At 53.6% G+C, this 1,088,815-nt stretch overlaps 286 protein-coding genes across 286 annotated transcripts; 146 read left to right on the top strand and 140 right to left on the bottom strand.

Moving 5' to 3' along the window:
• Window positions 1-4,723: 4,723 nt before the first annotated feature.
• On the bottom strand, window positions 4,724-8,312 carry EsH8_II_000448 (uncharacterized protein; the record flags this gene model as incomplete). The annotated part of the gene is made up of 3 exons (XM_083263746.1): window positions 4,724-8,021; window positions 8,076-8,160; window positions 8,231-8,312. 3 exons carry the CDS (start codon window positions 8,310-8,312, stop codon window positions 4,724-4,726), a joined length of 3,465 nt encoding a protein of 1,154 aa, XP_083121068.1.
• A 5,024-nt stretch (window positions 8,313-13,336) lies between these two features.
• Window positions 13,337-14,968, bottom strand: EsH8_II_000447 (major facilitator superfamily domain-containing protein; the record flags this gene model as incomplete). Its single annotated transcript, XM_083263745.1, has 2 exons — window positions 13,337-14,486; window positions 14,553-14,968. 2 exons carry the CDS (start codon window positions 14,966-14,968, stop codon window positions 13,337-13,339), a joined length of 1,566 nt encoding a protein of 521 aa, XP_083121067.1.
• Window positions 14,969-17,378: 2,410 nt separating this feature from the next.
• EsH8_II_000446 (uncharacterized protein) lies at window positions 17,379-17,696 on the top strand (the record flags this gene model as incomplete). Its single annotated transcript, XM_083263744.1, has 1 exon — window positions 17,379-17,696. One exon carries the CDS (start codon window positions 17,379-17,381, stop codon window positions 17,694-17,696), a length of 318 nt encoding a protein of 105 aa, XP_083121066.1.
• A 1,329-nt stretch (window positions 17,697-19,025) lies between these two features.
• On the top strand, window positions 19,026-20,633 carry EsH8_II_000445 (carotenoid oxygenase; the record flags this gene model as incomplete). Its single annotated transcript, XM_083263743.1, has 1 exon — window positions 19,026-20,633. One exon carries the CDS (start codon window positions 19,026-19,028, stop codon window positions 20,631-20,633), a length of 1,608 nt encoding a protein of 535 aa, XP_083121065.1.
• Window positions 20,634-21,207: 574 nt separating this feature from the next.
• EsH8_II_000444 (uncharacterized protein) lies at window positions 21,208-21,696 on the bottom strand (the record flags this gene model as incomplete). Its single annotated transcript, XM_083263742.1, has 1 exon — window positions 21,208-21,696. The coding sequence occupies one exon, from the start codon at window positions 21,694-21,696 to the stop codon at window positions 21,208-21,210; it is 489 nt and encodes a 162-aa protein (XP_083121064.1).
• Window positions 21,697-22,743: 1,047 nt separating this feature from the next.
• EsH8_II_000443 (uncharacterized protein) lies at window positions 22,744-23,364 on the bottom strand (the record flags this gene model as incomplete). The annotated part of the gene is made up of 1 exon (XM_083263741.1): window positions 22,744-23,364. One exon carries the CDS (start codon window positions 23,362-23,364, stop codon window positions 22,744-22,746), a length of 621 nt encoding a protein of 206 aa, XP_083121063.1.
• Window positions 23,365-23,774: 410 nt separating this feature from the next.
• Window positions 23,775-26,363, bottom strand: EsH8_II_000442 (SLC26/SulP family anion transporter; the record flags this gene model as incomplete). The annotated part of the gene is made up of 3 exons (XM_083263740.1): window positions 23,775-24,350; window positions 24,422-25,977; window positions 26,090-26,363. The coding sequence occupies 3 exons, from the start codon at window positions 26,361-26,363 to the stop codon at window positions 23,775-23,777; spliced, it is 2,406 nt and encodes an 801-aa protein (XP_083121062.1).
• Window positions 26,364-30,492: 4,129 nt separating this feature from the next.
• On the top strand, window positions 30,493-33,551 carry EsH8_II_000441 (hydantoinase/oxoprolinase family protein; the record flags this gene model as incomplete). The annotated part of the gene is made up of 2 exons (XM_083263739.1): window positions 30,493-32,055; window positions 32,103-33,551. The coding sequence occupies 2 exons, from the start codon at window positions 30,493-30,495 to the stop codon at window positions 33,549-33,551; spliced, it is 3,012 nt and encodes a 1,003-aa protein (XP_083121061.1).
• Window positions 33,552-34,842: 1,291 nt separating this feature from the next.
• On the top strand, window positions 34,843-37,451 carry EsH8_II_000440 (GH92 family glycosyl hydrolase; the record flags this gene model as incomplete). The annotated part of the gene is made up of 2 exons (XM_083263738.1): window positions 34,843-36,722; window positions 36,779-37,451. 2 exons carry the CDS (start codon window positions 34,843-34,845, stop codon window positions 37,449-37,451), a joined length of 2,553 nt encoding a protein of 850 aa, XP_083121060.1.
• Window positions 37,452-38,944: 1,493 nt separating this feature from the next.
• On the bottom strand, window positions 38,945-40,960 carry EsH8_II_000439 (sulfatase family protein; the record flags this gene model as incomplete). Its single annotated transcript, XM_083263737.1, has 4 exons — window positions 38,945-39,304; window positions 39,360-40,328; window positions 40,390-40,547; window positions 40,624-40,960. 4 exons carry the CDS (start codon window positions 40,958-40,960, stop codon window positions 38,945-38,947), a joined length of 1,824 nt encoding a protein of 607 aa, XP_083121059.1.
• An 862-nt stretch (window positions 40,961-41,822) lies between these two features.
• On the bottom strand, window positions 41,823-42,737 carry EsH8_II_000438 (uncharacterized protein; the record flags this gene model as incomplete). The annotated part of the gene is made up of 1 exon (XM_083263736.1): window positions 41,823-42,737. The coding sequence occupies one exon, from the start codon at window positions 42,735-42,737 to the stop codon at window positions 41,823-41,825; it is 915 nt and encodes a 304-aa protein (XP_083121058.1).
• An 855-nt stretch (window positions 42,738-43,592) lies between these two features.
• On the bottom strand, window positions 43,593-45,454 carry EsH8_II_000437 (cytochrome P450; the record flags this gene model as incomplete). The annotated part of the gene is made up of 4 exons (XM_083263735.1): window positions 43,593-44,026; window positions 44,085-44,687; window positions 44,772-44,840; window positions 44,974-45,454. 4 exons carry the CDS (start codon window positions 45,452-45,454, stop codon window positions 43,593-43,595), a joined length of 1,587 nt encoding a protein of 528 aa, XP_083121057.1.
• A 3,498-nt stretch (window positions 45,455-48,952) lies between these two features.
• Window positions 48,953-49,985, bottom strand: EsH8_II_000436 (uncharacterized protein; the record flags this gene model as incomplete). The annotated part of the gene is made up of 2 exons (XM_083263734.1): window positions 48,953-48,967; window positions 49,215-49,985. The coding sequence occupies 2 exons, from the start codon at window positions 49,983-49,985 to the stop codon at window positions 48,953-48,955; spliced, it is 786 nt and encodes a 261-aa protein (XP_083121056.1).
• Window positions 49,986-50,910: 925 nt separating this feature from the next.
• On the top strand, window positions 50,911-51,788 carry EsH8_II_000435 (6-O-methylguanine DNA methyltransferase; the record flags this gene model as incomplete). Its single annotated transcript, XM_083263733.1, has 3 exons — window positions 50,911-51,025; window positions 51,196-51,319; window positions 51,632-51,788. The coding sequence occupies 3 exons, from the start codon at window positions 50,911-50,913 to the stop codon at window positions 51,786-51,788; spliced, it is 396 nt and encodes a 131-aa protein (XP_083121055.1).
• Window positions 51,789-52,552: 764 nt separating this feature from the next.
• Window positions 52,553-58,136, bottom strand: EsH8_II_000434 (kinesin; the record flags this gene model as incomplete). The annotated part of the gene is made up of 4 exons (XM_083263732.1): window positions 52,553-53,134; window positions 53,186-57,417; window positions 57,523-57,846; window positions 57,965-58,136. The coding sequence occupies 4 exons, from the start codon at window positions 58,134-58,136 to the stop codon at window positions 52,553-52,555; spliced, it is 5,310 nt and encodes a 1,769-aa protein (XP_083121054.1).
• Window positions 58,137-65,770: 7,634 nt separating this feature from the next.
• On the bottom strand, window positions 65,771-66,739 carry EsH8_II_000433 (uncharacterized protein; the record flags this gene model as incomplete). Its single annotated transcript, XM_083263731.1, has 1 exon — window positions 65,771-66,739. The coding sequence occupies one exon, from the start codon at window positions 66,737-66,739 to the stop codon at window positions 65,771-65,773; it is 969 nt and encodes a 322-aa protein (XP_083121053.1).
• Window positions 66,740-69,972: 3,233 nt separating this feature from the next.
• EsH8_II_000432 (uncharacterized protein) lies at window positions 69,973-72,330 on the top strand (the record flags this gene model as incomplete). The annotated part of the gene is made up of 1 exon (XM_083263730.1): window positions 69,973-72,330. The coding sequence occupies one exon, from the start codon at window positions 69,973-69,975 to the stop codon at window positions 72,328-72,330; it is 2,358 nt and encodes a 785-aa protein (XP_083121052.1).
• A 567-nt stretch (window positions 72,331-72,897) lies between these two features.
• EsH8_II_000431 (histidine phosphatase family protein) lies at window positions 72,898-75,059 on the bottom strand (the record flags this gene model as incomplete). The annotated part of the gene is made up of 4 exons (XM_083263729.1): window positions 72,898-73,690; window positions 73,758-73,828; window positions 74,666-74,728; window positions 74,898-75,059. 4 exons carry the CDS (start codon window positions 75,057-75,059, stop codon window positions 72,898-72,900), a joined length of 1,089 nt encoding a protein of 362 aa, XP_083121051.1.
• Window positions 75,060-75,554: 495 nt separating this feature from the next.
• Window positions 75,555-76,234, bottom strand: EsH8_II_000430 (Cyanovirin-N; the record flags this gene model as incomplete). Its single annotated transcript, XM_083263728.1, has 3 exons — window positions 75,555-75,697; window positions 75,756-75,865; window positions 75,939-76,234. 3 exons carry the CDS (start codon window positions 76,232-76,234, stop codon window positions 75,555-75,557), a joined length of 549 nt encoding a protein of 182 aa, XP_083121050.1.
• Window positions 76,235-76,927: 693 nt separating this feature from the next.
• EsH8_II_000429 (S-adenosyl-L-methionine-dependent methyltransferase) lies at window positions 76,928-78,526 on the bottom strand (the record flags this gene model as incomplete). The annotated part of the gene is made up of 9 exons (XM_083263727.1): window positions 76,928-77,088; window positions 77,137-77,221; window positions 77,278-77,713; window positions 77,766-77,778; window positions 77,834-77,861; window positions 77,915-77,981; window positions 78,033-78,170; window positions 78,230-78,276; window positions 78,371-78,526. 9 exons carry the CDS (start codon window positions 78,524-78,526, stop codon window positions 76,928-76,930), a joined length of 1,131 nt encoding a protein of 376 aa, XP_083121049.1.
• Window positions 78,527-82,150: 3,624 nt separating this feature from the next.
• Window positions 82,151-84,815, top strand: EsH8_II_000428 (OPT family oligopeptide transporter; the record flags this gene model as incomplete). The annotated part of the gene is made up of 9 exons (XM_083263726.1): window positions 82,151-82,198; window positions 82,539-82,675; window positions 82,727-82,833; window positions 82,885-83,515; window positions 83,570-83,750; window positions 83,809-84,150; window positions 84,208-84,302; window positions 84,354-84,693; window positions 84,756-84,815. The coding sequence occupies 9 exons, from the start codon at window positions 82,151-82,153 to the stop codon at window positions 84,813-84,815; spliced, it is 1,941 nt and encodes a 646-aa protein (XP_083121048.1).
• A 613-nt stretch (window positions 84,816-85,428) lies between these two features.
• EsH8_II_000427 (uncharacterized protein) lies at window positions 85,429-86,735 on the top strand (the record flags this gene model as incomplete). The annotated part of the gene is made up of 3 exons (XM_083263725.1): window positions 85,429-85,723; window positions 85,782-85,912; window positions 85,971-86,735. 3 exons carry the CDS (start codon window positions 85,429-85,431, stop codon window positions 86,733-86,735), a joined length of 1,191 nt encoding a protein of 396 aa, XP_083121047.1.
• Window positions 86,736-89,174: 2,439 nt separating this feature from the next.
• On the top strand, window positions 89,175-89,744 carry EsH8_II_000426 (uncharacterized protein; the record flags this gene model as incomplete). The annotated part of the gene is made up of 1 exon (XM_083263724.1): window positions 89,175-89,744. One exon carries the CDS (start codon window positions 89,175-89,177, stop codon window positions 89,742-89,744), a length of 570 nt encoding a protein of 189 aa, XP_083121046.1.
• Window positions 89,745-89,858: 114 nt separating this feature from the next.
• On the bottom strand, window positions 89,859-91,076 carry EsH8_II_000425 (NADP-dependent oxidoreductase domain-containing protein; the record flags this gene model as incomplete). Its single annotated transcript, XM_083263723.1, has 3 exons — window positions 89,859-90,466; window positions 90,514-90,908; window positions 91,063-91,076. The coding sequence occupies 3 exons, from the start codon at window positions 91,074-91,076 to the stop codon at window positions 89,859-89,861; spliced, it is 1,017 nt and encodes a 338-aa protein (XP_083121045.1).
• A 561-nt stretch (window positions 91,077-91,637) lies between these two features.
• EsH8_II_000424 (uncharacterized protein) lies at window positions 91,638-92,597 on the top strand (the record flags this gene model as incomplete). The annotated part of the gene is made up of 1 exon (XM_083263722.1): window positions 91,638-92,597. The coding sequence occupies one exon, from the start codon at window positions 91,638-91,640 to the stop codon at window positions 92,595-92,597; it is 960 nt and encodes a 319-aa protein (XP_083121044.1).
• Window positions 92,598-93,098: 501 nt separating this feature from the next.
• EsH8_II_000423 (FMN-dependent dehydrogenase-domain-containing protein) lies at window positions 93,099-94,734 on the bottom strand (the record flags this gene model as incomplete). The annotated part of the gene is made up of 5 exons (XM_083263721.1): window positions 93,099-93,103; window positions 93,177-93,385; window positions 93,451-93,911; window positions 94,042-94,520; window positions 94,584-94,734. 5 exons carry the CDS (start codon window positions 94,732-94,734, stop codon window positions 93,099-93,101), a joined length of 1,305 nt encoding a protein of 434 aa, XP_083121043.1.
• A 687-nt stretch (window positions 94,735-95,421) lies between these two features.
• EsH8_II_000422 (dihydrodipicolinate synthase family protein) lies at window positions 95,422-96,408 on the top strand (the record flags this gene model as incomplete). The annotated part of the gene is made up of 1 exon (XM_083263720.1): window positions 95,422-96,408. The coding sequence occupies one exon, from the start codon at window positions 95,422-95,424 to the stop codon at window positions 96,406-96,408; it is 987 nt and encodes a 328-aa protein (XP_083121042.1).
• A 3,376-nt stretch (window positions 96,409-99,784) lies between these two features.
• On the top strand, window positions 99,785-100,528 carry EsH8_II_000421 (uncharacterized protein; the record flags this gene model as incomplete). Its single annotated transcript, XM_083263719.1, has 2 exons — window positions 99,785-100,026; window positions 100,093-100,528. 2 exons carry the CDS (start codon window positions 99,785-99,787, stop codon window positions 100,526-100,528), a joined length of 678 nt encoding a protein of 225 aa, XP_083121041.1.
• A 685-nt stretch (window positions 100,529-101,213) lies between these two features.
• On the top strand, window positions 101,214-102,840 carry EsH8_II_000420 (transcription factor domain-containing protein; the record flags this gene model as incomplete). The annotated part of the gene is made up of 3 exons (XM_083263718.1): window positions 101,214-101,296; window positions 101,367-101,680; window positions 101,741-102,840. The coding sequence occupies 3 exons, from the start codon at window positions 101,214-101,216 to the stop codon at window positions 102,838-102,840; spliced, it is 1,497 nt and encodes a 498-aa protein (XP_083121040.1).
• Window positions 102,841-103,898: 1,058 nt separating this feature from the next.
• On the bottom strand, window positions 103,899-105,442 carry EsH8_II_000419 (pectin lyase fold/virulence factor; the record flags this gene model as incomplete). The annotated part of the gene is made up of 4 exons (XM_083263717.1): window positions 103,899-104,061; window positions 104,169-104,682; window positions 104,741-104,910; window positions 105,429-105,442. The coding sequence occupies 4 exons, from the start codon at window positions 105,440-105,442 to the stop codon at window positions 103,899-103,901; spliced, it is 861 nt and encodes a 286-aa protein (XP_083121039.1).
• A 4,917-nt stretch (window positions 105,443-110,359) lies between these two features.
• Window positions 110,360-111,915, top strand: EsH8_II_000418 (aquaporin-like protein; the record flags this gene model as incomplete). Its single annotated transcript, XM_083263716.1, has 2 exons — window positions 110,360-111,680; window positions 111,737-111,915. The coding sequence occupies 2 exons, from the start codon at window positions 110,360-110,362 to the stop codon at window positions 111,913-111,915; spliced, it is 1,500 nt and encodes a 499-aa protein (XP_083121038.1).
• A 309-nt stretch (window positions 111,916-112,224) lies between these two features.
• On the bottom strand, window positions 112,225-113,302 carry EsH8_II_000417 (HPP family-domain-containing protein; the record flags this gene model as incomplete). The annotated part of the gene is made up of 2 exons (XM_083263715.1): window positions 112,225-112,827; window positions 113,036-113,302. 2 exons carry the CDS (start codon window positions 113,300-113,302, stop codon window positions 112,225-112,227), a joined length of 870 nt encoding a protein of 289 aa, XP_083121037.1.
• Window positions 113,303-116,303: 3,001 nt separating this feature from the next.
• Window positions 116,304-117,457, top strand: EsH8_II_000416 (uncharacterized protein; the record flags this gene model as incomplete). The annotated part of the gene is made up of 3 exons (XM_083263714.1): window positions 116,304-116,318; window positions 116,381-117,126; window positions 117,181-117,457. 3 exons carry the CDS (start codon window positions 116,304-116,306, stop codon window positions 117,455-117,457), a joined length of 1,038 nt encoding a protein of 345 aa, XP_083121036.1.
• Window positions 117,458-117,530: 73 nt separating this feature from the next.
• Window positions 117,531-120,150, bottom strand: EsH8_II_000415 (uncharacterized protein; the record flags this gene model as incomplete). The annotated part of the gene is made up of 2 exons (XM_083263713.1): window positions 117,531-119,184; window positions 119,243-120,150. The coding sequence occupies 2 exons, from the start codon at window positions 120,148-120,150 to the stop codon at window positions 117,531-117,533; spliced, it is 2,562 nt and encodes an 853-aa protein (XP_083121035.1).
• Window positions 120,151-121,431: 1,281 nt separating this feature from the next.
• On the bottom strand, window positions 121,432-122,958 carry EsH8_II_000414 (uncharacterized protein; the record flags this gene model as incomplete). The annotated part of the gene is made up of 2 exons (XM_083263712.1): window positions 121,432-122,685; window positions 122,737-122,958. The coding sequence occupies 2 exons, from the start codon at window positions 122,956-122,958 to the stop codon at window positions 121,432-121,434; spliced, it is 1,476 nt and encodes a 491-aa protein (XP_083121034.1).
• An 831-nt stretch (window positions 122,959-123,789) lies between these two features.
• EsH8_II_000413 (cytochrome P450) lies at window positions 123,790-125,644 on the top strand (the record flags this gene model as incomplete). Its single annotated transcript, XM_083263711.1, has 6 exons — window positions 123,790-124,021; window positions 124,084-124,280; window positions 124,349-124,707; window positions 124,762-124,887; window positions 124,945-125,443; window positions 125,519-125,644. The coding sequence occupies 6 exons, from the start codon at window positions 123,790-123,792 to the stop codon at window positions 125,642-125,644; spliced, it is 1,539 nt and encodes a 512-aa protein (XP_083121033.1).
• A 2,299-nt stretch (window positions 125,645-127,943) lies between these two features.
• EsH8_II_000412 (M28 family metallopeptidase) lies at window positions 127,944-130,372 on the top strand (the record flags this gene model as incomplete). The annotated part of the gene is made up of 6 exons (XM_083263710.1): window positions 127,944-128,437; window positions 128,495-128,700; window positions 128,755-129,268; window positions 129,324-129,645; window positions 129,713-130,187; window positions 130,239-130,372. The coding sequence occupies 6 exons, from the start codon at window positions 127,944-127,946 to the stop codon at window positions 130,370-130,372; spliced, it is 2,145 nt and encodes a 714-aa protein (XP_083121032.1).
• A 573-nt stretch (window positions 130,373-130,945) lies between these two features.
• EsH8_II_000411 (P-loop containing nucleoside triphosphate hydrolase protein) lies at window positions 130,946-133,090 on the bottom strand (the record flags this gene model as incomplete). Its single annotated transcript, XM_083263709.1, has 1 exon — window positions 130,946-133,090. The coding sequence occupies one exon, from the start codon at window positions 133,088-133,090 to the stop codon at window positions 130,946-130,948; it is 2,145 nt and encodes a 714-aa protein (XP_083121031.1).
• Window positions 133,091-134,233: 1,143 nt separating this feature from the next.
• EsH8_II_000410 (uncharacterized protein) lies at window positions 134,234-135,443 on the bottom strand (the record flags this gene model as incomplete). The annotated part of the gene is made up of 2 exons (XM_083263708.1): window positions 134,234-135,277; window positions 135,342-135,443. The coding sequence occupies 2 exons, from the start codon at window positions 135,441-135,443 to the stop codon at window positions 134,234-134,236; spliced, it is 1,146 nt and encodes a 381-aa protein (XP_083121030.1).
• A 2,448-nt stretch (window positions 135,444-137,891) lies between these two features.
• On the top strand, window positions 137,892-138,746 carry EsH8_II_000409 (uncharacterized protein; the record flags this gene model as incomplete). The annotated part of the gene is made up of 1 exon (XM_083263707.1): window positions 137,892-138,746. One exon carries the CDS (start codon window positions 137,892-137,894, stop codon window positions 138,744-138,746), a length of 855 nt encoding a protein of 284 aa, XP_083121029.1.
• A 1,453-nt stretch (window positions 138,747-140,199) lies between these two features.
• EsH8_II_000408 (NmrA/HSCARG family protein) lies at window positions 140,200-141,165 on the top strand (the record flags this gene model as incomplete). The annotated part of the gene is made up of 1 exon (XM_083263706.1): window positions 140,200-141,165. The coding sequence occupies one exon, from the start codon at window positions 140,200-140,202 to the stop codon at window positions 141,163-141,165; it is 966 nt and encodes a 321-aa protein (XP_083121028.1).
• A 1,822-nt stretch (window positions 141,166-142,987) lies between these two features.
• On the bottom strand, window positions 142,988-144,281 carry EsH8_II_000407 (uncharacterized protein; the record flags this gene model as incomplete). The annotated part of the gene is made up of 2 exons (XM_083263705.1): window positions 142,988-143,911; window positions 143,979-144,281. 2 exons carry the CDS (start codon window positions 144,279-144,281, stop codon window positions 142,988-142,990), a joined length of 1,227 nt encoding a protein of 408 aa, XP_083121027.1.
• A 921-nt stretch (window positions 144,282-145,202) lies between these two features.
• Window positions 145,203-146,375, top strand: EsH8_II_000406 (alpha/beta hydrolase; the record flags this gene model as incomplete). The annotated part of the gene is made up of 1 exon (XM_083263704.1): window positions 145,203-146,375. One exon carries the CDS (start codon window positions 145,203-145,205, stop codon window positions 146,373-146,375), a length of 1,173 nt encoding a protein of 390 aa, XP_083121026.1.
• Window positions 146,376-147,215: 840 nt separating this feature from the next.
• EsH8_II_000405 (uncharacterized protein) lies at window positions 147,216-150,153 on the bottom strand (the record flags this gene model as incomplete). The annotated part of the gene is made up of 3 exons (XM_083263703.1): window positions 147,216-148,468; window positions 148,536-149,396; window positions 149,445-150,153. The coding sequence occupies 3 exons, from the start codon at window positions 150,151-150,153 to the stop codon at window positions 147,216-147,218; spliced, it is 2,823 nt and encodes a 940-aa protein (XP_083121025.1).
• Window positions 150,154-153,168: 3,015 nt separating this feature from the next.
• On the top strand, window positions 153,169-154,387 carry EsH8_II_000404 (uncharacterized protein; the record flags this gene model as incomplete). The annotated part of the gene is made up of 2 exons (XM_083263702.1): window positions 153,169-153,689; window positions 153,769-154,387. The coding sequence occupies 2 exons, from the start codon at window positions 153,169-153,171 to the stop codon at window positions 154,385-154,387; spliced, it is 1,140 nt and encodes a 379-aa protein (XP_083121024.1).
• Window positions 154,388-155,530: 1,143 nt separating this feature from the next.
• Window positions 155,531-159,100, top strand: EsH8_II_000403 (glycoside hydrolase family 35 protein; the record flags this gene model as incomplete). The annotated part of the gene is made up of 10 exons (XM_083263701.1): window positions 155,531-155,647; window positions 155,747-155,823; window positions 155,879-156,065; window positions 156,122-156,237; window positions 156,299-156,674; window positions 156,733-156,867; window positions 156,923-157,179; window positions 157,241-157,432; window positions 157,496-157,719; window positions 157,800-159,100. The coding sequence occupies 10 exons, from the start codon at window positions 155,531-155,533 to the stop codon at window positions 159,098-159,100; spliced, it is 2,982 nt and encodes a 993-aa protein (XP_083121023.1).
• A 948-nt stretch (window positions 159,101-160,048) lies between these two features.
• On the bottom strand, window positions 160,049-161,957 carry EsH8_II_000402 (Hsp70 family protein; the record flags this gene model as incomplete). Its single annotated transcript, XM_083263700.1, has 4 exons — window positions 160,049-160,086; window positions 160,139-160,976; window positions 161,029-161,611; window positions 161,686-161,957. 4 exons carry the CDS (start codon window positions 161,955-161,957, stop codon window positions 160,049-160,051), a joined length of 1,731 nt encoding a protein of 576 aa, XP_083121022.1.
• Window positions 161,958-164,311: 2,354 nt separating this feature from the next.
• On the top strand, window positions 164,312-166,182 carry EsH8_II_000401 (uncharacterized protein; the record flags this gene model as incomplete). The annotated part of the gene is made up of 3 exons (XM_083263699.1): window positions 164,312-165,067; window positions 165,134-165,470; window positions 165,530-166,182. The coding sequence occupies 3 exons, from the start codon at window positions 164,312-164,314 to the stop codon at window positions 166,180-166,182; spliced, it is 1,746 nt and encodes a 581-aa protein (XP_083121021.1).
• Window positions 166,183-168,215: 2,033 nt separating this feature from the next.
• On the top strand, window positions 168,216-171,332 carry EsH8_II_000400 (E3 ubiquitin-protein ligase; the record flags this gene model as incomplete). The annotated part of the gene is made up of 5 exons (XM_083263698.1): window positions 168,216-169,621; window positions 169,721-170,035; window positions 170,113-170,643; window positions 170,752-170,765; window positions 171,211-171,332. The coding sequence occupies 5 exons, from the start codon at window positions 168,216-168,218 to the stop codon at window positions 171,330-171,332; spliced, it is 2,388 nt and encodes a 795-aa protein (XP_083121020.1).
• Window positions 171,333-171,978: 646 nt separating this feature from the next.
• EsH8_II_000399 (ATP-binding cassette long-chain fatty acid transporter PXA2) lies at window positions 171,979-174,287 on the bottom strand (the record flags this gene model as incomplete). The annotated part of the gene is made up of 4 exons (XM_083263697.1): window positions 171,979-172,705; window positions 172,761-173,434; window positions 173,492-173,707; window positions 173,763-174,287. 4 exons carry the CDS (start codon window positions 174,285-174,287, stop codon window positions 171,979-171,981), a joined length of 2,142 nt encoding a protein of 713 aa, XP_083121019.1.
• Window positions 174,288-175,096: 809 nt separating this feature from the next.
• EsH8_II_000398 (CSL-type zinc finger protein) lies at window positions 175,097-175,436 on the top strand (the record flags this gene model as incomplete). Its single annotated transcript, XM_083263696.1, has 2 exons — window positions 175,097-175,291; window positions 175,356-175,436. The coding sequence occupies 2 exons, from the start codon at window positions 175,097-175,099 to the stop codon at window positions 175,434-175,436; spliced, it is 276 nt and encodes a 91-aa protein (XP_083121018.1).
• Window positions 175,437-176,286: 850 nt separating this feature from the next.
• On the bottom strand, window positions 176,287-176,877 carry EsH8_II_000397 (uncharacterized protein; the record flags this gene model as incomplete). Its single annotated transcript, XM_083263695.1, has 2 exons — window positions 176,287-176,441; window positions 176,505-176,877. The coding sequence occupies 2 exons, from the start codon at window positions 176,875-176,877 to the stop codon at window positions 176,287-176,289; spliced, it is 528 nt and encodes a 175-aa protein (XP_083121017.1).
• A 2,544-nt stretch (window positions 176,878-179,421) lies between these two features.
• Window positions 179,422-183,350, bottom strand: EsH8_II_000396 (leucine--tRNA ligase CDC60; the record flags this gene model as incomplete). The annotated part of the gene is made up of 12 exons (XM_083263694.1): window positions 179,422-180,187; window positions 180,239-180,281; window positions 180,339-180,458; window positions 180,504-181,671; window positions 181,727-181,892; window positions 181,945-182,173; window positions 182,225-182,263; window positions 182,318-182,452; window positions 182,505-182,631; window positions 182,686-182,937; window positions 182,994-183,081; window positions 183,133-183,350. 12 exons carry the CDS (start codon window positions 183,348-183,350, stop codon window positions 179,422-179,424), a joined length of 3,351 nt encoding a protein of 1,116 aa, XP_083121016.1.
• Window positions 183,351-183,927: 577 nt separating this feature from the next.
• On the top strand, window positions 183,928-184,455 carry EsH8_II_000395 (uncharacterized protein; the record flags this gene model as incomplete). The annotated part of the gene is made up of 3 exons (XM_083263693.1): window positions 183,928-184,162; window positions 184,215-184,285; window positions 184,339-184,455. 3 exons carry the CDS (start codon window positions 183,928-183,930, stop codon window positions 184,453-184,455), a joined length of 423 nt encoding a protein of 140 aa, XP_083121015.1.
• Window positions 184,456-184,583: 128 nt separating this feature from the next.
• On the bottom strand, window positions 184,584-185,209 carry EsH8_II_000394 (AP complex, mu/sigma subunit; the record flags this gene model as incomplete). The annotated part of the gene is made up of 2 exons (XM_083263692.1): window positions 184,584-185,081; window positions 185,141-185,209. 2 exons carry the CDS (start codon window positions 185,207-185,209, stop codon window positions 184,584-184,586), a joined length of 567 nt encoding a protein of 188 aa, XP_083121014.1.
• A 496-nt stretch (window positions 185,210-185,705) lies between these two features.
• Window positions 185,706-186,445, top strand: EsH8_II_000393 (ferroxidase; the record flags this gene model as incomplete). The annotated part of the gene is made up of 2 exons (XM_083263691.1): window positions 185,706-186,065; window positions 186,173-186,445. The coding sequence occupies 2 exons, from the start codon at window positions 185,706-185,708 to the stop codon at window positions 186,443-186,445; spliced, it is 633 nt and encodes a 210-aa protein (XP_083121013.1).
• Window positions 186,446-187,144: 699 nt separating this feature from the next.
• Window positions 187,145-187,612, bottom strand: EsH8_II_000392 (uncharacterized protein; the record flags this gene model as incomplete). The annotated part of the gene is made up of 1 exon (XM_083263690.1): window positions 187,145-187,612. The coding sequence occupies one exon, from the start codon at window positions 187,610-187,612 to the stop codon at window positions 187,145-187,147; it is 468 nt and encodes a 155-aa protein (XP_083121012.1).
• Window positions 187,613-188,374: 762 nt separating this feature from the next.
• EsH8_II_000391 (Zn(II)2Cys6 transcription factor domain-containing protein) lies at window positions 188,375-189,709 on the bottom strand (the record flags this gene model as incomplete). The annotated part of the gene is made up of 1 exon (XM_083263689.1): window positions 188,375-189,709. One exon carries the CDS (start codon window positions 189,707-189,709, stop codon window positions 188,375-188,377), a length of 1,335 nt encoding a protein of 444 aa, XP_083121011.1.
• Window positions 189,710-190,491: 782 nt separating this feature from the next.
• On the bottom strand, window positions 190,492-191,447 carry EsH8_II_000390 (RTA1 like protein-domain-containing protein; the record flags this gene model as incomplete). Its single annotated transcript, XM_083263688.1, has 2 exons — window positions 190,492-191,204; window positions 191,279-191,447. The coding sequence occupies 2 exons, from the start codon at window positions 191,445-191,447 to the stop codon at window positions 190,492-190,494; spliced, it is 882 nt and encodes a 293-aa protein (XP_083121010.1).
• Window positions 191,448-195,179: 3,732 nt separating this feature from the next.
• On the top strand, window positions 195,180-195,830 carry EsH8_II_000389 (Cupredoxin; the record flags this gene model as incomplete). Its single annotated transcript, XM_083263687.1, has 2 exons — window positions 195,180-195,545; window positions 195,627-195,830. 2 exons carry the CDS (start codon window positions 195,180-195,182, stop codon window positions 195,828-195,830), a joined length of 570 nt encoding a protein of 189 aa, XP_083121009.1.
• A 1,588-nt stretch (window positions 195,831-197,418) lies between these two features.
• On the top strand, window positions 197,419-199,543 carry EsH8_II_000388 (glycosyl hydrolase; the record flags this gene model as incomplete). Its single annotated transcript, XM_083263686.1, has 3 exons — window positions 197,419-198,985; window positions 199,047-199,119; window positions 199,480-199,543. The coding sequence occupies 3 exons, from the start codon at window positions 197,419-197,421 to the stop codon at window positions 199,541-199,543; spliced, it is 1,704 nt and encodes a 567-aa protein (XP_083121008.1).
• A 66-nt stretch (window positions 199,544-199,609) lies between these two features.
• Window positions 199,610-200,452, top strand: EsH8_II_000387 (glutathione S-transferase; the record flags this gene model as incomplete). Its single annotated transcript, XM_083263685.1, has 1 exon — window positions 199,610-200,452. The coding sequence occupies one exon, from the start codon at window positions 199,610-199,612 to the stop codon at window positions 200,450-200,452; it is 843 nt and encodes a 280-aa protein (XP_083121007.1).
• A 674-nt stretch (window positions 200,453-201,126) lies between these two features.
• EsH8_II_000386 (uncharacterized protein) lies at window positions 201,127-203,969 on the top strand (the record flags this gene model as incomplete). Its single annotated transcript, XM_083263684.1, has 4 exons — window positions 201,127-201,734; window positions 201,797-202,610; window positions 202,691-202,784; window positions 203,308-203,969. 4 exons carry the CDS (start codon window positions 201,127-201,129, stop codon window positions 203,967-203,969), a joined length of 2,178 nt encoding a protein of 725 aa, XP_083121006.1.
• Window positions 203,970-204,261: 292 nt separating this feature from the next.
• Window positions 204,262-204,712, bottom strand: EsH8_II_000385 (uncharacterized protein; the record flags this gene model as incomplete). Its single annotated transcript, XM_083263683.1, has 2 exons — window positions 204,262-204,286; window positions 204,393-204,712. 2 exons carry the CDS (start codon window positions 204,710-204,712, stop codon window positions 204,262-204,264), a joined length of 345 nt encoding a protein of 114 aa, XP_083121005.1.
• Window positions 204,713-205,721: 1,009 nt separating this feature from the next.
• On the top strand, window positions 205,722-207,640 carry EsH8_II_000384 (Aldehyde/histidinol dehydrogenase; the record flags this gene model as incomplete). The annotated part of the gene is made up of 4 exons (XM_083263682.1): window positions 205,722-205,871; window positions 205,934-206,406; window positions 206,462-207,411; window positions 207,468-207,640. The coding sequence occupies 4 exons, from the start codon at window positions 205,722-205,724 to the stop codon at window positions 207,638-207,640; spliced, it is 1,746 nt and encodes a 581-aa protein (XP_083121004.1).
• Window positions 207,641-208,661: 1,021 nt separating this feature from the next.
• EsH8_II_000383 (FAD dependent oxidoreductase) lies at window positions 208,662-210,032 on the top strand (the record flags this gene model as incomplete). Its single annotated transcript, XM_083263681.1, has 2 exons — window positions 208,662-208,871; window positions 208,932-210,032. 2 exons carry the CDS (start codon window positions 208,662-208,664, stop codon window positions 210,030-210,032), a joined length of 1,311 nt encoding a protein of 436 aa, XP_083121003.1.
• A 337-nt stretch (window positions 210,033-210,369) lies between these two features.
• Window positions 210,370-212,965, bottom strand: EsH8_II_000382 (uncharacterized protein; the record flags this gene model as incomplete). Its single annotated transcript, XM_083263680.1, has 9 exons — window positions 210,370-210,863; window positions 210,923-211,106; window positions 211,178-211,353; window positions 211,424-211,697; window positions 211,747-212,288; window positions 212,343-212,522; window positions 212,576-212,688; window positions 212,744-212,866; window positions 212,916-212,965. 9 exons carry the CDS (start codon window positions 212,963-212,965, stop codon window positions 210,370-210,372), a joined length of 2,136 nt encoding a protein of 711 aa, XP_083121002.1.
• A 2,165-nt stretch (window positions 212,966-215,130) lies between these two features.
• Window positions 215,131-216,793, top strand: EsH8_II_000381 (uncharacterized protein; the record flags this gene model as incomplete). The annotated part of the gene is made up of 5 exons (XM_083263679.1): window positions 215,131-215,274; window positions 215,326-215,587; window positions 215,645-215,836; window positions 215,913-216,304; window positions 216,371-216,793. The coding sequence occupies 5 exons, from the start codon at window positions 215,131-215,133 to the stop codon at window positions 216,791-216,793; spliced, it is 1,413 nt and encodes a 470-aa protein (XP_083121001.1).
• A 245-nt stretch (window positions 216,794-217,038) lies between these two features.
• Window positions 217,039-218,073, bottom strand: EsH8_II_000380 (proline racemase family; the record flags this gene model as incomplete). Its single annotated transcript, XM_083263678.1, has 1 exon — window positions 217,039-218,073. One exon carries the CDS (start codon window positions 218,071-218,073, stop codon window positions 217,039-217,041), a length of 1,035 nt encoding a protein of 344 aa, XP_083121000.1.
• A 2,802-nt stretch (window positions 218,074-220,875) lies between these two features.
• EsH8_II_000379 (Zn(II)2Cys6 transcription factor) lies at window positions 220,876-223,080 on the bottom strand (the record flags this gene model as incomplete). The annotated part of the gene is made up of 4 exons (XM_083263677.1): window positions 220,876-222,018; window positions 222,074-222,532; window positions 222,582-222,893; window positions 222,946-223,080. 4 exons carry the CDS (start codon window positions 223,078-223,080, stop codon window positions 220,876-220,878), a joined length of 2,049 nt encoding a protein of 682 aa, XP_083120999.1.
• Window positions 223,081-223,574: 494 nt separating this feature from the next.
• EsH8_II_000378 (fungal specific transcription factor domain-containing protein) lies at window positions 223,575-225,019 on the bottom strand (the record flags this gene model as incomplete). Its single annotated transcript, XM_083263676.1, has 4 exons — window positions 223,575-223,799; window positions 223,854-224,205; window positions 224,274-224,758; window positions 224,831-225,019. 4 exons carry the CDS (start codon window positions 225,017-225,019, stop codon window positions 223,575-223,577), a joined length of 1,251 nt encoding a protein of 416 aa, XP_083120998.1.
• A 2,457-nt stretch (window positions 225,020-227,476) lies between these two features.
• EsH8_II_000377 (uncharacterized protein) lies at window positions 227,477-232,052 on the top strand (the record flags this gene model as incomplete). The annotated part of the gene is made up of 9 exons (XM_083263675.1): window positions 227,477-227,669; window positions 227,755-228,206; window positions 228,263-228,606; window positions 228,661-228,904; window positions 228,977-229,563; window positions 229,616-229,979; window positions 230,035-230,347; window positions 230,412-231,558; window positions 231,614-232,052. The coding sequence occupies 9 exons, from the start codon at window positions 227,477-227,479 to the stop codon at window positions 232,050-232,052; spliced, it is 4,083 nt and encodes a 1,360-aa protein (XP_083120997.1).
• Window positions 232,053-233,409: 1,357 nt separating this feature from the next.
• EsH8_II_000376 (luciferase-like domain-containing protein) lies at window positions 233,410-234,510 on the top strand (the record flags this gene model as incomplete). Its single annotated transcript, XM_083263674.1, has 1 exon — window positions 233,410-234,510. The coding sequence occupies one exon, from the start codon at window positions 233,410-233,412 to the stop codon at window positions 234,508-234,510; it is 1,101 nt and encodes a 366-aa protein (XP_083120996.1).
• A 265-nt stretch (window positions 234,511-234,775) lies between these two features.
• On the bottom strand, window positions 234,776-236,836 carry EsH8_II_000375 (uncharacterized protein; the record flags this gene model as incomplete). Its single annotated transcript, XM_083263673.1, has 2 exons — window positions 234,776-235,707; window positions 235,768-236,836. 2 exons carry the CDS (start codon window positions 236,834-236,836, stop codon window positions 234,776-234,778), a joined length of 2,001 nt encoding a protein of 666 aa, XP_083120995.1.
• Window positions 236,837-238,098: 1,262 nt separating this feature from the next.
• EsH8_II_000374 (GMC oxidoreductase-domain-containing protein) lies at window positions 238,099-239,952 on the bottom strand (the record flags this gene model as incomplete). The annotated part of the gene is made up of 3 exons (XM_083263672.1): window positions 238,099-238,131; window positions 238,199-238,882; window positions 239,854-239,952. 3 exons carry the CDS (start codon window positions 239,950-239,952, stop codon window positions 238,099-238,101), a joined length of 816 nt encoding a protein of 271 aa, XP_083120994.1.
• A 4,945-nt stretch (window positions 239,953-244,897) lies between these two features.
• Window positions 244,898-246,274, bottom strand: EsH8_II_000373 (SDR family oxidoreductase; the record flags this gene model as incomplete). The annotated part of the gene is made up of 6 exons (XM_083263671.1): window positions 244,898-245,216; window positions 245,271-245,368; window positions 245,422-245,525; window positions 245,621-245,834; window positions 245,889-246,102; window positions 246,201-246,274. The coding sequence occupies 6 exons, from the start codon at window positions 246,272-246,274 to the stop codon at window positions 244,898-244,900; spliced, it is 1,023 nt and encodes a 340-aa protein (XP_083120993.1).
• Window positions 246,275-247,812: 1,538 nt separating this feature from the next.
• EsH8_II_000372 (uncharacterized protein) lies at window positions 247,813-249,453 on the top strand (the record flags this gene model as incomplete). The annotated part of the gene is made up of 3 exons (XM_083263670.1): window positions 247,813-247,859; window positions 248,117-248,270; window positions 248,341-249,453. 3 exons carry the CDS (start codon window positions 247,813-247,815, stop codon window positions 249,451-249,453), a joined length of 1,314 nt encoding a protein of 437 aa, XP_083120992.1.
• A 3,639-nt stretch (window positions 249,454-253,092) lies between these two features.
• Window positions 253,093-254,377, top strand: EsH8_II_000371 (glutathione-independent formaldehyde dehydrogenase; the record flags this gene model as incomplete). Its single annotated transcript, XM_083263669.1, has 3 exons — window positions 253,093-253,306; window positions 253,389-253,547; window positions 253,614-254,377. The coding sequence occupies 3 exons, from the start codon at window positions 253,093-253,095 to the stop codon at window positions 254,375-254,377; spliced, it is 1,137 nt and encodes a 378-aa protein (XP_083120991.1).
• A 2,684-nt stretch (window positions 254,378-257,061) lies between these two features.
• On the top strand, window positions 257,062-258,522 carry EsH8_II_000370 (asparaginase; the record flags this gene model as incomplete). Its single annotated transcript, XM_083263668.1, has 6 exons — window positions 257,062-257,192; window positions 257,252-257,561; window positions 257,621-257,996; window positions 258,055-258,103; window positions 258,154-258,303; window positions 258,360-258,522. 6 exons carry the CDS (start codon window positions 257,062-257,064, stop codon window positions 258,520-258,522), a joined length of 1,179 nt encoding a protein of 392 aa, XP_083120990.1.
• Window positions 258,523-259,990: 1,468 nt separating this feature from the next.
• Window positions 259,991-261,653, top strand: EsH8_II_000369 (Zn(II)2Cys6 transcription factor domain-containing protein; the record flags this gene model as incomplete). The annotated part of the gene is made up of 4 exons (XM_083263667.1): window positions 259,991-260,051; window positions 260,134-260,633; window positions 260,704-260,832; window positions 260,907-261,653. 4 exons carry the CDS (start codon window positions 259,991-259,993, stop codon window positions 261,651-261,653), a joined length of 1,437 nt encoding a protein of 478 aa, XP_083120989.1.
• A 630-nt stretch (window positions 261,654-262,283) lies between these two features.
• On the bottom strand, window positions 262,284-269,721 carry EsH8_II_000368 (uncharacterized protein; the record flags this gene model as incomplete). The annotated part of the gene is made up of 2 exons (XM_083263666.1): window positions 262,284-263,191; window positions 264,198-269,721. 2 exons carry the CDS (start codon window positions 269,719-269,721, stop codon window positions 262,284-262,286), a joined length of 6,432 nt encoding a protein of 2,143 aa, XP_083120988.1.
• A 3,204-nt stretch (window positions 269,722-272,925) lies between these two features.
• EsH8_II_000367 (MDR family MFS transporter) lies at window positions 272,926-274,776 on the top strand (the record flags this gene model as incomplete). The annotated part of the gene is made up of 4 exons (XM_083263665.1): window positions 272,926-273,201; window positions 273,260-273,612; window positions 273,662-274,052; window positions 274,117-274,776. 4 exons carry the CDS (start codon window positions 272,926-272,928, stop codon window positions 274,774-274,776), a joined length of 1,680 nt encoding a protein of 559 aa, XP_083120987.1.
• A 384-nt stretch (window positions 274,777-275,160) lies between these two features.
• On the top strand, window positions 275,161-276,606 carry EsH8_II_000366 (FAD-binding oxidoreductase; the record flags this gene model as incomplete). The annotated part of the gene is made up of 1 exon (XM_083263664.1): window positions 275,161-276,606. One exon carries the CDS (start codon window positions 275,161-275,163, stop codon window positions 276,604-276,606), a length of 1,446 nt encoding a protein of 481 aa, XP_083120986.1.
• A 3,124-nt stretch (window positions 276,607-279,730) lies between these two features.
• On the top strand, window positions 279,731-282,142 carry EsH8_II_000365 (polysaccharide deacetylase family protein; the record flags this gene model as incomplete). Its single annotated transcript, XM_083263663.1, has 3 exons — window positions 279,731-279,875; window positions 279,941-280,339; window positions 280,404-282,142. 3 exons carry the CDS (start codon window positions 279,731-279,733, stop codon window positions 282,140-282,142), a joined length of 2,283 nt encoding a protein of 760 aa, XP_083120985.1.
• Window positions 282,143-282,514: 372 nt separating this feature from the next.
• On the bottom strand, window positions 282,515-283,057 carry EsH8_II_000364 (RmlC-like cupin domain-containing protein; the record flags this gene model as incomplete). Its single annotated transcript, XM_083263662.1, has 1 exon — window positions 282,515-283,057. One exon carries the CDS (start codon window positions 283,055-283,057, stop codon window positions 282,515-282,517), a length of 543 nt encoding a protein of 180 aa, XP_083120984.1.
• Window positions 283,058-283,571: 514 nt separating this feature from the next.
• Window positions 283,572-284,444, bottom strand: EsH8_II_000363 (TMEM53 family protein; the record flags this gene model as incomplete). The annotated part of the gene is made up of 1 exon (XM_083263661.1): window positions 283,572-284,444. One exon carries the CDS (start codon window positions 284,442-284,444, stop codon window positions 283,572-283,574), a length of 873 nt encoding a protein of 290 aa, XP_083120983.1.
• A 980-nt stretch (window positions 284,445-285,424) lies between these two features.
• On the top strand, window positions 285,425-286,457 carry EsH8_II_000362 (thioesterase family protein; the record flags this gene model as incomplete). Its single annotated transcript, XM_083263660.1, has 2 exons — window positions 285,425-285,539; window positions 285,601-286,457. The coding sequence occupies 2 exons, from the start codon at window positions 285,425-285,427 to the stop codon at window positions 286,455-286,457; spliced, it is 972 nt and encodes a 323-aa protein (XP_083120982.1).
• A 2,016-nt stretch (window positions 286,458-288,473) lies between these two features.
• Window positions 288,474-289,856, top strand: EsH8_II_000361 (uncharacterized protein; the record flags this gene model as incomplete). Its single annotated transcript, XM_083263659.1, has 4 exons — window positions 288,474-288,644; window positions 288,702-288,818; window positions 288,882-289,368; window positions 289,426-289,856. 4 exons carry the CDS (start codon window positions 288,474-288,476, stop codon window positions 289,854-289,856), a joined length of 1,206 nt encoding a protein of 401 aa, XP_083120981.1.
• A 4,772-nt stretch (window positions 289,857-294,628) lies between these two features.
• On the bottom strand, window positions 294,629-296,286 carry EsH8_II_000360 (glycoside hydrolase family 71 protein; the record flags this gene model as incomplete). Its single annotated transcript, XM_083263658.1, has 4 exons — window positions 294,629-295,243; window positions 295,294-295,701; window positions 295,809-296,042; window positions 296,125-296,286. 4 exons carry the CDS (start codon window positions 296,284-296,286, stop codon window positions 294,629-294,631), a joined length of 1,419 nt encoding a protein of 472 aa, XP_083120980.1.
• Window positions 296,287-297,596: 1,310 nt separating this feature from the next.
• On the top strand, window positions 297,597-300,090 carry EsH8_II_000359 (Zn(II)2Cys6 transcription factor; the record flags this gene model as incomplete). The annotated part of the gene is made up of 7 exons (XM_083263657.1): window positions 297,597-297,695; window positions 297,747-297,795; window positions 297,865-298,559; window positions 298,628-298,681; window positions 298,747-298,871; window positions 298,927-299,125; window positions 299,176-300,090. The coding sequence occupies 7 exons, from the start codon at window positions 297,597-297,599 to the stop codon at window positions 300,088-300,090; spliced, it is 2,136 nt and encodes a 711-aa protein (XP_083120979.1).
• A 319-nt stretch (window positions 300,091-300,409) lies between these two features.
• EsH8_II_000358 (uncharacterized protein) lies at window positions 300,410-301,930 on the bottom strand (the record flags this gene model as incomplete). Its single annotated transcript, XM_083263656.1, has 1 exon — window positions 300,410-301,930. One exon carries the CDS (start codon window positions 301,928-301,930, stop codon window positions 300,410-300,412), a length of 1,521 nt encoding a protein of 506 aa, XP_083120978.1.
• Window positions 301,931-302,728: 798 nt separating this feature from the next.
• EsH8_II_000357 (class II aldolase/adducin N-terminal) lies at window positions 302,729-303,738 on the top strand (the record flags this gene model as incomplete). The annotated part of the gene is made up of 3 exons (XM_083263655.1): window positions 302,729-302,960; window positions 303,030-303,287; window positions 303,341-303,738. The coding sequence occupies 3 exons, from the start codon at window positions 302,729-302,731 to the stop codon at window positions 303,736-303,738; spliced, it is 888 nt and encodes a 295-aa protein (XP_083120977.1).
• Window positions 303,739-305,506: 1,768 nt separating this feature from the next.
• Window positions 305,507-306,638, top strand: EsH8_II_000356 (D-isomer specific 2-hydroxyacid dehydrogenase; the record flags this gene model as incomplete). Its single annotated transcript, XM_083263654.1, has 2 exons — window positions 305,507-306,049; window positions 306,117-306,638. The coding sequence occupies 2 exons, from the start codon at window positions 305,507-305,509 to the stop codon at window positions 306,636-306,638; spliced, it is 1,065 nt and encodes a 354-aa protein (XP_083120976.1).
• Window positions 306,639-307,160: 522 nt separating this feature from the next.
• EsH8_II_000355 (general substrate transporter) lies at window positions 307,161-308,988 on the bottom strand (the record flags this gene model as incomplete). Its single annotated transcript, XM_083263653.1, has 4 exons — window positions 307,161-307,233; window positions 307,290-307,635; window positions 307,698-308,792; window positions 308,850-308,988. The coding sequence occupies 4 exons, from the start codon at window positions 308,986-308,988 to the stop codon at window positions 307,161-307,163; spliced, it is 1,653 nt and encodes a 550-aa protein (XP_083120975.1).
• Window positions 308,989-310,263: 1,275 nt separating this feature from the next.
• On the top strand, window positions 310,264-311,812 carry EsH8_II_000354 (NAD(P)/FAD-dependent oxidoreductase; the record flags this gene model as incomplete). The annotated part of the gene is made up of 2 exons (XM_083263652.1): window positions 310,264-310,441; window positions 310,494-311,812. The coding sequence occupies 2 exons, from the start codon at window positions 310,264-310,266 to the stop codon at window positions 311,810-311,812; spliced, it is 1,497 nt and encodes a 498-aa protein (XP_083120974.1).
• Window positions 311,813-314,811: 2,999 nt separating this feature from the next.
• On the bottom strand, window positions 314,812-316,117 carry EsH8_II_000353 (glycoside hydrolase family 88/105 protein; the record flags this gene model as incomplete). Its single annotated transcript, XM_083263651.1, has 2 exons — window positions 314,812-314,943; window positions 315,065-316,117. 2 exons carry the CDS (start codon window positions 316,115-316,117, stop codon window positions 314,812-314,814), a joined length of 1,185 nt encoding a protein of 394 aa, XP_083120973.1.
• A 1,995-nt stretch (window positions 316,118-318,112) lies between these two features.
• On the bottom strand, window positions 318,113-319,561 carry EsH8_II_000352 (PAP2 superfamily-domain-containing protein; the record flags this gene model as incomplete). Its single annotated transcript, XM_083263650.1, has 3 exons — window positions 318,113-318,477; window positions 318,563-319,097; window positions 319,163-319,561. The coding sequence occupies 3 exons, from the start codon at window positions 319,559-319,561 to the stop codon at window positions 318,113-318,115; spliced, it is 1,299 nt and encodes a 432-aa protein (XP_083120972.1).
• Window positions 319,562-327,646: 8,085 nt separating this feature from the next.
• EsH8_II_000351 (guanine nucleotide exchange factor DCK1) lies at window positions 327,647-333,894 on the top strand (the record flags this gene model as incomplete). Its single annotated transcript, XM_083263649.1, has 2 exons — window positions 327,647-333,209; window positions 333,260-333,894. The coding sequence occupies 2 exons, from the start codon at window positions 327,647-327,649 to the stop codon at window positions 333,892-333,894; spliced, it is 6,198 nt and encodes a 2,065-aa protein (XP_083120971.1).
• Window positions 333,895-334,844: 950 nt separating this feature from the next.
• Window positions 334,845-336,575, top strand: EsH8_II_000350 (uncharacterized protein; the record flags this gene model as incomplete). The annotated part of the gene is made up of 1 exon (XM_083263648.1): window positions 334,845-336,575. The coding sequence occupies one exon, from the start codon at window positions 334,845-334,847 to the stop codon at window positions 336,573-336,575; it is 1,731 nt and encodes a 576-aa protein (XP_083120970.1).
• A 234-nt stretch (window positions 336,576-336,809) lies between these two features.
• EsH8_II_000349 (uncharacterized protein) lies at window positions 336,810-338,777 on the bottom strand (the record flags this gene model as incomplete). The annotated part of the gene is made up of 8 exons (XM_083263647.1): window positions 336,810-337,004; window positions 337,065-337,153; window positions 337,205-337,749; window positions 337,869-337,984; window positions 338,039-338,115; window positions 338,171-338,350; window positions 338,426-338,541; window positions 338,596-338,777. 8 exons carry the CDS (start codon window positions 338,775-338,777, stop codon window positions 336,810-336,812), a joined length of 1,500 nt encoding a protein of 499 aa, XP_083120969.1.
• A 6,927-nt stretch (window positions 338,778-345,704) lies between these two features.
• On the top strand, window positions 345,705-347,470 carry EsH8_II_000348 (uncharacterized protein; the record flags this gene model as incomplete). Its single annotated transcript, XM_083263646.1, has 4 exons — window positions 345,705-345,848; window positions 345,945-346,001; window positions 346,079-346,379; window positions 346,455-347,470. The coding sequence occupies 4 exons, from the start codon at window positions 345,705-345,707 to the stop codon at window positions 347,468-347,470; spliced, it is 1,518 nt and encodes a 505-aa protein (XP_083120968.1).
• Window positions 347,471-348,119: 649 nt separating this feature from the next.
• On the bottom strand, window positions 348,120-350,672 carry EsH8_II_000347 (uncharacterized protein; the record flags this gene model as incomplete). Its single annotated transcript, XM_083263645.1, has 6 exons — window positions 348,120-348,845; window positions 349,007-349,187; window positions 349,256-349,700; window positions 349,755-349,824; window positions 349,892-350,573; window positions 350,638-350,672. The coding sequence occupies 6 exons, from the start codon at window positions 350,670-350,672 to the stop codon at window positions 348,120-348,122; spliced, it is 2,139 nt and encodes a 712-aa protein (XP_083120967.1).
• A 1,002-nt stretch (window positions 350,673-351,674) lies between these two features.
• EsH8_II_000346 (uncharacterized protein) lies at window positions 351,675-352,946 on the top strand (the record flags this gene model as incomplete). Its single annotated transcript, XM_083263644.1, has 4 exons — window positions 351,675-352,049; window positions 352,358-352,664; window positions 352,741-352,894; window positions 352,943-352,946. 4 exons carry the CDS (start codon window positions 351,675-351,677, stop codon window positions 352,944-352,946), a joined length of 840 nt encoding a protein of 279 aa, XP_083120966.1.
• A 350-nt stretch (window positions 352,947-353,296) lies between these two features.
• EsH8_II_000345 (uncharacterized protein) lies at window positions 353,297-354,373 on the bottom strand (the record flags this gene model as incomplete). The annotated part of the gene is made up of 2 exons (XM_083263643.1): window positions 353,297-353,414; window positions 353,472-354,373. The coding sequence occupies 2 exons, from the start codon at window positions 354,371-354,373 to the stop codon at window positions 353,297-353,299; spliced, it is 1,020 nt and encodes a 339-aa protein (XP_083120965.1).
• A 1,233-nt stretch (window positions 354,374-355,606) lies between these two features.
• EsH8_II_000344 (coactosin family protein) lies at window positions 355,607-356,047 on the top strand (the record flags this gene model as incomplete). Its single annotated transcript, XM_083263642.1, has 1 exon — window positions 355,607-356,047. The coding sequence occupies one exon, from the start codon at window positions 355,607-355,609 to the stop codon at window positions 356,045-356,047; it is 441 nt and encodes a 146-aa protein (XP_083120964.1).
• Window positions 356,048-356,745: 698 nt separating this feature from the next.
• EsH8_II_000343 (uncharacterized protein) lies at window positions 356,746-357,633 on the bottom strand (the record flags this gene model as incomplete). Its single annotated transcript, XM_083263641.1, has 1 exon — window positions 356,746-357,633. One exon carries the CDS (start codon window positions 357,631-357,633, stop codon window positions 356,746-356,748), a length of 888 nt encoding a protein of 295 aa, XP_083120963.1.
• Window positions 357,634-358,949: 1,316 nt separating this feature from the next.
• Window positions 358,950-359,600, bottom strand: EsH8_II_000342 (uncharacterized protein; the record flags this gene model as incomplete). The annotated part of the gene is made up of 1 exon (XM_083263640.1): window positions 358,950-359,600. The coding sequence occupies one exon, from the start codon at window positions 359,598-359,600 to the stop codon at window positions 358,950-358,952; it is 651 nt and encodes a 216-aa protein (XP_083120962.1).
• Window positions 359,601-361,077: 1,477 nt separating this feature from the next.
• EsH8_II_000341 (uncharacterized protein) lies at window positions 361,078-361,434 on the top strand (the record flags this gene model as incomplete). Its single annotated transcript, XM_083263639.1, has 1 exon — window positions 361,078-361,434. One exon carries the CDS (start codon window positions 361,078-361,080, stop codon window positions 361,432-361,434), a length of 357 nt encoding a protein of 118 aa, XP_083120961.1.
• Window positions 361,435-362,209: 775 nt separating this feature from the next.
• On the top strand, window positions 362,210-362,777 carry EsH8_II_000340 (uncharacterized protein; the record flags this gene model as incomplete). Its single annotated transcript, XM_083263638.1, has 2 exons — window positions 362,210-362,288; window positions 362,341-362,777. The coding sequence occupies 2 exons, from the start codon at window positions 362,210-362,212 to the stop codon at window positions 362,775-362,777; spliced, it is 516 nt and encodes a 171-aa protein (XP_083120960.1).
• Window positions 362,778-364,981: 2,204 nt separating this feature from the next.
• Window positions 364,982-368,542, top strand: EsH8_II_000339 (uncharacterized protein; the record flags this gene model as incomplete). The annotated part of the gene is made up of 5 exons (XM_083263637.1): window positions 364,982-365,081; window positions 365,140-365,571; window positions 366,145-366,359; window positions 366,419-368,434; window positions 368,501-368,542. The coding sequence occupies 5 exons, from the start codon at window positions 364,982-364,984 to the stop codon at window positions 368,540-368,542; spliced, it is 2,805 nt and encodes a 934-aa protein (XP_083120959.1).
• A 268-nt stretch (window positions 368,543-368,810) lies between these two features.
• On the bottom strand, window positions 368,811-372,115 carry EsH8_II_000338 (uncharacterized protein; the record flags this gene model as incomplete). Its single annotated transcript, XM_083263636.1, has 5 exons — window positions 368,811-369,284; window positions 369,436-369,639; window positions 369,693-369,769; window positions 369,830-369,933; window positions 369,984-372,115. 5 exons carry the CDS (start codon window positions 372,113-372,115, stop codon window positions 368,811-368,813), a joined length of 2,991 nt encoding a protein of 996 aa, XP_083120958.1.
• Window positions 372,116-372,718: 603 nt separating this feature from the next.
• On the top strand, window positions 372,719-374,804 carry EsH8_II_000337 (permease for cytosine/purines, uracil, thiamine, allantoin-domain-containing protein; the record flags this gene model as incomplete). The annotated part of the gene is made up of 7 exons (XM_083263635.1): window positions 372,719-372,775; window positions 372,857-372,923; window positions 372,977-373,063; window positions 373,117-373,188; window positions 373,245-373,332; window positions 373,445-374,423; window positions 374,472-374,804. 7 exons carry the CDS (start codon window positions 372,719-372,721, stop codon window positions 374,802-374,804), a joined length of 1,683 nt encoding a protein of 560 aa, XP_083120957.1.
• A 427-nt stretch (window positions 374,805-375,231) lies between these two features.
• Window positions 375,232-377,004, top strand: EsH8_II_000336 (transcription factor domain-containing protein; the record flags this gene model as incomplete). The annotated part of the gene is made up of 3 exons (XM_083263634.1): window positions 375,232-375,385; window positions 375,445-376,759; window positions 376,944-377,004. 3 exons carry the CDS (start codon window positions 375,232-375,234, stop codon window positions 377,002-377,004), a joined length of 1,530 nt encoding a protein of 509 aa, XP_083120956.1.
• A 769-nt stretch (window positions 377,005-377,773) lies between these two features.
• Window positions 377,774-379,341, bottom strand: EsH8_II_000335 (P-loop containing nucleoside triphosphate hydrolase protein; the record flags this gene model as incomplete). Its single annotated transcript, XM_083263633.1, has 2 exons — window positions 377,774-378,163; window positions 378,220-379,341. The coding sequence occupies 2 exons, from the start codon at window positions 379,339-379,341 to the stop codon at window positions 377,774-377,776; spliced, it is 1,512 nt and encodes a 503-aa protein (XP_083120955.1).
• A 5,290-nt stretch (window positions 379,342-384,631) lies between these two features.
• Window positions 384,632-391,655, top strand: EsH8_II_000334 (uncharacterized protein; the record flags this gene model as incomplete). Its single annotated transcript, XM_083263632.1, has 15 exons — window positions 384,632-384,985; window positions 385,036-385,283; window positions 385,337-385,485; window positions 385,688-386,025; window positions 386,090-386,346; window positions 386,405-386,892; window positions 387,376-387,487; window positions 387,843-388,027; window positions 388,126-388,244; window positions 388,300-388,335; window positions 388,412-389,104; window positions 389,208-390,033; window positions 390,086-390,663; window positions 390,728-390,924; window positions 390,977-391,655. The coding sequence occupies 15 exons, from the start codon at window positions 384,632-384,634 to the stop codon at window positions 391,653-391,655; spliced, it is 5,259 nt and encodes a 1,752-aa protein (XP_083120954.1).
• Window positions 391,656-392,507: 852 nt separating this feature from the next.
• EsH8_II_000333 (alpha/beta hydrolase) lies at window positions 392,508-393,470 on the top strand (the record flags this gene model as incomplete). The annotated part of the gene is made up of 1 exon (XM_083263631.1): window positions 392,508-393,470. The coding sequence occupies one exon, from the start codon at window positions 392,508-392,510 to the stop codon at window positions 393,468-393,470; it is 963 nt and encodes a 320-aa protein (XP_083120953.1).
• Window positions 393,471-394,287: 817 nt separating this feature from the next.
• On the bottom strand, window positions 394,288-394,831 carry EsH8_II_000332 (uncharacterized protein; the record flags this gene model as incomplete). The annotated part of the gene is made up of 2 exons (XM_083263630.1): window positions 394,288-394,465; window positions 394,530-394,831. 2 exons carry the CDS (start codon window positions 394,829-394,831, stop codon window positions 394,288-394,290), a joined length of 480 nt encoding a protein of 159 aa, XP_083120952.1.
• Window positions 394,832-401,395: 6,564 nt separating this feature from the next.
• EsH8_II_000331 (major facilitator superfamily domain-containing protein) lies at window positions 401,396-403,106 on the bottom strand (the record flags this gene model as incomplete). Its single annotated transcript, XM_083263629.1, has 4 exons — window positions 401,396-402,330; window positions 402,401-402,713; window positions 402,830-402,883; window positions 402,945-403,106. The coding sequence occupies 4 exons, from the start codon at window positions 403,104-403,106 to the stop codon at window positions 401,396-401,398; spliced, it is 1,464 nt and encodes a 487-aa protein (XP_083120951.1).
• Window positions 403,107-403,886: 780 nt separating this feature from the next.
• EsH8_II_000330 (Zn(II)2Cys6 transcription factor) lies at window positions 403,887-406,045 on the bottom strand (the record flags this gene model as incomplete). The annotated part of the gene is made up of 3 exons (XM_083263628.1): window positions 403,887-404,554; window positions 404,608-405,834; window positions 405,937-406,045. The coding sequence occupies 3 exons, from the start codon at window positions 406,043-406,045 to the stop codon at window positions 403,887-403,889; spliced, it is 2,004 nt and encodes a 667-aa protein (XP_083120950.1).
• Window positions 406,046-406,557: 512 nt separating this feature from the next.
• EsH8_II_000329 (uncharacterized protein) lies at window positions 406,558-410,130 on the top strand (the record flags this gene model as incomplete). Its single annotated transcript, XM_083263627.1, has 4 exons — window positions 406,558-406,834; window positions 406,894-407,378; window positions 407,438-408,070; window positions 408,124-410,130. The coding sequence occupies 4 exons, from the start codon at window positions 406,558-406,560 to the stop codon at window positions 410,128-410,130; spliced, it is 3,402 nt and encodes a 1,133-aa protein (XP_083120949.1).
• Window positions 410,131-411,069: 939 nt separating this feature from the next.
• EsH8_II_000328 (uncharacterized protein) lies at window positions 411,070-413,692 on the top strand (the record flags this gene model as incomplete). The annotated part of the gene is made up of 3 exons (XM_083263626.1): window positions 411,070-412,440; window positions 413,221-413,395; window positions 413,475-413,692. The coding sequence occupies 3 exons, from the start codon at window positions 411,070-411,072 to the stop codon at window positions 413,690-413,692; spliced, it is 1,764 nt and encodes a 587-aa protein (XP_083120948.1).
• A 2,502-nt stretch (window positions 413,693-416,194) lies between these two features.
• EsH8_II_000327 (uncharacterized protein) lies at window positions 416,195-416,877 on the top strand (the record flags this gene model as incomplete). The annotated part of the gene is made up of 4 exons (XM_083263625.1): window positions 416,195-416,302; window positions 416,357-416,374; window positions 416,457-416,477; window positions 416,536-416,877. 4 exons carry the CDS (start codon window positions 416,195-416,197, stop codon window positions 416,875-416,877), a joined length of 489 nt encoding a protein of 162 aa, XP_083120947.1.
• A 19,090-nt stretch (window positions 416,878-435,967) lies between these two features.
• EsH8_II_000326 (N2227-like protein-domain-containing protein) lies at window positions 435,968-437,600 on the bottom strand (the record flags this gene model as incomplete). Its single annotated transcript, XM_083263624.1, has 3 exons — window positions 435,968-436,921; window positions 436,994-437,257; window positions 437,445-437,600. The coding sequence occupies 3 exons, from the start codon at window positions 437,598-437,600 to the stop codon at window positions 435,968-435,970; spliced, it is 1,374 nt and encodes a 457-aa protein (XP_083120946.1).
• A 375-nt stretch (window positions 437,601-437,975) lies between these two features.
• EsH8_II_000325 (glycoside hydrolase superfamily) lies at window positions 437,976-441,997 on the bottom strand (the record flags this gene model as incomplete). Its single annotated transcript, XM_083263623.1, has 3 exons — window positions 437,976-439,407; window positions 440,610-441,772; window positions 441,905-441,997. 3 exons carry the CDS (start codon window positions 441,995-441,997, stop codon window positions 437,976-437,978), a joined length of 2,688 nt encoding a protein of 895 aa, XP_083120945.1.
• A 696-nt stretch (window positions 441,998-442,693) lies between these two features.
• Window positions 442,694-444,411, top strand: EsH8_II_000324 (general substrate transporter; the record flags this gene model as incomplete). Its single annotated transcript, XM_083263622.1, has 3 exons — window positions 442,694-442,875; window positions 442,958-443,020; window positions 443,115-444,411. 3 exons carry the CDS (start codon window positions 442,694-442,696, stop codon window positions 444,409-444,411), a joined length of 1,542 nt encoding a protein of 513 aa, XP_083120944.1.
• A 535-nt stretch (window positions 444,412-444,946) lies between these two features.
• Window positions 444,947-446,737, bottom strand: EsH8_II_000323 (uncharacterized protein; the record flags this gene model as incomplete). Its single annotated transcript, XM_083263621.1, has 1 exon — window positions 444,947-446,737. One exon carries the CDS (start codon window positions 446,735-446,737, stop codon window positions 444,947-444,949), a length of 1,791 nt encoding a protein of 596 aa, XP_083120943.1.
• A 4,936-nt stretch (window positions 446,738-451,673) lies between these two features.
• Window positions 451,674-453,214, top strand: EsH8_II_000322 (aminotransferase; the record flags this gene model as incomplete). The annotated part of the gene is made up of 3 exons (XM_083263620.1): window positions 451,674-452,548; window positions 452,610-452,999; window positions 453,205-453,214. The coding sequence occupies 3 exons, from the start codon at window positions 451,674-451,676 to the stop codon at window positions 453,212-453,214; spliced, it is 1,275 nt and encodes a 424-aa protein (XP_083120942.1).
• Window positions 453,215-453,601: 387 nt separating this feature from the next.
• Window positions 453,602-455,877, bottom strand: EsH8_II_000321 (uncharacterized protein; the record flags this gene model as incomplete). The annotated part of the gene is made up of 13 exons (XM_083263619.1): window positions 453,602-453,714; window positions 453,774-453,878; window positions 453,937-454,021; window positions 454,080-454,193; window positions 454,252-454,388; window positions 454,449-454,494; window positions 454,559-454,785; window positions 454,870-455,129; window positions 455,221-455,332; window positions 455,388-455,447; window positions 455,501-455,540; window positions 455,597-455,656; window positions 455,716-455,877. The coding sequence occupies 13 exons, from the start codon at window positions 455,875-455,877 to the stop codon at window positions 453,602-453,604; spliced, it is 1,521 nt and encodes a 506-aa protein (XP_083120941.1).
• A 756-nt stretch (window positions 455,878-456,633) lies between these two features.
• On the top strand, window positions 456,634-457,911 carry EsH8_II_000320 (HpcH/HpaI aldolase family protein; the record flags this gene model as incomplete). Its single annotated transcript, XM_083263618.1, has 6 exons — window positions 456,634-456,875; window positions 456,976-457,123; window positions 457,242-457,381; window positions 457,439-457,501; window positions 457,578-457,751; window positions 457,818-457,911. 6 exons carry the CDS (start codon window positions 456,634-456,636, stop codon window positions 457,909-457,911), a joined length of 861 nt encoding a protein of 286 aa, XP_083120940.1.
• A 225-nt stretch (window positions 457,912-458,136) lies between these two features.
• On the bottom strand, window positions 458,137-460,362 carry EsH8_II_000319 (uncharacterized protein; the record flags this gene model as incomplete). Its single annotated transcript, XM_083263617.1, has 4 exons — window positions 458,137-458,439; window positions 458,509-459,007; window positions 459,074-459,102; window positions 460,336-460,362. The coding sequence occupies 4 exons, from the start codon at window positions 460,360-460,362 to the stop codon at window positions 458,137-458,139; spliced, it is 858 nt and encodes a 285-aa protein (XP_083120939.1).
• A 1,751-nt stretch (window positions 460,363-462,113) lies between these two features.
• Window positions 462,114-463,841, top strand: EsH8_II_000318 (PLC-like phosphodiesterase; the record flags this gene model as incomplete). Its single annotated transcript, XM_083263616.1, has 1 exon — window positions 462,114-463,841. The coding sequence occupies one exon, from the start codon at window positions 462,114-462,116 to the stop codon at window positions 463,839-463,841; it is 1,728 nt and encodes a 575-aa protein (XP_083120938.1).
• A 1,187-nt stretch (window positions 463,842-465,028) lies between these two features.
• EsH8_II_000317 (Kelch repeat-containing protein) lies at window positions 465,029-466,105 on the top strand (the record flags this gene model as incomplete). The annotated part of the gene is made up of 1 exon (XM_083263615.1): window positions 465,029-466,105. One exon carries the CDS (start codon window positions 465,029-465,031, stop codon window positions 466,103-466,105), a length of 1,077 nt encoding a protein of 358 aa, XP_083120937.1.
• A 1,371-nt stretch (window positions 466,106-467,476) lies between these two features.
• EsH8_II_000316 (uncharacterized protein) lies at window positions 467,477-468,355 on the bottom strand (the record flags this gene model as incomplete). The annotated part of the gene is made up of 3 exons (XM_083263614.1): window positions 467,477-467,937; window positions 467,990-468,181; window positions 468,220-468,355. The coding sequence occupies 3 exons, from the start codon at window positions 468,353-468,355 to the stop codon at window positions 467,477-467,479; spliced, it is 789 nt and encodes a 262-aa protein (XP_083120936.1).
• Window positions 468,356-472,783: 4,428 nt separating this feature from the next.
• EsH8_II_000315 (uncharacterized protein) lies at window positions 472,784-473,721 on the top strand (the record flags this gene model as incomplete). The annotated part of the gene is made up of 3 exons (XM_083263613.1): window positions 472,784-473,039; window positions 473,131-473,159; window positions 473,224-473,721. 3 exons carry the CDS (start codon window positions 472,784-472,786, stop codon window positions 473,719-473,721), a joined length of 783 nt encoding a protein of 260 aa, XP_083120935.1.
• Window positions 473,722-473,788: 67 nt separating this feature from the next.
• EsH8_II_000314 (uncharacterized protein) lies at window positions 473,789-474,992 on the bottom strand (the record flags this gene model as incomplete). Its single annotated transcript, XM_083263612.1, has 2 exons — window positions 473,789-473,819; window positions 473,878-474,992. The coding sequence occupies 2 exons, from the start codon at window positions 474,990-474,992 to the stop codon at window positions 473,789-473,791; spliced, it is 1,146 nt and encodes a 381-aa protein (XP_083120934.1).
• A 798-nt stretch (window positions 474,993-475,790) lies between these two features.
• On the bottom strand, window positions 475,791-477,293 carry EsH8_II_000313 (phosphatidylinositol N-acetylglucosaminyltransferase SPT14; the record flags this gene model as incomplete). Its single annotated transcript, XM_083263611.1, has 2 exons — window positions 475,791-476,760; window positions 476,815-477,293. 2 exons carry the CDS (start codon window positions 477,291-477,293, stop codon window positions 475,791-475,793), a joined length of 1,449 nt encoding a protein of 482 aa, XP_083120933.1.
• A 347-nt stretch (window positions 477,294-477,640) lies between these two features.
• EsH8_II_000312 (P-loop containing nucleoside triphosphate hydrolase protein) lies at window positions 477,641-480,283 on the top strand (the record flags this gene model as incomplete). The annotated part of the gene is made up of 1 exon (XM_083263610.1): window positions 477,641-480,283. The coding sequence occupies one exon, from the start codon at window positions 477,641-477,643 to the stop codon at window positions 480,281-480,283; it is 2,643 nt and encodes an 880-aa protein (XP_083120932.1).
• Window positions 480,284-481,130: 847 nt separating this feature from the next.
• EsH8_II_000311 (uncharacterized protein) lies at window positions 481,131-485,421 on the bottom strand (the record flags this gene model as incomplete). Its single annotated transcript, XM_083263609.1, has 3 exons — window positions 481,131-484,678; window positions 484,729-484,803; window positions 484,899-485,421. 3 exons carry the CDS (start codon window positions 485,419-485,421, stop codon window positions 481,131-481,133), a joined length of 4,146 nt encoding a protein of 1,381 aa, XP_083120931.1.
• Window positions 485,422-486,389: 968 nt separating this feature from the next.
• On the bottom strand, window positions 486,390-490,397 carry EsH8_II_000310 (cation-translocating P-type ATPase; the record flags this gene model as incomplete). Its single annotated transcript, XM_083263608.1, has 3 exons — window positions 486,390-488,911; window positions 488,961-490,205; window positions 490,313-490,397. The coding sequence occupies 3 exons, from the start codon at window positions 490,395-490,397 to the stop codon at window positions 486,390-486,392; spliced, it is 3,852 nt and encodes a 1,283-aa protein (XP_083120930.1).
• Window positions 490,398-494,740: 4,343 nt separating this feature from the next.
• On the top strand, window positions 494,741-495,496 carry EsH8_II_000309 (uncharacterized protein; the record flags this gene model as incomplete). The annotated part of the gene is made up of 1 exon (XM_083263607.1): window positions 494,741-495,496. The coding sequence occupies one exon, from the start codon at window positions 494,741-494,743 to the stop codon at window positions 495,494-495,496; it is 756 nt and encodes a 251-aa protein (XP_083120929.1).
• A 1,705-nt stretch (window positions 495,497-497,201) lies between these two features.
• On the bottom strand, window positions 497,202-500,528 carry EsH8_II_000308 (uncharacterized protein; the record flags this gene model as incomplete). The annotated part of the gene is made up of 1 exon (XM_083263606.1): window positions 497,202-500,528. One exon carries the CDS (start codon window positions 500,526-500,528, stop codon window positions 497,202-497,204), a length of 3,327 nt encoding a protein of 1,108 aa, XP_083120928.1.
• Window positions 500,529-503,369: 2,841 nt separating this feature from the next.
• EsH8_II_000307 (mitochondrial carrier domain-containing protein) lies at window positions 503,370-504,877 on the top strand (the record flags this gene model as incomplete). Its single annotated transcript, XM_083263605.1, has 4 exons — window positions 503,370-503,402; window positions 503,691-503,712; window positions 503,835-503,911; window positions 504,068-504,877. The coding sequence occupies 4 exons, from the start codon at window positions 503,370-503,372 to the stop codon at window positions 504,875-504,877; spliced, it is 942 nt and encodes a 313-aa protein (XP_083120927.1).
• Window positions 504,878-505,813: 936 nt separating this feature from the next.
• EsH8_II_000306 (CENP-S associating centromere protein X-domain-containing protein) lies at window positions 505,814-506,315 on the top strand (the record flags this gene model as incomplete). Its single annotated transcript, XM_083263604.1, has 2 exons — window positions 505,814-506,200; window positions 506,268-506,315. The coding sequence occupies 2 exons, from the start codon at window positions 505,814-505,816 to the stop codon at window positions 506,313-506,315; spliced, it is 435 nt and encodes a 144-aa protein (XP_083120926.1).
• A 5,962-nt stretch (window positions 506,316-512,277) lies between these two features.
• On the top strand, window positions 512,278-513,289 carry EsH8_II_000305 (cupredoxin domain-containing protein; the record flags this gene model as incomplete). The annotated part of the gene is made up of 3 exons (XM_083263603.1): window positions 512,278-512,326; window positions 512,408-512,747; window positions 513,004-513,289. The coding sequence occupies 3 exons, from the start codon at window positions 512,278-512,280 to the stop codon at window positions 513,287-513,289; spliced, it is 675 nt and encodes a 224-aa protein (XP_083120925.1).
• A 1,199-nt stretch (window positions 513,290-514,488) lies between these two features.
• EsH8_II_000304 (uncharacterized protein) lies at window positions 514,489-515,384 on the bottom strand (the record flags this gene model as incomplete). The annotated part of the gene is made up of 2 exons (XM_083263602.1): window positions 514,489-514,989; window positions 515,079-515,384. The coding sequence occupies 2 exons, from the start codon at window positions 515,382-515,384 to the stop codon at window positions 514,489-514,491; spliced, it is 807 nt and encodes a 268-aa protein (XP_083120924.1).
• Window positions 515,385-518,295: 2,911 nt separating this feature from the next.
• Window positions 518,296-520,242, top strand: EsH8_II_000303 (uncharacterized protein; the record flags this gene model as incomplete). The annotated part of the gene is made up of 2 exons (XM_083263601.1): window positions 518,296-518,652; window positions 518,707-520,242. 2 exons carry the CDS (start codon window positions 518,296-518,298, stop codon window positions 520,240-520,242), a joined length of 1,893 nt encoding a protein of 630 aa, XP_083120923.1.
• A 1,045-nt stretch (window positions 520,243-521,287) lies between these two features.
• EsH8_II_000302 (activator 1 subunit 3) lies at window positions 521,288-523,094 on the bottom strand (the record flags this gene model as incomplete). The annotated part of the gene is made up of 3 exons (XM_083263600.1): window positions 521,288-522,435; window positions 522,516-522,725; window positions 522,881-523,094. 3 exons carry the CDS (start codon window positions 523,092-523,094, stop codon window positions 521,288-521,290), a joined length of 1,572 nt encoding a protein of 523 aa, XP_083120922.1.
• An 8,204-nt stretch (window positions 523,095-531,298) lies between these two features.
• Window positions 531,299-533,953, top strand: EsH8_II_000301 (transcription factor domain-containing protein; the record flags this gene model as incomplete). The annotated part of the gene is made up of 3 exons (XM_083263599.1): window positions 531,299-532,066; window positions 532,126-533,823; window positions 533,888-533,953. The coding sequence occupies 3 exons, from the start codon at window positions 531,299-531,301 to the stop codon at window positions 533,951-533,953; spliced, it is 2,532 nt and encodes an 843-aa protein (XP_083120921.1).
• Window positions 533,954-534,561: 608 nt separating this feature from the next.
• Window positions 534,562-535,242, bottom strand: EsH8_II_000300 (NAD(P)-dependent oxidoreductase; the record flags this gene model as incomplete). Its single annotated transcript, XM_083263598.1, has 1 exon — window positions 534,562-535,242. The coding sequence occupies one exon, from the start codon at window positions 535,240-535,242 to the stop codon at window positions 534,562-534,564; it is 681 nt and encodes a 226-aa protein (XP_083120920.1).
• A 1,252-nt stretch (window positions 535,243-536,494) lies between these two features.
• Window positions 536,495-537,760, top strand: EsH8_II_000299 (uncharacterized protein; the record flags this gene model as incomplete). The annotated part of the gene is made up of 1 exon (XM_083263597.1): window positions 536,495-537,760. The coding sequence occupies one exon, from the start codon at window positions 536,495-536,497 to the stop codon at window positions 537,758-537,760; it is 1,266 nt and encodes a 421-aa protein (XP_083120919.1).
• Window positions 537,761-538,578: 818 nt separating this feature from the next.
• EsH8_II_000298 (thiolase-like protein) lies at window positions 538,579-540,023 on the top strand (the record flags this gene model as incomplete). Its single annotated transcript, XM_083263596.1, has 2 exons — window positions 538,579-539,081; window positions 539,141-540,023. The coding sequence occupies 2 exons, from the start codon at window positions 538,579-538,581 to the stop codon at window positions 540,021-540,023; spliced, it is 1,386 nt and encodes a 461-aa protein (XP_083120918.1).
• Window positions 540,024-540,165: 142 nt separating this feature from the next.
• On the bottom strand, window positions 540,166-540,967 carry EsH8_II_000297 (GNAT family N-acetyltransferase; the record flags this gene model as incomplete). The annotated part of the gene is made up of 2 exons (XM_083263595.1): window positions 540,166-540,419; window positions 540,535-540,967. 2 exons carry the CDS (start codon window positions 540,965-540,967, stop codon window positions 540,166-540,168), a joined length of 687 nt encoding a protein of 228 aa, XP_083120917.1.
• Window positions 540,968-543,796: 2,829 nt separating this feature from the next.
• EsH8_II_000296 (uncharacterized protein) lies at window positions 543,797-544,603 on the bottom strand (the record flags this gene model as incomplete). The annotated part of the gene is made up of 1 exon (XM_083263594.1): window positions 543,797-544,603. One exon carries the CDS (start codon window positions 544,601-544,603, stop codon window positions 543,797-543,799), a length of 807 nt encoding a protein of 268 aa, XP_083120916.1.
• Window positions 544,604-545,351: 748 nt separating this feature from the next.
• Window positions 545,352-546,187, bottom strand: EsH8_II_000295 (SDR family NAD(P)-dependent oxidoreductase; the record flags this gene model as incomplete). Its single annotated transcript, XM_083263593.1, has 2 exons — window positions 545,352-546,078; window positions 546,126-546,187. The coding sequence occupies 2 exons, from the start codon at window positions 546,185-546,187 to the stop codon at window positions 545,352-545,354; spliced, it is 789 nt and encodes a 262-aa protein (XP_083120915.1).
• Window positions 546,188-547,569: 1,382 nt separating this feature from the next.
• EsH8_II_000294 (Hsp70 family chaperone LHS1) lies at window positions 547,570-550,662 on the top strand (the record flags this gene model as incomplete). The annotated part of the gene is made up of 1 exon (XM_083263592.1): window positions 547,570-550,662. The coding sequence occupies one exon, from the start codon at window positions 547,570-547,572 to the stop codon at window positions 550,660-550,662; it is 3,093 nt and encodes a 1,030-aa protein (XP_083120914.1).
• A 1,324-nt stretch (window positions 550,663-551,986) lies between these two features.
• On the top strand, window positions 551,987-553,562 carry EsH8_II_000293 (uncharacterized protein; the record flags this gene model as incomplete). Its single annotated transcript, XM_083263591.1, has 3 exons — window positions 551,987-552,234; window positions 552,369-552,449; window positions 552,521-553,562. 3 exons carry the CDS (start codon window positions 551,987-551,989, stop codon window positions 553,560-553,562), a joined length of 1,371 nt encoding a protein of 456 aa, XP_083120913.1.
• An 808-nt stretch (window positions 553,563-554,370) lies between these two features.
• EsH8_II_000292 (uncharacterized protein) lies at window positions 554,371-555,200 on the bottom strand (the record flags this gene model as incomplete). Its single annotated transcript, XM_083263590.1, has 4 exons — window positions 554,371-554,393; window positions 554,614-554,861; window positions 554,968-555,057; window positions 555,133-555,200. 4 exons carry the CDS (start codon window positions 555,198-555,200, stop codon window positions 554,371-554,373), a joined length of 429 nt encoding a protein of 142 aa, XP_083120912.1.
• Window positions 555,201-558,909: 3,709 nt separating this feature from the next.
• On the bottom strand, window positions 558,910-559,509 carry EsH8_II_000291 (40S ribosomal protein eS25; the record flags this gene model as incomplete). The annotated part of the gene is made up of 5 exons (XM_083263589.1): window positions 558,910-558,935; window positions 559,008-559,224; window positions 559,333-559,338; window positions 559,403-559,438; window positions 559,507-559,509. The coding sequence occupies 5 exons, from the start codon at window positions 559,507-559,509 to the stop codon at window positions 558,910-558,912; spliced, it is 288 nt and encodes a 95-aa protein (XP_083120911.1).
• Window positions 559,510-559,935: 426 nt separating this feature from the next.
• On the top strand, window positions 559,936-560,801 carry EsH8_II_000290 (40S ribosomal protein uS7; the record flags this gene model as incomplete). The annotated part of the gene is made up of 3 exons (XM_083263588.1): window positions 559,936-560,075; window positions 560,194-560,377; window positions 560,484-560,801. The coding sequence occupies 3 exons, from the start codon at window positions 559,936-559,938 to the stop codon at window positions 560,799-560,801; spliced, it is 642 nt and encodes a 213-aa protein (XP_083120910.1).
• Window positions 560,802-561,575: 774 nt separating this feature from the next.
• EsH8_II_000289 (acyl-CoA N-acyltransferase) lies at window positions 561,576-562,481 on the bottom strand (the record flags this gene model as incomplete). Its single annotated transcript, XM_083263587.1, has 1 exon — window positions 561,576-562,481. The coding sequence occupies one exon, from the start codon at window positions 562,479-562,481 to the stop codon at window positions 561,576-561,578; it is 906 nt and encodes a 301-aa protein (XP_083120909.1).
• Window positions 562,482-564,893: 2,412 nt separating this feature from the next.
• On the bottom strand, window positions 564,894-565,320 carry EsH8_II_000288 (copper metallochaperone ATX1; the record flags this gene model as incomplete). The annotated part of the gene is made up of 2 exons (XM_083263586.1): window positions 564,894-565,057; window positions 565,233-565,320. 2 exons carry the CDS (start codon window positions 565,318-565,320, stop codon window positions 564,894-564,896), a joined length of 252 nt encoding a protein of 83 aa, XP_083120908.1.
• Window positions 565,321-566,184: 864 nt separating this feature from the next.
• Window positions 566,185-568,353, bottom strand: EsH8_II_000287 (transcriptional repressor TCF25-domain-containing protein; the record flags this gene model as incomplete). The annotated part of the gene is made up of 1 exon (XM_083263585.1): window positions 566,185-568,353. One exon carries the CDS (start codon window positions 568,351-568,353, stop codon window positions 566,185-566,187), a length of 2,169 nt encoding a protein of 722 aa, XP_083120907.1.
• A 1,025-nt stretch (window positions 568,354-569,378) lies between these two features.
• EsH8_II_000286 (Scd6-like Sm domain-containing protein) lies at window positions 569,379-571,381 on the bottom strand (the record flags this gene model as incomplete). The annotated part of the gene is made up of 4 exons (XM_083263584.1): window positions 569,379-570,764; window positions 570,976-571,216; window positions 571,273-571,308; window positions 571,365-571,381. 4 exons carry the CDS (start codon window positions 571,379-571,381, stop codon window positions 569,379-569,381), a joined length of 1,680 nt encoding a protein of 559 aa, XP_083120906.1.
• A 1,226-nt stretch (window positions 571,382-572,607) lies between these two features.
• On the bottom strand, window positions 572,608-572,796 carry EsH8_II_000285 (uncharacterized protein; the record flags this gene model as incomplete). The annotated part of the gene is made up of 1 exon (XM_083263583.1): window positions 572,608-572,796. The coding sequence occupies one exon, from the start codon at window positions 572,794-572,796 to the stop codon at window positions 572,608-572,610; it is 189 nt and encodes a 62-aa protein (XP_083120905.1).
• A 2,901-nt stretch (window positions 572,797-575,697) lies between these two features.
• Window positions 575,698-576,779, top strand: EsH8_II_000284 (trans-2-enoyl-CoA reductase (NADPH) TSC13; the record flags this gene model as incomplete). The annotated part of the gene is made up of 3 exons (XM_083263582.1): window positions 575,698-575,734; window positions 575,798-576,022; window positions 576,109-576,779. 3 exons carry the CDS (start codon window positions 575,698-575,700, stop codon window positions 576,777-576,779), a joined length of 933 nt encoding a protein of 310 aa, XP_083120904.1.
• A 295-nt stretch (window positions 576,780-577,074) lies between these two features.
• EsH8_II_000283 (uncharacterized protein) lies at window positions 577,075-577,938 on the bottom strand (the record flags this gene model as incomplete). The annotated part of the gene is made up of 1 exon (XM_083263581.1): window positions 577,075-577,938. The coding sequence occupies one exon, from the start codon at window positions 577,936-577,938 to the stop codon at window positions 577,075-577,077; it is 864 nt and encodes a 287-aa protein (XP_083120903.1).
• A 653-nt stretch (window positions 577,939-578,591) lies between these two features.
• Window positions 578,592-579,243, top strand: EsH8_II_000282 (DUF1993 domain-containing protein; the record flags this gene model as incomplete). Its single annotated transcript, XM_083263580.1, has 2 exons — window positions 578,592-578,743; window positions 578,850-579,243. 2 exons carry the CDS (start codon window positions 578,592-578,594, stop codon window positions 579,241-579,243), a joined length of 546 nt encoding a protein of 181 aa, XP_083120902.1.
• An 893-nt stretch (window positions 579,244-580,136) lies between these two features.
• On the bottom strand, window positions 580,137-583,178 carry EsH8_II_000281 (RAM signaling pathway protein-domain-containing protein; the record flags this gene model as incomplete). Its single annotated transcript, XM_083263579.1, has 3 exons — window positions 580,137-582,536; window positions 582,608-582,719; window positions 582,784-583,178. 3 exons carry the CDS (start codon window positions 583,176-583,178, stop codon window positions 580,137-580,139), a joined length of 2,907 nt encoding a protein of 968 aa, XP_083120901.1.
• A 3,929-nt stretch (window positions 583,179-587,107) lies between these two features.
• On the top strand, window positions 587,108-588,760 carry EsH8_II_000280 (P-loop containing nucleoside triphosphate hydrolase protein; the record flags this gene model as incomplete). The annotated part of the gene is made up of 4 exons (XM_083263578.1): window positions 587,108-587,187; window positions 587,278-587,396; window positions 587,471-587,505; window positions 587,561-588,760. 4 exons carry the CDS (start codon window positions 587,108-587,110, stop codon window positions 588,758-588,760), a joined length of 1,434 nt encoding a protein of 477 aa, XP_083120900.1.
• A 1,048-nt stretch (window positions 588,761-589,808) lies between these two features.
• On the top strand, window positions 589,809-591,410 carry EsH8_II_000279 (glutathione-disulfide reductase GLR1; the record flags this gene model as incomplete). The annotated part of the gene is made up of 2 exons (XM_083263577.1): window positions 589,809-590,071; window positions 590,150-591,410. 2 exons carry the CDS (start codon window positions 589,809-589,811, stop codon window positions 591,408-591,410), a joined length of 1,524 nt encoding a protein of 507 aa, XP_083120899.1.
• Window positions 591,411-591,750: 340 nt separating this feature from the next.
• Window positions 591,751-592,290, bottom strand: EsH8_II_000278 (uncharacterized protein; the record flags this gene model as incomplete). The annotated part of the gene is made up of 2 exons (XM_083263576.1): window positions 591,751-591,838; window positions 591,932-592,290. The coding sequence occupies 2 exons, from the start codon at window positions 592,288-592,290 to the stop codon at window positions 591,751-591,753; spliced, it is 447 nt and encodes a 148-aa protein (XP_083120898.1).
• A 3,393-nt stretch (window positions 592,291-595,683) lies between these two features.
• Window positions 595,684-597,188, top strand: EsH8_II_000277 (uncharacterized protein; the record flags this gene model as incomplete). The annotated part of the gene is made up of 5 exons (XM_083263575.1): window positions 595,684-595,735; window positions 595,945-596,012; window positions 596,068-596,501; window positions 596,552-596,613; window positions 596,659-597,188. 5 exons carry the CDS (start codon window positions 595,684-595,686, stop codon window positions 597,186-597,188), a joined length of 1,146 nt encoding a protein of 381 aa, XP_083120897.1.
• Window positions 597,189-599,217: 2,029 nt separating this feature from the next.
• On the top strand, window positions 599,218-599,905 carry EsH8_II_000276 (40S ribosomal eS8 domain-containing protein; the record flags this gene model as incomplete). Its single annotated transcript, XM_083263574.1, has 2 exons — window positions 599,218-599,281; window positions 599,349-599,905. 2 exons carry the CDS (start codon window positions 599,218-599,220, stop codon window positions 599,903-599,905), a joined length of 621 nt encoding a protein of 206 aa, XP_083120896.1.
• A 739-nt stretch (window positions 599,906-600,644) lies between these two features.
• EsH8_II_000275 (rab-GTPase-TBC domain-containing protein) lies at window positions 600,645-603,685 on the bottom strand (the record flags this gene model as incomplete). Its single annotated transcript, XM_083263573.1, has 4 exons — window positions 600,645-600,707; window positions 600,764-602,958; window positions 603,019-603,481; window positions 603,560-603,685. 4 exons carry the CDS (start codon window positions 603,683-603,685, stop codon window positions 600,645-600,647), a joined length of 2,847 nt encoding a protein of 948 aa, XP_083120895.1.
• A 3,865-nt stretch (window positions 603,686-607,550) lies between these two features.
• Window positions 607,551-620,157, top strand: EsH8_II_000274 (E3 ubiquitin-protein ligase TOM1; the record flags this gene model as incomplete). Its single annotated transcript, XM_083263572.1, has 8 exons — window positions 607,551-607,598; window positions 607,660-614,854; window positions 614,909-615,457; window positions 615,510-615,572; window positions 615,625-615,789; window positions 615,859-619,608; window positions 619,663-620,007; window positions 620,063-620,157. 8 exons carry the CDS (start codon window positions 607,551-607,553, stop codon window positions 620,155-620,157), a joined length of 12,210 nt encoding a protein of 4,069 aa, XP_083120894.1.
• Window positions 620,158-621,284: 1,127 nt separating this feature from the next.
• EsH8_II_000273 (phosphoribosyltransferase-like protein) lies at window positions 621,285-622,789 on the top strand (the record flags this gene model as incomplete). Its single annotated transcript, XM_083263571.1, has 6 exons — window positions 621,285-621,361; window positions 621,678-621,808; window positions 621,907-622,001; window positions 622,083-622,408; window positions 622,468-622,505; window positions 622,563-622,789. The coding sequence occupies 6 exons, from the start codon at window positions 621,285-621,287 to the stop codon at window positions 622,787-622,789; spliced, it is 894 nt and encodes a 297-aa protein (XP_083120893.1).
• Window positions 622,790-623,466: 677 nt separating this feature from the next.
• On the bottom strand, window positions 623,467-624,764 carry EsH8_II_000272 (40S ribosomal protein eS6; the record flags this gene model as incomplete). Its single annotated transcript, XM_083263570.1, has 5 exons — window positions 623,467-623,562; window positions 623,618-623,785; window positions 624,051-624,413; window positions 624,528-624,614; window positions 624,759-624,764. The coding sequence occupies 5 exons, from the start codon at window positions 624,762-624,764 to the stop codon at window positions 623,467-623,469; spliced, it is 720 nt and encodes a 239-aa protein (XP_083120892.1).
• Window positions 624,765-625,200: 436 nt separating this feature from the next.
• EsH8_II_000271 (chromosome transmission fidelity protein 8) lies at window positions 625,201-625,650 on the top strand (the record flags this gene model as incomplete). Its single annotated transcript, XM_083263569.1, has 1 exon — window positions 625,201-625,650. The coding sequence occupies one exon, from the start codon at window positions 625,201-625,203 to the stop codon at window positions 625,648-625,650; it is 450 nt and encodes a 149-aa protein (XP_083120891.1).
• A 1,881-nt stretch (window positions 625,651-627,531) lies between these two features.
• Window positions 627,532-628,748, top strand: EsH8_II_000270 (endo-1,4-beta-xylanase; the record flags this gene model as incomplete). Its single annotated transcript, XM_083263568.1, has 3 exons — window positions 627,532-627,759; window positions 627,810-628,445; window positions 628,509-628,748. 3 exons carry the CDS (start codon window positions 627,532-627,534, stop codon window positions 628,746-628,748), a joined length of 1,104 nt encoding a protein of 367 aa, XP_083120890.1.
• Window positions 628,749-629,285: 537 nt separating this feature from the next.
• Window positions 629,286-630,912, bottom strand: EsH8_II_000269 (Zn(II)2Cys6 transcription factor domain-containing protein; the record flags this gene model as incomplete). The annotated part of the gene is made up of 2 exons (XM_083263567.1): window positions 629,286-630,789; window positions 630,863-630,912. The coding sequence occupies 2 exons, from the start codon at window positions 630,910-630,912 to the stop codon at window positions 629,286-629,288; spliced, it is 1,554 nt and encodes a 517-aa protein (XP_083120889.1).
• Window positions 630,913-632,361: 1,449 nt separating this feature from the next.
• EsH8_II_000268 (2-(3-amino-3-carboxypropyl)histidine synthase) lies at window positions 632,362-633,781 on the bottom strand (the record flags this gene model as incomplete). The annotated part of the gene is made up of 2 exons (XM_083263566.1): window positions 632,362-633,515; window positions 633,586-633,781. The coding sequence occupies 2 exons, from the start codon at window positions 633,779-633,781 to the stop codon at window positions 632,362-632,364; spliced, it is 1,350 nt and encodes a 449-aa protein (XP_083120888.1).
• Window positions 633,782-634,756: 975 nt separating this feature from the next.
• On the bottom strand, window positions 634,757-636,038 carry EsH8_II_000267 (galactose mutarotase-like domain-containing protein; the record flags this gene model as incomplete). The annotated part of the gene is made up of 2 exons (XM_083263565.1): window positions 634,757-635,139; window positions 635,189-636,038. The coding sequence occupies 2 exons, from the start codon at window positions 636,036-636,038 to the stop codon at window positions 634,757-634,759; spliced, it is 1,233 nt and encodes a 410-aa protein (XP_083120887.1).
• A 1,764-nt stretch (window positions 636,039-637,802) lies between these two features.
• Window positions 637,803-638,549, bottom strand: EsH8_II_000266 (uncharacterized protein; the record flags this gene model as incomplete). The annotated part of the gene is made up of 1 exon (XM_083263564.1): window positions 637,803-638,549. The coding sequence occupies one exon, from the start codon at window positions 638,547-638,549 to the stop codon at window positions 637,803-637,805; it is 747 nt and encodes a 248-aa protein (XP_083120886.1).
• A 19,161-nt stretch (window positions 638,550-657,710) lies between these two features.
• Window positions 657,711-659,125, bottom strand: EsH8_II_000265 (carbon-nitrogen hydrolase; the record flags this gene model as incomplete). The annotated part of the gene is made up of 4 exons (XM_083263563.1): window positions 657,711-657,732; window positions 657,975-658,762; window positions 658,962-659,054; window positions 659,114-659,125. The coding sequence occupies 4 exons, from the start codon at window positions 659,123-659,125 to the stop codon at window positions 657,711-657,713; spliced, it is 915 nt and encodes a 304-aa protein (XP_083120885.1).
• Window positions 659,126-659,642: 517 nt separating this feature from the next.
• Window positions 659,643-662,317, bottom strand: EsH8_II_000264 (alpha/beta fold hydrolase; the record flags this gene model as incomplete). Its single annotated transcript, XM_083263562.1, has 6 exons — window positions 659,643-660,007; window positions 660,177-660,353; window positions 660,984-661,044; window positions 661,104-661,252; window positions 661,318-662,029; window positions 662,108-662,317. 6 exons carry the CDS (start codon window positions 662,315-662,317, stop codon window positions 659,643-659,645), a joined length of 1,674 nt encoding a protein of 557 aa, XP_083120884.1.
• A 1,849-nt stretch (window positions 662,318-664,166) lies between these two features.
• Window positions 664,167-666,140, bottom strand: EsH8_II_000263 (uncharacterized protein; the record flags this gene model as incomplete). Its single annotated transcript, XM_083263561.1, has 2 exons — window positions 664,167-664,825; window positions 664,877-666,140. 2 exons carry the CDS (start codon window positions 666,138-666,140, stop codon window positions 664,167-664,169), a joined length of 1,923 nt encoding a protein of 640 aa, XP_083120883.1.
• A 633-nt stretch (window positions 666,141-666,773) lies between these two features.
• Window positions 666,774-669,845, top strand: EsH8_II_000262 (cleavage polyadenylation factor subunit YSH1; the record flags this gene model as incomplete). Its single annotated transcript, XM_083263560.1, has 5 exons — window positions 666,774-666,926; window positions 666,980-667,077; window positions 667,365-668,496; window positions 668,567-669,260; window positions 669,370-669,845. 5 exons carry the CDS (start codon window positions 666,774-666,776, stop codon window positions 669,843-669,845), a joined length of 2,553 nt encoding a protein of 850 aa, XP_083120882.1.
• A 214-nt stretch (window positions 669,846-670,059) lies between these two features.
• Window positions 670,060-672,906, bottom strand: EsH8_II_000261 (H(+)-transporting V0 sector ATPase subunit a; the record flags this gene model as incomplete). The annotated part of the gene is made up of 5 exons (XM_083263559.1): window positions 670,060-670,232; window positions 670,285-670,464; window positions 670,524-672,554; window positions 672,620-672,698; window positions 672,778-672,906. The coding sequence occupies 5 exons, from the start codon at window positions 672,904-672,906 to the stop codon at window positions 670,060-670,062; spliced, it is 2,592 nt and encodes an 863-aa protein (XP_083120881.1).
• A 962-nt stretch (window positions 672,907-673,868) lies between these two features.
• EsH8_II_000260 (GET complex subunit GET1) lies at window positions 673,869-674,669 on the bottom strand (the record flags this gene model as incomplete). The annotated part of the gene is made up of 3 exons (XM_083263558.1): window positions 673,869-674,248; window positions 674,314-674,500; window positions 674,583-674,669. The coding sequence occupies 3 exons, from the start codon at window positions 674,667-674,669 to the stop codon at window positions 673,869-673,871; spliced, it is 654 nt and encodes a 217-aa protein (XP_083120880.1).
• Window positions 674,670-675,107: 438 nt separating this feature from the next.
• EsH8_II_000259 (uncharacterized protein) lies at window positions 675,108-676,151 on the top strand (the record flags this gene model as incomplete). The annotated part of the gene is made up of 1 exon (XM_083263557.1): window positions 675,108-676,151. The coding sequence occupies one exon, from the start codon at window positions 675,108-675,110 to the stop codon at window positions 676,149-676,151; it is 1,044 nt and encodes a 347-aa protein (XP_083120879.1).
• Window positions 676,152-680,058: 3,907 nt separating this feature from the next.
• EsH8_II_000258 (aspartic peptidase domain-containing protein) lies at window positions 680,059-681,862 on the top strand (the record flags this gene model as incomplete). Its single annotated transcript, XM_083263556.1, has 3 exons — window positions 680,059-680,256; window positions 680,425-681,523; window positions 681,582-681,862. 3 exons carry the CDS (start codon window positions 680,059-680,061, stop codon window positions 681,860-681,862), a joined length of 1,578 nt encoding a protein of 525 aa, XP_083120878.1.
• A 4,092-nt stretch (window positions 681,863-685,954) lies between these two features.
• On the top strand, window positions 685,955-687,801 carry EsH8_II_000257 (transmembrane amino acid transporter protein-domain-containing protein; the record flags this gene model as incomplete). The annotated part of the gene is made up of 4 exons (XM_083263555.1): window positions 685,955-686,863; window positions 686,922-687,084; window positions 687,143-687,715; window positions 687,773-687,801. The coding sequence occupies 4 exons, from the start codon at window positions 685,955-685,957 to the stop codon at window positions 687,799-687,801; spliced, it is 1,674 nt and encodes a 557-aa protein (XP_083120877.1).
• Window positions 687,802-688,296: 495 nt separating this feature from the next.
• Window positions 688,297-693,856, bottom strand: EsH8_II_000256 (bifunctional urea carboxylase/allophanate hydrolase; the record flags this gene model as incomplete). Its single annotated transcript, XM_083263554.1, has 2 exons — window positions 688,297-693,761; window positions 693,853-693,856. 2 exons carry the CDS (start codon window positions 693,854-693,856, stop codon window positions 688,297-688,299), a joined length of 5,469 nt encoding a protein of 1,822 aa, XP_083120876.1.
• Window positions 693,857-695,573: 1,717 nt separating this feature from the next.
• Window positions 695,574-696,926, top strand: EsH8_II_000255 (uncharacterized protein; the record flags this gene model as incomplete). Its single annotated transcript, XM_083263553.1, has 1 exon — window positions 695,574-696,926. The coding sequence occupies one exon, from the start codon at window positions 695,574-695,576 to the stop codon at window positions 696,924-696,926; it is 1,353 nt and encodes a 450-aa protein (XP_083120875.1).
• Window positions 696,927-698,674: 1,748 nt separating this feature from the next.
• On the top strand, window positions 698,675-702,511 carry EsH8_II_000254 (SMP domain-containing protein; the record flags this gene model as incomplete). The annotated part of the gene is made up of 5 exons (XM_083263552.1): window positions 698,675-698,992; window positions 699,072-699,515; window positions 699,567-699,984; window positions 700,033-700,244; window positions 700,298-702,511. 5 exons carry the CDS (start codon window positions 698,675-698,677, stop codon window positions 702,509-702,511), a joined length of 3,606 nt encoding a protein of 1,201 aa, XP_083120874.1.
• A 1,146-nt stretch (window positions 702,512-703,657) lies between these two features.
• EsH8_II_000253 (NADH:flavin oxidoreductase/NADH oxidase) lies at window positions 703,658-704,923 on the bottom strand (the record flags this gene model as incomplete). The annotated part of the gene is made up of 1 exon (XM_083263551.1): window positions 703,658-704,923. The coding sequence occupies one exon, from the start codon at window positions 704,921-704,923 to the stop codon at window positions 703,658-703,660; it is 1,266 nt and encodes a 421-aa protein (XP_083120873.1).
• Window positions 704,924-705,747: 824 nt separating this feature from the next.
• Window positions 705,748-706,956, bottom strand: EsH8_II_000252 (FAD dependent oxidoreductase; the record flags this gene model as incomplete). The annotated part of the gene is made up of 1 exon (XM_083263550.1): window positions 705,748-706,956. One exon carries the CDS (start codon window positions 706,954-706,956, stop codon window positions 705,748-705,750), a length of 1,209 nt encoding a protein of 402 aa, XP_083120872.1.
• A 472-nt stretch (window positions 706,957-707,428) lies between these two features.
• Window positions 707,429-708,469, bottom strand: EsH8_II_000251 (uncharacterized protein; the record flags this gene model as incomplete). Its single annotated transcript, XM_083263549.1, has 2 exons — window positions 707,429-708,120; window positions 708,181-708,469. 2 exons carry the CDS (start codon window positions 708,467-708,469, stop codon window positions 707,429-707,431), a joined length of 981 nt encoding a protein of 326 aa, XP_083120871.1.
• Window positions 708,470-709,933: 1,464 nt separating this feature from the next.
• Window positions 709,934-713,868, top strand: EsH8_II_000250 (mRNA-binding protein RRP12; the record flags this gene model as incomplete). The annotated part of the gene is made up of 2 exons (XM_083263548.1): window positions 709,934-710,002; window positions 710,059-713,868. 2 exons carry the CDS (start codon window positions 709,934-709,936, stop codon window positions 713,866-713,868), a joined length of 3,879 nt encoding a protein of 1,292 aa, XP_083120870.1.
• A 436-nt stretch (window positions 713,869-714,304) lies between these two features.
• Window positions 714,305-715,074, bottom strand: EsH8_II_000249 (v-SNARE protein VTI1; the record flags this gene model as incomplete). Its single annotated transcript, XM_083263547.1, has 2 exons — window positions 714,305-714,392; window positions 714,476-715,074. 2 exons carry the CDS (start codon window positions 715,072-715,074, stop codon window positions 714,305-714,307), a joined length of 687 nt encoding a protein of 228 aa, XP_083120869.1.
• Window positions 715,075-717,752: 2,678 nt separating this feature from the next.
• On the top strand, window positions 717,753-719,964 carry EsH8_II_000248 (NAD(P)/FAD-dependent oxidoreductase; the record flags this gene model as incomplete). The annotated part of the gene is made up of 4 exons (XM_083263546.1): window positions 717,753-717,772; window positions 718,328-718,524; window positions 718,576-718,993; window positions 719,043-719,964. 4 exons carry the CDS (start codon window positions 717,753-717,755, stop codon window positions 719,962-719,964), a joined length of 1,557 nt encoding a protein of 518 aa, XP_083120868.1.
• Window positions 719,965-720,361: 397 nt separating this feature from the next.
• EsH8_II_000247 (cytochrome c oxidase assembly protein CtaG/Cox11-domain-containing protein) lies at window positions 720,362-721,364 on the top strand (the record flags this gene model as incomplete). Its single annotated transcript, XM_083263545.1, has 4 exons — window positions 720,362-720,600; window positions 720,658-720,727; window positions 720,792-721,245; window positions 721,306-721,364. The coding sequence occupies 4 exons, from the start codon at window positions 720,362-720,364 to the stop codon at window positions 721,362-721,364; spliced, it is 822 nt and encodes a 273-aa protein (XP_083120867.1).
• A 921-nt stretch (window positions 721,365-722,285) lies between these two features.
• Window positions 722,286-722,820, top strand: EsH8_II_000246 (60S ribosomal protein uL24; the record flags this gene model as incomplete). The annotated part of the gene is made up of 3 exons (XM_083263544.1): window positions 722,286-722,304; window positions 722,366-722,478; window positions 722,542-722,820. The coding sequence occupies 3 exons, from the start codon at window positions 722,286-722,288 to the stop codon at window positions 722,818-722,820; spliced, it is 411 nt and encodes a 136-aa protein (XP_083120866.1).
• Window positions 722,821-723,959: 1,139 nt separating this feature from the next.
• EsH8_II_000245 (uncharacterized protein) lies at window positions 723,960-726,790 on the bottom strand (the record flags this gene model as incomplete). Its single annotated transcript, XM_083263543.1, has 4 exons — window positions 723,960-723,971; window positions 724,027-724,291; window positions 724,346-726,599; window positions 726,661-726,790. The coding sequence occupies 4 exons, from the start codon at window positions 726,788-726,790 to the stop codon at window positions 723,960-723,962; spliced, it is 2,661 nt and encodes an 886-aa protein (XP_083120865.1).
• A 5,764-nt stretch (window positions 726,791-732,554) lies between these two features.
• Window positions 732,555-733,544, top strand: EsH8_II_000244 (uncharacterized protein; the record flags this gene model as incomplete). Its single annotated transcript, XM_083263542.1, has 3 exons — window positions 732,555-732,815; window positions 732,918-732,986; window positions 733,083-733,544. 3 exons carry the CDS (start codon window positions 732,555-732,557, stop codon window positions 733,542-733,544), a joined length of 792 nt encoding a protein of 263 aa, XP_083120864.1.
• Window positions 733,545-734,354: 810 nt separating this feature from the next.
• Window positions 734,355-736,223, bottom strand: EsH8_II_000243 (uncharacterized protein; the record flags this gene model as incomplete). The annotated part of the gene is made up of 1 exon (XM_083263541.1): window positions 734,355-736,223. One exon carries the CDS (start codon window positions 736,221-736,223, stop codon window positions 734,355-734,357), a length of 1,869 nt encoding a protein of 622 aa, XP_083120863.1.
• Window positions 736,224-737,382: 1,159 nt separating this feature from the next.
• On the top strand, window positions 737,383-738,423 carry EsH8_II_000242 (uncharacterized protein; the record flags this gene model as incomplete). The annotated part of the gene is made up of 2 exons (XM_083263540.1): window positions 737,383-737,653; window positions 737,708-738,423. The coding sequence occupies 2 exons, from the start codon at window positions 737,383-737,385 to the stop codon at window positions 738,421-738,423; spliced, it is 987 nt and encodes a 328-aa protein (XP_083120862.1).
• An 820-nt stretch (window positions 738,424-739,243) lies between these two features.
• EsH8_II_000241 (L-aminoadipate-semialdehyde dehydrogenase) lies at window positions 739,244-743,105 on the top strand (the record flags this gene model as incomplete). Its single annotated transcript, XM_083263539.1, has 8 exons — window positions 739,244-739,272; window positions 739,347-739,553; window positions 739,614-739,714; window positions 739,766-740,164; window positions 740,224-740,518; window positions 740,574-741,042; window positions 741,098-742,758; window positions 742,808-743,105. The coding sequence occupies 8 exons, from the start codon at window positions 739,244-739,246 to the stop codon at window positions 743,103-743,105; spliced, it is 3,459 nt and encodes a 1,152-aa protein (XP_083120861.1).
• A 391-nt stretch (window positions 743,106-743,496) lies between these two features.
• EsH8_II_000240 (pyridoxal phosphate homeostasis protein) lies at window positions 743,497-744,584 on the top strand (the record flags this gene model as incomplete). Its single annotated transcript, XM_083263538.1, has 3 exons — window positions 743,497-743,586; window positions 743,747-743,918; window positions 744,067-744,584. The coding sequence occupies 3 exons, from the start codon at window positions 743,497-743,499 to the stop codon at window positions 744,582-744,584; spliced, it is 780 nt and encodes a 259-aa protein (XP_083120860.1).
• Window positions 744,585-745,747: 1,163 nt separating this feature from the next.
• EsH8_II_000239 (Zn(II)2Cys6 transcription factor domain-containing protein) lies at window positions 745,748-747,133 on the bottom strand (the record flags this gene model as incomplete). The annotated part of the gene is made up of 1 exon (XM_083263537.1): window positions 745,748-747,133. One exon carries the CDS (start codon window positions 747,131-747,133, stop codon window positions 745,748-745,750), a length of 1,386 nt encoding a protein of 461 aa, XP_083120859.1.
• A 2,547-nt stretch (window positions 747,134-749,680) lies between these two features.
• EsH8_II_000238 (uncharacterized protein) lies at window positions 749,681-750,423 on the bottom strand (the record flags this gene model as incomplete). The annotated part of the gene is made up of 3 exons (XM_083263536.1): window positions 749,681-749,939; window positions 750,005-750,151; window positions 750,212-750,423. 3 exons carry the CDS (start codon window positions 750,421-750,423, stop codon window positions 749,681-749,683), a joined length of 618 nt encoding a protein of 205 aa, XP_083120858.1.
• Window positions 750,424-751,049: 626 nt separating this feature from the next.
• Window positions 751,050-752,216, top strand: EsH8_II_000237 (hydroxymethylglutaryl-CoA lyase; the record flags this gene model as incomplete). The annotated part of the gene is made up of 2 exons (XM_083263535.1): window positions 751,050-751,319; window positions 751,386-752,216. 2 exons carry the CDS (start codon window positions 751,050-751,052, stop codon window positions 752,214-752,216), a joined length of 1,101 nt encoding a protein of 366 aa, XP_083120857.1.
• Window positions 752,217-752,683: 467 nt separating this feature from the next.
• On the top strand, window positions 752,684-754,534 carry EsH8_II_000236 (H(+)-transporting V1 sector ATPase subunit B; the record flags this gene model as incomplete). Its single annotated transcript, XM_083263534.1, has 7 exons — window positions 752,684-752,779; window positions 752,849-752,933; window positions 752,991-753,010; window positions 753,061-753,096; window positions 753,150-753,311; window positions 753,364-753,689; window positions 753,742-754,534. The coding sequence occupies 7 exons, from the start codon at window positions 752,684-752,686 to the stop codon at window positions 754,532-754,534; spliced, it is 1,518 nt and encodes a 505-aa protein (XP_083120856.1).
• A 653-nt stretch (window positions 754,535-755,187) lies between these two features.
• Window positions 755,188-755,881, top strand: EsH8_II_000235 (actin-related protein 2/3 complex subunit 5; the record flags this gene model as incomplete). Its single annotated transcript, XM_083263533.1, has 2 exons — window positions 755,188-755,442; window positions 755,531-755,881. 2 exons carry the CDS (start codon window positions 755,188-755,190, stop codon window positions 755,879-755,881), a joined length of 606 nt encoding a protein of 201 aa, XP_083120855.1.
• Window positions 755,882-756,092: 211 nt separating this feature from the next.
• EsH8_II_000234 (S-adenosyl-L-methionine-dependent methyltransferase) lies at window positions 756,093-757,317 on the bottom strand (the record flags this gene model as incomplete). The annotated part of the gene is made up of 2 exons (XM_083263532.1): window positions 756,093-756,914; window positions 757,027-757,317. The coding sequence occupies 2 exons, from the start codon at window positions 757,315-757,317 to the stop codon at window positions 756,093-756,095; spliced, it is 1,113 nt and encodes a 370-aa protein (XP_083120854.1).
• A 1,210-nt stretch (window positions 757,318-758,527) lies between these two features.
• On the top strand, window positions 758,528-761,814 carry EsH8_II_000233 (adaptin N terminal region-domain-containing protein; the record flags this gene model as incomplete). The annotated part of the gene is made up of 7 exons (XM_083263531.1): window positions 758,528-758,676; window positions 758,738-758,751; window positions 758,810-758,853; window positions 758,910-759,199; window positions 759,255-759,589; window positions 759,643-761,600; window positions 761,656-761,814. 7 exons carry the CDS (start codon window positions 758,528-758,530, stop codon window positions 761,812-761,814), a joined length of 2,949 nt encoding a protein of 982 aa, XP_083120853.1.
• A 1,804-nt stretch (window positions 761,815-763,618) lies between these two features.
• Window positions 763,619-764,524, bottom strand: EsH8_II_000232 (uncharacterized protein; the record flags this gene model as incomplete). Its single annotated transcript, XM_083263530.1, has 1 exon — window positions 763,619-764,524. The coding sequence occupies one exon, from the start codon at window positions 764,522-764,524 to the stop codon at window positions 763,619-763,621; it is 906 nt and encodes a 301-aa protein (XP_083120852.1).
• A 4,088-nt stretch (window positions 764,525-768,612) lies between these two features.
• Window positions 768,613-769,388, bottom strand: EsH8_II_000231 (necrosis inducing protein-domain-containing protein; the record flags this gene model as incomplete). The annotated part of the gene is made up of 2 exons (XM_083263529.1): window positions 768,613-769,102; window positions 769,162-769,388. 2 exons carry the CDS (start codon window positions 769,386-769,388, stop codon window positions 768,613-768,615), a joined length of 717 nt encoding a protein of 238 aa, XP_083120851.1.
• A 1,801-nt stretch (window positions 769,389-771,189) lies between these two features.
• Window positions 771,190-773,785, bottom strand: EsH8_II_000230 (uncharacterized protein; the record flags this gene model as incomplete). Its single annotated transcript, XM_083263528.1, has 4 exons — window positions 771,190-771,276; window positions 771,334-771,438; window positions 771,496-773,055; window positions 773,153-773,785. The coding sequence occupies 4 exons, from the start codon at window positions 773,783-773,785 to the stop codon at window positions 771,190-771,192; spliced, it is 2,385 nt and encodes a 794-aa protein (XP_083120850.1).
• Window positions 773,786-775,723: 1,938 nt separating this feature from the next.
• On the top strand, window positions 775,724-776,990 carry EsH8_II_000229 (uncharacterized protein; the record flags this gene model as incomplete). Its single annotated transcript, XM_083263527.1, has 3 exons — window positions 775,724-775,831; window positions 775,892-776,205; window positions 776,258-776,990. The coding sequence occupies 3 exons, from the start codon at window positions 775,724-775,726 to the stop codon at window positions 776,988-776,990; spliced, it is 1,155 nt and encodes a 384-aa protein (XP_083120849.1).
• Window positions 776,991-781,031: 4,041 nt separating this feature from the next.
• Window positions 781,032-781,856, top strand: EsH8_II_000228 (uncharacterized protein; the record flags this gene model as incomplete). Its single annotated transcript, XM_083263526.1, has 1 exon — window positions 781,032-781,856. The coding sequence occupies one exon, from the start codon at window positions 781,032-781,034 to the stop codon at window positions 781,854-781,856; it is 825 nt and encodes a 274-aa protein (XP_083120848.1).
• A 1,678-nt stretch (window positions 781,857-783,534) lies between these two features.
• On the bottom strand, window positions 783,535-784,679 carry EsH8_II_000227 (ketopantoate reductase family protein; the record flags this gene model as incomplete). The annotated part of the gene is made up of 3 exons (XM_083263525.1): window positions 783,535-783,681; window positions 783,746-784,407; window positions 784,484-784,679. 3 exons carry the CDS (start codon window positions 784,677-784,679, stop codon window positions 783,535-783,537), a joined length of 1,005 nt encoding a protein of 334 aa, XP_083120847.1.
• Window positions 784,680-785,930: 1,251 nt separating this feature from the next.
• EsH8_II_000226 (DUF2470 domain-containing protein) lies at window positions 785,931-786,638 on the top strand (the record flags this gene model as incomplete). Its single annotated transcript, XM_083263524.1, has 1 exon — window positions 785,931-786,638. The coding sequence occupies one exon, from the start codon at window positions 785,931-785,933 to the stop codon at window positions 786,636-786,638; it is 708 nt and encodes a 235-aa protein (XP_083120846.1).
• Window positions 786,639-790,137: 3,499 nt separating this feature from the next.
• Window positions 790,138-792,062, top strand: EsH8_II_000225 (uncharacterized protein; the record flags this gene model as incomplete). Its single annotated transcript, XM_083263523.1, has 6 exons — window positions 790,138-790,296; window positions 790,355-790,462; window positions 790,554-790,770; window positions 790,834-790,906; window positions 790,965-791,697; window positions 791,787-792,062. 6 exons carry the CDS (start codon window positions 790,138-790,140, stop codon window positions 792,060-792,062), a joined length of 1,566 nt encoding a protein of 521 aa, XP_083120845.1.
• Window positions 792,063-794,018: 1,956 nt separating this feature from the next.
• EsH8_II_000224 (uncharacterized protein) lies at window positions 794,019-796,012 on the top strand (the record flags this gene model as incomplete). The annotated part of the gene is made up of 5 exons (XM_083263522.1): window positions 794,019-794,270; window positions 794,325-794,404; window positions 794,468-795,004; window positions 795,098-795,378; window positions 795,501-796,012. 5 exons carry the CDS (start codon window positions 794,019-794,021, stop codon window positions 796,010-796,012), a joined length of 1,662 nt encoding a protein of 553 aa, XP_083120844.1.
• Window positions 796,013-797,001: 989 nt separating this feature from the next.
• EsH8_II_000223 (uncharacterized protein) lies at window positions 797,002-798,328 on the top strand (the record flags this gene model as incomplete). The annotated part of the gene is made up of 4 exons (XM_083263521.1): window positions 797,002-797,160; window positions 797,223-797,515; window positions 797,591-797,999; window positions 798,062-798,328. The coding sequence occupies 4 exons, from the start codon at window positions 797,002-797,004 to the stop codon at window positions 798,326-798,328; spliced, it is 1,128 nt and encodes a 375-aa protein (XP_083120843.1).
• Window positions 798,329-799,573: 1,245 nt separating this feature from the next.
• EsH8_II_000222 (cadmium resistance transporter-domain-containing protein) lies at window positions 799,574-800,697 on the bottom strand (the record flags this gene model as incomplete). The annotated part of the gene is made up of 2 exons (XM_083263520.1): window positions 799,574-799,740; window positions 799,797-800,697. 2 exons carry the CDS (start codon window positions 800,695-800,697, stop codon window positions 799,574-799,576), a joined length of 1,068 nt encoding a protein of 355 aa, XP_083120842.1.
• A 1,401-nt stretch (window positions 800,698-802,098) lies between these two features.
• Window positions 802,099-806,375, top strand: EsH8_II_000221 (uncharacterized protein; the record flags this gene model as incomplete). The annotated part of the gene is made up of 4 exons (XM_083263519.1): window positions 802,099-802,141; window positions 802,752-802,790; window positions 802,843-804,377; window positions 804,435-806,375. 4 exons carry the CDS (start codon window positions 802,099-802,101, stop codon window positions 806,373-806,375), a joined length of 3,558 nt encoding a protein of 1,185 aa, XP_083120841.1.
• Window positions 806,376-807,545: 1,170 nt separating this feature from the next.
• On the bottom strand, window positions 807,546-807,999 carry EsH8_II_000220 (uncharacterized protein; the record flags this gene model as incomplete). Its single annotated transcript, XM_083263518.1, has 4 exons — window positions 807,546-807,635; window positions 807,730-807,740; window positions 807,794-807,912; window positions 807,974-807,999. The coding sequence occupies 4 exons, from the start codon at window positions 807,997-807,999 to the stop codon at window positions 807,546-807,548; spliced, it is 246 nt and encodes an 81-aa protein (XP_083120840.1).
• Window positions 808,000-812,070: 4,071 nt separating this feature from the next.
• EsH8_II_000219 (uncharacterized protein) lies at window positions 812,071-813,717 on the bottom strand (the record flags this gene model as incomplete). The annotated part of the gene is made up of 6 exons (XM_083263517.1): window positions 812,071-812,572; window positions 812,640-812,664; window positions 812,736-812,806; window positions 812,866-812,983; window positions 813,055-813,415; window positions 813,532-813,717. 6 exons carry the CDS (start codon window positions 813,715-813,717, stop codon window positions 812,071-812,073), a joined length of 1,263 nt encoding a protein of 420 aa, XP_083120839.1.
• Window positions 813,718-825,329: 11,612 nt separating this feature from the next.
• Window positions 825,330-826,151, bottom strand: EsH8_II_000218 (lytic polysaccharide monooxygenase auxiliary activity family 9 protein; the record flags this gene model as incomplete). Its single annotated transcript, XM_083263516.1, has 2 exons — window positions 825,330-825,928; window positions 825,983-826,151. 2 exons carry the CDS (start codon window positions 826,149-826,151, stop codon window positions 825,330-825,332), a joined length of 768 nt encoding a protein of 255 aa, XP_083120838.1.
• A 2,611-nt stretch (window positions 826,152-828,762) lies between these two features.
• EsH8_II_000217 (uncharacterized protein) lies at window positions 828,763-830,113 on the bottom strand (the record flags this gene model as incomplete). Its single annotated transcript, XM_083263515.1, has 5 exons — window positions 828,763-828,782; window positions 828,847-828,983; window positions 829,032-829,363; window positions 829,492-829,832; window positions 829,888-830,113. 5 exons carry the CDS (start codon window positions 830,111-830,113, stop codon window positions 828,763-828,765), a joined length of 1,056 nt encoding a protein of 351 aa, XP_083120837.1.
• Window positions 830,114-834,436: 4,323 nt separating this feature from the next.
• EsH8_II_000216 (carboxylesterase/lipase family protein) lies at window positions 834,437-836,014 on the top strand (the record flags this gene model as incomplete). Its single annotated transcript, XM_083263514.1, has 1 exon — window positions 834,437-836,014. The coding sequence occupies one exon, from the start codon at window positions 834,437-834,439 to the stop codon at window positions 836,012-836,014; it is 1,578 nt and encodes a 525-aa protein (XP_083120836.1).
• A 346-nt stretch (window positions 836,015-836,360) lies between these two features.
• Window positions 836,361-838,154, bottom strand: EsH8_II_000215 (glycoside hydrolase family 47 protein; the record flags this gene model as incomplete). Its single annotated transcript, XM_083263513.1, has 2 exons — window positions 836,361-836,480; window positions 836,556-838,154. The coding sequence occupies 2 exons, from the start codon at window positions 838,152-838,154 to the stop codon at window positions 836,361-836,363; spliced, it is 1,719 nt and encodes a 572-aa protein (XP_083120835.1).
• A 753-nt stretch (window positions 838,155-838,907) lies between these two features.
• On the top strand, window positions 838,908-840,694 carry EsH8_II_000214 (uncharacterized protein; the record flags this gene model as incomplete). The annotated part of the gene is made up of 3 exons (XM_083263512.1): window positions 838,908-839,086; window positions 839,154-839,918; window positions 840,010-840,694. 3 exons carry the CDS (start codon window positions 838,908-838,910, stop codon window positions 840,692-840,694), a joined length of 1,629 nt encoding a protein of 542 aa, XP_083120834.1.
• A 186-nt stretch (window positions 840,695-840,880) lies between these two features.
• EsH8_II_000213 (uncharacterized protein) lies at window positions 840,881-843,604 on the bottom strand (the record flags this gene model as incomplete). The annotated part of the gene is made up of 1 exon (XM_083263511.1): window positions 840,881-843,604. The coding sequence occupies one exon, from the start codon at window positions 843,602-843,604 to the stop codon at window positions 840,881-840,883; it is 2,724 nt and encodes a 907-aa protein (XP_083120833.1).
• A 619-nt stretch (window positions 843,605-844,223) lies between these two features.
• On the top strand, window positions 844,224-846,050 carry EsH8_II_000212 (uncharacterized protein; the record flags this gene model as incomplete). The annotated part of the gene is made up of 3 exons (XM_083263510.1): window positions 844,224-845,420; window positions 845,488-845,514; window positions 845,568-846,050. The coding sequence occupies 3 exons, from the start codon at window positions 844,224-844,226 to the stop codon at window positions 846,048-846,050; spliced, it is 1,707 nt and encodes a 568-aa protein (XP_083120832.1).
• A 195-nt stretch (window positions 846,051-846,245) lies between these two features.
• On the bottom strand, window positions 846,246-847,100 carry EsH8_II_000211 (sulfotransferase family protein; the record flags this gene model as incomplete). The annotated part of the gene is made up of 1 exon (XM_083263509.1): window positions 846,246-847,100. The coding sequence occupies one exon, from the start codon at window positions 847,098-847,100 to the stop codon at window positions 846,246-846,248; it is 855 nt and encodes a 284-aa protein (XP_083120831.1).
• Window positions 847,101-847,974: 874 nt separating this feature from the next.
• Window positions 847,975-855,966, bottom strand: EsH8_II_000210 (type I polyketide synthase; the record flags this gene model as incomplete). The annotated part of the gene is made up of 7 exons (XM_083263508.1): window positions 847,975-848,787; window positions 848,844-854,508; window positions 854,571-855,112; window positions 855,175-855,329; window positions 855,388-855,501; window positions 855,553-855,686; window positions 855,746-855,966. The coding sequence occupies 7 exons, from the start codon at window positions 855,964-855,966 to the stop codon at window positions 847,975-847,977; spliced, it is 7,644 nt and encodes a 2,547-aa protein (XP_083120830.1).
• A 1,168-nt stretch (window positions 855,967-857,134) lies between these two features.
• On the bottom strand, window positions 857,135-858,843 carry EsH8_II_000209 (FAD-binding oxidoreductase; the record flags this gene model as incomplete). Its single annotated transcript, XM_083263507.1, has 5 exons — window positions 857,135-857,417; window positions 857,481-857,878; window positions 857,937-858,328; window positions 858,386-858,653; window positions 858,709-858,843. The coding sequence occupies 5 exons, from the start codon at window positions 858,841-858,843 to the stop codon at window positions 857,135-857,137; spliced, it is 1,476 nt and encodes a 491-aa protein (XP_083120829.1).
• A 2,954-nt stretch (window positions 858,844-861,797) lies between these two features.
• Window positions 861,798-863,447, top strand: EsH8_II_000208 (cytochrome P450; the record flags this gene model as incomplete). The annotated part of the gene is made up of 1 exon (XM_083263506.1): window positions 861,798-863,447. The coding sequence occupies one exon, from the start codon at window positions 861,798-861,800 to the stop codon at window positions 863,445-863,447; it is 1,650 nt and encodes a 549-aa protein (XP_083120828.1).
• Window positions 863,448-863,921: 474 nt separating this feature from the next.
• On the bottom strand, window positions 863,922-865,767 carry EsH8_II_000207 (histidine phosphatase superfamily; the record flags this gene model as incomplete). Its single annotated transcript, XM_083263505.1, has 2 exons — window positions 863,922-865,191; window positions 865,250-865,767. 2 exons carry the CDS (start codon window positions 865,765-865,767, stop codon window positions 863,922-863,924), a joined length of 1,788 nt encoding a protein of 595 aa, XP_083120827.1.
• A 1,743-nt stretch (window positions 865,768-867,510) lies between these two features.
• On the bottom strand, window positions 867,511-868,545 carry EsH8_II_000206 (dihydrodipicolinate synthase family protein; the record flags this gene model as incomplete). The annotated part of the gene is made up of 2 exons (XM_083263504.1): window positions 867,511-868,094; window positions 868,194-868,545. 2 exons carry the CDS (start codon window positions 868,543-868,545, stop codon window positions 867,511-867,513), a joined length of 936 nt encoding a protein of 311 aa, XP_083120826.1.
• Window positions 868,546-869,017: 472 nt separating this feature from the next.
• EsH8_II_000205 (uncharacterized protein) lies at window positions 869,018-870,366 on the top strand (the record flags this gene model as incomplete). The annotated part of the gene is made up of 3 exons (XM_083263503.1): window positions 869,018-869,317; window positions 869,385-870,192; window positions 870,251-870,366. The coding sequence occupies 3 exons, from the start codon at window positions 869,018-869,020 to the stop codon at window positions 870,364-870,366; spliced, it is 1,224 nt and encodes a 407-aa protein (XP_083120825.1).
• Window positions 870,367-871,158: 792 nt separating this feature from the next.
• On the top strand, window positions 871,159-875,694 carry EsH8_II_000204 (uncharacterized protein; the record flags this gene model as incomplete). Its single annotated transcript, XM_083263502.1, has 11 exons — window positions 871,159-871,227; window positions 871,282-871,444; window positions 871,504-871,595; window positions 871,655-871,871; window positions 871,936-872,407; window positions 872,467-872,844; window positions 872,921-873,932; window positions 873,995-874,085; window positions 874,153-874,259; window positions 874,310-874,592; window positions 874,673-875,694. The coding sequence occupies 11 exons, from the start codon at window positions 871,159-871,161 to the stop codon at window positions 875,692-875,694; spliced, it is 3,906 nt and encodes a 1,301-aa protein (XP_083120824.1).
• A 1,141-nt stretch (window positions 875,695-876,835) lies between these two features.
• Window positions 876,836-879,477, bottom strand: EsH8_II_000203 (telomere repeat binding factor-domain-containing protein; the record flags this gene model as incomplete). The annotated part of the gene is made up of 3 exons (XM_083263501.1): window positions 876,836-878,415; window positions 878,470-879,052; window positions 879,109-879,477. 3 exons carry the CDS (start codon window positions 879,475-879,477, stop codon window positions 876,836-876,838), a joined length of 2,532 nt encoding a protein of 843 aa, XP_083120823.1.
• A 7,064-nt stretch (window positions 879,478-886,541) lies between these two features.
• Window positions 886,542-888,240, top strand: EsH8_II_000202 (aldehyde dehydrogenase domain-containing protein; the record flags this gene model as incomplete). Its single annotated transcript, XM_083263500.1, has 4 exons — window positions 886,542-886,603; window positions 886,690-887,089; window positions 887,152-888,040; window positions 888,101-888,240. 4 exons carry the CDS (start codon window positions 886,542-886,544, stop codon window positions 888,238-888,240), a joined length of 1,491 nt encoding a protein of 496 aa, XP_083120822.1.
• A 1,978-nt stretch (window positions 888,241-890,218) lies between these two features.
• On the top strand, window positions 890,219-894,901 carry EsH8_II_000201 (ankyrin repeat domain-containing protein; the record flags this gene model as incomplete). Its single annotated transcript, XM_083263499.1, has 5 exons — window positions 890,219-890,328; window positions 890,384-890,796; window positions 890,865-891,026; window positions 891,097-894,062; window positions 894,695-894,901. 5 exons carry the CDS (start codon window positions 890,219-890,221, stop codon window positions 894,899-894,901), a joined length of 3,858 nt encoding a protein of 1,285 aa, XP_083120821.1.
• Window positions 894,902-898,071: 3,170 nt separating this feature from the next.
• Window positions 898,072-898,523, top strand: EsH8_II_000200 (uncharacterized protein; the record flags this gene model as incomplete). Its single annotated transcript, XM_083263498.1, has 2 exons — window positions 898,072-898,439; window positions 898,496-898,523. The coding sequence occupies 2 exons, from the start codon at window positions 898,072-898,074 to the stop codon at window positions 898,521-898,523; spliced, it is 396 nt and encodes a 131-aa protein (XP_083120820.1).
• Window positions 898,524-899,058: 535 nt separating this feature from the next.
• On the bottom strand, window positions 899,059-901,263 carry EsH8_II_000199 (HET domain-containing protein; the record flags this gene model as incomplete). Its single annotated transcript, XM_083263497.1, has 2 exons — window positions 899,059-900,758; window positions 900,822-901,263. 2 exons carry the CDS (start codon window positions 901,261-901,263, stop codon window positions 899,059-899,061), a joined length of 2,142 nt encoding a protein of 713 aa, XP_083120819.1.
• A 2,787-nt stretch (window positions 901,264-904,050) lies between these two features.
• EsH8_II_000198 (uncharacterized protein) lies at window positions 904,051-904,487 on the top strand (the record flags this gene model as incomplete). Its single annotated transcript, XM_083263496.1, has 3 exons — window positions 904,051-904,131; window positions 904,191-904,267; window positions 904,331-904,487. The coding sequence occupies 3 exons, from the start codon at window positions 904,051-904,053 to the stop codon at window positions 904,485-904,487; spliced, it is 315 nt and encodes a 104-aa protein (XP_083120818.1).
• A 5,029-nt stretch (window positions 904,488-909,516) lies between these two features.
• Window positions 909,517-910,880, top strand: EsH8_II_000197 (alpha/beta hydrolase; the record flags this gene model as incomplete). Its single annotated transcript, XM_083263495.1, has 4 exons — window positions 909,517-909,729; window positions 909,821-910,514; window positions 910,583-910,731; window positions 910,797-910,880. The coding sequence occupies 4 exons, from the start codon at window positions 909,517-909,519 to the stop codon at window positions 910,878-910,880; spliced, it is 1,140 nt and encodes a 379-aa protein (XP_083120817.1).
• Window positions 910,881-911,142: 262 nt separating this feature from the next.
• EsH8_II_000196 (uncharacterized protein) lies at window positions 911,143-911,561 on the top strand (the record flags this gene model as incomplete). Its single annotated transcript, XM_083263494.1, has 2 exons — window positions 911,143-911,336; window positions 911,396-911,561. 2 exons carry the CDS (start codon window positions 911,143-911,145, stop codon window positions 911,559-911,561), a joined length of 360 nt encoding a protein of 119 aa, XP_083120816.1.
• A 5,632-nt stretch (window positions 911,562-917,193) lies between these two features.
• EsH8_II_000195 (DASH complex subunit Dad1-domain-containing protein) lies at window positions 917,194-918,413 on the top strand (the record flags this gene model as incomplete). Its single annotated transcript, XM_083263493.1, has 4 exons — window positions 917,194-917,255; window positions 917,878-918,085; window positions 918,150-918,212; window positions 918,282-918,413. The coding sequence occupies 4 exons, from the start codon at window positions 917,194-917,196 to the stop codon at window positions 918,411-918,413; spliced, it is 465 nt and encodes a 154-aa protein (XP_083120815.1).
• Window positions 918,414-920,291: 1,878 nt separating this feature from the next.
• On the bottom strand, window positions 920,292-921,363 carry EsH8_II_000194 (P-loop containing nucleoside triphosphate hydrolase protein; the record flags this gene model as incomplete). The annotated part of the gene is made up of 3 exons (XM_083263492.1): window positions 920,292-920,666; window positions 920,751-920,954; window positions 921,073-921,363. 3 exons carry the CDS (start codon window positions 921,361-921,363, stop codon window positions 920,292-920,294), a joined length of 870 nt encoding a protein of 289 aa, XP_083120814.1.
• Window positions 921,364-922,323: 960 nt separating this feature from the next.
• EsH8_II_000193 (elongin C) lies at window positions 922,324-922,987 on the top strand (the record flags this gene model as incomplete). Its single annotated transcript, XM_083263491.1, has 3 exons — window positions 922,324-922,499; window positions 922,764-922,903; window positions 922,965-922,987. 3 exons carry the CDS (start codon window positions 922,324-922,326, stop codon window positions 922,985-922,987), a joined length of 339 nt encoding a protein of 112 aa, XP_083120813.1.
• A 503-nt stretch (window positions 922,988-923,490) lies between these two features.
• EsH8_II_000192 (RNA lariat debranching enzyme) lies at window positions 923,491-925,240 on the bottom strand (the record flags this gene model as incomplete). Its single annotated transcript, XM_083263490.1, has 2 exons — window positions 923,491-925,125; window positions 925,187-925,240. 2 exons carry the CDS (start codon window positions 925,238-925,240, stop codon window positions 923,491-923,493), a joined length of 1,689 nt encoding a protein of 562 aa, XP_083120812.1.
• A 385-nt stretch (window positions 925,241-925,625) lies between these two features.
• On the bottom strand, window positions 925,626-926,732 carry EsH8_II_000191 (Alpha/Beta hydrolase protein; the record flags this gene model as incomplete). The annotated part of the gene is made up of 2 exons (XM_083263489.1): window positions 925,626-926,175; window positions 926,227-926,732. The coding sequence occupies 2 exons, from the start codon at window positions 926,730-926,732 to the stop codon at window positions 925,626-925,628; spliced, it is 1,056 nt and encodes a 351-aa protein (XP_083120811.1).
• Window positions 926,733-927,781: 1,049 nt separating this feature from the next.
• EsH8_II_000190 (mRNA splicing protein SMX3) lies at window positions 927,782-928,302 on the top strand (the record flags this gene model as incomplete). The annotated part of the gene is made up of 4 exons (XM_083263488.1): window positions 927,782-927,787; window positions 927,859-927,896; window positions 928,013-928,168; window positions 928,233-928,302. 4 exons carry the CDS (start codon window positions 927,782-927,784, stop codon window positions 928,300-928,302), a joined length of 270 nt encoding a protein of 89 aa, XP_083120810.1.
• A 282-nt stretch (window positions 928,303-928,584) lies between these two features.
• Window positions 928,585-931,070, bottom strand: EsH8_II_000189 (protein arginine N-methyltransferase; the record flags this gene model as incomplete). The annotated part of the gene is made up of 4 exons (XM_083263487.1): window positions 928,585-928,764; window positions 928,819-930,266; window positions 930,322-930,904; window positions 930,957-931,070. The coding sequence occupies 4 exons, from the start codon at window positions 931,068-931,070 to the stop codon at window positions 928,585-928,587; spliced, it is 2,325 nt and encodes a 774-aa protein (XP_083120809.1).
• Window positions 931,071-931,949: 879 nt separating this feature from the next.
• EsH8_II_000188 (DEAH-box ATP-dependent RNA helicase PRP43) lies at window positions 931,950-934,488 on the top strand (the record flags this gene model as incomplete). The annotated part of the gene is made up of 3 exons (XM_083263486.1): window positions 931,950-932,278; window positions 932,342-934,211; window positions 934,372-934,488. 3 exons carry the CDS (start codon window positions 931,950-931,952, stop codon window positions 934,486-934,488), a joined length of 2,316 nt encoding a protein of 771 aa, XP_083120808.1.
• A 13,768-nt stretch (window positions 934,489-948,256) lies between these two features.
• EsH8_II_000187 (phosphatidate phosphatase App1 family protein) lies at window positions 948,257-949,825 on the bottom strand (the record flags this gene model as incomplete). Its single annotated transcript, XM_083263485.1, has 2 exons — window positions 948,257-949,454; window positions 949,515-949,825. The coding sequence occupies 2 exons, from the start codon at window positions 949,823-949,825 to the stop codon at window positions 948,257-948,259; spliced, it is 1,509 nt and encodes a 502-aa protein (XP_083120807.1).
• Window positions 949,826-952,462: 2,637 nt separating this feature from the next.
• On the top strand, window positions 952,463-955,265 carry EsH8_II_000186 (RTP1/Tango6 family protein; the record flags this gene model as incomplete). Its single annotated transcript, XM_083263484.1, has 3 exons — window positions 952,463-952,605; window positions 952,662-953,074; window positions 953,125-955,265. 3 exons carry the CDS (start codon window positions 952,463-952,465, stop codon window positions 955,263-955,265), a joined length of 2,697 nt encoding a protein of 898 aa, XP_083120806.1.
• Window positions 955,266-956,675: 1,410 nt separating this feature from the next.
• EsH8_II_000185 (uncharacterized protein) lies at window positions 956,676-957,674 on the top strand (the record flags this gene model as incomplete). Its single annotated transcript, XM_083263483.1, has 1 exon — window positions 956,676-957,674. The coding sequence occupies one exon, from the start codon at window positions 956,676-956,678 to the stop codon at window positions 957,672-957,674; it is 999 nt and encodes a 332-aa protein (XP_083120805.1).
• Window positions 957,675-958,803: 1,129 nt separating this feature from the next.
• EsH8_II_000184 (tryptophan synthase beta subunit-like PLP-dependent enzyme) lies at window positions 958,804-960,708 on the top strand (the record flags this gene model as incomplete). Its single annotated transcript, XM_083263482.1, has 4 exons — window positions 958,804-958,938; window positions 959,019-959,391; window positions 959,463-959,668; window positions 959,731-960,708. The coding sequence occupies 4 exons, from the start codon at window positions 958,804-958,806 to the stop codon at window positions 960,706-960,708; spliced, it is 1,692 nt and encodes a 563-aa protein (XP_083120804.1).
• Window positions 960,709-962,350: 1,642 nt separating this feature from the next.
• EsH8_II_000183 (uncharacterized protein) lies at window positions 962,351-964,070 on the bottom strand (the record flags this gene model as incomplete). The annotated part of the gene is made up of 4 exons (XM_083263481.1): window positions 962,351-962,889; window positions 963,020-963,649; window positions 963,762-963,854; window positions 963,920-964,070. 4 exons carry the CDS (start codon window positions 964,068-964,070, stop codon window positions 962,351-962,353), a joined length of 1,413 nt encoding a protein of 470 aa, XP_083120803.1.
• Window positions 964,071-966,305: 2,235 nt separating this feature from the next.
• EsH8_II_000182 (glycerophosphocholine phosphodiesterase) lies at window positions 966,306-970,010 on the bottom strand (the record flags this gene model as incomplete). Its single annotated transcript, XM_083263480.1, has 4 exons — window positions 966,306-966,440; window positions 966,499-969,689; window positions 969,754-969,872; window positions 969,994-970,010. 4 exons carry the CDS (start codon window positions 970,008-970,010, stop codon window positions 966,306-966,308), a joined length of 3,462 nt encoding a protein of 1,153 aa, XP_083120802.1.
• Window positions 970,011-973,754: 3,744 nt separating this feature from the next.
• On the bottom strand, window positions 973,755-975,701 carry EsH8_II_000181 (uncharacterized protein; the record flags this gene model as incomplete). Its single annotated transcript, XM_083263479.1, has 1 exon — window positions 973,755-975,701. One exon carries the CDS (start codon window positions 975,699-975,701, stop codon window positions 973,755-973,757), a length of 1,947 nt encoding a protein of 648 aa, XP_083120801.1.
• Window positions 975,702-976,060: 359 nt separating this feature from the next.
• EsH8_II_000180 (CXXC motif containing zinc binding protein) lies at window positions 976,061-976,659 on the top strand (the record flags this gene model as incomplete). Its single annotated transcript, XM_083263478.1, has 3 exons — window positions 976,061-976,095; window positions 976,157-976,271; window positions 976,327-976,659. The coding sequence occupies 3 exons, from the start codon at window positions 976,061-976,063 to the stop codon at window positions 976,657-976,659; spliced, it is 483 nt and encodes a 160-aa protein (XP_083120800.1).
• Window positions 976,660-977,580: 921 nt separating this feature from the next.
• EsH8_II_000179 (type 2A-related serine/threonine-protein phosphatase SIT4) lies at window positions 977,581-980,150 on the bottom strand (the record flags this gene model as incomplete). Its single annotated transcript, XM_083263477.1, has 5 exons — window positions 977,581-977,772; window positions 977,824-978,253; window positions 978,303-978,415; window positions 978,635-978,720; window positions 978,776-980,150. The coding sequence occupies 5 exons, from the start codon at window positions 980,148-980,150 to the stop codon at window positions 977,581-977,583; spliced, it is 2,196 nt and encodes a 731-aa protein (XP_083120799.1).
• Window positions 980,151-980,653: 503 nt separating this feature from the next.
• Window positions 980,654-982,659, top strand: EsH8_II_000178 (Smg-4/UPF3 family-domain-containing protein; the record flags this gene model as incomplete). Its single annotated transcript, XM_083263476.1, has 2 exons — window positions 980,654-980,907; window positions 980,964-982,659. The coding sequence occupies 2 exons, from the start codon at window positions 980,654-980,656 to the stop codon at window positions 982,657-982,659; spliced, it is 1,950 nt and encodes a 649-aa protein (XP_083120798.1).
• A 736-nt stretch (window positions 982,660-983,395) lies between these two features.
• Window positions 983,396-984,211, bottom strand: EsH8_II_000177 (uncharacterized protein; the record flags this gene model as incomplete). Its single annotated transcript, XM_083263475.1, has 1 exon — window positions 983,396-984,211. The coding sequence occupies one exon, from the start codon at window positions 984,209-984,211 to the stop codon at window positions 983,396-983,398; it is 816 nt and encodes a 271-aa protein (XP_083120797.1).
• Window positions 984,212-984,767: 556 nt separating this feature from the next.
• On the bottom strand, window positions 984,768-985,634 carry EsH8_II_000176 (uncharacterized protein; the record flags this gene model as incomplete). The annotated part of the gene is made up of 1 exon (XM_083263474.1): window positions 984,768-985,634. The coding sequence occupies one exon, from the start codon at window positions 985,632-985,634 to the stop codon at window positions 984,768-984,770; it is 867 nt and encodes a 288-aa protein (XP_083120796.1).
• A 6,194-nt stretch (window positions 985,635-991,828) lies between these two features.
• On the bottom strand, window positions 991,829-992,506 carry EsH8_II_000175 (uncharacterized protein; the record flags this gene model as incomplete). The annotated part of the gene is made up of 1 exon (XM_083263473.1): window positions 991,829-992,506. One exon carries the CDS (start codon window positions 992,504-992,506, stop codon window positions 991,829-991,831), a length of 678 nt encoding a protein of 225 aa, XP_083120795.1.
• A 4,834-nt stretch (window positions 992,507-997,340) lies between these two features.
• EsH8_II_000174 (intradiol ring-cleavage dioxygenase) lies at window positions 997,341-998,527 on the bottom strand (the record flags this gene model as incomplete). Its single annotated transcript, XM_083263472.1, has 2 exons — window positions 997,341-997,348; window positions 997,444-998,527. 2 exons carry the CDS (start codon window positions 998,525-998,527, stop codon window positions 997,341-997,343), a joined length of 1,092 nt encoding a protein of 363 aa, XP_083120794.1.
• A 1,606-nt stretch (window positions 998,528-1,000,133) lies between these two features.
• Window positions 1,000,134-1,001,181, bottom strand: EsH8_II_000173 (uncharacterized protein; the record flags this gene model as incomplete). Its single annotated transcript, XM_083263471.1, has 3 exons — window positions 1,000,134-1,000,590; window positions 1,000,650-1,000,980; window positions 1,001,058-1,001,181. 3 exons carry the CDS (start codon window positions 1,001,179-1,001,181, stop codon window positions 1,000,134-1,000,136), a joined length of 912 nt encoding a protein of 303 aa, XP_083120793.1.
• Window positions 1,001,182-1,005,011: 3,830 nt separating this feature from the next.
• EsH8_II_000172 (uncharacterized protein) lies at window positions 1,005,012-1,006,061 on the top strand (the record flags this gene model as incomplete). Its single annotated transcript, XM_083263470.1, has 1 exon — window positions 1,005,012-1,006,061. One exon carries the CDS (start codon window positions 1,005,012-1,005,014, stop codon window positions 1,006,059-1,006,061), a length of 1,050 nt encoding a protein of 349 aa, XP_083120792.1.
• Window positions 1,006,062-1,043,562: 37,501 nt separating this feature from the next.
• Window positions 1,043,563-1,045,068, top strand: EsH8_II_000171 (C2H2-type zinc finger protein; the record flags this gene model as incomplete). Its single annotated transcript, XM_083263469.1, has 5 exons — window positions 1,043,563-1,043,637; window positions 1,043,712-1,043,903; window positions 1,043,956-1,044,035; window positions 1,044,102-1,044,661; window positions 1,044,716-1,045,068. 5 exons carry the CDS (start codon window positions 1,043,563-1,043,565, stop codon window positions 1,045,066-1,045,068), a joined length of 1,260 nt encoding a protein of 419 aa, XP_083120791.1.
• Window positions 1,045,069-1,047,952: 2,884 nt separating this feature from the next.
• Window positions 1,047,953-1,050,298, top strand: EsH8_II_000170 (P-loop containing nucleoside triphosphate hydrolase protein; the record flags this gene model as incomplete). Its single annotated transcript, XM_083263468.1, has 2 exons — window positions 1,047,953-1,049,770; window positions 1,049,825-1,050,298. The coding sequence occupies 2 exons, from the start codon at window positions 1,047,953-1,047,955 to the stop codon at window positions 1,050,296-1,050,298; spliced, it is 2,292 nt and encodes a 763-aa protein (XP_083120790.1).
• Window positions 1,050,299-1,051,684: 1,386 nt separating this feature from the next.
• EsH8_II_000169 (SDR family oxidoreductase) lies at window positions 1,051,685-1,052,939 on the top strand (the record flags this gene model as incomplete). The annotated part of the gene is made up of 2 exons (XM_083263467.1): window positions 1,051,685-1,051,706; window positions 1,051,939-1,052,939. The coding sequence occupies 2 exons, from the start codon at window positions 1,051,685-1,051,687 to the stop codon at window positions 1,052,937-1,052,939; spliced, it is 1,023 nt and encodes a 340-aa protein (XP_083120789.1).
• A 994-nt stretch (window positions 1,052,940-1,053,933) lies between these two features.
• Window positions 1,053,934-1,054,869, top strand: EsH8_II_000168 (Alpha/Beta hydrolase protein; the record flags this gene model as incomplete). Its single annotated transcript, XM_083263466.1, has 1 exon — window positions 1,053,934-1,054,869. One exon carries the CDS (start codon window positions 1,053,934-1,053,936, stop codon window positions 1,054,867-1,054,869), a length of 936 nt encoding a protein of 311 aa, XP_083120788.1.
• Window positions 1,054,870-1,056,304: 1,435 nt separating this feature from the next.
• Window positions 1,056,305-1,058,112, top strand: EsH8_II_000167 (Zn(II)2Cys6 transcription factor domain-containing protein; the record flags this gene model as incomplete). Its single annotated transcript, XM_083263465.1, has 8 exons — window positions 1,056,305-1,056,378; window positions 1,056,456-1,056,532; window positions 1,056,580-1,056,702; window positions 1,056,752-1,057,132; window positions 1,057,185-1,057,332; window positions 1,057,361-1,057,599; window positions 1,057,656-1,057,874; window positions 1,057,955-1,058,112. 8 exons carry the CDS (start codon window positions 1,056,305-1,056,307, stop codon window positions 1,058,110-1,058,112), a joined length of 1,419 nt encoding a protein of 472 aa, XP_083120787.1.
• A 198-nt stretch (window positions 1,058,113-1,058,310) lies between these two features.
• EsH8_II_000166 (phytanoyl-CoA dioxygenase family protein) lies at window positions 1,058,311-1,059,585 on the top strand (the record flags this gene model as incomplete). The annotated part of the gene is made up of 2 exons (XM_083263464.1): window positions 1,058,311-1,058,809; window positions 1,058,954-1,059,585. The coding sequence occupies 2 exons, from the start codon at window positions 1,058,311-1,058,313 to the stop codon at window positions 1,059,583-1,059,585; spliced, it is 1,131 nt and encodes a 376-aa protein (XP_083120786.1).
• A 1,068-nt stretch (window positions 1,059,586-1,060,653) lies between these two features.
• Window positions 1,060,654-1,063,846, bottom strand: EsH8_II_000165 (uncharacterized protein; the record flags this gene model as incomplete). Its single annotated transcript, XM_083263463.1, has 3 exons — window positions 1,060,654-1,062,571; window positions 1,063,125-1,063,262; window positions 1,063,749-1,063,846. 3 exons carry the CDS (start codon window positions 1,063,844-1,063,846, stop codon window positions 1,060,654-1,060,656), a joined length of 2,154 nt encoding a protein of 717 aa, XP_083120785.1.
• Window positions 1,063,847-1,071,494: 7,648 nt separating this feature from the next.
• On the bottom strand, window positions 1,071,495-1,072,979 carry EsH8_II_000164 (tRNA splicing endonuclease subunit SEN54; the record flags this gene model as incomplete). Its single annotated transcript, XM_083263462.1, has 1 exon — window positions 1,071,495-1,072,979. One exon carries the CDS (start codon window positions 1,072,977-1,072,979, stop codon window positions 1,071,495-1,071,497), a length of 1,485 nt encoding a protein of 494 aa, XP_083120784.1.
• A 10,146-nt stretch (window positions 1,072,980-1,083,125) lies between these two features.
• EsH8_II_000163 (uncharacterized protein) lies at window positions 1,083,126-1,088,186 on the top strand (the record flags this gene model as incomplete). Its single annotated transcript, XM_083263461.1, has 1 exon — window positions 1,083,126-1,088,186. The coding sequence occupies one exon, from the start codon at window positions 1,083,126-1,083,128 to the stop codon at window positions 1,088,184-1,088,186; it is 5,061 nt and encodes a 1,686-aa protein (XP_083120783.1).
• Window positions 1,088,187-1,088,815: the final 629 nt, after the last annotated feature.

Below are 1,088,815 nucleotides of genomic sequence, written 5' to 3'. Positions count from 1 at the left end.
CGTCTTTGCTGCCCGCCCACACCACCTTCCATCGCGCACCACCTCTTGCTCTGCACGTACTACGTAGCCAGGTACCGCATCGCTCCTGCCCTGCAGGCCGCAGATGGACGTCTTGGCGCCTTTCCTCTTTCGTCCCGACGTCCCCGCTGCTGGATCGTCAAACGGCTTGTGCTCACCCTAGTTTCAGCCAATGGGAAGCACGTGTTTCCTCGTCTTCTGCTCCCCCCAGTCCCCGAATTCATGTCCAGTCCAGGGGCCCAAGGACAAGAAGGGGGAGCGGCCAGCCCCGGGGAAGGAGCCCACCTGCCCACTCGAACCCGAAAGAAAAGGCCAGTCATCCAGTGAGAGCGGTGGAAGGAAGGAGCAAGCTCAGGGGGCGGAGCTGAAACAGGGGCCATGCGGCTCCACTTGGATCGGGCTGCCACTGCTACCACTGCACTGCTGTCCTGCTCCTGCCTCCTGCCTCCGTTAGAGAGAGTCATTCATCACAGACCACTTACTACTCACTGTGCTATGTACACAGTCGGCTCAGGAACTCGCCACTAATTGGCTCTGGTCCCTCTCTCTCACATCTCACAGAAGTCAACAGCTTCACAATGCATCATTTCCCAAACAGGACCCTCGTAACGCCAAAACGCGTGCCAAGGGGCTGTTCCTGTCTGACATGCACATGCACACATCACTCAATTGCTACAGCGGTCGTGCTGTAGTGGACGCTCCTTCGCTCGGGAGAACACCGCACCCCTTGGTCGCCTATTTTACTAGTGTGTACATGCTCGTATACTCTGTGCTCTGAACAGAGCACCAAATGCTGACTACATGGTACCTGACGACGTTGGGCACGCCTGTTTCCTGCACTGCACAATTCAAATGTGAGCGCTGACTTGCCTTGCATCGCTCCTCCTCCACTCTTCCCTGGGCTGAGCCAGGCTTTGGACCCGCGTCGAACCGCCGTCGACACGTGGAGGCGTCCAAGTTGATCGCTTGCGCCGTGGATTTCTTGATTTCCGGAAACGACCGTCCAGGTCCAGATGCACGTCGACGGAGGCGAGGACGCAGAAAATAGCAGTCCTGCCCACCATTGGACGGCACGACACCAGACGATGAGCCACGGAGAGAGGAAGAGAGAGCGCGCGGCGTTGAGCGTCAAGGGGGTCAAGACCCCGTTGACACCGTGATTTCGGAAACCCAGATCCAGGCCGTCCCCCCTCCCCCGTTCCGTCATCGAGATTGATTCGCCGTCGAGTAATGTCTTGGCCCGAGACGCTGTGCTCCGTTCGCCTCTCTCCCTCTCGTGGTCACCCTTTATTGACATTCTCACAGTCATGCCATGCCATGCCAAGCCATGCGCTTTTGCCTTTCGCTTCCCACTGATGCCTGTGGCCCCTGGGCGAAGAAGACAACACACGCGAGCATTGTGTCCCTCGTCTGTGAACATCCAAGTCTTGACTCCTGAGGGCCCCCCGTCCCCGATGATGGCTAGACCGTTCACATCCAGGGTACTGTGCACGTACCAATCCATACGAATCGTATAACGGCCGGCGAGACGAAGATCCTTCTTCTTCAGGCCTTGCCCTCCCGATGAGTGCCCGCAAACTGGCGCGTTTATTCGGGCCTTGGCGCACAAGAAGATGAGGCGAGACGAAGTAGCCCAGACAATCATTACCCAAATTCTCTCATTTCGCCAGCGCCTTTTTTGTTTTTCAAGCCATTGCCGACATCAGAATGGGTCTTGGCGGAGTCCCCTTAATAATCCAGAGTTGAGCAGCTGGCATCCAATGTCTGAAACTGAAGCGGTAGCCACAGGGAGCTCGTTCTATGGGCTGACAGCTGCACAGTCAGTCGTGTTGTTGTCCAGACTGAACAAGATTTCCACAAGTTCAGACAAACCCCCCCTTCTTCCTACGGGCTGAGCGAATGACATCCCGGGATCATCTCTGTACCGGGACGCCTCGTAGGGGTGTTAGTCGGTGCGGGCTGCTAGGCACAGCCGGCCGGCAGTTTTTTTCCTTCTCTTTTCCTTTTAAACCTAGTCGAAACTCTAGAGAGCGGCGACGACACACATTCGACGTGGTGGACACGATGCCGATGGCACGGCAGCAACACTTCAGTCGTAATTGCCACGCGCCACAGCACGCACGCGCGCACGCATCACACATTCTTCGGAGCGCGGGTTTCGTTCGGACGGCATGGATCAACCTGGCGCTCCCCCTTTCCCACATACCGCCAACTCCCCGGGGAGTGGTGTATCCCGTCCAATGTTTCCGTGGGTTCTGGACTGATGGGTGAGGATGATTCAGTGCATCACCAGATGTTTCCCTTTGATCCGTGGTGGTGCCAAGAACCCACCGCCCCCCCTGCATTTCACCAAACCAATTTCGACAGTGACACCCTCATGCTCCGTACAGCCACGGGTATCCGTAATGCTGCGTAGGTAATACCGCGTGTGTAATGAGGGGAGCACGAGAGCAAATAACAAAACCGCCTAACACGCGGTGAAGACGGGCCAGGGCGGGGGCAGACGACAGGTACCCAGGCTGACTCGCGGCCTGGATCTCGGCCAATACCCAAGAAATAGGATCAAATTGCCCGTTTACTCCAGTGTTATTTCCTTGAATTCTATGATTCCCTCCTTTCAATTGCTGGGTCCAGTGGTGGCGAAGCTTCCTTGGCAAAGTGGAGACTTGGAGAGAGTGGAAGGGAGGTGCAGAGAAAGAGCCGAGGGAAGGATAGGAAGAAAAAAAAGGAAAGGCCCCAGTTCCCATTCCAGGCAATCGTAGGTTTCCGTCAAGTGAGAAGTGGAGACCTTTCCCCGGGTCGCTGGCCCGCTCGCTCGCTACTGTTTTTTCCTTCCTTCCTTTTTTTCTTCGGCTTCTTCTGCCTGTTCCCACAAATTTTCCCGCCATTATTCTTGATGCCTATTTCTGGCTCTTGGTGCCTCAGAAACCTAAAAAAGCTTGACCGTTGGATGGAGACGGTGTCGGCTGTGATCGGGCTCCAGTTTCGAATGCTTGACCCTGACAGTGTGAGACGGAAGCCCACCGTCACGCCGTATCCGTTCATTTTTTTGAGAGTCTGGACTGCCAACAGGCAGGAAGGGGTATTGTGCAGCAGCACCACCACCAGCCGCCATCTAGTCACAGCCCCAACCAGCCAACCTGCCCCGTCGCAGCCTATGTGACATTTAGACGCGAGAGGCCCTTTTACTTCACGGAGCACTGCCAGAAACAGAAAGAAAATCTAATTAAAAACAGACACACTTACGTCAAGTGCGAGCCCATCAAAAGACTTAGCCTCGCATTAGGTCTGACATAATTCCGACTGACTGCAGCATGGGCCCTCCTCCTGCCCCCTCCTCCCCGTCCGAGCTTCCGCAGCCGCTCGACGCTAAGAAAACACAAAAATATCAGCCTAGAGTTGGGATCGTTACCCGTCGCCTTTGTCAAGGGGGGAGGCGAGGCGGCGCCCACGGGTCTGGGTCCTGGGGCCCTGATGGCAGACCTCAGCCCCAAAATGCAGGCCCCCGGAGGGTTTTTCTTTTTCTATAATTTTCAGACGTGCGTGTTGTTTTCTTCGTCTGATCCTATGTGCATGGTCAGACGCGGCGCCGTGCTGCTCTCACCTGAAGGATGGGATGCGGGCAGCGAGTAAGGTCAAACTCCCTTTTCGCCCAGGAAAAAGTGCAGGGCAGGCGGCGACGTCATCCGTTTTATTGGCAGACTGCAGCAAATGGCCTGCGTTCCCCGCCTGCCGGCTTCCTCCGGATCATTGTCGGGCTCCGGTCGGGGGCCGACCCATCCGGCGGTACCCGCGCCGCCCGAGCCTGGGGCAACCCGGAACCGCGAGCCTCCTACCTCTTACATTACTTGACCTGCCGGAAAGACCCATACCTCCTCACTCCTTAGTGATTGAATATGTTGGCGTAGTCCCACGCCAACGCGCTAGAGAAAGGCATACCATATCTGCTCCATGCATCTGTTTCCACGAGGTTTGACAGTACGAAAAATGCCGTGTTGATATCGCCTTGTGATCGTCTGAGTTCTTCCCACATTTCCCACTTAACATCAATACGTGCCTTCCAAGTAGCTCCTCCTACCTCTATGTGAACGTCTTTGCCAACCCAGGTGCTTTTTCTCTTCCGTGCGGAGCGCAAGTAAGACGCCAACATATTTAATCCATGAGAAGGCATAGAGTTCAATGCAAACAAATTGATAAATTGATGACTAAGCGGGATATCTGGCTGGTCCTTCCTTGCAGCAGAGGACACAAGAGACAATGGGCGACGTCAGATTAATCACAAGCTATCTAGCCCAATCGGCACCACTTCGACTCTCCTCATCAACATGTTATGGTGGATTGCAGTGGCGTGCGACCATTTCGTTGCGATGTAGTTCATGTTCTTTATTCAGACGATGAACAAGTCACAAAGCCGTTTATATTCACAACAATCACAATGCATGAGACAGGAGCGAACGTTTTTTTTGTAAAGAGTGTGCAAGTTGAGCTATCCATTAGGCGGGTCCAGAGTATATAAGTACATGATTATGGCTCCCAAATGCCCAACCATGGCAGAGGTAAATGTTCGCACATCGCGCACGGCCGGCCCAAATCGGCCGCCGTGGGGGACGGTGGTGAGGCGGGGGAAGCGAGACACCACATTACAGGGTTGAAAAAACAAGGGGCCCTAAAAGACGCCTTCCCGTTCCTTTCTTATATATCTACTTCAGAGGCCGCAGTCGGCGGCGTCGTAGGGCGCCAGGGTGATCTCCCGGTTGTTGGGGACGAAGACGCGGTCGGCGGTGGCGATGCGCAGGACGCGGTCGGGCGAGTTGTTGTTGTAGTAGAAGCGCGTGTAGGTGCGGACGTTGACGCTGTCGTCGCCGGTGGCGGAGCAGTTGAGCGGGACGCCGACGGCGAGCGAGAGGCCGTTGGTCTGGCAGATGATGGGCGCGAGCTTGCGGACGAGGACCTGGCGGGGCGTGAAGCCGTTGACGGGGCGGTTGTCAACCTCGTAGGGGGCGGGCGCCGCGACGAGCTCGCCGTTGGTCTGGAAGAGCTCGCCGGTCGACAGGTTCAGGTCGAACGTGGCCGCGTTGCTGCCGTCCGTGTTGATGGTGTAGCGGTTGCTGCCGAGACCGACGACGCTGTTGGGGACGGGGCCCGTGGCGACCTTGAGGCAGAGGTTGCGGGCGAAGACGGCCGTGGGCGAGGCCGTTGCGGACGAACTGGTCGAGCTCGAAGTCGTGGTCGTGGTCGTGGTCGCCGACGAGCTGGTGATGGCGGTGGAGCTGATGGCGGTGGAGCTGGTCTCGTCAGAGGAGGTGGTTGAGCTCGAGACGTCGCTGGTCGAGGTGGGCTCGTCAGAGGTGGTGGTCGAGCTCAGGACGTCGCTTGTGGAAGTTGGCTCATCGGAAGTGGTGGTCGAAGGCTCAGAGACATCGCTGGTGGAGGTGGGCTCATCAGAAGTGGTGGACGAAGGCTCGTCGGACGTGGTCGACCCAGGGCGGGGGGAGGTGTCGGGCGACGTGGAGCTAGGGGCGCCGGTGGTTGTCGACTCGGAGACATCGGTTGAGCTGGTGAAGTCGGTGGTCGTGGCCGAGGGCTCCTCAGTGGAGCTCGCGGTGCTGTTGGCAGACGACGTGACGGAAGGGAACGTCGAGCTCGAGCCGGTCTCGGTGGCCGAGATGGTGGTGCTGTTGGGGAACTGCGAGAAGGAAGAGAAGGTGGAGCTGGTTACGGTCTCAGAAGTGAAGGTGCTGTTGGGGAAAACAGTCGGGGCGACAGAAGAAGAGAGGCTAGTGATGCTGGATTCAGAAGCGGTCGTGTTCGGGAAGCCGGTCGAAGTAGGGAAAACAGTGGAAGATTCGCTGCTAGGAGTAATAGTGCTATTGGGGAACGTAGTAGAAGAGAGGATGGAAGAAGACAGCGTCGTCTCGGTGGCGGAGGAAGTCACGTTAGGAAAGGTCGTGGACGAGGGGAGCGTCGTGGACTCGGTGCCCGAGGTGATGGTGGTATTAGGGAAGACGGTGGGCGCAACGGTGCTGGTCTCAGTTGTAGTAGTATTAGGGAACACAGTAGGCGCTACAGTGCTGGTCTCAGACGTAGTAGTGGTGTTGGGGAAAAGAGTGGAAGAGACGAAGGTGGATGACTCAGTGATCGACGTCTCGGTCGAAGAGGTGACATTAGGGAAGGTCGTAGACGAGGGGAACGTCGTGGACTCGGTGCCCGAGGTGATGGTGGTATTAGGGAAGACGGTAGGCGCTACGGTGCTGGTCTCGGATGTTGTGGTGTTGGGGAAGGTCGTGGAAGAGGGGAGGATCGTCGAAGACTCCGAAATCGTGGTGTTGGGGAAAGTCGTGGAAGACGCCAAGGTGGACGATTCAGTCGAAGAGGAAGTGACGTTCGGGAAGCCAGTGGAAGAGACGAACGAGGAAGTCTCAGTGGCTGAAGAAGTGGTGTTGGGGAAAGTGGTGGACGAGGGAATCGTTGTAGATCCCGAGGTCGTGCTGTTAGGGAAAGTGGTGGAGAAAGTAGACGACTCAAAGGTGGAAGACTCGGTCGAAGAGGTAATGTTAGGGAAAGTAGTGGAAGAGGCGAAAGTAGATGATTCAGTCGAAGAAGTGATGTTAGGGAAAGTCGTCGAAGAGACAACGGTGGACGATTCGGTCGAAGAAGAGGTAATATTAGGGAAAGTAGTCGAAGAGACAACGGTGGACGATTCGGTCGAAGAAGAGGTAATGTTAGGGAAAGTAGTCGAAGAGACAACGGTGGACGATTCAGTCGAAGAGGAGGTGATGTTGGGGAAGGTCGTGGAAGAGGCGAACGAGGAAGTCTCAGTCTCAGAGGTTGTGGTGCTGTTGGGGAAGACGCTGGTGCTCGAGAAGCTGGAGCTCGTCTCGCTCTCTACAGACGAAGTAGTGCTGTTGGGGAAGACGGTGGTCGAGGAGAAGCTCGACGTCACAGTGGTGGACTCCGAAGTGATGGTGGTGTTGGGGAACACGGTCGAACTGAAAGAGGCCGAAGGAACGGAGCTGGATTCAGTCGAGGTGGTGTTCGGGAACACGGTGGAAGAGAAGGTAGAAGATGTCTCCAGAGTGGTCGACTCGGTGGACGTGGTGTTGGGGAAAATAGTAGAAGAGGGAACCGAAGTGCTCGTCTCGGAAGTGATTGTGCTGTTAGGGAACACGGTTGAAGAGAAGGTCTCGGACGCAGAAGACGAGATAATAGAAGAAGACTCGGTCTCGGAAGACGAGATAACACTAGAAGAGGACTCAGTCTCGGACGAAGAAGACGAGCTGAGGACCGGAGGCAACGAGGTGGTGCGGGTAATGAAGGTGGTGAATGTAGCGTTGTTAAAGATTGTGTCAGTCACAGATGTAGTCTCCTCAATCAAGTCCGTAACGGTGCTGCCAATGGAAGCCGTCGCAGTGACCGACTCAAAATCGGTCAGGGTGACCAGGGTCGTCTCAACGGCAGTCGTTGTAGTGGTCGTCGTCGCCACAACCGTGGAGCCCGGGCCGGCGCTACCAGACACGGTGACAGTCACGACGGAGGTGGACAGGATAGTCGCGGGAACCGTGTTGGTCACAGTGACGGTAACAGCAGCCGAGGTGAGTGTGTTGGGCGTGACACCGAGGCAAGAGCAGGCCGAAGCGTAGCGGGCGAAAGAGCTGCAGGCAGAGGCGTATGTCGGGAACGCGTTGGTTGTTGACGGTCCCTGGCGCTTTCGCAAAGCGATGGTCTCGAGGATGGTCTGCGTCTCAGTGGCGACGGTGGTGATCACGGTGGTGCCGAAAGTGAGGGTCCGGGTGGTAGAAACAACAACGGTGGTGGGGACGACGATGGTCTCGGTCGCGACGGTGGTGGTCTGGGTGATTCCGACGAGGTTGGTCTCGGTCGCGGAGACCACGACCGTCTCAACGGCAAGGCTCGTCTCGATGGGGCCTGGGCCTGCTTGGGTGGAAGTCACAGTCGAGGTGAAGACTCCGCTGGTAGGGACAGTCACGGTCAAGGTCGATGTGCTTTTCGCTAATGTCAGTATGGAAGTATAAAGACTAGAGTACGGAATGACTTACACCACGGGCGCCGGGACGGTCACCTGCAGGAACTTGGAGCAGTCGGCAGTACCAGATCGGGTCGAGAAGGCACTGGCAGCGATAGCTGGAAGTGATGATCAGCTTGAGGTCTTCTGTTACGGGCCCCCCGGCGATGGGCGGTTGGAAAATCTTACCTCTGATACAGTTGTCCCTGGCACACTCTGTAGCACCCAACCCAAAGAGGGCGGCCAGCACGGCGTAGGTAGACGTCTTCATGGCTGTACTGGGGGCGAGGGGGGAAAGACCTCGTGTTGACTAGGAACCTTTTGACTTCGGACGATGCGCGAAGAATGATTGTCTGGAGCTTGCCGCGGGGGAGAAGATGCAGGAGAGAACTGCGCTGGTGTGGTGAAGAGAATATTTCCCCGAGAACCTGCAGCGCAACAACAAGTTATATACATCTGAAGACATCTCGAGATGAACCCCAAAATCGGGACTGAAAAAAGCATCGGGCGTAAACCTCCCAGCACTAAGGGATGTGGCAAAATCGGCCGCCAATATCGCGTCGCTCTGGGTCTAAGACTCCTGCTTCCCTTGGGTCATCTCGCAACTGCCTCGACAATAGTGCTGCCCGTACGGCTTCCTCGTCCTAGACTCTGTCGACGCGGTGTTGCTTGCTTTGCCCATCGAGACATAAGAAATCCCATCCCTGCCTGACCATGTTCGTTAGAAACGAGACCAATCTTGCGGACACTAACGAAAGTGGCTTGCCTAGCATCAGCGTCGGGCCCGCGACAGATCACCGCTTCGCAGAAACCCGCAACCTCAGCCTCGGGGCAGAAAAGATAAGCATGGCAGATGAGAGGATGTTCCCTAGGGCTTGCCGTACTTCACTAGCCACTTGGCTTGGTGGGCGGTTGCTTCAGGTTGACTGCGCTGCAAGGAACCCGCCGGGCTTGATGCAAGGGCAAATGAAGTTTGTCTGAGATGCAGACATCGGCCCATAGCACACCAAGGCGGGACTTTGGCAAGGGAAACAAGCCCGAAAAAAAGCCTTGAGAAAGGGAGAAGCTCCCAGCCGCGGGGGGAAACTCGGCTAGCACGACCATGCTGCTTATTGGGTTGAGAAAAGAAAAGATGGTCTAGAAGCCTGCAGGTCCAAGGGAATTAACGGAAAAGAAAGCATTCACTCGCGCGAGAGATGCGCGGGATCGCGCCCGCGCTGCACGTGCGAGTCACATTTGATGAAGGTCTTCAGAAGCCCTGCATCGGATTCGCACGGGAAAAGTGCGACAATGCTTGCGAATCCGGGCTCTAACTTGGCTGCAAGAGAGCTGAGGTGCAAAACCCCATGAGAGCAACAGTGGCTTTGGCTTGTCATCTCCCTGCGAGATATGTGTGTTCCAGGATCACAGAAGCGAGCTCCCCGTGCCACGACTCAGATCAACCCAGAAACTTGGGAAATGACGTGCCAGTTGCCGGGAAGTAAGCATCTGCCATTGCGGTGCTACTATACCCCGCCATTCCTGAGCTCGCGCTTTTGGAGAGCGATATGGACCTCATGCAGAATTGATCACCAGTCGATTGGAGCTTGACGGCCATGTTCTCCAACATCATTTCTAAGGGGGTATTTTCCTCAACCGATAAATTTCATTCTGCTGCGCTGAAAGAGCTGCAAGCTCCAGCTCGCCAGCCCTGCTTCGTAATTCTCTCCTTAAATCATGACTTTGACCGCCTCGAAGACGCCTTCCTCCGCGACAGCGGCTGACCTCCAGGCCGAACCCGGGTCTGGAGCCCTCGCCGGCTTTCAGCTCGTGGAGGCCTGTCTTGATCAAATCCAAAAGCACGAGGGATACTACACGCTGTCATCTCCGTGGCTCCGCGCGAGACATTGATGGATATCGCGCACAGGCTAGACTCTGAACGTGCCGGAGGTCTCAAGCAGATCAATTTTTGCACGCATCCTAGTCGTGGCCAAGATAGGCTTGCGCGCCCATGTCCGACTTATCTGACCCCCAAACTTCCCGAAAACCTGCGTCGGACGCCAGAGACAAGGCAACAAACACGCCGAGCTTTTTTTTACGCGATGTTTCTTGGGTCAACACCGCTGTGGGTACGAGGGCCGGCGGCATGGCACTGGTCGACTTGCGAGCCAGGGCCCTTGCTGAGGTTGTTCAGCGGGTACGGTGAATCATTTCTCGTCTATCATTCCCCCTTTTCGGCAATTTTCCGACCCATGCGTGGCCAGCTGGGCCCAGACAGCTCATCAATCCCGGAGCTGTCGTTCTCGCAAAAAAACGAACTTCTTTGCGTGTTCGCCTTCAGACGAGGCGGCATGACAAGATCCATCAGATCAATCCTGGCCACACCTTTGAAATTCCACGGAAATAATCACGTCAAACCAGGATCTGCCAGATCATCAGTGACTCTATTTTAACTGACAGGTCTTAGATCAACAACGGCGCCTTCTGATTGGTCAGTGGCTGGAGGACGAACTTGACCGCCATATGTGCAAGATGGTGTTCAGAAGGGAGAGGGTGTCTTTGGCGATAGCGCAAGTTCCCTGCGGGAAACCATACATTATGTCATCGCAAGACTCACAAGCAATAGCTTCCAGGTGGTTCTTCATCCGCCCTAGTAGCCGATTGCACGCCCGCTGTCATTGGCAATGAGACAAACGGCTCGCTCGTCGCGCGCAACAGCAGGGCGGCTCTGTACTATCTTTACCCACCACCATCAGGATTGTGCCCCTTGCCGGCAATATTCCGATCCCCACGTTTTTAAACTCGCCGCAACCAATGACGAACGCCGCAGCAGACTTCACTTGCGAGTCTGATGTCATCATTGATTCAACCTAGACTCACTGGCCCGAGGGAGAACTTTTTTGCAGCTCTGATGTCTGGCATGTTCAACGGCCTACGGATCGGTGATATGAGTTCCAGCTCATTACTCTCAAACTCAGTACATTTGATGTCGAATGCCCTCCCTCCGGATGCGATGATCGTCGCCCGTGTACTCGTTGTTGACGCCCACCCATGCCGCCTTCCTTAGGGGCATAAGAAATTGTTGAGATGGATGAAGGACCAACATCTGTTTTCCTTCTTACAGAGCGAGTATCGGCAGGACTTTTCGCCGAGGTTGACGACCAGCGCCATTCAAAAGTTCTTGCATAATCCAATCATCTACCATGGTTTGCTAGCGCTTATAGCCAAGAGCTAGTAGATACTTCTTTTCACGACGGGGCCACATAATATCTAGGCGAGCTGTATTGTTCCCTATACACAATTTCAGGTGGCTCAGTCCAGATCAACGTAAGCGATTTAGACGTTCAACCCCCGTCCGGTGACTTGATTGCGAACAATACAGCAGCCATTCAGCATTGTGGCCAAGTATTAGCAAGTGAACTTCACCAGAAGTTTCTGAATACCGCTTTTAGTAACGCAACTTTGAGAGCAGAACCTAGAGGCTTCACCGGCTATTTGAGCCGAGCTGGCCGGACTTGGAGCTTGGAAATGAACGTTCGCCGAAAACGATAGCAACATTCATCTCAAGCCAACGGACAGAAATATATCTACCGTTATCGCCACAGCGTGTGAGTATTCTGACGATACCTCCAACTTCTCGCTAACTTTGCTTCTTCATGGATGGCCAATTCCATTGGCGTTCTCAGTCTCTGATTGCCTTGCTGTCTCCGAGCAACCTAGGCACCAATGCCCATCATTTTGGGGTGTAGCAGCTTAACGTGACCATACGTTCCTTCTACAGCATTTACGTGCCTAGAAGAAATCATTCTCAAGCGCTAGCCGTCTTTGTCCCTCGTCAGGTCGATCTCAGAGGCATATCCGTCCCTTTTGCGGGAAACTTGGACCCAAAGAGTCAAACATCAAGTCCGTTCTTCCTTGACCAATTAGAAATACCAAAATGCCGAACGCACTTTTATTGAAATCGGGATGGGGGCAGGGCATCAGAAAATCTTATGTATCTTGCCCTTGTAGCGATGGCTGCAGTGTAACCGTCACACTGATTGATGTCGAAAAATACGACTCGACCTGCAGACAAGGGATAGAATTATGTTTTGTGCATCCGGTCGACGCATACCTGCATCTATTGAAACACCAAAATTGCCGTGGTTGACTGGCTGTTAGTGTAATCCACGGTGGTGTTACACAGACGGGTTAGTAGTATATTATAATGATCAGCATGCCCCTCCACTCCACCGCAGCTTGCGTTGCTGATTCGAAACTTCGTCGTTGACGAAAATATACGTTCGACGGTGCAAAATTCTCCAACGAATAGTTGCATTTTCATAACCTAAAGATGCACGAAGCACCTTCGTCACCCACCTCCACTTTGCTGAACTCGCAACCAAGTAGTCGGTCATCGTCTCCAAGCCCTGATCGCCCGAGACCGATGACCTACGGGTCCCTGTCCAACCACAACAACAACAAGCAAGTATCGCAGAATCGCTTTCAACAACCTTATCGGGTGTTTTCCACCTTTCCGGTATTTTGCGTGGTCGACGATGAAGCCAACCCTGGAATGTACAAATTTGTCGTCGTAGATCATGAGGCCGGCCGCCGAGTCTACTCGCCGAAACAAGACCTCGAGAACTCTACCGATATTTACCTTACAGATATCGCTGCGGGTATTACCATACTGGTTATTGTTTTAGTCATAATTGGGTTATGGCTCTGGGGTAGTGTGGATGCCATTGATGACCCCATGTCGCGTAGACCACGGTGATGCCATTTCGGTGAGTTCTCTAATATTTGAGCCAATAACTATTCTCGTATCCACTCTATCATAAGAACTATTATGCAAGCGCTTATGAATATTAGGTTTATACCGTACACACACGTAGTTCTCCTTGTTCGAGTCACAGGCAGGCCAATATGCCTAAGAGGCCGGCCAAGGTCTCCATAATACGAGCTACGGTTGCCATAAATTTATCTGGGTAACAGATTTGCAAGTGGAACTAGGGACAGACAACCTTCAATTTTCACTCTCTCCGTTTCTTCAATGATTGGGTATCGGGGTGCATATCTATTGTCATCTCTTGTGTTTTTGGCATTGGGAGAATGGTGACTTCATGGTTGGGCAGCTTTGTATTACTCAGAGTCCACCGGTCCACTATGCTTGTCATATTCTAGGGCATGCCGCATACAGTATGATAATCTTTTGAATTAGAATCCATCGTGAATATGATGTGTGGTATCTTATGACAAACTGTGAAGACCAAACGCGCTAGCTATTTAATGTGGCAATGCCAATTCTGAATTCATCTCGACACAACCCGAAACCTAAATTGACTTGGAGTCAGGTCCATCAGCTGCAGTCTCGGTACCTGCCAGCTTGGGGTTCTCCTCATCCGACGATTCACGGGCGTTGATGGCCGGCCCGTAGCCGAACTCGGCCATCTCTGGGTGGCGTCTATCCCACCATAACAAGCCAAGTTGAACCAAGATTGTGGCGACGGTGAACGAAGTCGTAAGCGGGAAACCAATCGGATACCTCGGAGCGTCGGCGACGCGGAAGGCTCCTAGGGGGATAGTAGCGTGGCCGACATAGACGATGGTAACAGTCATCGCAACGATGATAGAGCGGGCTTCAGGCTCCTTGCGGAGGATTTCAGCCATCCACGCAATGAGCGACGGGCTGCCAGCGTTGGTACCGTAGGTGAGAAAGTAGAAAGCGAGGATGACTTTATGGTCGGATGGCCAACCGCACAGCACAGCCAGGCAGATACCGTGGGCAGCGGCCGAGAAGATACTTATTTGCCAACGCCAACGCTTCCAGTCGGAGAGCCAGTTAAGACCCACGTTCGTGACAATTTGCAGAGCATAGCCGCCCAGGGGCAGAATGTTGACGTGATATGTGTCGTAAACGCGGTTACCCGACGCGTCTTTGATGCTCTCAAGGTACAGCACGAAGTACGAGTTGGCGCGGTGAGCCCATGCGCTGAAGGCGAAGGAGAAGAGGTAGAAATAGGTGACGGGGTGGACGATGAGCTTCCGAAGCTTCGAGCGGAGGACGGAGGCTGGGATGCGCTTAGAGGTGTTGACACCCGATTCGACCATGCGCAAACGGGCCAGGCGTTTTTCGTTCTCGGTAAGGTAGAGCGCGCGGGTGTTGGACGGGGAGTCGGGAACGGTAACGAAAGCGATCAGGCCCTGGCCGACGGTCACGGTGCCGGCGATGATAAAGAGCCACTGCCAGCCGGCAAGACCGTGGACGCCGTTCATGTCGCGGAAGAGGGCGGCTTGCAAGGCACCGAGGAACATGGCGCCGGCGACATCGCAGACTGTGAAGCAGGCAACTCGGACGGCGAGCTCGGCGGGAGTGTACCAGTTGAAAATAAGGGCGACAACACTAGGCCAGAAGGCGGACGAGAAGAGACCCAAGAAGAATCGAAGGCCGAAGATGGTCTGGGCATTGGTTGCCTTGTATGTGCTGAATTGGTCCGTCAGCTGCAGTACTTGGGACGAACTTCAAGTAGTCTGGGGTTGGGGCACTTACAAGAGAACCAAGAGTCCCCAACTCATCTCGCAAAAGGGAAGAAACATGGATGGGCGGAACCTCGTTTGAATTAATTGTCCCGGGACCAGGCCGAGGGCGTATCCAATTGAGAAGAAGGTGTTGAACTCGACAAGCTCGTTGCCGTACAAATTCAACGACTCTCTCATTCCCGAAACGAAGGCTTGCGTGGTTGCAGACTGATCCATTTCCTTCATGATACCGGCAAGGAACATCCATGCAAGCAGCATGACGTCCAACTTGAAGACGAGGACATTGCGAGCGTCGCGGAAGTACGGGATGACTTTTGAGATGTGCTTGAAGATGCCCTCTTCGGGAGATCCGTAGTGGATGTGCTCTTCGTCTAATGTTTGTGGTTGTGGCGTCGACGACGACGACACTGCTGTGGCTTCGCCCATTGTTGCTCGTAGCTGTCTCAGAAGGAAAATTCGAGGACGTGCGGAGCTTCAAAGGCGGGGAGAGGGGCTGGATCAGGCAGGCGAGACAAAAATTCGGTCCAGTCGTGATACCCTCACAAAATGGGCACAAAACAACGAGCCGGTGGTTGAGGTTATATAAAGGACCAGCTCGGTGGTATTAGCTAAAGGTAAACACTCATACGACTCAGGCTACAGGGGAAAATTGGGCGAATCCTTCCACATGAAGTGATTTTTCGATGTCGCGATCCCAAGATTTTGCACCACCATACCATCCAACCCCATGCCATGTCAGGTTTCCAAGAACGCCAAAGTCTGGGCAAAACCCACCAAGCTTCGAGAGAATACTACAGTTCTCGCCAGCCGACGGCCTCACCTCCAATCAGCGGCGGAAACCGAGATAGCGATGGTGGGTGCGGGTAAAGCACCGGGTGGCGGGGGGGAGGCCATCCGTGGAGGGAAATACGGGGATTCGTCGGGCTCTGTCCAGATAAGCCCCTGCCACCGACGATTGCGTGACCAAAGCTCCAGACCACGACATCTCCAACCGGTCCCCGACGTGCGGTAAGCGCCAACATCGCCCACATCAGGAAATTCCCGTCGGGCTGTCGGCGACGGCGCGATGGTATGGTCTGGAAGGAGCCGATGGACCCTGTCGATCATTCTGGAGGATATTGTCGGCGTAGCACCGCTGCATTCGCAGATGCCAGTAACAGAAGCATTTCGTTGCAGCATGCTACGAACTCGAGGGCTACAGATATGACTGTGTATTTCCACCAGCGAGAAGTAAGTAGGTACGTAAGTACGTGTGACATTCGCTTAGTTCCGCGCCCTTCTCAAGTGGAGGTCGACACTGTTTTGCCAAGGACTACCATCAGTCAGCATAATTGTGAAAGGACCAGCCAGGCCGTCAACAATGAGATACGCTGCAGATGCAACCTCCGTTGTGCAAATTGCCACTCGACGTTGAAGTCAACAGAGCGGCAATGTCATGACAGGGCTTGAATAACTTTATTTGGAGTTATTGGTAAAATTGCCCAGCGAAGAACTACTATCAATTTAAGCACAGGCGAAGGGCCTTTCGGAGCCGAACGGAGCTCGGAGAAATATGGTGCTCCACTCCCTGGAAACGGAGACTTCAACAGCGCGGCCGGTGATCACAAGAACATCTTCGTTAACAACTTCGGAACTTATGTCCTAACTTCAGCACTCTATCAAAGTTAAAGATTCTGAGCACAAGCAATAAAATTATCCACTTTAGAGGGTTAAAAGGAGTTGACAACATTCTTTAATGATCTTGGCTCTTCTGACAATGCATCATCTCATTGTGCCTGGGCACACAGGATCAACTCGGGCATGAAGATGTCTATCTCTGAGCATTGGACCATCATGGTGACCGACAGCATTTATTACGCCGAATTCTCTAGTCACGTAAAGCTCATTATCGAACCCGCGGTCTCATGCGGAGCTTTTATCTCTTAAACGTGAAAATATGTTGATGTTCGGTTTGGCCGAAAGACTCAGGGTAAAATACATAGTTCGGGTGCTCGGCTCTTTTTTTTATTTATTTTTTAAAGGGAGGGCAGAGTTTTGTTCCAGAGTGGTACGAGTTTGCTGCGTGGTGACTACCATATTTGCTTTTGCAAAAAAACGCTAGTCTAACCACCACGCGACAACCAGTACCAGCCGCTCTTGGCTAAGACATTTGTGACAGTAACGGGGGCTGAGTATGAGTTTTGATCACTTTTTTTCTTGGATTAATTAAACAAGTATACTTTTATGGCAACTAAGCCAGCGTAATCGATCGAGTCTAGTTATGTATTGGACTCCCATCAGAGAATTGCAAATGCCAGTCTTTCCTCGACCAAGATGAAGGCCCCAGTGTTCGTTCATGTTGATATATCATGGCCGACAACGTACAGTGTTGGCATGTTTCTAATTTCTTTCCTGAGAGTTTCTGAGACGACTCACGAAGACCGAACACTGCCTCAGCCATCTATGGAATTGGCCTGTTTATTTTTGTGCTACTGTGAGTGTGTTAGTACCTGGTACGCGTCAAAATCCTCCATTGGCGCCCCTATTCGTCTTTGAGACATGCATAACCGAGACATGCGTCTCTGAGTTAACTCGAAAATACAGGGAATAGAAGCATTGGTGCATATTTGGAGTAGGGGGCAAACGGGAAAATATCCATGGCTTGAAATAGCCGGCACTCCCACACGTGGCACCACGTGTGAGCCATGTGCAATCTTTCGCCTTCATTCATCAGTCTTCCCCCTTCCAGCAACTGGATTCCAGGATTCCACTAGTCGTCGTTTGGCTACGGAACAGTCCCGCCAGGAACAGTCATCGAGCTTCCATTTGGCCAACGCATCAAACCTATACACAGAAAATGCCGACCGGTTACCAAATGAAAACCACAGACTGGTCAGATCAAATACCAAACTACTCGGCCCTCGAGGACAACAAACGGGGGGAACTGGCTCTTCCACAGCTCACGGCGGACCATGTCGGAAACAGGTCGTCCGGCATAGACGTCACAATCCCCATTTCAACTGAGCCGATAGCGGCACAGCGGCGGCGATCGTGGCTGCGGAGGTACTGGATATTTGTGTTGGCCATGGCTTTTCTCATTGTCGGTGGCATCATCGCCGGAGCCGTCGGGGGGATTTCCGCTGCCCACAAATCTGAGGAGCGGGCGGCCGGCTGAGATGCTAGGCCGATACTCCTGGAAAGCAGAATTGCAGATTGGATCTGGAAGTGAGTAGTATCCAACTCATCTAGGCTGGTGCCCACTGTGGCGTCTTTCTATCCCCCATACATTCTGTGCTGATCCGGGCTGACCTGAAAATCGCAGTGCGAATTCCATCACAGCTTCTGGTATACCTTACCAGCACTAGGGTCGAACACAGCACTGTTGCAGAAACTCAGCATTGTTTAGCCAATCGTACGATAAACGTCAATCTTTTACCGCACTCCTTTAAGTTGCCCAGTCACTCTCGAGGGAGACGGAGCTTCGATAGTACAAGATCCTGGCTGGAGTGCAGGTGTATGGGCAAGGGAAAAGCGAATCCGACTCTGGTCGTCTTACTTGCGGGGCTCTACCCAAGGGCCGAGGCAGTGTTCTTGACAGGCTGGAGGGTCGATGCATGGGTGGGGAGCAACATGAGCTGACCGGGCGAAAGGAGGGCTGCGAAAGCCAACTCATCATATAGAGAGTTACGAGGCTTTGCTTGCTGGTCTAAGCTATGTAGTCAGGCAAGGAGATAATCGTGGATGAGCCGTTGTTTTCCCCGTCTCCGTCTGCTGTTCGTCGCCCTCTCCAAGCTGCTGTTGCACGGACCCGTTCATACTCGGCACGATGCCGACAGCTCCCTGGAAGACAGCTAGGTATACGGAGTAGTACCAATGAAACCTAATGGCAGCTGCAAAGGACCGGGCCCGTGACCAAGCAGCCAATGTGAACCAAGTCAATGGTAATCCCCCACACAAAAGAATAAAAAGCCATACTAGTACAATGTATGGGTCCAAGCTAGTATCACATGGGGTTTCAGGCCGAGTTGAACGGATTGCTTTCAACTGCCGGCCGCGAGATGACGTGTAATCGTTCCTTTCCAACGGTAGGGACGACGGGCAAGAAATGCTTCCGTGATTGATAATTTCCAACGCATCTCGCCGCCAACTGCTGGGGGTTGCCCGGTGGGGGTAACCGCGCACGGGTCTTTGACTGGCGCCGAGTCCCCAGAGTCGGCCGCCCTCGATGCGGGGAATCTTGGGGAAGGAGACTAGTAACACACCACGAGGCAACGGCCGGTGAACCTTATAATAACTTGCCAAGGAGAGGTGTTTCGGTAGTTGCAGTTATTCCATATATCCGGATCGGATGCGTCGCTGTTTGACGAGGTTCCAAAATAGTCCGTCCGGCAGGTCTTTTATAAGATCGCCTTTCTGCGGCGATGCATTTGGACTATCCAGTAACATGCTCTGATGCAGATCAGGAACATAATTCTTCTACTCCAATAACAGATCAGACCCAACAATGGCTCCTAGCCGCACGGAAGATGACACGCCCGAAATTATCGCCTCATCCAAATCGACTCGTGTGTTAAGCACCAAGTGGCCGGTGGCATACGACCTAGCTGGGTCGAACCTACCGTGCCGTCTCGAGGGCGAAATAGGCGACTTGGTGGTCCTTGGTGAAATCCCAAAGGAGATCGATGGAACCTTCTACAGGGTCATGACGGACCCCTTCGTGCCACCACATCCCGGCAACGTCCCGCTTGACGGAGATGGTAACATCTCGGCATTCCGGATAAAGGATGGGCGGGTTGACATGAAGATGCGTTACGTCGAGACGGAGCGTTACAAGCTGGAGCGCAAGGCGAACAAGGCTCTCTTCGGCCTCTACCGCAACCCCTTTACGCACCATCCTTGTGTCCGCGCTGCGGTGGACTCGACCGCAAACACCAATGTCGTGCTCTGGGCCGATAAGTTCCTTGCTTTGAAGGAGGGAGGGTTACCTTACGCGGTAGACCCCCATACTCTGGAAACCATCAATTACGACCCATTTGGGCCGCAGGTCAAGGCCAAGACGTTCACAGCACACCCGAAAGTCGACCCGTACACTAATGAGCTGGTGGTGTTTGGGTATGAGGCCAAGGGGCTTGCATCGCTCGACATTGTCATCTACGCGCTCGACAGCCAAGGGGTGAAGCACGATGAACAGTGGATCAAATCGCCCTGGTGCGCGCCCATACACGATTGTGCAATCACGCCCAACTGGCTGATCTTGACCCTTTGGCCTTTCGAAGCCAGCGTGGACCGGATGAAGAAGGGAGGGCACCACTGGGCATGGGACTATGATCTTCCTGCAACCTTCATTGTAGTCCCGCGCCGAAGCACAACCCCACTGCCGCCGGGATGGAGTCCCGGCGAGAGCCGAGTCTACTCTTGGAAAAATTGCATGCTCATCCATACGGGAGGCGCTTGGGAGGGCGACGACGGGACTCTGTTCATGGAGACAACCCGAGTGCATGACAACGGATTCCCCTTCTTCCCGACAAATGAAGGGAGACACCCACCTCCAGACCCAAAGTCGGATTACGTCCGCTGGAAATTTGACCTCTCACAGCCTACAAACAGCACCGTTCCGGATCCGGAAATCATTCTAGACATCCCGGCGGAATTCCCCCGGCTTGACGAGCGCTTCCTTTCCAAGCCGTACAACTTTGTGTGGATCAACGTCTTCATACACGAGCAGCAGAACGGCGACGGCCACACCATCGTGGACGGGCTCAACGGCCTGGCAATGCACAACTCGGCCACCAAACAGACAAAGTACTTTCACGCTGGACCCGAGTCCTTTTGCCAGGAACCAATCTTCATTCCGAGGAGCGACGACGCACCCGAGGGAGACGGGTGGGTCATGACTATGGTCGAGCGGCGAGGCGCCAACAGGAACGAGATTGTGGTGTTGGACACGAAGGATTTTGAGAACCCGATTGCCGTGATTCAGTTACCTTTCCATGTCAAGGCGCAGGTTCATGGAAATTGGGTTGACCAGAGCCAGTTGAAGGTGCGGAACAAGCTGGCAAGAGACACGGAGGTTGGCCCGATTAGTGGACAAGGGGCATTGGAGCCCCTGTGATGCGAAGCACTTGATGGGATAAATCAGCATTTTTAGATTTCGATTCATAAAGCATTTGATTATCTGAGAAGATTGAGAAAGCGTATAGCTTCTTATGGGCCACCTTGTGATGTCGTCTGTCGCAGTTACCAAGAATAGAGGTTTTGATACAAAGCTGTCGTTATCTATCCAGTCCACTAAACCAGTACCGCGTTTAGACGGGCCATGAGCCAGTTCATACAACTTGAGCTACGCTGTTGCTTGACTACAGCACTGGACCATCTTTGTTTCACTAGCCTTTGAGACATTCACAGGGCACTACTCGGCAATCAAAGACTGTATATAGGGACGCAGTCAAATTACTGCAGACGTATAACTCAAATCGGGTATCGTAGTTATTTATATTGACGTAACACCACGCTAAGCGTAATCGACTTCCCATTCCCTATCGAAAGAAGCAAGTTTCAAGCCGGCCGGTTGCAATTGAGGTGTATTAAAGCCTTTGCAGTGCCCCCGACCCGGACATTACCTGGCCTCAGCTGTTCCTCCCACCGTCAATGTGCCCAGCAAATGCCCCAGCTCAACACACTGTGCCTTACGGCATGGCGATCCAAGTTCCACCCATGAAAAACACGGCGCCCAAGCAGACAAAGATGATGTGCGTCGAGGTGTCGAGGGGCTCGGGAGGCGGGATGTTGGAGAATTGGAGAACGGTTCGCAGGGTGAAGTTGTTGGCGGCCTCCTGGATGGCGAGGGCGGTCAGGTTTCCGCAGGCCTCGTTCAGCGCCCTGTCCATGATGACGGAGGGCAGCTTGGCGATGGCGGTGTCGAGGACCTCGGCGTTGAACTGGTTGCCGTTGGGGGAGGCCTCGAAGAAGGTGGCGCGGTAGGTGCTGTTGGCGCCGACGGTAGAGAGGTTGGCGATGCGGGAGTACTCGCCGCACGACATGATGGTCGACACGGCCGGTGTGGTTTGGCGGACGACGACGGCGGCGACGCCGGGGATCTCGATCGCCTTGCCGAGCGCGGCGCCGGCGAAGACGGAGACCGCCAGAAAGAGCTGAGCGAATGAAACACTGTGCATCTTGTCTGTTTTTCTCTTGTTTGTTATATTTCTGCTCAACACTCGGTGTTGTATTGGCGTATACTGAGTATTATCGGGGGGGGGGGGGGGGTGCTTATGAAGATGGAGAACGAGAGGACTGTGACAGAAACCACCCGATAATGACACCCGAAAGTTTAAAAAAAAAGTGGCCGGCCACTGAGAAGTGAAGTAATGTACGCAAAAAAGAAGGGAAAAAGTTGCGTCAAGGAGAGGAAGGGAAAGCGGCAGCGGACGTTGTAGAAAGGGGAGCATGGAAGCCCGCGTCGTTATATGTGCCATAATTGGGGGGGTTTTTCTTGTCAGTGCAGGGGGCCGGAGTTTCTGAGACGAGATGACACATTTGGGACCTCAGATCAGACGGTCTGTTGTCTTGGGTGCGGCCACACCAGAAAAAGACTTGGGACGTCGCGGGTGCACTGAGCGCTTTCTGCGCCTCGAACACTTTCCGGTAACTAGTCAATAGGAAATCTCTTGAAAACGTTGAAGTTGGGAAATATCTAGCTCACAGTGATCTCTCTCATCAGTGCCATTTCGAAAGACTACAGAAACGGGGGGCCGGATGCCTTCACACTGCCAGCAGGACGGTGTCTCACATTTTCCAGTGGCACAGACCAGCCGTGAACACCAACAAGTGGTCCGGCTATGGCCCCCTCCTGTTTGATCCTCCCTATGGCTCGACGGTGGTTGTTTTTGGTCGCCACCAGCGTAACAAGTCCGAGGAATCGAGAACCAGTCAGAGGAAAGAGAGTTCGGCTTAGGGAGCCGAAGTCTGGCGGCTGTCTCCTGTCATGCTTTCCTTGTGCCACACCAAAAATGGATTAAGCGGCGGCTTACCAGGATGGCTAGGGCCACACCTAATCGGACGCCTCTCTCTGTCTTTTAGACTCTAGCGTCGTGAACTCTCATTATCATTAGTCGTGCGGTATCGAAAATAAACGTCTACGTAGGCGACGCCTGTCTCCCCAGTTCTCGACCGGGCGTCTTGATTCGTGCCCAACACCTGCCAAGCAACCCTCTCCCCCCCCTTCAGCCGGCCTGCATCGCCGCATCGATCGCACCTGCAGCCCTCGCACGCTTCCCTTGGACAGGCTTCTGCATCTTCCCGCCGAGCCCGCCCAGACTCAGAGGCTTGGGTTCGATGGGTACGACGCCGCACTTGATGCTGATGCTGGAGAAGAACCCTCCCACCGGCCGCATCTCCTCCTGGAAGACGGCGAGGTTGGAGAACGCCGTGCACCTCTCCCCCCGGTAGAGCCTCGCCTCGCACCCGTCCGCCTTGTTTCCCATGAATATTCCGCACTGCGCCGTGTCGGACAGCGCGTAGCACTGCCCGGCCGCCGTCGTGAAGAGCGGATCCGTCGACGCGTTCTTTGGCAGCTCCAGCCTCGCAAACGACCCGCCGCGGCATGCCTTGACGCCCGGCGAGCTGGCGAAGAGCTGTACTGTGATGGGGATGGGCGGCTTGTCGTCCTGCTGCGGCGCGGTGGTGTTGGGCGTGTTGACTTCGGCTTCGTCGGCCGTTTCGATGGGTTTCGGGAGTGCCGGCGGCGACGCGGGTGGATCGTCGCGGTCCACTACTTGAGGCATCGCGAGGGCTGCCGAGGCGAGCCAGGCGGCCGCGAGGATCGCACTTGACGGTATGCGCATTTCGAGAGCAGTCTGACTGATGACTCTCTGGGTGTTTTTGTTTTTTTGCAAAGGCAAGATTCCGATCCAAGCCAAAGTGCCGGTACCTTTCCATTTGATCGTCCGCTGCGATTAGACGACAGCGACGTTGACGCCAAGATGCATCACCTGCGTTTCAGACCAACTCGCTACGCACAATGCACGGATAAAATCTTGAAACAACGCCATCAGGGCTTCACGGAGCGGCCATGCCTCGATTGAAGAGTGAGAGTGCATTGAATGATTGAATTATAAGATGTAGTAAGGTTTTGGTATCAACTCGGCACAACCCCCTAGACTGGCATATGCAGCAACATACACATTGGTATCTGTATCTCTATGTCTTTAAGAACAACTACGCCCGCAAGCTCGCTCATACGTCGTGAAACTCCCTAACCGCTCTTGATGACCGAGTTCGCCGGCGACGCCTCGGTCTTGCTCTCCGCATTCAGCACGGCGCTCTCCACGGCGGCGGCAACATCAATGTGGAAGAACGGCCGGTTCATGCCCTGCACAGCGGCAAGCTTGCCGTCGCCGCGGCCCACAACGGGTGCGGCGCCATCGTTGCCCTTGCTTGTCGGGGCGATGACGTCCTCCTCCTCGTCGCGGCTGCGCTGGGATGTGATGTGCGGTTCGTGGTTGGAGCCCGAGTCGATGGGCGCGAAGCTGTAGATGGGCTTCCAGCGGCCGAAGTTGCCCTCGTCCTTGACCGAGGGGAAGCCGAAGCCGGCGGCGGCGAGGGCACGGCGGGTCCAGCGGTTGTTGACGTTGGCGAAGTGCCACTCGACGACCTCGGGCTCGGCGTAGTGGTCCAGTTGGTTACGGACGTCGATGAGGCCTTGGATGGAGGTGACGTCAATGTTGTTGACGGCGGAGCAGTCGAGAATGACGGCGCGAACAATGGGGCGGTTGTCGTCCAGGTCAATCTTGGCTCCGCGGCGCGGGCCGGGGTCGTTCCAGGGACGGTCCTGCAAGAAGTACATGTCAGTGTCTGGTCTGGGAGAATATGAACAGAAATTGTGAGGGCGTCTGGACTTACACCAAGCTTCTCGTATCTGTCGAGGATCGTCCGGCGGGCGTTTGCCTGAACGTAAGCGACCAGCCCATCCATGTAATGTGCCTGGTTGGTGTAGTTGAAGCCCTCGCCGAAACGGTAGACGAAGATGCCGGGGTAGGGGGTCTGAATGTCAATGTTCGGGTTCGAGCCGTCGTCCTTGGCGAGGGGGATGTAGGCCTCGCGAGACGGGATCTCAATGACCTCTCCAGCCTCGTTGAAGGGAACGCCCTTGCCGGCAGTATCCTTGGTGGCGCGGTAGACCTTGACACGGCCGAGGAAGTGGCCCTTGGCCTTGGCGAGACGGACCAGCAGGAGCGCGGCAGAGGCGCACATGGTGAGGTAGATGCCGTTCTCGATGTTGGTGAAGATGGTGAGCAAGACACCGCCGAAGAAGATGAAGACCTCAAGGGGCGAGACTTCCCAGAACTGGTACACAACCTTGGGGGGCGTGATAAGATCACCAACAGCGTGGATAATCAGTCCGGCAAGGGTGGCCATGGGGATGTAGAAGAAGACGGAAGTCAACGCGTACAAGGCCAGAAGGACGATGACAGCGGTGAAGATACCGGCCAGGGGAGTGCGGACACCGGCCTTGGACTTGATGGCAGTTCGGGAGAAAGAACCGGTGGCGGGGTAGGCGCCAAGGAAGGGACCGAACAGGTTGGTGAAGCCAACGGCGACCAGCTCCTGCGAGGGGTTGATGACGTAGTTGTTGACTCTTCCGAAGGACTTGGAGATGGCAATGTGCTCAATGATGAGGACAATGATGGTGACAGGCAAGTCGGGCGCGATGGCCCCCAGAAGCTCAGTGTTGATGTCGGGGGCTCCGGTGTGCTGGAAACCACTTGGGACCTTGCCCAGAATCTTGAACTTGGCCTTCTTGGCGTCCCAGTTGACGTGGCGGTTGACGAGCCAGCTGATCAGGACGTACAGAAGAATGACAAAGGCCATGCGGAGAGTCGACATGAAGAACCAGAACTTCTTCCTGTGGGGCTGGCGGTTCGACATGATGTTGCAGAAGGCGCGAATGCCATACAGCAAAGCCAGGGCCGAGACACCCATGGCCGCATCAAGTCTGCCAGTGGGCAACGCCTTGAGGAAATCAATGATGACCTGGTAGGTGGGGTTACGGGTGTTGACGCCCTGCAGACCGAGGAGAGCGGGGACCTGGCCGGCGGCGATGCTGATGGCGGCACCAGTCATGAAGGATGTGATGGCAACGAGGGGGATGAACTCGACAATCCAACCCAACCGGACCAGACCGATAAACAGCAGGACGGCGCCAGAGATGACAGCCAATGCCTGGGCGATTTGAGGGCCTTCAAATTGCGGGTGGGTGTCCCGCACACGGAGAACGATGTTGCCGACCAGCTGGGACATGACGGCGACAGTTCCGATGGTGATGTCCTTGGACGTTGCGAACGCCCAGTACAAGAGGAAGCCGACGAATGAGGTGTAGAGGCCGTACTCAGGAGTCAATTGGGCCAGGAGTGCATAAGCCATACCCTGGGGAATGACCACGAAACCGACCGTGACACCTGCACGAGACCAGTCAGCCACAGAGACATTTTCTCTCGGCGTGTGGAGTAGACACGTTGGAGTTGAGGCTTCGTGAGACCTGCCTCCAATCATATCAAAGGGAAAACATACCTGCGATGATGTCTCCGAGGAGCCATGTTGCGTTGTAGTGGAAAATCCAGGACCAAAATGGGAACAAGCTCTTGAGGTAGTTGACGGCGCCGTGAACAGTGGGACGATGGTCGTGAAGAAACTCCGCGACGGTAGGCTCTCTCTCCTCGTACTGCTCGACGGAGTTGAAAGAGGCGGCGGCAGACTGGACTGCCTCGGTGGGTTCGTTGCGGTATCGGGCGTCCACATCGATACCGAGGCCCTTGGCCAGGGTTCGTCCGACGTTGGACGGCATGGCGAACGTGTGGCGTGACTGTCTTCCGGAGTGTCTTTTTCTTACAGCGGATGAATCAGAGATGATTCTGCCTCGGAATGACTAGACAGATGGGCAATGAAGTGAAGGGTCAATGGAACGAAGACCACGGAGGAGACGATGGGGTATTAAGAGGGATTGCCTGGCCGAGGAACGGACGAGGTAACCGATGGAGACATGGCCGGATAGGGACCTTATATGCGGCGACAAGACGAGAAAACCATGGTGATGCTATGCCTTCTTGGGAGCAAAGCTTGGCCGCGTCGCCAAGAAGCGTGGCTTCGGATCGTCCAGGCCTCGCCAAGGGCTCGATTGGAGCCCTGTGAAGTCGCACTCCCACATGCCGCCGGGGGGGTGTACGCGAGTGAAAGCCATTTTCTGACGACATTATCAATCTTTATGGCGTCGCATGGGGTGGACACCCTTCTTCGCCTTCCTCTCAAGAGCGGCTGATTTTGAGTCTGTTTGTTCGTTCGCACGCTTTCTTCTCTCCCCAATCTAACCAACCCATTGGGATGGCCCATGTTGGGGAGTAGCATTAATACGGCGAGCCTAGGCCACACCGGGGGAACTGGGGAGGGTGGGGTGGGCACTAATACCCCCATATCGGACCGAGCTAATAAGGGTCCTGCTCTGTCGCTCGAAAGCGTATTTGACTATTTGTGTATGTACTTGTGCAGGTAGGCTCGTACTTTGGCGCGGAATGCGAGCCCTCAATAACACCACTCAAGGGGGCTGTCTTGCTTGCCACAGGCTAATTACTACAAGATGATTCGTGCCCCCTCGTCGGCCGGGATGATGACTCTCGGGCGGCGTGGGGGCGGGCGGGAGAGCTGTCACAGAAGCATTTCCGCCATCAGTTTCTGTAAGCACCGGGCTGACCTCGATTCGGCATGGCCCATGTGCAGAAGCAGCTACTGCGCGGCTAACACATGCAGAGACTCACAGACCTGGGGGGCCCAGTGGGACGAGGTCGCGGTATTCTACTGTCTTTTTGCCTCTCCAACCTCTTGGACACAAGATCGGCTCTCCATGACCAGCGTGGCGCCTTCGGCTTCTTCCTCGCCAGTCAAGGATGGACGGGCGAGCGTCATGGAAGCTGGCGCTGGGGCTGATCGGTAGAGGATGGCCTAATGGTGTTCCAGACCAAAAGAAAGAAAAAAAAAAAGGCCTCAAACTCGCGGTATGTCTGGGACGTTGAGCAGGCCGGACATCGCGGGCAGTGAAACTGGTGGTGCAGGCACTAGCAAACGGCCGAGAAAAGTTTACCAAAGACCCTTTCTCCGCGGCACGCGGTGTGCGTACACCTGGCTGGCGGTACAGTGACTGCGTTTACACTGGCCTGGACCTTTGCAAGTCTGCTCTTCCAGCATGCCGGGGCAAAGCTCCTCTCATTAAGCTTAAATGCCAGACGGTTTGCCGGTTACCACTGTCCTGTTCGTCCGCGATGCCATGTCTAGCATAGTCAGTGTTTCGTGCGACCCAGATGGCCTGCCGAAGACCCGAGATGGGAAAATCGACAATGTCACTCATTGATTGTCAGCACCCTTTCCCTCCCCCCTCGCTTTCCATAGCCACGGCAGCGAGGGGGAAGAAAAAAGAGTTGGTTCTAAGAGGCTAAGAAGGTTGACCCCTGTTCGTCTGTTTTCTTTGGACTCGTGGGGCTGGAAGATGCGTGGTGAGGGGCCGGGGGGCACATGGGGGAGGAGACGGGCTGGGGGGTGGTGTTGGAGAAAAAAAGATTGGGTCCCGGGTAGCATATTGGACGATGGTGTCAAGCACGCAATTCTTGGCGCAAATGAGACCAGCGTTGGAGAGGATCCTCCCGATTCCTAAGGGATCGCACACCCGCGCCAAACAAACAAAATCCCAACTCGAACCTGACGGCGCCCATGCCTCGTTCTGGTGAGGGCAGCTTGGCATTCTGGTGCCCGGTACAAGTCCCTACCGGGGATCGCCCAATGGCATGGTCTTAGAGTTTTCGCAATCTCTCTTTCACCTCGTCCGCTGCCATCGCGCCATCCCCCTTCTCGCCGCCCATGAACTTGCGCCCGCGCCCAGCCGCCCCAACACACACTCTTTCTTGTCCTCGATGCTTGAATCGTGAGCTTGTTGTTGCTTGTTCGGTCTGGGCATCGCGGGAGGGTAGCCAAGACCGTACGGGAAGAAACTTCTTCACAGGAACGATCGGGTGACAGTTAGACAGTCTCTCTTGGTATTCTTGGTCTTCTTGGTCTCCCCACACAAACAGCAACTTGTCACGCGATGTGAGAGGGGGTGGCGGAGGCAAAACCGGAGGAGAATGGAGGCTGAATCTACTTGCATCCAAGTTTTCCAAGTCGACCAAGCTGAAGTGTCTTGGATCCCGTCACGCCTACTCAATGAACAGGCAAAATTTGCGTCAAGTATATGGCAGGGGAGTGTTTAGCCAAGGAAATGCTTTGGGACTATTACGCGAATAAATCGAAGGATCCTTGAGAGAGTGTATAATGCAGCGTCACTCTTGCGTCCCAGCTGAACGGGACACTTTGGTTAGACATGCATGCTTGTCGGCAGGAGGCATCTAGCTCGACGCCAGAGCAAGACACAAACTTTTCAGGCATGCCAATGGAAGCAAGCCGGGGAGGCCACCCTCCTCCGTTCTATCGGCACTATGCGGATGTGATGTGTGTGCATGGATCCCTGGTGCGAAGTGGTGATGAATGATCAAATTGCAGAGCTAGTTTTGAGTCACTTACCCACGCTCGCGACAGCCGCAAACTTGAGAACGGCATCACCGCAAAGCTAGGCATCGTCAGTCGTGACGGAGGTGGCCTAGAACGTAATAGATCGTCGTAATTCTCTCATCGCGCATTCGGACGTCTTCAAAGGGGATGGAAGGTAGGTCAAAGTGAAAATGTCGCAATAGACTTGAGTCTTCGGGTGGCTCTCTCCCGGAGGTGCGATATCTTCCATGCCTCGCCCTTGCATGTGCCATCTCGATCAAGGGTCTTGTCCGACTGGAGCTCGTGCATGGTAGTGTGCAAGGAGTAAGGGACTGTGAATGGATGGGGAGATCAAGTACGAAATATGATTTTCTTCATATGTTTCTGAGGCGGCATGCATGCACGCTCCCACCCGTCCAACTCACACCCCCATTCCCCCATCCACATCCCGCGAACATGTCAGATATCACAGTGAAAGCTACCTGTTGGTGAGTCAGCTTCGCTTGAAGAGGTTATCAATACCGATCGGAGCAGGAGATGCCCTGGATCGTCAAATCCATCGCGAGCAGTTCGGGTATTGACGAAACCATGACCAGAATTGGCCACAGGATCGCCACGACATATGATTTTCCTGCATTCTTGAAGACACAAAGGGAGCACTCAGCATCCGGCGAGAGGCCTATCCGAATCTCGCCAAAGGACGCGGAGAAGAAAAGCCTTCGCGCTATCGGGGGTTGCCGAGCATCGACTCTGCGTCTGAATGCACATGCAAGCATTAAAATGCAAACACCCTTTTGGTGGAAATCCCACGGCTCTGGTTCCGGCGCCTCCTGCACGGGCAGGTTAGGCAAAGAGGCCGCTCGCTTGGCTGCACGGTTATAGAAAGCTGTGCCGGTACTGCTGGGGGCCGTCGGCGTTGTTTAAATACGCCAAGAGGCCGTCTCGGTGTCTCTGCGATCACGCAATCGCCAGTCGGGCGAAAATGACCGAGTTCGCGTTGTCTTAGAGCAAAGTGGCCCAAAAAAGTGCCAGGGCCCTATTGATGACAGCCCACGATGGTGGGTACAACCTGTGATAGGCATCTGCGAATTCGCAGGCAGCAACTTCGGCATCAACGTCCGGATTTCAATGGAGGAGGCTTTGGATGTAGCCCGCGTCTGCCGTGCTTGGCGGGCCGGTCCGAGCCCGTCGCCGTTCAGGCATCGGGATCTCGGTCTCCGAGCGGCGGTTGCCCTCTTTTCCCCCCACATCCCATATCCCACCTTGATGTGAACCCCTCTACGAGCGATTTGCGCGCAAGTCATCATCAGCGAACAACAAGAAAGACGAATTTTGACTGTTCGACGGTTTAGAGGGACTGAAATTACCTGCAAATCACGACTTGAACTCATTGCACAGCCAAAACCATGGTGTCGGGGTCGCGACATCTCCGCATCGGCGTCGATGTCGGCGGAACGAACACTGACGGTGTTGTGCTTGATCCCTCCCGGGCATCTGAGGCAGACAAAGGCATCATCGCGTGGCACAAGTCGCCGACGACCACAAACCCCAGCGAAGGCATCAACAATGCCATCGTAACCATGTTCGAGTCCTCTAAGATCGAGCCCGATGAGATCGCCAGCGTTACGATTGGAACGACACACTTCGTCAACGCTCTTATCGAAAGAGACGCATCGCGTCTGGCGCCCGTGGCCGTTATCAGACTGACGAGCCAGTTTTCTAAACACGACCCTCCCTGCATAGATTGGCCAGAGGATTTGCGCGATCTGATTTTGGGCCACTATGCTCTCTGTAATGGCGGACTGGAAGTTGACGGCTTTTTGATCTCCGACATTGACCCCGAAGAAATCAAGGCTCAGTGCGCCATTATTCGGGAGAAAGGGATCAAAAACGTTGTGTTGAACGGCATTTTCAGCCCTATCGATACGACTGAGCGACAGGAAGAGCGAGCAGCCGATATTGTCCGCTCAGAACTGCCGGGTTGCACTGTCACCTGCTCCAAGGATGTTGCGAACTTGGGATTCCAAGAACGAGAGAACGCGGCGATTTTGAACGCAACGGTGTTGAACTTTGCCCGCAAGACCATTAAATCATTCCAAGAGCCTATCAAGAGACTGGGCCTCCGCTGCCCTGTCTTCATTTCCCAAAACGACGGCACCATCCTGTCGGGAGAGATGGCCGCTAACCTCCCCATTCGGACATTTTCCAGCGGACCGACCAACAGTATGCGAGGTGCTGCCTTCTTGGTCCAAGACCAACTCGAAGAAGCCGTTATGGTAGTCGACATTGGCGGCACAACTACCGACGTTGGTCTCCTGCAGGCCAACGGCTTTCCCCGCCAGCAAGCCGCCTACAGCGAGTTCGCCGGTGTCCGCCTCAACTTCTCCTGCCCAGACGTCAAGAGCATCGGCCTGGGTGGAGGCTCCATAGTCCGAAATGGTGTCGACAAGCTGATAGTCGGACCTGACAGCGTCGGCTACAAAATCAAGACGGAGGCTGTCGTCTTTGGTGGTTCCACCCTAACCGCGACAGACTGCACGGTTTTGGCAAACCCGACGGCGTCTCTTGCCATCGGAGATGCGAGGTTGGTCCAGGGCGCACTCGATGGCGAGAGGTTGGCTCAGTTCACCGCCATCGTTAGGCAGAAGATTGAGAAGGTTATCGATACGATGAAGACATCACCCAATGATATTCCCGTTCTTCTTGTTGGCGGTGGCGCCGTCATCGCGCCAGATGAGCTAAGGGGGGCTAGTAAAGTGCTAAAACCGCAATGGGCGGGAGTCGCAAACGCCATCGGAGCGGCCATTGCACGTGTCAGTGCTACAGTCGACACGGTCAAATCGACGGAGTCTAGAACAACCCAGGAAATTCTGAAGGAGGTCGAGGAGGAGGCTAAGATCAAGGCTACCGCTGCAGGTGCGGTCCCTTCGTCCGTTGAGATCGTCGACAAGGATACGATCCCCCTAGCTGTAAGTAACTTGGACACGGTGTGAAAGGCCTCAGCTGACTTGTGCAGTACATTGCGAACAAGACGCGCTTCATTGTTCGTGCTGCTGGAGACTTTGACTTCTCCCGGACCGACTTGTCGTCTATCCCCCTGAACGACGAGGATTCAACTGAGAATGAGGCATCCGCCACCAGAGTGACCAATACCAGCCGGTCCCAAGCAAGGGAGGAGATCGATGTCTTGACTTATAAGCCCGTCGTCAAGGGTCGTGTCTGGTACATCAGTGAGACAGATCTTGATTGGATCAGCATCGGATGTTACATCCTCGGCACTGGCGGCGGTGGCTCTCCTTATTCTCAGCAAATAATTCTTCGAGAGAAACTTCGAAAGGGCGCAGTAGTCAGAGTCGTCAATCCTCACGATATTGCGGACGATGCTCTTGTCGGTTGTGGAGGCTATGCTGGGTCTCCCACCGTGGCCATCGAGAAGAAATCTGCCGACGAAATGCAAGAGGCACAGGAGGAAATGTACAGGCACATCGGCACACCCCCAACGCACATGATTTCCGTTGAGATTGGCGGCGCCAACGGTCTGCAGAGCATGATGATTGGCTCCAGCACCAACATGAATGTCCCTGCTGTTGATGGTGACTGGATGGGCCGAGCGTATCCAACTAAATGGCAGACAACTCCCGTCGTCTTTAACGAGCGAACTCCTATCTGGTCTCCAGTAACCATGAGCGATGGCAACGGGAACATTGTCACCATGTCCCGTGCCTCGTCGGATAAGCAGGTTGAGCGCGTCATGCGTGCTGCCCTGGCGGAGATGGGTTCGCAAGTCGCTGTTGCTGACCCTCCTGTGACGGGAGCCGAGACCAAGAGGTGGGTGGTGGAACACACTCTTTCACAGTCGTGGAGGATTGGCCGTGCTGTAGCCAAGGCTAGAAAGCTCAACCGCGTCGACAATGTTGCAGAGACAATCATCGAGGAGTGCGGTGGGCAGGGATCTGCAAAGGTGCTCTGGAAGGGCAAGATCGTGGGCGTCGAGCGAGTTCTGCGAAAGGGCCATGTCTATGGCGAATGCATCATCCAAGGTGCGGATGTCTCGGATTCGGACGAACCGGGACAACCGGGAAGCGGCCAGGAGTTCAAAGGCTTTGTCAAAATTCCATTCAAGAATGAGAACATTGCCGCTGTTAGGACTGCTTCTGCCACTTCCGGCCCCGAAGAGGCCGGAAAAGAGAAGCAAGAAGATGTGCTGGCGATTGTGCCAGATCTAATTGCAGTTATTGATGCGCAGAACGGTGAGGCCATTGGTACGCCAGAGTACAGATATGGACTATTGGTTATAGTTCTGGGAATTTCGGCTAGTGATCGTTGGACTGGCTCGGAGAGAGGCATCGAGATTGGCGGGCCTGAATCTTTCGGCTTCTCTCATCTGAAGTATCAGCCATTGGGAAGCTTTGTGAAACCCCGAAGTGTTATCGATGAGTTCGATACGGAGGAGTCTGCAAGTTGAGATATGTAGATGGCTGGCTGCCAAATTTCTGTACCGCACACAAAGCTGAATATACAACCTGACCACGAAGCTAGAGTATCCAAAGAGTTCAACACATTTTGCGAAGTTGTTTCATAGACTAACGCTGATTTCAGAATACATGGATTTGCTGGATTTTCTTTTGTTCTCGAAGCAATAACCTCTGTTAACGACCTCCCCAGATTCTGCCCGGATCACTGACTGACCCGGCTGCTCACCCAGCAAAACTCACAACGGGGTACCTAATATAATCAAACAATTTGTTTGCGTATGGGTTGTTTCAAAAGACCTGGAGAGTTCGGACAAACGATCCACAACCCGGGCCATCACTGACGCAATTGAACATGCCAAACTCCGACGTCCTCAGTTTGATACCGTTGACCCGTCGTACATGTGTCACTGTGAGGAGTGTGACACGAAATTCGGTGTTCAATCGTCCATTAAAAGTGTATTCTTTGTTGTTCCATCATCATACTTGGCTCATCGCGGGGTGAAAATTTTGAGCAAAATTGCACGCCTAAAATGTGACATCAATAGGTGCAGGCCCGATATCATTATGCAGCATCACTCAACCATCGTTCATCCTAACTTTTATAACTCGCAGCTTCTAGAAACAGTTTCTCGAAGCTGAAAGAGTGTGATGGGTCGGTGGGAAGTGTCGCTGTGGGCTCGCAGAACAGAGCGACGGCCACGAACTATCCCTCACGGACCAAAAACAATCTGACTCGAGAGGGAAACATAGAAACGGAACAGGCTAAAGCCAAATCAATGTTTCTGATTTGAAACGGTTGGGTTTGCGAGATGTGCCAGCGTTAGCCCCGTTCTTTAGGTTTCCACTGCAACTGCTTGACGGTGCTAGGATATCAGCCCAAGCGGCGCTGGATCAATGCGACCAACAAGAACCTGTTCGGTCGCCGCGTGTAACCTGGGATTTAGAGCATCAATCAAAAACGTAAAATACGGTTAAATCAGCAGAATAAGACCATATTTTGCCTGTATGAATATGTGTTCATAATAGTTACGGTCGTAAAATAATGGGTGTTTCCCGTACGCCATGATGCTCAATAGCTGCTTCAAGATGGCTCGCAGGATGTCTCGAGGAGAGCTCGGAGGAAACTTTGCTGCAACTTCAGACCAATTTAGCTTTGACGTTTCGTCACGTGGTCACGGTAACAGCCAGTTATTATAGTATAGACAGAATGAAAAATCTGGCACTCACGGAAGATGCTCTGGACCTCATTCATCAATCAACCTTAATCGAAAAGGTCGTACAATGTGGGGAGAGTTGTGGTCATTTCATGGCGTCGCGGCGGTGTTCCGCTGGTTTCTCATGCCAGAGACCCATCTACCTTCCTTACAACACGCAGTCTCTCATGCCGCACACTCGGCCTCAAACTGGGTTTCCGGCTCTTCCGACCTAACCAACTCTGCCGCTGTGCTCGCGGAAGACAGCTTCGATCCCCTGCAATATGTTGATCCCCTCATCGGGTCGAGAAATGGCGGCAATGTGTTTGTCGGCGCAACATTGCCGTACGGCATGGCCAAGGCATCTGCAGACACCAACAGCAGCTCCAACCAGGGCGGCTTCACTCTGGATGGGAACCCAGTCACTGGATTCTCAATGATGCACGACTCCGGTACTGGCGGTTCCCCGTCGTTGGGGAACTTCCCTCTCTTCGCATACACTACATGTCCTAGCGGCGTGATCAACTGGTGCTCATTTCCGAAGAAGTCCAGAGCGAAGTATGGATACTTCGACCAAAATGATGTGATCGCAAAACCCGGATTATTCAATATCACATTGAGGGACGGCATCAGGGTTGAGATGACGACGACGCAACACGCATCGCTGTTTAGATTCAATTTTCCGCAGGCTGGCCAACCTCTCATTCTGCAGGATCTATCGGATTTGGCCGACACGAGACAGGATAACGCCACAATCAGAGTCAATAACACCACAGGGCGGATCACAGGGAACGCGCGCTTCCAACCAAGCTTTGGCAGCGGCACATTTGTTCTTTACTTTTGTACGGACTTCCAGGGTGCTGAGATTCTTGACAACGGTATCTTTGCGGATAGCCGTGCCAGTACTGAAGTCAAGGAGATGACCATCTCACGGTCGATCAACGGTTATCCTTTACCTGGCGGTGCCTTCGTGCGCTTCAAGTCCGCAGACCAACCCATCACCGCACGCGTCGCAACCAGTTTCATCAGCGCGGATCGTGCATGTGCTCATGCCGAGAGCGAAATTCCCGATTACAACTTTGAACGAGTCTCGCAACAGGCGACAGACATTTGGCGCAAGAAGCTCAGCCCCATCAAAGTCAACACAGACAGAGTCAACGAATCCTTTGCAAGGAATTTTTACAGCGGCATCTACAGAACCATGGTCAACCCGCAGAACTATACCGGCGAGAATCCGCTTTGGAAAAGCAAGGAACCGTACTGGGACTCGTTTTACTGCCTGTGGGACTCTTTCCGCTCGCAGATACCGTTCCTGGTTGTTATAGACCCAACATCTGTCGCCGAGATGGTTCGATCTCTGATCGATACCTACGTTCATCTTGGCTGGCTGCCTGATTGCCGAATGAGTCTTTGCAAAGGGCTTACTCAGGGTGGTTCAAACGCGGACAACGTCTTGGCGGATGCCTATCTGAAGAACATCACAGAAGGCATTGACTGGGACAAGGGCTACGAGGCTGTAGTAAAAGATGCGGAGGTAGAGCCGTTTGACTGGAGCGTGAACGGTCGCGGAGGCATGGACAGCTGGAAGAAACTAGGGTACATCCCAGTGCAGGACTTCGACGTCAAGGGCTTCGGGACTCTAACGAGAAGCGTCTCGCGAACGCTCGAATACAGCTACAACGACTTTTGCATCGCACAAATGGCCCACAAGATGGGCAAAGACGAGGATCGTGAGAAATACATTGCGTCAAGCGGCAATTGGCGAAACCTGTATAAACAGGACCAAAAGTCGGCATTCTTCAACGGCACTGACACAGGTTTCAGAGGGTTCTTCGAGCCGAAGTTCCTTAACCAGACATGGGCATACCAGAATCCCCTGAACTGCAGTAATCTGGACGGACAGAGTGTCTGCTCTCTGCAGAATAACGGACCCGAAACCTTTGAGAGCAGCCTCTGGGAGTATGGCTTGTAAGTTTACGTTCCTGTCCTCATTTACAGAGATTATGACCCACTAACACCGTCAGCTTTGTTCCTCACGACCAGGCAACACTCATAAGCACTTATGGCGGCGCGAACGCTTTTGTTCGTAGACTGAACTTCTTGCACGACCAGAATATTACCTATATCGGGAATGAGCCAGCATTCCTCACGGTTTTCCAATACCACTACGCCGGACGCCCAGCCCTGTCGGCCAAAAGGGCGCATTACTACATCCCAGCATTTTTTTCGCCAGATCCGGCCGGCCTCCCTGGAAATGACGACAGTGGTGCCATGGGATCTTTCCTGGCGTTCTCTATGATGGGCCTGTTCCCGAATCCGGGTCAAGATGTTTATTTGATTATCCCCCCGTTCTTTGAGAGCGTCGAAATCACGCACCCCCAAACAGGAAACACAGCCCGCGTTCGGAACATCAACTTCGACTCGTCATATCGCAACATTTACATCCAAAACGCTACTCTGAACGGTGAGCCGTACAGAAAGAATTGGGTCGATCACAGCTTCTTCACTGAAGGCAAAGAGCTGGTGTTGACATTAGGTCGACGTGAGAGTAGCTGGGGAACCAGAGTCCGAGACCTACCGCCCAGTCTCGGGGAGTACAGAGGGTCCAACAGGACATTCCCTTTGAACAGCACAAGAATAGTAGAGAGAACATACAAAGGCGAGTTTGGAAACTCGAAGGCGGGCGGTGGGGTCTAGGATAATCATAGAATTTTGCGTCTGGAAGCTCCGATAATTATCAATAAGCGTTGCCGTACTGAGGTCGGATTGAATACACTTGGCTCGGGTTTGGAACAGGATTCTGAAGAGCGTGTAAAAAGTTTCATTTGGCATTTAGAGTCACATTAGCAAAGCAGTTTATCTGCACATTTTTCATATCCCAACCCAGCGAGCTAAAGTCCGAACAACCTATCGCAGCTCATCTCTCCCCTTTGAGATTGGCTGGCGTTTCCACCAAATCGTCACAAAGGAGGGAGGCACTCTACCCAGGCATCAAATGCTAGATTATGCCCAGGTCAAGGCCTTTTCCGAATACACTTCTTTCTTCTTAGTGGGGATATCATTGAACAGAGATGCCTTGATCAAGGTTTTATCCGGGATCGCTGGAGTCGTGGTCTTGACGGGGCTGGATTTTTAATCAGTAAAAGCCCGCGGCCCACATGTGTAAACAATATTACCTTCCACAATTCCGACAGAAAAAACGCTTTGATGAACCTATTAACTTCTTGCCATTGAATGGTTCGCTGTAAAGGCGCTTACATGTATAGTGTTCCCTGAATCAGTATTCTGATCCAAGTACTCCGACAGAGTGTGTTGACCATCGTCAATTTCCCACTGACCCTCTTCGACAAAGAAGTTCATGGAGAATGCTGTTTTCTGTAAGTAGTCTGATCCAGATGCCAAGGTACTGAAATGACTTACGACCGCCAGCACGTTTACAATTTGCGCTGCTCGGATAACTGGTTAGTTGTTGCATGTTGCAGGTCAAGTATGGCGGGGAAAGCGTAACAGTACATACCAATGGCAGACGACAACAGTGTCTGGTTTCTCCTTCAGAACCACCTTAATCGAGCCGCAATTACAACGGCCTTCGTAGATACCCATGGTGAACTGGTTAATGGAACTGATCCAAAGATTTTAGGTAGAAAATAAACTGATACAAGGAGGCGGTACGTCGAGTAATCGTCAAAATATCTGGAGTGATGATGGAACTGAGAGGTGGGGGAGACCATTAATTTAGTTTAAATCTCCCTAGCAGTGAAAGCTTCCACAAGATCGGATGATGACGAATAAAGCCCCAATAGTCAAAAGTTTCGGCCTTAAGATGTCTAGCAGGTACAAGTCCGAATGAAACCCATGTGAATTTAGTTCAAAGGAATCTTAATTCCAGGTTCCGGAATAGTTTGGAAGATTATTCCTAGTTCCGAACGAAAAGTGGGGTAAGATGCCATGATGTTTCGGCAGGGGGGTGGAGTCAGGCAGAGCTATAACTCTTAGTCTGAACTCCTGGTTTCGTGCCTTTCATTAGGCGTTCGGACCGTATGATGGGGAATATCCGTTTTGTACGACATAAAGGGTCAGGGAGGATGCCAGAAAAAGATCTCGGGTAAGTGTACCAAGATTGTGTGTAACTTCGATATTCAAGCTACCTGACGCTCCTGCTATCCTCTTTGCACAATCACATGCAGCTTCTAAGTCCAGTCACTCCACTTCGACCCTTTCCAGTAAACTGCCCCATCATGTTCAAACTGAGGTCCCTCGGCTGCGATAATGTGTCCGAGTTCGCAGTGATCAAATTGCACACGAGCCTGTTGGGTATAGAAGTCGTCAAAGCGAGGTACAAGTGCTTCGCGTAGACTGCCAACATTGCCTGATGGGTGAAGCGCATGCCATGGCTGCGAGCAGGTAGTGCCCTTGCAGGACTTGAGGACAAACAGGAGTGAGTCAAGTCTGGGGATGACTGTCTCCAAAGGGTAGCCGAGGATGGTGGCATCTGCAGCAAGAGCTGCCTCATCGGCATGCAGAAGATTGTGCAGCTGGCCAGGGTCGGTCTAAGGAGAAAAGTTAGCAACTCTAGATATTGAAGAGCATTACATGTTAACTCACAGTCATGTCATAGAGCTCGTGCTCGTTCGTGCACCAGACTGAGTAGTACAGGTTGTATCCTTCACCAATCACTCGTAGGGCCTTGTATGTGTTGTTGAAAATGCGTTTGGTGTCGTCTCCATTGAAGCCATATTTGCTCTCGGTGATAGCCCAGCCCCAGTACTCAACGTTGACGTGCTCGCGGGTTAGTGGGGACTCGGCAAGGTCTTTCGTGGAAAGAGGGATCGGAGCGCCGTCAAAGTCAGCTCTCAACGGGGCACCTGCAAGGGACAGGATAGTGGGAACGAGATCGACGTGGGCCGTAACGGCTTGAGTAATGCCTCCCTTGGGGACACCGGGGCCACGGACAATAAGAGGGATATTAATGTCCTCCTCGTATCCACACTCCTTACCGGGCTGCAGCCGGTGCTGGCTAATGTGGTAGCCATTGTCAGTCGTGTAGAAGATGTATGTATTCTCCAAGATGCCATGCTTCTCAAGCCTATCAACGAGCCCGTCAACAAGCTCGTCGACGGCCTGCAGGGCGCGTAGACGGCCTTGGTAGTGCTTGTCGTTGTACGCAACGTTCTCGTCTGTCAGTTTGGGCTGGCGACGGATCCAGTCGGCACCCGAGGGCTTGTCCGGGTTAAAGTTTTCTGTTCTTGGGACCTTGGCGTCGTTGAACAGATGCTCGTGTCTCTTTGCAGCCTTAGGGATGTTGGTTCTGAATTTGTCGTCGGAGACGGGAACATCATCGTCGGGGCCCTTTACGGGGTTTAAGATGCTAGCGTTGACGTTGCTATGGGGAGCGATGGGGGCAATGCCCAGAAAGAAGGGCTTGCCCGCCTCAACAGCTTCATCGAGGAATCCATAGGCCTTGTTTGCAACCAGGTCGGTAGAGTATTCGCCAAGATGATTGACTGGCTTGTCACGGTTGCGCTGGAAGGTGGCGTTGTAATAGTCATAGGTGTTGGGGTCCAGGAGGAAGTCCTGGGGTGGATTAGGAAAGGAGCGTGGACGCTATGCAAGGGCACACGGGGTAAATACTTACGGAAGAGTTCCAGCCCTTCAGGTGGGGGCTGTCGTAGTTCCAGACGGTGTGGGCATTGAACATCTTACCGGTGTAGAAAGTGTTGTACCCAGCATTCTGCAGCCAAACCGGCAAGTAGTTCTCATTGTGACCATTCTTGACAAAAATGGGGAATCCGCCTGAATAATCCCAATTAGTCTCAAATATCAACAGCAGACATCGGTTGAACATCTGATTGTGGCATCGGTGTCTTACCGTAAGGCGGGTTGAGGTCGGTAACATTAGTGTTGTGAGCAAGTTTGCCCGTCCATAAACTGGCGCGCGAAGGGCAGCAAACTGCTGTCGTGCAAAAGTGCTTCTTGTACAGTGTGCCTTGTTCAATGAGTCGCTTCTGGATGAGAGGAATGTGCTCCAATGAGTTCATGTGAAGGTCCTGGTCGTCGGTCAAGACGAAGACAATGTTGGGCCGTGAAGTTTGCGATACCGGATCCTGGCCGGAGCCACCAAGGGGAGTCTGAGCATCCTGCGCGGCGGTAACTTTGCCGGCAAGAAGCAGCGCCGTGGAGGCCAACAACGACGACTTGAAATGCATTCTGGGGATTTCAATTAAACGTCTTTCCCACTTGAATTGACTGTCGGATGAAAAGAAGCAGTCATTGTCAAGCTTTCGAGAATGAAGCTTAAAACCTTTCCGTCCTTACCTAAGCCTATGTAGCCTCCGATACCCGATAGTATGGCTCGCCGGATGGCAGATAACCATGTGCCGGTCGCGAGGTCCGATGACGTGCTCCAGGCCCAGCATCACAACACCACACATATCCACATCCCCACCAACAGCGTATCAATTGCCTCAACCACTAATGGCGCAACCAAACCGCAACTGCCGCATCTCATATCAATTTAAGCCGCATAGGGCTGAATGTTGTTCCTTGAAGGGGATATGTTTAATTGTTGCTTGGATCTCCCAGGAGATGTAGATCCAATGTTTTTATCACGCAGAAATGGCTGGCTTCCCCGTCTTTGCCATGCTCAACTGCAGTCTCCGGAGGTCAACACCGAGGCTAATATTGTCCCTTATCTGCTACCCCCTATTTTTGTGTTTGAGTTTCCATGCCTTCGTAATGTTTACAGCCCTTTTCTCTAAAATAAAGTGCCAGAATATCAAACGTGATGCAAAGCCCATATTTGATTACATGTGCCATGTAGTAATTGCGGCCACCAGTAGTGTAGAAGCAGAACGGTTAGAACCAGCCGCGCAATAGACTTATTAGACACCATTAAGTTGAACGCGTTATAAGACATCTCTTCGCCAGTCTAAACAATGTACCCATTTATCTAATAAACTTGTCTAATAGGCTTTTTGTCGATTTGCATGCTTGCAGGAGCTTTTCGGCCAACAACCTTGACAAGCTGTAGGGCTGATACTAAACGGCTAACGAAACACTTCATGCGGCCTACTCCTTCCCCAGAAGCCATTTCATCCCTTTGATTGTGTTTGGTCCCAATTCCGCAGGTAAATCTTGCGTGGCAAAAATTGTCCAACCCTGGTGTCCCCAATCCGGGTAGTTATCAACTCGTGTCTCAACCCCGTTATCCTGCAAAATCTTTGCATATAACAGTCCATCATCTCTCAACGGGTCGCGGTCTCCAACTTGGATGTAAGTTTTGGGCGACTTTGGGATTGCCTGGGGGTCGTTGAAGGGCGAGTACCACGGCGACTTTATGTCGGCCTCCAGAGCTTTCCCCACATCCTCGATGATTGCAGTCGTAAAGGTCTGGCTCCAGTTGGCGTTTTCCTCGCGAGAAACCCATTCCGCCGCATACTTCTCCGGCACAATCTCCTTGACGAGCAGGAACGGGATGCCCAGGAGGGTGCCGGTGATGCCGAGGCCCTCAACACCGGACCGCTGGCTGACAACCGAAGCAATGTTTGCCCCGGCAGAGAAGCCCCCGACCACGAAGCCCTTGGTGATGTCCGCGCCAAAGCGGCTGGCGTTCTTTGAAAGCCAGACGGCCGTCTCCCAGCCGTCTCTGACGGATATGGGGAATTTGTTTTCGGGCGCAAGGCGGTATGTGGCGTTGACGACGACGGCCCCAAACTCGAGCGCAAACTCCCGCGCGGGTCGAGTCGTCGGTTCGACGCCGGCTACGATGAAACCGCCACCGGGCCAGAGCAGGATGAGCGGCCTGTCTGCTTGGCGGTCATTCACGTCGCGCGGGCGGACGATTTGAAGATCGATTCTGTAGCCATCCGGGAGAGTGGCAACGTCACGAAACTCTTCGAGGGAGGGGTCCAAGGGCGGAAGAGCTGCCAGGAGGCTTTCGATCACCTGAGGCCGGGTTTCCCGGGACTTGACAAACGCGTCCATGTTGAGGATTCCCTGTGTTGCACAGACTTTGCTACGAGTCTTTTTCTTCTTTCAGACTTCAGGAATTGGAGTTCAGCAATCGAAGGGTGTTGAGTTTCGTGGAGGTGGAGGGTTCCCCAACCCATCGTGCAATCCCCGCCCCCATGAATGGGTGGATCCGGATCAGTGTCGAATTCGCGGGGCGTCGGGTCAAGTTGTTCGGCTTCAATGCGACGTCGGAGGTGCTAAAGGCCCTCATCTTAGTGGCCGAAGTTATGAGTACGGACCCGCACACGGGACATCATATACCGACACCAAGATCTTTAGCCATTAGTGCAGCTTGGCGTGGTCCTCAACCGAACCAAATGCTATTTCATATGTGTTATGGGGGTCAATTTCCCTGGATCTAGTAGACGAAATCAACCGATGGCCGCCGTATAGAATAGCAATAGAGGTAACGATGGCAATTAGATAGGAATCTGAGAGGAGAGACGGAGTTTGAGAGTTGGGGAGGAGGATGCAGGTAGAAAGCTCAAAGACCTGACTCACGACTCAGTGTGAAAAAGGAGTAAGGCACAGTTGTCGCAACACAGCTGGACAATTGGCGTGAGGTGCAGAGCGCAGGCTTATGGTCCGTTGTAAGCAATGTTGACAACGGCGCTGGCATGTCTGCCTCAATCGATCTCAAGCGAGTGAAGTTCATTTTTGGTGAAGTTGAGTGTTTTTTGATATATATCCGTGCACTTATGGCACTATCCTCGGAGTATACATGCTATGCTTTGCAGTTTATGCTACGCAGTTTGTTGAGTATCTCTCACTGAGTGAACGGGGCGTTCAGGCTTCCGACAACGCTTTAAGCCTTCCGCGAATGCCGGATCAGATTGCATCAATATCAATCTCCGGGGCCTCCCTCCTCTTCATCAACAGCTTGGCCGCCCCATCCGAATTCAACGTAAATCCCAGTGCCTCACAGTGGTGTTTGTATCCAGGCGTCAACTTCCAATCGTATTTCATCAGCAAATGCGCCAGCGCAATCTTCAACTCGTTGCCGGCGAAGAAGCGACCGGGGCATGCATGCTGGCCGTGCCCGAAGCCGAGGTGTGAGGGGGAGGTGGTGACAAGGTTGGCCTGGTTGCTGAGCTCGGGGTCGTCGCGCATCTTAATAAAGCGGTAGCCGTTAAAGGTTGAGGGGTCTGGGTAGGTTGAGGGGTCGTTCATTTTGCCAAGGTCGCCGACGCAGCGTTCGCCTTTCTGGAGCTGGAGGCCATTGGGGAGGGTTACAGTGCGAGTTGCCATGCGGAACATGAGTGCTGGTTGTGTTTATCAGTATAGGAGATAACGATTTTGAATGGATGAAAAGATGCTTACCAGACATAGTTGGCTTCATTCTCTGCGCCTCCTTCAAAACGCTGTCCATGAGCTTCATATTAGTAAGGGCAGTCTTTTTCCAACCTTCGGTGCTAAGAACCTCGACGAGCTCCTTTCTTAGAGCGCCAAACAGCTCTGGGTTCTCCGCAATGCGTAGCATGGTTTCAACCAGCAAATCTGTAGTAGTGTGGATGGCAACAAGTGATAAGCCTAGTTGCGAACCCGCAACGTCATATACCTTACCATTGCTCTCCTCATCAAACCAGTCGATCCCGTCATTGAAGCTAGGCACCGGCTCTCCTTTCTCATAGGCCTGTTGACGGAGGTCTCTCCGCTTTTGAAGGACGGGCTCAATAATCCTTCTTGAGTCGGACACCTGCTGCCGAAGAATCTTACACTGGGGGAGGAATTGGTTTGCTGCGTAGCGGAGCCAGGCAGGGTAGGGTCGTAGGGCTTGGGCACTAAGGAAGGCGTTGAGAGTGTAGGACTTAGTGATAGCAAGCCAGTCTTCGTTGCGGCACACCTCGTCTCCAAGGAACACACGAGAGGATAGGCGGGAGATAAAGTCAAGGACGTCGTCTTTAATGTTGTACGCGCGCCATTCTGAGCGATTATAGTGTATTAGTTGCCGATTTCGCGTACCATGAGTTTCAGGGAGCTTTATTTGAACCATAGCTAGGTACCTACCAGTTGGTTTTCCAAAGATAAGATCAACAGCGAATTCGGCTTCAGAAGAGAGAGGCTCGGTAATTTGATCTATTTAAAGATCTTGAGTCAGCTTGGTAATATTATAATGGTGAGTGGTGTGTTGAAGTTATCTCGGGGAGGTGATACTGTGGGGTGTATGGGGGTGGGGTAAGAAAACAAACGGCTTGATGGCGGAGCTTACTTAGCAACTTGGTGATGCGCTTCTTAATGACAATTTGGAAAAGCTGATCGGGTCTGCTGCCCGTTGCAAACCCCTCGAATCCAGGGAGATGCGGATGGAAGTATTCGTTAAACGCATCGTTTAAGCTAAGCCCAGTTTCGTTGCGGATATCATGAATAAAATCTTGTGGGAGGATAACCGTCTCGCCGACATCCGTCATAATTTTGTACGGCTGGCCAGGAAACTGCGTACGGGCCTTGTCCATCATCTGGCGTGCGTTAATTAAGAAATCATTCTTCCTGTTCTGGTCGAAGAAGTCGAACGCTTGACGTGGGTTGATGTAAGGGAGCTTGCGGGATGGTCTGCGCATATGTGGGACTGCCATGAATACGCTGATGAGGACGATACCAAAACATAAGGATGTCCAGAAATCCATTTTCTGAATCACAGGTGATTCAATCCAGGAGCTTAGGAGGTGTTTTGGGAGTGTTACTGCCTCCATCTTGACAAGTTGAAGTCCAGGAAACTGGAGTAAACGTATTGAAGGTGGCAGACAAGGATGCTTGAGTGTCGAAGAGCAAACTGTAGCACGTCAGCATTTGATAAAGGGCTTTATAGTCAAATTGTGGCGAAAAGATTTTATAGCCCAGGGTATAAGACCTCGGTTTCGCATTGTTGCTCGCTTTGATCTTGAAAGAGACATTGTACTTGGCCACCCAAAGTCGACGTTGGTTCTAGCATTAATCTATTTGGCGGCCAAGTATACTATTTTAGCGCGAAATCGAGCTGTTAACGATTTCCCCCGTGCAGATATCGTCTTGTTATCTCTCAGGCGCACTTGTGTGCATTGGTCCGCTCGAAACCCCTGTGAGAATGACAGAATTCAAGTATGTTATGCTGGTCTTTGAGTCGTATTCGCAAACCAGCCTGTCAACGGCATACTATTATAACCCGCAATTGTTATCCTGGCGGGAAGACCCGCCGCCAACCTTGTCTAGAATCCCGCCGAACCAATTAGTGGCACTAACGGCCGCGGTTACACTAGTTACAATTCGCTTCTGGTAGATCTTACATGCCGTGGTTTCGGGGGGAAACATGTACCCGACGGCACGGACAGGTAAATCTCCGAAGTCCGCATGTCCTTGATGCCCCAGGAACGGCCCTGAAAGCGACGATGATCCATCCTTTTTGCAATATCTACCTGGTGGTTGGTCTCTTAAACAGAAGCGCATGCTAGACCTTGACATGGGGGAAGAGGGGGTTTCTAAGGTCTCTTAGGTGGATTTCGGCAATTGATTATGCATTTTATGACTTTTTCACGTTGCGGATAGTGCGAATACAAAGCATCGGCCTGATAGACAAAAAGCTGGACGCCCCCAGGGCCTCAATTATAGCGGCTATCTTGGTTAAGATCGGGCGTTTAGTTGGGCTTAGAATCTTGATAAATGTTATGTTGATGCTCCGCATATACTCGGTATGGTCACTGTGATGTACGTATGATGTATAAGGACTAGGGCTATCACACCACCATGCCCCGTTGTTCACAAAATCCTATAATGTCGAGTCTTGTTTATTGTCTATATCTCTATTCACCTGAGATTATGGTCTGATACCTGCGCTTGAGGAATGGCAACACACTTTTCAACTTCTACGAACACCAGCACTACCAGGATAGGCCGGGCGCGTTGATGTGGGTTGATGTGGCACGTGCTGTGGCAGACTCTTGGAGTTCAGGCGCTACGGACTTCAAACTAACCGTATTGCCGATAATCTTTGCCACCACCCACAAGACGAGACGCTGGTTCACTCACACCAGACAGAAGTCTCGATAGGGGCAGTCAATATGAGGGGTTAATATTAGCAAAGGTCGGGGATGGGAGTGGAAGATGACCCTGAAAAGAGTCGAAGTGCACAGAAAAAACACCACAAGACCAATCGAAGCTGGACGTGAGTTTGTGATCAGTGACTTCTACGGATTCAAGCCGACCCTGGTCAGACAAATAACTCCTTGGTGCTCATGCCCATTATCTCGCGACTGTAAAAGGAGGTGCCCTGGCCTACTGAGGCCGACCCAGGCCTCTGCTCCTGTTTAACCTAAGAGCCGAGGTTGATCAGGGTGACTGCAACGGAGACTGGCGGAGGAATTCACCAGGGCCACCTGTAAGTGGAGATATCGCCCCTGATCGGACGCGCCGAAAGGGTTTAGGAAAAGCCTGAGGCGAGAAAAAGACAGCAACTTTGAACAAAGTGTGTGTATTCTCCAAGGTCTGTTGAAAGTGATGGGGCTGTGATTGATCTATCCGTCCCTGATCGTGATGATCCTCCCTCAGTCTAAGTCTTCCTACTAACCCGGCTTACAGCCACGTTCGCAGAAACTCTCATTAGTTAACATAGGACAAGTGGGAAAATATACCCCTGATCAGCGTGGGCACCATCACCCACCCCTTTCCAAATACACTTCACTCTCCACATAACCGGATTGCTAGCAGGATGAAGCTTTGCAATTGCAGCCAGTCAACAACCGCATCAATACTCAACTTGGTCAAAGTAAGACCTCTGAATACATTTATCAGCGGTGTAGGTCGCCCGGAGCCGCGTCCTGCGACATTTGGTTTCCAACTCAGTCTCTGCCCCCTCATGGTTGGCGCGTGTATAAGGCCAGGAAAAGGAGGCTACCTCTATAACAACCTTCGTAAACATGCCTCCGGCTGCTTTCCCCACGTATTGGGGTATCCAGTTTCAACTTCGCAGCGAACCTAAGTCGAGTCCTGTCAACCGCCCATTACTACGCACGGAAGGTAATCAGGCTGGTTTGCCAAGTTCAGACAGCACTTCAAACAAGCTGAACTCTGAACAACGCCACGCTTTCCAAACTTTTCACCCAGAGGACCCAAAGACCATTTAGTCTCTGACATAATGCCGCACGTTACAAGCTGCTCCAATTTATTTCCCCGTAAAGCAAAAACAAAAACTTCAGCAGGGAATCCCCAGTTCACCCTTGTCATACGAAACCCAGCCACTGCTAAATCATGGTCTTTGGGCACCTTATAGGGAGACTTGACGGGATGGTCGCAACGAGGATTGCTCCATATCGTCAAGAACCTCCGAATGCAGTATTCGAACGTTATAGGGACTGTACAAGTCGATTTTGAGGCAAGCCCAAGTCGTAACAATATTCTCTTCTCTTCCAGAATAACATCCATACAAATATTTGCTTCTGAAGGTCGGTAATGAGGTTCAATGATTGCCCCGCCAGCCAAACAAGTGGCATACGCACTCTCGTTGATTCCGCTCGAGGATTCTGTTTCATGGCCAACCCCAGCTTTTTTTTCCGCTATGACGCTGCGGAATGAACCATTCACTGACATTCTCCCAGACCGAATATTCACCATTCGCCCAAGTTCGTCGTAGCAGTCGGTTTCCATTATGCAAGCTAAGTAAATGGTGTACGCTCCTCCTGAGACTCCGAGAGTGAACTCGCCGAGTTCTCGATTGCTGTGTGCGCTAACACCACCACAAATCAGCCGCCCAAGATATGATAGGTGTATTCTTTGTAAAAAGGGCGTAGGGAAACTGTCTGGATTGATGAATGTATGGTTCCATTCAGTTGTGACGTATCCAGAGATGATGTCGTCTTGCACCCGTAGCTCATCAGGCTCAAATCTGCAGAGAGCCAAGGCTATCGCTGTGGTTGCGAAACTTTGAATGAGTCTCCCAACTATTTCACATAGGTAGTAGTAGGACGGGTCCTTAGTTTCGAAAAGACAAAAGTCCTCGGAGATCATTTGGATGTTCGGGTGGTCTTTGAAACAACGACCAATTAACATCTCCAGACTTTGCAGGTCCAAACACGAGATCCCAAGTGCGCCAGGGCTTTTTGGTGATTCAAAAATACCGATACGCTCCTTCCCATCTGGCACCGTGGCCTCGATCCGCATGCTTTGAAGAGCCCTTGCTAGCGCAGGTGCCTTGTTGAACTGTGCCTGGAATAGATGCTCATTCATGATGATGCTCCCTTGGTGCGATATTAGCAATTGGCGTGAGAGAAACGTAATTGCAGCGTGAATCGACTTTGTAATACAGGCATCAATCTGAGGAAATCTGAGAAGCTGAGCCTCGAGTGCATCTCCAAGCGGATACTCAATAGAGATAGAAAGGTCGCTGTTGTTTTCCTGCTCCACTTTTGTAAAGGTAAACGCGGGCTGCTGATGTGGATTTATAGACCAGTTATGCACGGGGGTTTCTCCCAGTTGAAATGTAACGCTTCCTTGGTCGCCACCACTTGCCCATATTAGTTGTTCGTTGAAGCGCAGCTCAACCGACATGCCGAGTATGTGGCTCGCAAAGGCAGGGAGCCAGGATCCACGCATCTTGAGAACCATGAAGTGCTGCTCCCCCCTCTGCGATGTGAAGATGAGCTGCTTGATAGCGCCAGCCCACGCAGCTGCCCCACCCAACTTCTGCAAGTCGTTAATGCTCTCTAGAAGCTTGAAACCCCCTTTCATTGCTTGAGACCTGATGTTGTTCTCCGCCAAAATAGTGATATGCTGGAGGACCTTGGAGAACCCGAGGTCCTGAACATAGGGAGCAAGGTAAACAATGAGCCCCTTGAGAACATCAACACTTGGTACCATATCTGCTTCTAGACCATATATGGACATGAGCTCTGATAGACACTGAGCGGCACCAAATGGGGGTGATCCTGTCGAGAGGGCGCCGATGAGGAGAATCGCGTTCGTTCCGGCCACCGAACGTGCTAGATCGGCGATGGGCGCCGAGTGGCCCCAACCAATGCTCAAGGCCTTTGAGAGAACGGACTTGTAACTTGTCTTGGAAGCGATATGAGAATAGACCGAAGTCTGAAGCGATGACCGAGTCGTCAGCAATTTCCCAAGCTGGATTGTGGACCAGGTGGCGTAGGTGTCCACCCCGCCGTCGCTGAGAGCCTTGAGGAGTCGTCCGGTTATGACGTGCCCCATGGAAGCCGTATTCACGACATCGGCTTGAAAGCTGAAGCCGACCTGGTCAGACATGGTGTGAGACCCGGTGATGCACGAGGGCTGCCAGGTCTGATGTAGGGGAAAGCGGAGCCCGGATGATGTGAATAATGGAAGTTCTCGTGTCCCGTCTAGAACTCGCTTTTTGTGCGGCGATGAGACAAACAGCCGAGCAAGTGCGAGCCAACAAAGCTCAGTTGAGTACTGTAGAGCATAAAATCATTGGCAAAAACAGACTTAGCTACTGCAGTAGATGACAGAGGCTAAAAGACACACGGGCAAGTGGGAGAACCTAGGATTTGCTTCAAAGCAAGAGGGGAGAAGCGGGGTAGGGCAAATTGACAAAGAGGCTGTGAGAAGGCATCAGGCATTCTTTCCCGGCTGGCTGCCAATGTAATTGCAGGACGCCTGAAGCCGTTGGCCTTGCATGGGCTGGGCAGACCTGTTTTGAACGTCAACCTCGTGGTGACCTGCACGCACAGCACAGCCATCTCACAGGCAGCCCCACTCTGAGGAGGGCACCTCCTAACCCGGGGACTACGCCATGCTTCGGTTTGGGATTACGAGCATGCCGAATTCAAAAAAGCCAGGCGTTCTACACCATGTTGCAGCCGATGGGCATCACGGAGACCAAAGTGGATATCCGTCAATGTTAAAAGCAATGTAAAACTCGGTAATTCGAAGTCTATAGATGTTGGTTCTTTTCCACCGAGCCCTCAAAGAAAGTTGTGATAGAGCGTGACGATCCCAAGTAGCTCAACCCCGGATGGGAGCTAGTGGCCAATCAGGCTTCGACGTGCCGACGAAGCCGCGACTAAATTGTTAGGGATGACTTCCACCGTAACCCGCACCACCAAGGCATTTTCTGCTCGGCATCAAACATCAAACGTCAACATCGCCGCCATCACCCACGCCACGTCCCCCCCGGCAGCCGTCGTCCCCACTCCTCGCGTCGGCGAAAATGCCCCGCACCGATGAGGCCGAGGCCTTCTTCCACGCCGTCTACACCGCCGTCCAGGAGATCCCGGTCGGGAAGGTGACCACCTACGGCCACATCGCCAGGCTCATCGGAACCCGTAAGTCCCCCCCACCTCCAGCCATACACTCTCATGACATACGTACACTCATCATTCATTGTAACCCGCCATCCTCCCCTTTCGTCCAGCTCTCACTTGCATCCATCCACCCCCCATCCCCCATAACTTCATAGCCACTCACTAACCCGCGTCATTCCCCCCGCCACCAGCCGAACGTCCCCGCCAGGTGGGAATCTGCCTCAAGCACCTGCCCACCGACCCGTCATCGCGCTTCAACAACGAGACCGTCCCGTGGCAGCGCGTCATCAACGCCAAGGGGACCATTTCACCTCGGTATGGGCTTCCTTTTGCTTTTCTCCGAATCATCATCCCTTCCTTTGCTCATTTAATCCCGGCTCCTCACCCTCTCCTCATGCAATTCCTCATGCGACTCTTGCCTCTCTCTATCTCTCTCACACACTCTCTCTCACACACTCTCTCTCACACACTCTCTCTCACACACTCTCTCTCTCACACACACTCTCTCTCTCACTCTCTCTCTCACACACACTCTCTCTCTCACACTCTCTCTCTCCACGATGTCCTGCACCCCTCAACCGTACAGAGACACAGCGAGACTAACCAACCGCCCCCCTCCCCCCACAGCTCCCAACCCTCGGGCGCCCGAAGCCAGGCGGCCGCCCTCCAGGCCGAAAACGTCGACGTCTCACAGACGGCCATGGGCGAGTTCCAGGTCGATTTCAAAGCCTACGGTTGGTTCCCCGAGGTCCTCCCCTCTGAAGAGGGCGAGGTATCGTCATGACCTGGCAAAACCGCAAATGGGAACGGCATAACGAGCAAGGCGGCCGCCCAAGACTCTTTTAAAACTCACCTGGACGGCTTGGGAATTCTGCAAACGGCCCTATCAGACATCACGACGCAACGGATGGAATTGAATGAACATCCAAACCCCTTTTTATTCAACCGATCCCGTTCAGTCGGGCACGCCAAACGAGCATTACCCAAGGTGTATATATATAGATATATGATGCGCCCTCGGCCCCAGATCACCTTCCTCTGAGCAAGGCAGTCTAACGAATGCTCCCAAGGCTGCCGATCCAACCGGCCAACCTCACTAACCCCCGCCGCCCCCATTCCTTCCCTCGTGCCATCATTGAAGCACGTCTTCCATCCTGCTATTCGTAGACAAGTTATGTAAAAGAAATAATTAAGAAAAAGAAAAAAAGAAAAGGAACCGAAGGTGGTAGTTTGAATCCATGTCGCATGAGCAAAGTCGCGTAGTGGTATTGAGAAAAAAAATAATCAACGTCAAAACCTTTGGCGGAACGACGCACGCGCGAGCCGCCAGTGTGAGAAACTCCTGCCCAATTTTTTGGGTTTCGCCATGCGTAGGGGGGGGAATCATCTTCAGCCAGCGTAGAATTGCAAATGCAAGAATACAAGGTTGCGCGAAAAAGAAAATAAGGGAAGAAAAGAATACTCCTCCCCAGAAGGTAAAAAAAAAAAAGGAAACAATCTTTCCAGATATGACGCTCACGAGGCGAAGCCCCAGCAGCAAGGCCTCATCTAAAAGCAGTTGAGGGAGCCCTTCTTCTTCTTCTTGGACAAGGCGTTCATACGCTCCTCCAAGAGCCGCTGTTGCGCTTCGGCAGCCTGCCGCTTCTTGCGCTCCTCTTCGACGGCGTGTAGGCTCCATCGGTTGTCGGGCTGTGGTGTGGGTGCGGGGCGATCCTTGAGTTCCTTGATCTCGGCTTCCAGCTCCGTGCAGCGCTTGCGCCAAGCATCGCTGTCGGCCTTGACCTTGTTGGACTGGCGCTCGAGGTCCGTAAGCGCCTCCTCGAGCGTCTGAGTGAGTTGTTTCTCGGCATGGAGGTGCTTCTCGATGGTGCGGATACGGGCCTCCTGGTCCTCCTGGATTTGGTTGACGGACCCCATGTTGTCTTTGCTGGCCGGTCGGCCGCTCTGGGTTGGGGTGTTCGGCACTGTTCCGTTGGGGCCAGACGCGTTTCCGACGCCGGGTAGCGGGGGTAGAGGAATAGCTGGCGGCGGAGAGGGGAGGGATGAGACCGAGGCGCTCTTCCGCAGCGGCGAGTTGACGGAGTTTGATCGTTGAATCTGACCAGAAGCAGATGCCTCGTCCATCTTGGCCTGTGACTTGTTAGCATCCATGTTTGACCGAACTTCGATGGCGAGACCTACCTGAAGAGCTGCGTACTCTACTCTGAGCGCCTCCAACTCGGATTCGGCCTTGAATTTGGCAGCTTGAGCGTCTTCAATTTGGGCATTGCGCTCCGTCTGCAGCGTGGACAGACGGTTGTTTGTCATTTGAACCTGGTCAAAGTTGCTCTGAAGTTGGTCCTCGAGCTCCTCCACGAGGCGGGAGTTCTTCTTGTTCCGATGCTCCAGGTCGGAAATCTTCTTGCGAATGGCAGACAGTTGGGTGGGGAGAGGGGCGGGGCTCCTGACCGGCTCGCCCTCGGCGGTGAGCAGATCTGTCAGGGTCGACTTGGCCTGCTCAAGCTCCTTGAGAAGGTTGTCGTTGATGGTTGACAGCTCCGTAACTTGCTTCTCGATCTCGGTCGACTTCTTCTGCTCCGCAGCAAATGCCTTTTGGTCGGCAATCAGATCATCAATACGCTCAGTAATCTTCTCGATACTGACGTCGAGGCCGAGAGCGAATGCCACCTGGGTCGCAACCTTCATGAGGTCCTCCCTAGCGTCATTAAGCTCGCACTCGAGGGCTCTGACGTTCTCCGCATGCTCGTTTAGAAGAACGGCGACTTGCTCCTCGTAGCCCTTTTGCTCCGCCTGTTTCATCTCCTCAAGATTCTTGGCGTGGTTCTCCTGGAGCAACTTCATGCCTTCTTGATGTGTCCTGAGCGCGTGCTCGTGGGCCGTGATCTGGTTCTCTAGGTTTGTAATCAGACTCTGCTGCGTCTTTGCTTGTGTCTCATGCAGGTTGCGGGCCTTGATGGCCTCCTCCAGCTCTGTCCTGGCGGCCGCGTGGGCAGCCTCAAGATCGGAAACCCTGCTGGCATTGGTGCTGATAGCCGTCTTGTACTCGTCGATCTCGCTGCGGAGAGACGTGACGAGTGACTCGTGCTTCTCCTCGATATCCTTGACCTCCTCAGCACTCCGCGCAGAAGACTGCTCGGTTTGCTTGGTATTCAAGGCCGTGATCTCAGACTCGAGCTCCTCGATTGTCCTCGTCATCTTCGCCTCTGTTGCCTGCATGGTGTCGAGAGCAGTCTGGTGCTTGGCCTCCCAAGTAGTGAGTTCGGCTTGGAGCTCGGTGATCTTCTGGTCGTTCTGCTCGGTCGTCTGCAAGGCCCTAGTCTCGGTATCAGCCACACCAACAGACGCGGCAGGGATATCAGCAACGGCAGCGGCCGCGGCAGTTGCAGCGACGGTCTCGGCAGCGGCTTTGGGCAAGGCCTCGGGTGCCGGTTCAGTCGCAACGTCCTCTACTGCGGGCGCCTCCTTGGCAGTGGTGCGCAGGCGCTCGAGCTCGGCCATAAGCTTCTTTTCGCTGGCGGCGTGAGTATCCCGCATCTCCTTCATCTGCATCTCGTTTGCCTCGAGCTGGTTCTTCAGATTGGACACCATGGACATGTCCATAGGCGAAGCCTGCAAACTGGATCGCTCGCGCGTAAGGCCAGAAATGATGGTCATCTTGGTTTCCATCTCTTTCTTGGCAGATGCAACATCCGCCTCCAGCTCCTGGATCCTTTCTGACCGCGCATGAAGCTCATGCATCGCAGAGTTCAAGTTCAGCTCGAAATTCTGCATGACGTCGGGCTGCTCTTCAAAGTTTTCTGCTGCGATGTTACGAAGCGAGGCAAACGATCGATGGGCGCGGTCGATGATCATGACGTTCTGGCTAGACTTGCGGCGGATGACGGGCTGGTGTGTTCGCGGCGACGAGAGATCCAATGCCTTGGCCTGGGCGACCTCAGTCTTGAGCTCTTCGAGCATGTCCAGAGCCTCGTGGTGCTTTTGTTCCAGTTGAGTGTACTTCTCAGCCAGCTCCTTCTCTGCCTCTTCCTTCTCAGCGGCGAGGGTCTTGAATCTCTCCACCTCCGTGGCCAGCAGGTCCTCGGGAGCCGCGAGCTCGGGGTCGGACTCGGGCTTAGCAGTGGCTGTCTCAGTATCGGAGGGATCGACGGTGGTGTGCGACTCCATCGCAGACGACAACTCCGACGAAAGTGAGCGGGAGGACAATTGTCCGCCGTCCTTCAGATCACTAGACCTAGCATCGGAGAAGAACGATGGGGGTCTGGTCTGTGTCGGGGAAGTGATGGACATCACCGAGTCTCGCACTTTGCGTTCAGGGTGGCGGGACTCGTCAATTGTGTCCTGGAGATCAGCCAGAGTGCGCAAGGCCTCTTCGTATTTGACATGTAACAAGTCATACTCGTTAATGGTGGTCTCGTGCTCGACACGCAAGTCAATCAGCTCCTGCGTGACGTTTTCCAGCTTGTCCTGCACGAACTTGGACTGAGCAGGGCTCTGGGGCGGATACTCGTCCTTTTCGGTCTGGAGGTTCTGCATTTTGGCTTCGCGCGCCTCAACAGCAGTGCCGTTCTCGCCCTGGTCACCGTTCTTGGCAGGCTCCGCTGCGTCGGCCGCTTCCTCCTCTATATTCTCCGGGATCACGCCGCTGTGGCTCATCCGACCGACGCGCGAGTGGTTCCTGCTGTGGTTGGCAAGCTGCTGCGGGACACCGTTGGGAGCCTCCGCGATGGGCTCCGGAACCTTGGCGTCCCCTTGAATATGATCCAGTTCGTGAAGGAGGGAGTCCAGCTTGCCGAGGCTGCGCTGGCGCTCAATCACTTGCTCGAGTCGATCGATCTCGCGCTGCATCAGCTCGGCATCCTGGTCCGCCTCGGCGAGCCGCTCCTCCAAGGTGGAGATGTAGTCTTCGCAAGAGGCCTCGTTTTCTCTGATCCGAGTAATCTCCTTGCGCAGCTCCGTGACAATGGTCGCATTCTTCTCCTCCCCGGAGGTGTGGCCGTCGAGTTTGTTCTCCAGGTCATGAAGATAGTTCTCAGTGCTCGCCTCGCGATCCATCAGCTTCTGCAACCGCGCCTGCAACTGGGTGTTAATAGTCTCGATATACGTGCACTTTGTCTCCTTCTCCAGCAGGTTCGCCTCGGTGTTGGCAAGCGTGCCGCGTGTGCTAGACAGAGACTGCTCCAGCGTCTGAATTGTCTTTTCGTACTCGAGCACAACCTGCTCAACCGCTGCGGCAAATGAGTTTGAGCGATTCAGTCGCTCTGTCGCAGTGTCGCCCAAGGACTCTTCGTGTTGGTCGTTTCCGGCGGCCTCATTGTCGCGTGCCTTGGCCATCTCGGCAATAAGTTTCGCATGACGCTGACTCAGGGTCGTGTAGGTTTCCTGGGCATCAAGCAGCTGATTCTGCAGTTCCGCCTCGCGCTCGTTCTGCCGCTCGGACCGCTCGCCCGAGGAGGCAGTGCGTCGCTCGCCCCCTCCTCGCTCCACGCTGCGGACCTGTTCCCGCAGGAAGGCCACCTCTGCCTTCAGACGGTCGATGATGGCTTGTTTGTCACCTTCCTCCACCTGCTGGATCCGTGGTTTACTCTGGATGGCTCGGGCCCTCTGTGCATACTGGACGGTATTTAATGTTTCGCTCAGATGGAACTCCGCGGGTGTCACGCAAGCAATCATGTACGTGATGGCATTTCCTCCCAGGGAGTCTTGCAGCAGACGGGTAAGTTTGGAGTCACGGTAAGAGACGTGCGATCCGGCTTGTCGTGATGATAGTTGGGAGATGACTTTTCCGAGCGCAGCCAAGCCAGCGTTGATGGAGATTCCCTCCTTGGCACGCTCGCCCTGCGCGCCTGTGTTCTTGAGCCGCTCACTGCCAGCCAAGTCGACGAAGTGCAGCTTGCTGTCAGTGGTCACCCAGGTCTCGGATCCCGTCATGGCTTCGATGGGCACGGAGAATCGCTTCTCTCCCCCATTTGAGCCCTGCAGCCCGCTCTTCCGCTGCACCAAGTTGAGACTGAATACAGCGTGTGACCGGGAAGACCTGGCATTGATAGCCGTCGCATCTGTCTGCCGTAGGGTCGAGCCGAAATTTAATGCATTCATCAGGTCGTCCACCGAGTTAATATCAACCTGCCGCAACCCGGTCAAGAGAATGTTGCCCTTGACATCTTCGCGAATTGTGACGGTGCCGCGCTCATGCTGTGGCACGTGGTCCGGGACCAGGAGGTCTCGCAGCTGCTCGTTGTAGATTTCGACATAGGTCGCTTTCAAGGACCAGGTCTTGTCGGCTGACGCGTTCGAAGAACCCTGGCCGGAATACCGATGTGGTGCTCTCATTTGTGACATGGAGCCTCGATTCGCTTGTTTCTTCGGCTTGTCCAGCTTGTCGAACAAAGCCATTGCTGCTCTGGGGATAACACCTAGACGGGGGGTAGGTTGCTGTCAGCTTGCGGGCCTGCTGAGGCCTGGAAAGGCGGGGAGGGGATCGTAAGGAGGCGATTGGCACGACGCGCAGTGCAACTTACCCATCACATCAACATCGCCCTGCTCGTTGGGGCCTGACGTGCCCATTGTGTACGACTTTCCAGCTCCCGACTGACCGTACGCCAAAAGAGAAACATTGTAGCCCTGAACAAACGCCGTGACGCAATCATTCAAGTATTCCCAAATACCCTCTTGATCGATGTCGGAACCGAAAACGCGGTCGAAAACAAACAGCTTCCTCCCTTGTGGCGAGTCGATTGCTAAGCTTGTATCTGAGGTAACCTGAACCATGGATCGCTGGAATCGTTGGGGAATCAACTCGTAGCCGGGATCGGTGGATTGGAGAGGCGGCCGAATGCGCACGGCTGTGTATCAAAAAAGAGTGCGTGATTAGCGACGTAATGGACGGGCCCGATTGCAGGAAAAGGAAGGTATCGCAAGGTTGGGACGAGACCGGGCGGACGACGGGAACGTCAAACTTACCGACTTTGACGGCTGTCCGTGAATCATCATCAGAGGCTTTGCTTCCACCGCCATGTTTGCTCGTCATGCTCATGCGGCTGCTGCTTCGCGGTGTCGGTCGCACCATTGCGCTCATCGGTCTCTGGGGCAGATGGTTCCCGGGAGAGGGAGAGGCCGGCGGCGAGCTGGCCATGATGGGGACGGGGAACAAGAGAGAGCGGCTACTCGGCGGAGGGTCGGATGCGCAAGAATGCGTTCCTCCTTGTATAAAGTTAGGCGCCCGAGGCAAAAGGCAGAGCGAACGGTGTGTTGGGGGTTGTGCAGTGCCCAGGCCGGGACCCTGTATAACGGTCGGTATGAAGCACTGTTCAGTGTCTGGTACAGTTGGGCGGGTTGTCTCAAAAAGAGCGACGCAATCGACGGGGTGCGGATCTGTGTGTGCGTGGAGCGTCCCAGGAGTGGGATTGTCGTGTTCCCTGCACTATTTCTTATGCTTCGCGAGATCGAATTGTGTTATTGTGTGGGACGTGAAGGAGCGAGGGACGACTGCTTTTTTTCTTCACCAGGGCAGCGGCAGCGCAGCAGCAGCTCGGTGGAGGAGGACGGAGGCAAGCGTCATAAGTTATGTACGACCGGGCAGCGAAATGAAAACACGGGAAAGCAGGAAGCCTCGCGTATGGCTGGCTGCTGTGGTGCGGTGCCCGTCGTTGCGGTGCGGTGCGTTGTCTGGCGTTGCTCGGCTGCGCAAGATTGTTGGAGATATTCGCAGGAAAGGGTAGCCCGGGATGGCGGACTGTTTTGTTGCGGACTCTCGGGTGTGGAGAGGAGATGCGTGGACAGGGCGGATTGGGGGTTCGCTGCACGGCGTTATGCTGTGCTGTCCTGTCGTGTCGTGTGGCAGACGACGGACTGGGCTAGCTGGCCTCGACGGGGACTAGGGGGAAACAGGGGGTCCCAACCGTCGGTCGTGGATATTTCAAAAGGTCGACAGGCTCGATTGCTGGACGAGGGGGGAGGGTAGGTGGATGTCTCGCAAATTAGGAGCGCGTCGATGGCGAACGCTGATTGGGGGGCGCGAGATGTGACGCCTGCGCCCGTTCTCACAGTTGAATGTCTGCTGGGCTGGTTTGGGAATGGGAGCAAATGGGGGGGGAGAGAGGGGGGCCCTTCACCTCCTGGGGTCTGAATCAGGCCGTCTTTGAAATAATCCCCGGGCGATCGTCGTGCCGGATAATGGGCCAATGTCGCGATATTCCGACCTGGCGTGCGTACGTACTCGGTATTGCGCCTGGGTTGTAGGAGAAAGAGGCAGCAAGCAAGAGCACAGCCAGCGAGATGGAGGACGGACGAGAGCAAACAGGGGGTGGGGGGAGAAGGTTCTCAAGGGAACAAACACGCGTAGCTCCCTCTCAATGAGCAGGACAGACAGATATGACCGGGAGGGAACGAAAGGAAGAGAGATGGATGGATGTAGGGAGGGAGGGATGTGGTTGTTGAGCGTCGACTCAGAGCAGACAGCGCATCACCATATGAAGGCACCGGTTGCCATACAGTGGCAACTCAATCCAATCCAGCCCAGTCGGTCATCAGCAAGTTGTACATATCTGTACTCGGCAGTGCACCCAGGAAGTAATAAAATCAACCCCAAAGCTGCGCTGCTGGCTGGCCTTCGCTTGTCTTCAGTATTTGGTGATACAGGGTCCAGGACAGGCAGGGATGGGCATGGGATGCCAATGCAGGAGGACCGTGTTACCCAGGGCCGCCCACATTCGTCGGCCCCCCGTTGCACCCCTACGCTAGTACTACATAGTACCTATGCTCTGTCAGAGCATTCAGGGAGCAGAGCAGAGACACGTCCTTACAAAGCACAGGCATAACAATGACAGGCGGGCAAAGAGACGCTCTGCACTAGCTGGGCCGTTTCTCCCTTTTAGATCGAGCTAGGGGCCACCGATACCGACCGGGGCGAAACCGGCTCAAGACCGTCGGCGGCCAGGAGTCGAGCTTAAAGTGGAAGAGGCTGTCTGGCTGTTCCTACTGGCGCCAGCCATCCAGGGGGGGCCAAAGGATGGCAAGAAGCTTCAAAGGGGGAAAGAAAAGAAAAGTAAAAAAAAAAGACGATAGTGGAGCATCGATTAGGCGGAAGGAGCCAAGCCACTTGGGACCGGCTCCATGACCAGGAACGCCAGGCGGGGCAGCGAGAGGGAATACGCTAGTCCGTACTGGGAGGTGATGGTTCGATACCCGGTCGTCTCGTTCGCTGTCTGGTGGCACGGAAGGAACAGGCACGCTCTCCTGCAGCTCGCTGCTGCCACTTAAGGCGGGTGCACCATGTCCGGACCATGGAGGGGCGGGCAGCAGTGCAGCAAGGCACACCACGCGGGACTGGAGGCAGGTACCACTGACGGCCGCCCGCCTGCCCTGCAAGGCACGAGCACAGAAGGCAGGCACGTATGGGGTACTTCGTGGTGTCCGTACACTCACTACCAGGCCCATTGCGCGTGGCATGTTGCGTTGCGAGTGTGGCTGTTTATGTAAGCATAACCCACCAAATGTCTGTCTACATCTGCTGCAGAGCACTCTGGACTCTGTGCGGATACCTACTACAACTGTCAGCTGGCACACGTACCTTGTACCTCCACCCCCCCGATGCAGGGACCAACACCTATCCCTCCTCCCCCCTCTACCATCCAAAAAAAAAAAATTCCCGTCAATTCTCCCCCCCGCCGAGTGGGCTGTTGCACCCTCAACCGCCCAGAATGGTTGCAGCGACAACTGCCCCCAAAAACAAGCAACAACTTGAATGAAACAACAAACACTGCTATGTCCGCCGGCCATCCTTGTACCGGTACTTCGGGTCGCCATGTCGTCGTCCTGGTCCTCTTTTCGGGAATGCTCCTCAAGTCCTCCTCCAAACCTCTCTCCCCAATCGCCTCGATATCCGTATTCGCAAGCCCGGCCAGGAGAAACAAAGAAGTCCGGCCGGCTGACTGTTGGTGCGGGACAACGGACAACAGTTGCGAGGAGGCGAGACACGGACATCCCATCCATCTCATCTCACCCCTCCTCCTCTTCCCAACTGCACATCTTCTTCAGAACGACGCGACACGCGGATGGTAATAAAGGAGCCCGAGGAAACAATCCCCAATTGGTCTTTGTCTGCCTCCAGCTACACCAGGTTAGTCACTAGTTGCATGCGAAAACTCGTCAGATTTCTGCACCAACGAATATGAACGACATTTCTTTTTCCCCCCTCCCACGCCACTGATGACCAGGGCATGTCCAAGATGTACTACTATACATGGAGTGTAGCGTGCGCATGCAACACGCGCAATGCCAAAGCCGAATGGATTCGACAGAGCGCTTGCCTAGCCGGCTCATTTATGCCACATACAGCGACCACTCCCGTCCCCCATCTCGAGGAAGGACGCCGCTATCATCAACCAGCTTCCATCGCACACCCAATTGCATGTTTAGTTTTACAGGCCAGGCCAGGCCAGGCCAGGCCAAATTAGACCAAACTCCGAGAAGCCGCTGAATATTCGATTTCGGTGCAGTTCCCGTCTCAGCCAAACCAACCAGTTTCTGAGACGTGACAGCTTTGCACCGGCTGTCCGTTCCGCTTCGTCTCACTTTCACACGAATCCTTGGAGACGCCACTCGACTGCTGTGAGGAACCGAACCAGCCTGCCGGGAGCAGGGAGCAGGCCTTTCTGGACCACCCATCACCACTGGGGCCGACGCTTAATTGAGCTGCTGCCGAGGCTGCTGGATACACGACGGTATTGACGATAACCATTCGTTGCTCTCGAAACCAACCTTGGGTCTGACGCTTCTCTCGCTGCTACCTCGCCAATCAACTCCGCAGAGTATGCCCCGGAAATGTGACCATCTTTCTGCCGCCACTGCGAGGCCGTCTCACTCAATGTGGCTTCCATCTTGAACGATTGGTATCCTCGCACTCGAAGCACGACGCTCATGAATCACTACGCGTGTGCCGCAATAGCCCCAGCCTTTCATGATTCGCTCTCTCCACTTTCAATAATCACCTGGGTATCATGAGGACGAGATGAGCGGATCCGACCAAAATCACCTCCCGTCTCGAGGCATTGATCGACCTCTCTGCCTATCCCACTTCTATTCCAAACCTTATGTTTTGTTCCTGCATGCCGCCTCAACTTGTGAAGGCCACTTTCCATCCCATCGTCCATCGCCAGCTGCGGCAACAATGACATCGCCCTGTCTGTGATGCTTTCCGCGAGCTGACAAATGTCCAATCCAGAGGACGACTCCGACATTGCTCAACGCGACTTCGGACCTTGAGGCAGCCAGAGCTATCGCAAACTCAAATTTACCCGCATCCAACCGTGCGCGTGCCTCGTTTCTCGCAACCTATGCCGGGGTCATGCGCAAAAAATAGGGGTTCCGTTGTTTTGCCAATCCCGTCATCCCATCCATCCATAACGAGGTCCGAGAGCCGACCGACGACTTGCACGTTCTGGACCTCTGGAAATGCCAATTTCAAGAAACCCAACCGACGGGTCCGTAAACGATTGATGGCTCGCGTGCTCAATCTCGAGCTTTCTTTCAATCCAACGCTATTTTATCTCGCGGAGACCAGCTCCCGGGTATCGTCGCACACTTGCGAATCCCATACTCTTCCGTGCCGTCTCCAGTGTCGGCTCGTGGGACCTCCGCTAAGACAATCCCCGACAATAGATAGATAGCTTTCATTCCCCGGTCCTTGCGAACCGAACTGCATGCACCTGCTCCGTCAGCGTTCATCCCTTTGCGGGGGGATATAATGCACATTTCGCTATCACCTATCCCAAACCTCTTACATCACGGAGGTATAGCATTGCAATCAATTATGCGCGTCAAGTATCTTTTCGGCAGTCACATGTCCCGGGGGAGCAGCTATCGCCTTTGCAAAGCCTGGATTTCATATTCAAGAACAACAGCGGACGTAAATATACTGTAGGTTTGGCCCCAAAAACACCGGGAAACCCTGACATCGCCAACCCCGAAAACCTGCATGGCCCCAGCTGGACCGAACAAACTGTAAAGCACCAACCAACCTACCCGCTCATCCACATGCTCCGGAGACGAAACTCAAGACGTGGCGCTCGCTGTTCTTAGCTACATGTTCGTGTGTAATATGCAGGGCCATGGTGGCTTGCCGCCACCCTTTCTTTAACTTCGCTCCACATTTCACAGCTGGGCTTCTCCGTGCATTTCACTACGATGCCTGTTTCACCATGACATTGCAACACGCACCTGGCGCATTCTTTCCCTTTTCGATCAAGGCTCTTTGTCGGATTGAAATAACACCCGGCGGCGGAACCCCGTGCAATTACGATTACCTTCCGCCTCCGTCCACCGCCCCGTCCGCGGACCGCGCGCCGTGGACAACTTCGACGATGGCGGCTATCCAAGTTGCAGGCGCATGCGTCCTCTATGTTTCTATTTATACGTCCTTGTCATGGAGGAAACAATGTGAGCTCGTCCCCAAAATAGCTACCGCACAAGAGCCAAATGTTTGTGGCTTAGTTATCCTTTGACTCGGGACATGATCTCTTCGGACGTCGGCTCCTGCCGTGTTACATGACACGACATGCCATGGTAAGCAGCACGTTAGCGGCGGTCGTAATACAGTATCATCTGCAGCTTGCAGTAGCCGACATCGGTTGATGCAATGCCGTCAAGTAGCGGGAGATCAATGCATCACGCCCCATTGTGGTGAAGCGTCCAAAAAAAAATTTACGAAAGGAGTGGTGACGAACATTCAAAGTTCCTTTTCAACTAGTCTTTTGTATGCAGGTCCAAAGTGTAGCTTGGCTGTCCATCTACCGTAAACTGCCATACACTCACTGTGTCGAAGTGGAAACTGCGTCTATTAACGTATGGCTCAGCTACTACCATGGGCGAGCGAGTGGGCGGTATGCATCAGTAGTCGGTTGTCGCCGTTTCTTGATATGGCTTTCTTGCATGGCCGCGTTCTTTAAAGAGCCGCATTAGTACAGCCGTATTCGTCACAATCTACCATATGGGAAATCAAGGAAGATAGGCTCGCGTGAGGAAACATGCTCTGCTGGATGCGACGTGCTCTCTATTGGTCTATGATTCCCGGTTGCTTTACTCCGGCTTCAGGTAGATCAAACTCCTACTTACAGAAGTTGGAAAGCCGTTTGAAGAATCCTAGAGCTGGCGCAACTCGATCTACTCGATCTGACATCTGGGTGACGGCCGACAATCGCGTGTCGGCCATGTGTACCGGATTCGATGCCACTTAAGAATCATGAATAAGTCAACCAATACCATGGGCTTGTGTACATCGAAACACTGAAAAGGTACCCTTTGAAGAACCTTTGCCGTGTTTTTCTTTGAAGATTGGCTTTCAAACCTGTCTAGGTCGTTGCGCAACCTTGTTGTAAACGATAGCAACAACTCTTTCAAGGACATATGAACAATTCCGAAGTACGCCTTGATCACCACCACTCCATACATATACACTTGGCCCAGAAGCAGAACCTCCATTTCCAGGATACTGTGGCTGATGTGTTTTATTAATGAACCTTTTGAAGCGTTAGCTTGATTTGATTCGTTGTCTTGGAGGTAGCCCTGTACAGGCGAAGGGGTCTCAGGATGCTGCGAGACACCTGGGAACACCATTTCCATGTCTTGGACCTCGCCCCCGGGCCCCAAAATGTCGCCCGGCGAGGAATGTAACCCCACGGAATGTCACTGGCCAGGGGACGGGCAAGGTTGAGACAACGGAAAGAAAGGTTTGGCGGGCTACCGTGACAACCACCGACTATGAATGCCACGATGGAAAGCAGTGTTGTCAAGGGGACTTTTGCAGGTATCAGCAACCTCACTGACGCCCACGAGGAATTCAAAAGTCCCCTGTGTCTAAGGAAGAGTCCGGCACACACTGGCTAGCTTGGAAGGAAGTCAGAAAACAGATCAGAAATAGAAACCACCGACTTTGTTGATGGGCAATCATGAAAGTGAATCAAGCCTCCGGTTTGACTTCTCCCGTCGGGACATCGCCAGGCCTCATCGGAGAGAAACAGACTTTTATGATTCATTGGTTTCCGCAGGACCCTAGACTACAACATCAAATATCATGGCTCGACGCGATGTCGCGTGTGGGACACCGCTTCTTACAGCCATACTCGCGTGCGGGATACCGCTTCTGACAGCCGTATCCTTGGCAGTGTGCTGTTGTCAACCTGTAGTTTCCGTGGAAGTTGCTGGGCCACGACAGATGTCATCTCTCGTTGCAATACTAATCAACCCCGATGCGCTTGTAGTACGCATGACACCCAGGAACTTTATCTTCCTGCTTTCCTGCGACTGGACAGATTGATCAATGCTTTCCGGCTGTTGCAGAGGTCATGGGTATGCCCTGGTGGACTCTGCTCTTTGGGTCGTAATTGCAAGCCTAAGCTGCAGCTCAATGACACATTCGGTCCTTTCTGCCAAACACGTAAACCTGTCACTGTCAAGCCATAGTTTCCCCAGATGCCGCATCTCGTATTCACCTGTCTATTAGTTGTTCAGATTCTTTGCCGAACTGAACATTACGCAGACGCCATTGGAACACGTTGGCCTTGGGACTGAGTGATTGAGAACCCGAACATAGCGCATGACAGGGTGTATTCAATGGTGATTTGTTCTTCTTCGATTAGGCTAGTTATCAGGCCTTATAGCTAATATCTCTAATGGGGGTATCTCAACTTTTCCTCTTCCGCTGCCGCTATCAGACCATATGGTTCCTTTTATTACATTAACAACGCGATGAATAGACCAGGTCGAGGTCGGCTAGCGCCTCTCTCCTACAAACGACCCGTCGAATATGTGATCTTGCCGCTCCGGGTCCATGGCTATCGCGGGGCTGTTCTGCGGCAGCTCCCTCAGGCCCTGCGCTGACGCTGACGCCTTCGTGGTGGTAGCGGTGGCGTCGGTCGTCATAATGCCTTTCACGTAGCTCCCCGGCGTGTCCTCCAGCTGGTGGCAGTCGCACGACTGCATCTTTGTGAAGGCGAGCAGCCTGTTGAGGACGGTGAACTCGACCTTGAGCTTGATGCTGTAGACGAGCGGCTTGCTGGTCGTCTGGAAGATGAAGTTGTCCGTGTACTCGAGGGCGACGAGCCCGCTGTCGAGCAGGAAGACGAGGATGAAGAGGCCGAGGAGGTACCACGATATCTGCCTCGCCGCCCTCGTCTTGAAGGCGAAGAGCGGTCGCAGGTTGATGAAGCCCTGCCGCGCAAAGATGCCCGTGATGAGCGTCTCCTGCACCGTGAAGATGGCGATCGACACCTTCTCGTACACGCCGTAGCGCGCGATCCACGCGGGCTGGTCCGCGGGCGGCGTCGCCCAGCAGAGCACCCACAGCACGGCCATGGGTATGTGCATGGCGCACGCATTGGTCACGATCATGGCCAGCACCAGCCGGATCGAGAGGCGGCTGTACACGACCAGATGCAGCCGCGACCACAGGACGACGGCCTGGCCCGTCACCATGGCGCACCACGCCAGCAGCGCGAAGGCCCCTGGGACGACGTTGTTGCTTTGCCGGAGGTAGCGCGTCAGCGACACGATGGCGTGGACGAAGATGCCGCTGTTGGCGACCACCATGCTCCAGAAGTAGCGGCCGCGGCGCTGGCGGAAGGTGCCGAGGATGAGGACGTAGATCTCGAGAGCGTTGTAGATGCCCACCGTCGCGAGGGCGGTGATGGCCATGGCCTCGGGGCGCGTGAGCTCGACGGAGCCTTTGATGTGTTCCGCCATGGCTTTGGATGGCTTGCTGGCGGCCCCCAGTTGGAGCCCTCAGCGGGATGATGAGTTGATGGTTCCGGGGGGCAATGTTACCTCGTGGGTGTGAGCCACGGAGTCGGTGGTGTTTGCTCCGGGATGAAGACTGGGCCCTCCCCCTACAAATAGAGAAGGCTGGTGGTTCGAGGCCGTTTCTTGACAGGTGCTTATATGGGCGGCCAGGAATCTTGCGTCCCTATCTTTTGAGTTCCAAGCAAGCCAACCATCGGACAGCGACAAATTTTGAAAGACGGCGGGTCGAGTGTGCAGGTAAAGTATACACAACCGTGACGATTAGTGGCCACTACCCCGTACTCCAAAGATTTAACTCTTCGTCCCAAGTGGCTGTTTGCCCAATCAAGGTTTCGAGATTCCGCCTATTGAAACACCGTATGGTTTAACCATCGGAAGCTTCCAACCGGTGTGCAGTGTATCAGCAGGACAGCGCCTCGGTGTTTGTCCCATCCATGACTCGCGACTCGCAGCCAAAAGAGGGCAAACATCCTGGGGTTGGAAGACCTGTTTTGCTTCCTTCGCCCGTCGTCCAAACGTGCTATGACTGCTGGGCTGTTAGAGCCGAGCCACACGAGTCCAACAATGGCTGTGGGGGGCTCAGCCTGCCGCAGCTCGAACCCCGGAGATCCTGGGGCACACAAGTCAAGACAGACAGACCTACCTTGTTACCAACGGGGCAGCCGGTGCCTCCGTGCGCAAAGCTTGAATTGACGGACGATCCCGTCTCAATTCCACTAGAAACTCCTCCCCCTAGATATTTGCTACGGCCAAGTCAACTTTTTTTTAGTTTTATTTTGGCTCGGTGGACTAGACGAAGTTGCGAGGAAGCCTTTCCCCCCTCCCTTACCCTTTCCCACGTTCTCGGCCTATCCGCAAACAGATGACACAAAGCGCCGTTAGTTTTTCCCAGTCAGAATCGGATCTGCTCGTCGTCTCGCCTTGCCATAACTCAGTAGCCGAGGGTGAACATCCGCCTTCAAAAGCAGTAAAGATACGGCTGCCCAGACTTTCGCCTGGGTTCCTTGCCTTAATGGAAATGCTTCGTAGCCACTTCCTGCCGTATTTGAGTTGGGATGACGGAATGCCCCTTACTTCCGTGGAACGCCCCGGGCGGAGCCTGCCCACCCCGAGGCCGCCAAGAGGTATCGCAAGCTTCCCTCGATGCGAGACCGGAAAGTCTACTGGACCCAGCACTTGAACCTGTCTTCATTCTCGGGCTGCTTCTGCCGTCCACCACGCGCGACCAAGTCGGGCCGGCTGAGTTGCAATATCACCTTTCGTCCTCCCAAGTTCTGACGTAAATGCTGGGATGGGGCTTACGCTAGCCGATACTAAACTCATTCTGAAAGCGTAAACGGCGGCTGCCTCTTCTTGACCATGCTCGACTCGCGTAGTCTGCGTATTTTGTATATTCATCTTGGGTTGTCATACTCCCCGGGACTGCATTGAGGGCCGGTATCTTAGAAAGACAATAAATACCGTACAGAAGAACTGAGGCACAGTCGAAAAAGAGTACGCCGTAATAAACGATTGCAGCCGTACAATCAATCTCGATGATTCTAGGCTCGTGATAGGATTGAACAGCAACATGCGCAGAGCGCTCTAGTTCGCCAAGGGACATCAAGACTCTCAAGTCGACTTGGTTCGAACCCTCGCAGGGTCCCTTCTTTCATAAGCTTTGTGTAAGTTGGGTTGCAGAGTGGTTAGTCGCGATGATGGATTTGATTCATTGGAACTGCGACAACAGATGAGTCTCTTCTCCACGTAGTAGTAGAAGAGCCACTTACTGCAGTGTGACCGCATTTGCCCAGACCCTGCCGATCTTGATGCTTCTAGACTTGTTCATGCCATGCCTAGCTAGTCTCGCTATCAGATGCCATGTACTATGTGTAGAAAATTGTTCCCTGGACTGATGAGTAGAGTTGACGCTCAGGGACATCGCTATGAGACGCGTCTGATTAGTACCTACCACTCGACCACCCCATATCGGGCTCTGGTTCGTTTCTCTTATACCTCCTGGTTGACCGTGCGCGGGACTAGGGCCGTCGAAGGATTATTAGCCTCGCTCTCCCTCCCGCGCGGCTTTTGGATGGACTTTTAAAGGATACCGACTTCGTCGCTAGTATAGGGCCCAAGGAAATAAATCTCCGGCGGGCTCCGCAGCGAAAGCGACGCTAAGAATAGGAGAAATACCTCGTCTCTCGGCAAGCTATGACTGTTGGCTGGCCCGGGGTTGTCCACTAGGTCAATTGGAGTGTTGTTTCACTAATGACACAGGCAATTGCATTCCCCGGCCCAGTGGCAGACGATTCCTACGAGGCGACCGACCTGTCAGATGCCTGCCCGCCGCTGTGACGAAAATTCTTCCGTGGTCGGGCTCCTTGGCAGAAGCCACAGACCCAGGGGACCGCGGCATAATTACTGAATGAGTTACGACGCCGAGTCGCAGCCTCAGTAACCTATTGCCATGAACCACGGGCTGTTGGTGCTCCTGTTGCCAGTGCGGGCCAGTACACCTCGCAAAGACTGAGGGTGAAGATGGAAACTTTGAATAAACAAGGCGTCTGGGCCTGAAGCGATATCGATATCGCCAGGGTCCCCGAGATCAAGCTTGAGAGGCTTCGGGGTTCAAACATTGTTTAGCATGTATTTTCGAACCCGTGCCGTTAAGAGACAAGTTAGTAAGGAGAACCAGCAGCAACAAATCAATTGGTTATTGGAAGTCACTGCATATGATGATGAGGAGGATCAGATGGTATCGGCGACACAAAGATAACTGCAACCAATCGAATGCTGGATGGGGTATAGTTGGCGAGATATATGTTGCTGATAGACGTTGTTGGCAAATGACAGAGCCCAACTGCAAATCGCCGGGGACTGACTGATGGCATTCCAAGCCGTGTGAGACGGCAAGCTGACATCAAAATCGGGACCGGATTGCGGGCTCCTTGCGCCACTCTCACAGCACGTGATTAACGTGACTATTTCGCGCTAGGACCATTGGCGCCGTGCCCCACTTGTGCCTCTCGAGACGCGACTCGAATGGTGAATTTGCTGCCCCGATCAGTGCATGTTGTCAATGATGCATTTCGCCGCATCGTAGGCGCCGTCACACATCCTGTGCCTCCCAGTGCCTGGCGCCAGGCTGAACCGGAACCTGGCTGGTTTGAAAACTGACCGCTTCGACGGAAACCATGCCTGCTGAGGTTATCAATCTGATATCCAGCCCCTCTGCTGAGCCCCCTCCTGTCCAGAGGGAACCCCCACCATCTCACCTTGTACAGCCAGCGGCGGCCTCGGTGGCTGCGGTACTCACTTATGACGATGACGACGACGACGTGTTAGATTTGACGGCCGAATCGCCCGAGCTGGCGCCACAGTCTGTGTCACAGTTTGGGTCAACGAAAATAACGGACTCACCAAGTTCATTTTCGAGAACGAAGCGACCACGAGAGGAGCAGGTCTCCGTCGAAGCCCTCGTACACTTCAACTCCGATGACTTTGATACAACGGTCGACCTTGACAGCAGTCTACCCCTCGCTTACTCCTTGGACGACGAACCAAGAGTTAACAAGAGGCCACGGCTTTCGCCTCCTCGGAGCGGAAGCAGTTGGTCGCATTCCGCCGCAGGCCAACTTGGTCGACCACCTGTCAAGCAATCCGATGGCGTGCGGCGGACGAAAATATTAGCTGACCCAATCGACTTTTCCAGTTCGCCCGGATTTATATCAAAACCAGCGACGATTGCGACAACAGCCAGTGAAAGACAAGGTACCGAGGAACTTTTCGCCACGCTACCTCCCTCTGCCCAACCCATACCGAAGAAGCAGAGCCCTGCGAGATATTCATCCACAACAGCCGCTGCTGGCACAGGCCGCATAAATTATGCCTTAAGCTCCGATGATCCGTTTGCGAGCTCGCCCCGTGCCGCACCGAAACCAACGACCAAGCCATATACGATTCTCCTAGACGACGACGATGACGAAGATGACGATCCCTTTGCCAGCTCACCCAAGCGGGCATTGGTAGAGACGTCAACCCATTCAAACATCAATACAAGAGCGGCATCGAAGGGGAAGCAGAGAGCCGAGTCGCCGAAACATAGAGCCAATTGGGACCCTATATCCAGCTCTGCGCCTGAACTGCAATCGCGAACCTACCCATCTGAGAACTCTCCACCGCTGCCACGGAGGACTCTAACGAAAGCTGCCAGCGCGGTTATCGATTTGAGCGACTCCGAGCCTGTGATTTGCAATCTGGATGCCGACTCGGACGAGGAGTTTCCAGACCTTGACAACTTCGACGTCACGAAGCTCAAAGCCCGGTTGGATACGAAGAAGACCAGTACACGAAGCACCTCCAGAGCCTCTGCGAAAACCACAACCAAGTCGACGTCTGCCCGAACCGCAACAAACAAATCGGCAGACAACAAAGCGAGGGATAAAGAAGCAAAAGCGGCGGAACGAGAACGGGAGAAGGAACGTAAAAAGCAAGAGAAGGATGCGGCGAAAGAACAAAAAGCAAAAGAGAAGGAGCGAGCTGCTGCTTTGACAGAGGTCAACAAGATCAGGACCGACAAGAAAGTGTCGACACCGGAAATGATTGCAGATCTCCCCACAAGCCTCCCTGCCGCTGTCACTCTTCAAATACAGACGTTATTGAAGGACCTTGACGTCCAGCACAACACCTGGGACAGTCCGGTGGACAACGTCGTCAAATGGAGGAGAAAGGTCGCAAGCAGGTTCAACGATGAGCTGGGACACTGGGAGCCGATCCCAATGCGCATAGAGCCCGACAAATATGCGCTTGTTATCGTCACCGCTACTGACTTCGTGGCACATGCCCTGGGACCGGAAGGGAGCGACCTTGAGGCGCACGTCTTGAAGATGAAGCGCCATTTTCCGCAGGAGCAGCTCATCTACCTCATCGAGGGCCTCAACCCATGGATGAGAAAGAACCGCAACGTCCGTAACCGACAATTCGTCTCTGCCGTGCGGAACCAGGGGGCAGAGGCGGCCGATGATGCTTCAACAAGTGCTCAACCGCGGCGACGTAAGAACCAGCAGCCGCAAGAGTACATTGACGAGGACTCGGTTGAGGACGCTTTGCTCCAGCTGCAGGTGATGCACGACGTGCTCATCCACCACACCAATGCATCCGTCGAGACAGCGCAGTGGGTCGCTATCTTCACCCAGCACATCTCAACGGTGCCGTACCGCAAGCAGCGCGAAGCGACCAACGCAGCCGGTGCCGGCTTCTGCATGGAGACGGGCCAGGTCCGTACGGGCGAGGATGTCAAGGATACTTACGTGCGGATGCTGCAGGAAATCGCACGCGTGACGGCGCCCATCGCCTATGGCATCGTCTCCGAGTTCGGGACGGTGACGGAGCTGGTGAAGGGATTCGAGGAACGCGGCCCTCTGTGTTTGGAGAACTGCCGGAAGAGCACAAACAAGGATGGCGGGTTCTCGGATCGGGCAGTTGGCAAGGCTGTGAGCAAACGGATTTGCAAGGTCTTCACAGGGCAAGATGAATGGAGTACAGACGTGTAGCAGACCAGATGATTAGGGTACATGTTTAATGACGGGAGGCAGCATTATTGAGGGCGCCTGAAGGTTACGACATTGACGCCATGATGATTCATTGGAAGTAACATTCAAGGGTAGGCAGAGTTTTGTGTTTGAAAAGTTCTCATTATGGTCACTACTATGACTAGGAAGATATCTGACCCCCATGCCATTGGCCTCGACGACTATTACGAACTTTTGTAACGATGATCGGTCGAGGCTTGACTGTATCCATAATACAGTCTGCTCGAAGCAGCTTTACGATAGCAATGGAGAATATCTATAGAATCTTTTGCCGAGTTAGTCAAGGCTCTTCCACTTGAATGAATAATAAATGTGAAAGGGATTGCTTTTGTCAGACAGCGGTTGGACGAAGTTGTTTCCACATGTATACTTTCGGTACAGGTCTGTGAATATTCTTGCCTCATCATGAAAAGCAGGTGTTGTGTGTGTAAGGACGGTAAAAGAGAGGGCTGAACATACCATTTGGGTGATCTGGCCACCCAGAGTTCAAAATAGAACAGACTGGGCGGCCTGGGGAGGGATCGACCGTCAGGTCTCATCTCCATGTTTGCGTTTCTTGGCGGTTGGCGCGAAGAACGCACTGAGCGTTTTCTGCTTCTCGTCAAACTTTGCGCTGCCGATACCGCCACGGGTCTTCTTCAGACCATGGAGGTGATCGGTGCAGTTAACAGCCACCGTCTTGAGAAACAGGTTAGGCCATTTGACTGTGGGTGCCGTATCTTTCGATGCGGTCCCGTGGAGAGACGCCGACGACGCGATGTGTATCTCAACGTAGCCGGTGTTGCTCCAGGAAAACTGTAGCTGGTCTTCTGGGGATGGTCCCATAGTCCCAAAGTTCCCCGCAGCGCGAATGGTCCTCGCCAACACGCCCAGGATGATCCCGTGCGCGACGACGACGACGCTCTCCGCGCTGCCATCTGGTTCCTCATCGACGCAAGCGAAAATGGGTGCCAGGTATTCGTCCACGAACCGCTCTGCCCGCACTCGCATGGAATCGTGGTCTTCGGCGCCGACATGTGCTTCACCACTTGATCGGGCGCCGAACTTCTGCCCCTCCCCGGAGCCAAAGTGCTTCTCACGCAGATCGGGAAGACGCACCACCTCGATCACCCTTCCTGCCGAAGACGAAGCGTCGGCGGAAGAGGGGGATGCGAGGGCATCGCGAACCGCCTCGGCGGTGCGATAGGCTCGTTGGAGGTTCGAGGTGAAGATGTGCGAGATTCCGGCGGAAGCCGAGACGGTTCGTTTCGCGAGGTGCGTTCCCAGGCGCCTGGCTTGCAGGACACCGTGGGAAGTCAGGGAGGCGTCGCGAGACCCTGCACTGCGAGCTCGCCGTTAGAAGGGAACATCGATAGAAGAACCCAGCCAAGCTGGCGGCTTGCGCGTACTAGAGGTTCGCAACGTTGTCGACGGATTCGCCGTGACGGACGAGGTAGAGGTGAATTGCGCCCATGGTGCACTGCAGCAGCTACATGGTGCACGAGCTCTTCGTCCTCGGTGTCTGCGCCGTTTCTGACGGGAAAGTGAAAGGGTTGATGACCTGATGATGAGGGAAGAAGGGTCTCTTGAAAATTTGACGCAAGGTAAGACTTTTTGTAGGTGCGGTTAGTGGGGCACCGTTTTGTTGCATGCCTGGTCTTAAGCCGCTTAATGGAATTTTCTGCCCCTCACCTCGATGCCCCGCTATCCAGATTTTAAGTCTCCCACAACGAAGAATCTCGAAAGGAACCCACTACCACTGTCGCTTCTAGGAGCAATTTGAAGCCAACGATATGCGGATACTTTTTAGGTAAGTGATGAAAACGCAGAATTCTCACCAGGTGCCCATGACGAGACTAAGGGGCCACTGGCAGCTCTTATCAGCGTCCATCTCCTGCTCCTCTCGTTATCAAGGATAGGTGTTTGTTCCCTTAGAACATTAGAAAATGTTCTTATTCCTTAGTCACGCGTGGCTAGGTCCAAAAAAGAAAAATCCAAATCCAGCTAGTCAGATTACGGAACAATCAAGTGCTGGGCAGGTCGAAGCCAAGCCATTCCACAGACTGCGCATCTTCCTGGTACTTCGAGGGTCTGGCTGTAGTATTCATGGAACTATCTTGCTGCTACTTGTCTCAAGCTGGCTTCCACTTAAGAACCCCGTCGGTGTTGCTTCAATTCATTCAACTGCATGTACTTCCTGATTTCATTCCGTAACAGCCTAACTTTGCACCCGAGAGCCACACATACTGGTCTTTCCTCAAATGTTAGAGTCTGTTAACAAGACAATGAATTAATGGAATTTTAGTGATTCACTCACCAAGGTAGGTGGAGGTCTCGCGGTGACCTCCACTTCCATCGCCACACTGGCAGACGAGCCTGCCTAGGTCATGGTCGTAAACACAGTCATGGCAGCTCATGCCAAACCCGCCCCTGTAGAAATCTTAGCACTTCACAAATTCCATGCAGATTGGCGGTTAATACTTCTCTCGACCACGAAGAACTCCCCTATCATTGACAATGCAGTTGTTCAATTCCAGCCGCGAACATACGAGGTATGGCGCGTGGCTGATGGGGCACGAGTAATGTATGTATGGGTTCTGGTTGTCCTTGCCGAGGTTGAAGCTGATGAACTCGCATTCATCGAGGAAATTGCTGGCCAGGGCTCTGACAGCCAGAGACGAAGCCAGAAAAATGTGGAAAATGAGGTTCATGATGCCTGCTGGATAAACAGCTGTATTTCTGTTTTGATCACCGTTTCTTTTGAATGATGGGATAGCTATGTAGAGGAAACCAATAGTTGAGGCCGAATACCTTGGTCTTATATGAAGTGTAATGATCAAGTCACCAATGGCTCCTTCCCAAAAATTTGCTTTCCTGAATTGTGCGCCCTGTGTAGTCGAGTGAATGACATATTCCCACAAAATCGAAAGCAAATGTACTAAATCATTCATTCTGTGTTTGTAGACAAGAGACTCATTAATAGCCTACTTCCTGTACACTCAGATGTTGTACAATGTCAATGATTCAAAAATATTTCCTACCTGTTGATCGGTATGACAGCATCTCTGCCTAAACTCAATATAACTAGAATGAAACCCTGGCCACCAGTAAGGCAGTGGCATGTATCCAATAAAGCCATCTGTGAATCTCTTGGTATGTTTGTTGGCTCCGTCAATACTGTTACAATTTCAACCGTGCCCGCCCAATCACATTAATTCCGGGTCTTCTGGTAGAGGGTCTGGCGCAGTGGCTGTGCGAATCTTCATCATGTCCGTTTCAGTGCACTCTATCTCATAACCAATATAGTTATGGCATCGAATTTGTCCCTCATAATTCCAGAGAAGCTCATCTATCGAGATGTCAATATATGCCTCATGCTTTCAGATCCAGAACTGACGAAGACTTACTCAGCGACACTGATGAGGCAACCTGCTCATCTTTATCTTTGCACAGGCATTTCATCACTGTAGTAAAGTGGTCGTACTCACACTTGTTACAGCTTCGATGGAATGACCCACTAAACACAATAAAGGCAGAGTCAGTTACTGGCCGCATGCCAATTCTTGTCCTTCGAGTTAGGGAGGTCATACTATCTTCGGTAGACGAGGTGGCCTCCACTATTCGCAAAACAGGCAAAGAGGGGCATCCAAGTGCAACGTTCTTTCAATCCTCCGGGTCTCTTGCAGTTGGCAACCAGATACGGTGATGCTCCGTTGAATTTTTCTTTCAGGTCTCTGGGATCGAAAAATCGCACATCGGGGCAGGTATCATTGAATCGACCTCCGCTATCAATGATGCCACGGAATGGCTCTGGTGTTGCAACCACAGCCCCGCAAGCAACCATGACAACCATGAGGAAACTTGATACAAGACCCATGGTGCTCATGATATAGGCAACCAGGCAAGACCGGATAGCAAGTTAAAGTTTGATGAGTGGGCTTCATATAATCGATTGGGGAGACTGGCGACAGAATTGTTGTTTAATTGAAAGGATTGGAATTTGCGTGAACAGCTGGCTTTTATGAGAGCGAGAAAGTTTTATGGTTTCAGAGTCCAAAACCACAAAGATGCTGCTCAGTACAATATACGGACAGAATGACAGATTAAAGGCATCCTGAGTCTTTAGTTGAATGTGAGATTCTCGGTCCCAGAGAAACTAATAGGACAACCCCGATATTGGAAACCTCGTGGTTTTGAAGACGTGGCACAACAGGACGCGTCAAAGCCTAGTAAATCCATAATATTATCCTTAAATAGTGTACGGTCGATCTAAATCTTTATAACAGCTTGTGACAAACAAATGCGCCGCTATGTCTGCAAGATTATCATGGACGTACCTGGGGCAATACGAGACCCGAAAGTTATGTGGTTTTTTGAGCGGAAGCAAACAATTCAGTTCGATTCATTCTTGATAATCATTTTTTCGGCTCCCCCAAGTCAAACGGGAGACAATAAGTGAAGCCCTTGCTTGTACGATGTATACGATTTGGCACAAACTGGGACTGCCTAAAACGGAAACTGGAAATGTGCCGCCGTGCATAGCCCACAGACCCTGGGGTACTGGATGTCGAGGTCCGCATCACGCCTCGTTCGCTTCCGGCTTTCTCCCATACACGAATTTGACCGTCATGTAGCCATGTATTTTTCTTGAGCGTAGCTCTTTGCGCATCGACATCAAGAAGATCTGGTACTCGTCCCTGGGCCATTGAAGGATGTTGTTCCACATGAGCAGCGTGTAACCTGAGCCAGTTAGTAAGAGTCGACCAGGAATCCTAGTGAGATACTCACCCTCAATATCATTTTCCATCGTGAGTTGAACGTAACGTCCCACGTCAGCTAGCTTTGGATCCAAAGCCCATCCGCCGACAGGCAACTGCGCACAAACAGACATTAGCACAAATTCTCCCTTGACTAAGCTGTGCAACCAACCTTGAAATTCCTCTCAACGATGTCGACGAAACCAGCCTCTTGCAGCCCCTTCTTTTGCAGACCCTTTGAGACGACATCAAAGGGCCGTCCAAGCTTCTCACCACCCTCGGTGTACAGCTTCCACCACAACGTCGCCATAGCACTGTCTGGGGGGATGGTGCCGTCATCGCTCAGGATCTCGACCTCGGCCTCGCCGGATTGAACCCAGCCGCCGGGCTTGCATGCACGGTAGGCTTCCTTGAAGAGCGCCGTCCAGTCGATGATGGCACCAAAGAGATAGCGTATATGCACAAAGTCAAAGGTGTTGGGCGGCCAGGTCCAAGGCTGGGTACAGTCATCGATCTCAAATTGGACGTTAGGAGGGACCCAGGCTGGTTGAATGGGCGAAAGGTCTGTGCCGATTACAGTGGTATCGGGGTGCTCGTCGGCAAAGTCCCTAGCTTGTATGTCAGTACCCAAACATTCTCGATCTAATCGGGAGCTCGTACATTGCCCATATACCTGGTGTTTTGTTAGCCAACGATGTAGACATATCTGCAAGGAATGCTGCGCTTACCAGTGCCTGTACCGACATCAAGAACTTTCTATATGGGGTGGTTAGTACAACAAGTTAATATTTCTTCTAATCAACACGAACCTCTGCATCCTCCTTGATTGGCGCAAGGTACAATTTGCCGTCCAACAGGACTTGGAGATAGTGGTGTCTGCCAAGGACTCAGTTTATGATAATGAGGTGCTTGGCGTGGTATTCCTACGTAATGTCGACAGACTCGCTCTGTTGCTCATCGTTGGGAGTGAAATAAGTGGTATCGTGGCGCTCGCTGTGAAATTTGCGTCCTTTGATGGTGCGATACTGCAGGATGCTGGACGTAATAGATGCGGTTGAGTTTGCACTGTTAACTCTGGGTCAGCGGTATGCACTCTCTCAGCTAGCTGCTCTGAGGACTCTCACCCATCGTCACCAAGCGCAGAGTCAGCATCCCCACCCTCTTCTTCCTCCTACCAGGCCTCGATATCAGTACTCGCACATGAAAACTCTCTCTTAGATAAGTCGCGCGGAAAGCCGCTCGCGACAAGAGCACTACGTCCCTACCTCCTCTAATGCTGCCTCGATGGCCGCACCCTGTGGCTGCTGTGCCACAGCTTCTGGCACGGGGGTTTCGGGCTGATCCGCTTCGGCAGTGGCGGGCGCCACAGCGGGCCGCGCCGGGGCGGCGGAGGTCTCTTGGGTGGGCGGCGGGCTGCTCATGATTTTAGTGTATTTATCTGTGGCCCAGGTGGAAGGAAGGGAAAAAGGCAGGAGTGAAGATTTTAAAAGCCTAGGCCGAGGCAAAACCACCCCGTTATGAACGCGCCGATAGACAAGGAAATGAGGGGTTTTACTCGTGCTGGAGGGTTGTATTATGGAGAAACCAGAGCATCAGCGCCGGGATCATGCGTAGATCCCACGTTGTTCTGAACCCACGCCCCCAATGCCTTCAGCGCATCATTGGCTGGGGCTTCACCGTTGCCATGACGGATGGGCAAATTCCCTGCAAATGCGATGGGTCCTAGTGGGTGGGGGGAGTCAAGGGGCAGTGCTTATGCACTCTCGAACCCGACAGCGTGCAATAGCATTCAAGAGTGATTCCAAAGCCTCCCGAAATGTAGAAAAAGGTTGTGTCAGGTCACTATCGCCCCCGATTGGATCCTCTGCGAAGAGTATGGTGGTCAGATGCCAGCCAGGACCACGTGTACCACCAGCTGGACTGCCAAATTTCATGCAAGTCACAACGCGGGTATACGCGATGCGATAAGCACAGGGATCCCTCAGCATACACGAGACCGCCCCGACTGCCCTGGCTGTCTGCCACTTCAAAATGCATATGAAATCATCGCCAATACTCAGATATGAGCAACTCGAACATCTGAAACGCACCATACAGAGCAGATTTCAATGTTCAACTTGCCATTTAACACTGTTTGCATGCTAATGCTTCGCTACATCGGACGGCACTAGTTAATTGAGTAGCACTGGAATTCCTCGGAAAACTCGGCTTCCTTAGGTGCCGAAGCCCCCAATCAGATGAATGTAGTCCAGCAATGACAGCTAACGCCGATTAGGGGAAACGCAGCCGGCGTACCATGGGGGGGAGGATTTTTATTTATTTAAAAAGAAAAAGATCGGATATATGGGTAATTTAGGAACGCGTACCATCATCCTACTCAGATTCTGAGCTCCGCTCTAGTTTTCGTATTTTCTTGCTGGAATCTCACCGAAGCGTTCATCAAACTGTCGTTTCCTTAACCAGCGACGAATATGAGAAATCAAGGTAGCTTTCAAAGCATATATATTCATCTCTTATAAGATGTAGGCAACAACGTAAGCAAGAATCCAGCTGCCATTAGTCTTCCACTTCTTGAACGTACATTTGCTATAGGCGGATTACACAAAGTGATACATAGTAGTTACAAGATGGCACTTAAAAGTACCTTTACATGCCAAGGCAAAATAAACGAAAGAAAACATGAAAAAGTGGTGAATGATAACGATCCTTTGTTCCGCATGCCCAAGTGTTTTGGCGTCTGTTGCGTAGAGTTTGCCCAGTTGTTAATAATATATGCTGGTAGATAGACTGCAAGTTACAAAAGTTAGCAGAGATTGTGTACAAAAGTGGTTCGGGAACCCTCCTCCCTTCGATCGATCTAGATCCCTTCAAGCAGAACCGTAATGTTGAGCTCAAGTATTAGCCTATAATGGCTCTCTATTGTTGATATCACAGAATGCACGTACGGGTGGCAAATCAAAGTAAATCAATGCGATAAACTGGTTCTATATTCGTCTGTGTAGCATGGAAGAAAGTAGAATGGTTGGCATTAGCAGCAGTGGTGTAGATATTGCTGTCGGCGGCCCGGAGGTTAGATCTCCGGGTTCCGCTGCCGGCTGCTGCTACCCGCCTGCCCGCGTTCTAGCCGGGTAATCCAACAGTCTATATTATGATTCAAGATGAAAGTAACCGGGTAGGTGCACACTTGACGAATGAGACTAAACCTTAACGTGCATTCAACTAAACTCGTAACTTTTATTGACTTCTGCCGATGGACGAGCATACATAGCTCTTAAAGTTGGTGGACCGCCGCGTTAGACTTATCCTTGGTTATTGAAGCCTATTTCGTACCGCTATCAGCGCGCCGAATTGCCAATCGAGTGGCATTTGCTGCTAGCTTCGCCGCGCAGGTTTCCCAGTTTGAAACGCTACGGCCCTTGGAGTGTCTGGCCTCGTTGAGACGCCTATGACATGGATATCAAGCTGGGTGGCCTCCAGTCGAATCAAACATCACTCTTCACTCTGCCTCAGCCTTCACCGACATGAACTTGTGGCGGTTGCAGGTTCCAGGTCAACTTTACTTCGATAAAGGAGTCTGACACATTAATATAGAAAGCTTGGAAGCTTCCTCAAATCTTGCTATAAATCCTTTGTACGTACCCTTATTTCCGTTGATTTCTAGTACATGGGTCAATTCCCGGGAGTCATATAAGACCCCTTGGTAGCTCTGTTCAATGCTTAGCTTATCATCGTTGGATGTGGGTATTATCGCGGTTGCCACGTGGTAGCCAGTGACTGCTTCCTAGCCTATAGGGTCTTGTATCCTTGAACCGATACCGGGCCATTATTGTTACCGTGACAGTGGGGCCTCGGCGGACTCCTAGGGAACCACTGGTCTCTTCGAGAGTTGCAGTGAGGTTTGCCAAGAGATACAGAAAATACTTATTTCAGTAATTACTCCGTGCTGCCGGCAGAGAAAAGCCAACAGCGTTGATAGGGCGGATTGTCTGAGCATAGCATTTAAATGGGTAACATCCAAGCCTTCCTGATTGAAAGAGCATGAGGATGTTTACGAAGTGGTTCCATTTTCTGATGACTAGGGTTATTGATCGTTAAGAGTATCTGTTTCTTTGAGTTGCAGACTTCGCAGAATTAGTTAGTATTGCTCTCCTGGCTAGCGCGATTGGAGCATTACTACACTGCATCTGTACGTAGTACCCGATAAATCCTTGGCATGTCACCACGGACATATTCATCCCGAAAAGTCGGAAAGGTACCCGTTTGTGTGGGCCAGATGAAGATGGCGACTGGCCGGCCAAATGTCGCGTCATTCAGAAATTGCCGACAAAATATAGTACCACCATCCAATCACAACCACCGACATCTCGGTTTTGCGTCGGCGAGCGCCCGACATCACACATAGCCAAGGATTAGACTCGGACCAGTCCCCGCGAACGCGGCGAATTTGACATGACCCGACATGCAAGAATATCATAACCTTGCCAGCTGCTCAGGCTTGGCTGCGCTAAGTTCGTGGACCTTTACCGGGTACAAAGAAACTAGCCGATTGACGTGATAAGAAGGGTTTGCGGGCCAGAGTAGCATGCATTGAAGTAGAACCTTGCACGGGGAATATAAGGGACAGGCGCGGGACGTGCATGTTGCCCTTTTTCTTCCCGTGGAGGATGCCATTCTTATCGGAGATTTGATTGCTTTCACTTTGATTGAATCAAGGAGAGAAGATGGCAGATTCAAAGACGATCGCTACCGTCTCCGCAACGGCAGTGGACGACGATGTCTCCACATCTGTAGCAACCCATCGAGGCCCTCAAACCGTCGGAAGAGAGGCATCTCAGCCATTGGAAGACAAAAAATCGGCAAAGTCGGATGACGGTCTGAAAACGAACGACCCTGAGCGGAACGAAGCCGAGGACGAAAGACAGCTTGTCAACGGTGGTGTTGTGATCCGAGATGGTGGGCTATAATTTCGCTACCAGAAGGAAGGGATTGACAAGGCTGATTGATCAAAGGCAACGATGTCGCGAGATACGTCGTAAGCACCCAGGATGATGGAGACGCATCTTGCACCTTTCGATCTTTCATCATCGGCTCTGGTAAGTCAGACTGGCCCGATCTGGTGGCATGACTATAAGCTAACTCTAGAAAGGTCTTACTGCTCTTGCGGCTTGCATCAACCAAATGTAACTACGCCTAATATTGTTCTCCCTGCGATCGATAACTACGTGCAATACTGACTTACCCCAGTTATTTCTATAAGCCTGTGGATGTCTCATTTGCTTCGGTGTAAGTGGTCCTGCTTAATGGTTCATTAGTCTTGATGGCTGATGATTTCTTCATTACAGCTTCCTTTGCTTAATGGCATATGTAATCGGAGTGACTTGGTCTGTTGTATTCCCTCGTCGTCACCATGTCGAGAAGTATCTTCCGTCACAGGCGAAATGGCTCGGCCCTGTCGTTCATTTTATCAACCCCGGCCACTTCGGACTGAAGGAGCATGCGGTTGCTTCGATCCTATCAACATCCAGTGGTAACGGCGCTGCTATTGTGCAAGTCTTTGGTGCTGAAAGACTGTGAGTAATTCGTTTAGATGTCCCTTCGTTCAAGTGCTGACCATAGATCAGGTTCTACAACAGAAGCACGGATGCTGCGACCGCGATTTTGACCGTCTTTTCGGCTTCAATCTTTGGATATGGCCTCGTAGGCCTTCTACGATCCATTCTTGTCCACCGTTAGTATAACCGCCGGTATATTATTTTGCAGGGTACTGAAAATGAGACAGCGAGCGAAATGGTTTGGTGGCAATGCCTTCCCATGATCTCTATCTACCAGACCCTTCATCGCGAACCCAAGGGGAACAACAAAGACAGACTTCGCATATTCGGATTCACTTCCATCGGCATGTTTATCTGGGAGCCTATTGCGTCATACATCTGGCCATGGCTAAACGGCATCTCCATCCCCTGTCTCGCATCGATGCATGCGGCCCCTCCAACCAGGAAGGTCCTGATGACCATCTTCGGCGGCATTTCCTCCAACGAAGGCCAGGGAATCCTCAACTTCTCCTTGGACTGGCAGTACATCACGTCGCGTTACATGTCTCTCCCGCTTCTGCAGCAAGCGAATTCCTGGGTGGGCATTGTTCTTTCTTACATCATGTGCTTCAGTCTATACTATGGCGGAGCCTGGGGCGCAAAGAAGTTCCCTTTCATGTCGACTGCCATGTTTGACGAAAAGACTGGAAAAGTTTACAACCAGACGGCAGTCTTCGGCCAAAACGCCATCTTGGACACCGAGGCGTTGGAGAAGCACGGCCTTCCTCGGTTGACAGCATCGAATGTCTGGGCGAACATGGCTGCGATGGCTGCTATTGGAGCCTTGATAACCCACATTTCGCTTTTCTACGGACCTCTGTAAGTTCTAGCTTGGGGACTATTTACTTGAGGCTGAAATGCTGACTTGACTAGGATTAAGCGGTCACTGAAGCAAGCCTGGAAAAAGGAAGAGACGGACCCTCATTACAAGATCATGCAGGAGAACTACAAGGATGTCCCGATGTGGTGGTATGCAGCCATTCTTCTTATTGGCTTCTTCACCGGCCTCGGTGCTGTTATCAAAGGACACACGACTCTCGACGCTTGGGCTTATGTCTGTGCCATTGTGAGTTGGTCGCCTCAGTACCTATGCACAAAAGCTAACAAATCAGCTCCTTGGATGCATCGTCGCGCCTTTCTCGCTCTGTTTGTACGGCCTGCTTGGTACCAGTGTCGCAACAAACAATCTTTCGAAGATGCTTTGCGGAGTACTTCAACCCGGAAAGCCCGTCGCAAATCTCTACTTCTCGATGTTCAGCCACGAAGTCACTGTGCTCTCAGTATTTCTGTCGACTGATCTAAAGATGGCGCAATACCTCAAGATCCCCTGGAGAACTATGTTCCTCTTGCAGACCTGGGGAAGTCTGTTTGGAACCGCCTTGAATTATGTCATCATGGACACCATAGTTGCAAACCGGCGAGAAATCCTTCTTGACCCGATTGGAAATCAAGTTGTGGGTTTCTTTGTGCTTCATATTCATGTTGGAACCTAGTCACTAACTCTTATCCAGTGGAGCGGACGCAAGATCCAATCTCTTAACACAACCGCCGTGACGTGGTCTCTTGCCAAGTATGTCTATGGCTTCGGAAAAGATGGATATGGCTGGTAAGTTCAAATCGCTTCAATTTCGTGCAACACATGGCTAATGATGGTCAGGATTCCGTTGTCCATTGTTATTGGTGCTGCTATCCCCGTTGCTCTGTGGCTTGTTTCCCGCAAGTACAAGACCATCTACGGCTGGGAAGTCCGCAAGCTAGTTACTCCCGTAATTTTCCACAACGCTTCCGAGACCACGTCCGGTACCACGTCTGTCATTTGGTCCCAAGTTGCGACGGGCTTGTGGTCCCAGTGGTACATGCGCCTACGTCACCCTGCATGGTTCGGCAAGTATAATTACATTGTCGGCGGCGGTCTTGACGCTGGCGCCAAGGTTATGATGTTTATCTTGACGTTTGCTGTTGCCGGTGGCTCAGGAAAAGAAGTTCCTTTCCCTACGGTATGTTAATCCATCGGTAATCCTTATTTCTCGCATTTGCGCGTGGCTAACAATTATGTCAGTGGTGGGGTAACCCCAACTCGAGTTCGAAACAATATGCTGATTACTGCGGTACTGGCTGAACCCGATGCCGCTTCACCACTGCATGGTTATTGGTCTCATCATCGGGACTTTTAATTCTGACGAAAGTATCCAAAATGGGATGAGCATGCACACAGATGCTCCGACCCATTGTATCTATCTTAATGTATAGAACCTTAGCTCTTAACGCATTCGGAAAACCTACCTAGCATGTTCATCTGGTACACGGCCACAAAGTCCCCCGCAAACGCAACATAGATTTACATTTAATGTCTTGCTATGATATATGCTACAACCGTCATTAGATCACTTTCGTTGATAGTCAGGAGTCATCGGTGAGCTGTGCTTCGCGCTGGAGGAAACAGGTAAGGCTCATTGTAGAGGTGCGGAAGCGCTAGCAGAAGCCATTACGGCGAGATTGGCGCTGTGCACAGAACCCAATCACTATGAATCATCGTGGCGCGGTACTAGCGCCGAGCGAGTCCCATTGGCCAGCCAAACGGAATTCTTTGTATTAGCCCACATGGCATGCAAATGAGGGGGGCCGCATTCGACCGTGGATTTCTCACTATATGAACCCACGCCCAGGGACCGAAGCTAAACACTTCAGGTATCATTTTTCAATCCCGTAGCTACCAAATTTAGTTATTCATAATGTCCGAACGAAATCATGCCATTGTTTTCGGAGCCGCTGGCCTGCTCGGTTGGGCGACTGTCGAGCAGCTACTTTCCAGCTACCCCGCCATCGGTTCATTTGACAAAGTCACTGCTGTCATCAATCGCCCGCTCCCGGAATCAGATTTCTGCTGGCCAAACGGCGCAGAAAACCGACCGGCTCTGCAGATTGTGTCAGGAGTGAACCTGACGGGTGAATCAGCGGAAGACTTGGCCATACAGCTGAAAGATAAAGTCGACGGGGTTGAGGATGTTACCCATGTCTTCTACTTTGGTATGTAGTATTCAGCTTCTTGTGTCTGCCAAATTGTGATGCTGAGCTATACGTGTAGTTTTCAATCAGGTCAGCGAGGATCATATCCGAGAGTGTGAGACCAATTGCGGCATATTGCAGCGAGTCGTTGGTGCGATTACCTCATTGTCACCAAACCTGAAATCTTTTGTCTACCCAGGAGGAACGAGAGTTGGTCGCCCCCTGTTCTGTGATTTTGATATCACTTGGCTCACATGCATGGACATAGGGATACGGCATCTATGTGCCTGGAGGAACGTTCACGGCCCCATTAGAAGAATCGATGGCAGATAGTCTGCCAGACGATTACGCCAAGACAGTTGCATACCCTTGGTTCAGAAAGATTCTTACCAAGGCAAGCGAAGGGAAAGCGTGGAACTGGTCAGAGATATGTCCGGATGTTGTTGTAGGCTTCACACCGAATGGGTCTGGATTCTCTTTGGCGCTTCATTGGGCCCAGTACCTCTCACTCTATGCCATAAACCACGGAGTTGATGGGAAATCCGAGTCTTCCATCGAGGTGCCGTTTCCAGGAAACGAGGGAGGTTTCAACAGCCTATTCACACCGGTATCTTCCCAGACTCTTGGCCGTATTGCCGTTCATGCCTCATTGAACCTGGAAGAGTGCGGCGGCAAGATCATCAATATGGCCGACCGCGCAAAGCCCACTACGTTCAGCGAGATTTGGCCGGCACTCGCCAAGTGGTTCGGACTCAAGGGCGTAGGACCAACGAGCGATGGGGTTGCTGTAAAGCCTGGCGAGTATGTCCATGAGCAGAAGCATGTCTTTGAAGCAAAAGGATTGAAAAAAGCGATCGTTGCCGGCGTTGGTGGTGGAAGTTCTCAGCTTGACAGCGTTGGCTACTGGCTGTCTTTTGACCGACAGCTAAGCTTGGATAGACTTCGGTCTGTGGGGTTCATGGAAGAAAGAGACCCAGTTGACGGGTGGCTGGAGGCATTTGAAAAGTTCAGAGTGGCTGGAATTATTTCGTAAAATTTTGGTATTGAATTGAATCTCTGGGAGGGAATATCGGACTCCTGTAAAATCATTCGGAGGTTAGCCTAAACAAAATAGAAGAATCCAGGTAGCTTACATGTCCTCAAGTTCACTTTCTCGCCCCCCCTCAATATGTAGGTCGACATCTTTCTTTGAAAAAGTAAATAAGTACTCTCTTCAACACTCCGTGGATATATTTACATAAAAGCCTGGGTTTGAAATCAAGATCCGAGGGTTTCATGTTTGCACATTCCCTCTGCTAAATTGTGGAAGGTGTTCTTTATGAAGAGTAAACTGGCGAGGTTCCGGTTAGACGCCAAATCAGAAACCTCGCGACTTTCGCAGTTCCATTGAATTGGACTTGTATAATGCTTGGAGAGAACAGCAAATAGCCTTCGTAGGGATGGTTTTCTTGCCGTGATCCACATCATTGAAACCCCCCAATTGCAGTATGTCGGATAATGCAACGCCCAAATTCCATCGGATCGCGACGGGGTCATGCAGAGAAGTGGGGTTGGCTCCTTGTGAGCAATTATCTCCAACTGCTTTCTAAGCTGCCACGGGAACTCTTACACTGCAAAGCCCAGTCCCTGTTACTTCCCCACACGAGTGCCGACCGACTCATGGAGGCCATCGCATGTTAGCAGCCGGCCTTCTCCTCTTTTCTCTCCTCACGGCCGACTCCAAGTCTCCCAGAAACCATTCTTTCATCTCACCACAACCGAAATCAGCCTCGCTGGCAGACTGTTTTAAACCAATGCTATGGCGAAACGTAGCTGGTCAGACGCCAATGAGGGCATGGAATTCATGACGGTGAGACATCCCTTCCGAGACTCTCTTGCGCGAACAGCATGCTCACAAAGCGTTTCAGTTATTTACTGCGGGGAACAGCGAACAGTCTTTTCCGCAAATATCCCGGAAAATCAAAGCATGTGCGGCTTGCCGGAAACACAAGGTTCACACAGTGGATTTCTATCTAGGTTTTTCATCAAGATTGAAGACTGACTAAATCTCTAGATCAAATGTCTAATGGACGAAAGTGGCCCGCCATGTCGGCGGTGCTCTGAACGAAGCCTAGGTTGCGTTTTGGGAAAGAACTTACAGAGCATCATTGATGAGAAGACTCAGTAAAGGCAGTTCCTACCCGCATCGAGGGTTTTTAAAGAAGCTAATCTTTGCACAGATACAACGAAGCTATCCTGCAGGACATTGAAAACCTCCACAATACTCTGAATGAAGTCACTAAAAAGATTGGTCTTCCAGAGCCAGCCGCACTTCAAAGCTCAGTCCTACAAAAATCAGCGGAATCACCGTCGCCACATAGCCGCTCTGCTGCAAATGCGAACGGATCTGGGTACCGTCTGGCCGTGTCTGGGCAAGACAATCGGGGTCCGTCCTGTGACAACTCACCCAAAATTTCACCTGAAGACGAGAACCTTCCACACGTGCCCATCCATTCACTCTATGCACTCACAAAACTGAGAGCATTGAGATCTCCAGATGCCCCCGAAGGGCACTCGAGCCCGATTCATGACGACTTCATTGCCCGAGGTGCCTTGCGCCTGGAAGACGCCGAGCGTCTTTTCTGTCTTTACAGAGACCGCCTGGATGCTTTTATATATGGGGTTGGATGCAAATACCAACAGCTGGAAGAATTAAGACGGAAGAGCCCTATTCTCGCCGCAGCAATTCTGACTGTCGCCTCTCTTCATGATCCGCAGGCAAACAGCATGTACGGGATCTGTAGCTCGGAGTTTCGTCGACTCACCGAGAGATCCATGTTTGACCGCCGGGTAAATCGTGACTACCTTCGAGCTATGTGCGTTGCGGCATACTGGCTGAGTGACATGTCATGGATGCTTTCGGGTTATGCTATTCGACGGGCGGCTGAGTGCAACCTGCACAATAGCTACAGCCGTGCCATCGAGGAGAAAAGTGAAGAAGCTGCCGATGGCGCACGGATATGGTATATACTCAATATTTGCGACCAACACCTTGCGACGCTTTATGGGAGGCCAGCTATCGTACAAGAGGACTCGTCTATGCAGCAGTGGGAAAGCTTTCTCGAATCTCCAGTATCCACTGATGAAGACAAACGACTAACAAGTCAGGTGGCACTGCTTGGTATCATTGGAAGCATCAGAGAGTTGTTCGGACCAGACAAAGGTCAACCAACGCCGAGAGCCTATGTGCATCAGATCTCTCACTTCAACAAGCAACTCGACCACTGGATCAAGCATTGGTCGGAAAAATTGCCAGGTGCGTAGACCTCTGAGCTCTCTTTCGAGTAAAACGTTAACAGCTTTAGAACAATACCAACACATTGGTCGATTTCCCCGTAAAGGCGCCCTCCTACATTTCCACTTCGCAAAATTACATCTCTACTCCCACATTTTCCGCGGTTTGTCAGGAGATAACCCGATACCCCATCACTTTATGGACTCCGCTGCAGTAGCTATATCTGTTGCAACATCTACCATCAACTTCATCGTCACTGATCCGGATGTTGCTGCTGGAGTGGTAGGCATGCCGTCCTACCTGCACTGCATGACTGCCTTCGCATGCATGTTTCTCATCAAAGTTGCAGTCAAGTATGGCGGAGATCTGATTGAACCAGGACGCGTTTGGAACCTGACGACCAGCCTTGTGCAACACTTCCGTTCTCTACCAGCAGGAAGATGGCACCTGGCGAATCTCATGGCGCCCGGCCTAGAGCGCATGGCTATGACACTAATGCCCTCTCGAGAGGGCGAGCCTGGCCAACGCCGCGAGGCGCAAATCACAACCAATGGGGTTGACGTTGTTGTTGATCCCAAACTTGCTGTTTCCAGCACTGAAGGAGCTATTATGGGCTCTGAAGGCGAGTTCTTTTTCGACTACGACATGAGCTTTGGCCTGTCTCCGGTATTTCAGTTCGACATCTCATCGTTAAACGCAGATACAGCTTCAACAGTGGGCCGAGATTTTGCAAATATTGAATATCCGATTGCGAGGCCCGGCACTTGATAAAGTTTGACAGAATATTGATAGAGATAAACCAAGCAGAAATTGAAATGACTGTTCAAAGGCACCTTGAAAGTGTGCTTTTCCTATGTCAGGGATCGTTGGATTCTATCGTGATCACATACCCTGTATATTTCTGGGCCGGTATTCACTTTCCAAGTATCTACATTCCTCTTCGGTCAGTTTGACCTTGAGCGCACCTACAGTCTCCTTGATCCTCGTCTCCGAGGTCAACCCCACTATTGGCCAATAGCCTTGTTGTAATACCCATGCAGTCGATACAAGAGCCATACTGACGCCCTTCTTCTTTGCTACCTCTTCGACGCGATTAATAATTTCGAAATTGGCATCCGCGAACCAGGCTTGTGTCTTTGTATCTGTTTGGCTGCGAAGCGATGTACCATCCTCGCTGTCCTTGGCTAGAGGCTTTGCGAGCAATCCGCGAGCAATTGGCGACCATGGAATGACGCCAACTTCAGTTGCACGACAGAAGGGTAGCATTTCTCGTTCCTCCTCGCGGTATAGCAAGTTATAGAACGGTTGCATTGAGATGAACTCGGTCCAGCCGTTTGACCGGGCAATATACTGCAGGCGGGCGAACTCCCATGTGTACATGGATGACGCCCCAATGTAGCGGGCCTTGCCGGATTGGACAACTTCGTGCAGGGCCCGCATGATTTCTTCGGGGGGTGTTTCTCGGTCAAGGCGGTGGATTTGGAGGACATCTGGAGATGTTAGCTTCAACAAACATTTCCACCAAGAGCTGGCTTACCTATGTAATCCGTGCCCAAACGTTCCAGGCACTTATCAACTGCATGGAAGATATGTTTCCTGCTCAGACCCATTTGGTTGACCAGTGGACCATCATTAACGCTAGCAGGCCTGGACTCGTCATCCATGACTGGGTTGAAAATCTTGGAGAGGATCACGACCTTTTGCCGCGGAATGTTGAACTTTTTCAGGGCTTTTCCAATAATAACCTCGGATTGTCCGTTTGAGTACGTATCAGCAGTGTCCCATGTGTTGATTCCGTTATCGTATGCCGCCTTGAGCAGTTGCAATCCTTCTTCCTCATCGAGGATCCATGGTGAACCCTCCCACTTGGATGAGCCAAAGGCCATGCATCCGAGGATGATTTTGGAGACCTTTAGGCCAGTTTTGCCAAGTCTTTTGTTCTGGTTAGCATCTCAGAGAAATATTAGATGATGCTATGAGAGTATAGGAAAGAAAAAAGAATCATTTTCAAGTTCATCTCAAAAATGCGCGGCATATCAAACGCGACGAGGGGCGGGTCTGCATCGCAGCGGACCTAAGTACTCACCTGACGTATTCCATAATTTAGATATTTGGCTTCTGATCGAGCAAAGGATCCTTTCGAAACAAAATTCACCAAAGTGGACAGAATTTCTTCTCGGCCACTACGCAGGCTCGACGATATATCCGAGACTTTGTTTCCGAACCAGCACGCCATTTCATTCCGTCTCTCGGCTTAGGGTTCTCCGCCAGAATCCTGCAGGTTCCCTCCGACCGCCGCGCGATGCACCCTTGCGCGGTGCGGGGAACACCTGGACGAAAGATCAACATTGTGTAGTCGGCATTCTTTCCGACACCCGGATTCGACAACTTGCATCGGCTACATCTCCGATCTCCAGCTCCAACTTGGAGCATGACAGCATGTTCGACAATTCGCAGCCGGTTAGGCTCGGTAAATCGCAGGAATATGAGGAGAAGCCCCGAACATGTAATTGGACCAGTACAGTACCCCTCATACCGAAATCGGATGATTGATGCCGAGGACTACATGATCGCATCTATTCTGCCGGAAGTGCGAAATTTGTCCTCATCACTACGCATGATCTCATCGCCAGCAATCAAGATACCCTCACCAAAGCAATAATGTCAAACGAAATCCTCGTGACCGGCGCGGCTGGCTTCGTCGGCCAGGCCCTCGTTACTGCCCTCATCAAGGCAAATCCGTCCACAAGCCTTACTGTCACAGATGTGATTGAGCCACCTATCCCAGCTGAAGTGGCAGGGGAGAGCGACAGAATCAAGTCACTGAAAGCCGATCTCACCGATGCGGCAGCAGTAACGTCTTTGGTATCGAAGCAATTTGCGGCTGTTTACCTCCTGCATGGCCTCATGTCTGGCGGAGCCGAAGCAAACCTTGATCTGGGTCTTAAAGTCAACCTCGACTCAGTCAGGGCCGTCCTAGACCATCTCCGCAAGAATTACCCCGGTACCACCGTTGTTTTCACCAGCTCATGCGCCGTCTACGGGCCCCGTCAACCCGTCATTGAGAGCGAGACAGTACCGAAGCCTAAGACATCGTACGGCACTGAAAAGCTCATTATTGAGTTGTTGGTGGAGGATTACTCTCGGCGTGGACTCATCGACGGTCGCATTGTACGTCTCCCGACGGTAACAGTCCGTCCCGGCGCCCCGTCCGCGGCGGCATCCAGCTTCGCTTCCGGCATTGTTCGCGAGTCGCTCAAGGGTATCAAGAATATTTTGCCTGTGAGCCGTGACCTAGAGATTTGGGTATGTAGCCCTGCGACGGTTGTCAAGAATCTCGTCAAGGTCAAGGACGTGCCGAAAGACAAATTTGGAGACTCAAGAGTGGTCAACCTCCCGGGCATAACAGTGACTGTGCAGGAGATTCTGGATGCTGTAGAAAAGGTTGGTGGCAAGGAAGCTTTGGCCCAAATTGAAGAGAAGAAAGACCCGGCAATCTTAGCCATTGTAAACACATGGGCGGCCCGGTTTGATGTTAGCAGGGCGTATGGTCTGGGTCTGGAACCCGATGGGCCTATTTTGGAAGCTGTTGAAGCGTTTGCCAAGACTATCAAGACATAAACGGCGACCTTTATCAAATAATATGGGCGAACTTAAAACATAGTATGGCGTAGATAGAATAATACTGCTCTAACTTGCTTTACTTGTATAAGCCAGTCTTCTCCAAAACCGCCATTTGCAAGATAGACTACTCATGGTCTTTATACTCGTTTTAGACCGTGCTGTGAGATAAGATTTGCCCATATAACATTCCCCGTATCACAAAATCGTTTCAATAGAGCAAAATCAACTGATGAATTTACCACATAGTTAAAAATAGAGATAATATACTGTATGCCGTTTGATGCAACACAGGGCTGCAATCAAATTAGTGAATTGAACAGATGCCAATTATGTCTATTTCCAAAATTTTAAAGTCTCGATCTTGGTCCTTTCAACATCTTGTTCTTTCTTGATCGATGTCCAGGAAAGACAAGATAATCCACATCCAAAGTGTTCACAATCTCTGGAGTAGCTTGACTTAGACTTGTAATGCCACAAAGCCTCATTGATGTTTCTATCTCATCCTTAAGGACTATGCAATGTAGTTGAATTATCAGCAAGTGGTTGTACGTTTGGTTTCGTCGAGTGAAGACTTACTCTGAGAGAGATGTTCAACGCCATCTTGGCCATAAACCAGAGAGTACAAGAATGGCCTGCCTATTCCAACAGCAGTGGCACCTAGGGCAATTGCTTTGAGGATATCCGAGCCACGCTCAAAGCCGCCATCTATGTATACCTCCAGTTTGTCAAATACCTCTGGGCACTGCTCTTGGAGTTCCAGTAGAACAAGAATAGAGGCCTGGGACCTGCAAAACTTATCAACATCTGCGTTTGAAAAAAGCTCGAGGCTTGTACGTGATTTGAAGCTTACCCATCCAGAGATCGGCCACCATGGTTGCTCAAAAGAACTCCATCCACACCGTACTCAACCGCCAACTTGGCATCATCGGCAGTTTGAACCCCCTTGAGCACAATTGGCACACCGCTCGCTTCTCTGATCCATGTGAGGTCTTCCCATGTAATTGACTTATCGATGTATTGTGCCATCAAGCGTCCAAGCCCACTGCCTTTCTTGTCTCTACTGCTTTCAGCGCCGCTGATAGCAGCTCGAATTGTACCTGCCTGTGCTGCACGTTCATCTGCTTCCCTCTTGCCTGGAACAGGTGCATCCACAGTGACAAAAACGGCTTTTATTCCAAGGGAACGGGCTGATCGAAGTATCTCCATTGTTTTATGACGCTCGGAGTTTATATAAAGCTGGAAGAAGAATGGATGTGCAGGTGGAGCAGCCGAGACGATAGATTTGAGAGTATAAGATGCATTACTCGAAATCTGGATATGAAGGGTTTAATTTTATGACCTCCTGAAAACGCTGAAGGAGTTTGCTGTGTCAACTCACACATTGAATAATCCCTTCGTTAGCTGCGCCACGGCTTAGAGCTAACTCCCCTTCAGGATGCACCAGCTTTGCCATGGCCGCAGGCGAGATAAAAAAGGGGGCAGCGCTGTCGAATCCAAGAATTTTCGTTTTAAAGTTTACGTGGGAAACGTTTCTCAGAATCCTAGGCCGGATCATGATACGCCTCACCAGCTCCTTGTTCTTTCTGTGTGTTATCAAGTCAGTGGCAGCAGAAGAGTAAAAGGCCCATGTCTTCGGCGTCAAGGCGTTGGAAGCTACGGCCTCAAGATCCGGTGCACCAATGATAGATTCCAGAGGCGGGATGGGCGTGTCTTCTTCTTGTAGCGCTGACTGCGCAACCTCTGCGGGTGAGATTGCCATACCACTCTGACCGACTGCCTGTGTGGTTGCAGTTGGTACGTCGGGAGTGACATCCTTCAGGATGCCGATGTACTTCTCGTGAGGCAACTCTTCGAGAATATCAGGCGCATGCACTTTGTCGAAAATCTTCGTGGCATTTGAACCGGCACACTCGAGGAGGACTAAAGGCTGCCTGTGGTGAGTAAAACACATAAAAGGAAGTAGCTAGGAAACAAGAAACCGACCTGATGGACCTCCTGGGTGTTCGCGAATGAAGTCTGTGATATCCCAGACTTTGGAGTGCACCGCTATCCAGCAATCTGACATTGAGTTGTGCTTGCTGAGATCACTTAAACTGATCGCGTTCTTATGGTTTTCTTGTGTCTTTGTGGCCATTGTGTTGTGGATTCCTCGTTTCCTTAATGTCAGACTCGGGTTTCTTTGCTGTGCAAATCCTCTCTTAAGCTGAATGTTTCGATTTGAGTTCGTCCCATGAGAAATCAAAACAAGGAGGGCACTTGGTGAAGAAAAATGTTAGGCTCATTTGAGAATGTAGTACCTTCGGAAGCTTGTATGGCGGGCCATTTGGGAACGTACCGCCTTGGTTTGCCATCAATCGCGACACTCCCGTTGTTCCTGGGACTGCCCCCCCTGTCAACTCCGCATACGTATTTCAGGCAGTTCGGCTTTCTCGCCGATGTGGATTGCCATTGAGCAGTCACGCGGGAGCCTCCGGAAATTTTGACTTTTTCCACGTAATGACACTTTCTCTCCCAAACACTTGTGACATTATTGGACAAAGCTCCTCAGTCAGCAAAACGCCTGGCTGCTTTGCGTGATCGGGGCGATTCGGCCGTACACCCAACAATGGATAGGTTCCCCGCATTGGTCTCCGCATCTTCGGAGTTGGTGTCATAGCTGTCATGAGGGGGTTAAAGCTTTAGTATCAGACAACTCATATTCAACTAACTTTCGGGCTGGACCTAAATTTTGTCATAATTCTCAAAACGCTTGCATTGTCTTGTTGAAACAATTTCCGATCAAACACCAGTCGCCTGTTTGGATTGTTCAAGTATCTTTGCAATGCCTTCCAGCACAATTGCCCCTAAATTGAAACCTCTCCCACCTGGTGTCTATACCCCGGTCGTCACCATCTACAAAGCCGGCGACCCTTTGCAGTCAGTAGACCACGATGCCTTGTACAAGCAGTGTCAGTCCTTGGTCCGCGCTGGCATGCATGGTCTCGTCTACCTGGGCACCAACGGCGAGCTTCCCCTTCTCACTACCGACGAGCGAAAAGCTATCATTGTGACCGCGGTACGCGCGGTCAAGGATCTCCAAAAGCCAGATTATCCCATTGTGGCTGGTATATCTGCACAATCAACTCGCGAGGCTATCCTCAACGCGAAAGATGCTGGAGATGCCGGTGCCAAGTTTGCCCTTCTTTTACCGCCCAGTTACTGGCCCAAAGCCCTGTCCAACGATGCGATACTGGGTTACTACCGGGACGTTGCTGATAACTCGCCAATTCCAATCGTCATATACAATTTCCCTGCTGTAACATCTGGGGTCGACCTCGATTCCGACCAGCTTACCGCTCTGGCATCACACCCGAACATCGTTGCTGTGAAGCTGACCTGCGGGAACGTGGGTAAGGTGACTCGGCTGACAAGCAAGTTCGCCCACGAGCAGTTCGGTGTTTTTGGCGGTAGCAGCGACTATCTCCTCCCGACTTTGCATGCGGGAGGTAGTGGCTGTGTGACAGGAATGGGAAACATATTCCCAGGGTCTACTTCTGCGGTTTATGACTTATGGAAGGCTGGAAAGGCCGAAAAGGCCCAGAAGTTGCAATATGATGTGGCGAATGCAGAGTGGGCTTGTAAGAAAGGCATCGCTCTTACAAAGTACGGTGCTTGGTATTTCCTTGGCCGCGACATAGGCGTCGCTGATGAATCTTCGTGGGAGATGAGACGGCCATACTTGCCTCTAGGTGATGCAACGAAAAAATGGGCTTTGGAAACACTGGGTGTACTTGGACCCGTCGAAAAGCACAGGTCGTGGAGCACGTAGACAATACGACAATTCTTTTTGTTCCTTGAACTTAGTGCGTGTGTTATTGTCGAGTGAAAATATAGAGGCAGGTTAACATCTTGTCCAATATATTGCATAAACGTAACTAAAAATCGGGTGACAGAGGCTGGATTATTTGAAAAGATAATATTGCAGGTCGAAGACTCCATGATTCGAAAACAATTACCACTTTAACACGACGGACCATAAACTTGTCTTATTGACGATTTATATATACGTATTGAACAATGGAGCAATGATACCGTGCTCCATTATTCCTCGCCTACCCAGCTTTCTACATCCTCAATCCTAACGTATTTGATGTACTGACGGTGAAATGTGAAAGCTATATGCAAGACCGACACAGAACTTCCCTGCTCAATAAAAACACTTGGGTAGCTTAACTCACGGTTAGTCTTCTCTTTTGAGTTGTTAGTCATACAGAACCCATCACCGTCCTCAAGTACTCTTGATTTCCAACTAAGACCGTCATCATCAGAGATGGCTACAGTCAATGCTTTTCGGGGGGTCCCCCAAATGGCCTGCTTCCCATTGACTGATGCTTGGTTCGGGCGCTTATCGTTCTCTGGTGTAATATCATCGTATAAACCTTCCCTCGTCGCCATATCTGGCTCGAAAGAAGAATGGTTGAATACGATGGCAAGACTTCCCGACGGGAGACGCGTTGTGCAGATGCCGCTGTTGGGATTTGGTAGGGTAGTCGGTTGTGGAGAAGCCCAGTTCAGACCATCAGATGAAGTAGAACGGTAAATGTTGTCTGCCCAGCGACTGCGGAAGAATGCGACATGTACAGATTTCTCTGTTGTCGGAGGAACAATATTCATATGTACCAAACCGACACTGTCAGGGACAACATTTTCTGCCCAAGTTTGACCATTGTTTCTTGAGTAGAAGACTGCTGATATATCGTTGTTTCCAATCCACCTTTGCCCAGGTGTCGATCGGCAGTGGAAAACCGGAAGAACCCAAGTGCCATCACCTAATACCACAAGTGGTTGCCGCACGAATGCGCCAGTAACACCCTTTAGTGGATATCGGGGTTCCGACCATGTCATGCCGTTGTCGCTAGACGTGCGATTTATAATGACTGCTCCATCTTGGTTGCCGGCATCCTGAGAGGTATGAAATAGCCAGATGTCCCCTGTCTCTGGAGATAGAAACAAGACAGGATTCTGGCAGCTTCGGTTGATATCTGAGGAGATCTTCTGTGGAGTGGACCACTTGTTTGAGCCATGTTCCTGACGAGACAACCAAATGCTAATATCCGGAAGTCCCTCCTGCGAGCCCCCAAACCAAGCGCACAAGAGTGTCCTGTCAGGGAGTTGGAGTAGATTGGAGGCGTGGGATTGAATCGTTGCCACTGGGATGCCTGTGCTGTACAGAGTGGGAGACATGCTTAGAAAAGTCGACCGAGTGGCTGTCAGAAGGAAATGCGGAGTGCGGTAGCAGATTGAGTATGTTGATATCGACCCAAATGTGCCTGCCCTTTTCTACTGGCAAATTATTGACGCTGCTGCCAAAAAGTTTAGCAGAGTGTGGTTGATTCTATGTATTCCCTTTCATTAATCCTGAAATCTGCTAAGTGCGACCCTGATGCTCCAAGTCCTTGTTTCCCCGCTTCCAAATTCCTTCGAGGCCCATTACCATCCGGCAAAAAGTCCGTTCCCCGCTGATCTTGAGTACCCGGGGAGCCCCCGTTCAAGCTCGGCGTCACACGAATCCAAGGTTCGAGCTAGGACTGGTCCCCGAGGTTCCCAATTCAGCTTAGTTCCAAACCAACTCCGATTCCGAAATAGGACACGATGCTAAGTTTGGGAACCACTCGATGGTAAACAATATGAAATAGGTTTTGATTCCGGGCTTCTCTCCGAAGATTGTACTGCATGATCTTCATGGTTCCCCATACGGTAGCGGCTCACGGAATGCTGTGGATTACGCGGGGTAATTCGGCTGTTCGATCTCCCCATGGGGAGTACTCGTAGCTCGTACGGCTATTGAGTCAGTTATCCAACTATATGATCCAGTCAAAGCCTGCTGTTGATTTCTCTTTAGTCACAACAGACTTTCTTAATGACACGCTCAACTTTTCGAACATCTCACTCAGTTCAACGAAACAAATCCTAATAATGGGCGGTGGAACTTCACTCTGGGCTTCTCCTGACTGGAAGAAGGATCCAAAGGAGATCTTCAACTCGCGGCTATTACTACTGGGTGTCACGATTGCCTTTGCAGGGTGTTCTTATGGCTTCGACCAGGGAAACATTGGAGGCATCATGACCTTTCCTTCGTTTAGAAAAGCTTTTGGTTTCGACACCATAAGTGAAGCTGAAGCTGATAAAAGAAGTAAGGCCCTGCCATCGAAAACAATGAGAAGACTGTACCAAGAGCTAAATCCAGTTTAGAAGGGAACATCGCAGCCATGTGTAAGTAAAAAGTGTTGCTGAGAGTAGACTTCTAATGATTATTTTAGTGGCTGCAGGTGGAACTGCAGGCGCTTTACTAGCCGCGCCACTCTCCGACTTCATTGGCAGAAAGAAAGCCGTAACATCAATGGCAGGTCTTTTCCTCGTGGGATGTGCAATGCAAGAGGTTCCCAACCTAGACGTTCTCTATGCCGGGCGACTGTTGGCCGGTGTAGCAATTGGGGCAACCTCCATGGTCGGTATCCTAGTCACTACAGACTCGAATCCTTCAAGAAACTAGTTACTGACTATAGACAATCCAAGCTCGCTCCTCAGTATCTCGCGGAAAATTCTCCAAAATCGATTCGAGGCTCGCTTACGACCTCGTACAATTTGATGATTATTTTGGCCTTAGCATTGGCTTTTTGGGTAAACTATGCAGTGAGCCTCTGGCCCAATCAGGATCCCAACGACAACAAGCCTTGGCAGCTGGCTCTTGGCATCCAATTAATTCCTGGATTCTTTCTCTTTGCTCTAATTTGGTGTAAGTATACGCTCGATAACTCCAATGGTTACTAGAACTGACATGTCTGTTTCTCTCAGTTGTTGTCGAAACACCCCGAGCCCTCATCTCTCAAGGGAAACAAGAACGTGGTTTGAGGAACCTTTGCAAGCTTAGAGGCTTGCCAGCGGAACATTCATATGTCCACCAAGAGTATATGGAAATTATTGCTCAGTTCGAGGCTGAGCAGAACGCGGCAAAGGGTGGGTGAAATGCCGCCAAAACGACACTTCTTCTAACAGTGTTAGGCCACAGCTATCTCGTTGTCATGCGTGACATCGACACAAATGCCAGCAATCGTCGACGTCTATTTCTTGCTGTAATGCTTTTCTTATTTCATAAGCTTACAGGCACAGATTCAATAAATTACTTCGCCCCTGACATTTTCGCAATGATTGGGGTTCCCGAGGGATCAAGCTCGCTTTTAACGACGGGAGTCTACGGTATGGTGAAGCTTGCAACGACGATTATCTACGTAACCGTCATTGTCGATCGTGTCGGCCGTCGTCTCCCACTCATGATTGGCGCAACTATTCAGGCAACCGCCATGCTTTACATTGGTCTTTTTCTTCGATTCTCCAATGTCGAACCGGGAAGCGGAACTACTGCTGGTGGAATCGTGGGAATCATCATGTAAGTTAGAGTTATAACAGTACCGAGCTACTACCTGTATTACAAGGTCGCTGATTCATGATCCAGGATCTATTTATACGCTTTCGGCTGGTCTTTTGGACACTCTGTAGCCCCCTATGTTGTTGCCGCCGAAATATTTCCCTCTCGGATCCGGTCAGTCTGCATGTCATGCTGCCTCTTCACCAACTGGATCGTCAACTACGGCATTACGTCCGCCACTCCACACATGCTTCGAACGATGAAATACGGCACTTTTCTCTTCTTTGCTATTATGACGTACATCGGTGTTGTTTTCGTCTACTTCTGCCTTCCGGAACTTAAAGGCCGCAGCATTGAGTCCATGGATGATCTCTTTCAAAATCCGCTCTGGACTATGTTCAAGCGAGCTTACCCAACTGAAAATGAAAAGGTCAGACACGATGTCCAGGAAAAGCTCCATCAAGAGGGCCAGAAGCCTGTGTCACATGTAACCATGGTGGAGGATAATGGTAAACGCGCCTGAAGCGTTGCTGCGAATTTTAAGTAGTAATTTGGGAACGTAATTGCGGAAAGAATATACAGCAATAGGCATCAACTTTGAAAGACGGAGAGGAGGAGAACGATGGATAAGAACGAATCTGAGGCATGAAATACCCATGTTATACTTCAACGAGCCGTTTCAATAGAGCACCATTCAATTGATCAGAAGAGTCCACGTCGTGCCGACTATAACGTCACATGTCAAGGCATGCAAAAGCGCTGACTGTGAGTGACACCATGCGGATGGGCCCCTAAGTAGAACGCATAGGCGGGAGCGAGCCGATGGGAAGCACAAAATTGAGTTGTGCAAAGTAAGATAACTATGACCCACTTATTTCCATCATCTGAATGGACGAATGAGAGAAGGATTTAACGGGGCTCATAAGTCATGAGTGTCCGATGACGGTCTTCTCCGCCCATGCGGGGAAGGCATTTGCACCCGATTCCAGGGCGCTAGAACAGAATAGGCAAGTCTCGTAATATCATTTGCATGGGAAATTCCGATATCTCTCTCAGCAATCCACTAATTGTACTTGGGTCATCGTCAGGGTCCCTCTTTTCCTCTCGACGTCAAGATCCCCACGTGTCGCCGGTTACGCCCAACACGCCGGGAATCGTACATCGCATGCCAAGTTTGTATTTATACTGCTGAAAAGCATGACAGCACCATGGAATCGGTCATTCATTCTGATAATAGGCGGAGGAAGGGTTCCAAGCACGATAAAACCGGCTGCCTAACCTGCCGATATCGGTAAGCTTTTTACGAAGCACCTTGTCTCCTCATCTTCGATGCATTGTTCTGATAAGCACGAGACACACAGGCGAAAGAAATGCGTGGAAAACACATTCCCAGTCTGCGGCACATGTGCTCGCTTGAATATCAAATGCATACGAGGGACAACTCGCGATGTAGTGCCGACCAGCTGGGTTGACCGGAAACAAAACACAAGCAAAGCATCACAGACACCAATACCTGATAATGCACATCAGGTGTCGGCATGTTTTCCATTATATACACCGACGACGGCCTCAGATCAGGCCGAGCCTCCTCAAAAACGACATGTGATGCGTTACTATATCACTGTATTGAGCCATCACTTGACAGCAAGCGAGCAATTCAACTCATTTCTCTCAGGTAAGCTGTTTTCTTGTCTTCACCATATACACTCGCATTCTTACACTGGTATTGTAACAGCTTTTCTACCCATGGCCATGGAATCAACAGTTCTGTATGACGCGCTAGTAGCGTTTGCTTCAGGGCATCTTTCACTCTCAAATGACTCATACAAAGTCTCGGCCCTAGAGGCTCACTCGACAGCCATTAGTAACCTTGCCACCGCACTGAGCACGCCGCAGCAGGAGATAACATGGTACGAAACAAAGGCCGCAACGTGTCTCGCATTTGTAATAGGAGAGGTCTGTGTAGGGGACAACTATGGCTGGCCTACACATCTCAACGGAACCAAGCTCATCATCGAGTCGGCCATGGCAACTACGGGCACTGGATTGGTTTTGCGTGGACCTGATGTCTTCAAGAGGAGTTCCGAGGGCCAGTGGATACTTCGAAACTTTGCGTATCACGACATAATTGGCAGTGTAACCCTGCGAAGGCGACCTCTGCTTGATTGCAGCTATTTGGATGGCATCACCGACGTTGTGGACACCTATCTGGGTGTTGCTACAGACTTGCTGCGTTATGTTGCTACACTCAGCTGCCTTGACGAGGAAACAAAACTTGTTCCCGATATGACGCTCGAGGAGACTACAAGAAGGAAGAAACTGTTCCACACTACCTGCGCGGAAGTTGAGCGGGATTTGCATGACTGGCGATGTCAGCCAAACGCTACCCCTGAACTTGCCGCCTTAGCACATGCCTTCAGGGGAGCAGTTCTGATTGTTCTGTACCGACTTGTGCGGGATCGATCAAGTTTTGAGGAGGAAATTGCGCAGGGACGAAGCTCTACCCCGACGGGTTGGGACATATTGCCGACAAAGATACGCACACAAGTCTCCAACATACTGAGACATGTTGACGAGATTCCCATAGGCTCTCACACCGAGTCGGCGATTCTATTTCCGCTCTTCCTCGCTGGTGGTGAGGCTACTGAAGACGTACATATGGATGCCGTCCGCATTCGTCTGCAGATGACCCATCAAAAACGGCGTTTCCAAAATATTTCAACATCACTCAATATTCTTGAGAAACTATGGCAAAGGCGACAGGGTCTGGATGAAGACTATATTGACTGGACAAATATTTTGGCTGCAACCGGAGAACATCTTCTGTTGACATGAGGTCATTTTATTCGAAGGCCAAAATGGGTTTAGTGCCAATTGTCAAAGTTATTAGCCTTCGTCCTGGTCCTCTTTTTGACGACTCATACGCCCCATCATCGTTTGGGTTTTAAATTTATCAATATAGAATAGAGACAATGTACATACATAAATTCCATGTTTTCGATTTATTTCTAAGTATCAGACAACATAAGTTTATGTAAATGTATCCTTTTATTCCGCTTTGAAACATACATGCTTGGCTTACATTAATATCATAATACTCACATCCAGACTATTTTGTTCTTAAAACATAAAAGCATGGTATGATTCATGGAAGTTGCGAGATTATGCAGTTGTGTAGACCAGTGGAACTTGCGACAAGAGATAAACTGTTTTGACACAGGGATGATCACTTAGGTTCTTTCATCCATAGTGCTACGCACTGAGGAAAGGTATCTTAATGCTTTATTGCAGTTTTGAAAATCAATCTCTCCAGATAAACGACCTAGTGCGTTGATGTAAAATGATGCTTTGGCGAAGGGTGCGTTCGGACAACGGGCCAATAGACGGCGACTGAGATTGGGATTGCTAGTTGCTAGGTTATATGATCTGCGAAGAAAACTGAGCAAATTAACTAGGTGTACAAGGTGTTTGTGCTATAACTGAAACCAGAAGAAAACCTCAATATATTAGGTTAGCATCCCAATCAGGTTTTCTGTCACTTTGAACCCCACAGTCACCGTCAAGATACAACAACGAGGCTCCCCCCATCCAAAAAAGAAAATGCCTAGAGATTGTGTATTCAATTTACAATAGAATTAATTTTCGTAAAGTCTAAGCGAGACTTGGCAAGAAAGCTGCGCTGTCTCCGAGTGTATTTCTTTAAGCTGAACCTTGTTTGGTGCTAAGTTGTATTACATTGTGGCGGCGCAACTCGCGGAAAAGGACACATCAAATCAAATCAATTTTTATCAGTTTATAGGTTCAATTACTACAGAATCAATATAAATGAATGATGGCTCCGACGTTATCGACTCTTGCGACACTTCATGCCAACACTGCTAAGTTATTGACGATTAGAATCCCAGTGTCTGCCCTGCCTCCTTGGTAACGGCAGCCTTCACATTGGCAGAGCCCAGGAGAGAGTACGAGTAAGGCGGGCTGCTAGCACTAAGCGTGCCGACGGGCGCAGTGTTTGCGCTTTCTCCGCCAAGAACAACATCGATTGCAACGACATAACTGAATCAAACACGGTCAGCTCCATGACTTGTGGAATACATTCACCCTGAAATAAAGTTGTGCTTTTCGCTGCCAACTCCACTTTTGGGCTACAATGAGCAACTTACCCGACTTCTTTGCTCGACTCAGTGAAGATAGCCTTCTTGCCAACATTCTCGAAAACCGAGCTTTGAATGAGAGCTTGCGCACCCATGCGAGAGTTGAGACCTGTATCCATGGTGTTGTAAAACTGGTTGAAGACGTGGGCTGTTCCAAATCGCAAGAGCGGGCCTCGACTGCGCACATTATAGAAGTGGTTGTTGGCATAGGTTACGTGCAAAGTTCCGGTGTCCTCGGCGGCATTGTTGTCAGAGTGACCTACAAGGGAGCCTTTGGAGTGGTCATGGAAGTATGTGTGGGAAATAGTGACCCAGTCAGCAGCGTGGGAGAGATCGGTCAATCCGTCGTAAAAGTCCTTGTCGCCGTCACGGGTGGCTGACAGGTCACAATGATCAACCCAGACGTTCTTGGAGAGCTGGATGGTGATGGCGTCGCCGTAGTCAGCCTCGACTTTGCTGATCTTCATGTTACGGACGATGACGTTCTTCTGGCCCAAGATTGTGAGGCCAATGCCCTCAAGAGCTACGAGCGCCCCTGTCAGTCACGCAGACACATCGTGGCGACTGTCGAGGATACTCACAGCTTCCAGTTTTCCCTACGATAGTCTTATCAGATCCGACTTGAACCTTGGCCTTGCCAACAATGTTGCCTTGAATAATAACGATTCCTGGGCCCGATGCGTTGGCTGCAGCAGACAGCTGGGCAAGGTTGGTCACAGTGGTGGTAGTACCCCCAGCGCCACCTTTGGTGCTAAAGAAAACAGGTCAGCCGAGGATCGGTTGATTCAGATCAACGAAAAAAAAAGGAGGGAAAAAAAGGAAGAAAAACCACTTACCCGCCGTTTTGTGTGGCATAGCCAATATTGCAGGCATCTGTGATGGCCGCTCTCTTATGCAGGAGATGACCATCCTCGATAGTGGGAGTTGGCGAGGCCGATATGGCAACCGCCAGCAACGACCAAGAAGCAAGATTGAAGAACCTCATACTGAAAATCAAGACCTTTCCACGAACGACAGAAAATATATACAAGAAATGAACGTTTTTGGTCTTAATATGTGGAACGATGCCGAATAAGCATAAATTTAGGCCGAATACGCGGGTGGCCCTTGGTTATATGCTGATCAACGACGAGCCACGTATTATTGTGATATCCCATAGCCCCCACTGTTTACTCTATGGATGACGGCCAAGACAGAGACAACATCTAGTTTACAGGCCTGCTATATTGCTATCTTGGCAATGTAGCACCGCCTTCCTCCAATACAAACCGTTCGGGGGCCATGAAAGGGCTCTCTTAGGTGGAATTGTCGGTAATATACAAATCCCCCGAATAAGGAGCAGCTTCTCCTTTTGTTGCGCGAACATCACAGGGCCTGGCCTTCGGGTCTCGGTTGAAACAAAAGCTTGCCCAATCCGGTTTCGAAGCAACCCGAAGTCGCTCTCAATTGGAGCAGCAATTAATTCGCTTCTCTGGTTGACGGGGCTGTCGATCCCATTCACACATTAAGGGGGCTTGGTGCGGAGAAAATTGCTGTTGGAGGAAAATTGCCAGGCAGTTGCCAGGATCCGTCACCCATGGACAGCACGTGGGGTGCGGTAGGAGTGACCAACGCCCCGGAGTTGCATCGTCTCCGCCTCTCCCCGGATTGATCGGGGCCGGCACGGCAAATGAAATAGTGAATTATCTTAGCGTTCGGATCATGACACCCACCTATCAGTCCTACCATAACTATAACCGAGCTCAAGCAGGTAAATAGACAGAAGATGTTCTCCCAACATCTTGTCAGTCGCTAGATTGCACACGTCTTTTCATCGACAACTCCAACGACGATTATTACTCCCACTCCCAAACGTTGACGAGAATATCAAAGCCGCAGCTATTGAACGCTTAGATTAGATTAGATGATTTCAAAGTTTCCTCTTTGAATTAAGAGTATTCTGGCCACGCAATCCTTACTTGTTCGGGTAAAGAGGTGGTCGAGATTTCGTGGAAGTAGCCATATCCGAATGGATTGAACTAAACAACTATTTACGGCCAAAACTCGAGCCCTGAGACCGGTACATGTGACCAGAGAGAGCAGACAAGACAGAAAAAAGCTAAAATTGGGTGTTTTCACATATTTGTATTACCGGTATGGGTTTCATACGTTTCCCATGTGATATCCAGCCTTGCCGTATTAAAAATGAATAAAATTAAGAACTGTCGCACCCGCCCCATCCTACAATTGGACACAACCAATGTAGGGCGCATTTCAGATGATTGAAGGAAGCTTTGATCGCAGTCGTGACGGCTACGACCCCTACCCCAAAGCCTGCCCAAAACTTCCCGATTGGATGGCGTAGCTTACGTTGTATGACACGGTTGGGGGCACACGGATTGTGCAGCCCGATAAGCCTCTTGTCAATGGCACCACGCTACACGGTCCGGGTCAACGGCCTGGACTAAAATGTATTGCGTACACCCGAGTCTCGGGATTCTTCTTCTACGCTCGACCCTCGCGAACCGGTCTCTATGCTATTTTCGACTCGTCTCATCTCATTCCAAGCGGCTTTAGAGGTCCGTCGTGATGTGGGAAGAAGTTAGTTTGCTTTTCTGAGTAGAGAAATCGTCCGAATGATTACAAGGCGCACTACAGCAAGCATTGGTTAAGCTTGAAGTCTTTTGTGAACGTTGCGAATCATTTTAGCTGTTCCCATTCAGACTTTGATATAAATGACTGCGGTTGTGCTACGCGTAGTCAATTATTCGGCCATTCATCTTCCGGAGTGGTGTCAGACCAGGCTACATGGTTTCATCGTCTAGTTTCGTCTTCTGGTTGGAGTTTGCGTCCAGAGTAAGGACGCCATATCGAATAGTTCAATTTGAACTTTCATGAGAATGAATGCCAAGAGAAACTAAGATGGATGAAATTCGCATTGTTTGTTGCCTCGTGAATTTTCTTTGAGGAATGCAATCAGCTAATCAAGTTGTGTCTTTTTGCGTTCAGCTGCGTTTTGAAGATCAGACCCCAACAGCTCTCTCCATTCTTAAAAGTCTGTCGGAGCATGAGCCACCATGTCCGAGCCCGTGTTTCGGTATTCAGCTGATTTCTGTCTATCAAACGAACCCACACCCCTCAGTAGCCCTCACATCACACAATTGTTTCACCGGATCTCTTTCGGAGTTGCAATGGTCTCAATATCAACAGCTAATGGCAAAGCTGTTATTGTCCTTTACCCCTGAATGTAAAACGGATACCTAGTAGCTCCCCTTTACCTGCCCACTAGGATCGTCTCTCTATTCGATCCATCATGATTGACGAATTAAATGCTCGATGCAGCTGCACATGTTCGATTTTCATAATCGTGAATCCCTTTTGGTCCATAATTGTATCCCACAACACCTACCAGTCAATTTTCAACCAGCGGTCTGGACCGGCGGTCTGAATTTTATTATTTGCCTATAATGAGACCCTCTAAACTGGGTTATGAATTATCACAATTCGTCTTGGAACATCAGGTGGTTAAATACGTGCCCAAGGATTCCAGGTCGATGGAGAATGTTCATGCAAGGATATACCGTGTTCTTTGAAGAGTGGCTTTCCACCCTGCTTTCCCCAACCTCGTTCCGTTCAGCAGCCTGTTCAACTCGCATCCAGGCGTCATTGCCCTTAGAGGATATGCCGGTAACATCGATTCGTAGAAGTGTAGATCCTCCCCACATCAGGGGATTTCTCACAAAGATAGAGGAGGGTTGTTTTAACTCAGGAGGCTGTTACTGTCCATCCAACCACATGGCCGGTAGCACCAACCGCACCATTTCGAGAACTGCCAACTTGGAGTAACCGATACTTACTGAGAAGGTGGAATGCTCATGAGTCCCGTAAGATGATCGGCAGCCAGTTGGTACCATAAACCTGCCACCGGTGTGCCCGACCTGCTACAAACGGGGTTGGACGTCGTGGCATTGGTGGAGACTTAGCAACCATCTGCAGTAACTGGTTTGGGTTTGTATCACCGGGACAACTGTCGTGCAGGAAAAAGTGAAGGGATTCCCACATCTCATACAGATTGCCAACACAGCTCAAACTTTGTCCGATGATTCTATCACCGCTGCATGACTCCATCACGGTGTGCTACCTGTTGTCCCTTCAACCTGCTCCACGATGTGCCGAAAAGACTGGGGAAAGGGGGCTGGCGCCCGTCCTCCCCTTGGCACCAGCACGTCCAATCTTCCAAAGGCTGCATTGTCGATACCGCTATTACGGACATTAATGGACAGATGACAGCGTGGGGGGAGAAGGTGGAGTGGCACCTGGATGAAGGAGAGCACAGGAGTTGGTGTGAAGGGCATCGGAAGTCCGACACGGGCACTGCGTAATGCTGTACGTACTTGAATTTCGTAGTTCTCCCACAACGGGCAGGCAAATTTTCGGTTTCTGATCTCCCACATGGGTGCGCATTGAGCCAGGGTATCCGAGCTTTCCTGAGGTGAGATAAAGCACATGGAATGCCAGTCGAATCTTGCAGGGTCTGATGGATGTCCTGCCATCTAGGTCGACAAATGACCTAGTTTCCGTTATTACCCGCCCGCAGCGAAGAGAATTCAGCTTGAGAGACTAAATGCAAACGGAATGAAAATAGGAGATGAAATTTCTTGGGCTTGTTGCACGGGACAACGATTGAGCCTGGCATACCGTAATCTTCGTTGAGAAATTAACGCACAGCCGTTTAACAGAGTATCTTTGCAACATGATCCTAGCACGGGAGCTAACCAACTATACTACTTCATCATCCATCCATCTGAGTGGAAGAGAACGAAAAACGGATGGCGGCAGTGACAAGAAAGCCGGACGGAGTCACGCTCGAGAGGGTGGCGAACAGACCGCAGAGCCAAGACCCGTTCCAGGAACTGACTCCATCCAGTCTGCTTCTCATCCGAGCCACACCAACGGTTGTATTGACTCTGTTAAATCTCGTAAAAAAGTTCCCTTTCGAACAGTCTGAGCCAAGAGCAACATGTCACGCTTCTCTTTCGGGACCTTCCACAAAGTTGGTCGATCATCTGCACCAGGGATCAAATGCCACCCGGAAAGCCAAACTGGTGGTGGAGCATTGCGACGTTTCCAAACCCCAAGCGAAGAATATCCCTCCTCTTTGTCCGGTATCCACGATTTAACCCGGGCAACGGTTGTAGAACCGCCGCTACTTCCAGCTCGTGATTAATCTCATTCGGTAACACCAGGCAACGAAAATTGGATCCGACCCTCACTCATATCTGGAGATGTTAGTGGGTGTTCTGGAATGGCAACTAGCGTCTCCCGATCTTTATGGATCTCACAATTGGGCGGCATCGTGAAGCTGTCATACAAGGGTACTGCAGTCGACGTGTCAAAGTCGGCGCATTAGCGGCTTGGGTCTCCTGAGTTCAAACGACGATGATCCCAGCTCTGTGCCATTATTAACATTCGTTTTATCACTTCAAACCCCAACCACACAGACGCCGCAATGCCTCATTTGCCTCAAAATTGGGGCTCGTTTCACCCTGTCCCTTCAGTCCCTACGCACATGAGTTGATGTGATCCCATCAGGAGTAATCTGATTTTGACGTCACACACCCAGGATCTCGGCTCTGGTTGCCCCCCATATCCCTCGCTGTCGCCGGAGCATCCAGCAAGCCTGACCTGACAACCACGTTCGCGTGCATAAGATCAGCCCTGGGATGACCCATGAGAGCCGCACTCCGCCCTCCCCAGTCTGCCGACCACTCACATTTGTGAATTCGCTGACGCAGCCGGCTCCGAGGCTGGCAGAGGAGCAAAAGATTCGTTGTTCCCTGCAAAACCACCCACCCCATCATTGTCTATTCAGAAATCCCACATCCCCACCATCCTTGTCGAAACTAAATCGGTGGCTGATCAGACGAAAGAAATCAAGGCCTAACTAGCCGAAGATGCGGTGACGTCGAGGTAGAGAGGTTGGTTGGGCATACATTTGAGTTTGAAAAAAGGAGGTATAATATGTCTCCAGACACCTTCAGTACTTGAAGATGGTGCCCTCCATAACCCGACCCCATTGAATACTGCACAACAAAAGCATCATTACTCAACCATTTACATAGGCCAAGTTCACGACGGCCAACTTAACTATTCAAGTTCCCCCTCGGTCTATAATACTTCCCTCCTCGGCTCTGTGCTTGACACCCGAATTGGATCAAATCATGTCAGGCCAGCAAACCGGGAACTTGAAAGCGCCCGAGGGTGAAGCCTCTCCAGTATCTCCAGCAACAGCCGTCGACCCCCAAGGCTTCTCGGACGACGAGAACCCAATGCAATCCCCGAAATTTGTCTCACACCCTCAGCAACATTCGCGAGGAGGTTCACGATCAGCTCGTCGAAACAACATTACCCCCCGCCCTCAAGCAAGGGATTCTGTTGAGGACCCCTTGCCCTCCGGTCTCTCGTCCAAGTCCAACCGCCCTTTGCGAGACGGTGCTAGATTCAACGGGGATTACGACGAGGATTCCGACAACGACCGGTACTGGGGCGCGAACGACCGCCACCCAGACTACAACGGTGGACGCGCACCTCGCTCTCGTCCTCCGCGTGCCCATCTGAACCGGCCTCAGCCGTACTTTAGCTACGATCCTCAGACGGAGTCCAAGGATTACTACGAAGAGACTCGTTCTTACGAGCCTGGTGATTACGGTGGAAGACCCGCTTCCCGCAGAACCTACGACGAAGAGATGGCCGGCTACCCCCGCGGTGGTGTTGCGGTGCGGAGCACCAACGGTGACACCACTCGTATTGACTGGCACAATTTGACTCGAGAGGAGAGGGCCCAGGTCATGCGACTGCCCCTTACCCAATGGATGAACTCGGATCTGAAGAACCACTTCGTCGCCAGTCTTGGTGAGCTGGTTGGCACAACCATGTTCCTCTTCTTCGCCTTTGCCGGCACGGAAGTCGCCAATATCAAATCAGAAGCCAACAACTCCAGCAACCCATCGGATAGCAACTCCACCACCGGCGCCTCCACTGGCTTCAACACTGGTACCTTGCTTTACATCTCCATCATTTTCGGCTTTTCCCTCATGGTCAATGTTTGGGTCTTCTTCCGCATCAGCGGTGGTCTGTTCAACCCAGCTGTAACGCTTGGCATGTTGCTCGTTAAAGCGATCCCTCCGTCCCGTGCCGCCTGTCTGTTCGTCGCTCAGCTCCTTGGTGGTATGCTTGCTTCGGTGATAGTCAGGTTTCTGTTCCCAGAGAACTTCAACGTCCGTACAACACTTGGCGGTGGCGCTTCTCTAGTCCAAGGTGTCTTTATAGAGGCAATCCTGACGGCTGAGTTGGTCTTCACCATCTTCATGCTCGCAAAGGAGAAGCATAGAGCCACCTTCCTCGCACCAATTGGCATTGGTCTGACGCTATTCATCGCCGAGTTGGTTGGCGTCCAGTTTACCGGCGGCTCGCTCAACCCTGCACGAAGCTTTGGGCCCTGTGTCGTCACTGCAACCTTTGACCAAGAGCACTGGATCTATTGTAAGTTCACTTCCATCAAGTCAATAAGATCATAACGGAACGCTGATATTTCTCAGGGGTTGGCCCTTTTATTGGTACTTTGATTGCGGTCGTCTTCTACAAGTTCATCAAAACTTTGGAATATGAGATGGCAAACCCGGGTGCCGACGGTGATCCAGAGAATGATCCCACGCAGAACCCCGCGAAGTTGGCTGAACTGCGCATGTCGCGCACCAAGTCTGCCAAGCAAGGTTAAAAACAGACATATGATGACACACACGGACTACGGCAACATAATGACGGAGAATGGACGCATTTAATGACGATATTGACGGTAATGATTGCAATGTGTCATGGGAAATATGACCCAACAGATGACAACACGTCTCTTTCTATTTGATGACGAGGTAACAGAAGAACATACAGTTCAGTTTTACGATTTGGTTTTGGTTGGAACATGAAACAACGCTTATATAGATATGGGTCTTTGAAGAAACGATTTCTTTGATGAAATGGTAAATTTGGATGACCTTTATTTGGTAGATAGAACAATGAAGAAAGCGACTCAAAGTCGATTGCTCAACTCCTCCAAGAATACCTTCTCTTCGGGTGTGATAAACATATGCTCTGGCACTATTACTTCTCCAGACCTCATGATAAGCACAGATTCTTCCCTCACTGTTGACTCGCTCCTATTTCGTGCCTTGGCCACTTCCTCAGTGTCTCCCCCTTTATTTTCTACGTCGATTCGCCGACGTATCCACGGTACGCGGTGCAGCCGGACGTCCTCGGGCGTCCACCAATATTGCGGGAAGCGCCGTTGAATATTGTTAATGATTAATGCGGTGACAAGCATTATGACGCAGCCAAGCACCACAATGGGCACCAAAAACCATCCGAGATTGACGACTCCGTCATCGACGACTGCTAAAAGCGCCGTCGCTCCTGCGGGGGGGTGAACCGTTTTCGTGAGTGCCATAACGGTCGTCGCCAAGGCGCATGACAAGGCTCCTCCCAGCCAGCGTATAGATTGGAAGTGTGGGCTCAGCTGGAACAGCTTGCAGATCGCAACCCCCACCACTGCGGAAAGGAGCTGGCCGAGGACCGAGTTGCGTGGCTGAGAGAGGGGTGATTCGATAGAGTAAAACTCTAGCACTGCGGCTGCGCCCTGTGTCAAGACAGAGAAAACGAGTCAGCCGTTGGAAACGTTGCTGCCTGTGAGGTGCCGATTTGGTCGCGTTGTGTGCCGTCACATGAGATGCATGAAACGGTTGAGGGGATTGAAGTCCGAGCCAACCCCTTAACTCCCCGCAACAATTTCGGTGTACGAGAGGTGTGGGAAAGTTTCCAAGCTAACATGAGAAATTTTCACTTACGAAACTTCCCACTATAATGGGAGCGCCGTGTTCTTGGAATGACGGTATTTGGTGGGAGATGACGGCGACGACTGCGACACCGCAAAAAACGCCGATGCAGGCCCAGAATATGGCGACAAGGTTGCCGACGTGCTCGGGCTTAGTCTTCCGGTAGCCAAAAAAGTGAGAGATCGGATACGGGATATGTTTCCATGGCGAAGGCGGTACAAAGGGGTTGAGGAATCGATCAATGTCGAAGTTCCAACTCTTCGGGTTGCAGGGCAACATCGTAGATGGATCGTCGCGTGCCAAGTCCGGGGACAATCTGGGGGCTGGTGCCACTTATCGGCAGGGGGCGGGGAAAAATTGCCCTCTTGAGATGGCCGTATCTCTTCCCAAAACGCTCGGAAGTCGCCAATCGAACGCCAAAGGGCCCTCTTCTGGTCGAATTTGGTAAGTCTTCAAGCCAAAGAGGCTATGGGCTATAATATAACGCTTGCAAAAGAACAAGACCCAAGCCAGCGGCTAGCGATGGTATCGCATGAACCACTATACCCTTGGGAGAGACAAGAGATGGCCTGACAGCAGCATAGTCTTCACTCCATCCAATTCGAGCCTCAACTCGACCAGCCACAAGATCTGGGATCTCGCATCACCTTTAACAGCCTTTACTGCCGCGGAGATTCAACTTTAATGGCTACCGCCTGACTGCTTGTTCTCTTCTTGACTGGGGAGGGAGGCACGTCATATTTGGTAACAGAAATTCCCAAAAAGGCTTAGGTGCCGGGCCGGACGGGACACCACCGGGCGTAAATGGGCCTAAGAACGGCCAACAGGGTATTGCATAGCAAACTATTATATAACAGATGGCAAGGCGCCATCTGATGGCCATTTTGGGCCATTCAGATGAGCTTACATGTGTGATGCGGCCCTGGTGCGCCTGGGTTAGTCTCGGCCATGTCACGGCGTTCGTTCGGTTATGAGTCCGCGGGCGGTTGGAATTTTCACGTCTTCCTCGTCGCCGCTATCCAGTTGTCAAATTCCAGGCCTATGGAATGGTCACTTTCTGTCAACTCTCGGGAGATCGGCCACGCTATGGTTAAGAAATTCTCGAGAGAAGAATTCTCCGTTCCAATTCGGCTCTTTGCTGAGTCATGCCTGTGGTTCTCCAGCTTCGCCGAACCTCCGACTCGATGGGACCGCTATTCGGAAACATTTCCGGTGCGATTGACAGCCGGATGCCGCTTGCGACTCCACAAGTCATTCAATTTACAGACCCTTATGGCATGCTTGTGCCAAAACTTATTCGGATTAACGTAGCTATATCTTGTTCTCCTTTCTGTCTGATCATTAATTTTGCGACAGCGCGCGTGGATGGAAACCTTTCAAGATATTTACAGTTATTGATGCCCAATGACCAGTAAGCTTTGTGGCGCATTACTATGTATAGTATAGCACTGCCACCAAGTGCTACACGGTACACCCCCGTTGCACCAAAGTTATTGGCATTCAGGCGAAAAGACGTAGCAGACAAACTTGTTGGTTCTGTGCTCAACGATAAATCTATAGAGTTTGACCGCTTCACCACGACAATTGTTGTTGCAATCAAGGCGTATGAAGTACATTTTGGACGCTTTTTCAACAGGTCTTGCTACCAACCCCTTCGACTACGCTGTCACGCTCGATATAAGATGATGCACGATGCACGGCAGCGGCATCCATCCTCGGGCGCGCAACCTTTGCACAAGGAGGTCGCATTGACAGCAAAACACATGCACATTGACTTGCTGATGCCAGACTCCGAAGAGATAGTCCGCAACCTATGTAAAAAAAAAATTAAAAAAATTTATAATATCCTCGATTACCATTTCTTCCCATTAAGCCTTGGTTGAACCTTTGGTGCGTGATGCTGGTGTGAAGAGTAAACCCTGCAAACATTGCCTTAAATCCAGGAACTGTAGTCGCTTCTAAAATGCACACAGAATCAAGGTATGGGCATGCGCCAACTGCATATACGGATCCCGAAGGATTTTGAGCAGGATGGACTGGCTCTACAGTCGAGGTATACCAACGGGAGCCTACTTGATACCAATTGGTTGACTTTTTTATTTGTTTCAGTTCCGTGAAATTTCTGAGGCGTCATAACTAGCCGGCAATTTATATGCCACTATTCCTCAAGCAAGCTATCGTCCCTACGAGTCCTTGCACATGGGTTAACCAAAAATGACAATGATTAGTTAGGTTGTTGTAAAATACAAGTAGTAAGTCATTAGCATACTGCTTTCCAATGCGTTATACCATAACTTAAGCCCATAAACGCGGATACCTTTAATACCTCGTTCTTGTTTGGAATCTGTTTTTGTTGGATTACCCAGCCAGAATACGGGCAGGCGGTCAGGCCACGGGAAGCGGCAGCACTCGGGCCCGGAGATTCTACCTCCGGGCTGCCAACGGCGATATCTTCAACAGCTGCTGCTTCCGCTGGCTGCCTCTCTTTTCTTCCTTACACATCTACAGAATACAGTACCAGTTTTGCTCTTCGTTCGATTTACCACCCGTACGGGTATCCTGTGATATCAACAGTTTTCCTATCTTAAATGTTTTACACTGATTTAGTGTGATCACACGTCTAGGAACAATCGCCATGAAAATACAGCCGCGCAATTAATACCTTTTGCACTATGTCAGAATCAAGTGCTTCCATAGTTTCAACATGGGCTACAGGTTGTAGTGGAAAATGCCATCTTGGTTAAATTTGACTGGTCGCTTTCTATCAAGTTCCTTGGTACCTTACCCCACTCCGGATCATGATCCGGCAACTACGAACACCACGAACTACAGAATTAAAACAAATCGTAATGCGTTTTTTTGGCATCGGTCATAACTCAATCGCCGTAAGGCTTAGTTTATTTAGGACAGCCGTTACCTCGGCACCTTGTTTTGGCTAAGCCTGGCCAAGCGCACCAACGAGGGACATCAGCGCGTCATCGAACGCCTACTTGCAGATGCAGATCGGTCAGATAGTGACATACGTAATGATTCATGGGGCTTGATGGATTTCCATATAAACAATCGGCAGTGTGTGGACAAGTAGACTTACCAGTGCAGTGACAACGGAATGAAATCATTCCATAATCATCTGCCAATGAACTGCAAACGATTTCCGGTCGGCGTGAGATCTTTAGACTTATCACACTCACGGTCCCTGTTTTCAAAGTCTCAATCTCACATTCTTCCTACACAATTCCACAGATATCCTGCAAGAAGACTCATACACACCCCTCCAATAATGGATACAATCAAGGTAAGTGCAGTGTGATCCTATATCCCGTGTGAAATCGAGCCTAGTGTTGACCGGCGATCCAGAACACGATCGCAGAGAACTTTGGTGGTCCAGCTTCAAAGTTGGGAACCCACCAATTCAGTCTGGAAGAATGCCCCGATCAGACGGGCAAGGTCGCCGTCGTCACGGGCGGCAGCGAGGGTATCGGCTACGGCGTCACCTACACCCTGCTCAAGAACAACATTTCCAAAATCTACATCCTCTCCGTCTCCAAAGAAGTTGTCGACGGTGCCAAAGATGCGATTTCCAAAGAGCTCGGTGCCGAGAAGGCAGGTCGCACCAAATGGTTTGAGTGTGACATGGGGAACTGGAGTCGCGTCAAGGAGGTAGCCGAGGCTATCAAGAATGATACGGACCGCCTCGACATCCTGATCAACAATGCTGGCAGAGGCATCATGACGTACCAGCTGACAGATTACGGTGTTGACCGCCACATGGCCGTCAACCACATGGGCCATGTTGTGCTCACATCCCATCTGCTGCCGCTGATCAAGAAGACGGCGGAGGATGGTAACGTCGTGAGGATCGCGAACCAAGCCAGCAACGCGCATCAAGCGAGTCCAAGCGACACCAAGTTTGAGAGCTTGGAGGAGTTGAATCAGGACCTTGGCCCGAATGGACAGTACGGCAGAAGCAAGCTTGCGAGTATCCTGTATGCGCGGTACTTCAACCGGAAAGTAACACAAAACGGCCACCCCAACGTTCTGATGAACGCAACCCACCCTGGGTTTGTGAGCACGAAGATGAGCAAGCAGGAGATTTTTGAGCCGTAAGTCCGCTCGTGTGCCCTAAATACTAATAATACGTTTGCTGATTGTCGCAGGTATCCTCTTGGAGGCTACGCCATGGCCATTGGCATGGAGCCTTTCAAAAAGTCCCAGTGGGACGGCGCAGTGTCCATGGTCTATGCGGCCACTACCATCAAGGAATCCGGCCAATATATATGCCCCCCGGCAATTCCAGAGCCGGGAAGTAAATTGTCGCAGGACGATGCACTTGGAGATCAGCTCATGGAATTGACGCGCAAGATCATCACGGAGAAGACGAAGCGCGAGTCCACAGACCAGGGTTGCCCGATGGATGATTTGGTTCTGCACTAAATCATTCTGCACTTGCCTATCATGTCTCTATAAAATCCATATAATAGATTTAGCATTATTGATCAAATCAGACCTATTTGTGGAACAATGATCCCTCCTTTCGCCTCTGATTAACATCGCCTTCTAACCCAAAACCGCACCTGACCTCGCTCGGTGACCATAGAGTGCTGTCCTGAGGGTGTATCCCCCCCGGACCATCCAACGAGTTCACATCCCTTTGTTTCATCACACCGTAACCAAGCTTCAGTTCCTTCACATCCTCCGGCACGTCACCGCGGTCTCGGTTTGGGCCTTCCCAGCTCACCTTCTCCAACGCTGGTCCCCGAGTCGCCGCCACAATGCTCGAGAAGCGCGTGTTTCTCAGCACGCCGCCGTTTTCCCTTACCGCAAGCGCACCAGCCGCGACGCCCGACGCTGCGAGGAGTATCGCTATAACGTACACGATCCACAGGTCACGAGCGTGGTAGCTGTACAAGTTGGCCATCCGCGACCGCTCGCAGGGATACTCGTAGGCGGAATGATTGTTGGGCCCACCGCCTTCGAGCAACTGTCCCGTGTTCTCCTTAGTCTGGGCAGCCCAGACGACGGGGAGGAACTGAGGGGTAGAAAATATGGAGAGAATTAGGTCGTCATAGAACTCCTGAACCAAGTCCATGAGATTTGTGTGGGGGAAGTAGTTATTTCTAGGGTCGAGCAGCTTGGTCTGGATTGCTTCCGTGTTGACCATCGGGTTGGCAGACTGTTTGTCGACCTGCACAGTGCCGTTGATAAATTTCCGAAGCATAAAGCCCATCGAGTGATACGCAGCGATGCGACGGTATTTCTCGACATCCTGCGGTAGGATGTAGTTCTCTTTCGGAACCGCGGTCACGTTGTCCGCTGTTCCGTCATCGGCATCAAGCCCAGAGATGTAGGTTGTGTTGATAATCGGTGCCAGAAACTTGCGACTCTTCATGTAGGCAGATTGGGTTGTGTCTGTGTAATTGAATACGGCAGTATACTCTGTTTCGTAATGCTCGCAAGCAAAAATTGTAGGGATATAATTTGAGTCACCCTCTTCCGATGACGCTGGATGGTCATTATCGGCTGGTACAACGTGGCCAATCCAAATGACCGGTTCTGTCCGCAAGGCGCCCATGTGCTCTGGGTATGGCGGATCCATATTAGGAATACCCCCGATTCCAGCATCCTTCATCTGGGTTGTGGAATACTCCCCCCCGCTCGTGAAAGCGTAATAGGCAAAATTCCCTTCGGGGAGGAGGATATCGGTGCCAAAAGGCGGCTTGGCCTCGCCAGACTCCTGCGTCAGGTTTTTTGGTGTCGAACCGATACCTTTGGCCTGCTCCTGGCACTTGTAGCCCGGAGCTGTGAATTCGATCTCAAAGGTGCAGTTCCAGCCTTTGCCACAAACCTCCATGGAGGCGTTCTTCCGCGATACGACTTCTTGCAGAAACGCGCCGAGAGTTGCGGTTTGCTGGAAGTTGGGACTCGGTCCGGTGTAGTAGTCGAACCAGCCCGGCGGATCCTGGTCAGCGGGCTTTGTCGAGTTCCAAATGGATAACGGCATCTCGTAGAGGCCGTCTATCCTGACGGGTTCTCGCCATTCATTGGTATCCTCCCTTGCAAAGTTTAGGCTCCGGACGCCAGGACAAGTGTTGTTCTCCATGATGGTCTGGGGCTCCACAAGAAGAGTGTTCGCTGTCAGAATAACCACCAACGGGGAAAGCCTGGATGTCTGTGTAAGCAAACCATGACGGCGAAGAAAACTGCCATCAAATTACTCACCATATAAACAAAGCAAGGGCGGCCGCGGTTTTGGCGCCTTTGAGAAACTCCCAGTTTAGGAGCGCGATGAAGTTCTCCGTGGCGGCAAACATGGAGTCCAGCGCAGCAATACTCATGAATCTTGTCCTGACCGTCGTCCAAATGTGCTGCTGAAAGGCTGATACCACAGCGGCGCCCAAGCTCGCCTTCGCGGCGAAAGCGAGGATCGTCCCGTACCGCAACATACGCACCTGGTCATCGGCTGGCTTGCCGTCGAGGAAGTGATAAAAGACATGATGGCCGATGGCACAGGCGATGCCGACTATGAGGAAGAGGTACATGTTCCATGATGCGTGCCAGCTGCAGTGAGGTTTCCGCATGCGAAATGACTTTCTTCCTTCGTTGGGCAGTCCTAGATAGTTTGCTGCGACGTACTGAGGCGGCGAAGACAGCTGATGCTGCTGCTGTGCCCCAGGGGAAGGGGAGGAGTACCCATCATACGCCGAGTCCTGGACATTGTGAAGCAACGCAGCGCGGGCATCGTGGCGTTGGTCATTCCCATCGGCGGCTGCGTGGTCAGGCGACTCTCGGCCGCGAAACGTGGGATCGGCGCTGGAATGCGCCGATCCGCTAAGCGAGCTCAGGTCGATGCCATGCGCGTCCATCGGGCTGGTCGTCTTCTGCGTCACGTCCGTGACATGAACGGTGGGGCCAATCTTCTTCAACTCAGAGTCCGATGATAGCGACGAGAGTTCACGTGGGATGGAGGCTGAACGAGAACGTCCTCCCTGTGACGGAGAGGACACCATGGAGGTTGGTTCCATTGACGGAGGCACCGCTGCTGCGGGAGATGGTGAACCTGGGGAGGAGGAGCCGGAGGATGCGCTAGTTTGCTGGCGCGGGTGGAACTTGCCGGGCGGCAACGGCATGTGTTGGCAGGTTGGTCCGCTGGAATTCCACCCTTGACAGGGAACACAAATGTGCTGCTACCCGTAGGCAACAAAGATGCGTTACTCCACGTGGCTGGGGCTCGGATGGCTGTGTCTCTGGACTCTGCTTGATGCGCGATGGAATGCAAAATGTGGCCCAGAAACCCGGGCGGCGCCCGATGGTACGGACGTGGGTGTGGGATGGCTGGAGTTGTCGATGCTTCGTTCGGCGGGCCCGATCCCCTCGATTTCACCCTTAGAATCAATCCGTCTTGGCGTGTCGTCCGAAGTCCAGCGGAGGGCCGGCGGGTTCTCTCCTCCGTATCCGTTCTACCGGTGTCGAAGCTTCGATCGGCGCGTGGACGATGGGCACATTTCCAGGTTTTTTCCTGCAAGACAAAGCTGGCATGCTCCATCCTGGTTTTTTAAGGGACTAGTGGAGCATTATGTACGAAGGGTACGCATGTTCGAAATTTCATCCAACCCTTGTCAGCCAGCCCCTCTTCCCTGCTCTGTTGGTAGCAGAATCATCCCCTTTCGTCGCTGACCATGTAATCTAAGACAGGTAATCAAAACGTGGCAGCATGGGCATAGACGCCCCTTAGGCAAGTGTTTGCTTGTTGGTGTCGTCGCCCTCTCCTCGTTGTTACAGCCAATCGCATGTCGGCGTTGGAGACGCTGAAAACAGCCCACGTACGGACCTACCGGTGCTTACGTACATATAGAAAATGGAAAGGTACGGCTTTGCGGCTGGTGAGCCACGAAAGGGGCCCCATCCTGCGGTGAAGGAGTCTGGTCCAAAAACCATATTTGTCACATTGGCCCCTATCTCTTTTAGGTAACTGACCTGAGCTGTTGGACTTAAGCGAGCCTGAGTCGAGGACTGAGTAGGTATCTGAGCAAGACCCACTTTATAAATACACGGAAATAGTAGGCCTGATCAGGGTTGAGCTATAGGTAATATATTCTATTAACCTGCCTGAGATGTTCAGCGAGGCCTTACACAAGCTCGCCCTGTTACGAAGAATCTCTCTCTCTTCTAGCCCGGCTTTATTTCCTGTTCTTCTATATGCAAGTCTGGCCTTCTCTACTTCAAGATAGGCCTTGAATTTCTCTTCTTCCCTTCTCTTTTTGACTCACAGAATGTAGAGTACCGACCTTTATCTTCCGACCTATCCTTGAAAGGCCTAAACCCGTGCTCGCTCAATAAACAGTCGTTAAATTCGATGTCGTTGATCTTCTACATTGCTCAGTCGATATTGGGGACAGCTCCCGGATCCCTCAGGCAGAGCCGTAGCCAGAACCGCTCTCTAAAGTCTGTGCAATCTTCGCCCACAGCCCCTTGCGCAGCGTGCCCCCCCACCAAATGTTGCCGTCGCCGTCTCTGCCTGCCACGATGCTAGCATTTCGGGGGCTCAGCCCCCTGGCAATGCTATCGCCCAAGATACAAGATGGCTTCCCAATTCGACCAACACGGGCATTCGAGACGGCGCCCTTCTTGATCACCGCTGCCGAGAAGTCAGCCTCGAAGAACTTCGCCTTTGACCAGTTCGAAACCGTAATCATCTGCATGCCCGCATCGCCATACAAGGCAAACCCCAGAGACTTCTGGGTGGCAATTCGCGCTTCGATCTGCTCGCGACTGCCTTGGACAAACAATGACTTGCGGACCGCCCAGGCCGTGTAGCTGAGCGGATTAGTGAGAATGTCTTTTGCCGACAGAATCACCATGACCATGGAAATAGCATTCCCCATGTAGGCTTTGTCCGCAGGTAAATGGTCGTTGCTTAGGGCTGAGCGCATCCCAAAGGCATTGCCGATGACGATGGTCTGCTTCGACGTGCTGGGTAGGTGCTGGATGAACAAGCGGCTAATGTAAGCGGACAGAACGTCGGCCTCGCTGGCAAAGACAGTGTCATTGCCAGTGTTCTGGGCTGCAAGCTCCTGATTCACCGACAACTTCAGCTTTTTAACGTGTGCGGCGGGCATGCAGACCAGTCTCGTTTCTTCTTGGCGGTAGAGTATGATCTCCCAGACTTGACGTAAAACAAACCATGCCATCTGCCATTTGGACAGGAGTTTGTCGACTAGCACGTTTTCCTCTGTGGACTTCGTCCCGAGATCTGCCAAGGGGTCTTTGTCAAAGCCATGGAACGGCTTGATGTCTTCCTCGCGCCCGTCTAGCATCGCTGTCCATGCCGCAAGTAATTCCTGCCGTCCCATTGCGTCGAACAGGGTATGTATCCAGTTGAGGGACACGAGGGTGGCGTTGTTGAACGATACAACATGCAGACCAAGCTGCGGTATGTCGCGGGAGATGTAGTCATCCAGGCTCGTTGGCCCACCAGGGATGTGCGTAAACTCCAAGAACTCGGTTGGGTCTCCGACGATGGCTGGCTTAGAGCTGGGTTTGGGTAGTCTTGAAGCCAGAGGGTGCTCCTCAATGTTGATGTCGTACTTGGAATGAGAATACGCGACGGCTGGCCTCTTTGGCCCATACTCAGCGGGTATGTGATACTCTAGCCTTTTATCTACCTGAAAGGGTTCAGCAACCGGAACGAGCTTCAGCTGGCAATAGCAACATACATTGAGTCTCAAGCGTGCTCCCAGCTTACGCCAACCATCGCGTTCAAGGAGTTTCTCCAACGAAGACCGTAGTTTTTCTGGGTGAAGAACGTCATCAAAGCGCATCATGAACAACATGACCAATTTCCGATTGATGAAATTGTCATCGATGACATTTAACGCGACAATCGTGTCCGTAGGGACAACAGGCGGTGCTGGCGGGCTGCTGAAGAACGAAAACATGGTCAACAATACACTCAAATCGTGTCGAAGCTGGAACCAGGACGGGATTTTGGCAGCTCACGTCTTTGTTTTTCCTTCTTTAATATTTGACCCCGTTACTACCTGTGCCACACCGCTTGAGGGCAGATCAACAGTTGTTGGATAATTGGAACCCCATCCCTGCTGTCTTGGCACCTGCGACTAACCCTTGTGTTTGTCCTCCGCATTCCATTGTCTTTTGGCCCGGGTATATCATTGTTTGCAAGCCCGACTGAAATCTGAATCGTGAATGCGAGATACCCTGCCTATTCAATGATTACCTGTCGTATTGTATGATCGAAACATCGAGCATCGCACCCTGAATCTTAATCCCCACCAAGACTAAACACTCCACTGTGGGAGCTAGTAGGAGCGCTCAGGCCACAGCAACACAACCTATAATATGGGGGGGCATATAGGCTGCTCTGCCAATTGCCAGTCATGTAGGACGGCTGTTTGGCTTGTAACTGTTTATATGTTGCACAAGCTCGATCCACAAATCGCGTGATCATTGTTATCGACCACCAATCATCACCCGCTAGCTGACCGCCAAACCTACTGCAAACATCAGAGCAGTCATGGCAGTCACAAGCTCGGCTTACTATGTATTTAGGGCCTATCCCGCGAAGGGGATCGTAATCCCATCTGTGAAAGTCTAGGGGGGCATTCCCCACGTGCGGAGTAGAATCCAAGAGGCAAAAAAAACCCAACTGTCGGATTGGAATCCATCAGACGAACAACTGCCTCCTCGACGTAGACACATCGTTCAACCTCTCAAAAACCAAGGAGCCGCGACAGCACGGGTATCCAGAAATGGCGCATAGGAATGACAGCTTCGCGGCGTTTGATAGCCTGCCTATTTCTCCGTCGACACTTGCGGTGTCGCTGTCGTCAATCTTACTGTTAGCTTGGTATATCCAATCTTGGTACCGACTCCGACATATTCCCGGTCCATTCTTCAACTCAATCTCAATAATTCCAATGAACTGGATGACCGTGGGAGGAAAGTTAAGTTTCAGGTTGAAAGATCTGGGGGATATTTATGGTAATGTCCGATGATATTGTGCCACGAGTTTGTTTGTAGATGGCTCATTATGGCTGCAACAGGCCCCCTGGTCCGGGTTGGTCCGAATGAGGTCTTATTCGGCGACGCGGATAGCTATCGGAAAATATCAGCGGTCCGGTCGGATTTCACAAAGGGTCCGTGGTACGCGCTTTCCAAGGTGGTGCCGGACCAAGACAGCCTGTTCTCGATGAGAGATGACGAAAAGCGGAAGGAGTTGAAGGCCAAATTGAGCCCAGGCGTTCGTCGGCCCCAGTACCCCATCACACCGGCGCACCATGGCGCAGAGTAGACTGACCATGTCCGCAGTATGCCGGACGGGAAAACGGCGGCTTTGAGCCCGCCGTGGACAAGATCGTTGCGCAGTTCATCAGAGTCGTCGAGTCCAAGTACATATCAACGCCAGGCGAATTCCGGCCCATAGAGTTCTCTCATAAATCGCAGTATTTTGCACTGGATGTTGTCAGCGAGCTCTCATTCGGAGAGGCTCTGGGGTTTCTGGTCAACGATGAGGATCTTTTTGGTTACGTCGAGACAAACGACCAAATGTTCCCGATCCTGGCAGTCCTGCTTAACATGCCTTGGATAGGCATCATGATGCAGCGGTGGCCTTTGAACAAGCTGCTGCCGTTTGAGAGCGACAAATTTGGCTTTGGGAAGCTAATGGGGTGAGGCGGATGCTATCTCTCTGTGAAGGCGGACTAAGAGCTAACGTGTCGCAGAACGGCCAGGAGCCTAGCAGACAAGAGGTTGGCTGCCAGAGATGGAGAAGAAACCAACATGGTTCAGATGCACCTTCGCAATGGACTCACTTACAAAGAGCTTCTAGCTGAGATATTTCTTGAGCTGTACGTCCATGATTGCATTTGTCACTTTCTCTACACCGGCTAAAAGGCTTGGTTCAGAATCGCAGGCTCTGATTCTACGGCGACGGCGATTCGCATGACCATGCTCTGTCTTCTCAACACGCCCGCGGCCCTCGCCACTCTGCGAGGCGAAATCAGCTCGGGGATCGCACAAGGGCATGTCAGCTCTCCGATCCGCGATTCGGAGGCTCGCCAACTCCCATATCTTCAAGCCGTGATTAAAGAAGGACTGCGTATGTACCCGCCGTCCACGGGCCTCAACTATAAACAGGTGGCCAAGGGCGGGGCGGAGCTTTGCGGACGCTTTCTGCCCGAGGGAACACAACTGGGCGTCAATATCCAACAGTTGATGCGATCGAAGGAAACATTTGGCGCAGATGCAGACGTTTTCAGGCCGGAGCGCTGGCTGGAAGCCGCCGCCGACGAAAACCGATTACGAGAAATGGGTGGGGTAGTTGACCTCGCATTCGGACATGGGCGATTTCAGTGTCTCGGAAAGTCGATCGCAGCCATGGAGCTGAACAAGATTTTTGTTGAGGTGAGTGGACGTAACTCCACCTCGGGGCCGCCTCGAGCTGCGCAGGTAGACAAGGCTAACCGCATTCTCCCGAAGATGCTACGAAGGTTTGACTTTGCGGTGGTGACTCCACAAGAGCCGCTCAAGCTCTACGACGCTGCATTTTGGGTCACGACCGACTTCTGGTTGCGAGTGACGCGGAGATCGAATGCACCCGCATAATTGGGTGGTCGCCTACATCAATGCCGACTGCCGCTGAAGTCGCCGCTGGACGTGGTAACTTGCCTTGGGGAATATGAAATAATGACTCTTTTCCCTTAATTCATTTTTTCTTTTCTTTTTCCAGATGAATGGTTGGGCCTTGCGTCCAAAAGTCAGCGACGATGCCATCGTACCCATGTTCAAAAGGACAATCTCGTTGCCCACTGTGCAGAGGCCTAGCATCTCAGTAGGGATAATTGAATATTGTTGGCCAGCTTTGCTGCTTTTATACATGCAATAAAATCACAATATTAGGCGCTTGTTGTAGTGCCAGCCAAGATGACCGACGGAGAAAAAAGGTCACTGCAACGTATCTGACAAAGGAAAAAGCAAAAAGAAGCAAAAAAGAAGTGATTGTGTCAATCGCTGACGGGAATTGAGCCCGACGTGGGGGTCGAACCCACAACCTTGAGATTAAGAGTCTCACGCTCTACCGATTGAGCTAGCCGGGCAGATGATACATCTGCCTTGAATGTTGAGATGGACACCAGTCAGGCGCATTATAAAGGTGTGCGGTCAAAAAAAAAATTTCTCGTCCAGTTGTGGGTGGGATCCTCTCCAAACTCCACTAGTCGCATGGTCAGGTGCTGGCTGCTTGGGCTGGAGTCGTCGGGGTGGACCCCGCCACTTCCCATGGGGATTGCCGGCTGTCTCCGGGGGTCCTGACCCGCCCTGACGGCGACGGGAAGACCCCGCTGGAGCTCATTGTCCTCCGTGGTTGAGTCTAGTACTCACCGGTTTCTCCGGGCCCGCGAGGCTCGTAAACTGAAAGGCAATCTAGGTAGTCTCCCATCTGCCGTACTGAAAATCGATTCCAGAATCGCAATGCTCCGCCATTCCTACCAAATCATTAAAGGGTGGTTGGTAGGCAGGACGCGCAGCGAGTGACGCGCTACAGAGGCCCCTGCAGTAGGTACGGCAGGCATGCAGCACCGGGCTTAGTAGCGCAGTGTAAAACTCGATCGACGGGCTCTACTTGGGGATGCACTTATATACGAATGTCGGCCTTATGACTTATTTGATTCATTTTGTAGCCAGGTACCTAGATAGCCGGAGAAAATGCCGATTGTTACAGTATCATCGACCCTCATCGTCGGCACGGAGATTTGTAGACAAAACCGAAGCATCCGGCGCTCTTATCATTGACTTGACTAGCCAGGCGGCCGCGAGATGGGTTTGCACAAACCCCGCACCGCATTTGAGCAATCATTGATGAGAAGCTTGGCAATGTAACATGCTTAGATAGTTATCGGTGACCAGATTCTACCGGCTGACTTTTTGCGCCTTTTGCATGGTGAGATGGCTCTGCCCCCTCTTCTGTGCATGCCTTAATTGTACCTACCTAGCTGGGGGAACTGCACTTGAGCTGATGGTTCGTCCGACCTCAATAGGGTTACCCCCGCCATCCAAAACTACATAACGTCAGACAGCATTTGACAGGCTGTGCAAGGGGTACAAAAAAAAAGTCCCTCGCCGAAGATTCGTCATCTGAGTAAATAGAATGCGAACGCCCATGGTGGCATGCAGTGAATCCTTCCAGGCAAACATGAGACCGCACCGCGGGGTCGGCTTCGGGGTCGGCTTGGTGCCTTCCATGGGGAGCGGGGGGAGCTCCCAGTGCGGGGCTTCGAAGACGACTGTCGTTGCCATCCCCCACGCCATGTGTACAACTCACCAATATGCCATCAGCTCACCCGCCCATGATGAGCGAAGCTACCCCGCCAGATTTTCTTGGCGTATTGTGCTCTCTAGCACCGACAAGGCAGGTCGCTCACGTTCCATGCAGCTAAGCTCGTCGTTCCACGCCGTATGACCGCGTGTCAGCAAATCCGGCGGGCTGGGGGAGAGGCCCGGCGAGTTCCAGAAACTTGCTAGCTTCCCCAGAGTGCCGAGCTCTTGGGGCGGGATGACGAATTATGGTTCTTTTGTTTCCTCAGAGCGGCTCGGCCTGCAGGTTGACAGTGGCACCTGGGCAATCCAAGGAAGCGGAGCAATTGCGGAAAGCTCTTATGCAATGGCATCACCGGTCTTACCGAACGTTCGTGGCGCCCAGTCCCCATTCGACGGACAGCCAGGCTGGGCCATGACGATCAACATGCGTGATCTCACTGTCTGCGGTCGCTGCAGGCGAGAACTATAATACCAGGTGCGGCTGCTCGCTCACCGCCTCTGCTCACCTTTCAGAGCGACTGCACCAGCCATTCTTCAGTTTGGAACGGCCATTGAGTGAAATTCCCTAGGCCAGCTTGAACCTGTCATCATGCGCGGTCAGCTCTCCCTCGTCCTGACCTACGCGGCCCTCGCCTCGGCTTGCCAGCGAGACTTCCTCCTCGAACGGCGACACACCCATCGCAAGCCGATCACCAAGCGCGCCGATGACCAGTGGCCTCCTGTGCTGACAGAGGAAGAAACTATCCTAGTCAACTCCTTTGACAACGTCACCATTGACGAGTGGTCCGACTACTACGGTCACCAGGTCAAGCTCGCTGGCCTCGGCAAGGAAGCCGCGCAGTGGACGGCGGATCAATGGAACAAGAACGGCTTCGAGTCGCATCTGAGCGAGTACCACGTGTACCTGAGCTACCCCGTACATGCGTTGTTGGAAATCACCTACGCCAATGGCACAACGAACGACGTAAGACTGGATGAGGATGTCCTGGAGGAGGACGATGTGACGGGAAGAGGGGATAACCAGCCTACATTTCACGGTTACTCTGCCTCTGGCAACGTGACTGGAGAATATGTCTACGTCGGGTCCGTCTTGCCCATGCAATCGCCTGTGGGACGCTTCATGCTAACATATTCGTAAAGACGCGGTTCGCAAGCGGATTTCAATCGCTTGGTGGAACTTGGTGTCGAGCTCGAAGGCAAGATCGCCTTGGCCAGGTACGGCGGACTGTTCCGAGGTTTGAAGGTGAAGAATGCGCAAGACCACGGCATGATTGGTGTTGTCATTTTCACCGACCCAGGTGATGACGGAAACCAGACCGTGGCAAACGGCTACGAAGCCTACCCTCGTACGTCTTTGCTACTTCATGCGCCCAAACTCGTTGCTAATCGCGAATCTGCAGACGGCCCGGCCAGAAACCCCAGCTCGGTCCAAAAGGGCTCTGTTTTGTTCCTTTCCACGCACCCCGGCGACCCTACCACCCCAGGCTACCCGTCTCACGAGGGCGTCCCCCGAGCGGACATCTCACCTGTTACCCCCAAGATCCCCTCCATCCCAATCTCATATGCGTCTGTCGAGCCCCTGCTGCAGGCCCTAGATGGATTCGGCATATCGGCAGAGGAAGTGAACAGGACGGTTTGGGCGGGCAAGCTCAACGCCAACTACAGCACTGGCCCTGCCCCCGGCGTCACTTTGCACCTGGACAACTTGAGCGAGGGCAAGATCACGCCAATCTGGAACGTCATTGGTTGGATCAACGGCACCAACGCGGACGAGACCATTGTCATTGGCAACCACCGTGACGCCTGGATGATTGGAGGCAACGGCGACCCCAACTCTGGCTCCGCCATTCTTGTCGAGTTCACCAAGGCCGTCAATGTCCTCGTCTCAAAGGGCTGGAAACCAAGAAGAAACATGTGAGTCTGCAGCCGCTTCCGATCTGTACTGGTCAGGCACTAAATCAAGTTTCAGTGTGCTTGGTTCCTGGGATGCAGAAGAATACGGCCTCGTTGGCAGCACGGAATGGGTCGAAGACCACACTAACTGGCTTACTGAGACGGCCGTGGCTTACCTCAACATCGACGTTGCGGTCTCCGGACCTAGACCTAGTCTCGCCACCACGCCCGAGCTGCAGACCATTGGTACCGAGATCTTCAAAAAGATCATCTTCCCCAACTTTGGCGGGTTCAATATTAGTCTTTATGATGCCTGGGAAGAGGCCTCTGGCGGCATCGTCGAGCCTCTCGGCAGCGGCAGCGATTACACCGGTTTCCTGCACCGTGGTATTAGCTCGGTAAGTAGAGTACATGGCTGAAAGGTCTTGGAGTGAAGAAACCTACCAGGAGCTAACTTGTTCAAAGCTCGATGTCGGTTCCAATAATGGCGCCACCGACCCCATTTGGCACTACCACAGCAACTATGACACCTACCACTGGATGGCCAACTTCGGCGACCCTGGCTTCCATGTGCACGCTGCTATTGGCCAGTACCTTGCCCTCCTTGCCTTCCATCTGGCCGACGACGAGGTTCTGCCCATTGACCTGCCCAACTACGCGTCCGAGCTGCGTGCGTACCTCGAGGACCTCACCGAATATGCCGAGTCGGAGGGCGCGGAGATTGACCTCTCCGAGCTGTCCGACGCCATCGATGTCTTCGCGACGCGCGCCGACGAGGTCAAGGCCTTGGAGCAGCTTGCTGTCACCACCAACGACACGGACCTGATCACGGTCGTCAACCACAAGTACCGCGACTTTCAAAGGGGCTTCATTAGCCAGGGCGGTCTCCCCAATCGGGAGTTCTACAAGCACGTCATCACCGCCCCTGGCTTGGACACAGGTAAGCAATCCCATCAATTCCGAGAGAGCGGTCGCTGACAAGATATACCAGGCTATGCCGCTGTTTTGTTCCCGGGTATTGCGGAAGGCATTCAGTACAGCGAAGGCAACCTGACCGTGGCCGAGGAGTGGGTGTCCAAGACGGCACGCGGCATCCTTCGGGCGGCCGACATCATCAAGACTTGAATTCCTATATGACAAGGTTCCCCCTCTTTTTCTTCATTGGGCGAGTTTAGAGGAGTTGGGCGCATGTGGTGGTTTGAGGCGGAAAACGGCACGAGGAAGGCATGCCCCGCCCGGTAATAAACCTCGATATCGACGACTCATGTAGGTGTCGGGGTGAAGAGGCGCAGAGCTAACTTATGATACCCTCATTTCGAAGTAGTCGCTTAATTAGCTATATTAACGGCAATCAATAAACATAATCAGCATTCTCCAGTATTCTTCCGTTCAAATATCGGCTCTTTGGAAACATTGTGAGACCCAGCGAGTGTGAAAACCCTTCTAAAGAACCTATGGCTCTGCCGGCCTATCCGGCTGTCAATTGCACAGGATGTCCGTACTGCATCACAACGTCTTGGTCAAGAGCTTTGTTGGTCATAACTTTAAATTCATACATCATATAAGGTAGCCTATAGCTTCTCCAACTCCAGCCCTGCCAAACCCGAAAAAAGAAACCCATGAATCTCCGGGTTTAATGTGATATCCCAAGCGCGCAATAAGACGCAACTGATATGCCTACATAGAAACTTCCGCTACTTATGAGATAGGCTTACTAGCAGGCCGCCGCTTCTCGATGTTGAGAACAACATCAATAAAGCTGCGCTTGAGCACGCTCTTCTTTCTTGCCGCCAGCAACTGCGCCGTCTTGAGGACATTCTTGATTTGCCGGCCGTTGAGGGACAGCTCCGCCAGCTCGTTGAGGTCATCGTCAGAGACCTCGCTCTTCAAGGTCGCGCCCTGCAGGAAGTTGCGCCAGATCTGGCGGCGCGAGTCGGGAGTCAGATCGGGGTACTCGAGGGAAACGTGGATACGCGACTGGAATGCCTGGTCGATGTTGTCGACACGGTTCGTCGTCATGAAGAGGATACCCTCGTAGTACTCCAGGGTCCGCAGGAAGATGGAGACGACCTTGTTCCTCTCAAGGTCGTGGGTCGAGCGCGCCTCGAGGAAGACGTCGCACTCGTCAAGGAGCAGGATGGCGTTCCACCGCGCCACCAACTCCAAGATGCGGGAGAGGCCATGCTCGACTTCCCATGGCTGGGAGCCCAAGTCGCCTGAGCTCAGGGTGTGCAGCGGCACGCGCAGGTTCTCTGCCACAGCCTCGGCCGTCAGGGTCTTGCCGACACCAGGCGGGCCGGAGAGCAGGCAAATGATGCCCTTGCCCTTGCCGGAGATGACATCGTCAAAGGTCGAGCCGTCGAGCTGCGACTCGGAAAAGGCGAGGATCAGCTCCTTCTGGTCCTCGGGCAAGACGAGCTTGTCAAAGGCGGTGGTGTTCCAGGTGATCTCCTGAACCTCCTCGACGAAGAAGTCAAGCCACTTCTTCAGCTTGAGGGAGTAGCCGCGTGTCCGGGAGCGCGCAAGCATCTGATGGTACGGGGTCAGCTTGAGGTTACCATCCTTGCCAAGCCCATGCTGGCGCTTCCAAATGGTCAGAGCCTCCATGTCCTTGGCGGACCAGTCATCGACGTAACGGTTGCGATAAGGGCTGAAACGGTTGAAGGAGTTGATGTCAATTACGACGCGGCCCTCGACCTGGATGGGAACCTCGTTGCCCTCGTTGTCCCAGGTAATGGCGGTACCAGAGTATTGCTTGTAGTGGTGGCCGGCTAGGCTCTCGAAAATCTGGCCCCGTTGCACCAAGGCCTTGCGGACCTTGTCCTTCTCAGCGTGGAATGCCCAGGGATAAGCCTTGAGGCCGGTGATCTTCTTGGTGCCGAGGAACTCGGGGATGTTGATGTTTTCTTGGTAGCGACCGAAGGTCTTGCCACCGTAATCGACACAGTCTGCACGCAGCTGGAGGAACTTGCCGCAGTTGTTCTCCATGTACTCGGTCTCTTCCAGCTCGAAGGCCGACAGTGGCCCCTTGTGGGCGGAAAGGACGATGGCACCGGGCTGGAAAATCATCCAAAGATGCTCGAAGCTGATGACACCCTTGGCGACGTAGTCCTCAAAGGCCTTGATGGTGTGGCCAATCTCGTACTTCAGAATGTCATGAAGAATGGTGAGGTGCTCCTTGGTCTTGGCGTCAAGGCTGTCCTTGTTCAGGTGCTTGCGGAACTCCGTCCATCGGTGGACAAAAGGATGGAAAGGAGCCTCGAACTCAAGACGATCCAGCTCGCATGCAACGCCGGTGTACCCGTCCAAGATGCTACCAAGGGCCTTCTTCAGCCAGGGGCTCTGGATGACGATGGAGTGTGCCTCAAGCTTCTTGCGGCTGTCGTTGCTCTTGATGTTGCGGACCACAACAGCATACTGCTCGGTTTCCTCATTCTCGGCTGCCTCCTCGACGTCTTCCGGGTACTTTTCCACCCACGTCCAGTTGCCGTCGCTGTCTTGGGGCGACTTGTAGATGTTCTTGGTGGTGCTAATTGAGCCGAAGGGGGCAAGCGGCTTCTTGGGCTCCTCCTTGGTTTCGTCCTTTGTCTCTGTTGACGTCTCGCCGTTTGTCTCTGTGGAGGCCTCGCCGTTTGTCTTTATGGAGGCCTCGCCGTTGGTTTCTGTCGACGTCTCTCCGTTCTTCTTGACCTCGCCATTCTGAGCGTCGCCATTTGTGTCGTTGCTATCAGCGGCACTTGTGCCATTTGTCGCGGCCTCCTTGACTGGAGTCTTGGTCTCTGTCGTCGCCTCGCCCACCATTGTGAGGCCAAGAGCCTCTGCTGTTGTGCTGCCAGGCGCCATTGTTTTGGTTTTAGCTAAAATGAGGGGGAAACAAGTGAAGAAGACTGTGTGATGAATCGAGAATGAAGATGAACCACAAGATATGTCCAGATGGTTATATATATTCTACGACCAAAACCGGAAAGAGAGCCTCAAGTGAAGTGGATTTAATCCATTCAGGTCTCTACATCATGACCGTGCCAGCAAAGCGCCTGGACGGCTGCCTCGGCCAGGGGTTGAGGCCTCTGTGTGGCGGTGACTCACCCCTGTTCATGGTGCGTCCGTCTGCCGATTGCAAGACACGATTGTTTTTGAGTGGAAAGGAGCATGTTGCTGCCTGCATCAAAAAGTTACAGGCTTAAGCTTTGTCGAATCAAACGGCCAATGGCCCGGCAGGACGTAAGCGCTAGAGCACAATGGATCCAGCCTGCTCAAGGCAGAAGAGCCGCCCGTGCCCAATGCTTGTCGCCAGGAATTAGGCCGCCAGAGTTGACCGTGTTGCTCACTCGCCGATCTGTGGCAAAACAAGTGCCCAGATGGACGAGACCACGACGAAAGTTACAATGTTCAAGATAGTCGGCGCTGTCCCCAGAGTCCTGAACAAGAGTGAAATCGTTAGGCCCGCTGAGGCCTCTTGAAGGATCAAGAGTGTGATGACTGGGGCTCAATAAGCCGCTGCAGCTGCAGGTTGCCAAATACCGCCCTTGGTTCCCCATAATTCATGGGGCTCGGCTGGCCTCTAGCGAGACGGCAGGCACCGATCGCCTAATCTACCCCTGGAAGGGCTGAGTACGAGAGGACTGCAGCGCCACCCGCAATCCTGATGAGAACTGATATTAGCGCGGGAGCGAGTCCTTGTTAGGCCTAGAAGTGTTACTCAAGACACGTGTAGTGCAGATGTCTTCGTTTTGCGCTATTCGCCTCGTTTCTTTTGCGGGTATGCATCTCCCAGAGCCCCGATATCTGCTGCAAGAAGAGATTCGCCTGGAAAATGCATCATCAGTCTCTTGGCGCAGGGGGTCTCTTCTTGTTCGGCATCGCTTCATTTCATTTCATTGCAACTCTTAATTCATACGATATGTATACATTCACAGACCATGCCACACCCTGGCATCAACAAAAGGCATTCATAAAAACTTCACAATGCTGTGTCTCAAGCACCTGTTACTTCCAGTTGCTGCTAATGGTGATTGCGGTTTGACAGCTCCGTGGCACAGTGTAAGACCTGTTTGGGTCGCTCTCCCACGTTGCTGAGCCGTCCGACGCAACGTTAATAAACTTGTATTCGAAAGTCTGCCCGGCCGGGAGCGTCACCGTGTAGGTCCACAAATTGTTGGTGCTCGTATACTGCGCCGCCGAAAGTGCCGGGGCCGACGCCGCGTTCCAGTTGCCGAGCGCTGGGATCGAGCCCGCAATCTTGATTGTCTGCCCTACGTTCGTCTTGACGATCTCGTTGAACGTGACGGCTACGCTGCTGGCGACCGCGCAACCGCTGCTTGTCGCGCTCGATGCGGCGGTGCTGGTGCGCGTCGAGGCCGGCGGGTCGCTTCCGCCGCCGCCGATGGCGATGTCGGCGCAGGTGAGGTAGACCTGCCCCGTCTGGAACGAGTTCCAACGAAACGAGAGCAGAGTGTGGTTCGAGACATAATCCGGGATCTTGATCTTCTTCGTGACAGGGTAGCCGCCTGCAATGGACGTGTAGCAGGATCCCAATGGCGCATTATCGACTCCCTGGCACGCGCGACGGCTGCTCGCTTGAAAGGCGTTGCAAGTGAACCAGTCGTTTCTCCAGCACGCCTCTCCCTGCGTACAGTCCGGACTGTAATTGCAGCTTTGTCCCGATACATCGGTGCATTTCAATGTGCCACGTTGGAAGCAATCCTCGGCCTCCTGCTTCTCAGCCTCCGTGGGGAGATATCCGGGAGTGGTGAACTTATTGACCAACGCCTGATCTTGGCAGATGCGGTAACTGAACATGCCACCGTGGTCGCCGTTGTTGTCCACGCACCACTGCACGTCAACAGTCTGGCCGCGCGTGTAGGTAGCTACCGGCGAATTGCCCCAGTTGCTCGAGGGCTGGTTGTAATCAACGCTGACGCGCGCATTATAGCCGCAAGGACCACTTCTGCCTACAGTGGCAGCGGTGACATCTGGCCAAGCCGCAACAGGCTCTCTGATTGTGCACTCGGGACAAGAGTCTATGCCGGCCTGTATCTTCCATGTGAGCTTAGTAAATCATGGGGTTGGAAAGCACCCTGTGTCTAGGCCATACCTCAGCTCCAAGTCTCGTTCGGCTTGAGGGAATGGTCAAGTAGCCATGTCCATGAACAGAGCTGAAAAGACTAACAGCAAACAAAGCTGCGGCTGATCTCATTTGGGCGAAGTTACGGGAGCTTGCTAACGAGTTGTTGGTCTGCCTCTCATCGACAATTTGCTGTCTAACCGGTTATTATATTTTAATACCCTTCTTCAACGCATTGTGCTTGTTTTATACCTGCAATATCTTTCTTGTTCATTGAGGGCTCACATGCTTTTTATGATGCCACTCTTCACGATTCAATTGTAATGCTCTCATTGGCCAACATCAAGCACCGCCGAAGTACCTCCAACCGAGACGGCCTTACCCGCACGCGTTACCCCGGACCTAAACTCAACTTGGCAGTCCGGGGCATCTCTAAATGGCATGCAGATGCTGGCGGGGTAATAGGTTTGTTAGTGCCGGCTGCCATATCTCCAACTGGCAACCAGCGCGGGGCAAATAAGGCCGCTGTGTGGCCGCAATCCGAACGCCTTTCGTGCCCTGAACGTCTAACTGTGACGTTGAACCTTTAATTCAATGGCTTACACTGCCCAGGGGCTCCTCGGCCCAAGCATGTAAGCCGACACCCGTAAACAACGGATGCGGAGTTTGCGGAGTTTTCGTGCACCTGAGGTTGCATTCTGCACTATCGATCAGATGATCTGTCAAACTTGCGGGCATAAGTTGAGCGAGCATGGGACACGACAACCTCAAGATTCAAAAGAAGGCCCGAAGATGGCTTTCCAGTCACATGTTGGCATATGCGGTGATGACGTTTCAACCTTGAAATTTGCGAGAGCTGCCGAAGAACGTCCGGTCGTCGTTCACACGTTGGCGGGCAGTTCGCGGTGAAACACTTTTATTGGTGGCGTGGTAACTCTTCAAATAGTTTGTGTCTTGCCTGCTGTATGTTCTCGGCACCAGGCTTCGTAGTGGGAGCTGGGTCTGGGAACAGCTTACAGCCCTTCATCTCTCAGGAAGTCACCATGTGTCCGCACTGACAAAATTCTCTCAATCGAAGAGGACAATTCCCCCGGGCCATGGCTAAGTTAAGCCATAAGTGATTATAGAAAAATGGATAGTAAGGAGAAGGCACAAGAAACCCAGTCCAATCCAACCTGGTACCATGGGCTACAACGGGTTTCTCAAGAAGCCTGCCTGGATTGCCGAATCAACGGAGTTGAGAGGCGAGTACAGTTTTTTAGCCTCTAACCACCTGTTTGTTTGACTTTAGCTTAGCTCAGAACTGCTAGTTAATGTTTTTCACGCTCCAGATGTCTTTGCTGGCAGCTTTCTTTGCGATTCACCCAGCTTGTCCAGAGTTGAAACACTCTTGGCTGACAGTTCTCAGAACTGTGTTGGCATGCTAGCACTAGCAGCATCTTATGGTACGCCAAACGGAAGATCCTAACATACTGCCGCTGCATGTATGGCCCCCTAGGTTATTGAACCCCACAACATGCGCAACTGGAAAGCTGTTGCAACGTGCCATGTGATGCGTGGTCTGTGTTCAGGCTTTTGAATAAGAATACTTTATTGAAAATAACCTTGTGGGCTTCTTCAAAACATTTTCACTACTGTAAAAGAGTTCCCGTAACGATATGTTTGAACATTTTCTGTTAACAGCTCATTTTTCTCAGCATCTCCATGCTGTATGGGAGAGGGGGCTTCGTTTCTACTGCAACGATATCCACCTTCACTACATTCACTATATTCGGTTGCGTCAAGTCGCGCTACAACCTTTACATTGTTAGATGAACTATAACCGCAAGTACCGCAATTCTTAATCTCCTCAGCTGTCTCAATTCCTATGCAGACAATAGCATTCCGAGTCGATGAAAGAGAAATGCTTATGTAAGGGTTGACAAAGAGATGGAATAAAGCGGCCCCGAAGGCTTATCGCCTATCTATGTACATAAACGGTAGCTGCTTTCAATGGGCGTAATATATCAATCAAGCGAAGTTCAGTCACCCCGTCATCATTCATTCACTCCATTGGTTTGTTTTGTATGCTCTTCCGTTTGAGCCGAAAGCCTTCGATACATCAACTGATTATCATTTCCAGACATCACCATGTCCTTGCGGCGCAAATCCTGTGACGCCTGCTTCAAGGCCCGTCGGAAATGCGATCGAGACTACCCCACATGCGCAACCTGTTTGCGAACCAAGAAGAGTTGCCATTATGCATATGCACCTATTTCTCAAGCCAGTCTGCCTGATGACTCGGTATCCGCAGAGATGGAGATCAGCACTGGCACTGGGCAGCTTATAAGAAGCGGCTCCCTGGCCACTCTGACGGAAGCTACCGATAATTCTGCAAATGGGCTTCTCGCTCCTGCAGATGTTTCCTTCCTTGATCTTGGGAGGGATCAATATGGATTCCTTCCTGGGCACGGAGGAGGGCCAGACAGCGATGCAGCATCAGGAAGACGTGGCAGATTCACCAGGCGGCAACGCAGGCGTGCCAAGGTATCGTCATCGTGCACGCCGCCGACATTGCCAGCGTTGAGCATACCCAACTTTATGGGCGGCCTCGGCGAATTGCAGCGTGTAGAGGGTTGCACAGAAAGCTGGGAGTGGGTCATCAACGAGCTCAAGCGCTGCCCGCGCGACTTCGCCACGCGCGGCGAGACCCTCTTCCTGCATAAGGAGCTGTACCGTAACACGATGCCGAAACCGATTCGGGCAGCGTTGGGCACCTCGGCGACATTTTGTCTGATAAACGAGAATAACAGTCAGATTCTGTTCCGCGTCGTGGACGCCGAGGTCGTGGAATTGCTCAAAACTCCTCCGCCGCTAGCCGCGGACGCGGACGGAGGCGATGGCGACAAGGGCAGTGGAAGCAGCAGCGGAATGACTCTTATAGAGGAACTGGCGCGGTTACAGGCCCTCACGCTATACCAGATGATGCGCATGTTCGGAGGCGGGCTCGAGCAGCGCGTCGCCGTCGACCTGCAACAAGGCCTGCTGAAGACGTGGGCGTTGCAGCTGCTTAGACGGTCGCGGGCTGAGCTCAGTGATGGCTGCCTTGAAACGGATGACTGGCACACCTGGATTGTCGCTGAGAGCATTCGGCGAACAGTCATGGTCATTTACATGTTCTACGGCATGTACTCAATAGCGATGCACGGCTTCTGCGTTGAGTTCCCTACGCTTGCAAAGCTTCCCGTATCGACGTCGCCGGGGTCATGGCAATCAGAGGCTGCTCACCTTATTCGGCGTCGGGGAATTGAGGCGGAGCAAACGTTACCGTACGAGGAATATACGAAGTCTTGGACGGTGTCGCCGCCAAAAACACTGCATCCGTTCGAGAAGTTTCTTATCATTCCGTGTAAAGGGTTGGAAGGCATAGCTGCCTATGGCTTCTCAGATCCATAGCCGGGCTTCACCCCCTTAGATGATCCCATTTGAGGAGCTAGCTCACGGCAATTTGATGTATACGGAGCTAAATCAAGAGTTTTACGGCTGATAGTTATGAATAACGACGATTCTTCAATGGATGGAGATCAACTGTGTCCTCAAGAGAGGAATTTAATCGCCGACTTTTTCTGGCCATTTCGAATATGTAGGATCTAGAGTATTCTAAAGAGGACCAAAAAGAGTTACGATTTGAATATATTACTAAACATAGGGAGGGCCTTGAGAAATCGCAAACAGAGTAATTGTGATAGGAGTGAAGCGACTTGATGAATGTCGCCTATACCAACAAACGATTCACTCCTGAATGGCCAGGACGAGGGGCCTTGCCTCATTCGATGCTCTTCATGGATTGATTCCGTAGGGTGTCACACCTTGTCAAGCCGGCATCTGCGGAAATAGGTCATGCCATGGGGCGCGACTACATCTCGGCAGTTTAGCCGTGGTCAGTGGGCCATCGTAAGGATTTCATCCTGGCGGATAACGTGTGGGATGATATGAAGTCTACGGACCGTAAGAAGCTGGTGGTCAGCCATTTGGGCCAACCTCCTTGAGATTGCAGACGAGGAACGATTTGTCCGGTTGATGAGCCCGGGGCGGCGAGGACCTGCACCTGTCGGTTCCGCTACACCTCCTCTCATCGAATGGATACCACAGAACCCGGTACCACCGCAGAAATATCAGAAACTTTAGGTCCTGCATCCGTCGGATCGACCTCAAGGGTCGCAATCCAGGCAGTGGCCGTTGAAGTGTACTTGAACTTTGCAGACAGAATCGGTCCAAATTACATCTACATACAACATGGGATCCAACACAAAGCGACTTGGTGAGACCCGTCCAGGCTCATCACCTAAGGCTCGACGGTATTTTCAGGGATGCTTTGAATCCATCCATCATATCTTTGTCGGAGGGACGGGCATATACCATCTCAGAAAGACGATGCCCAGGTTTTCCTCTTGGCTATCTTAAACTAAATATTATCAAGACGTAAGTATATATACGATTGTGACTCGATTATGCGATTTCCGGGCCTGACCGCAAACCGGATATGACAAATGCGGGCGGTGCTGACATCTGCGGGGATCCACTTTTGACCGCACCACCGCCCGACCTCCGCACTGCACACACCGCGGGCTTAATGACAAAGCACCGCATCCCGACCATAACGTAGTTCAGTACTGTTCATTACATCGGAGAAATACGGCATTACATGATGCGGATTTACAAATTGAGCTGCCAAATGAAATCGTTCAGTGCGAGCAACATGAGCGTTCTCGAGAGTATATAATGTACCGCCTGGGCGGCCAACTTAATTGTAAAACGAGACACAATACCACCATCCAACTCGTACCTCCCAGCATTCGCACACCTTCTACACATATCAAAAAACAAGTTTCCACCAACTCTCAACATCATGTCTAAGATCATCACCGTTGTTGGTGCCACTGGCATCCAGGGCGGCTCAGTTGTCAGAGCGCTCCTCGAAAATCCCAATTACTCCATCCGGGCAATCACACGCAACGCCAAGAGCGATGCCGCCGTGAGCCTGGCAAGTCGCGGTGTCGAGATGGTCGAGGCTGATATTAACAATGTTGGTTCTCTTCGAGCAGCCTTCGCGGGCAGCTACGCCATCTTCGCTGTAACCAACTTCTTCGAGACGGTTCCGACACTGGGTATCGAGAAGTCGATGGAGATCGAGACCCGCCTGGGTACCAACCTTGCCGATGCTGCTGCCGCAACCAAGTCCTTGGTCCACTACGTGTGGTCAACGCTGCCTAATTCACGCAAAAATACCAACGGCAAGATCGTGGTCCCCTACTACGAGAGCAAGAACCGGGTAGACAACCACATCAAGGAAAACCCGCAGCTACTGCGCAAGACCACATTCCTCTGGATTGCGTGGTACGCGAGCAACATGAACTACCCGTGGTTCAAGCCCAGCGAGGTGCATACTGTAGACGGCAGTAAGGCGTACATTCAAATGTTGGGCGTGCCGCCATCAGTCAGGATACCGCTGCTTGGCGACGAGAAGACGAATGTGGGGCTTTTCGTCAGGGCCATTCTGGACAACCCTGAGAAGACTCTTCCGGCCAAGGCTGTGGCGGGCTTTAACGAGCAGCCGACGTACAGCGAGATGGTGCAGACCTATGGCATGGCGCAGGGAATCAAGGTGCGGTGCGTGCAGATCCCCAAGAACGATTACTGGCAGCTCTGGCATCTCTGGGGCGAGTTGATGGATACGACGAATTCGTACTTCGAGCTCATGGATGGAAATTCACTCAGTAGCGTCGACGAAGATGTGCTGTCAAAGGAGGACCTCGCAGTTGAAGGATTAGTCGGAACGGCCGAGGCGTTTGCAGCGAACAAACTCTTTGATTAAGTATCCTACTGTGGATTCGTTAGTTATTTAGTACGAAAGAAATGCTGAGGATAAAACACAAGTAACTTATTTTGATTGTTTTCCATCATTGGAGTCGGCGACTAGGGCGGCATGTGGTTTCTTGTCAATCGAATGCATCGTAGAGATTCGCTTTGTTTTCTGTTATTGGATGAATTGTGAACCGCTCATCTCAATGGTTTATCTTTATCTGAATGTTTTGATTTGGACAACTGAGAAAATCACCCTCGATTTGCAAGACATCCGCTTCTGCAGTGTTTTAGGCATTCGCGTAATTATGGGCTGAAATGCTAGTAATTGAATGGGAGAGTTCTTATGTCACTATGCCTCAGAGTCGGCCCTTGCCTTAGTTGAGGCATTTTATGGCTGGCTTCACGTGTACTTTAAGTGGCTCAAAGCAAATCACCTCCAGCTAATTAACTTCACATTGGTGATATGTTGAATGACATTGATAGCATCGCCGGGTAATATGGCATGACCCACCCTCTCCGCGCTTTGTGAACTGACAGTCTCCCTATCTTGATTTTGCAGCTTATGAGCTGTGGATCTCTGCAATATCAAAACAAAATCGCGAGGAGAATAAGTTGTCCCCGTCATGCTGTATTCTTCAATGATGCAAATTGCCATCAGAACATGTACGATGCTGTGCCTGAATGAAAAGTTAGTTGAATTCGTTACACAAATATTTTACCTGTTGGGAGATCAGTGGGGGGATCGGCGGGGAGGGGAAAGAACCCAGCATGTGAATTCCTGGTTCTTGGGTCCGATCAGAATATGACAGGGACCCGAGTCAGTCTTGTGAACAGCCTTGTTTATCTGTTAAACAAAGACCCATCGGCGCCCACATCACGGCCAAACGAGCACGGGCAAGGGGACCGATAATATGCGCCAAAAAAAAAAAAAAGAAACTGCCACCCAAAAGATAAAAGGTCCAAGCACAGGTCAGAACTTGTGTCAGAAATATTTGTCTCGTCGATGGTGAAGCTCTTTGCGTTAGTTCGGCTGGCGTCAATATGAGACTGAACTGAGTCTGAATCAGCCAACCAATCAATGCTATCTGTTAAAATAGACTTGCAGCTACCCTCCTGCAACCTTAAATCCCCAGCCAGGTGTTCATTCCAAGGTGTGGTCGCTGCAAGAATTTAACGTTTGACCAAGGTACACAAGACTGATGGTCAGATTGGCGCCATAGTCAGTGTGCCATTCGATAAGCTCCGGGCGCTATCATTTGGCTGCGCCCTCGACCTAAGTGTAGGGCACCGTCGTTATTTCCAAGCCGGTGCCCGTATGTAAGAGAAAGCCAACAATACGGAGTACCTTATTGTTGTGAGAGTATGCATAGCCATCTTGCAGTTGTTCGAATCCTAGGCATACAAGGTGTTCATGTTGAGGTTCGGATGGTCATGAAACGCGTCCCGTCACTGGCCCGACGATTCCAGCAAAGTTCAGCTCAGCTAGCCCACGATGCTCCATGTTGCCTGCCTATCCATTCCGGCCCTCCTCTGCCGACACTTTTATGTCACAGAGGAGCTGGCGAGACGATGCGTTCAAAAGAAAGGTAGATCATGAATTAAATCTGCACGCATGTCAGTTATTTATTGGCACTTTAACCCTCAATCAACCATTCACCCAGGAAAGGAATGCACACACTGGGCATTGCCCATTGGGTTTAAATATTACACCCTGCATTCACTATAATTGTCGGGAAGCTGGAAATTGTTGTAAAATGTATTATTGGCGGTTCTTCTGACCACACCAAATCTTCTGTTTTCTTACATGTGCTAAGTATTCTGTCATTATTTCGTTATACAATGTTGTTGACTTTGTGCGTTTGAGCATGTCCTCCTGTAGTCTCTCCATCAGAATGATCGCCTGTCTCATAACGCCCGTTTTGTTGCATGTTATCCAACTCGATGCCATTATCTTTCCCAATAATATTTTCGGCCGAGCCAGCGTATGCCTTCTGCGGTCCAGAACTGATCGTTTCTGGGTTCGTACCCTTGGTACCTTTGCTGGTCTGCCTGTCATGATTCGAGAGGCCAAAAGTAGTTTTGGCCGCACGCCATGAGCCCATTATCGCCGCATCCAGCACCGGTAATGAGGCAGTAACGACTCCCATCGATATGTCAAGTACGGTCCATCTCAATATGATAGTGTAGTCCCAGAAAACATCCCTCGAGGCGAACGGCTGTAACTGCTGTAGAAGACCGCCTGTGACCGTAAGCCCTCCTGCTGCCCAAATCACAAAAAGCCGAATCTTCTTGCCCCTGTCAATGCGAACACTCCACAAGATAATAATGGGCGTTGCCAGAAGAAGAATACTTTGCACCACGTGGATGATGCTGAGAACTTTTGTGTTCAAGGCCGTGTTCCCACAGGTGGCCGGCTCTGTCAGGCTTCCAGCAAACTCCCTATCCCAGACAGCCCGTTGAGGGTTGCACATGAATACACCCCAGAATATAGAAGCCAGGACGTAAGCAACGAGTGTGCCGAGGAAGATGTCGGCAACAATCTTCCATGTCCGGTAGGCGGTATCGACAAGTCTGCGAATGAAGAGTGTGATTGAGATTTTGATGACGCCGACCGTAGGATAATAGATCAATCGGCAAATGGTAAGGTAGTAAGAGTAGAACTGGTAGTCGTCGTAGGAGTTTTCCCATGTATGCGTGCCTGCTCCCGCTTCGACGACGACGAGGATCTGAAGGGCCGGGTATACTACTGCCAGTGTCTAGACGCGTGCAACTACTATCAGTTTTTTCGTTCTGAATCTGGACGAGAGAGTTAGGTCAACGTACGGCTGCCACGATGATAATCCAATCATCCCAGCCAAACTTGGTCTGGGCCCCTCGACTCCGGACCCATAGCCTTGCTCCTGTCGGGATGATGATAGCAAGTAAGACGATGACCATTCCAGCAATTATGGCAGACTGCTTGGACTCATGCACAGCATTTGCAGGCTCCTTTGCAGCAAAGGCGTAGCCCAAGCTGGGATCAATAGTGTTGACTCCAAACTGCCGGTAGAGGCCCCTGATGATGTTAAAATCCCTCGCATTGTTTGGCGGCTTTCCGATTTTTGCAGAAGTCGTGGTGTTGGACATGGCGAGCTGATGTCGTCGGGCAAGCCGGCTTCAAAAGGAAAGGAACAGCGGCGACAGGAGGTCAGCCAGCTTTATGATGCGCTTTCATCAGATGCGTCGTATCATCGAAAATAACTGAGGTACATGGTGCGAAGATTAGTTTGGTTTTACGTGGTGTTAAATCTGGTACTTCAATCACCACCTCGGTCTCCCCCCAGTCAAGCATAAGAGGTCCCGGGAACGTGGAAATAGATGGTCGCACGGAAACTGGGGGGGAAGAGAAAGTCGCAACTGCGGGACAAGATGGGGGAGGAGCTGTTGGTTCGGCCCATGTTCCACCGCACGCGATAGCGTTCAACTGGTAAATTAAATCCAAGGTCAAGGATCTCTGGAAACAAGCAGCTGAGGTGGAGAGTGAGGCCATAGCGAGTCATGGTTGGACGTAATGTAAACCTTGCGATGCGGACACGAGCGAGGTCCCGCGCCTCTGCAAATGTTGGATGCACAGGTCCTATAGCGAACTCTTAGCGTCAAAGATCAGACAAGCCCAGGATGCAAGGAAAAACTCTGAAAAGAGGTCCTTTTTCCGCGATTGCCCATTTGCCTTGTGGGTAGCAAGGGGTTGGCCTTGGCCTGATCGGTTGGGCAACATGTCCGACCGGCCTCCCCCCGGCCTCAACCCCGTTCCCCGAGATTACGTGCAAAAGTTCGCTGTCCAACGTCGCAATTTGAGTATCTGGCTCGATTTGGACCAACGCAGAAACGACCTAACTCCGGCGTTTAGCGTATATTAACAGTATTTCTCGTTCGTAAGCCCTGCGTTAGATCCTGTGTTGCCCTCATCGCTGCTCATCAGTTTTTGAGTTTCTGACGCCCCAAAATTCCGTGCGCATCTAGCGCCGACTCTGGCGCGTGTCAACTATTCAGCATACGCGCATCATCATGGTCCGACTTCCGACACTGTCCGCAATCGCGCTGGCCGCCGTTGCAGTCAGTGCAACCGCCGATGTCAGCTGCACTGGCGTCAACGCTGTCAACTCTCGGTGCAGCCCGCCAGAAACTCTGCACAGCCGTGAATTCTTCTACGTTGGAGGTCAAAGCGCGGCCGCCCCCACGGGCAATATCACCATCGGTCAGCTTTACGTCGAGAAGCTTACGCCTATTCTGAAGTTCCGTCCGACGCCCTTGGTGTTCATCCATGGCGGCGGCGTGTCAGGAACCACATGGCTAAACACACCTGATAATCGCCCTGGATGGGCAACCTACTTCCTCAAGCAGGGCTATCAAGTCTATCTGATTGATGCGAACAGCATCGGTCGGTCTACTGTTAATAATCCGGCGAGCTTCAACATGTCCGTGGGCATGTCCGCAGAGATGGTCGAGATGGGATTTACTGGTGTCAAGCAGTACAACACCTACCCCCAGTCCCAGCTACACTCGCAGTGGCCCGGAACGGGTTTGAGAGGCGACCCCTATTTCGACCAATTTCAACAAAGCTTCGTCCAATACACAAGTAGCTATGTCTCGCAAGAATTGGCTTTGCGCGCCGCTGGGTGTGAGTTGCTTTCGCTCATCGGTGCTCAGTCATACGTTGTCTCGCACTCCTTGGGTTCCAAGTTTGCCGTGGTCCTTTCCAACGACTGCCCACAATACTTTGCAGGTAGCATCAACCTCGAGCCCTCCACAATTCCGTTCCGGGCCTATGGATATGGACTTGGGAGCACTCCGGCTAATGCTTGGGGTCTTACCAACACCCCTGTTGACTACGAGCCAGCAGTCGCAGACTCTACGGAACTCGCTGCTTTGGTCGAGTCCGTGGGCAACGAGACACTTGCTCTTCGCAACCGCTATCTTCAAAAAGAACCTGCTCGGAAACTACCAAAGATCTCCAGCGTACCCTATCTGGCATTGACAGGAGAAGCGAGTGTACACATCACTTATGATCATTGTATTATCGACTATCTGAAGCAAGTGGGAGGGCAACCGGAGTGGATTAAGCTTGGCGATATTGGTATCAAGGGCAATGGGCACTTCATGCATCTTGAGAAGAATAGCCTCGATATTGCTGCAGTCGTTCATCAATGGATTAAGAAGAAGCAAAACTGGTGGTGGTAGGGCTGTTGCGCAACAGGTCCGGCGACAAAACTTGTAATGAATGGACGTATATTAGTAATCCTAATGTAGTACTTCAAGACACTTGTTTGATCCGTGTGGATTGACTACTTGATTCTATTCGCAGCTCGGTTAAGTTGCGGTTGCTCGTGCGATGTGTCCCAGCATCAACTGCTCCTGCGAACTTTTCAGTGCACACCCTGCTCTCCAGAAGCAGAAGGGCATTAGAAACCCAGCCTCTGTCGGAAGGGTCTTTTACAAACCACATCTCCACCATAAATCAGGACGACTTGGAAACCTCCTTATACTTGATGCTGGTATTTCCTTGCGTTGCCCTTACGTTTGTTCTGGATAAGGCTGCACATCCATGAGAGGGATAATTTAGGTTTGCGCCAGGTCCTTGGCAATATGTTGTTCTCCAGAGACAATATATTCCGGAATCGGCTAATTGTACTGAGCGGTGAGCTAAGCCCCCCCTTCTGATTCTGCAGTCGCAAGCGTCCCATCGGCAGTTTCATCGGCACAAGTGTAAGGTTTCCAGACTTAAAGCGTTCAACGTTTTTTGTCTGCCTTCAAATAGAGCGGCTATGAATTGGGTTTAGAGAACAGACAACATTTGATAAGTATTCTTGAACTTGGAACAGGACACAACTTCTAAGCATCCGACACCGTCACCTAGTTTTGGGGCTGGTTATGTGGCTCAAGCAACCGTCTATTTTTGCCCATTACACCATTGCGAGCCGGCTTTAAGAATTAGATCGTGGAAATATGTTTTTGAAATATGCGACGGAGGTGCAAATTCAAGTTCGGCGATTCAGATAGGTTTGAAGGGAGAGTCCTTGATCAAGGAAAATAATCTTCCGGGACATCAATGACACCACTCATCCAAGTCGACCAGTTATCCGGCTTGCTTTCGTCTGCGCCGTACTTCAAATGTGAAATGAGAAGTCGGTAACCGCCTTTCAGCATCGGAATAGGAATTAACCCAGTTTCGACATCCCACAAGCGTGGTACAGGCCATGAGTCTAATAGACTGGTCACAGGCGCATTATTGAGGTTGACATATAGATTGCCCACTACTTTTGCTCCTGCAACCGTGCCGTTGTCTGGTTGGGCCGTCTTCGTATAGTTGAGGGGCGTGCTCTGGTTGAAGCCATACCAAGTTGGTTGGAAATCTGTGTCTGCTCGAATCACATCCAAGCGCTCAATCTGCACGGGCTGCATCCCAGCATAGTACAGCGTCAACTGAGCGGGATCGATTCTTCTGTAGTCCTGAATCCCAAATCCGGTGGGATCGACCAGCTGAGGAGCTCCAAAGACCGGATATACTGACACTGGCGCATTGGCGCTAGGTGGAACCGGGTCTGTTCCCAAGCTAGGGGCAGCGGTATAGTTGTATCCAGCACCTTGGTAAGGGATCGAAAATTTCTCATTTCTGTCCGAAGAGACGGAGATGAATCCCGAGTAGAAAGGAATTGTGAACGCTTGCAGATCTTCTGGCGGCTGGATTTCGACGGAGATGCTCCGGGTCTCTCCAGGTGCCAAGGTAACGGTTGACCCCTCCGGAAAGTTGATAGTTGCTCCGAAGGGAAGCGAAGCTAACCTTAGAAAGACATTACTGAAGAAACCTTGTTGATCTGGGATATCTGGGTATGGGAATCGTGCCATGCCGGGAGCTGGAACGTGACCAAGGGTGTACTGCGTGGGGGTTCCCGCAGGATTTGTGATCTCGATGTTATAATTTGACCGAGCCACCACCTCGTTGGGCCCCAGATCGAACTGGCCGGGAGTAACAGAGGATGCATAGAATATAGCATTGAAAGCGTCAACCAAGCCAGCACCTTGGTGGACTGGTGGTGAAACGTCATTCCGTGTAGCACGAATAGTTGGCTTTGAGGTCGACTGCAGACGATTGACGATATCCACTACCGAGAACTCGGGAAATCGCGACTTGACAAGGGCGATGACTCCAGCCAAGTATGGGGCAGCCATGGAGGTACCACTGGCTACCGCCCAGCCTGATGCCGCAAGTGGCCAAGTTGACAGGATTTGACCCCCAGGTGCGCTGATTTGTGGCTTAAGGCTAAAGTCCCACACTGGTCCTGTTTGAAGCATTGTGAGTACGTGCTGGTCAGTGTGAGGCTACATCGGTCTATGACGTACCTGGGCTACTAAAGTTGTTCATTTGGCCACCCCAAGCTTGTCGGGTGAGCTGTGGCACAGCACTCCGAAACGTCACGGAATATCCATTTTCTTTCAGAGACCCCACCTGTACCTTGTTGTTTGTTGTAGTACCAAAGTTTAACTCAACACCAATCTCGTTCGGCAGTGCCGCGGCAAACCCTTCAATAAATGGGTTGTCGAGAACCTCCTTGTCCGGGTATGTTAGAACGTTACGGAAGCCGGCTGTGGCCGCAGTGCTTTGGATCGCACCAAGACCGCAAAGACCTCGCCGCACTATAGCCACGTAGTTTTCCTTGGATCCGGTCACTTTATCCTGGATGGCGTTGTAGTCTAGAGCCCGGCACCCAAAGCTACCCTGGACACTCCCGTCACCGACGTGGATGGCCGTCAAAGTGCGATTTAGAGGAAAAGGGTACAAGCTGCCGTAGCGAATAACGTCGCCGTTCGAATCTACCAGTTCAAATGTTTGAAACAGAGTGTTCTCGACGGACCCGACGGCAATGGAAGCAGGGCTGTTCGCAGGTGCGTTGACCGCGAAGGGCACATTGGCTCCGTCGTTGCCTGCAGCAGCAACCACGGCAATCCCCTGATCTGTAAGCTTCTGGATAAGAGTATGATAGGGGTCTTTTGGCGAATTTCCGACAGATGATGTGGCTCCGATTGACATGCTGATTATATCAGCTCCGTCATTGGCAGCTCGAATGATGCCGGAGAGGAGTACGTCGCTGCTGACACCTCCCGTGCATCCGAAAACACGATACATGCCAAGAGTTGCTTCGGGAGCAACGCCGATCATTCCTTTGAACGTATCGTTTGCGTGTGACTCCATCCCAATGATGCCTTTCACTCATTAGTTCGAAGTAATAGCACAGGGAGCAAACTGCCTACCGGCTACGTGTGTGCCATGGCCACCTGAGATGCAGGTCGCCAAAGGGTCTTCATCCTCAATTGGAGTTTTCCATCCATCGTATTCGTCCCCAACTAAGTCATAGCCGAATGAAATCTTGCAGCCTGTCCCGAAACAGCCTCCAAGGGCAGGATGACGGTAGTCAATCCCAGAGTCTAACACAGCAAGCTTGATACCCTTGCCTTTGATACCAGAACTATGCAGACGATCAACGCCAGTCATTGAATGAGGACTGTTGTAGTTCAAGTTGTTTTCCGGGATGTTCTGTCTTTTTGCCAGCTTCTGTGTGAAGCCAGCTGAGGCCGAGATATCGGGTTGTGATGCTCCAGATACTGAGTCAATCACAGCTAAAGGTCGATGGATGTATTGTACAGGCGAAATATTGAGGACCTCCGGCATGGACTTCAACGAAGCTAGGGACTCATTGTTGTGGATGTTCATAGAAATGCCGTAGAAGAGGCTCTGGTCAAGGTATTCGTGTCTGACATCGTAGGAGGTCAAAGCTGCGAGCTCGCGCTTGAAGGCAACATGAGTGTGTTCGTCTGAACGACGGCCAAGAGATAAGGGGTCGCGAAGCTCAACAACATAAGCATTTGGTATGAGCTCAGGTTCTGGTCTAGAATTGCCTTCGAAAGCTGTTGAGGATCCTAAGAAGAGCGCGACAGCGCCGAAAACGAAAGGAGGGTACATCCTGCCAAGGACGTTCACCAAAAAAACGAGCGATGGTACAGTCACAGACCATTCAGACAAAAGCAATCCAGATTTCCAGAGCGAGTTTCTTATATAGATTTGCCTTCAATCACCAGAGACGCGGATTCCGCTCCTCCATTATGCATATATCAACGTCACATTCATGTTTGGTTTATAGCGACGGCAATGGAAATTTGACGACAACCCATGGCCGTCCCTGGTCAATCTCGTGTTCTTGGCGTTTAACTTCACGAGTTAGGCAGTTGCTTATGCACTTCGTATTTGTTTCTCCCTGCGTAAGATCGAAGGGGATTCGGATTCGGATTTTGTCGAAGCATGCGCTATTACCATTGGGGCATATCTACTGCCAAGGGTCTGCTAATAATGCTACAGTGGTGTCGATAAGCTCCACCATTTCGCCATCAAAGTGTTACCTGCCTAATGCAGATAGTAAATCACGTGTAGGATATCCAACTTGCCGGCAGTCATTACCCAAAAGCAAGATTCTTCAGAAGTGAATCTAATAACCCGTACCTGGTAGGATACAAAATTGCGGTTGGAGTTTATTCATCTGTATAGACAATTAACACTTATTGGAGCCAAACTTCTGATCCAACTTGGTAAATGTTATGTGTGATTCTGGACCTCGGACAATAACCTGTCGTTCTAGTTTATGGAATAGAGTTATCTTAAACCTACATCATTAACTCCTGTGCAATTAAGGAAGCACATGGCAATAACTTCCTGGCAAGCCACTTGCCGCTCGGTAGGACCCCTAGGAGTTTCGCGTGCCTGAGAAAATTATATTTCTATTACCTTGGTCGGTATTTATTTTATACTTTGATCAATTTGATACATATTGAGAACTTGTTTTTAAGCATGTACTTAAATTTATTGTAAAATTACCGGGGGGGATAAAATTCGTGTTATTATTGTGTTACTTCTAGTTTATGGAGGTAAGATGTTACTAGTCATCTCTACTACTAGCATGCATCTTGGGACTGTATATATCGCTATAAAGCTCTAATTGACTAAAGACTGAAGAGTTGACTGATTCACTAACTAGATAAAATGAAATAGCATATCTCAACACTGTAGTTTTTAAGGAAATTTTACTGATTAATTTCATATTTAGAAAAGCGCAAATAGCTTGTTCAACCTATTTGGGTTCAATAGTGCGGAATGCGGTTCTCGCCTTGCTTCATCCAGATCAAGATCAACTGAAAGATTGGCTCGCGTGTGTAATCAATCGTAACTGCCTCTTTGTTAGTTCCTTTAAGTTACGAAGCTGTTCACCAATTTTTCAAATCATTCTGCTGACCGAAAATTTTCCACATAATTGCGTTGGGCTCATAAGAGTGTTTCAACGGCAGCCGAAATGGTATAGAAAGAAGAGACCCTCAAGGAGTCCAAGCTCAACAACCAGTTGGTAATTGATGCATCCGGGGCATGCCAGTCCGCATAGGCAATGTATCGCTCGAAGCTTCAGCAAACTGGCCCACTTCTCGAAAGGCACGGCGAGCAATTCACCTGCGGGCACACGGGATTTGATCCAAATGAACGTGCGCAATTGCGATCTTGACGTATTCAGAACAATTGAGATTGACTACAACCCCTGTGTCAATGCATTGGAATGCATGCAAGGCGTGTTGAGGAAAACTGTCGGAACCTGGTTCTCAACGGAGTCCCTTTCCCATATATCGACGAGAATTAACTAGTTCCATGGCGAAGCGACATGCTGGAAGCTGCCGCTTCTAACTGTTGAGTATCATTTCTTGAATCAAAATCGTCTCTTATTTTCCCCCTTCTTCTCAGGCTTGCCAATCATTGTTCGACATTCAACCGAAGCTCTAGTTGAAACATCTACAACACCTACTCTATCTGGAGCTGGCTTTTCGTCAGGTACGCAGAGATCTGGAGGTCTCTAATACCTACTCTATTAACCATATAACTTGACCATCGCATCGTAAATAACTCAAATCTGGTAGAATAACACGGTCCAGCGTACAATGGCCTCTGTCCGACACGGTCATCTTGTTCAAACTTGTGCTTCGCTGTATGCTTGGTGGACCTCCTCGGATGCTTGCTGTGCCTGGACGATAGAGTGGCGGTGAGGTCACGATAATAGGAAAATGACGGAAGCTGAGCGGGTTCAAGCCTGTGTCTTCCGAGGCATTATCGAGGTCGGATAGCTTGGCAGCCCACAACCACTCTCCCCTCGTTGAACTCGGCTCACAACCCAAATGAGGGCCAGGTAAAGTTGAGCTAAGAGCCCAGACCAACATCAACAGCCGACAATTAGGAGACATGATTGGCGCGCATCTTTGGTGTGCCAGCCACGCGCTCCGGTACTTGACTCCATTCCCCCGCACTGAACCCCACAGCCAACTCTTGGGGTTCACCGAAATGAGCAGCTCTGCTCCGCCCAGCTCGAGACAACATTGGCCCGGCTCTCGCGACCCCAATCTCATTTCTTCGATCTCGGCATAACCTTGTCCCAAGTCCCGCGCCCTCAGCCGTCGTTCGGCGCCGACGACGGTTTGTTTGGAGCGCATACAGCTTTCGTGCAACGGTGCTCCCAGGCAACGCGGGCTTCACACTTTGACGGCAACCACAATTCGAGCCGCAGCCCCTTGGGACCTGGGATCACGCCTCCGCAGGCCTGGCTTGCCATCTTTCAGCTTTCTCCAGAGACCGGGCTTCTCCAGTCTGGGGGAGCAGGCTAGGGTAAAAGAAGATCATGGATATCGCCACATGGCCGAGGCAACCGAGAGGCAGCTCATAGCTCGGGCCATGTCGCATCGCGCATCATAGAGTGGCCCCCAGCCCCAGGTCGACTGCTCCCGTGGTACCACGGGCATGGGCCCGGCACCGAGGAACGCAACGTCCAATGCTACCTTATAAAAGCTGCCGCCGTGTCGGTCCGGGGAAGGATTGATTGCCTTTCTCCTTGCATCTCGTTCCTCCAGACGCGTCGCATCCTGCAGAGATCGTCGAGTCGCAGCAGCAGCCGCCATGATGCTCCGGTCCGCCCTCTTCGCCGCCGTTGGCGCTCTTACTTGCGGCCTCGCCTCCGCCCTCGAGACCTTCGAGCGCAACGTCATCTACCAGCCTCCCTCGAACTACACGGACCCTCGTGTCCTGTACCCTCGCACCATCCAGCTGGACGACGGCCGCCTGCTGGGCACCTGGGAGAACTACTCTCCCGAGCCTCCCCTGGTGTGGTTCCCCATCTACGAGTCCCTCGATGCTGGCCTCACCTGGGAGGAGGTCGGCCAGGTCCACGACCAGGCCAACAACTGGGGCCTGCGCTACCAGCCCTTCCTCTACGAGCTGCGCCAGGACTTCGCCGGCTACCCCGCCGGAAGCATTCTCTTGGCTGGCAACAGCATTCCCACCGACCTCAGCGAGACCCAGATCGACCTCTACGTTTCCCAGGACAAGGGCCGTAGCTGGGAGTTCCTGTCCCACGTCGCGCGCGGCGGCCGCGCTATCCCCAACAACGAGGAGACTCCCGTCTGGGAGCCCTTCATTCTGTAAGTCTACAAAAAGTCCACCCCCCAACTGCGAAGCTCGCTTGGTATGGCCGGATGATGTTCTAACGTCAAACCGCAGCATCTTCGAGGATGACCTGATCCTGTACTACGCCGACCAGCGCTCGGCCGAGCACGGCCAGGAGATCTCCCACCAGACGACCAAGGACCTCAAGAACTGGTCCGACGTTGTCACCGACGTCTCCTACCCGAGATACACCGACCGCCCCGGCATGCCGTACGTCACGCAGCTGGCCAACGGCGACTTCATGTACACGTTCGAATGGGGCGGCGCCGACATCATCACGCCCTACTCGTTCCCCATCTACTACCGCATCGCCAAGGACCCTCGCAAGTTCGCCGACGCCCCCGACAACTACATCAACAGCACCAACGGCGGCGTCTTCCCCATCAACAGCCCCACCGTCGTCTGGTCCCCCGTCGGCGGCTGCAACGGCACCATCGTCGTCAGCAGCAACAGCGCCCCCCTCTTCATCAACCGCCGCGGCGGCGACCCGAGCGCCTGGGTGGCCTACGACTCCCCCGAGGCCGGCGCCTACACGCGCGACCTGCACATCATGGAGGAGGACCCCGACTACCTGCTCATCATGGGCGCCGGTGTCCTGCCCCCCAGCACCACCAACAAGGTCACCGTCAGCTTGCTCAAGCTGACCGACCTGTTGGGGCTCAAGCAGGCGTGAGGAGAAGGAAGCAATATCCATGTAAATAATCTATTTTAATGTCTCTTTGGCGGCGGCCGCTTCGAGAAATCACGTTTCCGAGTTCAAGCGCGCGCGCCAAAGCAGGTACATACGTGTAGTGTAGTTAACGCCGTAATGAGATCTCGGTAAACGACATTGGCCGGCTACCGTAACCAAGTGATCTCGGCTCAATTTAATCCCAATAAAGGGAGATTGTGTCGTATTTGACATGCCGTGCTTGGGAAATTTTTGAGTTTTTGCTTGTCGTGACGTAATATAGTGTGTACAATGTCCAGCGGAGCGGATGCTGCCATTCGGCATACCTCGATGTGTCGACCTGCATGTGACGCTCGATTCTTGAACACCCCCCCGGACCAGTCATCTTATTGTGGTCTACTTTTCCGACGTGGGGCTTGGAAAACTCACACGGCACCGCAGAGTCCCCCAATCTTCCCTGCGAGTTCCTCCAAAAAAACAAAAGAGGAGAGGGGAACAAGCTTGTTTACGCTAATTTCTCCGCGTCCCTGTCCAGGGCTTTGTATGGACGGAATTATGGGCGCGTTCCTGGGAGTCCCCCGGACGCGCGGGCCGTTGGAGGTGGCGCGAGCCCTGCAAGGGCTTCCCTACTCGGTCCCAGTCCGTCCTAGCCCGCCTTGGGGGACAAGGGACGAACTGGTGGTTAACCGACAAACGCGGGGCTTCGGGCGGGGAAGAGGCCAGGGCTCGGTTGGAGATGCGGTCAAAGCTCCATTCGTCTGCCGTCCTCCAGCTCCTCCGCCGCCCGGTAGACTGGCCCGCGACATGCACGTCATGTCATATCCGTCCCTGTGGACTGATGGGCAATAGCAGAGTTGGAGAAGAGAGAGGGGAACCGGCCGGTTGAGTTTGCGGTCATGGGCGGTGCCTGGCATCTGCCGACCATTCACGACGCAGCAATGCCGATGATTCCGCCGCTACGTGGGGATCGCGGTTGGGGATGGTGACATTCCGGACCGTCGCCTGGGAGCGTCGGGTGTACGCTGCTTCAGTGAAATAGTAAAGAGTTCCTCGCTTTCGCAAGCAATGGGCGGTCCACGCATCGTCCCAATTGACAGTGCGTAGCTGCAATAAGGGTTCTGACTGTAGCACGGAGCTTTAACTAACATGTTGCTCTCACGCGTCAAGGCCCTCTCTCTACTGGCTCTGGCCTGGCTCGACGGAGTCAGTGCCAGGGCCATTGGGACTGATCTGAAGCTCCTCAATGGAAGACAGCAGGACATCGTGAGTCTTCCTGGCGGTTCCCGGCCACCAATTGCCGTTCCTAGCCAGACTGCATTGGGACTGTTGGGCGGCATAGAAGACGTGGACTGACGAAGCCAGGTCACATGGGACGACAAGAGCTTGTTCATCAATGGTGAGAGGCTGATGATCTTCAGTGCCGAGTTTCATGCCTTCAGGTGAACATCTTGCTCTGTTCGACTCACAAGCCCTGATATTGACCATCGGATACAGAATGCCTGTTCCGGCCCTGTGGTTCGATATCCTGCAAAAGATCAAGGCGGCCGGTTACAACTCCGTGTCCTTCTACGTAAACTGGGGACTACTAGAGGCGAAGCCGGGAGAGGTCCGGGCCGAGGGCATCTTTGCTCTCGAGCCCCTCTTTGAGGCCGCTGAAAAAGCCGGGCTGTACCTTTTCGCTGTAAGTTTATGTTGCCACGAACCCCATCAGGGACGCTCCGTTGACTTTGTACCAAGCGACCAGGACCGTACATCAACGCCGAAGTCACCGGGGGCGGCTTCCCCGGCTGGCTGCAGAGAGTCCAGGGCGCTCTCAGGAGCGGCGATGAGGCATACTTGAAGGCTAGCGACAAGTAAGAGTTGCGGATGGCGCAGGGAGAGGCACGACTGGGTTCGCTCGCTGACACAAGACAGCTACACCGCCGCCCTCGGCAAGATCATTGCCGGGGCCCAGATCACCAACGGGGGCCCCGTCATCCTCTTCCAGATGGAGAACGAGTACAACGCCGCCATCGCTCCATACCCGTTCCCCGACTACGACTACTGGAAGTACGTCGACAACCAGTTCCGCAGCCAGGGCGTCGTGGTGCCCTACGTCAACAACGAGGCCTGGCAGCTCGGCGCCATCACGGCGTCGACGCCGGCCAAGGTTGACATTTACGGCCACGACGCGTACCCCCTGGGCTTCGACTGCTGGAATCCGACCGTCTGGCCTGCGAACGGCCTCCCCACCGACTGGCTCGCCACGAACCACCGCCTGGCGCCAACGTCCCCGTACACCATCGTCGAGGTAAATCAGCGGTGAAAATTTATTTACTGACTTGATTTGAGTACTGACCAGCTGCTAGTTCCAAGGCGGTGGCTTCCAGCCGTGGGGCGGCGCCGGCTTCGAATCATGCGCAGCGCTCCTGAACCACGAGTTTGAGCGCGTCTTGTACAAGAACAACTACGCCGTCGGAACGACAATCTTCAACGTCTACATGGTAAGTCCCGTCCTGACCTCGCCCGAGGCCAACGCGCGTCTGACTCTGGATATAGACCTGGGGCGGCACCAACTGGGGCAACCTCGGCCACTCGGACGGCTACACGTCGTACGACTACGGCGCGCAAATCACCGAGGAAAGACTCGTCAACCGGGAGAAGTACAGCGAGACCAAGCTCCAGTCCAACTTCCTACACGTCTCCCCCGCGTACCTGGAGGCCGACCGGCACAACTCCTCGCTGGAGTGGACGAACAACGATGCCATCACCGTGACACCCGCCACGACCGACACGACCAAATTCTACATCGCCAGGTAGGCCCTCTGGATGACGTCTTCTTGCGCGCGAGAGAACACGCGCTAACCTCCGCTCCAGGCACACCCAGTACGACTCCCTCGAGACCGTGGCCTACCGGCTCAAGGTGAAGACGGCCAAGTACGGAGACTTTGAGGTCCCCCAGCTCAGCGACAGCCTGTACCTGACGAGGAGGGATTCCAAGATCCACGTCAGCGACTACCCCGTCGGCGACAAGAACTTGGTGTACTCCACCGCCGAGATCTTTACATGGTGGGCAGCCCCAGTACCCCCTTGGGCTAGTTGGTGACGAGTCTTGCTAACACCCCCGCGCAGGAAGAAGTACGGCGACAAGACCGTCCTCGTGGTTTACGGCGGCGCCGACGAGCACCACGAACTGGCCGTCGAGGGCGACGGAAGCAACGCCAGCGACGACGACGTCATCGAGGGCTCCGACGTCACCATCGAGCAGAAGGATGGCTACACCGTCCTCGGATGGGCAGTCTCCGACGAGCGCAAGGTCGTCCGCGTCCACGGCGACCTCTACGTGTACCTCTTGAGTAAGCCCCTCCCCCTCACACTGTCCCAATCCCACATAACAATCGTCGTTCACATCGACTGACATGCACCGCCCGCCTAGCCCGCAACGAGGCCTACAACTTCTGGGTCCCGCCGACCGAGGGCAACTTCGGCACCTCGGACGTCATCGTCAAGGCCGGCTACCTCGTGCGCACCGTCGCCGTCGACGGCAGCACCCTCAGCATCACGGGCGACGTCAACGCCACGACGCCCATCGAGGTCGTCGGCGGCGCCCCGGCCGCCCTCAAGACGCTCAACTTCAACGGCAAGCCCCTCGACTTCAAGCAGAGCGACCGCGGCGTCGTCACCGCCACCGTCGCCTTCGCCGCCCCCGCGATCAAGCTCCCCTGCCTCGGCCAGCTCGCCTGGAAGTACGTCGACAGCCTGCCCGAGATCCGGCCCGGCTACTCGGACGAGGCATGGACCGCCGCCGACCTCGAGACGACGTACAACACGGCCAACCCGCTCAAGACGCCGACCAGCCTCTACGGCGGCGACTACGGCTACCACACGGGCTCGCTGCTCTACCGCGGCCACTTCACCGCCAACGGCGACGAGTCGACGTTCAACGTCACCACGCAGGGCGGCAACGCCTACGGCGCCTCCGTGTGGCTCGGCGACGAGTTCCTCGGCTCCTGGGTCGGCAACGCCGTCGCCCCGGCCCGCAACAGCACCTTCGCCCTGCCGAACCTGACAAAGGGCAAGGACTACGTCCTGACCGTCGTCGTCGACCACATGGGCCTCAACGGCAACTGGGTCGTGGGCGAGGAGCAGCAGAAGAACCCGCGCGGCATCCTCGACTACGGCCTCGCGGGCCACGCGCAGTCTGACGTCCGCTGGAAGATCACGGGCAACCTCGGCGGCGAGGACTACGCCGACGGCGCGCGCGGCCCGCTCAACGAGGGCGGCCTCTTCGCCGAGCGCCAGGGCTACCACTGGCCCGCGCCGCCCTCGGACGCCTGGGAGGACAGCAAGGGCCCCACGGCTGGCATCGACGCCGCCGGCGTCGCCTTCTACTCGGCCGCCTTCGACCTCGACCTGCCCGCCGGCTACGACATCCCGCTGTCGCTGACCTTCGCCAACACCACGGCCACCGCCTACCGCGCCCAGATCTTCGTCAACGGCTACCAGTTCGGCAAGTTCGTGCACCACGTCGGCCCGCAGACCCGCTTCCCCGTCCCCGAGGGCATCCTCAACTACCAGGGCTCCAATCACCTGGCCATCACCCTGTGGGCCATGGAGAAGGGCGGCGCCAAGGTCGAGGGCCTCAAGTGGGAGGTCGGGATGGTCACCGCGACCGGCTTTGGCAAGGTCGAGCCTGCGCCGCAGCCGAAGTGGGCCGAGCGGAAGGGGGCGTACTGATGATTCTCGCCGGCGTCGATCTCGATATGTGACGTGCTGGGAGGCACAGGAGCCGCACCGTGGTCAAGTAGACACAACATGTTCTAGGTTTGGGTAGGTTTCTCAGAAATTACGAGCTTGGTTCACCTGGTTTTGACTGCGTGTTCTACGCCTTGACATAGCTCTGATAATCATTAAAAGTGACGATATCATGGAACTACATGTAAAGCGTGCAATACATTGTGTCTTGTCTTTACCGCTAAAAACACATCCCTAAAAATCAGACATTGATCATTATGTCGTTTCGATGGGGTCTGCATTGCCATGGCAATCTGTTCAAAGAATCCACTACTCCCCATAGCACGGCATCAGCAATCCAAAAAAACACCATTCTCGGCCGTCATACTTTTCGCTTTCTCAAACCATTAAGGGGTCACCCACTACGTTGGCTTCTCTACTTTAGTCTGATATGGACCCCTGAGCTCCTCATTAATATCTGAAATGCTGCAGCTCCTTTCAGGGGACCTTGTGCAGACAGCCACTTTACAATATATGTAGGGAAACCCCTTCCCCGTAATACGGGTGGTCATTGATCCGTTTTTCTTCCCGGTGTCCAATGAAAGCATATCTTGCTGCATATCATGCTGCCAATAGATTCCTCCCCCTCCCCCCTACTTCTGCTTCTATGTTTCTCTGTTTCCTATTGTACCCGAGAGTCACATAGACGAGAGTGAGTAACTTGGATCCCATTCAGCCATGGATACCGATGGTCACCCCGCAGCCATGCATAATGTCACATCACGTACTTGGACAAGAGCACATGTAATTTCAGATACGTACAAGAATCCTCAGCCCATCATTAGTAACTGAGGCGTCGAATATGCCCCTTATTCCCACCCAAGAGCTTATTTACAAGACTCAAGTTTACATGCTTCCCAGACTCGCCCAATTCTCCATTGCTTGTTTTCCTCAAACGTATTCTGCAGTCACAGTATTATAGCGCTGGTCTGCAAAGGGTTAGCAGTTGAGATTAAAATCTGCGTCAGGCTAGAGACTTACTATTGTAAAGCAAAGTGTATGTGGTAGATGCAGACAAATACACTGCCTCAATCTTACAACTCAGCTCGTAGTACGATTTTCCGTCAAGGCCCTTGCGGCGGGAGAGCATGTGCTCCGGGATGTGGCTGACGTCGGCTTCAACGTGGACGAGCATGGACACATTTTCATCCCGAGCCACGGGTGCCAGACGAGGGAGGCGGTCGGCGTATATGTCCATCTTGATCTTCTTGATGCGGCCTTGGCTGACCAGACCCGTCCAAACAAAGGATGTGAAGAAAGGCTCGTTCTCGGAGACGTTGTCGCCACGTTGGATAAACCATTCCATGGTGTACACCTTGTAGCAGCCGTCCAGGCCACACCAGTGCCGCTTGTGTTCGAGGTGACTGTGGAGCTTGGCGTCGTACTTGGTGCGCCATTCGGTTCCGTAATGCTTGCGGGCCTTGCGGTTCTGGACCTTGACTTGCGTGAGACGGTCGGGGGAGACTTGCGCCAGGCCCTTCATGACGGCACCCTGTACCACAGCCTGCCAGGCATTGGGTGGCTGCAGGATCTGAATTTTCTTATCGATGGCGTTCCGCAGACGCTCCTTGAGGTAGTTGGAGGCACCAAACCCGCCAACGAGAAGGATAGCGCGAATGGGGACATTGCTGGCTGTGATCTGATCCTTGACGAGCTTGATACATTCTAGTACAACGGGCTCGAAGATGGTCTGGAGATCGGATGCCTTCAGTGCGAATCGGCCGCGGTTGATGCCGAGCTCCCTGTTGTTGGCCAACCCTCCAACGGGGATGGTAAAGGTCTCGTCGGGGGCAGCGCCAAGGGTGAACTGTCGCTTGACCTACGCATCATTAGTATCGTGCTAGTTGCAAAACCAGTCCGCCAGTACTCACCTTCTTCTCGAACTGCTCCATGGCCTCGGCCATCATCTCGTCGTCAAAGCCGTCTTCCTTCCCCAGCTTGGCCTTCAAGAATTTCGCAAAGCGCATATTGAGAAATGTTGAACCACATAACGCGCCAGAACCCGGGGCGGCCTCTTGGACCTCCAGTATAGGCTTTAGTTTAGTGATTGTGTAAGATATCAGATCGACGGTTCCGCCTCCGGCATCGACCACGACAACGGTGTCTCCAACCTTGAGACCGTGGGGGTCCAGGCCGTGCAAGGCATAGATGGCAGCGGCCTCGGGCTCAGAGACGAGGTGTATAGGGGCTTTGGTGGAAGAAAGCCCCGACGCCTTTTGGCAAGCTTGTTTGGTCTTGTCCTTGGCAAGATCTGACCAGATGGCGGGTACGGTAACAACGAACTCTAGCGGGGTAGTCTTGAGAACTTGCTCGCCGAGTTTCTCTCGCAAGGTGTAGTACAAGTGATCACCGAGAGCTGAGATGTAATCGGTGACTAGTTTGTCAACATTTCGACCCCCTCTACCCTCCGAGGCTACAGCTTGTCCCATGCCCTGGAGAGAGGGATCAAGGTCGCTGGTGGGCATTAGTAGAGACTCCCTGACATTGCTGCACACGGGGGAGCCGCAGCAGCGACAAGGGACACTCACAGCTTGAACCACTCGACCACTTCATCCTGAGGTGCAGTGATGGGGATGGAGAAGCCCCACTGGACCTCGTCGCCGGCATATCTGAGCTTGGTGGGCACTTTGTCGGAGGACTCGCCCTCGCGGACAGTCTTGCTAATGGGCCATGTCGTAACGGTGGTTCGTCTGTCGGGGCGCTGTGTTTCGGCCCAAGCGACTCCGGAGTAGGTGGTTCCGAAATCGATGCCCACGATGATCTTGCGCTCGCTGATGGACAGCTTGTTGAAATTATCCATTGTGGTATCGTTGAATACCGCGGCGGTTAGAGGACGGGTATCAAATGAACTGAGAAAGGAAATGGCTGAGAGATGAAAGCGGCAGATACCGCGAGGGACATATGCAGGGCTGAAGAGATATAGAAACCAGCCGGGGCCAAGAGACAAGGGATGCAAAGGCGGATGTCTGGGGCAGTGTATTCGACAGTGATCCCGGGCGACCTCACTTTTCGAAAGAAGGGGTGCAAGCTCGACCTGACTGGAAATGCTGCCTCAGACCGACGAGATGTGGAAGCCGGCGGAGGCAAGTGTGATGTGATGGAGAAGCAAGCGGTGCAGAGGGGACAAGGGGACAAGGGGACAAGGGGCCAAGAACAAGGGGACAAATGGAAGAAGGACCAGCCGCAACCAGGATTCCAGTTAGGTTTTGCTGAGGAAGAAACCGTCTGTCTGGGCGAGGGTCAGCAGGCCAGAGGGGAGTCTGCCTTGAAGAAGATCGGGTGGAGTCGTAACCTTGTGCAGACAACGAAGGGCAGGCCGCCAAGGTTCATTGCGCGCGAAGGGTCAGAACAGGCGTGCTCTGAGCTTCATTCCCAGTCAAGGCCGAAGAAGCGAGAGGGCGGAAGGGCCTGGCAAGGCGACGATGGTTCTTGGCTGCCCAAAGTCCCCCAGAGTTTACCAAAGTCCCCCCAAAGTCCCTGGGACGGCAGCGGTTGGCAGGCGCCGAGAGATAACGCGCCCATCTCATGAGCAGAGATAGCACCTCAAACATTGGTAAAGGATACTTTGACGACCATGCCGACAAGCAACGACCGCTGACTGCTTCGGCATCCGGGATACCAAATCAGATGCGAGCAATGAAGCCACAACGGAAGGACCAGACCTCTCCAGTGGGCTTCTGCCCTCATGCGCGACGCTCAGGCAGGTGGGCGGAAGTCGAGATACCTGCCCCAGGCTGCAGAAGTGCGTGCTGCAGCGGTAATAGTTCCGCCCGGCAATAGTGGGACATGTGCCCGGACGATATATTGAAGTTAAGACAGGCGGGCAGACAGGGTAGGGCAGGGCGGCTGTCAATTGTGGCCCCATCCCCATCCACCTCCTTCAGCCCCAGCCGCAAGTCTGAGTCGGTACGTACCTCATGTTGATGCGTTCCACTTCCCACTTCCCCAGGTCGCACAGACATAGGCACCACTCACTCACTCGCTCACGGAGACAGACACACAGGTAATTATGACAAGGCGTACATAGAAATGATGACTAGGTGTCAGGCAAACGCCATTTCTCAGATTGTTCTCACTTCGTCGCCTGCCTGCCTGCTTGCCTGCCTGCTGCTGGCCGCCTTGTGATATGTCGTCTGTGGCTCGTCCGTCCCACGCCGACAGAGTCTCCGGAAATGAGTCTTAGGCACTCGCAATGTTTGGTCTGCGCTGTTTGCACAGTCCGTCACTGCACTGCCATGCCCAATGCGATGGCACATGCTTCCTTGGACAAGGGGAGGCGATGGTTATGGGGCTGTTGTCCCTGGTGCGGCTTGGGTCTATTTCTCGATTAGGACAACTGACATGCGAGAGAATCACTACCGGCAATGGCCGCATAAACATAGCAGTGTAAAGGTTTGCAGCTTAGGCTTTTTCTTGGCCGGGCGAACCAAGCAAGCGATGGGCCAATGCTATGTCTCTTACTGACCAGGACGGGTAAACGGCCCACTAAGCAACATGAATTGGACACATGCCATGGAGGGGGTCGTGACACCAATGCATTTCAGCTCTTGCTCCAAAAGGGACTTGCAAAGAGAGACCAGACGCATGCATGTACCGGTACTTTCTCCTGTGTTCCTCCACGGCGGCACAGGTGACACAGGACGCGAACCGGGGTCAGCCTTACATGGTACGTACCTTGCTGTCCTGCCCCGCCATTGGCGCGAGGTCTCAGTGTCTCCGTTCGTGCACAGCATCCAAGGCGGGCTTTCCCTCACTAACACACGTCGTCGGCCAGAATAAGGCCACCGAGAGAGGCAGCAGCCGCCCCGTCGCTTGGCCTCGCTGCCTCATCCTTCATAGCCTCAGGCTTCCCAGCTCCATGTCCCGGGTCAAATGGCCGTCTCCCCATCTGCCCTGCTCGTGAAGAGGAAGCAGGCATGAAAGAGAAAGACTGTCTGTCCAGTGTGCTGCCTTCTTCCTGCGACACGCAGATAAGCTTCCGTTTCTGTATGTCTGTGCCGTCCGCACTCTTGCCATAACTGCATTTCGTCCCAGCCGCTCTTGCCCGTTCGCCGTTTCTCCCGCCCAAAGCCTCGGACCTCGTCGTTGTCGTCTAAACAAAAGGAAACCGCTCCCTTCCGCCGCTCCCGTCGCCTGGCATCCCTCGTCGGCGCCATGGAAGAGCCCAGTTACCTGGATCCGACTCTCCCGCATCACCGCGAGAACAACAAGCCCCCCATTCCGAAGAAGATGCCCCTCGAGACCGAACCTGGGTCCATCATCCTCGGTGATAGGCCTCCCACCTACAGCTTGGCCCTCAAGAATCGAGTGACTGTCAGCGCAGAGCCAACGAGCCCGTCATCCATTTCGGAGGAACTAGACGAGATGGGATTCACAAAGGTTGACCTGCCCGCCCCCGAGAATGGTGCTCAGAACCAGGGACCAAGGCAACCTCTACCCAAAGGCCTTGTTTCCAACCGTGCTGCCAGTCACTCATCCTCTCATCAGCCTCCTCGCCCCCCACGGCCTCCTCGTCATCATTCTCCAGGTGCCTCTTTGCATTCGAGAGAACTTCCCAAGCAAGACTTTGCCTCCAAAACACACCGCGGCGAGGACGGAGTCGACTCCGGCCAGGAACTACGCCTGTACCGTGAAATTGACGAGTTGCGCCGCCAGCTCAAGTCGACGGCAACTCGCGCCGAGATTGCCGAAGAAAAGGCAGAAAAAATGGAACAGAGGATTGACGAGATTAAGAACACCATGAGCTCGAGCTTCAGCGAGGTCGAGAAGGGCAATGAGTCGCTGGCCTCCTCACTCAAGAGGGTCAAAGAGGAGAACTCGACACTGACCGAGCAGCTGAGGGATGCCCAGTCTCACATCTTTAGCTTGCAGCCCTATCGAAAGGAGCTCACACCCGAAGAAGTCGGTCGCGTAAGTGCAGCAGCAGCTTGGTTTCCGCTTCGCTCTTTTCGCTCCTCGGGTCTGACAAGATAACAGGAATACGACGATCTCGTCGAGGGCATCGCCGACTGGGTCTCAAAGTTCATGGCCCCGTTTCTCGACGACCATGAAAAGGGCGTCGATGATATCATCTCAATCGCCTACAGAAAGCCCACCGATGCTACCAAGCTGAAGCGGGTCATACACGTGCATCCTGACTTGATTCATGGGTCCATGTATCCAGAGACGGACGAGGACCTCGTCATCGCAATAATCTTGAGATACCTCAACGACAACATATTTCAGAGAATACTGTACGGCTTGTGTACAAATTCTGTCGAAGTGCTCAGTTTCGTGGAGACTGCGTTACAGAATCACGTCGAGCCCAAACGGGGTGAGTGACACTCCTTGGCAAGAGTTTAACATGACTAGAGAGACTGACGCCCGAGCCAGATCTTTTTACGATTCGAACGTGGACTGCCGAGGCATACAATGCCATTCTTAGCACGCGGGAGTTCAGGGGCCTCCGGGAGAAGAAAGCACGCGAATTCGCGGCTGAGCTCGCGGGCATCTTCAAGATCCTCTGCAGGAAGGACAAGCTAGAGCTGTTCTACAAGAACTTTGAGACGCAATGCGTCAGGCCGGCGATGCAGCTGTACGAGAAGATTCAGGTGTCGACGCATCACTTCTATTTCGATGTCAACCCGTACATCATGTGGGGGCCGGACGGCGATATGCAGACGTTGACTGAGTTTTTCGACAAACTGCAGACGCTAGACTGCAAGAACATCCTCCAGAACCGCAAAGCGTTCAGCCTGGCCAAGATGGACCCGCCGCCGACGAAAAAGGAGTTATATCATCAGATGCTCAACATCTGCACCCTCACGCCGGCGCTTTACATGCGGCAAATTGGGCGCAAAGATGTAATCAGGGAGCCGCAGCTTGTGAGACGTCAGCAGATGCTGGTGGCTTGGGGGTCGCAAGAGAAGCGGAGGCGCTTTCAGGAGGACGGCGAACGCACGCTGCTCAACCATCTTTACTGCGCCAACAATGACCGCGAGAGAAGAGAGGCTGGCGGGTGGTCGCCTTTCCGTTGGGGCAACTAGGGGTTTTGTCAATGGGTACTGTTTGTTATTAATCTCATCTTGCCAATCTAGAAGGCCACTCGGGATCACGGGAGTTTGGCGGCACGTTTTAGTAATCGTGGGATGTGCATGGCTGCACTGCTGCGGATAGTTGGCGATGCACCCGTCAGGCGGAGAAGCAGGGATGGTTGAGGTAGACAACCACCCGGCCCGTCTTCTCTAGGACTAGCTTTTTTATGTCCATGTATTTTATTACTATTTCTGTTCATATAAATTCCTCGTGATATTCCGAGGGACAAAATCGCTTCAGCACGAAATGTTTTACTTCATAGTGCAGGTGCCGTAGATGGTTAGAAACAATACCCGGGGAATAGTTATGGACTAAACACAATGAGTAGTGGCAAGTGGGGATACTGCAGCCTCGCTCGTGGGATTGGTCTGAGTGAGTCCGATAGAGAGTTGCACCCCCCAATTCCACAACCAGGCGTTGCTATCGCGGTTGTCGAGCAGATAAGAGATGCCATTTGGTAGACGGACGTGGGCGAGCCGAGTCGAGCAAGGTGGTTCGATGGGTTCGGCCCCACTCAATTAGCGTAGGCTTTCTGCTCGAACCTAGACTTCCCCCCATGTCTACCGCTGAAGTACCGGTACAGAGACATCCTCAAGCTGGGGTACGTACACAGGTACATGGCTCCATCGCACTTACAAAGTATATGCGGCTCGGCATGTGTCTCGTTGCTGGTTAATGCCAAGTGCCTAGGGAGGCTGGAGGCCCAAAGGGGGAGGGGGAAGAGGAAATGTCAATGGCTGAGCTTACCCAGCGAATTCTAGCTGGGCTTCGCGAGGAAATTGAGGCCATCCGTCGTGTCAGTATCCGCACACATATTCACTCCTCGCTCTGTGGTAAGGCTTTTCGCAGGGGACGTGCGTGTGTGTGTGTGTCTTATTCCTGCCAGAGGCCAACTGGGGCAAAGCTATGGTGGATCCCGCCCGCCCCCCTGCCGGGCGATCGCTGGGGGTGGTGGTGGTAGTGGGGGATGTATTGGTGCTGTGTACAGCAATTAAAGTCGGCGTCCTTCGTACTTTGCATACTAATCATGTGTTGTAGCCTGCCACCTACTGCGTCCTCCGGTACGTACCCGCGCCTGTTACGGCCAACCCTGGGGGAACGAGATATGGATATGGAAGAAAGGCGACCGGCCGGGCCACGGGCGCTAACCGCCTCGTGTGAACCGTTGGAGCTGGACTCGGCCATGCCCATGAACCCGTCGCCCCCCTGGGACGAAAAGACCTGAAGCTAATTTTCCGCCAGCTTCCGCCCTCAAGGTTTCGGCCCCTCGCAGCATCAACCTAGTCTGATGACTCTCCAGTTCGTTCCCTCATGCGACCCCCGCCTGGCCGCCTGCCGCCGCCGCCGTCATGGAGAAATGAATGGATGTATGGACGTATGGATGGACGGTCTCGGAAGAGAGCCTCACACATACAGGATACCACATACAGCAACGTAGCCCGCTGCCGTGGGACAGGCAGCAACCTCATTTTCCACTTTGCCCAGGTCCGACAGCCCGCTCGCATGGCAGAGCCTCAGGTGGCCCCCTTTGTCATGACGACACACGGGTTGCATGGGCCTGGTCTGTCTTGTCTGTCTCTTTGACCGGGCATATGCCGTTTATTGTCTTTTTTCTTTTGCCTTTTCTCACTCTCCCCATCTCGTTCCTGTTTCATCCCAAGCGAGCATTGTCATCCGTAGTCGACTTCCCCCAACTGCCCTCCTTGGCTTTGACGACACAGCATTCTGAAAAGTCAGAGCCTACCTCCACTCCCCACCCTATCTCCCAATCCTGTCCCCCTCCATCGACCGACCCCTTTTTTGCGTCAGAACCCGTAGCCTTTGACCCGGTAGCCTTTCGTGGCCTTCTCTGGGTAGCCTTGTCTCTCGGGGTGCGAGGGGGGGCCTGTGGGTGCCGCAGCCGTATGCTCCAACGGCGTGTTGCAAGATCTGAAAGGCCCCGAGTGACGCCCCCAAACCGAAGCAGCAGACAGTCTTTCCAGCAATGTTTCGATCCCTCAAGGAGAAAATCTCTGGCGCCTTCCAGCACAACCACAAAGAAACGGACATCTCGGCGGGGACCGACCCCTCGCTGTCGTCTTCGCCGTCGTCGTCGTCAATGCTGCCGCCTCCTCGCTGGCCATTTTCGACTGGAGGCGGCCCGTCAACAACTGCCCGCCGTGACGAGGAGGCTTCCTTGTCCCCGAGCTTCAGCTCTCCCGCCGACGGGGCCCTGACGGATTTTCTGGCCCGGTACCCTGCGGTACCACCGACGCCGTCTCCGCAGCCCGAGAGCTTTCTGGGCGGTTCTACTACCTGCGCGCAGCCAAAGGCGGCTGCGTCAACGACGACGAGGGCCACGAACCCCTTCTCGTCGCCGAGCTCCAGCTCCCCCGCCGACGAGCCGCTCAAGAACTTTTTATCTCGGTACCCGGCGATCCCGCGAAGGCCTCTTCCATCGCCTGAGAGCCCCCCCGGCCATTTTCGTTCTAGCCACGGACAGTCACAGGCGACAGCAGCAACAGGAGCAGCCGGCGGCCACGCAGCGATGGAAGACGGCAGCGGCCCAGCAGGTGCTCCGCCGCCCATATACCTTCCGCAATTCGACTTCAGCCCCTTGATGCCGCAAAATGACGACCCAGCAAGTCCTCCGCCGCCGAGATACACCTCTCTTTTGAACACCAGCCCCTTGATCCCCCAGGATAATAGCCCGATAAGTGCCCCAGCGCCGAGATACACCTCTTCCTTCGCCACCAATCCCCCTATCCCAATGGTTACCGCTCCCGAAAGCGGGCCACCGCCCAACCACCATTCCAACGCCAACTCTGCTGTTGCGGGAGTCCTTGGCCCCGGTCTTAATCCCGTCCCTCAACCGCCTCCGCCTCGGCAGACCATGACTGACCAGGGCCAGCGGCCAGCTGGCCCCTCCCAGAATGTCCCGCCGCGGAATAACTACTACCGCGCCGTCAGCGCAGACATCATGGCGGGCTTCGATTCACCCCAGTCGACGCCCCAGCCCGTGCCGGAGGTGACCGGGACAGCAACCCCATCTGCCCCCTCTCCCCCTCCAGCCCGACGGGGGTACCTCCCCATCGCGGCGTCCATCCTCGATTACATTGACGGGAACCCCTTTTCACCTCAGACGACGGGCGGAAGCTCGAGCACCGCCGCCAGCACCAGCACAACAGCTAGCACCAGCACCGCCGCAAGCACGCTGCCGCCGCTGTCGCCGCCCATACAAAGAAGACCCAAGCAGCACAGGGCGCCCCCGGGATTGGGGTCGCCAGGCTCGAACAACCCGTTCGTCGGGCTCCTGGAGCAGAAGGAGCAGGCCATGACAGTCGCCTTCTTGCTCAGGCAGGACTCAGTCTCGGGGCCGCAGCGCGCAGGCCTCACGGCAGATGATTTCAGGTATGCAAGTTCACGAGATGCTTCTCAAGAGGAGCCTTTGTTCACCCCGTTGTTGCTTCTTTGCCCCGTCAACAGGGAAAAATACTAACGAAATACTAGCTTCGGGCAAAGGTACCAGCAGGCGGCGGACACGACGGACGTTGTCGTCACCAGCCAGAGGCTGCCGATCAACGACCTCAGCGGCCCGAGGGAGTGCACCATCTGCGCCGAGACCAGGGACGTTTCCGCTTTCCCCATCCTGAGCGTGACGCGGAACTGCGAGCACCCGCCGGGGGCGTGCCTGGAGTGCCTGCAGATGTCGATCAGGTCGGACCTGAACAGCAAGCTGTGGACCGAGATCCGCTGCCCCGAATGTCGGGAGCTTCTTGACTACGTGGACATTCAAAAGTATGCGGACAAGGAGACATTTGCCCGGTATGCTGACCCCTATTTTTGCTCCCCCCCCAAATCGCGGCGAGTGAGATGCTGACATTCCCCTCCCGCGCCCCCAGGTATGAGGCGCTGGCCCTCCACGCCGCCATGGGCGAGGCCGAGAACTTCATCTGGTGCACGGCCAACTGCGGCTCCGGCCAGCTACACGACACGGGCGCGGCGCAGCCCATCGTGACGTGCCTGCACTGCCGGCAGCGCTCCTGCTTCACGCACAACGTCGCGTGGCACGACGACATGACGTGCGAAGAGTACGACGCGCTGCAGCGGGACCCGGAGAACTTCCGCTCGCGCATCGAGATCGAGAACGACGAACTGGAGCGGGCGCGGCGGGCCCAGGAGGACGCCGACCGCGCCATGGCGCAGAGCCTCGTCGCCGAGCAGAAGGCCGAGACCCGGCGGCGCGAGGCCAGGGAGCGCGCGGAGCGGGAGCGGGAGCGCGCCGAGAGGGAGAGGGCGCGCAACGCGGCGGCGCTGGCGAGGAAGGCCGCGGCCCGCAGGAAGGCTGAGGAGGACAAGAGCCGCGAGACCGTGAACAGGACGACGAAGCCCTGTCCCGGGTGTGGCTGGGCCATTGAGAAGAACGATGGATGGTAAGATTCTTCCCCTTTTTCCCAGCCCCTTCTCTCTCATCCTCCTTCTCCCGACATCAAACAATCACTCTAGAGGGAGGAAATGGGTGCTAACGGCATATTTCACAGCTCGCACATGACTTGTAAGTATACCCAAAGTTTCCTGTTGTTCTTTTCCGTCTTTTCTTTTCTTCGTCCCACTATCTACCTCGGTCTGGGGGAGGGGTTTGTGCTCTTCTCTGCAAAAAAGGGGAAGGGGAACGAGAAGAAGCACAAAAAAAGAAAGCTCAAGCCAACATCATCGCAGGCATCAAGTGCCGGTTCGAGTTCTGCTGGGGGTGCAACGCGACCTGGACCCAGACGCACAGCATCCAATGCCTAGGCCTGGCACCTGCGTAGCCCCCCCTTCTCCCCGACCATAGGGAGGTATCCAACCCAGAGGGAGGGCAGGGGAAGCAGTGGTGTGCGAGGCCACGAACCGGAGCGGGGGGGCGGTGGGATGGGATGGGACTCAAGAGGCAATGAAAGAAAGAAAGAACAAGAAATAGAAACCGTCTCTAACCTGGATGACCAACCCCCCTCTCGCAGGTTCCAAATGCAAGCACAACTTCTGCTACGAGTGCGGCGCGGACCACCGGCGCATCTTGCAGGGCGACAACAGCGTGCACCGCGAGGACTGCCGGTTCCACCCGAACAACCTCTCCGACTGAGCACCAAAGGCCCGCGAGGCCCTCCCCCTTCTTCGAGGAGTCGGGATTTAAGATTGTGGTTGGAGCGACGAGGGAGGGGAGAAGGGTGAGAGAGGAAGTGAAGGGGGGCATAGGGCTGCTGTGTGGTCGCATGGGGGGGCAGCAACATCGTCTATTTTAACACTCGGATACCCTGGCATCTATCTATCTGCGCGAGCATCATTGTATTTTATCGGCGAGGCGTGTATTGGGCATGCGGACTTTTCCAATGAGTTTCTCTTCAGCACGCACCACCGGGGCGAAAAGGGTAGGGCATTTGAGGTGGGCGTCGAGACTGGTTCGTTGGGTTTCCTTTTCCAAATCATACGACATAGTCCGCGCGGGAGGCGACGGCCCCTGGAAATAGAGATGCACGAAGTACGACGGGATTGGGTCGTGTCATTATTTCTTCCCATTTCTGAGCCCATTCTGCGCTCAAATGTCTGTAGCTATGGCTTACATGTATATATTTTACAAATAGCAAGCCCGCCAAAATTCCCTCGTCAGATCCGTACCCATCAGGAGAGTGCCTCCAGCCTAGTTCACATTTCGCCATGTCTCCCCCCTCTCTTAGGGATTATCGTTACCCGGCTCATATCGGTTTCTCCATGCTCCATCCCGACCACAATTACGCGGCAGTCAGCTCGGCGATGCGCCTCTCAATCTCGGGGACCTGGCGCATGAGCACCTCGAGGTCCTCCTTCTCGTCCTCGAGCTTGAGACGGCGGTCGGCGTCCAGCTTGGTGAAGACGTACTTGCCCTGCCCGTCGAATTGGAGGATGCGGCTGTGGTACTTCCACAGGCTGCGGCGATGGCTGACGGTCATGAGCGTGATGCCCAGGGCCTTTGCGTTGTCGTACATGACCTTTTCCGTGTCGAGTGTCACGCTGCTGGTGCACTCGTCGAGGATCGCGTACCGCGGGCGGTGGTAGAAGAGGCGGGCCATGGCGACGCGCTGCTGCAGACCTCCCGAGAGCACGTCGCGCCACTCGGCCTCGGCGTCCCAGCCGGAGTCGTATAGCTCGGGGAGATGCTCGAGGCCGAGGAGTGAGAGGATGGAGAGGAGGTCGGCGTCGGTCACGCCCTTTGCGCGCATCTGCCGGAGAGAGTCTGGGTAGGTGATCTGTTGACGGAGAGAGCCGCGGGAGAGGTAAGGGCGCTGGGGGATGTAAAAGATGTCGGTAAAGGGGGGCTTGTGGACGGTGCCGCCGTAGACGGGCCAGAGGCCGCCGAGGATGCGGAAGAGAGAGGACTTGCCGCAGCCATTGGGGCCGACGACAAGGAGGTGGTCGCCTGCTTTGAGCGAGAAGGAAAGTGCCTTGACGAGGACGTCGCCGTTGGGGGAGATGATAGGGCTGGGCCGTGTTAGTCTGTGTCCAGTCCGTTGGACAAGAGAGGAAGGGGACTTACACATTGATGAACTCAATATCCTTGCTTTCGACGACGGTACCGCGGCCCTTGAGCACGGCCTCGTTGTTCTCGGTGCCTGAGCTGGACACCAGCTTCTTCTCGAAACGGCCGGCGCGGATGTCGTTCATAACCTCGAGGAGCGAGTCGACACGCGACGTGTAACCCGCCAGCTCCATGATCTCGCGGTACGAAAACATGATGCGGCCGAAGGCGTCGGACGCAGACAGGAGCATGCGGCGGTTCGTGACGAAGCTCTCGGTACGGTCACCCATGTTCATGGAGATGTGGCCGGGCATCTTGACGAAGACGGGCACCGAGCACAGCAGCAGACCCAGAGCACCCCAGAAGTACTTGATGACAAAGTCCTCCATGAAGCCGTGGTAGAAACGGCGCCGGAGGATGTAGTTGACGTGCTTGATGAGGGTGAAGTAGCCCTTGTCCAGGGTGTCCTTCTCGGCCTCGTGGCCGTGGTAGAGAGCCACTTCCTCGGCGTGGTCGATCAAGCGCGAGTGCTGGAAGCGGAACTCTCCCTCGAGACGGGCCTCGTCGGCGACGTACTTGCCAAAGGGGGGCGTGAGAGCACGCATGACGTTTGCGGAGAGCTGGACGAGGAGAGCCATGGACACGACGCCCTCGCCGCCGACGCTGCGTGACAGCGAATGCGTGTAGATGGTCTAAAATGGGTCAGCCTTTGAGTCTTAGCACAAAACACCGGGGAAGAGTATATATACCATATCCAGGATCGGTTTGGCGAGGTTGCTGTAAAGCTCGGCCAGACTGTTTGAAAATTTGGCGACGTCGACCGCAATGAGCTGGTCGGGGTTGTTTATCCTGTCGTCAAGGGCGGAGATGCCGTAAAAGGTCAACTTGGAGAGGTACTTGTCGTGGATGTGCTGCGTCAAACGCGTCCTGTATTTAAGCGACAGCTCTGCTTGGTGGTAGGACAACTGCATCAACCAGTCAGTACGGCGGTCTCAACACCTCGGGAACCCGTGTACATACCATTGAATTCGTAAAGGTCGCCGGAACGGCGATCAGCATCCACCACACTATCTGCATCAGGAACTCTCTCCCATTGCCCTTGACCAAGCTCTTGACGATCGCGCCGTCCATAGCCGCGACCTTGAGACTGATCAGGGTTCTCACCACCAGGAAGAACGAATGGCTGATAAGCAGGCGCGCCTCCTTGCTGCGCCAGCCAGGTATGACGATGCGCAGCAGCCGCATCAGCGAGCGGAAGAACTCGCGGTTCAGCTCGACCTTTTTCCGCTTCTTGGTCACGTCCTCGTCCGAGACGGCGACGGTGGCGCGGGACTCGCGGGCGGCGGCCTCGCGCGCGGAGGCGGCTTTTTGTTCCGAAATGGCATGGCGGATGCGGTTTGCGAGGGCGACGAAGAGGGTTATCCAGACGGCGCGGGAGATGCGCGTGCGGTTGGAGAGGTAGAGCTGCGTGAGCTGGAGGACGAGGTTGCGGATCGTGCGATTGCTGGGCGGGGTGAAGAGGGTGACCTTGGATTGGGCGGCCATGATGGGCGAGGTGATGACGCCCCGCGAGAGGGGCGGGGGACGGGAGAGGATTCGCCTGGTTGTTCTGGATGGAGGAATTCGAGGTTGTCGCGAAACGGTGGAGGCGGCAGATACAGACTACCTTACGTCACCGGCAGCTGGGGGGTGGGAGGGTCGTCCGTCGGTTGACGTGGGAGTCGAGACGTCAACGCATTCGTCGTGGAGTTCGATTGAGCTCGTCGGCCAGGGTTTATGAGGTGTAACAATTCGAGGTATTCGGTGTCGGTAAGAAAAAGGGAGGACGATGTCGACAAGCCGGAACTAGCATGGCTGGTGACACGGCTCTCTTCGGGCGAGGCTTTCGGTTGGTCTGCAGCAGCTACGCAGTGACCCTGCCACATTCCCTCCACGGTTCGGGCGGTCCTTTGTTTAGCACTGGGGGAGTTCTGTCCCTCGGCTCCCCGGAGTGACCCTGCGCGTGGGTGCTGAAGAGGGCCGCCCCCAGCGCAGAGAGCGCGGTGATTGGTGAACCCCGGAATATGGACTCGTGGTCCGTTCCCATGTGAATTGGGTGCCGATGGCATGTGATTTGCTCCCTGGGGAAACATGCCTGAGGCGCAGGGCACGATGTGGACTGTGGCTTGACTCCGGGGAAGTTCTGTACCAGCCACACCGCGGGGCAACGACGAAATACCGTTTATTTTTTATTTTTTTCTCAACCCCCCTCACGAAGAACGATTGCGCCCACCTGTGACTCCAGCACCATCTTGTCAGTATAGTCGCATATCACAAACAAACACACGTCCCACGACCGACAGAATACCGACAAAATGTCCGACGACAACATTTCCATCTATGACGAGATTGAGATCGAGGACATGACCTTTGACGAGGACATGCAAATCTACCACTACCCCTGCCCCTGTGGCGACAAGTTCCAGATTGCGCTGGCCGACCTGCGCGACGACGAGGACATCGCCGTGTGCCCCAGCTGTAGTCTCATGATCCGCGTCATCTTCGACAAGGTGCGTTTATATCTCCGGCTTGTCACCTGCCTGGAGAAGCCGTAACTGACAAACTTGCGATTAGGACGATCTCCCCGACGACCCCGAAGACGACCCCGAGCCTGTCATCGAGGAGGCTTCCGCCCAGGTCCCCGTTGCTGCTTGAAGCTTGAGCACAACACTCCAAGGGTCTACAACGGTGAAGGGGAAGCCGCGCTGAAGGATAGCCACAGACGCTGTCCGCTGGATACAATCACCACTTTCGGCCTCCCGCCGCGCCATGCCACTCGACGAGGCCGACGAGTCGACCGTGCCCAGGCCTAGAAGTCTCTGTACTCCCTGGTTGGATGAGTTTTCAGTTGCGTAGTGCCGAGCTCGAGTGCTACGGTGCACCCGGGCTACTTGTCGTCCTCCGGACCCCTTTTTTGAGGCCGACGGGAGATTGGACTTTGAGGCAGAAAATACAAACGGGCAAACACATGGGAATGAGATGAGTCCTGAACCGTTCGCCTGCTCGCCCGGACGTCATAAGCGCCGCGTCGGTGCGACAGCTGCGCATTCTTTGCTTCGGAGGAGTGCCCGAGTACACAAATTGAATGGGTATACCGGCTTGACAAGGAGGGTGGGTTTATGGGATTTCTTTTGTCTCTACAAGACAGGGGGCATTTGTGTTTCAATTCATAGCCAAGGACTCCCTCTGCAACCCACTGCAAACAGATAGCAAGCCAAGAATATCACAATTTTTGGAACGTGAAAAAGTATTTATAAATGTTTATTTCTTGTATAAAGTACCAGTATTAATGCCGTGTCGTGATTAACATCATTAATCATCGTATGCAAGTTCCAACGCCGTGGCTCCGAGCCATCATTTCATCATACATTTCGATGGAGCCGTTGTTGTCTCATATTCCCGTTGATGTGTGAAAAATAAAAAAGAAGAAGAAGAAAAAAAACCAAGAATCATTCCCGCTTCGCTCTCATCAAGCGTGACCGTGTTCCGAGATGCTTTTGGTGCTTTACAGGAGGAAGAGGCTGGCAATGCCGAAGGCGACAAGACCGACCGCGGAGCCCTGGAGCTTCTCCGCCGCGGCGGTGGGCACGACGACGGGGCCGGTGGTGGTGGCGTTGGGAGATGAGGTGAAGTAGGAGTGGGTGTGGGTGGCAAGGGTAGCTAAGGGGCCAGCGTGTTAGTTGGATGCTACGTTTGGCGGCGCCGGAGAGGGAAAGTACTCACTGTTGGAGGGAGGAAAGACGGCGGTGATGGTGGTGGCAGGGTTAAAGGTGGACTCGGTGATGGTCGGGAGGGTGACGGCAGGGTCAGACACGGAGACGGTGGGGATGACAATCGGCGTGGTGATGGTGACGGGCGGGTCGGAGACGACGACGAGGGTGGTGGTCGTGAAGCCGCCCGACACGGTGGTGGAAGTCTCGGGCTCCGGGGTGACGGTCACGGTGGTCTCGGGGACGGTGACGACGACCGTGGTCGTGGGCGTGGGCTCAGGGAAGACGGGGAGGGTCAAGGTGGCGGTGATGCCGTCGGTGATGACGATGGAGGTGAACTGGGCGGCAGCGAGGCCAGCAGCAGAGAGGATGGCGAAAGAGCGCATCTTGACTTTTTGTTTTGTTTTGTTTTGGGGTGGGAAGAGTGTAAGAGCTTTTGGTTGAGAATTACTGAAGTCGTAGAGGAAGCGACTGGTTTAGCTCGAAAGCTGAGGCTCTTTGGATGAGTTGAGTGAGGTAGGAATGGGTTGGTGTTGGTGTGCGTGAGACAATGGAACAAGAGAGTTGATCTGGGACAGAGACTGGATACGGATATATACTACCAGGCCGGAGTGAGGGTTTGCGTGACGAGCAAAGACCAAGACGTACTACCGCGTACGCAGCACATTGTGCACGCCGGTGACAGCAGCGGGGCCAAGAATGGCGATTTTGCACGACATCATCCCGCCGAGGGGTGGTGACGGCAATGGGGTTGGGAAAGCGAAGGGTTGGTAGCTTGGTAGCCAGGGGTGGGTAAATGGTGGTAAGGTGGGTATCTGCATGCAGGGCCTTGATGAAGCAGGGAACGGCGACCTCTGAGGCCTTGGGCCATTCAATGGGTTGTCGACCCAGAACCAGAACAACATCATGTTTGCTAGGCCCGGTTCTGGATCTGGCCTGGTGGGGTGAGCAAGGGTGGGAAGCGGTGGAAGAAGCCGAGCGAGGCGAAGCAGGGTTGCCGTTCGTCGACCCGGTAGAGAGAGGCGGGATGATGTGGGTTGTTCGCCGGGAGACCCAGAGAGAAGAAGGCTGGGATGGTCGTGGTAAGCTCTGATGGGCTGAACTGTGCATAGTGAATATGGCAATGGTTGGGGATGGCCTCACTAGCAGCCTCAGTACCCTCTCGCAGCGACAAGGACAAATCGACAAAACAGAAGAACATATCAATGACAATCCACCAAAGTGGACGCGAGTGTTTGCCGCGCCCCCTCGGTTTTCGTTTCATGTTGTTGCCATCCCATCTCATTGGCAGATTCGGTGCAAGTCGGCTTATTCTCATGACAGCGGTCTGACGAACCCCAAATCTCTCTAGTTTGCACCATAACACCCAGGTCTAACCAGGACATGGACCCAAAGCTCTTTAGCAATGATCACATCCGTCCGTAGTAGCCTTGATCACAGCAGACTTCTGCCATGGTTGTTAAGATGGGGGGGGGGGGGGTTCCAAGGGGACGACGAGGGTTTGGAGAGTGACGCTTGCCACGGTCTTTGGCAGCCGAATTCCCGTATTTGCACTCTCGCACGGGAAACATCTCGTCATATCGGCCCAGGGTAGTGGCTGGGTGACGGAAGCAAAGCAAACAAGTGCTGGAGATTCGACAGTCGTACCGACGGCCAGGGCCCAGGCCACAATACCCAGTCAGATGCTAGGCCGTATCCGTCGGGCGACCAAGTTGGCGATACCCGATGCCGTGCTCTGTTGCGTCATACCTCGCGAGAGCAAAAACGAGGCAAGGGCTGCGTAGCACCTGGAGGAGCAAGCCGCAGAGTGAGGGGTTGGCAGACCAAAAACAAAAAAACAAGTGCGGTAAGAAAAGAAAAAGGGCAAAGGCGGCTGCATCGGCTTTCCCCTTGTGCCTGGATTGGTCGGATCAGTCAGTGCATGGCAACCCTCAGTGACTCTTCTTCCCATGCATCACATCATGCCAGGCCAGACGGCTCCAGAAGGGGCCGTCCGAAAGCAGGCCGACGTCGAAGCCAATTCGATGTGATGAGCGAACATGTTCAGGCCTTCTCTTCTCGGCGACTGGCCGGTACGGTGAAAGGTCAACAGAAAAGAGGGAGGCAGGGGCCGGGGCAGCTGGGCCAGAACAGGGGTCGCAGCCAAGTTTTCCCCCCATCTTGTCTTCTTCCTTTCCTCATCCAGTCGATTCGACCTTGCGAGACCCAGACGTGACGTGACTGGCCGCCTTTAGACATCCTGTCACATCCACCACCTCCATCCTAGCCACTTCTACATTTTCAAATTCAGCCAATCAAATCAGAGAGATGAGCCGCCAGCCACCCTTTATCCATGTTTTCCACGCGACTTCAAGCCACACCGTTTTTCTTCCACGAATCAGCCTATGCATGAAATGGAATGGTTGTCTCGATCGTCTTGGACCACCTCATCCCCAACGTTGTGCGGTCATACTCCATACCATGAGAATTTGTTTGCACAGCTCCGACGCGTCCCGTCAGCTGCGCTTCACACGAGCACTGGGGCAATTACCTGCTTTCTGGGGATGTTGAAAGCCTTACTTTCAGGCCGCACTGCGAAGGCTGTCTCCTAGTCCCCTCCCCATCCAACACGCAGTGTTTGGTTGCATTTTTTCTGTACCAATTTTCGCCTGTTCCTGGCGGAAGTTTTCCAGCCTTACAAGGATTCGAACTGCTCACCGACCGAAGGTCCGCGCCAAGTCCGGCACTAGACCTGCGTGTCCGGGGATTAATCCCAGGATACCAACCTGGCATTGCTGATGTTTGTTCTTGAACGAAATTTTTTAATCATTGACGTCTAATTCTCATCTTGTTCCTTTTCCCTCGTCTGTCTCCTGGCCAGATAGCAACATGTGATGTCATGTCTACTTGACCTTGTGCCTTTTACTCTATGCACCTGTTGCCGTCCTTCTTTACGACGATTCAACGTTGGCGAACAGGAAGTTGGGAGCGCCCGGCACCGCGCCGTCCGCGTTGGGCGCAAGGTTCTCCACCACGGCGCCGCTGACCAGATCCGTGCCCTTCTTGCTGCCCTCCTCCACGGCCAGGATTGTTACCTCGACAAGGTTGGCGCTGCGCTTGAGGCCGTCAATCATGTCCACAAGCACCGCCTTCTCGTCAAACGCCAACTTGCGCTCGAGGACGGCGTTTGCCGGCTCGCCCATCTGCAGACGTCTCTTCAGACCCTGGACGAAGGGCATGGCCTTCTTCATCTCTCCCATCTTGGAAATCTTGCCGTTGAGCGCCTTGTCGTCCACTGAGTTGGTCTCGGGGTTCCACATCTCCTTGAGAAGGTCAATGTAGGCCTGCTGCCACTGCGGGAACTTTTCGCTCATGAAAATGGTGAGCTTCTTGGGCTTCTTGGGGTCGAACGACGTCTCCTTGCCCTTGGCCTTCTTCTTCAGCTGGAGGGACTCGGCAGAGTTGACGTTGGACGCCGTAACCGAGATGTACTTTCTCGCCGCCGTCAGGCCGGCGTCGGTCTCGGGGATCTCGGGGAACGTAGCCAACTGGATCGTCGTAGTCTTGCCCAGGATCTCAACCCACACGGACTCGGCCCAATGAGGGGCAATGACGGCGATGAGGAGACACTGGAGCTCGATGTAGCGCAGAACCAAGTCCTGGTGCATCTTCACTGTGGCGCTGCTCTCGCGGTAGAAAGAAAGGGCGTTGTTGAAGCTGCGTTGCAACATTAGCAGTGCTTCCTGCTGGGCACATGGTCAAACTTACTCGTAGAAACCGGCCTTCAAAGCCAGCTTGTAAGAAGTATCGGCTGCAATATATTAGCTCATGCGTCCCTGATCGAAGGAGCAGCACTATCAATGCTTACTGTAGTGGTGGATAGCCTCCTTCGCGATGACGTTCATCTCATTGTTGAAGACCTTGTCGAAGAAGTTCCACTCGCCGGTGCGAAGCTCGCTCTTGTTCTTGATGACATCGTCGCACCATTCTACTACTGTCAGCACAATTCCACCCAGGGTATCACACTACGTACCTCTCAGGGTGTAGAGACGAAGAATAGCCTGGTTGGCGACATCCTCCTCGAAGTTGCTGTCTCCCATCGTATCGCCAGCGTCGGCCAAGCCGATACGGGACGCATCGGCACCGAACTTGCGAGCAACATCCTGCATCGTCAAGAAGTTACCAGTCGACTTGCTCATCTTCTCGCCGTTCAACATCAAGTGACCGTTGGTACGGACACCCCTGGGCCAGTACTCGGGGGTGAAAATGGCCAAGTGGATGTAAAGGAAGAATGTCAAGTGGTTGCCAATCAGATCCTTGCCAGAGCTGCGGAGGTCAAGAGGGTAGAAGTACTCGAAGGAGCGACGCATGCTCTCCAGAGTCTCCTTGGAGATCTTGCACTCAGAGATGAGCTTGTCGTCAAGATCACGACGGCAGAAGATGTAGTCCCAGACTTCATCAATCATCTGCTCAGGGGCAATGCTTCCCGTTCCCTGCTCCCTACCAAAGATATCCTTGTGGAGGTACGGGGCGATGGTGTAGTAGGCCATGTAAATGGTACTGTCACTAAGCGACTCGACAAGGAACTGGGGATCCCAAGGCAGCTTGGAGCCAAGACCATACGATCTGGCGCAGGCCCACTGGTTGAGCCAGTTGAGGACTCCCTGGAAGGCATTCTTGGTCTCGGGGCTGAAGGTGTTGAGGCCCTTGCCGTCGGCGTTCTCGACCCAGTCAAGGGCAGTCTGCTTCCAGGACTCTTCGCCGTAGTCCAAGTACCACTGGTCCATCAGGGACACAATACAGTCGTCTCCAGATCGGCTGACCACCTTGCGCTCGGGCTCCGAGTACGCAAATGCAAAACCTTGGTCGATCAAAGACTGGCGGACCTTGGGCTTCGCAGTCTCGACAGATTCACCCTTGAACTCGCCAAAGTTCATGGTTCCCTTGTAGTAGCCCTCGGTGTAGGCAGTCTCCTTCGCCTTTTCAAGCTGGACGGTGTCCTTGGGCGAGGCAATCTTGAGCTGCTCAACCAGGGTCTTGGCGATCATGTCACCAGAAGGAGTCTTGATAACGGAGACAATCTCAAGCTCAGCCCACTCCTGCTGAATGCCGTAGTAGGGAGCCTTCTTGCGGAGGTCCATGGTCATGACCCAATCGGCGGGACTGTCTGAGGGGACACAGCTGACGACACCAGTACCTTTCTAGACGACGTTAGGTACACGCAACGCAATGCTCGTGTTATGGGGTCATGTTTACCGTAGCCAGAATGGAGTCCATCGGGAGGACGCGAACGCCATCCTTGTGGATAGACAAGGGGGCGTTTACGCGGGATCCAATGAGAGCGGATCCGTCAATCTCGGCAGCCTGCTCAACAACACCCTCCTGGAGGAAGAGACCTTGGTAGGCCATGTTGCGCGCAGCACTGGGAGTCATCAGTATAAGCCGTTGAAGGGCAATGCACAGGTTGTCCTTACCGCGTAGTCATGAGGTAGTAGTCCTTCTCAGAGGCCTTGAAAATTCCGTAGGTGATCTTGGGAGACACGAAAACGGCAACCTGGCCGTACATGGTCTCGGGGCGCAGGGTGGCAGGAATGACGAAGACGTTGGCGTCCGCGGGGAGCTTGGACTTGAGGGCTTCCTCGGCCTTGGGAGCCCACTCAAGAACCTTCATCTTCACTCCGGTGTACTCCTGGGCACCAACACCTTGCACGAGGTTAGACGGACAACAGTTCACGATAGATTGTGGCTACTCACCTTCGCCCTCAGCACGGTCGTGGTCCATGCAAGGTTGTCCTTCAAAACGTTAGTTACCAGTTCTGAAAGAAGAACAAGTCAGGGAGCCAATACCATCCTTGATGGAGTAGATTGTGTATCTCTTGCCGAACTTGATCTTGTTCAACTCCTTGAGACGGATCATTTGCCAACGAACGAACGCGTCAAAGTAGGGGTTGGCCTCGGTGGTGATGAACGATCTCCGCCAATCTTTAATGGGTCAGCCAACTGCATCCGATCAACAGTTGATGGTGGAACAAACCGATTCTGAAACCAAGACTGGTAAGATCCTCCTGGGCCAAGGGAGGGAAGAAGTCCAACCAGTAGGATGCATCGGCAAAGAGGTGAATCTCTTGCCTGGGAATACCCATGACCTCCATAATTTGGAACTAAGGAGCCGGTCAGTCGCTAGTCACACGGTAGTCAAGGTACCCAGAACCTACCTGGTACTTCGCCTTGACAGTCTTGGCATTCGCCTTGCTCTTCTTGGTCGAGAACTTGGTAATGTCATCGCGAGTCGCCTTGGGGTCGGCAGCCTTATCGTCGACGATCTCCTCCTCTTCCTGGTATCGCTCGAAGTCGCGACCGAACTTCTCAACCTCGTACTTGAGCTTGTCGGCAACGGCCTTGATAGGCATGCCCGTCGCGTGCCATCCCATGGGGAACAATGCACGCTTTCCTTGCATTCTTGCCACCTGGACCAAATCGTTAGCTTATTTCCCGGGCTTCCTTGCGTACGAGTTCTTCTTACACCGGCGCCAAATTCGACCTTGCTCACGGAGAACAAGTGCCCAGCGTGGAGACGGCCGTTCATGTAAGGGAAGGCCATGCAACCCATCCTATACCTCCGTCAACATGTGTCCAACGAATCCTGTCCCATTGCATCTTACCACTTGGGCTGCTGCTGGCGGAGCTCCTCGGCGGTGATGGAATGCAGAGGAACCTCCTTCGTGGAGGGAGCATCAATCTCGAAAATCTTCTCCTCGAGCCACTTCTGCTGGTACTTCTTCTCAAGGGAGATCAAGAAGTCACGCTTCTCAGTTCCCTTGAGCTCCTTGGTCTTGGAGACCTGGAGAGCCTCGAGGGCCTTAGCGGCTTCGTTCGCCATGGTTGCGGGTGCTCGTTCGATTCGGTCAGGAATTGTTGTGGATTGAAGGACGCGGGGCCAATTCCAGCCAACTCAATGCGTACTTATATGTCGAGGGCGACTCTTGCGCTGGGACTTTGGAGTCACTCTCGTTATCGTGTGCTCGTTTAGGATGTTGTCGAGGATCCTGAGTCACAGTCGAACATGGGGGAGATTTCGTCGCAGCTCCGATGTTTTTTTCGAGGCTGAGTGTGCCCCGCGATGACTTTGGCGGTAATGGCGGGGTACTGTCGGGTCAGTGGTCACAGGCCACTGTTTGAGCGCTGTGCCTGCCGCATCGCAGGTGGGCTGCTAAACAGCCCCTGAGCGGTACGTACCTTGCCTATCCGGCCCCGGCCTCTGGTTGATGTGGCTGGTGCCTTGATTATGAGGCGTCGTATGTGGCTTGACAACCCGTTGGCTTCAGCTTCTTGAGTCGCGAGCGGGCCGACGGCAGACGCAGCATTTGTCGAGATCCTGTCTTGCCCAGGCCCTATTTGGAGCTACCATCAACGTTTGAAAACACTCGAGTCCCAATCGCAATTCGATCTCGTCGAAAATGCTTCCTACTCTAGTCCGCCGAGCGGCCGAAGCAGCCGCAGCAGCAGGTTCTAGGTTGACGGTCTTCAACAACCCGTACCGAACGAAAAAAGTCTGGCCTCCCGACTTCACGAACCTCTCCCCTCAGGCCCAGCTACGATTCGAAAAGAAATACAAGCGACGCCTAGCACTGGTTTATGCGCGCCCGCGATGGAACAAAGCCGTTAAGCTTCTTCAGCTCGCCACTGTCATCGGTTTGTGCAGGACTTGGAGGGATTGCCTGGATTCTATTCTAACTGGCGCCAGGTTTCCTTGGCTGGACATTCTTCTTCTCCGAGCTTGAGTTTTTTGGCAAGGAGTATAGACCTTCCGAAGAGGTGCATATTCTCCCACCAACAGATTCGTGGTCTTTGCTAACCCTTCTTGCTAGATCCGCCAGCGCGTGCGCGCACTGTTCGGAGTCATCGACACTGAAAAGCGCTATGAGAGACGCAGAGATGCGCCCGAAGCGCCCGAAGCGCCCTCATCCCCCGAGACGCCCAAATGAGTTGTCGATCGACGTAGAAGCAAGAAGCATTGGAAGGAGTTTATGGCGTTTTGAATACCCGGCGCAAAAGGCCCTTGTATAACACAATCATCCGAGCAATAATCGTATTCCTCCCAGAGATGGCCAGTCTACCGTCCATGCCACACAAAGTTACCTCCCATGCCCAGCCCACTGCCTAAGCCAGCGCTCCGCCCTTCGTTCACGGGGCGCTTGGCCACGGTGCCTTGCGCTCTTACTCCGGACACGATGCGATCCAAATTTGTCTCAATAACCACCCCGCCAACAATCATCTCGCCCAAAGTTGCGTGTAAAGTCTCGAAGTTGAAGATGAGATCCAGTTCGCATACGTTCTCGAATAGCTTGTCGAGGGCCTCGACATAAACTTGGATCAAGTCAATGAGGGCAAGCGGCGATTCAGTGGAGGTGGAGATGACGATGAAGTAGAGAGTTGCGTAGTTTCGGTATGTAACGAGAGAGGGGACGTCGTTCTCCTCTTCGGAGGACGAGTGCGAGGTACCCGAGGCCGCGAGTAAGGGAGGAAGCGGGAGGAAATTACAGGAGCCGGCCGGACGATTGGATACGAGGGTAAAGATCTCGGAGATCAGGCGCTGCTGCATGCTCGTTTCCTGCGATGGTGCGTCAGTGGGCGACTCCAATTGTGTTTCTTGCGACTGCCTGGCCGTACCAGCTGAGTGTAGAACTTGGTCAGCCGAGGCTGACCCTGGCCGTTGAAGACCAGAAAGGCGTTGATCATTGTATTCCGTGTTGTGTGAGCATCCCGTCTTGGCTAGGATGGCTGTCACCGGCGAGGTGTTGTCGCGGGTGTGCAAAGCGGCCGGATGGTGTCCCGCCAGTCTACGGTCTGCGCTTCAGGCTTTGGTGGGGTCCGTCCTAGCTGTCTCGTCTCAGCACATCGCAGCCAGTCGCAATTCCAGGCCCAAAATTAGAGGTGCACTGCTCATCCCTGGCACATGACTTTCTGATGTAATCAGCCCGCACAGACTTCATAGTGACCCAAGCTCGGTCCATTCCTCATCCGCGGAATTGAAGCTGCATCTGCAGCTCTCGTCACACCTGCAGTGACGTGGGGAAGCAACGAAGCTGCCTTCCTACCTTTCCGCCTCCAAGAAGCAATCCCCTGCTCTACAACAATCAATTTTCCGCATCTTCTCAGCCGCCTTACGTTTCAATCTGTCACCATCAAATCCTGCAACTTCTCAATTGTCCGCTTACACATATCTTCAGCTATCATGGCTCGCACCAGCATCACCAAGCTCTCCGGCGCGGCTGCCCGCACCCTCCGCGCCTCATCACAAGCTCGCCTTAGTGTCCCGCCCCGTGCTGCCCTCCTTTCCGTCGTCTCGAAGCCTGCCACTTCTTCCATCGCGGCGCGCAAGCTATTCACGACGTCTGCATTCGCAGCTCGCGGCATCATGCCGGATAGCGAAAATCCTCAGGTCAAGGAGACTCCCAAAGCTGAGATCAAAATGAACGTCGTCGAACTCACGGACGCCAAGTACCATGAGCTTGCCGACGCATATCTCGATACCGTCGTTACCCAGCTGGAGGAGCTGGCGGATGCCCGCGAGAGCGTTGATGTCGAGTATGCTGTAAGGAAACCATCGTCGAACAACCCCGAATTTAACTTTTTCTTCCGTCGTCAAACATCTTTCTCGGCAAACAAAGGAGGGCACTTATACTGACTCGAGCAACATAGGCCGGTGTTCTTACCGTAACGTTTCCCGATGCTGGCACCTACGTGATCAACAAGCAGCCCCCCAACAAGCAGATCTGGCTCTCGTCGCCCATCTCAGGTCCCAAGCGGTACGACTGGGTCGTCGTCGGCGACTCGCAGAACGATAAGGAAGGCACCGCCTCTGGCGCCTGGATCTACACCCGTGACGGTAGTACTCTTGACGACCTCTTCCTCAAGGAGCTGGACGTGGATCTTAGCATAGCCCCATCCACCTACGGTGAGGAACAGTCCTAGTAGGACGTCAGGATTCCCTTTGGGGATGATGGCAGGAATTGAGCCTCCCAACTGGAGAGGCTCTTCGGCCCAAGACGAGCACGCACGGCAGCACGCTCTCAAGTGTATTCTACATGGCAATGGGGAGTTTAACAAGGTGGTTTTTGAGAACTGGCAGCAAGCGCTCCAATCAATGAGGCAGACAACGCAGAGGCTGGCAAATATGTCTATGTATACAAGCTCTATACAGCGTTAAGCAAGCGCTAGATTGCGCGATTTGGAGTACGGATCCCGACAGGGTTGCCGGATTCTCTGCCCGATGGGGTGTCAACTGGAACCTGACGAGCCTTCACGGAACTGAGGGGACACTGCTCGGATGCTTTCAAGTTGTTCATCGTTCTATTTACGGTACAGGCGTTTTCCCGCTCGAGATACATATGCGTTTTCGTAAATGACAACCGCCTCACTGCTGCCCGTATCCATACTATTGTATCACCATTATAACCCTATTATGCCCATGGGCGGGACAGTCTTTCCGGCGGGAGTCGTTCTCACAGAGCCCGACTAATGTTGTAACAATGCTGAAGCGAAGGTGTTGCTTAGCGAGGGTATCATGGATCTCATTCCAATTTCATCACATCCAATCCAAGGATGTCCGTGTCGTCCATCTCCTAGCTGCCGGCCGGTAGCTCATCCGACTCGGTTTGCATTCCCGTGCCTTTACGCCGGCATTTCGTGACGCTCGACGGGGGCCGGTAGCTCGATTGGCGGCCCTTCTCGCGTCTCGGGCATCTCGTGTAGACCTCTTGGTGCCGGCAGCTCGGTGGTGACCCCTGTGGTCTGCGCCATCATGATGGCAGCGTCGTCGGGCTTCTCCGGGTCCTCCATCACGGTGTCTAGTGCCTCGTCGCGTGCGGCAAGCCGTCTTGCCCTCCTCCGGTTCCAGAACCAGACCAGGGCGACGATGAAGAAGACGAGCCCGGCGGTGGCCCCGACGGTGATGCCGATGATTTGGCCGGGCGCCAGCCCGGACTGTTGTAGGATGTCATCTGGGAACGTTGCGCTGGTGCCTCCCGTCGGCGTGGGCGTGAGTGTTATCGTCCTCCCCCCTTCGGTCACCGTCACGGCGGTCGGGACTGTGAAGCCGGGCGAGAACCTGGAGGTTGGGAATTGCAGCGTTAACGACATGGTCGGCAACCCAAATGGGAAAGATGGAAATGGCTGCGCCAGCTTGAAGAAGCTGTTGTGGGTTGCTTGTTTAAAAAGTGGGAAGACGGAGGACTCATCAGGAAAAAGAAACGACGCTTCGCCTCGCTCTCCCTCTCTCTCTCCCCCCCAGCTCCCGGTTCATCGACGGGAGGCGCAGTCCCCTTTTGATAAACACCCCATGTTGAAGTCCGATGGCCATGGCGTTTTGGCGTTCGTCCTGACGGGGTGGGACAGATGCAGGAGGTTGAGCACCGGCTCCCGTGCGTTTGGCGTGCTGAGACAAAGCCAACACGTCAGGTCGCAGGGCCGTGTGTTGTTTTCCCCCGCTGGAAAGTATGCCATTCTGCTTTCCCCCGTCAAGACATTTAAAATGGCCCTCCCTCCCTACCAAGACCCCGGATGCCCGGCACTGCACAAGTGGCCGCGGTTTGGGACTGGCCAAGGTGCATGCCGCGATTTGGGTGGACGGGTCGCTCTCAGTGGACGTCGGTGGTGGTGGATGTTTCGGACTTGGGGTTCTAGCGCCGCCGTGGCGCAAAGCCCGAACTTTGGATGAGGCCCCGCGCCGTTCGTTCAATGTTTGCGTGCATGTTCGTCGGATCCCTCGTCCCTTTCAGTAAATCGGGAGGGGAGACTGTGCTTGCAGTTCTAAAACATATTTGCCTTGGTTATTTGCTCCCCCGCTTATGCAGGAGGTGTCGTCGTCGTCGTCGTGTCCTCTTTTTCTTTTCAATTACCCTTTCAGCCTGCATGCTCCTCGACCACCGAGTTGGGGAAGGCGAGCCATTCCGCCCAGTAATCGCCAAGGTGCGCCGAGATGGAACGGATCATGAACTGGCCCGCGTCGGCAAAGAGCCAGAAGCCCCGACACCAGTGGACGAGGACGGCGTAGTAGGCGAGGATGACGAGGGCCTCTGGGCGGCGCTGCTTGAGGACGTCTACAAAGACCGAGTTGACACGCACGCCGAAGGACATGACGGAGGCAGACTGGTGGGCGCTCTGATTGGAAATGGTGCGGTAGATGCCGTACGAGTGGCGTAGCGTCTCGGCGGCGTTGCGGCAGGCCTGCAGCGAGGACGGGCCCATGTCTGCCTGGTCGAGCATGCGATGAAGGATATCGACCTCGGGTACGTTTGCCAAGTTAGGCTCTCTGGAGTCGAGGAACTCGATGAACCCCTTTGCGCCGGACTCGCGGATGATGTGCCATGAGCGCCCGGTCACGGCGCTCACGCCGCGGTGGAGGTTGAGGTACCAGGCGAACTGGTCGAGGAAGACGTTGAAGTCGTGGCGGTAGCTGCGGAGGGTGTCACCGAGCAACTGGTTGCCAAGGGTGGAGGCGAAGAGGAACATGGGGATGCATGTCTCTTCCGAGATGACTTCCTTGGCCTCGTTGAACAGCATGAGGCCGCGTGTCTGCAGCTGGGTGGACTGGTGGCGGTACTGGTCGGCACAAGCGGGGTTGATATCAGCCATGTGCTGGGCGGATAGGCTCAGCAGGATATCCATGAGGTAAGGGGCTTTGAGGGCGGCGTCAAGGATCATGTCGGTGAGGGGCTTCAAGAACTCATCGGCGGCCATGAGGGTGTCCATGTTGGTCTCGATATGGTGCAGTAGACGCATGTGCTCGAGGGTGAAGAACTGGCCGTTGGCGGGTCTGGCAACCTCGTCGTCGGCCTCAGTGCGCATAACGTAATCATTGACGACGGAAGTGACGGAAGGCGAGGAGGCGGCGGCGAAGGTGTTGCCGGCGACGATGGCGACCTGGCTGCCGGAGCTGGATGGGCTCTGGCCGGTGGCAAGGGCTCGCTTGGCCGGGACGGCCGGCCGGGCCGATGCCGCGGCCGGCAGAGAGTCGAGATAGGAGCAGTGCCGCTCGGCGGTCGCGCAGTTGACGCACGTCGGGCGCGTCTCGTCGCACTTTACATGGCGCCGCTTGCATTCTCTGCACCCATTGCGAGATTTTCTGTGTGCACGGCGTAGTTTGACGTCACCGGCGGTCGCCCCTGGGGTGCTGGCGTCGCCGTTCGACGAAGGGGGGGCGTGGGCTGGGGAGTGGTTACGCGTATGGGGAGCCATCCTCGTAGGTACGTGATGAATGATTCAATGGCGGAGGGGGGATCAGGGCAGACGCCAAGCCATTGAGAGCGACAGGACAGCAAGAACAGAGAACGGAGCTGCAATGGGGGAGGGCTCTGTCTGTACTTTTTGAGTTTAAAGAAGATGGATGCGACGTTGATGATTTTTGGGAATGCGAACCCGAGTTCAGCCTTTTTTTGGTGGGGCGGAATACGATAATTAGGTAGGTACTACCGGTACACCTATACTATGTCCGGAGCATGAGAATATGCTTAGTATGCCCCTCCGCCTTCCAGGGAAGGGGTTTCGGCATGTCCCGTTTCAGTTGAGAACTTCTCAATATAGCGGACCAGGGGCCACCAGTAGGCGTTTTTACGGGGGAACACGGGGAACTACAAGGGCCAATTTGTGGCCTAATGCACCCAGAATGCCCCTGAACAAGTCGAACTGCGCCAGAAAGTCCACGCGGCCCTCCTCACAAAAAAACTGCCTTGCATGCCCTGCTTGCTGAAGCTGCAAAATAAATCATTTCCCAACCAATTATGTCCTCGGGGAAACCCATTACGCCGTGATTCTCCCGTCCTGGTGAACTACCAAGTGCCATCCAGTCCGCACTTTCCTCTTTCATAGTGGGCCGGCTTTGTCTCCATCCACCGCCATTGCGCCTCAGTGATATCTCCGTCGTCTCCAAAAAGAGCGTCTCATCGCTCCCAGGTTGCCCTTGCTTGCGCCGCGGTCCCTCTCCTAGGACGACCCATCCTCGCCCATATCTTCGACCCGCCTCACCGCATCGTCTTCTTCATTGAGGCGCGCTGCTGCGCATCGGTTTCCATCGTCATGTCAATGTTCTCGATGTCCGACGCCGACTGGTGCTCGTTCTTCCTGATCTGGAACGCACTCGGGAAGCGGTAGCCGAACGCGACCATGACGAGGAACATCAGCAGCGAGTCGAAGACGTAGAGCGTCCACTCGTTTCTTAGCGGGTACCCGTCGCCGCCCATGATGTACTCGATCAACCGGAAGATGGACCGCACCATGATGAAGGCGCTCACGGCGTACAGCATCCATAGGCCCGACCTCCACGGCGTGTTGCCGCTGGCAGAAGCCTCCGTGGGGTACTTGGACAGACGCGTGTGGAAGATGATGGCCGTGACCCAGAAGATGCCAAACAGCACGACTTGGATCACCAGACCGGCCACAATTAGGTTCTCTCCCATCTGCTGGCTGCCGTCCTTAACCATCAGTCCGGCACCGCTCGCCTGGACAAGGAACGAAAAGACGTCGCCCGTGACGAAGATGCGCGTGAGCCAGTTGATACGGATGAGCGAGAGCTGCTCGCCGTGGACGCTGCGGATAATTCTCCCGAGGGTCATATATACAGAGGCTGCGAATAGGGCCGGGGAAACAAGGATCGTGACACTCTGCATGACGTATGGGCCGATCTCGCCGGTGCGTTCGCGAGCAATGGCTCTACCTGCATATCCGATGATTTGAACTGCGAGCCATCCACTGTCAGCGACGCCAAAAGAAACCCCCAGGGAAGGGCGATTGGGGTTAAGATGAACTCACGGATGCCGCCTATGCAAAAGACGATGCAGAACCATGTCTTTGTCCTCGCAATCATCCACGCATGGTACAGCGTGGCCAGGACGAAGAGGACCTCGAAGATGATGGCCGCTGGCAAGTTCGGCACATAGTGCCAGAGGTAGTATCCGTTGTGCGATTGAAGCTCCGGCATGTTGGGATGGGATGATTCCGCTATCGTCTCGTCGTGTCGATGTGGGGTTTGTTGGCAGCTAGGATCGGGGCACTGGCGAACTTGTTCGGCACTTCAATTCAAGATGCTGGTTGAATCTCGTCTGGGCTGTTGGCGTTGCAGCTGGACTTGCCAAGGCTCAAGGACTCGAGTGTAGCCATCTTTATACCGGAATCTGTTGGGCCCCGGGAGGGGAAATTGGTTCCGTCTGCAACACGGGTTCTGCAACTCAAAGCACCTTGACGCCATCTCCATACGCGTTTTTCGCTGAGCGACGGGCAAAAGGTGGGAGGAGCTTGTCTGACATCGAGCCCACCGGCTTCCCCATACGGACGAATACGTGTATCGAGCTGATTCTGGTTGGTTCACTGGTAGGGACCCTGCTCGTCCCGCTAGCCCTGTGAGCGGGCCTCGTTGAATTGCTTTTTTGGCCTGCAAATCAGGTCTTGGCCCATACGCGTATACCCGGAGTAGACGAATACACGTGTTGGGGAGGCCGTAGCATGACTCTCGCCAAGAGCACGGTCCAGCTTTCCGGGATTGATTGTTTGCCACAGGCAATTCGGCCGTTGATAAGGATTTCTCGTTGACGGGCTTGCGCATGTATCCATCCCAATGTGGTGTCTCCTATAGACTTTTTTTCTTTTACGAGGAACACTGGGGCTTGGCAGGAACAGGCACTCCACGAAATGAAGATCGTGGGGGCCACGCCACTGTGCGCGACTAGGGGCCCTTGAACTGCACAGCAGCTCTAAGATAACCGGAGGGCAATTCCAGGGATGGTGAACCAACTTCGCATTGGCCTGCACAAAGACAGCGATATTTCTATAGTGGTCGAGTCGAAAACAAAACTGGCCCTCAAGCCTTTGGTTTCTGATCATATCTGTCAACGCGGCCAGGCCCTTCATTAGGTATACGGGGGAGGGGATGGCGCCTAGCACTACGACTTTTAGTGTCTCCGCATCAACAGGGAATTCTGCGAATAATATCCTAAGGGTGCTCAAGATCAACCGATTGTGTCCGTATACCACGCATATTATTCGGCACGCACTGGCCACTCAATATCGCGCTAAAAGTCGTTTTGCCGTTGTTAAAGGGATGAGGAGGGCGTGAAGGTCGGACGTATCCGTATCCACCAAGCGCATTCCTTCCAGATCTTCCAGCGTTTATTTAGTCAGCAAGCGCTCTACTCTATACCACGACTCACGTGATGGGATGGACATCATGACTTGGGAGGGGTTCCCGAACATGGACATGGCTTGAGTAAGGAGGCCGGACCGGAGGTACTCCGGTACCTGCACCCTTGCATTCGTTTCCGGTTGCCATTGTTATTGTTTCCGGACATCTTATCACCAGGAGCTTATAGACACGGTGCAGTATCTGGGCGATGCTACCAGTGAATAAAGATGTCGAGCTGGCATCAGGAAAGCCTCCTTCATGAGGTATTCCTACCAATGTGCGTGGCCCGGATGCTGTTGTGACATAGTCAGTGTTCGGTCTAGTCAAGCATGTTATGGAGTTAATGTTTTTCCGCTTACAAGAGCTGCTCTAGCTTCTATATGTAGGGGCATGACAAACTGTCGCATTATCAACATGTCAAGACAAGTTTGGTCCCCTCCAGCCATCACTTGGTTGTTGTCTCCATGCCCCGGAAAACTTCATATGCGTGCGTGGGCTGGTCAGGACTGAGTCGTGCCACGTGAGCTTTCCTGTGTCCGTCAAGGCAATCAAGTGTAACTCTCATCTCCTGCCACAGAGAGCGGGATGGGAATGCCCTATACATAAGCCAGCGTCTCACCTTGGAAGTAATAATATGTTTTGGTTACGTTTCTTGGTGGCGCACACGAGCTTGAAATAGAATGCTTACCAAACGTCTCTTGTGTAACCGAGAGATGGCGTTGGCCACAACCGGGCATTGAGCGTGCCGACGCCGGGGTTTGCTTTTGCAGGATGGAATAAGTAATCATGTGGGATTATTACCAATGCTTGATATTCATCAGTTACTCTGGGCCGCTTGAACTTGGCTGAATCTGATTTTGCCATCCTCCTTTCCTCCCCGTTTCGTCCGGCTTTCTGATATCAGTATGGCCAATCAATACAAACGTGACAAATAAGCACGGTTCCAAAGAACAGATTATAGTGAGATTTAAATGAATAAATTTCATGAAAGTGCAAAAGCCAAGACTGTTGCACTGATAGCGGAACTGAATTTACGAGTCACTCTGCCGCTGAGCCAAATACAGACCCTGGCTGTAGTGCCCGCCTACACTGCGTCTTGGCATCAACCGCCAAGCTATTCTGGAAGGAACATGTTAGTCTTCAATACTGAATATAAGCTGTCTCTTAAAGATACCAGATGTCCCCAGCGTTCGGTTTCATTCCCAAGTTTAAAGAGGCTGATGTTTGAAAGGCAAGCTACGGGCCAACAGCTCCCCTTCATGAACATACCATGCGTCTCATAAAAGTGCATAAGTTGAAATTTTGAACTAGTCAGATATTTTGGGTAGTTAGGGATCGTTCAAAAGGTCCAATTCGCATTACCATCCTGCAGGATGATATTTATTGGTAAGCTTCAGGGCACGCTGGTGACGTATTCCTTACAGAATATACCAGCATGCGACCTCCATGCTGCAGGTTGCATTCTATGTCTATTCCAGAAAGGTGGTTTGAACCTTATGCAAACCAAGCTTTTGATACGTGGGCACTAGCGAATGGCCTCAAGTTGTGGTACGTCGGGCAGCTCCGATCGCAAGACGCAGCTCGAGAGTGCCGCTTATGTGGCGTTTTCACATTTCTCTAGCAGACTTGCGATCCCGAAGCATTTTTTGGCCATGGTATCGAGTAAGCTAGTTGGTTGTTTGGTTGGTGGGGGACAAAACGCGGCATGCCTCTGGTAGAAGATTCCAGCATTGGGGAGGCTACGGAATGAAGTTTGGTCATGGATCAAAGCCAAAGCCATTGCGGATTTGGCAAGTTCTTGGCAGTATTTAGAGGCTGGTTCGTTGAAAAATTCACACCTGCCACTTTTGATCAGTCACCCTCTGGCTTGGGATCGGTAATACATTTTAAAATTAGACGCAGGTTCACCTCAGCATTGGGGCGGAGCTTGGCAGCTAGCTCCGCCACGCGGCGTCCTAGTGTACAGCACGCCTCTGTCAGACGCCGGTCCGTTGTCAGCACTTTTTCTACCTGCTGCGCGGCAGCTGACCACTCACGATGCCGCAAAACCAGTCTGAGTGAGAATCTAGCGTCAGTCAGGATTTAGTGCTACTGGGCCTTCCCCGGACTACCGCTGTTCCGGCTTGTTTTTGGCGGTGACGGGATCACAATGTCCTCGGAGGCACTGCTTACAGCGCGTGGCTAATTGCGACGGCCAACTGGGAGAGGCGGTTCGTAGTGTGGAAGAGGATCCTTCCGTAGGGCTGTACAACAAACGCTATCGTGATGGCAATGGGCCGGAGCAACCGCATCAACATGTTGGAAAATGCTATATAACAGAAGGACTTCTCGAGTCAATGAGTCCTATTTTCCTTCCTCTCCACTCACAACAATATAAACAAACAAATCAATCTTTCGACTTTTCCTACGTCGTCTTTCCTATTTCTTTTTTTTCCTTATTTCCTAGGGTCATCTCGTTTTCAAGTCTTAATTTTTTGAAATCACTCCCTTGTCTTACCTAAAAAACCAACCAACAAAACAAACCAGCCCATCACCATGTTCTCCATCAAGACTCTCTCCGCTGTCCTCCTGGCCGCCGCTGCCACCGTCTCCGCCGCCCCCACCGCCACCACCGGATACAACACCCCGTCCCACACGACCCACCTCACGGGCGTCACCCACTCCGTCGTCGCCGGCCTCGGCGGCCTGCGCTTCGACCCGGACAACGTCGTCGCTGAGATTGGCGACATCGTCGAGTGGCACTTCCTGCCCCGCAACCACTCCATCGCCGAGTCCAACTTCGCCGACCCTTGCACCCCTCTCGCCGACGGCTCTTCGTTCTTCTCCGGTTTCAACTTCTTCACCCCCGAGGGCCAGGCCGACAACGTTTTCCAGGTCGTCGTCGAGGACAAGAAGCCCATCGTAAGTTTCCCCGCTCTTCCCCTTCCGCGGGCGCCTCACGCCGGTTGCAAAATGCTCAGTGGGCTAACCCTTGCTTCTCAGTGGTACTACTGCGCCCAGAACGCTGGCCAGCACTGCAAGAACGGCATGGTCGGTGTCATCAACCAGAACTTTAACAGCAACGACTTCACCCTCGCCAAGCACAAGCTGTTGGCCGCCAAGAAGGGCGATGCCATCGTCCCTCCCGTCCAGCAGGGTGGCTATGTCATCCCCAACCCCAACCCCCTCGGAGGCTTCAAGCTCTAAGCGTTGAGCTGGGGAATTCAGCGAATCAGTGATACTTGCTTTTTTTGGAATACATGGGTTGCATGGCAGCGGCGGGACGTTGCATCAGGCGGCGTTAAGACTTTTTGGAATTACTAGATTTGCATCGAAAACTTATTCATTCTTTACATTACTTCATCACGCTCCTTAGCCAACCTTTATATACATCACATGGCTTACAAAAAACGGCTCTCTGACGCATTTGCTTGATTGTAACTCCATGCCTTCCCTCTCACAAGCCGAACAGTTTTGAATAATTGCTATCGTTATCCCACCGAGAAGAACTTTGCGTATGTTACTACCATCTCAGCAACTGTGCACTGAAGCAGAGATCTCAAGTGTCCGAACAACCACGAGGTGTCCGATGAATACCCCCTGAATGATTCAGACTTAATGATCAATACGATCGTGAGAAGAACACACAAAAACATCGGCTCGGTTCACTACGACTGATTTTCTTACCAAGAGCGCTAAAAGGGGCCAAGACAACATTAACAAATGATTCGCTATTCAGGTGCTTGCTTTGACCATGAATTCTACGCCATCGACGGCAAATGCGGCTCTCTCCACGAATGTCGACAGTGCTCTGGCAAATGGGGCGACTGTTGCAACACGGACGGTGAATGCGGCACTGGGGATGATTATTGCAGCGATGGCATTTGCCTCTCAGGCAATTGCACAACCGCGTGACCACGCCATCCATGGGGCCATTTCAGCGGGCCTATGCAATTGGGAATTATCATGGAGTGAACTTTTGGGACAGTATTCTGGTAGCTATTTTTACTGAGAACAGTAGATGATTTCAGTGACATTGCATTTTATTGCAAGGAGATGATGTATTTAGTTAGCAAATCTGTACTTCTATCCGTTGCAGTAGCAATATTATCTTGCGAAATAAGATTCAGTTAAATAGAGGAGATTGAGCAATTGATTAGAATTTATGATTCTTGATTGAGATGTCACTTTCAAATAGCTATTGCACATAAGTTACAATCCTCAACCGAGTTAATCCGACCCGCCAAAGCTTCAAATGCCGCGAAGTGAAGTTTCGCGGCTATAGCAGCAGCCCTTGTCATGGACGTCAGCAGCTTGCATGCGCTAACCAAGCTGGTAGCCGAGTGACCTCATCATATAGATCGGATATGCAGATACGACGGTATTGTCGGGAAGTGAGCCGTTGGCGTTGCGCAGCTATTGCGGGGTTGGTGGTGATGCCCAGAACGCATTTGAACAGGAACTCCGCTCTAATCGATGGATGGAGAATCGAATTGGCGGAATAATCACGGGAAAAAGTCGATACCATCGGCGCCATCGGTCTCGGTTTCGCGCGTAGTTATGCCATATGCTTTCCTTGAAAGAAACTGCAATGGCAAATCGTTGTTAATTGAGCAGGAATTTGCAAACCATTAGCGACAAAGATGTCCCATAAGAAATCAAACGCCACCCCTTTCCAAGGTAAATCGGTTGCCCCAGCGTTTTAAAGAGCAGGGCCAACATTACCAAATCCCTCTTCACGCTACGAAATATGTCGATGCGCTTGTTCGGCATTTTTTGGCTGTGCCTTTTCACCATGGCGGCTCAAACTCAGTCTCAGAGTGTCAACAGGACATTCAACAACCCTATCCTCCCAGGATGGAACTCGGATCCTAGCTGTATTTTTGTCAAAGAATGGGAAAACACGTTCTTTTGTACCGTGTCCTCATTTCTGGCATTCCCTGGTGTCCCGGTATACGCTAGCAAAGACTTGACGAACTGGAAGCTCGCGAGCAATGCCCTGACACGGCCCGAGCAGCTGCCAGAGCTCTACAGAAACTCGGGACAGAACGAAGGCGTTTGGGCATCGACTATCCGATTTCACAAAGGAACTTTTTATCTAATTACATCATACGTGTCTTGGTACGAGGAATGGGGCCCGAAAATCTTGTTGTTTACCTCGACTGACCCATACGACGACGCGTCATGGACTGGACCATTGCACGTGGAGAACCCAGCGAACGATATTGATCCGGACATATTCTGGGACAACGAGAAGGTTTACATGGCTGTCGCTGCCGGCATCTACATCAGCGAAATTGACCTATCTACGGGCGCTGCTACCGAGCCGTTCAAAGTCTGGAACGGAACTGGCGATCGCAACCCAGAAGGACCGCACTTATACCGCAAAGATAGCTATTACTACTTATTGATCGGCGAAGGTGGCACAGAGACGAACCATTCCGTGACGATTGCTCGGTCAAAGGAGGTACAAGGGCCGTATGAGGGAGCCCCGCACAACCCAATTCTCACGGCCAAGAACACTGATCTATATTTCCAAACGGTTGGACATGCCGATCTATTTCAAGATGGTTCCGGGAATTGGTGGGGGGTGGCATTGGCCACTAGGTCCGGCCCTGCGTGGGAGATTTACCCTATGGGTCGTGAGACGGTGCTCTTCGCCGTCAAGTGGGAAGAGGGCCAGTGGCCAGTTTTAGACCCGGTGCGCGGCACAATGACTGGACCTCTGCCACAGCCGAACAAAGACGTTCCAGGAGATGGTCATTGGATCGACGAGCCAGACGTTGTCGATTTTGCGCCAGGCTCGAAGCTTCCAAGACATTTCATGTTTTGGCGTCCTCCAAAGGCTTCCCTTTTTGCGATCTCGCCGGAGGGACATCCAAATACGCTCCAGATATCTCCTTCGCCCGTCAACTTGTCAGCAACTCCTGAGTTCAAACCCCTCGAGGATGGTCTGGGTTTCATTGCTCGCAAACAGAGCGCCACTATTTTCAACTACACTGTTGACGTTTCATTCAACCCCGAGGTCGAGAACGAAGAAGCAGGCATCTCAATATTTTTGACGCAGTTTCAGCACATCGACTTGGGAATCGTCAATCTGCCAGCTTGCTCTGGCAAGTCTCTCGTCCCGAGATTTAGACTCAAGGTTGAGGCATCTGGGAAACCTAATATTACAGTGCCCGAGACTGTTACTGTTCCAGTCCCCAAAGACTGGAGGTTGGAGACCATTCGATTATCGGTTTCTGCCGTTAGTGACTCTGAATATGTCTTTGGCGTGGCTCCGGCTTCAAGACCCGAGGAATACCAAGAAATCGGGTCTGCAAGTGCGTTAATTGTCTCTGGAGGCAGTGGACCCTTTACAGGTGAGAATAGTTAGTTAAAGATGAGGTTCTGACCAGAACTTACTGACATTCTTTTCCATAGGTACCATCGTCGGCACTTACGCCACCAACAACGGAGGAAGTGGGAAGACGCCAGCATACTTTAGTCGGTGGAGGTACACACCTGTGGCCCAGAAGATTGACCATGATACATTCATTACCGTAAAATAAAATAGAATGGGCCTCTTGCATATCCAGTTGACATTCCCTGTCATATACTTTTTGACGGTTTACCTGATTATACAAGCTGCGATCTCGTCAATGGGATATCCTTAGGTAAATGCTATTGTATCTAGCACATTTCTAGCGCTAACGACTTTAAGACGATGAATATATGAAAGGGAAATAACGCCAACGGATGTAGGTAAAAGTGTTGTAACCGGCTTCCAATGGCCCAATCTTGCCAATCAGGGCTGGCCGCTCAACTCCGCTCGGCCCCCCACAACTCGGACACTTACTCACCATCACGTCATCAGAGGGGTTACATCACCAGACATGTTCAACTTCATCCGTCTCGTTGAATATACACCCAACATCTGACACGGAAAAGCCTCTGCTTATCCTCTTAAATTTTCTTTTCAGCGTTGACCCTGAGGACTTGTCACGATGGCAAACATCGACACGTCAATCGGCGCTCACACCACCGGCGCCGCCGCCCGGTTTGCGGCTAAACATTCGGAAGAGCACCCGTTAAAGCTCTATGGAGGCTGGTTCTGCCCCTTTGTGCAGCGATCATGGATCGTCCTCCATGAAAAAAAGATACCCCACCAGTATATCGAGATCAACCCTTACAAGAAAGACCCGGAGTTCCTTAAGATGAATCCCCGCGGGCTGATCCCGACTCTGGCCGTTCCGGTGGATTCAGAGGGCAAGGATCAACGGGCTCTCTACGACAGCACTGTAGTATCAGAGTACCTCGAGGAGGCCTATGTAGGCAACGATCACGGTCCACATCTTCTTCCTGAGTCACCGTATGACCGCGCGAGATGCAGATTGTGGATCGATCATATCAACTCCCGCATTGTACCGGCCTTTTACAAGTTCATTCAACACACACCGGAGAAGGAGTTCAGCATCGATCAAGCGCGGGATGAGTTCTTGGGCCATATCAAGGCTTTCACCAAGGAGCTCGATCCTGATGGCCCTTGGTTCCTAGGCCGTGAATTTAGTCTTGTCGATGCCATGCTTGCCCCCTGGGCTATGCGTCTGTTTCTTTTTGACCATTACAAGCCTGGGGGGCTTGGGCTTCCGGTTAAGTGCGACAATGAAGAAGATGACAAAATTTGGAGGAGGTGGGGGCACTGGTATGATGCGATCAATGAGAGACAAAGTGTCAAGGACACACTGAGCGACAGAGACGCCTACATCGAGGTGTACAAGCGGTACGCAGAGGACAAGACGAACTCGGAAGTAGGACAGGCAACGAGAGGTGGAAAGAACTTACCCTAAGTATATTTGCCCAACCATTAGCTTTCAAGCCTAACATGTTTTCTATTTTTGGGTTAAGGCTGCGGCTGTTTGTACCGACTTTTTGGCTAGGATGAGATACACGTCGACCGCCTGACTACCATAGACCCACGACACATCGTGCCGAGTTCTTTCTCGAGACCATTTCAATTAGTCAAAGGATGCGTTACGAGCCGCTGGTATCGCCTCTCGTAGCCTTGGTACATCCAACTATCATCGGCCCCCTCTCCGACATAGGCCTCCGGATTCGCAACCGACCACACTCAAACATCCGCTTACCCCACCACCAAAACAATCGGATTAGGAGGCCGATTGGTTTCAAGTAGTCTAGACTGACATTATGCCGGACACCAGCAAGCCGACTGACTGCATGCAACTATCTTGTGACAGTAGACATCTGGCTATCTTACCCCGCGTTGTGAGCGGGGTATCGATAAGCTGGCAGCAGTCACACGTGGCTGTCCTCTGAGTTTCCAAATTCAGTATACGCATCAATCACTTCCGATAGTGCTGGAGACTGGATGTGCCATGTGTGTGTAGTAAGAGGATTTGACACGGCGTACCAGGATGTCGTGAGATGTCACATCTTAAAGGCGATGCATCCGCTCAAGTAGAGACTGTTGTGCAATTCCAGCAATCATCAACAGTTGTTCATGATGAAGCCTTCCTACTGCAAATCTTCCCTTTTGACGGGAACGCCCTGGAGTCGCCATGCCACAATCACCTTATCGAAGAAGCCTACGCCAAGCCAGTCCAGCTCAAGACATGCTTCATCCGCTCCCGTCCTTGTCGAAAAGAACAATGGAGTCGCTGTTCCAGCCAGCTTGTCAGCTTTGCCCACAGCTGTTCTCATGAGATCCCTCTTAGTCTCTGCCATATCTTCGAAGCCTCTGCTTCTTGGACCGTCACTCGCAGCTCTATCGTTTCTCACGAAGCCGAACAGAGGCTTCTTGACGGATGTGGATCGAAACCCAGTCCTTCACTTCTTGGTGAAGCGGGTCTTCTACAAGCAGTTCTGCGCAGGAGAGACGGCCGAAGAAACCAAAAACACTATGCGCCATCTGAGATTCATGGGGTTTCGCGGCACGATTCTCACATATGCGAAGGAAACCGTTTTCGATGCCCGTACCAACACTGAACACGGTTTACGCATTGAATCAGACAAGAATGCAAACTCGGAGCACTGCTCCACTATTGAATCATGGAGGAAGGGGGTTTTAGAGACTGTTGACCTCCTCGGAGCTGGCGATCAACTCGCGCTGAAGTAAGTCGCATCCAACTGACCACCTGGATTAAACACGAGGCACTAACGCAGCGATTTCAAAGACTTACGGGAGCCGGATCCCGAGCAACGGATGCATTTGTTGCGAAGGAGCTACCCCCGAAACAGATGATGGATGCACTCGAAGAAGTTAGCGCCAGGTGCAAAGACCGTGGGATTCGTATCCTGCTAGATGCCGAGTCTCAACACTTCCAGTGGGGGATTTTCCTCGTTGGAATAGAGCTCATGCGCAAATTCAATCGCGACGGTTACGCTACGATTTATAACACCTACCAGGCATATCTGAAAAGCACACCAACGACATTGGCTTCGCACCTTGAGATGGCAAACCAGGAAGGGTTCACTCTTGGTCTGAAGCTGGTCAGAGGAGCATACATTGCCACAGACGATAGATCCCTGATTCGCGACACGAAGCAGGAAACCGACGATGCCTACAACAGCATCGCTCAGGGAGCACTGAGGCGGCAGATTGGAGAATATGGTGCGACGGGTGGAAAGCCGTTCCCTTCTCTGAACCTCTTCTTGGCCAGCCACAACAAGCACAGCGTAGTTACAGCCCACAAGATCCATCAGCAAAGGCTAAAGGAAGGGCTGCCGACGGTGCCGATTGGCTTTGCCCAGCTTCAGGGGATGTCGGATGAGGTTAGCTTCTCGCTTTTGCAGTTGAAGGAGGGACAGGATCCTTCGCCGCAGGTCTGGAAGTGCTCGACATGGGGTAGCATGGGCGAATGCGTGGCGTATCTTCTTCGAAGGGCGGTGGAGAACCGGGATGCTGTTTCCCGGACTGTGGACGAGTACACGGCATTGAAGGCTGAGCTGGGGAGAAGACTGAAGCCTAGATTCTTCCGCTCTCGGCCTGTGAGTTGAAGATTGGATGTTACTTCGTTAATCGCAAATCTTATCTAACAAGTGGATCATGCTTAATGCTAGTATTGCAGTGCTATCAAGTGTATGGTGTAGGTGTCATGTCGGATGCCCTTCCGGTATCAACCCCACTTCTGTGGTTGGGCTGCGGGGGAGCTCCCGTTCGACGTCAGTGCCGGTGAGGGGCGGTCGGGGTAGCTTCATGGATGTATCACAAGGATTTGAGACCACGAGACCAAAGACATCACTGCAACTGTTGCATTTCGAAATACTGTTTGTAACCCCTACCCTCTTTCACTATTATCCTATATCACTAAACTCAATACTCAACACTCTCCCAATCTAACGAGAGTTTGAATCCCTGGACAAGATTAGCCATAACACAATGGAAACATTCAAAGAACTCACGCTGTGTATTTTAGGTTGTGGTGGGTTTCCCGGAATTTTCTCATGAGTTGTTGGTACTAATCTACGCGGCCAGGAAACCTTGGCTTTCCTATTCTGAAAGCATTACTGGACAGTGCGGATGACCAGAACAGCATATTGCCAATCTCTCGTTTCATCGCATGTGTGCGAAGCCAAAAGTCCGAGGATTCTCTCAAAGAGCGGTTTCTCAATGTAGGAGACAGGCTGGTCGTATCCAGAGGCGACAATATCACCGCATTGCAAAACTCAGACGTCGTCATACTAGGAGTGGACCCGGGCGACGTGGAGGAAGTGCTGTCTCAGCCGGGCACCCGAGACGCCTTGAAGAACAAGCTGCTGATTAGTGTGGCCGCTGGGTGGACGAGACAAAGGCTGGAGGCTACCATTTACGGCAGCGAAACCACGTCTGAGAACACAGAGGGTCGCGCCTGGGTCGTGCGAACTCTCCCGAACATTGCAGCGATGGTGTCCCAGTCCCTCACAGCAATCGAGATTTCAGAGCCAGCGGTCCCGGGCCGCTACCTGGAGCTAACAGAGGCTATATTCGCAAAGATCGGAAAGACTGTGCAGATTGCGCCCAAGCTGATGAATGCAACCACGGCACTCGGAGGCTCGACACCGGCGTTCTTTGCGGTCATATGCGATGCTCTCATCGACGCTGCTGTTGCGGTGGGGGTGCCTAGAAACCTCGCGCATACCATGACATTTCAATCCATGCTGGGTACCGCCACGCTCATGCAGAATGGATTGCACCCGGCCCTTTTGAAAGACCAGGGAACATCACCGGAAGGATGTACAATTGGAGGTTTGATGGTTTTAGAAGAAGGGGCTGTGCGAGGACATATTGGGCGGGCTCTGAGGGAGGCTGTCACTTTGGCGCGTCTCATGGAGACTAACGCCGGTCATGTCAACGACACAAGGCACTAGCTTATTAGTTACACAGAAATCAGAATACTCAATGAATCCACAAGGTCACCAAAATAAGCTTCATAAAGAGATAAATGCAACTGGACTCTCAGTTTCTATCTAGGAGTTGATATTGGAGTCAACAGATTTTGGAAGAAAGACCGTAACTCCAGATTGGCTAAACATCCAATGCCGAAAGCGGGTATTATCCTCACACAACGCATAATAACCGTGGAGGGGACATGCTCTTGAACCCGCCTGACTCTATTGGAGAATGGCAAACGGGTTTGTCTCTCATAATAATCTAACGCAATTAGATGTATCGGAGAGGCGACCAGCTGAGACAAGACGGGAACTGTCAGCTGCGTGATGGTTGCTTTGGCGTGCATGGAAGCAGTCACTTCGTCCGGAATCGCTCCCGATATCCATGTCGGAAGCGTAAACGACCCAAAGATGGTCACGGCATCTCTGATGAGGAACGTTGCTGTTGCGGCTCTGGGAAGCTTTCGGGGAGCTGTAACCGCCTTGGCCGTTTTGGGAGAGGCGCCAGATCCAAAGATCTCGGCAAAGCGGAGGTCTTTCCATACCCCGAGGGGTACGTTGACCAGAAATGTAGAAGCGAAGGTAGCCGTAGTAACGGCTGCCGCTCCGTCGTACTTCTCGGCCATGGTAGTTGCGGCGTTTGCAGTGACGTAAGTTGCTGCATACAGGGTCCAGGCAATACCTAGCGGCCGGGCCAGGAAGAAGCCGCGAGGTCGACGCATGGCAGAGTTAAGCTGGGAGTGGAGACCTCGGATGAGGGGCCGCCCTGTCGTTGTCCGCTCTACTACGGCTCTGCGAGCGAGTATTAGCAATGAGGTTAACGGTTCTAGTGAAAGAGGTGGGGCTACCGATCTAGCATGGTGATTGCCGGAGATATTAGGATTGCGGAGACGGCGCCGGCCACAACGTCGCCTGCCAACTGCCTCCAGAGGGGACATGGCTCTGGTTTGCTGGGGTCCGGACGTTGTTGCGTCTCGCTTCGAGCCATTTCAAGGTTGGTTTTGATTGAGAGACACAAGACGTTCCAATTGCATGCATGATGTGGCCAACGTCCTACTTATCTGTGCACCCATACCCACATCTCCGCAATTGCAGCTATGTGCTGTGTGTGGACGGTAAAAGACAATCTCACGCACTCTTAAGCATCCATTTCCATGGCCATGGCCATCGAAGCTGTCCAAATAAGAAATATCTGAAGATAGTATTATTCTTGACATAACTATTCTCTTAGAAGAATATACACAAGTCGACAAGCGACCAGCTTGATCAAATGCTCTCCTGGATGAAGTCGTGAACTCTCACGTAACCTCATGCAAGATAAATTGTAATACTGATAGAGCACGGGACCACTTGCCGCCGGATGCAGCTGTCAAGCGTAGCCTCCGGGATATGCGGGGAAATGCAACACGTTCTCCACACCGGCGGGGTCCCTGCATCTAGATATCGGCTGGGTGCCCGGCATCACTCCGCTCCGGGATCTACCCCGTCCGATCTCGGCATGATTGCCAAAATGACATCGATTGCAAACATCATTGGTGCATAGCAGAGGGGAGCTATCGGGAGCTTGACCGGTCCAGTGCAGCAATTGTCAAATAAGACGATGGGATTTCGAGGCTAATGTGACAAATCTTCCAGCAAGCTCTCCTACGGCAATCGTCAGGTCCTGTGTCTTCGTCTTCGCCAACAAGATTCTATCGCAAACTTTCTTTGGCTTCAAATCAATCGGTCAAAATGCAAACAGCAAACATCATGAGGTCTGCGAGACCAGTTCGGTCTTTGAGAGGGGGGTTGCGCCCGATCTCGGCCCCTGTCGCACTGTCACAAAGGAGAACAAAGTCAACTGCCCCCTTCAGGCTGCCAGACCCCAGAAATGAGCCCAACGTAAGTCAACTCAACGTATTTCAAGGTAAAAACGGACATAGGTCGGCTGACTTTGATAAAAGCCCACCTACGAGAAGAACTCACCGGAACGCGCAAAGCTCGAAGAGGCCCTGAACAAGTTGCGCGCCCAACTACCCGCCAGAAGCGATTTGTTCTTCAATGGCCAAACCCAAAAAGCGGCCAAATCCTTCAATACCGTTCTTCCATCCGAACACGCGACATCCTTTTCAAACTTTCCCCTCGCTTCCAAGGAACAGGTTTCGGCCGCCATCGAGTCGGCATTGGAGGCGAAGAAGAGCTGGGAAAACACACCCTTTGTGGACCGAGCTGCTATTTTTCTCAAGGCGGCTGAGCTCGTCGTAACAAAATACCGATATGAGATCATTGCGGCGACCATGTTAGGTCAGGGCAAGAACATGTGGCAGGGAGAGATCGACGCGGCTGCTGAGTTGGCCGATTTCTTCAGACTCAACTGCAACTTCGCAGCCGAAATCCTCGAGAAACAGCCAACACGTGGCTCTGACGGCATGTGGAGGTAAGTTACATCTAAAATTTCTTAATATTGCTTGTTTATTGACTCTTTGCTTCAGTCGTTTGGAGTGGCGTCCGCTGGAGGGCTTCGTCTACGCCATCTCACCGTTCAACTTCACTGCCATTGGCGGCAACTTGATATCCGGCCCTGCGCTGATGGGAAACGTTGTTGTCTGGAAGCCCTCGCCTAGCAATATTTACGCCAGCCAGTTGCTATACAACATCCTGCTCGAAGCCGGCCTTCCTCCTAACGTAATTCAATTTGTGCCGGGTGACGCCGAAGAGGTCACGGACGTCGTCTTGAACCACCACGACTTTGCTGGGCTCAACTTTGTCGGCTCCTCTGACGTCTTCCGCTCCCTGTATGCCAGAATTGGCGAGGGAATTGGAAAGAAGACTTATCGCGAGTTCCCTCGCGTAGTTGGCGAGACTAGCGGAAAGAACTTCCATCTCATTCACCCTACGGCCGATATTGAGCAATCGGTGAACCACACCATTCGCGGGGCCTTCGAGTACCAAGGCCAGAAGTGTTCTGCTACATCTCGCGTCTATATTCCCCAATCCAGATCCGAGGAGTTCCTGACCAGCTTGACCTCCAAGGTGAAGCAGATTACCATCGGAAGCCCAGACGGCAAATTGGATGCATTCATGGGGCCAGTCATTCACCAGCGTTCTTTTGACAAGATCAAGAAAATTATCGATGAAAGCAACAAAGACTCGTCTTTGAAATTGCTGGTTGGTGGCACATACGACGGCTCCAATGGGTACTATGTCAACCCCACTGTCTATGTCGCAGACTCGCCCGATCACCGCCTGTTTAACGAGGAGATTTTTGGACCTGTCCTAGCCATTACTGTTTACCCTGACGCGGAGTGGTCTTCCACCTTGAAGAAGATTGATCAAAGCGGTGGTGGCTTCGCCTTGACTGGCGCTGTTTTTGCAAACGACAGAACTGCAATTCGCGAAGCAGAGGATGCCCTGCGCTACTCTGCAGGCAATTTCTACATCAGTAAGCCTCCCGCACCCGTCAATGTGATGTTTAGACCGCTAACCCATCTTATCTAGACTGCAAAACAACTGCCGCCCTCATCGGACAACAGTCCTTTGGTGGCGCCCGCGCTAGTGGTACCAACGATAAGGCAGGAAGCGCAGATGTCATGCGACGATTCGTCAGCCCCAGACTAATCAAGGAGGAGTTCTTCCCCCAGACAGAGTTCTTGTACCCCAGCAACAAATAAATCACGTTGCATAGGATGGCTCGGGGGCGACGTTTTGGTTACATCAGAGTGGCGCAATTTGTACTTTAAGGGCTAGTCAAATGAACAAATCCGTGGATGTTTTCCATGCACAAAGATTTAAAATTTCCATAAGTCTGGCTGGGTGCATCTCCCCACATTACCTTGCAACGTGTATAACCCCTTGTGCCAAGTTCTGTCTTATAGTTAGGGGTAAGCGTTAGTACATACTTTGTTTGATAACGTCCATTCTCTCGTCAGAACAACATAACAGTGAACAAACGTTGATCATCCATACAGCTCATTGTTTACATCTATAATTAATGCTGAGTTTAATCATGATTTGCCTCTCTAAGGCGGCAAACATGAGTAGGCTTTAATGGTTGCCTTCGTGCCGTCATCTTATCGCAGACCAACAATAGCTCGGAACAATTTAGGCAGTCCTTAGACATCCCGTACTGTTGTTGCCAGGGTCTACTTGGATTTGATTGGTGTCGCTGCATGTCCTTGCCTCCCATCGAAGATAGTAAGATGGTTACTCATCAATTGCAGGACGGTTGTGCTCCCGGCACTCGCAACATGGCGCATAGCCCCACATTTGTGTCTTCCACCAATAGACGTCGTTGATATGAACGGATCACCTCCCGACCAGACCATGACTTCGCAAGACAGATAGTCGGCTCAGCATCCGTCTTCACAGAATACATGTGCGTCTGCACCACTACCCCGCAACGAAGGATTGTCCATTGAAGTCACCCGATCATGTTGCATTGCTTTTGAACCCCCGCTCTTTGCGGCTGCGTCAACCTCTACCCCATGTTTGATATGGTACGATTAGCATCTTGAATCCGAGGCCGGGGCCGGGGCATGAGCCCGATACAAGCAGACTCTGGACAATTGCAGATAACATATACACCCATTGAAAGATACCATACAATAAAGTGACCAGGCCGTCACAGTCCCAGCTTATGATCATTTGCAGAACACCAGTAATCTCCGATTTGCAGCTACCACATCAGCCACCATGGGTATCAGTAAATCCGACCCTATTATCATTGTGGGTGCCGGTGCTTTCGGCCTTTCCACGGCCTATCACCTATCCTTGGCCGGTTATACAGACATTTCCGTTTTTGACAAGCACGACCAAATCCCCCCTCGGGATTCTGCTGCCAACGACATCAACAAGATCTTCAGAGCGGAGTACGAGGATCCATTCTATACCAATCTGACCATTGTAAGTTACCATACTTCTGGCTCAATAGTAAACTCGAAGCTCAAAAGCTAACCAAAACAGGAAGCCGCTGCTGCCTGGCAAACACCCCTTTTCGCCCCCCATTTTCACAGGACTGGGTTTCTTCACTGTGTCTCAGCCAATGCTCCTGAGAGAGCAGCTGAGACGCTTCAAAGATTCCAGAACGCCTCAGAGACTCACCCGCTCCTTGCCAAATATGTAGTCCCTATTCAAGGAGGTAAGGACATTGAGCACAATGTCTGGCAGTATAAGGACGGCCCGTGTTCTGGATGGAAGGGTTACCTCAACCGCTTCGACGGATATGTCCACTCTGGTAATGCCTTGATTGCTCTTTACAAGGCGACTCAAGTGCGGGGGGTCAAGTTTTTTCTTGGACGGCACGGAGCCGTGAAAGAGGTTGTGTATCAGAGCTCCCCAGAGGGAAGGAAAGCTACCGGTATCAAGAATTATGCTGGGAAGCACGTACCGGCAAAGCTTGTTATTGTTGCCACTGGAGCAGCCGCAGCCAAATTGGTTCCCGAGTGTGGAAAGCAAGTCGTGGCCAAGTCGTGGTCCGTGGCCCATGTCAAGCTTACAGATGACGAGACATCTGCCCTTCGCGGAATTCCGGTTACTTACGCGCGGGACCTTGGCTTCTACTTTGAGCCGGATCCCAAGACCAACCTCCTCAAGCTCTGTCCTATGGGAGGAGGATACATCAACACGGATCCCAAGTCGGGCATTTCCCTCCCACCATCATTCGAGGAAAGCCAGTTCATGCCGCTGCATGACCAGCAAAAGGTTCGACAACTTCTGGCCGAGACTCTTCCCTCTCTCAAAGACCGGCCCCTCGTCAAGCAGAACATATGCTGGTTTGCAGACACTGCTGATTCGGATTTCATCATTGATTACGTTCCCAAATCAAGTTCTTCTGTAATCTTGATGTCCGGTGACTCCGGACACGCTGGCAAGCTGATCCCTCTCATTGGAGACTGGGTCAAGAATCTACTGGAGTCAGCGGACAACCAGCAGCCCATTCAAAGATGGCGTTGGAAAGAGCCAAAAAGCAAGGAGGGTGAAAAGTGGGGTGATGCTGTCAGCTGGCGCCTTGGAAACACAATGGAGTTTGCTGAGATTCGAAAGGCCAGAGAATCAAAGCTATGAATTATTTCAATACAATACATTCTATTTTAGTGATAATTCTTTCCTTTCAAATGTGACGATAGCAATATGTCTGAGGTAGCCTAAGGCGAATGACGAGACGGAACTTCTTCCGAGCTGCTAGGGTGGGATATGGGGCACGATCTCCTGCTGTTTTCCTTAGATACATGTCTCTGACAAGAGACATACCTGCATAAATATACCTTGGCAGGCCCCTGAAAATGTGCAAGATGCAAGATAAGGCCATTGCATGGGTTCACTAGTTAATTTATTTTCAAAACAGCCTTTCGGATCTCGCGCAGGCTCAAAATGCGCCCAGATAATGGTACAAAACGTTGATTTACCAAATGCTATGCTCCACTATTGTTTGTGACATCCATTCAGAATCCTCGTTATCAATAGAATTCGCCATGTCTAGCAGCTGGGCCATTGTAAGTCCGCTATCAAAGGCCATATCTTCCATGTTTTCAGGGATAGAAGATGAATAGCTTTCAATTTGTGACGGATCTGTCCCCATCGATGATGTGACAGTGTCATGAGGGCTGGTGTCTTCGAGAAGCTGAGTTTGTTGCGTGTCATCAACAACAGTCGTCTGCTGTGAAGCTTGTGACGGCCAAGGTGTTAGCTGTTGCAGCATGTCCTCCAGCTGCTGCAACTCCGACTTTCGAAACTTTGCTATAGCGTTTCCAGCCATGATCATTTCGTCAAAAACCGCGTAAACTTTGTCGAGCGAGGGGTTCAAACACTCAAAACATTGAGGATCAATTGCTGGTCCTAGCAAAAGACTGCTGGCAGACACAAATGTTGCCTCCAGATCGAAGGGGAGGAAGGTTTCTGAGAGGGCAATATTAGCAAACATGATTAGAACGAAAATCATCTCTAGGATTTCTCACCCAGTAGTCCCTGGGATTGTAAACAGTCCAAAATAGAGACCATTTGTTGAGATGAATCGATGCACATCTGTATCAGATTGCGGACCGTTTGAGAAGACCCTAGGAGTTCAGTGCATTTGCTCTGGGACTCGAAGCGTATCTTCAAAAAACAAAAGAGCAGTGGTCTTGTGGCTAGAACGATGCACTAAAACCGGCATTTTGTTAATATCAAATTTCAAGCGACCTGTTGCATTTCCACCTCTAGACGACACATACCTGGTGGTGTAGGAGGTGCAAGTGGGCAGATGTCCTTGAAATGCAACTGGTGTCTTTTTCCAATGGCAAAGCAAATGACTGTTGAAGTTCATCGGCAACTTCCGCTACACTTTCGAGAACATCTTTGGTGCCAAGCATGAACTTGTTGTTGAGTCTTCCGTCTAAGCCATAAACCTCTGTCCGATATCGCCGTTAGCTAGCGTATTCGTAGGATGAGCTGTATACGAAAATACTGAAACTGCTTACTCCGATTGATGCTTCCTATGACCCTAGACAGTTTGATTCGCATTCTCAAGGCTGCAGTTCTTTGTACCGAGCCGGAGTACGTGGGAAGCTGGCAAAGCACATAATCGTCGTGTATCGAAGGGGGCAAGCCGAATAGTGACGTTATCTCCCTATCCAAGATGTGTACCGTCCACCATAACCTCCGACATCTCTCAACATAAGCATCTCCTAATTGCTGCGTTGGCATATCTGTGTGCATGCCTTCGGCAAGCGCGAACCGGAGAGCCTGACCAATCTATATAATCATATTAGCTTCTTTCTCCCAGAAAGCTCGAGAGACCTACGAAGTTGTGCGAACAATGCCTGTAGTCAATGCATTGCATATAAAGAGAAATGCAGCAGAGAATTTCAGTCGAAAGAACAGACTCTCTCAACAGAACACTGAGATCCGGGAGAAGCTGCATGGCCTTGACGAAGAAGTCATGACCCGGAGGCCTTTTGCCCCTGCTTGTCTTTGTTGTAAATGCCTTTCCAAATGAAAGGATGAGAAGAAAGTGAATAAACCATAGATCTGTGGGGTCTGGTCTTGGATTGGGATCGGCGTAGAAATGGTAAAGGGAATTCATGAATGTTTCTTCGTCAAACAGATGGAACATTTGGCCGCAATGAAACTTCACTGCATTGACCAGATAAATGGCGTAGTCTTGGGTTGGAAGCGCCGGCATTTCTGGAACATCTCCAGCCCTGTAGCCGTCCCAGTCGAGCGAGTATGTTGATGCATCAAAGAGCAGTGCATTAGTCGGTAAGGGGGTCTTGTTGATATATTGATGTGTAATGTTGAGAACGCGACGGGTAAATGACCAGTTTGAAGAAGTTCCTAAATAGTCTTTGAATGTTAGCCCAAAAATATGCCTGGGAATAATGAAAGCCGAAGCCTTACATGTCCTTCCATTTGGCGTTGTCATATATTCGGACTGACCAGTAGATAATGGATTGGTCAAAGTGGAAGCCAAAGGATCTGATGACGCCTTAGGCCGAATCGCCTGATCGTTTGCTTCCCGGTCTGGGGCATTCGGGCCACTTGATTCGTCTCTCATAGGAAAATCATCATCGTTCACATCTACTAACGTCAGTTGGGTCATTGTCACTGGTTTTATGATAGGGATGGCGTACTGTTTCCGACTTTATCGGGGTGTTTTATGCCCTCGATGGAGGCCTGAGGAGGCTCATTGGTGCTTTGACTCCGCTCCCACCGTTCAATTCTCTGCTGAAGGTCGATGATATATCTAAGCGGACGTGGTGAGCCAGGTATTCTTCAACCCCGGACTGGCTGGCTCATACCCTCGCGTGACCACAATTCTTTGGTCTCGTTCATCGAAAGTGCAAGACTGCTTGCGTTTACCACAAGCATCGCAAGGTTGAGACCCAGAGCACTTGATTTTCTGCCGGCGGCACCGCACACAACTATCCCCGATATGAGCTGGTAACTGTGCCTAAGGACGGTAAGACTTACGCATTCGAGGATCGCTTGGATACCTTGTTCCGTCCGGCTCCAGGTTCCATTTCACTGTCTATCAAACCAAAATTTCAGTTGCCCGTATAAACAGTTCAACCAGGCAGACATAAACACCCCTTGGCTCACAAAAGCGCAACTGTGGTTCGATTGGGCTTCAGAGTGATGTGACGTTTACTGCCAGACCAAAACGCGGGGTATTGGTGCTACGGGACACCTGATGGGGCGGTTACAAGGGGCTTATCTAACTATCTAAGCCCCGGAATATCTCCAAGATAGCCCGGCGATAAGTATTCTGTATGCTTTCGGAGTGCATAGGTAGCCCGATGCCGGACTCTAGCGGGGGATTGATTGCAGGATACCCGCTGTAAGATAACACTGATGTTGTAACGGCTGAAATCTCAAGCTTTGGTAGGGATGCTAGATAACCCGTTGGTGATCCATGACAGACGCGCATGCGATGTGCTTCGTACAGTTGCATGTGCTGATAGGTGTTTGCCCGCCGGTGGGCACCAACCGCCAGCTGCCAATCATAATGAATCTCTAGCGGACAACATAGCGGGTGCAACGCTAATGGCGACTGGCGTGGAAACTTTCTTGCGCTATCCATAGGTCACGCGCCTCTGTATAACGAAGCGCCTGGGGAATGGTGGCTCTACTGTTATGCACATGGATGCGCCTAAGACGTCCAGTTACCTGCTGTCATATTTTATGCTCTTACCATTAAGGCGGAACCATCCGTACATGGCCTGCTGCAGGCTCCATCGGACAGTGGATGTCAATTCGCGTCCAATTTGTCGCTGAAATGCACATTCCACCTCAACTCGCCTTCTCAAACAGCGACTCGCCGGGTTAATGGTGGTCGAGGATGGAGCCTTAGCTTCCAATCCTCAACCAGAAGACCGATCGTCATCTCATGTCGCTTTACTCTCCCCCATGGGGAAGCAGAACTCAATCCAGCGTCATGAGGCTTGAATCCCCAGATCCGGCATTGGGGAAGACTCCGCGAGTGACTAATGGAAACTGTCGTCATTCTGGATGTACCATGCTTCCCCATCCTCCTATGCAGTCGCACTGGCGCGGTGGCGGCTCGAGGAACTTGATTCTTGGGGGGTCGGAAGAGCATCCCGACCTCTTCCTTTGGGGCGGACAGATGAGCGGATGGGCATCCGATGGTTCGAGTTTGAAACGGAGGCTCCGCTAAGCAGGGATCATTGCAGCGAATAAACCCCACTTGGTAATCGTCCAACGAGTCGTGCCGACGGTGCCTCCGTTTGTCCAATGAAGAGAGTGAGAGTGCCTACCCACACAGCCTAACAGAATATCAAGATTAATGATATCGTGGCTTTGAGGTTGCGTTGAGGTGTTTTGTGAAATTCCGCAGCTCTGCATGGGACTTGTTACTCTTATCCGACTCTTCCGTCAGTCTACACGGACCAGGACATTGATTGGCATGTTATCAAAGTTAAGACACAGAGATAGAGCCCCCACGCTATACGCAGCCATCTTGATAAAAAGAGGATTGAAAAATGTCGGAACAGCATCCGTCCACGCCATTGTCTGCCCCAGGCAGGGGATAATTCTTAACAAATGTGTTTTGTGTGCATCGAATGCAGCTTCACCGAGAAATGCCCGCGAGTCAGTCACCCCCCCTTGAACCCTTGAAAACTTGTCCCGCTGTGACGTAGAGCCCCGTTGAGGCAGTCTGGGGAAATTATGGAGCAGTTCTCCTAATTAGGTACGTAATCTAACTCAAGTGATAGCTTGCTATCTGTTGTTGTTACAGGAGGTCTGTTAAGCTGGTTGAGAGAATCTTGGCAGCCCATGCCGGCCTTTCCACTTGAATCCAAGGCTGATGAGGCAGCGCTTGGACTGATTTTGTACAAAAGCGCCTCATTCCCAGTCCCAACTTGGGAATGGTGTTCTTGCGTTTTCTTGACTACCCATCCCTTCTTAGCATACAGCCCCGAGTCAATGCGTGTTTGCTTAGCCGCTACACTTGGCCAGTTCTCTTCCGAAGTTGTCGACTTCATCAACGACCACTCCTGATCCATCACCCTGCTTTATCCGATCCCAGAGACTACTTCGGTGTTGCAATTCTTTCATGTTGCAAGTGTCTCTTGAGACTTAAACAGTTAGTCTCGGTTGACATCTGTTGCGAATACGAACCGTCGACACTTAAAGGGGGAAAAAAAGGCATCAACAGTTGTCAACTATGGCGAACATGAAAAAGGAGGATGTCGAAGGGCTGGGCCATGTCTCTTCACATTCGCAAACCGGCCAAGTCCTGGAAGACCCGAACGCGTCTTACGACGCCGTCTTTGGAGAAATCAAAGAGGGCGGTCCCAACTACCGCAATGTAAGGAATATTCGAGGAGGACCTACACCTGGATACTAATTCCCCACTTAGGTCGGATGGAAGGGAACAGTGGCCCTCATGATGAAGACCCAGATCGGACTAGGCGTGCTATCGATTCCAGGTGTCTTCGATGTACTGGGCATAGTCCCAGGCGTGATTGCTCTGATTTGCATCGCCGCCATTACTACATGGTCCGACTACATTGTCGGTGTCTTCAAACTCCGCCATCCTGAAGTCTACGGCATCGATGATGTGGGACGTTTGCTCTTTGGTCGCGTTGGCCGTGAATTCTTCGGAATTGTATTCTGCCTCTGTAAGCAACTCCGTCCGGAGATAGCAGCAACGTCGCTAACATGAATTCCTTTGACAGATTGGATTTTCGTTGCTGGCTCTGGCATGCTTGGCGCCTCGATCGCGCTCAACTCCGTTTCTATGCACGGCGCCTGCACTGCTGTTTTCGTTGCTGTAGCTGCGATCATAGGATTCTGCTTTGGCAGCATCCAAACTCTCGGGAAAATTACATGGTTCGCATGGATTGGTCTTATTTGCATTCTTTCTTCAAGTACGTCAGACTCTGCGCCGTGTAGTGCATTCCGCTATGCTACTAGAGGAACTGGAGGCTAACCACATACACTTAGTTTTCGCCGTCACTGTTGCCGTGGGGGTCCAAGATCGGCCTGCAGCTGCTCCCCAAGAAGGGCATTGGGTCTCCGATTACAAGGTAATTGGAAACCCAAGCTTCACTCACGCTGCTTCAGCGTTATCGACGCTGGTTTTTGCCTTCGCTGGCACGCCCGCTTTCTTCTCCATCGTGTCTGAGATGCGAGACCCTCGCCATTACACTCGCGCTCTGATTATTTGCCAGAGCGGTGTTACCGCTACCTACATTGCAATTGGGTGTGTTGTATACTATTTCTGTGGCTCTTACGTCGCCTCGCCTGCCCTTGGCTCAGCCGGCGCGACCATGAAGAGGGTTTGCTACGGGCTTGCTTTCCCCGGCTTGATTGTTACTACGACTCTTGTTATCCACGTAAGCTAGCATCATCTTTCCCCCAAGCCGATCGAAGATAGGAGGCGTTTACTGATATTTCCATAGTTGCCGGCCAAGTATATTTTTATTCGCCTACTGCGCGGGTCTCGGCACTTGACCGAGAACACGATGAGGCACTGGGCCACCTGGCTTGGGTGCACTTTCACCATTGCAGTCATCGCATACATCATTGCCAGCTCCATCCCTGTCTTTGATGGTCTCGTATCACTCGTCGGTGCGCTCTTTGGCACCCTTCTGTCGTTTCAGCCCATGGGCTGCATGTGGCTATACGATCACTGGGCGGAAGGCAAACTAGAGAAGAAGCCAAGGTGGATTGCGATGGTTTGTTTCAGCGTCTTTGTCGTTATCAGCGGTTTCTTTCTGATGATCGCCGGTGCGTACGGCTCGGTTGTGGGCATTATGGAGAGCTACAAGGAGTCTGGAGGATCGGCCGCGTTTTCTTGCGCGGACAACTCAAACTCCGTGTAAGCGAGAATTTGACCGCGACAAGGCTAGACTACATGCATTTCTGAATATACCCACCAAAAGTTCTAAGCCAGCCAAATTTCTTGGGCCAATATCGGCGGTTTTGACATTATTAGTTGATCATCGGCCATAAGGCAGTTATTGGGTGATCATCTGAGACGAGAGAAAATTTTTCAGTCGGAATTAAATGCGCTGATCTCCCATTTACGAAACACTAAAACAGCTAGGATCAACTGGACCTGAATCTTTCAGCTTACATGCCACTTGTCTCCTACCCTGAACCCTTCCGGAAATGGATCAGTGGGGTGCAGAATTACTTGTTTAAAGGCTGTTATCCAGGCACTTCCCTTGACGGCGGGAATAATAGCATCATAATCCCCAACTTTCGCCTCACTTCGAACTGTTCCGATGAATTCTGTGCCAATAACGCTGCGGTGACGGAACGACTCGCCGACGTCAAGCAATCCTCGCTTGTGGAGCACGGCTAGTCGTGCACAGGTGCCAGTTCCACAGGGACTTCGGTCGAGTCTTCCGGGGGATACGACAACGGTGTTGACTGCCGTCTTCTGCGCGTCCGATGTTAACAGCGGCTCTGTAAACTCGAGGACGCTGACGCCACGGATCTCTGGGTTATCCGGATGTACAGGATTGGTCTGCGACTGGATGGCCCGCTTGATTCGCTCGCCTAGCTCAACGAGCTCGCGTCCGTTCCCAGTCTCGATTTTGAGACCGACTGAGCTCGCATCGACCAATGCATACCACATACCCCCCCATGCGATGTCGACTTTGACAGGAGTATCAAGACCGGGGACGTTAATAGCCAAATCCAAAGCGTACACGAAAGCCGGGACGTTCTGAAATTCGACCTGCTTGACTTTTCCGGCCTCGCACTCGGCCATCACGGTCACCAGTCCTGCTGGCGTATCCAGCTTCAATGTTGTTGTCGGCACTTGCATGGGCACCATACCCGTCTCCAGCAAGACCGTGCTGACAGCGATGGTATTGGCGCCAGACATAGGAGGGTACTCCTCATGCTCCATAATGATGAACCCAGCGTCGGCTTCTGGGTTGCAAGGAGAAAGTACCAGATTGACACACATAGACGATGAGCCTCGGGGTTCATTCATGAGAAGGTTCCGCAAGTGGTCCGCCTTTTTCCAGAAATGCATCATTTTGTCGAACATGGTTCTGCCCGGAACGTCAAGGACGCCCCCAACCACGACATCGCAGACTTCCCCACTGCAGTGGGCTCCGACAACGTTGAAAGTTCGCCCTATAGCCATTGAAGAGCTGAAGTAGTGCAGAGCAGGGTAGAAGGATTCGAAGATGATCGTGGAATGTCGTAGGGTTTGTTGTTTGTGAAATAGACGTGGAATAATGCCTTTTCGCAGAAAATGTTGTGGCTTGAGCAAGTGATGTGACTTGGAAAAAGGCTAGTCACAGTATATAAATGTGTAGAAACTTTTATCCCTTCTTTTTTGGCTTGGGCTAATTGAAGCATCGCGTATAAGCCGGCATGTTGAGGCAGGCGTCACCGGATGTGCTGCCGCATGTAGATCGCCCCATATCGGGTGTCGTGCCGAAGAGTGCGGATAACACGGGACAAGAGCTACATCTTAAGTAGCTTGAAAGCTTATAATTATTCTCAATGAAGATTAAACACTGATTCTGAGACAGTTTTTAAAGTTGTTCTTAAGGCCAAGTTTTAAAATATTTCCAGAGCAAACGGCCGCCTGCCTAACCTCGCTTAATTTTACCGACGAATAAAGTGGCTCGGTATCACGAGTTTTATTCTATCCAACATAGTTGATTGCAACGTGTATTCCGCACAATATGAGCGGTTTCAGAGTCCTTAGCGACTCTGTCGTACACGATATCCTGATAAACCTCTCAAAACCCGATATTCTTCGACTGCGCGATAGCCTCTTGGAATGTTTAATAGACATCTCCACCGGCTTGGAGCGGCAGTACCAACCTGACGTCGGAGTAGTAAATCGACCGGAAGGACAAAGGTGTCTATTCCGACCATTTAGCTCCTCCACGAGCTTTGGGACCAAGGTCATCGTTACCCCCGCACCATCCTCCAGTGCCGCCGGCAGCTTGCACGGAATCATTGCCGTCTGTGACCAGGATGGCCATCCAACCGGCGTCATCAATGCAGAAGAGATTACTGGCTACCGAACCGCGCTGTCTGCTCTAATACCATATATTTGGCGACGACATACAGACAATATTGTTGTCTTTGGTGCCGGCAAACAAGCGCTATGGCATCTCCGCCTTGCATTAGCCCTCCGAGGCGACGAAATCACGACAATCACCATTGTTAATCGATCTGAACAACGCGCACAACAGCTAATAACCACGATCAAAGAGGAAAATCAAGCACGCTGGAAGTCACCTTCTACGTTTGAGTATCTTGATCCGTCGCTGTCGGATTACCAGGCTCGTCTTCAGTATCGCCTAGCTGTTTGTGACGCAATTTTCTGCACCGTAGGCACGACGGCGCCTGTTTTCCCGTCACAATATGTAACAAATGGAAAAAGAAACCGCTATCCGTACATATCAGCTGTCGGCTCCTGGCAAGAAGATATGATGGAACTGGACCCAGAATTGCTAGTTTACGCAATTAAAAACGCAGATGAAAGCTTGCGGCAGGGTAGTGGTTCGAAAGTCGCGGTGCTCGTTGATGATCGCATGAGCGCACTCAAACATTCCGGAGAGATTGTTCAGAGTAAAGTTGCAACGGAGCACCTGGTAGAAATCGGTGAAGTCGAAACATCACGGAGGCTGGGGCAGAACAATAATTGGTTGTCATCCCTCGAGGATGGACTGCTGATTTACAAGAGTATTGGTGTTAGCACGACCGACCTTGCTATTGGAAATGCCATCTTGGCATTTGCCGAAGAACAGAGCGTTGGTATTGAAATCCCAAGCTTTTGAAGCTCCAGAGTAGACGATGATTTTACTTCGAAATCTTGCAACGAAGTTGGGAAATTTTTATTCGCAGCACTGGAATGCATCTACAGACCCTTAAAACTATACGAACCTGACAAGATTAGCTGTTTCCACCACCCTTTTAACTACTTCCCACAATCGAATACATCGTTTAAGATGGTTGCTAACTACTTCTCTGTCTCAAATTGCTAGTAGATGAGTTTCAGGGATTGATACAGCCACTAACTATCGTTACGTGGTCAATCCCAGCCAGTTTAGTCTTGCTACGTGATATTGGATATTAACTACCTCAAGTCTTGCATCCGCTAAAGTGTGTACAGAGCTAAAGCTTCGTCAACATATGTACAGAGAAATCACCCAAGAACTTCAACATAGTTTAATTTAAATTTCAAATAATAACATTTGGACTGACCAGATCCCTCTAGACTGTTGTACGATACTAGCATGAGAGATATCTCTTTAGGTTGGAAGAGCCTGGTAAAGTACCAGTAAGGCTTGATGAGAGCAACTTATGACTGATCAGACATGATCAGACATATACAGAGTACTGATGCCACTATTCTTTTGGTTTCTCCATATATCTTTCGGATTTTTGTTTCAGCGCTCACCAGCAGCAGAGGTGTCCATTGATGAGCAACAAAGCAATCGCTCGACCCACCCTGTACTGCTCGGAAAGTATGTTTATCTGATCATAACAGGCCTGATCAGGCCTATTGAGAACAGACATCATCACTTCTACTTCTCTACGTATGGAAAGTCACCTTATAGCATGCGGGATCTAGGGTGCGGGTAGTTGTTGGATGTATTGCTATGTTTTGCATTCATTCACCCCTACTCTTCCATTTGGGATGTTAGATCCACGAAAGAAGCTTATTGAACGAATCTTGACATACATCTTCGACTTATAGAATTGTTTATAACCCCCAGCAACAAAAGAAACTTATTAGATTGCATGTGCTCGTTTCATTTTCGTGGAGCATAGTCTGCCTACATAATCTATGCAATTTAAAAAGTCACATTTGATCGTGAGCAAATTGAGACTGCAATTTCCCCGGAGACATATATACATATGTATATCTAATATCAGGTTACCTGGTACTCATAATTTTCTTTCCGGATACTGCATCACCCTAAAGACCAAACGTTGTTCCTCTTGATTCTGGAGGATGTCCACTGTCGACACTGTCAAAACACGGAGTATTCAAGCCGGAAAAAAGCGCTGTATCTGGCACTGGAGTTGGCCACTGCTCAAGGGGAGGCCCTTGGTGGTGCGATCTGAACATTTCGCAGCTTCGCAGCCTCGCCACTACCAAGGGCGTATCGCAAGTCATGCCTAGGTTAAGGAACGCTAGCTCACGTCGCCCCCAGCCCGCGAGCAAGTTTTCCGCCCGCTGCAAATTTTCCTTCCTCCCCATGTCGTACAATTCTGGATGGTGATGATAAAGACGGTCGATTGTTTTCCACGCCCTGTCTACCAATGTCCCAACTGGTTGCCATTGCAGCAGTTCAATCATGACGGAGAACGCGTCTGCTTGGAAATGTAGTTTGAGAAACCAGGTAAATGTCTCGTCTATGGTATCGTACCAGCCGGCATCGCTCTCGAAGGAGATAACCCAGGCTCTGAAGAAGGATTGTTGGCTGCCTAGGCCATCAACATTCTTGTCCCAAGGCTCCCGTGCATGAGTTATCGTGTCGCGCAATCTCTGCACCATTAGATATCGAGTTTTGCTTGCCACAATGTGAATGCCGCCAGCGGACGGGTTACAGTATTTCTTTTCGGCCACCGCAAGCCTCTCGTCAAACTGATCTGCTAGAAGACGGTACTTCTCAAGCGACTGTCCATGGAACTTTAAAGTGCTTTCTGAAGTGATATTCTCTCCACCCAGAATGACCGTCTCGAATTCGGGTACAGGATTCTCACAAAAGAACTGCCGGGCTTCGTAAATCATTAGGCAAAATGCCATTTCGGTTGCTCCAACACGAGGCTTTACGGGTTCCAACGATCCAGGCAGAAGATCGACGTCGTTAACGTTACTCGGAAGCTTTGTGTCCCAGTTCAGTGGGAGGAGAGTGTCGCAAAATCCAGCTAGAACGGCGTATTTTGTCTCCAACATGATGATCTGCCACCATATTCGTCGACGCATTTCAATTTCGAAAGGCTGTAGTCCCAGAAGCTCTCCATCACGATGAAGACCCATTCTCTGGGCTATTCTAACAAGGGTTCCAGTCAAAATCCAGGCTGCATGCCGGTCAAATTGACCTTGTAATGAGACCTTTCGTCTTGTTAGAGAAAAGAACCCGTCAAACTTGTCCAGGTAAGTAACTTACCAGGTATAGAACAAGGCTTTGTAGTATCGTGATATTGTATCTCCTGAGAAAATCCACCTTCCCCAGTGTCTTCTTCAAAGCAACTAATGAGCTCTTCATGGCTTTACTCTTCTCGACATTCAGTATTTGTCTTGACTCTAGTTCCGAAAGTGCCATTATTGCAACGACATTGATGGAGCACAGCAAAGCCTCGAGATCTGGGCTGACATTGAAGCTATCTGTGGCGGCTTCAAAAACCAGAGGCTCTAGACTTGGAACGTGGATAATTTTAGTCATAGGGTTAACTCGTTCCAGATATACCTGCCACAGACGGAGCATCTCAACGGGGCCCAATCCTAAGAGATCGAAGTCCATAGACTGCGAACTGGTAACATGATCACCCTCAGAGGCACTAGCAGATTCAGACGTATTCGACTGCTTGCTGAAATTGTCTTCGAGACTTAACTTGGAGAATTGCAGCTAGAAATCGGTCAGACTCACTTAAGATAGAGAGGCCACGAGTACTCACATAATCGAGGACATTTGACCGAAGCGGGCTCTCCATAAACGTTGGGTGACCCTCATCAACGACAATCCTGCCACTTGGTCTGGAATTAGGCTGTTTACGCGCTTCCTCGTAACTCACGTAAGATGTCGCGGGGCTATCTGCCGCTACATCGTCTAGAGAGCCCGGCGTGTCATGAGGTCCGTCTCCATCGCGCGGAGCTACCTGGCTTAAAAGAGTCTCACACTGGTTCAGCCTCTCCAGCAAGTCCTTCACTACGCGTCTTCTACCAGTACCAGGAGGTGCTCTTGTTGAGGGCACGCAGGCTTGATCGGCCTATGTGCGTCAGTTAGATGCGTTCGGGTCCCACGGCAACTTGCTTACAAACCTTAATGCAATTCGCGCAAGGAGATTTGCGGTCGCATTTGATCTTCCGCTGGTGACAGAAAACGCAAGCTAATACGATGGGTGGCTTTCCAGCTGCGGTAGTACCATCTTGAGAGACTGGGCTTTTGGTTGCCATGAGGAAAGACAGAAAAACTTTCCGTTATGTTGTATGTCACAATCATCGCATGACGTTTTCTTCTGGCAGAGGGATGTCTTTAATATGCGTAATTTCACACAAAAAATGACAGGGGCGTGACCCGTTGTGCATGAATAGTGGAGCCGCTAGGCCGAAGTTGACCGCCCGAGACCCGGCTGATCCTTGCAGCGGACCGGAGCGAAGCCCGGGATCCCGGAGTCCACAGGAACCTAAAACCTGCTAATCTCCTACTTTTCAACATGAAATTGAACCAAACAAGTAAAAGAGCATTTACCATCAGAAGATCAGGTTCATATTTGTTATTTCGGGTTGCAATGGTTTCGGATAGAGGTTTACTGCAAAGTTTAAGAGAAAGACGACTGGTTTATATACGGTGTCAAGACTCAACGAAGACTAGTTAAAAGTATTTGCAAGCTATATAACTACTAATATCAACCAAAGAAGGATAACATGTGGCTTTGGTATTTCTTTTTTCACATATCTAGGTTGACAGACCCCCCATTCTGTAGTAGGTCATAGTCTTGTGTCAAGCCCTGATAGAACATGGGTTCCAGCTCAGGTAGGAAATAGCTGAATATGCCCATGACGTCAGTCCCCATGATAGTATTCGGAGACATTTGATCCAGACCTGCAAAAACCGAAAAGTCTGCGAAGTCGGTTGGCGCGGCGCTAGATATGATGCCATCGCTGTGAGAAGCCTACAGAAGATGTTAGTCGATTATTGTATTTGTATCACAATTGAAAGAACGCACGCCAGAAATACCAAGATTCATGCTTGTAAGTTGACCTGTACGCTCGCTGATTTGTGTCTCGAGTCCCAAAGAATGCAACCCAAGTGCTGCTGCCGTCCCCGATGCCCGTGCGAGATCACTTGATCTAAAGTCCGATTGCTGTATTTCGTTGACATAGTCTCGCGCAATCTTTGCAAACTCTGAGATGAGTGATCCGGGCACTGTACCACCACTGGCATATTCGATCGTGCTGAAATGGCCCGCGGCCATGTCGAGCAAGGCTAAATTTGACGCCGTGTCTGGTTGGCGAGGGTCATGAATAACAATGTCAAACAGTACAAATAACGCTGTTATTGGGATTCCAGCAAGAACCCTAGAAAACCAACAGTTAGCCAATAATCAAATAGTACCATTGGTGGTTGAAAGCAGTTTCCAGCTTACCAGGTAACAGTGTATGGCTCCACTTCGATCATTGTTGTTAACTCTAATATACAACGAGATGCGCTTAAAATGCTCTTCATACTAGATGCTTTGTTTTGCATTGTCGCAGAATCCTGCGAAGCCGGCAAATAGGCAAGGGTTGTTCTTGAGAGTGTTAGGAAGATGCTGTGATAGAGATAGTGAACAACGAGCGAGAGCGATCTTGGCAAAGGACCATTGACGGCATGTGGCCGAACGAGTCCACCGGGTTTGAAACCTGTGTCTGGCAATGACGTTCGCCATGCCTCCAATTCCACATGTAGTTGGCTGATCACATCCAGATAGTATGAATTGGAATTGCCAGAAACACCCACGGAGAAAAGGGACGAGTAGGCCCGAGAAAGAAACCGACCAATCCGCACAATATGCAAAAACCAGTTGAAATCACCAATTGTAGCTTCGGGAACAACTGGAATGGGACAGAAGATGTCACTGTCCACAAAGCCCTTCCAAGTTTAAGTTAGCATTGTTATGAACAAATGCTTAGCAAAGAAAGTAAAACATTAATATGTACTCACTGAGCTCCTTCCAAAGTGAAAGCTACTAATCTTCTCGGTGGCATAGAGAACCCAGAATGTCTTTTGGAACGTATGGGCGGTAGTACCTGTAAAGTTGTTGTTGGACATCATCTGGGCTCGTCTGGCTGCCTCTGACATGATGACATGCTCAACCGCAAGCCCACATAATCCCAGCCCATAAATTGACATTACGGTCAATGCTTGCAAGATAAGGAGTGAATCAGGTAGCAGTAAAAGATCTGAAAATCCACTAAGACTAACAGAGAACAATCGCCAAGATTCTCCTTTGCCGGGCTCAAAACTTCCACCTCCAGCATATTGCGACCCAAGTGCAAGAACACCATGGTAGAGACAGGACCAGGGCTTGCTACGTTCTAGTAGACTGGTGAACTTTGGACTTGTTACAGTGGTCTCGAATGAAGTTCGGTCGAGGAAGGGGAAGATGGGATGGACCCGTTCGAAATAATCTGACGATTATTAGCTTAGGGAAGGAGATTCTGAATTGAAAAGAAGTAGTCACGTCGAATGTATGAGGCGGCACGCGTTCTATCGGTTACGGCATCGACTTGTTGGATTCTACGAGTGGCGGCTGTCGGTTCTGCACGTCGAAATCGTCCGTTGATTATCACTGAAATTCTCCCAACAAGTTCATTGACCTTCTGGTTTCGAAGACGAGTTGATAGTGATAGCAGCCTGTTATCAGAGAAAAATGTGAGGCTATTGCGGCCCCCTGGATCTGTCAGTAGTTGCAAGCCATTCGCATCATGTGACGTGTAAATACCAAGGAGGCCGTTGCGCTGCAGTCGTGTCAGAATCAGCCAACTACGAACATATCAGTAAATTAAAAGTATGCTTACTGGGACGAATTCAGCATCATCGGGACTCTTCCTGCCAGGAACCTTCGGTCTCTGGGCCCTCGCAAGGACACGATCAACATGAAGCTCTTGAATGAGATGAGGTGGTGACTTCGAAGGCGAAAGATTTGGCGTTGCATTGGACTTGGGGTCATCCTCCAAAGTAGAGAGATCTAGCGCAGTCTTTGCATCTGGAACACTGGGAGGCCTTTGGCTCGACGATGAGTAATTTGTCGGCAAAAGCTGCTCGGCAACTTTACAAGAATCAGGTCAGTCTCAGCTTCAATACACAGGGGTTAATATTGAGATGTGGATAGCTTTTCAAAAAGTGAGTAGTGACGTGCAAGCTTGTACAATACATACCATTACGTCTGTGTGCTAACTTTTTGATACTGAAGCGGCAATCTGCTTTCCGGCGCTGCCATGGTCAAAGCTTGTCAGCGAGAACAAGCACGGCGTAATCCGAATTGGATTGTTTGATTGTTACACACAATGCAGTTGGCACAGGGGCCGGGTGGACCAGAGCCTGCTCATGTGATCAGCTTGGTCTTCATTTCTGCAGTGAAAAGCAGCTTAAGGAACGCACCAGGGCAGCGGACCTTGCGGGCCTTGCAGGCATCGCAGGATCTGTGGGTTCGGCCCCGGGCCCCGGCGGGACTGGGTGAGGCCTTATCACTCATGTTCGGCTTTGAGAAGAAAAAATATGCAATCTGAGCGAGCTCGAGAGACAATTACAAACTCGGAGACGAGTATGGCTTTTCAAAAAAGAGGAAGTAGAAGGAAAGGAGTCCTGCTGGTAGGTATGGTGGAGGCTTGTGAGTGGGGCACCTTGTGGCTTCGGTTTCTATGTGGGGTGGGGTATGTGGACCTCGGCTCCGAACTGCCTAATTAGGCAATCAGAACCACACATCGGATACAACAACACCGTCCGCCGACCTGTGATTTAAAAAATAATGAGGCTTCCTCTTAACCTAGCCCACTGTTCTTGCTCGGTGCCGAATTACCTGGTCCATCAACCCGAGGTGCGCGTCAGAGAGTCCCGGCACCCAGCTAAGGGACGCTTGAGGACTTCGGTTCGCAAATTGTGATTTCGGCAAGGCAATGCAAAGCTGCTAGGGCGACTTTTCGACGATATTCTTTTTCTTATCAGTCATCAGTAAATCTGACGTAGAGGCACTGTAATACTTGGGCGAGGAGTTCCTGTGTTTGCCATTTTGGCCGTATTTATATAAAGAAAGTGCCCTTCCACAGATAAGGAAAACGTGTAGATGAAATAAATTCAGTCTTTTTCTTTACGTCTTTAATCTTCTTCGGGTAACATATCTCCACGACTAGTAACGTTCGTTCATCATATCTGGATCTTCGAAAACAACCCGCTGAGTTGCAAGACTTTGTTGGAAGCAGTATGTCCAAGAAATCTGATGGCACCCTGAGTGCCGAAGCGATCCGGGAGCACGACAATCAACAAGGCGGAATAGATATCGAAACCAATGATCATCGGATGAACACCTTAGTCCGACCATATAGCCTTGAACTCATCCGATCAGCTTCCAGACTCGACCCCGGTATCAATCCTTTCCTCTCTTCTCACCCATCCTTAGATCCCAGCTGCAAAGAGCAGTTCAACGCCAAAAAATGGGCAAGAGCTCTGCTGCAGCATTCTGCTCAACACCCTCAGAAATATCCCCGTCTCGAATCTGGTGTTGCGTATCGTAACTTGAGTATCCATGGTTTTGGTACGGAGACGGACTACCAGAAAGACGTCCTCAATGTTCTTTGGCAGGCCCCAATGATGGTCAAGCAATTCTTCAGCAACAAGAGACAGAAAATTGACATCTTGAGGGAGTTCGATGGCATCATCAAAAAGGGCGAGATGCTCTTAGTTCTTGGACGCCCTGGTAGCGGTGTTTCCACTCTTCTCAAGACAATTGCCGGAGAAACTCGAGGTCTTCATGTTGGACCGTACTCACACCTCAGTTACCAAGGTCGGTATTCCATCCCCAATTCTGCCTTCGCCGTAGCCGGCCGTGGCTGTCACATTAGACTACTAATCACTGATTTATTATTCAGGAATACCCACAGAGATAATGCACAGTAGATTCCGAGGCGAAGTCATGTACCAGGCGGAGATAGACGTCCACTTTCCACACCTCACGGTCGGGCAGACACTGCTGTTTGCTGCCTTGGCGAGAACTCCAGAGAACAGGCTACCCGGGGTAAGTCGCCAAAAGTATGCTGAACACCTGAGAGATGTGGTCATGGCTGTTTTTGGTTTATCACACACCATCAACACCAAAGTCGGCAACGACTACGTCAGGGGTGTCAGTGGCGGCGAACGCAAGCGTGTTAGCATCGCAGAGGTCACCCTCAGTCAGAGCCCTATCCAGTGTTGGGATAATAGTACTCGGGGTCTTGACAGTGCTACTGCGCTGGAGTTTGCCCGCACTTTGCGATTGTCCACCGACCTGGCCAAAACATCCGCCATAGTCGCGATGTATCAAGCATCACAGCCGGCTTACGACGTGAGTACGATCTCGGCTTTTCTTGCATGTAGGCTGACTCATTACCAATCTCATAGGTATTTGACAAGGTATCCGTGCTATATGAGGGACGACAAATCTACTTTGGTTCAACAGTTCTCGCCAAACAATACTTCACCGACATGGGTTATGAATGTCCTGACCGTCAAACTACGGCTGATTTTCTCACATCTCTCACAAATCCTACCGAGCGCGTTGTCAAACAAGGGTTTGAAAACAGAGTACCAAGAACACCGGATGAGTTCGCGGCGGTCTGGAAAAACAGCAGCCTCAGAGCACGCCTCATGGACGAAATCTTGACATACGAAGAGGACTATCCCTTGAACGGATCAGAGGTTGAGAAATTCACTGAAATTCGCGACATGCACAAGGCACCTCTATTGTGAGAAACAGCCTAGCCTGCTTTATTCCAGCCCATCCACTCACAATCTTGCAGGTCTTCGCGGTCACCGTACACAATTTCGGTACCCATGCAAATTTGGCTTTGCATGTCACGTGGTTACCAGCGACTGCTGGGAGACTGGCTTTTCTGTTTCGTGACAGTATCTGGAAATCTTGTCATCTCCCTAGTGCTTGGAAGCATTTTTTTTGACCTGCCCTCTGATGCGTCAAGCATGAATTCTCGCTGCATCTTACTGTTTTTCGCTATTCTGTTCAACGGGCTTAGCAGTGCTCTTGAGGTATGTATCACTTCACACAAGATCTTTCAATCCTAAAGGTCTGGGCCGCTAACAGAAAACAAAACTTCCCAGATTCTTACCCTTTACATCCAGAGACCGATCGTTGAGAAGCACGCTCGATATGCGCTCTACCACCCTTTCTCGGAAGCAGTCTCGTCTACGATCTGTGACCTGCCAACCAAAATTCTGTCAACCCTTGCGTTCAACATCCCCCTTTACTTCATGGCAAAGTTGCGCCAAGAAACAGATGCCTTCTTTACTTTTCTTCTCTTGGGATTCACAACCACACTCTCGATGTCTATGATTCTACGCACAATTGGCCAAACGTCTCGTACCGTTCACCAAGCTCTAACCCCAGCCGCGATTTTTATCTTGTCGCTGATCATCTATACCGGCTTCATTCTGCCAACACGAAACATGAAGGGCTGGCTCCGTTGGATTAACTATGTGAATCCGATCGCCTACGCATTCGAAAGCCTGGTCGCCAACGAGTTTACTGGGCGACAATTCCCATGCGTCCAATATGTTCCAGCATACCCCGATGCAGCCCCGAACGAAAGGACATGCTCCGTCGCTGGCGCTGCCCCCGGTGCAGATTTCATAGACGGTGACTTTTACATGAATGCCACTTACGGATATTACAAATCCCACATATGGAGGTGAAATTATTCTTGATTCGCCAACGTTGACATTAGCTTACCGTCCACACAGAAACTTTGGCATCCTTGTCGGCTACATCATCTTTTTCATGGGTGTCTACCTTTTCGCGGCAGAGTATATCACCGCGGGCCGCTCCAAGGGTGAGGTCTTAATATTCCGTCGGGACCACTCAGCTCCAACGAGAAAATTATCTTCTCTAGACGAGGAAACCGGTGTGCCCGATCGCATTTACCAACGAGACAAGACTCCTCCTGCTGGAGCACGACCGGAAAAGAAACAAACTACAGATTACAAGAGCGGGTCAGTGTTTCACTGGAAAGGTGTATGCTACGATATCACCATCAAGGGGAAGGGCCGTAGGATCCTTGACAACGTCGATGGGTGGGTGAAGCCAGGGACGCTGACTGCTCTAATGGTAAGATATCTTCCTGGTTATTGGGCGTGAAAAGTAATTAATCATGCTATTCTAGGGTTCGAGTGGTGCCGGCAAAACCACTCTTCTGGATGTGCTTGCCAATAGAGTGACCACGGGTGTGGTTTCTGGCGACATTCTTGTCAATGGCATTACCAGGGACCAGTCTTTTCAGAGAAAAACCGGCTACGTTCAGCAGCAGGATATCCACCTCGAGACTTCTACGGTTAGGGAGGCTTTAGAGTTCAGTGCCATGCTTCGACAGCCTGCATCAGTGAGCAAGCAAGAAAAGAAGGCATACGTTGAGGAGGTTATTGGACTCCTTGAAATGGAGGCCTATGCAGATGCTATCGTTGGAGTACCCGGCGAAGGTGCGTATCTACCTAAGTGACATCTCGCTTTCCCCATTCTATTGACTGACTTGCAACACAACAGGCCTGAATGTGGAGCAACGGAAGAGACTAACCATTGGGGTTGAGCTGGCTGCCAAACCAGACTTACTGCTCTTCCTAGACGAGCCGACCTCTGGCCTCGATAGCCAAACAGCGTGGTCGATTTCATCGTTAATCAGAAAGCTTTCGGAAAACGGCCAGGCCATTCTTTGTACCATCCACCAACCATCCGCCCTCTTATTTCAACAGTTTGATCGGCTTTTGCTCCTGGCGCACGGCGGAAAAACAGTGTACTTTGGCGATATCGGAGAGAACTCCCGTACCCTTACAAGCTACTTTGAGCAGTATGGATCAGAGCCCTGTGGAAAAGATGAAAATCCTGCGGAGTGGATGCTCAAAGTCATTGGGGCCGCACCGGGAGCCAAGGCAGAGCGAGACTGGCCTCAGACGTGGAGAGACAGTCATGAGTATGCCAAATTGAGCCAGGAGCTTGATCTCTTAGAGAATGGATCGAAGCAAACCGGCGCTTTAGCGACTAAAGATGAGCTGTCTACTTACGCCGCCCCTTTCTACATCCAGCTGGCATTATGTACCGAGCGAGTCTTTCAGCAGTACTGGCGTACCCCTTCATATATTTACTCCAAGATGATTCTTTCCGGCGGCACGGTAAGTCTTTTTCTCTGCCTGGGCATGGTCTGTTCTATTCTAAACATTAAATTCTGGCAGAGCTTGTTCATCGGAGTATCATTCTACAACGCCCCTCTTACCCTTCAAGGCTTGCAAAGTCAGATGTTTTCGATTTTTATGCTTTTGGTGGTTTTCGCTTTCTTGGTCTATCAGACAATGCCTAACTTCATCATGCAACGCGAACAATACGAGGCAAGGGAGCGCGCCTCCAGGGCGTATTCTTGGTATGTGTTCATGCTAGTCAACATTATTGTTGAGTTGCCGTGGAATACTTTGGCGGCCCTTTTCATCTTCTTCCCGTTTTACTACCTTGTAGGCATGTATAAGAATGCCGTCCCCACCGACGCGGTTACCGAGCGAGGTGGCCTGATGTTCCTATTTATATGGGCTTTCATGTTGTTTGAATCGACCTTCGCCGACATGGTCGTCGCCGGGGTACCGACTGCTGAAATCGGAGCGACTGTGTCTCTACTTATGTTTTCTCTATGCCTGATCTTCTGCGGGTAAGTTTGAATAGCGAACGAGATATTTGAGTTACCGAAGCTAACCGATTGATAGTGTCATCGTTCCCATGGATGCTCTGCCAGGTTTCTGGAAGTTTATGTACCGAGTCTCACCTCTGACCTACCTCGTGGATGGGCTTCTATCGACTGGTCTTGCACACAATGAGGTCGAGTGCTCCCAACTGGAGCTCTTGCATTTCAGCACCCCCAATGCGAGTGGCATCGCATGCGGTGATTACATGGAGCCATACATCCAAATCGCTGGCGGCCGCGTTTACAACCCCAATAGCACCGACGTTTGCGACTTCTGCCCTCTGGCCACCACGGACATATTTCTGGCTACAACCTCATCATCCTACAATAATAGATGGAGGTCTTATGGGCTGATGTGGATTTACATCGTCTTTAACCTATTTGCAGCGTTGTCGCTGTACTGGCTGGCTCGCGTGCCAAAGAGACTTTCAGTCTCTCAACTGTGGAAAAAGGATTCCTGAATTATGGATGAAAATCAACATCTATTAAGGCCTAGGGTACGACAAACCTTTGGCAGAAGAAGTTCCTGGCCGCTTCATTTTGCAGAATGGTGTGGGTGTGGTGAGGCTTTGGGCTCACTCCAATATGCACCTCTGCCATACTACAAGCCTCCCTTGTGCTTCCAGTTTGTGTTATTGGTAATATTTCTTTATCAGAGGATCTCCAAATTCTTGTTTAACTCCCTTCAGGGTGTCTCAGAGGATATCAAACTGTTCACTTGCGATATTAGAATTACGTGCTTGATTAAGATGGGGCTAATGGTTCAAGGGACGTTGTGCATCGATTATTACTTTAGCTCCCCGTTATTACTCTGCTTTTATCTGTAAATATTGAAACTAGGGCGGGGTAATTGGACGTACAACCTAGTTTGGAAACTTTGGAATTGAGAGATATGTGTTGTTGTGATTCCATGACATGATGTTGTGACTCCAGGGCATCTATCCCATCTGCCCATTACCACCGTACACCATATATTACATAGATAACGTCATTTGGGCTTACTATGTCTATTTTGTGGTCTCGAGCATCTATGAATGAGGTATTTTCGTTGCTATTGGTGTTGGAAGGCCGAGAAGCCGCACAGGAGATCAATCAGTGTGAGCTTTTATTGGTTGACAAATCATGGCACACAACTCTCAATACTAGACAAGTTGATTTGTCAGTGAATGGCATGATAAGATACGGGTCTTATGCGCTGCGCCTCTCCAATCAGCCAATGTCGAGCGTTGGGGGAGAATTAGTTTGCGGACATGACCGACAGGCCCAGAGTTGTTGTGGATGTGGATGTGTGGAACAGACCATGAGACTTGCGTGATGATTTGAAGCGGGGTAATCAATGCTGACAGATGTGTTAGATGTGTGCGGCCGTTTCAGAAACTGTATTAACGCCGAGGATGTATTTGCGCTAAGCTGTTGAGTTGATCGCTTTTGCTTTGGTGGGTTGCACACAGCAAGTTACTTTGCGACGGAGTTGCCACAGTCTGCATCGCCAAAGCGCCCGTGCACCGGTCGCGACCACGCCGACCACCAGCCTCGCTCCAGCAATGAGTTGTTTCAATGAAGCTCTGTGGAAAAATTCATGAGGACTAGGTTGCTCATTTCCAGATTGATCCAAAGTGATGGATTTAGATGGGGTTATGGTGACATTCCACTGGAGAAGCCCTTGCCGAAATCGGCTCGGGGTGTAAGGCGTGATTATCTTGCAGTTGTCGTCATATGCAGCGACAGATGTATATAGGCCGCGGTATACTTCAGCAGCAGCGTGATTGCTTGGAAGATCTGTCTGCAGCATCAAGCCAAACAAAAAAAGAAATCACAATGCCTACCGAATTCATCAGCGTAACTTTCCCCAACGCCTCTACGGAGATCAGCCCCATTCCGGGGGCGGGCATTGATCCCGAGTTCTTGGTCCGCTACGCCAAGAACCTGGATGACTATGGCTTCAACTACACCCTCGTTCCCTACGGTTCCGACTCCTTTGACCCCTTCACCATCGGCGCAACCATTGCCGCCGTCACAAAAAATGTCAGTGTCATCATCGCACTGCGGCCAAACACCCTCTACCCCACAGTCGCCGCCAAGGCCCTGGCAACCCTAGACCAACTCAGCAAGGGTCGCGTCGTCGTGCACTTTATTGCCGGCGGTAGCGACGCCGAGCAGGCCAAGGAGGGTGATTTCCTGTCCAAGGATGAGCGTTACGGCCGCCTGGAGGACTACATTAAGATTCTCCGCCGTGCATGGGAGTCTGCGGAGCCCTTCGATTGGGACAGCAAGTACTACACCTTCAAGGGCTTCACCAACAAGGTTCGCCCAACAAAGGGCACCATTCCCGTCTCCGTTGGCGGCTCTTCTGATGAGGCGTACCGCATTGGTGGCTCCCTCGCCGACATTTTCGGTCTTTGGGGCGAGCCGTTGAAGGAGACAAAGGAGCAGATCACCCGCATTTACGCCGAGGCTGAGAAGGCCGGCCGCAAGGACCGGCCCCGCATTTGGGTCACTTTCCGTCCCATCATCGCCGAGACGGACGAGCTTGCCTGGGCTAAGGCGCACCGAACGCTGGATGCGCTCAAGGGCAACATCTCCGCTGGCCAAGGCAAGCCTGGCCAAAACGGTCCCGAGCCTCAAAACGTCGGCTCCCAGCGTCTGCTCGACATCGCCAAGAAGGGTGAGGTGCAGGACCGTGCCCTTTGGTATCCTACTGTTACTGCAACCAACGCCCGGGGAGCTTCCACGGCGCTGGTTGGCTCTCCCAAGACCATTAATGACTCAATTCTTGACTACGTCGACCTCGGTGCGGACCTGATCTCCATCCGTGGTTACGACAACCTCAACGACGCCATCGATTACGGTCGCTACATCTTGCCTGCAGTTCGTGAGGAGCTGAAGAAGCGTGAGAATGGCACAAACGGAACACAATGAGTAAATGAATAAACATAAATATCTTCATGCGGATGTAAATGAGAGCGTTGGAATTAGTACGAAGTCGTGTAGATAGCAGCTTCAAACATTAGCAGAAATTCTACGTCAAATGTGTTGCAAAAGTACGACATTGTTCATGATCACTTGAGTATTTACAGTTTTGAATTTGAATCAATGTTACTAGGTAACAGTAATGCATTTAATCATTATCGTATCAACTTTTATCCCATAATTATGAGCCAATGCATCTCCAGCTGAAAGGTATCTATGTGATATACACAGGAAGACGGCTTCCAAATATGTCGCTCTTTTCCACCTGGATATCCTTACCATGAAAGTCATGTAAAAGCAACCAACAAACCATTCTGAATACCAGGATGCACCACACGTCGCTAATCTGCTGCTGGTCCTGGTCTTCCTGTTGCGGCTCCGTAGAAGCCTCTGAGATAATCGACTTGGCCCCGCGTTCTTTACGAGCCTTTTCGGTTCGCAGTTGGCGGCAGACGACTTCGATGACTCGCTTGCGAACTGAGAATAGGTATATCTCAACCAAGACAGCATGTCTTTCGCTGGAAGACGCCGAGTCTAATTTCTGGAGGAGCGAAATTTCCTTCTGAACCTCCGCGTCGTCGTCGCCCGTCTTGGCAATAGCGGAAGCGCCAGGGACGATCAAATCGTGGCCCAAATCCTTCTTGGAGTTGATCTGGTCTTTTGTGCCGATTATCACGGTTTTGTACTCTCCATCTTTGTCGTTGAGAATCCTCAGAACCTCCTGCAAGTGGACACGCAGTACATTCTGGACGAGAGTTACCCGCTCCCGATCCTTCAGATACTCGTCGCATTTTGCAATAGCCGAGTGGAGAGCCATGACAAGGCCGTTAGAGTAAATCCTCTCTTCGGTGTTACTTGTTCGTCTCATAATCGCTTCCGGCCCGTCCTCGGATTCAAGGTCCTGGAATTTGTGTTCAATTTTGCCCGCTTCCTTTAAAATCACACCGATACGGGAGTTGGGTGCATCTTTGAGCATGGGATCAGCACCCGCAGCTTCACTTAGAGCATGTACATAATCTCCTAGGAAGGTGCGCAGCGAAAACGACTTTCTGTCCCAGTGCCAAATAGTCGGGTTGGGAAGCATGCGGAACGCAGTACCGGGTATCTGGAGGACTACACCGATCATTCCCAGAAGCTCGAACGCAACTAGACACTGATTAGACCACATGACAGTTTCATACAGGGTTCGACTTAGCAGGGACTTACGTGGAAATAGGTGAATGTGACGAGTGTCTGGCGAAGACTTTCGGAAATATCTGACCGTATTGGTGTTGCACCCAATCACCACCAAAGTCTCTGCAATTGCTGACATGCTGCCCAGCTGGAGTGTTCCAATATCCTTGGGCTCGTCGGCATATTTGTAATTGTCATTACTCTCCTGTCGAAAAATTGTGGGGGAGTAACCGAAACAGAGCTCCTTGACGCTGTTGTGAGGGATGACGCGGTTCTCGTGGAACCATGTCGGGCCAGTCTTTTGAAAGGTGAACACAATTCCAAGATCGTCAACGTCGTACCCCGTGATGCTGAAACCGTTTCCCTGCCCGCGGTATCGGTCTTCGTTTCGGTTGAATTCTTTCCAGTGAATACCCAGCATTGCAGTGATTTCAACCAGATGCGAGATGGTCGTCGTCGCATAAGGCTTCTTCATATTGTCGGGCATACTATCCCAAGATTTCTTCTTCCTCTGAAGGCCGACGGTGAGGCTGTATGGAACAGGGGTGTTGGACGGGTTCGGCTGACAGGCCGTTTGAGACTCCCACTGCGGGTTGTGTCCGAAATACTCATTGTCTTGCCAAGTTCGGGACTCTCGCTCCATGCGCTGGATAGCCATCAAGAGACCGAGCCAGTTAGCAAGCTCGTTGTCGGCAGTGTGGACAGCTTGACGGGTATTTCCGGCCCGCAGGCTCTTGTTAATCTGGTCATATTGTTGTTGGTCCCAGGTGTGTGTCTTCTTATAACTTTCTGTCGTTCCGGTCATATATGTAATTTCCTTGTCTTGATGTACACCTAGAGGACCTCTCAGATTCGTTGGGCTTGCAACGAAGATGACGGGGATTTCGAATTCGACCTCAAATCGGAATTCGTACCATTTGAACCGGCGATGTGTGTACCGCGCCCAATCGCCCATGACCTTTGACGTGCATGAAGAATAGCCTGTCGCTGATGCATAGTACTGCTGAAGAGCCTGGAAAATGGCGATGACGAAAGCTAGAATAGATATCAACAAGGCGACAATTGCTATGTATAGCTCGGAATTGTCGTCGGAAGAAGACATGGTCGGGCCAAGGTGGGGCTAGCGAAGCCCTGACAATCAGTAAACTTCTAAGTTCCAATGCGCAGTGTCGTTCCAGACATGTCCTTCTCCTGGTTTTCGAAATCGAAAGGATGTTATTGCGGGCGTAATTCGACGTAGAGATGTTATTCAGCAGAGAAGTTTTCCGTCAGATTTTGCCAGACATTCTCGAGTCGACGCAGGGCAGGGCTGAGACAAATACCGCTCGGCTAGGCAGTTTACCGCCGTCAACAGCGTGTCACGTGGAGCCCCTGGGACTCGCAGTTGGGGGGCGGACGATTCAGTTGGTTGTGTCTGACATGGGGTGATGGCCTCACAAGGGTCACTGGCTCAATGTTACTCCTGGTCATTTGTCCGTAGCGCGCCTGCTAGCGCCGAAACCTGTTGCGATCTCATTCGATTATCGCTCTCGGTTGTGCTTAGCCGAGCTAAATTGGAGTAGCCCTTACGCCGTCTCATCTGGGAATGTAGCTAGTGAAGTATGCCTCAGAATCAAACATATGAATACTGATGTTGCGTGCGTCGGCTGGAGTTGTCGCCGACACCTGGGGGACCAGCACAACACCGCGTTCCCATGTGGGTGGCATAGCACTCACAGCCTTGTCACAAAGACCTTTGGCAAAGGGGTCAGCGCTTATGTACGCTTATGTACAATGGCGGCTGCCTGAAGAGGTGAAGCCCGTTGGTTGGTTGAGTCGAACAGGGAGTAGATGCAGCACGATTCCAACAATGACTCTCATTGGCTCGATTAATATGCCGCACAAGGAGAGGAGCCGATCCTTCATTTTAGTCCCAGCCTTCCTTTCCACACGCTGTTCCGCCTTTTTACTGCTTGGGGGATTTTATATTTTTTAATTGTAGTAGTTACGGATACTGAGCTCACAATGCCCCCCCCCCGGAAGTAGTTTGTAGCCAATCGTGACATCACCGAAAATAGAAATAAGCAAGCACCTCGGTCAACGGCCCTGTCCCAGTGAGAGGCATGTTGCCAAGATGTCGTGCACCTACAGGCGCTACCAATCAAACTGATGTTAATGGCCTGAGCCTTGTGATTGAGTTCATAGTACTAGCATTCCCTTCATATGGTTAAAATACGTAGATTAAGCCAGTAATTATAGACAGCTAGTTGCTCATGTTTTCGCAAGTCTAGTGACCATACCATGAAATAACTTTACTACCACGCCCAAGACTTATTTACTTTGACAGAAGTTGAATGGCATCTGATGACCATACATTTTACAATCTTAGATATTTCGTTGTAAGATAATGTCTGACGCCTGTGTTCCATAACAATTTAGCCACTTTTATCCACAGTAGTGGCCAATGCCATAGATGATAACCTACCTTTTCAGCAATTGCATAGACAGTGGCTTGTGTATGCGCCGACGGTAATAATGGCATTATACTGGCATCCACAACTCTCAAGCCCTCGATACCGTAGACCTTCAGTTCCGGGTCTACAACGCCTCCTAGACCTCTTGGAAGCATGGCACAGGTTCCTGCATAGTGGAATTCTGTTGATGTGACTCCTTTGATGAAGTTCAAAATGTCTGTATCGCTCGTCGTTTGCTCTCCTGGAAGTGTCTCTACGGCCCCAAGGGCCTGTATCGGGCCGCTGGATAGGAGTTTTCTGTTGAATCGCAGTGACTCAACCAGAGCTCGGCCGTCGTAAGGATGGGAGAAGTAACGCGGGTCGATAGCTGGGTGCGACAATGGGTCGGACGATGTGATGGACACCGTCCCCCTACTTAAGGGATGCATCAAGATGTTCACCACAGAACGGCCGCCGTCAACGAAAAGCAGCTCCATACCAGCAGTGGAGCGATCCTGGTGCATCTGTAAAATTTGCTCTACTTGCTTCTTATAACCAGCGATTACTGTCTGGTCGGAGTCTGGCAGGAGGAATGTGCTTGCGTTGCTGTTAATGGTCGAGAGCAGGTCGTTGGCGACGGCTTCCGTGGTAAAGTTGGTAAGAGGAATGAAAGCGAGCGCTTCGGCGATAGTATCTGTCCAGCGACCTACACTAAACTGTTACTGAACAGTATCTTCGGACTTGACTGCTCGCCCATAACTACAGATCTTACCTTTTCGATCTGAGTAGTAGAGTGCCCGCTGTTCTGCGTCGAAAGTGGCATTGTCTAAATCGATATTTCCAGGTATACCATCACTCACTGCCAAGTGGTTATTTTATGCATGTCAAATGAGCGACACGGGTGCTTACAAGAGGCCAGCGTGAGACCAAAAGGATGGTCTTGAAGGTTCGAGCCCACCCCAGGCAAGTCTACAACCACATCAATTCCAAATTGAGATAGAAGTGATTCTGGGCCAATCCCAGAGAGCTGCAAAAGTTTGGGGGTATTCAAGGCACCTGCTGAAACCATGACTTCTTTGATAGCTACCACTCTCTGCGTCGGAGAACCTGGGCCAGCAATGAACTTGGTGGCCAAGTTGCATTAGCACTGTAGTACACCGAAAGAAAAGGCAAATTTCACTCACTTCAACGCCTGTCGCTTTGGCTTTTCCTCCACTCTTGTCAAAAAGCAGTTTTGTAGCTATATACCCACCAAATATCTGAAGATTGGCTCTTCCGACGATTTCATCAAAATGTGAAGTTCGTGCACTTGATCTAGACTGATTCCGGGGGTCAATTGAATGAGTGGTGAGATATGCTCCGAGGGGATCGCAGCCTTGGTCTATAGGTGTACTTATTCCGAGACCTTGCATGGCGGCCAGAAAATTGGCTGCACACATTCAAATAAGTTCTAGACCCTCAACTAAACAGGTGGGAATTTGAAACTGACTGTTGTTTGGGTGTGACCAAGCCAAATAACTCGATTCCACTGGTCCGCTGAAACCATGGCATGCGGGATCATGTGTTAAACCGTACAACGCAGCATGTTCTAAAGGTGCGGGAGTAAAACTTTCGCTCTATCAAGTTGGCGGTTAGCAAGTCGCATGAATGTCTGCTAAGGTATGGAAAAGAAACGAGACATGCAAACCTTCTTGAAGTATGGCAGAAGACCCGCGAAATCCCAGCCATCATTTCCAAGTGCAGCCCAAGCGTCATAGTTAGAAGGCATACCGCGATCGAAGATCATTGCGTTAACCGTGCTACTTCCTCCTATGGCGTGACCTTGGGTGAGATTGATCGCCTGCCCCTGAAGTGTCTGTTGTGGACTTGAGGTCAAGTTCCAATCGTACCGGGTCCCGGGAGCAAATCCAGAAGCCCCTGGATAGAAGCGAGGAATCATTACTGAAGCCTCATAGTTGTCCCTTATTGAATATCAGCATTTGATATATTATATGCACCAAAAGCAGGGCAACGTACGGCATCCCAGCCTCAAGAACGAGGACCGTGTCTGTGCGCTGGTCAGAACCCAAGTAGTAATATTCAAGGAAGGTAACTTCACTTGTCGTGTCAGAGGAGAGCCTTGACGCGAGCGTCAAACCGGCGGTGCCGCCACCAATAATAATGTAATCATAGGTAGTATCAAATGTCCTGACTTGAGAATGCTGGAACGAAGCTGCGCGGACAGCAGAACTACCGACCAGAAGCCTTTGTAGTATTGACTTCATAATTTATAGACTGTTCCATTGACAACTCAGAATACAAATACGTGAGAAATGATGGAGAGCGGAGCTTTAATGGGTATGGCTTTATGAAAATGCCTTGCGTGGGGATACCTTCCATGGCATCGGGTCGTGCGGGATGCGTCCTTGCAATTACGGAAGTTGAGTTTGTGCGAAGTAACCTCACAAAGTATAAGATATTGCAATTGCAGCCAACAGCACCCAGTTTCTCCACTCTCGTACAGATGGTAATTAAAAACGAGAGCCTCTTATTCGTCTAAGATCGAAATGAGTTACAATAGGTTAACTAGTGTAATTACAACAAATCCCCGTATACTACGCAAGAAGTGGATGTTTAGGTTCTGGGAAACGTGAAAGATATGCGTATCTACGGCGATCTCCAAAAACGCCCTCTCAAATAGAATTTGGAGCTTCAGATACCAAGCCGCAGTATTACTGTATGCGTGGTACACTATTAGGTTCCGCAGGGCACACCTGTCCTCGCTCAAGTTCCAGACAATTCCAATAATCGATTAGTCAATGATGTTCCTAACATGCAACGATAAAGTCTATCCATCTGAATCATACACTCGTAGTAGTAATAGAATTTTTGAAAAGCTTCATCTACTATCTGACTTCAAATCTTTCGGCTATATTATAAAAGTTGGCGGTGCTCTGGTGAATGTCCGGGCGTCGGCGATTGCCCTAAAACACATCAAAGGGTGGGCGAACACATATGTACTGAACATACATTTCAATGCAGTATGATTCTCCAAGAGATCACTTAGAGTTACAATTAAATCATCGTGCTGTAAGCCGGAACTCTGTTGATGTTATTTATTCTTAAGTTGTTGAGCAACTCGAAATTCGTGAATGGATCGGCTGCTGGCAGCCTAGTTCAGTTACAGTTTCCGGGAAACCTTCTAGGAAATGCCGCCTTCCGTAAATTGACAGTGGAGCTTGCCTCATTGGGTTGGTAATTGTTATAATGAGGCAGCTGATTTCGAATAAGCGTAAAGTAACGTGCATCAACTGTATTACCTGCTGTGCCCTACTTGTTGATTGTGAGACACTGTGATGCTGTAAATCACTGCTAGAGCAATTAACATGCGTCTTAATGTTTTCTTCAACTATGCCTATTATTTTCCTGATCAATTAGTCCTAGATACAGAAAAGAAAACCCTAAAAATCATGGTCTTCATCATTACGCATAACCGTGAATACGCACCTATCAACACCTGATTGCCTGTTAGATCTATCGCCAAGGGTTCGCCAAATTCTCCTTATTTAGGAGATGTATGTGACTGCATAGATGATGATTGGAAGTCCAAGCTGCATTATAATCATAGTAGCATGTGTATTGATAACATTATTTTAGGCTGGCAGGCAGTAGTCTGTCCGCCTTATATAACTCTGCCTTCAACACCAGCTTTCCCGTTACAACGCTGTTCCGTCTGAGCGAAATTCTACGAGTGCACAAAAAAAAAACAATAAATTTAATCGCTTTTAGAGCAACGCTCTATTACCTAAAGTTGCCGCAGAAATCCCCGTCGCCTAGCCTTCATGTCGATAACGGTCTGTCGACCACTAGATACGAAGACAGTGCGACCGAAGATATGCAAGGATTACAGGACTGTACATGAAGATCTAGAGAGAGGCAGTTAGCCCAAGAGCAGCATGTAAATTACGTTACTTCAGGTTCAATGTTTATGCATAATGTCTTTGCCATTGTCAAGAGTCGAGAGACAAACTCCGCTGAGGCAGTCTATCCTACCCAAGCGATCCAAAAATCACGATTTAATCAGCCCCAGCGGCCACTGAATTGCATCGTGGCAGCCAGGCCCAAGAGATTCAGCAACAGCATCAATAATCCGACTTCCCCAGCCTTTTACAAACCAGAACTCTAACCCTGCGGCGTGGAGAACTATGCAGTAATGTGCGAGCACGACGAGGGCAGCTCTGTTGTGTACGCGTAGTAGTTTGAGAAAGCCATCGCTAAGGGTCTGAGGCCAAACAAGAGTGACAGTTAGCTCGGCGGCTTTAAACCTAGCTTCGATAACACTCTCCCGTAAACCATGAATTGCCTCCTCCACCAGCACCTTTGCCTCGCGACTTATAAAGCTGTCTGCAGCGAAGCTCTCGCTGACGTGAGGAAGCCTCTTCAATAGCAAACTCAACAGCCTCGTTTGTTTTGGAGGCGAACTAAACTGCATGAGCCCGCCGAATACCCCCTGTCGGAGGTCATTCTTAGACGGGCTTAGAATAACACTACTGCTTCGGATAAAAGTAAATATGTGTAACATATTTTCCAGTTCTCGCTGGAAGGGCTTGGCTATTGTTTGGGTTGTCGTAGCGAACGCACCGAAGAATAATAACGACGATGCTATGAAGAGAGCATGGCAGTTAGTAGGAGTAATATTAATGACTTCTTCCTTGATTCCGCAGATTGCGTATTGTTGGTGGTGGAATGCCCGGGAGAGGTAGGTCTGGGCTCGAGACGAATCCAAGCTTGCCAGGTGGAAGGATGCCATGGAGAGGATCTGGTGCATGAGGAACGGGTACGCAACAGCCTCCCTTGGTATCTCATTCTGCCAAAGATGCTGAACGGGCCCAGGGAGGGTCGTGGAGGTAAGAGAAGTATAGTGGTTCATCAGGCCCAGGTCCGTGGTCCAGCCATTCGGATATGAAGGTTGAAAGCCAAGTCCTACATCAGGGCTGGAAGTGCGGAGATGAGATCCGTAATTAGACAGTGGTCGGTGAAATACTGTGGTGCGGAATGATAAAGGCTTGCGGGTGGGCCTGCGGATGACGGCGGCCCGTGCAAGATTCCCCGAATTTTCTGATCTCAGGTTCGGATTGGGATCGCTGGTGGCAAAAGTTTCCTCCGAAGCGGGGATCAGACTGCATATGAAGTTGTATTTGATGCAAGCACTGCATGGGCGCTTCTCGTCACACTGATGAAGTTGGTGTCAGTGTTTGATCACCCGTCATGATCGTCATGATAAGCATCATCACAAATAGTATCGCTGGAAGGGTGCCTCCAAATCGACTCACCTTAACCCTCCTCCTTTTGCAGCTAGAACAGCCGTAACGAGACTTCCTATGTCCTGCCCTTGCCATTTGGACGACAGTGTTGGATGCCTTGAACACAAGCTCTGCCAGGTCCGATGAGAGGTTTATATGATAAGACATTCGCGTGGGTCTCGGAGTCGAGACGGTCCACCTACTTAAACATTTGGCACGAGTCAGCGGGGCCACCGAATGCGGCTTGTTCAGCCCCGAAACTCGTGGGCCTTGAAACGACCCACATTACAGAGTTGTCCTACGAGGTTATTACGAAGTACGTTCGTTAGCCGTACAATATCCTACATGGTTTAACACTAGCGTACTACGTCAGTCTAGGTCAAAACACAGGGTCATCTAACCCCCTGCATGGACGGGTAATTGTTTCTACAGTTGCTCATTTGGCATATCCAACTGATCCCATACCTCCGCTCCGCAATAGAAAGTCAATGCCGGAGACTGGCGGCCTTAGTTGGGGATCCGAGAATACCACCCTGCATTCTACATGGATGGGATAGCTGCTGCCTAAGATTGAGTAGAAGCACAGCGCACTGGAGATGCACACCATAATTCATGAATCACGAATCCGATGAGAAGTACAATCTTTTAGGTGGTATTTTACACATCTCAGATTCTATTCTCTCCAGAACACTCGATATTCAGCATTTTCTCGGAGGTAGCGATGGGTCACTATTGGCTAGAGAAGTCTACCTCTGTGTTATCGATGCAACACTGATTTTTGTGGTCGTCGGGTTATTTAATATGTTTCACCCAGAAGGATCATCCAAAAGGTGAATAAGTCAGAGGGTATCTCTGACGTAAGCACTCCAGTTGACTTGCATGCACTACAGTAACTGTTGGAATCACAGGGTATCTGTCGTATACAACAGGACTGCCCGTATGGGCTGGAGCTCGCCGAATATCAATATGGTATATTCGGAAGCTGTAAATCGGTATGTAGAAGAGAAAGTAGGAGGTTGGCAGCGGCAGCAGCGGAAGTGTAGAATAGCTGTTGGCAGCCCGGAGACGTAATCTCCGCGCTCCGCTGCTGCGGCCGCTGCCGCGGCCGGCGGTCGGCAGCTGCTGCTGACCGCCCGCCCGTATTCTGGTCACGTAATCCAACAGTAACTGCCCAAGGGCCACTGAGCTATGCCTGAGCTAGTATCAAGAGCCATGATAGAAACACATCGTAGGGAAAGGCACTTGGCTTCAGATAGAACTTCCAGCCATTGCTTAAAGGCAGATCTATGTTGGGGCAGAACATACTAGACTTCTCATTGCTTTGAAGCGCCCATTCCCATAATTAGAAACAATGGACATGAGTTACTGCAAACACGGTGACCAGATTTCTTCATCAATTTCAAAGATATTTGCTTTGTTTCTGTCTGTTCGAAGTCTTGATACAGTTAATCATGCCTCTACAGCTTCAAAAGAAGTAACCGTATCCACCACACAATATTCCAAGGACCTGTACTTAATTCCCAGCAACTCAGTGCTACGAGTGACATCGATCTTGAAAAGTCCTGCCTCGGGGAAATCACCTCCTTGGACCGATTCGTCCGGTAGCGCAGACTTATACCTTGGAAAGTTCTTGCGGATCAAGCCCACAACCTGTCTGCTGTTGAAGTAACCTGCTGCGGCAAAAAACCTCTTGTTTGACGCTTCTGGGAGCTCCATAGCCTTGACATGGGCAAGTGCTACATCGCGGACATCCACCCAGAGATACCCACTTCGGACATAGTTAGTTTAAGAGTAGGCATGCTGGGGATGGTTGTTTACTTACGGGCTATCCGGGATTCGTTCTTTCGCATGCCCACTGATGACGGCTCTGAGAAACTGATTGGAAGTGTTCAGGGTCTGAAGTGAACTCAGATGGTTTACCTATAATCTACTCAGCAGATGCTATGAGACTAGAATGTGAGAAGAGAACTTACAACAGGGCCCAAGATCAAGGGCGGGGCGATGGTAGAGAGATCGAAACTAGGACGCTCGTTCTTCAAGAAGTCCCAGGCAGCCTTCTCTGCAAAGGTCTTACTCGCTATAAACCGAATCAGAATTTCATTCAGGCTTTATCCCGAGTGGGTTCAACAGTTCCCGAGAGTTTTATAACGTATAGATCTAGGTGTATCGTACCTCTGTAGCCGGTGCCGGGGTCCCTCAAGGCTTCTTCGAGCGTGACGGGGTTCCAGTCTCCCTCCGAATAAGTGTGCTCCGGCCAGTTCCCATTACCTGGATTGACCAACGCAGCGAAGGAAGATGTTATGACTACTTTCTTGACTGTAGGTGCACTTGCTTTGATAGCGTGGAGAATTCCCGTGGTACCAAGAACAGCCGGGTCGATAAGTTGCTTCGGTATGTCAGCGATAAAGTTGACGAATTGGAATAGCATCGGAGAAGAAACCTTTTGGATGTCGGTGACGTTGAAGTGAAAGGGGCTAGCCGTGTGGATGACAGCTTCAAAGGGTGGATCCGAGATTATAGCTTTTGCAAAAGCATCGGGACTTGAGACATCTTCAACAATGACAAAATCGAGGAATTCTTTCCCATAGTCGTGATGCGCCTTCCTGATCTCCTCGGCTTTCTGTTGGCTTCGCACTGTGGTTACAACGGAATGTCTGTAGCACAATATTAGCTTCGCCCATGTTGTGCAGCCCAAGCCGTCCATAAAATATCAGAGCACAAATTAGCAGCATCTAGATCAGTTGGGACTTACCCGCGCTCCAGAAGAAGATTCAGGATATGAGCTGCAACAAAGCCGCTGCCGCCAGTCAGGAGAGTCCTAGTCATTGTGTCGTTTTGGTTGTGATGGTAAACCAGGCCGATTTAGCTGAAGAGGAAGACCAAAATATAAATAATCATTGGGTGACCTCCTAAGTAGGTACAAGGATGCAAGTGGTTGGTAGAAGTGTAACGCATTGGGCACAGCACGGTTCATACTCATTCAGATTTCGGTTTCGGTTCCAGTAAGAGTAAATCCGGTAACACCGATATTGATTTGAAATGCCGATATATCCGAGGGGGCCCTCTGTCCGAATATGGAACGAGTACGTCGTGTTAGTGACACCGCTGAGTTTTAAGTTTCAGTAAAATACCAACCACGTTCCTTTCGTGTATCGCGATGGTATTTGCTGGCTCCCCCGTTCTTTTAGTATTTGAATAGATATTAAAATATGGTCAGTTTTATTAAATTGGCCGTCCTTTTTGGTTGATGCCGCATTAGAAGTTGAGCCCACGATGACAATATTCTGCTGCTGGGGCGGTGGAGGGGGTGCGGCGAAGTAGACCGCCTCCGCCTGAGGATGGAGGTAGACAAGAACATCAATTATGACGATCACTACTTCGGCCTCTTCATCCATTAGATCCACTCTGACATGGTAAGTAGGTTACAGGCTATGTATTAAACACAGTATGCAAGGGCGACTAGCACCTGTTAATACACCTTTTTTAATTCCTAACCAAACATTTCGAGGTTCTGGCTATAACACAAATAACCACACCAAGCAAGCTGGAAGAGTTTATGCGTTACATTAAACTTACCGTATGGCTGTAATGCTGCTAATACCCGAGACTGTTAAAATCAGTGATGTTAGCTCGTTGGGACCATCATGAGGTCAGAAGGCCGAGGCTACTCCGCCATAAGGTGGTTGGAGGGAAAGAAAAGAACATTGATCTAGCATATGACTCATGAAGCCTTGTTATCTACCATATCCACTCTGGAGTTACGTATCCGGCAGTATGTGTTGCTCCATAACGTGCGAGGCTAATGGTGGCGAAGCTCACCCCTGTTTGTGGTGGACTCTCACTTGTCCTTGGTACTATTCCACTAGGAGAGACTGCGTGACATGGAAGATTTTCAAAGCAAGCAGTGGAATACTAAGATAATAAAATGGCGAATAAATTCACTGAAACCCGGAATCAAAAACATACTGACATCAAAACAATTCCTCACTTTGATCACTCCCTACTTCATCACTTATCAGTCACCACACAACTTCTATCGACAAGTATGAAGGCTTCATTCTTTTTACTCACCTCTCTTGGTGTTTTGTTGAGGACAACTGCTGCCTCCTGGACTAACACCAATAAATCGACGACACTCCCTATCATTGACCTTGGTTATGTGCGTGCAAACAAATCTACCCTTTCTGCATAATACAAGGCTGAGGATCTAATTCGATCTTACAGGGACGACACCAAGCCATCAGTTTCAACGTATGAGCATTATCCGCGCCTTCCCTTTTCACATTTACTTTCTGCAGTTGGCCTTTTCTTATGCGATATCTCCTAGGAAAACTCGGGAACATACAACTTTTCCAATATTCGTTATGGCCAACCACCCGTTGGGAATCTACGCTTTCGGGCGCCACTTCCTGTGAAGGGCAACAATAGCAACATCAGCACCGGTTCTGTAGGCAGCATTTGCCCACAGCCAGCCTCGCTGTTCAGCGACCCCGTTTTAATCCAATGGATTACGGCATACGTGCAAGGCACTATTCTAGATTTCAATGAGTTGCGGGAGCAGGCCGGGATCCAGGCGTCACCTGTCTCTTCATCCGACCCGCGCGTTACCGAGGACTGTTTATTCCTTGACGTGATTGTACCGAAGACGATACTTGACAAACGTGGTAGCAGCAACGCAGCTCCTGTGCTCATTTGGATCCATGGAGGTGGTTATATAGTAGGAGAGAAGACCGGGTTTGGACGGTATAACCCTGACGGCATATTTCAGGCCAGTCGTGAGGCTGGAGACGACGGATTCATCTTCGTCTCGATCAACTATAGAGTAAGCCTCTTGTACTCACGTCTTTCTTCAAGTTATTTTAGTGCTCAGAGTTGTTGACTCTATTTTGCAGCTAGGCGCCTTCGGTTTCTTGGGTGGCTCTACTTTGCAGAGAGACGGGGCAGCAAACGCCGGCCTCCTCGACCAACGACTGGCCTTGGAATGGGTCAAAGAAAACATCCATCTTTTCGGTGGATCTGCTGACCGGGTTACCGTGATGGGCGAGTCTGCAGGCGGAGGATCAACTTTATACCAGTTGACTGCATATGGGGCGTCACAGGGACCAGTTCCGTTCCAGCAGATTATACCGCAATCTCCAGGTACTCAATTTGCCGCCTCTCCGCAGTCGGTAGAAGATGTTTTGCAGACCTTTATGGCAACCGTCAACGCATCAACATTGGATGAACTCCGAGCAGCATCTTTTACGAGCCTCAATTTCGCAAACACCTTCCTTGCTGGCACAGAAAGACAGGGCTTCTTCGGACCGTCGGTTGACAGCACCTTCATTCCACAGCACTTCAGCCAACTGGTATCCAACGGAGCGTTCGATCAATCCGTGACCGCGTTGATCGGGACGAACGCAAACGAAGGCATCCTCTTTTCGGACCCAACAGTCAATTCTTCCGCCACCTATACCACTTACATTCGTGGCCTAATCCCCGGGATCTCAGAGGCTAGTGTATCATACATCACTAATGTGCTATATCCCCCGGTTTTTGACGGGTCGTTTGGATACACGAGCCAATTTGAGCGTGGGGTCAGGACATTCGAAGAATTCACCTTCACATGCAACGCGCCTATCATATCATGGGGGTTGCAAAATCTCACTAACAACTATAATTTTGCCGTCTCACCGGGATTACATGCACAAGACGTGGCGTACACGTTCTACAATGGACCGGAGACGGGAGCTGGAGGAATCACCGCGCCACCTACGACACCAACCGAAATCCGTTTGGCAGGGATCTTGCAGAGCTGGATTGCCACCTTTGTAGTGCAGGGCACACCAAAGGCAGCTGATACGCTACCATTCGAGCCATATGGATCTGATGCAAGCGTGCTGGTTATGGGAGAGAGTGGCACATTGAATTCCACGGGTCTTTCCAGGGGTGCTGATCCAGCTTTTGTGCATGGAAGATGTGCTTGGTTATCCGAGGCGGTTGGGGAGGAAATCTTGCTTGAATAGAACACTTTTTGACATACTTTTCTGTATTGCAGAATAGTAGCTCCAAACACATGGTTTCCGTATCCCCCCCTTGTCTATTATTCTGCAGCCTTAGCTATTGGTCATAATCTCCCCATTGTTAGGCGCGGCACGACCGCGAAAAGCAAAACCAGACACTGATCCTGACCTGACCTGTGATCATTCATGTCCATCCCTGTTGCTACAAAAAAAAGATGTACCAAAACACGCCGATCTGGTACTCGATGATAAACTAGGTTTCATTTGTGTCAAGCGTAGTCTTGCCGTCTCACCCGAGCGGAAGCGGGACGTTGGTGATGACTTTCATCAAAACTGGGGCTGAATATCCGTACGCGGAGCTGAATCCGAACCCGACAGAAATTTCCTCATCAGGTTAGATCCGGCCGCTATACTGAGTGGAGAACGTCTCAGCGCCGAAATGGTCGGGGGACAGCAAAATCGATCCATAGTTTGTAGCCATGCGAACATGCGCCGAGTCAGAAAGTTTGACATGGGATTACGATTCGCTATAACTCACATTAGAGCTTCTGCCTCTAAAAAGTGAACCCCTGCAACCTGCGGGCACCCTTCATACCGTTGCTCGGATCAACCGTGTGAGGTAGGATTTCTTAACAAGCTACTGTAAGCATACAACACCTGCAGTATGTAGGTAGTACATTATCGACCTGAAAGAAACAATCCTGCTTTCTGTCGATGCTCATTGGCTAATACTCAGATGCAGGGCCGATGCTACATGCGGCACCTTACCTCACGTTCCCCCGTCATAATCTCGGTGACATGCCTGAAAGGTGAGCACATTGTTGTTGCATTAATCTAGATCAATAGACTGGTTGTTACGCATAATCTAACCTTGCTGGTACGTCATCGTTGATTATTAGATGCAACGTAAGACGGACATGCGCCGGTGTAAGCTGTAATCAAAGACGTACTTCAGATGGCACGGAGGCTATGACCCGTCGCAAGAATTCAGACAGAGCTTGGCACAAAGTACGCGCTGGATTGTGCACTCTTTTTATTATCTTATTCGCTTAACTAATATTTAATTGATTTTTCATTGAGATGTTGAACTGGTTGGCACCTGCAGTGATAGCGTTAGTAAAGAAGCAGTCATTCGAAGACGACACCGCCTTCGTCGGTCGCTTCCGCCCTCCAAGCGCTTACATGGCGGTGACATTGCCGTCTCATTTCTCTGGTGGAGTGGGAGGGGTGGTGGTGGCCCAGCCTACATGTTACTGCCAAAGTCGTCGGGTTTGCGGCAGGTGGCGCCGCTCGCCTGGCTGCTGTGGGGTGCGAATCCCGATGTACGGCGCCCTTATCCCGGACCGGGTTTGCGGCGTCGAGTTCGTCCGCGATGACGACCTCCCCCGCCGTTAGGCTTCTCGCCTTGCCATGACCAGCAGTGTATGAGTCACGTCCTCTCCTAAAATATTCTAGGGTTGCTGTGAGATCAATCAGGTGATTCCCAGGATTGGAGCGTACCTAATGTCACCTCAGTGGCCCCCGGCATCTATTGTGGATTCATTATGATTACTGACTCTCCTCTCATAGCGACGAGACGAAGTGTGTCTGTGGGCAACGGTTCTCTACGGACCCTACAGGGTCTTTGATGGTTGACTCTGAACATGCGCTTCATTACTCCCTTCAGTATCCTACATGTGCCTTGGTCGACACCTGTATATGAAGAAGCATCCGAATCATTCGAGGACTACCGGGTCACTAACCAAACAAGCGCACTCTCAGGTAATTCCTGCCTCCTGCCTGGACGACCTAGCACCGTGACTACCCGTCCAACTTACTGATTAATGGACTACTGACCATGTCGCTGGAATTTTGGCTGAGCCCAGGGGCATCACTGTACCAAGCCTCGGGAACAGTGATTGTTAATGTATTTAACGTCGCCAGCGTGCCAACTTGGGGGCACAATCTAGGATGTATGATGAGATATGACCTGCAGAACGAAATCGCCCTTGCTTTTAACGAGAAGAATTTGTGAGTTTTCCTCTAGTCATCAGTGGTCGGCATTGCCATAGAGAATCGTCACTGGTACACATACCCAACATGCGATAGAACCATACGTCATCTTAGGCTACGAGTTTTCTGTCAGAGACAAATTGATAAATGCCCCCAACACCACCTTCGATTACACCCACTGCATCCAACTGTCAACGCATCCAAGGCTCAGTTATACAGGACAGACAAACTGCCCCATTGGATTGCAAATTGACCACATCCTCGAAATTTATCGTTGTGCTTCATGGATCCTGGAACTGACAGCCGTCAACGGGTTATGGCTTGGTGTTTGGTTCCATTCAGGGGAGCAATGTCGACAATTGTGGCCATGTGGCTACGGGTAATAGTAACCATGGATACCAAAATGACTTTTTCTCTATACACGAGTCACTTATTTATATTGATTCGTGCGTGACGGTTCGTGAGATCTTTTCGGTTTAATTTTGATGCCGCCGGACGCTTGTAAAAAAAAAAGGAGCAATCCTTCGAGAAGACGTCTTGCTAGGAAAGTCAAAGGAAGCTAGATTCACGGATATCCCTCTCTTGATTCCAGTTCAATTGAAAGTAATATACATGGCAGGCGATGGTTTATCTCTTGCAACATACGCTGCGTAGCAAATCTACCACATATTGACCACTTTTGTCTGACAGCTAAATTACGGAGGAAACGGGCACATACTCTATTGACGGAGTGGACAAACAACTCCCAGTAGGTCATCTAACACAAAATGACGACACAATTGACCATGGCATCAGGTGAGGGACAAGTAAAGCAAGCGATTTCCTGGCTGATCACTATACTTGACAAAACTTCGGATCCAGAAAGAGGACATGCCAAGCCAGGCTAAGCTAAGCGGTAACACTTGAAGTGAAGGTGAGAGCATGATAAGGCATAGCCCACATCCGACGTACTAGTCAATATTGATTGAAGCCGAAGTGGCTCCGACACCGCCACCCATTCAGACCCATTTCATCAATGTACTGACAATGCTAACTCGTCTCACTCTCCATTCATTTTCATTGCTTTTCTCATAGAAATTACTTAAGCTAATGCCCGCTGATCATGTTCATTACCCTGCAGTCTGCGCTGACGCTCTAAGGGAAAGGATACTGGAGAAGTGTATTAATGCAATAACGAATACATGTAGAGTTGAAATTTCAGATAATAGAACATGTCAAATGATTATGTTAAAATAAAGGATAGGAGGTTTGAGTCAGTTAAAGGTTCCTCCACCAACACACTCCACTAACGCCATCATCCATCCTCCTTGGACGATCGCGAAGCGTGTCGCAACCATCTTCAGCAAGACAAGGGTATACGAATCACGAGGCTGGGCACTGCAATCATACCTCATTTGGATTAGATACCAAAAAATAGGGGTTTACGACGCGCGGCATTGGTCACGGCTGAAATACCGTTTCTTGAAGCAACCATTTTGAGCTTGACCAACCTAGACAAGGTCCAGGGGGTTTATAAACATTGCTGGAAATCCAACATATGAGCATATATAACTTGGAAGTGACGGGTTCTTCTACCGCTCTTCTTTATTCTTTCTCTCAAAGACATTCTCATCGTAACCGATCAGCACGGCTCATCCTCGTACCTGCACAATGGCTCTCAATACTACCCTGAACGCCACCATGCGCGGCGCCATGTTGACTGGCCCGTATCAGGTGCATATTCAGGATTTTCCCGTCCCTGTTATGAACACCCCAACCGATGCCATTGTTCGCATCACTACCTCAGCCTTGTGCGGGTCTGACTTGCACAGATACCATGGCTATATGGGAGGAAATCCCCCCTGGGCGTTGGGACATGAAGCGAGTAAGTCCAGTCCTGTATCAACTATGCCACCTTTTTAGCACCTTTGCGTAGAAGAATATTGTTGACATTAAACTTTTCACAGTTGGATATATATCAGAACTCGGAAGCGGTGTGTCCTCACTTGAGATTGGCCAATACGTCATTATCCCAGACAATGCGGGAACTGGCCACATTGACATGGGGGTTGGAACCGGACCTCAACAGGGAATATCATTCGGTGGTGCTAACGGTGGTCTGCAAGGCAAGTAATTCTGTTTTTATACAGCTTTAAATTTCGAACTCTCACTAACACTGTATTCCTTTCTAGCCGAGTACGCACGGGTTCCCTTTGCCGACATGAGTTTGATTCCCATTCCGTTGACCGCGGAAACCACCAACTCTAGCATCGAGCAAGATTATCTCACCGTCTCTGACATCTTTGCTACGGGCTGGATTGGCTTGACTAAATCTGGTTTCGAGCCTGGTGACACTGTGGCTGTCTTTGGAGCCGGGCCCGTTGGGCTACTGGCTGCATACTCTGCGATTCTTCGTGGCGCATCTCGGGTATTTAGCATTGATCACGTACCGATGCGACTTGAACGCGCTGCATCAATTGGAGCCATACCCATCAACTTCATGGAGTCAGACCCAGTGGCACAAATTCTAGCTTACGAACCACTTGGTGTTATTAGGGCAGTGGATGCCGTTGGCATGGAGGCTATCAACGCTAACGGAACCATGCAACAAGATATTGTTCTTTCGCAGATGATCGAACTTGTCGCAACTGGTGGTGGCATCGGTCAGGTCGGAGTCTATCTTGCGCAGCCCAACACAGGCCTCGCACCGAACGCAGAGGAGATTTCGGCCAACATCTCATTCCCGCTATCGGCCTTCTTTATCAAAGGTATACGATATGAAGGTGGTATTGCGGACCCTGAGACTGTCGCTGGCGAGCTTGTCAACCTCATTTCACGCGGCGCTGCCCATCCGGGCTTTGTGGCCAGCGCTTCTATTGGGATCGAAGAGATTCCAGAGTACTACGAACGCTTGAGCAACCAGGAGGAGCTCAAGGTCTTTGTCCACTTCCCGTAACTGGTATCGGACACTTGAATCCTGTGGTCGGCATTGGACGTTATCCAGCTGCACACTCACCTGTGTCTTAGCAACGTACATTCCAGCCCGGAACGGTTTTGGTGGATTAGTTCGAGCTAGGCTGGCAATCTCATATATCTCAGCAGTACATCAGCTGTTAAACACCTTAGATTTCACTTCTTCCCTGAACTCTTCAATCTAACTCATTTTCGCACCTCCCTTTACCCACTCGCCATCCAGCGTGCTGTGTCGCCCCTGTATTCCACTGCCAGAGAAAGAGAGTCTGTATTATCACACATACAGGCTACAGCAGCTACCGTAAGAAATATTGAAATACAGAGTCGCTTAATGGACCTCCTCAGATGATGTGGGGATCCCTGAAGGAGACCCTCCGAGACAGGAGACTAGTTGGCCCTAGACTGACAGTGGGTATTGAAGGCTTGGTGTCTGCAACAACAGTCTACAAGGGAATCGTTGTAAAATTTCACTGCCACTGCCTCGAGGCAGTAGGCTTGCGTCAACCAGTGACCGGAACAATGCAGACGTCTACATTAGGTTATTAGTTGTTATCATTAGTGGTGTGGTTTTGGTACATACCCCGGCACGTAGACCACACTAACTTTAGCTGGGTCAGCAACAAAAGATTAGACCCTGGTCGAGACCAAGTTATTTTACCCTCGGCTTCGGATTCCGGACTTAAGACAAGACCCTCGGCTAATTAATGCAAACCTGCTCACCTGTCATGAACTAACAAAATCCAGTGTGGAAGGCTTGAGCTATTGATTAAACGAATTTTTATTGGTAATTGCGGATAAATCAACGCAGGAAGAAACTATATTTAGCATCTTTAAAATCTTTTCATTAGTTTCATTACCCAGTCACCATGGCCACGCTACTTCCAAGTACTGCGCCTTGTAATATAACCCTCTTTCTCAACTCTCAAAGGTAGCCTGCGATGCGTTTCAACTACACTACTATCTAATTAAAAACTGGCGTCTGATAAGCCTTGTACCTTCACATGGAGGTATACCCGGATTTGCTGGTGGGACCACTATGTGGCTGTGAGCATGGGTTTTAGTTACAAAATCGGTTTAGGGAAACCGAATACCACTTTTGCTCCATCAATTTACCCGTACTCCAAACTCTTGGATGACAGCGTGCTAGTCTTTTTACGACCCTGTGGGGCACATACCCGAGATCATTCATATGACATGGATCTATTGGCCTCCGAACTCGCTCGAACAACCCCAAGTTATCGCCGAGGTACCCCCTCTGGGACTACAAGCACCCATGGCGAGGCAGCCAATGCCATCCTGGGCTGGTCACGGAGCAGGGAGCATGCCTCGAGCTCGGGTCTGTCGTTCTAGAGCTGAGAAACTCGTACGAATTGAAAGCAAGGCTGCATTTCAAGCCTTCTTGGCCTACAAGAATACAAGATCAAAATGGCTTGTAATAGCATCCCGCCCTAGTCCAGAGTCGAAAATATGTAACCGTTCTTGTCCACAAAAGCTTAGATCCGGTTTAAGCATCAATATATTGGTTGGTGCTGTACCTACAGAAAAGTCTTTCATTCTTTCGATGACGGCAGCCATATAGCAGTCACCTTCTCTCTTTTCATGAATCACAGGTCTGCCATGATACTTTATGTGGAGAATTGAAGGATCTTTCCAGTCCAACTAGAGGCTACATGCCCGAAGCTATCTATCTCCGCTATGATTATGGCATTGTTGGTAACTTACGTCATTCTGGTTTCCGTCGGAAATGAACAAGTACCGACATTGCTTTTAAAAAAGACTTAAACTTTTCTGGTTTCAGGTGCTTACTGCTCTCGCGGCCCTATGTTATGCAGCGTTTGTTTCTAAACCAACAGCTGAGATACTCTCAAATAGGCAAGACGGCATTCAAATTGCCAACTTCTAGTATCCTGAAGTCCGGGGTCAGTTATATCGATGCTAGACCTGTTTCCCTTATCCAAAACCGTTATACTAGAATCTTGGTCTTGGGGGTCAAGACGTCTTTTACATTACGAGAATCTTGTAGGATTGCGTTCCTGACAATTGGCTGCTGGCAAATGACTACGAACCGATCATGGCCTAAGGGTATCCGCGACCGGCACACAATAGGTGAGCCGGGTTCGTTCTTGGGCCTTCTGGTGATAAGGAGGAGCACGGAGCTTGATCAGGCCATCCTTACTGCATGGCAGATGAAGGATGACATCAGCCTTGCCAGAAATCACCATCACGCGGGAGCCGCTACTTGAGGTAGTGGCAGCGGTCTCTATTATCTTTCTGCTCGGGCCTGTGGTTCTGATTTGTCAAAGGATCGGCTACTACGTAATATCTAGTCGACTGGTCTGTCTATCTTGTCCGTTATCAATCCCGACTTATCCAGAGCGCGATATCGGCTTTATTAGCAGTTGAAAACCCGCTGATAGCTTACAGAGGTCGCCAGGGCATGCCCGAAAGAAACCATTGACCGGAGGCAAGCTGTAATAGTGCTTTGGGACTTCTAGACGCCTGTCTGGTTTTCCTGATTCACGGATATTATTTCAATTTACTTTACAGATCAAGGTCAACACATATAAAAGGAGCAGGTCCTCACCGCCATGAGACAATACGACCCAGCTCAATAACCTCGCTATTTTGGAGCACTGGTATTACCGCAGAGGCCAGACACCGTTCAAGATGCTCAGCTACCTCGCCGCCATAGCGCTTGTCGCCTCGACATGGGCGTCCCCTACGCTGATCCAGAAGCGTGAGGAGCCGAGCACGGGCCTGACCTGGATCTACAAGGACGAATCTCTCCCCAAGGTCATGTCAGTACACAATAAAAAACTTGTATATGCGGAAAGCGAAATACTGACTCGCCGAAAAGGCTGTACAATACCGGCGATGGCACCATTCTGTCTGGTTCGAGAAACGGCCGCCTGGACACCATCAACTACGGTGGTGGTGTTGGGGGTCTTACTCCTGAAACCCTCGTTGGGAACGTCAGCGAGGTTTTGGATATTGCTCAGCTGGCTGTCGTCAATTTTATCGGCGGTCGCAACGGTGGTGGCAGCGCGAACGCTGACTCCGACCGTTTTCTGAATATCTCCATGGACGCCCACGGACGCCTCTGCACGCCCAACTCGGACATTGTCGGTGCCGTCATGATCCACGGCACCAACACTCTGGCTGACACCGTATGCCCTACGTAACTATCAGTTATTCGTCTCTGTGCTTTTAAGCTTATCATCTCCAGGTCTATGGTGTCGATCTTACCTTGAACTGCTCTAAGCCCTTCGTTGCAACCGGTTCCATGAGACCTAATTCAGCTTTGTCTGCGGATGGCCCATCCAACTTCTACGATGCAGTCAGGACTGCCATCCATCTTGAGTCCCGCGATCGTGGAGCCTTGATCGCCATGAATGACCACATTGTGTCAGCCTACTACGCAACCAAAACAAACGGCAACACCGTGTCGACATTCCAGTCCATCGACCAGGGTTACCTAGCCCAGTTCATGTCTGGTCAGCCATACTACTTCTACGGGCCTTCGCTTCCTAAGGGCCGCCCATACTTCAATCCGTTCAACCTAACCTCGCCACTACCGAAGGTGGTGGTGCTCTATGGTCACCGTAAGCTTCCAGTCATCTATGACTTTCCCTGAGGGCTTGATACTCACCATTTTTGCAGAGGGTTTTGAAGCCAGTCTCCTATACGCCGCTGCAGAAAATGGCGCCAAGTAAGCGATAGACCCAATCTCTGGCTCTATCATTGGTAACCAAATTTTAGGGGAATTATCATCATGGGTGTCGGTCCCGGCGGCCTCAGCACGGCCGCCACTGAGGCCGCGAACGCCCTGTTCGCGCAGGGGGTTATCACCGTCGCGTCCTTCCGCCCCTTCTTCGGCGCGTCTGTGCCCAGCCCTCAGACCCGCAACATGTAAGTCAAATACCTTACTTTCGTCTCTAGATTTCAGCAGCTAACCTATTTCACAGCATCAGTTCTGGTTTCGTTCGCGGCGAGAATGCCCGTATCCAACTGCAACTTGCACTCGGCTCCCGCTACAGCTTTACACAGATTCAAAAGCTGTTCGAGGGTGACATTCGCGAGGCTGTTTACAACGAGGCTACAACTTTCTACAACGGAACTGTCCTGTGAGCGAGTATATGCGTGCTCTTGCATCAAGGGAACACCTGGATATTTAATAGAAAGCCATAAGATTAGTTTAAACTACTCTTGGTATCAAAGGATACCTGTACTAGTGAAAGATCAATCGAAGAGCAAAACTAGTACTATATTATGGTTGTTGATATGTAGAAGGAAGAAAAGAGAGGCAGCCAGCGGAAGCAGCAGTTGTGAAGATATCACCGTTGGCGGCCCGGAAGTAAAATCCCTGGGCCCGACTGCTGCCGCTTCCCTTGGTCTTACCGCCTGCCCTTATTCAGGCTGGGTAATCCAAAAACTACAGCAATGTTGTCGTGAATTTCAAAATTGGTTTGCCATTTGTTTAAATTTGAAATTTGAGTTCAATTTCTATTCAGATGTTGGCCCAGAAAATGCCCGAGTGAAGCTGTATTTCTTTTATGCATCACCTCTAAGGTTTGGTTTCCTTCCTCTATCATATTCTTACAAGCACAACTGTCGGCCCTATCCGCGGCCCTCTCTTCTTGACACCGTAAACTTAGAGCTAAAGCTTTGGTAGATGAACACGTATTCGGATCACTTATTACGATCTTTCCCAGCATTCTGCTCTATATTTTCAACTCCTTAGCCTAACCTAACAACCTTTGAGATTCTGTCCTCAACCTTCCATCATCATTGATTCTAAGCCTCTCTGGATGTTGAAAATGGATTAAGACCCAATGTTAATGGAAGCCAGGATGGAGCATGAACCGTGATCCAAAATTTTGTCAAGTTCCTTTCGCCCGCGGTCTTCCAACGCCTACATTCAGTCAACAATTGTACTGGGGGTTGGTTGGTTACTTCGGCCCGAGCCGCGGTGGATCGAAGATGACAATCGATTATATTTAGTACCAATATGACCGAGAACGCAGGTCAGCATGTATCTTACACGGCTCGAAAGATCCGATATGGGCTGTTCAAAAGCCCCCAGCAGCAACCCCTGAAAGTGTCATGCACGTCGCTGCATCTCGACCAAACTTACCGGATTGAGACACAGTCAGCACAAATGCCACCAATAGTAGCCACTGTAAGTTTGGGTCATTAGTCAACATATTGGACACATTTTGGAAAGAGGAGGCAAGTGAAAATGAGGCTCAGATGCAATGCTGACTAAAATATTCAATCGGCTCACAAATTCCAGCTCACCACACTCGTGCTTACTCATTTGCTGATGATTCAATGAGCCAGCCTGATCCAACAGTTTCCAGCTACGATTACTCAATTTGTCGATTTAAACTGGTTTTATCACTATTTATTTGCTTTTCAAGCAAAAGCTTGATATTACTACGCCTTGGGCGGAGACAAGTGCCGTGTGCGCATTTGGGCCGCAACACGATAGCGCCACGAGATCATTACGTTGCAACTTGCAATTTCGGACATATTTTGGACCATTCCTACCAAATCTGGCAGTAGGACGATTTACAGCATAGTTTATTCGTGCAAAATGGGACGTCCACCCATCAGCGGTTATTGTCATACGTGTCGCCGGAGACGGGTGAAGTGTGGTGAGTGGTTTTAACGCCCCTGGATGACCCAGATCTTACTCCTTGGTACCCTATGGAAATGCTTATGGAATTTTCACTTAAGACAAAGGGCTTCCGGCTTGCCAAAGATGCCTCAAATCAGGCCATAAGTGTCTGGGATACGAAACCCCTCTGCGAATGCAGAACTTTGCGGCTGTTGCAGAGCCCAACGGAAGCCACCAACTGGCTCGCGTCTGGAACTCATCTGCGACTACACCGGCAGCGCTGAGCATACCTCCAGAACTACCATTGATAGCCTTTCGTGACCGTATGGCTTTCTCGCACCTTTTAGCCAACTACCGATGGGCCCCATTTTGGAAACCACTGTTGCGTATGTCCCTAGAAGGATCATCGCAGTCTGACGTCATCAAAGTCGACTACACCGGGAGCTTGGCGACAGCACTCGGTTTCATGGGAAGCTCCGTTAAAGAGCCAAACATGCTAGCGGACGGTTATGAGCTCAATGGCCAGGTGATAAAATCCCTACAATCGGCTTTGTTGGCGAAATCGAAGCAAGAGCTAGCTCGTTGGGCTTTCACGATCATTATTTTGAGTCTTTATCAAGTAAGTTCATGGTTATACGATTCGCCACTTCTAAACCGATTGGGACGTGTCTGTATTAATAACAACGCAGTATGCTGTTGAAAACCAGGCTAATATCCCTCATTACTATGGAATGTCCCGAATCATAGAGTCGTGTGGGCCGGAGTGCTTTCAGCAGGAGCCTATGCTAACTTATCTCCGTCAGATGAGGGCTCTTCACGTAGGTACCCCAGTCAGACGTTCGGGAAGTACCGAATGTTACTGATTATTCAAACTAACCTGGTGTCTGTTTAGGCGTGTAACTCTTTCAACCACAAGGAACGGACATTTTTTGAAGAAAAACGCTGGAAATCTCTCCCATGGAGGTTTCAAACCAAAACCTCCCATGACCTTTTGATGGATATTTTTGTCGATATTCCCGGGCTTACTACATCCGTGGGATCCTTTTCTGGGCCCCTCTACGAGGAGGAGAAGTCTTTGGCCCATGCAAAGATTCTGGAACTGTTCTCAAAGTTGTACAACTGGAGACGACAGTGGCAAAATGCCAACCAGAATGCAGCAACTGAAATCTTTTCGCCTCAGGACGCAGACAACATATCTACCCCCTGGATCAGAGACATGATTTCTCGATCTTTGTCACTCAAGACGTCAGAACAGGCGGCCGAGCTAATTATTTACAATGCCGCACTCATCCAACTCATGAATCTTCAGGCCCTGCTGGACACAGGTGTCCGGGACCCGCAGCCTTTTCCCGGCACCATAAGCCCATCAATTCTCAAACCGGCAGCAGACCCTCTATACATGCCACATGAAATCAAACACCGATGGCAGCCTTCGATTGAAGCCCTTAGGTTGATGCGGTGTTCTACAAAACTGCTTTCGGCCAATGAAGGGTCGGTCATGCTTGCTGCCTCGCCCATCGGCATCATATACAATTCCCTGCTTGCAAATGAGGGTCTTGGGCGTTGTTTCATATCAGCAACGACTGGTCCGAGCGACTACGAAATATTAGAAACCGAACTTTCTATCTTCCGCTTTTGATAGCCCATACCATTTGACTCTGGATTGCCAAAGTGGAGAAGTATCAACAGAAACCATGGATCTTCTACCAGAGATGAAACATATCGTGATGGTGAGGTGGGTATAGAAAACTATCTTTAGAACTCATAGAAACTGCATTCATTCTTTATATCATTCGTGTTTTAAGGTCGCGTTGTGAACAGGTACGTTCAATAGGGGACTTTGTCCCAGCCACAACATAGTTAACGCTATTTCTCGGCCTGAATGCTTGTGTCTCTTGACATGAACTTTCACCCACTCATTACCAGTAATGCGGTCGGTCATCCATTCGTCCATGAAGTTAGCTAGATAAATGAGAAGTCAGCTAAAAAAGATGCAAAAGGATATGCGCCGAGGGGGAATCGAACCCCCGGCTCCCCGACGCTGCATGATGGCAACGGAGAATTTTACCACTAAACCATCGGCGCTTCTCTGGGACAGAATCGAAATCGAGTTTCAATCTGATGGGCCGGGTCGCTTAGGGGATTAACATTGTAACTCGAGAATGCCGAGCAGGCCAATACATCTCAGCTTCTAAAGAAGAGACTTGTTTTTTCGTATGTGACCGCAATTTCATGTCATTAGAAGAGTTACTAAGCATTGCAAATATTTTCAATCGCTCGACGTCTTACCTTCCCCAACCAAGTCAACCCATTGCGTCTGGAGGCTTTTGGTCGATGCGACCAGTTGCTCCCGCCACCCTCCAGACGCGTCCGCCTCCCACCCAACCTTGCCGTAAGACCAAGCCAACAATCCCTCAGCACGAGCCCCATCTGGGTGATCCAGTAACCCAACTGCAATGTCCACCATACCATCTCTGTCATCAACAGCATAAAACACGCTGGCGGAGCATGTAGAACAGAAGTACCGCTCTACATCGGGAGAGCTTTTATAAATCGCCAAGCTGCCAAGTCGAGGATCCTTTTTCTCGGAAATGACTGCTTCCCTGAGTGCGCCAAGAGTTTGCGGAAACTCAGAAGGGTTGGACACCGATTCAGTGTCGAAGCTGATGTGAGAAAGCGGTGCAAATGTCCATCCAGGCAGGTCTGACCCGAACGATATACGGCAAGAGTCGCAGGCGTCTGTGCTGGCTTTAAACTTGAGGGTTTTTGGTTCGATACACCACGAATAAACCTCTTTTGTTGGGTCCAGCTCGAGATCAACCGCGCTCCGCAGAGACAGTTTCACACCTTTACAGTGACAGTGGAAGGTGGTCAATCCAGTGGAAGCTTTTGTGCTAAGCCGCGAAGCAGGGGTAGCGTTGGGTGCCGGCCAGTCCATTGGCAGCTCTTCACTTTCATTGCGGTGTTCTCTCCAGCGTTTCGCAGGCTTGCCATACTCGTGTCTCGGCAACCAGATCGAAGCGCCACCGTCAATGGTATCTCCGACGAACATGTGACTGTTGTACTTTACGAGACCAAGCGTGTTTTCCAAAGCACCAGTTACGACAAATGGCACTTCGGTATGTGCGGTGCTGCGGCAGAAAAGTTGTGAGGAACAGGTACCACAGGAGAAGATATCTGTATTCCTAGAGAAGGAATATTTCTTCAGACCAGATAGATCTTCCGAGGGAGATGGCCATTTGACACAGACAGAGTAGAGTCCGCCGGTAAGATGTCGGCAGGAGCTGCAATGGCAGCATGAAGCTTCTAACGGCAGTGTGGATTTTGGGACAGCAGCCGAGAAGGTGTGCTTTTTGCAGAGGCACTGAGCCTTTATGACGATGGAATCGCTCATGTCGACGAAAACTTCAGAAGAAAATATTTGTGGGGATATTGACTTGATGGGGTGTTGTTGACGGACACTCTTATGCGCCTGGAAAACGTGGTGATTTTAGGCAGCCTTGAATAAATGCAAGGGCGCGAATGACAATCGCGCTGTGATTAACAGAACTCCACTTACGTCACTATCGTGGTTGTTGCCTAGTGTGTCACTCCAACCCCCGCCACGTAGAGTATGGCTGCCGTTGATAGGTACGCTATAAGGGCACATGTACAATCAGATGTACAACACAAAATATTGACCAATCTCGCTCTTCAATAAATCTTTTTCTGCTATCTAGTTTGGGGATGTGGCGGCGATGGGCAAATGGCATCGTATAGCTTAAGCCAACACAACGACGTCCGCATAGAAAATCTTCTGATTACTTCAAGCCGGCTTCTTAAACGGCTTCAAGGCTGTAATTCCATAGAAACACATGCCTCTATTTAAAACCCGACCTAGAAAATGTGCCTGGCGTCTTCTGAGTCGATCCACGCTCTGGACTAACAGTTGGCAGGAAGCCATTACTCGCGAGAAATTCGACATTTCTCATGACAGCCACCTTGAGTTGAATAGGGCAGTCTTGCGGATTTTCAACCCTTACGTCCCATTCCATCGAGGTATCATCAAGGAGATGGGCGAGTGGCCAAAGCGGATGCGCCTCTTTCCGCGTCGAAATGTCTCGTTTGATTGTTGGAAGCCATTGATACCCTGGCGCTGGGGAAATGTCATATCCTGTTGCTTTGATCAAGCGCCAAAACTCACCCCAAGTCATTCCGTCGTCATGCTGTTTAACCAGCTGTTCTTGTGGCCTGGAATCAAAGGCGTTCCGGATAACTGCAGCTGCTGTGGTGGCAGCATCAGATATATGCAACCATGCATTCTCGTCGTCTCCATTGTAGACTCCAATGTCAATACTCGCTGCCGTGAGTCTCCAAATGTAGTCGTCCAAGTTTGCTACTCCTTCCGTGGGAGTTCCAATAATGAGGCCTGGCCGGAAGACAGCGAGGTTTCTTTGCGTGGGCAGACATCTACTGGCTGCCCTCTTCACTAATGTCTCTGCGATAAACTTGGTTTGGCTGTAGCCCATGGCGTCGGACAGTTCATGGGCAACTTCCTCCTCACTCTCGTTTTCAGAGCGCCATTGTCTACCACCTGACACATAGACAAACCGCAACGATGGGCTCCGCACGGCAAGGTCAAGTAGCTGAATTGTTGATCCGATATTGACCGCCTGAAGAGCAGAGTAGCTCTTATTCCAGTGAACGACGGCGCCATTGTGTATGATGATATCAAACGAGTTTCCGTCCTCTAGTTGGGCCCACTGGTCTTCTCGGAGCCCGAGAATAGGCTTGGATAAGTCGCCTGCCCAGACCTTGAGCTTTTCTTCGTGAAACTCTGTCCACCACAATGCCTTTTGGGCCGCATCAACCACCCGAGACTTTGCTGCTTCTGAGTTTGCTCCTCGGACAAGAGTAGTCACACAATCAACGTCAGGCCGTTCCAAAAGTTGTCGTAGGATTTGGGTGCCCAGGTAACCGCTGGCGCCGGTAAGAAATACTCTCAACTTCCCGCGTTTCTCATCCGAGTGTCTCAGAATAGGCCGGGGAATTCTGCGCGATGAATTGAGGAGCTCGGCGTCGTAATGATTAATCTGGGCCATGATATCGACTTCGTGACTGGTTGATTGCGGACTTTGTTTGGCATGGGAAGTTTTCTTTAAGCCATAATCTTCTATGAACGCAGCCAAACTTCGGATGCTGGTATGCTCATTCATGAGAAGCTGCATACTAACCCGTACCCGGTGCTTCATGTGGATGAAGTGCATGAGCGACATCATGTTCAAAGAATCCAGCCCGGATGAGTGCAAAAAGATGTCATCAAAGCATCCTGGTGGTTGATAAACAGATGAACGCGATTCGGAACGTACGAGAGATGCGATTTTGTCAGCCAACTCATACGCAGGTAGTTCCCCTGGAAATATGGCGGTGGTTGTATGGGCGACTTGGGCTGTTTTATCCAGGAATTGTGATTTGGCTGGGGTAAGCTCCTCTACCCAAGTCGCAATTTGTCGTCTATCCACCTTTCCTGAAGGCGAAAGTGGAAATTGTCCGCGAGAAAGCGTGGTAATGTCAACCCAATGCGTTGGCAGCATGATACTAGGGATCTTGCTGGACAGTTCTTTCCGAATTTTTCCGGCCTCTTCGTTGAAGCGAGAAATTGTGTGTTGACTTCCGGGAGCTGATTTAAGAATGTCTTGTTGAAGTTCCAGCACGGCAACAATTTGCTTTGAGAAGGGCCCAGATGATGGGAAGACAACGACTCCACGCTTAATGGACTGACAGACAGCCAGATGAGACTCAATGTCACCGAGCTCAATCCTCTGGCCATTCAGTTTGACTTGTAAATCCTTTCTGCCCACGTAAACCAAGGCTCCACGGTCGCTCCTCTTGACCAAATCTCCTGTCTTGTATAAAGGTCCAGACCCAGGGAGGCGAGTTTCGCCCGGCCAAAGTGGAGCATTTATGAATGCTGCGGCAGTTCTCTCGGGATCGTTCAGATAACCTTTGGCCAAGGTAGGGCCCTCAATAAGCAGTTCGCCAATCTCTCCATCTGGGACCAGGGTTGCAGCATTGTCTGGGTCAACAATCCTAAACGAGCATCCCACGGGACGGCCGATTGTTCGAGAGTCTAATTCGTATGAGCAAGGATGGCATGCGGCGATTACGGAACACTCGCTCGGTCCGTATGCGTTGAAAAGTTTTGTCCCAGCATCTAGCCACTTCTTGATTAATAGCTCATCCGGGGCTTCTCCACCCAGCACCACAGTCTTGAGCGATGGCGCTTCCGTTGGTTGAATAATTCGAGCTACCGACGGCGTGAGAAGAGCAAAATTCACATTTTGTTCCCTCAGAAACTCGCTAGTGCCTTCGAATCGCTCATTATCGGTTGGGACACAGACAGTTCCTCCGTGAATGAGGGTTGTAAGAATTTCAAACAAGCTGGCATCGAAACTGTAGGCGGAAAATTGCAGCACGCGGCTTTCTTTTGCCATACCAAACAATGCCCCATGGGCGACTGCACTGGATGCAAAGGCAGAGTGAGAGATGACAATGCCTTTTGGTGTGCCGGTAGAGCCCGACGTAAAGATGACGTACGCTGGGCTTTCGGGATCGGAGTCGATGAGTCGCGAAGTTGAGCCCCGAAAACTCCAAGAAGTTTTATCCAAGACGATGCGCGTAGCAACCCCGAGATCGGTTGCTTTAGCATGGAAGGATGAAATGATAACTCTCTTGGCGTTGACTTGTGCCACAACCTTTCTGAGGCGAGAAATCGGTTGACTCGGGTCCAGAGGGACAAAAGCAGCTCCAGCTTTGAGAACTCCAAGCATCGCAACCACTGCCCATATAGACTTCTCAAAACACAAGGGAATCATCTCTCCTGCCGCAACGCCAGTCTCTATGAGATGGCCTGCGAGCGCAGAAGATATGCTCTCCAATCTCTCATAGGATAGGGCGTCAGCTGTTGACACAACGGCTTCTCTTTTTGGTTCGTATTGACTCTGCTTCGTAATTAGTTCATGGATTGAAGATGAAATCTTAATGGGCTCCTGTTCTTGAGGAACTTTAGATTGAGAGGGGCTTTGAAGTTCGTCGAAAACCAGGTCTGCAACCTTGGAGGAGTCATTTGGCAAAGACGTTGCTCGAGAAAGCTGTGTAATGATCATCTTGACAGTTTCAATTGCCTTTGCCACAAAGACACGACTCGTGATATCTTCGTCGACATGGGTTGCGAACTCAATCCGTCCTGGATGGAGCCAAGCTTCACATGTGACAGGGAACGTTGTGAACTCCTCTCGGTACATCGGTTTTACGAGGGGACCTGGTCCATTCTCATCCCAGCCGCCTCCAGCTTGAACAACAAGAAGATTCTGAAGCTCGCAGCCTCGCTTCGTGTCTTCGTTCAATGTCTTTATTTGCTGCATCCCGGTCTGTTCGAACGGTATCATTGCAGTGGCGTGGTCCTGAACCTGACGGACAAAGTCAAGCAGATGCAAACTCCTGTCAATGCGCATCCTGACCGGAACAGTGGCAATGGTCGGCCCTTCGATTGTCTCGATGTCATCAAGTGGCGCATTCCGGCCAGAAACCGTTGCTCCAAAGAGAACATCGTCAGATTCTGAGAAATATCCAACCATGAGAGCCCACGCCGCTCGTACAATTGTGGGCATCGTCAGGCCAGAAGATTGGTTGATATCAACGTCGAGAGTATCCTTGACCACAGCTCGAGCGAAGGATTGATGGCCGGGTTCTGGTACGGCGGGGAAATTCGATTGGGGCACGTCGCGAAGTTCTTCTTTCCAGTAATCTGCGTATTTGTTGGACGCAAGCTGCTGGGAGTAAGTGATGAAGTGTCGGAAATCTGTTGCTGGCTTCAAAGAACGGCCATGATACAAATCGTTGAACCTATTGCAAAGCATTGAGAGCGACCATCCATCATAAAGCATATGATGAATTGTCCAAACAAAAGTCATGGCGCCGTTCTTGGATGAAACAATTGCAAATCGATTAAGCTTGTCTCCAGGGAACATTGAATTGGCATCATCTTCTTCAAGGTAGGCTTCGAGGTCGGTATGCGAAAGCCATTCAATGTGTTCCTTGATGACGGCTTGAAGCGACCCTGCTGACGATGTGGTTGCAAACCGAGTTCTCAGAATGGGTAATGCTGCATGGATTTCTTCCCACGTCCTCTTGAACCTTTCCAGGTCCACGTCGCTTGGTAAAGAATGGATCCATCGGCCAGTGTAGCTGCCCGGTCGCGTTAGATTGACTGCCATCAGACCTTCCTGCATGTGCGTGCAAGGATATAGGTCTTCAATTTCGTCTTCCTCAACTCCACACTGGAACGAGGCCTCCAAACGCAGGTCGGATATCTCGTCCTGCTTGAGGAATTGAAACGGAGTGAACTGAGCCCGAGTTGCGGCAGATTTGCCAGATACTGAGCTTTTACAAACCAACGCCATATTTCTCAAGACAGAATTCTTGAAGATATTGGCAACGTTGATCTGAAGTGCTGATTGACGGCATGCCGCAACTACTCTTATAGCTCCTATGGAGTCTCCGCCGAGTTTGAAGAAGTCATCTTCGGGTTGAATCGAGTCTTCGGAAACTCTCAGCACCTTTGCCCATGCCTGACGCAGTAGAGTTTCAATTGGTGTGAGAATCAAAGACGACTCGAAAAGCGATATGGACGCTTCGGATGATGGATGACTGTCGGAGAGAATGGTATGCTGCCCAACTGATGAATCTTCAGTTTCGCTGAGGTCGGCAGAATTTAACTCGAACCCAGATGTATTTGTGGCTGGTTCCTTGTTGTATTGGCTCGGAGGGTTCATTAACTCCTGCGCTGTCATTTTGTTGCCAAGACTGCGGAGTGTTTTCCTGTCAACCTTGCCAGAGGGAGAAAGGGGCAGCCTCCGGCATGGGATGAATGCTTTGGGAACCATGTAGGCTGGGAGCAGCGTAGCAATTTCTCTTGAGGCCGAGTCAGTTCTTTGGCGTATTAGATTCCACGTTGGGATCGAAACTGGTAGAAACGTCTCATCCAGACCAACAGGTACGAGTGTGGCCGGCGACTTTTGAGCAACAAATGCCGTGAGGATACCAGAGTCTCTCCCTTTCGGTTTAAGAAGTTCCACCAGAACCTCCCATGTCTCTTCTGATGATGAACAAAGATGCTGCTTCAAATGGTGCTCGATCTCGCCAAGTTCAACACGCTGGCCATTTATCTTCACCTGCGTGTCTTTTCGGCCTAAGTAATCAATCGACCCATCAAAGTTCATTCGGCCGAGATCGCCCGTCCTGTAGCACCTCGATGGGTCGCGTACGACACCGCGAAGAAAATCAGGGTTGTCCAGGAATAGTGCGTCAGTTTTTTCCCTATCCCCCAGATATCCGCGGGCAACGGGTGGACCTTCAATGACTATCTCGCCAATAGTGTTGAAAGGAGCAAGTCTCCCGTTCTCGCCGACGATCCAGACAGCACAATTCGGTGGCCGCCCAATGGAAATGCTCTTGACACCCCGGATCCTTGGCGCGCTGACGATAGTGATTGCAGAGCACTCCGCAGGACCATACGCGTTGATAGTCTTGACGTGATCAGCCCAGGTATCGGCAACGGCTTGGGGAAGTGCTTCGCCAACGAGACAAAGAACTTCCAGGCCTGGGACCTCTTCTGGGCTCATCAAACTCGCCACAGATGGCGTCAACATTGCCCAGTTTACGTTCATACTGGATATGCAGCTCGCCAGGTTGTTCATCCGGTCCTCTTCAGATGGAATACAGAGACAGGCACCTGTCATCAAAGTCGTAAAAATTTCCAGCATGGAAATATCGAACGAGAAGGATGAGTATTGCAGGACGCGGTAAGAGGGGGAGTCGAGGCTTATGGCTTTCGAGAACCCACTTGCACTAGAGGAAAATCCAGTATGCGTAACCACAACACCCTTTGGCTTTCCCGTTGAGCCGCTAGTATACACAACGTACAAAGCGTTGTTTGGTGTTGATGTAGGATTATTCAATGAAAACTTCTTTGAGGTTGATAGTTGTCTCAAGAATAAATGGTCGATGATGACTCGCTTGCTTTGGGGTATTTGCGACGGGATCTTGCCTTGACTCTGTGTAGACGACACCACAACAGATGCGTTCACATCTTCAACTATCATCTGAATCCGAGCAGGGACAAGCGTGGGATCTAGAGGTACAACGGCACCTCCAGCTCTCACTACTCCCAATATGGCGATAATGCTGTAAACCGACTTTTCGAAAATGATAGGAACGAACACTTCTGGTCCGACACCGATGCCTGACAAATATCGTGCGAGGTTATCGGCGTGATGGTGAAGCTCAGTATAAGATAGGTTGCCGTCCCAAGCACAAATGGCTGAGGCCAGTGGTTGCAACCGAACTTGTTTCGCGATAAATTCATGTATGAAAACGTCTTCCGTGCTCTGCAGCCTTTGATTGAGTTAGTTTATTATCACCAAAATTCAGGCGGGATATTATCCGATTACATACGGTCTGTTCAGTTGTACAAGATGACGCTGACTTGCAGGGCTCAATATTTGGACATCCTCCAATGTCTGTTGCCCCCCAGACAGGTTGTCCAGCTGCCACAGAACGTGTTCTAGATCACTGAGAAGAAGTCGTATCGCCGATCTTGACAGCACACGGTTATCAAAGGTGGCAGAAAGGTCTAGCTCTTGACCATTGACGAGGCATTCCAGCTCGATCGCACAGCCTAATATTCCCGACTTTCTTTGAGTGTTAAAAGGATTCGTTGAAAATTTGATAATAGTCTTGAGAGACAAGCTTCCTTCGGTGTCGGGATTGTAAATAGATTCTCGGTTTGATGTAGCGCTGGATAGAACTGGCATCTCCTCCACGCCCTTGAGGAAGGCCGAAATCCTATCCTTTCTGTCGACGGAAAATTTAAATCGTAATGGCGCATTTGACGGCTGAATTGTAGTTGTATCAGTCATGCAAAGCCCGAAGCTGCCATCTTGACCGTCGTTTTCGGAAGATAGTATCAAAGCCCATGCAGCACATACAGCAGCCTTAACTGGGACTTTCAGTTCACAATTTGGGCCTCTGAGGTACGACAGATACGTTTTGTTTGACTCAGATTCTGTGCTTAGTATTTGTTGCTTTGGTAACAATATTTCGGACTCGGAAGGTTGCCTGAGAATGGCAGGCTGACTTTTTACTGGTGCCACATCGACAGTCATTCCCTCCTCTTGGGTGGGAATTTGAGTCTCGCTATGCGTTTGCTGGGCGCTATTCGTTGCTGGTGATTTGAAGACATACCTCTTCGGAACACCCTGGACGTCGCTGGGAAATGGGCTGTCGAACACAATCTCGTCTGGCGTTTCTGCATCCGCTGGAGTCGGTGCATCGAAAACAAACTTTACAGAATGAAGCCTTGGAGTGAGCTTCCATCTTCCGTCCGAGGATAACATCGTAACGATCGGCACCTACTGCACCGGTGATCGAACTGATAAGTCGTATGCAAGGTGTCAGCCTCAAAGCATGGCGCCAAGGCGGGAAGTCTGGGACGACATTGGTGATATAAATGTCTGCAGGAACCATTCACTTGTCATCAAGATGACTGTCACCTTGCATTTGTTCCCTGGCTCATTATGCACCCATTACACATGCGGACTAAAGTGCATACCTCACATACTCCCCAACTACAAATCACTGTTGCGGATGATCCTTCAGCATGACGAACTCCGCGTAATTCCGTGGCTTGGTTCATGACCGACCGACCCCTCTCGCAAAGGACCGGGCAGCTCACACCTTAGCGCTTCGGATTCAGAAACGCCCCATCCTTTCCCCAATAATGCAACCTCAACTACTCGAGAAGTTTCTACGATCTGCCTAGAAAGGCAAGTGTGCCAAAATTTCAAATAGGTCAATCCTTCGCGGATGTGCTCCTGCGCGGCGAAGCGCTGAGGTTTAGAGAGTGTGGACCCATCCAGCCTAAACGACTGCAGGTCGGCAGTGGAAACCAGTGCTCCACAGGCTGTTCGCGATTTTGTGGCCACAGCGAAGGAATGAGGGATGCAACAATTTTCGGCACCAAGGTGCCGGCGTTTGTCCCTCAAGTGTGGGAATATCTGGTGTGATGAGATGAGATTCTAGCCTCTTTCACGTTTGGAATCCATGGATGAGTTTTGATTCGCTCAGTCGGACCGCATCTATGTCATATTTCTCTGTCAGTATGAAAAGGTGGTCTCAACTTGGGCTTAGCAAGTTGCGACATCTCAAGTCATAGGCGGTGTAAGTGAACATTGTGACTGCTATTGGTAATCCCATTTGCCACTACAAGGCCCTGCCCAAGGCCCTTTTGTAGCGCATGCGGTCCAATGCAGCAACATTGTGTGCCTTGCATGGGTTCGTACGAGTTTTCGGGTCCCCCATCAAACCAGTATTCCCGGGTCTTGGGACCAATGAATGCAAGCTATGCAGGTAATCATGCTCGTTCGCAGGATGCTTGAAAAACGCCATGATGCAGGTGCCTAATTAGTAACTAGCAGTGAACGACATGCAGCTCTAATCCTTCGACCCGCGCGAGGGGCGGTCAACGATAAGATAAGGCTACAAACGGACGCATCCACATACCAATAGTTATCGTGAAATGGAGCGTTCAAGTCACATCGTAGCTCCTGCGGCGCCTGCCTGTTGTTCCTGGCCTTCCCGATGCGGGGGCAGGGCGATTACATGCATGCTTAGGATCAAATCATTGTGTGGCGGTCAGCCGGTCCAGGGGGCGAAATACGCCAGGGTACACTGGAAACAAGATTCAGTCCGGCTGTTCGAGCCTTACTGAGGGGATAGGTTTGCATGGAATGGACAAATATCCTAGCTCCCTAGGTCACACGTTGCCCTCTTCACATCACGAAATTCCCAAGTCAGTCGTGCAGATTTTCAAGATGGCCGCAAAGAAAGCATCGTCTCTTGACGAAACTGACAGTGGCAACATGGATACTCAACCAGAGAAGACGAGCGTGCCAGATGATAACCCATCTGACGACTTTCAAACACAAAGTGACTCGACCCCGGTGGCACAAGATCTCCCCGCATGGAAAGTGTTCATCATTTGGCTGGCCATTTCCTTGGGTGTTTTGTGCACTTTCCTTGACGAAGGCATCATCGCAACTGCCATCCCAAAGATCACTGATGAGTTTCGCTCATTGGCGGACGTTGGTGTGAGTAAACTTTTGGAATAGCCCGGAGTATTCGCTCAAAACACTGACAAGCTTCCAGTGGTATGGTTCAGCCTACCAAATGACGTTGTGCGCGTTCCAACTTGTTTTTGGACGCCTTTATAACCAATTCAACATCAAAATCATATTTCTGGTCTCACTCGCCATATTCGAGATTGGGTCTCTCATCTGCGCAGTGAGCCCGAGCTCGGCCGTCTTCATCGCCGGGCGAGCGATTGCTGGCCTCGGCGCTTCAGGTCTCCAAAGCGGCTGTCTGGTATTAATATCAGCTGCGCTACCAGCCAAAAATCTGCCAATGTATGTGGGAGCTATCGGGATGGTTTATGGCGTCGCTGCTGTCCTTGGACCGGTTGTTGGCGGTGTAATCACAGATAGTTATCTGACATGGAGATGGTAAGTGCGTCGACCATTCTCACATCACTAATATCTGACGTGCCTTTAGGTGCTTTTACATCAACCTCCCCATCGCAGCACCGCCTGCGGTTGCGACGTTGTTCTTTGTCAAATCGCCCCCACCAACGGATGAGCAGCGCCGGCCTTGGCTGCAGAAAATCCGGGGGTTAGATTATCTTGGCATGGTCCTTTTATTGCCAGGGATTACCTCATTTCTGCTCGCACTCCAATTCGGCGGTGCCCTGTTCTCATGGAGCGATAAGCGGACAATCGCCTGCTTCGTGGTTGCCGGAGTTCTTGTCATCGGTTTTGTGGCAGAGCAGTGGTGGATGGGGGAGAAAGCGCTCGTGCCGCCACGACTTGCAAAGATGCGCGTGGTGATTTTCGGTGCCTTTTTCGGGTTCTGCTTAGACAGCGCCTTTTTTACTCTTGTTTATTACGTGAGCAACAGACCCTCCACTTGTTTTCATTCGGAAGGGAAAAGGATACTAACGATTGTCACAGGTACCGCTCTGGTTTCAAGCCATTCAAGGTGCAACGCCTGAGCAGTCGGGTGTAAGGTACTTGGCCCTCTGCCTCGCCTTCATATTCACCATCTTCCTCGGTGGTTGGGGAGTCACCAAGACAGGGTACTACCAGCCATTCATGTTGGCAGGAACGATCTTATTATCCGTGGGCGCTGGCCTTTTGTCAACCCTGAATGTGACGTCCGGTGCAAGCCACTGGATTTCTTTTCAAGTTATCGCCGGGTTGGGGATTGGGGCCTCGACACAACAAGCAGCAGTCGCCGTTCAAAGCAGCTTGAAAGAGGCCGATGTTGCGATCGGGGTGGCCATTGTGCTATTTTTTCAATGCTTTGGACCAACGACAGCAATCACCGTCGCACAGGCCGTTTTCGCCAGCTCTCTAACATCGGGCATCTCGGACAACATTCCTGGAGTTGACCCCAAGGCAATCAGGGACTCGGGTGCTAACCAGCTCAAGGACCTGGTCCCTCCCGAACAATTCGGCGCATTGCTGCAGGTGTATAACCATGCAATTACGAGGACGTACATTGTGGCAGCGGCAATGGCTGCTGCCAGCATCATCGGTGTTGTTGGCGTAGGGCTAAAGAAAATCCCAGGCGAGGAGAGCGCAGAGAAGGCGGATGCCGAAAGCCAATGAGCTTGATCCTCCATGTTTGCATGTCGTCACCTTGCATAGTATCGCAGGCCGTTGGTAGAAAACACTACATAACAATTGAACAATCCGAGTTCATTCAGAACAAAAGCCCGTCAAAGGAGTGACTTGGTCATGCCGGTGCAATTTGTACATTTATGCACGCTACAGAGTTCTCGGTGCGCTCTTAGTCATCTCGAAGGAATCACAGCAAAGGTCCAATGAGGGCGACACACCAAGCACGGTGAGTGGGTCAACCCAACTTCAGACAGTCCCCGTTACAACTTTCCAGAGTCCCAACGTTGGCTCCAAACTTTCCGTACTTACCTTGTCTTCCCGGTCAAAAGGTTTCCGCAGAGTTCCATTCTGCAGCTGCCAGCTCGCCCCAAAATGGACGATCACAATGCGGCAGTGAAGCGCATCGCCGAAGTTGTCAAAGGCTTCCATTCGCGCCGGGAGCCGTTCCGCATCTTTCACGGTTCCACCAGCAGCACCCGGCCCGCCCACGGCCAACGCGTCGTCGACATCAGCGAGCTACACAATGTTCTGCGCGTTGATGAGCCAGCGGGCATCGCCATTGTCGAGCCCAACGTTCCCATGGACCGACTTGTTGCTGCGACATCCCGTTGCGGCATGGTGCCACCCGTAGTGATGGAATTCCCGGGCATCACCGTCGGCGGCGGCTTCGCCGGGTCTGCCGGGGAGAGCAGCTCATTTCGCTACGGTTACTTTGATGAGACGGTCCAGTCCGTCGAAATGATTCTTGCAAGCGGAGAGGTTGTCAATGCCTCAAAGACCGAAAATGCGGACCTCTTCAAGGGTGCGGCCGGGGCACTGGGAACACTCGGCATTGTCACAAAGCTCGAGCTGCGTTTGCGCAAGGCCAAGAAGTTTGTCAAAGTGACCTATCAATCATATTCCACAATTCCGGAGGCGATCGCTGCCATACAGCGCGAGACCAACCTGGATCACAACGACTATGTCGAGGGACTCGTCTTCTCCAGAACCAGCGCCGCAGTCATAACTGGCCAGCTCACTGATGATTTGCCCGACAAGTATCAGCCGCAGACTTTCTCCAAGTCCAAAGACCCATGGTTCTATCTGCATGCCCGGAAACGAATTGCAAATGGGACCCCGACTCCCGACTTTGTGCCATTACAAGACTATCTCTTTCGATATGACCGTGGCGCTTTCTGGATGGGCGAGTTGGCTTTCAAGTACTTCGGTTTTGTTCCCTTCAACAGACTCACCCGACGTGCTACAAATCCCCTCATGGACACGAGGACGCTTTACAAAGCGGGACTTGGTGGGGGGAGCCGGATGACCTTCAGATACTTGGTCCATGATCTGTCATTGCCGTACACGACGGTTGAAGACTTCATCAACTACGTTGCGGATAACCTCGATATATGGCCGCTCTGGCTGTGTCCTCTGCGCGCCATCGACGCACCCAGTTTTCATCCTCACACGATGGAGCCCGGTGGGGAAACACCCCAGCCCATGCTCAACGTGGGAGTATGGGGTCTTTCGTCCAAGAAGATTGACAGGTTCATCCGTCAAAATCGGGACTTGGAGGCAAGGCTCAATGAATTGGGCGGTCGGAAGGTCCTTTACTCTCACGCCTACTACACCGAAAAAGAATTCTGGGACATGTACGACAAGGATTGGTATACAAAGCTGCGAGAGCGTTACAGTGCGACTAGTCTGCCGACGGTGTACGATAAGGTTAATGTCGACGTCAGCAGGGAGAGGGAGAAGAAATCACTAATTAATAAGGTGGCTGTACTGTGGCCTGTTGCTGGACTTGTTGGTGTCTGGTCCGCAATACGAAAATGAGGTATCCAGAAAGCGTTTTACCAGGATGGCCGGAGCAGGATAGCGGGACACATGGATGACAATGATTGGGATTGATCTGTATGAACTACGGGCATTTTTTGAAAGGCTATGAAGGTTGGGATGAGTCTTCGGGAAGGGCTGCTGCTGTTTATGGGTACGGAACCATCCAGTTCTGCCGGTTCATCAGCTCAGGGGAAATGTTGTCATGCATCTGTTTTGGAGTTGCGGTGGCCCTAAGTAACGACGTATGATATTCCTCGCGACAATAAGACTAGCTGATCGGTCTTAATTAATACTGTGATTATTCTGCACAGCATCCAATGCCTACATCTAATCTTCATGTATCTAGCATGCTAAAACGAGGAACGAATGTATCCTCTCTGCCAGAATCTCCGGGCCACTATAGATATTTCTGGAACTAAATTCCTACTCAATTGAAGCTTGCCCAATTGACGGGGTTATCCATATTGGCGGTGGTTCGCAATGCGTTTAATATGCATTTCTTATTACCTTGAACCAAAACTTTTGACTCAATGTCTTACATTAGGCTAAATTTCAATCCGGGCAAGATAACCCCGCAGATGATAGTCTGATATCGACGGGCGGCGCAACCGGTCTTATTAGGGATGCCACAGTGTTTAGATGATTCAGAAAGCTAGATCGTTCACAGTGACGCAGATGCATTTATCTTACCTCGACTCCGTTGCGATAAGTCTGCTTCAGTAGCAATGCAGGGCTCTAGACCAATGGTCATTCCCAAAGCTATACCGTGGCATTGAATGATGTTGTGTTGGAGAAACATCACTTGTGATTGAAAACAAAGTACGCCTGAGGGTCCTAAGGGATGCCCAGCAGTCCAACGAGCTTGGCCGGCCGAAGAGCCAGACCACATAGAAGGGGTTCAAGTCGCAGCAATATGCCGACGCTCTGAATGAAGACTTTACCCGGGAGAGACATACAGCACAGATGCAAGAGAGAAAAAGCAAGCAACTAAAGGATATGCGCTCTATGGGCAAGAGTCTATAGCCTAAGCTTCAAAATATACATAATTCCAACCTTTAACTCACTTTCTCCTTGTTTTGAATGCTTAGAAACATAAGAGTTTGACGCCAAAGATGATGAGTCTAACAGAGGATGCCCCGAGATGAACTTTTTAAAATAGGGATTAGAAAATGGTCAAACCTTTCGAGGGGGCTACCAGTATGATGAACGGGCCTAATATCAAATTTCCCGTGATACTCTACTGCGTTAGCGTCCTCGAATACCCTTTGAGAGTGGAGATATGCTGTGATGAATCTTTTTTGAAAACCACAATAGCCGCCGGTGTGTCATTGGGAACTGGGGTTTCGGTGAGCTAAATTATGCTAGATAAAAACGCACGGAGTTCAATTTCTACTACGAAGCATAGAAAACAAAGCCTCATGTAAGTCCAGGGCTTTCGCTTGGTGAAATGCAGTTCTAGTCAAAAGTTTCTCTTTTTCCGGAATTATCTAGGAAATCATTCAAATGATCCTTTATATCCCCGTCGCGCCTCTAGTGAGGTGCGAATTGCTAGCTGCGAATGAAGCCAACCTCTTGGTATTGAGCATGTTTGCAGGGACAGGGCTTTCAGTGTTATTCAAAGAAAAACTTGTCAACGAGGACGGGAAACAGACCACAGTATAAAGAAAGGTGATCTGTCTGGTTCAACCATCAATGACACTGAGAAATATATGAACTTTAAGTTCAAGAGACATTTACTAGCTAAGCATAGTCAGGAACATAATCTACTTCATGTTGTTTCATGTCACAATACAATTATTATCAGCGATGCGTAGGGAAACTGCATGTCAAGAACTCAACCTACTTTCGCGCTACTAAATGACGGGTTACAGATCAGTTAACCGTACCAGCGGTGGCACTCCAGATCAGCCGGCAAAGTGGAATTATCTAGAGCAAAACGTGGCTGCGATAATATTACACGTAAACTATAGGTTTCTTGCAAGTTTGCACCCAAGATTTGGAGCCTTATGTTATATTTTGGGAAGAACGATCGCCGCTTTTAGACTCCATTTTGCATCGATCTCCGTGCCAAGCCCAAGCCCAGTCGATGCATGCCGCTGCCACCCCAAATGCATCATCCTAAGAGAACTCCAGCGCTTAACGTAACCCCACAAACCGCTGGACTATTGGTTGGTACAGTTACCTTCCAAAAGGGGACATTCCTATGCCAGGGTAAAAGTTTTGCTCGGATGTTTAAGAAAACCTTTCCCAACATAAGACGTGTGATCATTTTCGTCTCTCTCTGCTTGATGCAGAAAATATTGTGCGAATACGAAAATGTATCAGCCATTTACGCCTCTCTCATGTCCTCTCTGATGGCCTCGACCAGCGGATGGGGAGGGAATACGACGCCAAGCATCGTATTCCGAGACTATCGTTTGCTAGAGCAAGGAAAGAGCCGCTAGCGCCATGGCATGCTCACATAAGCTTGGAGGCTACAGCTCCACGTTGACCAGGTGGGGGCTGGAGCACCACGAGCGGTCAACACAACGTTGGATTGGACCGCCGGCCCGGAGTTCCAACGGAAGAATACACAACGCCGATGAGCTGCAGTCCGGGGTATGACGCGATGCCGCGGGTGCGTCGAACGCCATCAACCCTAGCCCTCCGTAGTCAGCACGATGGCCCGCGAGCGACCTAGGCCAGCAGGAGCATGGAAAAAACCTTTGACCAACGCCAAGTACGCACGGGGCCAGGGGATCAGGTGTTGCAGCAGCGGCCCTGATCTTAGAGGTCGACGTTTTCTAGCCGCTGCGAGGTAAACGCATTAGTGACGCCAGCGTCGATCGAGTGAGCCACGATGTCACTGCTCGGCGGCATGCTTTGTGCCCGGGTCGCATGATAATTCAGCTGAGGTTTTTTGGACCGAACCACGGAACTTGGGCTTTCGTTGCCAAGATCATGGCGCAATTCTATTCGCCATGTCTGTCGTGTTCTCACTCACATATAGGGTGGAGGGATTCCGCCAGTCGCCAGGCTTCGCATCCATTGTCCCATCTGTTGGACAGGGGTTTGCCAAGGACTCCCATTCCTCCATATCAAGCTTGTTGAATCGAACTCTGAGAGTATCGCATTCCAAAAGATGGTGCACTTCAAGGCGCAATGCATATTGGCGGCGGCCTACGGCGCAATAGCTGCCGCTGCTGTGTGTACCTCTGACCTCCTGGTTGATGACCTGTCGAGCTCATTTTTAACAAACCAAAATAACCTCGGGTCGTGGACGTCAGGTAAGTCCACTGGAACTCCATTTCAGAGTTATTTTCTCAGCACATTAATTGACCAAATTCAATAGACGATGGCAGCATGGCTAGCATCTCCGCGTCTGACGGTATCCTCAGCTTCACCCCCAAGAGCGGAGCTTACTTCTACGAGACGTTCCCCTGCCAGGCGCTGCAGACCAACTCGTACACGCATGTACAGCTTGAGATCAAAGCACCCGTCTCGGGCGCGGCCTTTACAGCTCAACTCAAGTGGGCCTCGAGCTGTTCGGCAACTACCAATACGAAAACATCTTTCCAGGTCACTAGCCTTACCGGCAGCTGGCAGACAGTCCGCATCCCATTGAGTAGCTTTGCTGGGGCGAACCTTGACGCGGCCCTCTCCATCGTCATCGGGTCGTTTTCTTCTACCCAGCAATGGCAATTGGACAAGATCTTGTTTGTCTGTGCCCAGGGGTCTACAACCGCTACCAGTGAGTGTGGAGTCGGCTTTTGTTTACTCGGTTCTCACTTGTCTGATACTAATCATGTCCCTAGTCACTACGCCTACCCAGGCCACTACAACTCCAGCGCCATCCACGACACTATCCACTTCCCCGGCATGCTCGCCGCTGTTGGTGGACGACTGGGCGTCGCAGTCGCGCCTTGATTTTCTACAATACAACGCACTCTTACTGCCAACTGGTGATGACGGGACGATGCAATCCAAGGTCGTGAACAACAACCACGTGACATTGACGCCAAAGTCCACTTCGTCGTACTTCTACAGCCAGGTCGGATGTGTAGATGCCACGAAGTATGGTGGTATATCACTCTGGATCAAGGCTCCGGCCGGGACAACGTTCAAAATCGAGTTGTCTTCCAAGACGACATGCGACGGTGCGGCGACGGCGTCGTCGTCCCAGACGACGGCCCAACTGGGCTGGACATTCGACGGAACTGAGAAACTATACAGCTTCCCCTGGTCAAAGTTCAGCGGACTCAATCTGGCCAAGTTGAGATCGATCGTGCTCTCGGCACCCAACAGCCCGGTCACCTTGGGCCCACTGGCACTCTACTGCGGGAGTACTCCAAGTGGCTGGGTAGTGCCCACGGCAACCAGCCCAGCAGCACCAACGGAAACCGTCGAGGCACCAGCCGCTACGGTCTCGGCTCTTGTTATCGACACCTTTAGCAATTCTAACGCGAACTCGCTCGGGTTCTGGCATGGCGGCGATGAGCTGAGTCTTACCTGGGGCTCCAACCGCGTCACGCTCGTTGCCGCAGCTTCCGACTACGCCTTCACCACACTAATCAGCGGTGGCTGTCGAGACTTGCGCAGCTACAGCGGCTCGTACTTGCACATTGCCTACTCGGGCCACACTAAATTCTCCATCTCATTGCAGCAGCATAATTCGCAGTGCAGCGAAAATGTGGCGCCATATCCCGAGACGAGGGACAGCCTCGAGGCTGGCCGGTACGCAACTGGTAATGATATCTACATACCCATTTCGCACTTCAATATCAACCTGCAGCGTGTTGTTAGTGTCGCTATTAGGGGCATATACACCACCGATCCCGTAGTCCTGACCAAGATTGAGATCGTTCCCTCCATTCCCTCGAGCGTGAGCATACCTCGAAAATTGCCCTCGGGCACCCTCGTCTTTGCCTGCACGCGGCCAAACTCGTTTGCATTCGGCATCGACGACGGCAATCCAAGGTACGCCGCCAGGCTGGCGGAGATTGTCCGTGACGCGGGCATCAAGGTGACCTTCTTCGCCGTCGGCGCAGTGCTCGAAGACAACTCCACAGGCATGGCCAGCCTCTACCAGCAGTTGAAGAGCGAGGGACACCAGATTGCGCTGCATTCCTACACTCACCCAAGAATGGAGGGCCTCCCAAGCATCGAAAGCATTGACTGGGAGTACAACGAGGATTACAGGGTCATGACCAACATCTTTGGCGAGAGATCAAACTATTTCCGCCCACCTTACGGGGTCGAAGGCGCTCGTATGCGTCAGCGCTGGGCGGCTGCCTCGGGGTCTGAGAAGGCTTATCTCATCAACTGGAGTGTCGATGTCCAGGATTGGTTGTGGGCCGAGACGAGCACGCCGGAGAAACAGGTCGACGCCTTCAAGTCCGACGTTGCAAAGGGGGGCAACCTGGTCGTTATGCACTTTTCGTACAACACGACGGTCAACTACTTCCCCGAGTTTATCAGGCTGGCCAAGGCTACCGGTAAGCAGATCATGCGAATTGATCAGTGCATGGAGGATCCGAACGCACCGCCGCTTTGATCGCGGAAACAGCGTCCTAAATCTAAGGGCAGGGGAATTAGAGGCTGAGAAAAGACCAAATACACATAAACCAAGCATTGAACTTGAATCTCAAAGTTTCACTTCCACGAGACTCTTTGAACCAGTTCCAACCTTCACCCAGTTTTTTGTGATGGCCAAGTTGACGTGTATTGTGTCCTCTCCCCACTGACGTGACCACTGGAAACCCATAGCGCATATCAGTATCCGCCAGGAAGCCGGGATAATCAGTGATTTACATGTCTTACCTATCGTGTTGGCCTCCGCTAGAGACTACCTTTGTATTCAGGTGTGGTTTAACGCCGCTTAACTGTATGGCTTTCAAGTCCGGCCTGGCATGATGATATTGCAACTTCAAGCATCCACCGCAGGACCATTGTCCCCATAAACCGGATCTGTAGTAAACCACTCAATATCACATATTCTCCCGACCTTCTGCTCCTCTCCATGTTTGCCATAGCACATATCCCAGTGATGTCCTTTTGGGTAACTTCCGACCATTTCAAAGCCCCCATCGTAGTCCTCCAACAAGCGGTGAGCAACCCCAGCCGGAACAACAATAACGTCGCCCTTCTGCACAACAGGCTCAACGCGGCCCTCGTTTCCCTCGCCCCCAAAGCACAGCCTTGCGCGGCCATTGCTGATACACAGGAGCTCATGCGTCGTGCTGTGGAAGTGGCTGGTGCTGTACATGGTGAATCGCCATTGCGGCTCGACGACGCCGACTGACGAGAGATGTGATTCAATGACTGGTGCGCTCGCGGAAGGGAAGACCGAGTGGTAAATCATTAGGGGCCTGTTCTGGATACTTGTGTTCGGAAGCAAGCCATGCGCAGGAATCAAATATTTGGAGATGCGGAGAGACGGGAGAGGCGCTGGAGCAATCTTAGAGCCCATTGTATTTGCCGAATGATGTGCCTCCTATTCGATTTTTTGTTCGAACTGGTTTATTGATGATGTTTGCTTCGGATGCATTGTGAACCTAGGAAGCCAGTGATAACTAATGAACTAAACTTGACGTCATCATTAGCACAAAAGTCAGGTTGCAGGCGGCGGTCAATATGTTCATCGTGGAACGTGATCTTCTGCATTCTACCCAAACTCTATGTAATAAGTAATCATCTAATCAAGTAGCTCTATATTTCAAATAATATTCCATCAAAAGGGGGAAAATGTCGTTCCAACGCTAGTCTGCACAAGTCAAGCTGCAAGTGCTCCTTGAAAGCTAAATCAATCAACGCCCCCACGTCAGCATCCAATGGCCCTGACGGCCACTACCGAAATAAGTCCAACGAATGCAGGTAAGAATTGAGTGACAGGGGGCCCGCCATATGACCGAGCAGCCCAATCACGATAAAATGCCAAGTTGCTTACCCTCCCGCCATGAACATCGCGAACCATGAGAAATGTCTCAGGTCTCTCTCCAGGCCGTCTCAATGGCGCTCCAGTACTGATCAGGAAAACTGCGCATGTGTCCGACGTGGCCGCTGCCCTCGAATCTGACAGCTTTATACGCGTAGCCCTTTCCCTTTGAATCGGCCATGTTCGTCTCAATGTCGTGCCATCCTATAAGCGAGTCTTCCTTGCTGTAGAGGTACAGCTTATGCGCGCTCCTTGGCACGTAGCTGGTGTCGTTCATAGCCTTGACACTGAACACCGGCGCACTTTCCCGGCCGATGAGGGATTCGAAACCGTGGTTTAGGAGGAGGAAGACGCCCATGATGCTCTGGGTCACGATAAAGGGCCAGGGGAACCAGCCCGCAGTTCCCAGGGCCATCGCAAGAGACCAGCGCTTGAGGTTGTCCACCGTCATGATAACGCTGCCGGGAGTTGAGTCGTAGCTGGCCAGGCGGTGCGGCATGGGGCGGTTGTACTTTTGCTGGTAGGCGTGGAGCGTTGCGGCGTAGTTGATGCCGCCGGTATTGGACATGACGTGCAGCAAGACGGCGCCTTCGTTTTGTTCCGTTATCGACGTGTCTCCTGGCGGGTATGCTGCTTCAACGACAGGCAGCATGTTGTCTGAGCGCGTCTGGAGGTCTTGTCTCATTGCCTTCAAGATGGGCGAGAGAACGGCGATTTGCTTCGCGTGAGGGTAGAGTTTGCGGAAGCCGTCTGCGTACTTGGCGACATGTTTTGGTAAGGCATCTCCCCAGCTGTAGATGATGACTGTTCTCGGGTGGTCCGAAGACGGGGTTACGCCAGCTTCTGGCTTTTCTCCTTCGCGAATGAAGATTTGATCTGTAATGGCTGTGAAGCCAGGGAACGGGTCCGATTTCGGTGCCATTTTTTCTTTCTAAGTTTTCTTCTTTAGCTATCCGTACGAAAAAGCTTCCCGGAGAGGTTAAAGAGATTTGGAATCAGTGGGGAGTTTCTCGAAGTTGTTACGAATGAGCATAAGTCGGAACATCAACTTTTAGTTTCGTCACAGGGGATCTCTGCACTTGATATTTTTTTTTTTAAACCACAAGGTCTCACTTGATGACTGATCTCACTTCGGAGATAATCTTATCGATGGGCCGGAAAGCCGGTAGAACAATACGGCCGCGCCGCCGTTGGGACGCAAATAATCCATAGGCTTGGCTGTTGGGATTCCTTCGGAAATTTTCTCTCCCAATGCTTTAACGAGAACGGATATTGAGCGTGGTCAGTGGATAATCAGTTGCGCGGCGGCACGCAGACGAGGCGCAATAGGCTTCTATGTCTGACGCCGGAGCGCTAGTCCAGGGACGAGCCCCGATTCCAGCCACTGGAAACCACTGAAGCTCTTCAGCCACCGAAAAGTCAGCTCCGCAATATGAGTAAACATGCGATTCGGGTCCACTTACCGAGGCAGACTCTCCATTGGGAACAGCCAAGCGTCTGAGCTCTAGTGGATGGTAGAACGGTCAGGTGACATGTGCAATGCCGAGGCATATGTAGGACCGGGAAGCGGGATGAATTCCGACCGATGTATCACCAATCCCAGGCGAGGACTGGTACTGGCGTTGACTGCTGTTGCTCCCAATGATCCCTAGGTACTGCCGGGACCCCTGCGCTAGAGGAACTTCCCCAGATTCCAGCAGCGGGACTGCGGACACAGTTGACATCGCCCACGTCACACTCATTCACCTTTCTCCGTCTGACTTTACCGCCGCCATTCATATCCTTTCTGTTCAGATTGCTTATTGGTCTTCTGTGCATTAGAAACTCTCAGGTCCTGGGCAGCCTTACTCATCTTAGTCTTCTATCCATCAACGGACTGCACTGTCGCGTCCAGCCGTCGCCATGGCATCTTCCCCATCGGAAGAGCTTGTGCCCTTCGTAGAGGCCACCAAAATAACAAAAGTTGGCCCAAAAGTCTACAGTGCCAATCTTGAATCGGCCTGGTGCATCGGCTCGGGTCAGTATCTATGTGGCTGTGAACGCCCTCTCGGGTATGACAACTTACTGACGCCTCATAGTCCCCAATGGCGGCTACGTCGCCTCCGTCATCTTGCGTGCAGCGTCTCTGCACTTGGCTGAGCGCGGCCAGACAGACACCATCTCCGCCCATTTTGAATATGTCAATCGTACAGAAATTGGACCCGCAATACTCATTCTCGAGGAGGTGAAGCTTGGCCGTACCGTCTCAACGTTGCACATCTCGCTTTACCAGCATGACCTTCAATCTTCAGCCCCATGGGTTACACAAAATTCGCGCAAGGAGGTCCTCGCATACATCATCAATACACGCATCAGCCTTGAGAAGGGCCTCACAATCTCGAGCGGGTGGACGATGACTCCTCCGCTCAAACCAGCCGATTTCACCCTCCTCGATCTAGACAAGGACCCCCACTGGGTAAAACAAGTGAACCTCAGTGCCCGCGCCGTCTCCTTCGCCCGCGCACACAATAATATTGTACACTATGTCCCGCGCGAAGGAACTCGCCGGGGCGTTGCAGACATGTGGCTGCGCTTCAAGTCGGGTGAGAAGTTCACCAACGCTTCACTCGGCTACGTAGCGGACGCGTACCCGACCGTAATAGAAGCCTGGAGACCCAAGCGGGACGAAGAGCAGACACCGTTTCGGTCTGATGAAATGTTTTGGTATCCGACACTTGCGCTCAACCTGGATGTGAAGAAAGCTTTGCCCGAGGAGGGTGTTGAGTGGCTTTTCATTCGGTCCATGGCTAAAGTAATTCAGAATGGTAGACTAGATCTCGAAGTAATTGTCTTAGACCAGAGCGGAGATGTGGTTGCACTGAGTAATCATGTAAACATGATTTTGTCGGCGGAGCGGAATTTGAAAGAGCGAAGTCATTTGAAGGGCAAGATCTAGAAGCTAGGAGTTTAACGGTCGGAAGCCAAAGGATATACTGTTTCATAAATGTAACATGACAAGCATTTATCTTCGAAATTCCATCAAATTTAGACCGCGTGGAACTTTAGGAGAACCTTAGTCCTCAGAGTACAAGCATCCCTTCAGAGCATTACATTTTATGGTCCATTCACAACGCATCATGATGTTTGATCTTTTGGATTGTTTGGACACACTGCCTTGGAATTTACAGAGAACCATCTTAATAAGTTTATCACGTCTTTAGTGCTCTTGAGAAACAACTAAGGATGGGTTCCACTGCGAACAGTTGATGAGAGATAGGGCTAGGTTCAATGCCTCTTCAGCCTTGACCTCAGGACGGGCTTGCGTGTTAAAAGCTAAAACTTGAACTTGAGGCATTTAGTTCATGTGGCTATCTGCCGGCATGAAAGCATATATCAAATGGATGATGTGGTGTCATAAGAAACGTTGAGGTTTTGCTTGAGTCTAGTTTAGGGCCAAGGCAATAGAACCGAGTAGTCTCTAACAATCACGACATAGCTAGATTATTATATGTTTAAGCAAGCCGTGTAATAAAGCAGGTAGCAAGTAGGCCTGGTACTTCAATGGCCGCCTTCTGGACTAATCCATCGAAACTGAGACGATCGGGACGTCTTTCCATTTAACCACGGTACGGGTACTTTGAGTACCAACATAAGTTCCACTGCTGACCCGCAGTTTGTCCAGTCGTCTATGACAAGCGACCAGCTTGTCCTGATCCAACCATTGGTTTCCGTCTACGGAAATCCGATATCGGCTCAATGGTCTAGTGGTATGATTCGCCCTTCGGGTGCTTGTGGAACATCACAACCCTTCTGCTCAGCGGGAATGGGCGAGGTCTCGGGTTCGAATCCCGATTGGGCCCTCGTATCTGGTTTCTATTTTTGCAGCATTGTCTGTCTTTGCTGTTTAAACGTATATTAATAATAACACATGTATATATATATATATATATAGATAGAATAGAGATAGTGCATTTACCTACCCCATTATATCTTGCCTCCTTTCCTCCTTTGTTTGCCTAGATATTGAAGTTGACTTCTATTTCCTCTTTTATTTGGGTGGTTTGGATTGAACTTGCTTGCATATGTATATAGTCACTTGATTCTTGCCAAAGTGGTAGAATCGTCTCTCTATATCTCTATATATACATATATATATGTAACAAGTGCGTGCCTATTTTTATACTCCACGATCTTTTATTGTTCCCGACTGAACCGCCAATTCCGCTGAATTAGCATAGCCGTAATAAGCCCGCTCACTCCTTCGTCCAGACATATGTTAAGATGTATACTATGTTTGAGAAACAACCGCAGGGGAAGATGTCAGCGTCCACAAAGAGCTGCGCAACTTGGCGAGCTGATTTCTCTTGAACGAGGTGACATAGGGCGATCATCATGGCGAGGAGAAAGAAGCACATAGTAAATCACAAATCTCTCTTGCAACCCCCCTCAAAGCGAAACAATTCACCGAACATCATCAGCGTGAACAGTAATCTCCTAGGCTAGGTTAATGAAGTTTAATTACGAAAGGGCTACTCGCGCTCCAGACGACGATAGTCGACCTGCCTACAAGACAGTGACCCCAGCACGTCGACATCAAAGTGGTGATCGACCGTCATCAAGTCGAAACTTAAGATGGGCCCCCGATGGCAGAGGTCAGACGTCAATGGGGGCTAATTGGCGATGGTTGGAGCGCCGCGGGAAACCTTCTGCCAATGAGCGTGTTTTCCGCGCTCAATCCTTGGGTGCCGGCGCCGGAGCGGCGGCTAGGATTGGCTGCGCCTACCATGTCCCACTTGTGCCGCCCTATCGCCGTTCTCGGCGTCTTCGGTCGCACCCGTGCGCCCTTGTCAACGCCTTAACTCCTACTGGTCAGCGGGGAAGCGACCTGTCCAAAACAACAAAAGTGACGCTCTTCTGTTAAGTTCAGATAAACCCATCACAGGCAAAATTTCCTTCCAAATAACCAGCCAAGATGGATTACTCATTGCAGAACCACCGCTCCTTTATTGGCTACAAGGCCACGGACCTGCCTTCTCCCTCGCTAATTCTCAGCCTGCCGATTATCAAGAAGAACATAGAAAAGTTACATCAGGATGTAGAGAAGGCCGGGGTTACTCTTAGGCCTCATGTAAAGACACTCAAGGTACGGTGTGGAGGATAGTACGGCCAAGAGTATACGCATTAGCTGACACACACGCAGTCCTTGGAGGTGACAAGATTAATGCTGGGCAATGGCAAGTTCAGGAAGACTGTTGCTTCCACCTTGTCAGAGATTCGCGGTCTTCTACCACTGGCAGAAGAAGGCATACTCGAAGAGGTACGCGAAAGCTCAATTGGTGTCACTAGGAAGCCGAGGAATCTAAACGCGCTCTAATGCTAGGTGCTCTACGGACTTCCTCCCGCTTCAAGCGCTATTCCGTTCCTGAGCGAATTACGCAAGTCTGTCAAGATCCTTCTTATGATCGATCACGAAAAGCAGATATCTCTGCTGGAGGACTTTGCAAAGAAAAGTCCTGAAGCTTCGACGGCACCTTGGGACATTTACATCAAGCTAGACGTAGGCACCAAGCGAGCTGGCGTACCACTGAGCAGCGACCGTCTCCAAAAGCTCATCCAACGAGTGAATGGGTCAGATTCCGTTTCACTTTACGGATTTTACTGTCATGCGGGACATTCATATGGCTGCCGCACTCAGGAGGAAGCCGAAGGTGTATTGACCGACGAGATCAACGGTGTCTTGAGCGCCGCCAAATTGATTGTTGGAGAGCAGAAGATTACCCTGTCGGTGGGCGCCACCCCGACGGCGCATGTTGTCGGCACTCTCAAGACCGCAATCCCTTCCAATGTGACTTTGGAGCTTCATGCCGGTGAGCAACTTGGCGAGCGACTAGCAAATGGCAATGACTGACGGTTATAATTCGTAGGAAACTTCCCCACAAACGATCTTCAACAAGTTGCGACAGGACTTGTCGGACCCGAAGATCAGGCGGTCCGCGTGCTTGCTGAGGTTTGCAGTGTATATCCTGAGCGCAACGAAGCACTTATCAATGCCGGAACCATCGCTCTTTCGAAAGAGACAGGCCCATTCCCGGGCTTTGGCAGCGTGGTGGATATCCCAGGATGGGCTGTGGTCCGCATGTCCCAGGAGCATGGCATCGTGGGCGAGGTTCAAATCCCTGGGTCAAAAAATGCCGAACCCGAGAAAAGAGATGTAGAGACGAATTTTGATGTGGGCGACAAAGTGTTCCTCAATATTCAGCACTCATGTATCACCGCAGCTGCGTTCTATGTTTACTACGTGGTGGATGAGAATGACATTGTGCAAGACACCTGGGTGCCGTGGAAGGGCTGGTAATTATGGATAGGCTGCAATATCTATCAATCTCAAGAAGATAAGTTATTCATCTAGTTTTCTGTGTCTAGATTGACGGCCAAAGGATCGCCTTTGATACCATCAACTGGTGCCCAAGCACCAATCAGTTTAGCGGGCGGTCGAGCCAGCTATCCAAACATGCAGATGCGATCAGGCCCGTGACAAGAAGTATCTGTTGTTGGAAACCAATTGATTGTTCAGTTGCTCACCTATATATTTTACATCCTGCGCACTCGCGAAAATATTTTAACACGAGTTATCGTGCAACGATAAACCACGTTGTATGCTCATTAGAATCAACGATAAATTCAATTGGATATACGTTTTGTTCGCCAGATCATTCATTACTGGGACTTAATCGTAGAACAAATCTGTACTCGCCAAGCATCTACCCACCCAAAGGCTGCAGCATGTAACCTGATTCAATCCCTCAAGGCCAGGTGGGCGTCAGCCTAGGTGTTTCAAAAACTATCAGCCCCTCCAAAGGCGCTAGTTATGATATGGGTTAACCTGATGCCGATGGCTTTTTAGCGACACTTCCAAGTTCAAATTCCTGTCTCACCTATATTTGCTTCTTCGTCCGGTCAAACCGCCTTTAGTGTTCTCTAGCCTTATCCCTGTGGGGAGGAATAGTATAATGCGGCACGCAGCATGAGTTGCACGTCCCCTGCAGATAAAGTTCTGCAGCTCGAGAAAGAAAGCTGGACTTTAGTCATTTGTAACTTAAACTGAACATCGTTACATAGCGCATTAATGATTTCAACGTGATGTTGTTGCGACTTCCTTTGTGCTGAATCAAAAGTTTTCACAAAGCTTGGAAACTGGCAATGATGTTTTTAATGCAGACGCGCATTCGAGCTAGAATCAATGATTCATGGTGGCTTGTCATATATTATCGAGAACAGACAGTGATTCGTTGGGAGTGCTAGAGGATTGATAAACTCCCATCCTTCGATTCGTCTCGTCGGGATGACGCGGTGCGGATCAAATCAGGCTAGAGGGTGCTGTAGGATTTGTCTCGGTGTTCCATTCACCCAACCTGTTGGGCTGCTGGCGAAGACAATGCACATTTCAGGAGATACTCTGCACCCAATCAGCTGCCCGAATTTAGCGATCTTGCGCTGATAACCCATGCAACTCTCAGAAGGCAAGCTGCACGACGACTGTCCTTCACACCTCTTTCACACCACTAGACCTGAATAGACCAGAATCTTACTTGTGGAGAAACAAGAGTGGATCAATGAGAAGACTGAGAAAAGTTGGCGAGGCGATCATTCCTATTGTTAGGCTTGAAAAGACTTTCGGTTCAAGCTTACATGCGGGCAGCCATTCTTCGATCTAGCCCCGGCCCGCCAATCTGCACACCCACAGACGGCTGGGCACATCCACTATGAAGAACAATCGAAAGGAAAAACCCATTGTTGGCCTGTTCAGGCTTGCCACAGCGTTGACTCGTATCGCAGAGCCCTGCACATCAGGGAACACCGACAGCAGAGAGGTCCAGCTGGAATGGCGCAGCATCGCTCTTACATACCCTTTGGGTGACTAACCCGACATGATAATATCATTAAGAGGATGGTATTGGCATCAGCTCGATGATGCTAAAGACGATCGCTGCTTGGACATGCAGGCTGGATCGGACGGCATAAGCATGACCGGGGATGCCCGCCAGTTTGCAGTTAAGCATCAAGTGGTCAGCCGACCAATACCGACTTTTGCACCCGTAGACTCTCCAGGCAAGTACAAGCGTCTTATTCGACCTTTCTGTCCCCTCTTTGCGTCTGACATGGTGGTGTCTACCCGCGTGGCGCAGTCGTCTACACCACCCACTATTATCCAACCTGGCAGTCGGGGTTGCCGCCTAGTAAGCCTGGCCAGGGTCAATCTGATCTGCGTTGCTTTCTGGTAACATTGTAAGTTCGGAGTTGCCAGTGTTGCTTAGTCGAGCTTTGCGGCATAATTTTTGTATGCGCAGTATTCTCCGACACGATGATGATACTTCTGCCGCCATTTCAGGCCGTGTTTATTTGCTGCGCTCCTTGATCAGAATATGCCCTATCAAGCCCTGGAATCAGCATAGATGGCCGAGTCACAAGGGGGTTGCTGCTGGTTAGGGGGGTTGCCCCCAGAGCATAGATCCTATAGGTTGGGTGTAGAACCCCGCCCCATTCCACTAACTACGTTGTCTGCATCCAAAGGATTCAGTGTCCAGAACCCTGAGGCAACGCTGGATGCAACCCAGCCCCAGCGGTATAACCAGAGCGTCAAAATAGTGCTAGTGGGGACGATTCTTACCAAGCCTACACTCTATGGAGGTGCCTAGAATAGTTTACATGATCTGGTGTGGGAGGCCACCATAGGGAGGCTTTGAGCCGAAGTTACCAATTGGTATGGCTTGGCTCATATATGATCTGCGTAAATGGCCTCTGCATTACAATTCCTACTTTGACATCTCGTACAATTAAATCCATTCCCTGGTTCTCTTTTGCAAAAGCTTGAGTCGGAAACAAACCCTAATAACAACCAATACCGAAACAAGTCAAGATGGGGGACATACTGGATAGTTATCCGGAATACGGTTCTACTGCTCATTTGGACGACCTTCGCGCTACCGAATATAGCTATCTCGACGAGCAAGGACATCTCTATCTCGACTTTACCGGCGCCGGCCTTGCTGCGCGGTCTCAGTTCCGAGCACACAGGGCCCGATTGGAGCATACCCTCTTTGGAAACCCACACTCAATAAACCCAACGAGTCAATCTGCCACCGATCTTGTCCACGAAGCCAGGGCACGAGTACTTGAATACCTGAACGCATCGCCGAAAGAATACACTGTTATCTTTACCCCGAATGCGACCGGTGCTGCAAGACTTGTTGCAGAAGCATACCCCTTTGAAAGACGAACGCGATTAGTTCTGACATCGGATAACCACAATTCTATCAACGGCCTCCGTGAATTCGCAGGCCGAAAACATGCTCGGACAGTCTACGTCCCGGTGCGAGCTCCGGATCTGAGGGTCGAGCCGTCCGACCTGATGTCAGCCCTGAAATGCCGCAGTGGTGGAATATTCGGTTCTACATCCCCACGCCGGAGTGGCTTGTTCGCATACCCTGCACAGAGCAATTTTAGCGGCGTCCGTCATCCGCTCTCATGGGTCAGCATTGCACAAGAGCAGGGATACGATGTCCTGCTAGATGCTGCGGCTTACTTGCCTACTTCAAAACTGGACCTATCTGTCTTCGGTGTTCAGCCCGAGTTTGTGATTGTCAGCTGGTATAAACTCTTTGGTTACCCAACCGGGGTTGGCTGCCTTGTTGTTCGACGCGACGCATTAGCGCGGCTTGCAGGGTCGCGGCCTTGGTTCTCCGGGGGCACGATCACCGCAGCATCAGTTGGAATACCCTGGCACTCCATGGCTCCGGATGAAGCAGCCTTCGAAGACGGAACGGTCAACTTTTTATCGATCCCCGATGTGCACTTTGGACTAGACTGGCTGGATTGGATTGGGATGACCTCGATTCACACAAGAGTTCGGTGTCTGGCTGGCTGGTGCCTCGATCGATTACAAAACCTCGAACACAGTGACGGATCACCGATGGTCAGGATCTACGGACCAACCGATATGGCATCAAGAGGAGGCACAATATGTTTCAATTTTTTGGATGCCAGTGGAAAAGTCGTCGATGAAAGGCTAGTCGCCATAGAGTCCTCGGCTGAAAAAATATCGTTACGAACTGGGTGCTTTTGCAACCCGGGGGCCGGGGAAGCCGCTTTTGGCTTGGATAAGAAAGCGTTGCTACCTCTGAGCAAGATTCAAAGTAGTTCTTTGGACAGTTACATACGGTTGATAGCGCCTGTCGGCGCCGTAAGGATTTCTTTTGGTTTCATGTCTACAACAAGAGATGTGGATCGGTTCTTGAGCTTTGCGGAAAAGACATACCAAGACAGACTGACAACCACCAATGGTCTTCCGCCACACGAACATTGCTAGTCATAATATATAATTAACTAAAATCATGTTAAATAACTGCCTTCTTTGGTGTTCTTTGGCAACCTTCTTACACGATGTGGATCCTTGGGTGATGGAGCGGGTGTCATCAACACGGATCCTCCCGTCTTGCAGTCCACCCAGCCGCACCAAAGATGGAGACGATGAAGAGAATTAGTGTCCAATAGAGAACCATGTGATGAATTAAGTCTGACATATATGCAGGGGCAACGAATAATGCAAGGGCCGGTCCCGGCAGTGTCCTGGGGTGAGATATCTTGATGACATGGTCTTAGATAATACGTAACATAACAGCCAGAAATCATTTTGCCTGGAATGAACATGTGGCTGATTTCGAATTGAATTGTCAAAAACGTCTCGGTGGGAAAGCCGTTGCCGCCCATACCTTCATAGGCGTAGGCAACGGCAGCGTATGTCTCGTGACCTTTATTTTACCCGTTACAACGGCAACCTAATCTTCGTGGTTCAAAACGTCAGAATCATGATTGAATAGATAACGCTCCTGTTCATAAAGTTAAGAGTTTAAATAGTTATGATTGGGGCGTTAATATTTGTTTTCCTGCAATACCTGCTCTGCACAGCCTCTTTGGGTGACCTTCTATCTTTCTGACAATATTGATAGCAGTGAGAGGGGGACGACATGTCATTTGAAACGGCATCGAGGTCTGCATTTTAAATCCTTGTATAGATATCATCCTTGTCCTCAGTAATGAGTCAAGTATATTGTATAGGTTCAGGCTAATTTAACCTAGTGTCGCAGTTGCATGTGTTCCCACATGAGAGCTTGCACTACCAACCCAAGCGTTCCAGTTGTTCAATCCATCTCTGCAATCAGTCGTGATAGCCCGACCCTGCACCTGAGTAACAATATCACCGCCCCGATGAACAGTGACAACTACCTCGCCAGTCCTACCGTTAAAAGGCACGCTGCCGTGGTAAACGCCAATACCTCCGTTCGGCACTCCGTCATCGTCCCAAGACCCTTCCTCTACAACCCCACCAATGCTGACTGATACCGAAGCAGGTCCTGTGAGAAGTGCGGAGTAGACAATTTTGTCTTCCATGATCTCTGCAGGGTGGAACAGTTCCTGGCCGTGGCTGCTAGTGTTACCCGTAGTGCCACCGGCGTCACCGGCGTGGCCAGGATGGAGGCGATACCAAGTCACAAGGCCCTCCCGAGTGATATTGGCGGTTCCGTACTTGTACAGATCGATGAGGAAAGGCAAGAGGAGGCGCCAACCGTCGTGAGGCATGTCTCGAACGTAGTTGAAGGGGGCCTTTCCGTATTCAAAGGCCCCGAACTGCTTCTCGTGAAGCGGCCCAATATAGTGAGACTCTCCAAAGTCATTCCATGTAAGCTGTTTGTTGTCAGTAACCACTAAGCGAAGCATTTTTCATTGATACTCACGATCTGCACATATTCGGGCCTCATAGACAGGATCTCGTTCCACCTGTCGTTCCACAAATCGTCTCCCTTCCAAGCCCAGTTCTTATTCCACGTAGGAAGGTTTGTATAGAACCAAGGAGACACAGCCACCATGTATGGCCTATGCGGGCCCAAGAAATGTCGATAAGATGCGTCTAGCTCAGAATCCATCTTTCGGCTGTTTCCATGGGGCCATGCCGCCCAGCTGAAGAGGCCGTCTGTGACACCAGTGTTCAATGCATTCTCGGCTCCGACGGACGAGAACGAGGGCATGAAAAAGCAGCCCGTTGCAGCCTTGATTTCGTGCCAGTCAGACGCGCTGCCAACTCCCTCGAAGGTTGAGACGAGGGGTTGCCATCCGCGCTTGAAGTACGCAGGCGAAGGACCAAACTAGGGAACGGGTTAGTATTTTCTGTTTGTTGATGGCACTCAGTGTTTCGCCGTCCGGTTGAGCTACAGGGAATGCTCCGTCAGGCATTTCGAGGCTCTTAACTTACGCGGCTAACCAAATCAATCACCCGCTCTTTGGGCCAGGCTCCGGCTCCCTCATAATCAAACGAAAACAAGAGTCTGAATCTCGTCTGCTCGGCCGCAGCAAAAATATCACCGATTTTGGCAATTGCCTCCTCGTGGAGACCGAAATTCAGAACGAAGGCGTCAATGTGTGCTTCCTGGGCCAACCCGATGTCCACCTTGTACTCGTCTACGGAATAGTCGACGGTATTACTCAGCTAAAACCATGATCAGTCTATTAGAAGACATGTTGCTGCGTGGAGCATCTGCTTGCCAGCAAGCCTGCATCGCTCAACGTACCATGAAGTGAGCAAAGACAGCCCGTTCGAACCCCTGAGCCGGCGGCTGCGGGGGCGGGTAATGTTGCTGCTGTTGCTGCTGCTGCTGGGGCTCATCGTCAGCCGTGATGGCCGCGATCTCGGCCTCGATCTTCTTCTTTGCGTCGGAAAAGAATTTCCTCATGGTCGCGTATGTTTAGGAGTGAAAAAGCACCGTCCAAGAGCCGTGACGCGTGCTGCATTCACCGCTCCAGTTAAATGACACGTGGAATGGCGAAGCTTCAGACTTGGCAACGGGAGGGTCGACGTAGCCCCATCACTACGTAACCGAGGGCTTAGCAATGTCCCGACTTATCCGAGTATCTTGGAGCGAATGAGGATCTTGTGAACCGTGAGATAACAAGTGATCTTGTCTGGGGGACGAGGTTGGCTGGATATCAATTTCTTTGCAGCGGACTGCATCGGCATGATTTAGCGGGTTCCAGGCCATGAGTCGTGGTCCGGGGGGTCAAATGACAGCTGTCTGGACTAGGGCACAGGCTGTCGTGGTCACTGGGAATGCCTGTAATCCCTCGCGAAACGCAATCGCAAGGGGCACGCATCGTAATATGCATGACTTCAATACCGGCACAGACTAAAAATAGAGCGCTAAAACTAGATTTAATTGTTGAAATAAGTAAAACCCAGTCTGCCTACCTACCAACTGTCTCTCAATCGTGTCATTTTCAAGTTGAAAAAAGACAGTCAGTCAGTGAGTGGCACAGGCAAAACAAATGTCCCTGGCAAGGCTCGAACTTGCGACCTTTGGATGTCCCTAGATACTCTAGAGTCATATTGATGTGATATGAGACCAACGCTCTTCCAACTGAGCCACAGAGACCGAATTGTGGATGTGTCAAAGCTGAAAACCAAGTTGCTTAATAGGAGTGTTGCCAATATTGGTGGGCCTGCCCCGCTGCTATCTCCATGAAAAGGCGGATCTGTTCCTTGTGTGCTTTGGTAGCCAGCTCGCTTGGATATGCAAGAAACTCACAGAGAAGTGTATTTATTCATTCACTAAGGCGTATTCGCTACCGCAACTGACAAACTCAACGTGCAAATATAACCTTCGGAAGACCGGCGTGGTAAACAACGGAACCGCTCCGATGCCGGAAACAAGCGGCCCTCCCGTACCGTGCTTCGGTGGTCTGTTGCACTAACAGAGGTACTTCCTAGGAAAACACCGTCCATCCCAGGACGGGAACTTCCCGATCGTGTTTTTGTCCACTCTCCACAATCTCCGCACTTGATAACAGAAGGGTGCTCGTCGGCAGATGCATTGAATAGCCAGCCCCTATCGGCCAGTTGGATTCTGCTGACACATACCCCGGACGGCGGTACAGCTGCTCCCCTTCAAACACGCGATATCTGACCTCAAGTCTCCACTGTGCCGATCTAGCTTTCAAGATCTCATTTCCTATCACTTCTGCAGCTGCTCTATTCCCTCTTTTCACAATGAGTAGTCAGAGAGCTGGCGCTCACCAGGCGAAACGCCCACGACTCGGCGAGCGTACTATGCTAGCCTGTATCGGCTGCAAGCAAAAGAAGCTGAAGGTTTACTTCCAGTCTCCTTCCATAACTGGAAATTTCACTAACTTTTACAAGTGCGACGGACAAAGCCCCAAGTGCCAGAACTGCGTCAGAACAGGGCGTGGTATGTTATTTCACAACATGGTCACGAGTTAGCGATGAGTCTGGACTGACTATTACGGACCACCTGTAGACTGCCTGGTTGAAGACCCAGGCACCGGCTTGCACCGCCCGCGGGACTACATGAAGTCTTTAGAAGCCCGTGTAGCTTATCTCGAAGGACTCCTGCAGCAGGTCAGACCCGAGGTTGCCCTTGATCACTTCGGCTCCAACGACGGGCGTGATCCTGAGCCAGCCCCGCCTCCAACCGGCTCAACCCAGCCGATGCCCATCATGCATATGCCCTCGGCCCTCCACAATCTTCCCGATCACTCCTCCTTTGATGACATGAGCTTCACGCGGGGACTCCGTGCGCCGTCCATTGACGCAGATGAACACCATGTCGATGTGTTATCTTCAGAGGTCGCTCTGCTATGCCTCAGTGCTGCGGGCCGCGAGCCCCATTACTTTGGACCTTCGTCTGCTGTTTCGTTCTCTCGTATCGTCAGCGCTACCATGGGCCTTGCTGGTAGAGGTGGGAGTTCACAACACAGTCACGCGGGGCGCGGGAAGGGGTTTGGTCCTGCAGTGTCTCGTGAGGTCCCACTGAGGTTACCGTCGCCGACACTGAGAGCGAATCTTTCAGAAGCGTATTTCAACAACATCCATCCGCAATATCCTTTTCTTCATAAACCAACCTTCCAGATTTGGGAAGAGAGCTGCTTGGAAGCCAGTCTCGAAGGAGATCTTAGCAGTGTCAATGGTGTTTCGCTGTTTTTTGTCTTGATGGTGAGACGGAAGCGCCGATATCCCCAGTCGTCCCCCAACCGCCTCACTTCTGCTTACACATCTCGTAGGTGTACGCAATAGGCTCATTGGTTCTCGGTCAAAGCCATTATGATGCTGCCGAGGTCAGTTCTCTGCCCCCATCTCAAAACACGGTCAGGGTGACATCTGCTAAACTTTAAATTGATAGGCTTACTACTCCATGGCATTGGACCACATATCTGCTGTCCTGGACCTCGATAGCCTCGAGTCCATACAAGCCATTTTATCCTGCGCCGTATACTCTATCAGATCACCAGTTGGCGTAAGCCTGTGGTAAGTTCCTTCCACATTATTTGTATCGAAACAAACCTGACGGACAAAATCTTAGGAAGGTTTCTGGCATGGCCATTCGCCATTGCATTGAACTGGGCTACCACCGCAGTGCAGAACGATATCACAGAAATACAGACGCACTGACTAAAGAGATGTCTAAGAGGTGCTTTTGGGTAGCATACGACATTGACAGGGTAGTTGCTTTCACACTTGGCCGCCCAGTCGGCATCCCAGATGATTCAATCGATGCGGAGGTAGGCTACCTTTTTTACAGGAGTTTAACCATAGCTGACCCCCCTCGCAGCTACCCCTGGACATCGATGACGAAAACATCACTTCTACTGGTCTGATGTCCAATCCACGGACTTGTGCCACCGATCCTCCAACTTTGATGACAGGCTTCGTACACGCAATTAAGCTCCGTCGCCTATGGACCAAGATCAGCGACAACATATATCCACCTACAACTCGCGGCTGCGGCTGTGGTCATAGGGCCACTGTTGAGTCCCTCCGCCAAGAACTGGAAGAATGGCGTGCCAATACACCAGACCAGCTAGACTACTCTAGGTCTCATCCGCTGTCAGTCTTCACTTCTCGCTCATGGTTTCAACTCGCCTACGACCATTCCATCTTACTGCTATACCGCCACTGTATGATAGGGTCGCCCGCGCCCGACGGCAGTGGCAAAGGAAGCATGAGCGACGACAAGGCAACCGAACGAGCTCTGGAGGAATGCGCCGTAAGGGCACGGGAAATGTGTCTACTTTACCGCAGGGTATACCAGAGCTCATCAGTCCAGTTTACGTGGGGTAGTCTACATATCTTGTTTCTCGCTGGACTGACCTATCTCTACTGTCTGTGGCGCTCCAAGCGTGTGAGGGACTCTGTGCGGCAAGCGGATGTTGTAACAACTTGCATGGCCTGCACAACTGTTCTCATCATCATTGCTGAGCGGTGGAACTTGGCAACGTCATATCGGGACATTTTTGAGGCGCTGTCGCAGCGCACAATCAGTATGGTTTGTAATGATGGGCACAAGCCCGCTCCTGTTTCCCTCCCAGCACTAGAACCGGGCCCTTCTATGGACGGTCAGCCTCCTCTGGGCGGTGAAAGCCCACTGCCGCTTCAAGACTGGATAATGGGCTTGGATGACATGACAATCCCCCAGGAGACGGAGTGGCTAGTCCAGGAGTTACTTCAGGGTGTACGGGAGTATTAGATGGCAAGGCATTGTAGCGGCAAGCATCAAATATAGGAGCAGTTATGAGACTTTATTAAATATGCAGGGCATCTGTGTTGGCATATATGCCCTTGCATCACCTCGCCTATCATTCTCGTCCTGCGAGTATGTGATAACATGAACCCAAGCCCAGGCCAGCTCCAATTACTTAAATTTAAATAAAGGCTAGACATCGCCTACACGTCACTGGTTAATGTTAAATATTAAATTAAAGTGAATCAAGCGCCTTCTGACTAAATCAAATCACATTCTCAAACAACTTGAACCCAGCTCAACAGGGCTGTCGCAGCCGGCCACTTCACCAAAACCTGGAAGCAAAGTTCAAACCTAACCCCAACTCTTCCGCGCAACGTTCCAGGCTCCTTCTCTGAGCCTGCTCACACAAATCATTTGCATCGAGAACACGACACTGCAAAGCCTTTTCGTATCCTTCTTGGTCCGGCTCCGCAACATCTTCCTTAACCAAGGCTGGGTCTCCTGAACTGCTGGCTGGCTGAAGGTTGGACTGGAAGATGCCCGCCGCCGAAAAGGGCAGGAAATCCTCATAAGTGATCGGTAGTGCTGTCAACACGCCTTCAGATACTAGACGGTCTAAGAGGGACAAAGAGTCAATGTCTCCAAGGTCCTCTAGGCTTTCTATCTTGTCTCTGGCGTCATCTGTGCATTTGTACTCGAAGAAAACGAGGCCCTGCCTTCGCAGCTGATCCCAGTTGTCTGGGTATTTTCCAAAAGTATCATCCAAGATACGATCCACGGCAACCGGATCAGTATCCTGTCTTCTCTCTCGTGCAGTATTCATCGTTTCCACTAGCAGCTCATCATAAAGCTTTCGGCCTGCAGGAGTGACTGCGGCGCCTCTCTCCTCAATTTCACCGAATCTGGCCTTGTGAAACCCATCGACAAACTCGTCCCCCCCTGCTGCCGCAAAGCGGATTCCCTCTTGGAGAGCAAGAAAACTCGTTTGGCGCAGAAGAACAGGGCATTTCCGTGGTGGAGGGCCTTCAATGCGACTTTTGACTGCCATACCAGCTGCCAGCATGGCTTCCTGGGCGGCAGTGATGTCCAAGGCGCGGGGGGTGAGATGGTTAATGTGTGATGAGCGGAAGCAGGCAATGTCGGCCAGAATTGGATGTTCGCTGCGCAGGAGGGCATACTCTTCGTGAGTTGCTGCAGCCAGAGGTTGCCAGCTGAATGTCCGGAGAGCTTCGGCGATGAAGCGCTCCCCTTGTTCGGGGGTGAGACGACTTTCTTGAGTATTTTCAGCGGTGATTAAGAGATCAATGAGAGAGTCGCTGAATATGCTGCGTCTCTCCAGGAGCTCTAGGGCGATGCTTCGGGCTGTTCCTGACTTGATCAGCTCCGGGCGCAGGAGGGTGGTGAAAACCCGGAACGGATTGCGTTCTAGGGACTCGCTTGACGTCGGCCGAAAGCAGGTCGCGTGCATGGGTAGTCCAGCAACCGACAGGTCGTAGTATCCAACGGGGTGCATCCCAAGGAGAGCGAAGATCCGCCGAACAGTGTGGAGTTCTTTAGGGGTTCCGAGACGGATGGCACCATGCCTTTCGAGAGTCAAGCGTTCGAGGCTTGCTTCCATGGTTATAGAACCCTCGAGGCCCTGAAGTTTTTTGCTTTGGGCATCTTGGTTGACTTTTTGGACTATTTGGATGAGATCGCCGTACAATGGTACTTCGGACTTGTACATGGCAGACATGGCTAAGGCAAAGGTAGCCCGGAGGGTATCGGCATCAACGTAGGCGTCATCTGGCCCCGGTTGTCCCGGAACGCCAGGCTGACGGGCGGAGAGGAGATCAGTTGCCATGTTTAGATTTTGAGTTGTATCAAGTTGAATGGAAAAAAGAACTGCTTGGGTTTACGAGCTAGCAATGCAGGATGCGATCGTTGGCACTTTATAAATCTCTTCATGAATTGTTGCCGTGAAATGGGAAGAAAAGAAGCTTCCCTCTACCACTTATATGTGGGGGGTTGCAAACACCTTGAGCAAAAGTATAGATTTGATCATATGACTTGCCTCATACAATTACTTTGGAAAGTCGCGCCGAGTTTGGCACAACTTCTGTCTGGTTGTTGCCGAATCTTGCAGGCGATTGGCTTCGGCAAGTTGCCGGTAGTTAGCTTCGGCGAGTCGCCCAAACACCGACAGCCACTTGCTGTTATGCCGTGGCCACGCTCACCGAGGCCTAAGCTCGACCGGATGATACCGATAAGCTGAAAGATAACTAAATGTACCAAGTAAGCTACTTTAACATGGGGATGTGGGCCCTTTGCAGCTTTCGCCTGCCGAATAAGGATGGGAAAGGTTGAGAGGGGAACGTCGATCCTCGGCCAAATCTCCAGTGGCCGGAGTCGGGGGTTTCCGAGAGATGGCGACATGGCGTGCGCTTATCCGCACCCTCCAAAACGCGGGTGCAGTGGTGCGGAGTAGCTGCCGCCCGCCATTGCATCACATCCTTTCGACATTTCATAATTGAGGCCTCGGATGTTAGGTGGTCTTTTTGGGATATCTTTACCAGACTGGTTGATGCAAAAGTTCCGACCACCGCGATCGAAATCAAACAGTGGCTAACAGCACACTTGCAAAACACCATACACATTCACGATGTCAACTACTACAACGGTAACGGCTTCCGCCCCCGCACCTGCACCGCTGTCTTCGGCGCTGGATTCAGGCAAGGTGGGAAGCGGCAAGGTCAAGCGACTCCATCAGATCCCAGTCCCTGAATCAGCTGAAGCTGCACGAAAATGGCAGCTGGAGCAGATGGCTGCTGCCTTTCGCATTTTTGCCAAGCTGGGATTCTCAGATGGTAGCAGTGGCCACATTAGTCTGAGAGGTACGTTTGCACCCAAATCCCCTAGACCAGGCTTTGCTGGCGATCATCCAAGCTAACCCTCATACGAAGATCCTGTCAGGCCAGACACATTCTGGATCAACCCATATGGAGTGCATTTCGGAGTGCTCAAGGTGTCTGACATGGTTCACATTGATGAGGACGGTAACCGTATTGGGGGTGCAGAAAAACCGGTGAACACGGCGGGCTTCACTATTCATTCGGTCCTTCACAAGAGGAGGCCAGACATCAACGCCGCTTGTCACATGCATAGCCCTTACGGTCGCGCTTGGAGTACATTTGGACGCCCAATCGAGATGCTAAACCAAGGTAAACTTTGACCGTTGCTCATAGCTGGCATTGCAAGCTAACGCTTCCCTCAGACTCTTGCATGTTTTACAATGACCTCTCAGTCTACGCTGGTTTCGGCGGTGTCGTTCTTGCAAAGGCCGAGGGCGAGCATATCGCCGATGCCCTCGGTCCCACGAACAAGAATATCATCCTGCAGAACCATGGTCTCCTGACCGCTGGAGGTACAATTGCCGAGGCAGCTGCCTTCTTCATTGCTCTCGAGCGTGCCTGTCAGTCTCAACTCTTGGTCGAACAAGCGACTGCGCCTGGTAGCAATGGCGCAGCGAGCGGGTTGAAGAAGACAACAGTTGGCGACGAGGAGGCACAGTACACCAAGGATGGCACTGGTACGCCAGAAGTCATGTACATGCAGTTTGTGCCGGAGTATCAACTTATCTTGAAGGAATCAGGGGGGGACTTTCTACTGTGAATAATGAATTAGATTGAATGAGAAGATACAACCATATTATCAGCATGACGAGGGTGTTGTTCTTACCTATTTACTATCAAGTGAGGGGTTTGCTTTTGCGATACTAGCACATTTAATTTTACGGATATCAATCACATGAAGCAACCGCTACAATGTGCAAATTTGTATTTCGATGGGACCGAAAAATTGGCATACAAATTTCTATGGTTACTAGCTGAGATTCTTGGTGATGTCTATCATTTCCACCCCGTGGGCAATTGTCGTGTGAGCCCAGAGTAGAACCAGTTCCCCATAGTATACACATCATACACGGGAATCTTCTTTCCCAAGGCGTTAAAAATTGCCTCTGAAAACGGGGGCATGTTTGTGCATTCAAGCAACAAAATTGTTATATCAGGCCGGCTGGCCACCAACTCCCTCGCGACTGATACGAGCTCCGCTTCTATATCTGCGGATACATACGGAGCGCCATTTCCAATTGTATTCCTTAGATGACCGCCTGGAGGTACACCACGAATAATTATTCTGGTCAGAGAAGCCTCTGGTACGAAGCTTGTTAGGTGTTCTGAACCCAGCCGTGATTCGTCGTATGTAAGAACGCCAACGCTCTTGTCTGGCGGAAGCAAAGGCAGGATTGACGGCAGCTGAGCAAGCGACGAAGTCGCTATCGGGATAGGCAATCTTGCAGTAAGCCTTGTCATCAAAATGTTAGGCTAAAGTCAACTAAGATGAAAGCTTCGTCCTTGGATATTTACTCAGCTTGTGCCATTGCCAAGAAGCCACAGCTTGTTATTATTCCCACACAACCACGAGCTGCTAGCCGCAGTCCAGCATTCACGAAGCGGTCGATGAAGGCAGAGTCGTACTTCGACGAGGTAACGACTTGTGACACCTTTGAGCCCTCCGCCATTTCGCGGATTAACGGAAATGGCCAAGTCCGCTCATTGTAGGGGTCACCAGCAGGGCGGTGGATGTCCAAGTCTATTGCGATGAAGCCAAGAGGTGGTGTAGACTCTAATTCCTTACGGTCGGCCATCGTGAGCTACAGTCTCGTTGTTTATTCAGAGTGTTGCCACTCGTTTGGATAACCCTGTTCCAGAGCGTTGATGGCTTGTGATGTTGTGTCGGATGTTTGACCTTGGCTGGCGTTTAGGAGTCGCCCAGGTGAACATATGTGGTGGGTATTGGTTACCAGATTCTTTTCGTAATTCATCGGCCTAGCAAAAATGAGTGTCGGTGGTGGATGACGCGCGCGAAGAGGCCCGTTGTCAATTGAGAGCACAGCAGACGTTCCCCCACACGCCCACCATACACAACGAAATTGGGATGGGGCCGGGGCCAGTAATCCCTAAACTCGGTTCATCCCGAGCAGCGCAGCGCTATCAATGCCCGCTGGGGGCGCCCTTACTCGGGAGAATCCGACCCTCCCTCGACACCTCCGTTTTTCGGGCCTCCGCAGTGGAGGAAGGGGAATAAGCGGCTACATTGCGATTTGGCGGGTTCCGCGGTGGCTTGCCACTTACGGGAATGATTCGACAGTTGCGCAACGATTGTTGTGTTTCTATTTCTAGGGGTCCCCAGGGGATTACCACCAATATCTTGTTATCAGATGCCCAGCTGACGTGACGTGCCTTGTCATTTTTCTTCCAAAAACCATTTTACCATACCCCGCGATTACTGTACCCCGCGTCGCGATATATCAGCATTTCTTGTTCTCACGGAGCTATCGTCATCGTTTCAACATACACACACCAGATCATCATCCATCATGGCTCCCTCTCGCACCGATGACCTGGGCTCTAAGAAGCCCCGTGTCGTCGCTCTAGGTACCCCAAAGTACGTTAGCGATGATTATCTTGTCGATTTCAAAACCGAATTTGATTACTCCGTGCTGGAGGCTACCAACCGTGCGGAAACGATAGCGATGCTCCCTGAGGACATTAAGAAGAACGGGCCTATCGATGCCTTCATTATCCGCATGGGCACGCCGCCCTACGAGCCATTCGACAAGGGACTCCTCAGCGCATTGACGCCCAACTGCAAAATCATCACTTCTGCCAGCGCGGGCTTCAATGAGTTTGATGTAGAGTGGATGGCCTCCGAGAACATGTGGTTTTGTAATACGGTCGACGCTGTCGCCGAAGCAACGGCGGACATGGCCATTTTTTTGACATTGGCTGTTTTGCGCAACACAAGCAACGCGGAAAAGAGCGCGAAGGCCGGGACATGGAGGGCCGTACCCGGACTTGTTCCTGGGAGGGACCCTTCCGGTTTGACCTTGGGCATTGTTGGAATGGGAGCAATTGGAAAAGTACGATGCATAACATGATGTCTGCACTAAAATCACAGAACTTGCCGGCTAATGTTGTCATCAATAGTACCTCGCGAAAAAGGCGGCTGTTTTCAACCTCAAGATCAAATACCACAACCGACATCGCCTACCAGCTGAAGAAGAGGCGAAGTACAACGCAGAATATTGCCCAACGCTTCACGACCTCCTCGGAAAATCCGACGTCGTGTCACTAAACTGCCCTCTGAACGATAAGACGACGGGGCTGATTGGACCAGCCGAGTTCGCGGCGATGAAGGACGGCGTTTTCCTCGTCAACACTGCCCGCGGCCCCGTCATCAACGAGGCAGCACTTAAAGACGCCCTAGAGAGTGGAAAAGTGGCGCGGGCAGGTTTGGATGTCTTCTGCGACGAACCAAAGCCGGATCTATCCTTGCTGCAACATGACAATGTCATCGCTCAGCCTCATCTGGGAGGTCTCACGGACATGGCCTTCCAGAAGGCTGAGACGGAATGTTTTGAGAACATTAGGGCTTTATTCAAGACCGGCAAGCCTAATTCTCCTGTAATCGATATTCACGAGAGGAAAGTGAGCAGTCCGGATAAATAGGACGAAGTCTCTAGGGCTATAGCTTGTGGCAGTCAAAGATTTTGTCGTTTGGATGCTTTGGGTGGATGAAATAGTGCATTGGGAATATTTGGGACATATATGTATACATAACAGATGAGTTTGCGATCGGATAATTCCCTCATAATGTATGCCATCCATTTCATCATATTTGTCGTGCCATCTAATGAGACAGCGTTGGCTGGAGGTCCTCGAATGTTGTCCCAGGAATCAAAGTGAACTATCATACACGGGTGCGTTCGTTTTTATGTCTTTGCTAAATAACATTACATGGTTCCAAGTCTTCTTTTCTATTTGAAGCTAGCTCTTTAATTAAAATGGAGAGAGCATTTGGAGTATCGAGAATTGCAGGTTATTAAGAAATAAAGTGAGGTCTGGTTGAGGTTGTCAAACAAGAAGTACAAACACTACGTAGCAAGACAAATATTATAAAATCCAATCCCGCGGGTTCCGTTATGATCCTCTAAACTAGCAATTCACCTGAAGGCATCCTCAGCAGCTATGTCAGACTTTTTGGCTGACAGCTTGGGTGTTGTTCTTTTCGACGTTGGAGTCAGACTCGCTGTTTTCACCGTGACTGTAGAGATATTGTTAGTAATTCTGCGTCTTACAATAGCACGCGTCACTACTCACATCGACTCCTGGGCCTCAATGACTCTTTCTCGGGCCTGCTTCTTCAGCTCCTTTGCCCTGCGGCTGACATTCCACCAAGGGCCCTTAAAAAGCTCGTCTAGCTGCTCCAGGCTCTGTAGAGAAGTCTCGGGTACAACGCAATAGACGTAGATCAGAGAGAGGAAGCACCATCCCGCGAAGAAGATGAAGGCTCCCCAGTTTTTGGTTTGGCTGAGAAGCGAAGGCATGCCCTTGTTGAGACCGAAGAAGAACAGCCAGTGGAAAAATTGCGTAAAGGCGCTGCCGAACGATCGGAGGTGATTGGGCCAGAGCTCGGCCCCGAAGACGTACGGCAAGACAAGTAGACCTATAACGACATTAGAAAGAATTTCCCTCGGCGTGCCCCTATGTATAGGGCGTTTTACTGACCAACAGCATATCCAAATCCGTGAATAAAGACGGCTGCGATGGCAGCCTCGCTAGAGCCTGGTGCAACCGAGCCCGCTTGTCGGTACTTGATGAAGACGCCGATATACAGATCCGAAATCATTTGGATGGTGATGCCCGTGAATAAGCTGCGGCGACGGCCAAGTGCGTCGATGAAGAAGAAGCTGGCGATCAGAGTGAAAAAGAATTTGGCCATGCTGTACATGCCACTGAGGAACAAGCTCCGAGCAGTCCCGCCGCCAAGTCCAAGCATGCTGAGAATAGGAACAAGGTAGGACGTCACGCTGTTGGCTCCAGATAGCTGCGCAAGGGCGTAGGAGAGAACGGACTGCTGAACCCGTCGAAAGTTTGTGGGGACCAGGAAAGCATCCTTCATCAAGACAAGAACCCCGGGGTTGCGCCCAAATTTCTCCTCCTCCTTGGCGATCTGGTCCTTGATGTCTTCGATCTCAGACGCCACGCGAGGGTGGTCGGCGGGGAGTCCTCGAAGAGCGATTAGGTTTTGAAGGCCCTCCTCATCGCGCCTGGCAATGAACAACCAGCGTGGACTCTCATACATCAGGAAGCTCGCCGCAATGAAAAGTGCCATAACAATCGTCGGGGAGAAGAATACGACTTGGTATTGCATTCGGCCGACAGCCACGTGGAGGAAGGAGGCGTAGACGACGAAGACAGAAACGGTCAGGGAAAGCAGCATAGCAACACTGAACCACACTGCTAACAGGCCACGAATCTCCGTTGGCGCAATTTCGACGATGCTTACAGGTCCCGTGACAGTAAGAGCGCCGATTCCAAGGCCCGATACGATGCGAGCAAAGTACAGCACCCCGAGTTTACCCATGGAGACAGTGGCGATGACTTGTCCGAGGATCCAGATTGCCATGTACAACCGATATGACCACATTCGTCCGATGCGATCATTTAGGAAGAATGAGAGGCCCGCACCTATGCCAGCACCAATATATACGAAAGAGATGAAGTTGGAAACCTGGGTAGGGTTCGTTGCCGAGGTGATTCCGAAGTCATTCTGGAAGCCTGGGAGGGAGGGCACGACTGACGAGGAGCCTTGATCCCATGCTATTTTTCCAAGTTAGATGTCACTCCGACTGCTCCAGGTAAGTGTATTCAACATACTGATTGGAATGCCGCTTGTGGCATAGAGGGCTGCGGTGAGTAAGAGCTTACGATTCGAGATAAGCTCTCGAGGCGACTCTCTGATTGCTTTGATATACTTGGCAAATGTCGATTCGGTGAAGACTTGCTTGACACCCATTTTGGGCAGGTAGAATACTTGTTGCTCGTGTAATCTTGTTGTAAAGTGGTGCCCCGGCTGTTTTCATCCAGTTTGGCTTGCCTTGACAACTTTGTGGTGGATGGATACAAAAAGGTTCACGACTTAGAGGCAAACCAAAAAAAACAAAAGTCGTGATGGGTCGCCAGGATGTATTTGTGAACAAGGGAGGGCCAAAGGGTATCTATAACTGGAAGGGCAACAACTTGTGTCCTCAGACTACTATCAGATCAACGTTATCAAAGCCAAGATGTAGTGAAGTTGATCCGAGGTCCTGACTTGGGGCCAACCGAGGAGTGCAAGCCTTCGCGTTCTTTGTGGTTGCATTCTCGAAACCCGGGGTAAAAAGGTGCGCGGATACTTCCATTCCCTCCTGGTGGCAAGCCAAACCCCTGGCTGGAGATAGGAAGCTTCTCCAGCGAGCCTATAACAGGATAGAATAACAGATCTTTGGGTTGAGGCACCTGATTTACCAACCAGAGCTCTGGGCCCTTATCCGGGACAATCCGAGCAGGGGTGACCAGGGTTGTGCGAAATGAAGAAAGCGGGGTGCAAGTTATCAGCTGCCGGGACCGGACCTTGGCCGCAGGACGGGGAGGGGAGTCCGTGAGTCGGCCGACACCAAGGTGGCTGTCGCTAGGGCGCAAGGTATCTTTGATAGTGACGATGACCAGATAACAGAAGGTAGGAACCCCACAGTGAGTGGTGCCATTGTTCTGAGATTGATTTGATGGTTCCTGATATCAACATATTTTGGGATGCATTGTCTGCTTCCACCCTCTCCTCTTCATAGCACATGCCATTCAGTGATTACTGCTTCCACTGCTGCTTCTGACCTGTTTGATAACCCGGCCCACTGATATCTCCCGGGGCACCCAAAACTACACTACCTCCCCGCATTCTTCTTCGGCCCCCCTGACCTGAGCAAGTCATAAATCGGCCACGCTGTGTGACGGCAGAACCCGAGACGTTGTGCTGCACCGGATGGTTTACTACTTCGACTAAATCAATGAGTTTCGCGGGAAACCCAATTGGTCATTTTTCCGAGGGCTCGGTGTCAACGGACGCAAGACAAAGTGAACCGTCACTTTAAGCAGATTCGTGTTGACCCCGCATTCGTTTAGCATTATCGAAAAGCCTTAGAACTACAGGTATTTGCAGGACAAAAACTTGGTTTCAATATCAACCCATCTCGGTATTCGCGACCTTGCCCACAACCATAGCTATCCAAATAGACTGCTTGCCACCCTCAACACCATGGCACCCGCACCCAGCAAAGACGATGCTGTGATCATCGTCGGAGCTGGTGTTTTCGGTCTCAGCACCGCCTTGCATCTTTCCCGCCGAGGATACAAGAACGTCACTGTTTTTGACAAGCAACCATATCACAAGAGCCTATACTCATACTTCAATGGCGCCGACGGAGCCTCTGCTGGTAATCTCTAGCTGCCTAAGTTCCCAATGACATACCGCTAATCTATTTTCAGACATGAATAAGATCATCAGATCTGCATATGGGTCGCAAACAGAATACCAGGGCCTGACGATCGAGGCCCTGGACGGTTGGAACGCGTGGAACGAGGAACTAGCCTCCGGAAAGACCGTCCCACCGGGCCTGACCACCAAGGATCGCGTCTTTGTCAACAACGGCAACCTTTCCCTGTCAGACTCGGCGACCCTGCCACAATTTGAGCAGGACACCGTCGACAATATGGAGGCGGCTGGACACAAGAACACGCAGTTGATCACAATCGACAACGGCCATCAGAAGATCGCCGCAGAGAAGGGGTGGACTTTTGGCATGGATCCTTTCCGCCGACTAAGCAGAGGCCTCAAGGCGGCCGGCGTCTTGGATACCACGGGAGGTATGGCGGTGGCAGATAAAGCCTGTCGATTTGCATTGTACAAGGCCGCAAGTCAAGGCGTTAGGTTTGTGCTGGATCCTGAGGCGGGTGCGCTGGAGTGTCTTGTCTTCGAGGACGACAGGATTGCCGGTATCAAGACGCGCGATGGCCAAACGCACAGCGCAGAACTAACAATTCTCGCGTGTGGTGGGTGGACTCCTTCTCTACTCCCAGCCATGGACGGGCTCTGCGAGACAACAGCTGGGTCCGTCGTGCTGCTCAAAATACCGCGCGAATCCCCGCTCTTCGACCGCTTCGCCCCGGAAAACTTCCCCACGTGGACGTACAAGGTTCGAGACGGTGCCGAGGGAGGTCTATATGGCTTCCCCAGGGACGAGAACGGCTGGCTGAAGATTGGCTACCGAGGTACGAAATATACAAACCCCATCGTCCAGGCCGACGGCAAGGAGCGCAGTGTCCCAGTTACGCGATGGTCCTCCGCTACCTCTCTCGAGAAGCCCAACGGCAATGGCGAGCGACTGAAGACGGTGCCCCAGCAGGCTTTAAAGGTTGTGCGCTCGTTTTTGGCCGAGAATCTCCCTGAGCTGGGCGAGGAAGGCATCGGCATTTCTTTTACTAGAGTTTGCTGGTACACGGACAGCTACGACAACCACTTCGTCATCGACCACGTTCCGGGGACGGATGATTCGCTCATGGTAGCGACGGGCGGCAGCGGCCACGCTTTCAAGTATCTCCCCAACATTGGCAACTGGGTCGTGGATGCCGTTGAAGGGAAGCGCCAAGACCAAATCCCTCCTAAACTGTGGAAGTGGAGGCAGATTGCTCAGCAAGAGAAACCTTACAACGTATTGATGCAAGGCAGTGCATGCCCAAGGGCGCTGAAGAATGTGCCTTTGGCTGCTGAGATCGAAGTGGGCGGTGGTGTTAAGCCGAAGTTGTAGATAGAATTAGCCTGAGCGGCCATTGGTCAAGTTTGAAGATGGATGGCTATCAATGACTGACTGTAATATTATGGGCTTCATTATAATAAGTGCCCATGAACCATAGGCTATAGGCCGACTAATAGTGTATATATATCCTGAAGTATGCCGTATCTACAAAGACATTTCACTTCCTCCACCCTTATCCGCGCCCAATGCATGCATGGTACCACCTATGTAGGCTTCTCTGCTGTTTCTGTTGCCGGCGTCGATTGTGACTTTGGCGTGTCTTCGAGCCTCCTGTCATGCGCCTGTGCCGAGCCTAATCTTTCTACTTCTCTAGAAGGTCTGAAGATGAAATGGCAGAAGAATTGTCGTACATTTGGTATGCAGGTGGTGAAAATACCCACATAGAGTTCTATATCGGTCCAAATGGAGGCGTGCAACGAATCGACTGGCAACTGGTAAGTTGTGAGGAAACGAATTTGCGGCTTGCGCAATTGAGCTTACAAGTGGGGTTGGGCCATCCGAGGGTGTACACCATCACTACCAACTTTATACGGATGATACTCACGACTGTGAGACTTTGATATAGTGTCAGTAGCTCTCTATGTTTTAGAAGCAAGGATGGGCAATTCTCGACACTTACAAGAGACCCAGGCTGAACATGGATATCGCAGCGAACCTCTTGCGTCTTTTGATGTTCAGATCCCATACCTGTATTGCCGGCAAGGTGAGCATCCAGATGTCTACTGCGACGCTTATGCCTCCTTGTACGATTCCGACATAGGGCATGTCGACGCATTTTCCCTGGTGCTCCCCGGACCAATGGGTCCAAGCCAGGTTGAGAGGCTGGCACTGAAATATAGAGACGAAGACAAATGCGATGCCCGTCATCAAATTGAAGACCTGGGTGGCCCATACCACCACGCGGAATCTTTCTCCCGGAAATATCCTCAAGAACATGAAAAGGATCGACGCTTTGATCAGCGTGATACAGAGATTATATAGTATTTCATGAATATACAAGCTCTACCAGCTGTTAGCTACACCGAGTTTTGCGAAGGGTATGAGAAGTGATACCAAGAAGAAGTGGTTGATCTGCTTGAAAGATAACGTCCAGACATCTCTTCCGACGCCGTTCTTCTCCGCTGAAACTCGATGTTAGGATGGCCATACAAAATACTCTGATGGCACACGCTCTGGCCCGAACTCACCATAGATGTGTGTTGGCCACAAGACGATGAGCGTAGCCTTTATTCAAAGTCAGACGTGTTTCTTTGCTGGGAAAGGATCTGAGCTGGTGGTTACACTCACGTATGCCAATAAAATAGTTGTATCATCAGGTCCCCACGAGGAAACCCGAGAGATCTTTACTGCCATGCGAAGGATGAGGGAGAGGGTAGGTAACAGAACAAACAAAATGATCCTGGGAATCTTGACTGATGAGAAGTCATTATGCGTTGGAAAGTCACACGTTGTCCATGTGAGGTTTTTTGTTGCTAGATTTGCCGTCAGCAACTTCTTCTCCTCCAGGTGACGGGAGGGGCGGGCTGACTGAAGGCCTCTTTGACGGTGCAGTTCGCATAGACGCATGGATCTAGCGATTTGATAAAAGACGGATTCCGACACAGACATGTCTGATCTGTAGGAGCGCAAGCTGTCTGGGTGGTGGCTTCCCGGATGCAAGGCAGCTGTGGGTGTTAACACGAGTCTCAGTATTAATAGTGAGAGCCAGCGCATGGTTTCTTACAGCGCATTGGGGACTGTCGGCAAAATCAGCCGCTGTTATTTTCGAAAACATTGGCAAGAGAGCCAGGAAGATCCGGGTTGCCCGCATGATTGCGACGAGTAAAGATTGTGCGGGCCGGAAAAGTCGGCAACATTAATTGATTTCGAATATGATCTGTCTGATGGCAACTTGATCCGCAACCCGCGACGTATTAGAAGGCAAGGGGTTCGCGAATGGCAGCAGCTGTCATGTCACGATACGCGCGGAAGATCTTTTTCGTGACACATTCAAACGCGAAGGTTGAGATGACGCGCGGGGGGGAGGATCCTTGAGTCGGCAAGCTTCTCTGCTTAAGCAAGCACAACAGAGCGGCCTAGAAGCGGTAGTGGCGCTTTCACAGGATTAAGCTTTGGCGCCATGAAGAGCCCCAAGTCATATTCGGCGATTTATTTTGAGACAGCAACCAACCAAGTGTCAGATTGATCATTTGGAGGCCGGATAGGTCCGACCCCCGTTTCTGAGAAAGGAGGTGGCGGGCCGTTTGCGGTCATGTGGTGGAGGGCCAAAGCCACAATACCCCTTTCTACCACCGCACGATACCGCCTAAGATAATCTCAGGTGACCCGCAAGGCCAGCAAAAAAATTAAGGCTCAGCTCCGGAATATACTCCGGGTTGTAGAGTGACGATCTATGCAGCCTACCTAGAGATCAGCATCTTAAGATGCCGTGCTTGCGAGCCGCGGGACAACGGGCTAGAGCGGGGCTTGTCCCGAGTAGTGTGGGGACCGCTCCGAGCCCGTTGTTGCCGCAATGCCGACCGTCTCGTATCAATGTATTGACGTTGTCGCTGGTATTTGTTTGGCCTGATTCTCATGTCAAAACTATACTTTTTTGCAGTATTGATATTCACTGGTGATCAACTCCATTGAGTGTTGCCAAGCAAAGCAATTCATCAAGACTGAGCAGGCAAATCTATTGTACGAATCGTAGCCGTGCCTATCAAATAATCGATGTTCTTGAATCTACAGGTCTAGATAGACAGAGATTCAGTACCGGTGTAAACAACGCCGTCGTAGTGGCTAACGTTCTTGGGGATCAAGTTCGCGAGCGAAGTTGATGGCTAGCTGCGGCGATGGCACGAAATATCACAAGACTACTGCCCAGCACTGTTACAGTTAACGCGCATATGCAGTTCAGTCCCCCAGTAATGGTTTCGGTTTTATCAAAGTAATCGCCAGTATCTACGTCTAATGTAACACCATACCTTCCTGATACGACACGTCTCCATTCATGCAGCGAAAGCCCTCTCGACAACTCCCCGAGCGCCGCGAGCCTTGGCCTTCTCCGCCTCGATCGCCGCGAAGATGAACGCGCCTCCGCCCCTGTGGTCGTTCTCCACAATCGGGATGCTGACGTAGTACTGCGCAGACGGGTCAGAAAGGAAGTTCCGGGGGGGGGGGTCTCACAACTAGTCTTGATGGGATCTCCAAAGAAAAGAAAAAAAGGAGGGAGAGGAGGGTATGGAAAGTCCCTTCACTCACCTCGAAGCTCGCGTCCGAGTTCAGGCTGCCCACCCGCACGGTGCCCAGGAAGCTGATCAGGTCCCCGGCGTCCTCCCGGACGAAGTCGGCGACCAGCAGGTCGTACGCCCGCAGCCCGACGGCCTCGTACCTGGCGTCGAGGAGGCCGTCCCGCACGCCGCGCAGGAGCCCGTACGCGAACATGGCGGCGGCGCTCGACTCGATGTAGTTGCCCTCGCGGGCCTCGTAGCCCTCGTTCATGATGAGCCACCAGCCGCCGCCGGCGTCCTGGCTGCGGGCCAGGCCGTCGGCCAGCGCGGCCAAGTAGCCGAGCAGGCGCGCGCGGCCCGGGTGCGACGGCGGGAAGACCTGCAGCGTGTCGACGAGCGCCATGAGGTACCAGCCGACGGCGCGGTTCCACACCAGGGGGCTGGCGCCCGTCACGGGGTCGGCCCAGACGGCGTCCCTGGCCTCGTCGTAGCCGTGGACCAGCAGGTTCGACGTGTGGTTGCGGGTGTGCGCCTCGATGAGGTCGAACTGCAGCGCGATCTCGTCCCACGCCGTCGCGTTGCCCGGCTCGAACAGGTGCACGTACGTCGCGTAGAAGGTGTCGGCCATGTAGATGCCGTCGAGCCACATCTGGTCCTCGTAGATCGGGGCGCGGTGCCAGAACCCGCCGCTCGGCGTCCGCGGCCAGCGGTTCAGCTGCTGCCGCAGCCCGTCGACGGCCACCTTGTACTTCTCCTCCTTGGTCCGCTGGTAAAAGTACAGCAGGTTGTTGCCGATGCGGATGTCGTCGAGGGAGTACCACTCCGGGTCCCAGCCGTCCAGGGTGCCGTCCTCGCTCACCAGGGAGGAGACAGCATCCTCGGCGGCCTGGAGCAGGGAGTTGCTGCCCGCTTGGTCGCCGGCGCGGGCGATGCCTTCGAAGAGCACGGCGGCGCCGTAGCCCGAGTCAATGGGGGCCTTACGGGCGGCGAAGGAGGACGCCAGCCATTCCGAGTATGGGCGAGAAGTGTTCTGCGCGCCGGCCAGGGTGCCCGCGAGAGCGAGAAAGGGGGCAAATGTGCGCATGGTAAGAGAGAGTTGTTGCCGAATGGCGGCGAATGGTCAGTCAGGCAAGTAAACCCAGCAATTGAGGCTACAAACGAGACTGCAGGATCTGGAAACCAATTCGCCAGTAAGGAGGAGGAACTTACTAGGCTACTCAATTGAAACGAGTTATTGGTATGAAATGCTCTTGGCTATATATCCCCCCCACGCGCTCAATTCATTTCAATCCCTTTTCTCCGCCATTCAACAAACGACCTTCCCCATGGACGGGACCTGGAAGTTACATCACAGCTTCTCTCCAAACCTCGCCATCGCGCATCGACATGCGCGCGAACGCGACATCATACCCGCTGAGGGGTAATAAGGGTTCCACGCAACGGTGTCTCTCAATGGAGGAAATTCTCTGTCGTCCCCGGTGGAATTGCGATCAACGTCGTTTTGCAGCGCGCCCGCCAAGCCGGAAAAATACAGGGCGTGGCAGGCACGTCCTGTTCGAGAAATGACGTTCCATTGGGGTTCTCAGTTCGGTATAGTAGACCGGTCCCCCGACCATCCCCTCTTCCCCTCTCCCGGTCTTTTCGGTGCATCTCATCGGGCTTGGAACTGATCAGCAACCGGGGCGCCGAATTACGAAAGGGGTGGGTGGGGAGCGGGTGGGATTCGACGGGGGAGATTTGAACTCCAGCTCCGGCTCCCATCCCGGCGTTGGCGTTGGCGTTAACGGAATGATGACAAACTATTCCGCGAAGCCGCTCAGCTGACAGGCGCCCTCCGACGCATGTGGATCCCACGGTCGGAAATTCTTCCGGGCGGTGATGGAGACGTCCGCCCCCGGCGAAAAGTCTCCCGCCCGTCCGCCCTCCGGCCCACGGTCCGCGCACGCGCACTTTTCAAAAAGAGCCCGCCGCCCACCGATCGACGCTCCAATCCCAATGGCATGGGCACATCGTATCATTAATTGCAGCCTCGCTCTTCCCGAACGGGATCTTATTTCAACCTCCCCCCCCTCTTCGTCCCTTCTCGAAAACCACTTCTCACACGAGCCAAGTCTCCGACCGTGGTCCGAGCGTGAAACCCCGTACCTTTTTTCACCCCCCCTCTTCTCCGCCCATCAACTGAACTTTGTTTCTCCTTGGACATTCCCGACATCGTTTGAAATCCCACCGGATGCTTGAAACTGCCAGCCACAGATCTTGAATCCGCATGACATCACGAGCGCGTCCCGTCCCCTGCCTCCCGCCCCCCCGCTGCCCCCCTATCCTCCAAAACGGTTGCCAGCCATCCCGGATATCCCCCTCTCCCCCTCCCCTCGCTCAGTCCCTCGGCCGTGCCCGCGGATTTCAAAGTTGATGCTTAAAGCCAAAACAGCCTTGCATGCGTGAACGTTCTCTCCGGCTTGGGTATACTTTCCCGGGGGGCAACCCCATTCGCGTAGACAACGGCCTCCAAACCCATTTTTTTCTTTTTAAATCAGAGTTCTATGAAAAGTAAAGCCATGGGTGAGCCCTTGTTTGACGAAAAACCAAGATTGAAAAAGAGCCCAGCAATCTTAAAATTGCAGACTGCGCAGCAAAGAGTTAATCATGTACTTTCGATTTCTCAAAAAAAGGAATATTCTCATTATGTGAGAGCCTGTGCTCTCCCTCTCCGCATGGCGCCCTCCCCCCAAATAGATTCTAACCCCCCAATCGCTTGATATCATGACATAGAGGGGGGGAGGGCCGAGGGACGTCCTGTCTCACCTCCGCCCCCCGCCTTTCCCAAGCAGCAGTGCCTATTCAAAGTAGCAGTCCGCGCGGAACTCCCCAACTGAACTTTCTCGAACCCGTCGTGTGTGCGAGATGGCAGATTAATTATACCCCCCCCCTCCTATTTCCCCTCTCCCTCGCGATAGGCCGGCCCCGTTTTTCCAACGCAAAACAAAATAATTTCCTTATCCGCACACAAAGTCGTCATGCGCTCGTACAGCAAAAATGTCCCTCTTCCCGTCGACCGTCCGTGTGTCCTGTCCCCCCTTTAGACATCGTCCAAAGCCAGGCTGGGCTTCCACTCGCTCTCGACGCTGGCCTCGGGGTCCGTCCAGTTGACCGGCTTGTGGATGCGCAACATGCGCAGGAAGTAGTCCTCGATAACGAGCAGGTTCAGCAGGACGCCGTTGCAGTTCCACGCGATGCCGCAGACGATGGCGCCGGCGACGGCGTCGAGGACGAAGTGGTTGGCGGTCGCCACGATGGCGGTCAGGATCAGGGCCGGGTAGGACATGCCGATGGCGGCGATGGCGAACCTCTTCCAGGGGCGGGAGCGGATCGAGGGCATCGGCAGGGTCGCGACGGTGAGGCCGATGAGAAGGGAGTAGCCAAAGTGCAGAGACGGCATAGCGGCTGTTTTTGTTTTCACGTCAGTGTTTGTGCTAAACCATGAGGCCCAGCCGTTAGGGCAGGGGTGGGGGTTTGTTTCCCAACTCACCATATTGGTTGCAGAACTTGTTGGTGGTCCAGACACTGCTCTCGCCGGATGAGCTGTGCACCGTGTCGACGAAGCCAAAGCTCTTGGACTCGCCGGCGTCCGGCCCGTTGTAGGTGGGGTCGCTGAGCAGGCGCGGAGGCATGCAGGGCCAAAGGGTGAAGACGACGAAGGCCAGCAGGTTGCAGGTGGCCATGGTGCGGCGGCGGGCCTCGTACAGGGCGGGGCCGGCAGAGTTCCATCGGACGTTCTCGTTGCCGCCGAGCTTCGCGGAGATGGCGCGGCGCTTGCGGGTCGTCGTGACGAAGTAGAGGATGACGAGGAACAGGATGGTGCCGGGGATGTGGATGAAGGAGTAGATGCGGTTGATCCAGTGCATCACGGTGGGCAGCTTGAGGAAGTACTGCTGTACCGGCACCTCGATGAAGACGTGCAGTCGCTGCTCGAGGTGGATGAGCTGGAGCGCATGCTTGCGCGCCACATCAACGGTACCCTCGTTGAGAGTGAGTGCCGTGAAGGCTCGGCCAACTTGGTACACCTGTTCACCCGAGCATGTTAGCTAGGTTGGACACGAGGGTGCGTACATCGTCGCTCTTCTCTTACCCAGTAAATCAGAGCCCAGTACCATGCCTCGACCAAGAATGGGAACTTGCGGAGCACCCGGCTGAGGAGACGGTCCTTGTACACCCTTGTGTTGGGTGTTGTGATGATGCGCTGGTACCCAAAGAACTTGACCTTGCGTGTGCGGCGAGGGGGCTCTTCCTGCGGCGTCAGAGTTGATGACGAACTCCAGGCGCCGAGAGAGAGAAGGGACTCTTCAGAGTCGGGTGTCGAGTTTCCGGAGCGGCGCTCATCGGATCGCTTGTGCTCGGCGTCGTCGAGGCCGGGTCCCTTCCATCCCAGGTTGTCGTAGACGTTGTCGCCGATGTTGCGGTTGAACCACGTACCACCAAACAAGAGGGTGATGACCACCAAGGGTTCTGCCACGGCACCGATACCCATATTTCCTGCGTAAATGTGGATGACAGGAAAGAAGGAAAAGAATAGAACAACCGACGATGGAGACGGCGGTTACTGAGTGAGGTGTGAGTAGACTGGAGTCTTGGCTGGTACCAGGTCCGCCGGCGTGGTATTTGAGGGCGGGAGGCTCGGGAAGGGCACAGGTCCCGAGGCGGCGGCGGGTGGGACGGATCTGACAAGACGCTGCCCACAGGCCTGATTGTCAAAGCCAATAAGACGGTGACCGGGAGGTCGTTTACGTGAGATTAAAGATTGTCCGTGTCAAAGGGGGGTGGGTGAACGTCTCATGAGCTACCGGGCAATCTCTTAAAGCGGACAAAGGTGAGGTGAGGGTTGACGGGTAGAGAAGAGGAAGTAGGTTGACTGGATACAAGGTTGAGAGAAAGCGGCCAGCAAGCACACCGGGGGAGCTCTAGGTAGCAATACACATCACGCAGCATGGATGAGATGGAGCTGGTAATAATACCATAATAGAACAAACATGGACTTCGGCAAACTTCGCACCAAGCCCAGGCTCGGCACAACCCACCTTGCTGGACCTTGGCCGTGGTACAGGCAAGGTTGGCTTCGCATTGCGCATCGCTCGTCGCAAGTGTCAATACCACCCGTCCGCCACCGCCCACCTCAGCGGAATCCACATAATTCCCGATGCGCTGGGCAGGACGACGCGCACTCACAACGGGGGATGGTTGAAAGCTCTGCCCGTGACCCTGTCCATGATACGGAATTCCGAGCAGTAGCCAATGGCGGGTCGTGGGCTGTTGGGGGGGGAGCGGGCTGGCGAGGATCCCTGACGTGGACGAATCGCCCGCCAAGTGCCGCGAGCGCCAAGGGTTACACCTTTCTGCGCGTACTGCTTTGTGGTGTGCCGGATGAATGTGGATGGTTGTATGTGGGTAGCGGGGACCCAGATGTACACCAAGTCGTTCGGGTGGGTGGGTGTGTTGTGGGTGGCCAACAGCCCGAAGTGAGACCAGGACAAAGAAAATAGAGATGAATGTCGCGTGCTCAGTCGCCGTTGGTTGGTGTTGGCAGCAGCTCGCCGTTTTGCTCGAGCGCCGAGCTACCATGTACTTACTTGGCTTGCCCCATCAAAGACGTCTGTCCTACCGCGAAACAATTTTTTTCCTTTCCACTTCTTCTTCCCTATCTTCGAAGCTTCCAACTTGAGGCCCGTTCCCTTGCCTCCCCCAAATTTCCTCTTGCGGCTTCACGCGGCTCTCGCCCTAGGCTCCTCGGGTTTGCCTCACAACCCCGACGTCTGGTTAGGAACGCGGCTCTGTCACCGGGCGCACCAGTGACGAGGGTGTGCGCGAGGGATGGAGGATAGCGAAACATGCGAGGCACAGTACACCATTAGATGAGCGACGGGCCAATGGAACAGGGGTGTGAGGGGTCGTGTGGGGAGGCTGCATCCGCGACATCCGACAATCCGTCTTGTCGTTCTGGAGACAGGCCCGTTCGCCGTCCACCGCAGCGTTTGCTCCCTCCTGTCCAGCGGTGGATGTCCAGAAAGCCAACGTCAGCTATCGAAGAGGGCCAAGAAGGCTGTGTCATGGAAATTGGGCTTTGATGCTGCCTACCGCCTACCGCCTACCGCTGTGTTTCCGCTCCGCTCCATGGCTTCCTTTCGCAGGGGATCGAGATTTCTTTTCCGACCTCGTTTGACGAACACGCGACCTCCATATACCTGCAGATTGCGTACCGCACCGCACACCCCAAATGGAAGTCGGTCGAGAAGGCAACGGGGGGTTACGTTGCGTTTGGCAGATGGGCCACAATCTGTCCGTCAAACATTACCTCTCGGTGGTCTCTCCCACGGGGTGTCGGTATCTTGGAGTCACCGCCGCCGTACTCTGCATGCTCTAGAAAATCCTTGAACTCCGACTTTAAATTGCGCTGGTCGTGTGCATGGCGGTGATGGAGGGTTGTCTGATTGATCGTGGGAGGGGCCGGGACACCCGCCATTCAATGCAGGTTCGATGAAATGTCTTGGCATACATCATCAACAGCGTGATGCCGGTTAAAACGTATGGCCCGGGGTTTTCCCCAACGAATTAAATCGCTGTCCCAGCAGGCAAACACCCGCGACACCGCCGCCCCCTTGAACGATAAAGCTTCTTTGGAGAAGACAGGCCTGTGTCGGTTTCGGGAAGGTCGATAACAGCAATGTGGTATGTGAGCACAGTGAGGTGCCTCTGTAGTGAAGTCGTACAGAAAAGTCTTGATGCGAACAAGAGTGCTTGCCGTTGCCCCCTCCTGGGCCACTAGGCCTGTCTGGGAGTGTGAAGTACCGGTACCGGGTTGTCATTTACGCGTTTATGCAATGAGCCCGGACGTCCCGCGCGTATCCTAGCCGTATTCTGCGAAGAGGCATTCAGCCTTGCGGATCGCCTCCGGATGTTACCGAAGGCAAGTCTCGCAGAGTCAGAGTCTGCTTGGCGGGGGTTATGTCGCCGATTGCTTTCCTAAGCATCGGCGCAAATTTCAATTCCGACCGGCGCTTGTGGGATAAGCTGGCCAGCGCCTGCTATTCTCCTTCGGGAACATTTCCGTGTCGAGAAGCTTGGCGGGCGCGCAGACAGCTCCGGACGCTCCGGATTATTCCATTTTTCAACGTGTTCACCCCGAAGGCCTCGGTGCCGGCGTACCAAAATGTCCGTTCCTCGGTGCCGGTTCGAATTGCACTGCTGTCTTTTCTAGCCCTCGGACGCTAGAATAGGTTAACTTATGGTGGAGCAGATCCGGCATCAACATAATTCGCGGTGGGATGATAGATCCCCTTGATCTGGAATTTTGAGTAGAGTCTCTTCCTTCTACTTTTTGAAATCGCTGGGCTTGTCACAGGCGACGGTAGAAACGGGCGTCGCCAATTGAAGCGTCAGTTTGTTGGTTTACATAGCTATTGCAAATAGCACAATCCGACAACAGCAGCATCATTTGAGGACTATACCTCGTTGCGTAGTGTCTTCTGCCCAAACCAACGGCATTTAATCACTGGCGCCCAACTCCGTTTGGACGCCGCTAGTGATGCCCACATATGGTTGAGTTTCTTGATCAACGGGGTATCGATTGAGTTGGATTGTGGCTCGTGACGCTCCGGACAAGGCCTCTAGAGACAACTCGGCATCTTTATTCAAAGCCGGACCCAAGTTGCCTCGGGCTGATACCTGTCTGCGGCCAGAAATAATGCTGCGCTCTTTTCTATTTGGGCACAGGTTAGTGCCCGAAACCCCCCGCGATACTGCTGGAGTGACCGAGGCAGGACGGTCGTCGTGTGTGTCGGGCAGGTCCGGGGGTGTTTGGGCCTGGGCCGGTTTCACTCGAGTCACCGTCGTGATATATCACAGTACTGGGGAACGGCCTGGGGCTTCATCGTCATGAAAGATATCTGTGCCACTAGGAGTAAATGTCGGAAGCCGAGGCTGCTGGCTTGCCTAGCAGCTACTGAGAGGTTCTCAAGGGATCAGTTTAGCCAGGAACGTCTGCGGAAAGATATGGTGCAAGCGAGACCCAGATTACAGGGCACATCTTGCAAACGGATGGAAGGTCGATTGACAACATCAACAAAGTTGTCCTGTGACATGGCGGTGGAAGTGCTTTCTCGCTGCTTTGCATACAAGGGCAATATGGGAGATATTCCTTGGCCAGACAATGCCATTCGAGGCATATGACATAGGTGTGTCGACTGATAGTTCCCATCACAACCGCTCCGATTTACAAGCTCCAATATTAACTCACTGCTCGGTCTGGGTTTCGGCAAAAGGGGGGGACGACGGTCCGAAGCGTGAATGGAATGTGCCGGAGGCAGCCCCGGCAAACCACCTCCGGCTCTGCCATGCCGTCAAACGATACACGAGGCTGAGCTGAAGTATATATGCTACCGGCCTGGATCAGCCCAACCGTTGAAGCCAAGTTCGAACGCATGTGCGGTTCTCGTTGACACTACTGGTGAAGTGTTTAGCCCGGGTCAACTGTTCTCGCTTCAAACATGAATCCTGAAGGGCTCCCTTCCTTGAGCCGTGATAACTTAACATGGACGAGGTTATTGCCATGATGTCAGTGATGATCGATGTATGGTAAGTGATAGTATGTCGGAAAAGAAACTTTACACAATCAAAGGATGGGACAGACGAAGCAGCTGAAAAGGTGAAACTTTGTAGCTCGACGTGCCCGGTGCCCGGCGAGATTTTGTCAACGAGCAGTATTGGCTACTATCGAACGGTGGCAGTTTGCTCGAGCGAATAGGCTATTTGTCAAATGCAAAAGTGTCGCAGTAGCTCGTCGTCATCGCTCGGCGGAATGGGGGTTCAGAGACATTATCATTACTATGACAAGACTCAAATTTCACGCCACGTCAGCGTCACGATTTGGTGTTCGTCAGAGGCAACAGACGCCAGTGGATGGCGAAACGCAGTTGTGCTCTGTAAGGAATCAGAAATGCCGACCCGGAGCCTTGGAGCTGGGATGAGCGATGACAACATCCCAGGCCGAATGCGGCAGTACCTAGTAGTCACGGTGACTGATTGATGTCAGCTGGGAATGAATGCCTGGAGGGTTCGAGGCGGCGACGAAAAGTACAGACATCCTGGACAGCTAGAGGAGTGGGGTGACGGGCAGTCCGAGAGCGATATCAGAGACAAGGCGATTATCTAGGTCCCAATGGTCTGTCTAGACACAGATTAGTGATAGTGGGGTTGGTCCGGCGTCAGCGTTATATCGGCGAGCCAAGACACCCCAGCTGCCGTGCCGGATCGGGGCTGTCAGAGACGGCGGCAGGCATTTGTAGCCGCCTTTGCCAGATTGAAGACCGGACGTGGGTGAAGCGGCTATATCAATTTTGTGCCCTGGCCGAACTCTTGCATGGGTATGTTGACCACGGTTACTCCGTAGACAGCGCAGAAACACATTCCGAGGATTTGAGGTGTCATCTCTGGCGGGCCAGAGGGGTCCGAGCGTGGACGAGGTGACGGGAGTCTGAACGATGTCGGCGTCTCACAATGAGTGGCGGGGAGACAATGGAGACGATGGAGCCGGAAACACTTTGCGCTGGCGTGTGCGAAATGACACCTGGGGGCCAAGGCGTGGGGGGCCTTTGGGCCAGGGAGGGGAGGCAAAGAAAGAGGGCTATCAAGCCAATGGCAGAGAGGGTTGACGACGATGTTGCGAGCAGCGAGAAAACCGCCATGCACAAACTGGCAAACCACCAAGTCGTGATATGAATATGGTACGGGGGATGGCACGTGCGGGCCTGGGTGTCACGTTCGTCTGATGACAAAGGCTGGCAGCGGCAGTTGGCCACAGGAAGGAGATGCAAATGCAGGAACCATCTGATGGCCAGAGCCACACGGCATGACAAGGCGGGCAAGAAGTGTGAAGTTGGTCGCAGGAAGGAGGACCCCAGGGTCGGTGGTTCCCTACGTAAGGTACCTAGGTAGGTACCTAGCAATCGAGAAACTGAGGTTCCTGACTGTTTATGGACTAGCGCAGAGCCTAAAGGGGCTCGGGCCAGGAACCGAGTGCATATGGCCAACCACAAGCTTCGTGTCTCCTGACACGACCCCACCGCGGCAGAGTAGGTACGTACCGCGAGACAAGCTACGAAGGCCGTGTCCTCGACTCGTTGACCAGAATAGGAGAGCACAATGTTCTATGTGCAGGCATTGCCCCGAATGGGAAGGGAGAACAATGAATTTGCGCGCATACATAGTACATGGTAGAAGCCACGGCCGAGTCAGCGCGTATGTGGGTGGTCCGATAATCGCTCGGGCGGACGCCCCCAAGTGATGAATGAGGGAGGGGAGGGGAGAGATGAGAGAGAGAGCAAGTGTACGGCGCACATGCACACCTAGTAGGGGCATTTGCAGACTTTGTTCATCGCTGGCTCTGGTCAAGAGCAAGCGCGAGAGTCGAACAATGGACAGACGTTTGGTTTGGTTTGGTTGGCTGACGTAGTCACATGTTAAGAGGCTAATCGATTCGAACTTGGCCTAACAAAGCGTTCGGTTTTTTTCGAGTGTTCGGTTTTCTTTGACTACTTATCTCCGTCTGTGCACTTTTTCTTTTTCTTTCCTTTTGTCCCTGTGTAGTGGTTTTTCGTTGCTTTTTCTTTCCTGCCCGTTGCTTTGCCTCCGAATTTACTTTTTCCCGGGCTGAGCTCACCTGAAGCCGGGTTTTCAAGGGTTCAACGTGTTTCACAACACGGACAGCATAAAACGTGGATAGGGGTTGATTGTTGAGCCCTCTGCTTGGGTGGTTGTGTTCTGGTGGACGCTGGTTGAGACATGACAGACCCGTGGTCTTGTACATGCATGCATGCTTGCATGGTATTGTCTTCGCACATGGCATTCGGAAATGGTTTCGTCCATGCCATGCCGTATTCTGGCAGAGTAATTCAACAGTTAGTTGTACATTCATTGTCTACGCCCATGGTCTTGATACATGGTCTGCATTCATTGTCTACGTATATTCGCATACACATACACCGTTGTCCGGGTGGACGGCTATCAATTCCGTCGCAAATTGGCTTCTTTGACTCGATGGGGCTGCCCTCCTCAGCTCAGCCCAGAGCAGAGACAGCCAGCCATCGTGATCGGCCGAGCCTGGCTTCTGGCCCGCCCTGGCCCCTGGCTTCAGGTCTTTCTGTCTAATTACTAATTACTCTCTCTCTCTCTTGATGGATGGATGGGTCGTAGACAACTTCGCCTCGACTCCAGGGAGAGACAAGGCACGCGACGCATCATCTCAGCCTTCTGCGCTGCCTCGCCGTGCGTGTACACTGGCATGTGTGCATGTGCGTATATTTATTTGGCTTCATTCCAGGCCCAATCCCTCCCCTCGTCCCCCCTCTGAACGTTTGGCGGCCCGTGCGTGCCTGACAGCCTACCCACACCTGCTGCACCGTGGCTTGATCCGACCAGTGAGAGCCGCCGGAGCCCAGCCCCAGCCCCAGCCTCAGCCCAGCCCGAGTCGGTGCTCTCCGCCAACCACCCACAGCAGGGTCTAGCTACCTAGCCAGAATGTACTCTGTAGTGTGCAGATGCAGAGTACACGCACACATGCAATGTACACACACACTACACGCACCACCCACACACTCACACGCTCGCCCAACTAGTCGGTGCCTTTTCCCCTTCCCCTTCTTGGGCTTCTTCTTCTGTGTGCTTCAGGGGCTCTTGCTTATGTTGGTCTGATCTGGGCAAGGCGTGCGTGTGGTGTGGCACTGTGGTGTGTTGTGCGCGCTCCCTCCCCTACGCTTAATCTCATGTTCCGCGCTCAATTGATTGCTCAATGCCCGCTCGTATGCATATGCGCGCTCGCTGACCACAGACGGCAGACTAGGAAATTCTTCACCTCCAGCGACCAGTGACCGTTGTGTGTCTCTGATGCCGTCGTTGTTGTTTCTTCTCCCTCGCCTCCTGTCTGCCCCTTCGCCGTTGAATCCTCCGCTTTGATACGCCCACCACGCCCAGACAGCCCTCTCCTCTTACCTGCATCGCGACTCTTACGACACAGTCGCTTGTCTTCTTTCGCCTTTGCTTTCCCTTCCCTACCGTCTTTGATACCCCATTCCCCATCTCCATCCCGCCCCCCTCCCCGCGCGTGCTCCTCCCTCCTTCGCCAAAATTCCCTGCGCCTGTGGCCAAGAGAGAGGAAAAAAAAAAAAAAAGGCCAACCACCGCCAGCCTTCACTCGTTCTAATTACCAGACTGAACCCCGTCTCCATCGGCAGATCCACGCCTCTTCTCCTTCTTCTCCAGCGTTTCTCGCCCCCACGTCGGCCATCGCCTGCGTATCTGTGCCTGACTGAGCCACTCGACCCAGAACCCGGCCCGCGTCTGCTCTTCCTGATGAATCGATAGCCGATCGTCCCCACGAGGCCACCTCAACACCACGCGCAGCCCTGCTAGGGTCCCACAGGTTCGCGACAGACCGCCCTCCCGCCTGTTGCTCTGCGACCCGGCCCCGAGCCCAGGTGCATCCGACCCAGGCCTACGAGCCATCCACCCTCTCTCCCTCTCATATCGACCAAGCCTTCGCGCCTGTTGTCGACCATCCCAGCCTTCAATGCCCTGGCAGCCTCTCCCCCGAATCGCCTTCGCCGTCGCGACATATCCCTTCGCCGCCTCGAGCCCGGCCGACCTACCCCTCGAGATCGGCGATGAACTGTACATAATCGAAGAGACCCCCGACGGCAGCTGGCTGCGTGGCTACCTGGTGGCCCCGCCCAGTCTGCTGGCCGGCCTGACCTCCGTCAAGGGCCAGACACTCGAGGCCCGCGTCTTTAGCGGCATCTTCCCCCGGAGCTGCGTCGATGTGCGCGAGGTCCTGGGCGAGGCCGACGACCGGGACGAAATCGACAATGCCCCCATCGACGATGCTGCCGCCACCGAGGTCCATGTCGGAAGCGACTCGGGCAAGAGCGGCGTGACTCTGCCCTCCGCCGAGAACCCGAAACGGCCAGACGCTCACAAATCGATGGGGAGTTCGCGGGGGTCCAAGGGGTCCAGGATCGAGGTCAATGGCCGTAAGCCGTTCAAGGAACTGCCCAATGGTACCCAAGGCCGTCTCTCTATACCCGTCAAGCGCGACCCGGACGCCCCTCGCCCTGCCGCCCCCGTACCGATGCTCAAGATTGGCGACGAGACCCCGACATCCACTGCAGAACCCCTCATTGACGAGATTGCCAGTTGTTTACGCGAATGGCACTCGACCAACCTGCATAGTCTTCTCCTATCCAGGCAATATCCTTGTCTGGAAAAGTTGACACAGCTGATCCAGACGATAAACCTCAGTCGACAACAGTTCCTCCACAATGTCCTCACGAGACATGAATATGACAGGCTGCGAGAAAAGACGGTCTGGGACTTGGTGCGTGTAAATAAGCTATGTGGAGGGGAGGTCATCGTGAGAGACCCGGCGGATCGCGGTCGGGTATTGACGGGCGACGACTCGGTGGTGGAAGTCACAAAGCTGCAGTCTGTCATGAGCGTCCTGGACGAGCCTCCCCAGCCCGTGATCGAACCGACCGCCCTGCACCACTTGCTCGTGGATGTCAAGGGATTTGCTGGCGCGTCCGCTGAAGAGACTTCGCTCATCGTCTACCTGGTAGCCAAACCCGTGGGTGGCAAGGCGGCCACGCTCACCGAATGCTTCATCATCGATATACCCCCCGGCGGAACGATAGGCAACTTGGCAAAATCGGGACAGACGCGGACGATATTCGCGGACCTATCCTCGCAGGACATTGGCGATGTCGCGTCGGCGGAAACGGAGCTATATCTCGTCGCCAAGGTGCGAACCAGCCATCAGGTTATTGCTAGCGGAAAGCCGGATTCTCGTTCTGGCGCAAAGTCTCAGGGCAATGGAGCATACTCCAAGGACCCTGCCAAGCCCGCCTCTGCCAACAGTAATAAGACTTCTAGAAGGAGTCTCATGTGGGGGTCCAAAACTGGTCGCTCGGCCTTTTCTAGAGGGGCATCCACGCCGAGGCTTGACTCATTGACGGAACATCCCGACGGTCGCCCACCGACACAAGAAGATGGCCCCGACAGCGCCGTGCCTCCCAGCACGGCCGGCTCCAGACCCCGGGGCTCTTTTGACGCTGGTTCAGGTTTCCATATGGCGGAAAGAACTGTGGGCATTGGCGTTCTGAAGCTCAACGCAGTCATGAAGCAGGACGAAGAAGTTGAGCAGGTCCTGAGCATTTGGTCACCCTCCCCGACACCCCCGACAGAGAAACAGGGCCTTCACGAGGAGTGGGATGTCCTGATCCAGGACCTCTTGGACAGCAAGACTGGCCACTACGAAAAGTCGCGCCGTGCCGAGCGAGTCCAGGTACATCTGAAGTCGTTCAATCACCCAGACGTGGACGCCCTAGTCAAGATCACACCCACCTTGCTTGCCGGTATCCGCAAGACAAATAAGATGGGATTCTCGGGCGCGCCCACCAGGGCCAGGTCGGACATTTACGTCACTCTGGACTCTGCCGCCCTATCAAAGCAAAACCTCCTGTCCAGATACGCAGGAAACCCCACTACTCTCTCCGGCAGTGTACATGGAAACAATTTGCAGGTTACACTAGAGGTGCGAAGAACCGGGGGGGAAAAGATCCAGAACTGCATATTCTCCTCGTCCAACACAGAGGGCATAACCACGTGGAAATCAGTGGCAGTGGAAAGGGGGGGCCACTGGAGACAAACTGTCCGTCTTGCCGTTCCACAAGAAGACGTCTTCTCCTCGCACATTGTCATGTTCCTGTCCGACATGCCCGGTGCCCCGTTCGCGGTTGCCCACATGCCGCTGTGGAACCAAGAGGCCTTTGTCCGAGACGGAGCACATGCCTTGCTGTTGTACAAGACCGACGAGTTCACCTCCACTGCCCAAGCTGGTCCGACTGGCAAGGGTGGCTATCTCTCGCTGCAATGGAGCGCCAGAGGAAATGACGAACACTCGGCCGAGGTCACGGGCCCTCTGGCTATTCTACGAGTGGACACTTACCTGTGCAGCACAACGTTTTCGCAGGACCGTGTTGTTTTGGGCTTGCTCAAGTGGAAGGAGGCGCCCAAGGAGGAAATCCCCACGCTGCTGAAGCATCTCATCTTTGTACCCGAGATTGAGGTTGTGAAGCTCCTCAGCGATGTTCTCGATGCCCTTTTCGGCACCCTGGTGGAATACTCCGGCAACGACGAATATGAGGACCTTGTGTTCACTGCTCTGGTCAGGGTCCTGGGCATTGTGCACGACAGGCGTTTCAACTTGGGTCCTCTGGTTGATCACTACGCAGAAACCCGCTTCAACTACCCCTTCGCTACGGCTTGTCTCGTCAGGTCTTTCAGCCGGTTGCTCGAGAAGCCCACCGAGCCCGAAATATCGAGGAAGCTCAGATCCACATTCAAGGTTGTCCGACACATTCTCAAGTTCATCACCCATGCTCGAGGCCAGCAAAAGGCCAAAGAAGCTGGAATAGGCATCACGACTTCGCATTCCGCGCCTGGCTTCACCCGCGAGTTGAGGAACATCTTCAAGGCACTGGACGCCATGATGCGCAGCAACGCGCCCGTCCTCGTCGGCAGCCAGACGCTAGCCGTTCAACACTTCCACACTTGGCTGCCGGAACTGACCGGGCTCCTGACGACCGAGGAGATTCTGCACATTGCCATCGACTTCCTCGACTCGTGTGCCATTGTCAAAGGCAAACTGGTGCTTTACAAGCTCGTGCTGATCATCAACTACTCCAAGCTTGAAATCTTTTCGCACCCCGACCAGAAATCTGCCCTCACTGCCAACACCGTCCGGTGGATCGCACCCCACTGGGGTCACAACGAACATGTCACCGATTCTTGGAAGGAACAGGTCCGGCTCTGCTGCTCCGTCCTCGCCGGCCAGATCGACAACCTCGGCCCCGAGATTCCCGACTACCTACCGAAGATCATCGACTCGTACCTGTCCATCGTGGCCATGCCTACGAAGCCTCGTAACCGCCTTTCTCTCCTCTTTCCGACATCGTACCCTTTCCCCTCCAAACCAATATCCGAAGAGTGCTCGTTCGACGAGGCACTGGTTGAGCTTTCCGCCATCCTTTCAGCAGTCTCGAATTCGCCGAGTGGCATGCAACTAGAATTGACAGAAGGCGACTTGACCAATTTGCTAGAAAATACCCTTCGCGTGCACATGAGCATTTTGATGGGCGAGGCTTTCCCGCCCAAATGGTTGAGCGTGTACATTTACCATCACAAGTCCTGCATGAGGACGCTACAGTATCTATCCACTATCTTGCTGGATTCTTTCCTACCCCACCCCGACGAAGCCGAGAACTTTAACACGGAGCTCTGGAAGATGTTCTTCACCACGATGCTCAAACTCGTTGGAAGCCCGTCTCTTGCCCTCGAGACCTTCCCGGAACAGAAACGCAGAGCGGTGTGGAAGATTGCCGGCGATGTGCGGGAGCATGGCGCGGAGTTGCTGAAACGAACTTGGGAGGCAATCGGCTGGGAGACGAGCAGCGACGAGCGGACGCGCTACGGCTTGTCCAAGATGGGCGGATACCAGGTCCAATACGTCCCTACACTGGTCGGTCCGATCGTCGAGCTTTGTCTTAGTGTGCACCAAGGCCTCCGTCGTATGGCAGTAGAGGTATTGCAGACCATGATTGTCAGCGAATGGACCCTGAGCGAAGATCTGTCCGTCATCCAGACCGAGATGATTGACTGCCTTGACAACTATTTCAAGTCAAAGCCGTTGACGGAGAGCATACTGCAAAAGTTGTTCGTCAACGAGCTCCTGGAGAGATTCGCGCCCCTGTCATCAGATCCCGACGAGCCGCTCTACACTGGGATTCGCGATCTCATGGCCAACGTGGACGAGTTCCTCGATCTTCTCGTAGCTGTTCACAGCGGCGACAACACGAGCGAAGCATCGCATCTCATCAACCGGCTGCGACTGATGGAGTTCTTGCGGGATATGCAGAAGGAGGAAATCTTCATCCGATACGTACACCAGCTGGCCATTCTGCAAGGCGACGCGAGGAACCACTGCGAAGCCGGCCTTGCGCTGCGGCTCCATGCCGATCTCTACGAATGGGATCCCACGAAGCAGGTCGCGGCTTTGGACGACCCGGAGTTCCCCGTGCAGACGCATTTTGAGCGCAAGGAGCGGATTTACTTCGATATGATCAAGCACTTTGAGGAGGGCGAGGCTTGGAGCAGCGCGCTTGCGGCGTACCAGGAACTACGGGCCCAGTACGAGCGCAATGTGTTTGATTTTGCCAAACTGGCGAGGACGGAGCGCGCCATTGCCACCATTTACGAGACCATTTCGAAGAGCGACAGGCTGGTACCGAAGTACTTCAAGGTGATATACAAAGGACTCGGCTTCCCCTCAAGCCTCCGTGACAAGGAATTTGTGTACGAAGGCTCTCCGACAGAGCGTGCTTCGGCCTTTACCGACCGCATGCAGGAGCAGTACCCCTCTGCCCAGATTGTGACGGGTGGTGATGTTGATGATGTCGAAGGCCAATTCCTCGTCATTTCCGCCATCACTCCTCATCGCGATCTCACACATCAAGTCTTCCAACGCGCCCGCGTTCCCCAAGTCATTCGCGACTATCTTCTGTCCGCCCATCCGCAGAAGTTCTCGGTGTCTTCTAAGCGAAACACGTCTGGCCCTGTGCAGGAGCACTCTGCGGAGAAGCTTGTCTTCACCACGGCCGACCCATTCCCGACAATCCTACGGAGAAGCGAAATTGTTCTCACCGAGGAGATCAAGCTCAGTGCCCGTGAGACCGGCTTGGAACGCATTGTCAGGAAGACGCAGGAGATGACTGTCATTGAGAAGCGCATTGCCGACGGCGACGAGGAAAACGCACAGTTGCTCGTTGACGCCGTCAGCGTGTCGGTCAACCCAGAGTCGGAGAACAGCGTTGCATGTTACCGTCAATTACTGCCAGCCGCTTCAAAGGAGGACGACGAAGAGGAGGAGGAAGAGGATGTGGAAGTCGAGCTAGACCCACTGGACAACGCCATCAAGATGGCTCTTGTCGACCACGCCATCATGATCAAGCGATGTCTAGGAACATTCTCGCGAAGTTCAAACGAAATTCTCAACCGAAAGCATGAGGAACTTCGTCAATGTGAGTTTCCAAAACCGTCTCTGCACTTGGCCCGTTCTAACAAAAGACAGACTTTGAAAGCACTTTCGCACCCGAGATCGCCCTCTTCGCTCCGACACAACCAATCCGCGAATCAACGAGCGCCTCTCCAACCTGGAGGCGATCCTCGCCGTCCACCGAACAGGCGTCTCCGCAGCCGCAGAGCATTGCTGGTGCTATAACCAATGGAGTGGTTGCAGAAGAGGTCTCGACGGTCCAGCCGATTGCCATCCGCCAGGGTCGTGGTGCGCGCCTAAGCTTCCTGGGAGGCCGTAAGAAGGAGTCTCCTGTTCTGCAACAGACGAATGGCGACGCGCATGTGAATGGCGACATCGACGAGACGGTTAACAACCGAAGCAGGAGCTTCAGCAGAACCCAAGACCACGCCAACCGCCGCAGCTTCTTTCGAGCTCCATCTTCCGACGCCCCCCGCATTCTGGGCAGTAATGATGCTACCAGTGAGTGGGTGACTGACTCCGGCGGGCGACAAAGCTCAGATGCGGGCACAAACTTGATGGAGAAGGAACGCGAGTACAGAGATGAGCGTCCGACAGAGAGCCCTGGCATCGTTAAGCGAGGTAGCGTCAGAAAGAGGCTTAGCATGCTGAAACTGGGCAAGAAGTCGCACAAGGGCAGCGCCGCCATGGGAAGCGTGCACGAGGAGTAGGACTTCACGGCAGCGGCCCAGCAGCTCGGGTACATGAACAAGACGACGGGGGAGTGGCAATACCCGGTGTCGTGACGGCGGCTCGGATGAGAGAGCACCCGGGCGTCTACCCTGAAAGGGAGAACGGGGATTCACGTGTACATATTTGCTCACTACGGTGGCCCCCATGGGATCGGACTGGGGGTTCAGGATATTTGCTGGCATTTTGCCATTTGCACAGGGGATGGAAGGTTCGGCGTGGCGACGGTGTTCTGGATATGTATCTATAGGATCCCTCCTCTCATCTGCATGCCGGCAAAGTGCAGCAGATGCAGGTCTTTTTCTTCTTCTTTTTTATCCCCCACGGGTTCTATTTGTGAATAATATCACCTCTCCCACACTGTGTGTGGGAGCTCTGAACATTGCTTGGCCCTTCTTTCTAGCCGGCGCCATGTGGCGCGTCAATATCTTACATTGCACGGGTCGAACAGGCGATAATAGCATGACCGCCATTTCCCTCTTCTGGACATAATGTACGGCTCTCGAAGAAGCGACATATCATGAGTAGGCTGCCTCAAAATGGAGATTTGGGGGCGGCGGCTTGCGTCTTTCCTGCGTCTCGAGTGGGCCGCTTCCATTATGCAGGAAACTGCTTGATTGGCAATCCAACACCTGCAGCCATCGCATCTGATAGGAGGACCAGTCAGAGTACTAATGTCTTGCTTGGGGTGTCCGCTGAGGTGGCGCTGTGGTTTTTCGCTGCTCGTCGTCACTTGGCTAACGCATGTCCTGTCCGCTACCGCCAACGTTCGGCGCAGTCGATGCCATATAGCTTAGCCTTGTGGCGATGGTTCGTTGATCGTATTGCGGCTTGTATTTCGACCCAACAAGTAAAGGTTCTCCCTTCACTGCGGAGAGAGTTCGGCCCTGGCACATCCCCCACCTCGGCCGCATTACGAAACAGCCGCGCGATGCGCCTGATCAACGTCGAGTCCCTGGAGCTCCAAGAGTTCTTTGGAGACGACATTCCCAAATATGCCATTCTCTCTCATACTTGGGGGCCCGAAGAGGTCTCGTACCAGGACTGGCGGGACATCGGCCGGGCATCTGAGAAAGCAGGTTACGGCAAGATCAGGGGGGCCTGTCGCCAGGCCGGGCGTCTGGGCCACAAGTGGCTGTGGGTCGACACCAACTGCATCGACAAGACGAGCTCGGCGGAGCTGTCCGAGGCCATCAACTCCATGTTCGCCTGGTATGCCAAGGCGGAGACGTGCCTCGCTTACCTGGAGGACGTGCCCACGGCCGGCGGCGAGAAGGGACTCGTCCTGGCGGCGCAGTTCGATGCCAGCCAGTGGTTCACGCGCGGATGGACGCTCCAGGAGCTCCTCGCCCCGGAGGAAGTCATCTTCTACGCCCGAGACTGGGCCAAGATCGGAAGCAGAGGCGGGACCCTCGCGAAGCGGATTGCGGCCGTCACCGGCATCGACGAACAGCACCTCACAGACAAGTACGGGAAGTCAAGGGTCGACGCCGCGAGCGCCACTGCCGCGAAAAAGATGTCTTGGGTCTCGAGGAGGGCCACCACGAGGGAGGAGGACATTGCCTACTGCATGCTCGGCCTGTTCGAGATCAACATGCCGCTGCTGTACGGCGAGGGCATGAAGGCCTTCACCCGGCTCCAGGAGGAGATAATCAAAGTGTCCACCGACCACACGCTCTTCTGCTGGGAGTGGAACGACTCGGTCCAGGGCGACTGGAAGGGTTTCCTGGCCCCCAACCCGCAGGTGTTCCAGCATTGCAACGACAAGGACTTCAGACCGCTGGCGCGGGAGACATCGATTTATCAAATGACCAACGCCGGACTGTCCATCCGCCTGCCGGTCATGTACACGCACTCTCTCCACGGGTACGTCGCTCTGCTGGACGTCGTGGAGGCGAGCACAAGCGGCAAGAATACGGTGGGCATCCACTGCGTCCTAGTCAACGGGTCCCGGGACAGGAACGGCACCCTCTGCGTGGATCGCGTGCCACTGCCGTCCTGTCCCATCATCGTGGCGGACGCGGGCCTGTGGAGGTCCACGGCCCAGACGCCCCTGTTGGTGAAGCGCGGGCCGTGGCCTCGGCGATTGCCAAAGTGGAGCGTACGGACCTCCGCGCCGGATGACAGCGGTAGATTCGGCATCTTCCCGATGCTTCAGTCGGCCGACCTCTACAAGAACTGGAACAAAGGCGCCGGCAACGAGCACGTCCATTGGAACCTCCTAAAGGCCAACATCATATGGCTCGACATGGAGGACTTTGACTCGACGACCCTGGGCACCGCCTTCGTAAACACCTTCATCGACGGCACCGGCAACCTCCTGCCGGCCGGGCAGAAACGGGCGCGGGCCGCCATCTGCGTGGCCGTCGTCATCCAGGAGCCCCGCGGCCCCGTCTGGGTCAGCTGGGTCGTCCCCTCGCCGAACGAGACGTGCGACCGCGACGGCTTGAAGCAGGAAATCAAAGAGGCCCTGCAGAACGGGCAATGGGCAAGGTTTGAGATGAATGCGCGGCGCAACCTGCTGAACCTGCGCCTCATTTTCGGGCCCCCCATGCCCGGCTTTGGAGGAGCGGTCGTCCGGCCGCTGGCCATTGCTAGGGTGGCTACCGCGGAGGGCGGGGGGACAAATTCATCTGCGAGAATTCCGTACCAGATTACTTGACGTCATTTCTTCCTCTCCAAGTCAAACTGTTGTGCAAGTGAGAGTAGGATTATGTGCAGCACCCGAAGTCCCTTGGGCTGGTTCGATAAGCAAGCAGCTTCAGGTGACCCGTTAGTCCATTTATCAGCACCACATCGGATACGGCGTCGTAGGCCAGGGCGAAGAGGCACATGAAAGCTGACGAAAGAACGTCGTGTATTTAGGCAGAACAGTCAAAGCTATAACTTTAAGCGTTTAATCATCCACAGACTTGAGATCCCGCTTCATCCTCCACTTCGGCCCGACCTTCATCTCAATATACATCAGGGGGAGAAGACAGGCACAGACGCCGCCTAGCAAGACATAGCTCCAGCTGATTTGCATAGCCGAAGTCATCCTATCGATCAGGCCCACTAGTAACGCGGCGAGCAAGCACCTCACAAGGTTGGTCTGCGAGCAGAGTTAGTTAGACCGTGCGGTAGGCGACATACGAGACGCGTCTTCACTTACACAAGCCGTCGCCGACGAACTTCTTGTCTGCAGGATGTCAATCATCAGGGTCATCGTAGTGTTCAGAATGCCTATCGAGGTATAGCCCACTGGAACGAGTCAGCATAAAAACTGGTGGTGTTGGTGATGATAACACTCACAGACGACTTGGAGAATAAGAGGTACAGCAATATGGACGCCTTTGTCGACGCAGAACCCCCATGCGATGACAGCGCCAGAGAAAAGCACCAAGAGCACGGGCATGGTCCTCAAGCGGGCGTATTCTTTGGGGAACTCTATGGCCCCTTCCGACGCCTCCACCTGCCTCTTAATACGAGCGTAGTCCCTGTCGAGGAACTTTCCAGTCAGGGTACTCCCGACGATCATTCCAAACCCAGTGGGCAGGTAGCACAGCCCGAGCGCCGTCTCGGACAGCCAGGGGTACACGCGGGCGAAGGAGGAGGCGACGGTCGTCACGACGGTGTTGTTGACGGCGTACACAATGCCGGTGAACGTGAGCGTTATGGCAACGTCGGGGTATACCAGGATGACGAAAGGGTTGATTGAACGCCGGACGCCATACCTGGTACTGGTTGGTTTCTGTTTCCTCCGCGATCTGCCGACGATTGGCAGGAGGGGCGTGTAAATGCCTCCGAGGGAAACGCTTCCGTTACCGACCAGGTTACGGAGAGTCTCCGGAAGGAATCTGCGAGCAGTAGTGATTAGAAGTGGGAAAAGTAGCGACACAGAACGGGACGGCGGAGAAAGGTGAAGGAGGAGTGGGGATTGGTGGTTCGGTTCGGGTTGGGTTCGGAGTAAACATACAACAGAATGAAGAGAAGGCAGCAGACAGCCATGATGATCAGGAACCAGAAGATGGATCGCCAACCAAGCTGGTCAGATAGTACGCCACCGACAGCTGGAGCAATGCAGGGCGAAATCTGGGAGATGGTCAGCTTAAGGACTACCCGAGAGCCAAAACAATCTAGACGAACCATGGGACCGAGGTTAAACATGCCAAAGAAGCCACCTCTCTCCTCAGGTGTCGAGATATCACCGATCACGCCAGCACCTACAACGTGTCAGTGTGCTGCTTTTGTATAAGGTTGCTGTCTCTTTAGGCTTACCGAGGGCGATAGTACTGGCGCAGCCAGCTGCTTGGAGGCAGCGGAGGACGATCAAGAGCCAGAACGCATTTGTAGGTATCACGGCGATTCCCACGCATGCACCAATCAATACCGTAAGACATACCAAAAACACTGGTCTCCGTCCGTAGCGATCCGAGAGAGGGCCCCATAGCATCGGGGCTGTTGAAAGTCACAGGTTTTAGCACAGGGGTCGGGATTATCATGGAGAGTTTTCCTCGGCAGGTCAGCACTCACATATACCCTGCATTGCAAGGAATGCCGTCACCGTCAAGTTGAGATCCTCGACAGAGTGCCCGAAAGCTTCTGAAAGTTTAGGTATGGCGGGGAGGTAGATGTTCGCTGGCAACGGGCTGTACTTTATTAACCCTGGTATCCGCCTAACACCCAGACAGGGGCAAACTTGCCTGTAAAACCCGGCAACGGCGACCATGGCCACGATAAACCACTTCTCCTTCCGGGTGAAGATGCTGTAAGGTTCCGCCGGGGCGGCTTCCCCGAGCGGGAGGGTCAGGGGCTCCGGCACAGGCGCGGGTGCGGGAGCATCGCCGGTTCCGGATTCTTGCTTGGCGCTTTTAGGTTCGGCCATCGTGGGGCAAAATGGCGGCCGGCAGCCGTCGAGAAACCGTGATAGACCGGACGGCTCGTTTGGGGTGTAATCACGGAGGGAAACTGTGGATAAAAAAGAAAAAGAAACCCCCTTCGACACCCAGCACCTGGTCGGTCTAGAGAAAAAATTGCCCGAGGATAAATGGGTACCCCCCCATGTAGGCCCAGACATCGGCGAAAAAATGTTCGGTGCCGGTTCGGAAACGCGAGAGGCGGGCCTCCGGCAACGGCCATCCGACATTGGGGTGGCCCGTCCCGTCCCATTAGGGCAACTGTCCATGCGAACGACTAGGCCGATCGGAAATGTGATGACAAGCAGATGCTACAAGAGGTGGATCGTTGTGGATCGCCTCGTGGGGTCTGTTCGGCAGCGATGATGTAGCCGGGGCATTTCCGTGCGGCGCGGATGATCAACACAGCCAGGGGGGTTTGATAGGCTAGCATAGGCCTATCACAACAAAGTAATTACTTTGGAGACCGATGAGTTCTTGGGCTGGCAATCTGTTCCACCTATGCCTTATTTCGGGCTGTAATGGACTGACAATAGGCATGTTGAGAGGGATGGCTTAAGACCTGCCCGAGAACGCAGGGCACTGGGGAGTGCCGTCACTTTCCAGGATCTTGGCCAGAAACGGTCTGCTGGCCGTTCAAAACTTGAGGGTTTTAATCAGTACGTATTCGACATTGATGATTGCTAACAATTGTCCTTGTATCGTCATCCTTTGAGAGACGGTCACATACCGGTAGTCCACTTGTGGCTGTGCCAGGCTTTGTTCAACACCACCTTAAGCTAAACCGGGAATAAACAGCACCCATCACCATGAAGGCTAGCGTGCAACGACACTAAAACTAGCCAGCACCATATCGGATTCTTGCAAGCTCATAGCCTTGTCTAGAGGCGGCACTGGGAATGATCATGGCAGATGGTCTAATAGGTTATCAAATCCGGTGGGCCAGTCGCAAAGAATTTTGCATGCTTAGAAGAAAACACGCAAGATATCGGGAGCCTCAAATATTTCTGTGATTCACATGTATAGGAAACAAAAGGTAGTCAAACCTAGACCTAGCAGCGGGTGGGTTTCGGGTATGTTGGGGTGTACCAGCCCGGTTCCTGTCGAGGCGCCGAAAGTCACTAGAATTTTCGTAAAAGGGGCTGATCGTGACGATCGGAGCGATTTGCAACTCGCCAATGCCATTATTCTAGCCCACGGTCTAGCCTCGGTTCTGGTCTTCAACTATCTGCTTTCATATCACTGGCATAGAAGCCTCTGACACGCGGCAGCCAGTACCTGATTGCCGTCCCGGTTCTACCGAACATCGCAACGGTCGCCACCTTCACCGTTTCCATGGGAGTCATCGAAGGCTAGTATTGATCAGCCATATGTGGCGATAAACTGAGCCCCACGCTGAGAAACGTCGTTGTTGCCTTTATCAGCTGCAGCCGCACTATTCGGCACTTATAATAGCATTTCGCGTGTGTGCAAAAGGCCGTATCCATTGTCAACGTCTTGGTTTATGTATGGTCATGCTCGGAAGATCGTGCACCCATGGTGTTCGCCAGGGCACAAGCCCACGTCTCGTTTGGTATTATCGTGTCATCTTAAAAGATGTCGTGGGCGTGACTAGTTTCGGCGTCCAAATCGGACCTGGAAGCGTCTGTGGCTTCATCAGTACTCCATAGCATCCTATTGTATAAGCCATTATGGCACCAATACCAACAATAACAGGGAGGAACAAGAGGTCCTTATTCACTTACACGTTCCTCGCAATCCGCATGATCCTCTCACTCGCCCTCCTGGGACCACCATTGCAAAGAGCTTCTCCATTGCGCCATACCCCCTTTTTCCTGCTTCTTCAGGTTTCTTCCAAAGTGCTCCTCTAAGCCTTCGATGCTTATTTCTGCGGTAGTGATCTCCTTCCATCGATATACCGCCAGAAGGTTTTGCTTCCGGAACCTGGAGTATTCCGTTGGTCGTAAGTTATTGGGCCCGTGAACATCCCTTGTGTGTTGCTTCTTCTAGCCTCCCAGCTTTCGTGGCGCAGGCTGCATCAGAGACAACGCCGAGGCATGGAACTCCGGCGAGGCTGCCACTCGACATGGTTGCATTGGCGTCCTACGTGCTCTGCTTCGCGGCCGTCGTCCCCTGCATCGTACAGGTGTCGTAACAAGGCGAATCGGAGAGAGGAGCTGACACACCGATACTCAGCTATCTATTGCGGTGATTGGTATCTGGGTTGCTGTATTTGCCGTCGGGGGTGTTATCGAAGAACGGGTTTCAGGGCGATGAATCATGAATGGCATATTCGTAGCGGTGAGCCATCTCAGTGCTGCAGCTGCGCCACGTGGCTGCTGGGATTTGGGATTGGGAAGATTTGAGAGACCGGAGGAATCAAAAGGGCGAGGTAACAAGTGGTTATTGAATCCAATTCGTACTGTTTGCCCTAAGTAGGTATGGAACAACGGTTGGAAGCATCGTGGGCGCAGATAGTATTTTAGCAATATGGGTGCCTGCATAGCCGGCCCTTCCAAATATCACTTGGCGCATATCTTGGGAAAGGGGGCAGAAACCACCAACGAAGCTGACCTTGTCGATGCTGCCGAGCGGGCATCATCTTACAGGCATACCACGCGCGTGTCAGGCCCGGAGGCAAACAAAGCAAGATTTAGGTTGGTATCAATTACCCACCGTTGGTGGAGAGTTTGCGCATGCGGGTTTCGTTGGCAGTGCCTCGTCGATGCAGCGTCATGGGAGGTTTGCGTCGCCGGCCGAATCAAAAAATAAACAGCCCGCAGCATCTGCATGCAGAGTAGCAAACACCACGTTTTTCTTATTCTTTCAGCGGCGAGCATCGCAAAGCATATCTCCTGTTGGGATTACGTCCGAATGCACGGCAGCGGGCGGTGCCCATCGGGACCAACTGGGACCCCCGGGAGATCTCTCTTGCCTCGCAGCGGCGGCTGGAAAGTATCCACGAACGAGGAGATAGGAATGATTTGTTTGCATATGTTGCATTGCAGGCCGGAAGGCCCCGCGAGTCCACCGAAATGAACCATGCGAGCATCGGGTTTGTGTCACCTACTCAATCAGACAACATTGCGTGGGATGGACAGAGGAAAGTGTTGGACTGGAGTGGCAATGTGCATTTCGCGCAATTATACATGATGAATATGCGAGGTCTTTTACCAACCGATGTAGCTCTCTCAGCATGCAGCGATAACTAATGACAAATACCTCGGCGGCCAGCAAACACCGTCGCTTCCGACCGCAGTTGGGGTCTGTCTCGACCGCGTGTGACTGGACGCGCCGATCGACTAACGGAATGCAAAATATGCAGCTGCTGCAGTCTTCGCCTTTTCCCTTAGACCGTGGCGATGATAATGGTGTGTGGTGTCAGTAGCCATCGTGGTGGTTGCGTTGCCTTCGTCAACGAGTAGAACAGGAACGGCCGAGCGGCGATTCCTCAGAGACATTCACACCAAGAGGCCGTGAAACCCACCGGCAACGCCCGGGAGATCTGAATCCTGCCCTCTCGGAACTGTTCAAATAGGGTTTCGCCTCGTGGGATACCTCTTCGACGTCCTTGATTGGGCCGTTGCACCTGGATGGCGTTCGTCGCGTGGCCGTGTAGGATATGCGGCTTGCGTGGTTGAGGGACGAGGTGCGTCGGTCGGGTAATGTCCGCGCTAGTGATAGTTGTTGGGACCATTGGATGCGTGTGTAAGGTGTAAGACGGCATGTACGGGAGATGAAAAATGTGCGGTCTCGCTTTGCCCAGTCTGCCAAGGTCTTGGGCCATGGGGCATGGCTTCTTTGGCTCAGCCTCCCCCGAACTGGCCTGGCAGCAAGTTGGGGAGAGTCGGGCCTTTGCTGGCCCACTGGCCGGTGCAAGGGAGCAGGATGAAGGGAGGGGGGGGCAAAAAAACGTGGAATCTCCGCGTTTTCCTGTGTGGGTGGTGTGTTTTTTTGTCGGCGATGGGCCGACACTGGCAGCAAAGTCTGGGGAAGAGGCGCATCGAGTTCCAGATTTCATTCCCCACGCAGGGTGAGAGAGACAAAAAAGAACGCATTGGAGAAACTGGGCACCTGGGCTTAACCTTAAGCTGGCGACGCTAGTCGAGAACCACACTAATTGTCATGCCAAACTCGACCTCAATGGCCGCAAAGCTTATCTCATCGTCTGCCTGACTGGTCCTTCGCTGTGGCTTCGAAGGTCTTGCTTGTTTCATGGAAACTGACGAAGGACAGATGTACGCACTCGCCAAGGTCCCGACGAGAGTCAGCTTCTCATTATTGGCTTCTGCAAGTCTGACGGCTCACGTTTGTGTATCCCTCGAGCTCCCAGGCTTCCGGAGACCACCCCCCGGCCTTGTGTCCGGACTTGGCTCCTACTTGACGGCCCGGACAGAAGTCCGTTGCCTGCGAGAAAATAAAACATCACCCACCCGGGCTTGTGTGCACCATGACACAAGCACATGACAGCGAGACAGAGTCAAAAGCATGCAATGCCCCATTGGCCTCTCTGCTAGCCAGATCTTGGCCATGCGCTAGCAGCCAGGGAACAGGCCCTGGGAAGACCACAGATGTCGGCAGGATTTCCCCTAGAATGGCAGTGATCCGTTATCCCATCCCCACTGCCGGCCCCCTCTCCAACCTCTGGGCTTCGACTTGATGAATTAATTGTAATCAGAGGCGTCTCCTCCGTGTTCTCCGTGCGGGGAAACGACTGGGAAGGATTGCGGGGGACCAAAAGAGGGGGCGTTTGGGGCACTTGGTTACCTTGCCTTGGCCGAGAGCGCTGCCAATCCCTGTCGCCCCGTCTTTGGGCTCAACCATCTCGCTCAAAGTCCGAACTTTTTTGTTCGGTTTTTTGTTTCTTACACCTGTTCGGTCAGGGGACGTTCACGGATGGAGATGGACTGGTGGAGAAGAGCCGTGAGGGGAAGAACGGGGTGGACACGATGATGACTGTTGCTGGCGGATGTAAATCTGTATGCTCGAGCCCCAGCACCAAAATCCTTGTCGAAAATTGCCCATTTTTCCAACCCCATTTTCACCCCAGTGCCACTTCCAGGTGTTCCCCGACTCGTCCCCCGCGCGGCCTTAAATGACGAAGAAAATAAAAGAGTCTGTGGGAAAGGCTAGAACTAGACGCAGCGCCTGCGGAGACCAGACGGGTACAATCCCTCTGGGGGAGAGGAGCTAACGAGCGGGAGGTTTCGAATATTCGACGCATCTACGCGTGTAACTTGGACATTCTAGAATCTAGAATCCATCATTCCCCTCTTGGAATTCCTGGCATACCGGGCTCGTTCTCCATCAATCGGACGGTGACTCGGGCCTATTCAACGCCACAACGTAGCACAAACAACTCGCTTCATTGGGTCACACGATAGGGCGCTGGGCACTGCAGGTTGAAGCTGGAAGCCGTGAGCACTGAAATTACTCATGCCGAGGGATCATTTGCAATGCCCGTCAGTCATTTTTGTTTGCTTGGTGCTTGATGGCCACCGCAAGCGCCGGCGTCGTCTGTCTGGGCAGTGAGAAGATTGAAGGCTACGAGATACGAGTCATGGATGTTCTCTCCACACATCGGTCTGGGCATGTTCGACTCCACAGTGTTTTCTGTCACTTTGTACAGAGTAGTGTAGTATGGATATGGCAGTTGGCAAACGAGTAACGAGCCATTGACCGGCCTGGCTTTCTTTTGCACCTACGCTTGTGTTGTGTTCTCCGCTTCCTCCACCCCCTCCCCTCACGTTCTTGTCACCCTGGCTCCTCTTTTCCCCCAGTTCAATCCTAGCTCCAAGTCCAAAGTCCCCAATCAACCACCCCGGTCTTCCTCCCGTGCCCCGGACTCGCCATCTAGCCTGCCAATTACCAGCGACAAACCTGTCTGGGGTGTGGCTCGCGGTAAGTGCCAAGAGCTCTGGGCATGCGTTGGAGGGGGGAGGGCCTAAGTAATCCGGTCGTACGGACGAAACCTGGATTGCTCAATGTGACTTGACAGAGAGACACGAAGTCGACATGGGAGCCAGCCACTCACTGTGTAGGGCCCCCTTGGCATTGCCGTCTCAGGGTGCAAAACAGCTGCCCCCACGACATGTAGCTGCAGCCTGCGAGGGAAGCTCAGCAAGCTGCAGGCTACGTACCGGGGCCGGATGAGGGCCTCATGCCCAGTCTAGCCCATGTCATGTCGTGAGCGGCGGCGCCGCGGAGCTATTACTGGCGGCAAGGGCCTGGTACCAAACTCGAAGTACCCCGGCCCTCTCCCATCGGAAGCCCGCACAGTGATGTCTTCCGAGTCCATCACCGTCCGGATTGGAACAACAAGTGATGTCGTTGTGTATGAGTGGGAGTGTGAGTGGATCGGGGGTAGCACTCGGCCGCGGCGGAGGGTCTCAGACATGGAAGGTGTTTTTTTATTTTAAATTCTTCTTGGAGTGATGGAGTGAGTCCATTATCGACGTCCCATCTTTTTTCGTCGAATTTATAAAGAAGCACCCAAGGTTTCATCCCACCTTGGATTTGGGACATTTTTACCCCTCCACCCTATCGAAGCGTTTGTTTGGAGCTGCGCATACCCTATATTTCTCTCATCTCTCCCTTTTTCCGTGTTGCCGCGTTTCACCGCATCTCACGGCCTTCCTGTGTCCTCCTGTATATCTCCTCATTCGGCTTCCCCGCGGTCCTGAATAACGTTGAATACCCCGACTATTTGACCGAACGACGCACAAAGTGCGCCCGCCCTTCTCCCGGCTCTAGTCCCGTGAGAGAAATACCCAAAAAGTGAGCAGAGAAGCAAACTTTTCTGCGGAATCCCACAAGCGGAAAGAAACGCTGCCTTGCGCACACACAAACGCACGACACACCCACCCGCCCGCTACCAAAAACCCAATCCCACAGCCATGGTTCGCGACGGGAAGAACGACCCAGAGGTCAACGACCTCTCGGATGAGAAGCCCGTTGGTGCCCAGCTCGAGCAGGCGCAAATACTCGCCGACCTGCCTGATCCCGACGAGGGCAAGACCCCAGAAGAGCGTGCCGCCATTGTACGTGTGACCCCGACAAAAGGCCACAAACAAAGCTTTCGGAGCTCACCTTTGACCTGAGAAGAAAGAACGCGCCTGCTAACAATCCCGGTACAGGACAAGAAGCTCATGTGGAAGGTTGATCTCTGGCTGGTCCCCTGGCTTTCCCTTCTTGTAAGACGCAATCCTTCACCGAGTCCCTGCAGATGACGGCAGCACCCGGTTGACAGCATACTGACATCGATTCCCAGTATCTCCTCTCCTTCCTCGACCGTACCAACATCGGAAATGCCCGTCTCGCAGGCATGGAGGAAGATCTTCACATGAGCGGCACCAACTACAACCTGTCGCTCACCATCTTCTTCATCAGCTATGCAGTCTTCGAGCCCGCCACCAACGCCCTGCTCAAGCGTCTCACACCGCGCATCTTCTTCACCGGAATCATCATCGTTTGGGGCACAATCATGACGCTCATGGGTCTTTGCACCAACTTCTCTGGCCTGCTCGCTGCCCGTTGGTTCCTCGGTATCGCCGAGGCTGGACTGTTCCCTGGTACGTCATCATTCCTCTCCCCCCGTGAACAGAAGCCATCAAACTCCGAGACTAACATTTCCCGTCTGTCTATAGGTGTCAACTACTATCTTTCCTGCTGGTACAAGGGCTCCGAGATCGGTGTCCGCTCCGCTGTCTTCTTCTCCGCTGCCGCCTTGGCCGGCTCTTTCGGCGGTCTCCTCGCCGCTGCCATCGCCAAGATGGACGGCATCGGCGGCAAGCCCGGCTGGGCCTGGATTTTCATCATTGAGGGTCTGGCAACCGTCTTTGTCGGCATCTTCTGCTGGTGGATGGTCTTTGACTGGCCCGAGGCCGCCCGATTCCTCACCCCCGACGAGCGCATCCGCGTCCAGCGTCGCCTCATCGCCGACAAGCAGGGTCGCACCGCCGAGGACTTTGACAAGCGCCACATGTACGGCGCCATGAAGGACTGGAAGACGTACGGCTACATGGTCATCTACATGGGCTGCCTCGTGCCCCTCTACGCCTTCTCCCTGTTCCTGCCCACCATCCTGCGCGGCATGGGCCACACCGGCACCAAGGCCCAGCTGCTCTCCGTCCCGCCCTACGCCGTCGCTGCCGCTCTCACAGTCACCGTCGGTGTCATTGCCGACCGCACCCGCTGGCGTGGATACTGCAACATTGCCACCGTCACCATCGGCATCATCGGCTTCGTGCTGCTCATTGCTTCGCAAAACCCTCAGATCCAGTACGCCGGCACCTTCCTCGGCGCCGCCGGCATCTACCCGACAATCTCAAACACCCTGTCCTGGGTCATCAACAACACCGAGGGCTCCCTCAAGCGCGCCTTCGTGCTCGGCATGGTCGTCGGCTGGGGCAACCTCAACGGAGTCGTCTCCTCCAACATCTACCTCACCAGGGAGTCCCCGCACTACCGGACGGGCCACGGCGTCGTCCTGGGCTACCAGGTCCTTTTCTTGCTTGGAGGCTCCATCTTCATGCACTTTGCGCTCCGGGCCACCAACGCCCGCCGCAGGGCCGGCAAGATGGACGCCCAGTGGGCCGCCATGTCGGACGATCAGAAGTGGGTTGCCGGCGACAAGCGCCCCGATTTCATGTACACGCTCTAGGCGCGACGGTATTTCCTTTGGCGATTGATTTTCAAGGATATAGACTCTGGGGGGGTACTGACGAAGTCAAACTATGGCTCAAATGTTGGACACACATGTCTGGGTGACATGGCGCTCTTATAGCGCTCTTTTTGTACATTGTTTGTCCGTGTGATGTCAATGATACCATTTAGCAGCTTTGTTCTGCCGAACCAATTTTTGGATACCGAGTGATGCATTGGCTACTTAAACTCTACTGTGCTCTCTTCCTGCCAGAGCAGGGCGAGGTGATTTGCGGCGGTGGACGTTGTTCTGGCAGAAACTGAACTTCTTTCCGTTGGTTTCCTATGAAGGGTACAGGAAAGAGAAAATTCCCCGAATCAGGATACATGAACCAGTTGCAGAGACAAAAACGAGAAAAAAAGAAAAAAAGTTGCGAGGCAGAGTAGGCGCGAGCTGGTACTTATCACTCTTCAGTTTAGAGAGCAGCATCAAGAGACCACAAGTACCCTTACTTGTGTTACTTTAGTGGATGGAAAGACCTAATTCGATCACCTTTGCAATGCTCATCAAACCCTGTCAAACGAAATTGGTGGCATCTCTATCGATGACAACGCATTCTGCAGAAGGAAAACCAATGACCTGCCGATCCAACCATCTGTGACTAGTCCTATTCACTCTCGGAGTTGTCCGAAACAAGACCATGTGTATGCATCGAGGAGGGAATATCTCTCAAAGATCTTCGTTTCCGTCCGGAAGTGGCCGAGAACGGCGCTGCAGAGTATCGATCATTAATCGCCGAGAACCTGGATGTGGCATACGCCACATTCCGATTACCCATTGTCTCTGTGTTTGCCTCTTCAGCAGCTTTGGACAAGGGATTCTCAGAGTCCCTTGTCGTGCTGCGGGAAAAGCGGGAAAAGCGGGAAAAGCGGGAAATTCTCTTGGGCCGCCCTTGGCCTGTGAGCTTGTTTCGTATTTGAATGGTCTTGTTCGCTGTTGCTGGTGGCGAAACGGGACGCTTCCACTTTCGAGGGTGTGCATCTTGAATGCGGTTCTGCAGATTTCTGACCTGGTCCCGCACCGACTCTTCGGGGCAGGCCACAAAATCTCCATTCTCGTTAACCATGAGGCCGCGGAGCTTGTCGTCCACCTCTGTCTGCAGCAGGCAGCAGTTGGATGAGCTGTCAAAGTACAGAGGAAGCAAAAGAGGCGCCTCAGACTTGCGAACTTGCTTCCGAGTACTATTCAAAAGATCACGCCTGACACTGAGCGTGATGTCATCGCCGTTACTGATGGTTGAGAGTGTGAATCTCCAGTAACCCTTTTTCGGTTGAGGCAGCTCAACAATGTCGTAGCTCATTGAGGCAGCGAGATTATTCCGTCTGCCGGTCGACTGCAAGAACGGATCACAGATGATCCTGATTCTATGATCTCCTGAGCACAATATTGTAACCGGTTTGGAACTCTTCTACGACCAAGAGAGTTAACGACCGGGGAACTGCAAGACCAGAAGGAGGGGGAGCTGCGGAGACCATCACTGGCAGTAGGACTTACAGAATCGAGTGCCAGCTTCACCTTATCGTCCCAGACTATCATGGAATTGCCGGCATCATTATTATCACTCGCGTGTCTCTTCTTGGGTCGTTCCAAGTAACCTCGCTGAATTCCGAACGCAGCACCCTTCTCCATGAACTCCCGGCCCGTAAGGGTGTTGGCAGTCGCAATTGCCGCTCCCCTGGCAATATTCCATGAACTGTAAGCATTGTTAGTTTATAGACTTGTCGAGTGTTGAGCTGCACCCACTCTTTCTCTCCAGCAAGCTCGTAGAAAGGGTACGGATCGGCAATCCCGGCCTTCTTGCAAGCATCGCCGATGCAGGCTTTGACAACGGAGTTTTTTCCACTTCCGCCGGACAATACCACCTGGACGTTGTCACTCATTTTAGCTGCTGCGGAAATCTTTTGGCATCCGAGTTTGAGCACCCCCTCCAGTCCCTCCAAAAAGCACTCATGAGATTTGTGCGACGTGAGGTACACGGCTCTCAATTTGCTAGAGTCGCTGGGATCCGTGATGTGCAGTGACATGCCATCGATCCTGTCGGACCTGAAATTTGTGATCTGGCGGTGGAAGTCCCCGAGGAGCTTTGCCCTTTGCCGAGGAAGCAGCTTCATGCTCTCTTGGCTTTCGAGGGACTGAGCTACAGCGTTTGCAAATGCTTGCTCCCACAGTTGCGTGCCTCCGCTGGCGCCTAAACAAATTGCAAAAGTTAGCCGAGCCAGCTAAGAGGTTCTTTTTGGCTTACAAAAAGCTTCCCCCACTCTGAAATAGCTGATGTCTCTGCCTCTTCTAGTGACACTGAACATGCAACCGTTCTGGAGGAAGATCAGTTTGCATTATGCAATCTTGTCACCAGTAGATTGGGTCTGGCCCAGAACTCACCATGGTGTGGCCTCCAAAGTCAAGGAATACCACAAGAGTAGGCTTTTCGGAGGACCCGAGAAGCTTTTCAACATGAAATTGACTCCAGAACAAGTTGTGGGCGCAGGCGAGACTTTCCACGTGTAAGACAATAGCGGGTTTGGTCCTGAACAGGCTGGGAAACTCTGGGATAAGCCTCTCAATCAGATCTTCGTATAATTTCAGTTCTTTTGACGTCCAGATTGCAGGGTACGATAGACCGACTTTTTCGACATGTAAAGTGGTACCGTGAGTGCGGCCGGCCAAAGCGTGGTCGCGTGGGTATCCTGGGCTGCAGTAATTTTCCACTTGCTTGAGAACAGTCCTTGCAATCTTTTCCTTTCCTTTGAGGATCAGACTCCATAGATATTGGCTATTCTTGCCCTGTAGTGCGTTGTCGATGTCTGCGTTACCAGTTTTGGGGTTTTCGACGAAGAAAGCCTTTGAGGGTGTTGCAATGCGATCGTCGTCGGCTCGCTCACCAGTGTATACTTTGCCTTTGCCGTCCAGATACAGGGTGGAGTTGAATGCACCCTTTTGGTATCTCTCATCGTGTCCTGGGATTGCACCGGAGTTCCAAACCACGTGCAACCCCCGTTCGTCGCCTTCGGGGACGAAGAGACTGATGCGAATCGCCGTGCTCCCCCAGTCCCATCCCAAGGTACTATCGGCAACTTGTCAGTTTCCATATGGAAATGGGTGAAAAGGACACATTTGAAACAGCTTACCATCCCTGCGTCTTTTGTAAGTTAACCTCGCACATTCTTGGTAGTTCCTTGAGGCATTTGTCTGTGTGGATATTTTCCTGTACAGCAAGTCAGAAGACCAAAATCGAAACGCCGCACCAGAGCATGTACGATGGAGGGGGAAAACTGGTCAAGGGCGACATACAGTGCTTCTTCTGCATATCAGAAAATGTTACTGGGACGCTAAGATAGAACGATTGCCAGGATAGAACGAGTGCTGGGATAGAACGAGTGCTGGGATAGAACGAGTGCCGGGATAGAACGCGAGCAAGGCTACAGGGGAACGAGTAAATGGGCGATTGCGATGCGGAGACTAGGGTGCATATGGCCAAAGAAGGACATAGAATTCACTGAAAGCAAAAAAAATCCTCAAAGTTGCGGGGGAAAATCTCAAACATCAAAGAATGAAAGGAAAATGGGAACTTTAAGCCGTCTGGAGCGACTGAACAGTGGCTGGGGCGAGGAGAAGCGAAAGAAGGTCTGTCCAGGGCTGTTGTTTGCATCGGAAAGCAACACCTCTTCCAGCCCATAGTGCATAGTAGTCACAGATACGCCCTTGGCGTTGTTTGCTTGCTACCTCTCCAGGCCAGGGTAGATGCATAATGCACGTATCGGTTGGTTGAGGGCGGCAAGGAGCATTCCGGGCCGTAGGCGACGTGTCTGCAGACGAAATAGCACAATTGACCAACGAGGCTGACGTGCAAACAAACTTGGAAGAGGAAATGTCTCTAAAAAAAGATTGGACCTGTTGGACACCGATTCGAATTCGCACCTGCAACTGCCGGGGGGTTGGCATCCGGAATGAAATTTCCCTCCAACATGAACCTGTTTCCCCTTCCAATAAGTCAAGATCAGCCGGTGTTACAATCTCAAGGTGCTGCAGCTTTCTTTTTATTTCTTTTTCTGCACTTATCGTCAATCGCCAATACTATCGATATTCAATAGACCTCCTCTCCCCCACCCTCCACTCCCTCGCCCCCAGAATCGAACTTTGCTTCACCAACAACAGTACGCCCAACATGGAAGACCAGGATATGGTGCGGAATCCAATCTCAGAAAAGACTTCACAAGACGTCAAGAGCCTGACGAAGCGCTGCAATGAGCATCTGCAGCACGAGTTCACCCGGGCGCTGAAGGGCATCGTCGAGTCGTACGAGGATTTTAGGGGCAAAGTACTCAAAAACCTTGAGGCGAGTGTCCCCTCAAGGTTTCCATCCTACGAGAAGGCGGGAATTATTGCGCAGATCAAGGCCGACTTTCCATGCCACATTAGCCAGCTCTACCATGACCAAACCGGGTCCTTTGCTTTCGTCGACTTCCAGTTCAGCTTAGGAAAGGAGACAACTTTCACAATGCCATCGGAACTCCAGACTTTTGATCTTACCGCCGAAAGCGTATGTACTGCGCTTGCCTTTTCCCTTCGTTGATTATGTATGCCAGACAGCTGAGTGGTGTCAAATCCGTTCGTCAGCCTCGCCATACAAGCAGCCCCGAGCCAGTAATCTTTTCGACACCGCTTCCGAGCCAGCCAACGCCGAAGCGGCGAAATTCGACTTCCCCTCGAAAGAACAAGGTCCGCAGCGGCGAACCTGCAAGTAAAAAGAATCCGAGACAGAAAATCCGCCTCGTCGCACCCTCTCCGCAAAGGCGTCGCTCTGGCAAGGAGCCTGCGAAATCGCCGTCGCAGAATCGACATCGCCAGAGGCAGGACAAGCCAAAGAAGGCGGCGGGTTCGGCGAATGAGGCAGAAAACAACAAGCATACGACCAGCTCAGCAGTCACCAAGGCGCACCACACCAGCTTCGTGTTTACCTACGAGCTCGATGGGGAGAAGCGGTTCTACGTCCTGTTTTGCCCGAGAAAGGGCTGCAAAAGCCGAACCTTCGACGCCGACCCTTTCGTAGGTGGTCTAGCTGCTGCTCACTTCAGAGACTGCAACGTTGAAGTCGGCGGCGAGGATGACATCGTTCGTAGATACGGACGGCCAGGTGTGTACCCAATGTCCCAAAGTCAGCCAGTTGTGTCGATGAGTGCAGCACTAATCGGACATCATCCCAGTTCAAAATCATAGTAAAAACTTCCCAGTGGGAGAGGAGTGGGTCAAGAGACACAATGCAAAGGTGGTTGCTCAGGCGCGTAGCAGCTCAGAGTCAGTGGCGCAAGTCCCCGTTGACATAAGCACGGGTGGGAAGCACGACGAAAAGAACAAGAATACCAATACATCTAGCCACAGCAAAAGGTATGAGTTGGAGGTTGATAGTGATAAGTCGTATGACGAGTTGGCTAGGTAAGCCTGCACCCTCCTTGCCACACTTTGGGTGTAGATAGCTATAGACCAATTCACAACAGAACGCAAAATGCGATCGGAATCTTTGAGAAAATATTTGCGAGTCAAAAACGACTAGAGAAACATTTTGTTTCTTGTTTTTGATCCTTCTTGGTTTCTGTTGGTCTTATTTTAGTGATCTCGCCTGACTGCTTTAGCAAACCTTCCTTGGCTATCCGTAAGCGCGAATCCCATGCTACCTTTGCCGTGACCCATAGCTCCTAATCTCCCTTTGCATAATAACATCAACCTCATTTCCAAGTACGCCTCCCAAGAACCGAACATTCGTGTAACCTTAAAAAAACGAGAACATATCTACAAGCCCGCCTCGATTGCGGCGAATGCCTCTGCAAAACCAGGCTCCTTCTTAGTCTCGGCCCATATCCTCTCTTTCAGGCCACTTCCCTCGGTGGTATACATTACCGCGGGCCACCTGCGTCATGTTAGTCTACCGTGTTGGGAGTTGAAGTACAGCGATAATAAAACTCACGGCTTGATGACACCGTCTGAAGTGAAGCTTCCGTGGCTCTCTATGCCCTTCACAATGGCGGCGTCGAGGTAGCTCCTTGCGCCAACCTCAACGCTGCGGCCCAATGTCTTCTTAAGCATGCCCATGAAGAATGGTTCGGCCGACGGCTTGACGATGTTGGTTCCTGCAGTGAGACCCGAGCAACACAGGTTGACGATGACATCGTTCGGGTTCACGTAGGTTGCCAGCTTGGACACGAACAGCTGGCCGAGGAATTTGGAGAGCTGATAGTTCTTGCTGGGCTCCCAGAGCCTCTCCTTGTCTGCGGGCTTAAGCAAGGAGCCGGTCACCATGTCCTCCTCCGGCTTGTGCCAGTAGGTCATGCTAGAGCTGACGATGACCAGTCTTCCGGGCTCGCCGGGCGGGCACTTCTCCTTGATGATGGGCAGCAGCAGCAGTGCTTGCAGCACTGTGGAAAGGTAGTTGACTTGGAGCATCAGCTCGTGGCCCTCGCGAGAGCGTGTGAAAGTCTGTGCGGAGATTCCGGCGTTGAGGATCACCATGTCGATACGTGACAGCTCCTTCTTGCAGCGGACTGCGAATGCCCGGACGCTCTCGTACAACTCCATCTCCAAGTTCCATATTTGGATCTCCGCCATGGGGTATTCCCTCCGCAGGCCCTCGGCCAGGGCCTCGCCTTTCCTCGTGTTCCGGACTCCCATGATGAGCCGGCCCAGGTTGCGGTCCAGGAACTGGCGGCTGGCCTCGAGGCCGAGGCCGCTGCTGGCGCCAGTCATGATGAGAGTGCAGTCGGATAGATCGAATTCGATCGGTATCTCGGCCGGGGTGACGACAGCCTGTCGGTAGAGGAATGAGAGCGGGTTGGCTTCCCAACCCGCCTGGCTGGCCAAGGCGTTGGACATGACGGGCGGCGGTGATGAGACGATGGACTAGTGGCAGACTTGGGTTGTTGGGATGCAAGATGTCCAGAGGCAGCAGACGGACGACGTTTAAAGGTGATGTATTGCCCCGGCTGATCCGAGAGAAATATGGAGGTGGAAACACAAAACAAATTGCAAGTTTCTGGGGACGAGTTCTGTTTGTCAAGGGCAGCGGGCGTTTTGTTCACATTTGATGTCATGCTGGCGGCATTTGTGTCGCAGGACCTTGGGCTTCTGACCGGGTCCCCCCAAGGCGCGCGGTGTGCCTCGAGGACCGAGCGGCCGAAGTTGAGACGTGCCAGTGCCTCCGATCGGACTGGGTGCTACCATCCAGTCGCGCTTGGGGTTGGGCGCTTAGGTCCCACGCTTCATCATGCGTTACGAGGTCGAACGACCACCAGATGTTTTCGGCGGCGCAACGGGTGGGTGGCCATACAAAAGGGGCTGTTTTGTCGCACGATCGACCGCGGGGGTCGGCTGGGACAAGGGGTCTACGACACTTGGTGTAGCAACCTAAGAAAAGATCCAAACATGCTTAGTCAACAGCGCCCACCGAGGGTGCTGTCATCGTTGACAAGTTTTAGAAGAAGCAAAGAAAAACTTTATTCGGAGGGTGATATCTGTAGGGGTTTCAGAAGCCGCGAACATTTCAACCAGCGTTTTGACCGGCACGATATAAAGACACTAGAAGAAGTCTAACCCACAGTAGATCTTCACAGAAGCACGCTAGAGCGACGGCCAAGTCCCTCGGTGAGCTTCGGTGATGAGTCAGCAGACACTAACCACCCAGGCGACCGGGCCGGAAACACTTCGGAGCAGTCGGCAGGCATGGCCCGTGCTGGAGTGGACAGCCGAGAATAGACGGGCTGCCCCTCCCCCTCCAGGTTGATTCGTTAGGGTTGCGGCGATGCAGTGGTGGGGTAAGGTGGACTGGAGGAGTGTAGCGTAGGGAAATGCAACATTGGCCTTTGTCAGGGTCGTTTCGTCTTTCCCCGACATCCATCACCGCCAATCCACCCTTTCGAAGCACACACCGAGTGTCCGTGATTAATCCCCTTCCTCTCCCGCCAACGCCGGACAGGAGAAGAACCCGCTTTCTCAGTCTCTCTTGTCCCAACTCCTCCCACCTTTCAAGGCCCCCTTCCTGCCGCACACCCGCCCCCTTTCCACCCCTCCGAGTCTCCACTAAAGAACCCCGAAACCCCGACCCTCGAAATGTCCGGCCTCGACTCCCCCGAAATCGCCGCGGCCTACGATGCCGTCCGCTCCGACAAGGACGAGACCAAGTGGCTGCTCATCTCGTACGCCAGCGCCGTCGGCAACAAGCTGACGCTCACCAAGACGGGCACCGGCGGCATCTCCGAGCTGGCCTCGGAGCTGGACAACTCGCAGGTGCAGTACGCCTACGTCCGCGTTGAGTACGCCAACGACGCCGAGAGCAAGCGCGTCAAGTTTGCCTTCGTCATCTGGATCGGCGAGAACACCAAGGTCATGCGCAAGGCCCGCGTGAGCATCGAGAGCAGCGAGGTCAAGAGGGTCCTGCCCCACCACAGCATAACGGTCAATGCCAGCGACAAGGGCGACCTGGACGAGGACGACATTGTCAAGCGGTTACGCAAGGCCGGCGGCGCCGACTACAACGGCGGACGTGGCTGAGCGAGGGGCCGGTCGGCATTTCTTTGAAAAGCAAGCAAATAAGGAAGGAGTCGGAAAAGGGGCGGTGGACGTGCCCAGCACGGCGGCGGCGGGATTTGAGCTACGAGCACACGGTATCTGGCCAGGCGGAGGCGCTTTGGGGAGCGATATGCATACTCTTTTGAAATACAGCATACACCTTGGATAAATATAATGGGACCCGACTACGGGACCAGGCGCAAGCCAAGAGAAATCTAGGGATTTTACCACATAGACTCCTGCCCAGCCGGGCCAGCCACTATTGCCTGTGTGCCGAACCGTCGAAAGAGTATGCCCTCGCAGCCTGACCCCGTGGGAGTTCCAACCTTCGGCTTGTCGAACCGCTAGCTAAATGTCGCATGAAGTCGTCGATCAAGCTTGTGGCTCTTGGAGCATGGCACTGGACGACATTGGCATCTTGCCCTACAACCACCCGTTATATCCTGCATCCTGCGCATTCTCCACTCGATCTTTGGTTTATGATGAAGCCACAACGGCCACGTCAGTAGCGTCGGCGATCTGGGCTCAGTCCACGGCTGGGACCATCCCTGCATTGTTAATGCCTCCACATCCGGAAGAGGGCATACATGGAACACGTCGGTCGACATCGAAGCTAGCGTCTGCTAGCCCAAATCCACCTAACCCCTGGCCAGAGGCATTGGATGCTTCTTGTTGCTCTTTTACCAGTTTAGAGTTCCGACAAGCCAACATCTCGCAACCCAGCATGCCAGCAGGGCATCTTTCTTCTGAGCATCGAGGTCCGCGGTGAGGTTGAGCGTCCCCTTTGTTTCCATTGCCACGCACAACCCCTTGTCGTCCTTCCACTTCTTGTCCTTGGACAACAGCTCTACCTGTTCGGCAGCGAACAAAAGTTTGCGAGTCAGCTCGTCGTCTGCGCGGTAGCCGTACTTGATCATCTTGCGCTCGTTCTCCGGCTTCAGCATGTCGTTGGCCAGGTTCCTGGTAATATGCCAGAACTGGTACGAGGTTGCCGTCTTCTTGAGCTCCACGTAGCCCTGCAACGTCCGCGCCTTGCAACCGCGGATGGCAATCTCGGGCGATGCCCAGGGGAACAATGCGTGGTCGTTGAGGATGAGATACAGCGTCAGGTCGTAGTCGTAGTCGATGATCTTGGCTTTCTTCTTGGGCATCGATAGGCGCCGGCTCTCGTTGGTCGTGAGCCGTCTCAAGTGGAGCTTATACGGCTTATCGGTGCTGGACCGGAGCTGGGTCATGTGGAAGCGAGGAACCAGCGGCCCCGACTCGGAAGGGGCAGAGAGAATGAGCGGAGCCTGGAAGGCGAAGAACCGGTCGTGGGGGTCCTGGCGGGTGTATACCGGCGGGATGCTTTCTGGCAGGGCCTCATCGGGCCTGAGCTGTTTCTTGATGTCTGCTGCCGGCGCCGAGACGGCGCTGCTTGGACCCGGTAGGCTCGCGGTTTCGGAGGATGATCTCCATAAATTCGGGGGGTGAAGGGATGATGACACAATCGGAGTGGATTCCAGTAGATGGCGGTCATACGACGGAGGTTGTTCTTCGGCGCTCTTGGCCGCGCTTATGGTATCCATGGTCGTTGGAAACTGACGCGGAAATAATACTGATAATTCGAGTCTGCCGAGGTACTTGCAAATGCCATTGGCGGAGGCAGTCTAAGGATCATTCATCCTGGCAAATAAAAATGACATTAAGAGAAGCAAACGGAAACGGGATGCAGTCTATTAAATGTTCTATGACGTCGAAAGCATTCAACTTGATTGGAAGGCGACAGCACACCCGGGCGCACTTTACGCGCTATCATCGGGCGACGGCGCAGCCGAAATCCACCTGCACTACGGCTCACTCGGCATAGTGAGTGTAGCAGTACGTACCGCACGTGCGGATGGAAATGGCCAAAGTAGCTCAAGGAGGCCACACAACACATCAAAATTTTGTACTTTTTTTTGTTTGTTATATTTCAGTTCCAACTAATAGCGAATACTTGAATTGACAGGATATTTTGAAAAGAATCTTAGCATCGACTCGCTAGCATATTGTAACTGTTGGAATCACAGGTTACCCGTACGGGAGGTAATCGAACGTAATCAAAGGGCCAAACTGGTACTGTATTCTTCTGTATATCTTGTGTGGTTAGAAGAGTAGGTAGGTTGGCAGCAGCAGCAGTGGTGAAGATATCACTGTTGGCAGCCCGGAGGTTGGATCTCCGGGTTCCGCTGCCGGCTGCTGCTGCTGGCCGGCTCCCTGTATGTTGGCTGAGTAATCCAACAGTAACCTTGCTATCTTCCTAGCTTTGAAGTGAATGCAGCAGTCATGTTTTTATCATATTAAGAAAGATGCAATGCCTCTGTGGCCACCCCAGTTTCTTGAAGATTTATTTCATGCACGAAAAATTGCAACTCTAACAGCCTCGGGTTACCGTCATTGTTAGAGGCGGATGGGAGGGTGGTGTTTAACGAAGAGAGTTGTGCGGTAACAAGGAAGCAGTGGCAAGTAGGACCAGTGGGACAGGCAATAAAAAGAAAAAGATGCACACGATACATATGAATAGAGTAGACCAACTAAATTATATTGATTTTCTGAGGACTAAGTGAAAGAATGATTCTTCAAGCAGTCGTTTGATATAGCTAGAAGGCGAGAGGGCGATGGGGCGTAAGATAGGTGAGGTATTTTCAGGCGCAGTTGTATATCCTTCTTTAAAGGAATGTATACAAGAAACCAAGCCTTATCCGTTCCACACAGCCTAACAATGTCGGCTATAATAGTAATACATGCAAACAACTATTATAGGAGGATTGAAAACAATGTCTTCGTTCTTGGGTTGTACAAGTGAAAATATGGGCTGCTGGCTGCTCCTCAACCTCGTTTAGTTGGGCTTTTATCTCTCAAATTAGAGAAGGGTATGGCAAGTGCCAAAAGCCGCAACAGCAACTCCTGTGACTCTCGTAACGCAACTTCCCAAGGCCACCCAGATTGCAGCAGTAGCAACTCCAAATGTAGGGACAGCAGTAAGAATTTCGGCTTCGATTGCAGTACCAACACAGCCAAGAATTCCAGCAGTGCCCGCAAGGCCTGCAGCGACAACACAAGCGCCGCACGCGGCGTGGCTGAAGCATCCGGAGTTAGCGGATTGTACGCGAGTGTTGTGAATTGAAAGAAGCTGGCGTTCGTAAGCGCGATACTGAGCTCGCTCATCCACGCGCTTTTCAAGTCCTGAGTTGTCGGTTTCCACTTCCCGCTCGCTGAGGCTAAAGTCGGGGTCAAGTTCGTGGAGAGAATTCGTGATCTCGTGTGCAAATTCGGAGAGCACAAACTGCCGAGTCTCAGCACTCCACGACGTGATGACTTCGCTTGGCTGCTGGAGAAGCCCGGCAAGTTCACCAATGTCGACAACAGAGTAGTCGCTGGTGTTCAAGAGCTGGTTGAAGATTTCAGCCTTGACATTGCAGGCCTGAGCTAGCTCCTCAACGGGTGATGCAGCTATAGCGAGCGTAATGGTGGTGGTGGCAATGAGAAGCCGCTTGACGAAGTGGGAGGCCATTGTAAAGTTTGGTGGAGACTTCTGTAATGAAGCTATAATATGGTTTGCAAATGAGGTTGAGATCGAAGCTGGTGGTGATGGAGCTGGATACTACGAGTAGAGGATTGAATTCTTGAACTAGACCTTCCCTCGACCCTATATAGTTTTTACCTCCTTATGTGCCTTCTGTGATCAATTGTCAACAGGTTCAAGATACGTGACAGAAAAGAGCAGATTCCCCTTGCTCCGATGTGCAACTACACTACTTGGAGTGCCAAGCGCGCTCTGATACTAGTTTATACAACCTGCTCAAACTTAACTATAGTATACGGAGGTGAAAGTCAAAATTTACTGCTCAGAATGCCAAGGAAAATGAAGCAAAATCACTCAGTTAACAGTATTAGCACAAGGGGCAACATCATGCGCGAAAATAATCCCGCTTCACCACCCTAGAAGTCCTCATTTTTCAGGACACAAAACAACTGAGGGTATTTTTCCTGGATGTGGACTTCTTCTGTGATGTTCTATGAGTTAAGGCGAGCTCCCAATAAGGCCAAGTACTGGAAAGTGCAGACTAGTTGAGATGAACATACGGAATACCGTAGACACTCGACAAACCCGCTAGTGAAGATTTATTAGGTTTGTTATAGAAGGCGGTCAATATACTGGCCAATCCTCTACTCCTGTGCATCTCAACTACAGCTTTCCTTGATGTGTCATCCTTGATTCTGCCAGCAGATTATCCCTATTTCAGCAGACGCTTTGCCTTATACAGTTAAGCTCACCCTTAGCGGTTAACGAGCTTGTCGAGTGTCTACAGTATACCAGGAACAGAAGTTGCCTAAACAGGAGTGTCTACAGGACACCAGGAACAGAAGTTACCTAAACAGGAATTGGGTGGGGCCGGTGGGAGGTCCCAACTCGGAGGTAAGCGGGGGCCGGTAGGAGCCGGCCAATAGGAGTCCCGTGCCAGTCACCTGTATTACTGCAGCAGCAAGGAGAACACTATCCAGGCAGCTAACTAGCAATGCCCAGTTAGCAAGACCTACAAAAGTTTGATTACGAGGCTTGGCAGTACAATGAAATGTAAATTTATAGACCTTAAGGAAGGAAATTGATTAAATGGTGGCCTTGGAGAACAAAAAAAGACAGTTATTATGTACATATCAATGTTTTGTTAGTTGGATGTGACTTCACACAACGCTGTATACGTCTACCCGCCTCATCCGATCTTGTTAGTTAAGGTTATTTTTTTATATTATTGGACAGAGTTACTCAAGTTACAGTTACAAATGTCTCTTGGCGCAATACGCACTAATTTCTATCCAGGGGCATTTCGAAATATATCCCTTGGGATCAAGTTGAACAATTATAAATAAATCAGTCATTACCCTCATCAACTACTACCAGAAACAACCATCACTTCATCTTCTTCAGCCTTTTAAGACCCTCGTTGATCTACAATCACCTCGTTGCCTCTTCATTCTCGACTTTCACCATGAAGATTACTACCTCCTCTATTCTGTCGATTATTCTTCTCGGCGTCGGTGCCAACGCGCAGGTCCCTTGCCGGGTGGCTAATGAACCGAGTCCTCAGAATGCACCTCAGTACGCCTACACCAAGGTCCTCAGCAACTTTTGGCACGCCTCATTTGATTTGACTACCGCAACACTCGATCCACTCACCCGCCATTTCGAGATTTCCAACAATGGGGTTCGGCGCCGAATCGTTTGCCACTACTACCAAGGAGACCAGTGCTTCTGGGTTAATGGCGGCGATACATGCATCGTCACTCTTCCTCAGCGCTATGTCAACGTCAACAACCCTGGTTTCATTAGGACCTGGCTGGCGTAGGTGCCAAGGGGGAAGTCGGCATCCTAAATTGCACCGTTAGCTAGGCGTTAGCCAACGGAGGAATTCAAGAGACTTTTTAACTGCAGTTGAAAGTTTCCCATATATACTATCTACATAGCCACAGAGTATCTTTTTAGAAGTATGCCCCTGAGTGTTGAGCTCTGGGCATGTGCAGTCTAAAATCCTCGCTCGCCAATATAAGCTACCTATGTAAAATATATTTGCCTCATTAGACTATGCATGATGTGAACTGTGACTGTGTTTTAAAGCAACTTAAACTGTATTGTTAATTACCTGTGCACTGTCTCTATGTACATGTCAAAGGATCCCTATTTTAGCTGTGGCGTATGGTTGGGACCTACTGCTAGTATTGTATTATTGGTACAGCGTCCATCGAGTCGGATTACTTCCTCTGACTGAACGCCTAATTCCTTCAAAGTTTCCCACCCATGGCCCACCCACGGTTTCCATTTACAGGAGGTACCCTGTTGGATTTTATGAAGCCCTGTGGCACCTAATTTTGTGTATGAAGCCATGGCGTGAAAAGCTGATGGCTTAACGCACGCGTCCTGCGCAGCGACCTCACCTATGGATGTGAATCCACTACCTTTTCCACATGATTTCCACTACCGCTCTTTCCTCAAACTTTCAGGCATTGCTGTAACTTCACCTTTTGGATTCTGCCAAGAACTGCAAGGATAAAATCTCTTCGCCTGGCCAAACATCACTTTCTCTCATCATTCCTATCGTCGCTGAGACCACGAACATTTCAAATATGTCCGGCTCGACTACTATGGCCGACGACTTCGTCCCAGAAGACGGCACATCAACAGACGAGATGGTCACTGAGTATAGTGCCCGAGAAGCAAGCAATCTCTTTGCTTCGCTTCCTTCGTGCGACCCTAGCCTCAAGTGCAGACAAAGCGATCTTCACCATCGGTGGCAAGCTCAACATCGCCGACTCCTCGCCTAAGGAGCCCGCTACATCCTCGATTGAAGCAGGCGCGATCAAACCTCTCGTGATCCGTTGGGATACCGGAAATCAGAATCATGGCCGGAGATTGACATTGCCCGTACAGGACGACAAAGTATCCCAGGTTGGATTTGGTCAGCTTCTTCAGGATTGCCAACCAGCAACATTTGGTCGCCACGACCAAGAAGTCTTTGATGAGACATACCGCAAGGCGGCCAAACTGAATGACGGAAGTTTCTGCACAAACTTTAATCCGTACGAGCATGGTATCATCAATACTGTCGTCCAGGCCCTGGCTCACGACGACAACTCGTCCGACACCAACAGAGGAATCAGGGCGGAATTGTACAGTTTGAACGTAAGTCTTTGATTAAATTACTGCTTAAATTACTCACAGCACTGTTAGGTGTACTATTCGCCCTCGGGAAAGTTCAAAACTCATGTAGATACACCTCGATCCGAACGCCAAATGGGGTCGCTGGTCGTTTGCCTTCCACACCCGCACGAAGGTGGCCAGCTCGAAGTCCGACATAGGGGCCAGCAGGTCACATACGACTGGGCTTCCGAGAATCCCTCCAAAATTCAGTGGGCAGCTTTCATTTCCGACTGCGAGCATGAAGTACTGGAGGTCACACAAGGCCACCGAGTCACGCTTACCTACAACTTGTATTGGATGCCCTACGGCCCGTCCTCCATGTCAGATCACCTTGGTGCTATGGAACAAGAGTCACTCCCCTTCTATTCTCTTCTGAACAAGCTCGTGGATTGTCGCGCTTTTCTTCCTGAAGGCAAGTTGGGAGAAAACCAAGATACAGATCATTCCGAGTAGTATGCTAACTAGGTCTTGTCTTCCATAGGAGGGCTACTAGGCTTTGCCTGCACCCACGCCTACCCGCATACCTCGAAATCGTCGATCGGCAATCTTCATCACGGCCTGAAAGGCCTTGACATGGCTGTCTACCAAGCCTTCAAACGCCTTTTCGGTGCCCACGCAGTTCGGATCAGGACATTTCTACAGAATACAAACTACTGGTCATGGGGGAGTAGATACTCCCACACGGCCACGGAGTCCGAAGAGCTTGAGTTAAATACCGAAACCTTCAGTCCAAATACCGAAACGGCCTTTATTTCCAAGGCTCCTTATCCGTCATTTTTGCATCCTGTGTGCGACGAAAGTGATGGACCATTTGATCCCCTCACTGTCGTCCGTGAAATCAAGATCGACAACAAAATTTGGCATCAACGAGCATTCTCCCGCAAAGATGTGATTTGGCTTAATAACTGCCCAGGAAAAGGTGATAATCAAGAGCTAGCGGCTGCATACCTCACGGTAAGATTGGCTATATATTAGACGCATTAAATTGTTTTGGAGATCGACTGCTAACACCCCTTCGCAGTACGGGAATGAGCCCAGCCTGGATTCCTTCTACTCATCTGCAATCATCGTCGCACAACTCCCCCGAATTTCTAACAACCACAGTGAACGAAAGGGCATGCGCAAGGAAGCATGAAAGTCATTTGTGTGAGCTAAGGAGACGCAAATTTGTGCCACCTTCGTGATCAGGGTGTCATTATCAAACTTGTACTAATACAATGTTCGTTCTACTTTCACAGCAGAACCAACAGTGTCATTGAAGACACTTTTCGACAAGGAGTAGCTAAATAAATTGAGAATCTCTCGCCCTTTTCAACGGAAACTGTATCATTGTAACGTAGTATACAAGCGGACAAAGCTTCACCATCGAGCTTCAGAACATCCCAAAGTATGTCAAGTTGTATAAAAGCTTGAGTGTTTTGGTTTGCAGGTTAATCATGCAACCTGGTATACCAACCTATTGGATAAATGGAGTCTGAGACATGAAAAATTCGTGCAACTGATGTTAGTGGAGATCGCAGCATCTTCGAGAGAGGGAAGGTTCACGTTGCCCACCCATCAGAGAGGACATTTAAGACTAGTTATTAGTTTTCTCCAAGGAAACGCGGCACAGTTCTTGTCAAGTTCAACAGTTGTGTCAAAATAATACAGGGTGGCCGTTTCCCCCAGGAAAATGGATCCAGGAGTTTAGTTAATCTCTTGTCAAAAGAGCTGAAATAAAGATATAATCGAGAGTATTTGAATTATGAGATATAATGGCCAAGATACAAGTTGTTGATCAGAATTTCACGAAACACTTTGCACAACTTTCTTCTACAAGAACTCACCTAGCGAGATTCCTCCTGAACTGCTCCTGCCTTGCCCCCACAGTGAAGTAAGGTCGTTCCTTCCTTGCCTTCCAAGTCCGCCCTTGCGTGTCATCTGAACTCACTCTTTGAAGAGGAAAACAAAGAAAACGCTTACCGCCGGCACATCGCTTAGGATTATTGAAATATTCACAATTTCAATTCCTCATCTGTATGGAGGTGAAGTTTGCTGTGTCCGTCTTTGTCCACAAGCTCCCTTTTCTCCTCCCACACTACTGCTGCCCCCCCATCACCACTTTTCTTTTCTCTTTCCCAACTCAACGATAGCCCGTTTACCACACGCAAGCTGAACTCAGGAGACAAATCATCAACAAGACAAATTAACATCACAAAATGGACACACGCATGCCTTCTTTGAAGGCCATATGCCGTGGCTTGGTCCATTTTATCGTCTTCGCCCTTCTGATTGACGTCTGCCAGGCCCGAGGCAAAGGTGAACGCAATCCCAAGAAGATTCTTCCTCCCATTTTCTAACTGTTTTCTTTCTCCAGACTACAAGAAGCTAGACGGCCGCTCCGATGCTCTGAAATCTCTCACGACCACCGACGAAACCACACTCTCCCTCTCTGCCTCTGAGCACCGCCAAGGTCGCGTTGTCACCAGCATTGTGACTACCTACGTTCTGGTTACCCTTCCTTGTGGCCCTTCGGAGTTTCCTCCTTCGATAAAATCTTCACCTACCGTTCTGCCCATCCCCACCCTCTCAAGTCTCATAGGAACCAGTACGAGCAATGGAAGCAAGGTCGTCTCCTTTGATACTACTACCACGACAAACTCTGTTGTCCCTGGTACCTTCACTGACCAGAACACTACCCCCGTTGATTCCACGGTTCCCGTCTCCACCATCACCTCGCTTACTGGGTCAATCCAAAGCAGCAAAACAATTGATGGTGGAAACCCGTCCACCGAAGCTCGCACAGATGGTCAGTCTCCTTCTTCAATTGACAGATCCACACATGGAGACCACCAAAGTAGCACGCCAGTCGAGGGTGGAAACTCATCCGTCGAAACTCGCACTGATGACCCGTCTCCTTCGTCAATCGACAGATCCACGCATGGAAGCGACCAAAGCAGCACGTCAGTTGAGGGCGGAACCCCGTCCACCGAGACTCGCACTGACGATCAGTCTCCTTCGTCAATCGTCGAATCCACGCATCAAAGCCACCAAAGCAGCACGTCAGTCGAGGGTGGGAATTTGTCAACCGAAACTCGCACTGATGATCAATCTCCTTCATCGATCAATAAATCAACGCATCGAAGCCACCAAAGCAGCGAAAGTATTGGTTCTTCTATGAACTCACCGCAAACATCTTTGTCCAGTTTTGGTGCAACTCAAACCTCTCATGTTGCTACTCCTGGCCAGACTACCTCAGCAACTCCCGCGACAGCCGCTGAGCCTGGAAGCAGTGGCACAAGTGCACCAAGATCTACAAGTGCCTCTTCCACAACTTCCGAGAACAATGGCTTCACGTCATTGTTTGTGACTGCCACCATAGAACCCCCCAAGGGCGTCGAACCTACCACTTGGGTTACCTGGACCTCCTCCGAGGTGACCAAGACAACTACAAAAGATGGACTGTCATTCCCAACCATCTTCCCCGTGTGGGTTTGTGGTGGTGGTCAACTGCTGTGCAAGCCTGATTGTATCATTCCATTCCTCTTCTGTGGTAACATCCAACTTCCAGGACCACTAGGGTTCCCCTGGGCCAAGGTATGTGGTCACTCGTTTACCCAACTACTGACTTACTTGAACCTAACAATGGCATACAGCCTCCCAATATCCCACCCCCCAAAGGAAAACCCTCTGAGGATCCAAAGCCTGACGACCCCGAAGACACCCCCGAGCCATCAAAGACTCAGTCACCTTCCAAATCCGCCGAACCTTCCTGCACCAAAATCTCATTTTGTGACCAGAATTGCTTTGTCAGTCAAGTCGCGGTTACCGGAACGTCTACAATCTTCACCACCAGCTGCCTCGCGGCCACCTGCGAGCCCAGTGTGGTGTGCAGCAAGACCCTCGGCACAACAACGACCACCACCACATATTCCACGCATACCGCCACACCTACCCCAAAGGAGCAGTTCTGCGGCGACAAGGACTCGTGGTGCCTAAGTTGCGAGAAAGGCTCCGAGCTCGCAGCTCGTCAAGCCCCAGACCATGGTTTTCATCCAGACCCGGACCCCGAAATCCTTGACGGCCCCAAAGGACTCACCCATCCTGACACCTGGCCCCAGGGCAGGCAGAACTGGTGGGACCGTACGTGGGCGTATGTAGAGCGCTACTGTCCTGGTCTTGCTAGGCCACGGGTCACTCTGGAAGGAGAAACCGTAAATTTGGGCTACTCCACCATGCGAGCCGATGTCTGGGAGGACAAGCCTTTGGCTGGAAGCACGGGTCCTTTTTGGGGATGCAGCGGCATCTTGATCGTCACCAAGAGAGGTATCTACACAAGTCACGTCTGGGAGGTTCCAAATTTCTCAAAGGGTTCGCACTCCGAGGCGGCCTTTGACTGGGATGCAGAGTTCGATGAAAACGTCTTGGGTTTCTTGAAAAAGGGCTCGGGCGATGGTCCTAACGATTATCCCGGTTTTGACCAGCTGAAGGAAAGCACTCCGATATTCGATAACATCGTTGAAGACACGATCGCAATTTTGCTCATAGTGCCTTCTGGGGTGGTAATGTCGGGTTCTGTGCAATTCCCTCCCAATTACGACGACTTTCCCGCCAGACACCAGGCTAAGGTGAACAAATGGACAGACTTCATCAGCAACGAGCTCGGGTTCCCTCGAGAAAAGGTCAGAGACATCATCTACGTCAAAGGGCCGTCATACTGGCCAAACCATGTCTCGGGCAGACATCCGATGCAGAATTACAAGCCGCCATACGGCCTCTTGTACTGGCAATACCACCCATCCAGTGTGACTGAAACACTCCCCGACGGAAGAGAGATCCGCAAGCCTACTATTCGAGTCTGGTACGAAAGGTTTCTTCTCCTTGAGCAGTCTTGGTGTCTAGGTGGGACTGTCGCAGCTCGCGATGAGGGTGGCTTTGAGTCGTGCCCGATGCCATCGGCCCCCGTGCAGCCTTCATCTTTACCTTCACGCCCTTCGCAGACTGTCTCCGTACCCATTTCGGCTATCGGTTCTGGTAATGGCCAGACTCTCTCGGGTGGAACAATCAGCGCCACAATCACTACAAAGACTTCCGCTCTTGCTTCCAGTCACTCTTCTCTCTTGGCGAGCTCATCTTCATCCAAGGCCGGCCATGTGGTTGTTGTCACTGCCACCGCCGAAGTGACCGTCACAGAGTGGCTGGACGAGACTACGACTGTCATGGCTCCATCTGAGACGCTTCCTGGCTTCGTTTCTGCTGGCGGACCAATTTTCTCGAAGGTCAAAGCCAGAACCGCCTCGGCCGTCATCCCATCAGTCAATCCCAGAGCGTCAAAACGTGTTGTCCGAATCAGTCAAGACATTGCATTTGGCATGCAAAAGAGCAACCACACAGCCATTGTCTCTGTATACGAGCTTGATGGCCAGAAGGAGAACATCCTCATCACCGAACGCGATATCAAAAGCGGCGGCCCTGTCGACCTGCCTAGCGAACTGGCTGTCCGAGACAACAAAGGTGGTCAGCTTTTCATCAAATTCGTGACTGGATGGGAGGCAATAGAGCTGGAGTCGAAGATGGAAGGCCGAGTCCAGAAATGGAACATGCTGCACACCAAGGATGCAGGAAATCCAGCGACTCCCTGGTGCGAGATTTTGAAGTCGGCCCCAGGCGAGGTAAGTGTTTTTCCATTTGCTTTTCCGAGTGATTATAAGCAAGACACTAATGCCTTGATTTTTCAGGGAGTTCTCAAGCGTGATGTTGCCTGTTGGTATGAAGCTTGAGGCGACATGGAGATTTGCGCTGCAGCCTTTTGCCCAAGAAGTTCTCGTGAATGACAGAGGCATGTGAATGGGAGGAAGTTTGTTACACAAGCTTAGTCTAGCAACATCAATGTCTCGCTGAGAACTTCAGTTCCGAATTTGCAATTTAACCTTTGCGACGGAACAAGAGAAAGGTGCACTAATCATGTTCCCTGCTGCTTTGTGCTTTGTGTATCATTTTATATTCCGACCCTACCCTGCCATGCTTGGTCTTCTCTCTTGAATGACTCTACGCACCAAACTCCTCAATGACGCTTCTAGGCTCCGTGTACTCCCCAACGCCAACAAATGGCATGTCCAAACCAAACGCTTTTGGACCTCCCACGGGCATGCCCTTCTCCGTCTTCCAGAGGGGGTGAGATGGGAGGGCAATGACGTTGACACGTAAGCCATATCTAAGATCTTGTGACCCGATGGCTTCTCCATCTTGTCCGAGAATCGAGATGAGGTCTGGCACGGTGCACACAACCTCCTGACCGTTTTCTGAGCCCTCGGCATTAGTGAGTGCCGCATACAAGTACTCGTTTTGGAACGGGATTAGCATATGGCGGTTGTCGGAGGTTGTGTTTTGGGCGTCCAAGTCCCGATCATCATTTGACAATGGAGCTACAAGAACACTTCCCATTGTATAGCCTCCACCGACGTACCGCCTGACGTCGACGATCTTGCCACTGAAGAGCAATTTTCCAGCGCAAACATCAAACTGTTAAGTAAATCAGTTGAGGCTCTGAACCAAAGTTCAATCGTAAAAGCGTTAGGGCCAGCGTGACCATTTGATGAGCATTGGACCCAAGGGCCCCGGCATAGAATTCGGGGCCCTTAAAAAAGCTGGATTCTCCGGAGAAATTACTTACAATAGCATCGATGTAGCTTGACTTTTTCCTCCGCGCCATATGCACCGCGCGGCCAAGATACCATGCTTGAGACAGGGTGTTAAGAACGCCATGAGATTTGATTGCCGATCCAGGTAGAGGCCTGGCACACACTGCGCATCCAAGGCCAAGCTCAATGGCTGCTGTGCGCAACAAGCGTTCTAGTCTAACGGGGGTATCGGTGCTCTATTTTTAAAGGAATCAGCTTAGTAACATAAGTAAGAGTTACCCACGCGTACCATTACCACGGAGACGTTTCCCTTTGCGTCGGACAAGGCACATGGAGTGAGAGGGTGGCCATAGACACTTAAAGTAGCTATTAAACGAGATATATCAGTTCTGAGGTTTCTTCGGTCGGTTGGTTGTCCTTTATTACCTTGATACATGGTAGGATAAGCTCTACCCATGGCGTCACCATCCACAACTGGAATATCATAATGGACGCCCGTTGGAAACACGCTCAGGCCGTTCCCGCCACCGCTGCGCTACGTCAGTTCATCACGTTCATTCGCGAGGATTGTTCCACTTACATTTCATCGATGAATACACCGTTGATGGGCTTGTTTCCTAGGATCTTGGTCACAGCGTCAATGCCATTAGATATCTCATTGCCTCCCGCTATCCTCTCATTGATGACACTCGGCGTGCCATACCAAGAGCCAAAGCAAACAGTATCAGTATCCGACAGGGACTTTGGCGATATGATTCTCATGCGTCCTGGCTCACTGCTTCGCAATGCGTGTAGACTTTTGAGAAACTCATGATGGGTTGGACCTCCACCGCCGGTGCCAAGGACACCACAGCCAGTTGAGATCAGCTCAAGATCAATCTCAGAAACATACCACACATCATCTTTGACGTTTGGTCGGTAGCTCCCCAAGTCAATGTGGAGTGAGGGTTTTGTGGTGGGCTCGAGAGCATCAGAAACACTCTCCTTCGGCGCCTCGTCCTCCTGTTCTTCTTCCTCCATAGCTGCGATGCTTTCTGGTGGAAACTCCGGAGTCTCTGGCACACTGAGCTTGCCAACTGCTCTGACTTGTATCCTCATCGCACCGTTATCGACGTACTGAAGCGGCATCTTGTTTATCTCGACAACTCTGACATCTTCTTTTGCTGCACCCTTCTGAACTGCCAAGTCAATTGCCTTCTGGCACGTCGCCGCAACCACCTCTTTCTCATCCCTGCCCTCTAGGATCTCTATGATATCCACTTCACCAGATACTTTGCCAATGGCAGCACCCACGGCATTGGCGGCGCCTTGGTGGATTGGCTGTATGCACTTCTCAACACCATTCAGGTCCTCTGTGACTAGAAGGGCACCGCCGCCTACCAAAAGGACGTGTACCGGGGCAGCGGAGACTCTCATCTGCTCAATGACATCTTCGAGCATTGTGTTGATCTTCTTACGCGCTCTGTCGATAGTTGAAATTGGCACATCTTTGATGAGACTTGAATCTCCAAGCTGAGCCCTGCCGGAAGCGACCACGATATCCGTCGCAGTAAGCGTCAGACCGCCAAAAACCCGCGACTGTTCGGTCAGGAAGTGGCCTACGGATGCAGGTCCGACAGCCACATCCCCAAATTCGGAGTCCGTCTTCACCTTGCTACCACCGCCCAGGCCGATCGAGACGACCTCGGGCATCGAAAAGGCTGTCCGAACGCCACCGACTTCAACGAAACCCGGAGCCTGACGGGGGAACCCAGAAGGCAGCAGAGCGCATACGTCTGTCGTTGTGCCACCGATATCCACAACAAGTATTTGCGGCTCTGTTTCATTCTCTCCGGCAGGGTTTGTGGAGTCCGGGGTCATGACTTTGACCCGGTCTAACCCGGCAAGGAATGCGGCACCGGTCATACTGTTGGTCGGCCCGCTGGCGAAAGTTTTGATGGGGTACTCGGCTGCGGTGTCGACGTCGATGAGGGTGCCGTCATTTTGGGAGAGATAAAGGGGACAAGCCAACTTCAGACTCGCCATGGCGGCCTTAAAGCCTCGTGTGACCTTGCGTGCCGTTTTGAGGATTGCCGCGTTGAGGATGGTTGCGTTTTCGCGCTCCAGGAGACCTGTCGGGCCGATGTCGTGGGAGCACACCACGTCCAACCTGGGGTCTTCGTCCAAAATGATCCTCTTGCATGTTTCTTCGTGAATTCCAGCATGATCCAGAGGCGAGAAGATGCCGACCAGGGCCACAGACCTGACGCCAGATGCCGCGATATTCCTCGCTGCTTGCCTGATTTGCTGGTAGTCGAGGGGTGCAATTTCTCGACCATCGATTTCAAGTCCTCCGTCGAGGTAGTAAACCCCGCCATTTAGAATTCGACTCAAACCAGAGGGGAAGTCTGAGAAGGGAGGGATCTGCCTCGTAAAGGGACCACAAAGACGAACAACGGCTACCCGGCTTAGCCTACGCGTATCGGCCTCGACCAGGGCATTGATGAAATGGGTGGTTCCTATCGTTACGCTGAGAACTCTCTTCTGGTCGACTCTGGAACTGTCTAGCACCGCACGGATTGCAGCTTCAATACCGCTGGTGATGTCTGGGGTTGTCGAGGCTTTGTGGGAGGCGAGAACGCCACGGCCAGACGTGTCGGCTGCCGTGATGTCTAGAATCGCCGCATCGGTGTTTGTGCCACCCACATCAACACCAATGCGATAGAGAGACATGGCGTCTTGATGATTCGAACCTTTGCTTTGAACAATGAAGTTGTGATCCGGTCGTTGGTGAGGGGTTGCTTGGGTTCGTTCACGGGGAACAGCAGGCCTTATCTGTTGCCAGCTGAGGCTAAGATCTTTCTTTACCTTGCTTATGGCTTTTTAAGCTATCAAAAGGTCCTCAAGGAATATAAACAGTAAACTTTGAATCTTATCCCAAGGTTGGATCCCTGCTACTGCTCAGATCTAAGCGGAGATGCGTAGCGTACAAGCCCCGCCATACCCCTGCTTCTTCGAAGTTGGCCGATCGATCGGCGAACCACTCGTTTTTATGGACCCATCCTGGTCAAATCCCCCAAAGTAGCAATAACAAGTATCGACCAACTAGAGCTGACAACGGAAGTGATAAGTATCCTAGTTAATGTCAGGCGGAATGGCGACAGAATCCACAGATAACACCGTCAGACGAGGATTTATATGATACTTAGTCTACCGCATGTTTGCACTTTCTGTTACAATTGATTTCAACCACTGGACGATTTCTCTACGTCCGTTGAGTCGTTCACACTGTCCGAAGCAACAATTCTCAGCTAACACCAGCGACAAGTAACTGTCATGGGGTTGCAAACTGTATTGCGCAGGGTGGAACTCCCCTTCGTTTCCCGCTGGATTGTACGTAAACATGACCCGCCTCCGCATCTCCACCTCGTTCCGTAATTACAAGCATGTTTGCTAACTCATGCACCATGACAGAACGACGACATTCGTCCCATTGAGTCTCAAAGACGCACGTGGGGCTTTATGACGTTCCATAACTTTTGTAGGCTTCATTGATTTTCTGGTATGCACCTCGTAAGGCTGACCCGTAGGCAGGGCTCCTGGTCAACTGCAACATTACCACCTATCTTACCGGCAGCGCCCTCATCCCTCTCGGTCTTACATGGTGGCAGGCATTTATATGTAAGAACCTGCATGGCATCAATATTGCTTGAACTCTCTACTAACAGCCACAGGTATCATCCTGGGGAACCTTGTAGCAACAGGAGTTGTTATCCTCAACTCACTCCCAGGGAGCTATTATCATCGTAGGCTCTCATCTCCAGCCCCTCAACTTAATTTGGAGTTATTAACGCCGTTTTAGTTGGTTTCCCAGTCTTTAGCAGAGTGGTATGGGGCATGTGGGGATCTCAGTTCGTGATATGGAATCGCATTTTCCTCTCTCTTGGTAAGTCTGTTACTGTCCTCTGTTGAACTCCAACGACTAACCAACATGCCACAGTTTGGTTCGTTCCCCACCAGCCCATGATCTCGTATTAATAATAGCTCATTGATGACCTAAAGGTACGGTTTCACAGCTTGGGTTGGGGGAGAATGCATCTATCTTATCCTCCTCTCCTGGGATCCTAGACTCGAATCTCACGTCCCGAACGGCATGCCCGCAGACACCGGAATGACCACGGCCCAGTTTGTCTCTTACATTATCTTCTGCGTCATTTCTCTTCCAGTTATCTGGATCCGCCCGCACCGACTGGAGAAGTTCTTTCGCTTTGCCTGTTCCGTTACCGTCGTCTTCTTCGTCGTCCTTCTTATTTGGTCCCTAGCAACCATGGGTTCGTCCGGCTTTGGTGATACAATAAACTCAGGCTCATCTCTTCCCAACACTGGTGGGCCGGATAGTGTAGCCTGGCTGATGATTTATGGCATTGTGTCGACGATTGGGTCAATTGCTGCTGGGATCCTTAACCAGAACGACTACTCTCGATTTGCGACGCAGCCAAAGCACGCTATCTGGGGGCAGGCTATTTCGTTCCCGTTTTACAGCATCTTCAGCTCCCTGATTGGCATTCTTGTCACGGCCGCGACGCAGCATCGCTTTGGGGGCGAGGCGATTTGGAACCCGCCCACGCTTTTCGCCCAGCTTCTTGCCCAGAACGAGACCGCAGGAACACGGGCGGCCTGCTTCTTTGCCGGGCTATGCCTGGTCATTTCACAGATTGGCGTCAACGTGCCCGGAAACGCCCTTGCTGGGGGTTTCGATTTGGCTGCCACTTTCCCAAGATATCTCAACATTCGTCGGGGAGCATACGTCACAGCTATTTTCAGCATAATAGTCAACCCGTGGCGACTTGTCAACACCGCGACCACATTTTTAACTGTCCTTTCTAGCTACAGCGTCTTCCTTGCCCCGATGACTGGCTTGATGATCTCCAGCTATATGATTGTCAACAAGCAAAAGATCAACGTGGACGACTTGTACCGTGGCGACTCTGAGAGCATCTATTGGTTTTCATCCGGGTGCAACTGGCGGGCGCCTGTGGCAGTATGTTTGTCCAATCCTCAATGCACTTTACATGCTAACAATTTGAAGTGGCTTGTTGGTGTGGTTCCCTGTATGCCTGGGTTCATTGCAGCAGTCGACACGTCAGTAACTGTCAGTAATGGCGCAACAGAGCTTTACTTCATGTCATACATGTACGGTCTTCTGTCAAGCGGGCTGGTCTACGCCTTGCTGCATAGGTTCTTTCCTGCTAAATCGCTTGACCGATTTGTCAAGGAAGCACCCTCTGCACGGGAACTCCAGGTGTTGCATCAGGGCAAGTGGGACGTTACTCTATCCGAGACCCCTGGTATCCTCGAGATGCTTTCTGGGCAGGGAGGAAAGACTGCGACTGGTATCACAGCAACCAAGGAAGAAGTGTAAACTTGGTCACGTAGCCTTATAAATTGGGTACAATATCAGAAGTCTGAATTCTATATTATGCTATTATGTTTCCAATATTTTATTCATGGTATGACTTTGGTCATTGAAGGCGTCACATCCCAGCTTGTTGGCAACTCTGTTCTGGGTGCCTCAATGGGTCCATGGGTGCGTAGACGGAGAAGAGCGCGCTCAGGGGGCTGAACTCGCATGTATCATCAGATCATAACCCCACTTTGAAGTTGCATCGCCGGGGGGGCCACATAAGCCACTAACAAAAACTACAAACCCGCACGCGCCAGGCACCGTGGAGACAACGTCCGATCGGCCAACTTTCTCTTATCTTTCAACTTCGCGATAGGTAAATAAGGACGAACACATCCGCTCTCAAGCCACGTAGGAACGCCGAGTTGAACCCCGGATAGACGCAATGCCTCCCGAAGGCACCCGGTCCTCGCAACGGCGTAAATTCAAAGTCCAGAGTCAGTTCGGGGATGCGAGGAAGTGGAGGAGTCGGAAAAACAGGCCTTGTGACGCGTGTCGGAAGAGGAAGACAGTGTGCATTATCACGACTGCTCCACCATGTAAGCTATGCCTCACTAGAGATTTCTGGAGATGCGGAAAAGCTGATGATTGTAATTAGGCCTTTTCTGCAAGGGAAGGGGTCTCAATTGCACGTCGGCGGCCCCGAGCGGTGTAATCTCTGAGTCCGGGGCGTCTTCGGCGATCTCGGCGAATGCTCCGCATGACGAGACCTCTGAATGTCCAGAGGCGGAATTGCTAGCCCTCGGCAGTAACGAAAATGCAGTTTCAACTTTTGGAGAAGTAGGAGATGATACTTCCATTCACGGCTCGCATAGCCAGTCCTATGACTCTCTGCATGACGGCATCGGCTTCGTAAACAAGGAAGCGTCACAGCGCTACGCTATAGAAAACACACCAGAAGTGATTCTTGCTTCTCCCATAACCAGATCGCGAGTATCGCAGCCTATTGAGAGCGAGACACGGACATTGGAAGACAACGAGAACAAAACCGCGCACAGCATGGGTCCAGCAGCAGAGCAAGACACTCACTTCCTAGCGTCTTTCAGATCAGATATCCTTAGCGGGCCAAACGACATAGACGCTGAGTTTATACAGGTCTACGCAGGTGGTAAATACCCCTGGGATCCGCCGGTTCACTTCTGCCTCATACAAGACGAATTTGCGCACCACGATAACGATGTCAAAGAGGCAGCCTCTCGGGCTATTGAAGAGCTGATAGGGCCATACGGCCGTATTCTTGTGAGGTTATACTTCAAACACATTCATCCCGTCCTCCCAATTTTATCGAAAGTACGGTTCCTCAGACAGTATTCCGAGGAAAAGACAAAAATTCCGGCGTCCCTCCGAGGGGCAGTCTACTCCCTTGCCTCGGTCTTTTGGAAAAACGACCCTTCTATCAAGGGCCCGTTTCCCTTCCAGCAGCATGAGCTTGCAGATCTCGCGACAGATTCGTTACAGAGGGAACTAGACTCTCCCAACTTGTACAAGCTGCAAGCTTCTCTGCTGCTTTTGCACGTGAAACCCAACAAGATTGACAGCATCGCGCACCCCAAGACCTGGACCTCAACAGCGCAAGCCGTGGCCTGCGCCCAAATGATTGGTCTCCACCAAGACGCCGAGAGGTGGAACATTCCGACCTGGGAGAAGAGACTGCGGAGAAAACTTTGGTGGGCGACTTTTGTTACAGATGTGTGGTCTGCAGTGTGTCACGGCAACCCGCCACATATTTATCCTGCGTCGTACAATACCTCGGAGATCACAATGGACGACATCCGAGGTGATGAAATCGTCCCCGAGGACCTACAGAACCTTGTAGACACTAGCAACATTGAGTTCCATGTTTCTACTGGAGCACGTTTTCTTGAGCTGGTAAGGATCAGTCAGACGCTGCGCGAGTTGTTCAGCAACAGCCTGTGAGTTTCATCCCCCGATGCCAACATCGATACGAACTTAAATTTCCCAGTCAGGTGCCTCGACTTGTGCCACCCGAGTCGCAGGACGAGGAAGGGATTCTCCGCACAAGTCTAGTTGGTCTGCATGCCAAGCTACAAGGTTGGAATGCTCTGTTGCCTCAATGTCTTGCGGTGCTTCCGCAAGGGAGGCCAAACGGGCCATCGAACAACGGTGGGTGACCCAACATGAAGAAGCCTTCGACTAGAATAAAATGGTGACTAAGAAATGTACACGCAGCACCCTTACATTTGGCTTACTATTCCTACTTGGCTCTGCTCTACCGGGCGTTGATGAGCCCAGCTACTAGGGTGGCAAAGGCAACCCCAACATCAAGGCTACGTCAGTGGTTTGGAATAGCTCTCGTAGAGTTTAAAAGCTTCACGAAGTTCATGACTAACATAACCGCCGAGGATTTGCAAGGATTCTGGGGCCGCCGTACGTTATTGTCACTTCAACCCACCCGGCCTGCTCTTCTGTCATTGCACTAGCGGGCCCTGCCATCCAATGCTGACAACCACTATTTGCATAGATGCACGATCCCAAATGATACTATGCGGCAACTTTCTCATCTATTTATTTCTCCTCGCCTCTGATCCCGCTGATGTTACGTTGGCCTTTCAGTTGATAGAAAGTTTACAGGAATCGCTGCAACGTTTGGCCAGGCAGGCAGACTCGACCTCCGAACTCCTCATTCTACCTGTATCATTGCGTATCGATTCCTTCTTCACGCAGGCGGCTGATCGACTGCGAGCTGAGTCATCCTCGCACGCTGAGGTTGCAACTACCGCCTCACCCGAACAATATTCACAACTCCCGTAGAAGATTCTGATTACTTGGAACTGGGTTGAAAACCTATTCTCTTGTACATTACGTTACTATCCTATAACCCAAGCCATGCCCAACCAATCTTCGTGTATTCGTACTTTCCATCATCTGCGTCGTCGGAACAAGACGCTGGCATCCAGAATCCGCATCTAACTCTTCTCTTCCATTCCCTGCCGGAGAATCTCAATCTGCTTCTTGATTTCGACCCACAGCGTGAGCTTGCTCAATTCCTCGTCAGTTGAGGTCTCTACCACACCCAGCCAGTCATCTTCAAGCTGCTCCGTCAAAGCCTCAATACTGTCGCGTTTTCTAGTCTCTGACCGCCTTGCAATGGCGAGCAGAGCAGCGACAAAGGCTTCCTGCATGTACGCGAAGCTAAATTTGTCGGTAATTTTGGCAATGGCCTCGCACAGCTTGTCGGGGAAATCAATGTCCTTGTTGCTCTTCAGCTTCCTTTGCCAGAAGTGACAGTAGGCGATTCGCTGCTCCAGATCAGGGTCCGGGAAAAAGTACTTCCTATCGAAGCGGGACGGGCGTTTCTGTTGCCGGTTAGCCAACCATGTATCATGGGTTTTTGATGCAGAGATGATCATACCGAAATGCCTGGGTCAAGACGGTCAAGATGGTTGGTGCTGCCAACGATGAAGATGCCATCGTTGGATTTGAGACCGTCCATCTCATTGAGGAAGTAACTCCTTACGTCATCGGAAACGATGGTATCGAGGTCTTCCAAGACCAGGTAGCATGGGGCGTATTCGCGCGCCTTGTTGAAGACCTGCTTGATGGAGAACTCTGGACCCATATATGAAGCCAGTGTTCGCACGTACAGTGTGGGAATATTCTTCTGGAAGAGCATGTTCATCGTGGCCTTGATCGAGATGGTCTTACCATTACCTGGCGGTCCGTAGTAAATCAGGCCGCGCTTCCAGGGCACCCTGAGATTGTCATAGGTGTCCCTCGAATTGAAGAATGACATGTGGTCCTCGATGAGGGCTTTCTTCATGTCTTCGTCCAAGATGACGCTTTCCCAAGATGCATTCCGAACGCTCTCGAAGAGCTCCCGGCTCTTTTGCCAGTAGCCTCCATCGAATACCCAGATCTCTTCATGAAGATCGGTGCTCCATGCACCAGCAGCAAGAACTAGTTGGTCCACATGGTACGTCTCGGGTGCCAGAATGTAGTAGTTCTTGTTAGGGTAGGGCATCGTGCCATCCCGACCATCAACGAGGTAGACGATGAACTCGTGGCCTTGCCACTTGTAGAGGTATCTGCCGAAGATGATGCTGTTGGCCAGGCCACCAAGGTTGCCGTCCATTCGCCTGGCTGGGGGGAGGTAGACGAGCCATTCGAGAGACGAGGGAAGGTTGTCGCTCTTGTCCTCGATGACCTCGAAAGTGGCGTACCCAGCACTAGCGTAGGCAAGGAGACTGCAGTCGTTCCCATAGCCAAGAGACTCGGGTACGACGACGAGCTCGAGGTGCGGGTACTGCTCCTTCAGCGTCTTCGTGATGAGCGCATCAGTGTTGATACGCTTTGCGCTTGAGTGCTTGAAGAACTCTTTGGTGGTGGCATCGCCCTGGCCAGACTCAGAGTTCCGGGTGATGCGGGAAGGGTTGTGGGGATGAGTGCCATGGGTGACGGCAGCCGAGGCATACGGCGGGTTCTTGAGCATGTCGGGGCTCCAGATTTCATGGCGAGGGATAGGTAAAGGTGGCATATTATCTCCGTTTTCGCGTAGTAGTCTTGATGGTTTGATGGTCGCTGATGAGCTTGGGGTAATCGGAGATGGAGTGGTATGCGTTGAAGTTGGGGACCTGAAGGAAGCTAGGATAAGCTGAGCTGCGGGGAAGAGGAATGGGGGACCGTGGCTGATAGCTTCGCGCCAACACCCGATTAATGGTTGCCTAACAATCGCCGTACACGTCCCGGGCGGAACGAGGCTGGGGAGCTGGAACCATTCGGGAAGCTGTGTCAGCGCCCCTGTGACGAGATGGCGTAGTGCTATTCGCCAATCATCCCAGCAAACAGCTAGGGGTAGCTGCTGCGCCACCATACGATGTCGATCAAGTGGCCGGACCACCCGCCGCCCACAGCTCGCAAGTGCGTTTGTGTGCGTCTGTGACTACGTAAGGTTAATCAGATGGTGCCCGATCAACTAGAATGCTGGGCGGCGCCTGCATCCGTAACAATTGCTATTAATTAACAAGCAAACGATGCTATTTTCGGAACCGAAATACGTGTCCTGATTCGCAAGTCTGGATGCAATTTCCCGTATTGCCGCTACGAGTAGTGGGTGTCTTTGGGAATATGCGTTAGATGGCTGGTTCGCTGTGCAATGGAATCGACCATTGCCGCTGTCGATAGAATTTAAGTTGCGACATTCAACTTGAAGTATGTTGATGCTCACAATGTGCGCGGGCCTTGTAACCCATTTCGAAGCCAACGGAGAATTCTGCCGTTATCGTGTTTACTTTTCCCCGCTGACAAGAGAACGGTCGGCTTGATGCCAAGAAAAAACATTGATGCAAGATATCTGTTTGTTAGCTGCAAGGCTTCAATGGTTTACTTCCAACTGCATCACAATCAAATCGATTCTGCGTAAGAATAGATTGAAAATTTACAAAATATGTATCAAATCCCGCTGTTGAATGCTACTTGCATAGCCCGTATTGCAGCCCGTACATAATTGATATGGCCGGCGATGTTCTGAGCAAATGGCGATGGGTCCTGAGGCCGAGGTGTCCGAGATCCCCCGTGAAAGAGACTCAAGATAGCACAAGAATTTGAGCTCTATAAAGCGAATTACGAGAGCGCGCTTCAGGTTGTAGATACGCTGCTTACGCTTAGAGATCCGGGGCACTTGTTAGGGGCCCCCATCTGCGTCCAGGACGCCTTCGGGGACTGAAATTTGATTGGTCAACCACACGATATTCGATGCGTGAAAAAGACATGGTGGCATTAGACTCGTGAAAGTGTCCTATTGGATGCGACAGCTCGTAAAGTGGTCGCGATGACGCCGAGCGGGCACCATAGACAATTATTACGGCGAGCATCAGAGTCTCTGTTTGGAATAATTCGTTCCCGGAGTAAGTCAGAGGTCATCTTTCAAATGTTGCAGTCGGGTGATTTGCTGAAGAGGGACCTTCACTAGACGAAGCAGCTACGCCCTATTCAACAAGGCCTCCCTTTTCGCACTTCTCCGTCAAATAGTATCGGCGGGTAGACTGCGGATGATTGAAGACGGAAATGAGTATTTCTCACAAGATCAAGATACTTGATGGGGCTATCGCCAAAAGCCGCCGTACTTTTAGAAAATGTCCGAGACTTCTAGTTGTCAAAGAGTTCGTGAAAACTATTCACTAGGGCCTTTGTAGGAACTGCCAAGTCTGGCTCTATTGGTGTGCCGTGAAAGGTGTGCCTAAAGAGTAGTCCAGATTGCAGAATAGGCGGAAAGCCTTGTCCTAATTCAACAAATGGTAGTAACACAAGAGAACTCTTTTACTACGCCTGTTATGCGTTTATAAAGTGGATATATAATGTACATACATGGTTGAGTGGGTATTATCCTCTTTGCTCCTTTTTAATGACATAAAGAATCTTCCCGTCTCCTTCTTACAGATAAACCGCTTCATTCTAGTAGCAGTTGCCCCTCTGCAAACAACGGAGGCTTGGTCAATGAAGTACCCTCTTGAATTGGACAATCATCTTTTCTTCCTGGCTAGGTTTCTTCTGCGCAGCCGGATCTGATTTGATTGCCTCGTCCACATTAGCTGTTTCGAAATCAACGTAGATTCCTGCAATCACTTGCCTCATGATACTCCAGGCTACGTTGACTCCTATGCACATCCTAGGGCCGCTCCCAAAAGCATAAAAATGTCTCTTCATTGCCTTTAGCTTTTGTTTATCCTCATCGGGATTATCATTGTCCTTGGGAATCCAACGCTCAGGAGACCAGTCTTCTGGGTTCTCAAAAACCTCTCTATTGTGATGCGTCAGGTAGGGAGCGGAGCTTATGTTCCACCCTGGAGGTATTTGCAGTCCGTGAACGGTGATTGACTGCTCTCTTGTCGAGACTTGTCGCTCCAGGGCGAAAGGGATTGGCGGTATCACTCGCATCGTTTCTCGAAGCACCGCGTCGAGGAAGGGGAGACCTTTCAGTAGCTCGGATAACTCCTTAGGGGTTAAACTGGCGGAATGTGCGCCAGCTTCAAGGAGCTCTCTTCGCAGCCGTTGTTGTCGTGACTGGTTATCCGACTGCGACAAATATTCTATAGTTGGAACGATAGCGTCCAAGGTGGTGGTGATGCCTGCCCAGAAATGGTCGAGGCAGTCGCTGAGTATATAATCATCTGATGGAAGAGCAGAGCAGGAACCACCTTGTTGGTGCTGAGTGAAGAGGCGGTATATCAGGCTGTTCTCGTCTGCTTTAGTCTGTGGATCTTTTTGGGATCGCAAGGAATCCAAGGATCGTCTCCCAACCTGATCCATGTAAAGCTTATCAGGAACAGAACCGTCGATTGCCGCAGGAGCCAGGCCTAATCGACGAAGTCGCAGTATCAGGTTAGGACAAAATACAGCAGCCAACGTCCACAAACTGAGAAGCCGGGTGCGTTGCCACGCATTGTCTTTTTGCATTGCTTTGCATTGTGCCCTGTCCGTCTGTACGCGCATAGTATTATCTTTGCCGTATACCACAAAGCTCATGACATCCTGTAGCAATGCGCGTATGTGAGGCTGGACATCCACGCCCTTCTCATTGGCATTTTGAACGATAGATCTGAGCAAATTTTGGACCGTATGTCCAATCATACCCTGGAGCCTATCGGTTTCCGTGGCGCTGACGGTATAAATCGACCTCAATGGATGCCGTCGTTGTTGATGGAGGTCGCCGTCCACGGTGCTTACTAGATTCTCAGTCTGGTAGTTGTGAAGCGTTGGCAAAGCCGTTGGCCGGTTCAGTCGGCGATGGGCCATGTATATGTCTTGGAGCCCGGTCGCATCGTTGACAGATATTCGTTTTGGTCCAGTTTGGACTATCGGGCCATATTTTTGATGAAGCCTGTCCACAAACTCCTGGCCTTGGCCTCGCAGCTCGTGGAAAATGCTTTGTAAACGAGTGAGGCGCGGCAAACGAGGGCCTGGAATTCGATTGGCCATAGCTGTCTTGCCAACGTGTGCAGGCCAAAAAGATATCGTAGAAGAAATAATTCTGCCCATCAAACATTTGCACCTGAAGCCAAACCAAACCCTCTTGTTATCATTTGTGGTCTCCCTTGGCACTAAAAACGACAAGGAATTGTAGCTTAGGTGGTTTAAAAGGATATTACTATGGAGGCATCCGTAGTCTAATCGGGCAACCGGGGCAGTGTCCGACTCTTCCAACCAATTTAAAACTCCGAAAAGGCACGTACGCTGCAATTTACTTTCCGATGATGTCATATGCCCTATAATCAACAGTCGCTGCAGCGAGAAGGATTGTCCTAATGTGGACAGGAATACTTGTCCATTTAGGGGGCGCTATAATGCCCCAGTAGTTAGATTATCGCTACACCAATAACATAGCTCGTTTTGACACGGCTACTGCTTTAGAGCCCCGTCCGCATCCGCATCGGATCCCGCGGCGCGCGTTACTCAAAAATCCACCTAGGCACTAAACTATCAATGACTCTAAGGCTATTCTTCGGTAGACATAATGTCGCTTTTAGACATTGGCGAATATTAACGAAAGTCCTCCGACGTCCCCCGACAATCCCCGTATCTCGTCCTGTTTCTCCTTCGCTATTAGGGTTAGAGCGACATCAAGTAATCATGCGCCTCTTGATGTGTGCAAGCTGTGGCGTGAAAGAAATTTGCGCCGATCCATATTCGCTTGCCACAGTTCGCGGGGCGCTTGCCTCGGCAGCCTAAACTTATGGATGTACCAATCAAGCCGGTGGCGCGGGATCGTGATCATTTGACCGAAAGGTAACCTCCATATGTCGAGGGCAACGCCGTAGAGGGTGCGCTTGCATTCACAATAACGGTAGAAGGACTCGGAAATAAGCACCGAAGCTTTGGGAGGTTGAAAGGTTTTGGTTGCAGAATCCAAGCGACCGACGAAACATAACAGGCCCGTCGGGGCATTGCCAAGACACTTGCGTCTGAGACAAACCTGTTTGAAGATGCTGTGACCATAGGTGTGCTGGAATCTGAGGGCCCTCGGCATTGCAAAACCTCTTACTCAGCACTACTGAAGCCATAACAGTGTTTGGGGTTATTCGTATAATCACGCAAATCTATTTACCAGTGACGATGTCCTATCTTCTGCTTGCGGCGGCTTGCTCGGGCATTCCATGCTATCCATGTGAAAGCTGTTGTTGCGCAGTCCGGATCCTCCACTTTACTAATTTAGTGAAGTGTTGAATCACCCTCAGAACGCACACAGCCATAGTACCTAATCTTAAGACCCACGATTAAGTCACCCTGCAGAGCGCTAAGCGGTAAGCCTTAAAAGGATAGTTAAGTGAGACAGCATATGCCCGAATATCGCGAGAACGCGAGGGAGCCCCACAACTGTCCACTGAGCAAATCAGGTTTCCTACAACACCCGGCCAATGTATCGCTGTTGGTCATGCAACCGAAAATCACCTCAAATCTATGTGTATGCAGGCTTGAAAGTTTACGACGACCTTGTTTAAGCTGCTCCAAACCACTGGCCAAGAGTGCACATGGCTGATGCAACGGTCGGCTAGCAGACGTGGCCAGCCACCAAAGGTAACGGTTGTCTCCCGGCCTTCCCCAAGACCGACGGACCTAGTGAGATCGGCACACCACAGTTAGCCACCGGCCAGCCAGGATCTGCGGGCCATACGGGACCGGCCGTAACACTAAGTATGCATATGCACGAAGCTTCATTTATGGAAGTTAATATATGGAAGCCAACATGGCCGCTTCTCTGATCAATTTCCCTGTCGAGTCTCAGCTGAAGAGCACCATCTGTGGACATTCGTCTTTGAATATCTGTCGTCATGGAGTTGCCAGACTATCCTCCTAAGGTCGATATCAAGACCGAAATCTACGAAACCCTCCCAGAAACAACAAAGATACTTACCTGTTGGGACACATTCGATGCACCAAAGGCAGCAAGAGATGTTGTCGCCGAGCTCTCAGCAGCCCTACAACAAAAAGATTACCAAGCCGTTAGAGGTCTTTTTGCCGTTCAATCATCTCATTGGAAGGATACCCTCGCTTTGACGGCCCATCTTAGGTCGTTCAAAGGCCGTGATACCATTGCTTCCGCTCTTTCAGAACTTCATGACTTGCGCAAAGTTCAAAATTTTCAGTTTGATGAAGTAAAGATTGTGACAGCAACTGATGATCTGGTACGCTTCGCCCTATTTCACTATAGATCATAATACTGACGGGATTACAGAAATGGCTTGATTGCAACTTCTATTTCAGAACAGCGTCTCCAAAGGCTTTGTGCCGCGGAAAGATGATGCTCGTTCCAGAAAGTGATGATTCAGGATACATTAATTGGAAAATCTGGTCTATGACCACTTGGCTTTCCGATTTTGAAGACCACCCAGAGGACGAGAGTCTCCTCAGGCTGCCCTCTAGCGCTATAGCTGAAGATATCAACATCTCTACCGATGTTCTTATTATAGGAGGTGGCAATGCGTAAGTTTCACCTTCCTGTGTATAAAGGATCGCTGTCTAACTCTCTCCCATAGAGGGTTGCTACTGGCAGGGCGCCTGAAGGCCTTAGACGTTGATTACGTTGTGATTGACCGCAACGAGAGAGTGGGTGATAACTGGGCTTTGCGATACGACTGCATGCGATTTCACGTCTACAAATCCTTCTGCGAGACTCCATATATCTGTAAGTGGCGATATGCCATTTTCCCCCTTGGATTCAAGTAACTTTGTCTTGGGGAAATTCTCAACCCTAGTCCTGAGTGGTTAATGTTCTCTCCATCCCCTTTCTTCTATCCTCCAATATCCCAGGGAAAAGCCCACAGGCCTTGTCCCTCCCCTCTCAGCTGGGTGTTATTTGATTGAAGCTGACTTGAGTATTTATGAAGCATATCCTCAAGCTTCAAATGATGGTTTGACTCGGGACCAGCTAGCCGCCCAGATCCAAGCATTCGCCCACGAGTTTGATCTGGACCGCCGCGTGCTTCACAGCACTACGGTCACCGCTACCACGTATGATGCGGACACCAGGTCCTGGAATTTCAAGTTAAATTCCAGAGGTCAAGAACGGAACCTTTCATGCAAGTGTGTTATTCTTGCAACTGGAGCTGGGTTTTCCGGGGCCGCTCCGCTGCCAGATCTCCCCGGCCGCCAACTCTTCAAAGGCCCCACCGTTCACTCGGTGGATTATCATAACGCCAAGAAGCTGGTAGCAAGTGGCGCACAGGTGAGTTGATTTTCCTGGATTGCCGGTAACAAAGCGTTTTTTTGCTGATGAGTAACTCGGCAAGTCTGCAATTGTAATCGGATCTGCAAATACTGCATTCGACATCTTGGTGGACTGCCATGACGCTGGTCTCAAGACAACAATGATCCAGCGATCAGAGACCTACGTCGTGCCTATGTCGTACTTCGCGCACCCATTGGGGCTCGGTGCTTATAACACCAGCCCAACCGAAGATGTTGATGCAATGGTCAATGGAGCGCCATTGGCAGTCAGCGGGCCTCTCCTCAGAACGGTCCATAGCATGCAGGCCAAGAACGAGCCGTAAGATAAAACATCTTGTACAAATCCCACGAAGATTTACTAAAGCGAGCATAATTAGAAATCGGTACGACGAGGCAAGGAGAGCGGGACTTCAGGTGCGCGACTCTTCGACCGGTGACCTGCTCATCAATCTCTTCGACCGTTGTGGCGGGCACTATGTCGATATGGGCAAAGGCATGGAACTTATCACAACACGCCAAGTAGGCATTCGCTCCGGGGTAGTTCCCAAAGCGTACACAGCCGACGGCTTGGAGTTGTCCGATGGCAGCAAGTTGGCAACAGATGCCATCATATGGTGCACTGGGTTTGGCAATCTTGATGCCAGAAAGAATTTGCGAGACGTTCTTGGAGATGGGGCTGAAGCTGTAGCGAGCAAACTGGAGCCGACTTGGGGGGTGGATGCCGAAGGTGAGATCCGGGGACTTTGGAAGCTGCACCCTGGTGTGGATAACCTGTGGATCTTTGCGGGCGGCACTGCCCAGCATCGGTGGTTCTCAAAGGTGATTGCATTGCAAATCAAAGGGGTTCTCGAGGGCATCATGCCACGTGCGTACCGGCGAACCCCAGAGCCCCATGTTGCGAACGGATGGAGACATGGAGATTTATTGACTGCAAGCCTTTGAGAATTAGCGAACTTCCAAGACGACAGAATGTAGCCAGGAATGTAAACAGGTCATTTACAGAGACGTGAAATTCGGGATGCATGACTTTGCAGAGGTTTTCGGTTCAAAGCTTGGTCATGTCGCTGGCGCCAGTGCCGGAAATATAGGGGTTGTCTTTGACAGGTTTCAACTTATAAGGTTTGACGGCACCTTACGCAGCCTAGAGGATGAAACAGAGGCTGGTCCGATGCCGTAAGCGAACGCTGTGTGTTCAAAAGGCGGCTGCGGCTGTTGTGTTCAAACGATTCCCCCCCTTATCGCAATCGTTAAATGGCGATTCAATCCGGCAACAGTAGTCTCTGGGGAGGTTTTAGTGCGAGGTAAAGATAGCTTTTCATGACTGGAGGAATTGGTGTAAGACGCGTAGCGCCGCAGCCTAAGATGCGTAAACAATACGATGAAGCACAGCCTCCTGAAATTTGGAGACCGCACACCCGCGGAGACCCGGGCAGGGGCCTCAGTGCACAGGACACGGACCGGTAAGTGGACCCACCCACGGCGTCCGCGGATTTGGATGACGAGTATGGCATGACTGCCATGGGGGGGGGGGGGGGGCGTGGTCTTGACTTCAAATCTTTAATTCAATCCGCGTAGGCAATAGTCCCTTCTACACATCGAATTCATAGCCCGAGGACAAAAAGGATCGACAATTTGGCAGGCTCCAGCAACGGCCGTAATTGCAACTGGGCCCGGCATCAGTCACCGAAATAAACGGAGACTTGGAAACCGTGCTTTTCCGGACATATATAATCTGCGACGCCTCGCGGATTGACTTTAGCCCATCATGTCATCAATCTCGAAATCAAAAGCTTCTACCATCAACGACTCTGCTAGTCTCCGCCACGAGAATCGAAAACGAATCTTCAGCCTGTCCCGCAGAGCTTCGAAAAATACTTTCGACATGCCGGGCCAAGTCGTTGAGATTCCGGAACCGCCCCGAGTCCCGGTCTTGGGCCACGTGACTGAAATAGACCAGGAATACCCCTTGGGGTCATTCGTACATCTTGCGAACAAATATGGTGAGTAACATTCAATCTTCAATGTCTCGACGCGCCCAAGTAAAATATAGCTCCAGAGAGGAGATTAGGAGTCGGCCGACACTGACCGCACATTTCAGGTCCCATTTATCGGTTGCATCTCCTTGGCCAGAAGTTGGTGTTCGTAAACACACATGATTTAGTCAATGAGGTTTGCGACGACAAAAGGTTCAAGAAGTCGATCGACGGGGAGCTCACAGTTAGTCCTTCACCTAAAATATGGCATAGAAGCCGCTACTAATGCCTCAACACAGGAGCTACGCGATGCAGTACATGATGGCCTCTTTACCGTGAGTCTACTAAGCCCTCAGTCTACATCTGTACCCTTGATCCAGTGCAGATATCTAACTCTCGTTTTTGTGGCAGTCCAAAGGTGTAGAGGAAGAGAACTGGGGCGTTGCGCACCGAGTCTTGATGTCGGCATTTGGCCCTCTAGCCATTAGAGGAATGTTCGATGACATGCACGATCTGGCAGCACAGCTCGCTTTAAAATGGGCTCGCCATGGGTCCTCGACGCCAATCCACATCGGCGAAGACATGACGAGACTCACTATGGACACTGTCGCCTTGTGTTCGATGGGCTACAGGTTCAACTCGTACTATCGCGAAGATACGCATCCCTTCATCACAGCCATGTACGCCGTTTTGAAGGAGGCTGGTGACAAAACTCTCCGCGTGTTGCCTCCAGTCTTCTACAAGAGGCAAGATCGAAAGTACAAGGCAAACATCAAGTTATTACGGTCGACCGCGAGAGAAGTATTGGACGCTAGGAGGAAGGATACAAAGAACGCAGGCGGACGGAAAGACCTGTTGACGGCCATGCTGAACACCGTGGACACTGTCACAGGACGCAAGATGACGGATGATAGCATCATCGACAACCTAATCACCTTCCTTGTTGCTGGCCACGAGACTACTGCAGCGACCTTTACCTTCACTATGTACTGGCTGCTTAAGAAACCGGAAGTCTACAGAAAGGTGCAAGAAGAAATCGACAACATAGCAGGCGATGGTCCTCTTCTTGTAGAGCATGTCAGCAAGCTAAAGTATTTGAGTGCGGTAAGTCTGACATTCGATATCTTGTTCGACGTTTCTCGAGCTTCCCTCCCATTCCGGGGACAACCACGTCTACGGTTCATTATGATACTGACTTGAATCTTAGGTCATTAGGGAAGTACTGCGACATAGTGCTCCTATCCCTGGATTCGCTAGGGAAGTCATCAAAGAAGAGATCGTTGGTGGCAAATATCCTGTCAGGGCCGGAGATCAGATTGTCTGTTTCTTGGCCAAATCGCATCTCGATCCGAAGGTGTTTGGAGAGGATGCCGAAGAGTTCAAACCCGAAAGAATGATGGAAGATAACTTCAATCGCCTGATGAAGGAATTCCCGAACTGCTGGAGCCCCTTCGGCACGGGAATGCGTGGTTGCATCGGTCGAGCCTTTGCCTGGCAGGAAATGGTGCTTGCCCTCGCTTTACTGATGCAAAACTTCAACTTCGTCATGCATAATCCCAACTACGACCTGAAGATTTCACAGACGCTCACCATCAAACCCAAGGACTTTTATATCCGGGCTATCCTGAGAGAGGGATTAACCCCTGCTATCCTTGAGGCTCGTATGGCTGGGTCATTTACCGGGCGCTCACCTTCTCAGCCTGTGCCAAACGCCCAAGAGACTACCAATGAACCCGATCGATCAAAAGGAGCACAGAAAAGTGTCGGCTTGGCTGTATACTACGGCTCCAACTCTGGTACTTGCGAATTCATGGCACAGAGACTTGCCAGCGACGCCGCGGCACATGGATTCACCGCAACGGTCGACTCTCTCGATACTGCCCGTGAATCGCTTCCTACTGACCGGCCGGTCATCATTATCACCTCTTCTTATGAAGGCCAGCCACCGCACAATGCTGCTCTCTTCGTCGACTGGCTGACAAACCTGAAGAGCAATGAGCTTCAGAATGTTTCATATGCTGTTTACGGCTGCGGTTAGTTATGATGGAGTTCCATCGTAGAAAGGATTTTCTAACATGTGCACAGGTCACGCCGACTGGGTGAAGACGCACCAGCGGATCCCAAAGCTTGTCAATACTGCACTTGAGGAACATGGGGCCCACCGAATCATCCCACTAGCCACAACAGATGCCAAGGACAGAGACATGTTTTCAGACTTCGAGGTCTGGGAGGACGAGCTTCTGTGGCCTGCCCTCGTTAAGCAATTCGGCGGTGGGACTGAGGGAGATGAAAGCAGCATACCTGAAGCCGGTCTTTCCGTTTCGTTTTCCACACCGAGAACCTCGACCCTGCGCCAGGATGTCAAAGACGCGCTTGTACTCGAATCTCGCTCGCTCACTCAAGGCAATGTGGGTCCGGCCAAGAGGCACATCAAAGTGCAACTTCCAACAGACATGAGATACTCGGCCGGTGACTACATGGCTGTCCTTCCCCATAATCCCAAGGACACAGTCGCGCGGGTTATGCGACGCTTCCATCTGACTTGGGACTCGCATGTCACCATTCAAGCCTCTGGGCCCACAACTTTGCCAACTAACACCAGCATTCCTGTCTCAGACGTTTTGAGCTCCTATGTTGAGCTATGCCAAACGGCTTCAAAGAGGGTATGATTAAATATCCTTGAGTTAACTGTCAATATCACGAATGTCGCTAATGATCTGTGAATAGAACATCTCCGGTCTATCGCAGCTTGCCAAAGATGAGGAAGTCAGACGCAAACTTCAATACCTAGCAACCGACGGCTTTGAGACCGATATCAAGAGCAAGAGGCTTTCAATCCTTGATATTGCTGAGAACTTCCCCACTTTGAGTATCCCTTTTAATCATTTCCTGCTCATGCTACCACCCATGCGCGTACGTCAGTAGTAAGTGCAGTACCTATCCGTCTACCAAGTTTATACTCACCATTATCCTAAGCTCAATTTCATCCTCGCCACTTGCGGACCCTGGCGTTGCCACTCTTACGTACGGAGTCCTCGATGAGCCCGCTATGTCAGGACAAGGTCGGCATATTGGGGTGACTTCGTCCTATCTTTCAACCCTCACTGCCGGGGACAGACTGCAGATCGCAATTCGTGCCGCACAAGGTGGCTTCAAGTTGCCCATCGACGTGGAAAATACTCCAGTCCTATGTATGGCAGCGGGTACAGGTCTGGCTCCATTTCGCGCCTTCATCCAGGAGAGAGCAACTCTCTTAAGCAATGGCCGAACACTCGCTCCCGCCGTCCTTTTCTTCGGGTGCCGCGACCCTTCAGCGGATGACCTTTACCGCGAAGAGTTCGATAAGTGGGAAGCTGCTGGAGCTGTAAAGATGTACAGGTCATACAGCCGTAAGCCCGAAGCTTCGAACGGTTGCAAGTACATTCAAGATCGCATCTGGCAAGAGCGAGAGATGCTGTATGGCCTCTGGGACCAAGGGGCTAGAGTGTACGTTTGTGGTTCAAACAAGATAGCCGAGGGAGCAAAAGAGGTTCTTCTGCGCGCCGCCAGCGAAAAGAGTGAGCGAGATGACGGAAAAAGGATGACCGAGGAGGAGCTGGAGGAATGGTTCAACGGCATCCGGAACGAACGATATGCCACCGACGTTTTCGACTAAGCCAAGCCCTTCGGGGTGTCTTCTCATATTTTAATCATTTCCCTCTAGCTTATAGATCATCATCAGGTGTTGGCCTATCAGAGATAGGATATTAGACTGAAACATCAAAAGTATTTCGTATAAATCTTAAATTTGTTTGCCCATCACCTTTCATTCCAGTTCTACGCCAGTCCAGAAGTATCTAAGCAATCAGATTTATTCAAAAAGCATCTTTTAACATATAGTGAATTTTTTTGGTTCCATTATTATGCGTCATTTGAGCTAATTGCCTCGTTGAGGGAAGGCTGTTACAGTTACGGATCATGGCTCTACATGACTCAACATGCTTACAAAGGATAAGAGCGATCCGGAATGACAGCACAGCACACAACAGGAACACATAATCATGTGCCAGCCCTGGAAAGACTGAAATCAATTGCATGAAATGGAACTGTTCTTTAAAGCAAAGATCCGATGGAAAGTGACCCGACTTCTGTGGTCATGCGCTCGGAGGATTTCGCTCTAGCCCCGATGGCTTCTAGACTAAAGAGGTGTTCGTATCGCTCGGACGAATTGGAATCAACGGCCCGTCACGATTTGAAACTTGAAACCAATCATCATCCGATGTTTCTTCAGGCTACTTGCTCTGGTGTTGCATGGCGTGAACGTTAGCCCCCTGCTTTAACCCATGAACTGAGTGGGTATAATGCTCGCATCCCCACGCTTAATCTAGAACAATTCGAAACAACCCTCTTCCAAACTACGGAGAACGTCGCCAGCACATAAAGTGACACCATGGGTCCAGCTTTTTCACTTCTCGGGTTGGTTGTCGGGATTCTGTCTATTCTCTACTACTCAAAGAATACGCAGAAAATGCCAGGTCTCAAATTTGATGCGGAATTCTGGGCCGTCGCCGGCCCCATACTCGCTATCCGGCCGCCCAGAGGGCCAACCAATGCGTTCGAACTTCGCGAGAGCGTTAACGCAGGGCTCTCTGCGATTCTCAATGGGACATTACCGGAACACATCATTGAGACCAAGCATGAAGTTACATCCTTCGACGGCGAGACTATCGCTCTATACCAATACGGAACGAAAGAAATGGAAACCAACAGCAAGCAGCCGGCATTTATCTACGTCCACGGAGGGGGTTTGGTGGGCGGGAAGATAGATCCGTACAGTCGCCCGCTGGCTGCAACGGCCGCCTTGGACTTTGGGGTCCAGATGTTTGCCGTTGAGTATCGCCTGGCACCGGAGTTCCCATATCCAGCGCCTGCTGAAGATTGCTACGCGGCTCTCAAATGGCTCAACAAAAATGCAGGCGGTCTCAATATTGACGCTTCGCGGCTCGGATTCTATGCGCTGAGCGCCGGTGGTGGAATCGCGGTGGGGGCTAGCATGATGGCCCGGGATCGGGGCTTGTCGCCGCCGTTGGCGAAGCAAATTCTCATTTATCCGATGCTCGACGATAGGACTAGGGTTGAGGCCGATAACCCCTTATCCAAGTTTCTTACATGGACGGACAAGTCGAATCAAATTGGTTGGAGCGCATACTTGGGCGACGGCAACCCCGGAGGCCCCGACGTGGCCACGTATGCGGCCCCGGCGAGAGCGAGTAATGTAACGGACCTCCCGTCTACGTACATCGACGTTGGTGGAGTGGATCTGTTCTGTGCTGAGGCGGTAGCTTTTGCAAGCAAGCTCGCATTGGCGAACGTGCAGATGGAGTTGCACGTTTACCCGGGGCTTCCGCACATATTTGATCTGTTTGCTCCCGCGGCCGAGGTCACAAAACGGGCGAGAGAGAATAGACTGAGGGCGGCGAAAAGCCTGTAGTAGCAGTAGAGCTATCAGTATTCAAAATATGACTAGATTTTGATGTTCAAATTCGAGGTTGGTAATAGAAGCCTAGACAACTCATTCCTACAGGGACGGGCTCTAATCATGAAGATAGAAATATTCCAAAAAAAAAAACAAAAAAAAAAGAGAATATAATGACTATGACCGTGGCAGGGCTCGAACCTGCGACCTTCTCGGGATCAAGAACACATGCTTGTGAACGAGAAATCATAATCCACTAGAACACACAGCCGGGTGGGTTGATGTAGCTGAGAGGGGCTTGGTACTATACTTCCAGGTGTTTTTGCTTGTGGGATTTAGTTTTCGAAATCCCTCAATTCAAGTAAACTCAGCGCAGAAAAAATACAGCTCTTCTGATCTTATTTTACTTTTCCTATTGAGAATAGGAAGAGGTTACCTCTTTCATGAGTCTGTGCAGTGTATCTCTGTGGAACTGTTTTACTGATGTGATTTTCTTTTAGAAGACTTAAAATTTGATCACATGCTTCAAAAATGGTCGCACAAAAGTGTTGGGACACGCTGAGTGCGAGTTGTAGCAGATTAGCATACATGGAAAGATGTTCGTAGAGCACAGGACGACCTGCGAATAATTCCAAGTTGCCATATGTTACTTCATTGCAGCGCGCTTTCTTCATCCGGTATCGTCAATCTGCCAATATCTATCAAATCTCTCCTGTGGTTGTCCTGGGTTCCTCCTTGGTTTCCACATCAAACACAGGGGTGAAATATCTATCCAGAATTCAGTCTCAGACTCCTTTTCCCAAAATGTACATGTCATAACCCATCCCTTCTTTCAACCGTCACTTTTTTGTAGTTTTTGTATATGTTTATGGTGTGTCTCCTGATACTTTTGGAAGGTATTCGAACTATTGTGGGCAGCATTTGCTGCTTGTACATGCTGCTTGTACTCCATCTTCGCTTCTAGGACCTCTTTGTACTTATTGTTGAATGAGTCACGACGATCAGCATGGCTGTTAGTAAGACATGGATGTTAGCAACAAGAAGTAGATCAGCATGATATCCAAGTACAATTACAATTTTGAAGTAAAAGATGCCGTGGCAGCCAAAGGCTTCAGTGTTTGGTGTCCTGCCAAGTCGAAGTATGCATTCCTGACAGGGCCGCTGACTGGATTGTCAGATGGCCCAGGTGGCTTTTGCTTCAACTTAGAAGCTGTTGTCTTGTATTCCGTGCTTGCTTTCCCGGCCGTCTTATCAGCTGCCTTATAGTTCGTATACTTGTCATGAATTCGAGATCCCGCGATGTAGTTTGCTTGTTCGTCGAGGCCTGAAAACTTCCGCTGTAACTCGGTCACTACAGCCGGATCCGGAGTTGGCATGATGATGACAGGCTGATGTGTTGGAGTTGTAAAAGATGTAGAAACAGATTCGGCGTTGGGGTGTGTACTGAATCCTGTCTCTGAGTTACACAAAATCCAAAGGATCAAACAATAGCCTCGTCTGCAACGAAACGTATCTGCCACAAACGATAGTAAAGAAAACCTTGATAAAATACAATACTGAATAAGGAGACACTTGGATTGTATATAGGCATCAGCTTATACCATGAGTGCCACGACTGTCACCAACAGGCTACAGGTTTGGCCTCTCCAACGTCCACGCAGAGCGTGAAAGGCAATCGGGCGCATAACCACTCATTTCTAGCTATCAATTCGTTACCGACGCCTAGGTGAAACGTCCTTAATTTGCACTCTGCATCGTTGAGCCAATCATGTGAACTCGAGAAGCGCCCGTGGCGACTACCATCCAATAGGGGTGTTGAATGGGGTCTGGCTGGAACTATTCATAGCGGTTGAGAGGGGGTTATAATTGGCCAACTTATCTTGCGGGTAAAGAAATCAGGCAATATTGGCGCTTGAGCAGATAAGAGAGAGAGCCTGATTTTGATGATTTATGTGAAGCGTTGGAGCCTCCGGAAGGCGGCCGAGAGAAAGTGCGGGGGCGGGTCCAGAGGGGGCGCGTACTATCTGGCACCACCCCCTCAATTACATCTTGTCGCACCTGAAGCCCTTGACTTTGAAGCTTTCTTCTCAACTACTCCACGGTACCGCTCGTCATATACTTCCGACGAAAAAAAACATTGGTGCAAACACTCAATATGCCTCTCATTACAGAAATTCCGTGCGAGCTAGTGGCCTCCATCTTACGAAGTCTCGATGACCTCCGTTCCCTCACCTCGGCTTTAATGTCCTGTCGCCACATCTACACGTCATTCAAGCAAAGCCATGGGATTAAATCATCAGTTATCTTGCGACAAATAACGCCTGAACTTCTCCCATATTCTGTGTCTGTGATCGAAGCGGCGCGCTTATCTCATCCTCGAGACCCTGACTCGGTTCGTGAGTTGCTTGACGCGCTTTACAGCGAGCCAGGGGCATTTACCGCTCGATTGTCGTCGCTACCGATATCTCTCCTACACCAGATGTCCCATACACAAGAGGTCATTCAAAGCTTAGCAACTGGATTTGCTTCCGAGGCTTGGACTCGTCTTTACCAGGACGACTCGAACAGTGCTTCCACGGCCGTGACTTTGTCACCCGAGGAGAATTTTCGCTTCTGTCGTGCATTTTACCGTGTAGAGTTATTCTACTCCCTATTCCGAGGTAATACAGATGAAGTTGCCAGCCCGTTCGAGGAGACTATGAACGACTGGTTTTTCTCACAGCATCCACCATGGGAAAATGAGCAACTTGGGTGTGCGCACGACTTTTTAGAAGCAAAGCTTGCTGAAGGTTAGTCTCATCCTCTTTCTGTCAATAAATACTTACAATCGTCGATAGCATCCTATAACATCCTTGCACATGACATCTATTTTGGGGAAATGTCCATTGATTATCTCACATCTGGGGAACTGAATATCTCAAGGCAGATTTGGGTGAGTGCTAAATCTCCAAAACTCGCATTACGGTTTATTGATGTATATTTAACCTTAAAATGTAGCTTTCCCAGGGTGTCAACTTCCTGCACCGCCTGATCAATGAGAATACTGACCATGCGAAGCAAGATTTATTGATGTCAAGCAATAGCATCGGCTGGGCTAATCTGCCTGGGGCACTCGCCAACGCACTCGATGCCTTTTCCGAGGAAGAAGTTGTTTTAGAAGATCACACAAGAGAACAAATAGTCTCAGGTTTGCCCTGTCACTCTAGCGGCGATGGTATAGATGAAGGGCCTTATGAGGCTTGGTACGCCGCGCATAAACATTTACCAAAAGGAGCATGGTTTATGCTTGACCATAACGGTTGGCTTCGGGATCGAGCCTACGTCTTCTGGGACTGGGACCGTATACAAAAGCATCATTTGCTGGAAATATTTCAATCTGATTCGGATCAGGGCGACCAAAGGCACAATCCTACCTCAGAAGAATTTGAGGAAATGCAGGAATCATTTGACGAGCGATCCAAGATTTGGCAGAAGGGCGGCAAAGGCTACTGGAGCAAAGGCGACACTAGCCGGATAGAATGGCCAGGAAACTCTTAATGAGATAATTCAATCAGTAGACTAGCTGTGTATTAAGCATGATTCAAACTATATACTAGTAGTAGGGCAAGACAACGTCATTCGGAAGTAATTTTATCCATCAAACGCATTGGGTTTTGCAGGTTAATCAAAGGGATCCCAGTCCGAAAGAGGCAGTATAGTCTCCGAACTATTGTCGCACAGGAGCTGCACCCAGCTCGGCGAGAATGGATCAGGCTCGAATGTCTGTTTTTCACGTACGAACCAGGCCGCTTTCCATTCATCCAAGGTAAATCCCTTGTTCTCCTCGATCAGTCGTTCCACGTCCCAAGCCTCGCCCAGCCCAAAGTTACATTTTATAATGGAGGTTCCAGCCAAAATATCCTGTATTGCTTGCGGGAAGGCTTCAAACAAATACCATCTGTTGTTTTGCTGGTAGAACTCGTCATTGAATCTTAAATGATTCCTCGGATCTCTTCGCCTTAGGTCCCAGGACAGAGGCGGAAGAATCCCCCGCTGTAAACAAATGTCGATAGCTGTTTGCCACGCAGCATCGCGATGTATCACTGCTTGGAAGATTTCCGAGCAAGCCCAGTCCCCGTCGAAAGTTAATGTAAACGAACCTCGTGGCATTCCAGCAGCCTTGAGTTCCAAAGCTTCTGTAATCCAGACCGCCACGGAGTGAGAAATTTCGTTCGCTTCCAAAGATTGACCCTCGAATGGAGGCATGACATAACCATATTTATTGGCAGTTGTCGTTTGGAAGACGGTCCTCCACATGCTGACTCGACGCTCTACGCGAAGGTCCGGGTTTTCCTGGCAGTATGGAATAAACCCAAAGCCGTGGCATTCTGAAAATGCGATGGCAGCCCGATCTTCGTTCAGCACGATGCTTCTGATGCTCGATCTGGAATCTTCTGGCAAGGATTGCAGAAACCGGATTGCCACAGCTGCGGCTGAATAATGGTGCTTGACTTGGCTGGCCTTGAAGCCGGGCATATCCTGACCCCATACGCGAGCAATAGCTTTTGCCGCCCCACCTCCCATTTCCGATATCATCTCCTCCAGCCTTTGCAAAGTTGGAATTACCCAGAGATCGGGGTTGAAATTCACTAAGCTCTCAAGTCGTATTTGGTCTGAATCGGCCTGGCCGTTCGCAAACTCGGCGAATTGTTCGACGTCGAAGCGATGTTCATGTGACATAACCGTTCGCAAAGCATGGTGAACAAAATTGCGAAAAGCCGATGGCGTTTCGCCGCAGGACCCTGGCGACCCTACGTTGTCCCTTTCAACCTGAGAGTCTAAGTCGCGTCGGTTCCTTACCACCTCCAAGTATGGCGAAAATCTCGGATGGGCTTCTGAAAGTTCTCCCCAAATATTGTCGGGGATATTAAGAGTGTCTGGACGGATATTATTCATCTTATGTCCAAGTTGAAAGTGTAGAGTGTTGACCATAATGCCAAAGCGGCCGGCTATAGCGTTGTGCTCCTCCGAGTAGAATGTGGAGAAATTGAGAGTATTCGAGGACAGGGCTATGCCTTTCATTTCTTCTGCAACTCTCTTACAAGTGAGCATAAAGCTAAGATCAATAGGTTTATTGTCAGCACCCTTGAGAGTATTGCTGTTAAAATCCAGGGTATAACCGCCGTCGATCAAGACGTATCGAACGTAGATCATGTCACGCAACTCGCGCGGCAGATCAAAAAAGTAAATCATTGTATCGAGCAGTATGCAGTGTATCAAAGAAGTTGTTGTACGGAAAGTAATCGAGACTATTGCAGGTTAATTTATATAATGATAACCGTAAAGACAAAGAGGTCAGCATGAGGGAGAATCGTGCGCTTGGCGTTCAAGATGTGACGGAACTTGTTGCAAAAAGCAAAATTTGAAGACCAGGAAGGCACGTGCAACTGGGTTAGAAAGATGTCTTGCGGCTCAACTCCGGGTATGTTAATGACCTGTCAGAATTTGCAGCCAAGGCGGCAACAAACTCTAATGCATGCCATAGTCCATGGATGCATAAGGTTGCCCAAACTATGCCACCCGGCGTGAGCTAACCGGATAGGCCTAACTCATCAATATGCGTGGTTGACGAGTAGTAAAGGTTATCGATCGTATATACTGAAATAACAAACATCGCCTTGGAGAATTAGAGGAACCATAGTTCGCGGGCCAGTTATATTTTATTAATGGTGACTAATATTCTAGCCTCACATAACCGGGCTAGCGTAACGTACCAGCGATGGCCTCATTGAACCTACCACCAAGGTCTCTGAAAACTTTGTTGTATGAGTCACGCTGAGTTGACAACCATTTATGCTCGGATACACACGAAAGAAATCTATGGTTCACATGGTTGAGTAGGCCAGATTGCCTGCTCATTGGCTCCAAAGATAGTATTTGAGGGTTAGTGCAAGTTGGTCGTGAATACAGTGTGTAATGTCCGTCTCCTAATTTGGTAAATTCGGTGATTGATCAATTGCCTCTCTTGGGTATGATTTGGGCTTTGGCAGAGTGAAACTCTAAGGATGGAGTCGGAATACCGTAAGACACAAGAACCCAATTTCCGATCTAAGGACCTGTGCAAACATACCTATGTTTGCCTTATAAAGTCCAGGCCCCGTAGGTATTCAACACATACTCGATTCTAAGACTCCTTTCAACCTACTTGACGCCAAATCTTTTTTGGAAGAGCCAAGATTTCTCTCCATTTTTCACCTCTTCCGGGAGACACAACGTCCCCTCGATATGAAAATACCTAGATATGCAACCATCAACGTCTTATTGTTGTTGGTGGCAGCAGCATTGGGCCACGAAGAGTATGTCAACCGCAAGACTGTAACTCATGTCTTAACGGTAACTGCCAACCCTCGGGTTGCTCCAGAGGCCTCGCGAGTCGTCTCAAATGCGTCGACATTCAAAACGATGACGAATACTATACCCACATCGGCCACAGGCAGGCGACTCAAGTTGAAAATCACCAGAATCTTGCCAATAAAACCAAAATCTGTCATTGCAACTTTACCTGTCTCACCTACAGCCATCTCAGCTTCGTCCAATATTACACCGGCCGCATCGTCAACCGAAGCATCAATCTTGGCAGCCCAAACATCCGATCGGATTTGCTGCTCCAACGGCCACATTGATATTCGCGCCAAACCCCTGGACTTCGGCCGTCTCCGTGAGCAGACTGGCGAGAGGCTATCACTCCCCCGGGTATTGTACCAACCTGGCATCAGCTTGATCCCGAGAACCTACTTGATAGTGAGCCATCACGAACAAAAAACGATCGAAGCCTTGACAGAAAGTATCTGCAACCTCGTCCGACGAGAGGGTGCTTGGGGCGACTTGGCGCTGCAGACGCACGAGAGCGGGAGGTGGATATTTAGCGCGCGCTTGGACGACGAAACATTCGTCAAAGTCGCTAATTTGTACGGTATAGGACTTATCACTCCTCAGCTGATAAGAGACGAGGGGCGTTTGCTTTCTCTAGACGAAATGGTTGCTTGATCACTCCACATACCTTGACTACGCACCGAGGTACGGCCGCTGTGTGCGCCGGCAATAACACGCATGTATCACACAAGTCAGATAAAAGAAATGCAATGTAACGGAGATGCTTCGCAAAGTAACTGAACTTTGATTTTGAAGTGGTCCAAGGTGCCCGTTTAATAGTTTGTCGTAATGCCGTTGCGTTATATCTGATTTGCTCGGCGACGTCGTCGTTCGGAACAATCTGCAAGGAGAACCCACTTGGGACCAGTAATTATCTGGAAATAATCCACAAAACTCCTGGAGGATTCGTGCTGACGAAAGGAACCACTGCCTCCCCCTATCTTACTTGCATGTACTAGATGCTCATGGTTGCCATTCCTGAATGGTACTGCCCGGCAGGTTTTTTCTTCTTGAATCGGGCCGGGCATATCCTAGATAGGTGGTGAGGTATCATCAAAGCTCAAAGCTCAAGGGTCTTCATAAGTCACTAGGTGCATTTCTCCTAGTAACTAGTGTTCTAATTCAACGCAAACGGACCGACCCTACGGGTAAACCGGAACGTACTTAAGCGCATAGCATCGTGGGGCAGGCTCATGCATTTCAATATATGACTCAGGTCATGGATTATTTAGGCGAGTACCCTGCCTAAATTATAGGCAACCAGTGCTTGGCAGCGGTAACGGGCCTTTTGTATGGTATACAAGTAATCCTTTCTGTGGGTAGCTTATGGTATTTCGTACGATTTCCATTTTAGCGAGAAATACATCGTAGCAAGACACTTTGTTCAACGGGAACCAGGAGGGTTTTGCTTTCACAGAATGAAATCCAAATAGGTAGAAGCAAATGCATTAAAATAATTCCATAAAGATATCATTAAGCTCGCGAGCTAGCCACAGGCCAAAGGGGCCATTCCGTAGTCACGTCACAATTTAGTTCTCATCCGTCTCCGCCGCGTCAATCTCCCTCTCGGCCTTGGTTCCCTTCCAGTCAACCATTTTGACAAAAATCGGAATCAGGACGGCAATAATCATGCCGGCGCCCAGGAACCCGGCCGTGACACCGAAACCAATGTGGTACGCCGGCGAATCCTTGCTCGGCCAGATGCGGCTGCCGTACACGCTGGAAAAGTTGCCAAAGGCGTTGACAAGGGCCAGGACGATGGCGCGCTTCTCAGGCGGCAGGCTGATGACGCCGCTAGTCCAGGAGAGGACCAGGGGCAGGGCGGACCAGATGCCCGCGGCGATGAAGCAGATCATGACGTAACGCACGATGGGGGTCTGCACGACGACGCATACGACGCTGCAGGCGAAGCCTAGCGCGAGCGGTGCTGCGACGTGCCAGCGGCGCTCGGCGTGTCTGTCGGAGCTCCACGCGATAATGTTGAGGCACACGGATGCGACGGCGTAGATGGGGACCGTCATGTACTGCGCCGTGACAGTGTCGTAGCCGAGGGTGAGGGTGATGGTCGGGATGAAGTACGAAATCGTGCCGGCGCCGACGTCGAGCATGAAGAGGACGATGAACATGTAAGTCCTGGGATCGGACACGGCCGCGATGAATGCATTCCAGTGCGAGAGACGCTTCTTGTTCTGTCCTCCTGAGGCGATACCGTCGGCGATGATGCGGATGCTGGCGAGCTGGCGCTGCGCGGGGGTCAGCTGCTTCGCGGTGGCCGGGTAGTCGAGGAGAATGAAGAAGGCGATGAGGGCGACGCCGACAGTGGCAACTCCCTCAACAATGAAGAGCCAGCGCCATCCCGCGATACCGTGGGCATCATGGAGGTTCGATGTAATGGCGCCGGCGAGGAGACCGCCAAAGGCACCCGAGAGGACAGCGGCAGTGTAGAAGATGGCGAATCGCTTGCCTGTAAAATGGTCAGTCATCTGCAAGCGAGTGATCCAGAAGGATACTAGGGTTTTGTTTTCGTGACATACCCAACTCAGCCCTGGTATACCAGCAACTCAGCAAGAACAGAACACCGGGGAAGAAACCAGCCTCGATACATCCAAGGATGAATCTGAAAGCCAGCAAGGCCCCGTAGGACTTGGAGATGGACATCAGGGCGCTCAAGGCGCCCCAGACGAGCATAATACCCGGGAGGAAGATGGACGGCCGGCTGCGACTCAGGATCATGTTGGACGGGACCTCGCAGATGAGGTAGCCGAAGAAGAAAATCGATAGGACCCAGGCGTATCCATCGTCGGTGAGTCCGAGATCCTTCTGCATTCCTGCGATCTTGGCGTTTCCCTATCGTTCGCCGACGTTGTCAGTGGCCCGTGCTTCACAGAGTTTGAAATTTTTACGCCGCCTCCTTATCGGCACTGGAAAGAGAAAGAATGACGGTTGAGGAGAAAAATACTCACGATGTTGGTGCGATCGACGTAGTTCAGGATGTACATGATCCAGAGAATGGGCATCTTGAATCCTCGTTAGTCTTGGTGGTCATGGCGCAGTCGTTGTGTGTAGTGTGGTACATACCAGATAGAAGTCAATCTTTCTGACGAGCTGCTTCTCCTCCTGTGTGCCAGGCACATAGTTTCTGAGCGCCTCAGCGAGCTCGGCATCCGCCTCGCTGACGACGCTGGCGTTCTTGTCTTCCTTCATCTCGAGGGAGTGCTTCCGTTCGGTCCCTAAACTCATGTTCACGATCCCGTTCGTCTGTCGTCCGTCGTCTTGACTCGTGGTGGCGAAATATTTTGAGCCGCAGCTGCTCTGCGTAGGCCGGGGTCGGGACGAAACGTGTTGCAACCTCGCTGCCAATTGGGGAGCGACGAGGTGGTATTTGAATTGGGGGAGGTCAGATCCGGAGGCTGACGGCGATGTTGGGGATGAAACCTTCTTCCAATCCAGAAACAGTGGCATTCACAAGCCGTCTGATATATAACGACAAAGACACGATTCGTGTCTAGTGTGCCGTGTCAGCGCGGAGCATTCCGGGCTTTCCTCTCTCCCCCATGGGGTAAAAACAAGCTAGGGGGCAATCCAGAGGTGAGCTATGGCGTAAAGGGGGTGAGGGGGCTTGAGGTGGATGTCTTAGGACCCGCGCTCTAGATTGCGCATGAGGGAGTGGTTCTTCGCCAGGCTGGGTTTAGACAAAGGACCATCCTCAGCGGTTCCTTCACGGTTCCTTCACTATTGGGCGGCCGCAGAGCCATGATTGGTCCGAAAACGTCAAGATCCACGCATGAAGGAGGAAACCCACAGGGCGGTGTTGTGTCCGGGGTCAAATGCCGGCAACACCAAGAGCGGTCTTTTGTCCGAGGTGTACACATCCGGAATGTTGTCCGCCAAGCACCCCCCCATGCTATGCTCAACCACGTGAGAAGGATCACGAACGTTGCATATCAGATGCAGAAAAAAGCAAGGCTGGTCCGAAATTTCATCGTTGTTCATTAGATTGCCGGACGCTATCGGCTAACATCAGCCGGGCATTTGCGAATTCAGCAAATCCAACATGTTGAGCGGGTATTGCTCCGTTCCCACTCCAAAATTGTTCATCATGTCTCCGCCAAACATCCAATGGTTCCAATCTTGACTCATCTCCCCTTCGTTCCACGCCGGAGGCAACGGTTGACCTGGATGACCGGGCTGGCCCGGCTGGCCACCAGCCATGTATTGCCTCTCCTGAGGACCGCGCTCCTTGAATTTGTCGAGCATGTTGCTCAGGCCGCGCCCAATGTAGTGAGCCACATGACGGGCACAACGATTAGTCTCCTCCAGTAGCTGCACGACTCGCTCTATGAGTGGGACGACGTCGTCGTAACGTATATCCAGCCTAGCGGGTTTCCACTGCGCGTGGACCTTCATTAAAAACATTGCGGCGTACGCAATGGTTGTCAGCAGGTACAATGGCACGCCGATGACTGCTCTGCGCATATCGGTGTCTGTTAAAATCAGCTCCAAGGCAGCAGACGCGCTTGCGATGGCTAAGTTAATGAACTCGCGGCGCTCATCAGACATGGCGTATTGGTCCGATGGGTTCGAAGGATTTAGCCCCCGAAGGCAGATGGAAAACAGTAGGAGACGGGCAAAGTGGTAGTGAAGGATGACACCCTTGGCAGGGTACTTTGCTATGTGTTTGTCCGGCACTGGTGGCGAGATTAGCCCTTGTCTCAGGATCAGTAAGGAAGGAATGTCTTACCTAACCGAGTCTCCCATTGGAGCTTCCAACGGCCAAGGTCCGAGTCGAATCGTCTCAGCGCCTCAAACTCGTCCCTGGCGACTTGCCGGGATGTGTCTGGGCCAAATGTGTGGAAAACCCTACTCAGAATGATAAAAACACCAACCTGACTATGGAGACGATGGTCTGCCTGCTTGATGCCGGGCAGCTGGAGGAAAGCCTCGTGATGGGTGATGGTGGCGTCTTCGTTGATCACGGGAGGTCTGCCATACGCAATGCTAAAGTGATGGTCGCATACATAGAGCAGGTACCACAGTCTTGCTTTCTCGACGTGTTGCGGGCCCTTATTCAGAGCCTTGGCGCAGAACTGATGAAGGTTCAGCTCGGTGGCGATGCGCACTGCAAGGCCGGACACTTTCCAGCTGATATCTGAGAGCCAGAAAGCACCAATGCACAGTCCTCTGACGTCGTCAAGGCTGTGGTATCGGTCAAACATGGTCTGGCTGGCCAGCTCCAGAAAGGTGGGATAGCATATGTCGAACGCCCGGCCTTCATCTTGCTCGTGCAAGGCCGTCACGGCGAGGATGGCGGCCGTGAGAAGGGGAGAGGATAGGCGTGTAGCTGTCAGATTGTCGTGAACTAGCGCGATGCCTCCCCACAAGTATGCGTTGAGGGTCCCACGAAATGTGGAGAAGAGCTGCTCAGCCTCTTCCACACTAAACTTGCCCTGTGCGATGAAGTCGGGCTCCTGGGACCGGCTTGACGGTAGGTGGACCCGGGCCCCCGGGTCACTTCGGATGTTCCGCAGCTTTGTCACCTCGAACAGACTCGCCATCGGGGCACTGACTATAGCCTGGTCGTCTCCGTTGTCTTGCGCCGTTTGCTCCGGCGAGTTTTCCCGGGTCATGGCCGTGACGTCCGGAGGCCGAACGGGTGAGGGGCCGGTCCCGGGACTGCTTTGCGACCCCGCCATATTCACCGGGCTCTGGGACATACCGCCACCATCGTGATGGAAAGGCGGCACAGGGACAAGCTGTGGCATGTTCAGCGCCCGCCTGACGTCCATCATGGAAGCTTGGAGCGTCTGGAGCTGCATCTCCATCTTGGTCTTCCACTCATTCTCGCTGTCCAGCAAGGTCTGAAGGCTCTTGTTGACGACACACTGCAGGCCAAGGCGCGCACACCGGGCACACTGGTTCTGGCCGGGCTCAATGCCACACTTGATCTTGCGGTTCTGGCATTCCTGGCCTACCGTCTCTCCTGTCAGCGGCTAATCCATTTTCCAAAATCGGACGGCAGGGGATGTCGTGTCTAGCACGAGAACTCGTGTCCGGCATAGAGATTACTCACAAGCGCGAATTTTTCGAGAAATCTTCGGCATGTGGCCTTGCTGGCCGGAGAGGACCCCCGAGGCCGAGGACGGGGTCTTGTCCGGCCCATCGATTCTCGCACGTTTCATGGTCTGAAGGATAGAAGTCCGGGCGAATTTCTGGGGCTGGTAAGGGAAGGTGGACGGGTGGACAAGAGAGAAGGGCGGAAAGATGGCCGAAGGGAGAGATGAGGGAAAAGATGTGCTTGACGACGTGCATCTTGATTGTATATAAGCGGGGCGGACTTCTCTCCGTGCGGGGGTGGCGAACCTCCACCAGCTCCAACTTTGTTGCGTCCACTCAATCTCCCTATCGCCAGCTGCAACCAGTGTGGCTGCATGCCAGTCTGGATCGGCCTAGGAGAAAGAGGTGGACGGACGCCTTTGACACCGGGTCCCCCGCAATCCACTCCAGGACTGCTGCTCGCCCAAAAGTTCGCACGAGACACCCGGCCGACGGCAGGATTTCCGAGCATGGGCCGATCTGGGGAATGCAGGCAAGGTATAAGATCACTGGGTCTCCGATATTCCCGGTCTAAGCCAAGCTCTGTGTTCCTCGGATGAGCGTTTGTAACCGAGTCAGGTAAACCACAGCACTCAAGATGGCTTCCAACAACACCGAAGCCACCCGTGTCGGCTTCATTGGCCTGGGTGCCATGGGCTTTGGCATGGCATGTAATTTGTCCAAGAAGCAGCATTACCAAGTTCAGGGCTATGATGTGTATCCCCCGAGCGCAGAAAAATTCGTCGCCCAGGGAGGTTTGGCTGGCGGTTCCCCCAGGGAGGTGGCCAAGACTAGCGACATCCTTGTCTGCATGGCGGTCAATGCCCAGCAAATTGACGACATTCTGTTCAATGATGAGACGGGTGCTCTTGAAAGTGAGTGGTCAGCCAAAATACAGTTCCGAAAGATTATCAACTAATTACCCCTCCCACAGCATTACCGGAGAATGCCACCGTACTTCTCTGCTCTACTGTCCCTCCAACCTACCATGAGGCTCTGTCGCCCCGGATTGCGGCGAAGGGTCGCAAGGACGTCCTTATCGTAGACAGTCCCGTGTCTGGCGGCACGAAGCGTGCAGCCGACGGGACTCTCAGCATTTTCGCTTCCGGTGCCCCGGAAGCTCTGGAGCGCGCCGACCAAGTCCTGCGCGACATGTCGGAGAAGCTTTACATCATCCCTGGTGGACCGGGTGCGGGCAGCAAGGTGAAGATGGTCAACCAGCTTCTGGTTGGAACACACATTGCTGCTGCATCCGAGGCGATGGGTCTGGCCGCCAAGGCTGGTCTCAACACCCGTGAGGTTTACAACATCATCACCAACGCCGCCGGTAACTCTTGGGCTTTCGAAAACCGCGTGCCTCACATGCTCGATGGCGATTGGACCCCGCACTCCGCTCTTAACATCTTTGTCAAGGATATGGTAAGAATGCTCCAATCTATGATGTCTGCTTTTCAGTTCGAAGCTAATAGTATAAATAGGGCATTGTCGTTTCCACGGCTAGGACATTGCAGTTCCCCGTGCCTCTGGCGTCCGTAGCTGAGCAGCTGTACATTTCTGGCGCTGCCCACGGATACGGCGCAGAAGATGATTCCGGACTCGTCCGCGTCTTCCTTCCTGGCTCCCCTAACGCTGTCAATGACCAAGCCGTTCAATTGAACAAGCAAGAAAAGCTCACTCCTAGCAGCACACCACTGGAGATCTCCAAGATTGGCATGGTGGGCTTGGGAGCAATGGGCCAGGGCATGGCAGGGTCACTTCTCCGGGCTGGGTTCGCCGTCCATGGCTATGATGTGTACGAGCCGGCCATTGACAAGTTCGTGGCCAACGGAGGCAAGGCATTTAAGGCCAGCAGCCCTGCCGAGGCCGCCAAGGGCGCAGACATCTTGGTCCTGATGGTTCAGAACGCCGCTCAAGCCGACGACGTTCTTTTCGGTGCCGGCAAGGCCGCAGAGACGTTGCCTGACGGTGCAATCGTCATTCTGAGCTCAACCGTTCCGCCCTCTTTTGTCCGCGACCTCGAGAGCAAGCTGACTAACCTCGGCAAAGGCCTTAGCCTGGTTGATGCACCGGTTAGCGGAGGCGTGGTCCGCGCTGCGAACGGAACTCTTACTGTATGTACCCCTTTCCAGGTTCCCCAGATGAAGTCATGGCTAATGTTTGGTAGATCATCTCTTCCGGTGAAGATGCTGTCCTGTCAAAGGTCAACGGCACATTGTTGGCCATGACAGGAACTTCCAGCAACCTCTGCCACGTGCAGGGAGGTGTCGGCGCCGCTTCTTCCGTCAAGCTCATCAACCAGCTGCTCGCCGGTGTTCACATCGCCGCCGCTGCCGAAGCTATGGCTTTCGCAACCCGCCTGGGGCTTGACACAAGGCGCGCGTTTGAAATCCTTGGCAGCGCGGCAGCATGGAGCTGGATGTTTGAGAACAGAGTACCCCAGATGCTGGATGCCGACTGGACGCCTCACTCGGCCCTGGCTATTTTTGTGAAGGATCTCGGCATCGTTCTTGATGAGGCCAAGCGTCTGACATATTTCGCTCCGATCTCATCGGCAGCTCACAACATGTACCTCTCGGGCGCCTCTCATGGCTGGACGAAGGAGTCTGATGCCGGTGTTGTGAGGCTGTGGGAGTTGACTGGCCTTTCAGTCTCGGGCAACGCAGGCCCCAAGGCTGAGGAATCCAAGAGCGAGACCCCCACAGTCCCGGAGCCCGCTCAGGACGAGCCCCTCCCAGCCCAAAAGACAATTGACTCCCTGCCAGCGGAATACTCGGGCGATGTCATCAGCTCAACGCGGAAGGTTGTCGACAACGGCGAAGTCCCGGTCCTCGTGGTGCTCGATGACGACCCAACAGGTACGCAGACCTGCCACAACATCGATGTCCTGACTGTCTGGGATGCCGAGACGCTGGACTACGAATTTGGTTTGAACCCGACTGGATTCTTTATCCTGACCAACTCCCGAGCCCTTCCCTCCGCCGAGGCAAGACAGCTCATCCTCGAGATTTGCCAAAACGTCAAGCAGGCGGCCGAGAAGTCTGGCAAGGCGTTTGAAATCGTTCTTCGGGGAGACTCGACACTGCGAGGCCACCTGCCCGAGGAGCCCGAAGCTGCTGAAGAGGCGCTCGGTAAGTTCGATGCGTGGGTGATCACTCCGTTCTTCTACCAAGGCGGGCGATACACCATCGACGACGTGCATTACGTCAAGGAGGGCGACGTCTTGGTCCCCGCGAGCCAAACCCCGTTCGCGCAAGATGCCACCTTCGGATACAAGAACTCGAATCTGCGGAAGTACGTTCTCGAGAAGTGCGGATCGCGCTTCGATGAGTCTTCGTTCCTCTCCGTCACGCTCGAGGACATTCGCGTCGGCGGTCCCGCTGGTGTCACCAAGAAGCTCCTCTCGGTTGCACCTGGATCCAACACCGTCGTCATTGTCAACGCCGCCGCAGAGTCCGATATGGATGTGTTCGTTGCAGGCCTCCTCGAGGCTGAGAAGGAGGGCAGACGGTATCTGTACCGCACCGGCGCCGCTTTCGTTTCTTCTCGCCTGGGAATTACCGGAATTCCGCCCTTGACGATGGCAGACCTAGGCGTGACCGCCACGCCCGGAACCCAGCAGCCCGGTGGCCTGATTGTCGCGGGCTCGTACGTCCCCAAGACAACAGCTCAGCTCAAGGTGCTCAGAGAAAGAAGAGGCGACAAGCTGACGGTCATTGAGCTTGATGTTGCCGGACTGATCGAGTCTGCCGAGGCTGCCGAGAACGTCGTCGCGGATGCGGCTGCAGAGACGGCTAAGAAGTTGGCCGCCGGCGAAGACGTCCTCGTCATGACTTCGCGGGGTTTGATCAAGGGGCACGATGCGCTCAGCTCGCTGCAGATTGGATCCAAGGTGGCGCGCGCCCTGGTGCAGCTGGTGGAGCAGATTGATGTTCGGCCGAGATATCTTATTGCCAAGGGTGGCATCACTTCATCCGACGCAGCAACCAAGGGCCTCAAGATGAGGCGGGCGCGTATCCTGGGCCAAGCTGCTCCGGGAGTTCCGCTGTGGAGATGTGACGAGGAGACGAGCAGGCATCGTGGGGTGCCGTACGTCGTCTTCCCTGGTAATGTCGGCAGTGACAGCACCCTCGCAGAGGTTGTTGAGTCGTGGTCGATTGAGAATGTTGCATAGATACAGCACTGCGTGGGAGCGGGACAAGCGTAGCATTTTATGGTTGTAGACCACACCATAGGGCGTTCGGGTATTTCGGCAGAAAGTTGTAATAATGAGACGATGATTCAATTATCAAATATATTCAGTGAAAGACTGCATTAATGAAGATACGCGCTAGTTTCAAAATACTTCGCCGGATTGTCTGATTTGTTACCTGAACTCTTGGTGGTTTTCACATGTGGTGCTATGTGTGAGACAGTGTTGACAGACGCACCAAATGGGTCTTCGGCACGTTTCCGACACAAGGTCTCACTCACATCATCAACCTAACCCTACATTGCGCAGAGTTTTGAGACCATTTCTTTCGATTTTCTGACTGGATTCCTTCTTTATGCTGGTTTTGGGAACATGTTGTAATCGGGTATTCAGGCATTGAATACAGTGTGAGTCCCTAAAACTTGACTTCAGCAGACGGATCGACCACGTGACCGAAACCGTAGCATGGCTTTCATAGGAGCATTTCAGCGTACTTTCCCGATCGAGCTTAGACTCTCTCCCTCTGGGGCCTAGGGCCTCGCTATCCCACCAGGCAGTGCCCGTACAGTAAAGGCCAAGTTCCGCTGCCAGGCTTTCCCTCCCCGACCCTCACCATCCTTGATGCAGCCACCTAAGTCGCGGCAGCATTAATGTTTGAGCATCAGCGAGGCTGCGCGGCTCTTACAGAATCATAGCTGCATCTTGCAAATCTTAGGCAACAAATCAATCATATCCCCTACTTGTTTCTCACTTTACTGCGATCATCATTTATCAACTCATGACTCACTCACTTCATTGAAATATCAACTCGTCGATAAGTTCAACAACACAAAAGTCCTCTGTCTCTGTTCATCAGGCTGGAAACATCTAATCACTGCCCAAATAGTAAGGTAGCTCAAGATAGCTGTAATCCTTAAAAAGATGGATGACAGGAGTAGCCACCAGGCTTCACCATCATCCATAGAGGCTTCCGAGCCTTCGGGGCTTATCAGCATTGCAGAAGATCTGATAAAGCGGAGCGGAAAGCTATGCGAAGAACTTGAACGCATGCGTATTGTCGTTGAGACTGAGGCCGAGAAGGTGAATAATCACTGGCACGCCTATATCCCAGGGTTCAGCAACTTCTGGCAGTCCAACACAAATCAACATAACCGCGCAAAGTCCCTGCTCGAACGATGCAACATACCAACAGAATCTGGCTCGGAGGCTGAGGGGGCACTATCCAGAGACTTTAGGCTTCTGGAGGGTGAACTATCATCGTACGAGAACCACTGGTCAGCCATCAAAAAGTGCCACTCGGTGACCTGGCTGCGGTTCGCTGTGCCCTACCAAAAGTCAGACGGCCAAACCTCAGTATTCGTCAGCGCTATCGTTGACAACGGTCATGAGTGGCTGAGGGTTCTCAGCACCGCTGAGCGGGCTTTGCTAGTGCAAATGGCCGAGGCAGACTTTCCCTGGGACGAACCCGATGTGACGGACGACGATCCCGAGCTGGCAGAGGTCATCAACGACGAAGAAAGCCAGATCGAGATTCTGAAGTGCGCGAAGCAGCTCTTGGCAGCAGCCAATGCGATACATGGAGGCTACCGGCATCGCATACGCTTAGTTCTTCCCAACGTTTACCGTGGCCGGGTGGCCGCTATAGACAGGTTCTTGGACGGGGTGCAAAGTCTCGGCAACGAGGAAATCTCACTCACTCTGGAATGCGCGGAAGAGACCCAGTCACCGCCTCCGCCTATCGAGACCGCCATCTCAAATCTCCTGAGTCTCGGCGACACTGCGCCTGAGATACCCTTGACACCAGTTCTCAACATTGATACGTCCATCTTTGTCGCTATGACGACTGATATTTCACATAATCATGGATCTGGAAGAAAATGGCGCCCTAAGATCCTTGAAGACGTGGCAGATGAGGCAGAGCATGGCCCAAGACTCTCCAAATCTCTTTACCCCATTATCCATGGGCATACGCTTGTTTGCACTCGGGAGGCAGCAGAAACATGCCTTCGGATGGTGTACGACGCATCCACGGAGTCTGAGGTTTCCAGACTGGAGATTCTCTTGGGACAAGAAACCCTCAGGGGAAGGCAAGACAACAAGACTGCCTTCCTTGAACGTGTCCTCCGGCAAGACGGCTGGCCGATAGAAGAGAATGGCCAGGAAGCGACCGAAAGACGGCGCCGAAAACTTATTTCGGAGCTGCAGAAGCTCTCTTGCCACCCGGTCCCCGAAGACCTTCAACTACCAATACGTATTGTGGAAGATTTCCGGAGAGTTCATGTCCAGGAAGAAGTTCGCAAGAGAACCTTGCCCAAAGTTGTTCTAGCGGTGGAACCAACTCTGAATGAGACGAATTGTTCGTCCTTCATATTTGGATGGAAGACGTGTCATACGACCATAACCTGCAATCGTCACGCTGTAAGACGGCTAGGTAACCTTGTCAAGAAGCTGCGTTGGTCCCGGGATGCGGAAACTGCTCCCATAATAGCACTGGACTGGGCGCGTGGGCTCGCAAAGATCCCATTCCCTGGAGAAGTATTGGTGGATGGTCCGCAGAAGTCGGGATTGTAGCAATAAAACCCGCCATTTTCCGCAATCGATTTATCACCCACTGGTTAGCACATCCTATAGCAAGATTCTCAGTGGGAGAATAATGGGGCTGAAGTGGATGTCTATCGGGAGAGTGAGGAGCATGGGGTGGAAGGAAGCGGTTGCATCTGTCGAAGAGGAGCACAATGCTTGCTTTACTAGGCCCCATTCACAAGAAACGCGGATTATTGCACCATCCACTCCCGCAAGTTCAATCACGAGTGCGAAATTTGTCAGCTTCATTTCCGCAGGATTTGTCAGCTAGTAACCGCTGACTTCGAAAACTAGGTTCATATATTTCAAGCAAAGCCTTATACTTGATTACCTGTTGTAAGACTTGAATACTAATTGTACATCAACTCAACTTGCATCTACCAACATGGCGACAATTCCGACCACCCAAGCCGAGGTTCTGGCCTGGCTCCAAAATGTTCGGTAACCTCTACAATGTTCCAAGTCCCTCTATTTAACCCTTAACGATAGTCCCACAACATTCATGACTCTCTCGACGTTTCGGCATTCGACAAGGTCTACTCCCAGAGTGCCCAAGTCAAGTTTGGAAATTCTCCTGTCGCCGAGGGGCTCGATGCGATCAAACAGGCATTTATACCTGCCTTTGACCAGCTTACTTACATGAGGCATGTCACTCGCCAGGCTGGTAAGCAATCCCACAATGACTCGAGAACTGCTCTCTGAGAACTCCTCTTGCAAATAAAAAAGATCTAAGGAAACTGTAGATAAGGCAGATAACCGCATCTGGCTAATTGCCGATATCACGTATCGAGTCAAGGGTGACCCCGAGAATCAGGACACCACCATCCAGGCGTCTGGCCTTGTCACCCTTGTGACTGACGGTGAAGACGCAGGAAAGATCGCGCGCTTCGATGTTTTCTTGGACAACTCGCCCATCAGGGAGAGAATAGAGGCTGTTGCAAAGTTACAGAAGCAAGGCTAGGCACCCCGAGGTTATTCGCTGTATAGGCTATATTGAATAAAGCTACGTACGTAACCAAGCTGATTATTTAAGGCTAGAGCACGTTATCATGGATCAGAAGTGATTTGGTCGTCTGGCTCTCGGAGTACACTCCATCGTGCAGGACATAGGCCAGGCAGCCTGCAGTCGAATTTAGGCGTCCTGCAGCTGACTTCAGGCGTCTAGGATTACAATTCTGACATGCATACCGGCCATCTTGCAGGTAAAGAAGTGGCGCAGCTCCTGTGTTGGAAGATCAAAGTCCGACTGCACACCCTCTGCTTCACTTCATTCTAGTGACGTGTTCCAATCAGAAATCTAATGTACCCTTTGCTGCGGTTTATGACGTACTTGAGCCAGCATGATAGCCCATCTTGCTTGTCTCAAGCCAGACGAGAGTAAGCATTCTGGGAGACCTTGGGCTCAAGTGTTGTGTTCTGATCGTGTCGATGAAAGCAAGGCCACTTGCATCATGTGAGGCATTGCAACTCAGGCCAATTGGCATCTGCTTCGGTGTGTAGTTCGGGAAAGTCCATCCGACATGTATGGTCAGATTGGTTATTCTGGAAGGTCTCGACGCTCAGAACTTTGTTTTCCCCCGGAACAAAATTCGCGATGGGGGAGTGTAACTAGCGGGTTAAGTTAATTGGTGGCATCATGCGCGTGGAAATGAAAAATTGCTCTTTGACGCGCGCTGTTTTTCTCGCCGAGGCCGGAAGGCTTGATGTGGAAGGTGGTTACATTGCTGAAGAATGGCTGTGGAAGGAAACAATGCTTCTCATTCGCGATCATATTGGCTGCCACACCCTCAGTACCTCCATTCCGGCTATTCCCGCTTGATGTTCACGAGACCTCCAATTTAACCGCTACGTTTCATTCTTTAGCAATTACCAAGGTAGCTGAGGCACCCCATGTGTAAAACACCCTCAAGCTCGTTTTTGTGCCCTTCTACCTCACCGAATTTATTCAACCGTGATCCAGAGCCTTATTACATCACAGAAACGTTGCTTGAATTCTTGCACTTGGTCTTGTTCCAATGTCATGGCCCGTAGAAGATCGATTGACCAACGATCTGGCTGCAATATGGGTTAATTATGGCCTGCAGAGAGGCGTTCGAGAATATCATCTCTCGGCCATCTCGATATCGTTCGGATGTTAATACTGCACGGCCACTTTCCGTAAAGTACTTGACGTATGCCAAGTCCGCTTGACCATGAACACGAGAAGCCACTAGTCTTTAAGGTTAACTGTAGATTGATATTAAACTTCTTATCCTGCCCGTGCTTTATTTCCCAAGCTCTAAAAAAAAACAGCGTGGTTTGTTCCGGCTCTATCCTGTTAGTGAAACAATCCAGGCGGGAGTCCCCTTAGCGGCGCCACACCGGGTCCAACTGGCAAATTTGCTCAGTAGGCAAAGCGCCGGGAACGTTGAATTTGACGCCACCCCGCATTGTTCAGATGTGCCCCTGAGTTTACTTCTGCTTGCAACGCTCAGCACAATGTGCTAAGGTCCAGTCGACGTGGTGCTCGGATGGGGCTCTTAAGGTCCAAGATCTTCTAATAGGTGAACACTTAGCTCTCGTAGGAAAGGCGTTCCGGTATTTCGGGTCTACTTCCTGTCTTACCGTGCTTGGCTGCAGTAGTAGGATATACAATGTTTTCAAAATAAAGAGATCTGGCCAGCACACATGCTAACTAATCGGAATGCGAAAGACACGATGGTCATCATGTGCAAAAGCATTTGCTCTCCAGTCCCAAACGACCAAACAAAACTCAAGTGAAATCCATCCGTATCCCTGGAAGACCAGTTAAATAATTGTCCTGTGTTTCCATTTCCCGTTTCCATCATAAAGTATTGCACTGTTTGGAATAAAATGGTGACCTTGGAGCATGTCGGATGAGCGCAGTGCTTGGGTCATCCCAAGCATTGCCGAGGCCGCCATCCGGAACTGTACTTCTCGTCTATCTCGACTTTGGCGTCTAGCAGAATCCATAGAAATAGCATGCTTTTTCTTATGTCTGTGGGGTGGCTGCATTTAGCGTCAAGTTTCCGTACCAAAAGTTTAGATGCTACTAATTGAGTGATCCGGGCTCCCAGCTAGCAGATCGCAGCCCACCGCCAAGCTCGCCCTCGAGCCTTAAGTAGTGAGCAAGCTGAGTTGAAGAGCGTGAATACCTCTTAGCTCGGTCTAGGCGCTTCAGTCCATACCGCGGCATGGGTATCCAAGCTCGAGTTGGACACGTCCAGATGCACATCTGTAATTCTTCAATGTTTGAGGGGAAGCACGTCATACATCGGAATGCTCAGTCATGAAGGCTGGGCTTAGTATAAATAACCACCATTCTTCTTCCTTTGAGCGTTCTTCTCACTTCATCATCACTCTTACTCTAACATCACAATCTCACTCTACTATTACTCGCTTCATTTTTCATATTTCTCCACACCTTTCTAAGACAGACATAATCCGAACCCCAACTATCAAAATGCATATCCCTACCTTCGGTCAAGTTGCCACCATCGGCATGGTTTTCTTCGCTGTTACTGCTCTGGCTGTCCCCATCGCTGAGCCCCTCGAAGCCGACCTCGTCGAGGTGAGTGACTAGATTCCAAGCACCCAAACACACCAGCTAATTGATATCTTACAGCGATCTGCTGACCTTGCCGTAAGCTCATCTTCTACTTTACACTTTAATCATAAGTGGTTAGTAATTTCTTAAAAAATACGGCTAACATTTTCCCCAACAGACCCGTGGTGATGGCGTCTCGGTGAGTTTCAAATCCATGTGACAACATGTCGGTTCTAAGCTAAACAGATTCTCTCTAGGGTTTTACCAATTCGGTCAATGCTCTCGAGCAGCGCAACAACAAGAAGAAGTGTAAGCGGACCAACAAGAAGGGCAACTGCTCCGATTCCGACTCCGACAACGACAAAAAGGACAAGAAGAAGTGCAAGCGCAACAGCAAGGGCAACTGCTCCGATTCCGATGACGATAACAACAAAAAGGACAAGAAGAAGTGCAAGCGCAACAGCAAGGGCAACTGCTCTGACTCCGATGACGACAAGAAGAACAGTGGCAAGAAGAACGACGACAAGAAGAACGACGGCAAGGGAAACAAGGGAGTTTACCACCGCCGCGAAGTCGCCGCTGAGTTTGATCTCGAGTAAACGATCGAATTGGGCCTCAGATCATCGTCAAGTCATCTCTGAGATGTCTGCCTGCCAACTTGGAATTGGTAAACAGTGCTCTGGAGACTATTATTTTGAGTGAGACATTGGCCAGGTTTTCCTTTCATGACGGTCCTTACCACTGGTGTACGATTCCACTCCAGTTTTTGAAGTGAGCTGGCACCAGGCTCTCTATTTACCTGTAAAATTTCGCAACTATATACTCCTGAGTGTATATACTACATTTGTCAATATCATCAGTGTTTTACTCTCAGATAGCCGAAGCATGACGTTATCATCTACCTATTTCAGGGTTGACCACATCCAAAAGAGGATCGTGAGATGTGCCCTACTGCAACATAACTGGGCTGCTTTGTAACGGCAACTGCGACTGCGGCCGCCTGTAGCCGGATTTTTTTTGATTGTTTTATATCTAAACCTTTTCTCCATTTAGCTCGTAGAACCGGTAGTTCCGCTGGGAATGGAAATTCTTCATAATTTGGAAACTGTATCAATACCGCAAAGCAACTGCACCTGGTTCAACTTCCGCACTCAAACCTATATGTTACGGTCAGGTATCCGACAGTGGTTTTTTCTGCTAACAGGGCGTTGCGGTAGATACTCAACAGTGGTCGTACGTGCTGTAAGTCGTTATAGCGTGGCTTGGGGTTCATAGACGTATAGTGATTAGTCATACATCAGTTAGAGGCTAGTAGGGATTTCACTAATATGGGATAGAGAGAGTTATATAAAGATGAATTATAAAGTTGATTGCTAAAGAGCTATAGAAGTGTTACGGGACACTGGCGAGACCATGGCGAATTGCTGTCATCCGTTAGTGTAACGGCACAGCCGTACAATTGGCGTAAGTCGCGGAGCGTAGTCCTTGTGGTCCTTATTAAGCAGTGTTGACAGCAGCGCAAGCATGGTTGCTTGCACTGACGGATCTTTTGATCTATTGCCATAGTGGGTCACTGTCAGCCTGCTATTACAAACTGAGTACTAGGCTAATCTCTAAACACCTATCTCTAATTACCCCTAATTGCCTTGCCGTTATACAGTCATACTGAGTCCTGTTCCAACACTTTAAACCCTAAGAAACGTGTCTAAAGGCTTCAGTATTGTGAAAGTAATTCATTAAATGCTACCTTTAACTAAAAGACTTTAAAAAAATAATACGCTACTCCTTGATTCCACTACAGTATAATGAGATGTCTCTGCCCCGTTCAACTGCCGAACTTTTGCGACGTGTCTGCCGCCCTCTCATAGCTGCGGTTCCTCTCTTGAAATTCAGACAAGTTCTTTGTCTGTTGGGACTCCCCGAAAACGTCGATATGTGAAAACTGGATACGTCGGTACAGAGTAGCCGGTTTTCATGATCTCGTCGCTTGACTGCAATGCTGGTAGAAGCTGGTCTGGATCAATGTCGGCATTTTGCCCCTTTAAGCGTCTGTTTTCACGCCAAGTCAATGCTGGATGCACCCCATAAGTTATGCATCCCGTAATGAACGTTAGGACGACAAAGCACAGTAAAGGGTTCCCAAATTTGACACCAGCTTGCATAGTGCTTCCGGCCAACGCCAGCGGTGAGACGAATTGGAGCTAAGTAAGTATACATCAATAAATGAATTTCCTGGCCTATCCTGGCTACGTCAAACAATTCGAAGATCCATTGTACGTGCATGAAACTTACAATTGTAATACTATAGTGCTGTAGCACGATTGCGCGGTTGCCGCCAACAGCAACACGAAGGCCGAGCTACCGAAATGGTTGGTATCTTGTGGTCAATTCTTTCAGTTAGAAAGAGTTTACATACTTGCTTCGCAAATTCATCAACTTCAGACTTCAAGCCCTTTAATTCTTCTCGATTTTTCGCAATTTTGTCGACATATTTCCTTACTTCGAAACGAGTGTTGCTCATTTTGACGAGCGTATTTTCATCTGTCTGACAAATGATTAGACCTGCAACTTGCGAGAGAAACTTTTCAAAACTCTCCACTATCTTTGAAAATTCAGTGATCAATCGAACAAGCAGGCTGCTAGTCTGTCTGACCCATGCTTCGCTCGCCTCGACAGCGTCTGATTCACCATTTGCTGTCCCAAGTGAAGACTTTCGACGAGTCAAAGAAATATGGGGATTAGAAGTCTATTCCAGAGTGGAATCAGTAAAGAACTTGGCATAGTGATGTTAGACGTTGAAGTCTGATGGAGGGCGTCATTGACAGGCCAAGCTGGATGTGCTATGGTGCAATTTTCGCCCTAAATAAAAGCAGAGAAGATGGTGTTCATGCTTACTTACATACTGATTTATTCGGTCCTTCAACTTGAACACCACTTTGGTGCATTCGTCACTGATTCTTTCAGTGCGGAACTTGGTTACCAGAAGAAAATATTCTCGTGGGTCTTTCACCGACTTTTGGTCGGCAGTCATACCCGCGATGCTGAGTGCATCCAACTCGCAACTCTCAGGGTCTGGGTTCCTCTGGTCATAGAATGGTAGCATATACTCATCGTTGGGGTCCGATTCATTATTGAAGTAAGAATCTGCAAAGCCGGTAGCTGTCCACCTAGAAGTATCTCGCCCTGTCACACATATAGATGTCTGACATTCGTGAAGATAGTCAGCTCCACCGGTCATACTCTTATCATCTTTGAATGCAGATAGAAAGGATAAATCCAGAGATTTTCGCAGAGAATTGCCGTCGGTTGTAGCACGCATATCCTTGAGCGGAACCCCGCTTGTCCAAACGGAGTAGGCCATGTGGAACTCCAAGACGAATTCTCCTCCTATCTAGACGAATACAGATTCAGTATAAAATGCGTCGTGGTACTTGAATTATAAGATTCAATGATACGATATTACGTACCGTGGAATCAAGGCCAATTGATGTGTCACCCGTCAAGTATTTGAACATCAGATCCCTGACAACTGGGGTTTCATGATCAGGAGCTCTGAGAGCTAGTACTCCCAGTGTCCACTGACACGGATTGGTAATGTAGCTTTTTGATGCAGAGTCAGCATGATGATCAAGTGATATGAATTTATTATCACTCACATTCTTCTTGTATCAGCATCGGGATGCCCCTCTTCATTGATTCGCTAAACAGCACAAACGTGCCCACACTCGTTAGTGACTAAAGTTTATTGAGTTATAGGCCATGCTAAATACCTTGAGTTTAAGATTTCGGTCAAATTCCAGCAGTGAAATGGAGCCGTTATAACTCCGAGGCTCGTTTAATAAACTCCTATCATGAAGCCACGCTGCTTGACGGCCTGGAAGCTCAAAGGAAGAATTATTGATTCTCTTCAATACGGCATCGTCGAATATTCTCCGGAAAGTTGGCAGCTCGAACTCTAGCCGGGGCGAGTAGTCAGGAATGTCGAGAAATGTATCAAGAAGGCTAGGGTTTGTACTCTCATCGGCGAACTCTCTTTGGGGTTTGGCGTGTAGATCAATGCGAGAGGTATTGGGGTCTCTCGTAGTCATCGGCCGATTCCATATATAGGGCCGACGCAGTGTTGATTGATCCATCTCGCGCACATTATGCAAAGTTCCTTGAATGTATGAAGTGAAAGAAAAATGTCAGATATCAAAAAGAAACATGATGACATCTAAAGTTGTTGACAGAAGGGAGGTTCTAATATAGAAATGGTGGAAAGCAGTTGGCAGCATCTTGGTAAAAACTTAAGAACTCACCTCATGGAGTCAATCTAGTCAAAAGCCCTTTCAAAAATCATGTCCTGGCCAGTATAGAACATCAATTTTCCAATCCAATGTATGCCACCACATTAGAGGGCTGTGCTATGTGGTGAATTTAGAAGCCAATAGAGACTACAGCAGTTAGGACCTTAACCCTTGCGGCACCCTCTTCTTTTGATCTTTGCTGCATAGGTGCCCTAATTCTGTGGAGGTCAGGCTCGACGATTGGGTTTCAGTCAGGTTTTAAAGTATCACGAGCCATCAATTACATGCCGAAGGGAGTTTTAGCGGCCATTTATCGATCTTGGTGTGATTGTCAGCCCTGAGAAGTTTTCCTCTTCTATTGGCTACGTCAGCTGGTACGCACACCCTCGTGAATAACAGCAATGTACTTCCTCTTTTGGGTAACACAAAACTTAGCTGACCGTAATGAATAAGGCGACCAATACGTTTGCAAGTACTTTGATCCGTCCAACCAATGTTTAAGGCAACCGAGGCAACCACGCCAAGGTTTGCTATTGACGAACAGAATGGTTCCACGACTCTTGCTATATTCACCGACATACCTTTCGAATGATGATGTGCTCTACTGCGGAAGGAAAAGTGCTGCCTAGTAGCAGGGTTGGATGCAAGGCTTCAATTGGATCTTACCGAGTGAAATATTTGAAGCGCGGGGGACGGTGATACTTCCTACAGCAGGTTAGCTTTGAATTAAAAAAAAGGGTCTGTCTCTCAAGATGGTGAAATCAATAAAAATGAGGCGATTTCTGCAAACTCAAGTGGCCAAGAAGTCATCGAAGATGGTCTACGCAAGGGCCCACGATCCCCACCGAAAATGACAGGTCTCGGCCATTCTGACGTCGAACGTAAGCGGGCATGAAGCTGCTAAATGGCCCAATGATCACAGTATACATGTACGGGTGGTATAAATCAACGTAATAAAAACAATGCGGTAAATGGTCTGTATTATGTATATGTGTTTATTTGTAGAAGGGAAAGTCTGGAGGTTGCCAGCAGCAGCAGCTGTAGTGAAGATATTGCTGCTGGCAGCCCGGAGGTTGGATCTCCGGGCTCCGCTACTGCAGCCGCCTGCTGCTGATGGCCGCCTGCCCGTATTCTGGCTAATGAATTCAACACTGGCAGCCTTGTACTTTGTGCCAGCGCTGCCAGGATACGCCGTACTATCGCACAAGAAGGAAATAATGGGCGGTTGACGTTGGGCCGCCAAATGCTATAGAATCGAAGAAAATAGAAAATTAACATAGGGCCGTAAATAGCTGTAGAATCGAAGAAAGTTCCGCACTTCCACCACTGCTGCCAATACCGTTCGTTATAACTAGTGGTATTGTCAACTACGCGCAACGCATTCTTCCATCCGTATAGTGGCGGTATTGGTGTCAACAAAGCTCTTAAGAGCCTGGTTTGACGACGACTTCGTGAAGGCGTCAGCTGGATTATCGCCACGGTGAATCCAGCGTGCTTCATGAATTTCAGGTCGCTTTTACAACTTCCACAAGGCCATTATATCGATCGTCAACCTCTTCTACTTAGCGGTGCCTAGCTTAACTAGGTATTTATATCAACGAATATGAATCTAAATAGACGATCGGTAGGATCGTTGGAGCTGTAGGTGGGAGTGATGAGGTTGAGGTTAGAGGAAAGGGCGTAGCCCATATCTACGCCAGCGACCATACCATACACTTTAGTGGTCAGAACGCTGCGTGTAACCCTCTTGCTCTTGGTGGAGCTGAAATGGACGATATTACCACTGATGGTGAACTCGTCGCTAGTGCTGCTGCTACTACTGGCGCTGCTGATAGCAGCTGGCTCCTTGTTGGCTAGTATTATCATGAAGCCTAGCTGTGACGATAGGTTGCTGTTGTTGAAGAATTATCCGCCAACAAAAATGAAGAGCTTGTCAGTCGATAGTCGACTGGGATGAAAGTGAGACCGCAATCTAGGGATTCCATCTGCCACTGAATACAGCGTTTGAGGTTCTTGATGTCTTCAGGTGATGGATCCTGATGCTGAGAAGCGGCAGCTAAATCAAAGCAGGCCTCGAGTTGGCAGATCGACGCAATATAAGCGCCTCGGGCTCGTTGCTCGACGTATTGCTGTTTCACAGTAGGCTCATTAGCTGCGATCAGCTGGAGCTTTCCACCCTAACATTTCTGCTGCAGCGTGATGGTATTGCTAGTGGTACTGCTAGCAGTGCTGCCAGCAGTATTACTGCTAGCGGCCAGACTGATCATACCACTGTTAAACACAAGTGGTTCGTTGGAGGTTAATGTCTGCTTCGGTTGCGCAATGAAGGCAGCCTTCTGCAGCTGTTTGTCCTCTCGTTGTGAGAAGGTTACATCTGATAGGCCGATAGTATCGTTCGTCTGCAAACCCATGCAGCCGAAGTTTGGATTCTTAGGTGAGGAAATTAACAGGTAAGGGTCGTATGACGAAGTGATAATCTAGAGATTCTCTCTATGGTGCCTGTTGTACGCTGCCCACCAGTGGGTGCCAGCCTTGGAGATGCTGTTAAGTGGTTTAACAACGGCCATGATAGTCCCAGCTAGATACAGGTGGTATATCTACACTGTCATGTGGGCGAGGATAGTACAGTTGAGCTTTATTACTGACTGCATAAGCCTGGTTGGTGTCTTGTAGCCACAATCTTACTCCAAGCTTGGTAGAAAGTAGAGATGGGGCAATTGCTAGAATTAACAGTTCGCTGACCGTTAGATTGTGGGCGATTGGGTGAGTATAGTCTCCTTTTCACTGTCTGCGTAACCATGTATCTCAAGCCATGATTTCTCATACAACGTTGTAGAAGTGTTGTCTTTGACTAACGTTGCTAATGATACGGGACTTGAAGATCTGCCTACCGCGGTGTTGGTTGAGCCTTGTTGGACTGCGTGAAGTCGAATGCGCCTCGGCCAATAAGGGCATCGATCGAACGGTTGGTCAAGCATTGTAACTACACCCTCCTGGCGCAACTTGAATGCTATCTATAGGCCTGCCTCTTCATTGCTAGATAGGAAGGTCTGCTACATCTCTGTCGTGTAGTTGAGTTGATCGAGGAAGTAGGTAGTAGGTAGTGGGTGCTTCCGCGACCGGCCTGGGCAACGCCTGACTACCGTTGGGCTGGGGCTGGGCGCTGGGGCGGTATTGAGGACGATCTCGTCAAGGGTCTGTTCCTCCTGCTGGGCTGGCGCTGGTTGGGCGGCGGCACCGCCGTTGGGCTCCTTGACAGTCCCTCTGTTGGCCACCACCACTACTTCGTTGTGATTTTGGAGTAGGTTTTGACAACATTGGAGCGTAAGGTCTTCGGCCCACGAGGTAGATCAATAGTACAAACCTCACCGTTAGTGGCGATCAGCCGAGACGGGCCTTGCCAGCCTTGTTTTTCCCGCCACACCCGTACCAGCGATTGAATCGGCAGATCCAACGTAGGTTGCGTATTTGGGCCGTTACGGGTAGCTAGAGTATCAGTCACCTGGCGGCGGGCGTGGTGACGTCTGATTTCCTCTGTGGCCTTAAGTAAAGATTCTGCCAGTTGGGCGACATCAGGCGAGGGCGCAGAGTCGTCAGCTACACACGGGTAGGAATTGTTGAATTCAATGCCCAGTCGATCGAGGTCCTGTAGGCACAGTAGAAATGGGGTGTCTGCTGGTACCGCAAGGACTATAGTAGGGCAAAGGGTGTAGGAACAGTAATTGTTCCTAGTGACAAAAACCAAACTCCTCATCCAAAACAAATACTGGCGCCGCCAGCAGTTGACGTATCCAAGGTAATGGGAAGATCCCAATAGAGGGTGACGAACTGTGGGTAGCCAGCTGTTGAGAATCCAGCCGCAGCAGAATCAGGAATGATACTGGAATAGGGCGAAGCTCAACCTACGCGACCCAGCGGACATGTAGATAGCAGGGCCACTTTACCCTGACAGCATCACCCATCCTGTTATTTCCTTAGACATCAGCATGTATTTAGGTCTGATCAGAGCGGATTGAGCCTCATCAAATGCAGACAGACATCACCACATCAATACTCCTTTCTTTGCATGATGCCAAGATCTTCTACCAATTCACTTGTTCGCAAGTGCGACGACTGCAGCGGAGGTGACCACTCAGCAACAAGGCAAACTCTCGATCCTCTCCTTAAAGCTCAGATATTGCGATTATCTGTTCAAAATAGGCATGATAAGGCCTATTTCCAACAGATAATTGATGCTTCTGATGCTCTGCGGACAAGTAGTCACTCCATGGTAGGCGGAACCTAGGGTGCGTGGCAGTCGCTGGGTGTGTTGTGGTGTTTTTTGCATCCATCCATCGCTATTTTTCCACTTAAATACCCTGGAAGTTTGAGGAGAAATAACAGCCTTCTAGCATAAATACAGCTGGTGAATCACTTGGCTGTTGGGCCCGGAAGTCCTCCTTTGTCAACGCGTGGTTAACCGCCTGGTCAGACAGTATAGCTGTCATCTCACAACGGTTGAGGGCGGTGGAACCTGAGAAGTAGTACTGGCCACTGTCGTCTTCCTCGTCATCGATGCCGCTGTCGCTGTTGTTGGTTGTAGATCTCACAGCCTGGCAATACTGCGCAATAGGGTCGCCAGAATCAGTGTATTGCACTTCCTTGATGCCTTCAATGCCTTCTTGCGAGGCGAGGACCTTGCTGTACGCAGCGATCGAGTGATCTTGTACGTGTTTAGTGGCCTTAAATCTATTATAGGCCTTGCGTCTCTCGTCAGCAGAGTGTTTCTGACCAGCAGCCTGGCTTGCTGTAGACGTAGCACTTCTTCATAGTAGGTGGAGGAGGCGTATTTCACTGTTGCCAGTAGGCCCGTTACATGACAGTTGGCGTGACCAGCGGCCAAATCGAGAGGTTCTACTACGGTTCGGTTCATTACTGCTCTAGTGGGCCAATTGTGAATTGCTGCTGTTGCCGCTGGGCTGCTATACCAATTGCGTATTGGAGTTGACCGCAGACTCTCTCGTATGTGGGTGCTAGGCTGAACAGGCAGAGTTCACACTCTTAACACTTCGGCAGGTGCTGAGCACCTGGTCATATAGTGCTTCGTCAGACTGGTGGATCGTTTTGAGAGCTCGTTAGGTCTTAGTGAGCTTGCCTAGAAGCAGCTCCAGGCACTCGATCTTGGGTTTGTCAGGTTCCGTATCAATAATACGAAGCAGCGTTATAATACGCCACTCTGCGAGGTACGTCTGGCGTGCCTCTTCCGTCTCGAACTACTGCTCTATGCGGTGGACTATCATATGGAAGTCTATTGATACGTTGACTTGCCCGATCCTCGAGGATAGTGGAGAAGGCGCCAGCGAAATAGGTGTGTGGGATCTCTACTTTGTGGCAGAAGTCGCGGAATATAAGCAGCTTGACCTCCAAGAGGTTGTATATGCCGCCGCCGTATTTCATCTCGTCGTTATATAGCTTGTTGAATTCTGTAAGCTGCCTGGCTGCGGGCAGTAGTGTGGTACAGCCTGAGCGGCGATATGTGGAAGTGCTAGCTGTTGAACAACCTGGGCGGCAATTGGTGGAAGAGCTATCGAGACGGTCTGTTGCTTCTGCTGCTTGCGGCTGACAAAGAGCTCTGCCACAGATGGTAGTGGGTTCGGTATGTTGTCAAGGAAGGTCAGGTTGACAGCCAATTGCTTGAACGCCCCTTTCTTGGCGGCTACTTTCTAGAACTCTGTATCGATCCATATGGGGAAGGTATCGCTGTGAATGGCCTCGTAGAAATTGTTGGAAATATGGCTGCCATCCATATTGAAGTAGGCGCCGTGGGTGACAAGGTATTTGCGGAAGTATTTCATAATATACGATGAGGCTGCCTCAAACGTGGTATCAGGCCACTCTTCAATAGACTGTTAGATCTCCTTCCATAGCTCTATACCTATGAGGTTTTCGTTCTTGCAGCTCTCTATATGGTGACTAATTGCTGATCCGATTTGCTTGTCTGTGTTGTTGGCTGTCGGTTTGAAGTCCCCAAGCTCGCCGCAGGTTTAGTGGTCAATGTGGGTCTGAAGGGCTGTTGGGATCGGGAGAATCCAGCTTCTGTCAGGTAGTGTAGTTGGCGTAGAGAGGGCAGCAGAAGGGGTAGGTGATGTAGATGAGATCATCTTGGGCTGCGTGTTGGATCTCCCAGGCAGGTAGGCTAACGAACCTCCAAAACGGGCGTTTCTCCTCGACCGAAGTGTCAGAGGCGTATACGTTCGTTAGCCGGATTACTGCTGGTTGTCTAGAAGACCTTTCGCGTGGGTTGAACAGTACGTTGACGTCAAAGTAGCTGCAGAAGTAGGAATATGGAAGGAGTTGAAGAGCTGCTGGTGCCGGCCTTGTTGAAGTGGGAATTCCTTGGGCACAACTAGCAGGGCTGCGTAATTGCCAAGAACGTTTAATTACTGCCGTTGCGTAATGGGTTGGCGGTGAAAGTGATGGCGGTGAAAGTGAGGGTGGTGTTACGTAGTACGATACATGCTGCACATAATCGTAGAGAGAATAGTGTAGCAACGAGGAAAAGTTAAAGTCGAAAGAGGTGAAGTGGTTGTAGGAAGCGAAAATGACGAAGTGGGTGAAGAAGGCAACGTAGGTATAATGGGCGTATTAGGTTGAGTAGGTGGTGAATGTGGGAAATACGTGATGGACGCTCTGCCAGCTAGTCGGGCTGTGTCAACCCGTTTCTTCTGGAGATTCAAAGGTGTCACGAGATTCCTAGGCAGGCTGATCCGAACAGACTAAATAGGGCTCGCAATAGTTTCGTTAGCATGGTTTGATCGATATGCAGCGCCCAATCCACAAGTAAATAGGGTCAGCTGATGGTCTGGATCTTGCCGTCTCTTCTGTTGAACCTTGCTGATCTGTGATAGCGTGGTGGTGGTTGTAAAGTTAACCACTGATCAGTGTTAGAATTACAGATACCTGTGCAGGTAGAAGCTGTAAATCGGTGTGTGTAGAAGAGAAAGTACGAAGGTCAACAGTAGCAGCAGCGGTGGTGAAGATGTTGCTGTTAACAGCCCGGATGTATAATCTCTGGGCTCTGCTGCTGCGACTGCTACCGCGACCGGCGACCGCTGCTGCTAACCACCTACCCGTAATCCAATGGTGTCATTTTTGAGTCTAGAGCCCAAGTTAGATCCTGACTTTTGAAACAGGACAATATGCGCAACGTGGGATCCCGCAGTTTCGACATAAATCTGATTGGATGGGCAAGCCACCCTGCCCGCATTGGCACTGCTAAAAAGTTAGCTTTGAATCGCAATACGCTGGTTGACGAACGCATGACCAGAGATAGACCTGTTTGCGCTTTGGTCCTCTCTGAGAAGACTCCGCGCATAGCCCATTTATTCTCCTTGGTTCCTTGGTGCCTGAAAGAGGATGAGTTGGTTCGGTCCCGATCTCTACCCATGAAGAACATCCTGTATCAAGCTTTACGATCGCTTGCGATGTCGATGCCGATCTATGGCTTCCCGAAGTTAGCAATTGACAGAGGAGCCCGTTTGAGGAGTGAGGAGGAGGGGAAGGGTGGGATACGTCGTACGAAGTGGTCATGATTTTCTCCGTCAGATTCCCAACGGACGTCAATTCTCGGAGCAAAAATTAGAAGAAGAAAATATAAGAATGGAGACGACTACCAGGTAATACCTCAACAATATCGTATTTAATTCAGTACTGTCGCATTCGAAGCCGTCGTGGTCGGGATTGTCGCTATGCCGAGAGTTTGGGAGAGAGAAGGCCAAAAAGATCGGTTGAGAAAAAAATCAGATGGCTGAAGATAGCCTTTGTGCTTCAATTGGCCAATGAAAAGAGAGGCACGGGGGTCAAAGCATTAAAAATGCGGTTGGGGGGGCAGCGGGCATGTAAGCAATACAACCATTCTACCCCTGGCTACATAAACTATTCTCTTATTTTCTGAGTCATCAGCATGTATTTGGATCTCATCAGAGCAGATTAAGCCTGATCAGACATCATCCGAGAGACATATCACCATTACTCCTTAGTTTGCGTTACACAGAGACCTGCCGATTCACTTCTTCATACGTACGTGTGCGGCGGAGGTGATCACTGAGCAGCAAGGCAATTGCTGCTTCCTCCCCGTGCTGCCCGAGAAGCATGACTATATATTTAAGATGGGCCTGATCGGCCTGTTCCAAATAGGTGTCACTGCTTCCGCGGTCCCACGAATAGAAAGTCACTCACTCTAGAGTTGGCGGAACCTAGGGTGTATAGCGGTTGTTAGGTGTGTTGCGGTGTTTTGCCTTCATCTATCCCTACTGCTCCAATTCAGTATGAAACATATTATAACGTTAGAAAGCTTAGCAATTTTATGATAGCGGCAGCAGTGATGGTAGTGGCGATAGTAGTGGTGGTTATTGGTCTAGGTAGATATAATAAAGGGAAGACGAGAAGAGGCGAACGAGGAAAAAGTGGACGAGGAGAAGGTGGACGAGGAGAAGGTGGATGAGGAGAGGGTGGTGGATGGGTTTCTGCATCCTGAGATATTAGGCTAGAAAATGCAGAAAGCCTGGAAAAGTTAGGCGTTTTAGACAGGGGTACAGCAGTCTGCAAGAAGAACAGTGTTAGAACGCCATTTTTTACTTTACATACGCCTACTGTAAGGATAGTAAGGATGTATATATAAATAAACAGTATACTGAAGTGGAATAGTAGGGATGGATGGGCGCAAAACACCACAACACACCCAGCGACTACCACGCACCCTAGGTTCCGCCTACCATAGAGTGACTTCCCGTCCGCAGAGCAACAGAAGTGTCAATTGTCTGTCAGAGATAGGCGATCAGGCCTAATCTGAGCAGACAATCGCACTTTCTGAGCTGCACGGGGAGGGTCGAGAGTTTGCCTTGTTGCTTAGTAGTCACCTCCGCTACAGTTGTATGCGCGCATAAGTGAATTCGTAGAAGATCTCTAGATTACATAAAGAAAAGGGTATTAATATGATGGTGTCTGCTGATGTCTAATCAGGCTTAATCTGCTCTTATCAGGCCTAAATACCTATTGATGACTAAGGAAAAGAAAGGATGGTGATATAGTTAGAGGTAAAGTGGCCCTGCTGTCTATGTATCTATATAGGCTGTATAAATTAAGCTCTACCCTATTCTAATATAACTATCTCTATATATAACCTATATAATTTATGTATTAAATTATATAAAGAATTATTATAATATAGAATTATATAGTAAATTATATAGCTAATTACTAAAATATAAAACTCTATATTATAAATTACTATAATATAGAATTATAAATTTATATTAAAAATTATTTTAAAGTTTATAAGCTAAATAGCTAGTTTATATATTAATATATTTTATAAGTATTAATATATATTTTTCTACTTTATTATTTTAAACTAAAATAACATTTTTATCTTTAGTTTTATTTTATTTAAGTTATAAATCTTTTAAAAAAGTAAAAAATTAATAGTTATATAAGAATATTATATTATATTTAAAAAAAGGCTATAATATTTAAATTTTAATATCTACTTTTTAATAATAATTTAAAAATAAAACGTTTAATAAAAACTTTATATAGTTTTTTTACAAGTTTACTTTAATAAACTTTACTCTTTTTTTATTAAAAATTAACTAATAGTTAAATACTTTACATAATATATATAATAAGTAAGTAGACTAGATAAGTAAGTAAGCTACCTCTTTATTATATATTAAAGCCTTTATATTTAACTATTTATTAAAATCTTAATATAGCTTTTAAAGTTATAAAACTTTCTATATAACGTTTAATAAAAGTTATATATAAGAAATTAAATTATAAAAAATTATAAAAAATTATATTTAGTATTTATTTTTATATAACGTATATAATAAGTAAGTAGGCTAGACAAGCAAGTAGGCTATACATCTTAAGCTACACAATAAAGACAACTATAAATCGACATTAATAATAGTAAATTAATTAAAACTACTTAGAATCCTCTTCTCTAGATATTTCTTTATTAAACTAATATATTTAGGTATTATATCCTGTGTTTCTATAGATGCTATATTGCTGTTAACCTGTTTCCGTCTTTAGTTTACAACTACTACTCTAACGTATTTTCTTATAAACCTAAACTAACGCCTTTATCTATAATTAAATATCCCCTACATCAGCTATAGTAAGGCTGCCTCCTTATCTAAAGTGTGTTTTTTTAGCTTTCTAGCAACAGCTAAGTAGGTTATTTTCCTTATAAAGGATCTAGTTTTTAGATCTTAAAAGGGTAATCTAATATATAAACCTATATACTCCTTTTAATAGATGCTTTACAGCTTTAATAATTAAAGTTAGAAAGCTATTTTAATAACATAAGATTTAATTCTTAATAAGTTCTAATTATAAGGATGCCTTAGTTAGGTTGTTTAGTGTTTAAGAAATCTATAGTAGTGGTGTTATTAAGATTAATTCTAGAGGCGTTAGAGTATATAACTTAACATCTAGCTTAGATAAGATGCTTTTTATATTAAGAGGAATAAGTTTTAACTTTCTAAAACCCCTTTAGATATTCTTTTTTATAATAGCGTATATAAAGGCCTTATAAAATATAAAAAAGAAATCTTCCTTTATAATATAGTGTAATAGCAGGCTGACAGTAACCCACTATGGCAATAGACCAAAAGATCCGTCAGTGCAAGCAACCATGCTTGCGCTGCTGTCAACACTGCTTAATAAGGACCACAAGGACTACGCTCCGCGACTTACGCTAATTATACGGCTGTACCGTTACATATAGGTATTACCTTATTATATTTTATCTTTAATTTATTAATTATATACTAACTTAAAAGGCTTAAAACACCTTATATCCAAAGGCTAAAGTAGATTAAAAGAATAAGCTGGTATATAGAGTATAATAATATTATTTTTTTAATAAAATATCTTAAATTATATAGTGTAACGGCACAGCCGTACAATTGGCGTAAGTCGCAAAGCGCAGTCCTTGTGGTCCTTATTAAGCAGTGTTGACAGCAGCGCAAGCATGGTTGCTTGCACTGACGGATCTTTTGGTCTATTGCCATAGTGGGTCACTGTCAGCCTGCTATTACATATAATAAGGAGGTGGCTTACCTGCTTGCCTAGCCTACTTACTTATTATATACGTTACCTATAATTGTAATTAAGCGATCTACTGTATATTGAAAAGGGGAGTGGCTCTAGTGTAAAAAATGGCGTTCTGACACTCTTCTTCTTGCAGGCTGCTGTACAGGGGTCTGTATACGCGGATACTTTGGCCGCAGTGTTTGTGTGTTTATCTGTTTTACCTTTACAATTTGTTTGCGTGCCTGCATGCGCAACAATGGCTCACTTTCTAGGATTACAACACATTTCTCTCGCCGTTAATAGTGCAAGGGAGCACTGTAATTGACTATGAGAGAAGGTAATGTGGACTCCCTGTGTGTCGTGTGCTGTATCTACCTATTCAATTTTACTACTACGTCGTGCCATGGAGATCGCGGGTCTGGATCATGACCAGCTACCTCCCCTCTATGTTTCTGCAAATGCCATTTACGTATAGTCAAAATGATGTAATAATTCCCGGCAGTGGGGGGCTTTCTGAACCATTTTATTGGTTTCATTATCATCCAACGGAAGAGATAAATTGGAGATGTGGTACTGAATATCTCATCTCTTGGAAATGTTCCATCCCTAGAAAATGCCCCATTCCTAGAAAAGGGGCGGATGAAAGGGAGGGTGCTGTTTAAATTAAATATTTGATTGTGGCGCTATCATGTCTGATTCTGTGCTCAAAGTGAAACTTTCAAGATCGAGGAGGGATAAAGTGGATGGACAGATACGGGCTAAATACAAGTCAAAACAGCAAAAAATCTTTCAGCTTAAGAATGGAACATGAGGAGTGGATGGATGAAAAACACCACAACTCACCCAACAACTTCTACGCCCGCCTAACATAGAATGGCTTGCCATCCGCAGAGCAGCAATAATAATATTCATTTAAAGTGGACCTAGCCATGCCTATTCTGATCAGAGAATCATGATTCCTGTGCGATACAGGGAAAAGCTAGTGATTGCCTTGTTACTCAGTGGTCACCTTCAGCGCTGGTGCACATCTGAGTCTAGAAAAATCTACGGGAAAGTAAAGATAGATACGATACGTCAGGATGGTTACTGCACTGAGGTAAAAGCGACCTGACTACTTACATGGTCTTGGCTGCGCATGTTAAACCCACCCTAGTCCATTATCTAGCTATGGAAATTTGGACTACGCATTGTGTGAAGTGAACGTGGATTGCTGCACATTACATATTTCACCGATTGTCATAGAACGCCATTTTTGCCAAGGCCAAAGAGTTTTCAATGCCAATATAGCTTCATCCAATGACGAATTCATACGGAACAGTACTTGAAGAAAACTTAAGAAATTCAAAATGGCGTCCACAGCAGTCGATGAGATATAGCGGATGAATAGCATTTGCCCAATGGACACCATTCCATCAATGCAATGGGTTTTCTTTGGTTTAACGTGGCATACGATTCACCAGTCGATTTGGGTACCTTAAATGCCGCTTAGCCCATCCATATATGAGGCCTACATGATCTCTCGGTGAGGGAAATCAACTGGGTTAGGCTTCAATTCTGATTTTGTCTTATCGCGTTGCCCGAGTGAACATTCCACGTAACCTGCAAAGCCACATGGCTGTCCTTGGTTGGGAGGGAGCCTGAAGAAAAGGCGCTGGCAGTGTTTGAGTTCCCAGAAGGCAACCAGTCGCCTGCTTTGGAAAATATGCTTATTGGATGCTCTGACAGTATTCGACAAGTTCGACCGCGGTGACACTATGAGATATGAAGTGATTATGTCGGAAAAGCAAGCTAGGTAAAAAATTTGATCGATCAATGGGAAATTCTGCGACTACTAGGTTTAATCCATAGCTGTTGGAATCACAGGTTACCCGTACGGGAGGTAATCGAACGTAATCAAAGGGTCAAACTGGTACTGTATTCTTCTGTATATCTTGTGTGTAGAAGAGTAGGTAGGTTGGCAGCAGCAGCAGTAGCGAAGATATCACTATTGGCAGCCAAGAGGTTGGATCTCCGGGGTCCGCTGCCGGCTGCTGCTGCTGGCCAGCTCCCTGTATTCTGGCTGAGTAATCCAACAATAGCCAATAGGGGTGAATAATGTAGAAGCTTCCTGAAGAACTAGGCACATCAGTAGGGTCATAACCAAAATGTTTGAGGGCGAAGTACGATTTAAACTGACATACATATGGCATGGTACTTTTGAACGCCGTTACAAGTAATTAATTGTCATTTATAGACATCCGGAAGAGGTCAAATACGATTTAACGCCCATTTGTGACCGAATTCGTAACTTAGCCACAGGGCAGTAGGCGCAGCGGGGCGTACCACATAATTGACAAGGATCCGTACGAATCTTCATGCCTCCTTGACCACACTGGCACTACTAGTAAGTTAGATATCTACGGAAGTCGAACGGATGATGCCTGGGAGGAACCGAGGCTTAACACACATACGCAAGTCCACACTGGTATCTGCTGTCGTTTGGGACCAAGCACGTACGGCACACCAGGCCAGGGATCTCCGGCTTCAATTAACCTGGTATTGCAAAGGCTTGCTTCACAACTGCGTTGCTCGGGTAGAGTTGCAGTTGATCCGAGGCGATTCAGAAGTAGTGCGCGGGTGGAGTCTTCGGCGCAAATGGTGGAATGTGCCTGGCACGGAGCCGGGTCTGCGGTCTGCTTCATGCTCATGAGAGCCTGATGACCTTCGAATTGGTCTACCGCTGTTTGGACACGATTTTACCGTATATTGGCTGGCCACAAGCAAGTAAACCTCGGCAAAATGAGGGGCAAGAGACAGCCTCTTATGATAGGTATGATGCGCTCACCGAGTGTTGGACCCTCTGGCAATCCTGGTAAATCCAACCAATAACACCTCACTGCAGTGGCAGGTCTGCTCCCCCACCCCCTGGCATCCCCAATCTTTGAAGGATGCCAATGTTGGCATCCTAGGTATTTTCCACAACAGTACTAGACCCAACATTTTAACAGGAGGACCGGTAAAGGATCAAACAGTTCGGCGTCGCAAGTTCTTTGCTGTAAGGGGTCCTATGGTAGGTATTCTTCTCTATTTTCAAGTTTGTTTTTGTTATCCTTGTCAACATCTGGTGGCGGCCTATTCTTTTATCAACACCCTGGTGTCAAATCCCGACGACAGACCGGTATCTGCACTGTTCGTAGTACAATAACTTTAGTGAGACGAATACACTAGTTATGCTGTGGTACGGCGTTCCCACTTGATTAGTGGACCTATACGCCATGATTGGATCTGTAAATGATTTTCTACCTTAGTACGAAAAGTTCTGTGGTTCTACCCGGCTACCACGTACCAACGATAATTCTGACTGGGATGGTAGCTGCTATTTTACCACGTACATAATAAAACCCTGCTTTCATAGTGCAGGGTAGAGAACTAGCCTTGCTATCTAACGCTTGCCGGTCTGTCTCACAAAGGCGATGTACCGATGCACTCGCTAGGTTTGCGGTCAAGATACCATGAACCGAATATGTGCAGTCGAAGGGCTGGTATTTGCTATTGTTTTGGTCTGGGTCTTAAATCATCTTAATCCTGATCCGAAAGGCAAACGATCTGCCGATGAGTGCTCATCTACCTCCAACATTATTTGTCTTGCTGCATTAGTGTGCGGCACCCGGTGTGACAGCGGCATACAAGGTGTTGGGGTTATCCAGATATCCGTAATGTACGGACGTCCGAAGAGTCTCAAAGTCCTGATGCCACTATATGTAAGCCACAATCTCACTAGTTCAACCATGATTGATTAAATCTCCCTGTTCAAGGAAGACATGATGTCACCAGCATGGTCTTCCAATAGCATGGCACAAGTTCGAAAAAGAAACAGGGCAAATAGCTGACAGCGCAAGGGGGAAATCACCACGCGAAAACGGGCCAGATTCATACTTCAAGTTCATGTAAAAGTCGACAACCTTTCCTCCAAAAATACAACTCATAGCCGGAAACGCATGGCTTGTTATTCGATTCAATATTAATACGTGCAAAGTCATGCTCCGCTTGAAAAATAAGCTTTCAGTCTCATCTCAAGATTGGCTTTCTGTACTATCGCTCGTTTCTTTTTTCAGGAAAGCTCAAATTGAAGTCCAGGTAAGGTGGTATTGGTCTTTGGGTAGTTTGGCGGGTAGCTGAGCCTTACATTTTCGTGGCTACCTCCTAGATGCAACACTAGTAGACAGAATCGCTTTTTAGAGTCACAGAGAATCTACAATTAGAGTTCCGATATTAGGTAAACTGTAGTAAACCATCTCGGTGACTAGGTACATCCTAGTCCTGCATGCTGATTCCGACGATGTCATGAAGACTTTCGGGCCACCCAGGATTGTGCCGAATACGCATTCTTCGTCAGCGCCTTTTGGTTGAATCCATACACTGCTTCCTTGCTTCGTACCTTCTCTCCCTGAAGTGTGATCTCACCACATTGCTCGCTGAAGTCAACAAACTCGAAGCCCATCTCTCTTGTTACGGCGATGATTTCATCCAGAGATAGCTGAACAAACGGCCCTGTCCCCCACAGCAAGGGTCCAAGATTGATCCAGTAACCCCCTGGTTTAAGCAGCGAATGGATTGTGTCGAAGTAACTCATGATGTTCCTTGCCGTGTCAATGAAGAAATGCGTAACTACCGCGTCGTATTGTCCCTTCTCTGACTTGAAGACACTAGCAAAATCTCCCTCAACTAACAAGACTGAGCTTCCGTTCACTCGTGTATCCGGGAATGAAACTCCACGAAACATATCAGCTGTAGTTGCATGGTGAGACCAGCTATCGATGAAAGGATGGATTGATTTAGATCCCGGCCTGGGATGAGCCTCCAAGAACCGATATGCTAGGTTCATGAACATTGACCACTCATTGATGGTGACTTCGAAGCCACCGAGAGCAGCGACCTCATGACCCAGCCGTCCCACCCCAGAGCCCGGGAAGAGGACTTTGACATCCGACTTTGAGCGATCAGGAAAAATGGACTGGAGTGTAGTTAGGATACACGGGAATGCATCCTCCCGTTCACCACGGCCCGAGGTGGACCAATCTCGCACAAAGTGTTTCAAAGCCTGAGATGTGCTGACCCTGTCTGCTGGCTGGCCCGCTTCGTCTTTGGCTTTACTATGGTCTGCAAGCTCCTGGTGTGATATGCCGTAGAACTCAAGTGCTGTCTCGACGATTTCGTTACACAGATCCTGGTTCAGATCGAGAAGCTGCTCAGCTGTCTCAAACTTATGTGAGTACCCGACTGTCTTCTCTAAGACCTAATAGACGTATCAGTATTAAGCAACGATGAAAGAGGGGAAGACAAAATATCTTGGGGCCACAAGACTTACCGCCCTTTGGGCTTTAGATACGTGCTTGTATAACCCTTTCCATCGGTCAAGCTCGGCCATCTGACGTGGCTTGTAACGACTAAACCCAAAGAGAGCCTCCAGGAGGCGGTGACGGGGATGGTTCGTGTCCCATTTCCCATGAGATTTGCTCATACGCTTGAGAAGGTTCTTCTTCTCTTGCTCCTGGCGAGGACTCGGTTTGTCTGGTACATCTTCTATGGTTACCGTCACCTCATGAAGCTCGATAAAGGAATCGATAGGCATCTATGTTTGTAAGTTAGCTCAGACGGCCCGATTTGAAGGACGGCAATGCAGGCTGCCAGCGTGATGCTACATTTGCTGTAGAACAGCGTAGCTTGTGAAGCCAATCCCACGGCCAACAACATATTTATTTGTGAACTGTGCCCAACAAAAACATGTGGAGCTGCGGTGTGGAACTATCGGGACTCACCGACGCCAGTGTTTTTGCATCATTCAAACCATCGTTGGCGACTGCTTCGATCTTTTTCTCTGTCACGTCGTTTTCAAATTCTGTGTCGGCTCTTGTATACAGGACGCTGCATGCAAGGCTCAGAGCCAACCATGTGGGCGACTGAGTCAATCGCATAGTCTCTGGCTGACTCGGTGAAGGTAGCGGTGAATGAAGTGTCGCTGAGGAAGTGAAACAGGGTACCCAGGTTAGCATCCAATAAACTTTTGTCCTGTTCTCTGGGCTGGAACGATTATCAATAGAGACAGTATGTCATAGATGGCTGGGGGGAGAGGAGAATAACGAAGTGCACGTGGATGGGCGTTGAAGAAATTTGAACTGAGTGCATTAGACCACCGAGTACCTTGATGGCCGCCAAGACCTCCAAATGCGAAAACACCAACAACCGACCCAACTCACGAGGTTTAGCTTCGCGCTCTGTACAAAAGGTCCTGCAGTAGCCCCATAGAAAAAGTGGTGTCCTTTCACTCCTTTTGCGATCATTATCATTTATCATGCTCCGTTGGTTCCGTTCGTGGCCGTTCCCTTCGCTGTCACCGCGTCATCGCGCAGGTAATCGTTCAGCTGGTCGCGCGTCTTGCAGTTCTCCAGCGCGAAGCTGGCCGCCAGCTCCTCGAGCTCTGCCTCCGTCTTGCCCTTGAACAACTCCGCAAACTCCCAGCCCGCATACTCGCTCAAAAGGCACTCGCGCACAACGCGCTCGACTTGGCGGTCGAAGGTCCAGACCTTGGGGTACTTCTTCTTGAGCAAGTGCTCGGGGATCATTTCCTTGAGCTTCGAGATAAAGGGCTCGTAAACCTCCTTGTCGACGGCGCTCTTGTCGGCGCAGCCCCAGAAGTCCAAGCCATTGCGCTGCTTCTTCTCCACGAATGGCTGGATGAGGCGCATGTAAGGGCTTTCGGGGTCGAGGTAGACCATGCCCTGGTAGCCAATATCCTTGTACAGCCAGATGCTCCACGAGATGCCTCCAAACTCGCGGTAGATGGCAAGTTGCTCCTTGAGCAGTGCGAATCGCTTCTCGTTTGTCGCCGCGGCGTTGGGGTCTGTCCTCGGGTTCTGGTAAACCGGGCCCCACTCACCGTTCCAAATTGGAACACCGGCGTTTTGCATGAATTCTACCTTGCGCTTGAGGCTGATGCGCAGCTTTTGCTTCTGATCAGGGGTGCCTTCGTACTGCTCCGGGAGGGGGAAGCCCATCATGCTGTAGTCGTGGCAGCTGTAGACGCTGTTGGGCAGCGTCTTCTCGGGGGAGAATGCGGAAAAGTCCATGGCGTAGGTGTTGCCGTCGAGGTATAGAATATGATCGGGATCAATGGCACGGATTGCCTTCTCGGCACGTTCGTACCAGGCAATGAGGCGACTGTGCTCGGGGTCTGCCGGCTCATTGAGGGGGTTGTATCCCGCAATGACTTTGTTGCCAACATAGTGGGCAGCGAGTGCCTCCCACAGCTGGATGGCGCGGTCTTGGAAATCTTTGAACTCCCAGAACAAGGCTCTGCTCAGTCCCGAGTCGCTATGCCAGTCCTGGTTCTGTCCACCTGGCACAGCGTGGAGGTCGAGGATGACGTAAATGTTGTATTTGGCGCAAATGTTGACGATGCGGTCGAGAAGCTCAAATCCAGACTTCTTGATCACACTTGGGTTGTCGTCGTCGATGAAATGCCGGTAGTTAAAGGGTATCCGCAAACAGTTGAGGCCTAATGATGCATACAAGGCGGCATCGGCCTCTGTGAAAAAGTGATGGATGAGTCGGGAAAAGAAGAAGTCTGCCTTTTCCTTGCCAAGAACCTCTGTCAGGGCGGCTCGGTGCTCAAATTCGTGTCCAGAGTAGCCGGTAATAAAGTTTTCCATGTTGAGCATGCCACCCAAACCAGCACCCTTGAGTATGACTTCCACACCGTTCTCGTCAACAATCTTTGTCCCGCTGACACGCAAAAGCGTGAGGGGGGGATTGGATGTAGGGGTTGACATGTTTGCAGACGTAAATGATGGTGGTGTTTGGTACAGACTTGATGAGTCGCTTTCTGGACAGCTGGTTCTTGAGAGCAATGCTTTATACCTACCGATACCGTGACAAAAACTAACCGGTGGACCAGTTTAGTAAGGTCAGTCCAGTTTTCTACTATCTCGGGCAGTTGTTTTGCTGTCATCGTGGCCTGCTGAGCAGTGGGCGATACGCTGCCACCGCACGATCTTAACAGCGACACTCCGCGAAGTGGGACGGTGTGGGTCTGCTCCAAGCCAACTTCTCCAGTTATTCAAAACACCAGATTGGATCATCAACCCGAGTCTGGGGTAAAATAACTTGCGCGTGACATGAAGCTAGGATTTGGCCGGAGAGCTTATGCCAATTGGTTCATGCTAGAATGAACTGACGTGTATGGCTGATCTGGTGCTAGACCCGACGATGTGGTTGTTTCCAAACATGTCATATCGGCTCCGGCCCTTAGCCTCGTCCGCCGAACATCAGTCGAATTGAATTTAGCCTGAATGAATCGGCATTGGATCGTCCACAAATAATACCGACCCCAGATCGGGTCTCTAAAGTTTGCCTAGACTTATATACGATACGCTAACGAGCTCGGGTTCGGTTCCCGAATCATGGCGTATGCCGTTTCCAACAAGCGCCGCGCCCTTACCATATTCCGCGTTTCGCACTCCCAGAACGCAAGAAGATCAATTGTCTCTTCGACGGCTCCGTGCCATCCGGGAGGCAAGGAGACGACCACGGATGGGTCTCTGCCCGTCTGAATTCCGTCTGACTGTACAAGAATTGCAGTCGCTAACAGTACCAGAGCGCTTCGTGAACAAGATCGCATCATCGGTAGTGTCCCGTGATGGCGATGTCTGTATCCCATTCGATTGACGACCAAACGGTAATGATGATTGTCAAGGCCTTTTTGTGCTAGATTCATCTCACTTGCTATGTAGGTGTTTCTAGCACAGTCAGAATTTGCCCCCAAACTGTCAAGAAATGCGGTCGTGAACGGCCAATAGATTAGCTCATAGAGGTTGACTGCATGTCCTCGAAGCACGAATCTGCACACGTCGTCTTCTTCGGGAGGCTCGTTGAACGAGAGATTTGGGGGGAGCGAAGCAATCCACTCTTGTGCTTGAGCCTCGTACTGCGGCACTGCTGCTGCCATCGCAGCCAGATATGCTTGGCGCGTGGGATGTTCGTTCTGCAGGCCCACCATCTCGGCACTAATGCGAGACGCAAGTCTGCGGAGAGATATTTCAGCTAGGTAGAAGTACCAAGAGGTCCTTTCCCGGGCCAGACGTGGATCTGTTGCTGCCTCAACTTCGGCCCGGGGGGGTGGGGGCGTTGGAAAGAAAGGCGGGTAAAAAGCAAGCTCTTGGTCGCTCAGGGAGAAATCGGGGAGGTATAGATCACCTCGCATTTCTCGCTCGGACTTCCATGACGACCAGTATACGGCTTGCTGGAGTGTGTCGATGGAGTAATTATGCGTCTCGTTGCCTGACTCCAAGTTGCTGTGATAGCGTTGTTGAGCTTCTGGGGTAAGGAAGGAAAATTGTTGGCAGCTGGCCAACGCTTGCACGAAGTATTTCCACGCCTTAACAGGCTGGATCACGCACATCATGTACACTCCTGATAAAAAGAGACATTGAGCTGCAATAATGTCATCTGATGAAAGTAGAATCCCCAAGCGCTTCTGGGCTGCCTGGAAGAATGCTTGAGCGTTGCTATGGGCTGCAGACCCTGGCATGGTCTCATGACTCGGGCCGAAAGGCGTGGCCAGGGACCCCAATGCGCAGATCAGGAGAGACAGGCAGGACTCGGGAGACCAGTCGATACCGTTCATGACAGTATTCAAAACCATCTTCCGAGTTACTGTCTCGTCAAGTATCGGATTTTTGACGTGTACATAGCCGAAGAAACTGTCGAGGATATCGTTGATGCGCTGCGGCTCCATGTCGAGAACACCGAGAACAGAAACCGGTGAATTGGCGGCGATTGACGCGTGGTCGACATGTAGCGTAATGTCGTCGATGTCGATGCTAGTTCCGAGCCTCCGGAAAATGTCCCAAGACATGATGTGTTCTGGTCTAGGGGGGATGATCATGCCGAGTTGGATAGGAGGCCCCACTTGCGGTCCTTCCACCCGATGCTCGACCAGGGCCTCGACCACTCTCGTCTTGTTCGACGATCCATCGACTGAGACGGATCTCATAAGTTCTTCCAGATCATCGAGTCGTTCCAATATCTTAAGACTCGCCGGGTCGAAGCTGGAGAGATCGACGGGAGATTGGATGCAGGTGGCACCAACCTTCAAGCAGAATGAGCATGACGGCTTCAGATTGTCACACTTTGTTCTCCGAGCCCTGCACACCTGACAAGCTCTGACAGCTCTCTTCCGCTGATAGGAGGCGGTTCCGCGGGATGCTGGACGAGTGCTGACTTTGGTCGTTGATGATTCCGGCTGCCTCCGGCCTGGGCCGGGTTCTCCAGAGGCTAACGGCACGTGGATTCCCGGGGCAGAAGGGTCTGCCATCTGGGAATAAGACGGGGCACCGGCCAGACTCAAATGGTTCGACTTTGCGGGGAGAGACAGGCTAAGTGAAAGACGGTTCGTGGGTTGTGTTCGATGCCGTATGGATGAAAGCTGGAGAAACAACGGGGAAGATGCGCGGAGTGTCGCTTTTAATGTTATTTCCCTCCGTCCCAGAAAATGTTGTCTTCACCACCCAAGACCAATTGCGGGGAAACTATGGGGCCCCAGACCGACCCATTGGGTACGTATCTGTCAGTCCACTGCCTCGGATTTTCGCCGCGCGGTGGCCGCAGTCGGCCAAACGCGGAGATGGTGGACGAACTTCATCACAAATCCTTACCAGACCAGACCGATTTAGGTCTGGCCTGGGCTCGGAACAGTTTAGTGACTCGCGCGGAATGTCGCTCTTCCCCATGCCTTCCGGTGCCCTGCTTGAACAAGGGGTCAAGGAGACGTCCGAATGACCTTAACAAAGTTGTTTGGACTTTGCAACCATCACGGATCGGGATGTCCAATACCCTGACTGCCAGCAAGGAGGAGTTGGAGGTGAATATAACCTCCTGCAGCTCCCCGGATTTTCTAGTATGATCGCCCTATCGCTCCCCACTGCATTCTCGAAGTCGATCAATTCTCATCAGTGTACGCATTGAGCACCCCCTGAAGACTCGCCACAAGTTGCACCAAGTGCCCTCAACAATGGCGGATAAAAACGACATAGGAGACCACTTGGAGGCAAGTGTGTCGCACCATGATCCCAAGGGTTCAGCAATTGCCACAACCAACCAACAGGAGCACGATCTCTCGGTTCGTGAGGTCTTCAAAAACCACAAGGCCATTGTATGGTGGTGCTTCTACTGGGCCATGGCTGCAGTTGGCTGGTATGTCACTTTTGAATTGCAGAGTCTTTTATCTAGTGTATCTGTGGTCTCGGCAACCTCAAGCTAACTATTACGTGTCCAGGGGTTTCGATGCTCAAATCAATGGAGCCATGATTTCTGTTGCCTCGTTCCGAAGAGATTTTGGGTTAGTCCCACCCCCTATTTCTTCAACTGCTATGGAGACAAAGCACACAACTCCCTTTTTACAAATAGAAGTGGCTGACCTATTAACTTTGCAGATATGTCCTCGACGGCGAAGCGATCCTGCCAGCAGACTGGCAATCAGCCTTCAACATTATCAGCACCGTTGGCCAGTTCTTTGGAGGTTTCGCCTGCAGTTGGCTCGCAGACAGGATCGGCCGTAAGAAGTCCCTGTTGATCGGCGTCGTCGTCTGCACTGGTGGCTGTGTTGGAGAAATATTTTCGGATACCAGAGCTGCCTTCCTCTGCTCCAAGCTAATCCTCGGGACTGGTCTCGGTTTCTACCTCACACTTGCTCCCCTGGCATGCAGTGAGCTGGCGCCAGTTGCCCTCCGAGGTTACGCCACAGCTGGTGTCAACCTGGGAATTGCCATTGGTCAACTCTTGTCCAATGCGGTCGTCAAGATATTTGGAGAACGTTCGGACCGCTGGGCCTACCGTGGTCCTTTCGCCACCCAGCTATTCTTCGTGCTCTTCCTTTTCGTCTTTCTTCCATTCGTCCCCGAGACTCCCTGGTATTTGGCACGAAAAGACAAACTTGAAGAAGCAACCAAATCCCTTCGGAAGTTGTACGGACAGAATTACGATGTCAACTCGAGACTCGCAGGAATTGTGGCAACTATTGAGGAAGAAAACACCCACCAGACTCATGAACTGGGCTTCGCCGACTGCTTCAGGGGTACCAACTTGCTCCGCACCGGAATCTCGACCGGCGTGTTCCTCTGCCAGCATTTGGTCGGCATTATCTTCGTCCTCGGCTACTCGACCTACTTCTTCAAGTTGGCAGGCCTGGATGTCTCCAAGTCTTTTGACCTGGGCGTGGGTGTTACTGCGTGTGGTGTTCTCGGAAACATCGTCAGCTGGTTCGTTATTGAATCCTTTGGTCGACGCAAGATTTTCCTTTCCGGAATGGCTTCCTTGACCACCCTCCTACTTCTCATCGGTATTATGGACGTTGTACCGACCGATGCCGCAAAGTGGGTGCAGGCTGCTGCCACTGTCATCTACGCTTTCGTATACTTCTTGACCATCGGTGCTATGGCCTTTGCCATCCTGGGCGAGGCTTCTAGCTCATTTTTGCGTGCGAAGACCATGGCACTTGCTACCGCTACCCAGGCCGTCTGTGGTATTGCCATGAACTTTGCCATTCCCTACATGGTCAACCCCGACGAAGGAAATCTCACGGGCAAGGTCGGGTTCATCTTTGGTGGCCTCGCGTTCATCGGCACCATCGGCAGCTATTTCTATGTCCCTGAGCTCAAAGGTAAGACGTTCGATGAGATCGATCGTCTCTTCGCCGCAAAGGTACCACCTAGAAGGATGGGAGACATGTAGCCTCGTTCACAAGCAACGCTATAGCTGTACTACCAGACCATTATTTGAGCGAGCGGATAATATGATATTGACGTTATGAATGATTTTGTGCTGCAAGAATGACTTCACAATTGATGCATGATATTTCACATTGCTCGAGCTAAGTTTTACACTAAGGGAGTGCTTTACGTCTTGCGATTATTGGAGTAAGCGTCAACTGAGTACCCATGGGGAAATAAGCACTAGCCTCTGCAAAATTAGGCACTAAGCCTAACCCAAGGCGGGGTTGTAACCTTTGCCTTTTGACATACATACAATACAATACCCATGGCCAGTTACTAATGCCTCGCTCCAGTATGTCATGTCACCTCTGTAGTCGGCTAAAATAGCCCTCGAGCGTTAGGTACATAACCCTGAAATTTTCAGAAAAGAGGCGTAATTCTCAAACTATGAACTAAAAACAGGCGTACATGGAGGATGCATTGCGGTTTAACCAGTCCAATAAGCGTGGTAACTTTTGTTACGCATAACCAAAACTGCACAAAGCCAAGTCACCCTAGGGGACGCCCACATATCGAATATTTGGCTTTGGCGGCGTCTTCATACCCTTTCCGAGAAAATAATCAACATGGTGAGACTGAACGTACCCCTTCAGAGTCAAGGAATTCCGATAGGCCGGGTTGTGAGCCAAGGTGTAAAGGCGAATATCGCTTGGCTTGTCCGTTGTAAAGATGAGCAACTCATCAGCATCCGCGTTCGTAACGATGACCTCCTCCCTCCAGTCTCCTAGAATGTCTCCAAGGAATTGCGGGTTTCTACCATTCGTCACGCCACCAAAGTCGGTGATTTTCAACAGGCGAGGCTGACTGTTGGAAGGAGCAGGGTTCTCCCAATCCCACTTCTCAAACTTGCCGTCGTTAAACAGTTCAAGGAGTTCGTCACCGTCCCACCAGAGACCAAGATGCGGCCACGGCGCCAGCTCAGTGTCTGACGCTGTGAGCTCGTTCTTTATGGCGTCATAAACTCCAGAGAATGACCAGACTTCCATGCCAGGATGGGTAGGGTCAATGTCGCCAACCATACCGCGGCCGATGTCACTCTCGTTATCTCCAAAGTGCTTCCAGAGGATTTCACCGGACGACCCGTCGTAGTAGTACTCGTATAAGAATTCCGGGTTCCGCTGCTGTACGCCATATCCCTGAAGACCTTTGCGGTCAGGGTCGATTTTGGCAAGATGAAACCGATCACCATGAACCACACCCTCGTCTCCGAGGTTGTACCGCACCGTGCCGTCGCCGTTAAGACCGAAGCCGATCTCAAAGATCTCGTCTTTTCCGTCCTCGTTCACGTCGATAATGCGCGTGTTGTGTCCGTCTGGAAAGTTCCTGTCGCCGCGGTTCCACTTCCACTTCTGTTTAAGGGATTTGCCGTCAAAGGTCCAGGTGACATACATCAGGTTGAAGGCTCCAGATCCGATCCGATTCTTCATGAAGGCGACCAGGTGAGGTGTCGTCCCGTCGAGAAATCCTGCACCTAGACGTGCGGCGACCGGTCCGTCGGAGATGTAGTCCGTGGGCACCGGAGCCGAGGCTCGTAGAGCTCCTGTACGGCCGTTCAATATGGCTATAAACTGGTGGTTGTCTGTTTCCCCGTCGCTGAAAGTTTTCCCGTCTCCAAACTTGACCCCATTGGCGATTCGCACGGCGACCTCGGCGTACCCATCGCCGTCAAAGTCGAAAACAGTGACGCCGTCCCAGTTACCAACATCTATGGTTGACGACCCTGGCTCGATGTTGTTTTGATTCTCACTGTTGGGGCCCAAGCTGACTTCCCAGAGGAAGGTTCCATTGCCGGTATAAGCCTCAATAGTTTGTGGTGTTGTCTGCCGGTCGAGAACGAAATCCCACTCTCCATCACCGTCAAGATCGCCTACCCAAACGAACTTTACAGGCCCTCCACTGCGCAGGGGCACTCGGACTATCGGCTCGATTGCGTTCTTCGCTGGCAGACTGAAGACTCCGCTAGCCTTTTCTTCTTTGCCGTTAATGACTGGCCGAACAAAGTAGGTGTTGACTTTGTCTAAGTTCGCAGTGGAGTCAAGAAAGTTTGTCCCGCCAGTAAGAACATCCTTGTTGAGCTTCGTTGAAGTCGAGTCTACATCGCGGTAAACGTTAAAGCCAATTCCAGACGGGTCAAGTCCGAGAAGCCTCCAGGTAACTAGGACGTCGGTTTGGCTTGCGCGAACAGCCACCACGCCCCGGCCAAGGTTTTCCAAGGGACGGGCGGCCTGTGCCAAGAGGGCATTGGACAGGGCAATGAAGGCAGAGAGGAATGAAAGAAACTTCATGATGCCGGCACACAAAGACTTGAAGGAAGCATGTATGGTTTCAGTCGACTCTGGCTGTTATTTTCTCCTCGGAACATTGTGGATGACGGTGAGGATGCTACCGTTAATATACTTGATTACAATGGCAATCATCGTTGAACTCTCCAACTTCATCTCGGACTCCTGTTGATCCATCGTTGATCCGATTTCGAGTTCACGATCACATAATTTTACTTTGCAAGCGGTTAGGTACGAGCTGGTGGGTCTTCGTTGCATCTCGGCATATGCCCTGGGTGATCGGCAAGATGTCACGCGGTCACGGCAATTCTTTTAGCGGGAGACCGCTATTGGAGGAGTTACAACCCCGTCCTGCCTGGTCGGTCCCCCAGATATATTAATCCAAAAGCTTGCCCGAGGCACATCGCCCGAAAGAGAATTGAATTTCCAAGTGAACCAGTATATAATATGACTTATATCGTCCGGTTGATTCAACCCGGATTTCGGGCTAATAACATACTCGTTGTTACGGCTTACCCCACGGGGCAGAGAACCTTCCAAGGCCTCTTCCAAGATGCGTTGCTGCACCCCACAACTGTAACCCCATCACTATTACGCCCTGCACGTTTCGGCTTTCGGATGTGGGAATATTACTTGTCGTATGTGCAAGCCCTTTTGTCGCTGCCAAGGCGAATGACGTTACCAGAATGTGCTTGCTTCCTCGTAAGCATCAATCGATATTGTCGACCGTATTTTGTCCGAGGAAGCCTGACATAAGACAAATCTTGCGATGACTTCTGCTTATTGTGCTTACTGTATTCACTAAAATCAAGATTTGGGACAGAGTTTCGGTCAATGTCACCCGGACTTTGAACAATTTGGAGGATAGAAAGACCTTGTTCAATAACAGTAGGTAAGTGACTAGTAATGTAAGCACTTGGTACTTCTTCTGCTTGGTTGATGATGATATCGTATCGTTGACTAGCTAAACCCCAGCTTGCAAACCTTTCGCGGCCTCAATTTCCTCCATGATTTTTCCGACATCCGCCTCTGTGCTTTCGAACTCTTTCTGTATCACTTCTTCAACCCATGCCCCCCGCGGGTTGAAAAGTGCCTCGAAAGACTGTGGGCCAATAACTAAGCCAAATGGCGGCATGTCCATGGGATCCACCACCCTCCTTTTGAGGGTAATCGGATCAGTAGGCGTCTCCATCTCAAATGCCCAGAGGAGCCTTGCAAATAAAATCCAAAGGCCCTCTCTGCCCACATGTCTGCCGGGACAAAGTCGTCTTCCATACCCAAATGACAGGGTAGGCAGGTCATCTCTCTCAAGCCATCTCTCTGGTCTGAAGTCTTCGCAGTCCGCGCCGAAAGCCTCCTTATCTCTGGTTATTGCCCACATGGAGGCCACCACAGTAGCCCCCTTGGGAATCCTGTAACCGTTGTATTCGTCGTCCGACGCCACGGCATGATCCATTCCCGAGGGAAGAATAGGTCGCCAACGCATCACTTCCTCGATGATGGCATCGATGTAGGGTAGCCGCCCTCGTTCTTCGAACATGGGCAGCTTATCGCGACCGACGACTTCATCCAGCATAGCTTGGGCTTTATGCATCACGTGAGGATACGTCAGCATAGCGACGACAAACCAACTGAGGATTGACATGCTAGTATCCCCATTGGCCAACGTCAACGTCCCTGTGACCCAAGCCATCTCAGTTTCGCTCATATCTGATTGGAGCCGTTGGGTACTGTTGACTATCTGTTTGCTGAGGTTGTACCCAGGCTGGTTCAAGGCGTTCCGAAAATTTGATACGTGATGTGAGGCTTCATGTTCATAGAGATCCTTTCCGGCCCGTTTCCATGGGGAGATTGAGTACGGTAAGTGTTCGAGCCAAGTAAAAATATCGACCAATCGAGGGGGGCTTTTCAGTACTACTGACGTTGGACAGTTGTTGAAGAATTCAATTTGAGCTCTGTGTTCCGTGTTTCCCCTCAACAGACGGTAACCCCAAGCCAGGACACTCACGACACTAGCGGATGCACGCTGGAAGTGCCAACGAGGGTCCTGGGGTCGTCGACCATTCATCGCAGGTGGTGACTGCTTATCGTCTCCGCTCTCCTTGCCTATGTTTTCTTTTTGCTCCGAGAGCAAATCATGGAGAAGTTGGAGCGATTCCAGCTTTTGAACTGGGTGGTAGAGCGCTGCAGAGCGAGGGTTCATACCATGAACGTGGATACGTTGATGAAGTCGCAATTGGGCATCGTATTGGCGGAAAAGCATATTGTATCCCTTTGAGACCAATTTACCGGCCATGAGGCTGAAAGATCGTCCCGAATAGTTACTAGCCCGCTTGTTCAGGAGTTCATGGGCTGCCTCCACCGTAGTTAGGACAATCACAGACCGTCCTGCCACCTTGTAGTAGACTACTGGGCCGTAGGTGTGTCTCCATTGATAATGAACCAGCCAGCTGAAATGAAACGGGGCGTTGAAGAAATTGCCAAGAAGGGGAACTTGTGGTGGCCCGGGTGGAAGCGGTAGTGTTGCATGCAGCTGAGGTGCTTTTCGTAGATAAGAAAGAAGCAAGTAGAAACTGAACAGGCCAGCGATAAATACGAGTGGAATTATAGACAATGGCTTAAAAAGAAATGAGTTACGGTCAATATTGAGGGGCTCCATGGTCGCAGATAGGGTCATTTGGCTGACTTGGGATGTATCGTTAGCTTTTTGGCCGTCTCGCTGGAGGTATAAAGAGATAATGCAATAAGAAATTTCATTGCGAGACCGAACCCTCCTACCTAGACATATGATTTTGACGGTACAGTACGGTACTCGTCATAGACGTAGGAAGGTGGGTTTGCTTCTTCGCGCTCAAGAGTAACAACATCCGCTTACACGTTGTGCAAGCACAACAGCCTTGGCCAACATGCGACATCTTACATCACACCTGTTAGCGTCACTATATGGCCCTTCATTGGCCGCCTGATGGAAACCGCTCGCAAATGAATTTCTTATGAGACAAATCATTGATATAATGCCATTTAAGGCCAATCTAATTGGTAGTCTACAAGTGGTTATCCCGGAGCTTATCTCAGTTTGCACCGTAGCCCGCCTTGGGTGCGCATAGAGATCCCGGCAGCGTTACTGTGAGCCCCCCGGCTCCGTGATTTCCCCGCCCGCCACGACACCCAAAGAAGGCATCTGCCAAAAATCCACTTCGGAGGGGGTTGGCTTCCTCCCCGTCCCCATCAGTCGCCATGTTCGCCAAGGCGGGGCCAGCAACGTCCCGCATAGTGTATATCTGAAAACCCATGTTATCTCGGAATCATCCGCAAACTTGTTGGTGCAGGATGAAGCCCCGAGTGGGATCATATTACCGTAGCTGGGTTTTCAGGCTACCATATGACTCTTGCCTTGGCGATGTCGCTCTTGACCTCTTCTGGGTACTGGCCCCTTGCTGGAATTTCAAATTATATGTACCCGTGCCTGAGGGCGAAGAGTCGCTTGGGTTGCGTTGCATTCATCATGCAGAATGGAAGCTGCACATGCGTTTCTTCTCCAAGTGGAGTATGCAGCTCAAGACTAGGATCTTATGAGGGGACGGACCAGGGTTTCTGCAATTCAACCGGCTTAACCGCCTGCAAAATGGAGTTGCAAATCCAAGTACCTCAACAACTCTTACTAGAGTACATCTATTTAGAATGGCCTTTGTGCTTCACTGCCACATAAACTAGTCCAACAGGGTCATTGGGCGTTCCCCATCGAACACAAATACTGTAGCATTTCCAGTTTGGCTGCAGCTTCTCAACATGTAGCAGTTTTGTTGCCAATCATATCGATGTAGGCTTTCTTTTGCAACCAGCCGCGGTCAGCACAATGGCTTCGCCAAAAAAAAACTAGCTCGGTGAATTCTTTCGACTTGGCTTTGGTAGTCATATGTCCGTTCCAATTCTTTCCGGAAGTTCTCGTAGAAGATGTGGTTGTTGTGAATGCAATCCAAAACTGACCCAACTAAGTCTGCTGTGCGGTTTGTGTGGCCTTCGCCATGCAATATACTCTGGAAGAAGTTGCACAATATGCCCGGTACATCGACGGTTTTCACCAAGAAGCATAGCCATAACTTGCACGAGTTGTGATTTTTCACTTTTAGTAGTTCAGTGGCTCCAATTCGAATTCGTACGTGCTTTTGGCGTTCTGCTCATCGAGGTGGCGCCATAGCTTTCAACACTTTTGCCTTCGATACATGCGGGAAATTTAATCTTAGTTCCGACGTCCGTAGAGTTAAATTAGACTTAGCTACGTAATACTGGCAAAATCATTACCTTGGGGTAAAGCGGACGATCAGAGAGTGGCACTCTTATCCCTCCTGGCGTGCTTTTGTCTGCAACGTTGCCACCGAGCCTCCATCTGCACAACCCTTACTGTGAAGCTGTCTCTTTCACTTTCAATATCGTCTTTAAGCGAGATACTGAAAGCTGACTGGTCAAACCAAGAGCCCAAATGTGTTTAATTCAGGGTGCTGAAGCTTATTTTGTCCAGAGCTGGGGTCATTTGAGTTCCACTCCATCCCCGCGAAAAGACGTCATCTCCGCCGACGTAACCCGAGATCGGGGTCACTGGGGTGCTTGCTGAATCGAGCCCCTTGCCACTCCTTATCAGATATACAAACTGGTTGCGGAATCAGTTTGCAGGTCCGCGGGCAAGTCAATCGATCAAATCATCCTCCCGCGGCCGTCGGAAGCTGTCGCTTAGCGGCCGATGTGGGGAAGCGAGGACCCTGGCACTTTGTTGTCGGGAGCGTCCCGACAAGATTCACGCAAGGTGGTGGAGGGGTCGCAAGACTCAATTCCCATGTCTGCCAATCTCCAAAAGTCAAGCTGGTAGTTATGTCGAATTTCCCATTGCAGTATCCCCCTTAGAATCTTTCAAAGGTCCCTATTGCAAGCTTGGCTTTTCACCATGGGTAGCAACGTCGCTGCAACTCCCCCCAAGCCGTCCCTGGTCAACTTACAGCTGGGATGGCCATCCCCTCGCCTGTTCGCGGCGAGCGGCCTCCTGGACGGCGCCACCCAGATCCTCACATCCGACTCCGAGACGGCCGCGGCCCTCATTTACGGGCCTCACGTCGGCCACCCGCCCCTCCGGAAGAGCGTCGCGGATTGGCTCTCGGGGGTCTACGGCACCGCAATCGACCACGAGAGGATATGCATCAGCAACGGCGCTTCGGGGAACCTAGCCAACGTGCTGCAAAAGTTCACGGATCCCCTCTACACGCGCAAGATCTTCATGGTCGAGCCGACGTACTTCCTCGCCTGCCCCATCTTCGAAGACAACGGCTTCCAAGGCAAGCTCAGGGGCGTGCCCGAGGACAACGAAGAGGGGCTAGATATCGCCTTCCTGCGTCGCGAGCTAGAGGCCGCCGAAGCTGAAGTAGCAGACGGGCAGCCCGATGTTCCCACTATCAAAGTGGGAAAGACGTACCCAAAGATTTACAAATACGTCATCTACATCGTGCCGACCTTTTCGAATCCCAGCGGAAAGAGCCTGTCTCTGCAGATGCGCAAGGACCTCGTGAAGCTCGCTCGGGAGTACGACGCCCTCGTTATTTCTGACGACGTCTACGACTTCCTTAGCTGGCCCGAAGACTCATCTGCGCCGGACCACGCAGTTGCCGCCGTCCCTCCTAGGCTGGTCGACGTGGACCGGGAGATGCCTGGCTGCACCGATTGGGGTAACACTCTCAGCAACGGCTCGTTCTCCAAAGTTATCGGTCCCGGCGTTAGAGTCGGCTGGGCCGAGTCCACGCCAGCCTTTGCGAAGGAGCTGGCCGAGGTGTAAGTTGTCCCATTATCAATCATATTTATAATGAAAAAGCCAGCTGACGTGGCATATTAGGGGTTCCTCGAGCTCAGGGGGTGCGCCGTCACATCTCACATCCACCTTTGTCGATAAAATGCTCCGCAGCGGCCACCTTCAAGCCCATATCAGAGATACTCTAATACCGACGTATCGTGAGAGGTACTACGCCCTCATGTCTTCCATCAGAGACGTCCTTGTTCCGCTGGGCGTTCGTATCGAAGTCAACAGCCCGAAAGATGCGACAGCAGCGACGGCCGGCGGCTTCTTCACATACCTCCAACTCCCAGACGATTTGCCCGTTGCTAGGACTGTGGCTGCAATAGCGCTCAAGGACAAGCAGCTTCGGATTGCCTTTGGGCACATGTTTGTTGTCACGGGAGATGCAGGCAGCGTCTCCCGTGCCGAGTCAAATGATGGTTTTGCTAGGTGCGTCCGGCTTTGCTGGGCGTGGCATGAGGTGGCCGAGATTAGAGAGGGGGTAGAAAGACTAGCAGCTACTATTCTGGATTTACGGGTTAGGATTGCCAAAGGAGAGGATTTCACCAATCAAGTGACCATTGGAATAAGGTAGTCAATTTCTAGGAGTACTGGTAACGCTTCTGTATCTGTTCCTCTGTGGAACTTTGAACAGCATCATCTAGAGTGCTGTGGTCAACACTTTAGAAACAACTTTAATAAAGCCATTTAATACAACGGTGGCTTACTTCAAGTCATATGAAGAGCGCGGTACTAGGGTTGGTGATAGTCTGGAAGGGTATAATGCTAAGGTGCGTTTGACTGAGTTTGGTCGACTGCAGGTTTTCTCTTTCCCACATTAACGAAACCGGGTGTAACTACAACAAGAGCTCCATAATTGGGAGTTGGTTTTCATCATGCTTATAACTCATATTAATTATCTTGGCAAGCTTTATTAATCCAAATGCGGAGACCGTCTTTTCTTTATAAGCGCATTTCACCTCCAACACCCCCCCTCAGACGGCGACCTACACGGTCTCAAATATCTCGGGAATAGCCGCAGCTGTCCCCAACTACTTCTCCTGCTTATCCATCTCCTCAGATAACACAGCCTCGGAGGCGGGCTGGTCGGCACGCGCCTGAACTTCCTGTCGAAGCTGACGTTTGTGCAGGAAGTCGGCGACGACTGGGAAACCACCATCAGCTCGTGTTCTTGATACCCGGGTGCATTCACGCGCGACTTACAGATAAGCACGACCGCCGCGAGGGCAAAGGAGAGGACAGAAGGGAATCCCCGCTCGAACTTGGGCGCCATGGTCTGGGGGAAGATCAGAATGGGGAGGAAGGAGTCTGGCAAGGGGGCGTTAGCTTCGGCACGATGTGAAAACTAGTTGGTTAGGGGACTCACTCGTTGCATAGAAGAGCCCGTTCATGCTGGAGATAGTCAAGGCGCGCTCCTCGGCGTTTCCGTTGTTGACCTCGTTGGCCCATGTCTATGTTCAGCTTGTTAGCCGCGCAGCTCACATCAAGAGAACATCCGTTGTCACGTACCCAGGTAACGGCTGTGACATAACCGCAGGCGGTGAGGAAGAAGCCGGCGACACGGACGGCGTCAGTCCCCGGCCAGGCGGTCAGGATTGCCGAGCCGACAACGGTCGTGCACATCTGGAGCGGGGCTATTAGAAAGGTCTGGTCGGGTTTCCGTGAGCATTTGAAGACTCACCAGAGGGCCGACGATCCACAAGGGCCTGTTGCCGGTCATGTCCGACATGAAACCCCAAGCAAAATCGGTCACCATGCTGACGAGGTTGGCGCACGCCGGGATGATGTTGCGCTGGGTGACGCTATACCCGTTTTCCCCTTTACCGCATGTCAGAGAGTCCGGTCCACACAAACTCCGGGTAGGCTTTTGGAACTTACTAAGGTAAATGGCAAAGTAGTTGTTCGCCTGGCACGAGTTTCCGTACTGTTGGGGCCGAGTGTCAGCACTGTTTCCTTTCCTCCTCGCCGTCGGACTGGGGGCAACATACAAAGATGTACATCAGGCACAGGATCCACCAGCGCCAGCTGCCAAACATTCGCTTGGCGAGCTTCAGGTCGACGATGCCCGTGATCTCGGCCTTGCCCTGCTTCGCCGCGCGGCGCATGGCGATCTGCTTGTCCTCCTCGGTGAGGTACCAGGCGGTCGTGTTGTGGGGGTAGTCGGGCAGAAGCCACCACACGGAGAGGGCGACGGGGAGCGACATGCAGCCGCACACTGCATCCCACTGTCAGTTCCAGTGTCCCATTTTCCGGTGCGGGAAAAAGGGGGTCAAATAAAAATCTCTCTCTCTGTGCTTACCGATATACATCCATCGCCACCCAGCCATCCCGAGGTGTCCGTTCAGGGACTTGTGGATGCCGGCCTGCAGGAACCCGGACGTCGCCTGGCCGAAGAAGCCGGTGATGTGCCAGACGGCCACGCGCTTGGCGAGCTCGGGCTTGGTGTACCACGACCCGAGGAGGAAGATGATGATGGGCGAGAAGCCGGACTCGAAGAGGCCGATCATGAAGCGGAAGGCGTACATCTGGTTGCTGCTCTGTGCGGCGGCTTGGGCAAATCTGTAAGTGGTATTAGCTATTAGCATGCCTTTCCCCCGAACGCATACAAACTGGGGGAGGGGTTTGTTGGCAGACGACCCCGGCTACTTACGTGAAAGCCGTCCATCCCAGCTCGCAGACGACCAGGCAGATTCGAGGGCGGACCTTGAGGGCAATCAGGTTGGACGGGATTTGCATGACGGCGAAGGCGATGGTGTAACACACTGCAGGGGTTAGTATCAGCAACCGGCTTACATGGGCACGATGCCTTCAACTTACTTAGCATGTACGTGTACTCGTTGCCCTGGATGTTCAAGTCCTCCTTCATGCCGCTAACATCTATGGTCGCGTGTTAGACCGGCGTGGCTGCAATCGCCGGGTGAATGACTTACAGGCATTGGTAATGTTGCTTTGGTCAATGTATTTCATCCACTTCGGCACATGTTAGCTGACTTGAATCTTTTTGAGTGAGAGTAGGCTTCACGCACCCAGCCAAGCGTTGCGCAGATTAGAATGCCAAAGTCCAGCTTCCGAACCAAGGCACGTTCCTAAGACGCCTGTTAGCCATCACGACCAGCTTAACTAGGTCCCCAAATTGCAAGTTTACCTGAGGGCTCTTGAGGTGCTGGTCGGCATCCCAGAGATGGTACAGGATCCTTCTGCCCAAGGTGATGTTCTGGGGCACTTCCTCGTGGACGCCAACGCCGACGTCTGAGGCCGCGGCGGACGTCGCCGAGTTGGCCTCGGGTGTCTTCTTGTCTCCGTCCATTGCCAAAAGTCGAAGGCTGAACTCGGCAGAAGAGAATGGAAAAGAGGCAAAGTCTTTGGTCAGTCAATCAAACCACAAGGCCGAATAGTTAATCGCACAAGTGGGCAAGTCAGACACCGGCACGAACCCTTGTTTTTCCTCCAGGAGTTCGACGGCCGTTGACCGGGCCTTAATACCACCTCGCTCGCCACCCCCCGGGCCATGGGTCATGATAGCCAGTCGTTATCCGTCAACACAGTATCAACGACTCCCTTCTACATCCATGACGCGCCGCTGGTCCATTGCACTATCGGGAAACATCCGCGCGGCCAAGAGCATCCTCGGTGGGGTGGCCCCCTCCTCATCGGCACGTTGCACCGAAGATAAGCTACGCTCGATACCAACGTCGGACGAAGCCCGATCATCCTCCGCCCGCATCTTATCAGCCCGCGGTCCCGCCCAAACCCCGGCATCCCCCTCACCCCCGGATAAGATCCAACCGTGCCAGCCGGCAAAGTAGAGTTGCGAGCCGAACTCGGGGGATACAACCTTAAAGCTTGGCCCCATGAGAAATCGACCATGTGCAGAAGAAGAGCCGACTTCTTGATAACTATTGACCAATCTCTATATCATTCTTACGACCTCAATCCTGGACGTGGAATATCACAATTGCCCCATCATTATCCCGAAAGGTCTCGAGAGTCTTCCCGCCCTCAACGTTGAACCCCCCCTCCCCCTCCCTCCAAGAAGGCAAAGTCCCCAGTTTCGCAACGCACAATGTCTTCGGTAACGGCAGAGCAGCTCGCCCTGGCGCGCGAGACGTGCCGGCCGAACCTGGTCAAGCACCTCATGCTCGAGAACAAGCTCGCGCACTCGTTCGGCCTCCGCGTCGCCTTCTCCACCGAGATGCCGCTGGTCGCCAAGCGGGCGGGGTACTCGGCCGTGCTGATGAACCTCGAGCACATGGCCATGAGCATGGAGACGATGAAGGACATTGCCGTGTCGTGCCTGAACGTGGGGTAAGTGCATGGTGCATGGTGCCCTTCCCCGGAAACAACCTAATCCCATGAAAGCTCTAAGTTGTTGGTAAAATAGCTGACAGGCCGGGCTGCGAAACAGAATCACTCCCACCGTGGTCGTGCCGACGTGCGCCCCGGAGTGGATCTCCAGGTGCCTCGACTCGGGCGCGCAGGCCATCATCGTACCTCACGTCAACACCGTGGAGCAGGCAAAGGTGTGCGTCAACGCATCCAAGTTTCCCCCGTTGGTGAGTCTCCCCCGTCTGAAGTCCGGCTTCTCGATATTCTAAAGAGCCACTTCCATCCCCCCTTTCCACTCTCTTGATCAACCATCCATCTGACCATTGCGCGCGGTCCCAATTATAGGGCCATCGCTCTGTCACCATGGTAACTGCAATGACCCAGTACACAACCACCCTGTCGTACGCGGCCATCGCCGAGGTGGTCAACGACGAGGTGCTCATTATGCCCATGATCGAGACCAAGGAAGGCGTGGAGAACGTCGAGTACGTCAAACTCACCCAACCCCCCTCTAGACTCTCCCATACTGACAAATCCCACAGGGCCATCGCGGCTGTGCCCGGTATCGATGCCCTGTTCATCGGCTGTGCAGATCTCTGCATGGAGTAAGCAAGCCCTGCGCCGGCCCCTGCGCTGGTTAATGATTAAGGACTTTGGGCTGCGACTAACACATTGTTCCAGACTGGGCATCCCCGGACAGTACGACTCGGAGCTCTTCCACGCCACGGTCGCGAAAATCGCGGGGGCGGCGGAGAAGGCGAGCGTCGATGGGCGAAAGGTGTTCGTGGGACTTGGCGGGCTGGAGCCGAGGCCAGACCTGCTGGAGGAGCTGGCAAAACGGCATGCTCCCATCCGGTAAGTGGTTTCCACCCTCCTTTTTCGGTGCGTTAATGAGCACGGGGTCTTTTCTAACAAGGTTAGGTTTGCAATGGCAGGTCGCGATTTGGCGCTTCTACTGGCCGGCATGTCGAAGCAAGCGGCGGCAATGAACGAGATTTCAACCAAGCTGCAATAGTATATGTTATTCTTTTAGCCTCCCAAAAAAGTAAACTAACACAGTCTGTCCTCACAAAGCACTACGGGTCCCAATCTGAACTCCATCCCATCAATTCCAGAGACGCCAGTCTTAACGCCTAGCAGATTCCTTACTCGTAACGCTACAGCAATTTCAAAAAGTTCAGGCTTGTCGTCATGAGGTAAAAGGTCGAATGTGTCATCGCGCTCGTGGTTTTTAGGGGCTTTATTCACCATCCCAAACGTTTCTCAGCGACGAGGGTTCGATGCGGCCGGCGGCATCGCGAGGTCGGCCCCGGTGACCCTCGCCGGTGGTGCCGTACTGCGGACTCAGATCACGGTATGTCACGGGTACATCCGACTCATCGCCGCTGTCGTTCTGGGCCGCGGCAACGGCGGCGGCTGCAGTAAGAAGAGGCCTGGTACGCTCGCGTTCCTCGATGGGACGGTCCGAGAGGTTCCCCCAGCCCTGCGCCCACCATGCGTGCCTCCAGTTACTGGCACTTTGCATGAAGAGTAAGGTAAGGACCTGAAGTGAAGTGAATTGTTTTTAGCTTGAGCTCAGTTTCGTGTTCGATGCATGGAAAATAGGACATACCTGGAGAATGCCGACGGTCAAAACCACGGCAAGGTCGATGGAAGAGTTCCTTATAGTTGCCTCTCGCCACGGGCCGATGCACGGGGTGTCCCGGCCAAATCTCTGGGCGCATCGCACGTCGCCTGTGAATGGCCATTCGCGGTCCTTTACGGTATTCAGGCCACAGCAATTGAGGTTGTCCTGTATTTGGCGGATGGAAGACTCGTCTTTGCTGGCAAACAGGCGTTGCCAGGAAACGGAGAGGGCGCAGTTCAAGTCATCGCCAGGTAGGGCAGATTCCAGGAAGAGGACGGCAATAGCAGTGGTCAGGATGCCCTGCAAGCTTTGAATGATGGTCGGGAAGAGCTGCTCGGCGCGGGCTGGAGACTGGCTGGCGTTGAACAGCAGGCGTGGGTAGTAGAAGGCGTTTGCGGCGCCGAGGATTGGCAGCAGGATGGGGAGTGAAGTCAAGAACGGAGATGTAGGCAGAATGAGATTCGTGCTCGAGACGTGGACGACGCTGTGGGAAATGAGTCAGCATTAGGGAAGAAACCGGTCGTGGTTGGTGATATTGCCGGTGACTTACATGGCCGTCGCGAGAAGCCCGATGCAGATCTAGAGCGTTGGTTAGTTGGAGAGGCCCAAGGGATTTGGGTTCAGGAACAGGAATAGAACAATACCAAGAGATAAACGAAGCCTGGATTGATCATCATGGCGTTTGTCCGGCAGAACGAAGCCTGGTAGAGCGATGTCAAGAACTGGCAATTTGTCTTTGTTCACATGGGAAAGAAAGGGACGGAGATGAGAGACGGTCGGGGGAGAGGACGGAGAAAAAGGGTGTGGCGCTGGTCGTGGCCTCCTCTAAGGGTCGATCACTGTGCTGGGTGGGGTGTGGGAAGCTGCCTGGGGCCGCCTGATGGCGCGCCCGTTTGCAAGCAACAGCGCCGGCAGCAATACTAAAATTCGCACCAGCATCAACGGCGACGGGCCACATGCTCTGACAATAACAAAAGGTGCAGCTCCAGACGTCATCGGCGACCCTCCTAGAAGCTTATTCCCTCAACCCCGAGCACGCAATAGGCTGAGGAGCTCTTGGGGGCACACCTTGGAGACATTCGGGAACGAGTCTTTTTGGGCACCACTGCCGGAGGCCGTTTGGTGTGTCGCGCTGGACCCCGCATGGCATGCTGCCATCACCAAATAAGACTCTACGTACAAGGGCGCAGTCAGCCAACCAGTCGTGTGGTTTATGTCGATCGAACACCGTCTGCAGGGTCTGGCCCCCAGTCGCAGGAGAGGTGAGGTGCGTTGGCTTGGTTGCCTCTCATGCATACATACGTCAAATGGAAGGCAACATTGATATCGGGTGCATGTTTGCTGCTGCTGATGCTGCTGCTCGCCCGCGACGATGAGCTTCTGGTGGCGGTGTGCCGCTGGAGGGATTCATGTGAGAAACAATGCAGTAAACTCTGAGAGCCTGCATGCACACACTCACTCAATCCTGGGGAGTGAGGTAGAAAGGAGGTAGAAAGCAAGAGTAAGTTGATGATGACGACGCCAGCGGCCGCAACTGAGCCTCTGGTCGGGCAGGATTCGATGCTTGCGTCGGTCAGGCCTTTTCACCATCCCTGTTTTCGTGCTTTGTGCATTTTTCCTCCCTGCAATCTGAGTCTGAGTCTGAGACTGTACGACCATGCTGCCTGCGCGTCAGGGCTTCTACTTGTAGACCGCAGATGGGGTCTCGTCCATGCACGGCGCAAGCCCGCCAATTGAACTGGAGAACGGTGCAAAGCGCGTGGCATCTCCTATCTTGCGGGTGCAGAAGCAGATAGGTTGGCGACGACTCACTGGCCCAGCAAGACATCTGCTCGGCATGTTGTTCCGGCAGATGCTATTGGGCGAGCTCAAAGTGCTGTTTGGCTTGGGGATGGATGTCTACTCTGCACGTGGTGTGGTGCGGTGGTGGAGGCACGGCCCCCAAATGTCCCCAGGCCCCTGGTCCTTGACCCCGCGACTAAAGAGGGGGAGGTGAAGGAGGAGGCTTACGAGTGGAATGTCGGAGGTTTTTGAAGATGAGTTTGGTGGCATAATTCGTTGGCTACCTCGGCAGAACAGGGCCTTGTTCGAACCAAAGAGACGGGTCTGACGAGTTGTCTTGTGCAGCGTTGTCGAAGTACGCCGCTCTTAGTTGGGTGCCCACTGTCGTGTTTTTACCATATACGATTTCATGCGCACCCAGGAGCGCATTCAAGTCTCCAGCGGTGCTCGGTGGCGGCTCGCTCAAGTTGTCGAATGTTTTGTACCGGGGAAGAGATGGATTGATATCGAGGACTTTGTGGCGGGAATCACAGCTGCGAATTGCAGCGACGGGACCCACAAGGCTGAGAGAGAAAGAGAGCTTCCCCGGATACCGTTCCGGTCCAAGATGCCCAGCCGGTAGTCAGTTGGCCGAAGTGGAGATGGGTTTCGTACGAGGGCCGCCTTGGCTGAGCGAGGAATCAAGGAAAGCTGGCGGCGCTGCCAATGAGGGCGCGGGGTAGCATTCCTAGCACCCCTTGGCCTGGCCATGCATGTCTGTGATGTGACGTGAGTGCGAGCTGATTGGGCGACGCTGCGGTGAGCTGAGCAGTGGTGTTGAAGAAACCCGTGCGTCTGGAGGTGCAGGTCCATGACAGGTCGAGACATTGCGGCTCAATGAAGGGGCAATTCGACATTTGTGTTACTGCTGAAGCCTCATTTAGTAAGACAGCGCCAGGGGCTGGATTGCAATATGGCGAATAGCACATGGTTGATGCACAATTCATCATCCCATCCGCCCGTCATGGCCCGCATGTCAGCTTCAGCTTGTCAGCTTGCCAGCGACGCTGCTGGTTCTGCTATCCCTACAGCGTCGAGCTGGACAGACATCCCACAGCCCAATTCCCTGTTCAATGTCCGTCGTCCGCCCTTCGACCAACTGTAGTAAGCTTGGAGGCCTAGCCCAATGAGCCACATGGGTGAAGCGGCTTCGTCCGACGGTGGTGTTCGTGAGTGAAGTACCTACGGACAATTAAGTTGAGACGAACATTCTCCAAAGAGGGGCAGCGACACTCAAGCATCCAAGTCCTCCTTTACTCAATACCCATTTTGACCGAAAAGAGGTGAGTGTTAAACAAACGATTGGCCGGAGCTCCTCTAGCTCTCCGCCCATCATCTCCACACCACACACCCACACCGAATGACCCCTCCATCGACGGCGGCACGGCACCAAGCGTGAGCAGGAGGATGGGGACCAGGAGCAGCTGAAAAGCAGGAGCGAACGAGGGGCACCGCTGCTACTGCTGCTGCTGCTACCTTGCGCGGCGCTGCCCATCAGCCAAGATTGACGTCGTCTGTTTTCCCAGCGCAACGCAGCGCCCGCTCATCCACCCATCGCCCTCTTTGCAAATTCCTGTTTGCGCCCGTCTCACTTTCGCATCCGGCACCGTCCCTCATACATTCTCGAGTTTCTTTTTGGAGACACGGCCAGCCAGTCCATCCTACACCAGAACTTCAAAAGTCAAAACACCAAAAAAGGTGGCACAAAGATCTGCAGTGGAACCGTTCACAGATCCGATCGCCCTGCACGTCGGCAAAATCGAGAAATCATGGCTTCCGCCCTCACATCCAAGCTCGCCAACCTGAACCCCTTCTCCCGGTCCGCGCCCGAAGATGAGGAGGAGCTCGGCGAAAAGACCGACAACACCACCCTCGCCGGCGGTGGCCACGCCGCCCGCGACTCGGAGCTCAAGCACCGCCTGCGCGTGAGCCGCGCCATCAGGTCCTTCCTCGCCGACCAAAAGGTGCTCTCGTCGCGCGACGCCGGCGTCGACTCGGAGCAGGCCTCCCCGGCCCTGCAGGCCCTCGTCGACAAGCCGCACATCACCGTGCCGCGCCACCTCACCGACCGGTCCCACCCGCTCCCCGAGTACTTCATCAGCTCCAGCCACAACACCTACCTGCTCGCCCACCAGCTCTACGGCGGCTCCTCGGCCGAGGCCTACGAGGAGACGCTGCGCGCCGGCGCCCGCTGCGTCGAGATCGACGCCTGGGACAACTCCGACAATAAGGACGAGCCCAAGGTCACCCACGGCTACACCCTCGTCTCCAACATCCCGTTCCGCACCGTGTGCGAGACCATCCGTGATGTGGTTGATGAGGAGGCCAAGCGGCCCGAGCAGGCCGCCCCCATCCTGCTATCGCTCGAGAACCACTGCAACCCCGAGGGCCAGCTGCGCCTAGTCCACATCATGCGGGAGGTCTTTGGCGACCGCCTCCTCAGCAGGTCCATCCGGGAAAAGGGCCACGCCGAGCAGGATGGCCAGGGCGACCACGTCCGCCTCGAGGAGCTGGGCAACAAGATCGTCGTCATCGTCGAGTACCACTTTCCCGGCGAGCCCGACGACAGCAGCTCGAGCTCAAGCGATTCAGACGAGGAGGAGAGGAAGGCCCACGACGACTACAAGGCCAAGAAGAAGGCCGCGCCCCCCTCCCTCATCATCCCCGAGCTGGAGGCGCTCGGCGTCTACGCCCAGTCCGTCAAGCCCGTCGACAACAGCTGGTACGAGGAGGTACTCAAGGAGGCGCCGCACCACCACCTCATCAACGTGTCCGAGTCGGGCCTCGCCGCCCACCTCCCCGAGGCCACCGACAAGATCTCGCGCCACAATGCCCACCACCTCATGCGCGTCTTCCCCAAGGGCACCCGCATCTCGTCCAAGAACCTGCACCCGGCCCCCTTCTGGGGCGTCGGCGCCCAGATCTGCGCCCTCAACTGGCAGACCTTCGGCGCCTCCATGCAGCTCAACGAGGCCCTCTTCAGCGGCTCCGAGGGCTTCATCCTCAAGCCCGCCGCCCTCCGCCCCGGCGGCTCCGGCCACCTCGACACGGGCGGGAAGAAGACGCTGCGCCTGCACGTCGCCGGCGCCACCGACGTGCCCGTGCCCGCCGACCGCGACGCCGACGAGCCCATCCGTCCCTACCTCACCTGCACGCTCGTCCACCCCCACGACCTGCAGATCAACCCCCCGAAGAGGAAGACGGCCGGCTACAAGCAGCACAAGCTCACCGGCTTCCTGCACAAGGGCGAGAACCCGCCCCCGACGGACCCCCTGTGGGACGAGACGCTCGAGTGGGACTACCAGGACAACGAGATGGTGTTCCTGCGCATGCTCATCAAGAGCGACGACAGCTTCTCGCGCAACCCCATGCTGGCCGTCGGAACGGTGCGCCTGCTGTACACGGTCCCCGGCTGGGTCTTCATCCGGATGCTGGACCTGAAGGGCCGGGAGACCAAGTGCTCGATCCTGGTCAAGTTCGAGATTGTGGACGCGTGATTTGCCCGGTGGGCGAAGTTTTCATGAATGAACACGGCCTTTTTTTCTTTTTTTTTCTTTTCCGACTCTCTTAAAAGTGTCACCCTGCCAATTTCAATCTTATAAGGAATACAAATGCCATTTTTGGCTATTGATGGACGGTGGCCGACTCGTCGCCCTCGTTAATCTGACAAACCTTTGCCCTTAGAGCGCCTGTGATTGTATATATATGTGCAATTTATGGGCTTTACACAAGCAATGCTGGCTTTCGTGAAGGTTTGCGGTACAACAGTTATTTTGGTCACTTGGCGTGTTAGTGGTTGATTGCCCGGGCGCCAGGGGACCTCCCATGTGCGAGGATGACCAGTTGATGAATATTACATCCTTCACTGTTGTTTTACTGCGCAAATGCTCTGCAGTTAATTTTCTTCTCGGCGTAAAGCTCTTAATATCCAACTTTGAGGTCAATGCCGTCGGTTCTTGGACCATATGGCCTCCCACATGGGTGAGGGTTAGGGTTGCCCGTGTCATTGTTGGGAGCTATCGACTTCGATGCCAAAAGATTTCGCAATTGGCATCCCTGTTATTTATATTCAAAGCAATGCAATATTTCATATAATTACTAGTTCTCCGACTCCGTCATGGTGACGGAAGGTGGATTGAAACATGAACAGCTGAGTATCCGTTTAAATGGGAAGGCAATGAGACGTACCGCAGATATGAAAAGACAAAAGTTCGCATATCACGACTTTCAGCCTCACCAAATACGCAGCTAGATGGTATAGACTCCCATTTGTTCCTTTGCCGCTCAATTCTCTTGGCAGTGCGTACCAAAGACATAACAGAAGGCGAGGGGGGGTTGTTAGCAACGCTAGTGGGACTTGCAAGGAACTACACATCTTTGGGCGCTATCGTACGCGAAGCTGAACACAAGCCATGCTCATCTCGCAGGTCCCCTTGCCTGCGCTTTTCCCAGCTGATGTGCACGATAGCTAGGGTTGTCGTAAGGAGGATTTGACCTTCCAATCGTGGATCGTCAAGGCTTTCCCATTTGCCCCAATCAACAAGGCCAAAAGGGACTTTTGTCTAGTTTGATTTGCGTGCTTCCTCCCCGGACAAGTGTATATAACACCTGCGCTTCCAGAGATGTCTAAACTGATTCTTGATATTTTGTGTGTCCGTAGCCGGCAACTTACTCAACCGATTTCATGTACGACCCGCCAGCAATGAGACTTCCGTACGTCGTCGGCGGCGCCGCCGCCGCCTTCGCCGCCTCCTCCCAAGCACGCGGCATTGTCGCGCCTCGCGCGGCGGGCTGCACCGGCGGCTCGTGGGAGGACCTGGCGCCCATCCCTGACCTCCCGCGCCAAGAGCACACGGCCGTCGCCGTCACCCCGACCACGGTCGCCATCCTCGGGGGCATCACGGGCACCACGGCGGCGGGCGCGTGGAACGACACCGCCCTCGTGGCGCTCTACGATGTCCCGACCGATACCTGGCGGCCCGCGGCCCCGCTGCCGGCCGCCCTCAACCACCCCAACGCCGCCGCCGTCGACGGCAAGATCTACCTCCTCGGCGGCCTCGCCGAGGCGCACGACGCCAACGGCACCTGGCGCGCGGTCCCCGACTCCTGGGTCTACGACCCGGCGCGGGACGAGTGGGCCTCTCTGGCGCCCTTCCCCGCCGGCACGGAGCGCGGCAGCGCCGCCGTCGGCGTCCACGGCACGACCATCTTCCTCGCCGGCGGCCTGCGATACATGGAGACGGTCGCCGGGGGCACCATCGCGACCGTCGCCGACGTCTCGGCGTTCGACACCGCGGCCGGGACCTGGACCCATCTCCCGGACATCCCGCTCCCGCAGCCCAGGGACCACGCCGGCGCGGCCGTCGTGGGCGGCAAGCTCTACGTCATCGGCGGGCGCCACATCGCGGGCCGGCTGCTCGTCAGCAGCACCGTCTACGTGCTGGACCTGGGCGACGTCGGCGCGGGCTGGGCGACCAGCGCCGCGAAGATGCCGACGGGGCGGGCGGGGCACGGCACGGCCGAGCTCGGCGGGCTCGTCTACACGTTCGGCGGCGAGGGGAACCTGGCGAGCGACGACGGCGTGTTCAACCAGACGGAGGTCTTCGACCCCGCGGCCGAGGCGTGGGCGAGCCTGAAGCCCATGAGGCTCCCGCGCCACGGGTCGGCGGCCGTCGCTGTCGACGGGGGGATAATCATCCCGGGCGGCGGGGTCGCCTGGGGGGCCACGCCGGTCGACGTGACGGACTTGTTCCGCCCGTGAGCTGCGGGCGGCGGGGCGCTGGACATGACATGTGGAAAGGGGGGGTCCGCACTTGAAGTCTGAGAGTGCCTGTATCATACATAGTAGACATTTGCCTGGGTGGGCGGTGGCTCTAGCTCTGTTATACAGTGGATCCCTCCCCCGTTGGTGTTACCCAACGTTGTGTGCGATTAAGATGTTTAGAGACAAGGTCTGCCCAGCTGGCATCAGTCTGACCTGACGGGTTCTTATATAAATCAGTAAAATGCTTTTAATTGGTGCTGCCACTCTGAGCGCGGCCAACCCGCGGAGAGTATACTAGAGCTTACCTTTTGTGCAGTCGTCCTCTTGCTCTTCTTCCGCAACGACCGTAGACATGCGACTTGAGCCGCAGGAACCCACTGAATAAACGCCCGCCCGATATTAAGGAAAGGGCTGCATCGCCGTCTTTTAGCGCGGCAGGCAGCGTTGCTTAGCCTTTCCTTCGGACCCATCGCCGCCGGCAACGCCAGCCCGGAGGAGACGGGATTGGAGCACCTAGCGGGCGCGAGGCCTCTGGGTAGATCCCTGTCCGGCTTTGGCAGCGATGCCCTTCGGTTTCGTCGCTTTCGTGAGCTGGGCCACGGCAACAAATAAGAAAAGTCAAATTCAGATGTAACCGACTGCCCTACCTGACGGTTCGCCTTCTTGCTGCCCCCCCACGGAATGAATCGTCTGAAAAGATCACGAATCATAGCCCGCCCTCATTGGCGGGATGTTAAGTTTGCGAATCCCCCCCCCGTCGGAAGATGCTTACGGGCGGGCACGTTTCATGGAAAGAACGATGCCCCCCCATCGTCGCGACGATAATTCGGATTAAACCTTCGGTGCCCTTATCCGGTCATGGTCTCGCTCTTGAAGGGGTGGAGGGCCGGAAAGAGGCCTCAAGGTTCGTCTCCGTCCGCGGATCCGGGGTCCTGAATAGGAAATGCGCGTGTGTGTGGGAGACATGGGAAGAAGTCTAGGCCTTGAGACCCGCGCAGAGGCCAGCGAGTGGAAGAGACTGGAGGAACGGACATGTAAGGACAGTTTTATGCCCTTCAGATGACTCGTCAGACGCTTTCGTGGCGTCGAGCAGAGGCCGGTTAATTCCCGTACGTCGACTATTCCAGTGGGAAGAGGGGAGAGATTCGCGTGCCCGCGGTGAACACAACAACCATAGACTGGCTTGCTTCGACGGCTCGAAGTCGCATGTCACTTTCTTGTTTGTCATAATAGAAAAGAACCGCAAGCAGGGCTTCTCAGTGAGTATCATTGATGTAGTAAAATGTGGTCAGGCATATGCTGTAATTCAGAATGGTATTTTTCGCTTGTTTTTTTCTTTCTTCTATTCTTCAAGAGCCTCCGTCTGTATCAGAAGTTGACTCCGGGGCCCTGGGGCTTGTATGCCCTCGTCATCCTGGGGTCCCATTTCAGCTTGTTCTGCCTCTCCATCTCCTGCTGCCTCTCGACCTCCAGCTCGTCCAGCTGCGCAAAGTTCCTCCTGCCGTGGAACGGCCACTTGCTCTTGCGGTACAGCATGCCTAGAATGAGCCCGAAGATGAGCACGCCGCCCACGGAGCCCAGCGCGATGGGCAGGGCTGGCATCAGCTTCACGTTGCTGCCCCCGCTTGCCTGCTCCGCCTGGCTCGGCGCGGCAATGCCGTTGCCGGGAACCAACGACGGCGTCGGCGTGGGTGTGGGTGTTAGGGTTGTGTCTGATAGCGGCACCGGCGGCGGGGGGATGAAAGATGGTGTTGGTGAGGGTGTTAATATGGGCGTGGAGATGGGTATCTCGACCGGGATCGAGGTGGGTGACGGCAGAGGCGGCAGGTCTGATATTGATGGCGTAGGAGTGGAGTTGAGGTTAGTAGTCGTTGAGACTACAAACGTCGTGAGAGGACGGAGTGAGCTTGAGGATAGAAATGACGGCGTCGGCGTCGGCGTTTGTGATGGCGTTTGAGATGGCGTTGATGATGGTGTCGGGGTGTTTGGTGTTGGTGCTGACAATGATGCCGATGATGACGGCGACGAGGACAATGCTAATGATGTTGGCGCTAATGATGAAGATGGCGTTGCCTTAGCTGAAGCCGACGATTGTGCTCTTGAGCGCCGACTTGTTGAAGTGCTTGGTGTTCCTGTTCCGGGTCCCGTCTGTCCTCCCGTAAGAATGGACCCGGTTGCGGGCACATCGCTCGAGACGCCAACCGAGACGCCTAGCGGAAGTCCGATGGCAGGGAGAAGACCAGCCATGATGTGAAGTTGTTTCGTCGCCTTGGTATTGAAAATGATTATTGCTTCGCGGATGTAGTAATGTGATGGTATAGATGGCCGTTCAGAGTGTCGTAGCGTCGTAGGATTATCTCGGTTGCAATATCCGTTGTTAGAGATCTCTCGGTGCAGTGTGATGCCCGATGAAGAAGAAAAAAATGATTCCGGATGACCTGATCAGGCGGATATCAGTAGTCGTCAATATTCCGGTATTGCGGGCGGACAGTCGGTGTCGCTGGCGTCCCGTCGGGTGCAGGACAGGTGAGGGTGTGGCGGTCGATTGATTATCGATGTAAGTCGTTCCAGCGGCTTAACATTCGCCTTCGCCAAGCCTCAGAGCTGTCAAGGTCAAAATGGGTTCAAACAAGACAAATTAAAGATGCAATAAACATCATACAATGGCAGTCCCAAAAATAATAGTCGCTCCCGTCCCAGGAAAAAAAAGAGGGTTGTTGGTCGGGCCAGGTCCTCTTTAAACAATATGTGCCACGCACCCCTTCCCTCGCACTCCATGTCCTCTTTCGGGGGTGCTCCCTCACCACCTCGGTCCGCCAACTCTGTTACCCCCTCCATCGTCCGTCCAAACGTTGCTGCGTACTGCGAGTTTGGCCTGACATGGTGCAGCGCCGGGACGTGGGAAGGGGGGAGGGAAAACGCTGCGGGAGTGTGAGAGCGTTGGGCGAGGGATCGCAGGGATCTACAGGGGTCGTGACCGTCTCACAATGGTATTGATCCCTGCACGCCAGTTGGAGGCTCAAGCGCGGCTCCGTCGCCCATGGCCTTCGTCAGTATTTCTCCGCAGGGTTGTTGCCAGCCCGTTTCAGACACGGAATGTTTGAGTCGATGTTCTTCAGACCAATGAAACTACCAATTCCTCCTTCGTCCCACCCTTCTCCCGCCCTTCCGGTCTAAAAACCCCCCTCCGGGTTCATCCCTCCGATCCACCATCAACCCTCCGGCCGACGTCTATTGTGTAGCATTCGAACCCGATGTCGTCGTCGACCCAATAAGACACCCGGATATTAAATCTCTCTTCCCTCTCCCCCAGGGCCCAGAGGGCGGGCCCTCCAGAAACTCCTTGCCTCTCCGTTCAGCCTGACGTCGGACCATCCCCGTCGCCCCATCGCCTGCCAAACCGCCCCAACCTCTTCTCGGAAACTGCATGATCCCCGCGTCGTAATCAATACCGTCTCCGGCGATTGATCTCTCTGCCTCCCTGGACACCGCCCTTTTTCTGACGCCGAACTGTGCCAAGCATGTCAATCAGGAGCCTGGCCATCTCTCCATTCGGCACAGCGCGACGAAAGAAGAGGTTTGCTTGCTATCCACAGAACCCACATGTGCCCTACCAGGCAGTCGTCCCCCCCCCCCCCCCCCCCCCCCCCTCTTCTTCCTACCTGGCAACTCCCATGAGGTAATGCCGGTTGTTCGGCATCCCTCTGCCCAGTCGCTGGTTCGCAGCCTGGGGGAGGCCTCGGCAGTCAGTCGCTGTCAAAACAATCTCGCGGAAACAACCGCGACCACGGCCCACCGCTTTCGCACCCGCAAGGCCTGCCTTGGTTCGGGCGGCGATCAGCCCCGGCTCCGAGGTTCGTTTGCTCAAGTTCTTTATGGTAGGTTCGGAATGTTTACTCCTCCATTCGCCAGTCTATCGAGAATACGAGCCCAGCATATGGTGGTCCGTCCCAAGTTCAAATCCAAATCAAATTGAAACCGTGAGAATGTTGTCGGATGGTACGAAAGGGCTGAGAAACACTTACAATGGTCGGAATGGAACGGTACAACAGCGTTCGCTTCGGCGGGACGCATCGCACACTCTAGGACTGCAAAACTTCAACGTTCAATAGTCTAGACTCGCCAGGCCGTCTCCATACCTGTGCATTCCGCACTAGTGTGTTTCTTTCTTCAATGCATCTTCTGGAATGCCAGTCCAATGGAAAGTGGCAAATGTACCCTGGCGGTTTGAAATTGGGAGAGGACTCTTTCGCACCATCCCCAAAGAACCGCGGTCACTACGACTAACTGGGAATAATTCCAGCCGATCTTCTGAACAGCTACTATCTTCACCGAAGCCGGATACGGGCATCATGCAAACTCATGTGGCTATGATTTGAAGCACAAGATCGGTCCAAAAAGCGACGCATCATGCTCTTTCAACACCAGAGTTTTGGAGAAGACTGAACGGTAAATGCTTGACTAAAAATAGGGCCAATTGGCACCTTGGGATGAAGATTTGTAACCTCTTCCCGCGATAAAGATGGCTAAGCTCTCTCCGCGGGTGCACGCATATCAAACACCCTTCCATCTGATAACCACACCAACTGCCCATGAGGGTACAAGATCCGCCACGACAGGGATTGCAACGCTATCCCCGCAAGCTGATGAATGCCGAGTATCTTATCAGTCGCACCAGTGCCTAGGCTGCTCACATCGAGAATACTCTCCCCTCGTATGAACGCCTGTGAGCTAGTGTACCCTTCCGGTAGGCTTATGGACGGCTCTTTGTTTGTGGTTCTATCGTCCCTTTACACGAAACAACTAATTCCATGGAGGACAGAGAAAACAAACGGCCAAGGCAACGGTTGCCGCCCTTATCCGCCGATCCCGTTCAGCCTGTAGGCGCTACTGCATCGAAAAGATGAGTCGGTTCTCACTGCTCGGCACCGGAACTAAACCCAAGAGAGGAACCCCCCTCGCTACCAAGAACTGAACGTTGGCAATCGTGCGCGGAAAATTCCCGACGACCAGAAACACGGCACCTTCTTGCATCGGGCAATGAGAGCCATGCAACGAGGCGGTGCTGCCGCCCTACCACCCCGCGACCATGGTTCTCGTCCGTTTCAAGGCTCTTTTCCCCCAAGAGGTTTCATGTACGATGAAGATCTTGCCGATCTGATCGTTGGCGACTTACACTGGCATCCTGCTTTCGACGTACATGCCCCCTGGCTTGGGTAGGTGACATCGTGTCGTTGAAGGAGCGCATACCGCGTCTCCAGGAGAACAGCTCGCGACCCCAGGTCTATCGTTGATCGGAACAACTACGCTCTAGTCTTTGGCAGCAGGTATTTCGCTGGATACGATTGACTCGAACGACCATCATCGATGCAGGGTCTCATCTGCGTCAAGGGCGGGACCGGTCCGGTCGCTCTTACGAAGCTCTCCTGCCATCTGCCTACTGACCGTCTTTCCCGTTTAAACAGGTAAAGGTGGTTGCTTCAAGGTTCCCATAGTGGTTACAAGACAATATATGTGTTCTAGCATGGCATAGCATGAACCATCAATAGAGCAACTGTAGAGGCCCATTTCATCGTCTACCGCGGGCCCGGCAACTTCAACATGAAAAGATTTGTAGTAAATCGTAACAGCGAGTCGTTAAAAAGATGTCATGAAGGAAAACAACACCCTGCACGAGGACCCTGCACACTCTAGAGGCTGAAGTTGCAAAGCCAGGTAGAAGCATTAGTGTAAACTATAACTCGGCTTGACGAAGAGAAACACCCTCTTGGAGGGCGAACACCACCAATGCCAAGCCCCAAACCCGTTGCGTCTCGCTTCTCCCAGTCGGACCAGTAAACGCCGGACCCTCGATACAGAGGGACTCGGTTTCGCTGCAATCCGTATACACGGAGAAAATAGATCTGCCGGCAGTGCAAGAACAGAGTTGTCGTTGTGTGACGGCATCGGCGCGGGCAGTAAGACCAGGGGGCAATGGCCAAGATCGCACGACATGTTGCGAATATTTGGCAATGCCCGCTGACCAAACAACCCGCATGACGGAACGATCATCTTCGTCCAAAAGGGGGAAAAGAAAGACGGACGAAGAATTGAAAAATTAAAAAATCAAATTGGCGTCTGGCCATCGGTGTTAAGCAGTCACGACATGCGCGGTGTTAGTGATGCCTTTGAGGTGGGGGGAGTCCAAATAGACTCGCGGGATTTACGTCATTGACGCTCCGGTGACGTGACGTGGCCGGGAACTCGACCCCAAAGATCGTTCGCTGGGCTGGAGGGGAGGGGGAACCGCAGCAGCAAAATCAGAGAAAAAAAGCTGGGATCTTGCAGCAGAATCCACTCTCGGCCTGCCCGCCCGCACTTGAGGGCCCCACGGCAGCTGTCAGTGGACCCCGCTTCTAACGCCGTCGCCGACGGGGCCGGCTTTGTGCTGTTGGGCAAACCGAGCGGGGAACCCATCCAGGTTGATTTCAAAGCCGTGAGGCAGTGGCATGATTGCCGAAGTATTTGAATCGGCTCTGCCGCACCGTTGAGAACCTCCAACAACAACCTCATTCACGGCACTACCAACAACTGACCCTTCACAACAATCCAATCCCCGCAGCATACATCAACGGCACCACAACACACACAGATATACACATACACAAACGCAAACACACACACACATCAGCAACCATGAGTCGACACGTTCTCATCCTCGGCGGACACGGCAAGGTCTCTCAGCACCTCACCCCGCTCCTGCTCAAGAAGTCGTGGACCGTCACGAGCGTCATCCGCGCCCAGGAGCAGGTCCCGGCAATCGAGAAGCTGGGCGCCGGCCAGGCCGGCAAGCTGAACGTGCTGGTGAGGAGCATCGAGGACGTCACCGATCAGTCCAAGGCGCAGGCCATCTTGGACGAGGTGAAGCCAGACACCATCGTCTGGAGCGCAGGTAAGTTGGCAAGCCCCGCGAGTCATGGCATTGGATGATCTTCCCGGTCAGTCATCGCTTTTCAGAATGTGGATACTGACAGACGTCACAGGTGCCGGCGGAAAGGGAAACCCAGAGAGGGTGAGTTGAACCGGAAATTCCATTGAAAATGGCGGATCACGTTGAAGCTGACAGTCCCCGCCAGACATTCCTTATTGACCGCGATGCCGCCATCCACTTTGTAAAGGCCGCCGTTGCAACCCCCTCCATCAAGAAGTTCATCCTGGTCTCATACCTGAGCTCCCGCAAGACCAAGCCCACCTGGTGGTCCGACCAGGCCTGGCAGGACGCCCTCGACGGCAACAAGAAGCTGTCCAACTATTTCAAGGCCAAGGTCGCCGCCGACGAGTTCCTCTGGGAGGAGTCCAAGAAGAGGCAAGACTTTGCCGGAATCAGCCTGCGGCCTGGCCTGTTGACCGATGAGCCCGCGGGCAAGATCGAGTTTGGCAGGACCAAGGAGGCCAAGGGCACCTCGAGCCGGCAGAGCGTTGCCGAGGTCGCGGCGCTGGTAGCGGAGAATGACCAGTTCACGACCTCATGGGTCGACCTGCTGGACGGCGATGAGGACCCGAAGACAGCGGTTGACAGAGTTGCAAAGGAGAAGGTGGACGTCGCCGAGGGCGAGGAGTTCTACAAGGCTTGAGAAAAACTAGGCTTTGTTTGAAATGTGAATAATATTATTATAGTAATACAGCGACTTTGTTTTAGATTTAGGCCATCAGGGCAATGTGCTTGAGCTCTCTGTATATCTGGTCAGTCTCGAACCTAATGTGGCTTATTCAGGGTGTGTTTGACTTACTCTTGCACCTGCTCTCCAACCTTCATACTATTATACTTAACCTCCTCACCCTCATCCTTACCCAAGTTAAACTGTTCTGCTCTGACCTTTTGCGCTTGTTCCGCCAGTGCCGGAATTGGCGTGAGGTCAAAGTCGGATGACAAATGCCAGAAGAATGTCGACGAGATGCGGACAAGCGGCCGGTCGGGAAGCGCGACTTTGCGGCGCTCAATCACGTCCAGCGTCTTCTCGTTCACCACAACCTCGTGGAAGCCTGCCTTGATGAGACCCCCTGTCAGGTGTTCCAACTGCTTTCCTGCCTGAACCAAGAGATAGTTGCCCTCGGGGATCTTGACGGCAATCTTCTTGCCCGTGTTGCGCGCCCAGATGTGGAGACCCGGGTATCGGGAGCGGCCGTGGATAGTCAGAAAGTTGAGATCTGTGTGGAAGCCGGCGAGGATGGTGTCTTGCTTGCCATACTTGACCAGGTCTGAAGCCGTCGGCGCGAGGAGATGGGGCCCGTACTTGCCAGCGGAGCTGAAAGCGTCGGCGGGTAGACCTAGGCCAAAGGCTGCCATCTCGGCTAGACCTGTGACGGCCTGCTTCATTGACGTTCCCCACGTGTTCATGGCCAGCGGCCAGCGCTCGCGGATGTGTGCTGCTTCGGGGACGACGTTGGGGGCGTTAAGACCGGGGAACTTGGTCTCGTAAGGCGGGTTCTCGGCCATGCGCCAAAAGAAGCGGCACTTGGGATCGGGCTCGTGTCCCGAGATATCGAGTGGGCGCTCAGAGGGGGCCAGGCGCTGAATGACCTCCAAGCATGGCTCATCGACAGCGCACTTGGGCTTCTCTGTGTCCTCGAGTGTTACACCAATCTGGTAGCTGAGCTCTGGACGCTCATCCTTCTGGAGTTCTTCGGTCGGTTGGGCGAAATAATCCTCGAGCAGGTCAAGGAAGGTGGTGTTGTCGGATTCAGAGACGCGGGAGTCGTGCAGGACGAGGGCGCCATATGTGATGAGAGCAGTGGCGGCTTTCGCACACTCGTCGCGGACGGCAGGGGAGTCTCGCGGCTGGTTGAGGAAGACGTCGAGATCGATAATGGGGAGGTCCATAGGGAGATCCTGCGACGCAGCCATGGTGGGCAAGCGGATGCGCGGGGTCTGAGACGTTGGGCTGGGTGCTAAGCGTAACAAAGACGAGGTTGCGGTGGTTTCGAGTTGTTTGGTGGCAGGGCTCGTTGTATTGTGGACTGTAGGCGATCACGATGAGGAGGCTTTAGGGGGCAGCAAAGTTGTCGAGGTTTTCTAGACAAACGGCGGAACGAGTTGGATTTTGTCATGCGTCGCGGCGCATGTGAGAAGGTCGAGATGGGCGCGTGGTGGGGGTTTGGTCGCATGGCCCCGCCGGGGCGCCTGACCGGAACAGGCAGCTCACTACCGATCCAAGCCGTTGAAGATGGTGCCTGTCCTCCGATATGGGGACAGTTCCAGCCAATCCCGTGTGGTCGTCGGCGCTCTCCGGGGTTGGCCCGCGGAGGCCTGGCCGGGCTGTCGAACCAGACCCCATCCTGATTTCCTTTTGAGCTGTTGTCATTGGACGATTTTCTTGGGCCGGTTATCTCCCGGACTGCGGGCTTCGCTATGAATTTGAAAAATAGATGGGCTGACTCGGGGTGCGGGGAGGCGGAGATCTTGCTAAGGGCCGAGCCTGTGGTTTCCGCCGCAAATCGCCGGTCAACGCCGGCAATCGAAGGCGACACTGCGCGCATTGTGCATGGCTCGTTCCTGGATATGGTCATTGTGGCAGCCGATGGACCACGACAAGATTGTTCTTCGCATGCCTTTTAGATCCCACATTTTTTTTCCATATTCTCCAATCGACCGGTATGCTTCGTTGCTGTGGTTTGGTTTGAAACTGGCCGGCTTGAGATTTGTTCAATCTTCTTTGAAGTCTTCGGTTTCGTCGACAACCTTCCGTGGCCACTCCGGGCATATGTCGATTTGCTCCCGCGGAAACCACAGTTCCAGGAACAGGAACAACAAGTAATCAATGATAACGCAGAGACAGAAGAGCTTGCCAGCCCATATTCCACAGCCGTAGTAACGTTTGAGTCGGTCAATGAGGGCGAAAGACCGGACTCGACTGTTGCCAAACGTCGATGAATTAGCTGCGTCGTAGCCATAAAACTCGGCTTCGCTGAGTTCGCCAGAGATGCCATGGTACACTCGCTCCGTGCGAAGGGCCACGTTTGTCCAAGAGTACATCTTTTGGACCTGTTCATGGAAACGTTCGGTTCGGATTTTGTTCGCCCTTAGCGCGGCGATTGCCCTCCCGGTCGCAATGACCAGGTCGTCCTCCTCTGGCTTTGCAAATACCGTCATGTGCGACGGGAGCACCTCGGGGATACCGCCGACCTGGGTACACACGACGTACAGCCCACAGCTAGCTGCCTCCACAATAACGGTGCCGAATGCCTCCGTCAGACTCGGGTGCAGGTAAATATGGCCACGAACCATGACATCTCGTACCTCCTCGTGACGAATAGGACCCAGCATTTCGACTCTGTCTTGAAGAACGTTTTGTTCAATCATCTGCTCAAGGTCAATGGCTTTGGGACCTGAGCCGGCAATGATGAACCTCGTGTTTGGATGGTTCTCCAAGATACGGGGAATCGCGGCCGTCAAGAGATCCGTCCCCTTGTTATAGAACAGCCGAGATATCACGACAATGGTTATCATGTCGTTCGGGCCCAACTGGTGCGCTGGAGGTGGGTTTTGTCCGAAGGCTTGTCCGGGGTCGGAAGACGGGTAATCGAGGGGACGGAAATTTTCGGCGACGACGGCATTGGGGATCACGGAGACCATGAGAGGATCTAGCGATGCTCGTAGAACGGTGTTCTCTTTACTGTATTGCCGTGTCAGTTTCCTTGGGGTCATAGCAGCTCGCGGCGCAACGTACCATGTGTGGCTAACGCAGATGACATGATCTACGTCGCTCAGGGAGAACTTGAGAATCTTGTTTGTCAGAATGCTGGAAGCATCCGCAAAACCAAAGAGGGAGTGATCCGTAAAGACCGTCCGCAGGCCCATTGTCCTTGCGTGCAGTATAGCCTCGTGGCACAAGCTGCTCAAGCTGGCGTGTCCATGGACGATCTCGATCTGTTCCCTAATGAGGATGTTGCGCAGGATGGGGAAGAACGAGAAGACGGTCGGGAAGGTTGCCGATCGAAAGATGACGAGGAACGGAACATGGTAGACTCGGATGCCGTTCGTCAGGTTGCGCACGCCGGTGCGACCTTCGTAGTTGTGAGTTATGATGATGACTTTGTGTCCGCGGTCGATGAGCTTGGTCGATAGCTGGTAGATGTGACTTTCGACTCCTCCTGGCTGTGGGAAAAAGAAGTCGCTAACCATAGCGATGTTGTAGGTTCGACTCATGTTGTCGGCTTGCTCGACGCGAGCAAATTGTCACCGCGGGAAATGGTCCTCAAGCATCGTACGCAACGAGATCGCGGGGCCAAGGTCGTTGTCGCAGTGGTACGCGGAGGACCTGTACATGGATCTGGGTACCTGAGCTGGAGCTTGGGGTCGCGCGCTGTGGTGCGATAAGAATAACGTGGGGCGGTGAACCCTGGCAGAATCACGATAAGAGAAGACAGCCCAACTTTTTTTCTGGAATTGCGCCAGTTGCCCCTCCCATCTCCAGCTGTAAAGCCTTACAACGAAAGACATTTGCGCAATCCCGGGGACGCTTTCGCAAGGGTCGCAAGAGCCCAATTGACAAGATGTACAACCGCTACGTCCCACCGAAGAAGAGCACGGAGACGCCAAAGTCATTCGAACCGTCACCGCTTCCTCCGCCAACGCCCCCGGCACCAGAGCCATCCACGCGTGAAACCGGCAAAACGGTATCTGCCGCCGAAGGCGCAACCGCCATTTCATATTCGCGATACGTTCCGTCAAAAAAGTCGAAACCTCAAACCTCGTTGGGGGGCGTGGCCCCGACAGACAACTATGGCCTGTCTCCGGCAACCAAGCGCAAGCATGAAGTTTCAGTCGAGGCCGAGGAAGAAACCCCCGTAAAAACAAAGAAGTCCAGGAAATCCGACGATCTAGCAGCCGCAAGCGATTCGGAAGTAGCTACACCTAAGGAGTCTAAGAAGGAGAAGAAGAGCAAGAGCTCGAAGCAGCAAGAGTCTGTGGCTGTAAACGAGCCGGCAGACGAGACTCTCAGCAGCGCAATGGATACCCGCGAAGACGAAGAAACCACAGGGGAGGACACCAGATCAAAAGAGACAGAATCCGAGGAGAAGAAGAAGAAAAAGAAGAAGCGGGCGTCTGACGTCTCAAACGTCGACACCGCGGCCGAGGAGGATGGCGCAGACGAGAAGAAGAAGGAAAAGAGAGTCAAGTCAAAGAAAAAGAAGGAGGCCGAAGACGAAGACGACGATACAACCTCGCGGCATAAGGCCGTTCTCGCCAAGGCGACCAAGTACTTGAAGAAGGCAACGGAACTCGCCCAAGATGAAGCAGCTGAGAAAATGGACGTGGACGAGGAAAATGCCGAGACAGAAGTCGTGGAAGAGCACGGCTTGGAACCTCTGCCACAACCCGAGCCCACCGCCCTCGACACCTCCAAACCCACCTACGAAACCCTGCCACCCTGGCTCGCCGCCCCGATCCGCGTAGCCCCAGACACCCGGACGCCGTTTACAGAGATTGGCATCAACCCGAAAGCAGCACAGATCCTGGAGTCGAAGGGCTTCAAGGATGCCTTTGCCGTTCAGACCGCTGCCATCCCGTTGCTTCTCCCGTCTTGCAAGCACCGCCAGGGTGATCTCCTTGTTGCAGCAGCGACTGGCTCTGGTAAAACGCTGGCGTATGCGCTTCCCATCGTTCGAGATATCAGTCAAGGCACCGTGACAAGGCTGCGAGCTCTCGTTGTCTTGCCGACGCGTGAACTGGTCAAGCAGGCTCAAGAGGTGTTTGAGCTTTGCGCCAGTGCATTTGACGGTCGCGAACAAAAGAGAGTGCGCATCGGTATTTCTATCGGTAGTCAGCAGTTGAAGCATGAGCAGACAAGCTTGGTCGAGAGGGAGGAAAAGTACGATCCCGAGGGATACCACGCCGCGAACCAGCGCGAGCTGGAGGCATGGAAGGATGTCGAGGAGCTGGGAGCCGAGTCCAAGGACGATGATCCAAAACTTGTTGCGGGTTCGCTTCCGGACCATGTGGTGGACTACGCCTCTAAAGTCGATGTCCTGATCTGCACTCCGGGCAGACTCGTTGAGCATATCAACCTCACCCCTGGCTTCTCGCTAGACTACGTGCGCTGGATGGTCGTCGATGAAGCCGACAAGCTTCTTGCGCAAAGTTTCCAGGGCTGGCTGGACGTCGTCATGCCCAAGCTTCGCACCAACAAGTTCAGCGCTCGCGACTTTCCCGACTCTAACCTGAGCGGTGTGCGCAAAGTCGTGCTCAGTGCTACGCTCACGCGGGACCTGACTTTGCTGGGCGGTCTCCAGCTGCGTCGACCACAGCTAATCGTGCTGGAGGGCGACAAGGCGGACGGCACCGCGCCAATCGCGGAGCATACTCTGCCAACTCTCCTCAAGGAGGCTGCTATTAGGGTTCACGATGCCAACCTTAAGCCGCTCTACCTCATCGACCTGCTTCTTGAAGGCCACCTCCTGTCCGAAGCCGTCTCCAAGACAAAATCCGCCACCCCGGCTGAGGTGGACGACGACACGTCCTCGTCTGACGGTTCCTCGGATACTTCTTCCTCGGCCAGCTCCGACTCGGACTCGGATTCAGACACAAGCTCAGACTCGGACTCGGATTCCGACTCCGACTCGGACGCCAGCTCAGAAGCCGCCACCAAAGCAACAACACCCGCCACCCCCTTCACAACAACGGTCCTCGTCTTCACCAAATCAAACGAATCCGCCCTCCGTCTCTCTCGTCTCATCTCCCTCCTTCACCCTTCCTTGGCCCCCACCATCGCGACCCTTACGTCGACGCAAAAGACCTCGGACCGCCGCCGCGCCCTCCGCGCCTTTGCCGCCCGCCGCCTCCGCCTGCTCGTGGCCTCCGACCTTGTCGCCCGCGGTATCGATCTGCCGTTGCTCGACAACGTTGTCAACTACGACCTCCCCGCCAGCGCCGCCGGTTACGTTCACCGAGTCGGTCGTACTGCGCGTGCAGGCCGAGCCGGAGCCGCCTGGACCCTCGTTGAGGACGGCGAGAGTGGTTGGTTCTGGGGTAAGATCGCCAAGCCGAGCAGCGGCATCAGACGCACCGCCAAGGTGGAGCGTCTGCGCATCGGAGATCCGGACAGCGGCGGTTTCGGGGACGAGAGGGTGCAGAAGTATGAGGAGGCACTGGAGAAGCTGGGCAAGGAGGCCGGTGAGGCCAGAAGGCAGAGGTAGCCGTGTTTGTAGTAGTGTCTTGAATAACAATACCAATTTCAAAGCGTTAAGAAAGCGCAATCGAAACCTTATATTACCCCATTCCCGATCTTCAACGGGCATCACCTGGTGGCATCCCGGCCGGGCCTGTTATCTTAGTAAAGGAACGCAAACCCGCTTTCATTATTCTGTTGTGCCCGCGTCTTTACACCACCACCAACAATAGAGCCTAATGGGCTAGATTCTCTCGGTCCCTCCCAAAAGGCCTCGTTCATCTTAACATCATGCAAACAAGAACACCGTTGTCACTCAACGCCTCTCAAAATCGACTCATTCGAGCGCTCTCTAGTATTATCGCCGAGACGATTAGGTTCTAGTATCGCATGGCCCTTGCTAGCATAGTTCTATGAATCTCTTCTAAATAACTGCAAATATCCTTCTCTATTATTACTCTTCGAAAGAAATTCATATTGTGAGAAGCATCAAGACACTTGAGCCCAATACCACTTGGAAATTCCCGCCGCTGCAAAGCTCGCAGTTATCGCATTGGCGCCCATCCGGGATCCATAAACCGTCCAAATTTCCGAAGCAATCGTCCTCGACGGAAAGGAAACACCTTATGGCCTTTTCTTGTCCGCTTCTACATGCCTCGAACAGTGGTTCGGAGCCATAGTGGTCGCTGGTATACACATTCGGTGGGTTCCTGGCGGACAGCAGTTCCGCCACTTCGTGATGCCCACGGCGCGCAGACGCAAGGAGCGGCGCTCGACCGCCGTCTCTTCCGCCAGTATTGCATCTAGAATTCCGAAGAATCACCTTGACGGCTTCGAGGTTCCCATGCCTTGGCGCAGCATGCAAAGGTGTCTGTCTATCCATGATTGTCCACAGCCGTGATACCGGGCCCCTTATTGAGAAGGAGTCCAACTACCTCAGTATGGCCGTTGTTTGAAGCAGAATCAATGGGCGTCCATCCGTCATCATTTTCAACCGTGATATCGGCCCCCCGTTCAAGAAGCAGCTTAACTACCTCAGTATGGCCGTTTTTTGAAGCACAGTTAAGCGGTGTCCATCCTTCATTGCTTGCGACAGTAACATTAGCCCCCTTGTCGAGGAGTAGCCGAACCACCTCAGTGTGGCCGTTATCAGAGGCTGAATGAAGTAGTGTCCACCCGTTCTTGTCTACAGCCGTGATATCAGCCCCGTTGTCGAGAAGCATTCTGGCTGCCTCCGTATGTCCCATGGCTGAGGCCAGAGAAAGTGGCGTAAGTCCGTCCTTGTTTACAACTGTCATATCAGCCCCGTTATCAAGCAGCAGTCTAGCTACCGCAACGTGGCCCATAGCAGAGGCTATAGCGAGTGGTGTAAATTCGTCCTTGTTTACAACCGTCATATCGGCCCCGTTACCCACAAGTAGTCTGGCCACCTCAATGTGTCCCATGGCCGAGGCCAAAGAGAGTGGTGTAAATCCGTCCTTGTTTACGACTGCCATATCGGCCCGGTTATCCAGAAGCAGCCTAGCTACGTCAACTTGTCCCCTGTATGAGGCCAAAGAGAGTGGTGTACGTCCGTTATTGTCTACAACGGTCATATCGGCCCCGTTATCCAGAAGTAATCTAGCTACCTCAACTTGCCCATCAGCTGAGGCCACCAAGAGTGGTGATAGCCCAATCTTATTCACAGCTGCAGTACTAGCCCCGTTTTCGAGGAGCAGTTTAACTACCTCAATTTCTCTAGCAGCTGAGGCCAGCAAGAGTGGTGTAGATCCGTCCTCGTCTGTGACTGTGATATCAGCCCCGCTATCCAGAAGCAGTTTAACGACTTCAACTTGTCCAGCCATTGAGGCAAGCAAGATTGGTGCAAGTCCGACATTGTTTGCGACTCTCATATCAGCCCCGTTATCTAGAAGCAGTTTAACTACCTCGGCTTTTCCATTGCCTGAGGATAGCGAGAGTGGTGTATATCCTCGATTGCTTACAACTGCGATATCGGCCCCGTTATCTAGAAGCAGTTTAACGACCTCAACTCTCCCCTCAGCTGCGGCCAACAAGAGTGGTGTTAACCCCTCATTATTTGAGACTGTGATATCAGCCCCGTTATCGAGAAGCAGTTTGACGACCTCAACTTGACCCTTAGCTACGGCCAGCAAGAGTGATGTAAACCCCTCGTTGTTTGCAACTGTGATATCAGCCCCTTTGTCAAGAAGCAGTTTAACTACCTCAACTTTTCCATCGGCTGATGCCAACAAGAGTGGTGTAAACCCGTTGTTTGCGGCAGTGATATCGGCTCCATTATCGAGAAGAAGTCTAATCGTCTCGACGTGCCCCATAGTTGAGGCCAGCAAGAGTGGATCGGGCTCGTTCTTGTCTACAGTTACAACATCGGCCCCATTATCGAGAAGCAGTCTAGCTGTCTCGACATGCCCCATAGCCGAGGCCAGCGAGAGTGGTTTAAGCCCGACATTGTTTGCGGCTCTCATATCGGCCCCGTTATCGAGAAGAAGTTTAACCACGTCAACGTGCCCCATGGCTGAGGCTAGAGCGAGTGGCGTAAATCCCTTTTCATCTGCAATCGTGATGTCGGCCTCGTTGTTGAGAAGCAGTCTAGCTGTCTCGAGGTGTCCCATAACCGAGGCCGAGTGGACTGGCGTCCATCCAATGTCGTTCGCAATTGCAGTATCGGCGCCCGCGTTCAGTAACACCTCCAGCAATGCCGTGTTTCCATGGTCGGCAGCAATATCTAGTGCCGTTCTGCCCAAATTCGCCTTTTCGTTCACGGGGTGCTGGCACTCATATATGAGATGCTTCACGAGCCCTACGAAGCCAAGTTGGGAGGCGTATTGCAGAGGGTTGCCAAATGCTTCATTCGTCCTTCCCATTTCTTGCTTGGATCCTCCATTGTGCGTGTCAAACCACCTGCTCCATGCGTTCCAACAGGGATTTGAAAGATCAAATAGGGTGTTCATGAGCACAGCCAGCGCTCGATCGCCTTCCTCACTCGTGAGAGCATGTTGGTACCATGAACCTGCCGCATAGTCCCGGAATGACTTCTCAACGCCGCCCGCCTCTTTCTTTGTAGCATCTTCCCAAACTCGTCGATAGTTGACATATCGAAGGCAGAGTTTGGCGAGTTCGGTGCTTTGTAGTGCTTCGCTTGAGGACCGCAGGCTCTCATTTGCAAACAAGTGTGCTGACTGTGCTTGGATATTGCAGAGAAAATACTGCTTGACGGAAAAGTGAGTTAGATGTACCGTCCACAGCCCTGCATCCTGTTCTGACGACGTGCTTCTAATCTCCAAGAGGGAACCACAGGGGCCTCGAATCTCACTGTCGATGTAGTCGTCACTAATGGAGTCGGGCAGCTCCTCGACGGGGAGGTCGTCACACCGCTCGTTAATCAGCACGGCTTCCGTAATCTCGCAGATGGTCAGTGGCCTAAGAGCGAATGCGGCCCAACGTAGCAAGGAGTATGCACGGCTCCTTTCCTGGTTAGGGAGCCGGGATATCCTCTCCCAGTTTCGCTCGTAGAAATAGTCAAGCCCGGGAGGTGTTTCGTTAATGGCATCCTCGAGTTGTTGCTTATTCTTCCAACTGCGCAATGAGTCCTCGTGCAGTTTGATCCAAAGGAACTGGCCATTACAGCGGTCTGCCATCCTTTGAGAGACGCCGCCTCTTGTCGCCTCGTCCATTTTGGGCAACTTCCGGTCGACGATGCTCTTGGAGTACAGCGTAACATCGGATCGAACGTCTTCAGGTGTGATGGTAAGTTCAAAGCAGCCCTCCGAGCCGCACATGCCGCTTCGAATTTCAGGCTCGTCTCGACTGACAACCAGAATTCGGGTAGTGGTATCGGCAACCGCACGCATCACAGCGCCAAGGAACTCGTGGACAGATTTGTTGCCATACCGGCTCTTCCCTATCCAGGTGCATTCATCTAGCCCATCTAAGACGAAGATGCACCCCGGTACGGCCTGGACAATCTCCCTGAATAGGTTGACAACATTTGCTCGCGTCGCGACCTGCTCTTGCTGGTCCAACCATCTGTCGCGAACCAATTCGAATGCAACCTGGTTACCAAAAACAATCTGGTCTACCCAAGACCGAACCGCCGCAAAGGGGTCATCGCGGCTCTCGAATTCAGATGACAAGAAGAAATGAGCCACAGGCGTCCGGAGTGTGGCCCGGAGATGCTCGACGACCCTGGCACATAATACAGTCTTGCCAAGTCCCGCGGGTCCGTTAATCCACATCGATTTAACCGTGTCTGCCGTGATGATGTCCTGGGAACGCCAGTCAAGGAAAGCAGGCCGGTCCAGGATCCAATCGCATGTACTTTCAAGCCTTTCCTGTATGGATTTAAGATAGATATCGTTTGGAGAATTGCAGCCCAACCAGGCATGCAGTTTTCGTCGCGTCTCGGCTGCAATTGTTAGTGTTGGGGCCGAAAGCTGGTAGACAGGATGTCTTCACCTTTCCTCTCTTCTTCCATTCTACCCAGGATTTCTCGAAGCTCCGGGATCCCAGCCCCCATTCTGATTGGGCCATCTATAGAATTCAATTAGATCAGACCCAGGCATAGAAAGTGAAGTCGGAAACAGGAGCAATGAGCTCTTTGGTGAACTTGCGGGTGCTGCACGTACCAAGTGCGTTGCCCTGCGCGTCATCGGGAGGAACCAGATTGTGTAGGCACTGCACTAAGTCTCCAAATCGTTCAACCTGGGCCATTCGTCTTCCTTTGCCCCTCAATGACCAAACAATCTTATGCCTCTTCGACTCTGATAAGGCACCCTGGTAAGGCTGGGCATGGCTCGTGAAGTAGGATGTGTTTTTGGCAGACTTGGGCTCTACCAGAACAAGGGGTTTGGAGACGGCGTCTGCATCGCCAAGAATCTCCTGGATAAGGGACAAAAGTTCCTTCGTCATTGACAGTGTCTGCACATCTTTGAGAGCGGCGTGGTGGTTGTCGCATAGCTCTCCCTGCCCCAACCCGATGGCGCAACCCCATCGTTTGAAGCGGATCTTTTCGGCGTCAAACTGAGCGGACAGAGAACGCGAGTCTTGGTTAAAGTCCCTGTAGGAATCTACTTTTTCCATGATTTCTAGACAGGAGCTGAAGAGGCCCACGAGCCCCAGGACTCCAGCCGCTAGTCCGGCCGGCTCCATAGCTGCTTGTTGAAGATTGCATGAACAGGTGAACAGGCCGCTTTGGCAGTGGAGGGGCACACTTCTCATATTTTGGACAACTTCCCCGCCCGCAGCACGATACTTGGAGCCGCATGACATTCATTCGCAGCCCCGTTGTTTGGTTGGTGGAACGATAGAGATCCTAGTGCTGCTGCAGCATCAATTGGGCTGAGGGTGGGGGCGGGGGCATTCCCTTGTACACCCTGAATGCCATGGCATTTCCGAGAACTTCGTAGTGACGAAGACAAATGCTTAGTTCCCCTACTCGGATTACTTCGAGAGCTAGCCAGTGTGAGAGGTTCATTCTCCCTCTCCCGACTAGCGACAGACAAGATGGGTTTTGTTTTATTTCATCTCCCCTCTCCACTTTCTGTGCTTCGAGGAGCAGAGCCTATGTGACTACTATGAGGGAAGACATCTACTCCAATACTCACTGCGTTAATACCGGGGGTAACACATACATAAAGTTCATGAATATTCACGACATTTCAACAGTAGCTAGTCGCCAGCATGTTTCGGGTTTGAAAGAATTGGTATCTCTGGAATTAACTAAAAAAAGGTTCTTGCTTTCGGTTCTTGCAAACGTACATAATCGGGCGGTCTATCGAAGGAAGTTTTTATGACGATGATTATCTTACAGTTGAGGCAGGTGTTTTTTAGCGCGGCATGTCGTGTCTCTCGATCGAACCCAAAGGAGAAAATAATAAAAGGGACTAGAGAAGAATACAGTTCGGTCTCGATCGGTCGGTCGGGTCATTTCGTAACGTGAGGTAGAAAGAAAAGAACACGCTCAGTTGATGGGGTAAAACAAGATGTGCCCTCCCTTTCCCTTCTTTACCTCAAAAGAGAGGAAAGGTGGGCAGATCATAAAGATGGGGGGTTTTTTTAATGGCCAAGAGACCACGGGGGGCGGCCCCAGGCCCCTTTTTTCTTATTTCCCTATTTTCTCAGTCTTTGCGGTTTTCCTCCTCATTGACTCTCTCCGCAGGCCGGCTGTCGGTCGACACCGGTCGCTCAACGGGAGACAGGCCACCGACACTGGCCGCCAGGATACCGGGCATGCCCAAGGCGGCCTTCATCGGCGAGCCGTTATGTCGGCTGGAAGACCTGGAGCCGCTGCGGCTGCGCGCCCTCTCGCGGTACTCGCGGGGCTTCATGATCACCTCGCTGATCTGGCTGATCCTTCCTCCCTTGATGCGCTTCAGGAAGGCGAGGTCGTCCCTGATCTCCATCAGGGCGTCTTTGACGCCGCCCAGGTGCTCTGCGTCGTCCTCTTCCGTCTTCTTCTTGCGCTTCCACTTGGGGATCTTGGACCAGACCCATGCGAAGGGCCGGACGACCGCCACGAAGAATGCGTCGGGGACAAGACGGATGAGGACACCGACGGGGATCGACAGAAGGCCGAGCACGATGGAGATTCCCCATTGGGGTCCGTTGAGGCGTTCGACCTTGAAGGCGGCGCCGCCGACGAAGACAATGAGAACCTGGCCGCCAGCCATGATGGCCATCATGAGGGCGAAGAGCTTGTTCTTGGTAATTCCCTCGAAGATGTTCAGCTTGTTGTCGATGCGTCTGCTGTTGATAAGCTTGAAGATCTGCATGAAGACGAAGACGTTGAAAACAAGAGTCTTCTGTTGCCCTGTGGGGTAGTGCAGGAAGCTTGGGCCGACGAAATGCAGAATGAGAGTTACAATGAGTTGGTAGATGGATTGGCCGATGATCATCTTCCACATTGGCGTGTTGATCAGGGCGGCCGTCTTGGCCTCGGGCGCCCGGTGAAGCATGCTGTCGGTGGGAGGGTCGGTGGCAAGGGCGAGGGCGGCAAAGGTATCCATGATGAGGTTGACCCACAACAGCTGGACAGCGTTCAGTACCGGTTCTTGCGATTCGCTGCCCACTGCCGTGACGAAGGTGAGAATGACGGCGGTGATGTTAACCGTGATCTGAAACTGCAAGAACTTCTTGACGGCATCGTTGATGGCGCGACCCCAAGCCATGGCCTTGACAATGGACGAAAAGTTATCGTCCATCAGGATAATATCGGAAGCCTCCTTGGCGACCTCGGTTCCAGTGATGCCCATGGAGAAACCAACGTCGGCAGACTTAAGAGCGGGCGCGTCGTTTGTGCCGTCTCCGGTGACGGCGACAACCTCGCCCAGGCTTCTTAGCGCCTTCACCAGAATCTTCTTGTCCTCGGGGCTGGAACGCGCCAGAACGCAAAGATCCTTGACAATAGTAAGTCGCTCGCGGTCGCTCATGCGGCGGAACTCGATTCCCTCCATGACCTTGCCGTTCTCAGTCAAGATACCGCAATCCTTTGCAATAGCCCTCGCCGTCTCGACGTTGTCGCCGGTAACCATCTTGACGGACACGGAAGCGATACGACAGTCGTTTACGGCCTTCGGGACACCAGCTCGGACGGGGTCCTGGATACCCACAACGCCCACCCACGTCAGGTTCTTGAAGATGCCGGAGAATTCGATGCTCTGGGAGCCTTCCTCCTTGCGGGCGTTCTCGGGCGGCCATTGCTCGAAGTCTCGGTAGGCGAGGGCAATCGTGCGTAGTGAGCGACGGGCATAGTCTGTGATGGTGCGTCGAATGATATCTTGCTGCTCGGATGCCAGTGAGGCGGTGGCGGGCGGCTTCGTTGGGTCGGCGATAGCGTTGGAGCATTGGCCCAGGAGGATTTCAGGGGCTCCCTTAACGAAGAATCGGTACTTGTTGTTCGGCAGGCGCACAACAGCGCCCATGGCCTTGCGCTTGGAGTTAAAGGGGAAGAGCTGCTGGATGGGAAGGTTATCGCGTTCAATGGCAATCTGTTCGAGAGCAAAGCATCGGCGGGCCCAGTCGAGCAGGGCAGTTTCCGTCTTCGTGCCTACGAATACCTGCTTTCCGTTCTCCTCCGTCTCGAACGCCGTCGTGTTCATGGCCACGGACTGTTTGACGAGATCCTTGAATTCCGAGTCGATTGATGATGAGAGCTTGGACATGGAGACCTCTGTGGCCGGTGTGCTTTGAGACTTCTTGTCGTCTCCAGTGACCTGAATATGAGATTCTTGCTCAACTGGCTCGGCCTCGCCGGACTGATCTTCCTTCTCGCCAAAACGAAAGTTGCCTGTGCCCAAGGTACCAGCCACGACCGTCATGACGTTTTCTGTCAGCGTACCAGTCTTGTCGGAGCAGATGACGGTCGCATTGCCCATGGTCTCGCAGGATTGCAGGTGACGGACGAGGTTGTTCTCCTTTGTCATCCGCTTGGTGGCGTATGCCAGGGCAAGAGTAACTGCCAGGGGTAGACCTTCGGGGACCGCAACAACGATAATTGTGATGGAAGTGATGAGAATTTGCAGAAATCTCTGACCCTTCTGCTCTGGAGTATCCCTGTTTTGGGGAAGATGAGCCAGGAACTCGATCGTGAGAACACCAAGGAGTAGCAAACCGGCACCGCTGCCGAGCTTCGCAATGTAACCTAAAAGATTAGTTAGTGAGAGTCTTGACAAACACCACAGTAAACCTACCCGCAAGAATATTCAGCTTGAGCTGCAGAGGAGTCATGCCGGGATCATCGCGGAGGGACATCATGGTCTTGCCGTGGCTAGAGTTCACGCCAACCGCAGTGACCAAGAATGTGCCAACGCCGTCCAGGACTCTCGCTCCAGAAATGATAAAAGGGTCAAGCTTCTTGGGGTTCACCTCGTCCTCGTGCAACGCCTTCATGACGGCATCCGCGGGCACCTTTTTGATGAGATCCGACTCTCCGGTCGCAGAAGACTCGTCACAGCTGACGTTGTGGCCATCGATGAAGACACCATCCACCGGAATGATGTCTCCCTGCTCGAGGAGCATCACATCGCCGACCAGAATTTCGTGGACCGAGAGGTTGGATGGCTTCCCTGACCGAATTACCTTCACGACACGGTCCTCCTTTTTTTCGTTGAGCTTCCGGAACTGGCGCTCTTTTTGCCAGTCATTGATGGAACCGACAACCACGACAATCGTAATGGCCACAATAATGGCCACACCTTCAACCCATTCGAGCTTGGCCGTGTCGTCGCCCTCGTGTGTCGCTCCAAAGGTCTGGTACAGTCCTAATGCCAGCGAAATGACAGCTGCCACACTCAGCAGAATCAAAACCTTGTCCTTCATCGCAATCCATGCGAGCTGGAGCAGCGACAGCGACTTCCTCTCGGGCAGGATATTTTGTCCAAACACCCTCTTGCGGTCGTCGAAGCCCTTGCCGCTATCTCCGTGCTGAACCGCATCCTGCTGCAGTGCATCCGTCGACAGGGGTCCTGAAGGTGACTGGAGCTTCTTCCCGGCGGCGACCGCCTCGTCAAAGCTGATTTTGCCATCGAGGCGGGATTCGTCCAAACTTAGACCCGCGCGCCTGTCCGTCCGCAACCCCTTCTCCAAGCCAGCTAGACCGCCAACGGCGACAAACGCGTCCAAGCTTTTTGGGTTAATAAGCTTCGAGACCTGGCCAGGCGCAAAAGCAAACGGGTTGTTGTCGATATTGAAGGCCGATTCCTCGCCGGGATTCGGTGCCAGGGGGTCGCCATTGTCGCCGAAGCCTTTGGGAGAGCCCGAAAGCTGGGCGGTCGGCGATCCCTTGTCGGTACCGTCGTTCGTTTTGGATTTGGCCAATGTCGTGTTATTTGAGTCCCACGACTGCGACCGCGATTTCCTCGTGGGCACTGATAACGTATTGTTCACTTCATCGCCGTTATCTGAGGACGGTGACGATGTTGTGTTGTGGTCGTTTCCTGTAAGTCGACGCGGTGGTTAGTTGGTCCATCAACATGCGACTTTTTTTTTCTCTCTCTCTCTTTCTGACCGGTCCAGGGAGGTGGAATGCAGCATGGCGTCATACCTTGATCGTTTTCGTTCACGGCTGAGGTATCCAATGTGATGGTTGGAGCTCGTGACCGCGTATGCGGCGAGGGTTGCCTCGCCATGATGCTGCCTGGTGCTGATTATTCGTGTGATTCTGCCTCGTCGCCGCCTTCTGCGAGGTGGTTTGGAAGGGTGAAGAGCTACGAGGTGGAATGGGAAAAAACAAAAACAATCCGCCTAGGGGTCTTTTTTTTTTAGGGTGGGATGTGCAGCAGTGATTGGCAGCTGTTTTCGGGGAGGAAGGGAGGGGAGTATGTGAAAGGAAAGCCACAGATGAGGTTTGCCAACAAAGGGCGTGATGCAGGGACCCAATGGGGCGGAGATGAATGATTGGCGAGTGGCAATCAGTACAACGATCTGTCCGGACCGAATGATCGTCTCCCGGAGGGGGCGGTGTAGGTTGGAAAGGGAGAGGTCGAACAATGGATTGAGGGAGCTTGGTTGAGCTGGCCAGTGGCTGTTTCGTGGTGGAGGATTGGTGCCAGCAGTGCCGTGTGTTTCGATGCGATGCGATGCGATGCTGGCGACGGACGGGGCTTGGTATGAATGGGATTCCGGAGAAGACGACCCGCTAGACACAGCTTCTATGGCGTCGTATTATCCATCCACGGGAGGCTGTGTGAGGGTTGGGTTTTTCCTTGGACCGTTGAGGTGTCGGTGGGCAAGGTCGACAAGGTACGGCGGTGAAAATAAAGTTGGGCGACAAGACGTCGAGGATGGGCCGGGGTCGGTTGGGCAAGGGCGGATCTTTGAGAAACCTGCCTGCCACTGTTGTTGACGCCGATGAGGGTGGTCTGCAAGATGCAGATGCGCGCCGCGGTCACGATGGGCCGTGAGTGACGTGGGTGAGTATACGTCCCGTCTCTGGGGGGGGAGTGAGCAGTTTGGTGTTGGTGATGGTCAAGACAATGCACAACGATCGAGACGGAGCCCAAATGTCACTTGCCGATGATACTAGCTAGTATGGCTTGCAGGTCGGAGAGGAGATGGGGTAAAGAGACATGCCACACCTAAAATGGATTTGGAAGAGCGAAAAGAGACAGAGGTAGCGAGAGACAGGCAAAAATGGCGCGCTGTAAGGAACTGGCTTAGTCTTCAGCTCTCATCATGCACTCACTCATTCATTCACTTTGGCAGACGAGTGCCACGGCTCGCTTGGAGCTACCTAGGGTCTAGGCTGGAGAAGACTCAGCGTACCAAGAACCGGACAGGAGATAGGGAGAGAGAGAGAGAAAAACACAGCCACGATGGCTTGGCCAAACCTGTGCCAGAGCCAAGGAAATCCAGGATGCCAAGAGGTCGCTCACGCCTTGTACGTAAAGCTGCAGAGCAGAGCAGCGGCGGGTGATGGGTGGTCATCTCAGCAAGCGTCCCGTCCGGCTTCTCACGGGGTGATGGAACGGACAATCAGGGTAATTGCACGGGGCGGTATCCAGGACGAGAAGCTCATTGGCGATCAAATGGAGGCTAGGTAGCACGGGCGGATGGGGGTGGACGCGCCAAGCCATGTCTTTGAGTTGAGATGGAATTACTTTTAATCTGAGAAATAAAAGCATTCAAACGGGAGGCAGATATGGCATGGGTCTGGCTCTCTCACCCGCGCGAAGCTACGTACGGTACGTACGGTACGGGTGGATGGATGCCACCTTACCTTGCTCGCCATAGCTGATTATCAGAAAAACAACCCACATGTATCCCTTGGCGGACACTTCGCAGTCACAGGTACCTATTAGGTGCCCCCGTTGGCCTTACCACGGGCCCGGTGTTCGCTTCACCGGTGGGAGCTTTGGCCACTACGAACGACACCTGAACGGACGCCGAGAGAGTGAGACATCTGCTCCGTAATGTCGACAAGGACAATGGAGGACCAAGAAAAGAGGCCGCCGTCGGCAAACAGATGAGCCACAGTCCGGCTCTCTTGGCAGGACTCTAGTGAAGGATGAGGAGCGACCGTCCTGATTCAGCACCGGGCAGCAAAATGAGGGGGAGGGCAAGGAAAGGAAAGCATGATGAAACTCGCGGCCGCCATCGCCATCTCCTTCTCCGTCTCCATCTCAGCGAAGCGCATGCCATCACGCCGATGGGAGGGATCGGATCGGCAAGGCAACGGTGTAAAGGCACCCGTCTCCACGTGTGTGTGGCCACGCCAAGTGTGTGGTTGTGTGGTGAGGAAAGGTGAGATGAGGTGAGGTAAGGTGAGGTCCCACTGAGATGGGGTTAGCTAACTTTCTACTATGTATGCCTCTTGTCATGGCCGCCGGGGCTGGAACTCTACACAGCACTACGGAGTACTTTGGCATGTATGATGGGTGCATCGCATCATTGAGAGGGGCCCCATCCCGACCGATAGTCATCCCACGTCGAGCATTGGCATTCTCCACGAGATATGCGCCAGGTCTTCCAAATGTTGCCTCCGTGCTTCCTGGCCTTCAGTCCCCCCCCTCCTCCCCCCCCGGAGCCGACGACACCCTGCAGCAACAACAACAAAAAAAAAACAGCGACAGCGCACCGGAACAAGCCCCCCGGCGCAAGAGAAGGGCGGTAGAACCCAATGCCCAGTGGGGTCTGGACGGGACTGGGCCACACCCACCCCCATCAAAACGTCGATAACTACCGGCTCGGGATGACCTTGAATTCTCACACTTGTACGACGCATGCACCAGACCCCGGGACCGACTGCACTGCCACTCTTGGTCGTCTCACTCGACAACTTTTTCCCTGTCCTCCGATTTGTCTACCACGTTTCCCGTCCGTTTCTTTTGCACAAACACACCGAACGGGGGGGGGCAGAGGGGTGTTGCCAAGCCCTAGAGATTGACATCATCAAAAGACCACGGCAACACACACAAAAAACAGGGCGTTCAACCTACCGCTGCACCGCCTACCACAGCTGCTCGAAGGGAGGGGGGGGGGGGGGGGGGGGGGGGGCAAGCAGAATTCCAGCGAATGCTTCAACCAACTGGCACACCCACAGGAATATCAAGTCGCTCACACGTGCCGCCGCCCACCAACTGCGCCAGTGCTGGCTGCTTGGAGGGGGGCGCCGCAGTATAATGCCAAGAACGTCCAATTTGGGTTGTTTTGATGGCCTGTCCCCCGAAAACAAAAAAACTTTATGCCATTTCGTCCAGGGGTGTTCCCTCACCCTCTGACGTCAAGGTCTTCTGCACGTAGTGTAGGCCGGAACGCCGCACCGAGAGGGAATGCTCCAGCCAGTCATCTTCATTTTTCTCGACTCTTGATTCTTTTTTTTTTCTCCCACCCTCCAAATGTCTTGATGGTTGTTGGTTGGGCACACACTCTCTGCTCACCTCACTGCGCGCGCGCACGCTGCGCTTACAGTAAGTAGGTAGTAGCCTTTATGGCTTGTGGCTGGCCCCATGGCGGCCTGGCCAGCCAACCTCCCTGGGCGACCACAAAACAACCTAGACCTCAGCCAAGCCCAATGGACCGAAAGCCACCCAAACAACCCCCTTCTCTCGCCGCCAACGCTGTTCACCCTCGGCCCGCCAAGCGAAGCCAGACCGCTGCCCAAAGAGGGCAAGATGGAAAAGAAAAACCAAGAAAACGAAACACAACCACCGCCTTGACTGCTAGCCCAAAGTCTCTCTAGCCGCCGTCATCTCTCTCTCATCCCCGGTTGGCAACTCTCCCGGTCTTGGCCATGGCGCAGCAATCAAAAATGACTCTCTCTTTGCCTCCTCGTGCATCGATATGCGCAATGTCGGCCCATCCCGTCTTGTGACGTACCATGCAAACGCACTATCCCTCCTATCCCCCCTGGGCACGGGGCAAAGATGCTCCCGTTCCGGTCCGCCTTCGGAAGCTTTCCCCGGGATCCGCACCGGGCCGTGACAGCCTGCGGTGTTTCTCCACAATTGTCGGTCTACTACCGGCGCTCTCGCCCGGTCTTCGCAGACTGCTTCTTCCTATACAATAACACCTTCGGCCGGCAATCACTCCTGGCAATGCATGATATGCCGGCACATGCTCAGCTTACGCTGCTGCTGACTTTCGATCCTTCCTGCAAGTGCATTTAGGCACTTTGATCACCCCCCTGTTTGGTTTTCTCGAACGAGGCCCATGTATTACAAATCCATGTCCACGGATCTGACGCCAAAGCATGTTGGGACCTTTGTCAATTGAAGTGAGAACCAAATCTTCCACCAGTGTGCCCAAAGAATAGGATGGTCGTGAACATTAAAAATATTGAACCGCATGGCATGATCCATTGCGTGATGCATCCCAAGGCCTATAAAAAGCTCAGGGGAATCTCCATAAATCGACAGACGGGCTTGAATTAGAACCACTCAATAGAATCTCCATTGCCGTCACCATCGTCTGTATTTCGTAGCCAGAGCCTCTCAGTATATTACTCGTACCTGCACCACCTCGCTCATAAGTCATGCCAACATACGTGATCACCGGAGCCCGAGGCGGGATCGGCCTGGAATACATCAACCAGATTACCAAAGACCCTGCCAACACGGCCGTCGCCCTCGTTCGCGACCTTTCCGCGGACCTCTCGGCCCTCGACGCCATCAAGTCCCAAAGGGAAGCCCCGCTCCACATCCTAGAATGCGACATCTCCTCCCAAGCCTCCATCTCCGCCCTGCCCGACCGGCTATCCGCCGCCCTCGGCCCCGCGGCCAAGGTGGACGTACTCATAAACAACGCAGCGACCCTGCAGTACACCGCGCAGACGAGCCTCACCCTCGACGCGCCCGGCCTTGAGGTCCACATGGCCGCCAATGTCCTCGGGCCCGCGCGCACCCTCCAGGTCCTGCTCCCCTTCTTGACAGCCGAGGGCGAAGGCGAGGGAGAAAGCACCACCGTCGCCGCGGTCGTCGCGAACATCGCCTCCGGCGCAGGGAGTATGGGCTGGACATTCGAGGGCCGCATCCGGCCCCACCTCACGCCTTACTCCATCAGCAAGGCGGCTCTGAACATGTTGACGCTCCACCAGGCAAAAGAGCTGCAGGGCAAGGGAGTCGTCGTCGTGGCCATCGACCCGGGCCACGTTAAAACGGCGGCCGGCGGGCCCGGGGCGACGGTCGAGGTCGAGGACAGTGCCGGGGGCGTTCTTGGCATACTTGCCGGGCTGGGTCTGGAGGATGCCGGGAGGTTTTTCCTGTACAACGGGGCCGAGGTGCCGTGGTAGGCTCGCCTCCCAGCAGCTGCATCGATACAAGCATTATAGTAGCGGCGGGTTTCACTCAGCCATATGTCGCAGAATAGGGGAGGGTTGTTAGTGTCCGCATATATCATCTTCACGAAAAGGAAACATTCTTAGCCACAGTTCTCCAATCACGGGTTTTTTGTGGTCGTCTATGCAAAGCGGTTTGGCCTTTTGCTCTCTTGCACTTCTTCATCTGCTTCCAGAGCTCACTCATGTGGGTACATCGTTTGACATGACGTTGAAGAGCCAATAGAGGAAAAGGTTTTTACAGAACTCTCATTCAAAGTATGTTAAGTGAAAAACTTCACCTGCACCCGCCAACTTCATCCCACCTAAGGCTCCCTCCCATCCTAGCCCGTTACCCGGCCAATACTGTCACTATTCAGAGACAGAACATCCCTCCTGTGGACTTGTTCCGGAGTTAGGTTGCGAGTTTGGATTTAGCTGGAGCTCTGGGTAAGCATCTCCTCCGGCTTCCCCTTTCCTTTTCCTCTTCTCCTTTTTTGTCATTTCTTTTTCAATTTTTGAGAGAACTTAAGAAAACCGAGGTTTCGAATTCAGTCGGTATGCATATTTAATTTTGGTGGGTAAAGCGCTTGTAGTGGTCTTTATTCTTGTTTCTTTCTTCGTTATTGTCTCTTTGGACGTACTTTTATCGGCGAACAAGCTTGAACTCGACAATCGAGATACTTACTACGAAATCCGCTAAAGAAAACCGGCAAGCCATGTTTTATTGGACCATTACGTCTGCTTGCTCTTCATTGCGAGATACATATTGCCATCATGAGCCTCGGGCTCTGCAACAAGAAGACCAAATTGTTCAATTCACTGAAGTAACCTAGCAGTTTCCCGCCATCATCTTCGGCCATCTCCGACCAAGGCACACCGAATTCCTCTCAAATGAAGAACCACCAACGAGTTGTTTCGTGGCAAGGCTTGGCCAGGGCAGTGTGGTGCTTGCAACGTTAAGCTTATTGTCGGAGCCCCTGAGCTTGGTCTCACTGCACCACTGCAGGATACGTCATGGATTGAACTGCTCTGTCTGTTCGTGCTGTTTGTTCACCTGGCATCCAAGGTTTATAAGCATCCAGCTTCTAGTCTAGAAAAACGGGTTCACGAGCTGTGCCAGACCGGTATGATATAGAACATCGGACAATAGCCAGATATGCATATCTAAGCTTACTGGGCCGGACGTTGTTCCCTCAATGGTATCATGAAGTGTAGTGGGTGACACCTGCCGCCCCTGAGAAACTACATAGCCGTTACTACTAGAAACCATGAGGTAGCCATAGTTGCATGCTGTGGCAACGGAAACCGAGACAGCCCAGGCACCGGCAAGGAAGAACTATTCATCATGTTGAACTTCCAGCAGGACGGAAGAAGCAGACTTAGTCAAGTCAACTACCTACGCTGTCCCCGTGGAAGAAACAAATCTCACAAATAAAAACGGTAGTTTGGGGAATCTTCACGAAATCAGAACACTTTGTCAAGCTCACGAGGAACGGGTTGGCCACAGGTGGGCTTATTGATCACATTATCGTGGAGAGGCAGACCTTGGTCTGCCTCATATATCCTACACACTCCATCCCCAGGACCAAAAAGTCGGGGGCTGTCTAAACCGCGAACACAAAAACAAAAACAAAAACCCACTTCAGTCATCAGATTTGCGCGCTATCCGAGGCAGTTCCTAGTTCCTCGTGCCCACGCGTCTTCTTCTAGTCGTGGAACCCATATCCGCGTCCCCAGCCAACTCGTCAACATCATCCTCCGCCATCGGTGTATCCTCACCCGTTGCGACGCTGGCGGGCCTCGTGTTGCCAGACGTGGATGGAGCTTGACCCGTGCGTTCCTTCTCCGCATTACGGAGTTCGCCGATGATCTTCTCAACCTCCATGGACATCATTCTTGTAGAACGGACCACGGCATCCTCATCGACCTCGTAACCCACAACATCGGCCCCATCTGCCGCGGTGCCGCCCTTCATGAAGGCCGGTCCCGGTCCACGGCTGGGGTTCAAATTGTACATGATGGCGTTTGAGAACATGTGAACAAGTTCTCTCTCGAGCTGCGCGCTGTTAATGATGCTCTTGGGTGGTACCAAGTCGTCGCTGATTGGTAACAGAACGGAGCCAGTGCCTGGATCTCCGTCTGGCAGTGCCTTGGCGGCCTCCGTGGCCGCTCTGTTACCATGAGTGATGGCTGCACGAACGGACTTGATGTCCTGCGGTTGAAGAATAAGCGTCTTGTAGCCAGGTGCATCCCTTTCTCGAATCGGGTTGGCGAACTGGTTCGCAAACCGGTGCGCGCTGATCTGGTCGAGAGCGGCGGCGCTCACACGACCAAATTGCCGTGTCCACAACACGTGAGTCGGCGGCGTGGGGAGAGGCGGCGGCTCGGTGGGAGTCTCCTGTCGCTTGCGCTTATGAGCCAGCCGTGATGAGACGCTGCTAGGCGTGATCATGTTTCTGCGGCTGGGCACGCTTTCATCAGCGGTCGTATCGCCCGTATCATCTTGCGGTTTTGGCGTAGCTCTAGGAGTCGCCCTCGGAGTGGCATTCTCATCCTTAATTCTCGGCGCCAACTCGTGGTGATCCATGGACAGCTCGTCGGTCTGCGATGCAACCGACTGGCTTCTACGCGACACGCCGACAACCGAAGATGGAGTACTACCAGCGCGGATCTTGTTTGCGCTACGAGGCGGTCGGCCTCGGCCACGGGGAGTCTTCGTCTCGGTTTTCGGCACCGGGACCGGGACTGGCGCGGGCTTCGGGCTGGCCTTCTTTGCTGTTTGCGACGGCGTCGGCACCGGTAAGGGTGCGGTATGCTGCACGGGGCTCAAAGGCTCGAAAGCTGGGCTAGCAGCCTCCTTTCCAGATGGGCGAGGGGTGGATGGCGTGGACTTCATGGTCCACTTGGTCCCGGAACCAGTAAGGATAAAAGTCGGAGGCGCCGTGACAGGCGTTCGTGGGGGTGGGATAGGTGTGCTCGCAGCTCTTTGTGCCGGTGATGGGGTAGCGGTGAGTTGCGGAACAAGGTGGGGAGGAATGGCCGGACGAGGCTGTTGCTTGTTGAAGGGAGAGCTGACGCGCCTTTGCGCATCAGCTGGTTTCGCAAGAGGCTGGGCCGGAGCTGGCGAAGGGCTGAACTGCTGTTGCGCATAAGGTGATGGGTAAGACTGCGGCCATCTTGGGGGAGGAACCACGGTCTGGCCCGATGGGCCAGAAGAGGGGGTAGGCGACGCGGCAGCAAGAGGTCGTTGATGCGGAGGTTGGTAGCCAGCCGGGGGTTGTGGTGGATGTGGAGGCTGAGAGGAATTGGGGGGTTGAGAAGCCGGCGGGTGAGCCTTCTGTTGCTGCTGTGTGGGCTGCGGTCGCACAGGCGGTGCTATTGGAGTTGTAGATGACGGACGACCTTGGGGAGGCTGGATAGCGGACCCCTCTGAAGGACCCTTGACCGGTGTTGAATGAATAGGGGCTACCAACTGTCCCTTGGGCTGGGGCTGGGGCTGGGGTTGCGGTTGGGTCTGGCCTTGAGCTTGGCCTTGAGCTTGAGGCTGAGTCTGAGGTTGGAGATGAGGCTGAGCTTGAGGTTGAGGCGGCACCAGCACTGGCTGTGACTGCTGGGGGAACCTCTGCGCCTGATTTGGTTGAATGGGAACGTGTGGTGGTTGCGGAGGGCCGTGATACTGACCCGCTGGTTGAGGATACCATTGGGAGGGATGATGCGGTTGGCCGGGAGTAGAAGGAGCAGAAGTTGTAGGGATTTGCGGCGGCATCGGACGACCCGGCGTTTGAGACGCCGGAGCGACAGGCTGGTATGGCTTTTCCCATTTCAGAGTTCCTGGCGTCGATGGCTGCGCAGGTGCTACCGGTCCTGGGGTGCGTGACTTCGGAATGTTGTCTGGTCTGGGCGATATGGCCGGCAGAGGGACTGGCGAGGTCGACTGACCAGGACGTACGGGTGGATGACCAGCACCAACAGGTGGCTGCAGAACCTGTCCGGCGCCATTAGGATGCTTCAGAGGCTGGTGCTGCTTAACGGTTGGCGCGGCGGCTGGCGTCGTGACGGAGGCCCCGGCGGCCGACACGGCTTGCGCCGGAGGCACCACGGGCGACGGTTGGAACGCGCCTGTAGGAGGGGCCACATCTCGTCTTGCCGACACAGGCTGCGGGGCCGTGGGCGGAGCTGGTGCTGTAGCTGCAGTTGGCCTGACGTGGGCATGAGGCGGCAGAGGTACAGGTGTCGGAATAGGCACCGGAGTCTGTGTGGGGGCGGAGCTTTGTCCATTGGCGGGCCTGATCTGTCTCGGTGCTTCGACCGGCGGGGTCGGGGTGGGCGGCTTGACTTGGGCCTGTGCCACAGCTTGCGCGGGATTCGGGATCGGAGATGGAATCGGGACAGGTGTCGGGATAGTCTTTGGTAGCGGGGTGCCATTCGGTGGTGCTGCTGGACGAGGTGGATTTGCCCTGGCCCGGTCTGCTAACTCTTGGGCTTCGAGCTCTCGTATCTCCTTCTGCAATACCTCGATGCGCCGCTCATCGTCCTTAATGTCCTTAACGACGTGGTCCCTGTACCTGGCATAGAGTCGGTCGACAAGCGCTGGGAGCTTGTGGAACTGGTCCTTCACCTCCTTAAGCGTGGGCAACGGCGGACGGCTAAGCTTGCGCTTCTTCGAGTTGGGCGATAAGGTGGCATCGGTCTTCTCGGGGATCGCATTTTCGCTCCTGAACTCCTCCCGCAACAGGTGCAGGAAGAAGTCCCGGAGCGCATCCGGGCTTAATCGTCCAGCATCGTAGGTCTTGCCATTCTTGATCAACGAGTTATTGGTGAGGAGATCGGAGACCTGGGCGAAGGCGGCGGCTTCGACGCCGTGCTTGAGGATGGCTTGGAACAGGAACAGGGACTCGAGAGGAGTGTAGGCGGCCGGGTTATTCATGCCCCAATATCCGCCTCGCCAGTGATCGAGGGGACCGTCACGTCTCGGGAGAAGATGGATGGGCGCCAGGGTCTGCATCTCAGACGTTAGACAGGTGTCATCTTATCACGGCGTCGCAAGGCTGAAAGTCGCGTCGCGGGACGTACTGGCAGCCTCTACGAGGACCTCGGGGTGGGCTGAGGCATCTATCTGGGCGCGATCAGGGGTGGGATGGGTGGCTATCGGGGCCACTCGTCGTCGCGCGTCGAAAGCGTGTCGTATGGGTGGTGTTTTTTTTTCTCTGCTCGCGGGAAACGGTCACGTGATGCGAGATGTCGGGAGGTGGAATTTTTGCTGGTTTGCTGTCGGCGGGCCACTGGGCGGTCGATGAAATTTTTTGTTGGTCGGTCGGCAAGGTTGGAGAGAGGATGGGGAACTCTGAACAGAATCTGGAGCACGCGGCGAGCGAGATGAACCACGGGCGCAGCGCAGCGCAGGCCCAAACGCGGCAAGGCTAGGGTACTGCAAGAAATGACGAGCGGGCCTTGGGTGCTCCAGGATCACGTGGCCTTATCGAGCCTGCCGAAGCCGTATTATGTAAGTGAGCCGCGACCCCTGCTGTCTCAGGCATCAAACCCGATTGTTTCCAGCGACGGCAGCAAATCCGATAAAACAAGGCGGCAAGGCATCAGCGGAAAACAGCAACATGGCCCGCGGGTATGAGGCTGGTTGCGGCCCGCCGGCGCTTCTCTTAGCCAGAAAACGGAGCGAGCTTTGAAGCACAGCACGTTCATTACCCCTGTTGCCTTGCATCCTCGTTTCCTTAGTCAGACCGATCGGTCTTTATTCCCACGGGTCCCATGTCTGAAAAGGAGAAGCTGAGGTGGCACAGAAGCAATCCACCCTGAAGCAATCCGTCCAATGGTCCACCAATCCCTCTTCCCGGTCTCCCGGCGTCCCGCTCTTGGGGTCCCGAAGCCTGCGGGATTGCATCCCAGCCTAACAAAGCTCTTTCGTTCGTGCGGACGGCCCAAACAAGGCTGCTTTTTTAGCTGCTGGTACGACGACAAGCGCAGGTCCATCTGGAGAACTATCTTGACATCGGGTCTAACGACAGAGCTACTGGCGATGGCCTCGATACAACCCAGCTGGCAATTTCCCCGACCGGCCTCGCCGCCCCTGGTTTGAGGATGCTGTCGCGTACGAGTAAGGATGACATCCGTACTCGAGGTTTTGTTACATGTGCCTGGACTGCATCTGTGGCTCGGTCAGTCCTACCGAGAAAGAAGTCAATTGCCTCCTCGCATGAGGTACGGCGTGTGTGCGCCCAATGGAAGGAAGTGTATCCGTACACTGCTGGCCATGTCCGAGGAGGCGAAAAAGCATCCATCCATCCCTTATCATGGATGGCGAAAAAATTATATTGGCGGCCGTGGACCAGTATCCATAGATCTGCTTCATCATTTCCAGGCGGCGGTCTTGCATCCAGCCTGTACGAATCGACTCAAATGTAAACAAACCTCCGCCAAGTATCTTTGGCCCGAGAGCCGCCTACCTTGACGTACAAAGCCCACCCAAGTACGGATTGCATCGAGGAAATAGTGGTGTCCGTATCCGCACCCTGTCCTCCGGCATGTGAGTGCATGCTGTAGTGTACACGGAAGTGGATGAGATACGCACTGGGAGACCTGCCATTTCCGACGAATTGACCCGAAGCAAGCGAGGACTTGACTCGGCCAGCCGGGCCTGCCCCTGAACTCTGGAGCCTGTCTATTTTTCCCTTTCTTTTTTTAAAGCTCGGCTGTCTGGATGCAGGTCAAAGGCGGATTGCGAAATCTGCGGCGGCGACGCAACGGACCTGGATTGGACGCTGGCTTTTTGCGGGCTGACAGGGCCTTAGAGGGTACCCGGCCCAGCCAGTCAAACTGGGCACTTGGCACCGGGGCATGGGAGAGACTTGCTCAGGATGAAGGGGATGCTGATGACACCGGCCAGGATGAGATGTCCATCGAAAACATTTGGTTGCTATGGGACACCTTAGCTTCCAGACCTTCCGCTGCAACAGCAGCAATGGTGATGATGACGATGCTGCAGGGTAAAGGAGAATAGAAAGCAAAGCCCAATTGGCACCGTGATGAACAAAGAGGTGTTGGAATGAAATCTCATTACCCAGGGTCGGGTCGTCCATTGCCTCTATCCTGTATCCGTGCAGTTTGGCACGTCCTTGCACACCCTCTCCTTAGCCGAAAATGGACACCTTGATGCCGTCAACTCCTCTGACATCCCCCTATCCGTTGAACCACCGTAGTTACAACCACTGCTGCTCTGGAGCCTCCTTCACTCTTGATTGGAATGAAAGAAAGGGAACCAGACCAGAAGTGCCCGGCGTCAGTGACAACAGTGACAACCACCACAGACGCAGAGAGAGACACACACCCCCAGAAGTAGCGGCTGCTGCACACACAGCGGAGTCCCCGTGCAAATCTCGGGGTGAACCGGTATCTCAATTCCATGGCTAACTAGCGCCTCGGCCTGAGGCAACAGTTGCCGGGCCAAAGAAAACTTCGTCTACCTGCACCTTCCCAGTGAATTTGGGGGTTGGAAGGGGCGACCCACCCGGTCTTGCCCCCCAAGAGGACACACTCATGGAGTCTGGAGGGCCAGCAAAGGGCCCACTTCCGCCCACTCTCTCACGCACCCTGAGCCTGTCTGAGGTGGCCGGTGCTCCTGTTTAGCGCGCCCGGAAAGATTCGCTCAAAAGCTGTTCCTTCTTCGGCCACCCTGCAGGAATTTTTTTTTCCCTCCCTCAAACCTGGTACCGTCGGAGCACTTAAATTCTCTCGACTCGCCCTTCCTCTCTGCATCTCCTTCTATCCTCCGTCCATCTCCGCTCATTCTTTTCTCTGAGGTTGATCTTTTGAGAAGAAACCCACAGACAAAATGGCTGAACAACAGAAGGTTCTGGGCATGCCGGTAAGCTACTACTACCCTCCTCCCCATGATCCAAGGCTGCGCGATAAATTCCCTCGCCGGCGACATCACCTCCATCCATCCTCGGCCTGCCATCAATGCCCATCGGGTATCAACCATGGCTTCATTGAGTCAAACAATGTCTCGATACTATCGGCTTGGTCTGGTCCGACAATGGTCAATCATTGGCTTATCATCGCCGATGGATGGAGCGACGCGCCGAGCCTGGGAATTTATTCCATCTCATGGGAACACCTAAACATTGAATCACATCGCTAACTCATCCCTCAGCCCTTCGTGGCCGACTTCCTTAGTATGTACTACCGTTAATGTCGACATCGCTGTCTCGATCCCACCAGCTATCCGATCTCGGCAAGCTGGCTAGGAGAGCGCGATATACAATGATAAAGAACAGTCGCTAACGGCTTCCTATAGTGGGAGGTGTCTCTGCCGCTGTCTCCAAGACTGCTGCTGCTCCCATTGAGCGCATCAAGCTCCTCATCCAGAACCAGGTTAGTGAGCACTTTTCTTCCATGATAAAAGCCATCTTGACAGTTGGCCGGAGCCTGCCCAACCGGGTAACCCCGGCAATTGGCAACTTGGCGTGACACGTGACCGTGGTCACTGTCCAGACTACTATCCATGAACCGCGACTGACAACCGCATAGGATGAGATGCTTAAGCAGGGTCGTCTTGACCGCAAGTACGACGGTATCGTCGACTGCTTCAAGCGTACCGCCGCTGACGAGGGTGTCATGTCCCTGTGGCGTGGTAACACCGCCAACGTCATCCGTTACTTCCCTACCCAGGCCCTGAACTTCGCTTTCCGTGACAAGTTCAAGAAGATGTTCGGCTTCAAGAAGGAGCGTGACGGATACGCGTGGTGGATGGCTGGTAACCTGGCCTCCGGTGGTGCCGCTGGTGCCACTTCCCTCCTCTTCGTCTACTCCCTCGACTACGCCCGTACCCGTCTTGCCAACGACGCCAAGTCCGCCAAGAAGGGTGGTGAGCGCCAGTTCAACGGCCTCGTTGACGTCTACCGCAAGACCCTCGCCTCCGACGGTATTGCCGGTCTCTACCGTGGTTTCATGCCCTCCGTTGCTGGTATCGTCGTCTACCGTGGTCTGTACTTCGGTCTCTACGACTCCATCAAGCCCGTCGTCCTCACCGGTAACCTCGCCAACAACTTCCTTGCCTCTTTCGCCCTTGGTTGGTGCGTCACCACCGCCGCCGGTATCGCCTCTTACCCCCTTGACACCATCCGTCGTCGCATGATGATGACCTCTGGTGAGGCCGTCAAGTACAACGGTACCTTCGACGCTGGCAGACAGATCATCGCCAAGGAGGGTGTTAAGTCTCTCTTCAAGGGTGCCGGTGCCAACATCCTCCGTGGTGTTGCCGGTGCTGGTGTCCTGTCCATCTACGACCAGCTCCAGGTCCTGCTCTTCGGCAAGGCCTTCAAGGGTGGCTCTGGCTAAATGCCTTAACACCTCTTCGTGTATAAACTCTTCATCGGTGGCGGGTTGGCAGTTGGCGAAAACCCGGGCTGTGGGGATTCGTGACTAGCTGGGATCAGATGAGGATTCGGTTGACAAAAGGGGTGAGATGGAAGTTGCGGAGGGACTATGGATGCAGACACCACAAGAGTTGGTATGTCTGGATCGGCCAGTCCTTCGTGGTTTAGACTGGCATCTGGCAAGGCGTTCTCTTACATGACTTGAAGAGCTTTGCTTGCTACCTAATCCACTGTAATTTGTACACTAAAGCAATTCCTGATTGCATTCATTCACGCAACCATTTCTCCGCTGGACTCGACCAAGTCTGTGGTCTATCCTTGTGTGGGTTTCTTTGGTACAGCATGATACTCGATAGATCCATTCGTGGTAGAATGGAAAGATTTCCTTGGTTTCAAACATACTGTGTGCCATCTCTGGTGTTTGCGTGTGATGTGCTTGAGTCTCTGGACTGACTTTGCTGTCATGAAATATGTCTGTTGATGTGATGTGGCTTCAAACTTTTCAAGCTCTGACCATGTGAGCGACCCTGTGATTGGCCAATTGCGCTAGTGTCCAGAGGCGCGTCTATCTGCACTCCGCAGTCGCGTCTCGCTTCAACCTTCCCGCGCCGTCCCCCACATGCTTCCCCCCCCCGCCTTAATCGCCTGATTCCCCAAGCCAGATCAGATCTCGCACTTCAGCAGACGCACCCTTGACAGCTGAGATCTTGTGTTTACTCAAGGGAGGAAGTGGGTTCTCGCGCCGGCAACCTGTGGATTCTTTTTTTGCAGTCACCAGCTCCTCGCCACGGACTCTTCGCCGATCCCGATCCTTTCCCATATTCATCGGGCTGGCCTGGCCATACCACGACCTACGCCACACTTACCACCTTCCCTCGATATACAACAGAAGACGACAATGCCGAGACAAGCGGCCCAGCCCGCGAAGCGCGGCCGCCCTTCCAAGGCTCAGCAGCCTGCGGGCACGAAGCGGAAAGCCACACAGCAACCGGCGCGCAAGAAGTCGGGCCCATTCGAGCTCTCCGACAGCGACGCGCCACCGCGGGCCGCCGATGACGACGACGATGCCGAGGAGGCTGAAGAGGGGGAGGAGGAGCAGGATGCCGATGGGCCGGAGAACTCCATACCGCCTGAGCTGCTGACGCGGCTTCTGCACGAGTTCTTTGAAAAGGACGACACGAGGCTGAGCAAGGACGCGAACGCGGCGGCGGGGAGGTACATGGACATCTTCGTGAGAGAGGCCATTGCGCGGTGCGTCCACGAGAGGCCCGGCGGGTTTCTTGAGGTGAGTCTGGCTTGCACGTTTGCGGGATGCTTGCCGTGGGAACGCAGAGCTGATGCGCTGGATACAGGTTGAGGACTTGGAGAAGATTGCACCGCAACTGCTCATGGACTTTTGAAAAGTGAGCTCGGGAATCTCAGTAACGACATCATGACAAACGATACACCTTACGCACTAAACGGCTGCTGCTCTCGACGATGCTGGCGATTTCACGCGACTCACATAATGGCGCTTCTCGACGGCACGTTTGGTCGTCTGCTTACTCTTTCTTACACTTTCTTACATAAACCTTCCACTTTCCAAGTACGAAACACGCCGTGTTTTTCATTGAAGAAGCCTGTATCATTTGACCTTTTGGTCGTCCAGGATCATGATAGATGGTGAGAGGGGCTGGGCACAGTGCCACGGCGACATCAGTTGGTCCAGAGAGGGCCTTCTAGGTCATCATCGTATCCCAGGCAGTTGTGATACTACGGCGGGAGTTGCTGCACAAGAGGAAGAACCACACCGTCATGCCGGCCTCGAGGGAGAACTCGTACTGTTGATGAGGGTGCAGGCATACCGAGGGAGAGTCCCGCCGTGCCTTGTGGTCCGTGGGAGGGAGATGGCATATTTAATTTCCGGTCGATCGTGTGCAGAACGGCAATCCTGCGACGATCGTACGCCGTGTTCGGGGTTGGACGTAGCGCGATAGCGAATGCAGCCATAAAATGCAACAGCACACGACGTGCTTGATCACGCATGATGGACCGCATTACAAACAAACGGCGGGATACCTGCCGCTGGCGACTCGTAGTCCTCCTACCAGCTGCTCCAATTAAAATCGACTACCCGGCCCGATCGAGGGCGAGTTGCAATGCCGGCGCTCGGGCTGCATGAACTTTTCGACCCCGGGATGTCACGAAGAAGGGACTCAGGCTGCCGTCAGCCCGATGATTCCACGACTCGCGGCAACTGGTGCCGAGTCGTAGCAGTCTGCCATCGCTGCTTGGGCTGGAATGACATCCGTCCAAACGAAGATATAACAAGAGTAAAACCAACACAAACTGCCATCGAATGTCTCGTGCCCAGGCCCGGTCGGCGGTTCAGACGAAACAGCATGGCAGCAGCAGCAGTGTCATGGTCTGCGAGGGAAAAGAGGCCGGGCAGAAGCCGGGCAGAGGTGGCTCCTCCTCCTCCCCATTACCTAACGGCCGCCCGTTTGTATCGTTCTCGAGGATGAGGCTCTTCGCGTCTGGTGGATCTTGGGACGAAACGCAGCGCCGACACTGTGAACTTGGCATTCGGAGTATTATTTTGGAGGTAATAGGCAAAAGAAAAAAAAGCTTTCCCCGGGGACGGTTGACAGGTGGTTCTTTTGATCTTCATCCGTAGTCTGAAGCAAGAAGGTTGTTTCCGGCCCATACGAAGAGACCGGAACTGGATCCTCTCTTGACCCTCACGCTTCTTTGTCGCGGCAACTGAGCTCCCCGCAGACGAATCAACGAAGGGCCCATGTAACCATCTCTCTCGCAAAGTCGACAAGATTCAGTGAACGACAAGGAAACGTTTAGTTCTCGAGACCATGGACCACGGGTTTACCTTATCTCACCTCCCCGGGGCGGGGAGAGGGAGGTCCATTCTGTTTCGTTCTCTGCTTGCCATTCGTGCTCTTTGGTGTAACAGAGTTGGGAAGGAGTGGAAACTGAGGCTCTTCATCGCGTTCCCCCGCCCGCCTCTGCTCGAACGTTCGGGTGTGTGTGTGGGCGCCCTTGCCTGCCCCGTCGCAGGAGAAGCCTCATAGCTTTTCAAGTGGCGGTGTTGATTTTGAGAAAGAAGCACGGTGCATCTTTTCTTCCGACTTCAGTCACGGATTCAAGCCGGCTGTAAGCTACACCGGCCTCCAAGCCCCGAGCCCTCTTTTCCATTTTAATTTGATTTTTGAAACGCTCAAGGTTGGGTTTGCTTGGCTCTGGCAAGATACACAGCAGCTCTGGGCGTCAAGGCGCGCGTCGTTGGTATGAGATGATGCCAAGGCATCTTCTGCCTATCGAGACTTCTCTTCGGAGGGGCGTTTTGTTGGGTTTTCCATTAGAGCCATACCTACATTCTATATATGGAAGCACTAGAGTTGCGCCGTTTAGATGGTGACTAGTCCAGTCATCTAAAATATTTTGTAGCACGGGTCATCTTCTTGTCGTTCTCTCAAGTATTACCAACTCGGGCTCTCTGTAGCTGCCAAGCAAGTTGGCGAGACCGAGGTGAGAAAAGTCTCGCAAAAATAAATTGATGGAAAAAAGCCAAACGCTCCTGGCTTGTAGCCCCAGTGAGCGAGTCGTGAGGCCAGGCGCTCTCCGTCTGATACTGACCGCTCTCTCTACACAGACTCCAACAGACCGCGTAGACTTGCCATTCGGCGCAGTAGGTTCGGGAGAAGGACGATGTTTGTACTGAAGGCGTGTTTGGCCCCATGTTCTGCTACCCATTCGCCTCTTTTAAACATGAGCAGTCATGACTTGGGGAGGGGGGAAGGGGGGGTGGGGGGCGTGTGGCTTGCCTGCGCAGGGCGAGGTCGAGGGCGAGGGGGGAAAGAGACGAGTGATTGGGCGTGGGAAGGTGACCGAGATCCCAGCGGCGACGGTGCGCAGGAGAGTTTTGTCGTTGTAAGACGATGTGAGAAGACGAGGACCAAAGGACTTTGGACGACGCCAGATAGAAGGGGAAAAGTTCAGTCCAAACGGAGGGGGGTATGGTTTCTGGACGGTGCGATAATAGCCTGTCATTCCATCCATGGGTTGAACCTACGACCCTCGCCCCCCCCTCGAACTGGCCATAGCGGTCCACTATTCTTGGACACGCTGGGTACTGAATGAGAGAGAGCACACGCTGTGTTGGAGGAATAGCTGGCCGGTGGATCAGAGCGTTTCGTTTCTCTTCCATGCAGTATAAGCGGTCTCGAATTTGCCCGAGTCGCCTGTAAGAACTTCGCAGCCGGACGAAACATGTCTGTCGGTGAGACGGCGGGCACGAGAGAGCCCAGCACGCAAGTATGTATAACAGCAGTCGACTATATGGCCCCGGCTGTGCTGTCTGGAAGCAGCCGTCTTTTCCGTGTGGGCGACCCCGTTGGGGGCTCGGGGCTTAATGTCACGGCGGATCCACGTGGAAGGGGTCGGCAACCAAGGACGTCGTGGACGAGAAAGAAAGGATGTGGCATGTGCATGCAGATCCACGGATACCCCGGCCGTTTGGGGAGAGTGTAGGCCGGGGACTACGATGCTGCACAGGTCAGGCGGCGAAAAAGTTACAGAACAAGAGACAGCTCGAGAGTCAAGAGTCGAAAGAGCCGCTTGGCGAAGGGCATGAAGAGCTGCCCCGTTTGGGGAGAGACAAGAGGGACAGAGCCGCAGCTTTACCATTGGGTGCTGTCGTGTAGATGGTGGGTGGGTACTAGATGCCAGATCTCGGGAAGTGAATCTTGCGTATCCCAAGTCTATCGCAGCGCTGCTACTACTCGGGGCAACATTGCGGCCCCTTTGATATGAGGGAGGGGAACGTTGGACAGGGGGATGTCTTCTTTTCTCCACGAAAACAAGAGCAGTCGTTGGTCGGGCAGGAGAAGAGGAAAAAAGAACATGGGAGGAAATGGGAACAAGAGGCAGGGGGGAGGACAACATCAGACGCCAGTCTCCCCATTGTCGTCTCTCTCGTGCGACAACTGAGGGAAGGCCGCGACTGCGGTAGAACGAGTACGACGTTTGGTACGGGTAGGCGAGTACACCACTACGAAAGGGGGTGTGGCGCCTGTCTTGGTGCCAGTCTGGTTTTGTTGGGATCACACTGACAGGACCGAGGCTTGTCTGCGTCGACTAGCAACGGCCGGAGAGCCAAGGCCGGCAGGGGGCATGGGTGGGATGCTGGTTTTTTGGTGGGCAATTAATGTATCGTCGGACAATTATTTAGAGCCCCAGGCAGGCGGGGATGGGTGGATGGATGGATGGACGGCACTGCAGAGCACAGCGCCATAGTGCATATACAGCACGCTGCACCAACTAGTTAGTGTGACGGACGGCAAGCCCACCGCACAAGCCAACGGGCAGCAAGCAGCAAGTAGTCTGGTGAAGGCAGAATAACGGCGCAAGGGCGGCTCGGGTTCGGTACAAGGACGGATTATCACCGATGGGAAGGAAGATGTGCGAGGCAGAGGCAAGAGGCAGAGGCACAGGTAAGGAGAGGAAGGAGGATGGAGGACGGGAGAAGGAGGACGGGGGAGGACGGCCGACGGCTGAAACAGGGTGCGTCGCGGAACTGTCAGAGGGCTGACTGAGAGTGAAGCACATCCGAGCGCCAGCCTCTTCTGGCGACCGCAGCCAATGAGACGGGCCGACACTCGAGCGGGCAGGTGTCCGGTGGAGACGGGCGGGTGGCCCCTGGTTCGCTGCGCTGCCCACGACGGGCCTAAACCTTATTTCGGCTTCGACGTCGTCCGACTTGGTTGACACGCGCTACCGCCTCTTGCCAGTCTCAACTTCCGCTCCCCCTTCCCCTACGATGTGATGCCCCCCCCGTACCATGTCTTGTCCTCGTTGCAGCGTCTCATGCTGTCCGTCGGGGGGAGGAGGGACGATGGGGCTCGCAAGGCCCGTACTCACAATCATCACCATCAGCCGAAAGAGCCAGCCAAAAAAGTAGCCGTTGCTTTGTGTGTAGGGCGGAGGTGGTAGGTGTGTAAGTTTGCGAATGCGCCGTGTCGCTTGCTCGCTCGGGTCCGCGGGCTGATCTCTTGATGAGATGACTTTTGCGAGCCTCGAGGCGGACGAACCACCGTTGCAGTTACCGCCTCTGTTCTTTTCCTGTCCGCCTGTCAACATCGCCCTGCCGCCACCCCCCCCAAAACTCTGGTCGTCGACGCTGCGACTTGGGCCATGGCCTTGCGCGTGCGTCATGGCTCATCCAGCGTCGTAACCGTCTTCTCTTTTTTCGTGTCTTGCCCCCTTCCACTCTCGGCCCGCCGTCATCATCAGTTGACGTTGACCTCCCGCGAAGGGTGACGTATTGGCCACCCGCGGGAGCCCAATGCTCGCTTCAACGGTGCCGCCCATCTTGCGACTCCTCGGATGTGCGCATCCAGCTCCCTTCATTTCTCCTTGGAAACCGTGTGAGTGCTCGGCTACAACGGCTTCCATGCAAGCAGTCGTCTTCTTCTTCGGGCATATCTTGGCCCCATCCTTTACGTGGGTTTCCCCATACCCATCCGCTTCTGACAAGCGTCGGGAGACAAGGGCTCCCGGCGCGGCACCTTGCGAAACCCAATCATGCTAGCCGCAGCCCACGATGTCCAGAGAGAAACCACCGGCGGCCACAGCAAGTAAAAGGCATGGCCAAGGTAATCTAGGTAAGCAATCTCCTGCAAGACCGGGGTTCTGATGCGTTTCTCATTGTCCTGGCCTGCATTCGAGCCCTGGCAGGCCTCTTCAACCACACACGTGCACACGCACACAAGACATATGGTACCCAGCTCTCACACCCATGGCCCGGCTGTGATGGTCAAAACGCGTTTCAACCACGCACCATCAGCCTCCTCACCCCCTTCCGCCCAGCACCCCATTCGCCCCCATCGCGACCACCACTCATGGCCCACTCATGTTGCCTTGTCGCCCTACTCCCCCCCATGTCCACCGTTGTCGCGCCGCCGGGGGTGGGATTTTCTCTTCCTTCAGATGCCACGACGGCCGCCCGGGCAGGGGTCTGAGGGTCCCTCTGGCATATCCTACCTTGGGTGGGAAGAAAAGTCTTGGGACGATTTCAGAAGGGTTGCTTTAAATTCATGCCGTCCCCTCGCACCCCCCCTCCAGTCACGCTCCCATTCTTCTAGATAATCCATCAAAAAAATCAAAAAGGTCGAGGCAGGATTTCTTTGTTTCCTTTTCTTATTCTCCCATTCGCGTTTAATTCCTCTTCACATTTTTCAAAGGCTAGTCCTACCAAGCGCGAGTCGCTTTTTATTTTCAACACCGATACTCCAACTTGTAGTAACTCCTCGACACCTTATTCGCACCATTTTTCTACCGGCTTTCTTGAACGCACGAAACTCGATCAAAATGCATTTCTCAGCTGTAGTTGTCTCGGCTCTGGCCGCCGTTGCTCAGGGTAAGTTTCTTTTGCAGAGGGAAGAGAGAGACGGGGCCTGCGGGCGACGAGGCACGAATAAGGACTAAAACCACCAACCAGCCGTCGACGTCCAGGTCGTCTCAGTCGCATCGACCAACAACACCCTCAAGTTCTTCCCCGACAAGATCAACGCCGCCGTCGGCTCCATGGTCCAGTTCCAGTTCCGCGGCGGTAACCACTCCATCGTCCAGTCCACCTTTGACAACCCGTGCATCCCCATCTCCAACGTCAACTCCTCCGCCAAGGGCCTCTACTCGGGATACCAGCCCGTCCAGGCCTCCGCCGCCATGGGCCAGATCCCCGTCTTCACCATCCAGGTCAACAGCACCACCCCCATGTGGTTGTACTGCTCCCAGGCCAAGCACTGCCAGAACGGCATGGTCATGGTCATCAACGAGAAGTGAGTTTTTTCCCTCTCCACCCTGTCATTCTTTTGCCTTTTCTTTGCCCCCACGCCACGCGAAGCTTGTCTTCTTCGCCATCCACCCCAGCCCGTCGAGTTTTGCCTCTTCCGATGACGCATTGCTTTGCCTCTAATGGCCGTTGCACGTTTCATCTTTCGGACGATGACACGATGCGCATGGACATGGCTACGGGCATGGGACACGCACACGCACGCACAAGGGATGACAACGTCATGCTAACAAAATCCGCAGCTCTAAAGCCAATGCCACTCGCACCATTGAGAACTACGCCAAGGCCGCGAAGAACGTCCCCCAGGCCCAGATCCCCGGCGGCGGCGCCGCTGGCGGCTCCAACGGCGGCGGTTCCGCCTCCCCCACCGGCGGCTCTGGTTCCGGCTCCGGCTCTGGTTCCAACAACGGCGGCTCTGGCGGCGGCGCCAGCGCCACCCCGTCCTCCCCTCCCACTGCCGGCGCCGTCTCCCTCAGCGCACCCGGCACCCTCCTCCTCGCCCTCGGCGCCTCATTCCTGCTCATGTAAGAGCCGCTGCCTATGCGCTGCAGTCTCTGCGGACCTGGCTCCGCGTGGAGGAGCATTCGGGGGTGACCGGGGAATGGTTCTCCGGTTACGGTGTAACATTGTGATGATGAACTTAATACCATTCACTTTTCCTTTTTTTTTTCAACTTCTTTCAATGGGGTGGCATATTTTCTACCGCTGCGTCCCTGAGATGGGATCGTACCAGCTGGTTCGGACTGGGCGGGAAGCAGCCTGGGGGCTGGGCTGGGGGATGGGCGACATAAAACAAAAAAACCCATTCAAAACTAGACGGGGCGGCAAGACATCCTGTGTATAACCGGTCCATGCCGGAGACGGCGTGCACTTAGCATATCTGCTCTATTGCATCTAAATCGAGTTTCTTCATTCCCGGTACTACTTAGTCCTCGTCGTGTGACCAAACTACTACATCTCGTTCCTTGTGTAAAACAATGAAAATTATGAAGAAGAAAAACAGGTGAATCTCGTCTCCTCGGGATCACAGGCGTCAACATGATGCTGACCAAGCGCTTCAGCTAAGATTTATATTGCATATGCAAAAGATTTTTATTTTTTTTATTTTTTTAAGGGCCGGAACAACACACTACCTTACCATGTAATATTTGCACATTTATATTGAGATATATTAGAGACGAGCGTCTTCTATACTAGATTAACCCGCCAAGGCTCCTCGGGGACGGACTTTTGCAGCGCGACAAGCGGACCGAGGCTTCAATGCACCCGCCCCTTTTCTGGCGGCGGGCGTGAGTAGGTAGGGTGTTTAGTTGCCCAAGGAGTTTTGGCCGCGAACCATGTCGATCCAGCCGACGCAGTGAAGCTAAACAGTCTGGTTGCGTGTCCCCTCCAACACCACAGAACGGCTAGCATAACCGTATCTATCATCACCCTGCTGGATTGGTGATCTCAGTTGTGAGGCCTTGTCGCCTTGCATGTCGTGGACGTAGCCTCCAGCTCCGACAATTATTAATGCAAACGGGTGCACGCCTCACACACACACACACACACACACACACACACACACACACACACACACACACCGCATCACAGATCAGATATAGAGCTGCGGTGAAGCACTTGCCGGGAGTCCACTGACAACAACAGTCTGCCATTCTCTGTACACGAGCACATTGATTTATTCAAGCAAGCCGCGCGCCAATCTCCGCCGTGATACCCTAGTTCTTCTACGCCTGCCCGGGAATCTTCCTCTTGACCCTGCCGCTCTGCGCCTGGTCGCAGAGCTTTTTCTTCGCCTCCTTCTCGAGCCAGTCGGGCTCCCTCTTAACCCGACCGACCTCGATGTACTTGTCGCTCTTCCGGAAGAAGTCGACCCAGTGCTTGAGGGCGTCGTGCGCCTTGGTCTTGGCGGCGCTCAGCTCCTCCTCTTGCAGCTTCTTCATGTCGTCGTAGGACCAGTACCTGTCGACCTCGGGGTCGTCGAGCGGCAGGAACATCTCCTCGACGCCGCGCATGTCCGGGGTGCGGTCCTCCAGGAAGCAGCCCGTGACGAAGCCGCGCGAGGCGTCGCGGCCCGCGAAGACGTTGTAGGAGCCGCCCGGGCCGTAGATGCGCGGGTTCGCCGAAACGTCGAAGATTGTGTGGTTGATGGCCAGGTAGATGGGCTTCTCAGGGTCGCTGCCGTCGTACTTGATGAGCTCCTCGGGAGTCAGGTAGAGGGGTCCGCTCTGCACCGGGAAATGCGTTAGCTTGGCCGCGGAAGTCGTACCGTTGCCTTGGGGCCGGTAAATGGAGGAGGGGCAAGAAGGAGACGCACGAATTTGGACTTCCAGTAGTCGGGCCTCAAGTACCAGGGCTTGTTCTGGAAGCCCCAGAAGAAGCTCTCACCACCGCTGATGAGGTAGCTCAGGGCGCACGAGGCGAGGGCGAGGAAGCTGAGCAGGCGGAGGATGTCAACCCAGGGGCTGTACTCCTCCGTCTCCTCCTCCCTCTTGGCCTTCTTCGACTTCTTCACCTTTTTCCCTTGCGAGGCCTCGGCCGGGGTGCTCGCGAATAGGGTCTCGTCATCCTCGACTTCTTGCGCCGGCTTGCGCTGTCGCACGCTCGCCGTATCGTCTGCCATGTCTGCGGTTGTGTCTGCTCAAGTTTCGTTGTCTGGGCCGGGCGATTGGGATGGTGCTGGCAAATATACGTGAAGCTCCAGAGAGGAAGTTCCCACGAATGGCTGGGCTACTTATGTAATTGAAAGACGCACTCGCGCTAATTATAGCGGGCGTCCCCTGTCTGCTGTCAAGTTGACAAAGTGGCCTGACAGACGGATGCTACGGGCACGTTTCTAGAAGAAGAAGAAAAAAGCAAATGGATACGCGGACGGGAATCAGGTACGGATTCACTGCAGATTCCTGCACTCCGCCGGCAGACAAGCGGACGGCGACGAGGTGGATGCCGAGAGCGAGGCGTGGGGACGGCGCAATTGCACAAAGTGACTTTTAGGCGGCGTGTGATAGGCCGTGGCGGATCCAAGGTGCCCGAAGGGAGTCCCCTTTTCTGGGTATTCGGCAGGCGTTAGAGGTCCTTGGAGACCCTTTGGGAAGTTCCTTGGAGAATCCAGGTTACAAATAGAGTGCGTCCATCGGAGAGCTGCTTACGGAAGACAAGCGTCAGGCATTAAGCTTCCAGAAGCTATGACCCCGGGCAGAAACCCACTGAACCATTATTTGCATAATAGATTATGACATGCATAATCTCCTCCTAACAAGCCGCCTGTAGACGCTTTTATTACAACACACAGGACAGCTCTCCAAATTGCGCTTGAAGGGCACGAGTAAAAAGCGGCAGCGATCTGCGGAGACGGCGGCTGGGCCGAAACAGAAGTCCGCATGGAACCTATTGCCTCGGACGACGCAGAGACGCGTGAGATCTCGGCCGAGATCATGTGGGAGTCTTTTGCCCTCGAATGCTGCCACGGCATCCGCGTGGATGTATCTGCGAGACCGCAGGCGCTTCTCCAAGTTGCCTGCATGGGCTTGTTCTGCTGCCCGGATTAGCAGATCAGCCATGGTAGTTTACGTCTAGAAAAAAAAGCAAAACGATGGCGCCTGTTTTATCAAGTTGTGTCGTAAGGAGCTGAGAGGGGCAGGATAGGATGTACGATGAAAGAGGCGTGGTGTTGGAGGTGAGATCGAGGGTGGAAAGAAGTACTTAGTCGAGCACAGGGGGGTAGAAGTCAAAAACAACCCCCATTGTAATTGATGTCTGCGTGGTTGCGCCGTCGCATGTTGCATCCATCGTAGCTAACAGCCGGGAGTATTGCCATCAACTTCCCAGAGACTCTCGGTTCATTCATCTGGCGAGTTTCTCGTGCAGACTCATTTCGGAGTGTGCCAAGTTGGGCGGTGCACTTTTGCAGGTCGGTCTGGAACCGAGGCTATCCCAATCAGGTCGTCGTGTGTTCGAATCATTTCCGTTTCCCATTCTACGCCAACTCTTTCGTTGAGTATTTGAACTTATCTCGAGTCTTGCTCAATGTCCCTGCTCATTGTATTGGCGTATAAGACGTGTATACACACCACTTCAACCTGAAAGTCTTGGTATCATAGGCTTTTTTTGCATGAGCTCTCCGGGCTGCGGCACACTATGTTGCAGCCATTCACTATTGCTTCTCTTTCCATTCCTCTTTTAGCTAAACAGCAGTTTCAGATAACCCGCTGGTTGGGTCCTAGTCTCTCTTTCCACACTGATTACTATCCTATTCTTACATAATTCTTAATCTCAAGATGCTGTTCAAGCTCGAAAGAGCACTGTTTGGTGTCGACTGGCTGGTGCCCAGAAGCTCTGCTCTCGAGTTTAGACTTGGCATCGACGTCGAAGTCATCCCTGCAGACGTTGTAGGCCAGCTAGACCTATCCGACCATCAAGTCACCGATTTGATCCTGCAACAATGGCAAAGGCAAATGACAGAGCGACTGCCCAGCTGCTAAAGCCATGTCCCACGCCCTGCACGACCCCAAAAGCTGGCATGTTTACGAAGACGCTGCCCGCGTCACCCTCTGCAACGACATGATGTTGCCGGGCTTTTGCTGTATACACCCAGATCCAGGATGCCTCGACCAAAACAGCAATCAGAGCGTGTACAGCTAACTGTGTCTCGGTTACGGGCCCAACAAAACGATACATATATGCCTTGTCCTGCTCTTCCGTTGACCAGCTCGTTGTCCGAGAACCCGTAAAGACATAATCCAAGGACAGCACACCATCCAACTCAAATGCGGTCAATTGAATCCTCACAGCCTCGCGTCAGTTGCAGAGTCACTTTAGGGCTGTCAAACAGTCCTATACCAACGACACTATCAAGCTCTGCCTGGTTGAAGTGTTTTTTTGTTTCTTTCTACGTGTGTGATTCATTAATCATGACGTGGAAAAAGTGCTGCCCGGCGCGCAGCACTCAATTCCAGTACAGTTAGCTGTATAAGCGTTATGCTTTTATGGATGGTTTTGCATATATAAATGGGCCTTGCCCAGGTACTCAATTCTCGGCTCAAGCTTGCCTCAGTCTCATAATGGCAACAGCTCCAGCCAGCCGCCTAAAAGGGATGGGAAGTCGATGCGATAAATGTGGTTTTCTTTTTTTGGGGCCCAAACGTCTTTTTTCCCGCTATGAAGTGGGTCTGATTATGTCATTCTGCAATACCAACCCAATCCCAACACCGAATGAAGCCATTTCGCTAAGGCCTTTCTCCACGTCACCCAGTCAACCCGCCTGCAGCGACCAGCACCGCACTGTAAACAGCCGTCGACCTGCTCACACCAACAACCTGGACGGGTAGATACCCTACTTACCCTACATGATACATGATACTACCTCCATTAAGTGAACGTATCTTCATCCCAACGTACTTTCGACATCATCGTCATCGCGATTCATGCAAGCTGCCTCGAGCACCAGGCCCCGAAGCAGATACTAACCAACATCTTCCAAGTCGTACTCTGCATGAGAGACATCATTCGACAAACACAGCAACACTGCCTTCACAATGGCCGACAGCGCCGAACAACCCTCCTCGCCGGGCGGGCCACTCAGCCCAATGACCCCTGACCGCGCGAACCAGAAGCAACAAGCCCGAAACCTCTTCACATCCCCTCGCAGCAGCCCCGGCGGCCGCGAGAGCTCCGTCCACGACAAGATCTCCCAGTTCAACAGTCTTGCCATGCAGTCCAAAACCCTCGAGCGCAAGACCGCCGATGCTGCCCTCAAGCGTGCCATGCTTGGTCGCGAAGAGGCTGAGACGGAGATGCGTCGGTACCGCGACGAGTCAAAGGTTCTGCGGGTTCAGCTGGAGAAGGGCAAAGAGCGGGAGCAGCGCGTGAGCGAGCGACTCGAGACCGTTATGGTGAGCTTTCTCCCACAGCCGAGAGGTAATTCTTCTAGCTAACATCTGTCCAAGGAACAATACGGCCGCGCAAAAGAAACATATGCCCATACGAAAGCCGCTTGGGAGAAGGAGATCAAGCTTGCGCGCAAAAAGACCTTCAAGAACGAATCAACCATCATCAAGCTCCAAGAAGAGCTCAAGGCCGCCCGCGAGGGTTGGCGGAGCGTCTCTGATAATCTCGATGCCGAGAAGCTGCGCTCCAAGGCCCGTGAGGAGGAGGCTTTCCAAGCTCGCTACCAGATGGTCGGCATGGAGCAGGAGCTCGGGGAGGCCTTCGAGCGCATCAAGCTGCTTGAGCAGGAGCGTGATGCCTTCAAGACCCTGGCCAAGGAGGAGGAAGTTGCCCGTATAGCCGCCGAGGGTCGCATCCCGCTACCTAAGACGGTCGACGCCGCACCCGACGACGAGTTTGCATCACCCAAGAAGAAGGCACCGCGCTTTTCGCTTTCGACGGTTGACATTGTCTCATCCGCCGCAAGCGAAGAGGAAATTGAGCAGCTCAACCTTCAAGTTTCCTGGGAGCGCCAACGTGCGGATCGTGCCCACGAGCTTATCGATTTCTTAAAGGCTGAGTGCGAACTGCAGTGCTGTCCCTGCGCTAAATCTCACAAGAGGCAAAGCCTGCGTTCTCCGAGGCAAAGCTTGACTTCTCCAAGAAGTGTGATGTCGCCGCGTCGGAGGCTGATGCCACCGGCTGAAATTGCCGATGCCAGTGATTTGGTCATCTTGCAAGGGCGCCGAGAGTCGCTTCAGAGCCAGTCATCCTTGAGGACATCCCAGAGCCCCGCGGTTGACCACGATAGGTTGAAGAAGTCCGACGCTCACAGAAGGTCAAGGGATGAGCGACGGAGCACCATATTCTGCGCCCGTGAAGGTATCTTCAGGACTGTGTCGCAGCAGGAAGCCGACGAAATCGAAGCCCAAAGGGAGACGGAGACTCAAGAGCACGAATCCAGCGTGGAGTCTCCCAACGAGCCCCCTACACCGCTCGACGCTCCTCCAAGATTCTCGCGCACGCCTTCTCTCGATCCGCCGGCCTTTGCCGTCCTCGCCCAGGAGCGCATGTCACTAGCATCCCTCCTCAACGCTCCCCATGGTGGTGCCGATGGCGAAGTCCACACCGCACCTCTCCCCTCGATCCCAACCATGCCCGATACTGAGGCACGCCCAAAGCTGTTCTCTTCGAGAAGCCCCTCACCGGCCCCCGAGGATACCGTCCGCCCACACACCGCGGCAGCTTTCTACACCAAGACGACAACGACAACCGTCCCCATCCGCGACGACAAGCCGCGTCCCGCGCCGAAAATCGAGCGTGGCCGCACGCCCTCAGGGGGTGACTGCCACATGTCCTTCGACATCAACAACCCCGCCATGACCCCGACCATGACCCGGGAGGAGGCCCTGGCCCGCATTCGCGAACGGCGTGGACGCGCCCGCTCCATCGCGCAGGGCACAGCGACACCCCGTAAGAAGATGATCGAGGGTGCCGGAGAGCGGCGAGATGTTAGCGCCCCCGCTGGTCAGCCGGTCCCCAAGGCGAAGGCATAGAGTCCTTTATTGCCCAGGGCGGGCTCACTTTACGGCGCGGAGAATCTTGGACCGCATGAGGATGTCGGTTCATCTGATTCTGATGATGGAGTCACCTTGTCCCAGCCAGTCAACGGGCGCGGCGTGGTGCGAAATCGGCTTTGGAGGCTCACCAGGGATGCGTTCGCTCGCGGCTCGTCTAGGTGGTCGACACGTACATAATAGAGACGCGCAAAACGACACGAAAGGGGGCGTTCCGGTTGGCGGGAAAGGCATGGGAGCTTCCCACGGGGCCAGGAGTTTTTTTTTCTTCCTGATTTTTGGACTTGTTCTATTGTATTCGTTCGGCCGGCAAACACCCCCGTCTGCATAGTCACGGCGTTTCTTACTTCGGATTTGGAAAGGGGAAACGGTCTCCCGGAAAGGGATTTGAATTTGTTTTTTCTCATGAGGAGTTTGGATTACCCCTTACCGATTCAGAGTATACAATAACGGCCTTGTTTTGTGTTCTTGTATCATGATAAAAATAATGGAGGGTTTGAGGAGTGGGTGGCGAGTATTCGAGTATTATTTCCAATGCGTAATTAATCGTTTCTTGTTCAAATCTTGTTGTCCTGTTCTTGCTCTGCTACCACTACCCGTTTTAAGACGCTTCCTTTTGCTCACTGCTTTCTTCCACTGTAAACACTAGACGGCCCGCTGGGCGTAAAATCTCTCGCGAGAGGAGTTTAATGAGAACGATAACAAGCCGTAAGATCATTGTCGACTTTAGCATGGCGTTATGCATGGGTCAAGATAGCTACCAATGGATGCAAATGACCAAAAAAAGTACATGGATATCCTCCTCGCCGTAAATGCCACAATGGTACCGATCTCCTTCTTATACAAACATGTGAGCCGTGGTATAGGTATGTACAGCAATATCAAAAGTCGTGATGTCGTGCAGTATGTGGTACTTGTCTCCCCACTGCTGTCGCTTCCCAAAAAAAGAAGTGTTCAAAACAATCCGCCAAACATTCCAAACCAACAGGTAATGCATGGCCCGGGACGGGTTCTTCTCGTCAGATCAGGTCAAGAATCCCCTAGCTGCATTCCTTGCATTCTCCGAGCTATATGCGTCGAGTTTGACAGCCACGAGCACGCATTCGACGAAGCTCTTGCCACCGCGGGACCCCTGGATCTTAAGCCTCCACTGGCCCGTCCGCACCACCCACTCCTCACCCCCCAGTGCCGCTTGTCCGCCGGCCGCATGGCCGAGCGAGTCGACCCGTCTCCGTTTGCGCGAGTTCGGCTGGAACGCCGAGGACGCTGTCGGCGACTCGATCCCACCGCCTTGGCCAGTACTCGAAGCTGCGGAACCAGGATGCGCGAATTGAAAGTCGTCGGCGTCAAAAGTGTGCGGCTTGCCGTCCAGCATGATGGATGTCTCGGCATCGATGGACACGCGGACGAGGTCCTCGCTCAAAGGCGTATGGCCGGGCGTCGGCGGCTGGCTACCCGCGCCACCTGAGGCCATCAGCAGACCCAGGGGTTGCGTCGTTGGCGGTAGATTCAGCTTCGTTGCAACGACCTCGAATAGGCGTGCCACACGGGCACGGGTGTCCCTGAAGAACTCGGCGCGGATGGAGCCGGATTGGAAGTGGATGCGGGTGCTCTCTCCGCTGATTTCGAGTACGAGCTCTGCCGCGCGGTCGTCGACATAGGGGCGCGCATAGTTGACCCAGCCAGTCAAATGATCGCCGGGGGAAGCCGAGACTTCAGCCCCGACACTGATGCCGCTTTTGAGAATGTCCTCCAACCGCAAGACAATCTCCTCGCGGCGCCGACCCTGGTTGTAGCTGATGTGATGTGGTATGAGTTTCTGTTCCAGGCCCTTGAAGTTGAAGTACCGGCAGTCTCGCAGCAACTCGGCACGGTGCGTCTCATTGCGAATCGTGACGGGGTAACCACGTAAGAGGTGCAGGATTTCGGCAAATGTCTCTGCAGACCGATTAGGGACGGACGGTGGCAGGATGGACGGGGGTCGGAGGAGGCCTTCCCGTGCCAGGCCGGGGAACAGGTCTTCAGGGTTGGAGAAGAAGACGGCGAAGCCGAGGGAGAAGAAGTTGGGTGAGTTGCCAGGATCGGTGAAGATGTCGCGGGGTATTTGAAACTCGCGGTGGCCAATAGAGATGAATATTGACTCTTCGTAGAGTTGTGATATCAGCTTGGGTACTGCAGCAGGTGTTAGTGTCCTTCTCAGAGCAGCATTGGTTGGGCCATATGATAGCCAGCAGCCGTCATAGCGAACGTACAGCTGTAGAACTGAGCATCGGCAAAGAGCCGCACAAAGTGTGTCCCGTCTCGTGGCTTAACATGGTAACCCTGGAGGTGGAGGGAGATGTCGGCGAAGGTCTGGGGATCGCGGTCGATGTAGAGGGTACGGATGGCGCTGGAGAGGTCCTCGCCCGTTTCGTGTGCCTTTTTGATCTGGCAGTAGAAGTATTGGGAGAAGTAGGACGGCGCTGGAGGGACGTTAGCACATGGGCAAGGATGAATGACATCCGTCTCGGGGCGCAAACGAGAGCTACGAGAGCTACAGGAGCCTTTGGCGGGTCGCGGCTTCTGACGGATGCCGACCGACTGGATAGGGTGGGAACGGCAAGGATCGCAAACGTACCATCGGACGAAATGGAGGCGCCTGAAAGCTTGAACAGCTCGGAACCTATCTGAATAGGGAAGACGCGCTCGTGGGGAAGAATATGCGGAATATTGGCGACGTTGGCCTCGTCGCGCGGGGCCGGACTCCTCGAGGGATGCTGGGATCTGGCGTTGGCGACCGACATGTCGGCGGCTGGTATGCTATGGCGATCAAGCTGCTGTTGCTGGACCATCGACGGTTGGATATTATGTTGCTGCTGGTTGTCTACAATCTTAACAGGCCGTGGATGCGCCAAGATCAACCAGTTTGGCGGGACTGTACTACTCGGAAGTAAAGCTGGCAAGGGGCCTGCCTGTTGACCTAGCACCGCGTTGCTGAACCACAGGCCAAAGCATGAGCATCGGGTGGCATAACCCAGACGACCACGAGGGGCAGGAGGGGCCGCGGATGGAGTGTGTTCGGTGAAAGATGGCTACCCGCGATACGGCAATTTACGCGGAAGTAAGGTCTGAACGCAGCGCTGCGATTCGCTCGTTCACGTTCCGCGACCGGGATTGCAGCTCAACAGCGCGAAGACCAGGGCGGGCAAGTTCGACGTGGGTTGAAATTTGTCCAAGCCGCAAACGCGCAACTCCGCCCTGTGTCTAGGAGATTAGAGATGGCGTTGCGGAATCAACGTGGCTGGTAAGCAATGGATGGCGGAAAGGCGAATCCCGGCTTGGAGCAAGGTCGGGGCGGGACAAGGTCGAATGGATTGGAAGTTCATACGTAGTACGAGGTGATGACTTTTTTTCCCTTTTGCTTAAGGTCTTTATCGAGGTTGGACGCCGTTATTCCCGATGCATATATGCTGCTAAGCCCCGCTGGGTGCTCTGTCATCGCCAGACGTTCGGAGCTTCCGTGTCGCTAAGCTCGCCGTAGCGGCTCCAGCCACCACTAAGCGAGGAACAATCGCTGCTTTGGTCTAGTCGCTCCTGCTGTCTGCAGCTGCTGGCGGAGCAGGTGCAGCTATAGCTTAAGGCTTCGCAGCTCCTCCCGCCTTACTATGTACAGACATACAGAGTACTATGTAAGTAACCCTCCCTCCTCGCTCCCCCTCCTCGTCCTCCTCCCACCTCTGCCGTCTCCCGGAGATGACGTTGAATCCATCGCCCGAAACCACCTTCCATCATTGGGTCCTTTGGCGCGGTGGCTGCTCAGCCCGGCCGGTGGTTGTCCTCTTTCTCGAACTGACATGGGCGTGGAAGCAATACTAGGCAAGACAAACGCGGTAGGCCTTGCATCTGCAAGTCTCGACAGACGAGGGTGCCGTCTCCTGCAAGGGGTGTTTTCAAAAGCAAGTCTCCAGAAGCCGCCGCCGCCACGAATTGGTTGACTACACAGGGCCACTGGAGATTACCGTCTGCCGGCACATGCCGGACAGCAACGATGGATGGCGACTAGTCTACCTCGGGACCTTGCTGCTCCAGAATGGCCGCAATACACACATGCCGGGCCGTGAGACGCTCGTTCGATGCCAGATTCGGAGATTGTCAAGCGGCAAGAAGAAGGACGACTTTGCTGAGTGTCACTGTCGTTGCCGCTTTCTAACATGCTGCTATGCGGGCGTGAAGCTGCATTGATATCTGACGTGGTCGATACTCCGCCCGCACCAACTAGATGGTACCGAAGCAACGACTGCCTCCATCCCGGCAACACCGGACCGAATATGAACTTTCGCGACACCGTGGAGCGTTTCCGTGCAAAGACGAATGGAGCTACATCATCTTTTCTACGCCGGGCCGACTGACATACTGCTGCCCTGTTCTAGGGCTAGCCGATGGCCACACCTTGAAGGATTGTTAAAATCATACGTATTACTCGCCCGCGCAACCCATTCCCTCGCCTCCCCAAAGTTCGCCTAGGCCGACATGGAATACCTGCACAGTACAGGCCACATGCCGCATGGACAGAATAGGAATGGCCATTTTGTTCCTCGGTGCCACGGAACCTACTGCACGTCGGTCAATCGCCACAGCCCACTCCGCCTTGCTCCGTTGCACCCAAATGCCCCCCAGCTTTACACAGCTGCAGCGCCATCCCGACTCGTCGGCCGAGTTGCGGAGGATTCCTGGTCTTGGGCGCGTGCAGAGAGGCAGGGACGCTATGCAATCATTCCGGAGCCCGCTCATTGGCCCAGAGCCGGAATCTGGAACCGCCCTCACATTTCGTTCCGAGGTAACACGAGAGGTTCTGTATACGAACCCGATGCCGCAACCGACGTTGTGGCACGTGCAAGGTTCGAGGTTCGAGGTTCGAGGTTCGATTTCGTCCGAAGTCTCGGGGCGCGTCAGTGCATTTGCCTTTCCCCAAAGGAACAATGCCCGGAGCCGACGTACGAACCTCCCGCTGTGATATGGGTCCCCAAATGGGGCTGTGACACTGAATCTGAGGGGACCCTCGTGGGGGCCTACTTTATTGCGACCAAATGTCGTGCTGGTCTGTTTCAAGGCCTTACTGTAGCAGTGTATGTGGTGTACCTCGTGCAGAGCGAGGGGGTGCTTCCTCGTTGTCGGCACGCGTCCCTGATATCCGGTCGACCGGGCATACTGGAGACAAACCATGTAATTACCGCCGATGGTGGCCCCAACTGCTGGTGGCCCTGGTTCCGCCATGCCAGAGACCGTCCCAGCCGATTCGGCAGCAATGAGATTGTCTGAGCACGGCCGAGACTCTCTCCCTCCCCCTCCCTTCATTTCTCTCTCTATCTCTCTCTCCTCTGCCTCCTCAGCGATACTAGCTAGTTTCCTCGAGAGCGATTGGTGGTACCAAACCAGACACACATTGGAGAACTCGGGGGAATCTCGATCGTCGGACCAGATCGGGCAGATTTACTCCCGTCTCCTGTCTTAACAAAGGGCTGCTAATCCACGGAGCCGACGTACCTTATTTGCCCCTGGGAACTGCCAAAAATGAAACCCATCCCCAGATCCAGACATGCCATCACACCGGTGGCCGTTTCGGGGAGCATTCGAGAGTGCCATGTAGGATTGATCGGCCGCGAGCCCTGGCTAGCACCGGGCTAGAGCCTGAAGGGTCATGGACGCTCTCTCAAGACAGAAACAGGCGAGGCCGAAATTGACGTTGGGATTTTGCCCTGCATGCACAGCCTGTATCGCGGGGCAGAAATATTTTTTTGGAGCCCAAGGACACGCGATGTTCTTGCAGCTAAAACTGTCGTCGGGTTGAAGAGAGAATTGGATGTGGATCTTGGATTGATCGTCTCAGGGCCCTCTCTTTGTGTGGGATGAGGGAGGGAAGATGCCGTCCCAGAGCGTATCACCATTTTGTACGTGCCCTAGTGCCTTGCGATGGTAGTCTGGAAAACTGGAACACGCGCACATGGCTACGGACACACTCGGGGGGTTCGATATTGCAGCCGGCCAAGCAAAGGCAATTGGGGGCCAGGGGATAATTGGCAATCGGTGGACAGATCGTCGAAGAGATTGGTGAGGGAAGCTTGGCTCGTCGGGCGGTTGGTTGGGACAGTAGGCCAAAGGGAGCCAAGCGCTAGGCGAGACTCGCACTGGGGGGTTTGTTCCCTTCTTTTTTTTCTTCTCTTTTCTTGCAGAAAAAGGCTTAGTGACAATGTCGTCGGCCGCCCTCAAACTCACGCTTACACACTTGGTTGCTTAGGTGAGCATCATGTCATGGTCTCGGACGCATTACATCCAAGGTTGCACCTGCCAGTGAAGGGCGGTATAGTTTAGACTACGCTATCCTCGAGATCTCATACGGGGGAGCGAACGTGGTAGGCAGGATGTATGTATCCTTACACGCAGGTGCAGATGCAGATGCGGGAATGTAGGTGAGCAGGCTTCGGACTAGACTCCGAAAGCCCAAGTGATCGGCGTCGAGGCTGAGGGCATGACGCTCACTCACGACACATGGTCGACCCCGTCCGGACGCACACATACATGTGTACCATGTATACATACACACTCATTCTTGATCGACTAGATTTGGCTTTTTGATTCTGCAACACTCGAGATCTCCGGATGCAAGGCAAGGCAAGGCAAGGCAGAAGATGCACACAGCAGAAACCCGCGTGCTGCGGCCGGCGCATAAACAGGGCACAAGCCTACCCGACATGTCGCCAGACACTGCGCGCCGCAAACGCGAAAGGCAGGGGAGAGGCAGCTAGCTTCCGGCCGGGGCGGGCAAATGCTGGAGACAGGTATAGGTGTCACTATTCTTGTATTTTTGGACCGTGTGGTCGTGTCATGGCGCACCGGTTATCTTGCGATGATTAGCTGCACTATCGTCACCCTTGCACGACCTCTTACACTACATGACAGACGTGTTGGAGGAGGATGAGCAGGTCCAGGTCAAGGTCAAAGTGGCGAAGGGGGGGGGGGGGGGTTGCCCGGGTTATTTTTCGGCCCCGAGACGGAAATTCGTCGTCGAGGGCATAGTGTACGCACCTCCGCAATCGTCATTTATCTCAGTCTGCTATCAGTGAAATTAATTGTCATGAACGGGCGGACTTTGGGCTTGTCTCTTTTGATTTTATTTTATTTTTTTCTGCTTGGGAGATTTTTCACTGACACGGTGCAGCAGAGGGCCCCACCGCGAGCCACGCCGTGCCCACCCTTTCCCACTTCATCTTGGCCTTGCCTCCTTCAAACCCTGAAAACGATTGTTTGATCTTCCTGCTCTGCACCTTCGGACGGCGGGGACAGCTCGTGGTAGACGAAGCTTGAGTGGATCGAAGCGTGCCATGTAGAATCCAAGCTCTGGCCCAGTCAAGACAGACCCGCCGGGCCACGGGGACTGTGGGTTTATCTTTACTTAGTGTACGGAGTACACTACGGATACATCCACACTACCTACAGTAATTGGTCCTGGGGAGGGGGAGATCTTCGTCTTTGCCTTGAACATCACGTGGTTGGTTTCCGTTTTCTTGTTTCTCTTGCTCCCTTTTCCCTCCTTTTTCTTTTTCTTCGTTATTTTATAATTTGTCAAGGGGGGGGGGGAGGCAATGTCTCTGACCTGGAATGCTTGGAGCGGACCGTTCCCGAGGCAGGCTAGGTATGAAGGCATCTGCTGGGACGGGGCATTTGAATGGCCTCACAGATATTTGAATGCTTGGTTTTACACGTAAAAAAACAACTCGAAAAAAAAACCATCTGCCTCTAACTCTCTCTTTCTCCCTCTCTCGCTCTCGCTTTACCTGTGTTCGGATAGGTGCCACACCTTTAGCCTGGGCTCCTAGCACCCATCGCCAACCCACACGTGTGCCGTCCTGTTATGTGTAATGTAAAAAATAGGTACGTACCGAAGCTGCCGACAACATGCATCTCCTCTCTCGGCCGCCGCCCGGCCGCCCGCTTCACTCTACTATTCCGTGGCCCGTACTGATATTGCATTCATACTACTCTCTACTCGTACGGGTCCTCTGACAGCGTCCGGGTACATGATTGCATGTTTTACTTTTATTCTTTTCTCATTGCTTGTCGGTACGTGCTCTCCCACATACACGAACACGAGTCTTTGGGCGCACATACTATACTCGCTCACACACGCACGTACACTTCTGGAATTATACACCGAAGGCAGCAACATTAAGACATCAAGATGCCCAATGCAAAAAGAGAAAACCGAATTTTTCCGGGGTCCACTCAGGCGCTAAGCGAAGACTCCAGGTTCCGTAGATCTGTGGCAGTAGTAGTAAGCAGAGCATCAGCAGAGCAAACCATCGTCCCCTCCCCCCCTAAAGAGGGCACGGATAATTGTTGTCGATGAAGGATGTGCTCCTACAGCAAGCAAGTAAGTACCTTGCAAGCCGCGACGAACACCTGTCGGCTCCCCGAGCTAGAACAAAGAGACACCCACCCGGGCCTTGGCCAAGCAACCTACGTAGCTTGAAATGGGATGTGGGATGTGCTCTCTTCCCGTCTCTCTCTCGTAGCCTTGTCTGTTTCCCTGGCCGTGCCTCCCAGGAAGGAATTGCAGCAGCCTGGCTTACCAACATGTCTTCACGGTAGGCAGGCAGTGTACACTATGTCAGTATACGGAAACTTCAAATTCCGGTACGGATACAGGAACCCCAGCATGGTAGCAAGGGTACCCGGCACGCCGATCCCTCATCCAGCGTCGTTCCAGGCCCTGCGGTGCCCCTCAGCCGGGCCTCACACTCTCTCTAGCGCGCTCTGCACCGCTGGGTTGTTTGGCCAGCGGCCGTCGACGAGCGAGTGTCGCATTTCCCTCGGGATGGGTTATTCTGCTCTCGCACGACTTTTTCTGCCCAGCCTCTCCGATATGCGGTTTGAATGTACCGGGAGCCCACTTGCTGGGACGGACATGCCTTCAGACCTTCCTTGTCAATCAAAGTCTGTGTCCCGTCCCCCTGTGCTGCAGAACCCATGCCGTGGCCATCCATCCATCGTGGCCTTTCACATAACGACCCGCGGCCGCCGTTTGCTCCTTGGGCCTGATGCCCGGCTCCGATGAGGACAGGATATGCTCGATGCACAGTAATCTGATCCTTTCGAACCCTCTGCCCCCCAACCCTCCCTCTTCCCATGCCCCATGCCCCATTCCCCTTCCCATCCCCAGGTCCCAGTTCTGGTTCCGGCTCTGGTTCTGGTTGTGGTTCTGGTTCTGGCTCTAATTCTGGCTCTAATTCTGGCTCGGTTCGGGTGCGTCAGCTTAAAGGCACCGAGGCCGAGGCACCACCACTGCTATGCGTATTAAGAAAGGCCTCGAGTCTGGCATTTTCCCCGCCACGGCTACGCTCTATCCGTACACTACACCACAGTCAGTCTACCGTTGTACCTTAGCATGTACCCCACAACCAGGTCTTGACCGTATCCCACCCCCTCCCCCTCCCAGTCAATCAATTAGTGATTCAGTACCCGGACACTACTATCCTTTGTCGTCGACACTATGTGTGCACTCTGCCCTGCCCTTTCCTTTACCTGACTAACTGCGTGCCGGTCTACCTTCACCCCTAGACGCCTGGAGACAAGACCTCTCCTCCAATCTGAACGCCTGGAACAACCGCCGAGAAGGGGCGTGGATCACCACCTCTTCACTAAACACACCACCTCCCCCCCCCCCATCGACCTTCTTTCACCAGTCCCACCTTTACCTCAACCTTCCAAACTTCCCGTCCCGTCCACCTCGAACCAGGCCAGACCAGGCCAGACCAGGCCTACCGTGTCCCCTGCACTTTAGACCCTTTTTTTTTTTTTTTGCCCTCTGTCGGAGTAACCTGAACCTCCAACTCCTTCACACGTTCTCTCGGCAGCTCAACCCCAGCTCTCTTACTCTCTCCCACTCAGTGAGGACACCAAGAGCCGGGTGCCAGCACACTACAGAGCAGAGCGCCACACCTCACCTCATCTCAGGCAAAGCGAGCCGTAAAGCCCACATCACCCACGCATCCTGGGGTTGGGGGATCTGGGAACCAACGGTCAGCAGAGGCCCAGCCGGAGCCACTCAGAAGGACGCCAGTCTCACCTCCAAGGTAGAGCCATCCCGGATACCTTGCCTTGTTCTTGTCGCCTACCTTGCCATCTCTACTCCGTACCTTGCCTTGCCTTGCCTTAGACGAGGCACTGGACCACACGGCACCGCACCACCGCACCACACCCCCAAAGCCCCGAGGAAGCTTGGATCATTGCAACTAGCAATCCGATCTTTTTTTTTTTTTTCCCTCGTCAAGTCTATTCTCCCCCTTCTCCTCTCTTTCCCTTCTCTCTTCACTCGCTATCCCCATCTCTTCCGGAGCTTCATCTGCTTTCATTGACGACATTCCCGTGGACCTCTTCTGGAGAAGATCAGAGACCGGCCAGGGCAGACGGCGAATCCACACCGTCTCCGTCGGTTACAGCACCGTGACGCCTGTTACTGCAACCCATTCACTCTCTCCAACGACCGCCCCCCAAAAGACCACCGCTGCTGCAATAGCTTCTTCCCTTGCCCCGTCGCTCGCTCACGTCTGCGCGCCCACGCCAAGCCCCGTCCAGTTCTCACCCGCAGTCACAGCATGTATGGCCCGCGAATGACTCGACACCGGTCAGAGTCGATATCCAGCAGCGCAAACGCAAACCAGAACCCCAGCCGTGCCCGGGGCCTTTCATGAGAAAGCAAAGGTTGGCTGACCATCGCGCCGGCCTGTAGCTGCAGCAGCTGTTGATCCTGCTACTGCGAGGAGCAGTCTTGCTGGCCTGCCTTCTTCAACCTTCCACCCGACAATCCCTTTCCGAGCTTGCAGTCTCGAAGCGTGCCGCTGCCGCCGCCGCCGCCGCTTAGCTGTGGTGTGCCCGCCGAGCGTGCTGCTCCGCGTCGTACTGTGCTCCTCGCTTCGCCTGCCCACCGCCTCCCGCTACCGCAGATATCCAACGGCGGTGCCGAACGCGGGTTTTCTGGAACTTTTGTAACACGGCACAAATGGCCGCCGCAACCACTTCTGGCCCGGACATGGGCGCGGCCACTACCACCACTACCACCACACTGCATCCCAACGCCAGTCTCGTCGCCGTTGCGCCCATGGGCTCGATATCCGGCGTCGGTCCGTTCGAGACGTCGCCATCCCAACCAGCTCCTCATCCTCTTCCTACCGCCACGCCGGTACCCATGTCTGCGTCTACATCAACCCCTGCCACACCTGCTGCTGGCGGAGCTGCCGCCTCGGCCGCCGCCGCTGCAGCAGCAGCCGCGGCATCGGCATCTCGCAGCGTCAAGAGACCGCGCCCGGTCAAGTCGTGCACCGAATGTCGCAAGCGGAAGCTGAGATGTGACCGCAACTTGCCCTGCTCGCAGTGCCAAAAGTCGCATCGCAACTGCAAATATGCCGCCGAACACGACTCATCGATGATGTCAGACGGCTCCGACGTCGAGATCGGCGACGTACAGCGTCCGCCAAAGAGGAATTGTCTGCCCGCGAACGCAACACCGGGATCGCACGCGCCGGAATCCTCGTTTGTGCCACTTCGCAATGGAGAATCGACCGCTCACTCTGCCTTGGAGGAACTTACATCGCGATTGGACCGCCTGGAGAAGCAGTTCATGATCAAGAGCCCGGCCGGCACCGAGTTCAGCGGAGCTGGTCAGCATTTGCCGCTATCACCAGAGACGATACGAGGACTGACGGTCAAGAGAGGCGCCCTACGGACACGGTTCTTTGGCCAAAGCAGCGTGCGCGTCTTGTTGAATCTGGTAACCTGCCCCGGCCCCCTCATTGTCTGCCGATTGTTGTCCTAACCCTTCTCTCCCAGTTCGATGATGCCAGGGATTTCATGGCAAACCAGTCCAGGATTGATGGCATCCGAGACACCATGTATGGCTTACACGTTCTCCACAAGAGGATCCAAGAAGAGCACCGAAAGTCCTTGTCCCCGATTTCTGTCTTTGCCGACTCGGTCATTCCGGTCCAGAAGCGCATGCATGACATTCTCCCCAAGAAAGCGGTATGCGACAGGCTGCTGGCCTCTTACATTAACACGTCCGAAACCATCTACCGAATGATTCATGTGCCCACCTTCAAGGAACAACACGAACTGTTCTGGGAGGGCAAGCTGCCGGGCGAGACGTTCCTTCCACAGCTTTTGGCTGTCTTGTCCATCGGTTCGAGATTCGAGACGAAGTCAAAGGGGCTGGGCCACGAGCGTGTTGAGGGCGTGCACATCCCCACGGCCTGCGCGCTTGTGAGATCATGGCTGGATGGTTTGAAGGGCAAACAGTTGGTTGATTTGACGACGTTGCAGACGGAGATCCTGCTAGTACACGCTCAGAGAATGACCACGCCGCGGCCGCAGGATTCGTGGGCGCAGTTGGGTTATATCGTGCGCAGGGCCATGACCATGGGCTTGCACCGCGATCCGTCCGAATTCGAACCCCGAGTGCCCGTCTTCTTTGGGGAGCTGCGGAGGAGGCTGTGGTTCACCATACTTGACATGGATTTGCATCTGTCGCTAGCATGCAACCTTGCATGCCTCGTGCGCGAGGGAGACTTTACGTGCAGGCCGCCCCGAAACCTCGACGATAGCGATCTCTTCTTTGACATGAAGGAACTACCCCCGAGCAAGCCGATCGACCAGCTCACCGACAACCAGATGCAGGTTTACGCTGCCATGACCCTGGGCGCTCGGATGCAGGTCGCCACCCTGATAAATCGCGTCGATTCGGTTCGGGACTATGGCGAAATCCTCGACGTCGGAACGAAACTCGACAGGTTTTTGGAAGACATCAACTACTTGTTCCCCCGCCATGGCATTCTGACCGAGGTCGAAAAGAGCAAGCAGTGGAGGTCCAGGGTCATTCTCGACATGCACGTCCGACGGCCCTTGTTGGCGCTTTACCGCCCATTCGCCCTAGGCATGCCAGACGCGCCACCCCAAATATCGAGGGCGTACCTGCGGTCTTCCATGGTCATTATGCGATACCTCGACGAACTCGATCCGCTCCTAACCCATTTCCAAGACATAAGCGACATGTACCACATGGTGCTGAAGAAGGACATCTTGCAGGCAGCCTTTAGCGTCTGCTTCTACATCAAAGCAGCGATCGAGTCGCAGGCCAACGGCAGCAACCTCGGAATATCTTCTACCGTGGCCGTGTCGCCAGATCCGATGGATGACGGCGTGGCGTTCAGCAGCGATACATTTGCGCTTTGGTCACCCTCCCGCTTGATCAAGACCGTCGAGAAGACGCTCAACTTGCTTACCCGCAACGTTGGCGGCAACGACCTGAAAGACATCGTCTCGCTCGCTGTCGTCCTGGCATCCGTGCAGTCCACGAACCAGGAGCAGAAGCTGCATGACATCCGACGCAGCCTTCAGGGCGTATTGGACGCCTGCAAGGCTTCCACCAACACGAACCCCGAGATGACCTTGCCTAATCCAGCCGACCCAATGGACCCCTACATGCAGACGAGAGCGCCATTCATGTTCCATTCGAATGCGTCGGCGGCTGCGGTAAGTGACTACGGCGGCTGGGTGCTGTGGGACGGGTGGGACTGGGCTGATGGGTGGTCCGCAGACTCCGGATGATCACGCGGGCTGGGATCTAGACTACTGGAATCCATTGATACCAGGCCCTTCCTAACACGCGAGGTTTGATGGCAGGATACCATCTAGAGAACCGTATATACCCAACAAGCGCTCGTGTCATGAACCATGGACGAGGCTTGCCTGGTACTATACTGATGAATACCGAGGGCAATGCTGCAGCGGTGGCACGGTGCATTGGCTCCTCTGCGGGCCGGAACGGCGATACTCGACGAGGCCGTTTAGTCCTGCCAATGCTGGGCGGCCAAGGCGTATCACATGCCAGCCCGCGTACCTAATCTGCCAACGAAGAGTGGCAGATATAATTCCCCAAGTGTACTTATGCATTCTGTGGGCGAAAGAAGGCGATACTAAGGAGAGTTAGGGTTGTCCAGACATCCCAGCAAAGGAAGAAAGCGCTAAATACTGGGTGACAAGGAGCGATCGAAAGGAAAAGTGTAAATATATTACGTTGACGATACCAACAAGCAGCGGAAGAATTCAAAAATGGAGGGCATGGATGGCGTTTGCGCAGCATGCGTTATAAATTATACAAAAAATATTCTACCGACCCCTTTCCTCTGAACCTGACAGACCACAAACCCAGAGCACGGTGACATAACCTTCCCCTACGATGCAACAACCTCTTCCAGCGGGCGAAACGACCTAGTTTGTTATGACGGGCGCCTGGCGCTTCCAGTCGTCCTTCTCGACGGCGTCGAGCATGAACCCGGCCACGCTCCGCCGCGTGATCTTCGGCAGCCAGCGTACGCCGCTGCCGTCGTCGCCAAACACCTTGACCGGCAGCGGTTCGCCCTCGACAAGCATGGGCGGCCGGACCAGGACCCAGTCGACGCCCTTACCCTCCTCGCCCGTGAGGAGCGCGTCGACGGCGTTGTGGTCGTCGAGGGTGTGCTTCATGTTGCTGTGGTCGAAGAGCACGCGGAGCGGGAAGAGCAGGCTGCCCCTGCTGGCGCCGGCGCCCTGCATGCTGTTGACGACGATCCGACGCGTCCGCGGCGAGCCCCGCATGGCTTCGAGGGCGTTGCGGACCGAGTCGCGGATGAGGGCCGCGGGCGAGTCCGGGTGAAGGGCGGCGAAGGGCGAATCGGACTGCCGGCGCGGGTTCAGGGCGACAATGACGGCGTCCGGGGCGCGGGGGGAGAGCATTGCGGCCCGGAGGTCGGGGAGGGAGAGGGGCGTGCCGGCCGCGAGGGTGAGGTTCTGGCGGGGGGCGACGGCTGAGGGGTCGCGGACGAGCGCGGTCACGGTATGGCCCCTCTCGAGGGCCTCGGCGAGGACGAGAGCGCCGTTGCGGCCTGTCGCGCCGAGGATGAGGATGTGCATCTTGCTTGGGAGGAGGGGAGGGGGCGGGTATGTAAAGGTTTGGGTTTGGTGAGCTTGAGATGGGTGAGCTTGCTTCTGAAGATGATTCCCTGCGCTGTAGATCTAGATATAGACAGAGGCTATGAATTGATGATGGTGGTGAAGGATATTGTACGCGGTTTCGAGGTGCTCTTTGCGAGGTCTTATATCCTCCTTTTTGGGTCCCCCCTCCCCTTCACGAGCTAAACCACTGCCACTATTGGATTATAAATATGCTTTTCAATCACCTATTAATATCGGCCGACATCTTCTTTGCTAGGCCGTCCAAGCTGTGCCACGACGTTTCTCGTTCATGTATCGGCCGAGAAGACAGCAGCAGGCCGAGTCTAGTCCGGCGCAAGTCAAACCCCGCCGCTAAGCCTCCCGGAGCCGAACGGGCCAACCCCCCTCCGCCCCAACCCTGCCTCACTTTTTTTCGTCTTTGCTTATTTTTACAGTAAACATGGTGCACGCTTGTAGCTATCCCCTCTCCAAATAAGTACAAAGGGAAAGGGATCCCTCTTCGTTGGAAGAGATGCGGTGGGAACTTGGCTTGCGCCGTGTACCAGGCTCAGTATGTCACTGGGTTCACTCGGCCGAGTGGGGACGTGGTTTCCGTTCGGAGGACCGAAAGGGGCAACTGAGAAGAAGGGGGGAGGGGGGAAGGCTGCAGAAGCAAACAGGCGGAATTATTTGTTTTCTGCCGCAACCCGCGAGAGGCAATAAATACTAGCGCTGACTCGGGGCGCTCCGAGGCTTTTTCAGCAAACAAGACAGAGAGCAGCGATTCGACCGCTCGGAGTAGAGGGTTTACGGAGCGGAGAGATTGAGGGCACGGAGCACGGACGGGGCTAAACCCGATCTGGGATTTCGTACTTGTCTCGGCCGAGAAGCGGGTCTTGTAAGCCGGACGAGGCGGGTCGTTGCTGCGCCGCATTTGCAAGCAGTATGGCTTTCGATGAGATGGTGGCAGATGGGGGGGTTGTCTACGCGTCCGACTTTGTCTGACGGAGGAGGCTTTGGAGTCGTTGGAGGATTGGGGATGAGAGACGGATAGGTCGGATAGGTATAAATGTCGACGGTGTCTCCCCAAGTTTGGATTTGAACGAACAACCAAAGAGTCAGCTTACACCACCATCACCATTCACTCAGCCATCGCACAGTTTCACGACACTCTACTAATACGACTTCCCTTTTACTCTTACCTGGACCTTCAACCCCTCCAACCGCCACCATGTCCGCCCCTCAAGACGACGTTGCCATCATCGGCGGCGGCATCGCAGGGATGGCCCTCGCCCTCTCCCTCGCAGCCCAGTCCATCCCTTCTACAATCTACGAGTCGCGCACAGAGACGCCCCTCCCACACCACGCGGGCGGCGGGATGATGCTCTGCCCCAACGCGCTGCGCATCCTCGACTCGCTCTCGCTATACAAGCCCCTGCTCGAAAAGGCCTACGCCTTCGACTACGTCTACTACAAGGACCGCAACGAGGCCACCGTCGACCGGTACCCGCTCGGCGGCGCGAGCGAGTTCGGGTACGACGCCGTGCGCATCTTCCGGCAGGAGCTCATCGAGATCCTCGCCAGGGCGTGCCGCGAGCGCGGGGTCGCGATCGCGTACGGCAAGAGGTTCGTCCGCGTGGTCGACGAGTCGGCCGCGGGCGTCGAGTTCGAGTTCGACGACGGCGGCAGGGCGAGGGCGGGGCTGCTCGTCGGCGCCGACGGGATCCACTCCCGGGTGCGGAGCACGCACGTCGCGCCCGAGGCGAAGCCGGGCTTCGTCGGGCTCGCGGCGCTGACGTACGCGGTGCCCACGGCGCAGCTGCGCGTGCCGGCCGACAAGGACTACCGGTTCCCCGTCAGCGTGGCGAGCAGCAACGGCGTGTTCGTGCTGGCGCCGCAGGGGGCCGACGGCGGGGAGATGCTGGCCGGCACGCAGGTGCCGTTCGACGCGGACCGGGCGGCGCTGCCGCGGGAGGCCCTGATGGCCGACAAGGAGGCGCTGAAGGCGCGGCTGAGGAAGAACGAGGAGAACTGGCCCGACGTGGTCCGGTCGGCGCTCGAGGGGATCCGGGACGAGACGATGAACGTGTGGCCGTTCTACATGCTCCCCGCGCTGGAGCGGTGGGCCTCGCCCCAGGGGAAGGTGTTGGTGTTGGGGGATGCGGCGCACGCGATCCCGCCCACCACGGGCCAGGGGGCGTCGATGGCCCTGGAGGACGCGGCGACCTTGGCGCTCATTTTGAAGCGGACGAGGGAGAGCGCGGGCAAGATTGGGTGGGAGGAGGCAGTAGGGTTCTGGCAGGGGTTGAGGAGGGAGAGGCTGGGCGAGTTGGTGGTGCTGACGAAGAAGCTGAACAACAAGAGGTTGCCAAGCGAGGAGATGGCCAAGCTGCCCAAGGAGGAGGTCTGGTTCGAGGAAGGGGACGGGCAGATGAAGTGGCTGTATGTGCCCGAGATTGAGCAACGAGTTGAGGAGTGGGTGAAGGGACAGTTGTAGTGCAATATTGAACGAATGGCTTGGGGAGTTTTGGGCTGTGCTTCTATCTTTGGCCCATGAGGCGTCAGTTTATGGTGGATTTTTTGGCTCGGGAACGGTACAGAGTACATTTGACTCGAGATAAGCGAGGTCGTTGCAGTTTCTAGTCTTCTCTAGACTTGGCTCAATAGTTGTCAAATCAGATGCAAAATTACCAACACCGCACCGCCTAATCGAGTCAGCATCTCACAATTACCGACGAGGAGGTTACCAAAAAGGGCCATCCCCTGCAACGGGGCCGGTTTACCTCGGCAAGCTACCTGATTGGCCGCGACGTATGGGGAAGCCGCCAAGCTGCGTCAAGCTCGACGTTATGGCGGCCGGGGCCTCGGTACTCTGCGCTTTCGAGACGCTGCTTCCCCGCATCGAACCAGCTTTTAGGTGGTGCTTTGGCGCTCTTTGGCGCTGTTTGGCATCACCCGGAACGCGGAATTACGGCCGTGGGGGTAAAACCTGGAGAAGCTCATCCCGGGGCAAGAAATGGAGGAGGGGGTCGGGAGGCGAAAGCTTGCAACTTCACCTCGTTGACTGCCCGCACAGCACATGAAAGAGAGGTGACCATTATTAATCGTTACAATTAGCCGTCCGAGTATAACACCAGACCCTGGCCACTTTGTCGCGTTCCCATCTCCTTGTTCCTATCATCTCCCTCCTCCCATCTAACAACACTTGAGCTGCCGATTTTGAGAGGGCACAGCCTGTGACAAACCGGAGCTCAACCAAGCTACCAGCAGCCGCCTCACAATAAAACAAAAATAAACCAAGACAACCCGTTCAAAATGGCTCCCCGACAGAAGCGTGAAAAGGCGCCATGCTATGTGCTCGGCGTTGGCATGACCAAGTTCATCAAGCCCCGCGGCAAGGTCGACTACACGGAGCTGGGCTTCGAGGCCGGCGTCAAGGCCATGCTGGACGCCCAGATCAACTACGACGACGTCGACCAGGGCATCGCCTGCTACTGCTACGGCGACAGCACCTGCGGCCAGCGCGTCTTCTACCAGTTCGGCATGACCTCCATCCCCATCTACAACGTCAACAACAACTGCTCCACCGGGTCCACGGGCCTCGCCATGGCCCGCAACTTCGTGTCCTCGGGCGCCGCCGACTGTGTTCTTGTCGTCGGGTTCGAGAAGATGATGCCCGGTTCTCTGCAGAGCTTCTTCAACGACCGCGAGAACCCTACCGGTACCACCATCAAGATGATGGCCGAGACGAACGGCTTCACCAACGCGCCCGGTGCTGCGCAGATGTTTGGAAATGCAGGCAGGGAGTACATGGAGAAGTATGTTTTCGTGACTGTTTTGAACTCGAGGAAGCAAGGACGCTACTAACCAGACACAGATACGGCGCCAAGGCAGAAGACTTTGCCGAGATCGGCCGCGTCAACCACTTGCACTCCACCCGCAACCCCTACTCCCAGTTCCAGGACGTCTACACCCTGGAGCAGATCATGAAGGCCCCCGAGATCTTCGCGCCGCTCACCAAGCTGCAGTGCTGCCCCACCTCCGACGGCGGCGCCGCCGCTGTCCTCGTCTCCCAGGCTTTCCTCGACGAGCGGCCTCACCTCAAGGACCAGGCTATCCTCATCGCGGGCCAGTGCCTCGCCACTGACGCCCCCTCCCTCTTCTCCCGCTCGGCCATCGATCTGATGGGTTTCGAGATGACGCAGCACGCCGTCCGGACCGCCATGGGAGAAGCCGGGCTTACGCCCAAGGACGTCCAAGTCGTTGAGTTGCACGACTGCTTCTCCGCAAACGAGATGATTGTCCTCGACGCCCTTGGCTTGGCCGAGCCGGGCAAGGCCCACGAGCTGGTGCGTCGTGGGGACATTACGTACGGCGGCAAGTACGTTGTCAACCCCTCAGGTGGCCTCATCTCCAAGGGTCACCCGCTGGGCGCTACGGGCATCGCGCAGTGTGCTGAGCTGGTCTGGCACCTGCGCGGCTGGGCCAACAACCGTGCCGTCCCCAGCACCAAGGCCGCCCTGCAGCATAACCTCGGACTGGGAGGCGCCGTCGTTGTCACGGTGTACCGCCGGCCGGACGGCAAGGAGGCGCCCAAGATCGACTCGGCGACCGTGGGTAAGATCAACAAGCTGGGATACAACCCGGCGGTGGAGGCCAAGGGATTCACGGCGCAGCAGGCGGCCAGCGTGAGGAGTAGAACGAAGAAGAGCGAGTGGGCTTTGCAGGACACGGAGGAGAAGGTTGAGGCGCGGTTCTAGTCGAGTTGCACCTGTAATGATGTATTTTGTATAGCTAATGAAACCATATTTTTCCAGACACATGCAGGTTAACGTCCGGGCGGTAATATTACTCTTCACATCACGACGGCATTGCACAGGCGTGCGTGGTAGATTTAAATCTTCAGGCAGTCGCCTTGTTCACCTCGTACGTCAGCAGATATACCCAATAACCCTCGCCTCCGTACTTGGTATCATCCTGGTAGCCGCGGTGTATCTCCTTGAAGCCCAGTCTCTTGTAGGCGTTCAGGCCGGCTGGAAAAGCCAGGATGAAGAGATCGACCCCCACTCTCTCGGCAAGCCTCATGCCATTCTCAACCAACGCTGTGGCGATGCCCTTGCCCTTGTTCTCGGGGTGAACGGCAAGGTAATCGAGGCCTTTTCCGGTAGCTTAGCTCAGGCTCACCGATGAAGTACGGGGGTAAGGGAGGGTGAAGTCAAGGCCAGACAGCGCCGTCTCTCTACCCTGCTTTGCCGACATGCTCAAACTTACTGATATACGGCCTCTCGGCAAGTATGCGGTCCTTCTCGGGCCCGCAGTCGTCAATGCCGTCCATAAAACGCGGCTTCCACCAAGCCGCGTCCGACTGCGCCTTGAACGCCTCCCGCTCCTCGGCGCTCACGTCGGCGATCTGCGAATCGGCCCACTCCGGGGCCTCGGCGCAGCCGGCCGGCAGCTCCCAGCGGGCATAGCCGACGAGGGCGCCGGTCTCCGGGTCGACGGCCTTTTGGTGGCGCAGCGTCGCGCGGTCGCGGATGAGGTTGTTGGGCATGCGCTTCGTTGTCTGCTCGATGAGGAACTCCAGCTTGATGTCCTTGGGCCAGACGAGGATCCAGTTCGGGTCGGTCCAGAAGGCGCTCATGTTGTTGCGCGCCAGGGCCGGTGCGTCGGCGATGGTGCAGGGTTCGATCCTCCACTCGGTCATGTTTAAGGGCGGTGGTGGTGGTGATGGGATGGGTTTAGGAATTCCGGTTCACAAGGGTAGCAGCGATTAAAGGGTCAATTGGCCTCTTTGCGAATCGGATGCCAAGGGATCGCTGTCCATGTTTAAATAGATGATGGTCGACCAACTTTGGATTACCAATCATCAATCTGTTCTCTCGGAGAGGACAGATTCTCGCCGTAACGACGGACACGGGTAGGAAAAGACTCAACTGTAATGAATAATAGTAGGTGAGGGCTGGTCAATGGCCCCGCATGTTTTCTCTCGAAGAAGCCAGTTTGTTGAAGCTCGAGGGATTCAGACCTTAACTATCCCGGGTTATTCCCGCAATGAAACTAGTCCCTCTGGGAGAGTTGCCCGGATTGGGCCATAGTTCCTGTTTCCAAAGCCATGTACATGGCGAAAGGCCCGGATCGCTAAACACAACCGTAACAGGTGTTCAATACTTTGAGCATTCTCCCATACTCAAGCTCATACCGTTCAACGAATCAAAAAGTGATGGCTGTCGCTCGTATAATGGAGTATAGACCGCCCGTAAATACCGCGGAGTGTACCTCAAAAAAGTTGGGCCGGCAACCGCTGAAATATGCACGTTTTTTCACCATAGAGGACCTTCGTAAACACGGGTGCGTCATTTACTAGAGAATTGAACCTGCCAGTTTCAATACCCCTAGGTTATACTATTCTTTGTGGTGCTCCGCCATACACTGCAGCCCTTGCTCAACAAGAGACTTGCGGGCCAAGTCTGCCTTGCAAAGGACTAAGGACAACTACAGGTTTCTCTTAAAAAGAAGGCTTATATAATATTTCTTGATTGGAAGTCATATCGGCAGTGGAAAGAACACCGAGAGCAGGATTAGGCATATTGAATTTAATTGCATCGCTGGTCAACCCTTTTCTAAGCCTCCAAGAGTCTCTAAGTGCACTTACCAAGGAAATAGCTTCCTTTGGCAAAGTCAGCACTTCAGTTGATTGTAAAGTAATAAACCGTATGTTACATACCTTGGTAAGAAACGCACTTCAGTCCACTGTTGCATACTGTTCCGGTATAGTTGACGTTACACCAATCTGACATACACGATTGGTTGTTAGTAGATCTCTCCATGATTCACCAATTATGTGTGTCGAGGCTATACTAACCTCCCTTGGCACGAGCTCCCCAGCATACGTATTCTTCTGTGCCTGTGCGAGGCATGCAGTAACCACTGAGACATTCGATGTTGAGGTCACACTTGGCGCCGTCTCCACTGAGAGCGAACGCCGCGCCCGCCATTTGGGCAACAAGGAAGAGGGAAGATGCAAGCTTCATGGTTTGGACTGGTGAACAACGTGACTAGATACGATACGAAACGATTTCAACTTGTCTTTTCGAGGGGAAAACTGGATGACTATATACCAAAAGCGGGCCCCTACCTTTCATTCCATCTCGTGTTCGCCTGGATTTAAACTTTGGAATGTTCAACTGGATATGCCGATAAGCCCACTTGGTCTCCAGCCCAGCCTGGCTCTGAAGGTCTGCATTGGTTCCATTGATTCAGGGACGGATGATTATTGCCGTGTCCAACAATTTTGTGGGGTTGAAATCAATTGATAGTGAGATCGACGCATAAGAAGAACGCTTCTTTGGGTGGCATCCAGGTAGAGTCAGTTAATTACTAGATCCACCCACAATTATAATATACTTTACAATTAGTGAGTTAGAACAAACTTGTTGTCGATCATCTTTGAAAAACCTCTTGAGCTCACAATTGAGGTCGAGTTAACTGAATACAAGCCATCTGTATCCAAGGATCTTCTACGCTAGTTTGAGTTCCGGCGGACGTTCGACTGCAACAGAGAGCTGGTTGGGCAATTTTTTTCGGGCCTGCATATTTTCCTATGTCCCCAGCGCCAACTTGTATTTTATAATCCACCGGGCCTTGACAACAGAAGTGGTCGGTTGCGTATCATGCGTTGATGGTCATTGGTTTAGGTATATTGTTGCAGCGTTCTATAGTTCCTTTTAAATGTGTAAGTCCTCTACCGCTCTTTTTGCAGCAGCGCTCGAGATACATCTTGCTCATAGTCCTTTTAAACATGATGTCATTTGAGTTTCTATCGTTACTAGTGAATCGAGCCCTGCTCATAATAAACCAATCAGCTGAAATATACACGTAACCAAGCAATCACAATACAGCCATGCGTCTGTGAAGTGTAAACGCCGAAGAAATTTTTCAATTAGTTACCGAAATCTTGAGGTCATGTTACCGCAAATCCCTTCAATCGTTGCGTTAAGTCAGATACGTAAATGAACCACATCACTTGTCAGCTGATACAACCGGCAGAATAGCAAGGGGAGAGGCTTTCACAGTGCATGATGGGTAAGCATAGTTATACACTCGAAGTGTCATCGTCTGTTTTGGCGATGATGGACCAAACATGACGTTTCAGGCGCTGCTTAAGAATTCATCGAGTGCCACATACGGCAGGGTCAACGATGGGGATGGCTCCTTCCTCCCACCCAGCTCTTGGAATGAAGAGCACTTGCTAGTAGCATCATTTTGCTGCCATTATTTCAGTGACTGCATGTCTATTGGCGATTAATTCTAGGTACTAGTAATATTACGGTAGTTTTGTCAGAAATACTAATATGTGCGTGGATAATGTGCTTGCCTACCAAAACTAGAGGATATTGACTAGAATTAGCCTTTTGATGGCATGCAAATTGCCCAAGTCTCCGACGGAAATGTGAAAAGTATAACAAAAGAATACTTCCATGTCAACCTTTAAAGCACCGTTTACTCATTGTATAGCCCTCGCGCTGGTACGAGCTTACGGCCCGTCCTTAATGACAATATGGGCCACGGCTGCTTCACCCAGGGCTGCACGAATCTCGGCAAGCATGGCCCTCGCACCCTCCCTTCCCCTGGGTGTGCCCCGTGGAAATTTGTACCGGCTCTCGATGCCGCCCGGTGGGTCGATCAGGTGGCCGCGACCGCCGTTATACAAGGATATCTGCCCATCATACTCGCGCCTAGGGCATAAGCCTTTGCTCATTGGGAGTCCTTCGAGGTCGTCGTTCAGGTCTTTCAGAGCGCGGACGTGGGTTCTCATCCACCCTAGGTATGGTGCGCCGCCGTTGTAGTCTATATTGGCAGGGTCCTCCGCATCGACAACCACGACCCAGGGCTCGCCGTCCACCAGAAGACGCCTTTGCTTGGACACAGATTCAAGATGAGGTGCAGCCGAAAGCGATAAAAAGGCTGAGTCGTCAACGACTAGGCAGCAGTCACGGCGTATATCAGATCCCCATCCATCCTCATCTTCCTCGGTTGCCTTACGCCGGCGGTAATCGTCAACCCAAGCGTTGAACGTGGACCGGACGGTGTTGTAGCTGGCACCGTTCAGCGACTCGCGATCTTCCATTACGAGTATGGCTAGCTCATCCATCTGATGGTATTCGGATTCGACAGGCTTGGCATAAGCGCGAAGTGTGGTCAGGGCAGCAGACCAACGGCTCGCGTCAGTGGCTGGATCGGGGTCATAAGCAGTGCGTACTATGATGAAACCCGACTGACTGTCGGCGACATCCTCCATGAGATTGTGGAACTGGGCAGAATTTCTCAGTGCCGATGCCATTTTTACCGTTACAAAAGGTGAAGTCCAACGATAGCTGTTTTAATGTTGGAGAAGAGGGGTTTCCGTTGTGTAGTAAGCGAGGGGGTTGGTGAGAAAAAGGCACTTTTTGCAGTCGGGTTGGTTCTGGGCCAAGTGTTGGATACGGGCAGGCGGTCAACGGCGGGAAGTGGCAGTGGAGCCTAGAGATCCTACCTCCAGGCTGCCTACAGCGATATCTCCATTGCTGCTCTCACTGCTGACTTTTCCCTTCTCTCACTTCTACAATCCAGAATCAGTTTACCAAATACTATTGTAATATTCATCGAGCTACCACCCGTACGGGTATCCCTGTGATACCAACACGAATAGCGTCAGGGTATGAGTTACAACCTCGGCAATTCCTTTAAGGATTTAGCTACAAGGGATTAGTTGCGCTCTCGAAACCCTCCGATTTACATAGAGGATTCAATACCGTGGTCTATTTAATTCTCAAAGTCTGTGTCTAAATAGTTCTTGGCTTAGCTTACTATGCTTGTGAAATCTTCCTCACTCGCATTCGCTTTTTCCTCACAACTCACACAGACCAACTATTCCTTTCCAGCTATTCGCGTCAGCGATGCGGTTTGACTAGCGCTAGTGAGATTATTAATGTGCAATGTTATGGTTATCTTATTGATGAGAGCACCCCTCTGGTTTTTGGCTCATTGGGTTGCGCGAACAACTTTCCAAAGAAGTATAATCAACAAGAGCCGTCGCCGTTTGACAACCTCTACTTTAGACCACCGCTCAACAAGATACTCTGGCCCGTCAGGTATCCAGTTTTACACAGCATAATGACAATATTCGCACATTCCTGTGGTGTCCCCAGTCTTCCAACGGGAATGTTCTTCACGTCGCCAGGCGTGCCTTCAACCCGCTTCTCGTCTGGGATCATGCCCGTGTCGCCAATCATTGCCGGCGCGACATCATTCAGGGTGACACCGTCCTTGGCATGCTTCGACGCGAGATTCTTCATTAAACCCGTCAGACCAGCCTTGCTAGCCGCATAGTGACAGCCGTTGATGCCTCCACCAATAGCAGAGATGGACGATACAAAGACTATGCGGCCCCAGTGTTGGGAGGCCATGTGTGGCATGGCCAACTTGCAGAGAAGAAACGAGGCGCGGAGGTTGATAGAAATAGTAAAGTCAAACTCTTCAAGGGAGATGTTCTCGAGATAGGGGTTGGCTTTGTTGCCGAAGCCTGCTGTCCCGGCGTTGGAGACGAGGATATCAGGGGGTTGGCCATGCTCGGCCTTGATCTGCTCGAAGAGCTCTTCAATACCTTTGACGGAGGACATGTCCACCACGTGGCAAGAAATCTTCACGTCCTCGTTGGCCGTTTTCCTCAGCTCATCTGCGAGTCCCAAGATCTTGTCGGATGTGCGGTCAGATGAACATGTCAGAGCTAGACGGGCGCCGTTGGCGAAAAGCTCTCTGGCGCAAGCGCCCCCGATCCTACAGTCTGTAAGTCGGTCATTCTCTCGAATTCAAGCTTCACTTACCCGCCAGAGGCACCTGTTACCAGAGCCAGTCTGCCCTTGACTTCGTTGTCGACAGGGGCCATGTTGGGAGAGCTTTGGTAGTCCCAGAGAGGATCAAGGAAATTGAGGCCACTCTCTCGCACTCGGTACAAATATTGCGCTACTCTATGAGAAAGACTCGTCAAATACTTATATCTGCGTTAGAAAATGGCCAATCTAAAGCTCTGATGAACAGCTCGATAAAGTTAAAGTTATAAGGCCCTCTTATGGGAAGTTGGGTTGTACCCCGCCATGTCAGGAGTTGCCCCACTGCAGCTCTATTACCCCGCGATCCCCAACGCTGAGAAGGCCACTAAAAGCTCGCTGGCATTAGGCCCGACTTCGGATCAATACCAGCTTGTTACCGAAGGTGATGATAGTAGTCACTGAGCTACGCGGTCGCCAACGGACTCTCTGGAGTTAGTAGATGGGAGTACATAGGGGTTGCTATTATCTGAAACAACCCATCTGTGTACATAAATCCACTAGGCACAAGTGTGGTGGGGTTTCAGTGGCCTTTTTGTACTCTGCCCATATTGGATGAATTACAGAAGTGTCTTGCTTGGGCCAACTTTACCTCCGTGCTCCCCAAGTTAGGTTGGACGAAGCAACCCAAATTTTCTATTGGTAGGGTACTCGTGTACATAATCATAATCACAAATCTTCTATACAGGTAGATGGGGTCACTGGGCTTAGAGTATCTTCACACGCAACCTTGTATTCGCAAGACGTGAAAAGAAGTCGACAATGCTGGCAAAGAGGACAGATAACGGTGATCCCTGTGAGATGGTGCATAGGAGGCGTTAATAGAGCTGCAGTGACTGACCGCTCTGGTGATGGTGTCATTCTCCACGTAACCTTTAGGTAATGTGCAGGGCGTGAAAGCATTGTTTTCTCTAACAGAATCAAGAGGGAAAGCTCGGCGGTGGCCCCTTAATGTGGCGTGGTCTCATTGAATGCCCCACCATGTCGGAACAACTGCCACCAACTCCCGGCGTCAAGCTTATCGCACCAATCGGAAGCTTATCGCACATTCAGCCTTGCAGCTGTGCTGGGAGGGAACGAGTGCGCCACAACTTTTTTTCTTACAGCTGTCCTCTTCGCCTGGACAGGTAACCCACTAGAAGGTACCTTGCCGAGCAAACGACCCAGTCTGGGGAATGGCACCGAATCCAGTAGAGGACACCTTCACGCATCTTTGACGACCCTCCGCTGTCCATATTTGTATTTCTGGGTCACATCTGCCTCGAGGCTTCCCCTTCCTTTTTTCCTTCTTCTGTTTTCGAGTCTTCGCTTTCTACATTCCACGGCACACCTGAGCTTCCCAAGTCTCCTGCCGGGACTTGTTTAACAGTCCGTGTTAGTACCGACCTTGTTGCTGCTCAAAGCAACCTTCAACAGCGCCATTGGGCGCAAACCACACACCATGGCGCAACGAACTTTCTCGCCATTGACGATAGCCCTCGGCTGCGTCTTCTTCTTTTCCACCCACGTCTTTGCCGTCGCCGCTGTCTTGGGTGTTGACCTGGGTACCGAATACATCAAGGCCGCCCTCGTCAAGCCCGGCATCCCTCTCGACATTGTCCTAACCAAGGACTCCCGCCGCAAAGAAATCTCCGCCGTCACCTTCAAGCCTCTCCAGAGCGGCCCCAAGTCTGGATCCTACCCCGAGAGACTCTATGGCTCTGATGCTATCGCTCTCTCCGCCCGCTTCCCCCACGATGTCTACCCCAACCTGAAGACCCTCCTTGGTCTGTCTGTCGACGACCCGATTGTTCAAGAATACGCTGCCCGACACCCCGCGTTGCAAATCGAGAAGAACGAGGCACGAGGAACGGCCGCTTTCAAGAGCAAGGCCTTCACCGAGGACGAGGAGGCATGGCTGGTTGAGGAGCTTCTGGCCATGGAGCTGCAGAGCATTCAGAAGAACGCCGAGTCCGCCGCCGGAGCTGGCACCGCTGTTCGCACCATGGTTCTGACAGTCCCTCCTTACTTCACCATCGAGGAGAAGCGCGCCATCCAGATCGCCGCCGATCTTGCCGGCATCAAGGTTCTTGGCCTCATTGGCGATGGTCTTGCGGTTGGTCTCAACTATGCCACCTCTCGCCAATTCCCCAACATCAACGACGGCGAAAAGCCCGAGTACCACCTGGTCTTTGACATGGGTGCTGGTTCCACTAAGGCCACCGTCATGAAATTCCAGGGCCGCACCGTAAAAGACATTGGCAAGTTCAACAAGACCGTCCAGGAGGTTGCCGTATTGGGCTCTGGCTGGGACAGGACTCTGGGTGGTGACGCTCTCAACTCTCTCATTGTTGACGACATGGTCGCCCAGTTCGTCGAGTCCAAGCCTGCCCAGAAGATCTCTGCCCAGGCCGACAAGGTCAAGGCTCATGGACGTGCCATCGCGAAGCTTACCAAGGAGGCGGAGCGGTTGCGCCACGTTCTCAGCGCCAACCAGCAGAGCAGCGCCAGCTTCGAGGGCCTATACGAAGATGTCAACTTCAAGTATAAGCTCAGCCGCACTGATTTCGAGAAGTTGGCCGAGGCTCACGCCGCCCGAGTTGACGCTGTTATCCAGAACGCCTTGAAGGCGGCTCAGCTTGAGCTCTCTGACCTGACCTCTGTTATTCTCCACGGTGGCGCCTCCCGAACCCCCTTCGTTCAGAAGCAGCTGGAGCAGGTTGTTGGCTCTGCCGACAAAATCCGCAGCAACGTCAACTCGGACGAGGCCGCAGTTTTCGGTGCAGGTTTCCGCGCCGCTGAGTTGAGCCCTAGCTTCCGTGTCAAGGAGATTCGCATTTCTGAGGGCGCCAACTATGCCTCTGGCATGAAGTGGACCAACAACAAGAGCAAGCTCCAGCACCAGAGACTTTGGTCCGCCATTTCTCCCCAAGGTGGTGTGCCCAAGGAGGTCACTTTCAACAACCACGACGACTTCTCCGTCACTTTTTACCAGCAGATTGATACTGCCGAGAAAGACACTAAGATCCTGACTACCAAGAACCTCACTGCTACCGTAACGGAGCTTAAGGAGAAGTATTCCTGCGTTGACAGCGATATTCACTTCAAGGTCGGTGTCAAGCTGAGCGGCGAGAACGGCGAGGTTGAGGTGACCAAGGCCACTGTGGAGTGCGAGGCCGAAGCCCCTGAGAAGGAGGGCTTTGTCGATGGTGTCAAGAATCTCTTTGGCTTCGGCAAGAAGGACCAGAAGCCCCTCGGTGATGATGAAGACGACGAGTCATCGACTGCATTCGAATCTTCCACCTCCACTACGGCATCGACCGAGACGGAGACGACCTCTGCCTCGTCTTCGCCCATCCCCAGCGACGCTGCTGAGGATGACAAGGAACCTGCCAAGAAGAAGGAACTCGTTGTTATTCCTGTCGATTTCACTCTTGAGAAGGCTGGTCTGCCTGAGCTGTCCCGTGAGGAGCTTATCAAGTCCAAGGACCGCCTCGCTGCGTTTGAGTCTTCTGACAAGGCCCGTCGTCTGAGGGAGGAGGCCCTGAACCAGTTGGAGGGATTCACTTACAAGGTCCGCGACCTCCTTGAGAACGAGGCGTTCATCGCGGCGTCCACCACCAAGGAGCGTGCCACTTTGGAGAAGAAGAACAGCGAGGCTAGCGACTGGCTCTATGAGGATGGCGCCGACGCATCCCGTGAAGTCCTCAAGAAGAAGTACAAGGAGCTTCACGACCCCGTCACGAAGATCCAGAAGAGAATCGAGGAGGCCGAGAAGCGCCCTGAGCTGGTTAAGGCTCTCAAGGAAGCCCTCAACTCTACTCAGTCCTTCGTCGGTACCATCAAGAAGCAGATCGATGAGTATGAGGAGTGGCACGCCTCAGCGTCCGCTGAGTCGTCCAGCACTTCTACTGAGACACCCTCGGCAACTCCTTCCAGCGACTTAGACGACCTTGAGGACGACAGTGCCTCTGCTGACAAGGAGCGCAAGATGGAGGATGTCCTGAAGGAGCGCGGCCCCGTGCCGCCCATTTATAAGCGCGAGGATGTCGATACCATCGATGACCTTTATGAGGCTACAGCCAAGTGGCTCAAGGAGATGGAAAAGAAGCAGGACGGTCTTTCCGCAACGGATGACCCCGTTCTTCTCATCAAGGACCTCCAGGCCAAGCGCGACAAGCTCGACAAGGCGGGCATGGACCTCGCCATGAAGGGAGTCAAAGACTTTGAGAAGAAGGCCAAGAAGGCCAGCAAGAGCGCTAGCTCCAAGTCCAAGAAGACCAAGTCTGCCACTACCGCTTCTACTTCGTCGACTGCCTCTGCCTCCTCTGACGAATCGGAGAGGTCCACCACCACTGTCCCGTCCAAGAGTGCAACCGCTAAGCCGGATGCCGCTGGCGGCCGCACCGTCGAGCTTCCCAATGGCGGCAGCTACGTTCAGTTCGGCGGTGACGGCGGAACGCCGAGTGAGGAGGAGATTGAGGAGATTCTGAAGAAGTTCCAGCAGCAGCAGGGCCCGCCCGGGGAGGATGCGCCTGAGCACGATGAGCTCTAGATCTGATGGATCGAGGGGAAAAGATTAGCTTTGAAGTTTTGAGCATACATACCTAGGCGTTTTCAGATGAATGAATTACAAGAAATCAAAACAATCTAGTCCACATGTCATGGAGTGAACGTCATTTTTCCAACCAAACCCCCCTCTTACTTTGAGTTCATCGTGAAACCACTTTCATTGCAGCTCATCCCTCCCGTCAGAGTCTTGGCTGGGTGCTGCACTTTCAGACGCAAAATGACCAAGCCACGGTAACTTGAAGCCTCGAGGAGCAAACGCTTGGAGACATCTGGTGACGCAGATTGTCGCCATCTCTGGAGCCAGGGGTCGACGGTCACCAGTAACGTAACTTCCAAAGTACCGTCCCACGGGGACACCGAGCGGTCGCCGTCCGCCTCACCTTCAGTCCAGCAAATTGGCCGCATGAACCCTCGTCGTCGGCCGGCACGGTATTCAAAAAAAAAAATTTAATTTAAAAAATAATTTAAAAAAATAATTTAAGAAGATGAAGAAGCAGAAGAACGAAGTCTCATTGACGCATTTGCCCCATGATTTGGGCCATCCCACCTTGACCGTGCTACAGCCAACAGCCTCCCGTCGGGACGAAGCATACTCGTCCAACCCATTCCCTCGCCAAGAGTCCATCCATATAGGGGAAGATTGGGCAGACTCCCGGGGCTTCGCAATGTCAGCCCCGTTCGAGGGACCGGCAGAACCCTCGGGCATTGTACCGAAGAAATTCCCCCGCGAAATATCGCGAAGTCGTGCATGCCCCTTTTCCGCGTGGCCTGCCAAGTCACGTCACCATGGTTGTGTGGCGAAAAGAAGCGCCCGGTTTGACCCCCTCTCGCTTTCGGTGTACGGTGTACGGTGAGACCCTCGTGATTGAGATTCATTTCAACCCGTTCGCCCCCAGCCTTCATCCTTCTCCTTCTCGTACCCTCCCCATGACCAACGGCTCGACAAGCTCGGCCTTTCGGATTGCTTCCACCTAAGGCGAAAACGCGGGTATCTGCAGCGGAACGAGATGCCCGCCAGATCCGCGGAGTGGCACAGGTGTGTGTTCAGGGACAACAAAGAAACAAACACTACACTTGCGATATCGCCAACATGTTCCTGTGCGAAACAAACATTGCTTGACGACAAAGTCGTCATTATCGTCTCCTGATCCAGTCTGGGAACGACGGACATGAGAAGCAGACAATGAAGAGGACGCTGGATGAATAGCATAAATAGAGCGAGGCTTGCCCGGTATTGGAAGCCAGTAGACCGGCAGCAGCATCTCCATTCAGATCAAGCCTCAAACACATCTCCATTGAATCTTCAGATGACCACCAAGATGATTTCGTCCATCCTCCTCCCGCTGCTCTGGTCGGCGACCATGGCACACGCCATCCCAACTGTCCCTCAGCAACCCGAATCCGTGCCGCTGCCGGGCCCGTCCCTCACGATACCCGTCCGCGCAAACCCTGACCACGTCCCGGATGGCCCGGCCGCCCTCGTGGCTGCCTACGCAAAGTGGAACATGCCTGTGCCGGAGCTGCTCGCAAACCACATGCTGACCCGCCGTGCCGGGTACTCATGCAAGTTGACACTCTTCCTTCTCATTATCTTCTTGCTTGCTGTGGTGTTGAGTAAAAAAGAAAAGGCTAATAGTAATGCACATGCCCAGCCGCCGTCGTAGCCGCCAAAACCACAAACAGCGACAGCTACTGGCTAACCGATATTTTCGTCGGGGGCCCGGATGCCCAGAAGATACCGGTCATGATTGACACCGCATCCCCGGACTTGTACGTCTTTACTCCCTTTCCTGCTTTACTCGGCAAGCTGTTCCTGGAGGCCTTACTAACACGAGGGGCAGCTGGTTGATGTCCACCGATACCGTATTCGGCAACGCTGCAGTGAACGGTCAACCGGTGCTGTATGACCCTTCAAAGTCGGACTCGAGTCAAGAAGTTGCGGGCGCTACTTGGAAATCGATGTACTGTTCGTCACCACTCCCTTACCCCTCCCCTCCCCTTCCTTTCCTTCAGAATTGCTTGAGAGAAGAGACGACTTACCAAGCCGTGGCAGATGACGGTAGCGAGAACTCCGGAAAGGTGTACCTCGACACGGTGCGCATTGGTCTCCTGACGGACAACAACCGCTTCAGCATCTCGAATGCAACGATTCAGTCGGTTGTCACTGTCAGCAACCGCTTCGCCAGCGACCCCAAGTTGAGCGGTGTCTTGGGCCTAGCCAAAAGCCGCCCGTCGCAGGTCCAGCCTCACATGCCGGCGATGATGGACCGGCTCAGGCCCGAGCTGCACTACGAATGGATCGGTATCGACCTGCGGTCCAACTCGGACAAGGGATACTTCTCGTTCGGCTATGCAATGGGCAGTGCTACCGTGAACGAGGCGCCCATTGCCGACGACGAGCACTGGAGCTTCCAGTTGGCCGGGCTGCGTATGAGCTCCATGAGCGACAAAGTGTGGTACCGCCTCAACACTCGTGTCGTTGCGACCATTGACACGGGTAGCAGCTTGTTGCTGCTTCCTTCCAAACTGGTCGCCAAGTACTACTCAGAGATCCCCGAATCGGCGCACGACCCGGCGCTGCAGGCATACGTCTTCCCATGCTCTGTAGCGTCCGGAATTCCCGACTTTACGTTCCAAACGGCAGGCGGGTACGTTGGAAACATCCCCAAGGAATTCATCAACTTCGGCCCCGTGCCCCGAAACTCGGAAAAATGCTTTGGTGGAATCCAGGCAAGCGCATCCGGGGACCGTGCAATCTTCGGCGGGGTGGCGCTCAAGAATATGTATGTCCAGCTGAACTATGGCGAACAAGGGAGCTACGTCAGTTTCGGCAACAAAGGCTCCCTCGATGTGTGCTCAACGACGTCCGCCTGTGATAAATGAGAGAAGTGTCAGAGCTTTGGTGTAAGCTAGATGACGGGAAATATGTAGCCGCGTCGCCGTTGGAATGTTGATTGTTTCAAGAGAATTCACAATCCTGCAGCTATCAGACCCCCCTTTAGAGACCACGTCGAGCCTCAATAAAGAGCATTCCACCCGCGCTGGAATGATGTATCAATCTCTAATTCAACGTGTCTGGGAGAGTGCTGTTACCCAAGTTCTTCGCAACAGACTATTGCACGCCGTGAACCCTGAAACGTTGCCCCACTTGACGCTGGTATAACTTGGACACGCCTGAACAGCGCTTGTGCATTCCAGTAGCTCAAAATGAATCAGAGATGAATTTCCACTCCTCCCTTTGGTATATACAGAATTGGCCCTATTCTCTCCAAGACATCAATGGCCGGAGGGCGTCAGTCCGGCGCGGACGATCCACTCAGGCATGCTATAACTCCCCTAACACGGTGAAAGATGCGCCACCCTCTTGAGGAAGCACAAGAAGAAAAACCGACTGCAAAAGATGTCGTGCTGTGATCAGGAAATTCATGCCTCTGAATGCCCAGAAAAGCAACTCTGCGGCGGGTATAGCGAGCGACGTCCCGTCACGTAATGTGATCCTCGGCATGAGCTTATGCCATGAGCAACCAAACCATCCAACAGAGGCTCTGACCAGGGTAAAGAGTACCAGGAATCCAATATAGCTGTCATGGAATGTTGAGGCCGTGAAATTGCAGAGTGCGGGTATATGCGGAATTGAGCTCGAGCAGGTGTAAAGAGTCCTGTATCGCAGTCTAAGTAGGGATATCTACCCTCATGCCTGATCGCGGTCGCCGTCTGACAGAACAGAAACGAGCAAGAGTCAGCATTTCCGTGGCCTCAAAAACAAATGACTGTCATGGCTTGCTTGGTGTGGGCGGTCATGCTGGAGAGAAGGGGATTCAGGCAGGGCGTGTGGTATTGTGGGTATTGTGCAGATTGGAAGAAGCAAACGCAGCGTTTCAGTATCGGGGTGGGTGGTCGTCAAGGTCATCCTTGCCGACGAACTCGTATTCACCTTCGCTGGCAGTAGGCGTGGGCGGCATGTTCGCCGATGACGGGGCATGAGGCTGGTTCTGGCGCGCCGTACCTGGTCGTGACCTGGCCTTCTCCTGGGCTTCCTTTGACATGGCGGGTGCCGCAGCTCCTGCAGCGGCAGGCTGGTTGGCTGATGTCTGCTTGTTGCCCTTCAGGCGTTCCTCCATTTCGCGGATGCGACGCTCGAGGGCCTCGAGCTCGCTTGTCTGGCTCTGAACGTGTTGCTTTCTGTGCAGGGCAGTTGTCAATTACTTGATTCAAGGGCATTGAGCGAGAGAATGCACTGAGAAGCTGTGGCGACAAGGCTGCTTGCACAATGTGGGGGTTTACATACCGTTGGTCAAGCTTTTCGTCAAGGTCGGTGACGTTGTCGTCAAGGCGGAAGATATCTGCAAGCTCTTGGGAGAAGGAGCGGGCGATAGTGCTGCGCGATTGCAGTCAGTATGGCAGCTCGGGTATGCGTGTTTGTGTTAGACTGGGGCGAGAACTGGGTACGCACGATTGCGGACGGCGGCCATTGGGCTGCCAGTCGCGGTCGAGGTCAGCGTCGGTCATGTTGTGCGCCATTTCGTCGGTTGTCGTTATGTCTGTCGGAGAGGTAGAGAGGGGACTGGAGAGTTGCAAATGGGAGGAAGGACGGCACGTAAATCAAGGATTGGAGACGGTTGAGTTCGGGTCGACGAAAAGGGTTGATGATCGGCAACTAGTAATTGACTGACAGTATCGACAGGGTTGTACTCCGAGCACGGGGTAGCAACGTGTGGTGGGCGAGGTAGGCGGTGACGCGGGAGCAAAGTGGAAGACAGCGAAGAAGAATGATGCTTTGTCGCAATGAGACCGAGTACGGCGGAAGGAGGGGGTATATCTTTATTGCGCCGGAGAGGATGAAGGCGGGCGAGTATTTGTTTCGTCTGCAAGTCGCAGGGGAAAAGGGGATTGTTGGTGGGAGAGGTGGAGGTGGGAAGGCGGAAGACAAGGAAGACAAGGAAGACGGGGGCAGCAGCAATGGAGGGATGGGATGCGGGATGACTTGGACTTTGTATCTGGACAGGGTATCCGTAAAGTGAGGGCAGAGGCAGAGGTGGTCGACCGGGCCTAGACAGTGAGATCAAGACAGTGCAAGTGGGAATAAAGGACGGATGAGCAGAGAGTAAGACAGGGCTGGTACGGTGCCTGACATCAGGTACAGTTGGTGCGCATCACTCGGTAAGGCAAGGTAGTTTAGCTGGAGATCACAGGCCGGGAAGGGCAAAGGGCCAGGTACGGGCACAGTAAGGAGGGGTGACGTCTGGAGACGGTGTACCCGACGACGGATGGCCGATGCGATGGATGGATGGTCGGACGGAGGAGCCCCTCGTGTCCTCTCACATCATTTCTCACCACCGCACCTCATCTTTCAGTTGGACCTGCTGCGAGCAAGGCAAGGCAAGGCAGGCAGTTTGCGATTAGCAACACCGCCTTACGCCGGCAAGGCAAGGTACGCGAGGCAAGGTACGTATTGGCTGGTCCGCATATGAGATACAGGAAGTCATGTCCCTTGGGTCCGATGGTGGAGCGTGCAATTACCAGGTTGCCATCTGTAATCAGCTGCAAAAGGAAAGGCCTCGAGGCCCAGTCTATTGGGCGCAGAGAAGTGTTCATGCGACCTGACCGGGACAGGCGATCCAAATCTAAAAAGGCACCGCAGGTGGCCCGCATGGAAATGCATAAATTACCCTCCTGACACCTCCAGCAAAAAGGGACAGGGCGGGAGCCAAAGCATGAAATGGAGGGGAACATGTTTGAGACCATGTAGCAGCCTCGTCAACGGCTGAACTCTTGCGACCACTGGCCCTTGAATAAGGTACGCAGGACTGCGATCTAATGCTGTTGGCCGACAGACACTTGTGGCGTTGCAAGAAGCGCTACAGCAGTTGCCACATGGGGAGATGATGGATATCTTCCGATGGCAATGGGGGTGTGCGTGGAAGGGAGCCATGCATCTGCATCTGCACCTGCATCCCATCCTGCATCTATCTGTATTATATTGGTAGTATCCGTATCCGTACCTGTATCTGTATCCACCACTAATAGGCAGATTTGACCTGACGGCATCATGTGGCAGGCAGCTTCTCTTTCATGTGAATGAATCTCTCGAGGACCCTGGAAATCCTACCAAAAGCGTCCCTTACTATAGCCTGTTGAGGCAAGGTCGGATATGCTCCTCCTCCAAGACGCGGCGCCCTCGAGGCATTAGTGCGCGACCTCTGCTCCTCCACTCTCCACCAACACACCTGGCTTTTTTTGTCTCTTCGTCCCATCCATCTCACCAACACGCACCTTACCTTAAACATGACTTACTCCCCACCCCTCGTAGCTTTCCATCATGCCGGCAAATTACGCTTTCTTCAACCGCATTTCCACCCGAAACGAACCAAGTGACCCAGCTCGTCCTGTTCGTTTCTCGAGGCGGCCTTCGAATATCCCATCCGGCCAGTCAGCTGTGAGACTGGTTGGCACTGGCAGCTGGCCCGCCGGGTTCTCAGACTGTCATTCGCCGGCCACCACATGACGTTCACGACTGGCTCGCAGCCGCATCATGTGCCGTTCCTTTGTTCAAACGACACACTGAAATCCACTTGACCAACTTACACAACCCCGACAGCCACTGACCCTTCATCCCCAAACTCGTTCGCTCGCCCTTATCCCTCCGTTCCTCGAAGACTCGGCATATGCAAATTCCGTCCGCGCCCTACGAGTCCGTATTTCTCATCATTTCTCATCTCTGTCGACCCCTCCAAGAGTCAAGTCCTTGTCGGAGAAAAAAGGGGCACTTCGCGACGCTGCCAATTTCGACATGACATCAAATTTCGGACCGCCCTAATCAATTTGACTTCCTGGTCAAACACCCCCAAACTTGATCAAAGCGCCTGGGAAGTCCCGCCGAAGCGCCCAGCCGCCAATCACTTCTTTAATCTCGCCAACTAGAACCGCTTCCGAGCCCTTCCTCTGGCTTCGTCCAACATTTTGGGCGCCGGGGCTTAGGCCCCGGAACGGAGGAACCTCGCAAACTGTATCTCCGCACCCGGCCTTTGCTCAACCGAAATCGAACCTCTCGCTGCCTTTTCTTTGAGCACGAAATGAAGAAATCGCATCATGACATTCCAGTTGCAACATAAAGAGAAGCCGGCGATGACGCAAGTGCCCATTGTTTCGCTGCCGACGTCTCCGGGAACGACTAACGCGAGTAATTCACCAAGCGAGTGACAGATTAACACGTGCCTCCACTCCCTTTGCACAAAATATTATTACATTGCCAGCACCGAAATATATTCGCAGGGAGGACGGCAGGTATACATCATAGGAGGTGTCATCTCCGCCATCCGCAATCATGACTCCAGCAGCCTTTCGACGATAGAGAATGGCAATTAACAGAAGCCAACAACCCTCTGGCATTGTTAATTCTGACGAGAACGCTACCAGTCAGAGATGATTATACAAAGTTAATGCTCAGATGCTTCGTGCAATATCATGTCTTTTCTCGCCCCTGCAACCGGTCCTCAGCTGGAAACCAGCCGTTCATCCAGGACCTTCTGGGTTTGTCGCCTGCCAAGAGCCGGGGTAAGCCGTTATTCTCTTTGCCAACCGCGCATCATGTCTAGTGAGGTAAAGGTTGTTCCGTGCGTCGTAGCCCTGTGTCTTCCGATGTCATTGGTCTTCAGATGGAGAGTTATGGCCCGTGTGTTGCTGTGTTGCCGCGGGGTTGGTATCAAAAGAGGCCAGCCTGACTGAAATGTGATCAACTAATAGAATCGTTCCCTCTACGAGCGAAAAACAGTCCCGGCGATGACACCACGGGGCCATGTGAAAATCTTGGCCAACTTCTTCATTACCAACCGAGCTTCGTCGTCGCATCGATGACCCCGCGTGGCCAACATAGAGCAACAGTAATGGGCAAGCCCGCGCATAACCAATTGAATCGAAGGCTTCATATGATGACGTTCACAACAGCGGCTGAAACGCTGAGTTGTAGGGCAGGCATGCACTTGGACAAGATTCTTTGGGGCCGGCATCATTGGGGTGTCTGGACGTGATCATGGTCTATTTGACGACGCAGCAGATGTACGATCAACTCCGTTCCATTTGCGATGCTAAGCAAATCCGATCCCTAAGGCCCAAGGTATGATGCTTCATCGAGCATCTATAAAGCCTCCTGACTAGGCAGATATGACCAATCCGTCCCTTGTTCCCCGTTGCTTTTTGTCGTCACGCGTACCACGTTCATGGTTGAGCGGGTTTAGTCAGTACCACCGACAGCGCGGGCTGGGGGGGAATCTGTTAGTTGACTTGTTTTTGGTGCGTCGACTTGCGTCGAAGGGTCTCGTCACGACGTACTGTAGATCTTCATCTTGCTGTGCTGCACCACGGGCTTGATGATGCCCTTCTCCTCGAGGTCGGACAGGCATCTCCGGGCGAGGGAGCCGTTGATCTTGAGACGGTCGACCAGGACGGCAACGGTCACCAGGCGGTAGGACTGGACATCCTTGTAGAGCTTGTCGGAGGTGGCCTTGTCGAGGATGACGGCGTGCTGGGCCTTGTCCTTGACCTTTCCCTTGGACCTAGTGATGGGTGAGTCGACTGATGGTGGAAGGTAGAGGGGCAATGCGTCCGAGGCACAAAATCGTTCGGGAATTTCGATAAATGTCTCGCGCAATCATACGTACCACTGTCACGGAAGTCAGCGATTATTTCAAAGACACACAACACATGGGGACTCAGTTGCGACGAACCTTCTTCTTTTGCTTCTTAGCTCCTGCAGCTGGCGCCTTTACTCAACAGTCAGTACGATTATTCGCCAAGTCGCATTTTCGCGCTCGTAGGGCCTCTCGCGTACCATTTTGTCTGATGTGTGATGTCGTCGGTCGAATACAACAGGCACCTAGGTCGTCGGGAGTAGGAATTTCAATTGTATGAGGTTGCTGAAAGAGGTGCCACCCACTTTGACCCCCTCCAGCCGAAGTTTCGCCCAGGGCAGAGGAACCCTAACATTTCGCCCGCCGGCGGGGTACGTATCTGCGTTTTACGAGCCCTGATTGGCCCGAGCACTTCCCACCACTGCAGAAAAAAATTCCCCCAGCGCCCGGGTACGGCAAAGCCCTGGTGCTCCTCTCACGAGAAAGCGAGCGAGTAGGAAAATCGAAACCCACTCTGCGCGTACTTTCGCACTTGGACAACTTCAACCCACGACCACACATTTTCCCACCCAAGCTTCTCGACTTCCTTTCCTTTCCAAGGTCTACTAACCCCCAAAGGTCGAGCGAAAATGTCTGACGGCGGCGATATCGAGGTCGAGAACGTGGGCACCTACGACGTCCTCCCCAAGGACGTCGTCAAGGAGGTCGGCAACGTCAAGCTCTTCAACAAGTGGGATTACGATGTTGAGGTCCGGGATATCTCTCTGACGTGAGTCCCTCTCTCCCCAAGACGAATTTCGCAACGCACACGATCGAAAAACACCAAGACACGTATTGGAAGGAACATGAAGGAAAAACAAAGGCTAATTGGGAATCGAATCGAATAGTGACTACATCTCCCTCCGCAACCCCGTCTATGTCACCCACTCCGCTGGCCGCTATGCCGTCAAGCGCTTCCGCAAGGCCAACTGCCCCATCATTGAGCGTCTCACCAACTCGCTCATGATGCACGGCCGCAACAACGGAAAGAAGCTCATGGCTGTCCGCATTGTTGCCCACGCCTTCGAGATCGTACGTCACCCGCAGCCCTGAGCCTTCCATCCATCAGCAGTTTGGACTCTGAGGAACACGAGACTTTGGCAAAGGGACAGCAAGGACTAACATGAACACACCACAGATCCACCTGATGACCGACCAGAACCCCATCCAGATCGCCGTCGACGCCATCGTCAACTGCGGTCCCCGCGAAGACTCTACCCGTATCGGTTCCGCCGGTACCGTCCGTCGCCAGGCCGTCGATGTCTCCCCCCTTCGCCGCGTCAACCAGGCCATCTCCCTCCTCACCACCGGTGCCCGCGAGGCCTCTTTCCGCAACGTCAAGTCCATTGCTGAGTGCTTGGCTGAGGAGCTGATCAACGCCGCCAAGGGCAGCAGCAACTCGTACGCCATCAAGAAGAAGGACGAGTTGGAGCGTGTTGCCAAGTCCAACCGGTAAAGGGTTTCGCCTACTCTCTATGTGGCTACTTGCTGGGATTTGGTGTGCTGGGGTGTGGAAACTTCAACACGCTTTGGAGATTGCCTGTTGAAGAAATGGGTTTCTCTAAAAACGTAAAACTGCTTTTGGGGACAAATCAACGGAGGCGTGGTATTACATAACAGGGCAATCAACGTCTTTTTCACAACAACAAAAAGCGTGTTGCGCTGACCTTTGCATTTGCGCGTTCGGGAATGGGGAACGCGGCTACGGCATCTTGTCTCTTACGGCTTTAGGTGGTTTTCCAATACAAGCCAAGCTCGTCAGAGCAAATGATCAAACCCGCGTTTCCCATGTGCCTGGTGTGATTGGGCCACGATACCCTTCCCATGAACCGTAACCATGGGGCTGGCCTACGTGCTATGTGAGATGACAGAAGACATGACCCTGGACAAATAGAATCGGCATCACCTCAACGTCTCCCGTATCACCGTGAGCTGGCTTCATGTCAGAGAAATCCATGTTGTGTGCCAGCGGGGAGTATCTCACAGTCCAACACGGTCAATTCCACTACTGATGAATGTCTATTATCTTGCCAAGGCTAGTGAAGGGAGTAGTAGTATTAAGGACCATGGTCCATTGGGCAATAAGCTATTATGAGGAATCGTAAGTCGTGAAGATCCCTGGTTCGATCATCAGAGCCACAGCGTAACCACCACGAGGAAAGGCATCTCATCTCGCCCTCCTTTTTTCTCCTTCTGGCAACATCTCTCCCAGCAAAGCCCACCGCCCATCCTAAAGGACAGGCGTCTCCTCTCCAACTTCCAACCGCAAAAACATGCCCCTGTGCTCGATTCCCTCCTCCCACCAAGCCCCCATATCCTCGTCAACCTTGAACCCAAACTTCTCCCATGCGCCCACTACCGCCTTCTGCGCGTGCACGCACACAAGTCCCTTCCACTTGGGCACCTCCTCGGCACTCGCCGCACCGATCTGCTCGAGCCCCATCTCCTTGATGCTGGGGTCGAAATAGCTTGGGTGCGCCTTGAGCCACGCCAGCACCGTCGTGACCAGCAGCCTCGCGATCCGGTGGCCCCTAAACTCCTTGACCACGGCCAGCCGGCCCAGCTTGACGTACGGCTCCTTGCCGTCGTGCAACCTTGTCGCGCGGTCCAGCGCAAAAACCTTGGTCGCAGAGAGCCGTCTCTCCTCGCCCACATGCTCCGCCGCGGTCTTCGCCTCCTCGCTCGGGTTCGTCGACTTTTCTGCGGCTACCGAGCCCGCTTCGGGCGACTTGCCCGCCTCCCCGCCCGCGTCCTCCTTAAGCACCCCGTCCCAATACACGCCCCCGTTCTTGGGGTGCGGGGCGTGGGGGAACGGCACGAGGCGGATGGTGCCGATGGGTGTGCTGCGGGTGCTGCTGCGGCGGGGCTTGACGATGTTCCCCGCGTCGTCGACAACCTCCTGCTCGACGACCTTGTTGACGGAGGCGTATGAGATCCAGTGGCACGAGCGACTGTCGTCAGCGTCGAACTCGTTCTCGGCAGGTACATTTTGCTCCTTGACGAAGACGGCCTCGCGCACCTCCATGGCATCGCAGAACTCCTTGGGAATTGCCGACGGCTGTTCATCGTGCGGCACCCTGCGGATGTAGGCGTCGAGCCGGGTCGGCTCGAGGAGGGACACGAAAGGTGTTCCCATTTTGAAAGTGGAATGATAGGTTGGCTATAATGCGACTTTGGGAGGAGGTAGGGATGCGGTGAAGGGTTTCGGAGGGGTTTTTTTAGGGTAAAAGAAGCGGGTTTCTTCGGAAATTTATTTTCCTGAATTGACGTAAAGAGCGGTTAGAAAGGCAAAGGTGTGTTTGGAATTCCAAGCAGCATAAGATTGGAGGGTCGACAGGTCATTAATATCGAGTTTGCTGCAACCAAGCAGTCTCATCTCAATGCAAGGAAGCTATGATAGGTACTAAGGGTACGTGCTCTCTGAGGCATGGCACGTCGTTGGCAAACACTCGAAGAGAAAAATGGGGAGAAGCACCGCCACCCACTTCGGCCCTGGTCGTCATATCGCAGGACTTCCGTCACCTGGAACATCCTCCTTCACACCACTCAGACCCACGACGCATCCAGGTGCTCAAAGAAAGACTTTGGATCGCGGCAAAAATGCGCCCAGCCGCCGCAACAGCGGTATGCGCGGGCACTGACCTCCCCTGTTTTGCTGCAACAGAGAGCGCCCGTCGCAAAAATGACGTTTTGTTGGCGCACCTCCCCGGTTCCCCGGGTGGCGTATCAACCCACCGATCCAGCGTATGTGGGCACCCTTGGGGCCGAGCTCCGGGGTTGGTCATTCGCGAGCCTTTCACCTTTCAACATCCTGCATCGTTTCCAGGGTCCTCATTTCACGTGTCCTCCCGTCTCATGCTGCGATTCCCGGATTCTATTGGACAAGGCATCAAGATCGGCAATGCGTGATCCCAAGGGCCTCAATGCGTGAAGCTGGGTTTGGACACTAGTCCTACCATCGTTGCAAAACTGTGCTGGGGGGGGGGGGGCCGTCTACATTATCCAAGATAAGGTAAAGCAACAAATGGCACGCATAGAAAGCAGGCTGTCCTTTAGGTTTCTGAGGTATACCTGGCTTAATTACAAGCTTGTTCCTTTGTTGCCTTATGTATTCGTAGACGCAACACCGAAACAGATCGAGGCCCTCCTCCAACAATGTCGCCAGCAATCCTCTTGCCCTCATCCATTGTCCTCTTAGTAGCTAGCAATACAACAAAACCGTATTCCGCAGGGTTCATGTTGCCAACCGCCACGGAGAGAAATCCGAAGAAGGCGATTCCACCTCCGCGTTAAGGAAGGCTTTTGGTGCATCACAACAACAGACGAATTGGCACGTGGCCGTACAGTACTGTACTCTCCTGTGGTTAAGGAGATCGGGAGCAAAAATCCGGGATGCAATCTTCAAGATCAACCCGGCGGGTTTTGATTCCCGGCTTTTGGTAACATTCTAGTTCGCTAGGAATGGCCGAAATCGCATGCGAGTCACATCACTGAGTCTGGACACAGAATTCGACTTACATGCAATCTCGACACTGTAGCGAACATGAATTCCAAAGGCTGGTACTAGCGGTTTCCACAATTTTGAGGGGGCCAATATAAAACAACATCTTCTACTTCCAGGGAACAGCAAGTAAAGCTCGACAAAAGATGCATCAATCGTTGAGAAAACCCCCCGATATATTACAGAGGACCGACGACCGACAATAGTCGAAAAGGTGGTTCAAGTGTGCTATCAACCTCGAAAGAAGGCATAACGTTCAGCATCCGTCTCCCGAGTAGATGAAGTCAAAGCTTTTTATAACGCTGTATCGTACTGAGCACAGGTAGGGCGGTTGTTCGTGGCGGTTGGAAGATCGTTGCTTGTCTATTATAGACCCTTAGCCAGAGCGGAGGCCAAGTCGATCACGCGCCACTTTGTCGGGGTCTGTTGGCTCAGTACGCCGCATCGCGTAGGCTTTAGATGACACACTAAGGATTCATTGCGGGGAGCAGGCAGGGACCTAAGCAAGAGGCTCTGGCAGTAGCCCGGGTTCTGAACAACTCTTGGTTGAGCTGTTCGAAATTCTGGGCTGTCTCATGCCCTACGAGAAAGCTGCCTAGACTTGGATTGAGCCTAGCCCCCCACCTTGCACATCCTCGGGGCGTTCGCCTGCAGCTTCTCAAAGCCAGCCAGTTACCAGACTTGCTTTTGGTAAGACCTGCAACTTTAACTACCTAAGCAGAGATATTTTGCATAATGTACCGAGGGGTCATAGAACCCCTCTCCAGATGCCAGGCCAGTCGCCACCCTACGCACAAGAGAATTCAATGCCAAGGCGGTTTGCCTAGTCCGAGGGAGGAAGAGCATAGTGAGTAGTTCGAAAGGACACCCTGTTCCCGTGTCTGTATTGGTCTTTCTCAAATATAAAACAAAGTCCTAAGGGTAACGTTTGTTTGTAGACGTCCAAACCCGAAAACTCCTCGCCGGCAAGCAATCGCAGTTGGCTATTTTCCTAGGCCCCAAGCAAGCTCTTCTTGTCTAGTCTCGTCTTTCTCGGTATGCAGTCGTTTATGCGACGACCTCGACGCTCTGCTCGACGCCGTCAGCGCTGCCAGAGTTGACCTTCTTGCCAGTCTTGGAGATGGTCTGGAGGACCTTCTCGTAAGGCAGGCTCTCCTCAGCGACGACGGTGGCGGTCTGGCTCTCGAGGGAGACCTCGTAGGACTTGACGCCTGTACAGATGACGGGTTAGCCATCGCTCTCTCTGTAATATGCAGGTTTTTGGGGCAGCGTGGCCATCGCTTCCACTTGGTCACCGCCTTTTGCAAACCGGTGGGAGCCCACCGGTTAGGTTCGTGGCGGAGACCAACAAGGTTGGACAGATTGCGCTGTACGATCAGGACATACCATCCAGCTTCTTGAGGACGCGGTCAACGGCGCCGGAGCAGCCGCCGCAGCTCATGCTGACGTTGAACTTGTAGGTGTGCTCGGCCATTTTGGAGACGTGTGTGTGGTTGAAGGTACGAAGTGTTTTGGTTTGTAGATGGGAGAGTTTGCGGTATGGCGTTTTTGGCGGGGTAGAGTAATAAAGGAGGGGCAGCTCTTTCCGGGGTCCCGCTCAATGTCTTTATGTGGTTGTCGATGAATGGTCTTTCTGGTGCAATCGGGGATTGCGAAATCACTGGGTATTATAGCAAGTAGCAAAGGGGTATCTAAGTCGATGGAAGCGGTCGGAATTCGTAGTCCGGGTGAGACGGACTGTGTTGATTATATATCTGTTCCAACAAAGCGCATTATTAATTCCCATGGAATTGCAGCGCTCCAGCCGTGAATGGCGCAAGAGCAACCACTAACCAAACCCCCGTTCAGCTAGCGCCTAATCGGCCGCCATCCCCCGAAGTCTCGTTTCTGAAACTTGCTCACCTCAACCTCCCCCCCGAAGCCCCCTGAAACAGACCCATTCCCGCCGTACTGAGCGAGCGAATTTCATTTCGTGGTGTCTGTCGCTGCCGCAATCTTCACACTTGCATTGTCCCGGAAACTAGCTCCAGATCGACGGTGCTTCTTGCAGCAGATTTCAAGCTTCAAATGTGTTTCCAAGGGGGCCAGTGATTCTCCGCCATGTCGTCCATGGATGCTGTGTGCGGTCGAACCCGCCAGCTAATGCCTCCATACAAGGACAGGGGTCCGTGTGCAGGTGAACAATCAGATGTTGCACTGCACAACACGGGCAACATTTGACGAGTAGACCTCAAATTGAGCTTCGGTGTAAGACTTGTCTATGTTTGGATATTTTATGTCGTGGGGGCGGTCTTTTCCCAAAGCAACTATGTGGTTTTTTCTTGAAAAAGACAACTACTCATCGCGTCTGGTCGTCGTCTGACTGCGGTCGTGCCTCGTCTTCGCCAATGTCCTCATCACCGTCGACGTCGACCCCCTCCTCGTTGCCCTCGCCAGCTGACTCTACGGGCCAACCCCCCGGGATCATAGACGCCAGTAAATCGGCAAGTCGCTGCACTACGCCGGCCGAAGGAGGTTGGCGCCCATCGCCCTCTTCGGCGAGTTCGTCATCCTCACCATCCGTAAAAGCGCCTTCCCACGCATCGCCAAAATCAGTCCTTTCATCTTCATCCTCCTCCGGGAACGCGCCCATCATGCCGGCTCCCAACGCTCCGGCGCCGGCGCCTGCAGCGGCCCCAGCCCCAGCGCCCCGTGCCGCAGCTCTCTGCTGTTGTCTCCGGAGCATGTTGATGAGCGCCCGTTCCTGGGCTAGCATTCCCTCTTCGCCATGTCCACTGTTTTGCCGCCAGGGCATCTGTACTCCCTGGCTCGTGAAGATATTCTCCTCCTTCGGCGGCGGCAGTGGATCGAAGGCGTAGTTTGGTTCCTGTGCAAGTATCGCCCTCGAAATACCACTCAAGAGGCTCGGGGTATCTTCCAACCAGGTCCATCTAGCTGTCCGCGTGTCTGCCGGTTGGTCGTGCGGGAGACTCTTGGTGGGCTTCTGCGCGATCTTGACCGCCTCCTTAAGTAGGTCAATCGCCTGCGTATTGTTCCACAGATCCTTGGCTTGGTGGATATAAAGGTTCGTCCAGAACTCGCGCTCATTAGTATCGGGCCGCACACCCCACAATGGAGGCGGCGCTTCCAAGTTGAGCGCCTGGAATAGGGCGCAGTAGAGCCACGGCAGCCGTTCCATGCCGGCTACGGCCGCAATCTTCGCTCCTTCGGTATCACCTATTTGGAGCTTTGCAAGAACTAGCGTCTGCTTGAGATAAACATCGTCCGTCTCATCCGCCACGAACTCCGGAGTGTTGAAAAAGTCGACAAGCCATTGTGCTTGGCGTGCCCGAATCGCCAGTGCGTGGATGAAGTACTTCATGCCGTAAGGGTCGTTCGGGTCCAGACTGTAAAGAAGCTTGGCCCACTCCAGGGCCGTCCTGTGCGTTCCTTTGCGAATCAAGCTCTTGAGATAAGTATATCCAGCCAGCCAGAGCTCGCGGTTCTCTGGGCGCCGGAAGTCTAGCCGCGCCTTGCCCTGCTCCAGTTTCTGCCTGAAAGCAGAAGTCGTGGCCCGACCAAAAGTGAACAACGCTCGCTCACACAGGTCCGCAGCCAGTGCCTGGTTCTGGTCTTGCACAGCCACCTTACTCACCTGAAGCAAGGTTGAGATGTGGTAGGGGTACCGCATCAGAAGCTGAACCATCTGCATCGGATCGCCAAGCTGGACGCAGCTGAAGAACATGACCTGGACGTTGTCGTAGGCCTGCTCATGGACGAAGGCAAACTCAGTAAGGCCATCCGAAGCCTTCTTGATCTCCTTCATGACTAATCCCATAGCAGTGGCACGTGGCCAAGTGTCCTTCCCTTGAACGAAGACATTGCGTCGCAGTGACACTTCAGGAAGCTTTTTACGCGGATCCCCTCGAAGTGCCGTCTCGAGGTCCACCTGCTGATTCGGACCTCTTTGCGCCCGGCGCGCTGCCTCTAACTCGGTCCGCTCCTCCTCTTGCGCAGCTTGAATAGCTTCCTTTCCGAAAAGAGCCCGCATCTCGTTGATTGCTCTGAGATATTGAGTGTTTATTTGCAAGAGCTCATCGACGTCACGGCTTCGCTGCGCCAGGTTGTCGCTGGCGGTCGAGTTGGCGTTACGCGCAATGCTAAGCTCCTGAAGTGCGCGGTCGATCTCGTCCTCCTCATCTTTGTCTGACTTTGCGGGTACATTCTTTTCCTGCTCCGCAGCCTTCTTGGCCTTCTTCTTCTTCTTCTTGTTCTTCTTCTTTGCAGGCTGCGGCACTACCTCGGGCTGAGGTTCCGGCTGGGCTTCTTCCTGTGGAATGTCGGATCCCTCGTCATCTTCGTCGTCGTCTTCGTCGCCGCCTCCTAGTGCCGCAAATAAGCTCTGTCGGGGTTTGGCTGGCGCGGGCTCGGGCTCTTCATCGCTGGATTCGTCGACGGCAGACTGGGCTTCTTGAAGCAGCTCCAGCTCTCTCTGCTTTTGAAGCTTGCGGAGCTGACGGCTCGACATGTTGAAGGGTGTGTTGGTTCAGATGAGCTTTACAAAGCAAGTCAAATGAGAGAGGTGGTGGAAGGAGTGAGTCTTTCTAGAATACGTATTTTGCAAGGTGAATGGAGTCCTTGTTCGCAGCAGATTAGCAGTGATGCGTCACGCCGAAGGGCTGCTTGCATGACGTGTGGCGGGGTCTGGCGGGGCAGAAATTGCACAGCTTTCATTCAGCCCACCTTGTCTTCCCAACTGCAGTCGACTAATAATCGGAATACCGCAACAAATTAAGATGCCTTCACATGTTAACATTTCGATAATTGCCTATCCCACTCACAGCATTCGATAGCCAAGTTCATAGGTCATTGGGGCTGTAGTTTGGTGGCCGGCGTACTTGTATTAATTCGTTAACAAGACTTGGAAAAGTCTTGTCCGCTTGTCGCCTGGTTTAAGGTATCTACCGCCAAAAAAAAAACCAAAAAAAAAACCTATTCTTTTCTCATTTCCTCATTTCTTATCGCATGGATCAGCCCTTCCTTCTGGCGTTCATCTCTCTGTCGACCGCTAGACAGTAGATCGTCTCTTTGCTATCATATCGTGTTGCTCCGGATATCCTCCCGGCCCAACGTGTAAACGAGAACTCAATGCTTGCTATCCACGCCTGAAACCCCTTTTGTCATCACAGCGCAATCATGAGACCGCAGCTCCCTGTTGCTTGCGGATACCACTTGCCAAACTCCTTCCGATCCCATGCGTGTCAAAATAGCAATCCTGTGATTCCTGCCCATCTGGCCAAACCAATGCAAAGGACTCGCCTGTCCAGTGCTCCGTTGCCAAGGGAATCCGAAAAAGAAATCAAGAATCGAGGGAGTGATAATACATCATACAAAGTGTTGCTTGAAAGGAGTCCCTCTCAAAGACGCGTCTCAATTCGAAATTAAAGATGCGCCCGTCAAATCATAAAGTTTTTCGTCGGTCCAAATCATGATACCATGATAGGTTGCTTACAGCAGCGGTACCGATCGGGCTGCCAGAGACAACAAATGCCCCTAGTTTTCAGCCGAAGGTGCGGCACCTTGGCCACCACGGCCGCGGTAGACGCCGCCTCTTCCACCGCGACCACCGTAGCCACGGCCACGGCCGCGACCTCTGCCACGGTAGCCGCGGTAACCGCCGTCGACGCTGCCTTGGCCAAAGGTCTCCATGTTTTTGCGTTGCTCTTCGCCACGCCATTCCCGACCGCCGGGCTTTTGGCCGCCATTCTCAGCCCGATCCTTAGCCTCGCTCGAGATGTTATCGAAGAATGACCTCGTCTTATTGTAGGCGATCGGCGGGTTTGTGCTGGTGACCTCGGGGGTAGGGAGATCAGTTGCTGATCCGTTGGTAGGAGTCTCACCCAGAGGCGACCCTGCGATGGCTTCCTTGACCAAGTCGTCCTTGTTGAACTTCGCATTGGCTTGAGCGAAGTCAAAGTCAGAGTCAGGAACATCAACCTTGGCCTGACCTTGTCGACCGCCACGTCCCCGGCCACGACCTCCTCCAGGCTGCGTGGTTCTGGCTGCATTGACCCTCATTTCGTTGACCTTCTTGGTCAGGTTGTCCATAGCGTTGCCATTGCCCTGGGGCGCAGTTGGGATGGCGACATTTCCAGCGTTCATGTTCGCCATAGCCAAAGCAACAGCCGCCTTGGCCGCTTCAGTTGCATCCCGCACGGTCGCAGCAGTAGGGGCAGCGGCAGGCTTGGGGGCGGATTGAGCGGTGCTGCTGTCGTTGCCAGGCACAATGAATGCCTTCGGCATAGATCCAGCAAGAGGAATAGCTGGTTGAACGCGCTTGGCGTTCTTAGGCCCCGTAGGCATAGGGCCCGTGGGAAGCTCGACAGGCTTTGAAGAAGAACCAGCCACATTCAAGGAAGCGGCAGTAGCCTTGACTTCCGCCGCTGACGGCTTGGATTCAACAGGCGGCGTTGGTGCAGGCGCCTGTTGGAGACCAGGTGGGGGGGCAGTCTTGGGTTCATTGGGAGCACCCTGCCCGGCCGGTGTGGCAGGCTTCTGCTTGTCACCAGCAGCGCCAACCGACACAGGCTTAGAATCTTGAGCGCCAGGGGTGCCACGATTCTCAGGTCCCTGACCAGGTGCACCACCAGGACCCAGAGGACCAGGCGGGCCAGGAGGGCCGCGGGGACCGGGAGGATAGTTGTAGTTACCCCATTGGTCGGGGCCAGGAGGGAAACCTTGGCCAGGAGGGCCCGGAGGAAACCATCCCGGAGGCGGAGGGTACGGCATGCCACCCATTCCAGCAGGAGGGCCACCACGCCCCGGGGCAGGACCCCAAGGACCCGGGGGTGGGTAGAAGTTATTCTGGAAGGGAGGTTGGCCGAAGCCGGGCGCAGGAGGTGGCTGATTGTTGGGTCCCTGGCCAGGACGAGGACGGGCCTAAAGTTTGCGGCATGATTGATTAGCCATGTCCCAGTTTAATGTGTTCATAATCTTAAAAGAATGTGAAGCCATAATTCAGAAGGAAGGCAACGGAAAATTTCGACATCGTGTAAGTTGCGCTTTTCCGACAAGACGATAATATTTACATCCGCAATGTTTCATCATAATAGGCGTTTTCGAAGAGGGGGGAGGGGGAGATGTTACTCACGTTAACAATAGCAGGGTCCTCGGGCATGGCAGGAGGCTTGTTCTCCTTAATGCCTGGGTGGTCCTCGATTCTCAAGTCCTTGACATCGCTGCCACGGAAAATGATGTAGTCATAAACCTGATCGGAAGGTGCTATCTCTTCTTCGGGTCTGTTCCTTCGGCCCTCTGTTCCAAAGGATCGGACATTCTCGAGTGACACGGTCGACTCATCCGAGTTGATCTCGTGAAGAACGCCGACATATCTAGAGGCGATGAGCAAGGGGACTGGGGAGCAACGCGGAGTCCTCCAAGTCCTTACCGAATGTCGCTTTTGGAGATGAGAGAGATGCGAGATCTGAATGGGTGGTCAGTTAGTCGAGATTGCGCGTTGGGAGGGGCAGGTCTTCATACCCTAAGAATTCTGACATCTCGGCTATGGGGGTTGCGTAAAGCACGCAACAAAGCTGATTTGCGCGACTACGGAAGGGTGAAAGGAAAAAAAGTCAAGCTGCAAACGATGCGCTCCTGTAAAAAAGTAAAATACAAGACCGGGAAAAGGGCGCGCAAGTGTAGGGAAGATGGAATTGAGGGTTGGGAGTGGTTGTGAGAGGATGAGAAGGAAGAGTGAAGCGGGCAAGGTATTTGTGTGGAGGAAAGATTTGACGACGGGACATGGAAGGACAGCAAGAAGAAAGCGAGAGGCTGAATGCTCCACCTCCCCTCGCCGCATTTGGTTGGAGCCCTCCTCTCCTTTCGGTTATTGCCCTGCACGGCTAAATCTCGGCTAGGGGAGCTCCTGAGCTATTGCCCCTGCTAATATAGCGTGGGTAGGTGCTAGGAGAGCTCCTTTCAGCTTTGGCAAGCTGAGGCAAGGGGCGGAGTCGTCGCATTGGCCACCGAGTCTGAGGTGAGGTGACTGCGTATAAACACTCATGCTCCTCGTTGCAGCAACAAATAGCAAGCATTAATCATTTCAATCTTCAACTTGGACGCTGTTGCACTGTTGAAATCACTACTCTTTGCATATTCGTGTCATTCGCCAAGGTAACCCATGCTGTAAAGCAAAGTCACAATTATTATAAGCACAAAGCCAAGGCCAAACAACCGGGTTCCTTCCCTGCCATCAGACGAACCAAATGACGATGGTGATGGCGGGCATGGGTGTGTGAGCGTACGTGCACATAGTGTACCTGATGATGTGAAGAGTGAATGGTTGATTTGTGGCATTGGGTCTTTTCTAACTACTGCTACCCGCCATGGTCGACGAACATCTCCTGATTTTCCCTCAACGACCGGATCTTGCCAACTCCTGAGCTGTTCTGGATGGTGCTGGCTCCAGACACGGTTCAAAGGATGCCCGGCATTGTCCAAAGACCAACCAACCGTACAGCTGCCCATGGGCAGACGGGGTTGAACTTGCTAAAGAATGCCGATAACTTAGATACCGTGAGTACCTGTTCCCATCCCACAAATGCTGTAGGGAAAAATTCAAATGTGATCTCGGAGCACAATGTGCTCAACTCAAGGCTTTCCAACGCCGACCGCCAACGCCCTCTGCAGTTCCAGGGACCTTGAGAAACCTTGATCCAACAAACAATACCTTGTCTCTTTCGCCTCCTCTTCCTGTGTCCCACACCCAACTTCCAGCCATCAATTATTTCTTTTTCTGCTGCTTTCCCTCGTCATCAGTCAATTCTATCTCTTCTTCCTCGTCGAGACCGATATGATGGATGATGTCACGAGTCCAGGCGGTAAGGTCCTTGGGGTCGACATCGCAAACGGCATCTTTACCGCCCTCCTCCTCCTCCAGAAGGTGCAGCGGAAACAAGCCAAGCCTGTCCATCTTGATGCTCCTCTCGTAATAGCTCGGTTGGCCACTCTCTTCACACGCGCCATCTCCTTCGATCGCGTGTAAATGTTCTCGGGTCTCGTTCTGCCTGGGTAGAGGTAGGGACCGGTCAGGGGCCCTGAGTTCGACTCTGCGGCCTGCTTCCTTAAACGCCGCCAGAGGTGGCCATTCAACCCGCTCTTCGTATGGCACGTCGCTTGTGTCGGTGTAATAAGCATTCCAGCATAAGTCAGCGCCAAAAAACGGGGAAAGGTTGCCTGAGGTAAGGCGGCTGTACAACATTCCCCCAAGCTTAATCCGCTGAACGGGATCGTCCCCCTCTCCTTCTGCCTCATGTTGCCCCTGGCGTGTGCTGGGTGCCTCCTTCGGTTTCATATTGCGTCTTCGTCGAGCAAGGTCGCGTCGTAAGGCATGCAGTTTGTATCCCAGGTACTCATTCAGACTCTGAGGGGCGGCAGGCGAATTGTGAGCGCCCATATATCTCAGTCTGGCCACCACCTTGTTGTATTGCGCATGCCATTTGGTGTCCATGCTGGTCCAAGTCAAAGACTGAGACCACGAAGCAGGCTTGGCTGGCCTAATCAGCTGTTGCTGGCTGGTTCCGGGAGAAGTTCTCGTTGATTGCCTTCGCTGTGCTGCAGGGCCAGTAGGGGCGTTCAGAGGGGGTTGGTTTTCAACCCTAGGGTAACTTTGAAGATGGCTCGATTGATGTTGGCGTATTCGGTCTGCTGCTGGACCTGTTGGTACGCCGAATGGGAGATCATTTGAGGTTGGTTGACGATGAGTGTTGCAGAATTCGATGTAATCGTCAAAAGCAGATCGAGATGTGGCTACTGAGGGGTGAGTCCGGCACGACGTGATCGAAGGGGAGGTTGAATTGCCAATGTCCTCGGACTGCGATTCCCAATCAGGCTCTGTCTGTGAGACCAGTGAATCTGCCTGGGAAGGCATAAAGCTGGCAGTAGACAAAGAGGTATCCATCATCCCGAGATGGCGAGTGCGTCCAGGAACGAACTCAGGAGCGAGGTCCTTGTTAAGAAGGCCGGAAAAGAAAGAGAGACCCGATTCCGCTGGGTAAGAGCTACGTTGCTTTTGAATCATGTTTCAATAGGTGTGAATAACGTAAAGAATAGAAGAGAGACCTTGTTGCCTAGTTTTGCCGTGGCCGTGGTCGGTTGATAAGGCCATGCAACAAGTTTGTGACGTGTGATGTTCGTGGGAACAAATGCGTCAGGTCTGAGGTTGATGGACGACGACAATGGCGAGAAAGGCGGTGGGTGGCCATTATTGATAGAAACGTAAAGGTGAAGAAAGGTGACTGCTATGGACGGCGGTGGACGAGGCAAGTGCTAAAAGCTTGAGGAAGGTACCTTCCCACCAGGGCCAGACTTGCTCTGCAAACAACACCAACCATAAGATTCGTGCCAATTATAACGACAAGGAAAGAGAGAACCATCAATATTTTCCACAAGCTTTATATACACGGCTTTCTTTTCAATTACTGGGCGTGGTCGTTGGACTTATTGAACTGGTAACAATTACTTTAACTGATTTTCTCTCTCCGCCAGTAATTCCAAGGCAGTACCTCGTCACTCCAGAAGAAAGCTGAAGCAACCTGCGAGACAAAAAAAACCGAGATACGACGTGAACAACGCTTTATGCCGAATGGGAATAATTTCAAAACAAAAAAGCTGTAAGGCAAGCAAGTGCAGTACTTGACAATATGTAATCGCAGCTTGGAGGTAGACTGAGGTGTCTTAGCCAACAACGTTATTGTACGTTTGGATAGATTTAATGCGTTTGTGTAAGAATCCATGAAAAATAGGCGAGATGCGGTCGAGAGTTTTCAGGGGCGGAACATAGAGCTCAGAGAAGAGCTTCATCTTGTCCTCCCTCAAAGTGTCGGACTGTTTTTTGCAGGTGGAATACCCGCCACTCAAAGAGTCACCTGTCCGATATCCATCTCTCCCAGAGATCTTTTTAACATACCTAGTGGCACTCTCAAAGATATGAGCTCGGTCTTTGGCTGAAGGTGGATGACGACATCATCAGATAGAAGAAGCGAAAGGTCAGCAGACTTCCAGCAACGACCCAAACAGTGTACTGGCGCAAATCAGGAACAAGTTGGCGGAAACTAGAAGAAGGAAAGACGCGACAAGAGGAGGGAAATCTTAGAAAAGCAGGCGACTTTGTCTCCTTTCACACTTGAAAGTCGGACTATTCGCAGCCTTGGGAAACAATTGTCCCAGCCGTAATAACGTAAATACGTAAACTTATGGAAACATGACCCAAAACCAATCCTGTAGATGATATGTACACAGTGGGTATGCAGTTTTACCAGGCTATAGCTGAACGATGATACTGGTATCTGAAATGAACAGGGATCCAAGAATACTCTTAGACTACCATGCTGAAAGATATAACTTCCAATACACCAGATTTATTTTGGATGAACCACTGGGTCTGGAAACCTTCTGCGGCTCTGGTTGAGGCCCGAGTACCACCTTACAGCCAGTTCTGTGTGATGGGAAATCATACAGAACGCATAAGCTACTTGGAGCAAGCAGCATAAGCTTCATAGAAACCATAATAATCGATCTAAGCCCACGGCAATGATGTTGGTGATATAAATCGGTTAAAGGAAAAACCGGTTATCATGTATTTAAAAGAAGAATTCAGTTAACCGATTGGGATGTGTCAAATGCATATGAGCCCCACATTGACCGAGGCAGATCCATCAATGTTGGAACCTTGCAGTAGCTTCTCAACAACTGCTCGAAATCCCAATACGTACAAGCCCTCTCTCAGCTTTGTAAACGGCAAACACAAGCTCACCCACAAAGTGTAGCTCGAATTTGAAACGACAGCTTCAACACAAGCTAGAAACCGAGCAACATGGCTGCCAAAATCACGCTCAAGCTGAGCAATCGCTGTAAGCACATTCTGACATGTATAATCGCAGTCTCTCTGGAAATTTACTTACACGTGCCAATAGCACCAAAGCAACCGATCAAGAAGCTCCCTGAGACCATCGAGGTCTCCTCCGATGCCACCATTGAGGATGTCAAGCTTGCCATTGCCCGCCAGACGGGAATCAGCGACTTCAACCGCGTTGGCCTGTTCGACCCCTCGACCCAGAAAACCCTGAAGAACCGCAAGGCGCAGATCAGCTCCGAGCAGGCCGTTATCTCGGCCGGCCAAGTGCTGGTCAAGGATCTTGGTGCGTCGAACCTTTCAAACTCAGCCCTTCACCTAGAACGCATGACTTGATTAGAAAAACAGTTCCCAACTAATACTACAATGCAGGACCCCAACTGGCATGGCGCACCGTCTTCGTGATCGAATACCTCGGCCCCATTCTCATCCACCTCGCCTTCGTTAGCCTGCGCCCCTATATCTACTCAGGTACCGGCGCTAAGAAGGCCCTCTCGCCGACCCAGCTCCTCGTCCTTGCCATGTTCCTCGGTCATTTTCTGAAGCGCGAGTACGAGACCCTCTTCGTCCACAAGTTCTCCGCAAACACCATGCCCTTGCGCAACATTTTCAAGAACTCCTTCTTCTACTGGGCGTTTTCTGGCCTCCTCTGCGCATGGCACATCTACTCCCCGACTTCGTCGACGGCCCTGGCCCGTAACGACGCCGTCGATGTTCTCGGCACCATCATTTTCTTGTTCGGCGAGGCCTCCAACGCCATTGTCCATCTCAACCTCGCTAGCCTGCGTTCTCTCGGCGGCACCGAGCGCAAGATCCCCCGTGGCTACGGTTTCTCTGTCGTCACCTGCCCCAACTACATGTTTGAAATAATCTCGTGGATTGGCGTTATCGTCACCAGCCGTAGCTGGGCCGTCGCTGTCTTCATCATCGTCGGTGCCGCCCAGATGGCCTCATGGGCTAAGGGCAAGGAGCGCGCCTACCGCAAGGAGTTTCCCGAGACATACAAGAAGAAGAAGTTTGTCCTACTTCCTGGCATCTACTAGGTGCTAAAGCTACAATAGCCGCACTCACATAGACTGGAGCGACCCGTTCGCATCTGGATTCTTAACTCGCTCAATGGTCATGGAGAACACTGTGGCAGTATATCACATTGAGATGTATTAAAACAAAAAGACCAGAGGTATTTAGTACGGAAATGCGGAAGAGAGGGAAAATAAAAGTTTAGGTGTGAGAGTCATCCCCGCTGCGTGCAATTCGATTCATTTCGTGAAACGTCATAACCATCATCCAGTCGTTAGTGGTATCATGTCTTCTTCCCAAATCATTCCGAGCCCCAAATCACAAGGTTGAAATCGAAGTCGTCTCGGATCCCTTCGCCCGTCCTTCAGTCCCGTTACTCGACTCGGCCTCGGTCAAACTCTGGCTCGCATCCGAACAGTCCTCATGACCCCCGTCAACCTCCATAGCCCCGGAAGAAAGGCCATCAAGCCCCTCCTTCTTCTTCCCCTTGTCCAGCCCATTGCCGCCATGGTCCCCGCCGCCATCCTCCATCCTCGTATCCCCATCCCCGACCTCGCTCCCGCTCCAGCTCCCGCTCCCACTCCAGCTCCCGCTCCCACAGCTCTCGCAATCACTCCCACAGCTTCCTCCTTCTCTGACCAACCGAAAGGTCTCCTCCAGCACCAGGAAATCCCGCTCCAGTACCTCTGCCCAGTTCTGCACGTTGCCCAACTCTTTGACTCGCCTCGCCGCGTCACCTGCAAACCTAGCCAGCTTGTCGTTCTCCTTGCGCAGCGCGTCCGTCGCCTTCACGACGTCGTTCTCCTGCTTGTCCAAAGCGGCCGCGTTGGCGTGTAGCATCCGCGCCCGGGACTGCAGCTCACCGTCAAGCATGTTGCCAATGGAGGCGACGACCGCCGAGCGTGCTTCCGAGATGTGCTGCTGTTGGTCCTCGCTGGGAAGTGTCTGGTGGAGTTGCGGCGGAGGGGCCGGCGCCGGAGCGTGTTGGGCATGATGGGCCTGTGGTGCGGAGACAGAGGTATTGGAGGAAAGGGAGTGCTGCAGGCGCGCCGCGCTCGAGACGCTGAGGTTCTGGGATGCGGAGGTGGTGGTTGTCGTCGCGGTAGTGGTTGTGGAGGACGGCGCAGGCGGAGGATTCCTCGCTGATGAGGACGACGGCGTCGAAGAATGCGCGGCGAACATGGTGACGGTGGTTGTTCCTTCTTTTTCGCGCGCGAATCTCGTTTGGTCGTTTTGAAGGATCGTCGCTTGATAGGGGAGTGGTCTGGGGCCGTAAGTTGACAACACAGCGAAGCTTTCGAGGTGGCGGGTTAGGTAAAGAATCAAGAGCCAGTCCTACCTCAATCGGGTAAGTCGTGGTGACGGCGAATCATAGGATGCGACGGGATCGGCTGACAGCTCCCCGCATGGATGGCGGGGTAGCGGGGCCGGTCGATGCCGGGAAGAGATTGGTGAACATCCGCCGGTCTCCATGACGTCTCGTTACCATCTACCTTGTACTTCTTGCACTTGACAACCCTGGAATACATCAAGTGTTCTCCGTAAATTTCTGTCTGCAGATAAAGAACTCTTCTCCCCCCGTGGCTTTCTCACGTCAGCACTTGAGTATTTCAGACAGACTTAGGATGCTAGCACCAGAACTACGAATGGCGTTGTAAGTCATAGATTCCAAGATCATTGGCTCAGCAGCCATATGCACTTGAGATCCTATCTCTATAGTTTTAGATAAATAGAGCGGCTCTTTACCTCTGTTTTCTGTTTTTTTCTTGTCTTTCACGCGAAACCACATTTCCCAGCCTTGAATAATATTAACTATTTTTCAAAATACCGTCAAAATGGTATCCCTCTACAACGCCTCCATACCCATGATGATTAAATATCTGGGTAACCTCAAAGTTATCCTCACAAAAGCCGAACAACACTGCACTGCAAAGAATCTAGACCCGCAGGAAATGGTCAAGTTCAGACTCATCGAAGACATGCGAAGGTTTGTTACTCATTCAATCTCATCGCAAACAAACCCCGATTTCGCCTCTCCCTCCCACGCTCCATCCCCCCATTCACATTCTTCCACTGACTGACACGGTGCACAGCCTCGACTACCAAGTCCAATCCGTCTCCAACACGGCGAAATTCCTTGCAACCCGTGTCGCCCTCCGACCCAACGTGCATTTCCCTGACACCGAAACCACCTTCCCAGAGCTCCAATCCCGTATCGACGCCACAATCTCCATTCTCGAAGCAATCACCCCGGAATCGATGGAAGGAAAAGAAGACACCGAGATCTTGATGGATGCGAGATCAATGGGCGTATTCAAGTTCACCGGCTACTCGTACGTCGTGCAGTACGCCTGCCCCAACTTCCACTTCCATCTAACATCCGCCTACTGCATCCTCCGGCACTTGGGCGTGCCCCTGGGAGCATTTGACTACCTTGACACAAAAAGGGATTTGTTTGTAAAAGTTCAGACACCTTCTGCTGCGTAAACAGGGTCCGATCTTTGACTTTTGAGGGCGAGGGGATTGGATTTGACCGCGATGTGTGGCTTTGTTGCCCGGAACAGCCATGTACACCTCCACAGCCCGCAGGGCAAGGACAGCTGTAAAGAACGAACAAAGTCCAGCATTTTTCACGTTCCAAACCCTACCCCAGACCACACAAACATGCAAAGAATATATGCAACACCGGGCATTCGCTGGCCGTCTCCGACCCAGCTCCTACTCCAGCCCTCACCGGTTTATCGATGGGGAGAGCCGACGGGATCGCGAGCTCTCCAGTGGGTATGGCCGTATGTGTTGATTCAAGAGTTTACCAGGATTCATGTGGCTCAGTTTCGAGATAGCATTGTCGAATTTAGATTTGTGATTTACAACACATCCGAGATTGACTCTCACAAATATGCATGGTAGTGAACTGACTGTTCATTATATTTGCCCTGTGGCAGAATCTAGTGTACAGCTGACAGCGACAGTTGATATGTAACCGTGGCCACATGAATTCATAGCGGCAGTTCCACTGGAACCTTCCGCTTTCCATGTCAAGTATGCATGGAAATGGCATCAGCTTGGCTTCGTAACTATAACATTACTTGCGTTCCTTAACCTCTGTCTTTGGCCAGGATGTTGCTTCTTCAATGAGTGTATGATTTCCACCCGAAAAAAATGAGACCGACCATGGACGCCAATGCTATGCGTGGATGAAGGATGAAGTACTCGACAAAATGCGTATGCTGGCCATCCGGACCACCGGGGGAAAAAAGGCAAAAAGACAAAAGCAAGAAAAAGAAGAAAAAAAAAGGACAAGGCAAAGTGGTCTATTTTGACCCGTATCTCCTGCCCAAAAATGTGCGTCGAATCCAAGGGCTGGCTTTGCGCTTCGACTAAAAGGCAACCTTGCCTCCGTTGAGTCGTAGTGGCACCGGGCCAGATCCGAAGCCATTCGGACTCATGACTGATGACGGTGTCATGGCTCCGTCTGATGAAAGGGACGACATTGAAGACATGGTGAAACTAGCAGCCGAGCTGTTTGTCATCGTACCATTTCTTGACATTGAAAGCCCTCCCATAGATATGAGGGCATCTGCCCGCTCAAAGACGTTCCCGTTGAATGCTGCGGCAAAAGAAGCACTCTGAGGGGTGGAAGGGACCGTCGCTTGAACTGCAGGTCCTAACGCCGCACTCTGGGGCGTCATTGGTAGCTGAATGTGTGCCAAAGCCGGCCCGCCGTTGGGGCTGAAGGTGCTGGGGGCTGACGACTGCCGCAGAAGATAACTCCAAGGCGACTGAAGTATGGTGTCCCTTGCCTCCTTCATGGCTTGCTGGATAGGACGGAGTCTCACCCTGGTGTCGGGCGGAAGGCTGACTTCGTTAAATGCATAGCGGATCTGGCTGCCGAATTCCGCCCACGAGTCGATAAAGTTACTGATCAAGCTCCTGAAGGCGGGCTGGCTCATAATTCCAGGCTCCTTGAGCTTAACCAGCGATAGACGGTTCCGGAGCATCTCAGTTTGCTGTATCGCAGTGCCACACTTGGTGATGAGCCCCCTCCAGCACATCATCTCGTGATCTGGAGCGCGACGTCCCATTGCCTTCTTCGCAAGAACCGACATGTGATTTTGAAACATGGGTAGAGTTCTCATGACGAGCTCGGATGACCGTTGCAGAGAGAGGAATATCTTCTCAAAATATCTGTCGTCTTCCGTGAAATCAGATACGCCACGGCCGCCAGACGAGGCCGACACAAATGACTCTCCCGATCGAGGCGTTGCTGACGTAAGTGTCGCTGTGCGGCTCGCCGCAACTCCGTTCAGATATGGAAGGGGCACGTCCGTCGCGACTCTGAGATTGCTCGGGTTGTGTAACATTGGGCCGGGACGGGCACGCTGTGCCAGTCCAAGCCGCTCAGCGGTAGGAGTGATGGAATTCTCGCGCGAATGAGGTCTTATCGTATCTCCCATAGCCATGCCCCGCGTGGTAGGCTTTCCAAGGCCCGTCTCTGGCGATACCGAGGCCAAAGTGCACCTGATTTCCATGATGCTATTATAAATGAGCATTAGAAGGGTACGAATGTAGCGCGGGTCTCCGTTGTCAATGAAGGAATCAATGTTGCCCGCAAGAAGCGTGCAAACATGAGTATAGGCCCCGACCAGAGTCTGGCAGGCTCGGTGTACGTTCTCATTCTCGCGACCTGCCATTTCATCCCCTCCAACAGCAGGGTCGTGCTTCTGAATTTCCTGTTCCAACTCCTCAACGTGCGAGTTCGTGTTGTAGAAGACGATCTCGAGGCTGGATCTCTTAGAAGAACCGTCGCTCGTCAAGCTCATGAGCATTTGAATCATGGGGTGGATTTGGAAAACAGCGTAGAGGATGCCCTTTGCAGCCTCCAGGATTGGATCGTAGATTTTGGATTCGCGTCTCCGCTCGGGGAGCACGGAGAGTCGTCGAACATAAATCGGGCGCTGGAGGAATGGTTCGGCCGGGCTATTGGGGCTCTTCACCGACATGCCAGTAGGAGTTGGTTGCATAGCAGACCCGTGGCTCAGACCTCTGTAATGACTGAACCGGTTGTTCGCCTGCGTTTCGTCCAAGGTGCCGAGCTGCGTGGCTTTCTGAGATACAACCCCCATGCGCCTCGCTCGGGATTCGGGACGCTCCCCACGAGTTGCCTGAAGCAGCGTCTCCGAGTTGCTACGTAGGCGCTCGTTGACGTTTCCTATAGTCAGCGGCATAACACCGGGCCTACGGACGGCGGTGTTTTGTTGAGATAATCCTCGGTAGTGTGACCGACTCGGGATGGGAGGAGGTCGAATCAGATTCGGCGATCGAAGATCGGGTACGTCGGTGCCGTTGACTTTGATGGGGAAACGGCCGCTTACAACGCGCTTGATCGGGGGCATTCGGGGGGTGTCCATGCCTTCGCTAGATTCTTCGCCCGCCGTGTCCGATTCTGCACGGCCATTCATGGCGTGTTGCCTTAGAAAGCGTTTGATGTGTGCTGTGACAGCCACCTCGGTCACTTCGCTCTCTTTCAGGTAGCCTTCGTTGGGGGGGCTGGTTGCCTGCACCTGCAGCACCTCGCGTGGCGGAAAGATGATTGGGTTACCATCAAATTTGAGCACCTGCAACGAAACCATATCCGCCAGAGCAACTGGCAATTCTTCGATGCGGTTCTTCTGGACAGAAAACACCTTCAAAGAGGCGAGCTTAACAATATCGGGAGGCAAGGCGCGCAACTTGTTCTTGCTGAGATCAAGAATCTCAAGTGACCTCAGATCGCAAAGCTAGAAGATAGAAAGATCAGACTTTGGCACATGTATGATCGTATTTTCATCCAAGTGGGAGGATTACTGACCGGCAACGGAAACTCTCTAATTTGATTATTCCTCACGTTCAGGTATCGGAGAGACGTGCATTCGGAAAACCGGGTAGGGAAGGAGTTGACTTGGTTGTGAGAAAGGGCAAGACTGAAGAGGCGCGTTAGAAAAACCACTTGCCAGTAGAGATGACAATCGTCAAAGGTGTACAAACCGCTCCAACTCGTTCTTAATGATATCAACAACCTCATCTGGAAGTTTCTGGATGCCCTTGCGACTCAAGTCGATGGTGACGCCGGGCTTCAGTTCGTTGCTCACAGCACTCGCCTCGGCGGCCTGAGACTCGTTTTCATGGAGGGCGCTTTGCATGGCATCGCGGGCAAGAGCGATTACTTGCGCCGAGGTCATGGGCGAAGAAGCCGAGAGGGTCGCTCCGGTCGAGAGGTTTCGGAGATCTTTGGGCATCGGCGGAAGAGGGGGAGGCGGAGGGATGTTGCCGAGCGCGACGTCCTTCTGGAGTTGACGTCGACCTTGGGCGGGATTCTCGGGCAAGCCGCGAGGCATGGGCGGGCCCGACGGCCTCTCTGGCCGCTCCGTTCGCTCGACCATGTTGGAATGGCGGCGATGGGTGAAGGTTGCTGAAGGACAAAAACAGGCGACTCTCTAGAGATGTCGCGGACAGGAAGGTTTGCGTCGACGGCAGGGTTTCAGGGTTCCGTCTGGTTGGTCGTTGGTCGGCCGGGGGTTGGTCGGTCGGTCTCTCAAACAATTGGAGTACGCAAGGCGGGATTTAAGCCAATGGACTATCGGAACGGGGCAGGCTCAGCTGTAAGACGGACGAGATCATTATGGATAGTCGGACATGCGTTGAAGAAGGATGCGGTCGATGGTGGTGGTGGTTTTGGCGGTTGGGCAAACGGAGGAAGGAGGTGGGAAGAATTGTGTGCTTCGGAAGTTGGAAACCGAGGACGCGCGACCGAAGATGGAGCCGATCAAATGGGGTAAAGGCAGCTGGTCCGTCGCACTTCACCTAGCAGGCCAAGCGGGCGGGAGAATCGATGCAGACAGCTCAACTGCAGCCCGGTTGCTGGTTTGGAAGCGTTGGGTATCGGTAGGGTAGGGGAGGGTAGGTGCTGGGCTGTCTAGTAGTTCCTTCCCTTCCCGTCCTGTACGTATGTTTCCTGGAAGCAATGGAACAGAGACAGAACGCAGGACCCAAGAGGAACAAAAAGAGTGGAGATGTTATCAGGTTGTGCTACGATGAAACTGACGTCTCCCAACCGGAGCTGCTTCTGGAGTGGTGGATGGGTAATTGAGAAGAAGGGATGAGGATCATTTGAAGGCGACCGTCCGCGAGACCGTCTCTGTTGTTTCTGGTTGCACGCCCCCTGCACGTCGGGAGCCGCACGCCTTGGCCGGGGGAAACAAGCCAGTGGCAGAGGCGGAGAGAGAGACAGAGAGGGACTGGATCTCAGTCTGGGTCGGTGCAAGGGAAGCGGGAAGCGGGAAAAGGGGCAGTAGTGGACACGGTGGGACGGGCTTTCCATTTCTGGCGCCCTTCTTTCAGTAAAGATACGCAGGGCACTGCAGGCACTTTCAGGGCCTGAGAGACGCGAGATGTCTTCTGGGCTGCCACCTGTGGAAGGGGGGGGCGGCATTCGGGTGTCCTTTTTTGTCAGGGGTGTGGAATTGGTGCACAGACTTGATGGGCAATTGGAGACTGAAGCGGCTTGTGCCCGTAGACTGGCGGCCAATAATGTCGGGATTCTTCATTCTTAGTTGCTCAGATATCTGGACGACACGCTAAAGGAAGCGCACGCGACTGGCTGGAGTCTGGGACACTGGACACAGGGCACAGGCCGAGAAAAAGGAAAAGGCGGGGGGTGTGGGACTGGATTAAGAGAGGGGCGTCGGCCCAGCATCCAGGCTAAAACGCCCTTCCAGTGTAGTCTAGTGTAGTGTAGCACGCCGCCAAAATGCAAGGCACATCGACTCGCAGACGTCTCTGTCCCCAGTGTTTCTGTCTGCCTTACATAAACAGTCCCAGGTACGCAGACCTTGCACGCCGCACATGGCCACCAATCAAAGGGAAGGGCAGAGCTTCTGGCAGCGCATATGACAGAAGTCAAGAGCCCTCTTTTTTTCTCTTCAGCTTTTTTTATTATCAATTTAGACTTCATGTTTACAGCCAAACCCTCAATGACGACATGATCAACTGGGCATCAATATGACATAGCTTGTTTGAAATAAGGCATCGTGTGGCTACACACTGCACATGGACCACACGCCGAAGCAGAAGAAAGAAAATAAAGGAAGAAAGAAAAAAGAGAACAGCTAGCCTAAGACATCAAGTGGTGAGAACAGGCACCTCATTGTGTCGCTCTATGGGCACCGCACCTTGGTACCGGTGTAGCAGACCCCAGTAGGGAATTCAGAGACAGATGCGACAGGTTAGATCAAACGGGACACAGCCAGGGAGGGCATCCAGAACTGGCCGCCAATTGGGATGGAAAGGGGAGAGAAGGCGTGAAACAAAAACAAAGACAAGGCGTCATACCGGGAAACGCAGGTTTGAAAAAACTTGTCAGCGTCACATTCCATCCAACGTCCCATGCAGTTTCTAGTTTCTATAACGCCAGCAGTTATGTCTAAATTTTAATTCATGTTTTGCTTCCTTTCTCTCTTCCATGTGCTTCCTTGCCTCGCCTTGTGCTGATGCACTGCTGTCGCGGGTTTTCTCCACACCCACTCACCCATCCTCCTCCTCCCCCCCCCCGGTGGTATCCTTGGCGACTAGGTTTTGGTGAGATGAACTCTGGGAAAGGAGGCGCTGCAGGCTAGCCAAAGGCAATGGGAACGAACGCATCCAGTTCGCTGCTAGGGTGTTACAGAGTCTGAGTAGTTCGTATCAATCCACGGCAGCCGAAGAGCAGCGATGTAGAGGGGAAATGGCAGTGTTGGGTATCGATACCCAGCGTTTCCATGTATCTCGCCGACGAATGAGTGCTCCGATACATCGATCGGCTTCCTCCACTGTCTCAACCTTGTTGTAAGTTTGGATAAGCGAGTCTTGTAGATCTGGGGCCGTGTGTTCCAGTGGCCTGTCAGACATCTCGACGGCCGTCAAGTCAATCCATGAGTAGAGTAAAGCCTCAGGTACTGAGCACGGCTCTTTTGGCCCTCTTTTTTTTCTTTTCTTCTTCTTCTCTTCTTCTTCTGCCCTCTGCACTCGTGAGAGTCATTACTTACTTATTAGGTCCAATCACCTCGGATTCCTATATGTTTCCAATCCCATTCAGCCCAATCCGATGCAGAAAACTCACAGACACTGGCCGAATCACCACCAGATGGCCAATGCCACATCCACGCCATCCGTCGCGCAGAAGCCGAGAAGTGGCATAACCTGTAACACTTAGGCCCAGTTCAACCCACTTCGGGGGAGTCTGGGAGCATCGATAGGAGGCTCACCCGCAGCACAACGCACCGTCTGTGATGTTGCCGCTGCTTCCATGTCATGTCTGTCTGTCTGTCTGTCACTGCCGCTTTTGATTGTTTTCCTCCCTTCGCTACCCTCCCCTTGCGAGGAAGGTGGCCCCAGCTACAAACTTTTGACAGCATTGTCTGCAAAACCGACCGAATTAGGAAATGGCCGAGAAGGACTGAAGACGGAGACTTGTTTCTCTTTTGTCTCTTCACTTGCAAACCTGGCCCCCTCGAATCGCCTCGCACATAACGACAAGTGTCCCTTCCTACCTTAGCTGCATTGTGTCTTGGTCTTGGCACCTCCGTCCCGTTGTTGTTCCTAACTACTCCTGACTCCTGCGGGAGGGCGATGAAAAATAAAAATAAACAAATGAGACCTGCGAGACTGGCAGCGGCAGCCACATCGCCCGTCGCCCATGGGCAGCAACGGTGAGAAAAGTCTCAACCTCACCTTCCTTCTTCACCCCTTCACCATCGGGTATCCATCAACCTACCGGTACACTGTCCGGCTTCGCCAAAGTGAATTGAAGGAAAGCACCGTGTTCGCGCCAACCTTGCAACCTAAGGCTCGGAGGTCTGATTTCATTGGCCAACCCCAGGGTGCAGTCCGCAGTCCGTATCACGTTCGTTGCTTGTTTCCATGAACCTGGTCTGCATCTCCGTGCAAACTCCTCTGCTGTGAAGCTAGTCAGCCACTCGGACTGGATCTGTCAAGACATCCCAGACTTGATCCGACTGACCGGTTAGCCTGCGCGACACATCTTCACACACGATCACACTCAACCCGCCCCGATTTTCTCCTTTTCCTGCTCCGCTCCCCGTTCGAGGTACTCGTCAGGGCCGGCTGCACAGGGCCCCCCAACGCCCAACGTCAGACGGATCGCCTCCGGACCTGAGCTTGATCATGACCACATCCGGAGCCTTCTCTTGGTCTAGTGCAACATTATGCTGCTGAGCCCTGCACCAGAAATAATCGAAGTTTGGCCAAACACGGCAGATCGGGAGCGGGTACTGTCTTGCTACAACGTCCTCATCAACTCCCGACACTCGCCGTCATGCCTCCTCTATCGCGCACAAACTCGTGTGTCGACATAGACTTCACTCTCAGACGACAATTCAATAAGTCCACTTTTAGGTGAATATATTCGCGCTTATTACACATTCCACGAATGGAATCCTTTGCATCCATCACATCATCGCAGCATGACTGACAAATCTACCCTAGGCCTCAGCAACGTGAAATTATCGCTGCTGCCCTCGATGGCCACGATGTCTTCGTCCAGGCTGCCACATCGTTTGGCAAGAGTCTTTGCTTCCAACTCCCAGCCTGCATTGATCATGGAAGTAAGTGCCCGACACTGGCCCGAGCTCGCTCGCGTAAGTCGTCGTTGACAACTAACGTGATTTTACTGCTGCAGTCACCATTGTAGTTTCGCCACTGCTGAGTCTCATGGTGAGGGGTTTCCCATGCAACCTTACTCGGGCGCGACACCTGACAGTTCCGTTAGATGAATCAGGTCGAAGCACTTCGATCGGCGGGAATCGATGCTAGCTCCCTAAACAGCAACACGCCGCCCGTTGAGAGGGACCGCATCAACCAAGACCTGGCCAGTGGCCATCCGCGGATCAGGCTGCTCTATGTGACACCGGAGCTATGCTCAGGCGACTCATTCCGGAGACGCATCAAGCTGGTTCATGAACAGTGTGAGCTTGCACGCATCGCTATTGACGAGGCTCATTGTATCTCGGAATGGGGGCATGACTTCCGGAAAGATTTCAAGCGCTTGTCCTGGTTTCGTGAAACATTTCCAAGTGTACCAATCATGTGCTTGACGGCCACGGCGAACCCTGCAGTTCGAAAAGATCTGTTAAAGACTCTGGGTCTTTTAGAGCAGCCTGACAGGCTGAAGAGCTTTGTCATGTCCGCTCATCGACCGAATCTGCACCTTGAAATCAGGTACACCAAGGACCAGGACGATAACCGCTTATCTGATTTCCTGGCATGGCTACGTAATGTATATGAGAGGAGGAAAACAGAGCCGCGCAAATCGGAGTTGGAGGCCGCTGGTGAGCGGCTTGACAATGTCTCTGGTATCATATACACCATATCGCGAGACGAATGCGAGTCACTCGCAGCACAGCTCAGAGACGAAGGCGTAGGGGCAAGGCCCTTCCATGCTAAACTCACCAAGGACACCAAGGAACAGACCTTATCTCGCTGGGTGAACAATGAGCCCGGCTATGATGTTATTGTGGCCACCACAGCCTTTGGCATGGGCATTGACAAAAACAACGTCCGGTTTGTCGTACATTGGCGGCTTCCCAAATCATTTGAAGGGTACTACCAAGAGGCAGGCCGTGCAGGTCGAGACGGTAATGCAAGCTTCTGCTTCTTATACTACAGTCGGGAAGACCTGCAGCGCGTACAAAGTATGATCAGGAAGGGGAACAGAGACGGATCGAACTGGGAGGCACAGGCAAAGAGTCTGCAGCAACTAGCTCTGTACTGCGAAGACACAACTGCCTGCCGCCACGCACAAATATGCAAGTATTTTGGCGAGAGCGAGACTCCCAAATGCGACTTTGCCTGCGATTGGGACAAGGACGCGCAAGGCCTCCAGAGGCGGATGATGCGCGGCTTGGCGGACGAAGAATGGGTCAGCACCCAGGCCGAGTATGGTCGGTATGAAGGCTATTACGATGATTGACGAAGACCTATTTTATCGAGTATGGGAAAACTTCTCTCGTTGAGTATGAGCATAGACCGGATTGATACCCCGAAAAAGGACCACAAAGAAGAAAAATAAAATGACATCTTGCCCGAAGTATGAGGCTTTGAAGAGAATCGCAAAGGCGACTTATTGCTCTCTATTGAATGGCACGTTGGAGTTGCAACGAACCAATTTACGAATGCTCGAAGTGGGTGTCCAGTTTTCGCTGGCTGCGCTGAGGCTTATGCCAAGATGCCGAGATAAGGCAGTTCTAGCAAGATCAGTAGCGTATGCTTGCATTGTCCTACTAGTAGTTTCTGGTACCTGATGCTGACAATGAGCGGGAAACCCCAATGATCATTCAACTCATGCTTCCCTTGCGGTCTTACATGTCGTCTATTTGCCACCGAAAACCCCTAAGCCAGCGACAGGATAGTGCAGTGTAGAACTACGTGCATCGGCCGAGGTCCAGGTTTATTTGGAATCCGTAGGACCCGCGATTCGCTTGCAGCGCGTCATGCCCCTGTCAACGCCATTTTGATGGCGGGGTGACAGCCAGAGCTCTGGCCTCTGTACGGCGCTTAGTTATCCCCGATTCCAGGGCTTTCTTTAGCGGGTATGATTTGCGGTTGATTGGTGATGATTCATCCCCGTGCATTGCCATTTTGAATCCAGCAAAGCGGAACTCCCAAGCTATCTGCAGCATCACACTTGCACACCCTCTTCCACTTGTAATTCAAATCTCGCCCGACGTCGCCCCGTACGCAAGCCGATTTGATATCCATTCCCTATTACCAAACCCACTTAGCTGCCGAATAGCACCGCCCCCTCCAGTCTGCCGCACCCCCGAGGAAAACTTACATCAGCCCTCACCATACCAAGTCCTGGTCGTGTACACTATCTCGCCGAGCTGCATTTGTCAGGTGTTGCGTATCTGCAAGCAAATAAGACGTCACACTCTCAGCCCCACCAGTACATAAGAATTCTGTCCCCCCTCCCCTTCCATTCCCCCCTCCCCCGCGATCACCACTTGCCAAGCACCTCCATGCAAGCCATCCAGGCCCTCTACCGCACATCTACCGTTGCAGCATCCCGGGCAGCAGCTCCAACATTGAGATTAGCATCTATACAGAGGCATCTCTCCTCGACAACGCGTACCATGGCTCCCATCACCAAGGAGACTGACTACTTAGTCATCGGCGGCGGCAGCGGCGGCCTGGCTTCGGCGCGCAAGGCCAGCGGGCAATTTGGCACAAAGGCTCTGATCGTCGAGGGTTCGAGGCTGGGAGGAACCTGCGTGAACGTCGGGTAAGTTGACTTCTAGGCCAAGGAAAGCTTGCGGGCTGCTGTACAGACTGTAAGGCTGACATGACATCTCTTGCTCAGCTGCGTACCGAAAAAGGTTACCTTCAACGCCGCTGCCATTGCCGAAACCATCCACCAAGCCAAATCCTACGGCTTCTCAGTCTCCGAGACGGCCCCCTTTGACTGGCCGACTTTCAAGACCAAGCGCGATGCATACATCAAGCGCCTCAATGGCATCTATGAGCGCAACCTCAAGAACGACAACGTCGAGTACCTCCACGGCTGGGCGAAGCTGACATCTCGCAACGAGGCCGAGGTCACCCTCGACGACGGCACAAAGGCCCTCGTCAAGGCGAAGAAGATTCTCATCGCCGTAGGCGGCAACCCCACCATCCCGCCCAACATCCCCGGAGCCGAGCTCGGGATCAACTCGGACGGCTTCTTCGACATTGACAAGCAGCCCAAGAAGGTCGCCCTCGTCGGCGCAGGATACATCGCCGTCGAGTTCGCTGGCATGTTCAACGCCCTGGGCAGCGAGACGCACCTCTTCATCCGCCACAACACTTTCCTCCGCAGCTTTGACCCCCTGATCCAGGAGACTGTCACCAAGGAGTATGAACGGCTAGGCGTCAACCTGCACAAGAAGTCGCAGCCGACAAAGGTCGAGAAGGATGCCGAGGGCAAGCTGACCATCACCTACAAGGACGCCGACGGAAAGGAGACATCCGAGGGTGGATTCGATCACCTTATCTGGGCCATTGGCCGGACGCCCGCGACCAAGGATATCGGTCTCGAGGAAATCGGGTTGAAGCTGAACGAGAAGGGCTATATTCCCGTCGACAAATTTCAGAACACCAGCATCGAGAACGTATACGCCCTGGGCGACGTTACTGGCCAGGTCGAGCTGACCCCTGTGGCCATTGCCGCCGGCCGCCGTTTGGCCGAGCGTCTATTTGGAAGCGCCGAATTCTCCCAAGCTCACCTCGACTACTCCAACATTCCCTCCGTAGTCTTTTCTCATCCCGAGGTCGGTAGCATCGGCCTGACGGAGCCCCAGGCCATCGAGAAGTATGGCAAGGACAACATCAAGGTCTATAAGACCAACTTCACCGCCATGTACTACGCCATGATGGAGCCCGAGGAGAAGGGCCCCACCGCCTACAAGCTCGTCGTGGCCGGCCCCGAAGAGAAGGTTGTCGGTCTGCACATTGCCGGCCTAGGCAGTGGAGAGATGCTCCAGGGCTTTGGCGTGGCCGTCAAGATGGGTGCGACAAAGAAGGACTTCGACAGCTGTGTTGCCATCCACCCGACCAGCGCCGAGGAGCTCGTCACACTGAAATAGACATGGATAGAGGACCGAAAATGTAGAAGAGGAGGAAAGATACCAATTCGTAAAATCCCAGGTTTATCCCTATGCTTGTCCTAGACGCCTATGCTTATCGTGAACAGACCTGAAAACATCCCTTTTTGCCACGTGACGCCGTCGACCTCAAAACCCAGTACTCGATTCCTCCTAACCCCAACTCCAAGGCTAATCAGTAAATCAGGTGTCATGTCCCACCGAGGTCATCCTGTCGATATTGAGCCTGGGATATGCGCCCAGGGAAACGTGTACTGTTAGACCACGAATATTGTACGTAATACACATTCTGCGTCCCGTGCCATTGCTCTTGTTATTATTTTCAGAGGAAGACCACACTGACAAGGCCAGTGGCAGAGAGACCGAGCACGGTGAACAGCAACGCGTGAGGGGCAATGGCGCCAGCAGCGCTGGGCTTCGTCTCGTGAGGGCCATCTCCGCTGTACCACATTATTATTCTTGAGGATTTCTAGTTGGGGGTGGTATCACACAAGAGTACTTACGTGGTGGTGGTGGTTGCAGTCGACGAGGGAGTAGTGGTTGCATCTGGAACAGAGGCGCCAGAAGCTCCAGGAGTGGAAGTAGGAGCGGCCCTGGTACCCGCGGTCGCAGGCAAATCAGCAACCTTGATGCCAATGTCGGTGCAGGTGGATGCGTAGACGTCGTAGGCAGCCTTGAGGGCTTCGCCGTTGCAGGCACTGGTCATGTTGCCAATCATGACGGACTGCAGCTCGGTGCAGAGTTCGCTAACCGAGGCTGGGTTGCGCTGCTGGCCCAGGGCAGAGAGTAGACAGGCGGGAGGGTCCGCGGCGGTAATAGCGAAGAAGCCAGCAAAGGCTGTGAAGACAAGTACGGACTTCATCGCCGTCGTTGGCGGAGGTTTGTGAGGGATTATGTTTTGTTTTTGGCTTTGTGTCCAGCGAAGGGCAGATGGTATTTCTGAAAGAGAGAAGGAAAACACCAGTTAACGTCTGAGGTATCCGCGTAGAGCAAGAAAAAGAAAAAGAAAACGAATTAACGGCTGATACCAGCTTAGGAAGGGACTGCTGTACCAAAGAGAAATACAATCTTTCCGGTTCTCGGTCGATTTAGGGCAACCCGAAGGCAAAAGTGAGGTGAAGTGAGGTTGACGATGCAGAGTAAAGCTAGCAGCGTATCTTAGCCGTTGTAAGTGCTTGCAAGATCCCCATACCAGAAAGATGGAAGGTACCCTTGTGGAGCAAGAGTGATCTTCGGGGGAAATCTCCGGGGAAAACTCACAATGATGGTGTATGTCTGGGGAAGGTACGTTGGTTGGGTGGGGCCGGACGACCTCTCCCTCTGGAACAACTTCAAAACACCATGGTCTTTTTCCCTTCCCGACGACAGAATTGCCCGTTCCAGACGTCACGATCGACTCGTTCCTGCATGTTCGAGGCCCGTTCTTACGACTACATTGACCAGCTGCCGCATCTCAATGTAAATGTGTCCAGTCAGCATTGGTCTCGAGTCGGTCCTGGGCAACAACCCCAAGAGCACTGACATCGTCTTTTCGATCATTCTAGCCCCTCCGTGCACCGCACAATTCTATCTCGTTATTGTTCCTCCCATGAATCATCGCTCAATTGAGATCAATAACTTTTCCGTTTTTCCGTCCTGCTTTTCAGGGTAGCCACACTTCGCTGGCACTCTATCGGCAAGGCGGTACCCAGCAGCCAACCAGCGCAAGGCGTCCTACTCCCTCTTGTTCGGCATTCCTTCAGTCTCTCCCTTCCTCACATCTTCTTAAAACCTTCTTGCCGCCAACCTAAAATACTGAGATTGAATGTCTTCGGATGCTCATACTTGGCAGTCCAGAAATATCCCGGCGGCCAACCGGCAGGGCACAAGTTGAGTGTCCCCCTCTAAACTCGGCCACTTCATCGGATAATCCGTATACGGTTGCCGTGTTTGTGTTGTTAGTCGAAGGGAGAGTGGGGAGTTATCTTTTACCTTCCCAGCTCGTCTGTCTGTCAGCCGAATATTGCCCGGAAATACCGCCTGAGTTGCGGCTCTTTCGGGTTACCTTCACTGCACTCAATTGCAGGACCAACCTTCACTATATGCATCTGCTTGCAAGCAGTACCCGGCTACAGCAGGTCCAAAGGCCCTGCAACTTGCACGGCGGCTCAGTGTTTATGACCACTCGTATGGATGCTCTTCTGAGCGCCTGGAATATCGGGGCATTGGCTGCCAAACAAGCCCTCGCGGCTGCTTTGGTCTTTGCGACGTTTCCTGTCGCGAAACATTAGATGAGTTTCGCCTCTTCCGCAAACAACAGCGAGTCAGATCTACCGCCTTGCAGAAGCTGAGCCACACTGACCACTTCCGTCCTCACCTAGTGGGTTTACATTAACTGGAAATGAAAACAGCCATCATGGTTGTGACCGTTCCAGAGGCAGTCCCTCTTTTCATCGCGCCATATGGGGGGTATACCACGTGCCCACATGGTTCTATTGTTCCATCAACAGAACATCGGCGCAACGGCGCTTACTCGCTGCCCATCCTTAACGTCGGGACTGCCCCGAGCCCTCGGGATTCACCGCGACGTGGGGACTGAAACCCAACACACGAAATCCCTCTGGCACACAATATGCCGCGGCTCTGGGTGGATAGCTCCCATTTCCCACATGCCATTATGCACTGGGAGGACGTCATCAGCATGTTTCTCCGTCCTTGAGTCGTCGCCATTCGTAATTTCCGCGGAAGAAGATCTGGCCTGGCTCATCCGAGATTTACCCAAGTAGTTCTTGACTGGCACCAATTTGGCCATCTCACACGCCATATGACGGCTCGGGGAGCGCAAGTGCCCCATAGACGCCGATCTGAAGCAGTCTGAAGCAGTGGTATCTGGAAACAAATCATGGCTACGGTGAAAGGCTCGCTCGACTAGTCGGCTTCGATCGCCTTCTGTGGATGATTCGACGAATGGAAACCCGCACAGACGAGTTTGTCATAACTAGCTCATGGACTCCTTGGTGCGTTTTGAACGCTTTGGACGAAGACACGCTGGGCTCTGCCAATGGCCAAGCTGTTGGGAGTTCCCAATATGGTATGGATGAGTTCTGTGATGCATTCTGTCGTCTCATTCCTCCAGCACACGTGCCTGGCCAAGCCAGCAACACAAGACCATCAGAACTCAAATATATCGACATTTTGAATGTTGTACGGGCAATTAAGTTGGATGTTATTGGATCATACAAGCCGAACGCCGGATTTATCCATCATCACACCCATTGGGGGCTGCTAGAGTTTGAGGCTTATAGCTGACTAGTAGGCTTGGGCGTGGAGAGTTAGCTGCACGTAATGGCATTCCGATACCCAGACGAGTCATTCATGGTCAATCTCTCGGCAGGCAGAACTTGACGTTCTCGAAATTCCTTTGGGTCCCTTCGCGGATAGAGCACGGCCTGGTAACACCTGAACAGTCAGTCACCCTGCATGAGATATTCCTCACGGGCATGTCCTGCACACCCCCCCTTCGCCTTCCCCGGATTCCCCTGTGGATTTTCGCAAGGTCGACCCGTCGGCGGACTCAGGCCGTTAGACTTCGCATCTAATTCTACCAATCAGCTCATCGCTTCTACTCAATGCGCTGGGCCACCTTGCGGCAAAGCCTGATGTTCTGGACGGCCTTCCCTGCAGCGATCAGCCAGCCCTTGAACTTTGAAACTTGGGTGGGAAGTATAACCTCCAAACAAGGAGCTCGCAAGTAGGTCACTTCGCCGTGGATTTCGTGGAAAGTCAATGCTCGGGCCAAGCAGGCGGCATCGAATGAGGTTCCCAGCAAGGCGTATCTCTGTTCGGCTGGCCATTCGCGCCCAAAGCCAATACGTCCATGCATGACCCTAGGTACCCAGTCTAGACGTCCTGTCCGTCTTTTTCTTCAGACTGTCGCAGCAAACACAGCTGGGAACATCGTTGGAAAGATCAGACAGCGGTTGAAGGGCCGGGAGTGGGTTCGCATTCGTAGTGCTTCCACAGTGCACCAGCGTCAGATGTATCTTGTCAGGTACATACGTATGGGACCGCCTGTCAGTCATGGACCATCCTGCGAAAGTTCAGCCCGGCCCTTTACGCCATTTGATGATATCTACTACACCCCCCGCTCTCTCCAATTCCGTCGAAGAACACCAACGACCTGCATGTACCATCGGCAAAAATGGCGGAAACAAAGGTTGCTCAAACGGCGAGCGTAACCATCGTGCTGATGGCCTTTATCACGTTTACAGTCGCGATGAGGACCTTTGTACGTGGTGTACTGTTACGGAGCTTGGGTTGGGACGACAGTAAGTACCGATGGCGGATCATATGCCACGGCAGTTGAGCTAACGGGTGCTAGCATTGGTTATTTGTAGTTGGGTACTGAGCCTCAAATCTCGTTTAGAGAGCATCTCTAACAATAACAGGTTTTTGCTATGGCACTCTGCAGTGCAATTCTTGCCAGTAAGCTGTGGTGAATATACTCGTGGGGGACTCGCAAGCTGACTGTCGATAGTGACCAACGTGGGCTTGGGCTCCCATTTCCAAGACGTTCCAAAGTCAGACTTTGCTACATTTCTTAAGGTAACGAAGCGGTGGATTAAGGCTCCTAATAATCTCACTGACAAGTTCTTGTTAGTTTCAAGTCGTCGCACAGCTTACCTATATCTGGGCCTTTGTGACAGTCAAGATGTCATTTGCTGTTCTTTACCTGCGACTGCTTCCTGATCAGGTCTACCGACGCATTAACAAGTTTCTTATTGGATTGCTGCTGGCGGAGGGCATTGAAGAGACGGCAGTCGTCATCTTTAGATGTGCTCCCATCAAAAGGGCTTGGACGCCATCCACACCCGGTACTTGTCTGGATTTGACAATCTTCTACTATTCTGCCGTATGCACCTCCCATCAGAGCTATGGAGGTCTTTGGGACGAACTGGCTGACCCGATGCAGTTCGCCATCAAGCTGTTGACAGACTTGGTGCTGTTCATCCAACCAATTCCTACAGTTTGGAAGCTTCAACTGCGGATTGCCAAAAGAATTGGGGTCATTTTCATGTTGTCTCTGGGCTTGCTGTAAGTGCCCCTGAACTACTTCTCTAACACTTTTGGCTTACAGATGTTAGCGTGTGTATCATCTCCGTCATTCGAGTAAGCTACATCAACGCATTTGACCGAGACGTTACATGTGAGTAGCCCGTCACTTCGAGAAAACCGCAGCTAACAATCGCAGTCTTGGTTGCCGACCCCCTGCTCTGGTCTGAAGTTGAAGTGTGCGCTTTGATCATCTGCTCCGGCGTGCCGTCTCTTCGGCCGTTAATATCACGATTCCCTGCTCTGAATAAGGCCCTTGGCTTGTCAACGGGCAAGTATTCAAAAGTTTACTATCCAGATCAACGAACGACAATCGGCGGGTCCAAGCCGTACTTGGGCCAGAACGCGTATGTACGGGCACAACAAGGGAAAGTTGGTGGCAAGCTGTCCGTGAGCTCAAGCTCTTACGGCGCTTCAACACAAACAAACACCGAGAGCATGGAAAACATCCTAGCATTGGACCTGGATAAGCTGTCATTGGCCAACAGCGTAGAAATGGGAATCATCAAGGTGACGAACGACATCTCATCTTCACAGATACCACCGTCACACACTCCACCATCTCAATACGTGATGGAGGACCCTTATTTCCCGGCAGGGCGACCAATGGCTAGACGGAAAAGCCGAGCGAATATACGTGACGGCACAGGCTGGATATCTGACGACTGATTTCACAATCGAGATGATGAAGTCAGTCGAGGAGGTGGGGGCTCTGGTGGTCCCCCCAAGTACATATGTATGCCGTGCGAATAGATTCGACGGCTCTTTTAATGTATATACAACACCACGGTACTTGGGCGAACAGGCATGCCAGCTTTGGCTGTCCTTGGCATTTTTATTTTAAAAATCGCTATGCGATACGACGCCTGCAATGAACAGGCCAATTCACTTCATCAAAATTTTCAATGCTGGATGTTTCTTGCACCTGTGATTTGCTGCCAGGTTCCTGCACACGATGTCTAGCCCAAACAACAACTTCGGCCTTTCTAATGAATCTAGACCAGTTTAGGCGTTTTGCGGGCGTGTTAAGGGCCACCATAAGAGCATTTTCTTGACACAGTCGATGCCTGAGAGATCCGACTCTTAAAGCGGGGATAAGAAAAGGCCGGATATGCCGTGATGCCAGCTACGAGATTCCGATGCTTCTAAGCAGATCCTGGATCCGATCGGCGTTGGTTTCTAATCCCGTCCCTCTGCGTTACAGATGAGATGGGTTCTTCTCATCTTTCTCTTTTGTCGCCCACCCTCTTGAAAGAGATATGACAAACGGAAACCAGACGAGCTGCCCACAAAACATGAGATGAGACTGAAAACCATGTTGCAACAGGGAGACGTGGTTCGTCGTCATATCTGACGGAGGTAAATGAGGTTAGCAGTGTACCCTTCAAACCCGTTGCTTTGAGTTGAGGCTGGGCAGCAGGGAGGTTGAAGGTTCATGCTTGCATCGAGGCTGAACCTGGCTAATACAATGAGCGCACACATTTCCGCCGTTCAGCTTGTGGAAACGGTAGGGAGTTAACGCTGGGTGGAAACGTGTCGAAACCCGGGATCCAAGCAAGAGCTGAAAACTTCAGATTCCTTAACTCGTCACCCAGTACCCTGATAATGGAGCCGGGAAGAATATTCCAGCCCGAATCGGAAACTGCTAGCATTTAATTTGAACTTACCTCTTTTTGAAATACCATAAGCTGGGCTCTTTTATTTATTTAGGGGAAAACCGTACAACCTCCGTTCTACAGTGGCACTGCTATCTTAGGCTAGACTCCTAGGAGGTTTACAAGGTCTCGGCGAACAAATGTGTAATTGTTGGTCCAAAGCAATAGGGCTTTGATGAAATGCCGTTGTTCAACACATTTAGTTGCTCCAAAGTTGGTTGATCGAATCTGGGCTGAGAGGTTGGTGGACACGCAGACGGTCCTACTTAGGACTCGCTCAGTGCTTGTATCCGTCCAAGGGTCAGCTCTCAGTACTCCAGTTTCGACATTTCTTGAGCATGGATGCATGATAAATAATTGGGTAATGATTCAATTTGGGAAACTCGACACTTTAACCCCTTGGACCTTTTCAAATACCGATCATGGTACTGTTGGGTCAGGGAAACCAGCAAAGGCGAGGAAGAAAACCTCGGTGAGATGGTTCTCGGCCAGGATCCGATTCTTCACCGAGATGAGACCCACTAAGTCATTTTCTCCAATCAAATCCGTTCTAAGACACAGTCAAATGAAGTAAGCCTCAGGCATAAAACATGCCCTAGAATGGACCGTGCACTCTCCAACTGACCCTGTGGCCCTGTGGGGTTAGCGAGCCCGCACAACTGAAAATTCCCATGGTCGTCTCTCAATCCCTCTCGACTTCCCGAAAAAAGTTCATTCCCGACAACCTCGACAATCAACCACCCAACGCCGGCCAGCCACCAATCGATTGCCTCTGAGTCACGATCAGGTTAGTGAACGAACAACAGCAAGCCAACAGAGTCGATACATCTCGATATTCCAATCTCTCGTTTTTCGTCTCGCAACAAGAAAGAGCAGAAAGGCATCTCGCGGTATCTCCCTGAAGGCATCATATCTCACTCCCAACCCTTGCCCCTCACTTCCTCCTCCGAGATCATTAGATCCCGTTTTTCTTTTGTCGCAATACGTACAGACATAGCCAGAACATGTGCTAACTCCTCTTCTACTGAACAGCATAAGCAATCATGGGTATCTCAAGAGATTCCCGCCACAAGCGCTCCGCTTCCGGTGCCAAGCGCGCCTACTACCGTGCGTAAAACAATCGAAAGCCCGTATGCTCTAATCAAGCATGCGTTCTGACCTTTCTGCTCAACAGGGAAGAAGCGCGCTTTCGAGGCCGGTCGCCAGGGTGCCAACACCCGTATCGGCCCCAAGCGAGTCCACACCGTCCGCACCCGCGGCGGCAACCACAAGTACCGTGCCCTGCGTCTCGACTCTGGTAACTTCGCCTGGGCCTCCGAGGGCTGCACCCGCAAGACCCGTGTCATTGGCGTCGCCTACCACCCCTCCAACAACGAGCTCGTCCGCACCAACACCCTGACCAAGTCCGCCGTCGTCCAGATCGACGCCGCCCCCTTCCGTCAGTGGTACGAGGCCCACTACGGCCAGAACCTCGGCCGTCGTCGCCAGCAGAAGCAGCAGGCCGCCGCCGGTGTCAAGGAGGAGGAGGTCAAGAAGTCCAAGTCCGTCGAGAAGAAGCAGGCTGAGCGCTACGCCGCTGAGGGCAAGGTCGAGAACGCTCTCGAGAAGCAGTTCGAGGCCGGTCGCCTGTACGCCGTCATCTCTTCCCGCCCCGGTCAGTCTGGCCGTGCCGATGGATACATCCTCGAGGGTGAGGAGCTCGCCTTCTACCAGCGCAAGCTCCACAAATAAATTAGTGCGCCTTCCATGTTCGCGCCGCGTTGGGGGAAACGGAGGATTAGATAACAGTGACTCGTCATGATCACGTTATAACGGGAATGAAAAAACATTTTATCGGGCTCTCAGGTTGTTTCTTGGTGTTCAAGAGGTTTTGCTTTTCGTCGTCTGGCAAGTCATCAGAGGGCGTGATCAGCTTACAAACATTGTAGGCTCGGGAAAAGCAACCGGGCCGACGGACGGATCTGGGTTATTAGGAAGACTCAAAAAGACTATACCACCAAGTTTTTGCCTGCCTCAGCTACAATTACTCTCGTCCATTACCCTTGTGATCCTCTAGTGTCTGCTAATGCTTGGTATCTGTGGTACAAAAGCTCAAATCTAGTTGAGAAACTGCGCGCAGAACCCCTGTAGTCTCAACGTGGCCCGCCTCTAGCGTGGGCCCATGTAAAATTTGGGCCTCTTGACCATTTCAATTGCTTAACTCCTCGTCTGGGCTTGTGTTGACAGACGTATTTCTACCTCTTTGTTGTGTTGAATTCAGGTATATCAAAACATGAATGGCCGTTTCTCGGGGCCCACCTAACTTCCTGTTGCCCGCAGCCAGCTTGCCGCCCTGTCGTGCGTTAGGCCAGCAAAACACACGCCAACCTCCATCCATACTCGATGGGAAGCTATCATTACTTTTGTACATTAAGATGTTCAGAGAATCCTGCTTCTGGGTTCACCAGGGTTGCATGTTGGGCAGATCACTTCAGGCGAACTGTCGCTTGAGGTCCGTCCACTTGCGAGTAAGTGTCTCGTGCTGAGAATTTATCTGCAACCATAAGTCAGCTAAGTCAGGTCAGAACCGAACAGTGATGTTTGTCTTACCTCGGCATACTGCATCTTTGTCTGCACAAGCTCTTCCTCCAATTCTGACATCTCCTTTTCCAACTTCTCGTTCTCTTCGTGGACCTTCAGGTTACGCTTCATGAGATCGTCACGCTCAGCTTTCCAGGCGTTTTCGAGCTGTTCGGGCTGCTTCTCAATCACGTTCCGCAGCTCGCGGACCTGGCCCTTGAGGCTCTCATTCTCGTCTTTGAGTTCCTCATTCTCGACCTTGGTGTGAACCAACTCCGTCGCGAGGGCAGCTTGCTCGCTGTCGTATGCCTCGACACGCTCCTCAAGCTTCCGCACCTTGACAGCGAAGTTGATGTTGGCACTCCGCAACTGTTCCAGCTCGGCCTCGCGCTCCTTCTCTGTTCTAGTTTTCTCTTCCCACTCGGTCGTGTAAGCCTTGAGAATTTCAGGGGTAATTCTGACGTCGCAAGCGTCCCTGACAAATTGATCGGCCCGGTACACTTCCTTGTCCATGCTGGAGCTAGAGCTTCCGAAGAAGCCGTTCTCCAGAATGCTTCCTGCGCTTGGTGCTGTGTCAATATAGGCGTCGAACAGCTTATCCTTGAGGAAAACAGTGAGCTGCTGCATATCCGAGATGGCGAGCAGGTTGGTGGCGTTCTTCTGCATCAGAACAATACCGAACCGCAAGATGGCTGATAAACCCTCTGAGAGGATCAAGTCGTAGATGCGCAGCACCAGTTGCAGGGGGAAGCGATAGGCGAAGAGCGTCAAGAACCATTGCGTGGCGTAGAGATGGGGGGAGATGCTGCGGCGTCGTAGGTGGCAGTAGAGAGCTGGCTCGAAATCCTCAAGTAGACGTTCGAAGATGTAAAGGTTCTTGTGAAGTCCGGGCATGTCCTGGATGAAGAGGTCGCGCAAATGGAAGTGGTTCATCAACCGAACCAAGAGGCAGAAGGCTTCTTCTTCTGTCATGTTAAACAAAAGGGGCATGATGAGGAAGTTCATGCCTTGTGCGTAGCCGACGCCCTCATCGAACAGGGCGTACGCCTTGCATACGCCAAAAAGGCTCTCCTGAAGGCCCGCGGCGGCAGCGTACTTCGAGAAGCTGGTCCTCGCACCCAAATCGCGCCGAATAGTCTTTTCTAGCTTTTGCAGCATGGCAGCGTCCTCTTTCTGCTTCTTTTGCCTTGCCGCAGTGGCCGCCTGTTGCGACTTCAATACTGCCTCGGCGTTTTTCTCGTTTGGTGAAGGTATTCCGTTTGCAACTGAGTGCTCCGAGTGAACAGACGACGCGGAAGAGTTCACCACGTCATTTTGTATGCTCAGGTTCCCGTTACTGCCTGAGCTGACTGTGCTATTGCTGTTTCTGTTCCTTTCCTTGTCGGTGCCCCTGGCCACTAATTCCCTGTACATCACCTCCAGGTCTTCATTGTTGCTCTGCGCCAAGACTTGCCAGACAACTCCTCGAATGGCGTTTGGAATACCACTGGCAATTGCTTTGTTCAACTCCTCGGCGCTTGTTCGCGCAACGACTGTCGGGCCTTCGTAAACGACAGACTGCCACAGGTCCCAATCTACCTGAGTATCGGGCGTATCAGATGGGCCGGCTGACACCCCGGATACTGTCCCTGGCGCCAATGCCGGGTTCGGGGTTGTAGGCACGGGCGACCTGGGTGCTTGATCCGCTCCAAGCTCTTTATCGTGACCGCTCTGGGCAGGAGGAGTGCTCAAACCCAAGCCCTTTGGCGGCGGCACAGGCTTTTCGTCGTCAGATGGCAGCGTGATGCCTGCTTCCTCCCGTAGCCGCACCATCTTGAAGCGGTCCTTTAGGCTGTGTCGAGGCACTCCGTGAACGCCGCCCTCCTTCTCTTCATCCAACGTGCTGAGCATCATCTCGGGGTTGCTCGTCAATGTAGCGATGGAGCTGGCGGTATTCCGTCTAGGTGAAGGCTGGGGAGGTGGCGAGGTGTCCTTCTCCTTGCTCGTACTGTTTCGCGACAACCAGGAGAAGGGGCTGGTGAGCTTCCTTGTTGGGGGCCCTGGTGGAGGCGGCAAAGCGGCAGCAGAAGCGGCTTGCGGCTGGGGAGATGCAGGGACCACGGGGGATTTGGCAGGCGATGGCTCGGCTGGCGGTGACCACGGCATAGATGGGAGGGCGCCAGTGATACTGCTGATAGATATTTTCTTGGAAGGCGCCTTTTGGACAGGGCTGATGGCTCTCGGCTCTGCATTGAAATTAGCATATTGACACATGTCAATCAGTTCATGCGACGAAACAAACGCACCTGGCTCCTGTGGGGCAGGGTGGTCATCATCCAGGCTAATATTGTCCAAATTCGAGGTGGTGGAAAGGCGGTGCGAGACGGGAGAAGGCTTTCGTTTGATTTCGCTATCGTCATCTTCGCTCTTCAACTCGACATCGACAATGTGAACGTCATCCACCGGTGCGGGCTCCGGTTCCGACTCTGACTCTGATTCCGGCTCTGACTCTGGCTCCGGCTTTGACTCCGGCTTTGGCTCTGGCTTTGAATCTGTCTTTGGCTCCGGCTTTGGTTCCGGTACGGTTGCGGGTGCGGGCGCGGGCGCGGGTGCGGCTTCTTCCTCATCTTCGCTGTCCTCTATTTTCGGGACCTTAGGGTCCGTGGCTGCCTCGGGGGGCGTTTGTTTCGAGATGGATGTTCTTGAGGTAAGGGAGCGAACTTCAGCTACCTCGGCGACGTCGACGACGGCGTCTTCGAAGGCATCCTGCTAGTTGTTCCGTCATGTCAGTGAACAGTTCGAGGGCTCTGAGCTGTCCCCGCCTCAAGGCCAAGGGTTGATGCGCACCAAGGGAGGAAGGGGGATTGTTACAGTCTCCTTATCGGAATCAGACTGGGTCGAGAGTCTCTTTTCCTTCGTCTCCGTCGAGGATTCCGCTGGAACGGTCGAGACAGGCGCTTCTGGCTGCGACATGGCAACGTTAAGGATCGTATGTCAACTTTTGCCGACCTAAGTTTTGTGTGCAGTGTCGTGGAATGGCTCTCTCCTCCGGGTCAAGGTCAGACTTGAAACTACCTAGTTGGGGTCCATGGAGATGGGGATCCAGCACTGGGTGGGCAATTGTACACTGTGTCGCCTGCGCTGCTGAAGAATAATCCGTGGTACGGTGCTGGGCCGTAAGATGCAGGGTTGGCCACGGTTGACTCCTTTATTGGTGGTAGTGGTGGTGGTGTCTTGAGCTTGCGAGGACAACAGAGAGGAGAGTCGAAGGACGAAGGGCCAGTGTCGAGGGTCCAGCGTTGATGGTTGAGGGACGGGTGTGGCGCGCAAATGTGCCGGTCTCTCTCCCTTTTTTTTTTCTTCTGGCTGGGGATGGGGAATTGGATGAAGCTGAGGCTCACCGCAAATGGGCCCTTTAAGATGTACCTACCCGACCTGGGGCCTGGAGGAGGCAGACTACCGAGCAGCTACAGTGGACTCAATGGCCGTGGAATTGAGCCCGTATTCGCTCGAATCCTCGATCCCCAGTACCTCGAAGATCCACCACCAACTTGGGACCAGGGGAAGGGAGGGGAAGGGGGGTGCAACCTCAGGAAACGGCCAGTGAAGGCCTAGCGCGCCGCCGCGGCACGGGATCGTTCTCTGTTTCGGGGGTTCTGGATGCCGTGAGGTCCTGCCCGAATCACAGAAGGGCCACCCCCCAGTGCCCACCCTGAGCGGCCAAAAATGCCATCAATGACAGGGGCGCCTTCGAGGAGCTTGGGAGGGCCGGCCAAAGGAAATTGCCGGGATCGACGGGGCAGGGAACCTCATGTTTCTTGATAATTGCGCAGCATTTCCTACACCTTTTTCAGCCTCCCAGAAGCTTTTGGCGCCTCTTCTCCTCTCGCTAAGCCAGGTACCTCAGGTGTGTATCTTTGCGGATGTTTAACCCTGCTGCAAGGCGTTGCCACTGGGTCCCATCATCCAAAAGTGGTTTTTCATTCAGCCGTCTGGGTCACCAATAACCTTTTCAAAAGAATAATATCGTGGCGTGGGGACGATAGCTTGTTCCCCTATTCCAGGCTGCTAGTGTGGAGTGTATTCATGCTGCTTCCCTTTTTGAGTACAGAGGATTCGCAACATACTTCGTCATCCAATACGATGCTCAGAAATGTCAAGTGCCGCGCTTCTCTCCTTGTTTGTTTGTTTGCTTGCTTTCTTGGGGCGGCTCCTGGGCATGTGTGCGCGTCTCCCGAGACGAGCTTGTCTTCAAACAGTCTTGTTCAGCCTAGGAGCCGCCGCCCCTGCAGCACAAGTCTCTTGGATGGCACGATGGCTCGTCGCCCAAGCAGAGCAATGGGGTGGCAGGATACTTGACTGGTACGTGTCTTGTCTCAGCCAGCCAACGGTGTCTGGAGTACATCTCTAGTAGCTCCAGCCATCCCCCCGTTGGTACGATCTGCATGTTCTCGCGCCGGTGCAATCGGTGGTAGATCTTGTCCGCCCCTTGCCCTTTTCCCTTTGTATAAGGGCCCGCAGCCCGGCGTTACGCCGTTTGCCTGTTGCCCTGGTAGATAGCGGCCCTCGGGGGAAGACGGCAACAACGCCGCTTTTCTCCTCTGTTTTTGCGGCATCAACCGGTCTCTGTCACCGAACTGAGCAGCCCAGCCCGCCCAATCAGCCTGTGGTTTCTCTGGACACCAACAGGGAGGAGGGGTTTCTGCAACTCTGGGCTTTTGATGTTCGTGTCCCAAATTTGCCGGCTCCCAATCAGCGCCACTTTGTGTCTTGGGGCAGTGGAATGCACTTAAGCCTTCAATATCCAGCAGCCTGTCTCGGATTGCCAATTCCAGCCACATTCGAGAGACCAAAAGAGCCACGCGAGGTGTGCCCAATTTTGTGTTCCATAATCAGTGCAATCAGACTCGCGTGTATATGCATATAGGTAGAAGCCATCGGTTCTCGGGCCTTTGCTGGACCACTGTAGCTGCGCCGTTGCCTTTCAAAACAAGGGTTCCTCCATGGCAGGTCATGGGTGTCTTCGTTGCTGCAAGAGCAGCATAGTAGAGACCGTCTAGTCAGGGTTGAGTCCGGCCTCTTGCGGAACCAACAACTCACTCACTCGCTGCCAGCGCATGGCATGCAAAGTCGACTGGTCGGGCTTCCGCACCCCCACGTGGCTGGTCCGCCAGAACCATGACCAGGAAACACCAATTGGCAGAAACAGACATCAATTTTCGACCGCAACACATTAACGGTGATCAGATTATATCAAATATGAAGCAACCCGAGCTTGGGCAGGCAGTTTGAGCAACTGGTCTCGTTGGGAACTGTGCTTGACCATTGAGACCCGAGAATCTACTCTACCATGGCGGGCCAATGATGACATCGGACCGTGCCGTTGGACTTTGTCGACTGTACCACATCGTCAGATATCTCCCTACGTAGCCAGGTGGAGAAACCGGCGTAGCCCAAGGTCCCATATTTGCGGAAATTCCACTTTGTTTGGGGCTGTATGCGATCACTGATGCTGATTGTACGTAAGAAGACGAAAGAGAAAACTACAGCTTAGAAATGAAAAGTTTGAAAAATAAGAATAAAAATAAAAAAAGATGGAAAAAAAAAACTCGCTGGCGACAGGAAGCGGCACCAAGTGGTAACAGCGCCATGCTTTGAATCAAATGCTCATTGGAGGATGTGAGCACATCAGATCTACTCTGCAGTAGTTGTGCTTCGTGGGCGTCCATAGAGCAAGGAAGAGACGGGTGTTTAGGCTGCTTCGTTGGCCCAAAGCGGAGTCATTTGGGCAAGTTAATATTGCCTTAGGGGACTCTTGAGAAGAAAAACAAAACAAAACGAAACGAAACGAACAAAAAAAAAACCCCCCCACCCGGAGACAGAACACACATCAGAAATCTTACAGGGTGACAATACGGCTTCTTTGAGAACTGGATGGAAGCAGTTTAATAAGGTGAGGTAAAGATAGTTGGCTGACATCTCTGTCCCGCCGTGGTACGTACCTTTGACGAAGGTGCCTGTCTTCCTGACCGCGTCCAGCCGGCGTGGGGTGAACCGTGCACGCACCTCCCCGCTATCCTCCTTACTCCCGTGATACCGCTACCACTGTGTCTTCCCACGGGGATCAACACTGTAAATTCCACAGTTTTCTACCGGTGCTTACAGTGCGTCTTGCCCGCCCGCCCGCCATCGCCAGCCTGGCTCCTCCCCACCGCAAGGCGGCAGACCACCTCCAACCAAAAAAGTGCCCTCACTTTTTTGCCTGGGAAGCTGGAAGCTACCTCTACCTACCTTGCTATTACGCAAAGGGCCCACTGTAACCGCACCTACCTTTCCATACCGATTTGACATCTGCAACTTCTTTTTCCACCACACTCTCCAACATCCCATCCGCCTCCCACTCTTACCTCACTTCAACACTCGACACTCGTTGCGACCGACGGCTTGATCTCGCTGTCTGCTGCTCGCTAGGAACCTTGAAATTTTCTCCGAACGACGCGCCGCCAACCTGACGATTTGAACCACCGCTTGGAAAGCTGTTTGTACAGTAGCCTGCAAGGACGTCCTGCACCCGGCCTTGCACCTCTGTACCTTCCGACCCCAGCTTTCCCGTCATCGCCCGGTCGCCTTCTTTTTGACTTCCTACTTGACCGTAAACCTTTAACTTTTTCTACTACTCGACTGTACACTATCGAAGAAGATACCCCTCCTGCGACGCGTCCGTTTGCGCCAACGCCTACCAGATACCCTGTTGCGCCATCTAGACCTTCGTTTTCCGACACGGGCTAGCTAGCAAGGCTGCACTTATGAACCTGCGGCTTAGCCGCGCTCGCCCACGATGGGGAAGATAACGAAGCAGATGCAGCCTAAGCATGCCGAGACTCTGGTAAGTCTTGACCTGCGTCCTGTAATCTTGTCTGGCGGTCAGCTTGGCTAACCATTCGCAGTCTCCATGGCTCAAGGACTTCGTCACGTCGGCCTGCTCGACACCCTTGCCCCTCCTCCCAGACCACCTCTCCAAGTTCCCGACAAGATGGCCTTTCCCGAGAGGCGACCTTTACCACTGGATCCCCCTTCTCAACCGATTCGACAATATCCTGGATTGCTTCTGCACCACGTACAATCTAGACCAGGGCTCCCAAAGCCGTGATTTTGGTTGCGACCTGCTCCTCAACCAAGGCGCCAAGACTGAATCATACGGTGATCAGACCTGGGACGCCGAGGGCTTGTCCAAGTTGGGTTACAAAGAAGATGGCGACAGGCAGCTCATTGAGGCTGTCCTCAAATTCACCCGCACCCTTCTGGAGCACTGCGGCAACCGAAGTATATACTCCAGCAGCATGGTCTTAAATAAGCTGCTCAACACTACGGCTCTGTCGGTTCTTCTTGCCACACTTCAGGTCAGCGCCGAGCTGGCGCAGCGGTACCAGGCTTCGGTCAAGCGCATAGGTAGCGCTTCCCGCACAGTCAGCACTGCACTGCTGGGAAACCATTACCAGATTGATCTCGAACGTGTGCAAAACCTTGCGCTTCCCTTCTCCAAGACCCCGATCGTTAGCCTTTCAGACTCGGCGGCCATCTCCACGCCCACGTCGAGCAATAAAGGCAAGGAGAAGGCCCTCTCTTCGAGCCAGAAAAATGCTGCAGTCATGTTTGCCAACGACCTGGGCGCTGTCCTCACGCCGGATAACGGCCGTTGGAACGGCTGGGGCGACGTCAAAGTTGCCTACATTGTGTCCTCGGCAACCCGAGATCAACCTGCCCCCGCAGCCTCTGATCGTGTTGCCTCCAGCGTGCCCTCCACGCCTACACCTCTGAGGCGTAGTACAACCGCTGGATCTCAGCACAACACTCCCAGATCGGCTCGTCAACCCGGTGCTGATGATACTTCACCCTTGAGTGTTCGGAGCCCCGGTATTTCAAGTGAGCAAGCCAACTCCAGCCAGAGGATCTTTGATCTGCCGCAATCAGTCGTGGCCACCACGTCCATCTATGAGCTGCTATCGCGTTGCCCTGCAGACATGCCGGCTTCAACCAAGTACGAGGTCCTCAATCGACTGAGAGTCGCCAAGGCGCTCCTTAGCGACGCCGAGACGCGGCAACAAGCCCTCGCTGTTCGATTGTTAGCCATTACGAATTTGGCGTACATTCACCCAGAGTCTACCTTCGTGGAAAAGGTTCTGCGTCATGACAACGATGAGACCAGACGGTACCAGCTTGCTTACCAGCTGGCGGAGCTCATTCATCCGCCTGCCGATGGTTCTATCCAGGTGCCTCTTTGGCTTCAATCCATCGTCCTCGCTCTGCTTGAGGTTATATCGAACTACGCGGCAAGGTACCAGGATGTTCTGTCGGCTCTGAATGCGAACGTCAACCACGGCATTCTTCTGTACGTGATTCGAAAGGCCGTTGCGGGAATGAAGACGGATGAGGCCGATCGTGGACTCCATACTACCGAGGTCGACCAGTGGCGGACCAATCTCTTCTCTCTGACTACCCACCTGGCAATGTCCACCAGAATCGGCGCTGAAATGGTCACCGCTGGCCTGATGGATATTCTGGTGGAAATTCTGAAGATCAGGTCTGATGTCGCTCAACGTAACCAATCTATGATCTTGGCCTTCATTGACGGTCTTATCTGGTCCTATCAAAACGCTTTCCACACCTTCTTCAGTGGTTCTGGCCTCGATGCGATCTCTGATCTGCTTGTCACGACAGTCGCCGAATCAAAGCAGTTGGTTGAAGCTGGCAAAGGAAACAAGCCGGAACATTACTGTCAGGTGGTGGACTATGAGATTCCCTATAACCAGCAGCAGACCCTGAAATGGGTCCTCAAGTTTGTGCATCACATGATGACCAATTCCTACAGCTACGGTGGTAACACTGACCGGCTCTTGCGTAACCTCGTCGACAAGTCGGAATTGCTAGGGAGCCTCCGAGACATCATGCAAAACACGAAGCGCTTCGGCTCAGTGCTATGGACGAATACAGTCACGGTTCTCAGTGACTTCATCAACAACGATCCTACCAGCTTTGCCGCCATCTCGGAGTCGGGTATGATTGTTACCTATCTTGAAGCCATCACTGGTCAACCTGTCGTCAATCAGCCAGCTGCCCAACCCCCACAGGAGTCTGGGGAGCAGGAGGCCAGCAGCGGAGATCCCGACGACAACGATGATGACAGCAGTCCTGGCACATCTGACGCTTCCATTCAGATCGAGTCCGACAACCGTCCTCATCCTCCCCCAGAAGAAGAGTTGGCTTCGTCTCACGACCGTCCATTGGCGAAGGGCATTTTGCCAACCTCTGACGCCATCAACGTTGTACCTCAAGTTCTCAACTCAATCTGCCTCAATAACGCCGGCATGAAAATGGTTGCATCGTCCCGAGCCCTCGAGTCGTTCCTCGAAATTTTCGAGAGCCCAGCTCATGTCCATACCATGGAAACCGACCCCCATCTCGCCAGCAATGTTGGAGCCAGCTTTGACGAACTTGCCCGGCATCATCCCAACCTGAGACGCCCGATTTCGAATGCCGTCATTGACATGGTTGCTAGAGTGAGGTCTTTGGGTATTCACAAGGCCCAAACTGCCGGCTGGGGCGCCAAATTGCTCTTGAGCGATGGCGCGCTGAAGCCCGCATCCGCCGACGAGGCATTGAAGGACCGCCTAGCCAATGCTTCTACGGTCAAGGATACTTCAAAAGACGCCCGTGGTGACTTGGACATTGAGATGTCCGATGCAGCTGAGGCGTCGTCACACAAGGCGGCTATAAGCGGCGACGAGGTATCCTCATCCGCAACAGCTTATGATGACATTACACCTTACGTCTATGCTTTGTCCAGCTTTCTCTCCGCCTACTTCAACAATAACACGCTCAAGGCTTATTTCATCAACCACGGAGGAATCGAGCAGTTACTGGACATCGCCGAGCTTCCCAGTCTTCCGCATGACTTTTGCGACTCGCATGCATCACGGACACTGCATCTTGTCATTTCCCAGCTTGTAGAGCAGTCTCCAGTTCTTGGTCTGCCCTCTCTCCTCAGGCGCGCTCAGGCATCAGTCGAAACGCTCAAGCCTTTGGCCGAGTACAACAAAGACTCTCCTTACTTCGGCCCGTTCCTCAGCCCGGACGATAAGCTGACCGTTGAGCAAGTCCGAAGCCTTGATGCGAACACGCAAGAACGAGTTTTTAACGGCACCAAGATGGTCAAAGCCCTTCTTACCGCGCAGTCACTGATCAAGACGTTGTACGAATGCTTTACGTCTTCGCCGCGCTCCAACTCGGTACAGCTGTATCCAATCAATGTTTTTGATTACTATATAGACCTGGTCAAATCCTTGGGGCCGCTGCTAAAGGCTGTCCTGGCGGAAGAGGGCGCAGAGCACAATGTCCTTCCCCAACACTGGTGGGCTAAGAGACCGGCTCCTGGAAGCGATGTCATGGTGTCGTTTGGTGGACCTGCTGGAACCCAGTCGGTCGTTGAGGCTGATGCAGAAAATGCTCCTGTGCTAGGGGAGCCCGCGGCCACTGGCTCCGGCGCTGCCCAGGCGACAAATATTGGCAACCAACACAAAGGCCCAAGCAAGCAGGAACAAGCGACACCGCGGTATCGCAACTATGAAACCCTTCGCATCCTCCTTCACTCGATGGTACCATCTACGTTCCCATTCTTCCAGCAACTTGGCAAAGCCCTCTTCCCGCGACGCGAACGGGACGTCTACTCCCGACCCAAGCACATTGATCTTGCCAGGCAACTGTCCGGCACAATCTTGGAGCAGCTGAAGCCCTCAGTCGCCTTGGCTGAACCTACGGCCAAGGAGTATCACTATTGGATCATTATGCTCCATACCTTGACAGAGATGCTGATGGACTCTGCGCGATCCTCTGGTGACCGATCATCGATCCAGGTTGTTGTGCCTGTGCTGGTGGCCTTCCTGGAACAGGGCGGCTTTAACGTTCTCACTGCCATGGTGCGACGGTTCTCGGCGGAGATTTGCAAAGATACTGGGGATTCTGATGCTGGTACTACTGCTAGTGCTAGGGTTGCCTCCTTCGGTCTCGGGAAGATCTTCGAGTTTTTTGCTGCCCTCGTCAACGGCAAGAACATCTCTGATTCGACTGCACAATTCGGCCTCCTGCCTCGTTCTACTGAGAGGCGCCCAGACACCCCCATTTCTCATCAGATTGTTGTTGAGGTACGAATGGCCGTGATCCCGGTGATCCGCGAGACTTGGGAGTCTGCCCTGATCGAAAAGTTGCGGCCTGAGACGGTGGCAAAGGTCATTGAAATCCTCAAGATCATTTCTGCAGGCGACCACGAACCATCCTCCCGAGACAGACCTGTTGTCGAGCTGTTCAAGAAATCGACAGCCCCATTCAACTGGCAATCTCACCACATACTGGTTGCTCAACTACAGGAGGACGGTGCGGACTTGGAGCTAGCCCGTGAAGCTGTTTTCAGAGCCAATGGCAACCAGCCGTCTGCGACGGAGTACAGCCGCCTCCACAAGGCTGGTAAGGCTGGGCAACGGAATCCTGTCCCCTCCGAGGATGCCTACAACCCTGATCGTCCTGAACCATCCCGGCCTTCCAGCCAACCCGAAGGATCTGCACCTGCGGTCCCCGCCGATGCAGATGCGATGGCAGTTGATGTAGCACCGGAACTCGCCACACCAGAGTTGGATCGTCTGCTTGGTGATGCCATGCTTGGTGACCTGGGCGACAGAACCTCTACGGAATGGGGTGGCAATGGCAACGAAAGCCCTGCTGCAGGGGCTGCGGAAGCTCAAGGCAGAGGCAGCACATCTACCCCGGCGACTAACACGGGAGATCAGTCCCAGACCGAAAACCGCCTGACGACCAAGGAGAACCTGGACAACGAACGGAAAAAGCTACAAAAAAACCTGATTGACAGATCTCTTGACGTCGTCAGAGCCCATCCGCACTCGGCCATTGAAATTTCAGAGCTCATCAGCGCTATGGAGTTCCGCCAACAGAATGACGAAGTTAGAGACGAAGTTGGTGCAACTTTGGCAAACGCGTTGACCTCTCTTTCCTTCGATGACAGCGACTCGAAGGCCAACGGATCAAGCATTGCTGCCTACGCCCATCTCCTAGCTCTACTGATGCAAGAGAAGAGCTTCTTCAAGTGCAACATTGACACTTTGCGAGAGAAGGTGGACGAATACATTTCGTTCCTCAATCTCAAGGTCCTCCCTACATCGAACGAAGAACTACCTCCATGGATTCCTTACATCCTCCTGATCGTCGAACTGTTGTTGTCGTACGATGAGCAGCCTATCGAGGCGCAGTGGAAGCCTCCGGCCAACGAGAACGAGGCAGTGGTACCGCCAGTCCTTCCTCAGCGTAACCCGATCGTTTCGGACAACCAGCGAAACGAGCTTCTGGAAGCGATCCTGCGCCTGCTTCCTGTTCTTGGCAAAGAAGAAACCTTGGCGACATCGGTACTCCGAGTCATTGTCATTCTGACACGAAAGCCTTCCGTTGCGCAGAAGGTCGGGGAGAAGAAAAACCTTCAGCGGCTGTTTGTTATGGCCAAACAGCTTGCAGGTGCAGGTGCGGCTCGTCTGAAAGACACAAAGACTACGGGCAGCATCATGGCTATCTTGAGACACATTGTTGAGGACGAAGAAACACTCAAGCAAATAATGCGCGCTGAGATACGCAGCTTGTTTGAGAACCCCCAGCGTACCCAAAGAAACCTGGATCTCAGCACATATTTGCGCAACATGGCTCCTCTTGCCTTGCGCTCTCCTGATCTGTTTGTTGACGTCACCAACGAGATGACCAAGTTGTCTCGTTGGACACCTGGAAGCGAGGGCAGCAGCCGAGCCCATCAACTGGCACTCAAGGAACCCGAGTCTGACGGCAATGCTACGACCAAGGATAAGGACGCGAGTGTGGAACCGGCGGTGCAGGCTACGGAGGATTTGTCCATTCACGATGTCAAGCAATCAACGGAGACCGATGACAAGGAGATGGCTGATGCGCCGAAGCCGTTGACCGAACTGAAACGGCCTGTAATCGAGAACCCGCATGGCATCATTCACTTCCTCCTCTGTGAACTACTCAATTACCGAGAAGTCGATGACAAGGAGCCCTCGCAAGCAGCGAAAGATCCCAAGAGCATTGCGTCGCTTGGCACCAATGCCACGGAGGGTGGGTCTAAGGACGCGACAACAGATGGCCAGGATGCCACCGACAGTAAAGATAAGGACAAGAAATCCTCAAAGCCGGTCTTCAAGGCCGAGGACCATCCGATCTTTATCTACCGGTGCTTCCTGCTCAACTGCCTCGCGGAGCTTTTGCAAAGCTACAACCAAACAAAGGTTGAGTTCATCAACTTCAAGCGGAGCGCCCCGCTGCAAACGAACACACCTGTCAAGCCTCGGTCAAGTGTCCTCAATTACCTCATCCACGATCTGCTTTGCCAAGGAAGTCTTAGCGACATTGGAGACAGCATTTTGTCCAAGAAGAAAGCTGCAACATCTGCCCAGGCCCAGCAGGTCCTCGTTGCGCTTGTGGCCAAGACGGGCGAGAAAGTCATTGACAAAAGTCGAGACCGCTTCGAATACGATGACGAGCCTGATTTGCTTTTCGTTCGAAAATTCATTCTTGACACTATCCTGAAGGCATACGAGCGTGCTGCAATGCCAGAGGAACCTGTTGATACTCGCTATCCAAAGATGCAGTGTCTTGCCGAGTTGATGAACCATATCATCGGCGAAAAGGACAAGGAGTCAACCTCCCAGCGCGCACTCGACTCTCCGCAAGGAAGATCTCAAGCACAGTTGCGCAGGATGATGTACGAGAAGGGGTATCTTGACAAGCTGACTTCATCCATCGCCGAAGTTGATTTGAGCCACGCCGGTGTCAAGCGTGCCATCAAATACGTCCTCAGAGTGCTTCGTGTATTGACAGACACGGCAAAGGAACTGAGCCGCTCCCACGTTCTCCCCTCTACGTCTCTTCCGGAAAATGCGGAGGACGATATTATCTCGACATCCTCCATGTCCGACATGGACGATGACAGAGAAGAGACGCCAGACCTCTACCGCAACTCCACTCTCGGAATGCTCGAGCCCCGTGGAAGCGACGACGAGTCAGAGGACGAAGATGGTGAGTTTTCAAATAGTATCAACGACTCTTGCGACAAGGCTGACCTTAGTGTAGAAGACGACGAAGAGATGTACGACGACGACTATGGCGACGAGCTCGATTATGGCGACGAGGACGTGTCTGACGATGGCGAGGATGGCGTCAGCGACGAAGATGAAGAGCTAGGTGAGATGGGCGAGATTGAAGGTCTGCATGGAGATCCGGGCGTCGTGGAAGTTATCATGGGTGATGATGATGATGACATGGACGAGGACGACGACGACGAAATCAGTGACGATGAAGACATGGACTCCGACGACATGGAGGACATGGATGATCATGTCGACATAGTGGAGGAGATTGTCGATGAAGATGGTAACCCCATCGAGGATGACGGTGCTTCCGACTGGGAGAGTGAAACAGATGAAGAAGAGGACGAGGATGATGAAGATGTCGACTACGAGGCCGAAGCACAGGATCTTGAGGAGGCTCACATGCATGGCATGGAGCCTGGAGACATCATTGACAACCTAGCCCGGGCGGTTATGGACCCAGAAGACTACGAGGGCGACGACATAGACGATCTCGGAGATCACTACATTGACGACGGCCGTGATGAAGATGGTGGGTGGACACCGACTTCTCTGTTTTCGGGCCGTGCTAATTCAGCTTGCAGATGACGAAGACGACGACGAGGACATGGAAGAAGACGAGCTTATCTACGATGAAGATTATCCTCGTAAGCAGTCACTACACCTATTGGTTGTCACAGAAAACTAACCCCCGCGCAGATGACCATGCTCCTCCCAACCTCCCGTCTGCTCTTGGTTGGGATACCCTGGTTGTCGAGCCCTTCGGCGGCCATCCTCACCATGCCCACCGTCACCGTCATGGACACCGCAGCCCATTCCCTCCAGGCTTCATGGTTGGTGGCGGTGGTCGCGATCCTCTCGGAGGTACATCTCCTTTCGCTTCTTGGAGTGATGGTCCGTTCGCGTTTTCACAGAGACTGACTGGTCCTACAGATTTCCGGAGCTATTTCTCCCCGCGCCACAGACCGAGTGCGGTGCCTAACAATGCCGACGATGGTGTCAACCCTCTCTTGCGCCGAAACGGTCAAGGCCGCGAAGCATCTCCTCGCCCTGCCCCTGGTTCTGGTATGATCGGCCTGCGTCTGCCTCCTGAGATTTTCGGGCCTGGTGCACAGCATTTGTCCAACAGCCCCATCGCCATTCTGAATGATCTCGTCGCATCTCTTCCAGTTATGCGTCATGGCCAATCTGCTGTTCATCTCTCCATTACCCAGAACGGCCGTGGGGAGGTTCGCGAGTACCATGTTGCACCCCGCGAGCCAAGGGCGGATAACCGTCGCGAGACCACCTACCATGAGCCTCAGCAAGCCGTTGCCTTCGCTCCCGAGTCAACGTTTGAGCGCTATCAGGAAGAGGCCCGGATGGTGTTCGGTGGTGCTCACTTCATCGAGAAAGCCCAGAAGCTTATCAACATCCTGCTTTACAAGCTGGTCCCCCCAGCAATGGAGTTTGAGAAGAAACTTAAGGCCGAGGAAGAGGAACGCCGGAAGATCAGAGACGAGGAGCGGAAGAAGTTTGAGGAAGAAGCACGACGCATCAAGGAAGCGAAAGAAGCCGAGGAGAAAGCCGCTCGCGAGAAGAAAGAAGCAGAAGAGCGCGAGGAGCAAGAGCGCGTTGCTGCTGAAGCTGCCGCTGCTGCAGGCGAGCGCGAGGTTGCTTCTGCGCATGATACCCGCCCAGAAGGGACCGATCCTCAAGCCATGGAAGGCGTAGAAACGCAGGAAACAGCTGCGTCCTCCGTAAACAACGACGCCGCTGACGACAGCAGTCGTGTTTTGACCATCATCCGAGGCGAGGAGGTGGACGTCACTGAGCTTGGCATCGACCCTGAATATCTTGCTGCCCTACCGGAGGAGTTCAGGGAAGAAGTTATCGCGCAGACTGTCAGCACTAGGCGCTCACAAGCCCGCGAAGAAGCTGCTACCGGCGAGCAAGGCGAGGTCTTCCAAGAATTCTTGGACGCCCTCCCCGAGGATCTGCGCCTAGAGATCGTTCAGCAAGAGCGCCAAGACGCGCGTCGTCGGGAAAGAGACGAGCAGCGTCGCCAGGTGACGACTGCAGGCCAAGATCAGATTGCAGTGGACATGGATCCGGCAAGCATTTTATTAACGTTCCCTCCTGAACTGCGCCAGCAGGTTCTCATGGACCAAGGAGAGGACATCATGGACCATCTGCCTCCCGAAATGGCTGCTCAAGCCCGCCTTCTTGCTCAGCAACACAGTACCCACCCTGCTGTCACAGGCAGAAGCCCGCCCGTCGCTGCCCGACGGACCGGGGCGCCGCCGGTTGAGTCTGGGGAGAACAACAACGAAACCAAAGTTCAGCGACGGACCGTGGTCCAAATGCTCGACAAGCCGGGGGTCGCCACTCTGTTGCGTTTGATGTTCATCTCTCAGATTGGCTCTATTCGCAACTACCTCTTCAGTGTCTTGGCCGACGTTTGCGAAAATCGACAAAACCGCCTCGAGGTCATCAGCACCATCCTGTTGATTCTGCAAGAGGGGAGCACAGACATGGACGCTGTAGAGCGCAGCTTTAGCCAGCTTTCTCTCAAAGCCAAGAAGCCAAAGGACAAGGATGCGGACCCAAGGACCCCTCAGGCTCTTAAGCGGACTCTGACGTCGCTGAGCACCACCGGACAGCAGCAGTCTAATTCGGAGATTTCGCCACTCATGGTGGTGCACCAGTGCTTGGATCTATTGCAAGATCTCTCGACGAAGAACCCACACATCCCAATGCTTTTCCTGACGGAACACGAGGCTGTAGGATCTTCCCTCAAGCGCACTCTGAGTCGGAAGGGGAAGACCAAGGATTCCAAGGCCCACAAATATGCAATCAACTCTCTGCTCACTCTCCTTGACAGAGACTTGGTGATGGAGAGCTCAGTGGTCATGGCCTATCTTGCCGACCTCCTCAATAAGATCACTGTCCCCTTGGCAACCATGGAGCGACGACGCCGTGAAGCTTTGGAGAAGGCTGCTCGAGATGCAAAGAAGAAGGCAGCGGAGAATGCAGCGGAGGCTGGCGAAGCATCGACTACGGCAGACCAACCGGCAAACAACGAAAAGGTTGAGACTACGACTGCTGATACCACCGCCAGTACCGAAACGAAGGAATCCAAGCCAGCCAGTGCTGAGGCAGGTGGCGAGTCCGAAAGCTCTAAGATCAACGACAAGCCGGATGCAAGCCAAAAGGGACAGCGACAAATGCAAGTTCCCATCATCCCTCCTCACAACCTCACTCTGGTTATCAAGATATTCGTTGCTCGAGAATGCAGCTCCAAGACTTTCCAAAACACTATTTCGGCCATCAAGAATCTGTCAGCCATTCCCGGCGCCAAAGCCACTTTTGGACAAGAGCTGGTTCGCCAAGCCCGACTTCTGAGCGAGAACATTGTTGCGGATCTCGACGAACTGCTGCCGCACATCGAGAAGGCTACGTCTGGAACCGAGATTCAAGGTGTTGCACTTGCCAAGTTCTCCCCCGGTGCTTCTGAGCAGAACAAACTGCTTCGTGTTCTCACTGCTCTGGACCATTTGTTCGACAACAAGAAGAAGAGCGACAAGATTGACGAAGAGGCCGAGGCAACCAAGAACGAGAAGCAAGATCTCGTCACGTCCCTTTACCACAACTCAACCTTCTCCACCATGTGGGAGAAGTTGAGCGCCTGTCTCAGCGCCATTCGCGAGAGAGAAAATATGGTCAATGTGGCTACTATCCTCTTACCTCTGATCGAGTCTCTCATGGTTGTCTGCAAAAACACTGCTATGAATGATGACCCGCAGGGCCAAAACCAGACTAGTAAAGAGATGTTATTGTCGAGCCCGCCGCCTGAGAACCGCATGGCTGGGCTGTTCTTTACCTTCACCGAGGAGCACCGGCGTATCCTGAATGAGCTGGTTCGTAACAGCCCCAAGCTCATGTCCGGAACCTTCGCCCTTCTCGTCAAAAACCCGAAGGTGCTTGAATTTGACAACAAGCGGAATTACTTCAACCGGAGTGTTCATAGCCGGTCCAGCAACAACCAACGACCATCATTCCCGGCGTTACAGCTCTCCGTCCGTCGCGAGCATGTCTTCCACGATTCCTTCAAGTCGCTGTACTTCAAGGCGGGCGACGAGATGAAGTATGGCAAGCTGAACATTCGCTTCCACAATGAGGAGGGTGTAGATGCTGGAGGCGTGACCCGCGAATGGTTCCAGGTGCTGTCAAGACAAATGTTTGATGCAAACTACGCACTCTTCATCCCGGTTTCCTCCGATCGCACCACATTCCACCCCAACAAGCTCAGTGGTATCAATGATGAACATCTCATGTTTTTCAAATTCATTGGACGCATCATCGGAAAGGCGCTTTACGAGGGTCGGGTGCTAGACTGCTACTTCAGCCGTGCTGTATACAAGCGCATCCTCGGCAAGTCTGTGTCCGTCAAGGACATGGAATCCTTTGATCCGGACTACTACAAGTCTCTAGTGTGGATGCTCGACAACGATATCACGGACATCATTACCGAGACATTCTCAGTGGAGGACGATGAGTTTGGCGTGACTCGCACTGTTGATCTGTGCCCCAACGGTCGTGATATCGCCGTCACTGAGGAGAACAAGCACGATTACGTGCGGCTGGTAGTGGAACACAAGCTTCTGTCGTCGGTTAAGGAGCAGATGGAGCACTTCTTGAAGGGTAAGATTCAGTTTTCGAACTACGGAGGGGGGTTGTTGCTAATCGTGTCACTAGGTTTCCACGACATCATCCCTGCGGACCTCATCTCCATCTTCAACGAACAGGAACTGGAGCTTCTCATTTCAGGCCTGCCCGACATTGACGTTGATGATTGGAAGAGTAACACGGAATACCACAATTACAACCCGTCGTCGCCGCAGATTCAGTGGTTCTGGCGAGCTATCCGATCATTCGACAAGGAGGAACGAGCCAAGCTATTGCAGTTCGTTACTGGAACTAGCAAAGTACCTCTCAATGGATTCAAGGAGTTGGAGGGCATGAATGGTGTCAACCGTTTCAACATCCACCGAGACTATGGCAACAAGGAGCGCCTTCCTAGCTCTCACACATGCTTCAACCGTAAGTCGCATTCCTGTGAAAACACGAAAATGACAGAGCTGACCAAGTGATACAGAACTTGATCTCCCCGAATATGAGAGTTACGAGATGCTTCGCCAACAACTCATGAAGGCCATCACTGCGGGAAGCGACTACTTTGGCTTTGCATAAGATGAGAGCGCGCAAACATAGATCATGGATTGCTTTTATGTCAGCATTTGCATTATGGAGGACAGGGGACACAGGACACGGTAAATGGGTGGATGACTTGTGTGATATTCAAATGGAAGGGCATCATCATCGGACGCTGAACCACGTGTACATATGGTGGCACCCAAGGCCATGGCCCACTGAGGCCTAGGGCCCGGTTGCTTTTTCATTTTTATTATTGTTATGGTGATTAGACACTCGAGTTCTAGACGCCCGTTGGTTCTTTTGCGGAGTGCAGGCCGCTTAGAAATGCAACTGGGTGTTCTTAGTGCGAGTGGCTCAGTATGTAGAGCATCCAACAACACTCTAGTTAGATGGTATGTTTTGGTATCAAGCAGTGAGTGATTATATGTAGGTGTTGAGGGTTGTTCTGCACAAGCTTGTCAACTACTAAACCAAGCCATACTGAATGAGTGTCCTGGGAGACTGAGAGGACTTGTCAACCAGCTTTCTAGTGAGGGCACTTCCGAATTAATTGGTTAATGACAAAAAGTTCCAGCCTTGTTAAGCAACACACTGTGTACATTGTACCAGCTGTTGGCTTCTGCACCGGGGGGTGCACTCTGTCATGGTTTGCAACCTGGCCATGGCGACCTGTTGTGAGGCAGGAGCCGAGGACGGGACCCATGCCCGTTCTCCACAAAATTTCTTAACCTCTCAGCGGTCGCGGAACAATGACGGCAAGAAGACGCTAGTTTTTTTTTCTCCCTCTCTTTCCCGCAGACTTCTCCGATACCAACCGCAGCAAAGTTACAAGTGAACAAACACACAGTGGGCAGCCTTACTCACGGCGAAAACAAACCGCGACCATCTTACTTCGACACCCCCGAGAAAGACTTGTATTGTCTCACCTTGTCGCACATTACCGAACAACCAAGCAAAACGGCTGCTTGTGTGACTGGACGATAGCCATACCCCTCCATCGTGACCCCGCGCTGCAATTCGATTCGCCCAAAGCAAACGACCGACCTTAGCCTGCAAACATCAGCAGGTGCTGCAGCCCTTAATACTCGGCCGATCGCCCCTCCTCGAACCTTCCTTTTCTTTTCTTCTTCTTTTCCCCTCGTCGTCATACAACGACCGTCCTCATGGGGGATATGGCGAACGACATCAAGCTCCTTAAGGGCAGCAGCCATGGGCAATTGTCCGAGAAGGTCGCTCAGCGGTTTGTTTGCCCCAGTCAATTGCTCTTGCACCTCCCTGCTTGGAAATATGGCTTCTGACGTGCGATTGCGCCGGCTACAGACTGGGCATTCCCCTTGCAAAGACCATGAGGTGAGCTCGATCCCCCCTCCGATTTTGCGCATTTCCGCGCCGACTCAATACTATTCATCTGGGACACTTGAATTGACCACTTTCGCATTTGTAGCCTGAACTACTCCAACCAAGAAACGAGGTTAGCGAGCAATCTCTCGACCGAGCAGGCTTAACGTTGGGCGCCTGTAGAACTGACGTCTTTACTGTGTCACTGTTGGCGAGAGCGTGCGAGACGAGGATGTCTTCATCGTGCAGTCGAGCGAACCCGGAAACATCAACGACGGGCTCATGGAGCTCCTGATCATGATTCACGCCTGCAGAACCGCTTCCGCCCGCCGAATCACTGCTGTCATTCGTTAGTGTTCCCTTTTTCTTTTTTTTTCCCTTTCTGGAGGGGGCGCCTAGGGACGTTTCGTCAACGGTCAAATGGTTGCTGACGGCGGGGACGCGCAGCTTGCTTCCCTTACGCTAGACAGGATAAGAAGGATAAGAGTCGTGCCCCGATCAGCGCGAAACTGGTTGCGAACATGTTGCAGGTTTCAGGATGCGTAAGTTCTGAGATCCCGATCTCCGAGAGAGAATGCAGAAGTGAAAACGGCGCCTATCACTGACACATTTGTAAAATACAGAACCACGTCATCACGATGGACCTCCACGCCTCGCAGATCCAGGGCTTCTTCAATATCCCCGTCGATAACCTGTACGCTGAGCCAAGTGTGCTCCAGTGGATTAGATCCAACATGAACGTCCAGGACTGCGTCATTGTCAGCCCCGACGCAGGCGGTGCCAAGCGAGCCACCGGTATTGCCGATCGCCTCGAGACCGGCTTCGCCCTCATCCACAAGGAGCGTCCTCGCCCCAATGTCGTTGGCCGTATGATTCTTGTCGGAGATGTAACGGACAAGATCGCCATCTTGGTGGACGACATGGCCGACACCTGCGGCACCCTCGCCAAGTTCGTACACTCCATAGCACCACGACATCATGTCAATCTGTCGCTAACAATAGCTATAGGGCTGCTGAGACTCTCGAGACTGGTGGTGCTCGTGAAGGTACGTTCCACTACAAGATTTGTTGACTTTGCAACTGCCTACTGACTTAATCCAAAGTCATTGCCATCGTCACCCACGGCGTGTTGAGCGGCAATGCGGTCGAGACGCTGAACAAGAGCTGCCTGTCTCGCATCGTCGTCACCAACACGGTGCCCCTGGGAGACAAGATCGAGCGCTGCCCCAAGCTGCGCGTTATCGACATCAGCCAGGTCCTGGGCGAAGCCATCCGTCGCACCCATAATGGCGAGAGTGTCAGCTACCTCTTCAACCACGTGCCCGTGTAGAGAGGGGTTATGTGAGTTTCGTGGTTTCAAGCAGCCTAGGTTATACATGGCATGGGTTTCAGGGGCGTACGGCATGGCATTGAAGGGTTTCTTCCAGCAGAGTACTGCTTTTAGAGAAAAGTTCGCATGAACGACACAACAAGTACGATAGAGCAAACAATGGCTTTTTATGAGAATTCTTTTGCATTGTCCAGTGCGTGAATGGGGTGAATCGTTTACCCCCTTGTCAAGCCTTACATTGGTTGTCACCTCCACAAATGATGAACAGGGACCACCACCTGGAGCTGACCCGATCCCCGCCCCGCGCCAGGGAAAAAATTTCAAGTCCTTTCGGCTTGGGCTTGATTGGCGGGGCAACATGAACATAGAGATTGCGTCTCCTGTCCTCTTCTGTCGGTCTTAGCTGAGAAAAGACTGCTCGAGGGGAGTATACGAGTGGTGTTTGGACCAGTGGCACGGAGGGGCAGCATATCATGGTTTAAAAACATCAAAAACAATTGCTGGTGGTATTCGCGCGTCAAGGATGCATTTCCATTTTGAATGCCCTATACATTCGTGATGACTGAAACTGGTTTCGTAACGACTTCCCAGTCCCTTAATTCCCGTCCACGCCCGATGCAAGAAAACCAGAAGACCCGAGTATTCTTTCACTTTTTCATTTTCCCAACGCCAAAAGTTTACTTGCGCATGGAGGAAGCGCGGCGCTTGCGCAGCTCGGACTTCTCGGCCTTGCGCTCGGCAACGCGCTTGGCGAGGACCTGGGCGTACTCGTTCTGGAGATGGGGTTAACGCGATGTTATAAGCGCAGTTGGGACAGGGGAAACATACGGCCTCGTCCTTGACCTTCTCGGCCTGGCGGCGCTTGAGGGCAATGCGGTGGCGCTTGTGCTGGAGACGCTGGGGGGTGACGAGTCTCTGGATCTTGGGAGCCTTGGTGTAAGGCTTCTTGCCCTCGCCCTTGGGCTGGACCTCGCGGCGGATGACGTACTTGCGGACCTATTGATTGCAGCAAAATTGCCGTATTAGTCACTGTAGTTGGTTGGAGTTTTGTTTCACAAAGCCTGACACGTGGTCCCCGTCCCTTGTTCTCCTACGTCTGGCGCGCTTTTACAAGGCCTCAACAGACAATATATCGAAAAAGGGAGGGAAACACGGTCCCTTCTCTCACACTCTACCCAGTCTGCTGGATCCTCCGCCGCAGCACCGGGTAGGCGATGACGAAGTGGCTGTTGGGGTGGATCGCAACAGGGAGCACACATACATCGTCATCCTTGGTGAGGCTGAAGAACTTGCGGATCTTAGTGGCGCGCTTGGGGCCGAGACGCTTGGGGTGGACGACGTCGGTGAGGCCGGGGATGTCGTTGTCGCCCTGCTTGACGATAGAGAGAGCGAGGACGGACAGGTCCATGCCGACGATGCAGCCACGGACGGACTTGCGCTTGCGCTCGCCGGTGCGGCGGGGGCGGTAGCAGGAGTGGCCCTCAGCGAGGAGGAGACGGACACGGGTAGGGTGCATGACACCCTGCTTCATGGGGAAACCCTGCTTGTCGTTGCCGCCGGTGATGCGGAAGATGTAGCCCTTGAACTCGTCGCCGACAGAGTCACCGGGGACCTCAGCGCCCATCTGTTCGTGAAATTGTCAGTATACCCATTCCTACGCCAAGACAATTCGCCATCGGTTCGAGGATTTTCGTCTCTCGTCTCCGGCGTCGAGGGTCTCGCAAGTGGAAGGACGTACGCGCTTCTCCATGAAGATGCGGAGCTTGCGCTCATCCTCAATGTCGATGAGCTTCTGGCTGCCATTGGCAGGGTAGGAGATGTTCAACTGTGGGAGAAAAAACCTATGTCAGCCTTGTGCAAACTTTCCCTGCTACAAGGGCAACAGAGCAACAACACAAATGAAGTCGATTAATCGCAAGATCGTCGGTCGCATTTGCGTGCTGCTCTCGTATTCGGGGTGTTATCTTACCTTCATCTTGCCGGCGTTGGGTGGTGCAAGAGCTGTCGACTGGCTGGGCGTTGGGCGTGGAAGTTCAGTGATGGAAGGAAAGTAAAATCGCCAAATTTTGAGATGTGTGTGTCGCTAGGGCTGCTGGAGCCAGAAAAAAACACCTTGGCCAATCAGATTGTGTTTTCCGACCTTAGGCGCAATCGGCGAATTGTGCAACCGATTATCCACTTTTCCGTGGTGGTCGGGCCAGACCTAACCCACAAGCTCACGTGCTTGCCGTTCCTTTTGGGGATGATACCGGGTCAATATACGTACCTCCGTCGAGTCCTCATCTATTGGTTGCGAACTCTCTTACAGGTTGTTTATGAACGACCAACATATCCACTACCTACAGTGCACACGGCTCCCCTCCTCAACACAATATCCCCACCCCTTTCTATTCTGAACATTCAGCGACATCATGTCATCAGTTAAGATTCACCCTCCTAGAAAGGGATCACCGGCCTTGGACAGCCCGTTGCCTCCACTCATAAAGACCCCTTCTGGACTTGCACTGCTAGAGATGCAAGGCACTATCAACCTGCCGCAGCTTAATCCCGAGGAAGATATTAACGGGTCCAACCCCGAGATCTCCATCGGCAGGGTTGTCTTTCCTGATTACCATCCAGAAACTCATGAGGAAGGCAGCACAGCGTGGATGAAGCGAGTCTTTCTTTACGTCGGTCAGCACCAGCGATTGCACGGCGAAGTCAAGAAGCTCCCGAAGGCGATGGCTATTGTGCGCCGCAAAGGGGACACTAGTTCCAGCAATGACGAAGGGACTGAAGAGGAATTGGAAATAGCTGAAATTGTCAAGTACAAGATCATGTTCGGACAGCGACCTGAGCCAGTTGGCACGGAGACTACGTAGGAGAAATATCCGTCTATGATAACTCAAGGTTGGGGAAGTGGCCGTTGAATAATTCCTCAGCGCACAACAAAGGAGCGACCTACAGAGCATGCGGCTCCTCGGATCTGGGCACGATACAGAACATCTACACTCAACCTGATCCAATGAGAGGGCGCCCTCGAGAAGCCACCATGATGTGTCGCTACATTCAGCGTACGCTCTAGCCTTCCTAGTTGTCGGTCGATGGCTGAAGTCAAACGGCAACATCAGCTTTTCGCAACTCGGCCAACGGCGTACAGACAACCTCTTCAGAAGTGGTTCCACTGCAAATCGCAGCGGATTGTTTCCAGCATGGACAAGGACTGGACTGGACTATTCTCTTCATTGGGGTTGCCTGGCAGCTACGCGCGCGTCCTTCATATAGCAGGAATCGCTCAAACAACTGATAAGCTGCCATGGAGCCTTATGAGCTTGCACGGCATCACGTGGCGAGGAGTTTCGTCGTTGAAAAAGGGGGCAGGTATTGCTGAGTAGAATCACTGCAATCACACACAAACTGAAAGAAGTCCGGCTGTGGTTGCCAATAGGACTGCCGCTCGTCTGAGTCCGAGGTCTGCAGGTATTCGGTGGAGTGAACAGGATTGCATTTCTGGTCCGGTCGGCGCTGCATGTCTTCTTGGTTACGTTAAAGTATCAGGAGCATGGTTTGAGACGTTACAACGGCATTCCAGTCGTGATCTTCTTCGCTGAGCTGATCCAGTGTAATTTCATGAGAGCTTCTTTTGCATCCGTCGCAAGGCAGAGCAGGACGCTCGTCATCCGTTCAGCAATCACATATCGAAAGTTCCTTGACCTTGATATCCGAGGAGGGAATAAGGTAACTCGACAGTATCAATCTTCGGCTATCACTCTGCTCATACCCAAGAGCGACTTACATGAATTGCGCAACGGAATACGTAGTCTCCTGCGATGATGGTTGAGATTTCCAGCAGCTACTGCTAGGCGAGTACGCTTCCAAGCAACCCTCGCCATCACATGGCTCAATTGAAACGCGGGTTTGTGTGTTGCTCAAATCCTCTGAAGTAGGTCTTCTTAGTGTACATCGGACACTTGGCAAAGCTCGCGTACAGAGTCAATCGTCATCACAATATCCGTAAGTGTCGAGAGTCTGATGGTGATCAGGGATTCTCCACATCTCCGCACCAGCGTGAGGGGGTGGCTTTGGAGCCTACCCGAGGAGGCTATTAGGATAAATGCTCGCTGTTGCAACTTTAATTTAACCGCGGACAGCCTGATTGAACAGTACCCCTTTACCCCAGCAAGAGATGGGGAAGTTTATGTCAGGGACAACCCCTGCAAGTCGTTAGCCATGGAAGCGCTATTGGTTCCCCTTGGCCGCCAGCAGGACAACTCTGGTTCTTGCCGGAATGAACTCCTCTTCCAGCACTCTTGTCCCGAAACCCACATCGCGGATGTATCCTCCGCTCTTTGATACGTTTTTCTCTCCAATGGACCAGTCTTCCTTTCATCGGCTTCATTCAACCAACACAATGCAACCCAAACTTGCAGGTCTTGGTTCTCATGGTTCTCAGGCGGTGGGCGAGCCATGGCTGGGCCGGGTTCTCCTCACCTCGTGAACGTCAACCGGGGTCATTTTCGCTAGCCCAGCCCCATTGCATGAGATGATCTGGAGATGGCCCTCGTCCCGTAGTCTGGGAAATTGGGGTAAATATGGAGGTGTAGTCACATCCCGAACCGGACCTTGCATATATGAATTGAGCTGCCTTCATCGTAAACTGTGTTTGCTGGGCTCTTTATCCTCCACCTTTCCGATCTCGGTCTCTTGAGATAGGTCCTTTCTGCTCGGTGTTTCTTCACCAGGTCCCGGTGTCAACGGCTACGATGCATCTCCAATCCCTCACCGTGCCCTTGCTGGCGGCGTCTCTCCCAATTGCCTCCGCCCAGCTTGACTATTATGCAAAGAAGGCCGGATTATTGTACTTCGGTGCCGCAACCGACTCCCCTGGACAGCGTGAGCGCGCTGGCCTGGAGGAGGCGTATGCTCAGTACGACGCTATCTTGGACGATACCAATGAGTTTGGTCAGACGACTCCAACCAACGGCCAAAAAGTCAGTCTTCATGTACGAGTCACTCGATCCCCAGCTGACATTACTCTTAGTGGCTCTTCGTCGAACCCGAGCCAGGTGTCTTCAACTTCACAGAGGGCGAAATAGTCTCGTCCATTGCCGAAGAGAACGGACAAATCCTGCGATGCCATGCCCTCGTTTGGCACAGCCAGCTCGCCCCTTGGGTCGAAACCACCGAGTGGACACCAGAAGGACTGACTGAAGCGATTGTCAGACACGTTAAGGCGGTGGCCGGGCATTGGAAGGGCCGGTGTTACGCGTGGGACGTCGTTAATGAAGCTCTGAACGAGGACGGCACCTACCGTGAGTCCGTCTTCTACAACGTGCTCGGAGAGGAGTACATCAAGCTGGCCTTCCGGACCGCGGCCGAGGTTGACCCGGATGCGAAGCTATACTACAATGACTACAACCTCGAGACAGTCGGTCCCAAGAGTGAGGGCGCCAAGCGCATCGTCAAGCTGCTTCAAGACGATGGCATCAAAGTCGACGGCGTTGGCATGCAGGCCCATCTTGTAGCTCACCGGGCGCCAACCCTGGACCAGCAGATCGACGTCATCCGCTCCTACGCCGAGCTTGGTGTTGAGGTTGCCCTGACGGAACTTGACGTCAGGATCGAGCTCCCTTTGAACGAGACGAACTTAGAATGGCAGAAGCAAGCTTACAAGGCCGTAAGTCTATACAACTTGCTCCCTGGTTGCTTTTTTACAACTTGCTAACATCGCTCGTGGCAGTCTGTTGGCGCTTGCGTTCAGGTCCCGGCCTGTGTTGGTGTTACAATTTGGGACTTCTACGACCCCTTCAGCTGGGTACCATACGTCTTTGAGGGCGAGGGTGCCGCCCTTCTCTGGTTCGACGACTTCAGCAAACACCCCGCCTATGATGGTGTACTCGAGGCATTGAAGAACAAGACTGCTCCTCCGTGTAGGAGGCGAAGATCTTTGGACTCTGGGAAAAGCAAGACGCTCTTTTAAATACCAGTTACCGGAAAGATAGCCTCGTGCTGTGTGGTATTTGGATATTGTGGTCTAAACCGAATCAAAAAGGGATGGCCCATATAACATAAGGGACAATACCGACTTGCCGTAAATCTACTCTCCCAAATCAAAGTAATTAGGTCGTAGATAGAACTGCAGAGAAGCCATAGGAGCGAGAGGCTGGCGAACATAACTCCTAGAATCACGCAGGGATCATCTACGAGAAAGGGACTTGAATCTTCGCACCCAGCCATACAATTGACCTTGCTAGGATAATCTTTTCAACCAGAAGTCTGTTTTCTTGACATATTCTTTTGCATATTAAACACCTCTATCCTCTTTCAGCATGCCGCAACTCTGCAAGGGTACAGACGGCCCTCGTGGTTCTGATGTCAGTAACTTGTGGCTCAGGTGTCTCCATTAAGCACGTAAGATGAGAATCTTGATTAGAATAAAACCAGGCTGAAATGATGCATGGTTTAGGCCATGGCATTCCCTTGTGGTCTATTGCGAAAGAAAACCCTAGATATATTCTCAACTAGAGGTCGGCAGCCTAAGGGGCTCCTCAGTTAAGACTTCGGGGCGAAGATAGATTCTACCCTCAGGGGTCCGCATGAAAACGACAACTTTGCTGCCGCGTATCTCGTGTCCATGAAAGTTGTCTTGCTGGCCACTCACAAATTCGGCAATAAACTGTCGTACCCTCATCTCTTCTGGAGGCAGGCCGTAACAACAGGCTGGAAATGCCGAGCTTGGCTGACCTCCGCTGTCCAGGACCAATCCGTGCTCTATCTCAATGATCCGTCTGCCCAAGTAATACATCCCGTCCCTATCCCAGAGATTTTCCCTGGGTGCTGAGAGTCTCCTGAGTAGATCCAGGGCCGACAGCCGAAGGTCTAGAAATCTGCACTTCATTACGATGAAGAAAAGGGGTGCTATGAAGCCCATCTCAAATGAGGGGCTCGTCTTGGGGCTGTCATTTTCTTGCAAGGCGGCTACGTGAGAGCTTTCCTCGATCAGTTGTCGGAACTCGTCGTGATGTTGGTCGTAGTCCATCTCAGAGCGATTGAATGCCATGCTCGACCATATTCGACAGATCCGAAACCGCGCCAGGGCGAACAACCGCGCGCATTTCGAAATCCGCGTGGCCTGAGACGTCGATATAGTCTCGAAACGGGTGAATAAGTCGTACCACTGCCCTAGGAGATACCTGATCCTGTCTTGTTCCTTGAACAGCTCGGGCGGGGGTGTTTTGTGCTGCTTGTGTCCCACACGATACGAATCGCCACGGCGAATCAGCTGCATCGCCTGGTTGAAGATGTCGTCTATCATGTCTTCTGCTTCCGAAAGGGTATGAAATAACGCTGGTACGGGGTATTTTGAGACGCTCAAATCGAGCACATCCTCCGGGCCACCCCCAAAGAAGAAGGGAAGGGCGCTCAGGCGGCGAAATAACGGCACCAAGTGCTGCCTCACCCATTTAAACGAGGAAGAGTCGGAACTGGCGAGAATAGCGATACCATGAGCGCAGTGGCGAAGAGCAGTCTCCCTGTTGGACTGTAGGAATTCAACACAGATGAAGAGGAGACAAACCAGCAGCACCAGCCCCTGGTTATCCATCACCATCAGCTCCTTAATGGCGGCGTTGTAGTGCCGCAGCGCGAGCGCATTATTTTTAAGGTGTTTGTTTCTCAGATAGAACGGGCTCTCCTGGGCACGGCGGACGTCCTCGTATAGCGAGCTGATGGCAATTACGGAGTGCCTGACCGCAGGCTCATACCTGCTGAATTGTATGACGAGGTGCGTCCAGAAGAACGGGTCGGTGGCACCGGGCAGGTTTGGCCCTACAATCTCGCAGAAGAACTGCAGTGCCCTGCTCTCCTCACTGTTCAGGCTCGGGAACACGCTCTGAGGCCGGAGCAGCCGGAGCTGGTTAGACGGCTTGGGGGGCGGGGCCGGGTAGCCGTCACATATGCGGCCGGTACTGGAGCATTTCTTGCAGCCTGGCTTGGACTCATCGCACTTGACTTTGCGGGTTCTATTAGCACATAATTAGAGCCCATGAAATCTCGGCCGCGAAAACTACAAGTCTGACATCCTTATCCACTTACTTGCAGGTAAAGCATCCGGTCCTCACCTTACGGCTGCCTTTTCGGGCCATCTCAGCTAACACAAGAAGAACCAGCCTTGAATAACAATCGATGAGTATGTAGAGAAAACAAGTCCTATTTCAGTCCTGTATAGCGTTGATTCTTGCGCGTTGATTCTTACGCGTTGAATGATTCTTCTCAGGGGTTGGAAGGTGGACATGCAGACTGCCTATATATTAGTCCGCTCGATCGTTAGGTTCGAGATTCATTAATCAAAGCAACCAATTAGAGAACCCCCAGAGCATGCGCCTGGTCTTGGTAGAGATCCACTGTTCCATACTATCTGTGCAGGTATCTCCCCTTGAGAGCGAACTCAGGTTGGGCCCAAAGCTGGCGTCTTGGTACCGCGGCGTAATCTTACTTCCAAGAGGAGGATGGTAAGATTCCCGAGTGGGACCTTCAGGGATGATTCTGAGCCATTCATTGCTCATAATACCGGCCTTGACGGCGCACTCATAGGGGTCGGTTACAGTGTACCGATCCTGAAGGATGGTAATCCCTCAGAGGGATTTGGGGGCCGCCAAGTCAGGCAACTAACGCAAGGCATGAATTGAGCTGGGATTGCTGATACGGACATCAGCCCTACTCCTCTAGCATTTCCGGTGAGAGAATTGGTATGTAAAGTTAGGGTGTTAACGTAAGCGCCAGATGCGGCAAGACAGGGGTCTATTTCCCAAGGGCTCTGTTGTTCTTTTACACAGCCTATGCGAACTAACCATTGCGTGGGATTCATCGACAGCAAGGCTCAGCGTAGTGAAATTGGCCTTGGCAGTTTTTCCCGGGCTTGTAAAATCGTTCTTATCTGACGAGAGGTTCCTAAGATCGTGATGGTAGTCTTACATTTGATGTAAGTTTCTTCTCACACAGGAATGATCTCTTTCACCAAGTACACCCAATCTCTTTCTTGTAATTGTATAGAAGAGCCCCGGCTACTTCGAGCCTGCCCAAAGCCGCTTCAGGAATGTGTAGTACCTTGGGAGTTAGTCCGAACAAGAAACCTCGCCGGACCAATACCGGTCTTTTCTTTTTTTATACAAGCTTCAATGCTTCAAGTTGCAGGGATTATCCTACCGTAGAGAAGTTCCGCTTCTCTCGAAGGTCCCGGCCTGGATCTATCGACTACTCTCCAAGCTTTGAGGTCGGGAACATATATGTCCATATCAACAAGGTCTCCAACAGGACGTGGGGAGATACAAGACTGGCGATGTCTTAATGCAAAGTTGGTTCCCTTCCAGTGCTCTGCCAGGCTGTTTCCGGACTTTATCGGGTTTAATACCTCAATGGTTAATTGAACGGTGTAAATTCTGATGGCAAGAGAAGAACTAGTGTGCAAATAGATACGACGCCATGAGTACGAAATCCATAGTCGGTACAGGGCTGTCTTGAACGAAAAAAAGGTATCATTGCGTGCTCCCATATATTCTCATGAACTTTTGATTTCCAATAAATCCCCATATTGCTCAGACCTTGGCCTCGAGTTGCCCAGGCTTCACCCTCCCAAGACCGTCCTTTCCATAGTAGTCCATGGGATACACCCCCTTGCCCCAATCATCCCTCACCTCGAGCGCCACCAACGCCTCATATGGCGTCAGCAGCGGCCGCGGGAACGCGTAGCCCCAGTCAATGCTCAGGCGTGGACACGCGACCTGTACCCAGCACTCGACGTCGGCCATCATGGCCAGCTTGCCTGGGAAGATTTCACTCAGCAGTAGGTTCACCCAGGGAATCCCGCGGTCCTTGAGCCGTTTCTCAATGAGCGCCATCGTGTGCGGGTTGCCCTGCCGGCCCAGCGACCCCAGGATCAGACCCCACTTCTTAGCCATCTTGGCCGTGCGGATAGCCTGCCGCCGCAGGTCCTGCATCTCGTCGTGGCCGTATGTCTCGCGGGTCAGCTTGCGTGAGTACGGGTCGTAGCGGTACGCGGGGATGGTTGGGTTGTGGATCATGATGCTCTCCAAGTGGAAGCGGCCGTCGCCCAGGTAGAGAATCATGTCCACCTTTTCCTCGCCCTTGAGCTGCGGGCTCGTGCAGCCCAGAATCTCGCCTTTGCTCAGCGGCGCAATCTGCGGGACTATGACTCCAAAACCGGCCTTCTCGAGGGTCCCGCGCACGCCGTGGATGGTGGCGTTGAATTGGATGGTGCCGACAATGGCGATGTTCTTGCCAGAGGCGAAGTTGCGCTCGAGCGAGGCGAGGAGGTGGGAGGTGTCAATACTGATATCGACAAAGACGTAGAGTGTCTTGATCTTTGTCACGTCGACTGGAATGAGGCAGCTGTGAGCGTAGTGTACGAGAAGATCGCAGCCCATGGCGCGGGCGGTGTAGTCATCGATGCAGCACGCGCCGTAGGTGACGTCGCCCATAATGAGGGTCTCGATACCCGGGCAGAACTCGGTAAGAATATCTGAGATTGTGGTGGCGAAAAGGAGGAGACCCTCGGGCATCTGGAGAGCGACCTTCTTGGCGCCCGAGGACCGGATACGGTGAATGGTTTTGGGGATCTCGAAGCTGTAGTTTGAGGGGAGAATGGAAATGGCGGATTTGAGTGCCGGGTCGTTGAGGATTTCAGGAGGCACTTGGTTCAAGAGCCGTGGGCCTCTTCGGGGTTGGGCGACTGTTAAACATGAGCTTTGGCGCTCTCTCATCTCTCATATAAAAGGTTGAGGGGGGGCTCAAGTTCTCACCTTGGATGGACTTGCTGTCCTCGATGGATCCATTGGCACCTCCATTCTTGGTCGCGGCCTCGGCCGCTGTCCTTCTACCGACGAAACGCTTCTTGGGCTGCTTCAGCACCGGCTGAGCCGCCGCTTCCTCCTGGCGATGAGACTCCTCAATGTCGGCGGCAATGCCTAGGTCGGTTTGCGCCCGATCCTCCTCCATGGCTGAGATAACGCTGTCCTAGTTTTCGGTATTCGAACCCGATGTTTCGTAAATTGAATATTGTCCTGACGCCGTGGTTCTCAGGGGATTTCATTCGTGACGCAAGTCTATCCTGAGTGAAAGAGTTGCCCACGAATGAGTCCGCCATGAGATTTGCCCCGCGATTCTCTATTCCTGTTAACTGAATTTTTCGCGGGGCAAATGGGCCGATAAGATTGATGACTAAAGTATCAGATGCAGGTAGCGAGGCAGCTTAATATCTGGATGCTTATTGGCTAAGTTCTCTTTCAGGTCCATAAATTATTACGTTTCGATGGGACACTCAGTGAGCTCAACACATCACATGTAATCGGTACTGGGCATTGAACATGCAAGTTTATTCCTAGGTCCGGTTTAATACCACCAAACATGCATTTGAGTAAGAGGAAACTGCATTGGCTGAACTAAAAGGCAGGGCAGATATATGGTTTGGAATGGGCAAGAGCTGGCCAAAGAAACATGTACTCATTCAGAGCCTGAATTGTATCGTTTCAGACACTGGACGTTCACGGTCACGGTCTTCCGGTACTAGAAACCCACATTTACCTTGGATGTACTTCCAGCCGTTATGCAATTTGAAGTTTGACGACAGCATGGCTACAAATTAGGCCTATGAGCGGTCATCTTGCCCTTCTTGATTGCTAAGATTTACTTCGGCTTAACTCTGGATGGGGCGATGCCGAAAAGGTGGGTGGCTTGATAGTGAGCACGGTGACTCAGGCAGAGACATTGGTTGAAACCAGCACAGGCGGTGCATCGCATTGTTAGCATTACGAAGTTCCATTAATTCTGAAGGGGTGTAGAGCCCCTTGTGCTAATTATCTTCTTCTTCCTGGTATCATTAATATGTTGCGTTGAATTGAATGTCCTTTCCACGTTCCAGTCCTTTCCTTGTAACTAAGCATCATGTCCTTTAACGTATCTATATTGGCCGCTTTACGGAGCAGAGGATGTAGAGTTGACGCTGAAGCGGTAGCTGGCCTGGAGGACGTATGGGTCACCGCCGGGCTCAAAGATCTGCTTCTTACCACGGCCCCAAGCGGGGTTGTTGATACCGTCGATCCAGTCCTGGACCTCGAGGACCACACAGCCGTACTTGGGGATGATACGGGGATAGTCGGTGTTGTTGAACAGGCCCTGGGTCTTCTTGAGGGCCACAGATCCGTCCTGCTGGTTGCAGCTGTACATCTGGAAAGCATCCTGGTCAGAGAAGACCTCCACCTGGATGCCGGACCAAGCTGATTGCAGGCGAGCGATGTATCCTTCGGTGCGCCAGTTGTAGGAGCCCAAGTCGTTGCGGTTCACAATCCAACAGTTGTCTGTCACGATTAGCATCTCAATAGTCAGATTTCGGCGTAAAAGACTCACCATAGCCGGTGCAGTTCAGGCCACAGTTGTTCTCGAGCTCAGGCTTGGACAAGTCGGCACCAATCTGCTTGGGGGCGCTCCAGAAGTCGTTGACGGAACCCTTGGCGTTGGGCAGGATCTCGCCCGTGGGGATCAGAATATTGTCAACGGCCACTCTTTGGCCATTGTAAGGCATGTGCAAGGTATGGTTAAGAGCCGTGCTGGTCTCATTGTTGGAGAAGCCGTCCAGGTTCCAGTAGGTATGGCTGCTGAGCATGATGGGTGTCTTCTTGGTGGTTGCGGTGGCAATCATCTTGATCTCCCAGTTCCAGTCAACGATGGTGTATGTGACGAGCGCCACAACTTCGCCCGGAAAACCCTCCTTTCCGTCGGGATCCGTGAATGAGAAGGTGATGCTATTGTTGGTGTGAGAGACAATGGTAAAGTTGCGGTAGTCCCAGCCGTCGGAGCCTCCATGGAGGGTGTTGAGACCCTTGTTGTCGTTGAGGTCGACCTTGAATGTCTCGCCGTCAATCTCAAAGGTACCGTTCTTGATGCGGTTTGCGTAGCGACCGGGAACACCACCAAAGTGAGGGTGTTGGGTATCAATGCCGTAGTAGCTGGCGTTGTCCCATCCGGCAACAATGTCGCGGGGAATGCCGTACTGGTCGTTGATGATTAGGTCCGAGATGGAGGCACCATAGGGAATGAAGGCGGCCTTGATGTAGTCGCTGGAGATCCAGTACTTGCCGTCTTCATCGGGGCTTGGGGTGGCGGCTGAGGTGTTGCCCCCGGATCCGCCGACGAATTGGGCGGTTGAGGCCGGGAGGAGCAAAGCCCCGACAGCGACGGGGAGAAGTGAGGAACGCATCGTGACGGTGGACCAGGCAAGGTAGAAAAGGGCTGCAGAGCAGAGTGCCGCGGACCAAAACAGACAACGATGACGGGAAGGCAGAAAGCAGGCTCTGGATGAGGGGAAGATGGGGTGAAGCGGGAGCTTATAACCCAAAGCTCCTCCTCCCGGGTGGAAGGTATGCGGAGACTTGCACATGGCAGCGGAAATGGGACGACTTGATCATCAGACCAACAATGCTACGTTATGCAGCACAGGAAGGAGTGCAGAGTGCAGAGAACCGGCTCCACTCTGCGGTTGGGGTATGGAAAGGACGGAGGCAGGAAGAAGCAGTAACAGGGGGGATCAATCAGTTGGACGCAACGGCATGATGTTACTGGAGCGTCTAGATGAACATGTATGTGGTGGGATCCCTTCGCTTGTCCGGCGCAGCCAGGGCAGGAGGGGAAACAACGCAAGTTCGACCGAGGTAGCAGCTAGCAGGTAAACAGCTAGCTGGGTGAGTAGCGAGAAGCTTTCGCCGTCCGGGTTCGGTCAATGGCACGTAAAGTTGGCCGAACCAAGATGCGGTATGCCGGGGAAGGAGTGTGCGGAGCAAGCGCATGCCTGGAAGATCGAGAGCGATGCAGGGAGCCAGCTCCGGAGCAGGAGGGCAAGGCCAGTCACGGCCAGGTCGAGAGTGGTCCGATGATACCTTTTCCAATGAGACGAGCGGGGTCAATTGGTGCGTGGTTGGTTGGTCGGCTTGACCTTCAGGAACGTACGGCAGAGAAAGGTGCAAAAGAACCTTTAGAAAGAGATGAGGTCCAGTGCTAGAACAGAATTCTCAATGCAACAATGGAAGTCCGGGGTTAGGCCGGACTGTAAGCGATGACGACGTTGAAGGAGGGGAGATGCCGGGGTTCGGGCTGGGGGATGGGGAAACACCAAAGGACATGCCGCCAGGGGGAGTATCTGATTGGTGCGCGTGTGTATTTCCCCATTTCCCCAGGGCAACACTTACAGGGGCTGGTGTGGTGGTTGCAGTGCCGCCGCCGCAATGCTTGTGCTTTTGGTGGCGGCGGTGGTGGTGGTGATGAAGTGTGCCCGGGATAATACCAAAGGTGCGGGGTTTTAGTGCGTTTCCCCATATGTTTCCCTGTTTCCCCGCCCTGCGCCACCCGACATTCAACGTCTCCCCCCGAGGTCAAGCTTTTTTCTGACCGATGCTACAACCAACACATCATTAGGTACGGCGACCAATTCACTATGTCGGCCGAATTTTGAGGAGGTATCCATGTTTACTATGGGCGAGTAACGGTTGGGTCCTCAGCATTCTTGTATACAAATGTAGATTGAGCGGAAGGAAATTAATCTACCGAAACCTGGAGAAACTCATCTCCAACCCGCCCCCCGAATTCAGTGACAACCCCAAGCTCGATGCCTATCGTCTGAAATACCCGGTACCTCTATTCCATCCTGCAGCCCCGCTCAAGCGAGATTCCAGAACCTTGACCTGCTTAGTTGGCTGACTGTAGCTCTCAGGGATGGTGTGGTCGATGCGTGCCAATCAGCTCTCTTCCCGCAACATAGCTTCGTCTACTCGTTATGTGGTCAATAACCTCGCAGTCTTTTCGTTTACTCCGTCCCGTGCCTTGCTTTGACCGTACATCCGCCTTTTCTCTGTCAGCCGTTGTCTTGCCTTAATTTTTATGGCAAGAGAAGCCGACGTCCAAGCATACCTGCGAGAAGTTTCGAGGACTAAATGTGCCACGAAGCTCATTTGCCTTTCACTATTCCGTCTCACTCCATGTTGCCGCGGTCGAAGATGTCTTCGATCCATCCAGGAAACAGCCGGAGGAGACCTCCGCAGTGGCTCATACGGAAAGGTGGCATAGCGCCGCCTGCATTTCGGCCGGCCTGGCCGTCTCCAAAGGCTCTGACCATGCCCTCAGTTATCTGGGTAAAGCTGTCGGTGACGAGCGTTGCTCCCAGCTCAGGAATGTCGGGCATTCGCTGGACTCTGTCATGAAGCTGGTTCCACTGCTCCTTGGTGGCCCAGATCTCGAGCATGGGCGTATGCTGGAGGGTGAAGACGCGGCTTCCGGCGACGGAGATGGGGAGGTCGTTGGGCTCGCGGATACGCATCTGGCGCGGCTCATGATGGTCACAGGTGATGCGGTAGTCGAACGAAGTGAGCGTCTCCACGATTTCGTCGTAATCGGCAAGCCACTGGCCTCTGTCCTGATGGGCTGGCTGGTGCAGAGAGACAATTCGAGTCTCGGCTTGCTGGTCCGCCCGCTGGACTTCAGCCATGCCGCCATCAGACAGCTCCTCAGACCAGCCCGTCTTGAAGCGTATCATAACGCCGCGCGAGATCCAGTACTCCACCGGATGGAGAGTGAAGTGGATATACTCACTATCGAGTGTGTTAAATTGGACGATTAGACGACCACGCTGCTCTCCGCCGGGCCCATCCTCGACTCGGTCGAACGAGTAGGTAACCCAAACCTTGGGGTCAACGTCGTCGAGAAAGTTCAAAGTCGTCATCTTGGTATGTTTTGTATTGACGGCGTCCCCTATCCTTCTTGGGTTGGGTAGTATAGATGTATGGTTTTGAAGACCTCACCAGAGCTGAATGCTAAAGGTTGATGAGGCTGACTTTGTTTTGTTCAAAAATAGGTGGTGAAGAGGCAAGAGCTACTGTGTGTTTATCTGTAAATACCTGTGAAAAGTTTCTTTGCACCGCGCTGAACGAGAAGGGCGCAGAAGGTTCCGGTATCCATTGTTGTCTTTCAGCATCTTGCTCAGCCGCTCCCAGGACGGCCGCGGTTTGCACCAGTCGGGACAAGACAGCACTTCTTTCCTGGTGGAAAACGGCACGGGAGAGAAACAGCACTGTTCATCAGTGATAAAAGCTGAGATTGACTGTTTTCAGATGTGGTATCATACGTCTTCTCCGTTGGGTTGCTGCAGCTCACCAGTTGAAGGTTTAACCGAGGCGTAAGTCAAGAACTCGCCACTACTTTGAGAACCTGTAAGTTTTTGATGGGCGATGACACTCTTCTGAATGGCGCATCACATTGTAATTTCTCCGGTAATACTGGGGTAAAGCGTTCTAGACTAGATATATGTCGCTTCAAAGGATGGTCAAGGGAGGTAAGGGGAATGGATGCTATCTAAGCTTCTACTGGAGTGAGAGAAAATTTCCCATTCAAGTTGCAAGCTAAGTCGAACTTCATGGGACCAATGTATATCAAAAGGCTCGGAAAATTATATGTTTAGAGGAAATATACCATCTACAAATGTGTTTACGGCTCAAACGAATTCACGATCATAGGCACTAAGCCCGGAAAAGTTTGACCCCCCCAGATAGATTTGTATAGCCGGAAAGAATTGATACACCACAAAGATCACCAGTATGTTCATCATTGGAAGGAAACCCAAATATTACCTGTCTTGTAGACGTTCCATGGAGGCTTTTCCATTTTCGTTCGTCAACAACCTACACACGACAGGGGCTGACCTGCATGATGCATCTCAACTACGGTTTCAATGCTGTCAACATCTTTCGTGTTATGAGATATGGAGATCTAGGTGGGATATGTTGGATAAATGCTATTTCGCGGAGTTCTCTATCAGATGAATGGCCGTTGGACAGTGACGCGGGCTATATGTCTTCACGGTATCGAGTTAGATCCAGCCGAATCCAGAACGGTTCAATAGGCCCTTGTCAAGCTGTGTTTCCGAGGCAGACCGAGGGAGTCGTTCTTCAATATTCTTGAGCAGAGTTTGATCCATAGGTTTACCAGGCTGTTGGCCGTTTTTCTTCCTATTCTCCAGAACGGTTTATAGGTCTGATAGCGTTCCCGCACTCCAAGGTCACGACAAAGTGACACAAGAGACTTCAAGACATACTGGCAAGAGTAGCAACATTTGATAGCGCATCAGCAGCAGCTCTCGTCTGTATTTGTCTAATTCAAGCACAAAATGGGCGACATGATACCGGCCGCACGAACCGGAACTATTGCATTGCGCCATGTCTGCTCTGTCACCTGTCGTTGATGGAGCTCACCGAGGTGGGGCCTGTTCTCACCGATTGCAGGGACATCAAAATTAAGCCGGCCAGCCAAGGCAGTCGTTGGCCCAACAGCCGAGGGCATGATGATGAGCTGCTTTCTTTTCTCTGCTCCAACAGAATCTGTGACAGGCAACAAATGAAGAAATAACATCATCTCATTACTCTGCCCGTTCTCGGTGATTCCAGATCATCAAAAATTTATCTCGACTGTTCCATACCACCTTGGGAGGATAATCCTCGGTGAACAGGTAAACTTTGAGTGGGTAGTGACGTTGGCAACCCGCTGTCAATGTCTCCTTAATTCGGTGACGCAGAGACGGGCCTTGTCGAGAATGGGTGGGAAGGAAGCAGGGTGGGCTCCTTTCGATACTCGATAAAGTCAAGTCAACAACCGACTGCAGGCAGGCACGGCCCGGCAACAGCTCATAGTGGCAGTTGCGTAATTGCCATGTACGTACGGAGTAGTTACGTCCCTCACTCCGCCCCGAGGCAGGTGCGGAACCAGGCAGGAAGGTGCAGGTTCTCTGTGCAGCCCACTTGTTTTCGCGCCTTCTCCAACATGGAAATCGATCCCAAAGAGGAAAGGGCTACTTGGTATCCGTACGTGAGTGTGAGTGTGAGCGTGTGTCGACAAGGCAGGTGTTTGTGTGTTTGTATGTGTGTGTGCGCGTGTGTGTGCCGTTGTTGCCTCGGCATCAGCATCGTGATTGCACCAGGCCCTCTTCCTCACCATCTTTTCATTTCGGCCAACGTTTGTACACCCCTCCCCTTTTCCTTTGCCCTTTCTCCTTTTCCGAATTCCCACCAACACGGGAATCCGCCAAAAGAACCCAAAGGAAAATTGCATCTTCTCAGATTGTCGTTTCCCCCAGACGCGATAATTTGTCCCAAACAGAAGAACCCTTCTCTCGGTCCCGCAAACATGCTCCTCTCGACTCGGACAGGGTGGTGCCGCAGATCCTATTTTCCAGAAGGACAAGCGAACATACATGGACTGGGGGGTGACGCAAACACACGAGCTCCACATGGCCCCCCGTAGGAGCTCTGGGACTACTGGGATATTATCCTCAGGAAGACGAGAAATTTTTTAAATTACCCATCCTCCGGACAGGGCCAGCGGTACAGCACAACAACCAGCTCTGGTTAACTGCTGCCGCTCTCACACCTCACATCGTACCGCACCGCACCTTATGGGTACGTCCAGCATAGTCCCGCACACAACCTGCGGAAGAGGTTCCCCGGTGCCACGAGGTCAATCCCCATTCCTCATCCCATCTCATCCCCGAGAAGGGTCCCACGACACCTTTGTGACAGGTCACAGCCCCAACCACCAACCTGGGAAGCAAGCAAGCAACCGGCTTGTTGGTTGCTTCTTGGTCGCGTCCTTCGCCCTGTTCGGTTTGGACACTCCAGATGAGGATGTGCTTGTTGTGTGGATGGGATTTGCGGCTTTGTGCCACGGATAGCCACCATGGCACCATGGATGCTGGATACCGACCTCCCTCCAACCGCACTCCCACAAACACACCGAACGTCTGTCCAACGCTGTCGGCCAGATAGGTCCTGCGAGGAAATGTTCGTTCGCTCCATGCCGCAGCATGTAGCTGCCCGCCCTGACTCGCCATAGAGTTCGTCCCCGAACATCCTCATCACCCTGGACCAGTCGCAATCAACCGGCTCAAGATTTCCCAAATGCCGTGTGGTCTGTGCCGCCAATGCCACCCAGACCGCCCAACAAGGATACTAAACTCAAACGAAAGGGCCGAGTCATGACATGTCGCTTCGAACTAAGTGCCGTTGCTCAGGCTTCTGGAACATTTCCAAGGCCTCGTTCCAATCAGTAGGTATCATATTTCATGACTCCTGTCGGGGCACGACTAGATACTTTTGAAGAACCTTCTCACTTTCTTCTACGTGCAGGTTGCAGATGAAGGCAATCCTAACTTGCCGGTAGCTATGATAGGTGGGATTTCTAACCTTTGTCGCTCATCACTTGCGACAACCGCACCCTGTCACAGGAGCCGTTGGAACACAACTTTGACGAGCATAGGCTCTCTGGCAGCATGCACCCCGGATCCGACCTTGATCCCCTGGCATAACAATAGCCAAATTCGATTGGATACTCAACAAGAGCACATCGACGGGGGGGGGGGGGGGGAGGGGATGGAGTCAAGGCACCACGTACGTGTCATCCAATCCGGCTGGTTGTCATTCTCCACCGTGGTTTTGGTGTCTCTAATGATAATATTTACACGAGCTTCTTACCGGACGATCGAGACGGGCCCCCAAAGGAAGATTGGGGTTATTACTGGACCGTCCGCCGTTTTCGGGCCTTTACGACCCCAGCGTGGCTTCCACGAAGACGATAGCAGCGTTCACCGACTGTATCTCCATGCAGCACTGATTCCGACGAACGGACATCCACGCGGTGAGCAAACTGGCCGGGACCTGCTCCGGGGAAGCCTTCGTGGAATCCTTCACCGGATATGGCACCAACCCACATTCAGGCCTGGCCTTTCCGAGCCCAAAACCTCCCTGCCATCCCTGTTGACATACCGGCATGGCTAGGGTCATCAAAAGGGCCGTCTTCTTAATCTTCCCGTTGGTTCCAGGTTCCCGGCAACGCGAGCCCTATTTGCAAGGTTCCTTGATGTTGGATTTCATTCTGTTCTGGTTACTTTCATGCCGGCGTGGCTGGTGGTCGGCCGTGAGCTTGCAAGCCACGTAATGCGGGTACAGAAAGACACGGCTTCATCCGCCAGCCCAGCATGTGGGATGGATTGTGGATGGAAGGCGCATGGCTTGGTGGAGTCAGCCGAAGCGTTGGCAGGTGTTGACCGTTGGGTTGGGTTGGGCTGTGACAGAGTGCAACCTCATCAGATCTTGGGGTATCATTTGACTGGCCATCAAGCATTTACGGTGCCGAAGTCACATGATTGCGGCTGGATACCACGGGGTCTGGGGGCTCGAGAACAGAGGTGGCATACAAGGCATCATCAGACGCCATTCAGCAACATATGGTTGATAGACGAGGAAGTGATTGGGACTGAAGAGTCTGAGAAGACAGCCGGCCCAGCAGCTGGCATTGGATGGCAGAGGGCCTACGGAAAAGGAGTTGAAGCACGAGCTTCTGCTGCGTAGACAGCCGGCTCCTCGGTATCCAGCCGAGGAGGGTCACAATTTTACCCCTGTTTCATCGCATATTTTCCCCAGCGGACCCAAGCCGGCGAATGGGCTAATGCAGGAACGACGGTACGAGCAGTTTTGATTACCTTGCTTTAGGCGGGACGGGAGTAACGGGGGGTACGTACCTGACCTCTCATGCGGACACGTGTGCCATGACATCGTCCCGCTGCGGCGAGTACGGAAGCTCCCTCAATACCAACAATGCATCTCGAATGCGCCTCTGCAGCTCCCGGAACTTGGAGCAGCCCAACAAGGCCAAGATGGTCTTGTTGCAAAACGCGCCTTCATCACAGCCAAGCCCACCAAGAACCAGCCCTTCAATTCCCAGCTGTGCTCTCCTCCTCCCCCTGAGAACCAGATGCCCGGATACCTGTCCTCAAACTATGGACAGGCAAGGTTTGCTGAGACAGAGAACCAGTCTCCGGGGGCCCAGTCTTAGGAGCAACAAGAGGCCAGTCTAAGATGCCACAAGATCCCTGGAGCATATCCGTACAGTGTGTTTTATGAAGTATTACCATGACTGCATACGGTGCAAAGTACCGTGCCATAGGCGACCGAGTGTACGAGTGGACTTCCTAGGTTGGGGTACCCACCAAGCCGGGGCACGCTTCCTCAACGGCGGGATTACACTAGTTAGTGCTCCGGGGGGGGAACTGTCGCAAGGTTTCCACGCTTCCACAGCTTCTGGAAGATTTCGATGCAATGGAAGCTCGCTGGAAGCACAGCGTCCACGGCCCCTGTCACCGAGCCCAGAGGCGAACAAAGGTCCCTGGATCCCTCATCAGACAAACAGGGGAGCCTTGGCCTTGACCGACATCGACGGAGGGTGAGCGAACAAAGGGCGGCAACGGAGGAAAGCGACGCTTCACCTGCAGGGTTCCAGATTGATTGGCTGATTGATGTGATGTGACGGGCAAGCTGTCTCGCCCGGCCATTTCCAGCGATGGAGGCAGCATTGCTACGCGAGATGGCTACCGAGACGAGACAACAAAGAGGGCGCCGTTGGAACTTGAGAAAAGAGAGTTGTTTGCTGTCGCCGCCCTTTGGCCAACCAATCAACCACCTAACCAACAGAACCGACCCAGACCATCAACGGAAAGTTTGCTCATTTGGGTTTCAGCGGGCAAAGGACAGCGATAGCAGAAGTGACGGACGGCCTAGCACGATTGCACAGGACACTACCAACCAAACGATTCGCTTGGCACGAGAGAGTGTGGCGCTGGGGGCCTCACCTACCCTGCTTATCCTCCAGGGATGATTTTCGGTGACAGGGAAATCGTTGATTTGCAAACCGACCGCCACATATTTCGGATGAGGCAGGAAACGTGTTTCTAGCGACACCGTACGGAAACGCTGCCCTTCGTCTGAGGGCACCAGTAGAACATGTTTGGGGCCTACAAAGGGAGCCTTACACTAGATCCTGTGCCATTTGCTGCCATGCTCACGTAGCTATCGCCACAACAGAGCTGACCAACTCGCCAGGCGATTTGGGGACTTAAGCGACGCGGATGCCGTCCAATTGAAGGCGTTTGGTCGAGCCATGGACATTGGACACGGTTAATAAGACAAGACATTGAAATCGAATTCTCTTCATTTGTCACTAGCCGGGGAAGGTGCTCGACACCTGCAAATTTACAGATGCGTGTGGTGTGCTACATCAATTTCATGTGCTGCGACTCAGCCGAGCGGACGGGATCGATCCGCTCGCTTCATGCAAGCACTCAAGCCCGCCGGCTTGTCTCTTTCGGGCCAGCGGTCAGTGTTTGGTCGCTTGCCAGCCTGTTACATGCCGTATCCAGAACAAAACCCGCAGCGATCGCTCCTAGATGAAACAGTCTTACCGCGGACTGATCTTCGTCTGAGGAATTCCACGGTGTGGGAGAAACTAGTGTGGAGCCCGCTGGGGATCCTTTTGGCGCGATGTTCGCTTGCTGCTCGGAGTTGACAGACACGGAAGGTCGCTGGCCGAATGACGCCTTTAACCCACCTAGAGTATTCAAAAGGATCATATCAACCATGAGCGCGTTCGCCATTCATGTTTGTCCCGGGAAGAGCAACCGGAAAAACCTATTGCCTGTCGTCATGATCATCGCCGCATCACCCTTGATCATCTCATCTAGAATACCAAGTCCCTGAAAATCGCTGCTTTTTGGGAAGGCGATAAGCGTTGGCGACCGCCATCATCGACTAAGTTTCAAGACTAGACAAGCCGAGCGTGCGGAGTTCAGATGAGAAGTCTCATGCTCTCCATACAGTCTGTGGTGCGCAAGCTTGCGAGAGACCAGCGGCCTCTCAGGTTGGCCTCTCTCAATCTGGAGTGGCCGCCGGCACTACGGGTACCGCGGACGATCTGGTCTGGGAACCGACGTGGATTCTCGCGTCGCCTTGCGACGCGAGCTCACACTTCTCCTTCAGTGGCAGCTGCGCATTCAGACCAAACACCGAACTGTCCGTCATTCGCTCGCCCAGGAAGGGGGGACACCGCCAGATTGGAGAGTTGTGCACCATCTACACGACGACTCGTCAGAGAGTGGGCAAATGTCTTTGCTGCGCGGATCATCGATCGCATGCCAGTTGCCATCCGTTGATGCGCTAGAACTGAGTGGCAGTGCACAGCTGCGTGTTATCCAGGAAACATTGGCGAATACCGGATCGCCCGTGTCCTTCTGCCACCCGTCCTCACACGGCCGCTTTAGAACCCTTCGAGACTTTCCGGACAGCCATCAATGATGGTTTCGACGAGAGATATTGAGTTTGTGTTTTGCTGTAATGCGACATGGCGTGCGTTTGACTTTTCTGGAACCTGTAGGCCCGACGTGGGAGAGCACTTTGGGAAGAAACCCCAATGAGGGCGGTTCCTCCGCTGGCCTGGCCACAAATACCTATTCCGTGAAACGCTTCATAGAGCGTATGCCTTTGAGAGTGCAACAAACCTGGCATTTCCTATGTTGTATTTTGAATGGCCATGAGCACCGAACAAGGACAAAGTGTCGGCGGTGGGACGTTTCCCGGGCGAAAATAGCGAAGGAAGGGAGCAAACGTGGGCCAAACACAAGATGGTGTTGCAAGCACCGACCCGGCACGGCAATGGGATTATCAGATGCAGTGGCTCATCGCGCGACACTGCGTATTGGTCACACGCGAGCCTCAGCAGCAACACAGGCGGTACTGTGTATATTAGCGATCTGCATGGGTTAATCGTCGATTAAAGCATTAGGGACCTGGCCGCTTTCCCTGGCCCTCCTGTCATAACGAGACTTGACGACACAGACTGCAGAGACCATCTTCGCGGTCCGCCCTCGTGTTCGGTCTTGTGGCCCTCCCGGTGAGAAGAAAGGAAGTGCAGGCCTTGCATTTGGTTGCCGCCATGGATCAGACATTGCCGGGGCGGGGTTTCTTCTCAACCACCAGCAGTTCTCGAGAGACTTACGCGGGAGCGAAGGAGACCAGGGGAGGGGGGGCACAGTAAAGTGAACCAGCTGGAGCGAGCCATCTGGATGCGCGGGTGTATTCACCGACAAGATGCAGGTATGGAGGTGAGAGGAGACATGGTTGTGAGGAGCGGATCGCTGTCGCCGTCCCCCTCCGAGGCGAGGAGTACATAGTACGGTAGGGAGGAGAAGAGTGGCACGTCCGGGCCCTACAAGCCGCCGCCCTCCATAGTAGCGCAAAGACCCAAGGGATGGAATGTACGAGGCGATGGACGTGCTCTGCTGGCACCATGTTCGGTTGGACCGTCACACCTCTACATGTCCATTTTTGGCGTTATCAGGCTGGGCCCGGTCAGCCCAGTGTCCGGTGAAGGCATCTCAGGGAACGCGACACAGAGTTGTCGTCAGCCACCAACATGGGCATGGGATGGCTGTGGACGTCGGATGGCCATTTGTTGGCATTACTACTTCGGTTTGGTCCGCAGCGAGAGCCCGACGATTCGCCCGAATTGCCAGACGGAACATGCAACCCTAATGAAATTTCGAAGACGGGAGAGCCTTGTGAGAAACAAGGGGGGAGAAAGGGCAGAAGAAGGGACGGAAAAGGGGTGTGTGGTGAGTTTGGCAAACGACTCGACCCGACAAACTAGTGCGGAGGGATGCCAGGGAAAGAACAGCAAAAGCATTGGGGCGCTTTTCTTTTTTCCCTCTTTCCCGTCCCCGATATCTTTCTCAGCCTACTCGTACGGCCATCGCCGGCTATTTTTAATGGCTGCAGCATCGGCAGCGACGAATGCTGAGCGCAGTTGAACCGGGCTGAGCTGAGCTGAGCTTAGCTGAGCCGCCAACTGGAGAGATTCGACTGACTAGACGGAGATGCGACAGCAGCGTTTTGAACCGGGATGCGGCGAGCAGTGCACTAGCAACAGTAAGAGCCACGGCACGATGACAGGACGGCATCAGGCGCAACAGGGATCCTCAAAGACGGGTTTGGAGGAAGTTTGCGGGCGTGGGACTGGAAGCATGCGAGGTGAGAGGGAGGGATCGGGGCAGACGGGCACCACAGCATGGCAACATGGGGAGCAGCACCCATCCATCCAGCATCCTCACGGGTGGATGGATGGACGGACGGATAGGTTGCACCCCTGAAGGTCAATGTCCCTTGGCCGCCGTGGTCGTCCAGGAGGACCCTAGCAGAAGCGACGACCGTCAGTGCAGAGGGCAGCGGGAGACAAGCAGAGGGCAGGCAGCTAGCAAGATGGGGACGGGGATGGATTTGTGGTGTTCCGGTGAGCTAAGGTGAGGGCGATGGTACGTACTGACACAGGAACCTCTGCGGTGTTCCGGTGGATACCTATCTGACCTCACTGCCGCTCCCGGTACGTATCTTTTCTCTCACTTCCTCGGCGCTCATCAGCAGTGTACCGTGGGAGAGATGACTTTACTTTGGCTCACAGGTCCCAGCCAGCCCGAGTGGATGGGTGCTCCGGTACCTCAGGCACACAGTGTACCGGCGACGCGGCGCAGGTACCCTGCCTGTTGAGGAGCCCTGCACTCTTTCTGTTGCTTGAGTGGACCGGCGCAATGTACCGGGAGCCCGTGATTGCAGGTATCCGTACTTTTTCTCCTTTCTTTCTTCTTCTTTTCTCCTTTTGGTCGTACTCGTTGCTGTTGCATCCCGGCCGGCGCAGTTGTGGCCTGTTGGGCCGCCGGCGCAACAAAAACAACAACAACAATACCAATGCCAAAGCCAACCATGTCCGTTTGAACCAAGCACCAAGTGCTGTGCTGTTTGGCATGGCGGAAAAAGCAGTGCAGAGTAGGATCAGCGATGAGGTGAACTAAGGCAAGACGAGGCGAGGAGGGCCATTTTAGACCCGAAAATAGAGTGTGAATGAGGTAAGCACACCACACACTACAGGCTACCTCACCTCACCTTTGCTTGGGCTTAGGCATTTCGCTATCTCAGTCGGCTTCTCCCTGAAGCCAAAAGAGGCCCTCGTTTTCTGCCACACACCAGACCGGCACACCACCTATGTGTGAGAAGCCATGGCACGACCACATAGTATAGTCTCGATTGGCGCAGTTCCGGGTCGTCCAAATGCCCCACCAAAGGAGATGCGAGGTACCTTGGTGAGTGGCCTCTCTCTGTCTCTCTCGCTCTCTCTCTCTCTATCTCTATCTCTCTGCTTCCAAGATTGGTGGTCCCTTCTCGAGACCATCCATAGCAAGGGGGCAAGGATCCAGGTTGACTTGCCTCGCTCATTCTGCTCTACTCTGGGAGCGCCGAATGGGGACGGGGGGGGACTGCGTACGGGTACCTTGAGTTTAGAAACCCAACGCCTCTTCTTTTGGGACCGGTACGGGTACCTGGCATTGGCATGGCATGGCGTGGCATGGGACGGGCAACTTGCAGGGAAGGCATGGTGTGGCATGGCTAATTCCACGCTCCCCTTCCTTTACCTTCCTCCCCCCCCCCCCCTGGAGGACATGAAGGGGCCTGGCCTGGGGCTTGGGTACCACGGTACCTTACCTGGGGCCTTGCCGTCTCGCCCCCAGGGGGGGAGGGTGTGCGCTTCCAAGCTGCAACATGAGCAGGTGCAGCTGGGTTCCCTTCCAGTCCTGGTCCCCCATCCCTTCTTAATTTTTGGAAAAAAAAAAAAAAAAAGGAACCAAATCCGAGGAACATTACAGAGAAAGGTACCCTGCCTTGGCTTAGCTACCTACCTTACATGGCCCATGGCCCATGGCCCCCTTCCCTGCGCTCCCGCCCTGACATTACATTACCTACTTTACATTGCGAACAAGAAAAAATTTCCCATTCTTGGTCGGGGCGTCTGATGAAATAAGAGTTCATAATCCTCTCCCTCCCATCCGTCATTTCTCGCTCTCGTTCCTCTTGAGTTCTTATCCTCACTTCCTTCCCTCATCCTCATCCTCCTCTCGGCATCGCGCTCTGCAACCCGCCTCTTCCTCTCTTCCTACGTTATTAAGCGTAACCAGACAACAGCTTCCACCCACGCCACGCCCCCCTTTTCCTGCGAGTTTACCGCAATCTTTAACCACCGGTTGCCAACACCCAAAAGCCGTTCGCGCGACCCACCTGCAACCTGCTCGTTTCCCAGCTCCTTAGCGAGAACCTGCAGCAAGCCATCCCCTCGCCTTACACGCTTCGCACCGTTCCTGGCACTCTCCGTGACAAGCGAAATCCCTAGAGATCAGAAAAGAACAAAAAGGCAGAACAGAATCAATATTCTCAGGGGATCTCATTAATCCAAGACCCGATCCCGACCTCAGTCAAATAATATCACCACGGCACAAGGAGTCCCCATATAGAAGCGACTTCCGAGACTTGCGCAACCGTCGTCCCAACATCCACCCCAAAACGCCAGCGTCAATACACCACTCACCCTTCGCCTGCGACTGCGCAAAGCCCATCCTGCTCGAGCCATCCCCATGCAACGGTGCCGATAATACATCCCTCGCTTCCTCCGCTCCGCCTGTTTTGCTTCAGCTGTACCTTTTTCTGCGAAACACCCGAGCAGCATTGGTGACGCCCAATTCGGCAACATACCCAGGCCTCCTTGCATCATCACCGCCTCTTCACCCCCGTCGGCTCGCACCAATCCCCTTCCCTGAAGGACTCTCTCCCAAGTCTTCACGGCCGCTTTCCAACACGTCGCACTACGACGCTCTAAATTGTGAGTCAGAGTTGCAGCAACAGCATCCACTAGCCAATCTTGCGCCTTGTGCGCGATCCCCCAAGTCCTACCCAGACGAGCCCTGTCGAATCCCATCTTCACGTCGCGTACACTATTTAAAGCTAGCGCTCTGTCCTCGCCATTCCTGAGGTTGATCGAATCATGGCTAACAAGCGATCTTCAACAAGCAGAAGAACAAGCAACTCCCGCTATTACATCATCTACATCATCCAAAATGGTTGTCAGAGAACTCACAAGTTTTGCCAACATGGGCCGCGGTGCCTATGACACGACCGGTGTGCCCAAGCCGCCTCCTCGCCCCAAGCCTCGATAAATCGGCTCTGCGCCGATTTTCTCATGAGCCAACACCACTGAAGTGCCGTGAGCACGATCAACGAACGAAATTCAAAATGCCCGCGGACTTTGACCAGCGCGATGGCTTCAACGCGTGCCCCCGAGGATCAACCGCCTCCTCTTCGCTGCCGCGTCTTATTCGACCATACACAACCCTCTTATTCCTACGACTCTACTAATACTGGCGGTCCTCTTCCACCTGTACCACCTCATCTGTACAACGTCCTGGCCGATTTCGCAACATTACCATACACCATTTTAATACGCATTCCTGTCGAAGACTAGAACATACCGGCTCGCAGCCACAACTTGCTTCCCAGCAGCAAGGCGAATGGGAACGCTGATACGGTTTTCATGATGTGGCATCGATTTTTTTGTTTGTGGGATCCTTCCATCCCACCTGTATCTGGAGAAAAAAAGGGCACGGCGTTACAACATAGACGGTTTATTTTTTGGGGGGGTTTCTGGGATTATTGCCCTTGGAACGGGGTTTTTTCTGTTTCCTGTCAGCTCTCACATCCTGCATCTGGGGCCCTCGACGACCTACGATACGACGCCTGGCGACGGCACAATATCCCCGGCGGATCCATTCCAAACTGTCGGTGAGCCTTCACAGACAGCTTGGTCGGGCAGCAACGCATGACAACGCAACCAACCACCCTCAACGCACATGGCTTGCTACCGCCTCAACCGTCATTGAGGGTGTGAGACGACAAATTTTCTTTTCATTGGGTACTCGGACAAGGACAAAAAAGAAACATGCAAACTTGGGCGCTTGTTTCTCATTTCTTTTTTTTTCTTTCTCTCCCTTGCTTTCACTTTTTGGGCGATTTGATTTGGGATGGGCTACACAAAACTGGGAAACGGGCTGGGAAAAGAACTGATTCGCATATAGACTTTGGATTTTTATTTTGTTTGTACCAATTACCCCTGTATTCCCTTGTTGAGCTTCACTACGCACACAGCTTCCTCGCGGTCCTGTGTAGCGAGAGAACCAAGGACATGTCAGCAACGCTTTCCTACACATTTTTTATTATTACTCACCTTGTCAGAACAAGGTGACGGCAACGACGGGCTACCACTATGGGGCGCCCTTTTATTATTCCCCTTTTTGCACTTGTCTGTCTGTTTCTCATAGTGTTCCTCGAGACCCTGGGCTCCACGGCCGGTCGATCAGCGTTCTTCAGACGGCTGGGCTGGACTCAGGAAATCGGTGAAAGAAGATACCCCGCGGGTTTAGCCCTCTTTAGACTGTATGTATATCACTACTTCTACAAGAGCCAAGATAGCTACATGGCGCCAACGCATGGAAAAGAGAAAATTTTTGATCATATTTCACACATTACATCACTTGCACACCGATATTTTATCAAGCCCATTGTGACGCAGAGACATTCCAGATCTGTCAGATTGGGGTGAGTGTGTGCAGGATGCATCTCAGACGGACAGGGGTTGCGTCCGACGAGAGCATTCCTCGACGGTATGACGGCGGGCAACTCTAACGACTCGACTGGAACAGAGGGGGGAAGGGGGCGAAGGGAGGGAGACCAGACCATACACGGGTCATGTATCCGGGAGGAAAGGGAGACGAAGGGGGTGAGAAGAGGGGGGGGATCGGAAGCCGGGGGTGGGAGGCGGCGGGTACGGGAGGGGTTTGGCACCTGGGCCGAGAGGAGGGGAGGAAGGGGATTCTTGGTTCCTCCCAATTTGGCCGAATTGTCTCGTTCCTGACCTAGGTAAGGTTTGATTGTCTGACATGACAGGAGGAGCATGCGAACTACATGATCGACGACGACCCCTCAACGTGCCGTGCCAGCGTGCCAGCGCGAGCTGAAGGCAGCCTGCCGCCCGCCCGCCAGCCCGTCTGATCAGAGTCCAGCTAGTGGGCGGCGCTTATGCGCGCTGCATTGTCAATCCGTTTAGCGGAACGAGGGAAGGGGAAACCCCCCTCCCAAAGCCGAAAAGAGGTATTTTCCCTTTGAATTGTTTCTTTTTTGTTAGTCTTTTGGAGGGCGGTGGGCAGGATTCAGGTGACACAGAGTCTTGCTTCTTGCGTGCAGTTTGTTTTTTTCTGCGATTTGTCGTAGATTATTTGCAGGTGCAGCCGGGGAAGACGGGATCGCATGGGGTCTGCATAACCGGCGATAGAGACAGAGATAGGGTGAGAGAGCATGAGAGAGGTTCGAGACCGTAACGAGAGTAGCGAGGGACAGGGTGGGTAAAGGGGGGGAGTTTAAGCAAAACAAAAGCAAGAATAGCACGGATAGAGTCAGAGGTTGAGTTTGGATAAGGGTTCGGATGGCATGGCAACTGCGTGGCAACTTTTGCATGGGGGCCATTTGAGAGGAAAGCATGGACACACGGGGGGCAGGCATGAGGAGTAGGTATGGCATTGGGAGTGTTTCGATGCGGTGGTGCTCCGCCAAGCTCCGTTTTTCGTGGCCCCCTCCCCCCTTCCCCCGTCGACGTCGGTCGAATGTGACGCTTCGAGGTCAAACGTCTCTGCCTATTTTTTGCTTCCTCGGTGCGTTTTGGCGCCTTTCTTACGGCTCTGGCTCCGGCTCCGACTGGTCTGTCTGAGTGTAGCAATGCGATGGCCACGTCGTCGATGCGACGCTGGGAAGCCATGAGAGTGTACCCCTCCCCCTTTCCCGGGGGGGGGGGGGGGGGGGGGGCTGAGAATTCTAAGTGATGAGAGGCAGACAAGGTGGTTGAGGACAGGGCAAATTTGGGGTTCATTTTTTTCCCAAGGTTTTTGTTTGTCTGAGGAGTACGGGGGCTGAACTTTTTTTGTATTTTTTTCCTGCAAAGGGAGAGGAAGTGTGGTTGGAATGAGAACATGTCCCCCCCCCCCGAATGTGCGACACCCGCCCTGGTTGGCGAGTTGATGGGAGTCACGTACGTTATCCAACCAGTTTGATTTTCCAATTTTGGAAGAGTTTGAGATGCGGTCCGACGGGGGCGGAATGGTAATTTAGGGGGTCCCCAGACCGAGGCTCGGATCCGTCATGTTACTCTGCATGTTGCTTGTTGTGTATGTGTAGATGCCCATGGGGTTTCTTGGACGTCGGCGGGTGGCGGGGGGGTTCGGTCTGCGTCACGCGTGAGACGCGTCGTCGAGCTACTCTTAGTAAGTCAGCTAAACCGCTTCCGACGGACGCGTCTCAGCTTATCGCCAAAGATGGCGTCTACGTCGACGCAACTGAGTCGAAATTTAAACTCGAGGGTTTCATTCCGGGCACAGAACGGCGATAACGGGAGCACTAGCTCCGGCTCGAGGCTTTCGATTCCAAGAATGACGATTGCGTAATAGGGCCATTTGACCGCATCGACGATGGCGCGCACTAAGATCAAGGGAAGGGCACCAAAACGGGAGTAGGTGAGCGAAAGGGGAAGGGCAGCATCGAGAAGAAAAAAACACCCCCCCCAAGCACACACACACACACACACACACATAATCATTCTCTGTCTCTCTCACACATACACATACGTACCATGTACATATACTTGGGCAGCACGCTCATATCGCAAAGGGGAAAAAAGGAATGTGTAGTGCGAGAGAGCTGGCTGCTTGCTGGTTGGACTGCGCGCGCTAATGCAGCGGCGGCGTCCCGGGAACCAAAGCGCTGGGACCTTTTTCTTTTCTTCCTCCTTCGGGAGTGGCCCGCGATGGGCCCAGGGGTGAGCTTGTGAATTTCATGTGTGTAGCATGGTCCAATCATGGGAGGGTACAACGTGAGAGACCCGGTTTTAATTTTGGCCTCTCAAGCTTGAGCTGGGCCGGGGAAGCGCTTCGGGGTGCACTGAGGTGAGCGAGTCTAGGTGTGGTGGGCTGCATTCACCTTGGCATACCTCAGCACACCTCACCTCACCTCACCTTACCTCACCTCGCCTCCTGCGATGTAGGGGAGAGAGCTAAGAAAGGTACTTGAGCTGCCGTGCCTATTTCGGTAGTTGATATGCAGGGGGATTCCGCCCCCCCCTCTGGACAAAGCGTTTGTTGTCGATCTCTTTTGGGATTGAATGGCATTGTTGGGGACAATCATCACTGATGACCGTGTCCTGTGTCATTGGTGGAGGATTGTTTCTCACCGGCAGGTTCCTTTTTATTTTTATTTTATTTTTATTGCCGTTGCTTCTTTTTTTTCGCGGTGTTGGTGTGTTGCATTTTGTGTGCGGCGGCCTCGCTTGCTTTCGCCTCGAGAATTGCCAATCCCCCTTCTATTTTACTTGACATGGCCCCCCGGCGACCTCGTAACCAACAGGCGACGGGCGAGACTGGGCTCCAACCGCTCTCATTTTTTGATTTGTTTGCGACGCCGTTGGTGTTGAGAAATTGCAGCGAGTGAAGGCGGCCCCCCGCGAGTGAAACCGGCGACCAGCTGTAGACGGTAGGAACTGCGACGACGGCACACTGACTGACTGCCTTTTCCGGCGACGAACAGGTTCGTCGCCCGTCCTTGGCCTCCTTTCATTGGCTGTATGCAAGGCGCCGGTAGAGTCACAGTTGCGCGCCCACACACATACATACAATCTCAACCGGGAATCTGGGAAGCCTCTTTGGGGCATCTTTACTTGCACACACACCACTTTCCCCGGCCTATCAAATATGGGGATCTGCCATTCTCGTCCTCGGATGCGTGTTCCGGCGCGCAAACATGTCATCGTTTGGTGACGGTTTGATGACCAACCGCCCAGCAGCATCATCGGCCTCTGCAGCAGCAGCAGCAGCAGCAGCAGCGAGAATGACGGCGTGAGCGAAGCAGCGCCACGTGGTTTGACACTGCGCATTGGGCGCGCGTCGAGTCGGGGCCTCTTGTCGCAAAGTCTTCCTCGCGTCTTCTCTCGGCCGTGACCGAACGAACGAGCGGGCTGTGTTTGGCGCAGCGGCCGAGAGAGGGACGAATCCGGGCCTTTTGCATTGCGGCGAGTCGCCTGCTCCCCGTTTCGAATCTCGATACCTCAGCTCACCGAGCCCTGGCCGTCGTGCGGCAAACCACACCACCGGCCGCAGCAACAGCGAGCGAAACAGCCAGGCAGCGTCACGAGACCGAGACCCCACGCCCGCCACCTGATCTGGGTCGGTAGACTCTGACGTCCCACGCATGCTACATCCCACGTCTGGCTGGTTTCTCCCGCGCGAGGGGGGCCCGTGGAGGACATTCTTGGGGGAGAAAATGCGACGTCCGACCAAGTGGTCGGATTTCTCCTGAGGGAGACGGACGGCCCCCACTCTCCCTTCCGCCAAAGGTGAAGGAGACAAGAGGCAAATATGGATGGGACATTTGACAAGCAGAGATGATCCTTTCCACGTTCCATCCCATCCTCCCATCCTCCTCCCCTCCTCCCCCTCCTTGCCCCCTGTTCGCCCTCACGGGTCCGGTACATCAATTCTCACTCCCCCGGCTCTCGTCCCCAACCTCCAGAAAATTTCCTCCCCATGCCCTTTTCTCCCTTGGATGGGGTTGTTGATGAGGGTCCAATTCGGTGAGAGGGAGCCATGGAAGAAAAAGTTTTAGTCCCTTGCCCTGACCTGACCCTGGGAAGGCAGAAAGTCTCTGCCAAGCGACCGTCTCTCTCTCTCCAAAGCCAAGACAAGCAAGGTTCAGCATATCTCAAACCCGCCAAATCTCCCGGGGCTGTGGTTTTGGAACTTTTTCTTCGCTTCTTTCTTTCTTCCCTCGGCTTCCTCTCCCAGGTTCAAGGGGGGCGTCCCGCAAGGCGGATGGCTGTTCCCAAATGCTTTTGCCCCCACCCGCCATGCGGACACCGCAGCCGGGCAAGGGTTCCGGGTCCCCGGGGGGGCATGATGAAGGGTAGGAGGGAAAAAAAAGTCCCAAGTGTTCCCCGTTCACTCGGCGCACACCCGCCCCTCACCCCCGGTCAACGTCATCCACTGGGAAACATTACCGGTCAGCGGCTCCAACCCCACCCAGGGCACGGTGACTGAGCGTCAACGACCACCCCTCCCCGGCTGAAGCAACTGAAGCAGTGGATCTCGTTTCTCATGTCTTTCTTAATTTCACCACGTTATTTCGAATTTCAGATTTTCCTTCTAGCGGGATCCTCTTTTTCCTTCTTCGCCTTCTTCGCCTTCTTCCGTGGGGACCGCCCGTGTTTGGGCCAAAAAAGCACACCCCTACCCTACCCGTCCACCGTCCACCGTCAACCAGCCTCCCTGAGCCCAAACTCCCATGCACACCCACGACAGCGGCCACGCATACGAATACACACCCCAATTTCAAAACCGTTGGGCGCCCCCCGTCTCCCCCCCCTCCCCATGCTCTACGGGTCCCACCGCCGAGGAGCTAACTGCCGCTGCTGCGAAGCGCTGGGACGAACCCAACCCAAACCGCCTACGGCTCGTCTTCCCCGGCGACAAGGCACGGGGGTGGATGTGAGAATGCAAAGAGGCAGAGGTCCTGGGATGTTGACTCACCGGGTCACCGGGGAACATCGTTTGGGAAATTGGGCTCGGTCTGGCAGCTGACTGCCGTGGAGCGCGCCAAAGCCTCATGGGGCCCGGTCTAGCCTCCGAGGTTTATTCCCCTTGCTCGGCCATCCTTAGCCCAAGGCATGTCGTCGCCTCGGTGTGTCTTTCACCGGTGTGGGCTCTCTCATCTTTCCGCCCTGCAAACACACGGCCCTGTGGAGGTGTCATACGGGTTGTATTGATCATTTGCCGGTCCCCATCTATGGAACATTTGCTACCCCCTTCTAGAATATCCGCAGATGCGCCGGCCCATTGGGACCTCACCCCTGCGCATTCCACCTGCGAAGTTTCGGGACCTGCACTACGGTCTTACCGACTGCCAGGCTCACCGCCGTACCCGTGCTCGGCCGCCCTCCCCGGCGAGGCTTGCTAGTGTAGACTCTTGACGGGACCCGTTCTCCTTTGACAGCGTCCCCAGGTTGACCCTGCCTACCGGGAATGTGACAGCTCACAAGGGGGGAGGCTTTAGATTTCAGGGTACACATCGCTGTTCACTCATCAGCCATACCATTCTGTCGGTAGACGATGGGTGCGCACCCAAGCAACGAGGGTAGGAAGACAGCGGGAGGATCCCCGGGACAAGACGATGCTCACAGGGGTGGGGCATGGGCTTGTTGTTCATAATTGGGGAAGGCAGAAATTGAGGCTCAAGGGGGGAGGAGGGGTTCGAAGCGGTGAGCGGGGGGGGGAGAGAGAAAGAAAGGGAACAAAAAAAAATTCAACACTCACGTGCGTCTGGCCAGCGGCATGGCCTCCCTGATCTTCGCCCACTCTTCCAAGTCCACCTCCACGAAGCCAATGGCCCCCTCGGCGCCCTCCTCGGCCCTGCCCTCGGCGTCCACGCCGCCCAGCTCCAGCTTCACCCGGCCCCACGGGTCGACGACCATGCTGTGGCCGTAGCTGCTGCGCTTCGGGTTGTGCGCGCCCACCTGCGCCGCGGCGATGACCCAGCTCTGCGTCTCGATGGCGCGGGCCCGGAGGAGCGTCTCCCAGTGCGCCTGGCCCGTCCGGATGGTGAAGGCGGACGGGTACAGCAGGATCTGGGCGGGGCCGACGGCCGGGTCGACAAAGGGGCTCTTCGGGCCCGGGTGCGTCAGCGCGAGGGCCGGCTCCGGGAAGCGGAGGTCGAAGCAGATGAGGCTCCCGACGCGGCCGACGGGGGTGGGGAACGGGGGGCACAGGGACGGCCCGGCCTGGACCGTCGCGCTCTCGCGGAGGGCGCCGAAGTCGAAGAGATGGAGCTTGTCGTAGCTCGCCAGGTGGTCTATGGTGCCATCGGCGTTGATCCAGAGGCTGCGGTTGAGGAGCTTCGGGGTTGTTGCCGGCGACGCCCTCGTCGGTTGGTCTAGGGTGGCCGCGGTGGGCACGTGGATGCCGACGCTCACGGCGAGCGAGTGGGCTTTCGCCGCCTCCTGGAGGCCGAGGACGAACGGGGACTGGGACTGGGGCTGGGCTAGGGAGAGGGACTCTTGGGGGCTCGAGGCGATGTAGTCCGAGGCTTCGGGAAGGAAGAGCACCTTTGGCTGGGGTGTCAGCTACGTGGGGGAGCGGTTGGGGAAGTGGCTTTGGATCATGAGGCGGCGTGGCCGAGTCTCATTCTTCAGCGGTGAGGCGAGGCGCAGGGGGGAAAAAGCCATGTCTTTCTTCACCGTAACTCTCCCATGCATGCATGTATGAGATGTGAGAGGGAGGGGGGTGCGTGGGAGAACGGCCTACCTTTGCGCCACCAACGGCGGCCTTGGCGACGAGTCTCAGGCACTGCTCGAGGTTGTGCGACAAGGACGCCGTCGAGCAGATCTGACCGATGGCCTATCACGGACGAGGAGTCAACAAGCTGCAGAACCACGTGGTAAGTTGGGCAGCCATACCGCGATCGCCATGGCGAGTGTGGGATTAGATAAGATGAGGGGGATCCGGGATGTACCAGATGGAAAAGGGAGGGATGGTGGGAGTGAGGCGATCCCGGACCGGTTGAGCCACCACGTGGCAGAGGGGGTTTGGATGGTGTGTAGAGAGTTCGCCGAGGGTGTGTGAGTGACGATGATATTTTGAGTTTGACGTCCCGGATGATGCGCCCAGAACGGCGAGTATTAAGCATTAACGCCCATCCGCTCATCGGGCGTGAACATCCCACCTTATCGCTTATCTTTCGGTGGGCTACAGCGGGGTAGAGCTGGTGTCGCAATCCCGACAGCGCACCCCGCCATCGCCTCGACGACATCAGACGAGGTTAAGGAAACTAGTTTTCTCTTGGAACCCGAGCTTATATCTATCTAGTCTCTTGCCAGGATCCACTCACGTAGTCGGGGGGTCGGTGGCCAAGTACGGATACACGCGTGAAGAATGGCGGCGGCAGAGGCCGAAGAAGCCGAGAGCGAGTGTGAGCACCACCCTCACTCAGTACCACTCGTCGTCCCCATGTTCCCCGTCCAACTTGCCCTCCCTCTCCAACTTCCCCAACGCCTCCTTCGCCCTCGCGAGCACCACCTTGCCGTACTCCGGCCCGATCGGCGGCGACGGCTTGCTCAAGTCGTGCCTCAGCCAGGGGACCTTTCTTGCTCCCTGCGCATTGGCGACGGCACCCCGGAGGACCTCGACCGCGGCGTCGTCGAACGCGGAGCCGAGGACCACGGCGCGCGGGACCACGGTGTAGTTGCCGCTCCCGATGGAGCTCGTCTCCGGATGTGACGGCGGGGCTTGGCCCGTGAGTAAGGCGGGGATGATGGCGGCGCCGGAGGGGGCTGTCGTGATGAAGTGGACAACTACGCGGTGAGGTAAGGTTAGCAGGCCGGGGCGGCTGACAATGCTTTTACGGCCACCGACTTTCCACATTTGGCTGCAGAAGGGCGGGAAGGGTGGTAGTGGTGGCGGGGTGGTGTCTATGTGTGTAGAACGTAGAGAGTGGTTATGGAGGGGATGGCCCGGGCTAACCTTCATACTCCGGCTTCAGGCCCTCGATGACGCCGCGGCCGATCCGCTCCGCCTTGCCGCATAGCACGATGGGGATCGGGGTCGTCGACGGCGGCGGCCCGGGCTCCTCGGCTGCGTCGGTTTTGCCGTCCAGGATATCGCGCAGCGAAGCGGGCGCGCCCTGACGGTTTTCGGCGTCTTTGGCCGTTTTGAGCTGCCAGACCTCCATTTCCTTCCTTCCCTCTTCTCTTCCTGGCTTTCTTCTTCTTTCGTCGTCTCTTTCCGTTTCCTTTCGAGCGGCCTTGATGCTGTTACGGTGCCCCTTTCAAAAGAAGCTACCAAGTAAAATATTTTTTTTGCCTTCTATCTGCTTGAGGCAGGTTTTTCTTTTTCAGTCTACGAGAGAGGAGACGGCTCGGCTACGAATCGTTGAAGCTGTCTCACGTCAGATTCGGGTGCCTAGCTTAGCCCCCGGTCGGCAACCCGATGGGCCCGATTTCCGGGTGGTAAGCCGACGTCATCCTGCGGAAGCTCCCCAATGAGTAACCGAGAACATGCAAAGCTACAGGCCTACGAGTGTCCCTTGGACGATTCAATCACGATGAGCACTGTGAATAATCTCAAAACATTACCGCATTGCTATATTACTCTGGTTCCCATCTCCGACACCACATGTATACACACACAATATATATAAGCCCTGTATATACTCCCGCACCGCCTCTTCGTCGCCGACATTATTCGTTACTTTAAAGTGTGTCGAAATCACCGCTAGATAATGTGCCTTGAATCAATGTAAATACTGAGGCGGCCCGGTGACTTAGTTACCCAGGCCGTTTTGAGCCAGGAAGTCCTGAATCCTGCCCGTCACCTCGAGGTGAGAGTAGCTCTGAGGTTATAATCGTGAGCATTACTGCATCAGAAATCGCGAGGGGGAATCAGGCTTACCAGAGTCAAGCCGTGGCCCGCGTCTGGGACGACGATGGCCTCGAAAGGGGCTGCCTTTGGGAGTATCTGAGCACCAGCAGCCGGGAGCGAGGGCAGCTGGGGGATACCGGTCGCGAGGCAATCCCCTCCGCAGAAGGGGAGGTCCCTCTCTAAAGTAAACGAAACCCATGTCAGTGACAACTCGTTACACGTTGATGAGCGAATGTTCACTTACCGCCAGTGATGATGAGCACAGGCTTCGCAAAGGAGCTGAGCTGGTTGGCCTCGCCTCCGATGGTGAGCAGCTCACCGACGGTTACCGGCTGGCCAGCCTTGGTCGCCGCAGTCAGGATCTTGGGGTCGAAGTTGCCCTGCGCGAAGAAGCCGACTTGCACGCCGCCCTCGTACGCCGGAGCCAAGTACCCGTTGGGGTAATCCCTGAACACGGCGGCCTTGTTGGCCTGGATGAAGGCGTTTCCTAGGATGAAGTTGGAGATGAAGGTGCTGTTGGGCGCGAAGCCCGTCAGGACGATGCCGTCCGAAATGTCTGGGAACGCGGCCGTGAGAGCGTACGAGTGCACCGAGCCGAAGGAGTGGCCGACGTGGACGATCTTCTCGAACGTGCATCCCACCCCCGGGACGGTGCCCGCGCGGAGCTTGTCGGTCAGCGCCTTGAGAGCCGCGACCTCCAGCCACGCCTGGATCTCGTTGATGGGCTCGCCGTGAGAGGACTCGGCGATGCCGAGACGATCCCAGGAGAAGGTCGAGTAGCCGTAGTCGTCGACGGCCGGGGCGACGTAGCTGTAGTTGTACTTGTTGGCGGGGAAGTCCCAGTAGGACCTGTCGAAGCCGATGCCGTGGGTGAGGATCTGGAGGACCTTTCCGGCGCCGCTGTCTGGCCGGCAGTATGTCGAGGCTAGTTCATAGGTGCCCCCGACTGTGGCATACTAGACAGCTGGGTCAGTTCTCGTCCTCCTTCTCCATCATAACCCGGGGGGGGGGGGGGGGGGGGGTTCTGCTCTTACGCCTGTAAGGTGCTCCGCCGAGAAGTTGCTTCCTTGCCTTGAGAGGCCGAGCATGATGTTGGTCACATCGACGTTCGTCTTTGGGGCTGAGATGTTGAACACGCCGTTCCGCGCTGAGATTGTGACTTCGACGGTGAGGTCGTGGCACACGCGCGCCGCGGCGAGGGTCGCAAAGGCGACCGGGAGGGCCGCTGAGATCAAGTTGACCATGGTGTCTTTTCTGGGAATTATATGTTGCGTTTTGTTGTATGTACCGGGAATTTATGAACGGAGAGGGCTTATTATAGCGTGGAGTGAAGATATCGTCAGAGTCAAGGCCAAAAGGAAGCGGAACTCGACTAGTTTTATACATGGAAAACCGAAGCAACAATTCAAATACCGTCCGCAGAATAGCAGGATCATACGGGTGGGCAGCCCTCATTCGTCAGCCAAAAAAGCCCAACTGGGAACCGTGATAGCCGGCCACCTCTGCGTTAGTGATGCCAGTAAGCAATTGTCATTCCTGGTGAGATTACTACGGGGCCTCGGCAACGAACCTTGCGGAGCAAAACGGCCGTCGAGCGACCCTCCCGCAGCCGGCCCAGAGAACCAAGTCCCGATATTCTTCGGTTCATCGGCCCTAAATCCTGCCTCTCTCGTGCGGGCCAAGGGAAATGCTGCGAGAGGAGTTGCACTCCCCCACGCTCTGTCGGGCTTGAAAGCATCGGAAGACCGGTAAATCTCAATGGCTCCTTGTCCATTGCTTGTGCGTAGGGAAAGACATGAGATTGAGTCCAGCTCGACGCTAAGTCGCAAGCATCAACCACAAGTAGTGATGCCCGCCAACAGACTCACAGTAGACAGGACAGATGGGGCATGTCGGAGCAAATTGAACCTCTATGCAGATCTCGGTTAGAGTTACGATTGGCTAATGTAATGTCAAAAAACGATGACAGAATATGCCTACGTACCTGCCGCGTCGTCCTAGTGGCAACCTCAACCTAGCGCAGTTGATGTAAAGACATTCCATTCCGCCCCTCTCCCCTCAACTTACCGCTAACCAACGGGGCCACCGAACCTAAAGCAACACAGAGAGAGTAATCACAAAGGACCTTTGCGGCTGGCCCACCCGTCTGCCCGCCATGAAGGAGTGGCGCATTAGAGTTATTTGTCAACCATCGCTGTCAAGAAAAGTGGTTGACGTAGATTGGTATTTCACGTCGCAGATACGATACCCCGGTTCATCAGGGTCGGTAGTAGGGAGTTGATTCGACGAACAGCCCTGTGACTGGTAACTGGTAGTAGAGTCTTCGAGAGCTCAAAAGGGCCGACCTTGAGTGCTTGAGCCGTGAAATACTGGCGTGGGCCTCGGCATTCCTGGGCCAGTAGATGATGGTAGTGGTAACGATTATACCGGTACACTACTGCGACGTCACGTCATCGAAGAACGTCGCTAGTGCGAGAAAGGCATTTTCCTAGATTTGAATTATTGACAAATCCTTACGAGCTGGGGGCCGTGATTGACGCAACGGACGGCCCGGTGCAAGCCTACAGGGGAGAACGGCATTTGTGGGTATGTCGTCGAATGAGAGCCCCTTGGGTAATCCGTGTGAGGCCTAGCTACATGTGCACCACTTACACACGTGGCTTACTCACAACACACTCGGCAGCTGACACCGAACGCTGCATTGGCTGAATTGATGAGGCGGCTACCCGAATAGGAATTGGCTTAACAGCAGGCAACGCTTGATATTTGACAATGTTCGGTAATCTCTTCTTTGAGATCAGATCCTAACTGGAGCTCTTGCTGTTGCCTCACGGGCGATTAAGGTAGACTCCTGCCTGTCTCCATGCTCTGTAGAACCGTGTCTCCGCGTCCATGTAGCCCCAGCTGGTTGGCATCGCTTTTCTCCTAGAGTTACTATGCAGCCGACCGCCCTCCTGACCATGCTGTCTGCGTAACGCCATGCTAAAAGGATAAAAATACAACACGGAGGTTGAAACACTCCTATGAATCCGATATATCTCTCTGGCGCTTGCCCGGCGCAGAATGTAGTGCGCTTGGAATCTCGTCCAGTTCTTACTTGGGCTCCGATGTGTCCAGCTTATCATATGCGACCTGCATGGCTCTCGGTTCAATCTCGTCACCCTCCAGGGCTGCCAGCCAGTCTCGAAGCTGGATGTTCTTGCCCTTCTCCTTGTCTTCGCGCCAGTTGCCGAGCCGCGCTCGTCCCTCAACTGTGAGCGCGTGGTTCGCCGGAGCCGGAGGACCCGGAGCCGCTGCGCCGCCCGCCTTTCCAGGCGTGCCAAGTCTTGGTGTGCTAGCACCGCTGGCCCCGCCCGTCATCCAAGAGTATGACTTGCCACCCTTCTTCTTTCCAAATAGCGATCCCGTCTTGGGCATGCCGACGAACATGCTACTTGTGATGTTCTGGTTCGCGTGGCTACTAGCCTCGGCCTTCTTGACAGCATCAAGTTTCTTCTGCTCCTTCTTGGAGATGGACTTCTCCGAATCAGGTGCTGAGCCACCTGGGGTTCCGGGCGCAACTGAGCCAGCGCGGGACGGTGTTGACACGCCCTCGGTGGTTCCGTCTTTGCGAATATTGCGTTTCCGCAGTCTTCTCTCCTCCCAGTCTCGCTCCGCCTTACCCACTTCTCGGACAGTATGGCTCATTGTATTCGTAGCCGCAACTTTCTGCACCTTGGTGGCTTGGTTGGAGCTAGCATCTTCAAGAGGGCCTGGGCAAGTGTCAGCGTCATGTAATTACAATACTTTCCACATGTACCAACGTTTTTGAGCGCTTGAGCGAGGACTGGCGCCATCTTCAGTCCCCGTTAATTGCGTCCCGTCCTCCTGTGTCTCTGTGGCGCTTTTTAGCGGTGCCGCAGCCACTTGCCACTCTTCTGGGACTTCTCCATGCGATGAAGTCTGTCGAATCTGCGCGATACGGTTGGAGTCCTCTACAAGCGTCCTCAGGCGCTGCTTAGTAGCAAGTGAAAGAAGAGCCAGCTGGTCGACTAAGTAAGCCTCCTGAGGTATCCAGGTTCCCGAAGTCGTCACCATGGTGGAGTCAGGTCCGTTCTTGGTAGACACCGTCACGGTGGGCGCGGGAAATTCCTCAGGCAGCCGCATCCTACCCATTGGCTGGTTGTTGTTCTTGATCTCCAGATTCAATGAGAGGCCCTGGTCTTTGGCAAACTTCTCCGCCTTTCGAAACACGACCGGAACTTGCAGGAACGCGTTGTTCAGCTCCATAGTTCTAGTCTGAGCCAACCGTTTCGCAGACTCCTGCCATGCCTTTTCCGCCTGCTGTGCTACCAGTTGATTTTGGGCATCAGTGCCGGCTTGCTGCGCAGGCTGATTGGCGGGACCCGCGCCGTAAAAGCTTCCCTTATTGCCCGCGGGGTATGGTGGGTAGCCGGTTCTCGACTCTGGGACGTACAGTTCGGACAGAAACTGCTCTTCGGCTCGCAAATCGATGCCCGTGCCAGCCAGTGAATCCGTCACATCGTACTCGTACTCTTTCTGCGGTCGGTCGGGGGGTCTTGACGGCGGACCCATGGTCCCGGGAGTCGGCGAAGGTTGCTGCATGATGGGTGTTCCAGGCATGCTGTTATGGCCAGGAGTCAAAGTGGCAGTCGTGTACTGAGGAAGAGTTGGCGGCGCCGGAGGTTGTGGAGTAGATACTTGTGGAGGAGGTGTCGGTCGAGATTCAGGCAAGGCCAGGGTCGGGGTGGTATTTCCGTTTGTGTATGGGGTCGCGTAGGTGTTTGCCGCAGGTTGTTGTTGCTGCTGCTGCTGCTGCTGCTGCGCGCTGGGATAAATGGGAGAGGCAGCCGACGTAGCAGCGGTGGAAGGAGTAACCGGAGCACCTGGACTCGCAGCGTAAGGCGACGTAGAGTATGGTGATTCGGGTTGCGGAGTTGCGCCGGGTGAAAGTCGCGGTCGTTTGTTGGGAGGGAGCGCAAAGCCAGGTTGCGTCGCGGCGGGGGAGGGAGAGGGCTGCGGAGGCGAGAATGCCCTCTGCGGCATCTGAGGCTGCGGCTGCGCCATATTCGCAGCTGCTTTTACAAGACGACGAGATGATATTCGGTCGATACAAGAAGCAGGCCAAACGCCGCTCTGAAGCTCAGCAGGCCAAACAGCCTGGGGATTCCTCACGCGACTCTGCCCATCTGACGTGTCGCCTTATCGCCGGAAGGATAATTATTCGAGTTCGCGCCGGGTTCGTTGGAAATTCGCAGCAGCTGGAGCTCGATAGTTGCGCTGACGGGATGCGTGGTAGAGGTAGTTGTTGGGTGATATCGGGCTTGACGGGGTGGCAGTTGCGTGGATGAGGGAGCTGTCGCCAGAAGGATCTGGGAACCGCGTAAATTTAAAGTCACGTGATGTTCCAGCCTCCTCTCCCGTCTGGCTCTGCATGGCCCGAGCGTCTAGGCTGAACCAGACAGCTGCCGCCAACTTTTACGCGACTCATCTAGGACCTGCGCGTCACACCTTGTCTTGTGCAGCTCCACAACTCAATTCCTCTGCTCGTCGTTGAGGGAGGACGGTCGCCATCGACAACTCATCGCGCCACCTGATTGATTGCAAATGAGCTGACAGCTTAGTGACGGCCACCACAAGGTGCGAAACTCGTGATTTTATAGGCCGGCTTGCTACTTTTGACTATCGACAAGCATAACCATGGCGGCGAAAAGAAAGGCGTCGGCCATGGCGGCCACCGTCTCCGAAGAACCAGTAGACCCAGCCGATGAGCTGATGTTCCTGTGTCTTGGAGGTGGAAACGAGGTCGGCAGGTCTTGTCACATCATCCAATACAAGGGCAAAACGGTCATGGTAAGGACGACCCCCTGCCCCTAGGCAAACAGACACTAATGCTCTGTTCCTAGCTTGATGCAGGTCAACATCCTGCTTACGACGGCCTCGCGGCGCTGCCCTTTTTCGATGACTTCGACCTCAGCACGGTCGACGTTCTCCTGATCAGCCAGTAAGCCCCCCCTCCTCTATGCTGTTGGATCACAGGGCAAGGCGGTGAACGACTTGGAACAATACACGGGGTCATGCCCATGCTCGGGAAAGCGCCTCGGCGACCATGATACCCCTGATGGAGCCTCTTGCTACGTCTCTATGCTATTTCATTTTTGTACACAGAAACAATACAAACTTCTTTCCACCTGCCTTGCCTTGCCATCCTCGCCATCGTGATAGCTCTCGGCGTTGTCAAAAGAGCATTGGTGTACATCTTTAGCTAGTCAAGGTGCTAATAGCCGATAGTTTCCATGTTGACCATGCGGCATCCTTACCTTACGTCTTATCCAAGACCAACTTCAGAGGACGGGTCTTCATGACCCATCCCACAAAGGCCATCTACAAGTGGCTCATCCAAGACAGTGTTCGCGTGGGAAACACTTCGTCTAACCCGACGTCGCAACCGGTCTACACGGAAGCAGACCATCTCAACACATTTCCTCAAATCGAGGCGATTGACTACCATACGACACATACCATCTCTTCTATCCGCATCACCCCCTATCCCGCCGGACACGTTCTCGGAGCGGCCATGTTCCTAATCGAGATCGCCGGTCTCAAGATCTTCTTTACCGGAGACTACTCCCGAGAACAGGACAGACATTTGGTCTCCGCAGAAGTACCAAAGGGCGTCAAGATTGACGTCCTCATCACCGAGTCGACCTACGGCATTGCCTCTCACGTGCCCCGACTAGAGCGAGAGCAGGCCCTGATGAAGTCTATTACTAGCATTCTCAACCGGGGAGGCAGAGTCCTGATGCCCGTGTTTGCCCTCGGAAGAGCCCAAGAGTTGCTTCTGATTCTGGATGAGTACTGGGGCAAGCACTCGGAGTTTCAAAGATTCCCCATCTACTACGCGAGTAACCTCGCCAGGAAATGCATGGTCGTCTACCAGACATACGTCGGCGCCATGAACGATAATATCAAGCGCCTATTCCGCGAGCGGATGGCCGAGGCGGAAGCCTCCGGTGACGGCTCCGGCAAGGGAGGCCCCTGGGACTTCAAGTTCATCCGCTCGCTGAAGAACCTCGACCGCTTCGACGATGTCGGTGGCTGTGTCATGCTGGCCAGTCCCGGTATGTTGCAGAACGGCGTCAGCCGAGAGCTGCTGGAGAGATGGGCCCCCAATGAGAAGAACGGCGTCATCATTACCGGTTACAGCGTTGAGGGCACCATGGCGAAGCAGATCATGCAGGAGCCCGACCAGATCCAGGCGGTCATGAGCCGGACGACAGCGGGTGCCCGACGGGGTCCTGGCGGCGAGAACGAGAAGGTTTTCCTTCCACGTCGGTGCAGCGTCGCCGAGTACTCCTTTGCCGCTCACGTAGACGGCGTGGAGAACCGTGAGTTTATCGAGGAGGTCGCCGCCCCGGTAGTGGTAAGTCAACGCCAACGCCCCCTTCACCCTAAATGTCAGATGCAGCAGCTAACCGGCTACCCCGCCCCAGATCCTCGTCCATGGCGAACAGCACAACATGATGCGTCTTAAATCCAAGCTCCTCTCCCTCAATGCCGGTAAGACCTCAAAGGTCAAAGTCTTCAGCCCCAAGAACTGCGAGGAGCTCCGCATCCCCTTCAAGCAAGACAAGACGGCCAAAGTCGTCGGCAAGCTCGCCACTATCCCCCCGCCAACCTCTCTCACGTCCCCCATGCAGCAGCAGCCGCAGCTCGTCACGGGCGTCCTCGTCCAGAACGACTTCAAGCTCTCCCTCATGGCCCCCGAGGACCTCCGCGAGTACGCCGGTCTCAACACCACCACCATCACCTGCAAGCAACGCCTCCGCCTCACGGCCGCCGGCATCGACCTCGTCCGATGGGGCCTGGAGGGCGTGTTCGGCAGCGTCGAGGAGCTGCCCGAGATGCGTAAGGGCCACCCGGCTCACAAGGACGGCACGGTTGAGAACGGTAATGGTAACGGCAACGGCACCAAAACTGAAGACGACGAGCAGAATGAGGAAGAGGCGGACGAGGAGATTGCACGTCCCGTGGCGGCGTACCTCGTCATGGGTTGCGTCGCCGTGCGGTACCGCAGCGACGGAGAGGTCGAGTTGGAGTGGGAGGGCAACATGCTCAACGACGGCATCGCTGACGCCGTCATGGCATGCCTCTTCTCTATCGAAAGCAGTCCTGCAGCTGTCAAACGTACGTTCTTCCATCCAACCCCCCCTTCCCCCCTTTTCCTTTGTTTCTCATCCTCATCCTCTACATCACTTGGAAATAAGAACTCGCACAACTAACACATATTCAACAGGCTCCGCCAGCTCCCACACCCACGACCACTCCCCGCCGCCCTTGCCCCGGAACCCCCACGCAAACGTCGCGGCCCCAGAGCGCCTCGAGCGCTTCCTCATGTTCCTCGAGGCCCAGTTCGGCGCCGACAACGTCAACCCCGTTGCTGAGCCGCGCCTCCCGCCGCTGCCCGAGGGAGCCGAAGAGGCCACGACCAAGGCCATCAAGGTGGACGGCGAGAGCGACGCCTCCATGGACGTCGTCTCGGACAACGAGGCCGAGCAGGAGAAGAAGCTGGCGGCGAGGCGCCAGGCCGAGATCGAACGCCTGCACAAGATTGGTATCCCCGTGCCCGGCGTGCGCGTCAAGGTCGACAAGATGGAGGCCGTCGTGTGGTTGGAGGATTTGGAGGTCGAGTGCAGTCACAAGGCGTTTGCTGACCGTGTAAGGCGCGTATGCGAGCATGCCGCCGAGGTGACGGCTCCTCTTTGGGGCTAGAGACGGGAAGATTTCAAACAAAAATGCGTGGTTCCTTTTACGGCGGTTTACGTTGTGTATTATAGTCGCAGTCACAAAAATCTACAGTGGCAACCTGGGAAGCTTAGATGCCAAATGCTCTAGTGCATTGAGCTATGTTACAGAGGGGCTAAGGTTACAATGAAAACAGGATGCAATACATCAAACTGCAGAGAACTATCAACCAAAGGAGTTATCAACCGAGGTACTCCTTCAACTCTTCGGACTCTTCTAACGTGGTAGTGAAAGAAAAGGGGTCGAAAGCCCAACCAGCAAATTCTGCGAACTTGGAGAAAGACTCGACCCAGGCTAATCTGAGAGAATGCAACATGGCACTGGTACCCTCCATCATGACCAAAATGGCGATTGCTAAATAAAAAGTAAGCGAATGTGACTGAGTGATAGAATTGAAGCGACTTACTGAGGAAAAACCACATGTAGAAAACAACAACAATTGCAATGGCGCCGAAAATGCCAGTGAAACCAAGGGCCGGGCCGAGGGTCATGGACCAAAGCACGGCGCTGAGCTGCTGGTGAGCAAGCGACAAGGCCCAGAGACGAAGGTATGAAGCCGTGTGGGAAACGCAGTTCAAGCAGAATTCTGTATACATTGTTAGCGTGTTTGCCAGAGCTATGGGCTAGTACAGTTTGACAACTTACCAATGGTGTGAATGATTTGGTGAATCATGACTTCGCTGAATTCAAATTCTTCGTGCTCCTCGTCGCCGTGCAAGTCTTGCGTGATCATAGCAACGCCTTCACCGTCAGATTCGACGCTCGGGCGGCCGTTGAGTAGGTTATCCTCCTCGTCGTCGCCATCCAGAGCACTAACGCGGGAGCTCTCGCCAATGCCCCTATAACCCTTGGCGCGAGCTTGGTTGTGCTCCCAACGAAGGTAGAAAGGCTTCAGGAATAGCAGAATCGGCACTTGAGCAACAGCGAGAAGTAGGAGTAAGACTTGAACAGTTGCCTGTCCGGGATACAGTTGTCCTCCTTCCTCAAGTTTGCCGGGTTGCAAGAACATGTAAATCAACATGTTCAACAGCCCGGGAGGGTTGCGAGGGTTCTGCGGGTCGTTCCAATCGACAGACCACTTGTAGAGGATGCAGATTACCAGGTAACCAAAGATAGACTGGAAGAAAATCATACCAGGGACGAAGTTACCCCAGATATCGATCGGCTTCTTGAAGTGCTTGGCATTGACGTAGGCGAAGAGAAGGGAGTAGGTCATGTGAGCCCAGCCAAGAACGATACTCATCTTCATCTTGTAACTGTTGCTGAAGAGAAGATTGTTGTCCGTGTCGTGCCATCTCCAGTCCAAACCGAAGGGGTAACGGTAGCCGTCGCTATTAAGCTTACCCGTAAGAGTCTGGGGAGGCTCGTATCCGGCAGGAACATCCCACTTCCAGGCACTGTCGAACAACGTCAAGGACTTGGAGAAGACATCATTGTAGATGAGACCGGTGAAGAGCGAAAATAGACCCATGACCAAGGCAATGTATCTTCCGTAATAAAGCATGGCGAACAGTTCGAAAGTGACCTTCTTCAGAGGTTTCTCCCAGTAGATCATGGCAAGAGCAGCGGATACCATGATGACAGCATGGCCCAAGTCACCAAACATGACGGCGAAGAGGAAGGGGAAGGTAACAATGACCGGGAGTGCAGGATTGACTTCCTGGTAGGTAGGGGTACCGTAGGCGTTGACGATGGTCTGGAAGGCCTCCGTGAACTTGTTGGTCTTGATGTAAGTCGGGGGGGTCTTGTTAGATCGGATCTCGTTGATAATGGAAGGCACCGAGAGCCCAGCTCGGTTCGTAACGTCTTGCAGGGTAGACCGAATCAACGGCAGATCGTTCGTCGGGCACCAACCCTCGGCAATCAGGGTACGACGAGCACGGTCGTAGGAAAAGAGGTTGAGCGTGTTATAGACAGCCTTTTCCTTCGTGACCAACACCATCCAGGCGGACAGAGCCTGAGAGATCTGAGTGAGCTCAGCATTCAAGGTCTGCTGGGTGTTCCGGAGAACGTTCTGAACGTCGTTAAGACGAGCGTTGACCTCATGGATTTGGTCGCGACGAAGGTCGCTGTTCTCGTCCACATTGTACACCTCGGCGCCCATGGACTCGGAGATCTTGCGGATCTTGGCCAGAATCTCCTTGCCGTGAGCGAAGATGACGAAGACATTCTTGTTAATCTCCTCGTTGTTGGTGGGGTCGACCAGCGGCTCGGGGATCTCGGACTGATTCATGTACAAGTTGCCACGCAGGGTTCTCCAGAGGATGCGCTCAAAGGATGCAACGCGGTCCCTGTTGATGACACCAGCCACAAAACCGATGTTCATGCCGGAGAATGATCGCTCGACATCAGGGGCCGAGTTGTGCTGCTCAACATCCTGGAGCAGAGGGGCATCATCATTGTCGCTAGAAGCGCGAATTTCCTCGACGTTGCCGTGGGCCCTGTCAAAGAAACCACCAGCTTCACGAAGAACCCAGCGCCACTCGGTAAGCTCAACCTCGCGCTTCTTCAATGTCTCGTAGCTGTCGTTAAGCTGGTAGACGCGTTGCTCGAGGCTCTGGCTTCGCTCGGCGAGCTCGTCGATCTCGGAAGTCGACGGGTTGGCAAGTCTTTCGGCATCAACGTCGAACTTGCGGAGAGGAATGCCTGCCTTTTCCATCTGGGCATAAAAGTATCCTAACGCGATGTTAGCTTTTCCTGCTGTGTTGTCGAGTGGCGCGCGACCGGGATAGATGACGTACGCAGCTGGCGTTCAACGTTGTCGAGCCTTCGGATTTCCTGAGTGAAGGTACGTTGGAATGCACTGACTTCTCCATTGAGCTAGAATTGAGAAGAGTTGTCAGCTTCGATGACGCGACCGATGTCGAAGGTTGAGGGTTGAGGGGGGTTGGCAACGTACATCTCTGAACTGGAGGAGACCAAGCTCTCCAAGGGCTGTAACAACTTCGCGACCGATTTCGTTGGAAATGTACAGCTGCACCATACTCATGTTCGCAGAGCGAAACATGGTATCTTGTGCTGGAGCCATCTTGATGTATGGCGGGAGCTCCAAGCCGTTCGAGGGGGGTTGTTTTCAAGCTTGTCGATGCAAGACTAAGGACTAAGCACGGAGCTGCCAAGTTGATGTCGTTGCCTCCAAATGAACGATGGGGCTGAGCCGGGATCTCGGCAGATTTATTGTTCCGTGAACCAGATGCAACCGTTCTAAACTCCACTGTTCGTGGCGCAAGCTGCAGGTGGAACCGTGGCGGTGCACTTTCCCAGCGAATATTTCTTGCGATTTATCCACAAGCAAATTCTTCTTACTTCTTCTCTCTACATACTTCAACAGGTTCACGGCGATGGGCATTGATTACCAAGTGTACTACTTGGTATCGATTTCAGACCTCTTCAAATTGGAAGTTGGTCATTTGTCGCCATGTTACTCCTGGCAGTAATTGTTTACGACCGGGAGTCGCTGCTTCGCAGAAATGTGGATGGCCCTTGTGGTCGCGGGATTCCCTGAAGAGAGCTGAAGGCATTCCATTGCATTTACTAATCTACAGCTTGCTACAATCATCATAGTTGATGGCGCTTTCGAAGCTTTGTTGGCGGCCTGCAAAGGCATCAATGGTCAATCAAAGTCAATATGACGCCTAGAGCAAACCATAAGTACCCTGCCAAGGGTCATTCTCCGTCGTGTTACAAAGTCTTAGCGTTTGCAATTAAGAACTTTGCGTCAATTTACAACGAGATACATCCCATTTGTAGAAATCTTACAAATTTGCACGCATCTTCCGTAAGATGCGTTCGGCAAATTCGCGCCGCGTGACGGCCATGAGCCCTGATTACATTCGTGCCCATCGACTTGCTGCTCAACTAGGTCTTTTAGCCGACCTAGGTTTGATGGGGTGTGAGGTATAATAAATCACCACACCGCAGCAATTGGGGCAAAGATGATTTTACGTCTGCCTGTTGCCTACTTGCTATGGCGTCGCATTACTGAGACCATCACAATTCCTTCTTTTCCTTCCCGGTCGAACCAGCCGCAGACTTTTGCTTTCCTGATCCTACTGGAACCTTCGCAGGCGTTGCCTCGCCCTGCTTAGCAGCAAATACGAGTCCTACGACCGAGACAATCAACTCAGTGACGAGGGTAACCATGCCCGAACATGCCAATTGCCATGAAGCGATACTGACGCTGCCAATCGGCGCCTTTGGGAAGGACAATATCCATTCCGCGTAGTACGGGAACCACCCATACGGCAGCCAGAACATGGGCTCCTTGGAGAACCAAAAGGGCAAGCCGTATTGAGGCACCTTAGTGAAGATCCATCGGAAGCCGGTCAGGTAGGTGTCGAACTTGGATCTCGAAGCCTCTTGATTTTGTTCTGCGGAGGTATCGTCGTCAGTATTTGTCAGGTAGTATGGGAGGAGCAAAATGACCGTGACGTACTGCTCTTCTCTAGCTGCTCAAGCTGCTTGTCGTGCGTCCGACGGAGCTTCGCCCACTTGGCGAACTCATCTTGGCTGCTGGTTGCGTTCAACTCCTTTCGTGTTTTCAGAAATTCGGCCTGCAGGTGCCGGTGCTGCTTCGCTGCCTGCGACGTCGAGATGGGGAGGTAGTTGAGCAACGTCCAAAGCTGCTAAAGAGTTAGTTATGGACGATCCTTCCGCAACCTGCAGGCCAGACGGGCCAAGGACGGTAAAAAGGGATAAACGGACCAGGTTATTGATGGCGGCAGCTCCGATGGTGTTGACCAGATGGGAAACCACCTCCAGCACGAAGATGATGACCAGTAAAGAGGGCATGGTGGACGCCCTTGAAGAACACAAACTCGAAAGCGATCGGAATCTATCGGCGCATACTGCACTGGTTGGAGAAAGGGCGAGGCTGATGGTTTGTCGTGCGGACAGTGTGTGACGGGTCTGATTGAGCCCTTTGGCGGGCAGGAAAACGTGGTCCTATGTCATTGCCCCGCGAATTGCATCTTTAGCGGGGACCTGTGCCACGGCAAGCCACGATTCACCTCAGCGGAGAGCCGGAACCAATCACATTCAACTCCTGCCTCTACATCCCTCGGAGCAATGCCAACAAACGGCCTCAACGTCTGGATCTGTAACTGAATCCGTCACCGTGGTTCAGCTGCATTTATCGCCGTCGGTACAAACTGTTGCAACTGCGCTGGCTTTGTCGCGTGGCTCACAGACATGCCCTGAGTCAGGACTGTTCTTATCGCCATCAATGCAATGTCGAGAGCTCTGGACAAACATGTCATCGCGGCTCTGAAGCAAGGCGACCACGAGAAAATATTCAACGACATTTCCGGAATCTTCACGCAGTACCAAGATGGTCGTCTTCTCGAGATCGAGATACTTGGCAGCGGTCATCCCTTAGGACCAGGGGAGAACTTCCTGCGAGACGAGAACGCAGTTGCCGTACCCAAACTACGCCTCGTGCAAGCCTTCCTCTTCGCCAGACAAATTCTTCAGAAGCATTTGGCCGATGGCCATGTAGAAGCCCATAGACTGCTGCCTGCAACCAGTGTATTGCTTCTCATGGACCCGGAACACCTCACGGCTGCCAACACCAGAAAACGTCTTCTTCGGGATGCAATCCCTGCAGGAGACGATGCTAGGGTGCATTTGGCCCGGGAAAAGTGGTTTGTCGACAGCTTGCTTACCAGTCGTCTGCATCGGCACACAAAATCGCCAACATTATGGAACCACCGACGCTGGTTATTAGAGCGACACCGCGATGCCGGACTTCCTCTCACGGTCCAGCAGGACATTGAGACGGTTGTGATGGTGGCCGGGGAACGGCATCCGCGCAATTATTATGCTTGGGGCCATGCGCGTTGGTTGGCAAAAACTTCTCTGGTTGATGCCGAACCCAAGCTGTTGCTCTCGCTTATTCAGGACGTCAAGAAGTGGTCTTTCAGACACCATGTCGACATCTCTGGCTGGTCATACCTCGCGCACTTGACGGAGAGGGAGAGCATGGGCGGCAATGAAACATCCTTGTCAGTCTTTGAGGAAACATTGAGTCTGGCCGAATCTCTGCGATGGGGCAACGAGTCAGTGTGGTGGTTTCTGCGCACCATGGCTTCCAGGCCCGCACTGGGGCAAACTGCACGGGAGCAATTCGTGAGGGTTCAAGAAAAGCTGGCGGCCACGAGTGCCGAAGAATCCACTGAAGCAATTGTGCTGCAAACGGCACGGAAGTGGTGCGATTTGTACGGACCGCGTGGTGATGAATCTTTTCTAGGCGGGTTGGGGCAGAGGTGTGGGTAGGTTAGAAGCTTTTGTCTAAAATAAAATATAAAAAAACCTTAGACCGCGTGGTCGCGGTGGTCTCGTCCAGATTGGGAGTCTGTGTCGGGCCTGGAGCCAGGCCGCCTTTGTTTGTTTAATGGGCTTCCAGGTTGAGCCCTGGACTTGATCCCGTTGTGATTGGACTCGGCGTTGGAAGCCAGGGAAATACGAGCGAACCACCGCGTCACACCTTGGGCATTGGTGACGAGATGTTGCCGCCGAAAATCGTGAATGGAAGAGTCGTTGCAAAGTGTCGAGTTTGATGAAACGATCCACCGATCGTCCAGGGCATCATCATCAATGTGCCTCTTTACATACCATCCTGCGACATGGAGCAACGCATTTTCTAATTACTACGTTCTTCAAGCTACGAGTCGAGGTTAGTTAGGTTAGCCTCGAGCCACCCCCGGCATGTAGTAAGTCGGCGATAAGAGGCTGAAACTTTGGGCGAGCTGGACCCCTGTCCATCATATCCACATTAAGACGCCCCCTGTTCACACACCATACCCGCCACTGACAGACGAGAGAAGATCGGGATCTACGGCTGAGTGGGCGGAAGTGAAGCTCGCCGTGTAGAGCCACCGGAGGGGGACAAGGCCGTTGGGAATGCGGCATTACAACTTGGCACGCCGCCTTTATTATGATTTACGAAGAGCGGGCTTGCGTGTCCTGGTGTATAGAACACCTGCAAACAGCCATAACAACGACGACATTTCATCATTTGGCGCACGCGGATGGGGTCGGTTTGCTAGAACAAATGGCCCGTCATCTGCAAGGCTGTTTGTCGTGCAGCGCCACAGTCGGGCCAGGATGCCGCTGTCCAGGCATTGCGTTCTATTGCTGAGATAAGGCAATAGCCAGGCCCGTTGACTCCCATTTCCACACTGTAATGAGGATGGAGTCCTGGGCGGTGAGGAGGGGCCCTCGCTCACTTGTAGAGTTGACGACAAGAGAGGCTTTGGTGCCGAAGGAAATGGCGGGTAATTAGCAGCCAGATCAAAAGTCAGGTGGCTCAAAGCAAATTAGAGCCTGGGGCGGGCTGGGGTTGTCGAGTCTGATGATTTGCACAGCGAGTCGAGGCATCTGGCGTCTGTGCTCAGTTGGTCAATCGCCGACCGGGTACAGACCCTCCAATGTCGGGCCAATGCACGTTGAATCAGCCGGGGACCCCAGAGGCAAGAGGGCGGAAGTGGACAGACTCAAAGAGACGGAGAGAGTCAAGGAAGATGAGAGATGACGGGAAAACGGAGAAAACAGGCGAGGTCGCGGGTCTAGGCGCAAAGGCGGCCAGGTGGCACAACAGAAAGAGAGTGAGAGAGAGAGAGATGGGTATGATTGCGGCGCGCAGCAATTGTGGTGGCAGCCCTGGCTCTGGTTAGAGCTCCGGCACCAGGGACCAGAAGCAGAGGGCATGGCATTTAGCAAGGGCCCTGACGTTCAAATGACATGAGGAGCACGAGCCAGCCACGGCGCCCGCCCGTCAGCTCGTTCGATGGCTCAATGATTTTGATTGACGTGAGTGCGTGGTTGAGCAAGAGCCGTGCTCGAGTCCGCCGGGAACGTGCATTTGTCGGCGGCCAAGTAGGGGCCTCGACCCAGCTGTGACAGTGACAGAATAGTTGCATGCAGCCATCGCTAAGTTTTGTACAGTGGTACGGTAAAAGAAGCGTTGTGTCTGTCTCACGGCTGATCGTTGGCTTTCCATGCCCACGGATAGCCTCCCGAGCGAGACTCGAGAGGGTGAGACAAGAGGCAAAGGCGCTCGTTCCGTGGACCAATGTGCATCAATATGGGCTCAGTCCCAAAAGGGCCGACGGCCGTCCTAGCTGCAAGGGGAAGGCCTGGAAGGAAGCTGGAGAAGATGGCCCAAATCAGTAACGAGGCAGCATAAGAAGTGGAGAGTCTGCAGACCCCCTTGTTTTCCTAGCGCTAAAGCAGGGTAAGTGGCTTTTCGGTGGCTGCGGCTAGCAATTGCCTTTTCGTATCCCACCACACGTTAACGGTCGTCCCAAGGAAAGGAAGAGGCATTTTACCACGAGGACGTGGCTTGCCGCCATGGGGATGGGATGCGAACGGCGAACTGACGAAGCTGTTGGGCGGCTGTTTCGTTTCCGCCCGGGGCCGCGGTGATAGTGAGACAGAAAGACAAAGACTCGGACCTCCAATATTCGGGGGGAAAACGAACCTTTGGAAAAAAGAAGGGGGGAAGAAAAAACGATGAACACGGCTTGGCAGCCGCACGCGTATGGATATGGAAGTAAGTGATGGTAGGATTGGCGGGAAGATAAGGGACCGAAAAACGCTGGGGTACTTGGTAGTTGGAGCAACAAGAAGAGGTTGAACCGGACGAGAAGACTTACTGGCACACTGGTGACTGGGGGGAGAGTTGCCCCTGAGAGCATGATCCCAAAAGAGAAAAGAGAATCGACAGGTTGGGACGACGGCGTAAAACAGGTAACCAATCATGTGCGGCATGCTGACGGCCGACCGCCCGTTCGTCCCAAGAGTACAAGGGCATGACTTTATTTCCTCACAGACATGAACGGAATATGCCACCTGTCGCCCCCTTCTCAGCTTCTCGCCTATGTCTCGCCAGGTACCTCTGGCCATTTTCTGGGAGAGAGCGACCTGCATGATGAACCAAGCAGCCTCCACTCTACAACGGGCATGACCTATGCACTACGTATGGTGGAGGCTAGCAAGTGCCAGGGCCCACAGCTGATGGTCTCGACCGGGGCATGGCTTTCCCTGGCAAGACATTGACAGAAGGACAGCCAAAGGAACGGAATAGACGGCCAAGGACAAGAAAAAAAAGGGCATACGGCTAGAGGGAGGGAGAGAGTGTATGTGGCTACCGCCCAATAGCGCCCACACAGGGCCACAGACGCCGCGCGAAGCCCATGATGCCCCTGGGCCATTGCATGCATGTGTGCAGATCTGATCATCCCAACTTACCCACTGGGCAGTGTGGCACTCAGTCGCAACGCTGAACAAATCCACACTAGCATCGGGCCCCCGGATGGAAGCACAGAAGTCTGGCCTGGGCAAAGTACCCCTTACGCCGGCTGTTGCCCTCAAGGTACTAATTTCTTCCAAGCCCGCCATGTCACCTCTCTGCAGCCCTCACACAGACGGACTCCAGCGTCCCTCTCCCACCCATGTCAGCCCGCCGCTCAACACCATGCTCGCCTTCCACACTTGCCCACTGACCCTGGACCAGACCATCATCAATAGAGCCTAGCACGCCTGGGCCTGGCAGGCTGTCCAGGGCTCCTCATTCTCCGATTCGCAAATCCCCATATCTACTCCCCACGATCCCCTCCTTCGCCTCCTCTTGCCTTGCCTCTCCCTCCTCACTCCCATCACCACTTTACCTCACCAACCTCCCCCGGGGACATCTCTTCTTTCTTCTTGACTTGTCTGTCCGTATCCCTTTACCTCCCTACCTTTTTTTGTCTTGTGGTGGTTTTGGCACAAATATAGACGGGAGAATCGCATCGCATCGCTTCTGCGTGTCGCCTGCCCTTGTCTCTCATCCCTGCCTTGTCTCACTGTCTTGCATCTTGTCTCTGACACTCCTCGCTGGTGGCGTCCTCGATCACCCGTCCACCTATTCCGTTGTCTCGCCCTTTGGTTCGACCGGCCCGCATACCTATAGCATTTCCAGGCCTGTTTACCAGCCAAGCTCGCACTCAAAGATTACGCATTCCTCATTGTTATACACCGAGTCTCCTGACGGCCTTCCATCCGACCTCGAGCAGCTTTCCAATGCGCTCAATATAATTCTTAATACCATAATAACCTCTCCATCGCGGAGTCTGGTACCCGCGAGCCTGTCCCAAGCCCGAATCTACCGCCCACCATTCTCACGGACCCTAGCTGCACGATGCGTTCGATTTTGATCCTGGTCCACCTCTCGCTATTCTTCACGTCTATTAACGCTTTCTTCCCCTGGATCCCGGAGGAGCGCTGCCAGAAGGACGGTGGCTGCAGTACTGAGACGAGGAGGCAGTTGAAAGATCAAGATGCGCTTGGGTCTGATGATGTGAATGCCGTCGATGCTGACGAGCTTTCCACCCTTGAGGTCAGTCACCAAATCACTTGCGAGCCATTCAAAAGGAGGGGCTCCCCCCCCGTGCTTGACATAGAACTGCGCTCCATGAAGTTGCTTATCCTTGAGCCGGAGGAATTGCAACCATACACACCGAATGCTGTCACAAATGGCACAGGATGCTAACGTGATGCATTGCAGATCGAAGACCCTGAAACCATACGAGTTGCCCGCGAAGTCCGACGGCTCACTCGCAAATATGCGAGATTTCAACCTGACGCCGTCCTAGACGAGACATTGCCGTCCAAGAGACAGGCTTATTACAGAATTATCCAGGCGGCGAATACCACGCTCCCGACCGCGGCCAGCGTTGCTCAGGATGGCACCGACTTCTCTTACTTTGCCCAAGTCAAACTCGGCTCCAAGCAGAAGCCCCTCTGGATGCTCATTGACACCGGAGCCGGCACCAGTTGGGTAATGGGTTCCTCCTGCAAATCATCGGCTTGCGAGAAGCATGGCTCCTTCGGTCCCAACGACTCGGATACGTACAAGGCGGAAGGCAAAACCTTTTCGGTCGCCTATGGATCCGGCTCAGTGAAGGGTGACAAGGTTACCGACACTTTGTCCTTTGCAGGCATGAAGTTCAACTTCGAGTTCGGTGTCGCCAATGAGACCTCGGACGACTTCAATCACTTCCCCTTTGACGGCATCCTGGGACTCTCAATGGCAGGCGGAGAGACAGAGAACTTTATGCAGGTCGTCAAGAACTCCAGCCAACTCAGCGCCAACATCTTTTGCGTGTACCTGAACAGGGCTGTGGACGGGCCGAACACGAGTGAAATCAGTTTCGGTGTATGTAACCCTGAAAAGTACACTGGCAACTTTACGTACACCACCGTGGGTAATGACAATGGGGACTGGGCGGTGCCTTTGGATGGTATTGCCTATGATGGGCTAAAGTCCGGCGCAGCAGGCAAGCTCGCTTACATCGACACGGGTACCTCCTATGTCTTCGGTCCCCAGACCGACGTCGCCGCGTTTCACAAGAACATCCCTGGGTCTACTTCGGAGGATGGTACGACATATAAGGTGCCTTGCAACAGTAACAAGACAGTCACATTCAGCTTTTCTGGCGTCAGCTATGTCATTTCCGCCAAGGACTGGAGAGGCAGCCCTGCTGACGATGGCAACTGCACGAGTAACATATATGGCTATGAGGTTGTGCCCGGAGCCTGGCTGCTGGGAGACGTCTTCCTGAAAAACGTATATGCCGCCTTCGACAAGGACCAAAAGCGCATAGGTGAGTTTTCTCATGGCAACATCCGTAAATTATGCTGGAAACTAACTGTGTCTGTCAGGATTTGCGACCAGAATAGATCCTCCACCAGTAACAACCACGGCATTTGACCCCACTGCCACGCCGCCAGTGGTTAACAATCCTGGCCAAACGACCGTTGTGGCTGCAGAAATAACACCTAAGCCCGCGATCGGCTTGGGCGGGCATGAGTCGGCCACTAGCGATAGTCCTGCTGCGCAGACCTCAACAGCCCAGTCGGGGGCGTCTTCATCCATGTCTCTCACTCGAATCAACGCGGCAGCCGCCGCATCTTTCTGTTTCTTTATCATGTTGGGATTTTAGTAAGGAGTTTTGCCAAGCGCAGCGATCTCGTAATCGCGGATAAGGATTGGATGGTTACGCGCACATGATACCCAAAGGGACCGACACAGACGGCCCCTACTATTCGGCCATTGTAGATATAGTTAAAACTTGTAATGGTATATAAAAGCGTCTGATTCTATTTCGGCCAAACAATGTTCACTTTAGATTATTCTAGTAATACGAACATTTGGCTGCCACGTTCTTCCGGACAAACCATTCTTTGCTCTCTTTGTTCCTTTCACTTTGGCCTCCTTTTGCCTGTTGGTTCAGTAGTAGGGGGCACAAAGACAACTGCGCCAAGATCCGTGCTTTTGCAAACGCCACTTAAACCCAAGGTACATCGGGCAAATATCAACAGAGTCAAGGATATATGTATGTATATATGTATATGTATGTATGCGTGTTCTAGCAGCACGCTCGCTCGACTTGCAATAATGTGCCAGGAATGGCACACCACAGAACAAACGCTCCGTCTCGTATAAGGTAGGTGGTAGTGTACGGGGTATCCCAGAAACGAAACAAGACTGGACACAAAATAGGCAGACCAAATTCCAAAAAGAAATCCAGTAAAAGAATAAAAAAAATAAACCGCCCCTTGCTTTTCCAACCAGCCAAATTTCATTGTACATTTCTTCTTCTTCTTTTCGTCTTCGTCCCCGCGTCAAATCATGAAGGCACAGCCAACCACAGTCACTCACATCTTGACCTCGGCGGCAGCCCTGACGGCCCCCAGGCCGCCGACGTCGGCCTCGAGCATCCTCAGCGCCTCCCTCGCGAACGGCGCCGCCTGGGCCCGCACCCGTAGGCTCCAGAGGTACTCCTCGACGCGGTCGGCGTAGTACATGGCCTCCGCGTCGTCGTCCGAGGTCGCCCACAGCAGGCCCGCGAAGGAGCCGATGCCGGCGAGCTGGGCGGAGGCGGCGAAGCCCCAGAAGGACTGGATGTGCTCCATCTGCAGGTTGGCGATGATGTTGGAGGCGTTGGCGAGGCGGGCGCGGGCCCCCGTGCGGATTGCGTGGCGCAGCTCGGGGGGCGCGTTGGAGGAGATGTTGCGGACCAGGGAGCGGTGGAGGGCGAGGTCTATGGAGATGTAGGATAGATGGAGAGAGCCTGGGGATGTGTGAGTGGCCCGAGTCCCCCCGAAGAGATGGGGATTAGGAAAAGGGAGTGACTTACCGTTTGCAGAGAGCTTCTTGAGGCGCGTCTCCTGGAGATGGAGGGCTTCTGGGAGTTTGGCGTACCATTCTCGCAGCATCATGACGATGGGCTTCGCGACCTCGGCGACGCCGACGGTGCCGATCTGGTCGAGGGTGCCGCCGCGGCGGGTGGCCTTCGTGGTGTAGAATGTGCCCAGCACGTCGCTGAGTATGAGAGACAGCTCGATCTGGCGCAGGAATATCTCGCGGCCGATGACGACCTCGGCGCTGCCCTCGGGGTCGTGCTCCTCGTCGGCGGCGTTCTCGGGGAAGTCCTCGATGCAGCAAGGTCGGACGTCCCAGTCCTCGTCGAGGCGGATGTGCGACGGGCGGCCGTGGACGAGCGCCCCCCACTTGTCCTGCATGAAGAGCGCCCAGGCGAGCCGCCGGCGGAGACCCTTCTCCCAGTCCGGGACGGCCCAGTCGCTGCAGTCTACGTGCAGGCCGAGCCCCTGGCCCAGGGCGATGAGCTGGGCGGTGAAGGTCCAGGTGTTGTTCCGGAAGCGCTGCTGGATGAGCAGGCCCGCTTGGAGCGTCGAGATCTTGGGCCGCTTCATGTCGTCACTCATGGTGCGGAGGGCCAGGGCCTCGAGGGCGGCTTGGTCCGGCTGCCACGAAGACGTGGCCAGGGTGCGATCGTAGAGGGACCAATCCAGGGCCAGGAGGTAGACGGCGGCGAGGAGGGGCGGCGAGAACTCATGGTACGAGCGGGCGTACTTTTCGAGGAAGACCTTTTTGTGGAGGATGGGGAAGCTGGGGTGGACGATGCGGAAGTAGAGGTTCACGAGCGTCGAGCCGAGGGGGTGGACGACCTTTTCTATGGCGTCTAGGTCGGCTATCCGCTGGGGTTCTGACGAGGTTTCCCGGTCACGGTGGATGAGGAAGGTGGTCGAGTCGTCGAGGCGGCGGACGGACCTGACGGCAGGGTCTTGTGGACGGTGTAAGTCCAGTAGTGAGGGCTCCCGGTAGTTTGTACAGCCAACGTACTCGGAATGGGTCTTGAGGTGCAACCCCAGAGTGCCGTCGAGCAGCGAGGGCTGGTTGAAGTGCACGGCATGTTCAGAGCCAGCCAGGGACGGCGACAGCGCCTCTAGCAGCTCGGGAGAGGGGTGCCTACAGGTGAAGACAGGTCCATTAGACCGGATGGCTCAACATATGGCTGGCTGTGATGAACCAATGAGGGAGGGCATATGTAGACAGTTGAGGAAGGGAATGGTGTAACAGTAGCACAAGGCATTGGAGATGGGCCTTGAGAGTAGCCTCGAGATGAGGAATGAGGCAAGATAAGGAAATGTCATGACACTTACGTTATCTCTTCTTGGGGATCCAGCGGTGCGGGAACCTGCGGAGGACCTGTGGGCGCAGATCCAGATCCATTGGTCGGGGGCCGCTGTTCCGGGGGGTCGGTAGCCTTCCGGCGCTTGCGCGGGAGCGGCCCGCGCAAATATGTGCACGGCTGGCCGTGGAAGGAGCACATGACGCACTTGTCGCGGCCATCCTCGCGGACGCAGCGCGTCTTGCGCTGACGACATATGTCGCAGGGGCGGCTTTGGGCGGTCCCTGTCGACAGCGAGGATGCTGATTGCCCCGCCGCTGAGGGGTGAGACTCGAACGAGGGAATGTTAACAGACGGCCCAGGTGTGGGCGTCGGCATGCCCATAGGGCCGGGGCCGGCGGAGGCGGGGGTGCCGAAGGGCGCCGGTGTCGTGTCCATGTCCATGGCGGCGGGCGGAACCGGGCGACGGCCGAGGGCGGGGGGGTGGTGAGCGAGTGAGATAAGGGTGAGTGATGGTTACGCGCGACGTTTATCAGATGGTTCTCTGAGGCGAGATAGGCCGGACGAGATTAGGTGGTGCTGGGGGGTCACGTAAAAGCAGTGACACACATGAGGCGTGTGGGAAGAAGGAAAAAAAGGAATAAAATGAATCGACTTTCCCCGCTGATGATGATAATCGTAAGTCCGGTTCGGATGAGAGGGAAGTTGCTCTGTCTCTCATGCGCCAACGCTGCCTACGGAGCCAAATGCCTGGGAGATTGGGGGGGCTACAGCGGCCATGGGGCTGACAATCAAGACTGAGCTGAGCTGCAGGCCAGTGTCATCGACGGCCCTGTCTCTCGGTACTTGGGACCCGACCGAGTGGTCGGCAGTCCAGTCCAGCCTTGACCGATGGTTCAGTTTGAGACTGGCACGCGAGCAAAGGATCGCCGACAGTACGGGACTTCGGCCGGAGAGGATACCGCAGTCTACGATTAGCGGCTCGAATATACTATGGCACGGAACAAGCTCCAATGTCTTGTTAACGGGGGTCCTTCGGCGAATGAGCGGCTCGTGGAATAAAGGGTTGTGTCGTCTGATTCGGCTGGGCTGCGTGCTGTTATCGTAAGCTGGGCGGGAATTTTTTCGTCGATAAGTCGTTCACCGTCAATACGCCGAGCCTTCTGTGTGGGATAAGTGAAAAATGAACTAGCCGAACTCGGAAAGTCTCTGGTTGTATAGTTCAGCCTCGGAAACACAAGAAGGTACATCCCGGTACACGACCGCTCAGAGAGCAGTTAACCCCCAATCCCAGGGGGCGGCTCTACCCCTGCTGCGGCGCTGCCGGCTACGCGGACTGACGGACTGCTGCGGTCCCCCAAGTTCCAGATGAGGTACGTACCTCGCCTCAGGTCAGGTAAGCTCCAGCTTGCAACGTCGACCAAAAGTGGCCGACTATAGACGTTCTTTCGACATTGAACAAGAACACGACTGCGCACGGGAGCTCTGACACCACGAAACAAGACGACAAACGGCGCCCTTCAACATCACGAGGCCGCCTTCGTAGACCGCTCGTCTTTATTTTCCCTTTGGCGGAAAATGACTTTGCAATAACTTACAATGGCCAAGGCCCCAAATCATGGAGCCCACCGAGACGACTCCCATCACAGCGCTGCTCCCGGCCCAAGCGAAGAGGACAGAAGTCTCCTCGCCGACGACCCCCTCGCCCACGATGCCCACGACAACGAAATCGTTGTGACGAAGTACGCCACATCACTCCGATCGCCGGGCACGCCGCGAACCCCGAACCGCGTTCGTTTCAACCCCATCCCCTCCATCGTCGAGCCGCCGCCGCCGCGGGCGTCAATGACAACGAGCAATGGCTCCGCCCGCCCCAGCCGCGACAGCTTCGACGTCGATGACGAGCTCTTCCAGCACGCCCCCGGCGCTGACGACCACGATGGCCACTACCGCCTCCCACTGCTGACCGACATCGAGGCCCCCTCCGTTGCACTCGCCAACAGTCCCTGGGGCGCCGACGACGTGCACGAATGGGCGGAACAGGAGCGCGCTCGGCCCAAATCAGGTCTGCGCATGGCGTTCATGAATATGGCGAACTCGATCATCGGCGCCGGCATCATCGGCCAGCCCTATGCCTTGAAGCAGGCGGGACTGCTGGGCGGGATCATACTCCTTGTCGTCCTCACGGTGGTCGTCGACTGGACCATCTGCCTGATCGTCATTAACAGCAAGTTATCCGGGAGCAACAGCTTTCAGGGGACTGTCGAGCACTGTTTCGGCAAGACCGGACTCATCGCCATCTCGATTGCGCAATGGGCGTTCGCGTTTGGTGGCATGGTCGCATTCGGCATCATTGTCGGCGACTCAATACCTCACGTTTTTACGGCCATCTGGCCCGACTTGAGGCAGATGCCTGTGATGAGTCTTTTGGCGAACAGGCAGTTCGTCATAGTGGTTTTCGTGCTGGGTGTCAGCTACCCGCTGTCCTTGTACCGGGACATCGCAAAGGTGAGACTTAAGATAGACACCAAATGTTTGACGCTGGTGCTAATGAAGCCCTCGATAGCTGGCCAAGGCAAGCACGCTAGCCCTCATAAGCATGGGTGTGATCGTTGGGACTGTTGTAATCCAGGGAGCCCTGACTCCCAAGGCCGAGCGTGGTTCCTTCTCCCCGGCCCTCTTGACAGTGAACACTGGCATCCTTGAAGCCATCGGCGTGATTTCATTCGGTATGCTCCTTCCAGCCTTCCGGTTCTCAGTGAACAACTCCTCTAACAACCTCCTCAGCCTTTGTGTGCCACCACAACTCTCTCTTGATCTACGGCTCCCTCAAAACACCAACAATAGATCGCTTCTCCCGCGTCACGCACTACTCCACTGCCATTTCCATGGTCGCCTGCCTTCTCATGGCTCTGGCTGGATTTCTTACTTTCGGCGATAAGACACTCGGCAACGTTCTCAACAACTTCCCGTCAGACAACGTTATGGTTACCCTTGCCCGCCTATGCTTCGGCCTGAACATGCTGACAACCCTGCCTCTGGAGGCGTTTGTCTGCCGCGAGGTCATGTTCAATTACTTCTTCCCGGGCGAACCGTTCAACATGAACCTCCACCTCATCTTTACTTCCGCCCTCGTCGTCTCCGCCATGGCCATGAGTCTCCTCACCTGCGACGTTGGTGCTGTCTTCGAGCTCGTGGGCGCCACATCCGCCTGCGCCATGGCTTACATCCTTCCCCCACTGTGCTACATCAAGCTCACTACCCGCTCATGGAAGACGTATGTCGCCGCAGCCATCGTCGTGTTTGGTACTCTGGTCATGGTGATCAGTCTGATACAAGCCGTCGCCAAGATGATAAGTAGTGAGTCTTTTTGCAACTTTTTGGAACTTTTGTGTCCAAATACTAACTCGAGCGCAGACGACGGGGGACCAGCAAAGTGCATGTAAAAATATCTGTATAAATAGAAGGGTGTCTTTTTTAGAGTAAGAGTAGGGAATTGCCGGTCTTCAATTCTTGGTGCATTGATTTGAAAACTCGCATGCAACTCTGTACAACAGGGAGATGATTGGATAAGACACAGCCCATGTGTGCGGTTGTATGCACTCGACGCAGCTACATAGGGAAGCTTAGAAATGGCGCCTATTATCAAGTGTGTCAGATGTTTCCCACTGCAGAAGACCGTGATTGCATGATCAAATTGATCAAATTGAGACGAAATCACAAATGTGACGCTGGTGAGACCTCTCCCAGCACTACAATCAATAGCTTATATCTATCCAGCCAGCGTCGTGAAGCGCCTTTAGTTCTATCAAGTCTAGTCGAATCGGATTTCATCAAACCAAAATTGCACACGCGCAAACATACACACACGCGCGCACAACAAAAAAGCAGCCATTGCTCACTCGACTTTCCCATCACCCGAATATCCCGCCATCACCGCGTTACGCGGTCTCGACAATGAGCAAGTCGTCGTACGGCCCGACGACGTCCCCCTCCGCGACCAGCATCTTGGTCACCCTCCCCTTGAAGGGACTCCAGATCTTGATCTCCATCTTGTTCGACTCGATCCACACCAGCGCGTCCCCGACCTCGACCTCGTCTCCGACCCCGACCTCGCACTTCCAGCACCGGCCCGGCATCTGCGCCTTGACCCTCTCGCCCGCAACGTCCTCCTCCTCTCCAAAGACGCCGCGCGGCGCGCTCTCGGGCGGGTTGTACGGCTGGAGCAGCTCCTCCATGAACGGCACGCTGCGGATCGCCTCCGCGCGGAGCCGGCGCGTGGCCTCGATGTCTGCCTTGTTCGCCTCGAGCCAGGATTCGTATTCTTCTAGATCGAGGCTCGACTCGTCGATCTTGATCAGGTCCGCCATCTTGCCCTGTGCAATGGCGACATCAAGGGCGGCCTCGGAGACGGGGTAGAAGGAGATCCGGTCGAAGAGGCGGAAGAGCCAGGGCTTGGAGTCGCCGCCCCGCGAGGTGACGGCCGCGGCGGTGACGTCGTCCCAGATGGGCACCGTGCGGCCGACGAGCTGGTACCCGCCGGGGGAGTCCATGCCGTAGATGCACATGTACTGCCCGCCAATGCCGACGGCTCCGCGGGGAGTGAAGGAGCGCGAGGGGTTGTATTTCGTGCCGAACAGACGGTGGCGCGGGTCCAGGGGCACGGCGCAGGGGGAGCCAAGAAAGACATCTCCTAAACCAAGGATGAGGAATGTCGCGTCGAGGAAGATGCGTTCGACGTCGGTGCGGGAACCGAGGGCGTTGAGTTGTTGGAGGAAGTCGACGTTGCTGGGAAGCCAGGGGGCCGTGGCGCGGATGGTGGCGGCGTAGCGGGTCACGGCAGCGCGGGAGACGGAGTCGTCGAAGGCGAGAGGGAGATGGAAGGTGCGGGAAGGAATGGAAGAAGGAATGGCATCACCTAGGGATGCTTCGTGACTGCGGAGGGCGGCGAGGATGGTTGTGGCCGGCGTTCCATGGTTGTATTGCACGTGGAGGGTGCGAACGCCGGGAGAGAGCTCTAAGACGTCCGGGATAGGGTTGGTCTTGTGTCTTGCAATGAAGGAGAAGATTTGGAAGCTCTGACGGAGAGAGAAGACGTCTTCTGTGCCGAATTCGAGTAGCATAGCATTGTCGCCAGCTTGGCGAACGGTGATGCGACGGCCTGCGCTGCCGATGTCACCAAGTAGGGGGTTCGAGTCTGCCGTTGTTGGGCTGTCGGCGAGAGGGGCAACATCCACCGCCAAGGGGGTGAGCTCATTGATAGACTTTTCGAGGGCGGTCTCCAAAAAGAGAGCGTCGTCTACACTGATGGGCTGCAGCTTCACTTTGTCACCCGGCCGAAGCTGTCCCAGCTTCCACATTTCAGCCGAGGCCACGACGCAGAAGACGACGAAGCCACCAAGACTGGGGCCATCGCAAGTGAGGATGACGGCTTCGTCACCGGTGAAGCTGACGCTGCCGACAGAATAGGGGCTATCGTGTATGTTTGACGGGTGGAGGCCGGCTTCGCCGCCGGTTTGCCGAGCCCACTGTGGCTTGGGACCATCAAGACGGATACCCACGCGGTTGCTGTTGTAGTGGACGACCCATTCGCCGGCGAAAAGCGTATTGAAGCCTTCCTCGGTGAAGTGTTCGGGTGCTGAGTGCTGTCCGGGAACAACGCCGATAGACCAAAGGGCGTTGGTCGGCTCGGAAGGAAGAGGTGTAGCAGGTCCAGAGACAGCCGACGGGGTAGTGGCGGTTAGTCCTCCCACTGGTAGGAGATCGCCGGAGCGGAGATTTCGCCCGTTGTGGCCACCAACCTGGCCCAGCGCAAAGGTGGAGCGGGAGTTGAAAATCTCAGGGACTGAGATACCACCACGGACAGCAATGTAGCTACGGTAACCGGACGTCGCGGCGCCAATGAAGAGCGTCTGTCCTTTCTGGATAGTAAGGACCTCGTGCTGTTGAACGACCTCGTTATCTATTTTAATCTCGGCAGTAGCACCCGTGATGGCCAGAACAGCATCGCAATGAAAGAGTAGGCTTGGTCCGTGAATGGTACATTCGAGACCGGCGGCGCGGGAGTCATTGCCGACCAATCTATTGGCCAGTCTGAAGGAGTAGTCATCGAAAGGCCCCGAAGGTGGGACGCCGACGTGCCACAGCCCCTTGCGGCCTGGGTAGTCTTGAACGGCAGTCAGAGTACCTGGGTCAACTACTTCAACGACAGCGGCATCGAATGAGAAGCTGTTGAGCGATGTCGTGGTGAAGGCACCGGATTTGAACATTTCGGACGCGACAATGTGGCGAGCGTATTCCAGATTAGTCTCCACGCCAGAAATCACCGTCTTCTCGAGAGCATCAGCTAGCTTCGCAATCGCAGACGTTCGGTCCTCTCCTGTGGCAATGATCTTGGCGACAAGCGGGTCGTAGGACGATGACATTTCCATACCGGCCTCGACCCAAGTATCAACACGCACTCCCTCAGGGAACGAGACATCTAGAAGGCGGCCAGGTGAGGGTCGGAAATTTTGGAGCGGGCTCTCGGCGTAGATGCGAGCCTCGATAGAATTGCCCTTGATCTCAAAACCTTCCGCCTTGTTGATGAAGATGTCTCTGCTGTCGCCAGACGCCACGCGTATCATGCACTCAACCAAATCCAGTCCGGCCACAGACTCTGTGACTGGGTGCTCGACCTGTAGTCGGGTGTTGACCTCGAGGAAGTAAAATTCTGTGGTATCAACATCGTAGATGAACTCGATGGTGCCAACATTGCGGTACTTTACTGCAGAGGCAAGTCTGACAGCGGCCTTGCGCATCCTCTCTCGAATACCCGATGGTACAAATGTTGCAGGGCTCTCTTCGATAACCTTTTGATTTCTTCGTTGCAAGGAGCAGTCTCGCTCGCCAGCCGACGTGACATTGCCGTTTCCATCGCCAATGACCTGCACCTCGATGTGACGGGCACGTTCGACGAAGTGCTCCACAAAGACGCCAGCATCACCGAAGTTGGCCTGTGCCAGCCTCTGGACGCTCTCAAACCCCTCGATGAGCGACGCAGCATTGTCGCAACGCTTCAGACCAATGCCGCCACCACCGGCAGTGCTCTTCAGCATAACTGGATAGTGGATGCGCTCTGCCTCGGTGAGGGCCTCCTCAGAGCTTTTGAGCAGGTGCTTGCTTCCCGGTACAACAGGAACACCAGCCTCGATGGCTACCTCACGAGCAAGGTGCTTCAACCCCAATTGTCGCATCTGGCTGGCTGTAGGACCAACCCAGATCATTCCTGCAGCCTCAACAGCGGAAGCGAAGTCGGCATTTTCAGCCAGGAAGCCATATCCTGGAATTATGGCATCCGCACTCGCACTCTTTGCCAAAGAGATTATCTGTGAACCGTTGAGGTATGTTTCTGAGACAGAAGTGCCTTCAAGAGGAAGAGAGACGTCAGCGTCGCGGACGTGAGGCGAGCGAGCATCAGCAGAGGAGTGAATCGTGATAGCTTTCAAGCCCATGGAGTGCAAAGTGCGGATAATGCGAACAGCGATTTCTCCACGGTTGGCAATGAGAACAGACTTGATGTCGCGGGGCTTCTGAATGGTTTCATTAAGTTGGGGCTCGGCGTTGAGGGAGTTGATGAAGGCACGCCAGCCTCCGAATGAGGTGATATCGGTGGCGCCTTCTAGACCGTGAGGCTCGCATATGAATCCAGGGGCCCAGCTCCCGTCCACCAGCTCAACAGATCCAATGCCGAGAGGTGAGGGCACAGTCTTCAAAAAACTGCCCATCTCCGTCGTAGGCAAATTCCAAACTTCAACTTGAATGGCACTGCCGCCATCTGCCACCCGCTTCAGACCCGGCTTCTTCACTGCTCCGCTATTGTTGAGAGAATAGAACTTGTAGTTTGGAGAGGTTGTAGTGGCTTTCTCTAGTGTTGCTCCACGGGACGTCAGGTCTTTGTTCAAGGGAAACCCCGTCAGGTGAGCACCTACCACCACAAGACGAGTTGTCTTCGGCTCGCCCATGGCGATTGTGTCAGGCTTTCGTGTTTCCAGTCTTTCGATCTTGGTTGCGCCCAAGGGCCGGGGTTCTGTAGAAAGCCACTCCCGGGCTAATGTGAGCAGCTTCGGCTCATCCCATGTCGATGATATCAACGTGATGCCGAAAGGCAGTCCATCCGATCTAAAGCCGGCGGGAATAGAGAGGGCAGTCCAGTCCATAAAGTTGACGAAGTTGGTGTACGTGCCAAGGTAGGCATTCTCATTTATGGGTTCTCTGGCGAGATCCTCAATGGTAGGGAAGGTGGGTGCAGTAGGAACGAGGATAGCATCAAAGTCGCCAAACTTTTCCTCGATCTCCCGCGTCAAATCCTGGCGAAGGTACTCTGACGCAAATAGATCTGCAGCATCGAAGTTCTTGGCTTTGAGGATGATCTCCCGAACAGTGGGGTCCATCTGGTCCTCGTGTGTCTCGATGAAGTCCTTGATAGCGACATAGCGCTCGGCAACCCAAGGACCCTCGTAGAGCAAGCTGGCGAGCTTGAATAAGGGAGTGAAGTCTTGGGGCTCAAGGATCCACTCAAGGGCCTTTGCTTTATCCAAGGCCTTCGCGTAGACTGCAGCCTGTTCCGTCTTGCCGAACCATGGAGGGTTGTCACAGATTGCCATGCGATGTCCCTCGACTAGACTTGGGATTTCAGGTCGAGCCCTAGAGAAGGAGTCTTCTGGATCGAATCCCTCTGCCGCAGACAAGACAGTCTCAGCGTCATCGACCGTGAGTGCAAAGATGGATACGCAATCGAGACTGCGGCATGCGGGCACCACTCTGGTTGTGCTGAGAGCTCCTCTCGTTGGCTTCAAGCCGACAAGGTTGTTCAGACCGGCAGGCACACGACCACTGCCAGCAGTGTCGGTGCCCAAAGAAAAAGGGACAACACCCCTTGCAACGACGACGGCGCTGCCGGAACTGGAGCCACCACTGACTCTTGTGGGATCAAACGAGTTGCCCACGGGACCATATGGGGATCTGGTGCCTACGAGACCTGTGGCAAACTGGTCGAGGTTGGTCTTGCCTAGTACGATGGCACCAGCAGCCTTGAGACGGGTAATGATGGCGGCATCCTTGTCCACAGGGCCAGTTGCAAAGCTGGGGCAGGCGGCGGTCGTGGGGAAGCTAGCGACGTCGATGTTATCTTTAGCTGCAAAGGGGACGCCGAAGAGAGGCACAGAGACGCCAGACGAGCGTTGGGATTCGGCATAGGCCCATTGCTGCTCGATCTGGGATGGGGTGGCTAAGGATATCCACGTGTTGGAGTTTAATCTAGCTTCAGAATCACGCAGCGACAGGAGCCGGGAAAGGCCGTCTCCGTTCTCCTGTGCAACTCTCCATTCCTGGATTGTAAGAGGGAAGGTGTCTTGCGTAGTGGAGCCTGTATAAGGGTGAGTTTGCGTTAGTATATCCTGGTCGATCGGTATGACCCGACCCAGATGCTAGTACAACAAGATGACGTGATAACGCACCCATTATGTATTATATGCCAAAAATTGTCGAGGTAAATTAAAGAACAGCGTGGGAAATCCGGTGAGTGCTACGTTTCTCTCAGAATAGCAATGGATCTCAGTCCCTTTTTATGATCAAAACGCTCTCTTCGAGTGCGCAAGTTCATGCGTGAGGCCGTCGTCCTCTCCAGATGTACACTTCGGCGAAGCCTGCGGGCAGTCATGTGAGTCGCCGGCGGGCTTTGGGGTATGCGGTCCATTCAGGTCTATCGAGGCTGGTTTATGTGGGATGGCCGAGCCAAGGACGAGAGCAGTGGAAGCTTATCGCAATGACGTTGTGTGGCCGACTGGCGATGTAGGTGAATCGGCCGAGTCGATGGACGAGCCGCTATCTGACGGATGTTAGGGTGTGTAGCTTGGGAGCTATCGCCCAAGGTCTTGGCTTTCTGGGGATGTTTGCAATAGAGCTCGGCGAGCCCGGCGGCTTTGGAGATGTTGGAGGGCCGCCGGCGGGACAAGCTGGGTTTTGGGTATTGACCAGCCGGTGCCGGCCGGGGCCCCGTTTGAATGGGGAACGTACCTAGGTGGGCTGCTCTTTGGATGGCCTGCATGATTACCTAATTTTGGACGCTGAATAATCCGGCCTAATTATGAGACAAGGAATGATCCTCCAGTGCAAGGCCCGCTACATCGTGGCACAGCACGACAAACATCCCCGCGCCGTCGGCTGCCGCGTCTCTTCGCACGGACCAAAGCGGGTCTCCTCTGGAGTGACATGCGGAGACGAGACCAAAGTTCGCTTCCTGCCGATACTCAGCCCTTTTTGGCCCCTCTTACTCACTCAACCAGACGCTGCCTGCGCCGTCTGTCATCTCGACAATTTTGGAAGACTTTACACTAGAGTCGGAAACCCCGCCAAGAGCAGAAAAGGATCCATAAGCCTGGCTTTGGGATCCAGTGGGAGGACCCGGTGACGGAATCCTGTGTGGCTTTTGGACGACTCATAAACGGCAACAGGACTGGATGACCGCGTCTGAATAGCCGCCTTTCTACCAGGTTGTGGCCGTCTGCCAACCCAACGATGCTGTTGATGAGATCAGGCTCTACCAAACATCACCATGGTCTTCTTCGCTCACCGTCTTTCTGGTCGGAAATGGCGAGCAGTCCTTACTCCAGAACCCCGGATGCCGACCAGATAGACGCCGCTTCAGGCACAGACAGCCGACGCCGCCGCGGCTTTGATTGGCCAATCTGCAGGGATGCGAGTCGAGCTGACAGGGATGTCTCTCGAGTCTGGCGCTTGCGCCTCTTCCCCATCACATCTGGCTGCCCAAAATAGCCAACCAGAATTGGAGCTGCCTACGACGAGGGGGTGTCGTCCTGCGTGCGACTCATTCCTTCGCTCAATCGCGTCTATTGTTTGTTCCCTAGTCACACTGCATTGCATATATGTCTGCTTAGTGGCGCTTCTCGACGCCCGCCTTCGTGGTGAAGCCTTCGCAACTCCCCAACATCTTACACTTTCCAATCTATATAGCCGCTGTCCCCTTCTTCCCTACCTTCATCACTACTATTTTCCCCTCCCTTGAACTGATTGTCTCATCCCGGTGATTCCAAACCCTTGGTAGGCTAAGGTCGTCGCTTGACCCCTGTACGACCACTCCGTCGGCTCGGTCGCAGACTTCCAACCTCGACCAACTCACACCACCCATCCCGCTGGAGAGTCGTATCACGTGGCCACCATGGCTACCCAAACCGGTCCTGCGTCGAGAAGGCCCAAGTTATCTTTGTCCATCAAGACATTGCCGGCTCCTCACACAAGAATTAACAAGTCCTTGTCTATTATCGACCCCAAGGATCCCACAACCTTCAACACTCTCTCCAATGTCTATGTTACCGCCATCGAGAGGTCGACCCCCATCACGACGGAGCCGTTGACTGCCATCAACACTCTTCAACAACAGCCTCCGCACTTGCAGAATGATTCGAAGAATCTCCAGCTGCGCATACAAACACCGCATGCCATCTCATACCCCGAGACCCCGTTGACCGCCCACCCCATCTCTCCCGCGGTCTCCATGGAGATGGTCTTTCCGAGTACCATGACTGCGACGCCGCCCCTGTCAGCCGGTCCTGTGGATCCAAATGGCCCTCGGATGTTCGGGTTCTCTCCCATCGACATCAAGACTCCATTGACAGCCCTGGGAATCATGACCAATCAGCCAGAGCCGCGCAACCAGCGCAAACGAAACAACTTGACTTTGTCAAGCTCCAAGCCGCCTTATACCCATCCTCGCTCTCTCCACAGTATCCTCCGCAACTCACCTCTCCCTCCCCCAACCGCCAAGACACCTATTTCACCACGGCGGCAGTCGCTGCGCTTGCAGGAGAAGGCAGCCCGCCGAGTAGCCTACAACAGCCCGATTGAGCAGACCATCACGACCAACACGTACACCAAGTCACACATCGACTTGCTCGCCGAAGATGTATCACCGGCATCACCAGCCGCGGGCCAAGATGTAAATTCTCTATTGGACGTTGCAATGGCTTTCACAAGTGATGAGACGCGCAATGGCGGTATGACACCAGGACCATTTGAGGACATGCGGCGGCGGATGGCTAGCCTTGTCGCCAACTCACCACCAGCCAGCCCCTCGGGCGGCATCAGGAAGCGAAAGCGCAAGGAGAAAAAGCGCCGTTGGGTCTGGACCATCGGCAATCAAGAGGAGGATGAAGAGAGCTTGGGCGGTGCTGTGGCGGCTTTACGAGCGGCTGAAGGGTCAGCACGCAAGCCAGCGCCCGATCAGAATGACAGGCCTGCGGCGCCCGTGGTGGAAGTGCAACACTGTGTCGATCTCCCGACACCTAGTGTCGAGACCTTTGACGAGGCCGGTGACGTTGAGATGTCAGACACAAGCAGCGTTTCGTATGGCCGAGGATTAACACCAGGCGATATGGAGTTTGATCTAATAACACCGACGGTGCCCAAGCGCCTCGTGTCATACAATGACAGGCTTGGATCGGCGGATCTTATCAATCCAGAAACCGGGAGTAGACGGGACACGCCCGTTCCTCCCGACATGATTGTTCATTGATGAGAGAGAGAGGGCTGAAAGGGATCTAATTTTCTCGATTGGGAACACATGAATTTGCACCGTCAGCTAGTGTTCATGGATGGCGAAAATGGCGGATTAGTGCTGTAGGATATGTACTAGTACCGGTTTAGGTTAACGAGAATACGACGCAATATGACCATGCCTTCGGCAATCTGATCGATGACTCAATACTCAGCATGGCACAGCTATGACCCAAGAAAGAAGTGATTTTAGAGTACATTGGTTGATTTTAGCGGGCGGGCGAGCAAGTCGCTGGCTTGAGCCAGCCAGCGCAAAAATTGGCGCCAACGGCCCGCTGGATGGGTGAGTGGGATGGAGGATGAATCGGCCGATGGGTTAATCCAGAACGGCTTAATGAGGTAAGACTAGCAAATGCGGAGGCAGAAACGCAAACAAGCCCAGGTGCGGCACAGGGGACGGAAAGCGGGGATGATGGAGAGTGGACTGACAAGATCAACCTTGGCTTGCGTAAGGGTGGTGATATTTTTGTGCAGAGCCCTGCAAACGCTATCCATCTCTCGGAACTACGGCATCCATGTCGATGAGCCGCAACGCGAGAGGAGTTTTCGATAGAATAGGCGGACAGCCAGCGTTCGAGGAACGCAATCCGCTTGATCCCTTAATAAACTCGACGTCGTCTGGGATGCCCCTCCATGCATGCCGAGTGAAGGGCCTTGAACCGATGCACCTCCTCTTTAGACATGGACTGCATCGAGACAATAATGGTGTAGTTCGGATGACCCACAAGCGATGGCCGGAGCAAACGATCCCACCATCTCCCCCTTGCTGTTGACCTGTCAAGCTCAAAAAGAGAACCACCTAAGCACATAGCCAAGGAACGACAAGCCAGCTGAAAGCCAACTGAAGGCCAATGAACACGCGGCCAGACCTGTTATTTTCCCCAGCCATTTACGCAAGCACGTAGCGATCCCTACCGCAGATCAGCCACCACTCGTCGCATCGTTGTCACGCAGTCCATCGAAAAAAACAGGAATAAGGTAGCGGGAATGTCGACCTCCCGCCTAAAGCCACGCACAATGCCCCTCAGAGCCAGTTAGCGTATTGCGTTCCAGCCACAGAGGCATGCGCTCTACCGCGTCGCCGGTCTTGAAGACCTGCGTCAGGAATGGCTGCCGAAGACGTACAGATATCTAATGTAAAAGAAGTAGAGCCGTAAGGTAGAGCGAAGCAGGGAAGAAGACGGAGACGCTTGGGCCAGGACAAGTACCGGAGACTTGTTCCGTCATAGGCTCTGTAAGGTACCGGGGGCTTGCCGATGGTGGGGCCGAATCTGCATTTAGTGGGTTTTGGTGGCAGCAAGCCGCAAGACAAGCTACGTCATTGACCATCACAGCTTCCCAGCCCAAACGCAAGTCTGTACAGGACACGGCCAAGCTACCATGGCTGCCACAGCTGGCCAAGCTGGAGCAGCTATGAGGCAATGGAGGGGCTGTCCCCCCCTTCTGGCCTGCCGGGTCCTTCAATGCCGTACCTATGATATATCCCTTCCCCCAAGATCCAACCTCTGCACTCCCAGTTCTGTTGGCTGGTCTACTTGTTTGCCAATTCTCTTCGCCTTCTTGTCTTTCGGACTAGGCAATTGACGAAACGACACCTGCTTATTACTCGTTTCCGACGGCGCAGTATAAGCTACAACTGGTCTCCCCAATCCGCTTCCATCCCCCAAACAAGCAGGTCGGGATAGCCGTGTTGTGCATGGTAGCAAGATGAACATCGACGAGCACCATCTGCCGACCGGCGGCCAGCACTACAGCGGTCGAAACCGAATCCCCAATATCCACGAGTTTGTCGCACAGCTCGACAAAGAGAAGCGTGAGCGCGATGCTGTCATTGAGGCCGAGGACAAGGAGCATAGACAAATAGAAAAACAAGCTCAACACCAGCCCCAAAGCGAGTCAAAAGACCACATCCCTGAGAAGAAGTCTCGCAAGAAGACCAAGACAGTACGGGATCCCGTTACCGGAAAAGACGTCGAGATCGAAGATCCAAAGGATGACTTCAAAGAGATTGTCGAAAACCCCCAAGTATGCAACCGAACGCCCCTTTGTCTTATTTAAACGTTCAACTCCTTGGGCGCAGACTTGCTGACCCATCTCAATATAGCTGTCCGTTCCCAATGAGAACCTCGGGAAAAAGGCTACTGTCTCCACGTCTTCCAAGCAATCGGGCGAAGAGTACAGAAGAGCCCAAGATGTCACAGCGCCGCCAGACCCAGTCGAGCCTGGAAGCACCTCCGATGTGCCAATTCACAGTGAAAAGACCAACGTGGTGTTCTTTAAGACTCCTAGCGTCAGCTACGAGCCAATGTTCGAGCATCTAGAGCGGCGAGCAAATATATTGTGTGGCGGTATCTTCTTCAGCATCGTCATTGTTGGCAAGTTCTTCGGCGGCGCCCTGTATGGCTTGGTTCCTCTTGGGTTTTGCGTCGCATCCGGTGTATTTTTGTGGGTAAAAGATCTCATTACGCAGGGAAGAAACACGGAATGGTCTAGCGAACAGGAGCGTGGCGAGACTGCCACTGTCAACTTGGTTCCTGAGTCGGTTGAGGTAAGCACCAAGAGCCTACTATGGTTGGCATTCTGCTAACAGCGACGCCAGTGGATGAACACAGCCGTTGGAATCATGTGGAACTTGATCAACCCGGAAATGTTTGCTGGCATTGCCGACACTCTTGAGGACGTCATGGTTGCCTCTGTTCCTGGTGTTATCGAGAATGTCCGCGTGGCGGACATTTCGCAGGGCAGTAACCCGCTTCGAATCCTCAGCTTGCGCGCTCTTCCAGACCATCATGTGCAAGACATCAAGGACGAATCCCGCAGGCAAAACCAGAAGAACACCGACCCGAACGAGTTGGCGGCCATGGAACAGGCTGGTTCTTTCTACAATCTGGAGGCATCTGTCGCCTACCATGCAAAGCCGTCTGGCGCCGACGTCTCGTCCAAGGCCCGCAACATGGGAATGCAATTGGTCTTCTACCTTGGTGTTCGAGGTCTCTTCGGAGTTCCTCTTCCAATTTGTATGTACGATGTTGAATTTTACCATTGCAGTGGCTAACTAGTTGCAGGGGTTGAACTTCAAGGTCTTGTCGCCACTGCCCGGATCAGGCTTCAGCTGACCCCCGAGCCACCTTTCCTCAAGACCCTTACGTTTACGCTCATGGGCATCCCCAAGGTTCAGGCAGGCTGCACCCCAATGATGGAGAAAGGTATCAACATTCTCAACCTGCCCCTAATCTCCAACTTTGTAAACTGGGCCATTGGTACCGCAGCTTCTATGGTAGGCACCTTGACACATAAGCCATCATCCCACCGCTAATATTATAAATTCAGTACGTTGCTCCTAAAAGCATGACACTTGATCTGAGCAAGATGCTTCAAGGTGATGATATCAAAAAGGAGACACTTGCCCTCGGCCTCCTATTCATCCGCATCCACAAGGCGGTCGGCCTCAGCAAGCAAGATCGCCGTGGCAGCGAAGGTGGAGGCTCGGACCCGTACATCACTGTCGCCTGGAGCAAGTTTTCAAAGCCTCAGTTCTGCACTCGTGTTATCCAGGACGACTTGAACCCCGTATTTGAGGAGAGCTGTGGCCTGTTGGTCACTGCCGATCTTATCAAGGCGGATGAGCAGCTCTCTGTCGAGCTTTGGGACAGCGATCGCTCGTCTGCGGACGACGTTGTCGGCAAAGTAGAGTTAAGCATCCAAAAGCTCATCCAGCACCCTGGTAAGATGTTCACTCAAGTCTCGAAGCTCGCTGGCGTCAAGGCCGAAACCACCATGCCCGGTGAGCTGCATTGGGAGGTCGGCTTCTTCGGCAAGACCCAGTTCCGAAAGGCCCTTCGCACCGACGGTAAGGACGTCAACCTGCCCCCTGAGCTCAAGGACAAGAAGGAGCTCCAGGACGACAAGGGAACCATTGAAAGTGCAGAGGAGGATGCTGTTGAGCATACACCCCCTGACCCTTTGTGGCCTTCCGGTATTCTCAGCATCGTTGTCCACCAGATTGTTGGGTTGGAACTTGCCAACGTCAAGGGCTCCAACGGCAAGCGCAAGGGACGTGAATATGAGCCTGCGCGCCTGGATGCTGGCGAGGTTAAAGAAGAGCAGGCCAGCAAACTGCCCAGTTCTTACTGCACTATCCTCGTTAACGATGAATTAATCTACAAGACGCGAACGAAGGCCGTATCATCGCAGCCTATCTTCAACGCCGGAACCGAGAAGTTCATTCGCGATTGGAGGTCAGGCATTGTCACAGTGACAGTTCGGGATTCCCGGAACAGACAGCACGATCCGATCATTGGCGTGGTGCCTCTCAAGCTTTCTGACATTCTGCAAACTGGAAGCGAGGCCACGAGATGGTACCCTCTCGATGGAGGGGTCGGGTATGGAAGGATTCGCATTTCCATTCTTTTCAGATCCGTCGAGCTGCGGCTTCCCCCATCTCAGTTGGGATGGGACGTCGGTACATTCGAGTTCATTTCGCGCGACATTACTGCCGCCGGCTATGGCCATTTGAAGACCAAGATTCGACTCCGTACAGGTGGAAGCTCCGCCAGCATCAAGAGGGATACTTGCAACAAGCTCACTGAAACGGAAGGATACTCTTGGGATATTAGCGGCGAAAACAAACACGACAAGATTCGACTTCCCGTCCGCTACCGATATAGGTCTCCTGTCTTTTTTGAGTTCTACCCTCCTGGCAAGCGTCACGCTGATGCCTTTGCCACGCTCTGGCTTCAAGATCTTCCTGACCAAGAGGAGCGAGATTTTGACATCCCTATTTGGAAGTGTGACAAAGGCTTGCGCCTTTCACAAAATTACATCACTGAGGAAAACTTCAAAGACATCCCCGACATGAAAATTGAAGAGGTCGGCCGGCTTAAGTTCCGTGGCCGCTTTTCCACTGGTACCGATAGTGAACACGTCAAATTCGTTACCGATAACGATTCGCGAGAGACCATCGAGACGTGGGAAGCTTGTTTCGCGGAAGGTGTACGTGGCGAGGAAGTCAAGACTGAAGTTCCTCCTGCGGTCCAAAAACTCCACGACGAATCCCTCAGTCACGGTCGTGACGTTCTCGCTCAAGCAGATCCCAAAGAGAAGGAGAAGTGGCTGTCCAAAGATGGAACCGACTGGAGCACAGCTTTTGGTCAAGATCCCACGAAACTAATGGATGGCGAGCCTGAAGATCTGAACTCTGAAGAGCACGATGACTTCGACTCCGATGCCAACAGCAGCGACGTCGACCTCGGACTCACGGATGCCAGCACCAACCCAGGAAGTGACGCCACTCGGCAGTCAATCGAAAGCTCTGTCAGTGAGACACCTTCCAATGCTTCCAAGAAAAGCAATGGCCCCATTCAGGCTTACAAGGACTACAAGAGCAGGAGCCGGGATTTGCATCGCCAGCACCGAGGCCTGATGCAGTGGCGTCCGATGCGCAACATCCAGTTCGCCAAGGATGAGGCTAAATATGCGGTCCGCAAGGTTACGAAACTGGGGGCTCTCAATGGGCGCAAGCCAGATGTTGAGACTGAGGTCTAATACAAGTTTCTTTTGTTAATTGTAACAGAAATGAGTGTGGTGGAGAGGCAATGGGCAACAGGAAATGGGTTTCATGTTTTGTGACGGCCTTTCGTAATGTGTATGAAGTATACCTACATCAAGCAAATTGGAACGACTGGGATGGAGGCGTTTGGTAGTGTAATTGTAGTCAAAATAAACAAACAATACGCTATTTCTTGGCGAGATAGCCTGGCCTGGTGATGTTTGAACTGAGTCTTTGATTCAATGTGAGAAATCTCCCTCAAAGTCTCCAAAGACCGCGGGTTTCTCCACCAAGATCCGCATCCCACAACGGGATCCCATCTACAACCGGCCGGTTGGCCCAATGGCAAGGCGTCTGACTACGATTGAGTTTCTCACTTGTTTACAAGCGGGAGACATCCATCAGTTATCAGGAGATTCTGGGTTCGACCCCCAGGCTGGTCAATTCTTTTGTGTCTTTCGGACAATTCTTTTTTTCTTTTCGCCTCAATACTTTTTCGTTTATTCATTCATTCATCTTGAGCTCTTCATCGTCGGCTGTGAAACTTTTTCACAGAAAAATCGTGCCCTCCCGGGGACGTGGTTGCAGACTTTTTTTCACTAGTAAAATGGGTCCTCTACATGGTGTTAGGAAACTCCATCAAATGCTCTTGAGTTTTTCCAGCCAGCCAGCCACCCAGAGACTGCGTTTTGTTGCTGGCCGACGGGGTTATGAACAAATCTCCAATCTCCAAGGTATCGTCAAAAAGCCAAGAAACTATACCGCTAATCCACCTAGTGATCACGTCTCAAGGGGCAGGAGTATGCGTGACCTGCCTAGGGGCACTAATATCGCAGAGTGGATGCTGGAGATGGGGTAGATCCCACTCTACATAAAAGGTAAAGCATTCAAGTTACAGCGATACAGGCAGTCGTGTTTCGGACAGAGAGTCCCAGATTTGATTCAAACCCCGGCAAAGGGAGTAAATAGGAAGAATAAGAGTGCTGGTGTATTGAAATTTGCAGAAGGAACTGTGTATTGTTCACAGACGCTACTAATGATGTTGCGCAAGTGCGTCCGTGACCTGCTTCATCGTCTTTTGTATTATCACCAATACTCGGGGGCTTCTATTTCTATTCTCATCCGAGTTTTATCGCTCCATTTTATTTTTTCCCTTTCCCACGCCCGCCAAACCCCCACCCGATCTGGTTCGCCATCTTGACATTGACACCAAGCTCATCGGCGTATGTGTAGACAAGGCCCGGGTTCTTTTGGAACCAACGTCCACACATTATAACGTCTAAACCCGCCTGAAGAAAACCTTCTGCCATCGTGCCGGTGCTGATTCCGCCCACGGCCGACACAACCATCTTGTCCCCCACTGCCTTCTTGATCTCCTTGGCAAATGGTGCTTGATATCCAGGGCCTCCTTTGATGCTCGTCGATTGCAAGGGGTGGATGCCTCCCGAGCTGACATCGAGGAAGTCGACGCCCCTGGAGGCAAGTATGGGTGCCAGCCTGCATGAGTCGGCGACCGTCCAGCTCTCGGGGAACTCCTCCTTCATGTCGTCGAACCAGTCAGTTGCGCTGATTCGCACAAATAAGGGCATCTCCTCTGGTATCGCCGCCCGAACCAGGTCAGTGATTTCGAGCACGAGTCGAGTCCGGTTCTCCCAGCTGCCGCCGTAATCGTCCGTCCGCTGGTTGCTGATCGGGCTGAGGAACTGGTGGATGAGGTACCCGTGGGCGGCATGGATCTCGACGACATCGAAGCCGGCTTTGACGGCCCTTTTCGCGGCGTCCACAAACGCGGTCTTGAACTCCTGAATCTGCGCCAGCGTCATGGCCTTGGGCTGTGGGTAGGCGTCGTTGAAGCGCAGCGCCGACGGCGCGTACACCTCGTCGGGCCAGCCCCCCACCTCGGCGCTCGAGGTGGCATTCATGTGCAGGAACGGCGCGACGGTGCTGGACTTCCGCCCGGCGTGGCTGAGCTGGATGCCAATCTTCTGGCCCTGGCTGTGGGCGAACTCGATGATACGCCGCAGCGGCTCGATCTGGCCGTCCTCCCACAGGCCGATGTCCTGGGGCGTGATGCGGCCTTCCCTCTGCACGGCCGTGGACTCCATAATGGAGAGGCCGGGCCCGCGCTGGATGATGCCTCCCAGGTGGGTCAGGTGCCAATCCGTCGCGTAGCCATCCTTGGCCGAGTACTGGCAGAGGGGCGCCAGGAAGATTCGGTTCTGGAAGGTGAGGCCCCTGACGGTGAGGGGGGTGAAGAGCTTGGGAATAGGGGCGCCGGTCGTCGTGCTGGTTGCGGTGCCCGAGACGGGGTCTTGGGCCGGGGTGAAATAGGGAGCACCCTCTGCCGCGGTGTTTTCAATAGGAGGGAAGTACAACGACTCCGTCGTTCCGTTGGTTTGTGACGCCATGGTGATGCTGGTTTCTGCGTCCCGGATGGCTGCGAAGATGCTCGGTATTGATTTGACCAGACACATAATAGAAAAAGAATAATATTTTTGTCGTTTTATACGAATTTGAGCTGGGAGTACGAGCTTGGCGCAGTTCTCCAAGCAACAATACATGTGGCTGCGACGCCGACGTCTCTCGGCGCTCGACGTTCGTCACCGAGGAGGCCCGGCCGGGCTGTGGGACTTCGGCCGCTGCATCCGTGGCGTGAGCGGCCGGCCGACCTGGCTGCGGCCGGAACACCGCGAGCACGCCAGCCTTTACATTGTAATTTTTCGGGATTCCTATCCGCGTGGGCTAAAGCAGCCGAGTCACGAGGTGACTCACGCCCGTGAGTGCCCGGAGACACACTGCAAATGCAAATGCAGCCTGGGTCTAAGAGGAGTTGTCGGCGTCGGTCATCTTTTGGCCGGCGGCCAAATGGACATCACGCCGATCGCCACGATGACAAAATTTCGATGGCGTAGCCAACTTCCACTGCTATGTTATTTAGTCGGCGTCGACGAAGCGAACTCTCCGGCTGTATTTTATTACATCCAAGTCTGACACCGCCAGTGGTCGGCGCATCGTGTAGCAATGTATCTCAGCAGTAAGGACGAACACATAATATATGGGGATGTTCTCAGTCAACGATGGCAGGCATCGCAAGGGCAACTTGAAGCCTTCGAAACCACACAAAGGACTTTGAGATTGGAGCTGAAATTCCAGTTTCTACCAGTACAGACGTGACAGGGCAATGCTTCTTCCCAGCACTTGGCTTAAACAGGTGATGTTATTTCCTACTCAACTATGCTTGCTTGGCTACGGTCTTATAAATGGAATTGTATCCAAGCAGCGACTTCTCCTCCAGCGCCGCAAAATCCTGCCCTCTGAATCGCTCCGGGTCAAGAGCCTCCCGTGTCTTCTCGTCTACCTCCAACCCATCAATTACTTTCGTCAGAAACTTGGCTGTACCGGCAGCATGGGTCACCCAGACCGCAACAGCCATATGTAGACCTTGTACTGACCCCACCGAACCAGCGAGCGGCATGTTATCGGGTGTCATTGAGAAAATTCCGTTGAAGCTTTCCCCGTGCTCGAAATCCTCTGCGGCAACCGATGGCAAAAACCCCGTGCCAATCTCCAGCGGCTCCTTGAAATCCTGGATCCAGTCTCCAATAGCAGTCCCATTTGTCGACTTGCATCCAACTGGCGCGTGGTCATAGCTTCCAATTCCGAATCTTTCGCCATGGTCTCTAGCGTAGACGTGATGCTCTGGCCAGCGGACGAACGGTACCTTCCGAGGCAGCGGTGACCTCGTCTTTCCGTGCATGTATGGGTGGCCGACTGGGATAACAGGCACTGGGAAGTCAAGGCTGCTGCACAGGTCTTGTGCCCATATACCCGTCGTGAGGATCACTCTGTCGGCGTCTAACCGGCTCGTGGAGTCTCCGTCCAGGATTTCGACGCCTGTGGTGCGACCCCCGGAAACGACGAGCTTCTTGACATCGCTTTGCACGAATCGCACCCCGGACTTCTTTGCCTCCTCCTGGTAGAAGGACGTGATCCTGCAGGCGTTTGCAGTTCCGTCGGTAGCGAAGAAAACTGCGGCGCCGGGGCCCGACTCTTTCACCAGCTCCGGCGCGAGCGCGTGTGCTTTCTCGATGCTCAGCATCTCGGCCGGAAGGCCCAGCCGCGCTGCATTTGCGCATCTCGACTTCAGCCGGTCAACGCCTGCGGGCTGGAAAGCAATTTCCAGACCACCCACGGTCTCAAAGCCGCCGTCAATCTTGGTGTACTCCGACACGGTCTCGACGGCCAGTCTCGTAAGGACTTCCGACTCGTTGAACTGGCCGACGAATCCGGGAGCGTGGCCGGTGGACCCGAGGAGCGGGCCGAAAGACCGGTCGATTATTGTGATGTTCCGGGGTGTGGGCGATGCAGACAGGAAATACGCCAATGCGGAGCCGACAATGCCAGCGCCGACGATGACGACGGTTTCAGTGGACTCGGACATTGTGAACAAAAGGGATGAGGTGATGATGCGACTGAACTTAAAGTGATGGGACAAAACTCCCATTTGAAGTGTATTTCATCTCTATATACCTTCATCTCGTCTCATGCCTTTGGCTCATACAACTGCACAGCTCAGAGATACGCCCATCGAATGTCAAGAGTGGCAGCCAAGTCAATGAAAGGGCGCAGCCGCTAGCAGCATAGTGTCGTTTCGACCAATCAAGAGCACAGTGCCCCGTTCTCGACAAGAGTTATTGACCCGCAAGACACGCCACGGTGGATTAGAATAACCGAAAACATTCTAAGAAAAACCCGATGGCTAGATTATATTGGAGACAAGAACTTGTATTAACAACGGTTGGACAAAGACAGAATTTAGAACGTCTAGAAAGTTGAGGCCTATGAGCAGAAAACAAGCCATTGCCAGACATCGTGCCGGCAAAGGTGATAACTACGAGTTCCCACGAATGCTATCATGACAACTCTGCAGGGCGACTACCTTCTACTTCTGCAGCTCTCGTGTACGCTGCCAGCTCAACAGGAGGCGGCGGGGCGGCGTCCACTTCTCGTGCCTCGGGCCCGTGACCAGGGAGCTCCTGTTTAGTATCGTAGCCCATGCCTTTGTAATATATCCCGTCGTTGGCGGCGTTGATGTCACTCTGGGCAGCAAGAGCGGCTCTCTTCTGCTTCCGTTTGCGTAGACATATGAAGACGCCGCCGCCCAGAAGCAGGAGAGCCAGGACCACTGCCCCAACTACAATCCCTGCTATAGCCCCGGTAGCCAAGCCGGCCTCATTTGTGCCGTTTGTGCTTTGAAAAGGCGCATGGCCGTAGAGTGGAAAGACGGGGTGCTTGACGGAAAGCGGCCCGGAGCTTGGGAGATCGGAGAGAGAGACCTTCCTCCATGAGCTCCATAGTGTCTTCTCGGTTCCTCCGCTGGTCGCGATATTGTTGACCCAGACTTCGGTCGGCGTGCTGAGAAGCCTCACGCAGTCTCTCCACGGCGTCGCCTCGCCCCATGCCGTGAGACAGCTGTACGAGCCTGGCGGACAGCACCACGTCTGGACGAAAGTCTGGGCACTTTCCAGGGTTAGGGTTGTCGTGCACGCCGTCGTCCAATCGCTAATACAGGCCGTGCCTGGGTAGGCCAAGCTCGCCACATCGCCTGGGTTCGTGTCTTATTAGCAGCATTCCCGCTGTTCTTTTCCAGTCGGGGCTTTCTTACTGAATTTGCTTCCCGACGGCCGCCAGATGTCGTTGTAGCTCTTGGGGAAGCATTGCGTGGGCAATGTGGCCTTGGTCTCGTCCACCACTTGGTCTTCCAGACATTCGGCGCCCGAAGTCAGTTCTTCAGGCTTGTTTTGGCATCGAACCGCGACGGAGCAGACACCGCTGGGAGGCGTGAACGGTGTGGTTTGGGGCCCTAGGGAGATCACCTTGGTTTGTTGAAAGCCGCCCGGAGTAAAGGTCAGAGTTGCCAGTAGCGGCTCGTAGGTAGAGGTAGAAGCCATCATAGAGACTGGGTGGTTTCAGATGTGTAGTTAGAATACGGCAACTTTCAAACAAGAATGGGATGACATGAGAACTGAGGCAAGTGAAACGTGAGGATCAAATTCGTTGAGAGAGGGAACAGGGGGAGACTGCTAGATTATAAGCGGCTCTCTGCCTGCCAAGATGTGCGTGACGAAGCTAGAAAACCGTTCACGGCACAAATACTACATCCTGCCCCTCGGAATCCTTGATTTTGGCTGCGTATTTGACCCAGCCTGCTTAGAGCCAAGGATGTAATTTTCTAGTTGCATATGCGGTGTTCTGTCTGTTGAGGTCGGATGGTTTATGGATGTGAGACGAGCGGATGCAAGTCTCACAAATTCGGAGTTCTCCCGGAGCGTGACATATATAATTAGCAAAAGCCAGAACTTGATGTTAGTAAGCGATGTGATACTAGAAAGTTAGGCAACAGATATCAATCGTTACCTGCGCTGTTCTAGCAATTCAAGATGTCTGCTTCCCGAAACTGGCAATGTGACTTGGTATCTCTGCCCCTTTTCTATCATGCATCTTTTGAACGTGGTTTATATTCCCACGTAGTTATTATTCTCTGACGACAGTATTACCATGCTTGCGACGATACCTGTCTTATGTACTTTCGTGGGTCCTTGGTCTAAATGTTCTTGTTCATGATATGCTGCGCATTAGGGGTTTCTTTGTATACGTTTAATCCTCATTCAAACAAGAGCCTCGATTCTCTGAGTTGCATTTAGTTTCTATTACTCATTGAGATAAGTCACCAATCCCCAACATGTACACCGTCCTAGCTTCACTTCGGAGGATTGTCTGCATTTAACGAACATTCTTACACGTTATACTAGAAGGAGTCAGCGGCTCCAGCCACCGAATGTACCTAGACCAAGTCCCACCAAAATCACAGAAAACTAAAACTTGTAACGGCAGACTTATCTTTAGCAACAACCTCAAGTTCTGTTCCATCATCCATTAATGCAAAAGCTGCCACGTTAGATATTGGAAATTGCATCCCCCCCATCGAATGCTCTCATCAATACAAAGTTTCATCCGGTTGAATGTGCCACGAGTCCTTTGTGCGGGCTGGGTTGGCTAACATTGCGACGGGTTGTGTTTCTCGGAATGCGGAAATAACCTAAGACAGGAGTCTGCAAATGCCATTGTAACAGGCAGTGAATGTTCATTCCTCCACTTGACACTTGACTGTGGGGGATCAAGCCGTGGAATCCACACCGTTGGAGAGCCGTGCAAACTCTGCTGGAGAAGCCGCCCATTTCATTGGGTAACCGCACAGTGCACACCCTTGCTAAGCGACCCTTATCGGGGGCGGGGTGGCACGATAAGGATTTTTTGCGCCAGGGAAAAATTTGGGAACTGCAGACAGGAATCTCGACTGCATTGGCTTCCATCGTCTCCCACAGTTGGTCCCGACGGATTGGAATACGACAAGCACAATGTCGACTCCAACCCTTGCCGAGAAGCTGGACAAGATCCGCTCTCCGGGCCTGCAGAGCCAGAAGAGGGTGAGCTTTTCTGTCGTCTACATTTGTGAAATGCTTCTGGCTAACATGTTCCGAAGACGGTGGTTGTCCTCCAGGCGGTCGACGCAACATTGAAGGAGCAAAACACTCAGCCCACTCCGACCGGCTACTTCGCCGCCCTTCTCGCGCTCCTCACCCAAGCTGTCGAGAGCGGCAACATAATCTCGGACACTACGACCTCCGTTGTCTATCTCCTCGACACCGTGACCCCGTTCGCGCCTCAACCTCTTCTCCGAGCCAAGTTCACCCAGATTCTTACCTCCCTGGCACCCGTACTCCTCCAAGAAGATGCCGAAGCTCTCCTCCTCCGATCATCCATTGGATGCCTGGAGAGTCTGCTTGTTGCGCAGGACTCTGCTGCTTGGGAGCTCGGCGTGACCCAGATTGGTCCCCGAAGGGCCGTCGCTGGCCTTCTCAACCTCGCTCTTGACCACCGCCCCAAGATCCGAAAGAGGGCCCAAGAAGCGCTCCGAACTGTCCTCAGGAACGCGCCCCCGAGCCCCTCAATTGACCACCCGGCTGCGGACATGTGCGCCCACACCGCCCTTGCGAACCTCGAGGACATTGCTGGAAAGGCTGAGCAGGCGAGGAAGCAGAAGAGCGGAGCGGAGTCGGCGCACGATCCCGCTCTGATCCACGCCCTCCAGCTTATCAAGACCATTGCTTCCTCGAGTGGAGGCTGGCCCAGCAAGAAGATCGAGTCTCTTTGCGAGCTGCTTCTGGGGATTTCGAGATCGGGCAACGAGTACATGACCATGTCCACTTTCGAGATCTTCGAGATGATTTTCGAGGGCATGGCCGATGAGGTCGCCTCAGCCAAGCTCCCGCGTCTTATGGAGATAATCTCAGAGCTTCGCCCTGCCGCACACGACACACAACTGATTCCGCCATGGTTGGCCATTCTCTCAAGAGGATACGACGTCTCCGCCCAGGTTGAGCCCGAGGACGTATTCCAAAACTTGCCCGAAATCTTTTCCATGGTCGCTCAGTATCTGGAGTCACCAGCCCACAACATCCGAATTTCTGCCTCAGAATGTTTGGTTTCGTTCATGGTGAACTGCGTTCCCAAGCAGGTCATCCTCGAGCCATCCATTTACGACGAGAAGACGCTTGACAAGATCGCCAAGATTGCCGAGTCTCTGCTCAGTGTCAAGTATCAGCAGGCTTGGATGGAGAGCTTCAACGTTTTCGGAGCCATGTTTGACTCTTTGAGATGGCGAGCACACCCGATGATGCTCAACATCACCAAGGCCGTTGGAGACCTCCGTGGCAGTGACTCGTTCCAGGGCAAGAAGGAAGCCGACGAAGTTATCGGAAAGGCCGTTCGTGCCATGGGTCCTGAGGCAGTGCTCTCTATTCTCCCCCTGAACATTGCCAAGCCCGTTAAGGGTCAGCAGGGTCGCGCGTGGATGTTCCCCATCCTCCGTGACTATGTCAGCAACACCAACCTGGCGCATTTCCGACAGGAGATGGTTCCTCTCAGTGAGCTTATGTTCCAGCGTGTGCTGGACCACGGTAAGGCGGAGAAGACCATGGAGGTCAAGATCTTCGAAACCCTCGTGCAGCAAATCTGGGCGACTCTGCCCGGTTACTGCGATCTTCCGCTTGATGTGACCGAGACCTTCGATCAGACCTTCGCTGAGCTCCTGGCCAACATTCTGTACAAGCAAGTTGAGCTCCGCCTGGAGGTTTGCCGTGCTCTCAAGACTCTCATCGAGTCCAACCAGGCTATTGCCACTATCGAGGATGATGGCGAGGAGGACTTGGTCCTTCAAAGCCGCGTCTCCAAGGCTACCGCGAAGAAGAACTTGGCGCACCTGGGCAGTTTTGCCGGGAACATGCTTGCGGTTCTCTTCAACGTTTACACGCAAACCCTGCCTCAGTCAAGAGGTCCTATTCTACTTACCATTAACGCTTTCCTGAGCGTCACTCCCGAGAAGGAGCTTATCGATACTTTCGACCGGGTCAGCAAGATGCTCGCAGCGGAACTGCAGCAAGCTGCTGAGGAGCAACAGAAGCCTAAACAGCAACAGAAGCCCAAGGACCAGATGCCGTCAACAAGCAACACCTTGATGGATCTGATCATCACCATTGCCGTCTACCTTCCCCGCGAGAGCTACACTGCCCTTTTCGAAATCGCCACTGTCATCATTTTCAAGGAGAACGAGCCGCAGTTGCAGAAGAAGGCCTACAAGCTGGTCCCCCGTCTTGCCGAGTCAGAAACCGGCAAGCTGGCGCTTGAAGCTCGCAGCGACGAGTTGCAACAAATGTTCTTGACTAGTGCTGACAAGGTGTCCGCTCCTGCTCGCAGAGAGCGCCTGGGTGCCTTGTCTGCGCTCCTCCCCTTCATTCCCGACACCTCCCTCCACTTTATCCCCTCCATTCTCAGCGAGGTTGTCATCGGCTGCAAGGAGAACAACGAGCGCGCCAGAGAGGCCGCTTATGACCTCCTGGTTCAGATTGGCCACCGGATGGAGTCTGCGAACGGCGCTCCCATCGACAACACCAAGGTTCCTCACATGCCCGATGATGCGCCCGCTGGCAAAGCCAACATTGAGGAGTTCCTCACCATGGTCAGTGCTGGTCTCGTCGGTAGCACTCCCCACATGATCTCTGCATCCATCACTGCCCTCAGTCGCGTGCTCTACGAGTTCAGACGATCCTTCAGCACCGAGACCCTGGCCGATCTTGTCCAGACCATGGACCTCTTCCTGACCTCCAACAACCGCGAAATCGTCAAGAGCGTCTTGGGATTCGTCAAGATCTGCGTCCTCAGTCTTCCCTCGGAGCTTGTCATCCCCAGGCTGTCGACCTTGATCCCCAACCTCATCATCTGGGGCCACGAACACAAGGGCCACTTCAAGAGCAAGGTTAGGCACATCCTGGAGCGCATGGTGCGCAAGTTCGGCTTCGAACTCGTCAGCCAGAACTGCCCCGAGGGCGATAGGAAGCTCATCGTCAACATCCGCAAGACCAAGGAGCGCAGCAAGAAGAAGAAGGACGCCGCCAGACAGGCCGGTGAGGAGAGTGACGAGGAGGACCCCCGCCAGGGACGCAAGTTCGACAACGAGCTCGACCAAGCACTTTACAGCAGTGAATCCGAGGGCTCGGATGACGAGTCCGACGACGAGGGTGCTGCCGCAGGCCCCAAGGGCAAGCGTGGCAACAGGAAGGGCGGCAACACGTACATCGTCGAGGACGAGGACGAGCCGCTCGATCTGCTCGACCGCAACGCTCTCGCCAACATTTCGTCCACCAAGCCCGTCAGGATGCGCAAACCTACCAAGACCAGGGCCAGAACCGATCTCGACGGCAAGCTGATCCTGGGCAAGGATGACGATGGTGCGATGGAGATTGACGGTGCCGAGAACGGCGAGTCTGGCGTCGGCGCCTACGTCGCTGCGCTCAAGGGCAAGGACGTGGCCAAGAGGGGTCTTCGCGGCAAGCTCAAGTTCAGCAACAAGCGCGGACAGGATGATGACGAAATGGAGGATATGGACGAGGGAGATGCCGCGGCTGTCAAGGCTCAAGTCGATAGAAGCCGGGGTGCTGACAGGTCTTTCCGCGGCGGACGCGGCGGCCCGGCCCGTGGTGGACGTGGTGGCCGTGATGGACCTGGCGGACGTGGCGGATTTGGTGGACGTGACGGACGCGATGGACCTGGCGGCCGTGGCGGGTTCGGTGGACGCGGTGGACGTGGTGGACCTGGCGGCCGCGGCGGACGCGGCGGTAGGGGTGGCATTGCCAGCGGCCGGAAGGGTCTCGGCGAAGATAGGAGACGAGGAGGCCCTGTGTCGAGCGGAGGAGTCAACAAGGGTGGAAGAGGCGGACGAGGCGCAAGAAGATAGACGCTGCGCATGTTGGGTTTTCTTGAAATTTAGTGTGATTATACCCCTTCAATGAGGTTAAAAGCGACCCCGTTTTGAAAGGGAGGGTCTCAAATGCGGCGTCTTCACGGTACGGTAAATAGAGAAAAAGATTGATATTTACAACAACCAACTGAGATTCGCATGTGTATGAATGTCTGACAGAACGCCATTTCTAGTGCCATGGTGTTTTGATTGATACGTCTCTGTTTCGACTCGGCCTTCTTCAAACCCAGACCAGGGGCATTTCTCATCGTTATATAACATTCACCCGAAGCCCCCTTCTCCGCATAAACACAAAACACTATGAAGCTCCCGGGAAACAAATGAAAAAAAAAAAGTAATCGTGACAGAATCCTTATACAAACCAAAAACTCCGGACCCGCGCCTCTGACGGGCCTGCTGTTGCCGCTGTTCTTTATCTGAATTTGCTGTAAATGACGGCAATGATGAGAAGGACCAGAATGGTGATGATGGAGATGGTGATCACCCGATTGGTAGCCATCCTTACACTGTGTTAGCGATACCCGTTGCTTGTTGACTCCAACTACTACTGCCGCTGAAGAGGGGTGTAAGGGACGTTATTTACCTACGTGCCATCCCCCGCAACGTCTTGACGCTGCGGTCCACATAACCCTCACTCTCGAGCAGGCGGTCGTGGGTATGCTGGATGGTCTCGCGTTGCGTGTGGAGGTCTCCAAGGATGCTGGCGCCAATGCCCTCGGTCTCGTTGGCGAGGGCCTGGCTTGCCTTTAGGCGCTGGGTAGACCGATCGAGGCGGTCTGTTCCCGAAAGCAGCTGCTGACGCTGCTCTAGCTGGACGTCCTGCCCACTCCCCGAGGGGTTATCGGTGTAGCGGGCACCAAACAGAGCGGCGCGGTCGTCGGCGAGAGAGCGCAGCTTGCGCTTGTGTGTGTCGATGTCGGACTCGTGGTTGCGGAAGCGGGCGTTGATCTTGCTGCGGAGGGTGGTGGGGATGTTTGCCTTCTCGAGGCGCATCTGGGCGAGCAGCTCGTCTGCCTCCTCGAGGGCACGCTCGGCGGAGCTGAGGGCGGCTTTGCGCGGCTCGCCAGAGAGTTCGGGGATTTGGTCGAGTTTCTGGACGAGATCGGCTTGTACAAGCTTCAACTCGGCCTCATAATCGCTGAAGCGCTCGGAGCCGGGCTCGGTTTCGAGAGGGTTAGACATGGCGATAGACGTTGTGGTTGAGTGTTGCTAGGGGCGTTGGAGGGATGCGTGGCTTCGCCTTGAGGGTGATGGGGGGGGAACGGATCGGAAGGGGGAGCGCCTCCTTTTTGTGTGTCCACTGGAAATCTAGCGTAAACGTTTCTCGTTGTGGATTGATGTTGGAATCGATGGTCGTTTAAGGCGGGTTCGTCGGTTGTAGGTTTGGTAAAGCCGGGAACGGTCAAGGATGGGAGGGTTGGATTCGTCTTGTTGGATGTCCTTGGTCGCATGTAGTCTGCGTAAGTCAGGACCGGGCTTGGCGACATCATGCTCCCGAGTGGCTGGTGCACCAATCGGGGTGGGTGCGGGGCACCAGCCACTTGGGCCTAGTCAGACCGGCGCCTTACCTCAGCTGCTCGAGAGAGACACACGTGATGTCTATGGTCCGTGCATTCTAGTTTTTCGTTCCGCTGCAGGCTTTTTATAGAGCTCGCCCTGCGTGAAACTTCGTTTCCTTTTCTCTTTTTCTTCTTCAAAGTTGAACCCCCGGCTCTAGAAGAAACTCGGCTCTGCGTCGCCTGGACACTTCGGTGTTCTAACGGGCGCTGAGTTGAACTTAAGCCGGGTAGACTGATGGCGTGGTGTTCTCTTTCGGGAGACGCTTCGTCACGGCGCTTTAAAGAATTGGGAACTCGATCCTGCACGTTTTCCGATCCCGTTGAGTGCTCGACATTTTACTGTCGTGAACTGCTGTTTGCTGTGACTTGTGTGCATCGTATGGATCTGGACTGCCCGAGAGGCGTCATAATTATCCTTGTTTGCCACGAATATCCCACGCAGGATGTGGAACATCCTACGTGGCCAGGCTGCTTGTCTGGTATGGTACGGATAGGCCATGGACCGGCTACTGCAGCTTCGTTGGCCGATTTGGGCCATTTCAAGGCTGCCTGGATCAGGCGTCACTGCTACCAGTACCGGTCGTGGGTTGGAGCGACAAAAGCTCCATCATTACACGGATACAACTGCCTAGATTTCACCTAGGCAGGACCAGGAATGCTGGGTTCGCTGTGTGACCGATGACATGCATTGCAACAAGGCAGCTATTGCAACATTGAGCTGCCATCTGACAATTCTGCTCACCGAAGGCCCCCCCGGACCCGGCATTATGATTTTGGCAGTATCACAAGCAGCTACGTAGTCTAAGAATACGCGTTATATCACGCGTCCTGTGCGGACAAATCGTGCGCAGCGCATGAGATCTTGAATGATGTGATAGATCTGGCAGAAGAGTCGCCTGCCGCACGCGACGCTCAGTACTGTCTCCAAACAGGCGCCCGTTCCATTGGAAATTTATTACAGCCAAATATTCGAAGAAAATTTGGTCCGCGCCCTCTTGGGCTGCCATCCAAAGTTTGCAGAGAAAAGTTTTCACGTGAAAGTCGTCCTTCGTCGAGAAAGCGGCAAAAACAGCCTGCACCTGGGCGGTGACCAGCCTTCGCTCAAGATTTTCAGCTGTCGTCCCCCACCGCAGAGAGAAAAATTCTCCCAAGCGATCCATGGCCCGTGCGCAACCGCCTGCCTGGCCAGAATTCTATAAAAGAAGGACCTCCCACCGCGTCTCTTAGGATTTTCTTCTTCTTTTTTCCTTATGTCGACAATACTTCAGAGAATCATTTCTATAGTATTCGACCCTCTCTTGGTTCCCTAAAGGAGCCACAGATCCCACCCTGGTTGATGAGTGATATCCTCGACACCCTAGAGTGAAGAACTCTGGTTGCTCTCGCACCCTCCGCAAGGAGGGCGGCCTGGACTTCGTCTTTGCTGTATAGAGAGCGGTGATGATCTCGTCCCCGATTATGGTCTTGCCCTAGGGCGCATGGTCGGGGTGGGTGTCGATGGACGTCTGACAGGCGTACCTTTTTCTTTTTCATTGCTTGCTGGAGCTTGTCTCCGGTAGTGAGGAAGAAGTTGTGATTTGTTTTACTGAGAGATGTATAAAGCCTATTTGCTTTGCGTTGACGAGAGGCGACATCATGCTACTGGAATTGGTAGAGATACATACTGCTAGAGCTGATGCGTGCAGGGGCGCTTAACCACTGTTAACAAAGTACAATTGCACTTGACGAGGATCGATCAAATTCTAAGATCCAGGTGTTTCGAGAGACGAGGTTTTAAACAGGTCTGGAAATTGCAAACCCGCCCACGTGACAGCCAATGGTAGTGAATCGGTTTACTTCTTCCTCACGATCGTCCCTCAGGCAGTCGGTCTTCTGCGCCCCAACAAATGCGTGATGTCGCCTGTAGTGACTTCCGAACTTAATGAACGGGCGCCACGACGTTCTTAGCCTCTATTCACGTCAGACGGCCCGGGCAGCCACCTGTGGCGCCAAGTGCCTTGTGTTGAGCCAGAGCGGAACCAAAGACCGGGGGGGCTGGGAACAGTTGGGGAAACAGAGATCGGGTGCAGGGGATGGGGGACAATGCAAGCGTCATTGCGCGTGGGAACTCCGGGAGCTGAGTTTGGTTTCATTCCATCGTGGTCTCCCGAGCAAACGTCTGCCGCATTCCTCCCGACTCTCACTTTCCCTCTCCCTGTCGTCGCAAAACTTATCTTAAAGATCGGAGGGGCGCGCGCGTCTGTAGCTACTTGTCGATCATCCTTGGCTTCACCACCCCCCAAATCCTCGAACACCATCAATATGGCCCCTGGTCAGCCGCTGTAAGTTGTTTCTCGCATGTCTCATTGGGGCTTCGTGTTCTTCCTTCCGTCCTTGCCTTCTTGCCACCGCCGCCCTTTTAACACACACACCACTACCCACCTCGCTGTGCTTCTTTCCTCGAAACTGTCTGCCGCTGGCGCAAGCTGCAGCACTAGGCGCATTGGTCCGGAGCTCGGCTGTGCTACCATGCCATCTCCGCAGACTTGATACTTTGTCCTTCCCCAAACTTGGGGCGGGGTGTCTGAGGGCAGCTGGGCTGTGACATGTGCGAACCATTATCCTTCTTCCCCAAATCCTCGCCCGTGGCTTGTGAGCGGCCCCCTCCTCGCCGTCTTTCCAAGACACAGACTACCTGCCGACCTCCCTGATTTCTTCGTCATCTCTTTATATATGCGACCCTAGCATTGCAACTTGCGCGCGCGCGCGAGACGTGCCTTGTTCATACCCCAGACCTTGCATTCTTCCCTTCTCCGTCCACTCTCCTCAACCATGCCCCGTACACCGTCGTTGGATTCCGTGGGCTCCGTGGGCTCCCCTATTGACCCTAAGCTTAGGAAGAAGGTCGCCGTTGTCGGAAGTGGATGCGCCGGTATCTCTGCCCTGTGGGCGCTGAACCGGAGTTACCATGACGTCTATTTGTATGAGGCCTCGTCGAGGCTCGGCGGACACACCAACACAGTGAGCTGGCGGAACGGCAAATATGAAACGAGCGTCGATACCGGCTTCATCGTCATGAACACGGCGACATATCGTGGGTCTCCTCAAAAAGCTGACATGAGTGTCTTACTCACATAATATCCAGCCAACTTTCTCAACTTCCTCAAAAAGGTCAAGGTGGACACAGTACCAACGGAAATGACTTTCGGTGTTACTCGGGACCACGGCTTGTTCGAATGGGCTGGCACCAGTTTAGACGCCGTCTTCGCCCAGAGGAAGAATATTTTCTCGCTCCGGATGTGGAGGATGATTTTCGATATTATCCGTTTCAATCAGTTTGCTCTGGACCTGTTGATGGCCGACGACGAGAATGATGCCGCTGCGGTGAACGGCAACAGCAAGGGAGCTAAGCGGGAGGAGACGATTGGCGAGTACCTCGAAAGAGAAGGTTATTCGGATGGCTTCAGGGACGACTATCTTATTCCCATGACTGCCGCCGTGTGGAGCACAAGTCCGGACAAGTGCACGCTGGACTTCCCGGCGGTCACATTGGTTCGCTTCATGTAAGTGTCGTTGCTTTGCGAGTAGTGAGTAGAACTGACATGGGCCAAGGTGGAATCACCACCTCCTGTCGACAGTTTCCACAAGACCGCAGTGGCTTACCTTGAAGAAGTGTGGCAAGTCTTACATTGACGCTGTCATGAAAGGCTTCCCTTCAAATCACCTCTTCCTGAACACGCAAGTCACGCAGGTCACTAGTGAGGAGAATGGCAGAGTTCGAGTACACACACACAACGGCAAGTCCGATGTCTACGACCATGTTATCCTGGCAACGCACGGGGACCAGGCTCTCAGAATTATAGAAGGGTCAGCCACGCCGGAAGAGAAGGAGATTCTCTCCGCGTTCAAGACGTCCGAGAACTCGGTGGTCCTTCACTCAGATCTTTCGCTCATGCCGGCATCAACGAAAGCATGGTCTAGCTGGAACTACCTCACCCTATCTTCACCCTCGACGGGCAAGAAGAATATCGACCAGGTCTCCCTCACCTACAACATGAATATCCTTCAGCACATCCCGCGCGAGACGTTCGGCGACGTTCTCGTAACAATGAACCCCCTGCATCAGCCGAATCCAGACACGATACAGGGCTCATTCACCTACCGCCACCCTCTCTATACGCCGGACGCCGTCCGCGCTCAGAAGCTTCTCCCTCGCATCCAGAATAAGCGAGGAATTAGCTACGCCGGCGCCTGGACAAAGTACGGCTTCCACGAGGACGGCTTCAGCAGCGGATTGCACATTGCTCAGGATCACCTGTATGCAAAACTGCCCTTCCAGTTTGTTGACTCTACCTACAGCCGCGGGAGGAGACCTTCGCTTGGTCTTGGTGACCTTTTGGTTAGGCTTGTTATCCTCATTATCCAGGTTTTCGTGATAAGGATACTGGACAGAGTTCTGGGCGTGGCGAAGAGAGCGATATCCCCCCGTGTGAATGGTCTGCGAAGGTCACTGAAGAATGGTAAATCTGCATGAAGAAGTGCTTGGTTCGAAAGAACCCGCCTTACTTAGTTATATAATTGTAAACATTGACAGCTTTCTATCGAATTAGCGAACATATTTGATGCCAGAAGTGCATGTAGATCTATCTTCTTCGTGTATGTCTGCCAGTTGTATGTTGATGAGGTGTCGAAGCATCCTGGGTCCCCTGCAGAACTAGAGATTCAGTGGGGTACCCGCTGACATCCCAGTGCCTGGACCCCTAAAGCCGCTGAGGTCGATGCCCGGGGCGGAACAACCACCCCGCCCGTTCCGGCCTCCTTCGGCGTCTGCCAGGCGTCCCACCTCTAAATCCCGGTGGCTTGGGCAAATGGCATGACACCGAAGCAGCTTCCAACAACCTCCCTCACGTTCACCCGTACCTCTCACGATCATGAATGCTCTACCGCGCCTCCCGTGGCGCCTGTCGTCGCAATCGACACAGAAATGGAGCTGCTTCTTCTGCCAGCACGCCCGTCCCTCACCTCGCAGCGTTCATTCTTCTCCCGCAGCCGCCGCCCGCCGCGCCGCCTCGACGACGCCGTCACCGAAGCAGAACACACAGAGCTTTCCTGGAGCGCCGTCCATGGAGCAGGTCCATGCACATTATAAACGGAAGAATGCCACAACAGCGTAGGTAACACGGAAGAGCAATTGATTGCGCGGGTCGCAGGCTAAGCGCAAACGCAGGTACTATACCCTCAGCATCATCCTAGGAACAGTAGCCTTATCCTACGGCTCCGTTCCTCTCTACAAGATGGTACGTTTCTCCTCCCAATACTTGTCAATCCATCATGAGTACCGCAGTGCTGACCATATACAAGATCTGCCAGACAACAGGTTGGGGCGGCCAGCCCATCCGCGCCCACGGCCCCGACATCGACTACAGCGAAGACGGCCTCGCCTCGCGCCTCGTCCCCGTTACTTCCGCAAGCCGTATCCGCGTCACCTTCAGCTCGTCCGTTTCAGACGTGCTGCCCTGGAAGTTCACCCCGCAGCAGAGAGAGGTCCGCGTTCTCCCCGGTGAGACAGCATTGGCCTTCTACACGGCAACGAACAACTCCGACTCGGATATCATTGGTGTCGCGACGTACAGCGTCACGCCGGGCCAGGTGGCGCCGTACTTCAGCAAGATTCAGTGCTTCTGCTTCGAAGAGCAGCGGTTGAATGCGGGCGAGACGGTCGACATGCCGGTTTTCTTCTACTTGGACCCCGATATCGTCAATGATGTCAACATGCGCGGCATCGAGACTGTGACGTTGAATTACACCTTTTTCAGTAGGTTTTGCTCTTATATGCCTTGGGGAAACTGTCGTGTTTGCTGACACTGTGATTCAGAGGCCAAGTACGACGACAATGGCAAGTTCAAGGCGCCTGTGCCGCTTGCATCCAAGTAGAGCGGGTTTGTCGACCTCACGACAAGGACGAGACGAGCTCCCTCTGCCACATTCCCCACTCCGATGACATCTTTTACCATGATCCTATTTGTATAAAAGCCACCTGAACCTCGAGCTCATATCGTGTTAACTATTACTGTATACCGCTTGGGAGAGAAGAGCATTAAACAAGGCGTTTAAAAGGGCCTTTGCATTTATCGGAGTATGAATTGAGCGGCATATAGACGTCCAAGGCATTTCTCTACGAGTAGTTCTCGCACGTCGTAGCGGATATTTCTGGCAGCTTTCTCAACCGAGAAACATCAAAGCTTGTCTCAACAGCGACGTAAGAGAGCATCTGTCAGGGAGCATCTGTATGTAAGATAATTGTTGAAGTCAAAATGTAGTAACAGCGGCCGATACTACCGGCAACTTGTTCACGATGTTGAGTGTTGAAGCCATCGTCTTGTGCGTGTTAAACATCCGACTTACGATATGATATTCGCAATTCCCCTCGTTGTGGAAATGTCTTGCGACAATACGAAAAGTGACAGTACAGAGCTGAGCGGACCTGATCGACAACGTGCAAGGCGCGGATCGTTCGAATAAATCGCAGGCAAGAGCTGTCAGGGGTCTCGTACCACAATGGAGCACGATCTTATCTTATCACATGCCCCACTTGTTTGCGGCCGACACCACGGCCTTTGAAATTTTCTTCAAGGAGACGGGAGAGAAAGCCGGGAGCTTGGGCCAGTGAGAGTCAAACCTTCAGCTGGGCATCCTAGACCTAAGTCACGTGCAACCTATTTTCATCCCCACAACCACAGCACTACTCACTCCGGCCAAACTTTTTTTTTCCCTTTGGAATTTTGACCCTTTGCGACGCCCAACCTCTACGATCCCTTTCCCATCAACGACGTTCGTACTAACGCCCCAGCCAAAATGACCAAGGTTAACCAGAGTATGTACTACCCTTTTATTATGGGAATTGTATCGAATGGAATACTGACTTTCTGCCCCAGATGTCTCGGCCTCGCGCCGCAAGTCTCGTGCTGCCCACTTCGGCGCTCCTTCCAGCGTCCGTCGTGTCATCATGAGCGCTCCCCTCTCCAAGGAGCTCCGTGAGAAGTACAACGTAGGTTTCCCCCCATGCTCGCTCATAACCCACCCGAACACAGCGTCCTGACTTCTCCCAAAGGTCCGCAGCATCCCCATCCGCAAGGACGACGAGGTCACCATCGTCCGTGGCGCCAACAAGGGCCGCGAGGGCAAGGTCACCTCCGTCTACCGCCTCAAGTACGTCATCCACGTCGAGCGCGTCACCCGCGAGAAGACCTCGGGCCAGTCCGTCCCCCTGGGCATCCACCCCTCCAACGTCGTCATCTCCAAGCTCAAGATCGACAAGGACCGTGAGTCCATCCTTGAGCGCATCAAGGTCGGCCGCGAGCTCCGCGTCAAGTCCAAGGCCACCGCCTAAATTCCCCCTTCTTCGTCATCACATCAACATGACCCTCCCAATTGACGGGCCGTAAAGGCCTAATCATCCGGGAGGGAGATGAGAAGCCCCCAAAAGCGGCAGTTCGAGGGACGGGACAAACCAACAAAAGCACGGCGGCGGGAAATGAAACCTTTCAATGATATCCATCTTCTTCGACGGCGTTCTGCGACAAACGAAACCTTGACGCGTTTTGGCAACGGGCATTGCCTGGGAAAGGGAAACAAAAAGGGACATGAGGGAAACAAGGCTAAATCAAAAAAGTTTCTAGAAATCAATCGAGAAATTTTTATTTCTCAATGGCCATTTCACGTTTCCAAACTGTGAAATGCTCCATGGGAGGTCCTCCCGAAGCAATCATCGCCCGTCCCTCTTGGGGGAAAGGGTTGATGCTGGCTGTCTCTGCTACATTTTCCGTGACCAGGCTAACCTCACAGCGACTTGTATTTTCCCCTTCGCCCCATGAGGACATCGTTTGCTTCACTGAAATTGGCAACGTCCTCTGAACGGTAGGTATATCGTAGATGCACATGCCCCGCTAGGATATCTCCGCGTTAACCACTAAATCCATGGTTTTCGAGGTATACGACTGGCGAAGAGTAACCCAGTGGGAGAGGCTGGAATCACCACCTCTCCCACTCGCCCGAAGATTTTCACTGAGTTTTGCAATGAGGCTGGAAATTTGATGGTGAGGTACATGCTTTTTCCTTTATTTTATTTTTCTAGTTAGCATCTGCCGCCACTACTTGGTTTACAAAACTGCCTGCAAAGCCAGGGTGGTTAGTCAAGACAGTTCAATTATAGTCACAGCAATTCAAACCAAACTCGGTTCATCCGACGATGTCACCTTTGATTATTAATGCTATCTACTTGCCATGGCGTCCATTCCCACCGCCTAGCAGAATCATGTACTAAAGACGAAGTGCATCACTGCACGTATAGGGGACGATCATCGACAGCACGATGGTATGGGCTCCTGAATACTCGAAATCAATGCCGTGATATTGGAAGCTGTCATCCCATAGGTCGCCGCGAAATAATCCGTACAAGTGTTGGGAACATAATTCCATTCTTACACATACAGAAGTATCAGATGTTGGTAATGTTCCGAGCGAATTGTGTCACTTGGTTCGCTATCAAAGACAGTCAGAGGTTACCTCCGTTGGCTGCGTGGGAAACAAGACTTACAATGAATCGGTTAGGAGGTTGATTCTCAACTCGACCATCTGTCGACACGGCAAGTAAACCCAAGCTCGCGTCCATCTTGCCCCTGTCATTCAACTTGGGTGGCGAAAGGCGAGACTGACAGGCAGCATTGACAATCGCTGGAGAAAGCGAGGCTGCGGCATGGCCCATGGCATACTGCGGAAGATAGCCTTGGGCGTTCTCCGACGTGACAGTCCCGGGAAGAGCTGTAGCTGCCGCCGTGACTCTCTCCGACCAGGTCCGAACGCTGTTGCAATGTCAGCGGAAACACTTAATATTGATATAAAAATCAGAGACTGACCAAGAGTTGAAGTAAGCTCGCTCTGAGTCCGTTTCAGCAATGTTGTCGGATGAACCAGAACTGCCCTTTGATTCGTCGAGACCCTGGCTGTTGAAGTAGGCTACTGGGCGCAGCTTGTTGCGACGCTTCATAGGAGATGTAACATTGTCTGACTTCGTCTCTCTCTTCATGTCTTTTAACTCTCGCTCTCTTACCATCCGGGGTACATTCCCGCGGTAAGGTTCCAAAGGGGCAAAGGGGTCAAGGTCAGCAGACGGTAGCGAGAAGCCGTAATCCTCCTCTGGTCGTCCCGTCGGCAGGTTGGAGACGACTTGGACCGTAGGGCGAGGCTTCTTTTCAGGTGAGACTGGGAAGAAGTCCTTTCCGTCAAACTTGGGGAACGTCGCGCGGAGATGCTCAGGGGCGTCGGTCCAGAACAGATGCTTGGCCATTTCCTCGTCCTGAGTGAGAGGGCGATGGTAAATGTAGTCTCGGATGTCAGGACTAGGGTCCATTCCGAAAGGAACTTCGCCAACCAGATAGGGTAGTCCGAGGCCAGCATTGTCGCGAGCGAAGTTGGAAAACTCTTCGATATCATGAGCGGGAGTGGGTGGAGCGATGGATGACAGGTATCGTGATTCCTCAAGGTTGGCCGGAATGGGCCCAAAGAATCGAGTAGCACGCGTGTTCTTTTCTTCTTTGGTGACTGCTGAAATTGGAGGCGTGTTCTCACTGGGGCGACGGAGATCCGAGCGAGGCTGGAAGACTGGTGCCAAGGCTGCAGAGACGGGCAGACCAGAAGACGGCTTCCGAAGGAAATTGTCAACCTCCTTCTGTTGGTGTTCTGTTGATTCAAGGGGCATCGGGGAGATTGCTGCCAACATGTTGGAGCTGAGGAAAGGAGCCGGTGCCATGGAAGTGTCCACCGCAAGCTTGACTTTGTCCCTCTTCCGGGACCTGGCTCTCTTATGCTCCTCGACCACCTTGGCAGGGGCGTTATGGGTTGCCTCATTCTGGGTTTCAGCATCAGCCGACGAGAAGGAGAAAATGGCCTTTCTAGACTCTATGGCAGATTTTGGCTCCTTCGAGATCTTGACATCGCTCTTCTCTTTCCCCTCATTCCGCCGAGGGATGGTGTTGTCTTCGAGTGCGAGTTCGCCTTTGAGCTTGATCTCAAAGTGCTCGATATCGGAACGAAGTTGTCGAGCATACTCCTCCATGTGATTTTCATCGATCTGATGACGATTGTAGGCTAGCTGAGCCTCTGCTTTTTTGAGGCTGGAACGCAAGCCAGCAAGCTGATTCTTTGTGATTATGCTCGGTCGAATAGACGAGACGGGGCAGCTTTCGGTTTGCATTGCTGAAGTGAAGGATCTTGTGGCAGTCGAAGGCATGGGCTGGGTAGGTTGCTGGTACATCATCGTCTGGCCCATTGGACTGAATGCCACGGGCATCATTGGTGTACTAGGGAATTGCATACCCATTGGCATCATTGGATGAGGTGGAAGGAACCACTGCCCGCCAAACGGAGGCACTGGCAAGGCCCCATTAGCCGGAAGAGCCATATCTTCGTGCTCGATTTTCTCTTCTAGATTGCTGGAAGGCTTTGCACTACTGGCTGGGTGGGCAAAAGGTGTTTGAGATGGAACTTGCGAAAGAGCGAATGGATGCATCGGGAATCCACCAAACGAAGGCATGGGAGTTGGTCCTTGAGCCACCATGGGGAAAGGAGAGTGCAAGACGGGGTGCATGGGGCCCAGAAGCGGATGTCCTGGCAGGAACTGAGCACCATTGAAGGCTTGTCCCAGGAGCGGCTGGACGCCATTGGTGTCTCCATTAAGCCTCTCCCTGTGGGTTTTGCCAGTTGGAGACAAGTTTGAGGCGTCGAGAGTGTTGGGGACGATTCTTCCTCCAGCAGTGACACGAACGTGGGTTGGGGACCGCACGGCTTCATAGAACTGCTCGAATCCTTTCCGCTTTTGGTCGGGAAGGCTAGGTCGCTGGAACGCGTCGGACTGAACATCAGGCTCGGCGTCTTGTCCATCGAGCTGCCGGCCTGCCTGCCCGTCAAGCTGGCCGACCCCTTTATTTTCATATCCATGGGTTTGGCGAGCGGTCTGGTCGTGGGTATGAGCAGCGACCTGAGAGGCTGGAGGTTTGATGGACACTTGACTCTCGGTCTCAAAGGAGGAGGACTTCCTTGTTTCCATGTTGGTTCTGGAAAGAAAAGGTGCCCTTCTCTGGCGAGCGAAATACTTCTGGCGCAGGATATCGCCTAGAAGGGCTTGTCAGTCTAAAGGAAGCATTGAAATGCGAGGGAACGACGGCCATCGTACTCAGCACTTGGTTTTCTTTGGCATCGTCAAGGAGCTTTCGCTCGAATGAAGATTGCACCTTGGAACCCCTGAGGGCCAAGAGTTGGGCGATGCTGTAGTGATTCGAATCCATCGGTATCTCGACAAGCATAACGAGGAGGAGTTTGTCTCAGGGAACGAAAAACGTTCGACGACTATCGTCGGGGCAGAGTGAGCAAACGGCCAAGTACTAAAACGAAACAATGGGGGAAAGGTAACATGGAGGTGATGGAGATGCTGCAAATATGGCCGACTCACCAGAAACCAACAGGGCGAAGCGACAACAAATCCAGCAAGGGCCTGTAAGCATACAATTTTTCGGGTTCAAGTGATCTTGACAAAATCGTATCGACAGAACGAGATTGCCGCACGAGAGTCGGTGTTGACGGCCAATTGGTCGTGTTCCAAAAGTTGGGGAGAAGCAAAGTGAAGCTGAGTTGACGATGGAGGGATTGAGCAGTGTATCGTGTTGGTGGAGGACTGATGTGTATCGACGTTGAAGGGAGAGAGGTAAGGTAGTTATTTACCTGAAGACGGGTCGACTGGTTGCCCCGTGTGAATGTAAAATCGGAAAGCGGCCCTTGCTAGTGCTTTTCAGGTGGAAAGGAATGGAAGGTGCTTCCTCGGAAGTTGATCCTTAAGAATGAATTGGAAGGAGCGACTACTTAACAGCAGCTAGTGGCGATGATGCAGGCGTTGACTTCCAGGATGGCCAACTGAGAATGGTCAGTAAAGGTAGCCATGAGAAGGAAAGAACATCGCTTCGGTAAAATCACACAAGTGACAGGAACTAGAGCTATTGACCCTGGGGGAACTTTGCTGCCATGTTCATGATCACGGTACTTCTAGGTTGTACGCCTCTTTGATAACAGTGATGGTTTCCCGACTAACCGGCACATCCGTGAGTTTACTAACTTGATGAGGACATATAAAGCTATGTTAATCTTGTAAGATGATTGCAAGCTCATGGGGTGACTTTCCGGCACTGATGAAATTTTCTTTTGGAAAAGCCAAACCTTGGGAGATATCAACTCAACTCTGTGTCTTTGGTGGCTTTGTGTCGCCAATCGTATATCATTGATCAAGATTGGCACTGTTGCCACATGATGCTCTTAGAAGAGGAAGTGAGACGAAACTTCAGTCAGTGCTGCGATGCGTTTAGCAGCAATAACAAGCAACCTCAAATGTACGTTTATAACAAAAGATTTTTTTTTTGGGGGGGGGGTTCCAAAGATGACGATTGAGCTGCAGCAATGTCTTTATGCGACGGCGGATTCAAACGTGTGTTTTCCAAAGACAGTGACAATATACCAAGAGTAACCTCCATCAATATTCTTTCATGTCACTGATGAAATTCTTTTTGTGATGCCAGGAAAGACTAGATTTTCTCCTCACATCTACTTGGCAGGCGTTGTAAGAGCAAAAGATACTAGACAACTAAGGGGGAAACCCCGGTTTACTTGAAAAGCAAGGAGTGAAAGATGATTTTTTGCTGACACTAAGGCTTATCAGCAGAGAAAGCCACGACCTATCTAGGTTGTGAGGTTGCATCGGGCAATGGTAGTTTCTACGGCAGTTACTTCGTGGGGAAAAATCAGTGTTGCTGCTGCCGTTTTGTTGCCTTCTGAACCTTGCGGCTACTCATGCTGCTCATTTATTCTGCTATTCTCTTTCAGGACTAACAAGACGAAAAATCCTGGTACAATTTGGTTCCGACTATTCATCTCCTGTCATCAACAACTGACAAGAAAAAGCACAAAGCCCTGATCTCAATAGCCCAAGCCTGGCATCCCTGAGCCCTGTTTGTTCCACTCCATAGCAAAAAAAAGAGCAAGGAACATATATCGATAACACTGCCGTACCCCAGATGAGTTGCCCAACTCCTAGCCGAAGAAAAAGCGAAAGGTTATCGTGTTTGCCGTTGGCAGATACCAAGTCTGATTTCGACGCTTCAAACCCGAGACTGCATCGCATCGCATCCAGTCAGAAGCCTAGAAGCGATAACCCGCCGAAACTACTCCAGGGAAGGCTGCTGCTCAGCATGCGAGCTTCCCAGAAATGATCGATTGCGTGGTTCTTTACGTTGTCACTTCGTTTGGGCGGAAAGAGCATGCGGGCATACCGGCGCTCGTACCAAACCCGGAAATTCGACTTCAGCTGCATAGCCTATGCATTCTTGTCTCTAAAGAATCGATACGAGCCCGTCTAGTTGGTTTGATCGTGATGCAGTGCAGTTCGGTTTCAATCTTCCGGCCATCCAGGGTGTCGAAAACAAAATGTTGCGGCTGTTGTCATCCATTTTTGCGGGCTAGAATCAACATGCACATCGTTGATAGCCACAAGAACCCTGGAGCCCGGGCGTCTGGTATCTCCAATAGCCCGCCCGGGTCTATGCTTGTCGCCGGCCATCCGGGTTGTCGGGAACGGGCACCGGAGGGTCAGGCTGAGGCTTAGGGTGCGGCTTGTTGCCCTCTTGCATTGGGTAAAATTTCGAAGCAGATTGCATTTGACCGTTGGGGTGTCGAGCAAGTCGGTTAAGGACCAGCTATTGCAGTTAATGACCTGGTTGTTGGCCTGTCGAACCTCGGGATGCCAAGAGATGGGACGGCCGATGAGGCGCAGAATGAAGATAAGGAAGCGAATCAAGGGTGGACTTGCGTCAATTCCGATTACTGCGGGGTGCGGTGTTCCGAATGGCAAAGATGGAATCGAGTGATGATGGCTAAACGAACTGATCTGGACAGGCGGCCTTTTTACATCTTTTTAAAGAGCCTCCTTTGGGCTCTCTGCCTTACCTTGCCATGCCACCCCACCCCACCCTCACGAGCCCAAGACGCTCGAGCGGCGGGAGGGATCAGGTGCGGAGCATACAAGCTCTTTCGAGGACCTCCCGGGGGGACTCGACGGCAGGGACGGGAGTACGTTTGCTTGCTTCTCCTATGGGAGCCTTTGCCGAAGGCACACGTGGCTCTCAGCAATGAAACCTTTTGACAGTTTGATCACCGGGAGGACAACGAGGGTGATGTGCATATGCGCACCGACGGACGGCGGCAATAGACGCCTCTCAGCCTTCAGAGAAGCCCCTCTTTGTTTTGCCGACATGATAGACCTGTCTCGAGGTCTGCCGACGTCGCACAGGCTCACACCTGTCACACCTTGTTTTTATATACAAGGGAGATACCGCCGAGGGTCATGGGTGGGGGCAGGGATACAAAACCTGCTTGGTTCGTCTAGCCGACGATGACAAACAACGGGGACCGAACATTAGAAAACAGCGGAACGCAAGGCGATCAATCAGTGCAGAGGGCGTGCCGGCGTGGATGTTGTCGTCCAAGCAGGCTGGTCATGTACTCATCCGTTGCCCTCATATCGCCATTGTCTCGTATCAGCTCGAGGCCGTCACTCGGTTGTGACTGGCCAAGGTGCTGTGAGCCACCAACCCGGCCAAGCCGTCAATGTGGGTTGGGTTCGGTGAGCGGCAGATCGACTTGTGCGGGGCCACTGTATATTGGGCTGTGGCAGGGCAATCCTGAACAATCAGCGAAGTACCGGAGATTGTTCAGGATTGTGCGGATTTGACAAGCTGTTTCCCGTTGAGCTGAGCCTTATTGCCCACCAGCCTGCATCGCTGGCCCTCGACTGGCGCAATTCACCACCAAACTTTGCGGCCTGAAACAACAGGGTCATGGAAACGGGGACGGGGACCCTGGTTGGGAGCGAGCGGTCCGAGGAATGGATGGCAACTACGTGAAAGGGAGGACATGGGCTCACTCCCATTGAGTTCTTTACCGGACGAGAAACATATTGAAACCTGAATGGCTGTCGTTTGAGATTCGTCCAGGACCACATTGTGGTAGACACACGAGGTGGATTCGTATGTCCCTGGTTACAGCAGGTCTCGAACCGGTGCGGCGGGTCTTGCATACGGCAGCTTGGGCCGAGAGCAATAGTCCGCGGCCCCGTCCCGGTCGCTGGTCCCGGTCGCTGTATACGGTCAAAGACCACCCGCGTGCGTCGCAGGCACCCCGGCAATGGCATCCAGGTTCCAACGGAACCCCCGTGCGTCCAAGGGAACATGTCCCTTTCCGTTTGCAGCTTCACCTCCAGCCATGCCATCTTGAATGCTGCACAATGACAGCAGCTCCCGTCCGTGGTGGCCTCATTCGATTGTCGACAAGCAGCAGCAGCGCCATTATGGCTGTCAATCAACGAGAGCAAGCTGTAGTGAGACATTCGATGACGGGATGTCAAGACTGCCTGAGTGAGATCGCCTGACTGTCACGTCCGTTTAGCGTTTGCCCGCAAGGACATGGTGCTTTGATTGCACAGGGAGAATGCCAATAGATTGGCAGCGGGGTTGTATGACGATGAGTATCGTTAACACCGTTGCCCGGGGATCGAGGGAAATGTCGCCGGCGAAACCAGAATCGAGCAGTTTCCCGTACTGTAGGCCGGCCAGCTCCAAGGGCCTTTGTCGTCTTGGTGGCCGAAATCACACCCTTGAAATCACCCGCGAGACGCAGGCGCTAGTTGAATACGTACGCGGCTTGGAGGTACGTCTTTGAAACAGGCGGTGATTGCCGTCAAGACAAGGAGACTAAGCAAGCGAGGGGATGCACATGCAAGGCCGACATACGAAAAAAAGTCAAAATCTGCCCGGCTTTCTTCAGCGGAACTATCAATGTCACCCAAGGCTCCGCAATCCTCAGACATGGGGCGGAAGATGTTACCGCACAGATATGTACCGGCAATGTCGTACACCCGAGGGGAGATGCAACACCCTACGATGGGCAATCAGACTCGCTCGTCATCAACCATCACCGTCCATCATCCTCGGTCATCGGGCCAAAGCAACGAGGAGAAGGGGGACGGAAAGGGGGGGGATGGCCGACCCAGCCGGAACCCCCACTCTGGAAGTCGTGGAAGAGCTTGGATGTTCCAGAAAGCCGCCTGTCAAAGGAGGGGTACAGTCTGAACAATGAGGGGTATTCGGGACACTACTATGGTACAGACGAAGCTCGTTACCTCCCCCCCGTACCGGCCCTGTAACATGCCTTGGGGCTAGGCTGAGCGCGGTCTAGTTGGGCTGTGTTCTCCGTGCCTGGGCATGCACCTCAGGGGCTTAGGAGGAGCCGCTTTTGACCGGATCCGTCTTCGAACATTCAGTCATTGGCCAGCGCCCCGGAGCCTCCCTTTTACTGCAGCAACCGGACGGGCGCCCGGGGACGGACTGCACCACTATTGTCTGGGGTGTCTGGACGGATGTCACGAGTTGTCCCTGGGGCAGTTGGATGTTGAATGGCCTCTCTGGAGATCCATCCTTTGCCCCGCAACCCTTGCGTGCAGAAACACGCCGCGGCGGTCCCCCGCAAATGGATTGCACAAATGGAAATGCATGTGGGCGACGTCTTGTGCGATGCAGCAACAATTGAGCATGCTGACTGGCTGCGGCCGCGGCAGAGAAATGCGCGTGAAACCTTGGACAACCTTGAATAGCTCGGCACATGCTGACGTCGGATGGTCTACCCCTCCTCTTGTACAAGAGCTGAGGGTATTCCAGATGGGTTCATCAGCTGGCATTCTGACTCTTCCTTTCCACACTCATCACCAATCCGGCCCAGTCTCACCGAGCCACCCATCCACGCATCGACCTGTGTTTTTTGTATTACTATACTTTGACTTTTTGAGAACTGCACTTCTTCTCTTTTCCATCCCAGTAGTTCCACTCTTCGGGCCAAATCCCCACGTTCGTCATGTCCCGCCGCTGTCAACATGTGACAACATGCTAACCCATATATCCAGGAACCTGTCCGACCGCACCCTGTCCCGCCCAACACGTAGACGAGACGACAACAGCTTCGCCCCGAAATCTCACAATGGCACCACTCACACCCCATTGGGTCCAGCCGTCCCACCCGGACGTCCAGGAGGTTGTCAAGGCGAGCGAGACAGAGTTTCTCACCAAGAGTTTCTCCAGGGTCGCTCTGCCGCCCTTTGCCGTCTTCGCCAAAATGTCCTTTCCGCCGTGCGATTTGGCCGACGAGCCCACATACGCGACCGTCCAGTGCGGCAAGGACAAGCACCTGAACCTTAACAGCGACCTGCTGTACATCAACCACTCGTGTGAACCGTCTCTCGTCAGTCTGCCTCTAGAACAGTGCCCCCTCCGTCCCATAACCCTCGGGGGGCACGAACAGGGTCACCCCGGAACATGTGAGATTGACAGGTGCTATTAATAGATCTTTGACACGGGCAACTTTAATATCCTGGCCGGCCCGAAAGGACTGCAGCCAGGCGACGAACTGACAGTGAGTGGCCGCCCTTAATTTCTCCCGTGTGGTAGAGAAGCCATAGCCAGCGTGAGAGTGCAAGGGGAAAGGGGGCTGACACACCATGAACGGCAGTTCTTCTACCCCTCCACCGAGTGGCACATGGCCCAAGCCTTTGACTGCTTCTGCGGCACCCCCTCGTGCCGCGGCAAGATTGGCGGCGCACGCGACATGACCCGCGCCCAGCTCGAGGGCCTGTGGCTCAACGGCCACATCCGGGAGCTCCTCGAAGAGCGCGACGCGGGTCGCTCTGGAAACGACGACCCCACGGCCCAGGCGCTGAGAGATGCCCTCAAGGCCGCCGAGCGCGTTGTCGAGTCCGCCCGCCTGGCGCTGAGGAGCTACAGCGAGGCCACCGGCAACGGCAACGGCGCCGACCAGCACCCGCACCAGAAGACGGTCAAGAACGGCGCCAACGGCGTCAAGCCCAACGTGCCGTCGCCGCACCAGCAGCCCGGAGTCGCGGCCGCCGGCCGGAACGGCGCCAGCGCCAGGGAGTTGGGAGGCGAGATGAGCGGCGACACTCGCGCTGCGTAAACGGGCCCCTCTCCCTTTACTTTCCTCTCCGGGGGGGCCCGTGATGAGGCGTGGAGAGGCAATTCAACTTGCCTTGCGCTCTCTCTTATTTCTGATTGGCGTCCTTTTTCTCCTTTCTCTTTTTGTTTTCTCGGGATCCCATGCTCATTTTATGCGAATTCAACATCTCGCTTCTCTCCTCTACTACACTGTCAAGCTCTGAATGGAAACACAAGGAGACGACGAGACAATTGAAAACTCAAAAGAAAAGGAGGGGGTATAATAAACAAAACAAAAACTAAGGAGATAGACAAGAATCAACTACCGTAGCCATCCATCATGCATGCATCATCGATCGACGCCGTATCTTCACTTGCCGTACATCCCCTCGTCAAGCAAGGGCGCCAACCGCCCGTGATGAATGAATGTCTAGAGGGTGCCATCAATTCTTGAACTATTTTTTATTTTATTTTATTTTCTCTCTTTATTCTGGATTCCACGCGGAGGAGGGGACCTAATCTCTAAATAAACAAACTCCAGTGATATATGCCCGACCAGTCCGTAAAAGTACAACACGATGATCCCTTGCCGTCGTCACGCGAGAAACCCCCCATGACGCCTATACTACAACACAGTCTCCCCATCTACACTCATTCGCTTTGTGTATACCGGGGGCGAAATGTTCAAGTTTTTTTTCTCCTTTTTTTTTCTTTTTTTTCACCTTGTCGTTCCCTTGCCCGGTTGAAAACAAAACACACAAGAACTCAATCCGTCCGCCCGTCTGTCCGGTCTTTGGTTTGTATTGCGCGGGTAAGTTCTCATTTTGGGTTTTTATTCCTTGTGGTCCAGCCAGCGGTCGCCCCAGCCGCCGCGGCGTCCCTTCTCGGTGCCGGCGCCGCCGACGTACTGGCTCTCGTTCTCCTCCCAGTCCTTGCGCTCGACGATGCGGCGCGCGAGGAACGCCCGCGCAAACTTCCACGCCTCAGTGTCGGCCAGGTTCCACGCCTCGACGGCGCTGCGGACGGCGAGTTCGCGCGTGTCCTTGGTCTTGCCCATGTCGCGGGCCCTCTTGAGCAGGGGCGGCTCCTTCTCGAGCTCCTCCGGGCTGGCGATGGGGCCGTCGGCCGGGTCATGCTTCGGCTGCGGGCGGCGCTCGGGGCCCGGCACGGGGGTCTGGGAGGTGCCGTCCGTGGCGTTGTGGGGGATGGCGAAGCCGAGGTGCCAGTCCAGGTCCTTGGGTAGGTCCTTTTCAGCGGTGAGCCAGAGGGAGTGGGCGGCCGCGAACTCGCCCGCGACGGCCTCCTTGAACTTCAGGATGCGGGGCTCGCTGCCGATGCCGGCGCCAAGGATCTCGGTGGTGACGGCACTGAGCCAGGCGTCGCGTTCCGACTTGCGGCGGATCCAGGGGATCTCAATCGAGTCCTGGAGGTTGGCGAGGAGCGCGGTGGTGTACGGGTGGGGCACGGTGGCGATGGTGTAGAGGGTTGAGGTGTTCCGGTAGCGCGGGGGGGTCGCGACGTGCATCGGCTGCGCGGAGACGCAGGGCTTGCACTTTGCGTTGTTGGGCGGGCAGGAGGAGGGCATGGGGGAGTCGGAGCACGTAGAGAGGTCGCCGGCGAGGTCCCAGGCGTTCTTGATCATGTGCGTCATGTGCTGCGGCAGGGGCTTGAGCACGGCGATGCCGTCCGAATAGACGTTCTGCCAAGTCGTGTGGAGGTGGGCGTTGACGAGGTTCTTCAGGGCCTTGAGGCCGGCGGCGCGGTCTGCGGCGATGGCCTCGGCGACCTTGGGGTACTTGTCCTGGATGATGGTGGAGTCGTAATAGGCGACGGCCTTGGGGAAGTTGTCGATCTTGAAGGTGTCCTCGGTCGCGGCGGCGACGAAGTCCTTGGCCTCCTTGAGCTTGGAGCTGGCCATGGTGGCCTTGATGGCGGCGGTGACTTCCTTTTCGGCACCCGCGAAGAGGCCGTTACCGAGCTCGTTCCAGCGGGTGAGCGCCGGGTACTCGCCGCGGCGGAGGTAGGAGAGGAGAGGGTCCTCGTGGGGGCCCATGGGGAGCGTGGTGTGGTAGGCGAGCAGGCCGCCGCGCATGTTGTCCCATGCCAGCCAGCGCATCAGGTCGGTCTTGAGGTCCGGGTCTACCTCCATGCGCTGGAGCTCATCGTACAGGGGGTTCTTCATGGCCTCGGCGGCGCTGAGAATGATGGGCTTGAAGCCGCGGGCCCACCAGGCGCGGCGCCAGGTGAGCAACAGGTCGCTCTCGGCGTCCTTGCTCGCGGCGTCCTTCTTGATGGTGGTATCGTAGTAGCAGTAGATGGGTGCGCGTGGCCTGAGGGGCGGCAGCAGGGAGCGCTCCTCGTCGAGAGTCAGGGAGGAGGAGAAGGGCACCGAGAGCCACTTCCAATCGGCCCACCAAGAGGACTCGCCGTACGTGTCATTCTGCTGGCGCGGGGGCGAGTGCGACGGGGACTTGAAGGGGTTGAGGCGGCTCGAGGCGCCGAAGGGGTGCTTGAGCGCCGACGGGATCGAGAACTTGTGGTCGGTGTACTTGGAGAGACTCGGGCCGGAGGGAATGGAGCTCGGGAGGGTGAAGAGGAGGGAAAAGACGGCGAAGATGGAGATGCTGACGAGGAGGAAGGAGATGCGTCGGGTGCCGAAGCGGGGGAGCGGGCGGCCGAAGATCATGTGTTGCTTCGGCATGATGGGCAGCTTGTGTTGCCGGTGAGGCGGCGGAGGTAACGCTCAGGACGTGGAGCCTCGAAAGATTGGCCGGGTGGGATGGATCGATGGAGGGTATCGTCGTTCGGTCGGTCGGCCGGGCGTGGTGGTCAGGCCTAGGTGGTGGACATGGGCGGGGAGCTCCAAGCAGGCCAAGCCAATTGGCAGACAAGGGGTTGATAAATGAAGAATAAATGGATTGGGTCGAAATCAAACAGAAAAAGAGAAACCCTTGAACGAAAGAAGAGGCTGTAAAAGTTCTAGATCATTCCCGTGCCAGTTGAAGCGCACACAATGGTGGAGGGACAATTGTGGCTGTCGTCGACTCAATTCTCCTTCATCCCCTTTTTTGGGGGTCAGGAGCTGACGAAGACACGGTCGGCACACGGCAAGGGGGGCACAGGCAACAGCCAACCAACTCGCTCTGCTAAATGTCACCCGTCATCCCGTCCCGATCCCCCCTAGAAAACCTGAACGCGTACTCCTTACCATAGTAGCTTCTGCTTGCAACAGGGATGTAAAGTGGCTTGCTCTTAGGTGTCCGATAGATGAGGTGCTGGCTTGTGGTGGCCAGTGCTGTGGCTGGTGAGGCCAAGTGGGTACCTCTGCTGCTGCTTTTCCCCATCCGAGCGTCCTAGCTCGTCCACACCACACCTCCAAATGTCACGATTGTGTCGAACAGCAATCTTTCCTCGCAAAACGGCCGACCAAGTTGTCTGGACCATGGAAGGGATACCCAAGAGACTGGTGAACACCTTATTTTTTGGTGGCCCCTATTTTTAACCGCCATGAACCAGCAATCTGGGGACCATACAGGGCTTTATCGTGTCCCGGCTCCAACTGCGTTCGTATTCCTGCAGTCCAGCGGCACAGCAAAGTCTCTCGTTCTGTATTGGCCTCTACCTTCACGTAATTAGCCTAGGAACTGAAGATTGAATGTAACCCTTCTCAAAACCCATGCTTCGGAGCTTGCATTGCAAGATTGTTTGTCTTAATTGGGCCTAGCCAAGGCAGACTTTAGATGAAGACCAAAGTCCCCTACGGCACGGTAGCAGGCGAATTGCACTTTATTGAAGTGCTCGCCCCCCCCCCCTCTTCCAGATCTTGTTGGTTGTCTTGCTTACCGTCGCGTCTTCACATCATGGTCTCCCATCGCCAGTTCTGGCCCAGCCATGCGCTATTGGGTCTCTTGTCTTTCTGGGTATTTCCCTCCCGAGCTGACTACTTCACCGAACCACCGAGTTTCGAACTCGACCGAGGGGCCACTCGAGTGACCGTTAATGACCTCAACACAACTTATGTACTCGGCCAAAAGGTGCAAATCACCTGGGAAGTCCCATCTGTGCCATGGATATCACTCAGCCTGGTGCACTGGGGAAAGGATGCCGGCGTGACAGTTGCCTCATTCCTGAGTAAGGGTGCTCTACACTAGCGCGTTGCGGCTACACAAACTGACGTCTATCAAGCCAATGAGCGTAACATCGGATACTACACGTGGTATATTGGGGAGAGCGACGGCGTTACAAAAGAATCGCTGGCCGCGAACCCCAACTTTGCGCTGACTATTATTGACCCAACCGGCAATTACACCAAGACAGGCGCACCCGAGGGATTCATCGACCACCAGTTGCAGAGCCGAGGTTTTGTCATACAAGCGAACGCGACGTCTGGGTCGGCGGCGACGCAGCCGACACCTTCGGCGACGGAGACGACGGTCCCTTCGGCGGCATCGCCCGGTCTTTCTGCCGGCGCGGTCGCAGGGGTTGCTGTCGGATGTGTCGCAGCGGGCGTCCTAGCCATGCTAGCTATCTGGTTGCTTTTCCTGCGAAAACGAGGTCCGGCCGCCCCCAACGTTGAAGACCAACCCCGCCATCATCCGACGCCGACGCTGCATCCCGTTATGCACCATGAAATGCGCCAGGACTCGTCATACGTCAGCCCTAATTCATCGGGTGATCACATGTTCGTGGTACCTCCATCTCATGGTCACAACGTTTCGCATCGGGATGATGTTAGTCCCACCACCCCGTTGGGACGGCAGACGCCCCCGCCGTCGTACCCGTCGCCGGTCGGCGAGTACCCGGCGCCGATGACGGAGCTATCCAGCGTACGGGAGCCACAAGAAGTGTCCTCGGTCAACCCCAACTACCCACCGGAGCTCCCGGTCTCTCATAGACACTGAGATGATGGAGTTATTCCATGTGTTTTGCAGCTGCTTAGCGTGGGTTTGTACCAGTTGGGATTGGTTCTCTGGAAGTGGGCGTAAGAGACAGCCTGGGAGGGCTGGCTGATTTCAAAGGTCAAAGGAGATACCCCATTGTAGTCTTATACAGTAATTAATAACCAGAAGTTTCGTCTGATGTTGTCCAATGATCGACCCCCGGACTTCTTACAGACGTGGTGTAATTAGTCCATGTTCGCATCACACCCACTCGCTGCTCCTGTTCTGGACCCATCGGTTACATCAGCTCGCGTGCGCACGTCAGGGACCCGAACAAATTTTTGCGGGGAGGGCGATGCCGGACCGGAGCAGGAGCAGGAAAACCAGGGAAGCACCCCGCGGCCGCAACCAGCAGCAGCTTCGGGACAGGAACCGTAGGTAGGGACGGCGCTGCAGTTGCGCTGATGGGTGGTCAATGGCGTTGGCCCTATTTTTTTGCTCCTTTTTTTTTCTTTTCCTCGTCTCCAGCTGGGTCAAATTTTGCCGCATTATCACCCTTGCCGAGCAGCTGCGCGGTGCGAACTCTCAAAACAAAACTTACACCGCCCTCCCCATTTGTGACTCAATCGTACCTCATCCAATTCATCCCCCCGTCATCGCCTTCTTCCCGGTCGATCCTTCGCCCTAGGATATCTCAGGAGAGTGACATATACCCTCCCAAGCAATTGCAGTGTCCCGAAAGTCATCGCAGCTGCAGCCATTGTGAGCTTTTGGGGCCTCAAAAAAACTTTTTTCCTTCGTAGCCTTTGATTTCCCTATTTTATTTTACCCCTCCCCCGCCATGGCTTCCGAGCTTCCAGACCCCACCAGGTGAGTTGGATGCGCCGATACGGAGCACGCCAGTTGCATCTCGAATGTTGAACCCGCGCTGACGCACATCGCAGCGACCTGCACTGGTCGGCCTTCCGGGGCGCCATTCAGGACATCTTTTCCCAGAATGCCAAGAAGCACCCTGACAGGCTATGTGTCGTCGAGACCGCTTCTTCTTCGTCCCCCAGCAGGGAATTCACCTACCGCCAGATCGATGAGGCTTCTAACCTCCTCGCAAACCATCTTGTCGCCTCTGGCGTCCAAAGAGGAGATGTCGTCATGTTCGTCGTCCCGGTCTGAACTGTTTGTGTGCCCTGCATTGGATACTAATGTCCTGGCAGGAGCTATTCCCATCGTGGTGTTGACCTTGTCGTCGCCGTCTTTGGTATTCTCAAGGCCGGAGCCACCTTCAGCGTCATCGACCCCTCTTACCCCCCAGACCGTGAGTTTTGAGCCATTGACCCGAAATAAACACTCTAACTGAAGCCCATAGGCCAAAACATTTACCTTGATGTCGCCCGGCCACGAGCCCTCGTCGTCATCGACAAGGCGACCAAGGAGGCCGGAGAGCTCACCGACAAGGTTCGGGCTTTCATCGCCGAGAACCTTGACCTCAAGACCGAGGTCCCTGCTCTTGAGCTTAGAGCCGACGGCAGCCTGGTCGGTGGCCAGGTCAATGGCAAGGATATTTTCGACGGCCTCGAGCGGGAGAACGGTCCCAATGTTCTCGTTGGCCCTGACTCGAACCCCACCCTTTCTTTCACCTCTGGCAGTGAGGGCAAGCCCAAGGGTGTTCTCGGCCGACACTACTCGCTGGCCTACTACTTTGACTGGATGGCCGAGCGCTTCAACCTCAGCGAGAAGGACAAGTTCACCATGCTCAGCGGTATTGGTAAGCTACCCCATACCCAATTCAGCGCATGCTACGTTCGGCGCATTGACATCAGGCAGCCCATGATCCCATTCAGCGAGACATCTTCACCCCTCTGTTCCTCGGTGCTCAGCTGCTGGTCCCCTCCAAGGAGGACATTCAGCATGAGAAGCTTGCCGAGTGGATGAGAGAATATGGCGCCACCATTACCCATCTGACCCCGGCCATGGGCAATGTGCTCGTCAGCAATGCGACCGCCGAGTTCCCTGCTCTGCACCATGCATTCTTCGTTGGCGATATCCTTATCAAGAGAGATTGCAAGGCCCTGCAGAAGCTGGCCAGAAACTGCTACATCGTCAACATGTACGGCACAACGTAAGTGCCGAACTAGCCTGTCATGCGTCTACAAGACTGTACTAAGCCAATGCAGGGAAACCCAGAGAGCTGTCAGCTACTACGAGCTCCCCAGCGCCAGCGCGGATCCCGAATTCCTGGAGAGGTTCCCCGACAACGTCATTCCCGCCGGCAAGGGCATGAAGGACGTGCAGCTCATTGTGGTGGACCGTGAGAACCACGAGCGTGTGTGCGGTGTGGGCGAGGTCGGTGAAATCTACGTCAGAGCAGCTGGCTTGGCCGAGGGCTACCTGGCCAACGACGACCTGAACAAGGCCAAGTTCGTCAGCAACTGGTTTGTCAAGGACAACAGATGGGCAGAGCTCGACCAGAAGGCGTCCCAAAACGAGCCGTGGAGGCAGCTGTACAAGGGCCCCAGAGATCGCATGTATCGGTCGGGTGACTTGGGCAAGTACACTGAGGACGGCAACGTTGTCTGTGTGGGCCGAGCGGACGACCAGGTGAAGATCCGTGGTTTCCGTATTGAGTTGGGAGAGATCGACAAGGTGAGAGATCCATCATTCGAAACTCGAGTAACGAATGCACTAACAATGTATCCAGTATCTGTCGGATCACCCCATGATTCTCGACAACGTCACCCTTGTCCGTCGCAACAAGGACGAGGAGAAGACCTTGGTCAGCTACATCGTGCCCGACATGCAAAGATGGCCTGAGTGGTTGGCCCAGAACGAAAAGAAGGACGACACTTCTGGTGGTGACAACTTGACTGGCCGTCTTCGCAGATTCTGGCCACTGGGTGAGGAGGTCCGAAAGTACCTCAAGACCAAGCTCCCCATCTATGCCATCCCCGAGATCATTATTCCTCTCGAAAAGTTCCCCCTGAACCCCAACGGCAAGAAGGACAAGCCCGCGCTGCCGTTCCCCGACGCCGCTCAGCTCGCCGAGGCCCGCCCGCACACCGAGGCCGCCGACCTCTCCGAGACCGAGCGCAAGGTTGCCGGCATCTGGGGTTCTCTGCTCGCCAACATTGACGAGCGAAGCCTTGGACACGATGACAGCTTCTTCGACATTGGTGGCCACAGCATCCTGGCCCAGCAGATGCTGTTCCAGGTCAACCGAACTTGGCCGGGTGTCGATGTTACCATGGCCGTTGTGTTCCGCAGCCCGTCCCTGAAGGCTTTCTCCGCCGACATCGATGCCAAGCTCTCTGGAAAGGCTCCGACGAACGCCACCCCCGAGGGTGAAGACTACTTTGAGGACGCCAAGAAGTTGCTGGCTACTCTCCCGGAGAAGTTTGCGCCATTCGATAAGACGGCCGTCGAAGTCAAGACCGTCTTCCTCACTGGTGCCACCGGTTTCCTTGGCGCCTACATCCTGAGAGACCTCCTGACCCGTAACGCGCCGAACGTCAGGGTCATTGCCCATGTTAGAGCCATCGACGACGTTGATGCCTACAACAGAGTCGTCAAGAGCTGCCAAGCTTACGGCGTGTGGCAGCCCAGCTGGAAAAACAGCCTCACTGCCGTGCAGGGCAGCCTCGGAAAGCCCCTCCTTGGATTGTCGCAAGAGCGCTGGAACACCCTGGCTGACGAGGTCGACGTTATCATTCACAACGGTGCCCAGGTCCACTGGGTCCTGCCGTATTCTAACCTGAAGCCGGCAAACGTGCAGGGAACTCTGGATGTCCTTGCGCTCTGCGCGGCTGGCAAGCCCAAGCAGCTGGCATTCGTGTCGTCGACGTCCGTCCTCGACCACTCTCACTTTGTCAACCTCTCTCAGGGCGGCAGCCTCGTCAGCGAGGAGGATGATCTCTCTGGCAGCTCCAAGAACCTCGGCAACGGCTATGGCTCGACCAAGTGGGTTGCCGAGTACCTGGTCAGAAATGCCGGTAAGAGGGGCCTCACGGGCACGATCGTCAGACCTGGCTACATCACTGGCGAGCAGTACTCAGGCACCAGCAACACTGATGATTTCTTGCTGAGAATGCTCAAGGGTTGCATTCAGCTTAACTCGAGACCCAGGATTGAGAACACCATCAACATGGTGCCCGTGGACCACGTCGCCCGCCTTGTTGTTGCCTCGGCGCTGCACCCTCCTCGCCAGCCTCTCGGCGTTGCGCAGGTGACCAGCCACCCCAGACTCACCTTCAGGACATACCTGAGTGCGTTGGAGAAGTACGGATACAACGTGCCGGAGGTGGAGTACAGCCAATGGAGCAAGAGCCTGCAGGACTACGTCGCCGAGGGCAAGGAGCACGCTTTGTAAGTTTTGCTGAGTTTCATCGATATGGATTGTGCTAACGAAGAACAGGATGGGTCTGTACCACCTCGCAACTACGGATCTCCCGGGCGACTCCATTGCTCCCGAGCTCGACGACGTCAACGCCGCGGCAGCTCTCCGCAGCGATGCCGAGCTGACGGGCGAGGACCTCTCCGCTGGAGGCGCCGTCAAGGATGAGACTATCGGAAGATACCTGAGCTACCTCATCGCGATTGGCTTCCTCGATGCACCGGAGAAGCCCGGCCAGCTGGCCATCCCCGCCGCGGAGATCAGCCCTGACCAGAAGGAGGCGCTGTTGAGGGTAGGAGGTCGTGGTGCTCTGGTCTAAGGATTACATCTTGTCTTGGGAATGGGTGAATGTTACATATGAGAAATCCCGGAATTTCAAAGGAATCTTGGAGGTGGGTTTATGACTAGAAGGCCAAAAATTAAATGGTTTTAGAGGCAACATGAGGAAATAAATAAAAAAAGACGGTTGAATAGGACAGTATCAGAGTCAAGAAGCAATGGCTCTAACAGAGGCCCCACTGAACCTCGCTACATCTCGCCGTGCTGATCGCCCCCGCATTTGTTAGTGCGGCAATAGGCCGCCTTTGGAAGACACTGGAAATCCATGACTCTACACTTCAAGCTCAACTCAACTTCATAGCCCAAAATACCTTAACTCAACCCCCATCAGACCCTACCACAGTCCTGCAATGACCGACGCCCAGCCCGACATGAAGATCGACCCGACGAGAGCAAGGACTCTCATTTCTCAGCTGCAGTCAGTGCAGGAGCGCGTCACCGCCGCGGCGGCGGGGCGGAATGTGAGTTCATTCTCTCCGGTCATACATGACGGCCCGTACCTCGGTGATGAAATAAAATGAAACTCCAGCAGTCTGCTTTGGCAAGAGCGGGAAAAGAATGAAAATCAAAGTTACAAATTAAAAGCGAAGTTGAGATGCTGACGACACCCAAACACAATAGGTCCGGCTGGTGGCGGTCTCCAAGCTGAAGCCCGCCAACGACGTCCTGGCGCTGCACCAGGCGACGCCGCCGCAGGTGCACTTTGGGGAGAACTACGCGCAGGAGCTAGGACAGAAGGCGGAGATGCTGCCGCGGAGCATCCAGTGGCACTTCATCGGCGGCCTGCAGTCAAGTACGTCCGCTCCCTCCCGTCCCCGTACCCAAACGCCCCATGCAACAACCCTCGCAGGCTTTCATAACCTCGAGAGTTTGGCGTCTTGAGCAGGAAGAAAAAGAAGGAGAAGAAGAGAAAGAAGCTAACATCAGGGGCCGCAATGTAGCACACGCCAAGAAGCTGGCCAAGATCCCGAACCTCTTCTGCGTGTCGAGCGTGGACACGCTCAAGAAGGCGCAGCTCCTCAACGCCTCGCGCGCGGAGCTCATCGCCTCGCCGCCCGCCGGCGGGCCCCCCGCGGAGCCGCTCGGCGTGCACGTGCAGGTCAACACGTCGGGCGAGGAGTCCAAGTCGGGCGCGGCGCCCGGCGAGGAGACGGTCGCGCTCTGCCGCGCCGTCGAGGAGGAGTGCCCCTCGCTGCGGCTCCTGGGCCTGATGACCATCGGCGCCATCGCGCGCAGCAAGGCCACGACGCCCGAGAACGAGAACGAGGACTTCCTGTGCCTGCGGGAGCAGCGGGACCTCGTGGTCAAGGAGCTCGGGCTGGGCAGGGAGCTGGAGCTGAGCATGGGCATGAGCGAGGACTTTGAGGGGGCCGTGAAGCTCGGGAGCGGCGAGGTCAGGGTCGGCAGCACGATTTTCGGGGAGAGGGGGCCGAAGAGTGAGGCCAAGCTTTTGGTTTAGGAGGGAAAGGGGGGAGGCTTGGAGCGGAGATACGGGTTGATGTCAGAGGAAATGGTGCTGGGAGGGCGCTAGGGGAGATGCTTAGATGGTACAGTCTAATTTAACCCGTGGATGAAGGGTTTAGTGGCCCATGAAATGAGAGAAGAGCACATGTTAATTGATCCGGGTCGCAGGCATATAAATCTGGCGCCCTTAACACCATCGTAACTCTTTTTCTTTTCTTCCCGCCCCACGGTCTCATCTGTGTGATTCTCGTCTCTGATACGCCGTCTTTGTTGATACTTCAAGACGGTGCTTCTTACATGGGTATTTGCTATACCGGAGACATTCTTTGGCATCCTCGTGCTCGCAAGTATAGTAAGTGTCGAGTCTATGACTGTGACCTGATGGCTAAGTCGTCGTGATCTGACGAATAACTGGCGAGGAAGTTGACACGGATGATGTCTTGACGACGGAAAGGATTTGTTGAGCATAGTTGCTTTCCCGACCCGTTTTCAAAGTCCAAGGCAGAGAGGTAGTTTCTCTCATTGCCCTTGTCCGATTCCGTCTGCATTTCGCCGAGTACGAGACCTCTCGTCTCGTTTCAATATCGCAATATATGCAATTATCGCTGTCAGACACCTTGAATGGTGGACGCTTCACAACTGGCTTGGTGATGGCCGATGGAAGAACTCGGACCATAAATTGCCCGTCATGGTTCTATGCGCCCCGTACATCCTGAAAAGAGTTGGCTAACCTCCATGATAATGCATCCAATAAGGTGAAGTCAGCGAAGAGACGCAAACAAGTATCTGAACAGAGAAAGAAGATAGACGGACACAATAGGGGGCAGGACCAAGTCACGATCAATCATGCTATCACTTCTTATCACAGAAAGGAGCCAAGAAGCTCTTTTTGGATGCATTCAGTTGTATTAGCCATGGAATTTATGAAGCACCCAATACTCCATATTCCGTTCCCAAACCCAAAACATGGTGCTATTTTGCACCGGGTATCTTAATGAATCAAAGGGTATCTCAGTCAAGCCTCTGGCTTATAACACTACTTCCCAAACCCGACCAAACACGGCGCCCAAAAGCGCAGGTTTTTTTTTTTTTTTTTGCAATTCCCATTTCAGATCCCCTGTCAGCTCCTCGAGTAGCCTCCCAGGTGTCATAGTACCCTTAGCCCTGCACCGTGCTGATGAGCTTCTCAACCTCCATCTCAGCAGTCTGATGAAAGGGGTGGTTCAGGTTGGTAGGACGGATGTTGGTGATGCTGGCGGCCACATCAGCCAGCGCGGTATAGCTGTCCACCAACTTCGCAACGATCCCCGATGCCAGGCTGCGGTAGGCTTCGTTGTCATCGGTGAGCAGGAGCAGCAGATCAGCCACGATCGTGGCCTGCTCCTTGGCATTTGCTCTGAGCTCGGCGAAGAGGATCGTGCGCGTCTCCTGAAGCTTGCGGTTCTCGGAGTGGTATGGCAGGCGCAGGATGTTCTGGTACCGGAGCGGGCAGGGCTGGCTGCGGATGTTGTTGGTGATGATCTGGCGGACCTTGCCCAGCTCGACGATCGGCAGGAGCGACTTGGCGCTCTCCCACTGCTCGGGGTTCTCGACGAGCATGCGGCAGAGGAGGACGGCCTCGACCAGGTAGTCGTTGACGGCCTCGACGGCGGCGTTGTAGCGGAGGTTGGTGGTCTTGTGGGTGCGGCCGTCGGTGTCGGAGGGGAGGCACTCGTGGATGCCCTTGCCCATGCACCTTTCGCAGGCGGCGGCGCCCTCCACGCGACGGCACTTGGTCTTGCTCTTGCGGCATGCGTCGCACGACCCGGCCCTGACCTCACGGGCAGGCTTTCCGTCGGCATCAGAGCGCGTCTTGGAAGCGGCCTTCTTCTTGCTCACCCTGTTCTTCTTGGTCTTGGGGGCGAGGGCGCGGTCGACGATGTCTTCCGAGGCTGGGGACGCACGAGACACGGGCTCGACAGGCGACGAGGACTGCAGAGGTGCTTCGGCCACGGGGCCTGCCTCTACAGTCCGCTGCAAAGCATCCCCAGCCGGCTGTTGTTGTTGTTGTTGTTGTTGAGGGGGAGGGGGAGGAACCATTGTGGGGAGAACGAGGGGCATGGGGTCGTAGGGAGCCTGCTGGGAGGCGTGGTCGTCCTCCAGCGCCTTTATTATGGCCGCCACATCAGGATCCGAGCCAAAGAGGCTCGTTGTATCCGAGTCCTCTACCTCCATGGGATCGCTGAAGAGAGCATCCTCTGGTTCTCCGCCGTTGCCATTGCCATTGCCATTGGCGTTGGCATTGGCGTCTTCTTCGTTGTAGTTGCCGTCGCCGTTTTCGGCACCCTGGAAGTATTCATCCTGGACGTATTCAATCTGCTGGGGCTGGAAGAAACCACTGACAAGGTACTGATCCATGTCGATGCTCTGGTCGAAGTAGGGTTGAGGATTCAGAGCATCCTCGTAGCCGTTGCCCTGAAGGCCGGCCATGTAATCAAGTAGAACGCCAGAGGCCATGTCAGGGACGAAGCCGGGGTAGAAGAACTGGGCAGAAGTGGAATCCATGGTGAATACTAAGCGGGTGGTTGAAGGTATAGACAGGTGAAGTGAAGAAGTACGGACGGGCGAATCGAAACAGTATAAACGAATCGAAGAAGTACAGACGAATTGAAGAGTGTAGACGAACTGAAGAAGTATAGACAGTCGAATGGAAGAAAGCCAAAACGAAGAAGTGAAGCCAAGAAAAAGTAGTGTACAGAGAAGCGAAGTGAGTATGTGACTGGGGCGCGGGAATGTTCAGAGAAAGCAGAGCATCGGGAATAGGTGGGCGCCATTATATACCCCCCCGAGAAGAAGTGCAATCACTCCGGGGGCACAGATGTTGACGATAGTTTGGAAATATCCCGGTTCATCTATGGGTCTACCAACATTGGAAGTGATACATCAGTTAGTCACGGTGACGGTTGGCGATGTACTGGTTTACATTGGTTCTATTGGTCTAACCATTAGTTGCTCAACAGTTTACACGGTTCAGAGAGACGGATTTTGAAGGGGGTACACAGTGAGGGTTGGCTTTCTCAAAACCTCCATTACCCAAAGAGGCATTTTGAACTGAAGAAAAATAATTCAGGGGGGGTTGTGGGGAGGTATATTGACATCGTGACCATGTGTAGCTTTTACAACAGAGTTTGGGAACAGGTTGGCATAGAAGAGTGGCCCGGGCACTGGGCTGTCATATGATCATCAGAACCATAATGTTTGAACAGTGGTACTAGGAGGTGGACCGGGGGGAGCTGAGTTGGCTCTCAGTTGGTGATCTCCAGCGTCGGGGACGTTGATAAATTCTCGACTTGAATGGATCAAATATGTGGTAAACGAAATCGAATATTCATTTCCTTCAGTTTCCCATAAATAAATGCAAGAATGAAGGGTGTAGGTGAATGTTTATGTCGATAGAATGCACAGCACAGCTAGGCATGTTGCCTTGAAGTCCACGCACACCTCTATTGAGTACGATTTTGGGCTGGATTCACACTCTTGATGCTGTCCCACCTCTCCGCTTTTGTTTTTGTGAATCAAATTTCTCTACAGATCATATTGAAGGCTGTAAATGGAAGGGCAAGAATATACTTACCTCTTGAGCATGGACGGTATGTTCGGTCGACGTGTGTGGTATTAGACGCATTTGCACCGTTTAACTGACGGGGCAGGCCATGGCCTTAAAAGCAGGCTACTGCAGGAAGGGTCCTGTCGCTAGGGAAGAAACACAGGTCACTATTGGTCAGTACAGCGTACCGGTAGAACGGCTATGGGGCTGATCTTCAGGAACAGTTGGCCAGTCCCAACTTTAAATTGTAACCCTTGGCAACGAGCAACGACATGTTGTCGTGTCAGACTTGATCGCGGGTTGCGTCTGATCCACGGCCATTTACGAGAGCAACCAATATCCTAACTGAAGTTGGAATCATCTGGACTGAACCGGGCGAACTGCTCATGGCAGGTTCCTCTCAACCTTCTCCGTGATGGTTCCCCGATGAAGTGTGCCCCCGTGCGATCGATGTCTAGTACCCATCTCCAGAAACATCTGCTGCCCAGAAAGGGGTAAACAAAGGCTATCTGACGGAGATGGGAATTTTGTTAGACTCTATTTTTCAGGGACGATAGTTGGATTGCCTGAGCCAACCTCGCCTGGTTTTTCTGGGTGCAGGTACATGTTACACTGGCTACCGCGAGGTTTTGGAACAAGTCACGGTACTCCAGAATACTTTTTGCAAAAGGTACAAGAAAGGGGGGTGGAAGGAGGAGGGGGGTGATAGTAGGAAAGAATTGGCTACCTTTTTTGCTCCCAGTTTGGACCGCATGTAGTGAATACGAGAGAGAAAGGGTGTGTGGGTCATGGGCACACGCCCCTTCCACCAGCACTTGGGAGGGGGCTCTCTTTCTGAGGGCAGTGACAGTACCCGAAGTTCGATCGTGGGTTAGCCTTTGGTCTTTGCTTCCATCTCGAAGTCTGTAATCCTCCTCCTGGGAAGTAGACCACGAACTTTGAAGCTAGAAGACGTGAGGGACAAGAGGGGAGACCAGCATCCATTACGAAGCCGTCTCTGACTTTTTCACGGCTTCTAGAATCCGGAACGATGCAGATTCAGAACTAAGACGGACACTTCCCTTGGACATCTTCAACATGTATTATGGTTGCTATCTGTATGTGGTGTGGACAATGTACTCTAGTTGTCATTGTTTGACGATTTGCCTGACATCAGCATTCTTGTCGATGGGACGGAAGCGAAGAATGACGCTGGTTCGGATCGGCTCTTCAACTTTTGAGATCATGTCAAGTCTTGGAAGTTGCCTAGCACTGTCGACATGAGCATGGGCTGCAACAGCCCTCTGTACATGTTGACATGGAGAGCGCCGGTGCAGCGAACAGCTTGGACAACTGAACGATGGTACAGGCAGCAATTTGAGACCGAAACGAACCCTTTATTCCTATACTTTGCCTTTCAAAGGCCCAAAACTTTTACACATCACAATATGAAAGGTATCAAAGCCGTAATACCACCCTGCATCATCCAGCCCTCAAACTCCTCGCTAGGCATTATTTGGAAAATATCAGAGCAATACGGACACCATCCCCACAATCATTGCCGCAACTGAGAAACCTAGCGGAATGGTCAGCATGCCCGCGGCGCCATCGGGACCGCTTCCCCGCGAAGTCTCCGCCGCCGCCCCTTCCGTGGCCGATGTTGTCCTGGTCTGGACGGGGAAGGAGTTGTTGTATGTCGCCGTGACGCCTGGGCAGACACCCTGGAGAAGTTGTTGGGTGTACAGGGTAGCTGCCTCGGTCGGGCAGACAATGTTTAAACATTCCCTGGCAACATGGTCAGTTCACAGCGTTCTTGGTCCTTTTATAGAGAGACGGAAAGCGAAACTCACAATCCGACGGTCCGGTAAGCTGGACATAAGCAGTCGGTCATGACACCAACAGCGTCGGTATCATCCAGCGTTCTCGTTGCGTACGGCGAACAGTCGCTCCTGGTTAGTTGCGCCAGCATCGCCGAGTTTGAGCACGCCGAGTAGGACCTTTGAGCGCCGTGTTAGTTACTTGCTCATCGGGCTCGACGGCTGATTGAAGGTTCTTACATCCACGGCGCGATAAGGCCTCTCGTCGTGCAAAGTTCCTCCCACGGCGTTATTCTTGATGTCGCCGGACCAGCTAGAGTGGGCATGATAGCAGGTATCGATTCCGTCGGCGTAGCCGTCGTCTGCGCCATCGCAAGATTGGCCATGATAAGAGCACAGAGAACGAGAAGAAGGGCCGACATGCCCCTTTCCTGGGCTGAAATGTTGGCCATTGCGAGGGTGGGCACCAGTATCTTCGTTATTTGGATGCTATTCAGCTAATCACTTTCGTATCCAAATGCGCAGCTGTTCAGATTGTCTTCACCAAGAGAGGCCACCACTGTATCGCGGGGGACGCGATCCTTTAAATCCCATTTAACACATGCCGCCTTTGTGAGGCGTAGCAACCAGACCGGGGAAATTACGCTTGATTCAATTGGTACTGAAGCCCGCCTGCTGTGCCGCTTGGGTGCATCGCAGGGTGCTGGTTAAATGGACGAGTACTACCTTAGGCCACAATGTACCTCATTTGGTCTCGTATAGGGGCTCATGCCAAGCTACGAGGTTGACTAGCAGAACGGCCTCGGGGGATCTCGACCCATGATTGAGTTGATGCCATCCATCATGAGGTTTGTGCTGGTTGGGGTGATGATTGGAGCCCTGGCTGGGTGGAAAAGGGGCCAGACGGGTGGACGGGTGCGACCAGCTGGCATCAGCCAGTGACGTCTGGCATTGGCCGAGGCAAGCATGGAAGCCGACGATATGCGGCGGCCAAGCTCTCCATGTCCCCCAGCTCTTTGGCTCTGCAACTTGCCGATCAACCCCTCGTTACCATTCTCATATCAATTCAACTTCGAAAATGTTTTCAATTCGCCCAGCGATTTGCAGGGCGTGCAGGAAGGCTCAGCTACGCCCCGTAAGAGGGTTTGCGACCGCCAGCGGCCCGATCCAGCAACCGTCCCGCGACAACTACGTTAAGCTGATCGAGGTCGGCCCTCGCGATGGACTGCAGAATGAGAAGAAGACGATACCCCTCGCCACCAAGATCGAGCTGATTGAGAGGCTCGCCAAGACCGGCGTGTCTACGATTGAGGGAGGCTCTTTTGTCGCTCCGAAATGGGTTCCCCAGGTAAGTCAGAGAAAGTGGCCTGACAAACACTCAAAGCTGTGTTGCTGACGGTTGTGACTTCTTCAGATGGCCAATTCGAACGATATTCTTGAGCACATCCTGACACGAAAGATCCCCTCGCCATCACAAACGTCATACTCTTTTCTCGCCCCAAACATCAAGGGATTGCATAATGCCCAGGCGCTGCTGGCCAAGTACCCCGGCGCTTTCGCATCACAGCTTCAACCCTCGGCCGACGAGGCGACGCCCGCCATCGAGGTCGCCGTCTTTGCGGCCGCGACCGAGTCTTTCTCCAAGAAAAACCTCAACTGCGACATCGCGACATCACTAGACCGCTTCCGCGACGTCATTCGCGAAGCAAAGGGGGCCGGACTTCGCGTCCGTGCATACGTCTCCGTTGTCCTCGGCTGCCCTTTCGAGGGCTACGACGTCGATCCGCACAAGGTCGCTGAGATCGCGACAGAGCTGCTGGAATCGGGCGCTGACGAGGTTTCGCTGGGCGACACCACCGGCATGGGCACCGCTCCGCGGACGAAGGAGCTGCTGAACTGCATGCGGGCTGCCGGCATCAGGAACGAGGATATTGCGATGCATTTCCACGACACATACGGCCAGGCGCTCGTGAACACTGCCGTCTCACTGGAGCACGGCATCCGCATGTTTGACAGCAGTGTTGGTGGGCTTGGAGGATGCCCTTACAGCCCTGGTGCGACTGGCAACGTGGCTACGGAGAACATGATCTACTTTATTGAGAGTTTGGGCATGGAAACCGGCATTGATCTGGATGCCATGTCGGATATCGGTGCTTGGATCACGGGAGAGCTGGGCAAGGCCAACGACAGCACTGTTGGCAAGGCGGTGCTGGGAGCCAGAGCTCGTGAGGCGACGACGGCGTAATCCGGTTATTTCAGCAGGTAATAAAAACAAATAAAAACCATGCCAATGAATTCCTCCAAAATATCAGACATGCTCTTTAGCTGAGAGGCGTATTAGTGCATTGGCTTCCCCGCCAGTTGGTGTAGTGAGACCAAAACGTCCAAAGACGACTGGGAATGAGGTGCAGTCATGTGATGTCACTGCCACACTGCCGCTAGCGCCCCAAACTGACACTGGCACCGACACTGGGAGCTCCCAGGCCCGCGCCCCCAGTGATCTTATCGGCGCCACCAGCTTGCCGAGCGGGCTCCACCAAGACGAGGCAAGCTCCAGTGCGGTAGACGACACTGTACCTGCCAACCTCCTCCAGCTACGTACATCGCCTTGCAACGATCCATCAACCCGCCGTCCACGCCCTTCCTATCGACGCCCTCGCTTCAACACGCATTGTCTTCTAATCGGGCGCTGTCTCTCTGATTGTCGAAGCAATGAGTGACCCGCGGGAGCCCTCCTACTCCATCGTGCCGAGACTTCGGTACAACACCGTCGGCGGTGTCAACGGACCCCTCGTCATCCTCGAGAATGTGCGTGTCGCTCGCTGCGCGCTGGATTTCGCCATGGCATTCTGTGGACGGCGCTGACTTCGCTTCCAGGTCAAATTCCCTAGATACAACGAGATTGTCTCCCTGACTCTGCCTGATGGAACCAACAGACAGGGTCAGGTCCTCGAGGCTCGAGGTATTTACCTATCCGACTCACATCTACAGTGACGTGATTGCTAACGAATATCTACAGGTGACCGAGCCGTCGTCCAGGTATGCGAGTCGAGCGATCATTCGAAGAACACCGATTGACGATGGAATAGGTCTTTGAGGGAACAACAGGCATCGATGTCCAGAAGGTATGAGATCACCGGCATCTCGACAAAGAATACATGCGCTAAATTCCTGTCAGACGAAAGTTGAGTTCACGGGCCAGAGCTTGAAGCTCGGTGTGTCGGAGGACATGCTTGGCCGTATCTTCGATGGTTCCGGACGGGCTATCGACAAGGGCCCCAAGGTCCTGGCCGAGGACTACCTCGACATCAACGGCAGTCCCATTAACCCCTTCACCCGTGTAGGCTCTCCCCCCCAAACATCATCCTGGCCGAGGCCCTGACATATCGTAGGATTACCCCGAGGAGATGATCTCGACTGGTATCTCTGCCATCGACACCATGAACTCCATCGCCCGTGGCCAAAAGATCCCCATTTTCTCTTCGTCCGGTCTGCCGCACAACGAAATCGCCGCTCAGATTTGCCGACAGGCTAGTTTGGTCCAGAAGCAGGGCATCACCAACAAGGGCGTCCACGACGGCCACGAGGAGAACTTCTCCATTGTTTTCGGCGCCATGGGTGTCAACTTGGAGACGGCCAGATTCTTCACTCGCGATTTCGAGGAGAACGGCAGTTTGGAGCGTGTCACTCTTTTCCTCAACCTTGCCAACGACCCTACGTAAGTTTTCTCGAGAAAGTGGAAACCGAGGTGGAAGCTGACATGCATGCAGTATCGAGCGTATTATTACTCCTCGTCTCGCTCTTACTACCGCCGAATACTACGCCTACCAGCTCGAGAAGCACGTTCTCGTCATTTTGACTGACTTGTCCGCTTACTGCGACGCTCTTCGTGAGGTCTCGGCCGCTCGTGAGGAAGTCCCGGGTCGTCGTGGTTACCCCGGTTACATGTACACTGATTTGTCCACCATTTACGAGCGAGCTGGCCGTGTGGCTGGACGAAACGGTTCCATCACCCAGGTGCCCATTTTGACCATGCCCAACGAGGATATCACTCACCCCATTCCCGATTTGACGGGTTACATTACCGAGGGTCAAATCTTTATCGACAGAGCTCTGTACAACCGTGGTATCTACCCGCCCATCAACGTCCTGCCGTCCCTGTCCCGTCTCATGAAGTCTGCCATTGGCGAGGGCATGACCCGCAAGGACCACGGCGATGTTTCCAACCAGCTCTACGCCAAGTACGCCATTGGTCGTGACGCCGCTGCCATGAAGGCTGTCGTCGGTGAGGAGGCTCTGTCGGCCGAGGACAAGCTTTCTCTGGAGTTCCTCGAGAAGTTTGAGCGCCAGTTCATCAACCAGGGCCAGTACGAGGCGCGCACTATTTACGAGTCTCTCGACCTTGCATGGAGCTTGCTCCGTCTCTACCCCAAGGACTTGCTCAACCGTATTCCCGGCAAGATCCTCAACGAGTTTTACCAGCGTGCGGCAAAGGAGGCCAAGGACAAGGGCAAACAGAGGGCGCAGGTGCAGCAAAACGAGGAGAACCTGATCGACGCATAAGCGGGGGACACTGCGTGCGGGTGCTTGATATCCTCGAGGGATCGGCAGTGTGAAAGTATAGCCGGCCGACATTTGTGTATACGTATGTGGGGGCCCGAGAGTGCGTAGTGGGCAACTTTTGGACCTAGACAATGGCATGCAATTATTAGTTCTTAACCAAGTCATGTCTCAGTGATGTGTCTGTTTATGCAGAGAATGCGCCGCGACGCCTTCATGTAATAAATCTCAAATATGTCTTCTTGAAGGAAGGAAAGAGTTCGAATTGATGTGGACAATGTTCTGTTGACTATCTGGGTCTTAATGTATTAACACTGGAGCTGTTGATGCGATGGACGACGAGGTGGCCGAGATCCAGTCTGCAGCGGGTTGGATGGAGGTTACGGTGCACGGGCCAACTTCGTCAACCAGCCGCACCGCCTCATCGAACCCCACATCCTCCACACTGAGCCAACTCCCCACCATTGCCTACGGCTACCTTACCTCACCTCCCGACCTTACGCAAGGCGATTTCCTACGCAAAGGCCCACGACGAACACCTCCCAATCCCGCCCCTTGACAACGCTGCACGATAATTTCTACTCGGACTTTTCGTACACGCATACCGAGAGCCGATTACAATTTCAAACCCCGTGCGGAATTTCTACCCGACGACAATGTCTATCATCCAGCAGCACACATCTGCCACGCTTGGCGACACCTGGCGGACCATCAACATCGACGCCCTGCAGGAGGACTCGCCGCACAACTTCGACACGTCGTCGCTGCACCCCCCGCAGCCCGAAATCGGCGAGGATGAAGTGCGACAGCTTGCTGGCCAGGTGCGGCAGCTGCTCCGCGGCGGGGATGCCGAGGGAGCGCTGAGGGGATGCTTGGAGTTCCCCGTTTACAACGGCCCTGATGCTGCCAAGGTGCGTGGGAGTCCCTTATTTTGCTAGCCCCGGCCGAAAACCATGCAGAGGCTAGGCAGAGTTGCTAATGAGTTTTTGGTTGTAATAGGATGCCCACCTCCAGACCATCACCGAGGTCCTCCAGTCCATCAAGGCCTCCGAGATGACGCCCCTCCTTAAGGCCATCTACGGCTCCGCCGGCGGCCCCGAGCTGGTCGACGTCCTCATGAAGTACATCTACAAGGGCATGGCCGGCTCCGCGGGCTCCTCCGGTGCCCTGAGGTCGCCGCCGCCGCAGGCCGCACCGGGCGGGTTCAGCCAGGTTGGCGGACGACCGGGTGGCACGAACGAGAGCGTGGGTAGCGCGATGAGCGTGCTGCTCAGCTGGCATGAGAAGGTTGTCGATGTGGCCGGCTTGGGAAGCATTGGCCGTGTCATGACGGACTGGAGACGGGTTTAAGAAGTGCGCCAGGGGGGGAAGGGGAATGTAATGAAGTTCATGACGATTGAGCATCCAGCGGGTTGAGGCGTTGCCTGTCCTGAAGCCCAACAAAGCTTCTCTTGAACGAAAGCGAATTAGACAGCCAGACAAGTCGCGCCGAAAATGAAAGCCATAGATTTTTGTTCATGTGTTTTTACAGATTTTGGTGTTTGTACAGGTCCGGCCCCATCTAGCTGGACTCTAGGATGTCCTTGAGGTTCACCTCTCCGCTGCCCCTAGGCAGGGCCTTAGGCTGCTCTCCTCCCTCATGCCATCCGATCATGTAAATGATTCTGAACGTGGCGGGGATGCTCCCGTCTGCGTTGCCGTGAAGCTCCCTGTAGATGCCCTCGTTCGCCAGCAGCACCTCCCGCCTGATGGCGCCCATCTCCCGGCCGAGGATTGCGTTGCCCTCGCCCATGGCCTGCAGGTCCTGCATCAAGGCGAACGTGTCCGGGTAGTCGACAATGATGTCGTCGACGTCGACGGTCAACATCTTGAATCCGGCGCGCTGCATCAAACCACCGACGTCGCGGACGTCTGCCAGCGGGGACACATGCGGCGAGATGCCGCCTCGCCTCTCCTGTTCCGCGAGCTGCAGCGACGTACGCAGCTCAAACAGGCTGTCACCGCCGAGCATGGCTCCCATGAAGGGGCTATCGGGCTTCAGGACGTTGTTGATCTGCGTCAGGACGCCGGGGAGGTCGTTGATCCAGTGCAGACTCAAGGAGCTGAGGACGAGGTCGAAGGAGGCGGGCTCGAAGGGGACATGCTCCTCGTCGACGAGGACCTGGCGGGTGATGTTGATGTCGGAGTTGAAGGGGAGGTCGGCGTCGCGGTGGAGGAGAGCGTGGGAGGACTCGGCAGCGATGAGCTCATCGATTCGGGTCGCCAGAGGGGCGGAGATGGGCTTCGCGGGATCCGGATCGGGGTTCTCTCGCGTGAGAGCCCGGGCGATGTTGCAGGAGTTTGCGCCGAGGTCGAGAACGCGGGGGAAACTTCGCTTGATGTCCTAATTTGTTTACGACTTCGTCAGTGTCTGTGGCGGATACCTAAACCCCCATGGTTTGCACCAAGCAGAGCGAGGATGGGGACGAGGGGGCGGGGGGAGGTTGCAAGCGTACGAGTAATCTCTCGCAGAGACGGTTTGCGACCTCGTCCTTGAGGTAATCAGCCTGCCGACCGGCCTCCGGGTTTGAAGCCGCACGCTCCTTCTGCAGCCATTTCGTGTGGCGGTTGAAAATCTGGAAAGCCGGGGCGCCGCCGCCGGCTGTGAAGGCGTAGGACCGGCGGGAGGCAGCTCCGGCGAAGAGCCGTGAGCTCGGCGTCGCGGCAGACGGCGCGAGGCAAAGCCGTTTGATCGTTTGGCTCATTACGGGCATTACATGTCTGGACTGGAGGGTGGGAACGGACATGGAGGAGGTAGTAGCTCCCTCAATTGGGCGGTTGCAGGAGAGGGAGGGTGGGCTATAGGGGATGCTCGGAAACGAAGGTTTTCTTATTTTTGGACTGACAGCTGGGGGGGCTCCAGCTTCTCTCACAATGGGAATTTCCCGACCTCGATGATGCAGCGACTTGCGATTGACGGGAACGAGTTTAGTTTAGCGCGCCAGGGTACGTACCTTGACGGGAGCGACGGGGGTTTATTCGATGTGCTTGTGCTGCACGGGCCCGTCTTGCTTGTGCGTGCTGAGGAAACCCCCCCAGTCCATGTTCCCCCCCTCTCTCCCCCTAAATTGCTCTCCAACCCAACTGTCATTCCAGCACCGAGAACGACATGGTGCGGTGTGGGTGCAAGTACCTTGTAACCCCCCGACGCGCCCAGTCTTCAAGCAACCAAGTGCGCCGGCAACAGTGCCTTACGGGCGCTGGGACGCTTACCTCACGTTGGACTTGCAGCGGCGTACTGCCCGTGTCGGGGTGGCTTGACAAGGCCTGTCGCACGCGCTCTAGCTATCCGTGCTTTTTGTGTTCAGGACCATCTCCACACTTTTGGCAGCATTCCCAAGCCTTCCGGGCCTGAACCTCCACTGGTCTTTAGAGTGTCGTTTTCTCGCCCGTGAACCCCTCGACCCCCTTTCCTTGGAGCTGTTTCCTGCCCACCCGGTGCAACATCGCGCATCGACAGCTCATTCGATCTCAAAGCCCAGCCTTTGACCGCACCCCCTCCAACGCTTGCACGCCCGCCATAGGGACTTTGTGTGCTTCGCCCGATTCCCCGGACGCATTGCGAGACGCCCTCAGCGGGACTTGCCGGCCGGTTTCGACCTCGATTCGCCGAGTCCACCGTACACCGAACGACGGCTGATCCCCCAAAACTCCACGTAGAAGCGGTTGGGGTTCCGGACAGTCAATCCAACGAAACCACGCGCGCGCATGGAGTGATCACCCAACGCTCGCCCCAGAGCAGCTTTCCTCCCGAACGTACAACGAGCCGACCACCGTCTCCCCGAACGTCGAACCCAAACCCGCGCCGTTCTACCAACGCTTTGGCAAGCCCGCCAATTGCCTGCCAGCCCGTCCCGTCCCGCTAAGAGAGGGGAGGGAGCCTTGTTGGGAGAGAAGAGAGAAAGAGAGACGTAGCTTTAGTACGGCACTCCGTCAGACCCGACAACCACCGCAATCATGTCGTCCTCGGCGGCCGGCTTTCTCGGTCGCTCGAGCAGCAACAACTCGAACATGCGAGGATTGGTTCAATTCATTGCCGATCTGAGAAATGCAAGAGCCAGGGAGCTGGAGGAGAAGAGAATCAACAAGGAGTTGGCCAACATTCGGTGAGCCCCGACCCCGAAAGCTGTTCCGTGACGGGTATGCTGACAGAGGTTCTGTCCACAGGCAAAAGTTCAAGGGTGAGGATGGATCGCAGTGTGCAGGCGGCGCGGTGCAGCGGTACTAATGGGTCTACAGACGGTAACCTCAGCGGCTATCACAAGAAGAAATACGTGTGCAAGGTATGGACTCTCGTTAGCAGCGTTGGGCAGAGACATTGTGCTGACACCCGGCGAAGCTCCTCTACATCTATATCCTCGGATGGAACGTCGACTTCGGCCACCTCGAGGCGGTCAACCTCATCTCGGCGAACAAATACTCGGAAAAGCAGATTGGCTACCTCGCCATGACCCTGTTCCTGCACGAGAAGCACGAGCTCCTGCACCTGGTCGTCAACAGCATACGAAAGGACCTGCTAGATCACAACGAGCTGTTCAATTGCTTGGCTCTCCACGCGATTGCGAACGTTGGTGGTAGGGAAATGGGAGAGGCCCTGAGTGGAGAGGTCCACAGGCTTCTCATCTCGCCGTACGTGTAGTTGGCCCTCCTCCCTCCGAAGCTCCAGCTAACAGGAACTACACAGCACTTCCAAGGCGTTTGTGAAGAAGAAGGCGTCGCTCACCCTCCTCCGCCTCTACCGCAAAAACCCCGACATCGTCCAACCGCAATGGGCAGAGCGCATTATATCCCTGATGGACGACGTGGACATTGGCGTGGCTCTGTCCATCACATCACTCGTCATGGCCCTTGCTCAAGACAACCTGGATCAGTACAAGGGCGCATACTCGAAGGCTGCCGCGAGGTTGAAGAGAATCATCATCGATGGGGAGTACACGCCCGACTACCTATACTACAAGGTCCCGTGCCCCTGGGTCCAAGTCAAGCTTCTGCGCTTGCTGCAGTACTTCCCTCCCTCAGGTGCGTTGATGAATGAAACACAAGGTTGGATGCCCCGGTACTGACTGCTATAGACGATACCCACGTCCGTGAGATGATCCGGGAGTCTCTGCAAAAGATTCTGAATCTCGCCATGGAACAGACCAAGAACGTGCAGCAGAACAACGCGCAGAACGCTGTCCTCTTCGAAGCCATCAACCTGATTATCCACCTCGACAACGAGAATGCTCTGCTGAAGCAGATCTCATCTCGCCTAGGGCGGTTCTTGACTTCTAGGGAAACCAACGTCCGCTACTTGGGATTGGAGGCGATGACGCATCTCGCAGCCCGAATCGACACTCTGGAGCCGATCAAGCAGCACCAGGATGTCATTCTGGGTTCCCTCAAGGACAGAGATATCAGTGTGCGGAGGAAGGGTCTCGACCTTCTCTACAGTATGTGCGATTCGTCGAATGCTCAAGTCATCGTCGGCGAGCTTCTCCACTACCTCCAAAACGCCGACTTCGCAATCCGGGAGGAGATGGTGTTGAAGATTGCCATTTTGACAGAGAGATACGCCACTGATGTTCAGTGGTATGTCGACATTTCGCTGCGTCTTATTGCCATGGCCGGCGATCACGTCAGTGATGAGGTGTGGCAGCGTGTCATCCAGATTGTGACGAACAATGAGGAGCTGCAGGTCTACGCGGCGCAGCACTCGTTGCAGTATGTCAAGTCGGATCACTGCCACGAAACACTGGTCAAGATCGGAGCGTACATTCTGGGCGAGTTTGGTCATCTCATCGCAGACCAGCCCAAATGCAGCCCTATCGAGCAGTTCCTGGCTCTCCAGAGCAAGGTTGCCGCTTGCTCGTCAAGTACAAGGGCCATGATCCTTTCTTGCTACGTCAAATTCGTCAACCTCTTCCCTGAGATTAAGCCTCAGCTTCTGAAGGCATTCCAAGTTTTCAGTCATACGCTCGACTCTGAGCTACAGCAGAGAGCGTGCGAATATCTGACGATGGCGACCATGCCGACTGACGATCTCCTCCGAACGGTATGCGACGAAATGCCGCCGTTCTCCGAACGACAATCCGCACTTCTTGCTAGAGTGCATCAGAAGCACGCCAACACCAGTGATAAGCGAACCTGGATTGTGGGCGGCAAGGATGCCAATGCGGACGTGGCAGAAATGAAGATTGCTAAGGAGGGCGGCCTGAGGCGGACTTTCAGTACCAACGGCAACCCGCCCGCGGTCAATGGAGGCGCAAACGGTGCCAACGGTCACGGCAACGGCGTAAACGACCTGGCCGGACTGGACATGATGAACCTCGGACCTGCCGAGCCCAAGACGAAGGCACCCAACCTAGCGAGTGCAGCACACTTGTCTCCCAACTGGGAGATTGGATACAACAATCTGCTACTCAAGGCTGAAGGCGTGTTGTACGAGGACGGTCAGATCCAAGTTGGTGTGCGGTCTGAGTACAGAGGGCAGATGGCGTGCTTGATCCTTTACTTCAAGAATAAGACGCCTACAGCACTGGGCTCTTTTACTACGACACTGGATCTTGACGACAACGAGAAGGGCAAGCTTACGTGGGACGTCAAGAACCTGCCGGAGAGCACAATCTACCAGGGAGGACAGTCCCAGCAGGTCATCATGTTTGAGTCGAAGAGAGTGTTTGACAAGAGCCCGACAGTACGCATCAGCTATCTCGCTGGCGCTCTGCAGGCCGTCACTCTCAAGCTGCCAATCACCGCTCACAAGTTCATGGACCCCGCAGATCTGTCTGCCGAAGACTTCTTCAGGCGATGGAAGCAGATTGGCGGTGCTCCCCGAGAGGCCCAACATATCTTTGGTCTGTCCCCCGGGAAGTCGGATAGGGACATAACCGAGTCCTTCGTTCGACAGACAGTTGACGGCTTCCGGTGGCGTATTCTTGACGGCGTTGATCCTAATGCGAAGAACTTTGTCGGTGCCAGTGTTCTCCATACCTCTGAGGCGGGCAAGTTTGGTTGCTTGATGCGTCTTGAGCCGAACTACGGAACCAAGGTTTGTTTCCCCTTCACAATTCATGTTTTTACTGCCTTTTGCTAACCTAACCAAGATGATCCGTCTTACCATCCGCGCCACGGACGAGAGTGTTCCCGCCGTTCTTTTGAAGATCATGCAGGAACGTCTCGGCGCTGGCTTCTCGCCAGAGAAGTTCCAAGCTCCAACCCCGGCCGAGATATCGGACGCATTTAGCAATATTCTGGTCACATAGCCCCCTCCAGTTGTAATACACCCAATATCTCGTAATGACATACCCACCTTGTTTTCTTCTCCCTATCTTTGTTCCCCCGTCCTCGAATTCTTCTGCATGGCAAGCTACTGGGGTGGCGTCAGGTGGCATCGTGGTAGCAGTCGTTCCCTATAGTTCCGGAGTGGAGGTTGATGCTGCCCAAAGGAAGCATAATGAAAAGTACATATCGGTACATTGTCGGTTCCCCTGGCTGGCCATTGCGTATTCTGCCCGTGGTCTCGTTCCGTGACTGTTATTGCTTGTGGATTGTGCCTGGGTCTCTGACGTAGTCCTCGAGTCTTCCGCGAGACTTGACCAACACCTACGGGATCAAGAGCATGCCTTGTGTTATGAGGCTCGTGATGATATTGTTAAGCCACAGGAGGGTGAGTTACGGCCGTGAGGAAGACTATGTCTCTGTCTATCAACTCTTGTCCACTAACTACGCGGTTTTTTACTGTTTTGTTGTGTTGATTACGGTGGCTTTTTGGTGACGTCTTTGTGCAAGCTGTACCTCCCGTTGCTGATGAGCTTTACGGTATTTGGAAATTCGTGTTGCTTTGGAGACTTCTTTTTGCCAGCCATCGGCGCTTGGTGGAAGAGGGCTGAGGAGGTTTAAGGGAGGAGGGGGCATTCAAATCAGCCCTATGGCCATGACAGCTAACAACCCCGTCAATTATTTATGACGTCGGCTGGGCCGTCTCCTTCGAGACCCCGTCACCGCCACCTCTGTCACCACCTCAGGCCTGACAGGTCTCCAACCTGAAGGATAAACATCCGCTGGGGCTGGGGGGCCCTCACTGACACCTTTGGCCGACTGGTAGGCATTGGACGATATTATGCCGGTGCGGTACACGTGTTGGAGAAAATGGAAGTCGGGCCGCCTTTCCTCGAAGCGATATCCATCCAGCATGTGTCCCGCGATATGTTGCATACGTTGAGAGAAGTTCATCCCTGCATCGGTACCACGTTGAGTGTTGAAGATGAAGTCGTCACAGTACCAACATACACACATCGTGGGAAACATGCCTTTTAAATGATCATCCTCGGCGTGTCGAATCCACAGATCTACCTCATCCAGTCGGAATTCTTTCGGACATCCGGTCCAAGGCTGGAATTCGCAAGACAGCATGTGTGTTCTTGCTGGAGCCGGCATCCGCTGTTTCGAGCTGTCTCGCCCAGTGGCGGGCGTAGGGAGGTAGTCCAACTCAGAAGTGTTTCTGGTGTCCATAGAACCCGCTTCAGTTTCATCGTCACTGGATTCATGGACCGACTCAAAATTCCTTCCAGTGCTTATAGTGCCTGCTTTAGTTTCATTATTACTGGATTCGCAGTATTGTCTTAAATCTTTGATCTCGGGCAGAGCAGACAAGGCTAGGTCCCTTTGATGATTACCAACATGACTCCCGTATCTCCCCAGAGATGGAAGGCTCACTAAGCAAAAGGGACATTCAATTTTCGTGTTAGAATCCAAAGGCTGTGAGCTCAAATTGGTCAATGTGGTCAGAGTATCAGAGTAATACTTGTATGCTGCTTCCGAATGGTCCCTTTCTAGATGCTCCCGGGACTTGGCGGCGGAAGAGTAGGTGGCGGAGCAACCCAACGGGCACCGGTAGGTTCTCAAATGGTTTTGCAACATGTGTTGCATCCAATCCTGCCGTCTCGAAAAGTCTGGTGACGCGCAGTCTTCGTCAAGACAAGTATAAGGTCGAAGATCGCTGTAGACATGCTCCCTAATGGACTTTTGGTCAGCTTGTAGATGCAGGAAGCATACATATCGTTGGGCTTACCTCCACGAAATAGCATTTTTTATGGAAACCACCGTGTAGCAGTAAGGGCATTGGAATGGCCCGCTGGCCGCTTCTTTCGGCAAGGCAGGAACATTGCTTTTCCCCATCACCTTGGCGGGCTTCATGGATGGATCGTGCCAAACTTCGCCTTCCGAGCCGGAAGATTCAGTGAATTCGTTGTCTGATGCGATAAATTCCTCGCCGTAGTTTTTGTGAGAGGGGATAATAAATGGTTCAGTCTCTGGTTCGTCGGCGTCTCCCTGAAGTTTGAGGCTGTAAGTGGTGTTATGGTGATTGGCCTCTCGATACCTAAAATACTCGCGGCGCCGTGATACAGCCCTTCCCAGACGGATTGCGAGACGGCCGTTGATTTTCTCAAACTTTTCATTGACAAGCTTGATATCGAGGTTTTCGTCTACAAAGACGCCCGCCAGCTTGGAAGCCATGATCTGGTCGTGTGGAGCAGGGCTGTGGATGGAAACGCTGAGCCGCGCAAGGCAATCAACCACTTCGGTGACGTCCTCTACAATCTGCGCAATCTCTGTCCCAGTCTCCAGGTCGTCCGTGGACTCCGCGCTACTGTCGGCCTCAAAATCCCAGGGTGTCTCCAAGCCGGCAATGATCTGTACGGCATCGTGCAGCGAATCTCTTAGGTCTTTTAGAAGCTGAGAGACTTGCTTACGGATATGCGAAGCATCACGGAGTCGATACTCCAAGGAGGCTTGTCCTGTTCTGAGCGCACCAACATCACCAGACCAGACCTTGAATTGGGCCAGTTCATCGACCAGCTTGATTCGGAGTGGCTGGTGCAAGATTTCATCTTTGGATTCCTGGATGGCATTGAGGACGGACACGAAAGAGTCGGCTATCTCAGAGGCAAGGCTTGCGGTGCTCTCTGTCATGACTGTAAAACCAAAGACCAGCAACAAGAAGGCAATCAGAATGAACTGGTCAATAAGTGAAATTCGACTCGAGTTTTGACTGCCACATCTACTGGATAAAAAAATGTGGAAAAAAGGGTTGCTAAATATGTAGGCGCAAACGCACTCGCAAACAGACCAGACACAGTGTAAAAGCCACCCGATAGATCTCAAAGATCACCTGGAACGAAGACATCTTAGCCGGAGATGTCGTCAGTTGACGCAAAGTAACCCCGCATCATGCACAAATCAATATTTGTCTTGGGGGGTAGTGCAGGCTGGCCAATCTTAGGAGAGGCTACCGGTTCAGAGGCAAAGAAAATGCGCGATAAGGAAGCGCCGTTTCACCATCTATATCTCTTCAGTTCCAGACATCACAAGACTTCCCAAGGAAAGATTATTTGTCGCAAAGGCCTTCGTACGGTAGCGATGTCTGGTTTTGAGGTAGCTGGCGTTGTTTTGGGCAGCATCCCCCTCATCGTATCAGCTCTCGAGCACTACAAACAGGGCATGTCGACCATCAAGACGTGGCGCAACTATGACCGGGAGCTGAGGAGCCTCATCCGAAATCTCGAGACAGAAAAGATTAGGTTTCAGGATATTTGCGAGAAACTCCTCATCGGTCTTGTGCCATCCTCTCAAATTGAGCACATGGTTGATGATCCATTTGGTCGATTGTGGCGTCAAGACTCTGTCCAGGACGCGATCAAAGCCCGTCTGTGGAGGTCTTATGAACTATTTCATAGTATTGTGAAAGATATGGAAGCTGCCATCAAGGATATCATGAGACGGCTTGATCTTCAACCGGATGGAAAGGTAGGGGATGGTTCGGAGACCAAAGGCTATCAACCTTTGCTGACTTTAAATGCAGATAAAATGGACAGAAGCCTCGTTCATGGTCAGGGAATTTAGGCGCGCCAGCTTCGCTATCAAGAGGTCTGACCACAAAGATTCAATCAACACCATCAAGGACAGCATATCAAGCCTCGAATCATTGATAGATCGGAATATCAAGATGGAGCCCGGGAGGACGCTAAGATCTCAAGGTAGAATGGCAAGGCTGGTCCACGAGGTGTCTAGCAGCGTGTATCGCGCGCTGCTTTCGGGGTTTTCATGCACCTGCGCCCACAAAGTGCATCTGGGCCTCACATCAAGGCTCATAAAGGCGACACGGACCTTTGACGACTCGGTCATGCAGAAGATTACATTTCAACTTGCATTGACTTATGATACCCAACGTGGCATGGATGATAATCAAGAGGCTCGTCAGAAAACTCTATGGGAAGAGATATTCATTAGAACGATTCCGCCAGAAATGCTCTACAGCCTGATTTCTAGACCAAAGCCACCGGAAAACTCTCGGCCTTCAATAACAAAACAGAACATTGCCTCTTCCGCTGCATTTCGATCATCATCGACCACAGCTACTTGCGTTGAGGAAACAGTCATTCCGGTAAAGACCCTCCAGAGTGAACTTTCGTCTCTAGGTGGAAACTATGGCGGTGTCGACTTTCACAAAAACATCAATGTATGCGAAAAAATTCGCCGAGCTCAAAAACAGACCGCCGTTCATTGCTACGGCACAATTTCCGATGAAACTCCGCAAACGTCATACACATTCGGCATTTACCCACAACAAAGTATGGATAGCCGAGATAATCTGTCGACAGTGACATTAAGAGAAGTACTGGAGAAGCCACTCATGTTCCCTTACATGTCGGTTCCGGTCAAACTGCACCTGGCAGCCATCATCTCATCGAGCTTCCTTCAGCTACACCAAACACCCTGGCTTCCAGACACTCTGACGAGCCGAGATATCCTATTTTTGAAGAGGGGATCAGACATGGAGCTTGACTATGAGCACACCTTCGTCATGAAAAAACTCCCGGCGGAAGTCCCAAAAACGCTGCCCTGCGGCTCGTTTCCCAGCAGCCGCAACCCAGCATTACTCTCGCTCGGAATCTTGCTTCTGGAGCTGAGGCTTGGTAGCACGATCGAATCGTTTCATAATCAGCACGAGCTTCCTCCGAGTGGTGCCTCAAGCCTCATGCATGAATCCATTACAGCGCATAGACTTCTGCAACAGAAACAACTGGGCAGCTTGAGGTACACCAGCGCGGTGCAGCGATGCTTGTGGGGAGAGTTCGGTCGGGAAAACCTCGATCTGAGCAGCGAAGCATTCACGCAGGAAGTTTACGAAAAAGTTGTTGCCTTACTGGAGACTGACCTGAGAGATGCGACGGGGTCTTTTGGCATCGCTGTCGGTTAGTGCTTTAGAGGACGTTCTTGTATAGAGTTTATAAAAATCCATATATAAGTAGCCTATTTTGCTGTATACTACGACGACGACTCTTTGTGCGAAAAGCCCGACTTTCATCGGACGGGTCGCGGCATTTCCGGACGCCAATCCGGGCGCTAACGGGGTGTGGGGCCGCCTGGGTCCGAGGTCAAGTCGGCGGTGAGACTTGGTTGGAGATGTCGCCAGTTTCCGTTCAGGGTCAGCCCAACCACTTTGAGACAACTCCCATAACCTGACGTCATGTTTTTATCATCATCACGTTGACAGAGTGCTATGAAAGTCTTCAGTCGACTCAGTGTCACACCGGCGCTTGTGCTTGGCGAAACAGTCACCGCCTATGATCCCTATGCTGCCTATGTCTTCAAGGCTGCCAAAGAAGACAAAAGAAGGGAGCTACCAGGAAAACAAGAGAAGGAACCTACATGTAACAGTATCTTTGAGACTGCCTTCCCCATCCAACACACGTTGCCCAAACACTTCGAAACTCGCATCATCATCTCGTAGGCAAGCAAGCAACCAAAAAGAAACACTCCCAGCAAGATATACACGCCCAAAAAGAAAAATCTCATGACCCCCACCCGATTTGAACGGATAACCTTTCGATGAACTCTTGAGCTGGAGTCGAACGCGCTACCGTTGCGCCAGAGGGCCAGATGCTATTTGATGAAAGGGGTGAAGAAAATGCCGCATATGTAGCTCAGGTGGGGCGATTTGGCGCAGGAATGAACATCGATCTTGTGCGGGGTTGGCCCCACAGTATACCTAGTTCCCAGTTCGGCCACAACCTTAACCAGCACGTGGGTGCAACAACTCGACGTTGAAGACAAGCCCGAACAGTCGCCGATGGGGTTCACTTACGAATCCCTGGGAAGCTAGCTTTGATCGGAAACAAAGCCTGCCATGGCCGAAGTATCCGTTCTTCCAACGGGGTGCCTTTGGCGCCTTGATTTCTGCCAAATGTCGCTGAGAGCGCTGAGACCCCGAGTCAGCCATCCGACAAACCTACCCACACCCACAAGGTACCTTTCGCCCAAGTCGGGTAACGAGTGACAACGGGTGATCGACATCAACTTTTACCTTTTATTCGTTCCACATATTTTCCACAGGCGCTTAAGCCGGCGTCAAGTCAATTGCAACGTGTGCCTGGAGTCCAGCGAGGTGAGTTGCTTGCATCGGAGGTTCATTGCCGTCTTCGGCAGGCGACAAGAGGGCTCCTTGCAAGATCTCCAATCTCGGTCACATGCGGTCAGCAGCGTTCCATGCTGGTGTGGCAGGACCTGTCACTGATGCTTCAGCGGCGGGCGGGATTGCCCGCCCAAAGTGCGCCTCGGCCGGGTCTTCTTAAATTCGAAGGGGCGGGGAGAGCACGAGTTAACTTTGCACATCGTTCCCATCCCCTCCATCTATCGGCCGAGAAATGTCGACTGCTGATCCCGCTTTGACGTCCCTGCGTGGATTTCGCCGTCGCCCAGGCCATCGTACGGTGTAATTGCAACACATTCACCACATGCATTTTGGGCAGTCACTGAGATTCAAAAAATGCAAGACTTAAAAGGTTTATGTATTAGGGGGCCGTCATAAGAGAGCGCCAAAAGCCCTCGCCCCTTACTAAGAGTACATTATGTGCATGAAGTTCGTCCGCGAAGCCGGCCAAGTGGCCGGCTCCCAATTAAAAAAGAGGTGTAATGATCATCACTCTCATCCCGTTCCTCGTAATCTCTCACACCAGCACCTTTTTGAAGAACCCAACAACCCGTCAAGGAACGCCTTTTTACAGGGCGGCCTTGCCAAGGTTGTTGTTGAAGTTGCCCTCCTTCATGGGCACGTTGGCGCTGCCGAAGTCGGTGTTCTCGAGAGCGGTGCGCGCGGCGGACGGCAGAGACTCCCACGCGATGAGGGGCTGCTGGCCGCCGACGTCGCTGGTGAAGATCATCTGGTGGTTAACGGGGAAGATGCTGCGGTAGCCGACGCGCGGGTGGGTGGTGCCGGTGTAGTCGATGCCAGAGGTCTTCTTGTCGTATTCGCCGTGGGCGGAGACGGAGACGCCCAGGACGGTGGCGGACGTGGAGGCCGCGGAGAGCCAGACGACGACGTTCTCCCAGTCGTGGCGGTGGCCCAGGCCGGTGGAGGGCGAGTCCTTGGGCATGTAGTACGAGTACATGATGGCGTAGGCGCCGTTGTAAGAGGCGCCGCGGGCGTAGACCTGGCCGGTGCTGGAGGAGCAGCCGCCGTTGGAAGAGCCGGTGGGGCTGAGGCCGCCGCTGGAATCGATGTTAGTCTCGGGCGGGAGAATGGGAGGGGGAGAGACGAGGGGGCTTACCTGGTGTCGCCGGCGGCGTTGACGGCGGGGAAGGGCACGCAGCCGTTCACGACCTTGAGGTAGGGCTTGTACTTGAGGTACAGGCTGCCGACGGTGCCCGAGGGGACAGTCTCGGAGAAGCCAACAACGGCATCGTGGGCAATGACAGCGCGGGGCTCGAGGGGAGCGGCGATGGTGCCGGCTGCGGCGGCGAGCCAGGAGGCGAGACGGAAGACGGAGGGGGCCATTGTGGATGAGGAGGGTAAAGGGGTGAGAGGGCGATGGTGAGGATGAGGGTGAGGTGAGTTGGTGGTTGAGAATATGTCAGATGAACTGGGGGATCGTCTCTATATATGTCGATCCGATCTCTGAAACTGTCACGACTGCAGACAACAGTAGTGGAGCGGAATTCTGCTTCTGTAAAGTAAAGGGGTGGCAGACTAGGCTTGTTCCTGCATCAGATCAGCGTAGTCTTGCGTCTTATAGTCGATTCTCCCCGTCTCGTCCTCTCATAACGTGCCATCCATACACGGGCTGAGGGTGTCTACAAGGGGGCCCTAAGAGACAGAACCAATATCCCACAACGCAATCATTTCCGAGCGATGGCACTCTGGATCTAATCACTTGAGCTCCCCGTCCTTCTCCTTTCGACCCCGCCCGTGGCATGGCACTGCTACGCCATTGGGCCGTGGTTGGACAGGGTGCAAGTGCCGCGTGCCGGTGCTAGTATCTCAGGCCCCTCTTGCTCGTGAAGAAACCCCTGGCGGGAAGAGAGGAGAAGCAGACGATATCGCGGGATTCAAAAGGTTAGCAGCTGCCGCTTGGGGGCCACCCGCACCGGCGGAGGGAGACAGGTGGTTGGGGGAATTTGGCCCCCGGGTAGGGGACCTGGCACTGAGGTACCGAGCTGATCCCTGCCAGCGTTCCTGGAATCGGCATATTGGTCCGCCGCCAGTGGGAGGCCATGTAACCTGGGCATCCCCGCTCGAGCGTTGAGCGTCAGCGCCAATTTGCACGTTTTGGCGGTGACGGAAGCCCGCCGATGGGAATTGAGTTGTGGAGAAAGAGCCACTGCTCGATGCACTATCGTGCTTGGCTCGGCCGAGTGGGCAATATTGGTGGTTTTTGCATACCGGTGATGACGCCGAGCATGGATGACGACGAGGGAGCCCGTCTCAGCCGCACACGCGGCAAACGGCTATGCATGGCATGATATGCGCTTCCGACTCGCCACTTGCGTATTGTGCTGGAGCCGGGCTGTCACGCCGTCGCAGTTGCGGCGTGGGATGAATGATGGGCCGTTTTACAAAGCGTTTCGACGCAACCCGCGCGACCCAGCGACCGCGGGCAGGGATATATGTCGACTGGTCGTATAGGTGTGGACATCGGCAGCATTTATTGACTCTCCTTTGAGCTTCGGACAAGCTTTTCAGTTCCACTTGACAATTCGGACCTTGGGGTTCTTGATCATGAGAACACAAGGGTCCAGTAATTAATTAGAGAGGCCTGCAGCTGGCTGACCTTGGTTAGGTGTGGTCCAGGCGTCTTTTGGGCTGTCCCTTTTCCGTCGTGTTCCTATGCCCGAGTCAGTTCTCGGGACCTTCCGACTCCATGGGTTCCCGGATGGGCTCTTTCAATGGGTCCCAAAGCAGGCGTAGGAATGGCGAAATTTGGGTGAGACGAAATTGCGGCGGATATCGGGCCCAGATAAAGCGTCCATAGGGGAAGGTGAGAAGAGGTCAGACCAAACCCGTCAACTTGTTATCGTCGTTTTGCAAGAAAAAAAATCCCAAGGGCCTCGTGATGAGCCCTCGGCGAGTCAAGACCGACATGATGTTGTTACATATCTAAATCTGCTGAGAGGAATTGAGATGGGTATCACAGGCTTTCCGAACATCGTAACAACAACGACCCATGACAAAAAATTTATCGCGCCCTTCAAAAATCAGGGGCATTCCTTCCCGGAGCTCCTCCCAGGCTTATCAACCGATTTCGAAATCCCGCGGACCAAAAAATGAAAAAAGAAAGCAAAAAAGATTTAGACACCGCTCAGCTAAAGTCCCACGATTCTCCCCACAACTCATTCAAGTTCAATCCCAGAGCTTCAAGACTAAAGTCGGGATTGAACGATTGCGTCTTTGACAACAAACTGTCAGCGACGAGCGCTGGGGAGAAGTCTTCGTGAAGACTCACCTGCGGGTCAATGGATGCTGGCATCCACGGCAGAGGTTGAGGCAGCAACCCGTCGACGGTGTTTTGCGACGACGGGTATCCCTGGAAGGTGAACGGAGTAACCGACTTCGGGGAGCGAGTCAGCAACTGCTCAATGCTCGACAGAGGGTCTTGGATTCTCACCTTGGGTCTATCCGGAATCTCCAAGCCGGGGATCTTGGACAACTCCGATTGTTGGCTCGACACGGGCGGTTCTTGATTCGCCAACAGCTTGTAGTGCAGATTGACGAACCGTTCCGCGGACGATGCCTTGGCTTGTTCCGTGGTCTTCGTTCCCAGATGGGCCTCGAGCAGGCCGAGGGCCGAGCACATGATTGAGTAGCCCCATGGCTCATTGTTGCCGCACCGGAGGATTCTGTCCTCCTTCATGGAGAGGCATTTCTCGAGGAGCTTGACCGTGTGTTGCGAGTTGATCATGATCATGTTGGTTGATCCTCGCGGCTGAAGCATCGTGACGCTGCAGAGGTTGACAGCCGTGGTCAGCGCGTCCTCGCGCAGGAAGTTCAGGCATCGGGTGCCCTGCTCGTAGAGCTTGTCGTGCAGAAGGACGATATCTCGCGCGGCGTTGTAGTAGATGATTTCCGAGTACTGGTACTTGGCGTTGGATTTACGGAGCTTGAGGAAGGGCTGGTGAAGAGGGATGATGTACTGGCGGAGTTGGATATGAAGGAGCGTGTAGGCGAGAAGAGGCCGCTTGCCGCCGTGCGTGTTGTTGTTGTTGTGCTCCCAGGACGGCAATGAGTCGATCTCGTGAGTTATGTCGTTCGTGTATCGAATGACTTGGTCGTAGTCGACCTGCCCTGGTGATCCGCAGAGAAGCCGGCTCAGCTCCATGCGCAAGGGCAGACTCTGACGGGCCAGGTTCTGATAAGAAGAGTATGTGTACTCCTTCGCGTGCTTGGACGGGGGCAGTTGGGTCGTGTCCTCGTCAAAGTCCTCGTCGTCCAAATTCCTCGGCGGCTGCACATCGTAGTGCAGTTGGCTCACCAGCGTGGGCAGTCCGTGGTCGAACGAGGCTTGCATGTCAAACTCCTGCACCGTTGCCCATATCCTTCGCCTCATCTCCTGGTTGTACACTGAGATCTTGCCCGACATGTGGCTAGGCTCTCGGTGCAATCCGACTGAGATGCCGTCCTGGATGAGGGCTCCCGAGTTCGTCCAGAAGCGCTTCTTCTTCACTGTGTTTACCCGCCTGCTGAGATACAGGAGACATGCCACTTGGTAGTGAATGAGCTTCCGATGCTTCATGCTCTGGCTGCTCTGCCATTCTTCGACCGCCTTGATCCACTTTTCGGCGTTGTTCTGGGCGTTTGAAATCATACCTGTGAATCTCAGAGACTCGTGAGTGTGAACACAGTTGGCGACTGCGCAGATGGCCAGGACAAGGGCTGTGAGGGCGGCGTAGCGGTATTCGGAGGGGTTCTCCCAGAACTGTGAATATTCCCTGCGGAACGTGGGAATGTGGATGATGCGGTGCATTTGCTCGAACTGGTCAATGTAGACTTCGACCAGCGCATCGGCTTGCTCCTTGGGCGGCAGCAAAGCCTCGAGATGAGGGTCGCGCTGAGCATAGAGCTTGTCTCTATCTTCCTTGCGCTTCTTGCGATCCTTGCGGTCATGAGCCTTCACCGGCTTCAGCCACTCATCTGCCGTCTCCTTCATGAAGGGGCACAGGCCAGTCAACTGTGAAACGATCAGACAACTGTCCACAAAGCGAAAAATAAAAATTTCGTGGAATCTCAAATGAGAAGCTCTCATATGGGGGTTTGAAAAGACCTACCTCGATAAACGCCATTGTGGCGTTGTGGGGACCAAAATACCGCGTTCTGAACTCCTTTCCTCTGAAGAAGCGCAGCTCTGACTTGTCTCCGTCGCTGTACTGGTGCCAACATGACTGCATTTCCGAGTTGTTCGCGCAAGGATCTGCGGGCGCATCACTGGTCTCATCCTTCTGGGTGAGCGGGGAATGCGTGCCGGCAATGGTGCTCCCATCAAATGAAGACATGGCCTGTCGTGTGAGCTGAGTTTTAAGCTGGGAGACCTCAAGTTCGAGCCGGCGAATGCGGTCATGGTCCTTGGCCGCCTCCCGGATGACGGAAATCTCTGACTCTTTTCCTGACATGGCCAATTCGCCGTTTCTTCGCGAGTCCAGCTGGGCGAAGGCGGGTGGAACGCCGGAGCTGGCGTTCAAAACAACACCCGACTTGGTCTCGTAGGTGCAGCGGTCCGGTGTGCCGCTTTTCAGACACCGCTGGCACGGGTACCCTCTGTCACAGGACAGCTTCCTTCGGCGACACTCCAGACAGCTTAGGCGTACGCGCTGGCGCTTGCGAGGGTGCTGCGAGTTCTCGTCGTCGTCTCGCGAATTGGCGGGAGACAAGCTCCCAGATTCGTCTACTGAGAGAGGAGACATTGTGTGGTTGTTCATGTATGCGACTCAATATTGCAGCGCAAGAGGCGAGAATGATCAAAAACGAGGAAAAAATATGCCGCGCGTAAGGCAGGCTACCGTCATGGTTATATCAAATAGTACGAAGTGACAAAGCGATCGATCAGCCTCCGGACCGGAGAAGCCACTTTTTACCTGCCGTTTGCTGTCAAGATGTGATTGAAATCAAGGGAAGAAAACTTCCCCCTGCCCGCCAGTGCCGCCAGTTACCGCCGAGGGACGGTCGTTCATGCTCTAACTCTCCCCAGGCAGAATTTTGCGGCATCAGTGTTAAGAAACCGAGAAACCGCTTACATAAGGCCTGTATTTCCGAGCCCCGAGGTGGTATGACCGAGGAGCACCGAGCAAAAAATATCCACTTTGGGGCCACAAAGATGTGGGGCATCTGATAAGATTAGATCGGGCCTTCCCCTCTCAACGCTCCATTTTTGACTCACACTGCAGGGATTTGGATCAGATAATTTTGCTCAATGCATCCACAAACCGAAGGGATACGCAGTAAGCCGACGCAAGACGCCTCGTTCCCACCAGTTTTACATAAATCGACATGCCCCCCATCTGCGATTATCCACGTTGGGTTCTTCGAGCATGCGCCTACATGGACGCGATGGACATGCAAAGACGCTGAGGACAAGGACGAGGACGAGGACGAGGCGATTCTAGACTGAATGAAGCAACACGAACCTCGGCAGACGACGACGGCTCATGACGTAGGCGAAGTATACCCCTACTGCCATTGAGCGGTAAAGATGCTGCCGTCAATGCCACCTACCGTTGGAGTCATATGAGATGCCTCTCTGGGGATACCTGCTCTATCCGTACTGGCGGGCCATGCACATGTCATGGGCTGTGCCACACCGACTACGACTAGCCCTGCCGACCATACCGGCCCCTGCGGCCATCGCAATGGGTTGTCTCCATTGATGGATCTTCTTTGTCATTCAAACCTTGAGGAATGCTTGGCGCCTGCTTCTGAATCAGGTCAATATGCACGAGTGTCTTTAACACTACTCGGATTCATCAGTTGTTCTCTGGAATAAGGCGGCTTTGGGCTTGGCATCGGAGCACGATAACGTTGACTACAATCGATTGGCGGCTGTTCCTTAGAGATGACAGAACGGGATCTGCTGGCAACGAAGCATTTGGCGGAGGAAGAGTTTTGTGGTGGGCGTCCCATCCTCACCAAGCCTCGTTACTGTCGGGTCCCGAGGGTATTCTGATGAATGTTTCCAAGTCCCATGAAGCCTTACTATGGAAGGTCCAAGTCCAAGAAAAAAGAAGAAAAAAAATAGCAAGGAGCAAGGGCTAAAGACCGCCCAGGGCCCAGCTACGCGGACCAGTCGTTAAACCCAGGTGGAGACAAACCTTTTCAGCTGCATCAGTCGATGCCATTCACATTCCCTTGCAGATGGGCCTTGGCCCCAACCGGCTGACACGAACCCCCACAAGACACCCGAAAGAGCTCTAAAGCTTCTTGGAGACTCGAACTTTGGGTGATCGTCCACGCAGCGGCTACGCAACCTTCAATCCTCGCGACGATTTCTTTGACCCAACAAAGTTATCAGATGAAGACATCCCTGTCACTGCAGATCAGCACTCCGAAGTCGGTGCGTGGGCCGGTGTGAGCCACATGGAAGCGTTCGAGCGTTTCAAGGGGATCGACGTCAAACACTGCACAGGATGCTTGCTCGCCTGCGCAACACACAGCCGCTACGGCCCCAGTGTGCTGTAGCATGCTGAGACAGGACCCGGGGCAGATGCGAGCCCGTGGCGACGTGATCTTCTGCTTTGCTCGAATCGCGAGAATCATAGCCAACTTGCTGGATAAACAAACCACCATACTCCTGCTCCTTGGGATCGCCTATCAATGAGTGCAATGCAATAACATACACAGCGACTACGATGCGCCTCTCACTCACCTCTCTGACCGGATTGCTGGCGATCGTCGGAGCCAATCACATCCCCGGTAGGGCTTTTGATCGACTGATTTCCATCTGGCTGGAAAACCAGGTTTGCAAGCCCACATCCCTTGGTGGGCATCAGCCCTTGCTAACATTGGTCGTTCAACAGGACTTTACCCAAGTCGTCAAGGATTCCCACATCGTCGATTTGAAGAAAGAGGGGATCCTCCTCTCCAAGTACTATGCGCAAACCCACCCCAGCCAGCCCAATTACATTGCAGCTCTCGCCGGAGATTACTTTGGCTTGAACCACGACGAACGTGTGCGACTGCCAATCAACGTGTCCACCATCGTGGACCTTCTCGACTGGCGGGGACTATCATGGAAGGCATACATGGAGGACATACCCGGCCCGGGTTACTTGGCTGATGCGAGCGACGGTCAAACAGGTGACGGCAAATTGGACTACGTTCGAAAACACAAGTTGGTTCTACCAGTAAAATCATTGGACCCGCAGGTGCTAATATCTACACAGTCCCTTTGTCTCCTTTGACTCAATAAATTTGAACGGGACCCGACTTCTCAACATCCAGGGATTTGAAGAATGGAAGGCTGATTTTGAGAAGAAGCAAGTGCCCCAATACGTTTTCATGTCCCCTAACCTGATGAACGATGGCCACAATACCTCACTAGAGTACGCTACAAAATGGGCGCGTGACTTCCTCAAGCCTATGCTGGCCAAAGATGCTTTCAAGGAGCGAACACTTATCCTCCTTACCTACGACGAGGCCGCGGACTATGGGAAGCCGAACCAGGTCGCGTCACTGCTGCTGGGAAGCGCGTTGCCCGAGAATGTGAAGGGAACGGAGGACAAAACATTTTACACGCACTACTCCGCCATTTCAACTGTCGAGTACAACTGGGAAACCCCGAATCTCGGACGGTACGACGTTGGTGCCAATATTTTTAAGTTTGTACAAGATCTCGGCAGCAGGATCCTCGTCGCGAATAAAGATCCACCGAACATGGCCTCAGTGAACAACTCGGAGTCCTATTTCGGACCCCTTAACAACGATACCAGCAAATTTCGCCCCTACGCACAACCGAATCTCGCCCTCAACGGCTCTAGCGGGCTCCCGGTCTTGGAACATGTTCGTCTACAATGGGTCTTCCACAATGAGCCGACGCCCTACGATGGAAATGGTACTCTCTACGACGCCAACTTTCAGCCTCAGTATATACCACCGCCGGTAGTCACCAAACCTTGAATATTCAGACGATCTATATATCGCACTACCCCATCTTATACGGCGACGTATTGACCCAACCTTCGATGACCTGCAATAGACATACTACCCACGACAGGAGATGTTGACTTGACGTTATCAGTCGTGGTGCTTCCGTTTTGGCATTTGCGGATCAGGCAATCCTTCGAAATCCAATGTTGGATCGTCCTACAGAACTTCCCAGAGAAAAGCAGAAGCCCTTTGCTGTCATGGTGGTAGCACTGTCGTGTAACCATTGTTAATAAGTGGCAAGTCTGAAGCATTGGATATCGGGATGAATCCGATCTGGTCTATTGTCACCCGGCTGGTTTCAAGACCTATCATTTCGACAATATCATTGACAACACCGAAACATGCTATTTCCAAGCTTACTTGTCTTGGAGCTTGTTAAATTCTGCACGAATCAAGCCATGATCACTCGGCCACCAAGACTAGACGAAGTTCTAAGGTGTCTCCCGCGACTTCCAGCAATATCGTCAGCCAACAACGGACTAGATAAAGATATGTTGTCTGCGGGCTCTCAAAGGAGCCATATCATACATGGGCGTTTCGCGACCGGTCGCTTCATCGCAACCCTTTAGACAAGGGTACAGCTATGCGAGTTTATATATTGACCACCATATGATGAGACTACGACAAGCCAATGAACATGCTCGCAAACTTCGAGGTCGCCTCGTGTATGGACTGGGTTGGCAGGAGAGAGCGATACACATCATAGGCCGAATTGATCAACCTTCCCAGATCATCGGGGATACCATCTGGCAAGCCTGTTGCAAATTTACAGCAGTCCTGCTCGTTTAGTGATAGAAGGCTGGGATCAAAAGTTTTACGCAACGAAATGCCGACTAAAGACTTCCAATTTTTATCACGTTCGTAGTCTTAGGTGGCCGGTCGGCCTTTTTCTGTATATCAAGAACTGGCTGGTGAACAGCTGAATTGAATCTCATCACTGGTTGATCGATACTACTTTTGCCTTTGCCCGTCCGGGCGACTACAGTGATTGGATATTCCATTCGATGCGGCACACCGTTAGGTCACCTGCAGTGCTGCAGCTCAATCGGGGCCCAAGCGGCGTCAGAGCAGAAACACCGGTCTAGTCAACGAAGCTGGTTTGTGGGCTTTGGCATGACTCGAGACTACTCTGGGCATAAACCGCAGCATAGTCCCCCCTTGGGAAGCAGTCTGCAGCTTACTTGAATAAGGGGGCAAGATTGCCCGATAAAATGGCGGGCCGAGGTGCGACAGATTAGGTGGGCAAAAAGGAGGAAATATCTCACCAGCCACCCGTAGCAAAACCCCCTTTTGTCCAAGACTGATGCAAGTCCAGTAATCGTGGAGCGGCGCCGACGAGAACCGTCGCCGCGCTTGCAAGCTAGCGCCATCGAGACGGGCTAAGAACCGTGGGCTAACGACGAGCGAGGCAAGGCTTTGACAGTTTTCACCCTGTCTTGGAAAGTTGATGGAACAAGGAGACGTCACGGCGCACACACACCAATCCGAAAGGCTCACTTTTGTCTTGCAAAGGCGCCTTTGGTCCGGGTGGCTGACCTTGCCATCGCGACTTTTGTCCGAAGTGTCCACCTCCTCTTCAATGTCACGTTTCAACCCTCAAGGTATCGGCCGCGGCTACAACCGAGTGCAACGAGGAGAACTTATCGCTGGTGTCCTCCCGCGATGCACGACCGGCAGGACCGGATTGTCTGTGGAAGGAGATATCTGCATCTAGCCGCCAGCATGGAACGGAAAATCATAAGGTGGTGTTTCCCCTTGAGTATAGACAGTTTCTTGAGTAACGATGATTACATCTTATGACAGGTAGATTGGGTTTGGGACCGTTGAAAGCCGCGTCTGTGCTACCGTTTCGTATTCAACATCTCATTGTGGAACCAGCCTCCCGCCCGCCATCCGGCGCTGGCTGCCAATATATCAACTCTCATAGGGGCGCGCGAAGCTGGATTAGATGGTAAAGCCGCGTTGAAGCTACAAAGTACACTGAAATACACTGGTTTACGCTGGACTGGCATACTAAAACAGACTGGCGACCACACGGGCAGCCGAATGACCCGACATCATTGGTGAGCTGGTTGGCCTAGCTCCAGATCTCGCACGCCTAAATAGCTAAGCTAGCCTGGATGTACCAACGTTGCATTACAATGACATACTCGCTGCACGGTCCCACGCATGGTCTCTGGTGGCGGCGGATGGCGAGCAGCACGAAGGGAACTTCCCCAAGTTCCCAGCGCTGACAGGCTGGCTTTGTCGTACTCGGTTTCTCCACGGAATGGATGAAACTTCGAGAGTACATTGAGCGAAAGGCAAACATGATTCAGTCGCACCGACCATCATGGGTCACGCTTGAGAGTGAGCAGTATGGTGGTTAGAGTGCCATTTGGAGCTCGCTGGCCTACCAATAGGCATTCCGATCCTGTGGTATCGTCTCACTTGTTCCCATGTGGCAAATGGGGTTGGCGATTTATGGTTCCAGCAGTCAACCGGTCTAGGTTTTCTGGTGCTACAGGAGATGCACTGAACCGTCGGGGTCAGGAAGCCAGATCCCAGCTCACCTGGGGCATTGACTCAAGATCCACTGCCACGAGGTTCGACTGCTTGTTCCCTCCTCCTCCTCAATATTGCGGACATCCTAAGTTTGATGGGGGAAAGCCCCTGGTCCTGCTGGCGCAGAGAGATATTTCCAGTTCCTCCGTGCCTGTTGAGGCTCATTGGACGACTCTGGTTTCGCAAACCGGGCGGGCGGTGAACGTCTCCACTGCACATTGTGCGCTCTCAGGCTGCGTTTCCGGTGCGCGATGTTGCGGACCTCCTCTTACTAGATGGGACGGCGAGCTAAAGTTTGGTCTCGTCCTAGTTTCCAGTGCGGTTCCCCTGAGGGGGGCTGCTCGGACGGCAGTCCTCCGCTTATATCGCAGATGCTCTCCCACGCCACAAACCCCGGGGTGGCATGCCAAGTGTCCGTGATTGTCTGTCAAACAAGTAGTTCGTCGTCCCCGCGGCGGACCTTCTTCCGCCTCTATCCTTGATTCCTTTCTTTTATTACCTTTATCACACATTATCACTATCGATCGGCAATAGTGTGGTGGTATGAGGCAATCGATACTGATCGGCGGCCTCCTGGCCGCCTTCATTGGAGCCTCAAACGGTTCATTGATTGATTACGCAGGCAAATTGCCTGCGTGCGGGGTGAGTAGTCGCCATCGCGGATATGTACAAGACCCCAAGCACGCTGCTGACCTTGGTGCCTTCGTCTAGCTGGAATGCACCCTGCAAGAAATACCATCGTCGCTGTGCAAGGTTGTGACGAATGATACATGCATATGCACCGACGATACATTAAGGGCAAGTGTGCAAGCTTGCCTTCTCGAACGCTGCAATAGGTTGGATGCGATAGGTAGGCTTTTAGTCGAAGGACCACCCGCGGTGGAAAGAGATGGACTAACTCCTGCTTAGACGTTGCAAGGATAGAAGCCGAAGCATGCAACCGACCGATTCGCTCACGAAAGGTGGACATTCTGGCGCCCATCGTTATTCAGTTACTCGGATGTATAGCGGTGCCGCTGCGTTTATACGCCAGATGGACGACAATGCACCGCTTTGAGGCGGACGACTGGATCATGATATTCTGCGGGGTACGTCGAAGATGCGAGGGCGTATTATGCTAGTCATCTAACAAGTGATAGCTCATGTTCATTGTATTTGTCATACTTGGGCAACTGGGTAAGTGATTCATCCCCGGCGTTATTTCGCTCTTCGTTAACAGGTGTCCAAGCCGGTGCCGTTGCCTTTGGAGAAGATATCTGGATGGTTAAGCCGGACGAGCTCACTTTTGCACTCAAGGTTAGCCTTTTAAAACGTATAATACAATGTCGGCGAAGCTAAACGTTGCAGATCTTCTTCATCGACGAGAGCTTCTATCTCATGTGTCTGGGTCTGACCAAAATATCGGCACTCTTCTTCTACTTACGGATATTCCCAAACAGGAATTTCCGCAGGGCCACGTTTGCAACCATGGCCTACATCATTATCTCGACCACGGTGATGCTCTTTGGGCAGATCTTCCAGTGTCTGCCATTGGAATACAATTGGCTTGGCTGGAAAGGCGACTTTGGCCCTCACCACTGCCTCGACATCAACACGCTGGCGTTTCTGGCGGGCGGCCTCAGCATCAGCCACGACATCATCATCCTCCTCCTCCCACTCCCGCTTCTGTGGGGCCTCAATATGTCGAAGCGCTCCAAGGCCGGCATTTTCGTCATGTTCAGCCTCGGCATCTTCATTCTCATCACGTCGTGCGTGCGACTACGGTACATTGCCCAGTTCACGCAGTCGCTGAATCCGACGTGGGACTTCACGGATCCGCTCATCTGGTCAGGAATCGAGGTGTCAGTGTCGATGATCGTCGTGTGTCTACCCGCGCTGCGGGTCCTTTTCAAGCGCATCGTGCCGAGGATGTTCAGCACAGCCGCCCACTCGGACATCACCGGGCCCAAGAAGGCGTCATATAAGCTGTACCCGCTGAAGAATTTTGGCAACTCGGTGGATAGCAGCAGCCCCAGCGAAGATGCCGGGAGGAGAGAAGCTGCCAGGGAAAATGCGGCCAGGATAGAGGACAAGAGGAGGAAGTTCTTTTCATTCAGGTCGACGAAGGCGGATCCGAACGAGAGCGAGCTGGAGCTGGGGGACAAAGTCAGGGGCGAGGTCCGGACGCAGATCAGACACAGCGACGGGGAGTCGTCGAGGCGGAGGAGTTCGATGGAATCTGGGATCCACGTGCGGACGACAACGACATTCTACGACGGAGTAGGTGGTGGCGACGACGACAGGAGGTTTTGAGAGCTCTCCGGTCGCGCCAGAGCATTACATCGACATTGAAGGGACTCGGTCCGTTGGGTAGGGTTGGGCCCTCAACGAAAACTCAGGTTCACAGCACTGAGAAGCATTGGAAAACAAGCATTATAATACGATACCCGGATTAGGACGGAGTGTAAGGGATTGATGATACCACTGCATCTGGAGGCGCTGGGAATATGCGACGCGCAGCATATCAAAATGAACAAGTCACAAGCTAGAAATTAATATTATACATGTACAAAACAATCACCGACATTGCACAGCCCCACGAGGAAATGATTATCGATGCACGCATTGAATGATCACGTCGATGATAGTCTTGTCTGTCTGATATTAACCAGACCTTGGACATGGCTTTATCGAAGGGGCCCAATATCGGACTGGCAATCGGACATCCGACTGTATCATTCCATCATCAAAGGCCAAAGAAGCAAGCGATGAGAGGGGCAGAGCGCGATGGGCTTATTAGCAGCCTTCAAAAACAGATCTGCCAATCATCGAGCCCCCTTGAGAAGGCAACTTGGCAGCCAGGCCACGATGCGTTCCTTCAAGAAAGCTTATTTTGTGTCTCATCCGAAGGGGCCTGAGACTTTCCACATGTCTCGGACATGGAAGCTTTGCCTGCCGGGGTGGATCGTGGTTTGGAGGGGGACCAACCGGCCGTGCGTAGTAGCCATGTGTCTAGGAGTGGGGGGCCTCTCTTTCGGTTTCGACACTAGTGACCCTGCATTGTTATTACAGTCGCATGCAGGATTTATCTATAGATATGTTTCGTCCGTCAAGTTCGTCTAGACAGACTGCACGCTAGAGGAGAAGACATGCATCTCGTGCTCACGTCTCGACGCATGCCCCGAGCTGCAGGTCCCGCCGCCGCCAGGGGTTGTTATCATTTTAAGACGAGAGTCCAACGAAACCAAGTCGAAGCCAGCATGGGCTCTACAAACATGCCGTGTCCTTCAACTTCCCCGGAGTTGGTGCAATGCGTATGGCGTCTCCGGGTGTGTTTCCGAGATGTCAAATGTGGCGATGCCGAGGGACTGGGCGTTAGGAAGGGAAGGAGGCGGAAGTATGCGAACGAGAACTGAGCGAGAGTTGGAATATCTGAATTTGTCAAGAATGAGTTGCGCCTGGATTGGCTTTGGCCGGTCAAGGCATCACCCGAATTGACAGAATTAGACGACTTAGAGATGAATATTCCCTCCTAACAACTAAGCGTCAGATCGGAGGAGCGGACGTAGTCAAGGAGTCTAACCAAGAGATCCACGACAACTCTTTGATCTCGATATTGTCATGCAGTTATTTCGGAAATGGAAGACCCGCTGTCTCAAATCGTCAAACAATCACAGTGTGCCATTGGCCTCAGCTGGGCTGTCAGTGTCACTATAATGCCTTTGGACGACGGCGAGGGCGAGTCTTGGACACCGCGAGAGCTGGGCTTGGTATTGGACCATGGGTACCGGATGTGACGCGTCCGAGAAAGTCCAGCAGACCAGGAGAACACCCCGGCCTAGCTTCGGACGCAGAGTGAGATGGACTCTACGTATTTCAGCTATCCATCTTCGGCACATCGGGGTCTGAGTTCCTCCACTAAGAGTCGTACCTAAAAGCCGCCAGTAAGTTCTTCATACCTGTAGATGTCTAATCGAGATCTACGGGTAAACTATATGAGCCCCTTGTCTTTCTTGAACCTCCACTGATGCGCACAGCAGAGTTCATACATGGCGCATAAGATTGGCGTGGCAACCGAGTGCTTTTGAGCTTCCCGGACGACCTCGCCGAGAATATTCTCATGCTCGATCAAATTCCCCTGTGTTCAGAAATATCAGACGCCGAGCTCTAGCAGTTGTGAAACGGTCATAGAGGGAGCATACCTTTTCAAAGTCGACCTGCATGCTGGGTTTGATATTCTCATCAATGGGGTTGAGCTGAATGGTCCTCTCAATAATGTCATCCGGAAGTTCGTGGCCTGCTGCTCGTGCTACCTCAAGGACCTCCCTCATAGCAGGAACGACCATAGTATCCATTGACCTCCCCGTCATCTGCAGTTCGCTAGCGTTCAACCCAGTTAGAGCGCAAATCGGGTTGAACGAGGCGTTGTACACAAGTTTACTCCATCGATCAAAGGCGACGTCCGGTCTGTGGAGACACGTCGTTCTCCCACCTGCGCTGTAGATTCTCACGAAGCGTTGTGCAGCTTGCTGCTGCTCCTCTCCGCCGAGACCGGGGTTCTCAAAGGCACCGATATGAAGGAGGTCGTGCTGCTTCTGTTCCACGACGCCGGGGGAGACTTCGTGTGCGTCGATGCGGCTGACGCCGGATAGGACCGTGTTCGAGGGGAACCGTTGGAAGAACGGGGCCTGTATATTGAGGCCGTTCTGGATCAGGACGATGACGGTGCGGCCTGGTGATACGGCGGGGGCGACGATGTCGCAGAGGTTGGGGCTGGCGTCGGGTATATTCTTGGTGCAGCATACGATGAAGTCAAATTGTTCGTCATGACTTAAGCTCGGGGTATCCGGAACTGCTCTCAATACTGCATAACGATTCCTTCCGGATGCGGTTAATGACGCCGTTTTGGCATTTAAAGCAAGATGGTGGCCGAGACTGACCTTGTGTAGGCCGCCAACTCTGCAAGTCGCCGTGCTCGCAAGACTTGATTGAGAAACCGTTGCGACTCACGGCATCGTAGTTGGAACGTAAAACGGAAGTGACTTCTGCAAGGCCCCCGCGCTCAAGGTTGAGAGCGGCGATCGTGCCGATTCCGCCGCTACCGACGAGAAGGATACGCGACTTAACAGAGGCCATTTGTCCGAGCAAAGGGCCGATGACTGACTAACAGATGGACTCCGACTTGAGGATCGTACGGATTATAACCACCAAAATAGGCTCTCGGGTAAAGACTACGAGTATGAGCTGTATAGCGTATGCGGCTGAGCCTCTGAATGTCCACCCACCACCGTGTAGGATACCGATAGCTGCAATCCAGTTGTGATGTAGAGCCGATGCGTGAACCAGGTAGGTCCGGGCTGAAGGACGGGCACGTTTCCGAAGGGTTGAAAGATGAATTCTTTATCATGACCATGCAACCGAGCCCATCCGGTATCCGGGACCGGATACCGGCTTCTTGGCTGGAAATTACCCCGCCTACCCCGCCACCCTGGGCCCGTTGGTAGGCCCGGACCGGCTTCTCACGACTTGGAGACCCGGCCAATAATCCGGGTCGGCTCTCGTTCTTTGGCGGCTTACCATCCCACCATGGCCGATAAATATGCGTAGAACTTCAGACGGGAGTACCCAACTTAACCCTTGATGCCATAAGGGCTGTTTTACATGCAACATGATATGAGTTTTGTAATCCTTATGAGCCGATCCATCTTATTTAATACAACCTATCAGTGCTTGACGAACTCCTTAATTGATGCACCCGTGGCTGGCAGGAAGGCGAGAGGGCATTTGGAGCAGAAATCATAGAGATATTTGATGTGGGATATGGCGGTCTGTGTGTTCAACTGGTGGAATATGAGCATAATTGACCATTACCCCAACGGGAAAACGCGGGCATTCTATATTAAAAGTCGTCAACAGTGTTACATTGATCGATCGGACCCGAGTTCTTGGAGTCGCTTCATGTCTTTGCTGACGTTTTGGTGTCTGCCAAAAAGAAAGAATCGAAGCGTCCGTGGGAGCAGAGCAGTCGGCCCAGGTACTTGCGGCACCGGACGGAATGTGGAGAAAAGGACACCGACAACCACACCACAGGCAAGGATCGCACAGACCAATTTCGCAATTTCGCTGGTTGTTGGTTTCAGTGACCCTTCTCTTCGCCAACCAACCTCGCCAACCCCTTACTCACACCTTCTTTTCCCCAATCCCCCTCCCGCGAACACTGAGTTAAAGCTTTTCGATCTTGCTTTAAGCTTCTAAATAAACCTAACGGTGTCCCGGCACCAGGAATCATCCAAGAAGGGACAAGCGGCATCTCCTCGAGGGTTCTAATCATTGGAACTCAAACCGTTCACACACTCACCAGCAACTCCAACCACGCCAAAACTACAGATGGCACACCAGGCCGGAGCTTCCGCCACCGGCGGCAACGCCAACGCTCCCTCCCCGCGCGACCGCATCCTGTCGCACATGAACCAGGACCACAAGCGTGAGCTATCCTACTACCTGCGGCACTACGCCGGCCTCAGCCGCAAGGCCGCCACCGCGCCGTGGCTCAAGGACGTCACTTTCAACGGCATGACCATCGCGGCCGGCGGCCTCGGCGGCAAGGAGTTCTTTGTCGAGTTCGACCCGGCCTTGTCGTCGTGGGGCGATGTGCGGCCCGCCGTCGTCGAGATGGCGCACGTGTCGCGGAGGGCGCTGGGCTACAGCGACATCACCGTGAGCCACTTTGCGCCGCCGCAGGGCTTCGACGTCGTGGTGTTTGGGTCCGTCACCTTCTACTTTGTCTGCTGGCTCACGCTGGGCTTCGTGCTGCCCGGCACGCCCATCTGGTCCTTCCTCCAGACCGTGTTCCCCGGCGGGCCCACGTTCTACCACTGGCTGGTCAAGGCCATCTTCCTGCCCGTGCTGGGCATTCACCTTACCGAGTGCTACTGGTTCCACCGGACAAGGCTCCAGAGGCACGGCATCGAGCTTGGGTCGGGACTTTGGTGGACGTGGATTGGTAGCTTGTTCTTCGAGGGGCTGTGCGGCTTCAGGAGGTTCGATGCCATCGTCGCCGCCAAGAGGAAGGAGAACGAGAGCAAGAGCCACTAGAGAGGGGAATCCCACCTCAGGTACGGCGGGGAGGGTCGACGGAGACGCCGGGCTGCATCTGGATGCTCGACCGTTCCCTAACCAATGACAGCCGTTGAGCGTCCTGGTTGGTTGGTTGGTTGGTTGGTTGGCATCTACAGCTCGAAGCCTTATCGTTTCCGGTCACTGGCAAGGCAGCAAGGCCGGGCAAGGGCTACACACATTTCATGGGCCGCGATGGGACAGCGGAAGATGCTGCAGGCTTTTGTCAATTTGTCAAAGGTGGCCGCGGAACTCTGTGGCAGTTAGTCGAGTCCGGTGGCGAGTACCAGGATAATATTAATTGGCATGGGAGACATTAAAAAATACCAAGACGTTGTTTGTCGTCCAGTTCAAATAACAACCTGCCGGATTCAATAGTAACGATGTTTCAAGCCCCCCTGGCGAGGCTGAGCATCCCCAAAGTAGGCATCCCGGTGAAGCTATGCGGCCAATTGACTCAGAACCGGGTGGCGGTAGGTCTGTCTGGTAGACACGGAAGGGCGGAGAAAGCAAGCGCAGAGCGTCCGTCCGGACTGATGATTTGGAGGGGCCGTTTGCTTCTGCCGCGGCTCGACATACATAGTATGCCAGGTTGGAGCAAGGGACGCCCCCACCTTGGCCTTTCGTCCCTTGCTCCGCCGAATTTCTTCTTCCGCCCATCGACCCAACCCCGGGTCCGTCACTTCCCGCTGCCACATCGCCATCAACCCTCTCCCCTCCCGGATGAACGACACCTCTCCAGTGCAAAATTGAGACTACCAATTTCCGGTACCATGGCGCGCGCTTCGTGCGGTTTCTGAGACTTTTCAGCCCAAGGGGTCTCGCCTCTAGCGGGCGTCCCAGGCGGGCCATGACATCTTCCTCCCCGTATCAACGACTGGCTGAAGCCATGGCAACGTAGTGTGATGGGCCTGGTAAGCGCTTTCGAATAACAAAAAACACCAACCTGCGACAGCGGATCGCGTAATGTCGCTCGCATGCCGTGCTTTCCCTTTCAGAGACAACGTTGCGAGATGTTGGTGGCGGTCGTCATCGTTTGCATTCACGTCGAGCATCGCTCTCTGGCATAGGCAGGATGGACTGAACGGCCGCACATGCTAGTCGTCGACATGAGGTATACTCCCTGCCCTAACGGCTACAAACATGCTCATGAGAATACAGCAGCTAAACAATGGCCATGCATTGCCCAATCGCAACAAGTCCTTCGCTCCTTTGGACTCTCTTCGGCAACTACCCTCTGGTTCCCAGACTCTCGTCATATGGAGACGGTCAACCTCCATAGCAGAGGCAGCTGACAATCTGAGGCACATATGCTCGAGAGCAAACAGGGACGTACAGGCCTCGCAGATTGCGCTCGGCTAGTCTGGTGTTGGTTGCCACGTCCGTCTGGTCCCAAGTTCGAGCTAGCCGGCCAGCTATTGCCGCTTCGTGTCATCTCTCTCGCAGTCATGACGGGGAATCCATGACGTAAACAACAAACATGCCCTAGAGTCCTCCGAGGCAACGCCATCGCCAAAAGACAGGATTTACATGCGCGTCGCCAACAACGGCCGAGCTCTGTAGCGGTGCTCTCGCTCTCAAGACTGCATTTGTCTAGGGCGGCATGGGAATGGTTGGCCGTTGGATTGCTCAACCCTGTAGAGCTATGGGAACCGAGGAGATCTGTTTTTGGCCGGTCTCTAGCCTAGCCTATCCCGAGGCACCATGTGTTGCAACGTTGAGCCCGCTAACCTCGGACGGCTAGACGAACCGGGCGCCATCAATCTCAACCAAGTTGTCTATCTGGATCGTCTCGACCATGATTCGTTTTTGGTTGCCAACCGGGACAACAACCAACTGGTTTGCACTACCGGTACCTAAAGTTGCGGGCAATGGAGATTGAGTTTTGCGATTGCCATCAAGCTTTGCAGATGAACGCTTGGCTATTTGGCGGGGAGGGAGAGGTTGCGGGCGATCGTTTTTGGTCTCCTCACCAGCTTTAATTTTCCCCGTGAAAGTCGAGCCGTCTTTATTTGGCTTGCATCCATCCATCCAATATGCGTTCATCAGCCCTGCAGTACCTTTCGTCTGGTTTCAACCCCAACTCAATTTGACACGATTGTACCTGAAAACCGCGACGCCAAGGCTCGACATAGGGTTGAGGCGAAGTTCTCGACGCTCGGTCTCGCGACTCGAGCTCGGTCCACTGCCGCATTCGCTCGCTGTATGCGCTGTTCGACACACTTGGCCGCTTTGCTGAGCAGTCGCAGCATTAACGCTGGGCAAAGTCAAAATAGCAGCCTTGATGCCGGGCTAAGTTTCCTAACTAAACCAACAAGCGCCGGCTCGCCTAGCCATTCTACCCCAGCAGCATGTCGGCACCATCGGAGACTTAGAGCCAACCAGCACTTGACGACACTCTTTCCCCGCTTGATGTAATTTCGGCACCGCTTGTTCTCGCGACGCATCCCTTCCTGGGAATGGCATGGAAGTTCTTCCGCAGGGCCAAGTCACCGACTAAGGGGAAGGGTCCAATACGGCGGCAGACCAGATCACGACGCCGCCGCATCGGCCCCAGCGACCCCGCTCGCCGCTAAACTAAACTTTCGGCAGCACCACACACACACACACACACACACACACACACACACAGGCACATACACGCTGCACCAGGTTCACCGCTGTTGAGAGATCCTTCATGCGTGTGATAAATCTGGTGTGTCTATTTGCTGCGCCGCAGGTCACCACCGTTCAAAGAATTGGTTTTTCCCAAGTTGATTTCGCGGCCGCTGTCACTTGCATTCGATAGCCGCACGTGGCTGAAAAAAAAGGAAAATTTTCTCCGATGTGGGCTTCCATGCACACGGAATATTGCTACCAGAGATGCCAGAGGGGGTAAACGATTGCTCCCCGATTTGGACACGCTTGCGAAGATACCCACTAGCCGACCATTCGCGGCCGCTTTGAGTTAGCCAGCCTCTGAGGCTCTATCAGAGGAATCCTACGAACCGGCCTGTCATCCGCACCTCTGCCCGTCAACGACATGCGCAAGTGAAGGGTTCCCTGCAACAGACAGGCCGACGGTCGACCCAAAGACCCGCCCGCCTCCCAGGACTCCCCAGGATGCCGCCCACCGGGAAGCGGGCCAGCGATCTGGGATCCCCATCGAGGCAATGGGACGGTTTACGCGAGAGACATCTCGTTTTCCTGGGAGCCGTCACTCTTGACAAGGCGTTCGAGGAGCTAGGGGTAGTTCTCCCGGCAAGCGTGGCATGGTCCACCATGGCATCAGCAAACCCCGTTGACATAAACCAAGGGCCTAGTCTCGTTCCCCACGGTTGAGAGAAGCGTCACGGCCTTCCTCTTAATCTCGCCTATCCGCAGCTTTAAGGCCAGCCGGTCCCGTCCCAGGCTTCTCAGTTCCACCTCCACCCTCACCCCAGGTCTTTGGTCTCTTGGTTTCCCGTCCACTCGCTTAACCGGTAAACCAACATCCATCATGAGGACTCAAAGCACCATCGAAAACGTCCTGAGGGTCGTGGTCGCCGCCTCAGGTCTCGCCGCCGCTAATACCATCCTGCCCCGTTGGACTGTCGGGCAGTCGGTCGAGACCACCAGCGGAGTCGTCGAGGGCCATGCTGCCTCCAGCGTGGACCAGGTGAGCGAGCACACATGTGGCCAGCCGCGTGGGATTTGCTAACGAAGGCCATCATCAGGTATCCGAGTACTTGGGAATCCCGTACGCTCAGCCGCCCGTGGAAAGTCTGCGCTTCCAGCCCCCCGCCAAGTACACCGGTTCCTCGCCCATCAACGGCTCAGCTTATGTAAGTCTAACCGCGCTCATCATCCCAGTACCCCTGGCAAACTTCTGTCCGTCGACTTTGCCATCAGCGACACTGACAATGCCATCTCCAGGGCCACCAATGTATGCAGCCAGCCGGCAGCGGCGTCACTCTCGAGGTCGCTGTCAAGCTGGGTGTTCCTGCCTCGGCCACGGCGGTGCTCACGGCACTCGGGGACACGGGGTCTCAGAGTGAAGACTGCTTGACCCTGAACGTGTGGACGAAGCCACAGACGGGCGATGCCAAAAAGGCTGTGTTGGTCTGGGTTCACGGCGGCGCCTTCACCACAGGTAAACATGCAACCGTCCGAAGTTGCGCAAGCTTGTGCGGCCGACTGACTCGTGTGCCCACAGGAAGTTCCCGAACCCCGGCCTACAGCGGCAAGTTCATCGCGGACCAGACTGACGTCGTCGTGGTCTCCCTGAAGTGAGTTTCCAATAAACGCCGGGGTCCAGAGAACCGTCAATGCTAACGCGGGCTCAAGCTACCGCCTCAACATCTTCGGCTTCCCTGGCAACCCCGTCTCCGCGCCGAACCTCGGGCTGCTCGACATCCGCCTGGCTTTGGAATGGGTCCGCGACAACGTAGAGAAGTTCGGCGGTGACGTCAGCCGGATCACCATCTTTGGACAGTCCGCCGGGGGTTCCTTGGTCGACTACTACTCTTACGCATACGCGTCCGACCCCATCGCCAATGGTTTCATTCCCATGAGCGGCACCGCCCACGGGTTCGGCGTCTTTACCAACAAGACCGTCAACGAGAAGTGGTTCAACATCTCCTCGGCCGTGGGCTGCGGCAACAACTTGACCGACCACAACGTCGTATCCGAGTGCATGCTCAGCAAGACCGGGGCGGAAATCCTCTCGGGCCTGTCCTCGAGCGACGCCGGCCTCGGCTCGGTAGGCGGACTCTCCTTCTCGCCAGTGGTGGACGACGCCCTCATCTTCGGCGACTACAGCATCCGCGACTCGGCCAAGGGAGGGTATCTCATCGGCAACACTGAGAACGAGGCCGGCCTGTTCAAGCTTGGGGCCCCAGACCTGAACGAGACGTACTGGTTCGGGTTCAACCTCGTTGCCTTCAGCTGCCCGGCCGCGAGGAGGGCGGCCCGAGCGGTTTCCGCTGGCCACCCGACATGGCGGTACCGTTATTTCGGCGACTTCCCCAACATCGCCATCACCACCACGCCGCCCAGCGGGGCATGGCATGCATCCGAGGTACGTTTGTTTGTCTGCGCTTTCTTTTTCCCCTGTCAAGGGTCTTTTTTTGGGGTCCCAAGACATAATAGTTGACTCACATCGCTTAGCTCCCTGTATTGTTTGACACGGTGCCCGAGTCCCCAGTCCCCAGTACGTTGCGCGAAAAGGCCGTCGGCAAATACCTTCGGAGCGCCTGGGCGGCCTTCGCCAAGAACCCGACATCTGGCCTTGCCGAGCTGCAATGCCACGGAGCGTGGCCAAACTACAAGTTCGACGGCGAGACCCTGAACCAGATCTCGTTCGACAACAAGACGGGCACGAACCTGGCTCGGGGCGATGCTTACGACGGGTACTGCGCGCAAGTTGGCGTTCCCGTCGCTTGAGCCCTTCAGCCACTAGGCCTGGGGGATCATTGCGATGATCCAATCTCATATCATACTTAATACAATATAATACCTCTCTCGAGGGCTCTTTTCACATCCGACAACGTGACATCCGTTCCTTTTCCGCGTCGTGCTCGAGGGCCAGTGACGCCCCCCCCCCCCCCTCCCCCCTCCTAACCTGCCACAGATAGCAGCGCCGTGACGGTTTCCGCTCAACGTGATCACCCTTCGCGAAACAAGGGCAGCAAAAATTCTGTCGTTGTCGCACCACGCCTCGTTTTCATTTTCATTTTTATTTTCGTTGCGCGTCGGTTTCAGAAAACCCAGCGATCCCTGGAGTTGCGGCCATCAGCTGCTGCCAGAGCACCAAAAAGTCCCACACAATCCCAGGAACGGACAATTAGGGGAGCCCGCCTCCCGCCGAAAGCGAAGGCCAGGCAAGCAGGGGTCACGGATTAGCGGCATTGAGCGCTGGAGGAGTACGTACACGCCCTGATTCCTGAGGGGAGAAGAGCCCTGGGAGTCGGCGGTGCACGCTCCAAACTCTAATTGAACTTCCTGTACGACTTCGTCTCCCTTCTCCTTTTCTTACGGCCCCATCACCACATCGCCACGGGGGGCTGCCGACAGCAATTGTCCCAGAGCAAAGAACGAGGGGGCATTTTAAACCCGTACGGGCACGATGTAGGCGGGCCGTCGTCAGGAAACTATTGGCAACAGCCACGTGTTGCTCATATCCGGGCTAGCTCTCCCCCAGCCTGCTTCGAGCCGCCGCACAAGTGTGCGTCCACCCGCTGCGTCCTCTCGCGCCAGCGCCCTCTAGTCTGCCGAATCGCTGCCGTTAGCAACGGCCGTTGAAGTCCTCTGGACGGGTAGCTTCGCCGGTGCTTCGCGAGGCACGTAAAAATAACGGCGCCCCCCCCTCCCCGCCCTGCAATATCGGCTGCCTGCAACCGGGGTTGGCACGTCCGCCCGCAGTCCGCATCTCGCTGTCGATCCTCTGTTCCCCTCCCTCTCTCTCACCCTCTCTCGACGTGGCATGATGCGAGCCATAGCTTTCACCGGATTCCAGGTTCGACGTGCCTCGTGATCGGGGGGCGGGCGCCGAGACTCTCCAAACGGCCGGCCATGTCCGATGAACGGCTTCTTGGGGGGAGCTTGCCCAATTGAGCACCGTTACTGCTTCTGGTCACGAGATCTGGCCGCCGTCGGGTCAATTGAGGTATTCAGTTGGTCAATCTCGGGTGCTCACGGTGTCCTCGACTTGTATCTTCCACTTGAAGCACCAGTTGGGCCAAAGTTGGCATCAATGGCAGCTCTTCCGGTTTCGTTGGCCAAGGGCTCAGCGGATGATAACCGCTCTCTTATTTAGCATTGTCGGGAATGCTTCGAGTGAAGTCAACCCTCAACGTCGCGCGCAATTGAGCAGTTCCGGCCTCGCGGGACTCCATGCGGCTACACCTGCGCGACATCGCGCACTCTGCCGTATACCCACCTGACAGCATGAGCAGCTCTCCCCACATGATCCGATCTGCCATCCTCCTCTCTCGCGGAATCCGGGGCGTCCAATGGGCCCTCTTATCATGTTACTATCGGCTCCCTCCTGCACTCGTTATTGGGCTCCCCCCAAACGAGGCGGCATCTCTGCGACAGGATGTCCCCTCCCGATGTTCTCAAAGCTGTTGTTCGCAAATGCGCGCGCACGGAAGCGCTGTGAGCGTCAGCAGCGGTTTCCGGCAAGATAAAAGCTACGCCTGTCTGCCTCGGAGCCTTGACTTGATCCGTTCTGATCCTCTATCTCTCTCCCTCTCTACGCTTCATCGTCCTCTTCTGCTCGTCAGATATTGCAGTCCTTGGCTTTTGTTCGGCTCTTCTGCTCTGGGGCGGCATCTTTCGACCTGAAGAAGTACTCTGCAATGTCCCGGCCCCAGCTCTAGCGTGCACTCGGGAAAAAGAATGCACGCAGTACTCAGACCTTCGCACCCTACTTCTTGGTCCAGATCTACTACCCGTTGCGGAGCCCTCAGCAAGCGTACCTCGTCCTTCATCGACATCTCCTACCTGATTTCCCGGCTCAAGCCCCTTTGCAACACTTGGCCGGGCAGTCGTCTACCGGACATGCCTAAAAAACACGAAACAACCTCCCCCAAACCAGCCAAGTCCTCCAACACTCGAGCCAGTTCGAACCTTGCAGTGAGACAAACACCAGTACGTAGAGAAAGCAGCCTCCGCCCTCGGGGACTCCATTCTGACGCAAGGCAGGGAACAGAGAAAACCGGGACCGCACGATCTCGGTCCGAACACAACGGGGGAGGAAGCGGGGCCGAGAGCGCCTCTCGCAGGTTGGTCACCGTAGCCCCCTGGCGATGCACCGAGGCGTGCGTTGGCCTAACAGAGCCCTGCAGGTCACACCCCAAGGAAACCACCCGGTCTCGGGGACCGGAGCCGCCGCAGACGCCGGCCGACACGTCGTCCGACTCGGGCCACAGCCGCAGCAAGCGCAGCCTCGGGCCCGGCGCCTACATCGACACCTACGTAGAATACCGCAAGCGGCTCTTCATCAAGATCTTTATGGAGAAGGTGGATGAGTGGCTTGATGAGAACGTCTGTCCCCTAGAAGAGGCGTACGACTACGAGGAGGGGGGGCCGGCGGGCGGCGGCTCCAGGTCCTCGGGGGCGGCGAGGACGACGGGCGCCGGCGGCGGGAGCGGCGGGACCGTCGCCGGGACCAAGAGGCAGCTGCGCGGGGACGACGACCGGGAGGGCGAGAACTCGGAGGGCGACGAGCGGAGCCGCCGGGACCGCAACAAGAAGCGCACCAAGACGGAGGAGGACGACGACCGGCTGAGGTTCGCGTGCCCCTTTTACAAGTTCGACCCCCAGCGGTACAAGAACCACCGGAGCTGCTACGGCCCGGGGTGGACCACGCTCCACCGCTTGAAGTGAGTCTATCTGCACCACCTCCATCGTCACCGGATCAGAGGACAGGTTTTCGTTTCCCCCGCAAGACAGCCACTGACGCGCAGGCACAACAGGGAGCACATCTACCGCCACCACCGCCTCTTCACGTGCGCCCGCTGCTGCGAGCACTTCAAGAACGAGAAGTCGCTCGAGCAGCACGCGAGGGCCAAGACGCCCTGCGTCCTCCGGGACAAGGGCGCCCGCGAGGTGGACCCGGGCGCGGGGATGGACCAGGAGACGGAGAAGAAGCTCCGGTCCCGGAAGCTGAGCAAGCAGAACGACGTCAAGAAGTGGTACGAGATGTACGACACGCTCTTCCACGGCGCCGTCGACGCCGACAACCTCCCCAGCCCTTGTAAGTATCCTAAAATACCATGATAAAAGAAGAAGAAGAAGAAGACAAGATCAAAAGAAGAAGAAAAAAGAAAAAAATAATTCCCAATTTGTAAAAGTCTCCGGCGTTGACTCGGCGCTTAGATTACGACCCGGCCGGCGCGCACGGCAGGGACCCCATGTCGAGCTCGGAGAGCATAAAGCGCGAGTACGAACGGTTCCTGCGGCGCACGCTGCCCGCCATGATACGCGAGGAGCTCGAGGCCGAGGTCGAGAACTCGCTCCGGGACGTCGGGTCCGCACTGCAGGGGCGGCTGGCCGTCTGGATCCGGAACTCGGCCGCGCGGTGCGCCAAGATCTTCGACTACATCCCGTCCCCCTCGGAGGCCGCGGCGCAGGGCGACCCGGACGCCGCCGGGCCCAGGTCGCGCGAGGCGTCCCCTACGTCGCCGCCGCCGCCAAACGGCGCCGGCGGCGGCAAGCCCGCGGAGGACGCCGCGGCGCACTGGTCGTACGAGCTTCCGCGGCTGGAGGATTTCGACTTCGATATCGCGCTCCCGCTGGAGAACTATCCGGCTTACGAAGACTGCCTGCCGACTTTCGACTCGGCGTACGGGTCGGGCAGCGCGGGGGTCTCTTCCGAGGCTTGGCGATAGAGGTAAGCAAAGTGCAAGCCGGGACCGCCGCGGGTTTCTTTTTTTTTATACGTTTTCTCCGCGTCACGCGTGCGTCTACGCATACAGCAGGCAGATGCAGATGGAGAAAGAGAAAAACCATACGTTTCACTCACAACACTCCTTTCGAACCGATGCTCGTTTTCTTTTGTATACAAAGTGTATCTTGTATTTTGTATTTTGTGTTAAACATCCGAATGGCCCGCGTTATCTGTGCATGAAAGAGAGAGAGAAAGAGATGGGGTGTAATATCAAGGAGGACCAAAGCTAAGAAAAGAAGGAGACGTTGGGTACATTATTACCACCTAGGATCCTGTGTGGCCAAGGTCTTGATTTGTTTGTCTAGTCGTAGCCTCTCAATCTCCACTTCATTATACTGAGCCGAACCCTTCCCTCTCTCTCGTGTAACAGTGAGCTTTCTCCAGGACTGAGTGGGAGAGCCTGGCCAATGGCAGTCCCTAGTAGCCATTACCGAGATAATGCACAACTTGTTCTTCTATTGGACAGTCACGGTGTATGTAAAAAGAGGCTGGCAAGTGACCCTTCGCATAATAGACCCCTACACCAAAGGCGCAGATGCCCCGTCAATGCAGGCAGACTTGCCTGCGCTGCTGCAAGCATGCTTTTAAGGCGCCATGGATGGCTGTGCCGCGAGCCTTGCATGGATTATCCAAACTCTTCCTGTGATAGTGTGCATGTACCAATCATGGACTGTCACTCAGCCGCCCAAAGCATTCACAGAACTGAGTGCATATCACCTAGGCGTATTATCAACCCCGGTCACTCAACCCCTCAACCCCTCAACGTAGCCCTCGAACAAAATTCATTTTGTGTTATTTCTTCCTCGAACATACCTCGTCACGCCATCACTTCAACTAGTTCCGCGTCGGTCAACACGCGAAGAGCTTCCGCCAACCGGGCTCTTCAACGTCTAATATCCCCACCGCCGCGTGAACTCGTTTAGAGCAGCCATGTCGGCAGTCTTCACCTTCGGCAGCCTTGGTGACATCCTCACACTGTGTCAAATTGCCATGGCGCTGGGCAAGGCGGTGGGCGACAGCCAGGGCAGCGCGAAGACGTACCAGGCCTTGAAAAACGACATTGACGCGTTCGTCCATATTCTCATGAAGGTCAGCCGGACAAGAGGATAGGCGTTCCACCCGCAGTTTTCTAACAAAAGGCGTTTGCGTAGGTTCTCGGTGCCCTGCAGGAGCGGGAACACACGGAATGGGTCTCGGACCTGGAGGCCATCATCAAGCAGACGGTCGACGGCTGCGCCAACGACTTGCGCGAAGCGCTGGTGCATTTCCGGGAGAGGTACGACGGCACTCTCGGAGGCGGCGACGGAGGCGCCCGCGCGGGGTTTCGTGCCGGGCTGAAGAAGATGGAGTTCCGGTTCCGGGAGGAGGAGAGGTTGCAGAAGCTGCAGGATAACATCTGCGCAAGCACGGCCCGGCTGACGCTGCTTGTGGTCCTGCACTCACAGTAAGAAAGACGCGTGAAGCCGTCACCTCTGCCGATGTTGACGGGAGAGCTAACGAAAGTCGGTCTTGTCCACAGGAAAGCGGCTCGTGTGAGCGACGCCACGATGGCAGAGAGAATGGAGGCTGCATCGCGACTCCTTCTCAAACAGGCAGACAGCTTGCGGCACCAGATGGTGTTGGCTGCGGAGCAGAGCGCCGGGTCTCGAGACCTGATGCAGGAGGTCTGTGAGATGGGGGACAGAATGAGGCTTCAAGAGGAGAACGGGTTTTGCATGATGGAGACGCTGCGGAGCCATACGCAGAGCCTGGACCTCCTGGGGCAGAGGATTTCGGACATGTTTTCTCAACTCGCCGAAGTTCTCGACACGCAAACGCGTCACAGGTACTTTGCCGGTCCCGACCCGACCTTCCAGAAACCCGTCATCTTCGAAGATGCACTGGGACACGTGATGGAGCTCCCGCTCGGCTGGATACGCTCATGGGATGTAAGTGACAATACGGGCCCCTCGCTACCATCCCACATTTTCCAGTGCTCAACTTATTGCAGCATCTTGAAACAAACATCCGACACATATTTGAAGATAAAAAAGGCTACAACAAGGTTCTCGTTGGCGAATATTGTCTCGAGGAAGAGATAAGCGGCACCGAACTAGACCGCTCCCTGCCCTGGACGGCTGTGTTCAGAGCAGGCATGAAAATCAACATGTGCATGATCTTCCTCTCAGAGAAAGTGGATGGCGAGCCGGGAGAGAGCTGCTGTCCCGGCTGTGGCACTCAGGGACAGGGCCATGTTGACGCCAACATCCAGTGGTAAGCAAGGGACAACAAATTTTACATCCATGGCCCGGGCTTTTATAAGCTGACATATTATTAGTACGCTGCCCTCATGTGGCAAGTGGTACAGAGTGACAAAGAAAACAAGCGTTGAAGCAAGCCCTGGTGGGAGACATTGTGACACCGAGCGCAGTAGAACAGCCGGCAGCGGCAATAATGATGCCCTCCAGGGAACCCCGTCGGATTTCAACCGCGTGCGTCTCGAGGTTGTTGACGTCGCATTCCTTGCAAACCAAGCGACCGACAACGTTGCTTACGATGCCAAACAAGGTGACTTGATAGCTAATTCTCGCCAACGGAATTGGCTAGATACGTTTGGAGCCCCTTATAATTCGGAAACTCCTCAGTACAATAGGTGCTTTGAATATGGCTTCAACAGTTTCGATGTTCTAGTCGCACTAAAGTCGTTGCCTGGTTATATCACGAATCCTACCATCCCTGAATATCCGGACTGTCACCACACTTTTCCCCCGGACCCTACCTTTGTTAATACCACAATATACCCTTACGAGTGGCTTAGTCAAAGATGATCAAAAAGAGCAAAACTGGTACTATACTATGGTGTGTAGAAGAGAAGAAATGAAAAATAGGCAGCGGAAGCAGCAGTTGAACATATCGCCGTTAGCAGCCCAAAAAAGAATCTCCAGGCTCCATATCGCTAAGGTCTTGATTTGTTTGTTTACCTAGTTGTAGTCTCTCAATTCTCCATTTCATTATACTGAGTTGGACCGTGGTCACTCTCGCCTTGGGAGTAACCATGCGCTTCACCCTGGACTGGGCGGGAGAGCCTGGCCAATGGCAATCCCTAGTAGCCGTTACCAAGATAATACACAACTTCATCTTCTATTGCCTCAAACCGGCTAAATATGTAATTTTGTTCTGATTGGAGAAGGAGACAGGTATAGTGTATGTAACAAGCGGCTGGAAAGTAACCTCTCACATAATAGACCCCTACACTAGAGGCGTAAAAGCCCCATCAGTATAGAAAGACTTGCCTATACTGCTATAAGCATCGCTTATAAGGTTCTATAGGCAGGCTGTGCTGCAAGCCTTATATATATTATCTAGACTTTTCTTATGACACTATATATGTACCAATTATAGGTTGTCGCTCAAGCCGCCTAAAGCATTCACAGGGCTGAGTGCGTATCACCTAGGCATATTATCAACCCCAGTCACTCAACCCCCTCAACGTAGCCCTCAACCAAAATTCATTATGTGTTATTTATTCCTCGGAAATACCTCGTGAAGAACCGGACTGCTGCCCATCCACACTGGGGGATGGGTCTGTTCTATCCGGCCTGTTTGTGGGCCTTTCACCTTCCCTCAAGGACGTTTGTTGCGGAGGATGTGTGACGCTGATCTCGGTTCCAGCTTTGGGTGTAATATTTGCTACTCGGATGTTTGTCAATAAATCTAGTTGCCGCTGAGAAGTCCACCTGCCATACCTTGATCGGTCTCGCCGGCCTTAGGCGCTGTCAAGGCCGTTGATTCCTCATTTTGAGCAAGTCGCTGGCCAACTTCCAAAGATGCTCGCGCCGAACCCCCAGCCTCCCGAGGAGCCTGAGCTCTCATCTTTCGCAGCTTGATCCACAGCATTGCGCCGATGCAGGGTAGCAGTGTAAATGTCGTAACAACCGCCATGACAGTTGTGCCCGGGTCTGCGAAGAATCTGTCGTCAATGTGCTCGATAGACCATGGGTAGCACTCCGAATCGACTATGATGAATATGCCGAGGCCCAAGTAGAGAAAAGGGACCACGATGCGGGCGTACTTCTGAGCCACACGGAGGATATGCTTCTGCTTCATGACCAGGAACGCAGCGAGGCACCATACTCCAAGTAGGACGTAGTACGTGACGAGATATACCGCTATCTCTGCCCCCCTTGCTTGCGAAAACAGCGGTATGTATGTGCTAATGTTGTCTGCGCCGTTCATCACCGTGATGCTGGCAACTTTGAAAATGCTCTTCATCCCAGCAATAGTGCACATACCGACAGGGGTGGACGTGCCGGCGGTGGTGGGCATATTGGCAGTAGTGAGATTCTCTGGTGCTTCTTCTTTATCTGGGAGAAGAACGCCAAAGAACCACCAGATTCCGAGCAGAATGGGCAACAGGCCGAGAAATCCGATGGGTTCGGTGGGAAACAAGAAAGAGGCACCAAAGCCAATCATGCTGATGATGATGATGACCGTGAATCCGACATATTGACCGATGGTGATCCTGAGAGGAGTGAGAGTTTTGCTGGTGGATGACTCGGCAAAGAAGGTGACCAAGACGAATATGTCGTCGATATTGGTAACAGAGAAGGTGGCACATGCAGTCCCGAGAGCTTTCCCGAAGTCCATGCTGCTGGTAGAGCGACGGTGGCACTAGCAGCGTCGGTATGGAATACGATCGACGGGCGGGAGGAGAGGGGCGCCCGGGGACGAGGTCGACAGGTAGGTGAGTTCTGGAGCTGTTAGGAAGAAGGCCTGGTTAGACTTGGCGATGAGGCTCCAATGAGATGGCGGCCCATGGCCCGTGCCCTTTGGCGGTTCCCTGTCCAACTATCATCATTGGACAACGGTGAGCAGAGGAAACAGGGCACAGCTTTATTAGTAAGAGGAAATTAATATGGGGGGCCCAGTTGAGCCGACTACTCCTCTGGCATGAGCATCCTTCATCATCCGCTCTCTCGTTCTCCCGAGGCTTTTCAGCTCGTCGAGCCGGTCTAGAGTCGCGCGCAGGTGCTCTTCGAAGTTGACCTGGCTGTAGATTTCGCTGAAGACGTTCTGCATTGCGACAGAACCGGCCCGAAACCATCCCTACAGAATCGATGCTGAAAATTTCGAGATGATCATCCTGCTGGGTGAAGTCTGCCCTGGCCATTAACTGCCTATCCTCATGCAGCAGGAGTCTATGCAGCTTGCTGTCATAGCTATGCTCATCAACCTCGTCTGCCTCACGCTCTATCAGAGCTTTGACCAGGACCATGGCTGCGACGCAGAACTCTTGCTGGTCCTCGGCGTCATCATCCGTTCCCTTACAGCACTGGCTCAGGAATCAGCGATTCTCCTTCCCGAGTGTGGATTGGCAAGTGCGCAGCATGTCTGGGGACCGAGCCACGTCATCTAGAAAGCGGAGCCGGCCGCCAAGCTGTATTTCCCCCTTCCCCATATTGGCGGCCTTGCTGTGGGCTGGGAACAATATCCGATGGAATAATGACGTTTGTTAATCTCATAGATTTTTGAAAAACAGTTTCCATGTTTCTTCGTTCATACTTGTTTAAGTGCTGATACCATCGTCGCTTTAAAATCATGCATTTACGAACAGACTGTAAACTCGCATTCTTACGGGATTCAATAAGTTGTTTGCTATGTTTCTGTGATGGGTAAAATAGGATGTTAGAATGAGATTGAAAGCCATTCTAACATATCCCAGGAAACAACTTTTCAGCTATGTTTTGCGACTTCTGCCTATCAAGTATGGCGAAGTAGCACAGTAAGGATGAACGGATGCATAACACCACGACACACCCAACAATTGCCATGCATCCTTTCCGCCTACCATGACAGCGAGTACTCGCAAGATAAAACGTGGAGGACTTATGGCTCAAGCATGTATCCTTCACGTCATCTGGCAATCCCCGTTATTCAACTCGTTTCTAACGGAGAAAGTCCTGGAGCTGAGATGCTGGGTGCCCGTGCCGCGGAAAGCATGGCTGGCGGCCGGCCCCGTTGTCGTGGACCGGCGCCACATCTGTTAAAATGCTTGCACATCAGATACAGCAGCGGATACCATCAGACCTATGTAGGTAAGTAGCTTCTTGTATCGGCAGACTGGAGTGTTCCTGTTGAGCATGTATCAGACGGCGCTCATCTTGAACTCAATAGCGCATACCACCACAATGGTGTATTATTCGTAGGTTTTCAGCCAGTCCTGTATTGCCATGCTTTCGACCCGTGGCCAAGGGCTGGGGCTGGGGCAGTAGGAGTTGGCCGGTCTCATGATAAGTAAGAAGGATGAGCGGTTTACAGGGGTAGCGTGCTGGAAGCCTGCCAATGACGGACAGTCTGCGGCTTCTGACACCTCTCGTTTCCGTGCAGTCCGAGATTCCCATTGGTTCGCTAGCCGCCCGCCGCTGCTCAGCCTGATGCTTCCATTTCGTAATGTGAAGAAAACAGCCTGTCAAACTCCTCGTCAGTCCATAGTCCCGCCGACTGTGCGAAGACGACAGGCCCAAGCGGCGGCAGTATTACAAACAAGCTTCCTACGGGGCAGTGGAAGGAGACTTGCAGACTTCATAGTGTCGAGTTAAACAGAAACTCATGCATTCCAATGGCGACAGCGGGGCAAGCCACCAGTCAACGGAGCCCCGGCCCTCGGTCGGAATTTCATGGACAAGGGATTTTGCACTCAGGCTCTGGAGGCTTCAACGTCACCGGAAATGTAAATATCGGTCAGTGGTTGAGATTCTGTCGTCCAAATTTTACTACTAACAAGCTGGCCAGGTGTCCATGACCGTTCCGAACAAGATACCAAGTTCCTTGTCGACCTGCGACCTACCGACCCGCGTGACGATAAGGCGCGCATTGAACGTACCAAGGGCGGCCTGCTGCAAGATTCATACCGCTGGATCCTTGAACACGACGACTTCCGGCGATGGCGCGATGGCGGGCAGAGCCGCCTACTATGGATCAAAGGCGACCCCGGCAAGGGCAAGACCATGTTACTCTGCGGTATTATTGATGAGCTGGAGAAGCTGCCTGCAGATACTCGTATCCTATCCTACTTTTTCTGCCAAGCGGCCGATGCGCGCTTGAATAATGCAACGGTCGTACTTCGCGGTCTTATCTACCAGCTCCTCGATCAAGAACCGTCGCTTATTGAGCACGTACGGAAGAAGTACGATCATGCGGGCAAACAGCTATTTGAGGACGTTAACAGTTGGGACGTTCTGTCTAAGATGTTTACTAGCATCTTGGAAGAGCTGAGCCTACAGAAGAACACCTACCTAGTTATCGACGCACTCGATGAGTGCCAGATAGACCTTTCGCAGCTCCTACACTTGGTCATCCAAATACCCTCCTCAACCCACGCCAAGCTAATCGTATCCAGCCGCAACTGGCCGGTTATTGAAGACGCCCTGGCTGATGCCACACAGAAAATTCAACTAGAGCTAAATCAACAGTCAATATCGGCCGCCGTCAGCAGGTACATCCAGTACAAGGTGCACCAGCTAGCACAGTGGAAAAACTACGACAACAAAACAAGAGATGCTGTCCAACAGCACTTGGCGTCTAACGCAAATGACACATTCCTTTGGGTTTCCCTAGTCTGCCAAGAGCTAGCAGATCCAAAGGTCCGGAGATGGCATACGCGTGCAAAGTTACATACGTTTCCGCCCGGGCTTAATTCACTATACGTACGGATGATAGACCATCTCTTTGACTCAGTAGATGCCGATCTCTGCAGTCAGATACTGAGCCTTGTATCGACCGTATATCGGCCTCTTCACTTAGAAGAGCTAAGGTTTCTTGTCGACCTACCAGAAGACTTCCCTAATGATGATGAATCCCTAATAGAGATCATTGGACTTTGCGGGTCTCTACTGACTCTTCAGGAGGGGGTAATCAACTTCATACATCAGTCAGCAAGGGACTTCATACTGAACAACGAATCCAAACGAATCCATCTAAATTACATAACACAAAAGGATATCGCCTTGAGATCGATCCAGCTTATGTCGAGGACGCTCCGGCGAGATTTATACAATCTACGTTCACCAGGATTCCCCATCAATCGTGTTGAGCCGCCTACATCTAACCCACTAGTGCACACTAAGTATTCCTGTATTTACTGGGTTAACCATTTGGTGGCTGGGGATCTTGTCGAGCTGGGACAGTGCGACCGAGTACTCCAGGATGGCGGACTAGTTCACGCATTCTTAAAACAGCACTACCTTCACTGGTTAGAGGCGCTCAGCCTTCTCAGGAGCGTGTCAGAGGGCATCCTTCAGATGTCCAAACTGGTGCATTTAACTCAGGTGCATCTCGATAGACAACCCTTGCATCGAAAAATCGTCAATGCTAACAATATGCAGGTATCAGAGGAGACACCCCAGCTTAAAAAGTTGGCCTATGATGGACTACGGTTCTTTCGTACGCATAGATCGAGTATCGAAGTCAGCCCCCTTCAAGTATACACTTCAGCACTCATCTTCAGCCCAATACGCAGCGCAATAAGGGAGCTGTTTCGCCATGAGGAGCCTGCATGGGTAGCCAAGAAGCCTGCTATGGAGGATGATTGGAATCCTTGCCTACAGACGCTTGAGGGCCATAGAGAGCGCGTTAATTCAGTAGCCTTCTCACGCGATGGCACGCAGTTGGCATCAGCATCAAATGACAATACTGTTAGGGTCTGGGACAGTGCTACAGGCCAGTGTCTCCAAACGCTAGAGGACCATAGCGACCGTGTCATTTCAATATCCTTCTCAGGCGACGGCAAACAATTAGCATCAGCATCAGATGATACAACTATTAAGGTCTGGGACAGCGGTACAGGCCAGTGTTTCCGGACGCTTAAAGGCCATGTGCTCCCCATTAAGTTAGTGGCCTTCTCGTGCAATAGCAGTCAGCTAGCATCAGCATCGTATGACGACACTATTAAGGTCTGGGACAGCGCAACAGGCCAGTGTTTCTGGACACTTGAGGGCTGTTGCAACAACCTCAATTCAGTCGCCTTCTCAGACGATATCACACGATTGGCTTCAGAATCAGAAAATAATACCATAATGATCAGAAACAGTAGTACAGGCCAGTGGCTCCAGACTCTTCAGGGCCATAGAGCCAATATCTATACAGTAATCTTCTCACGCAATGGCAAGAAGCTAGCATCAGCATCACGTGATAAAACCATCAGGATCTGGGACATCAACACAGGTCAGTGTCACCAAACGCTTGAGGCCTACGGCGAAGCTATTGCGTTCTCAGGCAATAGTATGCAGCTGGCATCAGTACCGAATGGTACAACTATCAAGGTCTGGGATATCACTACAGGGAATTGCCTGCAGATCCTCAAAGGCCATAGCGATTTTGTTTGCTCGGTATCCTTCTCAGGCGGTAGCACACAGCTAGCATCAGGGTCTTCAGACTGTACCGTTAAGGTCTGGGATGGTGCCACAGGACAATATTTCCAGACGCTTGAGAGCCATAGCAGTCCTGTCAACTCAATCACCTATTCAGGAGACGGCAGGAAGCTAGCATCAGGGTCTTGGGACCGCACCATTAAGGTCTGGGACAGCATAACAGGCCAGTGTTTTCGTACTCTTATGGGTCATGGAGGCGCTATCTACGCAGTAGCCTTCTCGAGCGATAGCAGGCAGCTAGCATCAGCATCAGATGATAAAACTATTAGGGTCTGGGACAGCGCGACGGGCCAGTGTCTTTATACCCTTGAGGGCCATCGCTCCTATGTCAAGTCGGTAGCCTTCTCAAGCGATAGCAGGCGGCTAGCATCAGCATCAGATGACACAACCATCAGGGTTTGGGACGTTGCCACAGGCCACTTTATCCAGGCACTCAACGGCCATAGAGGACCTGTCCATGCGATAGCATTTACAGGCGATGGCACCCAATTGGTATCGGCGTCGTGGGATCAAACTATCAAGGCCTGGGATGTTGCTACAGGCCATTGCCTCCGGACGCTTGTTATAGGCCAAAACATTTCGGAAATTTCCTATCCAAGAATTGCCCTGCAGCTATGTAAAGAACTGGGTGCTGTCGGCCTAGAAAGAACAACTGCTTTATGTACGGCGAAGACAGTATCACAACGGCTGACCGGTACGACTGAAATGCCTCAGTTGTATGGTTATGCAGTTAGCGCCGACAACATGTGGATTACAAGAGACTCTGTCAACCTACTCTGGCTGCCGCCAGAATACCGGCCGGTTAAAACGGTTTCAATAGGTTCTATGCTGGCTATTGGCTGCGATTCAGGTCGGGTTTTGGTTTTTCGATTCTCGGAGGGCGAGTTGCTTGTCTAGCAGTCTCTCTTCCTCTTTTCTCGTTTCTTTTAATTCTTAGTTCAACACCGTCTTTTCTTCCTTGGCATAGCGTATCACATGAAAGGCGTAGGGAGAATCAGGTTCGTGTATGCTACTCGCGAGACAAAAACACCACCGGTTCAAGCGTATAGTCTCAACTGCTGCGGTCCTCTTCACGACAACGCCGGCCGCCTTGCTGCGAATAAAAACCGAGGTAATGCAGGCGTTGCAGCTGACGAGATGTTAAATCAAGAGGAAGGCTGTGCCCGTGGGATGGCAGGTGGGGATGTACATGCTTCATGGTGGCTCTGGAAATGACTTCAATCTTGTCTAATCGGGTAGTCAATCGGAGTATTCCTTTTTTGGGTTTACGTAGCCCATTTATTTACCCAACAGTTCAAACCCTAAATCAAATTAATGAGTGTTGGCCCCCAAAAAGAACAAACAAGCAAACTTGGAGCCAGACATTTTTGTTTGATTAAATGGCAAACCTTGCCATCCCAGTATCGTCTTGGCATGGCACAGACAGACGATCACATCGATCCATGCAACGATCCATACTGCGATTCAGGCCAGAAGTTTTTCCACAGGCCCATACCAGAAATATGTGACGGCTTTCTTTGAGCTTCACGAATTCTTTCTGTACTTCCCTTTCCCACATCTTGTCCTGCAAAGCCAAGCGCGTCATGCCTTGCAGTGAGCTGGAAGCAATATCTGATGAAAAATATGACGTTTGTCTATCTCATAGATTTTGATAAATCGTTGCTGTGCCTCTTCATCTTACTCGTATATGTGCTGATAACATCGTCGCTACAATTTCATCATCGTACGAATAGATTGTACACTCGCAGGCTGGCGTAACTCAACCACGGTGTGTTTATTTATGCCTTGTTGCATCGGATAACTTGTTAAATCTCTTATAAGAAGCTGTAGATTTAAATTCTTCTGCCCGAGCAAAAATCTTGCCAGCTATGTCTCGTGAATCGTGCATATCAAGTATTGGCCAGGTGCATTTACAAATCGCCGATCAGAAATTGTAGAGTCCTAGAGGGCTGGACCCAGCTAATTTCAAGCGATCAAGAACTGAATTCTCTAAGACTAGGTATATACAATAAAAACAAGGCAGAACCTTCAAATCACAGGTTCGAACCAGGCCTTTGCTTCTGCAAACTAGCCGCACTCCGCTGTTTGCAGGCCATTCTCCTCAAGACAGCGGTTTTGGAAATCGTTGTTCCTCGTGGGGTCGGAGACGAGGATGCACTGCAGAAAAAGTCAGAGAAATGATCGGTAACAAAGAAGCTACGCGCATCTTCCGAAGACGACGAGCCCTCAGGAGAGAACGTAGAAGACTTACGGCATCGCCCCCTGAAAAGAAGTCTGTTAGTGAAAGTTTCGGCAAGCTAACGGGAATCACTTACGCATATACCCCCGGCCACTGCAGGCGTTGCTCGTCCAGTCGACGCGGATGCGCTGGGAGGCCTGTTCGCGGCAGAAGCATGAGATCTCCCGCTGGGCGACGGCGCCGGCTGCGAGAGTGCTGTGGAGTAATTTTGTCAGTAGGGCGGCAGAGGCAGAACATGGTCCTGGAGCAAACGTACAGGAGAAAGGCGAACGACGGAAGCATTGTGATTTAGCGATTTTTGTTGTTTGAAGCGAGGGTTTGTCGACGATGAGTGTGTTTGTGTCAGGCATCTAAGACGACACCAAGGGTCTACAGGGGAGCAAGCAGCGAGGGCGCAAGGATCTAGGCTGGAGATATCTAGAGGAGGGTGCAGCGACGGGTATAAGAAGCTTGGATTGCCCCGAGGCAATCCAAGGGGGGCAGCTTTCAGCAATAGTCTCATCTACGACCTACCTCCGAATACGAAGATACTGCGCCCCTTACTCTGCTTGACAATACCTCTGACAGTTTGGAAGGGTCCTGTCGACAGCAATGGGAGCTGTGAGAATTCTCTTGCTACTTATACCCCATTTTCAGTCCTTGTGGATTACAGATCGAGGTCATTTCCCCCAGAAAGCTGCGAAGCGCGGGTCAGTTAATCATTTTGTCTTTGTCTTGGCCTAGATCTAAGGGAGTCAGTGATAATGCGCCAAGAGGGCTTCCTTTTCATCACGGTCGGCATTTCAGTCTGTTCAGAGTACCGGATGAACGGTTTAGGTTTTGACATCGATTTAAGCGGCGCGGTTGCTGGGATCGACCTGGCTAGCTTCGCCTGCTTGTATTCATATAGTGCTGAAGGTGGTTGAGTCATCTCTTTGACCACCACAACTATGCCATTTAACGTTTCCGCGCAAGCCGGGAATTCGGCGGATAACACCAACTAGTGTAGATGCTCAAGACCAACCGCTTTTATAATACCATAAACTCGTCACGCAAGGGCCAGCCAATTTCGCGCTAAACGGTGTATTGTAGTCGTCAAAGGGATGTGTACCAGCAGCCTCACTCGATTGGTTAGCGCCAAGAAGAAGGTAAAAACTTCTTATAATGGTCTCTCGTGGATGGATCTACTTAACTTTTATATCTGACAACCGGATGAACTCTCATATGTACTGCCTAGTTCAAAATCCTAGGTTGGTATTGGAGGGTATTTTTATTTGATCCGCAAGGCTTGCTAAAACTATGGGAGGAGGGACATTGTTCGCAGATGTTTGTAATGCAATCTACCGACCTGTACAAATTTCGTCGCTCTTCCAAGTCAACTTTGATGATTTATGATCTTGCTTCCCGGATTTGAGCGTGAAGCGTTCCAAACCTACAGAAGCGTGTCAAAAGTCTAGAATCATCCCGCAGTGCACCACCAAAACCATGTTTTACACTACCTAATAGAGGCTTAGGAGCATTACAGAAAATTAAAATTAAAATCTAATTAGATACTTTAAGTATTATTAATAAGTTTACAACACTTGATGTTAATTAAACATAGTGGATCTGTCTATATACAGAGGACAAATAGTAAGTGTTGGATTACCTGACCCGAATACGAGCAGGTGGTCAGAAGCAGCTGGCAGCCGGCCGCCGCAGCGCAACCCGGAAATCCGACCTCCGACCTGTCAGCAGCTATATATTTACTGCTACTGCTGCTGCTGCTGTCAACTTTCCTGCTTTCTCTTCTACACACACAGACGAATCCAGAACCAGTTCACGCATTGACCTATTTTGATTTCCGACCTGTACAGGTATCCCGTGACACCAACAGAAATATAAAGCTGTGTTAATAGGTAGGAATCATTTGCTTATGTCTTTCTGTCTCTGTAGTGATGAGAATGTAAGTGGACTGCAACCGTGAGACATGATCATATGTCTGAGGCGGCGGGCACTGGTAGTAGCAGTCCAAAGCTACAACGCCGCGCAGATCACAATGTTGACTTGGATATAACGATAGCCAATAGCTCATATTTTGATCGAAAGCAAGTCTTTTACGATGTCTCACAAGGAAAGTTTTCTCGTATTGTTCGGAGGTTACCAGATGGTAGACGCAATGAAGCCTCTTCATCGCTAGGATATCATTTGGTTAGGATTGAGTGATATTGAACAAGGCTTGAATATTCTTTCGGTTTTCAACCATAGAATGACAACAGAAAGTCAATGCACCATTTAACATACAATCATGAGTGCCTTGAGAGCTCGCACTAGCTGTTTGAGGCTTTCGTCAAAAAAAGATGCAGGCGCCCAGGGAAATCTGTATCAAGGACCGTCACAATGGCTAGTCGCAATTGCTCTTGTTTGTCGGGTTTCAATGTTGAGGACATCATTTCACGGGTATTCCTAAGTTCCACACCAAACTGTGTATTTTCCACAATCGAATTATTCATTGCAACGGTGAATTCCTGAAACCAGCGCCTCAAGTGCGAGAGTCAGAGAAGTGGGAGAGCGTATTGCGTGCCCACCCCAAACACCTGCTTCATCGCCCCAGCTTCGTCGCCGACGCCAACGGGCGTCGTCAGTCCTACTTTCCCCAAAGTCTACGTCGTTGAGCGTAGTGCGGATCGTGACTCTGCTTGAGGCAGCCCGAGTCGCTTCGACACATCTCCCGGCACCCTTGATCCGGAAGGTCATAGTTGTGACACATATGGTTGCAGAGTTTCAACAAGCTTATACTGACGATCAAACATGGGGGCCGGAGATCCGCCTCGACCAGCGATATGCTGCATCATATGATGTTCTCTAGGGTCGCGGCGATTGCACGTGCAAACCCTTGTGCGCCGGTTGCCCGTTATAGCCGTGTTAAAGACTCCAGTTTTTTCCCTCTCGTGATGTTTTGCGCAGCCACAACAGCCAGGTTGAGATGCAAGAAGACAAAACCCACCCGCACCACACCGACCCCCCCGGTCGCACGGTTTCGTGATTCCCGGGCCGTTTGTCGAAGGTCTTTGAATTGCATCCGAGAGGAGCAAGAGACGGGTGAAAACGTTGCGATTGAGAGACCTCTAGGAATGTATCAATAGAGAGCCGAGGAGACCCTCTCAAACGCGCGGATATCCCGGGGGAGGCAGAGCCCCCTTTCCTGTTTCAATTGACAGCCTCCATACGAGTGGCTGAACAAAAGCCGTTTGCCTTCCCGTTGAGGTCATGTCGTCGACCGAGATAGGAAGGTTTTTTTCCCTTTTGGAGCGCCACCCGCACATTTCCAAACACGCCAAACCGTCTTCCGACCAAAAAGAGTTGGGTGTGTGTGTGTGCCTGAGTCGATGAGCCAACAGCCATAGAGACGAACATGTTCTCACTTGACACTCAGGGTTTCCATCCAGTCGCGCGTGCATGTCTCGGTGTGGTTGCATTCGGTGACAGAGAACGAGCTGCCACAAGCAGTGATTGACCGATGACGCGGGGGATTTTGATGTCATAGCCCCCCCTTTCTGTCGCAGGTCGACAGGTGCCAACCCTGATCCGGCCGACCGGGGTGGGATGTCAACGTTTTGACAAGTCGTGCCACATCAGCTGGGTTCAACCGGGTCCGACTGCGAAGATCGCCCCCCCGGATTGTTGTTTTGAGGCTTGCTCAGCCTCACATCGGGGAAGGAAATGGAGAGGGCACACAAGGGGGTGGCCGGCGCGGCCGATACGTTTCCCGCTCGAGATAACTGGGTGTTTTTTTGCTTTAACTAATATGTACTGATTGGAACAAAATTGCATTTGCCCAATCGTCAAAAAATAAAGTAGGTACAACAATCTCGCTGCCGATCCCAACAACGCGAGTAATATACAAGGGCTATTTTTCGCCGGATTTATTTCCCCACACCCCAGTGCCTCCCCATACCATCCATGAACTCCGATAATGTTTTTTGGTCTCTCTGTCGGGGATGTTCCCTGACGAGCTTCGTATCCAACGGCATGTGTTTTTTTGTCATGACTTGAGACCACGCCGATCGCGACGAGCGTTGGTGAGATAGAGAGCGTGTGCGCAACAAAGAGGATGGCTGTCAAAGCCAAGACGAGGGATTGTGTGGCCCCTGAGCCGGTAAAGTCGCTGTGTGTGGCGACCTTCGGAACGCCCTTGTCGGCGCCAAGGGCGAAGTGAAGGGTTAGGTAGTGTGATGTAAGGTGGGCGTGGTTATGGTGTCTTTGTTGCGCGCTCTTTCTCAATGATTCGAAGTTTGATTAATCTCTCCTGCTGGAGATGGAGTCCAATCTCATCTTGTGGATGGAAAGCCCTGGGTCTTGCCTCCTGTCGTAACATCGATTTCCTAATCGTTCCTAAGGAAACCTGCGGGGCGGTGGCGGCGATAGCCCTTGCTGAACATGCCCCTGCTCAACATCCAGATGCGATATCGAGTGCGGGTCGTGTTCGAAATCCAAACTCTTCCCCGATTGGGAGCCGTTGAGGTCCGGGCCCTCGCCTCCTGATAGCGGCCACATGTCGGGCAGCGGCGCCGTGGGCGGGCGCGGCTTGAAGTCGGTTTCCGATGGCGATGACGAGGCGGACTGGTTGGGCTTCTTCCAATAGCCGGCGTCGTCGCCGGACTCTTCGGGGATCTCTCGCAGCGCGATTCTCTCGGCGCCCTGCTTGTCGTTGTTGTTGATGCCCGTCGACATCCGCTTGCCGCTGCTGAGCTTGCTTCCGAACGTCGTGCTCCGGCCGTCCGCCGTGGTGGACTCGAGCCTCTTCGAGGTCAGGGAGGTGTGGATTTCCCGGAGGATTGGGCGCAGAATTGGGATGCACTGCACGATGATGGTGCCAGTAACTTCGGATGAGTACCTGCGTAATCTTAGTGGACGCGTCCTCAAGTGGAGACGTGGAAACTCGGCATTCTAAAAATACTCACCAGACTTGGGATATGCCGTTGCGGTCTATCGGGCAATGTTAGCCATATGCAAACAAACAAAAAAAAAATCTCATGGCAAACAAGGTGCGGACTTACAGATGTAGTAAGGGTCACGGTCGTTGCCCTCATCTTTCCAACCGACTCGGATGGCCGAGACGATGGCGACGCTGTGGTTGGGTTAGATTTGTGCCCGACGAACCGCATGACTCGAGCAAGTTCAACTCACATCATTCCCAAACTCATCGTGATGCAGAGACCGACCTTCTCTGCACGTCTCATCTCCAGAGTCCGGGTGATCAACCATGGGAAACATGCGAAGACGAAGTCCATGATAATGTTGTAGACTAAACGCCGAGGTCAGCCCCATTGAACGAATCTCAAAAAAAACTTTCATCGACCGGGCCCAGAAACTCACCATTTCCACCCTCCTTGAAGTCGTTGCGGAATGCCTTTTGGAGACAGAAATCCAGGCGGAAGTCGGCGTCGTAGCTTTTGCTGCCGCAGACCTTTCCCCACTGGAGGAAGACCTTGGCGACCATGTAAAGGTTCATCGTGACGATGCAGAACCATAATACCCATCGCTGCCATTGGTTACTCATTCTGAGAAGGGTGACTCCGAAGGCCGTCTTGGTCCATGCTTGCCCAATCAGCGTGCCGCATGATGAGATGTTGATAAGAATGTGCATGCGGTCGTCCCATTGTTTCGTCGAGTCTTCGAGAACATAACCGGTCGCGAACTCGTATACAATCAAAATGTTATTTGCAAGAAGAATCGACTGAAGCGGTATCAGTAAATGATAAGGGTGCACATGAGTGCCGGATTCGTCGCCCAAGGGATGCAGCAGCTCGCAGAAGCCGTGCATCGTCGTCTGGCGCGGGGGATGCAACTCACCCAGGATACCACAAGAATGTAATCATCGTACCACAGCCCGTGTCGTCTCGTGATCTTGCACCAAAGTCGCAGTGCGAGGAAAACAGTCGCACCGGCAAAAAGACACCATAGTCCAACATTCAGCTCCACCATGGGGTTCACAAAGGTGTGAACGGTGTCATCGTGGTTCCGAGTTTCGGTACTCATCGTTACATTCTGGGCTGGGCCGTGAGCCGCAAACCTTCGAAATGTGGTTGAGCAGTCGAGGGATGAGTGGCGGGCGGGCGGGCGGCGGCGAACACACGGCACGGACGGGAAGAAAAGAGAGGGAAGGCGGAGGGAGAAGTAGAATCAAAAAGGCGAACCAAACGAAGGAAAAAGCGACCAGGCGCGGGAACGGAAAGTCAAAAAAGGTAAAAAGAGTGTGACTGACGGCTTAATCAAATGAATTAGCTGCAGGAAGAGAAATGAGGAGAGGTGTGGGAGTGCGGCGCAGGATCAAGCACAGGCAACATCCAGGCATAAACAGCACGCCAACAGGAGCAGGGAAGCGAGAAAAGGAAGGGGATACAAGGTGCTGCCAAGTATCTCCCACCAACATGAGATTCTAGACTTGGCGGACCCCTCCGTGCCCGCGAAAGCGAAGACTCCTGGAAATATATGAACAGCCGGGGTTGCAGACGTTAGTGTGCGACTTTTCTCCACCAGTACGCAACAGCAGCACTGGCCGATTGGCCATGCGGATGGGGGTGTTTCCCAGCAATGTACACTGCCATGAAAGACGCCCGGCAGAGGTACATTGCGCAGTCGGGTGTTGCCAAGGAGCTTATGCAGTCCACTTGACGGGCTGAACCACACCAAACGGAGGTTAAGGAGCGAGTCGGGCAGGTGAGCTCTCGGGAAGGATGGATGCTGGGACGGACTCCTGGGAAGTTGGAGATGGAAAGGCCTCCAGCCCTGATGGTGGAGGCATGAGGCTATACGACGGCGAGGTGCTGGACGGATAGAGGCAGCGGTGCAACTCACTGAAACTACGCTGCCCCTGGAACTGCGGATAGCTGCTCTCTTGTCGCCCCCAGAGTGGTCGTCACGACTGGGATGCACGACCATTGTTGAGTCAAACTCCCGGTCTGTCTGGAGGACGGGCTGTGCAAAGGAGTGCTGTAGATGTTTCTGCGACCTCGACGGGGCTACTCCCGCTGACTACCACCCAGCGATGATCAGTGGTCTCTCCCCCTCAACGCGGTTAGGGTTGGACCGCACTAACGGTACTAATTGTTTGGCTTGTGGTTTCAAGCGCATTCGCCTTGGCGTCACCAAGAATGGAGTCTTGGTCCGCCCGGCGATGGCATCAACCCCCGCTTTAAACCAGGGATCCCTGGCGTGGCTGTCGACTCATGTTGGACGATATAGATGAGACATGCATCCATGTCCCGGTTCGCACTCACTCCACCAACCTCCGTATCCCGGCAGATCGTTTCTTCCATATCCACCGAGGGCCTCAATGGCCACTAAACGTGTTGGGTTTTTATCGCTCGTGACTGATGTGCGTACGGCCTGCTCCCGCGAACCCAGTTCGGAGCCAGGTTCGTGGTCCTCCAGCCAGTGGCATTGGGTTGTTGGTGTTCCCAGAATGCACGTAAGTGCATCGTCGAACCCGACAAGGGAACATAGCACGGACATTGAGGTTGGGCGCGCGATTTCGGGTGACATGGAGGATCGTGGCGAAAGACTCCTACCTGGTGGTCTCTTTTCCACCCCGGTTTAGGGGGCTGACTGAGTGTGCTCCTATACGTGGTACAATTTTCCCACATCCCGGCTCTTTACTCAATCCGTGCGGCCACGTGGAATCGTGAGCAGAACGACGTTTGGATCATTCCAGCAGTGAGGTCCCAGAACCGGCTCTGGCTTCGGCCATGTTCCTTCCCCTCGTTCCCGTGCTAACGGATACCGGGCGTTGACAGTGTTGCACTCGAGCTGTCATTGTCTCACGACTTGTCGTTACCGGTATTTCCGCGGCCGCGCGGCTGTCACCGTCCGCCGCCCCATCCCAACTTTTGACACTTTTGATGTGACCGAAATCTGGACCGGGATTGTTCCAGAATTGGGTACCGAGGGGAGGCAAATAAGATAGAAATTTACCCCTCCATGCTGATCTATCCTTGATTAGAGGCCGCGTCCGCATTGGCAGTTGGTGACGGGACGAGAAGAAAAGGGAGGGGGAGAAAAAAGCAAACCAACGCCGTGCCCGGCTCTCGCTGAGCGTTGGACGGTGCATTCACTGCCCATGATTCGGCCGAATGCTCAACTTATGGCACTCATGGCCGGGGTCGGGATATTTTGGTGACATGTGTCGACGGTATATTTGTGGGAACCGAGTCTCAGGAAAAGAGGAGACGACTCGGGAGTTTTTCGTACGTTATTTTCCTTTTTTGTTTCCCACATCTTTCCTTTTTCTCTCTCTTGCGCGGCAGTTGCATCTGACCCTTTTTTATTTTTTCTCCCCGACTGTGGGCAGAATGGGGTGCATTGTTGGAGACCTCCTGTCAGGGTCGGACACATACATAGGAGGAGAGCCCGCGCGGTACTACATCAACGACAAATTTCATAATGGGTCAATATGGCCACATGCCGCCCAAAGCGGGCCACGCTCGGGCATGGAAGGCTCGGTCGTTCCCAGGGGATCTTTATGGCCGATTCATAGAGAGAGGGCCGACGTTGCACAGAGACGGAGCCCCAAGGAAAGCACAATATTGTTCCGTAGCAATGCTGATGGGGTCTGTCTCCCTCGACAGCGGCGTACGGCGAGAAAGAGGGCTCCATGATGTTGCCGATACATCGTGAAGATTCTGGCCAAACCTTACATGTTCCACGTGTAAAGGCCCAGACCTAAGCGGAATACGTGTGGGGGCCTTTTTTTGGGTTTGTATCCAGTTCATGCTTCTCTCTGGCTTCGCGAAATTCTAGGAGGATGACTGTGGCGGGACTCGGGAGCCCAATGAACCAACTCTGACGCCACGCGAGAAGAGGGACTCCTTTCCCGCAAATTGCCTGGCAATGCCTTGCCTCGGCCAAGGGAGGGTTTTATTTTGGTAGCGAACGGATTTAAAGGACCAACTAGCGATAGGCGAGAGGTACCTCGTCAGCCGGTGACGACACGACGCAAGCCCGTCCGTGTCGGAGATGGCACCCCAAAGAGGCATGCCATCGCCGGATAAGCGCAATTGAGCGCGAAATGCGCCCCCCAGGCACACGAGAACCGGCGTCTTGGCTCCAACGGGTGAGCTATGCACCCGACCTTGGGGGCAAGAGCTTATGCCTTCTAGTGTGTGTTAATACCCGGGGAAGCTAGCGGGTCTCACTCCGGTCAAGGAAAAGCCCAACACGCTAGGCAAGCACTTTGCTTGTGGCACGCATCATTAAACAAACGGGCTTCGCCGGTGGAACGGCTGCTGTGCGAGGCGTCCGAGGCACTTACGGAGCTTGCATGGCCACCCGGCGCTGCCTTGCTGACGGCGGCCTTCTAGAATCCCGTGGCGCGAGACAGACCACCCGGTCCTCCTGTCGCATGACAGTAGGTGGCTTGGCCAAGGCTCGAGTCGTGGCGGGCCTCCCAATTCCTTTGGCGAGCTGAAATTTTAGCTTAAAGTAACTTTGATTAAGCAATCGCGGCGCAACATATACCGAAGTTGGATTCCTAATCATCGCGGGAGAAGCGGAGAAGTCCGATCCCGAGATATGCACAGTTTCGATAAGGCAAAAAAGTATTGAATGGTATGCAACATTGATTGCGTCGTCACGAGGACCTTGTGCTTGAGCACTCGTCGAGTGTGCCGCCGGCCCATCAAGATATGGGCAAGAGGTCAAAGGGGCGGCAGCCGGCAGGCACTGTTCCGCCAATGGAGAACGAAATTGAAATGACTACCTAGATGAGCAAACAAAGCCCAGTGAGGACCAGGGGGGGGGGTTCGTTGGTGTGGCGGAGCGGAGCTGCTTGCAGAGCGGGGTTGCATAAGACGATGCCAGACTGGGAGGACTAGGAGGCCAGAGCCTGGAGAACTCCCGGCGATCGATGTGGCGACGGAGGGGATGCTGCAAGTGCCCGCAGGATATGACCATGTGCCATTTCCTCCGTCAATCAGTTGCTAGTGATGGCTTCGGAATGTGAAGCCATTTGCCATCCATCGCGCCGCGCCCGGCAGATGAACAGGAGACGAAGTTCCTCCATTCATTGAGAAACCGACAGATGCTCTTCATTGAGAGCAATGCCGCACAACTTGCGAAGGGGCGGCTTTCTCGCCCGTCGATACCATAAACTTAGCCAGCGCAAACTGCTATCTACGACAAAGAGCTTCGATCAAATAGGCAAAAACGAATCTTTTAACGCCTTAACAGTTCAGAGGCCTTGCGAGTGAGCACCACATGTCACGATGGGATTATCAGATGAACTGAACGGAGTAATGTCAAGATATGGAAGGCCACGTGGCGTGGGCTCGCCTGCTAAATCTGCCGTGGCTCGCAGTCGATCGGCACTAGATCAGAGTAGACAACACGGACGGCAGTTGAGGTACATCATGACGAACTGACAACCAGATCAGATGATCCCATGCTGTCGTTCGGCTGAATGCTGATAGAATATGTGGCTGGCAACTGGGGGACTGGCCATGCATGAACTCAACTGAGCGCTTCTGGAAGCCAGTCATTTCGTCGATTGGGACCTCGGTTTCCCCGCCCGTGTAACCTCCATCATCGTCCACTAGAACCATAGCTGCTGTCTCCGTGCCCATTTACGGATAGCTTTGAAGCCCATTTCCCTCACAGAGTCAGAGATCAGACCCTCGTTGTTTTCAAGTAGCTGAGAAAAGTCTGGCGGAGATTCTCTGATCCCACCAGTCGGCCGAGGAACCACACTCACAAACTATCTTGCCGGCGTATCATGGCCCGCTCCATCTGTTCCGTTAGAGATATCTTTCCCTGTATCAGTAAGCTAATAGTTCTTGATGACAGTCTGCTAAATCATCAGCGTCTTGGCCGATCGGAACTCTCAGTGTAATTAGCCATCTGACCTTCTTCGCTCAACCCTGTTCTGCCGCCCGGAGCCATGGCAATAGCAAGATGGCCCCGACAGATAACGAGACGGAGAGAGGTTATCGGCCCCGCCCAGGCATGGAGTTTAGCAGACCCAATCAATGGCATGCGGTATCTCAACTAATATTCGATTGTGCGAAGGCTTCAGAAAACGCAAGGCCTTATGGACGATTAACTTCACTGTTTGGGAACTTATCTGGCTTAATTGGCCATCCATGTGAGGGCCGTTCCCATGACTACAACACCAAACATAAACCGTTACTAAAATTCGCGAGACGGAACGATAAGTTCTCAACGTCTCTGATTTCTTCTTATAACAAATGATGAGTTTATGTACCAAGGTCTATCTCTTAATAAAAATTTATATCCTATCATCGAACCAAGACTTGGAGGGACGCCAGATCATTGTGGTCCTGGTCCAAAAATCGCAAACCCAGCATTTATCAAGCCATCGGTCCAGGATGCCCCGGCCGCTGCTTAAAACCTTATTATTCATAGTTTAGATTTGGCCTGAGCTGCATTTAGGTCGGGCCCGCCTGACCCAAACTTAGCACCGTACTTGTGGAAGACTTTCGTGGTGGCCTGCCATCGGTCATAAATCTTGACGGGGGTTAGAAACTCAGTGCATTGTGTTCGGCGCCCAAAGCGTCTAGCTCCATAACAATACGGACAACAGCAGCTGTCTGGATGATTGCTAGGACATCGTTGCGGGTTTTGATTTGGGTGGCACTACTACCCTTTCGCAATGAAAGCACAGAAATTCTCAATTGAACCAGCTAGCATGTCGGGCCCGGGTGGGTTGATGAGGCCGTACATGGCGGCGTCCTTGTGGAAAGCTTCTGCAACTTTTTCCGGGTTACCAGCGCGAAAATCGTCGACGTATATGTTAGCCACTTCGATAACAGCATCGAATCAACGGTAGCAACAGTCTTGATGCCATTCGCCATTATCTAGGTGTCGCAGGTTAGCTTTGAGTTGTAGATGTTTGTTGGATAGGGGCCGGTACATCTCACCTAGGTCTTAAGCGGCGATATCTTAGGATGACATGCGAGACTGATTTGATCTGGATCATTCTATGTTCGAAGCTAGATGGGCTTTGCCGAGATGTTCGATAATACAATGTCAAATGATGTAATTTACCTTACCTTATACACTGGCCACAGGCAATGCAGTCAGTCTCCCGTGTCCGACGCACGCTGTTTTGTTCAGATACAGCACCAAGACATCTTTCGGCTACCATCCAGACAGCAAAGCGATACTTCCAATATACTTGTCCATTAAGTAGACATTAATGTTCAGGCACGCCAGTCTGTTGTCATGTTCCACGTCCCCCATCCAGTCTGCTGCCAGCTGTACACCATCACCCATCACCAGCAATTGTGCCTCCTCTCAGAGCGCAATGATACATACGGAAGGCTAGAAAAGAACGATGTTTCAACAGCCACACACACACCTGCATAAATCATGCATATTTGCGATAATATCCTGTCTGCAAACGGGTTATGGCGTTGGCATTGCTCGTTTCTCTCAGACACTCCCTCCTGCCATTCGTATTATTCATTCTTTCTGACCTTCGTTTCCCAGTAAAGACATGCTCCATTCAGATCTTAACTCAGTCGATGCCAAATTGAACTTCCTTCTTAATGCTCACCGAAATACTTCAGAATTGTAGTGGTAGTGAAATCACACAGGGTTACGGAGGCGTGTATGCATATAGGAATCCTTTCCTAAATGCTTGGAAGTTCCTTTGGGGCGCTTTCAACCAGCCTAACGCTGCTCAGAAGTGCTTGATGCTCTTGGGTCACTTCCGATACATGTTCAGAAACCTATTACCATACTTATACTACTATAATACTGGCTATTCGTCATTGCTCTGTGATATTTCATGTTTTGATGTTCAATACGCAGGAGGGAAGATGTTGCCGAGGTAATTTTAGTTATAGGGATAGGTGGTCTGGAAGTGGGTCCTCGAAATATGGAGATTTCACGAAGTCGACACTAGGCAGAGTTCCCAAGGCTACGCGTTTGTGACCGGTTTCTCTTTTTCGCCTTCTCCAGGAAATGCGTGATACTAGAACACCTCTCATCCCTTTCCCAAATAACTCGGACCTTTCTTTAGTTCGTTATCCGAATCTTGAGCATACCACATACCGGCCAACATGAACGACTCGATGTCCCCTAATGCCCAGGAGACTTTCGTTCAACACATGCGAAGGTGGCTCCTAACTTGCGATAGTCAGCATACATGTGCCGCTTTAAATCCAGGGAGGTCTTCATGGCTTGTAGATACAAGGGAATACTGCATTGTACCTGGGTATAGCATAGGCGATTATGTTGCTCTCAGCTACACCTGGCAAGACAGCACAACGCCGAAGGATAAGGAGCCCTTTCGATTGCTCGAAAGCAACAGGGGAATCTTGACCCAACCTGGTGCATTGCGCCACAATGATCAATTTTCGTTGCCCAAGGTTATTCTCGACGCCTTGGAATTGACAAATCTAGTTGGTCAGAGATATCTCTGGGTGGATCGACTGTGCATCATCCAAGACCAAGAGACCGCAACCATGTCTGAGGTAATGCGTATGGACCAGATCTACTCAGGAGCCTACGAGACAATAGTTGCGGCAGCGAAATACGGGCTCTTCGACTCACTGAAAGCTACCCCGAGTGACCCCGAATTCACGTGTAAACAGAACTTCATGGACAATTACGCAAGTGACGATTGGGTCAAAACACGGCAAATCCAGTACCACTATATATCACTCTCTCAGTCAGCATGGGCGCAGAGAGCTTGGGCATATCAGTAATCAATCCTCAGCAAACGCGCCATCTTTTTCTCTGGCGGCACAGCTTTCTGGCAGTGCGAATGCACAGTCTGGGACATGCGTTATCTTTCTTTGAGAATGCTTACCAAAAATAACTCCTCGGCCATATCGACTGCCATGTCAAATTTGACGCTTACAAGGCGGTTTTCAGTACCGTCCTATCCTGATTTCGGTCTCTACATGGACCTGATCTGCCCGTACAACGGACGCCAATTCACAGACGAGAAAGATGGTCTTTCAGCATGCTTGGGTGTTCTAAATCGGCTGGCTCCGTCTTTCCCGGGTGGTTTTCTGTATGGTTTACCGACAATGTTTCTCGACTATGCACTTCTATGGCAGCGGCTGAAAAGTTGCTACAGAAGAACCAGCCCATCTACGAACGCCCGTCCCCTTCCGTCCTGGGCATGGTGCGGATGGCAGTGTTTCGTGGATCCTTGGAGTTTCCAAGCTAGCTTTTGTCTTGACAAGAACGATTATTTGCGGAAGCGGAAGGCTGGCTCCTGGAAAATACGGAACCTTGTCACTTGGGAAGTCGGTTCCAATCGGGTCGACAAGGTCGCCCAGCAGTCCTCAAGTACACTTACCGAATCCTCATGCTTGGACGTTGAACAAACGGCAGCGAACATGTCCACGCCAAGCGGCAAGCTTACTCCAAGCAACGGCATCTATACCGACATACAGCCAACATTATTGTCCTGTCAGACAGAACATGCATATTTCCTTCCGGCAGCAACCCTAAAGATTGTGGAATTTCCATGGATTCGGCACTACGCGGGCCTTAGAATCGCATTCGTGGACCCTGTTCTAAACGAAAAGAATTTAATCAGTTTGTCAAAGGTTATGGTTCTGCAAGATCGAGAGAGGGTGTTTTCTGGTCTGCTCCGATTTACGGGGAATGCGGAGTGTAAGCGAGGCACACCAATGGAACTCGTCGCGATCTCAGAGGGCAGTGCGAGTCGCAAGGACATGGCAATGTGCTTCGAGGAAAAGGTCTTCCGGAAAAGTCGATTTCGCGACGCTGCCCCATTTCACGCCGAATTTGACCGCAACGGATGGTGGACCAGTATGTCAGATCATTTATCTGGCTACGACCCGCACAACTATAAAGTTATTACTGAAGGGGAGTATGAGGAGAATCTAATGTTCCCGTTGGAGAGTCCGGATGATAGGGCAATCTACGAGTTCTACAACGTTCTATGGGTGCAAAGGGGAGAAGACGGAATTGGGCACAGGGTAGGTTGTGGACGGGTATTCCAGGACCGTTGGAGGCAAAATGAACCGAAAAAGGTGAGGGTTACTCTGGGCTAGCCTGTATTAGATATGCCTCCATGCCCGGAAATCACAGTGATAGAGGACACCTCTCAAGTTTTAGTAGTCATTAGTCTCTTCGCACGAAGGACTTAAAAAGGACCGAACTTCGCAGAGCCCTGTGAGTGTGGCAATATAATTACGTCGCCTGGCAAACTCACCTTAGATATCGCCTTAGAGGCAATGGCCGGACCATCTTCAACTCTACTGGGCTGTGAGACATGGCATCTCACAGGAACCAATCCGCTCCCTCATACCATCATCTCGCTTTAGCAGGGTGAGTAGATACTCAGGGCGACCAGATGCGGAAGCACCAAAGATACTTTAGGCCGAAGCCCAAGCTGTTTCGCCCGTCGAGGAATAAGTAGAGCTTGTGCTTTCGCCCGCCACTCATTGAGGTTTATCTTTCTGACAAAAGAGTACCGCCGTTTGTTCTGTTCAGAGACAACATGTGTTCGGGCGGAAGGAGTAGGCTCATATCGGCGGCTCGAGCATTGTTTACTACAGTCCCATTCCTGCTTCTCAGTTGCCCAAACCACGCAGTCCTCGTAATTGCCTTCTTCGTTATCCTGGTTCTCGCCCTTGTCTTCGGGACCTCGTCGCTCTCTCGGAACGTCTCGTGACAAGAGGATACTGCTTTCAAGATAGTCAAAGGTCTTGTGGGCGGCGGTGCCATAAGGCAGGGTTTTCGGCTGCTCAACGCGGCCCCGCAGCATTGATGATTGACACAAGGGGTTTGTCATCCATCTTTGACATGGTAGGGACACTAAGAGCCTTGCAAAGGGCGGTGTCAACCTCCAGTGTTGACCGTTCTGGTAGAGAATCAGACACCTGAATTGGAGGGGCATCGATTGAGGTAAGAACCACTTAGCCTATTATGGACTAGTATCTTTACTCAGGATAGTTCGGGGTTTCTAGCAAACGAACTCATTTTCTAAGGTGCACATGAGACTGGAAAACGGGGAAACCTTCTGATAATTGCATAATAGCAAATGAACACGTCTGATGCTAGACTTGGTGAAAGGCAGTGAGGCATTCCATGTAACGTTCATTGCATAACTACCAGATCGTAATATAGGCACTCTGAGGGAAATTGCAACAGGACGGCCCATTGCACCACAAGCTATATCAGCCTTGTTAATTGCTCTTCCACAGACTTATGCCTCCCTCCCTACTCCCTACGGTTCACCAATTACTTTATTGGCCCACGCCAACTAAGCACCTCTTGCAGAAAGATCAAGGTTAGTTTCACACCCCCGGGTACCCAATACATCTATCTGCTCTTTGATACACCTTCAATTTTGATTAAATGAACTTTGGAGCATCTCTGGTCCGGTATCAAGGTTATTTGAAAAAGCAATTTTCTTTTCATCCTGTCACAGATTCCATTGCTTTTTGCCCTGTTGACCATATTTCAGGCCTCCATGTTAAGTGAACTGTCCAGGAACGGATAACTGAACTATGTTTGGGACGGCTAACCTTTACAACGTCGGCCGATGAACAACCACGGACTACCGTCAAAGGCACGAGAACTTTTGAACCAAAATTTCAAGTAAACTGCTGCTGTGTTTTAGAGAGAAATGGGTTTGATACCTCGTTGATTCTGCTATAATAGAGGGGACCGAGTGTGATCCAGACCTCAACCTCATGCTCACCCATCCTCCATGTTTTGTCATGCACCCCAGGCTGGATTTGATAATGCTTCTAGTAATTTTCTTCTAGATGAGATAAATTTTGCTGAACTCTTGATAATTTCGACTGGGATCCAGCTGGAAGTCCTTTCAGCTTATGACCCGGTAGGTGAATGCATAATACTCCAATTCCTAAGCATTGGCCTCAACCGAGGCAGCGGCACATGCTGCTCCGTGCATCTCCACACACCCGATCATGGTGTCCAGCGTATCCCAGACAAACTTCATTACGTGCATGCGTCTCAAAAGTAAGCTGTGGTCAGCACGCCAAGCCTTGTGGCGCCATTCAACGCAGTCATAACAAGATCTTTATTGGACGATGCACTCTGATCCAACGTGGAGAGCTGGGATGGGGTTGTCTGATGTTTGTCAGGGACGCGAGGCTTGCTCGTAGCTCGCTTTCTCTACATTAGTTTCAAGAAAATTACCAACCTGCCGTTCAATTTGCTGCATCGGGTAATCTCAGGGGCTGCAGCCAGAACAGATTGTTTATGTGCCGTGCCAAGCCACTACGGCTTGAATTACCGACGTGTCACAACAGCTGCCGGACAGTTTCACTCAAAACATTGGGAGACAACATGGCGGACTCAGAACAGATCTAATTGACGCGTCTAAGACTCGTATATACACTGACGATGCTTTTTTGAACGGGTTGCCTCCAGCCGAAGCTCATTCCCAAGGTCAAAATGCCGAGGAAAGATCGTCGAGGCCAACAGGGATATACAGTGAATAAGAAAAAAATTGTTTGCCCGTAAAAATCTTGCAAGTGCAGATCATAAGCGGGCATAAAGCGTTCCCTCCAAGGGGCTCAACCTCCCCCCAATCGTTTGCAATCGGACAGGCCTGCCGTCTATCTTTGCGCTGATGTTTATTCTCGCATCATAGACCCGTGATCCCATGGAACCATTTAGTCGACAATGAAGAGGTCGCGGGCGTGGCTGCGGCGCTTCGCGGCGGTGTACAGAGCAGGGCCGGGAATGGGGTAGCTGGTGGCACCACTGTAGATGTCGAAGATGACGCCCTTGTCCTTGGCAGTGTACAGGCTGGTGCCAGCAACACCGGTAGGGTTGGCAGAGCCGCCGCCAGAGACCTCGAGGTTGATGCACTGGGGGTAGAACTGCGCACCGTTCTCCTGGCCGGCGCTGTGGAGAGCAATGATCTCGTGGCGCAGGACGTAGTTGCCAGCGGCAATGTCGCTGGGGATAGTGATATCCCACGTGAGGCCGTTGTTCAGGAGCTCGTCGGCGGCCCAGCTGGTGCCGGTCAGACCCTTCTCGGCGATCTTGAAGAACTTGAGATCAGCCTTGGTGGCGCTGGAACAGTCACCACTGCACTTGGCGAGGTAGTCGATGACGGGGCCCTTGTGAGACGCAGGCCAGGTGTTCCAGGTAACGGAGATCTTGTCACCGGCGGCGACCTTGACGCTGGACTTTCCGGGAGTGGCAGACTTGTGGCAGATGATGTCGGCGTTGCCGGTGGCGTCAGGGGCAACGAATCCAAGGTCCTCTGTCTCAACCGTTAGCATACCATTCCACCCAGCATTCGATAATCTTTACTTACGCTGCTCTGCAGCCCAACCTGGCACATCAGGGGGCGAGGACTGGTAGGGTGCCGACGTGGGGTTGTAGTTGTCGATGGACTGGCCGCCAGCGGTGATCTTCTCGACGAAGCCGTGGGCAGAGACGGCAGAGGCGCCGATCAGAGCGGAGAGGAAGGCCTTGGTGTACATCTTGATGGTAGGTGAGGTGAAAATGGGTATTTTGGATGCGAAGAGAATGAATGAATAGCTCACAGAGCAATGAATGAATGAGATCAAAGAAAGGTAGGAGTTGGAGGGCAATGCAGGTGAAGTGAAGGACGAAGTGGGAAGCTTGGATGAGAAAGATGGAAAGCCGCCGGCTGGATGGCTTTTCTTATACTCACTTCCATCGTCTGTCGAGCCATAAGTTCAGACGTTGGGCCTCCCACGTCGTGGATTCATGGGCCGTCATCCCGTCCCGTCTCCTGACCCCTGAGCTCCAGTCTCTTCCATCTTCTGTGAAAGGAAAGTTGAGGGCCTTGTTCCGACGAATAATGGAGTATCTCTGTCCATACACGTGGGCCCGGACCACTGATGTTGACCACAAAACAATTTATTTCCCACGGGAGGTGCTTGGCGGGATCGACGGTCGGTGGTATCGGGGCCGGGGTTGTGGTTGGGCGAGTCATCGGAACCGCCTGCGGACAACCGCGTTTGTGGGAACAAGACAGCTCATGATCCGAATCTGGACCAGTCCACCATACCTGGATGGATCCCGAAAGGTGCGGCATGAGACCAGGCGGCAGTCGGAGTGGTGTAGTTGACCGGGGAGTCCGCATGGTCAGCCCCTCGACGCTTCAAGTTGAGCGCTGGGTAACGCCTTGTGCAAGCAGCGGCCCCGACCAGCGGCAATCGAAACTCAAGGAGGCGCCGCATCTAAACTTCCATTCCTTGGTCGAATCATCTATTGGTGTCGTACCAAGTTTTGGCATTACGTTTTATCTTGTATGCCTTTACAGGCTGACAGATTGATGAGTCTCGCGACAGCGTGTGCACACGGCACCTCCCATCCAGTCCCATGCGAACGGCTTGCAACCTGGTCATCAAGTGCCGGGAGAGCAGCAATGGCAGAAAATCTGGGGGTGACTGAGGCGATCGGCATTCGTTGATGCATGACGCACGAGACAAGGCCGGGCGCCCGGGGCTCATTGACAAAAACGGTTGTCCACCCGCGGAGGATTGCTCCGCCTGGCCCTTTTTGGTGAGCCATGGGCAAGGCGAAGACCAAATACAAAGGAATCAGTGGGAAATCCAATCTCTGAACGCCGGGTTGTTGACCCGCGTTCCTGGCGAAACCATGGCGTTCCAGGGCCTCGTCATCCGCACGCAACTCGACCCGAGGTACGCCACCAACCGATGGGTCCTGAAACACGACAGAGACAGGCCTGTCCTTGCTCATCGGAGTCCAGTCGAGCACGGGAGGACAGAACTTTAATTAATGTTATTCTTAGTCCGGCCCTTATAGGTCCTAGCTCCCTGGGCAGCCCACGTTCAGCAATCAATTCGGATGCAGGCGGGCGGGCCACAACTCCAGCCCCAATTCAGATGAAAAGGGATGAAACAAAAGCGGCGAAAAAGCGGCGAAAAACAAACCAGTGCCCCCGAGGTAATGTCATGACATCAAAGTTCATTCAAAATTCTTATGCTTAAAAACTTGGGCGTGGAGATTTATGAAGTAAAATTCAAAATACTTTCTTGGTTTTTTTTCCCGGGTTCTTGCCGCCCCTTTCTGGTCCACTGTAAACGGATGCAGCTTACCAAGCACTAGAAGAGTGTTGCTGCGCGACTTGTTCGCGACAATTACAAGTCTAAGAGAACCAGGCCTGGCAATGTTTATTGTCATCATCATTAAAGCCAAGTGAACTCGGTGTTGAAAAAACCCCGTCGGCGCGACACCGTCCGCCTAATGTGACTTAAGCCCTGGTTGGCAACTGTCCCATTGGTTGTGGAACACTTCTGCTTGCGCCTATTGCAAGGGCATGTAGGCATAACGCGACCATTCCATGGTACCATCCACTTTCTACACGGTGCTTCCGATCACTTAGTAACCCCTCCGCTAATGCCTAGAAGCATGGCGCAACTCCGCCAAGCATCACGCATAGTGCGCATTGGGGCTTTCCCAGCGACCCTTGGTTGCCTGCCATCGCTTGATCCTGCCACGAGTTTCTCACTCTAAACTCAGCCTTGCTACATTTAACTTTTCCATAGGCCAAGATATTACTAACGGTGCAGCTCCTGCCTATTTGGGACTTCTTTTCAATACTAATGCGAAGTCTGGGGGACGAGTCATTCCTATAGTGCCAAGCGGCCAATTCTTCAAGGAATTGGAAATATTTCACCGAGTTACTATTTTGTAAACCTGCGGAGTACAGTTGCAGTCGAGGAAGAGATGTGTCTACGGAAAAACATTGCCGAGCTACTCAAGGGGTTGGAAATGTTGAGCGATAAATACTCCGTAAAATGGCCCGAGGTACATAGACCCGGCCTGCTGATTCTCAGAGAGTGTTCGGATAACCAAAGCAGAATGGCACAATCAGTTAGACAATCAGTTCAGGCCATTTTAATTTTACTACCTATGGCTCGGAATACAGCAGCGTAGTCAAGATCGCTAAGATCGTTCTCGGCTATGATTTGGCGATGGTTCGGCCCGAGAGACGACTCTTAGTACCCAACAGATGTTTCCTTAACATCCCCATACCAGCCCCGATCATTCTCGACGAACCGGTTACTCTCTTGCTGCCGCTAGGGGTGAGCGAGATATTTAGCAGTTGGCGTAGATGGCTGGACAGAAAAGTCAGTGATCGGCCAATAATAGATGCAAGCCCTCAACGGTCAGGCAACTTACACTGAGCAAAGAGAGTGTAGGTGTCAGCGTGGTTCAAGTTCTGGGCAGCGCTCAAGCTGCGGACGAAGTTGTAGCCGTATCCGCCGTAGTCGGAGGTTCCCCTGATCTGGGTAAGGTGGGTCATCTCGTGAACAATCCTATACAGGTCAGCATCGGTCTGATATAGTGGGGGCTTGGTGTCCTACGTGGTCTGCTGGTCCTGGGCGTGGCAAGTTCCGGAGGCGGCGGCCAAGTTGTTGAAGAAGTAAGGGCAGTTGACCATGTAGCTCTGGGACGGGAGGGTGTAGGCAATCACGTTGCTGCTGCAGGCGCCGTAGACATCGGTGCAGAACTGGCGAGATACACCGGAGGTGGTACTGCCGCACTCAGAGACAATACGGCCGAAGACGGTAGCAACGGTGTTGCGGGTGGCAGTGGTAGAGCTCTTGAAGTACTCTGTCATCCGGGCGGCCGGGCCGGAGGCGGCAGCCTGCGAGGCAGCGACGGCAAGGGAACGGCATCGGCTAATGGCGTTTACCTATTCAAAAGCGTCAGCACAAGTGAAAGTAAAACGAGTCACATCTCCCAGAAGCGTGTGCATGTTGAATGTCGGGCACAAGAATCCCGGGAAATTTCCCCGGAAGCGGAACAAAGGGATGGACCCACAGTAGCGGTGCGGCGGGTACCGGTGCAGTCGCTCTGGACAGCGGTGCGCTTGGCTAGGAAAGAGGCGCGGACGGAGGCGGCCTCCTCGCCGTTGATTTCGGTGTGGACGCTGTTGCTGGAGAAGGGAACAGAGCCAGCGATCTCGGTCGAGTCGGCATCGGCGTACAGGAAAGCACCCTGGGTGACGATGTCGACAGCACCGCCCTTGCTAAGGTCGTGGAGCTCAGCAGCGTCGAACTCGACCTCGAAAGTCTCACCAGCAGCGACGACTTGGAAAGCCTCCTCGGTCAAGCCGGTCGTGGCGATCTGAAGGCGGATGCCGTCGAAGTCAATCTTGTTGCCTGTGTTTAAAATCAGCACCCATGTTCTAACCCTGGATTGGAAGGGAGCAAGTACCAGCAGCGAAGACCTCAACCTTCTCAACCGGGGAGTTGTCGAGGATGGTGCCAGTCTTGAAGAGCTTGATGGCAGAGTCACCAGTGTTGGTGAGGACAGCCTTCACACCAGAGTTGCCAACGGCCTCGAGCTTGACATCGAGAGGAGAAGTGTCGCGCTTGGCCATGTCAACATTGACAGCGCTGGCGAGAGTGGCCAGGAGGGAAACACCGATGGAGAACTTCATCGTGAAAACAAGAACCGGGAGGCAAGATCTGAGGCTAGTGAGGATGTTGTGAGTTGTGGGCGATGAGACAAGATAAGTTCTTGAAACTCGAAGGATGGTCAACGTATCTTTATACTAGTTTCTTTGACGACGGATATCTCATGATCTATAGACTGCCTCTTGATCTACGCGAGAAGATACACACACCCAAAGTCCTATGGTGAACGAGCTAGTGAGAAAAAGGAAGATGCGCTGTCGCCCAGAACGCCTAGACGGCCTTTGGGTGGCAGCATGGAAGGTAGGTCGTGCAGACCCAACCAGTGCCAAGGTAGCTAATATCAACACGGATGGTCTTTAAGGTTAACTGCAACCGCTCATCAGATAGGCACAGCAGAATCTGGGCATTGTGATTGCTTCGGACATATCTTCCCACGCTGTCACGTACGGGTGGGTACACCCAGATCCGGTACCGAAGCGGCTGCAACATTGCGATTGAGTGTTGAAGTATGAAGAGAATTCTTGCACCGTAGTCGGTAGGATGTACGATGATGTTACTCTGCAATGAAGCCTCAGAGCATCGCGTTCCAAAGACAGTAGACTGGCAGTGGAATTCTCCTCAAAAAGAAAAATACAAATATCAAGAAACGGCGTGAAACCGCCACCTCGCCATAAATTGGGCACCTAGGGCGGCACTGATCGAGAACCCCAGACGGACCCGGCCGTCGCCGCCATGACTTGCGATCAGTAATCTTCGGGGTCAGGGGCTCATCACAGTCGGTAGTCCATTATGAGATGCAATTAACCAATTGGGTTCAACCAATATTCTAACCGAAGTTGGTGATCCCGGATGCCCAGAGTCAACATTAAGCAACAATTGCCAATGGGATATTGCCAAAAACTGGATACTAAGCTGCCGCCAAGTCCACAAGCCGGAGACTAGCTCGAGAGAGGAAGGAGGCAAATAAGAATGAAACGCCTTTTCCTCTGCCGAGATCTTGTTTCTTCTCAGCACAAGCTTGTTAAAGGGTAATCGGCTAGCTAGGATTCTTGGATTGACAAGTGGCTCGAGCGATAAGGAGGGACAATATGCAAGTGTATGACATGTTGAGAGATAGGTCGTTGTGTAGCGGAGCCCGCTACCTTTGAGACATCCGCCTAGCATTACATTCGCTTAAAAAGGTTATGTCAAGGTTAACCCGAATAGGTAGCTGCAAATGCGCGATCGGTAGGCTCGGTACCTTAAAGACAATAAGGTAGCTTTACCGAAAAAACAACGACGTGCATTATATATAAGCGCATTAGGGACACAGCCTGACAGAGACCTGAAGTTATCTCAGATTGGGCCTCAGAATTGATGGGCGTCTTGACTGTGTGAGCGTGACTGTGTGAGCGCAGTCCATGAGAGAAAACCTTAAAACAACCCCGCAAAAAAATACACCATGTTGAGGTATTCACCGTCATTCGGGGCTGAACCAAAAGACCTTCCCTCTTCGGTCCGGATTGGAAAGGCACAGCAACCTAATCGGACTAGAATCTAGGCGCGACATGGCTCGTATCCGTAGTAGATACTGCAGCTCACGTCTTGTTGCTTCTTGGCACCCTCTTGGCAATAAATACATCCGCAACCGCCCTCCCAGTTGCCACTCTCCCCGCAATCATTCCCTTGCCCAAAGTGCCAAGCTCAACGCTGCCAAGGGCTTCTGGATGCTTATTGTCTTTTTCAGCCGTATTTCCCGCGTTGCCGCCCCTCTGTGACGTCTTGAGTTGCTTTCGTGCATCGGGGATGACTATCGAAAGAAGCAGGTCTTTTTCAAACGTTCAAGCTTCGAAGTGTGATATTTTAGACTTGTACCACTTTAGCCGCGTGGTATGGATATGGTTCGAGCTGCCTTCAGCAGCCTGGTACTGATCTCTCGGATAAGCAGGCTTGGCCTCCGGGCAGGTTAAGCTTCATTCCGCTCGTGGCCTTTGACAAAGTATTGATCTGCAGATGAAACGACTGATAGTGATTTAGCGCTGCAGAATTGACCTCCCTAATTCGAAATGTGCAGATTTCTTATCCGGATTTAAGCTGCCATCAGTCAGCACATGAGTTTGCAGTGTGTGTCACTCACTTGGGACTACACAGTTGTCAAATATAGGCCAGAATGTACCTGAAAATTGACCCGATAGATATCATTCATTTTAATGTCATATGTGACAAAAGTCTGAACCTGTGTAATGCCATGGCCCTGCGCAGCGTGCTTCTCCACTGCTACTCCGAAACGACATAGCAAATAGTCACCCTGCTTTTAGGCTCACAACCTATTGGCCTAGCGGCTTTACGCAGCACAACCAGGGAAACGAGCATTTTAAATCACCCATGCAAATATTTTGTGACGGTAGCCTGCAGGGCAGTTGCTCTGCGTGTTCCTTGCTTTGAGCCATCGGTAGGATTGCTACGATTTGGCTGTGTGCGTAGGTTGTGGCATATACGGTATCCATCAGGTGAGACGATTCAAATGGCGTGTAGTGTCAAATGCAATCGTTTTGTGGCTTTTGATGAGGTCCAGCACTTGTTGAGCCGCAGCTGCAGCAGAATTGAGGGATGCTGGCATGCTACCTTGTCTGGTGATTGCTCAGCTCCCATTCGCTCTTTGCAAACAACCTGCGCTTGAGTCGACGAATCAGCTTATCAAACGCTCTTAACACATTTTTGTTGGAGGACCCAGCCAGAATACGAGGTCAGCATCAGCCGGCAGCCGGCCGCGGCAGCGGCCGCAGCAGCGGAACCCGGAGATTACATCTCCGGGCTACCAACAGTAATATCTTCACCACTGCTGCTGCCGCCAACCTTCCTACTTTCTCTTCTACACACCGATTTACAGCTTCCGAATATACCATATTGATATTCGGTGAGCTCCTACCTGTACAGATATCCTGTGATGTTAACAATTTTACTGGCTTAAATGTCTGTATTTTGGCCCGTCTTGCTGGCAAGTTTAGGTTCGGATAACCAAAACCTGTTGTTAATCACCTACCTTGTAGGTATTTGATCGTTTACCTTATAAAACACAAGGACAGATCAACTTTGTTAAATTTTTTAAAAGTCGTCGCAACATAATATTCAAGATCACATATCATCACATCTTCGCCGTTCATCCAATCTACTACATCTAACATCAGATCATATCTATACTCATGTCCAAAGTCATTGGTACGTCTTGCAAACTAATTTCGTTCTTCTTTCGGATTCACCTAGACGCTTTCTTCGTCGCACGCCGCATCATCCTTGACACTACGCGCCTTAAATTGGGCAGTGCCCAAAAACCTCAAAATGTTACAAGGCGCCCCAGTAACTTCTCAACACACCAAGTTTTCATACACCGACATGCGTAATTGAGGCCAGCCAAATTTTGGCCTCTCTACATTGCAGATATGTTCGTCACTCGAGATCCCCAAATTACGACAGACATTGTCATTCGATGCAGGAGCATAACCGGCAAAGAAACTGCGCTCTGGGCGAGCTCATAATCAGTATGTGAATTCGAATGAAGGGAGATGCGTCCTTTACCCCGAGCGCAGTGCTTGCGTCGGTGTCGCCAGCATCAAGTACCTAGGTACGTTGTTGCTATTGTTGGATGCGCTGCTATGGCTTAGGCCACCCACCCCGTAAAACCTCATCGGTGCACTCCGTATACCACAAGCTAGCGTTAGCGGGCATAGCGGGTTTTGTGCTTAGCCACGCTTTGCTTCAGCTTCTCCGTCGTAAATGATGTCACTTCGAGACATGCTGGAATTAAGGGATTTAAAAATGGCATGCTATTTTGCACGTTTTCTGATGGGTAGCTGCTGATCTGACCTCGGTCTCGGGTTCGGCAGAATCGAAAATGGCCGAAGTGGCTAGGGAAGTTCGGTGAGCAAATGAGCATCTTGCTTTGTCCTCGGAATAGCCCCACGACGGCTTGCGCTGTGGCTCCGACATGAGGAGTCGACGAGGGACATATTAGTCGCCGCGTCATGCACCCAGTGCTTTCAGGACTCAGCCATCTCTGTAGTCAGCGGTAGAGATGCCGCTGGGTTGTAAAAATTGTCAACTCTTAGACTAATTCGAGCTTTATGCCAACATGATCTACACGTACGCGGCCCTAGATGGGCCAATCCGTACGCGTGTAACGCTAGTCAACGACTTGTATCCGAATAACCCATTTGCAATTAGTATCCATCGAAGCATTTCGGCCTCTATATATTAAAGCATGAACTTCTCCTTTGAGCCTCTTACATTCTTCTAATCAGGATCATCGGCATTCATTCTTTAGTCACTAGATCTTAACAGTTTTCAGAACCATCTTCAATCTTTTCACAATGACGCGGAAAGCTGCAGCCGGCGCTGCACTCGTTCAGATGGCCAGCGCAGCCCTCTACGACAGCGTTATCCAGACACAGCATGGCCTTGTTCAGGGATATCCTGCATTCAACAGTACTCCTGCAAACATGTCCCTCACCAACTGGGCAGACATCACTGTTTGGAAGGGCATACCCTTCGCTGCAACCACCGCCGGCGAGAACCGCTTCAAGCCTCCCCAGCCTGCGACTGCATGGAACTCGACTCTTCAGGCCAAAGATTTTGGAAATGTCTGTCCTTCGGCCCTTGCCTTTGGCGCCGACGACTACACAGTCGACGAGGACTGCCTGAACCTCAACATCTGGAGCGCGGCCAACTCAACCGACGCCAAGCTGCCGGTCGTCATGTGGAGCTATCCCGCCGCCTCTACAGCCGCATTCCCTCTCTTCGACGGGGCTGGAATGGCCGACAAGGGCGTGGTGTTTGTCAACTACAACTACCGGACGGGATCTTTCGGGTGGCTCGCAACGCCTGAGCTCAACGAGGAGAGACTCGGTACCGCTGGATCCAACAGCTCCGGGAACTGGGGTATGTTGGACCAGTTCGCGGCCTTGACGTGGATCCAGGAGAACATTGCCCGCTTTGGCGGCGACCCGGACCACATCACCGTCATGGGCCAGTCCGCCGGCTCGGCGGCCACGTATCACATTCTCAACAGCCCCTTGCACGGCGTGAAAATCAAGGGCGCCATCATCGAAAGCGGCGTCCGCGACCCCCACGACCCTCTGTGCACCAGCTTGGCCGAGAACTACCGGACCCTGGACGTCAACCTGGAGACGGGGGCAAGATTCATGGCCTCCCTGAACTGCTCCGACATTGCATGCATGCGCAGCCTGCCGATGGATGACCTGGTCACCCAGTTCATGTCCACCGAGTTCGACTTCACGGCCACGCTGGACTACTACGCCATGCCCGACACTTATCTCAACACGCTGAAAATGGGCATCGCGCAGGACGTGCCCGTCATGACGGGCAACACACGCGACGAGAGCGGCGCGGAATACGGACTCAACATCACCCTGGCAACCTACCTCTCCAATCTCAACGAGACGTACACCAGCGCCTGGAAAGACGAGTTCTTCGCCGCCTACCCCGCCAACGACTCGGCCACTGCCTCGGCATCCTACAACGCGCAGTTCACCGACCGTTCCAAGGTGGGAACGTACTTCTGGTCGCAGCTGTGGAGCGCCAACGCCACATCGCCCGTGTACAACTACATCTGGGACCATGCCGTTCCGGGCCAGTCTCAAGGGGCGTACCACGAGAGCGAGATCAACTATGTGCTCAACAACCTGTACGGAACAGACTCGCCGTGGACCAGCCAGGATTACGAGATTGCCAGCACCATGAACCAGTACTGGATCAACTTCATCAAGAATGGAGACCCGAACGGCGACGGGCTGGTCAGCTGGGCGCCTGCGAGCGGCGACAATGCGACCGTCATGGAGGTTGGTGAGGGGTTTGGAGCCATTCCGATTGCGAAAGACAACCAGATTGAGTTGTTTACCCAGTGGTTTGATTCCCTAGTCACCTACTAAGGTGCACGGCAGAGTGTGCAAAGAGAAACATCGGCGACATATGAGTTTTAAGTAGGGTAGGCAAGAGTGGTGGGGAAAGCTGGCGAACTCGATCGGCAATCATGGGAAGAAAAGGTCAACAATACACATGAAAGAGAACATATGGCGCAACTGTTCCGGTGCTGGAAATGCCTGAAAATAGCCCAGGCGGACAAATTGTATATATTACAAAACTCCTTTAGGGAACATTCTAGTCGTGCACTCGTCCCAAACCTGAACGCCTACGAAAACCACATGATTCGCCACTCGGCATTGATACAAGTCCCAAGGGGATACAGCCCATTGGGAAGCCCCGCATTGTTCCGTTTTATTTTGGAAGTCTAAAAGGATGAGCCTCGGTGTTGAAGACAAATTCGTCCAAACTGATCAGGTCGTGAGGCGAAAAAATGAGATAGAAATATTTTAGCGTCTCAGAAAGCCAGAAACTCTGTAGAAAAAGATGCCGTCAGCGCTTACTTCACGTATTGCAAGGTCTGATCAACAAAAGTAAGCTTAAACGTACCTCCATGGAATCGGTTTTATGGGTCGTCTGGTCTGGGGGAACCGTCACGTCGGCAATAGCCGAGTTGGCAATATCAGTCTCCGTCGCCTTCATAATCGACTGAAACATGCGCCAGGCGATATCTTGCAAGTCTTCGCGGCCAGTCATCCTGTAGAGCAGAAATACGCTCTCGATGGCTTCAGGGCGGAGAATGTACTTTGGATCGCGAGCGTTCTTGAACCCCTTCTTCAACCTCTTGTCGCCCTCCTGTTCCCATCTCTCTTCGTTCCATTCACACTTTTCTGTTGTCGAGAAGCAGGCGATGAGATTGAAAATTTCGGGCATGACACCGGCGGGCATAGCGTCATAAGCCCAAGCGCAGCCGCGAGCCACACGGTCCCCGAGGTCGACATGCTCGTCAATAGCGAAGAGTTTGCCGCCCAGACCAAGCATTCCACCGACGAAACAAGACAGATGCTGGCCTTCGGAAACATGGTCAATCCTGTCGGCATGAACGTAAACGTCGCCGGCGAAGAGAATATCCGCATTGTCCTCTGTCATGGGTCGGAAAAGAAGATGTTGCTGCACGATCGTCATGGCGCCAACATACATCTTCTCGTATGACTTGTCCCGGCCGCCGAGAAGGACGTACATCTTGGGCAAGTACTCATATAGAGAGTCCGCAAGCGCGCCTAATGAGAAACTGTTGTCGGTATCGACTTTCTCGTCCTGAAAGTTGATCATCTTGGGCCACATTCCCGGGAGCCTGGACTGATATTGGGTGCGTTCAAGGAAACGGCTGATGCGATTGACAGCGTCAAAATACTTGATGTCGCCAGTGAGTTGCGAGAGTCGTGTGAACTCGAGGGACAACGAGGACGGAGAAGCCGATGGGTCGTGTGTACCCGCCAGCTGAGATCCTTCCTTCGCATCTTTGAAGTTGATCCAGAAGCCGGGAATGCGATTGGGAGTGTCGAATCCCATGTAGAGCATATCCCCCAGCTCCTTTGCCTTCTCCAGAAGGGCAACCTCGCCGCTGAGATCGTAGGCACTAAGGAGGCCACCGAGATGGCGGATAGTGGTCTCGAACATGTTTGCGCTCTGCTCGGTCGTATTGGTCCAGTCCAATTGGGCGGCAACTTCGGCAGCAGCATAGAATTCGTCGTGGAAGCCCATGATCCAGAGCGTATCCAGCGAGTCGACCAGCGACGCCGCCCACCCTCCAAACGTATCCTTCCCAGCCATGCTCACAGGCGTGAGCTCATCTCGGGTCCAAGCATAGCGCTTGTAGCTGTTGTAGCTCTTCTTGAAGGCGTCTCTGACAGCCTTTTGGCGTTTGGGCGCTTCGGGGTGCGGGTTTGCGACGCCGAAGTCGTGTTGGACGCGGGGGAGGCTGAGCGGTTTGCCTGTCGGAAGAGGCGCGAGGGGGGTCGAGACGGGATGGAAGACTTGGGCGGTCGACCAATTGAACGAGCTGGGACGGAACTGAACGTTGTGTTGCGGCAGCCCGGGCGCGGGCGTGGACGTGGACAGCTGGTACGGGTTGTAGAGTAGCAGCAGCGCGACGCAGGTCAAGGCGACGATGAGAGTGAAGCGCGGCGGGCGGCGAGCGAGAATCATGGTTTCGGATGCCTTACCCAAGAGGAGATTCTTCGAGATGAGATGTCCATCTTGCTTTTGGACAGAGGGGAGCGCCGGTTAGAAATGCAGTTGGTCAAGGTTGGCGAGCCTGTTAGAGGGCAGGGGTCTGGTGAAGCTTGACCACATCATGCAAAAGAGTGCATGGACGAAGGTATCTGTAATTGGCCCGTTGACGATCATGAACCGGCTTTTAGTGCAACGGGCGCTTAAACAAGCCAAAGACCCACCCAATGAGCAGGCTGGAGTATGACGGCCGGGTGGCTGCCGGGTTGCTACTAACAGATCGGCAAGGCAGCTTGCCTGCATTTCTGTTAAGGCTCAGGCCGCCGACTCAGACCAACTTAATTTCGACGCCGCACCCCTGCAGGCCCCACTCTGTTCAACCTGCTACCAACACACAGTGCGTGTTGTTTTTCTTCGATCCAACAACATGGCAAGCGTGTAAGACAGGTAGATAGATGTTGGTACTTGGCGATGAATATTGACCCCCTGGAAAACTCCTTCTTCGTTTAAGCGCCTGCAATGGAGTGGGGGGTTGGTTTCTGCCTTGCCTCCAACCGGTAATTAAGTATGCACTGCAACCCGCAGGTCCCAAGACCACGTTCTCCGCCTGTTTGCTTTTCGAACATCCCCCCGGAATCGAAGATCTTCGCTTTTGACGCTTCTCTCTGATATTCCGGCATGATCGCCAACCTCTATTTGTGAATGATTCCCGGCCATGTTACTCTGACCATGATTTGGCGTTTGGTCTGTATCGGGGCCAGTCTCGCACTCGCCTCGTGCGACTTTGAGCCTGTGGCCTTGCCGATCCAAGATGTCCAGGTCGACCCAGACATTCCCGACTCCTTTATGAGAGGAATCCCGGCGAAAATCGGGACGCCGGCACAAAATATTGTAATGCTGCCGTGGGCGTAAGTCTCGTTCCATTTTCAGTCGTCTTGGGCCGAACACCTGCAGATACTTAACGATCCATCTCAGTGAACTGAACAACACGTGGATTTACAACGAAACACCCAACTGCGACTCTTCCATCATCTGGAACGATAAAATATGCGAAATACGAAGAGGAAATCTGTTTCACACAGACGAGTCGACAACATTCAACAAATCTTCCGACATTGTTTCTGCTGGCGGTGCTCCAGAGGAGATCACAACTACCGGCACCGAAGCTGGGGCCAAGAAACTCATTTCCACAAGTTTGGGCGGAAGTGACCGCCTCGATGTCGGGGAGACAACCCTTGCGAGCACACCAATCGGTATTCCGACTTTGAGGTGGGATAATGGATATACCATGCTCCATGCCCTCGGGCTAGGAGCCAATTCCACCTACATTACCTCCCTTGCACAGGCTGGCCAACTTGGATCTCGAGTCTGGTCCATCTTCTGGGGTCGTATGTGGACCAGTAATAATATGGATGGTTCCGTCGTTTTGGGAGGCTACGACTCTGAGAAGGTCACTGGAAAGAACGTCACCCAGCGCCTGGATTACAGTGAATCGACAGGCTGCTGGACGGGAATGAAGGTAACGATCACCGATGTCCAGGTCAACTTCCGTGACGGCAATGACAAGAGCATCATGCCACTCAACACTGCTCTACAATGCTGCATTGTGCCTCATAGGCATCTTCTGTGGGAAGCACCGGGCAGCTTTGTAGACAGGTTCGAGAACGTGACGAATTCCAGGGACACTGGCGTCTCGTTCGGTCTTCATTGGTCCGCACGGTTATTCCAGTCAGAATCTGCGTAAGTACCTCCGTTTTGCCTTCGATATCCCCGCCGCCATCGTTTGTTATGATGATTTCCGTTCGTATCAGTCGAGCTAATACATTTGCAGTTTTGATGGCGACATAACATTCTTCCTGAGTTCCGGACTACAAGTCCGAGTACCAAACAACCAATACATTGTCCCCTTTGTTGACATCGAGCGGAACGGTTCACGAACAATAAGCACCACCCGAAAGGAACTGTTGTTCAACGGTCTATCAGACCAGCCCGCCACCCTTGGACGCTACTTCCTTACCGCGGCGTATTTGATGGTCGACCACGACGCTGAAACCTTTACTCTATGGCAAGCAAATCCTACAACTCGTAGCAACCTCGTCAAGGTTGCCAACGACGAGTCCAGATGTGGCGAGCCTCAGACTTCCCAACCGGCGGCAAACCCGACCGGTTCTCCGACCGACACTGCTAGTTCGGACAAACAGCCCGCATCCTCCGAAGGCCAAGTCGGACTCGGTACTGGGGTCATTGCAGGAATTGCGGCAGGCGGTGGCGTATTCCTTATTGGTGTCGGCTTGGGCTTGTTCTTCTTTTTGCGCTGGAAGAAGCGTAAGGCTGTGCAATCCCTTCCTCCGCCGTACAATCCCGATCCTGCCGTCCCACCCGAGGAACTCTACTCAAAATACCAACAAGGTTACCCGCAAGAAATCCAAGGCTCGCAAGGCTTTTACGTAAGCGAGCTCAGGGGGCAAGATCATCATGTGTATGAAATGGATGGCGGTCACCACCAGCGGAGATAGGAACACCCGGATGATGTAATAATGTATGATTTATGTAGAAATTTGGCTTTAACAGCCGTAGGCAGAATTCCCATACCCCTTGTAGCGAGACCATTTGAATTTTATTTCCATACAAAGAACACACTCTCCCATCAACTCTCCAAAATTCTATTTTGCTCGGCCGCTGAATCCTCTTCACAAAGCGTCTTAGGTGTCTCCCGGAAACAGTGCCATGTTCTGAATACCAGCTAGGCCATACAGCGCTGCAATATTAGTCGAAACCCATGGAGCCTCGTCAGTCGGCTCAACCGTATGGCCACCCTCGATCCGCCTGCTCTGCCAAGAAGGACCCGAACCAAAGTCTCGAGACCCATCACCTTCTTCGAACTCCTCCAACGCGCGGACGAACAAATCTGGTTTCCCCAACTCCTTCGCCGCAAAAGCAGTGAGTCGAGAATGCCCCTGTCTTAGCTGAAGCCGTCCCCACCCGTCGCCTCCGTACCGTGCTGTCTGCTGGAGAGTGCTGGCGCTGAAGAAGACACAGTAGTCCAGCCACGCGGCACGGAAGCCCGAAGAAGCCGCCTCGGAGGGGAATAGCTGCAGAATCTCGGCCGCCACCTCGAAAAGCCCAAACATGGCGGACAGATGCGATACCTTGACGACGCCCTTGTTTTCGGGATCCGACGAGGGTGGCGATACGCTTCCGGTTGCTGGGTCGTAAGTCACGTTCCCGGTGACGAAGCCGTTGGCTAGTTTTCCAATGCCGTCGATTGACTTGAACAGCTTTTCTTTAGCCTCGGCCCATCGCGGCCCGCGACGCTCGTATTCGAGGAGCCACGAAGCTGCCAGTGCGGCCCAGTCGGTACCAAGACTGATCTCGACAGCATGCGGGTCTGGAATGTATGTTCCCCTATCCTTGCGGACCTTTCTGTAAGGGTCGAGCACAAGGAACCTGCTGTCGGTGTCTATTGTCTCTTCTACAAGCTCTCCGATTCGCTCATCCCCACCAGACAAGTAGAAGAAGAAACGCCGGTACAGCGCGTTCGAAATCCGAGCTTGTTTGCAGCTGTCACTCCAGTGCTGCACACCGTGTCTCGTGCCAAGCCCCTTGTATATCCCCAAGTGGTAGACATCTACTTCTCCTGTGTGGCGCGTCAGAGCCTCCGCCATGTCGAAGACGTCTGTTCGGCCAGTTCGTAGAAAGTACAGCCACAGCCAGAGATCTGGCGACAACTCTGAGTTATCCCAAGCGTATCCGCCAACGTCGTATCGCCACGTGTGGCGGTCCGAATCATACGTGTGCATGATGTCCCCGTGGTCCCAGAAGCCATACCAACGTCTCTGCTTGACTTGGTTTTGGTAGAAATCGAAAAGAAAGTCGAGTCTATCATTAACGTTTAATAGTTCCTTGGAGGGAACCTGTGACTTTGGGGACCAGTATGTACCAAACGCTCGACTGGCATGAATAGTTTCTGGATCGGGCAGCAACTTTGGAGGACTTCGAATCAGACCAGCCAAATCCGAAAATGTTTTCGCGTCTGGAGTCGATTCAGATACAGAAAAGAACACCTCATTCGTGCGAGCCACCCCATACGGCGATCCGAGTTCTGGCTCCCAGTCCTCGTAGGTGATCTTCAGAGCGTCCAGTTGATCGTCAAAGTCTTGTTGGCCTAGACCATCGTGATAAGGGCGCAAGTCCATCGGCCCAGCTTGGGGGTCGTACAGCCACAGCGTCAACTCGGCTTCATCTCGAGGAGCTCCAAGACCACGAACAGTGATGCCGGTTGGGTATCGCTCCCAAAAGTGTCTTGACCCAACGGCAACCCCTCCTCTGTTTGCGCCACCAACGTAGACGACGCCGCCTGCCTTGGTACCACTGGTCGTCTTAATCCAAGGATGACCCTCTTTCAATCGTTTTTCGATGGTGAAGCCATCTGCTGAGAGCTGGTGTAGACTGTAGTCGTTCCAAATAGGAACCCAGCGAAGTGAAGCAGGTGGCAACTCTGCATTCCAGGTGTCAAGTGGCGGAATAGGCTCGCCTTGTACCTGCGCTAGCCGGACGTGTTGACCGGGGTCCTTCCACAGTCCAGTCAGCCCCTGTGAACTCTCTGCCAAGATGCCGCCTGCAGCTCCAGCGAAGCGCACGTGGCGGTTAAATGGTGCTTCGTCGGCCAAGGGGACTTTCACACGGACCCCGATGCCTCGGACAAAGTCGTTGTTGTCGCCATCGTACGTGATGGTGTGGACAATTCGGACCATTTCCGAACCAGCGTACAGGTAGAACCTGAGCCTGAATGGGATCCACGCACGGTGGGATTCGGCCTGGTTGCGGGGGTCTTGAGAGACTTCGGCGTGGGCCCCGCTGACGGCGATTACGGCGCGGACGGGCCCGGCCTGCTCAACCTCCACTTTGCCAATATCTCCTGCAAACTCATGGTACTTGATGGAGGGGTCTGGCCTATCTGGATCGCAGACTCCACTCTGAGAAAGCAAGACCAGGCGGCCGTCAACCCCAACGACATTTCCCTTGGCATTGACGATGCTTTTGACAATCTCCTTACCGGTTTTTGAGAAAGTGGTGTTGACCTTGCCCGTTGACACGGAGATGCTTTCAACATCCTCCGTAACGTTTATTGCATTCGGGACACCGGTCGTGGCCTCTGCCGCGTCGGCCGCGGTGATGTAATAGCTACCTTCTGCTGCCGACGACGACGGGATAGCGTGACTGGTCCATTTGATGGAACCGTCAGGCCAGTATGCGGTTGGCCATGTCTGCAGAGGGATTTTATTGCCGCCCTCTGCAGTGCAAGAAAAGGCAGTATTCGCCGATTCGCAGACCCCTAGCTGCCAAGGCACCGCAAATGTAACTCCGGGATTCAGGGTCGGGCGTTGTCCGAGCCATTGGACCTTTGTCGTTCGGTCCGATGCCATTGCTAAAGCGGAGGATATTGGGTGTTCTAGAAGTCTTGGGTGCTCGGAAAAACGCAAGTCAGTGCAAAACACAAGCCGAAGATGGAAAGAATGTGGGAAGCGGGGGGCTGGCTTTGATTTCCTAAGCCACAAACCTACCTAGGCGCGTGGAAAACAGGGATATTATGCAGGCTGCTCGGGATGATTAAGACTGATGTTGCCATTCAGAGGATTATGGTGCATTGGGGCCGTCGGCTACGGAGCGGAGCCGTGAATTATGGGTCTTGCCCGATAAAAGACTTATCGCACCGGCCAGGCCCCACGTCCCGGGCTCTGATGGCGTGACTGCGCATCCATTTCGTGTCATCAACATTTTGCCTAAAAGCGATTCTTCAGTGTGACATTGGTCCATAGGGGAAAGTTTAACGCTCTTATCATCAACTGCGCTGGGCTCCTTGATTCTATCCTTTCGGCGGTCAATACGCCGAGTGTCACGGCGGATACCGGAGCCTTGCCGATCGAAACTTGCAGTTAATAAATATCAGAGCACCGTTAAGTAAGTAGTAGAGATATCCTGTTGTGGTTCTATGTGATCTTCCCGTTGTAGCTCTTTGTGACCTTTGCCTCCTTGCCAGTCAAAATGGCGTCCATTGGTATTAGTACGGAAAAGAGAGAGCCGGATGTCGTCTCAACGGACATTCCCAACCTCAAAGCGTCGATAGACGACCTAGCGGAACCCCCAGTCCAGCAGGACACTTACACGAGTTGGGGTTTCGTCCGCAACAAGCGTCAGAAAGTCGACCTGGACGCCACTGCAACCGTTCGAAGCGTCTTTGACAACCCCGACCTCGGCCGCTTCTACCATCCGCGCCCCGACTACGAGAACATTGGCGCCTTCGACCCGAACGAGAGATGGACGCACCGGGAAGAAAGGTCTGTACGCCGCAAAGTCGACCTACGCATATTCATCTGGGTGCTCGTCATGTTTTTCGCCCTGAACATTGATCGCGGAAACCTGGGGCTCGCCACGGCTGATGGACTGGTCAGCGATCTTGGCATCGATACGAATGATTACAACAACGCCCAGAATATGTACAGAGTTGGCTTTTTGTTGGCGGAATTGCCCTCGCAGATGATTGGCAAGAAGGTCGGCACAGACCGTTGGATCCCTACGCAAATCATCCTCTGGAGCATCGCATCCGGCGGGCAGTTTTTCATGACGAACCGGGCGTCCTTTTTTGCGTGTCGCTTCTTCATCGGTCTCTTCATGGGCGGCTTCATCCCCGATGCGGTGCTTTACCTCTCATATTTTTATAAAAACAGCGAGATGCCGATGCGTCTGGCCATCTTCTGGTTCGTCAATTCCATGTCCTCTGTCGTCGCGTCCTTTATCGCGTATGGCGTGTTCAACCTGCGCGGCTTGCACAACCGGGAGGGCTGGCGCTGGTTGTTCCTTATCGAGGCCATCATCAGCATCACGATTGGATTCCTGAGTTTCTTGTTCATGGTTCCCGGTCCCACCCAGTCCAAGAGCTGGTGGAAGCCGACGGGGTACTTCACAGAAAGAGAGGAGAAGATCATTGTCAACCGCGTTTTGAGAGACGACCCCTCGAAGGGAGACATGCACAATAGACAGGGCATCACGCCTGGTATGCTGTGGAAGAGCTTCAAGGACTACGACCTGTGGCCTATTTATGCCATTGGGATTTTGTTTCAGATGCCGGGCGATCCTCCCGGTCAATATCTGAACCTCTCCCTGAGGGCCATTGGATATGACCGTTTCACCACCACGCTCTTGAACATCCCTGTGACAGTGGCGGCCAGCTGCACCATGCTGGTAAGTGTTCTCCACTTTCAAATTTACTATTAGTTTTCATTTGGCTAACGCACGTTCGCTATGACAGGGAATCACGTTCCTCACCGAATATTTCGTACGTACCTTGCTCTTTATTTCACCAGTATTGAGTTGACTAACTTCTTACAGCATCAAATCTCGTTCTTCGGTCTCATTTCGCAGCTCTGGTCACTGCCGTTCCTCGTCATCATTTACACGTCTGCCCAGCACCTTTCCAACTGGTCGCTTTACGCTGTTCTCTTCCTCTTACTTGCATCACCCTCTGTACACGCCGCGCAAGTGAGCTGGTGCTCGCGCATCAGCAACTCCGTCCGCACGCGAGCAGTCAGTTCTGCAGTCTATAACATAATGGTGCAACTGTCAGGTATTGCGTCCTCGAACATCTACCGCAAGGACGACAACCCGCCCTGGTATCCCCGTGGAAACCAGAACCTCATTGCGATCAACGTGGGTGTCATCGTATTGTATGCTCTCACAAAGGTGTACTACGTTCAGAGAAACAAGCAAAAGGAAAAGCTGTGGAACGCAATGACAACGGGGGAGCAGCAGCAATACCTTATCGACAATGCGGACCTTGGCAACAAGCGATTAGATTTTAGGTTCGATTGTTAAGGGTGCTTTTTGTGCTATGGTTCACGATATTACGGGTTTGAGTAAAGACGAGACGATTTATGAATCTTTCAAAAAAAGAGAAAAGGTCTAATTGGCTGATTTAGAACTTTTAGAGAGCTACATTTAAACAGACCTTTTGCAGGGAGATAGAACTAGTAGAAAGGTACAAATGAAATTTCGAGAGTGATATCTCAATCACCTCAACCGCAGCTGAATGTCTCTCAGAACGCTATGCAGAGCGCTGGCCAAACCACCCCGGCTATTCCAGCTTGGCTTCGTGAAGTATACCCCGGCCACCAGGAATCCGATGCCAAAGGTCCAAGGCAGCGCCTTTCGTACTCCAGTAAATATCGCCAATTTGAAGAACCTGTTCTGTTTCGTCCTCACACGTTCAACGTGCTCCTTTCTCCGGTTTGTCACCGGGAAGTCAATTCCTTCCGGCACGTCTTTGCCCAAAAACTCGCATAGTGGCTTCCAGCCCTCCTCCAGCTTGAACTCCAGCAGCCTTTCCTGTGATACTGCAGCCCGGATTTCCGCGTAGTGTCTCTTGTACCGGTCTTTGGCAACGTCTCTCATCTCGTTTACATTTTTCACGCCGTAGAAGCCTAGGAGGATCTTCCTCAGCGTCTTTCCACCGTTGAGGCCCCAAATAGGCCCGAGGTAATCAATGACAAGGTCGGCGCGCCATCCCCACGTCGTCTTGAAGATGGCCTCCTCCATGCTATTATACCAGCTGTCGACATTACGCTCTACGATAATAACCTTGGCGTCGGGGTATGCTTCGATAAGTTGCAAAGCAAAAAAGGAACCCATGTCCGTGACCGCCTCATAGGATCCGAATAAGGACTCCCAGTTTTGACGCGTGAATGGCGCACCAGTGTAAGTAGGGAGGGCAGGGAAAATCGAGTCCGCTGCCGCAGAAAAGATTGTCCACTCGCGAGGTGAGGATATGGCTTGGATGCCATGGTGGACGCCTTGGTATCCCAGGATTGTGAGAGCCTGAGTGATGGAAGCAGAACCTGGGATTTTGGTTAGGCCTACTTGGAACATAGGAAGCAAAAAAGTCTCGTGTACGAACCGGTTCTTGTCATTCCCAGAGAAAGAACCTTCATCTCTTTGACAGGTTCAGAAGCCGAAGCCGGCGAGGAAATGGTTTTGTTGGCCATGTCAGTTGTTTGGTGAGATGCGTTGTATCCCGTATGTTTTTTTTTTTACGAAAAACGAAGGAAACAATGTCGGTGAATAGGAAACAAAGATTGATGAGTGAAAGTTTAAGAGGTGTATGGAGGTCGAAGGGGAAAGGGCCCCAGATCCAAAAGTTCCCATGATAAGCAGCAAAGGTCACTAATCGGTATCAGTAGCAAGAGACGAGCACGTGGACAAGTGAAAGGCGGCCACCTCGAGTTGAGTAAAGCCTTTGGTCTAGGGTTCCCTTGTCTTTTTGAGCGAGTCAGGGATATTTCTGAAGTTTATCTGTTCCTATTTGTGGACCATGTCTTGACTGAACGCGTGTCTGCATGCTGAGATGCCCTGACCATGCAAAATCTGCCGTTCTAGGACGAGGGTCCAGGGTATTTGAATCGGAAGAATGGTTGAAAGTTACAAATGACAATGTTCAATCCAGTGTGTTGTGAAATGGCTGATGCAAGCCGTACATTTGTGGAAGCTGAAGCATAGATCCTCAAATAAGCCGAGCATTACTTTTAAATGCCGTGCTTGATTAAGCAGCATGAAAATGAAGGGTGATCTTCAATGCCTTAATATTCGTCTTTTATGTGCAGTTTTAATATCTTCAAGCGGAAAGAACTCCAAGAGATCATACATTTTTGTTTTGTTTAAAATCATGCATGCGCAAATTACTGTAGGAAAATAACGACATCTAAATCAGTGCCCCTCGAACTCCTGTCCTATAATATCAACCCCTTTACAAAGCCTCCTGAACCAAAAGCTTGCTCTTGCCAGCCAAGTCTGCCGCAAGCTGTCTCATAGGGATATTGGCCATAATGTCAAAGACACTGACTTCAACTGCCACCTCCTTGGCAATCCAGTTCCGGACCTCCACAGCAACCAGACTGTCAACACCGTACGCGCTCAACGGCTTGCCCGCATCAACATCGTCCTCCGGCATCATCATCAGCTTAGCCAAGCGCTGCACCAGCGCCGAAGTGATCAGGTGAACCGCCTCATCATCGGCCTTTCCGCAACGGACGAGCTCGTCACGGAGGGAGACAGTAGCAGAGCCTCCAGCTCCAGAGCCGGAAGCCTTCTTTCTCAGGCCAGCGAAGCGCTGGTCTTGAATCCAGTACCAGGCATCATCGTGCTCGTTGTAAGGAAGACCACACATGACTTGGGGCGGGTGCGCGTCGGAGCCCTCAAGCGCCGTAGCCATGAGGCCGTGGAGGTCACTCTTGTGCATGACCTTGAGACCCATAGCCTTGACATGATCGACGTACTCGTCGTGTTCGGCCACGAAGCCCACACTCAACAGGTAACCGATGTCGATGGTCATGGCACGCAGACCCTGGCTGCGGCGGAACGAAGCGAAGTAGTCCTGGAAAATGTTGCCGCAGCCGTAGTTGCCTTGTCCACGATGGCCCATGACTCCGGCGAGGGAGCTGAGCATGACGAAGAAGTCAAGATCCCTGGGAAGAAGCTCGTGCAGGTTCCAGGTACCATGGACCTTGGGTCCGACGGTGGTGCGGACGTGATCCGCTGTCATCTTGTCAAAGAGGGTGTCCTATAATGTATCATTAGCAAGGTATCCTGTTTTGTACGGGTGGAATTTTAGCTTACCCTGAGAACCATAGCGCCAGTGACGCATCCCCTGACAGCAGGGACGTTCTTGGACTTCAAGTCATTCAGCACTTGCAGGAGTGCTTCTTTGTTGCCGACGTCGCAGTCGTATGCGTACGTGTTGGCTGCGTAATTCTTTTGAAGTTCGGAAGCAAAGGCTCTGTTCTCTTCGCTGCTGGCCGCAGATCGAGACAACAGAACCAAATGCTTGGCACCCTTCTCAGCAAGCCAGCGGCCGATCTCCTTGCAGATACCACCGACACCGGCAACGACGTAGGTCGCATCGGCACGGATGTCCACACGAGGTGTGCGGGGGACAGCAGGAACCATGTCCTCAGCGTCTACACGGACGACAACCTTGCCCATGTGCTTGCCGGCCTGCATGAACCGGAAAGCCTTCTCGACCTCGGCCATGGAGAACAGCTGGATAGGCGCAATAGGCTTGACGTAGCCATCGTGAATGAGCTTGGCGGTGTCCTCCCAGAGAGCAACAGCCCGAGGAGTAGGGTTGTTCTCAAAATCGAGCAGGTTGACACCGATGTAGCTCTTGTTGTCGAGGAACGGCTTCATGTCAAGGCCGGTGTTGGCAAAGAGGTCAGCCTTTCCAATCTCCAGGAAGCGACCAAATTTGGCGAGGCAGTGCCATGATAGGCGAAGCGCCTCGCCAGCCAGGGAGTTGAGAACAACGTCAACGCCCTGGTTGTTGGTGGCTCGCATGATTGCCTTGGCGAAGCTGGTATCACGACTGCTGAAGATATGGCTTTCGGGGATGCCGTACTGCTCCATAATGAGCTGTTTCTTTTCATCCGAGCCGACTGTGGCAAAGATTTCCGCTCCCTTGCGCTGCGCAATCATGATGGCAGCCTGGCCAACACCTCCAGCGGCGGCGTGAATCAAAATCTTCTCGTCCTTGACCAGGTTTCCAGCGGTAACTAGGGAGTAGTAAGCCGTGAGGAAGATGAGGGGCATGGATGCCGCCTCTTCGAAACTCATCTTCTCCGGAACGGCAATAGCACCCTTGGCTGGGAACCGGACAAAGGTGGCAAAGGTGTCGCACGAAGCAGTCATGACACGATCGCCGGGCTTGAATTCCGAAACCGCTGAACCAACTCGGGTGACAACACCAGAGGCATCTACACCAAGCTTGTTCTCAGCGAGGTTTCCCAACGCCACGAGAACGTCCTTGAAGTTGAGGCCAACTGCCTTGACCTCAACCTCAATCCAGTCCTCTGGCATGGGCTGGTAGTACGTCTCGTCCTCCTCCCATCGGAAGGTGTCGAGAAGACCCGGCGTCTTAATAGTGAGCTTGAGGGGACGCCCGCAGCCCTTGAACGACACGAGCTCCGGTTGGCCCTTGGCTTCATACTTGCGAAGAGAGCCGTCAACGTTGAGGATTCTCTCCACCCGGGGGACGTAAATGGTGTTACCACGAGCCGCGTACTCTCCGTCAAAGCTGTCGCTGTGGCTATGGCTCAGAGCCATCTTGAGAACGTTCTTGGCAGCTTCTTCGAAGTTGATGCTGTCTGGGGTTTCAAGATCAAAGGTGGCAAGGCGAACGCCAGCGTTCTCGTTGCGGATGGCCCTGGCAAGACCAACCATCAGGGACTTCATCGGGTCAGGGCAGTCCATGGCGGAACCACCGGTAATCCAAAGAGTTCCGGCGGAGCCAAGGATTACTTGGCGCAACCTCTCCCAGTTTTCGTCCGTGAGGTTCGCAAGCACAGGGTTCTCCCACTCTGCGAGGCAGAGGCAGTATTTCCCATTCACCTGAGCCTCAGAAACCTCGTTCCACGGCACGATGGAGATGTCGTGGCCTGCGGAGGCGAAAGTCTTGTGGATGGATTGACTGAGTTTCTCCGATGAATCGGAATCTGTGCCAATGATGACAAACTGCGAGGGGCCGGATACCTGCTTCTCAGGCTTCGTCGAAATGATCAGGGAGACGGGCTCCTTGGAGGCCTCACGGTCACCGCGGATATCAACATCGACACCCGAGAAGCCGGCCTGGTTCAGCGCAACGGTCCACTCATCAACGTCCAGCAACGGTCCTCCCTGGCGGCCGTCGTCCTCGCCAAGCCACCATCCAGGAAGGGGGCCCATGATAAAGCCACTGAAGATTCGCTTGATGGTGACTTCAGAAAGAACGAGACGGCCACCGGGCTTAAGAAGGGACTTGCAGTGGGCGAGGGTCTCTTGAATGCTCTTGGTAGCGTGGAGAACATTGGCGCAGACAATGAGATCATAGCTCTCGGGAGTAAAGCCTTGCTCGGTGGGCTCATTCTCGATATTCAGAGTGGTGAACTCCATGATGGATCCGTCGGTGGAGAAGCGCTCAGCAGCCTTGGCGAGGAAACCCGGAGAGATATCTGTGAAGCAGTACTTGGCTGCCTTGGAACTGCCATCTGCATTGCGAAGACGCTCAAGCACATGGTAGGTGGTGCCGCCAGTGCCAGCGCCAATCTCCAAGATCTTGACGCCAGGGGTCTTATCGGCAATAAGGCCCACGTACTCCGCAACGTTGGTGTTGAAGCTGGTTCCGAAAGCACCGCGGTAGAAAGAGTAGAGGAGATCGCCTTCAGTCATGACCTGCAAAGGCTCGACCTCGTGAGAGAAAATCCGGCTCAGGTTCTCTCCAATGCGATCAACCATCTGAACTGTGATGTCACCACTCTCGGAAAGGACGATTCTCTTGCGCGCAGCATCCAATTCAGCTTCAACTTCTGCTTCGCTAGCAGCGAGAGGGGGAAACTGCTTGATGGTGTCGTGCATCCACTCAACGTAGAGCTTCCAGAAGCCGTCTTGGGGAACGAAGGCCTTGCCCTGCTCACTTTCGAGCCAGGCAAGGCATCTATAGATATGGACAAGGCAGACGTATTCAAGCTTGTCGAGAACTGAATCATCATCCTTGCTCTTGAGAGTACGCTTGTAGACAAGCTCCTTGATTTGTGACGGCTCAAGCAAATCAGCGTCCTCGTGCCATGTCTGTCCAAAGCAAGAAGCTCTCGTCTCCTGCATCTGCTGAGCGTCTCCTTCGCCGACAGAAGCCAGTGAAACACCGTCCATTATGATCATGGGCTCGGAAAGGTCCTCAGAGATGGTGATGGACGACTTCCATGTGGTGTAGCTGGTCTTCTGGGCCGTTGAGCATCCGTGCAACTTGGTTCCAGGAACCGTTGAGAGTTTCGCGGAAACAAAGATGCGGTCGAATGAGAAGGGGACAACTGCCTCGTTGAGCGACTGATCTTCTCCACTAATTGACGGGAAAAGAAGATGGAGCACAGAGTCAAGTGTGGCGGGGTGAACCACGCACGGGTATTCAAAACCCTTGGGCATGACTGCCTTGGTGTCTGGGACGCTTATGATGCCGTAACTAGCACTGGGTCCAGCAAACAGCTCAGTCATATTGCGGAAAGTCGGTCCGTACTGCATGCCAATGGTCTCGACCGTATCGTAGAGAAAGCTTCGCGCAGGCTTTTGGCAAATTTCCTTGGCCTCCGCGAATGTTTGCGCGTAGCGATCGTTTTCAAGAGCGAGTTCCCGCTGCATTGACGGGGAGATCGAGGACTTGAAGGTGACTGAGACCAGTCCTCGGGCATGAACAGTCCACTCTTTGATTTCTTCCGACCAAGAAGAGACAGAAAACTCGTTTAGAGTGGCAGAGGGTCCGGCCTTGGTACCAGTGCGACGCGGGTGCAGCTGGATCATGACCTCGATGCCCTTATCGGTATCCGGCACCCTGAGGGCAGTGTCGATAGCAACATCACGGAGTTCGTATCCGTAGACCTCCTCTGTGGCACTCTCCTCGGCAAGCTGGCGAGAAGCTTCAATGGCCATGACAACAATACCAGCGCCAGGGTAGAGAATGTCACCTTGGACCTTGTGCTCGCGGATCCAAGGGTTTTCGTTGCAGCGGAGGAAATTGCGCCACGTGGGATCCGGGGTACCGGGAATGCGGTAACCCAGCAGATCCGTACGGGGCTTTTGTCTAAGCCTGTATTCGCGGCTGAGGTAGGACTCGTCCCAGAATGCACGCGTGTGGTTCCATGCGTATGGCGGGAGGTCAACAAGCATGTTGGTGTTGTCAGCGACTTCATTGACACGGTTAATGTCAACGACGCAGCCCTTGGCCCATAGTTGACCCATTGCCTCCAAGGCAGTCTGGACACCATCGAACTTCCGTCTCAGAATAGTAGCATATGAGAGATCGGAGAAGCGCTCCTCAATTGCAAATGTGTCGAGCAAATAGCTTCTCAAAGCCGAATGGGGTCCCAATTCGACAAAAATGCTGGCGAATGCAGTTCTGTCATGGGATCGAGCCTTGCCTTCGGTGTGGTGCAGGAGGGAGCGAGCTGCACCGACAAAGTTGACAGGTGAAACCAAGTTGTCAACCCAGTATGAAGGTGTCATCTGCTCAGGGGTGACCAGCTCGCCACTCACTGAAGAGAACATAGGGATATCGCCGGATCCGTGGGGGATACCTGCCAGAGCAGCCTCGTATCTCTCTCTCGCGGCTTCCATGTGGAAAGAATGGTAAGCGACATCCATCGACAGGCGAGTGCATGGGATCTGTTCCTCCTTGAGGATTTCTTGCAGCTCATCGATGGCAGCACCATCGCCAGAGATGGTGCATGCCTTCGGGCTGTTAAGACAACCGACAATAGCCTTGCCAAGCTTGAGGGACTGGAGGTGTTTGCTGACGGCCTCAGCGCTCGCAGATACAGCCAACATGCCACCACTCTTGGAGACAGTCTGGGAGACTTGGCCTCTCAACCACGCAATCTTCACGGCTGCCTCGTGGTCGATGAAACCAGCACAGTAAGCGGCCGCAATCTCACCACTGGAGTGGCCCATGACAGCGACCGGTCTGACACCCCACTCCTTCGCGAGGTCGACAAGGGCTACCTGCAGAGCAGTGCAAGCCGGCTGGCTGTAATCAGTCCGGCGCAAGTTGCACTCTTCCTCGGGACGGTCCAGCTCTTCAGTCAACGTCCAAGAACAACCCAGAGACTTGAGAATTGACTCGGAGCGGAGCATACTGTCTCTGAATGCCTTGTAGACGGAGAGTCCTTTGCCCATCTTGAAGTACTGCGCTCCTTGGCCAGTGAAAACAAAGGCCACTCGTGGTACCGACGAGTTGGAGGACCGAACCACGGCAGGAATGTTTTCAAGGTTCTGGCGAAGACTAGTAACGTCGGAAGCGATGGCAAAAGACTTCCATGGCAAAGCAGTTCTCTTGGAAAAGAGTGTGTAGCCCAGCTCGGTCATGAAAGAAGACTTGGCCAGGTCCTTCGTATCGAGATAAGGAATCATCCGCTCCACATTGCGCTTGACACCTTCTTGGTCATTGGAAGAAAGCACAAAGATCTTGGGAGTAGGTCCATCGCCGGTGATACTGCTTGTTGTCTCTGTTTCGGAGCCATTGTTGCTAGCGCGGCTAGAGAGCGGCTGAGGGAGACGCGGCTGAGGAGTTGTGGTATGACGTCCTGGGAGACCGTGGCGGAAAAGGTAGGAGGCAGCGTCCTCGACAATAACGTGGGCGTTGGCACCTCCAAAGCCGAATGAGTTGATGCTGGCTCGTCGTGGGCCGCTGTGCGGCCAAACAGTAAGAGTTGTAGGAATCTTTACGTTATCTGGAAGATCGATCTGGGGGTTGAGCTCTTCGAACCTGTAAAGCTATGTTTTAGGGGCTTTTCTTTACATACGGGCGGCGCATTAGAGTGAACGTACCACAAATTTTGAGGAATCAAGCCTCTTTCAACAGCCAAAGCAGCCTTGATGACACCGGCGACACCAGCAGCACCTTCCAAATGTCCAATGTTGGTCTTCACTGAGCCGACATAAAGCTCGGACTTGCGGTTGGGCTGGTTTCCGATTGTGGTTAAGATGGCGCGGGCTTCAAGGGGATCGCCGGCTTGCGTTCCAGTGCCATGGGCCTCAACGTAGCCTGTCTCGGCGGGGTCAACGCCTGCGTTGCGGTACGCCGTGCGGATGAGAGCTTGTTGAGCCTCGCTGTTGGGCAGTGAGATACCAGGGGTTCTGCCGTCCTCGTTCGCTGCCGAGGCCAGCACGACAGCACGGATAGTGTCACCATCGCGAAGGGCTGCGTCAAGTGGCTTCAGGATCGTAACACCGAAACCTTCTCCGCGAGCAAATCCATTGGCGTTGGCGTCCCACATCTTGGACTTGCCTTCGGGGGAGAGAATCTTGGCGGCACCGAGAAGAATTGACATATCAGGTCCGAACATCAGATTAGCGCCAGCGACAACACTCTGTAGTGGAAGAGTCGTGTTAGTAACATATCGCAGGCTAAGTGTTTTTATTCTGTACTCACCATCTCTGCTTCACCGGTTCGGATACTTTGGCAAGCCAGATGAAAAGCCGTCAGACTTGACGAGCATGCAGTATCAATCGTCATTGAGGGTCCCCTCAGGTTGTAGAACCAAGACAGCCTATTTGAGGCCAATGAAGACGACAAGCCAGTGGCATCTTCAATTGATGTCAGTACAAAATTGTTCAAGGAAGAGAATAGAGGTTTGAGGCTCACGGTAGATGGAAGGTCCTTCATTGTCGCGAGCCTGGAGATTGGGGAAATCTCCGGTAAAGGTACCGATATAGCACGAAGTTTGCGTTCCTGAGACATCTTCCAGCCTCAATCCAGCTTTTGAAAGTTAGCTAGGTTTCTCCACGCCAGGCCTCCCTAAGAAATTACCGTTCTCAAAGCCTTCATATGTTGCTTCCAAAAGCATCCGATGTGTTGGGTCCATGGCCTTGGCCTCCTTGGGTGTGACGGAGAAAAAGGGAGCGTCAAACGCCTTGAAGTCTTGCTTCAGAAAGTGAGCATGCCTGTTGTAGAGTTTAGTTAGCACTACGTAATGCTGTAATATTTACAGTCAAAGACCTACCGAGGCTGGATGCTGCCCAATCTTTCAGGATCGGGATGGTAGAAGCCGTCGACGTTGTAGCGATCTTTGGGGATCTCAGAACGGGCAGAGCGAGCATCCAAAAGCATTTGCCAGAACTTCTCTGGATCGGAAGCATCTCCTGGAGCTCTCAAGCCAATGCCAATGATGGCAATGGGCTGACTTGTGCTTCCAGCACCTGTGGACTCTTCGATGAAAGGCATGTTGTGTTAAGAGGAGAAAAGAATAAGAATTATGTGGGTAAATTGTTATCGGGTATCTTGGTGAGACAGTGAAGAGCGGAATGAGTAGGACGAGAGTGTCAGAGAGAGCAAGATTCAAAGACAAAGAGATCGGAAGCGAGCTTGATGTATTATGTCTGCTCCTGAACGAGTTCGATCGGAGCTATCCGGCGTTTCCCTTGATACCAACAGTATCAGATTCTTGAGACCCATACGCCCTGATAACGGCGCATGTGCCTGCCGCCGTTAAGGTCCGAGGAAGCTCCATCGAAACAGTAGCACTGGCCCAATGCAATTGAAAGCTCCAGGCACGTTGTCTGCCTCACGAAACTTATCCCGGTGGGAGACCGGGCAGGTTGGGAGCGGTGACAGCCCGCCGTGCCCAAGACGCTTCCATGTCCCTGCGAAATCCGTTCCACAACCCGATCGCCAAGGGTCCTGCCAAGAACGGGAGGAATCTGGGGGACGTTCATATTGATTGTGGATCGTCCCCATCTTCAAAACTGCGGTAGTCGGAACGGGTCCTCCAGGATGGGTCCTTTGCATTCGATATTACTCTGCGGGGCGTCATACGAAAACACTGACTCGGCTTTTTGGGGATCCCAGCAGAGCTGGAACGATTGGCGAATACCCAAACACGGGGTAACGAGAGCTTTGGATAGCTCTGAGGCACGTGGGCATTGTTACTTGCTGCGCGAGACTGAAATTGCAATACTCAAATGCCGCTAGCGCCACTGCGCCCGGGTCGGTGACGTCTCTACGTTCGTCGTTCACCATTGCAAGGGTGATCGAGTAGAAGACAGGGTCCCTTTATCTGTGATCCGGGATCGGATGACTGGCCGTTACGATTCAGAAGACTGTCATTGGAATGGAAATTGATATCGTGTATTTTGACGGGCTGGGAATAGACTTTAGTGATGCTACCTCGAAGCCATGGTCTTGAGTGACTGGTGCCTGGCGAAGTGTAGAAATTTAAGGTTTATCTTGACCAAAACTTTCGGGCCAAGCATAATGAAAGAAGTGAATGCTTATTTTAAAGTAACTTGAAATTGTTCAACAAATAGCTTCATTTAATTGTCCACATGAACTTGTGGTTTCAAGAAGACGTAGAGATTATGTACATTCTGTGTTTAAGAAGGCCATTGCACTTTCAGTCCTCGGAACCCTCGTGTTCCATCAATGGTTGGTACCAGCGGAACACATTGTCAGGATCGTAAAGCATTTTCAGGGCACGCAACTTCTCGAGCCTCCATGGTTCGTAGCCGTATAAGGCTTCTGGGGGGTCTCGCAGCGTAGAAGTCGTATTACCATAGTTCACATATTGTTGTAGCCGACCGTATCCTGAAGTAGCGATGAACTCCTTCTTCCATCGATCGAGGTGAGCCTCGAATGTCTCCCGGTGTTCTATTTTCAGCGGTGTAGCCATCAACATCCTATACATATCGAGTCAGAACTTGAACAGCACCACCAAAGGTTATCGTTAGCACCAAACTCACAAGAAATGATTTGAGCCCCAGCGCCAAGGAAAGGCAGTTGCGTCGTTTGGCTGTTCTCTGACTTTCTGGTGTGGCAAGCACTCGAACATGGCTCCAAAAAAGCCCTTGCCCGCCCATTCCTCGTTCATGGCCTTGACGCTCTCCAGGAAAGCCCGAGTGGTCTTCAGGTCGAACTTTTCTACACAGGCAGCCCCCATCATCTTGTTAGGTGCCAAAGTCCACACTTCCGGCCTGCTGAGGGCCTTGTTCATGCCCTTGTATGTCGTCCACGGGAGCTCGGCCCAAGTAGCCGTGATTTTGCCGCTGTTGAGTATGGGATTCAGACTTTCGAACCGGTCGACCCAGGGGTTTGCTTGGTCTTCAGAGCCAGACCAGACAAGATTCACAAGTATATGGTGCTGTGACAAACTCTTGTGTTATTCAATTTTCGGTCATTGAGGGTTGGGCAAGACGTACCTTTCTTCCACCATCACTCTGACGAATCCAAAGCACAAAGATGGCCAGATCAGCTGGCATGTTCTCGTGCACGCTGTTGAGAGTCTCAAAAACAGCATCACACTGGTCCAAGGTATACTCAAGGTCCCAGGTATAATGAATTCCCTTGTTTGCCTGGGGATACACGCGAAATGTGGCCTCAGTGGCAATCGCGAAATTGTGTCCAGCGCCCCGGATGGCCCAGAACAAATCAGGGTTTGATTCCTCTGATGCGATCACCACGCTTCCATCAGCAAGAACTAGCTTGCAAGACACCATGTTATCGTGCAAGAAGCCGTACTTGCCCTGGAGCCGGCCAAGTCCGGCTCCGAATGCCACACCGATGATGCCGGTAGTCGGGCAAGACCCGACATCTAGATTGTATCAGCACGGCTAAAGACTGATAAATTTGACGGAGGCTTTCTACTCACTGACTTCCATCCCCACTGACTGGAGGAACTTCACAAACTCATCCGTTATGACGCCACCGCCGACCGTAACTTGTCGGTTCTCGGGATCAAACTTTATATTGTTGAGCGAGCGCATGTCGATGAGAATGCCATTCTTCAGGTGGCGCATGGTGGTTGTCACAGCATGGTGTCCCGACCGAGGCGCAAACGGGATGCCTTTCTCTCGCGCGTATTTGACAATTTGAATCACATCCTCTTCGCAGCCTGGCTCAACCGCGGCCAGATAGGTCTGTAGTGACGCATCGTCAGTGTTCGGCTCGAATAGGTGCATTATCCTGCCTTACTGGGCGCTCATATTCGGTGAAGCGCAAGTTAGACTTGGCAAACCCTTCTGATTCCGGTACGTGAAGCCGAGCCTCGGCAGAGAGCTTAGGCCCGAGCTCAACTCGAATATTTTCAGAGCTTGTCGTCTCTGTCATGTTGCTTGATGTTGTGGTGGGATCGAATAAACGTAATAGTGGTGAGGACACAGAACACAGCCAACTTTGACGGTGATTGCTTGAAGGTTGGCTCCAAGCATATCAGAGCCGAACCCGGAGGCATCACATGTCCAAGACTTGATTTCTTCTTCAAGACATAAAGCGACGACGGGCTATTCCCCCTAGACTGGTCCACTTCGCACATGCTCCACTGAGATGAACCCCGCAAAAAGCGCAACTGCCCTTAGTTGCCGGAATATTGGGCAACACGGTCCCGGTCATGCATTCCAGCGATATTGCATCCCACGTGGAATATCCTACAACCAATCGGCATTCTGTTTCTTTTGATATGGCCTCAGTTTCTTGACGACAATACCGGTAGTTGGAGCTGTGAGCTAGTTTTCAAAACAAGCATTGACTCGCGTTCTGTCCCGAGTTAGCTGCAGGGTTATAGCATCAAATAAGCTTTTTTGCTGCAGCTAGTTAATCAACGGGCCCCCAGGAGCTCCATAATTGGTTCAGGAACCCGGCATTCCTGAATACTGCCTTCAGGGGCCTGCTTTGACAGGCAGGGTCTCTTGCACCCAGTCCCGCTTATCAAGACCAGGCTCACCAAACCCATGGTGTTTTCCTTATCGCATTCCATCCGACAGACGGCCGATGAGGCCCAGTTGCGGAGCCCCAGAAACGTGCGATGATGTCTTCATATCATTGGCAGGTCTCAACGAACGAACGACTCAGTCTATCCCGAGAACCCTTGCTCGGCACGTGCCCAGAAACCACGGAGCCCGCTCCGTGCAACATGGGCTACGATGTGTATGGAGGGGGTATGACCACAACTATTCTGAGTCTGGAGCGTTGCTCAACTCCAAACGGCGCCCAAGCCTGTTGCAGAGGTCGAAATTCCGAGACGCCCAATGTCCAAAGTTGAGTTGTCTGAACACCTTTCAAGTTGACTCAAGCGTTGCCGTCGCCAATGATGCATCAACTGGCCCATTCGCAAGCTCCATAGCCAGCATGGGCCGTGGTGCGTATCGCGCCCGACAATGTTTCCTATACGAACTCGACAGCCTAGGGGAGGATTTACGGCCAGCGCAGCCCGGATTTCCCAAGTTTCGGGACGGTTGCGGTATTATGCCTCCTACACCCGAGGAAAAACGAGTATACGAAGCTCGGGCGCGCCATCAACCCACCTTTCTCGAAACGTGCTCTTCTTGAACAGTGGTGCTACTTTAGGAATGATACGGATAATAGTCTCATCAACAAGCCGAAAAAGAGGTGCGACGAAGGGGCCATCGGCATTTCTTCCGGATAAGACTGTTAGCTTCTAAAGGTAAGTTGCGCATTCAAATTCTTTGGTGCCACAGATGGAATAATCGTGGATGAACAACAGATCTCGCTTTCAGCACCCCCGCCGGCTACCTCGAGAACACCGATCAGTCCTAGCTCAGCATCGCTCTCACCCACGCAGATGGATACGTACGGAGTCGTATGAAGACGCAATACGACGTCTTCGATCTTCTTACTTAGCTGACAGCACGCCAAGTGACCGAGTCGCGATGGAACAACATCGCAGTGACAGTGGCGAGAGTGAGACTGCGAATTGAGACCAAGATGCCGTACGAGGAGTTCATGTCGTACGAATTCGACAATAAGAACGAGGAGGTTACCAACATTGAGCTCGCTCATCATGCTCACGAGCACTTTCAATCTCGCTTGGGTGGGACTATTGTGGAAGGAATGTCTTGCCTGGAATACCTGCTGCTGCAAGCCCAGAGAAGTTTGAAGAGCCAAAGGTGGACATTCGGGGCACGTTCAAGACAAAGGTGACGGGTTCACAGCGGCTATACTGTTGTGGTTGATCGGTTCTCAACAGGCCATTCCGATCTCATCTTCCGCTGTGCTCACAAGTTCACCCCCGAGAGATGACCCAAGCTGACCGCTGGCTCTCAATTCGTCGGACAATACAGCTGTCCACCATTCTCGTACAACCAACACACGTGCATCGGTAGAGCATAAGTCTCGTTTTGCGCCAAGAAATTTGACGAGGCAGATACTGAACTATCTGCAGGATGGCTGACACAGTAGGCCGCGATGACTCTCACCGCGGAAGATAAAATTTTAAACTTTGACTTTGAACTTAGGATGAATCTAAGAGTTCATCGGAAGACTGGTGGAGCGAGGGAAAACTTTATGCATCCACGTGCGTTCATAGACCTAAATACACGTGTTTTAACGTCGAAGCAGTCTCGATTGTGCTACTTCAAACTCAGCGTTTTGTACGATTAGACAATACAATCAACGAAACAACTGGAATCACTTGGAGTTCGACTCTGCACAAAGGCGCAACGCTCCTGCGCGAAAATGCCAAGTCTTCAACGAACTGTTCCCTTGGCGCGGTAGCACAATGACGCGCCCCCGACTCTTCAGTGAGTAACACGCGTTGGATGATTGGATAGCTCGCACTTCGAACCGCAAGCCAAGGGCCTGGCGCAGGGTTCAGGGTTCAGACTTTGAAGGCCATGAGCTGGTCGCTCAATCGCCCAGCAGATCGGTTGCGTCCGAGTCAGGATGCGGGACCCAGGGGTACCCATCCCTTGCCTCTGTCCCGGAGTCCCTTGCTCTCGGGTCCCAAACCCCTCCGACGGGATGGATCACGATTAATGCCCATGTCGTTCGTCCTACGCTCTCGGGCCAATGCCAAGTCTCATTCTTAGCACGTTTGCGGGGCTTGAATAACGGCGGTGACGTATGGCCCTTTGATCGATAGTACGCGGAGATCGGAGATGGAGGGGCACTGCGGGCGCTGTTGTCCGACGCTCAAGAAGAATGTCGGCCATCGCGAAGCTGGGAGTTGGTGATGATGGGCTGGTGGCATCCATTGAGCCAGCCAGCGCAATACCCGTCCTGTGCTCTGCCAACTGACCCAGCAAACCAAAGCTGCGACTCCAAACATGGCGACCACAAGTCCGTCTTTCGAGGCGCTGCTTCAAGTTCTGGATCCGAGAACGCATGGCCGCCTTCCGTTATACGTCTTCGTCCCCGTCCTCCTCCTCGCCATCCGCCTGCTGGGAGGCCTATACCGCGCCCTCTCCCAAGCCCGCCGCGCTCGCCAACTCTCCTGCCTCCCGGCGCCCCTCGAGCCCTCCCGCCTCCCCCTCGGCCTCGACACGGTGCTGGCCTCCCTCCGCGCGGACCGCGAGCAGCGAACGCCGGACCATGTCGCCGCGCGCTTCGCCGCCCTGGGCGTGCACACGTTCCGCATCTCGCTCCTCGGCACCACGAACCTCGTGACGGCGGACCCGCGCAACATCCAGGCGCTCCTCGCGACGCAGTTCACCGACTTCGGCATGGGCCTCGCCCGCAGCACGAACCTCAAGGCCGCGCTGGGCAGGAGCATCTTCGCCGCCGACGGCGCGGCGTGGCGGTCGGCCCGGGAGATGATGCGCCCGCTCTTCAGCCGCGACAACGTGTCGCGGCTGGACCTGCTCGAGGCCCACGTCCAGACGCTGTTCCTCTGCATCGAGAAGGGGGCGACCGCGGCGCCCGACGGCCGCTGGTCCGCGCCCGTGAGCCTGGCCTCGCTGTTCCCGTGCCTCACGCTCGACTCGGCCACCGAGCTGTTCCTCGGCCAGAGCACGTCGACGCTCGAGGCGCGCCTGCGCGGCGACGACGCCCACCCGGGCGCGGCCTTCAACCACGCCTTCGAGCGGATGCTGGCCGTCTTCGGCACGCGCATGCGCCTCCGCAGCTTCTACTGGCTGTACGGCACCAAGGAGCTCCGGGCCTGCGTGCGCACGCTGCACGACTTCGTCGACGACGCCGTGGCCGCCTCGGACCGCGCGCGCGCGCAGGGCTCGTCGCTGGCGCGCTACGACTTCCTCGACGTGCTCCGCGAGCGGTGCGCCGGCGGCGACGCCGAGGTGCGCGAGCAGGTCCTCGGGCTGCTCGCCGCCGGCCGCGACACCACGGCCTCGCTGATGAGCTGGACGTGGTACTGCCTCGTGCGCGACCCGCGCGTCTTCGCCAAGCTCCGCGCCGAGGTGATCGCGGCCTTTGGCGAGCGGCCCGCCGACCCCGCGGCCACCGTCACCTTCGCCGCGCTGAAGCAGTGCGCGTACCTCCAGCACGTGCTCTCCGAGACGCTGCGCCTGCACTCGGTCGTGCCCTTCAACTCGCGGCGCGCCGTGCGCGACACGACGCTCCCGGCGGGCGGCGGGCCCGACGGCGCGGCCCCTATCTTCGTCCCCGCGGGCACCGAGGTCAACTTCAGCACGCACGTGCTGCACCGGCGGCGCGACCTCTGGGGCGACGACGCCGACGAGTTCGTGCCGGAGCGGTGGGAGGCCAAGCGGGGCGCCGCGGGCGCCGCGTGGCACTACGTGCCGTTCAACGGCGGGCCGCGCATCTGCATCGGCCAGCAGCTCGCGCTGACCGAGGCCGGGTACGTGCTCGCGCGCATGATGCAGCGGTACGAGGCCGTCGAGGGGCTGGACGTCGACCGCGCCCGGGACTGGCACAACTTCACCGTCGTCTGCGGGCCCGGGAGCCCCGTCGACAGGAACGAGGCCGTGCTGTGCCGGGCAAAGGTCGGCCGGGCGTGATGGGAGCTTTCGGAGGAACGTGGTGGGTTGAGGCTCGGTGGTTGTGGATCCGGGATAGAAGATCCGGGGCAGTTCGAGCAAAACACGGAAATTAGGAATTAGGAGATGTAATCACTTGATTTGAAAGGCAATGCATCAGGAACACTGGTTTCTATTTCGGCCTTCAGTGCCATTAAAGGGCGAAGCCTCCGTCTGGAGGGGTCTTTGACCGGCACTCCTTGCATCTGAAGTGATTATCCAGAGCTGGCAGGGCCACATGCAGTCCGCGGTTGAGCACTAGGACGCCAATATATGCCGCAAAGGTACTATCTCAACATAAAAGTAGATAGTACATGACGCTTCGCTTCACATGGAATGGGGGTTCTGTCCCGAGAGCAACCGTAAAAAGGGGTATCAAAGGGGGGGTAATATCATGAGGGAAAGCCACAAGTTCCCGTGTTCCGTCCGTGTCACAATCCTCGCCCGCTTCCCCGCTCAGACACCCTCCCTCGGCTTGACCGGCGACGCGCCCATGACGCTCGCGGCGTCGTCGTCGTCGTCGGCGTCCACCGCCTTGGCCTGGAAGTTCGGCCAGCTCTTGTCCGCGACGGCCCCGGTCCCGGTGGCGACGATGCGGCCCTCGCACAGCTCCCAGCTGCCCTGGCGCTCGTGGCGCACGCCGCGGCTGGACACGGAGAGGTCCGGGTCGCTGGCCATCTTCTCGGCGGCCTTGAAGCCCCCGAGGCCCGGGGTCGGGCCGTCCTTGTCCTTGCCCTCGCCCTTGTCTTTCTTCTCCGTCCGCCGGATGCGGAAGCCGCCGAGGATGCCCCCGGCGAGGACGACCAGGCCGAGGACGGCGAGGACGATGACGGCGCCGATGATGCCCGCGACGAACGGCTTCTGGACGGCCGACCGGATGGCCTCGACGATGGTCTTGGGCGTGTCGGCGGCCGGCCGCTCGCAGAAGGGCAGGCGCGCGTTGCAGATGGCGCACCAGTCGGAGAAGTCGACGCCGAACTTGAGCATCTCCTGCTTGAAGTAGCCGTACGTCACGCGGGTGTCGGAGTCGGACCGGCCGAAGAGGGAGTGCTCCCTGAAGGGGGTGTCCGGGGCGGCGTTCTCGCGGTAGAGGAAGCGGATGTAGAGGTTGTCCTCGGTGGGGTAGGCGCCCGTCCGGTTGGGCTGGTCGCCGATGAGCTCGAACACCATGGCGGCGCCGTTGTCCGGCACGTCCCAGAAGGGGTTCGACAGCGTCGGGTCCCGGCTCTGGAGCTTGGCGAGGGAGAAGAAGGACAGGAAGGGCTCCTGGGAGCTGAACATGAGCGTCATCTTGTTCGAGTACCCGTCGTAGCGGCCGTTGGCCTCGAGCGCGTCGACGACCTTGCGGGCGAGGGTCCTGCCGGCGATGGTCCGGATCATGTCGCCCCGCTTCAGCCCGGAGACGGCTTGGTTCGACGTCATGTTCAGCTGCTGCTGCCTGGCGTACATTGCCAGGAACTCGCTGGTGTTCACGTACGTGCTCTGCATGGCGTCGTGGATGGGCTGCTCGTGCGAGTAGCGGTAGCGCACGTAGTCGTAGATGTTGTAGGCGTCCCAGAAGTTCGCGATGGCCGGGGAGACGGCGCCGTCGTTCAGCGGGTAGCTGGTGAACAGCGCCTGGTACGTGGGGTAGGACGACTCGTAGAGGCCGTGCATGTACGGGTCAGCGCGCATGATGTGCTGCGTCGAGATCTGCCACTGCGGGCAGTCCGTGTTGCCGCGGATGCTGGATTGCGCCTGTTAGACCCGAGCCCGGTGTCCCTCGTCATGCGGGCCGAACTTACTAAACGGACCTCTCGTCCGACTCCCCCAACGTCTCGATCCTGGGGTACTGGTAGCCGTCCAGGGGGTACTGGGTCGAGTTTCCGGTAAAGGTCGAGTAGGAGATGTTCGTGCCGCCGGCCTCTGCAGGAAACACCTGGGTGATTGGCGGGTAGAGCCCCTGCATGAACGCGATGGCACCGGCGGCGATGTGGGCGTCCGGGAGCGAGAGGATGGAAAGCTGCTGGTGCTCGATGCCGTTCCGCGCGATGCCCTTGATGGCGGCGCGGGAGGTGATGCGGCTCTCCGAGGCATTGGTCGGGGCCGTGCTGGACAGGTAGCGAATGCGGAATGCGTTTCCCTGGGCGTACATCTGCTGGGCGCCCAGGGGGGTCAAGTCGTTGGAGAGCACCCCGCGCAGCGGCGTGCGCTCGCCGTGCATTATCATTGCGACCGAACCCCATACTGTAGGACCGGTCGACAGCGCAGAGGCCGTTGCCAGCAGGGCCGAAAGGAAGAGGATCGTAGATTGGGCGGACATTGTGAGGTCCGACATGGATTGCTCGCCCAGCTGCTGCTGCGACCAGGTTTGGAGGGATTACACGAGCGACTGACGGCGCAGTGTGCAGATGTCAGCAAGACGGGAGACAAGCTGTTGCGAAGACGGCGGGGGGCCGAGGGCAGAGCTCTGTTTAAAAGAATAAAACAACGTCTCAGTAGGCAGCGGGAGAAACCAGACCAGACAGGTCGCGCATTCAGCAAGGCGGTGGGATGGCCAGGCTGGTCAGCCGGGCTGCATCGTCCCAGAGAGGTGGCAGACGTCTCTCACCGCACCACGCCCTCGATAGCGTCTGTTTCCCACCAGGACGCTTGTCCGGAGGGCGATGTAGACGGTACCATGACATGCCCTCGACCCAGCGGCAAGTGACGAGTCATGGTACATGGCTCGACAGGGCATACCGCACCGAGGGCGTCGAAACCGCTGCCAGCGTCTGGTTCCTGGTTGGTGGTGAAGCTGATGGATGGCACCAACGCGGGACAGGGTGGGAAGCACGGCGAGGATCTAAAGTGTTTGCAGCCGGCGGGGCGGGGACGGCGGCACACATGGCGGATAGTCTAATGCTAGCTGTCTCGGCTGCCAGACAAGGCTAGGTGAGGTGAAGGTGCCAGAGCGTCATGACGGCCTAGAGACGAGAAGAGGATGGGCGGGCCGAGGGCTGGGCTGGGACGGAGGGGGATGGACGGCCGAATCAGGTGCGGGGTGAATGATACTGCGACTCACTCGCTGCATGGCGCGATAGAGCTCCAAGCTTCGTTATCAGCGAGGGCGGATGATCCCAGCCAATGCGTGGGCAAGCCATTCAGCCATGTGGCGCCATGCAGCGAAGAGGATGGTATGCCGCAATCAGCGGTGGCTGCCGGAAAAAGCCAATTATGCCCTTGGCCGTTTTGGCGTGCAGCAGCAACGACGATCAGGCGGGGAAAAATGACGGCCAGAATGTGACAAGTCGGCGTGGTAGAGCCGGCGTGGGCTGGATTGACTCCTCCCTGCATGCCACCTCCAGCTCGATCTCAGGCATGCCCGGGTTTTGTTGGCCGGCCGAGGGGGGTTTCTGAAGCAAGCTCAAGATGGCATGACATGCACGGGCGAGTCTGAAAACTTGTATATCGCCATGGCCCGATGATCTCGACGGACCATAGGTAATCTGCATCGACGGACCGAGAAACATGTCCCCCCAACGGATCGGGTTGCGAGGAGATAAACGTCCGGGAACGGAACGGAACTTTGAGAGGGATTGGCTTCAGGCTTCGGCTTGTGCCATCAGCACCACGCCCCCGGTCGAGTCTGCCCAATGGGCTTACATCAATGTGCTCACATGGCTCACCGACAAGGGGACGATGGCACGGACGGATAAGGAACGCTGTAAGTACACCGGCGCGGGCGTTGGCTTGCAAGCGTGGTCGCGGACATTGAACCAGAGGCGACGCATCAAGCCGCGATCAGCATGTGGAGGGCTCGTCTGGCTTCGGGATGCAAACGCGGTTCGCCAGTCACATCGCGACACCCTGAATCGACTGTCTCGTCCGTGGTCGTCAGAAAACACCGGAAGCCAAGGACACAGCCGGTATCGATGGTCCAATCTGACGATTTGCCAATTCTTCGCAGCGCCGCCCGGGGGGTGATTAACAGTAAATGGGTTTATCTTATCAGGTAATGTTCTAAAGTTGTTTCTCATCTAATCGTGTCGCGGGGGTCGTGCTTCGGTTACCCATGGCGATGCGCTCATAGCGAACTCTCCAAGTCCACCAGGTCCTTCAGTACGACATCGTTGTCCCCCTCGAACTTCGCGCTCGCGACCTGGCCGAGCGGCCGTCTGCTCCGGCCGCCGCCGTACCCGAAATACCTGTCCAGGGCGGCCTTGAGCCCGGCGACGCCCAGCTGGACCAGGACCCAGTCGGCGCGGCTCAGCTTCGTCTGCAGCTCCGTGGCCTCGGCGAGCTTGCCCTCGTCGTACAGCTCCAGCAGCCGGACGTGCACCTTGGGCGTGAAGTTGGCCGCGGCGGCGATGACGCCGTTGGAGCCCGCCACGAGGCCGTGCAGGAAGAAGTCGGACTTGCCGGCGAAGGCGGCGAAGGGCTGCGGGATGCGCTCGTCGTGCGCCACGCGGTGCAGCTTGCCCAGGTTGCCGCACGTCAGCTTGCAGCCGACGATCTTGGGGTTCGACGCCGCCAGCGCGGCGATGAGGTCCGAGTCGAGGTCGATGCCCGACGTCACGGCCGGGAAGTTGTACAGGAGGATCGGGATGGGCGAGGCCGTCGCGACGTCGTCGAAGAATTTCTGGATGACGGGCTTCTGCATCGCACCGGCTGCGGAGGCGAAGACGAGTCAGTCATTATTGCGCGAAGGACGGCACTGCGTCCGGGTGTAGGGTGAGAGCGAGGGGGGAAGGGACGGGTTCGACTCACTCCAGTAACTCGGCGACAGGACAAGGGCGTAGTCCGCCCCCGACTCCTTGGCCTCGGTGCAGAGCTGGATCGTCTCGCGCGTGCTCTGCGCACCGCAGCCGGCGATGATGACGGCGTCGGGCTTGCCGTGCTTCTTCAGCACCTCGGCCGCCGTCGCGATGACCTGCTGCCTCTCCGAGTGGAGCAGATGCGGCGCCTCTCCGTTGGATCCCTGGATGACCAGGCCGGCCACGCCCGACTTGGCGAGCCGCTCGACGTGAGTCTGGAGGGCCTCGATGTCGAGGGTCTCGTCCTCGTGGAAGAAGGCCACGACGGGGGCGTAGATGCCGCGGGGGGGAGCGCGAGGAGCCATTGTGTGTGTGTGTGTGTGTGTGTGTGTGTGTGTGTCTAGTGAGTGATGAAAGTGAAATAATAATAATAATAGCACGCAACACCGACCGTGGACCTGCGAGGCCTGCCCCGAGAGGAAATGCCAGCTGCTCTTATTGCCCCCGTTCCTCCATCCCCAAGACTGTTCATTTCGGCCTTCGTGTCCTGGCGTGCTTCGGGGCATTTCGTAATCTCGTCTGGAGCACACCATCGAAGTGGACTGCGACCCCGCGGGCCCCTCATCCGAGCTCGATCCAGGCCGGTGCCGGACCCTGGACCGGCTCCCACCTCCGAATCGGCTGGGGTTCCGAGATCCCTGGCATACTCATACCCGCGTCGCAACCCTCGTCCTTTGACGAGTGTCGCAGGCGCAATCTACCGCATCGCATCGCATTGGATCGCATCGCACAGCATAGCACAGCATCGCATCGCATCGCATCAAATCACATCCGAAAATGGGTTCAACCAAGCAGCAGACGTCGGCCTTTGAGAGGTCAGAGTTCATCCCGCCCGATGCCATCTTCGACGTCACCAGGCGCTACGTGAACGACACCAACTCGGACAAGGTCAACCTGGGCCAGGGCACGTACCGCGACGAGAACGGCCAGCCGTGGATCCTGCCGTCGGTGAGGCTGGCCAAGGAGTCGCTGGGCGAGCCCGGGCACGAGTACCTGCCCATCGCCGGGCTGAAGGCCTTCCGCGACGAGGCCGTCAAGCTCGTCTTCGGCGCCACCAAGGCCTTTGCGGAGGACCGGGTGAGTTGGCGCAGCCGGATCCGCGCACGCATGCCCTCCATTCTTCATTTTCCTGACACTCGAGCAGATCGCGTCCTGCCAATCCCTCTCCGGCACCGGGGCCCTCCTCCTGACCGGGCTCGCCCTGAAGAAGGCCGCCACGGGCATCGAGACCATCTACATCACGGACCCGACGTGGTCGAACCACGAACTGCTCTTCAGCTCCCTCGGCTTCGAGGTCAAGCAGCTGCCGTACTACAAGGACCGCGCCTTCGACTTCGAGGGCTACATGGCGACGCTCAAGGCCGCGGGCCCCGGGTCGGCCGTGATCCTGCACGCGTGCGCCCACAACCCCACGGGCTGCGACCCGTCGCCCGAGCAGTGGAGGGAGATCGCGTCCGTCGTGGTCGAGCGGGGCATCTTCCCCGTCTTCGACTCGGCGTACCTCGGGTTCAACTCGGGGTCGGTCGACGAGGACGCGTGGGCGATCCGGTACTTCGTGGACGAGCTGGGCCTCGAGGCGGCCGTCTGCATGTCCTTCGCCAAGAGCATGGGCCTGTACGGCGAGCGCATCGGCGCCGTGACGTTCGTCGCCGACTCGGCGGACAGGGCCCGGACCGTCGGCTCGATCCTGGAGAACGTGCAGCGGGCGACGGTGTCGAACCCGCCCGCCCACGGGGCCCGCATCGCCGCCGCCGTCCTGGGCACGCCGGCCGCCAGGGAGCAGTGGGCCAGGGACCTCGTCACCATGTCCGGGCGCATCCGGTCCATGCGGCAGAAGGTCTACGACGAGCTGGTTCGGCTGCAGACGCCGGGCGACTGGTCGCACCTCGTCAAGCAGAGCGGCATGTTTGGGTACACGGGCATCAGCAAGGCCCAGGTCCAGCACCTCGAAGGTTGGTGGCCTCGGCACCCCGGGAGTGCGTCGCGGAGCGTGCTAACCATGCTTCACAGAGAAATACCACGTCTACATGGCCGACACATCACGGATCTCGATCGCAGGGCTCAACGAGAAGAACGTCGAGTATTTCGCAAAGGCGCTCGACGATACGGTTCGGAGCGTCAGGTAGCCGGGAGGATCGGGTGCCAAGTTGTGTTTAGTTCTAGCTCATTAATGCCAAATCCCATTCGTTCAATTGCCACTATTGTCACTATCGTCACTGTTGCATTGCATTGTCTTCCGAACCGTGTGCTTACAGCCGTGTATGTGAATGTGAATGCGCCGAAATGAAGGTGTCGATGATGACTGCTAATTACCTAGCTAGTACAAGCACGTACAGGGCTGATCCCAACTAACACCGCCCGCACCCACTAAGCGGAGCTCCGCCCTGGGAGGGCCCTTCGGCCGCCCCTCCCGAGACTGATAAGCCGGCGACGCTGCGTCCATCCCCCTACCATCCCCTCCCCGCGGGGTCTCTGAGGGGCAAAAGTTGCCCGTCAATCTGGACGCACTTATCGGCCCCGAAAATACCTACCTTACCTAAGATCTGGAGCTCTCTCACTCCGCCTCCACCCCCTCCATCAGCCATGACCAGGTGGAGCATACACTGCCAGAGGCTCGCTCTCGCTGAGGGTCCCCCTCCCCCCCCGAAGAGCCCGCCGAAGGAGCCCCGGCGACGGTTTGCGGGGGACCCTCGGAGGACTGCCTATTCGGGCTTATCGAGACTCTGCGTCCAGCTCGAGGGGACTCGTATAATCGTCGCGGTTCCAGCTTCAGTTGAATCTTGTTTCGATTCGATATTGCCAATTTTATGAACTTTTAACTCACTCGACCTTCCATCGTCTCAGAGACACTGGGCCCTTTCACCTCCTCAGATACCCACCCACCCACTTACACCTCACAAACCAGAGTCTCAGTCGCCATGGGTTCGCTTCCGGGTCCCGTTCAAGGCATCAGAATATCAATCGACCGTGGTGGCACCTTCACAGATGTAAGTGCTGATAACCAGTACATGAGAGATTGGAATTGAACGCTGACGATGTAGTGCGTTGCCTCTGTGCCCGGTCAAGATGACATCCTCGTCAAGCTGCTCTCCGTCGACCCCAGCAACTACCCCGATGCCCCCGTCGAAGCGATCAGGAGAGTGCTGGAGAAGGCGACGGGGAAGGAATACCCAAAGGGAAAAAAGATCTCGCTGAGGGGAGTCGGTGAGTTTACAATGACGACGAGAGGGGGTTCTGGCCGCCGCTAACAAAACGACACGCAGAGTCCATCAAGATGGGAACCACAGTCGCCACAAACGCCCTCCTCGAGAGGAAAGGAGAGCGGACGGTATTCGCCGTCACAAAGGGTCTCAAGGTACGGCTCGCCGTCCCCGGTGGCTCGAGGGCAGCTCCCAGGCTAACAAACCGGTGCAGGACCTGCTTCACATCGGCAACCAGTCAAGACCGAAACTCTTTGACCTCGCCATCCGCAAGCCCGACGTCCTGTACTCCAAGGTCATCGAGATCCCGGAGCGGGTGACCATCGAGGCGTGGTCGGAGAACAACAAGCCCGAGGCCATCGACATCGCCTCGGACCCCGCCCTCGTGGCGGGCGTCACCGGCGAAGCCGTCCGGATATTGGAGCCCCTGGGTAGGTTCATTCTTCATCCTCCGTTATGCCATCGTGGACAAGCGTGTCTAATGAGCGGGATCAGACGTCGAGGCGGCAAAGAAGTCGCTGCAAGAGGCCTACGACGAGGGCTACCGCTCCATCGCCGTCTGCCTCATGCACAGCTACACCTTCCGCGACCACGAGGCGGCCATCGCGGAGCTCGCCGCCGACATCGGCTTCACCCACATCTCCCCCAGCGCCGAGCTCTCGCCCGTCGTCAAGATCGTGCCGCGCGGCAACTCGTCGACGGCCGACGCCTACCTCACGCCCGAGATCAAGCGGTACATCGCCGGCTTCGAGTCCGGCTTCGAGGACCTCGCCACCAGCGGCTGCCGCTGCGAGTTCATGCAGAGCGACGGCGGCCTCGTCGAGTTCTCCGGCCTGTCGGGCCTGAGGGCCATCCTCTCGGGCCCCGCCGGCGGCGTCGTCGGCTACGCGAGGACGTGCTACGACGAGGCGGACAAGACGCCCGTGATCGGCTTCGACATGGGCGGCACAAGCACGGACGTCTCAAGGTATGAATCAGAGCTCTTGTCCATTGAATCTTGTGATTGCTCACCGTAGAAATCTGCAGGTACGCCGGCGAGCTCGAGCAGGTCTTCGAGACGACGACGGCCGGCGTCATGGTCCAGACCCCCCAGCTCGACATCAACACCGTCGCGGCCGGCGGCGGCAGCATCCTGAGCTGGCAGAGCGGCATGTTCAAGGTCGGCCCCGAGAGCGCGTCGGCGCACCCCGGCCCGGCCTGCTACCGCAAGGGCGGCCCCCTGACCGTCACCGACGCCAACGTCGTGCTCGGCCGCGTGCGGCCCGAGTTCTTCCCCAAGATCTTCGGCCCCAACGAGGACCTGCCCCTGGACGTCGACGCCAGCAGGCGCCTCTTTGAGGAGCTCACCGCGAGCATCAACAGGGACGAGAACACCAGCCTGACCGTGGAGGAGGTCGCCGCAGGGTAAGCAACGAGCCGCGAGCGAGCGTGGGCTGGATTGCCGCAGTGTGGAAGAAGACAGCTGACATGTGCCCCCCAGCTTCCTCGACGTCGCCAACGAGTCCATGTGCCGCCCCATCCGCACCCTGACCGAGGCCAAGGGCTACGACGCGGGCCTGCACAACCTCGCGTCCTTCGGCGGCGCCGGCGGCCAGCACGCGTGCGACATCGCCAAGACGCTGGGCATCTCCCGCGTCCTCGTGCACAAGTACTCGTCGGTGCTCTCGGCCTACGGCATGGCCCTCGCCGACGTCGTGCACGAGGACCGCAGCCCCTGCGCCCTGACCTACAGCGAGGCCAACCTGCCCGTCTTCGCCGCGGAGCTGGACAAGCTCGTCGCGCGCGCCGGCGACGTCCTGCGCATGCAGCGCATCCCCGAGGAGCGCATCGCGTCGGAGCGCTACCTCAACATGCGCTTCCAGGGCAGCGACACGCCGCTCATGATCCAGGAGGCGCCCTCGCGGCCCGGCGGCGGCTACCTCGAGGCCTTCAAGGACGCGCACCAGAAGCAGTTCGGCTTCCTGCCCGTCGGCCGCGACGTCATCATCGACGACTACCGCGTCCGCGCCGTCGGCAAGACGACGGTCCAGCTCCCGACGCCGTGGCCCGCCGAGCTGGCCTCGGCAAAGGCCGCCGCCGCGCCGCCCGCGGCGTCGGCGAAGCGCGTCTACTTCAAGGGCCTGGGGTGGTCCGAGACGCCCGTCTACGGCCTCGCCGCCCTGCCGCCGCACTCGACCGTCGCCGGCCCCGCGCTCATCATGGACGACAAGCAGACCATCGTCGTCATCCCCGGCGCCTCGGCCACGGTGCTCTCCGAGACGGTCGTCATCGACGTCGCCGTCGGCACCAAGGAGACCATCTCCACCACCACCATCGACCCCATCCAGCTGTCCATCTTCGGCCACCGCTTCATGGGCGTCGCCGAGCAGGCCGGCCGCGCGCTGCAGAAGACGAGCGTGAGCACAAACATCAAGGAGCGCCTCGACTTCTCGTGCACCGTCTTCTCGCCCGACGGCGGGCTCGTGGCGAACGCGCCGCACGTGCCAGCCATGGTAAGTTCTTTGTCCCATTGCGGTTTGGCAGTTGTGATTCAGGGAAGCTGACTTGGTGTTAGATTGGTAGCATGGCCTTCGCCGTCAAGTGGCAGATTGACTACTGGGGCGACAACCTCAGGCCTGGGGATGTCATTCTCTCCAACGCGCCAGGTAAGAAAGAAAACAAATTACTTTCTCTCCGGAATTCCAACGCAAGTTTGCTAACATGCGCGACCAGAGTGCGGCGGTACCCATCTTCCCGACCTCACGGTCATCACCCCCGTCTTCGACGCCGAGGGCAAGAAGATCATCTTCTGGACCGCGTCGAGAGGCCACCACGCCGATGTAAGCCCACCAGCCCCCTGCCTTCCCCGGCCCATGCTAACCCCTCGCAGGTCGGCGGCATTCTGCCCGGCTCGATGCCCCCCAACTCCAAGGAGCTGTGGGAGGAGGGCGCCGTCATCAAGGCCTTCAAGGTCGTCGAGGGCGGCGTCTTCAAGGAGAAGGAGGTCACCGACCTGCTCATGGCCCCGGCCAACTCCCCCGGCTGCTCGGGCACCCGGTGCCTGCGCGACAACATCTCCGACATCAAGGCCCAGGCGGCGGCGAACCACCGCGGGAGCCAGCTCATCCACGCCCTGATCGAGGACTACGGCCTCGACGTCGTCCAGTTCTACAGTAAGCCGAAGTCTTTTTCCTTTGCCCCTTTATCGGGCGTTGCAACCACGACAGCCACGCTAACCACAATCACCGCGCAGTGGAGGAGATCCAGGGCGCGGCCGAGCGCGCCGTCCGCGACATGCTCAAGACGATCCACCGGCGCACGGCCGGCAAGCCGCTCGAGGCGGTGGACTACATGGACGACGGCACGCCGATCCAGCTCAAGGTGACGATCGACGCGGCGACGGGCGGGGCCGTCTTCGACTTCGACGGCACGGGCCCCGAGGCGTACGGCAACTGGAACGCGCCCATCGCCATCTGCAACTCGTCCATCATCTTCGCGCTGCGGTGCATGGTGGACGCCGACATCCCGCTCAACCAGGGCGCCATCCGGCCCATCGACGTGCGCGTGCCCGAGGCGTCGCTGCTGCGCCCCACCGAGGCGGCCGCCGTGTGCGCCGGCAACGTGCTGACGTCGCAGCGCGTCGTCGACGTCATCTTCCGCGCCTTCGGCGCCGCCGCCGCCAGCCAGGGCTGCATGAACAACCTCACCTTCGGCACCGACGACCCCGAGTCGGGCTTCGGCTACTACGAGACCATCTGCGGCGGCGCCGGCGGCGGCCCCACCTGGGACGGCGCCAGCGGCGTCCACACCAACATGACCAACACGCGCATCACCGACCCCGAGTCGCTCGAGCGCCGCTACCCCGTCGTGCTGCGCCGCTTCTGCCTGCGCGAGGGCAGCGGCGGCCCCGGCGCCCACCCGGGCGGCGACGGCATCGTCCGGGACATCGAGTTCGGCATCCCCATCAAGGTCAGCATCCTCAGCGAGCGCCGCGCCTTCGCGCCCTACGGCATGGCCGGCGGCGCCGACGGCCAGCGCGGCCAGAACGTCTGGGTCAAGAGGGGCGGCCGCGTTGTCAACCTCGGCGGCAAGAACACGGCAAGGATGGACGCCGGCGACCGCATCGTCATCATGTCCCCCGGCGGCGGCGGCTGGGGGCGGCCCGAGGACCGCGTGGTCGGCGGAGGGGAGGAGGAGGACAAGAAGCGGGCCGGGTTCGTGGGCGTCGCGAACGGCACCGTCGACATGATCCAGAGCATGGGAGAGTCCGCATAAGCGGTTTCGGTCGGGATTATTTTCTTGTCTTTTGTTTTTTATGGGCAAAAATGGTTGTGGGTTTTTGGAACGGATCGCATCGCGGGCGTAGTCTGGATAGGCAGGCTGCTTTTTTTTTTTTTTAACGATTTGTTTGGTCTGGAGCATATGTAACTTCTGCGTAGTCGGTTGCTCCTTTTTTTTAAAAAAAAAATTTTATTCCACCGATCTATTTTTGTACAAGGCCAACGTGCCCTTCTCCTCAGCTACTCGCATATGTCGACGTCGACCAACGCGTACACTGCCAACGTCCGCTTCCATGATGTTGAACTCATCGACGAAGCTACTGGCCCCTCCCCAGCTCAGGGGGAGCCGCGGTCTCTCCAAGAGCGCAGACTACTTCCACAGCCCACAGCTTGCCTGGCCCAAGCGGTGGAATATCGTTCAACAGACACCTCGGCCGTTCTCACGGAGCGCTGGTCACAGCAGCTGGCATCGATGGCACGTGGTTTTTACAGTATTCCCGTCCCTTGATTCGTTCCCTATCGCTATGCAGTAGTCTTTTCTGCCCCTGACCAAAAAGGCGGCTTGGTCCGCCGCAATCGCCCTTATTCCCTTCTCTATCAATCGTGGTATCATAGCAAACAAAAAATCGCTTTTTGGTGCTGCCCGTCTCTGGCCTCTTTCCTCGCTTTTTTTCCCCCGGCGTCTCCTGAAAAAAATGTGTCCACATGGTAAACATGGTAACAAGCCTCCCATATATAAAGTCCATCTTGATAAAAAGAACACTGGCTTGGCCTTTTTTTCCTTTTCAGAAATAGCCGCCTCCGGCACGGTGCGTTGCCTTGCACCTCGTGTCGCCGTCTCGAAGCACCATGCTTTCGAAAATGCCGTGCGTATGCAGAATGTCGACATCCTGGACGGAGCCCCGACCCGAGGCCGTTCGTATCCACAAGATAGCTAACATCTGGAGATTAAATACCACCATATCGTAAACGAATGCCTAGAAGTAGGCATGAGCGCCTTGGGAGTCCCAGGCTCCCCGAGGAAGCATCGGATCCCCCAGGCTGTTGATATCGGTATCCCAATTAACGACGTCGCCTTGGTAGTCGTCGTGGATGGCGGGCTGGTTAATGTATGAAGAAACATGTTCCGTGTCACTCTATGACAGGCTGGCACTTCCGCTGTACGCCTCGAGCTCGCGCAAGCTCTGCATGAGCGCGGCCTCCTTAAGGTCTTCGTTCTCCTGGCTGTACACCGGCGCAGACGGGTCAGCTGAGTACTGGGGTGCGGGCTCCGCGGCCTGTGAGACCTGGGGTTGGACATGCTCTTGTTGGGTTTGTTGATGTTGCTGGTGGTGCTGTTGCGGCTGCGGCGTCCCCGGGTGGGAGTGGTGTTGGATATGAGAATGTGTCGGCGTGTGCGGTTGCGCTTGCGACAGGGCGTGGTGGTTTTGGGATAGCTGTGCGGCGGTCGCCGCGTACGGCGAGGAAGCTGGCGGGACTCGGGTGTGTGATGGAGTGGCGTTGACCGGTGTCGCGGGTGGTGCGGACACGGCAGCATGCGTCGGCGTCGTAATGTGAGCGGCCATGTGGTGCGAGATCTGGGCGGCAGACTGCGACGGCGTGCTGGGCGCGGTAGCCGGTGTCCCGCGGTTATGCTGCGGGTGCTGCAAGCCGCCAGCAAGGGTCATGATTCCCTGCACACGAGCCTGCTCCTCCTCCGAGTTCATGCGGGCCCGCTCCTCGGCCTCCTTGCGCGCTGCTTGCGTGGGAGCGCGGGTCTTGAGCTCGCCAGTGACGGCTTGCAGGTAGTACGGCATCTCCGAGTTCGTCTTCAAGAAGAACAGCTTCAGGTTTCGCGCCTTGTCCTTGAGCTGCACCTGGGTCCGGTCTTTGAGTATGTTTGAAAGCGTACCCTCTGCGCCGAACAGCGACAGGATCTGACTCCAGTGGGGTCCCTGGACCATGTCCAACCCGGTCATCAACGCCTTCTCCTCCTCCTGCGTCCACGGACGTCTTGTCGACGTCGTGCCCTCTCGTCTTTGCTGGTTGTTGGTCTTGCTCAACGCCGCCTGGCGTGCTCTGTCGTACAACACCGCACTGGGCAAACTTTGACTGGGAGGAAGCTTTTCGGCGCTCTCGTGGACTGCAGGCTGCGGCGGCTGCTCGACCGGCGGCGGGTACCCATAATACGGTGACTGCTGCTGGGTTTGTTGCAGGTGTGATAGATATGTCGTCTGCGCCACTGGTGCCGCCCCGGTCGGAGTGGGCACCGTCGGCTGGTATGGTGCAGGAGAGAGGTTGTTGAGAGTGGTGCGGACGTACTCCTGCGTGCTCTGTGCGACAAGCGCGAGGATGTCGTTCGAGTCCTGCGTCTCGGTCGCGTTGCCATTCGTGGCCGGTGCGGACGGCGTGGCCTCTGGCGCGGTTGTAGCTGGCTCTGTCGGAGGGGCGCTGCCCTCTGTCGTCGGGACCGGAGGCTGCTCGGTGGGCAGGCCGTCGATGGGGTCGCTCGGCAGATACTGCGCAACCAGGCCGTCTGTGGCCTCCAACAGGGATGATATGCCAAGGTCGTCCAAATCAGGGGGCACCGAGTTGTCGACGTCCGCGTTCGTAACGATTTGTGGAAGGTCAATGCCGTGTCTTGATGCCAGGTCGGACAATGACTGCAACTTTTGCCGGAGATACATGTTCAGCAAACGGAAGAGATCCTCGTCGGGGTATCCAATTTTCAGTAGCACTGTGCGCAAAAATATCAGCTTTAGCACCGGCAACCCAGCACTTGGGAACATACCGGTATCTGGAAGGCCCGAGGCATAAGAAATCAGGGCCGCCTTCCGCTCCTCGACCGCGGACACCAAAGCTTGCTCGTCGGGCGTCAGATCAGAGCCCTCGTGTCTCGCGCGCAATTTCTCTTCCAAGTCGGAGGAGAACGCCTCGGCGATCAGCTGGTCGACTGGCGCCGACTGGTCCGCCGTCGTGACCGAGTCAATGACGAGGTGCGTCTTGACCGCGACAAAGAGTTCGGATATGTCGTGCGATATGCTCTCGCCGCCGGGGAGAAAGACTGAGAAAAATTGGTCCTGCAGAGCCAGGAGCTCCTTCGAGGTCGAATCGTGATGCCCGTCGAACGTCAATAGGGCGCAGCAGAAGCTTGCCAGGTTCGCGACTTGGATGTCCGTCAGGTTGTCTGGCGCGGTGAGGTCCAGCACGGCGGGGTCCAAGATAAGGTCGGTGTTGGAGTAAATCGATCGGGTTTGCTGGAACAGGGTCTTGATGGTGGCAAACGACTTGGAGACCTCGGAGTCTTTTTCCAGCAGCTGGCGGTACACATCATCGAAGACGTGCTGCGACATGATGACGAGGAGCTGCATGGCCTGGAGTTGGGGGAACGGTTAGCGGCGCCTCCGCGACTGACGAGACCGCCACATACAAAGTTTGACAAACAGGAGGTAGTTATGCGCCTCATCAAGGCCAGCGGCTCGGACAGAACGGCCGTATGTATGTCGGAGGACGAGGCAGAGTCTTGCGACACGGAGGCCAGGGGATCTGCATGCATATCCACGTCCGGGACGGAGTCCAAACCGTCGACCTTGCCCATTTCGTTGTTGATGTCCATCATGACGCCCTGGATCATGGCGTCCATGTCGAAGCTCAGGTCGAGAGACGGGGCTTCATCGTCCACTTTTAGCCTTTTGGACTCGGCATCGGGGTCGTCTGCGCTCGAATCGCGGGGTCGTTTCAGCGGGAACGGGGGGGTCTCGCCCAGGTCGGTCGCAAGCGTGGGCGACTCCTGCTTCATTTCAGGACCTGCTACTGGAGGTCAGCATCCACCGCGACGTGTTCCCGAAGGTCTCCAAGTCCGTTCGAGGGGCTCTCGCGTGGAGAGGGGGGGGAGGCTGGTAGAGACGGTTGGCAGGCGGGAAGGCGGGAAGCCAAGGCGTACCTGTCGGCGAGTGCGCCTCGGCCTTTGCGGCCTGTGCCGACTCGGCAATAGCTTCAATGCCCTCCATGAGCATCGAGAAGCACGGAGACAGCGTTTTGGGGTCAGACTAGACGCCGTGCAGCTCGATGGCGGGGGCGGTCGTGATCTTTGCGGTTCTTGGGACTTGGGCGGAAAAACTTTTTGGGAGAAAATCCGAGCGCCGATGCCCTTATAATCTGCCCCAAAGAAGATGTCACTCCCGATACACAAGATGGAGCGATTTCTGAAAAAATTCACCGCCGCTTTCCGGTAAAACGTGCGCTGTGATTGGCCGAGGCGGCCAGAATGCGACGTGGTAGGTGCGCCCGTCCCCACCACCGCTGTTTATCGCAACGATTTTTTTTTTTCCTCTCCCCTGCCCCTCGGAGCCGCACTCACCTCGACGCCGAATAGAGATGGCGATCCCAACCCCTCAAATTTTCCGTCCTGACTGAGCCGACTTTGCCTGCCGCTGGTTCTTGGTGCTGCCTGAGGAAGCACGCTCAGCACTGCACCGTATCTTATCTGGACCTACCCATTTTTTCCCATTACGGATTAAGAAGAGTCCCTCGAGGCCAAAGCAAAGACGCACTTCAACCAGCTGCGGAATTACAAACCACGCCGGGTTGTCAATCATTGTGACGTCATTCCCCAGACGTTGCGAATGGGGAATGGCAGATCGGTCCCATTGACTGATTGGCTTGGGGATTTGATGGCCTGGCGATCATCTTCTGTTGCTGCTACAGAAGCATTCTGCCAGTCGAGACCGCCAGAGCTCTTTTAAAAGAGTGACGGCATCCTTGACAGCGGCCTCGGTGACAGCCACCTCCGGGAGGCCAATTGAAGCCAACATCGTCGTGAATACATCTCTCAGAGGTGGTACTAGCTCTGATTCCCATATGAGTCCTGCAAAAAGACGGGGTAATGTCATTCGATATGTAAGTAAGTCTGTGCTATGGATGGCACAAGCTAGGGTGGGGTAGGCAGGTCATGGCGATGCCGCAACTAGTATCGTCTTAGTCTTTACGGCGTTACTATATACAGAGTCGGACACGACATTTCTGCTTTTCCATTCACATAAATCATCAAATGGAAATGTCGAAATCTCTTATTTATGCTGCTGGGCACGTGTGAAGGAAGCGATGTAGTCGTGTCTTCCTGCTAGGCGAAACGCAGACCAGGACGGACTTTTCATCAAGATTGTTATGTCAACTCTGGTTCCGCGCATGTTAAAGCAACCTTCAGCAAGTATTCCATTGCTTGTTTAAATCAGCCATCACTCCTACCAGCAGAGACCTCGACACCTTGGTCGTTCCCTTGCCCTTCGTCCGGTTCCGTATATAAACAAGATTGACTGGGAGATGGGCATGCCTAGACATTAGGACCGTGACCCCAATACAAGGAGCTATCGCGAAAAGTCGTGCAATTCTCGTCTCAAGAATCCGAACCCGTTCACAAAAATTGCCTTAGGTTGTTCCGGTGCTTGAAATCATTCACTTGATCCTGTTGCTGGAAACCCCCGGTGTACCTGAAGAAGCATGGCTATAAGTACTTACAACATCAACAAGGACATCCGTCTCAAGACGAGAGAAAATCAGTGACCGGATCCAAACAAACCATAATATAAACCCTGGTGGCATCCACCCCCTCCTTCTTCGCCTACCCGAGTACTGAGTTTCATTACATCAAATCCCTTGGGCCAAGACAAGGCCAACTATGTCGTAGGGAAGTCAAGGCATCCTCAAGCTTGCAGTTTCTTGCGCGAATCCCCCCTTCGCCCACGAAACGCCGTGGCTCAGGCAAGTAAACAAGCCGGCCATTGGACAAATATCCGTTGGCCAGAAGCTCGTGGGCACATGATGCTCCCTCACCCATCCTACGGGATCAATTCTTGGGCGAGCAGGGTTTCCTCTCGATGATATTTTCATCACACAATACACAACACGATGAGAGATCCACGACCCTCCCAAGTTCTCAATCATATCTCTCAGCAAAGGTGAACCTCACCAGCGATGCCGGCCAAACGACCAACTGCTGTACATCAATTGCGGAGAACAGACGAGGTTGAAAACGTATTCTCGACTAAGATGCAGCCCATGCAGTATCCAGGCCACCAAGCATCAAGGGTTCACGACAACGCACCCCCTCTTTAGGCCTAGCCTCAGGCGTAACCATCGACATGCACGCAATATGCAACACCGAAGCATATGACTTTGTCGTTTGGGCTCGAGGTGTCCGCCAAGACGTCGGCAACCTTAACCATGACGCGGGAAGGCACGGCAAAGGCCCGATATCCCAGCCGCCTGTCACAAGTAGCACCATGGCACACATGGATCTCCAAGAAGGGCACACATCAAGGAGCCGCGCATATATGGCCCGGAGCCGAACGAGCTTGGCTCCCGGCGGGGGGCGTGCGAAATGTCAAAAAGTCTCCCCGCATCCGATTCGTCTCGGGAGGGGGTTGACAAGAGCTGCTGCCGGTGTAGCGGCCCAGTCCTTGCATGGGGCGTTCGACGGCCGGCTCGACTGCATCTTACCCTTGCCGGGGTTGTCTGGGGGGCGGGGTGCAGAACACCCCCATGTCTCGGCGGCAAAACACCATCTGGCGGTCCTTCCCAGACGAACAGTCGCAGACAAAGTGATCCGGTTAGCGGGAGGGAAGGGAACTCTTGCAACGGTTTCTTAGGGTCAAGGCTACTCGCGGGTTCCAGTCCTCCGCGTCGACGAGAGCGTTGAGGAACGGTTGTTGCGGGTGCTGTTGCTGTGGGAGATGGAAACGAGGTTGAATTCTATCTATTCATTCGCATTTCTTTCGAACGAGATGACTTTGAGGGAGGGCGTCTCTGCTATATATAGTGTCAGTCTCGACATGAGATTCCAGCTGATTCGGACTGGTTACCAACAAATCATGGAAGGGCGGGCTGTCGAAAAGCAAGGAAAGCATCAGCTTCCCTGTCAGGACCAGACCGGAATGCAATTTGCAAGGGAAGCAGTTCGTTCGTTCTAGGAGCCGCAAAGTGCGGGGGGATTTTGGGGGGGGAGGGAGGGAGGGAGGCAGGTGAGATCGCTGGCGTTGGCGTCCAACCGGGCGTATTCTTTCAAAAAAATGTGATCGATTCCGCCCAAGATCGCAACCCGTCCATCCATTGGACCAGGCGGGCGTGTTAGTGGCCATAGGCCTTACACCCGTGCCATCATTGGATGGAGATGCCGCCAGACGGTTGATGAACCCCCCCTTTCCTCAAGGCAGAGACGTCGATCCGCGTCGAGGAGATGGACTATTATCTCGGCACTTGTCACTCCCGTCCACCTCTCAGCTGTAGATCATGTCAGTCTGGGTGTCGCCCTATGCAGCATCGATGACAAAAGCAGAAGGGCAATTAGTCAAGCAATTGCCCAATGTTGATTCGGAACCTGGTGGAACAGAGTTCGGAACCCAGCTCGGAACAAAGGGACCCTGGCGGGCTTGCTTGCCAGGGGCGGCATGCAGGGCGGGCTGGCGTCGTCGTCCCAAATTGAAGAACGACACGTCCAACGACGCCGCCTGCATGACACGACGCGGAGAATAGCTTCGAGCTGGAACCTCTTGCCACGACACGTCGAATAAAGTTTCAAGGCTGGGGACGCTTCTATTTGCGTCCTTCCGACATTTAGTTAGTACAAGCACCGGCCCCGTCGCCAACAGAGACACAGACCAGAGCTTCCGTGTAGCCGTGAAACTGCCATCAGACCGAGGCGATTTCCCCACAAAATCCCCAACAGCTTCTTCGGCCAAGAGGGTTGGTTGCTGTCGAATGATGTCGGGGACAAGGAAGCTAGCTGACAGGGGGATTCGGGTCGGGGGGGGCGGTAGGGGAATGCAGCCAAAAAAAAAAAAAAAAAGAGGAATGGGCGGGGTGGGGGGGAACGAATGGGGGGATTTTGGAGAGCACTCGAGAAAACGCCGACCCGGCGTTTGCAGGACACTATATCGACATCCACCGAAGCTAAGCACACGCCCCTCTTAGCTCATCTATTGGGTTTCGGTGCGGGGGAACTCGAGCAGAGGGGAGCACAGAAGTGGCTCGCTGGGCATTGTGCCGAACAGCAGCCCGGTAAAACAGCAGTAAAGACACCCCGAGACGAGGCATGGTGAGGAGGGGCCTTGCACTCAACCTCGTGGCATAAAGCACCGCGATCCCGCTCGAAGACAATAGTTCGGCCCCATCCGTCTCGTCTCGGTGCTTATCTCCTACGGCTTTCAAGGTCTGCTCGCGCGGCGTTAAGCCTGAAGAAGCTTGGAGACGCAGTGTGGATCGGTTGGCTGCTGTCATCGCCCGCATGGAAGGCAATCTTAACGGTAACCTTCAAGGTGGCATGCGTGCCGGCCACCAAACGTGCGTACGTCAATGTGGGAAGCAAAAGGTGGGGGGTGGAGGGGGGAAGAAGCGGAGGTGTCGAGGCCGCAGAGCCTTTGTTCTGGGGGCCCCCAAAGAAATGCCATCTGCACGGGGCGTTTTGGGTTGTTGGGAGAGGGAGCGCGTTGTTCTGACTCGACTCGGCAGCTAAGGGCGACGACGACAGACGGGTTGCTTGTTGCTGGATGCTGGCGGGGTTTGCGAGCTGGCTAAACTGCCGCTCCTCTGTCACACTCTGGCAAACAAAAGCGTGCGGTGGTCTTCCGCCCGTCCATCCATCCAATGAGAGGGGTCCCGATCAGGCCATCGAGAGCGGCTTTATGCCGAAGAGTCTGGGGTAATGCAGTTTAGCTTTTGGTAGTGCATTGCTTACTATGTAGAAAGGACGACGACCTGACGCGCCCGGGCTGGGTCCCGGAGGACGTCGGTGCCAACAGACAGGCCCGAGGGACCCGCCATGTGGAAATGTGGGCAAAATGGTTGAGGGCGCAGAGCCCGCGTGTTCCCGGGTGATGCACACCCGCGATGTCGATGTACACCGTACACATTAATGATTACTATGCCATACGGAGCAAGGGCGGCAGCGGCGATACATTTGTCACGACGGCCTACCTATCTTACCTAGTGTAGTCAGGAAACCCACCCCCAACCGAAGATTTGCCCCCCCTCCCCGCCTTGCTAGTTGGCGGTGTCGATTCTATTGTCAATCAGTGGCTGCGCTGCGCTGCACCAAATAAACGTAGCTGCTATGCAATTGTGATGTGCGCGCGAGATGAGCCGCTTTGAAGCGGGTGTGGCTGCTGCATCCAGACAGACCAGCATTTCGCCGCCTTCTGATTGGGTCCATGGGTGGCCGAGGACGCAGCTGGCGATGGAGAAAATGCGGGGTTGCGAACCGCCCCGAGGGAGGAGCGGCGGAGAGAGGGAAGGGAGGGGCCTGGTCTGGAGGCAGGAGCTGTGGCAGAGCTTGCTTGGTTGCTGCTGCTGTTTCTGCAAATTCTCTCTCTGCAAGCAAAGAAGAAGAAAGAGAGAAAGAAAGGAAGGAAGCAGCAATCCAGTCAATCCAATTCAATCCAACTCAATTCAACCGCCCCTCCACTCTGGGATCCAACCCTTGATCCGTCTCATATTCTCCCCAACTCTATCATAGTTCCGTAGTTTGTCCTGCGAACCAGGGGATGGGGTTAGCCTGGGGGATGGGAATGGAAATGGGAATGGCAATGGGAATGAGAGTGCATGCAGACGACGTCAAATTCCACCGGCCCATGGGGTAGCATTTCTGGTGGTGAACTTGAGCCGAGTCTCCAGGCATCACCCTCTGACAAACACCATCCAGCATTCCCCACTAGCCGAGACGGGCGGTCTTTGCCAGCCGGGGCTCGTGCAAGGAAATAAGAAAGAAAGGAGATACGGATACTATAAGTTGGAAATAAAACAAATAAAAAATAAAATAGAGGAACCAGGTCGAACTTGGGCGGGGGCACACCCACCCGTTGCTGGCTACTGGAGAATGGAACATGACCGTCGGCTGGAGAGGCGGGGAATTCAACAAACAAACCAGACAGACAGGATAGCCACAGCTTACTACACTAATTACAATGTACACACACCGTGGACTCGTCTCGAGCTGGCCGAGAGGAACACACGCGTTGGCCCGAGACGGCGCCCACCTTTCCCCGTTTAGCTGGTCATCCCTTGCATCAGAGGCGCGACCACACTCCCACCTTGCCCCTCCTTCCCCCCCTCCCGCATCCATTCACCCCCGGTCCTCCAGACGGGTCTGTGTGTCCTGGTTTGGCCGTGCCCATGCCAATCTGTCTGGACCTGGCACCTACCTACACTAGCACCTACCCACCGGGGTGGCGGACAGACAGGGCCCCTCATGAGGGCCTCACTCATTCACTCACCCTCACGCTCACAAAACAAGACAAGCCCCTACCTGTGTGGCTTGCCTGCTAGCATTGTCGCTGCCCCGTCCCATCCACGAACACCATGCAGATAGATGCCTATGTCTGGCCCCAATGTGGAGAGCTCCAGTCCCACCCCGCCAGCCCACTGAGTGACCGTGTTTGACGTTGCCCGCACCTCTTACCCAATGCCCATTTGTAAATCCGCACACACTAACTAACAAGACCCTCGGGATCGTTGCAGACCACCCCTCATCTGCCTCCATCCCCCATCCCCCATCCGCACACCCCCTCCCCCGGCTGCGCTGCTTGCGCCAAGCCCACAATGCCCTCCTCCTCTCCTCGCCTCTAACATTTTTGTCTACCGAACACTTCGCCGTCTTTGCTTCGTCGGACTTCTCTCCCCCAGCTCCTCGCCCCGTACCCCGCTTTATATACAGTCTGTCGTCCCCAGCTCTCTCCGGATTCCTTTCTTCCCTCTCTCACTTTTCATCTCAACTCGCAATCCCCATTCAAACGACTTTTTCTTTCTTTCGTGATACCTTGATACCAATACCTCGTTTCGTCTGTTTCCACCTACGCCACACACACATTCACAATGGGTTTCTCCATCGAGCTCAAGACCCCGATCACGGGCGCCTACACCCAGCCTACCGGACTGTATGTGCTTTTTTTTGCCTCTGATTCTGCTCTTGCCCTCCGCGCCCCTGCCATACCGTTTCGATACTGACTTTTGCCGTCTCCAGCTTCATCAACAACGAGTGGGTTGAGGGTGTTGACAAGCAGACCTTCGAGGTCATTAACCCCTCCACCGAGGAGGTTATCTGCTCCGTTCACGAGGCCACCGAGAAGGATGTCGACATTGCCGTCGCCGCCGCCCGCAAGGCTTTCGAGGGTGACTGGAGAAAGGTCACTCCCAGCCAGCGCGGTGTCCTCCTGAACAAGCTCGCCGATCTCGCCGAGAAGAACACCGACCTGCTCGCCTCCGTCGAGTCGTTGGACAACGGAAAGTCCATCTCCATGGCCAGGGGCGATGTCGGTGCCGTCATCGCCTGTCTGAGATACTATGGCGGCTGGGCCGACAAGATCGAGGGCAAGACCATTGATGTCGCCCCCGACATGTTCCACTACACCCGCTCCGAGCCTGTAAGTTCCCCGTCCCTATCATGATCACCCCGGACCGAAAGCTGACATTTTCCCCCTACTAGATTGGTGTCTGCGGTCAGATCATCCCCTGGAACTTCCCCCTCCTCATGCTGTCGTGGAAGATCGGTCCCGCTCTGGCCACCGGTAACACCATCGTCATGAAGACCGCCGAGCAGACCCCTCTGTCCGCCCTCGTCTTCGCCACCCTCGTCAAGGAGGCCGGTTTCCCCCCCGGTGTCTTCAACCTGATCAACGGTTTCGGCAAGATCGCCGGTGCCGCCCTCTCCGCCCACATGGACGTTGACAAGATCGCCTTCACCGGCTCCACCCTTGTCGGTCGCCAGATCATGAAGGCCGCTGCCAGCTCCAACCTCAAGAAGGTCACCCTCGAGCTGGGCGGCAAGTCCCCCAACATCGTCTTCAACGACGCCGACATCGAGCAGGCCATCTCCTGGGTCAACTTCGGCATCTACTACAACCACGGCCAGTGCTGCTGCGCCGGCACCCGTATCTTCGTCCAGGAGGGCATCTACGACAAGTTCCTCGCCGCCTTCAAGGCGCGCGCCGAGGCCAACAAGGTCGGCGACCCCTTCCTCCCCGAGACCTTCCAGGGCCCCCAGGTCAGCCAGCTTCAGTTCGACCGCATCATGGGCTACATCAAGTCCGGCAAGGAGGAGGGTGCCACCGTCGTGACCGGTGGTGAGAGACACGGCGACAAGGGCTACTTCATCCAGCCCACCATCTTCAGCGACGTCACCCCCCAGATGACCATCATGAAGGAGGAGATCTTCGGCCCCGTCTGCGCCATCGCCAAGTTCAAGGACGAGGAGGAGGTCATCCGCCTCGGCAACGACACCGACTACGGTCTGGCCGCCGCCGTCCACACCACCGACCTCAACACCGCCATCCGCGTCAGCAACGCCATCAAGGCCGGTACCGTCTGGGTCAACTGTAAGTTCCATCACCTTGTCTCATCACAAAAGACCGCAGCACTAACAAAACCCCCCACAGGCTACAACATGTTGACTGCCCAGGTGCCATTCGGCGGCTTCAAGCAATCAGGAATCGGCAGAGAGCTCGGCGAGGCCGCGCTTGCAAACTACACTCAGAACAAGTCGGTGGCGATCCGTCTCGGTGGACCCCTCTTCTAAGGGAATTTGGCAGGAAAGGTAATGAAAACTGGGGCTCTCTGGCGCAATGTGTAACATGACCTTTATGTAAATTTTCAATATCACGTTGAATGATACCATCTAAAAAAATATTAAAATTAAATTCGCCGTGTGGTTGTATCAAGATGTGATGTCAGCTTGTTGGCCTGAAGTATTACATATTTTGCACGAGGAGCTCCCAGGAGCATTCCAGGACCAACCCCGCTGATCTGTACATTATGATATCATATCAAATGCTCCAGTTCGTATCTCATTGGGTGGGGCGGTGCGCTGGTGCACTGTTAAACCTACGCGAGCCTTATAGATGTGCCTTATCAGATCAATCGAAGAACTCTCCAGCGAAGCAGTGATGATAATAAACATATTCTTCTCACTTGGACCTCAAGTCGACAACCAAGGAATTCGGCCACATAGTGGGAACGCTCGGGGGTGGGGTATTCGCCGGACCGGGGTGCGACAAGAACCCCCTCGCCAGATGACAGCCCTACGAGATTTGTTCTCATTCATTTCCCGTCGTGCGCGAGATTCCAACCTTGCTGTTGCCGTCGTCGCGACGCCCTGATTACACGAATGAGTCCCGGGAGTGTTGAGAGGCTTGAAGCCAATGGGTTCTGCTCTATGTGACTGGCCCTCGTATTCAGACGCAAGCCGGCTGGAGTGCGCTCCTAGACTGCCGCCCGGTGGACAAAAATGCGCACATCGTACCCTATTCACTTACACAATCTTTTTGACCAATTCTGTTTGCCTGCAAGTTAGTACCCTCAACTCCTGAAATCATATCCAGAAAAACCGCGCAAGATAGAATTCGAGTCTCTGTATTATTTTATTGGTGTTTTTACACCAATTTTTACTATTGATCCAGTCTGCTCCAAGTGCGGATTGCTTTACTGATCTGTCAGGTGCGCGCTTTTGTGTCCACGAAAAAAGGTAATGTGTTGAGCTTAACAAGTGGCTGAGACAGACGAGGTACAGCAGCCGATCAAGTGTTGCGAGGGATTACGTACGCGTGGGGGCCTAACGGGTTGGTAGCAGCAGAGCAAGGGCGACTCATTCTCATTGTCGTTGAACGGACGGCTTTATGGGTATGTCCCTTTCAGCCGGCTTCTGCTTTCGGCGCCGGACACGGCGCTTCAAGTGGGTCTTCGACCGACCGCCCCGGGATCCGGAGCGCTTGGCGGCCCCGCGACAGACGTCAAAGACGTGAGTACACTGCAGTCGCTGGCTACCTGGAGAATACGTCGTGGTTTCTTGACTGTCATCTCGTACAGACTTTCTAGTTGATAGGTCGTTGTCTGAATGGAAACATAAGGGGACTTGGGCCTGTTTTCTTCGTTTTGCTCTTAACCTTCCTTCTATTGGCTTATGCTCGCTTCTCGGATACCGAAGCAGTATCGCAGAACAGTCTTAGAATACCGCGCCAAAGCCACGGCAAGCTCTACATCTGGTCCTCCAGTAAACATGCCTTGGTCTAGATGTTTCCCGTCTAACAAGGTTTTGAGTGCTGACATCTGTGTCACCCGCGTGGTAGGAGGTAGCTGAGAACGCCTGCAGGGAGGACTTGCAGATTCTCAGTCATTTTGGCCAATGACACCAATTCCACCAACCCATCAGAGCTCGCTCCCTCAGCTGCCAAGGAGAGATCATTCGAAATAAGGAAAATGTTGCCTCGGTGAGCCAATCACCACGCTGTCGGCCCAAGCCGGTCAGCATCCCTGCATGCACCCCGGGCCTTGGGCCGCCAGCCTTGCCCGGCTCCAACATTCATAGACTTCTATAAGGCGCAGAATCCCTCTTGTATTTCGCTTTCAAGGGCTGCGTCCGACTTTCAATGGTTAGGAGCCTTTCAAGGAGCCCCAGCCACCCGCCCCAATCGCAGCAACGGCGAATCAGACGAGCCGGGTCCCATCTCCGTCAAGCCACCCGCGTGTGTTGCAATCCGCAACCCGCTCAACAGCCCGACATGGCGCATCGGCTGACATGGAGGTGCCTCGTTCTGTTTTCGCTGGTGGCCTCGGCGCGCGCCGGCCCCCTGGATGATTTCACCAACAACCTCTTCTCCGACCTCGCGCCGTGAGTTTCCCACTTCCCACGCTCCGTCCGACCGTCCCGCTGACCCCGCCCGCAGCGTCCTGGCGCTCTTCGGCGAACGCGCGACGATGCAGTTCATGAGCCAGTCGCTGGGGTGGGCGGATTGCATCGCGCTGGCCATGGCCCCGCTGGGGATCATCACCATCATCGTGAGCGCGATCCGCGTGGGCGGGCCGATGCGGCTCAAGGCCGTCATCGGCCGCGCGACGGAGAACACCTCGGTCGCCGAGATGGAACTCATGTCCTCGACCTCGCGCGAGGTCTGCGAGTTGTACAACGGCGAGAGCATCGTGAGGTGTCCGGGGCTGGCTCCCGTGTGGGAGTACATCTGCCTGGTCCCCGCGGGCACGACGGCGTCAGATGGGAAGAAGGGCGGGAGAATCGAGTTCAAGACGCTGGAGCAAGCGATCAAGGACGGACTACTGTTACTAGAAGGTAGGGGTGCCCGACGTTTTTTTTTTTTGTATGTGGAGGCCATTCCGGGGCACTCGGAAGCGAGATGTTGACAGTTAGAAAAGGAGCCAAAGACCCGAAGCCCGAAAACCAAACGCAGGTCCCCAACACCACGCTCGCAGCTTCAGCAGCCGTGGTTGGCGATGAGGGCATTTCGTCGACTGTAAGCGCCACAGTCACGCAAAGCAACGTGAGGCGGATTCGCCCCTGGTTCCGTCGAGGCAAAGGTAAGCCTCCTGAAGGTGGCGGGACTTCCCATGTGTTGATGGCGTTTCGCTGATGGGACTTGAGCAACAGGTGACCCGCCGACATCGCCAGAGATCTCAATGGAGCAGGGAGATGTTTCTCAACCGCCCGCCAGCCTGCCCCCGGACAAGGCCGCTGTCCAGTCCCCAGCAGAGACTGGCGCGCCTTCTCGCGAGAGCTCCGAAGACGGACCTGCCGAGGAGGCTGCCCAGGCCCCTTCCATGGTCGTCATTCGAAATACTGGCCCCGAAGCACCCAACATCTCCCTGAACCTGTTGGAAAGCAGGAACCGCACGGGCATCAGGTTTGTCGCGGTCCTGGGGATCCTGCTGCAGTTGGCCGTCGTGGCGTTCTTCGGCATCATCACCTATCCCGCACACATACGGGGCGATTTCAAAAAGGAGGACAAGGCCGTCCCCAAACACGCCTTCCCGCTTGCCGTCAGCGGCACCGTGAGCTTGGTCGCGGGCCTCCTCCTGTGTGCCCATGTCGTCGAGGGAAGCACGCACGAGCAACGCTACAAACCCGGCGGGGACTATCGAATCCATGTTTACTGGCTGCAAAAGGCGCAGACTGTGAGCGACCAGGTGTTTGAGTCGTTTGCCACGTACCCGTCCTCGCCGCGCACTGTGATCCTTACGTCCCGCCGTGGAAAGCACTACGGAGAGGGGGCGAAAAACAAGACGCTGCACGTCGAGGTGGTCGTCGGTGTTTTCCTCGGCATTGTCGGGTTTGTGATCCAGTTCGTTGGCCTCAGAGCCATGAATGCGGCCGCGTCATTGGCGCAGCTCGGTGCTGTTGGCGTCATGACTATAGCAAGAGCGCTGGTTCGGCCCGGGTTCGGGTTCGCGGGCTCTTTCAAGAAGGCAAGGCTCATCTCCGGATTCGAGATCGATTGGTTGGCCTGGAAGCTGATCATGGAGGGACGCGACTCGGGAACAAACGGCTCATCCCAAACCCAAGACAAGGCCAAGCAGCCGAGGCCTCCTAGCGATGATCAAACAGAAACAGAAAAGAAGGGGCCCCGCTCGCTGAGACGATTTAATGGGGATTTGCAGGCTGGTCGACACAGTAGCCTTGGGACTTGGGCTGTTGTGACCGGCGGCAACTCCGAATACCATCCATTCGAGGCCGTCGAAGCTGGCCAGGGGCATGTTCGGTCTCAGTCACGACTGTTGGATGTGCGACGAGAGCTCTCCAAGCTCGCCAACTTCCAGAGAGAGACATCCAAGATAGCGCTGAACCTTGCAACAGCAATGGAGCAGACTTTGTCGGTTCTCTTTCCCGATGGCACTGGCAATGCAGGCTGTGATGACTTTGTGTGGAACATCGACACCCTTCATGATGGCTTGATTCCAACTCCAGGGTCCGATCCAACGATGGCGTTCCAGCTCAGATTAGCCTACAACGGGTCGTCTTGGAGAGTCATGGTGGACGACTTGGATGCTGCTTTATCGCTTTGGACCTACACTGTTAGGGGAGCAGACCAAGAGAATGAGCTCAACAAAGGTGCCGAAAGTTTAGACGTCAACTCCGAAAATGATAGTTGGCTCCGCAACAAGATTCATCCCGCCAGCCTGAGGATTCTCTGTCCGGCGAACAACGAGATGAGAGACCAGATGGTTCGGGACCTCACACTGTGGGCCCCAAAGGCCTTTCAGTCAGTGTTCAATATAACTGAATGCCGTCTTTCAGATGGAGATCCTTTCGGAATGTACCATGCGGTAAGAACGTTCCAGCAGAGCAGGGTGGTCGGATTCAACCCACAGAAACAGATCATCTCAGGGAATCAAGCTGGGGAGCGCGATTTCTGGACCATTAAGCGTTCTGTGCCAGGGCTCAGACCTGGCATGGCTGAGAAGGTACATTGGGCTATCGATACACAAGAGACCCTTGACCTCCTGTACGCGAAGGATCTTCTCTTCTCGTTCTTCTGCTCTGTCGCGAAGACGCTAAAAACTCCCGTGAGAGGCAAAACGGAGATTGAAACCGCCCTGACGAAAATCACATGGCGCAATGTGTTAAGAAAAGACACCCGTCTCTGTGTCTTGGGCAACGAACACTTGCGCGACCTCATCGACGTCCTCGTCAACCTTGAGCTTGGTCTTGAGCACGAAGTTGCCCTGAGCGTCATGGTGCCCCTGAGCTTCTGGGACAAACTGCCGCCGCCATATCCGCTTTTCCAATCTCTATGCGAGAGAAAGATCGAAGCCCGCAAAGCGCAAGATTGGGAGGCACTATACCTTGAAGTGTTTGACTTGTATGAGCTTCAGAATTCGAAGCCGGCGCAGCTTGGGAGAGGCTTCTTTCAGCACCTTTTCGTGTTTTCGGTGGAGCATGCTCAAGATGCCCAAGATGAACTTTGGTTAATGAACGTTGAAGGCAGGAACTCGGGTCGAGACTATGAGCACTTCCAAAAACATCGAACGTCACTGCTAAATTGTCTGGAGATTTTCAAGAGCAGCGACCTTTTTGACGATTTAGAAACCCTATACCGCCACTTAGATAGGGACACAGCCTTCCTGGATTATCTCAGGCGATTGCCATCTCTAATACCCAACGACCCAGAGCATTCAGTATGGAAGCCCGAGGGGCGGTTGAGTCACAGGTATCACGCGAACAAGCTTTTGGATTGGCGCTTGCGCAAGGACCCGCCAGACTTATCCAACCACTTCCCATCTTACTTTAACGTCACGGCTCTACATCGAGACGCGATGAGGTTGGATGGAAAGTCTAGCAAAGCCCTTCCCTGGATCAACCAGCCGGATATTTCCGGCTCGACGCCCCTCCATCATGCTGCTAGATCAAAAAGCAGGACGATGGTTGAACATCTTGTCAGCAATGGGGCGGACGTCGGGGCCAGAGACTTCCGCGGGTACACAGCACTTCACTACGCCTGCGGTTATGGCGATGACAACATCATCATTCCACTCACTAATAAAGGCGCAACATTCGATATCCAGGGCTCGAATGGCGCGACCCCGCTGCATGTGGCAGCAGGCGAAGGAAATGACGCGGTACTCTGGCACTTCAATAAAACAAGCGAGCCGGGCTATCGGGGGATAATCCACGGCCTTGAACACATCCCGTGGAAAGCCAAAGATTTTAACGGTCGACTAGCTGTACACTGGGCTGTGATAGGAGGACACTGGTTGGCCGTGGAGGAGTTATTTGGATATGTGAATGAAAGAGACAACTACGGCTGGACAGCACTACACTTGGCTGTTTTACACGACAAAGATGACATTGTTTTCAAGCTGTGTAACCGGCCTGTGGGGGGAAACGAGGTTCGCGTCGATATGGAGAAGCGAGATGAGAAAGGACGAACAGCTCTTCAGCTGGCCATCGAGAGAGGAAAGCCAAAGGCTGCCGAAATACTCAAACAGGCTAGCGCATTAGCCGGGAATACTAGCTCCTAAGCGGCGACTAAGAAGGAAGAAATTGATATACTCTGTAAAAGCCGTTTGCTCTTCTGGTACTATTATCCGGTTATCTATGTCAAGAAGAGCGTGCCCAGCCTATATGGGCAATGTGACAGTCCCGTCCGTAAGTGTACAAGCACTGGCGGATCTTTTGGTTTAACGGCCTATTGGGCAGGGGCGTCACTTCCAGCGCGCTCTACTATAGACATAGAAACCACAAGCAATAGCACAACGCTAATTGTGCAAATACACCCTCCGACTCGAGGACCTCTGCTATCAACGCCATCCTCGGCCACATGGCAATCACGAAAACATCGACGAGCTGTATCAACATTCGCTTAATAGCCGCAGAGTTTTGGATACTCCTGACGGCGCTACCAACCTCTCTCAACGGCTCGGAGCTACGGCTCGGAGCTCAGGCTCTGGAACCATAGGAAACGGCTAATCTCAACGTTAGCATGGATAATTTCAAGTGACTGTGACACCCTGGAAGCAACTTCTCGGTAGGTAGGTGATAAATTCATACTCAGTGCTGCGAACTTTGGCAAGGCGGAAGGCGTTCTAAACGTCATGTGTATTTCTGGTGATCTAGTGGCACACTATACATACAAGAACTGCCTAGATGCTAGATAGATTCGACATCTCCGCCGTAGTCCTTAACTCCGGCGCCTTTATGTTTGCTGAGACGAACCCACCCTTGGAGATTCCCATGGGAAAGAAACATGTTGACCAATTGTTCCGCAACATTAAAATTAATATTCCATCCCGGTGCAAGACGAGTCTTAAACTTGGTTCACTAAGAAAAGAGTGCAGTTGAACGCTGCTTTTGAGGACGAAGCCATCTCTGGCCAGAAATCCGGATGTGGAGCAGAAATTCCAAGGAGATTATGGCTACTAGACTTATATGTTGAAGGCCACATGGCTTAAAGCGGAAAGCAATAATTATAAGCAAATGTAAGGGGAAAGGTCAAATGAATGGTGGTTATGGGGAAAATAAAAAATAAAATAAAAGAAAGAAGAGAGATCCTAACTATTTAACTACTACTCTTGACATGGAATAACTTTGACTAATGTATAAAAACACAACTGCGTTTGAGAAAAACGAAGTATTTAAGTACATGGCAATCGTTAGCTAAGTAGTTACTGTTGGATTACTCAGCCAGAATACAGGGAGCTGGCCAGCAGCAGCAGCCGGCCGCGGCAGCGGAACCGGGAGATCCAACCTCCGGGCTGCCAATAGTGATATCTTCACTACTGCTGCTGCTGTCAACCTACCTACTCTTCTACAAAAACACAAGATATACAGAAGAATACAGTACCAGTTTGATCCTTTGATTACGTTCGATTACTCCCGTACGGGTAACCTGCGATTCCAACACTAACCTCTAATTAGACCATCCCCTTATTTCATGAAGAAAAGAAAGGCCAGATACATACAGGTGGACTAGCATGATTGCCAGTTCTGTCAAACAATGGGATGTAGAACCCCAAGTCTGTGTTGAGGGTGTTTATCCTGTGGTTATACCGGCTTCTGCAATTTGAGAGCGATACAGTTGGTAACGTATGGCTTTAGTGATGATTGTTTTGAGATTCCTTATCCGCATGATACAAAAGCCTGATTAGTCTCAGCTTACATCCAGGCCCTCAGCTCAATTGGATCAATTGATAACTATTGAGTCTGACTTTGATCTGACCATACCGTGTTGCACTTATTAGTTGCAGAAAGAACGCCCTGTAACCCCTCATTGTTTTCCATGACTGGCAGCCGCTGATATGGTTCGACAGCAATCTATGTAGCCTACTCTTCACTTTTGCGAGCGTGGATACATGAAGCTGCCCCCAAATACTGTGCGCACAACCTCTATATGGCAAGCAAAAGGAAGTTATCAGAGAGCTACAGAGCCGTCTATTTAAGTATTGCCTCCCTCACCAAGACGCCGAAGACATGGTGGCCAGAGTAGGCTTTTACGGGACTCCCCGAAATTGCCTGCCGGCTTGCCATGACAACAGGGAGCCCCCGAGACATCTTGGTGTGACGGTTGAATGCCACGCCAGCAATTCCGCTACTGCATAATAGGAAAGTGAATCCTCCAAACCCTTCCATGCCACTGATTGCCACATGATTTACCCGAAGTGGTACGATCACTGGGAGCAAGCTGCTGCAACGTATTTGCTACGATCAACACAATTGGCCAATGTGCAGCATAACTATATAACGCAAAACAGCCTCTGTTAGATTACCCAATTACCCAGCCAGAATACGGGCGGCAGGCGGTCAGCAGCAGGCAGCAGGCAGCAGGCGGCCGCGGCAGCGGAACCTGGAGATTCCCCTTCCGGCTACCAACGATATTTTCGCTGCTCCTGCTGCCAACCTTCTCACTTTCTTTTCCATCGATAAACAAAATAGAACCGCATTGCCAACTTGAATTTACTACGTTGATTTACCACCCGTACGGGTATCCTGTGATACCAATAGCCTCAGAACAGGAGATAATAATACATAGTTGTCATTATCGAATCATTTGCTTTGTGGCGCAGTTGGTTGTCCGCTTGTGACACCACCCGGTAAAACCCCTCGTATTATAACAATTTTGACACGACTTTAACTCTTGTTCGATTGGAGTTTTTACGTGGATAAATTGTGTTACAACATGTATTATATACCTGCAATGACCGAATTAGGCTACAGTCCACTTTTCCCCCGGCCCCTCAGTCCTATTGTGGCATAATGACAACATGATAAGCGAGCGGTGGATGTGCGGGTGAGTCTGGAGTGGCCGAGGTTCGGATATGTCTTAGTTGATTTAAACTTAAGAACATTTGGTTCAGTGGGGCTGTCTAGTGATTAAGTTTTCACAACGTTGCAATCTTACATTTACGCGAGCGCCATACCTCTTGAGAAACAAAGCCATTCAAGTTTTCATGGATATACTCTACTGAGTTGTGCAAACTGAGGGACCTTGGAACATTCTCTCGCGTAGTATCTGTGTCTTGTTCTAGACAGGACCCAAGTAGGCAAATCATCAGGAGGCTGTGCTCAAGTAAACCGTGGTCTCTATCCTGGCTTGCTTACCTTAATGTCCACCCGAGTGAGCTCCACCTCGTATACTGTGGTCAAAAGTTGCTCATCATCCTTCGCGCCCCCGTTCTAGTTCTCATTGCTCGTGATCTAGCGTGCGTCTTGGCTGACCTTCAGAGGAATCCCCCTGCTTAGCCGCCATCGTCATTATGGCACTAAGGCAGCATTACATCCGCAATGGGCAAGTTGTCAACTAGTTGCAAAATCATTTCGTCAGCTTAAGCGCCGCCTGTTGAAGGATGACTTCGATCTCCGAGTGACGATGAAGAATGATTGCCGAATCGAGTAAATCGAAGTATCTCAAGAAATGGCATGAGTGACAGATCTGCCTCGTCTGATCCGTGCGTTCTATTGCACCCATGACATGATCATAAGAGCTGACAATGGGCTATAAAGAGAGCACTCTTGCCGGCCTGTATCGAAACCTTTCACTCTCTACCTTCAATCAAAGCAACAAACTTTCAAGTCCTCAAACAACGCCAACTCCTCATTCTTTCAGAAACCCCAAGACTCCCAATCATCAACATGAAGATCACCACTGTTCTGACATCTCTTATCGCCCTCATGGCCGTCGGCATCGAAACAGCCTCAGCCACGTGCTTCCAGACGGGTGCGACTTACGAGAACAAAAACGACGCGAAGTACCACATTAAGAGAGCCTGCGAGGGATATGACGGCAAGGCCGGGGCTTTCCAGGGCTACTTCAAGCCCGGGGAGTACAAGTCTGCCTGTGTCACTATCTCCGGCACCCAGGTCATCAGAATGTCCGTTGGAAATCTGAACAAGAACACCGGGTTTGACCTGGCCGACAAGGACTGCACCCTGCGCCTCCAGAATGAGGTGAACAACTGCAACCGCGGCAGCGAGCACGACGTCAGTGGATGGCGATTCCGGTAAGCTTTTCGATGCAAATCAAGCATTTAATTTTAAAACTAACAAATCTGCCCAGCGTCGACCCGAACAACGAGCGCTGCTAAAGGACAGGCAGAGAACAACTTGGGGTACGGCGAATCAAACACGCGACGAGTCAAGAGGAATTAAGCGGTTGATCACCTACGCTGAGGCATCGTGCGAAGTTGTTGAAAGTTTACATACCTGCATTTTTACATTCGTTCTGCTTTTGTGGAGGGCTCTCGAAAGATCGGTCTCAAACGAGAGAAGCTATCATAATCACACACTTCGTGTCATGTAGCATGAATATCACACTATTTACCAACAAGTCTCACTGCTCTATGGACCATGCGTGCTGCAGCATTCCCCTATGTCTTTAACTAGACCCTCCAGACAGCCCTTGAACCTCACAGTTGTGATAATTCCAGTTAATATCGAAACTTCGTGGCTCATCTGGGGAGTTGCTTTATACCGACTCTGTCAAACCCGCAACTTGTGGTTGGAACCCTATGCCCTGCAGCCGCCACCAGTTGTCGTTATGTGACAGAGGCATGGAAAGCAGTTCGACTATAAGTAGCAGTGTCCATCATTTTCTATAATAGGTAAGATATCAAATCAGCGTCAGAATATTCTGATTGTTTGGAAGTCATCATTGCCGTCAAACTCCGTCCCTGGCCTCTTTAATTTGCGTGTTGGCCTGTCGAGGATTTCGATCTCTGTAGCCTCAGCGGTTACAGCTATCCCAATCCTCCTGAATTTGTTCCTGTCATCATCCAGGGCAACCAGCAACAAGTATGACACGTGTTCATTAGCTGTTCTCTGCTTCTGAGCGGGGATGTAGTAGAGTGTTTTTGCGTTGTTCTCATCGTCGAAGCTCTTTTGGCTAACATCCAAGTGCACAAGCGGACCGTTATCCCAGTCTTGTTTCTGAGAGTCTTTGACAATGATGCCATCCACCTTTAAGAAGAATTGCTGGAGTTGAAGGATCTGTTTGACAACCATCTCAAATGGTTTGACTTGGCCTCTGAGCTCGAGATATCCACCCTTCACAAGACCTGTTGTGTCACCTGATACATGTTCTAGATGGACGCTAACCACATCGATAAGTAAATCAGCATCGTTTGGCGTTCCGGCAATGACTTTCTCGTCTACCGAGGCCCACGAGAAAGATGGAGCTCTGTAGGTTGCTGGGCGTGTGGAGGGCGATCCGTCAATCTGAATTTGATTATCAACCTTCCACAGCAAGCTGCTTGCCAGGTATTTTCGCCACATTCCCACAACATACGTGTCGTTGATCTGCGTCGCAAAACGCTTCGCAACGCCTGATAGAGCGATCAGCTTATCAGCACTCCTGGTAAGACGGGTGTCTGAGTATTCCTCTACAACCGAATTCCAGACTCGATAGTAGAACATGGGATCAGTGGAACTCTCCTCTTGCCTGGAAAAGCCTGTACTACGCGTGCTTGGGTCGAGTCTCTTAAAGTTCGCAGGGGTGCCATTGCGCAACGACCTGGGAAGCGACTCGGGATAGCACTCGGCGGCTGCATGCTCCCTGCATTCCCAAAATAGTTGGTCTTTGGCGAAATGCAAAACGCGAGGGGCAAGCAGGCGTTCCTGCAAGACCCATCCCCGTTTGTTGAGGGGACATTGGCCGATACCATTGTCCCAAAAGTTCAAGTCCACAATGCTGCAATCCATGTAGTCGTTGTCCGTTGAAAGTCCAAGGCCCTCCACACATATGCTCACATCGCCTGTATGGCTTACCCACGGATCTCTTTCAAAGAAGAGACCTTTAGAGCTATCCTGGGCTCCTGCTGCGGATATATTGCAATAAGAATGCGAGTAAACTTTGTGCATCTGTCCTGCCTCCACCAGCCAGTCGGAGAGGTCATCCCGATCTTGTAAGATGCAGAGGGAGTCAATCCAAAGGAATCGGACGCCGAGTCGTCTGGTTACTTGAATGGCCCCTCGGAAAGTGTTCGGAAGTCTGTCCAGCTTCACACCTTTCTTGAATTCGTCATACGTGGCCTTCTTGAGTTGAAGAAACTGCGCGGAACCCCAGCAGTGACTCAATGTCGTGTATCGCTCATCGGGACCAATTTGGTGTTCGGAAGTAACCACGATGCGGAACACGTCTGGGTTCGAGTTGGGGGCAGCTAGGTCGAGTAGACGGGTGGGGTGCCACGACCCAGCCTTCGTTTCCACGTTGCAAGCAAGGTGGCCGTAGGTGCAATCTTGAATCCATGTTATGGCTTTACTCCATGACTCGTCAGATTCTGTGTTGGTACTGGAGAATGTAGTCATCTTCTCCAAATCTTTGTCTTGTGCACTCAAATATTAGAGGACGTCGTGATTACGGCAGTGGTCGCGCAGCGTGAACTAACCAAGCCCTCTCAGCACCATATATGTACCGGATGTGTCCTTCAGGGAAGGTATTTCGTCGCGAAAATCCGACTCAAAGGTCACAGAGACCAACAGGTCCATTCCGGCAGATTCCACCTCCTCTTCTCGGCCGATATTGACGATGGCGCATATCGTAACAAGGCCTGTGAAGTCGTGGAGCGTCTGCCCCGGCAGCCTAGCAGTTTTGGCTGCGTCGTGCCGAGAGGTCCACTGGAGATCAAAATCTCTCAGTTTGGACTGGTTTTCTTCGTCAATCTGGGACCAGAATGGGTAGCATACTTCACAAGCATTGCGGGCAGACGACTCAAGGCTACCGACCGATCCGTGATGTGCAAGCAAGATATGCGGATCTATGGCATCGCGATCGTTGCGTACCCAACCTTTGCGCCAGTGAATCGCACCGATACAAACCTGGCATAGCATTATGAGATGCCCTGGGTGTTTCTGTGGAAGGATATGTGCGTCAGATCGTAGTCCAAGACCATGAGTGCAGGGATACTGAGCGAGCGGGGTTACCATGTTGTAATTAGTATTCATTGGGAGCTTTAGTAGCATTTGAGGAACCAATAGAGTCGTCTCAAAGCAGCTTAACTACTATGCAGCTACCGGTACCTCCCTTACATGGGGGTTCAAGCCTCTTGGACTGCATTTGAGTCTAATCAAATCGCAATGAAATTGATCTGAATGATAACTGTAACGAGGATTTTCGATAACAAGTCGCGCACCACCTGTGCAATAAGTATAACCTGCCACCGGCTTACAACCTGAACTTCGAGGAACCCATTCAAAGCGAATCAAGCATCTATTCTGAGATTTTTAAATCGAAAATACTGAACACGTTATTTCTCGATGATATGCATGAGAGATGTACCCAAGCCTCAAAATAATGCTCATACGCCGATAGCCTTGAAACTCGCCACGACACTGTCCAGAGTACACGAACAGATCATGGCAGTAGTTGAATCATCGCCGTTACAAGAGAAGAATAATCTAGGGCACTATGTCCCAAGCTAAGAATTGCATCCTTGGCGAATACAGATACATGCACAGCATTTCTGATGAAAAGATGTGCCTCTCCAACGCGAGTCCAACACTCCTTTAGACAGCACCTGGACAAGCAAACCATGCCGTGTGGGTCCAAGCAGTCCGTATAGAGAGTGTAAAAATTAATATAGCCTCATGACATAAAAGAAAAGAAAAAAGGAAAAAAGAAGAGTCAGGAGCCTACTTCAAATGGTGCCCGAGCACATTAATGATGTCGGTCTAATTCAGTGGGCGGTAGCATTTGTCTCCGTATCTGTAATGAACATGTTGGTGAAACTCAAGGCTAATTTAACTAATTCACCATGAATAGACTTATGGCCGTCTGCGTCGTCATATCATGTGGATGATTCGGTCTGGCTGGCTATATTCTCTAAAAGTTGTAGAAGTGCACCAAATTCTCAGGTCACCTCGAATGCTTGATTTGCCACTGGCTTGAGGCGTATTGTATACTCCACAATTCTGACTTTTAGAGTAACGGCGCTAATGGTTTCAGCCTTCCAAAAGACAAGTTAGCACAGGCAACGAGTAGGGCGACACTGTATCCCACCGGCTACCGTACGGCTTCCGACTTAAATAAACATTTCTTGTGAAATGAGGCGGACCAAAATACTGCTGATGCTAACGGCTGCGTTTAGGACTCAAATGCCGCTGATGATGATGGCTGGGTTCTCTAGGGTAGCTAAAACCCTTCGAAGGCCTTTTGGATTCTAGGCCTAAAAGGATGCATAGGTGTAAGTGCGATACTCAACAGCTAAAATTTACAGGCTTCGAAATGCCGCTGTGCAAGTGGTGGAGGGACGGTGCAGGCGATTTGGAGGCAGATGGCACACCTGCAAGAGAGACAAGCATACAGGAGATATTTGGACCGGCGACATACTTATTCATGCTACTCTATGTCTTCAATATTCGCTACAAATAAGAAACGCTACGGCTTCGTATTTGGTTAGCCACCTTATTTTAGTGGCTGTCGTGAATGTTCAGTTTCTGATGTTTCCGGGTCCAATTTGGACGCTTACAGAGCTGTTTCTTTTCATGCCAAGATTACAGAATGAAATTGGGAGGCGGTCAGGCATGAGCAGTAGACCAGAGTAGGTCCCGGAGAACTCTGACTCAAATCGGCCGGCCAAAGACCGCAACAATGGATACCGGTAGGGCTTTCATGATGTTTAATATGGATGGCTGCCAAAAATGAGTTTTTAGGTTCTTTCACATCCCTGTGATAGTTCACGAACCGCTCAACCGGTTACTATCGGACGATATGCCTCAACTTCCACTTCTGGACAACTAACGCTAGGTTTAAATCTAACACAAGATTATTGGAACTGGGGCAGTGTATACGCTCCGTATATGTCATGCTCCAATAAAAGCACCTGGGAGCCGCTTTTACGATCTGGAACACTCCCAAACACCAAGTTGCGGAGTTGCCGAGGCTGTGCGCCTGGTTGCAACGCTGCAATTCAATCATAACTTAGAAGCATGCTGCTGTGTAGCCAAACGTACTGCGTGATTGAAAGTTTCTATTACGGCTGAAACTGAATGTAATTAGTATTCGCCGCACTTTTGAACTTGTACTTACGTACAGGATGGAGTTGGGTAAATAGCCTCTGCAATAGCTATGATGGGGATGTAAAGTGGTCCAGAGTTACAGGCTGGTTAGGCAGCTTCCGTAAGGTCCACAAAAGCCTCTTTCATTTGCGTCTTGGCGATATGTTCAGACTCTATCCACACCATGGTTACATACGGGATCATCCGAACGTGAGTCGCGTATAGTCGATGCCAAGCTGCTAACTCACCGCAAAGCCACAAGCCTGACTAGCAGCCGATACTGTATTGTTAATCTAATATAGCTTTTAATGTAGAAGATAGTCTAAACTCTGATTCAGTATAGCTCTGCAATGAGTGTCAGCTTGAGCACCTGGATGAATATTTTGTAAATTCGTATGCTTTGCTTAATCTTGTGGGTCACTTGACAGTAAAGATCACAGAACATCTGTAGATGGAAAAGGTATAAGAACTCTCTATTGTTCCCACAACATTCTAATTCCATCATCACTCTCATTATCATCACATTCGCTTTCACGTTCTCTATACACACTCATTTTATCTCCACTTTCAGTTGCATATCCAACATTCATCTTTTCGAACTCAACCAAAAAAACTTTCAAGATGCTTTTCAAGAATATTCTTACTGCCAGCGTCATTGGTTTCGCATCATTCGGCATGTCCAGCCCCGTCGACATTGCTGAGGTGAGCTTTAGAGGCTATCCAAACCTATTTCTACCGAGAAAGTCCACTAATCCATTCAGCGAGGCGTCGTTGTTTCTAGCGACACCGGATCAGTCGACGTTGGTCAGGTCATCACGGCCGTCAAGAGAGATGTCATGTGAGCTGATAAACCCCTTAAACTATTCTTCAATTGTAGGCAAGTGAACTAACATCTTTACAGCGCTCGTCAAGATATCAACATGCCAAAGCCTGGAGGACCGGTCCCCAAAATTGGTAACACAGGCTCTGCTGCCACTGCTATCTTGAAAATCGTCAGCCAAGTCAACAACTTGATCGCCAAGATGATTGAAGGCGATCTTGCCGTTCGTCTACCCTAGTCCCCGAACACCGCCACATTGCTAATGATCCATCAGAAACGCAGAACCTTCACCCAACGCACAGTCGCGGAGGTCTCCCAACAGCACCCTGGCCTCAGTGTCGTGGTTTGCAATGTGGGATACGTTGTTACTGGAGCCCCGGCCCTACTTGTTACAAGCGTCAGCTACAATGCCAAGCTTGGATCGAACGTCAGGTATTCAATCTCCCCTCGCACAAACATAACCTAAGTGTGTGGGGTATATTAACATTTGTCAGCTTCGATGTTGTTGTGTTTGGAAGAGGTTCTACTTTCACCCGCCGCGGCGATGGTGGCTTCGAAAACGTAAGTCTTCCAATAAGTTTCTGTCCCTGACATCTTTGTTCCTACTAACAATAATACAGTGGGCATACAGGGTTCCTGGCTGCCAGGCTAACGGCGCTGTTCTTACTTGTTAAAAGACATGCCAGATGTTCATCCACCTGTCATGAATACACGAGATGTACAGATGGGGCCCGCAACTCGCTTGTAAGAACACTTAACAGTTATCGATTTGTTGTTTTTTAGGGATGTAGTAGACTGGATTTTAGAGAACGAGAGATTTATGTAAAGAAAAAAGGGGGGGTGGCCTAGACTGTGTAGAAACCCTGATGCCTTGAATAGGTAGCTGAGAAATATTGGCCAGTTTCCCTAATCATTTACCACCCAATTTCTATTTTTTGAATGCGATGAAAACTCTAATTCTCGAAATACTGTATAGCTCGGCCATAAATGCCTATCTTGTCCTTCAAAAAGAGGTGGATAACGCGACTCAGATACTTCAGCGCAGACACGCATGAACGCAAGCGCCCCCGATGCTGCCTGGGCTGGTGATTGCTGAAGACGAAGAACTGGGGGGCGGGCGAGGGCATATTTGACCAGACCCTGGCGGTTGTCAGGAAAGGGTGTGGGCATGTGCGGCTGGCCAGCGTGTCGTTCAACGGGGCGGGGCGGGGCTTGGTACTTGTCATGGTTGGCGTATTGTGGTCTGGACCAAGACGAAGAGGGGGTGATCGATTGCGGGCGGGAGCTGGGAAGGGGCAAACCCTGTCCAGAGATGTGGCCGGGTAACTCACTTTTGCTTCTATGAGGCGGTGGGTGCCCAAGGAGAACGGATGCAACGATGAGGCCGTGAGGCAACGGGAGACGGCAGGTGAAGAGAGCAGGCGACTACGGAGCGAAAGAGCGTGGTTGCGAGACACACGGTACGGAATGGGGTCCGATTAGCCAGTCAAAGATAGATAGAGAAGATTGCCAATCGGCGTCTTCCCAAAGGGCCGCCCTTGTGATTGGCTGCTGATTTGGCTCCAGCATGCTGACTCCTCCCCCGTCCTCCATTTCCCTCATGAACCTGCTGTTTCTCTTTTTTTGTTTTTCTTTTCTTCTTCTTGCTCCGATTCTTCATATCCTCCCTCCTTCTTCCAGACTATTGCCGATGCAGATACGGATATGGCCTGGCGTATCTGCAGCCCCGTGGAGAGGTGCTAACAGATACGCAGTGCCAGAACGACGCATTGGGCATGCCCCTCTCCTTGAAAGTCTGACCTCCGTCTCTCGCTCACCGTTCTTGACTCCGTTCTGTCGGGTTTGAGCGAAAGGGCCAGCAACCCGAGAGGCCTACGTCGCCGACTTTTCAACACCAGCAGTCTCGGGAGTTTGTTATATGCGCTTAGAGCCTGATTATCTCGCCCCTTTTTTCAGCTTCAAGATGCATCCAGCCTCCTTCTGCTTCACTTACACCGTATCTTTGATTGCCATGTTGGATTCCCGCTCTTCCTCCATCCAAGGATCGGAACACCAAGTCAGGCCAGACCACTCCAGCGTTGACAACCTTTCTCACCTAGACATGCCATAACATGAACTACTACTATGGGGCGAGTTCAAACCTCCATTTCTTTCACTTGACCAAAATTGACGCACTTTCACGCCAAGTTACCAACACTTTTGCAAAAACAAGTGGGTGCATGTGTATATATCTAAAAACAAGCACAGCAATTTACATCGTTTGAGTGAAGACGGTCCGCAGAGCCGAAAGAGGCTGCTCCGTTTGCTCCAGTTGGCAATATGCCAAGCCGCGAGAGAGGCGGGGAAACGGCGTTGCAGTGTCCCGTGGGAACATTGGTGGCGTGGGCTGCTGGCGTTTCTTTCCACGTCCAATGAAGCAGACCTGGCCCCTGCCAAGAAACTCGAGTGTCTTCTTCTTTATTTCTTGTGTTGTCTTATCTGTTGCGGAACTTTGGAAGCGCCCGTGGCCTGCTTCTCGCAGCGGAAGATTCGACATAAAGTCATGGTATAACGCTTCATATTACTGCCGACGGACTGCCCTTCACATGGCGCTCTTAGCCTCGCACTCTTTGGCCTAAGCATGATTGTTGGAAAGGCCCTATTTTACGCTGGCACTCTGGTTTGTTAACGTACCGCAGGGCGCCTTTTCTGACAAGGGGCCTCCTTAAGGCGAAGCAAGACATACTTTCAATCTTCCAGCACACAGAGGGCGCTTGTGCAGACTTGCGGTTCATCCGATTGGAAATTGGAAGCTGATGGCTGAGGCGGGTCTGTGTAACGTGAATCACTGTCAAATGTTGGAACGCCTCGGCCGCGGGTTGCCGGAGAAGTAGCTTTTGATGACGGCAAAGTACGCCCGCAAGCGAGACCCCGTTGAGGATGCATTTTGTGACATACGACGCACGTGGCCTATCATAAGGCATCTACTAGCACTGCCTAGAGTGAAATTGCAAATCTGTCACGCGCAATAAGTACCATGCATTTGACCATCTCGTCCATTTGAGAAGGGCGACCAAAACAGCTTTCGCAAACCTCGCTCTTCTCGTGCTAGTGTATTTAATCGGCAGGGGAAACGGCGTCGCTGTTTCCAGGATGCGTCTCCTTACACCGTAAAAAGTTGTATTTGGCAAGCTGGTGACAAAAAGTGATACAAAGAATCAGACTCCCTTGCCCACGGCCTTGACAACAGTACCAGCGACTTCGTCAATATTCATACTGTTTCTGATTGAAGAAGACACTCCTACTTAATAAAACTCGATCTTAATATTTCCGAATATTAGAAGCAAGAGTTCAGGTTCCCGTAGAGGTATTTCTAAGTGAAGCAGGGGACGAGCGGCAATTGATGTGGTTTGTGTATCTTAAGGATGACAATACCCCCCTTTCATAACGAACAAGTCTGGGGCTGGCGCGGGAGATTCCCGCACTCCCTTCCAGGGCAAACCAATGTGTCTTGCTCACTGACTGCAGAACACTAGAAAGAAGACCTCTGAGAATACCGGGCCATGATTAGTCTGCCTTATCCATTTTCAGGGGTCAGTATCTGCCTTGCTGACCCATACATTCTCGCCACAGGCTGTCACCGCACCATTTCGTCACGCATTATGTCAGTGATATAGTGGCCTAATTCTCTACTGAATATGTTATGCGTCTTAAGATCAGAACGAGTGACTTGGAGACCCTGTTATTTTTTCCATAGTAATCCCAATATATCACATAACCAGTTAGTATTACAAGGGTTAACGACACACCTGCAAATGGTGTTGCCGGCTACCGATCTGTATCCGTGCTGTCCGTCTAGTGGATCGCAACTACGGGGGCGCCATAATTTGTCAAAATTGGGGCAAATGCCAGCGATCTAGTGAGATTATCTGATGCCATGGTGTCTGGACGAGGCGTAGTCGAATTCCAACCTCTATCTTGTCAGTATTCCGCGAATGATATTCTTTCCTACAAGTCTTTGATCTTGCTGGAGGCACGTTGTAGAGCCGACGACAACATTATTGGTCTGTCAGCACTGGCTAAGGCGAGTATCGTCCCATCTTTCGGGCGCTCGCTGTTGTTTCCATGCCGTCAGCGACTGGGGGTTTGCACGAATGAGAAGCCTATTGCGAAATCGGAGGGTTTCCCGAATTCTTGGGTCTACATTGACAGGCCAGATGACTGCATGAACCTGGAAGCCTTCTCGAAGTTGACCAATCGGTCTGCGGTTAACCGGTCTCTCTGCAGGCTCAAGCTCCACTGTCTCGTGGCGGAGTCCCAGGCGGCTAGAAAATTGATGGTCGGGCCTTCTTGCAAAAGGGACCATTGTACCCATCCAACTGTCGGCCTTCAAGAAAAGCTTTGTGGAGGAGCGCGGCAGACAATAAGCATGGCAGGGGGGGTGTCGTTCTTGGCATGGATGGTGTTCGGCTTGGCGGATGCGGCTGAGACAAGATGAACTTGAGTAACCTCCCACTTGTCACCTCCCGCGTTCACAATTTGCACATATCCAGCGCCCTTGGGACTTGCGGCGGTTTTGGCTGGGGACTGGCATATCAGCGGACAGCGGTTGAACACTTGATCTGACGGTTGTCGATTACATGCCCCCACTTTCGAACGGTGCTTGCTTCAGGTCTAGCGGCGAGCCGGACTTGATTCCAGATTGGGACCATGCTTTGGAAAGTGGAATAACTTCTGCAAAGAGATATCCAATAAGACCATGGACATCTGTCTCATTGTAAATGTTGGTAGGAACCTGACAGCCCATTCCGCGTCATCCCTAGCTGGTCGGGCAGAGTCTGGGGCACAAGGGCCGAGACAGTCTTGGCTGGCTTCGGGTAAAGCTGTGTTCGGGTAGGCTGGCTTCGGGTAAGCCTTCATGACGACCACGCTGCGCCGCTATTAGTAGGCACAAACATCAATGAAATCTCTGAGTGTCACTACTGCACCAAACCCATAGAGAACTCTGCTTACTTGCTGACATCACGCCCGCATAAGTAAGTGGGCGGTGAAGTTGAGCATCTGGCTAACCACTCATGTGGGTGAACAATTGGCTTCTGGCCGTTTAAAAATGTGCGGAATTTCCAGATGGGCACGACTACTTGAGTTCTTTGGCTTATAAATACTCAAGCCGAGAGCTTCTTCTTCCTGTGAGCTGTATGTCAAAAGACAACTCCTCCATTCACATCATATTCACAACCTTGCTTCTTCGTACGCCTCCCTTCAGACTAAGAATTGCACATTGGAACATGATGGTCAACTTAATCTCCCTCACGCTTCCGCTGGCCTTTGCAACCATTGCGGTGGCACGGGTGTGCCAGAACCTCACGGTCGAAGTCTCGATCACGTCGAAGAACGGCGTCTATAACATCTCGGTCCCCGAGACCAACGTCGATGTCACAAACATCATGATCGGCCTCGCGACTCAGTCAAAGGACCTTTCAGCAGATTACTTCGTCGGCGTAAGAAAACCAATTATACCAGAACCTTCTCCCGCACAGCCCCCCAGCCCCCAACGCCCAAAAGAACTAACATTGGCCACTCCCTCTATAGTACGCCAACGTCAGCGGCACCTACCAGCTTGCATCAACATATTGTGAACCAGATTCAGGCCCTGGCCGTGTGCTCCAGATCCTTACCCACGGCGTTGGCTTTGACCGCAGTTACTGGGACTTCCCAGCCAACGGCTATAACTACAGCTATGTGGCCCCTGTTGTTGACGACCACGGCTACTCGACCTTCTCCTGGGACCGCGTCGGCATTGCTGAGTCGACACGTGGCGACCCTATCAACGAAATCCAGGGCTGGCTTGAGGTCGCTGCCCTCAAGGCACTGACGGACAAGCTGCGCGCTGGCACCATCCCAGAGGTTGGCTCTACGTTTGACAAGATTGTCCACGTCGGTCACTCGCTTGGGTCGATCCACACGTACGCGCTAACAGCAGCATACCCAGACGTCTCAGATGGAATTATCCTGACAGGCTTTGCGCCAAACGTAACCTTTATTACAGCCCTTTTGCTTGGCGGCGCCTTTGTCCAGGCTAGCGACTACGCCAAGGGGTATTTCGCGCTTTCGTACGAGGGCGCTATGCAAATCTGCTTCTTTGCGCCAGGGAACTTTGACCCAGCTATCCTGACGTCGGCGTACGAAAGCAGCAAACCGTTAACGGTCGGCGAGCTGTTCACCATCGGAGGGGAAATCGGGCAACTCAGTGCGTTTGCGAAGCCCGCATTCGTTATCGCCGGTGGTAAGTGTGAAGAAGAGGAAACTCCTCACGGGAGATGTCCCTGGCTAATGGCAATTCTGCCTTGTTAGAAAGAGACCTCATATTCTGCGGGGGTGATTGCTATGCAACTGGCATTCCTGAGCTGCCCTCGCTCCCAGCAGCGTTTGGCTTTCTCCTCCAGGGAGCGACCCCCTTCGAGGCCGCCGTAGTTAATGACACGGCCCATGGCATGACTCTTGTACGTCGGTCCCGACCCCCGTCCCCCGACTCCGTTCAACGATTGCTGACCGTTGGCTTTTCCAGGGCTACTCCCATGTCGAAGTGACTAGCAAGATCCAAGAGTTTCTCGGCGAGAACGGCTTGGCCAGTAAGGCTTCTTGTTCTTGAACATTCGTCACTTTTGCAGCACAGATATAGGGGTCTTTTGTAATACTGAGCAAACATGGATAGTGTTGAGGATAAAGAAGAGGGGAACGAGGAAAATCCCATATAAACAGGGTTGGGAATAGGATTTCCTGTAAATAATTAGTGATTTATGCATTGAATTGTGCACTAAATGCTTTATCTAATCTCAAACCACTCTCTCTCTCTTCAATTGACATTGTTTGCAAGTCAATAACCCAAGCTTCATAGTCAAAGAACCTATGAGATGAAGGTTCTTGAAACGGCGGCGCTCACCTGCGCGCTCCTGGGCTCGGCGGCACGGGCTGCGGCCTATACCGAAGCGCTCATCAGCTTACACAAGACGCTCGTCGAGGGCGACTCAACCACCAAGTCGGAAGCACTCGAGACGCAGGCGCTCAAGACGTACCTAGAAACCAACTTCCCGTCGAGCTCCAGACCGTCGAGCTCCAGACCGTCGAGGGAGACTGACAGAACGTCTACGCGTACCCCGGCAACAGCCGCAAGGCTTGTGTGCTCCTCACCTCGCACATCGACACGGTGCCGCCTTACATCCCGTACTCCCGCAACGGCGACGAGATCTGGGGCCGCGACACATCGGACGCGAAGGATACCCAAGCTCGACTCATCTCTGTGGCCACACCGTCACTCCATCTAAAAGCCTAACATCGCGGCATGTCTTCGAGGAAATGATGACAAGGATTTGAAGGTAAGTAGGAGTTTGACATCACGCATGGAGACCCCTCGACATACGTAGAATATGCTCGTGTAAAGGCATGTGGACATTGTTCTACAACAAGCATTTTCACTCCCCAATTACGTCCGGCTGCTTCATTTCATCGCCGATGCTATAATTTCTTCACTGCTTCTTTTGATTTCATCCAATGCAGCGGCTGTTTCACCGGTAGTTAATCCGTATATCCATTCTTTTACTGGTTCCGCCAACTCTGCCGTCCACCCCCACATTCCTCTTATTAGTTCTGTTTGGGCACCGCACCGTGGCCAGTGGCTTGATGAGAAAGGGCAAGCTCGTCTTCTACAAAAGACATCGATCTCACTCCATCGCTAAACTTGCATAGAGACAGCATTGCTTTTCGTATGCTCCGACAAAGTAATTGGTCTTTGGCATCTTGCGAGACTAACAAATGAAAGTCAGCAAATGAGAAAGATAATGCAGGACCATGGAGAAGACTTACACTGTGAATCGAGCTCGCCATGACGAGTTTCGAATAGCAATTTCCAAATCTTCAGACCGCATTGGATGCGTTCCTTCAGACGCTGTGCATGTATTCGTAGGCGCTTTTTTCCTAGTGGGTTGATGATCTCGAGAAGCTGAAGCCAAGACTCGGGAGGCAATCGAAACCATGGCTTCTCTGTCAGTAATCTAGCCGCAATATCCGATTGATCGAGTGTTAAGCGAGGCGCTTTCAACATGCTGCGCAAAGCTTCGTGATGGATATGGAACCGACTTTTGTGCTGTCTGTTGTCATCCAGTGTTAGCAATTGCCCTTGAGAAGGCTAAGAATCCCACGTACATCAAGTCAGAGGGCATATAAAATTTAGTGCGGCACGTTTCCGGAGCCTCCCACCCAAATTCTACATAATACATGCAAATCAAGAATGCGCGTTCTCTAAGCTCCTCAAGTTCTCCAGGTTCTTCGTTTGCCTCGTCTTCTAGGCTTTCCTTAACCAAGGATCTGTCGAGGCGATTGCTGATGGGACCTTGCCCACCCTCCGCGCCGGTGGATTCGGTGCATGGCGGCTTACGGCTCCGTGTGGGACCGAAAGACCCGGTTGCAGTCTGGGCCGATTGTGGTTGAGTTGGTAAAGAAGTGGCATAACTTGTGGCGAGAAAGGCGGAGGATTCGCTGTGGGGACTCCATATCCACGTATATTCGCGTGAAATATCACTAAGAGGGTGTGCGAATGGAGTCTGGGCCTTTGGCGGATGGTTCCCTAAAGTGCTGCTCGCGACGCGCAAAGCGCTGGGCCGCCCCTTTGGGGAGCTGAAGCACGCGGCAGTGCCAGCATTGGAAGCATTCCCCTGATATTCGGTCGCATTTCGTAGAATTTGCTTTATATCAGGTCTTCGTCTAGCTTCCGAGTTTTCCCCCGTGATAAGGAAACTCGCAAAAGGTTCAATTGAGGAAACGAAATCATCGGGGGGAGCCGACTAGGAGAACAAGGTTAGTATTCGTTCGCGCTGGTGGATAGGACTTCGTCCCGAAAGAAAAGCAACACAGCTGTGGGTGCTCGAGGCACCCCTGTGTAGGTCAACCGAAGATATGGAGTTGTGATGATTTATAGTACAACAAGCGTTCGAATGGAGCGTGGAGAATTAAGAGATACGACCAAAGGAAAGCCCGCGGCCGTCTCCGGACGTTCAAGGCGTCGTCCTAGGCGCCCGGGAGGCACCCATCAAACTCACCATCCTTTTGTTGCCGAATCCATGGTCCCAATGGGCCATGATGCAGATGCGAACATCGACAGCAAGGTTCGCCAAAAGACTGCAATAACGGGTGTATAAGACAAGATAAATGCGAGTGGAATCCTGCCCCCTGACGGGTGAACTGCTGGGGGGTGTCACACCTCTGGGCTGCTCTTCTTGGCAGGCATCTCTTTTCTCCACGACCACAAGCTTGCTTTGCCACTCTGTCAGATACTCTATTTCAGCTCGGAATCCTTATCGCGCAAACTTCTACCAATTGAGGAGTCCCATCAAGCCCGTCAACGCCCTCCCAAGCTGGTCGTGGAGATGCTATACTGGTGTCCACAAACTATACCCAAAAAGGACGCCCGGCGTCACTGGCAGGGCTCGGCGCGGTACCAGAAGTACTGAAGAATGTTGCTGCGAACAAGTCTCATATCTTCGCCATTCTTCGCCGTCATTGTTATTCTCCTGGACTTATATGCACCGCCCCCGTCTACCACGATGTCGGGGGGGGGGGGGGGCTTAAGGTTTGGCTCGGGTTCGCGACTCTGCTCTCGGCTTTCTAGGTCTTAATCCTCCTCCCACGCCGCCACAGGCCAGCTGTCTCTCCTTCTTCAGCCCCAGGATGTTCTTGGATAACGGGATATCCCCAAATGTTTGGCCAACGGCACGTAGCAGTGCTCGAGAAGTTCTCGTCATACGCCTCAAGACACCGTGGTTCAACGTTCGTGAGTATAGTTCGGTGGCCATCATTCAAGCGAGCCTCGAGCACTTCGCCAGACCGTAGGAGTGCGACCTTTGAGAGGATCCCGGCTTCTTTACATAGAGTCTCGAGTCCAAGGTCTCAATCTCAGATCTCACAGCTGTGAAGATGCCATCAAGCCTCGGGAGACCCGTTCCAATACGGTCTCCTACACCCAATGGATGCACGCCTACGCCCTCTTTCCACCCCTCATCCGAGTGCAGTATCTCATTCTTATCATGGTGACGTACTTTCATTGTGTAGAACACGTTATTGCCAGCATTGCCGTTATCTGATAGGCCGGCCATAGGTTCATGAAGTGGCTACGCTCGTGTCTGCGCTAGCCAAACCATTGATCCCTTTCTCCACGACTATGTTGAAACGCCTACAAACCCACCCCCCGTGGACGTTCTTCTACGCAAATGGGTAGAAACGGTGGCGAGGTGCGCTCCTAACGCAGGGTTGGCATGCTACATAAGTATTCACTCCCCTCTCTCTCTCCTGACCGGGACAGCAGGCAATTCTTGCACCCATCAAGCCAGCAAACTACTGAGCTCGATAACTAATACCAAAATATACCGAAATATACCATAATGGCGGTCCAGTCATGCCTTGTTCTCATCGAAGCCTCTCGGGCAACCAGACCGAGTGGCTACACCATCGGTGTTCCCGACGATCGAAACGCCTAAGTTCTCGTGGAGAACATCAGGCGTACGCTCACGGAGAACACCAGCAAGACCAGGAGCTTTTTCAACTCCTACATCCTTTTCCAGAAGCCGACCGTTTCGATTGCCACCCTGCGATCTGTAAGCTTCTCTCCTCAACGCGCCTCCGGCCTTTTGGGTTTCAACCTAACAGAAAGTCTCAACCCAGATTGAGGTTCATGATCTCGCGGCGCTTCCTACTTGTAAAGCGTTGGTTCAGAATGCCGCACTCGACGAAGCGCTCACCGAGGCAGTAAGAGACCCAGACTTGCCAGACAGGACCTTCTACACCCACATGTTCGCTCTCTATGAAGACGTTTTCGTGGAGATCGAATATCACCACGATCTCATTGTTCTGCCCCGGCAGGCCTTGCTGATCCGACACCAGATGTCGCCAAGAGTCAAGGGGATCCTAGGCGGGGTGACGTCGGTAATTGGAGGCTTGATTGCCATGGCTGTCAAGCTTGGGGGAGGCAACTGAGAGCTATGTATTGCCTCGAGGAAGCTCTTAGGTGTGGGTGGGACAAATATTGTACGGTTTCGGACTTTGAATTGAGTTTATTACTAAATGCTATATTGCACGGAGTGAAAAAGAAGTCAGCTGAAAGCAACAGATAGGTCATGTTGAACAAAGCAGGATGATCTCCCCAGACCGAAAAGAGGATGTCCTCCTGATGTTCTTGGGCAGCAAAAAACATACAACACCAGGTATTCGCTGGTCGTCACCGACCCAACTACTAATCCGGCCCTCACTGGCTTATCTATGGGAGAGCGGACGGGATCCCGAGTTCTCCAGTGGGTATGGTCGTATGTGGTTGTAGATGCACATATTGATGCTTAAGATGGGCAGGGCGGTTGCCGGACTGGGTTGGGCCTGGTCCTGGTCCAACATTGGGAGCACGTAGATTCAGACCGAATAAAAAACTCTGTCTTACTCCAGTTTTGGGTGGCTTTGCCAGTCAAATAGATAGCATTTAAGAAGAGAAGCGAAAGAACGTCGCCTGCCCTTGGCCAGGGCCGTGGATCTTTGATGCTCAGCTCACTGCGATTGGCTTCACTTCATAGTGCGGCCGTTTGACTTGGCCGGTAAATACTCTAGCGCACCACCAAAGTACCTAGTAGCTAGGGCGCCTTATAACCTGATTTGTCCGCCCCGCCCATTTTGCCGGGGCCATGGGACTGGGAACCCCTGCGAGGCGCCGAAGGACAACTTAATTCCAACGTTGTAACAAACGAATGCTAGCTAGGCATGCTACACAATGCATAGACACCCATCTCTTTCCCACCACCAGGCGTGCAAATATATCAACGGATAATCGCCCTAATAACTTGCCTGCTTCCTATCATGAGGATTTTACACCACGAGGTTCTCAGACATCCAAGTTCTAGCATACCGCAGTTGCCAGTCCGCAAGGTGTTGTTCAAGATGTGTTCCGACTCATCGGGGACTGTAATGATGCCCGGGGTAAAAGCATCAGCGTCCGCTACTTGAAGCGCCACAAGAATGATGATCGGCTAATCCAAGTTACGTGTGCTATCATGGGCCTTGAGTCTAAATCAGCAAGTGACTTTACCGAACACGTCAACAACTCCGGGCAACAAGTCTGGGAGATTATTTTCATCTTTCCAATCGTCCTTGATCAGCGTCATGAGGGAACTTTGTCGGGCTTCTGTAGCGCCCCGACCCAACCCAGGAAGCCAAACATGTAAATGCCTTGACAGCGAGCTCGCCCACTGTAAAGACTTACAAGTTTTGGGAGGAATAATCACCTAGGAAAGGCCTACTTCGATATGAATACTTGTTTGGAAACACCCATGTACCAAGGCGACGACGCTATAAACCGCTTTGCGGCTTGCCAAAGGCTGAAAGAGGAACTCGGAGGTCTGACTCCAAGGCTTGATATCAGCATCACGCTGTTAGATCCAGCACTAACTCAACGTACGAAGTCACATCACCCCACATCAGGCATCTGCCTGAAGGCTCAAGAACTCCATGTCGAGCTGCACTGGTGAAGCAGTTGGCCAATGAGAAGTCACTACCAGAACAATGCTCATAGTGAAACCTCGCTAAGATCAACGGTCTCTGCATCCTTGTTCGCCATTCATTTTGTTGCTCTGATGTTCAGCTTGCCCCGTTTTAGGATCCGTAGACCCTAGCTGACAACTCACTCAACGCTTGGCTCTCTTCATGTCAGGGACCTCGTATTCCAGGCACCTTCATGGACAAGCGCCTTGTTTTCTTCATCAGAAAGAATCTAAGCTTTGGGTACATCGACATCAGTACCAGGGTTTAATTCCAAGGTCAAGAGAAGCCCTTCTCTTTGGTACGACCGCTGGTTGGAGGAGCAGGGTACCAATTCGCTGTGCACATGTCCCTACAGATGATACGTAGCCTCGTCGGTCTCGATCTAAAAGTCATCGATGCCCCCTGATTACAAGCTTGGGCCTTCTCCTCTGCTTCCTTTCGACAACCGCCTCGCCCCGTGCGTCTCTAAATGTTACAAGCACGGGAGATACCGCTCAGCTCACTTGTATACTGCTCAGCCGCTCCTGTGCTCTCAACAGCATATGTAATTAATAAGATGTCGCTTTGGTCTTAAATCAACTTCTTTTCGAGACAATGAGTTACGCAGTGTAATAGCCCAAGTCTATTCAACCAGCAGGAAGAAATGAGAACTAAGTTTCAGGAGAAATGACAAAAAATATAGGAGCAAGCTATACAAAAGAGAAACAAGGAGTAATACTTTGATAGTTTAATTATCTTCATATATGCATATTTGTAGTTGTTCCTTGGATTTCTCCTACGAAAAATACTAAATATTTGACTCTACTTTACTCAACCCACCTCACCTCACCACATCCTCGCCCGTTCAAGATGGTTCATGATGACAAGCCAGATCGCAATCTTCACACAATGAAATATATTGATGCAAACCATTCATCTTTTTTTCATATAATGGGCTTTTCGACCCTACTCGGAGTCCAGCTTATCTGTTCCGAAAGCTACTTTCATCCGGGTTGTTGACGCTTTCCACTAACAACCGGGACATACTGTGTGTAATGGCGAACGTCGACTATATACACACTGTATGGGCTTGATCAGAGGTACCCCACTACAATCTTCATCTCGCTGCACCCCGCCATCACCGCCAAATGTGCGACCCCACGACGCGATCTCTCCTCAACCTTCAACATACCCCAGGAAGCCAACATGTCGTCGCACAAGCGGACCTTTTCTCAGTCCCAATCCGGGACGAAAGAAAAGACCTATTTCGAAGAGCAGCGCGAAGAGCTCATCGGCGAAATTGCCATGGTAGGGCCCCAGTGCCGGGAGGCTGTCAACAAACGCGGACACTAATAAACAAAAAAAACAACAGAGCTTCGAACATGTCCTCGCCAATATCAACAAGCTGAACCGATCGCTCGAGGCCGTCATCACGGTAAACACGCTTTCCGATTTATTTTCCCGGATTCACGTCACCGTTACTGATCATTCCGCAACACCATAGGTCGGAAACGAATTCTCCTCCGTGGAGGCGCTGTGGTCGCAGTTCGAGAATGTCATGGCCAAGGAGCCCGAGCAGACCAAGGAGGGCGAGGGCAGCGGGGAGGGCGAGACGAAAAACGAGGAGCGATCATGATACCCACCGAAATGAATGATAATGATTGAACGTCAATCCATTGCACGTCTGTCACCATGCCGAAGCTGTGCTACGGCACCAATTGCTACAACCCCATTCGAAATCGACGCACATGAACCGTCAGCCCGACTTGCTCCCCTCCGAGCTTTGCCCCTGTCCCTTATACTTCGCCAGAGCTACCAGCTCACATACCGAATTTCCAAAGCCAGCCTTCACCCGGATTTCTAACCTCGCCGCGATACCGAAGCATCGTTCTACCACCCGCCTTGACAACCTCTCCTCAGAGCGCGACTGGCTGGCGAGATTCCGGAGCTAGACTTGGAACACCTCACGATAATCTTTGCAATGAGCAGCCCTTTGGCCCTTTGGCCTCTTCTCTTGCGTCTCTGGCGTCTTGGGGCAGGTCGACGTGGACTTTCAGCATTCCCACCTCCGATGCAGCCTCACCAATCTCGTGCAAGAGTGACAAGAGCACCTTTGCGTCCTTCCCGATCGCTATGTTAATGGCCGCTGTGCTGTCAAGAGTCTTCAACTTCTTCCTCGCCTCTGTATTGAGCGTCGCCATCTTTGACCCCTGGGCCTTCTTTACGTCATTGACCGCTTCGGACAGCTACTCGGCATCCTCGGCAATGCCTTTCGCCTTCTTACGGAGCTCATTCGCAGTTAGGGTAGCCTCCTCATACTGCCTCCGAAAGGCATCAAATATGTGACGACGATCTCAACATGTCTGCGCAGCACGGCCTATTTCTTGGACTCTCCAAACGAGCGGCAACAATCACCGAATCTTGCACTGTTGCCCCTACCGAGCGAATCCGACCAGAGGCGTCTCGGCTGTAGTCAGGGAAGCTTGGCACTGCGCGGCGGCACTTTGTTTCTCTCGGCATCTCGGTGAGGGCGTTCTCCAGGTTGCAGTCGGCCCTCGAGGGTTGCATTGAATGATTCAGAGCCGCGCTTGGTTAGTACTGGGTTGGTGGGTCGGTCTTCGGCACGACCTGTGAAATCACCACCACCTTCCGGGAGATCGGCGATGACAAACCGGGCGGCGGACACCATGATTTGTAAGGATCGGCCGGCAATCTATTGTAAACAGGACGGGAGGGCAGGATGAGAATTTGGGCATCAGAATCGCAGATGTGCAGCCATCGGATTCTCAAGAATCCCATGAATATCAATACCTGTTTGGACACTTCTCCGATACCTTTCGCGGATCCTACGATCCCTTTTTCGCAACGCCTCACTGGACCCCGAGGCCGAAAAGCTTAATTACATACAGCCTAGCTTCATGCTGCCAAACACTCTCGATTCTACCATTCACCGTCATCACGCGAGGCAGTTAAATACACGTTCATTTTGATGCTTTTGACATTTCATGTTTCCTGTCCCCTTGGAATGCCCTATCAAGACAGAAAACCCGATGCTGCTACAGGAGAGGAAGAGAAAAATGAAAAGGAAAGATAGAAAAATGCCCCGCAGGGTAAAAAAAAAAAAAAGTACTTTGATGGATACAGAAACTGGTCAAAGTCTTTCCTGTACCCGCTCCGTTTGCGTGTTTTTGCGTAAAAGGGTATGGATGAGTCTCGAGACTCCGATGAGAATACCAACTCACTTCCCCCCTCCCGCTCCTTATTCCCCCCTTATATACCGTTCTTCTCCAGCAAAGAAGAAAACACATCCCGCGTCGAAAGTCATCCCCGGTCTAGAGTACATCCAGCCCCAGAGCAGGAGACGCCCCTCGCTAATGGTGGCGCATGCTTTCTCCAGATCGTAATAGTAGCAGGTCGTGACGAGATCATGCAGATAAAACAAAAGTCATTCATTACGCCCTCCGCCTGTGTCCAATGCCTGTCCGTTACAATCCCGAAATCCCCGGAGAGGGCTTTACAGGATCTTGCAATTCCTCTTCTTCTTCTTCGGCTTCAGAGAGACGCCGGGGATGCCAGCACTGCTCCCGGGAGGGCCGCCGGATGACGAGGTGGCGGCGGCTTGAGCCTCCATGTTTTTCCGGTCGTTGGCGACAACTGTCAAGATGGCCTGCTCAAAGATCTCGTCGACACCGGTCATTTCCTTGCTGCTGCACTCCACGTACTGAGCACCCATCTTGCGTGCGACGGCGCGGCCTTGTTCCTGAGTTACGGGGGTGAGGCCTTGTGTCTTGAGCATGTCAATGCATGTCTTCTTGAAGCGGAGGTCGGACTTGAGGCCCACGAGGACCAGAGGGGTATAGGGGCAGAAGTGGAGGACTTCGGGATACCACTGGTAAAAGAGATTAGCATTAGCGGCAAAAGAAGCCCCAAAAAAGGAGGGGCGGGTTTATATGAGGGGTGGTGACAACAATACCTTATCCATGACGTTTTCTAGCGAGTTCGGGCAGTCAATGGCAAAACACACGAATATCAGGTCAGTTTCGGGGTACGAGAGCGGTCGCAGCCGGTCGTACTCCTCTTGACCGGCCGTGTCCCACAACGCCAACTCCACGGTCTTACCAGACGGCGGGTGCGTCGGATACGTGATGTAGTTTTCGAATACGGTGGGGACGTATTTCTGTAGACACTCGTAGTCAGCATTGTTTTGGTTCATTTCGCTTCTCGAAGGCTCGTAAATGGCGCACAGATTTGCGCGCGCAGGCTGATGGGAATTTTTCGGGGGGTGTTTGGCTCACCTCTGGAAAGTAGCCTTGGCTGTAGCTGATGAGGAGACATGTCTTGCCGCAGCCGCCGTCGCCGACGACGACAATCTTCTTGGAATAGGCAGGGCCCTCAGTGACGTGGGTCGCAGCGCTCTCGCGCCCTGTGGACGAGCTCATTGTGGTGCTGACAGTGCCGTCGCTGCTCCTAAGACGAGTGTTGCGGCGGGAGGTGGCCGGGCGTCCCAGGCCGTCGTCGTACTTTTCGCTGATGTTCTGGGACGAGGAGTTGTGGTATGAGTTGCGGTACTGGTATGAAGACGCCATAGTGTGGCAGACTCAAGAAGGATATTGTGTGTTGCGGTGCGATAACGATGAGGTCGTTTCGCTGCGCAGCCCCTCGTGTGTGTTTGCGTGTTGGTTGCTATGTGTTGATGTGTACCGGGGGCCGGTGCGCTCGCCTGGGGGGGAAGAGGGGTGGGGGTTGTTGGGGAGACCTTGGGTGGTTTGTGCTTTAATATGGTCTTCTCCGAATTGGATAGATGTTGATGTTTCTTGCTGCGATGGTAGATGATGCCGGGCCGCCGGTTCTACTGGTAGGAAACTCGAATCGTAACTGCTCTCAGTCGGATGCCGTTGGGATACGGTTTTGGGTGAGGCACGCGATGCGGGTAACAGACGTTGCGGCGTATAGTTGAGGAATGCTGGAGAAGTGCTTGGTCTGCTTGGGATGGTTGTGTATTGTATGGGGGTGGGTTTGTGTGTGTGAGATGTGGATGGGCGGGTTGTGCTGTGTTCTTGAGGAGAAGGGACGGGAGCAAGGAGGGCAAGTGTAAACAAGTCGACTGGGCAACCAGCCACTTCTTGCCGGGGTGATGACGGCAGGCGCCAGCGACAACTGAGAAAATCGGGGCGCGCTAAGGCGGATCAACTGCACCCCTGGCGGTGCCTGGCAAGCCTGGTTCCCCCTGCCGTCCGAAAACAGGAAACACAGAGTTTTTCCGTGATGTTCCGCCCGGCGCGGGAGGAATATGGCCCGTGCATTGGCCCCACCACCGCCGCCATCAAAAATCGCGACCTGAATTTTTTCGTTCCTCAGCATTGTTCGAACGCGTCGACCTTCATCGAAGGCTTCCATCTCGCCACGAGCATCAAGCCCACACAGGAAGCTGCACACGCAATCAGAAGATCCGTACCTCTTCTGCTCTCTCTGGCATCTCGCCCGAGAACCTGTTGCGCATCTGATTGACCGCCATCTGGTATTCGCTCCCTGCCGAGCTAGCAACCATGGACACGGACGGCGCCACCCAAAGCAAGTACGTTACTCTGGTCTCGAGTGATGGCTACGAGTTTGTCGTCTTGCGGGAAGCTGCCATGATCAGCCCTGCCATCAAGGGCATGCTGGACACCAGAAGTCGGTTCCGCGAGGCCACTCAGGGCCGCTGCGTCTTTGAAGAGATCAGGTAAGCCGTCATCTCACTATCCTCACCACCAACCAAACCCCTTTCGCCCAACGCCAGTGGGCTGGGTTGCTATGATGAACTCAAATTTATTTCGCTGTGTTCTTACTGACAGACCGCCGCTACCACGGCTGGTCTGCTTGATTGCCAACTACACTTGATCTGAAACAAGCAACATTTCTTTTTTCCCGCTTCTTACCCAGCCACCACACCACCGGCACGTTCCTTTTTTCCAAAGGTTCTGGAAGCATCTGACCGTGTCGGCAGTGGCGTTGTGCTTGAGAAAGTCTGCGAGTATTTCCAGTACTGGTATCGCTACCGCGAGCGCGAGGACGTCCCAGACATGGACATTCCGGTTGAGCTGTGTCTCGAGCTGCTGGTCGCCGCCGACTATCTGGGCTTGGACAGTAAGACACCACCAACCTCCCCCATGTTTCACGGATGCTTTTCTCACACGGGTTTTTGCAGAACAGAACACCGGCTCAATCTGATGACGTTGATGAACATGTGAAATTCGGCTTCTTTGCTACGACGGAGTTCGGGCGTTGAGCTATCAGGGTTGGTAATCCGGACGAGATACCACTGCTATGACATTATGACGAAATGCCATGCCAGGCAATCGTGTTGCTATTTTTCTCCACTCTCGATGACAACGCTTCCACGTTGTCACCCCTCACGTGAACGTGATGAACAACAACATTCAACAACAACCCCATCTTAGCATATGCGTTCCTCTCTCTAACTCCTCCGTGGGTTGAACGTCTATTAAAGATGGAAGATTGACTCTATTCCACTCACTCTGCTTGACTCAACTTTCTACCATTGAGATCTACGCTTTTTCTGTTGGGATACATGCATTCACGTACATACACACTTAGTCGTCTTATTCGGGTATAAAAAATAAAAGCTTTTTGGCATCCCTGCATCTCTTCTTTTTTTTTTTGCGTGCGTGTGATCCTCACCGACTCTGAGCGTGACCATATCGTTCCCAAAGCTAGTTCCAACCGCGGCCTCTGCCACCTCGTCCCCTACCACGTCCCCTACCACCACCACGTCCACCACCACGTCCACCTCCCCTACCGTCTCGGTTGCTCCTATACTGGCTGGACGGCGGCCCTTGGGCCCTCCTCTCCATCCTCTCCTCGTCGCTGGCGTGCCAGAGGTTCTGAATCTCCAACAGCTCGCAAAACGCCGACGTCTGCGGGTTGGTGTACTCAAAGGGCTGGTGCGACGCATCCTCTGGCGCGCCCGCCACGTGGGGCGGCGCCGTGATCTCGAAGTTGAGCGGGACGTCCAGCTTGCCGGCCTTCACAACGTTCTCTTCGACCCAGAGACGCTCGGCGTCGATGAGCGGCGCGTAGTGCTCTTCGCCCAGGTCCGGGCTCGGCTCCGCGGACGGGTCACCGATCGTGAGGGCGGGGTGCAGGACGCGGGTGATGGCGAGCCACTCCGGGTCGTACTGCAGGCGGAAGGGGCGCTTCGGCGAGGGCGTGTCGGCCGGCAGGACGTTGTGCGGCTGCACGTCGAGGAGCTGGAGGAAGCGGCGGCCGGGCAGGCACTTGTCGAGGGCCAGGAAGTTGACCTGCTTGTTTGTGATTGTCGGCGGGACGGGCTGGCCCGGCGTTCTCTTTGGCTGCGGCTGGGGGCGGGCGAACGAGGCGGGGAGCTGGGCACGCAGCTCCTCGGGGACGGCGTTCTTGTTTTTAGATTCTTCCTTGCTGGCCGTGTTCTCCGAAGCGGCAGGCTTCTCGTCGTCGTCGTCATCGAGATCGATCTCGTTTGGATTCGTCTGCGCGGCGGCCGGAGGGGCATCCGTCAACTCCTCGTCGCCGTCCAGGTCGATCTCGTCAGGGTTGTCCGGCGCCACCACCGGCTCGCGCGCCGGGGCGGGAGTCGCAGCTGGAACTGCTTGCACCGCAGCAGACGCCTCGTCGTCCTTGTAAATCTTCAACGCGGCGAACTTGCAGTGCATGTGCGCCGAGAACCAGTAAGGCGGCCTCAGGCGGTCACAGACATACTCGGCCGCGACGTTGCCCAGCGTCCCCTCTCTCGACTCCCGCTCAAAGGCGGGCTTCATCCTCCACAACGCCTTCTCGTCGCCCCACCTCTCGATCGCCCTCGGCCAGTCATGGCTGATGCCGATGTCGACCTGCTCCCTCACGAGCAGCAGCTTCCTCACGTCCACCTCCCTGACGTGGTAGATACTCTTGATCCCGTCGCCCGCCATCGGCAGACGCTCGTTGTGCGCCTTGCGGTAGTCGAAGCCCTTCCAGATGCCGCTCATGGCCGCGATACGTAGCGGGCCCAGGCGCACGACGCTGGCGGCGCCGAGGTAGTAAATGTTGGGCGCGACCCAGCCGCCGTAGTAGAGTTCCCACATGTGGCTCGCGGCCTCGTGGTTCCCGCCCGCGAAGATGGTCAGGTAGGGCGCCGTGCGGTGGCCGCCGTAGTACTCCCAGAAGTCGCCGAGCGCGCGGTACTTTGCGGGGACGGACATGACGGTCAGGTCGGCGGCGTTCCGGGCGGCCTGGAAGTCGCCGCCAATGATGAGGACATCGACGCTGTCCCATTCCCGGGCGGCGCAGGCGGTGGCGACGGCCTCGTAGATTGCCGTGAGCTTGCCGTGGCCCTGCGAACCCGTCAGTCATTGAACATGTAACAAATATTGGTCAGGTTGCTAAATGACTTACGCAGCCTTCAACGGCGACACGGACGCCGTTGGTCTCGAATGTTTGCGAGGCCATTGCTGCGGTGGACAATATGCCTGTTGGTGCTGTTGTTGTAAGGCGGAGGTTAAGTGAGGATCAGTTGCACCCGAGAAAAATTCACAGTAGGACCAGCCGGGCAATGCGCATAAAATGATGACTTGTTTCTCTTTCATGAGTGAGTCACTCACCAGAGTCATTCGCGACTATCTTTCATTTTCATTGGATTGACACAAGACAACTTCTATTGGATATTAAATTGTCTTCGTCTGCCTAGAAGGATTTTGAAGAATCTATTTGGATGGGTATATTTGCGATGCGCCCCGCTTGCGCACCTAATTCAGCCAGCGCCCGTCATATTCGTACAATACATGGGATTTGATTTGAGTAGAGTTTTCATTCCAAAAAAATAATGAAACGCTCGCTACAGCTGCTCATAGAAACCAAGCAGCTTCTTCGCACCGACTTCCCACATCACGTCATTCTGCAAGTGATGCCCGGCGCCCGGTACCCAGGCCAGCGTCACCCCGTTCTCCTCATCGTCCTCGTCTCCCTCACCACTAAGACGCTTGACCTCGTAAACTTTGGCATCCAGTTTCTTTGCACGTACCAATTCCGCAAATGCATCTCTGTAAAATGCCGCCATCTTCGTCATGACGCCGTGCGTCATCAACTTGTCTTGGGCGCCGGTCAATATCATGATGCGCTCGCTGGTACCCCAGCCACCGATTGAAGTGATAATGTCGGTAGCCCTGACGAAGGGCTTCATCATGCTGATCGGCCAGAGGAATGACTCGTACCGGTTGACGTGCTTCTGGAACTTGAGGACGCCGGATTCCGGCATCTGGTCGCCGAAGAAGGCTTGCTTGACCAGGAAGGGATGGGAGAGGGGCGAGTTGGGATGCCAGCCGTGGAAAAGCATTCGGATGGCGAACCAGGGGTCAAAAACCGCCCAGTTGGCATAGACTCCGTATCTACTTTGTGTTAATCACCCTGACAAATGGTCACTTTCAAGTTGTACTCACGACCCGGCGCCTGGAACAGCTCCAAGCAGCGCGAGACCCTTGACGCGGGCCTGCTTCGCCGAGAGGATGCCTTGGCTCAATCCACCGCCGCTCGAGTGGCCCACGAGCAAGACCTCGCTTCCCTGACGCTCCTGGACCCATCTGATAGCCGCGACGGCGTCGTCTGTGAGATTTTGTCTGGTGGTGAAGTACACCATCCTCAGGTACGATGGGTGCCAGCTGTTCCCGTGCCCTCGCAGGGAGACGGCGTAGCAAGGAACATCGTGCTTGGCAAAGTACTGCATGTACTCGGTCCACACCCACGCGCTGCCCATGCCACCATGAATGAAGAAAATGGGCGTTTTTGACGTCTTCGGGTTCGCGCCCTGGTTCGACAAGACCTCGATTCTGCCTGACGGCGTCTCAACCCAGTACCGTGTGAGACCTTCGGGGGCGGCAGGTGGCTCTCCGGTGGGTGCGGTCCAATATAGCCACTGGTAGGCCAACTTGAAGTCGAGCAAGCCCATGTCGGAGGTTTTCTATGCTATAGATTGAGTCAAGATACAAGAAATGAGGCTCATGTAATAGAATCGGATCTGAGATTAATCGAAGGCTTATTGATGAAGCTTGGGGTGGTGAAGCCGCACTTGCGACCTGGGATCTACGCAGCCTTTAAACAATCAACTAGCCCGAGACCCCCGACTAACCCTGAGAGACAAGAATGCAATGAGGCGTTCCATAAGCCACGGGCTGAAAAAACACATCGTGGCATGCATGGGTCCCCCGTAGAATAGCGATTCAATGAGTTTCTTCCGAGACGTTTTCGCGCCTTTGGCCGGGCACGGAAGCCTCTCAAGACTCATCGCGGGACTTTCAGGGACGGCAGCGCTGCCTGGTCCATGTAACCAAGGCGCCCGTCGCCGCCGCCAATTGGGCAATCAACACTAATGTGGCTGAGACGGCTGCACTATGGACGTTGCGTTTGGTAACCACCCGAGCTGTAAATGTGCACATTTTGGGCGAGGAATCCGGAACCAGATGGCGTCGGCGACTTTCTGCACTGCTGCGTGACCTCAAACCTAGGCTGCAGGTTCACTGCGCCGGCGAGTAACGTAGCGAGGGTTTCTCAGCCAGATGACAGCTCCGGAAGGCTTGCAACGGCATGGGATCACGAAGCAATTCTTGAGGCTGAACACTGTATATACACCCTCGCATTGGAAAGTGTCGTCAAAAAGGAAACCTCGAAGTACAGCACAGTTAGTTGCATTACCAACCTTTAGTCCGAGGATGGCATCCTTGGGTGGTGGCTATCGAAGCCGAAGAACACTGCTGTCGAGGCCAAAGCTCCAGCGTCCCCAGATTTTGGGTTGCATCACCCGGCGGCACCTTACAGTGGACCCGATGATTTTCCGACAGCCTCACTCCCGCTGCAGCAACCTCAGGTGCACTGTGCCCGCCTAAAAATTGTTAGACGCAGCCAAGGAGGAGCCTCGCGATCGCAGCCTCGAACCGCGCAAACCCATCTTCCCCCATCCACACATTACATGGGCTGTTTCTCACCCTCGAATCGCCCACCATGAGCGTACGGCCATCCCCAAACCCCCTCCCGCCATCGATATCGGTAGAAGCTAACCTGGCGTTTTTTTATTATAGTTCGTGCCCGTTAACCCGCGGCCTATGCTGCAAGACCTGTACGTCCTGCACTGCACACCCTCCGCGCCCACGGCCTCGCGCCATCAAACCCATCCCCTCGCACGCCCATCGCGGCGACGAAAGCTCAGCGCGCTAACATTCGTGTCATCTGCAGTGTCAACCAGGACGTCGTTATCAGACTCAAGTGGGGCGAGACCGAGTACAAGGGCAAGTTGGTCAGCATCGACAGCTACATGAACGTCCAGCTCAGCGGCGCCGAGGAGTATATTGATCAGAAGATGACGGGAGCTCTGGGCCAGGTTTTGATTCGGTACGTCATCTTTCCTTCCACACCATTTCCTGTTTCATGGATTGGCCAGCTGACGCGCTTGCAGGTGTAACAACGTCCTTTGGATCCGTGGTGCGAAGCAGGGCGAGAATGGCGACGTCAAGATGGAAGGTTGAACGAAACGACCGACGAGCGGAAGCATCTCCACCGCCTGGGACCTCTTTGTAGCATGGCAATCGGGAAAAGGAGAGGAAACGAAATCACGATAAACTTGGAGCATGGAAAGAAAAAAGAGTTTGAAAGGACCCCAAAAAGCCGGCGACGATGGATTCGCAGTTTCCACTCAGGTTGAATACCCCAGGTCGCGCTGCGCAAAGGAACCATCTACTCCCGCAGCAACTATAGAGAAAAAGGCGCACATCCCGGCGCCTTCAGTGCCTCCAGTACCATCGCAGATACTACATAAGACAAGCAACCTTGCGGCTACTGCAAAGATCCGATGACGCGACCTTGATCCGCTGGGTCTCGCTCACCCACGTGTACGCCTCGACGAGCCACTCGTACCATACCCTCGAATCATCCGTCTGTCGCCACATCGTGACTTCCAACTCAGTGTCGGCCGGGTAGTAGATGGGTTGCTGTGAATGTTAGTTGATTACAGAGATCCTGGCGGGCCAAGGAATATTGCTCACCTTGATGGGGAAGAAGATGGGGAACCATGAGATCATGTCCTTGCTCTTGCGATCGATCAACTCGGGGTGTGTGCTGATCTCCACCTTCTCCTTGTTGCCGGTCTGCGGCGCGTAGAGGACCGACTCGAAGTAACCAGCCAAGCCATGAATGACACCCCTCGTGCGGCAGACGAACGTCAGGTGGCAGAACCGCGAGTTGTGATCATTGGCACCAACGGCACCAGCCATGCTTCCGCCGCCGCCGCCCATAACACCTCCCGCACGCCGCGTCTCGATCTGCTTGAGCGTGGCCTCGGGGACCGGGTGGGAGAACTCCCACGCCTGCTGGAAGCGCGGGTGGCCAGGCACGCGCACGGCGGCGAAGTCGAGGGCAAAGAGACGCACCACCCAGGGCGTGTCGAATGCGTTGGGCTCCGTGGGCACTCTGGTCAGGAGATCGGCGTGGATACGCGGCGTCGCGATGGGGCTCATGTGCGCCGTGTAGGATTCCGGGATGGAGATTCCGCCGGGGGCCAAGACGTGCTGGACGCCGTCCAAGCACTCCGGCGAGAGCTCGTTATCGGCGAAGGAGCCGAGCAGCTCCGACACCAAGATGTCTACCTTGCCGTAGACGGGCTCGTTCTCGGCGGTGCCCGAGATGAGGGGTCCTTTCCATGCGCGCATGTCCGTCTTGACCACTGTGACCCTGCCACCCCAGATCATCTCGTTCTGCCTCAGGAGGTAGACGTATGCGTTGGGGTTCTTCTCCACAGCCCAGACCTGGACAGGCACACCCGTCGCTTCACTGGCCTTGAGAGCTCTCGTCACGAGAGGTCCACGGCCGGAGCCCACCACAGCGATGACAACAGCGCCGTCCTTCGAAGAGGTGGCTCGGCCCAGCTGCGACCACTCTGCAAGAGCTTCCGTGACGGCTGCCTCGTACTGGTTGTACTTGACCGGGTCACCCTCAAAGACCTCGTACGTTGCTGACTCGAGATTGTCGGACAGAGGTTGCAGAGGCGACTGCAGCCAGTCTTGGAAGCTGGTGAGTGTCGTTTGCTCAAGGTACGACAGCGGCCGCTGCTGCATTTCGAGCCATTTGAGGTAGGCTACGTAAGTGCGGAAGGTCTTCAAGGGGTCTGCCGTCAGCGGGGCCGCACTGGAGTGGGCCTCGCCCAGGCTGGGGAAGTCTGCGGCAGTAGGGACCTGGTTTGAGATGGTGACATCTTGAAGCTGGGCTTCAGCAGTGAGCGCGGCAGCGTCTGGGCCGACGTCACTGAGAACCAGCCAGGGGGTGTTCTTGAGCCGCATGTAGTTGAAAATCATCTCCTGGTGGGCCTTGGGGAGGGCCGGGTTGCCGCTCTTGTTCTTCTGGAAAGTGTTCCCGCTGAGGGACAAGAAATGCAGCGGCTCGGCGAACCACTTATCCTGAAGCTCTTTCTCCGGCAGAGCTCTGGGGATTCGAACAGCTATTGAAACCTCATTAGCTTCTGCGGGCTTGATAGCGGTACGAAGGCTCCTTACCGACAAACAGACGCATATCGTACTCGCAGACGCTGCGAACAGAATGCCATGAGTCCCAGGCGCTGTAGATGTCGATGTGCTTGGTGTCCTCGGTGTGCGGCTCATCAGACAAAGTCGACAGGAGCTCAACCCTCTCCTCCAGACCAGGCTCACGGTACATGGGCATGTGGATGATGAAGTTGAGGCGCGATGCAATGTTCATGGCCTCCTGGACGGCGCGGGCGTACTGAGCGATGCCTTGGCTACCGCCATTCTTGGAATCATCCCGTCGTGGGCCAGGCACAATGATGCTTCGAACGCCGCAGAAGTTGGCGTAGGCAATCTCAAGGTTCAAGACCTGTCGCGAAACACTGGCAATGACGGGGTCGATTGAGGCAAGGTCGATCCATGGGCTGGCGTAGGCGATGTAAGTGGTCACTGCGTGGCTGGGGAAAAGCGAAGTGTCCTTGGGGGTCAGCGGAGGGACTACAGCATCTGACAGTGAGGCGGCATTCTGCTTGGCCTTGGCAAGGTGCTGAGAGACGAGGTCCTTCACACGAGCATGAAAATGCTTGTTGGTGATGGGCGTTGTGACGAAGTTGACCTAGGGTGAGGCTTAGTGAGAGTGAGAGACTGCAGGGCTCACAGCGACTTACACCAGCGTTCAAGATCTGACCGTACTGAAGATCATCGAGAGGCTGATCCCTGTCCGAGTCGTGCTGGCCGAGGCTGAAGACGGGCCTGATCTGGTTGAAGTTGCCGCCCTGCATGGTCACTACGGGCTTGTTGCGCTGCGTGGTGGTGAGATTTGTGAATGGTGTAGTTGCTTGGCGCACAAATCACAGCGGTTGTGTAAAAAGCGGCACGTTGTGAGAGCCCTGGTGCTTCGGCAGGAGGAGAAATGCGGGAGAGAAGAAAAAACAAGAAAATGAGCGGTCAGCAACTCATTCTTGACAGAATGCTTAACCTAGAAAATACCCAAGAGACACAGACGTCTTTTGCACTCAGGTCACTCTCAACCTGATGTTGTGTGATTTGAGAAGTCAGGCTGTTGTTCCCACCCCAAAAGGCAAAAATGCACCAGGTTTTGTGAGCTGCGACCCGGTGCTATTGGTTGCACTTGCATGCAGTGGACATGACGAGCCTGGACCCTGGGCCGAAAGAAAGAGGGGAGACAGTGCCCGCTGTCAGTCCTAGGTACTTGGCCATGCTCTGTGGTGTTCAGGTTGACAAAGTCAACGTTTGCCCAGGATGACGGAAGGATCTGTATCTAGAGGGCGGAAGTGGGTTTAGAGTGATTCTAGAAGATTGCAGCTTAATACCGAGCCGACTGAAGAAATCGCTAACGTTCTCGAATCCGGATTAGGTGTAAGCCTTCAAGACACCCCAAAGTACTTGCTACAGTGTTCTGTGTGTCTCACACGGTACGTCCCATGCATATTCCTGCCTTATCTTATCATCCCACTATCCCATTGGCCCGTGCTCGAACCCGCCTAAATTTTTCCCGCGACAACAAAAAGTTTCCCAGCAGCCTCGCTTGGAACGCCTTCCGAGACTGTTGTCGCCGTCGTCGAACGTCGAATTCAGGAGAGCGCCCAAACCACGCTCTATTCTTTCCACGACCCCCACAATCGACCAAACCCGCGACAATGGCGGACACGGATCCCAAGGGCTTCAAGCGCAACAGCGCCGACAAAGAGGGAAGCTCGAGAAAGAAGGTCAAGAAGGAGGACGAGGACGAAGAGCCCAAGTACAACCCCTACCTGGCGCACATGAAGGAGGAGAACGGCTTCAAGTCGGAGGAGGGAGCCATCGATGCCAGCTCGCCCTTTGCCGGCTTCAAACAGCGCGCAACGACTGCGAAGCAAGCCGAGCAGGTTGAGGATCTCGACACCAATGCCTTCACCGGTCGCCCCCATTCGCAAAAATACTTCCAGATCCTGCAGTCCCGTCGGGACCTCCCCGTTCAAAAGCAAAGGTACGGCACTTTATAACCCATCTTGTTCCATACCCGCGCGGCTTGCTGACATGAACGCAACAGACAAGAGTTCCTCGACAAGTACCACTCCACCCAGATCCTCGTCTTCGTCGGTGAGACTGGTTCCGGAAAGACCACTCAGATCCCCCAGTATGTCGTCTACGACGAGCTCCCCCAGCTCAACCGCAAAATGATTGCCTGCACCCAGCCCCGTCGTGTCGCTGCCATGTCCGTCGCCCAGCGTGTCTCCGACGAGATGGACGTCGAGCTCGGCGAAGAGGTCGGCTACAGCATCCGTTTCGAGGACAGGACGGGCCCCAACACGATCCTCAAGTACATGACGGATGGTATGCTTCTCCGAGAAGCCATCCACGACCACGAGATGTCGCGCTACAGCTGCATCATCCTCGACGAGGCCCACGAGCGCACTCTCGCCACCGATATCCTCATGGCTCTGCTCAAGCAGATCGCCGCCCGCCGCCCGGACCTCAAGATCATCGTCATGTCCGCCACCCTGGATGCGCAAAAGTTCCAGCGTTACTTCAACGACGCGCCCCTTCTTGCCGTTCCCGGTCGTACGTATCCCGTCGAGATCTTCTACACCCCGGAGCCCGAGAGAGATTACGTCGAGGCCGCCATCCGGACGGTGCTGCAGATCCACGCTTCAGAGGGCGAGGGAGATGTCCTCCTCTTCCTGACCGGTGAGGAGGAAATCGAGGACGCGTGCAGGAAAATCAGCCTCGAGGCCGATGAGATGACTAGAGAGATCGACGCCGGGCCTCTGGCTGTTTACCCCCTTTACGGTACTCTGCCGCCGCACCAGCAGCAGAAGATCTTCGACAAGGCGCCGGCCCCTTACAAGAAGGGTGGCCGGCCTGGCCGCAAGGTTGTCGTGGCGACAAACATCGCCGAGACGTCGCTGACAATCGACGGAATCGTCTACGTCGTCGACCCCGGCTTCAGCAAGCAAAAGATCTACAACCCCCGTATCCGCGTCGAGTCCCTCTTGGTCTCCCCCATCTCCAAGGCGTCGGCCCAACAGCGAGCCGGTCGTGCTGGTCGTACCAAGCCCGGAAAGTGTTTCCGTCTGTACACCGAGCACGCCTTCAAGAAGGAGCTCATCGAGCAGACCCACCCTGAGATTCTGCGCTCCAACCTCGCCAACACTGTCCTCGAGCTGAAGAAGCTCGGCGTCGAGGATCTCGTCCACTTCGACCTGATGGACCCCCCCGCCCCGGAGACCATGATGCGTGCCCTCGAGGAGCTCAACTACCTCGCCTGCCTCGACGACGATGGCGAGCTCACCACCCTCGGCAGTCTCGCCTCCGAGTTCCCCCTCGACCCGGCTTTGGCAGTGATGCTTATCTCTTCGCCAGAGTTCTACTGCTCCAACGAGATCCTCTCCATCACGTCCCTCCTCTCCGTGCCACAAATCTGGGTCCGCCCGGCTGCCTCGCGCAAGCGCGCCGATGAGATGAAGGCCCAGTTTTCCCACCCCGAGGGCGACCACCTCACGCTCCTCAACGCCTATCACGCCTTCAAGGGCCAGGCCAACAACCCCGGCGTGGACTCCAAGAAGTGGTGCCACGAGCACTTCCTCTCCTTCCGCCACCTCAGCAGCGCCGACAACGTGCGCGCCCAGCTGAAGCGCATCATGGAGAAGCACGACCTGGAGCTCATCTCGACCCCCTTCGAGGACAAGAACTACTACACAAACATCCGCCGCGCCCTCCTCTCCGGCTTCTTCATGCAGGTCGCCATGAAGGAGAGCTCCGGCAAGGTCTACCGCACCATCAAGGACGACCAGGCCGTCATGATGCACCCCTCCACTGTCCTCAAGACCGACTACGAATGGGTCCTCTACAACGAGTTCGTCCTCACCTCCAAGCAGTACATCCGCACCTGCACGGGAATTAGGCCAGAGTGGCTACTGGTAAGTGCTCCGATCCTACCTTACCTTCCTCTCCCCTCGTCCGTTCCCCCATGCCTGGTCTTACAGTTCATATTATTCCATCCCCCCCCTGTCTTGCATCTCTCGGCAGATGCGTCGTCCTATCTGTTGCTCCAGATCACAGCTAACATGAACCCATTAGGAAATCGCCCCTATCTACTACGATCTTGACTCGTTCGACAAGGGTGAGGTGAAGACGGCGCTCCTCCGAGCTTCGGAGAAGAAGCGCCGCAAGGAGGCGATGAAGCAGGGTCGGTGAACGGGAGAGCGCGTCGTTGAGCGCCCAGAAGCGCAGCTCAATCCCACCCCCTCTTCGTTTTCCCTGTGATAACGCCGGAATTAAAAGGGTGGGCTAAAGGGGGGCGGGTGAGGAAAGTCGAGAGTACAAATAGTAAAGCGATTCAGAGCCCCGCGATCGTGGGACTCTGGCGAAATGCTTTCCCATCGCGGGGGGTTACAGGACCGGGGTTCGGGTGTTCGAGACCCTCTGGGCGCAGGACTCGCGCCCTTCCCTCGTTTTTCCCAATCCCCCTGCCACGATGTTCACTGCCCAAAGTCAGGGGGGGAGGGTATAGAAAGGTGTGTTACAAGGGCCCGGCCATCGTTGGCTCAACCAAATCATAGACTGGTTGTTGAGCGTGCCCAGTAAAGGTGTCTTGCTCGTTGGGGGGAGGAACCGGCATTTTTGACATTGGCGTCCAAAGGAATTGCAAAAAGAAGCATCATCATCATCATGATAGGCATGTTTTGCGTGTGCGTGTAATAAAGATTTTTTTTTCTTGATAATATTTCCAAAAGAAAGAGAGGGAAAGCAAGGGGGGAAACCCCCTCCGGAACCAAACGAACCTGCTTGCGCCCGCGCGTGATGTGCGCCGTTGCGCCATTTGCGCTGTGATGCTAAAAAGTCGCCAGACGCGGGACACAACGATAGAAGCACCCCGGCCCCGTATCTCGAGTCGTTCGGCGCTCGCGGCGGCGCGCGGCGACGGCGGCGGGACTCGTGCAGCGCAGGATTTCTCTCTCGTGTCCATGGGTGGCCGGCAACGTTGGCCCCCAGAAAAGCAAGGGGGGAGGGGGGGTGTGGACGGATGGATAACGGACGGGACATATTGACATGGGGCGTTGAGGGATACAGGACGCAGGCGCAGATGCAATATGCACAACATGCCAAAGAGAGAGTGAGAGAGGCAGAGAGCGAGAGAGTGCGAAAGATTCGCAAACTAAACCGAACACCTGTAGATCGAGACGCGTAAAGCAGCTGCTGCGCGCGGAGGGATGCGTGGGAAATGCGTAAGCATGGTGGCATGCTGATGCCCCCCTCCTCCCGCTCCGCCCTCACTCCTCCGAAGCTCTTTCCCCCCCCCTTCCCCCTGCTTAGTGGTTTTTGGGCGGATCGATCGCGTCTCTTCGTGCAGGGTGGCACAATCGGAACGAAAAGGAAAAAAAATTATACAGTGGAAACAAAAACAAAAAAGAAAGGAAAAAAGGAGAAAAGTGAAAACCCTAATTTTCGGGAACGGCAGTTGGGGCGGGAAAGAAAAATAACTGGTACTGGAGGGGGAGGGGGGGGGGTAAAAAATATTATACGATGGCGGGAAGGGGGAAATGGAACGCGCGCGCGCGGGCACCCTCCCGAGAAGGTATGTTCTGCGTCGCCGAGCGTCGCATCCGGACGGCTGCGGACGTTGCAAGAGCCGGTAACCGGTTTGCCCATCCCCATCCCGCCCGGGTCCCGCGTACACGTGTCACGCGCGTGGTCCCTCCCATGCTCCACCGATCGCTATGCCACGCACAACGGTCACTCAACACATCTCTCTCTATTGACATGGTCGCAGAGTCTTCGGTGCCAATCGCGGGAAAAGGGAAAAAAAAAAAAATTCCCTCCAGAGAAAATAAAAATAAAAACACCCCACGCTGGCCATGATCTTGTGTGGTAATCAGGCACCGGTAGCAGCAGGGTTGGAGTACTAGTCGATGCTCCCCTTGCCTCCTATGAGATGGCCAAATCGGAAAAGAAATCCCGGGATCGGCCAGCTAGCTGGACGAAACAATCAAGTTGGATCAAACCCAAACTCTTCCATGCATAAAAGCAACCCAAAAAAAATTAATTTTTTTTCTTCCAGTTGCCGAGGGGACGGGAAAAACGTATTCGAGGAACCAAAGGCAGGAGGCGGGTGAACAAGATATGCACCTGGTCTCCGACATGCGCCCGCAGTACCCGCCCCCCCCCCCGTCACAGCGCAGCATTGGACTTGGACCATGCAGAGTATCTGGACCCAGAAAAGGGAGAGAGGGAAAAAAAAAAAAAGGAACTCCATTATGGCTGGATGGGAAAGATGCAAAATAAAGTAGAAATCGACTCGTTGGTGGGAATCGTGAGACATTGCGCTCCGTACTCGAATATAGCCCCCACAACAGCAGCAGCAAACGACGCCTAGAGAGGGGGCCATCAAACACTCTCCAGCTGTTACATGAGTTGTAAATGAATCCTCCTGAGTAGTGAGGTTTCCATCGGCAAGAGCCTTTAGCTGCCGCTTGCCACGAAGAAGAAAAAAAAAGTAAGGAGAAAAAAAAATGGCATTTTCTTTCCGGTGCCCGCGGTAGCGGTGGGGCTGCGAGTGCAGTACGTAGTAGCAAGAAAATGGAAGAGTCCAGACCGCTTTTGGGTCTCGCGCCCCGGTGTCTCAGTTTGGACCCTTAAAGTGTGCAGACTGGTAGGTCCCTGGCAGGAAGCTAGCTCTCGTCGAGCCAGGCGCAAAATATGTACATGGGCAAGATAGGTAAAACAAAATCAGAGGGCCGCCGGGTAGTGTTCTCCTCGGGAAACGGTCGACGTCATGGTGACGGGGACATGGCCTCTTTGGCGCCAAACGTGGGCGACGGGTTTCATGAATGAACCGTGGGGGACTGGATAGCTTCCCCGCGATTCCAAAGCGGCATTCGCCACAGCCCTTGGGGAGGTGAACCGACGAGAGAGAGGCAGGCGGAGAGCTAAATGTCCTGGGCCCCATTCCCGAGCTGGGAGGTCGATGGTTGTCAAGCTGAAGATTGACCGTTGTCAAGCTGAAAACTAGTTTCATTGACAGGACGAAACTCTGACCCAAGCTGCCTATTGGCTGGGGGCTAACAGGTCGGAGGCATCCGAAGGAGTCGCCCCGTACCACACGAGCGAAAGAGAGAAAATTATGGGAACGCTGGGTGACGTCCCTGTCAGGTGAGTGATGGACTGGCGAATCCCCGCCCGTAGACCAAACTCCAATTAAACGGCGCTCAACCTCACCGACACGGAATCGCTCTTGACCGCACCCAAGACGATTTGCCGCCTCGCTCCTCTACCCGCTGGCAAGGTCGCAAGAGGGTGCGCTCGAGTATTCGCCGAATTACACGCATGAGAGTGGCGTTTGGGAGCGCGAGAAGAAAGAAAAAAGCAAGAAGAAACGAACCGGCAAGTGACAAGCGTGACTCGAGACATGGGGAACCGTGCCGGGCATGATCATCCCGTGCTACCTGTTAGTCTGGGAACTTACCGCAACCTAGTAAACGACATGCCGGCGGCGGTGTATATGTGCGCCGATGGATAGAGCAGTCGACTGGGCGCTCCCACATCCGACGGCATCTGTATCCCGATGACATCGAAAGACAGCTGGACCATGGCCCCGTGCTGCCGAACCTGGACGGGCTGAGTTCCTAGCATCCTGAGAGCAGGACCGCATGTCTCCAAGGACCTCCATACCTCCAGCGAGCGGGATGTCCCCAAAGATTCGTTCCCTCTTCTGCAAACCTCGACAGCTGACTCTCCGCTCCCACAGCCAGCCACGTCGTTACCCATTGCCCCGGGGTGCCTCTTCCTCCTTCCCCTCGAGGACTGCACGTTTTGAGACCACCATCGGAGAAGCGAGGCTGGTAGCGTATTAGCACATGCCTTTCGGGCAGTCAAGTCGGTACCGATTTTCGATTCGTCGGCGAATCAAATTGCAAAGCGGTCGCCATCGTTGGCTGTGGGACGGTTGGGAAATACGCTTAACCAGTCGAGTGGCAGGCCGGCAGGGTTCAGGTACTGGAGTAGCTCCGTACACCGTCCGTCAGACGCTGGAACGATAGCCAGCCTGCTCGCGGACGGTATTAACGACCAGACCGGAGTGAGATTGGCACAATCCACAATGCTCTCCCGGCAATGTGGGCTTCGACATATGCCCACAAGCGGAACGCCCACCCCCGGTTCGCCCGTCTGACTCGCAAACCGTCTCGCTTCTCATGTCCTGGCGGCGGGCTTGATTTCGCTACTGCAGACATGATGCCAAAACCCACTTCATCGTCTCGAGCCAGATCGCCGGAGTCATCTCAACAGCCGCCATCTAGATAAGACACGGCGATAGACGTGAGCCAGGCCTTATGACGCCTTGGCCAGGCATATCGCCGCCGGCGGTGAGGTAGGCAAGGCAGCTGTGCACTGCAGTTGTTGGCGTCAGGACGAGCCACACCGGATCGTCTAGACGAATCCACAAGGGAGGGAGAATGGAGGCGCGAAAAAGCACGCATCAACCGATGGGCCGATGCAATGCCTCTTCGCCATCACTGCGCGCTGCGCTAGGTTGCAGATCCTCCTCGCTCCCCTCTTTTGCCGGTAAAAGTTGCAAACAACGAAGTGCGCGCGCGGGGATCTCGATGGTCTATTCCATTCGATGTGTAAGTGTCCGCCACAGGGCTGCTTCTAAAGACACGCATCCACACCGTGTAGGTACCAGGCCAGGACAAGAGGGGACCCGTGCGCCAAGTCAGCAGAAAAAAACAAAGTCAGCAAAAGGGAGCTTGATCTTGAGTGAAGGACAAGACTCGGTTTGAAGCTGGGCAGCCTGTTGTTCCTCCAAAGTGCCTGCGGGTGTCAAGTTTTCAAGACGCCGATTCTTTCGTTTGCCAGACCCCTCAAGATTCCTTTCCGGTGCTGAGTGCTGTCTCCAACACACAGGGCTCAGCTGGAATTTGTCCAGTCCAATACCGTTTTTCGTCCGGATCCAAAATTGATACCCCGTCGTTCCAAACCCTGCCAGGATGATGCAGCGGCCACTAAGGTAGGAGGTTTCTGGTCCCATTCGACACGGCTGTACCATAGGGTACATACCCCCGGGACCCAGGGTTGTCCGCCGAGAGATCCTACATGCCGCTTCAACCCTTTGCTCCTTCGATGGAAGCACTGCTCGTCTGATGGAAGTTGGGCAAGAAGCTGGGCAGCCCAACTTCCAAATAGTCCACCCATGGGGGGGGTTTCCTCGGTTCCTCTTTTTATTTTTATTTTTATTTTATTTTTTTATCAAGAAGCGCGAGCCGGGCCAAGTCGCTTAGGCAGCTCGTCGTACTTTGCGAACCGCAGGAATAGCGCCCTCTGTTGCCTCTGCATAACGCAAATCACCTTTGCTAGCCAACCATAATCCACGGAACATTGTCCTGATATACTGAATGGCTTTGGATGGGCGGACCCTTGATGAGCCGGGAAGGGGAGGGGGGGTGAAGAAAGGGAGGGGGAGTCATTGACGCCATTTCTTGTTCTATCTCGTTGTGGATGGTTTACGAGAGACTTGGGAGACCCCGGCCCTGCTGCCGCTGCCGCTGCCATGCATGATTTCTGCGCTCAGAATCCCACAAAGCAGACTGTCCCATGGCCGGCCGGTTATCCTAAACTTGTTCTCTACTGACTTCAACGGCATACCGGTACTCCATTGGATCGACTAAGAGCGTACATAGTCCACATCCTGCATGTGTTCGGTGGTATATGTAACCTCCGAGACAGCCCGTTTAGGTACGCTCAAGTGCGTTAGACAAGGGAACCCATCTCTTATGTCACGTTCTTTGCCTAGTGATGCAGCGCGGTGCTGCCAAGGAATGAGAAGGGAAACAAGTGCTTACTTAGGAGTTGATCTTTGTAGACAAGGCAAGAACAAACCATGGCCATCTTTCCCGATGTAAGGCAGCGCGAGGTCGATGCTTCGGAAGCTCAGTGTTTGTGCCAGGAGTGGGAAAGCCATGTTGGTGCCTTTGGTATCCGTTCGCCGAGCTGGAAGCACTGTGCCATCGCTTCTGCACGTGTAACGTCAGTTGGGCATTCTGGAAGGGGAGCAGAAGGTGCCAAGCCGACCTGATTGTCTTGACGCCCCCCTTCTTTTGTGTGGTTCGACCGCACCCGGGGTTTTCTGGAATCTACTCACGTTTTCCACACTCATCTGGCACTGAACTAGGCTACCTGTGGGTGAGGTCCAAGACGGGGCCAACAGAATAAGCCCAGCCGTAGCAAAGGTTGTCCACTGGAACACCAGATACAAAGTTCATCGCTTCCAGAGAGCCATAACCCCAAGTGGCATGTGTGATATCTGATTAGCGCAACAAAAACCTTCGGGTCCAACCTCGGTTGAATGAAGCCGTTTGCATCCCCATCTTCATCGCCATTGGACTTGGGAACCGCAGGCTAGGTTGCGTTTCGCCGACTCCACTCAGTTCACGGCCTTGGTCATACAGGGTATTCCTCAGAGTACTTGCGTCGGTGCCACTTGAGGCTTTAGAGTCTACCGCGGTAGCCTGGGTCTGGCAGGGCACCCGAGAGTCCGTGGCCTAGCCAGAATGGCAACTTGGGCTAGTGCAAGAAACTTCAATGTCCTGGCCGCAATCAGCTGGAAGGGTCAGAGTGATGGCAACGAATCAACACCGATATATAAATAAACACCAACTGGGTAAAGTATCGTCGCGCCCGCTCATTCCAGGTTTCTCTGTCAGACGGTTGGTTATGTCGGAAATGTTACTCTCGCATCCTGCTCAAGGACATAAACAGAAGTCCGCCTGGCCGTATGCTGGCCAAGGTGTCGAGGCTGTCTCTGCATGATGTTATATGCCTTGTAGATCACAGCTTCCTGTCCCAACATGGAAGAGACCGCATTATTACCTTGCTGGTGATGAATGTGCTCTGCCCTCATGTCGGCAACCCATTGTCCTGGCGCCACGACTATCATGGTCTTTGCCGTGCAGCCGAGCACACGTTAGAGCCACTGGGGTCCGTTTCAATGCGCCAAGATGCTGTTCAGGAAACAAAATCGACCATGGTCCGTTCTGGCCTAACGAGGATGTCGGTGGTAGCCTGGTTCCGAACTCTCGCAAGATTAGACAACTGCGACAGTCGAAGATCCAGGCAACAGCGTGCATATCTGGACCTTTTCCAAATGCCAACGATAAATTTGTGTGAGGCCCTCCTGCCCCGGCTCTTCGTCATTCGGAGATGAAGCGCTTCAAAGAAGAGCGAGCAGGTCTCCATGTTCGTTGAGGCTGGTCTGCCACTCCTCAAGCAAGCGGAGAGGAGTTCATGGAGAGGTGCTTCGGTATCTCCAGACCAACTCAAGGCAGCCTGGGTTGAACCGGGCCTATTTAGGCCCGCTAAGATTTAGCTCCCGCCGCACGCCTGTGATGTTGAGTGGAAGCGGGGAGTGCACCATGGAGCTACTTCGCGACAAGAAGTTGGCCAAAGCGGGGTCCTTGCTTTCCTGACACTTTTGAATAGCCCCTCATGAGGAGTCGTCCCACCTGGCTTGCTGCAGATACCCACGAGGTATTCTTCGGGAAGGTTTATTCTCACGCACTGCTTCGACGGGTTTCCATCCCACGGTATGCCACCAACCGTTTTTGGATGTCCGAGGGCCGTAGGTCTGCGTCGTGGACCTCTCGCATAAGGGGTGCCCGAGGAAGTTCTGATGCAGATCGACAGCAAAAGCTGTCGAAAAGGCCCCAGAAAATACTGCTTTGGTTGCTTTGCTCGGAAGAGAACCTGCATTTAAGGCGCAGCCCCAACTAGCTCCTGGGCTATTGGGATTCTTCGTTTCGTCTGCACAGCCTGGGGCCCTCAATTCCATTCAACTTGCGCCCAAGTGTCGAGGTTGCCGCCGCCGGTGGAGCACATGACTGTAAACCCCCGAGCTTCTCACTGGAAGAGCCTGTGTGAAATAATGGGTGACGAGATTGATATCGGTACTTTTTCTTTCCTCCAGTCTCCTGATTGCTCATGGCTCCTCTTGTTTTCAAGTTGACGGTGCATGCGTTTGCGTGTTCCACACATTGCATGAGGGGAACCAGGTCGACGTTGCCTTGTATAATACAACATGGCGCGTGGCTCTGCTCTGAAAGATCCTCGAGAACTTCACTGTTTCGGGATGATATTGCATTAGCTGAGAGAGCCTGGGAGGTCAGCGAGACTCAAAAGGCCGCCATGCAGCTGTTGTGGTGCCATGGAGAAGGTACATTGATGTACATCGAGCGCTGCATATGCCGCCAGTACCCCTCAGCCCATCACGTCGCTTCGACTCTGTACTGCACCGCAGGAGACCATCGGCCTACGGGTTTCCGGGGCGGCGTGGAAGCTACTGGTCTGTTTTGGTCCAGTTCAAGGAGGGCCCCCGAGACAGTGTGCGTGAACGTTGTCCTGGCTGTTTAGTCCTCTTGTGGGTTGAGATTGTTTTGTACACCTGGACCCGCGGCATCGGTGGTCTAACGGCTTCTTATCCGCCCCTCCCCGCCTGTCAGGTCGCGGGCTCCTGCAGATCGCGATGCTCATTACTGCAACCCTTTGAGCCTCATGGCCCTCCGGATGCGTCTCGTGTTCCACGACCTTTTTCGGGGTCCGCTCAGAAGGCGCACTGCAGCAGACCGAAATTGGATGCCCATCGTCCAAGACCCTTTAAACTCGAGTACAATGCGCCTTGTTGACTGGGACTGACTTGGGATGATACCTGACGTATCCACTCGATGGGTTGAGACCGGCTGGCCAGTCGCTGAGGAGGCGATAGAACTACCATCAAACCGGGAAATCCGGGCAAAAAGAGCTATGTTTCATTGACACTGGGACTCTTTTTATCAGTTTTCATTTTTTGGTCGTGGTGTCACAAGCCACGTTGAGTGCGGGACCCCATCCGCCATGATCTGTCTTCCGTGAATGGCTCATGAGCCGCGGCCGAAAGTGACTCTTCTTGCAGATGTATAGTATCGAAGTGGGTTTATGCGGTGCTCGAGTGGGAAGTTATCAAGTCCTCTCGAGGGTTTTGCCGCAATTAGCAGCCTGTGAGCTGTCAGCATGCATCTTGCAACCATACCGGACACTCTTGCGAAGACTGTCCTGCAGTTATGCAGAGCATGACCAAAGGCGATTAGCGATTATCTCATCTCAGGCCGTGGTCAATGGCCGAAGGCCGGAGTTGTGAGTATAAATAAGGCCCTTTGCAGCTCGGTTTCAATCGTCTTCTGTCTTCTTTGCCACACGCACAATCAACAGACTCCGCCATCACCAGCCTCCTGAAGATAAAATTTGACTAAGCGTCGAATAACATTATAGACTTGCTCAATCTTCCCCCATTGCATTTTCAACATGGACCGATACCCCTGTGCCAACAGATACAAGCACGGCGTCGACTGCCCCGGTTGGGTCAACGTCCACGGCGCTCGCTGCGAGGACTGTGTTGTGGTAAGTGATGCCGCAGATCATGGGCGCAGCAACCAAAGTCTAACAGGGGCCCTAGTACAACCGGTAGATCGCAAGGGTTTAGGCGAATGATATATTCACCTTATTTGCTATGGCATTGCAGGAAACTGCCTGCAACATTGCCACAAGAACTCATGAAGCCGAGGTCGACTGCGAAATAGATCATCAGACAGAAAGCTAAGGTCGTCATTGAGCTGAGGGAACGGGCAGGATGGCCGCGAGGTGCAAAGGCAGAACGGCAGGGGGCTGGGTCAAAGTCTCGGCCTGCACAGATTTCCCTAGAGATTGGGCATGGACCAGAGATTCCGCTAGATTCGGTGGCAAAATGGGTGTTGATCGATAACCAGAAATAAAACGATCCTGCGTTTTGGCGCCATTCACATTAACGGAGTCTATGTGAAGACGCCAATGCCTAATCTGATGCACCTTCCTCTGGGCGTCCTATGCAGGCAAGGTCTGAGTACCAACATAAAAAAACGTTATGAGTTGGCTCCAGGAGATGTTCTCAATATTGCACCACTTTCCAAGCAGTCAGTTGCTTGTCAAGTTGGCATTGTGCGGACGACGCTGTGTAAGAGGAACAGCGTCGGGTGCAACTGGTCATTCGGGTGTTGGCCGATGCCTGGATGGGAACTCCATGGCGGCCAAACGAAGATACTCGCCACCACACGGCCGCTAGACTAAAACGAGGGCGCGGCGCAGACACGGGGCGTGGCCTTGCATGATTGCACGATAATTGCAATCTTGATCCTGGGCCAAGATCGTGGAGAAAATAAAGGGCTGATTGGGTCGAGAATAAGACTCCAGGGATAATGTTGGCATCCAGTGCCAGAGAAAGAGGTACACAATCGTAGGCCCCGCGGGGTTCTACAACCGGGTGTCGTCCAGTAAGTCGGCGATAGGCAAGATTTGTTGTCAGCATGGTTGGGGGTCGTCGGCAGAGTGCGGCTGGGGGTGGCCGAGTGGAGAAGACATCAGCGGTCAAAACGGGCGCGCCTGCATTGCATTGAGCCGAGTCGAACATTGCCAATTGGTAAACCTCTGCCCAAACAAAAAAGGCGTCGATGGGCGTCGATTTGCGTCGGCGGGAGGACAGGAGGGTTCCAAACGCATGTCGGCAGGCCGGCAGGGTCAGGGTCAGGGCCAGGGTCCTCGCATAGGTAGTCGGGGAATGCCAAGTGTTGACATGGTACAGACTGGTAATGGTGACCGTTCCGACAGGCGGGTTTGGTTTGTACCATTCATATTCAGTTGTGCTGAATTAGCTCATCAGCGGTCTACAGCGAAGGGTCGATGAGGGTACTTCGTAGTATAGCAGGAAGATAGGGGAGGTGACGGATGGGGGCCGTCGGTGAGAAGTCGGGATGCCGATTGGGTGCCCCCAACCTCCAAGACATGATTGGAGAGGCTTTGTTGCTCGCAGTCCTTGAAGACGCTTTGGCGGTCTGGCATTCGGTTTTCGGGACTTTTCGCCCCCTCGAGGCTGCCGCTTTTCCCACCTTTGCCAAATGCACCTGCGGATGATAATGCTTATGCTGATATACTTTTGCCGATGCCGGTGCCGATGTTTGATGATGTTGCTTTCGAGGCCACCGCGGGTGCAGCATGTGCGAGGCCATGGTCGTCAAAAGGCCGTTGGTGTGGCTAACAAGTTGGGATTGTGACAGGTCGCCTGGCTGTTGCGTGGCGTGAGGCAGAGGACAAGGCGTCCATCTCGTGGGCAGCATGGAAGGTTATCGGAGAAAATTCCGGATACGTGACTGCATTGTCGGTGACCAGGCCAGCGGGTTGGCGAGGACGGCTTCACTAACATGAAGTCGTGCGCGGCGGTGTTGCTGCTTGGTGGCTGAAGGTGGTTGGTTGGTTGGTTGGCGTTGGAATTGGAAAGAGACTGGACAATGATGATTGCATGGCGGAGATGCAATAAACGGCCAGTGTGTCTAGGGATGGAAAGCACGACCTGGCCTCACGCGCATATTGACAACGACTGCCTGTTGCCCTGTGCCATGGCTCGCTCAACTCGCCGGAAGGTAAGGAAGGTGTCGAGAAACGAGCCACAGCTGCCAACTTTGCTACTTTGGGGGGGGGGGAGTGGTGGGCAACTTGCCAGAGTGTGATACGTGGAGATACTCGCTGTTCCTTTCTTCTCTTGTTCGACTCTAGCATCCTGTCCCGACGACGTTTTGTGCAAATGCAGGCATCCGACCTAATTTGAAAAAGGTGCATAGGCCGGGGCGAGAAGCTATGGCTGTGAAGTCCCTCCCCGACGGCCCAACTGCCTGAGTAAGACAACGCCAAGGCAAAGGCAAACCTGGGTCGCCATTCAGTGAAAATGGTGTATGGCCAGGAATTAAGACAAGATCAATCAGGTGGTCGCACGGGAAGGGTAACACAGCAGGAGGGTGACCGAATGCCATTTGCTGCGGCACGTTCAAGCTTGCGTCGACATCACCTGTTGCAGCAGCGCCAGAGCAGCGCCAACCTGCTTCGAGACGGCTTCAGGTGCAGCGTGGAGACGTCCGCGACGCGTTGAACGGCGACAAGCAAGGCAAGGCATAGACAGGTAAGCATGGCATGGAGGGTACACTGCCTACCTATATCAAGGTACATATACAGGGTACACAGCCTGGGAGGTAGAGGTAATAGATAGGTAGTTAGGTAGGCAAAGTAAGCGACATACACAAAGCAGACGCTGGCCTCCGCGCCAGGGGAAAGGAGAGCGGACAGCAACTCGGTCTCCCCCCCCTTCCTCACGAGTGAGGTGACACAGACCATATGCGGTCAGGTGGGGTCGGCCTTCCGGATCCGCCTCCACCGCGACCCTGGCACTCTCTACTGTCTCCTTTTTCTCTTATTTCCTTCTCCCGTCCGTTTGGTTAGCAGATATTTTCCATGCGCACCTGGCTCTTGTTGGAGACGACGGGGGCGGAGGGCGAGGGGTGAATCCCCACCCCCGACTCCCAACAACGATCCCTCCCAGAGCAGGGCCATACACGCCTACCTACCGGTACATGCCATGCCGTCTAGTCGTCTGCTGGGCAGTGTACACCCCCCAAGTTCGACACCAGAGCCCTGGGTGGCGCCCACACAGCTCTCACCAACACAATGGCATTCCATGATCGCGATAAGGTCAGGTGGAGAGACAAGATGCGGTGAACTACGGAGACGTACTCCGGTGCGGTGTCGCCATCCTGATAGGCGGCCACGCCATGTCCGTGGGAGTGAGCTACAGAGAGATGCCATGACTTGAGGCGACTTGTCAACGACCTGTCAACGACCTGTCAACAACGAGACTATGTCTATGCCGACTACCGGCGCAGCCACAACCAGGTGTGCCTTTCCCGAGGGAAACCTTGCGATGCCACGCCTCGACCATACCATCACCTGCCACGCCTCGCCCCGCCTGACAAGGCGTCTCGGCGGACGGCCTCAGCGTCCGCACATCTCATCTTAGCCTAATTCCTCTGCACTGCACAGCACATCCCTACCCCTCCAACAGCCTATGGTGGCATGTCCCGTCCAGCCCTGATATGTCCGTGTGTACAGTACCCAGGCTAGCATATGCCTGCCTAGTGCCTACAGTACTTATGCCCAGCTTACCAAACCTTGCACCTGTCATCGAAGAGCCTCCCAATCTTCCAAACCCCTCTTGACCAATCCAGCCAGGAGGACACTGACGGTCTGTCGTCGTGGCGCAAAAACATCGTTTCCGCGCTTGGTTCTCTCCATTGCTTGCCCCCACCCGGCGCAATGGTCATCGGTCCGGACCCCATGGGCCTAGGTATCGGTATGTCGTCGGGAACGGGAAACCTCCTTTATGACTTGAAACTTGACGTCCATCGGCCCTCCAGGCAGCATTGCCGATAATTGATACCCACCGCCTTCCCTACACCGTCTCCCCCTCATTTGCACGAGTGGCCGTCTTCCCCGTTATATTCCCAGGTTTGGTGCTCACTGCAGTCCAGTCCTTGCTTTTACGATAATCGACCCAGGGAGCTGATCGAGATCGAAAAGAGGCGCATGCATCATTACTGCATATATATGGCGGTACGTGGAGCCGATAGGCAGTAAAGGGTGTATTCATGTGTCCATGTGTCTAGGTGGATATACAGGCTGCAGGAAAGCCGTGTGGAATCATGCCCATGGCGGTGGCTTATGGTGGCAGCAAACCCTGTCGACCGAGTGGCTCTCGCATCCCCTTGGTTTCCCGCCACCAGCCCGTCGTCATTCCAGGACTGTCCATCTTCAGCAACCATGAACATCTACAGCACCTCGACCGGTCCATGGGACCTGATTAGCCAACCAGCCAGTCGGGGAGCTCTTGGCGCCCACCCCCGGGGCGTGGATTGGCTGTCGCCTCCTGAAAAGGAACCCTGCCCAGCCCTCGGTCTGCCTGCAAAGCCCCTCCTGTCATGTCCGTCATACCGCAATCGAAAAAGCTTGCATACGAAGCCTGGCCCCATTCATAGTATCAAAGGATTGTCATTAAGTCCGTGTCTCGTCGAAAAACCCCTAGTCCACATTACATCAAAGCTGCAAAACTCATTACCAACAGACCAACAGCCAGCGCCCACGTGGTTGGCGGCGATAGAGAACCGGCCGTATTCCCCCATCCGAACGGCAACCCCTGCGTTCCGAAAGTGACGTTCTGCGGGATCGTCGCATTGTAGCACTGTCCACCTGCGATATCCAGGTTTGTCAGGTCATCGGGCACCTTGAAGAACATATAATTGTTCTGCGGAATGTCCTTGAACCCTTCTGTGTTATACGGGAAACGATCCCCAGAGTCGGTGGCGCTAGTGTTCCGCAGCAAAATACACAAGACTTGATTCGGGTAGTCTTTGTATAACGCGGGATACGCCTTCATTACATCCGAGTTCGACGTGTCGGCGACAAGAATAAACTTGCGTTGAGGGAAGGTTTGGAATATCTTATCCAACAGGAACCTTCGAATCGACAGTGTCGCCTTGACATCGGAAAAGTTGAGTGGTCGCGTGTCAAAGCTACCCAGTGGGTATGTCTTGTAGATAAAATCCATGTAGTTCCGCGTCACTTGTTCCGGCGTCGTGGTCAAGTAGTGGAAATGGAAATCCGGAATGGACGCTGACCAATTGGCGTAGATTTCGGGCATGTTCATCCAAGGCGTAAACGGACGAGCGAAAGAGTTGAGGAGACCTTCCTTGGGTTGGTAGATTTTGGTGACTCTTAGGATGTCGTCAATGTCGGACAAGATGGTAACGCCTTGGGGAGGAACAAGGTATGCCGTCGCGTTACCCGACAACGTGCCGTTTGCATACATGTTGAGGGTTTGTATCGATCGGGTTGCGTTGCCTGGAAGCAAGTGTCCGCCGCTGGATCCTGTTGTGTTTCGCAGCTTGACAAAAGCGTCAAAATCTCCTTGGTCCGTCGTCTGGTATGGCATGTTGATCGTTTGGGCTCCGCCACGTGCGTTGATGGCACCTCCGCTCGCACCAGGCCTTACGGCGACATTATTGACAAAGTTCATGGTGACGTTTTGGTCGTCTTGCTGCACAACAAAGATGGAACTGGTCACATTGCGCGCCTGTGCCTGTTGGTCGGCAGGCAAATCTTTGACATCGACATCGATAAGGAATACATTGGCAAGGTCGTCAATCTTGGACTGGCTAATGTTGGGCTGTTTGTAAACATTGCCATGAACACGGACATTCCAGCCCTCGTCGGTCCAGTTTCCATACGCCCTTTGTGGCCCATGTCAGCTTCTGTATATGGTATGACCCGGGAACTGGCCGAATACTCACGGGAGGTTCAAGACTTGGGTGGGCTGGGCGGCAAGATCGCCGTCGTTGATTCCTAGAGTGCTAAGCACCTGGGTACCGGTCGGGAAGTCCTGAAAGAAGTTGGGAACACCAGACGCGACGAACGAAGAGATATCGCTGCCTAATCCTCCCAGAACACTATGAACGTAGCTGCCAATATCGTCGGTGAGATCGGGACTTCGTCGCACACGCGTAGGCGCAGGAGTGATCAATGGGTGAGGAGGGTCGGCCGGAGCAGCAAGGACAGCCGTCAGGAGAGCCATAGGCAGCAGATATGCGCAAAGGGGTGTCATTATGGGCTAGTTGTCGTTTCCTAGGCAAAATCGTGATCGAGTGCCGAAAAGTGAGATGTCAGCGATGACTGTCCCAAGTGATGACCGTTAAGCACAATAACTGAAGGCACCAGCCCGAATTCGAAAGAAAATGCTCCAAAGACGTCGACTAAAGAGAATTTGTCGTGCGATAGGAGAGGAAGAATGGCGGTGTTATTATGATCGCCGTTGTGGTTCAGCCGTTACGATTGTTTCTCGGGCCTAATTGAGATGGCTTGTTAATGGCCTTGTTCTGCCTTGGCCGTTCCTGGAAATGCTGCAGATGATGACGTCAAGGAGCTGGGGGAGCTAGGCCTGGGATTGACACAATGGCGGGTTTCAGATCTACAATGGGCCAGCAAATCAAGCTTCCTAGGTGGGGCCGCTACTACCCCCAAACAGATGGTTTCCGAGGACTGCGAGGATTGCAGCTAAATGCGACAATCAAGCCAGTTGTAAGACGGTATGTCCTCAAGCTTGGACTATGTATTCTTTCGAGCGCCATACGCTGGTTTCAAGGATTGTCCGTGAACATCCTAGTCAATTTTGAAATAAACATTCTGCGCCATGTTCTAGGCCAATCTCTTCTCACCACCTCGGTTCCAAATCGCACCAGGAGAACAACGATAAGAAGAAAAAAGTTTGATTCTATTCGACGAGTTAGCACCTGTATCAGTGGCTTCAAGATTCGGAGTGACTTATCCCCGGCTGCAGGGGGTTGCCATCTCGCCATTTCTGGAGAGATGGCAACCAGGACTACCTTCCAGTGGCCTGTCCTTGTAATCCAACGAGCACACAAATCCCGGGGAAAGACCAGCGGTCCATGTCGTCTACGATCCCGGACAAGCACAAAACTTTGACTCCAACACGAGATGGGTCCCGGGGTCGCTTCAGACCTGTACAGCCGGCTAACCCCTCTAACTCGGGACATTGCAGGGTCGCTTGCCTTGCCTCCCGCTCACGAGCCTCAACCATCACATAGACAGCACTTTCCAAGTTTCGGCGAATGGAGTCGTAGTCAGTGAAGCCTCAAGCAACCAGGGGAAGCTCTCTCTGTTTGAATCGCACGGCCTGCTTGGACTGGTTTTTGTTTCCTCTCCAACGGATATCGAGAAAGGAGGGCGTTTCGCGCGGACAAAAGACATCCATAAAAAACCGCGCTCTCATCCTTTGGTTTCCATTTCTGGAAAGTCAAAAGGGAATGTGTTGATCTCGGGCGAGGGCAACAAAGGATTTGGCGTCCTCCGATGCCGTGGGACGGAACCCACAACTGGAGGCTAATGCGCCTGACCAGATCACATGCGGGCATGTCACATCCGTGGCAGATGCCATGGTGTGGCTCGGGGAGAAGCCGACTGGCTGCAGAGTCCGATGCAAGCAACACTCGTCTGCTGAGGAAGTCTCAGGTTGTGATTCGGAAGGCAGGTGCAGAGAGCTATCAGCGTGGTAGTTGGATTCGTCAAATCGAAAAGTTTCTGTATGTAGCCTTGAAATCCTCGCAGTACCGTGGTACGACAGACGAGGCGAGACCGAGGCAAGGATGCGCAAAGAAACTTCGATGTTGACTGTTTGTGACCAACGCTGTGCCCCTCCCACCTCGCCGTGACACAACTGCTAGCCAACGTATCGGCATAGCAAAACCTGGAAATGCAGATCGTTGCCGGCTCGATCCTGCAGCCATGCCTACCGTCTTTCCCGAGCGATCTACTCTTGGCCAGAGTACTGGTTCCAGCGGATAGGTCCTGACGAGCGGCCTCGGGCCAGAGGCTCTTACCCAAACGACTCATAGAAACCCCCTTTTGCGCACCCATTGGTGACTGGAATGTCTCCTCTGCCGGTCCATCCACCGTGGCCCTCGGTGAACCACACCACTTTTCAGCGGCGGCGGCATGACCGGTAGGCCAGGCAGGCTTAGAAGGCAGGATTGACGACTGCGAGCGCAAAACTTAGACCAAAGGGCTACTTAGGGTTAAGTTCCGAAACTCATTCTCTCAACTGAGCTGCATTGTCTGGCATGGACAACCATAGGCCATGATAGGTACAACCGCGGCAAGCGCGAGATCCTGTTACAGGCTCGGATGCGACGTATCGTGGATTGTCAACCCGTGCTGAGAGGTCTGCTGTAGACATTCCTTGCGGAAAATGAGAGTCGGAGAACTGAAGGGGAGGCGTCGTGCGAGGGCGGTCCGCGTCCAGAGAAGACGTAGGATGAGAGAGCTTCCTTTTGATCGCGACGGCGGCGTTCACAACTGGTCTTCCAGGTCGTATCTCGAATCGGGTACCAGGAAAGGCTGAGTATCAGGCATTGGCTCCCGCAGTCGAAGACAGAAAGCTGGTGGTTGACGGAGGTATCTATGATTTGGATTTGGAGATAAAAGTCCAACGCGGCGAGGGAGAAGGTAGGGCCAGCGACGCGTTGCGGCACCTGCCACCTGGATATCGTGTTGGGAAGCGCGTCTACACGTGATCTAGAATAGAATAAGGTACGTACCCATCAAGTTTGTCCCGCACCGTGCGAATATCTAGTATACTGTCTTCGCATTTCCCACCTCAACCTCAAGGCCAATGACTAAGGCGATGGCGACAGTTCATAAATCTGACATCGCAAATTCGGCCATAATGGAATCAGATACCCCAGGAAAAGATCACCGCTCTCAACTGGCCGAGAGCCTTCTTGATGCAGGCAAGCGGGCATTTGATCCCTCGTCCGACGCTGCATCCATAGAAGCCGCACAAAGAGAGTTTCACCAGCTCATCGATGGGTATGTAGATGCTACTCGGGGCCGTTACAAGCAAGGCGTCCTGACAGAAGTTTTAGGAACGGCTCCTGGAACTTGCTTCCCGTCCTGAACGCATTAATTAAGCCAAATGTTGTGCCACCATGGCTCCGGCCACAGCTGATGAGGATTTTGACCCTGATACCTCTGCGGCCTGACGGCGTTCGCGGAACCATGGAGTTCATCTTCTCGGTGCATCCGAGCAGTACTTTGAAAGCTTCTGAAGCTGCAACTCCCCAAAAAAAGGGCGCCAATATAACCCAGGAAGCCATGGCCGTGGTCACTCGTATTATCACATCGCCCCCGTTGGATGTCTCACCGGAAGAATGGTTCTCAAAGGTCGCACCCCAGCTCATTGTACTGCTGGATGGAAGCGAAGGCCCAGAGCTCAGTACAGCTGCGGCACAGATTATCATGTTTGGAGTTTTGGGAAGGAAGCAATTTGGCGCGCCTGGTAACAAAATGGTAATCGGCATGCCAGAAGCCATGCTAACTTTTACCCAGGGTCTCCGGGTTGGAATGTATTCGTCGAGCCGCTATTATGCAATCTGGACCCATCTCGGAAGGTCACCAGTGCACCAGCCCGCGACCAAGCAGATCAACTTGACATCGTGGACCTCAGTGACAAAGCCATATTGGTCAAGGCGGAAGACCTCTACGTCACTATCCGGCGTATGTCCTCGTTGATCAACTCCACACCATACCCGGCGCAGACCAGAAGAATGCTCGACCCAGTCCTCCCTCATCTCTGGGCAATTTCATGTCAGAGTAAGGGAAACCAGAAAACCGAGGAGCGCTACTCAAAGCCAGCACGTTCATTACTACACACGTTTCTCAAGTTGAGCGCCTCGGTCCCCAAGCTGCATTTGATCATCGAGAACCTTCTTTATCACGGAGAGTCGGACAAGGATCCGCAGTGGCGATTCCAGACAACCCTCGACGGAGGTATTCTAATAGCTGCCATCCCACTTGGCCAGGGGACCCAAGTGCCAGAGTTGAACTGGAACGAGATCCAGACGCGCTCCGATGCTCTTTTAGTTCTCATGAAGGCGAGCTGCACCTCAGAGGAGATATCGTCGTTGTTCTTGGAACTCCTGGGTAGGTGGCTCCAATCAACCGCCTCGGCAAAACATACAGAAATATTACTTCGACCCGAGGAAACACAGTCTGGAAGCGAGATCAAGCAACTTTTGGAGATTACAACCTTGCAGAAGATGCTGGAACGAATTCCGGACAAGCTCATCAGCCGTGTCACACAAGTGTTGGAGCTCGTTTGCCAAATTCTGGACCCCAGCGGCCTCCAGGATCAACCTGACGACATAATTGCGGTGGCCTTGAGCTTGCTGAACCTCGCCATTACTGCACCAAGTTTCAAAAAGTCGAATCTCAAAGCTGAGGTCCTGCAAACCCTTGAAATATCTCTCAACAACCTGAGCATGGCTGGACGCTCAGATGTGTCTCCTACGGCAAAGAACCTCACTCTTTTACTTCGCTATCGCGAAGCCATCGACCCAACGGATGAGGACGCGTTCGTGCCTTCCGATAAGCAAGTTGAAGACAGAAGAACGTACAAGGTTGCCTTGGAATACATTACTCAGGCAGAAAATCCCCCGCCGGTCCGCTCGGAGGGACTCAATCTCATATCTGGCCTAGTGGCTTCCAATAGTTCTGTTCTAGACATCCAGTCTACTCTTGTTTTGCTTTCGTCTTTACTCCAAGACGGCGAGGATTTTATCAACCTGCGGGTCATCAGGCTTTTCACACAACTGGCCAGCAAGCACCCCAAAGCAACCTTACAAGAACTGCTCGAGCACTACCTGGATGCCAAAGAGACGTCGGCGACGGATATTCGCCTACGTTTTGGCGAGGCCTTGGTTCAAGTGATCGAGCGCCTTGGCGAGACATTCACCGGCGACATTGCAAAGCGTGTCTGTGAAACACTGCTGTCGATTGCTGGTAGACGAGGATATCGACCAAAGACTGAAGCTAAACAAGCTCGTGAAACCCGGCTTCAAAGCATGAAGAAGAAGCAGGCCGAAGACGCCTGGGGAGGAGATGTTCCTGACCTAGGTGACGATTTGACCGAGGAAGAGCAAGCTAAGAACGAAATTTTGTCACAAATTGTGGAGGGTTGGGAAAGCAAAAGAGGCAGCGAGGACATTCGCATGCGGGCATCCGCTCTGTCCATTTTCTCTACCGCACTCGAAACAAGTATTTCTGGCATTGGCCCTGACTTGGTTTCCATCGCAGTGGATCTTTGCATCAATGTTCTTACACTCGAGCGAGAGATAGAGACAGGCATCCTCCGGCGTGCTTCAATTCTAGTTGTTCTAGGGTTTGTAAAGGCTCTTGATGATGCGAGGCAGTCAGGCCGGAGGCTGGGATTTGGGTTGACGGACCAAAGCCGAGAAGACATCACGAGAACACTCAAGTATGTTGCCGTCACAGACAACGATGGCCTAGTGCAGCAACATGCCCGAGATGTCATCGAGAGCTTGGAGAACTGGCAACTTACAACGTTGGTTCCTCCAAAAAGCTCGGTTATGGAGCCAAGCATCACCCGGTTGGCAGGATTGACCATCGACCAAGATCGATCACTACCCTCTGTCAATACCAAGCGGCCTAGAATAGAAGAGATCGAGTAATTAAGATAGGCATCAAGGAGTTTGGTACCATTTCTCACAAACTTTGCAAAGCACCGCAAGGCGAGATGAGTGCATAGTATCGATCAAGCAGCTCAGATGCCGACTCTTTGTTTCGGCGGGGATCTCGGTTCGGACCGGCCCCGGACCTGGCTGTCAGAAGTGGGACATGGACCAACCATGCTGAGTTACATGTCCAAGTCACGTGATAACGCGTTTTCACATCACTCTGGGGCGCGCCATCAACCAACCCACTTTTGGTGGGCAGGCGGGATGTACGTGATAGTACTTAGCATAATTCGCCCCAAACTAACCGCTTAACGCGAACCTCCCCACGTCGCGATCTTCATTTCGCCACCATCCTATGCGACAATGGCTCCCTCCCGGATTATCGCGGATTCGGATGATTCCGAAGACGAGTTCGGTTTGGGAGACAGCCCATTAAATCCTGCCATCCCCAAGACCTCCAGCGACGGCCGATCCTCCGACCCTGCAAGTGTCGCGACGGGCTCAACTGACCCTAAATTCTTCCAAGCAATATATACCGAACAACAGCGCACAGCTACCCACGGAATCTCTACGCACCCCGAACGGTCCTCCGCATCGAACGGTGCTACCCCCAGCTCCTTGCCCGCACGTGTCACGGTACAGGCGAAGAAGGACGATACGAATACTTCATCGCTCACTTCGATCACCGACCCTGTTATGTATTCTAGTCGTGCGAAGAAGGCAAGAAAGGCAGAGGTGGTGGACCTTACACAAATTACTACACCAGGCAGGGGCGCCGATCCAACTCCGAGAGACATGTGGGATGTTCCTAGCAGTCCAGTAAGCGACCGTATAGTGCCTGTTGCAATCGCGAAGAATAGGACACCTGAAAGCAACAAAAAGAGGAAACGGGTCAACAATGTCGAGTTTACCTCACCGTTGGCCGTTGAACTGCCTTCCCAAGGGTCGACACAACCATTCGATGCCACACCTGCTGGCAGGGCGAACACTACCTCTCTTGCAACAAAAAGGCGGAGGACCAATGAACCTGAATCGTCACTGCCGGCTGAGGATGACGTCGATATGGTTATCATACCGCGCAGTGCTGGCACGCTATCATTCAATGACCTAGTCTCGGCTCAAATTCCAGTCTCTCTATACATCGAGCCCCAAACACTGAGTGCAAGTCAGCGGCTGGAATATGAGTACCGCTCAGTCGACCCATCTCCGGAGGACCAATGGTCTGCACCCGCCCAGCAATTTGTATCCCATCCTGCAGCAACTCGGTCAAGCGGGGCTACAACCATAGCATATTCTACGCCAAGCCAGACAAGGGTGATTGGTGGTTTACCTGCGGCGCCTTTCACGGATCATACAATCCCCAATCTAGAAGCTCAGCAACTTCAGGGAACTTCAAGGGCCGCAATGGATACAGAAACCACGGTGGAAATCCAATCCTCACCTGACATCATTTCTGCGGCAACTACCAGCAGGCAAAAGAACAAACCTCATGCTGAGTCCCCACGGGCGTCGGAGTTGCATCAAGCAGACGATAGCGGCTGGGGCATGGACGAAATAGGCGTCTATGGCGAAACGTACAATCCTCGCACCAACCGGTTTAGGGGTGGCGACGCTAACGGTCAAGACGAGGTTGGAAGTGCGAATAAGGCCGAAATCCCCGTGGCTGACATGGGCCCAGCTGCACAGCTGCCCATGGAAGATATAACGCCGGTCAGCCCACCAAAGCCTAAGAAGAGAGGAAGACCGAAGAAATCCGAGATTGTCGCTGGTCTTTCCGCCGTTGCCGTCGAGAGCTTGGCTTCACCGCGATCCACAGAGATAAGTGAAGTCACCAAAGATGCTGCTGCAGCAGACACAGCCACAGCAGCTACGCAGCAAACCAAGAAGAAGCGCGGGCGGCCGAGGAAGGCAGACAAGGCCGTGGGGGCAATTACGCAGCAGGAATCCGAGAAGCAGCATGCAGCTGCTGCAGAAACCGTCGGTGACGCCAAGCCAGCTGATCCTGCTATGGATGCGACGGATGCAAGTGATTTCCAATCAGACGATGCAGTAAAGCCCGCCAAAGGTAAACAAGGGGGCAAGAAGCAAGGATCCACAGCAGACGTCGGGACGTTGCCAGCGGCCGGTGGCCCCCAAGAGAGGGGCGAGGCTCGGGTTCTGCAGGCGATGACACCCAATACGGCGTTGAAGTCTGGTTCCGACGGACTGGGCCCGCACAGCGAGGCGGCAGCAAGCGATACGCCGACCAAAAAGGGTGAGGAGAAGCAGGGCGTGGTGGGCAAAGCTGGTGGAAAGCAGGGCCTGACAATGCTGGCATCTTCTCAAGCGGGAAAGCCCATATTCCGAGTGGGGCTCAGCAGGAAGTCAAGGATCGCACCACTACTCAAGTCGCTAAGGAAGTGATTCCCTCATCTCGATGTCTGGTGTGGGTGGCACAGGGATCGTCAAGGGAGAGGGCGTCGGGAGTATGTTTCTTCTTTTTTCCTTTTTCTAGATACCCAATGCATTACGGGCAGGAGGCGTCAATGGTTCAAGTGGGTATATATATATTCAAACAGGCATTTATAAGACTCGGCGGTATTTGCCTATTCGGCCGGCCGGGGGGTAGTCGGATACACTGACGACGGCAGACGAGGGGTGCTCAAACGGACGGTAGTATAGACAGCCTAGCCTGCCCAAGAGATGATCCAAAAGGAGCAATGGAAATGCCCATCAACGATGATCCGCTATCTGTCATATCAGTTCCTCTCCGGTTGAACCTGACAATGCGGTCAGTGGTCGACAGCCGCTGAAGAGATTCGACAGCAACATCAGCCGCATGGCTGCAGCCCGGAAGGCTGAGGTCAGACGGTTCGGTCAATGTTGACTCAATCTGGATGGAGGGGTGATGGAGGGGTAATGCGGTGGAGGGGCAATGTGGTGTGGTGGAGGGGTAAAAGTGTCAACAGAGAGGCGCATGTTGCATGTTGCATGTCGCCGCACATGAATGAGGAGGTGGGCGCCGCGCCCCCTGACATTTCGCAAAGATGTGTAGGTTACTGGCGCACGGCCCAGCCGTCCCCTCTGGAAAGGGACGTAAAGTGGGGTATAAGGCGGCTCATTGTCCAATCAGGGGGTCGTAAATGGGCACTCGTCGCCGAACCCCAGCGGCTTGGCATCCCGTCATCGCTAAATGGCACTCGTGGACATGGCAACCCCGCGCGCCTCCTCGCGCCATGTCCCGCCTGCCTCGACGACTAAGGTACTAATTGTGTAGGCTCTGGGAACCTTGGTGCGGGGCAAATTTTGCTTCGACTGAGGGTGGAGGGGGCGACGGGGGACCCGACCCCGACTTGACGACCGACTTTCGGCCGCTTGACGTGCTGGTGTGACTCGTTTTTTTCTTTCCCTTTTCGTCTGTCGCTCACATCCCGCTTTCTCTGCAGAGACGAGGCCTGGCGCGCATCCCATTCTCTGCTTCCCGCTTCCCTGCTTCAATTGGGCTTCTTGTTTCTTTTGCCCATCCCTCACCGCAACAGAAAAAAAAGCCATCATGGCCACCAACGGTACTACCAACGGCGAGACCGGCACCACCGCCGCCGCCGCCGCTGCCGCCGCTGCTGCTGTTGCCAGCACCACTCATACCCTGTCGCAGCGCTACCTGAGCACTCGTGGAGAGGACAGCGGTGTACGGTGTCCCTTCCCCCAACTTCGCCCTACTGCCATTGGGCGCCTGTCCTGAGACGACCATGCTGATCGCATCCCCAGTTCTCATTCGAAGAGGTCGTCCTCAAGGGTCTTGCGAGCGACGGAGGCCTTTTCATCCCCGAGCATGTCCCCCAGGTCGACGACTGGCAGTCCTGGAAGGACCTCTCCTTCCCCGAACTGGCCCACAAGATCCTCTCTCTGTACATTTCTCCCTCTGAGATCCCTTCCGCCGACCTCAAGGACATCATCGACCGAAGTTACTCCACCTTTAGAGCCCCCGAGACCACACCGCTCCGCCACCTCAGCGACAACCTCTACCTCCTGGAGTTGTTCCACGGCCCGACCTTCGCCTTCAAGGACGTCGCTCTTCAGTTCCTCGGCAACCTCTTCGAATACTTCTTGGTGCGCAAGAATGCCGGCAAGACGGGAAAGGGTATGCACTCTGGAGCCTTCCCACGAGATACTGCGCCAAGTTGGACAATGTCGGACTAACACGCCGCGCAGACAGACACCACCTGACCGTTGTCGGTGCCACGAGTGGTGACACCGGCTCTGCTGCCATCTACGGTCTGCGGGGCAAGAAGGATGTCTCCGTCTTCATCCTCCACCCCAAGGGCCGCGTGAGCCCCATTCAGGAGGCCCAGATGACGACCGTCCTGGATAAGAACGTCCACAACCTTGCCGTCACTGGCACCTTTGACGACTGCCAGGTAAGCCGCCCGATAAGCCAGCCTTCGTGCCCGTCCCCGTCTGACGCCGAATGATTTTCTAGGACATCGTCAAGGCTCTCTTCGCCGATTCCGACATCAACTCGACCCACAACCTTGGTGCCGTGAACTCCATCAACTGGGCGCGCATTCTGGCTCAGATCACCTACTACTTCCACTCCTACTTCTCCCTCGTCAAGTCTTCCGAATCTTTCAAGCTCGGGGACAAGGTTCGCTTCGTTGTGCCGACGGGCAACTTCGGTGACATTCTTGCCGGCTACTTCGCGTTCCGCATGGGCCTCCCTGTCGACAAGCTCGTCATTGCGACCAACGAGAACGATATCCTGCACAGATTCTGGACGACAGGCAAGTACGAGAAGCAGCCCGCGCCCCCCTCGGAAGCCACCGGCGGCCTCGCACAGGATGGCGTGAAGGCGCACGAGGACGGCGTCAAGGAGACCCTCAGCCCCGCTATGGACATTCTTGTCTCAAGTAACTTTGAGCGTTTGCTCTGGTTCCTGGCCTACGAGTTCGCCTCTAGCGCCGGCATGGACGACGAGTGGAACAAGAGACAGGCCGGCCAGGAAGTGTCCTCCTGGCTCAAGGACCTCAAGACCAAGGGCGGTTTCGGCCCAGTCTATCAGGACGTGCTCAACTCTGCCCGTCGCGACTTCGAGAGCGAGCGCGTCAGCGACCCTCAGACCATCGAGACCATCAAGACCTACTACAACAAGATCAACTACGTCCTGGACCCCCACTCCGCCATCGGTGTCGCCGCCTCCGAGCGTTCCGTCGAACGTGCTGGAGCCGATGTGCCCCACATCTCCCTTTCCACGGCTCATCCGGCCAAGTTCGCCGGCGCCGTCGACCAGGCGCTCAAGGAAGAGCAGGGATTCAACTTTGAGGAGAAGGTGTTGCCGTCCGAGTTTGTCGGCCTGGAGGAGAAGGAGAAGAGGGTTACGGAGGTCACCAACGACTGGCAGAAGGTTCGGGAGATTGTCCGGGCACAGGTCGACGAGGAGCTCAAGGCCGCCGAGAGCTGAACACGATCAATCATATAAGCATTGAGGCACACAGCGGCCTCTCCGCATGCTTTTTTTTTTCCGGAACTGCGAGAGCAAAGAAGAGAAATACAAAGCAAAGCAAAGATGCATGTGGGTTTTTTGGCGCGCTTTCGGTGTAGGTAGTCTGGCTATGATTGGCATTTCGGTACGCATTACCGTGTTTGATTTCGTTCTTCGTCATGCCCTATAGAACAGGAAAAGACTGCCGGTGAAGGAAGGGGGTGGATCGGAAAGGGCCCAACCGAGGGAGGGACTTGGGGGCACATTGCATTGCATGGGGTGCTTGGCGAAAGGTCAGGGCTCCTGGATGTTTTAAACAACAACACAAGACGCAGCTGAGTACGCACTCCATGCAGGGCGGAAACATAAATGATATACGATTTTTGAAGCCTTTTCTCTCCCTCTCGGCCCCCGTTTCGTCGTCGTCGGCGTCGGTGGTAATACGTTTTGTGACGAAGCCCGGTGGCCTGTCCAGAGGCGAAATCATTTTTATCAGCTCGATTCCTGAAGTCCAACAGCAGTGTGTGGGAACAAATGGCTTTTCTTTGGAGATTTCGGTGAGAGCCCGCGGGCTACTCATCTCCCTCGGCGTTCGCCAGACCATAAGCATCACCATGTCCCGCGAGATGGGCTAGGACGACAAGTCTCGCACCACGGGCGGCCTGAGTGATCACTCGTATCATGGAGGGTTTACACGTGTTGCAGTATAACGATTACGGGTGCGGCTCTAGGTTGACACGCTGGGAACAGCCCCCTCCCAAGAAAAGTTCGCGGCTCGCCCGACCATGCTTGCTTATCTTCCTATACGTTTTCTCTTGCGGCAGAACTTGGGGTATGGGCCTTACGTTGGCGCATGCCATCTACGAAAGGTGGGTGGACAAACGGGCCCGATACGACAACGCTGAGCGGCAAGTACCCGTGAACGTCTCAAATATGCCTCAAAAGCAGTCCAGACCCAGGTCGTCGGCGCGACGTTGAGACTAGCTCGCGCTAGTCGGGACTACCGGGCTCGTCAGATTGGACTGATCGCTTTGGCACTTTTGAGCTATCCAGAGATATCCACAAGCTAGGCACCACAGAACCGGTTCATGCAGGCCAAGTGGAGTCTGCACAATTCGAGGTGGTGAGGACGGGTGTTCAATATCCCGCCTACGTTGTTGCGAATACACCTTTCAGCTGACGCATACTTCGTGCGCTTGCTAAGGAGCCTTTACTAAAGAAGCATAACGACTACTCCAAGGAGCCACTCTAGTTGGCCGTCAGCTCTGTATTTGGATGTTGCTGGGTTCTCTGAGGATTTCTCGATGAAGGAGAGGCCCAACCAACTAATGGCTGCTGTCAGGTGCAGCGCATTTCACATTCTCCCTCTTATTTCTTACCGGTCCAGTTCTTCGTGTATTCCACCTCGAACTAATACTCAAAGCCACCGTGACAAGTTTAAATGTGACAGCATCTAGCGGGTCATATTTATCTGCCATGCACCAGGTGCGCCAGTCCTAATGGCGACTAACCTCAAAAGCGTCACGAAGCAAGCATTAACCGAGCAGCTTGAAATGTCTATAAACAACATGCGAATGAGCTTGCCGCACACGAAACCTACCGGTTTCACCAAACGCTTGCTCTATATGGCAGCATTCACGCCCCAGGCTCCGAGCCCAGGCCATCCACTACCGCCGCCGCCGCCATACCCAAACCCGTCGTTGTTCAGGACCCCGCGCCGGCCCATCCCGCCGGCCCCGCTCCGGTTGTGCTCCGCGCACAACGTCGGGTCCTGCGCCCGGGCGTCGACCCCGTTGGCGCACCCCGGCCGCCGGCACCGCGCGTGCGCCAGGCAGAAGTGGGAGTTGTCCGCGGACCTCTCGGTGCACGCCTCGTGGCGGCACATGTGCGCGGTGCAGTACGGCGAGAGGGGCCAGTTGATGCCCCCCCTCCCGTGGACGCCGCCGCCGCCGCCGAACATCATCATCGTCTGGGACAGGACCATGGGCGCGCGCAGCTGGAAGCAGCCCGTGACGGCGCACTTGTGGTCCGCGCAGTGCTCGCTGAACTGGTAGCGCTCGTTGTGGCAGGCGCGGTGGGCGCAGAGGTGGTTCGCGCAGAGGGGCGTTTCGGCCACGACGCGGGCGTCGCAGTCTGCTCTGCGGCAGCGGGTGATGGAGTCTGGATGTCTGTGTTAGATTATTATACTCTACTTGGGCGGGGCGAGTGAATATCTAGTTGGAAGAGAGTGGGAAACAGGCCGCCGAATAGAAAGGGGGAAAGGGGGGCAAAGGTAAGGGGGAAGGCATACGCTCCTCGCACATATCCTTGACGTTCTCCCCGTCGACCAGCCTGAACCGGTCGCAGCCCGGCGTGTTGCAGATGCGGTGCCTGTCGCAGTAGTGCGCAAACTCGCCCTTCCTGTTGCAGCCGGGCCTCGCGCACTGGTGCGCGGGGCAGAAGTCCCCCAGCCACCGCCGGTTCCAGCAGTCGGCGATGTCGCACTCGTGGGTCTTGCAGTACCGCGCGCGCTCCAGCCTGTGGTTCCTGGCCCGGACGCAGCCGGGCTCCTCGCAGGTGTGCGCCGCGCACGTCTCCTCGGCGCCCCGGACCCTCTCCGCGTCGCACCCGCCCTCGAAGCGGCAGAAGTGCGCGCCGCAGTGCCTCGAGGGGACGCCGTGGGCGTCGAGGTGGGCGAAGCGCCGGCAGTTCGCGGTCGCGCACATGCGGTGCCGGTCGCAGTAGCGGGAGGGGTCGTGCGGGTCGCCGGTCGCGCCGGGGCAGCCGGCGAGGCAGGCGGGCGAGGCGCAGGTGTGGGAGGCGCAGAAGGGGGAGGGGGAGGCTTTGGGGTTGGGGCAGTCCACGTGGTCGCAGCGATGGTCTCGGCAGTACTTGTAGTCGACGCCGTTGGGGTGGTTGCGCTCGTGTGCGCAGCCTGGGGCTAGGCAGTTGTCTGGACGGTGTTTAGTCGGCGTAGATAGTCTTGGAGTAGAACAGTCCGAAGTGGAGACAAGTGAAATAGGAGGGATGAAGACATGATAGGAGAGACGCACGATATTGTGAGCAGAACCTAAACTCCTTGGGGTCGTAGTTTCTGATGTAGTTGGTGCAGCGCTGGTCGTTGAGTGTCCCCGTGCATAGCAAATCTGTACACGAAGGGTCAGTTGTCGGAGAGGGGAAGAAATGACATGGGGGCCCGGGGACAAAGTACGTTGCTGGCAATACCCCCTATTATTAGTCCTCATGTTCGTGCACGCAGCGTTGTTGTCAATCTTTTTGCAGCAGTGAAGCTTGCAGAAGCGGGAGACGAAACGGCCGCCGTCCTTTGTCAGCGTGACTCTGGAATAGGGGCAGCGGCCCATTGGGGTTGCGTAGCTGCAGAGCCTCTCCAGCTCTTGTGGGGTGAGACGTCTTCTCTTGCTGAAAGCCATCTTCTAAGCTTTTTCGGGATCGGTTGATTATTTGGGTCAGAGCAGATGGTTCCTTGAGACTTTTTCAAGGCAAGGCGGCTGGGGGAGGGGTTGTCTTCGAGTTGATGAGATATGGAAGGGAACTCCTACGAGGCAGAAGGGAGAGGTGTTTTGGGGGAGCTGGTGATATTGTGAGATTGAACTGTCAGGCGACCCCCTCAGCTTGAGGAGGGAAAGTCGGTAAGCAGCCGGCCGTAAGGCAGACCAGGAAACCATGCCTACCAGAAGCTTTCCCCGTGAGATGTGATGAACAAGGCAAACAGAGATGACGTGGTAAGGCGGTGCTCGAGTGTAGGACAAGGACGCCTGCTCATGTGAGGCCCCCGTAAGAACCGTTTGGGCGTCCTCCCGGCGAATCCCCGTGACTTGAAGAGGGCAAGCAGAGACGCAGGATTTCGTCGAGGAATACGAGCCTCCTGGGTAAGATGATGCATGTTTGGGCATATTGCTGAGGGGCGGTGTGGCCCAAGAGGGTTGTACATGAAGCCGGTACCCGTTTCTAGTTCAACAGCCGTGCAAGTCCAGAGTAAAGATAAGACGAGGTGTTTGCCTTACTTTAAGGATGCAACGAGTTGCCAGTTCTCATGCGGAGGGTCTTTGATCAGAGTGCTACGATTTCGAAGCGTTGCCTCATTCATAGACGTCTGTCAATACAATAGAGGCATTGGCCTTGATCAACGACACCGATTCCGGACAGGCTTCATTATAAGTAATAATTTTAGAAGCAGTAGTTTTATAACGGACAGGTAAATAGGTCGTATGTTCTCGATCTTGGCTTTATTCGACAACAATCCAGAAGAGCGACTGATACAAGCCGACAGTGTGGCTCGGTGGCCCAGTAATTCTGGGAAGTCATGGGCCGTCTCTTCGACACTGGTTTCAATGTAATTTTCATGTGGTATAGGAGATTTAAACACAAGCTTCATTTACAAGCAACTTTACCGTCAGCACAATCGTCATTCCGTGGCCGGATGAACAATCTGATTCGACCAACACTCATTCAATTCTCTCCCAACCCCCGTGACAGAACACCAAAGGCGGCCGTTTGCAACATGCCACACACGGGTCCCGCTGCCACCATCCTCTCTATTTCTTCTCCAAGACCCCCATCCTGTGAGAACATGCCAGCAGCCGCCCCACGACCCACAGCCGACACCTGGATGCGCGATATAGGTGCGCCTCCACTCCTCCCCGTCAACCAACCCACCAGGATCCAGATCCTCGCCGGGATTCATCATCAGCGCCGATGGTTTAGTGGTAAAATTCTCCGTTGCCATCCAGCAGCGTCGGGGAGCCGGGGGTTCGATTCCCCCTCGGCGCATTGCTTTTGCTTCTCTCCTTGCCTGGTCTCTGGTCTCACCATCTCTCTCCCTTTAAGATTGTGTTTTCAGGTTACGTTTTGCAACCCGGCTGTACTTCACTGTCGGAAGACCCATAACAGGGACACCGTTCGCTAAAACCTACTTTCCTTACCTACTCTACCGCGTAGGAAGCCGGTATCGAACAGAACTGTTGAATACAGGGTATGTAACGCTGTCCTGCTGTACTTGGAGAGTTCAGCAATCATGTGCCGCCGTGGCTCCTGCATATGGTGATTCTCGAATTAGCTCGCTATTGGACTGCTGCGTTGTGCAACACATCCAGGGCTAGTAGCTTGGCAAGTGAGATCAAGTACCGCAGTACGAAACAATAAAGGAGAGGAGCCGACATGAAATAGAAGCGTGTTTCTTACTTTGACCATTAGTCCTACTTGCATGGGCTGAATCCATTTTTTCAACATGTGTCGTTCGGCCGATTGAATACATCCCAACTGGCACCGATACTCGCCGCACATACTAGAATATAAAAAAAGTGCCATATACAGAGTGAGTGAGTGCGTGCGTGCCATTGCGACGTTCATTTCGTGTCTGTTCGATATCTATCCCCGGATTTATCACCACAAAACGGGCCAACTGAGTTGGAAACTCGTCTCGTGTCGTAGGGGTGGTGTTGTTTAAACCCCTCTTGCCCTCGCTATATGTGTTGAAAAACAAGCTAGGTCGATCCCCGACCAACCGGATGCCCTTTTTGCCCCCCCGGTACGCTATGCCATGCAAGTGTTTCCGTGCTGTGTATCCGTGTGTCTGTCTAAGCCGAGTCCCCCTCCGAGCCTTCCTCCAAGGGCTCGCCATTGGGGGCCTCGCCCTCGGTGGTTGTGAGCCCCTTTCTGATGGCGAGCACGTTGTCTACAATGACTGCATCGATTCCCTCCTTTACTTGACGCTAGAGAAATAGTCAACATCGTTATGGAATAGACATCAGAGGGGGTGTGTGCACTTACTTGTACCATAATGGGGTTATTGTTCAGCGTTCCATAACTGACGCAGAGGAGACCGCTCTCCTTGACGACCTTGACTAACCGCGGGCTGTTGATCAGCGGCTCGGCGGCGCTGACGATGCCGATCAGGTTCCAGCGACTGGCGAACCTGATAGCCTCCTGGAGAGAGGAGGCTCTGATGTCACCCACGGGGCAGGTGCCCGCATCGGTCAAGAACATGATGGGGATCGACGGCTGCTTGAAACTCAGGCAGAGACAGATGTCCGGGTTGAAGGAGCTGAAGATGATGTGTCTGTTGCCGGCGAGGTCGTATACCTTGGACAGCACCGTGTCGCAGAAGGAGTTCAGCTCGACGGCGTACGTGTCCATCTCATGTTCCTCGCTCTCGTGGAGCATGGGGTACTTCATCTCGATGTTGAACCCGATATGCTCGGGAAGCTGCCGGAACAGGTCCTCCAGCGTGGCGAACGGCGCCTGGATGAAGTTTCCGCGGGAGTTGGCCTTGTAGCCCTTGTTCTTGAAGTCACGGGTGTGCTTCATGCGCTCTTCAAGGTCGCCTCCGTTGAGACTGTCGCCGGCATAGCCCATGGACAAAGACCGTTGTCTGGGGCCAGGCGCGTTGTTGCGGACCTTTTCAATTCTTTCATTGACGGCATTGATGCCGTTTGGACGGTTGGAGTCGGGGTTGATGTGCAGGAATTGCTCCAGAGTCAGCGTGTGAACCGGCGCATCGATGCCTGTCTCACTGACAAGGAAGTCGTGGTAGACGACCGGGACGTGGTCCTTGGTAAGCTGCACGTCAAACTCGACGTACTGTGCGCCCAGATTGGCTGCTGCGATGAAGGAAGGTACCGTGTTCTCTCCAAGCTGGAGAGACTTGTTGCTCGTCATGTTCTTACCCATGCCGCGGTGACCTATGACCATTGTCGTAGCTAGCTTCTTCCAGTAAGTTTGCTGGGAGTTGATCTCCATGTTCGGATGCGAGAAGGGCGTGACCACCAGGAAGTTGAAGTTGACGGTGCCAATGACATCCAGATTGTTCGCCAGGATAGGCACGCAGACGTCACCCTGAAGGTTCATCCGCTTCGCACCGATAGTGGGTTTAATGGAGGAGAGCAGGGCCACACCGCGTCCGATCTTGTTTTTCTCGTTTCCAGAGTAAGTCGGGACAATGTCGAACATGATCTTGACCTGAGAGGGATCCGCTGCCGTGAAGACGATGGGCTCGGTGGAGATGGTCTCGTGGACGGGCAAGTCGACAATGGTGGGCTCCCCCTGGGCGCCGCTGGCCGAAACGACAATGGACAGAGCAGTATCGAGTTCGGTCAAGTGGGCCTCGGTCAGAGGCACGCGGTCGAGCTTAACGGCCTCTAGGTTCTTGCGCATATCCATGGACCCCAGGCTGACCAGAACCATGCTCTTGTCGGTGAGGTAGCGATGGCCAAATGTCTTGACCGGCTCGACGGGACGAACGTAACCATTCGATTTGCGGCCATCGATGGACGAGTTGTTCTCTGGGGATGAGGAGCGAGGAGAGCTCTCGCTGGAGACCTTGACGTTGTTCATGGGCTGAACAATGTCAGCTTCCGCCTGAGTCGCAAGGATCCTGGAAATCTCCAGGTGGCCACGCAGGGCCGCATGCTCCTTGGCGGTCCAGCCAGACGAGTCGGCCTTGGCTACTTCAGCCCCAGCATCGATGAGCAACTGCACCATGGTCAAGTGACCATCAACAGCAGCGACGTGGAGTGGCGTCCAGGCATACGACTTCTCGGCAATCTCGAGGTCGGCCTTCTGCTCGTCAGTGCCCTTGATGAGCGACTGAGCGATTTCGTCGTGGCCGAAGCGTGCGGCAAGGTGCAGTGCGGTTTCACCCGTCTTGTCCTGCCAGTTAATGTCCACGCCAGCCTCGACGAGCATCTCAACAATGACCTTGTAGTTGGACTTGGTTGCCATGGCAAGAACAGCACCGGATTTGGACACGGCCCTTCTCATCTCGGCCTTCTTGACGCTCACACCCTGCCAGTTCTCTCCCTGGAGAAGGGCCTGGGTCGTCAGAGGATGGCCGCCCACGACACTCAGATGGAGGGGCGCGTAGCCGTCGTTGTCCTGCCACTCGGGGGCATCAATGCCGTTCTCGACGTTGAACTGGCCCCATTCCTGCATCCTGGCCATCAGAATCTGGCAGACGACTACAAAGCCGAATCGAGCGGCATAGTGAAGTGGCAACCGCCCAAATGAGTCCCTCGCGCTGAGCGCCTCTCTATGCTCGGGCTTCAAGGTATCCAGTAGATACATGAGAATCTGGACTGCCTCGTCGTCTTTGCCGAGCAGTTTGATCTCATTTTGGTTGAGCGCCCGAGGAGTGACAGCCTGTGAGACAGCCGGCTGAAGTTCGTGGGAGGTGAACTGAGTGCCGATTGGGAAGGGATATGATCTCGGCTCATTGTCTGGGTCAGAAGATTTTGTGCGGCCAACGTGAATGACGAGTCTGTGAATGCAGTTCCTCTCATTGATGTCGTCGGGTTCGTAGATGGACGGCAGCATATCGAGAAGATAGGCAATGCTCGCCTTGGATCTGGCGGCAATGGAGCGCTGCAGCAGATTCAGGAGCAGGCTCTGAGAGGCCTGCTCGCCAGTCACGTTGCCCTCCTCCAGGCCGGCCTTCAGAGAGTCGACATTGTCGTTCCGGATGGCTTGCTCTAGGGTGTCAAGTAGGGTTTGCGACAGGGTCAACATAGCCTTGGAAGAGGCGCGGCCCAGCGACCGTACTGACCTGTCGGATCTGGAGTCGTCGATGTTGCGGGCCTCGCCTAGCGCGGAGATCCATTTGTTGATCTCTGTCAGGAGGCGCGTGCCTGTGGTGTCTTTGGCAAAGGGCAGCGGGTCGACCTTGGTGGAGATGTAGCGGTGCTGCGAGGATGTCTCGGGGAGCTTCTTGTCGAGCTTCTTGGTGATCTTGACGAATCCTCTGCGGTTGATCTCTGCGAACCAGTTCAGGTTCCTCAGCATAACGCGCATCTCGTAGAGAGCGCCCATGAGCTCCTCAGTTTCATCCTCGTCGAGGTTGGAGACGACGTCGGGAACGCGGCCATAGCGGTCGCGCAACAGACTGAGACGGCGGACGGCCTCGCCTAGCTTGCGGTTGTAGAAGGAGTCGACGTCTTCGAGATTCCGGTCCAGGGCGAAGAAGAATTCTGCAAGATGCGGTCAGGGGATGGGCTGCGCCCTTCACAGCGAGTCCGGTCCAAGTCCGCCCACCTGCAAGATCCACCGGCTCCCCATTCTTGGCCGACTGCGCCGCGGCCTTGATCAGCTTCTTCAGGCCTTTGTAGTTGATGTAGAAGGCCGCCCACTCGGGGACTTGGTTGCGGGGGAGACTACGAGGCGTGTAAGTATTCTGAGTACACCAAGTTTAAGAGAATCCAGAATCATCTGCCTGGGTTTGTTTTATTTTTTGGAGTGGGAGGGGGAGTTTTGCCGGGGGAGAGGAGCGCGCACTTTCTGCCGAACTTCATGTTGAAGGATGTCTAATTCCCGTTATCAGAGGGGTGACGACGTGGCGTTCGATAAGTAGTGATGATGTGTAGGCGATACAACTGTAAAGAGTACCGTAACAATGAACTATGAGTCGACGAGAGAACAAGCCGATGAGAATAAGATAAAATAAAAGACAAGTAGCTGCTTAGAGGCAGATGGGCTAGGCGGCACAATTGCTCATTTTTTCCCTTCAGTCTCTCTCGTTTAGTCGTAGTTGGTTAGTTGATGAGGGTTGAGTTGGTAGTAGTAGGTAGGTACGGAGCGTGGGAATGATTCGAGGTTATCGAACAGCTCCAGAAGCAGAAAAAAAGTTGACTCTGCTTCTTTGTTTTGCGCCAGGGATGCAAAATCAAGGCGCCCAAGTCACGAGAATCCTGTCGGTTTCCACGGGACGAAGGAGCTCCACATCCAACTCGCCATTGATCGGGGATGCTATGACGAAGGGTGGTCAATTGCCGAGGGTCGAAGTCATCAAGCACGGAAAGAGGAAAAAAAGATCTGGGTCCCTAAGGGAGCTGAGCTTGTCGGTGGGTTGGAGGGGGGATTTTGAATGAACCAGCTCCCAGCACCAGAAACGCAGAAACCGAACCCCCCGACGTGGATTGACAACTGACGGAAGCATATGCAACAGGCAAGAAAGAGAAAAGAGGAAGACGTGTGTGAGCTCATCTCACATCCACACCACGCCGTCGGGTACCCAAGACCTTGGCGGTCCGTACCTCTGCGCCGGTGAGGAGGTACCTTGCATGCGAAGAATTGCAGGGAAAGGACCACCCGGTACCGGGACGACGACTCAGGACGCAATTGGGAGGTACCTGAGACAAGCCGCTACGCCGCTACGCCGCCAGCGCCAGTCCCTTCTGAACGTGGTGGTCAGAGAGGCCAAACGTCCCCCCCCAAAAAAATAGTAATCATCCAAAAACAGCTTGGGGTGTGGCGTTATCGGGTCGGTGAAGCTGGCCACTTGGAAGCCGCTTTTGGCCGCCCGTGGAGCGCCCCCGACTCATGATTCGCCGGGTCACGGGATCGACGCTCCACCGCGGCCCCAGATGGCCGGCCTGTCCATGGCCACCCCGCCGTTCGTGTAGCACAGAATGCTAGCCATCCCGTCCCTCTGGACCCCTTCACGACACTGACCGTTCATCGCGATGGCAGTACCGGACAGGAGTGGTTTCCGCCGGCTCCCCCCTCCCCCCTTTTTCAATCATTCTATTTTTTCATGGCTTTGCACGCGTGGTCTCTTCTGAAGCTGGTGCCCGGGTCCCGGCATTTCTGACCAGGCCATGTCGGGTCAGATGGGCTGGAAGAAAATTCCAGACCGCTTCGAACTTGTCAGGTTGTCCGCCCTCGTGACCTCCCAGGGCAGGAAGGACCCTGAAACCGACATCGGTCGCTGTATGCCCAGACTTCTAAAAATGCCACCTTTTTTCAGCTATTACCAAATTTGCAATCTTCTCCCCTGGAATGGCTCTAAAACCTTCGCCGAGCCGCTGCATTGTCGATGCGTCTTGCGGGTTTTGGTTTTAGGGGTCCTGTCCCGCCCTGTCCTGTCCTGTCACCGGTCAAGGCAACTAACGGCCTCGGCACCTGGGCGTCTTTTCGCTATAGTGTATCCGGAGTACGTTGTCAACGGGGGCAAGGGGGACGGCTTTGAAATCCACCGAGGCTTTGCCGACTGCTGGGCCTGTCGGCATAGCGCTGTGGAAGAGGATGGCTGGTCGACGCGGTGGAGACCTCGTAAGCCTGGATGCAACAGAGTGACGATATCAGGGTCCAACGGCGACCCACGACCAACGTCGCCGCTGCTCTTTTTAACTTTTGTCCAACAACCAAACCTGTCGAGGAGTTTACCAAATTTTTTGCGTGAATCAAGTACCACCAACAGGGTGGCGCTGTGACCGAACGGACCCATTTCACTCCCCCACCCCGCACTCTCTGTTTAGACTCTCCAGTTCCTGGGATTCAAACTTGCGGCTGATGACATCTCGTCCTCGCTACCCCGTGCCAACTTTGCAAGAGTTTGGGGAGTTGGCTTTTAAGCTCCCGCTTGTTACACAACTCTTCCCCAAAGACCGGCCCGTCCATTGGCCCGATCCCCCCGTTCGAATCGGAATTCGCCCTTGTCCATACTCTAAACCATGTACTATGTGACTTATGCCCGTTTTTGGTTTGTTGCTTTCTGCTTCTTCTTCGGCCGCCAATTCCAGTCGCGCCAGGCAAGGTCGCTCGAGGTTAACCTTTCCCTTGGACACTGCAATGATATCACCTGCAACCACCCTAGCAAAGTCAATCCCTGTGCGCGCGCGCAAGAGAGAGAAAGATAGATAGCGCTTGGGGCCGCAGCCTCCTCTGCTGCAGCGGGGTGATGGTTGTGTCGTTCCTTGGCAGCTCCCAAGCTGCCAGGCACAGCAACAAATAGCGGCCGTCTGAGCCAAGAAGATCGTCTCCCCCCTCCCCCAAAATCATGCTGTCGCTCATTCGCTCATCCGCTCATCCTCCCTTGTAACCCGCATGGTGCGCACCCCTGCCTGCACATCGAGGGGTCTGGACCTGCCCCCCCTTCCCCCCTCGACAACCGCCAGCGATCCCGGGTTCTCCATCCACGCCGGTTAGAGCTGGCCCAAGTTAGTGCCCATCCCCTCACGCGAACCCCATTGTGTAGTATACGTCGATGACAGCTCGTCTGGAATTATTCACTGACTGAATGTGCCTGGGCCGCATGTGCTTGCTGGTCTTGCTCACGTTCTCAGTCAATCTTGATTGCCTTGGCTTGCTTTGGACGCTTCTGTACACGGGCCGGCCGGCGGTGGTAGCCTCCGTATTCTCAACGTGATGGTACTGGGCGTCGGCGGCGGCGACAAATGCCATGTGCCACCTATGGTGTCTCATCAACCTGCAGGAAGACGCCGTAGGGTGGCGTTGTGGACGTCGTGCCAGTCGAGAAACAGACGGATTTTGAGTAGTGACACAGCCATTTTGTGACTGAGTGGCCCAAAGCTTGTCTCCGCACACCTGTCTGCCAATTTGAAGCATTCTCGACACCACGGATGGTGTTGTGCGTCATGGGCGTCTCTGTAGAAGCCGAATCTAGCACTCTGTGATCCCCGCGCCTTGGGGAACCACGTAACTCGCCGGCTGACGTATATCACCTCCCGCGCCATCTAGACTTGTCCGCACCGTAAATCACTTTGTGATTAGGAACATGATGAGGAGTATACCCCAACAAAATGTTGGCGATCCTGACTTGGTAGCGGTGAGAGTTTCGAGGCGTACTGTATGTTGTCTTCATATGAGGCTGCTTAAAGTGTGTCTCGTGAGTTATCAAAGACACAAGGGGTTCACCTGCCATCAACTTCCTTTTGGGTGATTTTGATATCCGCCGATGTTCAACAAAAAAGAAAGTGCGAAGGCAGAAATCCGGAGGCCCACGTGTACATCAGGGCTCTGGCCTCTGTTATCAATATTTGAGATGCTGCATTGCCAAGGGAAGGCTGGGAGAAAAACAGAGGCGGCAGAGGCGAGTGAACGGATAAGATGTGCATGTTGATAACACATAGATATGCTCTGTACATGAATCGTGTTCTAAAGTCTAAAAGTAACAAGCCTCTTGATGGCTGGCTTCGCTCGCCTCGTATCCGTGGTCGCCTCGAGCATATGACAAGCATATGCCCATCATCTTCAACCTCAGAGATGGTATACTATATACATACATGTTCCGTCGCTCAGAAAGCACTGGCGGCGGCCAGCTCTCCATTTCTGCGCTCCGGGATTCTACTCGCCGCCTCGAAGCGAGACCAAGCGTTAGGTTTACTAGGACTGTCCAAGAGCCTGGTCTTTTTCAAGTCTGCCGTCGTTTGGGCCATCTTCTGCTGCCCCTTGTTTGTCCCCGTTGTCTCAACTCGACCGAAATTGCTGCCAACTGTGGCTCTCCTGGTATTTCCAGAAATATCCTCTACAAGCTGTGCCTGCATGACTGATGCGTCCAAGCTCCCGACATGGGACTGCTGCCCCAGCGTACAGTTCCGTATGTACTCTAGGGTTCTCTCAAATTTCCTCAACTTCTTCTCCGACATTTCCACTCGGACTACGAGACGAGTAATTTGCATGCCTCGTCTCTGTTCTTCGGACGGTAAAATCGATGCCGGCAGATCCTGTAAAAACGGTGCTACGGAGGCTGGTGATGAACCCTGGATGCCGCAGATATCTAATAGGTTTTGGATGCGTTCAGCGAGATATGGCTGATCACTCTCTTGGCAGAAGGCCGCGTTGACGAGTCTGGGCCTGGCCGTGAATGCTTGCAGAATCTCATATGCGGCTCTAGGGTCCAGGGCGTGAACGCACTGGTCAAGCAGCTGGGATATTGTCCGCGCGCTGAACGTGAGCCCGAGTCTGATACCCATCGCAAGTGTGGCGGCGGCATGCCTGAGGTAGTCGAAGCTCAGCATGCCTTCGACGATGGCGGCAAAAAGGTCAGCATCAAACCTAGCCCTTTCGATGATATATTTGTTTCCAATGGCCACGTCTTTCATTCGTGCCCATTTCCGGAGTTGCCCGTGCTCAAGCACCTCCTCAATCATCTTTCTTCGAATGTTCAAACCTCTCCTATCCCTTCCCGTCATGCGTTCAATGACGTTTTTGAAGTTCTGGGCTTGGCCCGTCTCTTTAAAGTGATTCAAAAGGCAAACCATCGTCCGCTGCGTCGGCTCAACCTTGGAATGATAGAATGCGTTGACCACAGTAGAAGCCAGTGGGTGGAGACCAGCGCCGTCGAAACCCATGATAAGCGTGTTGTATGTGTGTATAGTAGGCGGCTGTGGCGAGACAAGCAGATTATGGCACACCTTTCGGATCGTTTTCAAAAGGCTAGAAGGATGTGATGCCGTGAATATGTCCCTCAGAGAGCTGTTTAGCTCTGAACTGCATTGCTTAAGAGCCACTGGGTCCACCTGCCGCTCGTAGCAAGGAAGGCAGTCTTGCTTCAAATCTGCGAGTTCTTGCCGTAACTTGCGCATCTCATCATGTCCGATGATCGATTTGCTATCATTGAGCAAACTGGACACCAATTGTCTTACGGCAGTCTCTGCCGCCTTCAATTGTCTGAGCGTTTTCGGCGCGCGATGCTGGATGTCGGACTGAGCTTCTTCCTCAATGAGCCAGCGGTCCAAGGCACGGTAGTCGGTTCGCTTGGAGGCGGCGATGGAGTCCTCCGTCGGGCTGAACCCATACTCCGCCCACATTCTTTCGATCTCGCTAGACCTCGGCGTTGGCTTGGACCATGTGCGCAAATCGCCCAGGGTGTCGAAAAACTCGGCGATTTCACTTCGTTGCTTCTGATGGTCCCTCAATGCGCCTTTGTATCGATTGCCAATGCTTGCAGCAGGTGCCGTATCGCGAATGTCCGGTGCATTTTCCATGAGCCTAGCAAGCTCCGCCTTCGCTTCCTCGAGTTGTCGGTCCAAGTCTTTTCGTCGCTCATCCTTCCTCTTCGCATCCAGCACGGCCGCCGTTCCCATGATCGAAGTATAGCATGCCGTAAAGATCTCGCTGAAGGTCGGCTTTCGCTGAGTCGCTCGCGTCGCCGACTGTCGGATCATACCTCCGGCGGCATTGAAGCAGGGCTTACAACCGCAATGATGCGCCTGGCCTGCTCTAGACCAAAGTGCCTGCATTCTGACGGCATGCCGGCTGCGTTGGCAGCCCCGGTGAGTCGAATTGATGGGTTGGGCGGGATTGCGGTCGGGGTTTCGAGATGTTGTCGGCCTGGAAATTATGGTCTGATGGAGTGGAATTGACGTACTGGGCCGAGTTACCGGATCCGGTTCAGTGGCAGGGGTGGTGGAAAATGTTGAAATGCAATTAAAGGAAATGCAGATAGGCAAAATTCCTGCTTACAGAAGTGAGGCGACAGCCCCTCCATACCCCACTATGGTTTTGTTACGAGGAGCTCATAGCAATCGCGCAGCTCCCAGAGACAACTCGAGCATCCGATTCTAGAGGTATCCCAGTTCGTACCATAAAAAAAGGCATAATGTTCGCCCTTGCACTTACAGCTGAGCTCAACGGGTAAGTTTTCTCTTTTTGAGGTTACAAAATTCGCCGTCAAGAAAGTTTCTCATCTCTCAAGGGTCACAAACCTCCGCCCCGATGATAGCGAGGGCAACCCTTTCTGGTACACTTTCAAAGTACAGTGTACGTCATGCCGCGAAGTCCACGACAAGACCATCGGCGTAAGTAGATTTGTAAGTATCTTCCGAGCCCTCACAGCTTTCTACTCAGACTAAAACGCAACGCAAGGACGACAACGAGATGAGTGGTAGCAGAGGCGAGGCCAACTTTGTCTGGAAATGCAAGAACTGCAAGCGCGAGTCTTCCGCTTCCATCAAGGCCGCCCCCGCTTCATACGAACAAGGCGAGCCCGCAAAGCAGCAGAAAATTCTGGAGTTCGACTGCCGCGGTCTGGAGTTCACCGAGTTCATCCCTGAAGGAGAGTGGCTGGCCGAGGGTATTGATTCGGGTAGCAAGTTCACTGGCATTGAACTCACCGACGGCGAGTGGTACGACTATGACGAAAAGGCTGGGGAGGAGGTGAGCATCAAGGATCTGAAGTGGGTGATCAAGCGTGCTTGAAATGAGTTGTTGAGAGGTGCTTGAGGAACTGTTACCGAACGGCGTCTGGTGTGAAGGGGGGCATTGATGGGTGTAGCGGGTGGTGAAGAAAAATGGGCAGGTTCTTTTCAGCATGGCCCTGCTTATTTTGTCGTGAGGCGGCATGGGCTTGTAATGAGCGTAGCTTCGGTAGTTCTTCAAGTGATCACTTGAGTCTAGGTTTTCTCATTCCAACATGTATTGGGTATTTGACATCTCTAAACCAACCTAACTCTACAAGGAGGTCTACCCCTCGCCCTCTAGTCCATGCGTGACATCGTTATATACGTCACAAAGCCAACCAACCTGCCCTGTCCCTCCCCATTCGTGTGAATTAGAGCAAGCCGTATCAAGGCACATGCCTTAATCCCTTCTTCATGACATATTTCTGAGCAGGCGAGTGAGCAACTCCGTCTTCGTCTGGATCCGGGCGAGCCAGAAGCAAGCTGCGGCCCAGGGAGGAGTCCTCGATGCTCATGCTCAAAAATCACGAATACGACCCATCCATCGGGCCCAACCGAGCCTGATCCCTTGTCGTAGACTCGTAATAAGTCCAAATTTTGTTGCGCAGCTGCAAACCATGCATCGCAATGGTTTCTTTTGGTGGGGTTTGCAGCAAGTATAGAACCATCTCTCATCATCATGCGTTGTGTCAGGGTGCACAACGTCGATGTCCTGGTCATGCCCAGGACTTCGTTACCAAGATGATCCCTTGTACTTAGACAAATGTAAGGCCTGTCATCTTTTCAAAGCCTTGCCGCCGAATATTCGGCGGTCAGCGGAAACGCATCGATCGTCCATCGGGCATTACGGAGAAAACTTGGGCGTTGGGCCCGTGTGCCCCTCTGCGTAATTGACGAGAAATCGGATGCATCCCCGGATTTCAGAAGAGAAAGAAATTGTTCATAGGAAGTAGTCACCCGGTCCACGACGGTTGGCGGGAACGTGTCGCTGGTCGTCGGGAACTGCGGAGAAGATGCTGAACTTGGGGTTGATGTCCTTGTCGACTGTCATGATGGATGCAACATTGCCGCAGCGGTAGCAGTAGTTCGGAGCAGACCACACAGTGACAACCGAGTTCTGGGGGAAGTGGTACTGAAATATATGTTAGTAATGTGGGTAAAGCATATCGAGATGACCGCGTACCTTGTATCCCTCATTGACGAGCTGGTGGGCTCTGGCGATGAGCTTGAGACCATTGACATGATTGAATTCGGTTGCAACCTTGTCGCCGAAGAGCCAGCCGGCACCACGAGGGCTAATAGCCCAAGTCTCAACGTCCTCAGGATCCGACCAAACAAGATCGCAGAAAGCGCCTTCGTGAGGGATTTCTTGGGCACGAGCAACGACACGGATTTGGTCGATGGTACGGATCTCAGGACTCAGACCACCATGGACACAGAGAAGCTCGCCATCAACGATGGCAGCGAGTACAAGGAAGTCAAAGACGTGACAGCAGGCCTTCCACACGGAGGCGTTGCCGTACTTCTGCTGGCACTCCTCGTAGAATCCGTAGACCTGGGTGATCTGACGAGACTCGTGGTTACCACGGACGAGAACAATTCTGTCGGGGTACCTGTGATTTCGGTTAGTACCATAATGAACTAAGCCTCGCTGGTACGTACTTGGCCTTCAGGCACATGAGAAGGGTAAAGGTCTCCAAGCTGAAGTAGCCGCGATCAACGAAATCGCCCAAGAAGACGAAGCGGGTCTCAGCAGACTGAGAGCCGGTGGCAACCTCGACGGCGGAGTCAGCTCGGGAAGTCGCGCTGGTGTCCGCGGCAGCAGCATCGTCATCTTCATCCTCATCGGCAGGCGGGCTTCCAGAGTTTCTAAGCTTCTTCTTGAGCTTGGGGTTCGTAATCTCCGTAGGCGGCTCGATATCCTCGGGGCTGATGACTGTGGTGGCCGTCTTTGGCGCCTCGGCCCCCGATTCGCCAGGCATTCCACCCGCCACGCGGAACAGCTCGAGGAGATCGTAAAACTGTCCGTGGATATCTCCACAAACCGTAACCGGGGTGCAAACTGGCTGAATGTTGGACTCTGAAGCCGGTATGTCAGCGGAACTGAAGATCAGTGAGAATCTTGCGCTCCTTACCCTCCATGAGAACCTCCTTTACGAGCTCACAAAGCTCCTTCATAGCCCTTTCGGGCAAGTAGTGGCACTGCTTGGCCTCCTCCAGCCACTCGTCCAAACCTGCGTTGGGCGACAGGTTGGCGGGGCCGGGCCTGGGAATGTGGCTCGCCATTTTGTGCAGTACTTGTGCGTAGATTCGGGAGTTTGCCTCGACTTGGTACGGATCGAAATCTTCAGAGATGTTGGGATTGAACTCGTCGTCCAGTTCCGTCAAATCGTCCTCTAGGGCGTCGGACTCGTAGTAGTCAGGGTCGAATCCGTCGAGAAAATCGTCAATGTCTAGGCTTCCGCCACGCAGAGAAACGTCGGATGAGTCTTTGGCGGGGTCGTCGGCTCGTCGAACAACGCGGCCGACTCGTGCAGTGTGTACCTCTGGATCTTCAGAGTATTCGAATTCTTCGTGTTCTGTAGACGCTTCCTCGTTGACAGGCTCAGGTGGTGGCCGATTACCACTCGTTCCGGGAAAGACGAAGGGAGGGGCGTTGGAGGGGATTGATACTGATGCGGACCGCTGGCGGCGACGTGAGGGCACTGGAAAAGGCTCCTGCTGGTTCGAGGCGACCGGGTTTGATCGCAAAGGGTGCGGTGGAGCTGTGTTCTGAGCGGGGAGAGGGGCTTCAAAAGCACGGGCGGGTGCGACAACGGTGGGCTGGATGGTGCTAGCAGGGGGTAGCTCTGGGAGCGGTCGGAAACCGTGGGGTTGCTGATCGAGTCTACGAGGTGGGTTATTCAAGTACAATTCAAAAGCACGTCTGTCGTCGGCTTCTCGTTGCGCGACTCTCTGTAGGTGCTCGTGGAAAGGGTTGTCGTAGCCTCCAACAACGACGGGTCGGCTGGAGTTGGGGGCACGCGGACGTATCAGCTGCGCGGTGCGGTTCGCGGCAGGAAGTGTGGGGATGTACGCCGCTCTGCCAGGGACTGGAATGCCTCGACCTCGTCCAGAACCTGACGCAACAGTCGGAAGCGGACCGGTAGTAGATGCCTGAGGAAGGAGGACCGGCTGCGGAGGGAGGTTACGATGTGTAGACGGTAAATTGAACGATACCTCCGCACTCCGATTGCGTGCACGGCCGGCTCCAGCAGGTCCACGACGAGGGACGTTTGTCAGCGGGTTACTGAAGGCGAGATTCGCGCGCTGGATAGCCGCCTGGATTTGCTCCTCAGTCGGCGGCTGATAATCTGAAGTCGGCGCGTCTCTATTTTTAGGACGTCCCTCCAATTTTTGACGCGCTGAAGCTATTTTTGCAGAGTCGAAATCCGGAAAAGTCTCCGGAAAGTGGTCGTCAGGAGGCGGAGTGCCATTGTCCTCGGTGGAGGACTCGGGATCCTCGACCATGATGCTCCTCTTTGGTGGGTGAACTTCGGCTGGCTGTGGCCTCGGAATATTGTTGTGCCGATGTGATGAAGTGAGAATATGTATTTTTCCGAAGTTTCTCCAGGAGCTCCTTGGGCAAAAAATGAAACCCCCACTGAATAGGAGCTATCCTAAAGGGGCTAGCCTCGCCTTATCAGATAAGATCCACATTTTATTGCTCTCTGTGCGCTATTCTTTCAGATCTGTGGCTAATGTGAACCAGGAGCCAGCCCCGCGTCACCACCCTGCGGTCACATCAGTCACGATAACTTTACAAAGACCACAGGTGTACACCTTGTGTCTTGGACACAGAGGCGACCATCTGCTTACTTTGGCACAGAGAATCTTCAATGTTCTGCACGCTGCTTGCACCCAGGCTTCGAGACAATAAACAATAACCAAACAAAGTCCCTCGATTTACTGAGAACCAATCGCCAGCCGCATACAAGCCCATTCGCTTGACGCACAAGGCTTTGTCTCTCGCGATGGCGACATCGAGCGCCCAAGGCGCATCCCGCAAGCCGAATGGAGTGCTTCCGGTCTCTGGTCAGCAGGCTACCGCCGATGCGCCGAAGTCCAACAAGAGCCGGGCTCTTGTCGAAGGCGACAAGGTGGTTCTCCGAAGACTCCCACCGGGCTTGACGGAGCAGGAACTATGGAACAATCTCGGCGATGAGTGGAAGGCTGGGAATGGACTCGTCAGCTGGCACAACTTTGCACCGGGAAAGATCTCACAGGAGTACGTGCTTGTTTGCATGTCTTGAAGGACCAGGGACTGACCCTTTGCTCACGTAGTCCGGCGAAACCCTCGAAGCCGGCCAGGATCTACCTCAACGTCCTCAAGCGCGATAGCCTAAACTCTCTTTCCACCCTGATCCAGGCTAAATCTTGGGAGGACGCCAAAATGACGTCCAACAGCGCCTCTCTGGTCGGCCCACCCGTGATCGAATTCGCTATTTACAACAAGGTCCCGAGCGGCAAGAAGCGCAGCGACCCTAGACAGGGCACAATCGACCAAGACCCCGAGTTCATGGCGTTTCTCCACTCCCTCACCAACCCGGACCAGGACAAGGAGGGGGAGAGCGGCGAGAACAAGGATGCGGAGGAGTTGAAGCCCGAGACCAAGGTCACGACGACACCGTTGATCGAGTATCTCAAGGAAAAGAAGGCGAACAAACAGAAGGAGGCCGCTGCCGCCAAGAGCGCCAAGCAGGCCCGGCAGGAGTCGCAGAACACCAAGGGCAAGGCGTCGGGATCAACGGCGGAGGATTCGAAGAAGGGCAAGAAGGACTCTAAGACGGAGAGGTCGACGGACAAGCCCAAGGAGACGGTCAAGATCCTCACCAAGAAGGCCACCGCCGAAGCAGCCAAGGCCGCCGAAGCCGTCGCCAACCAGATCACGCAGTCTTCTTCGGCTTCTCAAGACGCGCCCAAGAGTCGGCGGGCTGGCATCGCGGCCGCCGCCCGCATCCTGCAGCGGGACCTTGGCATCAGTCCCGGAAGCGCCCATAGGAGGGCACGACTTGACGCTGCCAAGGCCGAGGCGGAAGCAAAGGCGGCGCCGGCAAAGGAACCAGCACCACCCGCAAGCGAACCTCCGGCTCCACAAGCACCCGTCGCCGCGCCGGCCCAATCATCCTCGAACAATGCGCAGACGTCAGAGCGGAGCACAACACCCGCCGCGTCAAAGTCGGGACGTTCTCGCAGAGGCGGCGGCGGCGGCGGCGGCGGCGGCGGCGGCAAGAATTCGGGCGCCAGTGAAGCCAAGGGCAAATCGACCGAATCCGGCGGCTCCTCTAACGCTCCGGCTCCGGCCAAAGTTCCCGTCGTACTGCTCAAGAAGAAAGACGAGGAGAAGAACAGGGACAAGGCCGCCAAGGCCGACAAGGAAGCGTCGGGCCCGGCATCGCAGCCCGCCGCCTCGGCGACGAATGCCAAATCCAACCCCCCGACCGGCCCCAAGGCTTCGGGCAAGAACAGCAACTCGAAAAAGAGCTCCGCGGCCGTCACGTCCGGCGCGACCCGCGGGTTCGTCAAGCACGCTAACCCGTCGCAGGGCGTCACCGAGGCGCTGCTGAAGCAGGCCATGGAGGCCTTCGGCACCGTCACCTTCGTCGAGATCGACAAGCGCAAGGGCTTCGCCTACGTCGACTTCTCCAACCACGACGGCCTCGTCAAGGCCGTCAACGCGAGCCCGGTGCAGGTCGCCCAGGGCACCGTCCAGGTCCTCGAGCGCAAGGAGAAGAAGCCCGCCGCCTCCAACTCCAACAACGCAACTGCTGGCGGCAGCGGCGCCGCCGCCGCCGCCACGGCCAGCTCCAGCACCCCCGCGCCCTCGGCGTCCGGGTCCACCAGCAATGCCACGCCCGCCGAGAAGCCGGAGCACCACAAGCGCACCAGACGCGGTCGCGGGGGCGGCAAAGCCTCGGCGAGCGCCCCTGGCGGCGGCAGCGGTAACAAGGATGCGCAGGCCGCTGCAGGTACGGGATGATGAGGAGGGCCCGAAAGCTTGCGGTTTTGACGGCAATTGTACCTACATGGCCCCCAGACGTGTGCGTCGCGAGTCCGCGGCACGGCGACACGGCAGCAGGGACCGAAGCTGCGAAGGAGGCCCGTACCTGCGTTTTTCTGCCCGAAATGGGAGGGAGAGAGAGAGAGAGAAGGGGGAGAGGGCATGAGCACGGAAGCAAGGGTTCCCAAACGACGAAACGAGCGCGACCCCGGCCGCTGACCGCATTTCCTTGTCTGCATCGTCGACCGAACGGGGACCATTGGGGTCAGCGTGGGAGACGTTTTTGGCAATGTAACGGAGGCGATCGGCGCGGAGCCGGTCGGCGGGAGTGGGACGTAAGCGAACTCTTGACGACGAGTTTGAGTCACATTGAGTTGCCGGCAGGGACGGGCGGGGGGCCGAAAATCGGGGTTCGGGGAGGGAGTGAGAGAACCAGCCAGCAGAAACGGTTCAGTCGCGGGGGATCAAAGTTCACTTAGGTCAAGGACGGGCGGAAGGGAGGCACGAGGGTTTGTCAAACAATCAACTCGATTGAAATTCAGGATGGGGGGCGATGCCGTCTTCCACGGTATCCCTTCGCTGCCAACTATACAAGCCAAAACTGCCCATATCCCCCCTCCCGCCCAACTAGCATCTGAAGGCGCGCCCAAACAGGTTCCCAAACGATCTATTTTAACCTTTTTATTTGTCGAACCCCGCTGTACTCCCATTATAATCAAATCCATGCCGCCTTCCCCGGCTCTCCCCCGTTCACAAACGTCTTGACCAGAGCCGTGATGCCAAAAAGTAGAACCGCCAGCAGAAACCCCAGCAGGATCCCGTCATGCTCCCGCGCCGCGCCGGCCAGCCTGGCCTTGGCCTCGGCCACCCAGAGCGTCTCCCCCGCGTCCCTCCTCGCGGCCTTGAGCCCGGGCAGGCCGTCGATCGAGGTCCGGTTGGTCTCGGTCTGGTACTTGTTGACCGTGTTGTTGTCGGCGCGCTTCTTCCAGTAAAAGTCGAGCGTGGGCCGTTCCTCAAACACGGAAAGCTCGTCCTTCTTCCCTAGCTCGCTGTCTTCGACGCTCGTTGCCGGCGCGTAGAGCTCTTTCCGGACCATGGGGACGCCGAAGCCGCAGCTCGTCTGCACCTCCCACACCTCACCCACCACCACGGCTCTCGCGCCATCGTAGGATCCCCTGCCGGCCTCGCCCTGCGGAACGATCCGCTTCATCCACGAGTCAAAGTCCGGGTGATCCCACTCCACGATTTTGCTCTTGCAGAAGAGTCGCAGGATGCGAGGCGCGGGGCCGAAGGACATAAACATGAGCGTCAAGCGTCCATTCTCGTAGCTGTGCGCTATGGTCTCGCACCCAGAGCCCGTCCGATCGATGTAGGCGACGAGGTTGGGCGAGAGGACGGCGAAATGGGCAGAGAGGCCCTTGGGGGAGACGTTAATATGGGGAAGGTGAGTGGGCGCCGAGGCCGTGAAGAAGACGGGTTGGCGGGCGGCCCAGTCTGCGAGGTCGGGGCTGATGGAGGGGTAGAGCTTCATTGTGGTTTGTTTATATATTTTATATTTTTTGAATGTATTTGTATTTATATATGGGCGAATGCCGCCAATTGAAAGATCAACGAAAACCGAGGAAAATGACCAGGTATATCGTCAAAAACGTACAAAGAGTATTGGGTATTGGGTATCGAGTCGTGGATGAAATGAAACTAATACAAGATTGATACAAGAATGAAAGAGGAAAAAAACAGGCGGCATCGCTTCTTGTAACAACAATTGAGTTCGGTAAACGGCACATTCGCCGGATACTGCAGAGGATGAGTCAACCAGTCGCATGGCATCATCCCAAGGCAGTAGCTGAGAGTCGGGGTGCCTGTGCGGGGATGCTGGCGTTCCTGCGAGCGCCTTACTCAAAGACGGAAGGCGCTCCCAGGCCCCACACCGATAAGCGGCGGTAGAAGGTGTTCCAGGGATGAAGAACATGTCTGTGGCTGATGCAGGATATCTTAAATGGAATTCTCCGTGGTAATAAGAAAAAACCCCTGCCCGAAATGGTGTGTCGCACAGGGGATTTTTTTTCGGTTTCTTTTTTGATTCTTTACCGATGCGTCCTTCCGCGGGACTCGGTTGGCAGAGGGTAAGGGTAATAGTTCCCGTCCTCTGCAAGGTATACCTCGTCGTCGTCGTAACCGTCGTGTCCCGCGTACGTTGATGTGCGTGGGATATCAGCGTACCGGGGGTCAGTGACGGTCGTCGTTGTGATGACGGACGGCCTTATCGAGGAGTAGGATGATTCGGAGCGGTTCGTACGGGGACGGGCCGTAGGCTCCACGACGGAAGAGGGGTTGTAAGGGTCGACGTAGCTGTCGTGTTTGCTACGGCCCGAGCTGCTGCTGGAGGAGACGCTCTTGTCGTCCTTGATCTCGAAACGGCGCCCGAGACGTTCCTTGTCCTCCTTGACGCGCTTGGCAAGCTCCTTCTCTTCGCTGCTCTTGCGCACCTTGCTCTCGCCGCGGCGTTTGGATTCGCTACGGCGCGACGGCTTCGGTTCCTTGGGAGAGGGCGGGTGGGCTGGTAGAGCGCCCGACATCCTGGCGGAATGCTCCCGTTGGGGGGGGCTTGAGCGAGACTTGCGATTATCCTCACGCAGGACATCAATCTCGTCCCGCAAGGTGCGCTTCTCGCGAATCAGAGCCGTCTTGTCGTTCTCCAGGACCTCAATGGTATTTTGCAGGGCGCGGAAGCGGGCATCGGCTTCCTTGAGGTCACTCTTAACCGCTGCGAGCTCCTCCTTGAGCTTCTTGTGAGCCTTTTCCAGTGCGAAGTAGTCCTCGGCCGAAGGGCTTGAGCCATAGCCGTCAAAGTCTGAGCCGACGCCAGAGTCGCTTGTCCGTTGGCGGTGGCCCTTGGAACCGGGGATGGGCTGGAAGGAGACCCTGTGCTCCTTTCTGTTGGCTGACGACATGGCTGTTGGTTATTGGCGGCCGGGGGGGGCTGTCGTCGATCAAAAAGTAACTTGGGTTCGATGAACCAGGTCGAGGCAAAATGCCTTTATGCCTTGCACCGGCACAGCTGGATCGAAAGTGAGGCGCCTGTAGTATGTGCGCTGTGTCCTATTTGGGCAGAGTTGAAATTTTTGAAATTTGATGTGGGTGCGGTGGTGGTGGTAGGCGCGGGTTAATACAAGTCGTGTGGTGTGGCCTTGTCGAGATGAGTCAAGTTGGGTAGGTATATAAAAGGGTGAATGGTGCCCAAGATGGAGATGCAGTTTTTTTCTTAATTTGGTATCCTGGCGATGGGCGCGATTTGAATAACAGGTAAACGTGAGATGGATGGAAAGGGAAAGAAGGAGAGAGATGCGTCGCCTTTTGATTTATTTATTCAGACACAGCCATTGCAGCCTTCACGGACTGGCCATAAAATCGCAGCCGGAGGGAGAGAGATGGTGTGGATTGCTGCCTTTGGGGCTAAGCAAAGCAGGTTGCGTCGGGAAGGGAGAACAGGTGCAGGGGGGGACCGGACGGCAACGAAAAAGGTACCAGCGACACCCTCCGAAGCCTAAGGAGATTGACAACATTCCTCAAGTATCGCATCGGTAGTGGCCATGTAGGGCTGGGCTGCTTGGGCTGGTTGCCTCTTGGCGCAGTTGCGCAGTAGAGTCATCGCATCCATACTAGATACGTACCCTTCACCTTGAACCGCAGTGGTTCGCTAGGCAGGATGGACGGGCGGAATCGCGGGTTCATCCTCGCCAGGCATGCGATGACGGGACGGGGAGGGGCTTCGGGGAGAGGAGGGGTGTTTGGTGGACCAGAACTTGCTGGTGCCGTGGACAAGGGGAGGGGGGGAAAGTGGCAGGACGAGCTAAACGGGAGCGGGACTAGGAGGATAGCAAAGTAGAAAAAGGCGATTGCATGGGATCGACTCCCATTGTTGCTCAAGGTCCATGTTCACCCGTCCAAAAAGGAACGTGGAGGGTGCGGAGGGGGGGGGCCAGGTGGTGGAAGGCTTTCCCTGCCTCAGTGTCAAGAATTTCTCGGTGGCAGCAAATGTTCTGATTGGTGCATGCCAAGGCAGTGCAGGCAAGGCAGAAACGAAAGGTTTGGTTGCCTTCTTTTGGTGGTTTTTTCAATGGCCGCCTTTTTTTTCTGGCCAATGTGCCTGCTGTTTCTGTGCGTCCCCATCCCAGGAATGGTTCGCCAATGCGGATTGGGTACCCGGGGAATTGGTTCGCTTAACCCAGCGAGGTCGGCGGCGATGCGTTTGCATCTGCACTCGCATTTGCAGACGGGAAGGGAGAGGGCGAAGCAAGCAAGCACTCACTCACCTGCGTGCGTGCAAGGTGAGGGGCCTGCCTGGGACGGAGACTGCCCGTTCCTCCCCCAATGGCGAAATACGCAAAGGCGCAAAAGACTGAGGAAGCATGTGCGGACATCGCAGGTACCACAGTACGTTCCGCTTGGCGCTGTGCAGTCCTTTTCTGCAGCCATTATCTGCGCCATTCTCTCTGCACCTCTGGACATGCTCTCCTCCCCGGATCCTAGGATCATGATCTGCATTTCCTTCGTGTCCTCCTGCGAGCCAATGGCATGCACTGCGAGATCGTCCTGCAGCCTAGCAGACGTCGTCGCGAGACCCTTCCGGAGAGGGGGCATGGGGGTTTGATTCGTGTCGTGAGTCACTGTCCGCTGCTAAACTGGACCCCGCGATGTGAAGCCGTTTCGTTGGTGATGCTGGTGGGTGACTGAGGCCTATCGTGCCTCTTCATGCGTTCGATGCAAGCTCGACCATGGCGTGTTCTGCTCGCATCACCGTGTGGGTGCACTTGCTTCCCTTTGGCTGATCGGGCATGTTCGCCTGGCACCGCCAATTAAGGACTTTCTCGTGGATCGGTCAGTTCCGACATGATTGCTCGGCTAATGGGGGAGCGTCGCGAGCCGCATTGCCATGGTGATCGGGCTGGTGGTGGTGGTGGTGATAGGCGGAGGAGTGCGTGAATGGGTGACGGATGATATGAAGGTGAGCTCTGGACTGGCACGACTACCTAGGACGTTGCTGCGGAAGAAACCAAGCACGGACTAATGGACACCGCCCCACGGGCTAGTGCAGCAGGCAGTCCCCTGCCAAACGCCGTCTTGACAAGCCTGCCAAAACGTCGACTCCACACGACAGCCAATGACACCTCAAACTTTGTTTTCAGGGTTGCTGACGTTTCTTCCAATGGGCGGCATTAGTCTCGTCCCGTACGCCTCTTGGATTCCTTCGAGACCATGCCTCTAGGCGGCAGTCCCCCGGAGGCCGTCACCTTGCGTCTTGGCGGGAAGTTGAGAGCACGCAGCGATGACTCGGTCTCTGAAGGATTGAGGTCATCGTCACCATCTCCAAATCCGTGTGGCCAACATGCATCACCGCTAGCTTTGCCGAGTCAAGACCCTGCTTCGTAGTGCATTCACATCGAGTGAACTCGCTCTTGTAAACGCCCAACCCTGCTATTGTTCTCCGGCGTGATAGAGGAAGGCAGGGGGAACGGGGACACGAGGTTGAAGCGTAATTTACATACTTGTTGGAGCGCCCAAATCACTCGGCGCCGCCGAGAGAGACAGGCACCATGATTCCCCCGGCCATTTCCCAATCTGAACCATGTCTTGGTGGAAGACAAGCCATGAATCCTTTCCTTCTAGAACAGAGTCTTGCCAAATCAGGTCTGCATTGAGCTGTTAAAGTGGACGCTGGGGGTCCCTGCCGCCGCCCTCAGTCCTCAGCCCTCAAATCACAGCCCTCGCACAACGGCCGGCCTCAAGGCAACGGCCCTTAGTGCTACTAGTCCCTGAAGAGAAGCTCCATATTCGCCAACATTGGCGTCTCTAACGGAAACTCCAAGCCAAAATGGCTGATCCCTCTGACAAATGCAAATTCTTGGCGGAAACGAGTGAATCTAGCGGGTTCCACTTCCGAAACCGCCGTTCCTGAGACACCCGGCCTCTCCTCTTGCCGATGCATCCCCGTCTCCGACTCTGTGTTCGGTGTGGGCCCCGGAGTGCCGGCTCATGATCCGACACGGTCATCTTGCAGCAGAAACAGCTTGGCATTGAATCTTGCTGTACTTTATACGATCGCAGATGACGACAGTCCTCTTATCTTAATATGGTGCGGTGTTTCGTGCCATAATGTTTACCTGAGAATGTGGGGGACAGGCCGACGAAGGGGCCATACTCTCATGTTGGATGATATCATTAGTTGATAGAAACATAATGGCGGGGTACCGCCACCCAACAGAATGTGCAATCTAAAAGACGGACGGAAGCTCGAGGGCACTGGTCCATAATTAGAAGCCAGCACACATAATACGAGGGGCAGGGGATGATGAGATGAATGCGTACAGGCTCGGACAAAACAAAGAGACGCCAACCACCGCAACATGCTGCGTAGGTTGGCATTGCCAGTTACAGACGTCGGCCCGGTCTTTCGTACCTCTGGACGCCAGGAGAAACCGTGTGTGCCTTCTACAAAGTTGCGTTGCCGAGCGTCGACGGGTCAGCGGCAGCCGGAAAGACCAGGGGGCCGCGGCAAATCTGGTCGCCGCGCGGTTCTAAATCGCCACCGCGATGGGCTCGGAAGCCTCTCGGCATTTGTTTCGCTGCCAAATCGCAGAATTCAATAAGAAAAAAGGGCCAGGGGAGGAGATGCCTGCAGAAACAATTGGAATCCGCCGATGGGCTGGCTTGGAACTCAACGATGAAGAAAAGGAGGACGGGGGGGGTGAAAGGTGTAAGTTGATTTGTCGGAGGGAAGAAGTGGTCCGCCAGACCTGCCCCTGCCCCGGGTACCTTGACAAGTACGTACCTGTGAAACGGCATTTGGGGGGGTTACGCTACCGCGAGAAAGGACATGGGCCCCACCCCGCAGATACACTACAACGGCAGGTGCTGCCTATTTGCCCACCCTTACCATCTTTATTTAGGCTGCGGCAGACACTCTTCTTTCATCATCACCCACTTTTCCGGATAGCCGTAATCTAGACGTATGAGATGCTTCGTTGAGGTCGCCGACAGAAACCTCCATGCCTCGAAGCAAGTTCTCCGAAGGAGCCCGGTGGGGTATGTCGATACCCCAATCCAGCGACGGGGGACTCGTCATGGTCCGCCATGCCGTGGGTTGCAGGAGGTAGACCAGTCTTAGCCGCGTCGGCGCGCGGCGGCGAAGGAAGCGGAGGGGAGAGGGAGGGAGATGGAGAGAGACACACGCACACACACACACACACAGAGAGAGAGAGAGAGAGAGGGAGAGGGAGAGAGAGGGCAATGGAATTGGAAATGCCGTATAGCCGCAAGCCGGTTTTGGGTGCTTATCCCGCGCAAAATTCCAAACGAGCTTGTTCTTCCCCCTCGCCTCCTGCGCCTCGAGGCAACCTTCTCTTTCCGGTCGACCGCGCGTGAATAGACGCCTCGATCCCTCGCAGGTTCTGGTTCTGGTCGAGGCTGAGTCCCTCCGTACGGGCCTGCGTCCCAAAGGGACGGCCATCACGCTCACCTCGGTGTCGGCACACTTCAGCCCAAGGTGTGCGGTGGACGCGCCAGTCAGCCGTCAGCGCAGCCCCCCGCCCCCATCCCCGTCTATCAGTCAGTTAAAGTCCGGGGGGGTCAGACAATAAACCCTGGATGGGCTGAACTGAGTAAAAGGGCTCGATTGTGTTCCATAGGACTCGACGTGCGCCGCGCGCGGGATGCTTGGCAGCACGTCAAAAAGATGTGCGCATTTGCGCATTTGGAGGTCTGCAGAGGGCATCTCAAATGCGCTGTATTTTTGTTTCGGTTCTGTGTGCTGCCGCCAAGTAAACCCTGCAGCCTTGTCCTGCACACCATCACGGGCGGCTTGGCGCCATTGGCACTTACGACCCTTGCATGCTGGACCCTCGAGGCAGAAAAAGCTCGTATCGCCTAAATCTGTTTACGTCGGGGGGAGGAGGGGGGCTCGGTGTGCGTGAGACGGCTTTGGAGAGAGGAGCCCACGGTGTGGCGTCATGGGGACGCGGTGTCTCGGTTCGGACGCAGCTGACTACAAGGCCCGGTGCCGAAGTCAAGCCACTCTTCCACCACCTACGAGTTTATTATTAATTATAGGAGGAGCGGTTTAGAAGAGGATGGAAAGTATATGAATAGAAGAGAGCAAAAAAGGCAGGACTATGCGTGAAATTGCTAAATGGAGAGAAAGAGATGGAAAAGGAGAGAAAAAGACGAACGCTCTTCCTCGCCCTCTTACTCCATCAAAGTCTCTCTCTGTTCAAACGAGGGTGTTTCACTTGGACTTAGTGCACTACTTGCTAAATCCGCTGTGTTGGGCTGAGGCTTTGAACAAAATAGGCTCTGGCATCGGGGGGTGGACTGCTGACGGTAATTTTCTGGGGAAGAAATAAAATACCGATTAAGGCGGGGGTGGATGCGGCTGCCTGGCCTGGCCTCTCAACTTGGTAGTCCTATTCACGATGACATTTTGCGAGAACGAGATTGACGAATCTTGCGTTCTGTCTAACAAGGAGGTATCTCGTAAAAACAAAACAACCCCCCCCCCCCCAAAAAAAAACAAAAAAAGAATACAAGCAGCACGTAGAGAACCATTCTTCTTCCCATAGTCCTCCAACCCCGAACTGTCTCCTAATAAACCTGAAGACCGCGTCATCCGAGTGCCGGGCGCAGAAGCAGCTAATAATACAGCAGTGCATACGACAGAAGCCGTTTGACAAATGAAAAGTGTCGTGAGCGAACGTGAGATTGCGGGAACACCCCTTACCCCCCTCCTGTTCACCCTGACATGCCGAGCTGCCAGGGCAGGATATCCAATGAAGCATCGTGCGAGCCTAAAAAAAAAGTCTATCTTGAAATCGAAGCCAATAAAAATGAAGCCTTTCAATCTCCAATGACAGCCTGCGTCGATCCCCCGAATGTTAGAACTACATTTCTCTCTGCGAGATAATAACGAAGGAGGAAAAACTCACCCTTGGGCTTGGTGAAACGTATATCCAGCCAGACATCCTTCCTGCCAAAGAAAGAAGCAGCGCTTTCCTCCGAAACGTTGTGCAAGGCGTCGCCGTGCGCTCATCCCCGAGATCTCTCGGCGAGTTCATCCAAAACGTATGCCCCGTGCCGTCCCCCCCGTCGCCCCTCAATCGCACCGGATGAAGCCGTGACGGCGGAGGATCCGCACGTACACGCGGATCCGCTCGTCCTGCTCCGTGATGACGCACCGCTGGTCCTCGATGTCCCGCCGCAGCCGCTTGTTGTGGTCGTCCACGACGTCGAACTTCCGCTCCCAGGCCGCGATGGCGCGCTTCAGGTCGTCGACGCGGTCCGACGCGCCGTGGTGGGCGTGCCGGGTCAGCTCCCTGATGCGGGCGACGAGCCCGTCGCGGTCCTTCTCGACCTTGTGGAGCTTGTTCTTGAGGCGATCGACCTCGCGCAGGTACTTGGCGGCGCTGTCGCCCGAGTTCTCGATGGTGCAGCGCAGGGAGGCGTTCTCCTCGCGGAGCAGCTGGTTCTCGGCCTGCAGCGCCGCGACGAGGCCGCCCAGGCGCCGGGCCTCGCCGTCAGCGGCCTGGAGGTTGCACTTGAGGGCGTAGTTCTCGCGGTTCAGGCCGTCGTTGGCCTCGTGGAGCTTGCGGTTCCGCTCCACCAGGTCGTTCCACTCGTCCCTGGTCTTGTGGCAGCAGTCGTCGCGGCAGCAGCGCTGCTCATGGCGGTGGTGGTGGTGACGGTCGTGGTGGTGGGATCGGGAGCGCTTGAGGGAGACGAACTGATGCCCGCCGTCCGGCAGCGTCTCGAAGACCCAGCGCCGGGCAGTCATACGGAAGATGGGAGAATGGAGTGCGGGGGTGAGAGTGGAAGGGGTACTTGCACTCGTTCCCCTAAGTTAAGTATAAGACGCCGCAAGTTGCGGTCTTGCTGTTGGGTGAAGTTTCTCGGGTGTTGTTAAAGGCGTTCAAGTGTAAGTGAGACCGGAAACGAAGCTTTGGTAGCAGTGCCAGAGAATGACAAAATTGAGAGAGGGGGAGAGAGAGTCCAAGTTGGATAGGCCCAAAGGAGGAGAGTCGAGACCTTGATATGGAGATTCCGGGAGTAAAGACAGCAGACCACAAGGGCTAGCACGATATGCAGGTGATCAAGGCAGGAGACTGAGGGTCTGGGAACGAACGAGGATTGGCGAGATGGCTGCATGCCTGGAGCGGGAGCGGGTAGGGCTTTATTTTTAAAGGGACCTGTCAAGGCAGTGCCTGGCATAGGACTGTAACCGATGTTCTGGGAAGCCATCTCTAGACCTGGGGACGGCGCGCGACGGGCTGCGAGTCATCGAGGGTGTGGCACTCGAAGGAGAGGCGGCGCGCACGAGTGTCAAGCGCGTGGGCGGGAGAGGGATGGGCGCCGGTTCGGTGGCTGACGCGCCCGTGTATGTGTGGGATGGTGGAAAGGACGAACAGGTCCCTGATGGAAGAGGCTGCTAGTAGGAAAGGACTGGGCTTTGGTGAGGCACGACGGCAAGGTTGTCGGGTGCCATGTTGCTGGCCTAGTGGTGAGACGGGCCCGGCTCAGGAGATGTGAGTGGCAGTCATGTAGACATCCTCACAAGTTGTGTGTGGTGAGACTTGGGTGGTCGTTTGGCCTCGAGCGCATGAGGTGGATGTCTCACGCGCGAGGAGGTCATTCGGGGCCAGCTCCGGGGGGGCTTAGCCTTGACTCGCCGACGGTCCATCCCGGTGCCTCGAAGAAAGAGTCAACCGAGCTACTTTAGACTGATGCGAAACGGAAAAACTACGAAATAAAAGAGACGGCGCTTGTAATTATCAACCCCCGACTAGAAACCACGCGTTTTTGAGGCCTTAAGCTTAGCGCAGGTGTCCGCCGCTTGGAGGTTGATATTCCAAGGTGAGAGTCTAGAGGCTAGAACGCTGTTGAGTGGAGAGTTGCAGATGGAGAATTGGAGATCTAGTAGCGTAAAGAACCGCACGTGGGCGCTGAGTGACGACTGGTGCCATCAAGCGACCGTATGCAGGGGTCACAGTCCAGGCACTGTTCTGCATCCAGCACTTTGGCACATCCGCACCGTAACGCTGCTGTAAGTCATCGCGGCTGCGCTTGGGCTGCCTCCACATCCCACGCCGGCTGGTACGTACCTTTTATCTGACCTCCCTCACTCTCTCGACAACCAACGTCATCTTTCCACCACCCTCACCTTCCAGGACGTCGACACAGCCTCGACGAGGCTACCGGCTAGGAGTCGCCTGGCCCGAGTCCGACGAGCAGGCCGTGACTCCCGACACTTCCTTGCTCTGGATTGTACACTTTGGTTTTTGGCACCCACCCTCTTCCAGGACTCTTCCAAGCATCCCGTGTCTTGTTTTGCGCGAAGGATGCCATTCCTACGGTGAGCAACACCCATCTGGCACTCGTCGCCGCCTCTCCAGTGAGGCAGCCGGACACCCCGTGCCGTCTAGTTCAACGCCGATTTCTTCGTTTCTCCGCCGGGCCCCTCTTTGCCCATTCCTGTTGCCTGATGATGAGAACCCGCTATCTTGATGCCTGTACGCCAGTGGCGAATATGAACAAGGCCTGGACAAGGTGAATGTTGGGGGCCGGTACGGCTGAAGTGTTGACCCAGCACGGCTGCAGCTTTATTTTGTTACCTTGGCCCGAATAGGTGGTCTCTGCTCGCCGTCCAGAATTCGGCAGCCAAGTCGAATTTGGACCACTCTCTGCCGTGGTGGGCCTAATCTGCACCGAGGTACAGCAGAGAACTGGCAGGAGAAGCACGCCAAAACTAGCATTCTCACAGAACCACTGGCCAATATTGGAGGCCGATGTTGGAAACAAAGTCAACCACCGAAGCGTCAAGTAGAAATCAATCTGGATAACTAAGGTACAGGAGGGTTGTTGCTGGCTAGGTGTAAAATGGCCCTAGTGCATACATGCCAAGGTTGGGTGTTGGACTCAACCCGTTCCAGTATCAGTCGATCTATACGTTTCCAAATTAAACCTTTTGTAAAGATTTCCCGGCATCTATGGCCACCGTTGCCAGGTGAGACACTACTCTCACCTGGCAACGTTGGCCATAGATTCCGGGAAATCTTTACAAACCCCGCCAGCCTGAAGCAATCTTGAGAAAACCTTTCCTTTTACCTCCACCTGCCCTTCGTGGCAACCGGTCATACGAGAACATTGAGTCCCCAACAACAAAAGAGCTTACACTCAACATCCGGAATATCATATATACAGACAAAGTACCCCATGGCTGCTTCAGCTAGACCCCAACACCGTAGAAATACCATTACGCCCTTGATATCTCTGCTGATAACGTATGCTCTCTACGCATCCGTTACATAGAGAACGTATACCCATTTCATGGGGTGCAAGGCTAGCGCGATCGGAAGCCCATTTTTACTGTTCTGCGTCTTTCCTCTCGTCAACCAGGTAACAATGGGCTACCGATCGTGCTAGTCTTGCACCCCATGGAATAGGTGTACTATGGCCAATTACCGGGTAGTGTTCGTGGTAACCAGCCATTTCTCCAATGCTCCAATGAGCGATTCCCTCTGGCGTTGGCGTATGCCATGCCGAAAAGGATGCCAGCAGAAGTATCCCTTATCAAGGACGTAATATTTTTTTCATGAAGGTGCCAGAGTCTAGCATCTGCGCCAACCATTTCACACGCCTTCATACAGTGAAACTGTATCAAGGAAAAGAACGGGAAGTCATGTCGTCTCGCAACCCCTCCGACGAAGATGTTGGAGATGCTCCTCTTTATCGAATGTCTTGTCTCCGCATCGTCCGCACACATATTGCTGGGCTGTCGATGCGGCGCGGCATGGCCTTGTCCTCAGAACGTGTCGCGTGTGATTATCCTGACGGAAGTCGAGATTTCCACAGCGACCGCACTTGTACTGCCCAACTTCGAGTTGGTGAAAAGGGCCGTAGTGCCGGGTCTTGAGATCTCGCAGCGAAGGGTATCCGACGTTTTCACAGCCCACTGTGCAACGGTACCGGTGAGCCTTGCCTTCGTGAGCGCGGAGAAGATCGAAGTCGCCGAACTTCATCCCCATGCAAGGCTTCACGAAGCAGCGAATACCGACTGCGTGCTTGTCGTCAGATGGGAGTGTCTGAGATGCCGGAGATACCACGAATGTCTCATGGCCAGTTGATGCGGGCCCAGGAGTGCTCGGGAACGATGTCGGCGTGGTCGTAGAGGAGACGAGAGGAGACGTTTGAGAGAACGACTCAGCCCCGGATTGAGAAGATGACGATACATCAGGGCTGTTGTCCTGTTCTTGAAGGGTCTCTTTTGTGTGAAATAGGTTAACCATTGGGTTTAATTCACCATAGTTACCAGCAATAGTTGGCGTGTCGGCAGACCAGCTGTCATTGCGTGTGTTGTTGTCCAAGTCCGAGGCAGCAAGAGCGGTGCTCATCTGCCTCGGGTTCACGCACGGCTGCTCCCAAACGCCTGGGTAGCGGCGAAAGCGGGGGTCTTGAAGGCAGTCGTTATGGACATACAATCCAATCGAGCGCTGCCAATGATCTGCGCTGCCTGGCTCTGAACCAGCTTGCGGGCGGTTGGTGAATTCTTCGCCGACGTATCTAGGATATTGCGAAGGCTGAAAGCAAGCCTTGTTGCGGTTGGAACGATCATATGCTAAGTGATGACCATGATGGTATTGCTGAATGGGGCGATCGCGGGATTACAATCCCGCGACACCCGCAGATAATGGTATGTAATGGGACGTTCTGTGCAAGGAGCGTTTTCGTTAGCATTTTTGACGGGCAAAGTCGAGGAGTGGAACAAACCTAGCGAGTGCGAGTGTGAGGCAAACGTGATACGTAAAACTCAACTGAGACCCGGCTTCAGGACGGAAAAGCCAGGGCTCCCGTCTAGAGTCGCCCGAGTTCACGGCTGCTGAGGAGGTTTAACGTCGTGCCTGAGGGCGTTGACTTGAGCCCCTTATAAGTCTTCGGCTGGCCTCAGAAACGGCGAGCGTGAATCTGCCAAGAGACGGCTGCAGCACATCACGCACCTTTGCTGACCGCCTGGCCTCAAGTCCAGCATAGTGCGTACATCATGGGCGGGCTGCCCTCTCTCTCTGATTCGCCTGCCTGGTTTCGCGTCCAACGCTGGCTGCTTTTTGACTTGAGGCCAGTCCAATCAGGCGACAGGAGGAGCCAACGACAAGTACATGCACTAATGCATGCAATCACCTTCTTGTGTATTGTTTTGGAAAGATGAGCTGCATCTTCCAATGCCTAGTTTTTTAGCCGCCTATGAATCAATTGGGCTGCAAGCCGCTGACGATGTCTGGTCATGGCGGGGAATTCATTCGGCTGAACAGCGCATATCACGCGGATTAAGACCGCTCAATTCAAAATATCAAGTTAATCACAATTGCACAATGCGATGTAATGCGAAGAGAGGCACGCGGATATATGATAGCACTCTTGTTTTATACATTGACCAATAAAAACTACTCTCGTCCGCATGCTCGCTTTTCTCCTTTTCTCTCTCCACCAGACTTGAACTAAACTCGGCCAGCGTAATGTTGAAGTGGCTAGCCATACATGTCGGACCCTGTATGCCTTTGCCGGCCTAGCCGTTCGACCATGCGCTCCAGCGTCCTCTTTCAGAAGACACCCCGAGCTCAAGCTGCTGTGGAGGCAGTAGAAGTCAGCGACCCGAGCGACGTCTCAGGGGCGGGGATTAGACGGCGGAGGTGGCGGGGGGAGGGCCGCCGGGGAAGGTACCGTTAGGGGGAGGGCCACCGGGGCCGCCGGGGGGTCCGCCGCCGCTGCTCTGGTCGACACCGCCGCCCTCGTAGTAGTGGGCAGCGGCGCTGACGCGGCTGTTGAGGTTCGCGGTCGTGTTGATGCCGATGGTGATCCACATGAGGAGGCCGTCCTCGAGGCTGTCGCCGAGCTTGACGTACTTGAGGAAGGGGTCGTAGGCGGCCGTGGCCTCGTCGGCGGCGATGCCGTCCTGGAGGTTGGTCATGAGCACCTGCCTGTTGGTGTTGTAGGGCGCCAGGGCCTCGACCTCGGAGATGATGCTCTGGTCGAAGAAGAGCTGGCCGATGTTGCGGGCCGTGCCGCCCTCGAAGGTGCCGTTGGGGTAGATCTCGGGGCCGTCGGTCGACATGATGTGGATGTGGGTGGCGCGGCCGGTGTAGTGGCCGGGGAAGATGGTGTCGAACTGCACGACGCCGTCGTCGTCGCTCTGCTGCACGCCGCGGCCGGCGGTGGTGTTGAGGCCGCCCTGGCCCTGGGCCGAGACGCCCGAGTAGATGCCGGTGGCGTTGCAGTGCCAGACGTCGATGAGCTGCTCCGGGACGGCGGTGCAGTCGGTCACGTCGACGAACTGGATGTCCAGGTGGACGGGCACGCCGCCCTCGCCGTCGGTGATGTCGGTGCGGATGAGCTCTCCCTCGACGTAGTAGGGTCCGATGGTGGTCTCGGGGACGAGCGCGCAGGTGGCGTTGGAGCCGAAGATCTCCTCGATGGCTGTGTCGAGGGTGAAGTCCTCGCTGGAGAGGTGGTCGATGGCGGCCCAGGCCTCGAGGTCGGCCTTGGTGCGCTTGCGCATCCGCTGGGCGCCGAGGCCGCGCTTCTCGCGAAGCTCCTGAGCGGTAGCGGCGCGGCGCTCGAGGGCGCGCTGCTTGAGGGCGAGGGCGGCGGGGGAGTTGGCGCAGGCGTCGAGGGCGCGGCGGCCGTGGAAGGTCACCTCGGAGCGGAGGGCGATCTCGGCGGCGATGTCCTCAGCGGTGTGCTGTCCGTGGGCGGCCACGAGGGGAGAGATGGCCAGGGCCGCCACGAGGGCAGAGCGGAACGCCATTTTTGGGTTCGGGCGAAGACGAGAACGTGTCGGGACTGGAGCGGGCAAGGAGTGCCGGAGACGGGCTGGAGAAGGGAAGGTGCTGGAGGAGGTGAAGAGCCTGGTGAAGAGAAGGTCGTCCTCGGTCGGGAGACGTAACCTCTACTTATACGATTCTTCCTCTTGGCAGTTCCGCGATCCACGATGTGTTCTTCTCCCTCATTCAAAACACCTTGACACCTTGGCGTCGACATCTTGGCGTAGCCATGCCGTCGCACACATAGAGCGCCACCGTGGACTGGGAGCGGTACCAAGCACGAGCATCGAACATCGAGCACGCAAAAGCAACGAAATCCCATACAAGGTGGCATGGTCGTTCCCCACACTCCCGCGGGCGTCTGGCGAGATATTGCCCGTCACCTTCCTTCAAGGTTATTTCGACCGGCGGACCGGGGTGACCAAGTGGTTTAGGCCACGGGTAGTAGCGTCTCTCCCGAAACCAACAGGGGGGGATCTGCGGCCGCCACCCCGCGGGGCCGGGAAGGCTAGGGGCGTTCATGTTCGGAGGAGACTGGAAGCTGCCAACCAATGAAGGCCAAGACAATTCCAATTGCGCTGCGTTGGGTCAGTCATGTCCGTTCCGCATTGTGAGGTGTGGTCTTGGTACGGGATCGGGGAGTGGGGCCCGGGACGGTCTGGGGTGGTGCTACGGGATGTGGGCGGTGGTTACGCGGCCCGGCCGAGAACAGGGGTCGTACAGAGGAGACAACGGGAGAAGGCCGACGATGGGGGAGGAAGGTGTTTTTGCTACATTACGTGGACATCTCCTTTGCCAAGAGATCTCTAGCCAAAGACGTGCCTTAGTGGTGGGAGATCCAATTTGCTTGCGTTTCATCCGTCGGAGGTTTGATGAAGAAAGGCAGGAACAGGAAATCCTGCTGGCGGCTGCGGTTCCGGCAGATATGGTTGTGGATCCCGCGATGAGACCTTCGCGGCATGCAAAAGCAGCTTATGCTTGATTATTCGCGCCGCGACCGACCCTTGCAGAGTGGCATCCAATTTGGGGGCCGCGTCATGGGCGAATGAGGGTGGAAGTGAATGTAATGGGCGGCGCTCTGTGGTGATGGGGATAGGACAGCCATCTGGGTGGAGTTGCGATGTGGTCGTCTGGATTTGCACAAAAGAGGCATCGGAGGATGGGATCGAGGACGGAAAGTGGTAGTGGCGTCCGAACATGTTCAAGCTTAATGGAGATCCCTATCATGGTCCCGTTCATTGAGAGAATCGATGCAACCATTCTCCCCTTCTTCCTTGACGTGTCCAATGGACTCTCAAGCATTCTTCACCGAAGTTCCCCCCCCCCCTTCGACAAACTGACGACATCGACTCGCGCCCACATTGCCTAACCTCCTTCCAAACTGTATCGAGGCCGGGCCCAGATCCCGCAACCGCCCCCTCGACCATCCACCATATCCATCCCCTCTGCGCCACCCTTGGGTACCCATACGGCACTACGCCGGCACTACGCCTCCAAATTCGCCCTCGGGAGTGATCACGTATTCAAACATGTGCCTGTAGCCGCATAAGTACACATCACAAACAATCAAAACGACTTCGTCCGCGCTCTTCACGCAAGCTTTCCAACCACGTACGGGTGCCCCGCACTCAAGCCGCCGTCGACCGCCCACGCCTGGCCGTTCACGTAGCTACTCTCGTCGCTGCCCAGGAAGAGAGCCACTCGCGCGATCTCGTCGGCGTGACCACCGCGCTTCATCGGGTTAATCTGGCCAATCCTGTCCTGGGTGCCGCGCGCGCGGGCGTTGTCGTACATGAGGGACGTCATGCCCGTCTCGATCAAGCCCGGGCAGATGGCGTTCACGCGGACGTTTGTGCCAGCGGCTTGGTAGGCGCAGGTTTGGGCGACTGAGATGACGGCGGCTTTGGCGGCGGAGTAGGGAGTTGTGCCTGCGTTGGAGCGGATGCCAGCAACGGAAGCGGTGAGAATGACGCTGCCGCCTGGTGTCTCCTTCTCGGCGGATGTCTTCTGCATGGCGGGGGCCGAGTGCTTGGCAGCGAGGAAGACGCTTCGCACAGGTCAATATGGAGAGCCACAGCGGAGCCAGATAGTATGAGCGCCCCTCACCTCAAGACATTGGTGCGCAGGTTGTGCATGAAATCCTGCTCGGTGATGTCCGTGAAGACGTTATGGGGGCCGGTGATACCGGCGTTGGCGAAAAAGACATCTAGCCTGTTGTAAGTTGTTATGGCGTGAGAAACGACTTCCTTGACGGCGCTCTCTTCCGCGGCGTCGAACTTGCGGGTGTGGACGTCGACCTTGGGATAGAGCTTGTTGAGTTCGCGCTTGTGAGACTCGAGGTTTTCGTCGGCGTAGTCGCAGATGTAGATCGCGCGGGCGCCGTTCTCGGCGAATTGGTGGGCTGCGGCGCGGCCGATGCCCAAGAGGGAGTTCGCACCTGGGCCGATTGTTAGATGCCATTCAAGCTGGAGACAGTGGACTATGTCGCATTCTCCTGGGGCTTGCTTGACTCACCTGTGATGATGATGACCTTGCCTGGCACCCTCGGTCCCGCAGAGGGTCCGGCGATCCTGAGGGGAGGAGGGGCGTCGAGCTGCTTGCCCAGAGCCTGGAGTCTTTGCTGCGCCTTGTCGGACATGATGGAAATAATGGTAAAGGAAGTCAATTGATGTAAAACTACTCTACATGTTTCCAATGGGAAAAAGAGGACAGGTCAGTTGGTCGAGACGGCAACGCTATGCAGACAAGGGGCACAGTTTGTTAACGACGTTGTTGGTCGAGGTGGAGGTAGCAGCAGAGACCGAGGGATGGAGCTTAGCTCTGGTTGAAACGGGGAGTTTGGGCCGAGGCTCGCCGGGGGCCGAAGCTACACCGCGCTAAAGACACTGCGCCATTGGCGGGCAGGCGGGGTACCCCAGGTGTTAGTGGGGGACCTCTTCGGATGAGCTCCGCGGGCGGCTCGAGGCTCTCTTCCGCTGTGGATTCTCCCACCATAGCAGGTCCCCCGCTATCGATCCATCTTCACTTACACATTTTGCCAGGTCATCCTTTCTAGCGGAGATTGACGTCGCTACCCCCCCCCTTCAAATCTCTCGACTGTAAGCCAACAGCACGCGAACATATCGAGCGCAAAGTTCCTTGGGTCGAGGCCGATATCTTCGACAATATCACATTGCACCTCACACTCTGCCACGGCCGCCCATCTACATCGTCCGTCACTAGGAGCCCCTGTTCATTCCGACTAGACAAACTTTAGATCAACACTGACAGCTCACCGTACTCGCCCACGACTTTGACCGCTTCTACAATCCGCTGCCGTTGAAAAAGGGGCCCATGTCATCTCCTGTTTCTTCCGCTGTCAGTTCTATCAGCCTGCTCGTTATGTCCGAGTTCACCGCGACTTTTGAAAATCCATGGAGATCTCACGAACCAGTCAAGGCATTGACGAACAGGAACGACATCATCAGGAGGCACCACAGTGTCCGTTGCTCACTCTCCTTATCCTTCAGCTGAGATTGTTGCCGGATCATGCTTCTATTTTCAAATACGACATGTAATAATTTCGACTAGAATGATCAAGCCAGGACATATTCCACTCGATACAGCTTGCGCAAGAGGCTGTTGTTGGTGGCCCTAATTGGCTGTCATAAGTAGGTCTCTGCTCAATACGAGAGCTCTCGAGCAACCATACACTTCAGCTGGTCTTCATCCGACAGCGGGAAGGGTCATTGTCGTCCCGAATGCCTTTCGCCTCTCAATCCTGAGCTGAAAACGGTCAGGAGAAAGGGGGCTCAAGTGGTAATTTCCCCAATACCAAGACATGGCCGACCGTTGTGCATGCGAGGCGCCTCGGATGGCTTCATAAATCCCTGCAGCCTTCGGTCGTCCTCTCCAATCCTCAGCCATGCCACGCCATGCCATCGAATAACTGCCGTCTTAGTTTGTTTGCCACGGATTTCAGCTTCCAAGGCAGGAATATCGGAAAATTTCCCACGCGGGTTACACAGCCCTATCTTGGCCGGCCTGCGGCGTACTTTTGACGGTTTTCTAGGTAGCTTTCGTCCATGCTCTTGTTTCGAGCCCCCCACCCTTTTCCTTCTCAATCCAGCCGGAATCACAAGGGCGACTAGCCACTTTCGTGCAGCGCTCGCAACCTTGGACTTTATTGGAAAATGAACCACCATAGGCCACGAGTGATATCGTGCTCCCAGGCGCGGACTTATTGTCTGATTTGCGCCGAGACAGTCCAGGATGCCGGCTAGAAACATGCTTTCCTGTCTGGACCCGATCGCCAGCCATTTTTCAAGCCAATGCCCAGGCTTCTAGAAGGCGTAACTCTTTTACGGATATTATGATGAGTGTTATCCCCTCCCAGAGCATTCATGTAGCCAAGAATAATACCTCGGGCACTGTGGAGAACATCCCGCCTCCAAGCCTCGGCTTTATATCCCATGATAAGGCCTGCAAGTTACAACCCCGCGTCTACGAGCGGGGAATATGCACGATCGTCCAGTGCCGATGCCCTCTCTCTCTTCTAATTTCAAGACACCCGAGAGGTCAAGGGCTTACACCAAGAAGCCGGCCCAGACGGCTTGCCAGGTTGAACATGCCCAATTTGGCCACTTGTACCACACCACTAGCTCAAACTTGGGAAGAATCTCGTGGAGTCTCACAGTGTCCCGTGTGAGCTCGCGTAATGCCAGAAATCATTGGATCCCATCTCCGTGATACATTGGTCTGTGTTCTTCACTCAACCCCCAGAAGGCCCCGGCCCGTCGTGGCACCTCGCAAGCTTCGCCCGGGCAAAGAGGTGGCGCTCATATAAGCTTAGTGGGCCAAGTGGACGGAACAGCTCTGCACATACCATACTCAAAAGGTCCAGGACACCCACAGTATCATGAGAATCCTCAAGTGGGCGGGACTCGATGTTGTCATTCCCGCGGTGCTTCCTGTTGGGTTCGTGCGAAGTAAGGCCGTTTGTGACACAATACCCCAACCAACGCAGGTCCAATCGCTGAATCTGTTGCCTGGTTGTAAGATTTATCCTCAAATGAAATAATTAGTGTCATTTGGGTTGCATCTTACTGAACGGCATCCTGTGGTCAACAAGGTGGCGATACGGGCTGATGACCACACAGTGCGGTCCTCGTCTCTCGATACATTCAGCCCTTTCTGCCTCGACAGCATCTCCTTCAATGTTGAGGCCTTGGTCCAAACAACACGAGACCCGAAACACAGGAACCCCAGGGAACCAAGCGTGCGTCCTTGCCTCTTCTGCGAGCTAACGAATACCTGCATGGCTTATATTTGCGGCGGATTCACGGGCAGTCTACGTCAAAATCCATGTTTGAACCACCCTCCATGATCGGGTACATGCAGTGTCTCTCTCTAACCTTCTGCGGGCTGTATGACCGGGTCTTCATACGAAGCCATTATCGACCGGCAGTTGGCAGATACAGCGCCGTGTGACCACCTTGTTCCTGCTTGGCCGGCCACTCAACCCCCTTGTCCGTCCTCCAATGTGGCTGGACTTGATGATAGCCACCACCATCTAGAGACATGACAATGGTATATAGCGACGCCGTGTGCTTTCACTGGGAGTTACCAGTCCTTCATCCGTTCTTGTGTTTGAGGCCCGTCAACCTGGCAGTCACGCGATCGGTTCACGCTCGCCAAGCCCCTTTTCATCGCAACTACACTCATTATGCTGTTCTGTTCCTCGTGCTCAACGCCTCATATACACTGACTCACTCGATACTGCGCCTGCCGTTACACCTATCTGGAAATCGGGCTCATCTGTCACTCACTATAGCCCTGCGAGGGGGCCTGCCCGTCAGCCATGGGGATGGTGGGGGATACCTGCTACCCTGTGCTTAACTCAAAGGAGAATGCCTGGGGGAAAGTCGCGAGCAATGTTCCAGACCCGCCAAAGTGTATAGAAAAGTGCCGCACCCGGTTCCTTGAGAGAGTGGTACAGGGCTTTGATGAGACACGGTTCTCTGAGGTGTGCACAGTACTCGTGAACGGGGGCGAGGCGAAGAAGATGTTGTGGGAGCTGTACTGCTGCGACTCGATATCTTGCGGGGTCTATTTGAGTGGGAAGCCTGATTTGGGTCAAGATCGTGAGTAGATGATGAGTATCTGGCGCTCTTTATCTTCTTTCTGACTCTTTACTAGCCAGCGTCAACCTGATCATCAACACATGCCAGAAGTACGCTACCTTCCCACCCACTTGAATAGCACAACTAATAAAAAAACAGCATCGGATCTGCGTCCGTTCAAGATCCAGGGCCGCCTCCTGTCGGATATTCCTGCCAAGCCATCACTATTACGGATGACCCAGAGAGTATCCCATGCCAAAGACCATTCCTGATGACAGACCCCAGAGGGCCACTCGACCCAACCAAGACTGGTCTCCCGACAATGCCCACTCCGCCTGTCAGGAGTTTCTCAACTTCCGTGTCAACCATGACGACTTCGACACGCGCCGCATCATCGGCACTCGAGACCTCAGACGCCTCAAATTCGAGCCAGTCTTTCGAGCAACGACACAATGGGATGCCAACAAGTATCAAAATAGCCATCGGCGCCTCCTCTACAGTTGCCTTCCTCGCCATACTGGCTTTCGTCGTGTTTCTCTTTTGCCGCCGCCCACGCCATGGATACGCGCAGAGCATAAAGAGCGAAACCAAGCACCACGCTCTCCCCCAGGCCAACTCGCCCACGCCCCTGATATCGCCTGCGGCCTCGACTCATGAAGCCGTGCACACCCCACTGACGCCGCCACCGCGCCTGCAAGAACGCAGACTACTCCCTGCCCTCCTGGGCCCCGAGAGGCCCAGCATCGATGTGTCCATCCCGGGAACACCGCTGGGGGCTTCAGTTGCGCAGGCAGGCATCTTCTCGCAGTCCCCCATAGCTTCGCCGACGGCTAGCAAGCTCGCGCCGAGAAATGACCGTTCACCCAGAGTCTACGGAGTTCCGCCGCCGAGAATCTCCACCGGCGCTGCGCAGCCCAGGAAGACGGCGAGCGTGGGCAGCGCAGCGAGCGGGCGCACCGTCACCGCGGCCTTCAATGTCCCGGGCCACCCCACGTCGCCTACAAGACCTCCCCGCCCGCACGAGATACCGCTGCGTATCCCGGACCTGGTCTGCCCGGGCCCCCCGCCGAACCGCGCCCTCCCTCCCGCGCCGCCTTTGAGTCCCGTCAGCCTTTCACCGCTCTTCCGGCAGCAGCACGGGAGCGGCGGCGGCAGTATTGGCGTCGCCGTGAGTAACGGGTGGGTGCCGCCACGGAACCCCGCAAGAGGGGTCGTCTTGGGCAAGGAGTCGAGGGACCTGTGCGACCTGACCGAGAGCTGTGCGAAGGAATCGAGGGAGAGGGACAGCTGGGGCAGCTGGGGCGTTGGGGGCGGCGGGACGGGGGTCGGGGCGAGTTCGGTGCAGAGAGGGAGCGGGAGGGTGAACAGTCCCGTGCTGGAGGAGGCGGATCTGGAAAGGATGGGTGGGAGGTACTGAAGCCTTGGCCTGTAATGTAGAAGACTACTATAGTTCCCGTTTCTCCTTTGTCCCTGGGGTGTGAGCCGGACTGGCGATATAAAAACGTTGCGATTGGTGCTGAGGCCGGCTGGCTGGCCGTCTTGGAAGACTCGGTTGGCATTCGCTGCGGAATGATACGGAATTCCTCGACCCTTTTGATGATAGCTTTGAGATAGAGGCCCACGCTTTGTTAGCAGCGCAGTAGCCTACGAGAATATGCGAGCGACGAGTATATGACTCTTGAATGAGGCAAAAGCGAGGTTTAGTGGTGCATTCCCGCCTCCTTGACGCGGGCCTTAATTACACTCATTTAGTAATTGAATATGCTAGCGTGCCCAGTTCAATAAATATAATGACCCTTTAAACCATTGAACTGGGTGAAACGTTGGACTGTTTTGTGGATGTTGTTTCTAGACTCAATGAGGTGCGGATGCCTTCACGCGAGCCATTCATGAGCATTTTAGCATCGATTTTGATACATCCTGACCCGTCCCGTATCGGCGAGCTCATCCGATTTCCTGATGGTCTCGGCCAGACTGCTTGCTGAAGGACATAGCCGTAACTGCGGAAGAACTCGGTGGCCTTGTATGTTATAGGTTAATAGGTTGTGGTGCTTTTCAAGGACTACCGTGGTCCGTCTATTAAATAGTTGACGCATAACCTATAGTATTATAATGTCGCACTTTTTGTTGAAGATTGGAACCTCCTTTGGTATTTTTTTCAATTGATTAGGATGACGGAGTTGATCACGTCTATTGAACAACCGGTTGGCCCGGGATAGAAACGGGTGAATGGTCGTCAGCCGGGTCATTTTGAACCCTTTGGTGAACGGCTTGCCCGTGATGAATACAGCTGTGCCTTGTAAAAATCACGATGATTGAACCTTGAAGTCTTGAAGGGATATGGAGCATGTTGTCGCTATTTCTTCATTCTCTATGCCCCCATCATCGCGGCTGCAACATTACAAGGAACGTCGTCGTCATATTCACGGTATAGTTATCTCCTCTCAGAACCAAACCACTTTCCCAACCACAACATATCTTTTTCTTACCTCTGGTAACCATATTGAAAGTCCGTCTCTTTAGGAACCAACCGCAATCCCTTTATCTACTTCATATATCACCGTCATTGTCAGCGCTGTCATTCTCACACCTGTCAATCAATCTTCTCTGAATTAATCTGGTCCGCCAAATGTGCCTCGCCTATGCCGTGATGTTCAAGCACAGAATTTCGTTCCAGAATGGAGAGAATACTTTCTGGCCAGAAATTATGACAATAAATTTACCCTGTTCTTGCCCAAAATAAGCATGGAAGTCTATAACTAAGTGCTGGCTGGTCTGAAGTTTGAAGTCGGGGGCACGATTCTCAGAGCACTCATTGGCAGGCAAATCAGACCAAGACGTAAACGACACTTATAATTGTGCTCAACCCCTACTTCAATGGCCCTACATATTCTCTAATTACTTCCTTAGCGATTATGAAAAGCTATGATGCCTCGGGCGATGACCTCCATCGCGGGTTCAAACACTACTCTGCCCAGCTTGTTGATTTGCCCTCCTGATGCCTGATCCAATGTTCGCTCTTGCCTCTCAGTCCCATCGATTCCGACACACTCTTGCCATCTCGTTGCCCTTTCCAAACTTGGAGGGTAGGACAAGCCCACGTGACATATGTTGCCTGCAGGCACCTGCGACTACACAACACGAGAGCAGGCGTGGCCGAAACCGTGGCTTGCCGACTGACACAGACTCCCGTTCCCTCCATCTTTTCCGTCTGCTTCCTTGACATCATAGACATCCCTAAAACTATGCTGCCTGTTCATGTTTCTTATCTGGTCAGAAAGCTCGCCAACCAACTTGCCTAGTTTCAGCCTGAGGGCGACGGAACACTCGCCGAACAACCCAGAACAGGCCTGGCCCAGTAAGCCATCGACTATCCAAGACAGCCGTTGGGACCAAGTAGAGGTACAATTCTCTACTTCTTACCCACGAAACGAAGAGAGGAAGAAAAACCCACCCTAAGTTTTGTCTTGCTTTTCGCCAACAGCTTTTCTCGTGTCGGCAAACGACATGTGACACGTCAGCAGACGAGAAGAGACATGATTGAGACAGTTCAACTAATATCAAGCGGCTCTTAAAGGTCTGGATCCGCGGTCGAAAAAGCAAACATAGGACAAGAAAACACCACAACCAGATCCCCAGCGTTCTGACACAGTGTCGATCCAGATAATACATACAGCCATGCTTGCTTTTCCGATAACCAGCCACCAGGGAAACAAACAACGGCCCCCGGCCTGTCAGATTCTCATGATACGACCAAGCGAGTCCGAATTGCTGGCATTGGTTTTCGTCAGTGTGGCACCACCCTGTCCGGGCCTGTCCGGCCCCTTCCCCGTGGTGATCCGACTCGCAGCAGTGGTGATGTCGTTGGGATGACTGCTTGAGCCGCGTCCTGTCCGTCCGCAGAAACCCGCCTCCCCTGCATCTGACATCCGACAGTTCGCTTTTCTATAGCACAAACATCTCATGCTCGAGAGGTGCGGTTGATCGACTAGCCTATGCTACCAGGGGTCTTGACAGGCAAACATGCCTATCGCAGGATTCGTCAGTATTCACCTGAAATGGATTTGTTGTTTTTCTCACATTTGAACCCACATATTGCACCTGGGGCCACAGTGGCTTGTAGCTCAACCGAACCAGAAGTAGTCTGAGGTTTTTCTTATGCAATACAACAGTGGCCCGATCGTCAATCTCGAAACTTGTTGACGATAATCAAGCACCACGTCCCAGATCGAGCCACCTCAACATCTGACCTCCACCTCACTCGTGTGCGCGACGGCGATTTTGCTGCCAGATCTGGAGAGCGCATGCTTCCTTCTTTTCTCAGGCTAGTTGGCAAGGGTGTCTGGAAGCGAGCAGGCTAATGTGCGCAGGGAGTTTCGTCAGATATCACATTCTCTCACCACCCCGGTCCGTCATCCGGTCATTGAACGCACACTACCAACAAAGGCCAGAGAACAATCACTTCTCAATTCTACAGGTCATCTCTAACGCTGCTTGTTGCCAGCTTCGATTTCACTAGCCCCTGCGACTGAGGCGGATCGTAGCTGCAAGGCGCTGGCTCGATCATAACGGCATAGCCAGGCGTTTACTTCCTCCCTTACAGGCCGCTAAGTCACCTGCGAGATCCTGCAGCAGGATCTATTCTCCATATCTGCAGCTGCAATACCATCTCCATATATTTGCTTCTTCCTGCAAGGAGCAGCACATGACTGCACAGGTCTCATCACGCAGCTCGCAGCCTGGATACGACCAGAAACCCATGTAGTGACAACTTCAATGTGCGGCAGTCGTATCGCAGATCCCGACTCCAAAGATTTCTTTTCAATATGGGGCAATGCAATTCAGAAGCAACCTTTCGACGTGGCACTACGGGGTTCGTTTCTTCGGCATTCATTACGAGGAAATCAGCCTACACGTACATACTGCAACTGCTCGGCTACAGTCCTTTCTGGGTGAAACGGGTTCGACAAACTCAACAAAGAAAACGAAATGTAGAGCCACTCGTACGCTTAATCACAGGGGTGTAGAGGTGGTCATCGTCGATGGTGTTTCTCGCTTCACTCGTCAATGAGTTCCTTATGGGCCATGCTTGAATGTACAGCTGGTTTTCCACTCCTGCCGAAGGTACTAACAGTCGTAAGGACAAGGGATAAGTTAAGACGGCTACGGACCGATCAATTTCTATGATAGCACGGATGCGATCACCTTCTGCGGATGCTGTGGGAAGGAGTCATGCAACTCAGCCAAGAAAGTCGATGCATCACATGATTCGGTTACTGTGTTTGAAAACAATTATTTTGGCTGTATCAAGTGACTTCGGCATTCTGGTGATGAAAACGGAGCCCTTCTCTGATGATGATCGGCATGCCCCGGGTCGGCAACACGGCGTGAAGTCGGTCTTGGCTGGACCGGCCGGCGGAGCCAGCCGGTCCCCACCGCAGACCAGCTTCTGGTCTTGGTATTACAAACACCCAAGGACCATGATTGATCATTTGGCATCTGTGCTCAATTCTCACATGTTCAGTCAGAATATGGGGGCCATGTGTTGGTCCAGTCTTCGGTGGATTCGGGAGATCGGAAACCTAAGCTGAAAATCCCCGCTTGCTCAACTTGAGATGAAGCTGTCTCACGGTGCATCTCACACCCGAGTTGTTGCACTAAGCAGAGCCAGCCTCGCCCAAAAAATATCGGCTTAAACTTGATGACAGACCCGTCAAACAACTGCAGCTATGCACAAAACAGCTTCTGATGCGGGTGAAGCAAGACCAATCTGCCTTCAGTCATGGTCAGGAAGCTCTCCAAGCGTCGCAGCAGGAGCATCTCCGTTCGTTTGCCTTAGTCTGAATTAGGAACGCAGCTGAGGTCCCAAGATTTGGAACCGGAAAGTATGCCGCCAAAAACCGGGGGGAGGCGTTTGGCCTGAGACAAGCTTGCTTGGAAAGGCTAGCATCTTCTTGTCTGCGATGGCTATACACAACAACTCCGTCATCTACTGCGCGACTGACTCCTTAGGACATGGTTTGCGAAAGCCTGCGCTGTCCGGCATCGAGTTGGACGGCTTCCGTCCACTTGACTAAGACTAGTGCATTGTGTGGGTTATTGTGATTGACAATTATGGGCAGCTACACCGGACCTCCTTCTAGCCCCACCAATAAACTTGCGGCTGAACAGGTTGCTTAACAAACAGATTCGATATTGCCATCAATTATCATGGGCTTCCTGGTTGGCTTAGTATGGTTGAGCTAATGCCGTCTTCGACGTGAAGAGTGGGATCGAGGGATCTACGTCCGAGTTAAGCCCGCACCCACCGGAATGATGCAAAAAGCTATTCAATGGTCGGCCAAGAGGGTTATTGTGAGTAATCAAGCTATTGGGCGGCCGAGTCATGAAACAAGGATGGAGGCATGATGAGGCTCGCCTCCTTTTAGGCTTGGCGATAATATTGGCTCGGATGATGGCACTCGCGGCGAGATTCTACGGGACCGTCGGATCAGTACTCCAGCAGAACCATTCTGAGCCTCTCACAACTATTCCAGTCGGCTTGTTACCCCATCAGACTAAGTATGAAAACTACACAAGGAGATGTGTACGGGACCATGTTGGGTATCTGGCCAGCCATAGCGTGACGCCAGTATAACACGGCTAGTCAGGTGGTTGAAGGGCTCATCTGCCGCAATTCCCATCAACGGAGACCTTGTAAGGGTCCGCCGATCCCATTTTTATGAGCCTCTCTCCTAGACGGAGGCCATCACGAGGTTCCCATTTGATTGGGGTCATCTAGACCAGGCGTCGAGGCGAACAATTGCCCCTGTAAGAAAGGTGAGCTTACAGCGACTGGTGCCGCTAAGAGATCTTCTTTTAGCACGTCGATCATCTGCGGCCAGTTAGAACTCAACGCAGCTACCCTGCAACGACGGTATTTCCAACGCTAAACTCTGTCAATTTCCGGGCTCACTAGAGGCAATCCCAAACAGCACCGCAATGGCTAGGATGATTCGCTATGCAGTTGACACGTGAAGTCGTTAGGCAAAGGACGCCGGATCCAATGGTATGTTGACCTTGACGACATTCTTCCAGCTGGGGGGTTGACAAGCATCGGACACAGGCACAAATCACAGCTGCAGGTACGGGATATCGCAAAAAAGGGATAGCTTGTCATCAGTTTCGGGAACTCAAATGCGACCAAGCCTCTGCCGGCCTGAAGAAGGCCGGGCTCTCCCAGTTTGAGGCCAAGTCGAATACGTTGTGCCCTCCTCCTCCCCCCCGGAACCGGGAACCTTCAATTTGGACAGGGGGGTTGCTTGCTGAAGTTTCTCATGGCTGTTCCGGACCACCCTGTGACTTGTGTATCCAAACACGACGGAGAAATGGCCCCTCGTGGAAGTCTAAGACGGAATGTGAAGCGGGCATCTGGTACAGTACACGTCAATCCGTCTTCATTGTGGCCACAACCCAACGGGCTGATCTTTAGCGTCGGACTCAGTATCGCTCTATCTGGCGGAAGCCCCGATGCAAGGCGATGATGGCGAAACTGTCCTGGTCGTGATGCCATTCGGCATTCAAAGTTCACACTCGCATACGCCCTCGTCAGCAACTGCAGAGAGTTGCATTGTGGCAGCCTACCTAACACGACATATCATGCCATTCCACTGCGCTAGACTCAGAGCCCTTGACACCGGAAAGCCTTCCGGACACGTGGGATCCTGTGGGGGTGTGCCCTCCTTCACGTCCAAAGCAACATCAAGATGTAGGCCAGGACAATCAGCTAGGCCTCCCACCCTCCCCTTCTTCTCCACTCCAACAAGTCCAGCCAGCATCGGTTCGACAAAAGAGCCACTCCCCAAACTCTGAGACATTGATGGGTAGCCCATGCATCCGCGGCGGAGATACGGATACACAAAAGGTCTTCGCAGTCGGTGAACGGCAACAGATCATTACCCTGGGAGGACAGGCGGGGCGGCTCTTGCAATATGGGGCCGTAGGAGACACGAGCAGACTGCTCTCCGTTTGAAGCAATGTCACGAGGCTCCCATTTCATCTTCGCCATGGCGTCCGATTCGACTACGCATCTGCCGGCTTTGTACGAACTGGAGCCAGACCCGTCCGTTTGTTGGCCAGCTGGGGGACGTTTCTTGGCTCCGCAGAGCCCTTGTCGGGCCTGGGATGTTTACTGAACCTCCCAGTCTGTAACTCCTGACAAATCGACAAGGGTGTGTCAGCGAAACACGCTTTCAACTACCTAGCACATGCACGAGGCTCAATACAGAAAGCCACCCAGGCCAACACTGGATACCGAGACAGGTTGCGCCAAACGCGCCCTGCGGATGGTCTCCCCTGATGATGCAAATTTCACAACGGGTCCCAAGTCCGCAGGGGGTGAGATCGTTAATGCTTTTCAACTGCCGCCAAATGACTCGAAAATGGTAACCCTACAGCGCCGCAGGAAAAGCCAGGTGGAAGCTAGGGGTTCAGTCAGGAAGCGGGCAGCAAACATTCAACTAATACGACATTGGGGAAATTGTGAGCCCCCCTTGCTTCAGTTTCGTCGAGACTTTATTTTTGGTAGGGCGAGCTAAACACGACGGCGAGCAAAGCTAGCCTTTGGGCGAATGACTGTTGGGTGCTGCAAAACTGACAGCCGCTTCACCGGCTTCTAGCTAATGTCATCTTCGCGCCGGTTCCAAGCACCGGTGAAAAACCGGGCAAGGCTGTGGAAATTATGTCCATCAGTCGCTCCCAGGGCCATGCCCGGAGAGGTGGCCATCTCCCCGAACAACTCTTGCTCAAGGGGCGGGTCCTAGTACGAGAGTTGCTGGCAGAGGAGGCAAAAAGAGGCAGTGAGTTTCGTCTTCGGCATGAATATCCAACACCTTACTGTGAGAGTTCGGAAATTTCTTTGGCTAGTGTCACCGGATGCATGGATTGAGCTTGCGGCATAAACGCTAACTGCGACGACCTCTTCCGGAGCTTATTCTGGCCGAAGACATGGATGAGATCTGCAACGAATATCTCGTCAGGATCTCTCGTATACTTTGTGACAGCTGGTACGTCGTGAATGCGCTTTGCCTGGTGATGGGACAGTCACTCAGTATCGCTAACCAGGTCATCTGGCAGCCCTAGGAAAACGGCCGTGGCCTCCAATACTCTATGAAGGACTTCTGAGCTGAGACATGCAGTCCCCACGGACGAAGGATAGTGTCTAACACACTCCCTGCGACGCACAGTCTTTTGGCGAACAGACGTGCTGCAGTTGCAGGCTAGGCGTGTTCTATCTACGCCCATCTGCTTGCCCACGCTGGACCTGTTCCCGGGCTCCCTGCCGCCCGAGGCCCAGCAGGACTGCGTGGATGGGACGATTATGGGGGACGTTGTCAGTGAAAGGCCTATTACTCGACCAGCGACACCTCCGACCCATCCGGTTTTGCTCGAGGGCTAATGAGGGGAGTGACAAGACGAACATGAGGCCCAACATGCCTGCCTAGCCAGACCGTGGTCCCCGCGGAGGTTGTGAGCGTTCCTGGCGGCGCCATCTGTGCCACTGCGCCTCCCCAAATCCCAGCTCGCACGGGCTGTTGGATCACGGGAGCGAGAGCAACGCGTTCCCGGTGTTTTGTGGTGTCCTCGTCAGTCTTGCCCAGTCCGGGCCTAATGCCAGGCAATTCCACAGGTTGCTGTGGGGGTTTCCAGGGTTCTCGAGCGGCGTCGGCAGAGGGACACGCGGTCGATGCCGTCAAGCGACCACTCAAGACGCAATATACTCACTTGGTTATGCGGATCTTGCCCTAGACGGCGGAAGACGCGACGAACGAGGCTACTAGTATCTGTGAGCTTGCAGCAATGGTAGGAGGCTTGACCCTGTCCCGGGTTGGTTTCCGGCCTCACGTCCGCAGAGCATCCAGCAACGATTTGTCCGGGGAACTTGCGGCCTCTACTCCCAATATCAAACCATCCCAATCGATAACGAACGGCACCGACGCCGTCGCATCGAACACACCAAAAGCCGCGACACACAAACGAACGACGGCCAAGCGGCCTGCACCTACTGGACAAACCTGTACGACGGCATTAGCGCGGTGGGCTAACGTGAATTCTAGTGTCCCTCACGTCAACCCGACGGCGCCTCGTTGGCGCCGCGAGACGTCAAGCTTCTCTCAGGGGAGACGATAACAGTACGAAAAAGCCGGACCCTTCGTTCCCACCCACTCTCTCCTCCAAGCCCGTCGAAGTCATGCCTAATCGAGACTAAGGAAATAAGAAAAAACAAGAAAAAGTTTAAAAACGGAGAAAAAAGCAATTATACAAGACCACTTGGAGAAATACGTACTGAGACTATTTCAGCCACCGAGTAGGCGCTAGCCAGTTGGCTCGGTACATGAAAGGAAAGAAAGCACAGACAATGGGCGGCTGGCTGGTGAAACCTGCCTGCCTCGTGCGTTTTGCCGGGCTGCCGGTCTTGTCTTGTCTTGGGGAGGCTTTTTTTCTTCGTCACTTTCTCGGCACGTCGTTAACGAAAGAGGGCATATTGGGATCATCCATGGCGGCCCTCAATGTGGGAGAGGAGAGAATGGAGCATGTCCGGCCGTCCGGGGCCGAAGACTAACCCCTCACACATCGGATGTTTGGAGGAGCTGCGGAAGGTGAAGAGCTGAATCAACAGGATTTGTAAAAGCTGCGCCTTGCCGGGGGGGGTGGGAAGTTGGCAATAGCATCTTCGGATGAGGGGTGAGGGCAAGCTCCAAGTAGTGACATCGTTCGCGTCGTCGGTGTTCTCTCCCGGCACCGCCAGCTTGGGCAGGGGCAAGACTGGGCAACATCAGACTATGCTGCTGCTGTCAAGCCGTGGCTAACAACGCATCCCGCACCCGCCACGGCTGGCGTTGTTCCTTTGTTTGTCAACAGCCCTTCTCCCCCCTTTCCGCGGTAGCCCTACTATTATTGCCGGCTAGCTAGCTGATGATCATCTCCATTCCTCTCTGGGGGTATGGTCTGTCGGCCGATACCACGTTTTTCCCGGGTTTCGCTGGCTTCCCTTCTTTTAGTCTCTTTTGAGCTGGAGATTCACAATCTCCGCAGTCTGAGCGTTTTGCACGCCGTCCCTCAGTAGTTTTCTAAAGGAGAAAGGGGGCGTGGTTGAAGGAAGGAAAAAAAAGGGGGAAAGGACCACTTCGTTCGTCTCACGATGTCTGCCGTCGGCAAGAGCACAGAGATTTGTTTTGGCGTCCTTTTTTATTTTTCGTGCCATGGGAAAATTTCGGATCTTGCCTAAACCCGCACAGTCAAACCTCTCTTCTTGTTACGTTTTTTTTGGTCTATTTTCAACTCTCGCGGTGTTTCTTCCCCATCCCAAGCCCCGGCCCGTGTCCGTAGGTATGGCCCGTGTGTCGTAGAAGTCCGTCCCGATGGCGTCCGTCTTGTGTGTACGTGTATGCGTGTGTGTGTGCCTGTTTGTATGTGCGCCGCTTCTGCAAGCCCACGGCGCTCGTCCTCTCCTCTCGCCTCGCGTGCTAGGCTAGAGGCGAGGCGTAGAGATGGAGAGGGAGATGAAGAGGGAACGACCAGGTCGAGGCCTCGCTGGCCCCGAAATCCCGTCGTCTATGCGTCGAAGGGAAGAAACTAGAGGAAACGCTGTTCGAAGGGGAAGGGGGGTGTGAACGGCGATATCGAATGCCTACCCGTAGTGAGCTCCGGACCTAATTCGACCCGCCCATTCCTTTCTCTCTGTTACGTAGCTCAACGTTTTGTCTTACACTTTTGCGGCGGTTCGTGAGTTCGAGTTCCGTGGCTCGCGGGGTTGTTTCCGCTCCTTCCCTTCTGCCTGCCCCCTCCTTTTTTTTTGGGTTTCTTGGGTCAGAGGACGGACCCGAGGATGGAGAACGGGTACGAGCGCGGAACGAGAGAGCGAAAAGAAAAGAGCACGGAGAAGACTAAGAGGACGTGGTACAGCGGGACGGACGGACTTGGAGGAGCACGGAGGGGAGGATCAGAGAAGGGGGGAAGGAAAGGGGGATACCAGACGAGAGGAGAGGGCACAGAGGGGGGAGGGACAGAGAGCGAGAGATCGAGTGAAAGAGAGAGGGGGGGAGAGGGAGGAGACGCACACACAGCAAGTGGAAGATAGTGCGAGAGCGAGAGCACAGAGAATGTGACGTACGCCAGAAACGAGACAGACATTGACGGAAAAGCACGGAAGAGGAGAGAGAGGGGGAAAACAGGCGAACAATGGCACGGAGTTCCGAGGGGATGGGAGGGGGAGGAGGAGCACGGAGGGCGGCGAAGGCCAGTGGAACAGAATAGAACAGAGCATACAAACAGATGGAGAGAGAGAAAGAAAAGAGAAAGAAGCTATTTTCCCCCTCTCCGTCCTCACGTTTCCCCGCTTGTCGAATGCCCGTTGATGGGACGACCGAGGACCGAGGGGCGAGGGAAACGCAAGGTCGTTTGCTTTGATGCTGTCAAGAGTTCAAGATGGGTGTATGTGATTGTTTGTTTGTATGTATGTGCGCAAGTATCTACATATATGTCCCGTGTTTTGAGGGTCCGCGGCCGAGCCAAAAAAAAATAAAAAAAAATAAAAAGGTAACGGGGAAAGCCAGTGCGTAGTCGTCGTGTGTGTGTATGTATGTGTGCGTTCGGTCCCCCCATCAACCCCACAGGCCAGGCAGCATCCAACGGAAGGCAGACTGACCCGAGAGACTATCTCGAGTTCACTCGGTCGCGAGGCGCGCACAAACAACTTAGTACGTGCAGTGGTGGGAAAGGGTCAGACCGGACGGGGTGCGCAAGCACGTACGGCGGCGGCGACAACGACGTCGACGACGAACGCCAGGAACGAGCGCGCGGGCTCGCGCGACGGATGGGAATGGAGGGATGGACTCGTTTCCCGCATGGACATCCCCCAGACTCTTGGGAAAAAACAAGGGAAGAGCCGGATTGTGGTGTTTTTTTTAGGCTTTTCTATTCTGTGCGCAAGAAAAAATGTGTGTGCGAGCGTGAGTGTGTGCGTCCGTTCCTCCACGCCGCCAACGGTCGTTTTCGTCATCGTCTACGTTACCACGGCCAAACGCAACCACAGACAGACATTCGCAATCGCCGTGGGCGCTCTTCCGCCCATCTAGCGTGGGCGCGAACAGACGGCGCCGCTTCGCTCACAACGGTCCTCCGTTCCGACCGGCGTTCCCGGGATCTAGGGCGCGCGGTATCGCCAAAAGGGTTTGGACTTGGTAAGTTCCAAGAGTTCAGGAACGGGCCTTGATCTACGGTTTCGAAAAACACCCTATTTCTGTCTGTCTTGTCTGTTTGTTTGTTTGTTTCCACTTCCTTGAAAGGCTTAACCAAAGTTGCGAACGGCTCTTTTATTCTCTTCGTTTGTATCTTCGCCCGTTGTCCTGACGTTGTCACCTGGGTCGGTCACGTTGCTAACCGTTGCTCTCGGGACTCGGGAGGTCTTTCCTCTGCAGAGGCCCCGGCCGCCTTCCACGGACACTGTCGTCTGGTAAGTTAGACTCCTTGGTACCGAGGTGATGGGAGGGTGATGAGTGTTCGTGCGACGTCCTGTATCGATGAATGAAAGCCAGTATCCTTCTAGTCTGCACTGCACAAGCCTGCCAGGCGGCTAACTTGTTTGGTGGGCTAATGCAGTTACCAGTTGGCGGAGGATTTTTTCCCCTTTCTCTCTCTCTCTCACTGGAATTAGAGACTTGCTTTCCCGAGATGGAACCTGTCATTCTTTGGTTTCAGTACCTCTCAACATATTGTGAAGACGCATCTGCCGGGTTGGGGAAGAAGAAAATAATTTGGAGAACATGGGAGCATAAACCCAACCGGACGTGATGCCGCCCATGCAAGCTTTGGAGGACGGACCTCTTCCCAGTCCCCCTCGCGTCACGACTTGCATGATACCATTAGGAAACCAGGACGTAGAAACGACTAGCAGCGAGGCAGGGGCACGGAGTCGAATCGATTTCGGGCGGCAGATGTGTGTTTGTTTGACGATATCTGGCGCCAACCGAAGTTGTCTTGCTCACTCGCTCACGGCAGCGAGAATATCAATGCGCCTGCTCTCGCGCAAAGAGCTTCCCCCACCCGTCCTGCACGCGTTCGTCATCGCCTTTGGACGACAAGAAAACGCACGGCATTGGGAGGGGGTCGATCGCGACGATGCCGGGTCGGGTTCTGATCCCTCGTACATCAGCTCTAGCAGAATGCGGAACCAACTGCATGCAGTAGTTGAGAAGTGGCCGCAGTATTTCTGCCCTCTCCGATCTTTAACGTCGGCTACGTTTGGAGCAGTTCCGGAGCGCTGTGGACTCAAACTCTCTCTTGTGCCCAGCCCTCACGGTTGTGAGTACCAGGCTTACCGGAACCAGTCAGCGTTCATCTCTGGCAGAGTTTTTGGAAAAGCAAAAAAAAAAAAAAGCGCTGGGGCGACAAGCACCGCTGTCCTCGAGAGCGAGAGACAGATGGACAGACTGACAGAGAGACACAGAGACGCAGAGAGACTGAGAGAGCTGCTCCTGCCTTGGACATGACATCACAGCCATTAGAAAGTTGTCCGATCTTCGGCCCAATAAAGAATCCACCCTCGTTCCACGATATGCGCACAGGACAAAACATGAAGTGTCCGCCTGCTTTGCAACGCTTGCCTCAGCACCGCAGCCAGCCCAGGCAGTGCAGCATCCGCAGGAGCCGATATCTAATACGATATGGCGGTGCGCCGCGAAGGTGAGAGGGCGAGTCACGCATCTCATGTTAACCCGACTAACGCATCGGACGACTGGTGCCGTGGTGCACGCGGGCGGGCGCGGGTGTCTCTAGCGAACGACGCAGGAAAACATCCGTCACCCCTCGCAGAGACAGGCCATTGTGACAAGTCGAGAAGTGTTAGGAAAGATCTCCGACGCCAGATTCGCCATGCTGGCCGCTGTCAAGGCGGGTGCATGGGAGTTGGGGGGATTGCAGCCGGGCGTGCATCCAGGCGAAGTTGGCCCCCAGCTCCGCGTAGCCGATGCACCTGCCCTGCCAGATTGTTCGACGTGCATTTCCGATCAAGTGATGACTGACTGTACACTGCATGGCCGGTAGGGCCATTCTTCCATGTCGTTGGGATCTTATCGTGTCAGGCGGGTCAAGAGCCTTTCCCCTTGCGCTTCGACTTGCAGACTCGTACTTTCATTGCAAAACGACGAGAGCCTCGGAGCTCCCGAACCCCTTTCCCCTCAGCGGCAATACCTCTTCAGAGGAAATCAAAGACGTGATGGGTTCTTCTTGACCGACCCGCTTCGATTACGCGCTTTGACTCCTTTTTAGTTTTGGGGGGGGGGGTTCAGGAAGACTGTTGCGGTCAGTCTTCGCCGCAAAGCTGGCCGCCCTTCAATCGCAGGTCGATGTGAGGGTGTCTGCAGCCCCTGACATGCCGCCGCCAATCTTGTTCCAACGGGTTGACGTCCAAAAAGGCGTGGGGCGGCGCCCGATGCTGGTTCTCCAAGAGTTGGGGCTCATTTCACAAAGGGGAAACCCCTTTTTGCAGTGGCAATCAGTCGTCAGCCTCGAACGACTACACCTATAAGTGGCAAGTGGAAAGGAGATTATATTGCGAAGAATGGCTCCAAAACGTATCCTGTAAGTGTAGGGTTGTCGGCCCTGCCGGCATTTGCAGTTCGCGTCGCCGCCAGCGTTGTGATTTAGCGAAGCATTAGCCATGCCATCTCTGCCCGTCTCGTCTCGCCTTGCCTGCTGCGAACGCCTGCAGGCGACGACCAGGAAAGTGTTTTGCACCTGTCTGCAGTGTACATAGTAGAGCAGAGCTGAGGGGGCTCAGAGAGGTACCCCTTCCTGGGAGCGAATGCCAGTTCCCAGCAGCAGCAGAGTCTATTCTCCGATAGGCTTGATCTTGTCTAGCGTCAACTCCCTCTCCAACTTGAGAGCCACTTGCTCTGCAGGTACTTTGCAGTAGGTAGCGCGGAAGCAAAGTGGGGGAGGGCTCAAAGGCGTCTCATGACGAGTCGGCATCCGATATAGCCTACCCCTTGTCTTATGCTCCAAAGATGGGTATAGGTTGTGGTGCAGATAGCGGTGTTTCTCAGAAGGGGGGCCTAATAGCAAGAGTGCGCTATGGCTGTATTCCATGGCACGTAATCCCGTCGCCCATCACATCACCGTGGCCCCCGCCTCTGCACGACGACGACTACTCTGATTCTGATCCATGCCGGAGACCAGACCTCTGAGCCAGGCGGGGGTGCGCGCAAGCACGATAAGTGCCTCGTTCACTCGACCGTTCCGCTAGCACGCCTCGTGGCCGACGTCGAGTATCATCGGCCAGAAAGTCGTCGGCCGGCACCCTTGGCCAGCTTCCGGACAGGAGTCCACTTGCAGCACATCCTCATGCAACATGCGAGCCGAGACAGGGACAGTAGGTGAAATGGCTGGCACGAAAAGGCACCATCCATGTCAATAGGACAGAAAGGCAAAATCCCCGCGGAAGGCATCCGGCCGGGTGGGTGGCTCACACGCCGTTGAAGATGTTTCAATCCCTACATGTCAGCCCTCTGGCCAGTGAGCGCTCCGCGTCTGATTTCCAGCTGTCAGCTGGGACCACAGCTGCCGCCGGCCTGTTTACGCAGATGGGCGCTCTCAAATGAACAGTAGGCCGGCCAGCTCTGGGCACATCCTCCGTCTCGGCTCAGTCAGTCGTAGCAGATGCTTGGCAGCCGCCGGCGCGGGTTTGTCGTCTTCTTCGGGGGAGGGGTGTTAGGCCAGTTATTCTCCTTGGCATGTCTCTGCAATAAGCGATGTTCCATTTCCCAGTGGTCGGCCACGACTCGTCGTCGCCATCTCGCGCGTCCATAAACACAGTCACGATAGCGGGTTTGGAGCCTCGCCGTCGAAACCAAGTTGAGGCTCAAGACGACCTACCTGATGGCCGGCAAGACTGATCCCGGATCCTCAGACTTGATCAGTGCGCGGGAGACTCTCTCTTCCAGGTTCCCCCCTCCATCCCCCGCGCATCCCTCTCACACGTTATTGACGCCATACTTGTGTGTTTAGTGGGCCTCAGGGTGGCAGTCTGGACCTGCGATGCCGAAGCTCTCGGGTGGTGCATCCCAGAATCATATTTTGCCCTGCAATGCAATGCCTGATCGTCGTGCCAAGGAAGCGGTGGTCTGTAATACCTTAGCTGCCGACGGCGATGTCACGAGACCCGACGGCCTCCACCCACACCCCGTAGTGTACGACCCGACCTGGCGCAGAGTGGTATTACTGCGTGAGGCGCCCGTGATGTAGCTTGTATTCCATTGATAACAATGTCGCACCAGCCTGATGCATCGTGGGCAACTTGTTCGCGTCGTCGAGCCTTTCGTTGGCCGCCTCGAGGCCGCGGGCCCGGGCTAGAATGCTCGTTCCTGACTAGGTACCAAGTGTGCGGGGAATGGACCAGTGAACGAAGCGATGTGGCGGCGCCCCTGGGTTGCAGGATCGTCCTCACCCCCAGCCTCCTCGCTCAGCATCCCCTGTTCCGCTGTAGTTGACAGCCTGCTAGTTTTCCAGCGTTACTTCATACTGCCATGGGCGTCCATAGGTCCCTTGCTTGGGTGCACTCGAAGGTCAAGTCCGGTGTGCTCCCCCGCACCTGTCCGCATCACTTTTACTTCAGGCTCGGGCGGCTAGCCGCCTGCTATTCGAAGCCTTCCGGAGACTATACACCGTGGGCACAGAGGTCCTCGTGCATATAGCAGCTGGCATCGCGGAAGAGAAACAAGCCAGTATTCGGACGGCCAGCTAACCAGTGGACGACACCGTGAAAGCCTCGCTCCTTTTCGTCGAGGCTATCATGTTGGGGATAGCCCGATGGAGGGGTCATGTCGCCATTGCTTGCCGAGTCGGGTGTTTCTTGCCAGGCCAATCTTGGCATTGGTGATTTACACACCTGCCGAGCTGCGGATGCTTGCGAGAGAAGCTGCCATTGATAGCGCAAGCGTGGCAGGCCTTTGATGCAAGAATGAGGGGTCGTCGGGCTCCAGCAATGTTACGCTGGCCAGCACCGTAGGACCAAGCACATTCACCTATCTGTAATAGCGTTAGGGGGGCGCGTAGTAGAATCAAACGGCCTGGGGCTGGGCCTCTGAGACAGGAAAGAACGCTGTTCTACTGCTGGTCCAGGGGTTTTGTTTTTGTTTTTAGAGGCATGGATCGTCAACCTGCATAGTGTCTGTCGCAGAGGCGGAGACTATGGATGGGGGGTTCGTTCCTGCTCGCTCGTACCCTCCCTTCCCTCAGCAATCGGCCTGCAGCGCCATTCCTTCGTAGCAGCACTGTGGAAGCGATCTCTCACTTGCGTTGAGACACTGCAACACCACTAGCGGATGCTCGCACAACTAGCGAGTCAGTTGTACTGGCAAGAAAACACCGTCCTGGTTTAGCGCGCAGCCGAGTCTGCGGACATGCGTGCAGCGTGTGCAAAGGCAGTCAAGTCAGTCTTGTGGAATTGGGAGTATGGCGGGCTGTAGGAATCACCCGCTGTATCCGCAACTTGACACCCGACGTAACACAATCGACAGGCCACTGTGTTCCCCCCCCGAGAAGAAGACTTGGGGGGCCAGACAGAGGTAAGTGGTTGTTCCGAAAGAGGAGGAAACAGACCAGGGAGGCGGGCAGCCGGCTGCAATGGCGGCAAAGGCCGCTGTCAGGCCAGGCGAGCAACGGTGGGTGTTGGGGTCTGCTTTGAAATGAGGGCGGATCTTGACAGGCATTGTCTGCCTCGCCGGAGAAGACGCTGATGCTTCAGGTGAACGACTGCCTTGGGCAAAGTCCGATAAGACCTGAGCGGAGCTGGGCCAAGGTAAGGCTCGGCAAGGGGGGCGGGCGTTGATGGCGCGAGCTGAATGTACGAAGGAAACCCGCCGGCGCCGGCGACCCTTGAGAACGTGCGAGGCCAGCCCGGAAGTCGGAAGTGAAGTTTAGCCCTCAGAGGGGATGATGGACAGCACAAGAACCGGGGCGGGGCGGATGAAGGAGGCGGTAGACCACCCCCCTCCCTCCCCATTAGAACGAAACGGCATGGCACAAGTGAGCAGAATACATATACCTAAGTAGCCGTGTTGGGGGTTGTGCGAGCTGGGGACCGCTGCGCGCTGCCCGGTGGAATGGTATAGCCCAGGGGGGCCAAGCCAAGGCTCGAGCCTTGAAAAGCCGTGGAGTGGGATGTTGCAGCGGTTTCCATTGGCCTGGGTTGGGTGTTGCCTGGTTGGCAGCCAAGGTCCCTTGCCATTGGGCAGGGCAGCGGCCAGAACCGGCATCGGACATTTCCCTCTTCTGCCCAACTGGAAGAAACGGCAGCAATTGACCAATCGGGCCCCCTTCTTTCGCTCCATTCGGAATCCCCTTGCAGTGTGTGGCAAGCCACCAAGAGGAGTTGGGCCAAGCACAGCATCCACTCCGGGCAACTCCCATACAGACGGACAGACGGAGCACGCAGCGTAGTTTACGGAGAGCGGTTCTGTCGACGTCACCACTGTTCCGGCAGAGCGTCTGAAGCACGAGGTTCCTAGACCCCCTGTGAAGTAAGTGGTGGGCGGGAAAACGGTGTACTCGACGGCTGTGAGTTTTGGGGTGTACTCCGTCTGCTGTCCTCGCCACGTCTGACAAACCGTCCTGTTCACCACCAAAATGCGACGATTTCGACCCAAGATCCCGACGGGCATCGCCCGACTGCCGTGAATACAAATATCGGGCCTGGCACTTGGTCCCATTACCAAACTGTCCTCATTCCTGGTGCCGAACGTTGCATAGGCCAATCTCTCGCAAAGTCCGAATAGGCAGTGCCGGCCAGTGCCGTATCATATACGCGCGCTTATATTACAAGATTGATCCAGATAGGAATTCCCCGCTGCGAGTCTGGGAATTGTTTGGAAACCAAGCATACTTGGCATGATGCGTATGCTTTTTTCTTCATCGTCCTTTTCGCCATGACTGTTCCGCCATGACATGCCCTCCCCCCTGGACGTAGACGCGAGCATTGAATGTATTATTGCCAGGAGTGAGTACGCGTGCTCTCCCCCTCTGGACAAGCCAGAAACCCTTACATAATTTTCTCTGCTCCGCTCTTGTCTTCAGCGCGCGCCGAAGGGAAGTGGGCACCATGCGCCAGGCCCCCCCCCCCCCCCCCCACATGTAGCTCAGCGTTGCTCGGGCTTTGTTCAAGCTGCCCAGGACAAGGTGACATTGAGAAAGAGGGCAGTCCACAGCGGATAGCAAAACATGCCAAGGGTGTTGCTGTCAACGTTTGATGTGCGCCCACCGGCGAGGAAGCCTGGGCCAGATGTCGAGCCTGACCCTAATAGGACCGAGGCCCACCAGCTTAAATAAAATAGCAGTTATCAATTGCTGACAGAATCCTGGAATAGTGCCACCGACTAGACGGAGATCACTAGGAAGCCAGTTTGGACGACATGCTCGACTGGCGCACTTGAGGAGGGGGCCACCGCCAATGCGACGGTCGCCGCAATTGTTTGTCCAGATCTGATAATGGTGTTACGGCCTTGCTCCTCTGGGTACATCGCCGTGCGACCATTGAGATGGGTCGTGTCTATAGCGCTCTTTCGGGCGTATATTATCGTGGCTTCAATAACATGGTAGTGGCCGACAAGTCAATTGCGACTTGTGGAGGTCCACCAGGGCAACTTTGACGGGGCATCCTCCCCCTCCTCTTAGTTACTCGATTAATTGGGTTTGCTTGCGTTGCTGTTGCGTTCCCGAGGCAGGCCAATCCCGGTGGATGGACGCCCAAAGCTCTTTGCCTGGGGAGGGGTCCTCTGGTGCTGCCATCAGGGGAGGGGAGAAAGGGGAAGAAAAAAAAGAAAAAAAAAAAGACCTGACAGGTCCGCACCACCCGGCGATCCAGGTTTCACCAGGGTGTTATCCATTATTCTGTCCACCCAAACCCACAGGGCTTTCGAATGCACGGAGGCTTGGCTTCGGCATATGGGGGCAGAATAGGCGATGATTATCATAATGGGCCATCCAGATCGCTCTTCGTTGATGCACTGCGACGAGAAACTCCTCCAACTGCACTTGTTGAACGGTTCCCAGTTGTCTGGATTTCAGGTTGACCAGGAATTAGCTTCGAGAAGCTTAGTGTGAGCAGACCCATTGTATCCTTCCTTTTCCCTTCCTTTTTTGTTTCTTTGGGAGCTTGTCTCCGGGAACCGTGGCGGCGAAAATTGGACCAACACCCGATGGCTCCCTGTCCAATCTACCCATCCCGTGCAGGGGTGTTGCCATGGCTGGGTCTTGACAGGCTCCAGAGCACCCAGCTGCTGCGAAACTGCTGCGGTGATTCATCATCGTGAAGCCTCGGATCCATAACCTGGAGGAATAATTTCGCCATCACCGACATATTGGTAGCCAGGTCTGGGTATTGACAGTTATCATAAGGCTTTGCCGAGCTATGGAGAAACGATTGCGGCGAGCCCCCGCCGGTCGACTAAAGAACAGGCATCCCTTTCGTCTGTTTCCCTCGTGGGCCCCGCAAAAGCGCTTTTGCCATTGGTTTGGTTGCAAGTTAGCATTTGGGCTACATGTAGACACCACGAGGTCCCCGTGTTGCTCTACTCTGGTGCGTTCGCGGTAATCGCAACCCGTTGCCAAGGTCCGCTGCATGTCAGCTGTCATCGCGAGTCACAGTCCCTGTCGTGCAGTACCTGCAAGATGGAAGTTCTCGTAAATTTCGTATCCAATGCCTCCATTCAAGTGCGTCTCTTTCCTCCGCCTCCCTGGTCTTACAGTGAGGCTGGTGCAAATGCCTCGGTTTAGGACATCTGAACTAGGGTGAGTTTACGCAGGACGATGGAGGAGAGTCGACGTGTCACTCCTGTCAAAGGGCTTCTTTGCAAGCCTTGCCCCCGCGGTTCCCACTTGTTGCTGGGGATGCGCAGCCTGTGTTCCTTGTTGACCTCCGTTATTGCGTACTCTGTAGTTTAGATGGTAGGGAGTGCGTGTCTGTGTGTTAGCGACGTCGTTGCGGGAACCCACCGAGACCGGTGGTCGAATGGAGTGTGCGAGGGTGGTGCGGGTATGCCGCCAAAGTGCCCATCTCAAAGTATCGCGGTAGACGAAAAAGTGGCGTGATAGTTAAGGGGGGCTCGGTGCGGTGACGAGCTAGCCGTCGGCAAGGTCATATAGCAGAGGCCGTGCACCGCATAAGCAGTCCAGGAACCCCTGGGTGACAGACTTGGGATGGACGGAAGGTGATCTGCGGAAGCTCAAATCCAGGGCCAAAGCTGGCGGAGGCCTAAATGGAGTGGATGGGCCCGCCCACTGACAGACTTGGGTCCCCTCGAAGACACTTTAGACAAGGGATGTCCACGGCAGAGAAAGGGTGTTGTTCCCTTCAAAGACGGGAGGGCCTTAGATAACGAGCAGCAGATTCGATAATCGCTCGCGTCTTTGGTGGGCAAGGTAATGAATGGACTGGCCTAGTCCGATACAGGGCAAATGCCGCGCCGTGAGTATAAGGTGGTTCTGGGATTGACGGCAGCCAGCTTGGTAGAATACGGCACCTGCCGGGATGCAGAGTGTCTGCCAGAGTCACAGCTAAAAAAGAAGCTTGCAATTTGCAACAACGTTTAGCCCCCTCTGCAGGAGAAGAGCGAGCCGGCCAGTCAGGCGCAGTAAAGATAGTCCAGGCACTGATGCGGGATGGGGCGCCGACGGCGTACTGCGTGGTAGCCATTGGCCGAGCCGGCCGTTCCTGCATACGGGCGGAACCTGCATGAAGGAACCCCTATATCCGGTGATTGCTAAAGTTCTTCTCGACCCCCCGCCCCCCCTAAAGGCTGCTGCAAGCCTTTGGGGTTTCTTTGGAGACGTTGAAGAAAATTCCATCGCGGCGTAACTGCGGGACCACTGCAAACACTCTTCCCTGATCCCACCGGGTAGTCTGAGCGCATACTATCTCAAACGGCCCAGGTGATTCGTCAATCCTGCACCCGTATGAGGGTGCGACAGGTTTGTGGGCAGAAACAGAGTCTCCAACGTAGCTTGCGGCGATTTGTAAGGACGGCCGAGGGAAAATACCAGGAAACCGGCCAGGCCATGCGAAGGACCACCGGGCCGTGTTGCGGAGAACAGACCTTCTTTGAATGCTCTCCGTGGTTCATCAGGTCCTGATGCCAGGCAGGCTAAGCTCAGCAGTTCGTTTTGGCTATCCACTTATGAGGCGGGACAGACATCGAATTAAGGGCAAACCGGGGTTGCGTTCCAATATGGCATCGTCCTACGAGGCGATTGGTTCCTCAGGCAGGTTTCCTGGGACTACATGTCGTAGTCCGGTTCGACATGGACGGTGCAAACTGCTGTGAGACCGGCTGCCGGAGTTGCACTCTCGTCAAGCTAATGCACGCCCCTTTACATAGTAGAGGTGAACACATGGTCCGTGGTGTAGGCCATCTCGGATCGGCCAGTGTTTCGCCGACAGTGCAAAGCCCCAATACCAGGCCACATGTGCGACCGATGTGGTGTTTGAGAGGTGCTGGGGATATGGGATGGAAGGTGTGGAACCCAGGTGTAGGAGACGATTCTGGAAGTGAAAAATGGTGACCATGCTCGCAGGCAGTGGATGAGAGAGGACCAAGGGATGTAGTGCCGCGGCCTAGGTAGTCCTCATTTGGGCAGAGAGTGCGTGGATGTCAAGGCGTTGCTCCGTATTTTGATGGGTAACCGACAGATGGTGCGCAGGCGAAATGGAGGAGGCCATCACGGAAGCGAGTACACAGGTAGATCCCGGCCCGGGAAGCACAGGTCTTGGTCTCCAATTCGGATCGAGGGCGGACTCCCCCCCCTCTCTCTCTCGGTCTCTCTTGCAAAGGCGGCGATCTGGTGGTGTCGGCGGCTTGGGATGGGAGCATGGATGGTGGGAAAAATTCTGCTCGCCACGTTGCTTCCTTCCGCCCAGGAACGGCGAAAAAGAGCTAAGCCCGAATGTGCATTGCGGCCGAAGCGATGACCTAAAAGGTCTCTTCGACAGCGTCAAGTCATGCGGGCAGTTGTCGAATGGTTCTTGGTAACATGGCCAGACGAGAACTTTGGCCGGCCATGGTCACAGCGGCCAAGGACATACAGTGGGCCTGACCAATGCAGAGAACAGACATGCGCGAGGCTCGACACGGTGCGAGGCGATGCACTCTGGAGAGTCCGGGCTTATGCTCATTGGCGGCCTCGGGGGAGAGGCTGTTGTCAATTGCCAGGCGGAGGTGGCGGAGGGGTTTGTGATGCACTCCGCCGGACAGACAGACAAGAGGCAGGTAGTTGGTGGTGTAGTGCAGCATAGCGTAGGCAGGCATAGGGTACCATGGTACCATTTGGTGTTCTTGATTAAGGGAGGGTAAGGTAAATGCCGCGGTGCCTTGCCTTCCTTACCTGCATTGCGATATGTGGCTATGGCATTCACGACGACTGCTTGTATGCGGACGTATACGGATATCTCTTCCCATTTCCTCAGCGCCTTCCTGCCTGTAAGTCGAGCCATTAGCAGTGCCATGTACGATTGGGTAAGCACGGGCCAAACGTTGTCGTGGGGTGGGTGTGTAGTCGGTACCATTCTCGAAGTAGGTACGTATACAGACAGGTGTGGTGCTCCGCAGATGTCGGTATCGGAATGACCCCACAAGGAAAGAGGAAAATAATAATGAATAAAAATAAAGATAAAAAATAAATAGATACGTCCCCGTTTCGCTCCCGTTTCAGATCTAGTGATTCTATGGGGTTTGCTCATTGGTCTGCCGGATTCTGGAACATGCAAGCAAGTGGGAGTTCACCGCTGCTCCGCCCCAGATCCGCCCAAGTGCAGCTTCTCTTACAAGCCACCGCTGAGAGCAGCTCACAAGTGGCTTGGGAGGTGGTTGGGGAGCATGCTCCAGCGACGACTTGTTCAACCCTAGAGTGATGTCTCTTGTTGGATGTTGCCATTCATTGTTACAAGGCCCCCCGACAATGGCACTCTCAGCCCCCAAGGCACCCACGAGCATCAGTCCAACTCGAGCCTAGCTGCTGCGAGTTCCCCGTGCCAGTCCTCCCTGAAGCTGAACGGAACGGCCTGTTTGACACTAAACTAGCAGCCAGCACTCGCTGATCCTCGGCCGCGAATCCCAGAATATTCCCACGTTGTGTCCCTGGCTGATCATCGCCTCCACGTGAGGCTAGCGGCTCAGGCATTCCTTGATCCTTCTTCGCTCCGTGGGGCTCCTGGAGGAAGGGATGTACCTACTGTGTTGCGCTGTGCTGTACGGGCACTGCATAGCCATCGTAATCAAACAAATCGCCTTGAAACCGGACCTGCGAGACAACCTCGGACTGCATTTCATCACCGGCATCATCATCACCATCATCGCCCCTTGCCCCCCACCCCCCCAAAGAGGTGGCGAGCTTCAACTGAGCATGAGGGGGCGAGCCACACGGGACGGGATGCACCTTGCCAATATCGACGAAAGCATGGCGGACTTTGCAGCATCACAGTCCCCTCTATGCAGGTGCTGCATCCGCCAGGCCCTGTGATGCTTCTTTATCGCCGAAGAAACCAAGCAGAGTCGCCGTCTTGTACTTTGGCTGCGTGAACCTTGACTGGCTGCAGATGCGCAGATACGCACGAGCGACTTGCCTCTTGCGTCGTGGCAAGCCCCCATCAACTCCTCGCCAGGCGACACTACCAGGCGCCTGTCGGCTGTCGGCTTATCGCTGAAGCTACGATCCGCAGGCACCGAATCCGCATTAAGGTGTCACTGGGCGGGTGATGATGGTGTGGTGCGGTGCGGTGCGGTACGGTACGGTATGGCGTGGTGTGGCAGCTCGGAGCATTTGCCATGCGACCCAAATCAGGGAATTGGGCGCGGCAGCACCTGCAGTAGCACCCATGGGTCTATTGCCCCAACGGGATGCCATCGACATGAGTGAGCCACACCCGTCCGGCCCAGCTGTCGAAATACGTCCAAGTAATGGCACGAGACGCCTGTATACAGACAAGGCACAGGAGGATTACTTGAGTCCAGCCACGTTGCCCGCAGGTCCATTGCCCATTTGGACAGCAGGCCGGCATGAAAGGTGGGCAGGGCGAGGGGGGGAGGGAAGGCCGCTAGGGATTTAGGAGAGTTTTCCCTCTCTCAGTTGCGGCCAGAAGCCTGCTGACTTGCATAACGGACATTGCATGTGGGTTGTGCCTTGGGCATTTACGACGTGCGATTCGCCTGTGAGATGATACTCATGACAAGAACCAAGATTTGACGCTGGATGCGATGTGAGCGGTGGTCCAGTCCATGTGGAATGCAACCCCCACAGTCTGTCGGTTACACGGGCAGCGGGCAGGAACACAGAAGGGACCAGCAGGCCAGCCATGCCAGCCACGTTTCGTCAGCACGATGGTGTCGGTCGGTCACGCAATTACCTATGTTTGTGCGTGGGCCGAGAGGATGCGGTGGTCCATCCCGTCCGCGCACAGGGCAGAGGAGAGTCCGGACGTCCAAAGCCTGGTCGAGATCAGTCAGGTACGGTTGGTCACTCCGTCCCTGGAAATGTACGCTATTGGACGAAGTAGCCCGTTCGTTAGTGCTCTCTCTGCAAATGGTAGCTTTCCATCTTTTATTAACCGTGTGATGAAATGGGCGAGGGTGAAAGCAGCGCTGGTATAATGCTCTCGGAACAGGGGGGGTCGGATAATGAACAAGGGCAGCGGTCGAGAACAGCATCTGCATCTGTAACTGATGGAGAATTGGACATTGGCAATTAGGGGCCGTATGGACAAGTGTGTAGTACATACTTGGCGTTGGGGAGTTTGATGCCCGGCTTGGGGGGGAGGGGATAAGGAAGAAGCCCTGCCACCGGCGGATTTTCAAGTCGGCCGTGTAGTGTGTGTGGGTGGGCTGCGTGCTGCACACTGCAGTCACGGCACAAAGACGGTCAAGACTAGAAGAGAAACCCATTCATTGTGCGCATACTTTGAACCAGAACTTGACAATATTTGGTTCACCACACTTGCTCTATGTGCTTGCGTTGCGATACAGCTGGACGGGGTTGCATGGAGCTGCAGCCGTGTTGAAAACATGTGGGGTCGGCATACGAAGATTCATTGGCCCAGATGCATTGGAGGTCCCGACTACATTTGAAAGATGGTGGCAGGAGGGTTGGGGTTGCCCGAGGGCGGTGAGAAGATGATGGGCACGGCAGAGGCAATGGCAGCGGCGATGACAACGGCATGTATCATACATAGTACAGTACATGCAGAGACGGATTCTGTGGATGGAGGGAAGGGGAAGGGGAAGGAGAGGGTCCCTTTTGGCTTGGTGTGGGACAGAACCCGGCAGGGCTGGCACGGTGCAGGAGCGGACCATTGCGGGGAAGTGGAAGGGCATCTCTCTCGGCCCCCTGGCCATATTGGTGCAGTACGTTCTGCAGGTGCAGACAAGGCCGTCGCACTGCTGTCTCGTTGCGGCTGCGGCTGCGGCTGCTGTGTGGACTTCCTGGTGTATTCGTTGCCGCAGAAGGCCAAGCCCTCGACATTCGGGACTGAGAGCGGGGTGGTGGTGTTCATCGATCATGGATGAGCAGAAGCAAGAACCCCGCCGGCTGTAATTTGCAGCGCAACTGCTGCTGCGGTGAATGCAAGTACAGGTAGATGCACCCGCAGTCTCGTTGTAAGTGTAGATGCAGGTGTGATGGCTATCAGTTGCATCAAGCCGCGCCTTCCTTTCCTACCTCCGGGGTAGGTTCACTGCGGAGCAGAAGAAAGCACGGGGGGGCATACGGGGTGAAATACTAGCAAGAGCGACGACGATGCTTGCCATCTCCTTCATGGCCAAGTTCCGCCCAAATCTCCAGCCTCGAATCAGTCAATCCCTGGCGTCTTTACCGTACTCGACGGGTGGCAGTACCGCCAATCCTCTCCTCGAATCTCCCCCTTCTCGGTCGCCCTGTTGCAGCCACTAGCGAACCTCTCGATACAGCACCGCATTCGCCTCCTCCTCCTCCTCCCCCACCACTCATGCGTCGCTTCTCGTCCACCGCCTTTTCAATCTTCAGCTTCTGTTGATCATCAGCCATCTCGTTTCTGCATTCTTGTATTCCACTCTACCCCACCTCAACCCTGTATGCCATGCCCGTCTATGAGAAGGTCGCCCTTACTCTGCTGCTCAGCAAGGTATTTCTTGAATCATACATTGCAGCACGCCAACGGCACGCCACTTGCATACCGGCCGAGTTCTCAAGAAAAGTCCCCGTGTGGCCCTCGTTCACCTTCGGCCGGTGGCCAGCTGGATGTGGCCAGTCATCAACGGGAAAGACGCACGCGCATGGTGCCGACACTAACTGCTGCAGAAGAGACGCCTCTTCAACCGCGCCATGTCGGCCGCACTCACGCATTCCTAAGTTGGAGTAGCTCTTATTTCAATCACAAGCTCTTGTTCCTCAGGAGGCTCTCCCAGCTGTGGAACGTCCCATTGCATCCGGCGACCACATTGGTCCATTTCATACACATCGAAGCATCTTCGTAAGAACTGACCAAGATGGGACCTGCTCAGCAGCTACTGACGCTTTGTCATGACACAATCCCTGCCGTTGCTTCTCTCTTTCTTTCTCTCCCTCTCTCCCCCTCCTCCCCCAGTTCATCACTGCGCAGAATGTTGACATGCTTACCGGCTTTGACTGACGTGCATGAGATACTTGCTGGCCAATCTCGGCCAAGCATTTCTCTCAGCACTCTCCACATGCGACATGTCAGGCCTTGAAGTGTGGTTCCCCGGCACGTCGTCGTCGAATTCCACATTGCGCTATCATCCCTGCCTACTAGGGTCTACCTGCTTCTCAATGGCCCGACCTCACCACTTTTGGACTTCTTGGGCGGCCAGTCAATAAAAGCCTACCAATAGGCTCCATCGGAACATGGCATAAGCACGCCACGGGGACCTGTCAAGAGGGCAGGGCCGCGATGTGTAGCCAGGGTCGATGGAGGCCACGGCAGGGCCATGAACGAGCTTCATTAGCAAAGGTCTACTCTGCTAACGACCACATCATTCGGCCTCATGCCACACATCTGCTGTGCACGGACACTTGCTATCGAGAATATGGCCCATTTCTTGATCTGTCTCCGACAGGTAAGTATCGCCTGTCAATGTCCAGATGCAGGTCGAACACAATGAATGACTAGAGAATGGCATGGGAAATATCGATTTTGTCCCGCCCGCCACTTCCGTTAATATGCCTAATCGAGTATTCCTCTCGCCAAACTGTTTATCGCTCAATCTAATCGGCCACGGTTTCCCAGAGGCCCTCCCCTGTGAAATGTGCACAGTCTCCTTCCGAGTTTTCTCATTGGGGGGCTTTTATGGATGATACCGAAAAGAAGCAGGGTTTGTTATCATTGTTGCCTTCAATCATGTTTTTTCACTCACTCGCTGCAAGACACTCTTGGGCAGGCCGTTAGCTGCGGAGAGTGTGCTCATGCAACCTTAATGGCGGAGCGGCGGGGTGTGGCCCAACCCGTGGTAGGCAGCATATAATTGGGGGGGTGGAAAAAGCAATGTAAGGCTTAAGATAGCCGCACGAGGAAACCACTTGGTTATCTGCGTGGTATTCAGCAAACACCACCATGGCCAGTCCCATCGAGTAGAAGTAGCGTCTCTATTCCGATCTTGCCCAAAGGAGTTTCACGTCAGCTGCCCGGCGACGCGCGGCTTGGCCGAGTCTACCAGCAACCACAATTATTTCACAGCATGTTGTTGGCGGTAAACCATGGTGTGTTAGACTTGCCCAAACCAGGGCACTAGAGTCTGGGGAATCTCATGCGATATCGAGGCGTGAACCAGACTAGAACGAACGGCACGATGATCTGCAAATTTTGACGGTTTGCAACCAACACTATTCGCCACGGTAAGGATCAAACGAAAGCTTATTGTGCAAAGAATTCAAAGCTAGTGGGAGGGGGGATTGCGAAGGGCAACAGCGCAATTTGGGCAGCCCAGCTAGCTTCAGGCTCCATTTCAGGGAGGTGGCTAGATGCTGAGTCCATTTTCTGTGGTCTTGAAACCAACCATGTCCTAGAGAGGGCCAGAATTAGTTGCGGCACAGCAAGTGAGGGGCCAAACCAGCCGGGCTTCCGAATGGTTCTGCCAGATTTGGCGCCGACCAATTCATTGCCAAATGCGTCAATAGGGCCTGCCTCACGGGAGACTCTTTCAAGGCTTATTTGCGCCTAAAGTGGCGTAGAGAGCAATTGGAAATGTCGATGTGGGCTGCGTCGAGCTCGAAACACCACGTTCCAAGTCACGGCACCCGAAATTTTTGGGGTTTCTACAGAGTTGTCCCCTGTCCGGAGCACCACTTCGGATGCGAGCCGGTATGAGAGGGTGGAGGGCCTCGACATCATGCTCTAAGCCCCATGCCCGTCGCCGAGGGTGGATAGCAGCTCTGGCTGTGTTGCATCCGTGGTGTGCCGTAGACAAAGCTGCCTTGGGGGGGGGGCCCGCTTCATCATTGAGAGTGATTGACAAATAGCATGGTTTCCCCTGCTTGAGCCAGTTGAAGAATTTCTTGAGCGGGCGGGACGGTTGCAACCGCTCAAGTTGTTTATTCCATCTGCGGCAGGCAGTATGCTGCCTCAACCGCATCCTACTGGCGCTTGGTTGTCCATACAGTGGTCAAGGCAATTGCCAGCCATTTCCGAGCAATAAGACGCCGCAGAGAAAGCCAAGCAATGTACCATGAGGCTCGTATGATACACGGGGCATTTACACGAATTGAGTGGAAGGGGCTTACTAAATCAATCAACCCCACCTAACTGAAGACCCTTATTTTTTGCGCGGGAAGGAAGGGGGAAAGAGAACACTGCGCAAAACAGTGTGCGACACGAGGGGCCAAATGGCGAAGCACGATTTCGACTCCCGCCGTCCGCCACAATGCATGTCACTGCGCAGGCTCGAGTAGCCAGTTCGAGAGCCCATCGTCCCTCACCGCATACTTGGCCGGCCTTTGTTGAGGCATTTGTGTCCTCTGTCGATACCCTGGTTGACACTCGGACACATGTGGCCATGAGCACCTCGTCCCCGTTGCGGCCGCAGCCTCAAATCAATCTCGACAGATAGACCACTCAACGAACAAATTATACTAAGGAGAGGAGCTCTTTATCTCGAATGCTCAGGCGACAATCTACTGAGTCGCCAAGTCTATGATTTTTGGGGCGTCGCAGGCTGAACCCTACCGCAATCCACTTTGAATTTCGCCATATGACAGCGATGGCTTGTCCTGGGGAGATGGGGAACTTTCGTTCCGGTTCGTGACAGGAGATATTACGGGCATCGTGGGCGAAAGAGGGGGAAGTCGTCTTTTGGCGTAACAAGGAGGGTAACATCTACGAGTCGACCTTCTTCCGCCCTGGAGAAGGGACTCGAGCAAATTCGACGCCGGATTGAGGGCAAAAACAGGCCCAGCCGAAGCTGCACGCTTGAAACAATGGGGGCCCTCGCACCGTTACCCTTGGGTGGTGCCGCCCTCGTCTATGACGGCGACGAAAAGTGCGTGCATCACTGTCCGGATGGAGTACTTGCTATAGTATCCGTACACTACAGGCAAATGGTTGGCGGGCGGTGCTAACAGGTGTTGGAGACAGGGGCCTGTAACGAGACCAGCGATAAGAGAGCCAGGCCTGAGATGACAGGGCAGCTGGCGCCGCAGGGCAAGTGGGCAAGACCAGTTGACCACGACAAGGGCCCGAGCTAGCCTAGGACGAGCTCTGGCCAATCCCTTCCAAGCTGTAATGGTCTGGCAGATGCAACTACGGCATGCAGCCGTGGTTGATGACCGTTCTCAAGACTACGTGTTGGGCGTTGGCGGAGTCTTGTCATCAACGCCCGGTGGTTCATGTGTTTGAATGTAACGGACATGGAAGAGCCATGTTCATAGGAGGGGCCAACCAGGCGCAGCCGCCCGGCTACAAAGTTGACGACAGCGGCACTGACAATTTTGACATCTCCGGATGGAGCTCAAGAGGGGCACACAGAGGGGCCATTCGCAAGCTGATGAGCGTTAAATTTTCTCAAGTCCAGGGACAAGCCTTCTCCATAGTTGGAATGTGGGAGTGCCGCATGCCGGTCATCAAGAACCCAGATGCTTGTTTGCTGGGTACGGTAGGTGCCAACGGAGGTTACGGACTGATGGAGAAGGACCTCTTCAAGAGGGTCCTCTCTCCTATAAGTCCCGACGGGCTTTGAAGGCTTCGCGGCTCAAATGTCATGCTCGGAAACGATGAGGCAAGCGATGCAGATTGTACGCTTGTGTAAGCGCAAGGCATCTATCTGCCCATGAGCAGCAGTTGGACCAACGGCTGCTACACTACTCGTCGGGGAAGACGGGACACGACCAAGCATGAACACTAGGTCGAACGAGGAGGATTGGCAACCAGGAAGAAGCAACTGCGGTGGCGGTACGGAGGCGTTGACGTGACGCTGTAGATGCCTGGTCAAACTCTATTAGCCATGACAGCGCTGCACGAGGCGGTAGGGGAAGATGAGCCACCTGGATATCGGACTGTGGCGGCAGTACGGATACATGGCACGCACGAGGATATGCCCCGCTGTGTGTACACCTCACACACACACACACACACACACACACACACACGAGAGGCATTCATATCAAACCAGAACAGGCCATACGGCACCGGAACCCCTCTCAAAAGCACTCAAAAGCTATTGGCAAGCAGAATTGATAGACTTATTGGGCGGTAGGGGTTACTTGAGCAGCGAACCCTTGTATACATGTATCTGGACGTTGGGAGGCTTGTGACATACATCGAAGACATTTGCGGGCGACGGCTGGACAGGGAACCAGGAACAGATGGGCCAGCCTAGAGAAGCATGCATGTACATTGACGAAGAGGGCGCAAACGTGGGCTCAAGAGGTGCAGCCGGCAGACGATCCTTCAGAGCTTGGTTTAGTTTTGGCTGTGCGTCTAAGCGGATGCCCCGAATGCCTTCCCCGCGGCTGCCACACTAGTCGTCCTTCCTTCCGCGGCCCGGGGGAATATGTGCAACAAGACGGCAGCGGAGGGATCATGACTGCGACAGCAGGTACATACATTTGCCTCATACGACGGGCAGAAACCATGGGCGGCCGAGACGCACTACGTCAGTGCCAAAGCTTACAGCACATGATCCCGCGACGCCAGTGTTTCTTCAGTCGTGGTTGAGGGACGCTTTTACGCAGCATGTAGACTGAGAGATGGACGTATCGAACCCACACTCGGAGCATGACACACCATGATTGCTCTGCTCGTTTGCCCCCACCCCCACCGTCACCGTCACCGTAACCGCAACCTGTCACCACGGCTTCCCATGCCGTAACATTCCCTATGGGACAGCGTGATCAGTCAGGGGGGCCAGAAGAAAGGTCTCTTTCTATCCGCAGTGGGCAGGGTCTCAGAGAGCAGGGAGAGGAACAACAGGTGCTAGAGGGCGAAAAGGTGTGACCCAGAAGCGGCCAGCTCGGAGCCAGGGGGGGTACCCCGGGGCCTGCAGAAGGCCTGCATCCCTTTCTCTGCCTCCGGGTACTTCGTACGGACACTTCCCCCCCTGCTGGAGCTTGACTCTTGGCAAAGGCCTTTTTTTGTGTTTTTTAGGCGACCCCTTCCCTTCCTTTCTCTTGCCCCGACCCCTTGTCCCTGAAAATGATGGCTTTACTACACTAGTAATGGCCTTGCAGACAGGTCACGCCAGTTGCCGACTTCAATGTCTGTAGGCCTATATGCCGAGTGCTGGAAAGGCCAGAGAAGCTGAGGGGGACGGGATATCGGGTGGCAGGGGTTAGGACTCGACCCCAAACCCGAGAAACGTTCGTCGATGAGATGCGGATACAGCATGACGTCTATCTCGGCCCCTGGCCCCGTCGTCGTCTCCTATGTCTCCTTTTCAGATGAAGGATGGGGAAATTGGCCGCGTCGGCGACTCCTTCTCGGGCGGGTTGGAGTTGGTTAGTCGAAGGCTTACATTTGATCCCCTCTCTCTCTTTCTCTTTTTACTCTCTCCAATTTCACTTGGTGTGTCTTAATGCACCGGTGCTATTGAGCTCCTTTGGCACTTGAGAGGTGCGGTGCCGTTTGCCAGTACCAATGGGAAACGACGAGTCATTGCGGGGACACTTGGGTGGATCAGCTAGGGGATACCGTACCTAGTGTACTCCGTACTTGGGGGGGAAGAGAGGGAAGGAAGAAAAAAAAAAAAGGTACGTATCTTGCACAGTTTGTTTTGCTGGGTGGGCAGAGTACGTACCTTTCTTCTCCCCTCCCCTCTCCACCCCCCCTTCCCTGCCCCCTGGATCAGGCCCCGGCCCAAGACAGAGAGAGTGGCAGAGGAGAGACAGATGCAAGAGACAGGCGGACACTAGGGCCCCAAGTACCTTTGGACGTTTCCCACTGTCCTGTCCCGCCTTGTGCCTGCGCTGGTGGCTACCCTGTGCCTGTGCCTGTCGAGCGACTCCAGTATCGTTGCGTAGGGTAAAGTGAGCCAGCCATCGGCTTGCCACCCCATTCAGTCAAACCCGTGCCCAAGGTAGGTAGGTAGCCTTGTCATTTTGCTCGCCATCAGGCCGTCCCTATAGGCCGTGGGAAGGGTAAGTGGGCAGAGAGGAGAGAGCATTATGGGCTGGTTATTTTTATTTTTATTTGTTTTATTTTGTTCTTCACCTCCACTTCGAGGTAAACCGAGAGCGCCTACAGCTTCCCATGCCGTGTGCCGACCGATATTCGACCACCGGGGCCGGCGGGAAGAGCAGTATTTGCCCGACGAAAGATGCGTCGCGTTGATTCCCAAACAGCTACGACGGGTCCAGATACTCGCCCGCCGTCGTCAAACGTCACCAAGGGCAGGCCTGGTCCGGCAACAGGACGAGATCCGACCAGACTAGCCACCTTTTCTCCTCCCCCTTCCACGTCTTCTCATATGTGACCATTGTCGCCCACATCTCCACCACCAAAGGTAAGTAGTGGCTCTGGGAAGCCGCGACCGCCGATTCTCGTCCAGAGACAAACGGCCAAAGGAGAACGGTCCACATACTCGGGCCGGACTGTGGGAGACGGAGGACGTTCGGAAGGCCCTGGCTTGTTCTGGTCATGGGTTCTTTGCCAACAAGAAGGGGGAAAAAAGACTCTACTACACGCTTGCACCATCGCCTCGCTTGTTCTTGATGCCCTTCTCCCTGTGGCCCCCAACGTAGTCTAGTCCTGATGGATCAGGGTGGTCCTCCCCCCTCTCCTCCAACAGGAAAGGAAGCCCATCGCATCGCCGTTGCCTCTTGCTACTTGCTACTTGCTGACTCTGCAACTCTCTGCTCAGCAACTGCGACGGCTAGTGGTGCTGCACCAGTACCCAGCAACAAACGAGACAAAGAAAGAGAACAAAGCCGTCGCAGCTGCTCCCAAACCGCCGCCGCCGGGCTGCCCGCGCAACGGTAACCGCAGCCGCAACCGCGCCTATAACCGTAAATGCACGTTGTTGGCAACTGAAGCCTCTGTTGTTTCCCTGCCATCCGTCCGTCTGTCTGTCTCCCTGTCCCCGCTCCCGTGTGGTGGTGGTTTAATTGTATTTTATTGTATTTTTATTTTATTTTACTCGACTACTACAGTTCGACGTCGCCCTCTCTTCCTTCTGTCGTCGACATCTTGGCCCGCCCATCGTCTGTGTGCACAATCTACACACACCAACACTCAACCACACACACACACACCTTTTTTTTCCCACACGGCAACCTTGTTCATCTTGGACCCGGACCTGGCTGGAGCTCAGAGATCTCGGCCCCCTCCGCCTTATCCCACCTTTTTTGCTCTTCCTCCCATCAGCTCTCACCTGAAGGGACACCCCCGACTTGTCCGTTCCCAGAAGCGGCCATCCGCAACGTCGTGGAAAAAGAAACGCCCTCACATCTCATCTTCAACCGCTCGTCCTCACCTCACAGACGCGCTCCTCAACCGTCACTTTTTCAGCCCTGCTCTCTCCATCCAAACAGCTCCCGGGGTCCCCTCCCCCGACTCGTTTATTTTTCCCCCTCGTTTTTTTTCTATCAGATCTCTTTTCCTTATTGCACATAAAGCAAACTTATCCCCTCTCTCACACACACAACCTCCAACGCATACTTTCACGGAAGGGCGATCCGAGAGAAACAGAGGCCCTTGCCACGGTACAGGCGCACCTAGAACGTCTCATCCCCCTCCGCCGCCGCGACTGGTCACATCGGAACCTTGCTTCTTCTGTTGCTGCTCGGAGCTGCGTCTCGGGCTCCATTGGCCTACAGATATATCACTCGTATTGCCTTTCCCGATTCCCTGTTAGCAGTTCCTACCTGCCTGGTGCGTGGTTCGTGCGTGTGTGCTGCTTCTTCTACTTCCTCCCGGCAACAACAGCCAGCACCATAGAGCGCCAGCCCGCGAGTCCATGTGTTTGTGCGCTTGCAGCATCTCTCTCACTCAGTCCTTTCCCCCATCCCCACCCCAAAGCCCGGCTCGCCCAATACAGGACGCCGGCAACGACGCCTACCTTCAATTTCACTCTGCCAAAACATTATAATATATTTATATCGAGGCTATTCCGTTTCCAACGTCGCCGGCCCGACGCACAGAGGACTACTCTCGCTCTAAGGATCGCCACGCCCACAGGGCCGTCGACCATCTACGCCTGGCGTGTGGTCTCTGCTCTCCGTTGATCTAATCAATTTCTGTAGCAAGCCACTACCTGGCCTGCCACCGCTCGAGCGTTCTCCCACCCCCAGCGCCCGACAAGGACGACAGTTGCGGTACATGCCAAAGGTCACTCGACCTAGCTTACCCTTACCCTCCCTCCTCTCTCTCTCTCTCTCTACCTCACTCCCGTCCCCCCCTCTGCACCATCGAAAATAAGAAAGGTCCCAATCCGTACTACCTCAGGTTACCAAGGGTTGCACCTCACTCCACGCCTCCACAGCTGCCCCCCTCCCCCATCCCCCTGTCCACAACCCATACCCTCCTTCCAGGGGCCCCTGGAACAGCAGAGCTGCCCGCTCCAGCAGACAAGAAGCACCACTTATCTGAATGCAATGCTATATTGCTGCTGATAATATATACCTTCATCCGACGCCTCACGTCTTTTCTCATATAGCAACGCCTCCACGATAATCTTTTGGCTGGCCAGCAGTCATCTCCTGTTCCCTCGTAGTATAACATAAACCCACAACCTCTCCCACGGCGCCGCACACGCACATACGCAACTGCACCTCATCTCAACCTTCCCTCCCTGTTTCGTTTCTTCAGCCGAATTCCGATTGCTGTGTTTGGACTCGTCTTTGTGCCGAGCAATTCCTCCTCGCCGCAGTTCTACTCGCTCCCTTCTACACCACCCATCCTTGTGGCAGAAAAAAAAACACACACAACACACACTGCGTCCTTCACTCACCAGTTCTCCACACGCTACTCGGCTCCCAACACCGACACCAAGGTTTCTCCATCCCCGGCTCACCGTCTTCGACACCTGCAACATCCCGGCTTCGCCCAAAGTAGCCTCACCACGGTTCAACCAGCAGCACCGCCGTTGCGACACGAGAGAGCGAGAGATAGCCTCAGACGCCCTTCCTAGTCCTCCTCCGGCCCCCCACTTGGGTGATTCTCGCGGTCCGTCTGTCTAGACCATCTTTGCAGTGGATCCTCTTCTCTTCGGAGACCATCTGGAGCTCTGTGCACCTTTTGCGCGAGTCGTCGAAGAGAGACGAGAAAAGAACAGAAGCAGGGAAGCTGCCAGTAGTAAAGCCGAGCCTGTTTCTCGTCATCCAGACACCCCCAAACGACGCCAGTCGTCCAAGATCCGCTCGGTCTCCCGTACCTGAGCGCTCAGAGGTTCGACGATCGCATTGTTCCTGGTGGCCACCATTATGCTTCTAGTCTCGGAAACTTAACACACGCCGGCCCTCGACACTTGGACTTCGAAACAAAATACACGGCAAGCCAGCCCGAACTTGGTTCACCCTTCTTATCTCATCCGCCGCCCGAAGAAGGGATTGTCCTGCAAGTAACATCAGCACTTCCCACCAGTTTGCGCTCGACCACTCGCAACAGATCCTCCAGTCAGGTGGCTAATTTTCATCGAAGACGGAGAATTTTAGTGCCTGTGCACCAGGACCCTCTCACCTTCTGGTACGTCCACACTTGTGGCTGACTTAAAGGAACCTACTTTCCCACCCGCTATGAACTCATACTCCCTTCTGCCTCACATCAGTTCGTCGTACTTTGGGTTGTTTTGAGCTGACCGTTTCCAACCAGCTTCATTTCCCTTCCTCTCCTTCTTCTCTCTTTCACACCACTCTCTCCCTAGCTGTCGCCCCCAAGAGGAGTGTCAGTTTATCCGTCACCGCCACCGTGCCTGATTAATACCAACACCCCCAAGCTCAGGCCTCTTCTTCTCTCTTATCATCCATCCATCTCCTCCTCTTGCTCATCCTCCTCCTCCTCTCTCTTCACGTCGTGCAGTTCCACAAGTCGTCTTCTACCCTTCGAATACTGCTGGACTTTGGCAACCTTGCGCTGGACGCCGCACCACGTTCCTGTCTCGGGTCACCGTCCTTCTGCTTGCTGCTTCACACTTCGCCGTCGCCGTTCCTCCCAAACACGTCAATCCTTGAACGACACCTCGGGAGTCTGCATTGAAAGTCCCGCTCAAGGAACATTCCGAGCTGGGGTGCCATAATACGCACATCCACCCTCGCCACCCCTTGTCTTCTGCCCCCGGGCCCCTTACCAGCCTAGGCCATTCCATCACCCGATAATCCCCAATACATCCTTTAATATCCTCCACCGCGGGACTATAAGTAGTACAACTACTGCACCGGTCCGCACCTTGGTAATCCGCTCAAACACACAACCAATCCCCAAAGATATGGAACTCATGGAGCTCGTCGAGAACGAGCCTACCGCTCGCCCCTTCCAGTGCGACTGGCAGTCGTGCAACAAGGTGAGTTTGCGAGCAATTGGGCGTGCTCACTCGAGCCTCGCTCTCCAGACGGATCTAACATCGACTTCTTGCAGAGCTTCAACCGGAAGTCGGACTTGCAGAGACACTACCGCATCCACACGAACGAGCGTCCGTACTCTTGCACGACGCCGGGCTGTGGCAAGAGCTTCATCCAGAGGAGTGCTCTGACTGTCCACATCCGAACCCACACGGGAGAGAAGCCTCACCAATGCCAACACCTTGGCTGCGGAAAGCGATTCTCCGACGTATGATTCCCCTCACCACCGCCGTGCGCTGGCAACGTACTGACTTCAGCAGTCTTCGAGTTTGGCCAGGCATCGCCGCATCCACACGGGCAAACGCCCGTACAAGTGCGCCCATGATGGCTGTCTGAAGAGGTAGAATTCCGAACCACAGGTTTCCCCGTCGTTTTCTGAAGGGTTGACACTAACCCCTCCGAACAGCTTCTGCCGCAAGACCACCATGGTCAAGCACCAAAGGCGTTCCCACCAGCGCGGCCTCCACCCCAACGAGCTCCTGGACGACTGCACCTCGGACTCGGACAGCGGCGAGTCACCCTCGACACCGAAGCACGCCGGCATGCAATGGCCTCCCCAGGGCGTCATGGCGATGAACCACCACGGAATGGGCCACGGCCACGTCATGAGCCGAGCTGCGTCCTTTGCCGACTTTGGCCAGCACATGACCCAGTACCCGATGCAGCACCAGCAGCCACAGTACGGGGCCCACCGCCATAGCCTGTCTTCCGGCGGTGCCCACGAATTCCACGGCCAGCCAGTCCACGACCAGATGCTGCAGCGAACCGCCAGCATGCCTCAAGTCTCGTACTACGTGACCGAGCAGAACAACCCCGGGGTCGCCACCATGAACACCACCATGCCCCAACAGTACGGACAAGTACCTCGCCAGCAGCAGCAGCAGCAGCAGGTCGAGATTCCGTACTCTGCACCTGGTATGAACCAGTCCCTCCAAAGTAGCCCGAGCAGCTTCTCGGCGGCATCGGGTAGGAGCCCATCCACCCAGGAAGGGTTTTATACTCACCAGCCAACGCAAGCAGCCACGTACGCCTTGCATCATGCATCCCCCGTCATCGAGCAACAGCAGCAGCCGGGCATGGTCCCCTACGGCCACCAGCAGATGCAACAGCAGATCCACACCCCCCAACCGATCCCGACCCAGGCGCCCCAGCCTCCTCCCCAGCAGGTCAACCAGCACTACCCTTCCCCGACGCCCCAGGCACAGCCCGAGGAGTACTGGAACGGCGTCCCGTACCAGGCCCCGGTCGAGGTTGCCACGATCGGCCAGCTCCCGACCTACGGATCCGGCGTATACGACCCTTGGGGAGGTCCCAAGATCGAGTTCGAGGACCCGTCGATGCAATTGCCCTCCGCGCGGATCGAGAACATGTAAGAACCGCACCGCCACTCGACGATGGGCACTGCCACACCAATCCCTGTCTTCCGATACATAATCACCCTTTCCAACGGCGCCTGATCAAGGTGTTGTCTGTACCACTACGGGAAACCACGACGGCGATTTGATTTTTATATTCCCCCACCTCGTTGAATGCAAGAGAAGGAGATACCACGCGGGCTCCACAGAACCGAGCTGTCGACTGTTGAAAGAGAGCGATTCCCGGATGCCTATTGGCACAATGTACCCGGAAAGAAGAGCAGAAGAAAAAAAAGGGTCAGCAAATGTCGACCAACCCCAAAAGCATAATCATCGACGGGTCTTTGTACTCGTCGATTTGATTCCGCCTCGAAATCATTCCGAGGCTGTCTGCCTAAAGGCACCATTTTCCTTTGTCAACCACATATGATTACCCCCATCGACGTTTGAGTGTGCACATCTGGATTTTCTGGGATATATCATAGGAGGGTTCTCCTGTTGCTTTCGAGTTAATATTGTTTGCTTGTTTGTCCGGTTGGTTGTTGGGGACTCTGCTTTTTTCGGTGCTCGGATCGGCGGCGGTTTGCTGTCTTATTAATATTCTTTTTCCATATTTTTTTCACTCCTTCTCTCACGAGGATCCCTGGTTGACCACTGTCGGTCAACGCCTCGATGACACGATGCAAACGAAAGCATAACAACCGGAGCCGGGCGGGACAGAAGGGGAAGGAACTTGGCATGCTGGAAATCATTTTACGATATCCGATCATTGACGGCCCTTTACGACCTGGGAAAGGAGCAATAGGAAGGATGAGGCAACCGATAATGAGGATGGAAGGTGGGGGGGTTAAAGGGACTTGAGGGACGTCAGTCGATGCCTGATACACGAAAGGCTCGGCCGGGTTGGCAGCTTGATGTTTTTTTGTTTTTTTGGTTTGGGTTCGGCCCGGAAAACAAAACATTGCCTGTATCAACAACAGTACGAAGTCGACGATTTGTCTGGCGGCGGCGCATTCCCTAGAACAGAACATCTTCAGTGGGTTGGCGAAGGAAAACAACCACAAAAACAGGAAGAGGCGGTTAGTGAAGAGGAGGTAGTTGAAGGACGAAGGGGCGAAGAAAGGACCGTGTCTATATGTAATTTTAGTGTTCCCTGTATTGCGTTGGAATGCCGAGGGAAGCGAGAAGCAAAGGGATAGTTTTGGAACCGATACCTGCAGTCAGTTATGGAAAATAAAGACTCGTCAATCAAACCCGAAGATGCAAATGCCCCGTGTGACTGTGACTGCGCGGCTGCATCGCGGCTAAGATGATTGAGGCATGACGGGGAGAGCCGAGTTTAGCCTGTAACACGGGAGTGTGTAAGGTGTTGGTGAGAGCCAGGCAGTGAGAGCTGGACACGTCTGCATGCAGCACAAGCGCGAATGGGGGCCCCGTGTGGATGTTTTATTTGTTGGGTCTGTTAAATGAGGCTTTTGGCGACGGGCTTGGCGGTGGTTCCGGGAGATGCTGTGAATATTGCGCGGTGTTGCCGTCCAAGTTGTGCCGCTTGCTATGGTGCGCGGGAGAGCTCGAGGTCTTTCAGGCGAGTTGAGACGGTCGAGATCAAGGAGGGAAATTCGATGGCGGAAGATGGGGGCGAGAAGAAGTAGCAACTGAGAGCAAGCGGTCTTCCATGGGGTCGGAAATGAGGCTCCCGAGAAGCAACCCTCCCCCCCCCCCGCGAGATTGTGGAAGATAAGATTGAGGGCTTACGTGAGACTGGGGTAAGCCATTCTGCAGGCGTTGGACTCTGGTGAGAAAGCGATGAGAGCCGCCAGGGGGGTCACAGAGCCGAGAGAGGTCGAATGAGACTGGCGGCCGCCGGTTCGAAGGAGATGTAAAGTAAAGAGGTCACGGCCAAGAGACGATGTGAGCAAGAGTGAGAATCGAGAGAAGAATGGGGGGGGTTTTCTGTCAACGCGGGCGCGTAGTCATATCGAAGGGGCCCGGATGATCGATTGATCGGCGGCATTTGCCTGAATGCGGAGGAATGCATCCCATCCATTCCTCTCGACTCTTTTGGTGATGTTCTTGGGGGCGGCCCGGGGATGGATTGGGAAAGGGAAATTCTGTGATTGGTTGGAATATTGACCAATCAGACACCCGTTCTCCGACGTCTCAGAGACGTTACGCCGCGACGTAGATCGGATTGGGAGCTGACACTGCTGGAATTCGACACAAGAGAGATGGATGGGCTGGCACTAATAGATACCCAAAGCGGCCACTTGACGTGTCATTTCTATCACGACGCCGTCTGTACGATTTTCCAAGGTCCTCCTCTGAAGTTCAGACTCACTCTGGGTTGACGCAAGATTATTAACCAATGACACGAGGTCAAAGTACGCCCCCTGTCCACCTTCAATGGGCCTTGTCGTCATTCGCCGGAACGGTCCATCTTCATTCCCGGGGAGGTTCTAGAATCCACCCTCTCCGTCGACGTCACGTGGGGGCCTGTGCTTGTTCGCTCGCACTCTCTCTCTTCCCTCCCCGGTCGCGGCTCGGAACAGGGAAAATTTCGGAAGGCAGCACCGCCTGTCGTGGCCATTGAATAACGTCAACTAGCGCATCTCGCCTCAACGCATCCACATCCGTCGCCCGTCGCCTCTCAACAAGCCGATGAGTAATTGACGGCGAACCATGTCATCTTCACCACAAACACAACCACAACGTCGATAGTAGTTGAAGATCATCTTTTCTTGTTCTTTCCCGCTTCGGAAGGGCCCTGCTCCCTTTGCCGTGGTGCACGAATCCCTCCCCTTTCATCACTCCGCCAAAGGCGCCAGCAAACGATCGAAGTGTCCACTCTGACGACAGGCGCCTGAATCGACACCGCGCCCCTCCGGCCACCCCCAAAGGCATCATGGCCTTACGCCCAGCAGCGCTGGCGCTGAGCGCGACCAGCCCACTGCTCCGGCGGGCGGTGATGCAGCCCGCGACGATGCAATCCGTCTTCCGGCTCGCGGCCTCCGCCTCCGCCCGCCCGGCCGTCCCGTTCGCGAGGACCCTGGGTCTGGGACTCGCCCTCCAGCAACACCAACACCGGCTTTTCGGATCGAACCAAGGAATCTCCCGCAACCTCCTCGCCACGAGGGAGGCTGCGGCGAACAGGAACCCCGCCAGCGCGACCGCCCAGAACGCATTCTACCAGCTCCTCCTCAAGGCAAACATGCCCGCCATCGTCATCGAGCGCTACCAGTCCGGCCGATTCGCAAGGAACGAGGCGGTGGACCAGGCATACACGCAGGCCCTCGGAATGCAGAGCACCGCCGCCGTCGGAGGTCTCGGGGGCCACGACCACCTGCCCTCCGCGTTCGGCAACACCGGCGTCATTGGCGGCCAGGAGCTGGGCCAGCAGTCCCCGGGCAACCTGTCCCAGGCGCAGCTGCAGGCCGTTGGCCAGGCGCTGGCCGCGAGGTCGCGCGACTCCAACATGGCCACGGCCAAGGTCTCGGGCAACGGGCAGACGGGGCCGCTCCACGTCGTCGTCGACGAGTCGTTCGGCGGCGTCGTGTTCCGCTGGGTCAAGTTCGTCCTCTGGTTCTGTCTTTTCACGTATCTCAGCCTGGTCGTCGTCACGATGCTCGTCGAGGGCCTCAACCTCTTCAAGCGGCCCGGCGGCAAGGTGGACAGCGAGGCCAAGGCCGAGAACCAGACCACCCGGTTCGCGGACGTGCACGGCGCCGACGAGGCCAAGGACGAGCTTCAGGAGCTCGTCGACTTCCTGCGCAACCCCGACAAGTTCTCCACGCTCGGCGGCAAGCTCCCCAAAGGTATTCTGATGGTCGGACCCCCCGGTACCGGTAAAACCCTGTTGGCTCGCGCCGTTGCTGGCGAGGCCGGCGTCCCGTTCTTCTACATGTCTGGCAGCGAGTTCGACGAGGTCTACGTCGGCGTCGGCGCCAAGCGTGTCCGCGATCTCTTTGCCTCGGCCAAGTCCAAGTCTCCCGCCATCATCTTCATCGACGAGCTCGACGCCATCGGCGGACGCCGCAACACCCGGGATGCCGCCTACCACAAGCAGACGCTCAACCAGCTGTTGACGGAACTGGACGGATTCGAGCAGAACAGCGGCGTCGTCATCATCGCCGCGACCAACTTCCCCGAACTCCTCGACAAGGCTCTTACGCGACCTGGACGATTCGACCGTCACGTCACCGTCCCCCTCCCCGACGTCCGCGGCCGTATCGAGATTCTCAAGTACCATGCCAAGAAGATCAAGGCCGCCCCCGAAATCAACTTCGAGGCCATCGCCTCGAGCACCGGAGGTCTCTCCGGTGCCGAGCTGGAGAACATTGTCAACCAGGCCGCGGTCCGCGCGAGCAGACTCAAGGCCGCGGCCGTGAGCATGACGGATTTCGAGTGGGCCAAGGACAAGGTCATCATGGGTGCCGAGCGCAAGAGCATGATCATTGGCGAGAAGGAGAAGGAGATGACGGCCTACCACGAGGCCGGCCATGCCCTGGTCTCGTTCTTCAACGAGAGCGGACCCAACAAGCTGTACAAGGTCACCATTCTGCCCCGCGGCCAGAGCCTGGGACACACCGCGCACCTTCCGGAGATGGACAAGTACTCGTACACGACGAGAGACCTGAAGAGTCTCATTGAGACTTCCTTGGGTGGAAAGCTCGCCGAGGAGCTCGTCTATGGCACCGACAAGGTGACTACCGGTGTCTCAAGTGTAAGTTCTCCGCCACATGGGGTGGGTTGCATGGGCATTGCTGACATTATTTAGGACCTCGAGAACGCCACCAACTTGGCCTTCCAGATGGTTGCCCTCTACGGCATGTCTGCCAAGCTCGGCCCCGTCGAGTACGGCAAGCGCTACAACCAGCTCAGCGGAGAGACCAAGGCTGTGATCGAGTCGGAGGTGCAGCGGACTCTGACCGAGTCGTACGAGAACGTGCGCGTGCTTCTCACAACGAAGCGGAAGGAGCTCGACCTCCTGGCGAAGGCTCTCGTCGAGTACGAGACCCTGGACAAGAACGAGGTGGCGAAGGTCATCCGCGGCGAGAAGCTCCCCGACCGCGTCCCCATGCCCAAGGGGCCGATGAAGGTGCCGGCGAGCGCGGCCGCAAGTATCGGCCAGACGATACCGACGCCGTTCCCTCCTCCCCCGGGACCGGCCGAGGGCACTCCCACCCCGCCGCCGCCTCCGCCACCCGCCTCCGCGGAATCCGTAACCCCGGGACCGGATCAGAAGTCATGATCCGGAGGAGGTAGCTTTGGCGACCCCGCTGTGATTTAGAATACACATTCCCTTTTTTTTTACTTTTACGGTTAGCATGCAGGGGTGCGCAAGCCGAGTCGCGGCCGAGGACAGAGGCACTCGTATTGTCTTGTATCATTGCACCGGTACAGCATGGCAGGCGTTTCAGCGATTCGAAGAAGAACGTGCAAATTTATCTGCTTTGGACAAGGGGATGCGTGCAATCAAGGCAGGGACAGGCTTAGGTGGAGCCCAGTTTTGGGCAACATCGTTCGTCCCAAAATGAGGAAGGACGAGAGAGGTATTTACAGCCCACGCCGCGCACAAAAAAAACAACAACAAACAACTCTCCCCTCACCCGGGGCCTCGATACGCCTCGCGAATATGGCGTTGGCGTGGGGCATAGACCCGTCGGCTATTGGGTGTTTGGAGGGATATAAAGACTCCCAATAGGTCCGACCTCCCCGGACAAAGCGGCGACGGCAGAGGGTCCCCGCCCCCCTCGCATAGCGGCAGCAACTGGACTCGAGGAGTCGAGGTTAAACTGGAATTATTGTATTATTTCGTTTGTAGGAATATGTACCAGCTGCATAGCCCCGTACCGTAATCCGGCAACGTAATGTGTGTGTGTGTGTGTGTGTGTGTGTATGTGTGATGAATAACAAAATATACAAAAAGGAGACGAAAGAGCATATCTTTTTACTTACAATTTGCTCCCCGTCTTGTCGTCGGGGACGCCTGCCAGTCGTACCGGGAAGCTTGTTGGACATGGAACACGGTGATTCTTTCGGTAAATGCTGCGGACATGAATCATCTGCTGCGCTTTTCGGCGATGAGTCGGCCGTCTGCCAGTCGTGCCAACGGCCCGGCTTATCACCACCAAGGTCCGGCTCCGTGGAAACGGGGGGCTGGCGCGGGCAACGTGGGGGGCTGCGACTTCGGCGGGATAAGGGGGGGCAGCTTCGATGGCATCTGAATGGTTGGGATGACGCGATAGTGCGTGCGGAACCTGTCCAGGGGCGGTAGCGAAGCGGGGCACTGGGGGAGGGGGAGGAGGGTTTGTCATTCATCATGCAATGGAGGGGTAAAGTGACGGCGGTGGCCCGGCTGGCTGGTTGGAGGGGTCGGCCGTCGCTCGTGGAAGGGGGAGGAAAGGTTATTAGATAAATAGGCTCCTCCAGAGGGGGGTCGGAACATGTTTGAAAAGTTTCCCTCGTTGAGACAATCAATTGATTGAGAAAAGAAGACAATTTGACTCGGCCCTAGACATTCTGAACCTCGGATTCTGGGATTCTTATTTTTTTAATTCCGGTATTTCTGGTTCAATTTATTTTATTTATTTGGGTTGGTTAGACGTCGAGGAATAGAACATACCAAACCGACAAGATGACCAAGATCCTTCTTACTGGTGAGTGAGCACCTGCGTGCTATCCACGGCCATCGCCTCTCTCTCTCTCTCTCATCATACTCGTCTGGCGGGATCGACATGACCTGGTCATTTTACGACCAAAAAAAAGAGGAGGGAAACGAGGAAACCACGCCCCAATGAGATAGGATGGGATGAGATGAGATGAGAGACAATGGATACATCCATCATGAACAGAACCCCCCCTGACGTCTTCTTCTTCCCCCCCAAATAGGCGGCTCCGGCTTCATCGCCGCACACATCCTCGAGCAGCTCCTCGCCGGCGGCCACGACGTCGTCACGACGGTGCGCTCCGAGGACAAGGCGCAGAAGATCCGCGAGGCGCACAAGGGCCTCGACAGCGGGCGCCTGCAGGTCGCCATCGTGCCCGACATCGCGCGCGAGGACGCCTTCGACGAGGTCGTCAAGACGCCCGGCCTCGAGGCGGTGCTGCACACGGCCAGCCCGTTCCACTTCAAGTGGACCGACGCGCAGAAGGAGCTCATCGAGCCGGCCGTCATCGGCACCACGGCGATCCTCAAGGCGCTCAAGCGGGACGCGCCCGGCGTCCGGCGCGTCGTCGTGACGTCGTCGTTCGCGTCCATCATCGACGAGGCGACGGTCACGGACCCGGCCACCGTCTACTCGGAGAAGAGCTGGAACCCCGTCACGCTCGCCGACATCGGCCGCAGCCCCGCCACGGCGTACCGCGCGTCCAAGAAGCTGGCCGAGAAGGCCGCCTGGGACTTCGTCGCCGCCGAGAAGCCGGGCTTCGACCTGGTCACCGTGGCGCCGCCCATGGTGCTGGGCCCCGTCGTGCACCACTTCGCCGACCTCGGCAGCATCAACACGTCCAACGAGCGCGTCGTCGACCTGGTCCGCGGCAAGTGGCGCGACGCCATCGCCCCGACGGGCGCCGCGTACCTGTGGATCGACGTGCGGGACCTGGCGCGCGCCCACGTGCTGGCCCTGGAGCGGCCCGAGGCCGGCGGCAAGCGGCTGTTCACGACGGCCGGCTGGTTCAGCAACGCCGAGATCGCCGACGTCGTCCGGAGGAACTTCCCGGAGCTCGAGGGCCTGCCGGCCGAGGGCACCAAGGGCGGCGAGCGGCCGCCCAAGGACCAGCTGCACCAGTACGACGACAGCGAGACGGCCAAGGTCCTGGGCATCAAGTGGAGGACGCTCGAGGAGAGCATCACCGACCTGGTGAAGGACATCAAGACGTTTGGCGTCTGAGGCGGTCCGTTGTCTTGAGGAGGAGTCTAAATAGAAACGTCGAATATGAACTCAGTCCTCGGGTGTGACCACGAGGTTGTTTGCTTCCCAATGTCGGGCCCTGCACTTGAACTCCGTGACCGTGCCCCAGGCTACTCGGCCAATTGAGCAGGATAGATGTGTGAAGATGGTTGCCGTATAAGTTATTACTCATTACGACACCGGTTTTACAAAACGGAAACAGACATAGCGGGTGCAATTTCGACAAAGGGTCGGACATGTTTGAACGACGAGTTTGCGTGTTCGCAATTGGACGATAGACTGTATTTGACAAGGCTTCTTCGCTTTCGCCCTCGCTTTTTTGAGGGGAAGAGGCGGAGGCGCTGCGAGAGCTTGCAAACATATATATTGAGTGAGTGACGGAGCTGCAGCACAGTACGGTGGCCCGTGTCTGTGCTGGGCTTGCGATTGTCATAGCCAACGACGGTTCATGGTGACATATGACGAGCGGAGTGATTCACATGTGTTTACGTTTCAATTTGTTCGCATTATTGAGTGGGCGAAGGCGGCGTGTTGCAGCGGTGGCAGATGTGACATTGTTTAATGAGTTTGGTCACTGGGCTACAACCCAGTTACAATTTTGGCGATCTTCCTTCAACCTCAGCTGCGGCAAAGCTCAGATGTACAATTAATGGTCCAGCAAATTCATACTTTGACTATCTCAACCCCAGTTTCCTCGAAAAAACCACCGGTTCGAGGTTGGTGCCTGCGAACGACATCAAGCTCGGAGCTATCGGCGGCGGGACGGGATCGCCGCCGCTACCACGGGCCGCCGAACTCCCCGTCCCCCGCAAACCCGCGACGGCCCCACCAACAGAAAACAACCCCCCCGCCCGCCCGCCATGACGCCCACCCCAACCCTGAACAATCGAAACCCCTTAAAACAGCCGAACCGACTCTTTTCGACAGACGTCTCGCCCCATCCCGCCACATCTCCGCCAAAACAACCGTCCCGATGGCGAACTCAGGCATGCACTACGCCCACTGCGGCGCAAACGACGGCTGCAAGCTCGCCTTCCAGTCCTCCCTGCCGCTCACCGGCGCCGCCTCGGCCACGCAGTGCGTGCTCCTCATGCACGGCTTCAGCGGGTCCAGCGACTACTTCCACCGCAATTTTGATGCGCTGGTCTCCGGGGGCCTCTGGGTCGTCGCCCCGGACATGCGCGGCCACGGGAAGTCCGACCGCATGAAGGGCGGGTACCACGTCGCCCGCCTGGCGGCCGACCTCCACAACCTCGTCGCCCACCTGCGGCGCGCCGCCCCCGACGTGCGGATCGTGCCGGTGGGCTGCTCCATCGGCGCCGCCGTGCTCTGGACCTACGTCGAGCTGTTCGGCAACGCCGACTTCTCGGGCTTCGTCTTCGTCGACCAGGCGCCGCTGCAGGACCGCTCGTCGTTCGACGGCTGGGACGAGAGCTTGGCGCACACGGGCTGCTTCGACGAGGCGAGCATGCTCGCCGCGCAGCGCTTCTGGATCGACGACTCGGCGGCCGCCCACGTCGACCTCGTCGACGGGTGTCTGGGGTACCGCGCCAAGCCCGCCCCGTCGGACGACGTCCCGCCCGAGACGAGGAAGAAGGACGAGGACTTCTTCACGGGCATCAGCGCCCTGTGTGACCAGGCCTGGCTGGCGCGGCTGCTGGCCGACCACACGCGGTACGACCACCGCGAGGCCATCGAGATGATTAGCGTGCCCACGCTAGTCATGGCGGGGCGGCGGTCCGGGTGCTTCCCGCTGGAGGGCATGCTCGAGACGGTCAGGCGCGTGGAGAAGAACCGGCCCGGGCTGGCCGCGGCGTCCGTCTTTGAGTCTGGCCATTGGCTGTTCTACGAGGAGCCGGAGAGGTTCAACCGCGAGATTTCCGAGTTTGTGCACAAGTGCACCAAATGATGGTCTGGAATATGGTTAGAGAGCGGCCCCTTGATCGAGTCGACGAAGTCGCCGATCGACGCCGCCTGAAGGGTCGTAGAAGGAACAGTGACGAATAAAATAAATGACTACATCTTTACTGTCGTTGATGTTGGCGTGAGTGAGGTGCTGCTTGTATGCAACGGAGCAAATCATGCGCCACGTGCAATCACAGGAAACAAACAATGGTTATCTTGAACAATGCATCATCACATCATTTATACGATGTGGTCGAAAGCAGGGGGGTTGTCTTATTCAGCCTGACAATATCCCCGGGGGTTCATCAACATCGCTCTGGGTGCAGCCAACGACGGAAAGAAGCTGAACACCCGCACACCCGGCAATGATCTCGCCAGCCTTTTCGAGACTCGAGGCCACGGTACCATCTTTGGAAAGCACTTTAAATGTAATCCCTGTGAATTTCGATCCCATCCACCCCCGCTGGCAGCGTCGACGGTGCCGGAGGGCATTGAGGCTCAACGGTATTTCCGCTCGAGACAGTCGCTCCTCCGCCGGGCATGACGACCATTCTAGCTGCGACAGGGTGTTCTTTAGGTACTTATAAGTGAGATACGTAGGAGGCGAGGCGATTGACGCAGAACGACGCGCTCTGGCCGGCTGGTGCAGATGCCACACCAGGGTTGCAGTCGGCGTTGGGGGCGAAGAAGTGCTCCCGGTCGTGTTTGAATGGCGTGAAGTCAATCTTGATTACTTTGGCTTTTAAGTAGTGTTTCTATGCGTAGCTGGTCATGGGAACACCAATGCTATCTGTTTTTGTCGTTGTGACTAGGATGGTGGTGTGGAAATGATTTTATGGTTATTTAATTGCTATTGTTAAAGGTGATTGATTGTGTGAATATTATTTGAAATATTACCACACTGTCCGCTACAACCCGACTCGAATAAACGACTTATCCAAGATAAAACAACCCTAATTAAACGAAATACGTCATGTCTATCGGCTCCTAGTATCACGTCTCTCGTTATGTCGATGCAGTATTACTTGAGCCTGGTGATACCAGTTTACGCCTCACGGAACTTGCAACGATTCGGACCACGCGTTTTGCAACCAGCGAGCTTATCGACTGACCGAAATAAACGCCATTTCATCCAAGTCGCTTATAATATAACCAATGACAGTGCATTGCTTTCCTTTTGGGCCTGGTGATTCACATGGCTGCCGGTCAGATTCCCGGGGAAGGCCTAGGCCATGGCCCCGCCTGCTCCGAGACAGCGTGGGGTACCAACGGCGAAAGATTTTGGCGGGGTTGGCTCCCACGACGACACACGATTCTATTGTCGCATACATTCTCTTACACCGGCGTGTTGTATTGAACAGTGACGGATAGCACCACTACCCCCATCCTGAGCTGCCTCCGGCTTTGGTCTCCGTCGTCAATGTCAACCCCCGCACCTGATGCTCTACGGTCGCGTCGAGATCGTGTTGACCGTCGTTTCACGCCGCGATGCCCCGAATCCTCAACCAGGCAGGTGAGACAATCCTCTTTGGGACATTTGTGAAGAGTTTCCATGCGCAATTTGGCTGACACCAAGACAGCATGGTAAAGTTACCAGGATGCGCTACCTCTCGCCGATTTTGCTGACAAGTCTCCCAGCAACACCTGCCGCGTCCGTAAAGTCAAATGTAAGCCCCCGTCGCCAGAAAAAGCCCTTCATCTCACGCATGCCTAGGTGACGAAGGCGTGCCTGTTTGCCAGCGATGTTCAAAGGCGCAGCGATACTGCGACCGCACGACCCCGGCTGCGCAGTTCCACAACAAGACGCAAGAAAGTTTGACAGAGAATGACGGCACAGGTAAGTCAGGCGAGCTCAACCTCCGGCATTGGACTTACGCGGGTGCCAGCGACCGCGACGCCGGGACCCTTCCCCTCGCCGGCAGACCCCCGGAGAGCGCTCCAGAACCCGTCGATCGCGCGCTACTTCCATCACTACATCACAGACATCGCGCCGTGGTACGACCTCAGCGACAGGTTTACGACGTTCGGAACCAGCCTCCCCGAGATCTCCATGGAGAGCCCGCTGCCGTTCGCCGCCATCCTGGCGCTCTCCGCGGTGCACATGAGCCAGACGACGGCCCCCTCGGCGAGGGCGGCGGCCGAGTTCTACCACGGACACTGCGTGCGGTTGCTGATAGACCTGACGGCAGACGACTACGACGAGGGGAAAACGCAAGAGTTGGCGCTGGCCTCGGTGTGCCTTTTGCGCTCGTACGAGATTCTCAGCGGTGCGCTCTCCATCTTTCCCTCGAGGCCCCCATTGAAGCTTACCATGCACAGAGGAGGTTGACCCGAACAGGCACCTCCAGGGGGCGTACTCCCTTGCCGCGTACCGGAACCCTCTCACGGACTACCTCGGGTCTGGCCTCAGAGCCGCCGGGTTCTGGAACTACCTGCGCGAGGACATCACATTCAGCCTGTTCCGGCAGTGCCCGCTCAAGATAGATCTGGACCAGATGCCCCTGCCGACGCGGCACGACACACGAGGACTATCTAAACACGGTGTCGCTCATCCTGGGCCGCATCATCAACGCGTGTTTCGCGGCCGCCGTCACCGACGAGACATGGGCGTTTCTCTACGACATGCTGCGCGACTGGTCCTCCAGTCTACCAAGCCGCTTCGGACCATTCTCAACGGCGGAACGCGGCCTCGGCCTCGCCCTGCCTTCCATATGGATGCTCCGAGACTGCCACGGTAAGGGCCGGACCCACGAGACCCCGGGGTGACAAGCAGCTGAAGGGGCGTCTTAGCGGCGGCGGCGCACTACCAGCTTGTCTCGACGACGATACTGTGCATCCACGCGACGCGGGAACGCGTGGCCGACCTCCATGCGCTGCTGCGCGACCGCGGCCAGACCGGGGACACGAGGGAGGACGCGCTCGAGAAGCTCGCGCTCGACGTCTGTGGCGTGGCCTTCACCGCCAACGCGCCCGCGGTCCTGGTCAACGCCTTCGGCCCAATCGCATTCTGTAAGTCTTGCCAGTTCGAGCCCGAACCGCCTCCCCCCCACCGCTAGGAGTCATTTTACTCAGCCAGCAAACCAACGCAGGTGCGAGGTTTATCCGCGCAGAGGCATCGCAGCAAGAGCTGGTCCGGCGTCTCACGGCGTGCAAGCGGACCATCGGGTGGCCGGTGCAGAGGCTCGTGGCGGGCCTGGAGGCCGAGTGGGGGAGATTACCCCAACCGGCTGCGGGCGACGGCGAATGAGGTGTGGTCGAGTAAGCCACCGGTGGAGGCCTGGGGGAGCTTAATTCGTTTCTCGAGAAGGGGGGTGCGAGATGGGCGAGCTTGGTTTGGTAACGTATCCCGAGCTCGGGTTTGGAGGTTTGGAGAGATGGAGGGGTTGTCACCAAACCCGAGCTCGGCATTGGGGTAAACCTCACCTCCTCAATCGCAGTTATATATATGCGCGTGAGAGAGAGAGAATCTCACCAAACCCCTCATCATGACAAACTCCCTCTTCGCCCCTGCAGCAGCGACTTCCCCGGCTCGTCACCAGTCCAGACCATGAAGACCGTCTCATCAGCTACGGCCCTGCTGCTGCGCCAGCGGCCCCTACTACCCACCACCACCCACCGCACGCGCCGGGCCCTGGCCTCACTTACACGCCAGCCCCAGCAGACGCACCCGGCCGTCGTCCGCCCCTCGGAGGCGGAAATCCGCGCCGGCGCCCTCGACGCCCGCAACCTCGAGCTCGCCGTCCGCCACCTCCACTCGGACGGCCTCGTCGTGGTCGAGGACGCCGTCCCGCACGGGGACCTGGACGCCCTCAACGAGAAGATGGTCGAGGACGCGCGCCACCTCCAGTCGCTCGGCGAGGAGGGGCCCTTCAACTACAACCTGGGCAACCTGCAGCAGGACCCGCCCCCGGTGGCCGAGTACTTTTACAAGTCCATCTTTGCAAGTATGAGCCCCTGCGTGTCTCCCCTCCCAATAGCAACAACAAAAGAAGAAAAAAGTAGATATGAAAAAAAAAAAAAAAGAAGACAAGTTGAAAAACACGGACTTCATTCTGATGGTCACTAACACGAGAGGCGCACGAACAAAGACCCGATCGCCACGCAGATCACCTCGTCCGTCCTCGGGCCCCGCCCCAGATGGACCTTCTGCTCCGCCAACTCGGCCATGCCGCCGGCGTCCGCGTCCTCCCCGCCCCGGCGCCAGCCCGTGCACTCGGACGCCGACTTCGCGCACCCGCCGCACCCGTTCGCCGTGGTCGTCAACGTGCCCCTCGTGGCCATGACGCCCGCCAACGGCTCGACCGAGGTGTGGCTCGGCACGCACGCGACGGCCGACGGCGCGTCGGCCCAGGAGGGCGCCCACGGCGACCGGGCCAGCGGGCGCATCCGGCCGGACCTCCTCGCGGCGCGGCGCGCCGTCCGCCCGCCGTCCCAGCCCGCCGTCGCGAAGGGCAGCCTCGTCCTGCGCGACCTGCGCCTGTGGCACGCCGGCATGCCCAACCGGACGCCCGACGCGCGCGTCATGCTGGCCATGATCCACTTCGCCGCCTGGTACCGCAACCCCATGCGCCTGCGCCTCGCCGACGACGTGCGGCCCCTCCTCGCCGGCCTGGCGACCCGCCTCGACGTCCCCGTCGACTGGGTCGGCCGCGACGAGGCCCTGGGGACCTACCTGGGGCGCGGGTTCGGCAACAGCTACGACTTTGACCAGGAGAAGTGAGGGGTGGGGGGTCTTTGGTTTGTGTGTGTGTGACCGAGTGGGAGCCGGCAACTCCTCGTCATGTTTGCAGGGTCTTCAACGAGCTGGCTTTTCTTCCCCTTGTATCTGGGATCTGTGTTGGTCGAGTTACCCTGTTTGCTTCTGGACTAGACGCCAGGTTCCAAGACTCGCGCAGCCAGTCAGTAACCCGATTCCAACAGACCCGCATCAAGCACTTCTTCACCCACACCCTCAAGGGAAAAAACATACAGGCAGCAGCGATGACTCTTTCGTTTCATTGCGATCTGGAAAGCTAATAACAAATACAGACCCTGGTTAAAGGTTTCGTGCACTTTTCCCCCTTCCTGCCCTGGTCCCTCTCCCCCCAGTCGCCCCCCACCCTGCTTCCGCCCCGAGAGGTATATCCATTCAGGAATAACAGTCAACGTGAAGAAAATAATTCCAAGAGTGTACCAAGTGAGCAGTCCGTTAGTGGTCAATGTCCCTTTCTTGGTCTCCCAGTGAAAACCCCAGACCCGAAAATGTGCGAGACCGGGGTTGACTGAGATACACACACCGATGTATTACGGGAGGGTCGAGGAGGGGGGAGCAGGGGGTTCCGAAAGCAAAAGACAAAGAAAACATGGTATAGTGGCTCCCAGGCGAGCCCACCCCGGCCTGCCTGCCTGTCTGCCTGGCTGATGACGATGACGAGAGAAAAACTACACGGGTGCTTTTTTTCCGCGCCGAAAATAGCAAAAAAACAAAACAAAAAAAGGCAGCGGTTATTAGTCGGGAAAGCTGAGAGAAGGGGGTATAGTAGGAAAATCCCGCGGTCGCCCGAACCTCGCGTCTTTCTGTCTGCGAGAGGAAAAACACACAAACACGCACAAAGGAAAAAACCCCCCCGGAGCCGTGCCATCCCGTTGACCCGATCAAGGAGAAGAAATAATAGTAGAATATTCGTTGGGGGGGGGGCGGCCCGGCCTTTCGGCCTCGCCAGAGCCCCGCGACCAAGTCCGTCAGGTGCCAGCCGACGAAGGATACCGGAACAGATGAAATGGTGCAAAACACCCCGGCGGGAACCGCTCAGAAGAAACTCGGCTTCGTGAGGACGCGGTACTCGACGTAGTCCTCCCCGTCGATGCTGATGATGGTGCCCTGGGACACGAGCTTGCCGACGAAAGGCCCGTTCGTCTTGCGCTCGTACTTGATGCCGCCGTAGAACTTGGTCTCCTCGCCCCCGACCTTGCTGCGGTGCTCCTCCTGGCTGGCCCAGACCTTGTTGAGGCGCTGCATCTCGTCGCGCTCGTGGAACAGGCTGCTCATGCGGGGGCCGTTGCCGTTGCCGTTCCCGTTCCCGTTGCCGTTGGCGATGGGCATGTTGGGGATGCCCTGCGGCGGCATTTGCGGCGGGGGGAGGTTGGCGGCGGCGGCGGCGTTGGCGGCCTCGCGGTCGGCGGCGAAGCGCTCGGTGCGCATCTGCGCGGCCTCGATGCGGGCGATCTCGCGGCGGGCGCTGGCGTCGATCTTGTTCTGGGCGGCCACGGGGGTGCGGGACGACTGCCTGATCTCCAGGTCGGGGAGGGAATGGCGGATGCCTCGGGTCTCGGTTCTACGGCTCTGGCGCAGTTCCGGATTCGCCTCGGCCTTCGTGTCGAGCGAGTCGACGTCCTCGGGCTGCGGGACGATGAGGGGCGGGGGGGCCATGTTCTGCAGGCCGGGCTTGAAGCCCTGGGCCACGCGGCGCTGGGCCTCGTACACGGCCTGCGTCTCGTTGTTGATGCGGTCCTCGGGGTTCTCGCCCGCGTCGATCTGGTGCTGGCGGACGCGGCAGTACTCCTTGACCTCGGCGCGGGACAGGCTCTTGAGGTGGGCCTCGAGCTCGACCTCCTCCCAGTGGATCCACAGGGCGCCCGCGCCGACGGGGAAGTTGCCGTCGACGAAGCGCTTGTCGCGGGTCTCCCGCGCCACCTTGACGCGGAACATGTCGTTCTGGCCCAGGATACCGTAGACGGCGTGCCGGTTCACGGCCTCGGGCTCGCTGGAGCCCTTCCAGTAGCCCACGACGATGCGCGTGGGCCGGGTGCCGAGCAGGGGGTCGAACTGGGGCGTCGGGGCGATCTCGCGCGTCGGCTGCGTCTGCACGGGGCCCCCGCTGATGGTGCCGATGCCGCTGCCGGTGCGGCGGCGCTTGGAGTCCGGCCGCGCCGGCATTGTGGCGTGGTCGGGGATCACGGCGCCGTAGGCGATGGCCGGGGCGACGACGTTTTCGGGGGGAGGGTTCTCCTCGACGCGGCGGATCGCGTCCTTGGCGGCCGCCAGCTCCGCGGCGGTCCTCGACTCGTCCGACTCCTCGACGGCGTCGGTCCGCAGCTTGACGTACTCCTTGACCTGGTGGTGGTCCATGCCGACGAGGTGGTCGGCGAAGACGACCCGCTCAAAGGTCACCCAGCTGCCGCCCGGGCCGGGCGGGAGGGGGTAGTCGGCGCTCGAGACCGCGTCGCCGAACCGAGTGTTCTGTTGGATACGGGTGCGGAGGCGGTCGCGGACGTCGATGAAGCCGATGACGGCATGCTTGCCCTTGACGTCGGGGACGGGCGAGTCCCGCCAGTAGCCGAGGATGACGCCCTTGACACCGCCGAGACCGTGCCTCCGGGCCGGCTTGGTGCTCCGCGGCGTGCCCTCCTTCTCCGACACCAGGCTGCTCTCCATCTTGTCTTCGCTCAGGTCGTTGAAGACGGATGCCCGCTTCCGCTTGGGGTAATGTGAGATGACCGGCTCATCCTCGACGTCGGCCATGTTCTCATCCTCGACGTCAGAAACAACACGGAGCGGTGATGACTTGGGAACACCATTGCGGTTACCAACAACTATCTCATCTTCCAGGGCGCGGTCATTGCTCCCCGAGACGGGGCTCAGGTTTTCGGGCGGAGGGCTCAAGTCATCGTCGTTGGCGGTGTCCTCGTCCTCCAGCGAGGGCGGCTTGACGCCGTTGGTGCTGGGCCTATGATTGCTGGTCAGTACAGCCCGGACGCGAGTGAACGATGTGCATGCGACCCCGAAGCGTTTCACAGAGGACTTTCTTTAGTCAACCCAACAGCGAGCCGCACTTGCGCTGCAGATGCATCCAGGGTAGAATGGCCCCATTTCAAGCATGGGGGCCCAGCGCAATGCTACCCCAGGCCGGCCGGGCAAAATGACGTCGGCCTGGGGCCGCAGACATGAGGCGAAAAGAATAATACAGGACAACCCGCGAGGACCCTGAGGTGCGAGACCGACAAAAACCTCGAGTTGTGCAGGGGGGTGCGAGGCCGTGGTGTGTTGTAAACCAGGGCACGCATACATGATTCGGCCAGGCCGTCACTAACTCGGCAAGCGGCTCTCGGCAAGTCGCCAGTTGCGCACTTTTCCTAGCCAAGGGAAACGCACAGCACGAGAGAGCCTCGTCGAAAACACCTCGGGGCCGTGCATCGCGAATGAAGAATCCAAGCAACTACCGGTCGACGCGGGGGAGGGGCGCCCATGTGCCCCAGACGGTTCAGTAAATCCCAACGCACCTTTCCTGCTTGACTTGGACCGGGGGCGACTCCGGGGTCGTGCCCTTATCACGCGAAGCTCGTGCGGCTGGCATCGCGGAAGAGTCGCGGGGTGTTGGAGAGGCGGCACCGAGGGCGTGCGCGGCCAAGAGGGTTGAACTGAATGCGATCAGGCTGAGGTAGCCCAGAGAGGGTTGAGAGAGGTTCACGCTTGTGGTGGGGATCAAGGAGTTGAAAGGGATGTGGCAACTCGAGTTGACTCGAGTTGTAGTTGAATCAAGGGAGGGGGGGCCGTGCTGGCAAAGAGGAACGGTGAGGTGGGTTTGGCAGCCTAACCTAGCGGCCAAAACTAGACAGGCCAAAGGAGCGAAGGAATCTGCAAGGAAAGTAGTTGCTGCTAGGCGCCACGACACTAGGCCAGGGGAGCAGAGGATGAAGGCGGGCGGGCAGAGGTGGTGATGGATCGCGGGCGGATGCGGACCAGCGTATGACTTCACCGCTGGTCATAGCGCCCGTCTGCCACAGGGGCAAATAAGAAAGAGCAACAAGAGACAACTCGAATGCGGGCGGGAGAGGCGAGGAAGAGGCCAGAGGGGAAAGGGAAGGGGGGGAGAAGAGCAGAGAAGAAGAAAAAAGGCAACTTACTCAGTTTTGGGAGTTTCGGCATCGACAACCGGGGTTTGCTGTTTGGGTTCCGAGGGCGCAACCGACGGCTGCTTGGTTTCGACCTCGGTGGTCTCCATGGCGGCCAGTCTCTCTTTGGAGGGTGGGGGTTGCAATGGGCAGAGTAAGAGTGAGTTGAGCTGAATTTGCGGCGGTGGTGTGGGCGGCGGCGGCAATTAATCGAGGTAGAGCCCGAGTTGGCAGGGGGCAAGCGATGGAAACTCGCAGTTCAAGCCGGCTCTTTGGATGAAAAGGGCGAGGAAGGCGATGGCAAGGGAAACGGGCGGGCGATGCGTTGGCGATTGAGATGGGTTGTGTAGTTGTAAGAAGACAAGAGGCAGGGGGGGGGATTGGTGGTTTTGGTGAATGGAATGACGGCTGCCACTGTCGGAGGACGCGGTGCGTGTTTGAGGCCAAGATTTGAATGCGACGGGGGGAAGTGGAGACGCAGGTGTGTGTAAAAGACAAGGCAAGGCAGGCAAGGTAAAGTGAGGTAACGCGAGGTAGAGCGAGGTGAGGTATGCAATTCAGCTATGCCGTTTCCTGCAATTATTACGTCCCGTCCACAGCAAAAAGCTAGTCCCGGGCGGCGGGATCCCAGTCCCAGCGCGAGTTCTAGTCCAGGAGACGTCGAGGTTGAGGTACCTCGGGCCTATGTCCCAAAGCACGGACGCTGACAGCGGAATGGCGTGGCAAACAGGCTTCAGCGCGGGTTAAACGAGATGAAGGCGCCTTTAGCGGAGGGAACTGCCGTGTCTGACGGGCGGGCAAACCAGTTTTTGAACGATGGGAGTCAACGAGGTGCGAGTTGAAAGAGTTGGGTCGCGGTTGTGTGTGTGTGAGAGGGAAGAAAACGACGGGACCGGGGGGAACCGTGTGCGAGACCCGTAAAGCGAGGTTGTTGCGTGCGGGCGGCTCGACGTAGTGTAGTGTGTAGTGTGTAGTGTAGTGTATGTAGGTTGGCCTGGTTGTGGCCTGGCCAATTGGTTACAGTCACAGGTCACAGTCTGTCTGTCCGTCTTGTCTGGGTTGCGTTGACGTGTTGTTTGGGAATTTGGAAGGGGGGGCGTGTTGGATGAAAAGGGTTGGGGAAGGGGGTGAGGGAAACAAACGATTGGGATAGGAATGAGATGCGATGGGATGCGATGGGATGGGGGAAAAGCCCGAGAGTTTACAGAGCAAGCGGGAGGATTTTTTTTTTTTTTTTTTTTTTTCACAGAGTGGGCGAGAGCGCCATTGGGAGAGAGGAGAGAGAGAGAGGAGAGGAGAGAGGGGAGGAGGAGAGGAGGAGAGGAGGATAAGGGTGAGAGAGACAGGTTTTAGTTTCCCAAGGGAGAAGAGACCAACCAGAGTTGCGACTGAGATTTTTCGATTTCGGGGGTGGTTCCAGTTTAAGGTAAGCTAGGTAGATGTTCGTAGTCAGTCAGAGAGTGAGAGAGAGTGTGTGGGAGAGTCCAATGGACGAGCAAAGGTAAAAGGTACCTATCTATCCGTACCTACCTGCCTACCTGCCTACCTACCTCCTCCTACCTTGCTCAACCCATGGCCCATGGTTGATTTGGGCGGTGGATCATGGGTAAGGTACGGACGAATAAGGTAACTACTGCTCGCCCAAGCTAGGGCCAGCCAATTTACACAATCGTATCTGTACCTGACAGAGATAGATGGTAATTAGTAGTACCTCGTCAGTCCTGCGGAGTTCAGGTTGCCCATCCCATCCCATCATATCCCCTCCCCTCGTCGATTCCGGGCCACGTCGACATGCGCACGCCCAACACGGGCATCAGATCAGATTTGCTGTGCTGGACATGCCACCTTTCACCTCCCACCGGTCTTTGCCTGACTGAGTTTGCCTACTTCCAGCATGGCAACCCGGGAGGTGCCAGCTCAGTTGCCATTCGGGCTGGGGCTGGCTGGCTGGGCTGGATGGGCTGAGCTGAACTGATGATGAGCTGCCTTGGAAAACCCCCTCCCCCTCCAGGCATCGGCCAGCAAAGCAGCAAGCAAGTAGTCTTGCAAAAACCCCAAGTCGCACCGCTTCAAACGATGGATGGCGCGCCAGTCGTCGCTCTGTGGGCTGAAACGACAAAACACATAGACGGAAGACATGGGGAAAAAAAAAAGTGTGCGACGAAGCGGTGGCCGCTTGTCATGTGAACCCCAATCAATCAATCAATCAATCAATCTCAGTCACAGTTGCGACCAAGTTCCGAGTACTCGACTGGCTGGCTCGTTTGGTTTTGGCCGGCGCGACGGGGGTCAAGGGGGTACAGGGCAGATTGACGGCTTTGGTGTAATCAGCTGTTTGGCAATTGGACGGCATGGCAAGATAGACCCCCCGTGTACCGTATCCGTACAAGAGCCCCGTGTTGACACAAGTACCTTGCCCTGTTGAGCGTTTAGATTGTCAAAAGGCAATGCAAGGTACAAAGCTACACACATGCTTTTGATTGCATTGCGTATGTTCCCTCTTTCGGCCGGATTGCCCTTGGTCACGGTTTGAGTTGGCCTGGTTGGGGTTGGTCCGCATCCAGTCCGCGTGCAAAGTCGCAACTTTAATTGAAGAGACCACCGGGCCTTGTGTCTTGTGTACATACCGGTAATGAGAAAGAAAGATAGGAAAAGGAAGAGGAAAAAAAGGTTTGGCAACGCACGCACACAAGGTGTCTCTTTTGCCACGATGCGACATGGCCGGCTATCTCTTTCTGACTGCAGGATGCTCGGGCCCCTCTCTGGCACCCACCCGAAGCCATTAATAGGCCCAGCTCTATCGGTATCAGTATCCGTATCAGTGTCAGTATCGCTCGGCGCAACTGCTACGCCAATCTGACTGAGATTAAAATGTGCGTATACGTACTGGACTGTACCTTACCTACCAGAGTACATTGATTGATATTACTAACAGCCCCCCGGCCTAGCACAACCTAAGACAACGCCAACCCACGCACGCCTTCCTGCCATTGCCATTGCCATGTATTATGTATTGTATATTATGTATTATTATGTGTTGTGTGTTATGTGTTATGTGTTATGTATCATCGCCCCACCCCTGCCCCGCCTTGCTCTCAGGTTTGTTCCCTCAGAGTCTCCAAGTTCCAGCTCGCGCTCTGTCGCTCTCCCTCCGACTGGGTTCCCGAAGAGCGCGCCGTGCCCAGAGCAATCACAATCAATTCCCCGGCAACCCCCCAAAGAGCGCCGACAAGCGGCGACAACTTTGCACCGCCAGCGACGCAGTCGCCGCAACTCCTGCCGCCGCCCGCAACAAGCACCTCTGCTCGGGTGCGTCGCCCGCCCTGCAGCCAGTTGCCCGGCTCAACTCTGTGATTTGCCTGCCGTACGTACGCCTGCATCGCTCGTGCGTCCGCGTTCAGGTTACGCAAGTCTCTCCAAAGACCCTGGCCTGCCGGCCGACCGCCCGCCCGCCCGACCGACCGACAGGCAGGCAGGCAGGCAGGCAGAGACAGAGACATCTCGGTTCCGTACGTGCCGTTGTCACTCTCCCACGAGCCAGCCGCCCACCACCTCATGGGCGCCGTGCCATTGGAAAAAAAAAAACCCCCCCAACCACACTGCGGCCGTGCATCGCGGGTCGGCGAGCTGGGTTCCCTTTCGAGCATGATGAGGATGTGACTTGACGATTACGATGACGAATCCACGTGCGGGCATGTGCTGCCCCATGCGCTCTGGAGCCGTGCTGTGTAGGTATACCACGGTATCTGCTACGCGGCGATGCGAATGGGGGACTGAGGCAATAACAATAATAATGACAATAATGATAATAGTGATGATTAGTCCTTGGGCGGCGGATCTTCGGCCTGACACTGCATCGGCGCACTTGGTCGCATCATCACCCCCAGCGCGCCGCCTTGGTTGGCTCGCACCCTCGCCAATCCCCGGCCCCTCTGCCAGCCTCGACGACTCAACCATCGCACCCGGCGTCCGTGTCGTGTCGTCGGCCAAGGAGTAGAGGCTCTTCTCAAGCATCCGTAGTGGCGCGGGCTCTTGCACCATGCGGTGCTATCCCGTCGCGGCCACCTCCAACGCATCCAAAACAGCACCGGGCAAAAGGGGGCGATTTGCGCTTCTCCAGAATAATAATAGCAGTAGTAACACACTAAAATGAAAAGGCATTGCCGGCAACCGGGCGGATCGGCAATCTCTCAACTCGAAACGCAATCAGTTACCCTATCGAGGAACTCCCGAAACTGGGGCGCCATGATGACGATGGACAAAAGCCCGTCGGTTATGAGCAACTTTTTTTTTTCCTCCTCCCCCGGTCTTCTATGGGTTTGAGGTGAGCCGCCAGATATGCATGGGTGTTGGCAACTCCTTTCCTCGCGCCAAGGCTGGTAGTTCCGTCCTGGTATTCTCTTCGTAATTACTCCGTGGCAGGCGAACCCGGTTCCCTAACTTTTTTTCTTCTTCAATTGTAAAATTTTCCCGACCAGTCCGGGCAACTCGGCAAGGGAGTTCAGGCGGAGTTCAGGCGGCGCCCAAGACTCTTGTTTCTGTATAACGCTTATGCCAACAAAAAGGTGTCGTAAACCTAGTTGCCGCGGCCGCTAGAGCCCGAAAAGGTAGTAATCGTGCGTCCGCGTTACACGAGAGCCAATCTATGCCTCTCTGCTACAGTTCCACGGGCCAGCCAGCCCCCGTTGCTTACACCCACCTCTGTGACTTGACAGCGGCCGCTCCACGAGCCCCGTCCGTCTGCGTGCCTGCGGTTCCCACAAGCGAAACCCACGCGTGCTGCACGACGACGGGGGGAGTACTAGACCCGAACCAGGCGCAGGATTGAACAATAACCCAAGGGCAACATGCCAGAGTGGTTAATGGGTGAGACTTGAATTGGCGTCGATCTTCGGGTCGACATATCAATCTCCATCTCATGACTTCGGTCGCGTAGGTTCGAACCCTGCTGTTGTCGTTTTTGTTTTTCTGCGCTCTCTCGCATGTCGACTTTTTTTTCCTTTTTCCTTTTCTTCGTTCTGGTTACTTCCTTTTTGTCAACCTCCGTATCGTCCCGGGACAAGCCGGTAGCTCTCACCATCTCGAGCACGGCACCTTCCACACTGGAGAGCCAAGAGCACTTTACGCAACGTTTAGTCGGAAACTATCGCACATTTGCCAGGTGACACTGCTAGGCAGGCCCTCTCCCACGCGACATGTCATCATCCGCCGATTTGATCACATCATGGCGCTCGCTATCGGTAAGCGACAGACGTCGACTTGCAAGCGGCATGTGGGCATGGGAGGCAGGACGCCGCCGTCGTGTATACGTACGCGCCATCAACCACGACCTGCTTGGCAGAAGGCGGTTTTGCAAGGGATGCGACGGGTGCCAGGCCGGCCCTCCGGCTGATATTTCTTCTCTCTCTCTCCCCCAGGCTTTGGTTTTTGATTAAAAAGCCGGCTTGCGTGCCATGTTTGCGGCGCCCCGCACCCTGGCAGGCCGCCGTACTCGATACTCGGGCGCGGGCTAGCTAACCGTTTGGACAGAGAGGTTTCGCGCCGGCCAAAACTCAAAAACAGTGGCCATTTACTCGCATATTGGCTTCAGCAAAACAGCCAGCAAGGCCCCTTGCCCGCGCGCCGACTGGCCTTTCCCCCCTCCCCCCCCTTCCTGCGCACGACGCCGCCGCCTCGTCGATGCCCATCAGCGCAGGACACTGTTCGCCCGGCCCCGACTCCGGGTCTCCGCGCCGCCTAGCTCGCCGTCCGCCCAGCCAATCCTTTGGGAAGCCACTCTCTCGCTCGGTTGAGCTTGTATCTATGCACTCCCGCTGCGTCGACGACCGCCCACTCACACAACTGGAGCCATTTGGGGCGTTGGCGTTTGATGGCCGCCTCGTCGTCCCTCTCGGCAGAAGCCGACCGCCACGGCCCTGGGAACTCATCGACCGCAGACGGTCCATCCCCCATCCTACCCCTCTCCGCCGTTGATCCAGAGAGTTCAAGACCGTAGATGAGCTGAGCCCGGAACCTGCTCACGAAACTGCCCTGCCAGGCCGACCCAACCTAACCCGAAAAAAAAGGGGGCGTTTTTATGCTGCGTCGCCTCACGCCCCCCCATGCCCTCCCAATTTTCCACCCCCATCACCACTTTCTTCCTCCCTTCCATCGCGCGGTCCTTTTGTTTTTGCCATGTGATTGAAGCCCCCTCCACCGCGCACTACTTGCTCTGTGTACTTGACCACCCACACCTCTCCTCGCCGCCGCTGCCCACCCCTGTCCAACAGGCTCGGCGGTCCTGACTGAGACTTTTCTTCCAACTCGTACGACCTTTTTTTTTTCTCTTCCCGGGAAAGGAGCTCTGCGCGTTGTAATACTCGCCCGTACTATTTCTGCGTTGGACCAATTGGCCCACCTAGGAACTTTCCAACAACACGGTTGCCGTCGTCATTGGACGTGGACTTGCGCGCGCCCGCCCGCCTTCCCGATCCGCACCTCTGCGCATCGGGGGACCCCTGCAACTGGGGACGAAGTTGACGCCCACCGCGCTCTGCTCTGGGTTCCGTCGGGAGAGCAGACAAGTGAGAGTCAGAGAGAGAGAGTCAGAGTCAGGCAGAGAGAGAGAGAGAGAGTCAGAGAGAGAGATAGAGAGAGAGAAGGAGAGAAACGCCAGCTGCTCTCGTCGTACAGAGCCACATCGGCCTCCGGAGTTGCCACTGCTCGCGGCGCCGCTTGAATACGGGGCTTACTGTGTATCCAACGTCAACGTGTTCCCCGGCGGCGGCCAAGTGGCCCACCCGCTTCCCGTCGCGGTATCACACCACGCGTTGCTTCAGAGCGCAACCCTTCAGCGCCAGTTGTGCGCAAGTATTGTAAAGAAAAATAAAGAAACAACGGTCATTGGTGTAACAATGGGAAACTGCAACCTCGTCCTCGCCGGCAACAGCCTGGGTTGAGGGAGACGGCGAGGGGCAGAACCCCAACAATAGCAATAACCCAACACCCAATCCCAAGAAGAATAAACAAAACCTCCCACCGCCTTAAGGTTGTTGCCGTGCGCCGGTTTCTGCTCGTATACCCGCTCGATACTTTTCGTCCCGCCGCTTCAAACCCTTTCTCGCGCGGGGGGGAGGGGGTCTCAGCAGAGTTTTTTTTTTTTTTTTCGTGGCTTGTTTAATTAAGCATCAGGGTCGAAGAGGCCCGCCCTGCCGTCTGCTCATCGCGGACGGGAAAACTTGGGCCGGTTGGGGAGGACGCGCCCACCACCCCCGGGGAGACTGAGAGAAAGAGAGAGAGACGGGGTGACCGGGGGTGACTCACGCGGCGGAGGGTGATACTTGGCCTCCTCCCCACCCGACCGTCGAACCCAGGCACACTTTCTAAGAGAGGAGGGGGGTGGGAAAGCTTAACGTGTAGGCTCTGGGAACTCTAGGGCAGGAGCATGGCCCGCGCGAGCGAGACGGCGTTCGTTGGCAGATGGCGGCGCTCTTACAGCTCCAGAGCTGGCCGGAATATGTTGAAGGGCCCTCGGGTCACAATGCTGGTGGCGTCTCACAACTCGTTCAAAATGCAAGGCCGTGAGGGCTGGCGTGATGGCGTGGACCCGAAAGCTTCGTCTAATCCCGCGAGCTGCGAAGCTCTCTAGCAATCCGTGATTCTACATATGACGCGATGGTCCTGGGTATCCTTTATCAAGCCCGGCCCGCCGGCCTGAGCTGCGCATCCCCGTCCGCCCCTCCCCCGACTCGCTCACACAACACCGGGTCCGGACGGTGATCACCGGCCCCGACCCCGGCCCCTGCCCCGGCCTCTGCCCCGACCTCCGCGGCCGCCGCGGCCTCCCTTGCCGCCCCGGTAGCCCCCCCTGTTGTCGAACCTCTCGTACAGCCTCTCCTCCCCGAACGCCGCCTGTCCGAACCTCATAAAGTTCACCAGCCCGCGGTCCACGATCGCGATCAGGACGTTGCGGTACCCGTGCCGCAGCCGCTGGTACAGCCTCCCCGGCCCGCCCATCGCAACGGGGTCGGGCGCCTCGAACGGCGACGATTCCAGCAGCGCCGAGACCTCCTCTATCGACGGGATGGCGGTGTCCCGCGCGTCGGCGACGGCGATGCGGATGTCGGGCGGCGGGAGGTCCGTCACGCGGAGGTTGGGGTGCTTCGAGGGCTTCCACACGTGCCAGTAGACCTTGTAGGGGTCCTGCGGCTCCGCCGGCTCCGCCGGCACGACCGCGGGCTGGTAGCGGGAGAGGAGCTCGAGCTGCTTGTAGACGAGGCTGTACTGGCGGTAGAGGCCCGGCCTGACGAGGGGTCCGTAGGCCGGTGGCGTCGGTGCCGGCCTGTCCAGCAGGGAGACGAGCCACTGCCACAACGATTTCCTCGGTGCCTGGGGCAGGGCCGGTTGCTCGAGCGGGTCCGGCGGCGCGCGTTGGACGTGGTATCCCAGCCGCCTGAGGTGGGAGTAGACCTGGTACTTTGGCAGGGAGATCTTCCCCCGCTCGCCGTCCATGCCGATGAAGAGCGCGTACGCGGCCTGCAAGCTCAGGGGCACGCCGCTGTCGAACTCGTCGTCCGAGTCCTCCGCCCCGTCGGCGCTCTGCCCGGCCTGCTCCGCCTCAGGCGCCTCGGGCGCCTGCTCCTCCGCGACCTTGCTCTCCGCCGGCGGCAGGATCTCCTGGAGCTCCCGGTACGGCCACCAAAGGTCCAGGCTGCCCCTCTCCACGAGGAACAGCGCCTCCTCGGGCAGCAGCCACAGCTTCCCCACCGCCGGCCGCGGCGCCTTGAGGCCCCTCACGACCCTGCCCATCGACTTCGCCTGCGGTCCCTTCAGGTCCTCGACCACGACCACCCGCTCCTTGGGGTAGATCGGCCGCGTCTCGGCCATGAACTCCTGGATGTACTCGGGCTTCGCCAGCCCCGACGTGTCGCCCTCCTCGATGGCCTCGAGGGCCTCGGGCCAGTAGTCCGGGAAATACCACCCCTTGCTCCACACGTCCCTGTGCACCCTGGTGTATCCGAGCACCTCCTCGATGACCTGCCTGCTCGTCTCCAACGCGTTCTCCTGCGCCTTCGTGCCGTGCGACTCGAAATCCTTCTGGCCCTTCCGGACCGCCTGGCTGGCCACGCCCTTCTTGTTGAACATTGAGGCGAAGAGCCGCATGTCGAACAGACCCTCGTCCTCGGCCTCGTCGCCCGCGCCGGAGTCGTTGTTGAGCATGGCGATGGGGGCCGCCGTGGGATTGTCGTCGTCGTCGAGAGGCATCTTGGATGGTTGGCTGATGCGCGCAAGCCTTTTTTTTTTCCCTCTCCCCTTTCTCTTTCGCCCTTTCTCTTCTTTTTACCCCGGGAAAACCGAAACGAATTCTTCTCGAGCTTCGGTCTGCAATTGGTCCTGTTTTGGATACGTCGGGATTTCGGGAGGTGTAAACATAGGGCGGACTGCGGTGTGAATCTTTGCGAAATGGCCCATCCAAGGCAACAAAAAAAAATCGGGCATAGGCCGCTTGGGAAGGACGACTCTGGAGGTGTGGGGTATATTTCCTGGGCGTGCGCCTAAGATGACTGTGCGTCAGCCACCCCTGCAATGTGGTTGTCACTATCCGTATCTCGCTCCGCAACCTCACTTACACTACAGAGTTCCAATTATGCACATCCAACTCAGCAGATAACTCGTCCGATGGAGTGGCCAGTAGGAAACCAAGATAAGTGCAAAGGGAGCTCTTGCTTTCAAGTACTAATCCAATGCCATCAACAAGGCCGCCACCAAAAGGCAGGCACAACCCAAAAGAAGAAATATACATGCTTGTCCCTTTGGAATCTTGTATGCACTTGTGATAATTATTGACTGGTTTTCAATTAGAAGAGGTCCGCCAAGTCTGTTGTGGACGAGGATGTCTCGGTGAAGTTGGAGAGCAACTACCCCCTTCGCCCCGGCTTCACCACATATAACGTAGCCGTTGATAAAACCCCAACGCAAACACACGTGCGCGCACCCACTCACACATTCACTCACCTCATCCACCGTACATGCCTGCGCTGCCTGCGTCTTCTGCCCATGATCCTCCGCGAAACCCTCATCCATCTCAACTCGGCCGCGGTTGGCGACGACATCTACTAGCGGCTGTGGGGGTAGCTGGAGCCAGAGTTCTATGCCGACCCCGAGCACGCCAATGAAGACTTCACCTACTAGACGCTCTGCTATGTCAGCCGCATCGCCCTGTCGTTTGTGGCCGACACGTCGTTCAGAGCCAGGATACAGGGTTTCCGCCAAGAGGTAACCCGTCGCTGGATAGTAGCCCTCTAGAATCTCAATGACTCCCTCGGCGTCATTGTTTTCTGTTTGGCAATGAAATCGTAGGCTCACGCCTGAATCTTGGGGGGGCGCCTCGACCTTGCTTCAGCCGCACCCCCAAGTGGACTTGGTCCAGCTGCACGACAGATACAAGCGGCAGCTGGCTCATCCCCACTACCCCCACGCTCGCGACTGTACACTCAATGATGTGACAAGGCCCCGCACCGTCATTGATAGCTGGTTGGCATACGAACACACATCATGAGGACTGGCACCTGCGAGAGCGTGCACTTCTTATGTACGCTTTCTCGACGGAAAGATCCTATACACAAGGCGCGACACACTACTCACCAATAAGCATTGGCACACTCCAGAAGCACACTGTAGCAAACCACAATTCGCAACCGAGTCGTGATGCCGATTTGAACAGGTATTACAATGTTGATTTCAGTTGGGTAGTCATACATGTGCGGGTTCTCACTGCGGTTTGAATGTCTTCGTAAATGACGTGTGGTAAAGCAAGATATTCTCCATGGCTTTGGCTTCTTCAGCTTGTTTCTCAGAGCGGGGAAGGGGGATGAAGTCGTTGCGCATTCGATTCCTGCTCGAAATTCCATAGCAATGAGTGGGACACTAACCAGGAGGACAACGACAGTGAGGCCAACGGCCCAGTTGATATCCCCCCCAAGCCCCCAAGCTGTACAACGCCATCGCGGTTGGCCCTTGCCATCTCCGCTTAAAGCGGACGCTTACTTCTTCGACCCGTACAACCCTTCTCAACTGGATTGGAAGCATATTCAATCTAATCAGCCTTGCCCCAATGCACCTAACACTTCTTGCATCGCATTCCAAAACATCACCTCCCGCATGGTCGCTCTTCGGGTGTTCGCTTTCGAGGAGTTCGAGCCTGACAACACGCTGCCTGCGGAGCTTGAGACGATCTCCTCTGAAGACATGCTCGTTCCCAATGTTCTCGGGTAGGTGACTCAGATCTTGGCGAGACGAGGTTCATTAATTGGGTTGAAGGTCGTTGAGCTGCAGCAGCGGTGTAGGCCGGAAAGGACATGAAGGAAGTACCGGTCAAAGCCTCAGATATTCAAAGAGGGTAATGATGGCTGCGACGGCGTTCGGCCCTTGGCCCTCTCTGAGCGAGTAGATGACCCGGATCTCAGGCGAGACGAGATCCCTCTTGATGACGAAGCTCGAAGGTGGGCACTGGCTTGTGGCCACTGAAGCCTTGCTGTCCGAGGTCTGAGAGCACCACAAGTGCGCTGGTCGGTATAGTGATGCGAGCGGTACCGGCTGTGAAGACGTTTGGGGGGGTTTGGAGTGGGTTCTGATGAAATTGTTCTCTGGGAGGGATACTATAGTAGATCCTCATCCGCCTGCCCCTCTTGAAGGTGCAGCACAAGTTGCAGGTCTAGTGCCGAAAGAGGAGTTCAACCACAATGTAGCTGTAGCAGCAGCAAGTGTGCTTGCAAAAGTAGGTCTTTGGGGCTCCGTCGGCTCGTATTGTCAAAGCTTTCCTGTTCTCTTCGTTTCTGACGGAGTCTTTCCAGATCACGTACTCCCAGGACTGCTTGCGTGCTCTCTTGGCAGTCCAATAAGACACTTGGGACGCCAGCTTCAGGTGATCTTCATAGATGGTATTCGATTCCTTCGTCTTGTGGGTAACGTTGAGAAAGTAGACCTCTCTGACAACTTCCAAGCGGGCGCCAAGCTCTATAGTCCTTGTACGCTCGTTGTAGAAGTTTCGCGTAATAAACAACAAACTTCGGCTGGGACAGTGATGTACCAAGCGGCGGTTATACGCTTAGCAGGCTTTCTGTAGTCTTCGCCATCTGATTCTTGGAGACAGCGTCGTATCGTTATTGGGAAGGTCTCTGCGCGGACGATCGTGAAGAAAGTAACCGCCGTAACGTCGCTGCCTGCGCCGGCAGCACGCAAGGCCCAGTCTGTGTAACCAACAATGGTGCTGTTGACTTCGAGCAGATAACCCAGTCTTAGGAATCTCCACAAGTGCCGCAACGTAACGCCTGTCCTTGGAATCGTATATATGACGGATTCGGATCGTCATTGGGAAGGTCTCTGTGCGGACGATCGTGAAGAAAGTAGCCACCGTAACTTCGCTGCCTGCGCCGGCAGTACGCAAGGCCCAGTCTGTGTAACCAACAATGGTGCTGTTGACTTCGAGCAGATAACCCAGACTTAGGAATCTCCACAAGTGCCTAACGTAGCGCTTGTTCCTTAAATGGTAGACATGTCGGATTCGGATCGTCATTGGGAAGGTTTCTGTGCGGACGACCGTGAAGAAAGTAGCCACCGTAACTTCGCTGCCTGCGCCGGCAGTACGCAAGGCCCAGTCAGTGTAACCAACAATGGTGCTGTTGACTTCGAGCAGGCATCCAACCTTGGGAGATTCCATTGCAATGGTGTTTAGTCGAGTCATGATGAGATGACGAGATTGCTATGACAGGAAAGGTGAGTTGGTGTGTGGATTATGAATGGTACAGCTATGGGAGATTCCATTCGTGTAGTAACGTCGCTGCCTGCGCCGACAGTACGCATGGCCCGTTTTGTAACCAACGATGGTGCCGTTGACTTCGAGCAGGCATCCAACCTTGGGAGATTCCATTGTAATGGTGTTTGGCCGAGTCATGATGAGATTGCTATGACAGGAAAGGTGAGTTGGTGTGTGGATTATGAATGGTAAGTTGGGGAATCTGATTCTTGGAGACAACGTCGTATTGTCGAAGGTATGGATCTTCCTTCCACGTAGGCTGGTTCTGCGTATTAATGATGCCGCCAGCACCGCCGGCACCTGTGCGGGCTAAAGATTGCGGCACAGTTTGGTTAGCAGAGAAGTTTCTCCACGGTTTTGACTTTGTATGTTTCTCAACGCCTGGGAGGATCGTCTGGGAGGGCCACCGTAACCTCTTACAGTCCCTCCTTCATCGGCTCGTACTGTCGTTGTCTGGAACCATCCGAGAAGAAAAGCAGAGACGATTGCATTCATGCTCTTGCTTGTTTTTCTTCTAGACTGCCCTTGCTGGGTAATTGGCATTACAAACTGCGAAGCGCCCCCGTGGCTCCTTCTCATAAAGCTGATTTCCGTCGGCTTGACGGCCATGAATGAGGGTTAGCGGACTGTGCTAGTTCAAAAGGGTAGATTAGCAACTAACCCCTGTATAAACTCCGCCAGTGGCGTATTCTTTGACGCCGAGGGTCTCTCTATGACGATTATTCGTAGCATTCTGGGGGTGACTGTCGTCTCAGTCCTAGCCATGCAGCTCATCATCGAAGTTGGTCCCGACCGGCGGTGGAAGGCTTAAAAACCTGGTATTAGCAGCCAGTGGGTTCATATCAAAAGAGCGACTAGAGATAGGCATCACGGAGGGCTCCACGAAAGTGGTTCCTAGAAAGGTTTCCAGGGTGATCATCCACCGAAAGTTAGTCGCGTGTTCTGGGCGGCTCTGTTGCGTCCCAGCTGGCAAGAAGGCCGAGCTTCCGCCTTCCCTTAAGCTCAAGTACGGGAAGTGGTGGTGTGTTCAATCGGGTCTGAAGCCTCCAGACCGACCACCAAGATTGGCGCCAAAATCAATCTTCGGCATATTCTGAGAAGCGCTCAAAGCCTAGTTCGTCGGCGAAAGAGGGTGACTCGATAGTGAATTTGGTTTGAGGTGAATGCGAATTGGGTGACTGTACCATTAGCCACCACTGCTACTGCGTCAGAGTCAATGAATCAGTACCAAACAGTAGTCTTCGCTGCAGGCTTCAACGCTGCTGTAATCCGCAATGTCTGCCTTCAGTAGTGACGGCAGGGTAGGATCCGCATATCACGCGGCGTGGGCCCGGCACTCGGGGCCGATTTCTCGGACACCAGTAAGATGTCAATCCTTCCCTTGTCGGCTCGGGTTATTGCCAGTCGCCGGCAGTCCAACGCCACCAAACATACAGATCTGACGGCCTGTTTGTCGCTAAGTGATCAGGAAAGTCTGGTAACGAAATTCAAGGCTGATGTCAATTTGTCAGTCAAGGAGAAATAAGTAGCTGGCAGCTACCGGAAACTATCCCATCTCTGGCCTATCTCAACCACTGATTCAGAAATAAACTTCACATGACTCTGGCTTAATGAATAGGTAGACCAGATCCGATAGTGAGACTGTGGCCAAGAGCGTGGGCTGGGGAGGATGTTATGCTTATGTAATCTCACCTGATGGCCCGCACACACCGCGCATCTCACTCGCAGCCAGCAAAGCATCAAGGCATTCAGCAATGCGCAAATAAGCAGGCGAGTATGAATCACCCATGCTCGCGCAGACCCAGCTCAGCATACATGCCCTCAAAAGTAAGTGAAAAAAGGTAAGTGAAGTCTCATGTGAGTTGAGATGCAAAAGACAAAAGATGATGGAGACGAGATTCGAACTCGCGCGGTTTCCCATTGCGGACAACGGACTCCCCTGTTCAAGAACAGATGAATTCCTAAACACAACGCCTTGGACCACTCGGCCACTCCACCAGATGTGGTATTTGTTGAATTGAGTGATAATAATGAAATCTAAGTAGTGTGGGTGAGTGTGTGGATGAATGTGTGGGTGAGTGTGGGTGAGCCCACCCTTGTTGCAAGGGTGACTCATGCGGCAGGGGCGATCGACGCACGGTCCCACCATCCAAAGGATTTGTCCCACCTTCACTAATATTACATCAGCAGGGAGATGAACCTTCGTATCCATCTCGAATTCTTACTTGTTTCTCAATTGCTTGCATTTAATTCCACCATTCTACATTTGGAACCCCGGCGGGTCTACGGATGCAGTAATCTCATGTGTCGAAGCTACTACATGGCTGCCATCATACCTTGCCTGCCTGCCCAACAAAATCCATCATCAACGTTTGCCCGTGGGATAATTAATAGACTGATCTGTAGCCCACCCGGAGAAGTCTTACTGATCCGTTTCCAGTACTGCGCACCCTCATGTGTCTTGGTTTACCATTGCTATGAGAAGATGTATTCTTTTAACACCTGGTGCACTGTGAGTGATGAGCATACCGATTGCTGTATGCGCAAGAAGTGTTCTAACCAAGAAGGCTGCCAGTTCCATCCCCCCTCGCGACTTGACACCAGCCTGCTGTGACTAGGAATCGGCCAAATCTCCATGCTTCCGCTGGCAAGCGGGATGGTGAGATGTCGAACCAGTACATCATTGCCGTTACGATCAAATCGCTTGCTAACAGCAATACATCGCCCTGTACAAAGGCCTATAATGCACTGCAATCGATACATTGAAATATTGCAGCAAGGCGGAGCCAAAGACGAACATCTTCAATATGTTGGTGGGCTTGATTTGAACTCGCGCCAGTGCCAGAGCTCCTGCAGTCTCATTCACTGTCAAATTCGTACTTTACACAGCTTCCTCCGTATCTTAAGGCCGCCAGTGCTGAAATTACTCGCTTTCGCCACGCTCTCATATTCGCGGCCGTAGGCTCGGGGGATGTGCTTTGCTTATGTGCAGTGTCCACCAGAAAGTCTGGAAACACCGCTCAAGTGACGCGGCAACTGGGTGGCATTTTCGGAATTTGGTCAACGACAACAGGGTAGCTGCCAGCAGGGTGTGTGACTATTGACGGAATTGAGTATATTCGTACTACTGAGGAGGTAAAAGAGCAATGTGGCCACTGTCTTGGCCAGCTAAATACGCATCTATCTAAGAGAGATCACATCGACTTAATGCAGAAAGACAGAATATTAGGCCTACCCATAAATGGGTCAAATGGTATGGTTTTTACACCGACAACTTTCTAGTGGGCACTGTAACCTCACTCGACAGAGAAGGCATGGCCCGTATCTCTACACATTGGTGCATCGCATAGCTCAGCAAGCAAAACATCGAGGCATTCAGCAATACCCAAACAAGTTTGGATGAGGCCCAGGCTCGCGAGGTTTCCGCTAAGTGTTTATACACTCAAAGTAAAAGGAAAAAGGGGGGGGGAGCGAAATCTCACACGACAAGCAAATATGTGTGCTGATGGAGACGAGATTCGAACTCGCCGGTTACCCAGTGTGGTTTATGTATCCTTGCGGAGGACACGAGGCCCAAGGCCGACAGCACCATCGTAGACCGAACTTGAAGATAACTCTCTAGAAAGCTCCATACTTGTTGATCATAAGAAGAAGAAACCGAGAGCACTCGAAGGCTTCGATCTCGAGAGGAAGTCGAAACTGAAGGCTGGAAGTGGATCAGCGGCTCAGAGGCCCCTGTCAGAATGCACAGACCACCCTTCTGGCGCAAGGAGATCCGCCCCGTGCCCAAGTCCCAAGATGTAGCATCAGAACTGATCATTCCCGTCCTGAAGGCAAAAAACGAGCAAAGTTAGAGCCGCAGTGCGAACCAACCCAGCTCAACAGCCGGGTTGATCCAGTCAGGATGTTGACGGTGATGATATGTTCGGCGAGGGCCTGCGCCAGCCGTTCCTATTGGAGCCGAACGATTGTCGTTTTGTCAGTGCTATAGATGACACTCTCAGAAGGAATGCGCCAGTAAGCAGCGAACATCCGGTCCGTAGTAACACCAGGGAAGAATATCGTTTCACCGCCCTATTAGGAAACAACTAACGACTGAAAAGCTCGACGAATTGTGAAGCCAGACGTGGACAGCAAGAGAGAAGTCTTTCCATTCTCGTCACAGCGGTCCGTCGACAGAAGTCGACCTCAAGAAGAAGGTGAAGCCGAGGTCCAACATCACCAGTGGGGATGTCTAGTGCTGTGAGTAGATCGATGAGATATCGTTGGTTCGCCATCTTGGTTCACTTACGCTGGAACGAGGACATGCTGCATTGAGTGACATATAATCCATACTGTCCAAACTCATAGTTATACAGCAGGAGTGTATCTTGTGGAGTGACCAAGCGGCAAGTTAAAAATCAGCATCTGCCGAGATCGCGCTTATCGGAATGGTACCTGCCAGCAACGCATCTTCTCTAATTTCTGATCTACGATGCCCAGCGCGCTCAGGGAAGATACTTTCTCCATCTCACTGCACTTACCTGAAAAGCGGCCGTTAATTCCTTCTTGTATTCTTACGGAAAGCACCTCAGACGGTACCTTCCACTTCTTCCACAGTCTCCTTACGCCCGGAACTCGCCTTTTTATCCTGCAAGGTTCCTCCTCCTCAGGTTCCTCTGAAGCCACAACCTTCCTCTGAGGTCAAATGGCTACAAGTGCAGAAGCTGCCACTGGCAACACTGCAGAAACCAATCGAAGGTTCATAAACCGGAAGCCACCCCAGATCCACCGACTCAAGAATCCTTCCCGTCCTCATTATCTCACTTCCCACTTCTCACTTCTCGGCTACCCTCTGTTTCACCCATAACCCAGCCGAGACCATCAGAATTTGATGAGCCCAATGAGCCCTCTCAGCCTCATTCTTCAGAGTCTGCACCGTCCCCAGAACCTTCACAGCCCGCAGAACCTCCGCTGCCCACAACACATCTACCTTTGGAATCCGTAATTCCTCGCGACCAAACTACAGACAATGGGGGGCGGACCCTATATCTCGCCCCTCCGGAGCAAACCACTCTCTTCATTTCTAGCATTGAGCATCCGTGCTTTGATCCAAAGATGACCGCCCACACTTCGAGGACTGACGACAAGTGGAAGCCCGCAGAAGCCCACGTGATACCAGCCCCTCACAAGACAACAAGAGACTGGTTCACACGCCAACACTCTACCCAGCCGAAAGCCGAACGTTGTGACAATTTCGATGGATACCATGGCAGATTTCGTTGCACTTTCTCTGACAATACGTCGTTGAACGAATACGGCTATCACTGGTTGCGGGACATTATTTGCCAACCGAGAGGTTCCGAGAGGGTGCCTTTATCACCAAACTTCGAAAAGCATCAGACAGGCCCAAGTCATGTCAACACCGACGTCCAGGCCTTCTTCAAAATGCTACTTCTCCACAGACGAGTCGACCACCTCGCTGAATACACCTTTCTAAGTCATTCCATCCAATACGGACGCTTCCAACATAGCTACATCCCCAAACGCCTCGAAGATAGCTAAGTTCACACCTGACCTATTCGTCGCACCTATTGCGGCTACGGCCCTGCCACGACAGGTACATCCCCAGAAAATCCGGCTCCGCAGGTGGAGGGCCAACTGAAGGAGGACTTGAAGGAAATCCGAAACTCACTATCGACCAAGCCATAGCCCAGTTATGTATCAAACAAAAAGCTCAGACACCCTCCTACGTTCGTACCAATACACGCACAGCAAACGTCGTGAATGGACAACCCTACGAGCTTGACAACTACTCCTACTTACAAGCCGTCATTCTTACCCACAAGGGAGTCTTTCGCCGCCATTCTGGATACCTACTCCGCTCCATCGCTGACCGAGAAGGTATACCTGGCCAAGAACCTCCTTCTGGTGAACGAACAGCTGCGAACCTTCTCATCTGACTGGCATCGGCAACGAAGGACATGCGGTGACCACGGTTGTAGTGCATTATCTCATCGAATTGCTCGGCTACTCACAACCGACATGGGAACCCTCTGACACCATCGGACAAGACGTACCGCAGCTGGTTCTCAAATACCGCGCCGCACTCGCAAAGCGCGCACCTCGACGATATAGGTCACGATTGGCATACTATGTTGGTATGCCATCAAGGAAAACGACGTCTATATTACTATTACTACGGTAACACGTTATTTTCCGCCTGAAGTAGTCAGCCGCAGGCGACTTCAGGTTCGGTCAATTGGCTTGGCCCCTCGATAGTTCCTTCCTTTTCACTTACACCGCTGGATCCACTTTATTTGGTACCTGCCTCCTTCCTCACGAGACTCCTTCCTCACACACTCTCACCTATCCACGAAGAATAATTATTTTCTTCCTCTTTCCAATTCTCTTGCCCTAACAACAAACAAGACGCGTCTCACAACTCGTCGACTGAATTTTCTCAACTTCCCGCTATCATAATCCCACACTCCACCTTGCCACCCACAACCTTCACACCTTTCCCTTCATACCCTTCACGTCTTTCCCTTCTACCCTTCAAGTCTTTTCCTTCATACCCATCTCAGATTTCCTGTCAAAAATCCAATAATCTCGTCATGGCCACTTCCGCCAACGAAATGGCGCTTCCGTTGGAAGGCGACTACTCGCTTCAGGGTTGTAAGCCGACCGACCAAGAAGACAATGCCAGTACGCACAGCGATGGAACGGACGAGCTCCCCCCCCCTGTGGTAATCACCCTCGAACATATCAAGGATGACGAACCCCTTCCTCGCAATGGAAAACAGGAAGAGGTTGACTTGTCTAACGATGATGGCGAGGACACTGCCTGGAACGACACCCAGACAGACACCCAGGCCCAGGAAAGTCAGAACTCCAACGGCCAGCCAGATGTCTGGGGTCAACAGGACAACCAGAACTCCAATGACCAGCCAGATGTCTGGGGTCAACAGGACAACCAGAACTCCAATGACCAGCCAGATGTTTGGGGTCAACAGGACAACCAGAACTCCAATGACCAGCCAGATGTCTGGGGTCAACAGGACAACCAGAACTCCAATGACCAGCCAGATGTCTGGGGTCAACAGGACACCCAGAACTCCAATGACCAGCCAGCCGCGTCGGGTCAACAGGACACCCAGAACTCCAATGACCAGCCAGATGTCTGGGGTCAACAGGACAACCAGAACTCCAATGACCAGCCAGATGTCTGGGGTCAACAGGACACCCAGAACTCCAATGACCAGCCAGCCGCGTCGGGTCAACAGGACACCCAGAACTCCAATGACCAGCCAGATGTCTGGGGTCAACAGGACAACCAGAACTCCAACACCGAGCCAGCCGCGTCGGGTCAACAGGACACCCAGAACTCCAATGACCAGCCAGCCGCGTCGGGTCAACAGGACACCCAGAACTCCAACGGCCAGCCAGATGTCTGGGGTCAACAGGACAGTCAGAACTCCAATGACCAGAAAGATGTCTGGGGTCAGCAGGACAACCAGAACTCCAACGGCCAGCCAGATGTTTGGGGTCAACAGGACAACCAGAACTCCAATACCGAGCCAGCCGCGCCGAGTCAACAGGACACCCAGAACTCCAATAGCCAGACAGATATCTGGAGTCAGCTATTCAACCAGAACTCTGATGGTAAGGAAAACATTTGTGGTCAACAGGATAACCAGAACGCCACCAACCAGGATGAAAAGCTTTCCGCCAAACCCTTCCGAAAATTCGAGCACACCAAGTTTGAAACGGCGGCACCCTCCCTTATTGGCACTCTGTCCACCAGCAATGGGAAGTCAAAATTTGTGACTCGAGCAGGCACTACTCGAACAGAATCCCCCAAAGCCGGATGCCTTCTTGGATCCAATGGCACCATCATGGGTTACCTTGACCGGGCCTTGCGTACTGCCGGCGCCGGCAGGGACATTGGGCCAGCTACATTTGTCACGGTTGTGCGCGCAGAGACCTTCCCGATGACAATTCGAATCCGACACGTCTACCAGTCAAGGAACAAGCGCTACGTTGCAGCACTCGTGGAGATTCCTATCTACGCCTTGGTTGATACTCCCCGCATTGAATCTCATGAACAGAACTCGCCCGCTCAGATTAAGCGCATGAACCGAGGCGGCAAGAACTTCCAGATCCGCGACACCGTTCGCCTCCTCTTGGACGTCGACACCTCCAAGGCATGGATCCGCCGAGTCTCTGTCCCGGACAGAGACCCGTCTGTTGGGGAATTTGTCAATGCATGGTGGGAGAATATCTCGACCGGACCCTCCACTCGACAGTTCTCTATCACAATGCCTCCTGACCAGCAAATTGTATCTCGCTACATGAACTTCGTCGCCGTGGCGTATGCCGAGATGAAAGCCTCGCCGGGAAACCTTTGGTTGAAGGCAAAGGACTTCTTTCTCGACCCCAACAATCCAAACCAGCTCGGCTTCAAAACCCTGCAGTTCAACAATACTCGGGCCAGTCAGTCCAATCCGGCTTCCATTGTTTTCCACAACGATATCTCCCGCATGCTCGCCCTCCAGATGTCATCATACGAGGAGCTGGAATTGGAACTTAGTGCAACAGCGGAACTAGCCAAACTCCCCTTCCAGGCTTTCGTCGTCCCGGACGTAGCATCAAAGTGGGTGCCAGATAAGTTGGACTATGGCATCACCCCCGATGAGACTATCCGCAGCTATCTTGTCGTCATCCCAGACGTGTCTGATAAGCAACGCCTGTTCCTTCCAGACATCGGCCAAACATTCAAGGTCGTCCTGGGTCTTCATTTGCCTGAGCCTCGGCAACACCCAGTCGATGAAGTTAACCCACGAGGGTCTACACTGCGTGCAGTCCGCTACTTGATCGAGAAAGCCGTTTTCCTACAGCACAATCACGACGCGGAGGCCCATGAAGCATCTCCGGAAGAGAAAACACGAGCCGCCGAAACACGCGACGCGGAGATGGTCGTGGAAATTGCATCGACCATGCCCAAACCATTGACCCCCGAGCTGCGCAGTAAACACAACATCCCCGATAGCATAGAGGACCATCACGCTCGTCTTATTGCTGCCGGCGCTTACCTTTCCGCCTTCTTCCCAATCAAAGTTGATGACACCGACTTGGAAATTGAACTGATGAACCTGTTTACAGATGTAGAGCTTTCCGTCCCAGCTGCAACAACCTCCCTTGAGTGGTTTGCTGTCCGTGTCAAGGCCCCCGCTGGCGCCGATGCCGCTGGTATCTACCTGATCGTTCGAACCCCTCGCGAACGAGGATGGCCGGCGAAATACGCATCCCCCCCGATGGCCTTCAATTTTCCTTCCCCGCCAATGATTGGACCAGTGTACGAAGCCTTTTCAAGCAACAATCATTCGAATTTTCTTATCGAGCTGACGATGCTACTTGAACCCAACGAAACCACTACCCGCCTCGAGATGACGGCAGTCTCGATGATGGCCTCGAGTCCGGCCGGCTCTCATCAAGCCGAACTCTGGGACTACACTGCACGATTCGAGGACGGTTACCATACGTCAGTGATTGACCGCTTTCCATCACTCCCTCTCATGCAACAAGAACCCGCATACAAGTCGCTGCATGAGGCGTTCAAATCGTGCCCTGCCGGCCTGATCATGTACTCTGGTGGCCCTGGCTCCGGTAAAACTACATTCGCTATCCAGACAGTCGCACATCTCAAAAAGAATAACGACACCTTCAGAGCACTCTGGACTGTACACAGCAATGACCTCTGCGATGACGCCGCAAACAAACTACACATGGCGCTTGGTCTGAGTTGTCGCGTCGTCAGAGTCTACCCGTTGCACCGTATGATTAATGCGGTAGCCGGTCGGCTTCCACTGGACTCGGCTCCTGAGATAGACCCAAAAGAATGGGCATCGCTTTCCACAAGCGCAAAAGCCGTGGCTGGATGCATCCGCGCCGCGACTATCACCTCCCGCAAGGATCATCCCCTCGCTCGGCGCGACTCTCTCGTCATGTTCGCTCTTGAAATCGCCAAGGCACACCCCGACTTCGAGGATTTCCGGGTGCTCAAGGCATTCAGCCACCGCGACAATGAAAAGGAAAGGCAGTTTACTGAAGAATGCTATCGACTGCTAGCCTACACCCTCACTCAAGTGGAGGTTATTGTTGGTACCCCTGTCGCCTTGGGACAAATCGGTCGCGCAAAGAAGCTTGCCCAGGATGACGTCGGCAAATGGACGCCCGATGTCACAGTCATTGACGAGATTGGCCGAATGCCCGAGTCCCAGTTCTGGATTCCGCTCGCCTGTTTCAACACCACCCTCATCTTGGCCATGGGTGACACCCGACAGTTTAAACCCATGTCGAGCAGCAACGACGCTCGGGGCAGTGGTGAAGTTGGCGCAAAGTGGAAAGCTACCTTCGGCCCCCAGCGAACTATGTCAATCCTTCGTCGAGCAGAGAAAGTTGGCGCCCTGGTTACGCATATCTACATCAACCGCCGGAACATTGGAGGCATCGCTGAATGGGCCAAGAAGAACATCTACAATGGCCGCATGAATATCGCCCACGCTACTGGACCACTTGTCGACCTCTTTACTAAAGAGATGAATTACATTCTGCGCTGCGACCACGGAAGAACTAACTCATACATGGTCAACATTGGTGAAGGCTACGAGCAAAAGTCGGGCACAAGCTACGTCAACACCGCCAACCGCAACTACACGTTTGCACTTATCTTCAAGCTGTTCGGACGAGGATTCCCGTCTACCTTTGACGTCACAAAGCAAGGCTCCATCATGATAATCACGCCATACACCGCTCAACTGGCTGCATACATCGACGACTGGAGATCTTACGTCGCCAACGACCACATCAAGTCTAGGGTTTCCTTCCGCACTATAGATGATTCCATGAGTGCAGAAGCCGATATTGTCATTTTTGACACCGTCCGCTCGGACAATCTCGGTTTTATTCCCAAGACAGAGCGCATGGCTGTGGCAACCACCCGCGCCCGCGGAGCAATGGTCACCCTCCTCAACGTCAAGGAATGGAAACGCAACAAGGATGGCAGGGCCAAGGCCGCTGACGCCACTGTCAATAATCACCTCATCGGCTACTTCAACTGGCATCTTGCACGTGGAACCGTCAGCGATACCAACTTCAACAAGAAAGGCTGGGATTTAATGTGCGAGACCTGCGGTCAACCCAATCACTCCGCCGATAAATGCAGATCTTCTCGACGATGCCGGAACTGCCATGGAGCTCACCACGAACGGTTTTGCCCGCGAGGATTCGTCTCCTCAGACACCTACGACGTCAGTCGTCGCCAAAAGACCACCGTGGAGTCGAACGAGCCAGGCGTGCCTAGCTCTATCGTCTTGGACACCGCCGTGCGTATTCCCCCGGGCACCCGCCGCACTCGTGGCGAGATCGAAAACTGCCAGATCCCTGTGGCCATGGATGAACCGCATGAATCTCGCGTGGACGCCCGTCACCTACTCCACGAAGCTCGCAATTCTCTCAAGAGCGAGGTGGAAACGCACAGTTTCCTCAAGACTGAATTGGGAGCCAGCTCAACCGGTTTTCTTGTGTCTGCGGAGACTGCCCTGGGCAATGACGACTCTAGCGAGGACCTTGAGGAGGACCCTGAGGAGGATACCAAGGAGGATGTCATCTGGTAGAGAGTGAGTATGGATTGAGGTGGAGGACAGGATGATGGCAAACCGAATGGATGGGAAGGGATTTGGGACGGATAAACTGGCATGGTGGACATATGCAACAAGGACGTTGCCTTCTTCTTGGGGGTGGGTTTCAATGTTATTATGAAAGCCGGTGGTCCTTGGCAGCAGCCACTCCAGACCTTAGACCTTTCGTCTCAGACACCATCGAATTGACACCGCGATATACTCAGGTTGCCTCCGCCCTTTTGATAATATTTATTCCATTTCTGTGCTGTATCCTATTTGTGCTCTTGACATGGTAGCAAAGGGCAGGGTTGGCGAATAGATAAGAACCGCCTTACAAGTAGAGGACACAGTCCTCCTGTAGTTGTTGCAGTTCTGTCAGGAGGGGTGGACTACGATGGGAGCCGGACGGGGTAGCACGGCGACATTTTAGAAACACAGCAGCCAATGAAGCAAGCAAGACTCGGTGCGAATTGATGGTGAAGCATAGTTTTCAGTAAGAGAAATAAGCCAAAGTTAGGTAATCTCAAGTGTATCTACTCATGATTGACCTTCCTCTGAGGAAGTTCGCCGTGCAAAATAGATAGTTACATACTTCTCTACGGGCCCGTGTGGTATAGCGTGAT

This window comes from Colletotrichum jinshuiense, chromosome 2 (genome assembly GCF_051148585.1).
Source record: "Colletotrichum jinshuiense chromosome 2, complete sequence".
Classification (NCBI taxonomy): Eukaryota; Fungi; Ascomycota; class Sordariomycetes; order Glomerellales; family Glomerellaceae; genus Colletotrichum; species Colletotrichum jinshuiense.
The sequence above is the reverse complement of the archived record's forward strand: the minus strand, read 5'-3'. Positions and strand labels throughout refer to the sequence as shown.